Source organism: Bombyx mandarina, chromosome 24 (assembly GCF_030267445.1).
Source record: "Bombyx mandarina strain Sakado chromosome 24, ASM3026744v2".
NCBI lineage: Eukaryota > Metazoa > Arthropoda > Insecta > Lepidoptera > Bombycidae > Bombyx > Bombyx mandarina.
The window spans coordinates 917,196-2,070,628 of NC_143230.1; the positions used below are offsets into that span (position 1 = coordinate 917,196).

At 39.2% G+C, this 1,153,433-nt stretch overlaps 29 protein-coding genes, 3 long non-coding RNA genes and 2 other non-coding genes across 54 annotated transcripts; 18 read left to right on the top strand and 16 right to left on the bottom strand.

The window, feature by feature from the left end:
- Positions 1-13,123: 13,123 nt before the first annotated feature.
- On the bottom strand, positions 13,124-22,916 carry IBP2 (insulin-related peptide binding protein). 3 transcript variants are annotated; one of them, XM_028182713.2, is made up of 7 exons: positions 22,808-22,916; positions 20,287-20,430; positions 17,128-17,297; positions 16,285-16,447; positions 15,211-15,413; positions 14,070-14,209; positions 13,124-13,426 (listed from the first exon to the last, which is right to left on the bottom strand). In XM_028182713.2, exons 2-6 carry the CDS (start codon positions 20,396-20,398, stop codon positions 14,075-14,077), a joined length of 783 nt encoding a protein of 260 aa, XP_028038514.2. In that variant the 5' UTR covers positions 20,399-20,430; positions 22,808-22,916; the 3' UTR covers positions 13,124-13,426; positions 14,070-14,074. The 3 variants fall into 3 exon arrangements, with proteins under 3 accessions (XP_028038514.2, XP_028038532.2, XP_028038522.2); XM_028182731.2 differs by lacking the exon at positions 22,808-22,916 and adding an exon at positions 20,698-20,853; XM_028182721.2 differs by lacking the exon at positions 22,808-22,916 and adding an exon at positions 20,500-20,587.
- A 27,588-nt stretch (positions 22,917-50,504) lies between these two features.
- On the top strand, positions 50,505-141,133 carry LOC114249647 (neural/ectodermal development factor IMP-L2). Of its 2 annotated transcripts, none has more exons than XM_089737977.1 (7): positions 50,505-50,824; positions 136,632-136,793; positions 137,156-137,319; positions 137,400-137,562; positions 137,669-137,862; positions 138,573-138,695; positions 139,898-141,133. In XM_089737977.1, the coding sequence occupies exons 2-7, from the start codon at positions 136,679-136,681 to the stop codon at positions 139,904-139,906; spliced, it is 768 nt and encodes a 255-aa protein (XP_089594103.1). In that variant the 5' UTR covers positions 50,505-50,824; positions 136,632-136,678; the 3' UTR covers positions 139,907-141,133. The 2 variants fall into 2 exon arrangements, with proteins under 2 accessions (XP_089594103.1, XP_089594102.1); XM_089737976.1 differs by lacking the exon at positions 50,505-50,824 and adding an exon at positions 133,287-133,434.
- Positions 141,134-146,499: 5,366 nt separating this feature from the next.
- On the top strand, positions 146,500-150,232 carry LOC149499921 (uncharacterized). The gene has a single exon (XM_089738082.1). It carries the CDS (start codon positions 146,793-146,795, stop codon positions 149,937-149,939), a length of 3,147 nt encoding a protein of 1,048 aa, XP_089594208.1. The 5' UTR covers positions 146,500-146,792; the 3' UTR covers positions 149,940-150,232.
- Positions 150,233-162,504: 12,272 nt separating this feature from the next.
- LOC114248271 (uncharacterized) lies at positions 162,505-170,498 on the top strand. The gene is made up of 8 exons (XM_028181464.2): positions 162,505-162,542; positions 163,234-163,268; positions 164,376-164,437; positions 165,714-165,788; positions 166,544-166,809; positions 168,886-168,953; positions 169,240-169,374; positions 169,895-170,498. The coding sequence occupies exons 2-8, from the start codon at positions 163,263-163,265 to the stop codon at positions 170,021-170,023; spliced, it is 741 nt and encodes a 246-aa protein (XP_028037265.2). The 5' UTR covers positions 162,505-162,542; positions 163,234-163,262; the 3' UTR covers positions 170,024-170,498.
- Positions 170,499-195,255: 24,757 nt separating this feature from the next.
- On the bottom strand, positions 195,256-221,951 carry LOC114249245 (uncharacterized). 5 transcript variants are annotated; one of them, XM_028182749.2, is made up of 16 exons: positions 221,803-221,951; positions 220,058-220,166; positions 218,393-218,532; positions 216,098-216,160; positions 213,371-213,385; positions 212,544-212,697; positions 211,497-211,690; positions 210,368-210,562; positions 209,384-209,536; positions 208,040-208,250; positions 205,869-206,044; positions 203,506-203,758; positions 201,382-201,533; positions 200,699-200,858; positions 199,698-199,801; positions 195,256-199,311 (listed from the first exon to the last, which is right to left on the bottom strand). In XM_028182749.2, the coding sequence occupies exons 3-16, from the start codon at positions 218,530-218,532 to the stop codon at positions 199,239-199,241; spliced, it is 2,043 nt and encodes a 680-aa protein (XP_028038550.2). In that variant the 5' UTR covers positions 220,058-220,166; positions 221,803-221,951; the 3' UTR covers positions 195,256-199,238. The 5 variants fall into 5 exon arrangements, with proteins under 5 accessions (XP_028038550.2, XP_089594100.1, XP_028038562.2 ...); XM_089737974.1 differs by lacking the exon at positions 220,058-220,166 and having other exon boundaries at positions 221,803-221,877; positions 221,911-221,926; XM_028182761.2 differs by lacking the exon at positions 216,098-216,160.
- A 3,324-nt stretch (positions 221,952-225,275) lies between these two features.
- LOC114248624 (ommochrome-binding protein) lies at positions 225,276-228,302 on the top strand. The gene is made up of 2 exons (XM_028181917.2): positions 225,276-225,428; positions 227,402-228,302. The coding sequence occupies exon 2, from the start codon at positions 227,417-227,419 to the stop codon at positions 228,230-228,232; it is 816 nt and encodes a 271-aa protein (XP_028037718.2). The 5' UTR covers positions 225,276-225,428; positions 227,402-227,416; the 3' UTR covers positions 228,233-228,302.
- Positions 228,303-229,063: 761 nt separating this feature from the next.
- Positions 229,064-258,462, top strand: LOC114248614 (uncharacterized). The gene is made up of 12 exons (XM_089737978.1): positions 229,064-229,132; positions 230,461-230,603; positions 231,586-231,739; positions 232,978-233,171; positions 234,095-234,301; positions 235,055-235,195; positions 235,953-236,163; positions 237,000-237,175; positions 237,991-238,243; positions 238,748-238,899; positions 241,373-241,514; positions 257,611-258,462. Exons 1-12 carry the CDS (start codon positions 229,082-229,084, stop codon positions 258,439-258,441), a joined length of 2,655 nt encoding a protein of 884 aa, XP_089594104.1. The 5' UTR covers positions 229,064-229,081; the 3' UTR covers positions 258,442-258,462.
- Positions 258,463-263,709: 5,247 nt separating this feature from the next.
- LOC114249163 (uncharacterized) lies at positions 263,710-265,010 on the top strand. The gene has a single exon (XM_028182639.2). The coding sequence runs from the start codon at positions 264,050-264,052 to the stop codon at positions 264,899-264,901; it is 852 nt and encodes a 283-aa protein (XP_028038440.2). The 5' UTR covers positions 263,710-264,049; the 3' UTR covers positions 264,902-265,010.
- Positions 265,011-289,226: 24,216 nt separating this feature from the next.
- On the top strand, positions 289,227-294,890 carry LOC114249888 (uncharacterized). The gene is made up of 4 exons (XM_028183584.2): positions 289,227-289,382; positions 290,574-290,671; positions 291,661-292,414; positions 293,371-294,890. Exons 2-4 carry the CDS (start codon positions 290,590-290,592, stop codon positions 293,477-293,479), a joined length of 945 nt encoding a protein of 314 aa, XP_028039385.2. The 5' UTR covers positions 289,227-289,382; positions 290,574-290,589; the 3' UTR covers positions 293,480-294,890.
- Positions 294,891-298,833: 3,943 nt separating this feature from the next.
- On the top strand, positions 298,834-323,371 carry LOC114249373 (damage-control phosphatase 1). 3 transcript variants are annotated; one of them, XM_089738170.1, is made up of 15 exons: positions 298,834-298,997; positions 305,473-305,578; positions 306,417-306,634; positions 307,939-308,095; positions 309,098-309,238; positions 310,219-310,296; positions 311,238-311,312; positions 311,991-312,102; positions 312,917-313,002; positions 314,133-314,194; positions 314,899-314,960; positions 317,637-317,758; positions 319,141-319,318; positions 320,511-320,637; positions 322,220-323,371. In XM_089738170.1, the coding sequence occupies exons 1-15, from the start codon at positions 298,903-298,905 to the stop codon at positions 322,329-322,331; spliced, it is 1,731 nt and encodes a 576-aa protein (XP_089594296.1). In that variant the 5' UTR covers positions 298,834-298,902; the 3' UTR covers positions 322,332-323,371. The 3 variants fall into 3 exon arrangements, with proteins under 3 accessions (XP_089594296.1, XP_089594293.1, XP_089594294.1); XM_089738167.1 differs by lacking the exon at positions 298,834-298,997 and adding an exon at positions 299,558-299,859; XM_089738168.1 differs by lacking the exons at positions 298,834-298,997; positions 311,238-311,312 and adding an exon at positions 299,558-299,859.
- Positions 300,692-300,764, top strand: TRNAK-UUU (transfer RNA lysine (anticodon UUU)). Its single transcript has one exon. It is a non-coding gene; the product is annotated as a tRNA-Lys (tRNA).
- ae49 (alpha-esterase 49) lies at positions 301,127-303,960 on the bottom strand. Its single transcript, XM_028182941.2, has 3 exons — positions 303,705-303,960; positions 302,107-303,365; positions 301,127-301,380 (listed from the first exon to the last, which is right to left on the bottom strand). Exons 1-3 carry the CDS (start codon positions 303,900-303,902, stop codon positions 301,182-301,184), a joined length of 1,656 nt encoding a protein of 551 aa, XP_028038742.2. The 5' UTR covers positions 303,903-303,960; the 3' UTR covers positions 301,127-301,181.
- Positions 323,372-325,003: 1,632 nt separating the features above from the next.
- Positions 325,004-346,729, bottom strand: LOC114249199 (uncharacterized). Of its 3 annotated transcripts, none has more exons than XM_089738171.1 (22): positions 346,589-346,729; positions 345,162-345,240; positions 344,320-344,462; positions 341,560-341,788; positions 340,610-340,883; positions 340,038-340,102; positions 339,341-339,488; positions 337,954-338,085; positions 337,311-337,397; positions 336,169-336,309; positions 335,488-335,625; positions 334,966-335,081; positions 333,962-334,079; positions 332,541-332,678; positions 331,862-332,000; positions 331,104-331,245; positions 330,890-331,030; positions 329,812-329,871; positions 328,227-328,283; positions 327,680-327,728; positions 326,653-326,705; positions 325,004-325,683 (listed from the first exon to the last, which is right to left on the bottom strand). In XM_089738171.1, the coding sequence occupies exons 2-22, from the start codon at positions 345,237-345,239 to the stop codon at positions 325,591-325,593; spliced, it is 2,541 nt and encodes an 846-aa protein (XP_089594297.1). In that variant the 5' UTR covers position 345,240; positions 346,589-346,729; the 3' UTR covers positions 325,004-325,590. The 3 variants fall into 3 exon arrangements, with proteins under 3 accessions (XP_089594297.1, XP_028038497.2, XP_089594298.1); XM_028182696.2 differs by lacking the exon at positions 346,589-346,729 and adding an exon at positions 346,275-346,411; XM_089738172.1 differs by lacking the exon at positions 346,589-346,729 and adding an exon at positions 346,375-346,451 and having other exon boundaries at positions 325,016-325,683.
- Positions 346,730-349,706: 2,977 nt separating this feature from the next.
- sm (heterogeneous nuclear ribonucleoprotein L) lies at positions 349,707-755,984 on the bottom strand. 3 transcript variants are annotated; one of them, XM_028183596.2, is made up of 16 exons: positions 755,786-755,984; positions 643,088-643,201; positions 461,781-461,866; positions 450,656-450,752; positions 437,167-437,218; positions 375,126-375,209; positions 364,566-364,661; positions 362,168-362,247; positions 361,153-361,248; positions 359,984-360,094; positions 359,553-359,674; positions 358,714-358,864; positions 358,498-358,616; positions 358,065-358,153; positions 356,694-356,835; positions 349,707-353,072 (listed from the first exon to the last, which is right to left on the bottom strand). In XM_028183596.2, the coding sequence occupies exons 1-16, from the start codon at positions 755,849-755,851 to the stop codon at positions 353,069-353,071; spliced, it is 1,509 nt and encodes a 502-aa protein (XP_028039397.1). In that variant the 5' UTR covers positions 755,852-755,984; the 3' UTR covers positions 349,707-353,068. The 3 variants fall into 3 exon arrangements, with proteins under 3 accessions (XP_028039397.1, XP_089594108.1, XP_028039416.1); XM_089737982.1 differs by having other exon boundaries at positions 356,684-356,835; XM_028183615.2 differs by lacking the exon at positions 364,566-364,661.
- Positions 398,933-401,445, bottom strand: LOC149499922 (uncharacterized). The gene has a single exon (XM_089737981.1). It carries the CDS (start codon positions 401,116-401,118, stop codon positions 399,457-399,459), a length of 1,662 nt encoding a protein of 553 aa, XP_089594107.1. The 5' UTR covers positions 401,119-401,445; the 3' UTR covers positions 398,933-399,456.
- On the top strand, positions 539,375-541,719 carry LOC149499923 (uncharacterized). The gene has a single exon (XM_089737991.1). The coding sequence runs from the start codon at positions 540,047-540,049 to the stop codon at positions 540,881-540,883; it is 837 nt and encodes a 278-aa protein (XP_089594117.1). The 5' UTR covers positions 539,375-540,046; the 3' UTR covers positions 540,884-541,719.
- Positions 560,756-565,846, bottom strand: LOC114249909 (uncharacterized). The gene has a single exon (XM_089737992.1). It carries the CDS (start codon positions 561,875-561,877, stop codon positions 561,125-561,127), a length of 753 nt encoding a protein of 250 aa, XP_089594118.1. The 5' UTR covers positions 561,878-565,846; the 3' UTR covers positions 560,756-561,124.
- Positions 705,599-788,108, top strand: LOC149499924 (uncharacterized). Its single transcript, XR_016325316.1, has 2 exons — positions 705,599-705,804; positions 786,472-788,108. It is a non-coding gene; the product is annotated as an uncharacterized LOC149499924 (long non-coding RNA).
- Fdx1 (Adrenodoxin-like protein 1, mitochondrial Ferredoxin 1) lies at positions 758,093-762,646 on the bottom strand. Its single transcript, XM_028183339.2, has 5 exons — positions 762,365-762,646; positions 762,243-762,294; positions 760,572-760,678; positions 760,162-760,302; positions 758,093-759,450 (listed from the first exon to the last, which is right to left on the bottom strand). Exons 1-5 carry the CDS (start codon positions 762,462-762,464, stop codon positions 759,347-759,349), a joined length of 504 nt encoding a protein of 167 aa, XP_028039140.2. The 5' UTR covers positions 762,465-762,646; the 3' UTR covers positions 758,093-759,346.
- Positions 765,943-770,881, top strand: LOC114249169 (uncharacterized). Of its 2 annotated transcripts, none has more exons than XM_028182650.2 (3): positions 765,943-766,336; positions 767,626-767,872; positions 768,798-770,881. In XM_028182650.2, the coding sequence occupies exons 2-3, from the start codon at positions 767,630-767,632 to the stop codon at positions 770,826-770,828; spliced, it is 2,274 nt and encodes a 757-aa protein (XP_028038451.2). In that variant the 5' UTR covers positions 765,943-766,336; positions 767,626-767,629; the 3' UTR covers positions 770,829-770,881. The 2 variants fall into 2 exon arrangements, with proteins under 2 accessions (XP_028038451.2, XP_089594106.1); XM_089737980.1 differs by having other exon boundaries at positions 766,318-766,452.
- On the top strand, positions 772,872-787,965 carry pall (F-box protein pallbearer). 2 transcript variants are annotated; one of them, XM_028183250.2, is made up of 11 exons: positions 772,872-773,240; positions 774,246-774,373; positions 775,024-775,144; positions 775,970-776,162; positions 777,130-777,239; positions 777,848-777,944; positions 779,191-779,277; positions 781,612-781,731; positions 782,977-783,189; positions 784,296-784,505; positions 785,218-787,965. In XM_028183250.2, exons 1-10 carry the CDS (start codon positions 773,157-773,159, stop codon positions 784,499-784,501), a joined length of 1,359 nt encoding a protein of 452 aa, XP_028039051.2. In that variant the 5' UTR covers positions 772,872-773,156; the 3' UTR covers positions 784,502-784,505; positions 785,218-787,965. The 2 variants fall into 2 exon arrangements, with proteins under 2 accessions (XP_028039051.2, XP_028039058.2); XM_028183257.2 differs by having other exon boundaries at positions 772,873-773,240; positions 777,133-777,239.
- Positions 788,109-789,546: 1,438 nt separating the features above from the next.
- On the bottom strand, positions 789,547-807,778 carry CPR143 (cuticular protein RR-2 motif 143). The gene is made up of 3 exons (XM_089737984.1): positions 807,503-807,778; positions 793,432-794,616; positions 789,547-790,509 (listed from the first exon to the last, which is right to left on the bottom strand). Exons 2-3 carry the CDS (start codon positions 794,608-794,610, stop codon positions 790,297-790,299), a joined length of 1,392 nt encoding a protein of 463 aa, XP_089594110.1. The 5' UTR covers positions 794,611-794,616; positions 807,503-807,778; the 3' UTR covers positions 789,547-790,296.
- Positions 807,779-812,016: 4,238 nt separating this feature from the next.
- TRNAP-AGG (transfer RNA proline (anticodon AGG)) lies at positions 812,017-812,088 on the top strand. Its single transcript has one exon. It is a non-coding gene; the product is annotated as a tRNA-Pro (tRNA).
- An 828-nt stretch (positions 812,089-812,916) lies between these two features.
- LOC114247713 (uncharacterized) lies at positions 812,917-817,269 on the bottom strand. The gene has a single exon (XM_089738085.1). The coding sequence runs from the start codon at positions 814,379-814,381 to the stop codon at positions 813,497-813,499; it is 885 nt and encodes a 294-aa protein (XP_089594211.1). The 5' UTR covers positions 814,382-817,269; the 3' UTR covers positions 812,917-813,496.
- Positions 817,270-817,419: 150 nt separating this feature from the next.
- On the bottom strand, positions 817,420-819,647 carry LOC114247605 (uncharacterized). Its single transcript, XM_028180607.2, has 2 exons — positions 819,395-819,647; positions 817,420-818,319 (listed from the first exon to the last, which is right to left on the bottom strand). Exon 2 carries the CDS (start codon positions 818,309-818,311, stop codon positions 817,472-817,474), a length of 840 nt encoding a protein of 279 aa, XP_028036408.2. The 5' UTR covers positions 818,312-818,319; positions 819,395-819,647; the 3' UTR covers positions 817,420-817,471.
- Positions 819,648-824,282: 4,635 nt separating this feature from the next.
- On the top strand, positions 824,283-825,434 carry LOC114248760 (uncharacterized). The gene has a single exon (XM_028182179.2). It carries the CDS (start codon positions 824,283-824,285, stop codon positions 825,219-825,221), a length of 939 nt encoding a protein of 312 aa, XP_028037980.2. The 3' UTR covers positions 825,222-825,434.
- Positions 825,435-828,309: 2,875 nt separating this feature from the next.
- LOC114248782 (uncharacterized) lies at positions 828,310-830,263 on the top strand. The gene is made up of 2 exons (XM_089738084.1): positions 828,310-828,459; positions 829,328-830,263. Exon 2 carries the CDS (start codon positions 829,337-829,339, stop codon positions 830,195-830,197), a length of 861 nt encoding a protein of 286 aa, XP_089594210.1. The 5' UTR covers positions 828,310-828,459; positions 829,328-829,336; the 3' UTR covers positions 830,198-830,263.
- A 1,753-nt stretch (positions 830,264-832,016) lies between these two features.
- On the bottom strand, positions 832,017-850,788 carry LOC114249768 (uncharacterized). Of its 2 annotated transcripts, none has more exons than XM_089737990.1 (2): positions 850,764-850,788; positions 832,017-833,105 (listed from the first exon to the last, which is right to left on the bottom strand). In XM_089737990.1, exon 2 carries the CDS (start codon positions 833,095-833,097, stop codon positions 832,105-832,107), a length of 993 nt encoding a protein of 330 aa, XP_089594116.1. In that variant the 5' UTR covers positions 833,098-833,105; positions 850,764-850,788; the 3' UTR covers positions 832,017-832,104. The 2 variants fall into 2 exon arrangements, with proteins under 2 accessions (XP_089594116.1, XP_089594115.1); XM_089737989.1 differs by lacking the exon at positions 850,764-850,788 and adding an exon at positions 836,437-836,539.
- A 5,020-nt stretch (positions 850,789-855,808) lies between these two features.
- Positions 855,809-906,625, bottom strand: Pu (GTP cyclohydrolase punch). Of its 5 annotated transcripts, XM_028181495.2 has the most exons (7): positions 882,296-882,469; positions 871,184-871,459; positions 865,835-865,942; positions 863,244-863,345; positions 862,636-862,801; positions 859,095-859,211; positions 855,809-858,042 (listed from the first exon to the last, which is right to left on the bottom strand). In XM_028181495.2, exons 2-7 carry the CDS (start codon positions 871,440-871,442, stop codon positions 857,913-857,915), a joined length of 882 nt encoding a protein of 293 aa, XP_028037296.1. In that variant the 5' UTR covers positions 871,443-871,459; positions 882,296-882,469; the 3' UTR covers positions 855,809-857,912. The 5 variants fall into 5 exon arrangements, with proteins under 5 accessions (XP_028037296.1, XP_028037303.2, XP_089594114.1 ...); XM_028181502.2 differs by lacking the exons at positions 871,184-871,459; positions 882,296-882,469 and adding an exon at positions 906,214-906,625; XM_089737988.1 differs by lacking the exon at positions 871,184-871,459 and having other exon boundaries at positions 882,296-882,536.
- Positions 906,626-927,578: 20,953 nt separating this feature from the next.
- On the top strand, positions 927,579-936,173 carry LOC114249813 (chitooligosaccharidolytic beta-N-acetylglucosaminidase). Its single transcript, XM_028183527.2, has 10 exons — positions 927,579-927,656; positions 928,203-928,378; positions 929,411-929,622; positions 930,295-930,639; positions 931,280-931,397; positions 932,132-932,290; positions 932,797-934,131; positions 934,815-934,915; positions 934,999-935,116; positions 935,738-936,173. Exons 1-10 carry the CDS (start codon positions 927,579-927,581, stop codon positions 935,829-935,831), a joined length of 2,736 nt encoding a protein of 911 aa, XP_028039328.2. The 3' UTR covers positions 935,832-936,173.
- Positions 936,174-936,202: 29 nt separating this feature from the next.
- Positions 936,203-958,825, bottom strand: LOC114248791 (proton-coupled amino acid transporter-like protein pathetic). The gene is made up of 10 exons (XM_089738178.1): positions 958,811-958,825; positions 954,448-954,548; positions 953,452-953,596; positions 950,343-950,473; positions 943,650-943,707; positions 941,523-941,709; positions 939,993-940,193; positions 939,166-939,271; positions 937,407-937,623; positions 936,203-936,453 (listed from the first exon to the last, which is right to left on the bottom strand). The coding sequence occupies exons 1-10, from the start codon at positions 958,823-958,825 to the stop codon at positions 936,253-936,255; spliced, it is 1,362 nt and encodes a 453-aa protein (XP_089594304.1). The 3' UTR covers positions 936,203-936,252.
- A 2,540-nt stretch (positions 958,826-961,365) lies between these two features.
- LOC114247866 (lachesin) lies at positions 961,366-1,145,624 on the bottom strand. Its single transcript, XM_089737983.1, has 14 exons — positions 1,145,487-1,145,624; positions 1,118,998-1,119,181; positions 976,162-976,269; positions 975,569-975,682; positions 974,654-974,738; positions 973,732-973,868; positions 972,620-972,735; positions 970,700-970,847; positions 970,011-970,101; positions 969,270-969,408; positions 967,367-967,522; positions 966,595-966,769; positions 965,630-965,656; positions 961,366-964,740 (listed from the first exon to the last, which is right to left on the bottom strand). Exons 2-14 carry the CDS (start codon positions 1,119,062-1,119,064, stop codon positions 964,646-964,648), a joined length of 1,458 nt encoding a protein of 485 aa, XP_089594109.1. The 5' UTR covers positions 1,119,065-1,119,181; positions 1,145,487-1,145,624; the 3' UTR covers positions 961,366-964,645.
- LOC149499925 (uncharacterized) lies at positions 1,051,432-1,053,035 on the top strand. The gene is made up of 2 exons (XR_016325320.1): positions 1,051,432-1,052,385; positions 1,052,471-1,053,035. It is a non-coding gene; the product is annotated as an uncharacterized LOC149499925 (long non-coding RNA).
- On the bottom strand, positions 1,053,032-1,054,419 carry LOC149499926 (uncharacterized). Its single transcript, XR_016325321.1, has 3 exons — positions 1,053,879-1,054,419; positions 1,053,548-1,053,795; positions 1,053,032-1,053,443 (listed from the first exon to the last, which is right to left on the bottom strand). It is a non-coding gene; the product is annotated as an uncharacterized LOC149499926 (long non-coding RNA).
- Positions 1,145,625-1,153,433: the final 7,809 nt, after the last annotated feature.

Below are 1,153,433 nucleotides of genomic sequence, written 5' to 3' on the forward strand. Positions count from 1 at the left end.
TACTATTAATTGTTATTTTAAATATATAAAAATGAATTGCTGTTCGTTAGTCTCGCTAAAACTCAAGAACCGCTGGACCGATTTGACAAATTTTGGTCTTGAATTATTTATTGTGGAAGTCCCGGGGAGGTTTAAAAGGTATATAAATATGAAAATGCTCGGAATTAAATAAAAATAACAATTTTGTTATTCCTTTGATGTGTCCCCCGTCGGACGGATTCCTTTTGTTTGTTTCAAGTTTATTTTATACACAAATTCAAGTCTTTTATTTATCGACTGAGGCACTACGAACTCTGCCGGGTCAGCTAGTTTTAAATAAATAAAAATGCTATTGTTATTTTCAGCCCAAATCTACTAACATACTAATACAAGTCTTTTCATCAAAATCGATTCTGCGAAGCACTGCTCTTGCTAGGGTTAGTGTTAACAACGTCGTCAGGTTTGAACCCGCGAGCTCACCTACTAGTTCGGTGAATCTAGAATAAGCCCTCGAGGTTACTGGAGTAGATAGGAAAAAATATCAAAATCGCTTCAATTATTTTTACGTAATGCTCGGATAAACATAAAAAGTAAATAAAAATCTGTACAATTTTGGATAAGGCATCTAATAACCAAAATGGATGCCAAATTAATAATTAAAAATACAATAACACTTTTAGAAGAATTCGGATGTTTAAATGCCTGTATATGCTCTGGCTCTGGGTTTCTTGGACCCATTAAGCCGCCCTTTTCTGCTATCGAAAGAATAGAAATAAGAATAGGGAGCTTCAAAGATCAAACATCCGATAAACGTCCCCTTCACACTCATAAGCTAGACCGCACGAGAGAGTACTGGGCAGACTTGTCATGATGCACATCATTGCACATGCAGTGCGACGTCACATCATCATCATCATCATCATCAACAGCCCACAGTCGTCCACTGCTGGACTCTCCCAATCCACACCACTGAGCCCGGTCTGCGGCTCTCCTCATCCACTTCTTGCCGGCCACCGCGCGGAGGTCATCGCACCACCTAGCCAGGGGGCGTCCCACGTTACGACTTCCGCTGCGCGGTCTCGAGATCCCGTCTGCTCCAGCGATCGTCAGTCCTACGGCATATATGGCCAGCCCACTGCCACTTCAGCTTGCTGACTCTTTGAGCTATGTCGATGACTTTCAAACACTACACCAGCGCAACGTGTGAAGTGTTGAACGCGAGATACATGGTAGGCGGAGTGGGGGATGTTGGCTTTATTATCGTTACGGAATTTCTTGATTCGGTCGCCGCGCTCAAAGCCCGCGATAAAAGCTATGCAATAGCTTAAAAGGAATATAGCAATACCATAATTACGAACAAACAGCAGCGATAGTAATTAAAATGTAGCAATTATTCGAATGTAATTCTACAAAACGTCTCCACGAATTTCCGTGTTAATAAAACACGCGAGCTCATACTTCTGACCGAATAACATTTCCAAAGGTTAAGTTTAAACATCGCAACATTACGAATGTTCAGTTATAAACTCATAACGTATTGCTCGATTTTATGACTCTATTAATTTCGGTGTTGAATAACACGGATATTTCCTATGTTTGATTACATTTATTAATGTATTGGCGCCAAAATGAGAAAACTCAATGAGCGATCATATAAAAATGACAGATTCCAAATTCAAATGTAATATTTTGTTTATTTTTAATTGTAACAGTATTTATGGCCAGACTAAGTATATTTATCATCAGTGCATTGAAATAATCTCGCTATTATCAACAAAAATTCTGTATCAATTTTTATTCTTCCCTTGGGATACTAAAACCTATTTGGGGAAGCAATAACATTGATTAATCAAGATACTAGAACTTGAATGTTTTACTTAAATACGTACCTTTTTATTCTTATTTACTATTTGATATCATTTTAATATTATGTTTTTTAAAACGTAATAAATCTTACATTGGCGTCGCAAGTGAATTAGCTACAATAATTTTATTTGCTTTATCATCTCTTAGATAGCTATAAACTTCCTGTGTAGTTATGCGATCCTAGTATTTATCGATGTATTATCGATAGTTTTAATGAGGATACGCATTCGATAGATGATTTAAGAAAAAAAGAAATATAAATAAACATACAACATAATAATAATAAAGTGAGAAAAAATACCTAAATGATCGAATACAATAATCAAGTAGCTAATATTAGAAAAGTTGAATAGGTAGGTACCTCTACAGAAGGTTAAGAAGATTAACAAAATTTTCTAACACAATTCTAACCGTCACTGTAAAAAAATCAATTAATCACCTAGTCCTTTTATCCGCCCCCGTGTAGGCTAGCTCAAACAGCCAGAGACGGCTGGAAACATGAATTACGTCACATTTATACCAGGAATGCATAGCCCAACAGGAGCTACAAATCAAATTTTATCGCCATCTATGAGCATTGAGAACTAAACGCACTGTCAAACGTATACTAAAATTAGGGATAGGTGGCTCTTGTGGTGTGGCGAAAAAATCTTTACTTTTGCATTTGAGTCCTTAATTGTTGCAAGGTTTTTCGATACTGAACCAATGCAAAGAAAAAAATTAAATAAAATTTAATTCCCAATTAACCAAATTGATTTATGTCGAATATATTAAATAAATGTAAACATTTTGAATGTTTTTCCTTTGCTGTCCTGTTGCCGAAGCAGGAAATGATAACGTACATCATTAAAGAGAAACTTCTAAGAGACCATGACTTATAATCATCAGATAGGTAGGTATTGAATATAATTTGAGAAGGTTTTCCTTCTCAAAAGTAACTCGTGGCCTAGCGCTTAATTTGAAATCGCACTGTTTTTGCCGCCAAATTTCGATATGAAGTAAGCATGAAAATTAATTCCGACTTCATTCTTTCTCATGCTTCAATGGCTCTACTGACACTCATGGCAAATTACGTCTGACAACCGCTAACATTTTCAATAATTAGTAATCCTACTGTAAATGTAACTTACAAACTTAAGTAATTGGGCACGAAAAAAAATGTTCCATCTTTATAAAAGTCAAAGACATGTATGTTAGTGTGATTTCATAATTCATTATGTTCAATATAATTAATTATTTACATGCTTTATTATTATTATCAATCAGACACGACCTAAAAAACGAAACATCGCAGAAGTACATGAACATACTAGGGTAACATAAATGCGAAAAGATAAGATTCATTATATATATCTAGACTGCCATCTAGTTAAGACAATTTCATAGTGTTATTACATCAGATAATTTATAAAACGTCTTGGTAATTTCTCTAGGACTTTATTAGATTCGCTTCATTTAGTCTTCACGTAGGTAGCTGTCCTCAATAATCAAGTATTTACTAATTTTTTTAGCTTTTAAACTGATACCTATAGATCATTAATACACTGAATAAGACTACTAAAAATAGCGGATAAATTTATAAGGAAAAAAATTGTTTCAATCAAATATTTCTCGTTAAGCCACACAATAAAATTGAAAGTATTGATTTAATACACAAAATATTTTAAGGGTCATTTTTGTTTAAGTTATCTAAACAACATATGGTAGCCTAGTACTTCTTAGCTGTACTGAACACGATCTCTTTGGTTTTATGTTGTCCTAGTAGATTCATTTACTTGTCGTAGGATATTTTTTGGACTTTCGAAGACGCAGAAATTAAATGTGTTAAAATAAAAATTTATCTTAGAGAAATTTTTCAATTATTATTTTAAAATATATTTTTATTTCGCTACCAAAATGCAGTAAAATAATATTATAGTCTAATTAACAACTTTTAAAAACAAACTTGAACTTTGAAAAACCTCCGTCGTCGCCCTTGGGGGCTTGTCGCGTCTCGAAAGAGAAACATCGAAACAGTGAAATCACATACCAGGCGAACATAGCTCTAGAGGAGCTCCATAAACTTATCACACTAGGACGCCACCTATCTTCGTCACACATTGTAGTAGATTGATAATAAGGCGCTCATAAACTGCAAGATGCAATTTTAAAATGTGTACGATGCTTATATGCCTGTTTCAAGAAAACTTTCAACCAGCTATGGTCGCCTGGTAGAAATGTGACGTATTCCATATTATTTTCCAAGCATAATTTTTCCAAAAGCCTCTCTGTCTTTCCGTCTCTTCTTAGGTCCTCATTTCTTATTTTATTCCTCCACTTCGCTATGTCTTCGACATCATTGTCATTAACATTGTTAAATTTTTCCAAAAACCTAAATTCTAAATATCAAAAAAGAATTGATATGTCTTGTATGGTATTATGATATGGTAATAAAGATGGGTTATCTAAACATAAGTGAGTATAGAAGAGCATACACTAGCGATATTAAATTTTTTATCTATCGGTGCTATTTTAAAAATAAAAAAATTTAATTTCCAAATAACATTATTAATACAAAAGTAACCCTGTCATTATGTTTATTTTTGCCCAAACCAGTGATCCGATTTAGAAGAATTTCCATGTTCCAAGAAAGAATGTACCTAAGTAATTAGACTTTCATCCCACTGCTGAGGTTTCCACCCGTGCTTTATGATATGTAGGCCGCTCATGAAAAGCTGGGGTGGAAAGTTAGTTTTCAAATACGCTCAAAATATTTCAATTTCTTCTTATTTTCGCATTCCCTAAAAATCCTTTGGAACGTGTCCGACACGAGACGTCAAACAAGGGAAACAGTCTACCAGGATCGCATAAGTGGTAATGACGAACCCGTGCAGATTCTATTAGGCCGCCATCTAGTTTTGAGTAATAGTTTAAAAAATACAAATTACATTTGATACTTCCATAGCACCACATAGCCTAGCACGTAACAATGATGAACATCGACTTTATAAAAATATTCATTAAGCTAAATATTCATTCATTTGTTTTAATTATTCCCTTTATAAATAATAACAGAGAGACCGCACGCTCGCTGTGAGCGGACGCCATATCTATCAACCAGATGGCAGTTTGACGTTTCACAGTTCCCAGTGACTTCCTTAAATTCATAAACTCCTGGTATGATATTTTTCAGTTTACATGTTGATGTTTAAGACGCAAGAGACACGGACGGACAGACGCGCTATTTCTTCTAATTTTATTTTCCACGTGCATTGCAATTATTGTAAAAATAGCGTAACCGGACAAAATTTTAATTGATAATCATATTATCTACCCCGTATGGGGCGACTGGCAGCAGTGGCAGCTACTAATATTTCACCATAATAAAACAAATAAGCTCTTTTGTTTTTTTCTTGCTTCTTCTAATATTCTACGTCTAAAATCAGTGAATTCTAAAAATGATTCATTTATAATTTTTAGAATTAGATTTGTTACGGTAGAAGTAGATAATGCGGTAAATGTAACACATTTTCCGGTAAATGTGCACATTTGCCTCCTCGTTTGGGTAATGTGAATTCAACTAACATTTGAGTCGACTATGTAGTATCAAAGCCGGCAATGTGACTTTTGGACAATTAATGGTAAATCAGAAAAACGAATTATTGACTTTGTATTCCATTGGCAGTCACAAAACTCTTCTGAAAGACATCTTAGATAAATAACAGGTTAAGTATTAACCTTTATTTAATGCAGGTTTTGAACCGTATTCTTTGAAGGAGACGATTATATTCAAATCAATCTGTATTGACATATCAATAAATTTTTTTTGTCCAAATGCACAGATTGCCACCTTTGATAATAGACGACTCATTTACAGTTTCAAAGAAGGGAAATAAATGTACATTGAATTCACAATGACCATGTCGTTTTGGTAAATGTGAGCATACAAAATACGAAATCGTCACGCCGATGTATAGTGCGCATGCGCGGTATGCGAACCACTGTTTTGGCTAGTTCAGTGGGCGCTGCTATTTCACGTTACACATTTCGTGGAAGTGCTCTATCTATAATGTTAATATTATGTTTATGTACCGTATAGTAACTACATTACAAATCAATGCCATAGTACTGAAGATTACTGGATATAATTTAAGATATTTAGAGAAATAAGACTCAGGTAAGTTGAAATTATCATACTTATAGATTTAAAATTATAATTTTTCTACAAAAAATATATATGTTTTTAGTTGGAACTTTTCGAAAAACAATGGAACAAAAAGGAATATTTAAAAATCAACTAGAACAGATTGTATCACAAAAAAACAAAAATAATACTTATTTAAACCAACATCAGTATGAAAAAATATTATTGGAGGTAAAGGCAGCAAAATTAAAAGAAAAGAATAAAAGTGATGTAGATTACCGCCGGCTGAAAAGATACGATATAATAGTGGTAGGAAAGGAAGAAAAATTAATAAGTCCATTAAAAGAAGGGGATAGCATAAAATATTTTGCAACAATTGAAGAAACTTATGAAATTATACACGACGCTCATTTGGCAACTGGCCATGGTGGCCGAAACAGATTAGTGAAAGAAATTAATAACAAATACAAAAACATTACTACTGAAGCAGTTATGTTGTATTTATCTTTATGTGAAGCATGTCAAAAAAAGGGCAAGAAAAAAGGAATTGTGATAAAACCAACGACGGCGTGAAATTTTAATGAATTCTAGGTGTCAAGTGGATCTTATAGATTTACAGACACCACCAGATAATGAATTTAAATTTATTTCAAATTATCAAGATCATTTAACCAAATTTGTTGTACTGCGCTCACTAAAAACAAAAACTGCGTCAGAAGTAGTAAAACAACTTATGGACATTTTCACCCTTTTGGGAGCCCCATCCTCCAATGTGATAAATGGTAGGGAGTTTGCAAATAAAATTATCCAAGAATTAGCAAATATGTGGGATGGTGTGAAAATAATACACGGGAAGCCTCGCCATTCCCAAAGTCAGGGCTCGATAGAGCGAGCGAATCAAGATGTTCAAAATACGCTTACAACCTGGCTTATCACTAACCAAACAACCAAGTGGTTTTATGGCTTAAAATATATTCAACTGATGAAAAATAAGATATAATAAATAGAGCTTTTCATAAGGGTATAAAGCAAACTCCCTATGAAGCTTTATTCGGAACAAGAATGAAATTGGGTTTGAAAACATCAAATTTACGGAATTTGTTGAACAGCTGGAAACAGAAGAAGAGTTAAAACAATTACTAGAAGGAGTACACACAGCCAATTCACCACATAGCAAAGTCGCAGAAAACGATGAATTTTCCATTGAAACGTCAGTCATAATTTTGGATTATGGTTTATTATGTAACCAAATTGAAGATAAAGATGGAGGTTTTGAGTTAAATTCTGTTTTAAACGAGAAGAAAGAAGAAAGAAGAAAATTTTAATTGTTAATGCTCGAAAGAGAGCAAGGGAAAATTTAGAAAATCAAGCTATCAAAATGTGTAATCTTTCGAAAGAAAAATTTCCTGCTGCTGTGATTGGTTACAATGTTAGAGTTTTCATTCCAGACGTTGATCGTGGTAAAACGGATCGTTTTTTCCAAAGATGACGATAAAAATTTATATAAATTAAGAACTAAACAGTTTTACAACAATCTTATTCTAGGCATGAATTCGCCATTTGCGAAAAGAAGTTTATATCATACGAAGATCTTCCTCAAGATGTTGAGAAATCGGTCAGAGAAATTATAGGAATGCAGTCCTTTAATGGTGGATAAGGTTTTAAAAGATGCATCTGTAAAGGAACATGCTCCTCAAAAAAATGCAGTTGTATTAATGCTGGAATATTACGTAATTCCAAGTGCCACAATAGCAATTCTTGCACAAATAAATAAAACTTTTTTCATTATGACATTTCTTACGTTCCTTTATAGTTTTATAAAATTTAACTGTTATAATAAAGAAAAAAACAAGGACGAAAAAAAGTATATTCTGTTTGTCATTGCAAAAACATTTTGAATTTATTTGTATTCCAACTTTTCTTAAAATATGAAGATTACATGAGTGTACATTTACCAAAACGTGAAGGCGAGAGTACATACACATTTGCCGGGAAATGTACATATACATTACACTCAGTTCGCATATACCTAACTTTTTGGCAAATGTCTACATTTACCGGTAAAAGTATACATTTCCCAAGAGTGTACATTTACCGTAACAGATTAGTTAATGGATCGATCCCATTGCTGCCTTTGTAAATCCTGTTATGTACCTGTGGAAGGAAGCGCATTCTTCGTATGCATGACAAAATGGTTCGTCTGAAGGCGAGAAATTAAGGTGGCGCCACCGTAACAACTGTTGTAATTTAAAATGATAAAGAGCTAAATAAGACTAAATTGATTTAATAGACACTGTAATTATTGGGCATGAAATAAGATAAAATAAAGGCTTATTTAATCTTATTTAAATAATATTTAAATAATTAAAATAAATCAACGCCATATTCATTTAATAAGGGTGGGTTTGGCGTTTGCATCATTATCAATTTAAACTTGAACGAAATACGCTTCGGAGCGGATAGGTTATCAGGCGCACATAAGAACGCAAGAGATTATTTGATTCCATAGAAAACTTTTACTCGTTTACTTATATATTTTGTGAAAGATTAAGTACCTATTGTTTAAATCCACTTAGAAATACTAAATTATGCAACCTTCGTAAGTTTCATCCATATTGTTTAAATTATATCTTTTGTCTAATTGACAACAGCTGAGTAGGAATAACCAGTCACCGAGGAATTATAAAGGCTTGATATTAGCGCGATCTATAGCGCTATTGCTGAAACAGCCTCTATTGTAGTTTGGCTATTCACAGATAGATGCCGTTAGTGACTCGAAATATTAACAAACATGTTCTCTTCACCCGCTTTCTTTTAAACATTTTGATTGTCAAAGAATAATAAAATTTGCTCATAAATGTGACCAAAAGTATTGGTTTCTCTATATTAAGCACGCAGTTACTTTAGGTAGGTTGTATCTTAATATTCCTAACATTATATGTGTATGCGAGGGTGAGTTTGTTTGTTACGCTTTCACACACGTAGCAAGCAACTAACTACCCAAACAGATCATGGAAATTCTGCATAAATTTTAGGGACAGAAAAAGGTTTTTTTATCTACAAAAAAGTACTATTATTGCTATTGTACATTAAGCGAGCGAGCAAAGCCGCCTGTAAAAACTACATAATATTTAATAGCTTTAATTTAGATAATGAAGCAGTACACATAACACCAATGAAGAAAAATAAATATCAATCTATGTTCATTACGTTTTTTTATTACGTCAAGGAAAAGACGTCATGTTTGGAATCAAATGTACCAGGATAGCATAAGCCCTAAGAGGAGCACAACAATTTACAAAATGACAGCAACGCATTCCTTACAAAATAATACGCCATCTATAGGCCAGAGTCGTGACAACTGAAGCGGGAAACAATAAAATTCTGCTAGTTTAGCATTTTATTATTTATTTTATATTGCCATTACGGCAGCATTAATTAAATTACTATAATTAAACAAAAATGATTGTGTTCATTTTAAAATGCGTTTCATTACTTTTGGACCACGTTTTAGGCCAAATGACGTATTTCGTTGAGATCTTTGTGCGTACCTACGTGACTTGAGGCAGCGATGCGAAAGTTCAATAATCCCGCGCTGGGACCTACTAAATGGGTTCTTTGCTAACAAGCAAATTTTATAGAAAACAAATCTTATGTAAATTTTTACTCGTGTTATGTTTTTTTTATTGCTTAGATGGGTGGACGTGCTCACAGCCCACCTGGTGTTAAGTGGTTACTGGCCCATAGATCTATAACGTAAATGCGCCACTCACCTTGAGATATAAGTTTTAAGGTGTCAGTATGTATACAACGGCTGCCCCACCCTTCAAACCGAAACGCATTACTACTTCACGGCAGAAATAGGCAGGGTGGTAGTACCTACCCGTGCGGACTCACAAGAGGTCCTACCACCAGTTCTAATTGTTCATAATTGTCTGCGTAACAGGAATTTTACCAATTTTAATAATTAATATCCACCTGTATTTCGGGGGCGATTCTAACATTTCCTTTGGCATTAGTGCTGGGTGTTGGCGAAGCCCCACCCATTAATATTATTATGAATTTTTACTGATGGTAGGACGTCTTGTGAGTCCGCACGGGTAGGTACTACCGCCCTGCCCATTTCTGCCGTGAAACAGTAGTGCGTTTAGTGCGTTTCGGTTTGAAGGGGGGGGCGGCTGTACTACTGTAAAAACTGAGTCCTTAGAACTTATGTCTCAAAGCTTACGTTGTAGATGTCTATGGGCTCCGGTAACCACTTAGCATCAGATGAGCCGTAAGGTCATCCACCCACCGAAGCAATAAAAAAATCAAGTGGAGCGCGTAGAAACTATTGAAGAGAAAAAATTGACGCGAAACCTTCTAGATTATTTTATATTAGTTTTTTTTATAGATTCTGATGATAGTTTTATTGTAAAATCAGAATTTTTTTTAGTGTAGTTTTTTCGATTCATCAAGTTGAACAAATAAATCAAATTCACACACACAGGCTTATAAATATAATAAAAGTTTTCTTCGAACTTCAAAAACAACAAGCAACGTAGGCACGACATCGATTTTGTTTAAAAATTACCAGGATCGCATAACTAGACAGTGGTGTACTTTATTAAGTACATGTTCGACCAATGCCATCTAGGGATGGGCATTTCACTTGCCCTACCATTCGCTTGTTGTGTAACTAGCAGATAGAGGTCGCTAGACGCACAGTCGAATTAAAAGGATACGCTTATAATTTACGAGTCGTGCAGTGAAGTTTTAAACATTATAAAAAATATGTTTTTTGATTGATAAATGCGTGGCTGTCAATTATGTTAACAATGAGTTGACAATACCGGAGACCGTGTTGTGGCCTATAATATTATTATCATCAACCTGTCTGTCTTAAAGGTATCGTTAAAGGCGATTATGGAATTATTCGGAGAAACCATTGTAGCTTTCTCTGGGTTCACTATGTTCGCCAACCAGCGTTTACTTGTGGTTTTTAAGGCCACATTAATATCTTATTAATTTTGGCGCGAAGACATAGTTTTTTTCAATGTGAAGTCGAGTGGAGCAGTTTTTATACAATGGATGCTTCAAGTTTTGTCAAGGTTGACGACATTGTGATATCTGTTAGTTCCTATCATAGACCTTTCCTATACCTTTTTTACTGGTGGTATGACCTCTTGTGAGTCCGCGCGGGTGGGTACCATCACCCTGCCTATTTCTGTCGTGAAACAGTAATGCGTTTCGGTTTAAAGGGTGGGGCAGCCGTTGTAACTATACTTGAGACCTTAGAACTTATATCTCAAGGTGGGTGGCACATATACGTTGTGGATGTCTATGGGCTCCAGTAACCAATTAACACCAGGTGGGCCGTGAGCTCGTCCACCCATCTTATCAATAAAAAAAAACCCCTTATGGTGCCAGTCCAGATACGTCGAGATTCGAGATTCTTATGAAAGATAGAAAACTACGGTTCATATACTAAAAAGAAAGAAAATGACATGTGATGAACTCTTCAGAAGAAAATAAAACTACTCAGACTTTTCGAAGTCATGTCCAATCCTTATACAAACTTCTGCCCTTTCATTGATGATAGACGACTAATTGTGTTTTTTTTTACACAATCAAGTCTCAATAACCGTACAGTTGCAATTTGAGTAATGTACGGCTAGCGGTCATTAATAAAACTCTAGTCAAAATACTGTACTTGTACTGATAGAGTATTTCTCATCTACGAGTAAATCCGATCATACAAAAATCAACAAATTTTTACATCAGATAAGATCTTACATATCAGATAATCACTTAGATCTGTAAGAATAAGAGGTAATGGATAGTAATAACAATGTCAGAAGCTAAAAATTACAATTGTTATTGCTACATTCAAATAATAATTACATCAACAAATATAATGTTAATGTGTAATATAATTTTTCGTTATTTATGTCGTACACAAAACGATTTCATTGCAACTGTGTTTGTTAATGCCTTATCGTTTTGTTAGCCGATAGACAAACGGTCAACTAGATGACCATGGACACCAAAAAGAAAGTGTCGCTGTAACCAAGCCGAGGCTCTAGTAATATAATAACTTCTGGGTTGCCGATTAGTTAAGTGTAAATGCCTTATCTAAAGGGCGATACAACTATGCAAGCAATCTATTCACAATCCATTTTGAATTTTATCGATTAAAACGTGTCTGACGCGAAATAAGTAATGAAGTTCATTGAGCTAGTGACGACGCACGAGCTATCTGGTTTAATATTTTATAAGGTCACTCAAAACAATCTGTGGATAGGTCTTCAACCGCGGATAGGGAACCATTTGTACTAGGCGCCCAGAATTACGAAGAGTTCTCAGCGAATAGTTAGCAGCCCCATCTGTTTTTATAATGTGGAATTAAACAGCAGAAAGTTTTCTGGAATCTCTGGATGGAGTTATAAGATTAGGTCGGGATTAACTGGGAACAGCCAGATCTCGGTTTTTCCCTACTAGGATCACATAAGCTTGATATGTAATTTTCAGAATTTAAAGCACCGTATGTTTGAAGACGAAGGATACAGTAAAACAAACTACTTTTTAAAATGAATTTCTGTTTTCAAAACCTTGTTCAATAATAGTATTTGAGAAGTATGTGTGTACTTGATTTTAATTAATAATAAATCAATTTGATCAATCACAAATTTAGGTAAATAAAAAGGAAGAAAAATGACTTATAAAAAAGGAAAAAAAAAAACCAATATAATCCAACAAACGTTCTAGAAAGATTCGGAACTGACAATACTAGGACCACATGGCTTAAGAAGAGTATTATTAAATCCAATTTATTACTTCGCCAAACCAGTCTACGTTTTACCCATTCATTCGCTATCTTGTATTCTGCTTCCTCACTTTTAACTTTAATTGTATAAGGTTCAGTCTGCATTGATTTCGGAAGACATTTTACCAGGACTTCATATATTCGTAAGAGGTTAGTACAGAATTAATACATCTATGGTGCCTGGATTTTCATCAGCAGATGGCGCTACATGCTGCTTATTATTTTGTTGTATTTTTAAATATTTCCGATGAAACCAATAAATAAAAAATTCACATTGTCTTAAATTATCACTATATCAAATTAAAAGATAAGTTCTGTTACTGCTCAGAGGAAAATAAAAAAGGAATGTATTCGCGTTATAAAACATTTATTTTAATCACAGAAGATCATTATAATCAACATTCGTCTAAATTTTATGTACGTAATTAATTATTTAACAATAAGTTTAAATAAAAACAACGTATAAACTAAAAATTAATTTCGTCTAATCTCGGACATAAGTACAAATGTATTTTCAAACTAATAAATTAAAATAAACTTAGTGACTCACAATAATTTAACAGTAATTAATAATATTTTACTTAAAAAGTAGGAACATCGATTTCTTTTGAAACTTTCGGCGGGCATTGGCGTGGTCGTACATATTTATTTTCCTGAAAAGAGAGAATAAATTTGTTCGAAAATTAAACAAAAACGGTTGACTAGTACTTGCTAATAGATGGCGTTGTATATAAATTAGGTATTTGTTTGTAACATTTTGAAAGTCAAACGAAGTACCTAATATCATTGAAGAATCATTATCAAAGATAGATAGTGCTAATCAAAAAAAATGAAACTTTCAAGAATATTTTGTCAAATTATCTCGTTGGCTAAATATATCGAGAGTTAAAAGGCTAAAATTTGGTTTAATACGCGACATTTAGGTATCTGTGTAATTAAAGGGCCTTTTTATTTTTTGATTAAGATCAACAATTGAATGTTTTTTATTGAATTACAATTAAGTTGACTCCGTACAATTTCTTTCAAATAGCTGAAGAAGTTTTTTTGTTATGTTATTTTTTCCAAACTCCGTACAGCACTCCAGTGAAGTTGTAAAAATGTCGCTTAAACCAAATACCCTTTCACGGTTGGATATTTTAATTTGCCTTTTTTTAGTCGCTCTTTCGTTTCAATGAGTTTCAAATTAAAATGGCGTTAAAGAGTTTTTTATAAGAATATTTTAAGTAAAGTTTTTACTTAAAATAGCTAGGCTGTATATTTTACGGATAGATGGCGCTATCATCAAATTAAAAGTACCTTTTCTACTTGCTTGGCTTGACCGGGTAAATGAATGTGGAACCGGTGTCCTTGCCGTAAATGTTTTTAGCCACGCACGTGTAGTTGCCCATGTCGGACCACTTGAGGCCGCTGATGTACAGGTCCCCGGACGGCAGCACCTGATTGAGAAGAAAATACAGTCCCATCAATTTTCGCGTAAATAGAAAGCAAATCACCTCAATATTAAACAGAAACCTCCAGAAATGTTTAAATGATGGTAATTATCGGGAATCGAGCCAGTATTCAACTCAAAGTCTTGGTTAAAATCCACTAAGTCAACAATTCGATCAAAAGCAACATAAGCTATTCAACAAAATGCGCGGGAAGCACTAAAAAAACATGGCGTCTCACATTGCTTTACGTAAATGAATTTCCGCGAATCTAATTACACTTTATCGGATGAATCCGAAACTTTAATGTGAACCACAATACAATTACACTGATAATTCACTCCAGGTAATTAATCAACAAGAAATTTTCACGGAAGCGTTAATAAGCTTTTTTTTCCTACGTAAGTTGATAGCCCTGAGAGGCTATTTCAGCGTAACCTTAACTAGAAGGTGAGCTCACGGGGCTCAAACCTGACGACGTTGCTAACACGAACCCTAGCAAGAGCCGTGCCTCGCAGAATCTACCACCGGATCAGAAACGCGAACCAATGAGAAGATCCGGCGAGAAACTCAGTGGGCTGTGTCTGGGGGTTAATTTACTCATCGAGTCCTTCGTCGCAAGCGACGGGTTCGACGAGAACGATGACCGGTGCTTGAGGTACCTAAAAGCACCGTTAGGGGATCGGGAGAATCCGAAATGACGTGTTTGGGGCGATGTTGACTGCTTTCCATTCTGTCCGCAGGATCGGGAATGTAGTTACCGGCGAAGTGGCGGCACGTTAATAAGCAATTAATACAAGCTGCATCTAGAACAATTTACTCATTCGCGAAGCAGCTACTTTTGAGTTGTTAGGTCTCCCTTGGAGGCGCTCGGGCAGCTGTTAGCAAATCCCACCCCTCCTGGCTGAGCCCTTGCTCGCCCACCTGTCCTTGTGAAACTGGAAAGGCCTCAGGGCCACCATTACACTCAATCAAAAAAAGTACAATTTATGTCGTCATTCAACGCTTACTCTTATCCTGCCAAAGGTCTCGTAGACCAGGTTGTTGTCGCCATATTGCCAGTACACCTGGGTCTTGGCGTAGCTGAACACCCTGCAGGGAAGCAGCAGGTCGGTCCCGATGTTCTGGAAGACCGCGCTGTAGTGCAGAGTGATTGTGGGCTTGATGGGCTTGAAGAGAAGCTTCTCCAAGCTTAATAAGTCCTCCTCGTCACCTGGAGAGGCCAAGACTCGTTAGGCAAGTAACGTCGAAGGATCTAGAAACTCAACCGCATAATATTACGATACATTATACGATATACGATACATTATAATGTATTAACATTAGTTTTGATTTTAAATTGAATATGATATTTTAATACAACGATTCATTTTGTTATGTTTTATTGCAAACCTACGTACTAAAAAAATGCTAGGTATATGTTGTCTTATCGTCAAGGCAACCACTAATCCATACTAATATATAAATCTACAGTGGTTTTTACGGATGTTCCGTTATAACTACTGAACCGTGCATCCGATTGACTTGAAACTTGGTATCCATGTAGAAAATACATGTACTTAATGGATAGGCTAATATTTATATGAGTGTTGGACTCCCTACACCAGTTGCGGGGGCGTTAATTATGAGAATCATTGTGGGGGTTGAGAAATAATAATGTTAATTTGAAATGCCCAGCGAAGCGGACGGGTATAGCTAGTTATACAATAATAATGTAAGGAAATACATTGAATTGCGTTCTAGTAAAATCGACCGGCAAATCAAAAAAATTCCAAAAAAACCTCGTATTTATATTATAACAAATGGTGGTAAGACATCTTGTGAGTCCTCACGGGTAGGTACCACCACCCTGCCTATTTCTGCCCTGAAGTAGTAATGGGTTTCGGCTTGAAAGGCGGAGCAGCCATAGTTAAAAGTGAGACCTTGGCACTCATGCCTCAAGGTGGGTGATGCATTTACGTAGTAGATGTCTATGGGCTCCGTTAACCACGATGACATCAGGTGGGCTGTGAGCTCGTCCACCCATCTCAGCAATAAAAAAAAATAAAAAAATTCCCTCGTGTGCTCCCGTGAGCTCTACTCACCGTCAGTGTACACAGTGGTGGTGGCGCTGTCTCGCTTGAGCCCCGCGCTGGCCGCGCAGGTATACCGGTCGCCATCAGTGGGAGCGACCACGACCAGCTTGCTGACGATCTTGGCGAAGCTCTCCGGGTCGGTCAGGATGACTTCGTTAGTTGCCTCTTCGTACTAAACAAAAAATGAATCGATCAGTACCTTCACGCTGTATTTTTTCCTGAACGCCACGATGCAATCCTGAAGAAGGATCTAGAAAATTATTTACCAAATATCAAACGGGAATGTTCTTTTTTAATATCTACGCTTTTATTAGCCTAGACGTATGTATGGAAATTTGTTGTAATAGAATCTTTGAACACCATCACCACCACTCACCATCAGGTGGGCCGTATGCCCGTCTGCCTACAAAGGCAAGAAAAAAAAAAAAAAAAAAAAAACATGATTTTGACCCCCTTCAAAACGTTGGATTAACTCGCAATTTGGCGTACTTATTAAGGACCGATGACAATTCAGTAGCATTGAATTCAAAGCACCCCCACGCTTTTTTTACCATTATATTATTATTATTATTATTGAGATTATACATTACCTTGAGATGCCACCACCAGCCAAATTTTTTTTTTATTGCTTGGGTGGATAGACGAGCTCACAGCCCACCTGGTGTTAAGTGGTTACTGGAGCCCATAGACATCTACAACGTAAATGCGTCACCTACCTTGAGATATAAGTTCTAGGGTCTCAAGTTTGGTTACAACGGCCAAATGGTGCCACACTGCTCTATAGTTATTAGGATCACATAAGTTTACAGAGTTCCAAATCTTATGAAAATATGGGCTTAGCCAATAACTTACTTCCTCTATCGGTTCCCCGTTCTTCAGCCATTCGACGATCGGCGCTGGTTTCCCTATGATCAGACATTCCAGCTCTAATTGCGAGCCAGTGGTATGATGCACGGTGTCGGGAGGCGCCTGCGATATATGCGCGAAGTTCTTCAGAACCCTACGCTTGGGAACGGAAGGCGCTGTGGAAAACATTATTATTACTGGTCACATTATTACTAGTAGTAGGACCTCTTGTTAGTCCGCGCGGGTGGGTACCACTACCCTGCCTATTTCTGCCGTGAAGCAGTAATGCGTTTTGGTTTGAAGGGTGGGGCAGCCGTTGTAACTATACTTGAGACCTTAGAACTTATATCTCAAGGTGGGTGGCGCATTTACGTTGTAAATGTCTATGGGCTCCAGTAATCACTTAACACCAGGTGGGCTGTGAGCTCGTTCACACATCTAAGCAATAAAAAATATAAATAAAATATGGTGAAACAGCAAACTTCGCCTAATATTATAGCTGCTTGCTTATATACAACTTGCTGATGTCTCCACTTTCAATTAGTCACGTAACAACGGCACTAAAATAACTTTGACAAATACTTTCGCAGTAATCTTTAAACATATTAAAACAGTTTCCTCATTTATATCAGATACTAGCTGACCCGGCAGACTTCGTAGTGCCTCAAACGATAAATAAAATACCTAAACTTTTGTATAAAATAAACTTAAAACAAACAAAAGGAATCCCTCCGACACATCAAAGGAAAAACAAAATTGTCATTTTTATTTAATTCCCAGCATTTTCATATTTATCTACCTTTTAAACCTTCTCTGGACTCCCACAAATAATTCAAGACCAAAATTAGCCAAATCGGTCCAGCCGTTCTCGAGTTTTAGCGAGACTAACGAACAGCAATCCATTTTTATATTTATAGATAGATTAATTAATGGACGATTAATATCGAATTACTGAAGGCGGAATGACAAAGTTTCGTGTTCCTAACTGATGCTAACTAACCGTTAATAACTGGGTCAGTCGGGGGTAAGCCGAGAAGAATGTTGTCATTTTTACTACACTACAACTAAAGAGGTATTGTTAATTAGATGAGGGGTTACGCTCAAAGCTTGCGCGTGCTTATCACTATCTTTAAAGAATGCCTCTGTACGCTGTGACCCGCTTTGAGGTCTCCATAATTGATTCTTATTACTTCACTGCAATGATGTTCGAGTCGGTACTTAAATAACTAGTCTGGTCAACTTTTAACCGACTTCAAAAAAGAAGGAGGTTCTCAATTCGACTGTATGTTTTTTCTTTTTATGTTTGTTACCTCATAACTTTTGATTGGGTGAATCGATTTTGATGATTCTTTTTTTATTAGAAAGCTGACTCTTCCCGTGTGGTCCCATTTCAATTTAGTGCAGTTTTAATAATGATATGCATGAGAAAACCATATGTCTTAAATTTGCATTAAGTACGTGCGCGACAAATAGATGAATAAGGTAACTCAATAACTCAATATCACGCCAACCGATTTCAATGATTATTGTTTTTAGTGTATGTTAATTTGTTTTTGGAATATCTTTTTTTTCTATTTGAAGTCGGTTTTTGTTAAAGCATGTCTATTTACAATTATTTCAACTTTTTTAATTTGGAACACGTAGGTATATTATTTTTAAAAGTTCTTTCGTTTTTGCGCCATTTCACATATTTTTTCGTGTTCATTATTAAAATTACAATATGGAATGGGTTGTTAGAGAAAATAGGATTGCAGTAATCGCCTTGTACGAAGTGGGTATGGAGCCGTGGGTCATATTAAGACACTTCAAAAGCTTGGTATCAGCCGTATGCTCATATAGGTATATTAATAATATTACATTACTTTACTACTTATAACTTTTTGAGTCCGCACAGGTAGGTACCACCACCCCGCCTATTTCTGCCGTGAAGCAGTAATGCGTTTCGGTTTGAAGGGTGGGGCAGCCGTTCTAACTATACTGAGACCTTAGAACTGATATCTCAAATTGGGTGGCGCATTACGTTTAGATGTCTATGGGCTTCAGTACCCATTTAACACCAGGTGGGCTGTGAGCTCGTCCATCCATCTAAAAATAAAAATAAATAAAAAATACTAGCTTTTGCCCGCGACTCCGTCCGCGTGGAATAGTTACTTTGGCATAACGCTTAATTTTACCCCCTCCCCACATCATTTACGTAGAAAGTGAAGATATTTTTGAATTATAGAATGTTAAGGAGCTATTTAAAACCATATTTTGAAACATTCTTTATTGGTGCTCCACTTGTATTGGTCTTAATGTTATATAGCCTATAGCCTTCCTCAATAAATGGGCTATCTAATACTGAAAGATTTTTTCAAATCGGACCAGTAGTTCCTGAGATTAACGCGTTCAAACAAACAAACTCTTCAGCTTTATAACATTAGTATAGATTGAATATTTGGGGCATGAAAAAAATGCTATTCTGTTAGTTAAATACACACAATATATAAAATTACCTATAGCTGAAATGTATTTCCGTCTATGGTTAAGAATTTAGTAGAACAATATTAACAAAAAAAAAAAACTTTTGAAAGTCAAAGCAGAAAAAAGTTAATTTTAAAGTATGATAACACTGAATATTGGTGACAAGATCAAATGGAACACAGTTTTTTTTTAAAATGTTAAATCTAAATCCGTTTTAAATTTATAATGTAATGTGACCGGCCGGGCTATTTGCAAGTCGATTCGGAGAAATTATCAGCTACATACATAAAATATAGACATATTAAATTGTATGGAATAAAATTTTATAGAAATTCACCGATACTTTTAGATTTATCTTTTTGAAAACAGAACATTTTCAACATTTTGACGTTTGGATATAAAGGCATTTTTTACATAGAAATGTAATGAAAAAACAATTTGTTTCATTCAAGAGATATTTTGATCTACTTAAGTGATGATGTCATTGTTTCATTATTTTAAATAGAATTTTTATAATTTAAAGAAACTAAATTGTGCCATTTCAATAATTGCATTTAAATAGGGTATTTCGTATTTCCATTAACAGATGGCGCTAGAATAACGTTTTTACAAAAACATTTTGTTCTAACTTTTTAAAAACACTAATAAACAGTACTGAATTACTTTCTCACTGTACGCATACATTATACAAAAAACACTTACCACTGGATAGGCTGTTGTCCAATTTCGTGCTATCAATCGCACTCGCATTGAGGCCGCACTGCAGCGAAACTAGAGCCACCAACACCAATTGGGCCGACATTATGCTGATCATTTTTCTGCTCGACGCTAGATGACACTAGTAACCTGGAACAAATTGCTTGTTAAGGTTTTTGTTGTAAAAAGGACATTGAAATTCATAGCTAAATAGACAACCTTGCCGGTCTGAAGCCGTTACTGTTGTAATACTATGTTTGATATCAAACCGCTTTATATAGGATAGATTGTGTGAGTGATATTAAACACGTAATGTTACATTATTTTTTCATCAGACAATTTCCATGAGTCGAACGTATAAATAAAGCAGAAAATAATTCTGTTAAGGACAATAAATAAAATATCGCTTTTACCTACCTGATCACGATTGAAAAAAAATGCTTATTTATAGTAGAGTTTTACAATTACAATATACAGTTACAATTACAAAGTAACGAAATAACAATCACAAGCACTAGGGCATCAGGTTATGCAAGATGTCGTCTGAGTCACAGCACTGAGCACTGAGATTGTGCACTTGTGCAGTATTGAGTGCGCTTCCGCGACCTTGTGGGTGCATTTCGTCCCCACTCATGGGCCCTTAAGCCCCAACAAGTGACATTTCTGACCCCGCCCATTGCCACAAGTTTATTAACGGATTTCCTCATTTCTAAATTCCAAATGTATATAACTCAAATCGCTTCGTACTTATTATAGGTAACACCAGCGTATATTAATACGCTTTTATTAGCTTCAGACGTAGGTATGTATGTTAGTATGTAACGGAATCTTTGAATATGCTTTTGACCCCCTTCAAAATGTCGGATTAACTCTAAATTTGGTATACTTATTAAGGACCGATGACAATACAATATTAGAAAAAAAAAATGAAAAATAATAATTGAAAAGATTGAAATTCAACTAAAAAATGAAAAATAAATAATAGTTTAAAAAAACTAACAAATACGCTTTTATAGAAAATCCAACTAAAAAATAGAAAATAAATTTTAATAAATTTGAATTAAAAATAGTGTAAGAAAAAATGATTTTATTGTAAAAAAAGCGTGGTGTATATTAATACTGGCGTATATTATAAAATATTATATTATGATAAGATCGTGGAGTACTGGAAAATAGCATTTGGCGAACTCAAGTGCTTATTTTCATTCAGTAGTATTGGAATTTTTCAATCTTTGATATTTTAAGTTAAATCTCATTTTATAAATGCGTCTTGGATTGTGTGATTCGCTGTGCCCATTTATTATAGTAACTGAGTAAGGTTCGTACGAAATTTTCTAGAACGAATGTGATATTATATTTTATATCGAATTACATTTTATTGTTGGGTTGTGTCCGAAAAACGTAATCAGAAAATAGTGATTATAGGATTTTCCAACCAATTCTAGTGACGGACACGAGATGTATGCGAATTATGAAATACTTGGAATAATAGGATGACGTCATCAACGTTTCACGTCACATAAACGCATAAAACACGATTAGATAAGAAAAAATATCGAATACAATAATTTGAAGATGAATCACGATTTGTAAGTTTTACTGGGAATTTTTTTATAGCATACACTTTTATTTGAAATTCACGGGAATGAAGTACAAAAATCGATTTGTTCTAACGCAGCGAACTATTTAGACAATAAAAATAATTCCGGCACATCTACCCTAGAAGCCACTTCGATCTAGACGAAATATTTTACCATAATTAATTTAGTGACATAGGAAACAAATATTAATATATTCAAAATGGCTACCGCGAAAAAAAAGGCGGGACGTTAAATAAGTGACAGCTAATGAAGGCTCCTTAAAAAACAAACATGTTGCCTAAATTTTGTCGTCGCCATTTTGGCGTAAATTCCAGTGGTTTTTTGTCATGATTGTTTAGATTTTTTTGTGACGATATGACGTATTGTGAGTCCGCATGGGAACAGCACGAGAAGCTGATATTTGTCAATTTTATATTAACGTAAGCGGTTACCGCTGTCCACGGGCATCAGCAGAGCCGCAGGGACAAACGCAAGCTATGCACACGAAGACAAATGAAAAAAAAAAACTTATTATCTTCGCACCTTTAGAATTAAAGTGGCCTAATCCAAAATTATTATTTTTCAGTAAACTCCAAATAATCTAATTGAAGAATTGTTTTTTTTTTTAGTTTTTCGATTTTACTACTTTAAGGTATGCGCTTTATTTGAAGGAGACGGAAAGGGTTATTTGTCCTTTTCTAGACTAAAAGAGACTTTAATTTTATAAGCTGATAGAATACATACAAGACGTTTGAAGTATAAAACTAATTCTCTTAAAAAAATTTAGTTAACCCACTTCAATTCTCTAGATGCTTTAAGTTTAATAGTGAACATTAAAATACGAAAACTATTGTTAGGATACATTTATATTAACAAAACACAAAAAAAAGAAACAATCTTACGGAATTTATAGATGATAAAACAATTACAATGAACAAATCACTTACGTTAACAGATGATGTTGTATTGTCTATTTGCTGTGGTGTTTCCTTGATGCTGTCCCGATACGGAATGAGTTTGCTTAGATCAGGCTACTCTTATATAGTTAACAAGGAGCGGGAGGGTCCACGGGTGGCGGACGAACCCACCCCATTCTATTAACACCACAGGAATAGAATCAACAATTAATTTATGATCATTCTGTTTTTATTGTAAATTAAGCTTTAAGTGTACCAACCTAAGGTTTTAGGAGTTTTTTTTTTATTGCTTAGATGAGTAGACGAGCTCACAGCCCACTTGGTGTTAAGTGGTTACTGGAGCCCATAGACATCTACGACGTAAATGCGCCACCCACCTTGAGATATAAGTTCTAAGATCTCAGTATAGTTACAACGGCTGCTCGACCCTTCAAACCGAAAACGCATTACTGCTTCACGGCAGAAATAGGCGGGGTGCAAACTTAAGCAAACTCCAATTCATAAAACCGTCTCGTGAAATGTGATCAATTAAAAAATTAGCTTTGTTCATAAGTGCATTTGTATTTAAGAAAAAAAAAACAAATGTTTAAAAATGTTTCTAAATAAGGTTGTTTGTCGCCATAATATTCTAATGTAACTATACTTGAGACCTTAGAACAGTGATTCTCAACCTTTTTTTTTGTTGCGGCACATATTTAACGATTTCAATATTTGGCGGCACACAAAAAGATAAAAATTATTTACTTACTACAACACACTGCATAAATAGTTTATCAAAAAATTTTAATATACGAAATAAACTAAAATATACTATACATTTTTTTTGTGGATTTAAATATACATATATTCATGTTTAAAATATTTTTCTTTTAAAATGATATAATTTAATAATATTAACATTATTATATACTCGCAAAATTTGGCGGCACACTTATGAAATTTGGCGGCACACAAAAGTGCCGCGGAACAGTGGTTGAGAATCACTGCCTTAGAACTTGTATCTCAAGGTGGGTGGCGCATTTACGTTGTGGATGTCTATGGGCTCCAGTTACCACTTAACGCCAGGTGGGCTGTGAGCTCGTCCACCCACCTAAGCAATAAAAAAAAAAAATCTTCACGAGTCGCAAATATAATTAGAAATAATTTTACGATTTAATATCGTGTTTGTTAATTTCATTATAATATTATTACCCGCGACTTAGTCCGTCTACCGTGAAGCTGTTAATTATTCTAAAACTCCAAAAACCATACAAAGTAAATTAAAAAAAAAAAGGCCTTTTAAACCATAAAAGTTACTTTAATTATACATATTACTGTATTTAATTGTTCGGTGTGTTCTAAGGCCATTTCCCTTGTTGTACTTATAGAAATAAATGCTTCAATAAAAAGTATAGATGGGTCAATTGTTTTTTGTTGTTGTTTGCATTCGCGATATAAATTATAATGTCTACTGGATGCATTTACTTTTTATTGTTCCTACCTATGCTGATAGCCTTGAGAGGCTATATCAGCGTTGTCCTAGCGTGTAGGTGAGATCACGGGGCTCAAACCGGAAGTGTTGCTAACACTGGCCCTAGCAAGAGAAGAGACCGGATCGGAAACGCGACCCACTGAGAAGATCCGGCGAGAAACTCAGTGGGCTGTGGGTTAAATCATAGTATCATCACTCGATATTGAAACTACAATGTCGGAAATAGTCTGATGTGGAATTTCGTTTTTTTTCTTGCCCTAATCCTATTCTTGGGTCGACGCAACATTTCCAGTATCTCCATTCAGATTTATCATACGCCATAATAATATCTCACACCCTTCTTTCGCATATCCTCTTTCACGCAGTCCAACCAAGTCTATTACGACTCCTCCTCATAACATTAACAACGCCGAGTCTACCAAATAAGGGAATCTTTATTAGTCATTTTGTTAACGAACTTTGAAAAGATAGTTGTTTTTTTTTTATTTATTGCTTAGATGGGTGGACGAGCTCACAGCCAACCTAGTTTTAAATGGTTACTGGATCCCATAGACATCTACAACGTAAATGCCGCCACCCACCTTGAGATATGAGTTTTAAGGTCTCAGTATAGTTACAACGGCTGCCCTACCCTTCAAATCGAAACGCATTACTGCTTCACGGCAGAAATAGGCGGGGTGGTGGTACCTACCCGTGCGGACTCACAAGGCGTCCTACCACCAGTAAAAAATGGTTCGTCTTGCTAGGGTTCATGTTAGCAACATCGTCAGGTTTGAGCCCCGTAAGCTCACCTACTAGTTAAGGCTACGCTGTAATGGTCTCTCAAGACCATCAGCTGCTTTGGTATTAAAACTTTTTTTACTACGATTACGAGCCTTCATTGATTTCAAATGAAATAAATAAATGTAATTAAAGAAGCTGGCTTAAATAACAAGGCGAATCAAATATTGATGCATTTTTGTTTGTTCTATTTACCCTTGTCACAATGCTAGAGCGAAATTATTTGTATTGTATCCTCTTATTGTATCCTCATCGATCCTTGATGCGTGTCAAAAATTTCAAGTTAATCTTTCTTCTTGTAGTGTCTAAAAATCACGGTCCGATTCTTTTATAGATTTTTTTTAATGCCCCTGTGGGCAGATTAGCATGCGGCCCATCTGATGGTGAGTTGTTACCATCGCCCATGGACTTCAGCAATGCCAGGGCCAGAGCCAAGCCGCTGCCTACGGAAAGCCTAGCCGCTACTTACCCGATATAGGATCATATAATAAAAACTCATTAAAAACCCCTTTTTTGTTTTAAAGCGTGCTTTTTTGGTAACTCGTTTATTTTTTATTTATTTTTATGACGCAACGAATGCACTTTAGACGTCATCGGTCCACGGTCTATCGGACCTCCATGTTTTGTGCGCGTCTATTGTGGGTTCGTAAAAAATTCAAATTATTTTTGCGACTAGCAGATTAGATTACTCTGCATTTATTTATCTAGATGTATATAAACGTGTGTGTATGCGCATTGATTCCTAGTTCTTTTTTTATTAATTTTATTACTTCAGTCCATAGACATCTACAACGTAGACACGCCACCCACCTTGAGATATAAGTTCTAAGGTCTCAGTATAGCTACAACGGGTACCCCACCCTTCAAACCGAAACGCATTACTGCTTCACGGTAGAAATAGGCGGGGTGGTGGTACCTACCCTTGCGGACTCACAAGAGGTCCTACCACCAGTAATTACGCAAATTATAATTTTGCGGGTTTGATTTTTATTACACGGTGTTATTTCTTCACCGTGGAAGTCAATCGTGAACATTTGTTAAGTACGTATTTCATTAGAAAAATTGGTACCCGCCTGCGGGATTCGAACACCGGAGCATCGCTAGATACGAATGCACTGGACGTCTTATCCTTTAGGCCACGTCGACTTCAAAATATAGTGTCAGGTGTCCGCTTGTAACTTATTCTAGATTTTTTATACAGCCAGTTACTATTTAATTATCTATGTTCTATTTGACATTGACATTCGACATCTCAAGATGGCGGACGCTTGGAAATTGTCAGTATAGGTATAGGAAGTGATTTATTTTCGTAGACAGGACATCATTAACGATGGGTTTTCACTAAAAATACCATATCCATTGTCTATCCCACGTAAATGAGGAAGGAAGTCGGGTGAGCTCACAATCGTAACTATTACGTCATATGCGTGTGATCGAACGCACGTGTGCTTATGTGCTTTCGACTTTTTCCTTATTGCTCAACTGCGACAGAAACATGATGTTTAAGCCCGCGTGGCCTCAGCAACTACACACATTGAAGAAGAGAAGTCGTCGTTAAAAAAAAAGACACCTGGCTGTATAGCCTACGTTTCTTTTAACTAATTTAACGTCAAAAAAAAAGCGTATTCAGTGCGTAATTTTTTTTTATTAATGGGCATTCATTTTTTTTTTTTTTAGTATGATACAATATCTTTAGGTACATTTAAATAAAATTGGAGTGTCTGTTTGTAATATTGAAATAACCGCTTTTTACCAAATGCTTAATATGAATTTAAATACGGTACGTACACCAAAATATCATTTCTTACAATTTTTGTCTGTCTGTCTGTCTGTTTATTCCGGCTGATCTCTGGAACGGCTGAACCGATTTTGAGGAGACTTTCACTAATAGGTAGCTGATGATATAAGAAGTAACTTAGGCTACTTTTTTAGACTAGCTTCGCCCCGCGGCGTCACCCGCGTTACGACAATAAACGCGGGTAACATCGCGGGACTCGGTTATCAACAACAAAATTGATAACAAAAAAAGCGTAGCGAGGGCGAGTCGCTCGTAGATTAATAATTTAAGAAACTAATTTTAAATATTTCTTAAAAGAGGTGTTGATGTCATCAGTAGTATGAGGATAGCGGAGTGGTAGCCTCAAAAAAATTAACACTTGACACGCCTTTAATCAAATTCGCCTTAACAAAATCATTAGTAACATTAATTATGGGTAGTTTATTATGTAATTATAATTAATTAAAACGTAATTTTCAACCGACTTCAAAGATCATTCGACTATGTATTTATTGAATGTGTGCTACTTTAGAAATTTTTTGTAGGTACAGAGATTTTAAATGATTTTTTTTTATTTGATAGCCGATGCTTTTAATGTGGACCCATAAAAGTTTTGTCGCGATCCGACCGGTAGAGCTTCGGAGTTAGATTTAATAATGCACAGCTAATTGACTTCGCTGCATTGATGCTATTCTTGTTTTATTTTTTTCAAGTAGGCTTATTTATATTTTTTTGTTAATTTTTGTATAATATTTTTGTTTAAGTCACTAAGTTTCTCGTCGGATCTTCTCGGTGGATCGCGATTCCGATCTGGTGGTAGATTCTGCGAAGCACTGCTCTTGCTGAGGCCAGTGTTAGTAATTCTTTCAGGTTGAGCCCCGTGAGCTTAGAATTTTGAAGTTGACCGGTTGATGTGTGTGCCGAGATAGGTAACCATTAAGAAAGCCATGCCGCGACCCAACAAGATCAAATATTTCCCGACGAAGCCGTAATGCAACCAGGATTCGAAACATTGCGAGTGAAAGGATTGAAGAAGAAAATTCACTGGTGGTACGACCTCTTGTGAGTCCGCACAGGTAGGTACCACCGCCCCGCCTATTTCTGTCGTGAAGCAGTAATGCGTTTCAGTTCGAAGGGAGGGGCAGCCGTTGTAACTGTACTTGAGACCTTAGAGCTTATATTTCAAGGTGGGTGTTGCATTTACGTTGCAGATGTCTATGGGCTCCGGTAACAACTTAACACCAGGTGGGCTGTGAGCTCGTCCACCCATTAAAGCGATAAATAAAAAAAGAGCTCACCTACCAGACAGCACAGTTGGAATAGTCCCCTAAGCTACCCACGGATTGGAACGGAAAAAAAGTCTTACTGTATATTGCAAGAACGACCGGTAAGTATATCTTTTTCTCACGCAATCTGCAGCGCAAGCAAAGCCGTCGAATTCCATTTAAACAAAGTTACAAGGAAATTGCGTCATCATTAGTTCGTAAGGGACTGTGATGGCGCTTGAATTATTAACGATGGCAGTTAATGGCGCCAAAATAGCCTTTGTAGCTCATCCAATTCAATGTATTCTTAAAACATCTTCGTGTTCATTCGTCATTTCGGAAGTGAAGCAAAAAGGCGTCGAATTTTTAGAAATAAAAAAAAAGACCATAAACCACTGCCACAAATCACACCATCGGTTAAAGCGTTTGAATGTGTTCCTTAACTAGAACAACATTAAGTTTATTTTAGCTTAAATAATATTTCGAAACGGTCTCGAGTTTACAACAAATATTTTAATTTTACCACTCATTTTAAATCTGTAGCTCGTATTGGAATGTTTTAAGATTCAAATTTGGTTGATTTAAATGTATGGTATATGAAACGATGTTGGTTTTGTTGCCACGTGTATTTTATCACGTATCGATTTGAGTGAATGAATTGTGAATTACCTACTACAAAAAAAAAACGCAGGCAAACGTAATACTGCGTGTTTTGTAGTTATTCTAGAAAATATACTTCTAGATCGTAATTTTACGATCACCGAATACATGTCATTTAGATCTTTTTACAAAACTTTTTTACGTTGTATGCAAATAAAAACACGCCGCCTTTAACATAGGGAAGTCGGACGTGCCGAATAGTATCGATATTTTTGGTAAATATCGATAACGATATCTGCATTAAGCATTGTGAAATATTGGCGCATTTTCGAAAATGCTTTTGGCGTACTCTAGAACATTTAGCCTAATTTAGCGCATTCACGTTAATCAACCAATAACTTTTTTTAATTTATTTATTTATTCATTTTATTTCTAATTTATCTAAAAATCTATTTAAAATCAAGAAACAATAAATTAATATCCGTAGGGATGTGAAGACTTCCACTGATAGAGCACATACACGAAAATCTGCCCAATATTTTGTCCAAATTACATGTTCCAAAAAAAATTTATTACTATTTGTTAAATTTATTAGTAATGTATCATTTAGGACCGTTTATTTTGTAAGTGGTGTAAGTCAAATTTTTTTTGTTTCGAGAAAATTAAAGGTTTACTATATTTGTTGATTTAAAAATACAGGCAAATCATATGAGGTCTGGCTATGCCGCCTACCTCTGTCAATTGGACTTACACCACTTTCTTAATCGATGATTATGCAATTTCATTTACCGACCGATTTTAAGTTGTACAAAACATGGGATTTTTTTGAGAAATTAAACACGGACTAGTTATATATACAAAAATTACATTAAATTAAGCATGAATTACGTGATAGCTCATTTTTCTCAAAAATGGACTTACACCACTTTCAAAATAAACGGTCTTTGATTAATTTCTTTAAATTTTTTTTTTTTTAATAGTGAAGTCCTTGTGGCCTAAACAATAAGACGTCACGGTAATTTTACGCGAATAAATTACTAGGAAAGGTATGTTACTTTCTTTACCTAGTTTATACGGGTAAATGATCTCAAGGTCCGTGCTTTCCGGGTTTCCGGACCTCAATTTGAGACACGAGGTCGAAGCACCAACTGCATTGTAAAACCCGATCCAAACTGCTTCTTCTTAGTCGCATACTTCATTGCTGAAGGTCGTGTCCCTGAAAGCCCTTCGTGGCTCTTTGTACCATCAGCTTCCATCTTCGGTTTTCGGCTTCTCTCAGGACTAGACTAGACTCTCCACCATTTGCCCGCGAAGGATTCTTGAATACTTTGGCCACATTGCAAAGAAAGACAGTGACAACGCAGAGAAATTGGTGGTCACTGGAAAGGTCGAGGGTAAGCGACCAAGAGGCAGGAACCCGACCTGTTGAACGGACCAGATTCGTGCAGCCCTTGATACCACATTGCACGATGCTCTGCACTCAGCTGCAGATAGGAACAGATGGCGGTGCATTATAAAAAACAAACTGTTTCATGGCCATGACCACGACCCTCAGTAATGAGGAAACCGACGCAAGGAGGAGCAGGGCGGTCGTAACAAAGAGTCCAGTGAGCGCAGTTACCTGATCTGACCAACGGTTTGGCGGCCGGCCGGCGGGAATAAGCAAGAATCAGAACCTACCCGCGCGGGTCATTACTGGACTCATGACCCAGTAATGCAGTTTCATATTTAAACGCGAACCAGTTGGAACTGCGCTCAATTCCCAATACGAGATCCATAGAGCCGTGAAAACCAATTACCACAACACTGGGATCTATATCTTTTTTAATATCCTTCCACAATCGATTTCGTATCGAATCATTCGACGTTTTCGAAAAAAGGTCAGACATTTAAAAAAAAAATCGCTTCATATTTATTCGAATACATTAATTCTGATGGAACATCTGCCTTATATGATAGTGGGCCGATGATTTTATTATTAATAACGCGCGTGGGTTCTGTACGTTGAGCTTTTTTTGTGGCTCGCCCGAGATGTAGCAGACGCGTGTGCATCACAGTGCATCTTATATTCACGAACTAACGCATCGTTCTTAAGCCTTGTTCGGACTAGGCGAGTATTTTAGTCGAGTACCGAATAATTTAGTGGCTAAATGTGTCTGAACACCAAAAATTTAGTCGAGTAGGTTAGTAAATAATTTAATCAAGTCAATCCATTTTGTTCTATTTTTTCTGGCTCACTGACTAAACAAGTACGAACCTGTTGATTAGTCGAGTTCATTAGTGGCACTTCTCAAAGATACCCATCTTTGCGCTGAATTTGAGAGTGTATTTTCGTTAACATAAAATTCACACAACTTTTGGACATTCTCAAACTATCGAAGTATTCTTTGGGATCTCTTCCAATGCTAATTCCTTCAGAAGACATTTAGTAGCTCCTAGCTTATCTCTTCTATCGATCCATTCTCGTACCCATAACTTATTTTTCTTAATCACAGAAATTTCCTCATCCACCTCTTCTAAAATAGCCATTACGATTAGCTTAATCAGTTTATTTACTCTATTGCGTTGCAGCCTGTTATCTTGAAAAACACCACTTACTTGTGTACTCTACTGGACCGTAATGCGAACGATTTCTTCGATTAAAATACTCGTCTAGTCCGAACTAGGCTTAAAGCCTTGTTCAGTATTTTAGTCGAGTAACTAATGGAATAAAGACCGAGGGGGCATAATCTCATGCGCTGGTCCGGTCTAATTAAGATTACATTGGACTCCAACATCAGTATCGCTAACCACTGCATGGAGGACAGAAAATAACGGAGGGACAAAAAAATGACCCGTAAAATTCACGACCTTCAGCACTGAGGAACATGATGCTCGGTACAAGAATAACCCATAAAGCTGCTGTATCTGTTTACGGATATCCGGTCGAGGGGGGTAACAGACCGGATTATGTCAAACTCCGGCGCTTCCAGAGAAGAAGAGGGAGAATAATAGCCCTGATACGATACAGCTAAAATCAGAAGAGCTCGTATACTTATGTAGAACAAAAAAAAAACGCAGCATCACACCTGGTCCTAAAACCGGTCCTCTGAACACATCTCTAAGACCATTAACATATATTCAAAAAAATATATATTATGTTAAATTATTCTTTGAGTTGCGACGAATAAAATGTTCAACATTTGTAATTCAACTACCAAGTGTTTCCTTTCAGGCCGCTCTGAAATATTATCTGATTTTTATTCGTTTAGAATCCATGGGCGATAGTCTTTCTGGCGACTTATAGTAAAGCTACGTCATCATCATTTGTAGGCAGCGGCTTGGCTCTGCCCCTGGCATTGCTGAAGTCCATGGGCAACGGTAACCACTCACCATCAGGTGGGCCGTATGCTCGTCTGCCTACAAGGGCAATAAAAAAAAAAAAATCATCAAGCTACTCTGGTCGTCTGGACATAGGCGGCTCCTATTTGGCACTGATAGATAAAGCCTTTTGATCAGTAGAAGACTCCTGGCTGATGGTGCGTGGGAGAAATAGAAACCATACATTAAGATGGATGCGACGGCCCATTAAGAGCCAGTGTGGACATCTTGGGAGGCTGTCAGCCGGACTAGAGACTCTACAGGACCTTATCCAAAAGTGCTACAGCAAATTGCATGCGAGTGTTGTTTGGGGTAGTGGAATAAAGATGTCCCTTGCTTAGCACAGAAGAGTGCTAAGGATGGAAGTGTAAGGTGGTTCGTTTGCTCAGTTACATATTCGCAAAGGACTCGTCCAGACTCGTCTCTCTTTTATATTCTCAACCCTTTTTTCTTCTTCTTTTTTTTATTACTTAGGTAGGTAGATGATCTCACAGCCCCCCCGGTGTTCAGTGGTGACTGGAGCCATATACATCTACAACGTAAATGCGCCACCCACCTTGAGATATAAGTTCTAAGGTCTCAGTATAGTTACAACGGCTGCCCCACCTTTCAAACTGACACGCATTACTGCTCACAATACGGTCTGTTTTAATTAAATACCAATGATAAATTTAGTATTAAATGTAGGTATTATTGTGTTAGAGGGTAGGTCTACAAATGAGCTAGTGATGTCTATGGACTCTTATCAACGCTTAACGCCAGGTAACTGGTTACAGGTAGGATGTCTTGTGAGTCCGCACGGGTAGGTACCGCTGCCCTGCCTATTTCTGCCGTGAAGCAGTAATGCGTTCCGGTTCGAAGGGCGGGGCAGCCGTTGTAACTATACTTGAGACTTTAGAATGTTGTAGATGTCTATGGGCTCCAGTAACCACTTAACACTAGGTGTGCTGTGAGCTCGTCCACCCATCTAAGCAATAAAAAAAATCAATAGTAACATCCAAACCAGTTCCATTCAGTTGCGCTGCCGTGTTGTTTCCACATGATCTCGTCAATTTCCAATAATTCCTCCCCATGTGATCGATTGAGACAATGAACATTTAATTAAATTGCCTAATAGCTTGTCGAGTGTTGATGGAACCATGTCGCGCTGTTTATTATTGTTAATATCACAAATGAGAATTAAGATTCATAGACCGCCTGGTGTCAAGCGGCTACCAGAGGTGACGGACTTAGCTGAGTGCAACGGTAACTGTGGCAAAAGATGCTCCATGATGACCTGGAGCTTGACTCAGTCAGTAAGTATCTACAGTCGGCATCATTGCGCCACCTTGAGAAGGCGGCACGACATGAGAACCCTCTTGTCGTGGCCGCTGGAAACTACATACCCGATCCTGTAGACCGAATTGTAAATAGTCGACGTCGCCCAAAACACGTCGTTACGGATCCTCCCGATCCATTAACGGTGCTTTTAGGTACCACAAGCACCGGTCACCGTCCTCGTCGAACCCGTCGCTTGCGACGAAGGGCTCGACGAGGACGGTGACCGGTTTGAGCCCTGTGAGCTCACCTACACGTTAGGGAGAAACTGAAATAGCCTCTTAAGGCTACCAGCATAGGTAGGAAAACCACCCGAATATGCTTAAAACATGAAGCGCACTTTTCGTGTGTGTCAACGAAATTAGGAGTAACCGGTAAGACGTGTAGGTGGTAATGCATCGCAAAAATACATTTTAGAACTCACGGCCCGCCTGGTGTTAAATAGTTAGTGGAGCCCATAGACATGTACAACGCAAATGCCGCCACCCACCTTGGGACACGAGTCCCATTGAAATATCTGCCCTACCTGCCGTAAGTTGATGGTACTATTACAAACACCCCCAGACTGCCAACAACAAAATATACATGCTTTTATTATTGTTTATACGGATGATCGAGTCACGGCACATTCGGTGCTAGATGGCAGCCGGAGTCCATGGACATCAGCAAGATAAATGCCGCCTTGAGACACGATCTCGAAGCTCACAGTTTTACAGCACAAGGCTGCCCCACCCTTCAAACCGAAACGCAATACTGCTTCACAACACCCGTGCGGACTCACAAGACATCCTCCAGTCTATACTGTCTGTCTACCGAACAATATTATTCTTTCTGTAGTTACTCACGTAACTGTCCCAAAATGCGCTAAGACGTGTCCTTCTTCAAACGAGGCTTGTGGAGAGTATTAAGCGGCAGACAGCGGCTTGGCTTTGACTCTGGCATTGCTGAAGTCCATGGGCGACGGTAACCACTTACCATCAGGTGGCCCGTCTGCTTGTCTGCCTAAAGGACTATAAAAAAAATAGAAGCAGGCGATACATGATCTTACAGAAAAGCGTTTTATACGACTCAGTGGAGCGCCTTGTGGTACAAAGCATGATTGAGGGTACAAGACGACGCGGCAGATCACCGATACGATGGACCGACCAGATTAAGGCAGTTCTAAGCGCTCCCGTCAACGAGAGCTCAAGAAGGGCCGCGATGCGCAAAGAATGGCGACGTCTTGCAAAGCGCACCATCACCCGAACTAATGACCACTCAGCCAAGAGTGGTACTGGTGATAGGACTTCTTCTGAGTCCGCACGGCTAGGTACCACCAACCCGTCTATTTCTGCCGTGAAGCAGTAATGCGTTTCGGTTTGAAGGGCAGCCGTTGTAACTATACTGAGATTTTAGAACTCACATTTCAAGGTGGATGGCGGCATTTACGTTGTAGATAACTGTTCCACCACCCATCTAAGCAATAAAAAAAAAACAAGAGTGCAAACGACTAAGCAGAAGAAAGTTCCTACCGGATTTTCCGCATTAAAAGGTAGTATAGCTGTTATGCCATTGAGGTCTCACGGTCGAAGCCAGGTTTTATGTTATCATGACTACGCCTTCTGCTAATTACGAACAGTTCGTTTAATATATTGCCGACAATTACATGGAATTTGTTGGAATCGTGTATATTCGATCTCTCGTCTCCGGTGTCAAGTATTATACCGATTAAAATACAATAAAGCCGATTTTCCTTAGTTTCAAAACTGTAATGTTAATGTGAATAAGAAACGTGCGTCATTAGAAACCTTGGTTTGCTTTCTACAAATTCATTTTACATAAATCATAATTTTAAAACGGTAGGTAATTGTTCTTTACATGTTTTATTCAGGAATATCTAAAGCGGACCGTTACATATGTAGGTACATAACGTTTTTACATTACTTTAAAATATGACCTACTTACGTTGTCGTAGCGCATAGCTATTTTCTATGAACCAAAGGGAAGTTTTAGATAAAATAAAACAAAACATCTCGGAAATTAAAAAGAGTGTTTAACTAGAAAACGGAACCAAAAAATTTCCTCCAAATAATACAATTATTTTATCGTCAATGGTGTTTGATTTGAGAGAACATTTCCGTAAACTTGTCTGGTCACCGTCCTCGACGAACCCGTCGCTTGTAACGCTCGACGAGTGAATTAACCCACAGACACAGGCCACTCGCCCAGAGTTTCTCGCCGGATCTTCTCAGATCTTCTCAGTCGCGTTTCCGATTCGGTTTTAGATTCTGCGAAGCATTGCTCTTGCTAAGGCCAGTATTAGCAACAGTCCATGAGCCCCGTGAGCTCACCTCAGTTTGGGTGTCTCGAAGTAGTTCAAAGTTGCGATTAAAGATTCCGTATACAAAAATACATGGGTCATGTTAACGCAAGGGCATTGGCTACCCACCTTTTATATTATCTGGAACCGCTGCGTTCATTGACAGCGCGTTTCCAAAGATCTTTTCTGCCACGTACCATCCGGAATGAGCTCCCATCCACGGTGTTTCCCGAGCGCTATGACATGTCCTTCTTCAAACGAGGCTTGCGGAGAGTATCCAATGCTAGGCAGCGACTTGGCTCTGCCCCTGGCGTTGCTACGTCCATGAGCGACCGCAACCACTTACCATCAGGTGGGCCGTATGCTCGTCTGCCTACAAAGGCAATAAAATAAACCTGACGGGGACTGAACCTCGTTTGTATTTGTTTTAGAGTTCAATTAAAGAGGTAGCCGCGTAGCCAATGCGGATGGGTAAGCTCAAAGACTCAATCGTGGAAGAAGCTTTATTATTTTTATTATATTGCTTAGATGGGTGGACGAGCTCACATCCCACCTGTTGTTAAATGGTTACTGGAGCCCATAGACATATACGACGTAAATGCGCCACCTATCTTGAGATATAAGTTTTAAGGTCTCAAGTATAGTTACAACGGCTGCTCCACCCTTCAAACCGAAGCGCATTACTGCTTCACGGCAGAAATAGGCAGGGTGGTGGTACCTACCCGTGCGAACACACAAAAGGTCCTACCATCGGTTTTGCTAAAAACTGCCTTTGTGTTCACAGAGTAAGCCTAGTTACACCCTATATTGATATTATGGATTAAAGACCAGTTGGTACTCTTTGGCGAAAACGGTAACTTGTACTTTGGTTGCTGCTACCAGTACCATTGAGAGTGGATCAGAACAATCACACCGGGCCTTTACCTATTAAGCCTTAATTACGTTGTATATTTATAGAATAATCGCTAAATTCGGTATACTCAATTAGACTTGGATTACTCAGTGTTAACGTGTAATGCTAGTATTCAATTAAACGGACAGAAATAACGAGAATATCTTCTTCGCTGTAGATTAGTTGAATACAATGATGTACGTGAACTAGATGTGACATTAAAAATTATCTCCGTGGTGACCTGGAGCTTGACCATGTCAGAAAGTATCTACAGTCGACTTCATTGCGCCACTTCGAGTGGGCGGCACGACATGAAGCTGCCGGTAATTACATACCCGATCCTGTAGACCGAATGGTAAACAGTCGACGTCGCCCAAAGCACGTCATTACGGATCCTCCCGATTCATTAACAGTGCTACAAGCACCGGTCACCGTCTTCGTTGAACCCGTCGCTTGGAACGAAGGGATCGACGAGTGGATTAACCCATAGTCACAGCCCAGTGAGTTTCTCGCCGGATCTTCTCAGTGGGTCACGTTTCCGATCTGGGGGTAGATTCTGCGAAGCACTGCTTTTGCTAGGACCGGTGTTTGCCACACTCCCGGCTTAGGTCGGACACAGCCCACTGAGTTTCAGGCCGGATGTTCTCCGGTGGTAGTTCCTGCGAAGCACGGCTTTTGCTGGGGTTCGTGTTAGCAACACTCCGGTTTGAACCTCGTGAGCTCACCTACTAGTTAAGGTTACGCTGATATGGTCTCTCTAGAGTCTAGACCATCAGCTTAGGTAGGAAAAAAAACCGGACTATCAACAGAGTCGTGGATAATATAAGCGCGACATTAGATTCTGCATAAAGCTTGTCCAACCTTCAAGCAGAGTCTGTGATGGGCAGGGCTAGCATGCAGGATCTACCCGTGGGGGTGTACAATAGGCCTTAGCATCAGCTAAAGGATGTGACGGTATTTACGTTTGAGACGTCTTCGGTCTCTAACATCCTCTCCAACCAAGCGGAACGGGAGCTCAGTTACCTGTAAATAATAATGAAATAATAGTGTAGAACTGACTGTGATTGATTCGGTGTAATACTCGTAGTTAGCAGTCATGACTATTGCGTCGAGGGTCGTGGGTTCGATTCCCATATCGGGCAAATATTCTTGTGATGAACAGATTTGTTTGCTCTTTGTCTGGGTATTTACTATCTATATATGTACATATTTAAACGGTATATCTTAGTATCTGGTATCCATGGTATCCAAGGTATCCATGGTCCATTTGGTATCTACAGCGAATTCTAAACGAGGGTCGGACGACCACGCGTGAATTGTTAAAAACGACGCCTTAGACACGCCTACAGCTCTAACGCTGGGAGCAGGCTTACGGACGCCGGCAACCGTGCTCGTCGAGCTCGGCAAAGAGTTCGACATGCAGCCTAACCCATGCATCAGCCCGCTGAGTTTCTCGCCGGATCTTCTCAGCGGTTCGCGATTCCGATCCGGCAGTAGATTCATTCGCGAAGCAGTTGCTATTGAGTTGTTAGGTCTCCTTTGGAGGCGCTCGGGCAGCTATTAGCAAATTCTGGCTGAGCCATTGATCGAAAAAAAAAACAAATATTAGAGTGGTGCGTTCTAGAAAAAATATATCAGTGTAGCGTGATTATTTTGTACCACGAAACAGTGTCTCAATTATTGTGATCTATTTCGGTTAATACTTGATCTGTGCTAGTTCAAATAACTGGCAGTCTGTTCACACCGAATAATTTTGATAGTTTTAATCTGCGATTTAATTAGGAGTGTGTTTTTGCTTATCACAGAGTGCAATACGTTGGAAGATCAGCTGAAATTAACGGATTGTCACTTGTCAACTGTCATTTAGCTGAAGACTCACAAAATTAGGAGTAAAACGATGGAGTAGTTAGTTTTCCAAAATAACACCAGGTGGCGTTACGGTACCATTTGATTGACGTTTTGATACCACGATCACTATCTTTTTAAAGTGAAAACTTCTTTAGCATCGTTGTGATTTCAAAGTTGATGAAACAAGAAAGCGTCAGTAAAAAGAGACAGAGACATAAATTCACAAGATTTAACGTGGGAGAAAATGAGATAGGAAGAATAATGCAGTGTTTCTTCAATTTGTGGTTCTCTTTGTGCTTTGCTTCGTACGTAATATTCGTACTTAATACATTCTGAATAAATCTATGTAATATATACGAATAAAATGTAAAATAATTTTCTAAATTTTGTATCGCTATGATCATTAGTAAAACCTACAGTTATCCTCTTCCCGAAATTTTACGTTCATCTCATTATCTTGAAGCCAAAATTTTTGAAGGTTTCACTTGTACCACGTGTAAATTGCACACATGTTTTTTTTATCCTACCTATTCAATGATGCACACAGCCGAGGGTAGGCAGGAATGGCGCAGGATAATGCAGGAGAAAGTTATTAGAGGAGGCCACGACCCTCAACATTGAGGATTATCGACGCAAGGAGGAGGATTTGCTGATAATCTAAAGGGCTATTCCACCTACTCGCGGACGGGTAGGTGAGCTCACGGGCTCAACCTGAGGAAATTTGCTAACACTAGCCTAGGGCTTTGGAGAATCTACCACCGGATCGGAATCGCGACCTACTGTGAAGATCCGGCGAGAAACTGGTCAGAAACTCATTGGGCATTATCGGTTTCGCTTTGTAACTACTGGTCTCCATTTCAACTGTGGCTACATCGATGAGTTAGTTACAGGGCAAATCATTTTCCTTTATACATAACGAGATTAATAAACAGGCTCCTATCAATCCCTTTGATTATTTGAGATAAGACGCGGCTTCCAATAGTTTAGCGTGTTCATATTTCCACGATCTCCTCCTGCATGTGATAATAAGTTGTTACCGCACGCTTCTGTAGTATTTACAGGCGGCATCAGTGCGCCATTTCGAGAAAGCGGCACGACACGAAAACCCGCTCATCGTGGTCGCCGGTAACTACATACCCGATCCTGTGGACCGATTGGTAAACAGTCGACGTCGCCCTAAGCACGTCATTACGGATCCTCCCGATCCACTAACGGTGCTTTTAGGTACCTCAAGCACCGGTCATCGTTCTCATCGAACCCGTCGCTTGCGACGAAGGGCTCGGCGAGCATATTAACCCTCAGACACAGCCCACTGAGTTTCTCGCCGGATCTTCTCAGTGGGTCGCGTTTCCGATCTGGTGGTAGATTTTGCGAAGTACTGCTCTTGATAGGATTAGTGTTGGCATTGTCGTCAGGTTTGAGCCCCGCGAGCTCCTAGTTAAGGTTACGCTGATATAGCTTAGGTAGAAAAAAAATAATCTTAAAATTCTATGTAAGGTTTTTCAATTTCACGATTTGAAAATGTATGTTATCGTAGATGTTATCTAATTGTCATGATTTGTTTTAAGCTATTGCGTCTAATTACGCGCAAGAATAATTATTTAACGCGTTCTTAACATTGCTTGGACACATTTCATGGGTTCAGTCAATCAGTCGCGTTTCTGATTTGGCGATAGCTTCTGCGAAGCACTGCTCTTGCTAGGATTAGTGTTAACATCAGGTTAGAGCCCCGTGAGCTCACCTACTCACCCGGAGAATCTAGTTTAACCCCTCAAGGCTACAAGAATAGGTAGGAAAAAAAAACTTCCGATCAGAATACTTGACCGTTACGCAGTGGTTAAGTTGATTTGTAATTTTTGCAGATTTGTGTTTTATTATCACGATGTGTGTTCTCATCGTAGTCATTGGTCAACAGGTCAAGTACGTATTTACTGACAAACATTCGTAAGTGAACGCGGGATTTGGTCACCGGTACAGTCCTATCGCTTGAGACGAGTAGGTACACCGGGCGTATTACTCCACGACCCGGACAATATTCTTTAGGCTATTTCTACGATTGTTATAAAGGCCGTCTTTATATACTATATATACTTTTGGAAGATAGAGACAGCCGCTTAGCCGTGTTGATCTGTAAGGGCGTTATCGTCACTATTGTGTTAACAGAATAATAAAAACTGAAAGCTTTAGTGTTTAAATTGCGAATTAAACATTCCCGATCCTGCGGAAAGAATGGAAAGCAGTCGACGTCGCCCCAAACACGTCATCTCGGATCCTCCCGATCCACTAACGGTGCTTTTAGATACTTCAAGCACCGGTCACCGTTCTCGTCGAACCCGTCGCTTGCGACGAAGGGCTCGACGAGTAAATTAACCCTCAGACACAGCACACTGAGTTTCTCGCCGGATCTTCTCAGTAGGTCGCGTTTCCGATCCGGTGGTAGATTTTGCGAAGCACGGCTCTTGCTAGGTTTCGTGTTAGCAACGTCGTCAAGTTTGAGCCCCGTGAGCTCACCTACTAGTTAAGGTTCCGCTGATATAGCCTCTCAAGGCTATCAACTTACGTAGGAAAAAAAAAGCTTATTAACGCTTCCGTGAAAATTCTTGTTGATTAACTACCTGGAGTGAATTATCGGTGTAATTATATTGTGGTGTGGTAAGGTCGAAAAAAAAAAAAAAAACAATTAAATTTTCCACTTCAATTCCGGCGAAGAAATGGTTCATTCTTGTTTCGATTTTTCGAAACTAAGCCCTGCGTTTCATGTATTGCTGGTTTTAAATTAACAAAGAAAAATGTTAATAAATTTAATGAAACTCTAAAAAAAATTCAACGTAATTTAACAACGCAATTTTATTATTGTTACGTGATCAAAAATTCTCGGAAACCCACTTATTACGATCGACTCATCAAAAGCATTCGTTATGTATGTATACATATACACATACAAACGACGTCAGATTCCTCATTATCTAAGCGAAATTATTGCAGTTGATCGACGCAATTTATTGAGCAATCCGAGATCGCATTAGTGACGTTAAAAGCTTTATTATCGATAGCGCTTTGTTGTTACTAGGAGCTTTATGTGAATTTGATATGATACAAAAATAATTGTGAATGCTTTAACAAAAACCGACTTCAAATGGAAAAAAATATATATTCCAAAACAACTATATATAACTATATGTAACTATACTTGAGACCTTAGAACTTGTATCTCAAGGTAGGTGGCGCAATTTACGTTGTAGATGTCTATGGGCTCCAGTAACCACTTAACACCAGGTAGGCTGTGAGCTCGTCCACCCACCTAAGCAATAAAAAATACAACAATAAACGCAATAATGAACGCGATTTTAAGCCGAAAAAATAGTTTTAGATTATAGATTATTCCGGTGCTCGGTGAAATGATATACCAATACTAATTTCGTATTAATTTTATTGTAATTGTAATACCTGAACGGAGCGCGAGCTATGGCTGATCTACTTATACTAGAGGTCCCGCAGTAGTCGAAATTCGACTATAATTAATTGGAATTGTAAGTTTGTACACTATTATGATTGTATTATAAACTTCTATAATCACAAATTTCGCCAAGGCTACACTATAAAAAATATTAATAAAGACAAACAATATTTAATCTATTCCCAATTTGACAACAGACGTCAAGAACAAAAGTTTGACAATAAATAGTATGCATGCGTGTGTGCGTCAAATACACGGTATGTAGTGTGTGTAATGTTTTCTTTATTGATTTAATGTATATTTTATGCATTCTTTTAAAACAATATTAGCATTGTGCACTTCTTCTCTATATTCTCTATAAGTGTGTAAAATTTCATACTCCTCCGTCCGCGCAATTTACGTAAAAAGGGATACAAAGTTTTTGCTTCACGTATTAATATATGTTATAGATAATTTGCCTGGTAACACTAATTAAGACGTTTCACTATAGAGGTCTCGAAATGATAGCATAAGTTCAGCCCCTAAACAGACATCTCGATGCTATACACAATGAACGAATTAAAACTAATTTAAAACGTAGTAAGTAGGACATCTTGTGAGTCCGCGCGGGTAGGTACCACCGCCCTGCCTATTTCTACCGTGAAGCAGTAATGCGTTTCGGTTTGAAGGGTTGGGCAGCCGTTGTACTGTTAAAACTGAGACCTTACAACTCACGTCCCAAGGTGGGTGGCTTCTTTTACGTTGTAAATGTCTATGGGCTCCAGTAACCACTTAGGTGGGCCGTGAGCTCGTCCACCCATCTAAGCAATAAATAAATAAAAAGGTATAATAATATAATAGGTATAGTTTGAATTACAATGTCGAAGAATTTGACTTCTTGATATAGAGAGACTTTGGTGTTCTCTTTCGTTCATGGTGGTAGGACCTCTTGTGAATCCGCGCGGATAGGTGCCACCACCCCGCCTATTTCTGCCGCGAAGCAGTAATGCGTTTCGGTCTGAAGGGTAGGGCAGCCGTTGTAACTATACTGAGATCTTAGAATCAGGGTGGATGGCGGCATTTACGTTGTGGATGTCTATGGAATCCAGTAACCACTTAACACCAGGTGGGCTGTAAAAAAATTTGTCTTACATAGGAAGCGACCTAAGAAACTGTTCCTATATCAGCATCTCCTAATCGAAGCAGAATTCATCGCTAATACTCGGAGCCAATGCTTTCATAGGGCCGGCCATTAGGCGTTTTATCACCTACCGTCTGCGTACCGTCTGGGCAGTCGTTGTGGAATTTAAGCTTCGTTTGTCTGAAGGTCAGTCGACGCATTACCTTATTGCACTATGGTCTTAAATAACCATGTCATGTCCGCAGTAAGATTACCTACCAAACCAAGGTGATAAAAACCTAACAACAAAAACAAATGTTTACAACTTAATTATAATACAAATCAAATTCGATGCTGTATGTAGTGAATTTATCCAATACTATCTGAATATTTGCGACACACCCGCGCAGTCGTAGAGATGGGGGCTTACTTCGATGTCGATATCGACTTAATTTTCTCGATTATTTCAGTTCGTGATCGATGTTTTCGTAATATCGCATTCGGTTCGAGGGATTTGTGGCAATACTTAATTAAAACTATTATAACGCCCAAATCTCGCATAATGTTTTCGTTCTTTCCGATGCTCCTAATTTCGTACAGTTTTTTTTTTTTTGTTGCATGCATACTGAAAAGCGCTGGGTCTCGTTGGATGCAGGTGGCAATGCACCGGTCGCACTGGAAATCTATTGGAGAGGCCTATGTTCAGCAGTGGACAGCGATAGGCTGAAATGATGATGATGATGATGATGATGATGGGTTGACGAGCTCACAAACCACCTGGTGTTAAGTGGTTACCGGAGCCCATAGACATCTACAACGTAAATGCCGCCACCCATCTTGAGATATGACTTCTAAGGTCTCAGTATTGTTACAACGGCTGCCCCACCCTTCAAACCGAAACGCATTACTGCTTCACGGCAGAAAGAGGCAGGGTGGTGGTACCTATTCGTGCGGACTCACAGTAGGTCCTACCACCAGTTAATCCGTAATTCGAATTGGTTAGCTTCTAAGCCGTATTATTAATGAACTAGACATAACACGCGGTTTCTTTCACGAATAATGAAATACGTTGCATTTTATATTGCAATATTTGCTTGTGTCACTCTCTGATTCATAGCATACTAGCCAATTTGCGTACCAGGGAACATTTGGTCGTGTTTATAATACTGCGATAGATGTACCTGGTTTTGACCGGGTCATGTCGTTTACCATGTCATTTTTGGACAAAATGTCACCCCAATACGTACAGCCATTTTTCCATAAATAAGCAACAAACATACAACCTATCACATGCTGTATATAACATTAAATGTGGATTTAGCGAATCTTCGCAATATTATTATATGTTAAAGTCAGGCTTACGGTGAAAAGAGCCGAGAGCCGTGAATGAGATGTGGATAAGAGCGATAAAGAGGTGAACTTTAAGATTACTCAAAATCGATTTTTATCAATAAAAAATATTGCTTAGATGGTTGGACGAGCTCCCGACCCATCTGGTTTTAAGTGGTCACTGAAGCTCATAGACATCTACAACGTAAATGCCGCCACCCACCTCGAGACATGATTTCTAAGGTCTCAGTTTTTACTGTACAACGGTTGCCCCACCCTTAAAACTGAAACGCATTACTGCTTCACGGCAGAAATATGGAGGGCGGTGGTTTTTTTTTTGTTTTTTTTTTTATTGCCCTTATAGGCAGACGAGCATACGGCCCACCTGATGGTGAGTGGTTACCGTCGCCCATGGACTTCAGCAATGCCAGGGGCAGAGCCAAGCCGCTGCCTATCGCTTAATACCCTCCACAAGCCTCTTTTAAAGAAGGACATGTCACCTAGGTACCTACCGTGTGTACCAGTTAATTAGATTCGTTCTATCAGGGATCGCGTTTCACGATAACTCCTAACTTAGCTTTGAATCACTCTACTAAACGTTTTCAATGCGCAATAATACTTCATTTCAGAGTAATCTTAACGACAAACGCCACTTGTTCGATTCTTGACGAGCGTCTTAATACTGTCACGCGTCAAACGTATCGGTTATCAAAATGCCGAATGTCCGGTCGCATCGTCAGAGCTAAGCGCGTGTAAGCAGATGACTCAATACGACACTCGATTGACCTAGCGACCGTTAGTGCGATCCACAGGAATGCAAACGACCGGATCGGAGAACGCAGGAACTGGTAAGGAGCGGATCACAGGCCGTCTGTAACCGGCAACTATTTAAATCAATCGTCCATAGTCACGGAAACTCACAGCCGTAATGACGGCGAAGTAGTTTTTGATTAAATAATCATCGCTTCAGGTCTTATGTGTGTGTTGATTTAATCACCAGATCAAAACCGGCGGTTTCGCGTGATTCTCGGTGTGCAGATTTGAGACCTGGCGGCAGTTATGAACAAGGTCTTTCAAAGATTTTTTTTGTCGTACCTAATTACCAATTGCCAGTCCTTACCAGCTATTTTGACCAGGTCGTCATTCCCCTTATAGGTTGTCTGCCCGCCTTATAACATCAGTACAGCGTTTCCGCTTCAGGTAGTTTTGTGTCCCACCGATTCTCAGTGCGACGGTTGCGAAAGGCAAGAGGATGAAGGAATGGAGTGCATGTGAAGAGACCTGCGGTCAGTATTGTGTAGACACGGGTTGAAGAAGATAGAGTACTAGTTGCCTTGAGGGGCTTTTAACCCCGAAGGGTTCTTAGGGAGCTCAGTTTGAGCGACTTTTCTGACATCTGCCCTGCTAAAACCATCGGATCGAAATTGCGACCCAATGCGAAGATCTACCCAGATCGATGTTTTTATTCCAAGCACCGGTCAATGTCTTCTTTGAACTCGTCAAATGCGATGAAGGATCCTAAGTGCAATCTTAACCCATAGACTCAACCGGCTGAGTTTCTCGACGGGTCATCTGGATCAACGAGGAGGCAAAAGGATGTACGAACGTTGAGCTCACAACTCGGTGTCTATGGATTCCGATGGTTAACGAATTAGGTTACTTCGTTTACCCGCCTCAAAGAAATCAAAACTACCCACGCAATCCGAAGCACACGGAGGGACTTTTAACTTTATAAATACACATCATGACATATATTTTTGGTCTAAAACGGGTAGAAACCTTAATGCCTTAATACAATTATAATGAAATCCTAATGGGACGTTCGATTTTCGTATGCAACTTTATTGTAATTAAGTTTATTTTCGTAAGCTCATTAAATTGAAATTGAAGTTCAACAACCTTTATATGAAGTCACATTGAAGTTACGATTTTTGCGTTGGCTGCATTTAAACAGTAATTGAGGCGATCTTTATCCGAAATAAATAATTTTAAATGTGGCTTTGTGTGTTATTTTGGGGCTATTTTTTTCTTTTCTTGCATCAATTAAGCCTTTATTTATATCTGTAATAAAGGTTTATATTGTTCGGATGATGTCAAATTCATTGCCCTACTACTAACCGAGTAAGTAATTACGTATTTGTTGATGGGCCCCGTTTCGGGTATTACAGGATCGCCAGATAAAAAAAAGGATTTTAAGATATATCTCCTTTTTGTATTGACTGACTGACTCGGAATAATACGGAATAGATTTTCTTTCTATAAACTGTCTGAAGATAGATTAAGCCTGTAATTCCTTGGTGGATTTAAACAAAAAGAAGAAAAAAACATTTTTTAAGATAACCTAAAAAAGCTCAGAATAACGCTGCTCTATCTTCACATTGAGTGGAGCACAGGTTTTTTTTTTTGCTTAGATGAGGGGACGAACTCACAGCCCACCTGGTGTTAAAAGTGGTTACTGGAGCCGGTAGACATCTACAACGTAAATGCACTACCCACCATGACATATAAGTTCTAAGGTCCCAGTATTGTTACAGCGGCTACCCCACCCTTCGAACCGAAACGCATTAATGCTTCACGGCAGAAATAGGCATGGTGGTGGTACCTACCACCTACCACCAGTAGCACCTGGTGTTACACCAGTTTATTGCGGTCACCCGCATGTCTTGGTGGGGGTATCTTTAACCCCAAGTCGCGAGGATTATGAGCGGAACAGCCATGTTTTAATACAGCACAGATTGTGACCGCAGGTCCGGTAGACACTCAGAACCAGGGTTGTGACTGGTTCACTCATTTTACCAATGAAATTTTTTCGATACATTTATCTCGATCATACGATTAATTCATACCCGATCCTGTAGACCCAATGGTAAACAGTCGACGTCGCCATAAACACGTCATTACGGATCCTCCCGAACCATTAACGGTGCTTTTAGGTACCACAAGCACCGGTCACCGTCCTCGTCGAACCCGTCGCTTGCGACGAAGGGCTCGACGAGCGAATTAATCCATAGACACAGCCCACTGAGTTTCTCGCCGAATCTTCTCAGTGGGTCGCGTTTCCGATCCGGTGGTAGATTCTTTGAAGCACTGCTCTTGTTAGGGTCAGTGTTAGTATCACTCCGGCTTGAGCCCCGTGAGCTCACCTACTAGCTAAGGTTACGCTGAAATAGCCTCTCAAGGCTCTCAGTTTAGGTAGGTAACAAAAAAACGATTAATTCTTGCACCAACCGAATCACAGTTAATTTCAAACAGATAGATAGTCAAATAGATAGTTTAAACGACAGCGGATTTCCGTAATTAAAAATACTAAATTAACGTTATAAATAAACAGTTTGATTAGCATCAAAAAGCTTTTTCCGTTGCTCTCTTTTAATTATGGGAGCGATTCGAGAAATTGTTGACGGTTTTATTTATTTATTATTGATTAAATTAGCGTATTAATTTGTCGATGGGAAAACTGTACGAGACGTGAGCGGAAGCGTTGAAGGTTCGATACTGGACCTATGCTGCCAAATAGTTGTCGGTTTGTTCTAATCTCACTGCTTCATAACAAAGATTTAGTCTATATGTGGTCGCACGTCTCATGTGAAATACGTATGCTATTTTTTTTCCTACCGATTTGCTGGTAGCCTAAGAGACTATTCCAACTACGCCCGGACGGGTATGTGAGCTCACGGGCTCAACCTGAGAGAATTTGCTAACACTAATTAAGCATATCAAAGAGTAGCTGTACACCTTCACTGCGATTCGCACGGATCTATTAGGATTACCCTAAAGTATTGAATATTATTAGTAGTATATCTATAATCCATGCCTAATCCAGAATATTTTATATTGTCCTACCTAAGCTGGTAGGCTTGAGAGGCTATGCCAGCGTAACCAAGCGAGTAGGTTAGCTTACAGGACTCAAACCTGACGACGTTGCTAACACGAACCCTAGCAAGAGCAGTGCTTCGCAGAATCTACCACCGGATCGGAAACGCGACCCACTGAGAAGATCCGGCGAGAAACTCAGTGGGCTGTGTCTGTGGGGAGGTATATTTTACTTATTTGGGAAACCGACAGTAGAAAACGAGCATATAATATAAAAATGTTAAACAAAAACCCAAACATGTTTGCGACATCAACATCACATATGAGTAAAAATCGAACAAAGAAATTAATAAATTTAATCTTACAAAACAAAGCAACACAATACGCACATATCATATACATCAACCTTTATTTTATGTGTCTACATGTGTATATTTTAAAACTTAACAATACACATCAGAGCTAGCTATTCCAAATCTATGTAAGGTTTTTGCAATTTCACGATTTGAAAATGTTTTTTTTTTTCCTTGTAGGCAGACAAGCATACGGCCCACCTGATGGTGAGTGGTTACCGTCGCCCATGGAGTTTAGCAATGCCAAGGGCAGAGCCAAGCCGCTGCCTACCGCTTAATACTCTCCACAAGCCTCGTTTGAAGAAGGACATGTCATAGCGCTCGGGAAACACCGTGGAGGGGAGCTCATTCCATAGCCGGATGGTACGTGGTATCTTACCTAATTGTCATAATTTGTTTTAAGCTCAATAGCTTACGCAAGAACAATTATTAAACGCGTTCGTAACATTGCTTGGATACATTTCATGGGTTCTCTATTACTTTTTATTCGTCCAATATATCTTTAGTGTATATTATCTGATGAGACATCCAGGTTCGACGTTAACGCCAATAACGAACCACAGTACTTAGTGCGAGCTTTTTAACGTTCTCGATAGCGTAAAAGTTAACTCTAATTTGTATGCAGTTGGAACAGCGCCCCTAGCGGCAAATGTAGGCAAACGTTCGAACTGCATACAAATCTGAGTTAACTTTTACGCTATCGAGAACGTTAAAAAACTCGCACTAAGCAAACTGATAGACAGATTGTCTGCTCCTAACTCCTCCTCCCACCCACAGGCTTCAGTCCCCCGGTGACCGCCGCGCTTGCGACGGCGAAGTAACAATCTGAAAATGGTGATAAATAATAATAGACCAATTCCGTACCACTCTGGATACCCACAGTCTACGATGCCATAAACAGCGCCGAGAACAGAGGAAGATGGCGAAATATCATCCAGAGAAGGATAATGGGAGGCAGACATGAGGAATGCGACTCAGGAAGAAGGAATGATAGACTGCTCGCGAATTATATAAAGATGCCTAATCACTCACGGTAAGGTTTTTTAGGTTGCCCCCTACCCACACGGGTACCACGGCCGATCTGACCTTTACTGCCGGGATGCAGTAATGTGACCTAATACCAGAAGGTCAGTGAGCTCATTCTTTTTTTATTTTTTATTGCTTAGATGGATTGTTAAGTGGTTACCGGAGCCCATAGACATCTAGAACGTAAATGCCGTCACCCACCTTGAGATATGGGTTCTAAGGTCTCAGTATAGTTACAACGGCTGCCCCACCCTTCAGACCGAAACGCATTACTGCTTCACGGCAGAAATAGGCGGAGCGGTGGTACCTACCCGTGCGGACATACAAGACGTCCTACCACCAGTATATAATTCGTCCATGTATGCAAGAAACAGTCATATGTGTATACCAATTACGTAAGAAATAATTTTGTTTTACCAAAATTGCCTTCATGCATGCCTTCGCGGCTTGATATAGACACAGGCTAAACTTCGTATGTACTACTTTTTATTATTTATCATAAATATGTCGGCTTCCACATATTGTGTGTTTAAAGAAATGCTTTAATTTTCATGAATCTTCAACAAAATACGGCTTTAACTTAGATTTCTCGCGGCGTCCGGTGTGCGCCCAGTATCCTTATCAATTCGCCTGTACCTATTGCTTTGGCGTAAGTCCACAATTTTCAATCACTAAGATGACTAAAGACCTAACTGTCGAAAGCGAATTGTATTAGATCAGAGAAAATTACTTAAAAAAAACTCATTACTAAACGTTAATTGTATAAACTATAACGCAATCCGATCACGCGTTTTTCTTACGAAATCACTAGCGGGTCAACGACCTCGGAATTCATAAAATACAATTACAAATAAATAAATTATTAAATTAATTTCTTTAGAGTCAGCGTCCTAATTCGAATAATGCTAAATCAATGAAAAATTTTTCAATCGATAAATACGCAATTACTTTAATATTTAGTATCGTCAATATTTTAAAATATAAGTGTTCGCTACCACTATTCTTACTGATAAAGTACGTGACAGTCCGAGTTCTTCGCATTCGTGAGTAAGCAGGCGCGAATATTACACGTCTTTTTTAAACTATTCCTTACATCGATAACTTTCGGTCGTGGTGACGCGCAACCCTATCGAACGATCCGGATCGCACACGTGCATTCGAATTTCAAATTTGTGTTCTAATTTTTGGAAAGCGTGTAGCTGTCCGCCATTTAAATTCGTAACAAAAATATTATGAACAGTATTTCATTAATGCTAAATTCGTCTCGTTGTTCGGTAAAGTAATTTTTTTTACATACCTACGTAAAATCTTTACGGTAAATATCGTAGCCGGCGAGATTTCGTCACCGGAAGGCGCTTTAGGTGAGTTGCATTTTGTTTTATTTTAAATGTGTACTTTACGTTTTAAATTTTTAATTATTATGTAAATTTTATAGGGAAGGCTATCTCGGCGTTTTGCCACTAAAATCTTTTGCAGGTTCTATCTTTTAGAACTATGGTTGAGAATTTTATGCGTTGCAAGACAACAATACGTGAAGTTTTGGACGTGCGCATTCTGCTCCAAATTATTAATCTCATACGACCAACAATAAATCAGCATGACAATTAAATGTTCCGTCCGTTCGTATTGCGAATAGTAAAATACTTTAGAACACGCTTTGCTGTTCAATGATAATTTTTTAACGAAATCGGGCTAACGTTTTCATCTTTGAACGCAATGTACTTTAAAATAACTTTAGGTGACGCGGGAGTTTTAGACAGAAACATCCGCTTTTCATTATAAGAAATAAAACAATTTTCTTTTACGATAAATAGTGCTGGAAATTCGATCATAATCATTGACACTTCAAGACAAGGCAATGCCTTTTGGGCATTTTCTCTTTTAACTTAGTTCCCTGACATGACAGCTTACTAGGGTTGACAAAATTTTTGGCTTCGATAATTAATTATATATTTTTTACGGGGTAGGTATTTTGCAACACGTTGTATGTAGGTATTAGGATAACCTAATCGATATACAGTCAAACCTGGATAAGCGAGAACTGGATAAGTGAGAAAACTCTATAAGTGAGAGTAATAGCCAGGACCCGTCATTTTAAGCTCCCAAAATCTCTATTAGCGAGAAACAGAAACCTGTGTAAGAGAGAGTCGTTTTTCTCTCATGGACCTCCGTAAGTGAGAGTGCTACTTATCTATACCTCTATAAGCGACAGTCGAGCTTTATTTATTTATATTATTTAGGAGGAACAAATGACAAAACAAATCACAAATTTAACATCTGCTATTTTATGACTCATTCTTAACTTTCGTGGAACTTCCTACCATTGTTTTTGTATTTTTTTCTCGTCAATATTGAACCTATTCGATTTCGTGGAACTAAATAAAATTGTTATTTTATCGCATTCTTTTCGACTGGACACGTGTGCCTGTGTACCTTCGTCCTGTTTGTCGGCCTTACTCAGTTTATCGTTAATCAATTGCGAAGGAAAGTTCTGTTCTGCATCATGTCAAAACGGAAAATTAAAGTACTGTCATTAAGTGATAAACTTAAAATAGTGAATGCGTTTGAATCCGGAAAATCGCGAAATGAAATTCAGAGGGAGCATTAGCGAGAAACTCGGGTTAGTGAGAAACCTCTATAAGCGAGAATGAGATTTTGCTCCCTTGAACTCTCGCTTATCCAGGTTTGACTGTATTTAAAAATGAATTGCTGTTCGTTAGTCTCGCTAAAACTCGAGAACGGCTGGACCGATTTGACTAATTTTGGTCTTGAATTATTTGTGGAAGTCGAGGGTAGGTTTAAAAGGTAGATAAATATGAGAATTCTCGGAATTAAATAAAGTTTAGGTCTTTTATCTATCGATTGAGGCACTACGAAGTCTGCCGGGTCAGCTAGTACCTAATAAATAACTAAAATAATAATAAAATACCTAAACCTTCATAAGAAGATTGTTTCTCGTTTACGGTAGGGTAGTTTGTTCTTTTCGTGTGTTTAATGACTGGCCCCCAGAATACCATCGTAGTTAAAAAGCGGTTAAGCATTTAAAATAACCGCGGCAGTTTGCGGCAGTTCGTCGACAGGTCATAGGTGATATCGGCCGTGGGTTGTAAGGTCTGACTCAATGACGTCACTCGAAACATCGTCTCGTCCAATATAATTAAGGATATCAAAGGGCCACTGTACAAGACACCTTCCCTGTGATTCGCATGGGTCTATTAGGATTAACCAAAGTATTGTATATTATTACTCGAATATCTATAATCCAGGCCTACCTAAAGTGGTAGGCTTGAGAGTCTATTCCAGCGTAACCAAGTGAGTAGGTGAGCTCACGGGACTAAAAAACCTGACGACGCTGCTAGCACGAACCCTAGCAAGACCAGTGCTTCGCAGAATCTACCACCGGATCGGAAACGCTACCCACTGAGAAGAGCCGGCGAGAAGCTCAGTGGGCTGTGTCTGTGTGACTTCCATTTCCTGATTTCTTCCACAATCCACTATCCACGCCACCTATTGATGATCCACATAAAACTACATGTGCGTCAATAATAAAAAAAAATAATGATAATTAAAACTAAAAATGGCGATAAAAAACCCCCGATTCCGCTGTAAAAACAACAATTTTGTGTATAGTATTTAGCAAGCCATGTAGAAAAATCTCGAGAGTGTAAACACACAATAATGTTATCCTTTTCTCTGTCCCAATAGCTTTTTTTTCCTACCTATGCTGATAGCCTTGAGAGGCTATTTCAGCTTCACCCTAACGTGTGTAGATGAGCTCACGGGGCTAAGGGATTTTATGACCTGGTAACTGAGACCTTTAAGTCATGTCTTATTTTAATTTATATTCATATTTTTATAAAAAATGATATTAAGGAGTGAAATGAAATGAAGATGATTAATCTACTGGGATGAAATTAAATGAAATGAAATGGGATGAAATATAATCTCAGTAAAATGGTGGTCATTGAGCCAAACCCGAGTGTTGCTACCACTAGCCCTAGCAAGAGCAGTGCTTCGCAGAATCTACCACCGGATCGAAAACGCGACTCACTGAGAAGATCCGGCGAGAAACTCAGTGCGCTGTCCCAATAGCATTAAAACAAATAACAAATAGTTTCCTTCGGCAGTCGGAGTAGACATGACATCTACGAACCTTCAAATCAGTCTCAACTTCATTTTATTAGATTAAGCGCCGCGGCTATTGAATTAGTCGCCCACTAAGCGCCATTTCGGTTACAGGAGCGCACTGGCCGCAGTCCGCTTCGGACCGGTCGCTTTGGTCATGACTATTGCAATGCAATTAACACCAACATTTTTACTGGTGGTAAGACCTCTTGTGAGTCCGCGCGGATAGGTACCACCACCCTGCCTATTTCTGCCGTGAAGCAGTAATGCGTTTCGGTTTGAAGGGTGGGACAGTCGTTGTAACTATACTTGAGACCTTAGAAGTAATTAATATCTCAAGGTGGGTGGCGCATTTACGTTGTAGATATCTATGGGCTCCATGGTAACCATTTAACACCAGGTGGGCTGTGAGCTCGTCCACCCATCTAAGCAATAAAAAAAAAAGTGTGCTTAGTGCGAGTTATTTAACGTTCTCGATAGCGTAAAAGTTAACTGAAAATTGTTAGGTCTTCTTCGGAGGTGTTCGGGCAGCTTTTACCAAATCCCAACCCTCCTGGCTGAGCTTTTGCTCGCCGACCTGTCCTGATGAAACTGGAAAGGCCTCCGGGCCACCAGTAATCATTCCTTCATAAAAAAAACCTACGGACTCACAGCAAAGCACTTCTTAGTAACGCGGCTTGCATAGAAAGCCTCCTTGATAATTGCGTTAAGGTTTTCAAAATAAATCGACATTGCTCTTCATATTCGTAGAACCGGGTGGGGTCCGCCAACGTCACGAGTCCTTCTTAATAACAAACCGAAGTAATAACACGTTATTGTTTCAAGAATTTCAGTTTTAGCGAGAGCGCAACGAATGCTGAAGGTAGTTTACGGGTGACCCGCATTAGCGGAGCTTTAATTGTGCGTTCATTGCGTGCCGAGCCAAAGCATTTTTTTTTATTCGGAGCTTAGTAAACTTGTATTATTATCGCTTCTAAATGCATCTTTGTGCTCGAAAAGGTTCTAATGCGTGTACTAAATGTATTTATTAACAACTAATTGTACTTGTCCGCTTCGCTGGGCATTTAAAATTAACATCATTATTTCTCACCCCCACTAAGATTCTCATCACTAACGCCCCCGCAACTGGTGTAGGGACTCCAACATTCATATAAATATTAGCCTATCCATTAAGTACATGTATTTTCTACATCGATACCAAGTTTCAAGTCAATCGGATGCATGGTTCAGTAGTTATAACGGAACATCCGTAAAAACCACTGTAGATTTATATATTAGTATAGATTAAAAACCAATTCCACCGGTTCGGCACAAAATGGAAACTCTAGTAAGGACTTCCTGTTTAGATTAAAAAAAAATATTATGCAATTTTTAATTCAATTATCTTATCTGTATTAATCGATGAGCTGATAACTCTGTGTAATCTATATATGTATAAAAGTCGATGTGTGTATGTACACATAATCCCTATCTACTATATACGCCGGAAAGGTCGGACCGATTTCTATGAAATTTTTAGAATGTCTTCAAAGCTGCGTAGCAAGTGAAATCGATGTTGTTAAAGTCAAATGGAAGATCGGCAGCAAAGCTGACTGCGTCTGCTATTTAATTTAAATAATAAATGTAAGGTTTTAACACGCTTTTATTGGATTGATATGTATGTGTGTTTGTTTGTAGGCAACGAAATCTTTCAATATACCTACTTAATCTTCAGCAAACTCACGACGATAATTAAAAAAGAATTGAATAAATAATTACAGAAACAATGGATTACTATGGACAAAAAAATCATTTTTTCTTATCTATACTGTTAGCTTTGAGAGGCTATATCAGCGCTATCCTAGCGTGTAGGTGAGGTCACGGGGCTCAAACCTGACGACGTTGCTCACACTAACCCTAGCAAGAGCAGTGCTTCGCAGAATCTATCACCGGATCGGAAATGTGACTCACTAACAAGATCCGACGAGAAATAAAAAAGATAAAAAACACACCCTATATTTATACAATTTCCGAATAATAAATAACATTAGGAGCTTCGATGAGTTTCTCGCCTCTGATCTTCTCAGCGGGTCGCGATTCCGATCAAGTAGTAGATGCATTCACTAAGCAGCTACTCTTGAGCTAATAGGTCTCTTTCGGAGGCGCTCGGGCGGCTATTAGCATATCCCACCCCTCGTAGCTGATCTCGTAGCTGCTTACTTGCAAACTCCAAAGACCTCCGAGCCACCAGTATCCTTCCTTGCTAAAAAACACACATTAGGACCGTCGGTCTACCGAGAAATTCCACCCGCTCTCTGAGAAACTCAGCGGACTGATGCATGGGTTAGGATGAAATGATCTCTGGAAACGATAGTTAACCGCAGAGACTAGTAGGAAGCTAGAAGCTAGTAGAGGCTAGCAGGAATGTCTCAAAAGATTCCCTTGAAACGTACCTTACTCTTGAGAGTGCGGACGAGCAAAATGAATACAGATTTGTTTCTACTACACACTCAATTTACCCTATAAAAAATTAGCTTTCACATTCAACGCTCCAAGCTAAGATGTCCTGCAGTGTAAGTGACATATGACAGTAAAAAGTACATTAACGCTTCGAATGACAGCATTTTTGGATAGATGTTATCAGCCCAGCGGTTTGGTCAATCTCCGTTGTCGTATCACTCTTGTCGGAGCGTTGGTGGTCGTCATTCTGTATCATTGCTGTGGGCAGATGTTATACGCCACGAGCCATCGCCACTTCTCCCGGTTTCTGGTGAGTCTGGTACACTCATGCAAACAACCGCCCACTGCCGACTTGACCTGGTCGATCCTTCGCATGGGCAACCTTCCACGCGGTCTGGCGCCTTCTACTTTGCCCTGAACGTCAAGGCGCTTTATGGAGTCATTTCTGGTCTGGTCAATAGCCACTCTAAAATTGGGCTTAGAACTACTTTAGAATTGTGAACATTTGGCATCTCCATGCATGTAGATTTATAAACATATTTCGACGATAACAAACTAGGACCCGTCGTATCCAATTCAGAATCACTATACAATCAATCGGCGATACGATTAATTGTTTTCAGTAGATACTAGCTGTACCCGTCCGCTTCGCTGGGCATTTAAAATTCACATTATTATTTCTCACCCCCACAAAAATTCTCATCATTAACGCCCCCGCAACTGGTGTAGGGAGTCCAACACTCATATAAATATTAGCCTATCCATTAAGTACATGTATTTTCTACATGGATACCAAGTTTCAAATCAATCGGATGCATTATTCATTTTTTTAATTTTTTATTTTTTATCCCTTTAATATGGTCATGATATTAGATCTATAAAACAAAAAAATCATTAAATTCCACTGAGCTTCTGGCCGGATCGTCTCAGTGGGTCGCGTTTCCGATCCGGTGGTAGATTCTGCGAATTTACAGCTCTTGCTAGGGTTCATGTTAGCAACGTCATCAGGTTTGAGCTCGTGAGCTCGCCTACTAATTCGGCGAATCTAGAATAACCCCTCGAAGTTACTAGAATAGGTAAGAAAAAAAAATGCGTGTACAAATTTTCAAGTTAATCAGAGTCTTCGAAGTCGGTGAAATATACGCTGAAATATTCCGTCACTCAGAGATACAGGTCAAGATATTCGATGCGTATTAAAAAAACGTTTTAACAAATTACAAGGCATCGTGTGTCATATTAACGTGGTTGGTTTGATTAAACATTTTGATGTCACCCTATCTAATCGGGGGCCTACGGATTTTTCATTCTGCCTTGCCTTTATTTTAATTGGGCTTCTTATCGGAAGGTCAGAGTTCAAATATTTTATCACACACACACACACATACACACAGGCCATCGCTAATCCTGTATTGTGTGATTAATGATTAAATTATGATCGCGGGTGACCTCATTTTTTTTTTTTATTGTTCCCTCTGACGTCACGGATTTCGATAAAGTTTTATGTACGAAATTCAAATTATTTTCGATCGAAATATTATTTCAGTCATCTTCTTGCCACGTATAGTTTTTGGTTAAATTGAGAATAGATTAAATGAAGACAAAATAATAAAGTCGTCATGGCCTAAAGGATAAGACGTTCGTGTTGAAGCGATGACCGGTGTTCGAATCCCGCAGGCGGGTACCAATTTTTCTAATGAGATACGCACTCAACAAAATTAAATGTTCACAATTGAGTTCCACGGTGCAGGATTAACATCGTGTAATAAAAATCAAACCCGCAAAATTATAATTTGCGTAATTATTGGTGGTAGGACGTCTTGTGAGTCCGCGCGGATAGGTACCACCACTCAGTCTATTTCTGCCGTGAAGCAGTAATGCGTTTCGGTTCGAAGGGTGGGGCAGCCGTTGTAACTATACTGAGACCTTAGAAGGTGGGTGGCGCATTTACGTCGCAGATGTCTATGGGCTCCAGTAACCAGTTCACACCAGGTGGGCTGTGAGCTCGTCCACTCATCTATGCAATAAAATAAAAAAATCCGACTTTTCGTGAACATTAATGTGACGCAGCTCAAAATTGTCGCAACTTCGTCATTGAATGGTAAGTAGCCGGTAACCCCGCCAGTACAATTACGCGTTGCGTCTCAAATTTTTTTTGTGCTTTTATTGATGTGAGAAAAATACGTTCTTCACAATTCGATATGCGCAGTTGGACGCGTGTTGTAAGTGGACTGCGAAGCTGGGCCACGAAATCTATACTAATATATAAATCTACAGTGTTTTTTTACGTATGTTCCGTTATAACTACTGAACCGTGCATCAGATTGACTTGAAACTTGGTATCCATTTAGAAAATACATGTACTTAATGGATAGGCCAGTGATTCTGAACCTTTTTTTTGTTGCGGCACATATTTAACGATTTCAAAATTTGGCGGCACACAAAGAAAAAGATAAAAATTATTAACTTACTACCGAATCACATACATTTGCCAATTTTAGCGAATGAAAAGGTGCAGTAACTACTATGCAACACCTTGTGAATCCCAACTATCACTAAAACAACACGTTTTGTACGCAGAAGTAGCAAGTGTGCGTCGACTTGAGACATATTCCTATTGCTATGCACGCCGCTTCATCATAATTTGGCACTAAGAAAAACCGCGTTGCAAAGCAAATAATAAAATATTTTTTTTTTTGTGGTTTTAAATATATATTTATGTTAAAAATATTTTTCTTTTTAAATGATATAATTTAATAATATTAACATTATTATATATTTGCAAAATTTGGCGGCACAGTTTTCAAAATTTGGCGGCACACAAAAGTGCCGCGGCACAGTGGTTGAGAATCACTGGGATAGGCTAATATTTATATGAGTGTTGGACTCCCTAATAATAATGACAATAAATAATAATGTTAATTTTAAATGCGGAGCGAAGCGGGCGAATACGGCTAGTTTTTTTATAATTAAAGTTTATTTAATTTGAAGAAAACACGGAGAACGGACGATAATGCGCAGTTTAGTGTAGTCAAACGTATCACGGCCTGTCTATATCTGGATCCGTATCTATTTATGTACAGAGACTGTTGACTGGTTGTAGGACATTTTGTGAATCCGCGCGGGTAGGTACCACCGCCCTGCGTATTTCTGCCGTAAAGCAATAATGCGTTTCGGTTTGAATGATGGGGCAGCCGTTGTAACTATACTGAGACCTTTGAACTTATATCTCAAGACGGGTGGCGCATTTACGTTATAGATGTTTATGGGCTCCAGTAACCACTTAACACCAGATGACTTGTGAGCTTGTCGTTTGAAGATTGTACGAAGCTAGATAAATCACGCAAGAAAAATACTATGTAAGCTTTGATTTATGAGGTCGCGTTCGAAGACGGACTGTTTGAGTATCCGCTCGTTTTCCGCCCGCTCGGTTAGTGGCCACACCAGCCAACCGCGTACGCCATACGCGGTCAGTACCGGAAGGTTTTATGTCACGCATTATGGGACGTGAGAAGCGACTGTTGATAAGATTTGATTAATCAATGTATTCGTTGGCTAGCAGGTGAGACGCCCGGCGTAATCGTATCGAGTGATAAGCCAATATCGGTTTGTATCTATCTACCAAAATTATTTATTTGTCGTGGATAACGACTTAAGTAATATTAATACATTGTTTTGATTATTACTCTTATTTTAAATGATAAAACGTTTTTGGTAAATATCACAAAAATGTAGGGTAGACGCCGTAACGCCAGTGTATAAAATGGCGGTATGTCAACAGTCAGTCAGTCAGTCCGTCCGTCAGTCCGTAAGTCTCAGTCAGTCAGTCAGTCTCAGTCAGTCTGTCAGTCAGAACGAAACTGTCGGTTTTCAATAATTATTGTTCAAAAGGCTTTATTGACTTTTATTGCAATAAACCACCGATTGCGAATGATGACGGAACTGCCGCTTAGCCATCCCCGGCGCCGCCATATTTATTATGAACTAGCTGACTCGGCAGACTTCGTAGTACCTCGATCAGTAAATTAAAGACCTAAATTAACAAAAGGAATCGGTCCGACGGGGGACACATCAAAGGAGAAACAAAATTGTTATTTTCATTTAATTCCGGGCATTTTCATATTTATCTACCTTTTAAACCTTCTCTGGACTAACACAAATAATTCAAGGCCAAAATTTGCCAAATCGGTCCAGCCGTTCTCGAGTTTTAGCGAGACTAACGAACAGCAATTCATCTATATCTATACTAATATTATAAAGAGGAAAGATTTGTTTGTTTGTTTGTTTCGAATAGGCTCCGAAACTACTGGACCGATTTGAAAAATTCTTTTTCCATTAGAAGCCGTCATTGTCCCTGATGAACATAGGCTACTTTTTTTTAATTTTTTTTTATTTTATTTTTTTGGTTTCATGTGTGTTTTAATGTTTCCGAAGCGAAGCGAGGGCGGGTCGCTAGTTTTTATATATATAGATTGATAGATTATGTTTTGCGTGTGAAATAGGCAGGGTGGTGGTATTTACCCTTGCGGACTCACAAGACGTCCTACTACCAGTAAAAACATGCGCGCGGAAATAAAAAACCTAATTTAAACAATAAAATTGACCGTAATAAATCATGTGCCTTCCCGTGATTGGCTAAATACGCGCATTTCACTGATTTTGTACACGTCCTAACAAACTAAATGCGGTCGCAACGCAATCCATAGCTATCTACCAAACTCTAGAAAGATTCTTAACAAGCTCGGTAAGCCTAATATTCTGAAGAAAAATCTTCATGTTCTCATCAAATTGCCAAACGTTCAAAACTCAAAATACGTCATTCCGATTGTATAATAAGAAGCCTGAGCTGACTTAGCGAGACGATTCCGGAAAACAGTGGCGCGACATCAATTTCTGTATAAATGTAATTGAATATTCATTACAGCTAACTTCTGTTGCGAAATGTTAATGTCAGCGAAATATATAAATCGGCGTAAATACTCAAGGTACAGGTCGTGTTTCCGAACCGGTGGTAGATTCTGCGAAGCACTCCTCTTGCTAGGGTTAGCAACGTCACCATGTTAAAGCCCCGTGAGCTACCCTACTCGGCATAGCTCTCTAGGTTACCAGTTTAGGCAGGGGAAAAAAACAGGATGCGCCCTGTATCGTTAGCCACTAAAATAACAACCATCCTGATAAATTCTGCCGGTTTTTTTGGAGTTTTGCACAGAGGCTCTTTTGCTTTTGGGAGGGCGTGCTTGGACTAAGTGAGCAGGGATTTGGTCTGAAAACTCAAAGGCAGCCGTTTCGGAAATGCTCTCACCACGCGTTCCCCCCTTCTGACTGACCACTTGTTCGCCGACATGACCTTGTGAAACTGGAAAGGCCTCCGGGCCATCAGTAAGCCCTCAATCATAAAAAAGAACCACGCGTTCCAGTAGGGGGCGGGAAAGATGGTATAAATGTCGCAATAAGACCGATATCTTCATTCTCTGCATAGCTACAACGGCTGCCCTACCCTTCAAACCGAAACGCATTACTGCTTCACGGCAGAAATGGTTGAAGTCGTCGTGGCCTAACGGATAAGACGTCCGGTGCATTCGTGTTGAGCGATGCACCGGTGTTCGAATCTCAGGCGGGTACCAATTTTTCTAATGAAATATGTACTCAACAAATGTTCACGATTTACTTCCACGATGAAGGAATAACATCGTGTAATAAAAATGAAACCCGCAAAATTATAATTTGCGTAATTACTGGTGGTAGGACCTCTTGTGAGTCCGCGCGGGTAGGTACCACCCGCGCGGTTCAATTGAACTTCAATTAAGTTTAACGCATTCAAATGGCTGAAGTTTTTATTTATTTATTACCATACTTTTTTCCAAATTTTAAGCTTTCAATGGTTCACCTGTAAATTTGCAAAAGTGTCACTTAAACCAAATAGTCTTTCACCCCTCAATATAGGTACATATTTTAGAATCATTATTGGTATATTAACAACTGACATTGACATGCCTGTTGTTTACAACCTTCGAATTCTGATTTCGTGATGTTTACTGTTCGATATTATGTTTTCAAAATAATATCTACGTATATAAATACAATTAAACAATGTTGCGTACTCACGTCATGATGACGTACATAATGACCTTAGAATATATTTAACAATAGGGATGCATCCATATTTGTAGAAGCAATTGTTTAGTATTTTATTTAATTTTAATTTCTAAAATGATAGCACAGCTAAAAACATATGCCCGTTCAGTGTCTTACGCTCACTTACACTCACTGATGCTCACACTCATTATACACAGAGGGTTTTTATTTATTTATTGCTTAGATGTTTGGACGAGTCCACAGCTCACCTGGTATTAAGTGGCTACTGGAGCCTATAGATATCTATGACTTTTTTTTTTTTTATCCCTACCTATGCTGATAGCCTTGAGAGGCTATTTCAGCTTCACCCTAACGTTTGTAGGTGAGCTCGCGGGGCTCAACCGGAGAGTTGCTAACACTGACCCTAGCAAGAGCAGTGCTTCGCAGAATCTACCACCGGATCGGAAACGCGACCCACTGAGAAGATCCGGCGAGAAACTCAGTGGGCTGTGTCTATGGGTTAGTTCGCTCGTCGAGCCCTTCGTCGCAAGCGACGGGTTCGACAAGGACGGTGACCGGTGCTTGTGGTGCCTAAGAGCACCGTTAATGGATCAGGAGGATCCGTAATGACGTGCTTTGGGCGACGTCGACGGTTTACCATTCGGTCTACTGGGTCGGGTATGTAATTTCCAGCGGCTACGATGAGAGGGTTCTCATGTCGTGCCGCCTTCTCAAAATGGCGCAGCGATGCCGACTGTAGATACTTACTGACAGAGTCAAGCTCCAGGTCATCGTGGAGATCCACGTTCCTCAGGAACCATGGTGCTCCGACGGCTATCCTGCAGAATCGGGATTGAATAACCTGAAGGGGCTTCAAGTTGGTGCGGGCTGCGTGAGCGAACACTACGCTTGCATACGTCATAACGGGGCGTATGCAAGTTTTGTAGAGAGTTACCTTATTACGGAGGGACAGTTTGCTTCGCTTGCAAAGCATAGGGTAGAGACGTCCTAATATGAAGGCGGCACGGTCGCGTACCGTTTTAATATGGGGACGGAATGTCATCCCTCTGTCGAGGGTGACGCCTAGGTATTTGACCTGCGAGGCCCACGGTATGGGCTGGCCAAAGAGAGTGACGGGGCTAACGGCGGAGGTGTTTGCGAGCCTATTAGGGAGTGGGATGCTCGAAGTGGTATTCGGAGGGCGACCCCTTTTGAAGAGCACCGCTGTGCTTTTCGTGGGGTTGATGTCGATGCGCCACTTCCGGAACCACTGTCCCATGGTGGCTACTGCGATCTGGAGTCGCCGATGAAGCAGCGACATCTTCCTACACGAGTAGTAGATAGCCGTGTCATCGGCGAAGAGCGCTAGATGGGTCTCCGGAGACCGGGGTATATCATTGATATACAAACTAAATAATAACGGGGAGAGCGCGGAGCCTTGCGGGACTCCGGCAGTCAGTTGACGGGGACGAGAACGAGTTCCCTCCACTCGATATCGAAACGAACGGTTCGACAAGAAGTCTCGTATGATGAGCACGAGTCTGTCTGGCACTCCCATGTTGTACAGTTTGTAAATTAAACCGTTGTGCCAGACTTTGTCGAACGCCTTCGCGATGTCGAAGAAGAGGGCGCCGGTCGGGATTTGTTTACGCCTATTTAGTCCTATCAGGATGTGCTCCGTGAGGCGGTGCACTTGTTGTACGCACGAGTGTTTAGAGCGGAATCCGAACTGTTCGTCTATGAGAATTTTGTTCGCGGTAACAAAATCCCAGAGGCGTTTCCTAAGGAGCCGTTCGTAAATTTTTCCTATCGTCGGGAGGAGACTAATCGGACGGTAACTAGAAGTTTCGTTTGTCGGTTTGCCCGGCTTATGTATACCGATAACGTCCGCTTCTTTCCACACCGCGGGAAAGATGCAGTGCGTCATAGCGGCATTTAAAATTGTAGCCAACATTGCTATCAGTTGGACTGGCAAGAGTTTTAGCGCGCGGTTGCGGATGCCGTCGGAGCCGGGTGCCTTCCTAGGTTGGAGGTTGTGGATCGCGTCTCTAACTTCGTCAGTGGTAATGGGGGGTAACGCGTCCGAGGGCGGCAGGGAAGCTCTGCGCTCGACCTCCCTGTCGACTAACTCGGTGTGTTCGGGGTCCGCGTGTTGAGTGCTGGTGGTGCACTGCTCTTGCAGTGCATCGGCCAGCAGCTCAGCCTTGTCATCGTCATCGAATGCCGGTGGTTGGCCTGAAGGGCGTACGAGGGGAGGCATAGTAGCGGTAGTTTCGGATTTGAGAGTCCTAGCTAGTCGCCAGTATGCTTGGTGGGAGGGCGCGAGTTGTTCTAAATAACTATGCCAATTATCGTTACGCGCGTCACTTAGGCGGGAGTGGACTTCGCGTTGTAGACGACGCATCCGAATCCGATTTGAATGCGTGGGAAGACGATCGTAGGCCCGGATTGCCGCGTTCCTAACTCTTAAGAGATTCCTAAGTTCGGAGGACAGTCTGATGCGGTGGAAGCTGTCCTCCACATCGACTTCTTTTGAAGATCTAATGATCGCGGAAGAGATGTGATCGGTAATGATGTTTATGGATTCGACGGTGTCCTCGGGGGATAGATTCGAATCCGGGCCGTAAGGGAGGATTGGCGGAGCGGCTTCGGCTAGGCACGTGCCCAGCTTATTCCAATCCACCATGGTCCTCGTAACAGTGGCTGGGTTGTGAGGGCGACCGAGCTGCATAAGGACAGGTCGGTGGTCTGAGTCGAGCTCTGACAGTGCTTCGATGGAACGTAAGCGCAGAGTTACGTTCCTAAGCAATGCCAGGTCTATAGTGCTCGGACGGAGCGCGATGTTATACGGATAACATGTTGGAGTTGGGGGACCGACTACTTCAAAAGTGAGGTCGTCTATAAACGCGTCGAGACGCCTACCGTTAACGTTCGTACGATGGCAGTTCCACCTAGTGTGGTGGCAATTTAAATCGCCTGCCAGGATGACGGAGTCTCCCATGCCAAACAGTGACTCGATGTCACTGCTCAGGAGGGGCTTGTCCGGGGGGAGATAAACGGATGCGATGACGATCGGCTGGTGTCCCGTCAGCGAGATACGGCACACTGACGCCTCGATATGTAAGAGCGAGGGAGTATCGAGAGGAACAACGTGCAGAGCCCGCCTATAGTAAATGGCAGTCCCGCCTTTGGAGGCGGTGAGTCTGTCATTCCTAACCATGACGTAATTCGCGACTTTCGGGTCACGACGCGAGGGCTTCAGACAGGTCTCCTGCACTAACAAAATATCTACAAGATTATCGCGGAGGAATTCGAAAATTTGATCGCGTTGCCGCGCGAGTCCGTTAGCATTGTAGAATGCTAACGTAAGGGAATACGGTTTTTCTCTACCTTTTTGCGCCATTGATTACCGGTAAAGAATTTTTATAACGTGCGAGACACGGACTCGTAGACGTCCATGTGATCGAAAGCGGCCGCGAGCCGCTGTTCGGGGGTTACCGACCTACGGATAGCATCTGCGAACGATCGCAGACGGTCAAAGTTTACCGCGGTGACGAAGTCGCGCACGAGCGCGAAGTCGTTGACGACTGAGGGTTGCGGGGGCGGTACGCGGGCGCGGGGCGAGGTGCGAGCAGGGGCTGAGGCGCGTGACGTGTCGCAGGCGGGAGCTGGGGTACGTTTTGTGTTCCCTCCTTCGTATACGGCAGCGGTTTTTTCCACGCCGAGACGGTGGGAACCGCAGCCGGTACGAAGGCTGGTTTCGGCACTGAAGGCGCCGAAGTCTTTGGGTCGACGGTTCGGGGGGCTGGGTGGTTCAGGCGTTTACGCGGAGCCCTAGGACATCCGCGGTAGTTTGCCGGGTGCCCTTGCTTAAGGCATAGGACACAGCTTGGGGGTTCCGTCGCGGTTTCCCTAACACGCGAACATTCTGTGGTTGCGTGATCGCCGAGGCATTTCACGCAGCGGGGGCGCGCGTGGCAATTACGCGCTGAGTGGCCATAGAGCTGGCACCTGTGGCACTGCCCGGGAGTACCACGTTTATGGGGGGCTTCGATGGTGACCCCGGAGAGGCCGCATATCGTTTTGAGACATGAGATTCTTTTCTTTGCCTCCGGGGTTGATTCTAGCGCGACGAGAATCATATTGTACGGCTGTCTGCCGCGTCCGCTGTGCATCCGGTGCACACTAATTATTGGGAGGGACTGACCGATCAGATCCTCCTTTACGTAGTCTATGTCGAGTTCCTTGGGGACTCCACGTATCACTACGCGGAGTTCGCGGTCCTCCTGAAGAGCATAGGTGTGATAACCTATGTTCTCCTTTCGGAGGTAAGCAGAGAGGGCCCTATGGTCGCCCGGCGTTGCGACCTTAATCTGAATCCCATGCGCGACGTTACGCGCATGGGTATAATTAATTTTGTTGGCCTGAAGGGCCTGGGATACGCGATTCCACGCTGACTTCTCCTGGAGTATCAGCGGGGGCGGGACAACTGTTTTAGGCGCGGGCGCGGTTTTTGGGCGCGGCGGTGGGATTACGCGGCGGGCGGAGTCCGACTCTGGCGTTACGACTACCTGCGGTCGGGAGGCGGTCGCGGACTTGGTTTGCTTCGTCATGGAGCTCCGGGACTCCACGACGCGAGTACGCTTTTTACCGCGCGTTACAGTTTGGAACCCATCCGAGGTTCCGGGTTGAGGGCTAGTCGCGGACTCGAAGTCCATCTCCGATTCGGTATCGGAGCCTGAACTAGACGCTATTGAGGTCGCGACGGACGAAACTGACGTGATTGACGCGGGCGCGGGGGTAGCGGGGGCGGGGGCGTTAGACGCTACGGCGGCGGCGTGCGTACGTGCGCTTGAACACGGACCGGCGGCGGGGCACGCGAGGCATGCCTGCGAGGCATGTTTGGCGACGGCGGCAAGAGATGCGGGGGGAGAATAATTACCAAATGAGGCCCTATAGGCTTCGAATTCGGGCGCGATTGACGGATATTTTTCCCGAATGAAGTCGATGAAAAGTTTTTCCTCCATCTTTACGTGATTTTCGCCCGGGGGGGGCGGCCCCGGGACTTAAACACGCGCTCGCCTTGCGGCGAGGCCCCTGCGTCGGTAACACTAAATTGGCCGAAGCGATTCTAGGAATTTTAGAAATTTTAGTGAATAGAACAAGTAGAATAGAATTAGAGTGAATAGAACTACTGCACAGTTCCCGGGCGGCAATGCCTTGCAATTAGGCGCAGGTACAAATTCCGAGAAACACTTGGGCCACAGATGTGCCACGAACAATGATCTATTATCACCGGTAGTCACTTCCGACAAAACAATGAGCACGTCCACGCGCGTCGGTTGCTCAAATCGGAATGTATCTATGACGTAAATGCGGTCTCAGTATAGTTACAACGGCTGCCCCACTCTTCAAACCGAAACGCATTACTGCTTCACTGCAGAAATAGGCAGGACGATGGTACGTACCCATGCGGACTCACAAGAGGTCCTACCACCAGTAATTACGCAAATTATAATTTTGCGGGTTTCATTTTTATTACACGATGCTATTCCTTCACCGTGGAAGTCAATCGTGAACATTTGTTGAGTACGTATTTCTTTACAAAAATTTGTACCCGCCTGGGATTCGAACACCGGTGCATCGCTCAACACGAATGCACCGGACGTCTTATCCGTTAGGCCACGACGACTTCAAACTGGCTGGCCCTTGCTCGCCCATCTGTCCTGGTGAAACTGGAAAGGGCTCCGGGCCACCAGTAATCTTTCAATCATAAAAAAACAATATTAAAAACATGAAAACACAGAGAACTTAAACAATGAAGCATAACTATCAAACATAGTTACGGTTTGGGAATGCTAATGAATTGGTTTTATGTAGTGCTTCGCTGGTGACGTTACGGACTCGTGCTAAGAATCACGTTCGCCAGCTAACCTATGAGTCAGAAACTCTCGAATATAATCTAAGTTTTGTCAAAAATAATTGTTGCCTTTTTTAATTGCTTAGATGAGTGGACAAGCTCACAGGCCACCTTTTGTTAATTGGTTACTTGAGATAATACACTTTGAGATATGAGTTCGAAAGTCTCAGTATAGTTACTACCCCACCCTTCAAGCCGAAACGCGTTACTGCTTCACGGCAGAAATAGGCGGTGTGGTGGTACCTACCCGTGCGGACTCACAAGAAGTCCTACCACCAGTAAAAGAGCCTAGAGAGAGGGTATGATGAAATCAAATGCAAAACCTCAAATGCAATAATACAATGCCATACACATATATCAATAATAGGATAATTAACCAAAAAAATAAAAACGATTTGAACAAAATAAAACAAGATATAAATGCAGTCAACCTCAATAAAATATGCATTATTAGAATCAACCCGAAATCTAAAAAGTCAGGTCTCGATAAAAATTAAATGGGAATCATAAAAATTGCTTTATCTAAAAAAAAACATGCACAATAAATTCGAATTGAGAACTTTCTCCTTTTTTTATTTTCAAGTCTGTTAAAATACTTTATATGGTAGGTAGTGAATATAATTCTCGTTCTCTTTAAGCCGTGTCATTGAAATAAGTCACTGTCATATTAATTAGGTCTTTAGTTTTCCCGTAGTCATAAGACTACCTATAAATTAATTAAACAATTTGCTTAGCAAGTATTCTCTGGACGTTTTTGCTGGCACAGTTGACAGTTTTAGACGATAAGTTTACAACCTTGCTCAATGAGCTTTTTCAATTAAGCAATAGCGTATTTGGTAGTAAATGTGTAATAGTGTAAGGTCTTCATGTAATGTTATATATAGTATTTTTTTGTTTTTTTATATAACGAACCGTTTTTTTTTTCAATGCATGCAGTCGGTACCTGTAATTGTGTCAGCATTTTGTGTGAAATCAATGTATATGATACCTGTAATGTTCGGTGCTGGTGTATAACATGTTGGCACCCAATAAATAAATAAAAATGACATAATATAAGGACATACAAATGTCCTTAAGCGAATGCAACTCAGTTGATCTTAACTTGACATTCACAATAATAAAAACATTTGTCAGCCGTTGTCAATTTAAAAGCGTAAGCGTAATGTTGTTGCGTCTGCCCTAAATAAGGCCCTCTGTAGACGTGAGTCCGACTGGTTTGTGATTTTTGGAAAGTTCCTAATGGGACGACGCGGAGGGTTACCCTAACCGGAAAAAAACATCCGTAACGTAAGATTTTTATTAGTAACGCACACAGTGTACGACTTAACTTTGTAATAACGTACAAAAAATAACATATTTTTTTATCATTCATTGACCACGATCTCAGAGCGTTCGTTTGCGCAATACATCAACTCTTATGCAAACAACCGTGAATAAAGTGTACCACAATAAGTTCGCACGTTACTGAATGACCGTGGGTTGTTGCGAAACCTCCAGTTTTATATTCTTTATACCTCGAATAGAACTTAAAATTAATATTTTTATAATAAGGAACCTCGTTCCTACCCGGTGTCCCGCGACACCACACATCTTTTATTCACTTACCAGTCGCTAATAAGTTTAGATGATGCTAGGTGCACTCGAAGTGCACATGAAACTCGGCCTGGTAGACTTTGCCAAGATCTGCCCTCGCAGGAGCAGTGCTTGGTTGAGTCTATAGCCGAATCGGAATCGCGACCCACTGAGAAGATCCCGCGAGAAACTCAGTGGGCTCTTACGAACAAAATTACATTGACAGCATACTATTACTGGTGGTAGGACCTCTTGTGAGTCCGCACCGGTAGGTACCACCATCCTGCCTATTTCTGTCGTAAAGCAGTAATGCGTTTCGGTTTGAAGGGTGGGGTAGTAACTACGAGTATACTGAGACCTTAGAACTTATATCTCAAGGTGGGTGGCGTTGTAGATGTCCATGGGCTCTAGTAACCACTTGACACCAGGTGGGATGTGAGCTCGTCCACCCATCTAAGCAATAAAAAAAAACAACGAAATTAATTTCACTTGTTGCTACGAAGCTATTTCCTTACTGGCCCATTATGTGGCTATAGGGACATCTTTACATGATTGAACTATTAAAACTAATTTTAAGTTATGAACGGCTGACCGCTTGAATCCGTGACCACGTAAATTGTAAAGTACTGAAAACATTTGGAAGTTATATAACGTTAATTAAAAAACTGACTATCCCACTACACAGGGGCATACATATGGACAATGTTCAGTAGACGATAGTGTGGATGCTACGTAGAGTCGCACAAAGAGGAGACCGAGAACGTCTAATGTGTTCTATCTCGTTCTCTCGCCGGCTGAATCCTATACATTTACGTGTTTGTGTCTCTATGGACTTATTGTTTCGTTTCATCAAGTTTGAAATCACAACTATTCTAAAGAAGTTTCACTTCAAAAACTTGATATCGTACCGTATAAGTGATTTTAATTATATCTGTTATTCACGAGAATCGACGGAAAAAAAAAAACTAAATTAAGTAACACTTTTGGCCGTTCGGAGGTATATAGTTAAGGGCAAAACACGAAACCTAAATGAAGCCCTTAAAATGTAATTAGAAACGAGCGTGACAGAGGTAAAGACCGACTTGGTAGTGTAATTGAATACTGGTCGATCCGGGGAGAAGATACCGATTATTCTAGACCTTTATGAATGAGTTTTTAGCGTTCTATTGTCAATATAAAATTAATAGTTTAGAAATCTGTGATTATAGAAGTATTTGACAATAGAACCATAATGCTGCTCAAACTTATAGTCTCAATTAATTATAGTCTGGTGGTAGGACCTCTTGTGATAGGTACCACCACCCTGCCTCTTTCTGCCGTGAAGCACTAATGCGTTTCGGTTTGAAGGGTGGGGCAGCCGTTGTAACTATACTGAGACCCTTAGAACTTATATCTCAAGGTGGGTGGCGCATTTACGTTGTAGATGTCTATTCGCTCCAGTAACCACTTAACTCCAGGTGGGCTGTGAGCTCGTCCACCCATCTAAGAAATAATAAAAAAAAAATAAAAAAAAAAATTTGTCGAATTTCGACCACCGGGGGACCGCTAGTAATAATTAGTTGAATTACATACCCGATCCTGTAGACAGAGTGGTAAATAGTCGACGTCGCCCAAGAAACGCCATTGCGGATCCTTCCGATCCATTAACGGTGCTTTTAGGTACCACAAACATCGGTCACCGTCCTCGTCGAACCCGTCTCTTGCGACGAAGGGCTCGACGAGCGAATTAACCCTCAGATACAGCCCACTGAGTTTCTCGCCGGATCTTCTCAGTGGATCGCGTTTCCGATCCGGTGGTAGATTCTGCGAAGCACTGCTCTTGCTAGGGCCAGTGTTAGCAATATTCCGGTTTGAGCCCCGTGAGCTCACCTACATGTTAGGGTGAAGCTGAAATAGCCTCTCAAGGCTATCAGCAAAGGTAGGAAAAAAATTAAAATTAAATCGTTGCCGTCGCAAGCGTGAAGCAAGCTTAAAGCGTTCAAAGTCCGTGCATGATTGCATCGGCCGCTGTCGCCACGCAGTCTCAACTGACAATTGACTTCTGACCTTCATGATTGGTAGCAACTGCAATATATGCACGTGGGCATTTTTATTGCTCAGATGAGCGAACGTACTCACGTCTCTCCTGATGATTTTTTTACTGGTGGTAGGACCTGTTGTGAGTTCGCACGGGTAGGCACCACCACCCTTCCTATTTCTGTCGTGAAGCAGTAATGCGTTTCGGTTTGAAGAGGGGGGCAGCCGTTGTACTGTAAAAACTGAGACTTTAAAACTTATATCTCAAGGTGGGTGGCGGAATTTACGTCGTAGGTGTCTATAACCACTTAACGTAGGGCTCCGATAACCACTTAACGCCAGATGGGCCGTGAGCGCGTCCTTCAAACTAAGCAATAAAAAAATTAACATTATTTTCGGAATTAAAATCATAAGTAACGCAGATAATAAATCGTTCGTGGCAACCCTGTCTGACGTGAGTCGGCTAAGAACTTAGTCCTTTAGTACATTCTCGAAAATTCTAGCAAATAATTCGTAGAAAATACCAGTTGGAATCGGAATGTAAATAATAATATAATATCTTTCTAACAAACTTATTGGGTTCGCTCGTGTGCAAAATATCTTTTGTGCGAAGAAAAATCTATATCTATACTAATATTATAAAGCTGAAGAGTTTGTTTATTTGAGCGCGCTAATCTCAGGAACTACTGGTCCGATTTGAAAAATTATTTCAGTATCAGATAGCCCATTTATTGAGGAAGGCTATAGGTTATATAACATCACGCTAAGACCAATAGGACCAAGCGGAGTACCATAAAGTATGTTTCAAAATCGGGGTATTTTTCCCTTTTGAGATTTTTTTTTTTTTTTTTTTTTTTTTCTTTTTTCCTACCTATGCTGATAGCCTTGAGAGGCTATTTCAGCTTCACCCTAACGTTTGTAGGTGAGCTCGCGGGGCTCAACCGGAGAGTTGCTAACACTGACCCTAGCAAGAGCAGTGCTTCGCAGAATCTACCACCGGATCGGAAACGCGACCCACTGAGAAGATCCGGCGAGAAACTCAGTGGGCTGTGTCTATGGGTTAGTTCGCTCGTCGAGCCCTTCGTCGCAAGCGACGGGTTCGACGAGGACGGTGACCGGTGCTTGTGGTGCCTAAGAGCACCGTTAATGGATCAGGAGGATCCGTAATGACGTGCTTTGGGCGACGTCGACGGTTTACCATTCGGTCTACTGGGTCGGGTATGTAATTTCCAGCGGCTACGATGAGAGGGTTCTCATGTCGTGCCGCCTTCTCAAAATGGCGCAGCGATGCCGACTGTAGATACTTACTAAATGAGTCGAGCTCCAGGTCATCGTGGAGATCCACATTCCTAAGGAACCATGGCGCTCCGACGGCTATCCTGCAGAATTTTGATTGAATAACCTGAAGGGATTTCAAGTGGGTGTGGGCTGCGTGAGCGAACACTACGCTTGCATACGTCATGACGGGGCGTATACAAGTTTTGTAGAGAGTTACCTTATTGCGGAGGGACAGTTTGCTTCGACTACAAAGCATTGGATAGAGTCGTCCTAGAATAAACGCGGCGCGGTCGCGTACCGTTTTTATATGGGGACGGAATGTCATCCCTCTGTCGAGGGTGACGCCTAGATATTTGACCTTCGAGACCCACGGTATGGGCTGGCCAAAGAGAGTGATGGGACTAACGGCGGATGTGTTTGCGCGCCTACTACGGAGTGGGATGCTCGAAGTGATGTTCGGAGGGCGACCCCTTTTGAAGAGCACCGCTGCGCTTTTCGTGGGGTTGATGTCAATTCGCCACTTCCGGAACCACTGTCCCATGGTGGCTACTGCGATCTGGAGTCGCCGATGAAGCAGCGACATCTTCCTACACGAGTAGTAGATAGCCGTGTCATCGGCGAAGAGCGCTAGATGGGTCTCCGGAGACCGGGGTATATCATTGATATACAAACTAAATAATAACGGGGAGAGCGCGGAGCCTTGCGGGACTCCGGCAGTCAGTTGACGGGGACGAGAACGAGTTCCCTCTACTCGATATCGAAACGAACGGTTCGACAAGAAGTCTCGTATGATGAGCACGAGTCTGTCTGGCACTCCGATGTTGTACAGTTTGTAAATTAAACCGTTGTGCCAGACTTTATCGAACGCCTTCGCGATGTCGAAGAAGAGGGCGCCGGTCGGGATTTGTTTACGCCTATTTAGTCCTATCAGGATGTGCTCCGTGAGGCGGTGCACTTGTTGTACGCACGAGTGTTTAGAGCGGAATCCGAACTGTTCGTCTATGAGAATTTTGTTCGCGGTAACAAAATCCCAGAGGCGTTTCCTAAGGAGCCGTTCGTAAATTTTTCCTATCGTCGGGAGGAGACTAATCGGACGGTTCCCTTTTGAGAGCTTACGTTTTAGGTAGATATGTCGGCGTGCGCCTTAGATCACAGAGCACACCCTTTGTCAGCAAGGGCCGCCGACACACTTGCAACGGTCGGTGGCGGGCGGCTTCGATCACACAGCGCAGCAGCACCCTTTTACGGTGCGGGTTGCCGCCACACTTACAACGTTCGCGGCCGGCGGCTTGAATCACAGAGCGCAGCGGCACCCTTTGAAGGCGCGGGTCACCGGCACATTTGCAACGATCAACGGCAGGCGGCTTAGATCACAGAGCGCACCGGCACCCTTTGACGGCTCCGGTCACCGGTACACTTGCAACGTTCGTAGCGGTCGGCTTGGATCACACACTGCAGCGGCACCCTTTGATGGTGCGGGTCGCCGGCACACTTCAACGTTCGCGGCAGGCGGCTTGGATGACACACCGCAGCGGCACCCTTTGATGGCGCGAGTTGCCGGCACACTTCAACGTTCGTGGCAGGCGGCTTGGATGACACACCGCAGCGGCACCCTTTGATGGCGCGAGTTGCCGGCACACTTTCTGACTATAAAAAGAGCTGATGTACAATCCTTAGCTCTCACCGCGGTAAACTTTGACCGTCTGCGATCGTTCGCAGATGCTATCCGTAGGTCGGTAACCCCCGAACAGCGGCTCGCGGCCGCTTTCGATCACATGGACGTCTACGAGTCCGTGTCTCGCACGTTATAAAGATTCTTTACCGGTATTCAATGGCGCAAAAAGGTAGAGAAAAACCGTATTCCCTTACGTTAGCATTCTACAATGCTAACGGACTCGCGCGGCAACGCGATCAAATTTTCGAATTCCTCCGCGACAATCTTGTAGATATTTTGTTAGTGCAGGAGACCTGTCTGAAGCCCTCGCGTCGTGACCCGAAAGTCGCGAATTACGTCATGGTTAGGAATGACAGACTCACCGCCTCCAAAGGCGGGACTGCCATTTACTATAGGCGGGCCCTGCACGTTGTCCCTCTCGATACTCCCTCGCTCTTACATATCGAGGCGTCAGTGTGCCGTATCTCGCTGACGGGACACCAGCCGATCGTCATCGCATCCGTTTATCTCCCCCCGGACAAGCCCCTCCTGAGCAGTGACATCGAGTCACTGTTCGGCATGGGAGACTCCGTCATCCTGGCAGGCGATTTAAATTGCCACCACACTAGGTGGAACTGCCATCGTACGAACGTTAACGGTAGGCGTCTCGACGCGTTTATAGACGACCTCACTTTTGAAGTAGTCGGTCCCCCAACTCCAACATGTTATCCGTATAACATCGCGCTCCGTCCGAGCACTATAGACCTGGCATTGCTTAGGAACGTAACTCTGCGCTTACGTTCCATCGAAGCACTGTCAGAGCTCGACTCAGACCACCGACCTGTTCTTATGCAGCTCGGTCGCCCTCACAACCCAGTCACTGTTACGAGGACCATGGTGGATTGGAATAAGCTGGGCACGTGCCTAGCCGAAGCCGCTCCGCCAATCCTCCCTTACGGCCCGGATTCGAATCTATCCCCCGAGGACACCGTCGAATCCATAAACATCATTACCGATCACATCTCTTCCGCGATCATTAGATCTTCAAAAGAAGTCGATGTGGAGGACAGCTTCCACCGCATCAGACTATCCTCCGAACTTAGGAATCTCTTAAGAGTTAGGAACGCGGCAATCCGGGCCTACGATCGGCTTCCCACGCATTCAAACCGGATTCGGATGCGTCGTCTACAACGCGAAGTCCACTCCCGCCTAAGCGACGCGCGTAACGATAATTGGCATAGTTATTTAGAACAACTCGCGCCCTCCCACCAAGCATACTGGCGACTAGCTAGGACTCTCAAATCCGAAACTACCGCTACTATGCCTCCCCTCGTACGCCCTTCAGGCCAACCACCGGCATTCGATGACGATGACAAGGCTGAGCTGCTGGCCGATGCACTGCAAGAGCAGTGCACCACCAGCATTCAACACGCGGACCCCGAACACACCGAGTTAGTCGACAGGGAGGTCGAGCGCAGAGCTTCCCTGCCGCCCTCTGACGCGTTACCCCCCATTACCACTGACGAAGTTAGAGACGCGATCCACAATCTCCAACCTAGGAAGGCATCCGGCTCCGACGGCATCCGCAACCGCGCGCTAAAACTCTTGCCAGTCCAACTGATAGCAATGTTGGTTACAATTTTAAATGCCGCTATGACGCACTGCATCTTTCCCGCGGTGTGGAAAGAAGCGGACGTTATCGGTATACATAAGCCGGGCAAACCGACAAACGAAACATCTAGTTACCGTCCGATTAGTCTCCTCTCGACGATAGGAAAAATTTACGAACGGCTCCTTAGGAAACGCCTCTGGGATTTTGTTACCGCGAACAAAATTCTCATAGACGAACAGTTCGGATTCCGCTCTAAACACTCGTGCGTACAACAAGTGCACCGCCTCACGGAGCACATCCTGATAGGACTAAATAGGCGTAAACAAATCCCGACCGGCGCCCTCTTCTTCGACATCGCGAAGGCGTTCGACAAAGTCTGGCACAACGGTTTAATTTACAAACTGTACAACATGGGAGTGCCAGACAGACTCGTGCTCATCATACGAGACTTCTTGTCGAACCGTTCGTTTCGATATCGAGTAGAGGGAACTCGTTCTCGTCCCCGTCAACTGACTGCCGGAGTCCCGCAAGGCTCCGCGCTCTCCCCGTTATTATTTAGTTTGTATATCAATGATATACCCCGGTCTCCGGAGACCCATCTAGCGCTCTTCGCCGATGACACGGCTATCTACTACTCGTGTAGGAAGATGTCGCTGCTTCATCGGCGACTCCAGATCGCAGTAGCCACCATGGGACAGTGGTTCCGGAAGTGGCGAATTGACATCAACCCCACGAAAAGCGCAGCGGTGCTCTTCAAAAGGGGTCGCCCTCCGAACATCACTTCGAGCATCCCACTCCGTAGTAGGCGCGCAAACACCTCCGCCGTTAGTCCCATCACTCTCTTTGGCCAGCCCATACCGTGGGTCTCGAAGGTCAAATATCTAGGCGTCACCCTCGACAGAGGGATGACATTCCGTCCCCATATAAAAACGGTACGCGACCGCGCCGCGTTTATTCTAGGACGACTCTATCCAATGCTTTGTAGTCGAAGCAAACTGTCCCTCCGCAATAAAGTAACTCTCTACAAAACTTGTATACGCCCCGTCATGACGTATGCAAGCGTAGTGTTCGCTCACGCAGCCCGCACCCACTTGAAATCCCTTCAGGTTATTCAATCAAAATTCTGCAGGATAGCCGTCGGAGCGCCATGGTTCCTTAGGAATGTGGATCTCCACGATGACCTGGAGCTCGACTCATTTAGTAAGTATCTACAGTCGGCATCGCTGCGCCATTTTGAGAAGGCGGCACGACATGAGAACCCTCTCATCGTAGCCGCTGGAAATTACATACCCGACCCAGTAGACCGAATGGTAAACCGTCGACGTCGCCCAAAGCACGTCATTACGGATCCTCCTGATCCATTAACGGTGCTCTTAGGCACCACAAGCACCGGTCACCGTCCTCGTCGAACCCGTCGCTTGCGACGAAGGGCTCGACGAGCGAACTAACCCATAGACACAGCCCACTGAGTTTCTCGCCGGATCTTCTCAGTGGGTCGCGTTTCCGATCCGGTGGTAGATTCTGCGAAGCACTACTCTTGCTAGGGTCAGTGTTAGCAACTCTCCGGTTGAGCCCCGCGAGCTCACCTACAAACGTTAGGGTGAAGCTGAAATAGCCTCTCAAGGCTATCAGCATAGGTAGGAAAAAAAAAAAAAAAAAAAAAAAAAAAAAATCCTTAGCTCTCATTCCGATTTGAGCAACCGACGCGCGTGGACGTGCTCATTGTTTTGTCGGAAGTGACTACCGGTGATAATAGATCATTGTTCGTGGCACATCTGTGGCCCAAGTGTTTCTCGGAATTTGTACCTGCGCCTAATTGCAAGGCATTGCCGCCCGGGAACTGTGCAGTGGTTCTATTCACTCTAATTCTATTCTATTTATTCTATTCACTAAAATTTCTAAAACTCCTAGAATCGCTTCGGCCAATTTAGTGTTACCGACGCAGGGGCCTCGCCGCAAGGCGAGCGCGTGTTTAAGTCCCGGGGCCGCCCCCCCCAGGCGAAAATCACGTAAAGATGGAGGAAAAACTTTTCATCGACTTCATTCGGGAAAAATACCCGTCAATCGCGCCCGAATTCGAAGCCTATAGGGCCTCATTTGGTAACTATTCTCCCCCCGCATCTCTCGCCGCCGTCGCCAAACATGCCTCGCAGGCATGCCTCGCGTGCCCCGCCGCCGGTCCGTGTTCAAGCGCACGTACGCACGCCGCCGCCGTAGCGTCTAACGCCCCCGCCCCCGCTACCCCCGCGCCCGCGTCAATCACGTCAGTTTCGTCCGTCGCGACCTCAATAGCGTCTAGTTCAGGCTCCGATACCGAATCGGAGATGGACTTCGAGTCCGCGACTAGCCCTCAACCCGGAACCTCGGATGGGTTCCAAACTGTAACGCGCGGTAAAAAGCGTACTCGCGTCGTGGAGTCCCGGAGCTCCATGACGAAGCAAACCAAGTCCGCGACCGCCTCCCGACCGCAGGTAGTCGTGACGCCGGAGTCGGACTCCGCCCGCCGCGTAACCCCACCGCCGCGCCCAAAAACCGCGCCCGCGCCTAAAACAGTTGTCCCGCCCCCGCTGATACTCCAGGAGAAGTCAGCGTGGAATCGCGTATCCCAGGCCCTTCAGGCCAACAAAATTAATTATACCCATGCGCGTAACGTCGCGCATGGGATTCAGATTAAGGTCGCAACGCCGGGCGACCATAGGGCCCTCTCTGCTTACCTCCGAAAGGAGAACATAGGTTATCACACCTATGCTCTTCAGGAGGACCGCGAACTCCGCGTAGTGATACGCGGAGTCCCCAAGGAACTCGACATAGACTACGTAAAGGAGGATCTGATCGGTCAGTCCCTCCCAATAATTAGTGTGCACCGGATGCACAGCGGACGCGGCAGACAGCCGTACAATATGATTCTCGTCGCGCTAGAATCAACCCCGGAGGCAAAGAAAAGAATCTCATGTCTCAAAACGATATGCGGCCTCTCCGGGGTCACCATCGAAGCCCCCCATAAACGTGGTACTCCCGGGCAGTGCCACAGGTGCCAGCTCTATGGCCACTCAGCGCGTAATTGCCACGCGCGCCCCCGCTGCGTGAAATGCCTCGGCGATCACGCAACCACAGAATGTTCGCGTGTTAGGGAAACCGCGACGGAACCCCCAAGCTGTGTCCTATGCCTTAAGCAAGGGCACCCGGCAAACTACCGCGGATGTCCTAGGGCTCCGCGTAAACGCCCGAACCACCCAGCCCCCCGAACCGTCGACCCAAAGACTTCGGCGCCTTCAGTGCCGAAACCAGCCTTCGTACCGGCTGCGGTTCCCACCGTCTCGGCGTGGAAAAAACCGCTGCCGTATACGAAGGAGGGAACACAAAACGTACCCCAGCTCCCGCCTGCGACACGTCACGCGCCTCAGCCCCTGCTCGCACCTCGCCCCGCGCCCGCGTACCGCCCCCCGCAACCCTCAGTCGTCAACGACTTCGCGCTCGTGCGCGACTTCGTCACCGCGGTAAACTTTGACCGTCTGCGATCGTTCGCAGATGCTATCCGTAGGTCGGTAACCCCCGAACAGCGGCTCGCGGCCGCTTTCGATCACATGGACGTCTACGAGTCCGTGTCTCGCACGTTATAAAAATTCTTTACCGGTATTCAATGGCGCAAAAAGGTAGAGAAAAACCGTATTCCCTTACGTTAGCATTCTACAATGCTAACGGACTCGCGCGGCAACGCGATCAAATTTTCGAATTCCTCCGCGACAATCTTGTAGATATTTTGTTAGTGCAGGAGACCTGTCTGAAGCCCTCGCGTCGTGACCCGAAAGTCGCGAATTACGTCATGGTTAGGAATGACAGACTCACCGCCTCCAAAGGCGGGACTGCCATTTACTATAGGCGGGCCCTGCACGTTGTCCCTCTCGATACTCCCTCGCTCTTACATATCGAGGCGTCAGTGTGCCGTATCTCGCTGACGGGACACCAGCCGATCGTCATCGCATCCGTTTATCTCCCCCCGGACAAGCCCCTCCTGAGCAGTGACATCGAGTCACTGTTCGGCATGGGAGACTCCGTCATCCTGGCAGGCGATTTAAATTGCCACCACACTAGGTGGAACTGCCATCGTACGAACGTTAACGGTAGGCGTCTCGACGCGTTTATAGACGACCTCACTTTTGAAGTAGTCGGTCCCCCAACTCCAACATGTTATCCGTATAACATCGCGCTCCGTCCGAGCACTATAGACCTGGCATTGCTTAGGAACGTAACTCTGCGCTTACGTTCCATCGAAGCACTGTCAGAGCTCGACTCAGACCACCGACCTGTTCTTATGCAGCTCGGTCGCCCTCACAACCCAGTCACTGTTACGAGGACCATGGTGGATTGGAATAAGCTGGGCACGTGCCTAGCCGAAGCCGCTCCGCCAATCCTCCCTTACGGCCCGGATTCGAATCTATCCCCGAGGACACCGTCGAATCCATAAACATCATTACCGATCACATCTCTTCCGCGATCATTAGATCTTCAAAAGAAGTCGATGTGGAGGACAGCTTCCACCGCATCAGACTATCCTCCGAACTTAGGAATCTCTTAAGAGTTAGGAATGCGGCAATCCGGGCCTACGATCGGCTTCCCACGCATTCAAACCGGATTCGGATGCGTCGTCTACAACGCGAAGTCCACTCCCGCCTAAGCGACGCGCGTAACGATAATTGGCATAGTTATTTAGAACAACTCGCGCCCTCCCACCAAGCATACTGGCGACTAGCTAGGACTCTCAAATCCGAAACTACCGCTACTATGCCTCCCCTCGTACGCCCTTCAGGCCAACCACCGGCATTCGATGACGATGACAAGGCTGAGCTGCTGGCCGATGCACTGCAAGAGCAGTGCACCACCAGCACTCAACACGCGGACCCCGAACACACCGAGTTAGTCGACAGGGAGGTCGAGCGCAGAGCTTCCCTGCCGCCCTCTGACGCGTTACCCCCCATTACCACTGACGAAGTTAGAGACGCGATCCACAATCTCCAACCTAGGAAGGCATCCGGCTCCGACGGCATCCGCAACCGCGCGCTAAAACTCTTGCCAGTCCAACTGATAGCAATGTTGGTTACAATTTTAAATGCCGCTATGACGCACTGCATCTTTCCCGCGGTGTGGAAAGAAGCGGACGTTATCGGTATACATAAGCCGGGCAAACCGACAAACGAAACATCTAGTTACCGTCCGATTAGTCTCCTCCCGACGATAGGAAAAATTTACGAACGGCTCCTTAGGAAACGCCTCTGGGATTTTGTTACCGCGAACAAAATTCTCATAGACGAACAGTTCGGATTCCGCTCTAAACACTCGTGCGTACAACAAGTGCACCGCCTCACGGAGCACATCCTGATAGGACTAAATAGGCGTAAACAAATCCCGACCGGCGCCCTCTTCTTCGACATCGCGAAGGCGTTCGACAAAGTCTGGCACAACGGTTTAATTTACAAACTGTACAACATGGGAGTGCCAGACAGACTCGTGCTCATCATACGAGACTTCTTGTCGAACCGTTCGTTTCGATATCGAGTAGAGGGAACTCGTTCTCGTCCCCGTCAACTGACTGCCGGAGTCCCGCAAGGCTCCGCGCTCTCCCCGTTATTATTTAGTTTGTATATCAATGATATACCCCGGTCTCCGGAGACCCATCTAGCGCTCTTCGCCGATGACACGGCTATCTACTACTCGTGTAGGAAGATGTCGCTGCTTCATCGGCGACTCCAGATCGCAGTAGCCACCATGGGACAGTGGTTCCGGAAGTGGCGAATTGACATCAACCCCACGAAAAGCGCAGCGGTGCTCTTCAAAAGGGGTCGCCCTCCGAACATCACTTCGAGCATCCCACTCCGTAGTAGGCGCGCAAACACCTCCGCCGTTAGTCCCATCACTCTCTTTGGCCAGCCCATACCGTGGGTCTCGAAGGTCAAATATCTAGGCGTCACCCTCGACAGAGGGATGACATTCCGTCCCCATATAAAAACGGTACGCGACCGCGCCGCGTTTATTCTAGGACGACTCTATCCAATGCTTTGTAGTCGAAGCAAACTGTCCCTCCGCAATAAGGTAACTCTCTACAAAACTTGTATACGCCCCGTCATGACGTATGCAAGCGTAGTGTTCGCTCACGCAGCCCGCACCCACTTGAAATCCCTTCAGGTTATTCAATCAAAATTCTGCAGGATAGCCGTCGGAGCGCCATGGTTCCTTAGGAATGTGGATCTCCACGATGACCTGGAGCTCGACTCATTTAGTAAGTATCTACAGTCGGCATCGCTGCGCCATTTTGAGAAGGCGGCACGACATGAGAACCCTCTCATCGTAGCCGCTGGAAATTACATACCCGACCCAGTAGACCGAATGGTAAACCGTCGACGTCGCCCAAAGCACGTCATTACGGATCCTCCTGATCCATTAACGGTGCTCTTAGGCACCACAAGCACCGGTCACCGTCCTCGTCGAACCCGTCGCTTGCGACGAAGGGCTCGACGAGCGAACTAACCCATAGACACAGCCCACTGAGTTTCTCGCCGGATCTTCTCAGTGGGTCGCGTTTCCGATCCGGTGGTAGATTCTGCGAAGCACTGCTCTTGCTAGGGTCAGTGTTAGCAACTCTCCGGTTGAGCCCCGCGAGCTCACCTACAAACGTTAGGGTGAAGCTGAAATAGCCTCTCAAGGCTATCAGCATAGGTAGGAAAAAAAAAAAAAAAAAAAAAAAATCCTTAGCTCAGAAGCGAGCGAGTCGCCTTATTAGATAGAACGCTCCTGCGTAATATACGCTCTGAGTTAATATTACTAGTTTCATTTACATACGAAGACCACCCGTTTATCATGTCGCTACCCGAAAATAGAAATACTCCAACATCAGAAGAGGGAACACCACGTGACGAACAACGGCCTAATGACGTAATCCAGGCTATGGCAAACGCATTCAAAACCACGATGAACGATATGATGGCTCAACTGTCCTACGATCATCGCATAACCTTGACTGAAATGATCGGCACCATGAAGTCAGAAGAAAATCCGCGAGTGCGCATTTCCGACGTTTATTTTCCTACATATGACCCCGATTCAAATACCGATGTACATGATTGGGTAGACCTTATTACACGTACTCAAGAAGAATATGGACTTCGAGATCATGAGGTACGATTAAAAGCAGCAAGTGTATTAAAAGGTCGTGCAAAAACATGGGCAGATAGTAGCCTCCTAAGGACAACAACATGGACGGAAATGCGGGACGACATGTTGCAAACTTTCGAACCCGAATCCAGGTACTTCGCAGATATTCTGAGTTATAGAAATTACACCATTGACGATGCAGAAAACATTCAAGATTTTATTTCAAACGTGTGGCGTATGTTCAAAAGGATAGTAAAACCGAATCCAACGGAACAGGATGCAGTAGAATTTGTCATTGGGAGCATTGGAGATGAACGGATTCGGACAGAATTACTCAATAGCAAGTCAAATACTGTTCCGGAGTTAATTGCTATAGCCAAAACGTTTCGAAAACGAAAGAATATACCAACTAAACCGACCGAGTTCAGTAAACGACCTCGTTTGAACATCAATCGTGATAGATCCAACTTGACTTGTTATGTTTGTGGAAAAACAGGTCACTTTGCTCGATATTGCTCGGAAAATACAACTAGACGTGGAGCGTCTTCAGCACCAGAATCAGGATCAAGAGCTTCTTCCTCATCAAAAGATTCATCTGCACCACCCATTAAGGAGTGTTCCTACTGTAAAGGGACTCGACACACTACAGAAAGTTGTTTTAAAAGAATCGCTGACGAGCAACACACTAAAAGAGTGAATCTATGCCAGAATAATGAGGCTAAATCACATAACACAATAATAATACAGGTTGGACAAAATACTTTGGAATGCATATTCGACAGCGGATCTGATTGTTCTTTAATACAAGAGTCTGTAGCATTGCGTATTCCAGGTCAAAGAAAGAATATATCAAAATGTTTGAAAGGAATTGGTCCAGTTCCAGTTTACTCACACACACAAGTAATAGCAGAATGCAACATAAATGGTATTTTAATTGAACTTGATTTTTGTGTTGTGCTGGATCACCAATTACCTGCAAAAGTTCTGATTGGTAACGACCTTTTGAAGATTCCGGGGATAAAAGTGGAGCTATCAATGACAAAAACAGTTGTCAGCCGTAACGAAGAACAGTCCTTCTGTTTTCAGCTTAACGAAGTATTAGAAGTTCATATTGACACTGATTTAATGAAAGAAGAGCACAGTGCCTTGATGCGAATATTGGAAAAATACCAGCATGCTTTTGTAGAAGGGTTTTCTACAAACAGAGTGACCACTGGGGAACTGAAAATCAGACTAAAAAACCCAAACAAAGTGGTGGAACGACGACCATACAGAATGGCATTGATAGAAAGAGAAAAAGTCAAAGGAATTATAAAAGATCTGTTGGATAACGGAATTGTTCGAGAGAGTAACTCCCCGTTTGCAAGCCCTATTATTCTTGTAAAAAAGAAGAACGGGGAAGACCGTTTGTGCGTTGATTACCGAGAATTGAATGCAAATACTATTCGAGACCATTATCCGTTACCCCTTATTTCCGACCAGCTGGATCAGCTTGGAGATGCAAAATATTTCTGTTGTCTTGATATGGCGGCTGGTTTCCATCAGATCCCTGTAGCTGAAGACTCAATTGAGAAGACTGCCTTCATAACCCCTGACGGGCAGTATGAATACTTGACAATGCCATTTGGTCTAACTAATGCGCCGTCCATATACCAGAGATGTATTAATAAAGCACTAGGACCACTAATAGGAGAGGCAGCTCTGGTTTACATGGATGACGTGCTTATCCCTGGAAGATCAGTAGAGGAGACTTTACAAAGATTGGACTCAGTACTTCGGGCCCTTAGTAATTCAGGATTTGCAATTAACTTAAAGAAATGCTCGTTTATGAAAAGATCTATACAATATTTGGGATACGTCATAGCCAGCGGACAAGTAAGACCCGATCCCGCAAAGGTAGAAGCCCTAGCAAGATCTCCTGTTCCCAAAAATATTAAGCAACTTAGACAGTTTAATGGGCTTGCAGGCTATTTTCGGAGGTTTGTACCAAATTTCTCTTCCGAAATGGCCCCACTGTACGAATTAACAAAAACAGGTGCGAAATGGATATGGACTGATCGTCATGAAGCTGCAAGAATGAAAATAATTAATTATCTTACCTGTGCGCCGCTCCTCACAATTTTCAAAGAAGACGTACCAATCGAACTCCATACAGACGCAAGTGCATTAGGATTTGGAGCAGTCCTTATCCAAATTTTAGGAGGACGACAACATGTGGTCGGATACTTTAGCCAAAGAACAACTAAAGCAGAATCTAACTATCACTCATATGAATTGGAAACCTTGGCTGTCGTAAGATCGATAAAACATTTTCGTCACTTTTTATACGGCAGAAAGTTCACTGTTGTCACAGACTGCAACGCTTTGAAAGCCTCTCGATATAAACAAGAACTACTGCCGCGTGTGCATCGCTGGTGGTCTTTTCTGCAAAATTTTGACTTTGATGTCGAGTATCGTAAAGGAGAAAGACTAAAACACGCTGATTTTTTTAGTAGAAACCATGTTACACAAAAAATCCTTAACTTGACTTCAAATAAAGACTGGTTATTAATGGAGCAGTACAGAGATCCTTTTTTAAGTAGTCTAATCAGTGATATCAAGAAAAATAGCAATAAAAATACGGACTACTTAATTAAAGACGAAGTTTTGTGCCAAAAAGTTAAACTGGAGAACGGAAGAACCAAGACTCTAAAAGTAGTACCACAATCTTACCAATGGAGTATTATAAACCATTACCACGAAGCTTTACAACACTTTGGTTGGGAGAAAACACTCGAAAAACTCAAAGAACACTTTTGGTTTGACAAAATGAGCTCAAAAGTTCGCAGCTTTATAGACAATTGCGTGGTCTGTAAAACTATGAAAGGTACTTCAGGCGCGGTGCAGGTGGAATTGCATCCAATAGAAAAAATAGCGGAACCGTTTCATACAGTTCACATAGATATCTCTGGAAAATTGAGTGGACCTTCATTTGAAAAAGAATACGTCTTTGTAGCGGTTGATGCCTTTTCCAAATTTGTTCTATTGAAGTATGCTACTAAGAAAAATCAAGAATCGGCCCTGCAACATCTAAAAGAAATCGTATTTCTTTTTGGAGCTCCCAAAAGGATAATCGTTGATGGCGATGGTGCATTTGTGTCTCAATATGAACAATACTGTAAGCAGTACGGCATTGAACTACACCACACCGCAGCATATACGAGCAGAGCAAACGGCCAGGCCGAAAGAATTATGCGTGTCATCAAGGATGGACTCACTGTCATTAGTAATATTCAAAAGGATCACTGGGAACATGCCTTAGGAGCCCTACAACTTGCTATTAACTGCACAATATCCAAAGCAACGGGGAAAACACCTATTGAATTACTAACAGGAAAACGCGGAAGCGTGCCACCCGAGCTAATTTCAATTATCGATGAAGAAAATGAGAGAGTCGATCCAGAATCTTTCCGTAAAGTAGTTTCTGAAAGGATGACCGAACGGGCAGAGAAATCTAAAGCTAAATTTGATAAGACTAAAGCAAAGGTGAAAAGATTTGAAAAGGGTCAATACGTCTTGGTAAAAGAACCCTTGCGGCTAGGAACTAAACTAAGTCAAAAGTTCGGGGGCCCTTACGAGATAAAGAAAGTCCTTCCTAATGACCGTTATGAGGTCAAGAAAATTACAGGATGTGGGCGCCCAAGAAAAGTAGCCCATGAGAATCTACGAGCAGCTCCAGACTTTGGAAAACAAAATGAAATTGCCGTGTCGGCGTATGAGTTTCCATTAGATGAGACTAATGAGGCACAATCTTTGGAATGAGGCTACTATTTGTGTGCCTAACTTTGAATACCAGCGCAGAGGCTTGGGTTTTTCAATATTATTGATGAACTGTAGACCAGACTTTGAACACCAGCGTGTAGGCCTGGTTGTTGCAATATGAGTAATGGCGTGTAGGCCTAACTTTGAACACCAGCGTGGAGGCTTGGTTGTTGCAATATGAGTAATGGCGTGTAGGCCTAACTTTGAACACCAGCGTGGAGGCTTGGTTGTTTTAATATTGTTGATGGCGTGTAGGCCAGACTGAACACCAGCGTGTAGGCTTGGTTGTTGCAATATGAGTGGTGGCGTGTGGGCCTGACTTTGAACACCAGCGTGGAGGCTTGGTTGTTGCAGAGTTATCAATGGCGTTGAGGCCACACTTTGAACACCAGCGTGCAGGCTTGGTTGTTACAATGTATGGTGTCGATATCTAACTTAAGTACCACTACCGAGACTCAAGTAACTTATCATTTCAGGACTAATGACGCAGAGACGCGTCAATTGCAGAATGGCCGTGTCGGCGTGCGCCTTAGATCACAGAGCACACCCTTTGTCAGCAAGGGCCGCCGACACACTTGCAACGGTCGGTGGCGGGCGGCTTCGATCACACAGCGCAGCAGCACCCTTTTACGGTGCGGGTTGCCGCCACACTTACAACGTTCGCGGCCGGCGGCTTGAATCACAGAGCGCAGCGGCACCCTTTGAAGGCGCGGGTCACCGGCACATTTGCAACGATCAACGGCAGGCGGCTTAGATCACAGAGCGCACCGGCACCCTTTGACGGCTCCGGTCACCGGTACACTTGCAACGTTCGTAGCGGTCGGCTTGGATCACACACTGCAGCGGCACCCTTTGATGGTGCGGGTCGCCGGCACACTTCAACGTTCGCGGCAGGCGGCTTGGATGACACACCGCAGCGGCACCCTTTGATGGCGCGAGTTGCCGGCACACTTCAACGTTCGTGGCAGGCGGCTTGGATGACACACCGCAGCGGCACCCTTTGATGGCGCGAGTTGCCGGCACACTTTCTGACTATAAAAAGAGCTGATGTACAATCCTTAGCTCAAGCGACGCGCGTAACGATAATTGGCATAGTTATTTAGAACAACTCGCGCCCTCCCACCAAGCATACTGGCGACTAGCTAGGACTCTCAAATCCGAAACTACCGCTACTATGCCTCCCTCGTACGCCCTTCAGGCCAACCACCGGCATTCGATGACGATGACAAGGCTGAGCTGCTGGCCGATGCACTGCAAGAGCAGTGCACCACCAGCACTCAACACGCGGACCCCGAACACACCGAGTTAGTCGACAGGGAGGTCGAGCGCAGAGCTTCCCTGCCGCCCTCTGACGCGTTACCCCCCATTACCACTGACGAAGTTAGAGACGCGATCCACAATCTCCAACCTAGGAAGGCATCCGGCTCCGACGGCATCCGCAACCGCGCGCTAAAACTCTTGCCAGTCCAACTGATAGCAATGTTGGTTACAATTTTAAATGCCGCTATGACGCACTGCATCTTTCCCGCGGTGTGGAAAGAAGCGGACGTTATCGGTATACATAAGCCGGGCAAACCGACAAACGAAACATCTAGTTACCGTCCGATTAGTCTCCTCTCGACGATAGGAAAAATTTACGAACGGCTCCTTAGGAAACGCCTCTGGGATTTTGTTACCGCGAACAAAATTCTCATAGACGAACAGTTCGGATTCCGCTCTAAACACTCGTGCGTACAACAAGTGCACCGCCTCACGGAGCACATCCTGATAGGACTAAATAGGCGTAAACAAATCCCGACCGGCGCCCTCTTCTTCGACATCGCGAAGGCGTTCGACAAAGTCTGGCACAACGGTTTAATTTACAAACTGTACAACATGGGAGTGCCAGACAGACTCGTGCTCATCATACGAGACTTCTTGTCGAACCGTTCGTTTCGATATCGAGTAGAGGGAACTCGTTCTCGTCCCCGTCAACTGACTGCCGGAGTCCCGCAAGGCTCCGCGCTCTCCCCGTTATTATTTAGTTTGTATATCAATGATATACCCCGGTCTCCGGAGACCCATCTAGCGCTCTTCGCCGATGACACGGCTATCTACTACTCGTGTAGGAAGATGTCGCTGCTTCATCGGCGACTCCAGATCGCAGTAGCCACCATGGGACAGTGGTTCCGGAAGTGGCGAATTGACATCAACCCCACGAAAAGCGCAGCGGTGCTCTTCAAAAGGGGTCGCCCTCCGAACATCACTTCGAGCATCCCACTCCGTAGTAGGCGCGCAAACACCTCCGCCGTTAGTCCCATCACTCTCTTTGGCCAGCCCATACCGTGGGTCTCGAAGGTCAAATATCTAGGCGTCACCCTCGACAGAGGGATGACATTCCGTCCCCATATAAAAACGGTACGCGACCGCGCCGCGTTTATTCTAGGACGACTCTATCCAATGCTTTGTAGTCGAAGCAAACTGTCCTCCGCAATAAGGTAACTCTCTACAAAACTTGTATACGCCCCGTCATGACGTATGCAAGCGTAGTGTTCGCTCACGCAGCCCGCACCCACTTGAAATCCCTTCAGGTTATTCAATCAAAATTCTGCAGGATAGCCGTCGGAGCGCCATGGTTCCTTAGGAATGTGGATCTCCACGATGACCTGGAGCTCGACTCATTTAGTAAGTATCTACAGTCGGCATCGCTGCGCCATTTTGAGAAGGCGGCACGACATGAGAACCCTCTCATCGTAGCCGCTGGAAATTACATACCCGACCCAGTAGACCGAATGGTAAACCGTCGACGTCGCCCAAAGCACGTCATTACGGATCCTCCTGATCCATTAACGGTGCTCTTAGGCACCACAAGCACCGGTCACCGTCCTCGTCGAACCCGTCGCTTGCGACGAAGGGCTCGACGAGCGAACTAACCCATAGACACAGCCCACTGAGTTTCTCGCCGGATCTTCTCAGTGGGTCGCGTTTCCGATCCGGTGGTAGATTCTGCGAAGCACTGCTCTTGCTAGGGTCAGTGTTAGCAACTCTCCGGTTGAGCCCCGCGAGCTCACCTACAAACGTTAGGGTGAAGCTGAAATAGCCTCTCAAGGCTATCAGCATAGGTAGGAAAAAAAAAAAAAAAAAAAAAAAAAAATCCTTAGCTCAGAAGCGAGCGAGTCGCCTTATTAGATAGAACGCTCCTGCGTAATATACGCTCTGAGTTAATATTACTAGTTTCATTTACATACGAAGACCACCCGTTTATCATGTCGCTACCCGAAAATAGAAATACTCCAACAGATATACGCCAAAGTAACTATTCCGCCCCCGAATCCTGATCACACAGGAGCAAGTCACCGTCGTCGCCCTAGACACGTCCTTACGGATCTATCAGATCCAATAACTCTTGCATTAGATACCTTCAGCTCTAACACTAGGAGCAGGCTGAGGAGCCCCGGTAACCGTACTCGTCGAACTCGACAAAGAGGTCGACGTGCAACCTCCCATACATCAGCCCGCTGAGTTTCTCGCCGGATCTTCTCAGTGGGTCGCGATTCCGATCCGGTAGTAGATTCATTCGCGAAGCAATTGCTCTTGAGTTGTTAGGTCTCCTTCGGAGGCGCTCGGGTAGCTGTTAGCAAATCCCACCCCTCCTGGCTGAGCCTTTGCTCGCCCACCTGTCCTGGTGAAGCTGGAAAGGCCTCCGGGCCACCAGTAATCTTTCAATCATAAAAATAAATAAATAAATATTCCGCGCCTACGAAGTCGCGGGCAAAAACTAGTATCTTAATAATTTTTCTGTCCGTGTGTATTTTAGTGAGCTCTTCGTGAGTGTTATCTCAAAAAGACGTTTGGTAATATTAGACACTTGATTGAAGAACCTTTTTGGAGCGTACCAAGATATTTCTATTGACATTTGTTCATTCAATGATGTACTGTTACGTATTGAGTATGAGAATATTATGTGTAAACTTTGTTACTATAAATATAAATATAAATATTACTAACAATCACGCCACGTTATCTGGTCCCGTGATAAGTTCGTAAAGAACTTGTGTTACAGGTACCAGATAACGGAAATAAATGTAAGATTTTTATTATACACATACATATATTTAATATACATCCATAACCCTGGAAAAGACATTTATATTTATCATACAAATATCTTTCCTTGGCGGGATTCGAACCCGCGACCCCCTTGTGTAGTGACCATGTCACTTACCACTACACCAGACGGCCGTTACTATGTAATAAAGTTGGACTAATATGTTCTATCTTTACTGGTGGTAGGACGTCTTGTGAGTCCGCGCGGGTAGGTACCACCGCCCTGCCTATTTCTGCCGTGAAGCAGTAATGCGTTTCGGTTTGAAGGGTGGGGCAGCCGTTGTAACTATACTGAGACCTTAGTACTCATATTTCAAGGTGGGTGGCGGCATTTATGTTGTAGATATCTATGGGCTCCAGTAACCGCTTAACAGTAGTTGGGCTGTGAGCTCGTCGACCCATCTAAGCAATTAAAAAAATACTTCATACCATTTCCATACATCTTCTAGTTATGTACATGCGTTTAATTAAAATTTTAATTTGATTTATACATATAAAAATAAAATTGGAGTGTCTGTTTGTAATATTGAAATAACCGCTTTTTTCTAGATGCCTATGAATATATATACGGTATATACACCAAAATCACATTTTTTACAATTTTTGTCTGTCTGTTTGTTCCGACTAATCTCTGGGACGGCTGGACCGACTTTGACGGGACTTTCACTGATAGGTAGCTGATGATATAAGGAATAACTTAGGCTTTTTTTAGATTAGTTTCGCCCCGGCGGCGTCACCCGCGGTTATTATCGTATCACGGACTCATCTAGTCTATACTAAAATATAAATCTACAGTGGTTTTTACAGATGTTCCGTTATAACTACTGAACCGTGCATCCGATTGACTTGAAACTTGGTATCCATGTAGAAAATACACGTATTTAATGGATAGACCAATATTTATATGAGTGTTGGACTCCCTACACCAGTTGCGGGGGCGTAAATGATGGGAATCTTTGTGGGGGTCAGAAATAATAATGTTAATTTTAAATGCCCAGCGAAGCGGACGGGTACAGCTAATCATTTATAAAAAAACACATATGTACTTAAGGACTTCCTATTAGGTCCTTTAGTATCGGCTGATATTAAAATTCATAAGTTTACCCTAACGATTACCCTAACTGAATCGTAAATTTTGATACTTGAATCACAAATGTACACGACGTACCATTGAGGCAAATAGGAACGCGTGGAAATGTTTAGTAATGAATAATGTGTTGTTTAATATTAATTTATAGGGCATCAATGGTTGTGCTACCACCAAACCGTGAACTTAAGCACTTTTAAAGAGAACATTTATTCCTTTACTAGCTGACCCAGCAAAATTCGTAGTGCCTCAATTGATAAACTTAAAACAAACAAAAGGAATCCGTCCGACGGGGGCCACATCAAAGGAAAAACAAAATTGTTATTTTTATTTAATTCCGAGCATTTTCATATTTATCTACCTTTTAAACCTCTTTGGACTTGCATAAATAATTCAAGACCAAAATTAGCCAAATCAGTTCAGCCGTTCTCGAGTTCTAGCGAGACTAACAAACAGCAATTCATTTTTATATATACATATAGATAGATTAAATTAAATTTTAATTAAATGCACTGGTAAGAAGTACTTTTTAATTGCTTAGAAGGGTGGGTGGACGAGCCTACAGCCCACTTGGTGTTAAGTGGGTAACGGAGCTCATAGACATCTACAACGTAAATGCGCCACTCACCTTGAGATACAAGTTCTAAGATCTCAAGTATAGTTACAACGGCCACCCCACCCTTCAAACCGAAACGCATTACTGCTTCACGGTAAAAATAAACAGGGTGGTGGTACCTACCCGTGTGAACTCACAAGAGGTCCTACCACCATGGTCTATGAGGCTTCCTCTCATGTATATCGAATTATGGGCAAAATTTAAAATTATTCACTTCATCAGAAATCAACGTATCATCTCTGATCTCATGACGTAAACGTTCAACAAACCCTTTGATGCATTCGACCTAGATACGCTATTGACGTCACGGCATTTATAATAAAATTGAAACCTTATAAATAATTCACATTTGTAATATACATACATACACTAGCCGTACTCGCCCGCTTCGCTGCGCATTTAAAATTAACATTATTATTTATTGTCATTATTATTAGGGAGTCCAACACTCATATAAATATTAGACTATCCATTAAGTACATGTATTTTCTACATGGATACCAAGTTTCAAGTCAATCGTATGCATAGTGCAGTAGTTATAACGGAACATCCGAAAAAACCACTGTAGATTTATATATTAGTATAGATTACGTCAAAAGGTCTACATTGGATATCATTCGGACATGTAATAACAAAAAACTTTACAGCATATTCTATAGAATTATATAAACATTATTTAATTATACCTCTGCATGTAACGGTATATTAAAACTTAATCGTTTTGTCTTCACCTGTTTATAAATAGATAACTAAAATGTATATAATCTATATATTAATACATGAAGGAAAAACTTTGTACCCATTTTTACGAAACTTGCGCGGACGGAGCAGTATGAAATTTCCCAAAAAAAATATTAAACACACTCTGCCATGTACTTAGCACACACACGCATATTATTATGTACTTTTTGTTTATTGTTAGTCTGTGGTCAAATTGAGAATAGATTAATATTATTTGTTATAGTGTAGCCTTGGCGAAATCTGTGATTATAGAACCATAGTTTTTGACAATAGAATCATAATAAGGTTCAAACTTATAGGTTAATAATATGGTCGAATTTCGACTACTGGGCGACCACTAGTTAATATAAATACTCTGCGATCAATCTATATATTAATACGTGAAGCAAAAACTTTGTATCCTTTTTTACGAAAATTGCGCGGACGGAGGAGTATGAAATTTTCCACACTTATAGAGAATATAGAGAAGAAGTACACAAAGATAATATTTTTTTTAAATAATGCATAAAAGATAAATTAAATCAATAAAGAAAACATTACACACACTACATACCACGTATTTAACGCACACACGCATGCATACTATTCATAGTCAAACTTTTGTTCTTGACGTCTGTGGTCAAATTGAGAATAGATTAAATATTGTATGTCTTTGTTAATATTTTTTTATAGTGTAGCCTTGGCGAAATTTGTGATTATAGAAGTATAAAATACAATCATAATAGTGTACAAACTTACAATTCCAATTAATTATAGTACTACTGCGGGACCTCTAGTATTTTAAAAAGGCTACAAATATTTCGAAATCACAATGCTGTAATAATAAACAATTTATGTATCATAAACGTCTCTGACATGAACAAGTGCAAATTCCGATGACATAATCATTTGCGAAACTTAATAAAAGCACGTAACACTTGCCTGACCGCACAGCTTTTTGTGTGGTGAGCTCCCGAGCAAAAGCTCTTTCTTTAGCTTTGTTTTTTGTTAGCGAGCGTTAAATTACCGACAAAAAGCGAAACGGGTCAAAACCAAGGTAATGCCACTAAGTTTAGCTTCCCAGATACGCTTGCAATTTTAAATTTTTTAATTTTATACAGGCTTTCCTTTTTTTCCTACCTATGCTGACAGCCTTGAGAGGCTATTTCAGCTTCACCCTAACGTGTAGGTGAGCTCACGGTGCTCAAACCGTGTTGCTAACACTGGCCCTGGCAAGAGCAGTGCTTCGCAGAATCTACCACCGGATATTACTGAGGCTTTGTCTGCATGAGAAGGCTGCTATTTTTTGAAGGTGTAGTTATGCCCATAACAGCTCAAGCCAACAGCTGGCCTACTGAACAAGCAACTCCTGAATTGCGTATACGTCGAAGCGTTGATTGTATTCTAATAATCATTAACTAGCTATCAGAATGAGTGCGAGAAATAGGCAGGTTAGCGAAGCCTAATGCGAACTCCTAATGCTAGATTTCAATGAAGAATTGTTAAGTAAGAGTGAAATAACCGAGCATCGTTCTCGTCGGCCCTAGCAAGAGCAGTGCTTAGCAGAATCTACCACCGGATCGGAAGCGCGACCCTCTGAGAAGATCCGGCGAGAAACTCAGTGGGCTGTGTCTGAGGTTTAATTTATTCGCCGAGCCCTTCGTCGCAAGTGTCGTCGCAGCGTCGATTAAAATGAAAAAATATATATACCAACAACTCCTTTCAATTCTCGCCATGTAATATACAGGAGAGAATCGAAGTAACTAGGGTTACTATGCGATAGGTTCTTTAGACTGTTCATAATATGACGGCTTTGTATAATCGGCCAGAAAAGTGAAATAAGGATCCAATTTAAAATTAGGTATCATCGCGATTAAAAAACAAACGGTTTTATCATTTTAGAATATCCGTAGTCTCGGTGATTTTGAAAACGGCACGTTATGGATAAACAGATGAACGATACATAATATATTTTTTCGTTATAATAACCAAACCGGTCCTCGGGGAGCTTACGTCATATCTCTCTAAAACTTTTCCTTTACTTTTTTATTTATTTCGCATATAGTGTTTCCATGTCACAGTGAAAATGTAACAGTAGGTTTGGTCATTTTCAATACTCTATTCTATTTCTAGATTTTTAGATGAAACGAAATATAAATAAGGACAACATTAGGAAATTAGGAATTTTGAAGTCGTCGTGGCCTAAAGGATAAGACGTCCGGTGCATTCGTGTGTAGCGATGCAACGGTGTTCGAATCCCGCAGGCGGGCACCAATTTTTCTAATGAAATACGTACTTAACAATTGTTCACGATTGACTTCCACGGTGAAGGAATAACATCGTGTTATAAAAATTAAACCCGCAAAATTATAATTTGCGTAATTACTGGTGGTAGGACCTCTTGTGAGTCCGCACGGGTAGGTACCACCGCCCCGGCTATTTCTGCCGTGAAGCAGTAATGCGTTTCGGTTTGAAGGATGGGGAAGCCGTTGTAACTATACTGAGATCTTAGAACTTATATCTCAAGGTGGGTGGCGCGTTTAAACACGTTTTAGATGTCTTTGGGCTCTAGTAACCACTTAACACCAAGTGGGCTGTGAGTTCGTCTATTCATCTAAGCAATAAATAAAAAAAACCAAATTGTAAGTCAACACAACACGTTTTGCACGTTTTTTTGTTTGTTTAATTAGATGAACTGAACTAGTATCTGGTGTAACGTAACGAAATAATTTTTCATTGGTATACGTTCTAGATAAGAAATGTATGTATTGTATATCAGAGGAAGTGTGAAGGTAGCCCCGGTAAATAACAAATTAAAGAGCGGACGGTTAGCGTGGTATGGACATGTGATGCGCAGAGAGAAGATGCATGTGATTAGGAAATGTATGTAAATGGTAGTGCAAGATAGAGGGGGAAGAGGTCGACCGAAGAAGACATGGATGAAGTGTGTGAATGACGATATGAGAGAGAGAGAAGAGTTAGTGTTGAGATGACGGCTGATAGAAGAGAATGGAATAGAAAATTTCGCTGTGCCGACCCCACCTAGTGGGATAAGGTGGAGAAAAAGAAGATTGGTATGCGTTCTTAGCCTCAACGCAGAAGACAATCTGAATGTTTGATATAGACGTTTATTTTTCATTGGTACCTCATTGTAGCTATAGATTCAATGGTCACGTAAGATGTGGTGTGAGCCCCTTATGATCATGTACACTCGGCCTTCCAATCATAGCGTTTCATACACAGATACTGACGACCCCATTGATGTTGAGTGAAACGTGGAATTTGGACTATATGTTCGAATTGATAATTTCACTCTTAGATCTTACAATCCAAATCTTATTCTTCAACCCGTGTCCACCCAATGCTGACGACGACACAAGTTTTTATTTATTTATTGCGTAGATGTGTGCACGAGCTCACAGCCCACCTGGCGTTAAGTGGTTACTGGAAACCATAGACATCTACAACGTAAATGCGCCACACACCCTGTCCCGTAGAGAAATGCCTAAAATAGGTCGTTTCATGGCTCTTTGCGTGACTTGCATTTTGATCATAGTTTGCTGTGTGAGCATCCATGTCCCGGTCCCACACATCATCAAATGGTTTGCTCATTGCAAATGGCAGGGGGCATTTTGCGTCCGCAGGGCCATGAGACACAAGCCTGCACATTTCGGCCGCAAGGAAGGCGTGCGTGTCAGTCTGATCGGTCAGAAGTTCAGATTTCTAGTCTCAAGATGAGATCCTGATGGTGAGTGGTTACCGTCGTCCATGGACTTCAGCAATGCCAGGGGCAGAGTCAAGCCGCTGCCTACCGCTTAATACTCTCCACAAGCCTCGTTTGAAGAAGGACATGTCATAGCGCTCGGGAAACACCGTGGAGGGGAGCTCATTCCAAAGCCGGATGGTACGTAGCAAAAAAGACCTCTGAAATCGCAATGTGGATGACCGCAGTGGCTCCAGGTAGTATGGATGAACTCTACTCCGGTGGCGGGCGGTGCGATGGTAAAAACGAGATGACGGCATTCTTGTGACGTCTAAAGGACATAATATAACATTAACGTGGCCTTGAGATCGTTGAATAAAAACAAAATTGATTTACTCCACGTATTTTGTACTGGACGATAAAAATATATCTAATTTTAATAAGAAGCACTTTCGTTTGAGCGTCCTTCAACGGGCCCACGTGCTCAGGTGCGATTCCACTCGCCTTTTTTTTGTCTCGCTGCAATTTTTTTCGCCAACTTTTTTACCAGATCGACTTATGAATCATTTTAAGTTGACGTTTTTTTAAGTTATCTACTACGTAACTTATCTATCAGCCTGCCGCTTCCGAGACGCGTGACCCTAAGGACAAGACCTGGTTGCTCGAATTGAACGAAGGACTGCTTGATGAGCAAACAGGTTATTTAAGTAGTGCGATATTTCCTCCACCTTTCCACCACCAAAAAAGCGACTTCAACAATAAATCCGATAAAACTAGGTGGTAGGTAGGTGAGCTCTCGGAGTCAATCTGAGGGAATTACTAACACTGGCCCTAGCAAGAGTCGTGCTTCGCAGAATCTACCGCCGGATCGGAAACGCGACCCACTGAGAAGATCCGGTGAGAAACTCAATGGACTACATCTGTGGGTTAGAAAACTGAAAAGAAATTAAAATATGTATTGATGATTGCTCGCTACACACTTTTTTCTGGGTATTTCAATTTAAAAACCCTTTTTTTATTGCTTAGATGAGTAAATAGCTCACGGCTTAATGTTCACCGGAATAAAGCAGTAATGCGTTTCGGTTTGAAGGGTGGAGCAGCCGTTGTAACTATACTGAGACCTTAGAACTTATATCTCAAGGTGGGTGGCGTTGTAGATATCTATGGGCTCCAGTAACCACTTAACACCAGGTGGGCTGTGAGCTCTTCCAACCAACTAAGCAATAAAAAAAAAGTAGAGTTTCAATGTAAAAAATACCAACATACAACATAAATAGGTAATAATATCGATCGCGCAGTACTAATATCTCCTAGGCAGTATTACACAAACTTCTTTAGCTGTTGCTAAGGCTCACAACCCCACGGACACAGCCCACTGAGTTTCTCGCCGGATCTTTTCAGTGGGTCGCAATTCCGATCCGGTGGTAGATTTTGCGAAGCACTGCTCTTGCTAGGGGCTAGTGTTATTTTCTCAGGTTGAGCCGGCGAGCTCACCTACCCAATCGGGCGTAACTGAAATAGCCTCTTGCCAGCGAATAGGTAGGAAAAAAAACGCTCAAAGTATATTATTTTTTATACCAATTGACTTAACTATCTCCTAAGCCTATAAAAAATCAATTTTGTATACAGAATGAGGTTCACTTAATAACATAGTAAGCATTATTAAGATATAAATCATTATTCGGAACACGCTAAAATGATGTTTAATGGTATAATGATAAAGACGGATTTCCCGATTCAGCGAAAAGCCCGTAAATTTATAACTAATTGTAAAAATGAGTTTTATATTTCGTAGACGGGTCCAGTACCAATTTAGAGACGATTTAAAAATTGAAAAAAAAAAAGGTTTAGCTGTAGTTACGTCAATTAAGTACACCTGTGCTTTGTACAAGCAATACGGTGCTTCTCAAAGTTTCTTTCAAATATTATTTAAATAAAAAAATCAACTATCAAATTATGGTATTATCATTAACACACGTCAGGGTTTTGGATAAGCACAGACTTATGGGTCATCACAAGGCCTAGGGGTCATCACATGATCGTAAAGTTAGGACAGGAACACTTTACAAAACACAAGCATTACGGATCATCATCAGCCCAAGATGTTCACTGGTGGACCTAAATTGCCCTCTAGGCTCGCCACAAATTTATTATTTCGATATTTGCATTGTCGATGAGATTCTTACCACACCTACATCTGGAATCTCTTGATTGGGTTACGTAAGCGCCCGTGTACGCTGATTGGCGATTTCCTGCCAGTCACGGCATGACATAAAGGGAAGAATCGGTCACAATGACGCTGTTATGCTCATATACAGGGCGTTTCATTCGCTTAAAACAAAGACACTGTCAGTTCCGATATCAAAACCCAATCAGTGATTCGAATACTATTTGTGTTGGACGAACGCGATCTACGGAAATACAAACGAAAAATTAACTTTCTTTTTTTCAGTTTTTCTTTCAAGCTATTGCATAACTTTTATCGCGGGCGTTGAGCGCGGCGACCGAATCAAGAAATTCCGTAACGAAAATAAAACCTAACACCCCCATTCCGCCTACCATGTAGCTCGTACCATGTACTAGTACATTCACACATTGCACTTATGTAGTGTTTGTGAATAAGCGCGCGCCGTGACGTCGCACTGCATGCGCATCATGAAAAGTCTGCCCATCTCTCTCTCGCGCGGTCTAGCTTATGAGTGTGAAGGGGACAGTTAATGTTTTGCTTTTGTTAATGTTATAAATATAGCGTGGTCTTATTTTATTATTTTTGAATAATAAATTATTATTGTCTAATTATAATTGCATAAGTTGATAATAAATGCTATGCTTTAACTTTAGCTTTAACGCGGCAGTCCCCGAGTGCTACACGTGTTTTTTTTCTTACCTAAGCTGATGGTCTAGAGAGACCACATCACGTCTCGTCACGTTTGAGCCCCGTGAGCTCACCTACTCGCCCGGTGTGCTCACGGGGCTCAAACGTGACATTGTTAAAATTAACAAGGTTACACTCCAGTATTCTTAGTATTTACGATTACGGAAACGACCTTAATCTCTGCATGTCTAAGATTTATTTTCGCCTTTGACGATAGATTTTGTATTTTGCACCTTCATGAATGGGAGATAATCATTTTCTAATAAACTCCGGTCACTAATACATAGGTACACCTACATTATAATTATAATTATAATAATATTATAAAGAGGAAAGATTTGTTTGTTTGTTTGTATATTGAATAGGCTCCAAAACTACTAAACCGATTTGAAAAATTCTTTCACTGTTTCTAAACTACACTATCCCCAAGTGACATAGGCTATATTTTTTTATAAAAATAATAAAAAAAGAGATTAAAACAAATATTATTTAAATGAAAATAAAAGTTCATTAAAATAATAATATTCAAACTATCTTTAGAAATTTTCTATTTTTAGTAACCTGACGCCAATGTAAGGGTTAATGTGCGTGTATTATAACTTTTTATTTTGAAATTTTAATGACCCGAGCGAAGCCGGAGCGTGCTGCTAGTGATAAATAAATTAATATTTTGTTAAATTACTATCATTTTGTGGATTCAATTATAGGTCCCACCCTATTTCTTGCCCCTTTATAGTACTTGACCATGAACTTGAAAGGTTCAACCTTAACTGGGTAAATTGGTAATAGCTCATCGGCATGCTTTGTGTACTTAGCTCATTAAGGGCCATTAAACCACTACAGTTTTATTCGTTCGTTCGACAAACGTCTAAAAGTGTTATGTAAGCCGGTGATAGGACGTCTTGTGAGTCCACACGGGTAGGTACCGCCGCACCGCCTATTTCTGCCGTGAAGCAGTCATTCGTTTCGGTTTGGGTGACGGCATTTACGTTGTAGATGTCTATCGGCTCCAGTCACCACTTAACACCAGGTGGGCCTTGAGCTCATCCACCCACCTAAGCGATAAAAAAAAAGATGCTCATCTACCTATCTACAGTACCAACTTGCTGCAGAGTAGCGCCTTGACGACTTTACCGCCCCACGCCCACTGAGTTTCTTGCCAGGTCTTCTCAGTGGGTCGCGTTTCCGATCCGGTGGTAGATTCTGCGAAGCACTCTACCTATGCTGGTAGCCTCCAGGGGCTATGCTAGCTTCGCTGGACGAGAAAGTTAGCTCACGAGACCCTAACCTGGAGACGTTGCTAACGCTTCAGGAGTGCTTCGCTGAATCTACCACCGGATCGGAAACGCGGCCCGCTGAGAAGATCTGGCGAAAAACTTGGGTTGTGTCTGAGGGTGTGATTTACCGCCGACTGATTGTGGCCTTAAATAGCAACACAGCATCTCTTCCTTCCAACTATGATACTTACTTAACACGATTGCTTCGCGGCCGAAATGACCAGGATAGTCGTACCTGATCGAGCCAGCTCCAAGCACGCCCTAACCACCAGCAATTACGCAATTTATTCCCGCCTTTCCCTTATCGAACACAAACCTATTTTATTTGCTTAAAATTTTAATCTAAAGTTTGAGAATCGCTGTTCCTCTTAGTGACTCACAATTCATCTCGTATAAAAGTAATGTTAATCCCTGAGCAGTACAGTCCCATCATAAAACTCTTTACTGTGACTTTGGAAGTAAGCGGGTAAGCAAATTTCACTAGTATCTTCTAATATTTCTCATCAAATTCAAACACAAAAAAAAAAAATTGTCAATGATAAAAACATCATATTTACAGTGAGCATTCTGCTATTTTAACGATAATTGTGTTTTGTTAAAGCAATTAGTACTTTATGCGTTTTCTTTTTAAATTTAAATTCCAATTGTTACCTGTTTTACTACGGATGAGTTTTCAGCCTTTTTGTTGTTAAGCGGTTCTCTCACTTGGAATAGTCTACACACAGCCTTTACGTATTGAACAGACCGAACGCGGTAGAATCAGACAGCATAAACAAAAAAAATATGTTTATACATATCAAATAAACTAAATGAAATTGTATTAAATTAACATTGTCAAAGTTATCTATACGATAAACAAATTGTTCATTTTAATAAAATTATTGGATTGAATCTATCTAACGATTTTTTTTAAAACGAATTCAGAAATAATGATTTCATTTTACGTTTTAATGTGTCGGGTTTTATAATTCACATAATAATTAACAGAGTTAATCAACAGAGGCAGTTAGCGTTGCCGAAATTGGCATAAAGCGCTAAGTTGCTATACTTTTAGGTAGGTACCTCAAGCACCTGTCACTGTCCTTGCCGAAGCCGTCGCTTGCGACAAAGGGCTCGGCGAGTAAATTAGCCCACAGACATAACCCACTGAGTTTCTCGTCGGATCTTCTCAGTGGGTCGCGATTCCGATCCGGTGGTAGATTCTGCGAAGCACCGCTTTTTCTAGGGCTAGTGTTAACGAATTCACTCAAGTTGAGCCCGTGAGCTCATCTACCATACGACAATCAAACACAGCGACGGGTGTAAGGCTATTTGGTTTGACCGACATTTTGGCAACTTGATAGGAGAGACATGTGAAGCTTAAAATTCTGAAAAAAATATCATTACAAAAAAAAAATCTTCTTCAGCAAATTCGAACGTGGTAAACATAAATAATGAAGTTCAATTAAAAACGGCGAATTGCTGGTATCAGTATTGATACCAAACAAAACGGACCTTTCATTACAAAGATAAATGACGCTTATTAACCGAAATGTCGCTTGAACTAATAACCGATCGATAGGTTTGAAATAATCCAACTTTTTTCTTCCTACCTATTCTGGTAACCTCGAGGGGTTATTCTAGATTCACCGAACTAGTAGGTGAGCTCACGGGGTTCACACCTGACGACCTTACTAACACGAACCCTAGCAAGAGCTCCCTCCGTGCGTCGTGTTCCTCAGTGCTGCAGATCGTGACCTTTACGGAATACACACGCAAAGATTTTCTTGGGAAAATTGCTAGTGGTGGGTTCCCGCGGTCTTCCACAAAGCAAGAGCAGCGCTTCGTAGAATCTACCACCGGATCGGAAACGCGACCCACTGAGAAGATCCGGCGAGAAACTGAGTGGGCTGTATCTGTGGGTTAGTTTACTCTCCGAGCCCTTCGTCGCAAGTGACAGGTTCGACGAGAACGATGACCGGTCTAGTCCAACAGTATGACTCGCTCACCGCTCACGTGTTGTGTCCCTGATATATACTTTTCTATGTTTATTAATAAGATTAGTTTAGAATTAGAACCGCCATGGCGTTACTTTTATTTTTATGAATACACAAGCCAACGACACCTTTAAGATTAAACGTAATTAACATTTAGAAATGATTCAAATGAAACAACCTCGCCCCAGATAGCCCGCCGAAACCTCATGACTGCATCCCAATAAAAATTACATCAGATTTTTACTCTATGTCAAAGAGTAGTTATATTGTAGACAGGCAGTGCTTAGATCAACACGTGGAGCGGAACTCGCTCTGTGACGAACCGGTTTGCACTGGTATTCCCAATCTGTCAGAAAAGAGTCCTCAACGTTGCACCCCTGGCACTGTTGATGACCTTAGGCGACGGTGAGGACTCGCCATTAGGTGGCTCATCTGATTTGGAAAATTTACCAATTTAAAACACAAATAGAGAGAGAGAGATAGAGAGAGAAAGAGAGCATGCTCTATTGTAATATAATAAATTGCAATTTAACATGAACACAAATGCAAAACATTAAATACAATGGGTGGTATTATTGGTAACAGCGATCACGTCCAGACAATCAATCATCAAATAACTGTACACATTATGTTTATTTCGTTTTAGTCATAAATTCGTTTGCTGTCTTAACAGATGAAATTCTACTCGAAAAAAGTTTTGAGAGTTTAAAGTCCTTGCTAGTAATAAACTAATTTAAGTTTTTACAATTAGTAAAATTGTGTATTGTTTTATATTCGTTTACTTCATGCTCTCGCCGCTTGTATACGCACTTTATTTTTTTAATCAACATTATTTTAACAATATTTATTAATTATACAATCAATTTCGGTGATTGACATCTTTAAATTGATCCATTGAGCGCACTAAGAACGAACCTTAAAGAAATTGTATTTTCCTACTGAATTTGAAGGAAATTCAGTAGCAACATTCTGACATTGCCTTCATCGTGTCTACAAGCACTATTTTTACTGGTGGTAGGACCTCATGTGAGTCCGCACGGGTAGGTACCACCACCCCGCCTATTTCTGCCGTGAAGCAGTAATGCGTTTCGGCTTGAAGAGTGGGGCAGCCGTTGTAACTATACTGAGACCTTAGAACTTATATCTCAAGGTGGGTGGCGCATTTACGTTGTAAATATCTATGGGCTCCAGTAACCACTTAGCACCAGGTGTGCTGTGAGCTCGTAACCCATCTACGCAATAAAAAAAGAATAAAAAAAGCAGTATTAATTTTTTCTTCATAATACACAATCTAAAAGAAATCTCTTCTACACGAAATACTCTATGCGACCTAAAGTGCAGTAAAACGAGACAGATACATTTATTACCGTGCAACAGAGCAGGACAGACTCTAGCCTCACATATTCCTTCTATTGGTCGAAAATGTGGTGTGGTCTCACATTACCCTCAATCAGCATTTTATAACTTTGACACACTATGCTCTCACGCTTGTAAACCAATTAGGTATATGGTAAACAGACATTTTCTTTTGTGTCAGTAAGTATAAGCAATAAACTGTCAAAACGCTAATTGTTTTTATAATGCACATTACTTCTTTTAGATAAGCAAGTCCATCGGATATAAAGTGGTTATCAAAACCTATAGATATAATAACATGAATTCAAATTTAGCTATGTTGTGGAATATCGATTCCGTCGTATAAAAGCTGTTTTATCCTTCAGACTAAAACGCAGGATATCTTCGCGCAGTACAATATGCCTAATCCCTTAGTAGCGTGCCAATAGTTTGAGAAACATTGTAGTTTTTTGTTTATCTATTCGCTGATAGCCTAATTGCCACTGAGAAGATCCGGCGAGAAACTCAGTAGGCAACCTTGTAGCCAAACATTATTCCGCCACTAAAACAATTCAAGCGTTTAATCATTCAATAAAACCCGACACGTAAACAAATAAAAGCCAAACGTGAGCGTCAGTAAGTACGTGACGCGACGCGCGCGAGCGTGTTCCGTGACGTCATCCGTAACTCGGCCCGCGATTGGCCAATAAAGGTGGTGTGGTCGCCATTTAAGTGCACGTGTCACACGGATAAAGGTCAATTCGATTGACCTTTAACAGCGTGGTGTAGGTCAAAAGTTTCAATTCTAACCCACGTTCTTTATAGTAGATACGTATTTTGATCTAAAAAATCCCTAAATATATAAAAAATGTATTTGCTGAATAATCGAAATTCGATAATAAATACTAAAAATTTAAAATCTCACTTTTGGTTTATTAATGAAATAAAAATAAAAACGAAGTTCCTTATTAAAAAAATATTAATTTTAAGTTCGATTCAAGGTATAAAGAAAATAAAAGTGGAGGTTTCGCAACAACCCACGGTCATTCAGTAACGTGCGAACTTATTGTGGTACCTACCTACACTTCATTCACGGTTGTTTGCATAAGAGTTAGTGTATTGTGCAAACGAACGCTCTGAGATCGTGGTCAATGAATGATAAAAAATATGTTATTTTTTGTACTTTATTACAAACTTAAGTCGTACACTGTGTGCATTACTAATAAAAATCTTACGTTACGGACGTTTTTTCCCGGTTAGGGTACCCCTCCGCGTAGTACCATAAGGAACTTCGTTCTAAAAAACAATTTCTAAACAAGTATTAATAACACTTAAACTCGTCGATAGATACATGCAGACGAGAAAACTGTTTTTTTTTTTTTTTTTTTTTCCTACCTAAGCTGAGAGCCTTGAGTGGCTATGTCAGCGTAACCCTAACTTTTGTAGGTGAGCTCACGGGGCTCAAACCTGATGACGTTGCTAACACGAACCCTAGCAAGAGTCGTGCTTCGCAGAATCTACCACCGGATCGGAAACGCGACCCACTGAGAAGATCCGGCGAGAAACTCAGTGGGCTGTGTCTGAGAGTTAATTTACTCGTCGAGCCCTTCGTCGCAAGCGACGGGTTCGACGAGAACGGTGACCGGTGCTTGAATTACCTAAAAGCACCGTTAGTGGATCGGGCGGATCCGAGATGACGTGTTTTGGGCGACGTCGACCGCTTTCCATTCTGTCCGCAGGATCGGGAATGTAGTTACCGGCGGCCACGATGAGAGGGTTCTCGTGTCGTGCCGCTTTATCGAAGTGGCGAGAAAACTGTACTTAGCTGTTTCATATTTACCATAAATCAGGGGTCGCCAAATGGCGGACCCTGTGCCATTTTGTGTGGACCGCGAGAACACAGCAACTTGCACTATAGATTACGGAAATTTCCAGTGAAGAGTTCTGGATAAAATTTGTCTGCGCCAGTCTGTGGTAATTAATATCAAGAACTACAAAAATTAGCTTTGAAACTACTTATGTTGTTTCGGTCAATGTGTGTATTTGTAAAGCAAGATTTTCGAAGATGAACTTTATCTATAGGCACATATAAATAAAATTGGAGTGTCTGTTTGTAATATTGAAATAACCGCTTTTTATTACGTGCATGTGAATACGGCACATACAACAAAATAGCTCGCATACACCAGTTTCTCGCCGGATCTTCTCAGTGGGTCGCGTTTCCAATCCGGTGGTAGATTCTTTTTTTTTTATTGCTTAGATGGGTGGACGAGCTCACAGCCCACTTGGTGTTAAGTGGTTACTGGAGCCCATAGACATCTACAATATGCGTGGGGTGCATGGTATCAGTAGTTATAAATATTTTATGAACAGATATGAGTAGAAGGGTTATTTTGATAATATCCTGAAAAGCACCCCACGCTTTTTTTACAATAATATCATTTTTTCTTACACTATTTTTAATTCAAATTTATTAAAATTTATTTTCTATTTTTTAGTTGGATTTTCTGAAAGCGTATTTCGTTAGTTTTTTTTAAACTATTATTTATTTGTTTCTTTCTCGAAAGTTCCACAGAATGTCACGGCTTAGAAAAAATTAACTGAATTCTTATTAATTTCGGAGCAGGAAGAGTAACCTAATATGTACAATGTTATCGTTACATTGCGATTCTCTGTTCCGGGAAGGTCGCCACGGCTAGAACTTGGAATGCGATGCGGCGTCTTAATTCTTATACATTTTAATGCTACGTAAAATCAAAATTAACGAACACGCTGATTTGTTATTTATACTCATAATAAACACGCAATTTCCAAAAACAGCGATTAGTTATACAGTTGGTTAACTCGTCGAACTCGGCAAAGAGTCCGACGTGCAACCGCATCAACCCGCTGAGTTTCTCGCCGGATCTTCAGTAGAAGATTCATTCGCGAAGCAGCTACTCTTGAGCTGTTAGGTATCTTAGGCGCTCGGGTAGCTGTTAGCAAATCCCACCCCTAAATTAATACGTGAAGCAAAAACTTTGTACCCCTTTTTACGAAAATTGCGCGGACGGAGGAGTATGAAATTTTTCACACTTATAGAGTATATAGATAAGGAGTGCAGAATACCAAAATTTTTTAAATTTTGCATAACAAAATAAATTAAATCAATAAAAAATACATCAGGGTGGTGGTGCCTACCCGTGCGGACTCACAAGAGGTCCTACAACCAGTAAGCTTATAATTTCAATTAACTATAGTCGAATTTCCACTGCTGGGAAACCACTACACAACTCCTTAACCTTTTTTTTCCTACCCATGCTGATAGCCTTGAGAGACTATTTCAGCTTCTCCTTGACGTGTAGGTGAGCTCGCGGGGCTCAAAGTGGAGTGTTGCTAACACTGGCCATAGCAAGAGCAGTGCTTCGCAAAATCTTTTTCCCGATCCTGCGGACAGAATGAAAAGCAGTCGACGTCACCCAAAGCACGTCATTTCGGATCTTCCCGATCCACTAAAGGTGGTTTTAGGTACCTCAAGCACCGGTCACCGGCAAGGGCTCGATGAGTAAATTAACCCACAGACACAGCCCACAGAGTTTCTCGCCGTATCTTCTCAGTGGGTCGCGTTTCCGTTCCTGTAGTAGATTCTGCGAGGCACTGCTCTTGCTAGGGTTCGTATTAACAACGTCGTCAGGTTTGAGCCCCGTGAGCTCACCTACTAGTTAAGGTTACGCTGAAATAGCCTCTCAAGGCTATCAGCATAGGTAGGAAACAAAAGCAGAATCTACCACCGGATCGGAAACACGACCCACTGAGAAGATCCGGCGAGACACTCTAATATACTAATTTATGGGCAGTACTTTCAGCTTTATCTAGCATATATACTATCGTACTAACACCAGACGATTCAGTACAAGGAAAAATAAGTGTCTAGCCGTAATTTCAATTTTTCTTATCATTCGAGTTTGTTGTAAATGTCCATAAAATATTCCTTGACTTTTATCGTATATGCTATGGTTATCTATCACGCGTGATACGTGGATACGTGATAATCATCAGGAAATTTCACGTGACCAACCGTGATTCGATCCCTGAATTATGTTCTTTATAACCGCTAAGTAATTTGGCGAACTGTTAAAATTGTTTACGTTGCTATTGGATTTACAGCGATTTTTTTTCAATGCGACTGGATTAAATCTGATATAACATATTTAGTTTAAAAATAAATAAAAACAAAGCTTCAATAGTAAACCGAACTAACTAAATCATTTCATTTTTTTTTTGTCCTGTCACTGGTCACGATATTAACACTAATCATACCAACACTTACGTACGTATTTCTACCATATCGGGTAGATAACGGTATACGAAAAGTACATATTACTCAAAACTAGAGTTGGCGAGCGATTGAAGAGCTATCCCTCCGGGAGCCGTGCTTTTTGGTCGCTCGCCAAAGCTGCAGAAGGAAACTTTTGCAGGTCAAGTCTCCCACCACTGCGCAAGTCCGATGACAGTCTGGCCCACAGCGCGAAAGAGAAGGCTGACCTTCTGGTCAAACTCTTCGCCTCGAATTCGACTGTGGACGACGGGGGTGCCACACCACCGAACATCCCCTGGTGTGATAGCTCCCTGCCGGATATCTGCTTCACACAGTGTGCAGTCAGGCGGGAGCTCCGACTCCTGGACGTCCATAAGTCGAGTGGGCCAGACGGCATCCCCGCAGTGGTTTTGAAAACGTGCGCCCCTGAGCTGACACCTGCGCTAACGCGTTTGTATCGCCTCTCTTATTGCACTAACAGGGTTCCGTCTTCATGGAAGACCGCCCACGTCCACCCTATCCCCAAGAAGGGTGACCGGTCGGACCCATCGAGCTACAGGCCTATCGCGATAACTTCCTTGCTTTCCAAGGTGATGGAGCGAATAATAAATACACAACTCCTGAAGTATCTTGAGGATCGCCAGCTGATCAGTGACCGACAGTACGGTTTCCGTCACGGTCGCTCAGCTGGTGATCTTCTTGTATACCTTACTCACAGGTGGGCTGAAGCCTTGGAGAGCAAGGGCGAGGCTCTTGCTGTGAGCCTTGATATCGCGAGGGCCTTCGACAGGGTCTGGCATAGGGCACTTCTATCGAAGCTACCATCTTACGGAATCCCAGAGGGTCTCTGCAAGTGGATCGCTAGCTTTTTGGATGGGCGGAGCATCACGGTCGTTGTAGACGGTGACTGTTCTGATACCATGACCATTAACGCTGGCGTTCCACAAGGGTCGGTGCTCTCCCCCACGCTTTTCATCCTGTATATCAATGACATGCTGTCTATTGATGGCATCCATTGCTATGCGGATGACGGCACGGGGGATGCGCGATATATCGGCCATCAGAGTCTTTCTCGGAGCGCGGTGCAAGAGAGACGATCAAAACTTGTGTCTGAAGTGGAGAACTCTCTGGGGCGAGTCTCCGAATGGGGTGAATTGAACTTGGTTCAATTCAACCCGATAAAGACACAAGTTTGCGCGTTCACTGCGAAGAAGGACCCCTTTGTCATGGCGCCGCAATTCCAAGGAGTATCCCTGCAACCTTCCGAGAGTATCGGGATACTTGGGGTCGACATTTCGAGCGATGTCCAGTTTCGGAGTCATTTGGAAGGCAAAGCCAAGTTGGCGTCCAAAATGCTGGGAGTCCTCAACAGAGCGAAGCGGTACTTCACGCCTGGACAAAGACTTTTGCTTTATAAAGCACAAGTCCGGCCTCGCATGGAGTACTGCTCCCATCTCTGGGCCGGGGCTCCCAAATACCAGCTTCTTCCATTTGACTCCATACAGAGGAGGGCCGTTCGGATTGTCGATAATCCCATTCTCTCGGATCGTTTGGAGCCTCTGGGTCTGCGGAGGGACTTCGGTTCCCTCTGTATTTTATACCGTATGTTCCATGGGGAGTGCTCTGAGGAATTGTTTGAGATGATACCAGCATCTCGTTTTTACCACCGCACCGCCCGCCACCGGAGTAGAGTTCATCCATACTACCTGGAGCCGCTGCGGTCATCCACAGTGCGTTTCCAGAGATCTTTTTTGCCACGTACCATCCGGCTATGGAATGAGCTCCCCTCCACGGTGTTTCCCGAGCGCTATGACATGTCCTTCTTCAAACGAGGCTTGTGGAGAGTATTAAGCGGTAGGCAGCGACTTGGCTCTGCCCCTTGCATTGCTGAAGTCCATGGGCGACGGTAACCACTCACCATCAGGTGGGCCGTATGCCCGTCTGCCTACAAAGGCAATAAAAAAAAAATAAAAAAAAAACAAAACAAAACAAAAAAGTATAATAGCTGTAGATTAATTGGTAAGAAAAATTCGTGAAGTCAAATGTGCAAAAGCAATAAGATGATACGTGCATTTTCAATGCTACTACACTAGCCCTGGCAACAGCAGTGCTTCGCTGAATCAATACCGGATCGGAATCGCGACCCACTGAGTAAATCCGGCGAGAAACTCAATGGGTTAATGCCACTTTTTTTTTTTTTTATTGCTTAGATGTGTGGACGAGCTCACAGCCCACCTGGTGTTAAGTGGTTACTGGAGCCCATAGACATCTACAACGTAAATGCGCCACACACCTTGAGATATAGTTCTAAGGTCTCAGTGTAGTCACAGTGCAGTGCCTTCCTCAAATCGGTACAAACCAAAAGATTAAATGTATTTCTCAGTGTGAAACACGGACTTTGCTCCTCGCACGTTTTTGTTTGGCTTACGATAAGATCCACGCGCCGGGGTGTGCCTTCGTATCAGCCGTCACGCCCACGATGTTTGCACGGGGCCTTATCACAGCTAAGGTTGTACGTGTATTGAAATAGGACTTATGTATTTAAATAAGGCCAGATGTGAGACCAGTCCTTCGCTTAATCTGTTTATGTACATAGATACGAAATTTCGTGTTAGGTAAATGCGTTACGGCCGACGCTATGTGTATCGCGGTTTGCTATTTAGAAATGCTGCGTGTGTGAAATTTTCGTCTGAATAAAATAATAAATATAATAATGACTATATTGATTGAACAACAACAAACAACTCATGCTAGGGCTAGTTGTAGCCATTGATTTAAATATTCAACTCTCTGGTTGTAGCGATTTCTCTCAGGTCCCTCTCAAGAGCCGCGAGGTCGCCTACCAAGCCGTGCATAGCTTTGACGCTACCAGCGTGTAGATAAGGTAGAAAAACAACGGGTACCAGCGAAGGCGGATTTTCGGCGCACTCTATGCATACCGTAGGTATCGTCTAGCCGGTGTGGTGGAGCTCAATGGGATTTAGTCAGTAGTCAATTCTGTGGGGTTGGTGCCTCACGCGTTTTTTCCAAGGCGTAGTCTCCTGGGAAGAATTAGAGGAAGAGGACCGCGGTTTTAATCTTCCCCCTCTTCTTCTCTGGAAGCGCCAGAGTCCGACATAACCCGGTTTATTACCCCCCTCAACCGGGTATCAGTAAAGGGATTCCCTAGCGTTAAAAAAATTGTCAAAAAACTTGATCAAATAGGGTTTTATTGGCATGGTGGGTTAGACTTTGAACTGACTCCACGGTAATGTTTAAATTATAACACGTCATTTCGGATCCTCCCGATCCACTAACGGTGCTTTTAGGTACCTCAAGCACCGGTCATCGTTTTCGTCGAACCCGTCGCTTGCCACGAAGGACTCGGCGAGTAAATTAACCCACAGACACAGCCCACTGAGTTTCTCGCCGGATCTTCTCAGTGGGTCGCGTTTCCGATCCGGTAGTAGATTCAACGAATCGCTGCTCCTGCCAGGGCTAATGTTAGCAAACTCTCAGGTTGAGCCCGTGAGCTCACCTATCCGTCCGAGCGTAGCTGAAATAACCTCTCAGGCTCCCAGCGATTAAGTAGGAAAAAATAAAACGTCGAAAACTAAATCGAAAACACATGGTAACCGCTGTAAGTTTTATCTGTTAGTGATAATTAATATTTTCGGATTAATCCGTTTTAAAATGAAAATGATATTCACTGGACTGACACGTGCTTGATTTAACGAACACGATGACGCAACAAGAAGCAATACCGAGGAATGCGTGCTCCGAGAAATTCACAATCTAATTTATGTTTTAAGAATAAAAAGATAAGATTCAAATTAATACTAATTACAAGCATCTCGAATATGACTCATTGATTTCGTGCTTTATTCAAATTAACTTTATCAACTGGGCGATATAATTTATTTGGAATTTTAGTCCATTGTAATATAAATTAAATATCTTTCGACTATATGAAATGGTAATAAGCATTGTTACGCCTAAACTGAGGTTTGGTTACTTTAAGTTGAAGACACATTTGACCTGATCTGGTGAAAATGTGTACTGTTACAGTGTTGAATGTTCTAAGCACGATGCCAATATATCTCACAATAAAAAATGCATTTTAATATTTGCACCCAATGGAACGTAATGAGTTTTTTTAATGATTGAGGGTTACTGGTGACCCGGCGGCCTTTTCAGTTCCATCAGGACACGTGGGCGAGCAAGGGATCGGCCAGGAGTGGTGGGATTTGCTAACAGCTACCCGAGCGCCTCCAAAGGAGACCTAACAACTCAAGAGTATTTTTTTTTTATTCCTACCTATGCTGATAGCCTTGAGAGGCTACTTCAGCTTAACCCTAACGTGTAGGTGAGCTCACGGGGCTCAAACCGGAAGTGTTGCTAACACTGGCCCTAACAAGAGCAGTGCTTGGCAGAATCTACTACCGGATCGGAAACGCGACCCACTGAGAAGATCCGGCGAGAAACTCAGCGGGCTGATGTTTAGGTTAGGTAGCACGAGTCCGGTTACTCGAGTCGCTAAGCCTACTCTTAGTGTTAGAGTCAAGGCGTCTAATGTAAGGGTTATTAGATCTGATGGATCCGTAAGGACGTGTCCAATAACATTCGGGTTGAACGATCACTACTGACTGACGAAACAGTATTATGCTTTTGTAACCTATTCATGGCTGCAGTTAAAAGTTTAAACAGTAATAATTTAATTGGTACTAGTAGGAGTCAGCCTATAATCAGCCTATTAACACCAAACCGTCTTCTTTCGTGGGCATCGTTATAGGAGATTAAGGGGTTCCATGGAAAACAGGCAGCAGAGGAATAGGAATTAGGCATTTAGTGAAGGTAGGGCATGTTGCAAGCCCACACAGTTCGGTACTACCATCCTGCCTATTTCCAATTACTTATTTCCAGCCAGTTTGAAAGATGGAAGAGCTTTTATCCAATTTAATTGAGACATTCGTCTCATGTCTCCAATTGGGTGGCGGCATACGTGGTTGTGATACTGTGATACTAGTTAGGCTATGAGCCAATGAAACTAATAATAATGATACGGCATTTTTTTTCTGTCTGCTCCAGAATTGTTTATTTGACATATTTTACTGTTTAAACAACAAATATGTCGCAAAATGGGCCGATATCTCCATCATTTCTTGACAGTGAGCGTATGGTGGGTAGTCGTGTAAAGAGATTGCGCATCACGAAACGGGTGACAGTTCCGAGAAGTCTTCACTCTTCTTAAGTCAGGCAACGAATGTGTACAATTCCACTCGAGCGATGACACTTGCACCCTGCCGAAGCACGCCACCCGAAGGGAGCCGATGTTTGACGGGTAGTTGCCGCTCGCATCCACTAGGTGGCGGGCTTTCGCTTTGTTTCTCGCGTCCGAATGCGACGTAATATATCAAAATTCTGCTGTCAGCGCAAAATTGGCCTAAGCTTACCGTAGCTAGCATGGAGATAATGAGGTTTGAAAAGGCAAAAAAACACTAAAAAATGTTTACAATGCCATCTGTTTTCTATATATGAAACTAGGGATAGCCCGGTTTTGCATAAAAAATTATTATGTTCTTAAATACGTTGCAATATATGTACGCATTAATATGAAACATTGTGGGTTAGGCCACTTTTGCGCTGACAGCCTCATATGATATACATAGTATGATCCAAAAAAGGAAGCACTCAGTACATTCGGTTTCCGGAGTCCACAGAGACTGCAAAGTAAATAGCACCGGCCATTTTTTTATCGTTTCATTACGGGAATCCCCTTACCCTGTTTTTTTAATGACAATAATTTGCGAGTAATATTTTTGTGAGTGCGCATTGTTGGCTATTCCTAACAAAGACACCTGTTTCTCTGAGAATAATCAGCGTATGCCAACTCGAGATAATATGTTGCTCTGCTCCACCCAACTCTTCACATTTTTGCTCTACAGTTGAAGACATAACTATTTCTTCTGGTGGTAGGGCGTCTTTTGAATCCGCACCGCCCTGCCTATTTCTGCCGTGAAGCAGCAATTGGTTCGGGTTGAAGGGTGGGGCAGCCGTGGTACTGTAAAAAACTGAGTCCTTAAGCTCATGTGTCAAGGTCGGTGGCGGCATTAACGTTTGTTGTTAATTAAAGACTCCTGTAGACACCTAACCAAAAAAGGCTGGTCCATACCATAAGCTGGAACATATCATACCTAAAAATATTTCGCATTTTTTACTGTCCATATTTTTTTTTCTTTCTATTGCTTAAGTGGGTGGACGAGTTCACGGCCCACGTGGTGTTAAGCGGTTATCGGAGCCGATAGACATATATAACGTAAATGCCGCCACCTATCTTGAAATAAAAGTTCTAAGGTCTCAGTATAGTTACAACGGCTGCCCTTCAAACCGAAACGCATTACTGCTTTATGACAGAAATAGGCAGGGTGGTGGTACTTACCCGTGAGGACTCACAAGAGGTCCTACCACCAGTATTTCCAACGATTCAAATACTATACAGTTTTAGTGGTCACGGACGACCAAAGTGCTAAAAGAATAATAATTATGTCTGTGGCCTGCTCTGTCTACAGCGGTTGAAAAATTTAACATTAGACAGACATATTCAACAGTATAAAAACTTCAAACGCCAGAAATCTTCGGCGTTCTCATGGTTTATATTTAAAGTGGTCTCCATGCCCGAATCTTCTTCAAGAACAGGCGTAGCAACGACTTTCGCTTATGACGGGTCCGGCTTCTAAGCTAATTCTGCTCGGGACGTTGATATTACGACCTGGTTTATTTTTCAATGTTCTCACAGTCGCGTAGCTTAAGGGATTGATGAATATTTTAGACAACGGTCATCTAATGCTTGCAGTCTCGTGTTCTAAGCAGAATTCTGGTCGGTGTGCTAGGAGTTTCTGACGGGTCGAAGTGCCAAATGATTTGCCCAACCCTTCAAACTGTAATGTCCAAAACCGCGTCCCCCTCAGATATACTTTCACGGGCACTTGGTGTCCGGTATCTTTTTTTTTCCTACCTATGCTGATAGCCTTTAGAAGCTATTTCAGCTTCACCCTAACGTGTGTAGGTGAGCTCACGTGGCTCAAACCAGAATGTTGCTAACACTGACCCTAGCAAAAGCAATGCTTCGCAGAATCTACCACCGGATCGGAGATGTGATCCACACCTGCATTAAAATCACTTGTTTTTCTGACATCGCATCTCTAGCCAACACGTTTCGACACGGAACGGTCTCCAAATACCTTGAGATCATTAGATTGAGATATTCATAAAATATTCATGGGAAGTTCATAAATCTTAATACTGTCACGTTTGCAGGAAAATACTTTATATGGAAATCAAACAAAGATTACATATTTTGTGAGGGTGTATCGCTTTTTTTTTTGGATTGGGAGTTTTTTTGTGGTAGTGAGCACGAGCGTGACGAAGACAGATATTTCCAAGAAACCGCTTTTTTATGTTATAAACACGATCTTATGTAACGTGAAACGAATTCCTCAATACGTGAAATTGAAGGCTTGTTGCTCGAAATTGTAACACACACCGTGATTCGTCCCATGCCTATACGGTACCTACCTAATATACGACTAGTACCTATTATAATATTCAACTACTATCTATTATTTATTCTAAGATTCGGATAGTGCTTATTATCTATATCTATACTTATATATAATATTATAAAGAGGAAAGATTTGTTTGTTTGTTTGTTTCGAATAGGCTCCGAAACTACTGGACCGATTTGAAAAATTCTTTTTCCATTAGAAGCCGACATTGTCCCTGATGAACATAGGCTACTTTTTTTATTTTTTTTTTATTTTATTTTTTTGGTTTCATGTGTGTTTTAATGTTTCCGAAGCGAAGCGAGGGCGGGTCGCTAGTAATACATATTAGGCTGGGGATTCCCAAAGTGGTCGAAATTATTTTTCCAGGGGTTGACATAAACAAATACTGATGATTTAGGGGATTGACAAAGTCTACAAAATACCCCTATTAATAATAATTAACACATGTTCTTATTTGAAACTTTTAAGATAGTGTAAGCTGTGTTACGTGTATTTACCTATTACTATACCTATTATAAGAATGACTATTAAAGTAGGAAGTATTATTGTTGTAATAAATTGTAACAACTAACGTTACTTAGCTAAATTACGATGAGAAAATGTTGCCATTCTTACTCACTTAGCTTGCCGCAGTTTTTAAATTGCTAAGTATTTTGTATCACTAGGGAAAAATAAGAGATAGGCAATATACTTAGAATAGGAGATATATGTAGGAGAGGGGGGATTTTTAGTAGGGAGTAGTAGGTATTTGGCTATAAAGATCTGAGGTAACAGTTCATTTTATCCCATAAAGGGGTCCTTGGCCTAAAATAGTTTGGGAATCCCCGATTTAGACGGATTGCGTTCATCAAGTTAATAAAACGTAAAAAGCAAAACAGACCAAAGCTTTAATGCAATTTATATCCCAAATATTTACGGAGCTAGCGAGAAAATTTGCACGTGGCGATGATAGGTTCAGAGCGCTCGTTAATACGATGCTTCACCTAAAATAAGATGAAATTTACGTTCTGAATGTCGAAAAGTATTCCAGAGAGGAAACGAGCTGTGTTTTATTTGTATTTGCAAAGTGCATTCGCTGTTGAGAGATTTAGCTTAGCACAGATATTAATAACGCTTCGAATAGTGAGCATTCGTGAATTAATTTAATATCACGGGTGTCTTTTGAGCCCGTACGTGTGAATACCAACACATGTCACCGTCCTCGTCGACAATTTCGAACATTTGGACCAGAAAACTAGCCCATAGACACAGCCCACTGAGTTTCTCGCCGGATCTTCTCAGTGGGTCGCGTTTCCGATCCGGTGGTAGATTCTGCGAAGCATGGCTCTCGCTAGGGTTCGTGTTGGCAACATCGTCAGGTTTGAGCCCCATGAGCTCACCTACTAGTTAAGGTTACGCTGACATGGTCTCTCTAGACCACCAGCTCAGGTTGAAAAAACAAAATTTGAGATTCCGACCTGACTATCTGACTGACCACGTTCCACATCAGCAGCTTTTGCTGATATAACGGATTGACTCGGTGGTGCGTTAATTAGCGGACCTGACTGTTGAGCCGAGGGTCGTGGGTTCACATCGAACAAACATTAGTGTGATGAACAGTTTCGTTTGCTCTTTGTCTGGGTTTTTATTATCTATGTATATATTACATAATATATAAGTATGTTTGTCAGTCTCTGGTACCCTTAATGGGGCTGGATGTCCATGCGTGATTTGTTCCCAATTTTTAATATTATTATTTAAGCCCGCTGAGTTTCTCGCCGGATCTTCTCAGCTGCTCTTGAGTTATTAGGTCTCCTTCGGAGGCGCTCGGGCAGTTGTTAGCAAATCCCTCCTCTCCTGGCTGAGCCTTTGCTCGCCCACCTGTCCTGGCGAAACTGGAAAGGCCTCCGGGCCAAAAATAATACTTCTATCATATTTTTTTTTTTATTAAAACTTTTAAATCTATTACACGAATTATTAAGAAGTGTCCCTTCTCAAATAATACGAGCGGACCTTAATACCAGCAGAGCGCCCTTAGCAACAAGTCCTTTGACAAAAACCCGGCGGGAAGGCCCGTTAGCAGTAAATATTAAATACGGTTTACGAGAGATAGAGAAAAAAAGGCGACTAGATACGAGAAATGAGCGTTTCCATTGCACTCTAATTATTATTATTTTATCGTACGATATTTTTTTTAAATTTCTCATCGGGTAAAATATCCTGGTCATTTACAAGTTCAGTTATTATTTTATTCACCTTAGACAATGCTGACAGAGCACCGTCGGTAAGGTATGTGCTTCTTCTGTCTGTACTCAAACGAGGTTTGCGGCAAAAGGCGGCAGTTTGCCCCTGGCTGCTGACGCCCGTGGGCGACGATGACTACTTACCATCGGTTGGGACTTATGGTCATCCGCCTAAAAGGACAATAAAAAACCCATTAATTATATATGTATACTGTTTGAATATTACCATCTTAACACCAAAACGTTGTAAATTGCATTAAATACTACATTGTGAATATTATCACCTATACCAGCTATAGCAGCCAAGATGTAATTTTAATAGATACTGCGCTGTGAATTTTTATACTTATTATTGCATAAATAAGGTTGTAAATGCAACAAATCAAAGCCAACTTGACTTAACCCTTCAGAAACAATCGGAACAGGAATCAACCCTAGCAGCTTCACAATACGGTCCACAATATACTCAAATTAGTTTATGTTTATGTATTCTTTCTAGCAGAGGCAAATCGACTGCCAAAATGCTCATTAAAAACGTATTTTTGATACCTGACCCTTTCCATTGAGTTCACAGTGGACCTTTCGCTAAGTGCCTACCGCCATAAGGTGACGATCAAACTTGAAAAAGCCGTCGAATATATGAGTCGACTATTATCAAAGCCGGCAATCTGACTTTTGGACAATGATTCGTAAATCAGAAAAACGAATTATTGACTTTGTATTCAATTGGCAGTCACAAAACTCTTCGGAACGACATCTTAGATAAATAACAGGTTAACTATTAACCTTTATTTAATACAGGTTTTGAACCGTATTCTTTGAAGGAGACGATTATATTCATATCAATCTGTATTGACATATCAATAATTTTTTTTTGTCCAAATGCACAGATTGCCACCTTTGATAATAGACGACTCATATACTCCCTACAAACCTTTTTGCGGTAAAAACATGCAGACAGCACTGTATTTAAATCGTTTTTATTATCTAGTAAATAGAATATACATTTTCTAAACAAAGTAAATTACTAAATAGGAAACCGAAGAACAAAATTGCAGATAATTTCGTTGTTTCTTGTTCTTATTACTAGCAAATATATTTTGGTTTATGATAGATCAGGTTATCGCAACTTAGTTGAGTTTGAGTTAATAACAACTGCTTCGCTACCCCCGGGCACTCGTTACTTAGGGGTGGAAATTTTCCCCAACCCGCCACAAAAACTAGCGACTAGAACTTTTGTATATGATTGAGTTACAAAATTTTGCGTATAATAAATAATAGTTTAAAAAAAAACTAACAAAATACGCTTTTATAGAAAATCCAACTAAAAAATAGAAAATAAATTTTAATAAATTTGATTTAAAAATAGTGTAAGAAAAAATGATTTTATTGTAAAAAAATCATATTTTTTCACTTTCGAATTACTAATTTCAATTGTTTATATCACGAATATTATAAACTACGCTTTCTCTGTACAATAAAATCGATTAGAAAAACAAATGTCAAAGTAATATTTTGTTCTTTCGTTCGCATCGGATTATGTGTCGTAAATGGTGAGCCTTTATTCAAATCAAATCAAACCAAATCAAAAAAAAATTATTCAACATAAATGAAAGTACATACTTGTTGAACGTCAAACGAACTACCGCCAATTCACAAGAACTAGCCTCCGTCCTGAGAAGAATTGGCAAGAAACTCAGCGGGCATGTCTTTTTTTTTTTAAATATGAAATTATTATTTATTTATTTTTTAATATTAGATTTTTCTTTTAAATATGATTTTTTTACAATGAGTATTATAACGTAACAATTACTACAATATTGAAATGCCCGGAGCGAGCAACTCATTCCCACTTTGTGCAATCTTCAATTAATATCCTTTACTGGCGTGGTTTCTATTACCGCCTTGCCGTGAAGACCGATTGACTTATAAGCCACAATGAACGCAATTTAGCATTTAAAAAACCCACCCTGAATACATTACTGGTGGTAGGACCTCTTGTGAGTCCGCACGGGTAGGTACCACCGCCCTGCCTATTTCTGCCGTGAAGCAGTAATGCGTTTCGGTGTCACGGATGGGGCAGCCGTTGTAACTATACTTGAGACCTTAGAACTTATATCTCAAGGTGGGTGGCGCATTTAAGTTGTCTATGGGCTCCAGTAACCACTTAACACCTGGTGGGCTGTGAGCTCGTCCACCCATCAAAGCAATAAAAAAAATACCAATTCTAACTTGCACTATCAATAAAATAAATAAAAATAGGCTACGTCATTAAAGTCGTGTCGTCCCTGATAAGGGAACCGCCCCCTCCTCTCAGGATACGTGACAAAGCTCACGAATCTCTTAGAAACGTCATATAGGGAAGATTGCAGTAATTTTTACTCGACTTTGAAATAAAACAGTACCTATATCATCACGTTGTATCATCATGACGTGCGATACTAATACGATATGACCATCTTATTTATTTCGAATACGGCTTTATTCGTTAGATATGTTTGGACTGAATGAATGAATGAATGATTTATTTTATTTCAGACAACAACAACAAGTCCACATGTTTTTTTATTGCTTAAATGGGTGGACGAGCTCACAGCTCACCTGGTGTTAAGTGGTTACTGGAGCCCATAGACATCTACAACATAAATGCGCCACTCACCTTGAGATATAACTTCTAAGATCTCGGTATAATTACAGTCTATAGTGTGTATATAGGGTATTATAGTTACTCTCTGTTATCTATGGGTGAAACTATGGATATGGCCGGTCTTGCATCAAAATTTATTATATTTCAAATAAATACCAATATACATTATATAAGCTTGAAAATAAAAAATGTGGGTTAGGCCACTTTTGCACTGATGGCCTCATATGAGAATTGACGGTCTGCAATGTTAAAACGATTTTACCTTCATCTGAGTTTCAAAATTTTAACACGGCCACCCTAATCTATCCACTCTTCCTTTATCTTTAAAATGGTTTTTTTTTTCAGAGGAACATTCTATACAAAAAAAAAATTTTGTTACTTAAAAAAAAAAGATATCTATCTTTTTGTTAAAAATTAAGATTACTTTTACGATTTAAGCTCGTCTTTTTTTATTGTCATCACATTATTTCGCCCGCTTCTTCGAATACATTACCGTTTCCGCGGTCATTCTCGGACGACAAAGGTGTTGTATTATAACATCGACATTTGAAACTAATGTCTACAAAAAATATTTCTAGACTAATAAGTTTCATTACACACAAAACCTACGTTTTTTTATTGCTTAGATGGGCGGACGAGCTCACAGCCAACCTGGTGTTAAGTGGTTACTGAAGCCTATAGACATGTACAACGTAAATGCCGCCACCCACCTTGAGATATGAGTTCTAAGGTCTCAATAAAGTTACAACAACTGCCCTGCCCTTCAAACCGAAACGCACTACTGCTTCACGGCAGAAACAGGCGGGGTGGTGGTACCTACCCGTGCGGACTCACATGAGGTCCTACCAACCAGTGCTGGATTAAGCAAGCGCGGAGCCCGTAGCAAATTATTTCAAAGAGCCCTTGATCTACTATAGGTTCTTAAGTATAAAGTGGTAACAAAACACTGTGTCGGGTAAGAGCGCTTGCATACGTCAGACTTTTTGTAGAGCTGATTATCAGGCTGATTGAAATTCTACACGTTTATACAAACAACTTTTTCTTAATAAGTCAATCAAAAAATTAAGCTTGGGCAGAGATGAGTGGGTTTAAATATGCGGGGCCCCTTTCGCGCGGGGCCCGTAGCAATTGTTACTCTTGCTATATCCGGCACTGCTACCAACAGTAAAAAGTAGGAAAATTTGGCAGTTTATGTACCAAGCACGTTGTTGCCGCAAATATTCTGCAAACTTCAGAAATAATTTGTATAATTACAATAATAAAAGGAAAGATTAAAACGTAAAAATAGTTTTGTGTCTACGATTCGCGAAGACTTTGTTATTAAAGACTATCATTATCTTTATCTTGCACAATTCGAAAACGCAGAAAGCAAACTGCATCCACATAGTTGTCGTTAATGACGCCATTGAAATATTAATTGTCACTACGAGTACAATTGATTTCGAAGCTCCCAAATAACTTAAATAAAAAAAAATAAAAACAAAACAATATGAAAATATTATTAATGTAGCAGAAATCTTTATTATTTATGAGTCTTTTATTTATATAATTAAGATGAATTTTTTAAAGATATTATTGAAATAATAATTCTTCTACTCATATCTGTAAGAAAAATATTTATAACTATATATAATAACACCATGCACACCACGCTTTTTTTACAATAAAATATATTTTACACATTGTCAATTAAAATTTATTAAAATTTATATTCTATTTTTAGTTGAATTTTATATAAAGCGTGTTTTTTAACTTTTTTAAACTATTATTTATTTGTAATTTTTTAGTTAAATTTTCTATAAAAGCGTATTTTTAAAACTATTAAGTACTTTAACAACAATTCCTGCTTTATCGACTATAGATAAAAATTATATAAATTGGCAAAAGTCTTATTTTGCAAATTGAATAATGGAATAATCTTATCAAATTAGTGTATTGTCATCGGTCCTCGATGAATCTACAAAGTTTGAATGAAATCTGGCCGTTTAAAGCAGGTCAAAATCGCGTCTAAAGGAGTCAGTTACGAACATACAACATACATACAAATGAAGCTAATATAAAGCGTGTAAAAATACACCCATTAGGATCATAAAGCTACCGGTCAGTTTTTGATAAAATTTAATTGGGACCACATGAGAAGAGCGAGCTTTGAAATAACAATAAAAAAAAAACTGTATAAAAGAGTTCTTAGAAAACACACACAAAAAAAACAATCGAATTAAAAACTACCTTCTTTTTTATAAGTCGGTTAAATAGCGGATATCAACGCGTAACAAAGTATCAAGCACAAACATCCCTGTTATTATTATTCGTCTAAATATAAAGCTCTGAGCCGAACATTACTAATTGCTCAAACACTTATATTATTGCTGTTACACTGTAATGAAACTCATTTAGGAATGTTATTTTGAAAACATAATTCTAACGGAGCTTTTCAATTGAATTATTGTTGCCCTTACTCTATTCCTGAACTGGAAATATCATTGTTACAAATCTATATTAGTTGATTACTAAGAGCTTGAATATTCATACGTAATTAGTGATTGCGTGCGATGAAGTTTTTTTTAAATATTTTTTACTGCTTAGGTTCGTGGACGAACCACCTGGCCTTAAGTGGTTACCTATCAGACATCTACAACGTAAATGACGCCACACACCTTGAGATACTGATTCTGAGGACTCCGTTTTTACAGTACAAAAGCTGCCCCGCCTTTCAAACCAAAACGCATTACTGCTTCACGGCAGAAACAGGCAGGGTGGTGGTACCTTGAAGCCAAGCTACTGCCTTCCTCTGAAGACTCTCAACTTCTCGAAGAAGGACCTGATGCATTCAAGAAAGGATTATCCTTATAAACCAATTCGGTATGTGGGTACAATGATCTCTGATGGTACAGAGTCAACTGGTCCACCACCACAACAAACTTCAAGCCTATTTCTGCCACGAAACAGTTTGATGGAAGGAGGGGTCATAACAATACGCGCTATGACATGTCCTTCTTCAAACGAGGCTTGCGGAGTGTACTTAATGGTAGGCAGCGGCTTGGATCTGCCCTTGACAATGCTGACGTCCATGAGTGACGATAACCACTTACCATCAAGTGGGCCGTATACTAGACTGCCTAAATAAATAAAAAACTCAGATATCTTGAATCAGTATCTCACTCGCATTAATTTCTATTTCGGAATGAATGGAATACTTTGAATTTTCCCGCGATCAAGATTGGTGTCACAGTCTGTAGTCCATGAACCACAAGTCGATTTTTAGATCCGTTGTTACGTCAAATCACGTAGCAGTGGACGCGGTATCGTATCGACAAATATACCCGGCGTTATCCGGGTCACACCATTTACTCAGATTTTTTCCTTCCAACTTTTTTTTTTCCTAAAATTGGTGGACGATCTCACAGCCCACCTGGTGTTAAGTGGTTACTGGTGCCCATAGACATCTGCAACGTAAATGCGCCACCCACCTTGAGATACAAGTTCTAAGGTCTCAGTATAGTTACAACGGCTGCCCCACCCTTCAAACCAAAACGCATTACTGCTTCACGACAGAAATAGGCGGGGTGGTGGTACCTACCCACACACACACAGTGGTAGGACTCACAAGAGGTCCTACCACTACACCTACACTCCCGGTTTGAGCCCCGTGAGCTCACCTACACGTCAAGGAGAAGCTGAAAAAATTGCCTCTCAAGGCTATCAGTATAAGTAGGAAAAACAAGAAAAAAAATGTAAATTGTCTTTTTACGGAATCCAAATCCATACAATTCTTTACATGTTTTTATTCTTAGTATTCATGGAATAGATTAAATTGTTTTATCTAGTTTTGATACCTCGTTTCTAGCTGACCCGGCAGACTTCGTAGTGCCTCAATCGATTTTTTTTATTTTTTTTTATTGCTTAGATGTGTGGACGAGCTCACAGCCCACCTGGTGTTAAGTGGTTACTGGAGCCCATAGACATCTACAACGTAAATGCGCCACACACCTTGAGATATAGTTCTAAGGTCTCAGTATAGTCACAACGGCTGCCCCACCCTTCAAACCGAAACGCATTACTGCTTCACGGCAGAAATAGGCGGGGCGGTGGTACCTACCCGTACGGACTCACAAGAGGTCCTACCACCAGTAATTACGCAAATTATAATTTTGCGGGTTTGATTTTTACTGCACGATGTTATTCCTTCACCGTGGAAGTCAATCGTGAACATTTGTTGAGTACGTATTTCATTAGAAAAATTGGTACCCGCCAGCGAGATTCGAATGCACCGGACGTCTTATCCTTTAGGCCACGACGACTTCAAAAACGACGACTTCGATAAATAAAAGACCTAAACTTTTGTATAAAATAAACTTAATACAAACAAAAGGAATCCGTCCGACGGGGGACACATCAAAGGGAAAACAAAATTGTTATTTTTATTTAATTCCGAACATTTTCATATTTATCTACCTTTTAAACCTTCTTTGGACTTCCACAAATAATTCAAGACTATATAAAATTAGCCAAATCGGTCCAGCCCTTCTCGAGTTTTAGCGAGACTAACGAACAGCAATTCATTTTTATATATATATAGATTGTATGTGTCTAAGTTTTAGATCACTTTTTCACAGTTTAATTCATAGTGTAGCAAGTATGACAAAAATTTATAGTCTGCATTTTTATTTATTTTCGAATTCTAAATGTCTGTGGCTTTAATCCCGAATACCGAATAATATAGATATTTTATTAAAAAACCGTTTTATCATATTCAACTTATTCCTTGTCGAAAAAACTAGGCCTCAAAAATATTAAAAATAGTTACATTATTATTAATGTATGAAGCCTCGGATTTTGGCGCAGACGAGAATACATTTACAGAGACCGCGTTTCTATTCTGATCCATTATTGCGTATCCTCCTTCGTTTTGAATTCGAATATTGAACAGATTACCGTTCAGGCTATCCTCCATGCCATCGCGACTATGATCTCATACCAGACTTTTTGACGGGAGCACGAGGAGTGAAGTTGTGTGATTTGTTTTATTTGGTCTATTTAGTATTCCTTCAGGTTTAAATATGTAATAACGGCGGTTTATTAACTGTTTAATATCTGCGAAAGTGCACAAATGTGGGAAAATGAAACAAAGCTGCTGGACGTAACTTCTCGGGATCCTCCAAAAAGTCCAGTGAAAAAATCCCAGTAAACATTTTTACTGAGATTATATTTCATCCCATATCATCTTATTTTATTTCATCCCAGTTGATTAATGTCTCAAATTAATCATCTTCATTTCATTTCACTCCATAATATAATTTTTCATCAAAATAAGAATATAAATTACAATAAGGCATGACTTAAAGGTCTTAGTTACCAGGTCATAAAATCCCTTTAAAAAATAGCTCATGTCAAGTTAAAAGCGGTATTTAGATTAAGCTAACAACGGACTCTCTTAAGGAAGGTGAGGTTGCACGTCCATCTAAAGTAATAAAAAATAATAGTTTGAAAACCTAACACAATACGCTTTTATAGAAAATCCAACTAAAAAATAGAAAATAAATTTTAATAAATTTGAATTAAAAATTGTGTTGATTTTATTCGTACTTTATTAGTTTTTTTAAACTATTATTTATTTTAAATTTTTTAGTTGAATTTCAATTTTTTCATATTTTTTTTAATATTGAATTGTCATCGGTCTTTAATAAGCATACCAAATTTCGAGTCAATCCGACGTTTTGAAGGCGGTCAAAATTATGTCCAAAGATTCCGTTACAAACATACATACGTCTGAAGCTAATAAAAGCGTAATAAAAACGTATATTGTAATGTTAGTACGTACATATGTATAAGCTTCCACGAATTTCTATCACAATGTCGTCTATTAATGCCACAAAGTACTGAATGACGCAATGTATGAGGTTCAGTGTTAGCCACGGGTGGATCGTGAGCTCGACGACACAATCGTCTTCTCGCATTAAAACTGTATAATCTCAAAACTTACTAATTTTACAGGAGAGTGTTTTAAAGGTTTAACATGTGATGTTTTTAATATTAATCATCTTTGCAACATTTTTTTTTTATTTTTTACCAGTTACATTATCTTTCTTTTAAAGTAAGATAAAATTATGTATTAATTTTGTTAATAGAAGTCAAAACATAGGTAAACTAAAAAAAAAAACTAAAACTAAACTACGCTCTTTTGACAGTATTTATGAGAAAAATACTGGTGATACCAAATAATTCCGCATATTAACTCAATTTCGAATATTTTTGGAAATTGTACACTTTTAATGCGATAAGACGACATGACTACAAAAATGTTGTTGCTCTGTTAGGATAATCGTTCACTGTTACAACGAATACATCGTGAAACTTCTGTCGTTTTCCAGAAATAAACATAATAATAAGTTGTGAGAAATCGGGTTCAGGAAAATCTAAGTTTCAATATTATGTGCCGTTGAGTTTCTCATCTAAGCCACTGATCATGTCGGGACTCCAGTTAAGTGTTAGATACATTCGTAACAGGCAAGGAATATTTTTTTCGTACCTAAGCTGAGAACCTTGAGAGGCTATTTCAGCGTAACCTTAACTAGTAGGTGAGCTCACGGGGCTCAAACCGGAGTGATGCTAACACTGACCCTAGCAAGAGCAGTGCTTCGCAGAATCTACCACCGGATCGGAAACGCGACCCACTCAGAAGATACGGCGAGAAACTCAGTGGGCTGTGTCTGTGGATTAATTCGCTCGTCGAGCCCTTGTAGGCAGACGAGCATACGGTCCACCTGATGGTGAGTGGTCACCGTCGCCCATGGACTTCAGCAATGCCAGGGGCAGAGCCAATCCGCTACCTACCGCTTAATACTCTCCACAAGCCTCGTTTGAAGAAGGACATGTCATAGCGCTCGGGAAACAGCGTGGAGGGGAGCTCATTCCATAGCCGGATGGTACGTGGCAAAAAAGATCTCTGGAAACGCACTGTGGATGACCGCAGTGGCTCCAGGTAGTATGGATGAACTCTACTCCGGCGGCATTTACGTTGTAGATGTCTATGGGCTCCGGTAACCACTTAACACCAGGTGGGCTGTGAGGTCGTCCACCCGTCTAAGCAATAAAAAATAAATCGCGACTGGAGCACATGCGGGTCCATTTTAAAGTTGAACGAACCGTGCTGGCGTCGTTTTCCTCTCGCCAAACGCTATTCGCGGTACCGTAGTCGTATTCCGCACGATGCGATTAATGAAACTAAAGTGACGCTCAATCAGAGCTGTCACGTCAGATACAATGTTGCAGATCGCGTAATACGGCTCTTTCGCGCAATTGGTTAATGGAAACAATTTGTGTCATTGTTTCCCGAAGAGAACTTTGACCTGACGTAACTATACGAGAGGGTTTCGTTCGTATCTCAGTGACTGTTTTGTCTAGAAAATTCTATATTTTAACTAGCTGACCCGACAGACTTCGTATTGCCTCAGTCGATAAATAAAAGACCTAAACTTTTGTATAAAATAAACTTAAAACAAACAAAAGGAATACGTCCGACGGGGGGCACATCAAAGGAAAAACAAAATTGTTATTTTTATTTAACTCCGAGCATTTTTACCTTTATCTACCTTTTAAACCTTCTCAGGACTTCCGCAAATAATTCAATACTAAAATTAGCCAAATCGGTCCAGCCGCTCTCGAGTTTTAGCGAGACAAACGAACAGCAATTCATTTTTATATACAGTCAAACCTGGGTAAGTGAGAACTGGATAAGTAAGAAAACTCTATAAGTGAGAGTAATAGCAAGGACCCGTCATTTTAAGCTCCCAAAACCTCAATTAGCGAGAAACAGAAACCTCTGTAAGAGAGAGTCGTTTTTTCCTCATGGACCTCCGTGAGTGAGACTGCTACTTATCTATACCTCTATAAGCGACAGCCGAGCTTCATTTATTTATTTATATTATTTAGGAGGAACAAATGACAAAACAAATTACAAATTTAACATCTGCTATTTTATGACTCATTTTTAACTTTCGTGGAACTTCCTATCATTGTTTTTGAATTGTTTTCTCGTCAATATTGAACCTATCCTATTTCGTGGAACTAAATAACGATGTTATTTTATCGTATTCTTTTATCGCATTCTTTTCGAATGGACACGTGTGCCTGTGTACCGTCCTGTTTGTCGGACTTACTCAGTTTATCGTTAATCAATTGCGAAGGAAAGTTCTGTTCTGCATCATGTTAAAACGGAAAATTAAAGTACTGTCATTAAAGTCATAAACTTAAAGTAGTGAATGCATTTGAATGCGGAAAATCGCGAATCGAAATTTAGAGGGAGCATTAGCGAGAAACTCGGGTTAGTGAGAAACCTCTATAAGCGAGAATGAGATTGTGCTCCCTTGAACTCTCGCTTATCCAGGTTTGACTGTATATAGATTGAAAGGCTAGTAACCGTCATTAATCCTAGCCCAGTCTGCTCAAGGGTATTCCGTAGGATAATCCATTGTAACCGGCATCATCTAGGCGGGCTCCGGATAGCCTGCCGACCGAAAGGGCTGGTGGTCGTGCCGCCGACGACCACCAGTCCGGCGTCCCGAGGGGGAGGGTGACGGAAGAGATGTGCTCCGCACTAAACGCTTCAATCTCCCCCCTTTGCCTTTTCATGAGTTCTGTCTCATGCAAGGTTTGGACGTTGGTTGTTGAGCGACAGGAGGTTTTAGTCGGTTCAACTCCGACATGCTCCGCCCGCCAACCCCAGAGGAGGGCGATTTCCTCCTGACCAAAAAAAAAGCCCAGTCTGCTGAGTTTTTCGCTCGCTTCATCCATTTACATGTACAAAGAAATTCAAGGTACCTCAAAAGTGACTAATTGCGACCTGTCTTTCGTTTTTAACGTAATTTTACAAATTTTATCGCACGTTAAGCTCCACAATGAGATTAGTTTTAGATGTTAGATTTTGATGAGACTTTCACTAATAGGTAGCTGATGATATAAAGAGTAACTTAGGCTACTTTTTTAGACTAGCTTCGCCCCGCGGCGTCACCTGCAATTATTGTCGTACCGCGCGCAACATGGCGGGCTTCGCCTATCAATAGTAACATTTAATGTTTCCGGGTCGCTAGTATAATATATAATATAAGATGTTTAGTTATATTTATATTTATTAGAGGAACAAATTTGCTTTAATATAGATTACATCGTTCGAGTTCGGCGGAAAACGGGACAATATTGCGTTCCAGAGTTCATTTTGGGGACACCGGGACTCGTAATTATAAAAAGGGACAGTCCCGATCAAAACGGGACTTCTGGTCACGTCAGACATGACGCGTCACGTCCTTATGCATCCATCAGATCCAATAATAACCTTTGCATTAGACGCCTTCAGCTCTAACACTAGGAGCAGGCTTAGGGACCTCGGTAACCGTACTCGTCGAACTCGACAAAGAGGTCGACGTGCAACCTAACCCATGCATAAGCCCGCTGAGTTTCTCGCCGGATCTTCTCAGCGGGTTGCGATTCCGATCCGATAGATTATTCATCCGCGAAGCAGCTGCTCTTGAGTTGTTAGGTCTCCTTCGGAGGCGCTCGGGCAGCTGTTAGCAAATCCTATCCCTCCTGACTGACCCTTTCCTCGCCTACATGTCCTGGTGTAAATGGAAAGGCCTCTGGGCCACCAGTAATCTTTTAATAAGAAATAAAAAACACGACGCCTATATCCATATCTATATACCCATACTATATTGGTATAGTATAGGATATATATAGGTATGGACCAATATCCTAAGTACACATTGTAATAAGAATATATTTAACGAACGCGCCACCGAGTGAAAATGCAATGCATACAATAACAGACTAAAATAACCCTGCAAGGGCGTATCGGCGTGCACACAACGGGTTCCGTCGAAATTAATATTCACGTTTGAATTACAAAGAAATAATTACGCTAAAACCTCTAACCTAAAAGATGCCTTATGCCAAGAACTGACAATAACTAATCGTGTGTCATTATCAAAATATCGAAATTTCTTTCCATCGCCGTCCTGTTGTTCCTTTAGTCTCACATCTCAGTCGGTTGCGGCGTTGTCCGTGGACCTACAAACAGTGAGCTTAGTGCGAGATTTTTAACGTTCTCGATAGCGTAAAAGTTAACTCAAATTTTGTATGCAGTTGGAACAGCGCCCCTAGCGGCAAACGTAGGCAAACTTCTAACTCCATACAAATCTGAGTTAACTTTTACGCTATCGAGAACGTTAAAAAACTCGCACTAAAAGCACACTGCTCTCAATACCGGCTATCCGGCAGTTAATAATTAAATTTGACAATAAACTCAGGCGGGTACTAAAATTAATTAATTTAAATCAATTATTTAAATATCGATAACATATTTATTATTCGCTTATCGACTTCCAGACTATTGGATATCTAACGTCCTGTATATTAAAATTAAGTTCAACAATTAGTGATGTTCCATGTTAACAAAAGTTTTTTATCGATAACAAAAATAATACTTTTATTTTTTTATTACAGTAAATGGTTATACGAAGTTGCAGTCACAAATTTATTGGAATGAAAGCTATCCAGTAATGTTGTATTAGTACTTACTAACCCGTACGTACTTACTAGCGGTAGGTACGCTTCATAAGCCGCCCTGACAAAACTATTAGAGAAATATCCATAGCTCTGTAGACTGATGTTAATTAGTGACCAAAGCAGCTCATATAAGTCACAACATCTTCAAATTTGAGGATTGAATTAACTCCCAATCAAATCGAAGTTTTGCTTTACCGTAGGAATATAAAGGATTGTGCATACTTCACAATACTATTTACCACCAGTTAGGTATTACGAAAACTAATTTAATTAGAAACAATATTACTATAATCAATTTTTCATATATGTACATATTAAATAGATTATAAATTTTAATTGCATATTGTTTCTAACATCATGGTAATGCAAGGTAAAGAAGGAAGAGGTCGACCGAAGAAGACATGGATGGAGTGTGTGAATGACGATATGAGAGAGAGAGAGGAGTGAGTGTTGAAATTTGAAATGACGGCTGATAGAAGAGAATGGAAGAGAAAAATTAGCTGTGCCGACCCCACCTAGTGGGCTAAGGTGGAGAAAAAGAAGGAGATTGTTTCTAACATCGGAATTTAGCTCACGACCGAATCGAATCGTCGAATCTTTAATAGCAATTATTAGTAGGAGAGTGTAATGTTTGCCCGTCCGGGTCGGGACCAATACAAATTTAAAATACAATATTTAAAGACGGGAACAATATTTAATCTATTCTCAATTTGACCACAGTCGTCAAGAACAAAAGTTTGACAATAAATAAATAGTATGCATGCGTGTGTGCGTCAAATACATGGCATGTAGTGTGTGTAATGTTTTCTTTATTGATTTAATGTATCTTTTATGCAATATTTAAAAAAAAATATTAGCATTATGCACTTCTTCTCTATATTCTCTATAAGTGTGGAAAATTCCATACTCCTCCGTGCGCGCAATTTTCGTAAAAAGGGATACAAAGTTTTTGCTTCACGTATTAATATATAGATTTTTCTATAGGAAGTGTAGTCTTGGCGAAATTTGTGATTATAAAAGTACTAATAATGGTCTTTGAAAATAGAATCATAATAGTGTAAAAAACTTACAATTTCAATTAATTATAGTCGAATTTCGACTACTGCGCGACCACTATAGTGTAAAATAATATCGAGCGCGGCTGAACCCTAGCTCCAATTCGCGGCGTCCCGGCACACGGAGTTGCGTGCGTTTTTCAATTTTAAATTTCATGAAATCGCTAATCTACCGCGGTCCCCTTATATAAAGGCGATACAGAACGCACCCGGTCATTGCGTTCCCGCCACCGTTCCGGGCAACATCCGGCTAACTAGAGTCGATACACGTAATTGAAGATTTAATTCTGTTCTCCGAGAACTGTAGCGAGTTGGGAATCGATTTTACGAAAAAAGGTATTTATTATTTTCTTTTAATTCTCCCATTTCGCTTTCTATGTCCAGCCAAGAGATTTCTAGTCAATACCGAATTAGGAAATATTGTGTGAATTCTCAAGTTGTCCAGTTCAATAAGAGAATAAATTTAGCGCTTCTCAAACATCATTATTTAATTTAAAATCTATTTTTTACTGACCATTTTTCTCGTTATCTATGTCCAGCCAAGAGATTTCTACTCAATACCGAATTAGGAAATATAGTGTGAATTCTCAAGTTGTCCAGTTCAATACGAGAATTAATTTAGCGCTTCTCAAACATTATTATTTAATTTAAAATTTTTTTATTATTGATCGTTTATCGTGTGTATTAATTATTTGTACTTCAAATATCTTAGTTATTTGGAGATACTTTTTTTTTTAAATAATAAAACTTTTATTAGAAATCAAACGCGGAATTAAGACGAAAGCTCGCAAGTATCGCGCGCACATTATCTTCATAAATAAATAAAAAGAGAAATATAAACCTAATTATCTTTGAGTAATACTGGTATTTAATTGACGTATCAAAATTCAGGTTCATTTTCCATATTGAATTTTCTCTATTATCATATTAGTGAGATTACGAAAAAGAAAGTAGGTCCGTAATTTCATTTGTCAGTAAACGAATAAATAATAGTTTAAAAAAACTAACAAAAAATACGCTTTTATAGAAAATAGAACTAAAACATAGAAAATAAATTCTAATAAATTTGAATTAAAAGTAGTGTAAGAAAAAATTATTTTATTGTAAAAGAAGCACATTTTTTTATTTTTTTTAAACTATTATTTATTTTTCATTTTTTAGTTGAATTTCATCTTTTTCAATTTTTTATTTTTTTTCAATATTGAATTGTCATCGGTCCTTAATAGGTATGCCAAATTTTGAGTTAATGAAGCGACGTTTTGAAGGGGGTCAAAATCATGTTCAAAGATTCCGTTACATACATAGGTTTTTTTTTTATTGCTTAGATGGGTGGACGAGCTCACAGCCCACCTGGTGTTAAGCGGTTACTGGAGCCCATAGACATCTACAACGTAAATGCGCCGCCCACCATATAAATTCTAAGATCTCAGTATAGTTACAACGACTGCCCTACCCTTCAGACCGAAACGCATTACTGCTTCACGGCAGAAATGGGCAGGGTGGTGGTACCTGCCCGTGCGGACTCACAAGACGTCCTACCACCAGTAAACTGTATTGAATCTTTTAGAACAATTAAACCCTTTTGCAGCTGGTGATGTCTTTGGTTCCTTACCAGACGTCCCGCCTGGCACGGAATCAGAATGTCCTGCTGAAAATTGTTATAAGGATATATAAGAATTAGTTAATTTCCTTCCTTCAAAAGTTTTTATATAACTGTCAACCCTAATTCACTTAAAAGGGTGTTTCTCTTTGAAAAAAAAAACTCGAATACACGTTTGCATTACTAATCGGAAGCATACATAATACCTATGTAGTATTGGGCTTCATTTTTTAGAAATACCCTTCATCGCTTACTTTTATACTTTTGGGGGCGAAATTACCAGCAATCTTTTCGCACGACTTAAAAGACAGCGAATGCCAATATCTCAGGGTTGTTTCATTCGGGGCGAGTAATAATTATATATACTAAAATTCCATCTACCCAAAGATCGCGTATTTTTCAAATAGGGTCGAAGCTTTGTAAAGCTGCGTGTGCTTCAAAAATTCCCGACACGGTTTTCTCCTTCGTCTTATCTTGTAGTAATGAATAACCAAGTTCTTGATGTCTTCTTCTTTCTTCTTTTTCTTCACCTTATCCCACTAGGTGGGGTTGGCACAGCTATTTTTTCTCTTCCATTCTCTTCTATCAGCCATCGTCTCAACACTCACTACTCTCTCTCTCATATCGTCATTCATACACTCCATCCATGTCTTCTTCGGTCGACCTCTCCCCTACGAACAAAACCAAGTTCTTGGCGTGAGATTATTTATTTAATTAGGAATTATGTTTTTATAAGATCTACTTGAAATTATTGTTAACTCTTAGTTGTTACTCGATATAGCGACGATGCGTATGACCTTTTAAAATATTAAAAAATAAAAATCGTTTTCTAAGATTTCAAATTCAAATACGGATTATGTAAATTAAATTTCCGAACTATTAACTCAGCCGATGGGATAGTAGATTATTTAGAATACGCAAATCAGAACATGATAAATTGACGTTTGCAATAACCGAAGTCAGTCATAATCAAACTTTCTTAGGTAGGACCTCATGTGCGTCCGCACGGGTAGGTGCCACCAACCCGCTTATTTCTGCCGTGAAGCAGTAATCCGTTTCGGTTTGAAGGGTGGGGCTGTAACTATACTGAGACCTTAGAACTTATATCTCAAGGTGGGTGGCGCATTTACGTTGTAAATGTCTATGGGTTCCAGTGACCACTTAACACCAGGTGAGCCGTGAGCTCGTCCACCCATCTAAGCAATAAACAAAAAAAAAACAAAAAAAAATGTTCTCGACAAGAAACAAACAAACATACTCCCGTCGCAGCTTTGAAACGACCCACGTGCTTAGTAACAGCGCCGTGAATCATTACGGAAAAATGCGATGGAGGACACAAACAAAAAAAAAAACTTTTGTTATTTTTGTTATTTAAATAACAAATAACTTTTTTTTAAATCAACATCACAGTGCCCTCCTGCTAGTCATTCGTAAGAGACACCGATGTAGTACCGCCCTAAACAGGACTAAACAACTCAACTATATAAAAACTTCTTCGATTTATGTTCAACTTGCGAAACTAATTAACCTTTTGACTGCCATGTACTGGTGGTAGGACGTCTTGTGAGTCCGCACGTGTAGGTACCACCACCCCGCCTATTTCATGCGTTTCGGTTTGAAGGGTGGGGCAGCCGTTGTAACTATACTGAGATCTTAGAATTTATATGGTGGGCGGCGCATTTACGTTGTAGATGTTTGTGGGCTCCGGTAACCACTTAACAACGGGTGGGGTTGTGAGCTCGTCCACACATCTAAGCAATAAAAAACTACATCTGATCCCATGTTTTTTTCTAATATAATAATATATTTCATTAATGTCCTTAAGAGCACGAGTAGTTGGGCCGAAAATGGCCCATGTCCTTTGTGATTACACTCACGTTCCGACCAGATGTGAAAAAATAATAATTTTCTCTCTCTCTCTCGATTGTTCCAGAATTCTTTCTTCGAGAATCTCATCAGTATTATAGAGCAGTAGTCAGAATGCATTTAGTTCTGCTATTCACCGTCGCGGCGCTGCTGGGCTCGTGCCAGTCCGCCCATTTGAATAAACACATTAAGCTGCTTTCGGACATCGATAACAGTATTGAGAATGGTGGTGAGTTTCATTGGAAGGGTTTTTTTAAATATTTGAACTAATTTTAAGTAACTGTAAACTTTGCAAAACCTTTGCAGTTTCATTTATTTGCTCACTGTTATATTGAGATTATTTATTTACTTACTACAACTCTTTCAAGGTTTGCTTGCATTTTCATTTTTATTTTAGTATTCTATTATATCTTTTAGTATTTTTATTTTTAAAATAAAAGCTAACTATACATTTTAATTTTTCACAATAAACATAGTCTGTGTCAAGATATTATATCGTAATTTTTTTTTTGTGGCATCTAAAAATTGTCAATGTTATAAATTTGCCGTTTGTCTGCAAATTGTATTAATTGGATTTTCGTTATTTTTCAGTGCAAACAAAATCTGATGGATCTCATAAATATTTATCGATCACGCAAGGCCCCCTACCGTCGTACGCACATATTCCCGGAACCACTATTGAGTTGACATGCGAAGCTGCCGGATCTCCAGCACCATCAGTGCACTGGTTCAAGAACGACTCTCCAGTCTACGAGGTGACCAATCATATTGAAATATTTAATACAACGCCACCTGTCGCTGCAAAGCGGAACTAAAACAATAATTTCGTTCACAGTACGACGTCGAGTCCAACGAATTAATCGACTCAAGCCCAACATCTATTGCGAGAATTTCCTCAACTCTCATAGTGTCGCGTACGACCTCTCAAGATGTGTACACCTGCCTCGCCACCACGAGCTCCAAGACTGCGCGAGCCAGCACTGTGGTCTACAATACAGGTAATAAATCGTCATTCTCAAAAAGAAATTATCTTATAAACATACCTAATTACGTGCAAATATTTTAATCAAATGTCATTATCAGTTACATTCTACTCGCGAACAGATAGCGCTACTGAGCTCTCGGAACGCGCTAAGCTGTTCCCGCTGAAGCCTCGCATCCTGGTCTCCTACAGCACCTACGTGGACAACATCGGCAACAGGGTGGTGCTCCCGTGCCGCGTCAAGGGACACCCCAAGCCCAAGATCACCTGGTTCAATGGACAGAATGTGCCCATTGAAAAGAACCCGCGCATGAAGGTAAAATTGCTTCTATTCTAATTACGAAGTCCCATTTAACAGATGTTATTACTATGTTATTTTGTGTGTGAATTAATTGTATAATGATTTAGAGTGATTGTGTATTTCTTAAATGATGCTTACGACCGTGAACAAAAAATGATTATTATTTCGAATTATGCGATACGTTAAGAGTTACATTCTAAGAACAACGGCGGATCCAGAGGGGGGGGGTCATGGGGGTCATGACCCCCCCCGAGCTAGTTCCAGGACTTGAACTAACTTGGACTAATTGAGGAACATCATGATTTATTTATTATCTATTGTTATCAAAATTAAATTATAAGTTCTTAACTTGCCCACGACTATGTGACCCCCTCCTGGCGCCAAAGCTGGATCCGCCCTTGTCTAAGAAGTGTCAAAAGAGACTTCGTAATTGGAATAGAGTATAAATCCTAAATTAATTGACGAAAATGCACTTTTACAAATGTCGATAAACGTTCAAAATTTAATTAAACTACACATATTTAGTTACGAAGGCAAAACGTAGGATATTTTTAAAATATTTTATTGCCTCTATCTGGTTCTGTTGATACAGCGCGAGCTGACGGCCGAGAATTACACTATTTCGATTTCAAAACGGTGTCTTCTAAAACACAGATGGCGCTGTTTTCAAAGTTTACGTTTTAAGTAGTTTTTTTTTTGTCTCTAACATCAGATTCTGTTGGCAGGTGCTTCGCTCGGGCGAGTTGGTCATATCCTCCCTCCTCTGGAGCGACATGGACGAGTACACTTGCCAAGCCGAAAACGCTTTCGGCTCGGAGAAGGCTAAAACATTTGTCTACCCCGCTAAAGTAAGTTTCTCAACACTATTCTTTCTAATAAAGTTGAATAATTAAAACAATTAAAATGACAATTGGTCCCTCCGGAATCCGGTTACTGCACTGTTGAAGGTTTAAATTAAGATTATTGCCACAGTGTGCTTAGTGCGAGTATTTTAACGTTCTCGATAGCATATAAGCTATATATGTATATAATATATACTTTTTTGTGTAAGTATTTGTAACTTAATGTGAGTTTCATTGCACCTACCACTATTTACACTACCTTTGGTTGGTTGGGAATGCTTTAGGCATTAAGTCCGCCAATGTAAAATTTGCGTGAAGTGTAATAAATAAAATAAAATAAAGCTAACTCATATTTAATTTTGTATGGAGTTGGAACGTTTGCTTGCTTTTGCCGCTAGGGGCGCTGTTATAACTCCATACAAATTTAAGATAACTTTTCGCACTAAGCACACAGCCTTCAAATTTTAAATAACCCTTCGATTATCCTGTAGGTCACCGGTGCCCTACGCGGCGCACCGAAGTAATTATGTCGATTTTTCATCGATGTTCTTACTAGGGCGTCGGAATATCTAGCAGACTCTGGGAAAGACGAATCCGAAGATACTGAGAATGAATTGTATTTCTAAGAGAACTAAAACACTAAAACATACATTAACAAACAAAAGAAGGCAAAGTTAGTCAATCCAGGCACCTTAGTAACAGAAATAAATTCTTTAATTAATGTACTAAAATCGGAATTATATTAGATGCAATTATTTTAGTTTTCATTATGTCTTCTAACTATCGGGGAAATAGCCCTGACTAATGTTAGTCAATAGAAGCGATAGCTCTACCGCCATTTCTACGTAGAAGAATTGCTTACAATATATCTAGTGGGATGAGCTCACACGTGGAAATCCCACAATTTTACTTCTTTCAGCTTCGAAGCTACCATTTGTAATCTTTGAAGGGCCAGCTAGTGCTGAATTCTTGGTGTGGTCCATGGCCATCATCAATAAAAAAGTTAATGCAGTCGCCCGTCTTGACACTTGAGGTCGAAAACTCTGCATTACATCATCGGCCTTCAAACTAGAACTGAACTGGACCAAAGTCTGATATTGAAGCCACACTTAACATCGGCCGTAGTGTAAGCTCAGCGCGACACTTCCGCGTGATGAGTTTGTCAGTAACATTGCCATTGAATCTAAACATGAACTCCTTGTCCACAGCCCGAGTAGAAGAAAGAAAAAAAGAAGAAGAACCAAACGCGTCATGTATACTTAATATGGATGTTCCTGTTAGATAAGTTCGTATTCGATAAGGCCCAGTGCACACGGCGTATGAGAAACGCTGCGTTCTCTTAAAAAAAAAAAACGCTTCTATAAACAGTATTATTTGTTTAACACGTTTTGAGTTTAAAATTATTTGATTGTTAGCCGGTTCTCCGAGCGTTGAATTTTTTTTGAAGGATATAAACACGCTAATTACTTGTTGATAGCATCTTGTTGCAATGAAGCAGTAGATTCGAGAGAAAGAAATAGATAAATCCATTACTTTTTATCATTTTCTGTCATTAAAATGCTTTAGTAATTCAGCTGTCAGCCAAGCAATGCGTTTTCCTTCTACCAAACTATTACGTAGAAGCACTTACTGGAGGAGACAGATCGCTGATGATGCGTTACTATATTAAAAAAAAGATTGCCCAATAATAAGTTTTTTTTTTTTTTTTTTCAGTTAAAAAAAAACATTTGTTAGTAATTATCACTTATAATCTATGTTAGTGACTTAAAAACCTAACACATTACTATCAGACTATCCATTACGATTTCTTTCTTTCAAATGCCTGCTGCAAAGGCTATTAATTAGTAGTCCCTCGATCTTGCTCGGATGCTCAGAAGACTATTGCCATGGCAATGACATGGCGTGACATGTCACGCACACGATGAAGTAATTATTCACTATAAGCACAATAAGTCGTTATTCCAGTGAACAATTCAATAATGATATCATCTTATAATTATTTTAGTTGTATTTTTTTTAATTGTCTGCTCATTTAAGAATCTATTGGGAACCTCCTTATATTTCGGAGTAGATCAAAAATGCTTAAAAGATTTTTTGTTTTTGTTTAATTTTTTTTTTTTGTATCTTATAAAATGGAAGCGTTATTTGTCAGCTGGCCGTCGCGGCTGGCCCGCGCGTCCGTAGACACAGCGTCTCCGCGCGTCAGTGTGCACACAGCTTAACGATACGGAATCTGCCTATTTTTATATTATATTATAAAAAGTATAACTATTTTTATATCGTTATCTTAATTTCATAATGATTTTATATTTTTCTTCGAATAATAAACAATCAAGTAAATAAAAAAAAAATAAAAAACAATATTTCTTGTTATAATCAACGAAACATGTTTATGACTGTTATTATATTGCATTAAATACAAGAAATATTACAAAAAAAGAAAATGTTTGTTTTATTTGAGTTAATTAAGTTAACTTTTACGCTATGGAGAACGTTAAAAAATTCGTATTAAGCATACAGATTGATAGCGGTCAAATCAGTGCTCAATCAAAGATTGACCAGCAAGGTGGGGCTTGATTAGTATTTCATTCAATTTTACAAAGCATACTTACTAATAACCACTACACCATAATAAATAAAACATAAACATATAATCATTTTGAAACTGTATCCAATTCGTGAAAGAGATCCATACATGATACATTTTTCATGTTACAAGTTACGGGAGTTTAGCGATTTTCTTTTTTAAGTGCCACTGAATAATAATTGTATCCGTAGTTCGAAGGACTAATATCAAACGAATCTAATATTCCAGTGGTCAATACCGAAGTATACTATACAACTTGAAACATGAACATAATTACTTAAGGTAACTATACTGAGACCTTAGAACTCATATCTCAAGGTGGGTGGCGGCATTTACGTTGTAGATGCCTATTGGCTCCAGTAACCACTTAACACCAGGTGGGCTGTGAGCGCATCCACCCATCTAAGCAATAAATAAAAAGTTAGGAGACGACATTTAAGTCGTACCGTTAATAGACTCCGGTAACCACTTAACAACATATAAGTTGCGGGCTAGTTGACAAAGAAATAACATCATGTAACATAACCCATAGTGTTGTCATAAATGACTTACCACCTATTCGCTGGTTTACAATAATTCGTAGGCAAAAAAATACGCGCTAAAATGATGTTTACAAAGGCATCTGTTATCTATGGATTGAAATTAGAGATAGGCGGATTTTGCATAAAAATTTATTAAGTTTTAAATACATATGTTCGGTGATATATTACCGAACACCTTTGTCAGCATAATTCGCGTGACGCGTTAACTTCATTTCCACAAATCGTCAGTGCACGATCAACAACCGCGTCACCCGGGTGCATTCATAACATTAACATTTAATTTAATTTATCTATATTTTAACAATAAACATTTTTAAGTAACATTATCTTTAACTAACAAACTCACATCGCACCCTACATTTTGGTCCTTCGAGCGACCCTTGCGCGTCGGTGAATTCCGTGAAAAAGTGTTCCCGTCGAATGAGGTTTTGAACTAGCGTAACATTTATTGTGAGCGTGTGTGGTGTGAGAACTATAACATAACAAGAACTTTGGTGTCGAAGAACAAGAGGCTGAGTTTCGTAAGGTGACAACAGGATTATCAAGTAATAAAATTCCTTATTATTCTTCAATAATACATAACAAACATACAACATGGCAGAACTCATTGAAATTCAATCCATGATTTATGACAACATTGTCAAACTTAGCATCAACATAAAAAAGGATAGTGCGGATAGAAAGACGGCTGATTATTTTAAGAGAAGGTTGAGTACTTTAGAGAGCTACTGGCAAGAATGCCAATTTAACCATGACCGTATACAAACCGAAATAAGTAAGACTCATCCTTACTTCATCGAACAACAGTATGAAAAAATATTCCAAACGTATGAGGCAACCAAGAATATGATTAACGAGCAGTATCAGCGACTAGTAGAACAAGTAGGCATTCTTCAAGAAGGGGAGGAAGCTGGTGCCCGTTCCCGGACGCCAGCAGGAGTGAAGTCAAAACAAATAAATGAAGAAACAAGAACCAGTGGGCAAAGCCAACAGGTTGAACAAATGAAAAGAAGCCAAGGCACAAACAGTAAATTGGATGATTTCTTAAAAAGACAATATGCTAATTTTAAAGCCTTTATACGAACAACATCAAACATAGACGTAGATTTGATTGCTGATAAATGGGAATTTGAAGACTCTTTAAAAACACTACACGAACGATGGGCTGCTATCGATAGCCTTCACTGGGAAATCGAATCCGAGATGGACGGAGAAAATGAAACATACGCCGCTATGTACGATAGATATGAGAAGAAATTTAATACTCTCAAGAAAACATTGAACACAAAGATGTGGTCGGTAGCTCATAGATCGAATGCTACTCCACAATTGGAAATACCTGTCTTCAGCGGAAATTATAATCAGTGGGTTTCTTTCAAAGATTTATTCACGGAAGCTGTTCACAACAATCCATCTCTATCTAAGAGCCAAAAAATGCAACACCTGAAAAGTAAATTAAGAGGAGATGCTGAAAAGCTCATACAACACCTTCAAATAAGTAGCGATAATTATTTGGTATGTTGGGATATTTTAAATCATCGATACGACAACAAAAAGTTAATCTTCTCATCTCACATAAACATTTTGTTGGGACTCCCAAGTATGCAACAACAATCCTTACAACAAATTAAACGAATGCATGATACCACTCAGGAATGCCTTAATGCCATAAAAAACTTAGGGGTTAATATAACATCATGGGACCCTATAATCGTTCATATACTAGGTCAAAAGTTAGACTCCGAGACCTACACGGATTATATACAATCGTTGAAGAACTCCAGAGAACTACCAATTTTGAAAGAATTTCTGGAATTTTTGGAAACAAAATTTTTTAGTCTTGAAGCATCGCGTCGAAAACAAGAAATAGTACCTCAGAGGCCTCTAAATCAAACAAATTATCCTCAGGCATTTTCTAACATTCGAAAAAATAATTACAATCCATTCAACAAATCAAACAATTTTATTAAACAAAGTGATGGAAATAGACCGATTGCGAAATCAATGCATGTGTCGTATTTCAAATGTCCACTGTGCAATAAACAACATGGACTTTATAATTGCAAGAATTACTTATTGATGAATGACGAACAGAAACTCAAAACTGCAAACAAATTGAAACTTTGTATCAATTGTCTTTTTAGTCATAATGGAAATCCATGCACTTCAACATTAACTTGTCGGAAATGCTTAGCTCCGCATAACACTACATTACACGAAGCATTTACGAAATACATGAACTTGTCAGCTCCGGTGTCAACTGAACAAAACATTGCGAAACAACGCATAACACGAAATGAGAATGTTTCAAAAACCTCTAATGCTTCGCTAAATGAGAGTTCAGAAGTTTTATTAGCTACTGCTTTGGTGAAGGTGAAAGCGGCTGATGGAACCTATTACAACATGCGAGCTTTGTTAGATCAAGGCTCGCAAATATCTTTGATAACTGAAGCAGCAGCCCAAACATTAGGATTAAAGCGTCAAAGATGCAAAGGGGTGATATTTGGTGTAGGCCAAAACGAAAACAGCTGCAAAGGAAAAGTAATCATAGAATGCTCCTCAATTAACAATGACTTCAATTTCAAACTAGAGGCACTCATTATGAACAATTTAATAAAAAGTTTACCAAACAAAACATTTTATAAGCCAGCGTGGTCATATTTGAATAATATTAATTTAGCTGATCCCGAGTTTTACAAGAGTCGGTCAGTCGATCTACTGTTCGGTGCGGATATCTACGCTAACATTATTCTGGGAGGAGTGATTAAAGGAGAAACCTTACAACAACCCATGGCTCAACAATCACAGTTAGGATGGTTTTTATGCGGAAGTATTAAAACTTATCATTGTAATGTGGCTCTCAATAACGTGCAAGATATACATAAATTTTGGGAGGTGGAAGAAATCAACGAATCGACGAATATTTCCGTAGAAGATCAGGAATGTATCGACTTTTACTGCTCAACAACAAAACGCATGGAAAATGGTCGATATGAAGTGAGATTGCCTCTAAAGCAAGATTTAAAACATAATTTAGGTAAATCGAAATCAATGGCGATTGCTCAACTCAAAAATTTAGAACATAAGTTTAATAAACAGAAGGATTTGGCACTAAAATACAAAACATTTATGTACGAATATGCTAAATTAGGACATATGATCCCAGAAAACAACAAAAACATAAAACAAGAATGCTATATGCCTCATCACGGTATTTTACGTGAAGAATCCTCATCATCAAGCTTAAGAGTCGTGTTCAATGGGTCAGCTTCAACATCTTCTAAATGGAGTTTAAATGACATTATGCATAAAGGACCTAATCTACAAAAGAATTTACAGGTTCTCTTATTACAATGGAGACAGTTTCCGTATGCATTTACCGCTGACATTGAGAAAATGTATCGACAAATTTTAATAAATAGCGATGATCAACAACTTCAGAAAATCGTATGGAGACAGTCACCAAAACAACCGATACAGTCATTCCAACTAACAACAGTCACTTACGGAACAAAAGCAGCACCCTTTCTAGCAATGATGACGTTAAAGCAACTGGCATTAGATGAACGAGACAAATATCCGGAAGCAGCAACAGTTTTAGAAGGATCCTTTTACATGGACGACCTTCTCCACGGGTGCTATTCTATAGAGAAAGGTAAAAAATTGATATCAGATTTAAAGGAGCTCTTGAAGTCGGGCGGATTTAATCTCAGAAAATGGTCATCAAACAAACATCAACTTCTCGAACAAACACAAGAATGTAACGATAAAACAATTTTTTACTTTAAGGCGGACGACACTTCGAAAACCTTAGGCTTACGTTGGAATCCGAAAGAAGATCACTTTACCTTTAAATGCAACTTCTTGAAGTCTACAACAAAACTTACCAAACGGAATTTACTATCAGAAATATCTAAATTGTTTGATCCACTCGGCTGGTTAACACCGCTTTCAACAAAACTAAAATTACTATTCCAAAGACTATGGAAGAAAGAGCTGATGTGGGACGATTTAGTGCCTGAAGATGTTCATATTGAGTGGTCAAGATTGACGACAGACATCGAAAACATCAACAATTGTACCATACCCAGGTGGATCTCATCAGAAAAGAATAATATTATTGAATTACATGGATTCTGTGATGCGTCCACTGCTGCCTACGCTTGTGTGGTGTACGCTCGGTCTAAAAATCTACAGAACATAACGCTTCTAGCAGCCAAGTCGAAGCTCGTACCCCATAAGAAAGCCTTAACATTACCACGGATTGAACTTTGTGGGGCTCATTTACTTTCTAAGCTCATTAAACTCATCAAAGCAAGTTTAAATTGTCGATTGGAGCTCTACTGCTGGTGTGATTCGATGGTCGTTTTAGGTTGGCTGAATGGAGAGCCAAACCGTTGGAAATCGTTCGTTGCTAATAGAGTTACTGCTATAACATCAATAATTCCAGCTGAAGCCTGGAGATACGTAAAATCAAGCGAGAACCCCGCTGACGCGGCAAGCCGAGGACTTACTGGCGATCAGTTGGTAAACCATGATTTATGGTGGAACGGACCGTTATGGCTAAAAACATTTAAAAGAGAACAGGAACAATTAATATATAAAACAGAAGAAGAAACAAAAAACAAGAAGTTAGTTCACGCTTTACAACATGAAAACAAACAATATGTTATTGATTATTTATTACAACAATTCAGCACATTTCAAAAAATTGTTCGCGTATTAGCATGGATACGAAGAGCATTGACACCTATTGTGCAGCGTAAACAATTACCGTCGTACCTAACTTTACAAGAACTGCGCAATGCCAAATCAGCTATTATAAAACATATTCAAAGAACGGAATTTAGGTCCGATATAGAAAAACTAAGCAAGAATGAACAAGTTGCGTCGAACAGTAAATTATTAAATTTAAAACCGTTCATCGATCAAGACGGTGTCCTACGTGTTGGAGGTCGACTAAAGAACGCGAACATGAGTGCTGAAATGAAACATCCCAAAATAATTCCTAACAAAGGCCGTTTAGCCGAATTATTGATAAACGAAGCACATGAGTTAACATTTCACGGAGGGCCTCGACTTACCTTAACAACACTCAGACAACAATACTGGATAACTAGTGGATACAATACAACCAAAAAACAGTTAAGGAATTGTGTAACATGTCGTAGATATGATACAAAGAAGTTGTACCAGCTAATGGGTGATCTTCCTGCGGCTAGAGTCAATCAGGCTGCGCCATTCTACCATACTGGGGTAGATTATACTGGTTTTGTCGATGTCAAGATCAACAAAGGAAGAGGTGTGAAAACAACCAAAGGATACATCGTCGTATACGTTTGCTTGGTTACGAAGGCGGTATACTTGGACTTGGTCTCTGACTTAACGAGCTCAGCATTCTTGGCTTCACTCAGAAGGATGGCGGCCCGAAGGGGAGCACCGCGCCACTTATACAGCGATCAAGGCACGAACTTCGTTGGAGCCAACCGAATGCTACAGGAAGAATATGATACTTTATGCCAAGTCCTTAGTGACAGTGTTTTGGCTGAAGTTGCAGAAATGAACATTGAATGGCATTTCAACGCACCCTCTTGGCCGAGTGCAGGAGGCCTGTGGGAACGAGCCGTGCAGAGCTTGAAGTGGCATTTAAAAAGAGTCGTAGGAGAACAAAAGTTAACGTTTGAAGAGTATTGCACTATCTTAGCACAACTGGAGGCCTGTCTTAACTCTAGGCCATTGTGTTCTTTAACAGAAAACATAGAAGACCTGGATTACCTGTCACCAGCACATTTCTTAAATGGAAGGGTGGGGGTAACCGTTATAGAAACAAAAGAGGACGCTAGAACTAGATGGCATTTGACCAACAGCATATTCAAACAGATTTGGCATAATTGGAAGACAAACTACTTAACACAATTAACAACGCGGCAGAAGTGGGTGAAGCCACAAACAAACATGAAGACTGGAGATATGGTGGTTATTCATGAAGACAATCTTCCGGCTGGAAAATGGCTCATGGGTAGAGTCATAGAAGTGTTTCCCGGCAACGACGGCTATGTCAGGGTGGTATCACTCAAAACAAAAAATGGCATTATACAACGACCTGTCGTCAAACTGTCTAAATTGCCCATTGAATCAGCTGAGCAAGTGGACAATTCTGACTATAAGAAAAAACAAAATGATTGTTCGTCTCAACCTACAAAACACAAGCAAAAACAATCAAGACGTGGAAGACTATCGTGTATGGTGATGGCATTAATATTTTTCATGTCATTATGCACCAGCGATGCCTGTAACATAACCGAGTTGAAAGGGGATCGATCATTATATTTTGATCCTGTAACAAAATTAAATTTAATAAAGAACACTTGGAACTTGGTTGTATATTATAACATGTCTCCATATCGAGAAGGAATGAAGGCATTCGAAAAAGCTACAACACATTTAGATAAATCATGCAAAGTCCTGGAAGATGGTCAGTGTAGCATAATAGTCGATCAATTGATCCACGAATACAAAGAATTAACTTACTATAATGAGCTACTTATGAATCAACATTTGAATGAGCACTACAGACAGCGTCGTGGTTTTATCAACGGTGTCGGATATCTTGCTAACTCTCTGTTCGGAGTATTAGATGAACATTTCGCAGAAAAATACTCGCAAGACATAGAGCTAGTAAAACATAATGAACAGCACTTAGTGAGTTTATGGAAAAACCAAACTTCGATCGTCGAATCTGAATACAACTTACTAAAAAGAACAGAAGAAGTCATGTCTAAGCAACATAAGACTATTAATAAACACATAACTAACCTAGAAAACATGTCAAATCGACTTCAACAGCAAGTAAACAACATATCGATTCTACAAGAATTTACCTTAATGTCCATTATTACAACTAATTTATTGCACAATTTGAAAGGGTCGCAAAATATATTGTTAGACATTTTAACTAACATACATCATGGTCAATTCAACATTCATTTACTTACTCCAGAACAACTTCAAAAGGAACTAAACATTATCACCGGATATTTACCTGAAGACACAATTCTTCCCGTAGAACCGCAGAATATTAAGAATTTGTATCCTCTGTTAAACATAAAGGCTCGTATTACTTTACAATATTTCTTATTCGAGATAACATTTCCACTCATTTATCAAGATCGATTCAAACTTTATAAAGTACATTCTATTCCTCATCAAAGCGGAAATATGACTATTGAAGTAGTTCCGGCAAACGAATACATTGCTACCGACTTGAAAAGAGATTCCTTTCTTGAACTCACCACCGAAGAAGTCTTATCCTGTAATCAACAAGAAGAAGCTTACTATTGCAAGCTTAGAACGCCGATTCTTCATTTACGACCAGAGACTAAGTTTTGTAAGATTAAACTTAATAGCAACGTATGCAAATTAAAGTATTCTAATTGTGAAACCAAAATAATAGCACTAACTCATCCCTCTTTATATTTATATCACTGCTGTGGCACCTGCGAAGTAAAGGTCATGTGCGGAGAACATATTGCCTTGAAACAGTTGAATAACACTGGTCGTCTGTATCTAGAGCCAGGTTGCCTCATAAAGGGATCAGATTATACACTTCATATCCCTAAAACAATCAACAATAAGCTGGAGATTCAGTCTAACATTTACGTTCCAATAATAGATCCCATAAATAATATCATAAACAGCTCTCTTCTCAACACTGAGAACCTGAATGTCAGCGAGTCTAAAGATTTGCAGAACGCTCTCCAGAAACTACACGTGCGTATTGAAGATCTAGAAAACTCCCCGCCAGTATTGGAGACTTCATTAACATCTCACGATATTCATCAGTATGTGATAACATACATCATTGTCATCGTAGGAGTGCTGGCTACCGGCGTGCTACTCTGGCGACGACGACGGTTGAGTGCGAACCGGGCGATCATCTCTGACGGCATCGAGCTTCAACAGTATAGTGAATGTGAAAATGTAAATAGTGCTAAGGCAGGGTTTAGTGCGCGACCTTCTGTGGTGGACCCTTCGCCTGGTGATGTGAACATTTATGCCAAAGTGTCAAACAAAGCGTGCTCTCCAATACCAAGAAAACCTATATGGACCCTAAGTTCTTAAATTTTATTATACTAACATTTTAATTTAATTTTTGTTTGTCTTTCATCCTCTTGTAAGCCGTAATCATCTATTTACTAACAATTATTTCATTAAAGTATACTCTATTTTGTTGCCCCGGAATATGTTCGGTGATATATTACCGAACACCTTTGTCAGCATAATTCGCGTGACGCGTTAACTTCATTTCCACAAATCGTCAGTGCACGATCAACAACCGCGTCACCCGGGTGCATTCATAACATTAACATTTAATTTAATTTATCTATATTTTAACAATAAACATTTTTAAGTAACATTATCTTTAACTAACAAACTCACATCGCACCCTACAACATATATAAGCACCTATATGAATTGTGGGTTATTGTGGGCCCATTTTTGCGCTGACGGCCTCAATTATCATGTCCATTCTCAATATAAAGTGTTCAACAAGTCAGCCTGTAACTCTTTGGACTAGGAAAAAATATGGGTGTAGCACTGAATGATCTGTGTTTGGGACAATCTGTCATAAATTATTGTATGCCTGGGGCTTCATGTACCCACATACTTAATAAAATTTTAAATGTGACTCATTGCCCTAACACAACAATAATTATAATGATTGGGAGAAGGGGAAATGCAGATATAAGAGATATAAAATATCAAATAAATCAATTATTAACACTACAGGTGAAAAAGATCATCATGTTTGCATTTCCATTTATTCAGAGTATGCCAGCAGAAAATAAAATAAGACATAGCATTAATGATTTCATGCAAACAGTTTCTAATGTAAATAATTATTATGTCATGACACCATGCAAATCAGAAAATACATTCTATACTATTGACATTAATTGCATGATAAAAAATAAATGTATTATTATGACAAAACCTAACAAATACTATTTAGGTAGCTACAATTTTAGACAAGTAGCAAACTCGCTACATTATTTTTTACATATTTATCTAGCCATGAATTTGGCTAATCAACCTACTGCTTCTTTTGAGCAGGAAAAAAATATGACATTTATTAATTTGGAATCCGTTCCAAGTAATTTAAATTAAATCCTAAGACAACAGAGTTTACCTCTTACAGTAAACATGATTTATTTGGACACAACCCATCAACAAATAATGTTTCTTTGAAAACAACTGTGATCAACCTGGTGCATCAGAACTTACAAGGTTTGATGGGTAAAGAACTTGAAATTGATTTGTTCCTAGATTTTAATAAAGTCAATGTTCTATGTGTAACTGAACATTGGCTTAAAAAATATGAATTAAATTGTAATTTTAAAAATCACCAGGTTGTGAGTTCCTTCTGCAGAGAGAATGCTATACGAGGTGGCTCACTGATCATTGTTAATAAAGATTATAAATGTAAGGAACGTAGAGACATTGTGAGCCTCTCTGTGGAACGGATTATTGAAATGGCCTGTGTAGAGCTTGAGCGATTCATTGTTGTAAGTGTGTACAGACCTCCTGATGCGTTATATGATTCTTTTGAAAATATTTTGGAAAATGTATTGCTAAAGCTTTCTGTCTCTAATAAACAAATTTTTGTATGTGGTGATTATAATATCAATCTTTTAGAAAACACAAATACCACTATTAGATTCAGAACATTGTTAAAGTCATATAACCTCCCAAACTTATTTCTAGGACAACGACCACATCGGCAACATGTTTAGATAACATATTTACAAATGTAACACCGATTAACAAAAAAATTATTAATCAATTAACATCAGACCATAGTGGACAATTTGTGTCTTTTGAATCTATTATGAATTCTAAAGATAAAAATACTCTTGTGATTGTTCCTATTAATAAAAAACGAATTGAGAAGTTTAGAAATAATATTAAGCAAGAACATTCAGAAATTATTTATAACAAAAACCCAAATTTATCATACCAGAATATGTTTGAGAGAATTAATATGGTCTTTACTGATGTATTTATTCCTAAAACTGTAACATTAAAAAACAAAACGGTGTTCAGCGAGTGGGCCACCACCGGAGTGTACAAAAGTAGAAAAAAATTGTATGATCTTTACTCTGAAAAAGCTTATAATAATGATGAAACATTTCATCAATATGTCAGGAACTATTCCAAACTATTTAGAAAAGTTTGTTTAGCGGCAAAATCTTTACATTTAAGTGATTTAATCAAAAATGCCCCTGACAAGATAAAGATGACTTGGAACATCATTGGTAGAGAAAGTGGAAAAGTCAGAAATAGCCATCAAGAATTCTCGTTAAAAATAGACGATAAATTGGTAACTAGTCATGAAGATGTGGCTAATGCTTTTGAAAAGTTTTTCTCTGACATTCCAGTTTCAACTACCACATCTCTAAATTCATCCCCCACAGCAGCTGAAATATTATTGCATAACCATGTCAAGAAATGCAATGAAATTTTTAAATTTAAGAAAATTAATTCAAACAATATAATAAAAAGTTTTAATAGCCTTAATGTAAAAAATACAGCTGACTTGTGGGGAATATCAGTAAAGGTTTTGAAGTCTGTAATAGACATTATTGCTTCTCATCTTGTTAGTATTTTTAATGATTGTATTAAGTGTGGTGTATTTCCTGACTTAATGAAACATAGTAAAGTGATTCCTCTTTTTAAATCTGGTAGTACTGATGACCCCTCTAACTATAGACCTATTTCAGTACTCCCTACGTTGAGTAAAATCTTTGAAAAAATTATTTTGACACAACTTTTAGAACATTTTAATTCAAATAACCTGCTTCATAATAAACAATTCGGGTTTACAAGGGGTCGCTCTACAACTGATGCAGGTGCTTATCTAATCAAAAATATATTTCAATCTTGGGAGGAATCGCATGATTGTCTTGGAATTTTCTGTGACTTATCCAAAGCATTTGACTGTGTTGAACATGAAACATTGGTGAGGAAACTACATCACTATGGTATTAGGGATGGTGCATTGGAACTTATTACTTCCTATTTATCAGGAAGGATACAAACAGTAGATGTGAAAGGAAATAGATCTTCAGGCACCACGTTGAAAATGGGTGTACCTCAGGGTTCCATTTTGGGTCCTTTTTTATTTCTAATATATATAAACGATTTGCCTAGTTTTATTGAGTCCCGACATGAGGTCGTATTATTCGCAGATGATACATCTTTATTATTTAAAATTAAACGACAATTACAAGTCTATGACGAAGTGAATGATGCGATTTCGTGTGTGGTTCATTGGTTCCGTATCAATAACCTATTATTGAATAGTAAGAAAACGAAATGTATTAAATTTACTTTAAAATGTATTAAATCATCTTTAAATGTGAGACAAGTAGATAGTAATGTAATTGTTTCTGAGGAATCATTGGAGCTTGTTGAGTCAACCGTATTTCTTGGTATAACAGTGGACTCCAAACTGCAGTGGGGACCTCATATTCATAAATTGGCGAGTAAGCTTAGCTCTGCAGCATACGCAGTAAAAAAAATTAGAATGTTAACAAATGCGGACACGGCTCGTTTAGTTTACTTTAGTTACTTCCACAGTGTCATGTCCTATGGCATTTTGCTATGGGGCAATGCGGCCGATGTAGAAATGATATTTATTCTGCAGAAAAGAGCTATACGTGCTATTTATAACATGCACTCAAGGGAATCCCTGAGGGAAAAATTTAAAGAAATTAAAGTTCTCACTATGCCATCCCAGTACATCTTTGAAAATTTGATGTATGTTCGTAAACATATTGAGGAGTTTCCTAAGATGTCGGACATACATAATAGAAATACTAGGAACAAACACAAGCTTGTTGTGCCGATGAGTAGGTTACATAAGATACGAAATTCTTTCGGGTGTTTGTCTGTGCGCCTGTACAACAAAATCCCACAAGATGTTCAGAACCTACATATACATAGATTTAAGAAAACTGTTAAAGAACATCTGTGCAATAAAGCTTACTATAAAGTCAATGATTATCTAGAAGATTGCACAAAGTGGGAATGAGTTGCTCGCTCCGGGAATTTCAATATTGTAAAATTGTTATGTTATAATTACTTATTGTAATATGAATATTTAAAAAAAAAAAATTTAAAATAAAAATAAAAATCTAATATTTAAAAAAAAAAAAAAACATGCCCGCTGAGTTTCTTGCCAATTCTTCTCAGGACGGAGGCTAATTCTTGTGAATTGGCGGTAATTCTTTTGACGTTCAACAAGTATGTACTTTCATTTATGTTGAATAAAACTTTTTTGATTTGATTTGATTTGATTTGATGGATGGCAATTTAGTATTCGGCCTCATTTGTTGTAATTAGCTTAAAACCATTGGTCCCTTATGTTACTTAGGAAATCAGTTTATATAATGTAATCGAAACAAAAACGCTCCCTCTTTATACTTACGCCACAGCGCGTGTAATTGATCGCCGCCGCCCGTGCAGTTGTATCACGATCTGGTTGAGTAACTACAGCACTTGTCATCTGCATAATGCATGCGTTACTCAACATTTAATTAGTATGTACGTAATATAAGGGTAGGACCAGTGCTTTTCAAATTTTTGGGTGTACCTACCGCCTGCCGCCGATTTGAAGCGTGGCGCAGCCATTATCTATACTAATATATAAATCTACAGTGGTTTTTACGGATGTTCCGTTATAACTACTGAACCATGCATTCGATTGACTTGAAACTTGTTATCCATGTAGAAAATACATGTACTTAATGGATAGGCTCATATTTATATAGGTGTTGGACTCCCTATACCAGTTGCGGGGGCGTTAATAATGAGAATCTTTGTGGGGGTGAGAAATAACAATGTTAAATTTAAATGCCCAACGAAGCGGACGGGTACAGCTAGTACTGTATAAATTGAGACCTAACAACTTATATCTCAAGGTCTGTGGCGGCATTTACGTCGTAGATATCTACGGGGTCCGTCATCCGGTAACCACTTAACACCAGGTGGGCCGTCAGACCATCCTAATATCTAAGTAATAAAAAAAGCTTGCAACAATATAGTTTCATTGAAATTTTTCTCTTACCATCGAAAACTAAAAGTATGTTGCAATAACATTCAGGGTTATATTAATGTGGAGTTAATAGGGAGATAGTTAAGAAGCTACTTATTAAATAATAGTTCATTAATCATTAATTATAACTACACAGAATGCACAGCAATACGCTATAGAGCTGTACTTGAAGAGGTTTCATCTTGATTCTGTATCCCGTCACTAGGGAAAATCACTATCGATATAAATTTAATGTGATTTTTTATATTCTTATGGTTTTCTTTATTTTTTTGCACAGATGGCTGGACGAGCTTACAGCCCACCTGGTGTTAAGTGGTTACTGGAGCCTATAGACATCTACAACGTAAATGCCGCCACCCGCCTTGAGATATGAGTTCTAAAGTCCCAGTATAGTTACAACGGCTGCCCCACCCTTCAAACCGAAACGCATTACTGCTTCACGGCAGAAATAGGCAGGGTGGCGGTACCTACCCGTGCGGACTCACAAGAGGTCCTACCACCAGTAATTACGCAAATTACGCAATTCATATGTCATCAGTCCTGAATAAAGATAAGATAAATACTTGGATATGAAGATACCATAGACGTATGGTGATGAAACCACATCCAAACCTAATCTGATCTGTAAATCTGAGGAAAACAACGTATGGATGTATGTTTGTTACTCTTTCACGCAAAAACTATTAGTTGGATTTCGATGAAACTTTACAATAATATAGCTTACACATCAGAATACCACAAAGGCTATAATTTATGAGGATATCGTGAGAATTAGCCAAAATATAACGATAAGTGTCCAATAAGTAAGAAAAAATCTCCCATTTACGAGCTATTTTCATTATTTAGACAAATATTTGAATACTTACGACTTTAAATAACTCAGCGCGCGATACTATGAAAGATGTAGATAGAAAATTCAGTAAAATCAATAATAAATTACAGTTTCCGCAGCCCAGCGAGGGTGGGTTGCTAGTACTTTTATACAGCCTTACACATCTTCAGGCTCAGAAGACATGTTTCAAGGTGAGTGGCGACATTTACGCTGTTGATGTCCACGGGCCCTGGTAACCATTGGACACCAGGTGGGTCATGAACTCGTCCATCCACTAAAGCAATAACAAAAATAATAAAAAAACATTAATGAACCATCAGTACTTGCCGTTTTAATAATTACGTCCTCAATGTTACTAGAATATAAGTACATAGTTGGCGGTTTTTCAAAGCTATATTCCGTGCGTTAATGATTTTTAGTTAAATAAATAAAAAAAACTTATCGACAACATCCCAACACTAGCAAAGCATTCGTTTTACGCAACGGACGCACATCACGATGCGCCATTACGTTAAATCGAGAGCATTCACTGAGTTTAATTGATATATCTCGAATCTCATCACTAAATATGGAGCAAGGTCGACCGGTGACTGTACCTCACATACACTTTAGTGCAGCGGTAGGAAACTTAAGGAGGGGGCGTCGGAAAAAGACTTGGATGAATTGTGTGAAAGAGAGGAAGGTATTTGTAAAGAGAGAAAGGTATTAGTGCATAGCTGACGTATGATAGGTTTGAGGGTAAAAAGTAGAGATGTAGCGCCGGCCATAGGTGAGGAAAAGAAGAAGATAAGAGTAGAAAGCTTAGAAATTCCTTGTTTGTGACCATCGCCAGAGCAGAGTTTATGCATCCAATGTCCGTTTTCAGAGGAACTTCGTTTAGAGGCATTAGGGTTTTCTACCGTATCTTCCGTGGAGAAAGCTCTGAATAGTTCGCGATGACACCTTTTTTTTTATTGCTTAGATGGGTGGACAAGCTCACAGCCCACTTGGTGTTAAGTGGCTACTGGAGCCCATAGACATCTACAACGTCAATGCGCCACCCACCTTGAGATATAAGTTCTAAGGTCTCAAGTTTAGTTACAACGGCTGGCCCACCCTTCAAACCGAAACGCATTACTGCTTCACGGCAGAAGTAGGCAGGGTGGCGGTACCTATCCGTGCGGACTCACAAGAGGTCCTACCACCAGTAGAATCCATGCTCTGAGCAATAGTTTGCTCTTTCATCTTCAGTATACTATCGCCCCGCTTGCCAAGCGCCGGCCATGCATGGCGAGGAAAAGAGTAAAAAGCTTATAAATTCCTTGTTTGTGACTTTGCATCTTCGCACCTTCTATCGCCAGAGCAGAGTTTATGCATCTAATGTCCGTTTTCAGAGGGACTTCGTTTAGAGGTATTAGGGTTTTCTACCGTATCTTCCGTGGAGAATGCTCTGAATAGTTCGCAATGACACCTTCATCTTTAGTTTACTACCCGCCTGCTATTAGAGCATAATCCATGCTACCTGAAGCCGCTGCGTTCATCCACAGTGCGTTTCCAGAGACCTTTTCCGCTACGTACCACCCACCACAATTCACCGTAAGATCAATTTTACTGGTGGTAGGACCTCTTGTGAGTACGCACGGGTACCACCACTCAAGGTGGGTGGCGCATTTACGTCGTAGATGTCTATGGGCTCCAGTAACCACTTAACACCAGGTGGGCTGTGAGCTCGTACACCCATCAAAGCATAAAAATATATATTGGCCTGTATTCGCTGCAAAACAATCTTACTTTAACGGTTTTATCCCGCGTTTTTTGCTGTCATTACATTATTTCATCGCAAGTCCTTCTTTAAGGCTCGCGAAGAGTATTCAGCGCCTTGAAATCGTCGTGCCCTGCGAGATAAGACGGCCGGTGCGTTCGTATTGTGCGATGCTACTAAGCCTGAGTTCGAATCCCGCGGGCGGGTAACAATTTTTCTAATAAAACACATACTCAACACACGTTCACGAGTGACTCCCATAATGAAGGAATAACATTGTACAATAAAAACCAAACCGGCAAATTCAGACGTAGACCTGAAGTTTCAAGTTGGGTGGAGGAATCCACGTTGTGATATCTATGGACTCCAGCTATGGTTGGATTATCAAGTGGGCCCAAACAACCGTGTCAGCAATAAAATAAATGTATACCATAACTTAGGCCATTATGTCATTTCGGATCCTCCCGATTCACTAACGGTGCTTTTAGGTACCTCAAGCACCGGTCATCGTTCTCACCGAACCCGTCGCTTGCATGAAGGGCTCGGCGAGCAAATTAACTACCACTAGGGCTATTGTTAGCTACATCGTCAGGTTAGAGCCCCGTGAGCTCACCTATTCTTTCTGCGAACCTAGCATAACCTCTCGAAGTTACAGGAATAGGTCGAAAAAAAAAGCCATTGTGAATGTAATTTTACAATTTTTTCGACCAGTTTTCCCATCCCACATCCCGCATCTCGCATCTCATTACAGCACTACCCAAACTAATTGCGATATACATACATTTTAAATTTCGTTTATCGTGACTCGACGTCGTGACGCTACGTGAATTTTATTATCTCGTTTCGATTTTCAATTATATTGAGCTACTTAAATTATTGATCCGTTTTGATCTGAACGATTTGCAAATTGCGAAACCGCTTTATACCGCCGAGTTCTTGATAGCTCGCTGCCTATTGCATGCCTGGATAAACAACGTGAAAGCACTTTGACGTAACAGAAGTCCCCTGCTTTTTTATGATTACTGGTGGCCCTGAGGCCTTTCCAGTTTCACAAGGACAGGTGGGTGAGCAAGGGCTCAGCCAGAAGGGGCGGGCATTTGCTAACACCTACCCGAGCGCCTCCAAGGGAGACCTAACAACTCAAGAGTAGCTGCTTCGCGAATGAATCTACTACCGGATCGGAATCGCGAGCCGCTGAGAAGATCCGGCGAGAAACTCAACGGGATGATGCTTAGGTTAGGTTGCACGTCGAACTCTTTGCCGAGTTCGACGAGTACGGTTACCGGGGTCCCTACTCCTAGTGTTAGAGCGGAAGGCGTCTAATGCAAGAGTTATTGGATCTGACGGATCCGTAAGGACGTGTCTAGGGCGACTACGGTGACTGGCTCCTGCGTGATCAGGATTCGGGGACTAGTCAGCGGCGGCAACGATAAGGCGATTACCATGACGAAGTCCCCTATTATATCGCACTGTTGTTGTTCAGGGTAGGGTCCATACGAAACCCCATGCGCGGGACTGATCAAATGAAAGACCTTACCAAAACCTCACTTAACGAGTGCATGCGCCAAGCCTCAATTCGCGAACTATGGAGATCAGCTGTCAAGGCTTTAATAAACAAGGATTCTACATGACCACGACTGCTCTGCCAGGACTAACTGATTATGATGATTATATCGCACTAGTGGTTCACTCCTAGCTCTGACTCTCGCGAATTGGATAAAGATATAGATTTATTTCGCATGGATTTTCATTTGCACCAACCTTGTTCGGACAATTGCAAACACGAACTATTGCGTAATTGCTACCAAAATCTCAGTATGATGTTCTCGCGAGGACATCCTTCAAGTCGGAAGGTATTATGGATTCGTGGTAGAAATAAGCAGACTTTAATCACGTCCTACAACCAATAAAAGCCGGTAGTTGATCGCAAATAAACATGGCTTACATTCACATAAGGCAAAAACAAAACCATTATCTATATCTATACTAATATTATAAAGAGGAAAGATTTGTTTGTTTGTTTGTTTCGAATAGGCTCCGAAACTACTGCACCGATTTGAAAAATTCTTTTTCCATTAGAAGCCGACATTGTCCCTGATGAACATAGGCTACTTTTTTGAATTTTTTTTTTATTTATTTTTTTGGTTTCATGTGTGTTTTAATGTTTCCGAAGCGAAGCGAGGGCGGGTCGCTAGTCTCTATATATAAAAATGAATTGCTGTTCGTTAATCTCGCTAAAACTCCAGAACGGCTGAACCGATTTGGCTAATTTTGGTCTTGAATTATTCGTGGAAGTTCAGAGAAGGCTTAATAGGTAGATAAATATGAAAATGCTCGGAATTAAATAAAAATAACAATTTTGTTTCCCTTTGATGTGTCCCCCGTCGGACGGATTCCTTTTGTTTGTTTTAAATTTATTTTATACAAAATTTTAGGTATTTTATTTATCGATTGAGTCACTACGAAGTCTGCCGGGTCAGCTAGTGATATATAAAAAAGATATCGAGTAACCACTGGTCGTCTTGAGAGCCCGCACGAGTATGTAGCATCACCCTGCCTATTTCTGCCGTGAAGCAGTAATGCATTTCGGTTTGAAGGGTGGAGAAGCTGTTGTACTATATCACTGAGACTTAGGTCTCGTCTCTCAAGGTGAGTGGCGGCATTTAAGTCCTAGACGTCTATGTGCACTTAAAAATTAGATCGACCGTGAGCTGATTCATCCATCTAATAAATAAAAATAGGTTCACTTTACGTTTTATGAACTTGAGCTTTCAGATTAACTACAAGCTAACAAATGGAATACTAACACAACAGTTACAGAAAACTGGATAGTAGCTATTTTGGATTTTACAAGACGTTATTCGTTCATCGTGGATGCTGTCCGTGGACATGTGCCGGCTGCTGGAATGTCACGAATGATGACCGATAACACCAGTAAATCGTTTTTATTTATTTATTGTTTAAATGGTTGAACGAGCTCACAGCCCAACTGGTGTTAAGTGGTTGCTGGAGACCATAGACATTTACAACGTAAATGCGCCACACACCTTGAAATATAAGTTCTAAGGTCTCAGGCATAGTTACAACGGCTGCCCCACTCTTCAAACCGAAACGCATTACTGCTTCACGGCAGAAATAGGCGGGGCGGTGGTATCTACCCGTGCGGACTCACAAGAGGTCCTACCACCAGTAAAAGTATACCAGACAACCTGCCTGAACAGGCTGTCTTCTTCTTTCATGTGTCTCTGATCACACAGTGACCGCGTCGTGCGTTAGTCGCGATGAAAGGTCTTCATCAGAGGGTCGCGGAAACAAGATCAAAGCATTCAACTCTACAGATCCTCCGTGATCGTATATTATAATGCAACCGTTAGATTGTATGCTCTACTTTAACCGACACTTTTTATGACGAAGATGGATTGACGAGCTCACAGCCAATCTGGTCTTAAGTGGTCACAAGAGAACATAGATGTCAATAGCGTAAATGCCATCTAACTTTTTATGAGTTCTTATTTTTTCTCCTACCTAAGCTGATAGCCTTGACAGGCTATTTCAGCGTAACCTTAACTAGTAGGTGAGCTCACGGGGCTCAAACCGGAGTGATGCTAACACTGACCCTAGCAAGAGCAGTGTTTCGCAGAATCTACCACCGTATCGGAAACGCGACCCACTGAGAAGATCCGGCGAGAAACTCAGTGGGCTGTGTCTATGAGTAAATTCGCTCGTCGAGCAATTCGTTGCAAGCGACGGGTTCGACGAGGAATGATGTGTTTTGGGCGACGTCGACTGTTTATTGAATTCGGTTCTACAGGATCGGGTATGTAGTTTTCAGCGGCCACGACCAGAGGGTTCTCAGGTCATGCCGCCTTTTCAAAGTGGCGCAATAATGCCGACTGTAGATACTTACTGACTGAGTCAAGCTCCAAGTCGTCATGGAGATCCACGTTCCTGAGGAACCATGGTGCTCCGACGGCTATCCTGCAAAATCGAGATTTAATAACCTGAAGGGGTTTCCAGTTAGTGCGGGTCGCGTGAGCAAACACTACGCCATGATATGAGTTCGAAGTCTCCGTTTTTACATTACAACGGCTGCCGCACCATTCAAACCGAAACGCATTAGCGTTTCAAGGCAGATGTAGACCTGGTGGTGGTACCTACCTGTGCGGGCCGCTTTATGTATATACACCATCGATATATTACCACCACCAATGGCGTGAGTAAAATGCTATGCGTGTAAATTTTTGCTTTATTTTTAAGAAGATAAAGTTAAATTTGGAACAAAAGTTATTGTAAAAAACTATCTCTTTCTGTCATTCATGGCGCAAAGTCGTAATTGAATGTTAAAACAATCTAAACTGCACTTTATTACTACGGGAAAAGGCATAGTTTAGGTTACAATTATTATACCTTTACATCGTTTCTCTCCACTTGATCGTATAGTCAGATTAGTTAGTCGATGCCATATTTGTGTTTGTTTTTGTTTGTGAGGCGTTATCTAGTGGTAATATATCGATGATATACACACTTAATTGAGACCTTAGAACTCATTTCTCAAGGTAGGTGGCGGCATTCACTTTGTAGATATCTATGGGCTCCGGTAACCACTTAACACCAGGTGGGAGCTTGTCCACCCAATCCAAGCAATAGACAAAAATATATTCTCTTTTTTTATATATAAATTTACTTACTTTAATTTCAAACAAACACGAAACTCTAATTAAATATATTTACAAATAAAAAATTCCGAATACATTTTTCCGCGAGTGACGACGATACGGGCGCACGCTTGTATATTATAATCAAAAAAAGTAGAGTATCATTCATTCCGTTTCATAGAAGCAAATGCGAAAATTATTCTCACACAAATCCAAACGTTTATACACATGCAAACACACAATTATTTGCAAATACATACACACACACACACACACACATACAGTATATGTTTCGGTTTTGGCGTATAAAAGAGATGAGTTTCAGATACAAGATCACACAGCATCCGTACATCAACGAGTGATAAAACTTACATTGTTGGTTAGTTATTTTTGTTAATTAGCGTAATATAAGATCTATGTTCATTAGTAATTAGCTTTGATTTCGTGCGCTACCCCTCAAGGTGATCTCAAAATGTTTATTAATTGAATTTTGTTTAAGTTGCAAACGATCGCCTGAATTAAATAGTCAAAAGGCTTGGGATTATGAAGGGTTCGAGTTAGGCAGAGGCTTCAATTATTACGGTTTTAAACGGTTGCCTGGAAGAGATCGCTTTTAGCGATAAGACCGCCTTTTGTACAAATTGTTGACTGTTTTTAATGTTAATTGTGTTTTCGTGTGTAATAAAGTGTGTTCTCTCTCTTTCTCTATCTATTATAGACTTAGAAACTATTACTATCGACCATGGTCGGAGAAGAGATAGCATTGTTGATAAATAACCAAAAAATTCAAACGAATATAATATCATCTAAATTTCGGTTGAACTTTAAAGAATCGAGTTTTGTTTGAGGTTATCCTTAGTAAAATACACATATTACGGACTGTGGACAGTCGCTAATGCACCTCAAAGATAGTGTTCAAAGACTCCAAGGCAAGTCTGCGTAATTTTACGAGCCCGCCTCAATCCACCGTAATAAACAACTTGTCATTATAACATCTCTTTGAAACAAAAAGTTCTAACCGTTTCAACAGAGGAAGCCATTTAAACTGAAATATTTTGTTTCCTTTTCAGAATATTCCGGATTAAAATACTCTATTAAAATGAAGGTGAGTTGTTTTTTAAAATACTTAATAAGCAATTAAATATCGATTTTGTCTTCTTTTTTTATTGCTTAGATGGGTGGACGAGCTCACAGCCCACCTGGTGTTAAGTGGTTATTGGGGCCAATAGACATCTATAACGTAAATTCCGCCACCCACCTTGAGATATGAGTTCTAAGGTCTTAGTATAGTTACAACGGCTGCCCCGCCCTTCAAACTGAAATGCACTACTGCTTTAGGGCAGAAAAAGGTTGGGTACCTATCCGTGCGGACTCACAAGAGGTCCTACCACCAGTATTTTTTTTAATAAGAAGTGAAATTGTAAATCAAGATTATTGATAAACGAAAGTCCCTTTTAGAAATGGTTGACTTAAATATTAGATGTAATTTTGCGTGTAAAAATTTCAATAAGCGCACTATTTATTTGGAATTTACTATTTTCTATTAATAACACTTCCTAAGTACATCTCATGAACAATATGGCCGTCCAAACACTAAAAATCTCTTTATTGCCTTAAGTAATGATTATATTCCTTGACACGTTAATTATCGAAGCAAAATTAAAGTGTAAGATGGTTATTTGTTTAATGAAAAAACTACCTAATTCGCCAATCGCGTTTCTCTGCTCTCAAACATTAGAAACATTAATTGATATATTATAACTTCCTAATTTTTTATATTAATTAGTATTATGTTTAAGAAAACTTAATTCTATTTACATTTTTATACTGCACTTATTGATTTATGAATAAATATAATCACATAAAATATTCTTAACGGTTCGTTTTTTCCAGATTTAGTGACGCGTATAAATATCTCCCAAATAAATTTCTGGTGGTAGGACCTGTTGTGAGTCCGCACGGGTAGATACCACCAGCCCGCCTATTTCTGTCGTGAAGCAGTAATGCGTTTCGGTTTGAAGGGCGGGGCAGCCGTTGTAACTATACTGAGACCTTAGAACTTATATCTCAAGGTTGGTGGCGCATTTACGTTGTAGATGTCTATGGGCTCCAGTAACCACTTAACAACCAGCTCGTTCACCCATCTAAGGAAAAAACAAATAAAACATAGACAAGAAATACAATATGTCAAGGTTTTTGTATGTCCTTCCAGTTGGTGACGGCTTGCGCACTCCTCATAGCTTCAGCATTGGCGGAGCCTCCTGTAGACAACAGGTAAGAGCTTGATTGGATTGCGACAATGCTTTTTATGTCACATAATTCCCGATACAAGGAACAGGCTGGATTAGATTCGAACTCCTCAAATTGTACTTCTGATTACACGTTGGGGTAGATAGGTGAGGCTTAGATTCGGACCCAAGTGGCGACAAAGGAAATCCTTTCATTGCATGAGATGAAACTCAACCGAAGTTAGGGGGCAAGGCAAGTTGAAGCATTGTTTTTAATATGCTTTTATTAGCTTCAGACGTATGTGTTAGTATGTAACGGATTCTTTGAACATGATTTTGACCCCCTTCAAAACGTCGGATTAACTCGAAATTTGGTATACTTATTAAGGACCGATGACAATACAATATTAAAAATAAAAATGAAGAAAAAAAATAAAAAAATTGAAATTAAACTTAAACAAATGAAAAATAAATAATAGTTAAAATAAAAACAAAAAAAATACGCTTTTATAGAAAATCCAACTAAAAATAGAAAATAAATTTTAATAAATTTGAATCAAAAATAGTGTAAGAAAAAATGATTTTATTGTAAAAAAAAGCGTGGGATGCATGGTATCAGTAGTTATAAATATTTTATGAACAGATATGAGTAGAAGGGTTATTTTGATAATATCCTGAAAAGCACTATTATTATTATTTTAGATGGACGAACTCACAGCCAACCTGGTGTTTTTTTATTTTTTATATTGCCCTTGTAGGCAGACGAGCATACGGCCCACCTGATGGTGAGTGGTTACCGTCGCCCATGGACTTCAGCAATGCCAGGGGCAGAGCCAAGCCGCTGCCTACCGCAAAACCCCACCCTTCAAACCGAAACGCATTACTGCTTCACGGCAGAAATAGGCAGGGTGGTGGTACCTATCCGTGCGGACTCACGAGAGGTCCTACCACCAAAAATAGAGGTACCACCGCCCTGCCTATTTCTGCCGTGAAGCAGTAATGCGTTTCGGTTTGAAGGGTGGGGCAGCCGTTGTGACTATACTGAGAACACAGAACTTATATCTCAAGGTGGGTGGCGGCATTTGCTTTGTAGATGTCTATGGGTTCCGTAACCATTTAAAACAAGGTGGACCACACATCTGCGTAATTAAAAAATCATATATTTTTATTATTGCCCATAAAGGCAGACGAGCATACGGCCCAGCTGATGGTGAGTGGGTAACTTTGCCCATGGACGTCAGCAATGCTAGGGACAGAACCAAGCCGCTGCCTACCGTACCAAAAAGCGATTAACGTACTAATTTGCCTCTATTAAATCACAGGTACCTCCCTCCCTCGCAAAACTATGGACCTCCAGATTCGGGAGTGTTCGGTGCTCGAGGACCTAATGGATTCCGGTTAGTCAAGACTTAATTTTTTTCCTTTTATTGATGCACAAAACAAATTACAACCATAGAAATTATAGGTTTAAATATTTAACATAACAATCTGGATTGCAATCCGAAACAGGTGCATACAGAAAAATCTGAACAGTGTTTCTTTTTAACCTGTTCTGATAGCCTTCAGAGGCTATTTCAGCTTCACCCTAACGTGTAGGTGAGCTCACGGGGCTCAAACCGGAGTGTTGCTAACACGAACCCTAGCAAGAGCCGTGCTTCGCAGAATCTACCACCGGATCGGAAACGCGATCCACTGAGAAGATCCGGCGAGAAACCCAGTGGGCTGAGCCCGTGCGAGTAGGTACTACCGCAATGCTTATTTCTGCCGCGAAGTAGTTATGTTTCAGTTTTAAGGGTAGGCAGCGGTTGAGAACTAAGATTTGGACGTCATTTTTCAAGATAGGTGACGATATGAGCGTTTTGGAGGCTTAAGTTTTTATTTTTATTACATAGATGGGTGGACGAGCTCACAGTCCACCTGGTGTTAAGTAGTTACTGGAGCCCATAGACATCTACAACGTAAATGCGCCACCCACCTTGAGTAATAAGTTCTAAAGGTCTCAGGTATAGTTACAGGTATAGTTATTATCTATACTTAGATTAGATACTAGAAGTCGTCGTAGCCTACAGGATAAGACGTCCAGTGCATTTGTATCTAGCGATCTAATAATAATAAGGTAGTGGAGTCAAACATGGATTTTAAATTATTTCAGAAGTTCCTCCCGTTTCCCATCTACCCGCGTTGGGTCAAGCTTCGGAGCTCCCCACGGGGCCCTCTCTGCTCAGTATGGGGCACCCCAAGTGACGTTGAACAGTCAATTTGGCAATGCCCCATCTACCCAATACGGCGCGCCCCAAGCCCCAGCAGCAAAGTACGGGCCGCCTCAGAGTAGCCCAGCGATTTTGTACGGCGCTCCTCGCGATGGCTTCGGACCTCAACTGAGTGGTCAACGTGTGAACGGGGCCGACTTTAGCGATTGTGAGTTTTGGAACTACTAATTTGTAACGAGGCATTTTTGAAGTGCGAATCTTCTTTAGCCGCTTGAGCGCTTTTTGCTAGGAGGAAATCTTATGGGTTCGCTTCACCGACATGCTTATACATATATACTACAGTATATATTACGTTAACACATAGTATATACCTAGTCAGGTCATAAATTCTGTCACATGTTTAATGTAAAATAATTGAAACAAGTTTATTCATTATGTAACCATTCATATACCAAAATGAACTTAACAAAACATAGATTCTTATGACACTAAAGTTTATTCAAAATGACCTCCGTGATTTTGAATACAGGCCTTCAATCTGCGCGGCCAGTCGTCTATCGCAGCACGAACGAGGTCTATGTCAATATCGACGGCTGCCTTAATCAAGGATGTCTTGAGTGACTCCAAATTGGGATGAGGCTTTGAGCACGCCTTTTCCTCCAAGTGTTGCCATATCTTGTAATCTAACGGATTCAAATCTGGACTGGAGGAGGGCCAGTCTTCGTGCTGGATGAAGTCGATTTCACGCGCCGCCATCCAGTCTTGTGTGTTCGTCGCTCTATGAGCTGGCGCCGAATCTTGTTCGAATACCCAGTGCCTGTTATTGAACATGGTATGAGAAACAGGTTCCACAAGGTTCGTCAGGACTGTATTTTGATACACAACTGCATTCGTTTTTACACCTTTCTCACAAAAATGTACCTCTGTTAAGCCCCAATAAGAAACTCCCAACCATACCATGAGCGAGGATGGAAAATGACCTGGTTGGACACGCGGAATACGGTTGCTCGCTTCTTCACTACTGTGTGCGTACACCTTATCATTTTGTTTGTTGTAGCTCTCTTCTACGGTAAAAATTTTTTCATCCGAAAAAAGAATTTCCCGATATTTTTTTCCCGCGTACCGCTTCAACAAAGCGCGGCATCTCTTCAGTCTCAGGTCCATTAGACGAGCATTCAAACGATGTCCTGTTTTTCTTCGATATGCCCGAAGCCCTAAGTCTTCATTTAACACCCTTTTCACCGTGGTTCTGCTTAACCCCATCTGAAGGGCCAACAGTTTCTGCTTACGTTTGGGATTTCTTTGAATTCGCGCCTTCACAGCTTTTATCACTGCTGGAGTCCTAACAGACCGAGGGCGACCACTTCTTGACCGGTCATCTACACTAGAGTCTTCATTGTATCGTTTGATGGTACGATAAACGAATCTTTTGGTTATATTCAAAATTTTCAGTATGTTAAAAATTTGAATTGGCGCGTAACCGCAACGATGCAACGCAATAACTGCAACACGGTCTTCTTTAAGCGTCCACTCCATATTTAAAAATGAGTAAAATTCTAAAAGTATACATTTTTATTTTCATGAACAATTCGAAATTCGAATTCAATAAACTTTTTTTTTTTTGTTGCCAGCATTCTAAAAGAAAAATTTTTACTGTGTGACAATACTTATGACCTGACTAGTTATATGTATAGTATGTGTTACCGTAAATGTGCACATTTGCCAAAAAGTTAGGTATATGTGAACTGAATATAATGTATATGTACATTTCCCGGCAAATGTGTACTCTTGCCTTCACGTTTTAAGAAAAGTTGGAATACAAATAAATTAAAAATGTTGTTGCAGTAAAAAAATATTTATTTAAATAAACATAATACAAAAGGCTTTAATAACGAAAATGATTTTAATTATAAAATGTAAATGACTAACAAAACATACTTTTCTTTGCATATTATACATATCGTAGGTTAGGTTAGGTTTAGCTAGGTATTACTAGCACTTGCGATTTCGTATGCTCACATTTACCAAAACGACATGGTCACTGTGAATTCAATGTACCTATATTTCCCTTCTTAGAAATTTTAAATGTTAGTTGAATTCACATTACCCAAACGAAGAGGCAAATGTGCACATTTATCGGGAAATGTGTATATTTGCCGCAATATCTACTTTTACCGTAACAAATATATGTCTCCGACATATATACTCCTGCATGTACTATAAATACGATAGACTCCCATGGGTCCGTGTGTTTAAAACTGTCAAATATGGCTCTAAATTTCAGTACAAAGCAGACATTACCTGCCCCCCGGAACTGGTAGAGATGGGTACGACGCTGATGAAGCTAACCGCGTAAGTTCATTTGCTTTACTTTTGAAATTGAAAGGTTGTTATTGCTGATGTATGCTGTTTGGCATTAATGAGGGCCCGTCTCTATGTCTAGTGCTAAGATATCATGTGTTTCGGTTTTAGAGGTAAACTCGACATGTGTCAAAGTGGATTTAATTTCCCAGGAATTCGTGTCCACTCAACACTGAAAGAGATTACCATGAGCTAATTAACGTTTATAAAAAAATACGATTTTTAAATAACCCCTAATAAACAACAGATGGCGCTATTATACGAAAATTTGTTTCAGGAGCCTGCGAAGTATAGCTTCGAATATATGGTGAAGGACGAGTATTCCGGAAATGATTTCGGTCACCACGAAGCCCGGCTCGGTGATAGAGCAGAAGGAATTTATTACGTAGTTCTACCCGACGGCAGGAAACAGGTAACTCTTTGAAAAAAAAAAAAATTTGAGTACACTAGCGACCCGCCCTCGCTTCGCTTTGGAAACTGTAATTTATTATTGATTTCTCCACTATTTAATGGATGTTATTATACACATAAACATTCCTCTTCAATCACTCTATCTATTAAAAAAACCGCATCAAAATCCGTTGCGTAGTTTTAATGATTTAAGCATAAATAGGGATATAGGGACAGAGAAAGCGACTTTGTTTTATAGTATGTAGTGATGCCCAGTAGATTTTTAAAATGTATAGTCTACATATAAAGCCCGTTGTTTTTTTTTAACAGTAACTAACTACTCAAAGCACAAGTAGAGAATTACGGATGCATATTGAATGATCATTTAATTGCATTTTTAATGCTACCATCTATTGTTGAATAGAATTTTCTACTGAAAATTGACTTCTTAATCTATTGCTCAATAGATGCCGTTACTAAATTGTTTCTATGTAATTTTACTATTCAACCATAGATGTCACTATTAACAATTAATATTTTAGACTGTTGAATATGAAGCCGATCAAGAGGGATACAAACCAAGAATTTCCTACGAAGACACCGGTCTTGGAGCCATCAGAGCAGGCCAGGGACATGTCAATGGAGGCTACAGCCAGGACGGGCCCTACTAGTCGATAACAAAGGCTACCAACCCATCATTTGTATAAACATTTTTATAACCCACTAAATATCAAAAGAATTTCAGATTTCTTGATGTTAGAGATCCACTTAAAACTCTAAATTCTCGGTAATATAATGACAGGCAAAACTTCTAAAAGTACGCTAAGTATCATGTACGCTAACTTTCCTTTATTACTCTTCAAAACATTTTTATTTATATTTTTTTCAATGTACCTTTTGTTAATTTTAAAACCACCGGTATTAGTAATAATTAACATTCGCTTTTGTGAAACATAAAATCACTGAGATTTACTTCCTAATCGTTTTCCAAATACCTAAACGCTGTATTTTCTTGTTATTTGGTAATTTATAACGAATTCATGTAAAAACTTGCGCTTTTAATACTGATTAACGTGAAATATTGTAAATAAACAACGCAACGCTTATTTAGTCTTTAAGCTTTTCATAAAAATATAAATTGACCAAGATGTATTGTATTTTTTATTCAATATTCTATAAACTATTTTCATTTTTGGGAATTTTGCCAGTATAAAAAAAATACGATTTCAAATAATAATAATTAAAAAATTGAGCTCGTTTTGAATGTTTTTGTAGTGAAACTTCTTTAGAATCGTTGTGATTTCAAACTCAATGAAACGAAAAAATAAGTCCATAGAGACACGAACACATAAACGATAGGATTCGGCCGGCGACAGAATGAGATAGAAGACATTAGATGTTCTCAGTGTAGTGTTTTTTTAATACAGCGCCATCTATAAGATTTTTTAATACTAACGTGTGTATGAAAACTCTTGTAGTGAATTTTAATTTAGGATTATACGTGAAGTTAAAATTACAATTTACAGAGTGCGCTACCTCATAATTTACTCATGACTGATGACAAAATTTTACATATACTTAGATATTTAGGATAATTGTATTTTAATTTTTTAAGGTTTCACTTCTACCACGTGTGAATTGCATACATGTTTTATTATTATTTTCATAATAAGTTATTTCGGATCCTGCCAATCCACTTTCACTGCTTTAGGTTCTTCGAGCACCTGTCACCGTCATTGTCAAACTCGTCGAAAACGATAGAGTTTGACGTGCAACCTACTCCATAGACACAGCCCAATTAGTCGCGACTTCGATCCGGTACTAGATTCTGCGAAGCCTGCTCTTGCTAGGGCCAATGTTAGCAAATTCTCTCAAGTTGAGCCCGTGAGCGCACCTACACATTGGTGAAGCTAGCATAACCTATCGAGGTTACTAGCAGTAGGTAAACAAAACAAAATGTATTTCATACTAGCGACCCGCCCTCACTTCGCTTCGGAAACATTAAATATTATTATTGATAGCTGAGTCCCGCGATTTCACCTGCGGTTATTGTCGTACCGCGGGTGACGCCGCGGGGCGAAGCTAGTCTAAAAAAAGTAGCTTAAGTTACTCCTTATATCATCAGCTTTCTATCAGTGAAAGTCTCTTCAAAATCGGTGGAGATTAGCGGAACAAACAGACAGACAGACAAAAATTGTAAAAAATGTTAGTTTGGTGTATGTATGTATGGTTGAATAGGTATATTATATTCATATGCATGTAGTAAAAAGTGGTTATTTCAATATTACAAACAGACACTCCAATTTTATTTATTTATTTAGATTATAGAATCTCTAATCTTTTTAAATACCAAACTTGAAACAAACGTTCGTAAGTAAATAAATTTTGAGCGAGATAATTTATTAGAATTTAGCAAAAAAATTACTTAAATCTGCATCATTTAAGATAATATTCAAACTAATAAAAAATAGAAATTTATTTATAAATAAAAACACAAAATAATTCACTGACAAATTTATTTATGTATAGGCAAGTCTACCGATTAATGTTACTAAAAATACATTGTTTGTTAATAAAACTATGTCTTACCTAATATTTTGTGGTCAAGAATGAAAAGTATCACAAGAATATAATAACTAAATGAAAAGAGTGAATTAAATTAATGTGAGAATCAAAATATCTATATATTCTATATTATTATATATCTATCTAATCGTATCTATATAATCTAGCGGTAGGCAGCGGCTTGGCTCTGCCCCTGACATTGCTGAAGTCCATGGGCAACGGTAACCACTCACTATAAGGTGGGCCGTGCACTCGTCTGCCTACAATGGCACTAAAAAAAATTAAAAAAAAATTTTACATTAGTTTTTAATTAAGTCACAAAATGTGTTGTTATTACAAATTGAGGTTTTCAAAAAGTCCTGCACAAAATCATGGATACTGCACTCAAATGAAATACTTAAATAAAACATAATATAAATCGCTTAACAACAAAAAAAATTAGGAAATCAGATTGTAACCTGAAATTGTTTATTTCTAATTAATATAATATTAATGTAGTTATAACTAATATAAAACACAATTTAGCTCAGGACTAAAACATCAACTCGAGATCTTGAAAGTCGTTATGGTAATAAGAAGCCGAAACGCATTACTGCTCACGGCTGAAATAGGTAGGTAGGGTGGTAGTACCTACCCGTGCGGACTCACAAGAGGTCCTACCACCAGTCAACCTGTTGCTTGGCGTTAGATATTAATAAGAGTCCATAGACATCACTAGCTCATTCAGTAGACCTTGCCCTCTAACAAAATAGTACCTACATTTAATGCTATATATTAATCATTGGTATTTAATTAAAACAGACCGTATTGTGAGAGTTCTTAAGACTAAATTGACTCGAATAAGTAATGCAGACAATGAAATCGTGGTTCTGTGGGAACACGCGGACTCGCCCAGCGACGCACCTCGAGACAAACACCATAGATCAGCCAGCGGTCGGGGAACTTTTTTAATTATTACCCCAAAATATTTTTGTGTGTGAGTTGATATAATTACGCCATGGCGAAGAACAAAAAAAAAACGAAATCGCTTCTTTTTAGCATCTTTCATATTATAGGCCCCATGATAATTTGAAATCACAACGATTCTAAAGAAGTTTCACTTCAATATATACTTTTTACTGACAAAAGTTTCATTTTCACCCCCAAAATTTCATTTTACCCCATTTGGGATAATTTACCCCCGGTTCCCTGACCGCTGCCATAGATAATACACATAAATTAGTTACAGATAAGCAACTCGAGCACCCAACAAAAAATGTTTACGGGCGTCGGCCACTAGATGGCTTCGCTTCGATTAGTTTCTCATTGCTCCTGTAGATGGCAGTAACATATTACCTAACCTATATTTTATTTTTAATAAAGGATTTTGTAAATTTTTAATAACCACAATTTGATAAAATTTAATCAATTTATCTATAACAAATAAAGACTTGTATGGTTTTTTATTTATTTTCTGTGTAAACAGTAATTAAATGCCTTAACTTTAACAACATATAAGTTTAGGGGCATCCGCTACAAGATGTCGCTAGTTTCCATGCAAACACAATATTTGTCTTAAAGAGCCCTGAAAAACACAGCACCACTGTGCCGCGAGCGCATAGTTATAACAAGATAAACTATAGACAAACATTACTATACTAAAATTTAGAATATGTATAATATATACATGTCGAGGGGTGAAATGATAATCGGTTTGAGCGACATTTTACTTTTGTAATTAAAGGTGCATTTTATTTGGTATCAGCATCAAAAATTCAATGTTTTTAATTGAACTTATATTAAATTGACTACATTCAAATAGCTGAAGATTTTTTTATTGTGACATTTTTTTCCAAATTAAAATTGCAAAAATGTCGTTTAAGCCATATAACCGTTCCACCCTCAATATATATTAATTATAAATGTTTTTTTTTTCTCTTAAAAATTTAAATATTATTAATTAGCGTCATAAATGTTTTTAATATAGGAGTATTTCGTAATGAGAATGTTACAGAAATTTAAACTTATTGAGAAGTTCCGCCCAAAATCGTTAATGATTTTAAGATTTCTAAATAATTTATTGAAAACTGAATAAATTTTGATGCAACATCAGCCAATCCCTAGTTTCACCCACGTAGATAACAGATGGCTTTGTTAAACATTATTTTTGCGCGTATTGTTTTTGCCTACGAAGCAGTGTAAAAGTAAATTGAAATCATTATCATTCATTATCTGACTATGATAAGCTTAGGCCACATTTGCGCTGACGGCGTCAATTGTAATTTCATCTAGGATGACTCTTAGACACCGTTTTACTGGTGGTAGGACCTCTTGTGAGTCCGCACGGGTAGGTACCACCACCCTGCCTATTTCTGCCTCACTGCCGTGAAGCAGTAATGCGTTTCGGTTTGAAGGGTGGGGCACCCGTTGTAACTATACTGAGACCTTACAATTAATATCTCAAGGTTTACGTTGTATATGTCTATGGGCTCCTCTAATCACTTAATACCAGGTGGGCCGCCTTCACATATCTAAGCAATAAGTAATAAATAAAAAGTTGTGAACTTAATATTTTTAAAATTAATTAATGACACTGAACCTCCACAAGAACTAAAATCGTTTGAGAGAAATAAACGAGGAAGGTAGCAAGCACATAAACGGCAGAAACGGGCAGGGTGGTGGTACCTACCCGTGCGGACTCACAAGAGGCTCTCTACCACCAGTTATGGTGAAATGTAAAAAAAATATTCAATTTTGAGGTGTTAATTAATTATGGCCGAATTTCGATAGATGGCAACACTAATCGGATAGAAAAAAAAAAGACCAATCTCCCACATTCCAAGCCGTACTTGTGAGAACTGTGTAAAGGTCAGACACGTCAGACAAGGCCTGACGACGGAAAACCGGTATTCTTCTTCGTCATCATTCCCTCACTGCTGAGGATCGCGACCACGTGGTCCCTCCACAGTGCTCATGGGTGGCATGGGCTGCGTGGTATGGGTTAACACCAACCGTTTCCTTAACCAGATCTGACAGTTTGACTGGTATTCTTCCGCCCACGACGTGCCTTCTACGCGATCCAAAATTATAAATTTGCCTAACTTTTTTATTTATTGCCTTTGTAGGCAGACGAGCATACGGCCCACCCGATGGTAAGTGGTCACCGTCGCTCATGGACGTCAGCAATGCCAGGGGCAGAGCCAAGCCGCTGCCACCAACCATTAACTCATGTCCGGGAGGTCGCATGAGATCAAGACCAATGAATACCATGTCCCAATGTTGTCCTTAAGCATGGATATGCTGACGGTGCGGATGAGGTCTTTTCGAGAGACAAGATTAGACTTGTTTACAGTGCGCATGAGCACTGATGAGCCTCACAAAGGACCAACCCTAAACCCCCAAAGGACAGTCGCGCAAGGAGCTTTTTAAAGCTCACGACGCAATCAACGACTTATCAAATTTCAAGCTTTGGTAACATTAAACACTAATTCTAATTTAAGTACAGTCGCTATATAAAAAATAAATAAATTTTTTTGCGACAAAATGAGATTCCACCACGAGATTATAACACGTTTTTAACATAAACAATATGACCAGAATATTTGCTTTTAGTTGATGGATCTCTATTTAGTTTATCGAATATCCACATTCCTATGGTGCTCTGTGTTCCTTGACCACATCACTAGTATAGTGGAATATATAGTCACTATTAACAATTAATATTTTAGACTGTTGAATATGAAGCCGATCAAGAGGGATACAAACCAAGAATTTCCTACGAAGACACCGGTCTTGGAGCCATCAGAGCAGGCCAGGGACATGTCAATGGAGGCTACAGCCAGGACGGGCCCTACTAGTCGATAACAAAGGCTACCAACCCATCATTTGTATAAACATTTTTATAACCCACTAAATATCAAAAGAATTTCAGATTTCTTGATGTTAGAGATCCACTTAAAACTCTAAATTCTCGGTAATATAATGACAGGCAAAACTTCTAAAAGTACGCTAAGTATCATGTACGCTAACTTTCCTTTATTACTCTTCAAAACATTTTTATTTATATTTTTTTCAATGTACCTTTTGTTAATTTTAAAACCACCGGTATTAGTAATAATTAACATTCGCTTTTGTGAAACATAAAATCACTGAGATTTACTTCCTAATCGTTTTCCAAATACCTAAACGCTGTATTTTCTTGTTATTTGGTAATTTATAACGAATTCATGTAAAAACTTGCGCTTTTAATACTGATTAACGTGAAATATTGTAAATAAACAACGCAACGCTTATTTAGTCTTTAAGCTTTTCATAAAAATATAAATTGACCAAGATGTATTGTATTTTTTATTCAATATTCTATAAACTATTTTCATTTTTGGGAATTTTGCCAGTATAAAAAAAATACGATTTCAAATAATAATAATTAAAAAATTGAGCTCGTTTTGAATGTTTTTGTAGTGAAACTTCTTTAGAATCGTTGTGATTTCAAACTCAATGAAACGAAAAAATAAGTCCATAGAGACACGAACACATAAACGATAGGATTCGGCCGGCGACAGAATGAGATAGAAGACATTAGATGTTCTCAGTGTAGTGTTTTTTTAATACAGCGCCATCTATAAGATTTTTTAATACTAACGTGTGTATGAAAACTCTTGTAGTGAATTTTAATTTAGGATTATACGTGAAGTTAAAATTACAATTTACAGAGTGCGCTACCTCATAATTTACTCATGACTGATGACAAAATTTTACATATACTTAGATATTTAGGATAATTGTATTTTAATTTTTTAAGGTTTCACTTCTACCACGTGTGAATTGCATACATGTTTTATTATTATTTTCATAATAAGTTATTTCGGATCCTGCCAATCCACTTTCACTGCTTTAGGTTCTTCGAGCACCTGTCACCGTCATTGTCAAACTCGTCGAAAACGATAGAGTTTGACGTGCAACCTACTCCATAGACACAGCCCAATTAGTCGCGACTTCGATCCGGTACTAGATTCTGCGAAGCCTGCTCTTGCTAGGGCCAATGTTAGCAAATTCTCTCAAGTTGAGCCCGTGAGCGCACCTACACATTGGTGAAGCTAGCATAACCTATCGAGGTTACTAGCAGTAGGTAAACAAAACAAAATGTATTTCATACTAGCGACCCGCCCTCACTTCGCTTCGGAAACATTAAATATTATTATTGATAGCTGAGTCCCGCGATTTCACCTGCGGTTATTGTCGTACCGCGGGTGACGCCGCGGGGCGAAGCTAGTCTAAAAAAAGTAGCTTAAGTTACTCCTTATATCATCAGCTTTCTATCAGTGAAAGTCTCTTCAAAATCGGTGGAGATTAGCGGAACAAACAGACAGACAGACAAAAATTGTAAAAAATGTTAGTTTGGTGTATGTATGTATGGTTGAATAGGTATATTATATTCATATGCATGTAGTAAAAAGTGGTTATTTCAATATTACAAACAGACACTCCAATTTTATTTATTTATTTAGATTATAGAATCTCTAATCTTTTTAAATACCAAACTTGAAACAAACGTTCGTAAGTAAATAAATTTTGAGCGAGATAATTTATTAGAATTTAGCAAAAAAATTACTTAAATCTGCATCATTTAAGATAATATTCAAACTAATAAAAAATAGAAATTTATTTATAAATAAAAACACAAAATAATTCACTGACAAATTTATTTATGTATAGGCAAGTCTACCGATTAATGTTACTAAAAATACATTGTTTGTTAATAAAACTATGTCTTACCTAATATTTTGTGGTCAAGAATGAAAAGTATCACAAGAATATAATAACTAAATGAAAAGAGTGAATTAAATTAATGTGAGAATCAAAATATCTATATATTCTATATTATTATATATCTATCTAATCGTATCTATATAATCTAGCGGTAGGCAGCGGCTTGGCTCTGCCCCTGACATTGCTGAAGTCCATGGGCAACGGTAACCACTCACTATAAGGTGGGCCGTGCACTCGTCTGCCTACAATGGCACTAAAAAAAATTAAAAAAAAAATTTTACATTAGTTTTTAATTAAGTCACAAAATGTGTTGTTATTACAAATTGAGGTTTTCAAAAAGTCCTGCACAAAATCATGGATACTGCACTCAAATGAAATACTTAAATAAAACATAATATAAATCGCTTAACAACAAAAAAAATTAGGAAATCAGATTGTAACCTGAAATTGTTTATTTCTAATTAATATAATATTAATGTAGTTATAACTAATATAAAACACAATTTAGCTCAGGACTAAAACATCAACTCGAGATCTTGAAAGTCGTTATGGTAATAAGAAGCCGAAACGCATTACTGCTCACGGCTGAAATAGGTAGGTAGGGTGGTAGTACCTACCCGTGCGGACTCACAAGAGGTCCTACCACCAGTCAACCTGTTGCTTGGCGTTAGATATTAATAAGAGTCCATAGACATCACTAGCTCATTCAGTAGACCTTGCCCTCTAACAAAATAGTACCTACATTTAATGCTATATATTAATCATTGGTATTTAATTAAAACAGACCGTATTGTGAGAGTTCTTAAGACTAAATTGACTCGAATAAGTAATGCAGACAATGAAATCGTGGTTCTGTGGGAACACGCGGACTCGCCCAGCGACGCACCTCGAGACAAACACCATAGATCAGCCAGCGGTCGGGGAACTTTTTTAATTATTACCCCAAAATATTTTTGTGTGTGAGTTGATATAATTACGCCATGGCGAAGAACAAAAAAAAAACGAAATCGCTTCTTTTTAGCATCTTTCATATTATAGGCCCCATGATAATTTGAAATCACAACGATTCTAAAGAAGTTTCACTTCAATATATACTTTTTACTGACAAAAGTTTCATTTTCACCCCCCAAAATTTCATTTTACCCCATTTGGGATAATTTACCCCCGGTTCCCTGACCGCTGCCATAGATAATACACATAAATTAGTTACAGATAAGCAACTCGAGCACCCAACAAAAAATGTTTACGGGCGTCGGCCACTAGATGGCTTCGCTTCGATTAGTTTCTCATTGCTCCTGTAGATGGCAGTAACATATTACCTAACCTATATTTTATTTTTAATAAAGGATTTTGTAAATTTTTAATAACCACAATTTGATAAAATTTAATCAATTTATCTATAACAAATAAAGACTTGTATGGTTTTTTATTTATTTTCTGTGTAAACAGTAATTAAATGCCTTAACTTTAACAACATATAAGTTTAGGGGCATCCGCTACAAGATGTCGCTAGTTTCCATGCAAACACAATATTTGTCTTAAAGAGCCCTGAAAAACACAGCACCACTGTGCCGCGAGCGCATAGTTATAACAAGATAAACTATAGACAAACATTACTATACTAAAATTTAGAATATGTATAATATATACATGTCGAGGGGTGAAATGATAATCGGTTTGAGCGACATTTTACTTTTGTAATTAAAGGTGCATTTTATTTGGTATCAGCATCAAAAATTCAATGTTTTTAATTGAACTTATATTAAATTGACTACATTCAAATAGCTGAAGATTTTTTTATTGTGACATTTTTTTCCAAATTAAAATTGCAAAAATGTCGTTTAAGCCATATAACCGTTCCACCCTCAATATATATTAATTATAAATGTTTTTTTTTTCTCTTAAAAATTTAAATATTATTAATTAGCGTCATAAATGTTTTTAATATAGGAGTATTTCGTAATGAGAATGTTACAGAAATTTAAACTTATTGAGAAGTTCCGCCCAAAATCGTTAATGATTTTAAGATTTCTAAATAATTTATTGAAAACTGAATAAATTTTGATGCAACATCAGCCAATCCCTAGTTTCACCCACGTAGATAACAGATGGCTTTGTTAAACATTATTTTTGCGCGTATTGTTTTTGCCTACGAAGCAGTGTAAAAGTAAATTGAAATCATTATCATTCATTATCTGACTATGATAAGCTTAGGCCACATTTGCGCTGACGGCGTCAATTGTAATTTCATCTAGGATGACTCTTAGACACCGTTTTACTGGTGGTAGGACCTCTTGTGAGTCCGCACGGGTAGGTACCACCACCCTGCCTATTTCTGCCTCACTGCCGTGAAGCAGTAATGCGTTTCGGTTTGAAGGGTGGGGCACCCGTTGTAACTATACTGAGACCTTACAATTAATATCTCAAGGTTTACGTTGTATATGTCTATGGGCTCCTCTAATCACTTAATACCAGGTGGGCCGCCTTCACATATCTAAGCAATAAGTAATAAATAAAAAGTTGTGAACTTAATATTTTTAAAATTAATTAATGACACTGAACCTCCACAAGAACTAAAATCGTTTGAGAGAAATAAACGAGGAAGGTAGCAAGCACATAAACGGCAGAAACGGGCAGGGTGGTGGTACCTACCCGTGCGGACTCACAAGAGGCTCTCTACCACCAGTTATGGTGAAATGTAAAAAAAATATTCAATTTTGAGGTGTTAATTAATTATGGCCGAATTTCGATAGATGGCAACACTAATCGGATAGAAAAAAAAAAGACCAATCTCCCACATTCCAAGCCGTACTTGTGAGAACTGTGTAAAGGTCAGACACGTCAGACAAGGCCTGACGACGGAAAACCGGTATTCTTCTTCGTCATCATTCCCTCACTGCTGAGGATCGCGACCACGTGGTCCCTCCACAGTGCTCATGGGTGGCATGGGCTGCGTGGTATGGGTTAACACCAACCGTTTCCTTAACCAGATCTGACAGTTTGACTGGTATTCTTCCGCCCACGACGTGCCTTCTACGCGATCCAAAATTATAAATTTGCCTAACTTTTTTATTTATTGCCTTTGTAGGCAGACGAGCATACGGCCCACCCGATGGTAAGTGGTCACCGTCGCTCATGGACGTCAGCAATGCCAGGGGCAGAGCCAAGCCGCTGCCACCAACCATTAACTCATGTCCGGGAGGTCGCATGAGATCAAGACCAATGAATACCATGTCCCAATGTTGTCCTTAAGCATGGATATGCTGACGGTGCGGATGAGGTCTTTTCGAGAGACAAGATTAGACTTGTTTACAGTGCGCATGAGCACTGATGAGCCTCACAAAGGACCAACCCTAAACCCCCAAAGGACAGTCGCGCAAGGAGCTTTTTAAAGCTCACGACGCAATCAACGACTTATCAAATTTCAAGCTTTGGTAACATTAAACACTAATTCTAATTTAAGTACAGTCGCTATATAAAAAATAAATAAATTTTTTTGCGACAAAATGAGATTCCACCACGAGATTATAACACGTTTTTAACATAAACAATATGACCAGAATATTTGCTTTTAGTTGATGGATCTCTATTTAGTTTATCGAATATCCACATTCCTATGGTGCTCTGTGTTCCTTGACCACATCACTAGTATAGTGGAATATATAGTCACTATTAACAATTAATATTTTAGACTGTTGAATATGAAGCCGATCAAGAGGGATACAAACCAAGAATTTCCTACGAAGACACCGGTCTTGGAGCCATCAGAGCAGGCCAGGGACATGTCAATGGAGGCTACAGCCAGGACGGGCCCTACTAGTCGATAACAAAGGCTACCAACCCATCATTTGTATAAACATTTGTTTACGCCATCTATTGGTCAACTGGAACAGACTGCTTAATTCCATCATTTTAAATTTATCGAATGCGCCATCTACCGACGTAACTTTTTTTTGTTTGATTCATTCCGATTCCATTTTAAGTATGTTCAATTCAAGAAAACTTTTCAACGACACAATACGATTAATTTAAAAAATTATATGTAATGTATCAAAGGAAGATTAAAGGTGGATTACTATTATAAAAACGGCCTATTTTCATTTTAAAATCGCTAATACGACGAGGAACGAACCTGCTCCTGCACATTTTGGACCTTCGATCACGGATTACCTAGCTGACGAAATCGGAAAGCAACCAGGACCAGCTAAGACGAAGATATTTCTACAATAAACGAAGAAGACGAAAAGAAAAAGCAACGGTCAGGTCTTTGTTCCCGGCTACTCCGTTCCTAAAACGATTTGTGCTAAAACCGTGTGTTTTTTTTAGTTACAGTGCTACACTACCTACATACCATTTTGTTTGTTTCGTGCTGCGCCGTGGATGCTTTCACGTAAGTACCTACCGCTCATCACACGTAGACCATCAAAATGCCTGGCGATAAGGTTAGCAAATTGGAGGATCTTAAACGGCAAAGGGGAAACTTTAAAGGTCGACTAACTCAATTTAAAAAATTTATTGATACGTTTACTGGTGCAGTTTTAACACAAATACAAGTGGCTGAAATACAATTAAGAATACAGGCAGCTTGCGATATTTATAAAAGATATAATGATGTGGAGATGGATATAGAATTGCTATTAACCGAGGCCGATATGTCTTCTAACGCGGATTATGTCGAATCATTTGAAACATTGTATTTCACCACAATGGCTGTCGCCAACTGTTTGGTGAACAGTGCAGACAATTTTAACAGTTCTATAATGCTTAATCAGGAAAATTCATGTTCACAAAAACCGGTTAGTGTTAAATTACCTTACATAAAACTACCTTCCTTTGATGGATCATACGACCACTGGCTTGAATTCAAAAATTCGTATATTACTATGATTCATAAACGTACAGACTTAGACGAAATACAAAAGTTTCATTATTTACGGTCTGCGCTCGACGGAACTGCCCTGCAAGTGATCAGTGCCTTAGAGTTTACTCCTTCCAACTATCTTCACGCATGGGAGCTTCTAGAAAATCGTTTCCATAACACTAGGCTCTTAGTTAATAATCATGTAAGGTCGCTATTTAATATCCCTTGTTTAAAACAGGAATCATCTTCGTTAATTCGTAAGTTAATGGATACAGTGTTACGTAATTTACGCGCTCTTAACACTTTGGAGGAACCCACCGACGCTTGGGATACTTTAATTATCTATCTAATGGTATCGAAGCTTGACTCATCAACAGAACGCGAATGGGAGAACCATAAGGGTACGATATCGTTGAATAATTCTAATCAAAAATATACCTTAGACGACTTGCTATCGTTTCTTAGAAACCGAGCCGACATGTTGGATATGATTAGTGCCAACCATAGTAGACCTAAAGATAAGCCGTTAATTTATGGTAGTAAAGTTAATAGTGAAATTAGTAAGCGTTCTTCTAGTTCAAATAATTTTCATAGTTACGTTACATCAAAAAACGAGAAATCCTTTTCAAACAATAAATTATATACGTCAAAGGGGGCTTCTTATAAAAAATGTGTATTGTGTGAGCAAAACCATGCACTTTATACTTGTATCGCCTTTCTTAACATGTCCGTTAAGGATAGGTTGAAATATGTTGATGATAAAAAACTGTGTCGTAATTGCTTAAGAGCAGGTCATATGATAAGTGAATGCGTGTTTGGTCCGTGCAAACAGTGTCAGCGGAAACACAATAGTTTACTGCATATAGGTTCGAGTAGCTCTCAAAACGAATTAAATGTGTGTGTGCGCGAAGACTCGGGTTCAGTGCCGAACCGGGTACATGCGTCTACGTCTAATGCGTTGCATTGTCTGCCCGATAATACGAGTGGCAGTTACGAGTGCAATAATAATAGCGAATTTAAGGTATTACAGACGGTCTTACTCTCTACAGCGTTGGTGGAGGTAGCCGATAATAATAACGTTTTTCATACAGCTCGTGCGCTTCTGGATAGTGGGAGTCAGAACTGTTTTATTACGGAAAGAATGTCAAATCGATTAAACGTGTCAAACATACAGTCCACGGTTCGAATAACGGGTGTAGGACAAACAATCACACAGTCTAGTCACTTGTGCGATATTAATATACGATCAAAACTAAACGATTATCATGCTAAGATTCGATGTATTGTCTTGCCGAGCATAACATCCAGTTTGCCCACGATAAACATAGATTCTAGCCTTATACGAATACCTAAAAACATAAAACTAGCAGACCCTAACTTTGACGTCCCCGCAGATATTGATTTACTGATAGGTGCCGATAAGTTTTGGGATCTTTTAGATGCGGATAAAATACGTCTTCCGAGTGGACCATACTTACAGAATTCGAAGTTAGGATGGTTAATAACCGGCCCTGTCTTTAATAATACGTACTCGCATACTACTAATAATGTTCAGTGTAATTTTACACAGGACATTGGTAGGCAGCTAAGGTTATTTTGGGAGCTCGAGGAGGTAGCCCTATCGCCTCGTGCAATGCTTTCGGAAGATGAACAAAAATGCGAAAAGTTATTTATCAACACGAATAAACGTGATCGAGAAGGTAGATTTTCGGTACGGATACCGCTAAGGGAATCAGCTGATGTGTTAGGTGATTCATATACGTTAGCGAAAAAACGATTTTTATCACTAGAACGTAAACTTGAACGTTTACCGGAATTTAAACGTATGTACACAAATTTTATGCGAGAGTACCATGACTTAGGTCACATGTCTAAGGTAACTACGTGTAGTCAACCTAATTATTATTTGCCACATCACGGTGTTATTAAAGAAAGTAGTTCAACTACTAAGCTGCGTGTTGTATTCGACGCTAGTGCGGTAACTAGTTCGAATAAGTCCTTAAATGATATACAATTTCCGGGACCTGCGTTACAAAACGATATTTTCTCTATATTGTTGCGGTTTCGACAATATAAATTCGTAGCTTGTGCTGATGTAGAAAAGATGTTCAGACAAGTTCTCATTCAATCTGACCAACGGTCACTTCAACTAATATTATGGCGCGAAAATCCTACGGATCCATTAGAGACGTATCAGCTCAATACGGTGACGTACGGAACCGCTTCAGCGCCGTACTTGAGTATGAGATGCATCAGACAACTTGCGCTTGAGTGTGATGATGACGTCATCGCGCGCGTCATCACGCAGGACATTTTTGTCGACGATCTTATAAGCGGCGACGACGATTATCATAATTTGTTACGTATTTGTGAGAAAACTTCTCAAATATTACATTCCGGGTGTTTTCCTTTACGAAAATGGAAATTTAATTTAGACATTTCGCAGAATAAATCAGCAGAGCATTTTATAGGCGAACATGCACAAACTAAAACACTAGGGTTGGGCTGGCATAACACTAGTGATGAATTATATTTTGTAACGAATATTAATAGCGATCATTGCGAATTAAATTTAACTAAGCGTATAATGCTATCTATCATATCTCAAATATATGATCCCTTAGGACTTTTGTCACCAGCAGTCATAATATCAAAAATATTATTACAAAATTTGTGGCTAAGCAGAATTGATTGGGATACTCCTGTTTCTGCAGACATAACTAAAGCTTGGAAACAATTTATTTATTCATTAAGATTTTTAAAGGAAATACGTATCCCTCGTCACGTAAGTAGTGAACATACTCAGTATACGGAACTTCATATATTTACCGACGCATCCCAGAGCGCGTACGGTGCTTGCGCCTATATTCGCACATACAGTGATGATTCGAAAATAACAGTTCGTTTGTTATGTGCCAAAAGTAAGGTGGCTCCCTTAAAATCGATTAGTATTCCTCGTTTGGAACTTTGTGGTGCGTTGGTAGGAGCCAAGTTATATAAAAGAGTTAGTGAGTCGCTTAGATTAAAATATAACAAAGTTTACTTCTGGACAGACTCGACGATAGTCATGGGTTGGATTAAGACATCACCACATTTGCTTAAAACATTTATACAGAACCGAGTAACCGAAATAAATGAACTCACAGGCGAGTTGGTGTGGTCACACGTAAATGGCAAGGATAATCCCGCAGACTTGTTATCGAGAGGTTGTAGTTTAGATTTATTAAGAGATAGTGATTTATGGTGGTATGGCCCGTCGTTTTTACGCGAGTCATATTCAATAAACATAAAAAATTCCGATATACCGAACTGTCAAACTTTACCAGAACTAAAATCTAAGCAAGTGAGTTTAATTTCTACAGAATACGATGATTTAATTGACTTTAAGCGATTCGAATCATTTACGAAATTAAAAAGAATAGGTGCTTATGTACTTCGGTTCATAAATAATACACGCGCGAAGGATAGCCGTCAAACCGGTTCCTTAACTCTTAGTGAATTGAACGCGTCACAGCGAATGCTCATTAGATTAGTGCAAATAAGGTCGTTTCCGGACATTTATAATAATTTAATCAACAAGATTCCAATTCGAACAAATTGTAAACAATACAACCGTATTTCTAGTTTGAATGTTTTTTTGGACGATTATGAAATAATACGAGTCGGTGGTAGACTAAGTAACGCGTCGTGTTTCAACTTCGATAAAAAACATCCTGTTTTATTATGTAGTAGACATCCTTTCACGGTTAGCTTATTTAGATACGAGCATAAGCGATTGTTACATGGCGGTCCTCAGCTAATGTTGGCTACTATGCGTGAATATTGGTGGCCGCTAAATGCTAAAAATTTAGCAAAGAGGATAATACGAGAATGTGTGATGTGTACACGTATTAAGGGTAAGACACTGACACCTATCATGGGTAACTTACCTTCTGAGCGCCTGGAACCTAGTTTTCCATTCATGAAATCAGGTGTAGACTACGCGGGGCCAGTATTCGTATTGAACCGTAAAGGGAGAGGAGCTCGTCTTTTTAAGGCTTATATTTGCTTGTTTATTTGTTTTACGACACGAGCTATACATTTGGAACTCGTTACAAGTCTTTCCACTAATGATTATATTTTGGCTTTAAAACGATTTATTAGTAGGCGAGGTAAACCCAATATCATATTTTCAGATAATGGGAAAAATTTTATTGGTGCCGAAAAGGAATTCCCTTTGTTTTTAGAAAACCATTCCAAAGTAATTACAGATTATGCAGCCGATAACGGCATTGCATTTAGATTTATTCCGCCGTATTCCCCACATTTTGGTGGTCTATGGGAGAGTGGGGTGCGATCGTGTAAGTATCACCTAAGACGCATAGTGGGTAATGCGAGATTAACTTATGAGGAGTTCACCACGGTTTTGACGCAAATCGAAGCCGTATTAAATTCTCGCCCTTTGTCACCGCTATCCACAGATCCTAGTGACTTTACTCCACTTACTCCTGCCCACTTCCTACTAGGCCGACCGTTGACAGCGCCTGCATCTGAGGATCTGACAGATAAGCCAACATTTCGGCTAGCGCGCTATGATCGCATCGAACAATTACGTCAACATTTCTGGCGACGCTGGTCTACGGAATACATCTCGGAGCTACAGTTACGAACCAAGTGGAAGATCAGGAAGGATGACATCGCCTTGGATAGCCTAGTTCTCATAAAGGACGACAATTTACCACCCTTGAATTGGAGGCTGGGTCGCATAGTACGTTTGTATCCTGGAAGTGACGGTGTGTCTCGAGTCGCCGATATTCGTACTGGTACAGGGACCATTCGACGTTCATTTTCCAAGATATGCCCTCTGCCACTCCAATCAGCGGAAGAAAATGAAGATGAAGCGTAATTTTATTTAGAAACCAGAGATTTCAAGGCCCGGGGGATGTTTACGCCATCTATTGGTCAACTGGAACAGACTGCTTAATTCCATCATTTTAAATTTATCGAATGCGCCATCTACCGACGTAACTTTTTTTTGTTTGATTCATTCCGATTCCATTTTAAGTATGTTCAATTCAAGAAAACTTTTCAACGACACAATACGATTAATTTAAAAAATTATATGTAATGTATCAAAGGAAGATTAAAGGTGGATTACTATTATAAAAACGGCCTATTTTCATTTTAAAATCGCTAATACGACGAGGAACGAACCTGCTCCTGCACACATTTTTATAACCCACTAAATATCAAAAGAATTTCAGATTTCTTGATGTTAGAGATCCACTTAAAACTCTAAATTCTCGGTAATATAATGACAGGCAAAACTTCTAAAAGTACGCTAAGTATCATGTACGCTAACTTTCCTTTATTACTCTTCAAAACATTTTTATTTATATTTTTTTCAATGTACCTTTTGTTAATTTTAAAACCACCGGTATTAGTAATAATTAACATTCGCTTTTGTGAAACATAAAATCACTGAGATTTACTTCCTAATCGTTTTCCAAATACCTAAACGCTGTATTTTCTTGTTATTTGGTAATTTATAACGAATTCATGTAAAAACTTGCGCTTTTAATACTGATTAACGTGAAATATTGTAAATAAACAACGCAACGCTTATTTAGTCTTTAAGCTTTTCATAAAAATATAAATTGACCAAGATGTATTGTATTTTTTATTCAATATTCTATAAACTATTTTCATTTTTGGGAATTTTGCCAGTATAAAAAAAATACGATTTCAAATAATAATAATTAAAAAATTGAGCTCGTTTTGAATGTTTTTGTAGTGAAACTTCTTTAGAATCGTTGTGATTTCAAACTCAATGAAACGAAAAAATAAGTCCATAGAGACACGAACACATAAACGATAGGATTCGGCCGGCGACAGAATGAGATAGAAGACATTAGATGTTCTCAGTGTAGTGTTTTTTTAATACAGCGCCATCTATAAGATTTTTTAATACTAACGTGTGTATGAAAACTCTTGTAGTGAATTTTAATTTAGGATTATACGTGAAGTTAAAATTACAATTTACAGAGTGCGCTACCTCATAATTTACTCATGACTGATGACAAAATTTTACATATACTTAGATATTTAGGATAATTGTATTTTAATTTTTTAAGGTTTCACTTCTACCACGTGTGAATTGCATACATGTTTTATTATTATTTTCATAATAAGTTATTTCGGATCCTGCCAATCCACTTTCACTGCTTTAGGTTCTTCGAGCACCTGTCACCGTCATTGTCAAACTCGTCGAAAACGATAGAGTTTGACGTGCAACCTACTCCATAGACACAGCCCAATTAGTCGCGACTTCGATCCGGTACTAGATTCTGCGAAGCCTGCTCTTGCTAGGGCCAATGTTAGCAAATTCTCTCAAGTTGAGCCCGTGAGCGCACCTACACATTGGTGAAGCTAGCATAACCTATCGAGGTTACTAGCAGTAGGTAAACAAAACAAAATGTATTTCATACTAGCGACCCGCCCTCACTTCGCTTCGGAAACATTAAATATTATTATTGATAGCTGAGTCCCGCGATTTCACCTGCGGTTATTGTCGTACCGCGGGTGACGCCGCGGGGCGAAGCTAGTCTAAAAAAAGTAGCTTAAGTTACTCCTTATATCATCAGCTTTCTATCAGTGAAAGTCTCTTCAAAATCGGTGGAGATTAGCGGAACAAACAGACAGACAGACAAAAATTGTAAAAAATGTTAGTTTGGTGTATGTATGTATGGTTGAATAGGTATATTATATTCATATGCATGTAGTAAAAAGTGGTTATTTCAATATTACAAACAGACACTCCAATTTTATTTATTTATTTAGATTATAGAATCTCTAATCTTTTTAAATACCAAACTTGAAACAAACGTTCGTAAGTAAATAAATTTTGAGCGAGATAATTTATTAGAATTTAGCAAAAAAATTACTTAAATCTGCATCATTTAAGATAATATTCAAACTAATAAAAAATAGAAATTTATTTATAAATAAAAACACAAAATAATTCACTGACAAATTTATTTATGTATAGGCAAGTCTACCGATTAATGTTACTAAAAATACATTGTTTGTTAATAAAACTATGTCTTACCTAATATTTTGTGGTCAAGAATGAAAAGTATCACAAGAATATAATAACTAAATGAAAAGAGTGAATTAAATTAATGTGAGAATCAAAATATCTATATATTCTATATTATTATATATCTATCTAATCGTATCTATATAATCTAGCGGTAGGCAGCGGCTTGGCTCTGCCCCTGACATTGCTGAAGTCCATGGGCAACGGTAACCACTCACTATAAGGTGGGCCGTGCACTCGTCTGCCTACAATGGCACTAAAAAAAATTAAAAAAAAAATTTTACATTAGTTTTTAATTAAGTCACAAAATGTGTTGTTATTACAAATTGAGGTTTTCAAAAAGTCCTGCACAAAATCATGGATACTGCACTCAAATGAAATACTTAAATAAAACATAATATAAATCGCTTAACAACAAAAAAAATTAGGAAATCAGATTGTAACCTGAAATTGTTTATTTCTAATTAATATAATATTAATGTAGTTATAACTAATATAAAACACAATTTAGCTCAGGACTAAAACATCAACTCGAGATCTTGAAAGTCGTTATGGTAATAAGAAGCCGAAACGCATTACTGCTCACGGCTGAAATAGGTAGGTAGGGTGGTAGTACCTACCCGTGCGGACTCACAAGAGGTCCTACCACCAGTCAACCTGTTGCTTGGCGTTAGATATTAATAAGAGTCCATAGACATCACTAGCTCATTCAGTAGACCTTGCCCTCTAACAAAATAGTACCTACATTTAATGCTATATATTAATCATTGGTATTTAATTAAAACAGACCGTATTGTGAGAGTTCTTAAGACTAAATTGACTCGAATAAGTAATGCAGACAATGAAATCGTGGTTCTGTGGGAACACGCGGACTCGCCCAGCGACGCACCTCGAGACAAACACCATAGATCAGCCAGCGGTCGGGGAACTTTTTTAATTATTACCCCAAAATATTTTTGTGTGTGAGTTGATATAATTACGCCATGGCGAAGAACAAAAAAAAAACGAAATCGCTTCTTTTTAGCATCTTTCATATTATAGGCCCCATGATAATTTGAAATCACAACGATTCTAAAGAAGTTTCACTTCAATATATACTTTTTACTGACAAAAGTTTCATTTTCACCCCCCAAAATTTCATTTTACCCCATTTGGGATAATTTACCCCCGGTTCCCTGACCGCTGCCATAGATAATACACATAAATTAGTTACAGATAAGCAACTCGAGCACCCAACAAAAAATGTTTACGGGCGTCGGCCACTAGATGGCTTCGCTTCGATTAGTTTCTCATTGCTCCTGTAGATGGCAGTAACATATTACCTAACCTATATTTTATTTTTAATAAAGGATTTTGTAAATTTTTAATAACCACAATTTGATAAAATTTAATCAATTTATCTATAACAAATAAAGACTTGTATGGTTTTTTATTTATTTTCTGTGTAAACAGTAATTAAATGCCTTAACTTTAACAACATATAAGTTTAGGGGCATCCGCTACAAGATGTCGCTAGTTTCCATGCAAACACAATATTTGTCTTAAAGAGCCCTGAAAAACACAGCACCACTGTGCCGCGAGCGCATAGTTATAACAAGATAAACTATAGACAAACATTACTATACTAAAATTTAGAATATGTATAATATATACATGTCGAGGGGTGAAATGATAATCGGTTTGAGCGACATTTTACTTTTGTAATTAAAGGTGCATTTTATTTGGTATCAGCATCAAAAATTCAATGTTTTTAATTGAACTTATATTAAATTGACTACATTCAAATAGCTGAAGATTTTTTTATTGTGACATTTTTTTCCAAATTAAAATTGCAAAAATGTCGTTTAAGCCATATAACCGTTCCACCCTCAATATATATTAATTATAAATGTTTTTTTTTTCTCTTAAAAATTTAAATATTATTAATTAGCGTCATAAATGTTTTTAATATAGGAGTATTTCGTAATGAGAATGTTACAGAAATTTAAACTTATTGAGAAGTTCCGCCCAAAATCGTTAATGATTTTAAGATTTCTAAATAATTTATTGAAAACTGAATAAATTTTGATGCAACATCAGCCAATCCCTAGTTTCACCCACGTAGATAACAGATGGCTTTGTTAAACATTATTTTTGCGCGTATTGTTTTTGCCTACGAAGCAGTGTAAAAGTAAATTGAAATCATTATCATTCATTATCTGACTATGATAAGCTTAGGCCACATTTGCGCTGACGGCGTCAATTGTAATTTCATCTAGGATGACTCTTAGACACCGTTTTACTGGTGGTAGGACCTCTTGTGAGTCCGCACGGGTAGGTACCACCACCCTGCCTATTTCTGCCTCACTGCCGTGAAGCAGTAATGCGTTTCGGTTTGAAGGGTGGGGCACCCGTTGTAACTATACTGAGACCTTACAATTAATATCTCAAGGTTTACGTTGTATATGTCTATGGGCTCCTCTAATCACTTAATACCAGGTGGGCCGCCTTCACATATCTAAGCAATAAGTAATAAATAAAAAGTTGTGAACTTAATATTTTTAAAATTAATTAATGACACTGAACCTCCACAAGAACTAAAATCGTTTGAGAGAAATAAACGAGGAAGGTAGCAAGCACATAAACGGCAGAAACGGGCAGGGTGGTGGTACCTACCCGTGCGGACTCACAAGAGGCTCTCTACCACCAGTTATGGTGAAATGTAAAAAAAATATTCAATTTTGAGGTGTTAATTAATTATGGCCGAATTTCGATAGATGGCAACACTAATCGGATAGAAAAAAAAAAGACCAATCTCCCACATTCCAAGCCGTACTTGTGAGAACTGTGTAAAGGTCAGACACGTCAGACAAGGCCTGACGACGGAAAACCGGTATTCTTCTTCGTCATCATTCCCTCACTGCTGAGGATCGCGACCACGTGGTCCCTCCACAGTGCTCATGGGTGGCATGGGCTGCGTGGTATGGGTTAACACCAACCGTTTCCTTAACCAGATCTGACAGTTTGACTGGTATTCTTCCGCCCACGACGTGCCTTCTACGCGATCCAAAATTATAAATTTGCCTAACTTTTTTATTTATTGCCTTTGTAGGCAGACGAGCATACGGCCCACCCGATGGTAAGTGGTCACCGTCGCTCATGGACGTCAGCAATGCCAGGGGCAGAGCCAAGCCGCTGCCACCAACCATTAACTCATGTCCGGGAGGTCGCATGAGATCAAGACCAATGAATACCATGTCCCAATGTTGTCCTTAAGCATGGATATGCTGACGGTGCGGATGAGGTCTTTTCGAGAGACAAGATTAGACTTGTTTACAGTGCGCATGAGCACTGATGAGCCTCACAAAGGACCAACCCTAAACCCCCAAAGGACAGTCGCGCAAGGAGCTTTTTAAAGCTCACGACGCAATCAACGACTTATCAAATTTCAAGCTTTGGTAACATTAAACACTAATTCTAATTTAAGTACAGTCGCTATATAAAAAATAAATAAATTTTTTTGCGACAAAATGAGATTCCACCACGAGATTATAACACGTTTTTAACATAAACAATATGACCAGAATATTTGCTTTTAGTTGATGGATCTCTATTTAGTTTATCGAATATCCACATTCCTATGGTGCTCTGTGTTCCTTGACCACATCACTAGTATAGTGGAATATATAGTCACTATTAACAATTAATATTTTAGACTGTTGAATATGAAGCCGATCAAGAGGGATACAAACCAAGAATTTCCTACGAAGACACCGGTCTTGGAGCCATCAGAGCAGGCCAGGGACATGTCAATGGAGGCTACAGCCAGGACGGGCCCTACTAGTCGATAACAAAGGCTACCAACCCATCATTTGTATAAACATTTTTATAACCCACTAAATATCAAAAGAATTTCAGATTTCTTGATGTTAGAGATCCACTTAAAACTCTAAATTCTCGGTAATATAATGACAGGCAAAACTTCTAAAAGTACGCTAAGTATCATGTACGCTAACTTTCCTTTATTACTCTTCAAAACATTTTTATTTATATTTTTTTCAATGTACCTTTTGTTAATTTTAAAACCACCGGTATTAGTAATAATTAACATTCGCTTTTGTGAAACATAAAATCACTGAGATTTACTTCCTAATCGTTTTCCAAATACCTAAACGCTGTATTTTCTTGTTATTTGGTAATTTATAACGAATTCATGTAAAAACTTGCGCTTTTAATACTGATTAACGTGAAATATTGTAAATAAACAACGCAACGCTTATTTAGTCTTTAAGCTTTTCATAAAAATATAAATTGACCAAGATGTATTGTATTTTTTATTCAATATTCTATAAACTATTTTCATTTTTGGGAATTTTGCCAGTATAAAAAAAATACGATTTCAAATAATAATAATTAAAAAATTGAGCTCGTTTTGAATGTTTTTGTAGTGAAACTTCTTTAGAATCGTTGTGATTTCAAACTCAATGAAACGAAAAAATAAGTCCATAGAGACACGAACACATAAACGATAGGATTCGGCCGGCGACAGAATGAGATAGAAGACATTAGATGTTCTCAGTGTAGTGTTTTTTTAATACAGCGCCATCTATAAGATTTTTTAATACTAACGTGTGTATGAAAACTCTTGTAGTGAATTTTAATTTAGGATTATACGTGAAGTTAAAATTACAATTTACAGAGTGCGCTACCTCATAATTTACTCATGACTGATGACAAAATTTTACATATACTTAGATATTTAGGATAATTGTATTTTAATTTTTTAAGGTTTCACTTCTACCACGTGTGAATTGCATACATGTTTTATTATTATTTTCATAATAAGTTATTTCGGATCCTGCCAATCCACTTTCACTGCTTTAGGTTCTTCGAGCACCTGTCACCGTCATTGTCAAACTCGTCGAAAACGATAGAGTTTGACGTGCAACCTACTCCATAGACACAGCCCAATTAGTCGCGACTTCGATCCGGTACTAGATTCTGCGAAGCCTGCTCTTGCTAGGGCCAATGTTAGCAAATTCTCTCAAGTTGAGCCCGTGAGCGCACCTACACATTGGTGAAGCTAGCATAACCTATCGAGGTTACTAGCAGTAGGTAAACAAAACAAAATGTATTTCATACTAGCGACCCGCCCTCACTTCGCTTCGGAAACATTAAATATTATTATTGATAGCTGAGTCCCGCGATTTCACCTGCGGTTATTGTCGTACCGCGGGTGACGCCGCGGGGCGAAGCTAGTCTAAAAAAAGTAGCTTAAGTTACTCCTTATATCATCAGCTTTCTATCAGTGAAAGTCTCTTCAAAATCGGTGGAGATTAGCGGAACAAACAGACAGACAGACAAAAATTGTAAAAAATGTTAGTTTGGTGTATGTATGTATGGTTGAATAGGTATATTATATTCATATGCATGTAGTAAAAAGTGGTTATTTCAATATTACAAACAGACACTCCAATTTTATTTATTTATTTAGATTATAGAATCTCTAATCTTTTTAAATACCAAACTTGAAACAAACGTTCGTAAGTAAATAAATTTTGAGCGAGATAATTTATTAGAATTTAGCAAAAAAATTACTTAAATCTGCATCATTTAAGATAATATTCAAACTAATAAAAAATAGAAATTTATTTATAAATAAAAACACAAAATAATTCACTGACAAATTTATTTATGTATAGGCAAGTCTACCGATTAATGTTACTAAAAATACATTGTTTGTTAATAAAACTATGTCTTACCTAATATTTTGTGGTCAAGAATGAAAAGTATCACAAGAATATAATAACTAAATGAAAAGAGTGAATTAAATTAATGTGAGAATCAAAATATCTATATATTCTATATTATTATATATCTATCTAATCGTATCTATATAATCTAGCGGTAGGCAGCGGCTTGGCTCTGCCCCTGACATTGCTGAAGTCCATGGGCAACGGTAACCACTCACTATAAGGTGGGCCGTGCACTCGTCTGCCTACAATGGCACTAAAAAAAATTAAAAAAAAAATTTTACATTAGTTTTTAATTAAGTCACAAAATGTGTTGTTATTACAAATTGAGGTTTTCAAAAAGTCCTGCACAAAATCATGGATACTGCACTCAAATGAAATACTTAAATAAAACATAATATAAATCGCTTAACAACAAAAAAAATTAGGAAATCAGATTGTAACCTGAAATTGTTTATTTCTAATTAATATAATATTAATGTAGTTATAACTAATATAAAACACAATTTAGCTCAGGACTAAAACATCAACTCGAGATCTTGAAAGTCGTTATGGTAATAAGAAGCCGAAACGCATTACTGCTCACGGCTGAAATAGGTAGGTAGGGTGGTAGTACCTACCCGTGCGGACTCACAAGAGGTCCTACCACCAGTCAACCTGTTGCTTGGCGTTAGATATTAATAAGAGTCCATAGACATCACTAGCTCATTCAGTAGACCTTGCCCTCTAACAAAATAGTACCTACATTTAATGCTATATATTAATCATTGGTATTTAATTAAAACAGACCGTATTGTGAGAGTTCTTAAGACTAAATTGACTCGAATAAGTAATGCAGACAATGAAATCGTGGTTCTGTGGGAACACGCGGACTCGCCCAGCGACGCACCTCGAGACAAACACCATAGATCAGCCAGCGGTCGGGGAACTTTTTTAATTATTACCCCAAAATATTTTTGTGTGTGAGTTGATATAATTACGCCATGGCGAAGAACAAAAAAAAAACGAAATCGCTTCTTTTTAGCATCTTTCATATTATAGGCCCCATGATAATTTGAAATCACAACGATTCTAAAGAAGTTTCACTTCAATATATACTTTTTACTGACAAAAGTTTCATTTTCACCCCCCAAAATTTCATTTTACCCCATTTGGGATAATTTACCCCCGGTTCCCTGACCGCTGCCATAGATAATACACATAAATTAGTTACAGATAAGCAACTCGAGCACCCAACAAAAAATGTTTACGGGCGTCGGCCACTAGATGGCTTCGCTTCGATTAGTTTCTCATTGCTCCTGTAGATGGCAGTAACATATTACCTAACCTATATTTTATTTTTAATAAAGGATTTTGTAAATTTTTAATAACCACAATTTGATAAAATTTAATCAATTTATCTATAACAAATAAAGACTTGTATGGTTTTTTATTTATTTTCTGTGTAAACAGTAATTAAATGCCTTAACTTTAACAACATATAAGTTTAGGGGCATCCGCTACAAGATGTCGCTAGTTTCCATGCAAACACAATATTTGTCTTAAAGAGCCCTGAAAAACACAGCACCACTGTGCCGCGAGCGCATAGTTATAACAAGATAAACTATAGACAAACATTACTATACTAAAATTTAGAATATGTATAATATATACATGTCGAGGGGTGAAATGATAATCGGTTTGAGCGACATTTTACTTTTGTAATTAAAGGTGCATTTTATTTGGTATCAGCATCAAAAATTCAATGTTTTTAATTGAACTTATATTAAATTGACTACATTCAAATAGCTGAAGATTTTTTTATTGTGACATTTTTTTCCAAATTAAAATTGCAAAAATGTCGTTTAAGCCATATAACCGTTCCACCCTCAATATATATTAATTATAAATGTTTTTTTTTCTCTTAAAAATTTAAATATTATTAATTAGCGTCATAAATGTTTTTAATATAGGAGTATTTCGTAATGAGAATGTTACAGAAATTTAAACTTATTGAGAAGTTCCGCCCAAAATCGTTAATGATTTTAAGATTTCTAAATAATTTATTGAAAACTGAATAAATTTTGATGCAACATCAGCCAATCCCTAGTTTCACCCACGTAGATAACAGATGGCTTTGTTAAACATTATTTTTGCGCGTATTGTTTTTGCCTACGAAGCAGTGTAAAAGTAAATTGAAATCATTATCATTCATTATCTGACTATGATAAGCTTAGGCCACATTTGCGCTGACGGCGTCAATTGTAATTTCATCTAGGATGACTCTTAGACACCGTTTTACTGGTGGTAGGACCTCTTGTGAGTCCGCACGGGTAGGTACCACCACCCTGCCTATTTCTGCCTCACTGCCGTGAAGCAGTAATGCGTTTCGGTTTGAAGGGTGGGGCACCCGTTGTAACTATACTGAGACCTTACAATTAATATCTCAAGGTTTACGTTGTATATGTCTATGGGCTCCTCTAATCACTTAATACCAGGTGGGCCGCCTTCACATATCTAAGCAATAAGTAATAAATAAAAAGTTGTGAACTTAATATTTTTAAAATTAATTAATGACACTGAACCTCCACAAGAACTAAAATCGTTTGAGAGAAATAAACGAGGAAGGTAGCAAGCACATAAACGGCAGAAACGGGCAGGGTGGTGGTACCTACCCGTGCGGACTCACAAGAGGCTCTCTACCACCAGTTATGGTGAAATGTAAAAAAAATATTCAATTTTGAGGTGTTAATTAATTATGGCCGAATTTCGATAGATGGCAACACTAATCGGATAGAAAAAAAAAAGACCAATCTCCCACATTCCAAGCCGTACTTGTGAGAACTGTGTAAAGGTCAGACACGTCAGACAAGGCCTGACGACGGAAAACCGGTATTCTTCTTCGTCATCATTCCCTCACTGCTGAGGATCGCGACCACGTGGTCCCTCCACAGTGCTCATGGGTGGCATGGGCTGCGTGGTATGGGTTAACACCAACCGTTTCCTTAACCAGATCTGACAGTTTGACTGGTATTCTTCCGCCCACGACGTGCCTTCTACGCGATCCAAAATTATAAATTTGCCTAACTTTTTTATTTATTGCCTTTGTAGGCAGACGAGCATACGGCCCACCCGATGGTAAGTGGTCACCGTCGCTCATGGACGTCAGCAATGCCAGGGGCAGAGCCAAGCCGCTGCCACCAACCATTAACTCATGTCCGGGAGGTCGCATGAGATCAAGACCAATGAATACCATGTCCCAATGTTGTCCTTAAGCATGGATATGCTGACGGTGCGGATGAGGTCTTTTCGAGAGACAAGATTAGACTTGTTTACAGTGCGCATGAGCACTGATGAGCCTCACAAAGGACCAACCCTAAACCCCCAAAGGACAGTCGCGCAAGGAGCTTTTTAAAGCTCACGACGCAATCAACGACTTATCAAATTTCAAGCTTTGGTAACATTAAACACTAATTCTAATTTAAGTACAGTCGCTATATAAAAAATAAATAAATTTTTTTGCGACAAAATGAGATTCCACCACGAGATTATAACACGTTTTTAACATAAACAATATGACCAGAATATTTGCTTTTAGTTGATGGATCTCTATTTAGTTTATCGAATATCCACATTCCTATGGTGCTCTGTGTTCCTTGACCACATCACTAGTATAGTGGAATACTGTGTGCACGTCATTGAGGCGTGAGACGCGACCGGGTCAAGCGATTTCTTATATATACATGTAGATTTAACTGCGAGCACAATCTAGTAAGTCTAGTGAGTAATATTTGAGTATGTACTGGCGACACTCCGCGCGGTCCCGCTGAGCCGTGCCAGCACTGTTACTGTTGATTAGTATTATGATGAATAGAAAATCTCATCTTTCAATTTATATTTGAGATTCGTTACTAGTGAGTGTACTATATTTTGCAGTAACAGTACTTGTTGAGGTGGGGGTGCGTGGCGCTGATGCAGCTGGGCTCGTCGTTGTACCTGAAATCACCAATAATATATCTCGGAAATCACCAATAATATATCTAGGAAATCACCAATAATATATCTCGGAAATCACCAATAATATATCTAGGAAATCACCAATAATATATCTCGGAAATCACCAATAATATATCTAGGAAATCACCAATAATATATCTCGGAAATCACCAATAATATATCTCGGAAATCACCAATAATATATCTAGGAAATCACCAATAATATATCTAGGAAATCACCAATAATATATCTCGGAAATTACCAATATTATTGAGTATACCAATATTATATACCCCGACAAAAAGCAGTGCCCATCGACTGTACGGAGACGACTTCGGCGGGGACTGTACCGACCGGTTCAATTAAATCAATGTAGTGTACGTACGCGTTCGTCCTGGATATGTCTCTGGACTCGATGAGGAACTTGTCCTCTTTTCTCAGGTACGCGAGCGAGGCCTCGTATATCCCCTCGCCGGGTCCGACGGAGATCTGAAAGGTGAGGAACTTCAGCAATGGTACGGTCGGGAGCCCAGGAGCTCAGCTCAACAGAATTTGCTACCACCAGCCCTAGCAAGAGCAGTGCTTCGCTGAATCTACTACCGGATCGGAATCGCGAAATATTTCGATAATATCCTGCAAAGTACCCCACGCTTTTTTACAATAAAATCATTTTTTCTTACACTATTTTTAATTCAAATTAATTAAAATTTAGTTTCTATTTTTACACGCTTCAATTGTATGTATGTTTGTAACTGACTCCTTTAGACGCGATTTTGACCCACTTTAAACGGCCAGATTTCATTCAAATTTTGTAGATTCATCGAGGACCGATGTAAATACACTAATTTGATAAGATTATTCCATTATTCAATTTGCAAAATAAGATTTTTGCTAATTTATGTAATTTTTATCTTTAGTCGATAAAGCAGGAATTGATGTTAAAGTACTTAATAGTTTTAAAAATACGCTTTTATAGAAAATTTAACTAAAAAATGAAAAATAAATAATAGTTTACAAAAACAAAAAGACACGCTTTATAACAAATTCAACTAAAAAATGGAAAATATATTTTAATAAATTTAAATTGAAAATGGTGTAAAAAATATATATTTTATTTTAAAAAAAGCGTGGTGTGCTTTTTAAGATATTATTGAAATAATAATTCTTCTACTCATATCTGTCAGAAAAATATTTATAACTATATACTAATAACACCATGCAGTTTAGTTTTTTTAAACTATTATTTATTTGTTTTAGTTGGATTTTCTATAAAGCGCATTTTTTTTAAAGTTCTTTTAAACTATTATTTATTTATTTTCAATAAAGTCAAATCAAACAATAATGTCAATTCGAAATAGTAATGTCACAGTCGCAGCTAGTACATACCTTGACCTGCAAGTTTTCCCTGTTGACCTTGAGCTTGGCTCCGAACTTCCCCACGTAGCCGTCCGCGTCCTTGGCCTCGATGAAGGAGAGCACCCTACTGTTGGCGTGGGCCCTCAGCACCCAGTGCACCGCGAGCAGCGTGCGGGGGACGCACGACGCTCTGGGGAGACGAAGGGGGTTTATTGGGGGACCACACTGGCATCGGGTGGATGGGTGGCCACCTGGCGCTAAGTGGTTACTGAACCATAGACATCTACCACGTAAATGCGCCACCCACCTTGAGATACTCTAAAATCTCAGTATAGTTACAACAGCTGCCCTACCCTTCAGACCGAAACGCATTACTGCTTCATGGCAGAAATAGCCGGGGCGGTGGTACCTACCCGCGCGGACTCACAAGAGTTCCTACCACCAGTAATTAGGCAAATTAGAATTTTGCGGATTTGATTTTTTATTACACGATATTATTCCTTCACCGTGGAAGTCAATCGTGAACATTTGTTAAGTACATATTTCATTACAAAACTCGGTACCCGCCTGCGGGATTCGAACACCGGTGCATCGCTACACACGAATGTACCGGACGTCTTATCCTTTAGGCCACGACGACTTAAAACAAGCAAAGGTTTAGGGGTCTAAGCCTGCCACTAGAGAGAGTGCGGTCCGGGGGGTGGTGTCCTGACCTGTTGGGCTCGGTGAGCGCGTTGATGTAGCGCAGCAGCGCGCGGGGGGCGGCGGCGCGCAGCGGGTCGGCGGGGGGCACGGGGCTCCAGCGCACGCACGCGCACCAGTGCGGCTCGATGCCCGCCTCGCTGCACGACCGGTTCCGCGGGATCTGGACATAGCACTTCATCTAACGCCGCCACGTATCTACTTGAGCTGGTACTGTACTGAGGCGTCTCATGTCTCAAGGTGGGTCGTGGAAGGGGTTCCTTGTCTCGAGCTGGGCTCGTGGAAGGGATCTCATGCTTTAAGCTGGGCCGTGGACTTTATGTATTTATTGGCCCCGTTAAGTATCTCTGCCAGGTGACCTGCAACTCTACCCCCGTACAGTGCCAACTGAAGATAAAAATCTCAATCCTGCTCCAATTGTAAATTTATATTAAAATATTTAGTTTTGTAACAGTTGATAGTTCTGAGTATGAGACCGAGTTCAAAGAGAGCTCCTTACATTTATGTCAACCTGGTACTTTCGAGAGATATTTAGACGCGTAACTTCACTCTGCTTAGACGAGCAGACAGCTCACTTGAGCATAAGCACGCGAACTTAGGGTCAGAGACGTCTGCGCATGTAATGGTAAGTGGTACTCGGACCTCAAACAAATACCACCTTGAGACATGAGGTCGAAGTTTCTAAGACGACTTACGAGAGGATCAGAATCGTAATATTTTTAGTTTCGTCATTGTTCGAGTATTGACACTATCAGTGTGTTGTCGATACGCGAATTCTCACAAACATATCGATGTTTTACTGAAGATTTTTCAAGATTTGCATCGTTATCATCACGTTGTTCCACTTTCACGACGTTGGAAGCTGTATCCCTCTCTCTCTGCTATTTATAATATGCACCCGAGGGAATCCTTGAGGGACAAGTTTAAGGAAATCAAAATTCTAACTTTAACGTCCCAATACATTTTTGAAAATATTTTATTGTACGTGCGTAAAAACATTGTAGAATTCCCCAGAGTCTGCGATTTGCATAATGTGAACACTAGGAACAAACATAGGCTTGCGTTGCCGGCGGCTCGAATTAAGAAAATAAGCAACTCTTTCAGGGGGCTGGGTGTACAGCTTTTCAACAAGATCCCACAAAACGTTCAACTACTACCTGTTCATAGATTTAAGAAAACTGTTAAGGAACGTTTGTGCAACAAGGCATATTATAAAGTTAAGGATTTTTTACTAGATGGCACTACGTGGGAATGAGGCGTTCGCTCTTGGCCTTTTCATTTTTCATTATTATTATTATTTATGTGAATTGTATTTTTTTGACTTGTTTTTTTTGTATACTGTAAATATGTTTTCTTGTTTAAAAAAAAAAAGAAAATAGTTGAGAAAATACAAAAAAGTGTGTGTGTCCGCTCCGACGCACGACTGGAGTTTACTGGATATAAAAAATTAAACGAAACAATACGAGAAATAGTTCTATATTACGACAACACGATACACTACAGATTATTAACAAATTAACGAGACACAAAACAAACGACTAACAAATATATGAAAATACAATAATGAGAGAAACGCGCGATCAGTACGAGGCTTTGTGGCGGACTGCCGGCGCAGCAGCCCGGCGCGCATTTCGTGTGACATGCGCATAACGCATTTCGTGTGACATGCTAGTACGATTTTGGTCCCCATAATTTTCATACCCCGGGCCTATATATGTAAATCGATTCTAAAGGAGTAAACTCCAAAAAAAAAAAAAAAGCCCGATGAGTTTGTTTCGCCGGTTCTTCTCAGGACTGTGGCTTTTTTTGGAACCGGTGGTAGAGTTAACATTTTCTTTTACATTTTGACATTCAACAAGTGTGTTTTTGATGACATCCAAGTTGAAATAAATGATTTTGAATTTGAATTTGAATTTGAATCTCTCTCTCTCTCTCTACCCCTCTCTATCTCCCTCACTCTCCCCCTCTCCCTCCCCTCCTTATCTCCCTCTCTCTCCCTCTGTATCTTTCTCTCCCTCTCTCTTAGTCACTTTCATTCTCTCTCCCTCTCTCTTTCCTCTCGTCCCTTAATCAAATCGAATTTCCCCTGGTAAAGCATAGCCAGGCGGGTTCACCGCTCCGCGGCAGCTACTGACCGGCTGCAGCAGGGAGAGCGCGCGCGGCAGGTCGGCGCCGGGCACGGTGTAGGCGGGGGGCGGGGCGGGGCGGCGCAGCGCGTCGAGCAGCGTGGCGTGCACGTCGTGCGGCGTGGTGAGCGCGGCGCGGTTGTGTCGCAGCGCCTCGAGCACGTCGGGCCGCGCGCGCACCAGCCGCGCCGCCGGGACCACCACCATCAGCGGCAGACGCTCCTCCAGCTTGCCCTGCAGCGTGTTGCGGACCTTCGAGTACCTGGAAATATCTATATATTAATACGGTAGACAGCGGCTTGGCTCTGCCCCTGGCATTACTGAAGTCCATGGGCGACGGTAACCACTCACCATCAGGTGGGCCCTATCCTCGTATGCCTACAAGGGCAACAAACAAAAAAAATGTACTCTTCTCAAGCCTCATATGACGTAGGACATGTTCATAAAGGTCGGGACACACCCAAAGTGCTTGCAGCCCTAAATCCCGAACTACCACAAACTGAAATACTCCAACCGAGATGCTGTGTGAATATTTGTTCAGCAAATCATGACTCCTTCACTAACAGAAATAGCACCAGAGTATTTGACCAATGCCGTTAACGAACCTCTTCACGAGATAAAACATAGGATTAGGTGGAGGGAAGTCGTCGTGGGCTAAAGGATAAGACGTCCGGTACATTCGTGTGTAGCGATGCACCGGTGTTCGAATCCCGCAGGCGGGTACCGAGTTATCTAATGAAATACGTACTTAACTAATGTTCGCGATTGACTTCCCCGGTGAAGGAATAATATCGTGTAATAAAAAATCAAACCCGCAAAATTATAATTTGCGTAATTACTGGTGGTAGGACCTCTTGTGAGTCCGCGCGGGTAGGTACTACCGCCCTGCCTATTTCTGCCATGAAGCAGTAATGCGTTTCGGTCTGAAGGGTAGGGCAGCTGTTGTAACTATACTGAGGTCTTAGAATATCTTAAGGTGGGTGGTGCATTTACGTTGTAGATGTCTATAGGCTCCAGTAAACACTTAAGACCAGGTGGTCTATGAGCTCGTCCACCCATATAAACAATAAAAAAAGGGGAAACAATGAGGTGACTACAAGAGTCACGCTCCTCAACAGTGGAAGCACGCAAGGCGGCTCTATCTATGGTCCAGGGTGTAGACGCGGCGGCCTTGGCACTTTCAATGAGCCTATTACATTTGGACCAAATGGACCAGATATAAGGTAGACAGATTGTCTGCTCCTAACCCGCAGTCCTAAGTCTACCTGTGGTCACGGCGCTTGCGACGGCGAAAAAATTATCAAAATCGGGGGGAATAGGGACTAGGGGTAGAATAGGGACAAATCTGGGTTGTCACAATGCTTTCGTGAGATTTAAATGTGTTGAATTGAAAAGGACTTTTATTTAGTGTTTATGAATATTAAATAGTTTAATTTAGTCATCAGAGTTTTGTAACTGATTAAAGATATTGAAAAGCTAATTGCCTAAAGCTAAGTACCTATCTAACAACTAAACAGTGCCAGCCCTATCGAAAAACTCTATTAACCCCGTACGTGACCCGATTCACCCCAAAAGCCAAGGTGAATCGGGTCAGGCTATTTTTTTAAGTTTTTGTGTATATTTTTCAATGAACTATGTATAATAATGCATCGTATATGAAAATTTAAGCCTCCGGAACCGTTTTAATCTCAATTTTATTACCCTAAGAAAAATCGCTAAAAATTTGTGTTGGAATGGGAAAGCGTCCCTACTCCCCCCAATCTACTGTAATTTATTTAAATTTAATACTATGATGTCAAAAGTTATGAGTACGTAAACATTGTAATTTTGTAGCCACTTCGTTCCCTTTATCCATGAAGAGCTAATTAATAACAATTATAATAATATGTAATAAATTATCTGGTGTTTATTATTATTTTTTTGTAAATGAATGATATCTCAGAATATTATTTCCAAGAATACAAGTGTTGATTTTACTAATTAAATCATAACAAAAAAATATGTCTTAAAATAATAAAAAATCTTGGTGATAAGCTAACTTTGCCCGTTGGACCGATGACTTACGGCGATATGCTGGGAGAGAGTGGATGCGGAAGGCGGAGGATCGTTCATTGTGGCGGACTATGATAGAGGCCGACATCCAGCAGTGGATAGATACAGGCTGATGATGAAGATAACTTTTGCACTAACGCTACGTTGTCCATAATTTTGGGTGGGATTTCTCATCGTTTTTTTTTTTAATAACTTTGTAATTGTGAAGTAGTTTTTAATTCGGATTACACATTTCCCCTCCGCTGCCCGTCCTATGTCACGAATCAAATTATTAACTGCAATTAAAAAATATTTTAGGTCGGGTATAGTTGTAATAATACCTGGGTCCGTGGTCACCCATCACGAATAGCATGGTGTTCTCAAGCCTTCCTTGTTTCTTGAACAGCTTCAAGAAGTCGACAGTGTCATCGTCAGCTGTCGATATCATGTTGATGTCGTCATGAGTTATGTCCGCTATGAAGGTGAAGCAAAACTTCTTGCCGTCCAAACGAAAGAACTGGAAACATTTGTGTGAGGAGGTTAGGGAACATCAGTCCGGCTTATAGGACTTTTTGGTGGAAACGCAAGGAGTGAAGTTTTATTTTTTTCGAGATCATATATACCTAGTCAGGTCATAAATTCTGTCACATGTTTAATGTAAAATAATTGAAACAAGTTTATTTATTATGTAACCATTCATATACCAAAATGAACTTAACAAAACATAGATTCTTATGACTCTAAAGTTTGTTCAAAATGACCTCCGTGATTTTGAATACAGGCCTTCAATCTACGCGGCCAGTCGTCTATCGCAGCACGAACAAGGTCCATGTCAATATCGGCGGCTGCCTTAATCAAGGATGTCTTGAGTGACTCCAAATTGGGATGAGGCTTTGAGCACGCCTTTTCCTCCAAGTGTTGCCATATCTTGTAATCGAACGGATTCAAATCTGGACTGGAGGAGGGCCAGTCTTCGTGCCGGATGAAGTCGATTTCACGCGCCGCCAGCCAGTCTGTGTGCTCTTCGCTCTATGAGCTGGCGCCGAATCTTGTTGGAATACCCAGTGCCTGTTATTGAACATGGTATGAGAAACAGGTTCCACAAGGTTCATCAGGACTGTATTTTGATACACAACTGCATTCGTTTTTACACCTTTCTCACAAAAATGTACCTCTGTTAAGCCCCAATAAGAAACTCCCAACCATACCATGAGCGAGGATGGAAAATGACCTCGTTGGACACGCGGAATACGGTTGCTCGCTTCTTCACTACTGTGTGCGTACACCTTATCATTTTGCTTGTTGTAGCTCTCTTCTACGGTAAAAATTTTTTCATCCGAAAAAAGAATTTCCCGATATTTTTTTTCCCGCGTACCGCTTCAACAAAGCGCGGCATCTCTTCAGTCTCAGGTCCATTAGACGAGCATTCAAACGATGTCCTGTTTTTCTTCGATATGCCCGAAGCCCTAAGTCTTCATTTAACACCCTTTTCACCGTGGTTCTGCTTAACCCCATCTGAAGGGCCAACAGTTTCTGCTTACGTTTGGGATTTCTTTGAATTCGCGCCTTCACAGCTTTTATCACTGCTGGAGTCCTAACAGACCGAGGGCGACCACTTCTTGACCTGTCATCTACACTAGAGTCTTCATTGTATCGTTTGATGGTACAATAAACGAATCTTTTGGTTATATTCAAAATTTTCAGTATGTTAAAAATTTGAATTGGCGCGTAACCGCAACGATGCAACGCAATAACTGCAACACGGTCTTCTTTAAGCGTCCACTCCATATTTAAAAATGAGTAAAATTCTAAAAGTATACATTTTTATTTTCATGAACGATTCGAAATTCGAATTCAATAAACTTTTTTTTTTTTGTGGCCAGCATTCTAAAAGAAAAGTTTTTACTGTGTGACAATACTTATGACCTGACTAGGTATTTTACTGGTGGTACCAGGACCTCTTGTGAGTCCACACGGGTAGCTACCACCGCCCCGCCTATTTCTGCCGTGAAGCAGTAATGCGTTTCGGTTTGAAGGGTGGGGCAGCCGTTGTGACTATACTGAGACCTTAGAACTTATATCTCAAGGTGTGTGGCGCATTTACGTTGTAGATGTCTATGGGTTCCAGTAACCACTTAACACCAGGTGGGCTGTGAGCTCGTCCACACATCCAGGCAATAAAAAAAAAAAGTCCGATTACCACTTACTATTAAATGCGCACACGTCTCCGACCCTAAGTTCGCGTGCTTATGCTCAAGTGAGCGTCTGCTCGTCTAAGCAGAGTGAAGTTACACGTCTAAATATCCCTCGAAAGTACCAGGTTGACATAAATGTAAGGAACTCTCTTTGAATTCGTGCTCATGCTCAGAACTACCAACTGTTACAAAACTAAATATTCCAACATAAATTCAAAATCGGAACAGAGGGACGAGCACGAATGACTATCGAAAGTACCAGGTTGACATAAACCTAAGGAGCTAAGTAATAAAAAAAAATGTCCTCGTCTCCTTACCTGATCGGTAATGTTCATCATTAACTTGTACTGAGGAGTGTCTCCTATGCAGTACTTGCTGTTGCTGCCCCTCCACCACTTCTTGCCTCTGTTGGACTCCTCGAGGTAGAATGCCCTCAAGTAATGATCGGCCGGCTGATGGAGGAAACCATTAAACCGGTACTGAAACGTTCCTATCCAGGGCATGTCCTCGAAGTATGCCGTGCGGTAACTAGAATACACGGAGAGGTTAGTACAGGGGGCGCCCGCGCGTTGCTCAAAAACAGAACGACGAATATACCACTTCATTGAGACTCCGACCTCAAGCCCTGAGGTGGGGGGACCGTGTTCTTTTTTTTATTGCTTAGATTGGGCTCCACCTGGTGTTAAGTGGTTACTGGAGCCAATAGACATCTACAACGTAAATGTGCCGCCCACCTTGAGATATAAGTTCTACGACTCTGTATCGTTACAACGGCTGCCCTACCCTTCAGACCGAAACGCATTACTGCTTCACGGCAGAAATAGGCAGGGTGGTAGTACCTACCCGTGCGGACTCATAAGAGGTCCTACCACGGCACGGGCAGCCGTTGTACTTGCTGTAAAAATTGAGACCTTAGAACTCATGTCTCAAAGCTTACGTTGTAGATGTCTATGGGCTCCGGTAACCACTTAGCATCAGATGGGGCGTAAGGTCGTCCACCCACCGAAGCAACAAAAACAATCCTTCCTTGATATTATTACAAATATCCAAACAAATAAGCGATTTTTTTACGTAATGGTACGCATCGGCTTGGCTCTGCCCCTGGCATTGCTGACGTCCATGAGCGACGGTAACAACGTACCATCAGGTGAGCCGTATGCTCGTCTGCCTACAAGGGCAATTAAATCTATACTAATATTATAAAGCTGAAGAGTTTGTTTGTTTGAACGCGCTAATCTTAGGAACTACTAGTCCGATTTGAAAAATTTTTTCAGTGTTAGATAGCCCATTTATTGAGGAAGGCTATAGGCTATGTAACATAACGATAAGACTAATACAAACTAAGCACCAATAAAGGATGTTTCAAAATCAGGGTTATTTTTCTTTCTACGTAAATGAAGTCGCAGGTAAAATTTAGCGTTATGTCAAAGTAACTATTCCACGCGGACGAAGTCGCGGGCAAAAGCTAGTAAAAAATAAAAAAATTCAATATCTAATTTTTTTTGTAAATATTTAAAAGCAATGCAAAAGCAGGGACATAAAAATCATTCCGTGTGGCACGACGCGATCGATACAACACGGCGGCACCGGCCCCCCTCATGGGGGACAAGGGGAGGGGAGTGCCGCGTGAGGACGCTCCTACAGTAAGCAGCATGTATTACCCGTCCCCCTTGAGTTGATTGAATATGAACGGCATACAGTCTAAGGTGTTGCCGTTCTTCGTCTTCTTCCTGACGTCTGGTAGCTCCAACTCGTTCTTGCCCGTGAGTATCGGGAATAAGGCGGCAGGCGTGCCGTCACCGAGTATGCCGTACCTGCCAACAATTACCATTGAGCGGTCAATAGAGGTGCCAACACTGCCAACCCACCACGGATTACTGCCGGCTGGAGCTTTGGAGTTCGCCACTTGACCCCCCCGTTCGATTCTGGGCCCCCCAATCCACAGTGTATATTGGGCGCTATAGCATATCCTGGATTTTAGTTTAAGGTATTCCCTGCAAACAGCGACTTGGTCTTGGAGGTGTTTATCGAATTGACGTTCTCGATCGCGTAAAAGTTAACTCAAATTTGTATGGAATTGGAACAGCGCCCCTAGCGGCCACTAAGGACACTGAGGGTTTCACTTGTACCGCGTGGGAATTTTATGGTTTAAATTGTTCGACACTGCAATTAAAAATTCAACCTCATATCGCAATGTATATGATGTCTATGTACTCACGAACTGAGTATCTGGTTAGCGTAGTAAATAAACTTTATTCATTCGAGGGCACAATACAGACAACGATTTCTCACCACCCTGTATATCAATTTAAAGTTCGTCATTTAAACAAAATATTTACATACTAACTTATACGATTTTCAACTTTAACACTAATCATGCCAACACTTACTGGTACCTATTTCTACCATAGCTGGTAGATAACAGAAATAAATAAAACAAAACAAAAACAAAAAAGTATAATTACTGTAGATTAATTGGTAAGAAACTGTCATGAAGTCAAATGTGCAAAAGCAATAAGTGATAAGATACGTGCATTTTCAATGCAAAAGTTCAAAATGGGTCATTTGACCAGTTATGGTACGCTTAGTGTTAAGTTATTGGCGATTGGTTGCGAAACTGTTTGAAAACGGGAGAGCGTTCTTACCCGTCTAGAACGTAGCCATTCAGCTCCTCGGTCAGGTATTTGTAGCTCTTCGGCATACTCCTTATGAAGCCGTTCTTCGACGTGGAATCGAACCCGAATATGAGCACGTCGAGAGCGTCATCGCGGTCGGGGGGCGGCGCCGCCACCGTCGACCGGAATCCCAGCGAATGGCCTGACCATCTCGACGGCAGGATGCTGTCCGCGAGACGGTAACGGCATCTTTATTGTGGGCTGCACCGCTTATTAGTCTCTTAATCACTCATGCCGGCTATTCCACCCTTAAATGGGTGGACGAGCTCACAGTCCACCTGGTGGTAAGTGGTCACTGGAGCCCATAGACATCTACAACGTAAATGCGCCACCCACCTTGAGATATGAGTTCTAAGGTCTCAGTATAGTTACAACGGCTGCCCCACCCTTCGAACCGAAACGGATTACTGCTTCACGGCAGAAATAGGCGGGGTGGTGGTACCTACCCGTGCGGACTCACAAGAGGTCTTACCACCAGTAGACCGACGGTCCGGCAGCTTATTTCTCTCTTAATCAGTCATGCCGCTTACCCCACCCTCTAAACTAGGAGTTCAAAGGTGGAATAACCGTAATGCAATTACAACAAAGATATACCATTTTCACCATACTTATTCGCTGGCAGCCTAAGGGGCTATTTCAACTACGACCGGACGGGTAGGTGAGTTCACGGGCTCAACCTGAGAGAACTTGCTAACACTAACCCTAGCAAAAGTCATGTTTCGCAGAATCTACCACCGGATCAGAAACGGGACTTACTGAGAAGATCCGACGAGAAACTCAGTGAGCTGTGTCTGTGGGTTAATTTACTCGACGAGCCCTTCGTCGCAAACGACGGGTTCGACGAGGACGATGACCGGTGCTTGGAGTACCTAAAGGCACCGTTAGTGGATCGGGAGGATCCGAGATGACGTGTTTGGGGCGACGTCGATTACTTTCCATTTGGTTCGCAGGATCGGCTAGGTAGTTACCGGCGTCCACGATGAGAGGGTTCTCGTATCGTGCCGCTTTATTGAAAAGGTTCACTGAATGAGCTGGCAACAAAATTATAGCCGCTTAACACCAAGTGGGCAGTCAGTAGCAGCACACAACACTAACGCACCTATGCAGATGCGTGCCTACGCATTTGATCTTGACGTGGTCGCTTCTCGTCAGGTAGTACACGCCGCCGTCCCGGACGTCAGTCGGCGGTCCCAATACGTACTCGTTGTCACTGTGGTATATGATGTCTCTGTACGTACAGGTTATGTCCTTGGTAGTCGACAATATGTCCGGAACCACTTTGCACTCTGAAAGCTGAATGTAATCTGTGTAAACGTCTCCTTGACCGAACCTTTTGAAAGTCGTCGTGGCCTAAAGGATAAGACGTCCGGTGCATTCGTGTTGGATTAATGCACCGGTGTTCGAATCTCAGGCGGGTACCAATTTTTCTAATGCAATAAATACTCGACAAATGTTCACGATTGACTTCCACGGTGAAGGAATAATATCGTGTAATATAAATCAAACCCGCAAAATTATAATTTAAGTAATTACTGGTGGTAGGACCTCTTGTGAATCCGCGCGGGTAGGTAACACCACCCTGCCTATTTCTGCCGTGAAGCAGTAATGCGTTTCGGTTTGAAGGGTGGGGCAGCCGTTGTAACTGTACTTGAGATCTTGGAACTTATATCTCAAGGTGGGTGACGCACTTACGTAGATGTCTATGGGCTCCGGTAACCACTTAACACCAGGTGGGCTGTGAGCTCGTCCAACCATCTAAGCAATAAAAAAAAAACCTTTGGCGGGACGTGAGAAATGACACCATACCCACATTTTTTTCCTACCTTCTTGCTGGACCTGAGGAAAACCTGAAGGAGTTTGGTAGTAGGTACTAGCCTTAGCAAGAGCAGTGCTTCGCTGAATCTACCACCGGATCGGATTCGCGAGCCACTGAGAAGATCCGGCGAGAAACTCAATGGGCTGTGTCTATGGGTTAGTTCGCTCGTTGATCTCTTGTCGAACCTCGACAAACATTTGCGGGTTCGATTTTTTTAGTACACGATGTTATTTTCCTTCACCGTGTAAGTCATTCGTGAGCATTCGTTAAGTACGTATTTCATTAGAAAAATTATACAAAAATTAGATTATTAGTAAAAAAAAAACTTACAAAACATTTGACCCAATCTCTGCCCTTGCATACGACCTTGGGCAGGTCCTTGTCGAATTGGGTCACCTCCGCCGCAAATGGATCCAGTTTGGGTATTTCGCATCCAGTACCTTTGTCCTCTTTGAGTGCTTCTTGCAACTTATTTTCTATATATCTGTGGATATTTTACGACTATCGCAAAAACAATGTCCGTATATATCTAGATTTTTAACTTGAAATTCAATATTGTCAATAAAATCCATATTAAACCTCCAATTTAATTTCTATTGCAAAGGTTAAAAACAATTGTTATTATTCTTTTAAAATTAAAAAGAAGAAGAATTTTAAAAGGATAATAATAAAAATTCTAAATTTGAAATAAAAAAAATTTAATTTAATATTATTTACAGGATAGATTTTGATTAAAATTTAATTTGATGCTTATATAATTGAATTTAATGTTCATAAAATTTTATTTCATGTTTTTATCATTCAATTTAATATTTATAAAATTGAATTTCAAGTTAAAAACCAATAACTAGGTTACGGAACAAGGACCAGTCGGCAAAAAGTAATGCGAACTGTGTCTCAGAGTTCAAGCACAGTATTGCCATTGTCAACTATTGCACTATAAGGCTGAGACCTAGAACTCAGGTTTCGAGGTGGGCACCGACATTTACGACGCTGATGTCTATGGGCTACAGTGAAAATGCACCACCTAATCAAATAGACATACCAACAGCGACGCATAAAATTCGATATCATCGGTCATCTGTTCTAATTACTAGTAAATTTTTGTTTATAAAAAAAAATAACTGCAAAATAAATAAATAAATAAAGCCACTTACTGTCTCACAGAGTCTCTGAAAGTATTGAAAGAAAAGAAAATATATAAAAACAGCTACATACAATCGGTACGTGCTCTATTCGATCCAAGCATGCATAAGCTATTATTAAACTATTTATAATATGTGACTACAATTGACATGACTTTTTTAATGTAATATTAACGATATCAATCCATAGTCTATACTAATATATAAATCTACAGTGGTTTTTACGGATGTTCCGTTGTAACTACTGAACCATGCATCCAATTGACTTGAAACTTGGTATCCATGTAGAAAATACATGTACTTAATGGATAGCCTAATATTTATATGAGTGTTGGACTCCCTACACCGGTTGCGGGGGCGTTAATGATAGAATCGTTGTTGGGGTGAGAAATAATAATGTTAATTTTAAATGCCCAGCGTAGCGGACGGGTACAGCTAGTACCGTATAAGTTTGAATCGCATAGGACTCGTAAGAACTGAAGTTAATACCGTCGCCGTAGGCATTTCGATTTAATATTTTCATACAAAATTTTACACTCCCATATAGATTCCATGGAACTTCTGTCAAATATTTCTATCAACACCCACTTCAGAGCCCGAAATTCGCATTTGGTTAACCTCTTTGCGTTACGGATATGTAAAAATAATATATCTTACTATAACCCTATGGTCAGAATGGTCAGGCAGTATCTTATACCTTTAAACGAGCAATTCTTGTGTGTATATATATAATCTAAATCTTGGAAACGACTCCAACGATTTTTATAAAATTTAGTATACAGGGGATTTCGGGGGCGATAAATGTTGTTTTATTCGTGTTTTCAATAATCAACTTTATCGATAATCAACTTTATGACTATTCCCGACATCTATTGGCGAATAATAATACTATTTTTCATAATTGAGATGAACTAACCGCTTTAAAGACACAATAACACTAAAGCTATTTCAGCAGATGGCGTTGTTAAGCCACCCTTAGCCAATGAGTGTTTGGTTTAAGGTCAGACCAAGGAAATGAATTATTTATTTATATTATTTATGTCTTTTTAACTCACGTGTTCACTTAAAAATGCCTATACGATCCATTTTATCAATATGTAATTCGAATTTAAATATTATAATTTTTCAAAAACACAATTTAAAAAAAAAAAAAAAACATCGGTCATCGTCTAGTGATTTGGTTAAATGTCACGGTGACCTTGATATCTTTGAAGTGGTAGGGCCTCTTGAGAGTCCGCACGAGTAGGTACCACCACCCTGCCTATTTCTGCCGTGAAGCAGTAATGCGTTTCGGTTTGAAGGGTGGGGCAGCCGTTGTAACTATACTGAGAACTTAGAACTTATATCTCAAGGTGGGTGACGCGTGTATGTTGTAAATGTCTATGGGCTCCAGTAACCACTTAACATCAGGTGGGCTGTAAGCTCGTTCACCCATCTAAGCAATAAAAAAAACCTCTACGCTGCGATACAGCGAAGGATACAGGTAAGCACTTTACAATAGTCTCACACAATATACCATTAGTAATTACATACTTTTTAAGGTTATACCTTGTTAATTTTTTAAATTTCGATTTTTAAACTTATGTCTACATCCGCAGCTTTAGAATTATAGACCCATTTTGAAATATTTGGATTTGAACTTTAATTCAAAAACTGATCAAGAACAACCCTTTTCAGTGACCGTTAATAATTAAATGACCAAAACTTGCTTATAAAGGGACAAAATTATCCATCGATCTCTTTCACTCCGTCCCTTTCCTCTACGTATTTTCAGTTTGAAAACTGTATTCGATGTTTTAAAAAAAAACACATTTTTTGGGTTGGGTCTCAATAATTCTAAAGGTGCGAATTATATCGTATATCGAGGGATGAAAGACTATTTCGTTAATGCTATTTTTCTATTAATACGCAACATTTATTTTTGTAATTAAATGTGCTTTTTATTTGGTATTGGCATCAACAGTTCGATGGTTTTAATTGAACTTCAATTAAGTTTACTCCATTCAAATAGCTAAAGAAGCTTTTCTGCTAGGATCATTTTTCCAAATTTTAAGCTTTAAATAGCTCTTCTGTAAAAAAAAATGGTGCGCGTGCACTTCATGCAAGTGTAAGAAGTGAAACTTCTTTTGGAGTGTGTGTAGTGGTATTGTGGTTTTCTTCATTTGTCATTCTTAAATCAAATTTATCTTGTAATAAGGAATGCTGTGTATGACAGAAACGACCTAGCTCGCTTTATCCTCTCCTCCTCTCCCCCTCTCCGCGGTCGAGTGGTTCGCGAGACGCTCAGTCTATTTTCTCACTCTGGCTCTTCTTAAATTTAATACATTTTGTTGTAATTGATACGGATATAATTTTTTAAAGTTAATAAGATCTGGGAGATTGATTGTTATAATTACTTCAAAGGATTCCGTGTTACTAAATAGAGTGGAGAGAATAATAATAACTAGGAACAAATCACACACGATCATCCGGTCCTAGTTTAAGATTCCATCTGTTATTGGGTACCAGCGGCTAACAAACAAAATCTTATCTTCTTAAATCTTCTTAAATTGTATCGAATCTGTTGCGAGTTAAAATTTACTCTCAACGGGCCTAAAGAAGTTTCACTTCAAAAACTTCGCTTAAACCAAATAGCCTTGCACCGCTCCATATATATTATTGGTGTGTTAGTTTAGTGATGGGAAAAATATCGTCCATTAAAATCAATGTTATTTAAGCATTATAAAAAGCGCTACCAACCTTTTGTCAGGGTTATCAGGCCCCACAACCGAATTACAGACAGCACTACGATCTGGCATAGGTCTACGCAGAAAAAAAGCGGTAAGCGTTAAATTACGAAGAAAAAAGCGGATACGTGTGTGACGTGATTAGGAACAGCTTTAAAGTTTAATCCCGACTTGACGTGGTAAATACTGATGTATTTATCATGTACTAGTGACCCGCCCTCGCTTCGCTTCGGAAACATTAATTAAATTTTACTATTGATAGGCGAAGCCCGCCATGTTGCGCGCGGTACGACAATAACTGCGGGTGACGCCGCGGGGCGAAGCTGGTCTAAAAAAAGTAGCCTAAGTTACTCCTTATATCATCAGCTACCTATTAGTGAAAGTCTCGTCAAAATCAGTCCAGCCGTTCCAGAGATTAGCCGGAACAAACAAACAGCGAAACAGACCGTACAGACAGACAACATTTAAAAAAATATATTTTTTGGTATATATACTGTGGTATACATACTTACGCATTTATTAAAAACTGGTTATTTTATTATTACAAACAGACTCTCCAACTTCATTTATTTGTATAAACGTAATAAACGAGATTAAACCTTAAAACTGTTAGTCGAAAGGACAGAGTTGCGAAAACAACAGAAACTAAGCAAAACTAACGCAACTGAAATTAAGCAATTGGTTCATTCAAACGTCTATTACGCGCGAACAATACCTACAAACATGAGCTTTGGTTATGCACGAGCCATGTCTGTCCTGTAACTAAAGGCTTCGTCAAACAGAACGCGTACTTAGCGCCCGTCAGAACGCTAAACCGACGGCGCGCTATGACGAATTCAAATTCAAATTCAAAATCATTTATTTCAACTTAGATGTCAGTATAACACACTTGTTGAATGTCAAAATATAAATAACAATGTTAACTCTACCACCGGTTCCAAAAAAAAAGCCACAGTCCTGAGAAGAACCGGCGAAACAAACTCAGCGGGCTTTTTTGTTTTGTTTTTTCTCAAATATTTACTTTTTTTAAAATAAGTAAAAATATTTACAATAAACGAAAAAACAAGTCAAAACATACAATTAAAAAAAAAATTAAAAATGAAAAGGCCAGGAGCGAACGCCTCATTTCTGACGCCGAGATGTGTTGTACTACTATGGTAACATACCGTCAGAGTCCTAGCGCTATATGTACGCAACGCTCTGTCGCGACGTTAGGAAGCTTTGACGTCAGGCGTTGTAATTTTTTACAAATTTCATTTTAGCGTCCGAATGTGTATTAAAATACTGTATAATGCCCGAATTTTTTATAGAAATCGTTAGAAAATACCCATGCTTATACAATGCCACATCTGAATCACTCGACATCTTAATACTTTTAAATTATCACACTGCTATCGGCACTATGATTTGGCGAATGCGTTGCGTCAAGTAGCGTTGGACTCATCTAGTCAATTTGTGTGACATGAAAAGAGCGCGACGTTAAAACGCAGCGTTAAGAACGCGTTCTGTTTGTCGAAGCCTTTATACATTCGTTACAAGCTGTCAGAATTCATAATTCTTTTAGTCTTTCTTAGTCCAAGGCTAGTGTGATCTTTAGAAGTCGATTGTCGCGTCTCATAAAAGCTCTCAGACACCACGTCGTACATTTTCGCACAGTTTAAACAGTTCGGTTAGTGCGAGTTTTTTAACTTCGGGATCGCGTAAAAGTTAACTCAAATTCGTATGGAGTTTGAACAGCGCCCCTAGCGGGAAACGAAGGGAAGCTAAAAACGAAAGTTAAAAAATAATAATTAAAAAAAAACGATTTTATAGAAAATCCAACTAAAAAATGGAAAATAAATCTTATAAATTTGAATTAAAAATAGTATAACAAAAAATTATTTTATTGTAAAAAAAAAGCGTGAGTTGCATGGTATAAGTAGTTATAAATATTTTATGAACAGATATCAGTATAACGGTTATTTTGATAATATCCTGAAAAGCACCCCACGGTTTTTTACAATAAAATTATTTTTTCTTACACTATTTTTAATACAACTATTATTTATTTTTCATTTTTTAGTTGAATTTCAATTTTTTGAATATTTTCTTTAATATTGAATTGTAATCGTTCCTTAATAAGTATACCAAATTTCGAGTTAATCCGACGTTTTGAAGGGAGTCAAAATCATGTTCAAATATTCCGTTACAAACATACATACGTCTGAAGCTAATAAAAGCGTATTAAAAACTCGCACTAACCACACTGTAACCAAACCAACCCCAAAAAACAAGATTTATCTTGTCTCAAACCAATAACGGAACTTACTGCCTTGTAATATCCAAGTCTGGCTCGCGGGGTATATTCTCGCCCAAGCTTGTGTAATAAAGAAGGCAAAAAACTATTACAATTATCATGATAACTATGTATTTCTTTGAACGATACCATTTCTTCAACATTACGGTCATCTGAAAAAAAAAAGCATACGGTTCTGGAGTGGTGATATTTTTTTCTATCACGATGCATCTGTTTAGTTATTCAGTGAGCCCATGGACTACACAACGCGAACGTTCCACACGAAGTCATCATGATGTCATCATGATATTAATTATGAAAGCGACTCGTGAAGACTTATTCCCCACATATTTACTCAGAATAGTAATCTAAATACATATATAAATAGTTAACAACATTTGAATACACGATCGTTTAATTCCTGGTGGTAGGACCTCTTGTGAGTCCGCACGGGTAGGTACCACCGCCCCGCCTATTTCTGCCGTGAAGCAGTAATGCGTTTCGGTTTGAAGGGTGAGGCAGCCGTTGTGGCTATACTGAGACCTTAGAACTATATCTCAAGGTGTGTGGCGCATCTACGTTGTAGATGTCTGTGGGCTCCAGTAACTACTTAACACCAGGTGGGCTGTGAGCTCGTCCACACATCTAAGCAATAAAAATAAAATAAAATCCATGAGCGACGGTAACCGCTTACCATCAGGTGGGTCGTATGCTCGTCTGCCTACATGGGCAATAAAAATAAAAATACACGCAAACCACATCTTTGTTTTTTAGTCTCATTCATTGTTTTTTTTCTTCTTTCTTCTCCCTACCTATGTATGCTGATAGCCTTGAGAGGGTATTTCATCTTCTCCTTGACGTGTAGGTGAGCTCACGAGACTCACCGGGAGCATTGCTAACACTGTCCCTAGCAAGAGCAGTGCTTCGCAGAATCTACCACCGGATCGGAAACGCGACCCACTGAGAAGATCCGGCGAGAAACTCAGTGGGCTGTGTCTGTGGGTTAATTTACTCGTCGAGCCCTTCGTCGCAAGCGACGGGTTCGGCGAGAACGGTGACCGGGTCTCATTCATACTGGTCGGAAGTTAAAACAAAGCTAAACACTTTGTTTGTTATACTCCTAATATTAGTGTATTGTAAATCTTGAAGAAGAAGAACACCCAATAGACTCAAGCAACAGAATTTCTTACTGGACTCTCTCAGGGCAGGTGTTAGCACTCTCTCTCAGGTTAAGCCCTGTGAGCTCAACCACCAGACATAGACTATATCCTGACATAGCTGGAATAGACCCTTAGGCCACCATCAAAACGGCAGGAAAAAAATATACAAACAAAGCATACCAAGCTAAATAAAGTGTGTTAATTATTAGTACTCGCCAGAGGGTATGAGTCCTAGCACAGTCGTGTCACTAGTATGAGTATACAGAACGCCTAACCATTTCATGACCAAATTGTAATAATCAATCCACTGAGTAAAGCAATCATGCCCTGCAGTTTGGAGGGTCAGGCAAATGTTAGTAACCTCATATCATGGTCCTAAATCTTAATATGTACAAAGTATACAGTGGTTTTCACACTGGAAAGTCTATGAGCTACAGTCACCCCTTAAGAACAAGTCGACAATAGGCCCATTTATCTAACTTAGTTGTAAAGTAAAGAAAAAACAAAAAAATTAAATTGAAAAAAAAACAAAAATTACCTTTTTTAAACTACAATTTCAATTTAACTGCTGGCATCAAATCGAAAATAAGTTATGCAGCCATTTACATGAAGCATCAATTATTGGGAAAGAGACCCTTCACAGTGTCCTACAACCAAAAGAATTCAATAAACCGACTGCTATTATAAAAGTTGTGTAAAATAACAAAACAGACAATAAAAAAACAAGAAACATTACATACGAATTTAACTACTTTGATGGGTATTTATAAGTGGTGGGGACATCTTGTAAGCCCGCACTGTTAGATATACCTATTTCTGTCACGAAGCAGTGATACCTTCAAGTTTGGCAGGGTGGGGTGTCATTTTACTGTAAAACTAAGACTTAGAACCTCAAGATGGGTTGCAACATCTACGTTCTTAGTGTCTAGGGGTCAGGTAACCATGACCACCCCAAAAACGGCATCCATGGTAAAAAAGTTATAAAACTAGTGAATAAGGCATGGGTCATCTCAAAGTATTTAAGCTCTTGATGTCAATTAGCTCCAGTAAACTTTAATACCAGGTGGGTGGTGAGGTTATTAATTTATCTGAGTCAGTTTCGACAACCGCAATAACAATAAAAATTATATTTGATTAAAAGATATATTACACCATTCATTTAATTTTTTTTAATATTAAAACTAAAGTGTTGTGTAAGGTTTTAAGTTGGCCCAATTATATTATACATCTATGACACGAATTTATCAAGACTACATTGAGATAACCAAATATAATTGTCATTTAATTTACTATATAATGATACAAAGTCTGGTTTCCTGGAAGTAAATATGATGATAATAAGAATGATGATGATAAGATAATACGATGTCATCCCAGGCCCAGTGCACAAAACATTTGAGACACAAAGATATTTGAAGAATTCATGCCGTTGTGCAAGCATTCCTGAGAATACCCTATTAAGTCCTTATTAAATTCGAACAACACTAGAAGTCACCTGACCAGTTGATCGGAAAATATAGACACGTTTGAGCAAAAAAGGGATTTTTCTTGCAGGACTTTAAAATGCTTTGAAAATCAACCAGCTCACAATTTCAATCTTCTCCTATTTTATAAGTTTCAGGAAGACGCATGAAGAGAGATTTTTAAATTTTCATCTGATATTATTAAACACCAGTACTCTTACAAATTTTATTGAATAGATCAAGAATTTCATATAGTTTATTAATAAATATGGAAAAAAATACCTAGACAACTACTACAGAACAACTTTTATTTTTAAAAACTTACTATTTTAAGCTGACAGCCAAACCAACAGAGAACACAACAATACACGAAAAAGAATGCCACAGCCAAAATGCTAAATATTAGATCGAAGTCTTTAGTATATTTTAATACAGATTGACACTAGCATCGGCAGGTGGCAATTTTAGTATATTATTTTACGTAATAGCTGCTTTCCTATTCTTTTTGGTAGCTTTGTGTTAAGAAAAAGTGAATAAATGCAACTTAAGCCGTGAAGGTGCTCTTAATTAGATCCGCCGATGTATTTAACGTTTTATCTTTTAATGTTATGATGCTAATTTTCAATAGGTTTGTTGTTTCGCATGTTTAAGCCGAACTGGGTCAAGATCAGCCTTGGATTTGAATGTCAACATCTAAATTGTGTTTTTTTATCACTTAAACCAGGTAAATTACGGGTAAATACAATATAAGTTTAATAATAATGTAACAGTGCTCCTATCTGATTGTTATTAAGACTTTGGAATAGTTATGCGCACTCACCAATTCTTTCCTGTAATTCTGATTGCTATTTATTTATTTTGAGTACCTTTATCTTAATGTGTGTATATTTATTTGTTGTCGTATTTATTAATTTTCCGCTTGTCGTATTTATTAATTTTCCGCTTGTCGTCTACGACGTCTACCCACTTTTACTTTTTGTTTTTTAGGGCTTTTATGACCTGGTAACTAAGACCTTTAGGTCAAGTTTTATTTTAATTTTAATGTAAACTTTTTTTAAATAAAAATGATATTAAGAAATGAAATGAAGTTGATTAATATGAAAAGTGGCATGAAATGAAATAAGTGAAATAAAATCAGATGGTATAGGATGAAATAATATATAATCTCAGTAAAACGGTGGTCATTTACTGAGACTTTTTGGAGGATCCCGAGAAGTTACGTCCAGCGGCTTTGTTTCATTTTCCCACATTTGTGCACTTTCAAAGATATTAAATAGTTAATAAACCACTGTTATTACACATTAAAACCTGAAAAAACACTATAAAGACAAAATAAAACAAATCACAAAACTTCACTCCTCGCGTTCCCGCTAAAAGGTCCATATACTTTTTGTCTCTGTAGGTACCACAGATTAGTATAATAGTTACTACTCTGTACCATAGACTTTTAAATGAACCATCCTCTGAATAATCAAAGAAAATGTGGCGCATACGGTCGAATATTTTGTAACAAAAGACAAATGAAATATGTAATGGAACGGAACGAAATAACATTTCATTTTGCTTAACTTATAATTAAATTAAAAATAAGACAAAGCCGTGGGTATATTCGATGAGATGATGATTGATACGGTCAGCTGACTTTTTTTTTCTTTCCAAATACTAGATTAACTATAATCTGAAAAAATTTCAAGTGGGAGAAAATAACTGAAAAAAATATTTTGTTCTCCATGCGTGGGAGGCTGCCACTGCCCACCCCACCCACGGACCGCAGCTGACGGTCGCGAGTATTCATAGCATAGGTCCCTAATGCATTTTACGAAGTTTCGCTCGAGAAGAAATAATTGACCGAAATTATACCTGGCTCCTGGACCACTTGAACTTATGCACTTTCACGGATATTTAACGGTTAATGAGCTATTATTAATTACACATAAATAGCAATCATTAAATTCACATAGATACACATTTAACTAAAAATCACTTTATAACTGTTAGCGCCAAAAAGCTAAATACAAATCAAATTGCATTGGAATTATAATTACAGCTAAATATAACAGTAAATGATTTCTTTATTTATTTTTAACCTTGTACAGCTTGAAATTCTCTTCTTACACAAATAAAACCTTTACCACCCAGTAAACAAAGTTTATATAGGATACATTTGAAAAAAGTTAAATTAGGAAAAAAGAAATTAAGTCTGTTTTTCTAATAAGATACGTAGGTACATAACAAATGTTCAGGTTGACTTCCACGGTGAAAGAATAAGATCGTGTCATAAAAAATCAAACCCGCAAAATTATAATTTTCGTGATTACTGGTGGTAGGACGTCTTGTGAGTCCGCACGGGTAGATACCACCACCCTGCCTTTTTTTGCCGTGAAGTAGTAATGTATTTCGGTTTAAAGGGTGAGGCAGTCGTTGTACTGTTGAAACTGAGACCTTAGAACACGTATGCTCGTCTGCCTACAACAGCAATAAAAAAAAAAAAAAAAACGTATCTCAAGGTAGATGGCGACATTTACGTTGTAGATATCTATGGGCTCCGGTAACCACTTAACATCAGGTAGGCCGTAAAATCATCCAGCCACCTAAACAATAAAAGATTTAAAAATTCATAGATGAGTGAGCCCACAGCCTACCTTTTTTTTTGCTTTGATGGAAGGAAGAGTTCACGGCATACTTGGTGTCACGTGGCTACTGGAGCCCATAGACGTGAACAATGTAAATGACGCCACCCAAATTGAGATTTGACGCTCTAAGCCTCAATTTTTTTCTTTTTTTTTTTCCCTACCTAAGCTGATAGCTTTGAGAGGCTATTTCAGCGTAACCTAACAAGTAGGTATGAGCTGCTCTGATATGGTATCTCTAGACCATCAGCTTAGGTAGGAAAAAAAGGTGCAACTGTGACACCCTAACCATCAACTAATTTTGGCTATTTTCTTGTAGCCTCGAGCAGCTGTTTTAGCTTAACCTTGAATGGTGGACTACCTCAAACGGCTCAGGTTTGCTCAGGTTTGGTCAGGTAGGTGAGCTCACGGGGCTTAAACCCGAGTGTTGCTAACACTGGTCCCAGCAAGAGCAGTGCTCCGCTAAATCTACCACCAAATCGATATCGCGACGCACTGAGAAAATGCGGCGAAAAACTCAGTGGTCAAATCAACTAAATATATTATTCTGCTTTACATCTTATTGTGGTGCTTCGTAACTGTAATCTTACGTAAGCAAAATTTTCATATATATATAGAGCCAAAAAAAAGATCTATGGGTCTAACCGTATTCTTCCTGACATAACAGGACTATCAATTTAATTATTGCCATAAATTTAGCTTAATTTTACAAATCGTCCCAATACCTAAACCTATGCCACTCACAAAGCTTAAACTAAAACTTGATAAAAATTCACCTATGACATTAAAATTGTAAATACAAGTACATCATTGATCGTACTATAAAAATATAGCCCCACTGCCCTACAAGATCTGTTATAGGGTGAGTTCACATTGAAACATATTTATGTTTATTGATAAATTTATGTTGTGGGACATTCATATATGTATATACATGTGTAAGTATATAAATTTCTTGATTACTTAGGTGTGTGGACAATGAGCTCACGTCCCACCTGGTGTTAAATGATTACCGGAGCCCGTAGACATTAACAACGTAAATCCCGGCACCCACCTTAGGACATGAGTTCCAAGGTCTCCGTTTTTACAGTACAATGGCTGTAGCAGCCTTCAACTCGAAATGCATTACTGCTTCACGGCAGATATAGGCAGGCTGGTGGTACCTACCCGTGCGGACTCACAAGACTTCCTACTACCAGTAAGATGTGGGAAGCTTCATTCAATAATTGTTTGAAGTATCTCCATACATCCTTTTAATCACAACAAAACAATCAAACTTTATTTGTCAATGTTTCGGCATACGCTTACTTGGAGAATCTCTTTAAGGATGTCGGTTTTGACTCTGAAAGATCTGCTCGGTAAGAGAGGAATACTCGTGAATGATGACTGTATGTCATCGTTCTCATCGAAACCCATAGACACAGCCCGCTGATTTTCTCGCCGGATCTTCTTAGTGGTTCGCGTTTCCGACCCGGTGGTAGATTGTGCGAAGCACTGCTCTTGCTGGGACCAGTGTTAGCAACACTCGGGTTTAAGCCCCGTGAGCTCACCTACACGTCACGGAGAAGCTACAATAGCCTCTCAAGCCTATCAGCATAGGTAGGAAGAAAAAACATTAGACGGAACATTAGTATCTGTTTATAAAATTATACGTGTTAGTTTTCGTGTATTGAAATTTTGTGCGGCAAGTCGGTCAGTGGGAACCGGCCTTATATTTGATTTTACTATTGACGAACTAGTCATCGGCCAGTGCGATACAAATTTTCATTGTAGTCGCTTGTGTTGCGTAATCGAGAACAAATCGATTTCTATTCTGGTAAGTAAGGTTTGTTTTGTATTAAGCAATCGATATTTTAAAAGAGGACATCGCTATAGCCATATTTATGTCTATAGGAAACGTGCGTGATGGAATACTATCGAGAAAGTTCTTCGTAGAGACAATTTTTTTGTTTTTATTTTTTTGAGAACGACTTTTTCTATGTTTTCTTGAACAAAGAATGTCTTGATAATTAATATTAGCGCACGATAATACAAAAATGTATTTAATGTTGATAATGTTAAAAATATATTGTGTTTTTTTTTTCTTTTCTTCTGACGCGTTGTGAACGCGCGTAATTACGATCCCATATTTGCGCGTATTTTTCATCGGTACCACCCTCTTTTATTGTGCCTACTATGGAACAACTAAGCATTTCGTTCTATACGATCGGGTAACGATTCACGGGAGTAAATTTTTAACGAGCTACGCCGGCTCTATACGTTGGCCCTAACATAGGCCCCAACGCCACTCGCCCAACGTGTGGATCTAGAAAATGCATTGGCCCCAACGTTGGAGCGATTGTTGGTAGTTGGCCGTCGAGTATCGGTTTTACTAAAGGAATATGTGCCACCGTTCGCGATCCGTGCACATGTGAGCGCTTTGCTCAGTCCTTTTCAATAATAATAATAATAAGCCCTTTTATTTCTTGCTTTACAAAGTTTAAAGAAAATATATATATATAATAAATATAAATGTATGTATAAGTATTTAGAATGTAAAAGAGTTTTGTAATAAATCAGTAAAATTTAGTTAGCAAGAACCCCGGATCGGGTAAAGGCCTCCTCCAAAGATGCCCAAGCGTCTCTATCCTGTGCTACGTCTATCCAGTTTGGGCCAGCTGTTCGTCTAAGATCGTCTTCCCATCTGGTTAGTGGTCTCCCTCGACTTCTCTTGCCCGTTGGGCCGCTCCAAGATGTAACTTTCGCAGTCCATCTCTGGTCTGTATATCTCGCGACATGGCCAGCCCATTTCCATTTTAGTTTTAGTGCATAAGTCAGGGCGTCGGTCGCGTTAGTGGTTCTTCTTATCTTAGTATGCCTTACCTTATCCATCTTCCTTATTTTGAGCATGCTCCTCTCCATCCCCCTTTGACAGGTCCTGATTTTTTTTGTGGCTTTAGAGGAGAACTTCCACGTCTGGCACCCATACGTCAGGCATGGTAAGAGACTTGAGTTCATAACTTTTGTTTTGATGTCTGTGGGCATATTACTTTTGAAAATTTCCTTTAGGTTCCAAAATTTATTCCATGTCGATTGAACCCTTCTTTCCATTTCTAGTATGTCGCTGTTTTTGGCAAAACTTAGCAGTTTTCCCAAGTATATGTATTTCTCTACATATTCTAGTGGCTCTCCATTGATTTTTATAGGATTTTTCCATCTGTTGTTGGTCATTATCTTGGTTTTAGTAAGGTTCATCTCGAGCCCCACCTTGATACTGGCTTGGTGTATAGTCTCTATCATGTATTGCATCTGGCCGGCCGTCTCTGACAGAAGTGCTAGGTCGTCTGCGAACCTAAGATGACTTAAATATTCTCCTTTTATACAAAGTCCTATTTTGTGAAAGTCCAGCTTGCCAATGATGTTTTCCAGGATTGATATAAATAGTATATCCTTTTCAATAACAATTATAAATTATACGCACTCGGTACTGAAAAAACGCTTAGAGCAATTTCAATTTCGGTATCGTACATCTTCACGTTGGCTCTGACGGAAAAGAACTAGTTTATCAGTCAACGTGTGGACACTTCACCAATTTAACCGCTCAACGTTGGGGCCAACGTGTGGAGCCGATGCTAAAGTATAGAGTTGAACGTAAGCTCTATAGCTACAAAGTTATTATAATCTAATTAAGGATATATGTTTCAATTTATTTCTTTAAGCTATGATTCCCAGTTAGACCATTTATTTTTTATGCTTCCACTAACAGACATCATCACAATTTTCAAAACACAACTTTTTTACAAATTGCAGGTACCCAATGCAAAAATGAAGTTATTAATATTATTATTGATTGCAACATTGACGACAGCTGACGAGTACTGCAAAGGGATATACATCGATCAAAATTATTACAACGTCGAAATAATCAAAGAAGGACTTACCAGAATATATCAGATAGTATTTAACGATAACGAAAACACGTTATACTTCACATTCGATCAATTAGCATATGTCCCGACGAGGCAGTTAGGTTATATTAACATAGCAACAAAAAAAACTGGCATTATCGATAGTATCCGAAACGCTACGGGTTTGGCATATGACAGATCGAAAAATCGCATTTACGTCGGCGGCTCTGACGGTTTGTTTTTCATTAGTGACGCGAACAAAGTACCAGAAAGATTACCTGTTGTTGAAAATATTAGGTATCTGTTCTTTAAAGATGTTTTGTATATGATTAACAATAACAGGAAGGCGCTTAAGTTTGATAATGGCGTGACTGTTCCGGTTATGGAGTTACAAAATGTACAAGTTGACGCTCTGATGCTCGACGATGGTAATAATATACTGTTTTTGGATAAGGAAACGCTATTTCGCGTTCAATTGGGCACTACAGTTATTAATATACACGAAGGTTATTCCGTTACTAGCATAGCCACAGATATATATTATAAACCTTACGTTTGCACGAAAAATGGTCTGTACGCCTATAACAAATACAAGTTTGCTTTGGATAAAAAATCTGATAAACTAGCCAATTTAAGAGCTTTGACTTTTAATAATAGAAATGAACCTATTTATATCGCTGTTGGTCATATTGTGAAGTTGATTTACAATCCAGTACCCTGTTTTGGTGATTAAGGTTTAGTTTTTGTAGATTTGTTTTTGTTAAAAACAGAAAACTGTTTTTTAAATAAATAACTCAAAATGACGTCGTTTTTAGTATTGTTTTATTCTTTCCATCCATTCATTTCGTCTATGGTTTTTAAATGAAAGCATAACCATTATCTACCTATTATTGTTATTGCATTACATTCTGTCTATTTTACCTTAATATGGGTTTATAAATGATGGTCTTATTAACTTTACGTTCAATACTTGAGCAGAGTAGTTTCCTATATTTTTAAATTATGTATTATTAGGTTGAGAACAGCATTGGCCTCCGGAAAAATAAATTAGGTCTCTCATAATCCACGTCTATCGACAATGACATTAAAACTGTTACATAAAGGTGCATAGCTAAAACTATGGAGGGTAGAGGTAAGAAGAGTTTCTGTGTGTGAAAAAGTGTCCATTAAAATCTACTAAATAAGGGTGGCGCTGCAGTAACAAACGGGTAAATTTAAAAAAAATAAAGAAGTAAAAAAGGACGAAAGAACTTCCGTCTGGCGAGCCATAAAAAAAGAAAAGAAAAAAACTTTAGTCTCGTTATGGCGCCCTTTTCAAAATAAGAATAAAATGAAAACTGAAGTTTTATAAATATAAGTGTGTGCTTATCATTTCTTAACGATTGATCAAACATTTAGGAAGTAATACATAAAAAAATATAGAATTTTCTCGTTTTTTTCCCTAGTAGGTCTGCAGTAAGTGTTTAAACAAAGAAAAAATCAAAAATCTCTGTTTTGTCAAATGAAATATCGCCGCCATTAAATTAAATGTCATTTTAATTTCATTTGGTTTGAACCAAATGTCCGAAGTTCTTATTTATATATGGTTACTAAAATGTTTGCAAAATGGCGTGCAGCTTCATTGGGGCGGAAAGTAAGTACTTATCACAATAAAAAATATTATCATATCCCATCGACGATGTTATGATATTAAAAGTTATAATTAAAACAATTGTATAAAAACGAATTAAAACATGTAAGTTCGTCAAAAAATTTTCAGCTTGCTATGTCCAAAATTATGAAATTTTTAACGCATCGGAATTCATTAAAATTAATTAACAAATCACTGTTAATTAATGTATGTAAAATGTTAACTATTAGTTACAGAACACTTACTTCTGCTATTAGTGGATAAAGGTTGCCATTTTGAATTTCGTGTTAGCGTTTAACAGTGGCTTGGCTTATGGGCCTGGCGGTCCATTTTGTATTGTTGATGCCCATGAGTGACTACACTACGATCACAGAACAAAGGCTCATTCGTCTGCAAATGCAACCAAAAACGGACAAATTCTATTTCACAATACCTAATAAATTTGAAAATTTTTGGCGATGTTCTGACCAACGAAACGCGATATCTTGATGAAATCGATTTTCTAGTTTAAAGTTACTAAACATTTTCATATCCATATCCAAAACATTTTCAAGGTGATCATTAAATAATAATTAAAAAAAGCTACATATAATTTCAAAGATCAATCTAGAACACGTAATCTACATACAACAGAAACCGTAATCCATGTAGCGTCATAAATTCTTCTGCCTCTATTTTTTCTAATGTTTTTATTTAAACGCATCATCGTGTAAGTACCTATGTACTACGTATAAACTTTGTGCTGAGTGATTCATCAAAACACGCCTAGGTACCTTAAATATTTACAATCTTACAATGAAATATCTTTGAAATACGATATCATTACTACATTATTACGTAACAGGCAACCGAAACGCCACGAAAAGATAGCGTATAATTTTTGTTTTAATACCAGGGAAATAATAATGCGTTTTGGTTTGAAGGTGTCTAAAGCTGTTGTACTAAAGAACTCAGATCTCAAGGTGGGTGGCGCTGTTTACATAGCCGATTTCTATGGGCACTTTCAACAAAGTAAGCACTAAAAGATAAAACATTTGAAGTCTTTATTTATTTATTGCTTAGATGGGTGGACGAGCTCACAGCCCATCTGGTGTTAAGTGGTTACTGGAGCTCATAGACATTTACAAAGTAAATGCGCTACCCACCTTGAGATAAAAACTCTTAAGGTTTCAGTGTACTTACAACGGCTACCCCACCATTCAGACCGAAACGCATTACTGCTTCACGGCAAAAATAGACGGGATGTTGGTGCATACCCGTGAGGACTCACAAGACGTCCTACCAGAATCCGCATCGACGGGACTCTTCATTAATAAAATTAATTATTTCAGACTTCAGTGTTCTGGAAACGTTTATTAAGGAGCCAAAAACATTGTTTTTTTGCACTCCTGGCCATGTTTACGGTCACCAGCGTCGTTTATTTGTTCACCGGTTACAGGGAGCCTCTGAAACCTTTTCCTTTCAACGAGAAAACGTAAGTTGTGTCAGTAGAAACTATTAGCTTGATGAAATTGTCGCGGCCTAAAGGGTAATACGTCCGGTGTTTTCTTGTTGAATGACCAGCGTTCAAATCCTGCGAGAACGTTTTTTTTTTCAAAGTTTTTTTTGACGCTCGTTTTTTGAGCGACTTCCTTAATTTAATGTATCTAATTCCATATCTGACCCAGACTACCAGGCAACACTCGCCCGTCACCCTAAACACGTCATTTCGGATCCTCCCGATATACTTTTGGTCCTTTTAGGGATATCAAGCATCGGTTACCGCTCTCGTCGAACTCTTGGAGTGCGACGGAAGGGTTTGACGTGCAACATAACCCACAGACACAGTCCACTGAGTTTCTCGCCGGATCTTCTCGGTAGATCTTGATTCCGATTCGGTGGTAGATTCAGCGAAGCACTGCTCTTGTTAGGGCCAGTGTTGGCTAAGTCTCTCAAGTTGAGCTCCGTTACCTTCTCCTACCCTAAATACTAGAAACGTTTTTTTACTGTCACTATATTATTTCCAACGGTCTTTTGCCGCGAAAAACTAAAGCTTTATTCGTCGACATTTAAATACCGTGCTAACTATAGTTTATTTTTCTATAAAAAATATATATCTTGTCTTTTACGTTTCATCTCACACAGAACGAACTAACAGTATCTTGAGGTTCTGGTAATAACCTGCGTCTGCCTACTAGGGCAATAAAAAATAAAAAAAAGATCCTGATTTTTTTATAGAAATATAGACTGTAGTTAGGACAACATTTAGATGTCGACGAATAAAGACGAGCATAAAATATAATGACGAGCATACGGCCCACCTGATGGTGATTGGTTACCGTCGCCCATGGACTTCAGCAATGCCAGGGGCGGAGCCAAGCCGCTGCCTTCTTAATCTTGATGTTCTTGAAATAAATTATATATCGACTCGAACACGATGCTTCTAAAGACTTGTTAAATTACTGGAAAATCTATAGGAATCAAATACGTATGAATGAAGAGTTTTTGCAACGGGATAAAGGCACGGGTTGCGATATGCCCCAATTGGATCCCTTCTCCGATGTGACCATGAGATATGTTAAGGAGACACCGAAGATTGTCTGCGAAGGATTAGATTGGGTCGATTGTTATGTTAGTAAAATAAATATGTGTACACTTTTACGGGATTACGGACGCCTTGGCCTTACGGGAGTTTATAGATATCACATGCCCTGAACGCCGCCTCCAACCTTGACGCATGAGGTCTGAGGCCTAATTATATGACGGCTATGCTATTCCTCAAAAGGGATCGCAGTGTAGTTAGTATACATGGAGGTCAACCAATACCATCATTAAATATGAAGTGTGTTATTATGGTATAACATAACAGGAATTATATAAGACACAAAAAGTCCAAATGTTGCGACTAGAAATTATATAGGACACAAAAAGTCCAAATGTTGCGACTAGAAATTATATAGGACACAAAAAGTCCAAATGTTGCGACTAGAAATTATTTAGGACACAAAAAATCCAAATGTTGCGGCTTGTTATAAGTCCTGCGTGTTTTAATTTACTCGTAAGTTAGGTACTTTAAGAAAATGTAAGGTTTTGTTATTCAAGCCAATCCTAATCACTCACAACAACAGATGTCATACATGAGTAATCTATTGTTAATAAATTAACTCTACGTTGGACTTGACGGCTTTGCGTTTATTAGATTTCCCTCGGCTAATATTCACAAAGCATGCGTCTTTTCATCAGCTCACAGAGAAATTACCGTTTTTTAAATTAATGGGAATTCAAGTGGACGTCGAGCTTGTAGTCTAAGCGGCTACCAGAGCTTATAGACATGGCGTAAATGCCGCCACAGACTTTAAGACCTGAATAGGTACGTGAGTCCGCGCGGATAGGTACCACCACCCTGCCTATTTCTGCCGTGAAGCAGTAATGCGTTTCGGTTTGAAGGGTGGGGCAGCCGTTGTAACTATACTTGAGACCTTAAAACTTATATCTCAAGGTGGGTGGCGCATTTACGTTGTAGATGTCTATGTGCTCCGGTAACCACTTAAGATCAGGTAGGCTGTGAGCTCGTCCACCCATCTAAGTTTTATAATTTTTTATTATTATTAATAGTATTGTTAAATCTCTATTAATATATTAATGTAATGCATGCTGTGATTGCCTATAATTAGAGTTGCAGTTATCAATTGCTCTATACATGTCAATGTTATTTTATGTCTTACTGTAAACCCTGTCGGTAATCCTTAAATAAATAAATAAATAAATAAATAAATAACTGCCCCACCCTTCAAAGTTGGAACGCGTGACAGTCTCGCGACAAACAATGAAAAGAACATGAGTTGCAAAAACCCAATATCGTTTTTCAGCATTCAAAATGCTACGTCATCAAGGAGATTTTGAGCAGAATGAAGGATGTGGTGTGCAATTACAAGGACATCGTCCATGTGAACGATCAGCATTATTATATCGGCGATCCGGTTAAGGTTTACGGCAATGGATCGTATCGTTTGAATATCAGCGACCATGTGAAGGTTTCGTGTAAGGGCGTCGATAAGAATGGGTAATCAAGTTTGTCTCGGCTTTAAATGTCAACAACGTTCAGGTCAAGTGGTGGCTTTGAAACGATAAGAGTGCTCATCTCAAGGTTTGGTGTGAGGACGATTGATAATTGTGAGAAAACGCGTTTCATTTCTGTCTCGGCTTACTCAAACAGTTTCTGGTAAGAGCAAGTTGAAGACTGCAGCAGGGTTTTGATTTGTAGCTATTTTTGTTTTGATTTTGGTTTGGCAAATTGTTCATTGAACACGGTGTCTTGGTTTTTATTGCACTGGTTCGGCGGACCGGCTTTCGATTCACTGGGTGTTGAACAGTTTTTGGGGCTGGAGCTATGGTTTTTTTATTGTAGGCAGATGAGCATACGACCGATCTGATGGTGAGTGGTTACTGTCGCCCATGGATGTCAGCAATGCCGTGGGCATAGGTGAGTCGCTGCCTACCGTATAATAACCGTACTGATATCACGAATGTGATTTTATTGCGTAACAACTGTCAATTCAACCCGGTTGCTTCCGGCAAAAATGTATATTATTATGATGAAGGTACCACAACCATGCGATCTTACAATGCCACAAGTGATTACATAATCCTTCATTGTGGATCGCAATGGGCCTTTGGATGGATTTAATTGGTGGTAGGACCTCTTGTGAGTCTGCACGGGTAGGTACCACCGCCCTGCCTATTTCTGCCGTGAAACAGTAATGCGTTTCGGTTTGAAGGGTGGGGCAGCCGTTGTAACTATTCTTGAGACCTTAGAACTTATATCTCAAGGCGGGTGGCGCATTAACGTTGTAGATGACTACGGGCTCTAGTAACCACTTAACACCAAGTGGACTATGAGATCGTCCACCCACCTTAAGCAATAAAAAAAAATCGTTCTATCCTTGCTCTCAAAAATATTTTATGTTGATACTTCATTCGTACCAGATTAGGTATAATATCGCAGAGATGGTTCGGCTATAAGTCCGGTCTGCGTCCAGTACCTAAGCCCCTCGTGAGTCGAGCCGGTCGCGAAAACACCTCCGATATACTAATACTGGGCTTCGATTCGACATCTCGCAACGGTTTCATCAGAAAGATGCCCAAATCATACAAATTCCTTAAGGACGTACTTAATGCTACTATTATGAAAAGGTGAGCTTTTGTTTTACTCGATTTTACTAGCTTCGCCTATAGAACGTAATATTTGATACGTGATATTCACCTACTACAAAATTGGTATATGGCACATTTATCAAAGACCTATGACAGGGCAATAATTTAATAAGTCTGTCCCCATTATGTTGCTGGGTATCTTGAATATAGGGATTTTTGTAACCAGTTGTTGACCAAATCAGAACAATGGGAATGTTACCTGCATTTATGTGATTATATGAGAAGAAAAACAGAAGACAAATGGTTCACATTAAAGGGCGCAAGCTAGGATTACCTTCTTTTGGGTGCCGAAGACATGTGGTCAAATAGTCAGGATTCTAATAGTTTCAAGGTATGAGGAAGAGTGGACGTGTAGTGGGAATATGTCGGTAACTCTCAAGGTGATGCTTCACAGTGATATCATGAAAATATTGTATTTTTTTGTTTCTAATTTGGCACTAACCGGTTACATCCGCAGCTTTTGAAGGTTTTGCCATTTGATTTTCATGACTTAGATTTTAAATAGCAGTAAAGTTTGCCGTTTGGTAATAAATACAATAAAAACGTGCAGCGAATCATCTGTACCGAATCTACTTCCGAGGGATATAAAAATTATTTATTATATTCAAATTATTAATAAAATAATTAAAATCTCAGTATATCAAAAGGCTCAAAATCAACCGCACCGGTATTAAGCGATTATAATAAAATTAGCTTTAATTATACTTAGCGCTTCGGTCATTGGCATTTCAGTTATAACATAGTGGGCGAAGGAACTTCGAACGCTCTGTATCCGATACTAACCGGCCTAGAGCTACCAGACTGGGAGAGTTTTCCCAAAGACAAAACCATGGACCATACGACGTTCTTGTTCCACCACTTGAAGAACGACGGGTGAGGATGAAGTGATGATGATTTGGTGTCATTTAGCTTGTTTTGGGTCGCAGAGTGTGATCTTCAAGTTGTTGGCTTTTTTGGTAAATTCAATAAGGGCCCTTCTTCAACATTACTCTCTTCATTAAGGCTCTGCTAAGGAACGTTTGTAGTGTAACGCGGGTAACCATCATAAAACACAAGATATTTGAGAGATGCCTGAATCTCGTTAATGACCGTTTTAAGATAAGCTTACATACGGTTGCTCAATAATATCGCCCGTCCAGTGGAAGATCTTTCCTTTGTCGTTCGTACCTCCCAAAGTATGGTAAAAATTATTATTAAAAAGATGACGTTACGTTACAATAACAAAACCAAGAATCACAAAAATATTCTGAGATTTTTTATTTATTTATTGCTTAGATGGGTGGACGAGCTCACAGCCCACCTGGTGTTAAGTGGTTACTGGAGCCCATAGACATCTACAACGTAAATGCGCCACCCACCTTAAGATTTAAGTTCTAAGGTCTCAAGTATAGTTACATTAGATTGATGGTCAGCTTGTAGTCACGTCAGATTTCGCACAGCATCGTTCAACGTTAGGTACGCCTTAGGCGGGGGTTTGGCTGTACACACCCGATACTGTTGATGTCCATAAGCGACAATAAACACTATCCGTCAGGAAAAACGTATGCTCGTCAACCTTCAACCTTAATTCAATAGTAAAACACGTCTTGCGGCGACAGATATATTGATGACTTTATTGTATCGCCCACAGCTATAGAACAGCATACTTCGAAGACATGCCCTGGATAGGTACCTTCCAGAGGTTTTATCACGGCTTCGACTACTGCCCCGCGGATCACTACCTCAGGTCGTTCCTGATGGAAGAGAGCTCTAAGGGCAGGAAGTGGTGGCACGGCGTCAAGGGCCGATATTGCATAGGCAACGTGCCCCAATACGGACTCTTGATGAACCTGACCAAACAGGTCTTTTGGATAAATTTTTCACTTGTATCACCGATAATGGTTACTGGCGTCATTTGACTGAAACATTGCAACGATCAAATTTTGGTTTTGGAAGACATTTTCTCTCTCTCTCTCTCTCTCTCTGATTTACTTTTCTATGTTCTATCAAGTTCTAAGCTTACATTAAACTTATTAGTACCGGTTAGATTGAGCATTTTCAAACTTTTGCTCATAATTGAGAGGTTTAATCGTTGTAACATCGCGTCATCAAACTCTTTAATTTGATGATTTTGCTTTTTTCATTAAAAAGCAAATTGCACTGAATAATGGATAAAGTTTATCACCGGCCGATTTGTTGGAGTGTGATAGGAATAGCTAATGTACACCTATCGGTCGTTAGGTATAATTTTAATGTACTTACGTTATATATATCGAGGGTTGGAAGGCTTATTTGGTTTTAGCGACATTAAAGGTGCATTTTATTTGGTTTAAGCATCAACAGTTCAATATTTTTAATTGAACTTCAATTAAGTTTACTCCATTCATATAGCTGAAGAAGTTATTTTGTTATGATACTTTTTTCCAAATTCTCAAATTCAAAAGCTCTCCTGTAAAGTTGCAAAACTATCGCTTTACCAAATAGACTTTCACGTTTAGATATTTTACTGAATAATTTGTGAAGCCTCCCATAAAGAATAGACACTTAATAATTTTGCAGCTTTTTTTAAATTCACTTACTCAAGTTACATTTGTTTTATTGATCAGCATTTGAAAAATAAAGGTTTAGGATTTTGTTGGAGTTATTTCGGTAAATTGGACTAGAATTAATTGAAATTGATATAATTGTTGTATTCCAGTTTCTAGATTTAGACGGAAAACATTTCTGCCTTACCTTCATAGCTGATATAAGCCATGATGATTTCAATATAATATCGACGTCCGATGATGATGTGGTGGCATTCCTCCAGGACTTTTTGGATAAAGGGAGACAGAAGAATACCCTGTTGATACTCATGGGGGACCACGGTGCCAAGTTTGTAGCATATACATTAATAGTTTTGTCTTATTCAGACGAAGGTTGATAGGCTCCATTTTGAAGTCTAAAGGTCATATTTTCTGTGCCATCTAAGAGTTAAAGTTACGACCCAGTAGTCTGTAGATAAGTTGACTCTCCGTTTGGCCATGGTCTGTCTTTAATGTTTTCGATGAGATAACATTTTTTTTACCTATCTACCATCGGATGCAATAAAACGAATTGTTGTAGGTAATAGTCTGTCTTATTGCTTGTTAAGTCCTGGGGTGGGTGTTCTTAACTCTCCCACGAGCTTGCTCGGTATAAAAAAAAAGACGTAAAATCATCAGGTTGGTATCAATTGTGGTAAATCTGTAAAATACCCAAAAGTCCTGCCCAATTGCTTTCAAGCCTCATTAGAAGCACGTAGCATCGCTAAAGTAAAGCAATTAGGGCATGACCGAAATCGCGGACTATACGTTTTTGAAGTGCCACAACACGTCATTTCGGATCCTCCCGATTCACTAGCTCAAGCACCGATCATCGTTCTCGTCGAACCCGTCGCTTGCGACGAAGGGCTCGGCGAGTAAATTAACCCTCAGACACAGCCCACTGAGTTTCTCGCCGGATCTTCTCAGTGGGTCGCGCTTCCGATCCGGTGGTAGATTCTGCGAAGCACGACTCTTGCTAGAGTTCGTGTTAGCAACGTCGTCAGGTTTGAGCCCCGTGAGCTAACCTACTAGTTAAGGTTACGTTGAAATAGCCTCTCAAGGCTATCAGCTTAGGTAGGACAAAAAAAAAAGAAGAAGAGCCAAATCCTTGAACCACCCTTTCAGATACGAATCGATACGTAGGACCTATCAAGGCAGACTAGAAGAACGCCTGCCCTTGATGACGATAAAACTGCCAGAGACCTTAATTAAATCCAGGCCAAATGTACAACGTGTTCTGGAAGCTAACGCGGAAGTGCTCACGACGCCCTATGACTTGCACACGACGCTACTAGATGTGGTCGGTCTGAGGGAACTGGCCAACTCCTATAAAGTTGAAGGATCGAAATTAGAGAGAGGACTCAGCATGCTGGAGCCTGTAAGTGGTTCTGAATAGACCTCAAAGGACGATCAAGTGTCTTTGTGAAGACAATGTTGCGAATGAACCAATGTCCCAGTGTCAAGTTTTAAATACTTTGCAGCACCTCAAATGTATTTTATGTGATTAACCTTAAACTTACTTTTTTTTTTATTGTTTAGATGGGTGGACGAGCTCACAGCCTCCCTGGTGTTAAGTGGTTACTAGATCCTATAGACATCTACAACCTTGAGATATAAGTTCTAAGATTTCAGTATAGTTACAACGGCTGCCCCTCAAACCGAAACGCATTACTGCTCCACGGCAGAAATAGGCAGGGTGGTGGTACCTACCCGTGCGGACTCACAGTAGATCCTGCCACCGGTTACTTTCTGCTGTTGTAATGTTAAGAGATCTGAGAACTCTGGTCTCAAGGCAGATGGCGTAATTTACGCTGTAAGTGTCTATGGACCAAGGTCATAACACCAGTTAGGTCCGGCCATAAAGAGTCCTTCCGCAACGCAGATACCCAAGTCTCGTTCTTGCGGAGACGCCGGCATCCTGCCGCACTGGTGCGCGTGTACCAAGTGGAAGAACGTGTCCCGAAGCGACCCGGTCCATCAGCAAGCAGCCACAGTACTGGCCGAGTATATAGATAACATCACCAACGGACGAAGGTAACGAAGGTTCTAGTTTAGATTCGACTACTATGTCTTACACTATCGACACTCTTAACCCTCAGACACAGCCCACTGCGTTTCTCGCCGGATCTGCTCAGTGGGTCGCGTTTCCGATCCGGTGGTAGATTCTGCGAAGCACTGCTCTTGCTAGGGACAGTGTTAGCATCACTCCGGTTTGAGCCCCGAAACTTCATGGGTGGTTAAACGTCAAAACGGCTATCGTAGCATGCCGGTTTTGTAGTTAATGAAGCCTTATTTTAATAGGGACGTAAGGTTGAAATTCCTTTGTTTTTGTTGTAATTATATGTATTACTACCGAAATATTTGTAGGAGTAGTAGGTATAATAGAAGAGTTGGTTATTTAGTGGTTTAGAATAGCAGCACTTTTCGTAAGGGTTGTCATATGACGAGTGAGGGATTCACCGGAGAACGGGCAGCAGTGTTCTCTGAGTATTAAGCTATTGCATAGCTTTTATAGCGGGCTTTGAGCGTGGCGACCGAATCAAGAAATTCCGTAACGAAAATAAAACCTAACATCCCGTCCACTCCGCCTACCATGTAGCTCGCGTTCGACACATTCACACATTGCGCTTGTGTAGTGTTTGTGAATAAGCGCGCGGGTGACGTCGCACTGCATGAAATCACAGAAATAAATCAATTGATATTATTTCTGTGATGCACACATCATGAAAAGTCTGCCCATCTCTCTCTCGCGCGGTCTAGCTTATGAGTGTGAAGGGGACAGTTAATGTTTTGCTTTTGTTAATGTTTATAAATGTAGCGTGATCTTATTTTATTATTGTTTTAATATTAAATTATTATTGTCTAATTATAATTGCATAAGTTGATAAAAATGCTATGCAATAGATTTACCGCGGCAGTTCCCGATTGCCATACGTGTTTTTTTTATGTTTACTGCGATCGCCGACTAGCATTATTAAAATTTACTGGAGCTTTTTTTTGTTATGATATTTTTTCTAAATTTTAAACTTTAAATGACTCTTCTGTAAAATTCAGAAATGTCGCTTAAACAAATAGCCTTTTTACATATTATGCATTTTAATTTATAATTTGTAATAACGAATAAGTTATTTAGACAATAAACTTGAAGAGCGTTATAATAATATAGATGATGTTAACATTATTTTTTGCGTCGCAAATGCCATCAATGTTATGTGTTTGGTTTTTATAACTTTATTTTTCTGCTAGAGGCCGTCGTCTCTTTTTTGATATAACATAATTGGACTCGATGAAGGATTCATTGGGAAAAAACGATTATAAAAAGCAGGCGGACTTTTTTAAAGCTTTTATGACGTTATCTTGAATTGTAGTTAAATGTATATAAGTGAGCATGTTGTAGTTTTTCTTACCGCGTCGCTAATACGCTGCATTGTTTTTTCTATCTAAGCTGGTGGCCTTGAGAAGCTATGCCATCGTAATCGAGCGAATAGGTGAACTCAGGGCTCTAACCTGTTGTTGCTAACACTGAATCTTACTGGTGGTAGGACCCCTTGTGAGTACGCGCGGGTGGGTGCCACCACTCCGCCTATTTCTGCCGTGAAGCAGTAAGTAATGCGTTTCGGTTTGAAGGGCGGGGCAGCCGTTGTAACTATACCACTCGACACCAGGTGGGCTGTGAGCTCGTCCACCCATCTAAGCAATAAAAAAATAAAATAAAATCCCTGTCTCGCCGTCTCAATGGCCCCGACTGGGCTCCGGCCCGGTCCGGGGTAGGGCGCCGGCTGTGAGCGGCAGGAGTTTTAGTGAGTTTCAGCTCCCACATACACCCCACCCGCGCGGATGGGGACCTAGCGATTTTCTCCTGTGGAAAAAAAAAGCCCTAGCATGAGCAGTGAGACCTAACGGCACACTGAGATCATACGGCGAGTACCCGGTCATCTTTCTGTCGAACCCTTCGCTTGCGACGAAAGGCTCGATGAGTAAATTAACCCATAGTCACAGCCCACTGAGTTACGATCGCGTTTCCGATCGTAACTTCGCCAGGTTTGAGGCCCCGTGAGCTCACCTACTCGTCCGGTAACGCTGATAAAGCCTCTCAAGGCTATCAGATTATAACGTTTTTAATAAATTAATAAAATTTATATATAACCACTAGCTGGCCCGGCAAACGTTGTTTTGCCCTATAAATTATTTTTTATATTAGGGGGACCACCCTTAACATTTAGGGGGATGAAAAATAGATGTTGTTCGATTCTCAACCCTGACCGATATGCACGCTAAGATTCACGAAAATCGGTCGAGCCGTTTCGGAGGAGTTCAATCACGCACACCGTGACACGAGAATTTTATATATTAGATTTAAAATTAGTTTTGCTGTGAATTTAGCATTTAGTTTTGAATATTTTTCAAAGTTATATTTTTATAAGGTTAAGGCTATATTTTTCAAAAATCCTTTAGCAATTTACGAAAATTATGTGATGAAAGTAAAAGCCTTAAAAAACATCCATAGATCGTTGTGTGCGAAGCGAACGTTAACTTCTATCGATTGGGTAATGAAGCTTATCCCGAGCAGTGAGATGAGTTTGAGAGACGGAAACAATCGTAAGAGAGATAACGTATTAAGAGGAGATCAAGAAGAGTATCAAGTTAAGGTGGGTCTCTATTGATTATTTACACTAGATTTATTGCCTAGTAATTTTCAATTATTACCGTTAAAGGAAGTTGTAAAATAAGCGCTGTTAAATAGCGCGCTATTTATTCACAACGACGCGCTTCGCTTATTACTGTAGTGTATTCCATTAAAAAATCACTGGTGATTCGTGTAAATGATAATTATGAAGATTACTTATAAAGCAGTCATCGTGGTCTAAATGATAAGACTTCCGATGCATTCGTGTTGAACGATGCACCGGTGTTCGAATCTCAGGCGGGTACCAATTTTTCTAATGAAATACGTACTCAACAAATGTTCACGATTGACTTCCACGGTGAAGGAATAACATCGTGTAATAAAAATGAAACCCGCAAAATTATAATTTGCGTAATTACTGGTGGTAGGACCTCTTGTGAGTCCGCGCGGATAGGTACCATCGCCCTGCCTATTTCTGCTGTGAAGCAGTAATGTGTTTCGGCTTGAAGGGTGGAGCAGCCGTTGTAACTATACTGAGACCTTAGAACTCATCATCATCTCAAGGTGGGTGGCGCATTTACGTTGTAAATGTCTATGGGCTCAGGTAAGACTTTACACCAGGTGGGCTGTGAGTTCGTCTCGTCGATTACATAACTATTAATCACGTTTGATGGCAAATAAAAATGTTGTTGTAGCTGACTATGAGCCCGGGTGCCGCTGTTTTCGAAGCGACATTGACTTATTACGTAAAAGAGGATTACTTTTTGATCAACGAACGCGATATATCGAGAATAAGCTCGTAAGTTCAACTTTATCGCCGTTTTAACGGAGTTTTAACAATATTTTTTTGTTAATTAATTTTATAAGTATGTTTATTCTTATATTTTTATAATGTAACTAGCGACCTGCCACCTCTTAGCGTCGTAAACTGTAATATATTATTGATTATGAAAATGAGAAGTAGATTTTTTCATTCTCACTTGACACATATCGTTATATTGTGGGTAATTCACACTATTTCTTTAAAAATATGTTTTTCTGATTTGTAAGCTATAATATTGTAGATTTTCATCAAAATCCATTGAGTAGCTTTTCCGTTATGGAATATCATGCTATAGCTATGTAGTAGTCGTGGAGGATAGTACTAAGGAGTACTATCTCTGTGTATTAAAGTGTCCGCTGAAAAGGAGCCAATTAAGGTGGCGCCACAGTAGCAAATGGAAAGATTTAAAAAATAGCGCCATAAAGTAGCTAGCTAACTTGACTTTGTTTAAAACAGCTATGTTCATATCATTTTCACTTCCTACACTAGCGCTATTTCGGTGAGTCTTCCAACAATGGACTTTTTGGCGGGAACGCGAGGAGTGAAGTTGTGTGATTTGTTTTATTTTGTCTATTTAGTGTTTCTTCAGGTTTAAATGTGTAATCACGGTGGTTTATTAACTGTTTAATATCTGTGAAAATGCACAAATGTGGGAAAATGAAACAAAGCCACGTCCACTGAAAAAATCTCAGTGAATGACCACCATTTTACTGAGATTATAATATTTCATCCTATATTGTCTCATCTCATTTCATTTAATTCCATCCCAGTTGATTAATGTCCCAAATTAATCATCTTCATTGCATTCACTCCATCTTATCATTTTTCATAAAAATAAGAATATAAATTAAAATAAGACATGACTTAAAGGTCTCAGTTACCAGGTCATAAAATCCCTTAAAACAAAAATCTTCCAACAATAACTTGCTGTTTACAGATGGATACTTTTTCAATTTGTCCCTACTACAAGATGCTCCTTACTTCTACTCTCCATCGTAGTAGAGTAGACTACTCATTGCGACATATTTAAAGTCGTAGAATTCTACGTCCCCAAATGAATTAGTATTTTCGTAACTTTCAGATACGGCGATGAATCTATATGTATAAGAGATTCGTATCCACAACTAAACAAATACTGCTACTGTAAGGATAAAATGAATGCGGCTAACTATGCCTTTGGATACAGTTTTAGTCTCATCTAGTTTAATTTAAAAAAAAAATGCAAGCAAATAAAGAATTGTTGTTTGTAAAGTGTTTTTTTCTCTCCTACCTATGCCGATAGCCTTCAGAGTATATTTCACCTTCGCCCAAATGTGTAGGTGAGCTCACGGGGCTCAATCCGGGGTGTTGCTAACACTGGCCTAGCAAGAGCAGTGCTTTACAAAATCTACCACCAGATCGGAAACGCGACCCACTGAGAAGATCCGGCGAGAAACTCAGTGGGCTTTCTGAGGGTTAATTTACTCGTCGAGCCCTTCGTCGCAAGCAACGGGTTCGGCGAGGACGGTGAGCGGTGCTTGTGGTACTTAGAGCATTGTTAATGGACCGGGAGGAACCGTAATGACGTGCTTAGGGCGACGTCGACTGTTTTCCATTCGGTCTACAGGATCGGGTATGTAATTACCGGCGGCCACGACAAAAGGGTTTTCGTGTCGTGCCGCCTTCTCAAAATGGCGCAATGATGCCGACTCATGGAGATCCACATTCCTTAGGAACCATAAAAGGCTTGTCTTTAATGTACTGAATTAAGATGAGAGATTTTTCTAGGACGGGCTCAGGCTTCGATTGATATTTGATTGCTTGGGCGGACGACCTATTTGATGTTAAGTGGTTACTGGAGCAAATTAGTTTTTTTTTTTTTTTTTCGGGCCGGGGGCCGAACCTCCTACGAGGTCCCCGCGCCTAGGGGGCGCGCGGGGTATGTGAGACTCAACGATCTGCAGGTGTTGAAAGCAGATCGCGGGCCCAAGGATTTTAGGGCCCACCCACTAAACGACTCCCCTGCACTCTTACACCCGACGTCCGATCTCCGTCCGGGGTCAGAACCCGTTCAGAGTAGGGGGGTTCCCGCGGTCAACACTACAACCAGACACGCGGCGCCACCCCGAGGACGCCCGACCGACGGGTCGTCGAGGCGATAGTCGACGACCAACGACGTCAGTCTCCGCGGTACGACGGCCCTACCAGGCCGCCCGGGCGGTGCCGCTGGTGTTCCGGGATACCCCGCTGGGCCAGAACCAGCCTGCCGGGTCGGAACGCGATACACCGCCGACCGGGTTGCTCTTCAACAGTATGTTCGGCGACGACAGCGACGACGAAAATGCGGACCGCATCGCAGTCCGCAGCCGCCGACGCGTCGTCCTGGTGCCAGCGCGCTAGAGTGACGGTAGCGTGCGGCGCAGTCTCAACCCCCTTAGGTCGCCCCGTGACCATCACCGGGAGGAGACTGCCTCCTCATAGGGGCTGGAGCTGGACAAACGCCCTCCTCCGGCCCCCGGCCCGACGGCGGCGGCACGGCGCCGAGAGGGAAGAAGAGCTCTCCCTCTCCCGTTCCGCCGCCTCCTTCTGCGAGATGGTGGACTCGCAGAAGTCGAGCATCGCCTGCCAGGACTCGTCGCTGCCGAGCATCGTAGCCACGACGGTCGGAAGCGACAAGTCCGGTCCTATTTTTGCAACGAGGACGCGGCGCTGCTCCGCGAAAGCGGGGCAGTACGCGAGCGTGTGCTCCGCCGTGTCCTCGTTGCAGCCACTGCAGTGGTGGCACTTCGGCGTCGGCTCCCTCCGGGCGACGAGGTGCAGGTAGCGACCGAAACAGCCGTGTCCCGTGAGCACCTGCGTCGCTCGGAAGGTGAGACGTCCTCGGTCGCGATTCACCCAGTCCGAGAGGACCGGGCGGATCGCCTCGACGGTCCGTCGCCCGTAGGCGGGGTCCGCCAGGCGGCGAGACCACGCCTCAAGCACGGAACGCCGAGATTGAAGCTTCCGCGCTCGAACTTCCGCCGCGCCAGGACGCGGCTCCCCCCTGGAGCGGAGATCGCATCGCCACGCGTAATCCGCAGCGAGCGCCTCCGCTTCCAGGTCCCAGGGAGGCGTCCCAGCTAGCACGCACGCCGCCTCGAACGAGACGGTGCGGTATCCACGAACCGCCCTGACCGCAATCGCGCGCTGCGGACGTCGCAACGCCGCAACGTTGTCGCGGGTCAGGGCGTGGCACCACACGGCAGCCCCGTACAGTGCCATCGACCGCACCACCCCCGTGTAGAGGCGGCGCACCACCACGTCAGGCCCCCCGACGTTCGGCAACAGCCGACTCAGCGAGCCGGCAGCCGCCAGAAAAAAAAAAAAAAACGAAAACAAACATTTTAGTATAAAAACATTTATTTCTAATAAAAACAATTTGTGTTCAAATAATACTTATCGATATCAGGTACCTAAACAAACATAATTCAATTCGTACTACGAACAATAATGTTAAAAGTGAACATAGATGAATTATTACATTGAAACACCGCCGGCGCACCCCCGAGTCCCTGGTGCCGTCCTGGAGGCATGACGATGACGCGCAGTACGCGCTCGACACGTGCCCGCGTTGGGAGCACTCGCGGCGAGATCTCGTCGCGGTGGTGGGGAAAGGATCAGAGCTTGTGGGAGGCCATGGCCAGGTTTTGTGACCTGGTAAGGGTGTCCCGTGAGGCTGAGGAGCGTGAAAGGGAGTGGGGTGCTTCTTCAGAACCTCAGTGCAGAAGGCGGGGTGGGTGGCGCGGGCGTGAAGCTCCCGCTCAGCCCCCGTAGGGACTGTCAGGTGGCGGGTGCGGGGGCGTCCGGAACTCGACTGTCGGTCCGGTGGTGGGGCGGTGCATGGTGGCTCCTGTGCGCCGCCCACGGTGTATCTCCCGATGAATCCCATCTTATAATCAGGACGGGTACCGTCGAAGGCGGACTTTCGGCGCGCACTGCGGTATCTTAGGTCTGGTGTAGCCGGTGTGGTCGAGCTCGATGGGGCTTAGTCGGTAGTTGGTTTTCCGGGACGAGCGCACCTTTTTCAAGGCGTAGTCTCCTGCGAGGAATTTTGGAGGACCTTGGCCCTCCTCGTCCCCCTCTCCCTCTCGGGAGGCGCCGGAGTCCGACATAACCCGGTTCGTTACCCCCCACACCGGGTATCCGTAAATGGATTCCCCAACGTTAAAATAAAAAGGCTGTCCTTTGTGTGTCGTGGGCGCAATTCAATCGTTTCATTATTCATAGTACGCTACTGGATATTGTGCTTTCTATTTGGTTTCAATGGAAACCGTAGACTGGGGAGGGAGCTCGACCAGTTCCGTGGAAGCCGGTCAAAGATCCGGTGAAGTCTGTGGGGGCTTCGTAATTGTAACCTGTCGGAGATGAAAGGATTTATTTTATTTTATTTATTGGGTACCAATAAGTTATAAATCAGCACAGAACATTACAGCTAACATAATAATATATACATTGATTTCACACTAAATGCTAACGCAATTATAGGTACCGACTGCATGCATTGGTAAAAAAGTGGTTCATTATATACCTATTATAGTAGTAGAGAAAAAAAACTATAATATTGCATGAAAATTTACCATTATTACACATTTAGCCGACTTAACTAAAATAACCTAACCTATATGGCTAATAAAGGCTGTAATATGGCTCTAAGATGGCACTAATACAGAATAATAAAAAAATACACATTTATTACCAAATACGCTATTACATAACTGAAAAAGCTCATTGAGAGAAATCGTAGACGTCTCGTCTAAAACTGTCAACAGTGCCAGCAAAAACGTCCAGAGAATACTAATTGCTATGCATTTTTTTTTATTTAATTTCACTTTTTTTATGGCCCTTGTAGGCAGACGAGCATACGGCCCACCTGAGGGTGAGTGGTTACCATCGCCCATGGACTTCAGCAATGCCAGGAGCAGAGCCAAGCCGCTGGTGTTGTGCCGCGCTGTGACTCCAAACGCAATAAATAGCTTTTGTTTTTGTATAGTCAGCTGTACAATCTTTCCTGCCACTTGGTTTTAAGTGGTAACCCGTCGACATCACTGAACGTCGCCATCCACAGACTTAAGGTCTAACTCTTGAGTATATAGTACAACAGCCGTATCATCAAGCTGGAACGCATTGCTGGTCATTGACAGGAATATAAATATCGGTAAAAACCTCTACATGGACTCACAAGACGTTCCATCCAGCAAACCAGCGTTCTCTGAATATTGTAACAGCATACTGTAGCCCCCAGCGGCTAGAGGTGGTGAGGTTTAATATGGGCAGGTGGGTTCCGACAATTAGCTAAAGTAGGTTCCAGTTTGAGTGATGAAGTCGTCTTGACTTCGCCCCAAGCAGCAAACTATCTCGTTTATTGACTGAAGTAAGCACTTGGCCTTGTTTACTGAATAAGCCTGAATCGCACTGTCAATATTCACAAGACAACCTTGCACCTTGTAATATATCGAGCTATGCCACGTCCTTAATGGAAGATCTTTGTAATGTGGCGGGTAGCCATCATACAACGCAAGATATTTGACAGATGCTTGAATCTCGCTTACGACATTTTCAATATGAGCTTGGATATCTATACTAATATATAGTTCTATACTAATATTATAAAGAGGAAAGATTTGTTTGTTTGTATTAAACAGGCTCCGAAACTACTGAACCGATTTAAAAAATTCTTTCACTGTTGGAAAGCTACGCTATCCCCGGGTGACATAGGCCAAATTTATTATATTTTTAGAAAAAAATAGGGATCCTTACTGAAACTCCAATAATGTAACCCAATGTGAAAAAAAAAATACCTAAAATTCTTTACATCGCGTGCGCTACTTGCCAAGCGAAGCCGGGGCGGGCCGCTAGTATATTAATATACAAGTTCCGAACAACATCGTTAAATATAACATATAGGTATCTCGTGTCGTACTATACTGATGTCGGGTCATTAGTACTTCGTACAAAACCTACGTCACACACTTAGCGACGCTAGATGCATTTTTTAGGATTTAATATAACTAAAGGTAAACTTTAATTAACCTACTAAATTACCCTAATTATATTAGTTTTTTATTGAATTTAACGAACTATTAGCAAACTATTGAATTTGCAACTGGATTTACTGTAAAGTTAAATTCGAGCGACGGAATGAATTCGTGAGTAACGTTTGGATATTCGGTACTGGACGGTGGAACAATTACTCAATACCGATTAGTAGTAGTATTACACTACTACAGCTCTAGTAGCTACTAATATACCACAAAAATAGCACGAAGGTCGGTAAATTCACGCAGTAACTGCTTCACGTATAATAATATGTATAAATACAGTCAAACCTGGATAAGCGAGAGTTCAAGGGAGCACAATCTCATTCTCGCTTATAGAGGTTTCTCACTAACCCGAGTTTCTCGCTAATGCTCCCTCTGAATTTCATTTCGCGATTTTCCGGATTCAAACGCATTCACTATTTTAAGTTTATCACTTAATGACAGTACTTTAATTTTCCGTTTTGACATGATGCAGAACAGAACTTTCCTTCGCAATTGATTAACGATAAACTGAGTAAGTCCGACAAACAGGACGATACACAGGCACACGTGTCCATTCGAAAATAATGCGATAAAAGAATACGATAAAATAACAACGTTATTTAGTTCCACGAAATAGAATAGGTTCAATATTGACGAGAAAACAATACAAAAACAATGATAGAAAGTTCCACGAAAGTTAAAAATGAGTCATAAAATAGCAGATGTTAAATTTGTAATTTGTTTTGTCATTTGTTCCTCCTAAATAATATAAATAAATAAATGAAGCTCGGCTGTCGCTTATAGAGGTATAGATAAGTAGCAGTCTCACTTACGGAGGTCCATGAGGAAAAAACGACTCTCTCTTACAGAGGTTTCTGTTTCTCGCTAATAGAGGTTTTGGGAGCTTAAAATGACGGGTCCTTGCTATTACTCTCACTTATAGAGTTTTCTTACTTATCCAGTTCTCACTTACCCAGGTTTGACTGTATATAAATAACTAGCTGACCCGGCAGACTTCGTAGTGCTTCAATCGATAAATAAAAGACCTAAAGTTTTGTATAAAATAAACTTAAAACAAACAAAAGGAATTGTTATTTTTATTTAATTCTGAGTATGTTCAAATTTATCTACCTTTTAAACCTTCTCTGGACTTCCACAAATAATTCAAGACCAAAATTAGCCAAATCCGTCTAGCCGTTCTCGAGTTTTAGCGAGACTAACGAACATCAATTCATTTTTATATATATAGATAATAAATAAACAAACTAATCTTTACCTGTATTCCCTCCTCGGTTGTAATTAGGGAGGATCTCCGGGTACCTTGCTTCTCCTACATACCGAACGTCAGCGTGGAAGCCGGTCTGCCAATCAGCATGGTATGTTACTGACAAACAAACAAAATAAGTCATCAGATATAATTTAAATATCTTACCAGAGTCCTATCTTTAAATGGCAGAGCACAGGCAGTTACGACATAATATACTAAGACACTTTTATAAATTAGAATTAATTACGCGGATGTTTTAGTATTGGTTTTATCGAAATCACAATTTTGTTATTTGTTTTAACACTTCACGGACAAACAGATAGTTTTTTTCACTTTGTCAAGACACCAATTGCAACTGCTGTCTATGTATAAGTTTTCTTCTTTTTTTGATAAAGAGTTTCTATATCTATCAACTCCAACAGCATCTTATAAATATCGAACAGTGAAAAATTATAGGGACAGACAATTGGAAGTGTGTTTCCTTGCATTAGAGGTCTAAGGTTGAGAACTCCAAAACGCATTACTGCTTCACGGCAGAAAATAGGCGGGGCAGTGGTTTCTATTCGTGCGGGCTCACGTTCCACCACCACAATTATAATACGTTAGCTTACTGTACGGTAGGAAACTAATATCTAAAGACAACACGATGAAAATAAACAAAACCATAATCTTAAGAACTATTAAATGAAAAATGGCTCCGTGGCTATTTAGCATTTCTCTCTATAACCTACTCAAGAACCTTGTCAAGAGCTTCAGTAAATTCTATAGTTGAGCATTCACAGTCTCGTAGGTTTTGTAAAGTCGTCGTGGCTTAAAGGATAAGACGTCCAGTGCAATTGTATCTAGCGATGTTCGGCTCCCGCAGGCGGGTACCAATTTTTCCAATTAAATACGTACTTAACAAATGTTCACGATTGACTTCCACGGTGAAGGAATAACATCGTGTAAAAAAAATCGAACCCGCAAAATTATAATTTGTGTAATCACTGGTGGTAGGACCTCTTGTGAGTCCGCACGGGTAGGTACCACCACCTCGCCTATTTCTCCCGTGAAGCAGTATGGCGTGAAGCGTAATTCCGAGACCTGTGAACTAAATCTCAAGGTGGGTGGTGGCATTTACATTGCCTAGTAGTAGTAGAGGTCTATGGGCTCCGGTAACCTCTTAAGTGGGGCTAAGAGTAAGGTGGGCTGTAAGATGGTCCACCAATCTGAGCAATAAAAAAAATTTGGCAAAGCAGGTGGAAAAAAGAGGAGACTAGAGGTAAGCATAGTGCGCATTGATAGGGTCTCCTTAAACCTATACCAGAGTCGTGAGTTTATTGGCGTTCTTCATATAAATCCCTCTCTCAGCAACACGACGGAGACGGCAACCGCAAAGTGGATTGCTAAATTAGGTTCTTCACTTTATACGACTGTCCATTGATGCTGATGCAAACGAGCTATCAATTGAAGGTATCTGAATTGGACAACTGTATGTGTGCCCAATTGTTATCTACTTACCGATCTGCGTTCTTCCATCAGGCAGCTGGACTCTGTACTCCCCTCTGACCACGTTTCCGTCCGAACTTTCTCGTCTGCCGTAATCGTTTCCACTCAGAGCGTCTTTCACTGAATAACCGAACTCATAAGACTTGGGCTGAAAAGAAAAACTCAATATACCATAAATCGGGGGGAATCGGGACCCTTACCAAATCCAACACAAATTATCAATGTTTTTTTAAGAAATACCAATAAAATTGAAATTTAAAATGGTTCCATGGGCTTAAATTTTTATATACGATGCGTTATTATACATAAGTTCATTACGAAAAATACATAAAAACTAAAAAAAAATAGCTTGACGCGATTCATCTTGCCTTTGGGGTGAATCAGGTTACGTATGGGGACAATAGAGTTTTTCGATATGGCTGGCACTATTTAGTTGTAGACCTGTCTTAGGTAATTAACTTTTTAATATCTTTAATGAGTTACCAAACTTTGATGACTAAGTTAAACTATTTAAAATTCTTTAAAAGTTATTATCAGTTCAACAAAGTTAAATCTAACAACTCAACAAAAGTATTATGACATTTTTTTTTATTGCCCTTGTAGGCAGACGAGCATACGGCCCACCTGATGGTGAGTGGTTACCGTCGCCCATGGACTTCAGCAATGCCAGGGGCAGAGCCAAGCCGCTGCCTACCAAGACATCCCAGATTTGTCCATAATCTAACTCTAGTCTCTATTGCCTCCAATAAACTATACCTATTGCATCAGATATATCCACAGTACGTTCCTTGATTTTAGTTTAGGGAGGAGGAGAAGGAACAGCCGTACTGTAAAACTGAGATTTGGAACTCACGTCTTCAAGTTAGTGGCGGCATTTAGTTTGTTTGTCTCTATGGGTATCTAATATCCACTCATAACAGGCGGATCGGGAGCTCGTCTAAGCATCTAAGAATTAAAATAATTTATAACGGGAAAATACATAAAGATAGCGATTATTCGTATTTTATTTGAATTTGATTACATGTAGTTTACATTAAACAATCATGCAAGACAATCAGTCATATAATACAAGGAATTAACGCTATAATGTCACTTATTACGGAGCGCGCGATGAGCTCATCTGCCCATATAAATCGATAAAAATAATTCTATCATGACTACGCATATGATCCAAAAACATTTTGACACAATATTCAGTTAGCAACGAAAATTAACCAACTATTCTGAGCATCGGAAATATTGAAATGAAGATAAAAGTGGTAGAAGTAGTTATGTACATATTCAGGCTTCGTATTTTATATTATTCTCTGTCTAATCGCTAGCAGTCTTGAGGGGCAATCTTAGCTAAGCACGGCCTGATAGGTGAGCTCATGGGCACAACCTGAGAAAATTTGATAATACCAACCCCAACAAGAGCAGTGCTTCGCATAATCTACCACCGGATCGGAATCGCGAGGAATCCTGAGGAAATCCGGCGAGAAACTCAGTAGGCTGTGTCTATGGGCTAGTTTGCACTTCGAACACTTCGGTGGCGGTACTTGGAGTGCCTAAAAGCACTGAGATTGGAGGAGGGAGGATCCGATAGGTCGTATTTAGGCTACGATTCGCGAAAATCGGAGTAAAAACAAAACCATTTGGTTCCTAAAACTTCGTCACATGACACGGTCGTGTGTTTTTTGTGATTAAGAACAAAATATAGCTTGTTAATAAATAGTATAGATCGGTACTTATAATGAATTTTAATACATAATTCGTTGATAACCTTTTCAACTTTTAGCGTCGAGAATTACAAAACAGGGGACTGAGTAGAGATGATTTATACATTGACAAATATTATGACGATAATTATTCTTAACTAGCTGACCCGGCAGAATTCGTAGTGCCTAAATTAATAAATATAAGACCTAAACTTTTGTATAAAATAAACATAAAACAAACAAAAGGAATCACATCAAAGGAACACATGAAAGGAAAAACAAAATTGCTATTGTTATTTAATTCCGAGCATTCTCATATTTGTCTACCTTTTAAACCTTCTCTGGACTTCCACAAATAATTCAAGACCAAAATTAGCCAAATCGGTCCAGCCGTTCTCGAGCTTTAGCGAGACTAACGAACAGCAATTCATTTTTATATATATAGATATCGAAAGATTAGTAACGGTGTCTTGACTAAGTTTGAAATTCATTCTAATTATTATTATTTATACCTAGTCAGGTCATAAATTCTGTCACACGTTTAATGTAAAATAATTGAAACAAGTTTATTCATTATGTAACCATTCATATACCAAAATGTACTTAACAAAACATAGATTCTTATGACACTAAAGTTTATTCAAAATGACCTCCGTGATTTTGAATACAGGCCTTCAATCTGCGCGGCCAGTCGTCTATCGCAGCACGAACGAGGTCCATGTCAATATCGGCGGCTGCCTTAATCAAGGATGTCTTGAGTGACTCCAAATTAGGATGAGGCTTTGAGCACGCCTTTTCCTCCAAGTGTTGCCATATCTTGTAATCTAACGGATTCAAATCTGGACTGGAGGAGGGCCAGTCTTCGTGCCGGATGAAGTCGATTTCACGCGCCGCCAGCCAGTCTTGTGTGCTCTTCGCTCTATGAGCTGGCGCCGAATCTTGTTCGAATACCCAGTGCCTGTTATTGAACATGGTATGAGAAACAGGTTCCACAAGGTTCGTCAGGACTGTATTTTGATACACAACTGCATTCGTTTTTACACCTTTCTCACAAAAATGTACCTCTGTTAAGCCCCAATAAGAAACTCCCAACCATACCATGAGCGAGGATGGAAAATGACCTCGTTGGACACGCGGAATACGGTTGCTCGCTTCTCCACTACTGTGTGCGTACACCTTATCATTTTGTTTGTTGTAGCTCTCTTCTACGGTAAAAATTTTTTCATCCGAAAAAAGAATTTCCCGATATTTTTTTCCCGCGTACCGCTTCAAAAAAGCGCGGCAACTCTTCAGTCTCAGGTCCATTAGACGAGCATTCAAACGATGTCCTGTTTTTCTTCGATATACCCGAAGCCCTAAGTCTTCATTTAACATCCTTTTCACCGTGGTTCTGCTTAACCCCATCTGAAGGGCCAACAGTTTCTGCTTACGTTTGGGATTTCTTTGAATTCGCGCCTTCACAGCTTTTATCACTGCTGGAGTCCTAACAGACCGAGGGCGACCACTTCTTTACCTGTCATCTACACTAGAGTCTTCATTGTATCGTTTGATGGTACGATAAACGAATCTTTTGGTTATATTCAAATTTTTCAGTATGTTAAAAATTTGAATTGGCGCGTAACCGCAACGATGCAACGCAATAACTGCAACACGGCCTTCTTTAAGCGTCCACTCCATATTTAAAAATGAGTAAAATTCTAAAAGTATACATTTTTATTTTCATGAGCAATTCGAAATTCGAATTCAATAAACTTTTTTGTGGCCAGCATTCTAAAAGAAAAGTTTTTACTGTGTGACAATACTTATGACCTGACTAGTTATATTAATACATGAAGCAAAAACTTTGTACCCCTTTTTACGAAAATTGCGCGGACGGAGGAGTGTGAAATTTCTCACTCACACTTATAGAAAATTTGGGAATATATATACGACAAAGGGAAGATCTTCCACCGAGCGGATGATATTGCTCGGTAGGCCGACGGTCCAAGTGTTGTTATTCGGAACTTGTATATATGCGCTTTATCTTGAAAATGTCGTAAGCGAGATTCAGGCATCTGTCAATTATCTTGCGTTGTATGATGGCTACCCGCCACAGAAAATATAGAGAAGGAGTGCACAATGCTAATATTTTTTTTAAATAATGCTTAAAAGATACTTTAAATCAATAAAGAAAACATTACACATACTACCATGTATTTGACATAACACATACATAAAAATATACTCTTTGTTTACTGTCAATTGGGAAACTTTTGTTATTGTTTAAAGTCTGTGGTCGAATTGAAAATAGATTAATATTGTTTGTCTATACTAATATTATAAAGAGGAAAGATTTGTTTGTTTGTTTGTTTCGAATAGGCTCCGAAACTACTGGACCGATTTGAAAAATTCTTTTTCCATTAGAAGCCGACATTGTCCATGATGAACATAGGCTACTTTTTTTAAAAAAAATATTATTTTATTTTTTTGCTTTCATGTGTGTTTTAATGTTTCCGAAGCGAAGCGAGGGCGGGTCGCTAGTCTTTAATATTATTGATCTATAGTGCAGTTTTGGCCAATACTGTGGTTATATTATCGAAATATAATAGTGTTTGACAATAGAACCATAATAATGTTTAAACTTATAATTTCAATTAATTATAGTCGAATCTTGACTACTGCGGGGCCACTAGTTTTTAGAAAAAGATAGTTTTGATTGTTTTACTGATGACAATTCTTTTATTTCGTGAACAAGTCACGTTCTACATCAAAACGTGCCCCACGTGAGACATTAAAATCCATTAAAAACGAAATCCAAAAAAAATAATTATATCCTAATACAGCTCCACACCTTCCTTTGTGCTTCCATCCACAAACACCATTTAACGTGACCAAGCTAACAGTTACTGTTATCAGGAGAACGCAGAAACACATGGTAAGCGAAACTGTTAATTTGTTATATTAATATCTATATTAATACGTGAAGCAAAAACTTTGTACCCCTTTTTAAGTCCCGAGGGGGAGGGTGATGGGAGAGATGTGCTCCGCACTAAACGCTTCACTTTCCCCCCTTTGCCTCTTCATGAGTTCTGTCTCATGCGAGGTTTGGACGTTGGTTGTTGAGCGACAGGAGGTTTTAGTCAGTTCGACTCTGTCATACCCCACCCTCCATCCTGTAGGGCGGTAGTCCGGCGATTTCCTCCTGACCAAAAAAAAAAACCCCTTTTTAAGAAAATTGCGCGGACGCAGGAGTATGAATTTTCCCACACTTACCTATAGAGAATACAGAGAAGGAGTGCACGATGCTAATATTTTTATTTAAATTTATGCATAAACCATACATTAAATCAATAAAAAACCTTACACACAGTAAGTACCATGTATTTGACGCAAACACGCATGTATTGTCAAACTTTTGTTCTTGACGTCTGTGGTCAAATTGAGAATAGATTAAATATTGTTTGTCTTTATTAATATTTTTCTATATAGTCTTGGCGAAATTTGTGATTATCGAAGTATAAAAGTCTAACAATAGAATCATAATGGTGTGTACAAATTTATATTTCAATTAATTATAGTCGAATTTCGACTACCAGGGCATCACTAGTATTAATAAATATTCACGTCATTTCATTAAGTCGGAAGCAACTTCCCAACAGGGGATACAAGTCGCGCTTTCCTTGGAGGCTTAGAACGAGCTGTTTGTCTTTTTTTTTGGTCAGGAGGAAATTGCCGGGCTCCCAGCCTCCAATGGGAATGGTGGGTGTGGCATGCCGTAGTCGAACCGACTAAAACCTCCTGTGCCTCAATAACCCACGTCCGAGCCTCGCATGATACAGAACTCATGAAAAGGCAAAGGGGGGTGAGAAGCGTTTAGTGCGGAGCACATCTTTCCCATCACCCTCCCCCTAGCTGTTTGTTATAATACTATCTTAACTTCAATTCGGTCACGAATGGCGTTAAGTCAAAGTTCAGCTGTATTTGGTAAAGCTTTGGCGGAAAATTTGAATAAATATGAACTATCTGATTCTCTATTAATCTCTATGTACTCTAAGCCCCTTGTGGTTCTAGTCCAAAACAAACAAAGTGGTCGTTACCGTATTTAAAATTCGAAACAAAATTTTGATTGTTCCACATTTAAATTTAAACACGAAACATATTAACGGTTGCGCTTGGGGGCTTTCTGTTTGTTGTACTTAGATCGTCATGTATCCTTCACCGAATCTCAACTAAAACGGTTTTAACTCAAGGCCAGATACGACAGCTTTTCTTTTATTGCTTAGATGGGTGAACGAGCTCACAGTCTACCTGGGGTTAAGTGGTTACTGGATCCCATAGACATCTATAACGTAAAAGCGCTATCTACCTTGAGATATAAGTTCTAAGGTCTCAAGTATAGTTACAACGGCTGCCCCATCCTTCAAACCGAAACGCATTATCTCTTCACTGCAGAAATAGACAGGGTGTTGGTACCTACCCATGTGGACTCACAAGAGGTCCTACCACCAGTAAAAAACAGGTACGAGAAAAATACGGCGCCCTAATTAAAAATAAAGCTATACAAGCCGCAACAAAACAGAATGGTTCACGAGTATTCAAGGATTATAGCCAATTGACAATAATTTTCATTGTTAATCACACGGATAAGGATTGTTTTAATGTGCCTTAAGCCTAATCGTCTATAAACGCCCTAGAAAGAACAGCCTGAAAAACAATCACAAAGATTCCTAGTGATTGCAAGAAGACTCCTAGATTTTCAGTACCTTAAATCACAAGATTCAGGATTGTTTGGTATAATTTAATTATTAATTCGAAAAATCTTTCAGATCGAAATGAAGTTGTTCTTGTTAATGACAAGCGTAATCGTGACTCAAGCGGGAACCCTCAGAGGGGAGTGCAAAGGCGTCGAAATCAACGGGGTGACGTACGAAGAGGAGATGCTCTACGAAAATCTGGACCGCCCTTACCTTCTGACCGTGGATTACAGCACCAACGACCTGTACTTCAGCTATACCATAGACAACGACGAGGACAGCTCCGCCACGGCAAGATATAATTTGGACACGAAGAAGTTTACCAACATCGAGGGCTTGAATAATGGCTTCGCGCAGACTGTGGACCAAACCACGCAGACCGTGTACATAGGCGGAAGCGACGGTCTATATCGATACGACAAGGATACCAAAAGAGCGGTATTAATAGGAGAATCTAGTATTAACATATGGACCATATTCTACAAAGACGTGTTGTATTTCTCAACGTACCCCTCACACATTCTCTACACGTTTTCAAACGGTCAGATCACCAGGTTCCCAGATCTAGAAGACACTAGAGTCGACAACTTTATCATAGACAATGATGATTATATTTTCTTCACGAATACCTCTGGTCTTTACAGACAGAAAAAGGGTACTAAAGACGCGGTTTTGTACGAGGTGTTTGAAGATTTCGGTGTGAGAGGATTTGCCTTAGATGCACAGGGCGTGGTGCACGCTTGCTTCCAAAATGGCATATACTCTCTGAATAACACCGAGGTTGGCCTAAAGAAGATTGTAAGCGTGGATGATGCGTTCGGCGTCGCTTTTGATAAAGACAATAATCTTATTTATTCTGATGCTAGAAGAGTCATTCGACTGAAACCTACAAAGGATTGTTAATTAAAACTCGTCATTTACTAATTATTTTGTTTCCTTTTAAGTTTTAGTCAACAATTAAAGTATTCACTGGTGGTAGGACCTCTTGGGAGTTCACTGGTGGTAGGACCTCTTGGGAGTCCGCACGGGTAGGTACCACCACCCCGCCTATTTCCGCCGTGAAGCAGTAATGCGTTTCGGTTCGAGGGGGGGGGGGAGTAGCCGTTGTAACTATACTGAGACCTTGGAACTTGTATCTCGAGGTGGGTGGCGCGTTTACGTTGTAGATGTCTATGGGCTCCAGTAACCACTTAACACCAGGTGGGCTGTGAGCTCGTCCACCCATCTAAGCAATAAAAAAAAAAACCTACGTTAGCGCACAACATCGACGGGTGCTTACCGCGAATTTCACATAACTATCATGAGTTCCCGATATTTAAGTTTGAATCAATTCGTAAGTAAGATTATGCAGCCATCAGCAACCATACAAATATATTTTTTATACTTACTAGCAGACCCGGCTACACGTTGCTGTGGCTAAGGTTTTTGTTTCTAAATAACACGTGGCCGGCTATGCTAATACCAAAAAATTAACAAAGTAAGAACAATTGGATTTCACTGTATTGCGTTTACTACGAAATAAAATTCACTTATACTTTAGCCTCAGCAACACGTGGTGTTTATGCCATTAAATTGTAGCTTATGTGAAACGTTGGTAATTTTAACACAGCGCCATCTATGAGATTTCAATGTCAGACAGTATTACAATTGTCTGTAAAAACTGATTTAAGGCGCCATCTGTTTTAGACTTATGAATCTTACAATTAATAACAATAATCAACATAATAAGAAATCATTTTATTGTTAATTCATAAATATTGCGACCATTAATCGAAATAAAAACCATCCTATGGCCTAAGTTGGAACAAAACACATATTTAATATAAAAAAGTTAAAATCGGTTCAGTAGTTTAAGTGTCCATCGCGGACAAACAGCGTGACACGTAATTTATATATATTAAGTAAGACTAGACGAATTCGTTATATTAGATACATTTCAATTTTTCAGTATAAAAAGTAGCTTGTTTTGATTTAAAAAATTTTAACTACGAATTCGCGGATAGCCTAATGGATCATTCCAGCGTTGCGCGGACGGGTAATGAGAGCGAATTTGCTATCACCAGCCCTAGCAAAAGCAGTGCTTTGTTGAATCTAAGAAACGCGACCCACTGAGAAGATCCAGCGAGAAATTTAGTGGGTGGTGTGTATAGGTTAAGTTTAACAATTTTTTTTATTGCCCTTGTAGGCAGACGAGCTACGGCCCACCTGATGGTGAGTGGTTACCGTCGCCCAAGGCCTTCAGCAATGCCAGGGGCAGAGCCAAGCCGCTGCCTACCGCAAAATCCCATTTATTCCATTTATTGATGAAGTTCAGAATTCTTATTTTTTTAAAGTAATATTCCAACGGAAGACATTACCAAAATAAAAAGTATCGCACGTGTTCATTCAGGAAGCGGTCTATCTAAATATGCAAATTTTCATCCAAACCTGTTCTAGCGCTTAAGCGTCAATCAAGAAAAAAACATGCAAACAACTTCACAAACTTTCACGCTTTGTAGGTAACTTTTTATTGCCTTTATAGACAGACGTGCTTACGGCCCACCCGATGGTGAGTGGTTACCGTCGCTCATGGATGATAGTAATTCTAGAGTCAAGTCACTGTCTTTCATTGAATATATTAGAAATTGGGGATATTGAAAAAAACAGATGAGTTAATAACAAACACAGCTGGACCCCTAAAACTGAATGTCCATCCCAAAGTTAGAGAGAGATAGAGAAAAGATAAAGCTCCCCCATTCGTATATGCAATAAATAAAATAAATCAAAGAATACAACCGCCCCTTTTGAGACAATATATTTTTCTTAAACATGGATTTATCACGAATTCCTCCTTAGCGGGTTGATCGATTTTAATGAAACTTTGTGTGTGTTTGGACGGGTCCCTGGGCAATTCGGATTTATATTCGGAATCGATATGATCGGAAGGTAACGCCATAATGAGGGTAGGACAGCGTTTCATGTCATCATGATTAAATGGACTTTTTGGCGGGAACGCGAGGAGCGAAGTTGTGCGATTTGTTTTATTTTGTCTATTTAGTGTTTCTTCAGGTTTAAATGTGTAATAACAGTGGCTTATTAACTGTTTAGTATCGGTGAAAGTGTACAAATGTGGGAAAATGAAACAAAGCTGCTGGACGTAACTTCTCGGGATCCTCCAAAAATTCCACTGAAAAAATCTCAGTAAATGACTACCATTTTACTGAGATTATATTTCATCCCATATCATTTCATTTAATTTGATCCCAATTAATTAATGTCTCAAATTAATCATCTTCATTTCATTTCACTCCATATCATCATAAAAATAAGAATATAAATTAAAATAAGATATGACCTAAAGGTCTTAGTTACCAGGTCATAAAATCCCTTAAAAAAAATTCATGATTAAATTTATAAGGAAAATGCCAAATAAACTCGGCTCACACATTTCACAGTACTTAGGAATTACGATGATGAATCGTTCAGGATATTCTTATTAACACCTATTAAGGATATTAAAGGACTTTAGCTACACACCGGTAAATTTAATGAAACAAGACGACAAATAAAAAATTAAATAAATGATTGAATCAATTTTCTAGAATTAAAACCGGAAACCTTAATTGTCTTATTCTGACTTTAGCTCACATTTCGAATAATTATGCTTCTGTTTAAATGGAATACTGTGCGAATCGTCAATATATCGACTATCTGTTAATTCGTATAAAGTGCGGAGCGGCGGAATACCGACTTTTTTATTTATTGCATAGATGGTTGGACGAGCTCACAGCCCACCTGTTGTTAAGTGGTTACCGGAGCCCATAGACATCTACAACGTATATACCGCCACCCACCTTGAGATATAAGGTCTTAAGGATTCTAAGGTCTCAGCAACGGCCTTCAAACCGAAACGCATTACTGCTTCACGGCAGAAATAGACAGGATGGTGGTGTCTACCCGTGCGGACTCACCACCAGTTACTGGTGGTAGAACGATTTGAGGGGTAGGGCTGCCGTAGTAATGCTAAGAGATCTGAGAACACTTGCGGATTAACAAGACGTCCTACCACCAGTACTCGCCTGCCTGTCCTGGTGAAATTGGAAAGGCTTCCGATCCAACCAGTATCTAAATCCTTCAATCATAAAAAAAACGGACAAATCTTAGCGCGCGCATAGCCAATTTTTTTTCCTACCTAAGCTGAGAGCCTTGAGAGGCTATCTCAGCGTTGCCTTAACTAGTAGGTGAGCTCACGGGGCTCAAACCTGATGACGTTGCTAACACGAACCCTAGCAAGAGCCGTGCTTCGCAGAATCTACCGCCGGATCGGAAACGCGACCCACTGATAAGATCCAGCGAGGAACTCAGTGGGCTGTGTCTGAGGGTTAATTTACTCGTTGAGCCCTTCGTCGCAAGCGACGGGTTCGGCGAGGACGATGACCGGTGCTTGAGGTACCTAGATGCACCGTTAGTGGGTCGGGAGGGTCCGAAATGACGTGTTTGGGTCGACGTCGACTGCTTTCCATTCTGTCCGCAGGATCGGGAATGATGGCCATTTAAAATTATTTTCCTGTGTATTTAGCATTAATTTTCATATTTTTTAAGTTAAAATTAAAGGTCTATGGTACTTCTTTTCAAAAATCCTTTAATGATTTTCCAGCAAAATATGTGATAATAAGGGTCAGCAATAAACAAGGCTAACAAGGGCCGTCTGGTTGCAGACTAACAAAATTAATTCGTCTTCAACCTTTGCCTTGAATTCCCAGACGCTCCATTTACGTAATTGGTAAGTAGGATAGGTCAAATTATAAATACTAGAGGTCCCGCAGTAGTCGAAATTCGACTATAATTAATTGGAATTGTAAGTTTGTACACTATTATGATTGTATTTTATACTTCTATAATCACAAATTTACCTAAGGCTACACTATAAAAAAATATTAATAAAGACAAACAATATTTAATCTATTCTCAATTTGACAACAGACGTCAAGAACAAAATTTTGACAATAAATAGTATGCATGCGTGTGTGCGTCAAATACATGGTATGTAGTGTGTGTAATGTTTTCTTTATTGATTTAATGTATCTTTTATGCATTATTTAAAAAAAAATATTAGCATTGTGCACTTCTTCTATAGAGATTCTATAGAGAAGAAGTGCACAATGCTAATATTTTTTTGGAGGAGTATGAAATTTTCCACACTTATAGAGAATCTATATTCTCTATAAGTGTGGAAAATTTCATACTCCTCCGTCCGTGCAATTTTCGTGAAAAGGGATACAAAGTTTTTGCTTCACGTATTAATATATAGATAGTTAGAATGCTTTACGATTATATTTTTTACTAAAAACGAAAAGAGTATACTTACGTAATCGGGACCGGGTCACTATGACGTTTACGCTGTCTCCGTACTCCAACGACGAAATAGCCAATTATTCTTTAATTTATTGGTTTAGGCACACAAGAAAGTGATGTGCATTTGCAATATAAATCACTCACGGATCGTTTGGAGCCTCTGGGTCTGCGGAGGGACTTCGGTTCCCTCTGTATTTTGTACCGTATGTTCCATGGGGAGTGCTCTGAGGAATTGTTCGAGATGATACCGGCATCTCGTTTTTACCATCGCACCGCCCGCCACCGGAGTAGAGTTCATCCATACTACCTGGAGCCACTGCGGTCATCCACAGTGCGTTTCCAGAGGTCTTTTTTGCCACGTACCATCCGGCTATGGAATGAGCTCCCCTCCACGGTGTTTCCCGAGCGCTATGACATGTCCTTCTTCAAACGAGGCTTGTGGAGAGTATTAAACGGTAGGCAGCGGCTTGGCTCTGCCCCTGGCATTGCTGAAGTCCATGGGCGACGGTAACCACTCACCATCAGGTGGGCCGTATGCTCGTCTGCCTACAAGGGCAATAAAAAAAAAAAAAAAAGTATTAATATATCTAAATATTTTTTAAATCAATCACTGCTCTAAGTTTAATACAAAAGCTTAAAATTATAATTTTATGAAACGGGTGGTAATGGGTGCCAAATTTCAGGGGTCGTTATTATTAGGTGCGTTTACGTTATTTTAGTACAGATCTATCGAAAATCTTCGGTTGGATCAGAGGGTATTTCTTCAATATCCTCATTCTGTTTTGCTTTTTAGTTTATAGGAATTCCGACGGTTGATCTCAAGGTAAATTGGTGCCTGCTATCCGTTAATAAACGCCAACAAAATTTATGCTTAGATTTGTAACCCTGAAATCTAATTCAAATCTCAGACCAAACTCCAGCAATGACCTGTTCAGTTGTTTGTACCAATTTGCTTATTTACCCCGGCTGACCATTTTATATGACGCGACCATTCTCATATCGTCAACTGGAATCAACAACGACCTTATTCCAAGTGATTAAGACGCCAAATCGTTTATAAAAAGCGTGAAATGACAGCAAAACGCAATTTGTAATACGGCATAAGTAGATAACGGATCAAAACATAACAATGATGTGGCAGTATTAAACACGAAACGTAGTACGGCAAACGTACAAAATGCTCATGAAATATTTAGTAATGTTAATTGTCGCGAGTGCAGAAGCGAAAATACGAATCTATCTGACTGATACACCGCTACAGATAATAGGGACGAGATTGTACAAGAAAGAACTATTAACAGACCTATACCAGGCGCCAAAAGAATTGACATATGACTCGTCGAGCAGAAACCTTTATTTCATGTACATGGATGATGCTCTACAGAATTCGGGCAGGGCCTACATCAATATCATAACGAAACGAGCAATGAAGATCGATGGTATTGAAAAGAACAAAGCCATAGCTGTTGATTCTGAAACCGGCGAGGTGTATTTCGGTACAACCGACGGACTATACAAATACGATCCAATAACCAACGAAGCTACAAATATCGGACTGTACAATGTGAATATCATGAAACTAGTCGTGAGGAACAACCAAATGTATTTGCTTGATGCCAACAATCATATGATTTACAAAGTCTACGACCACGGAAAGGCTACAATCAGAATGAGAAACGGGAAAACTGTGGTTGAATTTGACGTAGACGAGCGAGGCAATGTCCATTATGTCACGTTGTGCGGCTTATACTGCGCCATTGAGAACGGCGAAGTTATCAAGAACAAAGATTTGGATATCGTTAACAATTTGATTGTACACGAGGAGAAGACGTTTGCCGTCACCGAAGAAGGCTTGTATGATATCGATTGCGAGAATGGAACAGCAACAAGAGTTGCCCGTCTCGATTTCGCCCCTAGAAGTATGACTTTTGGTGATTACGGCGATATCTTCTATTCGTTCGACGACGATATATACAGGTTAAGGCCAATAGTGTCTTATCAAGTTTACAATTTGTACGGGAGAAGTTGATCGGACGTTATCGGTTTTTGTTTTCAATCAGAGTTTGTTATATGAACTATAAAATATTCGTGTACACAGGGATGTTTTTATGTGATGATAAATTGTCTGTTTTATTGGATATTGATGGCACTTTAATTGGTGGTAGTATTGTTGTGAGCAACTGACCTGAACTTAAGGCCGTAAGGTGGGTAACACCGTAGAAGTTGTGGTCTATGGACCATTGTTATATGATATTGGTTAATATCAAATGAAACGCGAACTTGTCGAGTAGAGTATACAGTAATCTGAAGAACAAACCTTAGAGAATTTCCCGTGGGATGTACAGTACAAAAGTATTTCCGAAGATACTTATAAATATGTTTAGTACTTTTTTTCTACTATTATCTAGTAGCATACGGAAATATTCCAGCTACGCCCTAACGGGTAACTTGAGAGAGTTTGCTAACACTAACAGTAGCAAGAGCAGTGCTTCTCAGAATCTAACACCGGATCGGAATCGCGACCCACTGAGAAGATCCGGCGATACGTTTAGTACGCATTTCAATATTCGCAATACGTGAACACAATTAACACTACATTTCTTTTATTAATGACTAGCGGCCCGCTCCGGTTCCGCTCGGGTCTTTAACAAAAATTTCAACGATGTTCGACGTTGTTTTATTTGTTTAAATAAAAGAATACTTACTGCGACATAACTTATGCTGTCGTAACATTTTTTGTAAATAATAATGTGTTCTACAAAGTCGTAGTACATTATTTTATTTTATCATGAATAGTTTTTGCAGGGCATACGACGTAAAGAATATTTTAAGTAATTTTTTTACACTTTGGGTTACATTATGGTAGTTTTAGTAAGGAACTCTAATTTTTTTCAAAAAATATCATAGCCTATATCACTCGGAAATAGTGTATCTTTCAAACAGTGAAAGAGTTTTTCAAATCGGTCCAGTAGTTTCGGAGCCTATTCAATACAAACAAACAAACGAATCTTTCCTCTTTATAATATTACTAGCTGACCCGGCAGACTTCGTAGTGCCTCAATCGATAAATAAAAGACCTAAACTTTTATATAGAATAAACTTAAAACAAACAAAAGGAATCCGTCCGACGGGGGACACGTCAAAGGGAAAACAAAATTGTTATTTTTATTTAATTCCGAGAATTTTCATATTTTTATACCTTTTAAACCTTCTCTGGACTTCCACAAATAATTCAAGACCAAAATTAGCCAAATCGGTCAAGCCGTTTTCATGTTATGTCGTGACAACGGAAAACGGGTTTCATTTTTATATATATAGATAAGAAGAATAGATTTCCGATGTTTCCGTTAATCAATAGTTTTATGTCGTCACACCAGAGTTAAATTAGTTTCGACTATCGATATAACATCGAGGTCGAAAGGCTATTTGTTTTAAGCGACATTTTTGGAACTTTACAAGAGAGCCATTTAAAGATTATAAGTTGAAAAAGATATCACAACAAAAAAAAAATCGGCTATTGGAATAGGGTAAACTTAATTGAAGTTCAATTAAAAACATCGAACCGTTCATGCTGATATCAAATAAAACGGACCTTTAATTACAATGATAAATGTCGCGTATTAAGCAAACTGTCACTTAAACCAAATAGCTTTTTCGATATGGACTTAAAGCCGCCCTGTTAGAGTTCAAATTCCAATCATATCGGTAGGCAGCGGCTCGGCTATGCTAGCATTGCTGAAGTCCATGGGCGACGATAACCACTCTCTATCAGGTGGGCCGTATGCTCGTCTGCCAATAAGGGCAAGAAAAAAAATCATATGTATACACCTTAATAGGCGATATTTATCTTTAAGTAACTTTGTGAAACCCTAGTACTAATCTCATGATGAAACAAAAGAATTATATAAATAAATAATAGTTTAAAAAAATACGCTTTTATAGAAAATCCAACGAAAAAATAGTAGTAAGAAAAAATGATTTTATTGTAAAAAAAGCGTGGGGTACTTTTCAGGATATTACCAAAATTGATTGATACCGGATGGATTTTCTATAAAAACGTATTTTTTTAACTTTTCGAAACTATTATTTATTTTTCATTTTTTAGTTGAATTTCCATTTTTTCAATTAGTTTTTTTTTTTTATTGCTTAGATGGGTGGACGAGCTCACAGCCCACCTGGTGTTAAGTGGTTACTGGAGCCCATAGACATCCACAACGTAAATGCGCCACCCACCTTGAGATACAAGTTCTAAGGTCTCAAGTATAGTTACAACGGCTGCCCCACCCTTCAAACCGAAACGCATTACTGCTTCACGGCAGAAATAGGCAGGGTGGTGGTACCCACCCGCGCGGACTCACAAGAGGTCCTACCACCAGTAATTACGCAAATTATAATTTTGCGAGTTTCATTTTTATTACACGATGTTATTCCTTCACCGTGGAAGTCAATCGTGAACATTTGTTGAGTACGTATTTCATTATAAAAATTGGTACCCGCCTGCGGGATTCGAACACCGGTGCATTGCTTCAACACGAATGCACCGGATGTCTTTTCCGTTAGGCCACGACGACTACAAAGTATTTTTCGATTTTTCAAAAATTTCATCTGAATCAATCGATATCTTATCCGAGAAATAAGTGATCGGCGCGCCCGGTAGTTTCCCTTTCTTGGTCATGACGCAGACACTTCGGGTCTCAGGAAATAAAAAATCCTGCCTGAATATTCTAGTAATGATAACGTATCAAACTGCTTAAAATATTGAATCGTCATCAGTCCTTAATAAGTATGCCAAATTTTTAGTTAATCCGACGTTTTGAAGGGGCTCAAAATCATGTTCAAAGATTCCGTTACATACTAACATACGTATGAAGCTAATAAAGCCGTTCAACAAACAATTTTGTCAAATCTATATATTAATACGTGAAGGAAAAACTTTGTATCGCTTTTTTCGAAAATTGCGCGGACCGAGGACTATGAAATTTCCCACACTTATAGAGAATATAGAGGAGTGCACGATGCTATTTTTTTTTAAATTATGCATAAAACATACGTTAAATCAATAAAAAAACATTACACACACTACATACCATGTATATGACGCACACACGCATGCATACTATTTATTTATTGTCAAACTTTAGTTCTTGACGTCTGTGGTCAAATTGAGAATAGATTAAATATTGTTTGTCTTTATTAATATTTACCTAAAGTGTAGTCTTGGTGAAATCTGTGATTATAGAAATATAATAATTGTTTGACAATAGAATCATAATAGTAAGTGTATAATCTATGTTAATAGTGTACAAACTTATAATTTTAATTAATTACAGTCGAATTTCGACTACCGTGGGACCACTAGTATCTATAAAACTTACCACTTGATTCTCATCGTGTCCGTGGCTGTGATGATGTCCAGGTCCCGAAGAGAAAGACGGAGGATTATAATCAGTTGGGGTGCCGTAACCTAAAACAAAGGGTGTGTTTCTTAAATCGCTCCAATATGTTCTCAAACGAAATGCCATTGGCAATACATGACTGAGAATTAGAACACTTTTTTTTTTATTGCCCTTGTAGGCAGACGAGCATACGTCCCACCTGATGGTGAGTGGTTACCGTCGCCAATAGACTTCAGCAATGCCAGGGGCAGAGCCAAGCCGCTGCCTACCGCTTAATACTCTCCACAAGCCTCTTTTAAAGAAGGACATGTCATAGCGCTCGGGAAACACCGTGGAGGGGAAGCTCATTCCATAGCCGGATGGTACGTGGCATAAAAGACCTCTGGACACGCACTGTCGATGAACGCAGCGGTTCCAGATGATATGGATGAACTCTGCTCCGATGGCGGGAGGTGCGATTGGCACGAGATCGGCGGTGACATTAAACCTGGCGGTACATACGCTCCGGCGACTTATAACTAGGTGAGCTGTGGGCTGAAAAAATACTTTTATGGAGTCTAGGGCACAGTCGAGACTGTGATATCACAAGCGAAAACGAAATGCCAGCTGGCGAGGTCTTGTGGTGCTCTTGACTTTTAAGGCAATCTTATTTTATTTATTTCTTAGATGGGTGGACGAGCTCACAGCCCACCTGGTGTTAAGTGGTTACTGGAGCCCATAGACATCCACAACGTAAATGCGCCACACACCTTGAGATATAAGTTCTAAGGTCTCAGTATACTTACAACGGCTGCCCCACCCTTCGAACCGAAACGCATTACTGCTTCACGGCGGAAATAGGCGGGGCGGTGGTGCCAACCGGCGCGGACTACCAGAGTGATATTAGCAATGATAATTGATAATATTTGCAATGTAGATGGCCGTCAAAGTTTATAGAAATTTGTAATAAATAATGTAAAATAAAAAAAATTGCTTTATTTATCAATAGATTAAATATTGTTTGTCTTTATTAATATTTGTCTAAAGTGTATTTTTGGCGAAGTCTATGATTATAGAGGTATAAAAAGTATTTGAAAATAAAATCATAATAATGTACAAACTTATAATTTCAATTAACTATAGTCGAATTTCGACTACTGCGGGGACCACTAGTATAGAGATTAAATTTTTAATCCACGCGGCGGTGCGCGATTGTTGTCGACTGACATTTAGGGAAACCTGCGTATTCGGGAATTCCGATTGTGCCCGAACACGCCCGAATGCGATTTCATGTGCCAGTTCAATGTGCTTAATGCGACTTTTTTAACTTCGCGTTCGTGTAAAATTAGCTCAAATTTGTATGGAGTTGCAACAGCGCTCCTAGCGGCAAACGAAGGGAAGCTGTTCAACTCCATACAAATTTGATTTCTTTTTCCCTACCTATGCTGATAGCCTTGAGAGGCTATTTCAGCTTCGCCCTAACGTTTGTAGGTGAGCTCACGGGGCTCAAACCTGACTACGATGCTAACACGAACCGTAGCAAGAGCCGTGCTTCGCAGAATCTACCACCGGATCGGAAACGCGACCCACTGAGAAAATCCGGCGAGAAACTCAGTGGGCTGTGTCTGAGAGTTAATTTACTCGTCGAGCCCTTCGTCGCAAGCGACGGGTTCGACGAGAACGGTGACCGGTGCTTGAAGTACCTAAAAGCACCGTTAGTGGATCGGGAGGATCCGAGATGACGTGTTTTGGGCGACGTCGACTGCTTTCCATTCTGTTCGCAGGATCGGGAATGACAAATTTGAGTTAACTTTTACGCGAACGAGAAGTTAAAAAAAACGCACTAAGTACACTGCACGCTTTAAGCTTAATACGAACTTAAGCCTTTAACTCACCAGTATTAGGGGGTAGGTAACCATTGTTGAGAGCGTTGGTGTTCCGAGACGGTTGGTAATTATAGGAGGCCGGCGGTTCGCATGTTACAACCGTTAGGATTGCTGCAATGATTATCTGTAACGAAAAATGTTTCACGGGTATAGTGATTAAGCGGTGCGCATATTTATGGACTATGCCAGCATCGAACCCTACAGGCGGACGCCAAATAAACCTATCAGCACTTATCCCTACCGCGTAGTACTAAAAAGTTCCTATTCTGAAACTGTAATGGCATTGAGATAAGAATAATTAAGTTATTACTATCTTACTGGTGGTAGTACCTCTTGAGAGTCCGCGCGGGTAGGTACCACCACCCTGCCTATTTCCGCCGTGAAGCAATAATGCGCTTCGGTTTGAAGGGTGGGGTAGCCGTTGTAACTATAGTGAGACTTTAGAACTTATAACTCAAGGTGGGTAGCGCATTTACGTTGTAAATGTCTATGGGCTCCAGTAACCACTTATCACTAGGTGGGCTGTGAACTCGTCCACCCATCTAAGCATTAAAAAAAAAGGTGAGTTGCGGCGGTCCCAAGGGTCAGCTAATTTTATTTTGGCAAAGTAATAGTATCCACCCACAGGGACCGCTCCGGTCCTTAACCTGTTAAGTGATTCTAAAGCAAAATAACACGGCTTACAAAAGCAGTTATCGTTTATTCTAAGTTCCCTTATTGATAAACTCTTAAAAGACTAGATTATGATAGATTCCACTCTCAAATTATAGTCTTGGTCAACGGTATGGGAGCGAACTGTGAGAAATAACACGTGATTACATATTGCGATGCGGAACCCAAGTGAAAGGCTTAGTACTTTGGGTGTACAGTTTAATATATAACATAACGTAAATAATTATTGTAAATAGACATGCTTTAACAAAAACTGACTTCCAATAGAAAAAAAAAAGATATTCCAAAACCAATTAATATACACTAAAAACAATAATCATCAAAATCGGTTGGCGTGATATTGAGTTATTGATTTATTCATCTATTTGTCGCGCACGTACTTAATGCAAATTTAAGACTTATATTGTTTTCTCATGTATACCATTATCAGAACTGGACTGAATTGAAATGGGACTACACGGGAAGCCTCAGCTGTCTAATAAAAAAAGAATCATAAAAACCGATTCACGCAGTCAAAAGTTATGAGGTAACAAACGTAAAAAAATAAAAAATAAACATATAGTCGAATTGAGAACCTCGTCCTCCTTTTTTGAAGTCGGTTAAAAAGAATACCAATAACAAAATAGTATATATAAATAATAAAACGCGTTCAACGTAGCACAAATCAGCTAAACTGAAACACTCTCGCTGACGATTCCTGACACACGGAAGGGTGGGGCAGCCGTTGTAACTATATACTAGAGACCTTAGAACTATATCTCAAGGTGGGTGGCGCATTTACGTCGTAGATATCTATGGGCTCCAGTAACCACTTAACACCAGGTGGGCTGTGAGCTCGTCCACCAACCTAAGCAATAAAAAAAAACTAAAATTTTTTAGTAGGTAACCGATAAAACACGAAAACACTCACTGCCTCTTTTTTTTAATTATAAATCGCTTCATTGTTGAACCAGGCTCGATTTAATTCGTAATGCAACAAAGAGATGTTAACGAATCATTGTTTGAGAATGAGCATCGGAACGGAAATGGGGTAACCTTTACTAAAGTTTATGGATAATAATTTTTTTTCCTACCTATGCTGATAGCCTTAAGAGGCTATTTCGGCTTCACCCTAACGTGTGTAGGTGAGCTCACGGGGCTCAATCCGGAGTGTTGCTAACACTGGCCCTAGCGAGGGCTGTGTTTCGCAGAATCTACCACCGGATCGGAAACGCGACCCAATGAGAAAATCCGGCGAGAAACTCACTGGGCTGAGCCTACGGGTTAATTCGCTCGTCGAGCCCTTCGTCGCAAGCGACGGGTTCAACGAGGACGATGACCGGTACTTGTGGTGCCTAAAAGGACCGTTACTGGATCGGGCAACGCCTGCATAGTCTCATCAGGCTTATATAGTAAACCACGACGAACAAATCTTGAGATATAACGAATGATGAGAATAACAGAGTTATTGCTACCGTACAAACGTGACGTCACAGGCCATAGATTACCCACATTAGTTCCATCACAGATTAATGACCGTCGTGAAAATGTAATTTACTTTGCGAATCGTCTTTGTATTTGGACCGTGACTTCTAGTTCAATCGTTACTGAGTAATAAGGCTGTTTTTGGGTAAGCGAAGCAATATTTAAGAATGGCAGCTTGCGTTTTGTCCAGTGAAACGTATTTATCTATTTTCCATTCACTTTATTGCATAGATCTCACGACGATCTCAGAACGCACCTGTGGCTAAGTGGTTACCGGAGCCCATATACATCTACAATGATTGTGATTTGAGTTCTAAGGTCTCAGTAGAGTTACATCGGCTGCCCCGCCCTTCAACGGCGCAAATGGCAGGATGATGGTACCTACCCGTGCGGACTCACAAGAGGTCCTACCACCAGTAAAACTTAGACCACTTTATTTATGAAGCCGATCGCAATATTTTGGTTTCACTCCCAACTTAAAACGCAGAGGCACTTGTCCGGTTAAATGTATAAAAATCAATAATAAATTAGAGGACTTGCTTTAGTTTAGTTTAGTTTAGTTTAGCGCATATCTTTGTCTTTTTGAACACGTCAATCAACCAATAAGTCGTAGACCTGCAATCGGGACCGTCCGACGGCAAAACGAGGTTCCATTTTTTCTCTTCCTATCTATTCTAGTAACGTCGAGGGGTTATACTAGATTCTCCGGGCGAATAGGTGAGCTCACGAGAGCTCTAGCCTGACGACGTTGCTAACACTAACCCTAGCAAGAGCAGCGCTTCGCAGAATCTACCACCGATCGGAAACGCGACCACTGATAAGATCCGGCGAGAAAATCAGTGGGCTGTGTCTGTGAGCGAGGTTCCAGATGCCTGACTGACTCCGGAGGCCGCGGCATCTCTGATTGTCAGCGGTGAGCGTCTCCGCCTTTACATTCCAAAGTATTGGATTGGAACAGCACGACAACATTGTCGCCTTCATATGAGGAAGCCTTATACAATGTCATAGTCAGCACCGGCCACGCATCGAATCCAGATCGAGATCACGCAGAAGCCAGTAATCGTCGACGCCCTAGACACGTCCTTACGGATCCATCAGATCCAATAACCCTTGCATTAGACACCTTAAGCTCTAACACTAGGAGTAGGGACCCCGGTAACCGTACTCGTCGAACTCAGCAAAGAGTTCGACCTGCAACCTAACTTAAACATCAGCCCGCTAAGTCGCGCGATTCCGATCCGGTAGTAGATTCATTCGCGAAGCAGCTACTCTTGAGTTGTTAGGTCTCCTTTGGAGGTGCTTGGGTAGCTATTAGCAAATCCCACCCCTCCTGGCTGAGCCCTTGCTCGCCCAGCTGCCCAGGTAAAACTGAAAAGGCCTCCGGGCCACCAGTAATCTTTTAAACATAAACAAAACCGGCCACACGTAGGTAGATGAGAAGTACAACTGCTTGGAAGTCAGTTCGGAAGAAGCTGACTTAAAAAGCTAGACCTCCCCATTAGCCTCTCCTCTGTACCCTACTTTGGGTCTCCTCAATCTCGTGCTTCAACCCTCTACAGTTTCCACTACCACTAGACAATACCGATCTTACTAAGCTTTACAATTAGCTAACAGCGAACATTTGCAAGTTTCAAGAAACTTATTTTGGATTTCGGAATCTCTTGTGTATTGTGTTAAGATTCTAAAATTAATGATCCGCAAACAAATAAGATGGCGTTACTTTTTGCTGCGTTTCCCATTTTGTATATTTCACTATGTGTTTTTATTTGTACTGTGTTAATCAGAGAATCGTTTTGTCCGTCAATCATTGGAAGCTTTTTGACTAATTTATTCTTTTTAATGTTAATTATTGTAAATGAAATCACGAACATTCAACTACATAACATATTTTTCCTTTTTCAAACGAAGCTTGTGGACAATACTTAACAGTAGGCAGAAGCTTGGCTCTGCTTCTTTTAAATATTCCAATAGAAATTATTGGAGATATAGATGATTAGAAAGCATAGTTTTGTCTTAGCGAACAGATCTCTTAGACCGAGACAAAACTACCCAGACGCGCCATAAATAAATGACAAATAGATAAATGACTTGTCCGGGAAAAAATTGGAGACAGAAACAAAAGTGAGAAAATAAATTTTGACAACGAATTTTGACGACCGCCATTTGTCTTTGGAGATTCGTCTACAATTACACATACCTAGCTAAAGATCTGTTTTACGGTTCTATTGGTGAAATTGAGATCTAGACTAATAAAATTAACTTTTCAAAACCGACTACGGAGGATGTGACGCTAAAATCTGAGAAATCCTAGAGTTAAATTGTGTTTTAATAATTAAAAAAACTTACCTTCGCAGCGGCCATTTTATTTTTGTGGCTTTCCCGTAATTTTCAAATCCTGTAATAAAATAATTAATTATCAATATCCAAGTTAAAATATACAAGATAAACAATTTTCTTGAGAATAAATTGTTTTTATTTTTTTCGAGTTCGTTTAAATGACCTACTCTGTAATACAAATGTTCTAAGTATGTGTATGTATCCTACCTGGTGTTAAATGGTTACTGGAGCCCATAGACATCTACAACGTAAATGCGCCACCCAACTTGAGATATAAGTTCTAAGGTCTCAGTATAGTTACAACGACTGCCCCACCCTTCAAACCGAAACGCATTACTGCTTCACGGCGGAAATAGGCGGGGTGGTGGTACCTACCCGTGCGGACTCCCAAGAGGTTCTACCACCAGTGATTACGCAAATTATAATTTTGCGGGTTTGATTTTTATTATACGATGTTATTCCTTCGCCGTGGAAGTCAATCATGAACATTTGTTAAGTACGTATTTCATTACAAAAATTGGTACCCCCCTGAGATTCGAACACCGGTGCATCGCTCAACACGAATTTACCGGACGTCTTATCCACCACGACGACAAATTACATTTATGCAACCGGGCTTAAGCTACGAATACTATATTTTTACGAGATATTTCTTCTAAAAAATGCCAGATTAGCTCCCACTTGATGAAGACTCGGTTCTATATCAGATATTATATAGTGTCAGTAAGCTGGTATATGCACGTTTTTTTTATTACCCTTGTATGCAGACGAGTACACAACTCACCTGATGGTGAGTGGTTACCGTCGCCCATGGACGTCAGCAATTATAGGGGCAGGATCAAGCCACTGTCTACCGTTAAGAAGTCTCCACAAGAATTTATGTACCCTTGTTCGCCTACGTGGAGTCTGGGCAGAATGTCCTTTTCCCATTCAAATCTATCACGCGTCAACTGTACAATCACACTCTTCTCACGCATATCCTCCTTCACACAATCCATCCAAGTCTTTTTAGGATGTGCCGCTAAAATCTAATAGCAAACGTTGTCTCGTGTGAACACGATTTAAATCTAAATGGTGATTTAAATCTAAATGGCTCTTAAGCTCGAGATGAATACGAGATAAAACTTCAGATAATTACGTAAATAAACGTTTGGATGGGACTGTTAGTTCCTGAACGTTAAATTGTTACTGTGGTCCATGGGCATTACTGGATGAGACATAATGCCAGCTTCGATCGTATAAAGATTGTGGTTAGCTTCGGCACTGTATCCACGGTGGGAATCAGGAATTATTTACAGTCTTTACAAAGTTTTTTTTATGGCTTAGATGGGTGGACGAGCTCACAGCCCACCTGATGCTAAGTGGTTACTGGAGCCCATAGACATCTACAACGTAAATGCGCCACCCACCTTGAGATATAAGTTCTAAGGTCTCAAGTATAGTTACAACGGCTGCCCCACCCTTCAAACCGAAACGCATTACTACTTCACGGTAGAAATAGGCAGTATATTGTTAACTTTTAATTAACAATTTAACGCGAATAGTTTAGTCTTTTCATTGCCGTGAAGGTAGGTCACCGATGCCCTACGCGGCGTACTAAAGTAAATTATCGATTTCTGTTACAAAGGTGGATTGCCTAACTTTGCTTGATTTTGTTTGTTAATGTATTTTTTTTGTCTTTTAAGTCTCTGAACGGTCGTTTAGTTCTTTTGTCGTCTATTTTATGCACATACTAGCCGTACTCGCCCGCTTCGCTAAGCATTATTATTTATTGTCATTATTATTAGGGAGTCCAACACTCATATAAATATTAGCCTATCCACTAAGTACATGTATATTCTACATGGATACCAAGTTTCAAGTCAATCGGATGCATGGTTCAGTAGTTATAACGGAACATCCGTAAAAACCACTGTAGATTTATAATATATTAGTCTAAATGAGAACGGTCAATTCGTTCCTTGTCGTCTGGTTCGTGTCCGTCAAAAAAAGTACTGCCTGCCGCTACTCACGTCTCCATTGCATTTCTCTCTTTGTTTCTTTTCAAATTCTTGTCAATTCTCTGTCTTAATCTATGTCTAGTCGTTGTGGTTACTGGAGCCTATAGACATCCACAACGTAAATGCGCCACCCACCTTGAGATATAAGTTCTAAGGTCTCAGTATAGTTACAACGGCTGTCCCACCATTCAGACCGAAACGCATTACAGCTTCACGGCAGAAATAGGCGGGGCGGTGGTACCTACCCGTGTGGACTCACAAGAGGTCCTACCACCAGTAAATATGTATAAATATGTCTTATGTCCTGTCAAAGAGGTTGCACGCCCGCACAGTCTCTTAGAAATCTCAGTATCTTCGGATTCGTCTTTCCCAGAGTCTACTGGATATTCCGGCGCCTTAGTAATAGAAATCGACATTATTACCTCAAAATGCCGCGTAGGACATCGGTGACCTACATGGGAGTCAAAGGCTTAACTAGATGTAGCCAAAAGCCTTTTTTTATTTATTGCCCTTGTAAGCAGACGAGCATACCACCTGATGGTGAGTGGTTACCGTCGCCCATGGACTTCAGCAATGCCAGGGACAGAGCCAAGCCGCTGCCTACCGCAGCTTTGATCAGATTTACGACTCGCGAAGAACAACGACTATAATGCTTCATTAATAAGATTTGATGTGTGTGAAACTTGCTTCTCGTAATACCCGATTTCGTTGAAATTTTCGGGAAATCTTCAAAGTGGCCTAGCGTTTTCTCCGATTCTGTAACGATTGGATCGAAATCAAAGCAAAGATCCGCCAGCAAGGCGAGCCGGCTTTGACCAAGACAAAACCCAAACGATATTAAGTTACAACAATGATGTTAAAAGTGCTCTAAAATTCCTTACCACATGTATCAATAACGCACCACTTTAAAAAAAAAAATTGCACTGATTTATTTAACTAATTCTTTCGCAAACAATTCGCGTACTGGCCAATCTTTACGTGCACGTTGTGTTATGTTCGATATCGCATTCTAACTGTAACAAATAGTTCAAGTTTTATTTATATATACAACGCTGCCCGTATGAGCTGGTAGGGCTGTCGCTTACGAATAACGAAAATAAAAATAAGCCTTTTAAAGTATCTGCTTAAACGTAATCGGTAAGAGAAATCTCCTCCCTCTCCTCCTTGACTAGCATTCCTCTTTTTTTTTATTGCTTAGATGGGTGGACGAGCTCACAGCCCACCTGGTGTTAAGTGGTTACTGGAGCACATAGACATCTACAACGTAAATGCGCCACCCACCTTGAGATATAAGTTCTAAGACCTCAGTATAGTATCGGAGGGTCGTGACCATCTCCTCCCATTATTGTGGATTGTGGATGATAACGCTACGCCAAGTATAATAATTAATAGCTTCATGCAGTGTTGTTAAAAAAGCCATGGTCCGTCCAATCTTGTGGGATTTATAGCCGTCACGGTAAAATAAAGTGTTTTTTAAAAAGAAACACTTTATTTTAATTGCTTATATTGGTGGGCGAGTTCACCCACTTAGTGTTAAGTGGTTACCGGAACCAATAGATATTATAATGTTAATGCCGCCACCCACCTTAAGACATAAGTCGTAAGGTCTCAGGTTTTTACAGTACAACGACTGCCCCACCCTTCAAAGCGTTACTGCTTCACGGCAGAAATAGGGACGGTGGTGGTACCTACCTGTGCGGACTCACAAGACTTACCGATAAAGAGTTGTAAAGACTTGCTTGTCAACCCTAGCGCATGCATTGTGATGTCCGCAACGGTTTTGCAATCGATTCGGATCTCATAGTACGCTGATAGCAGATAGCGGCAGGTTGCGTAGTCCCCTCACCTTACCGGACAGTTTCTCTTGGATTTCCTAGAGTCTCTCGCTTGAACCTGATTTAAGAAGCGTCCATATATTTGTTATTGGAACATAACATGTCAGTTCGGATCTTTCCGATCCATTAATAAAATCAGTGCAGCACTGCCCTTGCTAAGGTAGATGTTAGCACAGGTCCCGAAGGCTGAGCCCCCGTAAGTCCTACACGTACGGTTTATCTAGCATAACCTTTCAAGATTATTGTTTGAAGGAATTGTAAGAGAAATTGTTTGAGATGACACAATCATCTCGTTTTTACCATCGCACCGCCTGCCACCGGAGTAGAGTTCATCCATACTACGTGGAGCCACTGCGTTCATCCACAGTGCGTTTCCAGATATCATTTTTGCCACGTACCATCCGGCTTTGGAATGAGCTCCCCTCCACGGTGTTTCCCGAGCGCTATGACATGTCCTTCTTCAAACGAGGCTTGTGGAGAGTATTAAACGGTAGGCAGTGGCTTGGCTTTGCCCCTGGCATTGCTGACGTCCATAAGCGACAGTAACAACTTACCATCAGGTGGGCCGTATGCTCGTCTACCTACAAGGGGAATAAAAAAATAAAATAAAAGAGAGATAAGGACCCTGGCCTCAATATTGTATGACGACTATCGTACTCTTCAAATCGGAACGCTTGACTGATTCTCGGTTGCAACGCGCACGACTTGGTACCCGTGTGCGTTACCAGTAGGAATAATTTTGTAGTCCTAGCGTACCCCGCTGGTACATAGCACCCTCACAAGCTGTGTCCATCAGGTCTTGGGGTTGCTCCTGAACTCCAGGTCAGGCCGGCAATCCTCATCTCACTTTCCACGGTGTGTCGCCAATTGTGTACAGGGCGACCAGGTCTCCTGCTGCCAGGAATAATGCAATTGATAAATTCTGCGGGTTCAATTTTTATTGCATACTAGCTGAGCCGGCAGACTTTGTAGTGCCTTAATCGAGTAATAAAAGGAATCCGTCCTACGGAGACACATCAAAGGAAAAACAAAATTGTTATTTTTATTGTATTTCGAGCATTTTCATATTTTTATACCTTTTAAACCTTCTCTGGACTTCCATAAATAATTATTCAAGACCAAATCGATCCAGCCGTTCTCGAGTTTTAGACAAATAATTCAAGACCAGCCGTTCTCGAGTTTTAGCGAGACTAACGAACAGCAATTCATTTTTATATATTATTATATAGATAGATAGATTGATATTCCTTTGTTATGTTATGATAGTTGCATATTTTAAAAAAAATAGTGCTGCTCGCGGGATTTGTACGCTGGCACAATGGTGCGTCGCTCGATAAGAGTGCATCGGACGTCTTATGTTTTAGGGCAATACGACTTCAAATTCGCATCGACTGTTATAAATACGACGCGGTTGGAAGCTAGTTACCGATCGCAGTAATTATGCACACAAGTGAGTCGACTATTATCAAAGCCGGCAATCTGACTTTTGGACAATGATTGGTAAATCAGAAAAACGAATTATTGACTTTGTATTCCATTGGCAGTCACAAAACTCTTCGGAACGACATCTTAGATAAATAACAGGTTAACTAATTAACCTTTATTTAATGCAGGTTTTGAACCGTATTCTTTGAAGGAGACGATTATATTCAAATCAATCTGTATTGACATATCAATAAATTTTTTTTGTCCAAATGCACAGATTGCCACCTTTGATAATAGACGACTCAAGTGTAATAGACAATCAGGAAAATGAAAAAAGAATTCATAGGTAAGTAATCTGTACAGTTTTCGAAACATGGACAATTGTCGTCATCGTGTGGGGCGTTAGAACCGCGGGTGAGCCTTAGTCTGGTCCAGTAACTGTATCCAGGTCGTCGTTCCTGACTTTCCTCCTATTAAACAATATAACGACAATAATGAAAGTGACACTAAATCGTAAAAAAGTAATTTTGATTAAAAAACTTTGTGTACACATAATCAACATCAAAGTAGCAAATCTTGATTTGATTTCGCCAAAAAGACCGCCACCTTCTCGGCCCATCTGAAACATTACTAGTTTATTACAGGTAGGACCTCTTGTGAGTCCGCGCGGGTAGGTACCACCGCCCTGCCTATTTCTGCCGTGATGCAGGAATGCGTTTAGGGTTGAAGGGTGGGGCAGTCGATGTACTGTAAAACTGAGATTCAGAACTCATTCCCTAATGTTGGTCGTGACGCATCAGGGTATCGGAATCAAGCGGTTTGCGGAAACACGTACTAACTTATAGTTAACCGACCACAAAAACATAAAGTTCCTTAATTTGAGGAATCTGTTCATTTAAATTTTACCGAAATATATAAAATAAGAAATTTGGTTTATATTTTTTTGTGAATTAACATTTCGTCAAACAGCTTTCACAAGAACATTTCGTACGTTACAAAAGCTCTAATAAGCTCGGTTATAATTAGGGAGCTTCGAGTAATGCTCGATTGTGAAATTGAGTGGCCGACCGCTATAAAAGTTTGATTTATTGTGGGAACCTATCAGGAGCTGGCAACATTTTATATATTGTACGAGTATACTTGAGACTTTAGAACTCATATCTCAAGGCGGCTGTCGATTTACGTTGTAGATGTGTATGGGCTCCAGTAACCACTTAACACCAGGTGGGCTGTGAGCTCGTCCACCCACCTAAGCAATAAAAAAAGAGTAATTAAATTGTTCGAAGCAGAGCCTATCCGCAATACCTGGTACTGCTGCATTTACCCGCAATTAGTTTCCGAATATCACTTTTACCACCTACCATTTAGCTTCGGAGTCTTTATGAAACAAATTGTGGAAGGGTCTTTCTCGATAGATATCAGTTTCTATGCCAAATGAGCTCAGATCAGACAATCATTCTTAATGATATCCAAAATCGTTATCTATATATTAATACGTGAAGCAAAAACTTTGTATCCCTTTTTACGAAAATTGCGCCGACGCGACGGAGGAGTATGAAATTTTCCACACTTATAGAGAATATAGAGAAGAAGTGCACAATGCTAATTTTTATTAAATTAAGCATAAAACATACATTAAATCAATAAAGAAAACATTACACACACATACATACATACATACAATGTATTTGATGCACACACGCATGCATACTATTTATTGTCAAACTTTTGTTCTTGACGTCTGTGGTAAAATTGAGAATAGATTAAATATTGTTTGTCTTTGTTAATATTTTTTTCGCCTTGGCGAAATTTATGATTATAAAAGTATAAAATACAATCATAATAGTGTACAAACTTACAATTCCAATTAATTATAGTCGAATTTCGACTACTGCGGGACCTCTAGTTACATTTAATCCGCATTAAATTAAAATACAAATTACTCTCTAAAATAATGTTTTTACAAAAAAGTTGAGCACCACTGGAATCGTGACCTCCCATCTCACCGTCCCAAGGCTACCGATACATAATTACACCGTTAATGTACAATACTTTCTGCTAGAATTAGTGCGATAAAAACACTGTTATTATTACTGACAAAAGATTTATTTAATTGCATTCATCTAATGAACAGCGTCGGTCGTAAATAAATATTGGCAGCGGTGCCTAATTTGCCGATGGTGGGGCGTTTTTTTTGAGGGAAGGATTACTGGTAGTACGAAGCCTTTCCAGTTTCACCAGGACAGGTGAGCTAGCAAATGCTCAGCCAGGAGGGGTGGGATTGGCTAACAGCTGCCCGAGCGCCTCTAAAGGAGACCTAACAACTCAAGCCGACCGCACTTCTCAAAGCTTTTTAGAGGATGGAGACGCTAAACCTTTTTTTTTTCAACACAACCCAAACATTGGCGCCAATCGTAATTCCGCCGCCCTGGGCATTTGTCTTTTATGCACCTTGTGTAAATCTAACACGGCACTATTAAAGATCAATTAATCTATACTAAGATTATAAAGAGGAAAGATTTGTTTGTTTGTTTGTTTGTTTCGAATAGGCTCCGAAACTACTGGACCGATTTGAAAAATTCTTTTTCCATTAGAAGCCGACATTGTCCCTGATGAACATAGGCTACTTTTTTTTATTTTTTTTTATTTATTTTTTTTGGTTTCATGTGTGTTTTAATGTTTCCGAAGCGAAGCGAGGGCGGGTCGCTAGTATAATGATAAAAATATCAATATATCAGAAATTGAAAATTATTTACCCAAAAAATATAATATTCATTGTTCCTATTTGGTATTATCGGCATTTTAAAGTAAACTTTTGTAAAAACATATTTTTTTACATTTTTTTAAAAGATTTATTGCTTACACTGGTCATAGTACTCACAACAGATATAGGCGGGATCTTAGACCGTTACGCTCTGTTTAGAGAGGTCGTTATTTTCTTCTATTTTGTACACCGTCTTCCTCATCGCAACTCACCGTATATTTCTATTTTCCTACCATACACTCACAAATTGGACCTTCAAAAGTAGTAGAAGACTTGAACTAGTTTACTTTACCCGATACAATTCTAATTCTTATGAACTCTATGTCTGCGATCTAACCTCTCAAAAGACATGTACTTGTGCATTTTCTTTGCCTAGGTTGTTCGACAAACTCACCCACATCTATAAAGTCTTTTTTTAGTGGTCCACCTGATATTAAGTGGAATACCGGAACCCATAGACGTCTACAACTTAAATTTCGCCACCTACCTTGATATATGAGTTCTAAGGTCTCAGTATAGTTACAACGGCTGCCCCGTCCTTCAAACCGAAACGCATTACTGCTTCACGGCAGAAATAGGCGGGGTGGTGATACCTACCCGCGCGAACTCACAAGACGTCCTACCACCAGTGTTAAGTGGTTACCGAAAACCATAGACATTGACAACGCAAATGAAGCCGTTAGCCTTCATCAATTCTAAGTCTTAATTGTATAGTACTTTTCCTTATAAGTATGTTCACACTATGTATAGGCGTTTTCTTTATGTGCGAACAGCCTTCGTGAACTTTCAATTACAAAAAAACAAAAAACAATAAGAATTTGCATAAACTCCATTTTGTTTCGTAATTCGTGTGGGAGTAGAAAATGACCTTAGTTGCTTGTTGAAGGGATGTTACGTCACCCATGACGTCAAATAAATACGGAAATCCAATATGGCAGCTAATGATCATTGATTTTTAAATGGCGAAAAATTATAAAGACATTTACAAATGAAATTTCGTAGAGAAATGTCCATATGTCACAGCCGTTTTGCTGTAGGATTATCGGCACTATGCTGTAGAACATAGAATAAATTTAAAAGTTACATGTATGTATATGTATAATTCAAATCTTATTCGACTGTTTTATCAAAATTACGAGAAACTACGGAGTTGAAGCTTAGTTCAGATACTAAAGGAAATAAAATTCTATAGAGTCGGTCGATTTATCTACATTGCATTTCATTCTATGATTTAGCTGGTTTTTTTCCTACCTTTCCTTATAGGCTTGAGAGGCTATATCAGCTTCACCCTAACATGTAAGTGAGCTCACGGGGCTCAAACCGGAAGTGTTGCTAACACTGGCCCTATCAAGAGCAGTGCTTCGCAGAATCTAGTGGATTGGAAACACGACCTACTCCTCTCGACCGCGACTCACTCAGAAGATCCGGCGTGAAACTCAGTGGGCGCTTTAGCTAAAGTTTCTCGGCGTCTATAAAAACTCCTTGTTCGAAAGAGATTTGAAAAGAGACCTAAGGCTTCGGCGTGGCCGGATCCTTTTGCCATTTAATCTTTAGTGGCAATAACTAAATGCTCAAATAACGTCACCGTTAAAAGCCACCTACGTGCCTGATGTAAAATACTGTTAAACCTTTTTAGTGATTTTATGAGCGTCTTCCAAATTCAAATATGGTGATTGGGAGCAGCCTCGTATATGTCGGCTGTCAGTTACCATCTCGAAGGCATAGATAATATACTCTATATTGAAGACTCGAAGGGAAGGACGAATAAGCCACGACCGTACAAATTTCGAACAATGAAATGTAAGTGAAATTACGAAATTCGAATAATGTTCAAATGTCTAATGATTTAGAATGATCTATGGTTTTGACAGATGCGTGTTCCGTGATAATGGTTTTTTATTGTAACATTTTTTTTGTTTCGCATTATGAAACTAAATATTTAGCATCATCGAAAAATCGCCGTTTGACTTTTCATTTTAATTTTGTTACTCAAATCGAGAACAACACCACATGAGGGTGAATTTTTAGTTGTTATTGTTCAAAAGGCAAAGAAATTTTCTTTAAGCCTCGTTTTGAAGGACACTAAAAAAACGGAGAAATGGAGTCGATTCCAGAGCCGGATGGTGCGTGACAGAAACGATCTCTGTAAAATATGCTTGATCACCTGATCACCTGATGTTTTTTTGGTCTGAGAGTTCTAGTGACCGCTCACGTTATGTCGGTGAAACCCAAAAAAAAAGCAACGAGGTACTGATTATTCTTACATTAAGTAACACAGAGCGTGCCTTGCTGATTTGATGGACTTCATAACAATAATGCATGTTTTTTTTATTACAAATTTGTTAATACATCTTACGTCTCATTAACTCTATTAATATATACTAATTTTTGTTTTATTACACGATTTTCGCAAGCTATGTTTAATTCTGATTACGTAGTATCTCGTACATTGTGTAAAATGCAATGAAAATGAAATAACACACTGATATTTATCTCCCGGTCATCGCTGTAGCAAATTCGCGACGAGAATAAATTACGGGAGTGTCATTTGAGTTCCTTTTTTTTTTATGGCGCCAATTTCTCCGTGCTAACATAAATAAATAAAAAAATATATGTGGTGCCGTGGGACACCAGGTAGGAATGAAGTTCCTTCGGCTAATGTAGAATCGACACAAATTGCAAAAAAAATCGTGCTCAATTTTATGTAGGTTTTCTTGATTTTTCTCTTAAATTTTGCTGATTACTTTTTATTTAAGTACAAGAAAGTGTTTAGGAAATTCAGTATTTTAGGAAATAATAAATTACTTAAAATAAAAAAACATCGTAATTCAAATTATCAACTAAAATAACAAAATATGTCTCTTTATTTTTGTTTGACAACATAAAATTACATAGAAATAGAAAAATAGAAATAATTATAGAAAGAGAATGGATGAGAGAACGAAAAGAAAGAGGTAGAAAGAGAAAGGTATTATACACTACTCGCTTGTGTATGCGACTGTCGCGCCTGCGCACGTCTCATTTAACGGTTTTATTCCAAAAACTTTTTTCCACGGATTTTTTCTTACAGTTTTACGATCACATTTTTTTCAGTTCGGTCGCGCAGCAAAATCCCTATCCCCTCCAAGCCTGCCGTAAGGAACTTCGTTCCAATAAAAAAGTAAAAAAACCACTAATCGCAAATCGAATTTTAAATTTAAATAACCATTATTCAGTAATGTAATAGTTGTGCCGTCATCGATTCTCGATGCGCGTACAAATTTTCAAGTACAATCTGACACCATGAAGTCGGCGAATATTACCTTGAAACGTTCCGGAACGTACACAAACACGCGTGAAGCTAACAAAAGCGTTTGTATTTAACAGAGCTTATTACGGGTCCTGGTGCTTCTTGATGGAACAGAAGATAATACTATTGAGGCTTCGAAATTACCTACGTCTTGCTATGGACAATACGATTTTTCTATGCACTTCTAGATAAACAGACGAGCTGCTAACAACCTCGGGAATGGAGACTTCTTTTAATTAATGTCCAGGGTGTTTTTTTTTATTTTTCATCACCAGTTATCAGCTTCTTCAAAAATGGTTCGGTTTCATTACGTCGTAATAAAGAATCACAAATGAGTACACGGTTCATTAGGTTTCTTTCAGTGAGCTCGTGAGGTACCCAAATATAGAGCTTTTTTGTGTACCCAGTTCTTTCAAATGCGCCAAAACTGTTTTGTGGTCAATTCCCAGTTCTTCAGCTACGTCGTAACTACCGATATGCCGATCTTGCTCCACTTTTTCTAAAGGGTACTTTTTCAAAAGGGCCAGAAGGGTACGACGACTGAGGAGGTCTTAACGTACCTATTGCAAGTGAACAATGATAAAAAATCTGTCGAACTGATAAAATAATAAAAACGAATTGCATTAAATTACCGCTATCAGATACGTCTGTCATATTAGAAAGAAAATAAAACAATAGACGAAACGCATTATTGTCTCGGCAGTGTGGTACAAGTGAGAATGAAATTCGCATCGCCACGGACCCGTTTTGATCAGTACTGATAATATTTTCTTCGGTTTTAGTTAGGTAGCACCACCCTGCCTATTTCTCCCGTGAAGCAGTAATGCGTTTCGGTTCGAAGGATGGAGCAACCGTTGTAATTATACTGAGACCTTACAACTCATCTCTCAAGGTGGGTGGTGCATTTAAGTTGTAGATGTCTATGGGCTCCAGTAGCCACTTAACACCAGGTGGGCTGTGAGCTCGTCCACCCATCTAAGCAATAAATAAATAAAAGATTTCAAGGGGTCATACTAGATTCGGCGAACGAGTAGGTGAGCTGATGGGGCACTAAACAAATGAATTGCTAACACTAGCCCTAGCAAAAGCAGACGATAGAATTTATGATTAATGAAAACTATTAACACTGTAAAACAATTTAAAATACAAAATAAAAACGAGCAAAAAAATCGAAAAACTTATTTTACCAAATGAAACACAAACTCACAGAGAAGTAATAGTGGCATAAAGTATATAACAAGGCGTTCCCGATCCACTAACAGATGGACAGATGGAAAGCAGTCGACGTCGCCTCAAACACGTCACTTCGGATTCTCCCGATCCACTAACGGTGCTTTTGGTGCTTTTAGGTACCTCAAGCACCGGTCATCGTTCTCGTCGAACCCGTCGCTTGCGACGAAGGGCTCGACGAGTAAATTAACCCACAAACACAGCTCACTGAGTTTCTCGCCTGATCTTCTCAGTGGGTCGCGATTTAGGTGGGCTATGAGCTCGTCCACCCAATTAAGCATTAAAAAAAAGTGTTCCCAATCAAAAAACCGCGAAATAGTCAAAGGCTAACCGCTTATTTCTTGTAACTCGCACCAAGCGTTACCTTGGTCTACATTCTGCTAATCATGTACGTCATTGTGCCTATTATACAATCAAACAATAACAAACAGATGCAAATTTGTATTATGATTGCTGTCAGGGAGATTGAAATAAGTTTCGCACCTATTTTTTTTTTCTTCAATGGATGGACGAGCTCACAGCCCGTTTGATATTAAGTGGTCACTGGAGCCCATAGACATCTACAACGTAAACGCCGCCACCCACCTTGAGATATGAGTTCTAAGGTCACAGTATAGTTACAACGGCTGCGCCACCCTTCAAACCGAAACGCATCACTGCTTCACGGCAGAAATAGGCAGGGTGGTGGTACCTACTCGCGCGGACTCACAAGACGTCCTACCACCAGTAAAAGGTGGGCGAGTTGATAAACTATAAATATAGACGATGCGCAATTAGTTTTAATAAATTGACTTTTTATGTGTATAAATTTACATGTGCGTACCTACATGTGGCGTGGATTGGGAGAGGGCTATGTCCAGCAGTGGATGAATGTGGACTGATAATGATGATGTACATACATACGATTGTTGTTACGTAATATTTAGATGTCGATTTAGCGACAGAAACAGTGGAACGTGATGTCTAGTAAGTTTGTAAATTGCAACAGCGCGTTTGTAATTAAGAACCATTTATTATAAAACTAGCAACCCGCCCTCGCTTCGCTTCGGTAACTGTAATTTATTATTGATTTCTCCACTATTTAATGGATGTTATTATACATATAAACCTTCCTCTTCAATCACTCTATCTATTAAAAAAAACCGCATCAAAATCCGTTGCGTAGTTTTAAAGATTTAAGCATACATAAGGACAGACAGATATAGGGACAGAGAAAGCGACTTTGTTTTATACTATGTAGTGATTACGAAAACTGTCTTTATACAGTAATCATTCCCCCTTATAATACGGTACTCTAATAACGCATTCTCATATTACGCGATTTCATTCGCTCGTTTAAAAATTAAAAACACGGGTATTCCCCCATATAACGTGGGGATTTCACACGTTATGTACTTCTATACTGTGAAAATAATAAAAAAAAAATTCATAATTATTAAAAAATTTGTAAAATTCGATTAAATTAATTTATTAAATTTGTGTTCCTAGTTTTTGAATTGTAAAAACATTGGTTATAATGTATTAATTGTACAAATATTATATTTGTACAAATATTATACTTGTACAATTGTTTAAATATTATATTACTTAACGCGTTATATTGATTGGGTCAAGCGCGATATGCGAGATTTCTTTTTTATTTTTTTTATTTAGATGGGTGGACGAGCTCACAGCCCACCTGGTGTTAAGTAGCTACCGGAGCCCATAGACATCTACAACGTAAATGAGCCAGCCACCTTGACATATTCGTTCTAAGGTCTCAAGTATAGTTACAACGGCTGTCCCACCCTTCAACCGAACCACAACTGCTTCACGGCAGAAATAGGCAGGGTGGCGGTACCTACCCGTGCAGACTCACAAGAGGTGAACAAAATAAAAGACAAATATATAGCAAATACATAAATAGTTTTTTTCGATATTTTAGGGTTATTATATTAATTTCTGGCGTTTCAAATACTTTCGTTTTCGTGGTCTATTGTTTACTAAAGCACGTGTAGCGTCATCTAGCGTTGAGTAGTACAAATAGGATTACACGTGCCAAAATTGTCGGTAGGTACCTTTGAAGCTGAAGCCGAAAAGTCGGCGCCTTTTTAAGTTACAAAGACAAAAAGGAACCGCCCTTTGAATGCGTTTGCCGAAAGTTTGTATATTTTTAATGAACTCAAAACACAAGCATTCAATCCATCGTGGTGTGCTGACGTGCAAACCAAATCGTGATTACATTTAATAAAAGGTAAGAAACAAATTAAATAAGCACACCTACTTAATGAGGAATTTCGCTAATTTTATAATTATGAAATAAATTAATAGTTTTTATAATAATTAGCTTCAAATTTAAAAGTAAATACCTTCTTTATGTGAATGCAGTGGGAAGGCGTTCCAAGGCGAAGCTAACTATAATATATATTATAGCTGCTATTATGTGTTATGTGCTATATATTGATAGATCATTATCGCGGGATGCTTACAATTGCTACTAAGTTAATGACAGTGATTTCTATTTTATCAAATCGTAAAGAATATACTTCCAGTTTCCTATACTATGGCTTAATGAAGCTTATACAATCATAGTCTTATTTCAACCTTTTTAAATTACGCCTTACCATCCAGTAGTCTAATGCCGGACTTAGCTCATTCCCATAAATCCTATAAAAATCTATATTTAGTTGTTATTAAATTTAATAATACTATTTAATAAAATCGTTTCCATGTGAGATTAGTCCCTCATTTCTAAATTGCGTTTCAGGATTTTTTAACAATCTTAAGTTAAACTGCTAGCCACCACGTATTTATTAACCATATAAATAATGCAAAAAAGTAGCACCGGCTAGTCAGATAATAGCATGAATATGTTAGGTATTTTCTAGATTTGTAAAATTCCACTGAATAAAATTGTTTCAATTATTGTGTTAATAAAAAGTCTGTTCAACCAATAGTTTTAACACCACTCCTTAATTTTGATTAAATTTTGTCATGAACGCGTAAATGTTCAAGACATAATATTTATTTATGGTATTAGATAACTACCTATATACCTATCGTTAATGGCGTCCATAAAATTAATATTGAGCTATATTTTAATGATGGTATATATCAGTATAATGATTATTTAAATCAGAACTGAATTTTTTTAGTATTTTTTTGGTATATAGTAAGTACTTTTCTTGCACATAAATTGTTGATTTTTTTGAGTCTATCGTCTCATATGTATAAATATAATATATATAAAAAGTTGATTCAAAATAAGAATGCTTCCGGGTGCTATCGGATGTTCGGTCATTAGAATGTAATTCCTAATAATATTCTATTCTTCATTAAAGTCATTAAAAGTTAAAGTGTCTAAATTTTTGTTTAAAGTACATACGTAGTAAAAACGTAAATGAATGTGTCATGTTTTTATTATGTACATTACTTATCTTTTCAGATAAAATAATAAAACAATGTATCCGCGAAAAAGCTTATTGGATCTAAATAATAATATGTTGGACGTGAATAATTTGTTTCCAACGCCCATGGAAAGTGGTAAGTCAAAGATTGAATATAGTAAATTATATATAAAAGTTTTACAATTTAACATTGTGGTTACACAATTTAAAATTATAAAGGAAATACATAACATTTCAAAAACAGCCTGATTAAAAAATGTTGTCATAAAATTATGTTAAGTGAATAATGTCGTATCTCTTGATAGCTCCTTTAAAAAAATTATACACTATGTATTTCTTTTTCGTATTTTCTTCTACAATTTTCTAATAAAACTTTAATATATTTTTATTGATCTGGTTTAGTAATTGAACTTGGTCATTGATCACCTAATGCTAAGCAATTACTAGAGCTTGTAGGTATCACAACTTGATGCTAGGTATCTATCATGTGATATTAGCTTGAAATAAACTTTAATAAAGTTAGTTGTTTCATCACCTCTGAATGAGACAAGAGTATGGTCATTCTGGTCTGTAGAGTGAGCTATGACAATGAAACTATCCTCAAGCTTTTTCTGTATTTCATCTTCTTACTAATACAATGGAATATCTAGTAGACTCTAGGAAGGACGAATCCTAAGATACTGAGAATGAATCTATTTTTAAGAGATCTAAAAGTCTAAAAATACATTAAAAACAAAAGAAATCAAAGTTAGGCAATCCAGGTGCTCAGTAACAGAAATCGACATAATTACTTTAGTGAGTCATGTAGGTCACCAATGACCTAAACATGGCAAGTGCTAACTCTTCCTGACATTTTCCAACAATTTTGCCAGAAATATTAATTGTCATGTAGCGGGCTTAGCTTAGACAGTCTGTGTTGAGTCTTCACACAATAAACAGGTTGCAAACTGTCATGTCTTATTAATAATTATGACCCTACGTAATATACACACACTCTCTAGAGGCACAGACTCAACAATTGTAATTCATATTTATCATGATATAGTATGAAACATGTCAAATTTCTACATTGCCAGACCGAGAAATTCCCGTGATTAATTCATAATCTGATTTTCCTGATTTCAGATTTATTACAGACATTATTAAATCCAGGCCGATCACCATATAACCAATCAACGCCAATAAATTCAAGCTCAAATGATTCAACAACCCCTGAGTCCCTCATAGATGTATCTATGAAATCTTTTATGAAAACTGATAATGAAACTCCTAGTGCAGTACGACGCCATCGTCCAATATTTGGTCGAAGAATTATGATTGGGGATGCACAGCCAACATTTGAACCAACTCACACACCAACCTTTGAAACAACATTGGATAAAAGTCTTTCAAATATTTGGAAAGAGGACAATGACTCTGTATTCTCACAAACACCCCCAAAGTATTATAATAATGAATACAATTACAATAATAGTGAATTCTATGAACTATTTCCGAAAGAGAGCAGATCAGCAATTGGAAACAATTTGATGAACAATAGAAACTTTTCTATGACATCTTCGGATTTGTCATTAAATATGAACACATATCAATCACAGTTCACATCAGCAAACTGTTCAAATATGAGAGCTTCAAAACCTTTTGGGCCAACACAATTCGGACCATTGACCACACCACAAGTAACATTTGAGAGTAGCTCAAGATTTCCGTTCAATACGAAGATATGTTCATTTTGCCGGAAAAATGGCGAAGCTCCCAACGTGTACGGGACACATACTGTGAGGCAGAAAATAGGAAACAGAAGCGTAGTTATGTGCCCCATATTGAGACGTCACGTGTGTAACACATGCGGAGAGACCGGAGACAACGCACATACCATGTGGGTTTTTATTTTATTTCATATATCAGTAATCAAACTCGCAACACACCAGGTCTTAAATGGTTTATTGGAGCCCATAGACATCAAAATTTGTATGCCACCATAATAGATGAGACTCGATTCTCAATTTTATTGTAAAAGGCTAACCCTGAAACTGAAGTGCATCAATGCACCCACTTCCATAAAGCGGCACGACACGAGAACCCTCTCATCGTGGCCACCGGTAACTACATAGCCGATCCTACGGAACGAATGGTAAACAGTCGACGTCGCCCCAAACACGTCATCTCGGACCTTCCCGATCCACTAACGGTGCTTTTAGGTACCTCAAGCACCGGTCATCGTCCTCGTGGAACCGCTTGCGTCGCTTGCGATGAAGGGCTCGAAGAGTAAATTAACCCACAGACACAGCTCACTGAGTTTCACATCAGATCTTCTCAGTAGTCACGTTTCCGATGCGGTGGTAGATTCTGCGGAGCACTGCTCTTGCTAGGGTTCGTGTTAGCATCATCGTCAAGTTTGAGCCCCGTGAGTTCACCTACTAGCCCGGTGAAGGACATGGTCTCTCTAGACCATCAGCTTAGGTAGGAAAAAAAAACCATCAATGCATCATAGAAGTAGACAAGATAGTCGTACCTATATGAGCTCACGAATTCATCACTCATTAATATTACACAAATTCATTCAACAAGTATCACTACCTTTCACATGCAAGATTATTTCAGGTTGATCAAATAGGCTAGGTCATAAATACAAGTCCATTTACACCCACCCCCCATTATTGTTCACATCACACGCACTCTGTGATTAAAACACTAATGTTAATTGTGTATAATTAGGGAATGATAAATAACCACAAAATGATCTATAAAGCCTCCTTTTACCAAAAAACTAAGTTACAATGGACATACTAAGAAAATTATGCAGGTATTGAAATGTATTGTTTTTAATTGCAGAACATACTGCCCCATTTTGAGAAGAACAAACAATGGTGCACCGCTTCAGTCTACCACAATTACTCTGAAGAATACTCGTGTTAAGAGCAATGGTAGGAGACGATTTTGAATTTTATCGGTTTATGTAAAAAGTAATTTATTTTCCGCAAAGAAAGCCAACGAAATTAATTAGCTATTTTAGATTAACGCAGCCAATTCTGAATGTATTTCAAATGATTTGCTTGTTCTAAAGTCTGAACATGTATTTTCAGTTTTCTGGTGGTCTTATATATTTGTGTTCACATATGCTCAAAGCTACTAGCATAATGGGTATTATTAGGAAAAAAATTAAGGTTCTTATATTAGGTCTTATAATGTGCCTATTGAGGTTTGACAAACTATTTTATATTAAAAAAATCTTTATGCTTAAACATTGCCAATATAAGCTGTCACCATGAACATTTTCATGATAATAACTTGTTTTTATGAATGTTCATGTTTTATTAAATAGTAAAATAGCACAAAATTATATTTTAATAAATGCTATGACGGCAACGTAAATGAGTTCATCAGTTTTAATATCAAGTGCGCGATTACAATTTATAGTACAGAACTGGACATTACTTTTTTATTACGCTCACTAAAATCCTTTCCAATGGACTATTTTTGCCGCACGTCATTCCAGTGCTGAATAAGCTAGCTAAATGTGTTAATTGGCAGAATTGTCATTATATAAAATTAAAGTATAAGTCATAATTGTTTCACAAAAAATAGTCTTTATTTTCATCTAATTATCATGTCTCATATTAAAAACTTCAAATCATTTTATTTGTCCGGTAGCATATTATTACTTCTACATATTATTATGTTTATTATAAGAAAAAATATACGGAAATCTTATTATAAATTATGGATACCCGAGTGCACGTAAGTCATAAAGCTCTCTGGTAAAATATTGCCACAGTGTTCCAATACAAGAGTGACCAGGCTTTTGCCATGAAAAAAGAAAATCTTAATTATTTGCTAATTAAAAGATAGTTTAAGTGCTGGTAACACTAAACACTATTTTTAAGCATGCAACATTTATATGTACAAATTCACTACAATATGAGCATTTTCGTTGCATTCATGACAAGGCGATAAAAAAAATTAAAATACAAAGATACATTATTCGTATTTAGACATAGGACATTGACAATCTTTCATATTTTCCAATAATTGTGCTTTTAGTATTTTTAAACTTTTACTGCTTTTTTTATTTTAAATATTTTTGACATTTGTCGTTCTTTGACAAGGTTTTACCTTATACAATCTTAATTTTGACGAAAAAAGTTTTTTTATAATAAAAAAACATTGACAAATTTTATGAACAATCATAAATAATCATGAGCATTATAACATATTTTATAATTTGACTAATACATTCGAATATAAGACAACCTTTTTGAAATTTTGCAACTATAATAAACCAATAAAGATCTCTCTATTAGTCACACTTCTAACATTTTTACAATGTTGTTAATAAATAATCGTTTTTCAAATAATGGCACAGAAAGCCATTGTTCTTTTTTTTTAAATATGGTATATAAGTTGACAATATATATAATTATGTTATAGTATGTTGAAAGATGTATAGTTTTAAAGTTAATATTATGGGATTTGACTAATAAAAAGAACACTTAATTAACATTGCCATGTCACATCACAATAATTGTTCTAAAGTTTTGCAATTACATATCTACATTATAATCACTTTACTTCAATGGGTTTTTACCACAATTTCTACTTCTATTATGCTCTTGATAGGCCTAGCCCTATAAATAACCTTTAAATACATAAGTAATTATAATCAGAATTTGTTTTCCAATTTTTAAAAATTAATTCATTTGTGTCAAACACACAAACTAATATTATTAATTAATTAATAATATGACTTGTTTTTGGATCTCAATTTTATTATGTTGATTATAAGACTTGAATTTAAGATAATTTTTTTATTTAAACTTTCGATATGTAGTTTTTGTGTTAATAGGCATAAGCGCCATTTTCTGTTGTATGCTTAGTTCGGTATTTTTATGTGATATTATTGATATTGATGCGATAATATTGCAGGGGGCGATGTTGAGTATGATATTGTTTAAATATATTTTTTTATGCTTTCAGCAGTTTTAAAGTAGTTTTTAAGAAAAAACTATAAAGTGCCCAAATTATATTGGATTTCTCTTTCTCACTCTCTTGGCGTTAATTTCAAACATTGAGTTTGAATATATATTATCAGCTATTTTAACCAACTATTAAATATTCATAGTGATATTGTCACAAAAATGAAATTATTACTAAAATGTCTTAAACTAATTATGGACATTGTCGACCTCACCGTGAGTACGGTGTGCAAAAAAATAATATTTTTTATTGGGGAAAAAACGTCGACTTATGAACAGAAAGGATGGAATTAGATCTGATTCCAAAATATGATTAATTACGACAATTATAAAAAACATTGCATTCAAACACATATATATCTGTCACACCCATAAAATAGTTTTTAATGAATATGAACTAATATATTTTTGTATCGTACTTTGATAGTGTACAAATTCCATTTTATGAATAATAAGTAAAGAACATTTTCCGACGGCGTGTGTAAAAAAAACTACAATTTTCTACTTTGACAGTATAGGTGATTGGTTATTTTCTTGTTTCCTCGATTATAACTCAATTTTAAATTTTATTTCAAACACTTAAAATCGATAATAGTCTGAAGCATAATACAAACGCAAATGATAATTTAGCTGACCTATACTAGACTCGACAAAATAAATTTAAAAGTAAAATTAGTAATAAGAACACTGAATGAGTAGTAATGAGTCAGCAAGAGTTGTGTTTTAATTTTTTGAATACATAATTTCAACTCTATTATACATATGCAGTTAATTTAAATTTTAATAAATAATTGTAAACATTGTGCGTGCCTTACATTACTAAATAGTTATCAATGATACTGAAGACAATTGAAATTAAAAGAGAAACTTGAAAACACTTTGTATTGTTGAATTTTATGTCAAAATGAACAAAATCCTTAGTATATCTTAGACACGTTCGCGTGAGCAACTTCTTATAATGTCGTGTTTTTTAAATTATGAAATGGCGCAACGTCATATGACGGCCTCTAGATTATCATATTTATTTTGTCGGAACTTCTTTGGACGTCTATTTTATGGGCAAATTCTTATGGCGCATCTACTTAGCGCCGCAACTCATTCGATTTTCATAGCCCACACCGCCGCGTTCCCTAGAAAAAAAATCATCAAAAGATGTACGTATTACTGTTATTACGGCGGGACGTTTTTAGACGTTGCTAAACTTTGTATGGGAAAAAGGTGCGCCACAGTAGCAATATTCAGAAATGATGTTGCTCACGCGAACGTGTTAAATGTAAATAGGGAAAAATATAGGCACTTTTTGTATTAATCACTGAACTGTGTCGTCGGTGATCGAATTAAAACACGTGTTTATTTCACAAAAAAAAAAAAATGTTCATAAGACTTGATTTAATTTTTATAGCTATTCCCAAGACGAGTTCGAAAATGACATGTAAAACATATCTAACTATTGTTTTCAATTTGTGTAAAATGTACATTGAGTACTGATTATTCTTAAGATATTTTTTTGTAATTTTATTAAATATATTTAAAAAAAACGGTGTTGTTTTTTTGTTGCCACTACTATTTACTGCCTCTTGTCCCTGTAACCCACACAGTCGTCGTCGTTTATCGAGTGATGTGATTGTGTCGTGTTCAAATCTCGCGAAAATTTACCATTTTTGAAGTGAAAACTTCTTTAGAATCGTGATTTCAAACCGGATGCAACGGAAAAAACGACAGGTAAGAGACACAAATACAAAAATGTGTAGGATGAATGAGACAGAAATATACATACTATTTAATACAGCGCCATCTGTGAGATTTTTTAATACTAACGTGTGTATGAAAGCTCTTGTAGTGAATTTTAATTTAGGATTATACGTGAAATTAAAATATCAATTCACAGGGAGCGCTACCTTACAATTATTTACTAATGACAAAATTTTACATACACTTAAGACTTTTAGGATAATTGTATTTTAATTTTGGAAGGTTTCACTTCTACCACGTGTGAATTGCACACATGTAATTTTTTTCTAATGAAAAACTTCACTCACGATTGACTTCCACGATAAATTTTCAATATGAGGAATTACTAAGCCATCGAGACGTAAAACTCAGGTGAGTGACGTGATGCCGATCCGCGGTGGTAGATTCTCCGAAGCACTGCTTTTACTAATATTGCTTAGATGGGTGGACGGGCGAGGAAGCGACGAAGAAGAAGTGGTTACCGGAGCCCATAGACATCTACAAAGTAAATGACGTCACCTACCTTGAGATATAAGTTCTAAGGTCTCAGTATAGTTACAACGGCTGCCCCATCCTTCATACCGAAACGCATTACTGCTTCACAGCAGAAACAGGCAGGGAAGGTGGTACCTACAAGTGCGGACCCGCAAGAGGTCCTACCACCAGTAAAGTAAAGTAGGTACAAAATTTCAAGTGAAGCCTTTTTTCTATCTAATCGCTGGTAGCCTAGGGGGCTATAAGACCTACGTTAGGACGGGTAGGTGAGCTCACGGGCCGGTCACCGTCCACGCCGAACCCGTCGCTTGCGACGAAGGGCACGACGAGTAAATTAACCCATAGACACAACCCACTGAGTTTCTCGCCGGATCTTCTTAGTGGGCCGGGTTTCCGATCCGGTGGCTCTGCGAAGCACTGCTCTTGCTAGGGCCAGTGTGCAACACTCTCGGTTTGAGCCCCGAGAGCTCACCTATACGTCAAGGAGAAGCTGAAATAGCCTCTCAAGAGTCTCAAAGCTATCATAATAGGTAGGAAAAAAAGAATGACCGGTGCTTGGAGCTAGGAGGATCTAAAAGCACCGAAATTGGATCAGGAGGATCCGAAAAGACATATCGGATGATGGCGGCATTTCGCTGCCCCGTCGCGGCGTCGCTTAGAAATAAGCCTGAAGATTCCATGTGAGACTTCTGTGACACTAACACCTAATAATTCAAAATAAACAGTGAAATCTAAGTTGTCAGTCTGTGCCACTAAGCGTCTGGTGAATATTTAACGTCTTGTTTGCAATAAGTTAGTTAGCCCAAAAGAGTGATTTAAGTGATTAGTCTTAATTTTCCAAATTAACATTCTACAGTACCGCCATCTCTTGACAGAACTGGTTACAGCTCCTACGTTATTCCCAAATCTAAAGTTTTATGAATGAAATATTTTATATTTGAACAATAAATGAACTATTGCATTGCCAGAGCAATTTGAGACAGAACGATTCTTGCCATAGGAGTCATATTTAAACAAATCGATCTTTAAATTGAGCATTCCCTGTGTAACATGCCAGAAATTTTATTTTTAGTTTCTAATCCACGGTCACTCAGTTAATACATGAGTACTGCGTTTGCGAACACAATCTCACAATAATATCAAAAATAAACACAAAAAGCCAACCATGGCACCTTACGATTGGCCCATAGATACAGTGAATTTGCCGGTGATGCGCATCGTAACACCAAAAAATGAATTTATGTGTGGAATCTACGGAATGTGAGTACATAATTATCAAATTGGCTGTACATGTGCTACAGTTTACACATACGTTTACATTATTGTTCAATTTCAATTGGTGATGAACGATTATTATTAACGTATTTATTAAAATATTATTCAAATCTAAATATATATTATATTGAATTCAAATATTTCAAAATAAATCCTTTTGTTTTAAAAAATTACTTGTGTCTTAATTTTATTACAATGTTTCTAAGGACTATTGCTGCCAGACAACTATGCTGGTACTAAATCAATCAAGGCAAGAGTATGAGAAACACCTAATCTAAGAAAATTATCTAAAACACTCTTTAAGAACATTAAATGCAGAAATTAGAAACTATATATTCATGATTACTCAATCTTTGCTAATCTTAATCTGTATTCAGAACATTTTGGTTGATGAAAAAAATAAGTTTCAAATTCTCCATAAAAGTCCCTACCTCCCAACTCAGAAACCAGCCATTACGCATTCAAATATCCAAAACGTCAATGTTAACTCAATGTCACTACTGACTACTGTCAAAAAATTTGTGAAGGAAAACCATAGATTATACACTTAATATATTTGAGAGGAAAACAGTCGGTGCTGTGTCAAACATCTATTAGCTTAAATAAAAAAACAAAAAAAAAAAACAGTAAAATTATTAGTACCTAATTTAAACAAAATGAGTGCTTCAAAAACCGTGTCTAAAGGGTCTGTGAACAGTACAACGATCGTGACGGACGTAACGGACGTAGACGAAAGCTCAAAGCCGGAATTTATTTATGGTGGTCCTTTCATTAAAGTAGAAAAACCATCGCCGATAATAGACACAGCCACTCCGTTCAATTTGGAACTACAGGGAACATTTAAAAAGTACGTTTAAAATTATCAATAAACAATTAGTATGTTATAAAAGTAAATGTATGTCTGTTATTAGACAGAACAGAAAAAAAATTCTGCACAGGTACACCGCTCATCTGGTGTTAAGTGGGTACTGGAAGACATAGAAACCGCAACGTGAATGTCACCATCCATCCTGAGATATGAGTTTTTCATCTCAATTGTCTCAATATAGCCAGTCTGACTATCTTTATAATCATAAAAATAATGATCAGATAAATTTAAGCTTACCGATTGCTCATACAATCTATTTATTACTTCCATTCTGTTCATTTTTGCATCAGAGCAATTAGACAATTGGCTATTCTAATAAAATTGAGACAAGGATTTATAATGAACATTCACATTAATTCTGTCACTATCATTCAAAACCAAGTGGGCTGTTAGCTCATATACTCAACGGCTTAAAAAACTGAAAAGCTTACCAACCAAAAAAGTGTGAATAAAACAGTGCCCATGAAAGTTAGAACACTGTGAATAACACATATAGTTAAAAATATGTTTTGAAATCATAAATTAATAAGTTATATCATGCTCATATTAACTGAGAGATAAAACTGTAGTGAAGTCCACCTTTATACTATCTACTATATAAAGTTATAAATAAATAATATGAATGATGTAATAATGAAAAAAAAAGCTGCTTTATGGTTGATCAATATATTGTTCTTGGATATGAGTACATTGGTCTTGTTAGGGGCTTGTCTTCAATTTGTAAAATATAATGAACTTCTAAAAATAGCTAAGATTTGTAAAAGCTACGCTATTGTTGAATATCCTATTTAATTTCATACTGCCTTCCAGAGCCCGGATAGCTCAGTCGGTAGAGCATTGGACTTTTAATCCAAGGGTCCAGGGTTCAAGTCCCTGTTCGGGCGGCATTTGTTTTTTTGCTTTTTTCTTTTAATAAATAATCTTTGTACCACTCAAACATATTTTTTATTATTACATTAAAAATGGAATACTAAATTATTATATGTATTTGATAGTGTTGTGTGTTTGATTAGTAAACTCCGCCTAGTTCATTACTAAAGATATTTAAGAAACTATGAGTCATAATAGTTACTAAACAAACCGCAAGATGGCACTTTTATCAACAAACAAATGCTAATAAAGATTTTATTTTGATGAACTTATTAGCAAATAACCTGGTACAATTACATGAACGAATACTAACATTAAATAAAAGTGTTCATGGAAATCATCTACAATTTTGGATGGAAAAAAAAAATACATAAAATATTATTCTATCATTTATTTCAATGCGTAAATCGTATTTCGTATTGTCTCGATCCTCAGATGTTTTCCCCGGGATACGCCCTTTGCAGCTCCTTGTTGGCCTTGTAGAATAAATCCCAGAAGGCCATTCTCTCACTAAAAGGTCTGGAGCCCACCGTGAGCTCCTTGCCCAAGTTTAGGAAAGGTTTCGTTTTAGTGTCAACAATCGGAGTCCATTTTACCGGTATTAATTCTGTAACTTCCGGCGTAGGGTTTCTGAAAAGAGAACAGATCTGTTTTAGAAGGAATGTTCGGATAAGGCAGTGACGGTAATTTATTATTGATTTCTCCACTATTTAATGGATGTTATTATCTATATATTAATACGTGAAGCAAAAACTTTGTATCCCTCTTTACGAAAATTGCGCGGACGGAGGAGTATGAAATTTTCCACACTTATAGAGAATATAGAAAAGAAGTGCACAATGCTAATATTTTTTTAAAATAATGCATAAAAGATACATTAAATCAATAAAGAAAACATTACACACACTACATACCATGCATTTGACGCACACACGCATGCATACTATTTATTGTCAAACTTTTGTTCTTGACGTCTGTGATCAAATTGAGAATAGATTAAATATTGTTTGTCTTTATTAATATTTTTTATAGTGTAGCTTTGGCGAAATTTGTGATTATAGAAGTATAAAATACAATCATAATAGTGTACAAACTTAGAATTCCAATTAATTATAGTCGAATTTCGACTACTGCGGGACCTCTAGTACATATAAACCTTCCTCTTCAATCACTCTATCTATTAAAAAAAACCGCTTTAAAAACCGCAGCAAAATATTAAAGATTTAAGCATACATAGGAATATAGGAACAGAGAAAGCGACTTTGTTTTATACTATGTAGTGATACGCGATAATGGAAAGGAGAAGAATAGTTTTGTATGTGTCCACGGCTCGCGAAAACTGATAAAAACACTCACCCGTATTTAACGAAATTAGTCCACAAGGTCGTCATCACATCGACCATTCTGACGTCGTCAGCATCGTCAGTTTCGATGTTCATATACGATATATCGAACAGGTAACCCAACTCGTCAGCGTGCACGGCCCCTCCCACGGTAATGTTATCTCTGACCCTGACGTAATTCCTCCCTCCGACATAAGAAAACAGATAAAGGAAGATATCGCCCGAATTGTGTTCTATGAATCTATCGATGCTTCGGTACGAAGGATGGTTGTACATAATGTCGGAATCGAAATTGACCACGTCCAGTTTTGATTCGATGGTCACCTCGTCGTCTCCGAAGTAAAAGTGCTGTACAATGTCTTTCATTCCGTTGAACTTGTCATTGTCAACGTCGAACGCGTCGAATAGCTTGGTCTCGACAACGTTGAGATTTTTGAAGTAATCGTTATCGCCGCTCGCGTGTATAATGAGTCTTTCGTGCTCATTGAAACCTATCAATACTTGTACGTCCCTAGCGTTACGTACGTCCGCCGTGATCCAGTTCTTGTCAATGAAACTCTCGACGCCTTCGAAGCTTTTTTCGACGCAGGGCCTTACGTTCGATTGGATGCCCAAATCAAAAACGGCAGCTATGACCAAACCGGGGTCGATTTGGGCTAAGAAAGCAATGGCAGCGTTTAAATCATCGGTGATGTAACCCAGTTTTTCGGCTATCAAAATTGGTGCGTTTCTCGAAGGCTCGTAAAAGACTGGCGACAGCGTTGTCCCGCTCTGTATGATGGCCTTATGGAAAAGCTTCTCTTTATTATACATTAGGTGGAAGTCCACAGCGATAGCACCAGCGCTTTCGCCAGAAACCGTGATCTTGTTGCTGTCGCCCCCGAAATTATGGATGTGCTCCTTGACCCATTTCAAAGCTAGGAGCTGATCTTTGAAGCCCTGATTGCCCGGCACCTCAGGGATGTCCAGACACATGAAACCGTACGGGCCAAGCCTGTAATTCAACGTGACCAAAATAACATCGTGCTTTACCAAGAATTTGGGACCATAGACGTGTCTTCCGAAATCGCCATGTCTGAAACTGCCCCCGTAGATGTAAACCATGACCGGGACAGGGTTCTTTGATGTCGCTGAAGGGGGAACGTATACGTTGAGATGTAGACAATCTATGGTGCCAATGTAGACGCCAGTGGCTTCGTCAATTTGAGGGCATATCGCCGAATCATCGTAAGCTTCTAATACCCCATCAAATTTACCATATGCCGTTGCGTCCTAAAACAAAAAACATCTTGGTTTGAATTGAGTATAATATGATAGAGGATCTTGCATTATAATGGTACAACGTTGGCCATATCAGATTATATTTGCTAGAAACTTTATGGCCTACCTCATGGAATGTACTAGTGTTATTCAAATTATTGTCCTGTCCAATTTTTTAAATATTCCTTTTTTAATTTTTTTTTTAAATATTGAATTGTCATCGGTCCTTTATAAGTATACTAAATTTCGAGTTAATCCAACGTTTTGAAGGGGGTCAAAATCATGTTCAAAGATTCCGTTACATACTAACATACGTCTGAAGCTAATAAAAGCGTATTAAAAACCACTTACCCCAAAAGGATTGCTAGCGTTGACTTTTCCAAAGGGTATACCCAAGAACATGGCGTAGTCCCCATCGTTCGCCCTCAGACCCTTGATCAGGCCCAGCTCGGTCTCAACCAGAGGGTCAATTCTGGCCAAACCTTGGCTTTCGTTGACCAAATATAAAAGAATTTGGACAGCAACAAGAACACGTCTTCGAGCCGACATGTTGAAGTGTATCTGATAAATGTCTGAGAACCGCTAGTGATGCGATATTTTTTATTATCATGTGATAATAAATCTTATGACGGTTTTTCTGTCGGCAAACCTCCTTTACTGATAACGGATTGTAAGTCTTTCCCAATCACCGGACCCTCGATGTAGTAGATGAGAAATAAAATTTACGTTTCGCAATACTACTTTATATATCTTCGTCGCGCCGATGACTCCGTAAAATAATACACAATCTAATAGATGTGATCGAAATCTTGATAAAAACGATTAATTAAAAAAGATGATTCGCCTGTTTATTTAATTGGTTACTGTTAGACAACGAAATCTTTTCAATTGCAATCATGACAATAATAATGCGAGTAATATACACAGATAATAGATAAATTTGATAAAATTTCAACGACGATTGTTACATTCAAGAAGGCCTTTTAATTCCCCCGATTTTAGCATGATTTCGGAATCTTTATTCCGAAGTTATATTCTTTTTAACAAATAAAACTAATTTTAAAGCCTTTTAGAACCCGTCGCTTGCGACGAAGGGCTCGACGAGTAAATTAAACCATAGACACAGCCCACTGAGTTTCTCGCCGGATCTTCTCAGTGGCTCGCGTTTCCGATCCGGTGATAGATTCTGCGAAGCACTGCTCTTGCTAAGGTTAGTGTTAGCAACGTCGTCAGGTTTGAGCCCCGCGAGCTCACCTACTCGCCTGCTGAATCTACTATGACTAACGTGACCATTTATATTTTTACTCAAAACGGGACGTTAGTTTACTTGGGACTATTGACAGGTGCATAATTAAAAACTACTTTTATAAAGTTATTATTCGGAAAAGTTTGCTTGAAAATTACGAATTATAGAACATATATTATTATACTCAAGATGTTTAGTTATATTTATATTTATTAGAGGAACAAATTTGCTTTAATATAGCTTACATCGCTCGAGTTCGGCGGAAAACGGGACAATTTTGTGTTCCAGGGTTCATTTCGGGGACACCGGGACTCGTAATTATAAAAAGGCACAGTCCCGATCAAGACGGGTCGTATGGACACTGACCTCACTATGAGCTCACTAGAATAGGTAGGAAGAAAAAAATATTTTCTAGTGAACATTCTTTTTTTTTTAGGTTTGAATGATTACTGGTGGCCCGGAGGCCTTTCCAGTTTCACCAGGACAGATGGGCAAGCAAAGGCTCAGCCAGGAGTGGTGGGGTTTGCTAACAGCTACCCGAGCGCCTCCGAAGGAGACCTAACAACTCAAGAGCAGCTGCTTCGCGAATGAATCTACTACCGGATCGGAATCGCGACCCGCTGAGAAGATCCGGCGAGAAACTCAGCGGGCTGATGCATGGGTTAGGTTGCACGGCGAACTCCTTGTCGAGTTCGACGAGTACGGTTACCGGGATCCCTAAGCCTGCTCCTAGTGTTAGAGCTGAAGACGTCTAATGCAAAAGTTATTGGATCTGATGGATCCGTAAGAACGTGGTCATCATTCTAAGACCCTAAGGTTATAAGACACTAATATACCCTGCCTCGATAACCAATTTGAAACATATTTTTCCAGGAGTTTCGCATATTATTCACTGAAAGAGAGACTGCCAGTGATCTTAACGAAAATCATCGATTATTTATCCAGAGAGGGAGCTAAAATTAAATCCACGCACGGCGCGGTGAGTGTAAACTTTGTTAGCTTCTGGGATTAAAGTCATTTTTTTTTTCTCCGGTGGTAGGATCTCTTAAGAGTCCGCACGGGTAGGTACCACCACCCTGCCTATTTCTGCCGTGATGATATGTATGTATGATGCAGTAATGCGTTTCGGTTTGAAGGGTGGGGTAGCCGTTGTAACTACTTATATACTGAGACCCTAGAACTTATATCTCAAGGTGGGTGGCGCATTTACGTTGTAGATGTCTATGGGCTTCAGTAATCACTTAACACCAGGTGGGTTGTGAGCTCGTCCACGCATTTAAGCAATAAAAATAAAATAAAAATCTAGCTTATTTTACTGATATTATAACGGACGACTGACTCGGTGATGCAGTAATTAGCGCTCCTGACTCTTGTGCCGAGGGTCGCGGGTTCGATTCTCGCATCGGGCAAACATTTGCGTGACGAATAGGTTGCTTGCTCTCTGGCTGGGTGTTTATTATATATGAAGTCGTCGTGGCCTAAAGGATAAGACGTTCAGTGCATACGTATCTCGCGATGCATCGGTGTTCGAATCCAGCAGGCGGGTACCAATTTTTCTAATGAAATACGTACTCAACAAATGCTCACGATTGACTTCCACGGTGAAGGAATAACATCGTGTAATAAAAATCAAACCCGCAAAATTATAATTTGCGTAATTACTGGTGATAGGACCTCTTGTGAGTCCGCGCGGGTAGGTACCACCACCCCCCGCCTGTTTCTGCCGTGAAGCAGTAATATCAGTAAATCTCCATCAACCTTCAAAGAAGATGAACAGCAATACAAGGGTTCGCTGAAGCTTTTCGTTTTGCCAACAGAGCGACGAAGACATACGTTCGTATATACAATACGTGACCAAGTTAAAAAACGATTTGGTCACCAACAAGCAGTACGATCTGCTGACGGTCGACACGCCCGAGGCGAGGAGATGGAACCAGTGGATCGAGGCATTGGACATCAAACACTACTTCACCAATGTGTGGGTGTTCACGGAGTGCTACGTTTACCGGAGGCTCAGGGAGGGCTGTGAGCTAAGGTGAGTGTCTTCAAGATAGAGTGGTAGGACCTCTTGTGAGTCCGCACGGGTAAGTACCACCGCCCTGCCTAATTCTGCCGTGAAGCAGTAATGCGTTCCGGTTTGAAGAGCGGGGTAGCCGTTGTACTATAAACAACTGAGACGTTAGAACTCATATCTCAATGAAGGTGGCGGCATTTACATTGTAGATGTCTATGGGCCCCGGTAAACACTTAACACCATATGTGCCGCGAGCTCGTCCACCCACCTAAGCAATAAAAAAAAGATAATTTAAAAACCAACAGAGAGAAACCAACAAGAGATTCATTTTTCTTGACTTACGAAGGTAATTTGAACTAAACAGAATGCACATTGTCCAAATGTGGATAACCGTTTTTTATAATTATGGTTAGCCGGGCGTTGGATTTGACCCTAAATGAAGTCGATCGGAGTGAAATTTTGTTTGGGTTATCTAAACTGTGCCATGTTACTAAGGATAACGGGAATGGTATGGTGCTATGGCGTATTGTGAGTCTAAAGGCGTAGAGAGCACCGTCTTGCGCGTAAGCTTATAAGCTGTTTGGAGATGTCAAATATTGTGACCCCGTAATGTATTATGAACGTAGCTGGCGGACGACTAAGCTTTTTTTCAAGATGGTCCAACCCTTTGTATTAAATTGCGTGCTATCCAACATCATAGACGGTCTCCAAATTTTATTGCTACCAAACAGTTGGACTGTTTTCTTAATATGATTTTTTCCCTACCTATGCTGATAGCCTTGAGAGGCTATTTCAGTTTCACCCTAACGTCTAGGTAAGCTCACGCGACTCAAACCGGAAGCGTTGCTAACACTGGCCCTAGCAAGAGCAGTGCTTCGCAGAATCTACTACCGGATCGGAAACGCGACCCACTGAGCAGATCCGGCGAGGAACTCAGTGGGCTGTGTCTATGGGTTCATTTCAAACCGAAACGCATTACTGCTTCACGGTAGAAATAGGCGGGGTGGTAGTACCTACCCGTGCGCACTCACAAGAGGTCCTACCAGCAGTAAGTATGTTCCGTGCAAATTATCGTATTTTATAAATTTTGGAATGTAAATCTCAAGTTGATAAAAATTACTGATTCCCTGATTTTGGCTTGGCCCGAATGGTAGGTACAGAAAACTAACTAAATAATATTTTTCATATCAAGCTTGGATTGACTAATGAGGGAAACGCTTGACATGAAAAAATTGAGAATAACTCGAGCAGCATCGTATTTCTAACGATAAACAAGTAAATACCAAACGCAGAATTTTCTAGAAGGCTCCCATGTTAATTTTCAGCAAAACTCTCAAGAATTTCGATCCATTCGCTGACCAAAAGCAGAAATCGTTCGAAGGAAGCTTGGAGCTGATGTGTATTGTGGCCGATAAACTAGTTAATATGTTATCTAAGAGCGATAAAGATAAATGTAAAAGTGATTTTGTTACTTTGCTGAAGGTGAGAAAAAAATTATAGCCCCGTCATAATTTGATGTTGGATCTGATCGCTTAATCATTTCGGGCACAACTATAAGGCGATGGATTCACTCGATCGAAAAGCCTAATGCAATCCATAGACACTATAAAGATGCCACCAGTGACTTAAGTTTCTAAAGCACTGGTGCAATGGTGGTATACGCTGTGGTGGTCACTGGTGGTAAGACGACTTGTGATGTCATAATGGTATACGCTGTGGTGGTACGTCACTGGTAGGTGCTAAGATTTCTTGTGAGCTCACACAGATAAGTTCCAGAAACATGCCTATTTCTGCCATTTTGAACGATGCGACCTTACAGATTAATAAATAATAATTTCTTATTAAAAAAAAAAAAGACATGCCCGCTGAGTTTCTTGCCAATTCTTCTCAGGACGGAGGCTAGTTCTTGTGAATTGGCGGTAATTCTTTTGACGTTCAACAAGTATGTACTTTCATTTATGTTGAATAATTTTTTTTTGATTTGATTTGATTTGATTTGAGATGTTCAAATATTACTGCTAGTACCGGATTTTCTATCTTAACACAACTTTTTTATTTATTGCACAGATGGTTGGACGAGCTCATAGCCCACCTTGTGTTGAGTAGTTACCGGAGCCCATTTTCTCCATATTCCACAAAATAATTATTGGAGATCATTGTTTTAGTAACTATACTGAGACTAGAACTCATATCTCAAGGTGGGTGGCGGCATTTACGCTGTAGATGTCTTTGGGCTCCAGTAACCACTTAACACCGGCTGTGACCTCGTCCATCCATCTACCCCATAAAAAAAAAATTTAAGTGGGTCGCGTTTCCGATCCGGTGGTAGATTCTGCGAAGCACGGCTCTTGCTGGAGCCAGTGTTAGCAACACTCCCGGTTTGAGCCCCGTGAGCTCACCTACTACCCCGGTGAATCTAGAAGAACCCCTCAAGGTTACTAGAAGAGGTAGGAAAAAAAGTGATTGACTCGAAACATATTCCAGCTCTGTCTGTGGGCCAACAAATGCGATTTGTCGTTGTCCAGTGGCGAGCAAGTGTTTTTGAACGGGAATAATGCTGACGGAAAAGCTACGACATCAAACATCATAGATCCATTCCAAATGATTCTCGATTTTAAGGATAAGGTTCGTGAGCTTTGTTTTGTAGCTTTTAAATGTATACGTCGGCTGTAAGCGAACTTTTTCCATAGACAAGAACTTGTGACATCTTACGCCAGAAAGAACCCAGAGGTTAATAATGCCAAATTTTTGCCAAACTTTTATCGTTTAATTCTTTGCATATAACTAATATGTTTTTCAACCGACTTCAAAAAAGGAGGAGGTTCTCAATTCGACTGTATATTTTAATATTTTTAATGTGTATTACCTCATAACTTTTGACTGGGTGAATCGATTTTGATTAGATTGTTTTTTATTAGAAATCTGACGCTTCCCGTGGGGCCCCATGTCAATTTAGTTCAGTTTTGATGATGGTATACACGAGAAAACCATATAAGTCTTAAATTTACATTACGTACTTACGCTCGACAAATAGATGAATAACTCAATATCACACCAACCGATTTCGATGGTTATTGTTTTTGTGTATATTAATTTGTTTTGGAATATCTTTTTTTTAGTCTATTTGAAGTCGGTTTTTGTTAAAGCCTGTCCGTTTACAATTATTGTTAACTAGCGACTCGCCCTCGCTTCGCTTCGGAAACATTAAATTTTATTATTGATAGCTGAGTCCCGCGACGTTACCCGCGGTTATTGTCGTACCGCGGGTGATGTCGCGGGGTCAAGCTAGTTTAAAAAAAAGTAGCCAAAGTTACTCCTTATATCATCAGCTACCTATCAGTGAAAGACCCGTCAAAATCGGTTCAGCGGTTCCAGAGATTAGCCGGAACAAACAGACAGACAGACAAAAATTGTAAAAATGTTATTTTGGTGTATGTACCGTATATATATTATATTCATATGCATGTAGTAAAAAGCGGTTATTTCAACATTACAAACAGACACTCTAATTTTATTTATATGTATAGATAATGTTTGAAATACACATTCACTCTGGAATAGCTTGGTTGAGAGACGGCCTGTAGAATTTCTCCATTTTCTTTCAGTTACTAGTTGATGATACGTCAAAAATAGTCGATCAGGTGACGAGCAAAGCTGAAGCCATGATGAAGAACTTAGAGGCGGTAAGTTTGTAAAGCTTTACACGGGGTATACCTTATCGAAGGGCGAATGGGAATTTGGTATGAGTCGCGCCAATAAAGAAACGAATCGAAAATGGCGTCTATGTACCTGCACTGACAGATGGTAGGGTCAGCAAATAAAAAGAAAAAAAGAAAAAGTTTTTTATTGTAAAAAAATATAAAAAAAAATTAATGAGAATGTACTTTATTTTACTTTGGTGCCCTAATAACAATAATAACAAATAATAATAACTGTTTACGCTATCTGCAATGGATACATCGCATTAATATTTTTGAACGTAATTGTGAGCGCATGGGGGGTTGGGGGGATGCTATCTTCACCAGGGCTCTGAAACTGCGATACTTTAAGACAAATATTTTTTTCTGTATGGAAACTAGCGACATCTTGTAGTGGATGCCCCTAAACTTATATGTTGTTAAAATTAAGGCATTTAATTTAGATATAATTAAATACAAGTCTTTATTTGTTATAGACAAATCGATTAAATTTTATCAATTTGTGGTTTCTGAAAATTTACAAAATCCTTCATAAAAGATTAAATATAGAACGACAGGTAATATGCTACTGCCATCTACAGGAGCAATGAGAAACTAATCGAAGCGAAGCCATCTAGTGGCCGACGCCCGTAAACAGTTTTGTTGATAGCTTTTTTTTCCTACCTAAGCTGATAGCCTTGAGAGGCTATTTCAGCGTAACCTTAACTAGTAGGTGAGCTCACGGGGCTCAAACCAGAGTGATGCTAACACTGACCCTAGTAAGAGCATTCGCAGACCCATTGAGAAGGTCCGGCGAGAAACTCAGTGGGCTGTGTCTATGGGTTAAAGAGTGCTCGGGTTGCTTACCTATAACTAATTTTAAGCGTATTATCTATGATTTTTACGTTTTCGTCTACAAGTTAACACAGAGAGGTGTCCATTTTCAGAACGCAACCGTAAAATATCAGTGCAGTTGTAACAGACTGGCGACACTCGCCGGGATGACAGTTTGTAAAGACGAGGTTATTATATGGAATATAATATGTATATATTTTTTTTTAGTGCTGAGATGTGTGGACGAGCTCACAGCCAACCTGGTGTTAAGTGGTTCCCGGAGCACATAGACATCTACAACGTAAATACGCCACCCATCTTCTGAAATGAGTTCTAAGGTCTCAGTATAGTTACAACGGTAGTCGTTGTACTGTTAAAAGTGGCGACTAGCTACATCAGTTTTGCATTGTCTTCTTGTTTCATTTGTGGTCTAAGCCAATAGTGTCGATCGAGCACAATAATAGTAATAATAATAATAGTAGATTAATTAGTGTAACTGTTTAATGTGAGTTAAATTACTTCCTTACATTATAAGTTAGATTACTTCCTTACATTATAAGTTAGATTAGTTATCGTTATCGTGTTGTTTTGTCGTATAGTTGTAAGGAACGTTGTGTAAAAACTCAGCACCTTTGTCTTGTTTAGTCGAGGGCACATTGGCTTATATGTTGTAAGCCAGTTTTTTTGTGTGTATCTTTTTAGCTTGTAATGTGTATTGTGTGCCTAATAAATAAATAAATAAGTAAAGAAAGAAAGAAAGAAATGAATGAATGAATAAATGAATGAATTGATGCATGAATGAATGAATGAATGAATGAATGAGTAAATAAATAAATAAATATATGGTACTTGGTGAATGTTCCCAGCCGGCTTCGGCTGTGGATGGCGCCAAAGGCTCTCCGCCTGAGACGCCCGCTGCTGAAGCCGCTGATGTCCCTTGTCCGACAAAGATGACATCACCACAGCACGTCATGTTCGGTGAGTACGTGGCTTGAATCACGGAATGACTCGACAGGTTTCTCTTTCACGTGTCCCTCTCTTATTAAGTTTAGGGTTGCCTTCGTTCTTCGGACTTGTTTCGCGGCGGGATGACGAATCAGTGAAGCCGCTTGCCCAAAACGCGTCATTTCGGATCCTCCCGATCCACTAGCGGTGCTTTTAGGTACCACAAGCACCGATCATCGTTCTCGTCGAACCCGTCGCTTGCGACGAAGGGTTCGGCGAGTAAATTAACCCACAGACATAGCCCACTGAGTTTCTCGCCGGATCTTCTCAGTAGTTCGCGTTTCCGATCCGGTGGTAGATTCTGCGAAGCACGGGTCTTGCTAGGGCCGGTGCTAGCAACACTCCCAGTTTGAACCCCATAAGCTCACCTACACGTCAAAGAGAAGCTGAAATAGCATCTCAAGGCTATCAGCTTAGGTAGGGAAAACAAAAAGGAGCCGCTTGTGGTGCAGGACATGATTGAGGGTACAGGTTGTTAGCAAATCCCACCTTTCCTGGTTGAGCCTTTGCTCGCCCACCTGTCCTGGTGAAACTGGAAAGGCCTCCGGGCCACCAGTAATCTTGCGAGGAATGGCGACGTCTGGTGACCACCAACAGAGCTGATGAGCACGACCACTCAGCCAAGAGTGCAAACGACTAAAAATAACTCGTATTATTAAGTGGCTTGTAGAGGAGCCAGTTGCACCAACAAAGTAATCATCAGTACAAAACATTGACAAAGTTTTTGCTTCACGTATTAATGTATAGATGTATCTATACTAATAATATCTGTACTATAATGTTACAGATATAGTATGCGATAATGCTGGGTACGAGTTATTCGCAGATTTGTGCTTAGCGCATTTTCTGATATCGCAGGGGATCGTGCAAAAGGTAAAATAGTATATCAGGGGTGAAAGGCGATTTGGTTTAGGGTCTGTTCACACAGACCGGCTCGGAGAGCATCGGTCCGCTTTTATTTTTTCACATAGACCGGGTCGTATACATTTGGAATTAGCCGGAGCGGAGCCGCCAACTATTTCACATAGACCGACTGGATGAGACCTGAAAGCGGATGCGCACGCAATTGGATCCGATCGACTACGCGAGCGAGAAAGAACGCGCAATCGGAGCTGATCGGCCACGCGAGCGAGAAAGAACGCGCAATCCCAATGCCGAATTAACCATGTAGCAAGAGTAGCAATTGCTACGGGCCCTGCGCGAACGGGGGCCCCGCATATTTAAGCCCACTCATCTCTGCCCGAGCTTAATTTTTTGAGTGACTCTTAATTAAGAAAAAGATGTTTGTATAAACTTGTAGAATTTCAATCAGCCTGATAATCAGCTCTACAAAAAGTCTGACGTATGCAAGCACTCTTACCCGACACAGTGTGGATGTGTAGCAGAATTGAGATGACTCGATTTAAGTTTTTTCACGGTTCATACCACTTTATACTTAAGAACGCATAGTAGATCAAGGGCTCTTTGAAATAATTTGCTACGGGCCCCGCGCTTGCTTAATCCGGCACTGCGCAATCGGATCCGATCGACTACGCGAGCGAGAAAGAGCGCGCAATCGGAGCCGTTCGTTCCTCTTATAATTTCACACGCATCGGGTTCAAGAATTCTTAATGACAAAAAAAGTGCACATGCAAAAATAAACTTTACTAGAATTACTCAAAACTCTGTTTCGATCGTGATAAAAGTCTGCTCTCCTCTCCGAGCCGGTCTGTGTCAACGGGCCCTAATACACGATATTTATCGACATCAGCAGTTCGATGTTTCTAATTGAACTACAATTAAGTTTACTCCATTCAAATAGCTGAAGAAGTTTTTTTTTGTGATGATCATTTTTCTAAATTTTAATCTTTAAATGGCTCTGATGTAAAGTTGCAAAAACGTCGCTTAAACCAAATACCCTTTCACCTCTCGATATGTATTAATTAATTTAATTAATTTTGTAGTCAAAAATTCAATTCAATTATTCAAACATTCAATTATTTATAGAAAATACTCGTTTTTAGATTCGGTTCCACGTGAAGAACATACCTTGGTTTGTGTCTGACGTCACGCCCGTAGATTTTAAGTGAGTAGATATTTTATTTTACTAGTACATTAAGAGGCACGGTATGAAATTTTTTTTTGAGGTAAGTGCAAATGGGGTCTCTTAAAATTTGATTTAAAAATTCATATACAATAATACCACGGTAGATCGGTTCCGCGTTATAGGAAACGCGTTCTAGAGGTATTCTCGCATAACGCGCTTGTATGAACCCATATAACGCGTTACGTTCAAATATAACCAATGTTTTTAAAACTCAAAAACTAAGAAGATAATTGTAATAGATTAATTTTATTTCATTGTATAACAACACAATTGACACGATGTGCAAAGGTATGCGAAATTAATTGTGAATTGAAGAAATTATAAATTTCACAGTACAGAAATATAACGTGTGAATTCCCCGCGTTATAACGGGGGAATACCCGTGCTATGTATAATACGAGGGACTGAAAATCGCGTTATATGAACATGCGTTATAAGAGTACCGTGTTATAGGCGGATTACTTGTGGCCTTGTGTTAAATGGTTACCGGAACCCATAGACATCTACAACGTTTGCATTTGGGTCTAGAGTTTGCATTTTCATTAACATTTAAATTTAAATAAAAAAAAAACCTATGAGACTATTTGATGATACCAAAGAAGGTTTATAGTCATGTCCCCACCCTGACCCCCCTACCAGCGGCTTCTCCCCTGCTTAAGTGATCCCGGAAATAACGTTCCCAGGTGGGTGATCGACTCATGCTTCAAAGCCAGCTACAGGAGAGAAGTCCCACAGCAGCCGACAGGTTTGAGACACATTCGTTAATTTGCTAAATGCTTAATGTGTGATTTCTTAACCGGATAAACTTTGTTGATACGCTATTATTAGCTTCAGACGTATGTACCTAGTCAGGTCATAAATTCTGTCACATGTTTAATGTAAAATAATTGAAACAAGTTTATTCATTATGTAACCATTCATATACCAAAATGAACTTAACAAAACATAGATTCTTATGACACTAAAGTTTATTCAAAATGACCTCCGTGATTTTGAATACAGGCCTTCAATCTGCGCGGCCAGTCGTCTATCGAAGCACGAACGAGGTCCATGTCAATATCGGCGGCTGCCTTAATCAAGGATGTCTTGAGTGACTCCAAATTGGGATGAGGCTTTGAGCACGCCTTTTCCTCCAAGTGTTGCCATATCTTGTAATCTAACAGATTCAAATCTGGACTGGAGGAGGGCCAGTCTTCGTGCCGGATGAAGTCGATTTCACGCGCCGCCAGCCAGTCTTGTGTGCTCTTCGCTCTATGAGCTGGCGCCGAATCTTGTTGGAATACCCAGTGCCTGTTATTGAACATGGTATGAGAAACAGGTTCCACAAGGTTCGTCAGGACTGTATTTTGATACACAACTGCATTCGTTTTTACACCTTTTTCAAAAAAATGTACCTCTGTTAAGCCCCAATAAGAAACTCCCAACCATACCATGAGCGAGGATGGAAAATGACCTGGTTGGACACGCGGAATAAGGTTGCTCGCTTCTTCACTACTGTGTGCATACACCTTATCATTTTGCTTGTAGCTCTCTTCTACGGTAAAAATTTTTTCATCCGAAAAAAGAATTTCCCGATATTTTTTTCCCGCGTACCGCTTCAACAAAGCGCGGCATCTCTTCAGTCTCAGGTCCATTAGACGAGCATTCAAACGATGTCCTGTTTTTCTTCGATATGCCCGAAGCCCTAAGTCTTCATTTAACACCCTTTTCACCGTGGTTCTACTTAGCCCCATCTGAAGGGCCAACAGTTTCTGCTTACGTTTGGGATTTCTTTGAATTCGCGCCTTCACAGCTTTTATCACTGCTGGAGTCCTAACAGACCGAGGGCGACCACTTCTTGACCTGTCATCTACACTAGAGTCTTCATTGTATCGTTTGATGGTACGATAAACGGATCTTTTGGTTATATTCAAATTTTTCAGTATGTTAAAAATTTGAATTGGCGCGTAATCGCAACGATGCAACGCAATAACTGCAACACGGTCTTCTTTAAGCGTCCACTCCATATTTAAAAATGAGTAAAATTCTAAAAGTATACATTTTTATTTTCATGAACAATTCGAAATTCGAATTCAATAAACTTTTTTGTGGCCAGCATTCTAAAAGAAAAGTTTTTACTGTGTGACAATACTTATGACCTGACTAGGTATGTTAGTATGTAACGGAATCTTTGAACATGATTTTGACCCCCTTCAAAACGTCGAATTAACTCGAAATTTGGTATACTTATTAAGGACCGACGACAATTCATTATTTAAAAAAAAAATTAAATATTTTTTTTAAATTCAACTTAAAAATGAAAAATTAATAATATTTTAAACAAAATACGCTTTAATAGTAAATCCACTAAAAAAATTGAAAATAAATTTTAATAAATTTTAATTAAAACAGTGAAAGAAAAAGTGATTTTATTGTAAAAAAGCGTGAGGTAAAAAACACGACATTTCAGATCCTCCTGATCCACTAACGGTGCTTTTAGGTACCTCAAGCACCGGTCATCGTAAATTCGGTAAATTAACCCACAGACACAACCCACTGAGTTTCTCGCCAGATCTTCTCAGTGGGTCGCGTTTCCGATCCGGTGGTAGATTCTGCGAAGCACGGGTCTTGCTAGAGCCAGTGTTGGCAACGACGTCAGGTTTGAGCGCCGTGAGCTCACCTACTCTCCCGGAGAATCAAGCATAACCCCTCGCGGTTACCAGAAAAGGAAGGAAAAAAACCACTTAAATGGTGCTCCTTACTTCTACCATTTATGAATGGTAGAATAAGACATGCTGCGCTGGTGGGGTTAGGACAATAACATTATTATAATTATAATTACATATTATAAATAAATAAATAATAAACATTTATTAACAGTCACGCCACGTTAACTGGTCCCGTGATAAGTTCCTAAAGAGCTTGTGTTACAGGTACCAGATAACGGATATAAATGTAAGATTTATAATATACACATACATATTATATTTAATATACATCCATAACCCTTGAAAAGACATTTTATATCTTATATACCTATAAAAATGAATTGCTGTTCGTTAGTCTCGCTAAAACTCGAGAACGGCTGGACCGATTTAGCTAATTTTGGTCTTGAATTATTTGTGGAAGTCCAGAGAAGGTTTAAAAGGTAGATAAATATGAAAATGCTCGGAATTAAATAAAAATAACAATTTTGTTTTTCCTTTGGTGTCCCCTCCCGTCGGACGGATTCCTTTTGTTTGTTTTAAGTCTATTTTATACACAAGCTTAGGTTTTTATTTATCGATTGAGGCACTACGAAGTCTGCCGGGTCAGCTAGTTTATCATACAAATATCTTCTTCGGCGGGATTCGAACTCGCGACCCCCTTGTGTAGTGACCATGTCACTTACCATGACACCAGACGGCCCTTAAGATCGATGATTCGTGTATGTTGTCGACAGAAGCGGCCGAGGGCGAGGTCCCCTCCGAGCCGGAGCCCCCCCAGGTGATAAGCGCGGACAATCTGCGCGCCCTGGCGGAGCAGTGGACTAAATACGTAGATGACGGCACATTTGTAGTATTGGTAATAGTTATTTATTTTTTGCCATTAATACTGTTACGCGCTGAGGTTCGGGATAAATAAAAACCGTATTCAACACTTAAAACACTTCACTAACACTTTAAAATTCATAATTGACTTCTTCCGCTTTGCTTCAAGTGATCTGTTCGCTGTTTCGCTTCGAGTAGTTCTGATTACTAACTGACTGCGGGCCATCTCTGCAATGCTTTTATAACCGATACCACATCCCTAGAATAATTGAGAATTTTCCACACATTTCTAGTATTGTGTTTCCGCTATCTGACAATAGATGGCGTTGTACTTCTCGAGCGTTCTAGGTGCTACTAGATCCTTCGATATTCGTTCGACTATCCGAACGATAGATGGCGTTATTCTTACCGGCGTAACAATACTTTAATGATATACCTACACAGGGTGTGTTGTTTTAATATTACAATTGTATTACATACAATTTTCCATTTGAATATTTTCAGCGCGGTAAAATGAAAAAAAGACGATGTAAATTTATAATGCAACGAATTGACGGTCACCTTTTTTTAAAGTCAGTTAACTTTGTGATACCTTAGAACTCATATCTCAAGGTGGGTGGCTGCATTTACGTTTCAGATGTCTGTGGGCTCCACCCATCTAAGAAAAGATTTCTTGAAGTGAAACTTCTTTAGAATCGTTGTGATTTCAAACTCGACGCAACGAAAAAATAAGTCCATAGAGACACAAACCCAAAAATGTATAGGATTCAGCCGGCGAGAGAATGAGATAGAACACATTAGACGTTCTCGGTCTCCTCTTTGTGCGACTCTACGTAGCATCCACACTATCGTCTACTAAACATTGTCCATATGTATGCTCCTATGTAGTGGGATAGTCAGTATATCTATATCTTATTTATAAGTTTCACTTCTACCGTATGTGACTTGCACACAGAAAGAAGAAGAAAGAAGAAAGAAATCATTTATTCGCCAAGCATAGTGAAATTGAGTTATTACATAAGCTAAAAGCAGCGTGTTTGCCTTGTCATTATTTGACATGCGAATTTTAGTGCAGTGCATTCATCCATAATGCAACTAATAATAAAAAATTCAATTTATTTTCAATGTCCTCTCTAAGAAAATCATTTATGGTGATAATAATTTTCACTAAATGTTCAAGGGCATCCTCCACGTTATTAATAGGTAGGTTAATGTAATTGTTTAATGTATTATATTGTGTTTTTTATGTATATTTTTAGCTTGGGATTGTGTATTGTGAGCCTAATAAAATAAATAAATAAATAAATTTCTTTGGTAGTTTATTAAATATCCTAACGCTCATACCCAGTATACTATTATTAATTAATTACGCTTTTTTTATCCTTATTCTATTACATTCGTATATTTTGGTTTCAGCACGACGACTTCTGGACCTCCCCTCACGTGTATAGGGACATGAAGAGGCACGCGCCCTCTCTGTACCGCCAGCTGCAGTACGCGGTCGCGCTGCTGTTCAAGGGCGACCTCAACTATAGGAAGCTGCTCTGCGAGAAGAACGTGCCACCCACCAGTGGGCTCGAGGCCGCCCTGCAGGGTGGGACACCGTTGCTCTCTTCTTGCTGTTTCCGAAGTGAAACTTCTTTGGGCGCGTTGAGAGTTAAATTTAATTCGCGACAGATTTGATACAGTTTAGGAAGAGATAGAGTGAGAAAATAGATAGAGCGCCTCGCGAACCACTCGACCGCGGAGAGGGGGAGAGGGGGAGAGGATAAAGCGAGCTAGGTCGTTTCTGTTATACACAGCACTCTCTATTACAAGATAAATTTGATTTAAGGATAAAAAAAGCAAGGATGCAAAAGAAGTTTCACTTCTTTCACGTGCACCAAGTTGTACGCGCACTATTCTTTAAATGAAGTATGGCACTAACCACCGTGCAATACCAGTGTTGCCAGAATCGAGTTTGCAATATTTATATATTTATTACTTACTGACTTATTATTAACTACTGAGAATTTTTCTGTAGTCCTTTCTGTTAGAACCCGATAGCCCACGTCTGGTGACTCACAGATGATAAACAGCTCACGGATCTCATAAACAAGTTTAACCTTTTGACTGCCGCGTAGGTCACCGGCGTCCTGCGCGGGGCACTGAAGTAATTATGTCGATTTGTGTTACAAAGGCGCCGGAATATCTAGTATTTGAAAAAGACTTTGAAAAAGAAGAAAATGTGTGGTGTCGTGGGACACTGGATAGGAACGAAGTTCCTTATTATAAAAATATTAATTTTAAGTTCTATTCGAGGTATAAAGAAAATAAAACTGGAGGTTTCGCAACAACCCACAGTCATTCGGTAACGTGCGAACTTATTGTGGTACACTTCATTCACGGTTGTCTGCATAAGAGTTAGTGTATTGCGCAAACGAAGGCTCTGAGATCGTGGTCAATGAATGATAAAAAAATGTTATTTTTTGGACGTTATTACAAAGTTAAGTCGTACACTGTGTATATTACTAATAAAAATCTTACGTTACGGACGTTTTTTCCCGGTTAGGGTACCCCTCCGCATCGTCCCATAAGGAACTTCGTTCCAATATACATTAACAAACAAAAGAAGGCAAAGTTCGACAATCGAGACGCCTTAGTAACAGAAATCGACATAATAACTTTAGTGCCCCGCTTAGGGCATCATTGACCCACATAGTAGTCAATGGGTCGACCCTAGTCCATTCCTGGGTCGGCCGGTGTGGTCGCGGGGCGACCGTGTGCATCCCTCGCATGTCCCGCAGGCTTCCTCCCGGCTCCCGTGATCGCGGTGCGCACGGTGAAGGCCGACCTGATATGCGGCCTGCCGAAGGGTAAGTGGGACCAGCTGAACGCGCTCGACGACAAGTGGATGCAGAAGGGCGACTTCGGGTGAGTTTTACATCAATTCTACTGTCGTGTTAACCGTATTAACCGTGATATCATCACTTAAATTATCATCACCTAAATTATCATATCCTGATTTCATCACCTAAATTATCATCATCTGAATTATCATCATCTGAATTAATATCACCTGATATCATCACCTAAATTAACCTAAATTCGTGCTCCTTCAAATTATGTAATTACTATTATTACGAAACTTCATAAGTGGACAAACGTCAAAACAACCATCATAGCGCGCCGGTAGTGTAGTAACAGTTTTTTATTGCTTAGATGGGTGGACGAGCTCACAGCCCGCCTGGCGTTAAAGGGTTACTGGAGCCCATAGACATCTACAACGTAAATGCGCCACCCACCTCGAGATATAAGTTCTAAGGTCTCAGTAGGTATAGTTACAACGGCTGCCCCACCCTTCAAATCGAAACGCTTCACGGCATAAATAGGCAGGGTGGTGGTACCCTTTTTTTTTTTTTTTTTTTTTTTTTTTTTTTTTTTTTTTTTTTTTTTTTTTTTTTTTTTTTTTTTTTTTTTTTTTTTTTTTTTTTTTTTAGCTTCACCCTAACGTGTGTAGGTGAGCTCACGGGGCTCAAACCGGAGAGTTGCTAACACTGACCCTAGCAAGAGCAGTGCTTCGCAGAATCTACCACCGGATCGGAAACGCGACCCACTGAGAAGATCCGGCGAGAAACTCAGTGGGCTGTGTCTAGGGGTTAATTCGCTCGTCGAGCCCTTCGTCGCAAGCGACGGGTTCGACGAGGACGGTGACCGGTGCTTGTGGTGCCTAAAAGCACCGTTAATGGATCGGGAGGATCCGTAATGACGTGCTTTGGGCGACGTCGACTGTTTACCATTCGATCTACAGGATCGGGTATGTAGTTTCCAGCGGCCACGACAAGAGGGTTCTCATGTCGTGCCGCCTTCTCGAAATGGCGCAATGATGCCGACTGTAGATACTTACTGACAGAGTCGAGCTCCAGGTCATCGTGGAGATCCACGTTCCTCAGGAACCATGGTGCTCCGACGGCTATCCTGCAGAATCGGGATTGGGGTGGTACCCACCCGCGCGGATTCACAAGAGGTTCTACCACCAGTAATAGACAAGGGTCGGAGGGTTAATTAATGCAGCTGAGTTGTAAGAACACGACTTGTAACGTCTCAATCAGTGGCAGATTAAAGGTCCAGAGCGTCCTAGGCGATCACTTTATCGGCGCCCCTGTACCGGCCATCATAATACTATAAATTTTAACTAGTTATTTTTGCAATTACGTTGACGTTGTATCATCAAACCCTAGACTTTAGTAGACCAGCACCCTTGTACTTACGCTGATGCGCGAATGAAATATGACGTTATAACTGTGAAGGAATCAAGAGGGACGACAGAAGATTTAGATTATAGATCAGCATTTAGTTCTTAATCGTCGATATGTTATTTTGTTTAGTTATTCAAAAATTCTGAGCTCGCGCGCCCCTTGTAACTACACGCCCCTAGGCACGTGCCTAGTTTGCCTTACTTGCCGCATCTGGTCTCAATGAACGGGCCATGAATCTATATTGTATTATTTTCCAGCGTGATTCAGTATTGTGGTAAAGTGGAACCACTAAAGGTAGCTGACCGGCCATGCGATCAGTACGGAGACGTCTGCAGGGGAGCCGGCTGTGGCCCACGGACCGATATGTGATCATAAATAATCACAAAACATACATCGGACACGAAGACAAACAATACAGACTTAAATAACACAGAACGGTTCAGTACGCATTGTAACACGCGAGGTCAATGACCGCGCGATGTTCTTTGTTGGCAACCGCGCAATGTATGAAGTTATTTATAACTTACATTAACGTTTTAGATTTCGTCAACAAATTACTATCTGTATAAACTTTACATTTGTTGTAGATAGAAATAAATTTGTTTTTTTTTAAATAAATTAAATTTTATTGTAAAGGATTTGTGATACAAAGTTTATGAAACTATGTATTTCTTTATTTAATTTTATTTTAAGACGTTTTGGACTGGGACGAACTTTGTCCAAGCTCTAAGATTTATATGCTTTTCCTAATTCTTCCCAATTTGATGTATTTCTTTACAACTGAGTTAAAAAAAACTAACAAAAAAAGGATAGCCGGTTTCAACGAAATAAAACTAGTAAATAATTAATGTAGTCGAAAACCATCGGAATTATCAATTTAGATTCACATAGAAAAACGTTCTGAAATAACACATAAAGATGCGGCCGAATCGAGAACCTGCCTTTTTTTGAAGTGGGATAACGACATCAGTTTTCAAGATTCTGACGTTAATGTTCCAAAGCATATTTTATTAATAAATACACGAATACATAAAGCTTTAGGTTTATTGTGTGTATATAAAAATTAATTTGAATCATAACATATCATTACTTTTGTGAAAAAAAAAAAAAATTCGACGTTGATTTTATGAAACATTTTTTTATTTTAATGATCGACTTTGAATCAATAGATTGGCTGTTTTAAAAGAAAAAAAAACTTTGGTTTTTCGACATTTGTTGTTTTCGCATTTGTGGAAATTGGGTGTATTTAAGTATATTAAATAAATTACCTAAATAAGAAATTTATATCCTTCAAATATATTAATAATTCCTTCAATAAATACATTTGATAGTAATTAAAACTAATTAAATAGTGGACGCGGTTTTTTTTTTTTTTATTACTTTTGTTAATAAACTGTTTTTGTTACGCATTATTGGTTTTTGTTTTCTCTATCACTACCCTTGGATAAGTCGTGACGATCTAAAAGTTCTAGTGAAATCTTTTCGAAAATTTGTGATTTACTTATTTTGTTTTTAATTATTCTACTGGAGACTCGTGTCGTGAAGTGTTCGCTGTTAATTTTAAAACATTGTTTTTTTTTTGTTTATCCTACCTATCCTAGTAACCTTTAGATTCGCCGAGCTAGTAGGTGAGCTCACGGGGCTCAAGCCTGACGACGTCGCTAACACGAACCCTAGCAAGAGCCGTGCTTTGCAGAATCTACCACTGGATCGGAAACGCGACCCACTGAGAAGATCCGGCGAGAAACTCTGTCTCTGTCTCTGTCGCTGTCTCTGAGGGTTAATTTACTCGTCGAGCCCTTCGTCGCAAGTCGACGGGTTCGACGAGAACGATGACCGGTGCTTGAGGTACCTAAAAGCACCGTTAGTGGATCGGGAGGATCCGTAATGACGAGTTTTGGGCGACATCGACTGTTTACCTTTCGGTCCGTAGGATCGGGAATGTTTTTAATATTGGTACTTAAGTCATGCTTATATACGTTGTGCTGGACAAGCGCGCAACGTCCATTGTGAAATGTTACGACTAAAGTCGTTGTGGTCTAAAGGAAGGTCGGGTCCATTCGTATCTAGCGATGCAACGGTGTTCGAATTCCGCAGGCGGGTACCGATTTTTCCAATTGTTCACGATTTACTTCCACGGTGAAGGAATAACATCGTGTAATAAAAATCAAAACAAATCATACTTTGCGTAATTACTGGTGGTAGGACCTCTTGTGAGTCCGCACGGGTAGGTACCACCACCCCGCCTATTTCTGCCCTGAAGTAGTAATGCGTTTCGGTTTGAAGGGTGGGGCAGTCATTGTAGCTATACTGAGGCCTTAGAGCTCATCTCAGTGAGTGGCGCATTTACGTTGTAGATATCTATGGGCTCCAGTAACACCAGTTACGGGAACCATCGATGTTCACTTTGTCCGTCACCCCGGCCTCCGAAGATCCCCGGGGTACCGTCGCCCTAATGATGTGCGACTCCCGATCTTTGATTGTCCGTCTCTCCAAGGACCACAACGGCACAACACTCATTGCGTTGGCTCTACGTCAGGACTATTGGGATTTATGTCTTCAAATTCCTTTTCATGCACGTTTTTTTGAACGATATTCACATCCTTACTATTGGTAACACTTGCGATTGCATGCAGCAGAGATGCGAATGTTGCGATGGATGTGTGGAGTAACGAGAATGGATGGAATACGGAATGAATATGTTAGAGGAAGTCTGAAAGTGGCGCCTGTGACAGAGAAGCTGAGAATTGCGCGTTTGGGATGCTATGGACATGTGATGAGACAAAATGACAATGAGGTTGGTAAGAGAGTGTTAACTATGAATGTGGAAGGATATAGAGGAAGAGGTAGATCTAAGAAGAAATCGATGGATGGAAAGACGATATGTGTAAGAGGGGAGTGAGCGAAGAAATTGTACATGAAGAGGAGTATGGAAGGAGAAAACATGTTGCGCCGACCCCAGGTGACTGGGAGAAGGGCAGGATAATGATGATGATGACTATTAGTAACACTTAAGGGTTTTTAGGACCGAATAAAAGTCGTTACATTTTAAATTTGATTTATTTACAGTTACAATTACTCAATATCACTAATATGTCTGACGATTAACTCGCGGCTTACCCGACCTATAGTGACCTCTACATTTGTATTAATTACACAGCAGTTGGTATTTTAAGTAAAAACTCAAAGTTTTAAAAGGTAAAATTATTACAGTTCAATACGGGGTTCCTTATCTCCAGTGTGTTCTACTGTAGCTACACAGGTTTGCAGAGCAAACTGGGACGTATTTGTATACGCTTTAAGGTTCAATCTCAAATGTCCTTAATCAACGACAAAAAGTCTATACTTGTGCGGACACAGACATTAAAATGATCTAAGCTGCTAATTAAAACGTCCGTTCGCGACGTACATTTTACGACGAGTAAATAAAGTAAGTTCAGTTTTTTTTATTTTAATATTTAATCGATTCGCGTTTTAGCTGGTTTTTGGCCACAAATGACGTCACACGTAGTTTAAGTTTAGTGGTCGACAAATGCAGGTTTAAGCCAATCTATCTTCAATCACAATAGAATTGTTCATGATTCAATTTGACAAATATTCCCCTCCCCACTGCCCCTGTGAGCCCCCGCTAGTCATTGACGGCCACCCAGCCACCGGCGCCCCCGGGCAGTTGCACTTGGATGAGCCGCACCACGTCACCGTTCTCATCGTTGGCCACGATCTGTGAGCACTCGGACTTTTTAATACGCTTTTATTAGCTTCAGACGTATGTATGTTTGTATGTAACGGAATCTTTGAACATGATTTTGATCCCCTTCAAAATCGTCGGATTAACTCGAAATTAGGTATACTTATTAAGGACCGATGACAATGCAATATTTAAAAAAAATTATAAAAAATTGAAATTCAACTAAAAATATGAAAAGTAAATAATAGTTTAAAGAAACGAACAAAATACGCTTTTATAGAAAATCCAACTATAAAATAGTAAATTAATTTTAATAAATTAATAAAACTGTTAGAGAATGCCTATGGCATTAAGTTCGCCTTTATACTGTCTGGTATATAAAGTTACAAATAAATATTTAAATTTGAATTAAAAATAGTGTAAGAAAAAATTATGTTATTGTAAAATAAGGGCAGAGTGCACTTTATCAGTTGTTATAAATATTTTATGAACAGATGAGAAGAAGGGTTATTTTTATAATAACCTGAAAAGCCCAACTCCACTATTTTTAATTCAAATTTAACAAAATTTATTTTCTATTTTTTAGTTGGATTTTTTATAAAAGCGTATTTTATTAGTTTTTTAAACTATTTTTTTTCATTGCCCTAGGCAGACGAGCATACGGCCCATCTGAAGGTTAGTGGTTACCGTCGCCCATGGACTTCAGCAATGCCAGGGGCAGAGCCAAGCCGCAGCCCAGGGCTATTCCGACCACCAACCACTGCACCACTGAGTGTTTGTTTGTAAAACGCAACTTTCGTTATGAGCTTAACAGGAGTCTATGGACATCAGAGAACTAGTACCACCAGTCACTTTGAGACAAGGGACCGAAGCCCTGATGTACACGGTCTATCATGACCCCGGGCGTTGCACAGTTTCCTGGACAGCCTGTTTGAGACTGCGACCTCATGTCTCAAGGCGACTTCACTCGTGAGTCCTTAATAAACAAACTCCGGTGGTTACCTGCGTCTGCTGCATATCCTGCGCGTCCAGCAGCTCGGCGGCCGGCGCCGTCTCTGCGGACGGACAGTTCTTACAATGTGCGTCCGAGCCGGACATGATCAAATTTAAATCGAAGCAAGCGTAATAATTCTATGCAATTATATCGAGAGGGCGAAAAGACTATTTGGTTTAAGAAAAAACTAATCTTCGTAATTCGATGTTTTTAATTAGGTTTGAAAAAAAAAGAGTAAGGAGCTGAATTTCTTTTTGTTATGATATTTTTTCCAAAGTTTCAAACATTAAATACCTCTGCTGTAAGCTTGCAAAAATGTCGTTTACTGGCGGTAGGAGGTCTGGTGTGTAATAAATCATTTGCATCGCTACTTGATGTGATTTAATAAAAAACAGTTTTTATTTATCGAGGGGTGGAAAGATATTTGGTTTAATTTTTTTTATTGCTTAGATAGATGGACGAGCTCACAGCCCATCTGGTGTTAAGTTGTTACTGGAGCCCATAGACATCCACAACGTAAATGCGCCACCCACCTTGAGATAGAAGTTCTAGGGTCTCAAGTATAGTTACGACGGCTGCCCCACCATTCTAACCGAAACGCATTACTGCTTCACAGCAGAAATAGGCAGGGCGGTGGTACCTACCCGTGCGGACTCACAAGAGGTCCTACCAACAGTAGATTTTGCTATGATATTTTATCCATATTTTTGAACTTTAAATAGCTCTGCTGCTAAACTTGCAAATATCTTATCACCCCTCGATATATAAAAACTGTTTTTTTATTAAATCATAATTATCTAGTGGCGATGCAAATGTTTATTACTATAACAGAGAATGTTTCAACCGTCAAATGAACTGCCCACCTGATGGTGAGTGTTCGTCACCCTTGGACGTCAGCAATGTTAGGGATAGAGCCAAGCCGCTGCCTAATGTAGGTGCCAGTGCGATAGCCTCAAATGACGTCACGCGTATTGAAATCCTACCCACAAAGTTCTCTGTTCTCGTTTTAATAATATGCACAGTGAGGAATCCTACCTGGCTGCTTCCCGCTCGCGTCCAGACTCAGCTCCTCGCTCTCGAAAAGCTGAAAAGAAATTCGAAACAGAAAGTAAGTTTCACACCGGACGCACACATGTTTGTATATATTACTGTGTGTACAACACCGTGTTGCATAGATTTACATTTGCAACATGTTGTTGTACATACAGGCATAGATTTGCAACAGGAGGCATAGATTTGCAGCACGAGGCATAGATTTGTAACACTTGGCTTAGATTTGCAACACGTGGCATTGCATTTCTACATGTGGCGTACATATATCGGTTCCAACGATGCGGATGTCGAAGCCACAGTCCTGTGAGCTGACTGCTGCGCCACAAGCTTTTTAAGCTGTTTCCTTTTACACGGGTGCAAGCGACTGCCGGCGCCAAAACGTGAGGTCGACGACTCAAAGCTACCAATCAACAATGCGTAATCCTATTTACTCTATATTACAATATTCAATCTCATTCCAATTCCATTCATTTCATTATTTTTTCCATTCATTCGGAGCGACGCATTAACGAAACATGTATTTACTTACAGTTTCATACTTTTTAGTTTCGAATGTCTGTACGTCGAGTATCTGCGTCGCCACGTTCTGTAAGCAAACAACACAGTGATGACCGCGGGCTCGGCGGGCCCGGGATACTCTCTGAGTTAAGAGTATTGCTAGATGCACGTTGCCATTTATGACGTCGCTCCTATTTTATTACATCTTTAAAGGATTAATAAGATACCTATTTAAAGGTACCAACTAGTCCTAGTTTGTTAAGACAAAATTATTTAAAGGTACCAACAAGTCTTAGTTTGTAAAGACAACACTATTTAAAGGTACCAATAAGCCCTGGTTTGTAAAGACAACACTATTTAAGGTTACCAATAAGTCCTAGTTTGCAAAGACAAAATGATTTAATGGTACCAACAAGTCTTAGTTTATAAAGACAACACTATTTAATGGTATCAACAAGTCCTAGTTAGTAAAGACAAAACTAGTTAATGGTACCAATAGGTCCTAGTTTGTAAAGACAAAATTATTTAATGATACCAACAAGTCCTAGTTTGTAAAGACAACACTATTTAATGGTACTAACAAGTCCTAGTTTGTAAAAACAACACTATTTAATGGTACCAACAAGTCCTAGTTTGTAAAGACAACACTATTTAATGGTACCAACAAGTCCTAGTTTGTAAAGACAACACTATTTAATGGTACCAACAAGTCCTAGTTTGTAAAGACAACACTATTTAAAGGTACTAACAAGTCCTAGTTTGTAAAGACAACACTATTTAATGGTACCAACAAGTCCTAGTTTGTAAAGACAACACTATTTAAAGGTACCAATAAGTCCTAGTCTGTAAACAGAAAAAAGTTCTAAGTTTGTTACTTGTTTGTCAAACGATTTTCTATTTGTTTTCTTTAGTAATATCTGGACTTAGGGTCGAATTTCAATCTCTAGTGCCATCTTTACAATAATGACGTCATATACTAGCTAGCGGCTACATTGTCTACAGATTAGCTCCAAATGACGTCACACACTCTAAAATTTCACGTGTAAATAAGAAAAATTAAAAACTACCCGCTTTATTAATGACTCAATTATAATAAATTCCAACGGTGTTTTTAGCAACATCTACATATAAAAACATATATAAATGTTTGTACGTTTTCTATTTGTTTCTAAGCCATATATCCGGTTGTCAGGAACCTTGGTGCACATATCGACTTGTGACTTACCATTACCAGTGTCAATGTAGGATATTTATAGTTTAATCTTCTATAATACAAGAAATCTTATCACCAGTAATTATAATTTGCGGGTTTTATTTTTATCACACGACTAGCTGTACCCGTCCGCTTCGTTGAGCATTTAAAATTAACATTATTATTTCTCAACCCCCACAAAGATTCTCATCATTAACGCCCCCGCAACTGGTGTAGGGAGTCCAACACTCATATAAATATGAGCCTATCCATTAAGTACATGTATTTTCTACATGGATACCAAGTTTCAAGTCAATCGGATGCATGGTTCAGTAGTTATAACGGAACATCCGGAAAAACCACTGTAGATTTATATATTAGTATAGATAGAATGTAATGTTCTATGATACGCATGTTTACTCACGCTAGTGTGCACCTTCGTGACCCTCGGCTGGTTCACAACTATGGACTCGGCCAGGTGACCCTAGAACAGAAGTCCGAGTACCCTTAGATTGAGGTCTTGAGCCGATATTAGGAAAAAAAATCGTATGTATAATTGGTAGGTACCACCACCCTGCCTATTTCTGCCGTGAAACAATAATGCGTTTCGGTTTGAAGCGTGGGGCAGCCGTTGTAGTTATACTGAGACCTTAGAACTCGTATCTCAAGGTCGGTGGCGGCATTTACTTTGTAGATGTCTATGGACTCCGGTAACAACTTAACATGAGTAAATATTTGAGACTTAGAATTCGTATCTTATAATGACTGGCAATAACAGCTATTATATGTATGTATGTATATCTATAAGTATATGTATATGTGATTGTGTATAGACAACATATACATATTATTATACTTATAGACTTACACATATACATATACCTTTTTTGTGTATGTATTCGTAACTTAATATAAATTTCATTGCACCTACCAGTATTTACTTGCACTACCTTTGGTTGACTGGTAGAGAATGCCTTAGGCATTAAGTCCGCCAAAGTAAATTTTACATGAAGTTCATGAAGTGTTATAAAAAAAAATAAAAAAAAGGTGTGTGTGTGTGTGCAAGTCACACACGGTAGAAGTGAAACTTCTAAAAAAATATAAATAATCGCATTGGTCAACCACTCCGCAGTGCAATGGAGCAGCCTCACCCTGGAGAAACCGCCTGCATGATCACGGTAACCCTACGCCAGGTAACTATGTAACTGTGTAACATCTCGTCACCGCGATTCAGAAATTGTTGAATTTACGTGCAGCGACATCTGTCGATAACAAACTAAATAGAAATAATTGTAAATCGTCTTTTATAGTATGAGGTAGCGCCCTCTGTGAATTGATATTTTAACTTCACGTTTCATTTTTTCGTTTCATCAAGTTTGAAATCGCAACGATTCTAAAGAAGTTTCACTTCGATAATATGGTTGATGTCTATGGGCTCCACGTCGGTTGGTACTGATCTCTGGTGGGATATAAGCGTGAGGAGGTATCTGATGCTGACTCACACTGGCGCTCATGTGCGCGTACAGCAGCTGCTTCCTCATGAAGCCGGCGCCGCAGGACAGGCACTCGTAGGGCTTCTTGTCGCTGTGCGTGAAGCGGTGCGTGTTGCGGTTGTCGCGCGTCGTGAACGTCTTGCCGCAGATCTGCAAGCGGACGCGGCCGTTAGCGTGGCGTGGCGTGGCGGGGCGGGGCGGGGCGGGGCGGGGCGTGACGTACCTCACACACGTAGGGCCGCTCGCCGGTGTGGATGCGCACGTGCTTTTTATAATGCTCGGGGTACACGAAGGAAGCGCCGCACGTGTCGCACTTCAGCGGGCGCTCGCCGGTGTGGGAAGCCTTGATGTGGTATTCCAGCAACCTGGCGCAACCGAGCAATGGGATGATATATATTTTTCATTGCCTTTTTAGGCAGACGAGCATACGGCCCACCTGATGGTGAGAGGTTACCGTCGCCCGTGGACTTCAGCAATGCCAGGGGCAGAGCCAAGCCGCTGCCTACCGCTTAATAGTCTCCGGACGTTACAACGAGTGAGCATGTCTCGCTGTTTGTCCGCGATGAACTACACAACTAATGTAGCGATTGGAGTAAAACTTCGCGCATTGTGTGCACGTATGTTCAATTTGAGTAATAGGACAGTATTTATCTCAATTTAAAATCATTGATTGAAAATTGTTTGTATATATTGTAAAGGTTTTAATTGACTAAAATTCACGGGTATACTAGCATACCTATAGGCGTGATCCTCAATAATGAGGGAACAACAATGAATGAAATAATATCTACTAGTGGTAGGACATCAGGTGAGTCCACACGGGTAGATACCACCCTGCCTATTTCTGCCGTGAAGTCGTTGTAACTACACTGAGACTTTAGAACTCATATCTCAAGGTAAGTGGCAGTATTTACAATGTCTATGGGCTCCAGTAAACTGCGGGCTGTGAACTTTAAGCTTGCATTACTGAAGTAGTAGTACCTCCTCCGCTTGAACCGCTTGGGGCAGTGCGCGCAGTGGTGGCGGCGCTCGTTGAGGTGCGTGGCGCGGCGGTGCGAGTCCAGGTTGGAGCGCTGCGAGAACGCCGCGCCGCACGTGTCGCACGAGAACGGACGCTCGCCTGCAGCGGTCCACGGGCACTCCGTCAGCGAGCGCAACTCAATATACACACTCGTTTAACGACAAAGTTTGTCACACAATGTGACTTGCGACGAGTCGTCCTGAGCCCCGGTGAGGATGGTTTGTGGACAGCTCTCAGAGCAGCAAAAAATTAATAACAGGTATCGTTCCGTATTCGTCAGTATCTAGTACGCATTAGTATACGTCAGTACCTAGTATACATACCCGTCGGTGCCTAGTCCTCACTAGCACACGTACTCCTCAGTACCTACTACGCGTACTCGCCAGTGCCTAGTCCGCAATAGTACGCGTACTCGTTCGTACCTAGAATACGTACTCGACAGTGCCTAGTCCGCACTAATACGCGTACTCATCAATACCTAGTACGCGTACTCGTCGGTACCTCGTCCGCACTAGTACGCGTACTCATCAGTACCTAATACACGTAATCATCAGTACCTAGTATGCGTACTCGTCAGTACCAAGTCCGCACTAGTACACGTTCGTGCTACAGTAACAGTATCACCGGGTAGTAGCGGACCTGTGTGCGTCCTCATGTGGTCCCTCACTTCGGCCCTCCTCGCGAACGCCTTCTCGCACACGCCGCACACGTACGGCTTCTCGCGGGAGTGGACGATGCCGTGCACCTCCAGGTTGTGCTGCGTGCCGAACGACTTGTCTGGAACGCGGACCGGGTGACGTCATTTGAGGCCAACTACCACTGGTTACTATGACTGGCCACATATGACGTCACGTTAATGAATTTTAATATTATCACAATTTACATATTTAACTAGCGACCCGCCCTCGCTTCGCTTCGGAACATTAAATGTTATTATTGATAGCTGAGTCCCGCGATGTTATGTCCCGTCGTACCGCGGGTGACGCCGCGGGGCGAAGCTAGTCTAAAAAAAGTAAAGCCTAAGTTACTCCTTATATCATCGGCTACCTATCAGTGAAAGTCCCGTCAAAATCGGTCCAGCCGTTCCAGACATTAGCCGGAACAAACAGACAGACAGACAAAAATTGTAAAAAATGCTATTTTGGTGTATGTACCGTATATATATATATATATTCATATGCATGTAGTACAGACGCTCCAATTTTATTTATATGTATAGATAATTTATAACGTAAATTACGAAAATCAAACTTGAGTTAAGATTGAGTTTCGATTTCATTTTCACCGGTTCAATTACAATTCATCATTATCATTCTCCTGCCCTTCTCCCAGTCACCTAGGGTCTCTGCAACATGTTTTCTCCTTCCATACTCTTGTATCATATACAATTTCTTCGCTCACTCCCCTCTTACTCATATCGCCTTTCACGCAATCCATCCATTTTTTCTTAGGTTTACCTCTTCCTCTATATCCTTCCACATTCATAGTTAACACTCTCTTACCGACCTCATTTTCATTTCGTCTCATCACATGTCTATACCATCTCAAACGCGCACTCCTCAGCTTCTCTGTCACAGGTGCCACTTTCAGACTTCCTCTAACACATTGATAAATTGAATAAATGTTTAAATTAAATTTTTAGTTATTGTTTTCTTTTCAAAATTATCATTTGGGCTATAATATGAAAGATGCTAAAAAAACCGATTTCGTTTTTTTCTTTCTTTTATTCTTCGCCATGGGGTAATATCAACTTACACAAAAATATTTTGGGGTAATAATTAAAAAAAGTTCCCCGACTGCTGCTCTAACAATATTCATTGCGTATTCTATCCATTGTCGTCACTCTACACATCCATCGCAACATTCGTATCTCTGCTGCATGCAATCGCCTTTCATCCGCAATTGTGGTCTTAAAAAAGGGTCTTTTTAGCCCATCCTTGATATCAAAAGGCACTATAGTTTCGTGGCAGTAACGAGCAGACTGTCGTTACGGACCGGGTCGACCATTAAGCAGACAACACTAGCCCACACTAGAACCCTCGACTTTGGAGTACACTCACTGCAGACTCCGCACACGAAGTCCTTGACGCTAGAGTGGGTCTTCTCGTGTTGGTTGAGGTTCTGCTGCGTGAAGAAGGACTTCTCGCACTGGCTGCAGCTGAAGGGGCGGGGGCGGTCCTGCGGGGGAGGGGGGCTTATAGGGACCAGTGTGACGTCATTTGTGATAACGCTACACTGACGCACGATTTTTTTTGTTATTGCTTAGATGAGTGGACGAGCTCACAGCCCACCTGGTGTTAAGTGGTTACAGGAGCCCATAGAATGCGCCACCGACCTTGAAATATAATTTCTAAGGTCTCAAGAATAGTTACAACGGCTGTCCCACCCTTGGATGGTGGTACCTATCTGTGCGGACTCACAAGAGGTCCTACCACCAGTAAATATTAGGCACATATGACGTCATACATTGCGATAGGCACTTGGCTTAGGATGAAGAATGTTAGATTACACATAACCTACTCTAATTATATATACATTATTACCCGTGTTAGCTGTTGATTGATTAATTCAACTATTAGCATTCAAAGTTATTATCGCATTCGATAAGAAATAAATGGATTTGCTGTTAAGTGATGAACACTCGAGTACAATAAACATTCTAGAAGATAACGCGACTGAATGCATTCCCAGCCGGGGGGACCGACAACGATTCGGTCCCCCCGCATAGCAGAACTCTGTTCACGAGTGCTCAAAGTGTGTTGATCGTAACTTTTTACTGGTGGTAGGGCCTCTTGTGAGCCCGCACGGGTAGGTCCCATCACGCTGCCTATTTCTGCCGTGAAGCAGTAATGCGTTTTGGTTTGAAGGGTGGGCAGCCGTTGTAACTGTACTTGAGACCTTAGAACTTATATCTCAAGGTGGGTGGCGCATTAACGTAGTAGATGTCTATGGGCTCCAGTAACCACTTACCACCAGGTGGGCTGTGAGCTCGTCCACCCATCTAAGCAATAAAAAAAAAGTAGCTGTATAGTGATCTGGCGCCGCTGTCCAGGGACACACTCACGGAGTGGATCTTGAGGTGCGCCTGCAGCGTGTACTTGGAGGCGAAGGTCTTCCCGCAGCGCGCGCAGCGGTGCGACCCGCCCGCCGCACGCGCCCGCGGCTTCAGGGAGTGCTCGGCTGGAAGGACACGCGGACTTAGTTAATCAACGGGGGGGCCTTAGGGAGGGGGGTTGGGGGGTCAACTTTCGACCTCGAATCCAGTGGGTCGTGAGTTCATTCTTTTTGAGATTTATAGAGCAATTTGACGTTCAGGACCGACAGTATCCAATTATCATCAAGTTTAATAATAATAAACACAATAGTGTGAGGGTGTCGTATGAGTCCCCACGGGTAGGTACCGCCACCCTTTCTATATCTCCCGCGCAGCAACGTCTTTCGGTTTGAAGGGTGCAACTAGTACTCGTGGAGTAAGTCTTGGAGGGGGGCGGCCCCCACCCGCCTGTTTCGGAGGGGGCGGCCCCCACCCGCCTGTTTCTGAAGAGGGGCGGCCCCCCGCCTATCTCGGAGGGGCGTGGACAGTCACCGAAGTGCGTGGTGTAGTCGGTCCTCCTGCGGAACATGGCGGCGCAGAGGCTGCAGATGTAGACGCGGGCGTCGTGCGCGCGCCGCATGTGGCTCATGGCCGCGTTGGGGTCGCTCGTGCTCTCCATTTTTTCATTTTCTAAAATATAACAAAAAGACATGGGTAATTGGAAAAAATTTTACATGCAACTACATTCCACTTTTTGGCGGGAACGCGAGGAGTGAAGTTGTGTGATTTGTTTTATTTTGTCTATTTAGTGTTTCTTCAGGATTAAATGTGTAATATCGGTGACTTATTAACTGTTTAGTATCTGTGAAAGTGCACAAATGTGGGGAAAATGAAACAAAGCCGCTGGACGTGACTTCTCGGTATCCTCAAGAAAGTCCACTGAAAAAGTCTCATTAAATGACCAGCATTTTACTAAGACTATATTTCATCTCATTTCATTTAATTTCACTCTATGTTATTATTTTTCATAAAAATAAGAATATAAATTAAAATAGGACTTGACCTAAAAGTCTTAGTTACCAGGTCATAAAATGCCTAAAAAAAAACAACTGCATCCAAACAGCTCTAAAGGCATAAATGTAACGCATTTATTTGATAAACAAAAAACCAGTTTAGTTGAAAACATTTGTAGGGGTCATCGGTCCGGGGTCGTGTCCGGGGGGAGTGCGGTACCTGGCTTGTCGCTGTTCCGGCACAGCAGACAGACGAAGAGCCCGTCCCGGTGCGCGATGGTGTCGGCGAGCCCGTCGGCGGCGCCGCGCACCGACTGCACGCGGTACATCTCCCCGCTCTCCACCTTGATGAACGCGCCGCCTGCATCCCAACGACAATCCATACATACCGTTGCATTAGCTACGAGTCCATAGACATCACCGCGTGAATGCCACCAGCCGTCTTGGAAACGTAATAAGGTGAAAGTAATAATTATGCTATATAGGGGAAGATCACTTAGCAGCTTACTTATAAACTAAATCTTTCACTCATTCGGTCACTCACTCTAAAACTATACTGTTCACTCATTCATTCGCTTACATACCAACTCATTCATTCTTTTACTCAATAACTAGGAGTACCATTAAGTCATTCACTCACTCACGGAACCACTCAGACATTCATTCGCTCACTCACACTGAATCTTTTCGGTAGGCAGCGGCTTGGCTCTGCCCCTGGCATTGCTGCAGTCCATGGGCGACGGTAACCACTCATCATCAGGTGGGCCGTATGCTCGTCGCCTACAAGGGCAACAAAAAAAATAGTTAAAAAAACTAAAAAAATACGATTTTATAGAAATCCAACTAAAAAATAGAAAATAAATTTTAATAAATTTGAATTAATAATAGTGTAAGAAAAAATGATTATATTGTAAAAAAGCGTGGGGTGCTTTTCAGGATATTATCAAAATAACCCTTCTACTCATATCTGTTCATAAAATGTTTATAACTACGGGTACCATGCACACCACGCATTTTTTACAATAAAATATTTTTTCTTGCACTACATTAAATTCAAATTTATTAATTTTTTTTTTCTATTTTTTAGTTGGATTTCAATTTTTTTTTAATGTTGAATTGTCATCGGTCCTTCTAAAGTAGAACAAATTTCGAGTTAATCCAACGTTTTGAAGGGGGTCAAAATCATGTTCAAAGATTCCGTTACAAGCTACGTCTGAAGCTAATAAAAGTGTATTAATAAAAACCTTTCACTCATTCATTCACCTACACACACACAAAACCATTCACTCAGTCATTCACTCCCTCACCGAACCACTCAGTCATTCACTCAGTTACTGGCTTGCCCGAAGGCGGACGACTTACCTTGCTCCCTCGCGGCCGCTATGATGGCGTTGGCGGTCTCCTCGTCCCCGGAGACCTGCAGCTCTATCTGCGACTCCTCGTTGGAATCTGTCGACGATACAACTGGACACTACACAACCAGGTCACACATACAGTGCATGATGTCCACGGACCTCGACAGCCACTTAGCAATTAGAAAAGTCACGGAATCGTCCACCTATATACGCCACGTATACTGGTGGTAGGAACTCTTGTGAGTCCGCACGGGTAGGTACCACCGCCCTGCCTATTAGTAATGTGTTTCGGTTTGAAGGGTGGGGCAGCCGTTGTACTGTAAAAACTGATATGAGACCTTAGAACTCATATCTCGAGATGGGTGGCGGCATTTACGTTGTAGATGTCTATGGGCTCCGGTAAAACCATTTAACACCAGGTGGGCTGTGAGCTCGTCCACCCATCTATGCAATAAATAAAAAATTCTATAAGATATGATTATGTTTGTGTGGAAAGGTCAAACGAAGAGTCCTCTGCGGTAGACGTCTCTGTCATTGCTGATGTCCATGGGCGACGCTGTTCAATCGTCTTCGGATGGACTACACACTAAGCTCTACAAAGGCAACAAGCCAGGGATGCATATATATAGTGATCTGTGACGTCACGGCACCTTGCCCATCGCGTTCGTCGCGGGCGTCGCCCTCGGGCAGCATCAGGGATATCTCGTTGCCATCGTACATGAACTTCTGGCCGCTCATCATCCTCAGTATGGATGAGTTGTCTCCGTTCAGTACGATTGTTTCTGCGGGGACAAATTTTTGTTGTATCAATATATCTATTAAGCTGAATTAACTTAATAGGTGTATGGCTCTAATAAAGAATAAAAAAAAATGTCTATTACAGTATATTGGAGGGAATAGAAACTAGAGTTAGAATAGGGACAAATCTGGGATGTCACGATACTTTTGTTGAGTTGTTAGAGATTTAACTTTGCTGAACTAAAAATTACTTTAATTTAGTGTTTAAGAATATTAAATAGTTTAATTAGTCAACAAAGTAGTTAACAGTCAACAAAGTTTTGTAACTCATTAAATATATTAAAAAGTTAATTACCTAAAGTTAGGTACTTCTCTACCTAACAACTAAATAGTGCCAGCCCTATCGAAAAACTCTTTTTTTCCCCATACGTAGCCTGATTCACTCCATAGCCAAGATGAATAGGGTCAAGCCGGTATTTTTCAGTTTTTGTGTATGCATGCATTTGTAAATACGATGCATTTGTAATGAGCAATGCATCGTATTTAAAAATTTAAGCCTCTGGGACCATTTTAATTTCAATTTTATTATTACCCTAAGAAAAACCATTGAAGATTTGTGTTGGATTTGGAAAGGGTCCCGATTCCCCCCATCTACGGTATCATAATATCATAAATATACCATATCATAAATATATTTTAATAATCATTTTGATTTCAATGTTACTTCTATTCATTGCACGTAAAAGAAAGTAAGGCTTATAATTTTTTATGGTAACAATACACATTGTTCAAATAAATATATCTGTTGCTTCATCATTGATAAATCCAATACCAGTATTATTGTAGTCATTATTAACACTTGACAAATACCATCATGCCGGGTTCAGTGGGAAATGTGAACAGCCTAGTTAACTTAACATCCGGTAAACTTCTATTCTGTGTTTAATCCTAGATGCTCTCAGAAGATCCAGTCTGCTAGTACTGTGAGGAGGGGAAGGATTCCCTCTTCACAGACCCTGTAGTTCCTTAGGCAGAAAAATATATTTATTGCTCGGTGAACACATTTTCTGCTCTGACAGTCCAAAAGATAGGGAAAGTAGTCAAATTCATACTAACATTGTGTGGACAAATACATTTAAAAGTATCGGACAAGTACAGCAGATGTGAATCGCAGTGACAGGTAGGTTCAATATCCCACCACCTTATGGTATTAAAATAATAACATATTTTAACACATTCAACTGCATCAAGAGACAAGCAAGACAAAGACACTTGGGCCCCGGGACAGCAACAACTCACGAGCTTCCTCCTCTTCGTTCCCACTGTCCAGTATCTCGACCTTCCCCACGATGATGTTGTTCCTGTCGCACTCCTCATTGCTCGGGTCTAGAGATTGCAGTATGTCCACGTTCAAGTATTCCTGCTCCGCTGGCTGGCTCGGTATGTTCTGTAAACAAAGCTCTCCTTTCAGTTTCTACACAATAATTGTTTGACAATGTTAATATCGACAACACATTATTGGCTAGAATTGTTTTTGTATGTGTACCGGGAAATACAGATAGAAAAATGCAATGAGTTTTTGGAACGAAGTTCCTTATGGGACGATGCGGAGGGGTACCTTAACCGGGAAAAAACGTCCGTAACGTAAGATTTTTATTAGCAATGCACACAGTGTACGACTTAACTTTGTAATAACGTACAAAAAATAACATATTTTTATTAAATTAAAGTACTTTTTTTATAATTTTTTTTATCAATAAAAAAATAATAATAATAAATGTATCCCTGAATAATTATTTTCTTTATAACTCGAATAGAACTTAAAATTAATATTTTTATAATAGAGAACTTCGTTCCTATCCGGTGATCCGGTTTTTTTTTGTGATGATTACATGGCACATCGGGTAATCAAATAAAAATGTTTACACTGACCAGGACTACAACCCAGACACTGTGAGTTCAGTGCTCAGAAATCACTAGAATTCTATTACAATACCTTGAATCCTTGCACTTCAAACACTAGTTTTCCATTAGACGATGGTACCACGGACACAGCAAAATCTGAGGAAGCAATTTACATTTATGTGTTAACATATCGTCTTCTCGCATTAAAACTGTATAATCTCAAAACTTACTAATGTTACACGAGAATGTTTTAAAGGTTGAACATGTGATATTTTTAATATTAATCGTCTTTGCAACATTTTTATTTTTTATTTTTTACCAGTTTTACAAGAGAATGTTTTAAAGGTTTAGCATGTGATATTTTTAATATTAATCATCTTTGCAACATTTATTTTTTATCATTAACATTATCTGTCTTTTAAAGTAAGATAAAATTATGTATTAATTTTGTTAATAGTAGTCAAAATATAGGTAAACTAAAAAAAAAAACTAAAACTAAACTACGCTCTTTTGACAGTATTCATGAGTAAAATACTGGTGATACCAAATGATTTTCCACATATTAACTCAATTTCGAATATTTTTAGAAATTGTACACTTCTAATGCGATAAGACGAATTATAAGTTTCTTCGGTGAACAGTGGTTATTGACTGTGACATTACCCTCGTCGATCTCCATGGCGTCCTCGTCAGCGTCATTGGTCTCATCGACATGGGCATCAGCAAGTTCAGCGCTTGTCTCACTCTTGCTGAATATCTCTTTGGTGCCGTCTTTAGTGATCAAATATTTTTTTAGATCGTCTTCGTCTGTCGTTTCCGGTTTCTGGAGGAACTTCGTGAGTGTTGCCAGCACGTCGGGCTTTTCTGGAGCTTCCGGCTGCCTGACTGCCGGTGATGGTAGTGAATTGATCGTTACTTTCGGTAAGCCTGCTTTAAACTGTAACACAAGAACATAAAATACATTAGGACGTCGGATATGATCAAAGATATTAATTACAGGGTGCAAAGATGATTTAAAGTAAAAAAAATTTTTTTTATGCGTATTGAATAATACTGGAACGTGATATTTTTAATACGCTTTTATTAGCTTCAGACGTATGTATGTTTGTAACGGAATCTTTGAACATGATTTTGACCCCCTTCAAAACGCCGGATCAACTCGAAATTTGGTATACTTATTAGGGACCGATGACAATTCAATACCAAAAAACAATTGAAAAAGCTGAAATTCAACTAAAAAATTGAAAATAAATTGTAATAAATTTGAATTCAAAATAGTGTAAGAAAAAGCACTCCACGCTTTTTTTTACAATAAAATCATTTTTTCTAACAAATTTTTAAAATTAATTTTTTATTTTCTAGTTGGATTTTCTATAAAAGCGTATTTTGTTAGTTTTTTTAATCTATTATTTATTTAATTAAGTTCTTAAGATAAGTACACAAGCTCACAGCTCACCCGGTGCTTAATGAAGCTTGCTAGTGTGACGGCTATACTAGGTACATATAATGTGAATGTACCATCAATGATGACTTTATTATCAAATTCGTTAAGAATAAATCCGGGTCGCTTAGCGTTAAATGGGTTGTAAGTTGATCTCTCTCATAAAACTCACCTTATCAGTCAATAAATGTGATCTATTCCCAACTTTTAATAGCTCAACCGATGTTAACGGTCTTAATTTTGATGCTGGCAACACTATCCTTCCGATCTTCGGTGTTGCCGCAATTGGCGTATTACTTTTAGTTTTACTGACATCTGTTTCGTACGTAGCATAGTTAATGTTGTGACTTTGAATCGAGGTTTTGAATTGATTTATTAAATCTGCTTTCATTGACTGTAAGCTGTAATGAAAACACATATTTAGATATAAAAAAGTCCCTCTGAAATCTGTTAAAAAGATAACTACATATTATCTATATATATATAAATGAATTGCTGTTCGTTAGTCTCGCTAAAAGTCGAGAACGGCTGGACCGATTTGGCTAATTTTGGTCTTGAATTATTTATGGAAGTCCAGAGAAGGTTTAAAAGGTAGATAAATATGAAAATGATCAGAATTAAATAAAAATAACAATTTTGTATTTCCTTTGATCTGTCTCCCGTTGGACGGATTCCTTTTGTTTCTTTTAAGTTTATTTTATACAAAAGTTTAGGTCTTTTATTTATCGATTGAGGCACAACGAAGTCTGCCGGGTCAGCTAGTCTTATTTAAAGATGTTTGATTGGACCGAATATATGTAATCTTATTCTTATAAATACACTTGCAGTTTACTGTCAATGCAAAAATCTCATAATCCCAAGCCGGCAACTGGGTGAAATAGCTTTCCTTCTATTTGCATTAGATGTGCGAATCAAGTGATGGCAAGTTAAGACCAGTGCAAGCCCATTTTATATTCAAATAATATTAATGCCAATCGTGTATTTATTTGCGTTGTTACTGGTGGTAGGACCTCTTGTGAGTCCGCGCGGGTGGGTACCACCACCCTGCCTATTTCTGCCGTGAAGCAGTAATGCGTTTCGGTTTGAAGGGTGGAGCAGCCGTTGTAACTATACTTGAGATCTTAGAACTTGTATCTCAAGGTGGGTGGCGCATTTACGTTGTGGATGGGCTCCAGTAACCACTTAACACCAGGTGGGCTGTGAGCTCGTCCACCCATCTAAGCAATAAAAAAAAATAAAAAAAAATAAGGAATCATTGTACTCAGAGATTTATTTATTAATACCACTATTTTAAAATAGATAGACTATATTTGAAAATGGTTGTACTAATTCAGCAGAATGTCTAACACCCGTATCTTTAGTCGTTTACACGAGCTTAACTCGACTCGACTCAACCTCCAACGCGCGTTTTGGTATGATTAGTCGTAAAAATAAACTCCACTCAAACGTCCTTGGAAAAATTTCCTAACCGGAGTGAAGTAAGCGAACTGTCAAGTTAAGGTACGTCGCGACGTACCTTGAACGTTCCTCAAGGCTGGTTTTCTATCAATGTCCAAATAGTATATGGACCGCAAATGGAAATATATGATATTGTTGTGCAATAGCCTGGATCTGTGCATGATTCCCGCATATTTTGATAATTTAAGTTTGATAATATTTATTAATAAAGTAAATAGTTCGAGGTTAGACATTTGAAACTCTTTATTTTATTTACCTACATAAGAGACATATTTTGCTTACTACCTGATAAATAAAGTCAATGCGATTATAAGTTTTATTTATATAATAATAAACTGGTGGTTGTGGAAAAGCACTTCAACAACACGATGCAATCAAAATCACACAAAAGCGGCGAATAAAAATACAAAGCGGGATAGGAAATCTAAAATAATAATAGGTTAGAAAATAAATAATACACTTTCAGATTTAGCGCACGCACACATATTGACGAATAACTCAGCAACCAAAACATTAAACAAGTTCATCTAGTGTCAAACAGACAGCGGCAGCTTGACTTTGACATTAAACAATGACCATAGACTACAGAACTCTATTGGTTTGATGCTAGCTTGATCAAATTTTCATCATTATTACCTCACTCGAGGACAGTTGAGGAATATTGTAATGGTCGACTAAAAATACCAAACTCGAGTAAGTTTCGAGGGAATGCTCGAGCATCATCGGATGAGTTAAGAGTGGAGGACTATTTTACGAAACGTCTAAAGATACGGGCATAAGTCTATTTAGTGAATATGGCATTAACTGAATCCATCTTACTTAAGAAAGCACAACAAACATTTCAACATGAAGCAAGAATTATGTGTAAGAAATAAGTAAATACAGTAAATATGTAAAATATGTTAAAAAAACTCCTTTTTTTTCCTACCTATGCTGATAGCCTTAGGGGCTATCAGCCTTATTTCAGCGTAACCCTAATGTTTGTAGGTGAGCTCACGGGGCTCAAACCTGATGACGTTGCTAACACGAACCCTAGCAAGAGCCGTGCTTCGCAGAATCTGCCACCGGATCGGAAACGCGACCCACTGAGAAGATCCGGCGAGAAACTCAGTGGGCTGTGTCTGAGAGTTAATTTACTCGTCGAGCCCTTCGTCGCAAGCGACGGGTTGGACGAGAACGGTGACCGGTGCTTGAAGTACCTAGAAGCACCGTTAGTGGATCGGGAGGATCCGAGATGACGTGTTTTGGGCGACGTCGACTGCTTTCCATTCTGTCCGCAGGATCGGGAATGTAGTTACCGGCGGCCACGATGAGAGGGTTCTCGTGTCGTGCCGCTTTATCGAAGTGGGCAAAACTCTCCACGAGACAGGCAGTGCCTAGTGTGGAGAGTTTTTAGGAAACTGTTATGTGTAAATGTTTTCAAGGTTTTCCTTTTCAATTATTATTATTTATTATAGAAATTTCAATATTTTACCTGACTTGAGTGAAATCATACTCCGAGCAACTTTTGTAGCACTTCTTGCAAACGATTTGTGAGTGCACAGCATTTTCTTTTAGATCTTTCTCTAAGATTTCACTGACTACTTCGTGTAATTTCTTTCCTGATTTCAATGTGTTCTGTAATTAATTAATTGATTCACTTCTATATTTCCATAATGGTTATGTATTTCTGAATGGATATCAGTCGATACCAGGTATCCTATGCTTTAGTCAATATCAATGACCATGAAACTGACATGAGCTTATTGATACTGTACTCTGGAATATATTGGAACAAAGGTAATTTTTTAAGGGAATTGAAAAAGTCTTAAATAAACATGTAGGCTGAAATCTAGTTGTTTCAATTTTCACACCAACAAAATTGATAATGATACTGAAATATAATACACTTTAGCCACATGTTGAATGCTGCTTCAATTATACATATATAGTATTTGCTAAAAACGAAAAGCTAGAAAACTATTAAATTAGGTACGAACTGGTGAATTATAATGGATATATTGATATTATGAAATGAAATGTTACTTTGATTTAATATTTGACGCAGTCTAACCGTAACGTAAAAAAACCCCTTGGTGCACTCGTGCAACGGTATAGTCCTAGTATTATAATATAATAAATAAATGTAAAAGATGATGTTTGTATTGATGTTCCCTCTGAAAAGGCTGGACTGATTTTGATGAAATTTTCAGGAAAACAGTAGATTAGCCTAACAGGTGTTTCTGTAAAGTTTGCCAGCACTAAGACCAAGTTCAAGCAAAGATCGGCCAGCAAAGCACGACAGGTTTAACTAGTTATAAATATATATTTACTTACATGTTCCCCAAACAGATTGGTAGCATTCCGTAAAGATATACTGCTTTGACTGTTGCATAAAAAACAACAGCTGCTCATTCTGAAATACAATATGTATGATTGTTTTTTTTTTATTGCTTAGATGGGTGGACGAGCTCACAGCCCACCTGGTGTTAAGTGGTTACTGGAGCCCATAGACATCTACAACGTAAATGCGCCACCCACCTTGAGATATAAGTTCTAAGATCTCAGTATAGTTACAACGGCTGCCCTACCCTTCAAACTGAAACGCATTACTGCTTCACGGCAGAAATAGGCAGGGCGGTGGTACCTACCGGCACCGACTCAAGAGGTCCTACCACCAGTAAAAATACAGATTGCGAAAGCACTTTGTAACACAGAAAGTATTTGGTAACACTGGCTGGTAGCTGGTAACAATAGCTAACAGTTTAAATGCAAGCATTGTTGATGACAGTCACAAAGTTAGTACATTAATTTTGTTGATGAATCAATTATTTTGTTTGATAATGTTTAATTCAGTTATTTATTTGTTAAATATTGCAAACTAGACAATGTTAATTTGCAGTAACCCGTGTACCAAAATACTAAATAGGGATTTATTTTAAAATGACTTTGTTTTTTTTAAATACTGCATATAGCATACATACTTTTTAGTTTCGATGTATTTTACAAATTGAAAGAAAAAACGTACGTAAGGTAAATATCGGACGCCTGTAGATTAGAATCAGTTTGACGGCGTTTCATAGTTTAAACATTATTGATAAATTTTATAAACAAATTATGAACAAATAGGTTTGTGTTCCTGATTCTTCTTTTCTTTTGCGGGCCTACTGGAAGAGATTTCAACATGAAATAAGTAGTGCCCTTTTACTCTGTATCCTTATTGTCGTGTTTTTTCTAACAGCTGTGTGTACCAAGTATATTAAATAAATAAATAAATAAATATGCGATTTTATGACGTGAAGTTTGTTTGGGTTTTGATTTCTTCCAGAAATAGCCTAGTATTTGAAGTAGCATTATCTAGTGAAAGTGTTCGTGTTATATTATGTTATTAATATTAATGTGAGTATTAAGTCGCGTTAGTTAGATGAATGTTGCCGAAGAACAACTTACACAATCATAACATAGGAAAGATATTAATTCATCCATTTTTGGATATGTTTTAAATTATATAATGGCTTTAATTATTACAATAGTTCATAATAATTCAGACCTTATAACACTTTTGTTTACAATGTTATCAATTTGACACTTTTCGAAACTGTGTACCACCATACGCAAAATAAAAATCACTTTTCAACAACGAATTGTTTATCAGTTTTATCAATGAAAAATATAATTATGGCGGTGAATATTCACATATACACAGTAATAAATAAGCATTATTTTATAATATTAATGTATTGAAGAACTGAGATCAGGTTTACCTTAATTATTTTTTATGCTTCATAAATTTAGATAAGTTTTTTAACAAATTTTGAAGGTTTTCGGCTGATTTTCACAAAATATGTTGTCAGCAATGGGTACGACAAGCAGCCACCATTACGTGTTTGATGATTACAAATCTTCCCGTATGTGGCGCTAGGTGCACGACGATTTTCCGTCTTTTACTTTTCTTTTATTGAAGAAATAAGACTGTACATGTAGGAATTTTGAACGAACTATTAACTAAAATCAATGTTAAAAGATGGATTGTTAGTTTAATACACCGAAAGTAGTACAAATTTGATTTCATATATACTAAAGTGTACTGGCTGTACAATTTCACTACCTTTTGCCTAACATAATCAAAATCGATTTGATAGAAATGGCGGGAAATATGTACGATTTAACATTTAGTAAAAAGACAGTTTTTAAATTATTTGAGTGTACAGAAAGCGCATTTCAATCCTTAAACACTAAATAAATTGAAAAGGTATGTATATTTTTTTAAATTTAGGTTTTCGTTGAGGTTCTTATTTTTTTGTGCGTGTTTATGTAGGATTTTACAGATTTATTAATTTATCGTTGGTTGGCAATAGCCTTTGTAGCGCGTAAATAATGCAATACACCGGCGCAGTATCAGAACGATTTAGATAGTATTCTTTTAATTTACCTACATATTTCATTACGGAAATTATACAACGTTGAAAGATTTGGCAGATTTCGGATCATTTGCGTTGTATATATAGTACAAAACGTCTATGGGGAGAACCTTCTGGAGCGTGTCAGTTAATTAAGGAGTGGGTACGGATGTCTAACTAATAAGCGCCCGAGATTAAATCTTATGGGACGTTTGCTAATGTTTGCCGCTAGAGGCGCTGTTCCAACTGCATATTTTGAGTTAAGTGGGTGGACGAGCTCCCGGTCATCGTTCTCGTTGAACCCGTCGCTTGCAACGAAAGTCTTGACGAGTAAATTAAACCGCAGACACAGCCCACTGAGCTTCTCACCGGATCTTCTCAGTGGGTCGCTTTTCCAATCCGGTGCTAGATTCTGCGAAGCACGGCTCTTGCTAGGGTTCGTGTTAGCAACGTCGTCAGGTTTGAGCCCCGTGAGCTCACCTACTATTTAAGGTTACGCTGAAATAACCTCTCAAGGTTATCAGGTTAGGTAGGATAAAAAAGGTAGGACGAGCTCACGGCCCACCCAATGTAAATGCCGCCACTTACGTACTTATACGTACTTACGTTGAGATATGAGTTCTATGGTCTCAGTTTTTACAATACAACGGCCACATCACCCTTCAAACCGAAACGCAATACTGCTTCACGGCAAAAATAGGTAGGGCGGTAGTACCTACCCATGCGGGCTCACAAGACGTCCTACCACCAGTAATTACGCAAATAAAAAAATGTCGCGTTTGATTTTTATTACACCATGTTATTCCTTAACCGTATAAGCCACTCGTGAACATTTGTTTAGTAAGTATTTCATTAGAATATTAAACTCGTGCGTTCAGCTGGCGAGTATTAACTATCCAAAAAAGTTTGTATTATTAACCCTTTGACAGCCGACTTAACCTAATAGGTATGGCTCTAATAAAGAATATAAAAAAAATACCCTTTGACTTTTTTTTTTTTTTCTTAGATGGATGGACAAGCTCACAGCCCATCTGGTGTTAACTGGTTACTAGAGCCCATAGACATCTACAACGTAAATGCGCCACCCACCTCGAGATATAAGTTCTAAGATCTTAGTATAGTTACAACGGCTACCCCACCCTTTGAACCGAAACGCATTACTGCTTTACGGCGGAAATAGGCGGGGTGGTGGTACCTACCCGTGCGGACTGTCGTGTAGGTTACTGGTGCTCAACGCGGCGTACTGAAGTAATTATGTCGATATCGGTTACTAAGCGTCTGGATTGCTCAGCTTTGCCTTCTTTTGTTAACCGACTTCAAAAAAGGAGGACGTTCTCAACTCGACTCTTTTTTTTATGTTTGTTACTTCATAACTTTTGACTGGGTTATCGATTGTATCGGTGGTATCGATTTTGATGATTCTTTTTTATTAGAAAGCTGATCTGAAAGCTTCCCGTGTCCCATTTCAATTTAGTCCAATTCTGATAAAGGTATCCATGAGAAAACTATATAATTCTTAAATTTGCATTAAGTACGTGCGCGACAAATAGATGAATATCTCAATAACTCACTATCACGCCAACCGATTTCTATGATTATTGCTTTTAGTGTATTGTATTTGTTTTTGGAATATCTTTTTTTTTCTATTGGACTCGTTTTTTGTTAAAGCATGTCTATTTACAATTATTTTTAATGTATGTTTTAGTCTTTTAGGCCTCTTAGAAATAAATCCATACTCGGTATCTTTAGATTCGTCTTTCCCAGAGTCTACTAGATATTCCAGCGCCTTAGAAGATCGTTGAGAGAAATCGAAATAATTACTTCAGTGCGCCGCGTAGGTCACCGGTGACCTACAGTAGGCGCGCGAGTTCACGTCCATCCTGAGGAATGCGGTAGTGCTGTGACCTAGTTAATTATGGCACTTTTTTTTATTGCCCTTGTAGGCAGACGAGCATACGGCCCACCTGATGGTGAGTGGTTACCGTCGCCCATGGACTTCAGCAATGCCAGGGGCAGAGCCAAGCCGCTGCCTACCGCTTAATACTCTCCACAAGCCTCGTTTGAAGAAGGACATGTCATAGCGCTCGGGAAACACCGTGGAGGGGAGCTCATTCCATAGCCGGATGGTACGTGGCAAAAAACATCTCTGGAAACGCACTGTGGATGACCGCAATGGCTCCAGGTAGTATGGATGAACTCTACTCCGGTGGCGGGCGGTGCGATGGTAAAAACGAGATGCCGGTATCATCTCGAACAATTCCTCAGAGCACTCCCCAAGGAACATACGGTACAAAATACAGAGGGAACCGAAGTCCCTCCGCAGACCCAGAGGTTCCAAACGATCGATGTGTCGATCTTAATGTCGATAATAAGTTAATTAGTACCGGTTTAGTCAACAGCTTTCAATTTGCAAATTCGCCCATACAGTACACGGCAGTTAACGTGTTTAATAAACCCAAGGGACGAAATAAAACCATACAAACCGACAGTCGAAAACATTGTTTATTTCTATACAATTTACATTCTTTTTGCGTTTCAAGTGCAGCTTCCTAGTACATAATTTACAATTAAAATTAATAAAAACATAATGGAGATTAAACTATTTACAACCTCCCTTAATCTTTACAATTATATTAATAATTAATTTGTGTTTTTTTTTTTTTTAATAATTCGTGCATATTATCTGTGCCTTAGTCGTGAAAAAAAGTATTGAGCAAGTTTCTTTAATGGCACTTAGTAATTACTTTGCTTGCGTTTAATTAAAATGTTTACTTTCATTAAATTTGTATTCTGAAGCCTTTTAATTGCAGTTATTGTGAACATGAGTAGATCTGTTTCTTTTAAACAAACCAAAAATGTGTATAGTGCGAAAGAGACAACAAATCGGTTAGCTTTTTTAATGCATGATAAATGCTCCATTCATTGTAAATGTCGATTGTGATATTAAAAAAAAAAGTAGAAATGCTCCTTTCACGTGTAAAGTATAATCGTGAACGTTTGCTATAAAAAAGGTCGTGTGTGGGATAGTTGTGTACAGTCGACGACAAAAGTGTTACAAATTTTAATATAAATCTCTTTAGTTTTTAATATTCTCTTTACATTAAGTAACACGTTTACCGTCATGTGTTTTGAAATGAAAGAATATTTGTTGTGTTGACACGTATTTAATGTTTACAATGTAACTACAACTAGTTACTCGTGTCTAATTAAGAGAAAAAAAAAATTACATTATCTTATTATGAAATACGCGAGAGTGCCATTTCTTGTGTTATTCTTGTGAAGCGTCGTCATTTTTGTTTGATGTATGTGACGACACATCGAATAAAAAAAGTGACCTCAAATTAATTCGAAACTTTCTCATTCATTCCAAAACGGCAATTGTTTTGAAATGTTGCCAGTTCTTGGACAATTTCTTCACACAAATATGTCACTTTCCTTCCCGATGTGCGATACATAAAAAAAAACCAATACAATCAAAGGGTTCTGTGTCAGATTGTCACGTCATCACAACTGGATACTAGATTCTCGTTTAAAATCATTTTAATACTTTCTCATATACATTCGACCCGCCATTTTCACTTTTAACAAGAAAAACGATAACGCTAACACGACATCAAATCCTAACGCCTAAAAAGTTTATGATACATTAAAGTGTTTTTTTTTTCTCAATCCAAAATATCTCTAGACAAAAAGATATGCATCTAGTTTTTTTTTTTTTAAAGATTTACTTTAATGACAACACCAATTTAATTCAGCTATTTAGAGATCTATGTTTGTTTGTTTATTTATTTTTTGTCTGTAATACTGTTTATATAGATTTGACACGCGATTTGTCGTCAAGGCCGCGACGAAAACATCAGTTTCCTGTATACTGAATGTAATTTGAAATCTTTTTATTTGTATTTAGATCCGATTTCCCAACCATATATTATAATAGGATTATCAAACATTTACTGATATAATTAGTGATTTTGAAACTGAATGAGAAATCAGAAGGCAATTATTACGGCCCACCGCAAGGTGTGTGCTGGTCGAGTGAAACATCGGGCAATGCCAAAATTGGCGATCTGGAATTCTTTACGTAAAATTGATAATTTACCAAATGAACCAAGTCAAAAGTTATTTACGATTGATGTAATCACATAAACAGCACCACAGACGAGAACACGACACACAGCACAAAAGTCTAATCTAAAAATAGAACGAAAAAAAAATAAAAATTCAAGATAGCACATCCCTGGTGTTTCGTTACTCAGCCGGGAATCCTTAGTCTAATCTTTTAAGAAGATAAAAACAGAAGACAAAAGAAAAAACATTTACGAGGCTACCAGTTTTTTTCTTTTTTTTTTAGAAAATCCGTTTTACCGCGCTCCTCTCAATACTAATCAAATATAATTGACATTCCAACGACACTTACTATTTATACTAATACAGTGCTAAACTATTCGCTTACAGATAGTTCTCGTATGGTACGGCGGGGCGATACGAAATAAGACAAAATCGACGATTGGTTTAAAAAAAAAAAACAAAATACACGAGACTTATGCAAAAATAAATAAAGAAACGTACACAAACCGAAACGCATTCCGCATTAAAAATAAAAAAGGGTGCGTGTACTTATGTACGCGCGTAAGAAGTTATACTTTGTTTTTATTAAAAAAAATATTTAAATGTTAAATAATTAATAATAAATATTTAACGTTAAAAAATGAATGCTAATAACACTTTTTTTACTAGTGTACATGCGCGAAAGTTCACCTGCGGCTATATTCAGACTCGCCAAGTTACGTCGGTCGTATTGTAATGAGCGATTTAGTGGGCAACTTCATTTCTGATAATTTTGTGTTACGGTGCACGCGCATCGTAAAATTTCACTCTCATCAAATTTTCATAACGCGCCTAAAGAAGTATAACTTCAAAAATCATAAATAAAGATACAACATTTTTTTTACTTTATTAATTCTGTAAATTTTATACTCTGTATGTATCGCTGAATAGAGCAAAATCACCCTCTTGTATAGTCTTATAAGTTTAAAGCGACAGGCAAACGATTTGAAAGCAATCGTCCTGCAACAACGCGAGGGTTGCCAGTCGCGAGAAAGCGTCAACACGCGACATTTTTTTCTTCGTATGTCGTGTCGGATTGCGAAGTGTTACCAGAAACTGAATCACCAAGGCAATGCTCAAAGAAACTATCGTGTGCTCGACAGGCCGATTACCGATAAATCAATAAAAAATAAAAAAACATTTGTATTTTGCTCCCACCCTCCTACGAATACAAAAACAACTGAACTTTGAAAATGGTTTTCGTACTAATTATTTTAAAAAGAAAAGCTTTAAACTAAATCTAATAAATTACACAAATTAAATTGGGAATAACTTCTTATCCAATAAAGCTAAGTCATAAAACAAAATGCTCAATGCACTCAACGGAGCGATGCTCCCAAAAAAAAAGTTTATAGATATATAAATGAAAAAAAACACAAAAGAAAAAAATATGAAAATAAAATAAATGGAAATGTAATATGTGTAATTAAGAAATATAATATGATAACATGTTATTTTGTGTCTAAATAATTACAACATAGACAAAAGAAACTAACTGTTAATGTCTTTATAAGAGTGATCTAGATCACAAAATTCTAAAAATAAGGAATTATTATAGATTTTGCCTTTGCGGTTTTTTTTTAAAACACTTTTTTCTGCTGGAAAGTTTTGAATCTGTAATTCTATGCACAGGCAAATCTCCCCTCCCCCCTCCCCCTGAAACTCGTAGTGGTCAGTGTGTGTGTGTTGCCTTCCGTCTTGATATGTGTGAGTTTGTGTTCTGCGCCGCTTCTCCGTTTAACTAAAAGCAAATAGTACTATGTGAGTTCTCATGTATATCAAAATGTTCAATTTTGACTTTAATGTTCGTAAATTACGTGAACCTAAATTGGTTGTTACGTCGTTTTGAAATTTTTTACGATAAATTAGTACCGGCATGAAGTCGACAATTAGTTGGTAGAATGAAACGATTAGTTATAAAGTTACAAAAGAATCGATGATCGACTTAAAAGACCAATGTCGCAATAGTTGGATTCTTATTACAACCAAAGGCTACTCAATTAGTGAAAACATTCACATGAACTTTAAAATAATTCTTTAGATTTATTTTAGAGTCAAAATTGAACCATTTTAGTTAAGTAACGGGTGTTTTGGGCGAATGAAAAATTAAAATGAAACAAAAACTAATAGAAAATAGTATTAAATACAAGAACGCTACGTAAAACTGTGTCTCAGGCGAATTTTATAAATTTGTATAATATTTATTTTATGTCGGTCATATATAATATTATTTTTAAAACATTACATTATTAACAAACATATCTTTAGCCTAAAATTAATTATTTGTCATTCTGATATGTAAATTACAAGCATTTATAATTGATTTTATATTACATTGATTTTATATTCATGAATCTTCTCCATGAAAGATAAAAAAAGGGTGCTTTGGATAAAACCCCACTGAACACTATTTCTACCAAAGACGTCAAAAAACATCTTTAATAATTTTCTCGATTCAAGTTCTGACTTCTCGTCTCTTAATGAATTGTTAAATTGATTTAGTGATATCCTTTTCCATTAGGTCTTCCTAGATCTAAAATGTAAGTACTTTATTTGCAGTCAACTGTAGATGTATTAAACAAAGTCCTTTGGTCGAAATGGTAGACACGAAATTATGGTAGAAATAGTGTTGATATAACATATTTCAAGGAAGTTTGTTTATATTTAAAAAAAAAACCTTTAATTTGACATTTTATGAAAAACACAACATTCACCCTTTGTCTAACATTATTGACATATTACCCCAAATATTTTAAACTGACAACACCAAAAGACAATAACTCCAAGTACAACAACCCCTAAACGATGATCAGACACAACTCCTTCGACTATATTACAATTAATCCTAAGCCTATTTAAAGTACAAATCTATTATTCTTTATAAATATAAAGCTTAAAAAGCATATTTCGATTACTGTACAACACACACCACAAATATATTGGGGAGTTGTGTCTGAATTTCATACATAGAGGGATTGTTGAGATAAACAAGTTTGTAGATGCAACCAGAGAAAACAAAAATAATTTATGACCTAAAAACACATTGAATTTCTCAAAGCAAAATGCTAGTCGTTTTTTTTTTTATATTGTATTTGAAATAATTGGACATGGTAAGGTTAATTTGTAGCAAGGAAGGCCTTTAATGTATGAACAAATATGAGATTTAAAAGATGGGACATCAGTTGTTATTGACCTGTGATTGGAATATCGAAAGAACTCTATTTCATCTCCAAAAAAAATATAAAAAGTTATAAAAAATTATACCTGAAGGTAGATTTTAAAACTACATTGTTATAAAGTTAGGCGCCTCTCAGTCTGTTGAATTATCTGTTAACTGTTTTGCAACGTTGCATCTACAAAAACTGCTTGTTTGGTAAACTGTAGCTTCTGTAGTATTTTTATGTAAATTTTTTAATTGTCTCTCCCATCATAAAGATATGTCAATTCTCATCTACGATTCACATCACACAACTGTTTTGGGCGATTTAAAATAAAAATGTATTTCACATTTTATATACAATACATATTATATACTTCTTATTACATTCATAAATATTTATAAAAATTTAAACTTTGGCTAGTGTTCTTGGCGAAAATTTTGAATTGGTGAAGGAACGAAATAATCTTCTTTAAAATCTAAGAGTTTTCGACTTTAAAACTTTCCTAAATATATTAGTAAAAATAAAATAATACAATGTATGAATATTTTTTCACAATTTTCTAAAATCTTTAATTTAAAATGTTTTTTTATACATACATATAAAAAAAATCTTTCCTCTCTATTAAATATTTTTCTCTTAAAAAGCGCTTTACTCAAAGACTAGAAAACTTTATTACTTCAAAATATCGTATCTAAAATCTACCATAATGCAACATCCTATTTTTCTTTTTCTATAAACATAGAGCTTTCCGTTGCTGTAGATTTAAATGTAAAGATTGTCTATGGTCCCGGAAAAAAATGATTCTCTAAACGTCAAACTAATGAAGGGGTGGTCAACGGAAAAACAATAACAAATTTAAAATTAGAACGATTCAAATGATGAATTTTAAAACTTGTGCTCCTTCTAAAAGCACGACATTAAAGTTTTAGGCCGTTACTAGTTACGGATCAGAACAGATAACAAGGCTATTTTTGTGTATGTATTCCAAACTATTTAAATGTATTTACAAAATCTTTCACAACAGTTTAGTGCAATTACGATTTAACTAGGACATACATAATAATAATATTAATTCATTTATCGATCGATACAAGAAAAACAAACCTACTTAGCAAAATTTACAATACCTAATTACAATGTGTAAATAAAATAAACAAATGTATCAACGGACAACTATATTCATATCTACAAATATATATTATTATGTATATATATTTTATTCCATATAATGATAACACTCATTAAGCAGGTAACATTACATCTTTGGCTTAACTATATAAAATAAACAGCACTGCGTTTTTTTACTAGCAACACTGCCAATATGTCGACCGTGGACGTTATTCTCCTAACAGACTGCGCGTTTGGTGTGACCAATAAACCATTTACAATAATATGTCGTGTCATTACAATATTATAGAACACGTCATGAAACAAATCCCTTGAACAATATTAAAAAAAAAATACACACTGTTTTATGTTCAAGCGAAATTGTACTTTTGACCTTTGAGATTAAGACGCTTTTTGGGATACGCGCAGTTCTGTTTCGAAAAACACACTCCGTCGACTCGATATAAAACTTGTCAATACCGACATTGGTCCGACATCCCATACGAGTTTAATATACATGTCTTTTATTTATAAACCACATCGAGATCAGACAGAACGGTGCAGAAGGAATTTGCAAACGGAATGGATACTTCATCAATCACAGAGTCTTACGGTGAAGCAATGTGATGCGTTAATTCTCACAGCTGCAAAATAATTCCTTACACAAATCTCTCTGGTAGCGGAAAGTTTAGACTACCCTACTACTAGCAACAGCAGCCGTTATAGAGTTGATCATTTTGTAAGTGCACCTGAGAAATTTCATAAATATTTCGTGATTCACCCTATATATAGCGTGTTGGTCGTATTATTAATTTATATAAATTCAAACACAAGCTACTTGTGAGTATTTAAGGAATACCACTTTTTTTAACCGCCACACGCTACACTTCACTTGGTTACGTATCTCTCTCTCTCTCTCTCTTTCTTTCTCCCTTTGACCTCTTATTTTACTATCAACGAGGCATTCTCTTTTACATTCAACCAAACATTAATCTCCTTCTCTACCGTTCTGTCAGTTTACTTCATTACATTTTACTTTACAGAAGAAAAAAACAAAAAAAAAACATCTAAAAATAAAACGAACGTTCTCTTACTAGTATTCGTGCTCGACCATTCCATTGTTCTGGGCTTGCCGCTGGTTCTGGTTCTGATTCTGATCAGGCTTCAGACCCTTGCCTTGTCCGATTTGTCGGGACGAGGAGAAACACAGTTTCATGACGAACGGGAATTTCGCACCTGAAATTACGTTCGTAAGATTATTATTCAATTATAGCAGCGGTCGGGGAACCGGGGTAAATTACCCCAAATGGGGTAAAATAAAATTTGGGGGGGGGGGGTAAAAATGAAACTTCAGCGGTCGGGGAACCGGGGTAAATTACCCCAAATGGGGTAAAATGAAATTTTTGGGGATAAAAATGATTTTTTTGTGAGTAAAAAGTATATATTGAAGTGAAACTTCTCTAAAGAAAATTCTAAAATAGTAAAATTTTTACTTATTGTTTTCTTTTCAAAATTATCATGAGGGCTATAATATGAAAGATGCTAAAAAGAAACGATTGCGTTTTTTTTTTCGCCATGGGGTAATATCAACTTGCACAAAACTATTTTGGGGTAATAATTAAAAAAAGTTCCCCGACCGCTGAATTATAGCATAAGTCACGACCGCCACTACACACAGGTCACACCTGCCAGTCGCGACCGCTCTACGAGAAGCTGAGGACCGGACCAGGAGGAAACAGCTCACGAGACAGGCCACGGACAAATTTCAAGGATACAACCTTCAGTAATGAAGAAAGCGACGAAGAAGAAGATGGGGATTTTCATATTGCAAATTCACATCTAAATCATGTATCCATTCACAGAACATCACGACACGGTTAGTAAAGCATCTTCCCACACGGGTACGCACTACTATTCCGCATCTTTCTGCGTAATGTAATTGAAAATGGAAAAATAGCAATGCTGTAGGCAGCTGTAGGCTGCAATCTTGTAGGCAGACGATCATACGGCCCACCTAATGGTGAGTGGTTACCGTCACCCATGGACTTCAGCAATGCCGCAAGCAGAGCCAAGCTGCTGCATATTGTTAAGTACTCTCCACAAGCCCAGTTTGAAGAAGGACAAGTCATAGTGCTCGGAAAACAACGTGGAAGGCAGCTTATTCCAAAGCCGGATAGTACGTGAGGCCTATGCTTAGAATCCAGGCTTAGACACCATATCTTAAGCGATCATGGATTATTGGATCGTAATTTTAATATTAATTTAATTCATCTTGATTTCACATCAATATTCTCGTACACATAAAAATATTAGCCATTAATATTATTGATGATCACTTTGTTGGTGCAACTTAATCAATAAATAAAAATAAAAATAAATAAAATAAATAGGAAGTACGTTGTGTACATTTTATTACCGGATCCTGAGAATGAAATAAAGAGTTAAATAATAAGAAGCAATCGTACCAGGATGCTGTATGGTCGCATGATTACACGCCATGATCGCCATGACAGACTGCGAAATGTTCTGAAACTCCATCAGTCCTGATGATGATCTGGATAAATAAATTTAATAAAATATTATTAGTGTCGTCAATGTAAAATATAAATCATTTAACACGATTGTGGAAGATTTTTTTCTTCACATTTTTTATATTTACAAAGTCAACACCGGTAACAATGAAATCGAGTAAACAATCTGACCATTATTTATCCTTAAGCATGAATAATTGGAAAGAAAGCCGGTTCCATTAGGATTTGATAAAACGCATACGCCACATCTTCAAGACCAAGTCCAACCCAGACCACCAATCAGTAGATATTTGAAAGTATTTTTTTCATAAGTAATTAATTATGTCATTAGATAGCTTTGATATCGAAGAATTAGCATTACACCCACCTCTCACTTTTGAGCGGAAATTTGGAGATAGTATGGGGCGGCGTCACTCCGTAGTCCTTGAACACTTGCAGCAGCTGTTCATCAGACACGTCTGGGGGCGTGTTGAAGAAATGCAACACCTGGAAAACAAACACACACACACAATTATTAAAGATTCTAAACAAATTTCGGCTTTCCTAAATACACTTTTCTTACTTTTAATAATGTGCTTCTTACCTTAGAGGGTGGTTGTATTCTGTTCTTGTGTATAGAGGCCGGCGTTAAGAAGCGATTGTTCTTGTTACCCACGTAATCTTTGAACGAAGGACTCTTGTCGGGAAGCGGATACGGGTTCATCACTTCTGACAGGTACGCTTGTTTTGAGAAACTGACAATTGTAACAGTTAGTTAAAAATGCATTATCATTTTACGGATTTCATTACTATGGTATCATCTCGATATAATAATATAATATATTCAAATATCACATGAGAGATTAAATTTAATATTAGAATTGAAGAGCCCTAGATCTTTTAATTTATTCTGACAGCTGACGGCTCCATTCTGAATGTTGAATAATTTAAGATCTTTTTTATTCTTGACTTAAAAGCCCATTTAACATCAAGTGAAAAAATACCATAAAGTGAAAGTCACCCCTTGAGACAAGAGATTCAAGTATCACTTGCATTATACAAAAACTGTTCCACCTTCCAAATGGGTTGGCAAGGTTGGTTTGCAATACTAATAGGCAAGTTGTTAGATAAGAGCGAATAAAATCCTCCACTACCATCATTTTCGCAAATGTAAACTATGGTTCGTTATGAACTCTATTTCTATGTTCTCATGAAATATATTTTTCATGTTTCATGATTTTGATAGAAAACCAAAGCATGAGAGAAAGCAAATAAAAATATCCACCCTAGGCTTGATTTTAATGTTTCATTAAATAATTATAATTATAATTTAAAATTTTTTATTACCGATATATTTCTTTAGAAACGAAAAATCGTAGTGGCCTTCGTAAATCAAAACTATATTTTGACCTAGTAAATGAGTAGTAAATATTCGATACTCACGCCAAAGTCAAAGTGTAATCTCCGACGGTGACATTGTTCAGATTCTGGACACAACGTTCGACCGAAACACCATCGCCCATTTGAACCATGGCTGTACCTTCCTTTGTTTTCAAGAATTTTATCTGAAAACAAATTTTTATTAGGCTTTATCAGCAACCCTCACTTAGAGCAGTTTGCACACAAAGCCATAGAGTTAAAATCACATTAACCATTGTCATATTCTTCAAGACGCAAAGCCATTATGGCTTCGTGGCAAACGCAACAAGACTGTAACAACCCATGCGTGCTTAAAAATCAACATTTTAGTGAGAATCGTAGTTAATGAAACATTATTTTTAAATGATGATGATAAAATAATATTTCTGAAAAATCCGTCAAATTTCAAATTCACTCTAAATCAAGATGATTTCTTAAGGCTTTCGTAAACTTACCCGCACAACATTACCATACAGGCAGCACAGATTGAAAAGTCTATCCGAGTTCGCAGTCTGAGGATCAAGTCCGTACACCATCATGACCGCTCCCTGCTGTGGTGGTCCGCCCTGTGGACAATAAATTACATTTGTGAACATTTACCAGCCGAATCTAGGAATCTCATATGTATTCCGGGAGCAAAAGTGAAGGAAACATCCAGGTTTGAATACCAAACGTCTTAAAAAAGATATAGAAACGTTAAGAAAACTTCCTTTCTTCAGAAGGTTAGTGCAGTAAAACACATTATAAAGCTACTGAAGACACAGCAGGATATGGGAATGAGGTGCTCGCTACAAATCGTTTCATTCCATTTTTAATTCGATTTTTTAATTTAAATTTGTTAAATAGTTTTAAAAGGAAAAGAAAACGAAATGAGTAATAGTCATAATTAAAAAAGTTAAGTTGGCTCAGTTTGTCTCGACAGTTCTCAGGACTAGCTTTTTTATTCGCTTTTTAGAACACGTTGATGAGTTAAGTTGAAAAAAAACATTGAATTTGAATTAGAAGTCGGTTCCGAATCACATAAACCAAATAAAACGAGTGCGAAATAAGTCAATAAACCACAATAGCAAGAAGGCAACATTAGCCGTTCTCATTTGTTTGAACAATTTTAGTTCTAATCCTTATATCGCAGTATATTTACAAACCCGATCCTGTAGACTGAATGGTAAACAGTCGACGTCGCCTTAACACGTCATTACGGATCCTCCTGATCCAGCACCGGTCACCGGTCACCGTCCTCGTCGAACCCGTCGCTTGCGATGAAGGGCTCGACGAGCAAATTAACTCTCAGACACAGCCCACTGAGTTTCTCGCCGGATATTCTCAGTGGGTCGCGTTTCCGATCCGGTGGTAGATTTTACGAAGCACTGCTCTTGCTAGAGCCAGTTAACGTTAGCAACAATTCAGGTTTGAGCCCCGCGAGCTCACCTACACGTTAAGGTGAAGCTGAAATAGCCTCTGAAGGCTATCAGCATAGGTAAAAGTACATATATTTAAGATATAATGTACCAATTTCTAATTCTAATTTTAAAATAAACGAACGTCTTTAAGAAGAAATAAAGAGAACGTCAGAAAATTCCGTCAGGTCGGGTAATTTGAATTAAATTTATTGTAATATCTTTACCTGGTTTTGTGGTGCCATCGACGGGTGATGCATCGGGGGTGGCGGAACGAAACCCTCACCGCCGTAGCCTTCGGGCCCGTAACCGCGACCGTCACGCTGGAAATTCGTAATAAATTTTACTTAAAATAAATCGGAATAAAGCCCTACCGTACATAACAATCCGCAAAATTATTAAAATCGAAAATTATTATTATTTATTTTTTGGGTTCACTCAACTGGATAAAATCGACATACATTAAATTTTAACTTAAATAGAAAAAAAACCGAGTACACTTTTGAATTCACCGTTTCGGGGTTGTTCTCATTTAGCGTTACTTTCTAAAAAAGTTTCAAACGAGATGAATTAATCTGTATAAATATTCACACGTAAAGGTTAATAAGTAAGCCATGGGAAGTCCCACAGGAGTACCAGCTCCCACCCGCTCGATGGGACGATATTCCCTGATATGAAATTAACAGGCCACTTTTTAACGCTTATCACCTCGTAATGTATGATGAAAAAAAAAAGATATTAAATATAATTTAGTAAATGATTTAATAACGTTAATGACGTTGATGACATTAGCTAAAATATGCCGCTAGTTCAAATCAACATTGGGCCTTTGACGGGTAGTGTAATAAGAAGGAGACAAACAAGATCATCATCATCATTCTCCTGTCCTTCTCCCAGTCACCTGGGGTCGGCGCAACATGTTTTCTCCTTCCATACTCCTCTATCATATACAATTTCTTCGCTCACTCCCCTCTTACACATATCGGCTTTCACACAATTCATCCATTTTTTCTTAGGTCTACCTCTTCGTCTAAAGCCTTCCACATTCATAGTTAAAACTCTCTCACCAACCTCATTATCATTTCGTCTCATCACATGTCCATACCATCCCAGAAGGAGACAAGATCATCATCTAAAAAAAATCCTTAGATTCCTGCAGTAACAGCTCAACATGCAGTATTGCAGATTATGGATGAGCTTGTATCGCTGCCATTTACGTTAACAACGATAATGATTACTCACAGGGTGATGTGGCGGCGGCGGCCCATGTCGTTCCTTCATCATCCCCGGAGGTGGAGGCCCACCGCTTCCATAGTCCATATCTATAATAAAAGTAAAACACTTTGAAAACTAAGTGACTTCACTAGCGTTACAAACGAATTAATGTGTGGCACATGTAAAATAAACTGGCAAATTAAACTATCAGACTGTAGGTATCATGGGTACAAGAGATCCAATCCTCAATTGCGTTCCTTAATGAGATTAATCTAAAGATAGTAACGTGATACTAGCAATATTTTTTAACTTGACAAAAGCTTCGGTGATCTTTCCTGAAGTCTTGTGTTATGCCAGGGAACTGTTTTAGCTTTAAATTAAGGTTTAGTGCTTCAATATTGTGTTTGGTTTTCATTTAAGTACAGTGCTGTATTTATTGTTATTTTTAATTAGGTTCCTAATTATAGTCCGTATAAAAAGTAAACATTATGTATCAGACAAATGAAACGAATAGGAGTCACAAATAAAAAGCGTCAAAAAACTTTATCAAACTGTCTTGATGTTATTTTTTGTTTTTTGAGGGACTGACTCTTGGTGTAGCTGAAATATAAAATTTTTGTGTGAACATGTATTCAAATTGAAGAGTAACTGCACAAGAAAAAGGTTTCAGTATCCAGACGAAAATGCTAATTATCAAATAATGATTCGTCTATAAACTAATCAAGTAGTGTATCTAATTTGCTGTGATTAAGAAAAAACTTGTCAACGATTGTTTAAATACCATTCAAATCATCCTATAAATTAATTTTAGATTATCTCTTATATTTTACATCAAACTACACCGCTGGTTTCTGTAAAAAAATCTGCATTCTTATTTTGGGTTGGCTAACGTCCTATAGCTTGGGACATCTGGCATGTGTCTTAGCTGGTAGATTACTTCATCGCAATAGTGTTTATCAACTTCGATTACTAATTAACATAAAAATTGCAGTACTAGACAAATTATTCATGATTAAATAACTTCAAGTTGTTTTGAAAGCAGTAATCCGAAAGAAAAATCCGAGTTATGATTTTATTTATTATAAACAGGTCTGCGATAAATGTGTCGGTGTTACAAATTACACAGGAAAAATCTTCCCTCGTGCAAGTTTTATTCCCAGAGTCATGATCTGCAACTTTTCGTGTTAAAAATATGTACGTAGCCTACTACTACTGTATTCAAATATTCATTTTATGGCGTTGAAATGTCACTACAAATCATAATGTATACTATATCTATATGAGAACTAAACTTACATTAACAAATAAATAATATTCATTCAATGTTCAAGATCTAAACACAGAAAGTTCTGCATGCATACACAGAGGAAGTTACGAATAGGTCACACTCAAATGAAAGGCCCAGGTTCGTGTCAATTGATTTTATTGTGTCAATGACTTAACATACTAATGTGAAAGCTAAACTTATACAAATATATTATACTTAAATAAGAGAGTGTAAATAAAAATAGTTCATGAAATATGGAGTGTCGTGATGCTTAAGATATTTAGGGGAAAAATTAAGTGTAGTGAATAAATGTATTCTATTTGTCATTAATATCTAATATTAAGGTAAACAATTTTAAATGTATTAGATTAGAGACGGTTATTGTATTTACATATGAATCAACGAATTTATATTCTTTGAACGCACTTAATAAATTACTAGCGACCCGCCCTCGCTTCGCTTCGGAAACATTAAAACACATATAAAAGCAAAAAAAAATAATTAAAAAATAAATAAAAAAAGTAGCCTATGTTCATCAGGGACAATGTCGGCTTCTAATGGTAAAAGAATTTTTCAAATCGGTCCAGTAGTTTCGGAGCCTATTCGAAACAAACAAACAAACAAACAAATCTTTCCTCTTTATAATATTAGTATAGATTATTTAATGATGTAATAAAAGTGGCACTAAAAATAAGGAAACATTGATTGGGGTATTTTTTATTAGATTCCTTTGCATTTGAACACACTATATTTAAAATGAATTGTAGTAACTGGAAGAAAAATTAAAGAACATCTAAATAAATTTATAGAATTATCGTATGAAATAATTAGATGAAAATAAATATCATTGCTTCGCTATCCTTGAACTTTTTAACTTAAACTAAATTTGAAACATAACAAATAGGTATCGTGTTATAACTATTGTGGTAAAATATTGTTCTAATATTTCTTCATTCTGCTGTTGTTCTTTATCTCTGTTCTATGTTAACAATGATCGTGTGTGAAAGTAGATATTTTATTTTATGGGGTTAAGTCATCTGCTAATATCATGCTGTCGTCTATGTAAGCAAAACACACACATTATCTCACCATGGGCATTCTCAAGGGTCAAAGGATATTAAAACACACGTTCCAATATTCATCGAATACAATACACACCATTGTGGGTTTGTTCGCACGAGTGCTGGCTGTGTTGACTGCACGAATCTTCACTGCAGCATCTGGTGGTAGCCTGGGATGGTGTCGAGTTTGGATCTGTCGATTTTGCAACATTCCTTTCAATTATTCTCGTGTTCTCTGCCTTTCCCTTGTGTTTTGTTTGTAGTCAAAGAAGTATGTGATATGTATTATGTTCATAGTTATGTATCATGTTTCGATGAAAAACTGACATTTGTTTTCCTTAATATTCAAATCCGAATACTATGGAATTTGCATCACTGTTTCCTTGTGTGTGAATTTTCTTCTACTACAAATGGTTTTATTCAATATTTTTCAACATCTGTCCAAATTTCCTAAATCTCAATCAGGTCCTCACAAGCCCCTTCAAAAATTTTTTAAAACCACTCCCAAAAATATCTTTAATATTCAAGTTTCCATGCTCCAATTTAATGATATATACATTCATATTTACATCATCGATATGCACTTTAGTCGAAAACACATAGCAGAAATCCATTATAGCAATCTATAAAGATTACACAGAAGGGGATACACGGTTAATTGTTTAAAAGCATACCTTCCGGTGCGTAATGAACGTTAAAAATAAACAGACGCGCCCGTGTATTGATGACCTAGATGATCAAATGAAATATGGCTGATTGGTTTCGTAAATGACATAAGTCAAAGTAGCTTTTTGCCTATCTATTTACCAGTAGCAACGGAGGGCTGTCCTGGCTTAGCTTAATATGGCGGGAGGGATTAACTGAGTGAATTTTGCTAACATCTGCCCTAGCAAATACAGTGTTTCACTAAATCTACCACCGGTTCGATCCACTGAGAAGATCCTGCGAGAAACTCAGTGGTTTGCGGCCGTGGATTAGTTAAGTTGCTTGTCGAACTTATGCATGAAAACGATGTCCGGTGCTTGGAATGCTTTAATACACCGAGAGTGGATCGTGAAGATTCGAAATGACATGTCTAGTGAAACGACGGTTGTTTGTTGTCCTCCTGTCTCGGTCGAGTGTGTAGCTTGTAAAATAGAACACTTCATTGCATTTGGCTATCAAATTACGCCAAACGAAAAGTGCACATAAAACATATTCAAATTTCCGTACTTTATTTTTATAACCTTGATTAAAGCATTTTGAAAAATTTACTTATGTATTTCAGGCATTCCTCACTTTCCTCCCTTCCCTTTTCCCTCGTCATAAATACCGAACACATATACGAATCGAGTTTCAGATGACTACTTCTCGCACCTCTCAAATGGCACTCCAATTTGATGGACGTTAAAAAAAAAATGAAAACCTAAAGCTCAGTTTTTATCCCGCACCTGCTTGTGTAACAATTTAAAATGCATGAAGCGCTTCCGCGTTGGCCTTTTTTCAAAAGCTCCCCCAGCAAACACTCTACTGTTATGGGAGTAGCGATGCGAGCGAAAAATATTCACGTTTATTATCATTTTTGATTCACTGGCTACGCTGCTTTTAAATAGTACTAAATGATGATAATTTTTTTATAACGCCATCTTGTTGTGTCTTTAAAGCAGTAAAAATAGTATTATTATTCGCCAATAGATGTCGGGAAGATTCATAAAGTTGATTATCGATAAAGTTGATTATTGAAAACACGAATAAAACAACATTTTCTGAAAATAAATCGTAGCTAGATCGATTTATCGCCCCCGTAATCCCCTGTATACTAAATATTATGAAAATCGTTGGAGCCGTTTCCGAGATTCAGATTATGTATATATATATATATATATATATATATATATATATATATATATATACAAGAATTGCTCGTTTAAAGGTATAAGATACGTATTCGTAGCTACTAGTCATTTCAAAGTGGAATTAAATATTTTATTTATCATAGTATATTATTGTATTTAAAATTTATGATAGCGTGTGGCTAGTATGAATAGTTTTTGAATACAACAGCGCACAGTATAATATATAATATGTGACATCTCTTCTACATTACATAAAGCCTTAACCAGAGTACCTAAGGTCGCTAATTTTTGGGGAAATCTTTCTAGAGTATCCCAGAAGTGGATTTAGGGGCGGATCATGTTCGATTTATTACATAATTTATTCATTTTATTCGACTTCTGGACATTTTAAAGGTTTGTTTGTATATTAGATTAATGCCAAAGGAGTTAACAGCAAGCTTTTAGTTAATAAAATAGAGGTGGAAATTGTATTTAATTTTTTTAGTTCCGTAAATAACTTACATAATTACATTAAAAACAGATTAATTATATATAAATGCAATTAAATCGATGATATAATAAATCCAACGTACAATTCTCTGTTCTTTTTTTTTCAAAATAGCCACAATCAAAATGGCGGAAGCACCTGAATATTTCATTGTCCAATAGTGATTGTCGACGGACAACTTAATTTACACCGGCCGATACAACCCAAGGACGTCGATAAAAAGACAAGAAACCTACCCTGAAAATTTTATTAATACCTAATGCTCTGTCTCTTTTCTTCGGAAGGCGAAAAATATAGTTCCGTCTCATCATTACACGTGCCACATTCGTTCTAGTCAACGAACTTATGAATTATTTAAAATGCCAACTTGATACTCCTAGTAGTTACAGTGTACTGTAGTTTTATACAGGGCTGCCAATCCTTACATGTAATTACTTTTATACTAGAGGTCCCGCAGTAGTCGAAATTCGACTATTATAATTAATTGGAATTGTAAGTTTGTACACTATTATGATTGTATTTTATACTTCTATAATCACAAATTTCGCCAAGACTAAAATATAAAAAATATTGACAAAGACAAACAATATTTAATCTATTCTCAATTTGACCACAGACATCAAGAACAAAAGTTTGACAATAAATAGTATGTATGCGTGTGTGCGTCAAATACATGGTATGTAGTGTGTGTAATGTTTTCTTTATTGATTCAATGTATCTTTATTCATTATTTAAAAAAAAAATTGCATTGTGCACTTCTTTTCTATATTCTCTATAAGTGTGGAAAATTTCATACTCCTCCGTCCGCGCAATTTTCGTAAAGAGGGATACAAAATTTTTGCTTCACGTATTAATTACTTTTATATGGTTTTTTATAATAAAAACTTATTTTAACAAATAATTATTAGCTTATACGCACGTTTATAAGGAGTACTCGCCAGATGTCGTTATTAGTGTTCAGAATCGCGCTATGCCTAATTTCTAGCGTTGAATCCCTATTAATATATAAATGTGAATGTAAGTTTGTTTGTTACGCTTTCACGCGAAAACTACTCGACCGATCATCATGAAACTTTGTACACATATTCTTGGAGGTATTAGAAGTAACATAGGATACTTTTTATTAAGAAAAAATAATTTTTTTACGAAAAATTAAAAAATTGTTTGTCAAAAAATCTCAAAATCTAGCTTCTTCAACGCCACCTACCGGTTCAGTAATGAAGTTCCAATCCTGAGTACTGTAAATGAAGTCGCGGGTAAAATTTAGCGTTATGCCAAAGTAACTATTCGGACGAAGTCGTGGGCAAAAACTAGTTTAAAAATACAGTTCTAATCGACCGACTTCGGCCGAGATCGCGGACACATAATATAATATATAATATATACATAATATTTAAATACTTCAGGAACGACATAACCATAGAACATATTTTATGACCGACTATTGAATTATTACCGATGGTAGGACCTCTTGTGAGTCCGAGCGGGTAGTACCACCACCCTGCCTATTTCTGCCGTGAAGCAGTAATGCGTTTTGGGTTTGAAGGGTGGGGCAGCCGTTGTAACTATACTTGAAACCTTAGAACTTATATCTCAAGGTGGGTGACGTATTTGCGTCGTAGATGTCTATGGGCTCCAGTAACCAGTAAACACCAAGTGGGCCACCCATCTCGTCACACCCCACTCTGTTTTTATTTATTATTATTATTAAAAAAAAAGCATACTACAACAAAAAATACTACTGTGAATGAGCAGCCCTAAATAAAAGCAACTATGTATTAAAATGATCTACATATTATTATACTGTACTGTAGCAACCCTAGGTGGCTTGTCATTCAGACTTGAGTTACAATATACTCGGTTCATTCCGCGATGGGATTTCATCGCGTGCACACATATTCAACGCGACCCACTTTCTTATTCAACGCTCTGCGCATTCAACGCAGCCCTTCTTTTTAAACGCCCGTTTATTATTTTCGAATGACATTTCTTAAAAGGATTCTTTTTCTATTAACGCATCAACTATCGTCCGAAGTTCATGAAACTATTTCAATGAAAATTGCTTAGTAACATTTTTATTAAAGCAAAAGAAACTTTTGAAATTTATGAATTCCATGTATGTATTATCAATTAACATAAGTTTTTTTTTTTCATTGCTCTGCATTGTTTCTTGTAATGATACAAAAATAATTGTAAAGTAAAAATAAAATACGTATAAAGAAAATACGGACATGTTTAATAAATTTTTCGGTTTTTGGATAGACCTAATTATGACTATATAGTTGTAAATGCAGTTCTATTAGTTCTGCTTCTAACTGTATTAGGTAGGCGCTGACACGAAGGATGTTTTACACAGTGAGTATAAATATATACTGCTTTGAATGGTTTATTGAAGATAAGTATGTACACAAACTATAACAAGAGTGGTACGGTAAAGAACTAACGTAATGTAAAGCACTGACACGAACGATAGGTAGCACAGCGAATATCGATATATACTGCCCGCAGTTTTTTAAGATTCCGAAGTGTGGAACAACAATAACAGATGATTACCTGAATTCATAAGCGACAGCGATTTTGTCGAATTGTAAGGCGGTTGCCCAAGTAGTGGCGGGTAAGTGAGTCGCCACATAGTTTTATTGCCAGATCTCAAGATTCAATGAATTGCTGCTGATTGAAATGAAACATACCAATCGAAAGAAATAAAAACGGTAGGTAGTTACAACATAATTTAAATGGCAACGAATAATAATAGCCACTAATCCTTCGATCACATAAACTGTCAATTCTTCTAAACGTCCGAAACATTGTAATGAAAATTAAAAAAAACGAGATTGAACTATAAAATTAGTTTTAATCAGCCGTACTCGCCCGTTTCGCTGGGCATTTAAAATTACAATTATTATTTATTGTCATTATTATTAGGAAGTCCAACACTCATATAAACATTAACCTGTCCATTAAGTACATGTATTTTCTACATCAGCGGTCGGGGAACCGGGGTAAATTACCCCAAATGTAAAATGATGGTGGTAAAATGAAATTTTGGGGGGTAAAAATGAAACTTTTGTGATTAAAAAGTATATATTGAAGTGAAACTTCTTTAGAATCGTTAAATTTTTAGTTATCGTTGTCTTTTCAAAATTATCATGGGGCTATAATAATATGAAAGATACTAAAAAGAAGCGATTTCGTTTTTTTGTTCTTCGCCATGGAGTAATATCAACTTACACAAAAATATTTTGGGGTAATAATTCAAAATGTTCTCCGACCGCTGTTCTACATGGATACCAAGTTTCAAGTCAATCGGATGCATGGTTCAGTAGTTATAACGGAACGCCCGTAAAAACCATTGTAGATTTATATATTAGTATAGATTTTATAGAAACGTAAGCAATTTAACACGTAATAAAAATACACACACGTCATTTTATGGTACGTACAGTAAGACTAATTCCCGCATCCATACATCCTACACTAACTGAAGCCACTGAATATAATAATATTTTATGCATTAAATTTCACACGCTCGAACTGAGTTTTTACGCGTTTCTCGTGTTTGCAATTTTACAGTCGCCGTAAAATAAAAATTGCTTTGAACAAAACGAAATGAATATTTTTCGTCTTTGTTGCGATCGAAGAATGGAGCTTTTAAAACCTCAAGCACCGGTCACTGTCCTCGTCGAAACTCGTCAATTACGACGAAGAGTTCGACGAACTAACCCATAGATAGACACACAGCCCACTAAGTTTCTCGCCGTGAGTTTCTGATCTACTCAGTGGGTCGCGATTCCGATCCGGTGGTAGATTCTGCTCTTGCTAGGGCTAGTGTTAGCAAATTCTATCGGCTCGTGAGCTCACCTAACCCGTTCGGGCGTATCTGGAACAGCCTCTTAGGCTACTGAATAGATAAGGGAAAAAATCGACAACATCTGGTGTTAAGTGGTTACGGGAGCCCATATACATCTACAACGTAAATGCGCCACCCACCTTGAGATATCCGTTTTAAGGTCTCAATACAATGAGCTGCTCCACCTTTCAAACCGAAACGCATTACTGCTTCATCACGGCAGAAATAGTCAGGGTGGTGTTAACTACCCGTACGGACTCACAATTACCATACCACCATTAATTACGCAAATTATAATTTTGCGGGTTTGATTTTTATTACACGATGTTATTCCTTCACCGTGATAGTCAATCGTGAACATTTGTTGAGTACGTATTTCATTAGAAAAATTGGTACCCGCCTGCGGGATTCGAACACCGGTGCATCGCTCAACACGAATGCACCGGACGTCTTATCCTTTAGGCCACGACGACTTCACTACATGTAAAATTTACATTGGCGGAATTAATACCTAAGTCATTATCTACCCGTCAACCGATGGCAGTGCAGGTTAAATAATGGTAGGTATATAGAAAAAACTTAAACTTCACTTAGTTAAAACGTGTTCATTAAACAGCCAATAAATAATAAAGCCCTCTATCTCAATGATGTAACTTTAAAAGCTTTCAACAGTATCTGCTCTAGAATATAAGAACGATTCTGCAGGAAACTTTCGAACGATCAGTCCCGTTCAGAGAAACGATCTATTAGGAGCTTCCAAAGTTCGGTTTTAAACGATAATGCGCTGTCATACATCTGGCGAAGTGCGAGAACTATGTCTCGGTTAAAAAAATTGTTGCCTTTAGACATGTTTATGATTTGAACAGTAACAGGCAAGGCATTCGGAAGAAGGCCTAGAGGCCTGGACCTCTTGTGAGTCCGCGCGGGTCGGTACCACCACCCCGCCTATTTCTGCCGTGAAGTAGTAATGCGTTTCGATTTGAAGGGTGGGGCAGCCGTTGTACTGTAAAACCGAGACCTTAGAACTCATATCTCAAGGTAAGTGATGGCATTTACGTTGGAGATGTCTATGGGCTCCGTTAATCAGTTTACACCAGGTGGGCCGTGAGCTAATCCACACCCCCCCAAGCAATAAATAAATCTATATATCGACGCTTGAAAGGCAAACGTGACTAAGCAACAATAACTGCTTTGTACATAAATGATAGGCAATAACCATATTCAATGCGCAAAAAATATATATTTCTAGGTTTATTAAAATCATTTCAATCCTACAGCTACTAGCTAGATTCTACTACAACTAGATTCGTTAAAATAAATTTTGTTTTCAGGTATTTCAACTTTAAATTAGTCTACTGTAAAGTTCACGCATTGTCGCTTAGTCACGTTTGCCTTTCAAGCGTCGATATATAACTAGTCAGGTCATAAGTATTGTCACACAGTAAAAACTTTTCTTTTAGAATGCTGGCCACAAAAAAGTTTATTGAATTCGAATGTCGAATTGTTCATGAAAATAAAAATGTATACTTTTAGAATTTTACTCATTTTTAAATATGGAGTGGACGCTTAAAGAAGACCGTGTTGCAGTTATTGCGTTGCATCGTTGCGGTTACGCGCCAATTCAAATTTTTAACATACTGATAAATTTGAATATAACCAAAAGGTTCGTTTATCGTACCACCAAACGATACAATGAAGACTCTAGTGTAGATGACAGGTCAAGAAGTGGTCGCCCTCGGTCTGTTAGGACTCCAGCAGTGATAAAAGCTGTGAAGGCGCGAATTCAAAAAAATCCCAAACGTAAGCAGAAACTGTTGGCCCTTCAGATGGGGTTAAGCAGAACCACGGTGAAAAGGGTGTTAAATGAAGACTTAGGGCTTCGGGCATATCGAAGAAAAACAGGACATCGTTTGAATGCTCGTGTAATGGACCTGAGACTGAAGAGATGCCGCACTTTGTTGAAGCGGTACGCGGGAAAAAAATATCGGGAAATTCTTTTTTCGGATGAAAAAAAATTTACCGTAGAAGAGAGCTACAACAAACAAAATGATAAGGTGTATGCACACAGTAGTGAAGAAGCGAGCAACCGTATTCCGCGTGTCCAACGAGGTCATTTTCCATCCTCGCTCATGGTATGGTTGGGAGTTTCTTATTGGGGCTTAACAGAGGTACATTTTTGTGAGAAAGGTGTAAAAACGAATGCAGTTGTGTATCAAAATACAGTCCTGACGAACCTTGTGGAACCTGTGTCTCATACCATGTTCAATAACAGGCACTGGGTATTCCAAAAAGATTCGGCGCCAGCTCATAGAGCGAAGAGCACACAAGACTGGCTGGCGGCGCGTGAAATCGACTTCATCCGGCACGAAGACTGGCCCTCCTCCAGTCCAGATTTGAATCCGTTAGATTACAAGATATGGCAACACGGAGGAAAAGGCGTGCTCAAAGCCTCATCCCAATTTGGAGTCACTCAAGACATCCTTGATTAAGGCAGCCGCCGATATTGACATGGACCTCGTTCGTGCTGCGATAGACGACTGGCCGCGCAGATTGAAGGCCTGTATTCAAAATCACGGAGGTCATTTTGAATAAATTGAGTGTCATAAGAATCTATGTTTTGTTAAGTTCATTTTGGTATATGATGGTTACATAATGAATAAACTTGTTTCAATTATTTTACATTAAACATGTGACAGAATTTATGACCTGACTAGGTATATATAAAAATGAATTGCTGCGTTAGTCTCGCTAAAACTCTAGAACGGCTGGACCAATTTGGCTAATTTTGGTCTAGAACTATTCGTGGAAGTCCAGAGAAGGTTTAAAAGGTAGATAAATATGAAAATCCTCGGAATTAAATAAAAATAACAATTTTGTTATCCCTTTGATGTGTCGCCCGTCGGACGGATTCTTTTTGTTTTTTTTTTACATACAAAATTTTAGGTCTTTTATTTATCGATTGAGGCACTAAGATGTCTGCAGGGTCAGCTAGTAACAAATATAAAGCAATAGTTTCTCAAGTAAAACGTTATACCATTATTGTACACACCTACACAAAAATATAATCGCTTTGTTAGCGTTAGCTAGTCGTTTTTAGAACAACAGTACCCTGTCAAACTTCAACATAATGTCGACAGTTCAGAAACACAGGGGATTTGATTGTTCCCGATTCAACATTCGAGAGTTTTCCACACACGACAGCCGAACTTTGATTTTCGTAAGTTTATTACGATGACATCAATAAAAATCGAACCATCTATTTTTTTAAATCATCACGCCATGTATAAAAGGTATAGGTACGATTAGGATTTCTTCTCGCTTTTATTATTATCACTACATTAATTCAGAGTAAATGTGACCCAAAACCCTATCGCGCAATATATTTCCCATCGGAAATGGCGTTGGATAGGACACAGCGCAGCGGAGTCAACGACGCATCAATCGCGCTTGAGTGGCAACCGTTTGGCAGGAGAAGACCTGTGCGCTTAGTGCGAGTTTTTTAACGTTCTCGATAGCGTAAAAGTTAACTCATATTTGTATGGAATTAGAACAGTTTCACTACGTTTGCCGCTAAGGGCGCTGTTCCAACTGCATAAAAAATACAGGTAACTTTTACGCTATCGATAACGTTAAAAAACTCGCACTAATCACACAGATCAGTAAACACCGTCACTTTCGCTCTAGTTTCGAACATTAAACGTAAAAGTTCCAAAACACGATCGAAAGTTACGAGAAAACGATGTAAGCTCGCAGAGGCACTTTTGACATTCGTAACAAGCAGATTCTTACTAACTTAGTCGCCATCAAATATTAATGACTTAAATAATGGCATCGAAGGCGTTATAACATTACTAGCGCGGGCTGTTATCTTCACTCATTAAGTTTGATACGTTTTAAAACACTCAAGTGTGCTTAGTGGGAGTTTTTTAACGTTCTCGATAGCGTAAAAGTTAACTCATATTTGTATAGAGTTGGAACAGTTTCCCATCGTTTGCCGCTAGGGGCGCTGTTCCAACTCCATACAAATTTGAGTTTTTTTTTTTTTCAAATTTTTACGCGATCGAGAAGTTAACATGGTGACATTTAGGTGCAGAGTATAAAGACCATACGCGGTAAGGGTTGTTACTCTTGGACATTAATGCTGCCTCTCCTTCATAGCTGATGAGGAATTTCATAAATAACTCGCCCCTTGAAGCGTATTCAAAATGACATAGAAATTTTTGTTTGAGCGAGTTAAGTTAGCGATGTTTTTTTATAGCTTAGATGGGTGAACGAGCTCACAGCCCACCTGGTGTTAAGTGGTTACTGGAGCCCATAGACATCTACAACGTAAATGCGCCACCTACCTTGAGATAAAGTTCTAAGGTCTCAGTATAGTTACAACGGCTGCCCCACCCTTCAAGCCGAGACGCATTACAGCTTCACGGCAGAACTAGAAATAGTTAGCGAATTAGTAATTGCGATTTTCAATTTCCCCCCACTTACTGTAAGGCTGGGGTCGTCCACCTGTGTACTGCGGTGACTGCAGAAGCGGGGCGCTCCTCTGTACAGGCTGCAAGTCCTCGGATACTGTTGACAATTTAAAAAAAAAACATTATTTCCTCTCAATGACATTGCTGTGCTTCCTAAATGCCTTATTATATATTTTTTTCCTACTTAAACTGATAGCCTTGAGATTCTATTTCAGCGTAACCTTAACTAGTAGGTGAGCTCACGGGGCTCATGCCGGAGTGATGCTCAGTGTTAGCATCAGCCCTAGCAAGAGCAGTGCTTCGCAGAATCCACCACCGGATCGGAAACGCGACCCATTGTGAAAATTCGGCGAGATACTCGGTGGGCGCCTTATCATCGTACTTTAGTTATCGACACAATAATCTGCCAACATTTCACTTATTTAGTAACGCAAAACGAATGTGCATCGCAATTATGATCATTGTCGAAATCTCATGGTTGATACAAATCACCCAAATTTAATACCGTAAAATTATTTGTCCCTCTACTGATACGCAGTTTAACGACACGGATGCGTCTTATTTTAAAAGGTTTTATTTCATTCAATAGTAAATAATTGATGATATTTATTTATGTATATTTTATATGTATAATATATTTATGTATATCGACACTTGAAAAGCAAACGTGACTAAGCGACAATAACTGTTTTGTACATAACCATATTCGATGCGCAAAAAAAATGTATTTCTAGGTCTATTAAAATCATTTCAATCCTACAGCTAGATTCGTTAAAATATTGCTAGATTCGTTAAAATATTGTTGTTTTCAGGTATTTCAACTTTAAATTAGTCTACTGTAAAGTTCACGCATTGTCGCTTAGTCACGTTTGCTTTTCAAGCGTCGATATGTATTTATTTAAAGACGAGTATTTGTATCTATATATATTATTTATGTTATATATATATATATATATATATATATATATATATATATATATATATATATATATATATGTTTAAGTGCCTAATATCACTATAACACTACAGCTACCAAGGTTCATCTCTGCACTCCCCTAAGGTAGACTGTCAGAGATTGCCTACAGCATTAAGTCCGCCTTTATACTGTCAAGTATATAAAGTTATAAATAAATAAATAAATAAATAGCAGGGAGTGATGCCACTGTGTCGTGATTTGAATTTCCTAATGGGATCGAAATGCAAATACCAAATGCTTGTCCGCGTACGACTTAAAAAATGAAAGAATAACATTATTTTATGAACATAACTAACTATAAGAGGGGAGTTCTTATAATTCCAGCAGTTCCCGGAACCCATTATAACACTGGACCAGGGGCGTTGTCACCTTTTGAATATATGTTATATATATTAAACGTGTTTTAGTATGTAATGTATGTAATTAATATGTACTAGTTGTACCCGTCCGCTTCGCTGGGCATTTAAAATTACCATTATTATTTCTCACCCCCACAAAGATTCTCATCATTAACGCCCCCGCAACTGGTATAGGGAGTCCAACACTCATATAAATATTAGCCTATCCATTAGGTACATGTATTTTCTACATGGATACCAAGTTTCAAGTTAATCGGATGCAATGTTCAGTAGTTATAAAGGAACATCCGTAAAGACCACTGTAAATTTATATATTAACTTATTTTCAAGAAGTTTAGCTTATTTTCAATGTTAAATGTATGTGATGTGGCAGTACTTTTTTAAATAAATAAATAAATATTAGTATAGATATATCTCTGGTTCCCATGAGAATACGAATTTAGCGCCAGATGACCATGATACATACCGAAATTTGTATTTATTTAATTACAAATTATTATTTATGATTAATTACTGCCTTAATTTGGATGTTTTTTTTTTCATCTGAATTTGAGACTAAAATTATTCACGTCCCGACATAGCGTAAGGGTATTTATTATTTTACACCCTGTAACGGACATAATTATTACATGCGCAATTAATTAATTTTATTTTTATTTTTTATATATTGCTTAGATGGGTGGACGAGCTCACACCCCACCTGGTGTTAAATGGTTACTGGAGCCCGTAGAAATCGATAACGTAGTTACAACGGCTGCCCCACCCTTCAAACCGAAACGCGTTACTGCTTCACGGCAGAAATAGGCAGGGTGGTGGTACCGTGTGGACTCAAAAATAATCAAAATTCATCATAATCGACTTACAGATGAGATATATTAGTTGCGTTCAGACCAATTAAAGAACATCAGGCGCTGTTCTATTTCTTCTTCCTAGATTAATAATTGTAACTTAATAATTAAGATATTCATGTTCCATTTTTCCATCGTTTCTAAACTACCAGCACGCATCTATTGAATTTAACTATTATCGAAACGTATAAGCGCGGTCAGTGTTTCTCAAACTTTTTTTAATTCATTAATTTGTCGGAGCAAATGTAGGGAATAATATGAACATCAATTTTAACTATTCACTTAAGAATAGCGGCGTAATTTATTAATACGCTTTTATTAGCTTCAGACGTATGTATGTTAGTATGTAACGGAACCTATGAACATGATTTTGATCTCCTTCAAAACGTCGGATTAATTCAAAATTTGGTATACTTATGAAGGACCGATGACAATTCAACATTAAAAAAAATATTTAAAAAATTGAAATTCAATTTTCCAAAAAAAAGCGTGGAGTGTTTTTTAGGATATTATCAAAATAACCCTTCTACTCATATCGGTTTTTTTTTACAATAAAATCATTTTTTCTTACACTATTTTTAATTCAAATTTATTAAAACTTGGTTTCGATTTTTTTAGTTGGATTTTTTATAAAAGCGTATTTTGTAATTTTTTTAAAAAATATCATTCATTTTTCAAGTCGAGCTGTATTTGTCCGAATCCTGGTTTATTCGGTACATTTTATAGGTGGCAACATCAGTATCGAAATAATCTCGAAATTCTTAGCATCGCGTTGCCACTTTAGGCGAAGTCATTACGAGACAATAATATTCGCTTACCCACGAATTTTGAAGTTATACTTCTCTAGGCGCGTTATGAAAAATTGTTGAGAGTGAAATTTTACGATGCGCGCGCACCGTGACACAAAATTAACAGAAATGAAGTTGCCCACTAAATCGCTCATTACAATACGACCGACATAACTTGGCGAGTCTGAATATAGTCGCATGTGAACTTTCCGAACCGTACCGAGAATTACCGAATTTATACGATGTCAAGAAAAGGGATGTCCAATATGCGTGTTTGAGGATGTTGTTTAATTTTTTTTTTCAAATTGATTAAAATTTAAATAACAAAAAAAAAGAAATAAATTTAATAAAAATAAAGTATAACTTCTTACGCGCGTACATAAGTACACGCACCTTTTTTTTTTAAATTCAAAACCTTCCCATCTATATTTCGTATTCACCAATAAATCTACTTCGACAATATTTCGTGTACATAATTGGTACATCGATACCAATCGTGTAAGTCCTGAATTAATTACGAGCCAATTAGTATGACACGGGCAATCTGATCGATCCATCATGTAACATACAGGGTGGTGTTTTCATTTTTTTTTAAACAAATATTTATCGAAACAATATTGCAATTCGACTTTGTTTTGTTAAGCCTGCACTGCATAAAGAACTGCTCTAGCGGTCTTGTTCCTAGTCGGATACTCTTGGCAAAGATAATATATAGATACTAATGGTAGACAGCGGCTAGGTTCTGCTGGCATTGCTGACGTCCACGAGCGACGGTGACCACTTACCATAAGGTGGGCCGTATGCTCGTATGCCTACAAAGGCAACAAAAATAATACTATATACAAAGAAAGTCTCGGTCTAGATTTCTTTTTATCTTTCTTCTCTATGCTCATAAAACCACGTTTAACCATAAATGATTCAGTGGTCACGTATTACGTTTTTCTTTTTACAATAACAATCCAACGCGTTTACGTAAGAAACTCACATTTTGAAAAATCTCACGTGAGATTGGGAGATGGGGGAGGGGGTTGAATAAAATCTCACGACATCTCACCTTCAGAAAATAAAAAAAAACACCTCACGTAATTTATGGACGCCCCCTAATGGACAGCTTCCATGATGTCAGATATAAATGTAGTTACCACAATTTAAATACTTATATATTGTATTAGCAACATTCCTCATTGAATTAAATAATATAAATAAACAAATGTTGGCAGATTTCGTATTCACAGTGTAAACGGATTAATTCACAGAAGTCATCGTCTTAATTCGTCCTAATAGTAAAATAATCTGGTTTGGAGGTAAGGCTAATCTCCAAGGCATCTCCATGTCCATGGGTATATCTAGGTATATACCAATTTCCGATTCCCAGCTTATATCTTTACGTTTTTTTTTGCTTACATTTTTTGATAACTTTGAGAGGCTATTTCAGCTTCGCCTTGACGTGTAGGTGATCTCACGGGGCTCAAACCGAGAGTGTTGCTAACACTTGCCCTAGCAAGAGCAGTGTTTCGCAGATTCTACTACCGGATCGGAAACGCGAGAGAAGATCCGGCGAGAAACTCAGTAGGCTGTTTCTGTAGGTTAATTCGCCCGTCGAGCCCTTCGTCGCAAGCGACGGGTTCGACGAGGACGGTGACCGGTGTTTGAGGTACCTAAAAGCACCGTTAATGGATCGGGAGGATCCGTAATGACGTGTTTAGGAGTCTTTACATTTCGGTTGGGAACTTCGCAGGATCACCTGCATGAATAATCACGATGCTGTTTATTTGGAACGCGAAGCAATCGTGATATATTAATTTCACGAAACATTTTTCGCGAACTTACACTTTTAATCAAAACAATTCAGCTCACTTCTTACTTACCCGCGTAAAACTCGCCTTATCCACATCTTCCATCTCGCTCTCCCCAATTCCCTGCACATATAAAGACGAACACACTCTTTATCACCATCCCTTTCCAACTCGTTATTTATAATTCTCAATAACTCTATCTATCTCTGTCACCACGCATAGCGTTAATGGTGCATGCCAATTTCGTAAGCTACAAAACAAAATAAAAAATTATAAACAAAAAATTAAAAAAAAAGTACAAATCTTCGTACACAAATTGTAAGATGTTGTTAATTATCATTTTTTTTAATTAATATTATTATTATTTCTGTGTTTTGTGTCGCTGTTTCTCATAATCATTTTCATGTCTTCGAATACCATTATAAAGAGTGTGTCAAGTTTTATATGTGCATGGAAAGGTAAGAATAACATCATTAATAACATAATATGAATAATGTACAGTCAATAGAAACATTGGTTAACCACTAAATATTACTGAAGTATATAGTTCAAATAGAATAATTAGAGCTATTATTATTACAGTACATCAAGCTAGGGATGAGCTTTAAGTTAGTGTGCGTTCATATCAGTTTTCATATATCATTGCCGGATTCGGATCTCAAATGCCCACCGAAGAAATAATTTTTCGAGATATCTTTAAATAAAAATTATTATCGTATTCTTTATTTTTTGGTCTGAAGAGTAATGGGTAATATTGAACATTTTTTTGTTTTTCTTTTTCAAATGTACTTAATATACTTTAAAAAAAATGTATTATTCTGGTTTTTACAACTCGATTGAGTTGCACAAAGCATACACCCACAAAGACCACGTTCACACCGCGAATAACCAAGTTTGGTAATCCAGTGACTATATGGCTACACAGATGCTAGAATTAATATTACTAGAAAGCATCCTCGCCACGTACCTACACCACACGCGTCGTATAAAATAGCACACATTCTAATTTTCAGAATAGGGACATTCCTTGATTATTTTTTTTAATCCATTTCAAAAGTAAAGTCCGATGTTCACAGCACACAATCCTGTCCCGTCTCTGTTACGAAGCCACATGTTTTTATTTTTATTTTTATTTTATTGCCCTTGTAGGCAGACGAGCATACGGCCCACCTGTTGGTGAGTGGTTACCGTCGCCCATGGACTTCAGCAATGCCAGGGGCAGAGCCAAGCCGCTGCCTACCGAGCCAAGCTGCTGCGTACATGTCCTGGCCAACAATCATTGTGAACATAGCCTTACGCGCTCATCCCTCGCTTTGATTACGTAATCGACCGGCGTCCTCTCCAGTTGCCTGTCAAACAAAGAATATACACAAAAAGAAGAAGAAAAAAAACTCGTATTTCTGTTCGTAAATTTGCAACACTAGTGGCCAACCGCTGATTCGGTACGGTGTACATCTGAAGTGTTTATTTGTAATATAAAATAATAAATCTGTTGTTAGTTGAACGCTACGATGGTTAATAATATAGCCAATAATATATATGTTAAATCTAAGCAATAGATAGCTACTCGTACAGTGCGTTAAATATTCAAGCGCAATCCATGACTAAGTGGTTAAAAAGTCGATTAGTTAAAAAACGGACGAAGGTTAAATTTCGGACTGTTTCTAAAATTGAAAAGCCATTTCGTCGCCATCTTTATCTATTTTTATCATATTTATATATTAAAATTGTTTTACCAAACGACTAGGTCACAAATGTCTGTTATAATTGTTTTAACCTTCCGCTTAGATCCGATCGACGTTAATCTGTGGTTAACTTAATCGTTCCTAAACTTCGAACGAAACTGACATTTAACTCTGACAACCGATTTGACAAATAGCGCGGCCCTGGCTTCGGTCTGACTGTTCAATTTTATGAAAAAAAAAACCTTTCATGTCAATACAAAAGCGCAAATTACCGTTTGAAAAATTACTTCGGCACCTTACCGAAGTCAAACGCAAACAAATACTTATCAGGTACTACTTACTCATGGATTTGCATTTACTATTTACTACTTAAAAACGAAATCAAAACATAGCATCTAAAATATGTGGATATTTAAAATAAAAACAAAAATTACAATTGAAAACTTATTATACCTAAAGATCCATAACAGATATCAATATTTTCTCTACAGCTGTAAAGAATAGTTTGGAAAAAATTATGGTTTTTATCACAACAAATTCTAAATCAGAATTTCCAGCGTGGAAACAACTCCTTAAAACAATGAAACCCCTTAATAATATAATGTACATACATAATTATGTGAAATCTTTCCATTGAACATTTTATTGTTTTGTATTATAACAACATTTTTTTTTTTTTTTTTTCCTCCTACCTATGCTGATAGCCTTGAGAGGCTATTTCAGCTTCACCCTAACGTGTGTAGGTGAGCTCACGGGGCTCAAACCGGAAAGTTGCTAACACTGACCCTAGCAAGAGCAGTGCTTCGCAGAATCTACCACCGGATCGGAAACGCGACCCACTGAGAAGATCCGGCGAGAAACTCAGTGGGCTGTGTCTAGGGGTTAATTCGCTCGTCGAGCCCTTCGTCGCAAGCGACGGGTTCGACGAGGACGGTGACCGGTGCTTGTGGTGCCTAAAAGCACCGTTAATGGATCGGGAGGATCCGTAATGACGTGCTTTGGGCGACGTCGACTGTTTACCATTCGGTCTACAGGATCGGGTATGTAGTTTCCAGCGGCCACGACAAGAGGGTTCTCATGTCGTGCCGCCTTCTCGAAATGGCGCAATGATGCCGACTGTAGATACTTACTGACAGAGTCGAGCTCCAGGTCATCGTGGAGATCCACGTTCCTCAGGAACCATGGTGCTCCGACGGCTATCCTGCAGAATCGGGATTGAATAACCTGAAGGGGCTTCAAGTTGGTGCGGGCTGCGTGAGCGAACACTACGCTTGCATACGTCATAACGGGGCGTATGCAAGTTTTGTAGAGAGTTACCTTATTACGGAGGGACAGTTTGCTTCGCTTGCAAAGCATAGGGTAGAGACGTCCTAATATGAAGGCGGCACGGTCGCGTACCGTTTTAATATGGGGACGGAATGTCATCCCTCTGTCGAGGGTGACGCCTAGGTATTTGACCTGCGAGGCCCACGGTATGGGCTGGCCAAAGAGAGTGACGGGGCTAACGGCGGAGGTGTTTGCGCGCCTATTAGGGAGTGGGATGCTCGAAGTGGTATTCGGAGGGCGACCCCTTTTGAAGAGCACCGCTGTGCTTTTCGTGGGGTTGATGTCGATGCGCCACTTCCGGAACCACTGTCCCATGGTGGCTACTGCGATCTGGAGTCGCCGATGAAGCAGCGACATCTTCCTACACGAGTAGTAGATAGCCGTGTCATCGGCGAAGAGCGCTAGATGGGTCTCCGGAGACCGGGGTATATCATTGATATACAAACTAAATAATAACGGGGAGAGCGCGGAGCCTTGCGGGACTCCGGCAGTCAGTTGACGGGGACGAGAACGAGTTCCCTCTACTCGATATCGAAACGAACGGTTCGACAAGAAGTCTCGTATGATGAGCACAAGTCTGTCTGGCACTCCCATGTTGTACAGTTTGTAAATTAAACCGTTGTGCCAGACTTTGTCGAACGCCTTCGCGATGTCGAAGAAGAGGGCGCCGGTCGGGATTTGTTTACGCCTATTTAGTCCTATCAGGATGTGCTCCGTGAGGCGATGCACTTGTTGTACGCACGAGTGTTTAGAGCGGAATCCGAACTGTTCGTCTATGAAAATTTTGTTCGCGGTAACAAAATCCCAGAGGCGTTTCCTAAGGAGCCGTTCGTAAATTTTTCCTATCGTCGGGAGGAGACTAATCGGACGGTAACTAGATGTTTCGTTTGTCGGTTTGCCCGGCTTATGTATACCGATAACGTCCGCTTCTTTCCACACCGCGGGAAAGATGCAGTGCGTCATAGCGGCATTTAAAATTGTAGCCAACATTGCTATCAGTTGGACTGGCAAGAGTTTTAGCGCGCGGTTGCGAATGCCGTCGGAGCCAGATGCCTTCCTAGGTTGGAGATTGTGGATCGCGTCTCTAACTTCGTCAGTGGTAATGGGGGGTAACGCGTCCGAGGGTGGCAGGGAAGCTCTGCGCTCGACCTCCCTGTCGACTAACTCGGTGTGTTCGGGGTCCGCGTGTTGAGTGCTGGTGGTGCACTGCTCTTGCAGTGCATCGGCCAGCAGCTCAGCCTTGTCATCGTCATCGAATGCCGGTGGTTGGCCTGAAGGGCGTACGAGGGGAGGCATAGTAGCGGTAGATTCGGATTTGAGAGTCCTAGCTAGTCGCCAGTATGCTTGGTGGGAGGGCGCGAGTTGTTCTAAATAACTATGCCAATTATCGTTACGCGCGTCGCTTAGGCGGGAGTGGACTTCGCGTTGTAGACGACGCATCCGAATCCGGTTTGAATGCGTGGGAAGCCGATCGTAGGCCCGGATTGCCGCGTTCCTAACTCTTAAGAGATCCCTAAGTTCGGAGGATAGTCTGATGCGGTGGAAGCTGTCCTCCACATCGACTTCTTTTGAAGATCTAATGATCGCGGAAGAGATGTGATCGGTAATGATGTTTATGGATTCGACGGTGTCCTCGGGGGATAGATTCGAATCCAGGCCGTAAGGGAGGATTGGCGGAGCGGCTTCGGCTAGGCACGTGCCCAGCTTATTCCAATCCACCATGGTCCTCGTAACAGTGACTGGGTTGTGAGGGCGACCGAGCTGCATAAGGACAGGTCGGTGGTCTGAGTCGAGCTCTGACAGTGCTTCGATGGAACGTAAGCGCAGAGTTACGTTCCTAAGCAATGCCAGGTCTATAGTGCTCGGACGGAGCGCGATGTTATACGGATAACATGTTGGAGTTGGGGGACCGACTACTTCAAAAGTGAGGTCGTCTATAAACGCGTCGAGACGCCTACCGTTAACGTTCGTACGATGGCAGTTCCACCTAGTGTGGTGGCAATTTAAATCGCCTGCCAGGATGACGGAGTCTCCCATGCCGAACAGTGACTCGATGTCACTGCTCAGGAGGGGCTTGTCCGGGGGGAGATAAACGGATGCGATGACGATCGGCTGGTGTCCCGTCAGCGAGATACGGCACACTGACGCCTCGATATGTAAGAGCGAGGGAGTATCGAGAGGGACAACGTGCAGGGCCCGCCTATAGTAAATGGCTGTCCCGCCTTTGGAGGCGGTGAGTCTGTCATTCCTAACCATGACGTAATTCGCGACTTTCGGGTCACGACGCGAGGGCTTCAGACAGGTCTCCTGCACTAACAAAATATCTACAAGATTGTCGCGGAGGAATTCGAAAATTTGATCGCGTTGCCGCGCGAGTCCGTTAGCATTGTAGAATGCTAACGTAAGGGAATACGGTTTTTCTCTACCTTTTTGCGCCATTGATTACCGGTAAAGAATTTTTATAACGTGCGAGACACGGACTCGTAGACGTCCATGTGATCGAAAGCGGCCGCGAGCCGCTGTTCGGGGGTTACCGACCTACGGATAGCATCTGCGAACGATCGCAGACGGTCAAAGTTTACCGCGGTGACGAAGTCGCGCACGAGCGCGAAGTCGTTGACGACTGAGGGTTGCGGGGGGCGGTACGCGGGCGCGGGGCGAGGTGCGAGCAGGGGCTGAGGCGCGTGACGTGTCGCAGGCGGGAGCTGGGGTACGTTTTGTGTTCCCTCCTTCGTATACGGCAGCGGTTTTTTCCACGCCGAGACGGTGGGAACCGCAGCCGGTACGAAGGCTGGTTTCGGCACTGAAGGCGCCGAAGTCTTTGGGTCGACGGTTCGGGGGGCTGGGTGGTTCGGGCGTTTACGCGGAGCCCTAGGACATCCGCGGTAGTTTGCCGGGTGCCCTTGCTTAAGGCATAGGACACAGCTTGGGGGTTCCGTCGCGGTTTCCCTAACACGCGAACATTCTGTGGTTGCGTGATCGTCGAGGCATTTCACGCAGCGGGGGCGCGCGTGGCAATTACGCGCTGAGTGGCCATAGAGCTGACACCTGTGGCACTGCCCGGGAGTACCACGTTTATGGGGGGCTTCGATGGTGACCCCGGAGAGGCCGCATATCGTTTTGAGACATGAGATTCTTTTCTTTGCCTCCGGGGTTGATTCTAGCGCGACGAGAATCATATTGTACGGCTGTCTGCCGCGTCCGCTGTGCATCCGGTGCACACTAATTATTGGGAGGGACTGACCGATCAGATCCTCCTTTACGTAGTCTATGTCGAGTTCCTTGGGGACTCCACGTATCACTACGCGGAGTTCGCGGTCCTCCTGAAGAGCATAGGTGTGATAACCTATGTTCTCCTTTCGGAGGTAAGCAGAGAGGGCCCTATGGTCGCCCGGCGTTGCGACCTTAAGCTGAATCCCATGCGCGACGTTACGCGCATGGGTATAATTAATTTTGTTGGCCTGAAGGGCCTGGGATACGCGATTCCACGCTGACTTCTCCTGGAGTATCAGCGGGGGCGGGACAACTGTTTTAGGCGCGGGCGCGGTTTTTGGGCGCGGCGGTGGGATTACGCGGCGGGCGGAGTCCGACTCCGGCGTTACGACTACCTGCGGTCGGGAGGCGGTCGCGGACTTGGTTTGCTTCGTCATGGAGCTCCGGGACTCCACGACGCGAGTACGCTTTTTACCGCGCGTTACAGTTTGGAACCCATCCGAGGTTCCGGGTTGAGGGCTAGTCGCGGACTCGAAGTCCATCTCCGATTCGGTATCGGAGCCTGAACTAGACGCTATTGAGGTCGCGACGGACGAAACTGACGTGATTGACGCGGGCGCGGGGGTAGCGGGGGCGGGGGCGTTAGACGCTACGGCGGCGGCGTGCGTACGTGCGCTTGAACACGGACCGGCGGCGGGGCACGCGAGGCATGCCTGCGAGGCATGTTTGGCGACGGCGGCGAGAGATGCGGGGGGAGAATATTTACCAAATGAGGCCCTATAGGCTTCGAATTCGGGCGCGATTGACGGATATTTTTCCCGAATGAAGTCGATGAAAAGTTTTTCCTCCATCTTCACGTGATTTTCGCCCGGGGGGGGCGGCCCCGGGACTTAAACACGCGCTCGCCTTGCGGCGAGGCCCCTGCGTCGGTAACACTAAATTGGCCGAAGCGATTCTAGGAATTTTAGAAATTTTTTAGTGAATAGAATAAATAGAATAGAATTAAAGTGAATAGAACCACTGCACAGTTCCCGGGCGGCAATGCCTTGCAATTAGGCGCAGGTACAAATTCCGAGAAACACTTGGGCCACAGATGTGCCACGAACAATGATCTATTATCACCGGTAGTCACTTCCGACAAAACAATGAGCACGTCCACGCGCGTCGGTTGCTCAAATCGGAATGAATAACAACAAAGGAACAACATTAACATGTTGTTTTTTCGTGTTACATGTAATTTTTGAGCGGAGTCTATCTTATTAATTAGGGTCGTAGGGACAAAGGTCAGAAGCCCGCCTATAAACCAGGCGTCACTCAGAAAGCAGCTAGACGTGAAATCTCTATTGTATTAAAATTGGAACGTTTGACAGCTTCGCGGCAGAATTAGGCGGGTTGGTGATGGGTTTTTTTTTTTTTTTTTTGCATGAAGGATTACTGGTGTCCCGGAGGCTTCTCCAGTTTCACCCGGACAGGTGGGCGAGCAAAGGCTTAGCCTGGAGGGGTGGGATTTGCTAACAGCTGCCCGAGCGCCTCCAAAGGAGTCCTAACAACTCAAGAGTAGTTGCTTCGCGAATGAATCCACTATCGGATCGAAATCGCGACCCGCTGAGAAGATCCGGCGAGAAACTCAGCGAGCTGATGTTTAGGTTAGGTTGCACGTCGAACTCTTTGCCGAGTTCGACGAGTACGGTTACCGGGGTCCCTAAGCCTGCTCCTAGTATTAGAGCTAAAGGCATCTAATGCAAGGGTCAGCTTAATTTTTTTATTGCCCTTGTAGGCAGACGAGCATACGGCCCACCTAATAGTGAGTGGTTACCGTCGCCCATGGACTTCAGCAATACCAGAGGCAGAGCCAAGCCGCTGCCTACCGCTTAATACTCTCCACAAGCCTCTTTTAAAGAAGGACATGTCATAGCGCTCGGGAAACACCGTGGAGGAGAGCTCATTCCATAGTCGGATGGTACGTGGCAAAAAAGACCTCTGGAAACGCACTGCCGATGAACGCAGCGGTTCCAGATGATATGGATGAACTCTGCTCTGATGGCGGGAGGTGCGATGATAAAAACGAGATGAGGGGATCATCTCAAGCAATTCCTCAGAGCACTCCAGCACTAGCTTAAAAACTCTACAGGGTACTTAATCACCACTAACCAGAATTACTAAGAACCATTATATTCATGGCTCACTAACCTGCAGCTAGGCCGTATGCTCGTATAAACCGCCCTACGAGGGCCATGTTTATTTTACCGAAACTATAAAAGAATGTTCGTAGTCGTCGTGGCCTAACGGATAAGACGTCCGGCGCATTCGTGTTGAAGCGATGCACCGGTGTTCGAATCCCGCAGGCGGGTACCAATTTTTCTAGTGAAATACATACTGAACAAATGTTCACGATTGACTTCCACGGTGAAGGAATAACATCGTGTAATAAAAATCAAAAACCCGCAAAATTATAATTTGCGTAATTACTGGTGGTAGGACCTCTTGTGAGTCCGTGCGGGTGGGTACCACCACCCTGCCTATTTCTGCCGTGAAGCAGTAATGCGTTTCGGTTTGAAGGGTGGGGCAGCCGTTGTAACTATTGTAGTGTGCAGCTCACCTAACCTTATATTTGTAACTGCACACACTAAATTATAACATTATTGCATGAATTGTCGACTTGAACAGTTCTCTTTTATTTCGCCTACAACACTCCAATACACTATACTTGAGACCTTAGAACTTGTATCTCAAGGTGGGTGGCGCATTTACGTTGTGGATGTCTATGGGCTCCAGTAACCACTTAACACCAGGTGGGGTGTGAGCTCGTCCACCCATCTAAGCAATAAAAAAAAAAAAAATGTTCCTATTTTTTCCAACAACACACCCCATCCCTACACTCAAACGGTTCGCAAGCAAAGCACAATAAAATCTCACGATTACTGTATTAGCCCGTCCACTGTTGTAAATTGTATACAATATTGGTAGTTGTAACTCACATATGTTATGTATGCGAAAGAATAAAAAATATGTATTACTCGTCAGAATTTTTGGTTATTTTTGTTTATTAAGTCTTAGAATAATACAAACTTTTTCGGTTATATCTTTTTTTTTGTCGTCTGTAGCGTTGCAAATTCATGTGATGTTCTTTATAACGTCAATTAGAATACGAATGAATCGGTAGCAAGCCAAATTGTCTTGGCTTCGTCTTAAATGCATGTTGTTTTTAAGCTATTGCATAGCTTTTATCGCGGGCCTTGAGCGCGGCTTACTGTAATCGTGAAATTCCGTAACGAAAAAAACCATACACCCCTCACTCCGCCTACCATGTAGGCTCGCGTTCAACACATTCACACGTTGCGCTTGTGTAGTGTTTGTGAATAAGCGCATGGCGTGACGTCACACTGCATGCGCATCATGAAAAGTCTGCCCATCTCTCTCTCGCGCGGTCTAGCTTATGAGTGTGAAGGGGACAGTTAAGGTTTTGCTTTTATTAATGTTTAATATAGCGTGGTCTTGTTTTATTATTGTTTTAGTATTAAATTATCATTGTCTAATTATAATTGCATAAGTTGATAAAAAATGCTATGCAATAGCTTTACCGCGGCAGTTCCCGAGTGCCACACGTTTTTTTTCCCCTCTAGTAGTATTATTTAATAATTTCCAAATTAAATTGAATATTCAACAAGATTATCAAAAAAAATGGAAATTATAATAACGGTCTATACATCTATACATCTGGTCCTGTCTTAATTTTACTTAATACCTATTCAAATTACAGTATTATTAAAAATATTGGTAATAAAATTTTCATTTAACCTCGTTGTTTGTGAACTGACTAGCTATCAGCCTGCAGATTTGCTCGCTTAGACTACACTTTATTTTGCATAGGCGCAGACCAATGCTGATTAGAGTAAGATCTCTTTTTTTTATTGCTTAGATGTGTGGACGAGCTCACAGCCCACCTGGTGTTATGTGGTTACTGGAGCCCATAGGCATCTACAACGTAAATTCGCCATCCACCTTGAAATATAAGTTCTAAGGTCTCAGTATAGTTACAACGGCTGCCCCACCCTTCAAACCGAAACGCATTATTGTTTCATGACAGAAAATAGGTAGGGTGGTTACCTATGCGACCTGAGGGGGTGAGGCCGCGCGGCGCGCTACCAGCACTCTAGCGCGCTGCCGTGGAGTAAATAGAGCGACCGGTCGACGGTGTATCGCGTCCCGACCCGGCAGGCTGGTTCTGGTCCAGCGGGGTATTCCGGGACACCAGCGGCACCGTCCGGGCGGCCTGACGGGCTGCCATACCGAGACGGCCGACGTTTCAGAGCCTTCGATTCGCCTCGAAGGCTCAGTCGGCTGGGCGTCCTTGGGGTGAGCCGCGCCGTCTGGTTGTAGTGTTGACCGCGGTAGCCCCCCTACCTCATCCGGGTTCTGACCTCGGAGGGGATCGGACGTCGGGTGTAAGAGTGCAGGGGAGTCGTTTAGTGGGTGGGCCCTAAAATCCTTGGGCCCGCGGTCTGCTCACAACACCATGCAGATCGTAGAGTCTCACATACCCCGCGCGTCCCTTTTGCGCGGGGACCTCGTAGGAGGTTCGGCCCTCTACCCGAAAAAAAAAAAAAAAAAAAAAAAAAAAAAAGGGTGGTTACCTATCCGTGGGACTCACAAGAGGTCCTACCACCAGAAATTACGCAAATTATAATTTTGCGGGTTTGATTTTTCTTACACGACGTTATTCCTTCACCGTGGAAGTAAATCGTGAACATTTGTTAAGTACGTATTTCATTGGAAAAATTGGTACCCGCCTGCGGGAAAGCCTAGCCTTTCCAGAGCTAAACTATTTCCACAATCCGAATTTTCTCGAAATACGTCAAAATATTTGTTTGGGCGTGGTGAGTACGTAACAGACAGAGTTGCTTACGTATTTATTTTACAACGAATATTAGTGTGGATTTTGAATTTTTTATTAACGGTTTTTATTAAGCTTACAAATTAACAGAACTGACGCGGTTGATCGCGTCGCCAGCCCTGGGTTCAAGTCCGCAATATAACACAATTGAGTTTTATCTGTGTCTCGCAACTGTCGGCGTGAATAAATTCATCCACATCATTACGCTGCTACATACATCGTCATCTCGCATTAAAACTGTATAATCTCAAAACTTACTAATTTTACAGGAGAGTGTTTTAACATGTGATAATAATTTTAATATTAATCATCTTTGCAACATTAATTTTTTATTTTTTACCAGTTACATTATCTGTCTTTTTAAGTAAGATAAAATTATGTATTAATTTTGTTAATAGTAGTCAAAACATAAGTAAACTAAAAAATAAAATAAAACTAAACTACGCTCTTTTGACATTATTTATTAAAAAAATACTGGTGATACCAAATAAGTATTTGACACACACGCATATACATACATAGGTTTTTTTTTTGTTTATTGTTAAATTCCGTGGGCAAATTAAGAATAGATTAATATTGTTTGACTTTAATATTATTTGTCTATAGTGTAACCTTGGTGAAACCTGTGATTATAGAAGAACATGTCTTTGACAATAGAACCTTAATAATGTTCAAGCTTATACTTTAAGGTTTGAAGGGGCTGCCGTTGCAACTATACTAAGACCTTAGAACTTATATCTCAAGGTGAGTGGCGGCATTTACGTTGTAGATGTCTATGCGCTCCAATAACCACTTAACACCAGTTGGGCTTTGAGCTCATCCTCCCGTCTAAGCAATAAAAAAAAAAAGAACGAAGGACTGAAAATCGCGTAATATGAAAATGCGTTATAAGAGTACCGTGTTATAAGCGGGATTCCCATCCCTACTAGAAGAAACCCGAGATCCTCGTTACGACAGATTACAGATATATGCGATATCTCGGATATATTCGACTTTTTATCTGCATGATGTAACTTGACATACGAAGATGAGATCGAGCCGATTTTGGGTACGCGCCGTGAGGGTCTTTCTATTTCAGTCGAGTGATAAGACATTTACTATCTTGAATCTGTCGGCTGCGATCTATTTTCACTACTTGGGATTATGGTTCATGGCGGTACTTTCTTTTAGTTTCAAAAAATTGTGTACTTCGAAGGAAAAATATTTTTAAATACTATATATAGTATACTTCTAGAGAAGAGTTTATCGAAATTCCATTGCCGAAAGTTTAAAGTACAATTTTGAAATTTGTTTTAACTATGATGATGCCTAATTTCAATTACAAATATATTTTTTCCAGATAATGTAACGTAATCATTTTAAAACTTGTACGTGGCAAAAAAGATCTCTGGAAACGCACTGTGGATGAACGCTGTGGCTCCAGGTAGTATGGGTGAACTCTACTCCGGTAGCGGGCGGTGCGATGGTAAAAACGAGATGATGGTATTGTGGTGTTAGCTCAAACAATTCCCAAAAATCCGAAGCGATGTGGTGGCGTTCACGTTTCTACGTAATGGGTGGTGCTTAGGCGAAAGTTTTTGTTGCAGCGTGCGATAGGTGGAGCCCAAGTGATTTCATTAGCCCACTGAGTTTCTCGCCGGATCTTCTCAGCGGGTCGCAATTTCGAGCCGGTGGTAGATTCAGCGAAGCACTGCTCACACGATTCGGGGCTAGTGTTAGCAAATTCTCTCAGGTTGAGCCCGTGAGCTCACCTACCCATCCGGGCGTAGCTGAAATAGCCCTTAGTAGAAATAGTGTGTTTACTGGTACGATTGACTTCCACGGTGAAGGAATAACATCGTGTAATGAAAGTGAAACCCGCAAAATTATAATTGGCGTAATTACTGGTGGTAGGACCCCTTGTGAGTCCGCGCAGTTAGGTACCACCACCGTGCCTGTTTCTGCCGTGAAGCAGTAACGCGTTTCGATTTGAAGGGTGGGGCAGCCGTTGTAACTATACTGAGACCTTAGAACTTATATCTCAAGGTGGGTGGCGCATTTACGTTGTAGATGTCTATGGGCTCCAGTAAAAACTGAATGGATTCAGCGAAACAGCCGCCGTGATCATACCGAAAGTACAATCTATCCATAATTCAAAATTCGAATCTACGAAATAAAATAGCATTTTTGTTAGCTGCCGCGCGGAGGAAAAACTAAAAGATTTAATACCTTTTTTTTTCTTTCTAAATACGAAAATTCTTTGAGCATAGGACACAGACATTGAAACCACTTACGTACGCACGCAAAGAAATTCTCGTTTAACTGTTAACATCTCGAGGAGGTTTCCGCGTGCCTCTTTTACTGTGACATACGTATTGGAGGAAAGAAAAAACGAAAAAAAAAAAAATGTCATACACGCCACGCTTGTAATTGTTACACGGTTATGCGCTCAGCCGAATCCTTCTTTCCTTTGGCACTTTGGTATATTTCCTTGTGCCCTAAATTTATTTCTTTATTTATAACTTTATATACTAAACAGTATAAAGGCGGACTTAATGCCATGGAATTCTCTAACTAGGGAGGTGCAGAGATGAACCTTGGTAGCTGTAGTGTGATAGTGATATTATTTAAACATATGTGTATATGTGACATACATAATATTTATAGATACAAATACTGGTACTTAAATAAATACATATCGACGCTTGAAAAGCAAACGTGACTAAGCTACAATAACTGCTTTGTAAATAAATGATAGGCAATAACCGTATTCGATGCGCAAAAAATATATATTTCTAGGTCTATTAAAATCATTTCAATCCTACAGCTAGATTCGTTAAAATAGATTTTGTTTTCAGGCATTTCAACTTTAAATTAGTCTACTGTAAAGTTCACGCATTGTCGCTTAGTCACGTTTACCTTTCAAGCGTCGATATACATAAATATATACATATAAAAATATATATAAATATTATATTATCAATTAGATGACTCTGCCAACTCTCTGAGAAACAGTTCTCGAACCCTCATCTAAATCTGACAATGAAAAAATATACATTTTTGTACCTTATTCGAATCTAAATTGATAATTTCCCTCATCAAGTCACGACGGACTCGCACAATGCGCTGATTGAATTCATAAAGCAAGTCAGAGCCTTCCTTCATAGGCAGCTCATTTATAAAAATCAAAAAGCTTTTATTTAAGTAGCAGGCCTACACAGGCGCGCTTTCAATGATGGCTCCCCGTTGTTTCGGAATGCGGGTTTTCAATATAACTATACTACACTGTAACATCCACGAGAAGTCGTCGTGGCCTAAAAGATAAGACGTCCGGTGCATTCGTGTTGAGCGATGGACCCGTGTTCGAATCCCAGGCGGGTACCAATTTTTTTAATGAAATACTTACTCAGCAAATGTTCACGATTGACTTCCACGGTGAAGGAATAACATCGTGTAATAAAAATCAAACCCGCAAAATTATAATTTGAAGGGTGGGGCAGCCGTTGTAACTAAACTTGAGACCTTAGAACTTATATCTCAAGGTGGGTGGCGCAATTACGTCATAGATGTCTATGGGCTCCAGTAACCACTTAACACCAGGTGGGCCGTGATCCATCTATGCAATAAAAAATAAATTGAACGTTAGAACGAAATTCACTTCGATTTCATAAATTTCGACTGAACAACGTACAGACATAAGAATGCATCCGGTTTGTAACGAAACATTCCCCTCGTGTTTTTTATCCTACCTTGTCTGATAGCCTTGAGAGGCTATTTCAGCTTCACCCTAACATGTAGGTGAGCTCACGGGGCTCAAACCGGAAGTGTTAATAACACTGGTCCAAAAGCAAGAGCAGTGCTTCGCAGAATCTACCAACGGATCGGAAACGCGACCCACTGAGAAGATCCGGCGAGAAACTCAGTGGGCTGTGTCTGTGAGTTAATTCGCTCGTCGAGCCCTTCGTCGCAAGCGACGTGTTCGACGAGGACGAGGACGAGGACGGTGACCGGTGCTTGTGGTACCTAAAAGCACCGTCAATGCATCGGGAGGATCCGTAATGACGTGTTTTGGGCGACGTCGACTATTTACCATTCGGTAGTTATAAATATTAACTATGTATATAAGTGACTTTTTCATCGTAATCTTCTACACTTCAAAATTGGAAAACTCGAAATCGATTATCTCGATAATTTGCACACGAATCACAGGCCGATCAACACAATTTTTTTCTATGATGAAACTGATTTTGGGGATTTAAAACGGAGGGAAGATCTTCTACCGAGCGGTTTTAATTGCTCGGTAGATCGACGGTCCGAATGTTGTTTTATTTTTTTTATTTTTTTTTCTTACCTAAGCTGAGAGCCTCGAGAGGCTATTTCAGCGTAACCCTAACGTTTGTAGGTGAGCTCACGGGGCTCAAACTTGATGACGTTGCTAACACGAACCCTAGCAAGAGCCGTGCTTCACAGAATCTACCACCGGATCGGAAACGCGACCCACTGAGAAGATCCGGCGAGAAACTTAGTGGGCTGTGTCTGAGAGTTAATTTACTCGTCGAGCCCTTCGTCGCAAGCGACGGGTTCGACGAGAAGACCCGAATGTTGTTATTCAGAGCTTGTATATATGCAAGCTTATCTTGAAAATGTCGTAAGCGAGATTTAGGCATCTGTCAAATACCTTGTGTTGTATGATAGAGATATCAACCGCCACAAATTAATAAAAAGACTTTTTTTCTGTTAGCATTTAAACCGTAGCGTCATTGAATTTTTAAGCTAAACGAACATCTGTTTTAATCTTATTTACAACAACAATAAACAAGATAACTAAAATCGGATGCTCCTTGAAGTGGCACAGACAAAACAGAGTAACATTAAATGACCCTTTACAAATATATCTTGATCAAAGTCAGACGTTTGGGGGTCACCGCGTCCCCGAGGGGGAGTTACACGACCCCCGCAGGGCTTATTTAACCCCTAAATAAACAGTGGCTCCACAGAATTGATAAAAAAAGACAGTACACATCTTTCAAGTAATGTTTCTGTCTAGAAAGATAGATTTACTAAATACTTTTTGAAGTTATACTTCTTTAGGCGCGTTATGAAAAATTGATGAGAGTGAAATTTTACGATGCGCGCGCACCGTGACACAAAATTAACAGAAATGAAGTTGCCCACTAAATCGCTCATTACAATACGATCGACGTAGCTTGGCGAGTCTGAATATAGCCGCATGTGAACTTTCCGAACCGTTTTTTTTTTTTTTTTTTTTTCCTACCTATGCTGATAGCCTTGAGAGGCTATTTCAGCTTCGCCCTAACGTTTGTAGGTGAGCTCGCGGGGCTCAACCGGAGAGTTGCTAACACTGGCCCTAGCAAGAGCAGTGCTTCGCAGAATCTACCACCGGATCGGAAACGCGACCCACTGAGAAGATCCGGCGAGAAACTTAGTGGGCTGTGTCTGAGAGTTAATTTACTCGTCGAGCCCTTCGTCGCAAGCGACGGGTTCGACGAGAAGACCCGAATGTTGTTATTCAGAGCTTGTATATATGCAAGCTTATCTTGAAAATGTCGTAAGCGAGATTTAGGCATCTGTCAAATACCTTGTGTTGTATGATAGAGATATCAACCGCCACAAATTAATAAAAAGACTTTTTTTCTGTTAGCATTTAAACCGTAGCGTCATTGAATTTTTAAGCTAAACGAACATCTGTTTTAATCTTATTTATAACAACAATAAACAAGATAACTAAAATCGGATGCTCCTTGAAGTGGCACAGACAAAACAGAGTAACATTAAATAACCCTTTACAAATATATCTTGATCAAAGTCAGACGTTTGGGGGTCACCGCGTCCCCGAGGGGGAGTTACACGACCCCCGCAGGGCTTATTTAACCCCTAAATAAACAGTGGCTCCACAGAATTGATAAAAAAAGACAGTACACATCTTTCAAGTAATGTTTCTGTCTAGAAAGATAGATTTACTAAATACTTTTTGAAGTTATACTTCTTTAGGCGCGTTATGAAAAATTGATGAGAGTGAAATTTTACGATGCGCGCGCACCGTGACACAAAGTTAACAGAAATGAAGTTGCCCACTAAATCGCTCATTACAATACGATCGACGTAGCTTGGCGAGTCTGAATATAGCCGCATGTGAACTTTCCGAACCGTTTTTTTTTTTTTTTTTTTTTTTTCCCTACCTATGCTGATAGCCTTGAGAGGCTATTTCAGCTTCGCCCTAACGTTTGTAGGTGAGCTCGCGGGGCTCAACCGGAGAGTTGCTAACACTGGCCCTAGCAAGAGCAGTGCTTCGCAGAATCTACCACCGGATCGGAAACGCGACCCACTGAGAAGATCCGGCGAGAAACTCAGTGGGCTGTGTCTATGGGTTAGTTCGCTCGTCGAGCCCTTCGTCGCAAGCGACGGGTTCGACGAGGACGGTGACCGGTGCTTGTGGTGCCTAAAAGCACCGTTAATGGATCGGGAGGATCCGTAATGACGTGCTTTGGGCGACGTCGACGGTTTACCATTCGGTCTACTGCGTCGGGTATGTAATTTCCAGCGGCTACGATGAGAGGGTTCTCATGTCGTGCCGCCTTCTCAAAATGGCGCAGCGATGCCGACTGTAGATACTTACTAAAAGAGTCGAGCTCCAGGTCGTCGTGGAGATCCACATTCCTAAGGAACCAAGGCGCTCCGACGGCTATCCTGCAGAATCGTGATTGAATAACCTGAAGGGATTTCAAGTGGGAGCGGGCTGCGTGAGCGAACACTACGCTTGCATACGTCATGACGGGGCGTATACAAGTTTTGTAGAGAGTTACCTTATTACGGAGGGACAGTTTGCTTCGACTACAAAGCATTGGATAGAGTCGTCCTAGTATAAACGCGGCGCGGTCGCGTACCGTTTTTATATGGGGACGGAATGTCATCCCTCTGTCGAGGGTGACGCCTAGATATTTGACCTTCGAGACCCACGGTATGGGCTGGCCAAAGAGAGTGATGGGACTAACGGCGGAGGTGTTTGCGCGCCTACTACGGAGTGGGATGCTCGAAGTGATGTTCGGAGGGCGACCCCTTTTGAAGAGCACCGCTGCGCTTTTCGTGGGGTTGATGTCAATTCGCCACTTCCGGAACCACTGTCCCATGGTGGCTACTGCGATCTGGAGTCGCCGATGAAGCAGCGACATCTTCCTACACGAGTAGTAGATAGCCGTGTCATCGGCGAAGAGCGCTAGATGGGTCTCCGGAGACCGGGGTATATCATTGATATACAAACTAAATAATAACGGGGAGAGCGCGGAGCCTTGCGGGACTCCGGCGGTCAGTTGACGGGGACGAGAACGAGTTCCCTCTACTCGATATCGAAACGAACGGTTCGACAAGAAGTCTCGTATGATGAGCACGAGTCTGTCTGGCACTCCCATGTTGTACAGTTTATAAATTAAACCGTTGTGCCAGACTTTGTCGAACGCCTTCGCGATGTCGAAGAAGAGGGCGCCGGTCGGGATTTGTTTACGCCTATTTAGTCCTATCAGGATGTGCTCCGTGAGGCGGTGCACTTGTTGTACGCACGAGTGTTTTGAGCGGAATCCGAACTGTTCGTCTATGAGAATTTTGTTCGCGGTAACAAAATCCCAGAGGCGTTTCCTAAGGAGACGTTCGTAAATTTTTCCTATCGTCGGGAGGAGACTAATCGGACGGTAACTAGAAGTTTCGTTTCTCGGTTTGCCCGGCTTATGTATACCGATAACGTCCGCTTCTTTCCACACCACGGGAAAGATGCAGTGCGTCATAGCGGCATTTAAAATTGTAGCCAACATTGCTATCAGTTGGACTGGCAAAAGTTTTAGCGCGCGGTTGCGGATGCCGTCGGAGCCGGGTGCCTTCCTAGGTTGTAGGTTGTGGATCTGTTACGGGGTGGGTCCAGGAGCTCTTTTTAAAAAAGGACACGGCGACTGGCACGGAGTTTATTTTATTAAAGAAGTAGTACAAATGATGTGTGTTTCCGCTACTCAAGCCAAATCTGTTCTACCGCGCTTTAGCAATATATCGTCTTTATATAGAGACAATGCATTCAAGAATGCCTTAGTCGGCATTATTATTTATATTACGTTATTATTGAGGGGCATATGTAACATCCCCCTCCTTAAGATTCATCGTCACCGATGAATGGTCACGGACGTTGACGTTGAGATAAACTAGAGCGGTAAGTATAGAATTTGGCTTTTGTTTTGGATAACAAAATAGGAAAACTAAAACATACGATACAGGATAAAACAAGTAAGTACTTAAAATAAAATAGTAACTATATCTTAAAGAAATAAACGTTAAGTACAATATCAAAAACACTTAAGTAATTATTAAGTAAAATACGAAAACAGGATATAGTAAGTAAATCTATAATTATTAAAGGTCTTAATTATAATTATTAATTAAACTTATACAATTTATTTAAAAGAATATAATGTATTATAACGTTACTCGACGACGACATTATTAGACGAATTTGACAACATAAGATTTCTCCTAAAAGGCCTAGGATATGAATAGTCTTTTTCACTATTTATTTGCACAGTTTGTGTAACATTATTATGATCGTTTTTACGATCTTTGTTGCATTGATTAAAGATTTGTATACAACAATGAGAATTATGTTTACTTGAACAAAACCATCTACGAAATCTAAATATAAGGTACAAGAAAAACAGAACAGTAAGAGAATAACTTATAGACATATAATGAACAGCATATTTTTGAAAGTGCGAAGGACTTTCCAAATGATTTAATTCTTTTTCTAGAGTATCTAGATGAATACTAGCGTGTAACAATGAGTCTAAATTATTAAGGTTATTTAATTTTAACAAGGGAAGTCTAGCTAAAGTTTTATTTAGTTTTGTACGTTCGCAACAATCATCTTCCAAAATGTTGAAGTTAGCTACTTGAGTTGTTACATTAGAAATAAATGTTTCACTAGACGAAAATTGTAAAGTTTTGAAGAAAGCTTTACAGTCTTTAAACAGGGACATTATTCCTGTTCCTAACAAAACATAATCATAGTTGAGACTATTACTAGAACAAGTTACATGTAATTTTCCAGGCTCAGATTGAACAAATATCCACCTATTTTTATTAAGTTTAAAGAAGGAATCTACGTGCCCCCTTAAGAGTTTTACCGAACATGAACTTGGAACCTTATTGACAACTTCGGTTAAGATAACTGTCTCACACGTTGGGTTCGCAAGCGTCGAATACACATTACCTAATTCACAAATATAACACTTTTCACTCACGAATTTGCACTTGTCTAAGTCTTCTAACAGTGAGTAAAGCATACGATCTGTTGTTAATGCCATGTATGGCTTGTTTGGTGCTATAAGTGCATAAGTGTCTGGTTTTGTTAAGTCATAAGGAACTGGCATAGGAACAATATGGTAAAGATTATAGACTTGAGGTAACACGAGGGGTATCTTGATTATAGTGATAATACGATTATTATGATAGTAGCATACTAGTTTAGAAATATCGATAACTTCGTGAATGTTCTGTAAAGATATTGATATAGGAAGTTCGCAATGCTTAGGTAGGTCATTTATATGTTTCTCCAACTCGACATATAATTGATATGGGCTGAGTACAGTCGGGTGCAAAATATTCATTTTACTAAATAAAATAGCGTTGTTTATGTCTTCGATATCGAAAGACAATGCAATGATTATACTTTCTAAGGACTGGAATAAAGAATTAAATTTTGTTTTTATTTGTAATTTATCGTTAGAATTTATAATATATTCGAATGCCGAATTTATGATTTCTAGATTTTTATTTAGACGTTTCTCGTTTTCACTGAATTTTAACATTGAATTATTAAATGTGGAAATTGTAGATTTTATCACATGTATATTATCACGCATAAGATGCGCTAAAGCTTTTTCGTCTGACTGTACTTGGTCGATAGCATCAGAGAACTTGACACCGTCGTTGGAATCTAGAGTGCCAAAGAATGTTTTAAGAACAGAGCCACCAAAGTCGAGTAGCCCACGTTTTGATCTACTTTGTCGACTACTAGTAAGATAGGATACAGATGCAAACTTTTTGATGTTATTATCGTGTTGACTTTGTAATGACGAAATGGCGTTCATGCAATCGAACTGTATTTTGGAGGACTCGAAGTCCTTACAGAAAGAGTTTACTTTTTCAAATAACTGATCTACTTTATCAAGATGAGACTGTATGTTATTAGTATTTAAATAAGTTACAACATTCCAGTTATCATTAGTAAATTTGACGTCAGATAGTCTATCGTAGTATAGACCGGGACTATCTGTTATCTGGGTTATGATTTGATGACTTGTACATAGCACTAAGATGGGCCTGAAAGGGAACAGAAATAGTAATAAGTAAGCATTCGTTTATTATCACCAATAAATCAAATATTGTAAAATAGTAAACATATAAAATAGTAAAAGTTTCAAATAGTTATTCAGTGTAAGATTATTATTATAATTATAATATAATTTTTTTTCTTTTTGAGTAAAAGAATTAAGTATGTTCGAAAATAAAGGGATTATTTAAACGAGTTAGCTTTAATAAGACTATAGTGCGTCGTCATTTGCTAATTTTATTTCATCATAATGGTGACGCACGTGTTTACGGTTCATTAATAAGGTGACCGTGTGGTTGCCGTTTAATTTTATGATTTTGTATGGACCCTTCCATACAGGAGATAAGGCTTTGTTTTGCTTATGATGGCAACGGACGTAGACCATGTCACCAATATTATAGGTAATCGGTTTCGAGTGAGAGTCGTAGTATTTTTTTGATCTTTCTTTTGACGACTCTATATTTTGTAAAGCTTTTTGACGGCTGTAATATAACCGGTGATTAAGTGCTCTTATATAATCGCTGTATGTATTAAGGTCGAGAGAGTCTATACTTTTAGGGATGTAGGGTTTAAACCCGAATAACAGTTCTAATGGTGAAAAGCCTGTGGTAGAGTGGATATTGGAATTGTACGCTAGCATTGCTGTTCTAAGATATAAGTCCCATGTATGTTGGTTTTCAACTATATACGACCTAAGATATTCTTTCAGAGTCGAATGACTTCTTTCTAGGGCGCCACAAGTCTGCGGGTGATATGGAGAAGCAAAAATGTGTTTTATTCCGAATAAACGCTCTAACTGCTTCATTACTTCGGAAGAGAAGTTAGCACCTTGATCTGTAATAATGATCTTAGGGATACCGATATGGGAGATATACTTTACTAATGAACGAGCTGTTTCTTCGGCGGAGCATGTGACCATGGGATATGCTTGAGAATATTTAGTGAGATCGTCTTGTAACGTAAGAATGAATTTGAATTTGTTATGGTGTGTTTCGGGTAATGGCCCCACTAAATCTAGGAATAACTTTTCATTAGCTCTAGTGGCGGTAGACGTGATTATCATTGGGGAGCGATTAACTTGGCGCAGCGGTTTGTTTATTTGGCACGATTTGCAATTTTTGACATAGTTTTCTATGTCTTGTCGCATATTTTTCCACCAATATAGTTCTTTTATTCGTCCTAACATACGAGCGACTCCGGGGTGACCTGCAGTCGTGGAATCATGGTGATCTCTTAATATTTTTTTGATTTCGGAAGGCGTAGGATATTGGATATTGTTATGGTAAATATTTACTTTGATTTGAGTGTCATGAAATAGAAACGCAACGATATTGTAAATTTTTGTAAATGACAATTTCGTGTAAGGGTCTGAGAAATCTGATATAGCACATTCTTTTTCCTCGCTATACCATGTAGTTATCATGTCACGGTAACAACGTAAAACATTAAAAATATCTTTATACGTAAACTCATCGTAAAAATGAACACGGACAAACAAATGTGTAAATAAATGACTGGCGTTACCGGTAGAATAAAATGAGTACAGTTCTCTCTCCACTTCACGTATGTCAGGCATAGTTGTGGACATTTCTATGATTTCTGAACAATATGGTACAGACTCATCAAGGTCAATTGAGGTAGGGTAGGCTATCAGCTTACATTTAGCTTTAAGTAGAGAGTCGTTAAATTCCTGAATATTTGTGTTAAACGGATCTTTCGATTGTCGGGACACTTTTAGATATTGTTCACAGGTTTCAGGAGTTGACGGTGACGGTTGCGAGGGCAGTGATGGAGAAGGGACTTTTGTAGGAGGTTGAGTAGGGTGGCTAGGCATTTCTTGTCCAAGAGGGGTTTCTGAAGGGACGGAACCTGGGGCGTTGAAGTCTATGGGGGGTGGTAACGGAGACAAGTCATCGAACGTAAGGGGCTCATCTACTCGAGACTGTTCATCAAGGTATGGGGGTGGTTGTAAAACGGTTGGTTCATCGAGAGTATGAACGAGGTTGCGAGATAAGGAATCTGCGTTACAATTTAACTTCCCCTTTTTGTATTCAATCTCGTAGTCGAATTCTTCTAATTTTAACCTCCACCTAACTAACTTAGAACCGGGGTCTTTGCAGTTAAATAGCCACTGCAAAGGTTTATGATCGGTCACGATTTTAAACTTGTGTCCATACAGATAAGGTCTGAAAACTTTTGTGCCGAAAATGATAGCTAAACATTCTTTTTCGGTTGTAGAATAGTTTCCTTCTGATTTGTTCAGGGTTCGAGATGCGAAGGCTATTGGGAGATCCTGACCTACTTCGCCTTGAGAAAGAATAGCAGAAACAGCGTAATTGGATGCGTCTGTTGTTAGTACGAAGGGTTTAGTAAAATCAGGGTACTGAAGGATAGGAGCCGAGGTTATTTTGTTTTTCAGTTCGTCGAAGGCTTTTTGTTGTTCACAACCCCATTGAAACGTAGCGTCCTTTTTTAGAAGGCTAGTTAAAGCTTTAGTAATATGGGAGAAATTTTCAATGAAGCGACGATAATAACCAACTAAACCTAGAAATGATTTTATATCACGTGGAGACTTCGGAACTGGGAAGTTAGTAACACAGAGAACCTTCTTGGGGTCAGGCATTACTCCTTTATCTGAAATAATATGTCCAAGATACTGTGCTTCTCGACGAAAGAACTCACATTTGTCCGGTTGTAATTTTAGGTTGTGTTCACGGAGCTTATGAAATATGTTTCTGAGGTTTTGACAATGAGACAAGAGATCGTGGTTGAAAGCGACTATATCATCTAAATATGTATAGCAATGAGTGCCTTGAAGGCCGCTTAGTACTATATTCATGAGTCTTTGAAATGTGGAAGGAGCATTTCGAAGACCAAAAGGCATACGCGTGAACTCGTAATGGCCCGAGGGCACACTAAATGCTGTTTTTTCGGTATCTTTCACCTTGACTTGATGAAACGAAGACGCGAGGTCAAGAGTGGTAAAGTATTTACTGTGGCCTAGCTGGTCCAGGATATCCGTGATGTTCGGAATAGGATAGGCATCACCAATTGTTACTTGATTTAACTTCCTATAGTCGATAACAATACGCCACTTAGGTTTACCGGAGGAGTCTTGTTTTTTTGGTACTACCCATATAGGTGCTGACCATGGTGAGATAGAGGGTTGAATGATTTTTTGACGTAGCATATCATTTATTTGTCTATGTACTTCCTCTTTATGACACTCAGGGAAACGGTAACTTTTAACAGCGATCGGTGTGTCAGATGTAGTGCGTATTTCGTGTTCAAGAGTTTTTGTACACGTGAGGCTGTCGCCTTCAAGAAAAAACACGTCTGAGAATTCGGAACAGATACTGCGTAAACATGTTTCTTCCTCCTTATTTAAGTGTTCGCAACGAATGGCATCTTGAACTCGTTTTTCCCGGACTGAGTTAAAACTAATTTGGTAACAGCATGACTCGTGAGTACTGTCGGAAGTATTAGACGGAGGGTCATTTTCTAGAATCAGAGACACGGGTTCGAGGGTGAAAGATAGGTCATGTAACCTTACTTCCGACTCAGAGGTATTCAGGACAGACAGATTAATTTTGTTATTTGGTTTAACACTAACTAGACATTTAGAAAAATACACACTAGGATAGTCTACATGCGTGTTTTTTAAAATTAAACCTTCCTTTAACTCCGGGTTAGTAACAGCGCATTCAATAAACATTTCGCTTCTTGGCGGAACGATATAGTAGGGTTGTGACATATGTAACTTGAAACGCTGCGTAGAGGGGCTAAGTATGCCCAGGTATTTCTCTGAATAATTAATAAATGCACTATTTTTGTCTAAAAAATCTGATCCTATAATACCATCGTAATCCAGGTTAACATCTTTAACTACGTGAAAATAAAAAGGTGATAGATTCGATTGGTTAGTTTTTATTGACAAAAGGAATTTGCCCAGTGATTCACAGTGTGAATTTACGTCATTGATGCCTTTGAATTTTATTTTGTGATTTTCAAGAACTGGTAAACAAGGAATACTGGTACTTTTTATAAGAGATATTGAACTTCCCGTATCAACTAATAACGAAATAGGATTCGTGGTATGGGATGTATGAACAAGTATGTAAGGTAACGGTGTGTTTTTATGCTGAGAAATATCGTACACTGTCGGCAAATATTCTTGAGATATCGCCGATGGCATCGTTTGAGGGGTAAGTTGACTGATTGATTTACGAGTAGTATCCGGCTTAGCGGATACCGGGGTTGACTTATCATGTGACTTTGTAAGCGATTTAGTAGAAGGCTTGGTAACCGGATTAGTAGACGAATTAGGAGACGAATTAGTAGACGAATTAGTAGACGAATTAGTAAACGAATTAGAAGACGAATTAATTGGCGAATTAGTGAACGAACTAGAAGTAGTTTTGCACGCTTGTGCATACGACCTAATAATTTCTTTGCATTGTTGCGATTTAGTAGAGTTACGTAATTTTGTGCCTGTTTGGTTTGCAGGCAATCGCCGGCACATTTGCGATACCTGACACGTTAGTTTAAATTACTGTCGGTTTTCTCGATTTCGCAACATTTAAAAGGCGAAGATTCCGAGTCAGGTGGAATATGATTAAGCGGGCGATATTTATTATACGAATTATTACGTAAGTTGTTATTGTATTCGCGTTTCTTACATTTCGCAATGTGATGACCTGGGTTTTTACAGTAACTGCAAACGATTTGGGGTGGAATTTTTTGTTTTGTGTCTATTTTTGTTGAATTAAATGAACTAGCTTGTGATGATAATTTTGGCTGTTGGTGATGAGTTGAATGAGACTTAGCAACGAAGTTCTGGATTTTTTCCTCTTCAATGGCGATATTAATTGCTTCGTTAAGATTTTTGGGGTTACGACATCGCACCATGTTACCAATACGAGGAGTCAGTCCGAACATAAAAGAGTGTATCGCCAGGTCCTCTGTCATGGCAATACGACCTGATAGGTCTTTTTTTGATGTATTAGAATTATGGATTTCGGTCTGCATCTCGGTTAGGCACGTATCGATTCGTAATGAAAATTCAGACACAGATTCGCCAGCACGTTGTTTACATGATTGCAAATCGAAAAATAGATGACTGTAGTGTTTAGTTTCTCCAAAATTTTGACGAAGAAATTCTCTCAACGATTCGAAGTTATCGAATATTTTATTTGAGCATGCTATTCTGGCTTTTCCTTCTAGCTTTGAAATTATAAATTTCAGTAATAGTCTTTTTTGACTGTCTGATGCAAGATCTAACGCATCCTGGCAGTTAGTCAAGAAGGCCGTAAGGGTCTCCCGACTTCCATTATATGGGTTGATAAAATTACATAGTACTTGAATAGGATATTGTTCGCTCAAGACTATTTCACTTTTAGTAGACATTATTACGAGTATTCGCTTTTGACAGTAACAAAACAGACACTAGCAGAAAGAAGGTCAACTAAAAAAATGTAGTAGTTATACGAGACGAATGATTCACTCACCGCAAGAATATCAGAGCTGTTAACTTCATCGGAGAACGCACGGATGATGGGATGGCAGCAAGGCGTTTGGCAGGCTTATACTGGAAGTCTTAATGTCGCAAACGGCAGGAACCGGCTTAGCAGGAACGAGTCAGCAGGAACGTTGCAAACGGCTTAGCAGGAACGAGTCAGCAGGAACGTTGCAAACGGCTTAGTAGGAACGAGTCAGCAGGAACTGGTGCAGTAGGGACGAATCAGCGGCTTGAATTTTCACGGGTACTGGAGCTTCGGGCGAATCTTCGGGCTTGTTTCACAGGAACCAGCAGGACGTCGATATCAGGCTTATTGGTTTTTGCGTGTTTTTGTCAGGTTGACACCAGCCGATCAATACTGACCGGCACGAGCGGGTATGATGTGGCAGATTTTTGTAAGTTTTTCTTTCTCACGATGTTGAAGATGGCGTTGAAGATATTTTGCAGGTTTTCTTCCTTTACGATATTGATGATGAGAGCAGCGGCAATGAGCGCAACGTAAAATCAAGAGCTCAAGACAATCCGGATAGCCAGTGTAACGTACTGACTATCCCACTTCTGACACCACTGTTACGGGGTGGGTCCAGGAGCTCTTTTTAAAAAAGGACACGGCGACTGGCACGGAGTTTATTTTATTAAAGAAGTAGTACAAATGATGTGTGTTTCCGCTACTCAAGCCAAATCTGTTCTACCGCGCTTTAGCAATATATCGTCTTTATATAGAGACAATGCATTCAAGAATGCCTTAGTCGGCATTATTATTTATATTACGTTATTATTGAGGGGCATATGTAACAGATCGCGTCTCTAACTTCGTCAGTGGTAATGGGGGGTAACGCGTCCGAGGGCGGCAGGGAAGCTCTGCGCTCGACCTCCCCGTCGACTAACTCGGAGTGTTCGGGGTCCGCGTGTTGAGTGCTGGTGGTGCACTGCTCTTGCAGTGCATCGGCCAGCAGCTCAGCCTTGTCATCGTCATCGAATGCCGGTGGTTGGCCTGAAGGGCGTACGAGGGGAGGCATAGTAGCGGTAGTTTCGGATTTGAGAGTCCTAGCTAGTCGCCAGTATGCTTGGTGGGAGGGCGCGAGTTGTTCTAAATAACTATGCCAATTATCGTTACGCGCGTCGCTTAAGCGGGAGTGGACTTCCCGTTGTAGACGACGCATCCGAATCCGGTTTGAATGCGTGGGTTCCGAACCGTACCGAGAATTACCGAATTTATACGATGTCAAGAAAAGGGATGTCCAATATGTGTGTTTGAGGATGTTGTTTAATCGTTTTTTTTTTCAAATTGATTAAAATTTAAATTAAAAAAAAATAAAAATTAAATAAATTTAATAAAAATAAGGTATAACTTCTTACGCGCGTACATAAGTACACGCACCCTTTTTTTTAATTTGCGACGGTAATCCTCTATATCAGAGCCATTTAAGGTTTTTTTTTTTATTGCTTAGATGAGTGGACGAGCTCACAGCCCACCTGGTGTTAAGTGGTTACTGGAGCCCCTAGACATCTACAACGTAAATGCGCCACCCACCTTGAGATATAAGTTCTAAAGTCTCAATTATAGTTACAACGGCTGCCCCACCCTTCAAGCCGAAACGCTTACTGCTTCACGGCAGAAATAGGCAGGGCGGTGGTACCTACCCGTGCGGACTCACAAGAGGTCCTACCACCAGTAATTACGCAAATTATAATTTTGCGGGTTTCATTTTTATTACACGAGAGGTCTACAGAGCGGGACGATAAGAAGCATAATTCTAAGATATATTTTGAAGCGAAAATCATTTTGAAACAAATTCGTATGCAGTTTTGTTTTTCTTGGTCTGGATTATATGTAATAATCACTATTGAAGTGCGACCTATACCTAAACCGTACTAAATTTCAAATCAGTCCAAGACCACACGCGAACGCGTCATAAACAATCAAAGAAACGCTACATTCATCTAGATAAAACCACTAACAATACGAAATATTCTATATGAAAATGTTGAAGCACATATGAATAAACTGCGCCCTGCTAATTATTTTCCAAACAAACTGTTCTATATCTTCTTTCTATCTTTGATGACCCAGAAACAAAAAGGAAAAAAGAAATGGTCCGATAATGAATACAAATCGAGATAAACATTGAATCGGATTGATATATAGGTATATCTTCATGGGCATATTAGAACATATGCACAGATTTTTTTCACTGAAGCAAACATTTACCTGACATTACAGCATTTGCCACTTGAGATATATATAAATATGAATCGCTGTGTTAGTCTCGCTAAAACTCGAGAACGGCTGGACCGATTTGTCCAATTTTGGTCTTGAATTATTTGTGAAAGTCCAGAGAAGGTTTAAGAGGTAGATAAATATGAAAATGCCCGGAATTAAACAAAAATAACAATTTTGTGTTCCCTTTGACGTGTCCCCCCGTCGGACGAATTTCTTTTGTTTGTTTTAAGTTTATTTTATCCAAAACTTTAGGTCTTTTGTTTCTCGATTGAGGCACTACGAAGTTTACCTTTATCTTCTTATTTTGCTTTATGTTCTCCAGAATTTCTGTTAATTAAATGGTTTTCTGGAAGAAATCGCTTTTAATGCGTAATTATAAATAAATAGTAAAAAAGGTATTTGGTATGTAATAAATGTTGATTGTTTTCTAATGTTAATTGTGTTTTGGTGTGCAATAATGTTCTCTCTCTCTCTCTCTCATCTACAGGTAGCCCTCCTACAACACGGTAGATACTTTCCTACAAAGACCCGTGTTGTGCGAAAACGCGTTATATGAGACTAGAAGCCGGTACAATTTTTTTCTGAATGAAGCATCTCAACTATGCCTGTATGTATTTTTTTACCTATTATACATAGAAGATAAGCAATAGAATGTCGGTTATTCCCATATATTGTGTGTTCATAGTGCATAATGTAATTTTTTTAATCATATATAACCAAAATCTCGGTATCGTGTTGTAGAAGTACTGCGTTATAAGAGGGTTTTGGGGAATTTTTATTTTCGCGTTAGAACGAAACTGCGTTATAAAATACCGCGTTATAGGAGGGTTACCTGCATGTCAAATACTCGACACTAGTTGGGTTGAAGTTAGGAGATGCGGGGATGATATGCGGAGATATGGGGTGCACGATGTCAGTAGTTATAAATATTTTATGAACAGATATGAGGAGAAGGATTATTTTGATAATATCCTGAAAAGCACCGCACGCTTTTTTTACAACTAAATCATTTTTTCTTACACTATTTTTATTCATTATTTTTAAGATTTATTATAAAGTTTTTTTTTTCTATTTTTTAGTGGGATTTTCTATAAAAGCTTATTTTGTTAGTTTTTTATACTATTATTTATTTCTTCCCAGAGTTTGAAGTCGTTCAATATGCATTTATTTTGTTTTCAACCTATTTCATAATTTTCTAACGGCATATGCTTATTTATGTCATAAATTTACTAAACTCAGTAGCATCCCTTAAACAGGTTTGCCGGGTAATAGTAAAAAAAAATCACGATGGTTTTTTCCGTTTATCAATGGAACCCCAAAAACCGTCTCGTTCATTACTTCATTAACCTTTCACCCAATTCTTTTGTTTCTTTTTCACCTGATGACGGAATTATCTAAGCAAAATCACGAATCTTTTAACCTCACAAACAAGTTAAAACTTGGGAGAGATTCAACTTTTTTTTTTGTACTAAATCTCATCTCGCAGGATTTTCTTCTTTAAAAGTTTTAATGAGGACAACCCTGTTCATAAAACGACGAAGGTATTTATTATCAACTTTCGAATTAGAGAGCTATTTTTGTACACCTACTCAACATTATTGTTGCTACTGCTTTACGGCCAAAAACAGGCAGAGTGGTGGTACCTACCCGCGCGGACTCACAAGAGGTCCTACCACCAGTATAGTGGTGGAAAAATAGAAGTGGAAAGAAAGAGGTCAAGAGTGGCATAGCCACATGGGATCTCTTCTTCATCGTTCCCTCATTGCTGAGGATCGCGATCACGTGTGACTTTCCTCCATAGTTTTCGGTCAAGAGTGGCATAGCCACATGGGCTCTCTTCTTCATCGTTCCCACATTGCTGAGGATCACGATCACGTGTAACTTTCCTCCATAGTTTTTAGTCAAGAGTGGCATAGCCACATGGGCTCTCTTCTTCATCGTTCCCTCATTGCTGAGGATCACGATCACGTGTGACTTTCCTCCATAGTTTTTAGTCAAGAGTGGCATAGCCACATGGGCTCTCTTCTTCATCGTTCCCTCATTGCTGAGGATCACAATCACGTGTGACTTTCCTCCATAGTTTTTAGTCAAGAGTGGCATAGCCACATGGGCTCTCTTCTTCATCGTTCCCTCATTGCTGAGGATCACGATCACGTGTGACTTTCCTCCATAGATTTCGGTCAAGAGTGGCATGGACCGCATGGCATAGAATAATACCATCAATCGCTTTCTTTACTAGATCTGACCTGGCTGGTATTCTGTCCACGTCGCGCTTGCCTTCTACGCGACCCAAAATAATTAGCTTCTCTAATTCACGTCTGGTCCCATCCAATTACGATGAAATTGGACTCCAGCATCAACGTCGCCATCCACTGCGCAGAGGTTAGGAAAGAATGGTGTAACATAGTCCCAACAAAAATGCTCCATTAACGTGACGACCTTTAGCACTGCGGAACACGATGCAAGAAGAAGAAGGATCTTGAGGAGGTGACGTCATACATTAGGATAGTGACTAGCATCTAGCATCAAAAAAGCATTACAGATCCTCCCGATCCATTAACGGTGCTTTTAGGTGCCTCAAGCGCCGGCCACCGTCCTCGTTGAACCCGTCGCTAGAAGGGCTCGACGAGCGAATTAACCCAAAGACACAGCCCACCCACTGAGTTTCTCGCCGGATCTTCTCAGTGGGTCGCGTTTCCGATGCGGTGGTAGATTCTGCGAAGCACTGCTCTTGCTAGGGCTAGTGTTAGCAACACTTCCGATTTGAGCCCCGTGAGCTCGCCTACATGTTAGGGTGAAGCTGAAATAGCCTCTCAAGGCTATAGGTAGGAAAAAAGAAAAAGAAAAAAAAACAACAATTTGCTGGCTAATAAAAGGTTCCCGCAGTCACGATCATCAATTCAGGATTCCTCTATTAAAAATGTCAAGTATTCTTCTTCCGAAACAAATGAGAACGCAAACAGGATATATTATATCCGCTTTTTGTATATACATATCCGACGGCCTGGGATAATTATTATGCGGATATTCAGCGCGATACGTGAACGTGTCTGTGACATGTTTTTAATGAGATCATGTAGCCGTTTCAAGGGTCTTGTTTTTTTGAAAACGAAAATGAAAGAACTTTTTTAAACAGGTATTCATATTTAAAAAGGCAAAAATATAACAGTTAAGTTCCATTTCGTCGTCTGTCTGTCGATTTTCATTATCCTTTTATTGACTTATTTGACGAAACAAGTTTGTCTTTCTTTTCATACGTCGTTAACAATAATGACCAGTTAGCAAACCTCAGACACAGCCCACTGAGTTTCTCGCCGGATCTTCTCAGTGGGTCGCGTTCTCGATCCGGTGGTAGATTCTGCGAAGCACGGCTCTTGCTAGGGTTCGTGTTAGCAACGTCATCAGGTTTGAGCACCGTGAGCTCACCTACTAGTTAAAGCGACGCTGATATAGCCTCTCAAGGCTATCAGCTAAGGTAGGAAAAAAAAAGAGAGACAAGTTAATACACAAAACGAATTTAAATCTTCAAATATCAATGAACACGGTCGTGTTGCTGTCATAATGCGAAAACAATTACCGATACAAGGTAATGTAAGAAGAAATATCAAGAAATATTTTTTATAGAAATATTGACGGTAGTTCAACATAAGAATTTTTTTTTATTGCCTTTGTAGGCAGACGGGCATACGGCCCACCTGATGGTGAGTGGTTCCCGTCGCCCATGGACTTCAGCAATGCCAGGGGCATAGCCAAGCCGCTGCCTACCGCTTAATACTCTCCACAAGCCTCGTTTGAAGAAGGACATGTCATAGCGCTCGGGAAACACCGTGGAGGGGAGCTCATTCCATAGCCGGATGGTACGTGGTAAAAAAGATCTCTGGAAACGCACTGTGGATGACCGCAGTGGCTCCAGGTAGTATGGATGAACTCTACTCCGGTGGCGGGCGGTGCGATGGTAAAAACGAGATGCCGGTATCATCTCGAACAATTCCTCAGAGCACTCCCCATGGAACATACGGTATAAAATACAGAGGGAACCGAAGTCCCTCCGCAGACCCAGAGGCTTCCAATGTCGACGAAAAACGCCTTAGACGCGTCCGTGTAGTGTGACCACGAAAACATTGACGTATACGATATGTCTGTAATAAGGTTGTCTGTAGTAAGGCTGTTTCAAGAGTCGTCGTGGCCTAAAAGATAAGACGTCCGGTGCATTCGCGTTGAAGCGATGCACCCGTATTCGAATCCCGCAGGCGGGTACCAATTTTTCTAATGAAATACGTATTCAACTAATGTTCACGATTGACTTCCATGGTGAAGGAATAACATCGTGTAATAAAAATCAAACCCGTAAATTTATAATTTGCGTAATTACTGGTGATAGGACCTCTTGTGACTCCGCACGGGTAGGTACCACCACCCTGCCTATTCCTGCCGTGAAGCAGTAATGCGTTTCGGTTTGGGGTGGGGCAGCCGTTGTAACTATACTTGAGACCTTAGAACTTACATCTCAAGGTGGGTGGCGCATTTACGTTGTAGATGTCTATGGGCTCCAGTAACCACTTAACACCAGGTGGGCTGTCTGCTCGTCCACCCACCTAAGCAATAAAAAAAAAAGAAGGTGATGAAGATAACAAAACCGAAATGAAGACATACAAGTCGTTTTAATCGTGTTTCCGACTCGCAAATTATCTATAAAAATATTGTATGTAGGGTGGCGATATCCATTCACAGGTGCGGAGGCTTACGATTCGGCCTACCACCAACCGGCAATTTTTTTTTTTTATTGCTAGATGAGTGGACGATCTCACAGCCCACCTGATGTTAAGTGGTTACTGGAGCCCATAGACATTCACGACGTAAATGCGCCACCCACCTTGAGATATAAGTTCTAAGGTCTCAAGTATGGTTACAACGGCTGCCCCACCCTTCAAACCGAAACGCATTACTGCTTCACGGCAGAAATAGGCAGGGTGGTGGTACCCACCCGCGCGGACTCACAAGAGGTTCTACCACCAGTAATTACGCAAATTATAATTTTGCGGGTTTCCTTTTTATTACACGATGTTATTCCTTCGCCGTGGAAGTCAATCGTGAACATTGATTGAGTACGTATTTCATTAGGAAATTTGGTACCCGCCTGAGATTCGAACACCGGTGCACCGCTCAACACGAATGCATCGGACGTCTTATCCGTTAGGCCACGACGACTTCAAATGATGGTTTATGTTTAAACTATAATAGCTAAGACTGTCTTACGTCTGACTTAGTTCACAAGATAATAGCTATTAAACTGATTCGTGTTTAAATAATTATTTTTTTGATCGCGTGTCGGAAGAATGGACAGTTTGGAAAGTCGAAATCGTGGACATGTGACTTATACCTCCGTTGCGTCTAGTTTTATTGCTATTGTTTCGTGCTCTGAGAGGTCCTCTTCAAAACCCTCCTCGTGCATACAGCAACCTTGAATAAGTTTTGTTTTTTGTTTAGATCGGTGGACGAGGCCTAATTTATGTTAAGTGGTTACCGGAGCCCATAGACATCTACAACGTGAATGCTCACCCACCTTGAGACATGATTAAGTCTCAGTTTAACAGTAAAACGGCTGCCTTACCCTTCAAACCGAAACGCATTACTGCTTCACGGTAGAAATAGGTAAGGCGGTGCTACCTACCCGTGCGGTTTTCCTACCAAAGCTGATAGCCTTGAGAGGCTATATCAGCATCGCCTTAACTAGTAGGTGAGCTTACGGGGCTCTAACCTGATGACGTTGCTAACACGAACCCTAGCAATGGCCGTGCTTCGCAGAATCTACCACCGGATCGGAAACGCGACCCACTGAGAAGATCTGGCGAGAAACTCAGTGGGCTGTGTCTGTGGGTTAATTTACTCGTGGAGCCCTTCGTCGCAAGCGACGGGTTCGACGAGAACGATGACCGGTGCTTGAGGTACCTAGAAGCACCGTTAGTGGATCGGGAGGATCCGAAATGACGTGTTTGGGGCGATGTCGACTGATTTCCATTCTGTCCGCAGGATCGGGAATGCGTGCGGACTAACAATACGTCCTACAACCAGTAATTACGCAAATTATATTTAGTACGCAAGTTATATAACTACAAACGATAACGCTACTAGCATCATACGAAAAACTCTTCTCGAGTAAGAAGCCTCAAGGAAACACATGGAAGGCGAATCATTTGCATTCGACGTGTTGCCCCCGAACAAAATATTCGCAATAAGCCCGGGAGAAACTGACAGCCCGGAGCCAATACCGAAACGGAGAGCATTCCTAGTGACTGTCGCAATTGAAACACGGAGGGAGGGAGGGAGAAACGTCACACTCAACTGAAAATATTTTAAATAGGTCCGTATTGTGAAGAAATTCAATTGTGTCTTGGTGTTTCAAAGGAATACTGGAAAACTTAAAGTTTTACGGTGAGCGGTTAACGGAATACCGTCCTTAAGCTCGATACGCGAGAGCCTAAATTGTGTTATCATAACAATTGCCTACCCATCTAATTAGAGAGCATGGCAGCTTCGCGGCAGGAACGAGCATGACAGTGGTGTCGAACTGTGGGTGCTAACAATAAACTCTACCTACCATATTATTATTTTTTTATTGCTTAGATGGGTGGACGAACTCACAGCCCACCTGGAGTTTTTTTTTTTTTTTTTTTTTTTTTTTTTTTTTTTTTTTTTTTTTTTTTATTGCCTTTGTAAGCAGACGGTCATACGGCCCACCTGATGGTGAGTGGTTACCGTCGCCCATGGACTTAGGCAATGCCAGGGGCAGAGCCAAGCCGCTGCCTACCGCTTAATACTCTCCACAAGCCTCGTTTGAAGAAGGACATGTCATAGCGCTCGGGAAACACCGTGGAGGGGAGCTCATTCCATAGCCGGATGGTAAGTGGCAAAAAAGATCTCTGGAAACGCACTGTGGATGATCGCAGTGGCTCCAGGTAGTATGGATGAACTCTACTCCGGTGGCGGGCGGTGCGATGGTAAAAACGAGATGCTGGTATCATCTCGAACAATTCCTCAGAGCACTCCCCATGGAACATACGGTACAAAATACAGAGGGAACCGAAGTCCCTCCGCAGACCCAGAGGCTCCAAACGATCCGAGAGAATGGGATTATCGACAATCCGAGCGGCCCTCCTCTGTATGGAGTCAAATGGAAGAAGCTGGTATTTGGGAGCCCCAGCCCAGAGATGGGAGCAGTACTCCATGCGAGGCCGGACTTGTGCTTTATAAAGCAAAAGTCTTTGTCCAGGCGTGAAGTACCGCTTCGCTCTGTTGAGGACTCCCAGCATTTTGGACGCCAACTTGGCTTTGCCTTCCAAATGACTCCGAAACTGGACATCGCTCGAAATGTCGACCCCAAGTATCCCGATACTCTCGTAAGGTTGCAGGGATACTCCTTGGAATTGCGGCGCCATGACAAAGGGGTCCTTCTTCGCAGTGAACGCGCAAACTTGTGTCTTTATCGGGTTGAATTGAACCAAGTTCAATTCACCCCATTCGGAGACTCGCCCCAGAGAGTTCTCCACTTCAGACACAAGTTTTGATCGTCTCTCTTGCACCACGCTCCGAGAGAGACTCTGATGGCCGATATATCGCGCATCCCCCGTGCTGTCATCCGCATAGCAATGCATGCCATCAATAGACAGCATGTCATTGATATACAGGATGAAAAGCGTGGGGGAGAGCACCGAGCCTTGTGAAACGCCAGCGTTAATGGTCATGGTATCAGAACAGTCACCGTCTACAACGACCGTGATGCTCCGCCCATCCAAAAAGCTAGCGATCCACTTGCAGAGACCCTCGGGGATTCCGTAAGATGGTAACTTCGATAGAAGTGCCCTATGCCAGACCCTGTCGAAGGCCTTCGCGATATCAAGGCTTACAGCAAGAGCCTCGCCCTTGCTCTCCAAGGCTTCAGCCCACCTGTGAGTAAGGTATACAAGAAGATCGCCAGCTGAGCGACCGTGACGGAAACCGTACTGTCGGTCACTGATCAGCTGGCGATCCTCCAGATACTTCAGGAGTTGTATATTAATTATTCGCTCCATCACCTTGGAAAGCAAGGAAGTTATCGCGATAGGCCTATAGCTCGATGGGTCCGACCGGTCACCCTTCTTGGGGATAGGGTGGACGTGGGCAGTCTTCCATGAAGACGGAACCCTGTTAGTGCAATAAGAGAGGCGATACAAACGCGTTAGCGCAGGCGTCAGCTCAGGGGCGCACGTTTTCAGAACCACTGCAGGGATGCAGTCTGGCCCGCTCGACTTATGGACGTCCAGGAGTCGGAGTTCCCGCCTGACTGCACACTGTGTAAAGCAGATCTCCGGCAGGGAACTATCACACCGGAGGATGTTCGGTGGTGTGGCACCCCCGTCGTCCACAGTCGAGTTCGAGGCGAAGAGTTTGACCAGAAGGTCAGCCTTCTCTTTCGCACTATGGGCCAGACTGTCATCGGACTTGCGTAGTGGTGGGAGACTAGACCTGCAAAAGTTACCTTCTGCAGCTTTGGCGAGCGACCAAAAAGCACGGCTCCCAGAGGGATAGCTCTTCAGTCGCTCGCCAATTCTAGCAACGTGCTCCGATTTCGCCCTGGCAATAACCTTCTTGTAGGACCTGGAAGCGGCGTTATATTTCCGCCTTTCCCCTGAGATGTTAGGATCCCGACGTCTCCTGGCATTATCCCATGCCACGTATGCGGACCGCTTGAGGTGTGCAGCATCCCTGCTGGCATTATTATACCAGGGTCTGCTGCGACCCCCAACGGGCACTTCAGAGGAGGGAATAAACAATTCCATCCCCTGGAGCACCACGTCTTTAAGACGGTCCGCACAGACGTCAGGATCAGCAGAGGAAAAGCAGAACCGCCCCCATGGGTAGGATGCGTAAAATTCACGCAATCCATCCCAATCTGCTGACATATACCGCCAAACTCTTCGATACCCGGTCGTCGTTCGACGATCAGGACGAGAGAGTGGTACGGCAGCACGAATAAGGCAGTGATCAGACGATCCAAGCGGAGCGTCGACCACCACACTGTATCCGTGGCACGGCGTTAAGTGGTTACTGGAGCCCATAGACATCTACAACGTAAATGCGCCACCCACCTTGAGATATGAGTTCTAAAGTCTCAGTTTTAACAGTACAACGGCTGCCCCGTCCTCCAAGTCCCGTTCACGCTTTTTTTACAGTAAAATCATTTTTTTCTTACACTATTTTTAATTCAAATTTTATTAAGATTTACTTTTTGTTAATCATAAAATAAAATAAAAAACACGGACAACATCATACAAAATGCCAACATCGCTCGCTACAAGACGAGATGATGTTGTTAATCTTTAAATCGAAACTACCCGCATATTCTGTTCTTTGATATGTTAATTTTAAGACACTTTCAAAACAATCCCGTATCGCTTGCACGCGGCTCAAGACACCGGCATCAGTTTGCGGTTTCCGTCTAACACAAAAGACGCGTCTCTAGGTGTCATTATTGTATTCCGAAAATGTAAACGAAAATAGAACTTAACTAATAAATAATAACAAGCATATTAACACGTTGGTATACTGGCAGTAGGGCGTCTTGTGAGTCAGTACGGGTAGGTACAACCGCCCCGCCTATTTCTGCCGTGAAGCAGTAATGCGTTTCGGTTTGAAGGGTGGGGCAGCCGTTGTAACTGTACTGATACCTTAGAACTTATATCTCTAGGTGGGTGGCGCATTTACGTTATAGATGTCTATGTGCTCCAGTAACTACTTAACATCAGCTGGGCTGTGAGCTCGTCCACCTGTTTAGATAGCTGGACGAGCTCACAGCTGCACAGCGCATCAACCTTGTTGGAAGTCGCATTAGAAGTTTCACTTCAAAAAAAACCTCAGTTAATGCCATAAAAAATACGTTTAAGAGAGAGAGAGAGAGAGAGAGAGAGAGAGAGAGAGAGAGAGAGAGAGAGAGAGAGAGAATACACTTTATTGCACACCAACACAATTTACATTCAAAAAAAAAAACAGTCAAAAAGCACGTATGTACAATAGGCGGTATTATCGCTAAAAGCGATCTCTTCCAGATAACCGTTTAATTTACAGAAATTCTGTAAAATATAAAAATATAGCAGGTATGTTGCGGTGTACCATAGACAATACATTATTATAGAAAATATATACATATAATAAACAGATATATATTATACCGTTTACATATAATATATACCAATATACATACTTACATATTACAATATATATTAATATACTTACACACACATAATAAATCAACAGTATGGAAATGATAAATCATAATGAAGCAACAAACAGCACTAAACAGATAAGTAGTGTTTTAATTTAATAAAAATAAACCGTTTCATTCGTAGCTACATTGAAAAACAAAGAGAAGGCGACCGATAAAGTTGCTATCGAGTGTAAAGCAAATATTATGACTGAGCTGGTCGCATACAGAGAAGCACTGGTCTGACTTGTGGGCGATCGATTCGAACACAGAGAGAGAGCTTCAAGAATAACAAAACTATAACTACTAGTGGTCCCGCAGTAGCCGAAATTCAACTATAATTAATTGCTTTGCAACTATAATTATGCTTCTATTGTCAAAGAGTATTATTATACTTCTATAATCACAGATTTCGCCAAGACTACACTACAGACAAATAATAGTAAAGAAAAAAAAAAAAACCTATTCTCAATTTGACCACAGACTACTTTAAGCAATAATAAAAGTTTGACAATAAACAAAGAGTATATGTGTGTGTGTGTGTGTTAAATACATGGTAGTGTGTGTAATATTTTTTTATAGATTGAATGTGTTATTAATGCATAATTTAAAAAATGTATTAACATCCTGCACTTCCTTCTCTATATTCTCTATATGTGTAGAAAATTTTATACTCCTCTGTCCGCGCAATTTTCATAAAAAGGGATACAAAGTTTGTGCTTCACGTATTAATTTAAAGTATTTTAAAGATATTGAGGGGTTAAAAGACTATTTTGAAGATTGAAGCAATATTTTTGCAACCACCCACCCAATAGGAAATTACCAAACCCTTTTTTATCTGTATACTAAAACCGTGTCACCACGCAGATTCCAATTCGTTATGACCAAGAGATTCCTTGAATACGTCGGACTTAAAATGAGAATTTTTGAGAGGATTTTACTTTTACTGCGAAACGGGCCGACCCATTTCAAAAACCAACCATTTAAACACTACGTGGCGAAAGCAAATGCAGCGGTGGCGATCATAGAAAAGAATAAGCTCGGCATAACCCACTGGGTTTCTCGCCGGATCTCCTCAGTCGTTTGCGATTCCGATCCAGCGGCAGATTCTGTGCAGCACGGCTCTTGCTAGGGTTCGTGTTAGCAACATCATCAGGTTTGAGCCCCGTGAGCTCACCTACTAGCCCGGTCACGCTGACATGGTCTCTCTACACTAGGAAAAAAAAAAGTGGTGTTCCATAACCACTTCACAGCAGATGGGCCGTGATTTGTTAATCTAGGTCTAAGGCACATATAATCATAGGCCATAGTAAAACGCTACTCTCGCTAGAGCCAAGGTTAGCACATTCTCTCAATTTAAGCCCCGTGAGCTCAATCTACTAGTCACCGCGTATCTGGAATATCCCCGTACACTACCAACGTTTAAAAAAGACGAAGAAATGACCAAAAACCTGAGTCACGCTAACGACATTTACAATTTAAGTTTAAATAACAAGTTCCCAGCTCTTTTATGTCGGTCGACTCCAATAGTTCGAGTCTCGACAACGTATCTCTATAGAAACACATTTCCGAAACATGAGGAGGTAATTCTCTCCTTTGATGAAAATTCATCTCGAATCTCGCTTGCAATGCAAATGCTTGAAATGCACCTTCCATGTACAGAGTCCATTTATGTCAGTGACGTGAAATCCTTCGCTACTTCTCCAATACTAAGTGCGTCGGATGCAATGAATGTTTATAAATGTTTTCCATTCAGAACTGCTATTTATATGGATGTTTTTTTTTTAACGACAGACGAACAGTGATTATTGTGAAATTTAAATTATAATTTGCGTAATTACTGGTCGTAGGACCTCTTGTGAGTCCGCGCGGGTAGGTACCACCGCCCTGCCTATTTCTGCCGTGAAGTAGTAATGCGTTTCGGTTTGAGAGGTGGGGCAGCCGTTGTAACTAATACTGAGACCTTAGAACTTATATCTCAAGGTGGGTGGCGCATTTACGTTGTAGATGTCTATCGATTCCAGTATCCACTTAACACCAGGTGGACTGTGAGCTCCACTGTGAGTGATGAAATCATCATCAAGTATTTTACCGATTCAACCGATTCGTGCCCAACACTTCGCAGCATCACAACGATTCATTTCGTTCCGCGTAATAAATCAAATTTAAAATAAAAAAATATACAGAAACGGGTCAAACCGTCGAAAAAAAAAAAAAAGAACCATAATTAAAAACCGTGTAGGCATTTCAATCATAACCCTTTTGCGGATGACAACGTGAAGTTGACGTACCGTGAAAATAAAAGGGCTGTAAATAAACCGCTGGTCACCTGAAAAGGGTTCATTTCGGATATTTAAAAAAAAAGAAAAAAAAAAACAAACAAACTTTTTTTGTAACGTAAATAAAGTCACGTTGAAATGAGAGAAACGGAAACAAAAAATATACAGGTAATTATAAAGTAGATGCATGATTAAACACTTAAAGTGAGTGTGTTATTAAGCATCTCTACGACTAGGGATGATGAGCCTAGAAGATTGAAAACCTGGAATATTAAATCGATCAAAATCTTTACGATAGTACTTTTGTAAAGTATATCGAGGGGGAAAAGTTATTTGGTTGAAGCGACATTTTTGCAACCTTTAAAAATTTTTATAAGTGCTTTAATGAATTTGTAATAAATTTTTAATAAGTTAATTTAAAAAAAATCAAAAACCTTCAACTATTTGAATGAGATAAACTTAATTGGGGTTCAATTAAAAAAAACATCGAATTGTTGATACTGATACAAAGAAAATTGTACCTTTAATTACAAAGATAAACTAAAACTAAAAAAGATATTAAGCGAAGTGTCTCTTAAAGCAAATGACCTTTCACTCCTCGATATTTATATTTTATAATACATATATTGGAACTTGGCCGCGGTTGCGTCAATAAACACCAGCGGCTTAAACGATAGGGCCACATAAGTTTACTAATCTATATATATATAAATGAATTGCTGTTCGTTAGTCTCGCTAAAACTCGAGAACGGCTGGACCGATTTGGCTAATTTTAGTCTTGAATTATTGGTAAAAGTCCAGAGAAGGTTTAAAAGGTAGATAAATATGAAAATGCTCGGAATAAAATAAAAATAACAATTTTGTTTTCCCTTTGAAGTGTCCCCCGTCGGACGGATTCCTTTTGTTTGTTTCAAGTTTATTTTATACAAAAGTTTAGGTATTTTATTTATCGATTGAGGCACTACGAAGTCTGCCGGGTCAGCTAGTCTATATTTCTTCTGTGCGTGTGTTTGTCACTGAACTCCTCCTAAACGGCTGGACCGGTTTTAATCAAATTTTCTGTGTTGTTGTTCAGGTGGATTCGAGAATGGTTTAGATTTACAAATCAGCCCGACATCTAGGTTTTTTATCTTTCCTAGAAATAATCTATATGGCAAAACAACGTTTGCTGGGCCAGCTAGTCTATACATATAAATAAAATTAGAGTGTCTGTTTGTAGTATTGCAATAACTGCTTTTTACTACATGCATATGAATATATATACGGTACATACACCAAAATAACATTTTTTACAATTTTTATCTGTCTGTCTGTTTGTTCCGGCTAATCTCTGGAATGGCTGGACCGATTTTGATGAGACTTTCACTAATAGGTAGCTGATGATATAAGAAGTAACTTAGGCTACTTTTTTTAGACTAGCTTCACCCCGCGGCCTCACCCGCGGTTATTGTCGTACCGCGCGCAACATGACGGGCTTCGCCTATCAATAATAAAATTTATTGTTTCCGAAGCGAACCGAGGGCGGGTCGCTAGTATTAAATAAAAAAGCAATCAACCAAATCAAATTAGCCCATCACGTAAAATACCTCAAAGCGTTTCGCAATAAGCGAACATTTGGCACGGGCACCAAACGAAGCGTAATCTATGGTTATACCGACGTAACGATAAACAACATATATAATGTAACTAGCGGCCCGCCCCGGCTTCGCTTGGGAAGTAGCGTACGCGATGTAAAGAATTTTAGGTAATTTTTTTACACATTGAATTACATGATTGGAGTTTCAGTAGGGATCCCTAATTTTTTGAAAATATAAATATAGCCTATGTCATCCGGGGATAGCGTAGCTTTCCAACAGTGAAGGAATTTTTTAAATCGGTTCAGTAATTTCGGAGCCTATTCAATACAAACAAACAAATCTTTCCTCTTTATAATATTAGTATAGATAATAACTATCTGTACAGTGCGCGTAAAGCGTTACCGCACACGCAAGCATTAACCTAATACCGTCCAAATATTGAATTCAAATCCGATCCATTTGATTTATAAACAATCTGTAATGCCGTATAATGCTCTATCTCACTCCCTCCTGAGATGCATATGTATGCACCTATTTTATTTAGGCCGTGACGTATTGTGACGATGTGTACAATCAGGTCTATGATTTCGGCACACGTCGTTTGAAGAACGGTGTGCTTAGTGAGAGTTTTTTAACGTTCTCGATAGCGTAAAAGTTAGCTCAAATTTATTCGTCCTCTTGTGAGTCCGCGCGGGTAGGTACAACCGTCTTGCCTATTTCTGCCGTGAGGCAGTAATGAGTTTCGGTTTGAAGGGTGGGGCAGCCGTTGAAACTATACTTGAGACCTTAGAACTTATATCTCAAGGTGGGTGGCGCATTTACGTTGTAGATGTCTATGGGCTCCAGTAACCACTTAACATCAGGTGGGCTGTGAGCTCGTCCACTCATCTAAGCAATAAAAAAAATTAGAACGTTTGCCGCTAGGGGCGCTGTCCCAACAGCATAAAAATTATAGTTAACTTTTACGCTATCGAGAACGTTAAAAAAACTCGCACTAAGCACACTGGACGCTCGTCAAATTCATTTCAACTTTAATAACAGCCCTTATTATTTCTAAGAACGAATAAAAAAAAGCACAAGTTTCCGTAATCAATGTAACAATAAAGAGACCCTATCTGCTAAATATCCGAATTTAAACATTCCTAACCCAGAACCGGCAAAGAGACTGATTGATAAACAATTTAAAAATGTCCAACAAAAACTCAATTTTTTGTAAAACTTTATTATTGATTTAAAATGACAACAGGAACACGTCGACTCACAAGCGAGGCCTATAAAATCAAAGGCAGCTAAGTCCAAGTCTGTCAAATATTCAGGTAAACTACCAAAATCGGTCCTAAACACGTCATTACGGATCCTCCCGATCCATCGAAGTACTGCTCTTGCTAGGGCCAGTGTTAGCAACACGCTGAAATAACTGTTCGGATAGCTACGATTTCTTTATTTTAAAGCAGATTTATAAAGAATGAGAATATTACTAATAATCTGAATTTTAAATGATAAAACTTTGTTTATTAGTACTTAGTACAGAGTAAAAATAAATTTTTTGAACTGAATTTGTTAGAGATTTAGCTGCATTTAATATAACATGAAAACACTAAAGCGTGTCCAACTAACTAAACAAGATAGCGCCATTGTTAATCAATTTTACGACATTAAGGCGTTTAGCTAGTTGCCTTTGATTTTATAGGCCTCAAGTATACTCGTACAAACGTCGCTTCATTCCTAAATCGTACGATAAACTCGAGTTTCCATAATCCACCTTTTTTTTTAGGTGGCCGTAAAATATCCTTTTGAGAACTATTTAAAACTTATAGCTGTTGTAATCTTTTTTTTTTATTGCTTAGATAAGTGGACATCTATAACGTAAATGCGGGCGCGTAAATCTTGAGATATAAGTTCTGAGGTCTCAGCATAGTTACAACGGCTGCCCCGCCCTTCAAACCGAAAGCATTACTGCTTCACGGCATAAATAGGCGGGGCGGTGGTACCTACCCGTGCGGACTCACAACAATAATGTTAATCTATATCTAAATCTATTTCGACAAATCAATAAAAACATCCTATAGTTGTACTAAAAATGTGTGAAATAGTTAAAAGTATTATCGGATCATCCGGCACTCCGCTCTCAAAGGCAAGACCTATAACCGATTTATATTCGACTCCACTGAAAAATTGCAAATTCATGCAAAGTGCATCAATATCGCGATTTATCGCATTTCATTTTCGCTTGGTATGTTCAATTGCTTCACAAAAATTCCTATTTCAAGTAGACTACGCATTTTTCAAAGCATAAAGCGACAAATATTCGTTTTTCGAAGACCGAAATGATACATTGGGTAAGGTATTTGTAAGGCTTGTGCGAGCCCTTATGTTGATTTTAGTATGCTAGAAACCGTCTCTTATCCCATTAGAATTCTACCAAATCAGAAGCTAACTGATAAACGATCTCATGGAAGAAATAAATAATAGTTTAAAAAAACTAACAAAATATGCTTTTATAGAAAATCCAACTAAAAAATAGAAAATAAATTTGAATTAAAAATAGTGTAAGAAAAAATGATTTTATTGTAAAAGCACTCCTCGTTCATTAAGAACTTGACATAGCTTAACTTACAGTTTCCTTAGCCTCTTAAAGATCATTAAGATCCTCAAACTTACGATCTAAGGGAACCGCAAAAGTAAATAACTACTGATAAGCTTACTTCGGTAATCTCTTCAAAGCCTTGTAAAGTGAGTTTCCATCGCGACCATAACCATTTTAAGTAGATTAACCTTTTTCAAAATCCTAAAGACTCTTTCACACAAAAATGATGTCTCAAACGAGGCCGTCAGAGTAAAAGTGGCCTAACCCACGATTTTTCATATTTGTGCTTATATATTGCAAATTATTTAAAACATAATAAATTTTGATGCAAAAACGGATTATGCCCAGTTTCACGCGTAGATAACAGATGGTTTTGTAAACATTATTTTTGCGCTTATAATTTTTGGCTACGAAGTATGTGTACACGACCCGGTCTGTATGGCTGTTTCCGAGTCGTGTAATAATGTTTTCTGCTGTCTGTTTGTGCGCTGGTAGAAGACGGCTGTTTCTTTCGATGGGTTTCGGCTTCTGTAGCGAGGTTTCACAGGTAACTGTCTGGTTCACTGGTAGCTGATTCACTGGTGGTTTTCTGATAACTGTACTATTGGAGAACTGCTGGTAACTGTTTCTGTCTTGCTGATGTTTCTTTGTCGGAGAGCTTCTGAGAACTGTTTCTGTCTTGATTATCTGCTGAGAACTGTTTCTATCTTGCTGATGGTTCTTTGTCGAAGATTCACTGGGAACTGTTTCTCTCGAAGATCCACTGAGAACTGTTTTTGCCTATAAATGGCCATCCTTTTATATTTATTTCAGTACCCCATCTCGCGACGCGCTATCGACGCGCCACTTTCGGGGGTCCCTTGATCTGTATGTTACCGTGGTGAAAGCGCTCCACAAATCGTTCCTATTGGTCTATTTACATTCTCTGATCTGATACACTAACATATTGCATATTAAATAATTTAAGATTATACATTTTTGTTACATAATTACTTATTAACTATATTATTTCTATTTGTTTGATAAAATCCTATTTCGTCCTGCACATTACTCCCGCCGTGCGAGTCCGTCGCATTATTCTCGGTGCAGGATGGTCTTCTTCGATGGGCAGGCAGGATCAGTAGTTTTTTTACTGGTCTCCGTAGAACTTGGTTTTGATGTCTACGGTGCGCCCCTCGTTGTCGGGACCTGGATATGTTGCTATCACTTCTCCCTCGCATGCCTGTGTTTCGTGGCAGGCATTTCCACTTTTCATGGCGACGCCTCGGCCATGAAGCTCCCGCCGGTGCTGCAGCTGCTATATTTACTTCACCCGTCGGTTCTGTAGTTTCTGACGCCGATTCCGTCGGCCAGGAGTCCTCTCGTTGGCGTAGGAATTCTGTCCCTCTGAACCATCTATGTTCATTTTGGTATGGCATTGGGACGTTTCGGGTCACGTCGTCGGCTAAGTTGTGCTTCGTGGGAAACCATCGCCTCCCGTTTATTGTTGAACTGTCCTCTATAGCTGTCAGGCGTTGGGTAACGTACGGTTTGTACGAGCGTGATCCCGTTCTTGTCCATCTCAACACTATCTTACTGTCGGTCCAGAAGGTCTTCGAGGTCGGCTTTCTTTCGTGTTTTCGACGAAAGTCTGTAGTTATGTGCACTGCAACTTTTAAACCTTTAAAACTGTCTAAGAAGTCGTCTTCGTAGTGTCTGTTCTGTACTGCGACTGCCGCCTCCGGGTGCGTGGCTTCTTGTTTCTGGGCGGTCAAGTTCTTTACATATATTGCTGTGGAAGGAGAACTTGACGCCCCGAAGATCAACGAGGTCATTCTGTTTTCTTCTGGGGGCTTGTCATCTCGCTGATCTTTGCGCCAGAGATAACGGAGCGCGTCTCTGTCTTCAGGTCTCAATTTTACTTGTATGAACATCTCTTTGATGTCTGCTATTACTGTTATATTATGCTGTCTGAATCGCATTATCACTCCTGGTAGTGATTGGAGTAGGTCCGGTGCCTTAAGCAGCATATCATTTAAAGCTACCCTTCTTGTTCTGGCGGCGGCGTCGTGGACAACTCGGAGTTTTTCCGGCTTCAGAGGGTTCACGACGGCGAAGTGAGGTAGATACCACGTTCTGTTCTCTGTTTTTGTTTTCGGAGCGAGCTCGGCGTAGCGTTTCGCGACGAGTGCTTCCATCTGTTCTGTGTATTTCTGTTTCAGTTCCGGATTACGATCGAGTTTGTTTTCTATATTTATCAGTCGCTTTAACGAGTTATTGTAGTTGTCTGGTAGACTGACATTATCTGTTTTCCAGAGCAGAGCAGTTTCGTATCTTCCATCTGTTGTGTGGACTGTATTGCTGTTGAGGATGCGAAGCGCCTGTTCCTCTGGGTCTGTTTTTGGTTTTCTTGGTGTGATGCATAGCGCATCCATAGCGAAATACTGTTTTACCAGATTTTCTATTTTATCATCTTCCTGGGTTTCGCTAGCATGATTTATGTAGTTTATGTGGTGGCCTAGGGTACGAGTGCGACCTCCATGCAGTACCCAGCCTAGAGGTGTCAGTGACGCTATTGGCTGATTCCTGTTGCCTCGTCTAACTTTTGAAGTTAGTAACATGTGCCAGTTGTCTTGGCCAATCAGGATTCCAGGTTTCGCGTTCTCGTACGTGATGATGTCACTGATGTCTCGTAGGTGCGAATACTCATCTATCTGTTCCTTTGGTATTTTTTGTGCTGTTACTTGTAGGTCGTTAACTGTTCTCGCTTGTATTATTTCTTTTCGACTGTTGAGGCCTCTGAGCGTGAGGTTGACTCTTCTTGACCTTGTTTCCGTTGATTTTATGTTGTTAATCGCCTGTATGTGTAACGGATCGATTGGTCCTGTTATTCCAGTCTTCTTGCAAATGATTTCGTCTATGAGTGTCACCGTTGATCCATCGTCAAGCAGCGCGTATGTATCAACCGTGCCTATCGGTCCTTGTACTTGGACTGGGATTATTTTCAAATAGGACTGTTTCTGTTTTCCGGTCCAAGCGGAATTAATGTTCTCTGTTGTTTCGTTGTCACTGTTGTCTGTTTTTTCAATTTTTCTGTCGAAGTGTAGCATCTTGTTGTGAGTATATTTGCAATTATTGATGCCACACGTCTTCGGTTTACAGTTGTGGGTTTTATTCTTATACTGTAGACATCGGAAACACAGGTGTTTATTCTTAGCGATGTCCCATCTTGTGTTTGAGTCTGCCTTCTTGAATATGTAGCAGTCTGTTGTGGTGTGTTCAGTGTTGCTACATACCGGACATTTAGCTCGTGATGGCTTCTCACTGACTAATTGAACGCTCTGTGCGCGTCTGTTATGTTGTGCGGGCTGCGAGTAGTGCCCCGCCTGTTCAGGCTGTGCATAAGGGCTGCACAGTTCGGCTTCTCTTTTCATGAATTTTTCAAATTTAATTAGATCCGGATCCTCCTTCGGTTGTACCGCGGTGAAGTCGTAGTATCGGTAACGTAGTGTTGGTGTGAGTTTTTCTAACATTGTTTTGGTAGTTTCCGGATTATATAAGTAATGTGTGCAATTTAATGCACGAAGCGTAGCTACGGCGTTGGTCACCTTACTGGAGAATATACAAATGTCTCTTGGTGTTTCTGTTAGTCTTGGCAGAGCTCGTAGCGTGTCTAACTCCGTTATGGCTATCGTTTCCGGTCTTCCGAATCGCGCTTCTAGACTTCTTATGACGTCGGACGGATCAGCGTTTGTTATAAGTAATCCGTCAACGGCTTCCTTTGCCCTTCCTTTCAGGTTCCTTCTGAGTCTGTTTATATTTTCTGTTTTTGTAAAGGAGTTCATTGTTTCGTGATAGGCTGCGCGAAAGGATAGCCAGTCTTGGTGATTGCCGTTGAAGAATGGCAACTCTGTGTATCTTGGTTCGCGGGCGGCTTTGACGGCGAGTGTTATTGCTGCGGTTAGATCTGAGAAGTCTTGTTTGTCGCAGGTTCCCGCCGGTTTTTCATTATGCTGGTCGTCATTTTCTGTTTTTGTGGGTTGGGTTTCCAGGCACGTGCCCACTCTTTCATCGAGTTCTGACTTACTGTATTCTGATTCGCTGTTTTCGTCATCAGATCCAGCTTCGAGCGTGGCCAGTCGGGCGGCTGCCAATTCCACTTGTAGGCGGGCGAGCTCTTCTCTAGCTTTGGCTATCTTCTGTTCTTTTCTGTTTCGCGACCGGTCAGTTTTGACTGTACCGGCGCGCTGTTTTGTTGGCACGTCATTCTGTTTGACTATATACTGTTTGACGGCCTCTGTTTTTGAGTTCCCAGGTTTCTCTGCGAGTTTCGTCGTGGCTTCCGTGTTGGCTGTTGCGCACGATGATTCTGTTGTGGGGGCTATCAGACTCATGACGGTATTCGCGGTTGTTTCTGTCCACATGCTCTGTGCTGTAGCTGTGGTTTCTGAGGGCGGCGACTGTTTTGTTTCGATCCGTCCTCTTCCTGTTGACCGCGTTATCGGCATTGTTCCAGTTTCCTTTTCAAAACGTATCCTCTACCCGGCTCGAGAGAATAATGAAATGTGTCCTCTATCCGGCTCGAATGGACCATGAAATGTACACGACCCGGTCTGTATGGCTGTTTCCGAGTCGTGTAATAATGTTTTCTGCTGTCTGTTTGTGCGCTGGTAGAAGACGGCTGTTTCTTTCGATGGGTTTCGGCTTCTGTAGCGAGGTTTCACAGGTAACTGTCTGGTTCACTGGTAGCTGATTCACTGGTGGTTTTCTGATAACTGTACTATTGGAGAACTGCTGGTAACTGTTTCTGTCTTGCTGATGTTTCTTTGTCGGAGAGCTTCTGAGAACTGTTTCTGTCTTGATTATCTGCTGAGAACTGTTTCTATCTTGCTGATGGTTCTTTGTCGAAGATTCACTGGGAACTGTTTCTCTCGAAGATCCACTGAGAACTGTTTTTGCCTATAAATGGCCATCCTTTTATATTTATTTCAGTACCCCATCTCGCGACGCGCTATCGACGCGCCACTTTCGGGGGTCCCTTGATCTGTATGTTACCGTGGTGAAAGCGCTCCACAAATCGTTCCTATTGGTCTATTTACATTCTCTGATCTGATACACTAACATATTGCATATTAAATAATTTAAGATTATACATTTTTGTTACATAATTACTTATTAACTATATTATTTCTATTTGTTTGATAAAATCCTATTTCGTCCTGCACAGTATGTAAATGTAAATTTTCCTCATTATGGAATGTACCTCATTATCTGCATACTAACTAACTATGGTAAGCTTAGGTCACTTTTTTTTTATTGCTTAGATGTGTTGACGAGCTCACAGCCCACCTGGTGTTAAGTGGTTACTGGAGCCCATTGACATCTACAACGTAAATGCGCCACACACCTTGAGATATAGTTCTAAGGTCTCAGTATTGTCACAACGGCTGCCCCACCCTTCAAACCGAAACGCATTACTGCTTCACGGCAGAAATAGGCGGGGCGGTGGTACCTACCCGTGCGGACTCACAAGAGGTCCTACCACCAGTAATTACGCAAATTATAATTTTGCGGGTTTGATTTTTATTACACGATGTTATTCCTTCACCGTGGAAGTCAATCGTGAACAATTGTTAAGTACGTATTTCATTAGAAAAATCGGTACCCGCCTGCGGGATTCGGACACCGGTGCATCGCTCGATACGAATGCACCGGACGTCTTATCATTTAGGCCACGACGACTATATAAAACTGACTTTTACGCTGACGGCCTCAAATAGTAGATCAGGCTAGATCATCGAACGCGGTTCATTCGTGCGAGACTGCTTCACATGGGAACAGGAATTTCGCTTCATTGCGACGATAATCAGAGGTCATCTGGTATAATTAGTTCATAGCAGTATAGTAGCATAGCATAGTAGGCAGCGGCTTGGCTCTGCCCCTGGCATTGCTGAAGTCCATGGGCGACGTTAACCACTCACCATCAGGTGGCCGTATGCTCGTCTGCCTACAAGGGCAATAAAAAAAATAATAGCAGGGAAATTCTTAAATCAGCAAACACTAACTTATGTACATACATATTGTATGGTATCGTTACAATCCACGGTGGATAATTAATTACCATGCATATTTATCTGAAGGAAATATGTTTTTTTTATTTTTTTATTGCTTAGACATGTGGACGAGCTCACAGCCCACCTGGTGTTAAGTAGTAACTGGAGCCCATTGACATCTACAATGTAAATGCGCCATCCACCTTGCGATATAACTTCTTAGCTCTCAGTATAGTTACAACGGCTACCCCATCCTTCAAACCGAAACGCATTACTGCTTCACGGCAGAAATAGGCGGGGTGGTGGTACCTGCCCGTGCGGGCTCACAATAGGTCCTACCACCAGTAATTACGCAAATTATAATTTTGCGGGTTTGATTTTTATTACATGATGTTATTCCTTCACCGTGGAAGTCAATCATGAACATTTGTTAAGTACGTATTTCATTAGAAAAATTGGTACCCACCTGCGGGATTCGAACATCGGTGCATCGCTAGATACCTACAAATGCACAGGACGTTTTATCCTTTAAGCCACGACGACTTCGAATATATTTTATATTCTTCTGTTATATATTCTTAATGTCCCTAAAAATCCAACGTAAGGTGCATAACGTTCTGCGAGAGCACCATCTCGCAGAAGGAGGCGGCAGGGCGAGTGAGGCAAAGCTCTCCTCGCTACGCAGTAATCCGCCGCCGCCGAGCAGGGGGTCCGGACCGGGGTCCCGTCCGTAACCCGGCCCCCTAAGAGCTTCGGGCTCCACCCGCTTTGTGCGGGGAGGAACCTAGGCGTGGGGCGGCGTGGTAGGCCGCGTTCCCCCGACCGCTCTATGGGATGGTGTAGCGCGGCGCCATCAATGCGGGCTCTTGGCTTTGTCGACTGAGGGAACCGGCGGTCGTGTCGATGGGGGCCGCCGGTCCGGCGTCCGGGGGACGGCGGGTAGGATGTAACATGCTCTGCGTAAACCCTGTCCCGCCGTCTCAATAGCTCCGACTGGATTCTCGCCGGGTCCGGGGTAGGACGCCGGCTGTGAGCGGCAGGAGTTTTTAGTGAGGTTCAACTACCACATACCACATACCTACATAATTTATTTTAATAATATAATCTGAATCTCGGCAATATAATATATATATATATATATATATATATATAATCTGAATCTCGGAAACGGCTCCAACGATTTGTATAAAATTTAGTATACAGGGGATTTCGGGGGCGATAAATCGATCTAGCTACGATTTATTTTCAGAAAATGTTGTTTCGTTCGTGTTTTCAATTCTCAACTTTATCGATAATCAACTTTATGACTCTTCCCGACATCTATTGGCGAATAATAATACTATTTTTCTAATTGAGGGCAACTAACCGCTTTAAAGACACAACAAGATGGCGTTATAAAAAAAAACCGGTCATCATCTAGTTTTACTTACACTGGGCCAATAATACTTTGTCTGCTATCCAAGAAGCTGTCTTTGGACAAATCATTATCGTTCCCTTATTATTATTCATTTACCCATTTTATAAACCTCCATTAAATTCGGACAGCGTTCCCAGCTGCGACTACAATGAGTGTTTAACGACAGAAACATTTCACCTCGCCGAGCGGAAATTGCAAATCTCTCTGGCGCTTTGTTGGAAGTAAAACCTTCTCAGGACTCTAAGTCGTCGTTTGGCGTTTTCTCTCATTTTAAATATTAAAGTTTAATTTGTTAGGTTTTTTTGTTTCAGGTCAAACCTTTATTAAATGTTAATTTTCTATTTTCGGTCGTAGGAGAATTGTGATTATAGGACGAACGATGTTACAAGTTCAAATTCGTAATTATTTATTTCAAAATTGAATGTATTGAAATAAATTAATAGGCAAATTAATTAATAGGGTAGGTACCACCACCCCGTCTATTTCTGCCGCGAAGCAGTAATACGCTTCGGTTTGAAAGGTATAGTAGCCGTTGTGATTATACTGAGACCTTAGAACTTATATCTCAAGGTGGTTGGCGCATTTACGTTGTAGCTGTCTATGGGCTCCAGCAATCACTTAACGCCAGGTGGGCTGTGAGCTCGTCCACCCATCTATGTTCATTGCTGAGCATCGTAATGAGCCCACCTGTGACTTGTAGCCCACTCATGTCGGTCAGTGGCACAGTGAAGTGCCTAGCTCAGTTTCGTGTCCAGATACCCGGACAGCCAGATGGTAGACCAGATGGTAGGCAGCGGCTTGGCTCTGTCCCTGGCATTGCTGAAGTCCATGGGCGACGGTAACCACTCATCATCAGGTGGGCTGTGTGCTCGTCTATCTGCAAGGGCAATAAAAAAAAAAAGCAACACTGTTGGTGGGAGTAATGGCAGTAGTGGGGACGTAACATAATAAAAAAGGCGGTGGTCTGAAAAAACGGCAGAAAAAGCTCGCTACACTAGCACATATCTAAAGATTGTACAAGTGTTACAAATAAAGCAATACAGAATTAAGTGAACTATTGCAATCTGTGTATTTATTTCCTGGCTTTCGAAACTGAAATAAACGCACTGTTATACGGGATACTATGAACTTCTTTTTAAAAAAAACTAAATTATAATTCACACTGGATTTAATAAAAAGTGATAGGCGCGAGCGCGGCGAAGGATGGAGACGAACTGATTGAGTGAGTGGGGCTTGTAATGAGGTATGGTGTGGATAAGGTTACGGGAGAGCTGATGCAGCAGGAATACGGTAGGGTCTGCATATCTACGGTACCGAAGTCCGGATATAACAGCACGAAAATATATAATATAATATAATATATAATATATCCATATTTTAATAGAGTGGGTAGTTGGCATTTATCAAACACCTGAGATCCGTTGTACTGACCGTTGTACTGAGACCTTAGAACTCATATCTCAAGAGGGGTGGCGGCATTTAGGTTGTAGATGTCTATGGGCTTCTGTACTTAACACCTTCATTACTTAACACCAGGTGGGCTGTGAGCTCGTCCACCCGCCTACGCAATAAATGTATAAAAACCATACGTACACATACATATTATATGTATTAATGCCCCTGAAGAGGTTAACCAGGATAAGAAAAGCTCCAATTGTACTCATTTGAAATGAAAAGAAAGATATTTCAGTCATGAATAACAATTGCTAATAACAAATAATATCATAAAACTTAATAATTCCGAAAGACAATTCCAGTGGTTTCAGAAACCGTTCCAACACTCGCCCGCTCTAGGTGAATTACTCTTTGTACAGTCGCAGGGAAATTCTTAAACTTATATTTACTTATCTATACATATAAATAAAATTGGAGTGTCTGTTTGTAATATTGAAATAACCGCTTTTTACTTAATGCATATATGAATTATTCAATTAATTAATGCATTTCGGTTTGAAGGGTGGGGCAGTCGTTGTAACTATACTGAGACCTTTGAACTTATATCTCAAGGTGGGTGGCGCATTTACGTTGTACATGTCTATGGGCTCCAGTAACCACTTAACACCAGGTGGGCTGTGAGCTCGTCCACCCATGTAAGAAAGAAAAAAAAAAGAATATATATACGGTACATACCTACACCAAAATAATTTTTTTTACGATTTTTGTCTGTTTGTCTGTCTGTCTGTCTGTCTGTTTGTTCCGGCTAATCTCTGGAACGGCTAGACCGATTTTGACGAGATTTCACTAATAGGTAGCTAATGATATAAGGAGTAACTTAGACAACTTTTTTAAGGCTAGCTTCGCTCCGCGGTATCACCCGCTCTACGAAAATAATCGCGGGTAACATCGCGTGACTCAGCTATTAATAATAAAATTTAATGTTTCCGAAGCGAAGCGAGGGCGGGTCGCTAGTTTATAAATATATATATATTTTATAAAACAAAGCGAGTTCTTCTGTCAACTTTTAAAAGACTTTCTGTATTGCCGTCCTAGGGTTGTCAACATTGAATACTTAATATGAATATATCTGATATTAAAATAGTATTTGTTAATGTTATTTGATTGTCTCTGTCAGCACAGCAGTTAGCGCCCCTGACTGCTGCTTACCACATCGGGCTATTGTTTGTACGAACAACGAGGTTTATTTATTCTGCGTCTGGTATTAAATATCTATATACATTTAAAAAATATTTAAGCTAATAGAATACATAGGACCCTAGTTTGTGGCGAAGTTGAAAGAGACATCATTTTAAATAATGAGTAGAAGCTCACAGCTCATATATTTTTGATACAAAAAAAATATTATCTACTTTATTTTCGCAAAACTTTTTTCTGTATAATAGGAGCTCATTATAAAATAGCTTAAATTAAAGATCCTATAAAAAAAATAATCAGAGCAACGTCGAATCGACTTTACGTAAAACATATAAAGGATTTCTAATACGTTCATTTGAAAGTGATAGATTAGTAAAATCAAAAGTTAGTTTGCAGATTAAAATCAAGCTTAATTTATAAATTTACCGAAAATCGCCAACCATACGGATGTCTTTCAAGTCGAGACGGCGTCGCGCGCGTCGTGACCGGCGGTAACCGGTTTAATCCGGTTTTGAATGTGAAAAGAGACTCTCGGAAGAGCCGTCTTTTGTTGTAAAAAAACTTGAAACTTTCACAAAAACTAGATATTTCGTCATCTTTGATCAATTTAATTCGTTTTAACTCGCGTCAAATGATTCATAGGTGTGATTATTTTACATCTAACAGCAACCAGGATAAACAATTATGTTACATCAAGAAAGATTTCACAACGCATATGTATGTTTAAATTTCGAAAAATGTAAGCTAGAGTCGCAAAAAAAAATGTTGAGAGTAAAATTTATATTTCTTCTATTAGCAACAGACGGAAAGAAAAAAATCTATTAAATAAAATGGTTAGTTATAATATTTTCCTATTAAAAAAAACTAGAAGTGAAACACCTTATTATAATGGAAGAAGCCGAGAGCTCAATGTGAGTTCAAAAATATTATCATCGATCATGACCAATTTGTTTCTGACGGTACGTAAATTCATAGAATTTACAGATCTATAAAAAAATAGACAAGACTTTTTTATTAAATAATTTTATTAAACCAACTTACATAATTGTAAATGGAGGTGTTATATTAGCAGTTCATATGGTCTATATATTGTTTACCCGGTATACCCTTCTATCGATTTCGAGACAGGGGTAAATAATACCCAATTATTTTGGCGTGACGAATGTTATAAATACCCTTCAAACGGGAGCACATGATTGCTTCGCGGCATCAATACGCAGGCTGGGCATTATAGAGTCGATGATGATTATTTTTGAAACTATACATAGAGCTCTCGCATCAAACATTGTAAGCAAATATACAACGAAAAATATTTCTGATGCATTCATTATATAAAAACTTACATGTGTAGTCCCAGCTCTCCTGGTCGTTTTTGAAGACATTCAATTTTTCGGGCTGTAAAAAGTAAATGTACAATCGTTAATTCGCATTATATTTTCAGTAAAAATACAGTCTAGTTTTTGGTCTATAATAAATTCATAATTCGTTAAGCCTTGGGTCAGACAGGGGGACGAATGCGGAGACTGGGGGTGAACGTATAGTACGCACTGATAGGGGGTCCCTTAAACCTAGGGTAGGGAGCGGCTTGGCTCTGCCCCTGGCATTGCTGACGTCCATGGACGACGATAACCACTCACCATCAAATGGGCCGTATGCTCATCTGCCAACAAAACCTATACCAAGGGTCGTAAGTCCACTGGCAATCTTACGATACTGATACCCGTGTGACGGATCTTGAGGGAAAATACTTTGCTATCGATTAATACGACATTTTCTTCCGTATGACCGTGTATTTAGCACATTTACAATATTAACTTACGAAAAACTAAAAACTACAACCGGTTCGCTTCACATATTATTTGACAAGTGTTTTTTCTTAAGACCGTGTTGCCAGACTCATTGCACAAAAGTTACGTTCCGTGACAGCCCGTACGGTGAATCCAAGGATTGCTTGGTGGGACACAGCGAGCCACCACAAATAGGATTGCTTCAACCTTAAACGCATAATATTTTCGCGGTAGAAATTTTCGTATAGTACAGATCGTGGTACGTGCTCACAGAAGTTGCCTTTCAAAAGCGCAAAATTTACATAAACTGCGAATTTGATTTAAAGACCGAATCTTAGTTCCAAAAGTTTTAGTTTAGTACTTATAGGGCAGGGCTTCTCAAACTTATTTTGTCTACTGCCAAGTTTGAGAATATTTTTTTTAGCGCCCCCATTTTTTCACCTAATTAAAAATCACTATAGCGAGAGCTCAGTCGGTGTCTAAGTGTCATATCCTAAATTAAATTACAAATCGCCTCCCAAGCCTCTACACAACGCCTCCATTTTTTTCTGGGTCTCTTAACGCCCCCCTTTAAGCCTGCAGTGCCCACCAGGGGGGCGTTATCGCCCACTTTGGGAAAGGCTGTTATAGGGCATCACGCGAGTCCACGCGGGTGGGTACCAACTAAAATACCGCAAGCTCGTCCACTCATCAAAGCATTAAAAAAAGAAAGATTTTATTTAAAAAAAAAAAAGGAACAATCTAGAACAAAAGTTTCAGTACGCGCTCGTTCTAATATATCGCTTACGGTTGTCTGAGCGCTGGCCGTTACAGCGGCCACAGTCTCCGGTACACCAGTAGCTCAATTTTACATTACTTTTTTTTGAAAATAAATTTAGTGGAAATTTTAAATCACTTTTAGCTTTCTCTGTTACATTACTGTACTGTATAATATTATTATTGACTATGTTACCGCAGTTTCGTGGTTGGTTGAAATGAACGTGAAACCAAAATACATATTAACAGGTATCCATGTTTTGGAGCATGGAAGATCATCAATCATAGTGCTATTGGAGTACAAAGTCGACACCAAAGTCCTTTCCAATAAAAGATGTATTTATAATATATTCAAAACCTTTTACATGTTGCAAAATAAACGAATTAAAAAAAAACATTTTCAATATGGCTTCCTACGAATGAAACAACTGAATTGGCTCAACTGTGTAGACAGTTGGCAGGGGAACACGCGCGTATGCCCATATACTTACTTACGCATGCGAAATATTTTTATGATCTTATCTATTTTATTTAACGTTACGATTTACGATCACTGAGCGCAGTGGCAGTCTAGAGAATTGAATGGAGATTGGCTTATTCCGGGGGCAAGATTCGTTCCGGTTCGCTGAAGAACATTGAATGCAATACAGTGTTTAAATTGTAAAATTTGTATGGTACTTAATCATCTATTTGTTTCTAACGATAATGGGTAATCGAGATGACAGCATATCTAGTTACAGGAAAACCAGAGACTTCAAACCGGGGATGTCGCCAACGATCTTGCATCGTGAGATCCAAGTCTTCATGAAATTCCGAGACACTCATAAAATTACGAACATATAAGTTAACTATTCATAAACTAATGAAAGTATATAAAGAGAGTGAAGTGAGACTTCACGCGAGGTCATTGACCGCACACGACACGTGATTATGCATTGTAACCTTGTAGGTTAGTTTTGCCAGGGCTGACGCGTCCTTGAAACCGGAATAAATTACTGGTTCGCGACAAAAATATGCAGGACGATTATATAACTTATATAACACGGACCTACAATAGTCAGCTGATGGGATGTAAACGAGTATCGCGTTATATTTCATTAAAATTACACTTCCTAGTCTTCTTAATCGAATGCTATTGGCAGAGAAGCAGTCGTGGCTGTCCATGGACAGAGACGCATCTCGTCGCTTACAAGGAAATCGCACGTAGGGCGACACGGTGCTTTTCAATCAATGTTTAATTAACACCACAATCGAAGCAATAGGAGATTTATTGAAGTGAAACTTCTAATGCGACTTCCAACAAGGTTGCGTTAAACGTTTAACGCTCCTAGGGAGGGGGAATAGAAAGAGACAGAGCGAGAGTGAATGCGTGGCACTTGAACGCATGCGAGTAGTATACCTGTTACAGGCCAGCGCGAGCGTTAGCAACGAGTAGCGTCCAATATTTTAATGAAGTACTTAAAAATAAATATAATAAAAATGTTGAAGCTGTCGCATCTCTTATATACAGCATTCCCTATTACCAGAGCAATCTGATTTAAGGATGAAAAATGAAGAAAACCACAACACTACACATCGAAACAGAAGTTTCACATCATTCACGTGCACTAAGTCTTTTTTTTATTTTTTATTGCCTAGATGTGTGGACGAGCTCACAGCCCACCTGGTGTTAAGTGGTTACTGGAGCCCATAGACATCTACAATGTAAATGCGCCACACACCTTGAGATATAGTTCTAAGGTCTCAGTATAGTCACAACGGCTACCCCGTCCTTCAAACCGAAACGCATTACTGCTTCACGGCAGAAATAGGCGGGGCGGTGGTACCTACCCGTGCGGACTCACAAGAGGTCCTACCACCAGTAATTACGCAAATTATAATTTTGCGGGTTTGATTTTTATTGCACGATGTTATTCCTTCACTGTGGAAGTCAGTCGTGAACATTTGCTGAGTACGTATTTCATTAGAAAAATTGGTACCCGCCTGCGGGATTCGAACACCGGTGCATCGCTCAACACGAATGCACCGGACGTCTTATCCTTTAGGCCACGACGACTTCAAGTTACACGCGCACAGTTTGTTTTTTGCACGGTTATAACTCTTTTTATTTCTTCGCCTTTTTTGGAGGTAACATTAATTATAACGTCACAGACTATCCCCCTCTCAACATGTCCTGCGTTCCGGATCACGCATCATAAAAAGCTGCGTTCTTTATACGCCACAATGACTCTTACGTATAATCATTTAAGGTGCATATTCCCTTTCCGAGTACTTCGGTAACAGCTACCTTACATACACCCGTTGTATGTATATACATCTTTCTATATCGCCACCCTTAATGTATAATGAACACGAAAACCGATTACCCAATGCCAATCACAGCATCATCTTCAATGATCCCCCCGATCGACGTTTCATCTCGAAACGTTTACAAACATTTACATTTGATCCACGTACATATATCTCTCTGAATGTAAACAAATCGATTATGTATCTCATTACAAATTATTGTTTACGTAAGCATCGCATAGATTTTATTTTTTATTTTTATTGAACCAATATTACTTTAGACGTGAATTTGTTTGGTTTTTTTAAACGTTCGAATATTTAATGTTTCCGAGTTCATTGCGGGTTTAATTTACATTACTAATTGACTTTTTGGCGGGAACGCGAGGAGTGAAGTTGTGTGATTTGTTTTATTTTGTCTATTTAGTGTTTCTTCAGGTTTAAATATGTAATAATAACGGTGGTTTATTAACTGTTTAATATCTGAGAAAGTGCACAAATCTGGGAAAAATAAACAAAGCCGTTGGACGTAACTTCTCGAGATCCTCCAAAAAGTCCGCTATAAAAATCTCAGTAAACGACCACCGTTTTACTGAGATTATATTTCATCTCATATCATTTCATTTAATTTCACCCCAGTTGATTAATGTCTCATTTAATCATCTTCACTTCATTTCATTTCACTCCATATTATCATTTTTCATACCTAAAAATAAGAATATAAAAATGAAAATAAGACATGACTTAAAGGTCTTAGTTACCAGGTCATAAAATCCCACAGAACATTACTAATTCTGTGGATATATATATATATATAGGTATAAGTGACGTGTCAAATATGGTAGTGTGTGTAATGTTTTTTTTATTTTTATTGAATGTACTTTTACGCATAATTAAAAAAATATGAACATACAACTGCACTCCTGTATATTCTTATTAAGTGAGAGAAATTTCATACTCCTCCGTCCGCGCAATTTTCATAAAAAGGGGTACAATGTTTTTGCTTCACATATTAATATTAAATAGTATATAAAACTACATACTTATTTGCAACCTATTTGTGTGTGCCTGGCATTTATGTTTTCCAACAAAGCTTATAGGTACATTACGCTCGTCTGTCGACAATTTGGATTTACCATTTACTTGATTATTTCCCAATTACCTATTTAGATTAACAGCACAAGTAATCACTTGTCCGTTTTGGAATCATAAATTTAAGCTACGATGCATACATCGTAGAGGACCCGCTACGCTACGTAGACATTACTACGAGCGCTACGCAGATTTATCGTAGCCTAGGTACGCCGTAGACAAATAAATGCTACTGAGGTTGTAATGGTAAGACTGAGGGTCTCCGAATAAGTCTTTGATATGAGATTTACGGTTTTAATATAATTACAGCTTTATCGTTTTTAAATGAATGACCATTGGGAGCATGTAAACAGCAGAGGGAGAACGTATTGAGTGGCAACTTTTTAAATTAATAGAAAATGAAAACGTGACGATCAAGGACAATAAAAATCAAAATCAAAAATAAAATAAAAATCGAACCTGCTATTGCGTTCTAACTTGTGGTGGGGCTTATTGTGAGCACATGCACTGTAAGGTTTGTTGTAAAATAATAAAATTTGTTAATGTAAAGGTAATTTTCGGATTGCCTAATAGCAACACTGTTGGTGGGAGCAATTACAGTAGTGGGGATGTGACATAATAAAAAAGGCGGTAGTCTGAAAAAACGAGACAGAAATCAGTGTATTCGGTAGTGAACAGATGTCTAAAGATTGTAAAAGTGGAGTTACCAATTAAGCAATACAGAATTGAGTAGTCTACTGCAGTCTGTGTATTATTTCCTGACTGTTTGAAGTGGAGTTCTACAGTAATTTCATCCTCTTATGCTTGAAATACTGGCTCAATCACTATTGCGATAGCGATAAGACTTAGCCTAGGACGGGCAGTTCGTCTTATGAAAGCAGGAAAAATAAATTAACTACATTAATCAATCCCATGTCAGAGCGTCAAACGTAAATCAATGTAATAATTTTGTGTGGGTATTTTTCTGTGTAAATGTATTTTCTTCGATTTTCAAGAGTCGTACTTATCTGAGACTTTCGCATCGTGAAGGTTTTACTTTTTTTTTTTTTTTTTAAATAAATAAAGATTTACTAACAATCACGCCACGTTAACTGGTCCCGTGATAAGTTCGTAAAGAACTTGTGTTACAGGTACCAGATAACGGAAATAAATGTAAGATTTTTATTATACACATACATATATTTAATATACATCCATAACCCTGGAAAAGACATTTATATTTATCATACAAATATCTTCCCTTGGCGGGACTCGAACCCGCGACCCCCTTGTGTAGTGACCATGTCACTTACCACTACACCAGACGGCCGTTGAAAAAACAACGTGAAGGTGAAAACCATTCAAGCAAACTGCTAGTCCTCGAGATACTATTATTAGTTTGCTCAGTTCGAGATGAAACGTAAAAGGTCTTAAAACAATATTTTTGAGAGAAAAATAGACGGTAGTTAGGAGAATATTCAAGTGTGGACATAACAACACCTTGAGCCATCCGCGATCACGAAAATTGTATAGTACTCGAAGCATTGGAAATATTAGAGAATAACAGTGAACAAGTGGAAGATTCAAAACCTTACAAATAGTTTGAATTTTTTATTTATTGCTTAGATGGGTGGACGAGCTCACAGCCCACCTGGTGTTAAGTGGTTACCGGAGCCGATAGACATCCACAACGTAAATGCGCCACCCACCTTGAGAATAAGGTTTCAAGTATAGTTACAACGGCTGCCCCACCCTTCAAACCGAAACGCATTACTGCTTCACGGCAGGAATAGGCAGAGTGGTGGTACCCACCCGCTCCACCAGTAATTACGCAAATTATAATTTTGCGGGTTTCATTTTTATTACACGATGTTATTCCTTCACCGTGGAAGTCAATCGTGAACATTTGTTGAGTACGTATTTTATTAGAAAAATTGGTACCCGCCTGAGATTCAAACACCGGTGCATCGCTCAACACAAATGCATCGGACGTCTTATCCGTTAGGCCACGACGACTTTAAAATAATTAATTCGATAGAGTAAGTTAATAGAGTAGGTAGAGTATATAAAAGAAGTCCACTGGTTTCGTAATATTTATTTATAATACGTGAAGCAAAAACTTTGTATCCCTTTTTACGAAAATTGCGCGGACGGAGGAGTATGAAATTTTCCACACTTATAGAGAATATAGAGAAGAAGTGCACAATGCTAATTTTTTTTTTAAATAATGCATAAAAGATACATTAAATCAATAAAGAAAACATTACACATACTACATATCATGTATTTGACGCACACACGCATGCATACTATTTATTGTCAAACTTTTGTTCTTGACGTCTATTTTTTTAAGTGATTTTATGACCTGGTAACTAGGACCTTTAAGTCATGTCTTATTTTAGTTTATATTCTTATTTTTATGAAAAATGATAATATGGAGTGAAATGAAATGAAAATGATTAATTTGAGACGTTAATCAACTGGGATGAAATTAAATGAAATGAGATGATATGGAATGAAATATAATCTTAGTAAAATGGTGGTCATTTACTAAGATTTTTCAGTGGACTTTTTGGAGGATCCCGAGAAGTTGCGTCCAGCGGCTTTGTTTCATTTTCCCACATTTGTGCACTTTCACAGATATTAAACAGTTAATAAACCACCGTTATTACACATTTAAACCTGAAGAAACACTAAATAGACAAAATAAAACAAATCACACAACTTCACTCCTCGCGTTCCCGCCAAAAAGTCCTCTCTTGACGTCTATTGTCAAATTGAGAATAGATTAAATATTGTTTGTCTTTATTAATATTTTTTATAGAGTAGCCTTGGCGAAATTTGTAATTATAGAAGTATAAAATACAATCATAATAGTGTACAAACTTACAATTCCAATTAATTATAGTCGAATTTCGATTACTGCGGGATCTCTAGTATTTATTTAAAGTTCGTACACATACAGGAACTTTTTACATTTAGTAGACATCAACAGTTCGAGAAATACCGATTTAATTCTTTAACGGGTAATGTATTACACAAAATTCCCGAGCAATGTAATGCGAACTCCATGTTAAAGAGGTCGTGTTTACTTGACGGACTTTTTGGCGGGTACGCGAGGAGTGAAGTTGTGTGATTTGTTTTATTTTGTCTGTTTACTGTTTCTTTAGGTTTAAATGTGTAATAACGGTGGTTTATTAACTGTTTAGTATTTGTGAAAGTGCACAAATGTGGGAAAATGAAACAAAGCCGCTGAACCTAACTTATCGGCATCCTCCAAATCGTCCACTGAAAAAGTCTCAGTAAATGACCACCATTTAACTAAAATTATACTTCATCCCATATCATATCATCTCATTTCATTTCATTTCGTTTTCATTTCATTTCATGCCGTGTTTCATATTAATCAATATAATTTCATTACATAATATAATTTTTTATATAAAAGTTATCATTAAAATTAAAATAAGACTTGACCTAAAAGGTCTTAGTTACCAGGTCATAAAATCCCTTAAAAAAAAGTTTACTTGACGGATTGGCATGCTTTGGCGTATGTCGAAAACCACCACAGTAATTCCGATTACCGCCCCTTATATCAAGTTATAAATCATATACGTGTCGTGAGTAGGTATTTTTTGAAAAAGCGACTTGAAGTACCTAGTGCGATTCCCCTTAAATTCTCACGATCATCGATAGGTACGCTCAACTAATAATTAATTCAAACAAACGCGCATTGTATGATGAGCGGCGCTGAGCACAATCCAGTGTACGAGGCTCACGGTTCACAGCGATTCATTTTGCTAGCGAATGATTTTGCATCACTGCAAAACAGAATTCATTCTTCAGAACCTTTGTCTGGTTCATTACGGAACGTCGCGCGTTCGTTTCTCTCACGTGAGCTTTTTAAGCGGACAATTACAAAAGCTCTCACAATGGAATCGTTAGCAGACCATTGTGCTGATTGAATACTTGTTTTAAACGCGTTCAATCATCGCTTGGACATTACTAGTACAATTAAAATTATATAGGGTGGTCTATTATCTATTTTTACTTTTCTTTACATTGCTCGCTTGAACATTACTAATGTACAGGGGGATGATTATTATTTTTTTCCTACTTAAGCTGACAGCCTCGAGAGGCTATTTCAGCGTAACCTTAACTAGGAGGTGAGCTCACGGGGCTCAAACCGGAGTGATGCTAACACTGGCTCTAGCAAGATGGGTGCTTCGCAGAATCAAGTCGTCGTGGCCTAAAGGATAAGACGTCCGGTGCATTCGTATCGAGCGATGCACCGGTGTTCGAATCTCGCTGGCGGGTACCAATTTTTCTAATGAAATACGTACTCAACAAATGTTCACGATTGACTTCCACGGTGAAGGAATAACATCGTGCAGTAAAAATCAAACCCGCAAAATTATAATTTGCGTAATTACTGGTGGTAGGACCTGTTGTGAGTCCGCACGGGTAGGTACCACCGCCCCGCCTATTTCTGCCGTGAAGCAGTAATGCGTTTCGGTTTGAAGTGTGGGGCAGCCGTTGTGACTATACTGAGACCTTAGAACTATATCTCAAGGTGTGTGGCGCATTTACGTTGTAGATGTATATGGGCTCCAGTAACCACTTAACACCAGGTGGGCTGTGAGCTCGTCCACACATCTAAGCAATAAAAAAAAAAAAAAAAAAAAAAAAAAAAAAAAAAAAAAAAAAAAAAGAAAAAAAAAAAAAAAATCTACCACCGGATCGGAAACGCGACCCACTGAGAAGATCCGGCGAGAAACTCAGTGGGCTGTGTCTATGGGTTACTTCGCTCGTCGAGCCCTTCGTTGCAAGCGACGGGTTCGACGAGGACGGTGACCGGTGCTTGAGGTACCTAAAAGCACCGTTAGTGGATCGGGAGGATACGAAATGACGTGTATTGGACGACGTCGACTGCTTTCCATTCTGTCCGCAGGATCGGGAATGTTCAATCATCGCTTGGACATTACTAGTACAATTAAAAATATATAGGGTGGTCTATTATCTATTTTTACTTTTCTTTACATTGCTCGCTTGAACATTACAAATGTACAGGGTGATGATCTATTATTTAAAATTTTATATTGCTTAGACGTGTGAACGAGCACATGGTCCGCCTCCTGTCAAGTGGTTACTGGAGCCCATAGACATCTACAACGTAAATGCGCCACCCACCTTGAGATATAAGTTCCAAGGTCTCAGTATAGTTACAACGGCTACCCCACCCTTCAAACCGAAACGCATTACTGCTTCACGGCAGAAATGGGCAGGGTGGTGGTACCTACCCGTGCGTTCCGGTGGCATCTTGATATCTTTAAAGATAATTGCATTACCGGTATAAAACATAGTCTGCCCATCTGGTGCAATAATAGAACTTGAATGCAACTGTTTCAATCTATCCTCGTTATTGAAAACTGTCCCCTCTCGTTCAGACAATATGAGCGTAATACAATAACCGTTTTTATTTATTTAAAAGACCAGCTAGCTATTCGCAATTATACTAAAAACGCTTTTGTCGCGAATACAAAGAGATTTATTTCATGAACCCGTCGGATGTATTTTCGTAACATTAATCATAACGGTTTTAAATTGTTACACGTTCGCTCGCGCTGACACGACACTCCGAGTTACATTGGTCTTGACGAGATAACAGAAAAACGGTTTCAGCTTTTATGCAAATTAGACTATATTTACAGTATGTGTAAATTATAGTAAACTATCGACTCGCTCTCTATTTTAGCGCTATTTTGGCGATAATAGCTTAGAAATACTGGTGGTAGGACCTCTTGTGAGTACGCGCGGGTGGGTACCACCACTCTACCTATTTCTGCCGTGAAGCAGTAATGCGTTACGGTTCGAAGGGTGGGGCAGCCGTTGTAACTATACTAGAGACGAGAGACCTTAGAATTTATATCTCAAGGTGGGTGGTGCATTTACGTTGTAGATGTCTAAGGGCTCCAGTAACCCTTAACACCAGGTAGGCTGTGAGCTCGTTCAACCATCTAAGCAATAAATAAATAAAAACACGTACTACTACTACTAAAAATGACCTAAAAATCATTAAATGCACTTGAATAGCGAAACTCCGTTAGATATTGTATTATAAAAAGAACGATCCGTCTTTCTGTAACACGATACCGTTGCCAACGGACGTTAAGTGCCATTCTTGGTATGATTTGTTTGTTCGCGCGTCGAGTTACTTACTAAAACCATAAGATTATCTGTAAATTAACTCTGCGCGATCGATCTTTTCATGTTCAAAATTCGATAAGATGACAATGATATCCGAGCAAGATTTTTACGCTGCCAATTTTAAGCCATATCTTTCATTTTATGTTATTTGTGGAAATGCTTCGAACGCTACGTTATGTAACATGATAGTAGGCATTGTATTGTTACGCCGGTAAGAGTAACGCCATCTATCGCCGAATAGTCGAACGAATATCGAAGGACCAAGTAGCACCTAGAACGCTCGAGAAGTACAACGCCATCTATTGGCAGATAACGGAAACTACTACTAGAGATGTGTGGAATATTCTCAATAATTCTAGGGATGAGGTATGAACTATACAAGCGTTTTAAAGATGGCACGCAGTCAGTCAGTAATCGGAACTAATCGAAGCGAAACGGCGAACGGGTCACCTGAAGCGAAGCGGAACAAGCGAATTGAGAGTTTTAAACTGTTTGTTGAGTGTTTTAAGTGTTGAATACAGTTTTTAAGTTGTACTTTGGTGAATTTTTTATTTATCCCGAACCCCAGCGCGTAACAATATCATTAAAATTTACTCATCTATAATGACAGCTACCCCGCCACATTAAATTTTTAGGCTCGATCGGATAAAGGTCATGCAAACGAACCCACGCTCTGGTATAAGTCGGTACAATTCGGTCGGTATAATTCGTCACGAATAAAAGTTATTATTATTTACGAATCAAACAGAGGGCCTTGCTTGTCTTCCATTATCATCGCTGGAAGACTGGTGGTAGGACCTCTTGTAAGTCCGCGCGGGTAGGTACTGTTACATATGCCCCTCAACAATAACGTAATATAAATAATAATGCCGACTAAGGCATTCTTGAATGCATTGTCTCTATATAAAGACGATATATTGCAAAAGCGCGGCAGAACAGATTTGGCTTGAGTAGCGGAAACACACATCATTTGTACTACTTCTTTAATAAAATAAACTCCGTGCCAGTCACCGTGTCCTTTTTTAAAAAGAGCTCCTGGACCCACCCCGTAACAGTACCACCACGCTGCCTATTTCAGGCGTGAAGCTGTAATGCGTTTCGATTTGAAGGGTGGGGCAGCCGTTGTAACTATACTTGAGACCTTAGAACTTATATCTCAAGGTGGGTGGCGCATTTACGTTGTGGATGTCTATGGGCTCCAGTAACCACTTAGCCACAGGTGGGCTGTGAGCTCGTCCACCCATCTAAGCAATAAAAAAAAGACTAGCTTGCATCTGATCAGAAATACCTATAGTCAACACATCCGCGTAGCAATTACGTAAAATGTTGAAGATACCAAAGCGAAACTATTGATTCGGAAATAGAACATTCCCGTAGGATTGCAAATTAATAGTTTTTGCTACTGGTATGATACTAATCATAGTTTGAAGAAAGTTTTTGTCCATCCACTGGGTGGCATCGCTCATAGATAAAAAATTTACTGGTGGTAGGACGTCTTGTGCGTCCACACTGGTAGGTACCACCCACCTGCCTATCTCTACCGCGAAGCAATAATGCATTTCGATTTGGAACCAGGGAATGCGGCATTGACGTGATTGACATCTATTGTCTCGGGTGACCACTTAACACCAAGCGGGCCGTGAACTCGTTCACCCGTCTTTACAATAAATAAATAAAAAATATTTTCCGACATTTCCGACCGATTCAATAATAGCTAATCTTACAGAACGGCATTCAATAAAACATGGCGCTATCTTCAAAGCACAGAATAGGACATGAGTTACTACTTCTCACTCCGAGCGAATCCCGCGGGGAGCACGCCGGCGCCGCGGGAAATATCTGTTATTTATATTCATACTGTATTTGTAAGTTACATGTTGCTCGTTCCATATTCACGTATGTGAAACTGGTGAACCTAATTTAAACCTTATTTTACTGGTGGTAGAACGTCTTGTGAGTCCGCGCGGGTAGGTACCACCACCACCCCGCCTATTTCTGCGGCCTATTTTAAGTCGTCGTAGCCTAAAGGATAAGACGTCCGGTGCATTCGTATCGAGCGATGCACCAGTGTTCGAATCCCGCAGGCGGGTACCAATTTTTCTAACGAACTACGTACTTCACAAATGTTCACGATTGACTTCCACGGTGAAGGAATAACATCATGTAATAAAAATCAAAACCCGCAAAATTATAATTTGCGTAATTACTGGTGGTAGGACTTCTTGTGAGTCCGCACGGGTAGGTACCACCGCCCCGCCTATTTCTGCCGTGAAGCAGTAATGCGTTTCGATTTGTAGGGTGGTAACTATACTGAGACCATAGACCTTAAATCTCAAGGTGGGTGGCGGATTTACGTTGTAGATATCTGTTCGATTTTGGGGTTCACATTTTGAAATCTCCCGCCAACTTGCCCGGTACCCGCGCAATCTACTGAGCGCGACACTAGTGCTACGTGTTGCCGCAGCTTGTGCAACATTTAAAAAACGAGTCGTGAAATCTTTGAGCAGTTGGCGGTAAGTCCGTAATTCTTTAAATCTTTAAAATATCATAAAACTGAGCTATCGTACAATATATATGGGCTCCAGTAACCACTTAACACCAGGTGGGCTGTGAGCTCGTCCACCCATCTAAGCAATAAAAAAAACACATAAAAGGGGGGGGGGGCAATCGCAGGCAAAAGCTATAATAGTTCAATATAATATAATAAATATTTTTTGGGACTCACCTTTGCGAATTCAATTTTGAGCGTGCAGCATCCCGAGTATATGTCGCAGCCGTGTAGTGCTTCCTTTGCTCTCGTCGCTGATTCCACGCTTTCAAACTTGTGACCACGAGTTAAGGAATTCATTTCATCGTCAACGTACACACACAAACACACACACATTCTTTTTTTTATCTCCCTACCTATTCACTGGTAGTCAACGGGGCTATTCCAGATACCTGCTCTGAGGAATTGTTCAAGATGATACCGACATCTCGTTTTTAACATCGCATCGTCCGCCACTGGAGTAGAGTTCATCCATACTACCTGGAGCTACTGCGGTCATCCACAGTGCATTTCCAGAGGTCTTTTTTGCCACGTACCATCCGGCTATAGAATGAGCTCCCCTCCACGGTGTTTCCCGAGCGCTATGACACGTCCTTCTTCAAACGAGGCTTGTGGAGAGTACTTAACGGTAAGCAGCGGCTTGGCTCTGCCCCTGGCATTGCTAAAGTCCATGGGCGACGGTAACCACTCACCATCAGGCCCACCCTATGCTCGTCTGCCTATAAAGGCAATAAAAAAAAGATACGCTGTGACTAGTAGGTGAACTCACGGACTCAGCTTGAAAGAGTGTGTTTATATCCTACTTCAATGCGTCGGATTAGATTGTAATTTTGCTTGCTTCTTAAGGACCGATGATAACACTACTTTTTTTCTACCCAAGCTGGCCATAGCCTTAACCCTTTAGATGACAACTTATATTTTATATAAGTCTATATACCACAAGTACCTACACAAAAAGCTCGTCCATCCATACGCATCAACAGGTGAAAGCTTCGCATAACGTACTCCCACTCTCCCTAAAGATAAGCGTCCTGACTTTAAAAAAAAACACACACACACGTAATTAATTGAAATCAATGGAATCCTGAAACTTTTTCAATTTTACCAAAAAAAAAACAATTCTATATTTAAATCATTGAAAATCAAGTTAAAAATGATTGAATCTATCTCAAAAGATACACAAAGAAGGAAGAGAAAAGTTTATAATACCCTAATTAAATATCGCCTATACATTTTCTTTTGCAAAAAGGGATTTTTATTCAAATTAGTTCCGAGTTTTTCGGATCGAGATATCCAGTGGCGTTTGCGTTTTAAGGTAGTTGCGCGTCATGTACGGAGCGGGTAGCGGATGTGTATAATTCTTTAGATGAGCCTTATTAATTGTTTTAATTGATCTTATATCCATTTATACGGCACTTACAATTAATGTAAATAATTCACTATTCTAGACGTAAGCGGAGCAATTAGCGTTTTCAACAACAAATACGTTATATTAAATTAGTATTTTATAGAAAACTCAACTCAGATAAAGATCACGACTTTGAGTTTATTATATCTGGCGTTATAAGTACTAAGAAGAACACAATAAAAAAAAAACTTTATAATGAATTAAATAAATCCAAAAAACGCTCTGTTCGTCATCGCGTCGTAACCCGAAATCGTTAAGGCGCACAAGGAAGTAGCATTTCAACAGTGAGGGGTGACTGAATAATCTTGATGACACTCAAACTTAGTCGCGTAAAAACATTTTCATATTCCGATATCCAACTCAAAAACTGGTGTAACACATTAACGAGCGGACAACGTTAATCTAACGTATATTTAACACGATTTTTGTTAGTTTCGCTTGCATGTAGGGCACCGGGAATCTGATAACGTGTTTATATCCCACTTCAATGCGTCGGATTAGATTGTAATTTTGCTTGCTTCTTAAGGACCGATGATATAACACTGCTTTTTGTTTCTATCCAAGCTGATATGGCTGATATAGGCTATGTCAGCATAACCTAACAAGTAGGTGAGCTCAAGTCTAACGACTATGCTAACATTAACCCTAGCAGGAGCAGTGCTTTGCAGAAACTGGGCTGTGTCTGAGGGTTAATTTACTCGTCGAGCCCTTCGTCGCAAGCGACGGGTTCGACGCGAAGATAACACTGTACGATATAGCTCAATTTTATTTGATTTTAAAGTTTTTAAGCGAATACTGATTTAGAGCCAACTCCGCTATTGATTCACGACTGACTTTTTTCAAAAGTTGCACACACTGCAGTAACGCGCGGCGCTAGTGTCGCGCTTACTTGATCGCACGAATAGCGGGCAAGTTGGCGGTAGATATGAAAATTTAAACCCGAAAATCGAACAAACACAATAATCTATTAGGTAAGATCTTCTTTAGTTGTTTTGTACTATAAATTTTAATATAATAATAATTAGTGATCATGTTCATAGCTATTATTAAAAACGAGAGCAATGAAATATTTTTATTTTGTATATTCAGCATCTGAATAGTTTTATTTACAATGAAATTAAATATTTTGTTGATATATTATTTCTTGCTTTAAAATTATTAGATTTTTCTCAAATTCCAATGAACAAACTTACCTCGACTCAATTTTAATAAATTTTGCATATTTACGAAAGTGTTTTTAGTTTTTTTTTTTTTAAACTGCCATAACATCTAATGTTCCATAGATTAGCTTTTAGAAATCTATTCATAGATACCGAATTCGATTATAATCTACATTCGTTTAGATTTTTGCGAAGTGAGGAAATGCTCTCCATCGAAATTGATTTGATTTTCAAAAGCTTCCTTGAAGGTTGAAGTAGTCACAAGAGTAACAGCCCTTGACGGATCATCTAATTGACAAAGATGTTATGTTCTGTGTTCAAAATATAGAAATCTATATATATAAAAATGAATTGCTGTTCGTTAGTCTCCCTAAAACTCGAGAACGGCTGAACCGATTCGGCTCATTTTGGTCTTGAATTATTTGTGGTAGTCCAGGGAAGGTGTAAAAGGTAGATAAATATGAAAATGCTCGGAATTAAATAAAGTTTAGGTCTTTTATTTATCGATTGAGGCACTACGAAGTCTGCCGGGTCAGCTAGTCAACAATAAAACTTAACATATTCGTTCGTTCTTTGTACAGGGTGGCCCATAAGTCCTTTGAAAAGTAAAATTTGAATAAAACGAACAGGGCGCGCGTGAGCGGTGCAGGGGAAGCGGGGGGAGTAACTTCGGTTTCTGGGAATTTAGTCGCGATGGAGCGTTTTACCGGAGCGGACCGTGCGTTTTGTGTGCGCGAGTTTTATAAAAACGACAATTCGGCAACCGTTGCGCGGCGCAAATTTCGAGAACACAAAGGTTTACACAACTTTGACGACACTCCAACTCTTCAAACGATTAAGAACTGGGTTGCTAAGTTCGAGGAGACCGGTTCGACGTTAGATAAACCGCGGTTGGGTCGCCCAAGGACGTCACGTACGGAACAAAACATAGACACAGTGACACAGTCTATTCGCGAAAATCCCGACACAGTCAACTCGTAAGCGCGCCAGAGCATTAAACGTATCCAGGACATCATTACAACGGATTTTGAAGAAAGATTTACATATGCACCCTTACAAAATTCAGTTGGTTCAAGAATTAAAGGAAACTGACGGTATTCAAAGACAAAATTATGCGAATGAAATGTTGAATCGGTTTACTTCCTTCAATAACATAATGTTCTCTGACGAGGCTCATTTCCGTCTTAACGGGCATGTTAGTAAACAAAATTGCCGCTATTGGAGCCCCATCAATCCAAAACTTAAGCATCAGAAGCCCTTACATAGTCCGAAAGTGACTGTTTGGGCCGCTATGTCAGCCCATGGTATCCTAGGGCCTTACTTCTTTGAGGATGGCAGAGGGCGCGCAGTTACTGTTACGTCGGAGCGATATGTGGCTATGATCGAAGAGTTTTTCATACCAGAATTGCAAAACTTTTCAGGCTTTAATGCCAGGACGTGGTTTCAACAGGATGGGGCCACTTCTCACACCTCTAACACTGCTATGCCCGTTATCCGTCAACTTTTTCCTGGCAAAGTTATCTCTAAGAGAGGAGACATTTCCTGGCCTCCACGTAGTCCAGATCTGACCCCGATGGATTTTTTTTTGTGGGGCTACCTTAAGGCTAAAGTATACGACACAAACCCGCGGTCAATTGAGGCCCTAAAAGAAAACATCCGCAGAGAAATGACAAGCATTTCAGCAGTGACGTGCCGCGCAGTCATCGACAATTTTAGACGTCGTTTGCAAGAGTGCCGTGATCGCAACGGATTACATTTAGGAGATGTTATTTTCAAAAAATAATTCCCGTTTTTTAAGCTTTTTATGTAAATAAAAATTTAATTCATAATGTAATTAGTTTTATTTTAATACTTTTTTTTTCATATCAAAGGACTTATGGGCCACCCTGTACAATATCGAATGAACGCAGATATGTAGGAGCTCCACGATCCACGACAGACTGACTGCGTTATCTCTTCACTTTTGTTCGTAACGATCTCGTTTTTACAGGACTTACCGTGATTCGTTTAAGAGTTTCATTTTCTTTTGATAAAATTTCTTACTCGCTTCAAGAGTGGCTTTGAAAATTTCATTTTGCTATTTTCACTTCAAAGTTTCTCTGGATTTCTTTTTACACGTTTTTATTATATAAGTAATGTGTCGAATATGGCTTTGAATTCTTTAATTTAAAAATGTTTTGAATTTATTAACTTCAAAGATGTTTCTCAATTTAAATTCCGTCCACTCCCTATTATATTAAGCTGTATTTATTTATTTTGATTTTCGAACCACAGTTATATAGAAATATTATGTTAAAATGTGTAATTAAGTGCTCTCTGCGGAGCGCTTCTCACAGTTACAAGAAACCACTAAATACTAATACTAATTCAATCAAAAACAAAATGTATCTCAACGACCTATCTATACATATAAATAAAATTAGAGTCTGTTTGTAATATTGGAATAGCCTCTTTTCACTACATGCATATTAATATATATACGGTACATACACCAAAATATATTTTTTTACAATTTTTGTCTGTCTGTCTGTCTGTCTGTTTGTTCCGGCTAATCTCTGGAACGGCCGGACCGATTTTGACGGGACTTTCACTGATAGGTAGCTGATGATATAAGGAGTAACTTGGGCTTTTTTTAGACTAGCTTTGCCTCGCGGCTTCACCCGCCGTACGACAATAACCACGGGCAACATCGCGGAACTCAGCTATCAATAATAAAATTTAATGTTTCCGAAGCGAAGCAAAGGCGGGTCGCTAGTCGTAAATAAATTACTAGAAAAGAATTTCGAGTATATCTGTCTCTATTTTGTTATCTTCGTATATATGTGAGGTCTAGACAGACGACCAACAGAAGTGCACGTGTGAACGGGCCTCCTCAATATCGAAAACGGGAGGAATTCCTTTAGGGGATTTTTTTTATAACCTGCCTTATCGTGGGTATCAATGGCACAGCTAAGGTGCTATTCCTACCTCGCGCGGACGCGTAGTGAGCTTAAACCGGCTTAATCTGAGAGAATTGCCAACACTAGCCCTAACAAGACCAGCGCTTTGCTGAATCCACTACCGGATCGGAATCGCGACCCACTGAGAAGATCCGGCGAGAAACTCAGTGGGCTGTGTCTATGGGCTAGTTTGCGTGTCGAACGTTATCTTCGTTGGAGGATATTTCATTGCAGGGGACCTCGAAGGATTGCTAATCCATTTATATCTTCATTTCGGTGCCATAATGAGACGTCAGCTGCTCCCTTGGCTTAGAGGTATCAATTTTTTCCCTACTAATAAGTTCGAATCTCCTTTTTCCCACCTGATGGTGAGTGGTTACCGTCGCCCATGGACTTCAGCAATGCCAGGGGCAGAGCCAAGCCGCTGCCTACCGCTACTGCCTGCTTCCTATATAACCCCCAACTCTTACTTACCACACGCTCATTTCGATCTGTATTACGCACGCACGCAGTCAGCCACGTGCCTCTTATAACTCAACCAAACGATTATTCACCGACAAAACTATTTTAATCGTAAATCAACGAGATTTTAATATCGGTACCGTATTTATTTGTACTACTATTATTAATAGTTCGTACGATTTAGAACGAGGTTAGAATGCGTTATGCGTTTGGGATACGATATATCGTGCCACGTGTTAATGATTACTAAAAATGAATATATTCTGCTTTTTTTATTGCTCGAGTAGGCAGACGAGCATACAGCCCAGCTGATGGTAAGTGGTTAATGTCGCTCATGGACGTCAGCAATGTCAGCGGCAGAGCCAAGCCGCTGCCTACCGCTTAATACTCTCTACTAGCCTCGTTTGAAGAAGGACATGTCATAGCGCTCAGAAAACACCGTTCATTCCAAAGCAAAGCACTGTGGATGAACACAGCGGCTCCAGGTAATATGGATGAACTCTACTCCGGTGGCGGGCGTTGCGATGTCAAAAACGAGATGATGGTATCATCCTAGACAATTCCTCAGAGCACTCCCCATGGAACATACGGTACGAAATACAGAGGGAACCGAAGTCCCTCCGAAGACCCAGAGGTTCCAAACGATCCGTGAGAATGGTACTATCGACAATCCGAACGGCCCTCTTCTGTATGGAATCAAATGAAAGTAGCTGGTATTTGGGAGCCCTGTTCTGATAATTCTGCATATATTTCAAAGAAAATCATCGACAGAATAGAAATTATTAATTACATATGTGTATTATTTCTTAAGTTCAAATTTTTCCTTTAGAATATTCTGATTTATTTCACCTTGCTTATTCTGTAACACAAAGTCTTTATTGATACAGTTTCGCAGGTCCAAAAGACATATTTGTTCAGTTGCTCAAACACGATGGTAAAACGTACGTCACGGATATATTGTCCATTGTCCATTGTTTCTCAAAATCAAATTCAATTATTCAGAATCCATATTCTTAAATTTCGATTACCTCATTTTATCAAATAAAAATTTATTTTCAAAAAATAATTTAACGACACGACAAATCGTAATTCGAATGGATCAATCAATCCTTGTCTTGCTCCCCGCACGCGCGCATCGAAATAGCTCAACCTATTCCGCTGTGATTCATAAAGAAATCTAAATATTTTAATGTTGAAAAATCACAAGACGTCCCCGCTAGTAACGTATTTATCATCGATAGTAAATTTATAAAAAAAACCCCATCTCAATTGAAATATCACAATTTCAACGTCCACTGTAAAATTTGGGAGGAAAATGAAAAATGAAAATGAAAAAGTATTTATTGCTTCAACTTATAAATTAAACATACAGGGTTTGGAATCTCCTTTTAAGCAAAATACTTGCTTGTTTAAGGAGAAGGAGTTGAGGAAAACTTAAATGCAATCTACACAAAGTAAACTTTCAAGATTGATAATGTTTTAACGGATTCAGTTTTAAAAACGCTATAAATTACAAAACTTTATTTGATGAAATCTTTAAGTTTCTTTTTAGTGTCCGATATGATTACGATACCTATCCGATATGCTGATATCGTCACACTTCTACATTTTTATGGCCGTATATAACTAATCGAGTGTATGGCCTAACTGATAGTTAGTGAAATTCTTTAGACTTGATACACTATTTTAGTATTTGACTACGTGACATAAGTTATGCCATTTAATCATTAACACTAAACATGTCGAAACCCAGGATTTTTCATTAGTCAGGATTTATTATTATTTATTGCTTAGATGGATGGACGAGCCCATCCCACTTGGTGTTAAGTGGTTACTGGAGCCCTACAGACATCTACAACGTAAATGCGCCTCCCATCTTGAAACATAAGTTCTAAGGTCTCAAGTATAGTTACAACGGCTGCCCCACCCTTCAAACCGAAACGCATTACTGCTTCACGGCAGAAATAGGCAGGATGGTGGTACCTACCCGCGCGGACTCACAAGAGGTCCGAAAACTATGGACTTTTTTAAGCACTTAACTCCATGCGGGCTTTAAGCTTAATCACCAATGCTAGCAATGAAAAATAAAAATAAAACATTCCACGTTAATAGCAGTAACAAGTGTCTGTTTATTTTTATTTATTTTTACGTCTCGCGAAATCAGGTCGGATTTAAGATAGGGTAAAGGCGGAGTCTTCAAAACAAACCGAAGTGAATGTTTTTTATTCTTTTATTTATATTTCAGATTTTTTTCGTTGATGTTAAATAAAGTGGTAAATGGTTACCAATATCGGTTATAGACACCGGAAATAATAATTAACAATACATAAAAACAATTTACAGTTTTCTTGGGCACGGAAATGTAACGAAAAAAATTTTAAAGTTATCAAAACATCAGAAATAATAAATGCTAAACAATAAGAAATCCGATATTGTATTAACCAGATTAATTGCGTAGAAAATAAGTTTTTAATTAAACACATCAATTAAACCGTTTCCCTATTTAGGTTTAGATCAATATTTTTTGACGATTCCCAAACTCGGTTGACAAGCAATGATCGATTTTCATCAACATTATTTTTTTATATTTAAATGCAAACGCACAATATTTCGTCACAGATAAAAACATTAAATAAGTAATTATATATAGTTAACTGTTTTTTATGGGAAAACAATCTGCTCTCTGTATCGATTAGAATTACATTTCTACGGTATTCGTTGATTTCTTCCTGCCTAAAAATCGCTCCGCTTAACTCCACGCTCACAGTACGACTTCGTCTTTAAAAAGTTAGAAAAATATACAATCTAATTTTATAGCCCGTTCCAATTCCCTACGAGAGGGCCAATCTATGTGTCGATTGAATAAATAATAAATATAACTTATTGAAATGTGTGTGTTTATAACGTCCATATTGTGTAAACTGAAATAAAGCGTCAGAAACATTTTCATCACGGATGTTCATCTACATACAAATCGTAAGCAAACAAAATTAATAAATGCAATTTTCTCGCCTGCTTGTCAACCGATTTACTTTTTTTTACTCGTAGTTTTTTTTTTATTGCTTAGATGTGTGGACGAGCTCACAGCCCACCTGGTGTTAAGTGGTTACTGGAGCCCATGGACATCTACAACGTAAATGCGCCACCCACCTTGAGATATAAGTTCTAAGATATATATAGTTACAACGGCTGCCCCACCCTTCAAACCGAAACGCATTACTGCTTCACGGCAGAAACAAGCAGGGCGGTGGTACCCACCCGCGCGGACTCACAAGAGATCCTACCACCAGTTAAAAACTATTGACTATTGTTTGCGAAGCATTTGATTTAAAAGTGACATAAAATTAATTTCAGACTTGACTTTCGTTTTTTTGGTTTAAGATTGAGTCATTACTGGTGGCCCGGTGGCCTTTCCAATTTCACCCCTCCAGGAGCAAGGGCTCAGCCAGGAGGGGTGGGACTTGAGAACAGCCGCCTGAGCGCCTCCGAAGGAGACCTAAAAACTTTCGTCTGCGACTGCAGTTGAATTTCAAATACCAAAATAAATATCGAGGGGTGAAAAGCCATTTGGTTTAAGAGACATTTCATTTAATGCGCGACATTTATCTTTGTAATTAAAGGTCCGTTTTATTTGATATCAGCATGAACGGTTCGATGTTTTTAATTGAACTTCAATTGAGTTTACTTCATTCAAATGGCTGCAGAAGTTTTTCTCTTATGATATTTTTTCTAAATGTCAAACATGAAATGGCTCTGCTATAAAGTTGCAAAAATGCCGCTTAACCCAAAAAGCCATTCACTCCTCGATATGTGAAAAAAAAACACCAGTCGTTTAAGTTTAAAACTAACTAAGGCTTCAAGTGGTTACATATAAGTGTATTGCGATATCTATCTATATATATAAAAATGAATTGCTGTTCGTTAGTCTCGCTAAAACTCGAGAAAGGCTGGACCGATTTGGCTAATTTTGGTCTTGAATTATTGGTGGAAGTCCAGAGAAGGTTTAAAAGGTTTAGATAAATATAAAAATGCTCGGAATTAAATAACAATAAACAATTTTGTTTTTCCTTTGATATGTCCCCCGTCGGACGGATTCCTTTTGTTTGTTTTAAGTTTATTTTGTACAAAAGCTTAGGTATTTTTTTTATCGATTGAGGCACTACGAAGTCTGCCGGGTCAGCTAGTATTATATAAAGCTATACGCCATATATGCTGGATCGATCGACAGTAAAGATTATATTGAAAATTTCTACAACCCCTAATCGCGCAAAAATGTATATTAATCCATTCTACAGTGTACGAAACATTCATCATTATTCCTCTATTATGTTTATTAAGCATTTGGATAAACGCCAGGAATGTTTTAACTCAGTTCTTGTAAAAATTGAAAAGAAAATATACATCCATCACTGATTTCGACTACTTTATAATAAGATGAATGTGAATCAGATTAGAGGCACGATTAATTTTTATGTCCACGATTGATTTATGAATATGAAGCAAACTTCCTATGTTTATAATAAAATAATTAATGTGTAATAAATTGCGATCATCTAAAGATTTCGATGAAGGCAATAACTTTTTGAACAGTTTTGAATGTAGAGATACGGTTCGTTCGTGAGGAGGCTAGCGTTTGGATGTGTCCAAAAATATCTTCTCTGTTTACCCTGTGTGATAGAATTACATACGTGTGTTTCTTTTTATTAAAATCACGGTCAATCTGTACTTAAGCCTTCGTCAAACAGAACGCGTACTTGGCGCTGCGTTTTAGCGTCGCGCTCTTTTCTTACTTATAGCGCTGGGGCTCTGTTTGACGGTATATTACCACAGTAGTACAACACATCTCGGTGTCATAGCGCGGCGTCAGTTTGGCGTTCTGACGCGCGCTAATTACGCGTTCTGTTTGACGAAGCCTTTAATTTTAAGTACATATCGCCTTGTCAAATGATTAGCTACAATTATGAATTTGTACATAAATAACGCGCCTATATTTACTCGACATGACGTATTCTTCAAAAAACGCTTTGCAATGCGTTGTTATTCAGAATGAAATTTAGATTTCGATTTTTTGTTTAATGCGATATATTAAGAAAAACGTTTATCGAAACGGGAGCCCTTCATTTGAATGCAATGAAACTAAAATCTGGAAGCCCAAATCAAGAAAAACAGCCACAACTTTCTCTCAGGCAACCATCAAAAACTTTCATTACCATTACGTGCTCATTCAATTTATCACTACGTTTTTTATTTTACAACATTATACCCTCATCTCTCGTTGCTTGCACGCGTTCATTAGTTTTTATACACAATTAGCATTATATTGAAAAGGATATTCAACCATCGCCTGCACGCCATTCTTCTTGAAGACGACGATCCTTTGCACTTGTCCGTGCGGGGTGCTTATTGTGTGTATTACGTCCTGAAACAAATAAAAATAACACAATTAGAATAATGTTAGACTTCGCTCACACAGAAACAAAGCGGAAAGTTCCTATATAAGAAAGTCTTTATAAGAACATTCTTACTGGTGGTAGGACCTCTTGGAATCCGCGCGGGTGGGTACCACCATCTTGCCTATTTCTCTAAAGCGTTTCGGTTTGAAGGGTGGGGCAGCCGCTGTAATTATACTTAAGACATTAGAACTTATATCTCAAGGTGGGTGGCGCATTTACGTTGTGGATGTCTATGGGCTCCAGTAACAACTTAACACCAGGTCGGCTGTGAGCTCGTCCACCCATCTAAGCAATAAAAAAAAAACCTCATCGTCATCAGCTTCGCCAATACAACGACGGCTTCTAAGAGGCGGCAGGCAACAATATTTTAAGAACAAAAATTAATAAGAGACTAGCCGTACTCGCCCGCTTCGCTGGGCATTTAGTATTAACCTTATTAATTATTGTCATTATTATTAGGGAGTCCAACGCTCATATAAATATTAGCCTATCCATTAAGTAGGTGTATTTTCTACATGGATACCAAGTTTCAAGTCAATCGGATGCATGGTTCAGTAGTTATAACGGAACATCCGTAAAAACCACTGTAGATTTATATATTAGCACATTAGCATGTGTGTGTATCGCGAAATCACAGGTGGGTAGTGGGCAGAGGCTGTTCCAGTCCCCTTGTTTCTGCCGCAAGGTAATCAATCATGCCGATTTGAAGGGAGACTGCATCAGTCATCTTTGTTTCAAGAACGGAGGAGACATTTGGGGGGGGGGGTGCTTTAGTAAAGTATCAGAACTCCATTGATCAGTGACTCAATAATAGACTGTCCTAAGTTACCACAAAGTACCAAAATAGTATTATTTTTTTTGAGGTCAGCGTCAATTGTTTTATTTTTATTGCCCTTGTAGGCAGACGAATATACGGCATATTTAAAGTACCTAATTACGTATATCACTTTCTAGTTTCCATAGTACAGGGAATTCGATTTCGCGGCTGGATAACAAACAGAGTCCAATTTGTCCTCGATCATATATTTACTTCGAAAAAAAAATCGGTACACACACACACACACACACACACGTGTATACACATAAACCTAGTACCCACAAACAGCTCGGATAATTTCATGTAAATTTATTTATACGCGTCTCACACGAGGGGACCGAACTGAAATTCAAATGACTTGCATTTAGTCTTGAGCTCTCGAGACGAACGACAATAAAGTGGAGAACACGAAAACTGGATGTTTCGACTTTAGACGCAAAAACACCGTACGAGAATATATCTTTTGTAAATCTTGTAGACAGAGCAGAGCTTACGGTAGGCGGCAGGTTGGGTGTGCTAACCACTCACCATCAGGTGGGCCGTATACCCGTCTGCCAACAAGGGCAATAAAAAAAAATTAGCGTCAATTTATACAAAGCGATTCTTTACGTATTCCCGACGATGAAGGCATATGACATCACGTAATAACAATCCAATCGGCACAATTTATAAATTAACGTGATTAGCGGTGGTGAGGCCGCGTCGTGCCTATTCCTGCTGTTAATCAATCAAATACGTACTACTGTTGCCCTGAACTAATTAGCCGAAGCCACTGCTGAAACATTAACTTCATATCCCGTCACACATCACAACCATAGAAATGTGTTAAAACTTCGATATCGTACCTGGCTCATAGACACACAAGCTCCACCATATAATAGGATACAATTGTCTGTGGTTAAAATTTAACACGACAACGTTACAATTACGTGAATCCATTAGACCAAGACGTGAGTGTAACACACGTTCGATTCCCGATACGTATCTTTATTGATACGCTCAAATCTCAACGCTTCAGTCCACGTTGTTATCAACATAACAGGATAGGCAGGAGTGACGCAGTAGAATCTAGAAGAAAGTTATTAGAGGAGGCTACGACCCTAAGTATTGAGGATTATCGACGCAAGGAGGAGGAGGATCTTTATTGAAGAGGCTTCAGGCTTAGCCCTGTGAGTTCGTCCGCCACCCACGTCCGTCAGGATAGCTCTTCAGGGCTCAAAGGAATAATTAAGGGGCTTTGTTTTTTGTGTCTAGGGTATATACACCCAGACTCCCACGTCTCGTAAATAAATGTTTCCGTGAGCTATGAAACAAAAGAGAATCCTAACTTAATATCGTTGAATCAAGGTCAATTTAATACAAAACACATAATAACGTACACAATCTAATCGTTCACGGTTATAATCGATTTAAAGATAATTGAAAAACATTTTTTTTTTTGTTTTGTTCACTTCACATTGATCGCCACTGTACGGGCTGGGCCACGTGCGCGTCGGTATCGCAACGACCACTTGTTGGAATTATATACCCGCCTCTACGTGCCGCTCTGATAACATTTGCATTCGACCTCCTCAATAAGTTTTAATATAAAAAGGTTTAATATAAAGGTTAAATACAATATAAAGGTTTAAATATAAATTTAAGTCGGGTGGCGCATTTACGTTGTAGATGTCTATGGAGTCCAGTAACCACTTAACACCAGGTGGGCTGTGAGCTCGTACACCCATCTAAGCAATAAAAAAAAATACCATCCCGTCTATAAAGATAAATATAATGATGTCTGCATGTACAAATATGGGTACAGAATGAAAACGGATTTTAAGTTAATTCGTCACGTTGATTTAGCCAGTCTGATATGATTTCTTTTGTTCGCTTTTTGATTAGGGGCACGAGTAGGTACCACCACCCTGCCCATTTCTGCCGTGAAGCAGTAATGCGTTTCGCTTTAAAGGGCAGGGCAGCTGTTGTTACTGTCCTGAGAGCTTAGAACTCATATCTCTAGGTGGGTGGCGGCATTTACGTGCTCCAGTAACCGCTTAACACCAGGTGGGCCATGAACTCGTCCATCCATCTTCGCAAAAAAAAAGTCTGGTAGGAAGTAATCAAAAAGGCGCATGCTGCATGCTTGGAAGAATGCATTCCATCGTCGCTATTATGTATATCTCAAGGTGGATGGCACATTTACGTTGTAGATGTCCATGGGCTCCAGTAACCACTTAACACCAGGTGGGCTGTGAGCTCGTCCACCCATCTAAGTAATAAATAAAAAAAACTGACAGCAAAAATACGTCATCGCGTACACCCCTCGCCCTCCGAAGAGTTTATAATCGACTTCTATCAATATATTCGTTAAAATAATCTGTCTGCAAGTTAAGAGACGTCAAATCTCAAAATAACAGTGGACTTGCACATGCTTCACTCGTTACCCGAAAGCGCGACAAGGTGAGGTTTGAAAGCTCACTACAAGTTTAAGTTGTTCGAATCTCGAAGGGGGAGCCGTCTGTCTCACGATTGATTCTTACAGCACTTTCAAATTTGTGTTGTTCACTTTGACAGACATGTTTGCATTAAATAGAAAATATTACAGAAATAATCTTTTAATTGTCCTACAGAGTTAGGGATTCACACTATCCACCTGGAGTTAACGGGATACAAGGTCCATCACAACGTGTAGCCAGATCGAGATCCTCAGAAATTCGAATATCACTAGCATCGCTCATTTACCCGGGACGGATCCGGACAAATCCGGATTATCCCGAAGCGAGTGGATAAAGATGGTAAGTATTGACTGGTCGCAGAAACTAAAATTTACCTAATATGCTTTGTACGTAATACGGTTTACAAGTTGGTCTATACTTCGACAGAAAAATTTAAATAATCGACTTCACGTCATTTCGGATCCTCCCGATCCACTAACGGTGCTTTTAAGCACCGGTCATCGTTCTCGTCGAACCCGTCGCTTGCGACGAAGGGCTCGGCGAGTAAATTAACCCACAGACACAGCGGATCTTCTCACCGGATCTTCTCAGTGGGTCGCGTTTCCGATCCGGTGGTAGATTCTTCGAAGCACTGCTTTTGCTAGGGCTAGTGTTAGTTAGTTAACGTGTAGCTCACCTACTTGTTAGGTTAAGCTAGTATAACCTCTCTAGGCTATCAGCTTTGGTAGCAAAAAATAAACGACTTATTGAATTAAAGTCACGAACTCAAAGTCGGCGTAACCTTGAAATCAGGACACAAATACCAAACCCCGCGCCAATTTGAGATATTATTATTAGGTAAATTAAACCGAGTAAATTAATTAATAAAAAAAAAGTGCGTGCGTACAAAGTACACACGTCAGAAGTGAAACTTTTTTGGCGAACTAATTTATAAGTCTTGCTTATATTTATACAAATCTAAAACTTTACATTTCCGAGACTTAGAGGAAGGGAGAAAGGAAGATATGTTCCCGTCAAAAGTCTGTCAAATGTCAATCTGAAACCTCAGTGTTGACAGTCACATTATGTTTAGATTTCTAAATTGTAAATGACTAATATTTGTCCAATCGAATTGACTAATTTAATTTCATGCTATTTGATTAATGTTCCAAATTCATTTCATTTCATTTCAATTCCTATTAACATTTTGCACAAAAAAAATATAAAATATTAATTAGGCTGTATGGTATGATACATTTGCCTTTCCAGTTGCTAAAATACAACAACAACTACTACTGACATTTGTTTGACAAGTACTTAATTTCAATAGTAGTTTGATGTCACTTCCGTTGCATACCTGCGTGACGTTCTGTAAAAATTTAACTCTCATGCGCCTAAAGAAGTTTCACTTCAAAAACATCGTTACATTCAGACGACAAACAGAAATACGTTTTACATAATTTTAAATGAATTCAAAGCGACCTAATAACGCACGTTGTTTATTTGAATCCGACAGTAGAGAACGACACGTGTACAGATTCATGTTCCAATATGTCAGTGTACAGTTCGTAAAATGAACTTTGTAAACGCGCTTGTTAGCTGTTACCCAGAAACGCGCAGTGCCGGATTGAGATTGTAAACGCTATTGGCATTATAGGATTGAGATTGTAAGCGCTATTGGCATTATAGGATTGAGATTGTAAACGCTATTGGCATTATAGGATTGAATTTGTAAATGCTATTGGCATTATAGGATTGAGATTGAAAACGTATTGAAATTTTAAGTTCGACTTTTTCTAAGAAGCTTTCTAGCACCGTTGCGATTTGAACACTATGAAATGTCCTTATTCAAACGAGGCTTGTGGAGAGAGAGAATTAGGCGGTTTGGCTCTGCCCCTGGCACTGCTGAAGTCCATGGGCGACGGTAACCACTCACCATCAGGTGGGCCGTATGCTCGTCTGCCTACAAGGGCAATAGAAAAAAAAAACACGACGAAATGACATCCAAAAAGCGACAAAGCTATGCATCTGTAGGACTTATTATTATCATACGAAGAAATGAGATAGATTTAATCCGAAAGTATCACTAAAATTACCAGGTGGGCTGTGAGCTCGTCCCCCATCTAAGCAATAAAAAAAAATTAAAAAAATTACGTGTGAAATTATCAACTATGTTTTTTTGTAGTTGCAAGTCAAAAATAAACATAAGTAAGATATCATGTGTAAGATATGTTATAAATGCCGGAAACAAAGGTAAGCGAATAATTTCCCTACCAATTCGCCAATGGTTGTCTAAAGAGCTATTCCAGCTACTCGAGGACGGGTAGATGAACCGGGTTCAACCTGAGAGAATTTACTAACCCTAGCAAGGACAGTGCTTCGCCGATTCTACCACTGGATGAGTGTCATTCACTCTAATTATCTATATATTAATACGTGAAGCAAAAACTTTGTAGCCCTTTTTACGAAAATTGCGCGGTCGGATAAATATGAAATCTCCCACACTTATAGACGATATAGAGAAGGAGTGCAGAATGTAAATATTTTTTTAAATTATGCATAAAAAATACATTAAATCAATAAAAAAAACATTACACACACTACAAAGTATTTGACACAACACGCGTGCATACTATTTGTTTATTGTCAAACATTTCTTATTGCTTTTAGTCTGTGGTCAAATTGAGAATAGATTCAACATTGTTTGTCTTTATTAATATTTGTCTAAAGCGTAGTCTTGGCGAAATCTGTAAATAAATATTAGTCTTTGACAATAGAATCATAATAGTGTACAAACTTATAATTTCAATTAATTATTGTTGAATTCCGACTACCAGGGGACCAGTAGTTGTTATAAATAGACGATCCTATCGCTAACAACTAGAGTCTAGTTCTATTGTTGCAACTGTCCAATTACAGGTGGTGCTATGATAAATGATACAATCATTACCGCGTTATACCTACCACTGTACGTACATAATAATATGTCAAAATGTTAAGGATCTAATAGGAACAACACTACTTGATCCGGCACTGGTAAAGTATGTCCGAAATATCAAACTGCGAAAAACGAACTAAGACCATCATTTTGGACAAACGAATTTGTAATCTATACACTAGTCAATAACGTCTCCCATTTAAAAATAACGAATGCAATCCAAACATTTACGTGAAACGCTACTGATTTATTTCGGAGTGACTTATGTTTTGACGTTTGCAAAGCTGGCTAATATGTCGCGTGATCGTGATTTATTCGTCAAGCTAACACAATAATTTTTTAATTTATTCTAAACCTTATCTTCATTGTAATAACGCTGAATAACAACAGTCTAAGTGTATTGTGTATATTTTTTTGCGGTTTTCTAATGGATTATTAAGACAAATAGATCGAGAGAGGGTAGAAACTAATCCGCGGAAAAACTCATAAATCGTAATTGCGGGTGTATATCTATATATTAATACGTGAAGCAAAAACTTTGTATCCATTTTTACGAAAATTGCGCGGACGGAGGAGTATGACATTTTCCACACTTATAGAGAATATAGAGATGAAGTGCACAATAATGCTAATATTATTTTAAAATAATGCATAAAAGATACATTAAACCAATAAAGAAAACATTACACACACTACATACCGTGTATTTGACACACACACGCATGCATACTATTTATTGTCAAACTTTTGTTCTTGACGTCTGTTGTCAAATTGAGAATAGATTAAATATTTTTTCTCTTTGTTAATATTTTTTATAGTGTAGTTTTGGCGAAATTTGTGATTATAGAAGTATAAAATACAATCATAATAGTGTACAAACTGAAAATTCCTATTAGTTATAGTCGAATTTCGACTACTGCGGGCCCTCTAGTTTATTCAAAATATGTTCCAGCCGTTAGTATTATTTCTAATATCTTTTAAATCCTATCTGGACAGGCTAACTGATTACTATTTGTTGGGCGTATCGTAAATTAAGTACACTCAAGCGAGACTCATGTGTCAAGTTGACCCGCGACATTTACATTGTGACCTCTGCTGGTCATTTAACGCTGCATACATTGCGAGTTTCGTCTCTTTCGGGGCAAAAATAGACAAGACGATAAGTACCTAGTCCGACAGCCATGCTATACTTCCCACAAGCGTAAAGTAAGTGTGCAAATTACGGTGTTCCAACTCACTACAAATCATCAACTCACGTACTCATTTTGATTCTCACCCCTAGCCGGACGTCCTGGACATTGGATCGGTTTTGCTACTATATTCATCTGCACGAATGTAGATCAGTGTGCTTAGTGCGAGTTATTGAACGCTCTCGATAGCGTAAACGTTAGCTTATATTCAAGTATGGAATGGGATCGTTTTCCTACGTTTTGCGCTAGGGGCGCTGTTCCAACTGCATACAAAATATGAGTTAACTTTTACGCTATCGATAACGTTAAAAAACTCGCACTAAGTACACCGTTCTTCGTAATGACCCAGAAAACAATTCAGAGCAGCTAGCTATAAAAAAGCCGACAAAAATAACATGAAAGATCCGCGCTTTTCACGCTACCGTCCAGACGAGAGTCTGAATGCGCTAATATTACAATCGAATTTCACCCTCGTCTTCACTAAAGCACAAAGCCCTAAATCATCAATCATTAAAACGAAATCAGAGACGACAGCATTATAACGTTACTAAGGCAATAAATCTTTGCTAAACTTTTGAACGACCATCGAGTGCGCGACGCGCTGACAACTACCCACAAACGGTTCGAATCTTTGAATACGCTTTTGAACAAGTTATAATATTCTTTATCCATTAGATAACTTATTGGTCGTCTCAGATCTTTTTTCCTTATTCCGTACGCACCGTAAGACATTTTTTCCAACTCCCCGCAATGTAAGACAATTAAATCAAGCATTCGCTTTAGATTACCGGTTCAAGAAATATTAATTTCGCGTTACGTTCATTTTTATTTTTGCTTTATTCATAAAAAACGAATATCGAACGATAATATCTCAGTTTACGGTTTCTGTATACGGTTTACGAACTGCATAATTCGTCGATGTCAAACCAAAATCTTGCTATGTGCAAAAACACTTTTTTTAATTAACGAGTAAAAACATTTTCGTATAAAATTTTGTATGAAGGTGAATTAATTTTTAAGAACTATATGAAATGAAAGCTATAGATACATATTAAAGCTATAGACACATAACAGTTTTTTTTATACGGTAGATGGGGCTGTGAACTATACGAAAAGGTCAAAAAGTAAAAATCTCAAAAAGTGCACATAGCAAATTTTGGTTTGACAACAACGATATACAGTTTCGAGAAAACAAAACGATATAAATCCAATGCCTGAATATTTCCAAAATTTAAACCGCAAACCCATCGAACAATTTAGTAGCAATCCACTAAACCATAACGCAGGTCCCGTCACTAACCGACTGACTATACCCGCACTTGCCTGTCCGCGTAATTTCCGGTTCGTAAGCGTGCTATTCGAAATGCGGTACAAATGATAAACGCAAAACCGAGTAACCCCACGAATGCGAGGGGGGTTGGGGAGGGATGTTCGTTCGCTCGACCGCAAAAGAATTGTTTCAGGAGCACGCCGGATGCAAGACGGACCGATGCGCGTCCGGCGATCTTGTACTTACAACCAATATTGTAGATTATCTCTGTACTTGTTTGATTTGATTCATACGAGAATTGCAGATAGAATAGCAGCGTTCAAGAGGTCTGTTAAAGAACACTATTTATCCTTACCATATTAAATAAAGTATATAAATTTGTATAATGTATTATAATATAAAATAAGTATATGGTGTCTTTTACTGGTGGTAGGACCTTTTGTGAGTCCGCACAGGTAGACACCACCACCCTGCCTATTTCTACCGTGAAGCAGTAGCGTTTCGGTTTGAAGGGTGGAGCAGCCGTTGTAACTACACTTGAGACCTTAGAACTTATAACTCAAGGTTCACGTTATAGATGTCTATGGGCTCCAGTAACCACTTAACACCAGGTGGGCTGTGAGCTGGTCTACCCATCTGAGCAATAAAAATAAAAAACTGGCCAGTATTACCACTTTCCCACTGAACGTGCTTATTCCACTACAGTTCAACTGTAGAGATTCGTGTAAAAACGAAATACTACACATTTTAAACCCCTCCCCCCTGAAGAGCCTTTAAAACATTAATCCTAACACGACCGTCGAGTGGATTGTTTCAGAGGCCCCGGAAGCGAGCCGGGACGGGAAGTGACCGGCAGACATCCGGGCATGTTTCCCGCGCAATCTACTCTCAGCTCGGTTATACGGTTTTGCAAGTTGAAGGGGTCACGAGGAAAATACTGTGAATGATACATAATATATATTTAGTTAATTTTCTGTGTTACGTGTATTTATGTAATATTTAAATTTGCGTCAATTTCTGAAAACTGATTAAGACCGCGAACCCGATCGACATGCCTGTAATTTCTTGCGAATAAGCAAGGAGTTGGTATTTTTTTTATTTACGTCACGAACTTGTGCTTTAAAGCGAACGATGTCAAAGTTTGTGGGTGGAAACGTGGTGCATTCGGAAACCGAACAAGAAAAGCTTGACAGGTGCTCTCCAATTCAATTCAAATCTATATTTCGTTGTAGATGACGGTACCATACCAGAAATAGGAAGCCACGTATGTATAATTCTAACACTAAATTAAATTTATGAAGAATTAAAGGCGTAAAAACGACAATTTGACGTGAAACAGACTTTTATTTGAGCTTATTTTGGCCACAACTTTTGTGTGCCAAACGAACAGGCTGCAAAAAATACTCAACAAACAACACGAGAGCTTTCACGTACCACCTGAAAGCTCATTTAAACTGAAACTAAGAGCATTTTTCAATAAACGTCACGATAACGACAGTATTGTCACAAATATACCTTTTTACAAAATGCGCGGTATCCAAATGTTTTTTAGGAAAGAAGGACTATTGGTGTCCCCGTCGCATTTCCAGATTAACCAGGACAGGCGGGCGAGCACGGACTCAGCCACGACCCCGGTGGTCTCTAATGTTAGTGTTCAGATTTTGCATATATGCAAATTTTCATGAAAATGTCGTTAGCGAGATTCAGGCATCTGTCAGATATCTCGTGTTCTAGGTTAGCAATCTTCTCAACTCTTGTGCAGATTGCGTTTTTTTTTTTAATTGCTTAGACGGGTAAATGAGCACACGACCTACCTGGTATTAAGTGGTTACTAGAGCCCATAGACATCTACAACGTAAATGCCGCTACCCACCTCGAGACATGCATTCTAAAGGTCTTAATTTTAACAGTACAACGGCTGACCCGCCCTTCAAACCGAAACGCATTACTACTTCCCGGCAGAAATAGGCAGGGCGGTGTTACCTACCAGTGCGGACTCACAAGACGAGCATTAAAAAAACAAGAACTGTTAACCAAGCGGCATTGTGTCACTCATATGAAGCATATCGTGTTTGGGTAATTTACACTTTACATTTCAGTATTAATAACTATTAAAGATGAAACCAACAAATGTTCCCGAATCTTCACAGTTTAAAATTAAATAGCAAGAAAAAAAAAACAGGTTCCGTAGCATCCAGGGAGGTTTAGTGAAATCTCAGCAATATAGGACAAGCTTCGAGTGAAAATATCATCATCATCACCATCAGCCTTTATCTAACCACTACTGGACATAGGCCTTGCCCAATGCCTCCCCCAAAATACGGTCCTCCGCGTCCCGGATCCGACGACTTCCCGGCGTGCGCACTAAGTCGTCGGTCCGCCTGGTTGGAGGACGCCCCACGCTCCTGGTACCCATCCGTGGCCTCCATTCGAGGATTAAAAATATGACGGTTGAAAAACAGAATGCAATATTTCGTTTCGGCAAGACTTCGCATGCGGTGCAGGAAAATGCAGACCAAAAACGTTTACAATTTGTTTTTTTTTTTTAAAAAGGCCGTGTTAGTCTGTGGAACGTTGCATATAAAAGCTGCGATAACGATTTAAATTACGTACGCGTATGTAAATGAACTTCGGTCGTCACATTGTCGTCAGCACAGCCGAGAGATTCTTACAATCACAGTTCTAGAGTCACAATTTGGAGAGGCTTAAACGACAAAGGGAAGATCTTGCACCGAGCGGGTGATATTTGCTCGGTAGACCGACGGTCCGAATGTTGTTGTTCGGAACTTGTATATTTGCGCTTATCTTGAAAATGTCGTAAGCGAGATTCAGGCATCTGTCAAATATCTTGAGTTGTATGATAGCTACCCGCCACACAGTACCAACAAAAGGCTACATAGATGATACTTATAGCTGAACAAACAAAATTAAAGCAGTCATAGATATTTTAACTCTTGTGGTGTTGAGTTTATTTTCACATATTTTTTACAGAAATTGCTAAAAAAGTCTGTAACTTATAATAAAAATTAAATAAAAAAAATGCACAGCAAAATAATTTTAAATATTTTTTTTATTGCTTACATGGGTGGACGACGCTCACAGCCCACCTAGTGTTAAGTGGTTACTGGAGCCCATAGACATCTACGACGTAAATGCGCCACCCACCTTGAGAGATAAGTTCTAAGGTCTCAGTGTAATTACAACGGCTGCCCCACCCTTCAAACCGAAACGCATTACTGCTTCACGGCAGAAATAGGCGGGGTTGTGGTACCTACCCGCGCGGACTCACGAGAGGTCCTACCACCAGTAATATGGTTATTTATGTATGTACAAATTTTATTAATTTTTTAAAATCATTAAATGGGTGCGTTAAGGACATATCCGTACAGGTCAATATCTAACTATAATCAAACTACGCATTAGTCGGTATTCCGACACTCCGCACTTTATACGCCTTAATTGAGGGTCGATTTATTGACGGTTCGCGCTCTAAGGGCTCTAAGCATCCCTACTCTAAGGAAAGACAGAATTGACGAACACTTGACGAATTGAGAATTGGCATTACCGACAGATCAACACCTGAATGACTCTTGAGCTCAATTTGTTTTAGAAGTGTTGTTTATTGATATTCAAGGGCTATATTGAACTGAATTTGTTTTAGAAGTCTTGTTTTTTTTATTTTAAAATCACTTTTCTATTTTACTGGTCGATTACGTTTACAACCGTCCTGTCCATTCCTGCCATGGGACAAACACGCGTCCCAGTTCAAGAAGAAAGATACCACTAATACTATTACGCCGGTAAGAGTAACGCCATCTATGGCCGAATAGTCGAACGAATATCGAAAGACCTAAGACACTCGAGAAGTACAACGCCATCTATTGACAGATAGCGGAAACTACTACTAGAGATGTGTGGAATATTCTCGATAATTCTAGGGATGAGGTATCGGCTATAAAAGCGTTGTAGAGATGGCACACAGTCAGTCAGTAATCGGAACTACTCGAAGCGAAACAGCGAAAGGATCACCTGAAGCGAATTGAGAGTTTTAAAGTGTTTGTTGAGTGTTTTAAAGTGTTTATGAAGTGTTTAAGTGTTCTAATTGTTGAATACAGTTTTAAGTTGTACCTACTTTGGTGAAATTATATTTATATCCCGAACCCCAGCGCGTAACAATACTAATGCTGTTTCAGTTGTGTGTAAATAACTAAAGCACAATACCGCTCATATTATTTCACTACAAGAAACGACCGACCATTCAAATAGAGCGGACGCGTTTAAAACGTTATTAAACTCGATATAAAAGCGATATAAATTAGCGATACGTATCGTAATGTCGCGTTTGTCAACGAGATATTCGCCAGTCCCTTTTAGATATATATATATATATATATATATACCACAGATGACGTGACAGAAATAACATTTCCATAGATTCAACAAGGATCAGATAGGCTATAAATTTTTAGTAAATCGATATATAATAATTTATTTATTGCAATGAACTGATACTCTGTCTAATACATAAATTAATAAAGATCCGAAATTACTAAAGATATTAATGTTGTGGATTTTATAGGCTCTAGTAGTTACATCACCAGCTATCGATAGATAACTCATCAAAGTTCAAAGTACAAGAACAAGATTTTACTGGTGGCACGACCTCATGTGAGTCCGCACGGGTGGGTACCACCACCCCGCCTATTTCTGCCGTGAAGCAGTAATGCGTTTCGGTTTGAAGGGTGGGGCAGCCGTTGTAACTATACTGAGACCTTAGAACTTATATCTCAAGGTGGGTGGCGCATTTACATTGTAGATGTCTATGGGCTCCAGTAACCATTTACAAGGTAAGCTGTGAGCTCGTCCACCCATCTAAGCAATAAATAAAAAAATGTTAGCCAGAACGTAACTAAAGTAAGGTTATGTTTTTGTTACACGCGGTTTGGTCTCACAATCCTCTAATTAATTTATTCTATGCCAATCTGGGACGAAAATAGCGCAGGACCACGCGACAGCAACGCTCGTGACGTTACGCTAGACGCTTTTCTTTTTGTTTTGTTTCAAATTCTTTTGATTAGTCATCATTCAAATGAGAGACATACTAAAGGACGACTTCTGTTTTTATATCCAAAGGTGAAATATTTTTTGTGCCATGCGAAATTTTTGCAATTCTACAGGAGAGCCATTTAAAGTTTAAAATTTGAATAAAATGTTATGACAAAAAAACTTCTTCAGCTAATTGAATGTGGTAAACATAATTAAAGTTCATTTAAACATATCGAGCTGTTAATGCTAATACCAAAAAAAGGGACATGTAATTAAAAAGATAAATGTCGCCGCGTATTAACTAAAATGTCGCTTCACCCCTAGATATGACTAAACGTTTTAGCTTTAATGGTTCCACTTAATATGGCCATATAGGCGAGAAAATACGGTGGTAGGAACTCTTGTAAGTACGCACGGGTAGGTACCACCACCCTACCACGACCCACCGAGAAGATCCGGCAAGAAACTCAATGGGCTGTGTCTGTGGGTTAATTTACTCGCCGAGCCCTTCGTCGCAAGCAAATGAATCGACGAGAAAATTTTCAGCAGATAATGTCCCTCTGTATTCACTTTTTCAAACTTATTCGAAAGGTTGGAGATTCGATATCGTCTCGGCATTTTGAACTGCGTATCTCGAAAGCCGTTGAGAGTAGAATTTTTCGAGTTAAATGTTTATTTATTTATTATACTGGTGGTAGGACCTCTTGTGAGTCTGCACGGGTAGGTACCACCACCCCGCCTATTTCTACCGTGAAGCAGTAATGCCTTTCGGTTTGAAGGGCAGCCGTTGTAACTATACTGACACCTTAGAACTTATATCTCGAGTTGGGTGGCGCATTAACGTTGTAGATGTCTATGGGTTCCAGTTACCACTTAACACCAGGTGGGCTTGGAGCTCGTCCACCTATCTCGGCAATAAAAAAAAGCTGTAATAGTTCGAAAGCATTGTATTAAGACTGTTGTCAAACCCAAATCCACGATCTCACTTCGGTGATACAAAAATCGAGTTACTAATTTACTAGCTTTATCTTCAAAATAAATGTTGTTTTCATTTAACGACGATTCGGACGTTCGGTCTAGACGAGCTCTATTTATAGTATTGATCAATCGATAGAGAAGACGTTTAGGTTCCCTCGGTCCTAATATACAACAGTCTTCGTGCCGATTCTAATGCTTTATATTAAAGCTTTAACTATAAATGAGAAGGGACATTGTGTGCTTGATAATAAAAATAAAAATTGAATTATTTGCTTCAGAGGTAGTGCATCACTCTCCTCCCCTTGCCTTTTCATGAGTTCTGTCTCATGCGAGGGTTGGACGTTGGTTGTTGAGCGACAGGAGGTTTTAGTCGGTTCGACTCCGACATGCCCCACCCTCCATCCCCAGTGGAGGGTGGGAGTCCGGCGATTTCCTCCTGACAAAAAAAAAAAAAAAAGAGGTAGTGCATAGCATATTTGAATTCGTCGTGACCTAAACGATAAGACGCCCGGTGCATTCGTATCTAGCGACGCAACGGTGTTTGAATCTCGCAGGCAGGTACCAATTTTTCTAATGAAATACGTGCTCAACAATTGTTCACGATTGACTTCCACGGTGAAGGAATAACATCGTGTAATAAAAATCAAACCCGAAAAATTATTATTTGTGTAATTACTGGTGGTAGGACCAAAGTCAGTCTGCACGGGTAGGTACCACCACCCTGTCTATTTCTGTCGTGAAGCAGTAACGCGTTTCGATTTGAAGGGTGGGGCAGTCGTTGTAACTATACTGAGACCTCAGAACTTATATCTCAAGGTGGGTGGCGCATAATGTTGTATAAGTCTATGGGCTCCCGTAACCACTTAACACCAGGTGGGCTGTTAGTTCGTCCACCTATCCTAGCAATAAAAAAAAAAAATACTAGTTCTATCGGAAACGTTTTTGTTAAATAATAAGATATTGAAGATGGGTCGTAAAGAGAAATCTAGTATTTAAATGGACACATACATATATATAGAAGAATACGCGAGTTTCATAGTGCGAAAAGCTGCAAGTGCTCGATAAGACACATCAGGGTTTTGAATAAATGTTGCTAGTATTTCGCCACAAAAATACAGCGCAGCACATTTTACTTGATTCCCCACAAATTAACTTAAATAGAGCATAGCTTCAACTTCATATTGATTATAATTCACCGTTCCAAGTGACAATGTGTAATACATCCTATTCAGCAGCAAATTGAAATTAAACTAAGTATATCTTCCGAAGCTAAACGAATAGACATCCAAAAAAATTTCAAAAACTAAACTCAAACAGCTCTTTTACGAAAAAAATAAATGATGCACTAATTTATTGCTTTCAACGGTTTATATATCAAGTCTCCACGAAAACGGTCAGTTTTAAATAGGATTTATGTTGGAGATTTGTAATGTCGATACTGCCATTAGCTTACTAACGATGCCGGCGCAGAGAGGATTCCCAAAAAAAGGACTTCGAAATTTATAGAGTAACGGAAATCTAGTTAATACATTTTTTAAATATGTTTTTTTAAATATGTAATACATTTTTTAAATATGTTATTTATATGTTAAATCTTGTATCGCATGTTTTTGAGCGTAATAATTATTAAAAATAGTGATGTCGTTTTGAGGTCAATTATATATATAGTAAATCGCATTTTGGTCCTCACGATACAGGCTATGCCTAGTGTGAGGATCATTGGTTAATTTTATATTGTTAATGCCATCTGCGTAATCTCTCAGTTTGTTAAATATGTAAATAGTATTCTAGGTCATGATTTAAGAGTTTATGTAGTAAATAAAGAAATTATTATTATTATTATTACATTTTTTTAAATGGTATCAGTATGTTAGGAGTCCAATAAAAGTAAATTGTTTTCCGTTTTTAAACATGCTTCTTATAGAAACTTTTGTAGTAAGTATATTTCAGGTAGTTTCAAGACTTGGATGCTATGAAATTTAGCACTTCAATAAATACGGTTAACTCAAAATAGATTAGCGTTGCCCAAATCCAATCTATAGGACTCACTTTGTAGATGAAACTTCGAACTTACCCTTAAGTTTTCTCTTATACCGCTGTGTACACGATAACAGTGATGCGACTACTCATTATTATACTCCAAAAAATGAGACAACAGACCTGATTTTTTTTAAATCATATTTCCTACCCAACTTCTGATACTAGATACTAATGGATGCGGCACCTACAAGGCCTCACGTCCATTTCTCAATATCAATTGTTTTTTGTAAATTGATACCTATCAATATATCAAAACATCACCATCATCATCTTAGACCTTATAGCCCAGGGTGAGCATTAGCCTGATCCAGTATGTATCTCCAGACTGCTCTGTTCAGGGTTTTCTCTTTCCAGTTCCTGACGCCGATAACTTTGAGGTCGTGCTCTACGCCAACAAACCATCGGAGTTTGGGTCTGCCACGACTTTTGCGGTCCTCTGGTTTGCCATATAATAGTTGTCTTGGCATTCTGGTCTCCTCAATTCGAAATACATGCCCATCATTGGCGTCAAATTTTTGTAGTTTTTTATGATATTAGGATCCTTGTAAATATCATATAACTCTTTTTTTTTATTGCCTAGATATGTGGACGAGCTCACAGTCCAGCTGGTGTTAAGTGGTTACTGGAACCCATAGACATCTACAACGTAAACGCGTCACCCACCTTGAGATATAAGCTGTAAGGTCTCAGTATAGTTACAACGGCTGCCCCACCCTTCAAACCGAAACGCATTACTGCTTCACGGCAGAAATAGGCGGGGCGGTGGTACCTACTCGCGCGGACTCACAAGAGGTCCTACCACCAGTACAAATGATGGTTATAGCGCGCCATCCATATATCTGCATCAAAATCCCTACATGTTATTTTTTATTTTTAATTAACCAAATCTTCCTTACTAGTATAAACAGCATCTGCGGGACCGTCAGCCCGAACTCTCGCAAAGGTACATTGTATATTTATTCGTGTCTAAAGTAAGTAATGAATTTACAAAGACATTAACTTGAGAGAGACCGCATCGTAAACTTGATTAGTACCGACGTTAAGTAATTTCACTAGACCGCACGTCCGTTTTCGTCGAAACAACTTTCCTTTTATGAAGCTCTCGTTAAAATTTAACTTTAAAGTCGCAGGGAATTAATTATAAAACAGCATTTTTACTAAACAGAGAGCACAGTGCGTGGCTAATTACTGGTTGAATTACCGCAGTTTCCTCGTCCACTCCAATCATCAGACCTTTTTTTTACTAACTACTCGAGGATGTATACGACAAAGGGAAGATCTTCCACCGAGCGGGTGATATTCGAGACCGAATGTTGTTGTTCGGAACTTCTATATGTGCAAGTTTATCTTGATAATATCGTAAGTGAGATTCAGACCACTGTCAAATATCTTGCGTTGTATGATGGCTGACCGCCACATATTTTTTATTCTTATTTGATAAAATATTCATAGGTCTTCCTAGATTCAGACAGGTCTTCATAGATTTACGTAGCAGCTGCACCTTTTAATGAAAGATTAAAAAAAAAAGACATTTACACTCTACGACAGTGTGGGATATAGACCATTTTTATTTGAGTAGTGTTCACTTGCAATTTTTTTGTTTCTACTGTTAGAATTCTAGCTTTCAAGATATCGAGATTTGACACTTTAATTATAAGTTTTATTTTTTATTGCTTAGATGTGTGGACGAGCTCACAGCCCATCTGGTGTTAAGTGGTTACTGGAGCCCATAGACATCTACAACGTAAATGCGCCACCCACCTTGAGACATAAGTTCTAAGGTCTCAGGTATAGTTACAAGTCTAATATGTATGCGTATGTAATATATGAATATTACACAAACAATATACACTCTAGACTTAATGAAAGGTCCGAATCTAATACATAATTTATTAAGCAATGCAATCAACGAGGGGCGCCGCCCGGCTTCGCACGGAAAGAAGCATGCATTATTACTAAACAATCTCGTCGGGCGCGAACAAAACCGAATAAAGCATAGCACTGTATTATTCAATACCTGATTCGCGGGAATTTCTCGTCTTACATTTAGACATTACGATACGATTTTTTTTTCGTTAAAAAAAATTTCGTTTGTCGCAATTTAATTGAGCAATTAGCATCCTTCTGCTGTAATACGATGGTGTTAGATTCCTGACAATCTCAAAAAACTTCTCATCACCGGCAAAGTGGAAGGAAAGAGGTCCTGGGGGGCATAGTCCCATGCGCTGGTCCGATCAGATTAAGACTATTTGGAATCCAGCATCAATGTCGCTATCCACTGCGCGGAGGACAGGAGTGAATGGAGGAACATAGTCCTAACAAAAGTGCTCAGTAAAGGTCACGACCCTCAGAACTGAGGAATACGACGCACGGAGGAGGTGTTAGACGTTTGTCGCTAACGTTAATGTCGTCACGTCGGCCTTATGGCGTGCGATCTACAATACCACCGTCGAATACAAGCTCACATTACGCGCTTCTACTGATACATAATTTTCATACAAGACGATACTATACTATTATATAATACCACATTCGATGACAAGTTAGACAGTGGCGTGGGGCTTTTCGCCCAGTGATAACTTTCAGTCACCTGTGTCGTTTTTTTCCCCTATTTAAGCTGATAGCCTTGAGAGGCTATGCCAACGTAACCGAGCGCGTAGGTGATTTCACGGGGCTCAAACCAGAGGACGTAACACTAGTAGCAGTAGTAATACTAGCCCTAGCAAGAACAGTGCTTCGCAGAATCTACCACCAGATCGGAAACGCGGCCCACTGATAAGATCCGCCGAGAAACTCAATGGGCTGTGTCTATGGGCTAGGTGACCGGTGCTTGAGGTACCTAAAAGCACCGTTAGTGGATATTCCGCGCCATTACGCCTCGACATCCGACAAAATAATCGTATCGTATAAATATCGCGACCCCCAAACGTTCCTATTCAACAATGTATAACAAATTGCTTCTAAATACACAATACACGTTGTTTTCCCCCGACGTTGTGTAACGTAAATAAATTAACAAAGCTCCGTTCAAAACGCAAACCGCACGACGGGAGCCCTAACGTTATTAGGGTTCCCGATGAATACTTTAAGGCCTGGGCCCCCGATTACAGGCAAGCGAAGGGTACAAAGGCAGGTGTTGAATTTTTTAATAAACAGAACCCTTTACTCTAGAATACGGTCAGAGACTGCAAGAAGTATAATTGTCGAGAATCGAGCGCGATGCGACACGATCTAACAAAAATTTAATAACTAACTGTAATTGTACACCTCAAATGACTATCAAGACGTCACAACTGACGGCTTTGTCGCTTAGGGCACTCCCTACCAGGAAAGCTGGTTCGGAGAGGACCCATCAAACACACAAAAGAGCCGATAGCTTAATACAAAAAAAAATACATATAAGTAAATAATATAAAATAAATAAGCCTGCTCTTTAATATATACTCTACCGTCATAAAAATAATTCTCCAAAAAATGTTTAATGTAAACTCGATAAAAGTTAAATTCAATAAAATAAAAATAAAAAACTCTTAAAACAAATACATAAACACACCACAATTTATTGCACATTCAATTAAACGTTACGAATGTAGATATTTACAACGATATATTACAACAGAAGATTCACACGTGCTATTCACGACATATTTTTATTGCTCCGATGACATAATAATCGACTGACTCGCTCGCTTGTAACGCATAACCATTTAGCATTTTCTTCTTGGATCTTCAAGAGTATGAATAGATAATACGAAAAGCTTTTATTTTTAACTAGCTGACCCGGCAGACTTTGTAGTGCCTCAATCGATAAATAAAATACCTAAACTTTTGTATAAAACTTAAGACAAACAAAAGCAATCCGTCCGACGGGGGACACGTCAAAGGGAAAACAAAATTGTTATTTTTATTCATATTCCGAGCATTTTTATATTTATCTACCTTTTAAACCTTCTCTGGACTTCCACAAATAATTCAAGACCAAAATTAGCCAAATCGGTCCAGCCGTTCTCGAGTTTTAGCGAGACTAATGAAGAGCAATAAATTTTTATATATATAGATTGATAGATACGATATATTATGCGTATTAGAAAACGAGAGACTGGAAAGAGTGGACTGGAGCTCCATACACTCTATCAGATACCTACCGCCCCCCACAATGATACATGGGTTTGAAGTCATAGTTGCATTATAACGCATCATCCTATTTCACAACAGGACGCGTGATTGCTTTGTAGAATATTACAAACGGACAGCATCTTCAATTTGCGCGTACTGCTTCAGCATCGTCATCATCAGCAGCCCACTGTTGTCCACTGAAAGATACATATGTTCAGCTTGTTACTTAGTCATTGAAACAAAGAAACAAGGCTAAGCCGCATAAACGATTTTAGATGTTCCATTGAGTCTAGAGCATTGGCGTAGACATACTTCTTGAGGGCCGCTTTGAACACAGAATTTGAATTATATACATGATCCGTATGATAGACAAACGAAAGCAATCCAATCCTGCAGCCCAACTATCGTGATTATCATTACTCATGAGCACAACCAAGATGCCGCGGGCAGCTGAGGATTTAATCAATCCAAAATAAACAACATTCCGGAAATCGATTCCTTTCAACCAACTTCAGGACTGGATAACGAATACAATTGTAGCAGACCGAAAAAAAATATCCATTAATCGAGCATTTTCCTTTCACGCAACTAGCAATAAATCAATCCGAAACGTTAATTAAACGTTTGATTTATCGACGTCCCGAGATCAGAAAGACGCGAGGGAGAGACGAAAGACTACCCGATTCTTATTGTCTATGAGGAATAATCGATTACCGGATGAGCGAAGCGATATGTGGTTCGTCGGTTTTCGATTTTCCCCACCCCTCCCCCAAAAAAACGGAGCTAACATATGCACTTGTTCTTAATTCACCTCGCATCTGGACTCACCCTTTCTAACGAGAACTAAGCTCTGGGATTGTGAGCTACAAGCCTGAACTAATCGGAGCGCCGACCACTTCGTTTATCAAGAGACCTCCGCCGCAGTCATGTGACCCGCAATCAGCATCTTTGTTTGGTATTTGGAGAATGAGTCTGATATTAATGACTTGTCTCGTGTGTAATGCCGAATTTCAGAGCCCTAGTTTAGGATTATCGAATTTGTAACATAATTTCTTTGATCGACCAAACAGTTCCATTGTACACTCGTATATTCCAAACTATGCTTTCGATTCAATGATATCACCTAGGTGTACTACAGAATGAATCAAAACGAGGATTCGAGCAATTTACCAAATCCGGTACGCAATCAAGTTGCTCAGGTGTTTCACGGAAAAGAGATTCACTGAATAATGTATTGCGAATTGTGTTTTCATGTACTTCTCTTCTTGGGACGAAGTAATATGTTCTGGTTTGAAGCGTGTTGGATAGACGTTGCACTATACAATTGAGACTTAGAATCATTGTCATCATCATCATCAAAGAGGTAGGCGATATTCGCATTTTTTATTTTTTTTATTCCTTAGATGGGTGGACGAGCTCACAGCCCACCTGGTGTTAATTGGTTACCGGAGCACATAGACATCTACAATGTAAATGCGCCACCCACCTTGAGATATAAGTTCTAAGGTCTCAGTATAGTTACAACGACTGACCCACCCTTCAAACCGAAACGTATTACTGCTTCACGGCCGAAATAGGCGGGGTGCGGACCCGTGCGGACTCTCAAGAGATCCTACCACCAGTAATTACGCAAAATATAATTTTGCGGGTTTCATTTTTATTACACGATGTTATTCCTTCACCGTGGAAGTAAGTCGTGAACATTTGTTAAGTACATATTTCAATAGAAAAATTGGTACCCGCCTGCGTGATTGGAACACCAGTGTATCGCTAGATACGAATGCACCGGACGTCCTATCCTTTGAGCCACGATGACTTCCAGATTTAGTTTATTTACCGGGTACATTTTGCGATCTGAACTAGATCGTTTGGAGACCCCCAGGACTGCCAATGTAGCTTAGACAGTAAGTATCGCAGTGCCGGGTTCGTCTACAACGTTTGGCATAAAACAATAAGAGAAAAGAATACCGTAACTAGGTCAGAAATCAAACAACGCCAGCCGGACAGCTCACAAATAGTGTGCACCATAGATCAATCGGCGTAACAATAAACCGCCGGCCGCTATATGCTCGGCAGGCGGAAGCGCTCGCATTACTCGGACCGGCGGTTGGCATCGTGCGTACGGACGGAACGTCGTGTCAAGAATCTCGTTACATAGTTCATGGTGTAGTACAAACCATAGATTGAAGCGAGCTTTCGAAAAGTATTTACGAGCGTCCATCGACATTAAAAAGCCAGAAGAACCAGTTGTATGTTATATTTTGAAATGAAGGAACGATTGTGAATTTTACCATAAATATTTGGTATCAGTCAGGAGGTCACCGCCGAGGAGAAATCGCAGAATTTCTGCCAACATCAACTACGATAGTTGAACCGTTTGTAACCTTCGTTTATTACTTAAAAGTCGCGTTCTAACCTCGGATTAGACAAAGACCACACCTCGGAAGACAAAATGATGTACTTAGCGGGAAAAGGATGAAAATTTTCATAAAATTTACCAACAAGTACTCTTAAAACCATAACCGAACCAACTGATGTACCTCATCGATCTTATACCTTGGACACGCTTAAAGCATCGCCTCTGGTTTGTGTCGCCGCAAAAATAGCCCGCGCATTTAGTTCTGATTCGTTTCGGTACTCAGATGCGTCCACGTCGGTTACGTCGTAATTAAAATATGGCGCACATCATACAATATATTTATAGCAGACTGGCCGATCTAAATCATAACGCAAGCATTGCTGAAAATCCATGCCACCGAATTCTGATCCATCCATTTTGAAATTCCTATAATTGTAAAATTTTAATTAAAAACAAAACCACGTTCGAATTACAAATAGGTACTCCCCAAACCATAGTTTGAAATTCGTCTTCCCTAACCCAGTTCCCTAACCCAGTTGACTTGATGTGGCAACAACAAGACATTTCAATTCCCAACGTAAATCCCGAGACGGAAGATGTTCTATGTCTGGTAAAGGAACCGCGGTCCGCCCCTATTCGAGTCTCCTGTGTATCGCGTCACCGCATAGCGTTGCAGTTTAAATAGTTTGCGCCGTGCAAAGTCTACGGTGCAAATCAAGGAATGTCGCGATTTGAATATATTTCCAGTTTTTAAATTTCCAGCGTTTTTTCCCCCCCGAAAAATGCTACCTTCCCATACTAGAAAGCGTTACCATTATAATTTGTTGAAATATATATACGTGAAGTAAAAACTTTGTACCCCTTTTTACGAAAAAAGCGCGGACGGAGGAGTATGAAATTTACCACACTTATAGAGAATATAGAGAAGAAGTGCACAATACTAATATTTTTTAAAATAATGCATAAAAGATACATTAAATCAATAAAGAAAACATTACAACCACTGCCATGTCTCTGACACACACACATATGTACATATATACTCTTTGTTTATTGTCAAACTTTAGTTAATGCTTAAAGGCTGTGCTCAAATTTAAAATAGGTTAATATTGTTTATCTTTGATATTATTTGTCTATAGTGTAGGGTTAGCGAAATTTGTGATTATAGAAGTATAATAAATAGTCTTTGATAATATAACCATAATAATATTCAAACTTATAATTTCAATTAATTATAGTCGAATTTCGACTACTGCGGGACCACTAGTAAACAATAAAACAACTAAAAGGCTTAAAATTATAACGGATGACCAATGTCACTATCAATACCAAGTGCACAGCCGAGTAGGTAGGTATTCCTCGTGAAGTTAACAAGAAAATCATATGCTTCAAAAGTTCTAACTTGTACCACAATTCTTAGAAAAATCCACATTATCGCGCTTCAAGAAACAAAACGAATGAGAATTCAGACCGTTTCTGAGAATAGACTCTCTCCTTTCACCTTTCAAGTTTACACAAGGACAAAGTTCAAAGAATAGAAATGGTATCGAATAGAATAATTTTTAAAAGTAAGCAAATTGAAATAAGATTCTATTTTTTTTTTGAGCTTGAGGCTGCACTGTTTTTATTTCTTACTATCCAGCTACACCAAGATGAGAAGGTGAGCTCACAGGTTCAACCTGAAAGAATTTGCTAACAATAGCCTTCGCAAGGGCAGTGCTTCACAGAATCTACAATCGGATTGGAGTCGCGACCCACTGAAAAGATCCGGCGAGAAACACAGTGGGCGCCCGCAGTGGTATTATGTGTGGCTAAGCTGGAATCACTTTTTTATTTGCTTAAAACACTTCATCATCCATTCTCCCTTACCACGAAGGATATCGAATGACCAATATCAGACCTGGCAGAATGTGCCTCTACCAATTACACCGGTGCTTTCTATCAGTTATCAATTAAGGTACATAGACAATGTTATAATCTACAAATATACATAGACGATGTTATGATCTACAAATAAGCCTTGCTAATAACTTCTCGGTGATTCGAAATAAGTCATCTAAAATGAACATCGCAAAACAAAATACACGAACAAACTAACGGTCTGTTATTGGCGGAGACAAAAAGACTATGTCGGCTTCTAAGGATCCCGTTCCGATGAAGTCATCAATCATGTTTCAGCAGATCAGGATATTATAACGCTTGAAGGCAGAACTAATGCTTTAGTTCTAGTATTTTCTACGGTTAAAGCGATTTGTGGGCGTGATTTTAAGTACTGCAGCTAAATGGTGTTCGTAAAATTTACAGATATGATTGGTTGTTGGTGGGTTCATGGAAAACTTCGCGATATAAATTGCTTTCGTTAATATTAATTTATATCGAAATAAAAAAATTCAGGTCGAAATTGTGAGTAAGCCCTTACTTACTTTATAAGAGTTCAACAGGTTATAGATTTTTTAATTGGTTTTCTAGTAAGCATTACTTCGTCGAAATACAGATATAGTTAAATATCAACAAAATATTTAAGCAATATTCACACAAATTCACGCAGTGTATAAGATACGAACCGTATCTATGGGTAAGTTTCATTTATAATCAGAGGTAAGTAAATCAGTAAAAAATACACGACCTCAATACCAAACAATCCTCAATGAGTGTAATCCTCTTTCGGATCTCGATCAACAATTTCCATCTGAAAATCCCATTATAATCTCTAGACAGGCTTAATTCGTTCAGAATAATAAAAAGGTATTTCATCGAACGAATTGGCGAGTCACAATTTTGCGCTTCCAAGGAATTCGATTACACCGTAATATCTATTTTAAATAACTTCATTATAACGAGACGTTGCGGAATCATTATTGAGATATCTCTCATTCAAATTTATTTAAATTAGATCCGACTACCAAAACACCGAGCCCGATTGGATAGGTGACATTATTCTGCAGATTAATTCCACGAATCAGACACGTGGTCCAATAAGAAATATAATATAATATAATCCTTTGGGACTACAATAATGTCCACGGCAGCGCGGTCTCCGTCAATGTTCCTTCGGAGTTGTCCGATTGCGCTGAACTTATTGTAAGTGAAATAGATGTTTTTTCTGATTGTCTCACTACTTACAGGAAAAATCTGTCGCGGATCATCTCCCAATTAAATTAATCTTAAGCAATGAATGAAATGTATTCAAATCTTAGCTGTATATTTTTTTTATTTTTGATGTTAATGCACTGTCGATTGCACCTATAATTGAGGTGACATCTGCCATGAACTTTTGTCAATTTGTCAATGTTTTGTATTGATGATCACTTTGTTGGTGCGACTTAATAAATAAATAAATAAATAAATAAATAAATAATGGAACAAGTGTTCATTAATGACGAACAGCTTTTGTTGCAAAATTTTTGTTACACCGGTAAGAGTAACAACGCCATCTATTGCCGAATAGCCGAACGAATATCGAAGGATCTAGTAGCACCTAGAACGCTCGAGAAGTACAACGCCATCTATTGTCGGATAGCGGAAACACACAATACTCGACTTTTGTGGAATATTCTCGATAATTCCAGGGATGTGGTATCGGCTATAAAAGCGTTGCAAATATGGCACGCAGTCAGTCAGTAATCGGAACTACTCGAAGCGAAACAGCGAACGGATCACCTGAAGCGAAGCGGAAAAAGAGAATTGAGAATTTTAAAGTGTTAGTGAAGTGTTTTAAGTGCTAATACAGTGTTAACTTGTACTTCGGTAGATTTTTCTTATTTATCCCGAACCCCAGCGCGCGTAACAATATAGACAACTTCTAAACTGATAAAAAAACCATTCTAAATAAACACCCGGCATGAATTTGAGCTTTAATCAGCCGAGTTCGTTGACGTTCAAAGTTTCTATCCAATTAAAAGGACAACGGAAGACTAATCCCCATCAGCTCATAAATCATTCAGGAGTCAAAAAAACATTTTTCATTTGACGGACTTTTTTTAATCAAGGCTTCTACGATGTAACCTGCTGTTGGAACAAGTTGAGAGTGAAACATAAATGACTAAAGGTCGTATTTATTCATGAATCTGGTCAAAATTGGATTCAAAAGACACGTTTTACGACACTTACCACGTAAATGCCGCCACCTACCTTGAGATAATGAGTTCTAAGGTCTCAGTTGTTACAGTACAACGGCTGCCCCACCCTTCAAACCGAAACGCATTACTGCTTCACGGCAGAAATAGGCAGGGTGGTGGTACCTACCCGTGCGGACCCACAAGACGTCCTACCACCAGTAAATGGTTTATCTATGAGCGATGACACCCAGTGGATGGGCGCAAACTTTCTTCAAACTATGATTAGTATCATATTAGTAGCAATAACTATTAATTTGCAATCCTACGGGAATGTTCTATTCGCAAATCAACAGTTTCACTTTGGTATCTTCAACATTTTACGTAATTGCGACGCGGATGTGTCGAATATAGGTATTTCTGCATCAAATGTAAGCTAGTCTTCCAGCGATGACAATGGAAGACAAGCAAAATTAGATTCGTAAATAATGACTTTTACACATAGATTTCGCTAACCCAGCGATCGGGGAACCGGGGTAAATTACCCCAAATGGGGTAAAATAAAATTTTGGAGGGTAAAAATGAAACTTTTGTGAGTAAAAAGAATATATCGAAGTGAATCTTCTTTAGAATCGTTGCGATTTCAAACTCGATGAAACGAAATGAAATGAAACGAAAAAGTAATAATTTTTTTTCAAAATTATCTTGGGGTCTATAATTATGAAAGATGCTGAAAAGAAGCGTTTTTGTTCTTCGCCATGGGGTAATATCAACTTACACAAAAATATTTTGGGGTAATAATTAAAAAAGTTTTCCGACCGCTGCGCTAACCACTGCACTACGGAGTCAGTCAAACATTAAAAAATATTCTCAATAATGTTTTTTTGGTTTCAAAATTCGATCAACAGGAAGGATACTGCATTCAACAATCCGTTTCGTGTTATTATATCGTGGACTAATGTTACAGAAGGGGTCGAGACGATATGTTTTCCGGGTGACTTGCGATCCGTCATGAACGATGAAAAGCCTATTCTTAACGTGACTACGCAGTTCGATACATACGAACGTTTAGCGATTTTTTAATATTATTTTCGCTGCTAATCTTTTTCCTATTTTTTTTATTGCCTTTGTAGGCAAACGAGCATACGACCCACTTGATGGTAAGTGGTCACCGTCACTCATGGACGTCAGCAATGCCAGGGGCAGAGCCAAGCCGCTGCCTACCATTAAAACCTACCTACCTATGCTGATAGCCTTGAGAGGCTATACCAGCGTTACCCTAGCGTGTAGGTGAGCTCTCGGGGCTCAAACCGGAGGTATTGCTAATACTAGCAAGTATACTATAATGTTAGCAAGAGCAGTGCTTCGCAGCATCTACCACCGGATCGGAAACGCGACCCACTGAGAAGATCCTGCGAGAAACTCAGTGGGTTAATTTACTCGCCGAGACCTTCGTCGCAAGCGACGGATTTTAAGTAGATAATGTCCTTCTGTATAGACTTTTTAAAATTTTGTAAATTCGATATCGTCTCGGCATTTTGAATTGCGTATCTCGAAAACCGTTGAAAGTATAATTTTTCGAGTTCAATGTTTATTTATATATTATACAAGCGGCCCGCTCCGGCTCCGCTCGGGTCTTTAACAAAAATTTCAACGATATTTGACGTTGTTTTATTTTTTAAAATAAAAGAACACTTATTGCGGCATAAATATAATAGTTAGAAATATGCTGTCGCGACACTTTACGTAAACAATAATGTGTTCTACAAAGTCGTAGTACATTGTTTTATTCTCTCATCAATAGTTTTCGTAGGGCACGCGATGTAAAGAATATTTTAGGTACTTTTTTTACACCTGGGGTTACATTATTGGAGTTTTAGTAAGGATCCCTAATTTTTTTCAAAAAAGATTATAAGCCTATGTCACTCAGGAGTAGTGTAGCTTTCAAACAGTGAAAGAATTTTTCAAATCGGTTCAGTAGTTTCGGACCCTATTCAATACAAACAAACAAACAAAGCTTTCCTCTTTATAATATTAGTATAGAATACCACCAGTAAAAGAAATATTAATGTGATTATGAGAAAGATTACTTTTTAGTTGTTGTTTATTCTACGAATTTTCGTAAGTATTAGAATTCTCAATAATATAATCCGTTTGTAAAAATAAAATCTAACAAGAACAAGCGTACAGTATCAAAACATATGAAACTTACAATTTCGTTATTTTGCAAGTCGCTTGGAAATTTCACCAGAGCTATATTCCTGAGGGAAGAAATCCAACAAACTGCGTAATATTGAGTGCAACAACGATGCTATTGTTTGCTATTTTTTCTCCTATCTTCAATATCAAGCTAATAGAGCATAATATACTTTTTTGCGCACTACAAGTAGTAAATTGTAAACCTAATAATAATATATATGGGCTGTGTTAACCACTTAACGTCATGTGCGCCGTGACACTTTCCTGGCAAATTCCGTGCTCGTCCACATGTTCTTTTGAAACTGGGCATCCCCCTTAGACCACCAGTAGTAGTAACCCTTCCTTAAGTAGTAAAAAAAATAAAAATGCGCAAGTGACTTCATATTCCCATCTTTGCAATAAATATACGCGTCAATGTCAGGAACTCAGTTGAGGTAAGAGTACGCGTACTCTCTTGCTTTGTTGCGATCTATTGCTTGTGCTTATTTTTAATATTGTACTTCGACTTCCTACCGATTTATCTGTACCTTCTGTTCTCCGTACTTTCTCCTTCTGCTAATTACTGTGTAAATAGGGAATATGATGCCTATCCTATTACGGACTCTTAATTGTGCCGCCCGACACTGGTGACCCTACAGTGGCAGCCTCCTGTAAGCTCTTACCGAAGAACATGCCGAAATATCATCACACTATATGATAATTTCTAAGGATAACTCCATCTTTCGGTCTCCAAACTTGATATATTCCATGTAGCGTGAGTGCATTAAGATGTAATCAATCTTCATGTATTGTAGTTGAGCGCCGTCGCATAGTGTATACCATATTACGTGCCTAATGCTCTGCACATCAGGCATCAAATCGATTGGTTGCCATGCATAATTCAGTATCCCAACATCGCTGTGAAACTTAGGGCATAATTAGGTAAAAAAAATATCTAAGTCATACGAAGAAACTGCCTATAATAATAATTGTATTATATCGTATGGGCGGGTCCAGTAGACATTATACTATGAATATCGCCAATACCTGTGACCTCGGCTGCCCAAACCTACAAGTCAGGACGCGAAATTTAAGCCCAGTAGAAGGTACAAAGGTGGTATCTGCCCATGTCGGCATACATTTCGCCCAATCAGTTAAAACCTCCAATTTTTTTTTTGTTGCTTAATTGTTTGGACGAGCTCACAGCCCACCTGGTGTTAGGTGGTCACTGGAATCCATAGACATCTACAACGTAAATGCGCCGCCCACCTTGAGATATAAGTTCTAAGATCTCAAGTATAGTTACAACGGCTGCCCCACCCTTCAAACCGAAACGCATTACTGCTCACGGCAGAAATAGGCAGGTCGGTGGTACCTACCCGTGCGGACTGACAAGAGGTCCTACCACCAGTAATTGCTTTCGCCAAGGCTGACAATAACGGCTCCAAACTTGAGACCCAATTGCAATTTGAACGATTCAAGTCGACAATATCTAAGTCTCTAATGGCAGGATCAGTGCTTCAGGTTAGCCCTCCTATAACACGGTCGATACGTTCCTACAAAGACCCGTGTTATGCGAAACCGCGTTATATGAGACTAGAAGCCGGTACAAAAATGGCATATATTATTTTTTTCTGAATGAAACATCTCAATTATGCCTGCATATATTTTTTAGCTATTAAATATAAAAAATAAGCAGTAAAATTTCGGTCATTTATATTGTGTGTTCATAATGCATAATGTACTTTTCTAAATAATCTATACTAATATATAAATCTACAGTGGTTTTTATGGATGTTCCGTTATAACTACTGAACCGTGCATCCGATTGACTTGAAACTTGGTATCCGTGTAGAAAATACATGTACTTAATGGACAGGCTAATATTTATATGAGTGTTGGACTTCCTACACCAGTTGTGGGGGCGTTCATGATGAGAATCTTTGTGGGGGTGAGAAATAATAATGTTAATTTTGAATGCCCAGCGAAGCGGACGGGTAAAGCTATTTTAAATAAAAATCTCATTATCGTATTGTAGAAATACCGTGTTGTAATAGGAAGGTTTTGGGAATTTTTTCTTTTCGTGTCAAAGTGGAACTGTATTGTAAAATACCGTGTTATAGGATTACATGTACTATGTACCATTAATTACGTTGACCGCTACAGATAGATTAAGTGTTTATTTCTATCGATCATCCTATTTTTCTACAACGCCACACTCGCACCTTCCACGACACATCAACTTAACAAGATAAGCATTTTACGTCATAAAAAAAAAGAATCATAAAATACCGACGTGCTTTTCGTTTATCGTAAACGTTTTAATGTCCCAAACGATAAAGATCAAAATGCCTTGAGATTTGATCTCTATATTTTTACAAGATAGTGTCATATTTTTCATTGGCCTTCTCATTTTAACGACGTTCGTATCTCGTTAGCGAAACTAAGATTGGTTTTTGAAGTGAAAACTTCTTTAGAATCGTTGTGATTTCAAACCGGATGCAACGGAAAAAACGACAGGTAAGAGACACAAATACAAAAATGTGTAGGATGAAGTCAGCAAAGAATGAGACAGAAATATACATACTATTTAATACAGCGCCATCTGTGAGATTTCTTAATACTAACGTGTGTATGAAAGCTCTTGTAGTGAATTTTAATTTACGATTATACGTGAAATTAAAATATCAATTCACAGAGGGCGCTACCCTACAATTATTTACTAATGACAAAATTTTACATATACTTAAGACGTTTAGGATAATTGTATTTTAATTTTGGAAGGTTTCACTTCTACCACGTGTGATTGCACACATTTTGTTTTTTTGTTTAAAATAAATCTAGATATTGTTCGTGTTACCGATACGTGTACACGTGGCTTTAGTAGTGCTGGTAATGATGGTGATTTCATTTGTAACTAGCGGCCCGCCCTGGCTTCGCTTGGGAAGTAGCGCACGCGATGTAAAGAATTTTAGGTAATTTTTTATACATTGGGTTACATTATTGGAGTTTCAGTAAGGATTCTTAATTTTTTTGAAAATATAATAAATATAGCCTATGTCACCCGGGGATAGCGTAGCTTTCCAACAGTGAAGGATTTTTTTAAATCGGTTCAGTAGTTTCGGAGACCATTCAATACAAACAAAAAAACAAATCTTTCCTCTTTATAATATTATAAGTATAAGTATAGATATGTAATAATTTGTACCGTTGTGTGTTAAAGCAATGGACCTCTGTTGCTTGAAAGATAGATACATAGATGAATGATTTAAAAAAGTTGAACGCACATACTAATGGAACGTACGAATGTAATTTTTCTTTTTTATTGCTTAGATGGGTGGATGAGCTCACAGCCCACCTGGTGCTAAGTAGTTACTGGAGCCCATAGACATCTACAACGTAAATGCGCCACCCACATTGCGATATAAGTTCTAAGATCTCAAGTATAGTTACAACGGCTGCCCCACCCTTCAAACCGAAACGCATTACTGCTTCACGGCAGACATAGGCGGGGTGGTGGTACTTTCCCGCGCGGACTCACAAGAGGTCCTACTACCAGTAAGACTGAAAATAGAAATGAACATAACCAACCCACAGTTGGACTCATGATAATTATCAATCAAAATCCAAAAGCCGCTAACTTAACAACTGTAGAACCATATTAAAAGCTTTTGAACGGCCAACGGCTACGTAACTGAGCCAAAGCAAAAAAGCGGACATGTAAAATAAAAGGGACAGCCATATCCGAAGTCAATCGTGAACTGCGACCGCGACCACAGAAAACAAACTACAGAACGTTCAACAAAAATAATTAAATTGTTATTGTGCTTCAAAACATCCCCTCAAGGATAAACTAATTAATTGGGCGACTTATTATGTCGATCGATTAATGAATTTAAAATTACTTTTCATTTATTTTATCGTGTTTCCAACGTATTCTCAAGTATTTCGGTCGCAACGCTCGTAAATACCCTGATAACCTAGAGAAGCTGATGGTAATTGGCCAGGTTAACAGGAGAAGATCACGCGGATGCTCACCTACCCGCTGGTCAGATCTGGTAAAGACACTCACCGCCTGTCAATAACCGAAGCTATAAATACTGCCGAGGATAGGAATACCTGGAGAAGCATAGTGCATCGCACGATCAACACTTCAAGCTGGACACGACCTTCAGCAATGAAAAGTCCGAGTAAGGAGTAGGATTTTATCGTGAACGTCAATTCTGCCACCTACCTTCAGGCTTGAGATCTACATCTCAATTGTATAGTAATTGTTATTCCTTCATCGTCGAAGTTATTTACCAACATACAATAATATGTTAAGTACGCATTTCATTAGAAAAATTGGTACCTGACTGAGGTATACTTCTATGAAGACGGATATTGAGTGGATCATTTTTAATATTTGTTCTAACTGAATATCACTAGTAAAAAAAAGTGTTATTAGCATTCATTTTTTAGTAATATAAGTAAATGACAAAATTATTATTTAATATGATTCATACTAAATATTATTAAATTACTAACGTTAAATATTTATTATTAATTATTTAATATTAAAAAAAAAGAAATAAATTTAATAAGAATAAAGTATAACTTTTTACGCGCGTACATAAGTACACGCACCCTTTTTTTTCTCCTACCTATGCCTACCTATAGCCTTGAGAGGCTATTTCAGCTTCTCCTTGACGTATAGGTGAGCTCACGGGGCTCAAACCGAGAGTGTTGCTAACACTGGCCCTAGCAAGAGCAGTGCTTCACAGAATCTACCACCGGATAGGAAACGCGATCCACGGAGAAGATCCGGCGAGAAACTCAGTGGACTGTGTCTGTGGGTTAACTCACTCGTCGAGCCCTTCGTCGCAAGCGACGGGTTCGACGAGGACGGTGACCAGTGCTTGTCGTACCTAAAAGCACCGTTAACCGATCGGGAGGATCCGTAATGACGTGCTTAGGGCAAACATCCTATCACCGGTCCAAGTACCTACTAGAAAAACAAAAAAATACCGCCGCCGCTTTGAAATTTTATTTAAACTTACTTACCAAAGCTTACCTTCTCTAATACAAATATATCGGCCGCTGTCCTGGCTAGTATCGGAGTCCGACCGCAAAATAAACTTTCTAAACACTATACGATCCGTTTTAATTCGGCCGGGTCGTTCGTGACACTAATGGACACACAAGTCCGCATTAACTAGTTCCTCGACTGGATTGGACACTTCGGATATATCGAAAAGTTTCATTCGTATTTCAATTTGTTTCAGCAAAGCGACAAAAATCGGCTTATCGTTCACTATCAAGTGAGTTTTTTGACGTTTTCGATAGTGTCAAAGTTAACTCAAATTTGTATCGAGTTGGAACGTTTGCCTACGGTTGCCGCTAGTTCCAACTGCCTGAATTTAATTTGAGAACGTTAAAAAACTCGCACTAAGCACACAGGAGAGTCGTAAATTACATTTAAACGACTGGTACCCCCGGTACTAATAAATCAAATCAAATCAAATACAAAAAAAATTTTCAACATGAATGAAAGTACATACTTGTTGAACGTCAAAAGAACTACCGCCAATTCACAAGAACTAGCCTCCGTCCTGAGAAGAATTGGCAAGAAACTCAGCGGGCATGTCTTTTTTTTTAAATATGAAATACATATTTTTTTTTTTAATATTAGATTTTTTTTTTAATATGAATTTTTACAATGGGTATTTTAACGTAACAATTACTACAATATTGAAATGCCCGGAGCGAGGCAGAGGGTAAGAGGGTTAACCCTGAAAATATGGTGAATTCCAGTGATGAAGAATCACTATGATAGCAATATGTATTTACGAAGAGTACAAAACGGTACTCTGGACACAAAGCACCAAATTTCGGTGATTTTTATTTTTATTTTTTTTTTTTGGTCAGGAGGAAATCGCCGGGCTTCCGCCAGAACCAGCGTGGGTCGAGGATAGCCGGCCTTCCATAACCCGGATGCTCTTGCGTAAAACGCGTGCAGAGCAGCTTGCACGTCGTCTTCTTAGGCCCCCCTCGCCGGTCCCCAGACCGACATGTGAGGGGGGACCCGAAACACTTAGAGGGCCAGGGCTTGGGCGACATTCGCCTCCCTGGCCCCCGCTCGACGGCGGCGGGATTGTGCGTCTCTCACGCGCCCCGCCGCCTCCTTCTGCGAGATGGTGCACTCGCAGAAGTCGAGCATCGCCTTCCACGACTCGTCGTCGCCGAGCATCGATGCCACAACACTCGGCAACAACAAGTCGTTTCCTACTTTTGCGACGAGGACACGGCGCCACCCATCCCATGCGGGGCAGGCGACGAGCGTATGCTCTGCCGTGTCCAAGTCGCAATCACAATGGTGGCACTCTGCCGTCGGCTCGGCTCTGATCCGGTGCAGGAACTCACCGAAGCAACCATGCCCAGTGAGCACCTGCGTGAGCCGGAAAGTGAGGCGTCCTCTGTCACGATTCACCCAATCCACAAGGACCGGGCGAATCGCCTCGACGGTCCTACGACCAGCCGAAGGATCAGCCAGCCGTCTGGACCATGACTCCAGCATATATCGGTGATAACGATGAAATACACGATCGTATAAAAAAATTAAGTGTAAAGATAGCTTTTCCTGGGCCATTTAGTGTTCATTGGCTATAGGATATCGTAGATCTCGGATTTTAATGGTGGTAGGACGTCTTTTGAGTCCGCACGTGTAGGTACCACCGCCCTGCCTATTTCTGCCGTGAAGCAGTAATGCGTTTTGGCTTGAAGGGTGGAGCAGCCGTTGTAACTATACTTGAGAGTGGGAGGCGTATTTACGTTGTAGATGTCTATGGGTGTGGCGGTAGCCATCATACAACGCAAGATAATTGACAGAATTATGGGAAATATAAAAAATCTATGGACTCCAGTAACCACTTAACACCAGGTGGGCTGTGAGCTCGTCCACCCATCTAAGCAATAAAAAAAAAAGATGTTCATTCAAATCAAAAGGCATGAGACTATTTCGCGGCAAGAATAGGCAGAATGGTGGTACCTGCCGATGCGGGTTCACAAGATGCCCTATAAACACTGTCAGCGCAAATCCTATATTCCCGGCGCATATCTGAATGGCTTCCCCGAGAATTAATAAGCAAACAAGTACTAAATTCATACCTAGTGGTGCTTAGTCTGATGACTTTATCACTTCCTTCACACTCGCTTCTTAACACTGTACAAATTGTTAAAGGTAAGTATTCTCCAAGCACAGAAATGTATAGAAATTCTATTCAAATTAAAGGGCTGCAGCATATCTATATATATATATAAAAATGAATTGCTGTTCGTTAGTCTCGCTAAAACTCGAGAACGGCTGGACCGATTTGGCTAATTTTAGTCTTGAATTATTTGTGGGAGTCCAGAGAAGGTTTAAAAGGTAGATAAATAGGACGGATTCCTATTGTTTGTTTTAAGTTTATTTTATACAAAAGTTGAGGTCTTTTATTTATCGATTGGAGGCACTACGAAGTCTGCCGGGTCAGCTAGTCATCAAATAAGAACATAAAAATTATTGCATTACCTAAAATTACCTGTGGTTTTACGCCCTACCACCGGTAAGATATACAAGACGTTATCTTGAAGGTTTAGTATGCGACAGAAATGTACGTAGTTTTACTTTTTATTGGCCTTCTAGTGTTTAATTCAGACCATAGCCTCGAAAAAGGCGAATTTTTTTAATACTGCAGTTTAACTGCTCGGATGCAATGGTAATTGTGACATAATGAAAGAAGATTTATAGCTTTTTTTCTCTACCTATGCTGATAGCCTTGAGAGGCTATTTCAGCTTCGCCCTAACATGTAGGTGAGTTCACGGGGCTCAAACCGGAGTGTTGCTAACACTGGCCCTAGCAAGAGCAGTGCTTCGCAGAATCTACCACCGGATCGGAAACGCGACCCACTGAGAAGATCCGGCGAGAAACTCAGTGAGGTAGATATAGTAAAGATTCTGTTTAGTATCAGTAGCTTATAGCTACTTACATTCTATTCTATGGTAAATCTATGTGCACGTTGTCAATATCCTTATCTATCTATATGTCCATGCACTCTATTTATTTATCTATTTGTTATAACTCTATGTCTATGTCTATATATGTATCTATATTAATCTATTACAAATTCTATTGAGATAATTCTATTTTTATAAGGCGACGCCGCTGTCGCCAACAATCGCCATCACCATAAAACCTTTTAAAAGATAATTAATCACTCAAAACAGCTCCAAAAGTCGTTCTTCTGGTGAATGCATTTAACAAACAAAAAAAAACCATTTTACATTCTGAATCGATTTTCATTCTCACTAGATAGCGCGCCGCGAGCGGAGGTAGCTAGGCTATCTGAGCCAATTTAAATTTTCAAATAGGTATCTTATGAAGCGAAGTGTTATGAAAATTCAATGAAACCAATTTCCTCGGAGCGTATTGCTTCCGTCGGGAGACGTGCGCCTTCGCCTTAGTATTTTCTAGTACGGAAAGATTCTTTGCCAAAAAATTGTTTTTTTTACCTAATCTGATCGTTGAGAGACTATGTCAGCGTAACCTACCAAGTAGGTGAGCTCACGGGACTCAAACCTGACGACATTGCAAACACGAACTCTAGCAAGAGCAGTGCTTCGTAGAATCTAACACCGGATCGGAAAGGCGACCCACTGAGAAGATCCAGCGAGAAAGTCAGTAGGCTGCGTCTGTGGGTTAATTTACTCGCCGAGCCCTTCGTCGCAGGCGACGGGTTCGACGAGAACGATGACCGGTGCTTGAGGTACCTAAAAGCACCGTTAGTGGATCGTCAGGAGGATCCGAAATGACGTAAATCTTTCTTAAGCTTGGATCGGTGAACGAACTCACGATCAACCTGATATTAAGTGGTTACCGAAGCCAACTCTATATGTTTCGGTACCAATGCAATTGCCACCACCCACCTTGAAACATAAGATCGAAATCTCAGTTTGGACAACTGCTGCCTAATCCTCCTAGCCAGAACACATGAGATGACGCTTGGTGGCAGAAATAGCCAGAATGACGATACCCACCCGTGCGGACTATACTATATTCAATGCTGAACATTATTTCTTGATTTTCAGTAGGTATAATAAAGAATTTGTTTTAATCTATACTAATATATAAATCTACAGTGGTTTTTACGGATGTTCCGTTATAACTACTGAACCATGCATTCGATTGACTTGAAACTTGGTATCCATATAGAAAATACATGTACTTAATGGATAGGCTAATATTTATATGAGTGTTGGACTCCCTAATAATAATGACAATAAATAGTAATGTTAATTTTAAAGGCCCAGCGAAGCGGGCGAGTACGGCTACTGATTTATAAAACTAGAATTTACATAAAGTTTAGTTTCACGATACTCACGGACAACACGATTTATCTATACTCAAAATTTTGCAGAGATTCGAAACTTACCTGAAAACAAAAGAAAGCGAATATTAAAAAAATTATAACACAAACCAAATATATTTTATGTATACATACTATTAACGTGACTATATCGCATATACGATGCTAGAAAGTCACTTATACAATTTTTGTTGACACTGAATTGAGTATGAGAAAATACATTTTTTATAGTTATTAGTGAGACGAGTGAAATGTTTTGCTTTTACTTGACGAAGTTTAAAGTTATAGTTTAAATATTATCATTTTATTTCTATAGCCGCGCAGAACTGTATAAGAATTATATAATATATAAGATGATCAAAAAGGTGTTCAGTGACGATAAAATTAAATTTGATTTTTTAACTATGATTTTTTTCTTTTTTAGCTTTGTAGGCAGACGAACATGCGGCTCAACTGATGGTAAGTGGCTCTTCATTCAAATTTATCTTGATAGGGGCACAGCCGTACCGATGCTTCCCTGTGATATAGTGATGTGATATGTATTTTAGCACCATTTTTTAACACTCGAACAAAACTCGAACGGAATCAATAAAGTATAAAATCCACAACCCTCTTCTTAAATAGTTAGGCATTCACACCTCATGGAATGCACACGCCGTAGAGTAGGTAATGCACATTTGCACTAATCGGCTTACCCGGCAGAGGGTGAGACACTGCGAAACAAACTTGAGATCCACTAGTAGATTCACTTTTAATTCGATACGACGTAATGACGTAGTAAGTAGTACGGATTGTTAGGGGTAATGGTCAGTGCCCTGCCTCTTCCTCTCTACGTACAGGGGGACAGTCTTACGCCACGAAGCCGTCAGAGGATCTTAATAAAACTCCTATTAGTCAGAAAATATGCGATCACAAGCTCAATCTACAGGTGTCACTGTCATCCATTAAGTACGTACGTCTTCTTACTTCCTGGATCACTAATCACTCACCCCCTCATCTTAAGTTTGGGGTAAAGGGAGGAAGAACTTAGATCTTTGAAGATAGGACCCTATAGATTCTGTAAACGTCTTAATATCAATTACCCGAGTGTTGTTCTGTCTGAAGGTGGACAACCGCAATCACGTGGTCGCGTCTATTGATCGGTCATCATCAGCCCACACTCGTCCACTGCTGGACATTGGCCTCTCGAATTCCACACCACTGAGCCGGTCTATGGGTCGGTGATCCACAATAATATTGCCAACAGATTGGCAGCTCGTGTTAGATAAATAACTGAAATATAGTGAAAATAAAACCAAAAATTGCGAAAATAGAATCGCAAAGCTTAGCAGGAATTGGATTGACAACTCAACGTACGTAGGTGCCACAACTAGGTAAGCTCGCTACTATTCAGTTCAGGCTATTCATGTTCTTTGCATCGTTATATTACTGAAGCTTTAGTGTCATGAAGCTTGAATGTATATACGGTGAATATTAATCTTTTTATTTTGAAAAAGTGTCTGAGAATGTTCTTAGAAAAATGTAGAAATGCCGTGTTTTTAACGAACAGAGGCTAATACTTCTTTGTTAAAAGCCTTTCTGAAAATACTTTTTTTTTTTTATTGCTTAGATGAGTGGACGAGCTTACAGCCCACCTGGTGTTAAGCGGTTACTGGAGCCCATAGACATTTACAACGTAAATGCGCCACGCACCTTGAGATACAAGTTCTAAGGTCTCAGTACAGTTAGAACGGCTGCCCCACCCTTCAAACCGAAACGCATTACTGCTTCACGGCAGAAATAGGCAGGGAGGTGGTACCTACCCGTGCGGACCCACAAGAGGTCCTACCACCAGTAAAAATGAATATATAGTTATTTATTTTTGATAAAAATGAGGTACATTTCCGACAAAATTGTAAGGGGAAATGTTGCGGAAATCGAAAACCTAAATCGGTTATGACACTCACGTAAATGAAAAACGTGATTCATTTATTATTGGGCTTAGCATAAATATCAGCTATTTAAATTTCGAACCCTTAAGGCGGACTGCGAAAACGTTTTCGTATTCATCTTGTATAACAGCTGTAATTCTGCATGATTATTCAATGAACTCGAAGCTAGTTTTCTGGCTGGGACGCGTATTTCAATAACCGAAGGGGGTAGTAAGAAAAAAGTGTTCGCATTTTTCCTTATTATTTTTTTATTGCCCATGTAGGCAGACGGGCATGCGGCCCATCTTTTTATTTATTTATTGCTTAGATGTATGGACGAGCTCACAGCCCATCTGATGTTAAGTGGTTACTGGAGCCCATAGACATCTACAATGTAAATACGCCAACCACCTTGAGATATAAACTCTAAGGTCTCCGTATAGTTACAACGGCTGCCCCACCCTTCAAACTGAAACGCATTACTGCTTCACGGCAGAAATAGGCGGGGTGGTGGTACCTACCCGCGCGGACTCACAAGAGGTTCTACCACCAGTAGGATCTGATGGCGAATGGTTACCGTCGCTCATGGACGTCAGCAATACCAGGGGCAGGACCAAGCCACTGCCTACCGTAAGCCGCTGCCTTATTCCCCAACCCACTCGTCTATGCTGCTGAGTACAACAAAAATAATATTGCACTCGTGTGATTGAAAATTTCATAATGAACGTGAAAACTGCTTCATTTTCAGTTGCACCACGTTGGGCGCCAATACATCATACTGAGAGATAATTAAATTTCCAACCGACACGCATCGATGGGTTGGTTACGCTACGGCTATCAGACGACCTAGGCTACGCACAGGTATGCCTATACCTTATTAATTACTAGCCGCTTGTTAATTAACCTACCGGAATTTTTTGTGAGTGCCATCATTGTTTTCGAATTAAATTTTCATTACATAAAAGGTGTTACATATTAATTAGTCATTTAAAATACGAAGTTGTATTTTTAAAATATATTTTCATTTCGTGGACCGCAACAATGACATTAAATAGTTACTGAAGCTGATAAATACGACGACATTGCCAGCTTTTTTATTACTATCTATCTTTATCTATATATATAAAAATGAATTGCTGTTTGTTAGTCTCGCTAAAACTCGAAAACGGCTGGACCGATTTGGCTAATTTTGATCTTGAATTATTTGTGGAAGTCCAGAGAAGGTTTACAAGGTAGATAAATATGAAAATACTCGGAATTAAATAAAAATAACCATTTTATGTGTCCCCCGTCGGAGGGAGTCCTTTTGTTTGTTTTAAGTTTATTTTATACAAAAGCTTAGGTCTTTTATTTATCAATTGAGGCACTACGAAGTTTGCCGGGTCAGCTAGTTTTTAATATATTTAATCGTCTACATTCAAAGTCTGCAATTTTTTGTTTAAGACTGTTGTTCCACATATCAAACCAAAATGCATTACTGCTTCGTCTATAGACAGAATCGCGGTGGTACCTGCCTGTGTGGTTTCCCAAGGCTCGTGATCCGTAAATTATTAGAAACGTGCTGAGGTTTTGTTCGTAATTACGGTTGCACTACACTTCCTTATTGGACAGAGCGATCATCACTCTCGAAATAGAAGAAAAAAAATGACATTTATTTCCAAACTAATTTATACAGACGATTTGATTCTCTTGATGATTTGATGTCTTCTCAGTAGGTAATATTAAAGATACTTGTGGTGGGAATGACTCGGTCCTTCCTTTAACTACAATTTACGATTTAGAAATAGAAAATAACTAATTAATATTATATTTATGATTAAAATTAGTCCACTCGAGATGCGTTGTACGTATGTGTGCGCGTAATTAACATTGAAATGAAACCAGGGGCTAGTGTTAGCAAATTCTCTAAGGTTGAGCCCGTGAGCTCACCTACCCGTCCGGGCATAGCTAGAATAGACACTAAGGCTACCAGCGAATAGATGGAAATAAAAACGAAAATTAGATGAAATTTTGATAATGTGTTTCCCATTCGCCAATACAATTTTACGGCATGTCTGAAACTAACAATGCTTCTTATGTGAGTGAGCCATAAAATAATACCATTAGAACGAATACCATTTACAGGCACCGAGCCCTCGACCGGAGCTAATAAAACAACCTCATACCAATAAAACGGATCCATTGTATATTCGTATGAAGACGTGATAAATTAATGTCATAAACAATTTATATTACTTACTGTTTTCATTTTTTTAATTAAAGAAATAAAGAGCATTCTCACAGTCCACTACAATTTTTAGTACTTTTAAAGCGGTTTCTAAATAAAAGTTTTGTTTGATTAAGTTTCTTAAGAGATGCGAAGGTCAGGTTTATTCGTATTTGTAGCACAATAGGTTTTCAGTGGGTCGCATTATTGACCAATTGCTTGTCCAGACCTCATGACAATAAAACTCCCATCCAAACGATGACACTGCGCTGATTCGAATGCTGGGCAGACAATACTTTCTTAAAATCAATACGAGCCCAATACCTTGAACGATTTTTGACAATGAAGTACTAGCATAATTTATTAAAAGTAAACCCAAACTTTATGAATTTTCGTATAAAATGGCGGAAAGTAAAACTAGGCCACAGTAGTCACAACTTTGAAAAGGTACTTAGATTGTCAATAAAACATTACTTAACTTCACCAGAGAAGAGTTTTTTTTAAAGTATAAAAAACATGAATTTAATTTATCCTTCATTGCGATTTGTTCGTTTTATGTTGAAAATTATTCAATAAGTTAAAAAAAAAACAAAAATAATGACTATTGAAAAAAGTTCACATACATATTATTATGCGGCCATATACCAAAGAATTAAACATCAAAAAAAAAAAGTACAGGTATATGCCTATGTGCCTGAAGAGATTTAAACAGTCTTGACATGAATCCACACGGGATGGTACTGGGGTTATGCTACTTACTTGCGCAAAAACGATCACACGTAACCTTCAGTAGGATTAGGGTTCTAATTTTAATCGATCTTAAGATTCCGAATATAACTCATCAATGGACGGTGATGCCAAAATTTATATAAATTTAATCTGTGCCCGCACTCAAATAAGATGAGCCGTCAGTTTGACGCTCGTAAAAATAAATTGTTGTAAAGCTGATACGGACTGGCAATCTAAAGATAGCGCCATTTCTGAAAGACATAATCAGGCAGGCCAATCGATTTGCTGTCAAATTTATAACGCATTGGATCGTTTGATACTGGACTGGGACGATGATTTGACCTAAATTAATAAAAAAGAGAACAAGTTTTTTTTAATCAGAAATTTCAATATCCTGTTACGATCAAATTTTTATTTGGTAAGCAGACGAGAACGATAATTTCATAATATAACCGAAGTGAAGGCGATGATGTAGGTCCTTGTGATCGGAGTTTAAATTCGAAGTTCCATCATGCACTTAACATGTTTCCTTGAATGCAAGCTGAAATATTATTATTGTCAACTAGCGACCCGCCCTCGCTTCGCTTCGGAAACATTAAAACACACATGAAACCAAAAAAATAAAATAAAAAAAATTTAAAAAAAGTAGCCTATGTTCATCAGGGACAATGTCGGCTTCTAATGGAAAAAGAATTTTTCAAATCGGTCCAGTAGTTTCGGAGCCTATTCGAAACAAACAAACAAACAAATCTTTCCTCTTTATAATATTAGTATAGAAAAATTTAAGTATAAAAAATTTTTAATTTTTGTAATTACTGATACTAGAGCATTTTGTTCTCGTAGGGGTAGGTACCACCCTCCTGTCCTGCTGCTGATTAATGGGTGGGATAGTCGATATAATTCAGACTTTAACCTTATAGGCTCCGCTAAGCACACCGGGCGTATGAATTCGTCGTGGCCTAAAGGATAAGACGTCTGGTGCATTCGTGTTGAGCGATGCACCGGTGTTGGAATCCTACAGACGGGGGGTACCAATTTTTCTAATGAAATACGTACTCAACAAATGTTCACGATTGACTTCCACGGTGAAGGAATAACATCGTGTAATAAAAATCAAACCCGCAAAATTATAATTTGCGTAATTACTGGTGGTAGGACCTTTTGTGAATCCGCACGGGTAGGTGCCACCACCCTGCCTATTTCTGCCGTGAAGCAGTAATGCGTTTCGGTTTGAAGGGTGGGGCAGCCGTTGTAACTATACTGAGAACTTAGAACTTATATCTCAAGGTGGGTGGCGCATTTACGTTGTAGATGTCTATGGGCTCCAGTAACCACTTAACACCAGGTGAGCTGTGAGCTCGTCCACCCATAAAAGAAATTAAAAAAAAAGTGAATTCATCTGCCTATCAACAAAAATTCAAAAAAGAAAGACTGAATTTTCTGGCCACAAATGAAAGTATTACAAGAACACTAAATATATTTCACGTACATTTAGAGTGAAATATAAATTCACACTGGAAATTTACGTAATAAATTAGACGGTTTATTGGAAACGAACAAAATGAAAATTAGTAGGGACACATCGAATGTAGCCGCGAAACTAATTGAGCAGGCGACCGACTTGCCTTTATTGGCGCCCAACGCGGTGCCGCTCTCATAACTGATATTGCTTTAGTGTCTGAAAATAAATACTCCATACGGGTTTTATCATATCAACAACAAAATCTCTTTCCAAAAACGATTTTAGTCATTAAACTTAACTTCAATATATTATTTTGACTCTAGGTCTGCTTTTCCAGAAAATGTACCAGTAAAAGTTTCATAATGCACTGAAATACAAATAATGTCGTGAAACATCGTTAAAAAACTGTAACGTTGTTTCAAGACAGAAATGAGTATATTAATGGACTATACACCGGCTCTATACACATAGAGTCAGCAAGCTGAAGTGGCAGTGGGGTGTTCATACAGATATGCCGTACAATTGACAATCGCTGGAGCAGCTGGGTTCTCGAGTGGAAATTGCGCAGCGGAAAACGTAACGTGAGACGCCTGGCTAAGTGGTGCGATGACCTCCGAACGGTGGCCGGTAAGAAGTGGATGAGGGGAGCCGAAGACCGAGCTCAGCCCGAGATTGGGAGAGGGCTATGTTCAGCAGTGGACGACTGAGGGTTGATGATGATGATGATCAAGCAGTACCACCACTCAAACATTAGATGCCATAAAATGGGGAGTAACTAACTTTAAGTAATTAAACTTTAAAATGTCTTTAATGAGTTACAAAACTTTGATGACTAAATAAAACTATTTAATATTCTTAAACACTAAATAAAAGTCATTTTTAGTTCAACAAAGTTAAATCTAACAACTCAACAAATGTATTGCGACATTCCAGATTTGTGCCTATTCTACCTCTAGTCCCTATTGCCCCCCCTTTACTATACTTATCGTTTAACTGTGCCAACTAATTAAAACTCAATAAAAATATAAGACCATACAACAACATCAGAATTGATTGAAAGTCAATAATGGACCCATCTGTTGCCGATACGGTTATAAATCGAGTGCAATCCGCCATACGTGTGTCCGCCGTTTAATAACACGCACTCGCAACACAATGCGACGCAAACTGTAAAATACAATTGAAAATAAACAGGAGCGGTTTTATTGGATTCGTTGGCGCCCAACGTGGTGCTATTGGTGTTATGTGTTTTTGGTAACATAAGTACAGCTTTTTTTCCAACCTATGCTGAGAGCCTTGAGGGGCTATTTGCAGCGTAACCCTAACTAGTAGGTGAGCTCACGGGGCTCAAACCTGACGACGTTGCTAACACGAACCCTAGCAAGAGTCGTGCTTCGCAGAATCAACCACCGGATCGAAAACGCGACCCACTGAGAAGATCCGGCGAGAAACTCGATGGCCTGTGTCTGAGGGTTAATTTACTCGTCAAGCCCTTCGTCGCAAGCGACAGATTCGACGAGAACGATGACCGGTTAAGTATAGCAATGCAATTCGACGTTGTGTGTGATTTTCAAACGTTACTTTAAAATTAATAAAGCGTCATTCAAATACGGTAAGTATTTTGTTAATAATTTGCTTTTAATCTAAGTTCACTTGCGTTAGGTTTGCTGTTTTCGCCTCGACGACCCGTCGGTCGGGCGTCCTCGGGGTGGCGCCGCGTGTCTGGTTGTAGTGTTGACCGCGGGAACCCCCCTACTCTGTCCAGGTTCTGACCCCGGACGGAGATCGGACGTCGGGTGTAAGAGTGCAGGGGAGTCGTTTAGTGGGTGGGCCCTAAAATCCTTGGGCCCGCGATCTGCTCTCAACACCTGCAGATAGTTAAGTCTCACATACCCCGCGCGCCCCCTAGGCGCGGGGCTCTCATAGGAGGTTCGGCCCTCTACCCGAAAAAAAAAAAAAAAAAGGTTTGCTGTTTTACTTTATTCTTATGAAGTGAGAGACAAACGCACGATTCACCTTTTTTTTTCAGACAGGGACCCGATTCTCATACATGAGGTTTCGAGCTTGGTTGGCACACTGTTATGGCGTTTTTAACAGTCCGCAGATGTTAGGAGCGGACCGCCACCCTAAAGATGTTTTAGGACCCTTTAGGCAGGATAATCACCCATTAATTTTTTACCATTGCATAGACGGATAAATAAGGTCAGTGTTATTTGATTCCTGACCTTCTTGATAACCAAGCTTACAGCATATGGTGTTGACACCGACAACGATTTTTAATTCACTTTTAATCCCAACAAAAAATCGCAAACTCAGAAAGGAATATCCAACACATATGCCTTACAAATAAACCAGCTACTTTTTAAGATTCAGCGCCAACTCTCGTACGTTTTAGCGTCAACAGAGAGCAGGATACAATTCGTTTATGTACACACAGCGCACACATCCCCTCCCGATATATTCATACACGTTCGACGAATACATTTTCGAATGAAAATATCGCCGGCGACGCCATACGTTTAGCGCTTGGCTCACGTGACATGACACGGACGTGTTGCTTCGGACCTACGTGACCCATTCGTGAAACAGCTGCTCTTGAGTTGTTAGGTCTTCTTCGGAGGCGGTCGGGCAGCTGTTAGCAAATCCTAACCCTCCTGGCTGAGCTTTTGCTCGCCCACCTGTCCTGATGAAGCTGGAAAGGCTTCCGGGCCACCAGTAATCCTTCAATCACAAAAAAAAACCTACGTGACGTTACCTAAAACGCCGTTTTCTTCTATCAGTTCATCTCCGTCATTGAAGGTTTTTTTTAACGCAGGATACTCTGGATATTTTATTTTACCGGACCTTACCTAAAACGCCTTCTTCTCGGCTTTTTCTTCTATCAGATCATCTCCGTCATTGGCGGTTGTCTTTTAACGCTGGATACTCAAGATACGAAGTAACAGATAGGGCAAAGTTTACTGCGGCGTTCGAACGGAAATGGACAGAGTGGACTGACGTTAATCACAATGAGGCTACACCGGAAATGTTATGGAGCAAGGCTAAACACCTCATTCAAAATGCAGTAATAGAGTCCAAACCAATATCGGAAATGCGCAAACGCCAACACTGGATGACCGATGGTACGCTCGCCCTAATTGAAGAGAGACGTCGAAAGAAAGCTCAAGGCATAGACACGAACAAACTGAATGTATTGTCTGCTAATATTCAGGCCAGCTGCAGACGAGATCATAACTCTCATCTTCGTAACATTTGTGAAGAGGTCGAAAAACATGCTATGAAGCATGAATCTAGAGATCTCTACCACAAAATACGGTTCATTACCAAATCACTGACATCTAAGACCTGGGCTATTGTAAATGATAAAAACGAACTGATAACAGAGTTGGATCAAATCTCTGAAACATGGAAGAGTTACTGTCAATCGTTATTCCAGGATCCACAGTCACGGCAATTTACAAGTACAGTCCCAAACGATGAGGACTTGGAGCCAATTCTCCTGTCTGAGGTTAGGGCTGCTATAAAACACCTCAAAAACAGGAAAGCGACTGGTAGAGATGCAATTCCTATTGAAACAATAAAAGCCTTAGGAGAACGCGGTGACCACATATTTCATAAGATATGCAACAGGGTATGGCAGACGGGAGTTTGGCCGTCGGAATGGACACATACCGTGTTTACTCCCCTGCATAAAAAGGGCTCTACGAAGAAATGTAACAACTATCGTCTAATTGCTCTTACATCACATTCTAGCAAAATTATGTTACATATTCTGAATGAGCGATTAAAAACCTATCTGTCCAAAGAGATTGCTCCGGAACAGACCGGTTTAGTGAGGGGGAGAGGCACTCGGGAACAAATTTTCATCGTACGTCAGATAATTGAGAAAGCAAGAGAATTCAACAGGCCGACATACATTTGTTTTGTTGACTTCTCCAAAGCGTTTGACTCGGTGAAATGGCCTGTTTTGTGGAAGACCTTACTGGATCTGGGGACACCGAAACATCTTGTGCACCTACTGAGACGCTTATATGAGAATGGTACGGCCTCGGTGCGCGCGGATGACGTTCTCTCTGATAACTTCCATCCAAGTGCTGGGGTTCGCCAAGGTTGCATTGTATCGCCGCTCTTATTCAATGCGTACACAGAAATCATAATGCGCATCACTTTGGAGAACTGGACAGATGGTGTAGCAATTGGGGGGTATAGGATTGCAAACTTGCGATACGCGGATGATACCACTTTGTTTGCAACTGATGCGCAATGCTTGGGGGAGTTACTGTCGAGGATGGAACGTGTGAGCCTTGAGTTTGGATTAAAGATTAACCGCAGTAAGACTAAGGTGATGATTGTCGATCGCGCTATGAATAACTCGCCGGACGTGACTCAAATAGCGGGTTGCGACGTGGTCCAGTCCTACATATACCTTGGGGCGTTAATCTCAAATAATGGCGGATGCATGGACGAAATCAGAAGGCGCATGGCTGTCACGAGGTCGGCGATGGACGGGCTGAGGAAAGTATGGAGAAACAGAAACATAACCAAAACCACAAAGATCAGGCTCGTTAGAACACTAATATTCTCTATATTTCTATACGCTGCTGAGACGTGGACCGTGCGAGACGTGGAAAGGAAGAAAATAGACGCTCTGGAAATGTGGTGCTGGAGAAGAATGCTTGGAGTTTCATGGACCGACTTTCGTACAAATGTCTCGATACTTCAGGAACTCGGCATCAAGCAGCGTCTATTTGGTATAGTACAGTCTCGAATGGTGAATTTCTTCGGACACGTTTCGCGACGAGATGGCCGGTCCATAGAACGCCTCGTTGTACAGGGAAGCGTTGATGGTACAAGACCGCGCGGGAGGCCACCAATGCGGTGGACCGACCAAATTAAAACTGCAGTGGGAGGTCCCCTAAATGAGTGCAGTAGAATGGCCTCGAGCAGAGAGAGATGGCGCGACATCGTGAGACGCATCAAGTCTGCCCCTTCCAACACTACATGACGATCACGACCACTCTGTCAAGAGTGACACGACTGAGAAGAAGACTCAAGATATGTCTGTTTACAGTTTTCGAAGCGATTATTATTATTATTATTATTTTTTCATTGCATACGGCCCACCTGATGGTGAGTGGTTACCGTTGCCCATGGACTTCAGCAATGCCAAGGGCAGAGCCAAGCCGCTGCCTACCGCAACCGGTTTGCGCCGGTAGCTTCAATGCACTTTTTGAATATGATAAGTTCTCATGTTCTCATGTTAAGCTAACTCATATGGCAAGTTAGTCTGATTAGGTCAGGTATAAATGTCTGAATATTGTGCAGTCTCAAATTGAATATGTTTAAAGAAATAATAAGCCAGGGAAAGTAAATTATTTTACAGAGCCAGTTTTGCTGGAACTTAACAAATTACGCTATAGTATAGTTGTAATTCACGTCATTTTGGAATCGGACCCAAAAAAGTAAGGAATTAGTAGGGGTGATGATTCCACGATGGTAAACAAAATGATGTGCTCGAATTTTTTCCTTCACTAGTGAATGTTTTTATGTAAAATTATAAAGACGCGCGGGATCAATGACCTCTAGAGAACGCGTGGTGCTACTTCTAATTGTAAACTCGATACATTGCGCGTCCGCAATGAAACCGTAAAATAGTTTCATTATAAGTAAAAAAAAAAACGTATTTCCTGTTTCTATACCGAGAATGGCACAACACTTGCACTACTTTCTACTCAAGACTAATCAAGTTTGAGGCGTTTCATGTATGTGATGAATAAGAGAAAAGTGGTTCTTTGGCATTTTTTATTTGTTATTTTTTCGCAATAAAAAATAGAAACAAAAATTGTTTTTGGCAACCGTACCCCGTAACCGGATTGCTTTGGACAAGCGTTCGAACGTATCAACATGGTACGCGCGACCGCCGGTTCATATTTGTGTAATACGAGACTAATGTATTTTTTTGGCGAGATTCGAACAAAATGGAGGTCGCGCTTCGTATTGAATCACGAATGACGGCTGTTTATCTATGAGTCCACAATATTAGTATATCGTATAATACATATTTCCTCGAATTTCAAACACATTCAATTTGTAATTCTAAAGAAACTTGTGCTATAAACATTAGTCAATTTAATTCAGAGACCAGCGGTTCTCAACCGCCGTGTCGCAACACATCGAGAGCCGCTGCTCTAGACTTTTCTTAATATTCCCTCGACCTAATATCCTTCACAACGCAGTGCACCCTCGAATCTATATCACTATTATTTTTTTATATCACTATTATTACAACTTCCAACTGTAAGATCTTAAATTGTTCACGTAGACGAGGAAGGTCGAAAGACTGATTTGTAAAATACTTAGTTGCAATAAATCCGATCACTGACTACACGAAGGGCTGGACTAATAGGAGCCGAAACACCAAGAGCCAGTTATATTTCAACCAGTTCAATTTACCGCGCTCATCGAAAACATAACGGACTATCCATGAAATACCTGGGAGATTACTCAAAATTTAAATTAAAAAAAAAAACGAATAATTCTAAATTTAAAATTGTAAAAAATTCGAAACCTTCATCCGATAGATACACACACACACACACACAAAGACTGAAGCGATCCGATTGGCAGACGTAATCCAATGGCTTGTCCCGGATCCGAATTTCGAACGTATTCTCCAACTAAATTTAAATCTTGTTCGTTGGGAGCGATCACGTGCGCGGCAAAAGCTTCGGTTCGAAAAGGCTTAGTAGTACTTTTCAGTGCCTAGTGTTTTAAGATCAACAGATAATGGATGTACGTATCTTCTATCTAATGCGAGTCTGTATTTTAGTTAAAATTTTGTGTAAGTAGCTTTTATTTTTTAATTTTTCGCAAGCGTAGATGACGAGGATCCCAACCGGCTTAATATTAAAGCCGGAACCGGAGAGCCCATAGAAGCCACACTGGATTACGTTCGACTTTGAGAGATCAGGAACATGTCTTTGTTTGAATAACTGCCAGACTACTAATCCGAATGCGTCGTTTCTTCAAGACGACAGTCGGGATCAGCACTGGTACTCAAGCTTTGACCCTCGTGTCTACTGGTAGTATACCTTGTTGTGAGTCCGCACGGGTAGCTACCACCACCCTGCCTATTTCTGCCGTGAAGCAGTGATGCGTTTCGTTTTGAAGAGTGGGGCAGCCGTTGTAACTATACTGAGAGATATCTCAAGGTGGGTGGCGCATTTACCTTGAAAATGTCTATGGGCTCCAGTAACCACTTAACACCAGGTGGGCAGTGAGCTCGTCCACCCATTTAAGCAATAAAAAGATGTGTGGTGTCGTGGGACACCGGATAGGAACGAAGTTCCTTATTATAAAAATATTAATTTTAAGTTCTATTCGAGGTATAAAGACAATAAAACTGGAGGTTTCGCAACAACCCACGGTCATTCGGTAACTTACGTTACGGGCGTTTTTCCCGATTAGGGTACCCCTCCGCACGGTCCCATAAGGAAATTCATTCCAAAAAAAAAAAAACAATCGTGTATAGCGATGTCAGATAGTCGAGACACGTATACAAAACGGACACGAACAAATTACGTACAGGACGCAGCTAAAATGGACATAATGCATAGTGCATAAACTAGGGGGCATATCCACGTTTTGGCACGCCCAAAATGGACAGACAATGGACAGTATTCCAGGACATGCTCAACGTGGAATGAGATTTGGAAACGTGCTAAAATCGAACTTCTTTTATTGGTAACTAGCGAACCGCCCTCGCTTCGCTTAGGGAACTGTAATTTATTATTGACTAGCTGAGCCGGCAGACTTCGTAGTGCCTCAATCGATAAATAAAATATCTAAACTTTTGTATAAAATAAACTTAAAACAAACAAAAGGAATCCGTCCGACGGGGGACACATCAAAGGGTAAACAAAATTGTCATTTTTATTCAATTCCGAGCATTTTCATATTTGTCAAACCTTTTAAACCTTCTATGGACTTCCACAAATAATTCAAGACCAAAATTAGCCAAATCGGTCCAGTCGCTCTCGAGTTTTAGCGAGACTAACGAACAGCAATTCATTTTTTTATATATAGATAGATAACAGTATTTCTCCACTATTTAATGGATGTTATTATACATATAAACCTTCCTCGTCAATCACTCTATCTATTTAAAAAAACCGTATCAAAATCCGTTGCGTAGTTTTAAAGATTTAAAGCATACATAGGGATATAGGGACAGAGAAAGCAACTTTGTTTTATACTATGTAGTGATAACTCTTTGAAGACCTCTCGCAGACCTAAAGTCACAATAACGTGCCCAAAGTAACAAAGCCATATTTTCTATCGTTTTTTCTTTTCAGTATTTAAAATATTTGAATTTTGGACAGCCTCCTAAAGTTTCATACGGTCATTCAACTTGTAAATTTCGACGATACAACTCAACAGGCCCGAGGGCTCTGCCAAGATAATTGTAAACAATGAACCCAACCCTGTTTATGTTCGTTGCCAACTCGCTTCTTCAGCTCGGTGAATTGTCACTCTATTTGGCACTCGGCTGCAAGCTTAATAATGTATGTAGGTTCCGGAAATTAAGACGCTGGTCGAATTGAGATACAGATTGTCTTTTTTTGGATTCTTCATGAATGTATATATTATATAAGATAAATTTATTTTGGCTGCACCGTGATACGTGAGGAATTTATATATTCACGACGGTTTTAAATTATAGCCGATAATTGAGTATAAAAAGACAGCGTCGGAACGCTATTCCGAAAAAGCGGCGTGACAAGATAAGTCTCTCATTATGGCCGCCGGTAACTACATACCCGATCCAAACGACCAAACGCTAAATAGTCGCCGTCGCTTCATGCCAGTTCGGATTCTCCCGATACAGTATCGGTGCTTTTAGGCATTCCAAGCACCAGTCACCGTTCTCGTCGAATGCAACGAAGGGTTCGTCTTGCAGCTTAGCCCGCTGAGTTTCTCGCCGGATTTTCTCAGTGGATTGCGATTCCGATCCAGTAGTAGATTCAGCGAAGCACTGCTCTTGCTAATAAAGATATCAGCAAAGTCTCCCAGACTAAGTCCCACTTCATGGGCTTACAGGTTCCGTAAAACTAGTATAAACCCCAGACTTTCCCAACGATAGTTATCGATTTTGATCAAGGTAGATGACGGCATTTTGGCGGCCTATGGGCTTCGGTGACTACTTAACAACAAGTAGGTCGTAAGCTCCTCCACCCATTTAAGAAAAAAAAAAGAAAACACCGCTTTTATAATGAAACTAATAACAAACAATTTTATTATATAATTTTTTCCCTATATGCTACCTACTGAATAGAAGTTGGATAATTTAAAAACTTGAACTAATGATGTTGCAAGATTTACAACTTGGTAACTAAACTAATTTGTACTAAGGTTTAAATGCAAAAACATGGAACAGTTCCGCTCCGGATTGTCATCACTAATGGTCAACTAAATTTAATTATTTCTCCGCCCCTTTGTACTGTGACCATATTATTTTAGGAGAGTGCACATTTGTCTTTCAAAGATATTCAACGTAATGTAGACGTGAATAATTTGCCAAGTAGACGTTAAAAACCTGGACACTTTGTAAAATCGTAAAACATCCAATTCTTACTGGTGGTAGGACCGCTTTATGAGTCCGCACGGGTAGGTACCACCACCCTGCCTATTTCTGCCGTGAAGCAGTAAAAAAAAACTCAAGAGCAATTGTTTCGCGAATGAATCTACTACCGGATCGGAATCGCGACCCGCTGAGAAGATCCGGCGAGAAACTCAGCGGGCTGATGCATGGGTTAGGTTGCACGTCGACCTCTTTGTCGAGTTCGACGAGTACGGTTACCGGGGTCCCTAAGCCTGCCCCTTATTAGAGCTGAAGGCATCTAATGCAAAGGTTATTGGATCTGATGGATCCGTAAGGACGTGTCTAGGGCGTCGACGGTGACTGGCTCCTGCATGATCAGGATTCGGGGAGTAGTCAGCGGCGGCAACGATAAGGCGATTATCATGACGCATAGCCTTATCGAAGTATCGTTCCGACGCTGACTTCATGTATTTCCGAATTGATTCGAGGCCCAGGTCGTCGTGTAGGTCAACGTTCCTCACGAACCACGGAGCCCCGACAGCTAACCTGCAAAAGCGGGATTGTAGGGATTGGAGGGTGTCTATGTGTGTGCGGGCCGCGTGAGCGAACACCACACTCGCGTAAGTCATGACGGACCTTATGCAAGTTTTGTAAAGTGTCACCTTGTTCCGAAGGGACATTTTACTCCGCTTACAGATCATGGGGTAGAGTCTACCGAGAATAAACGGGGCACGGTCACGGACTGATTTTATATGCGGGTGGAATGTCATCGATGCATCCAGGGTAACGCCCAGGTACTTGACCTTCCTGGCCCAGGGTATGGGTTGTCTAAAGAGAGTAATCGGGGGTGTGAGATTCCTCCTCCTAATCCGGGAGGAAATCCGTGTGGAGCTTCCCCTCTGAAATAGCACCGCAGTACTTTTCGCTGGGTTGATGTCTATGCGCCATTTTCGGAACCACTGTCCTAGGGCTAGGGCTGCGCTCTGAAGCTTCTTCGCGATTAGGGACTTATTTCTACTAGAATAGTAAACAGTCGTGTCGTCGGCGAATAAAGCTAAATGGGTCGGCGGTGACCGGGGAATATCGTTGACGAATAAGCTAAATAGGAGGGGTGAGAGGACAGAGCCTTGCGGGACTCCAGCTGTGAGAGGTCGTGGGGAGGAGCGGGTTCCCTCGACTCGATATCGAAAAGAGCGGTTCGACAAGAAGTCCCGTATGATGAGCACGAGACTATCCGGCACGCCCATGTTGAAAAGTTTGAAAATCAAACCATTGTGCCAGACTTTGTCGAACGCTTTTGCGACGTCGAAGAAGAGAGATCCCGTGTATAACGGTTTTGGTCGATTAAGCCCCACAAGAATGTGCTCCGTGAGGCGGTGCACCTGTTGAACGCATGAGTGATTTGTACGGAATCCGAATTGTTCATCGATGAGAATGCCCTTGGATGAGACGAAATCTCTGAGGCGCTTGTAGAGCAGACGCTCATACAGCTTGCCTAGAGACATGAGGAGGCTAATCGGGCGGTAGCTCGTCGGATGATTTTTTGGTTTACCGGGTTTATGTATGCCGATAACGTCCGCTTCTTTCCACACCGCGGGAAAGATACAGTTCGCCATAGCGGCATTGAAAATAGATGCCAACATCACGATGAGTTGGACGGGTAGAAGTTTAATAACGCGGTTAGATATACCGTCGGAACCGGGAGCCTTGCGAGGACGTAGGTCTTTGATCAAGTCTTTAACTTCCATCGGGGTGACGGGTGGTAACGCATCCGAGGGTGGCAAGGAGGCTCTGCGTTCTACCTCACTGTCTACTAATTCTACATGAACAGGGTCCACGGATTGAGTGCTGGGCGTGCACTGGGTTTGCAATGTATCGGCCAGCAGCTCTGCTTTTTCGTCATCATCAAAGGCCGCGAGTCAGCCTGAGGGGCCTACGAGGGGGGGGCATAGTTACTACCGTATCCGATTTGAGAGTACGAGCTAAGCGGTAGTAAGACCTTTGGGAGGGCGCGAGTCCTTCTAAGAAATCAGACCATCTGGCATCTCGGACTTCGGCGATGCGAGACTTTACGTCGCGTTGTAGGGCACGCATTCGAATACGATTTTCCGCGGTAGGATACCTGTCGTAGGCGCGTATCGAGGCGTTCTTAGCTCTAAGGAGTTCCCTAATATCGTCGGACAATTTGAAGCGGTGAAGGAAGTCCTCCGCTACAACTTGTTTCGATGACCTATCTAATGTCGAGGTGATGTGTGATGTTAAGATGTCTATGGCTTCAGCGGTATCCTGAGGAGACGGGGTAGAGTCCGGGTTAAACGGGAGAGATGGTGGATCAGATTCAGCCAGGCTGATGCCCAGCGTGTGCCAATCCACCACAGTCCTCGTGACGGGACCGGAATCGGGAGCGCGACCGAGCTTCATAACGACGGGACGGTGGTCTGAATCTAACTCTGAAACTACTTCGATCGAGTGTAAGCGCAGAGTTACGTTTTTTAATAACGCTATGTCGAGTATATCCGGGCGATGCGCGATATTTAGCGGGTAGTGAGTCGGGGTTAACGGAGCGACGATATCGAAGGCGAGATCATCGACTAACGCGTCAAGCCGCCTGCCATTCGGGGTTGTGGTGTGTGAGTTTCACCTGATGTGTTTACAATTTAGGTCGCCCGCCAGAATGACAGAGCTCCCCATACCGAGCAGCGCCTCGATATCACTGCTTAGAACGATCTTATCCGGTGGAAGATAAACGGACGCGATAACGATCGGCGCGTGTCCCGTCAGTGAGATTCGGCACACTGATGCTTCGATATTAGCGAGCGCGGGAGGATCGAGCGGGACGCAATGCAGGGCTCTTCTATAGTAAATGACGGTACCACCACCACGGGCAGAGAGCCTGTCGTTCCTGACCATGTTATAGTTCGCGATTTTAGGGTCACGGCGCGCGGGCTTAAGTAGGGTCTCCTGCACTAAAAAGATATCAATTTGATGGTCACGCAAAAAGTCAGAAACCTGATCACGTTGATTTGCGAGACCGTAAGCGTTAAAAAATCCTATCGTCACGGATAGGGGCTTTATTCTACTTATATACGCCATTGATTACCGGCGGAGTAAGGGGAGGACGTACGTATTTAATGACGCGTATACGTCGGCGTATTCCTGCACAACGGCGCTAAAGTGTTGTGCAGTGGAGGCAGCGCGAATGGCGTCGCCCAAAGCGTTAACGCGCTCAAAGTTGATCGACTGAAAGAAGTCGATCGCTAAAGCGAGATTTTCGGACGCGGTCGGAGGGCAAGTCGCGGGAGAGGGACGAGTCGCGGGGGCGGGACGAATCGCGGAGGAGGGAGTTGTAGCCGTGTTCGTGTACGGCAGCGGTTTCGCCCAGGCCGAGACACTGGGCACCGCCGCCGGAACGAACGCTGGCTTAGCCTGCGACGCAGAGGGTGCCGAGGCTTTGATGTCTGGGCCGGAAGCTCGGAGGCGGTTTTGGCGGGCGACGCGGCGATTTATTTTCGGGGCTCGGGGGCATCCGCGGTAATTTGCGGGGTGACCCTGTGTTCGACACAGGACGCAGCTAGGCGGTTCCGTCGTGGTTTTTTGATCGCGAGTGCATAGGGCCGTGGCGTGATCGCCTAAACATTTGACGCATCGGGGGGAAGTAGTCGTGAACATTTGTTAAGTACGTATTTCATTAGAAAAATTGGTACCCGCCTGCGGGATTCGAACACCGGTGCATCACTCAACCCGAATCCACCGGACGTCTTATCCTTTAGGCCACGACGACTTAAGCCACCAGTAATTACGCAGTAATTCTATTGCAATAAGCAATGAAAAACCATCCATCAAGCGTTGTAAAACAATATGGTGCTTCCAAATTAAAAGTCATACCTTAATCTCGTGAGATTTTCACGTAAATCCATCCACACGCTTTCTTTGAGAAAATGATCAGTGTGTTATGAGTAAATTTTATCGTGCGTTAGAAACGCCAACGAACCGAATCAGTTCTTATTCATATTTGAACGACTTGAGTTATAGATATTACGTTTTAACCTAAACTATATCGGTAGGCAGCGGCTTGGCTGGGCTGTCCCTGACATTGCTGAAGTCCATGGGCGACGGTAACCACTCACCATCAGGTGGGCCGTATGCTCGTCTGCCTACAAGGGGAATAAAAAAACATTTTAAGAGATATTTTCGCATATTTACACGTCGTTCTTTAAGCACGTTCACTAAATATTTCTGGCAAAGAAGAGCCTGGATTATTTTCGGAAAACAATCCAAGCACTAATTAAATATTCTTCAATGTCGATAAACCCGTTGCGTAGATAATGCAGTATAAACAAAAACAGTAAGAAAAATATTTCGTAGGCCATTGTAATGATATTATTATCTAATTTGCCTTCAGTGTGCTTAGTGCGAGTTTTTTAACGTTCTCGATAGCATAAAAGTTAGCTCATATTTGTATGGAATGGAATCGTTTGCCTACGTTTGCCGTTATGGGCACTGTTCCAACTGCATACAAAATTGGGTTCACTTTAACGCTATCGAGAACGTTAAAAAACTTGCACTAAGCACACAGAATCCGAGATATTTCAATAATCGAACTTGCGTCACACGCAAGAGCCATCACACTGAATCGAAAAATATCTCGATGTTTTAAATCGATTTTAATTTTGCAATTATATGATTTTTTTTTCTATCATCTCACTCGTCTGTCCGGTCCAGTACAAATCCCGACATTCGTTCTAAACAATATGGTCACAACAACGCTATAAAAGCTAAAACGGCGGTCACATCACGGCGGAGCGTTTCCCCAAAGTTTCGACTAGTTCCCTTCCCGAATTAATACCGTAAACTTAACTTGGTAGTTAGTTGCTTTAGATGCGCACTTTTCGACTAAGTTAGGATTTCACTTTATTCAATGACTGCAGCCAACCTTTTCAGAGCTATAACGAAGATGCACTCATTAGGAAAGTTTATTTATTTGTATTTCTTTATTTATTATTTATTATTACTTTCTTCTGGTAACCGCTGTATTATTAGCGTACTCATCATTCATCATTATCCTGCCCTTCTCCCGTCACCTGGGGTCGGCGAAACATGTTTTCTCCTTCCTTACTCTTCTATCATATACCATTTCTTCGCTCACTCCCCTCCTACCCATATCGTCTTTCACACAATCCATCCATTTCTTCTTAGGTCTACCTCTTCCTCTAAATTATTATTAAAGTATTATTAGCGTACTATTAGCGGAATTGTGAAGTTGTTTGTTTGTCACACTTATAATTTGGGGATTTATAATTTAGGATTTTTTTACGAAACATGTTGCTGATAACTCTGTTTCTATAATCTGACGAAGCGTGTTGCGGATAATAATAATATGTACTTTTAGGTTATTAAACTACCTTGCATTATGATTTATATAAATAAAATAAATAAATTTGGGAATCAATCAACACAACCGAAGATAAATAATATCAGATTTGGGGACTGCAGTTAAAAGCAACGAGCCACTAAATTAACATATCATTTACCAGTAAAAGCTGACTAGGACATTGTAATACCGAATCTAGAAATTTCCTCAAGTTCCGTCTGGGGGCGGCCGCTGGGAGTTGATGTCCCCAAGCCAAAGTTTGTTGGTAGCAAGTTCTGATGTTCACTCGTCAGCTATATTCGCTCGACGGCCGGTAATTGTTTCCGTTTCAAACTCCATTTAGAGGAAAATTTCGCATTACCACAAATAAAATTTAAAACCGCTTCCATTCTTTTGTAGAAAAATATGAATTACAAATTAAATTAGCTTTTGCCCGCGAGTTTGTCCGCGTGGAATAGTTACTTTGACATAACGTTAAATTTTACCCCCCACATCATTTACGTAGAAAGTGAAAATATTTTTAAATTACTTATAGAATGTTAAGGAGCTATTTTAACCCGTATTTTGAAACATTCTTTATTGGTGCTCCACTTGTATTGGTCTTACCGTGATGTTATATAGCCTATAAGCCTAAGCATATATAGCCTATAAGCCAATAAATGGGCTATCTAACACTGAAAGAATTTTTCAAAACGGATCAGTAGTTCCTGAGATTAGCGCGTTCAAACAAACAAACTCTTCAGCTTTATAATATTAAATAAAAAAATAAATAACAATATAGTGTCGATTATACTTAAGATAAAAAGTTAGAAATCATCACCTCCTCATTACGTTGAAATGGACCTAATTACAGTGGATTTGAGTTTAACTTAACAAATTCAATATCAGTTACTTAATAGAACGTGGCCCGAAAAGACAGCCTTAAACCTTGAGCGGCTGATGGTTACTAGGAAGATCCATTTAGGTCGCAGCGCAATCTTATGGTCCTCGCAAATTCGCTTAATTCCCAACACCACGATGCATGATGTCCTACATGACGCCAAGGACACAGACAAGACAGATATGAAGGGGCATCATCAAAGAGAAATTAATCTCTCGTTGGGGGAACCACGATCCTCAATTAAAATTTTTTCCTACCTATGCTGATAGCCTTGAGAGGCTATTTCAGCTTCACCCTAACATGTAGGTGAGCTCACGGGGCTCAAACCGAAAGTGTTGCTAACACTAGCCATAGCAAGAGCAGTGCTACGCAGAATCTACCACCGGTTCGGAAGCGCGATCCATTGAGAAGATCCGGCGAGAAACTCAGTGGACTGTGTCTCTTTGTTAATTCGCTCGTTGAGCCCTTCGTCGCAAGCGACGGGTTCGACGAGGACGGTGACCGGGGCTTGAAGTACCTAAAAGCACCGTTAATGGATCGGGAGGATCCGACATGTTTTGGGCCGTGCAGAGCACCCCGCGCAACGGCTTATAAAGAACTAATTCTCCACCCGGCGATACCGCAATCGTGCTGCCATCTCCCGGGAATCATACTGCGTTTAGCTACCAAACTAATGACCGTCTCCGACAGATAAATGTCGCGTATTAAGCGACACCAGAGGTCCCGCAGTAGTCGAAATTCGACTATAATTAATTGGAATTGTAAGTTTGTACACTATTATGATTGTATTTTATACTTCTATAATCACAAATTTACCCAAGGCTACACTATAAAAAATATTAACAAAGACAAACAATATTTAATCTATTCTCAATTTGACCACAGACGTCAAGAACAAAAGTTTGACTATAAATAGTATGCATGCGTGTGTGCGTCAAATACATGGTATGTAGTGTGTGTAATGTTTTCTTTATTGATTTAATGTATCTTTTATGCATTATCTTTAAAAAATATTAGCATTGTGCACTTCTTCTCTGTATTCTCTATTAGTGTGGAAAATGTCATACTCCTCCGTCCGCGCAATTTTCGTAAAAAGGGATACAAAGTTTTTGCTTCACGTATTAATATATAGATGATGCTTAAACCCAATACTCTTTCACTCCTCGAATTATAAACTATACAAACACATTTAATACGAAAAACTGTAACACAAATATTCTAAACAGGCACGTAACGCGTCGTCATACATCCTGTATTACGTCATGACAAATAAGCATAAAACAGCGTAATATTACTTATTCGCCTCTCCTCTCAGCGGTAAATGGGAATTTATATGGCGTAAACCATATTGCTAAAATGGAAAAAAGCTCTTTATTCTAACAGTAGATAAAGACGATTTTCATGTATGAGCTAACATTAAACAAAAATAGGTCAAGAATCCTCTCATGTTGGAAGCTAGATGGTTTAGGTGTGAATTAAATTGCTTAGAATGGATTCTAAGTAATTAATCATTTCACTTACGTAATCATTCATTCGGATATCAATTTCAAATTTATTATTCACTAGCTGACCCGGCAGACATCGTAGTGCCTCAATCGAGAAATAAAAGACCTAAACTTTTATATAAAATAAACTTAAAACAAACAAAAGAAATCCGTCCGACGAGAGAGACACATCAAAGAAAAAATAATTAGATGATTGATGATGATAGATTAGATGCCTAAGAGCGACGGCAACCACTTACCATCAGGTGGGCCGTATGCTCTGCCTACATAATCATCATTCTCCTGCCCTTCTTCCAGTCACCTGGGGTCGGCGCAACATGTTTTCTCCATTCATACCCCTCTATCATATACAATTTCTTCGCTCACTCCCTTCTTATACATATCGTCTTTCACCTACCTGTTCCTCTAAAGCTTTCCACATTCATAGTTAAACATATGCTCATCTGCTAGAGATGCCACTGAGTTTCTCGCCGGATCTCAGTGGGTCGCGTTTCCGATCCGATGGTACTATAGATTCTGCGAAGCACGGCTCTTGCTTGGGTTCGTGTTGGCAACGTCGCCAGGTTTGAGCCCCGTGAGCTCACCTACTAGTTAAGGTTTCGCTGATATGGTCTCTCTAGACCACCAGCTTAGGCAAGAAAAAAAAAGCTCGTCTGCCTACAAGGGCAATAAAATAAAAATAAAAAAAAAAGTTCCCGAAACGATGAGAACAAACCCGTGCAGCCAGTGAGGAATTGAGGATCGATAAAAAATGCCTCTCTCTCAACCTTGATGTCTGATGATCGAAGTTCCTCATTTCCTTCTAGCGATCCATCGCTCAAATAACCGAACGAAATAATACGAGAGGACTCATTCATCATACTGGCGGATATGAGAAAAAAAAACAATAATGTACAAGAAAAATATATTTCTGTTGTTGTTACGTTAAATCTTATATATAAAATTCTCGGGTCACAATGTTAGTTACCATACTCCTCTGAAACGGTTTGACCGATTTTTATGAAATTTTATATCCATGTTCAGTAGGTCCGAGAATCGGCTACTATCTATTTTTCACACCCCTAAGTGATAAGGGTTGTCCACCTCTAACATTTATTTTTTATTTTTTGGACAATTTTTTTTGGAATAATGAGGCATTATGTGGTTGATTGAGGTTTTGTTATTTTTATATTCCCTTATAGTTTCACAGCGCTATATGCCTCTTTTACTCATTTATCACATTCTTAGACACTTACAATAAGTTAGTGGTTTTTTTTTTTCTATACTAGGAATTCCCTAGAAATCTTATATATGACAAAACAACGTTTGCCGGGTCAGCTAGTAATAATATACATAATATATGAACCATATGCCTCGCCTTTAAATCGGGCAAGCCTTAGATCACACAGTAGATGGGTGGATGTGCTCACGGCTCATCTGGTGTTAAGCGGTTACCGGAGCCCAACGTGAGTTATGTCAGTCACTTTGAAATACGAGAGCCAAGTAGAAAATAAAAGGTCTACCATTATTCCTGAATTACAATTTTGAAGCTTGCGAAAGCGCAGCGTCTCAATATCAATTCTATAGAGAATATAGAGAAGGAGTGCAGAACGGTCAATTAAAAAAAAAAAAAGCCTCATTAATTTAATAAAAAAACATTACACACACTACCATGTATTTGACACACAAAAATATATATACTCTTTGTTTATTCTCAAACTTTTGTTATTATTGCTTGGTCTGTGGTCAAATCGAGAATAGATTAATATTGTTTATCTTTAATATTATTTGTCTATAGTGTAGTCTTGGCGAAATCTGTGATTATAGAAGTATAATAATAGTCTTTGACAATAGAACCGTAATAATGTTCAAACTTATAATTTCAATTAATTATAGTCGATTTCAGACTACAGGAGCACCGCTAGTATTAATAAAACATTAAAAATACACAAGGAAAGACAAATAACATTTAGTAATATAATATGATTAAAAAGAAAACGTACAAAAAACAACATTTCGAAAAGTTTAAGATATAAAATATACACAGCTATTAAATATACACAAAGAAGACAAATAACATTTAGTAATATTAAATATTATTAAAAACGAAACGTACAAAAACAAACAACTCGAAAAGTTTTAAGCTTACTTAAAAGCTCAAAGTAAAGTTTCAACAGTTTCCCGTTCTCTGCCGGAACTAAAACGAGCTTGGCGTACTTTTTCTAAACTAGTCTTAATTTCTTTTACGTTTCACACGTTAACTTCTCTTTAATGCTTAAAAGCCTCGCCACGAGTGAGTTCATTTAAAAAATGTGTCCTTTTAAAAAGGTACTTTAGAATTTTCTAAATTTTTTAACACGTTTTCATGGTTTGTCCTGTATTTCTATATATACATAAATTACATGTTTATTACAATTTGTCATCTTAAGTTAACGGTATACTAATAAAACGGATATTTCTTTTTAAAGTATTTATTGAATAAAACTGAATTTTAATAAATTTATAGTTGGTTACTTTAAAACGAATCTATAATACAGGCAGGCACGCTTGTATTTACATATATGTATCTATTAACTTTACTCAACTAAAACTAGTAAAGTTCAATTTACGAACCATCATAATTGTGTGACAATTATAGGATAAATAAATAAATCAAACCCTCAAAATTATAATTTGCGTAATTACTTGTGGTAGGACGTCTTGTGTAGGCGGACTCCGCCTGCAGGCGACGGACCGTCGAAGCAATCCGCCCGGTCCTCTGGGACTGGGTGAATCGCGACCGAGGACGTCTCACCTTCCGAGCGACGCAGGTGCTCACGGGACACGGCTGTTTCGGTCGCTACCTGCACCTCGTCGCCCGGAGGGAGCCGACGCCGAAGTGCCACCACTGCAGTGGCTGCAACGAGGACGCGGCGCTGCTCCGCGAAAGCGGGGCAGTACGCGAGCGTGTGCTCTGCCGTGTCCTCGTTGCAAAAATAGGACCGGACTTGTCGCTTCCGACCGTCGTGGCTACGATGCTCGGCAGCGACAAGTCCTGCCAGGCGATGCTCGACTTTTGCGAGTCCACCATCTCGCAGAAGGAGGCGGCGGAACGGGAGAGGGAGAGCTCTTCTTCCCTCTCGGCGCCGTGCCGCCGCCGTCGAGCCGGGGGTCGGAGGAGGGCGTTTGTCCAGCTCCGGCCCCTATGAGGAGGCAGTCTCCTCCCAGTGATGGTCACGGGGCGACCTAAGGGGGTTGAGGCTGCGCCACACGCTACCGTCACTCTAGCGCGCTGGCACCAGGAGGACGGGACGGCGCGTCGGCGGCTACGGACTGCGATGCGGTCCGCATTTTCGTCGTCGCTGTCGTCACCGAACATACTGTGGAAGCGCAACCCGGTCGGCGGTGGCGCCGCGTGTCTGGTTGTAGTGTTGACCGCGGGAACCCCCCTACTCTGACCGGGTTCTGACCGGGTTCTGACCCCGGACGGAGATCGGACGTCGGGTGTAAGAGTGCAGGGGAGTCGTTTAGTGGGTGGGCCCTAAAATCCTTGGGCCCGCGATCTGCTCTCAACACCTGGAGATCGTTGAGTCTCACATACCCCGCGCGCCCCCTAGGCGCGGGGACCTCGTACGAGGATCGGCCCCGGCACGAAAAAAAAAAAAAAGTACGTCTTGTGATTACACACGGATAGGTACCACCACCCTGCCTATTTCTGCCGTGAAGCAGTAATGCCTTTCAGTTTGAAGAGTGGGGCAGCCGTTGTACTGTAAAAAAAAACTGAGACCTTAGAACTATAATCTCAAGGTGGATGGCGGTATTTACGTTGTAGATGTCTATAGAATCTGGTAACCACTTAACATCAGGTGGGCCACGAGCTCGTCCACCTAAGCAATCAAAAAGTTGTGTGGTATCGTGAGACACCGAATAGGAGCGAAGTTCCTTATTATAAAAATATTAGTTTTAAGTTCTATTCGAGGTACAAAGAAAATAATTAATCGGGTATACATTTTTTATTATGATTTTTTTATTGGTAAAAATTAAAAAAAAACTACTTTACAAAGTTATCAACTTTATTTTATTCACAATGATTTATAAAAAAAATATAATAAAAAAAAGTTATTTTTTGTACGTTTTTACAAAGTTAGGTCGTACTGTGTGTGCATTACTAGTAAAAATCTTACGTTACGGACGTTTTTTCCCGGTTAGGGTACCCCTCCGCATCGTCCCATAAGGAACATCGTTCCAAAAAAAACAAAATAATGATACTATTATATAATAATATATTACAGAACTCTATACGAGCTTACGGGTTTTTAGCCCAACAGGTTTTTAATTATTACCAGATACTAACGTATTGTAACCACGGTTGTTCCGCAGGCCAATGTCATCTGAATACCCGAAAATGTTTCGATGCGTAATCCAATTAATTGTCTGGCCTCAACACAAACCTCAAACAATAAGTCACGCGGCAGTATGGTCTAGGACTCACATAGCCGCGCATCACATTCTACGCATATAGCACATTGAAGCGACAGACCTAAACGAATCAAGGCGACATAGATACAACTCATACAGTATCGTGCGAGCTGATAAAGTTACACCGTGCAAAATTATTATTAGTTTTAATGCTTTTGCAGGATGACGTGTGTACGGTCCGCTTGACGGTTAACGATGACCATCCACACCCGATCCTGTAGACCGAATGGTAAACAGTCGACGTCGCCCAAAACACGTCGCTCCCGATCCATTAACGGTGCTTTTAGGTACCTCAAGCACCGGTCACCGTCCTCGCCGAACCCGTCGCTTGCGACGAAGGGCTCGACGAGCGAATGAACCCACAGACACAGCCCACTGAGTTTCTCGCCGGATCTTCTCAGTGGGTCGCGTTTCCGATCTGGTGGTAGATTCTGCGAAGCACGGCTCTTGCTAGCGTTCGTGTTAGCAACGTCATCAGGTTTAAGCCCCGTGAGCTCACCTACTAGTTAAGGCGACCCTGATATAGCCTCTCAAGGCTATCTATCAGCTTAGGTAGGAAAAAAAAACAATAACCGTGCCATGTGTACATATTGTGAAGTCATACAAAAAAAAGCTTCAAGTAAAAACCAATGAGGGAAAACCGCGAGTGTGTAAATACACGTCTCGAAAACAAAGGCGGTGAGATCAAAGGGACGTGTGCTACAGTCGCGAGACGCCAGCCCTGTGACGGAAAACCTCTCTGCATTTTTTTCTGAAAGATTATATATATTTTTTTCTAAGCCGGTGGCTTAAATTCAGTACGTAATTACACGTCTCTAGTCACTTATTAGGTCGTTTTTCCTCAACTTTTGTACGAGCAATAAAAAAAAAATATCCATTTGATACTAATAATTTTCCTGTGTGGACTTTTGGATCTATTGTGGCGATTGAAATTTAAATATAGCACGTAAATGGCTTACGAATGTTTTGTAATCAAACCCTGTAGTTTTTTACTGGTAGAACCTCTTGTGAATCCGCACGGGTAGGTACCACCACCAATCTGCCTATTTCTGCCGTGTGGCAGTAATGCGTTTCGGTTTGAAGGGTGGGGCAGCCGTTGTAACTATACTGAGAACTTAGAACTTATATCTCAAGGTAGGTGGCGGTATTTACGTTTGAAACGTCTATGGGCTCCGGGAATAGGCTGTTGGCAAAAATATCGCAATAAACTATTCAGTCTTAATGAAACTCAACTCCGCAAACAAAACTGTTCATCACGCGAATGTTTACCCGATGTGGGAACCGATTCCACGACCTTTGGCCCAGCAGTCGGGGTGTCATCAATTACTGCCCCACTGAGTCAGTCAGTGCTGCATTGGAATCGTCCTACAGAAAGGATGCCGAAGACAGCCAGCACTTCGAGACACGTATATTTCTCCCATCGACCTAACCGTTACTTATCTAGTCAGCCTCGTCACACACCTAGTCACTGTAGTCCGGTCAACCCATTAAAACAAACAAACACAATAGTGCCCTACAAATTTCCGTCTCGCAGTTAACACGTTAAAACGTTTCCGCCTGCTTCCGGTCATTTAACGGTCCGCCCTCTTATAACAAAAGCGGTAGACGAATAGGGCTTACAGTCAATACGAAATTTGTAACTAACTACAATGATCGTTAGTTATCCCATAGACACAGCCCACTGAGTTTCTCGCCGGATCTTCACAGTGGGTCGCGTTTCCGATCCGGTGGTAGATTCTGCGAGGCACTGCTCTTGCTAGGGCCAGTGTTAGCAATACTCCCGGTTTGAGCCCCGTGAGCTCACCTACATGTTAGGGCGAAGCTGAAGTAGCCTTTCAAGGCTATCAGCATAGGTAGGAAAAAAAGTTAGTTTTGGTCACAATTGTATTGATCGGCCAATAAGACAAGAACTAACTTTTTTTCTTCGAGCCGGGGGCTGAACCTCCTACGAGGTCCCCGCGCCTGGGAGCGCTCGGGGTATGTGGGACTTGACGATCTGCAAGGAGTAGGGAGCAAACCGCGGACCCAAGGAGTTTTAGGGCCCTACCGCACTAATCTACTCCCCTGAAGTGGTAACACAACTTTGAAAACACGACTTGAGTGACAACCCTGAGACGTAAGTTTAAAGTGCATGGCTACAGCTGTTGTTGCAGCCTCTAAAGCGTCTAACGACACGACAAAAACACCATAAAAATTACATTTAAATATACAACCAATCGGTTTAGTTTTTCTTAAAATACAACAACTGTAGGCCGATCATGATTGCGCGCACTTAATTCTGATTTTCTTATTAGCGATTATTCAACTTTAATTAAACTGTTTAAGAGTCAACCCTAAAAGACAAACGTTAAACCGTACAGATCCATTATGATAAAGTCCATTAAATATTTCAAGAACATAAATCAACGGTACAAAATTCAATTAGTTTTAATTAGGGCTGCCTATATTGTAATATTTATTTTTTGAAAAGTTTTTTTTTTATTATAATCTAAAAGAACAGCAATAAGACTATTATTACTACTATTACGAGTACCATGATTGACTCGGTAGTGCAGCAGTTAACACCACACAACACAACAGTAGTTACTGGAGTCCATAGACATCTACAACGTAAATGCGCCACCCACCTTCTGATATGAGTTCTAAGGTCTCAGTATCACAAGTATACTGGTGGTAGGACCTCTTGTGAGTCCGCGGGGGTGAGTACCACCGCCCTGCCTATTTCTGCCGCGATGCAGTAATGCGTTTCGGTTTGAAGAGCGGGGCAGCCGTTGTAAGTATACTGAGACCTTAGAACTTATCTCAAGGTGAAAAAATAAAACGGTCTTGTGTATCCATTTACAGGATAAGAGCTTACAGCCCGTCTGACGCTATCTCGGATGAGCTGTCACAGGTTTCGATAAACTCCGTAAACGCAGCTAGTACGATATACATATTATAAACAAAGAAACAAAATTAATTACGTAAAATTTCTAAACAAAGCACAAAATTCCAACATTAGCGCCATTGTTAAACGCTTCCGTTAATAACACGAGCATGTGAAACTTTGATTACAAGCCGAATAAGTTTTAATTACGTTTTGATTACAGATCGAGTTACTTAGCGAGTTCCACGAAGTTAACTTCCAAGTTAACTAATCTCGATACGTTAAATAAATAACGATAGTGCTGAAGATAACCGATTACCGTGCAAAGTTATTAGCATTAATAATATTTGATAACAAATTATCAAACTGGTTATTAGAGAGTATTGTTACGCGCTGGGGTTCGGGGATAAATAAATGTTCCATCAAAGTACAATTTAAAACTCTATTTATCACAAACACTCTAAAATTCTCAATTCGCTTCTTCGGCTTCGTTTCGGGTAGTTCCGATTACTGAATGATTGCGTGCCATCGCTTTTATAGCCGATACTTCATCCCTAGAATTATCGAGAATATTCCACACATCTCTAGTAAACGTTTCCGTTATTTGTCAAAAGATGGCGTTGTAATTCCCGAGCATTCTGGGTGCTACAAGATCCTTTTATATTCGTTCGACAATTCAGCGATAGATGGCGTTACTATTTACCGGCGTAACATTAGGTGTTCGAACTTTTTGGGGCCTCAAAATACTTTTCAAAGTGAACAAGCTGCTTAAATTCGCTCAACTAGTCGTCAAGTGTACACTGACTGCAGTTGGGAACATACTTCGTGTTACGTGCCATCGTAATTTAGCAAGTATTTTGCCGAATTTAGATCTCCAAGGAATAGCTCAAAAGACCTCTCCGTCTTTTACATTTTTTACTAAACCGCCTCTCGCCACCGCGGAGCAATGTTTGTTCGTGCTACCTGATACTCGTTATAAACAATGCGGTTGCAGAGACATTTTTTGCCAAGTACCCTCTCGTCTGGAATGAACGTCCCTCCACGGTGTCTCCCGAGCGTTATGACATATCCTGCCTCAAATGAGCTTTGCAGAGAGTGCTGAGCTATAGACAGCGACTTACTGTGCCCCTCACATTGCGGAGGTCCATGAGTGACAGTAAGCAAAAGTAAATTCAGTAAACAGTAACAGGCGCGCCGTATGTTCGAATGCTTACAAAGGTTCTATATTATAGGTTATAGAAGTCATCATGGCCCATAGGATTGATAACACGTCCGGTGCATTCGTGTTGAGCGATGCACCGGTGTTCGAATCCCAGGCGGGAACCAATTTTTCTAATGAAATACGTACTCGAGGAGGACGAGGAGGTTCTCAATTCGACTGTATGCTTTTTTTACGTTTGTTACCTCATAACTTTTGACTGGGTGAATCGATTTTGATGATTCTTTTTTTATTAGAAAGCAAACGCTTCCCGTGTCCCAATTCAATTTTATCCAGTCAGTTCAATTTTATCCATTAGTCCAGTTCTGATAATGGTATCCATAAAAAAACCATATAAGTCTTAAATTTGCATTAAGTACGTGCGACAAATAGATGAATAACTCAATAACGCAATATCACGGCAACCGATTTCGATGATTATTGTTTTTAGTGTATATATATTTGTTTTGGAATATCATTTTTTTTCTATTTGAAGTCGTTTTTTGTTAAAGCATATCTATTTATTTACAATTATATGAAACAAGTTAATTAGCTTCGACGCAAAACATCCAATCCCAATGGCCACAAAAACCACAATTTACAGCAGTTCAAGTTCCTGTAATGAAAAACCACATTATACGATGTTCGTTAAGCTGAATACTAATTAATTTAATTAAGTAAGTATTGAATAGCTTGAGAACGATCAATTAATTAATGTTTTTTTTTTTGTTATGCGATAAAAGTATGCGCATTAATAGGCTCACGTCGGGCGTAAGAAAACTAACTTTATTAAAACAAAAAAAACATATGAGAGAGCATACTTTAAAATTGTTCACTTTTATCGCGTTTCAACGACACACATATTTACACACACATTTTTTTATTGTTCAGAATGAATTTCGTCAGATTAAAATTAATTTTCCGACTGATTTGAAAATTCCCAAGTTCCAGACCCTCCGTCATACAAGGGAAAATCAAGTAATGACATGTGTCAAAACAACGCTACCCGCCACAATGTCGAGGCCTCAACAGCTTTGGTCCTGCTCTATAAATAGTAAGCAGCAGAACAGAATGTCTCATACCAAATGAAGATATTAACTTCTTTTTTTTCCTACCTACGCTGATAGCCTTGAGAGGCTATATTAGCTTCTCCTTGACGTGTAGGTGAGCTCACTCAATCCGGGTGTGTTGCTAATACTAGCCCTAGCAAGAGCAGTGCTTCGCAGAGTCTACCACCGGATCAGAAACGCGACCCACTGACAAGATCCGGCGAGAAACTCAGTGGGCTGTGTCTATGGGTTAGTTCACTTGTCGAGCCCTTCGTCGCAAGCGATAGGTTCGACGAGGACGGTGACCGGTGCTTGTGGTACCTAAAAGACCGTTAATGGATCGAGAGGATCCGCAATGACGTGTTAAGGGCGACGTCGACTGTTTACCATTCGGCCCACTGAGAAGATCCGGCGAGAAGCTCAGTGGGCAATGATTTGTTTCGATATAAATTTACTTATTGTTATTTCTTAAGCGTCATTGTTGCTCACCGTATCGCGGCTTTTCGACCGGAACAACGCTAAAAGCCGAATTTTAGTCCGTGACGAGAGGCAAGGAGGCTAGAGAATTTAAAAAGCTTCCACTTTCCCGTTAGCATATGGACGTTATATAAAAACAAATATATTTACTTTAAAAATATTCAAATGTAATATATTATTAGCAGTGGTAGGATGTCTTGTGAGTCCGCACGGTTAGGAACTACCACCCTGCCTATTTTAGCCGTGAAGCAGTAATGGGCTGTGAAGGAGGGGCAGTTGTTGTATGTACTGAGACCTTAAAACTTATATCTCAAGGTGGGTGGGGCATTTACGTTGTAGATGTCTATGGGCTCCAGTAACCACTTAACACCAAGTGGGCTGTGAGCTCGTCCACCGCAATAAAAAAATATCCGAGTGTCAATTATATTTATTTAATCCTGTTCTTATCCGTGCGAAAACGAATTGATAAAGCAACCCACGACACAGAAACATTACGTATTCGTCCACAAGAGATCGGATTTGTGATCCGAAATCCATACATCAGTCCGGCATAGGCAAAGCTCACGTTAGCCCAAAGGCTAGCCGCCGGTGTGGTTTCCGCTTTGTGGCAACAGTAATAAAAAATATAACGTCCATGGCACACAAAGAGAATTTAAACGTCGCTATTAGTAGCTTCCGTGTTGCTCTCGACTGAGGAGCCAATTTAACATTGCAAACACGTAAGGCAGCTTTTAAGCTTACTTCTGTTAGAATACCGTGGGCTGAAGACGCAAGACGCGTCTGATAATTGGTCGTTTGGTAGATACTAGGTTCTATGATAAAATTATTAACAGATGGGTCGTCCGCTTGACAAAAGTAATTTAAATACAAAAAGATTTTAATTCGGACTCTTTATTCTGAGGACGTCGAAGCCGTCGTGGCCTAAAGGATAAGACGTCCGTCCGGTGCATTCGTATCTAGCGATGCACCGGTGTTCGAATCCCGCAGGCGGGTACCAATTTTTCTAATGAAATACGTACTTGACAAATGTTCACGATTGACTTCCACGGTGAAGGAATAACATCGTGTAATAAAAATCGAACCCACAAAAATTATAATTTGCGTAATTACTGCTTGTAGGACCTCTTGTGAGTCCGCACCACCATCCCGCCTATTTCTGCCGTGAAGCAGTAATGCGTTTCGGCTTGAAGGGTGGGGCAGCCGTTATAACTTGAGACCTTAGAACTTATATCTCAACGTGGGTGGCGCATTTACGTTGTAGATGTCTATGGGCTCCAGTAGCCTGTAAGCTCATCCACCCATCTAAGCAATAATAAATGTAAATTGAGACTTCGGTCGATGAGCAGTAAGTAGAATTCGCGGTGTGATATCTATCTATGGACTCCATTGACCGCTTCACACCACATGGTCGTGAGCTCGATTCTCAATAAGCAATCGTAACTGAAATACGAGTTATAAACGTAAACACGCTGAACAAAGCTGAGGTCTCGGACGATGCGGTTCGGAACCGGCCCGGCCCGGCCCGATCGCCGGAGCTAAACCGAAACTCGGCCGACCTTATTTATGGAGTTTGCGGTTCTTAACTAACGAAACCGGGTTTTACCCGGTTAAAATTATTTTCACAGTCATTAAGTTTTTAATGAATTTAGTCTTAAGAGCTTTCGCGCGAGGTAAAGATGCAATAAATAAATGTACATAATATGTCGGCCGTTGTATTGAATTATATTTGTGTACAAATTGAATGTCTGTTTTTTTCCTACCTATTCTAGGGGTAACCTCGAGGGGTTACTCTAGATTCGCCGAACTAGTAGGTGAGCTCACGGGGCTTAAACCTGACGACGTTGCTAACACGAACCCTAGCAAGAGCAGTGCTTCGCAGAATCTACCACCGGATCGGAACGCGTCCCACTAAGATCCGGCGAGAAACTCAGTCGGCTGTGTCTGTGGGTTAATCTAGTCGCCGAGCCCTTCGTCGCAAGCGACGAGTTCGACGAGAACGATGATCGGGAGGATCCGAAATGACGTGTCTTGGGCGACGTCGACTGTTTACCATTTGGTCCACGGGATCGGCTATGTAGTACCCGGCGACCACAATGAGAGGATTCTCGTGTCGTGCCGCTTTATGGAATTGAATGAGTCAAACTTGATTAGTTGACTGGCTATTCCGAGATATGATAAAGATACTGACGGTCCCTTTCCGGGATCTCTATCACACCAGCTCGATAATACCAAGGACGAAGACAGAGCCGTTCTTCGTCTGAGTCAGCTTTTCTCAAAGTGGGCGATAACGCCCCCTTGTGGGCGCTGCAGGCCTAAAGGCGGGGCGGTAAGAGACCCAGAAAAAAAATTGGGGCGTTGTGTAGAGGCTTGGGAGGCGAGTTTGTAATTTCATCTAGGACTCTTAGGACACCGACTGAGTTCTCGCTATAATGGTTGTAAGTAGGTGAAAAAATGGGAGCGCTAAAGAGTAGTTTATTCTCAAAGTGGGCAGTAGACAAAATAAGTTTGGGTACCCCTGGTCTAAGTGATAAAACCTCAAATATAATCGTATATTATTTATTAACGCCATTGAAGATTTTGTCCGCTCGCTAAGCTAGAAGTCGCTACACAACCTTTTGCCTTTTCCAATTTTACGTACGTGTGTGTATTCGATGCTAAACAATAACGACCAAACGAAAACACTTCCAAGAAGAATAACGCAACATCTGCAATATACACGAGGGAGGGGCCGAAATTTTTAATTTTCCGAATCACACGTCTCGGCTCACAAGCGTTACGTACAGAGCGCTGGGGTGTTCTGGGATTTTTTTAATGAAAAATGCACACGTCTAACTCTTTGTTTTCGAATCGGTCACACGTACAACGGGGTGTGTTTTGAATTTTAAAATGCATTTCTTGAAATGCATCTCTAGAACAGAATCATTGTTTTTCTATTTTTGTTCTTGACTTTTATTACTAGTGGTAGGACTAGTAGTAGGTGGGGTAGCCGGTTTTTTTTATTGCTTAGTTGGGTGGAAGAGCTCCAGCCCACCTGGTGTCAAGTGGTTACTAGAGCCCATAGACATTTACAACGTAAATACCACCACCTACCTTGAGATATAAGTTCTAAGGTCTCAGTATAATTACAACGGCTGCGCCACCCTTCAAACCGAAACGCATAACTGCTTCGCGGCAGAAATAGGCAGGGTGGTGGTACATAGCTGTGCGGGCTCACAAGAGGTCCTACCATTAACTATAACCTACCACTAACAATAACTATACTGCGACCTTAGAACTCACATCTCAACGTGGATGGCGGTATTTACGTTGTAGATATCTAAGGGCTCCAGTAACCATTTAACACCAGGTGGGCTGTGAGCTCGTCCACCCATTAAAGCAATAAAAAAAAAAACAATGTTATTTGTAAAAATCAAATGTTGTTATAACACTGATTCACCAATCTATTGATAGACAAAAATCCTTAGGTTACAAACTAAAGATACAATAAATTTCATAAAAACAAAATATCGTTATCACCACGATTGCGATTAAACGTTGCTATCTGTATCGAGCCGCCTTCATACAAACAATGACAATAGACTAGCATCGCATCGCGTATTTGCTTATAACAAAAAAAGTATTACTTGAAACATTAGTTTATCATTATATTAAACCCAAAATCATCATTACTTTTGTATGATTCCTTAATGTACCTCAGAAGACAGTTTAAAAGCAAAAATAACGCGCGTCGAACAAAACCGTTAAGAATGTTAACTATTCAATAGTTGATGATAGAGATATTCAATAGTCAATTAGTGATCGCGAAATTGACAAGACATGTAGAAAATTGAACAATTGACACATACACTTTAGGGTCCTAAGGGATTACTTTTTAGGATTTCGCTGTGGGAAGCGGCCACAAAACAATTAACATAGGTACGTACATACGTGCCTTTGACTGAAATTAATATGGCACTAATCAAATTTAATAACACTTTTTTTTCTACCTATGCTTTGTGTGATAGCTTTGAGAGGTTATTTATTATTATAACATGAGCTCACGGGGCTCAAACCGAAAGTGTTGCTGACACTGACCCTAGCAAGAGCAGTGCTTCGCAGAATCTACCACCGGATCGGAAACGCGACCCACTGAGAAGATCCGGCGAGAAACTCATTGGGCTGTGTCTATCTGTGGGTTAATTCGCTCGCCGAGCCCTTCGTCGCAAGTGACGGGTTCGACGAGGACGGTGACCGGTGCTTGAGGTACCTAAAAGCACCGTTAATAGATCGGAAGGATCCGTAATGACGCGCAATAACTACGATTGTAGCTCAAACTGAGCTGTAGTCTCACATTTCAGTACTTTTATAGCAAGCTTCATTGTGACCATTGTAACGCCAATACTGAACATAAATTTTCAACTACTATTTAAAAGTATCGTATCGTTTTGAAACGTAAAATGGAAAGGGAATAATTAATACTTAAATTGGCCACTAGTGAACCCATCGTTAAATCGTGCTAAAAAAAAATCCCTACCTATACTCTGGTAGCCTAAGAGGCTATTCCAGTTAACCGAGCTAATTATATTTGTCCTATCGAATACAATCCATTGTTAATATTCTAAACTGCAATTGGTAATTTATTCGACACATATGTACATACGGTTAAACCGTGGCATATTTATGTTTCAAAGGCAAATCAAAAGACACTTCTAATCTGAAATACGTACTTAACAAATGTTCACGATTGACTTCCACGGTGAAGAAATAGCATCGTGTATAAAAAATCAAACCCGCAAAATTATAAGTCCGCACGGGTAGGTACCACCGCCCTGCTTATTTCTGCCGTGAAGCAGCATTAATGCGTTTCGGTTTGAAGGGTGAGGCAGCCGTTGTAACCACTGAGATCTTAGAACTTATATCTCCAGGTGGGTGGCGCATTTACGTTGTAGATGTCTATGGGCCCCAGTAACCACTTAACACCAGGTCGACTGTGAGCTCGTTCACCCATCAAAGCAATACAAAAAAAAAACACTTAGTGATACAGACAAACAAATGGCACAACTAAACCGTGACATATTTACGTTTCAAAGGCAAATCAAAGACACTTTCTAATCACTTACTTGTACAGACAAACACTAGGAACGATTATGGATCGTAATAAACTAAAACATTACGTAGAACCGTACACGATTTTGTTTAAATAAATGATAAGTGAATATCAGTGCGATACGGACAGCCGACGACATCGATCGCGTAAATCAAAAGTGAACTGATTGAAGTAGCTCAGAAGAAAAACGACAGTTTTTTTGTGTGAAATGAAACGTGTTATGAAAAGTGAAAACAAACACAAAACTTAAAAAACACATATGTAAGCTTCGATGAAATATAAGAAAGAATCTAAGTTAAATAGTGGCAACAAAGTGAAGTGATTTTTGTGCTTGGATTTAGATATTGTTATCATTGGACCACTATAAGTCACTATTGGACATAAATGCAGATACATAAACTTCTTGCCATATTTTGCAAGTCGTCACCGCATTTGGATTCCCGGACAACGATTTTCCCTTGGATGATAATATATTTATTACTTCGAAACTCATTAGCGAGCTACGGAGTTGGGCTCCGCGGTTTATACCGTGTTGAATTAGGGCGTTTAAACAATCAAACTCTCCAGGCGTGTAATGTTTTATGCATTATATAGTACAAATACAGTTGTTTCATAACAATTGGACAGTAAAGAGAATTATTAAAATGTTAGATAAAGTAGACTTCACAGATAAAGTGGCCATCATAACAGGCGCTAGCTCTGGTATAGGAGCCGAAACCGCAGTAGCATTTGCGACATATGGGGCTAAGCTAACATTAGTCGGAAGGAACGAAACAAGACTCTTACAAACAGCACAAATGTGCGTTGCAAGAAACCGTTTAGTCCCTCTATGGCTATCTCTAGACTTAACTGAAAATGGAAACTGCGAAAGAGTTATCGATAAAACTATCGAAATGTATGGTAAAATCGATATACTGGTCAACGGTGCCGGAAAAATTATACTATCCTCGCTCCACGACAGTTCAATGAACGCGTTCGACGAAATCATGAACATAAATTTTCGAGTACCCTACCATCTGTCATTGTTGGCTTTACCGCACCTGATCCAAACAAAAGGGAACATAGTGAACATAGGTTCGTCAATGTGCAAAAGATTCAAGCCTGGATTAGTACCGTACATCATATCGAAATCAGCATTGGAAACGTTGACCAAACACGCTGCACCGGAACTCGTGCCCGATGGAGTGAGAATCAACACGATCAGTCCAGGGTCAACAAGGACGAATAAACTGGCCAATTCCAATTCGGAGAACAAATTGAGGCAGAAGATTAACGAAGTTTGGGGACAAGAGATGCCAAATGGTCAAATATTGGAGCCAAACGAGGTTGCCAAATTGATTTGTTTGGCTGCTAGCGATGTTTTTCCTAATTTAAACGGTTCTGATTTAATGTTGGACGGTGGGGCATGCAATTCTTAATTTTTCCTCAAATAATATCTTCTGCAACATCGTTGACTACTGTGCAAGTTACGAAGCAATTTCATGGCTATAACCACAATTTTCATTCTAGATTTTGAAAGAAAGAAAGAAAGAAAGAAAGAAATCATTTATTCGCCAAGCATAGTGAAAATGAGTTATTACATAAATTAAAAGCAGCGTGTATGCTTTGTCATTATTTGACATGCGAATTTTAGTGCAGTGCATAGTTATAATATTTTTTTTTTTTTTTTTTTTTATTGCTTAGCTGTGTGGACGAGCTCACAGCCCACCTGATGTTAAGTGGTTACTGGAGCCCATAGACATCTACAACGTAAATGCGCCACACACCTTGAGATATAGTTCTAAGGTCTCAGTATAGTCACAACGGCTGCCCCACCCTTCAAACCGAAACGCATTACTGCTTCACGGCAGAAATAGGCGGGGCGGTGGTACCTACCCGTGCGGACTCACAAGAGGCCCTACCACCAGTAATTACGCAAATTATAATTTTGCGGGTTTCATTTTTATTACACGATGTTATTCCTTCACCGTGGAAGTCAATCGTGAACATTTGTGGAGTACGTATTTCATTAGAAAAATTGGTACCCGCCTGCGGGATTCGAACACCGGTGCATCGCTTCAACACGAATGCACCGGACGTCTTATCCGTTAGGCCACGACGACTTCATATTATATAATTTACCATTCATTCATCCATAATTCAACTAATAATTAAAAATCCATTTATTTTCAATGTCATCCCCAAGAAAATCATTCACGTGATAATAATTTTCACTAATAAGATTACCTTTTAGGTTTTATAATATTTATATTAAAAAGACATTTAAAAACAATTTCTGGATTTTTTTTTCGTACAACTATGTGTTATTTGATACAGTACTAAGCTAATTTATGAGTTAATAATACGAACAATGTTTGAAAAGTTGATAGATTAAATAAAAGTACCAAAACTATTTTTAAATTACGTCTAGTTTTCATTATCCGATTAAAGTTAAATGAACTCTAAGTGCATGATATGTATTCATATGGAGTTCTGAGACTATACAGATTCCATTCAAGTGCTCTGCCACTTTAAATCGATTGTTCTCGAACAACTTCAACGATTAAGGTAATAAAATCGGACTCACAAAATTGAATAGCCTTACAGGCCTGTTGTTATGGCGGAGGTGTATGGAGACAGACTCGAAAATCAGACCTCGACCTCGTGTTTAGAGGTGAGCAGTATAAATATAGCTACTTCACATTACTTACCCGTCACTAAACCTAACCACCCAATAAAACAATCCCTCCGATCCAACTCAATGGCGTAAGTCGCTCACGGATTTTGTTTAATATCTTCTTTTCTACCTACGGAGTAATGACTTGTAGGTTTCGACTGACAATTAGTAGGTACTCACCTGAAACAAAGAGATAAGAATATTAGCGGAAAGTCAAAGATCTGCATTAATTTAGTTAAAGCGCATAAAGGCTCGTAACCTTCTTCGTAAGAAAGTAAAATATTGGTTTAACTTTGAAAAAGTTTTCATTTAAAAAATAAAGTGTTTGTGTGATCAAGTCACACACGGTGGAAGTGAAACTTATAAATAATATATATATATACTGACTATCCCACTACACAGGAGCATACATATGGACAATGTTTAGTAGACGATAGTGGGGATGCTACGAAGAGTCGCACAAAGAGGAGACCGAGAACGTCTAATGTGTTCTATCTCATTCTCTCGCCGGCTGAATCCTATACATTTATGTGTTTGTGTCTCTATGGACTTATTTTTTCGTTTCATCGAGTTTGAAATCACAATGTTTCTAAAGAAGTTTTACTTAAAAAAATCGCCAAATCTTTACAGAGAATAAGGTAAAATATATTTCTCAATATGAGGGTAGCGTTTGTACTTAAGCGGGAATGATCACAAAATTAACACCTTTGAATTTCTGAGCAAAAACGTATTAATCAAAACGTGAATAGCAACAAAAAGGCCGCGTAAAAAACAACAACAACATACTTGGCAACCATACATACACACACAGTCCACACTGAACTCGGAGCATGGTGACAAAACTATGTACAACGCATTAGTTCGAATGAGAACAATAAGAGACCGCTACGGTGACCAAGCTTGTCACGGGTGACGGGACTGTTTCGTTGAATAATTCGAATGCTTTCGGTAGCTGTGGTGTTAGCATAAAACGTAGCGATGGCGATTTTATACTTAGCCTAAGCGAGTTTTAGGAATTAATCAAGCGAATGCTAATGACCATTATCACAATTCAACACAGCGAAAAATGCCAAAAAAATTTTTGTCTGTAAAGTTACTTTACGGTCGGATAGTTTTGAATTCTATCGAGAAACTTGTTGTTCAGGGTAGGGTCAATGGTAAGAGATCTCGTGGACGAATCCCCATGCGCTGGACTGATCAGGTGAAAGACCTTACTCAAACCCTACTTAACGAGTGTGTGCGCCGGGCCTCGGTTCGCAAACCATGGAAAACATCTGTCAAGGCTTTAGTAAGCAAGAATTCCGCATGACCACGACTGCTCTGCCAAGAGCAACCGATTATGATGAGTTTTGATAACGTCAGTAGCAGAACTATTCGAACTGCTAGTTCTGACATCACGCGAGAAGAGAGATAAATGTGTCACAAGCCAACGCTTAGATCCATCGTGCCTCTCTATCGCTTGTTCCGCGCTCTCGTTAGCACGCTCAGAGTCAGGCGGAACGTGACACTTTTTCGTGCGTGCAGTCGGTGTTCATCGATCGATCAAAATAGCCCGACCCCGACAAATGAAAGTCAAACCAGATAACCGCTCAAAAAACGCGATCGAAACCGCTACAATCTACCAACTTGGAATGCACCCCGATCAAAAGACGAAGCATTCCGGTCCAGTTAGTTTGGCAGAGTTAAAATATCGCCCGTAAATAACAACGAATCGTATTGACTGAACACAAAACGGAAGGGCTCTTATTGTGTGAGGCGGAAAGATTCATTTTCACGCGTCAACTTATTTTAGGCTATCTCCCACTCCCATTGTCCCCGGCTGAATGTAGTTTTTGCACGACTAATTGTTTCGAGCGTTAATAGAACGTGTAACCAACAAATGAAGCGACAGGATGCAGAACGAATCGATTTAGTGTTGAAGTAATTGATAGTTTTAAGTAACGAGAGTTTAAATTTATGTTACGACATTTAAACGGACGCGTATTAAGAGTCGGTCGCTAAATACACACGACTAGATATAAATTGTTTTGTTTTAAGTTGTACTGTAAAATTAAAAGTATTTAGGTTTGTGCCATTGTTGTGAAGAACAAACAAACATATCGTAAGATCGCTTCGTTTTTTTTCCTATTGTATTAGACAGACATAGAGGAAGAACACAGCTTTATTTATTTTTCTACATATTGTTACGCCGGTAAGAGTATCTATCGCCGAATAGTCGAACGAATATCGAAAGATCTAGTAGCATCTAGAACGCTCGAGAAGTACAACGCCATCTATTGTCAGATAGCGGAAACACACTACCGGAAATGTGTGGATTATTCTTGATAATTCTAGGGATGTGCTATCGGCTATAAAAACGTTGCAGGGATGGCTCGCAGTCAGTTAGTAATCGGAACTACTGGAAGCGAAACAGCGAACGGATCACCTTAAGCGAAGCGGAAGAAGTGAATTGAGAATTTTAAAGTGTTTGTGAAATGTTCTATGTGATAAATACAGTTTTAAGTTGTACTTTGTTGGAGCATTTATGTATCCCGAACCCCAGCGCGTAACGATATTTCCGCTGGTGGCCTAGGAGGCTATTCCAGCTATGTCAGGACTCACAACTCAACATCACAATGTTAATACAGAAAGCCAATCTTAAGACGTGCGATATGGTTTATAATGTTAGTAAAATTTTGCGGTAAAAATGGTGTTACGCGTTTTAAATTCGAACACAAAACTGTTTCGCGTTATCTATACTAATAAATAAATCTACAGTGGTTTTTACGGATGTTCCGTTATAACTACTGAGCCGTGCAACCGATTGACTTGAAACTTGGTATTCATGTAGAAAATACATGTACTTAATAGATAGGCTAATATTTATATGAGTGTTGGACTCCCTACACCAGTTGCGGGGGCGTTAATGATGAGAATCTTTGTGGGGGTGAGGAATAATAATGCTATTTTTAAATCCCAACGAAGCGGACGGATACAGCTAGCTAATCGTGTAATAAAAATCAGACTCGCAAATTATAATTACTGGTGGTAAGACCTCTTGTAATACATAAGCGTCACGGCAAAATCTACCACTAGATTCAAACAAGGGAACAGATAAACAAAACAAAATAAGGCATGTCCGCTTGTAAAATACAACAACAACAACAAAACAAAAAACCGTAATTATTTATTTATCTACAACGGCGAAGGCTATGTTACAACATCATTTGTCTCTTTCTTTCAACATAATGCCGTGTGAAACTTCCTATGTTACACAACATTTAATCAGGCCATATGAATGCTCATTACACCGATATTACCCACGCAAAATCGTAATCAGCTTCCGTCGCGACATCAAAGAAGGTTCTAGAAACAATGCAATGTTGCAACGTTTATGAAATTTATACTAAATGTCCGTCACAAATCACATGCACTCGACGAGTTCGCGCCGTTAAATTAATTAAACAAAATGGCCGACGGATAATTTATCGTGACGTTTGCGACTATAAAGTTGGGAGTGAGTTGTGACGTGTACATATACAGGATGTTCGAAAATCTAGATTCGTCTTAGTCTAGAAATATCCACACCGGTATTATTTATGCCGCTTACAACATAACAAGAGCACTAAATCTCACCGGATAATTTTCTCTTAACTTTAAATCCTGCTCGTAACGTAAGGTATTCATAAAACAAAGTTATTAGTCTTGACTCGTACTGCCACTCTGTATGAATGCCCTTATTTCCATAAAACTAATAAATAGGAACTCAGATTTGAAGATACCATCGCAGAGTCCGTTTCTTGCTAGGGCCAGTGTTAGCAACACTCCCGGTTTGTGCCCCGTTAGCTCACTTACACGTCAAGGAGAAGCTGAAATAGCCGCTCAAGCCTATCACCATAATTAGGAAAAGAAAAAAAAAAATACTATTATTAATACCATAACCACACGAAAACCATCCTTCGCGAACACTCCACAAGGCACAATACACTTATATGTACTAAGAAAAGAAAACGGAAAAATAGTGCGAATAATTATAGATCTGAACGCCTGTCCAACAATAGTTTGCCAAGCCAAAATATCAATTCGCACATAGTAAAATGAACGATGAAAGGTTATTATCTTCTAGCGCACACTGTACTTAAATAATTTTATTGACTGTTTTTATCGAGATGACGACATTAATAGTCGAAAGTGACATTTAGCTTTTCTATAGCTCAGCTCAATTCATTTAGCTGTTGTCATCAACATACATTCAGAGTAATACACACACAAAATGTAAGTAGGATATGCGAGGTCCAAAAATTGAGTACCACTGTCCTGTCCATTTCTTCCACTAAGCAATAATTCTTTTCGGTTGGAAGTAGAGCACAGCCGTTATATTCGACCTCATGACTCACATAAACGGCTTGCGTTGTGAGTCCCATGTCCAGCGAATTTTTGTTACAACCTCATATGTCGAGGAGGGTTCCGGTAATGGATTCAATTTAGGTTATTGTTAAGTTGGCGAACTGAATCGTAAAATTTCACATATCGTGAAAAAACATATTTTTCTGCGTCGAAACATTTTATATTCAATAATATCGGTAGGCAGCGGCTTGGCTCTCCCCTGGCATTGCTGAAGTCCATGGGTAACGGTAACCACTCACCATCAGGTAGGCCGTGTGCTCGTCTGGCTGGCTTGGCTCTCCCCTGGCATTGCTGAAGTCCATGGGTGACGGTAACCACTCACCATCAGGTAGGCCGTGTGCTTGTCTGTCTACAAGGGCGACAAAAATAAAAAAATATTCCTATCCAAAATTGTTCGTGAAACCAACTTTTCTTGGAAGAGATGTATTTTTAAAACTGTAAAGATCAACTTAATACAATTCTGTTTCATGTTGTATAACAAAAACAAATATTGAGAAATCTAAAATTATGCCTACCGTACCGTAAGTTGAAAATGCGCGGGTAGAGACAGAAAATTTCCGGCCCACAAACGTTACTCTCGTGTCGGCGTTCGAACCGATCGAACGTGTTACAGGAAATTAAATTTATTTCGAAACGACGATAATAGATCGCTCCGATAAGGTCTTTTAATGTGTTCGATTTTAAATCGTAAGGTTGTAGGTTAATTTTTCTTTTATGGCCGCATAATGAGATCACGGTGTGAAAATTTAGGGCGATTTACACCATCTATATATTAATACGTGAAGCAAAAACTTTATATTCCTCTTTACAAAAATTGCGCGGACGGAGGTCTATGCAATTTTCCACACTTATAGAGAATATATAGAAGAAATGCGCAATACTAATATTTTTTTAAAATAATGCATAAAGGATACATTAAATCAATAAAGAAAACATTATACACAGTATCATGTATTTGACACACACACATATACTCTTTGTTTATTGTAAAAATTTTGTTATTGCGTAAAGTCCGTAGTCAAATTGAGAATAGGTTAGTATTATTTATCTTTAATATTACGAGTATTTATCTATAGTATGGTCTTGGCGAAATCTGTAACAATAGGACCATAATAATGTTGAAACTTATAATTTCAATTTTTTATAGTCTGATTTCGACTACTGCGGGACCACTAGTTATTTAAATACGAAAATAGCTGTCTGTTTGTAATGTGTATTAACGAGACCCGTGAATCGATTTTAAAGAAATTCGCTATGGAAATGGTTTGCAGCCTGCAAAAGAATTTAAGTTAATTATCATTACGCTACTCAGCACGAGACTTCAGCCCCGCTAGCATTATATTTTATAGTAAAATTAATTCAGGCTAAGGTGTGTATAGGAAGGAAGGTACGTACGGACAGTTTTTACCTTTATATTTTTTTTTTGTGGAAAGTCTAACAAATCTTTCGACCCGCCTCGCGTTAAATAGTTATCGAAGCCTATTTCATAGTAAATGGATTAAATGTGACCAAAACCCCATCGCGCAAGACATCAATGGCGTTGGATAGGACACGCTCTACGGCGCAGCGGAGTCAACGCAGCATCAATCGCGTTTGAGTGGCAACCGCTTGGCAGGAGTAGACCTGGTCGCCATATACATACTTGCCAACGTGACCTGGAGTGATGTCAAGGAGCAAACGCAAGGACAGGGTCAAGTGGAGACAACTTGTAAGGGCCCTATGTACCAGCGGGGTACCTTAGGACTACAACAACAACATTCACAGTAAAAGGTTATCATCAGAGCCTATAGACATTCCACAGGAATTCCGTCGGCCATCTTGAGCGATTAATCTCCGATGGAATGAGAAAATTTCGTGGCAGAAACAGAATCCGGCGGAACTATACGTATTCTTAGGCATATATTTGAAATTATATTTTTTTTTATCACTATTACCGAATCCAGGCAACCCCCGACCAAGAGGCAGCGTTAAACTATAAAAACGATCCCTCGCTGCGCTTTGGCCTTTTTTGTTTGTGCGTGGCGTTCGTGCGTGCGGTTCTTGTTGAAACTGAAACATTTGAGACTTGTTGTGTAATTTTAAAAGTTTTCGATAGTAGTATTTCGGATTCGCAGCGCGTTGAGAGCATTCAAAGAGAGCGTTCACTAGGCATTTAGCTTATAATTCTAGCGGTTTTTCGCACAGAAATCCTTACAAAGAGCGCCTAATTAGGTTTCGAATGTGTTCTCTTCGTGAACGGGTACTTTTATTGGACATGTCCTTCTTCCACAAAGTCATGAGCGGTCAATATCAGTGTAGCTACTTTCTAGAGAACATGCCTTTAAAGGTTCCCCGTACCTATCATCGCAAATATATCTTCTACACCCCACCTGTAAAATCTAATTTGGGACGGCAGACACCTCTCCGTAGAATAATTGATAAGTATCATTCCCTTATCACAGTAATGCCTGATCTTGATGTGTTCCACGACAAGTTGCGTGTATTTAAGGACAAAATAGGAAAAGAAAGAAAAAACGCACCTTAACTTTAATCGTTAATCATTTGTTGTTCTATAACTGATTTGCTGTTGCTTGACATTGTATTAACATTTCTTCTTTTCTTCTTTTTGATATGACATGAAATTTTTAGACATTTTTATTAATATTTCAACAAATAGTACTGTTTTTTTTATTATTATTATTGTATTCCATTTTCCAGCCGATGAATTGCCAATGCTATGTACGTCATTGTTGTCACATGCATCAGGCCATAAATTAAATAGTTTAAATTTATTTTCAATGTTAGATGTTTGTGATGTGGCAGTACTTATTTAAATAAATAAATAAATAGTAGACTGAAATCATTTCGTTAGAAGTTGTGATTAATTTAGTGAAATATAATTGAATATGCAATTTCGAAAAGGGCACATGTCGCATATTTTGTCAAATACGTTTTTTCATATACATGTAGTTTTGAGGCTCACCTACACCCATTTTATAATAATTCCAGTAATTTTCAATTGCCAATTAACACTAAAATATATCACAACTGTTAATATTTTAGATTTTACACTGCTTTAGAAAATAATCAGTTTGTTTCATTTCCTGAACATTTTACATTTTCAGAGATGTGCCCCTTTTCGAAATTGCATATTCAATTATTAGGCCAGTTCAGTGTAATTTCTTTCCTTTTTATTTTTTTACTACCCACCTCACTTCTGGTCGATAATATCACATTATTAACAATCCAAACTTTATATATAAAAAAAACAAATAATCATTTAAAACAATCCCCCCTATCAGATAGCGCTTACGTTAAAACAAAATCGTAAATCGTCTCTCACCTACTCGTTTGAAATATCCTTTCATATCCTTAATCCAGTTTTAATTACCCTAACATTTGTACTCCGTACCTAAACTCGGCTGTCTGCCATGATTTGCGACTGTCATTTACGTTGCCCTAATACATTTTTAATTTGTAGGGTAGTTAGAGTTCATATAATTTTTTTTTGGGTGGGTAGTTATAGATAATTAATTTGTTAAGTGAGTTTATTAATTAACTAGCGACCCGCCCTCGCTTCGCTTCGGAAACATTAAAACACACATGAAACAAAAAAAAAATAAAAAAAAGTAAAAAAAAGTAGCCTATGTTCATCAGGGACAATGTCGGCTTCTAATGGAAAAAGAATTTTTCAAATCGGTCCAGTAGATTCGGAGCCTATTCGAAACAAACAAACAAACAAATCTTTCCTCTTTATAATATTAGTATAGATATATTCCTTTGAATACTGTTTAAACTATTATTATATATGTATGTATATGTATTTTTGTGTATGTATCCGTAATTAAATATAATTTTTATTGCACCTACCATTATTTAGTCTGCACTACCTTTGGTTGACTGGTAAGTCCTTGAAAGGTAATAAATAAATAAATAAATAAATAATTCCGTTTGTTACCAGTGCGGTAATATTTATACTGAGTTATTTTACATACGTGAGCAAGTATGAATTTTCGAACATAAACATTACATGCAGATGAGTTTAGTTTCCGACAATTTCAGATCAGAGCAGCTGAATTTGAAAGTTCCGCTAGAAACGCTCGAAAAGACCGACAATAGTATTTCACATGTCAGTAAGACGATAGGGTGTTCGGAGTATTTCGCGACATTATTATGAAAATACAAGACCAAAAATGTTATTATTTCTTTCCTTATTTGAAAATCAAAATTATAGTGTAAATGTTTACCTATATATAAAATGAATTGCTGTTCGTTAGTCTCGCTAAAACTCGAGAACGGCTGGACCGATTTGGCTAATTTTGGTCTTGAATTATTTGTGGAAGTGTTTAAAAAGGTAGATAAATATGAATATGCTCGGAATTAAATAAAAATAACAATTTTGTTTTTCCTTTGATGTGTCCACCGTAGGACGGATTCCTTTCGTTTGTTTTAAGTTTAAATAAAGTTTAGGTCTTTTATTTATCGATTGAGGCACTACGAAGTCTGCCGGGTCAGCTAGTTTTCAATAAAATTCAAATCGTAGAACGAAAAACGGATGAAGTAAAAGGAGAACGCTAAAAGAGGAAGGGTGACGTCACAGGGGCGGGCGGTCGTAAAACTCATTGCAAATCTCTATGCAGCACGATAAGATGATATGCTGCGCTGATCTCACATTATGTGGGATGAGGGCAAGAAAACAAAAACAAAAATATTCTGTGGCATTTATTTTGTAGTATAAAGTTGGCGCATTCATCATTTTAAAAACATCATAGAACCGACTTGCTCCAACATATACTATCCAATTTCATGACACTTATTTTCCAAAGGACTTAAAACATCAATATCTTTAACTACTTTTATGACTTTATGTCGCGTTTGATTTAGTATTATTTTCAAATATTTTACAGATCACGGACAAGAGTCATGACAGGACCACATTAAAAAGCGCGAAATTAAATTGTAAATCTACTTTTAATTATATCTACGACTTGTGACAGTCTACATAAACACTAAATAGCAATAAACTAATTAATACCTTAAATTTTTCTTTGCATCAACCGAACAGATTAATCTTGGTACAAAACTAAGGTTTGAATAACAAAAAAAACTTTTTAACAAATAATCACAACGTGTACCTCATTAATGGCTACATTTTTTGTTTTAATCCAAAGACAAATTGCTTACACAAAAATCCGTGACAAAACTGTGTATAATCGCGACTCTGAAAAGAAAAAAATCTAACATCTTTTTTTTTAACATTCTAAACAAACCATAATTCCTGGTTTGTGTAATATTTAATTTTTTTACTAGTGTGAGTACCTCGGACCAACAAACTATTATACAATCTGATTCTCGTACAAAAGACCGAATATTTATAGTTTTCTTTAACACTTTCACTAGCTATTCATACATATTACACGGCTTTGATTTTACTATATCATGTCGCTTTCTCATAGTGGAAGTCGATGTTTTTGGAACGAATAACCTTATGGGACGATGCGGAGGGCTACCCTAACCGGAAAAAACGTCCGTAACGTAAGATTTTTATTAGTAAAGCACACAGTGTACGACTTAACTTTGTAATAACGTACAAAAAATAACATTTTTTTTATCATTCATTGACCACGATTTCAGAGCGTTCGTTTGCGCAATACACCAACTCTTATGCAAACAACCGTGAATGAAGTGTACCACAATAAGTTCGCACGTTACCGAATGACCGTGGGTTGTTGCGAAACATCCAGTGTTATTTTCTTTATACCTCGAATAGAACTTAAAATTCATATTTTTATAATAAGGAACTTCGTTCCTATCCGGTGTCCCACGACACCACACATCCGAATATTTATAGTTTTCTTTAACACATTCACTAGCTATTCAAACATATTACACAGCTTCTATTTTACTATATCATGTTGCTTTCTCATAGTGGAAGTCATTCGTGAAAACATGGTAGATCAGTTTGGTGCTTAAATGTATTTAGGAATGACTAGTTGTATCACTCCGCTTCGCTGGGCATTTAAAATTAACATTATTATTTCTCACCCCCACAAAGATTCTCATCATTAACGCCCCCGCAACTGGTGTAGGGAGTCCATGTATTTTCTACATGGATACCAAGTTTCAAGTCAATCGGATGCACGGTTCAGTAGTTATAACGGAACATCCGTAAAAACTATTGTAGATTTATTATATGTCGCATCCGGGTCAATAGTTCGGAATATCAACGATACACAAACGTCAAAGTGACAGAATGGCCGTGTCGTGGTTGACGACTTTTAGTAATATTAAGACGGTGGTTTTGATTATTATTTTAAATGATGAAATGTTGTTTTGATAAATATCACAAAATGAAGGGTAGACTCCGTAACGCCAGTTATAAAATGGCGGTACGTGGACAGAGTCGTAGCATTCGTGTCAGACAGTGATTCCGTCCGTTTCAGTCAGTCAGTCAGTCAGTCGGTCTGTCGGTATGTGCAACGAAACTGTCGGTTTATCCTGTCATTGTGAAAGTTGTGTGTGTTGAGTTTCAATAATTATTATTCAAAAGGTTTTATTGACTTTTTATAAACTGAGTTCAATCAAATACGAGTGATGACGGAAGCTACCGCTCAGCCATCCCTGGTGCCGCCGACGACATATATATTAGTATAGATAGATATGGAGCATGACTGAGTGAGAGTGATAGGAGATGTTGGGTTAGAAGGTAACAGAGACGACAAATGAATGTTTGACAGATAGTTTTCTTTTGAGCGAGAGGAGGACTCAGGGTAGTTAACTACCCGACGCAATGGCAAACAGATTTATTGTAACTAGGAAGACGGAGCACGTATAAAATTTCTTTACTTTTCTATAAGACCAAGAAGACCAGAAGATGGAATAAAAATTATGTTTTTGTGAAGCAATCGTCCTCTTTACTGGCCCAAATCGAATAGAAGATCCCACATTTATATAACATAAAGTACTATCATTAGTATAGAGTCTGGTAATTCTGCCAATACCGGTACCAAAACCAGATGAGAAAGGGAAGGGTTGAGTTGGAGTTTGATCTTTCCACCAAAAAAACAGTTAACGCCGAATGTCAGGCAGCGCTTAATTAGCAGGACCCAAAATAAGGCTTCAGCGGACTCGAAAAACTAAATCCCTTCTAAAGGGACTACCGTGGAAGGATGCGGGACCCCACCATGTGTATTTTCCCAAGAAAGCCTCATGTGGCCACGACCCTCAGCATTGAGGTTTATTGACGCAAGGAGGATCCAAGAACACAGCTTTGCAAATTGTAAAATTGGTTGTAATGTATTTTGAATATACATATTACCTTTAGCTTGGCTACCTTTAGTTTGGTGTTTCTTTATGTATACTCCTCTACTTTCGTAGGCAAAAAACTACTCAAAACATCGAGTCAATCAACAATTTTAAAAACATAATAACATACCGCACGCACACTAACGCAAAAATCATCTCTTCTCTTCTTCACTATTACACTAATTCTAAGTAATAAATTACACAGGCTATTAGCAGACTTGCGTATGTAAATATTCTTAAAAGTTTACTCATTCGAAGCTCCTGACAATCCAAACTAGAACCTTCATTGCTAACATTAAAGTACTAATAGAGAGACCAACTGTAACTAGCTCTAGCTTATGGCCACGTGCCAAAACAGCTGACGGGTCCGTCGATTGTGGCGTGTATTCATTAAAAAAGATACCTTATTACTTATCCGATAAAGCCGTATATCGTTCGATGTTCGCACCTCCAGTGGATATATTTGATTTTAATAGACCGCCATACTATTGAAGCGATTTTTGAAATTCTAAATTACAAAGATATTAATTTATGTCGTGAACTTATAATAGGCAATGTTTTTCGTTCGAGTGTGAATGATGTATTTGTATGTAATATATTAAATGGACATGATTAATTAACATTAATCGGGGTTCGTGAGTTGGAACAATGATAGGGAATTAGGGTTAGTGTGCGTGCGTGTATGCGTGTGCGTGTTTTTTCTTCGTCGGCTCGTTGTAGTTAATCCGATCGACTGACGGTTAGGTATTCCAGCCGACCGAGAGGGCTGCTGGTCGTGGCGCCGACGACCGCCGTTCCGGCGTCCCGAGGGGGACAGTGACGGGAGAGATGTGCTCCGCACTAAACGCTTCACTTTCCCCCCTTTGACTTTTCAAGAGTTCTGTCTCATGCGAGGTTTGGACGTTGGTTGTAGAGCGACAGGAGGTTTTAGTTAGTCCGACTCCGACATGCCCCGCCCTCCATCCCCACCCAGTGGAGGGCGGAAGTTCGGGGATTTCCTCCTGACCAAAAAAAAAGGTATTCCAACCCCATTTTTTCCTACTTAATAGCTGGTAGCCTAGGGGCTATTTCAGCTTTTTTATTACTTAAGTGGGTGGACGAGCTCACGTCCCACCTGGTGTTAAGCGGTTACCGGAGCCCATACACATTTTACTGGTGGTAGGACGTGTTTTGAGTCCACATGGGTAGGTACTAGGTGAAGCAGTAATGCGTTTCTGTTTGAAAGGTGGGGCAGCCGCTGTAACTATACTGAGACCTTACAACCATATCGCGAGGTGGGTGGCGGCATTTACATCGTAGATGTCTATAAGCTCCAGTAACCACTTAACACCAGGTGGACTGTGGGCTCGTCCCCCTATCTAAGTTTTTTTTTTAAATCTACAACGTAAATGCGAAACCTGTCTTGAGATATGAGTTGTATGGTCTTAGTAAATGATTCCAGCCCCCAAACTCGACACATAACAACTATGCGTCACTATCGTACGAAGCTATTTAGAATGTACTGAAAAATCTCACTCACAGCAGAACGGGCAGCAGATTTCTATGAGTGTCAATAACGTACATTGATTTCATTCATATTCATTGCTTATAAAGACGAGGACCCGTCCGGGAGTAGCTAGAATAGCCCCCTAGGCTACCAGCGAATAGGTAGGGGGGAAAAACCGGGGAACAAGTCAACCTAGCTATCAGAAACATCACACGGTTTAAATAAGAACAGAAACTATCTATATATATAAAAATGAATTCCTGTTCGTTAGTCCCGCTGAAACTCGAGAACGGCTGGACCGATTCGGCTAATTTTGGTCTTGAATTATTTGTAAAAGTCCAGAGAAGGTTTAAAAGGTAGATAATTATGAAAATGCTCGGAATTAAATCAAATTAAAACAATTTTGTTTTCCCTTTGATGTGTCTCCCGCCGGACGGATTATTTTTGTTTGTTTTATGTTGATTTTATACAAAAGTTTAGGTCTTTTGTTTATCGATTGAGGCACTACGAAGTCTGCCGGGTCAGCTAGTCTATATATATTTAATAAAAAACTATTTTATTAACAACAAAAATTCAAACATTTTTCTGTCTTTCAAACATCTCTGTACTCACGATAATAATGTGTACAGTTAAAACCATCTGATTGTGTACATAAATAAATGTCGAAACGTCAATCGCGGCTGTCTGTCTGTGCGTCGCCGATCGAACATAACCGGAAGTCGAAAATACAAAAGGTTGAATGAACTCTACTGTGTATTTGTTATACAGGATGTTCAATTTTCAAACGAAAATGTTTTTTTTTTAGTTATAACATTTATTTATATTTCGAAGGCAAACGAAGATCAGTCCACAGTGGATAGTCGCAGTAGCTTATGATAATCAGTAACACAAGTACTACCAGTGAAGACATTCTTCAAAGCCCACGGATGGGGGGGTGATACCATACAAACGCAAGGTAAGAAGCTTATTAAAGCACTGTATGTTAGTCGCCATTCCCTACCGGTCATCGTCCTTGTTGAACCCGTCGCTTGCGACGAAGGGCTCGGCGAGTAAAGTAACCCACAGACACAGCCCACTGAGTTTCTCGCCGGATCTTCTCAGTAGGTCGTGTTTCCGATCCGGTGGTAGATTCTGCTAAGCACGGCTCTTGCTAGGGTTCGTATTAGCAACAACGTCAGGTTTGAGCGCCGTGAGCACACCTACTAGCCCGGTGACGCTGATATGGTCTCTCTAGACCATCAGCTTAGGTAGAAAAAAAAAACATTCTTTTCGAACAGGTCACATGCGACGAAGAGTTCGACGTGCAACTTAACCCACAGATCCAAGCCATTGAGTTTCTCGCCGGGTTTTCGCAGTGGGTCGCGTTTCCGATCCAGTGGTAAATCCACACAAGCACTAACCCTTGTTAGGGCACCTCCACTCAAGCTGAGCTACGTAAGCTCGCCCGTCGAGTGAAACCAGAATGGCCCCTCAAGGTTACCTGTAATTAGGTAGGGAAAATAAAAATAAAAGGTTACTGGTTCTAATATGTGGATAAACGACAATATTTAATTAGACAAAGCTAAAACAGTTAACTACATTTTTTGCACTATATTTGTCGACTGATTTTCGTTAAACTTAACTTTAGTGTAGCTATGTAATTAGCTTTTATGAGTAAGTTATTTTATGGTTATCAACCAAATCAAATCGAAAATTGATTTTTCTTTTACGGAAAAAATGTACAAAAAAAACAAAAAAAATATAAAGAAAGTGCATCTCAATCTTGAGGTGTTGGTGATTATTGAATTGGTTAATATTTCAACCTAATATATCCTAGTATACTATATAAACTAAATCGCAATTGTGTAGACAGTCTCGTGTAATAGTAATAAATAATAATAATAATACTTATTTAAGCCTCTTAAAATACAAACACGTACAATAATTTAAAACAATAGTTCAATAGTATACCTACATGGCTTTTTAATAAGGTACATAATAACAATATTCCCTGACTATGTGACGTCACTTCAACTAATTACCTTGTATTGAAAGCTCATGAAATTTAAAATAAAGCTGAGCCAAGAAGTCGCTTCCTTGAAGATGTTATAAATAAATAAATAAAAATATTGCATTAGGCTTGTAGTGGTGGTATTTATAGCCGTTTGAGAGCAGAGTGCTTACGTAGAGGAAGGAAGATCGAAGGAACGCATTTGATGTGCGCAACCACAAATATGTTTTTCGTTTTGAAATGTGTTTATTATTATTTTATTTTTGCTTAGATGCAGCCCACCTGGTGTTAAGTGGTTACTGGAGCCCATAGACATCTACAACGTAAATGCGCCACCGACAGATGACAGATTGAATTGGTAACGCCGGTTTTAATTCATTTTACAGTCTTAAAGTACTTTTGTTATTCATACTTATTGTGGGTGGGAGAAGTTGCTTACATCTGCCCTAGCAAGAGCAGTGCTGCGCTGAATCTATTATCGAATCGGAATCGCGACCCACCGAGAAGATCCTTCAAGAAACCCAGTAGATCAATATCTTTAAAATTATTTACGTAGAGTTCGATAAGTTACATCGGAAAGAAGCATATTATCATACGCACGTAAACTTACTCACGAACGACTCAAAAATTAACGTATAGATCATTATAATGAGAATAATTCGCTGGGAAGAAGATGCTGATAAATTCTTCTTCTCAGTCGTACACTCCCGGCGGAGTGGTCGTGGTTACGTATGTCTTAATGCTTGGTTGTGGCTTTTGAGAGACTTCTCCATCTCTCTCTATTTGTGGCGGTACGTATATGCGGGCGCAAACGTCACTATTGGCAATAAATAACATAATAAATATATAGTTTTTGCTATGACATGTCCTTCTTCAAACGAGGCTTGTGGAGAGTATTAAGCGGTAGGCAGCGGCTTGGCTCTGCCCCTGGCATTACTGAAGTCCATGGGCGACGGTAACCACTCACCATCAGGTGGGCCGTATGCTCGTCCGCCTACAAGCGCAATAAAAAAAATAAAAAATAAAGTTTAGTTTATTTACTTTATTGTTAGCAAGATGAAACTGTTATTCTACCATGTTTATATATTTAGCGGACACGGTTTTGATGTGGGAGTGTTCAGAGTGTGTTTAATCTTTATAAACACAAATGACTGGATAAATAAATAAGTATTGGTAAAACATAAATTTTAATAATAATTTATGTATTGGATAACGATTTTAGTAATATTAAGACGTTGTTTTGATTGTTACTTAAATGATAAAATGTTGTTTTGATAAATATCACAAAAGTGTAGGATAGACGCCGTAACGCCAGCCACGCCATATAAAATGGCGGTGCGTGGACAAAGTCATCTCAGTCTTTCTCAAGCAGTCAAGTCGGTCGGTCGGTCTGTCGGTTTGTCGGTTTTATTGAGTTTTATTGCAAGTATTGCAATACACTGGGTTCAACGGAATAAGAATGATGACGGAACTGCCGCTCAGTCATCCCTGGCGCCGTCATGTACATTCAGTAAGGGAACATTTCGTAAATGACTTAAGTCTGTCCACCTTGTGGATGATCGGCCGCGAGAGCATTGACCGTCTACTCTTCCTTGATAATGATAGCACAAACCTGTAATATCAAGTGCAGAATAAAACATACAGCCTAGTATCTTGAAATTGACGGCAGCATGCAAGTTCTGAGCTGCTATTTTGACGCCAATAAACATTAAAAACGATAGTCGATATATTTGACAAACTTCATCCTGCATAGTGCAAGTATACAATTTCGAATCCCCATATTTACAGAGCACTTGAGCAGCTGTGCTGCTACAAGGGCCTACTCACGCAAAACTAAACAAGATTCGTAAATGCACTTACATTCGCCGCTTAAAGCAAAGCAAAAAAGTTATATTAAGATAGACGTGCAGACGAGTGATGAGATTTGGAGGTGTGACACAAGGTATTTGACAGATGGTACAGATTTTACTGGTGGTAGGACCTCTTGTGAGTCCGCACGGGTAGGTACCACCACCCCGCCTATTTCCGCCGTGAAGCAGTAATGCGTTTCGGTTCGAAGGGCGGGGCAGCCTTTGTAACTATACTGAGACCTTAGAACTTATATCTCACGGTGGGTGGCGCATTTACGTCGTAGATGTCTATGGGCTCCAGTAACCACTTAACAGCAGGTGAGCTGTGAGCTCGTCCACCCATCTAAGCAATGAATAAATAAAAAACATATTTCGCGCGCCCACTAGGCGCAGTAATTTCGTAGGAGGATTAGTCCCGGTCTAAAAACAAGGCGTTCCGATCCAAAACTTAGCTCAGCCGTTGAGACAATTGAGGTACAATTGACTTAGACCTCATGTCTAAAGGTGAGGGGCAGCGTCCATGTTGTGATCTCCTTGGATTCCGGTAGCCACTCAACCCCAGTTGGACCTTGAGTGGATTCAGCTATCTAACCAAAAAAAAAAGTTACAACAAATGGTCTCATGAATTCTTATCGACGTGCCAATAGGTAAAATCATATCCTAAAACATAACTGTCTCCACTTGATTTAGGAGCACATTAGAAGTTTCAATTGCCATTCCGCGGAAATGAATCTCGAAAGAGCTTTGTAAATGAGAGTTGTCTCAACTAATTGGTCGCATTATGAACAAGTCACGTGTAAAGCTACGGAAGGAGCGTTTATCAGCGGAACAATTTTCGGGGGCTGCCTTTGTCAAATAACAAACTTTCGTAAACGCGATAGGGGTACAATTTTAAATTAGATTAAATATTTCCTCGTTCATTTGGAAAAGGTATGAAAACGCTCCGGATATGGTTCGCCAGTTTAATTTTTTGTTTAATTTTTCACTTAAACTTATGGTATTTGATTGCGTCTCTTATATTATTACAAATGATACGCTAGCTTTCTTCGCGGCTAAGGTTTTGTTTTTGATGTAAGCTTTTTTATTTTTAATAATTATTATTATATTATAATACTTTGTATTAATTGTATGTATATTTACGGAGATATGTATGTGTATATGTATGTGTACATATATGTATATGTATTTCACTGGAATGGTACACCGCGCGTAGTTCGTTTCCAAATGATTCTTGTCCACCTGATGGTTGTCTGGAAGAGATCGCTCTTAGCGATAAGACCGCCAATTGTACTTTTTTGTATTTAATGTATCGCAGTTTATTTGTTTTTTGGTGTACAATAAAGAATACTCTCTCTCCCTCTCTCTCTTAAATCATTTTAATGACTGTTTTTTTATTGGTCTTGCAGACGCATACGACCTGATGGAGAGTGGTAACTGTTGTCCATGGACCTCAGAAATGCACTGTTGAACAGAAGCAGCTCAAAAAACTAATTAAGAGCTCTGTTCTTACAATTATACATGTGCTTACATTTAAATCCCAAACCTTGACTAACTCCCAACAAAATTATCGATTGATATTTAAAAACTCACAATCATAAGACCGTTTTGATAAGATAAAGAAAAAACAAAAACAAATTCATTTCTAAATGTCATAATATTAGTAATAGCTTGTGTTTATTTTAAAACGCAACAAACCGATAATGACAGGCGCAGAGCATAATTTAAAAAAAAAGATACATCCTGTGACATAGAAACCGTAAGAATTCTAGTGGATCCAATTAACACTAAGTCACATTAACGTGAACACTTTCACTTCCTTAAGACTTAAGAAGACATGTTACAGTAGTATTCAAATAAGGGTTATCCAGAATGAGCTTCTATTCAAACATAGCGCAGAAAATAACGTAAGCCGAAAACTTTCATCTTCCCAATAAACACAATAGCCCAATCTTCTGATACTCCCAAAAGCATCAATTACAACACATTTCAAATGTTTTACAAATATTATCACATAACAGAGGTTGCACCATCTAAATCCAAATCTGCACCATTCAAATTAGGGCATATCCCACTCGCTACGAAGACAACCATCCTAGCAACCTCTTCGGGTTCAATAATTTTCATATCCTGCGAGAGCCTCTCGTAGGCTACCTGTCGGTCTTCCTCAGACATCGCCAGATTTGACAGGATATTAGTTCTGGTCAATCCTGGTTGCACAGAATTTACTCGAACACCTTCCGTGGCCAATTCTATTGCCGCAATCTTGGTGAATTTCTGAAGTCCAGCTTTTGCAACCGAATAACCCATAAACCCATGTCTGACTCTTGCGTACTTAGTGGCTGTGAGGTTGACAATGTTACCTTTAGTCTTCGTCAAGTACGGCAGAGCCTGATGCGAGAGACTGTACGGAACTCGAAGATTAATATTGATCATCTCGTCAAATGCCTCTATATTTTCATCGAAGAGCGAACCTATGAGGACTTTACCGGCACAGTTGACAAGGACATCGATCCTTTTGAACGCGGTCACAGTTTCGGTTACTACCACAGCGCAACTGTCTTTATGGGTAAGGTCTATTCTGACACATAAGGGGCTGATTCCTTTTGCTGCGTGACATTTCTCGGCGACAGCTCGGAGTCTGGCTTCGTTTCTCCCCACGAGAGTCAAAGTCGCACCGTATTCAGCGAACAGTATAGCAGACGCTGCACCTATACCAGAACTGGCCCCAGTCACAATAACAACTTTTCCAGTAAAATCCATTTCAACGTGCGATCGTCTGTATTGATAATTGCCTACTAAAATTTATCATGCTCTTATCATACAAAGCGCGCTGTTGGTTTTTGATAGTATTTTCACCGTTATTTATCGGATAATATGATATAAATATACTGGTGGGTTTTTAGATACATGAGAACCAGATTAATCCGGTTTCATTCCTTCCAATTCAAAGCCCATTTTATTTCAAATCTGGCGTCACGAAAATTAACGTTTATCTGTTATTTCTAGATCACAATATAACTATAGATTTATGGCGGTATCCATAATTAGAACACAAGCCCGATATTAATTAAAAATGTACCGAGAGTCTGTCTTTGTTTTATAAACCAGCTTGCAAACTTATCTTCACAATGTCGTTAATGCGATTCAGATTTTTATCATGTATCTTCTATTCCACGAAGGCTAAAGAGAATTCTGTCCTATTGTCTATTCAGTACAGCATAATCAAGATACGAATACTAATTACTGAATTCCAATCCGACACAAACAGAAACCGTAGATTCGTAACGTCATAAATACACTTGACGCACCACACTTCGAGGCGGCCTCAAGAGTACGCCTCAAACGAGTGCACTAATGGGCTGTGACGTACAACGTCGGGCTTATCTCCTCCTCCATTAGTCGAATTGAACAGGCACTTTTGTTTGCAACGCAGTGTACGATGCGACGAGCGCTTTGTATTGTCGTTTGTGGTGTAAGTGCATGAACGGAAGCGTTTAAAGCACGACAGTCGTCAAGTATGCTTAGTGTGTGTAGAAAAGTGCATTATTGTACGCTACTAAATTGACTGATGTACGCTTTGTGAAACAATCAGATAAATGGTGATAGCCAAAGTGGTCTTTGACTGTTTTTTCGTTGACGTTATTGCGAAAATGTTTACAAATTTGATAGGTTTTATTGATAGGTAAAGCCATTACCATTGAAGAAACTAGCTTTTGCCCGCGACTCCGTCCGCGTGGAATAGTTACTTTAGCATAACGCTAAATTTTACTCCCCCACTTCATTTACGTAGAAAGTGAAAATATCTTGAAACATTCTTTATTGGTGCTCCAATTGTATCGATCTTACCGTGATGTTATATAGCCTAAAGCCTTCCTTAATAAATGGGCTATCACTAAATAACACTAAATTTTTCATTAGTCCTTTAGATGGGCTTTTTAACAGATATTTCGAGTCAGTATGGTCGTCGACGCTGGGTCGCGATCCCGTACACACAGCCGGAACGAAACCCTTCCGTCTATATCCCGAGTTATAGCGGTGAAGCCGCAACAAAATCATTTATATTTAAGACACTTTGTTTACTATAATGCCAAAGAATGTGGCTTACGTGATGGTCTATCGGGCTCTTAAGTAAATACTTACAGGTATTTTACTATTTTTAGGTATGTGGTGGAGGCATTTACTAGTTGTAGATCGTATTGTAAGCCACCACGGGATTTTACCACCACCCTGCCTATTCCCGGTAAGTATACCGGTATAGATAGAATTAAATAGGAAACTTCCACATCACACAGAATGACATCACATTGTAGTGTATATATGGGCCCTGATAACTATTTACCAGCTACCGTGAGTTCGCCTGTCGATCTAAAGCCACAAAAATGAATTATACGTAGCAAAGTTACTCAAATCAAAATCAAAAACCTTTCTTATAAGCCCTCAGAGACGCTTCCAAATCGTCACGACTTTACCACCAATTCGGAATGCATTGAATTCATTCTAGCATTGAAACGGATCGATAAGAAATTCACGACTCCTTCTTTCAGGATCTTCCATCATTAGACGACGGTTTAAACTCGAATCATCATCATCATTATCAGCCTGTATCTCTCCACTGCCGATGTAGGCCTCTCCCGTAGTCCGCCATAATTAGCGGTCCTGGCGTGTAAGGGGCTGTAAGGGGTGGGAATGGAATCACAGCTACTCAATAGCCAACCTCACCCGCCCGTGGTGCACCCGGCTAGCTAACGGACGCGGCCCTTGCGACCGACAAATACCGTATAACAATCCATAATAAGCTATGTCCCTAAATAAAACACACCAGGCCATGGGCAGCATTATATGTCCTTTCAGCAGCTGCTGCAAGAACATAATATAATTGCTGTCATCAACCCGCCTCCCAAGCGTGGTGACTATGGGCATAGCCCTTCCAATGGACATAAACTCGAATAACGCCCACTGGGTTTCTCATCGGATCTTCTCAATGGGTCGCGAATCCGATCCGGTGGTAGATTCTGTGAAGCACTGCTCTTGCTAGGGCTAGTGTTACCGAATTCTCTCAGGTTTAGTACGTGAGCTCGCCTACCCGTCCGGGCGTAACTGGAATAGCCTCTTAGGCCACCAGTAGGGAAAAACATAACTCAAGCACAGAAAAATGCAATTTTAATCCGAATCGCGTTTGCTCAAAACATGGGTCCCATAAAAAGCTGTGGAGACGGGGTATTGTAAACAATGTGATTCGATTAATGACGTTCTCCGAGGCAGTGTGAATGGCGTCGTGTAACGGACTCGACCGTCGGGGATTTGTTCGCAATGCCACACTAGCCGAGAGTCCGAGTCGATATGTCATCCCATCGTTATTAATGACCCATGCACTAGACTATCTGGTGTCAATTTGTAATGAGTTTTGCAAGCTTTCACCACGGATGAGCGTAAACTTGAAAATAACCTACGATGAACTTGAGGTAGAATTAATTTTGAGGTTTTTTTATATTATTTATATACATATACTAGCGACCCGCCCTCGCTTCGCTTCGGAAACATTAAATTTTATTATTAATAGCTGAGTCCCGTGATGTTACCCGCGGTTATTGTCTTATCGCGGGTGACACCGCGGGGTGAAGCACATTAGAAACCACAAAAATAACAGTATTTCTCCATTATTTAATGGATGTTATTAAACATATAAACCTTCCTCTTCAATCACTCTATCTATTAAAAAAATCCGCATCAAAATCCGTTGCGTAGTTTTAAAGATTTAAGCATACATAGGGACAGAGAAAGCGACTTGTGTTTTTTAAACTATGTAGTGATTCATAATGAACTAAACAATTTGAAAAGTAAAGTTGTTTGTGTCTTAGACCATGTTTGTTAAAGTAGTTCTTGAGAATATGTTGATACTGCTGAAGTTTGGTAGAGCTTTGACGTCATAATTTTTATTTATCTTATTATATTATATTGGTATTTGGTTTTTACCTAGTTATGAAATATCATCACAAAATAAGACAACCTACTTAATATCTGAAGTTTTATTAATTTTATGACCTCAAACATTCTTAGCTGATATGCCGCTTTTGAACATTATAATGAAAAGTATATTGAACAACTTTCCAGGAAAATTTGGAGAGGTTTAGGTGTATTGTATACTATAGGCTGTCTGCACGGCTTTAGTGTTGGATGTAGACGTTATATAAATAATATAAAATCATTTAACTCGTCTTTTTTTTATTGCTGAGTATTTTAAGCTATTGCACAGCTTTTATCGCGGGCTTTGAGCGCGGCAACCGAATCAAGAAATTCCGTAACGAAAATAAATCCTAACACCCCCCCACTCCGCCTGCTATGTAGCTCGCGTTCAACACAGTCACACGGTGCGCTTGTAGTGTTTGTGAATAAGCACGCGGCGTGACGTCGCACTGCATGCGCATCATGACAAGTCTGCCCATCTCTCTCTCGCGCGGCCTAGCTTATGAGTGTGAAGGAGACAGTTAATGTTTTGCTTTTCTTAATGTTTATAAATATAGCGTGGTCTTATTTTATTATTGTTTTCATATTAAGTTATTATTGTCTAATTATAATTGCGTAAGTTGATAAAAAATGCTATGCAATAGCTTTACCGCGGTAGTCCTCGAGTGCCATTAGTTTTTTTTTATTGCTTCAATGGGTGGACGAGCTCACAGCCCACCTGGCGCTAAGTGGTTACTGAAGCTCATAGACATCCACAACGCAAATGCGTCACCCACCCTGGGACACAAGTTCGAAGGTCTCAGTATGGTTACAACCGCTGCTCCACCCTTAAACCGAAACGCATTACTGCTCCGGCAGACATAAGTCTAATAGTTTATTTCCGTCTAGACATAAGTAAAGGTTCATAGTACACCCTGTAAACGTTGGAAGAACCAAACAAAACAATTTCAGCTGCACAATTTAGATGCTCCGCGCGTTATTTATACTCCGACTACGGATTCAAATATTATACTGTCGAGTTGAAACGTTCCAAGCCTTTTGCAAAACAATGTGATTCGATAAATAAACTTCCGCGTGGCACAATGGTAGTAGGTACGGCCCCGACTAATTAATGGATATTTCCAATTATTGTTCCCAGTTCAATGAGAGGGCTATTACGTTGTAGAGCGACCCCTTGTAAACCCGAATTGTTTATTATGAAGCAGGTTATTTGAATTGAAATGTTCTAAAAGTTGTGTCAAAATAATTTTTTCAAAGATTTTACTCAACGTAGGGAGTACTGAAATAGGTCTATAGTTAGAGGGGTCATCAGTACTACCAGATTTAAAAAGAGGAATCACTTTACTATGTTTCATTAAGTCAGGAAATACACCACACTTAATACAATCATTAAAAATACTAACAAGATGAGAAGCAATAATGTCTATTACAGACTTCATAACCTATTACGTTTATGAACCATTAATTAATTAGGTAACGGTTTTGGCAGTGCCTCTGGCATTGTTGACGCACACGGCGACCAATCACCATCAGATTATATATGCACGTCTACCTACAAAATCAATTAAAAAAAATACGCTATTTTTGGGATATTTATTTTTGAACTCAAAACTAAAATTGCGTTATTGTCAAACAACAAAAGAAATTAAAATTACATTTACGAACTTTAGTGAATTGAATCACTTAATCATTATTTTTATAAAATACTAATCTCTTTTCTATCTTTAATACATTAGTATGTTTTAGTAAATTAGTACGTATTATTCTTAACACTCATCGCCGCCACCCTTTTTTCTTTAGTAGTATCATGACAGAAACATTCCCTGAAGATTATGTACGTTACTGATATGAAACATACAAAGAAAAATATATAATTAATATGTAAACTTTCAAATAGATGATCTTCTGAATCTAAAGAGAATTGAAAAACCAATCACAAACCGTAGTGACATTAAAATTAAGTTGCTTTTCAGCCGATTTTTTTTTAAGTTTACGCCACAGTTTTATGCATAAATTCCGTCCGGTTTTTGCTTCAAAATACCAAGATTCTGCCTACATCCTAAACAATTTTGTCTTGGGTTTACTTACCTCACTTATATTTATTCACATTGTTCATATCGGGCCGATTAAAGTACTCACCTGAAACAAATAAAAGAACTAGTATTATTAATTTTGTTTTTGTTGCTTTTTACGTCGGTATCTGTAACACAAGAAATCCAACAAAGCCCTGAATAGGGCAATGACACTTACAAAATACTTCCGATCTATAAAAAGTTCTCTCTCTCTCTTTGCATAGAAATGACATCCGCTCTCGGTGGAAGGTCTTCTCTTTGAAGTCGTTTAGCTAAGCTTCCACATAAACAGCTTACCAAAGTGAATTCCAAAGCCCATACATGTGCATCTTTTAACTTAAGATATGTTTTAGAAATTCGAACTCGAATTTTCTTTTTTTTTATTGCTTATATGGGTGGACGAACTCACAGCCCACCTGGTGTTAAGTGGTTACTGGAGCCCATAGACATCTCTGACATAAATGCCGCCACCCACCTTGAGATATAAGTTCTAAAGTCTCATTATAGTTACAACGGCTGCCCCACCCTTCAAGCCGAAACGCATTACTGCTGCACGGCGGAAATAGGCTACCTACCTGTGCGGACTCACAATAGGGTCCTACCACCAGTAAATTTGTCCAAAGTACAGTATAATTACTCGCAATCGTGATGACAAGCGACGAGAACGACAAAGCGACGTGTCACTAATCAGGTAGTCTCTAGCAACGTAGAACGAGAATGGCACATTAAGCTGTAGGGGAGCATCGCCAATCGACCGCGGCCGGATCGAACCGGACGTAGCCGGTTTAAATAGGTTTGTAGTGTACAGGGTGCAACAAATTTAGAACTGGTGGTAGGACGTCTTGTGAGTACGCACGGTAGGTACCACCACCCTGCCTATTTTTGCCGTGGAGCAGTAATGCGTTTCGGTTTGAAGTGCGGGGCAGCCGCTGTAACTATACTTGAGACCTTAGAACTTATATCTCAAGGTGGGTGGCGCATTTACGTTGTAGATGTCTATGGGCTCCAGTAACCGTTACAACTACTGAACCATGCATCCGATTGACTTGAAACTTGGTATCCATGTAGAAAATACATGTACTTAATGGATAGGCTAATATTCATATGAGTGTTGGAGTCTCTAATAATGATGACAAAAAATAATAATAAAGCTAATTGTAAATGCCCAGCGAAGCGGACGAGTACGGCTAATATCATTATATATCTATGCATACAAATTAGAAGACCAATATCGTTATTTGATTTATTTAATTTGTCTCATTACACCCGCAACCTTAACGATTCCCATTCGGATCGTATAGGGCAACCCTTTCCGTGCAACGGGCGTTACGTACCGAACCAATCTGTGCGAAATGCTTCCTCGTCCAATTGAGAATGTACCAGACCTTTGTTTTTCAAGTAAAATCTTCCAAACGAAATTAATTGTGAGTATTTATTTATTTTCCTCTGTGTTATACAAATTATATCGTGGGGAGTGAAAGGTTTTTTGGTTTGAGCGACATTTTTGCAAGTTTACAGGAGAGCCATTCAAAGTTTAAAATTTTGGGAAAAATATTGTTACACGCTCGGGTTCGGGATAAATGAAATTCCACCAAAGTACAACTAAAAACTGTATTCAACGCTTAGAACATTTAAAACACTTCACAAACTCTTTAAAATTCTCAATTCGCTTCTTCCGCTTCGCTTCCGTTCGCTGTTTCGCTTCGAGTAGTTCCGATTACTAACTGACTGCGTGCCATTTCTGCAACGCTTTTATAGCCGATACCACAGCCCTAGAATTATCAAGAATATTCCACACATCTCTAGTATTGTGTTTCCGCGATCTCACAATAGATGGCGTTGTACTTCTCGAGCGATCTAGATGCTACTAGATCCTTCGATGTTCGTTCGACTATTCGGCGATAGATGGCGTTACTCCTACCGGCGTAGCAATATCATAACAAAAAAAACTTCTTCAACTATTTAAATGGAGTCAACTTAATTGAGTTCAATTAAAAACATCGAGCTGTGTGTGATACTAATACCAAATTAAATAAATATTTAATTACAAAGATAAACATCGCGTATTAAACGAAATGTCGCTTAAACAAAATAACCTTTCATCCATCGATGTATACTTAGCGAATCCAAAAAATGACATGTCCACAATCCGAACGCTTTGACATGTCCTTCTTCAAACGAGGCTAGTAGAGAGTATTAAGCGGTAGGCAGCGGCTTGGCTCTGCCCCTGGCATTGCTGAAGTCCATGGGCGACGGTAACCACTCACCATCAGGTCGGCCGTATGCTCGTCTGCCTACAAGGGGGCAATAAAAAAAAATTCAACGAAGGATGCTCTACCGCATTACAAGTGATCGACAGACCACGTAACGATTAAATTCAGCTACGAACACTTCCTTAATACTTAGCATTTTACTGCCAATAAAAAATCTAGAGGTGGCTTTATTGCTTAGATGTGTGTACGAGGTCACAGCCCACCTGGTGTTAAGTGGTAACTGGAGCCCATAGACATCTACAACGTAAATGCGCCACCCACCTTGAGATATAAGTGCTAATAACTTTCCATAATTTTGATTAAGTTGAAACTCTTATATAGTGCTTCTAACGTGTTAAGGGATAATCTACTTAATCTCAGTTGAATAACAATAGCGTCTAAGCCTCTGATGATTATCATGTTAATTATCGTCTAAAGGATTTATCGTGTTCAAAAGAGTATTAACGTTGAATGTAATAGGAATAACTTATGTTTTACTATCCGTATTTTAACGTATAGTTTAGGGGTATACGACAAAAGCAGGATTTACCACTGAGCGGACGAAATTGCTCGATAAACCGACGGTCCGAATGTTATTGTTTGCAACTTGTATTTTATACAAGCTTATCATGAAAATATATTATAGTTACCGAGATTCAGACGAATCTGTCAAATATCTTGTTTTCAATGATATTGCTACGCGCTGAGGTTCGGGATAAATAAAAAATTGTACCGAAGTGTAAATTAAAACCGTATTTATCACTTAGAACACAAATTGAACACTTTGAAAATTCTCAATTCGCTTCTTCCGCTTCGCTTCAGGTGATCCGTTCGCTGTTTCGCTTCGAGTAGTTCCTATTACCGACTGACTGCGTGCCATCTCTGCAACGCTAGTCGAGATGAAATCCCTAGGATCGTCGAGAATGTTCCACACAAGCCGAGTATTATGCGTTTCCGCTATCTGACAACAGATGGCGTTGTACTCCTCGAGCGTCTTAGATATTACTAGATCCTTCGATATTCGTTCCGGCTATTCGGCGATAGATGGCGTTACCCTTGCCGGCGTAACAATATTTACCCCTGCCAGAATGCGAATAAAGTTAGTCTGTTTAATTTATACATGTGACACCCAAAAATAGCGTTCACATCGCAGACGGCGTTAGATTAAAAGTCCTTAAAGCGGCCTTCAAAATACTTACGGTTAATAAAAAATCGGTTGTCTGTAAAGTCGGTTTACTGACGATAGTTAAACGTGACAACGTCATAAAAAATACTGATGGAATGGTTTCATTTTTCAAAAGAAAATTTTAATTTTATTTGTTTGATAGATAATTTGTATGGACAATTGACACCACATTCACTTTTCACTGAATATCATACTTGGCGAAAAATGTATAATTGTATAGCAGCTGTCTACGCGGATGCATCGCTCACTCAAGTAGGAGAGAGACAGATGTCGAACGCTGTCGAGCGCGGAGGCCGATTGTGCCTCTTTGTCGCTCGTTGCGCGCTCTCGCTTGCACTTCAAGCCTTAAATGGAACGCCTCAATGAGTCATGTTTTTTCGTGCGTGCAGCCGGCTCCATCGAATTATAAGATGTTGTCACGTCAAAAAAAAAACATTTTACATTATGACGACAAACCCACCAAACACTCCGAGTACAAAAGTCCTTCGTCACAACTTTATGTTAATTATAATCTGTAGGCTTTAATTATATCGGTGTCTTAGCTTTTCGTGTCCGGAATTAATTACCGTTCGCTTGTTTTATTAATGTTACGGATGACACAGTGATTTTGTGAAATCTATGACGGTTGATATGGCACCGCTTTGGTTCATTAATTCCTCTTAAAGTCAAGAGTTTAGTTCTGAGATACGTGTCGATGTTATTCAAACGTGGTTTGATTAGTTTTGAGATTTTCGAGGGTTGTCGGAAATTAACTTAGCTTTTAATTGAATATTTAAATTTCGATTCAGTTACGAGGACAATGGCACTTTTATCCTGAATCTAGGATCAGCTACAGTTAACTCTTCAGCGGTCAATGGAATAAACATGGAATCTAGTATAGGCATATTATTAACGTGGCTCTTTTTAGGGTTTTTTTTAAATAATTTTTATTGCAATTTTATAGTGTCAAGGTCATCAAACCCTTCAAAGCGAAAAGTATTACTGCTCCGCCATTAAAAAAAGACAGCGTGGCAGAATCTTACCGTGCAGACTCACAAGACGTCCTACCGCCAATAAAACGTATATGTTAACCATATGATTTCTGCACTCAGGGTTAAATCCGCGATCCTCGTTAGCAGAACACACATGACATTAAGTTAATGTTTTTATTTATTACCATATATTTTACGTTTATCATTACCTTTCCTAGCACTTTTAAACTCTTTTAAGCTCTTAAAACAGTTTAAAAATAAAGATTTTTTTAGTTCATTATTTTAATTTGCTGAATTGCCCTATCTATAACCTTATTTTCTGTAGACTATAATTAACTACAATTTCTTGAAAATGTTTAAGCGAGGACTTTCAAATTACATTACGAGATCTGGTTTATCTCTCATAATTAATTTAAGAGGGTAGATAGATACGCGGCGCCGTATTCATCTTCAATTCGGTTTTATTTAAAAGCGTCATGAATATCGTCTGCTCTGCTACGTTCAGAAGATATATTCGAGACAGGACTACCTCGGGCTACTCCTAGCATAGCAATTATTCCTAGCATGATTAAATGAATATTATGGAAATATATATATTTTTATTGCTTAGATGGGTGGACAAGCTCACAGCTCACCTGGTGTTAAGTGAGTCCTGGTGATAACTGTAAGTGAGTCCGCGCGGGTAGGTACCACCATCCTGCCTATTTCTGCCGTGAAGCAGTGCGTTTCGGTTTTAAGGGTGGGGCAGCCATTGTAACTATACTTGAGACCTTAGAACTTACATCTCAAGGTGGGTGGCGCATTTACGTTGTGGATGTCTATGGGCTCCAGTAACCACTTAACACCAGGTGGGCTGTGAGTTCGCCCACCCATCTAATCAAAAAAAAAAAAATTGCCCGATGAATCATCATCTCCTTTTTTTCTAAGCCTGAATGTCTGTTAACATGCCCTACAAATTTATTAAGAATCCTATTGTATAATGCGACAATCAATGAAGTACGATAAATCAATTATGAAAACAACGAACGCAACGAACTAGCACGCATCAACAATTTCCTTGAAAGCGGATTCACGATTTTAACCTTTACCACACAGAGAATTAAGTTTTCGTCTAATTCCTTAAGTTACTATAGTGCCTTATCACAATGGAGTAAAGTGGATATTCGTTTGTCGTAATTATCGTTTGCACGTTAAGGGAAAGTTTATTGAGCTGTATGTAGGAAAAGACGCACCAAAAAAATAATCTAGGATTGGTTGAAGCCATACGCTCAAAGCTATTATATAATAAGCGGTTTACACATAACATATACTTGTGTTTCTGAAAACGAGTTTCACTGGTGGTAGGACCTCTTGTGAGTCCGCGCGGGTAGGTACCACCGCCCTGCCTGTTTCTGCCGTGAAGCAGTAATGCGTTTCGGTTTGAAGGGCGGGGCAGCCGTTGTAACTATACTGAGATCTTAGAACTTATATCTCAAGGTGGGTGGCGCATTTACGTTATAGATGTCTATGGGCTCCAGTAGCCACTTAACATCAAGTGGGCTGTTAGCTCGCCCACAAATCTAAGCAATAAAAAATAAAAAAAATCAATTGTACCTACTGCTGTATAACGGCACAGCAGCACAGCCGTGCGAGTTGACAACACACATGTCCCCTACTGCCGTAAAGAAACGAGCCAATATATAAATAAATATTTGCACGCTCTGATTTCACGCGGATAAAACCGCGCGTATATCTAGTACATAAGCAAAAAAAAGTTATATATACTGTAAATACAGCATAACATCTAGCTAAACATTAAATCTACATTACATCTAGCTAAACCTAGTGGGAACGGTGATAAGTATATATGCGGATGTATGTTCTGGAATTTTTTCCCTACCTATTCGCTGATAGTGTAGGTCCTAGGAGGCTGTTTCAGCTAGCCGGAACGGATAGGTAAGCTCACGGGCTCAACCTGAGAGAGTTTCCTAACACTAGCCCTAATAGTGCTTCGCAGAATCTACTACCGAATCAGAAACGCGATCCACTGAGAAGATCCGTCGAGAAACTCAGTGTGCAGTGTCTATGGGTTGGCTTGTCGAATTCTTCGCAGAAATCGACAAGTTCTATGAGGGCGATGACCGGTGTTTGAGGAGCTTAAAAGCATCGTTCCCGAAAGATTTAATCACTCACACAAAGTTTCGAAATTCAAAAATTCCGTGATTTTATCTTTAATCGCTTCCGCTCATGATATGCTCCCCTATCCCAAAGTTAATGATATCGAACGGCGTGTGAACAGTTTTTACAAATGTCTTTATTACGTACTAGCCGAGGAAGAAATGTGAAAAATAAGATTACACCATACCACTTAGATTCTTCCCTATAGTCAAATTGGATCTGGTTTCAAACAATTTAACACCAATTGTGAATTCGAAATCTACAAGTTAATCAAATTATTATTGAAAGCATGTTTTGCAAGGTAGAGGGGGAAGAGGTCGACCAAAGAAGACATGGATGGAGTGTGCGAATGACGATATGGGAGAGAGAGGAGTCAGTGTTGAGATGACGGCTAATAGAAGAGAAGGGACAAGGTGGAGAAAAAGAAGATGTTTTTCATCACATCCCGCTAAGCAGCTCATCAAACGACTCCATATTATGCTTAATTCATATAACAATTTTACAACCTATCACTTGAAAATATGTTATATCCACATTATTATCTCTATGGACTTCAGAGACAAAATGCGCCGCGTGTTGGTCATTAACTGTAAAAATATACCACTTGTTTTAATGTCGACGCAAATTAAGAAACTGTACTTTAAGTAAGTTACGATTCACCTTATTTTATCTTCGTTACAACATAGCTCTAGCTTTCAGAAGAACAAACGGAGTTAATTACGTGCGACCCGGAATAAATACACGATAATATATCATAATTATAATTCGAAGTAGGTTTTGTTTTGTTTGTTTGTTTGATTAAAGAAATAACACTTTTAAATCATCGTCAATAGAATAGACTGCCTATCGTACAGGTTAATTTCCGATCCTGCGGATAGAATGGAAACCAGACGACGTCGCCCAAAACACGTCATTTCGGATCCTCTCGATCCACTAAAGGTGCTTTTAGGTACCCCAGGCACCGGTCATCGTTCTCGTCGAACCCGTCGCTTACGACGAAGAGTCCTTCCGACGAGTGAATTAACCTACGGACATACCCCACTGAGTTTCTCGCCGGATCTTTTCAGTGGGTCGCGTTTCCGATCCGGTGGTAGATTCTGCGAAGCACGGCTCTTGCTAGGGGTTAGCAACGTCGTCAAGTTTGAGCCCCGTGAGCTCACCTACTAAATAAGGTTACGCTGATATGGTCTCTCTATACCATCAGCTTAGGTAGGAAAAAAAAGTACAGTTTAATTTTTATACAATTGTCGTTAATGCGAACTACCATCGTCATTTTTCTTAACATAGAGAAATATATATTATTATATTACATAATATTTTTGGCTGAATTATATTCAATTATATGTATTTGGAATAACCAATTATGAAGTGCTTATGTGTTTCATGTAAACCTGCTCCTGTAATAAGTGAGTGGCGGCATTTATTTTGTTGATGTCTATGTACTCCGGCAACCCCTTAACACTAGGTAGGCCCTGATTTCGTCCACTCATCTGAGTTATAAAAAAAATATGTAAGTAAAAACAAAAGTGAAACATCTTAAAAATACCTAACTACTTAAACCTAACGAGAAAATTGTGCCTTCATTCGTGGAAAAAATTTAGCAACATCCATTTTTCATTATTACGTAAAGTAAATAAACGAACCAATATTTGGATTTTTGTTTCCGAAGTCATGGCTTCTTTTCTTTTCATTTTTTTGCTGAAGTTTTTTAACAAAATGTACACGATATAACTATTACATACATTATTACACGTAAAACAAGGTACATTATTGATAACTTATTAAATCTAATACATAACTCGCACGCATAGTTAATTATATAACATTATTTTCGCTTGCTTTTTATTTATTTATTGCTTAGATGGGTGGACGAGCTCACAGCCCACCTGGTGTTAAGTGGTTACTGGAGCCCATAGACATCTACAACGTAAATGCGCCACCCACCTTGAGATAAGTTCTAAGGTCTCAGTATAGTTACAACGGCTGCCCCACCCTTCAAACCGAAACGCATTACTGCTTCACGGCAGAAATAGGCAGGGCGGTGGTACCTACCCGCGCGGACTCACAAGAGGTCCTACCACCTAGTTGCTTTCACATGAACTACTTGTTTAGTAACTTGTATACATATTTAGGCTACATATTTTCATAACTGTAGGTTTTAATTCACAATACGGGGGTCCTACGTTAGTCATCATCGTTGCCAAACGATACCTAAAAATATTTTTAACAACAAATACATATGTATATTCTAATAAGCAAGCATTTATTTTACATTATCTGGTGGTAGGACCTCTTGTGAGTCCGCGCGGGTAGGTACCACCGCCCTGCCTATTTCTACCGTGAAGCAGTAATGCGTTTCGGTTTGAAGAGTGGGACAGCCGTTGTAACTATACTGAGACCTTAGAACTTTATCTCAAGGTGGGTGGCGCATTTACGTTGTAGATGTCTATGGGCTCCAGTAACCACCTAATATCAGGTGGGCTGTGAGCCCGCTCACCCATATAAGAAATAAATTTTTTTTTATCATAAATTAAAAAAATTCGTACATTTATAAACCGTATAAAATTTAAATCATATAAAAACAGGTACCATATTAATTAGGAAATGAGCGAATTCCGGATTGTATGTTAAAGATTATTACTGTAATATCACACAATAAAAATGCTATTAACTTTTTTGCGGACACAAACGACTCACTCAAAGGCGTAAAATGTTTCCATTACACAAATACTTTCTTGGAATTTTCTTTTTTAAATTCAATAGTGTTCTTTATAAATGGATACTGAAAAGAAATTATTATTCAATGTCGAACCCGCTAAATTGCATTTACACAATGATGGCTTCTGTCTACGACTGATATGATAACGTCGTCTAGACAAGACTTTAAAATGTAGATTAAGCTAACTACGTACTTAAGAGTACTGAATATTTAGTATTAAAACATTTATTTTATTTTTTGTATGTAGCTAGAAAACGAGCTTTACATGTCTTATTTAATTCAACACAATCATTTCCTGCGCATTCGTCACTAAACAGCATTTGGTGAAAAGCATCTCCTGAGCTTACGCGGACAGCGACTTGAGCGAAAGCATTAATATGACATACATTTTTCCAATTTAAATTAACGTACATATTTCTAATTAATTTCTATATCAATAGAGACATGCAGTTTCAGGTAGATAACAGGTAGGACATTAATAGGAGCTTAAAGAAAAAAACATTTTTTGTCCATTAAAAGAAATTGTTATTAATATACCGTCGAAAAGTACAGAGGAAAGAAAAATCTATTATCTTTCACGAGGCCGCGCTCCCTCGGTCGTTATCATGAAGGGTCGAAACGTGAGTGTATAGCCGAGCAGAATAACAACGTCAATGTATTTGCTCCTCTGTTTGAAATTATTTCAAAGTTAAACGCAGTTTTAACTAAAAATCTGCAATTTTGGCTGTCAAGACAGACGAACGTACTGTCCCACTAACGTTACTGTCTATCATGGATATCAGCAGCCAAGCCACAGTTTACCTCTCTGTATCTACTTTATTTGAATGTTTCATTTAAATACAGACATCATAGCACTCAAGAAACCACCATAAAGTGCAGTTCATTTCAAAATCGGATGGTACGTGACCAAATTGATCTCTAGTAACGCTGCAATTCCAGGTTGTGGGGATGAACTTCTATTAGTAAAAGAATAAAAGAGATGACGGTATCATTTAAAATAATTCCTCAAAATGCTTTACACTAAATATACCAGATATTTGTTGGTCTCTATTGAAAATAAAGTCTGTCGAACGAGCCCGGGGTAATTCAGCATTTGGCGGGAGAGAAAAACCGGATATTATAGGTTTTAAGAACACCTGAGTACCGGCCGGGTGAGTGCCGGACCTTTCTTTAAGCTTGATGTAAACAAATCAAATGTAGCAGAATTTTTGATGAAAACAATGCTTTTCACTGGTTTTTTCTGAAGTATCAATTTGTTTTGAAGTACGAACTCGTAGCGAAGAGGCTTTGGAGGTCAATTTTGTATTGTTTCCTTATGAAAGTTTATAAACGTATTTCTAAATTGATGGGGAATGCTACCTTCCTTCTGAATGTTATAATGCACCACTTTTAAAGGCCTAAAAAGGGGCGCAAACAAATTGATAGACTTAACCATTTCCTAAGACAGCATTTGATATAAACGATTGCTTTTTCTCAATAAGAGACACTTAATCTTAAAACCTTTTAATTATCGACTCCTCGTTTTTCCACATACTGTATCCATTATCTTCCATTGGTTATGATTATTATTCAATTATTTCCAAATCCCACCAAAAGCGAAAAGACAAACTAAAAACCGAGAATGAACCGAACTAAAAAAAATCAGGAGCATCGCATCGGAAAATGTAGCGGGTCATAAATCAATATCGGACATTTCGTTTAACGTCTACTTCGCTTATCGGGGACGGCCCCGGGGGACCGAACTGGACTGTTACATGGAAAACTGAAAGTACAGATATCGAATATCGAGTAAAAATGTTAACTCTGTCAAAAACGATTCACGAACAAGAAAATCCGTCTATTTATAATTTTATATATTGTTAATTACGGGTGTATATGAAAATTTGCTTATTCTTAGGACACCATAAAGAATATTAGGGTTTTATTTCCTTCGAATTTGGACAAGCGTACGGCTCATTTTAACCATTAATATTAGCAATGTCAAAGAACCAATCGTTGCCTATAGCCAAAGACAATTTTCAAGCCTCGATTGAATAATTGAATCGTTGTGGGATTGGGATCTTGGGAATACAGGGGATGGAAGTTCATACCGTGTCTGAGTGCAGTGGTTTCAGATAGCAGACAAAAACTTTATTCCTGGTGTGTTGACGAATCTCATAGATTTGGGAATAGTAAAATGGAACAAATAAATTCTTTATGACAGAACCGACAGACTTATTGCAACACGAGTACACTAAATCTCGCAATCACGGCGATTATTTTTCGATTTATAAACAGGTCTATTGCCAAACAAGAGATCTAATGGGTGAGTAGAGAAAAATATTTCCTAATAAAGAGAACATAACAGAATATCGAAAAGGACTCCGCTCCAGAATAATAAAGAATATTGGACATTTCAATAACTGTTGTCTTTATTTACTGCAAATATTCATTTTTAACTTGTCCATCGGCACGCACATTACATTATTTACATATTGTATGCGAATGAAGGCTGCGATGGCGTAAAATTTTACAAGCAACAAAACCTAACGCAATAACGTTAGAAGCAGATGTGTCTTTGTACGCGGAATATACCTTATGCACACAAAACGGCGGGTTAGGTACCAATTTACTCGGCCGGTGCACATAACACTTTCCACGTCACTAAAATTCAAATTGATGTCTTATTACTTCTTCTAACTGTTAACACCCCGGTGTTTATGTTTATGTTACATTTAAACAACAGTGTAGCCGGTTACTGATGGTGGGGCATCTTGTGTCCGCAGGGGAGGTTCCAACCACCACCCTGCCTATTTCTGCCGGGAAGCCATAATGCGTTTCGGTTTGAAGGGCGGGTCACCCGTTGAACTATACTGAGACCTTGGAACTCATATCTCAAGGTGGGTTGCTGCATTTACTTTGTTGACGTCTATGGGTTCCGATAACCACTTAACACCGAATATGCTCGACACCCATTTATGCAATAAATTAATAAAAAGCCAAAGTACGTCACATCCCACCTAATCGCCGGTCGACCGGTCAAATTAAGGTAATATATTATGTCCTGGTATTACAACTAAAACTGAAAACGTTAATTGCCCAGCGGGATTGCCCCGTAATAAGGTGGACAATTACATCCGTGAGTCCGCTCCAACCCTGCACGCGGTTCACGGTTAATTAAACTTTAATTTCAGTGGACTAGTTCATATGCTGGAATATAAACGTACATTACACACATTAACGTACAATGTTAAGAGCTCGTGCTAAGTTGTCAAATCTATATATTAATACGTGAAGCAAAAACTTTGTATCCCTTTTTACGAAAATTGCGCGGACGGAGGAGTATGAAATTTTCCACACTTATAGAGAATATAGAGAAGAAGTGCACAATGCTAATATTTTTTTTAAATAATGCATAAAAGATACATTTAATCAATAAAGAAAACATTACACACACTACATTACCTTGTATTTGACGCACACACGTATGCATACTACTTATTTATTGTCAAACTTTTGTTCTTGACATCTGTTGTCAAATTGAGAATAGATTAAATATTGTTTGTCTTTATTAATATTTTTTATAGTGTAGTCTTGGCGAAATTTGTGATTATAGAAGTATAAAATACAACCATAATAGTGTACAAACTTACAATTCCAATTAATTATAGTCGAATTTCGACTACTGCGGGACCTCTAGTAAGTTCTATTCGATGTACGTATTTAATTGTGATTCCAATCGTCAGAAAGCATTAATGGGACTTTTAGCGAGTCGTAGAGATTATAATAAATGCTAAAATTAAAATTACTTTTACAGTTAAATTTCTTCTTTATTATGTTCATTTTATTATTCTCAAAGTTTTCATTCTATGACCATGAATACTTTATGGTTTTCTTAATATTGTATGCCATGCACCCCACGCTTTTATACAATAAAATCATTTTTTCTTACACTATTTTTAATTCAAATTTATGAAAATTCATTTTATATTTTTTAGTTGGATTTTCTATAAAAGCGTATTTTCTTAATTTTATTAAACTATTATTTATTTTTCATTTTTTAGTTGAATATCAATTTTATCAATTTTTTATTTTTTCAATTATTTTTTTAAATATTGAATTGTCATCTGTCATTAATAAGTATATACCAAATTTCGAGTTAATCCAACGTTTTGAAGGGGATCAAAATCATGTTCGAAGATTCCGTTACATACATACGTCTGAAGCTAATAAAAGCGTATTAAAAAACCTTCCAGCGCCCCCTTCAGAGCGGCTCACCCGACACCGCAATTAAAGTTTCTTAAATTACTCATTATGTAATAACGAAACGAGACGAGTGTGTGAATCTTGTGTAGTTCAGGGCAACATACGTTCTGTCCCTGTACACTCGACGGTTCAATTAATTAGGCCGGGGCCCGTTAATTTTCATATAAATTAAGGTGTGCCGCATCAAGATTTGATCTAGTTACGGTTTGAGTGCGTATCACGCGGCTTGGCGCGCGAAATTCGCTTCGCTATAACGCCGTTAGCCGTTTTGCTATTATCAGGTATACCTAAGTATAGAACATAAACTCGTAACTTTAAAATGAATAATTGGTTACCTTGGACAATAGTTTGAGAAGCACTTATTTCACTAATTATAATACTGTTACGCCGGTAAGTAACGCCATTTATCGCCGAATAGCAGAACGAATATCAAAGGATCTAGTAACATCCAGAACGCTCGAGAAGTACAACGCCATCTATTGTCAGATATCGGAAACACACATCGAAGGTACTCGACTTGTGAGGAATGTTCTCGACGATTGTAGAGGTGTTGTATCGATTATAAAAGCGTTGCAGCGACGGCACGCAGTTAGTCAGTAATCAGAACTACTCGAAGCGAAACAGCGAACGGATCACCTGAAGAGAATTAAGAATTTTAAAGTGTTTGTGAAGTGTTTTATGTGTTCTAAGAGATAAATACAGTGTTAACTTGTACTTTGGTGGAAATTTTATTTATCCCGAACCTCCAGCGTGTAACAATACCTCTTTAAGAGTCGGTGAAAGTTCGGAGAGAGCATTTCTTCGACTAAGCCACCTTATTTTAGACTAAGAAACGCCAATTGACTGTCGATGAAGTTTCTGTTATATCCCTCCATAGCTTGGGAATAGAATGGGGCAATCAATTTCTAAATATATTTAACAACTCGCTCCCTAAGGCTGGGTTGGTCAGTCAGTATCAATACACAAGTTCAATCAAATTCGATTTACTGGATCGTTTTTTGTTAAGACTTTGTTTTTAATTCAATTTAACATACTATATTCTTTTTGAATAAGCTCCTTAGCTCTTCACTCTTGACAGAGTGGTCGTGGTTGATGATGCTGAATTCTCATTGGTCATAAAACATCCTTTGAGATGCACCTCCGATTGTTGCGGTCTTTAGCGTCTCAGGAACCCTTCCAATGAAACAGGAAGCTTTCAGAAACTCTGTCCAACGCGTAGATGATCGATCGCGGGACCGTCCACTTATCTTTGGACAACGTGTCGTTCCGTGGGGGGTTCATTTCGTACGTGTCCGAAATATTTCGAGGGTTTGCATTTGGTGATAATTACTGACTTATATTTAGTTTCGACAGAATTGAGACGTCGTTCCTAAACGATGGCCAAAGGATACTCGGCAATCGTCATCAGCACATTCTCCAGTGCATCGATTTTGATCCCTGCATCCCAAAATAACTACACCTGAGAAGCCGATATTGCAAAAGAAATCGATCGCCTTATTGTTTTTCGTAATTATTAAAACTAGTTTATCCTTTATCTCACCCGTAGAACATCTTATAAACCGTAGAACACACTCAATACTAAATTTCTAGTTAGTATACGCGTGATCGAATCTCTCATTATAAACGATTAATCGATTCAATAATGATCACATCAAGTGCCCTATTCGATACACCCTAAGACAGTCCAACGGCCGTCTGATTCCGAACGATTAACATAATCGAAATATCGGGACCGTTGTCGTATCGATTACATTAGCATTCATAATCGATTACGGCCGAACGTGGCTCGTTGAGTGTTACTGTTGTATATTATAGTAGTGAATACATACGTATTGTTCAAGCATGATTATAGGCAATGAAGGCGAAGGATCTTAGGTGTTTGAAATACATTATATTCTTCTCATTCTGTGAGACTTTGATCTTATTAAAACGACTATTGTCTTTTAATTTCGCATTTATTAGTTTCAATTTATTATTTGCGATAAAAATAAAAAATCTTCAGATTTATTTAAAAAGTTTTACTGGTGGTCCTTCTCTTGTGAGTCCGCACGGGTAGGTACCACCACCGCGCCTATTTCTGCTGTGAAGCAGTAATGCGTTTCGGTTTGAAGGGTGGGGCAGCCGTTGTAACTATACTGAGACCTTGGAACTCATATATCAAGGTGGGTGGGGGAATTTACGTTGTAGATGTCTATGGGCTCCGGTAACCACTTAAAATCAGGTGGGCCGTGAGCTCGTCCATCCATCTAAGCAATAAAATAAAAAAGTCCGACATGTTTATTGTTGGGCTCATAGTTGTTAACTATGAATGTGGAAGCTGAGTAAGTATAGAGGAAGAGGTAGACCTAAGAAGAAATGGATGGATTGCGTGAAAGACGATATCGTCTTTTCGCATTAGAAGTGTACAATTTCCAAAAATATTCGAAATTGAGTTAATATGCGGAATCATTTGGTATCACCAGTATTTTTCTAATAAATACTGTCAAAAGAGCGTAGTTTAGTTTTAGTTTTAGTTTTTTTTTTAGTTTATCTATATTTTGACTACTAATAACAAAATTAATACATAATTTTATCTTACTTTAAAAGACAGATAATGTAACTGGTACAAAATAAAAAAATAATGTTGCAAAGATGATTAATATTAAAAATATCACATGCTAAACCTTTAAAACACTCTCCTGTAAAATTAGTAAGTTTTGAGATTATACAGTTTTAATGCGAGAAGACGATATGTGTAAGAGGGGAGTGAACGAAGAAATTGTATACGATAGAGGAGTATGAAAGGAGAAAACATGTTGCGCCGACCCCAGGTGACTGGGAGAAGGGCAGGAGAATGATGATGATGTTTGTTGTTAGGCGAAATCGGATTAAATTATATATAAAAACAGTAACAATACATTTTGAAGCCCAAATTAGAATTACGTAAGCGATCATAATATTAAAAAAGAGGAACATTGTACTAATTTCGAAATTCTTACAAAAAAGAAGAAACATCAAAAAAAAAAAAACAAAAACCGCGTCTACTAAAAACGGTACTAATAGCATTTTTAATGTTTTCCCCGTCCGCGGCCAACGTTTCAGCCAACATCAAAACTTGGTCCAACACTCGTTTGCGTTAATCGCTTGCGGCTATGTTTTCGTTACACAAAACGTGGTTTACGTTAACGCAATGAATAACTTAAAATAAATTTTGTTTCAGCTATTTTGTAATGAGCTATTATCGAATGTGTTACTATTGGAGAGTATTAAGCGGTAGGCAGCGGCTTGGCTCTGCCCCTGGCATTGCTAAAGTCCATGGGCGACGGTAACCACTCAACATCAGGTGGGCCGTGGACTCGTCTGCCTACGAGGGCAATAAAAAAAAAAAAATTGCTGCATCGCAGGACTTGTGATTAAAAAAATATATTAATGTGGTTCATTGGCATCGACTAGACTAAAGGCTAAAGGCTAAAGAAAGAGATAAAGAGAGAGAGAGAGTACATACTTTATTGCACACCAAAACACAATTAACTTTAGAAAACAGTCAACAAGCAGATACATTTTTTTTTCTTAGATGGGTGGACGAGCTCAAAGCCCACCTGGTGTTAAGTGGTTACTGGAACCCATAGACACCTATAACGTAAATGCGCTACCCACCTTGAGATAAGTTCTAAGGTCTCAGTATAGTTACAACGGCTGTCCCACCCTTCAAACCGAAACGCATTACTGCTTCACCGCAGAAATAGGCGGGGCGGTGGTACCTACCCGCGCGGACTCACAAGAGGTCCTACCACCAGTAAATTTCGTGATTATATTGTAAGAACATCAGTGTTGTCGTCAAACTTGTTAAATCAATCGAAAATGATTAGTGACACATTCAAATATAGAACGATGATCTAACGACGATGTTCTAGAGCCGTAGTATATACAGGATTGAATTAAAATTCAAATTTAAAAAAAGAAAACTATTAACAAAAGCATCTCGCAGAGAGGAAGATAGAAAGTGATCATCCGATGCATCACACGATAGTATGAGTCAATTTAAAATTTCAGTAAAATCTTTGAAAGCACATAAAACATTGGCCCGTTTATCACCAGCGCTGGAGCAAACATTCATTTGCATTCATGCCTGGAGGCTACGCTTTCTTGAAGCCAGCCTTAACACTGGCGTGGCCTTCTTTTGACTCCGCGGTAAACGGGAAAAATGTGCCCTCACTGTACGCGTTTAGCGGGAAAGATTTTCATTTCTAATTAATTATCTTATAATAGAAAATTGACTAATTACGGAATGAATATGTTAGAAGAAGTCTGAAAGTGGCACCTGTGACAGAGAAGCTGAGAAGTGCGCGTTTGGGATGGTATGGACATGTGATGAGACAAAATGAAAATGAGGTTGATAAGAGAATGTTAACTATGAATGTGGAAGGATTTAGAGGAAGAAGTAGACCTAAGAAGAAATTGATGGATTGCGTGAAAGACGGTATGTGTAAGAGGGGAGTGAGCGAAGAAATGGGATATGATAGAGGAGTATGGAAGGAGAAAACATGTTGCGTCGACCCCAGGTGACTGGGAGAAGGGCAGGATAATGATGAAATGAGGAAATTGACTAATTACAAATTCAGCAATACATAACAAAATGAAAGATCTTTACCATTTACTTTAGAAGGTTGCCCATGCAATGGACCAACCAAGTCAAGTCGGCAGTAGGCGGCTGTTTGCATGAGTATACCAGACTCACCACAAACCGGGAGAAGTGGCGATTGCTCGTGAGGCAGATAATATCTGCTCACAGCAAGGATACTGAATGACGACCACGACCGCTCCGACAAGAGTGATACGACAAAGGAAAAACTAATAACTTATTGTTTTTGGTGTATCTTTTTTAGCTAGTAATTTGAATGTGTGGCTTATAAATGATAATAAAAAAATAAAAAATAAACTGAAATAAAAACGACCATTACACATTATCTGTATTAATTTCATCATTGACTTGTATCTGTTATGACAGTTAACTCGAACCGGCTTTTGATAATTAAAATGTAATATTAAAATTTATTGCATTCAAATTGACTTCTGTGTATCGTATAAACGATAGACACATTAAAACAATACCAATTAGGTGAGTGACTACGCCAATTCTGACAATCATCACGACTACATCACTAGAATTAATAAATTCATAGAAGCATTCGAAAAGCAACTACCCTTGAGCTGTTAGGCTGGTAGCTGTTAGCAGATCCAACCCCTCCTGGCAGAGCCCGTACTCACCTGTTCTGGTGAAACTGAAGAGGCCTCAGACCCACCAGTAATACTTCCTTTATTAAAAAAGCGATAAGGGTGGGGCAGCCGTTGTAACTATACTTGAGACCTTAGAACTTATATCTCAAGGTGGGCGGTGCATTTACGTTGTAGATGTCGATGGGCTCCAGTAACCATTTAACACCAGGTGGGCTGTGAGCTCGTCCACCCATCTAAGCAATAGAAAAAAAAAGCCACCAGTAAAACTTCCTTCATTAAAATAGCATTCAACACCGCTAGCTAGTTACCCGCTAACGCTTACGCAACCCGCCCGCGGTACAACCAAGCCTCCGTCGTGAAATACAAACAGTGGCGGTCATGTGTTCCGACTTTAAGCTCAGCTTTTGATATTTTCTTTGTATTTTCCAAACGCTTAACGTACTTTTATGGACGTTCAGAAGCTCCGAGTTAAGTCCCTCTAAGAGCTTTTGTATTCGTTTGTCGCTTCCAAAGATAAAGTTTTATCATCGTACTATCAAGCGTGAAGAGCTTTCATTTTTAATTTGACATTTAATATTTACGAAACATTTTCTTGCATACTAGTTTCGATAAGACTAAACATAACGAAATAATGTAGATTGGAACAATGATTTTTTCTAATACCAAAATATGCATACGAGCAAAATATGTATTATGTATTTTTTTTATTGGCCTTGTAGGCAAACGAGCAGCATACGGCCCACCTGATGGTGAGTGGTTACCGTCGCCCATGGACTTCAGCAGTGCCAGGGGCAGAGTCAAGCCGCTGCCTACCGTATGTCATTAAACAAACAATAAATAGTATGTACCCTCTCTATTTAAGCACACATCTACTTAATCGGTTCTTACAACAGATTTTGCATTATAAAAGTTCCCGTTATTTTTGCGATCACGGGTAGACTGAGAAATGCGGGTAGGATGTTAAGAGCTGCAAGAGCTCATGAACTGACGGATTAACTCACGAAGGTACTCATAAAATGTCGGAATCGTGGTGAAAGCTCATAAAATGTGCATAATGTACATACGACATAGCTGCGAAAAGTTTAAAACAGTCCGGTCTACAAGCAGTGTTGGTACTGGCTGGTACCATAATGAGGTCTCCAACGTATGTCATTTTGACATTTCGCGTACTGAATGACAACAACACGTTTAAAGAAAAACAAATACTAATCAAAAACTATGAATCTGGTTATGTTATTGAATCTTCTTTTTAATTTTCTGAGAAAAAGCAGTCTTATTGATAAGTTATGAGGCTTTTATATGTGTATTTTATCTGGCTTATTCGTTAAGGAAACAAACAAGAAACAATAAAGCAATTCACTTGAAAAGACATAGAGCGTGTGAAAACTCCACGAAAACCTTATTTAAAGATTACGATCGCGAAAGGAAAGCCATTAATCTCTTGGCACGCACTGATTCAACAGGTTCGGTAAATTCTTTGGACTTCCTTAAATGGCATCGAGTTTAATTCAAAACAAAAAAAGTAAGTTTCGATGAAAAATTACATTGAGCCATCTAATACCGCTCAATCATTCATTAAAAACATAACCTATTGCTCTTCTCAGTGGGTTGCGATTTCGATCCGGTAGTAGTTTCTTTTTTTTATATTATCCATGCAGGCAGACGAGCATACGGTCCTCCTGATGGTGAGTGGTTACCGTTGCCCATGGATTTCAGCAATATCAAGGGCAGAGCTAAGCCGCTGCCTACCGCTAAGTACTGAAGATTCCGTAAAGTACTGCTTTTGCTAGGGCTAGTGTTAGCAAGTCCTCCCAGGTTGAGCCCGTGAGCTCACCTACTCGACCGTGCATAATTGGAATAGCCGGTTAGGCTACTGATAATTAAATAGAAAAATGACAAAAAAAAATTGTTGCGGCTCTGGTTATGTTCTTTTGCGAGACAAGATATCTTTTGCTGTAGTTGGACAAGGGACCTTACGGCCCTAGTATTAAGAACCCGGGTTATATAAATCACGAAAACTGAGAATCCTTCTTCCGTCTAGAATCAAAGATCGAAATCCCAACTACAACATGATTCATGAGCTGTTTACTTTGCCAACCAAAGTGGTAAATAATAGACAGCACGACGCGGGAATGAAGCCCGACCATTTCTTTTTATTATTTCTACTCCAAATTTTATGATGAAAAAATGAAACAGCAGAATCATGCGCAATGATTCGGGACTGTGCTCTGTTTGGAAGTGGTTGACATTCAACACATACATACATAAATGCAGACAGTGGAACCTGGGATCCACAGGATGGTCAACTTCGCTCAGCCAATCAAGCCAACCACTGGCCCCTCATTTCGACGCCGCCAATCATATCGAAGCTAAAATAAGCTCAGTTTCGTTTGAGTTTGAATATGAAGAACTAGCGACACGCTCCGGCTCCGCTCGGGTCTTTACCAAAAATTTCAACGATATTTGACGTTGCTTAATTTTTTTAGAATTTTTAAAGAACACTTATTGCGGCTTAACTATAATAGTTAGACATATGCTGTCGCGACACTTTTTGTAAATAATAATGTGATCTACAAAGTCGTAGTACATTATTTTATTCTATCATCAATAGTTTTCGCAGGGCACGCTATGTAAAGAATATTTTAGGTAATTTTTTTACACCTTGGGTTACATTATTGGAGTTTTAGTAAGGATCCCTAATTAAATCAAAAAAGATTATAGCCTATGTCACTAGGCAATAGTGTAGCTTCCAAGCAGTGAAAGAACTTTTCGAATCGGTTCAGCAGTTTCGGAGCCTATTCAATACAAACAAACAAACAAATCTTTCCTCTTTATAACATTAGTATTAGTATAGATAACACTATGTATAAATCGCATATCTACCGTCGGGAAACGTATATTGCAAAACCAAATAAAGACTACCGTTGGAATATCCAATTTCGCACGTGTGACGTTCACGACGCGTGTCCAAACTATTATTTCTAACCGGGACCGCGCGGGTAAGCGTATCGATGGGAATACGTATTCCCGTGATGGTCGTTAACGTTTCGAACCGTTTAAGACTGCTGTCTGGTGGATATAAATAAAATCGAATCACGCTTACGCAGCGTCTTATGGCGGTATTTTTTCCCTAACCTTAATCGTTTTTTTTTTCTATTGCTTAGATGGATGGACGAGCTCACAGCCCACTCGGTGTTAAGTGGTTACTGGAGCCCATAGACATCTACAACGTAAATGCGCCACCCACCTTGAGATATAAGCTCTAAGGTCTCAAGTATAGTTACAACGGCTGCTCTACCCTTCAAATCGAAACGCATTACTGCTTCACGGCAGAAATAGGCAGGGTGGTGGTACCTACCCGCGCGGACTCACAAGAGGTCCTACCACCAGTAAAATATATGCATTCGTATAAAACATTTGTGTGCCAATAACAGAGGTTTTAAATACCGCCGAAGACTTAGCTAGACACGACCTGTAGCAATGAAGAGACATATAGATCATCAGACCATCAAAATATTGTGTTCATAAATTTACACACGTCATTTCGGATCCTCCCGATCCACTAACGGAGCTTTTAGGTACCTCAAGATCCGGTCATGATTCTAGTCGAACCCTTCGCTTGCGACGAAGGGCTCTGCGAGTAAATTAACCCACAGACACAGCCCACAGATTTTTTCGCCAAATCTTCTCCGTCACTTCACGAATTATCACTTCAAAAACGTCTCCACAATTAAACAAACTTTAATTACAGTTAATTCCTAAACATTTATTTAGTTTCACAACCATATTTAACCATATATTTTCCGTCTACTTTCCACTAAATTAAACGTTAAACTCCCAAAGGACTCCAGCACACTCAAAGACCTAAAACTGCACCAAAGGGCGTCACGTAACACACCCCTTTTCCAGTCAAAGGTCAAACAATGTCATCCTTTGGATCGTACACGTCGGCGAAGCGTTTAGTTACCCAGCGCGACCTCCGAGGTCGCACGCTTGAATAATTCACAACGTGAACAGAATACAATGGTATTTGTAGCCGTACACACACTTTGATATAGACATGTCGTACGTCTTCGGTGCTTACACATTTCAAATGAATCAATTATTGTTGTGCTTTTATTGCTCCTAATGCGAAGGCGGCTTCCTTGAATTAAGTGATAACAGAGACCATCGAAATGACAATATGAATGACGCCGAACACCATCCCAACGGTAATACCGGACAGACAAGATCATACCAATCCGCGCAGAAGGTGGGTGGCGCATTTACGTTGTAGATGTCTATGGGCTCCACTAACCACTTAATACCAGGTGGGCTGTGAGCTCGTCCATCCACCTAAGCAATAAAAAAAAACACAATACGAACGACCCACGGGCAAATGCTGATTGTAAATACCGGTATACCGATATGATACCCACCCTCCTACTTTTTCACCTACTGGGATAGACGGTGTAGTACTATTCTCGGCCACACCGCATAGCCAGTATTATCTTCAGTAATGTTTTATAAAAGACGTTAGAAAAGATCAATTACTACCATAATTCAAATCGCAAAAAACAATTATCGAATAGGTAGCGTCATCGCAACTAAATCTGCCGCCAAGCAGTCATCTGTTTCAGTTTCGGGGATAGTTAGAGCCGTTATTACAATTCAATTGGATTATCGGCTTCACGTCTCAAGGTAACTAGTTGCTTTCGCATTCTACGAAGCAAGCTATTGCCACTGAATTTGTCGCAGGATCTTCTCAGTAGGTCACGATTCCGATTCGGTGGTAGATTCCGTGCAGCACTGCTCTTGCTAGGGCTAGTGTTAGCAAATTCTCCCAGGTGGAACCTGTGAGCTCACTACCCGTCCAGGCTAGCTGGAATAGCCCCTATACATCATTATATTTCAACTCATATTAATGACAAATCTGTACACACACATGAACATTTGAGCAAAGATTATTAACACATTCAGTACTCGTTTGTCTCTCCCCCCCCCCCCGCCATATCTTGCGGCTTAATTATCTATCGAGAACTTGGAGCATGCGGTTTTAGATTTTCTAACTTGAATCCGGGGGAGGTATGTAATCAACTAACTTGCCAACTTTGTACTTCAGACTTAATTTACATCAGCTGTTTATTGTACATTGTTAACACCGATCGGAGGATTTCCATAGGGATCGGTAGCGCTTCAGACATTCTCTATGCCCACGAAGAACGTACTCAGTTCAATCAGAGTTGGCATCAGTCTCGAAAGTGGTTCTTTTTTTTTTAAACCAATAACAGAAGCGCTCCGAATGCAGATTGTTTTGTCTGAACTCTATAAAAGCCTACGAGAAACAGCTAATTTTTCTGGCGAGTGGGTAGTGAGATCATGTGAGATGACTGCATTCATGCTGCATGTTTATGGGCTTGGATAACCACTTAACACTGTATAGGGGATTAACGACAAAGGGAATGTCTTATTTATCGGGTGATATTGCTCGGTGGACCGACGGTCCTAATGTGGTTATTCGGAACTTGTATATATGCAAGCTAATCTTGAAAATGTCGTAAGCGAGATTCAGGCAACTGTCAAATATCTTGTGTCGTACGATAGCTACAGACACAACTTGATGGATTGTGAGCTCGTTTGGCCAATTATAATCCAATCCAATCATTTTAACGTTCATTATAGTAAAGTTAGTGACGAAAAGAAACAAAACAAATTAATGAATAAAGTTTCACGAAACTTTTGTTTGTACCGTTAAGAGACCGACCCTGTTTGTCTATTTTAAAAAACATCCACAAACCACCACAAACCACATTTCAATACTTTTGTTTAAAAGAATAAAATTTACATTAAATTTCTGGACTGACCGACGACACCCGAATCCCCTATTGGAGAACTGTGGTGCGCGCGGTCTGAATATTGACAGACTTTTCAACTTGGAAAACACAATGAACTAATTAAAAATGCTGAAACTGTAAGATAACCAATAAGGAGAACGTAATTACGATCGCGAATAAGACAAAGCATCTTTTTGCTGAACGCAGCATTAGCACATATAAATAAGGGTCATAACCGTGCGTTTTGATTTACCCATAAAACCCGTAAGATGATCTGTTGTTGACTTATCTGACTCGACTAATGAGAGTCCCGGTTCGCACGACACTCCTTATAATATGTTAATGGTAAACACGATACTTGCTGGAATGTTCCATTTAGAACCGAGTCATTTGGACCTTTTGACAAACGGCAAGTTTAATTTAAAAAAAGATTAACTTTAAACCCTTCAACGATTAATTTCTTAAAAAAAAACCTAAATTCAGTTTATTTTCTATTGGGATTTGTTCATTTTACATTCAAAACAAAGTAACAAAAAATAACAAACATAGTGAATATTCATTTAAAAGTAAAATGTGACTATTTAGCATTTAGTATTAGGTATATAAATAATTAACAAAAAATAAAAACCAAATGTACACTTTTTTTTTTTTTATAACAACGAGAGGCAAACGAGCAAGACGGGTCACCTGATGGTAAGTGATTCACCGCCGCCCACGGTCACCAGCGTTTACGCCAGTGCGTTGCCTACCCTTCAGGTGAGAATATGCTCTTTTCTTGAATAACCCAATGTCGCAGTTGTTGGGGAAGACCGCTGATGGCAACGAATTCCCGAGATTTACTGTGCGTGGCAGAAAACTGTTTTTAAAACGCATTGTAGTGGAATGCCAACCATCCAGATGGTGCGGATGATAGTTCCGTCGAGACGATCGGTTGCGAAAATCAGCGGCTTCTATTAAATTGAACAACTCCTCGGAACACTCCCCATTGTAAATTCTGTAAAGTATGCATAGGGAAGATAGATCCCTACGCAGTGCCATACGCAGTGCCTACATACATACATACATACTATGCGCCAAAGTCCCTGAAGCGGATAAACATTTTTTTTAATTGGACCAAAGGGGTGAGCCTAATTGCTGATCGTCGGGGGTTCGCGGACACGAAAACGCGAATGGCGACGCTCAGAATTTAACCAAACTAACAAGAATGTTACAAACGTTACTAATTAAGTCGGGTTCCAATCTGAAAGAGAGCTCTTATTGACTGACTGTCCAGTTTTGAGAATAATTTCGAAATTATTGTTACGCCGGTAAGAGTAACGCAATCTATCGCCGAATAGTCGAACGAATATCAAAGGATCTAGTAGCACCTAGAACTATCGGGAAGTACAACGCCATCTATTGTCAGATAGCGGAACACAAAATACTAAAAATGTGTAGAATATTCTCGATAATTCTAGGGATGTGGCATCGGTTAGAAAAGCATTGCAGAGATGGCACGCAGTTAGTCAGTAATCGATACTACTCGAAGCGAAACAGCTAACGGATCACCTGAAGCGAAGCGGAAGAAGCGAATTGAGAATTTTAAAGTGTTTGTGAAGTGTTCTAAGTGTTCAATACAGTTTTTAGTTGGACTTTGATGAAATTTTATTTATCCCGAACCCCAGCGCGTAACATTTTTAACATTATTGCCCACTTATGACATCATTCTTTCGTTTGACGTGATGAAGGGATATAAAAATTGTTTTTACATTTAGTGTTTGAAGAATGGCCGGTAAGTTAAAGGATAGGGCGAAGCGAAAACTGAACTCAGTCGTGTAAATTGAGAGAGGCCTATGTCCATCAGTGGACAACTGTGGGCTAAACATGATGATCATGATGATGATAGTATTTGAAAGCATAAATCGTTTAAATATATTTTCAATTGAAGTCAGGTCGTTTATAACTAATTACCTTTATAATGTTTTATCGTGGTTCTAGTAGCCTATTGCGAGGAATTGCCAAATATCAATTTATTACTAAAATGGCGCATTATAAGGACCACAATATTAAAATATCGACGAATAATAGCTTAGTTGTTTGCGATCACAAAATATATAGGGCGGTTTTTCCTTACCTAATCGCTGGTAGCTTAAGGCTATCCAAATTACACGCTGATAAGAAGGGCATTAAAACATCGCAAATTTAATTAAAATAAAACGCGAGCTTTAATGATAAAAGTAGTCAAAATTACTATAGTCAAAGGTACCCCGCCTGTTAGATATCACCACCCCGCCTATTTTACTGGTGGTCGGACCTCTTGTGAGTCCGCACGGGTAGGTACCACCACCCCGCCTATTTCTGCCGGGAAGCAGTAATTCGTTTCGGTTTGAAGGGTGGGGTAGCCGTTGTAACTATACTGAGACCTTAGAACTTATATCTCAAGGTGGGTGGCGCATTTGCGTTGTATATGTCTATGGACTCCAGTAACCACTTAACGCCAGGTGGGCTGTGAGGTCGTCCACCCATACAAGTAAAAAAAATTGTCTAAGACGAGCGGAAACCACAGGAAATGGTAAATAAACGTAGTAGTAGCTTCTTCAAATTTAAATTCAATTCCTATCCAATGGAGTTGACAAACTATCGTTTCAAATTGATGGCTTTTGACATTCCGATGTGTAGCAAAACGCTTCAAACACTCAAAGGGTCCAATGGGAGCTTCGCTCAAAACTTACAAGACCAACTAACTTAATATTCGTGAATTAATTCAACTTGGCAATACGTCGTTATAAACTTACCCAGGTTATAGATTAACAACTGAAACAAGTTATTTCTCAAAGAACAGTCGTTAATATTAACCCAGATGAGCCAAAATATGTTTTCTTTAATGTCATTTGTTTACACTTCCTGTTAAATCTTTTGATTTTTTCTTTTTCGATCTATATATAAAGCCGTCAGCGCAAAAGTGGCCTTACCGACAATCTATACTAATATTATAAAGAGGAAAGATTTGTTTGTTTGTTTGTTTCGAATAGGCTCCGAAACTACTGGACCGATTTGAAAAATTCTTTTTCCATTAGAAGCCGACATTGTCCCTGATGAACATAGGCTACTTTTTTTAATTTTTCTTTTTTTTTTTCTTTCATGTGTGTTTTAATGTTTCCGAAGCGAAGCGAGGGCGGGTCGCTAGTTTTTCATAATCATGTTTATAATTATGTATATTGCAATTTATTTCAAATATAATAAATTCTGATGCAAAACCGGCTTATCCATAGTTTCACCCATAAATAACAGATGGCTTTGTAAGCATTATTTTTGCGCATATTGTTTTTTTGCCTAGTCAAATTCAAATTCATGAAAACTTAGACCTCATTGCTCTATAATAACTATGGTGAGCTTAGGTCACTTTTGCGCTGACGCTCTCATATCGTCTTTTCGCATTAAAAGTGTACAATTTCCAAAAATATTCGAAATTGAGTTAATATGCGGAATCATTTGGTATCACCAGTATTTTTCTCATAAATACTGTCAAAAGAGTTTAGTTTAGTTTTAGTTTTTTTTTTTTTTTTACTTTACCTATGTTTTGACTACTATTAACAAAATTAATACATAATTTTATGTTGCTTTAAAAGACAGATAGTGTAACTGGTAAAAAAAAAAAAATGTTGCAAAGATGATTAATATAAAAAATATCACATGTTAAACCTTTAAACAACTCTCCTGTAAAATTAGTAAGTTTTGAGATTATACAGTTTTAATGCGAGAAGACGATATTGTCCCTCTATGGCACGTTTACCTAACTCTTCTCTCGGTCCAAAGATATCTTCACTACGATATGAAGTTCATGCTAACCCATAATGAAACCCAATTTCAAGCAGCGCGTTGAGAAAAGTATTATTGTTGTCAGCATATAAACTTGGTAACGTGACCTCATTGTTTACGGTACAAATGCAAACAAAATATAAGGAAACATACGGTCGATACCTTAATCTGGTCATGACGAAGGTCCAGACACGGATTCGACGCGACGACGACAGGTGAAAGAAACATTTAAGAATATCGTTGCGAAGAAAAACATTTTTTTATTTTTTATTTCTCAGATGGGCGGACGAGCTGACAGCCCACCTGGTGTTAAGTGGTTACTGGCGTTCATAGACATCTGCAATGTAACTACCGCCACACAGCTTGAGATATGAGTTCTAATATCACAAGGTACATAAAATGTTTAAAGGATAAAGGATTTTTACTGGTGGTAGGACCTCTTGTGAGTCCGCGCGGGTAGGTACCACCAGCCTGCCTATTTCTGCCGTGAAGCAGTAATGCGTTTCGGTTTGAAGGATGGCGCAGCCGTTGTAACTATACTTGAGACCTTGGAACTTATATCTCAAGGTGGGTGGCGCATTTACGTTGTAGATGTCTATGGGCTCCAGTAACCACTTAACACCAGGTGGGCTGTGAGCTCGTCCACCCATCTAAGCAATAAAAAAAACACAAAATTTAAAGAAATGAGGTTGAAATCTTAATTGTATTATATGACCGTTGTCCTAACATACAAACTGGAACGCATAAGTACTTCGCAGCAGGAATAGGCACATGGTGGTGGTACCTATCCTTGCGGGCTTACAGTACGCTAATGTTTCTGCTATGAAGCCTACGTTATAGTTTCATACGTAAGCGTGAGCTCGTCCACCCATCTAAGTAATAAAAAATAAATAAATAAATCTCGTCTCAGGGTGTAGAACGATATTCGCGTTTTCATGTCTACGTGCTTCGATAATCATCTTACACCAAGCGGACCGTGAACTCGATCCCTCCCCACCGTTACACAATAAAAGAAATATGGACAACGGTACCAATCAAAACAAATCCACTACACGCCCGATATCACTAATTCCTGACAGACGGGAAAGATAGTTACTTCTACATCAGTACTCCCACATCAGTAAATTGGTTACGAATGAAAACCTCCCAAACAAAAACCATTAATATATTTGAACATAAAACAAGCGAACTTGGAAAAACTTGATACTTTGAACATGACGAAGGTCCCTCGACACGTCGACGACATGTTAACGAAATTCCAACGATATAGTTACCGTGTTATTTCATTGTTACGAAATTAAAAGTGTTTTTTCTGTGTTTTTCTTCTTGTTTTTTTTTGGAACGAAGTTCCTCATGGGACGATGCGTACCGTGGGAGCGGTACCCTAACCGGGAAAAAGCGTCCGTAACGTAAGATTTTTATTAGTACTGCACACAGTGTACGACTTAACTTTGTAATAACGTACAAAAAATAACATTTTTATTATATATTTTTTATAAATCATTGTGAATAAAATAAAGTTGATAACTTTGTAAAGTAGTTTTTTTTATCAATAAAAAAATCATAATAAAAAATGTATACCCGAATAGTAATTTTTTTTATACCTTGAATAGAACTTAATATTGATGTTTTTATAATAAAGAACTTCGTTCCTATCCGGTGTCCCACATCACCACACATCTTTTTTATTGTTTATTTATGTAAGTGGACGAGCTCACGGCCCACCTGGAGTTATGTGGCTACCGGAGCCCATAGAAATCAACAGCGTAAATTCCGTCACCCACCTTGAGTTCTCAGGTCTCACTATAGTTACAACGGCTGCCCCAGCCTTCAAACCGAAACGCATTACTGCTTCACGGCAGAAATAGGCAGGGTTGCGGTACCTACCCGTGCGGACTCACAAGAGGTCCTACCACCAGTAACCATTAATTGTTCGAATAACACCTATTTCTTTGATATCGTGTACACGGAACGCAAGACTTCTCGCGACAGAAATATACAGGATGATGGTGCCTACCTGTGGGGTCTCACAACACCACCGCTAAAATAAATATAATGCTTATCGTAATGTTAATAAATAACAACAATGACTACCTCCCACGAAAAGTTTTATACAGAATCATTCTTTTCCACTCTGGTTATCTGAAAGCGTTCGATTTATTTATGGTACATTTTTATTGCTTCATATTTTAATTTGGTATACGCTAATTACATTACTCCGAGAATACGTATTGAGAAGTGAAATGTTATTTGGTTTAAGAGACATTTTTGTACCTTTATAGAAGAGCCATTTAAAGTTGTTTTTCTTTTTCTTAGAAAAGTGAACGAGCTCGCAGCCCACCTGGTTTTAAGAGATTACTGGAGCCCATAGACATCAACAGCGTAAATGCCGCCACCCACCTTGAGATATAAGTTCGAAGGTCTCAGTATAGTTACAATGGCTGCTCCATCCTTCAAACCAAAACGCATTACTGCTTCACGGCAGAAATAGGCGGTGTGGTGATGACAAATACACGTGCGGACTCACTCACAAGAGGTCCTACCTAAATTGAAAATTTAAAAAAATAATCATTACAAAAAAAAACTTATTCAGCTATTTGAATGGAGTAAACTTAATTGAAGTTCAATTAAAAAAATCGAACTGTTGATGCCGATACCAAATAGACGCACCTTTAATTACAAAGACTAGAGGTCCCGCAGTAGTCGAAATTCGACTATAATTAATTGGAATTGTAAGTTTGTACAATATTATGATTGTATTTTATACTTCTATAATCAAAAATTTCGCCAAGACTACACTATAAAAATATTAATAATGACAAACAATATTTAATCTATTTTCAATTTGACCACAGATGTCAAGACAAAAGTTTGACAATAAATAGTATGCATGCGTGTGTGCGTCAAATACATGGTATATAGTGTGCGTAATGTTTTCTTTATTGATTTAATGAATCTTTTATGCATTATTAAAAAAAAAAATTAGCATTGTGCACTTCTTTATAAGTGTGGAAAATTTCATACTCCTCCGTCTGCGCAATTTTCGTAAAAAGGGATACAAAGTTTTTGCTTCACGTATTAATATATAGATAAATGTAGCTTAAACCAAACAACGTTCCACCGCTCGATATGAGAAATAAGAAACGTAACGATAGAATGAATATGCATAAAGGAAAAAAAAAGTAGAAGAAGAAAAGATCCATTCTCGTGCGCGTCATATGAGATGCTTACGTAAGTCCCAATAAAGGTTCGGGGGCGGCTAGGTCCTTTCGAGTCACGTGCGAGTGTTTGTTCGGAGCCGTGATTGAAATCTGCCTTTAATAATGTCGGTTAAGTACAAGAGACGAGTTTAACCATAACGCTTGGTACACAATGTCGGTTATGAATGACGGATTTCGTAGTTGGGATTCCGAAATCATACTGTAAATTAAAGATTAAAAAAAAAACGAGTGTGCAACCTTTTGGATGAGCGTTAGGTTTACTGGTGGTAGGACCTCTTGTGAGTCCGCGCGGGTAGGTACCACCGCCCTGCCTATTTCTGCCGTGAAGCAGTAATGCGTTTCGGTTTGAAGGGTGGGGCAGCCGTTGTAACTATACTTGAGACCTTAGAACTTATATCACAAGGTGGGTGGCGCATTTACGTTAAAGATGTCTTTGGGCCCCAGTAACCACTTAACACCAGGTGGTCTATGAGCTCGTCCACCCACCCATCTAAGCAAAAAAAAAGGTGGACTTTCTCCACATTGGGATTGGATAATAAAAAGAAGACTTACAATATTGAGGGTGAGTTTAAAACGTTTAAGTGATTGAAGACACCTTTGATAGAGAAAACGAGTTAAGGGGTTGGAATATTTGTTTAATTAAGATCTAGCATTATCAACTTGACTACATATTATTAATTAACGTATATGCACGAACAGATAATGATTATAATAATAAAACACAAATAATAGACACGAATAATGAGAAACGAAAAGAAACACCAAAAGAAGAAACAGAAAAAGTGACTACTAATAAGTACGTATGGGCATTTAAGCCAAGGAGGATTGACGTCAGCTAGGCGGGTACTCGTAAAGTTCACCCTAAATCTCTATGCAGCAAAATACAGCAGTTACAGCACCGACTTACTGTAGAATAGAGAGAAGGAATAAAAAGTCCAGACAGATGAGCATATCGAATCTCTCTCAAAATCACTTTAAATTTTGTCGCAATATCGCTCGATTAGCAATCTCTTAGCAACGGATTAACATCCTTAATGGCTGTTTATTGTTTAAGTCGCATACTCTTCTCATAGCGTAAACATTAAAAATCTCTAAATACATACTATATCTTCGTAGTTAATTCAAAAACAATGTAAACCAATCTTTAGAATGATTGTTTGCTTATTCTTGATACCGAGCTTTCGCGTTCAATCTATCGGTAAACATCCAGTGTTTTGTAAACTTATTAACTTAAAGCTTTTTATCCCGTATTGTGTTTTCTGTTCAGCTTTGACCCTTGTTGACCTTTGCCATATCACTTTTTTCGTGGAACATTTTATTTAGAACAAATTTCAAGAAAACACACTAAATATGTAATCTTTATATATATTTTCTTCTGTGCATGTGTTTGTCACTGAACTCCTCCTAAGCGGCTGGGCCGATTTGAATGATTTTTTCGTATACGTTTGGGTGGCGCCCTGGATTGTTTAGATTCACAAATCAGCTCGGCAAATGGCCCTGCAGTCGGTATCTAGGTTATTTATCTATACTACAACTAAACGGCTGGATCGACTTGAATGAATTTTTGCAGGACAACGTCTGTCGGGTCCGCTAGTACGTACCTATATTTAATTTTGCTTTTTCCAATGAACTATATTCAAATTTCCTATTTCCAATAACCTGATATAATCTATCTTAAGAAGGAGGGAGCCTGGAGATCAGTAATACAGATCTTTGAACCTAGTACAGACTTCAGCTCTTTCAAAGGTTTACAAAATAAATTATAAGGTTAATTTCTATTTGTATTTGCACTATACCTTTAATAGAGAAATAAATAAATTATTATTATCATTATTATTATTAATTTCCTTAACATTTACCAGATATTCTACCTAAATACGTCTTCCAATTAAAGATTTGTTTTCAAGTAAACGGATCACGACTTAATAATAAAACTATCTTGAAATATTCGCCGTCGAATGTATCTACTACAGACTCAGTTTGACGCCAGATAATTAATTGCAGAATAAATACGTCCACCCGTTTAAGACAAGAAAAATCGTTCCTACTTATTCATTTTGAATTTCGAACACTTTAAAATAACAATTACCTCCGGTTGTATAAAACTTTATTGATGTGGAGTTTATAAACAAGTTTTTTTTAAGGCCAATTCAATCAATACAAATCAGTTAACGTTTATGTTTTGTTTTATTGGACTATATCCGTCAAGGAACTCTCGACCCACGTGAAGTTCAGTGGGTGTCGGAGCCAATAGACTATATCAACGCTACTCTTTATTTATTTATTTATTTTTTATTGCATGGGTGGACGAGCTCACGACCCACCTGGTGGTAAATGGTTACCGAAGCCCACCTTGAGACACGAGTTCTAAGGTCTGCCTCAGTTCGGTACAACGGCTGCCCCACCCTTCAAACCGAAACGCATTACTGCTTCACTGCAGAAATAGGCCGAGTGGTGGTACCTACCCGTGCGGACTCACATGACGTCCTAACACCAGTAATTACACAGATTATAATTTTGCTGGTTTGATTGTTATTACACGATGCTATTTCTTCACCGTGAAAGTCAATCGTGAACATTTGTTAAGTACGTCATTAGAAAAATTAGTACCCGCCTGCGGGATTCGAACACTGGTGCATCGCTCGATGCGAATGCACCGGACGTCTTATCCTTTAGGCCACAACGACTTCAAACTGCTACTTCGACTTTCATAAAATACCGGTCATCATCCTCGTCGAACCCGTCGCTTGCGACAAAGGGCTCGACGAGTAAATTAACCCACAGACACAGCCCACTGAGTTTCTCGCCAGATCTTCTCAGTGGGTCGCGTTTCCAATCCGGTGGTAGATTCTGCGAAGCACGGCTCTTGCTAGGGTTCGTGTTAGCAACGTCGTCAGGTTTAGGCCACGTGAGCTCACCTACTAGTTAAGGTTACGCTGAAATAGCCTCTCAAGGCTATCAGATTAGGTAGGAAAAAAATAATAATCATAAAACAATGTTATTCGTTCGTCGTGTATGTGGTACGCTATTCAAAGAACTCACATTATTAAAATTGGCTTCAAAAAAAAACACCCCATCTGGTGCATGCATAACCACCTGAGAACGGGAGTTGGTCACTGTAACCAGCTGCGGAAAAGATGGGGCTGGACGGAAAACGAAAGCTGTGAATGCGGATGCCCAGAGCAAACTGTACGCCACATTGTCATGGAATGCCCACTAACGAGATTCGCAGGCCAAGTGGAAGATCTCAAAAATGTAACAGAAGAAGCTATCGATTATTTCACAAACTGTAAATTTAAATTATAACCACGCAGTGTAAACGAATGCCATACGATAAATAAATAAAACTAGTGGTCCCGCAGTAGTTGAAATTCGACTATAATTAATTGGAATTGTAAGTTTGTACACTATTATGATTGTATTTTATACTTCTATAATCACAAATTTCGCCAAGGCTACTACTCTATGAAAAAAATATTAATAAAGACAAACAATATTTAATCTATTCTCAATTTGACAACAGACTTCAAGAACAAAAGTTTGACAATAAATAGTATGCATGCGTGTGTGCGTCAAATACATGGTATGTAGATGTGTAATGTTTTCTTTATTGATTTAATGTATCTTTTATGCATTATTTTAAAAAAATATTAGCATTGTGCACTTCTTCTCTGTATTCTCTATAAGTGTGGAAAATTTCATACTCCTCCGTCCGCGCAATTTTCGTGAAAAGGGATACAAAGTTTTTGCTTCACGTAATAATATATAGATAATTAGTACGTCCAAAATACAAAACGAACATGGAGGGTAGAAACGTAAAATTTAAACGAACAAAATCATCACGTGGCGTCCTGGCGGTGCGCTATTATCCGTATCTCGCCCTCGTTAATACAGATTACGACAAATTAATACGCCGGTACGATTAATTCGGTAATGGCTCCGCGATACGCGCAACCATATAGCGATCTAGGAACGTGTGTGTATTTTGTATGGGACGTGTTTTACTATAAACATTAGACTAGATGATGACCGGTTTTTTTTTTTTTTGATAACGCCATCTTGTTGTGTCAGTAAAGCGGTTAGTTGCCCTCAATTAAGAGAAATAGTATTATTATTCGCCAATAGATGTCGGGAAGAGTTGATTATTGAAAACACGAATAAAACAACATTTTCTGAAAATAAATCGTAGCTAGATCGATTAAACGCCCCCGAAATCCCCTGTATACTAAATTTTATGATAATCGTTGCAGCCGTTTCCGAGGTTCAGATTATATATATACAAGAATTGCTCGTTTAAAGGTATAAGATAAGATAAGATATGGCATATTTTTAATCATTAAGGTGGGTGGCGGAATTAGGATGGTGATGTTTTTGGGCAACTATCACCAGATGGGCCGCTAGTCTGTCTTATCATTTACCAACCCCTCCCCCTCCCCCTAAACACCCAAATTATGTATTATTTTTTGACCTAACAAACAACAAGGTATCTTATCATCATCACAACAGCCCACAGTCGTCCACTGCTGGACATAAGCCTCTCCCGATCCACACCACTGAGCCCGGTCTACGGCTCTCCTAGGTAGGTATCTGTTACACCTGAAATCAGTTTAGAGATTCCCGTTAAACTTTAAAACGATGATAATGGTTTCCTTGAACATTTCTATTCAATGCGCAGGGGAATATCGAAAAAAAACTGGGCTCTTTCACTTAATTACTATGATTTCTTATAGGATGATTCTGACAGAACAATTTCATTGCCGGATGTCATGCACATCAATGTTTAGCCACCTTGAGACAAGAGTTCAAAGCCTCAATCGACTTTACAGCGACTCTATCGCCTTTCAAACCGAAGCGCGTGACTGCTTGGCTGCACCTACGAGAAGAGATTCCCTATCTAGTCGTTGATAGCATAAGGGGCTATTGCAACATCAGGCGGACCGGTGGGTGAGCTCACGGGCTCAACCTGAGAGAATTTGCTAGCACTACCTACAACCGGATCGGAATCGCCACCCACTGAGGAGATCCGGTGAGAAACTCAGTGGTTTGTGTCTATGGGCTAGTTCGCATGTCGATCTCTTCGTCGGAGTCGACGAGTTTGACGAGGACCGTGACCGGGATTCCATACCACAACACCAAAAAAACAGGATTATGAGAAACAGTTTCAGCAACTTGTTGAATATTTAAATTGAGATAATTTCGCTAGAATGTTACCACCCAAACTTTCACTATTTAAAACAACAACAACAAAAAAATTATCGTATTAAATTACTATATCCGTTCCATGTTATGATATTACATCAATGTTACTTTCAAAATGCGACCAACCGTGGACATTGGTAGTCACGCGATTTCCTCTTATATCCTACATAATACAATAGCCGATTTTATATTTAATATCGCGTATTTCAGAGATACAATTTTATTTATTTACTAGCGACCAGCGCCTCGCTTCGCTTCGGAAACATTAAAACACTCTATTTATGAATTCATATTTATGAAACCAAAAAAATAAAATAAAAAAAAAATTAAAAAAAGTAGCCAATGTTCATCAGGGACAATGTCGGCTTCTAATGGAAAAAGAATTTTTCAAATCGGTCCAGTAGTTTCGGAGCCTATTCGAAACAAACAAACAAACAAATCTTTCCTCTATATTAGTATAGATTCTGAAGGTGCGAGCTTGGATATTCTCCACTGCTATGGGTGCCTGTAACAAATACGTGATAAAAATTACTGGTGGTAGGACGTCTTATGAGTCCGCACGGGTAAGTACCACAACTCTATCTATTTCTGCCGTGAAGCAGTAATGCGTTTCGGTTTGAAGGGTGGGGCGGCCGTTGTAACTGAGACTGACACCCGTATCTTTAGACGTTTCGTAAAATAGTCCTCCACTCTTAACTCATCCGATGATGCTCGAGAATTCCCTCCAAACTTACTCGAATTTGGTATTTTTAGTCGACCATTACAATATTCCTCAACTGTCCTCGAGTGAGGTAATAATGATGAAAATTTGATCAAGCTAGCATCAAACCCATAGAGTTCTGTAGTCTATGGTCATTGTTTAATGTCAAAGTCAAGCTGCCGCTGTCTGTTTGACACTAGATGAACTTGTTTGATGTTTTGGTTGCTGAGTTATTCGTAAATATGTGTGCGTGCGGTAAATCTGAAAGTGTATTATTTATTTTCTAACCTATCATTATTTTAGATTTCGGATCCGGCTTTGTATTTTTATTCGCCGCTTTTATGTGATTTTGGTTGCATCCTGTTGTTGAAGTGCTTTTCCACAACCACCAGTTTATTATTATATAAATAAAACTTATAATCGCATTGACTTTATTTATCAGGTAGTAAGCAAAATATGACTCTTATGTAGGTAAATAAAATAAAGAGTTTCAAATGTCTAACCTCGAACTATTTACTTTATTAATAAATATTATCAAACTTAAATTATCAAAAATGCGCGAATCATGCACAGATCCAGGCCATTGCACAACAATATCATATATTTCCATTTGCGGTCCACATACTATTTGGACATTGATAGAAAACCAGCCTTGAGGAACGTTCAAGGTACGTCGCGACGTACCTTAACTTGACAGTTCGGTCACTTCACTCCGGTTAGGAAATTTTTCCAAGGACGTTTGAGTGGAGTTTATTTTTACGACTAATCATACCAAAACGCGCGTTGGAGGTTGAGTCGAGTCGAGTTACGCTCGTGTGAACGACTAAAGATACGGGTGTGAGACCTCAGATCTCCTTAGAACAGAAAATGATTATTAATTCAAATTATGTGAAACGTGAATAGTTACGTTCTAAGAAGTGTCAAATGGGACTTCGTAATTGGAATTGGGAATTCGTAAATAGAGTATAAGTAACTAAAAGAGATGAGGTAAAAAAAAATTTTTTTATTAAATTGCGATTATTCCACTTTTCAAGTCCGAATTAATGACTCCTTAAAAATTTTTAATCATTCAAATTGATTTTCAACTCATAGCAATTCGTCTTACAGTACTGTACAAGCCATACATACATCTCTTCCAAGATGTATGGTATTTCGCTCCCGATGTGTCAACGTTAAATTTCACTCTGCGGGGTGCTTAAGGGAGATTTAAAGGGTCCCGTGAGGGTCACAACCTAAAACGATGCATATTTTTCTGCCTCTTCGTTTAAATAAGGTACAATCTTGCTTGGCAGAATTGAATTCGGTTATAAAATTAATACCTTTTTTGCTCGTTCCATATTTGTGAAGTTCAGAGGCGGCTATGGAAACGATACCATTATCTCCGTTTTATCACCACACAACCGGAGCAAAGTTATTACGCACTCTTATTAAGCGGAAGCATTTGCTTCGAGTGCTCTTTTTTTCATTTGGTAAAATGGACGCACAGGCATTTTTCCGCCCCGGAACGTATGACAGCTTTATTGTAATTTCACTTCGAAACGCATATATTTTTTATTGCCCTTGAGGGCAGAAGACAGTCCGTCTGATGATGAATAGTAAACATCGCTCATTGACATCATTAATGCCAGGGACACAACCAAGCCGTTGCTTACCGCTGTGTGGTAACACAGCAACCTGTTCAAACCGCCTTGAAGAAGCACACTATAGCGCTCGGGAGGGTAGTTGATAATATAACTATGAACAGAACGCACTGAGTAGTGATATCTCGAATTGCGTATTATCAATAACTAGCCGTACTCGCCTGCTACGCTGGGCATTTAAAATTAACATTATTATTTATTGTCATTATTATTATTAGGGTGTGCAACACTCATATAAATATTAGTCTATCAGCCTATCCATTAAGTACATGTATTTTCTACATGGATACCAAGTTTCAAGTCAATCGGATGCATGGTTCAGTAGTTTGAAGTCGTCGTGGCCTAAGACGTCCGGTGCATTCGTGTGTAGCGATGCACCGGTGTTCGAATCCCGCAGGCGGGTACCAACTTTTCTAATGAAATACGTACTTAACAATTGTTCACGATTGACTTCCACGGTGAAGGAATAACATCTATACTAATCTATACTAATATTATAAAGAGGAAAGATTTGTTTGTTTGTTTGTTTCGAATAGGCTCCGAAACTACTGCACCGATTTGAAAAATTCTTTTTCCATTAGAAGCCGACATTGTCCCTGATGAACATAGGCTAATTTTTTTTATTTTTTTTTTTATTTTTTTTTTTGGTTTCATGTGTGTTTTAATGTTTCCGAAGCGAAGCGAGGGCGGGTCGCTAGTCGTGTAATAAAAATGAAACCCGCAAAATTATAATTTGCGTAATCACTGGTGGTAGGACCTCTTGGGAGTCCACACGGGTAGGTACCACCACCCCGCCTGTTTCTGCCGTGAAGCAGTAATGCGTTTCTAACTATACTGAGACCTTAGAACTTATATCTCAAGGTGGGTGGCGCATTTACGTTGTAGATGTCTATGGGCTCCAGTAACCACTTAACACCAGGTGGGCTGTGAGCTCGTCCACCCATCTAAGCAATAAAAAAAAAAAAAGTTATAACGGAACATCCGTAAAAACCACTGTAGATTTATATGTCAGTATAGAAGTACAGATATGTGTACACGTGTCACTTTATTTTACGATCTGGACGATTTATTCGTCACGTCAGTCGTAGTAAGCACACAGCATGACCCGAATGCTTGGTCGATGAAACGTTCAGACATATAGGTATACTAGCGACCCGCCCTCGCTTCGCTTCGGAAACATTAAAACACACATGAAACCAAAAAAAAAAATTATTTTTGGAGTTTACTCCTTTAGAATCGATTTACATATATAGGCCCGGGGTATGAAAATTATGGGGACCAAAATCGTACTAGCATGTCACACGAAATGCGTTATGCGCATTTCGTGTGACATGCTAGTACATGCGCCGGCAGTCCGCCACAAAGCCTCGTACTGATCGCGCGTTTCTCTCATTATTGTATTTTCATATATTTGTTAGTCGTTTGTTTTGTGTCTCGTTAATTTGTTAATAATCTGTAGTGTATCGTGTTGTCGTAATATAGAACTATTTCTCGTATTGTTTCGTTTAATTTTTTATATCCAGTAAACTCCAGTCGTGCGTCGGAGCGGACACACACACTTTTTTTTTTTAAAAAAAGTAGCCTATGTTCATCAGGGACAATGTCGGCTTCTAATGGAAAAAGAATTTTTCAAATCGGTCCAGTAGTTTCGGAGCCTATTCGAAACAAACAAACAAACAAATCTTTCCTCTTTATAATATTAGTATAGATATGCCCACCTAAGGTTTTAAATTTTAACTCAATGCAGGTGGTTCAAAATTCGTTGCAAAAGCGTTTAGGTGCAGGCACCGGTGAGCGAATCTCCGTAATTAGCCGGTCGGCCTCATCACGCGAGACGCCTGACACACGTCAAACGGACAGTGACAGTTCGGTGTCAAATTCGAAACGTTACGAGCTTTTGTTTCGCGTTTGTTGTGACTTAAATGACATTTCCGGTACGGTTTCATTATTATTTTTTTTAGATTATTCTTAAGAGAACATATACTGTTACCATGAGATCATTTTATTGCTTGTACCACAAAAATATTATAGCCGACTTTTTTTCCGGTTTGAAGGGTGGGGCAGTCGTTGTTCTGTTTAAAAGAAAACTTACAGCTCATGTCTCAAGGTGGGTGGCGGCATTTACACAGTAGATATCTATGGGCTCCGGTAACCACTTAACATCCAAAAAGTCCGAACCAAACTTTAGGGCTTAGTTTCGTCCACCCACCCTGGTGAAGCTGGAAAGAATTCTCCATCCCAAAAAATAATAATCATCAAGTTCCCTGCCCAAGTTCTCGGCAACCCATCGTTGTTTCGCATTAGAAATAGAGAGACACTGCTCATACAGTTTAATAATGCAATTACACCAAACAATTCTCATAAACTTTAAAACAAAACAATGCTAATACCATAAACACAATGTTGCCACCACAGTTGCCAACATTGAAAACTAACCAAAATAGATATTGTACGAATCCGAGAATAAAACGGAATTCCGCTAACTAATATTATTTCGTCTGGTCTTCATAATACCGTTTTGTATTGAGGACCTGTTTCAGACAACTTCAATGGACTTAAAAAGCTATCTATAGTCGAAGATTATATTATTTTCAGTTGTATTGTACCTATATATTTCAGTTGTATTAGACAGTGTTGTAAATCATTTGCCATCACAGTACATCTTTGAAAATTTGTTGTATGTTCGTAAACATATTGAGGAGTTTCCTAAAATGTCGGACATACATAATAGAAATACTAGGAACAAACACAAGCTTGTTGTGCCGAGGAGTAGGTTACATAAGATACGAAATTCATTCTGGTCTTTGTCTGTGCGTCTGTACAACAAAATCCCACAAGATGTTCAGAACCTACCTATACATAGGTTTAAGAAAACTATTAAAGAACATCTGTGCAATAAAGCTTACTATTAAGTCAATGATTATCTAGAAGATTGCACAAAGTGGGAATGAGTTGCTCGCTCTGGGCAGTTCAATATTATAATAATTGTTATGTTATTATACTCAGGTAAAAAAAAATATAAAAAAAAAAATCTAATATTAAAAAAAAACTAACATTTAAAAAAAAAAAAAAATGCCCGCTGAGTTTCTTGCCAATTCTTCTCAGGACGGAGGCTAGTTCTTGTGAATTGGCGGTAGTTCTTTTGACGTTCAACAAGTATGTACTTTCATTTATGTTGAATAAAAAATTTTTGATTTGAAGATGATCTAATACATTATTTTATATGTAATTAAATGTAATACAACATTATCGTATAACAATTAGCGTATCATAAAAAATATAATAAAATTTCGTATAACAAAAAGCGACCTTGTTCTCACTGATCTAACAATTTCTGAGCGAATGTGTAACTTGATACCACAGATTTTGGGTTCAAACTTGAAAGCTTTCTAAAGTTTTTGTTCTATATTCATGTTTTGAATTTACGTCTAATTATTGTCAAATTTGGTTTCGCGGTCGTATCTTACTTCGGATCATCCTAGATCTAAATCTTCGTTTTTTTTGTTGTTTTTATTGCCTTTGTAGGCAGACGAGCATACGGCCCACCTGATGGTGAGTGGTTACTGTCGCCCATGGACTTCAGCAATGCCAGGGGTCGAGCCAAGCCGCTGCCTTTGTAACTTAGTTGTATTCAATTGCAAAGCTATCAGTACTCACCTCACCTTAGGCTACCAGCGATAAGGTACAGGAAAAAGGCTCTACCGTTAGACATTACTGTCCTAGTAACCTTTTCCAAGCCTCGATATTTTATATTCCTGTTTTGTTAATTAAACTTTTAGTAATTAATTTTGGCACCTTTTGTAATTTAAAGGATAATAAATAAAATTTGTTTATTTTTGAAGTCCAGAGAAGGTTTAAAAGGTAAATAAATATGAAAATGCTTGGAATTAAATAAAAATAACAATTTCGTTTTTCCTTTGATGTGTCCCCCGTCGGACGGATTCCTTTTGTTTGTTTTAAGTTTATTTTATACAAAATTTTAGGTTTTTTATTTATCGATTGAGGCACTAAAAAGTCTGCCGGATCAGCTAGTTTAAAGAAAAAAACCAGTAAATGAAAAAATGAAATGTGTTAAAAAAAAACAACAACCTAACCCTTGATTACCTTTTATAATTACATTGATCTATTACACCGGCCCGCGAGAGAGCAGTGTTCGTGCCTATTTGCACAGCAATTAAAACAATATAAGGTATAATTTGTTCTGCCCGTATTTAACGTAATTAAGGTGAATAGCGACAACGAAGACATCTAAGTGATTTACGTTCGTCGAGCACAATTGAGTATGCAATTACGAAAAGGGCACATGTCGCATATTTTGTCAAATACGTTTTTTCATAACATGTGTCGACTATTATCAAAGCCGGCAATGTGACTTTTGGACAATTATTGGTAAATCATTGGCAGTCACAAAACTCTTCGGAACGACATCTTAGATAAATAACAGGTTAAGTATTAACCTTTATTTAATGCAGGTTTTGAGCCGTATTCTTTGAAGGAGACGATTATATTCAAATAAATCTGAATTGACATATCAATAACATTTTTTGGTCCAAATGCACAGATTGCCACCTTTGATAATAGACTACTCACATGTAGTTTTGAGGCTTCCTCCTCCTTGCGTCGTATTCCTCATTGCTGAGGATCGTGACCACCCTTTTGTATCACCTTCGCACGCACGATCTTTCTCCATTTATTCTTGTCTCTGTCGGTGTGGAGGGCGTTGTGAAACGTGGAATCAGGAGCGGTGCGGATCTGGTCGGACCAACGTATTGGGCTGCGCCCCCGAGGTCTTTTCCCATCTACCTCACCAATCACGATGAGCCTCTCCCATTTTATAATAATTCCAGTAATTTTCAATTATTGCTCAAATTTATCTCAAAAGTTAATATTTTAAATTTAACACTGCTTTAGAAAATAATCAGTTTTTTTTTTCATTTCCTGAACATTTTACATTTTCAGAGATGTGCCCTTTTCGAAATTGCATGTTCAATTAAAATTATCTCAACGCTCACAGCATGTTGGCAGCACCGGAGCTATAACCGTACTTGTACCTTAACTATAACTATACTGTAACTATACTTGAGACCTTAGAACTTATATCTCAAGGTGGGTGGCGCATTTACGTCGTAGATGTCTATGGGCTCCAGTAACCACTTAACAATAGCTGGACTGTGAGCTCGTCCACCCATCTAAGCAATAAAAAAAAGCTACTCAACGAATTTATTATTAACTAGTGGTCCTCCTGTAGTCTGAATTCGACTATAATTAATTGAAATTATAAGTTTGAACATTATTACGGTTCTATTGTCAAAGACTTGTTATATTTTTATAATCACAGATTCACAGATAGACAAATAATATTAAAGACAAACAATCTTTTCTCAATTTGACCACAGACTTTAAGCAATAACAAAATTTTGACAATAAACACAGAGTGTAAAATATATAAATATGTGTTGTGTTAAATACATGGTAATGTGTGTGTGTGTGTGTTTTTTTTAATTGATTTAATGTACATTTTATGCATAAAAAAATTAACGTTCTGCACTCCTTTATATTCTACAATTATCGTAAAAAGGGATACAAAGTTTTTGTTTCACGTATAAATATATAGATACCATGCTTTTAAAAAGTTGGTTAAAACGGTGTTCTACCTATGTCCAGACCCACATATATGTCCTTGGACCGGCGGAACAAAGTGATCTTGAGTAGCCCACTGATTTTCTCGCCGAATCTTCTCAGTGGGTCGCGTTTCCGATCCGATGGTAGATTCTGCGGGGGACTGCTCTCGCTAGGGTCAGTTACTACACTTGAGACCTTAGAACTTATATCTCAATGTGGGTGGCGCATTTACGTTGTACATGTCTATAGGCTCCAGTAACCATTTAACACCAGGTGGGCTGTGAGCTCGTCCACCCATCTAAGCAAAAAAAAAACTTTGATCTGACAATGAAGGTCCAATGCGTACAATATCGCATATCATATTCGCACTTCGCATATTCCACACCTTGACATTATACATAGACATAGGTTTGATGACTTCGAGAGACGTTAATCCAATGCTCCAGTAAACTCTTAACATGAAATACTCTCAAAGGTTCCAACGAGCCAGGAGCACAACGAAACATTCCCGAGCATAGAACGTGAGATTTACGTTCGCGAAGCGTAATTAAAATAATCGCTCAACGTAGGTACGTGGCGAGGGTGCGCGCGGAATTCAAAATTAAAACACCCCTTTTACCGAGTGGCTACTTAGCACGTGCTCTTCGGACACACGGCTGACTAGTTAAGCGAACTAAATATAACGAGGCTTGTAGAGAGTATTAAATGGTAGGCGGCGGTTTGGGTGGCTTGGCTGTCCCTGGGATTGCTGACGTTTTTTTTATTGCTTAGATGGGTGGACGAGCTCACAGTCCACCTGGTGCTAAGTAGTTAATGAAGCCCATAGACATCTACAACGTAAATACGCCAACCACCTTGAGATATAAGTTTTAAGGTCTCTGTATAGTTACAACGTCTGCCCTACCCTTCAAACCGAAACGCATTACTGCTTCACGGCAGAAATAGGCGGGGTGGTGGTACCTACCCGTGCGGACTCACAAGAGCTTCTACCACCAGTTTGGAAAAGCCGAACATATTACAGTTCCCTTTAGAAGTCTACAAGACTATTGAGCAGTCGTGTGATTGGCTTTTAATAGTAACATATAAATAGGAGTACTGTAACATTAGCTACCTATACCTACTGATTTAACATTCCTTTAATACGTCTGTCGTAGTACTTCTCTCAATATCCTGCCTAACTTCCCAAGTTCCTATCGTAAATTAACCGACCCAAAGCCTACACATACTTGGTCAAAATCCACGCTAGGTAGGCAGCTGACCAAGTTAAAATATTAATCGTTCATCTATAACTATTTGAAAATTAATTTTTTTGTTACCTATGCTGATAGCCTTGAGAAGCTATATCAGCTTCGCCCTAACGTGTAGGTGAGCTCGCGGGGCTCAAACCGGAATTGTGCCAACACTGGCCCTAGCAAAAGCAGTGCTTCGCAGAATCTACCACCGAATCGGAAACGCGACCCTCTGAGAAGATCCGGCGAGAAACTCAGTGGGCTGTGTCTGTGGGATTTAAAATATCAGTTTAACAACATGCACGCTAATCTCCGAGCCCGTGTGTCTCGACCGAGTGGCCGCCCCGACTTCGGAACCACGTATAAATAACGAACTCTTCAGTTCTTATTAGTTTATCCACTAACCGTGTTTTCCTCTTATATTCAAAATCTAGTTACAGTTAGGTATGTATAAATTCGACTTCAGTGAATTTTACCACGTTTTTCTATGGAAGACGAAGTAGTGGTATTAAACACATGTAGCAGTACTTAGAGTTTTTTTATTGCCCTTGTAGGCAGCCAAGCATACGGCCCACCTGATGGTGAGTGGTTACCGTCGCCCATGGACTCCAGCAATGCTAGGGGCAGAGCCAAGCCGCTGCCTACCGTTTAATAATGTTAATACTTACCTACGTTTAACACTTTTTGATGATAATCATGATGCATTTTTAATACACTTACCTGAAAAAAGAAAAAAGAAAAATAATTACTTCAATATTTTAGAATCTGTATTAGTTAATTCTTAGCGTATTAGTAACCTGCTTATAAATGTATTTACATAATAGAAAACATATTTCACGAAGCCCATGTACCTACTAAAAGTCAATAGTACGGTCGCCATAACTCAAACAAAACCCAAGTACGAAGTAATAAAACGGTCATTTCGATTTTAGAACTCCCACGGAACGAACGGTCTTGTACGAAAATTAATTTTATTCAAAAACGGATTACACAAAGCTGTGAAACGCTTAAATTATTTGTTCGAAAATTCTCAATTCAAAATTAATAGTTCAAAATGAAGGTAAACAGAACAATTGAATAGACACCAGGTGAGAGATATAACGGTGTAATTCTCGTAACTTTGGCGGTTATTTGTCGAGGTGGGGGGACGGGGGAGGGGGACGGTTCGGTAACTAATTGCTTTCTCACAATTCTGGTTCGAAATACCTCGGTCAGGTTGTTGGCGGGAAGACTCACAAAACGCTGCTATTCATTAAGAAATAAGCTTTTGGCCTTAGCAACACAAAGTTCCTTTGGAATAGTTTCTAATTTTGTCAAGTGATTTGTAGATACATCACGGATATGATTACTATTGGAAGGGAAATAACCACCTTACTACCATCCCTCAAGCGTAATTAATATCAGTACTTTCAAGCATATAATTTTGTTGAAATAACCACCATTGCCATCCGTATCTAACAGCCTATTCTATTCTTCGCCGCTTTCTACATTACTGAAGGTCGTGTCCCTGAAACTTGACCGTAACCTGCTCCGTAAGCTGGTCCAGTCCTCAGCTTCTCGTAGGGCGATTGCGACTTAGCAGCCCAGTTAGGGTGGTTATTTGGCCACACCAGCGGCTAGGTGATCGGCGACGGGGTCTCTTTGATCGGCCACGGGGTCTCTTTTCTTCCACCTTCCTGTCACAATTACTTTGTCCAAGTTATCCGGCTGTCGGCGGGCCTTGTGACCGAAGTAACCGAAGGTCTTCTGGTAGAAGATTGTTGAGAGCCTGACTCGGATGCGAAGCTTTATACGTCACTTGTGGATTCAATGCCCTTTTTTTTTAAATGCGCAATTTTGTTCGAGACCATTTTCGCATATTAGTGGAGGGGCTTTAATGCGACTGTGGTACAAGCCGTTGTCCAAACTGGCCATTATTACTAAGATAATGTATACTAATATATAAATCTACAGTCGTTTTTTACGGATGTTCCGTTATAACTACTAAACCATGCATCCGATTGACTTGAAACCTGGTATCCATGTCGAAAATGCATGTACTTATGCACTAGGCCAATATTTATATGAGTGTTGGACTTCCTAGTAATAATGACAATAAATAATAATGATAATATTAAATGCCCAGCGAAGCGGACGAGTACGGCTAGTAAAATCTAAATTTAACTTAAACTTTTCTAGGTCAAATCAAAACGCTCCCACGACCTCTCGCAACACGTAATGCTGTCATCAATTTCGCGATGTTCTCAGTAAAGAAAGCGGTTTTCTCTCGTCTCCTAGATTCCATTTCATTCGACCCCTTTAATTAAACACATTTTCGACAGAGTTCTCGCCTGTATTTTTATTTAAAACACAATTAACGATGTTGCTTAATTAAAAAAGTAACTGAGCCGTGTTCAGATTCGTCCTGAAAACAGGAAACGCAGATTTGCCAGTCAGTGCAGCAGTGGTAATACTAGCTAAAAACTTTCCTAATGAAATAGGTACGTACTCAACAAATGTTAACACGATTGACTTCCACGGTGAAGGAATAACATCGTGTAATAAAAATCAAACCCGCAAAATTATAATTTGCGTAATTACTGGTAGCTACCACCACCCTGCCTATTTCTGCCGTGAAGCAGTAATGCGTTTCGGTTTGAAGGGCGGGGCAGCCGTTGTGTTGTCAAAAGTGAGACATTAGAACTCATGTCTCAAGGTAGAAGGCGGCATTTACGTTGTAGATGCCTATTGGCTTCAGTAACCACTTAACACCAGGTGGATTGTGAATACTCGTCCACCGACTTAAGAAAGAAAAAAAAGAAAAAAGAAAAATTCTGCTCTACGCAAGCTCGTAAGATTTAATAAAAATTAGCAAAGTTTCGACTTTTGGTAAGGATTTTCACTTGATCAGTCCAATTTTTACTTGTGCTGAAAATCAGTTAGCAGAGAATTTTGAAGACAAATCATATTATTAATTGCATTGTAATAACATAACAACACACATGAGATTTAAATTACGTGCACACACCTATGACGTTAGTTTGGATGACACAATTTCAGTAACTTTCTTCATGAATTAATGACACAAATTAAATATATAATTACATTTTAGATAACATTAGGCAGTCAAAAAAATGTAATCAGCAATTACAATGTGTATTTATGATCAAGAGTATTTAGGAGCTCAGTAAGCTCTTAATCTATATACTTTCTTCTCAATCGTGTCACTCTTGACAGAGTGGTCGTGATCGTCATGTAGTGTTGCAAGGGGCAGACTTGATGCGTCTCACGATGTCGCGCCATCTCTCCCTGCTCGAGGCCATTCTACTGCACTCATTTAGGGGACCTCCCACTGCAGTTTTAATTTGGTCGGTCCACCGCATTGGTGGCCTCCCGCGCGGTCTTGTACCATCAACGCTTCCCTGTACAACGAGGCGTTCCATGGACCGGCCATCTCGTCGCGAAACGTGTCCGAAGAAATCCACCATTCGAGACTGTACTATACCAAATAGACGCTGCTTGATGCCGAGTTCATGAGGTATCGAGACATTTGTACGAAAGTCGGTCCACGAAACTCCAAGCATTCTTCAATCTATATACTAATAGAGTACATTCACTGGACAAGCGATGTTGTACAATAACCATTAAATTAACAAAAGCACAACATATGACAAGGGACTTATAAGAAAACTCTCCCAAAAAACAACAGTAAATCACTCTTAGGAAACACTTTAAGAAGCTTTCAAAACGTCTCATCATCTCTTTTAATCCCAACATAATCATGACATCGTTGGCTCCATTTTTACAGCCGCACGTAAAAAAAATGAGCGGACGTTGTAAAATATCGGACAAATTAAATGTCGTATTTTACTTATCATTAACATTCGTTCAATTAGTTTAACGATCTATTAATGTTATTTTTTCACGGGAGCACACTTCACAGTCAACCAAATTACAGCCGACCGGACACTCGATCGACTGTATCAAAATAATGCGATCGACTATCAGAAAACAATTCAATAGAAGGAATTTTCTTTTTTTTTTTAAACAGTATGACAGTTCCGAGACTTTATCACTCTTCCGAAGTCAGGCAACGAATGCGCTTCGATCATAGACCTATATAGTAGGGACACGACATATTGTTCTATACGTACAATTGCTTATATAAATAGCACCCATTTTGAAGGCACACACATAAACATATATTTATCTCGTTCTTACTCAGCACTTTAACTCGCAGGAAAACAATATAACAGTATTTCAGTGCGTACATAAAATGAAACATGAATATACGTAAATGTCTCCGTCTCCGTCTAATGAGGCCGAAAATCCGCCATGTTTAGCGCGCCAAATGTCATTATCACGTCAGTTCGGCCGTCTGTTTTGGGTTGTACATTATTTATTGACTTTGATATCGATTTAATATGATTGCTTATATAAAATTTCTAATTTTATCATGCTTAAAACATACAAAAATAATAATTAAAACGTATTTTATAGGATCTCAAGAAAGTCGATGCCCCCAAAACTATTATCTATATATATTTAAATTCATTATGGAGCCTTCATCCAAAACATAGATTATACACTTAATAATATATTTGAATCCGAAATATCGGACACCATTTTTCGATCGGAGTCTATTCATCATGACACTAATCATATTACCTCTTTAAAATATGTCATCAAAACATATTTAGACATTCTGTTTAGATATTTCGGGAAAAAGGCTACCGACAAAATCTCTTCGGAACTATTTAAATAAAATAGTTTTATTCCGCAGTGAGTAAAACACTATTGTAAATTCGTTAAATATTTATTAATTAAGTGATTTTAGAGAAGAAGTCACAAGGAACGACGTTTGTAATTTCATTAACGAATAAATGTTCTGTAGGTGTTTTTTTTTATCAGGCGGTCCCTTGATAAGTTTAAAATTTGAATCACTCTCAAGTGAGAGTGATTCAAATGGTGCGGTGCACCTTCCTTGAGGTGCACTGCGGTAGTCTGTTACGGACTTTAGAGTCAGCAAAACAATTAAAATAGATTGTAATAATCTAAGAAAAACACGTACTCAAAATACGATAACATTCAGCATGCTAGAAATGGGCTGATGGCACTGTACTATGCCATATCTTTATGTTTTGCGGCAAACGTCAACTTTATAAAATCAGTGTAGCAAATTTTAAAAATCGTCATATCGTTTACTTAGAAAATTTGAAGCACGAACTCGTCTTAGATTTCACATAATATCTAAATCACATCATCTTTGCACATAACAATATACTTAATTCCTATTAAAGTATAAATTCTACAAATACATTCATACTCAACAATATTTAAAATAAAATAAGCCAAGAACGTTTATCAATAAAACCTACTAACATTAAAATCTTCTGGGCAGCGCTAAAACCGCCATGTTTTGTGGCCAGATGACGTCACAGTGGCACGAATTTTTTGTTGACGTTTCATTTCCATAGGTTTCCTACTTCAGTGGCTTCGATTCAACTCGAGCGATGACACCTCGTCTCTGCCGAAGCACACCACCCGAAGAGAGCCGATGTTTGACGATTAGTTTCGTCTCACATCCACTAGTTGGCGCGCTTTCGCGATGCGACATATGTGATAGTCTATTTTTAGTCTCGTTTTTTTCTTCTTGTTGGGTTTCTAATCACAAAGAAGGTTTTCACTCAGGTTTCGACTTAGCAGAGGCTCCCGCTGTAGTATCTTGATTAGTTCACTGATGAGAAAGACCGGTCACCGTCCTCACCGAGCCCGTCGCTTGGGACGAAGGGCTCGGCGAGTAAATTAACCCATAGACACAGCCCACTGAGTTTCTCGCCGGATCTTCGCAGTATGTCGCGTTTCGGACCCGGTGGTAGATTCTGCGAAGCACTTCTTTTGCTAGGGCCAGTCTTAACAACACCTCCGGTTTGAGCCCCGAAAGCTCACCTATAAGCTAGGGTAACGCTGAAATAGCCTCTCAACGCTATCAGCATAGATAGAGAAAAAAAAGCTGCCAAAGTGTTACTAGCGCCCATAAACGCTAGTCCAATACATTAGTATACCCATTTTAAGTATCTTAAGCTCATAAAATATTTGTTAAATATACGCTGTTGATATACTTTTAATTAAGATACAAAGTTTTAGCTGAGAAGCAAGGCACCGAGATTACTGCATAAATTCCTGTACTGGTGGAAGGACCTCTTGTCTGTACGGGTAGATACCACCGCCCTGCCTATTTCTGAGACCTTAGAACTTATATCTCAAGGTGGGTTGTAGATGTAGATGTAGGTGAACTATGAGCTCGTCCACCCATCTAAGCACTAAGTCATAAAAAAAATTACAATACTATTCGAACCTATTGAATCAAACCTAACAGGATCCTCCTACATCAATAAGCACCTTTCCAATACAAGAAACACATCACATATCGATTCGTCCAACAGCCCAGAGACACTGTGTAGGCCTCGATACAAAATTCATAGTTTACGTACAAAACGAGGGTAGTTCGAAATAGGTAAGTAATTTACTTCGACATGAATACTAAATTTTTCATCGAGCGTTGTACTCGTTCGCGGTTCGCGTGTGGCTGGTTCTCTTTAACGAAAACCTAACCACGACAATATTGAGGATGAATATTTGAATCGGCTATTTGAGTGTTCGTAGTCAATGAAGGCAGACGAACCTTTGTGGTGAATGATTTTTACACACACAGCACTAGCAACGGGAGACATCCCTAAGAAAAAAAGACAGGCCGTCAGATTGAGAGATAAATGTCATGATAAAAAAATTGTATTCTAGATTTTTAAAAGGTTCAGAGATAAAAAATCCAGTTGATTATTAATGTATACGATTTTAAGGTGCGTGTGGAATAAATAAGTGCTTCCTATACTGTAGTTTGAGTTCAATCTGACTGAGACTGCCTGCATTCACTTTTAAAAATGTCTCAGTCGGCTATCCCCCCCTTGAGTGGTCACGTGGCTTAGTCACGTAACTGTAAAAGCAGTCAATTGAGCAACTAATCAACAGTAATATTTTAAATGTTTTGAAATATAAACTTTATTAATAATCCTTAATATCTACTATTTTTACTAATTTAACGGCTGTCTAGTGTAGTGGTAAGTGACATGGTCACTACACAAGGGGGTCGCGGGTTCGAACCCCGCCAAGGGAAGATATTTGTATGATAAATATAAATGTCTATTCCAGGGTTATGGATGTATATTAAATATATGTATGTGTATAATAAAAATCTTACATTTATTTCCGTTATCTGGTACCTGTAACACAAGTTCTTTACGAACTTATCACGGGACCAGTTACCGTGGCGTGATTGTTAGTAAATATTGTTAGTAAAAAATACTAGGATTCTATATAATCATAAACCTTACACTATACTCCAAACAAGAATGTAACAAAATCATTTGTGGCTCGAAAGACGAACAGAACAACAGAACAACAGTACTTACAGGTAAGATCATTACAACAAAATCTACCCTCAATATTTAAGATTAAAATTACACAGATAAAGTGGGTAACAAATTGCTATGAACAAGACACAAAAGGTCCTGAGAGCCAGAGTAGCGGGAAATTATTTGTCTAGACCAGTGATTCTCAACCACTGTGCCGCCAAATTTCAAAAGTGTGCCGCCAAATTTTGCGAATATTTAATAATGTTAATATTATTAAATTAGGTATATCATTTGAAAAGACAAAAAAATTTTAAACATGAATATATATTTAAATCCACAAAAAAAAAACTATATTTTAGTTTATTTCGTATATTAAAATTTTTTGATAAACTATTTATGCAGTGTGTTGTAGTAAGTAAATAATTTTTCTTTTTTTTTTTTGTGTGCCGCCAAATTTTGAAATCGTTAAATATGTGCCGCAACAAAAAAAGGTTGAGAATCACTGGTCTAGACCCTAAAATCCAAGACTTACTAAACAAAAGATGACAATCCAGCAATAACTCTGCGTTAGAATTGTTGTCGTACGAAATACGACCCTATAATTTGCGGTTGAGATAATAACGTTGCATCCAACTAATTAAAAACATGAAGATCTAATTTAAACACACTTAAGTCCTTTAGTGCAGAGCAGCATAAAATTACAGCAAACTTCAAGTTAATATTCTAAACAGTGAGGCGTATTAAGGCCTTATTCTAGATAATAATAACTCGGTCATCTAGCACGAGCTATGAGTACACACAATAACGGATAATCCGGACTCGATGCGGAACGCTTATCCGGTACACGGATATGGTGGAGAAATTGCGAGAAATATCTATAGTCGTTTACCGAGAAGTGTATTGATAGATTCTTTTTAAAGTCAGTGTTTGTCCATATTTATCTATTGATATAACTTTTTGTACAAGATTAGTGGCAGACTTAGTGCCTAAGGCATACGCAATTTTTCTAATGAAATACGTACTTAACAAATGTTCACGATTGACTTCCACGGTGAAGGTATAAACATCGTGTATAAAAATCAAACCCGCAAAATTATAATTTGCGTAATTACTGGTGGTAGGATCTCTTGTGAGTCTGCACGATTAGGTACCACCGCCCTGCCTATTTCTGCCGTTAAGCAGTAATGCGTTTCGGTTTGAAGGGTGGGACAGCCGTTGTAACTATACTGAGACCTTAGAACTTATATCTCAAGGTGGCTAGAGCATTGGCGTTGTAGATGTATATGGGCTCCAGTAACCACTTAACACCAGGTGGGCTGTGAGCTCGTCCACCCATCTAAGCAATAAATAAAAAAAAAACGCTACTGGTCAACCAAATTTAGTTTTTTGGCTTCACTTCTGTGGGTGCGGTTATTAGGATATGCCGCATTGCAAAAAGCTAATTACAATGTAACTAAGCTACCGGTGTTCTAAACATTTAAAAAAATCAACACAAATCAACTTCGTAAAATCATCTTCAAAACTTCGTCAAACCCCTTCTTCACCTATACGACAAGCCGTCGTCATAGCAACGGCGGATAACAATACCAACACACCCTCCGCATGCGTGACTCCAGTTTTATTGGATCTTCCAGATCAATGTTACATGTGGGTAGAGGTATCTAAGTAGAGTGAAATGAAGAGATTGTGTGTCGTGTTAATCTTTATTCAGAGAATTTTTATGAAATGTCTGACAGAAACAGATTTTTCCACAAGTCGATGCGACAATATTTATCGCCAATGTGCTAAGTGCGAGTTTTTTAACGTTCTCGATAGCGTAAAAGTTAACTCAAATTTGTATGGAGTTGGAACAGCGCCTCTAGCGTCAAACGTAGGGGATTAAAAAACTCGCACCAAGCACAGTGGTATCTACTGCATCTTTCCGTTTACAACTACAGTTTGTCTCGATAGCTCTCTGCCCTGTAACTTCCAAACTAAACGTTAACATTAACAAACACTATTACAGAAGTTATGCAACACTTCTGAATAATTCATCTATTTAGAGAGCATTGCTCATTGCGAATTCCAATATAGCATTTCATTAACGTAGAAGAGATTTGAGATTGTTTGAATAACGAAAACAAAAAACCTGATTTCGTCACGTCAAAATTATTCTTACATCGATCGATGGATTTAAGCACTCACTTAAAGTATACTCAAATGTCACCTGTCATAGTATGATAGTGAAAAAACATCTCTGAAGCTTCAAGAACGCAAGAAACAGCTATCAAAACATTAATATTTTATTAATAATACTTTACTGGCGATAGGACGTCATGTGAGTCCGCACGGGTAGGTACCACCACTCTGCCTATATCTGCCGTGAAGCGGTAATGCGTTTCGGTTTGAAGGGTGGAGCAGCCGTTGTAACTGAGACCTTAAAACTTAAATCGCATTTAGGTTGTAGATGTCTATGGGCTCCAGTAACCACTTAACACTAGGTGGGCCATGTGAAAAACCTTTTACAAATGCATCCAATTACAAGTAAACAAACAGACAAAGATTGTTTTATATATATATGTTTGCTTATCAATAAGTATTGAAATTATTAGGGCGGATTAGAAGGGTGTAAACATTATTCTTGTAAGTAGAACCGAATTCGATCCCGGCGGCGTCTATTGCGACGTCATTTTTCTCGGTCACCATGGCAACGGCGGATAACAAGCCCTTTCGAGCAAATGCGTCATGGGATACGCGATCCGTAAAGAAGGTACGGGGCTATTATTCCCATTGTTTTCATAGTTGTTAGCATGTAATAGGTAAAAATGATACATTTGAGATTGACAGTAAAGATGTCACATAAACAGATGTAGAGTACCGTAAAATGGAGGGAATCGGGACAGTTTTTAAGTTCAAAATTGATATTTATCGTTTTTTTTTGTAGTAATAGTAATAAAACGGAGATCGTGATAGTTCCGGTAGTTTAAATTTTCATTTATAATGCATTAAGATATAGTTTATTAAAGAATAATCATAAAAAGTTACCAAAACTAACTTGTCCCTATTCACCCAGACGTTGGTGGATCAGGTGACTTAAGGGGACAATAGAGTTTTTCGATAGGGCTGGCACTATTTAGATGTTAGGTAGGTACCTAACTTTAAGTAATTAAACTTTATAATGTCTTTAATGAGTTCAAAACTTTAATGACTAAATTAAACTATTTGATATTCTTAAACACTAAATAAAAGTCATTTTCAGATCAACAAAGTTAAATCTATCAACTCAAAAAAAGTATTCTAACTTCCCAGATTTGTCCCTATTCTACCTCTAGTCCCTATTCCCCCAATCTACTGTATTCAAAGTCTTCATCTCCACGACTAATGATAAGTGCATTAGTTGTTAACTTTATAAACACTAATTTATTTACGTAGATAAAAAAGATAAATCGAAAAGTACTGTGAACGAATCGTCCTATAGTGTTATCAGAGCCAAATCCACTTAATTACAATTGGGCCGTGATTTCGTCAGTCCTTAGAGAATTTACTCGTGTTTTATTTTTCGGTTACAGCCAACGACTTGCTAACTTGCGTATCGTACGTGATCTCAAGCGACGTTTTCGTGCGTGTCAACGCAAAATAAAAAACTACACATAAAAGAGCAGATAAAGCGCCACAGTACTTTTGAAGACTACACTAACTCCCCTCCACATTAACCCGCGAACAAACATTCCTTCCAACTAACATCCAACCATCAAACAGTTTTCTTTAACAACAACCTATTCAACAATTTATTAAGGCGGTAGGACCTTTTGTGAGTCTGCACGGGTAGATACCACCACCCTGCTTATTTCTGCCGTGAAGCAGTAATGCGTTCCGGTTTGAAGGGCGGGGCAGCCTTTGTAACTATACTGAGACCTTAGAACTTACATCTCAAGGTGGGTGGCGCATTTACGTTCTAGATGTTTATGGGCTCCAGTAACCACTTAACACCAGGTGGGCTGTGAGCTCGTTCACCCATATAAGCAATAAAAAAATTAAAATAAAACGTTCCATCCAACCAACATCACCCATCAAACAGTTTTCTCTAACACCAACCTATTCAACAGAAAACAATCTTATCAAGCGACCGCTAATTCGAGAAACAAACCGGAAAAAGCCAAAACGGAAATACCTTCATTCAACACTGCAAATCACAATGAAAGTTATTCGACCAAAAAAAAAAAGAAACTTTTTTTTCACCCTACCCTCCCTTTCCTTTTTTACGCGTAATAGATTTTAACGAGCAGCCGAGTTGACGCCACTGGCGCTGGAATACTTAATTCCTGAAAGTTGCGTTTGTTTAACAAAAGAACTGCTTAATTGGTCCTACTCTTTTTCGGAGGACTTTCTGAAACGCATTAAGTAACTCTAAGCATGCATAGTAAAAATTATTACACCTGTTTCTTTTTTATATAATATATATGTCGTGGTTAACGACTTTTAGTAATATTAAGTCGTTGTTTTGACTATTATTTTAAATGATGAAATGTTGTTTTAATATCTAATATCTATATATAATTTAATAAATATCACAAAATGTAGGGTAGACTCCGTAATGCCACAGTATAAAATGGCGGTACGTGGACAGAGTCGGGGCATTCCGTGTCAGACAGTCATTCAGTCCGTATCGGACGGTCCGTCTCAGTCAGTGAGTCTCTGGCAGTCAGTCAGTCAGTCGGTCTGTCGGTATGTGAAACGAAACTGTCGGTTCATCCTGTCATTGTGAAAGTTGTGTGTGTTGAGTTTCAATAATTATTATTCAAAAGATTTTATTGACTTTTTATAAACTGAGTTCAACCAAATACGAGTGATGACGGAAACTACCGCTCAGCCATTCCTGGCGCTGCCGCCGACATATACTTAAATTATATTCACTTAACCATTTTGTTTTACTCTTCATCACCGTTATCACTAGTTTTAAGATACTCCTGTAAAAAACTCTCCACGAGACAGGCAGTGCCTAATGTGGAGAGTTTTTAGCAAGCTGTAATGTGTATAAATGTTTTCAAGGTTAATAAATAAATTATTATTATATTATTTAATTTTAATTCAAACGTTAACGAGACCTAATGGGCAGATCCTGCAATTTTTTACGTAACTTTCTTTTTGATTGTATCATTTTTGAACGTAAAGTCCACTGCACTAGTTTTAAAGTCGAAACTTGAGGCGTCGCGTTGCTTGATCCAAACAAGGCAGGGTCGCCACGAAGTGAGTTTCTAGTTCGAATGAAAACAACTGTCTTGTCCAGGTGTTGGTTTCTTCTTATCAGCCCATAGACGTCCACTATTGGACATAGGCCTCCTCCAAGCCTCGCCACAAAGACCGGTCCTGCGCTGCCTGAATTCAGCGGATCCCCGCGAACCTCAATAGATCGTCGGCCCATCTTATGGGAGGCCTACCCACGCTACGTCTTCCAGTACGCGGTCACCACTCAAGAACTTACTGGCCCCAACGGCCATCCGATCTACGAGCAATGTGTCCTACCCACTGCCACTTCAATGTCACAATTCAGTGTTGGTTTAATCTATACTAATATATAAATCTACAGTGGTTTTTACGGATGTTCCGTTATAGCTACTGAGCCGTGCATCCGATCGACTTGAAACTTGGTATCCACGTAGAAGATACATGTACTTAATGGATAGGCTAATATTTATATGAGTGTTGGACTCCCTACATCAGTTGCGGGGGCGTTAATGATGAGAATCTTTGTGGGGTGAGAAATATTAATGCTAAATTTAAATGCCCAGCGAAGCGGACGGGTACAGCTAGTACTCCTATATTATTACAAATTACATGACACCACAATACAGTTTTCATTACGTGTTGAGATCATTTGAAAAAACCCGTAGAAGACTGTCTTTGATCGACAACACCCTCTGGACACTAGTGCCAAATACTCGATAAGGAAAACAAATTAATTCCACCTTTGCTGTGCGGAGCCATTGAAATAACAAAAAAAAACACCTAACTTTTACCTAGAAATCCTCTTATCGTGAAAATGAAAAGCCAATTCAAACAAACTGCCGAACCTCAGGGTACTGTTAGTTCGTTCTCTGTTCATAGTTCTGTTAGTTCATTTATTGAAAAGCTATTGGCTAGCCTTCACTCTATTAACAAAAATAACTTTGGAAATATCAAAATGTCAATAAGCAACGCAAAAGAGAAAATGTGATACACAAAATGAATTCACATCGTAAGATGTCATTGATTAGACACAAGAACACTAGTCTAACCAAACAGTCGCAGACTATAATAAGTATAACTAAGAAAATCGATAAGAAGTCAGGCAATGCGATTAGCATTGTGGTACCCATAGGCTCCAGTAACCCCTTGACAATAGATGAGCCATCATAACTAAAAAACGAACAAGAGAATCCGTTTGACCGACCAGACCAAATACTGCTAAACTTTCTTAGTGCACCATATAAATTGACGTTCTTTAAATGACCAAATAACCATCCTTACTGGGATTCCAGACGCGACCGCCCTGCGACAAGCTAAGGACCTGACGAGAAGGAAACAGCTCGAAACGAGACAGACCACGGTCAAGTTTCAAGGACACGACCTTCATTAATATAGAAAGCGATGAAGAAGAAGATGAACCGACTCATTCTCCATTTCAAATGCACGCAATTACCATACCAAATCCGTGCCAAATTGATGATACAAACTATATAAACGTTTCCAAGTAAGTCGGTACTACAACTACCGACGATCGTACGGATTCTCTTATGAAGTTAATTTAACAGACTTCACAACGTGCGCAACAATAGTTTTATTACTCTGAATACCGTGTTTGAGTTGAACGGCTCAAAGACTTAGTTAACTAAGCAACCTTATTGGAGTTCAACAACATCCGTTTACTATCGACAATGTGTTTAGCTAAGATATCAAAACAATAGTTATTTATTTTGTTTGTAAAAGCTTATAATTAATTGGTCAACGCAGTTTTTTTTTTGACTTAGATTGGAAAACGATTCTACCTGGTGTTAAATAATTACCTGAGCCCCAGGTAAACAACATAAATTCTAACATCCATGCTTTGAAACACAAGTTCAGCCCAAACATTACTCCATTTTGTTCATGGTATGTGCGTGATGATCCTACGGGCAGTTATCATTCAAAATAATATCACTACGTATGTTGTTTCGCTTAAAAGTACGGAGATAGCGATTTCACCTACATACATACATCCTATATACATAATATACTATATTTAATTACGTGTCTAGGTGAAGTTGGAGCTCGTTTGCGAGGTTCGCCAGAGAGCGACTAGATCGTCGCCCAGGAACCGGACGTCCGTCGTCGAGGATAAGCCACCATCTTAACATACCGTAGTGAAGCGACACGCTTTCAGAGCGTTTATCGATAACAAAAAAAAAGTATTGCATCTGTAAACTATTGAATGACTTTATGATGATATCAGAAATTTAATGAATTACGGGTGGTAGGACCTCTTGTGAGTACTGGTGGTAGGACTTCTTGTGAATCCGCGCGGGTAGGTACCACTGCCCTGCCTATTTCTGCCGTGAAGCAGTAATGCGTTTCGGTCTGAAGGATAGGGCAGCCGTTGTAACTATACTGAGATCTTCGTATATCTCAAGGTGGGTGGCGAATTTACGTTGTAGATGTCTATGGGCTCCAGTAACCACTTAACACCAGGTGGGCTGTGAGCTCGTCCATCCATCTAAGCAATAAATAAAAAAAACAATATATCACCGAATAGGAATCGCAACCCACTAAGGAGATCCTGCGAAAAACTCAGTGGATTAGTATGCTACTAAATACGAAACCGTCAAGTCGCCAAACCGATAAACTCGAAGCCTAAACTGTCTCAGAACGACTATTCTAAAGATCACGTCACTTAAAATCGGATTAAAATCATCGATATATTCAGAGAGCATCCCTAATACATTACGATATCGATGTAAACATTAAGGGCTGCGTTTAGAACATCTTCGGAGTTCACTAGTGCGTGTTCTAGGAGCGTATACCATCTTATCTTAATATGGCAGTTATCCCTTCAAACGTCTTTAGGTCGGCGTAATGTTTACCCGAATTATCGATATAAGGGGACACCGCGATCGTTTTAAACAGTTAATGTGCAGTTACGGCGAGTGTGCGGGATCTTATACGTGCATACATTGAATTTATTGGCTTTCTAAGAGATTTTTTGGGCGTTCGAAAACCCATTTTTATTAATCAAGTTAGGTAACGTTTTGTGCTTAGCTAAAAAATAATAATATTGATGGCTTACATCAATTAATCATCGTTGTGGCTTGGGGCCTTGGTTCAGTAGTAAACATCTGTAGGCTGAAAGATAGATTGCTTGCCAACGTAAATCATCATCATCTTAGTCCTTACAGCCCAGGGTGGGCTTTTAGTCTGGGCTTTAGTCTGGTCCAGTATTTAGTCTGCTCTATTCAGGGCTTTCTCGTTCCAGTTCCTGACACCGATAACTTTGAGGTCGTGCTCTACGCCATCTAACCATCGGAGTTTGGGCCTGCCACGACTTCTGCGGCCGGTAAATGTAAACGTATATCAATCAAAAAGCGGTAAAGTTTTTTTTTATATTGCTTAGCTGGGTGGACGAGCTCACAGCCCACTTAGCCTTCAGTGGTTACTGGAGCCCATAGACATCCACAACGTAAATGCGCCACCCACCCTGAGATATAAGTTCTAAGTTCTCAAGTATAGTTAAAACGGCTGCCCCACCCTTCAAACCGAAACGCATTACTGCTTCACGGCAGAAATAGGCAGGGTAGTGGTACCCACCCGCGCGGACTCACAAGAGGTCCTACCACCAGTAATTACGCAATTTATAATTTTGCGGGTTTCATTTTTATTACACGATGTTATTCCTTCACCGTGGAAATCAATCGTGAACATTTGTTGAGTACGTATTTCATTAGAAAAATTGGTACTCGCCTGAGATTCGAATACCGGTGCATCGCTTCAACACGAATGCACCGGACGTCTTATCCGTTAGGCCACGACGATTTCAAAACTTACTATATTCAGTTATTCTTTTTAGCAAGAGTCTAACTGAAGCATCAAAAAGTTGCCATCTTAAATTGCAGCCAAAAATTAAAACCATTTAATACATAATAATAATGATTCTTTTATTACGAGTATAATCCAGTAACTTTTGTATAATTTACGAAATAATACAGAACTGTAAAAAAATTATAATCGAAAAGAATTAAATCGAGTTAGCGTGGTGATTTTGAAAAACAACAAAAATAAACATCCACAAAATAAGATTTCTCAGGTCGCGTTAATAAATTTTCCGCGAGAAACGAGACGACGAGATGAGGGAGAAACTGAAAAAAAAAACCACGGTAAATACCAACAACCAATAACTCGGAAAGGAGAGTTTGTTTACAAGATAAACGAGTATTCGTAAGGATAAAAATATATCACTTGAATCGCGTTTATGAAGGGCAAAGGTATTTATTTATTTATCGATTTAGATTGTAAAAGCAAAATTTTCCTACTTTCATTTCATTGTTTGTATTTCGAATCACTGATACATTACATCTTCTTCTTCTCATTAGCCCACAGACGTCCACTGCTGGACATCCGGTCATCGTTCTCGTCGAACCCGTCGCTTGCGACGAAGGGCTCGACGAGTAAATTAACCCTCAGACACAGCCCACTGTGTTTCTCGCAGGATCTTCTCAGTGGGTCGCTTTCCCGATCCAGAGGTAGATTTTGCGAAGCACGGCTCTTGCTAGGGTTCGTGTTAGCAGCGTCGTCAGGTTTGAGCCCCGCGAGCTCACCTACTAGTTAAGGTTACGCTGAAATAGCCTCTCAAGGCTCTCAGCTTAGGTAGGAAAAGAAAAAAAAGCTGGACATAGGTCTCCACCAAGCCTCGCCACAACGATCTTCCTCTTGATAGTCCTGCGCTGTCTGCATCCAGCGGATCCCCGCGAACCTCAACAGATCGTCGGTGCATCTTGTGCGAGGCCTACCCACGCCACGTCTTCCGGTAGACGGTGGCCTTCAAGAACTTTCTGGCCCCAACGGCCATCCGTTCTTATAGCTAATGTATTATTAGCTTTTTTTTGTTGCCCTTGTAGACAGACAGCTCACTTTATGGTGAGTTGATCGGCGTCGGTCATTGACGTTAGCAATACAAGGGGCACAGTCGAGTGACTGCTCACTGCTATTATTAAACATCGTTAAGCAAAAGTTCAATGTTTCATCTTCAACACACAAGGGATTCAATGGCAATGGAATGAGTATATCAGAGGAAGTGTGAAAGTAGCCCCGATAATTAACAAATTAAAGACCGGACGTTTAGCGTAGTATGGACATGTGATGCGTAGAAAGAAGATGCATGTGACTAGGAGATGTATGGAAATGGTAGTGCAAGGTAGAGGGGGAAGAGGTCGAGGGGTCAAAATACCATCCTTGGGCCCGCGGTCCGCTGCCAACATCTTACAGACTGTTCAGTTCCATATACCCAACGCCGACCCGAAAAAAACGGGTCTTTTTCTTTCGCATTTGTAAACAAAAATTTCATAGGCATAAAATTTTCAGTTACTTAGAGCCTCGTTCATAAGGAGCCGATGAAATAGTTAATGGAAATCTTATTGAAACTAATTCTCACTGAAAATATAGCCTTTATTCTTATGACCATAAGATATAACACGCAAAACCGAACAAAACGCATCGCAACCGGTCACAACAGGTCTCATCTGTATATGCGACCGCGCTACATTCGCAAACAATGCACGACAACCACTCAAACCGCTCATTCAAACAAATCGTTTGTTCATTAATTCATTAACTCATTCATATTGTGCGAGCATTACAACACTATATTGTTGAAATGAATTGATTTAATACAAATTCAATGCTGTTTGTTTTGAGTTTAGAGCAATTTACTGGTTAATCTAAGTGTCTAGTATTCAAACCACGTGGCCAATTTCAACCAACAATTTAGTTAGAAAATTTAACGCTGTAGTTGAGACAACTTGCTAGACAAGGAACAGGAATGCATATCATAAAACCTAATCGTTTATATATCGTCTTCTCGCATTAAAACTGTATAATCTCAAAACTTACTAATTTTACAGGAGAGTTTTTTAAAGGTTTAACATGTGATATTTTTAAAATTAATCATCTTTACAACTTTAATTTTTTAATTTTTACCGGTTACATATCTGTCTTTTAAATTAAGATAAAATTGTGTTATTATTATTAATTTTGTTAATAGTAGTCAAATAGTAGTAAACTAAAAGAAAACTAAAACTAAACTACGCTCTTTTGACAGTATTTATGAGAAAAATACTGGCGATACCAAATGTTTACGCATATTCACTCAATTTGGAATATTTTTGGAAATTTTACAATTTTAATGCTAAAAGACGATGTGTTTAGTTTTGCCTTCATTTCCACCAGACCGAGTAAAAATCTTTCAAATGTTTGGCTAATTTAGAATGCGTTTTGTTGAAACGATGTTAGCCAGGTGGACTGAGAATGTCCAATTAGTTCTTAACCTACGATGATTGATGATTGGCCGAAAGGTGTAGTTTCATAATTAGAAGTAATAAATAGCCCACTGAGTTTCACGCCGGATCTTCTCAGTGGGTCGCGATTACGAGCCGGCGTTAGGTTCTGCAAAGCACTGCTCTTGCTAGGGCTAGTGTTAGCAAATTCTCTCAGGCTAAGCCCGTGAGCTCATCCACCGGTCCGGGCGTAGCTGCAATAGCCCCACAGGCTACCAGCGAATAGGTAGGCAGAAAAAATTAATTACTGTATCGGCATTCTGCCTAATTCTGCCATCAAGCCTCCTGTTATTAAAGGAGCAACAGAGTCATGTGGGTACGACTAAATTAACCCTCAGGCACAGCCCACTGAGTTTCTCGCCGGATCTTCTCAGTGGGTCGCGTTTCCGATCCGGTGGTAGATTCTGCGAAGCACGACTCTTGCTAGGGTTCGTGTTAGCACCGTCGTCAGGTTTGAGCCCCGTGAGCTACTAGTTAGCTCACGGGGCTCAAATAATAATTAATAGCCCCTCAAGGTTCTCAGCTAGGTAGGAAAAAAATAAAAAAGTCATGTGGGCTTGTAGCGTTAATTATTAGCAGGCATTGAGAGACCTAACTAAAAACAGGCAAACCCTTGTTCAGCATTATCTGATACGCCATTTAACACCAAGCATTCATCTGAATTCCAATTCCAATAGAAATCCACCCATCAAGTTGAAGTATGAAATAGTTCTTGTAAATCTCGGAATCTGTACCAGTCTGCTGTGAGAAAAGTCTCGCCAGTGGAACTCGCTGGTCGAACTTTTATTGTGTGCCGGGAAACTTGCGAGCTTTCATTTGATTTGTTATACAGCTAGCTTCGTTCAAAATGCCTTTTGTTCATGATTTGTAAAGTTTTAATGTGTTTCATAACTTTAGTTGTTGTTTTAGAAAACGAAGTGACCGACTTGTAAGAAATTATTGGAAATATATAGTACCTTCTTCTATATTCAGCATTTATAGATATAATCAAAACTAAGTAACTTGAAGTCGTCGTGGCCCAAAGGTTAAATACGTCCGGTGCATTCGTGTTGAGCGATGCACCGGGGTTGGAATCTCGCAGGCGGGTACCAATTTTACTAATGAAATACGTACTGAACAAATGTTCACGATTGACTTCCACGGTGAAGAAATAACATCGTGTAATAAAAATCGAACTCGCAAAATTATAATTGGCGTAATTACTGGTGATAGGACCTCTTGTGAGTCCGCGCGGGTAGGTACCACCACCCTGCCTATTTCTGCCATGAAGCAGTAATGCGTTTCGGTTAGAAGGGCGGGGCAGCCGTTGTAACTATACTGAGACCTTAGAACTTATATCTCAAGGTGGGTGGCGCATTTATGGGCTCCAGTAACTACTTAACAACAGGTGGGCTGTAAGCTCGTCAACACATCTAAGCAATAAAAAATTTCAAAAATCATCAACGCAGAGCCGAGGCCTCTTCAAACTTCAGCCAATGACTTTAATGTTATAAACTAATAAACGATGGTTGAAAATATCATACTAAAAGTAGTTAAAAATAAGGAAAGATTCTTCAATGAATACTTGGATCAAAGATTATTCATTGGAACTCCGAAATTTTCATGGAAATACGAAATTTCATACGCCCGATTTTTGTTAGAATAGTAAAATGTATGTATATTGGTTTTTGTTTTCGAAATTTTTACCAGTAAAAGGTAAAAATACACGAATACACGGTGGAAAGTTTATATGGAAATTATATTGTTTTGTACGTTTGTCCTTTATACAAAAAAAAAAAACAATTGTATTGAAACTTCATACAGTTTTTGTGGTACTGTAGGTGTCTTAGCGTTCTGTCATAGCAACATCAAAGTAAGCTTATGCAACATGAGGACATAGATAATGACAAGCACAAGAAGATACATAGGGCGAAGGCTGTAATCCCACACGAATCGACACCACCATTCTAGTTATTTCTGTCGCGAAACATTCACTGACTGCATAATTATTTGAAGGGTCCTTTAAGATACTTTCATTTCCGATTGTGGATCGCGGCTCTGGTAAACATAAGGCGAGAAGAAATGGGTTCACTTCACATTTCCATCGACTACAAGATATTATAAAACTTTAATTATTAAAAACCTCAAATGTTATTTTACGATTTGCACACTTTTCATTTATCACTCTTTACTGCGGTCACATCGACAGCTTTGACGAGTAGGATAGCCGTGATACCAATCGGGATCTTGAGTAATGTCTCAAAGCAGACAACTATTTGACATCACACGAACGATGAAACAAAAACAAACTACCGTACTTTTGAAAGAAAAAAAAATACAGCGAAGGAACCGCATTGATTCACATCCTCGCGAAGCAACAATGAGTTCGCACAAAACACCTGTACTCGAACTGTTTTCCGGACGAGGAAACCGAACGCCAAGTGGGACCGCCCTCCCTCCCGACCCCCTCCTCAATCTCATATCATATTCATAACAAAAACGTTCTCTGTAACGTTCCGGAAATGAAATATCAGAAACGAAGCAAAGTTGCCTCTTGTTAGATGCGAATTTACTTTGCGTCTTACAGAGAACAAGCGTGGGACCTTGACCGAATCCGAAACTAAAGTATACGGTGCATCCAAAAGAGACTAATCATCATCATCATCATCCGAGCAATCTTTTTACTGGTGGTAGAACATTTTGTGAGTCCGCGCGGGTAGGTACCACCGCCCTACCTATTTCTGCCGTGAAGCAGTAATGCATTTCGGTTTGAAGGGTAGGGCAGCCGTTGTAACTATACTGAGACCTTAGAACTTATATCTCAAGGTGCGTGGCGCATTTACGTTGTAGATGTCTATGGGCTCCAGTAACCACTTAACACTAGGTGGGCTGTGAGCTCGTCCACACATCTAAGCAATAAAAATAAAGCCTATCTACTGTCCACTGCTGAAGATAGGCTTCTCCAACAGATGTCCAGTATGGCCGATTCGTTGCTGCAACCAACGTATGGGAATATGCACAAGACGTGAATGCAAGAGAAGGAAAACCCGAAATTAAGCCCTGTACCAACCTGTCTAGCCAATGTGATACAGTAGGCTAAAATACCTCCATACATAGTAACCCGGTCATCGTTCTCGTCGAACCCAGACGAACAGTCCACTGAGTTTCTTGCCGGATCTTCTCAGTGGGTCGCGTTTCCGATCCGGTGGTAGATTCTGCGAAGCACGGCTCTTGCTAGGGTCAGTGTTAGCAACAACGTCAGGTTTCAGCCCCGCGAGCTCACCTACTAGTTAGGTGAACCTAGAATAACTCCTCGAGGTCACTAGAATAGGTAGGAAAAAAATAAACATGTGTGCAATTCACACGTGGTAGAAGTGAACCTTCCAAAATTAAAATACAATTATCCTAAACGTCTTAAAATTTTGTCATTAGTAAATAATTGTAAGGTAGCGCTTTCTGTGAATTGATATTTTAATTTCACCTATAATCCTAAATTAAAATTCACTACAAGAGCTTTCATACACACGTTAGTATTAAAAAAATCTCACAGATGGCGCTGTAAATAGTATGTATATTTCTGTCTCATTCTTTTGTATTTGTGTCTCTTACCTGTCGTTTTTTCCGTTGCATCCGGTTTGAAATCACAGCGATTCTAAAGAAGTTTTCACTTCAAAAAAATACGACACGCAATGTAACAGAAAGAGACTGTAGTGTAGATAGTATGCAATGTTGCATATTGCAATATGACGTGTATGTATATGCGATGTCGGGCGACGCTCCTGCGAGGGCAGTCGTTCGCCTACCGCCAGCTAAGCAAGGTGTGCAATAAATGCCTAATATATCATCAGTATTTTATTGAAGAACCCAACCATAAATTAACAGTTGTAGGTCACGTGGAAGGAAAGAGAGGTCGAGGAAGATTGCCAACCAGGTGGACGGACATTATCGAGGAGGCCACAAACACCAGCGTCCCGGGCGCCATTAAGCAGGCCGAATGCAAGCAGCATTGGAGGAAGCTGGTGCAAAAACTGGACCAAGGTGGTCACGACCCTCAGTAATGAGGAAACGACAGAGAAGAAACCAAATGTTACTAAAAGACTAATAACCGTTAATAATTACAAATCGGTATTAACATTAGAATTGTTCAATTCGAATACCCTGCCCATTGTGTACGGTTTTAGCGATAGGTAATTTGTCACGAGCGAACTTTCCGGATAAAGTTTGCAAGCTGAAGCGTCATGTATCATAACGATGGACTAATCGATCATAACTTTACTCCGTATTTGTTGGGATTATCCGGGCTGAGCGTGCTTGAAGTTTTTTTTCTTTTGGAATGTTTAACGTGTGATTACGTAAGTAGACAAGCAGTACTCAACGCTTTGCTGCGCATTTAAAATTAACATTATTATTTATTGTCATTATTATTTAGGAGTCCAACACTCATATAAATATTACTAAGACTGCAGTAGCTTACTTAATTCTGTATTGTTTTTTTTTTATTGCTTAGATGGGTGGACGAGCTCACGGCCCACCTGATGTTAAGTGGTTACCGGAACTCATAGACATCTACAACGTAAATGCTCCCTCCTACCTTGAGACATGAGGTCTAATGTCTCACTTTTGACAGCACAACGGCTGCTCACAAGACGTCCTAGCACCACTAATTACGCAAATTATAACTCTGCGGGTTTTATTTTTATTACACGATGTTATTCCTTCACCGTGGAAGTCAATCGTGAACATTTGTTAAGTACGTATTTAATTGAGAAAATTGGCACCTGCCGGCGGGATTCGAACATCGACACATACGTATGCACCGGACGTCTTATCCTTTAGGCCACGACGACTTTACCACGAGTAAACGATTAGCCTATGAACAACAAAATAAAAATCTCTTATCGCCATCGAGCGAATGAAAGATAGCGCACTGCATAATAAAACGTGTCGTTCTTTGCTATTTGAGTATCTACCCTCAATTTCTAAGAGGAACGGGGACACTCCGAAGCCAATATATATATATATATATCCACACCGTGTGTGACTATTTACCGACGCCTGGAAAATAAATCATACTTAACAAGTCAGGTAAGCCGTAGCAGTAGACACGTGATAAATTCAGAAACGATAAATGGGTATTTTTTTAATGCTTTTTTTGTAATTGGATTGGAAGGGTGCAGATTTTTAGATAGCTGCTATTGTGATATACATAGTATGTGTAAGGCCTATTGTAAAACCTGTACCTTTATATTACCTGTACTGTAATATAAAGTTTTCCATCTTAAAATTAAGAGAATTTTCGAATTTTCGTGTGGCAACACTCTGCGAGAGCAGTGGCAGTAGTGGAGTCGAGGCATATTAAAAACGGCAGTGAACGAAGTAAAACGAGGGAAGTCGAGCAAACAAAAATCGTGGAAGGCTGGGTACTTTGTAGTGAGCACGCATCTAAATATTTGTAAAATTGGAATTGCAAATAAATCAATACAGAATTAAGTAAACTACTGCAGTCTTAGTATTATTTCCTGTTTGGTGGAAGCGTATATTACATATGTGTATGGTATAACGTATAGTGGGCTCAGACAGGCAGACTATGAATATTGTTCTAGTTTCAAGGATGCGACAGCCGCTGAGAGCTCAAACCATATGTATAACCATATTATGTGTAAGGTGGGTGACGAAATTTATGTTTTGATGTCCCCGGGCTGCAGCGACCATGGTAATACAAAGATCGGTCATGAAGCTCTAGTGTACGTCTACTGCAATAAGAACCATCTATTTCTCATATCGCCACTTTGTATTACCCAAATCTTTTAATTTCTTGTTCGTTGGAAACCGATTGCTAAAGAATCAATACATTATTTAGAAAAGTTCGTAACTAACCTCTGAATTTAAACACTGTCCACTATAAACTCGTTATTCTACCTAACTATACCAGCTGGCCAACATCTTCAATTCACTCTGCGACATCAGCAGACCAGCTGCTAAGCCACCTAGACTACAGTGTGGTAACATTATCCCTGGTGGAAGAGCGCCTTGTGATCCTCGCGGGTAGACACGACCACCCTTTGCCTATTTTTGTGATGAAGCAGTAATGCGTTTGGGTTTGAAGGATGGTACAACCATTATACAATTGAGATTCAGACCTCAGGTCTGTCAGTGAGCTCGTTTAGCTTAAATAATAAAAAACATTACCAACTATCGTCCTTCACAGTGCAGATGGGTCCAATTTGGCCGGAATTTTTTGGTGAGTTTCTTAATCTATGTGCGTAGGTTTAAGATACGAATACAACTTTTCTTGTTAACGTAGACAGGCTAACTAGTTCACTGCCATCCGGCCTAATGAAACTCTATCAACACCAGAAATTGAATATGAAATGAATCTATAGTAATATATAAATCTACAGTGTTTTTACGGATGTTCCGTTATAACTACTGAACCATGCATCCGGTTGACTTGAAACTTGGTATCCATGTAGAAAATACATGTACTTAATGGATAGGCTAATATTTATATGAGTGTTGGACTCCGTAATAATAATGACATTAAATAATAATGTTAATTTAAATGCCCAGCGAAGCGGACGAGTACGGCTAGTATGACATAAAGCGAAAGTCACACTTATAACATAACGAAGGCTGACCACGACAACGAGAACACTACTCTGTCCATTATCATCATCTAAAATGGGCCCGAAATTAACAAGCGCATATATTAAACATTAAATTAGACGTAGCACTTGTGGTAATGGAGTTCGATTGGCGTAATGAATTCAGTGGTGCCTCTATCAAACACGAAGTCTAGCCGCAAATTTGATAAGCGATAATATATATTGCAAAGCTCCCTGTCATTTAGATGGTACTTCGTCCCGCCCCGGTTCAGCTGCAGCTTCAGCAGAAATTACAAAAAAGCGGAAGTATTCGGGTTTGGGGTCTTCTTATTCTTTTTTGCCTTTCGCGGTTGAGACGATGGGCCCTTGGGGCCCTGAAGCAAAGAAATTTTTAACAGAAATCTCCAAACGCTTGAAGGAGGTTACACATGATGCTAAGGTTGGCTGGTACTTTGCACAGAGAGTGAGTCTGGCTGTCCAACGAGGCAACGTAGCCAGTATCTTGGGGACTGTGCCTCCTTCAAGCGCGTTGGAAGATCTGTTCTACTGTGTGGGTTGAGTTATGTTAAATTATTTTGATTTGACTTTTTGTTATTTTGAATATTAATAAATTTTATATTGCAAAGTGAGAAAAGTTAAGGGTAAAACTGTGGCCTAGTATCTCACTGGGAGAGGCAGAAATATATTGCAAACTAGCTGACCCGGGAGACTTCGTAGTGCCTCAATCGATAAATAAAAGACACATCAAGGGGACACATCAAAGGAAAAACAAAATTGTTTTAATTTTATTTAATTCCGAGCATTTTCATATTTATCTACCTTTTAAACCTTCCCTGGACTACCACAAATAATTCAAGACCAAAATTAGTCAAATCGGTCCAGCCGTTCTCGAGTTTTAGCGAGGCTAACGAACAGCAATTCATTTTTGTATATAGAGATAGCATAGACAAGTTCAATCAAAGAACTTCAAAAGACCGCACCTTCCAGATGCAACCGTCTTCGAACAAAATTCCACGTGTGCACAAATGCAACGTACAAGACGACGGCAAATACAATTTTCAAGTTGGCATTGGCAAAGTTTAACGTATTTCGGTAAATTTGACGCCACGTAAGTTCGGTGAGCACGATAAAAGTTTCAACATTTATAAGGTACGTCTGGTAGAACGCCTCGCACATTTGCGGTAGGTTGAAAAGAGTTTGTTACGAACGCAGTTTATCGTCGGACTTTTGGACCTTTTTGACTTATTAAGCCTACTTGCTGTCATAGTTAGGTCCATGAATATTATATGTATAATAATTGATTGTTGTAACAGCAAAATTAAATTCATAGATACCTCGAATACCAGCGGCACATGAACAGTATTAAAACCTTTACAAAAAAAATTACTAGATTTGGTCTTTCCAAATTATACGTAATAAAAAAAGAAGCATCTAACACCTAAAATAACATTATATTAAATTCGTTATCAAATGAGTTACAAAAACCAATTAACGCATATTATTTTTTCACAATTAAATTTCTCAAAACCGACATCGTTCAAGGTAAACAAACAGCAAGGCATGGGTCAGAAGAACATACAAACCGAATCCAACACGAGCTCCCGAACTATAGGACTTCAGACATCCGATGACTTTTAATAGAAACTCCGTAGGGTACTTGCGACTTTTATAAGCCTATTTCGTAAAGTTTCTGGGATCGTACAGTTGTTCTTCGACGTTCCGAGGCACTGTGGGGTATCGGAACTTAGACGAGACCCTTCAAGAATTCCGATAGCATTTGTAATCGCAGTTTTTATCGTTGTCTGCGAAATCGGTCGAGATTTCCGCCCTTAAGGTTTACGATTGATCTTTTCGACTTTAGCTTCTGTTTGATTTTCAATGAGAGTTCGAAGTGTTTAGGGTGTGGTAAGTCAATCTTATCTAAAAATAGCGACAAATTGTTATGAATGTGTATCTGTTTTTATTGCGAGCAATTGTGTGGTCCAGTTTCAAAGGCAGGATAACTGTTGTCCCACCGTACCACCGATTTCAACTAAATATCTGAAGATAAGTGATGAATTACTTTATAGAAGAGTAAATGAGTTCTACTATGTGTAAAATGGGTACCAAAGCACATATGTCTTCATATGTCTATGTATGTATTGGACTTCGGTTCCCTCTGTATTTTATACCGTATGTTCCATGGGGAGTGCTCTGAGGAATTGTTCGAGATGATACCAGCATCTCGTTTTTACCATCGCACCGCCCGCCACCGGAGTAGAGTTCATCCATACTACCTGGAGCCACTGCGGTCATCCACAGTGCGTTTCCAGAGATCTTTTTTGCCACGTACCATCCGGCTATGGAATGAGCTCCCCTCCACGGTGTTTCCCGAGCGCTATGACATGTCCTTCTTCAAACGAGGCTTGTGGAGAGTTAAGCGGTAGGCAGCGGCTTGGCTCTGCCCCTGGCATTGCTGAAGTCCATGGGCGACGGTAACCACTCACCATCAGGTGGGCCGTATGCCAGTCTGCCTACAAAGGCAATAAAAAAATAAAAATCGCTCATAATAACGTGAATATCACCACCCATCTCGAGACTTGGGATCAAAGTCTTCATTGTATTGAATAACGGCTGCTTCAACAATACAAACCGGAATGCATGAGTGCTTCACAGCAGAGATAAGCAGTAGACTAGCACCTATCCGAACTGGCTTATAATATGCCCTACTAAAAATAATTGCTAGAAATCTCACGCTTTTTCATTGAAATATGTGTATCCGACCATGGCATTTGAAAAGCGCCTTAATCGCATCACTTGACACCAGTACACCGGGCATCTTTTCCGGCGACTCCAAAGTGATAGAAGTATTTACGGTGTTTTTACTGGTAGTAAGACCGCGCGTGTGGGTCCGCGCGGGTAGGTACCACTACCCTGCCTATTTCTGCCGCAATGCACTAATGCGTCTCGGTTTGATGAGACCTTAGAACTTATATCTCAAGATGGGTCGCGCATTTACGTTGTAGATGTCTATGGGCTCCAGTAACCCTTAACATCAGGTGGGCTGTGAGCTCGTCCACGCATCTAAGCAATAAAAAAAAAAGTTCTACACCATAACACCGAATTGAGGGTAGATTATATTTATCGCTACCGTCAAAAGATATCCGCCTGCTACCTTATTCACAAGCCTTTCCTCCCTCTGCACATTAAACTTAACAACAATTTATCAGTAAAGTTAGTATGGATAAAGTCAAGTCTCGACTGTGGATACTCGAAACCTGTTGCCTGAACACGTAAGCCGAGAGGCAATCGCCACACGCGTCATTGCACGAGCGAATCGCTTTCTGATTGTTGAGTCGATACCGGGAAAGACTTTAAGCTCTGTTTGACGAACGGACGAGTTTCGATGTTGTGACAGTTAAAAGTTTTCTTTTTTTAATACGCTTTTATTAGCTTCAGACGTATGTATGTATGTTAGTATGTAACGGAATCTTTGAACATGATTTTGACCCCCTTCAAAACGTCGGATTAACTCGAAATTTGGTATACTTATTAAGGACCGATGACAATTCAATAAAAATTATTTAATTTCAATATATAAAATTATTAAAGCACCCCACGCTTTTTTACAATAAAATCAATTTTTCTTACACTATTTTTAATTCAAATTTATTAAGATTTATTTTCTATTTGTGGAATCTATTAGTTGAATTTTCTATAAAAGCGTATTTTTTTGTTTTTTTAAGCTATTAATAATTTTCATTCCGCTTCGTATTCAAATTTAGCATTCACAAACGCCTTCCTTTTGGACATACAAAGCTTTCCACGTTCACAGAAACACAAACAAGAGATTAACGATAATCTGTATCCTGACCATGAAATATCTTTAAGAGAATTCAAAGAGGTTGAATTAATCCCGTTAAGCGCGTTTGGCAAATCATGAAGTCTGTGTTTGTCTATCTGTTTGACGCAAGAGAAATAGTCCAATCGTGACACAGCTTTACGAGCTTTTTTTTTAAATTGCTTAAGTGGGTGGACGAGCTCACAGCCCACCTGGTGTTACGTGGTTACTGGAGCTCATAGATACAACATACAACGTAAATGCCGCCGCCCACCTTGAATAAGTTCTAAGTTCTCAAGTATAGTTACAACGCCTGCCCCACCCTTCAAACCGAAACTCATTACTGCTTCACGGCAGAAATAGGCAGGGTGGTGATACCTACCCGTGCGGTCTTACCACCAGTAATTACGCAAATTACAATTTTTGCGGGTTTGATTTTTATTACACGATGTTATTCCTTAAAATTGATCCATCAAAATTGGTACCCGCCTGCGGGATTCGATCACCGGTGCATCGCTAGATACGAATGCACCGGACCGGTCTTATCCTTTAGGCCACGACGATTTAAAATCGAGTATAATCAGGACGTGCACAACACAATATTAGGACTCGTATTATTTAAATTCAACTCACCACAGTGATGGGATATGCTGGATTGATGATGGTGTAGAGCAGTATGTGGTTCGGCCGCGCCGGTAGCTTTCGTTTGCGGCATGGCTCGCCGGCCATGTAATTATTGCCGTTGCTCTGTAACAAAAACAAACAAAAAAAATCAATATCAAGACTAATGTTGTTCTAAAGGGAGAGAAGAAGCACTGGTGAATCATCGCCATCGTCACTCAATCACGCCTTTATTCATTTCATTATATAGGGGTTCGGGATAAATAAAATTCCACCAAAGTACAACCAAAAACCGTATTCGACACTTAGAACACTTAAGACACTTCACTGCACTTTAAAATTCTCAATTCGCTTCTTTCGCTTCGCTTCAGGTGATCCGTTCGCTGTTTCGCTTCGAGTAGTTTCGATTACTAGCTGACTGCGTGCCGTCCCTGCAACGCTTTTATAGTCGATACCACATCTCTAGAGATATCGAGAATATTCCACACATCTCTAGTATTATGTTTTCGCTATCTGACAATAGATGGCGTTGTACTTTTCGAGCGTTCTAGGTGCTACTAGATCTTCGACACTCGTTCGACTATTCGGCGATAGATGGCGTTACTCTTACCGGCGTAACAGTATTATTTACGACGTTATTTTTATATTTTTCACAGTCACGAATGGTCAATCGTTAGTATGTAATATAATATTATAATAAACGCAAAAATACCAAATACTTTATTATTGTACACTAATAATATGCATTTTTTTTTTTTTAAACGAAGAGAAAACGTAGCCTCTGAATTGTGTGAAATGTAATAATAATTTTTTGATGCATTTTCCATCAAATTTATGTATTTCTTCGTCCAATGGTGACAGCAAAATTTCGACATCCATCTTTATACTTTCGAAATCTCAATGCAATCAACTTGCGTCTTTAAATACGAAGCCAAAATATTCCACACTAAATTATATTAACGTGAAAATCTCCTTCATTCAATCACAAACCGAATATCGTAATACACGCAGAGCTCATACCAATCAAAAGCTCGTAGAAAATTTTATGTGCGCTTATTCAAAGTGTTTATTCAGAGACATAAATCTAATTTACGGAAGACGTCTGTTTGACAGTAGTAAAAGTCATTTCTGTTCGTTATATGACAACATCAAATGGCTGTAGCTACTGATAAACATTTTAAACACTTAGCGGTATTTTGTTTGTTGAAAGATTTAACTATAGATTCTGCTGGCCGTACTCGCCCGCTTCTCTGGACATTTAAAATTAACATTATTATTTATTTGTTATTATCATTAGGGAGTGCAACACTCATATAAATATTAGACTATCCATTAAGTACATGTATTTTCTATATGGATACCAAGTTTCAAATCAATTCAAAATTTTAAATTTAAAATCATTTATTTCAAGTTAGATGTCAGTATAACACACTTGTTGAATGTCAAAATATAAATAACAATGTTAACTCTACCACCGGTTCCAAAAAAAGCCACAGTCCTGAGAAGAACCGGCGAAACAAACTCAGTGGGCTTTTTTTTTGTTTTTTCTCAAATATATATTCTTTTTTAAATAAGTAAAAATATTTACAATAAACGAAAAAACAAGTCAAAAAATACAATAAAAAATATATTATAATAATGAAAAATAAAAAGGCCAGGAACGCACGCCTCATTCCCACGTAGTGCCATCTAGTAAATAATCCTTATCTTTATATTATGCCTTGTTGCACAAACGTTCCTTGACAGTTTTCTTAAACCTATGAACAGGTAGTAATTGAACGTTTTGAATCGGATGCATGGTTATGTAGTAACATCCGTAAAAACCACTGTAGATTTATACATTAGTATAGATTGGTGGTATTCTACAGCATGTTCGTAAGCGCCACCACCTGGATTGTCATAAAGATTGTTAAAGGACGAGACATTCTTTATACAATTCCATTGAGACTTCGATCATATCGACAGGCCAAGGGATTTAGGTTTAAGCGTCATTTTTGCTGCTTTACAGGAGAGCCATTTAAAGTTTAAAATTTAGAGCAAGCTTAATTGAGATTCAATTAAAGCTGTTGATGCTAATTTATACATATAAATAGAATTAGAGTGTCGTTTGTAATAATAACCGCTTTTTACTACATGCATATGAATATATATATACGGTACATACACCAAATTTTGTCTGTCTGTTTGTTCCGGCTAATCTCCTAATCTATTTTTTTAGACTACCTTCGCCCCGCGGCGTCACCCGCAGTTATTGTCGTACCGCGCGCAACATGGCGGGACTCGCCTATCAATAATAAAATTTAATGTTTCCGAAGCGAAGCGAGGGCGGGTCGCTAGTATTAAATAAAATGCACCTTAAATTACAAAAATAAATGTCGCGTGTTAAGGCGGAATGTCGCTGACAACCAAACAGCCTTGCATCCCTCGATATCTATTCTACAGTTTTACAAGAACTGCCAACGAATACGCTAAGCACGTGCTCCGTGTGGTCGCGACGTGTGCGCTCCAGTTGAAAGCTGCAAACGTCATTGTACACACACGTTACAAGTCAAGACGTCAACCGAAGTCCCAACTCTCGTATCTTCAGGGCTGGCGCGTTTAAAATGTACTTTTAATTCTACTAGTACAATTCCATGATAATTAATTGAAATTATAAAGTTGAACATCACTATTATAGACTTCTATAATCAAAGATTTCGCCAAGGCTACGCTATAGATAACTAATATTAAAGACAAACAATATTAACCTATTCTCAATTTGACCACAGACTTTATGCAATAAGAAAAGTTTCACATTAAACAAATAGTATGCATGCGTGTGTGTGTCAAATACACGGTAGTGTGTGTAATGTTTTTTTTTTATTGATTAAATGTATTTTTTATGCATAATTTAAAAAGATATTAACTTCTGCACTCCTTCTCTATATTCTCTATAAGTGTGAGAAATTTCGTACTCCTCCGTCCGCGCAATTTTCGTAAAAAGGGGTACAAAGTTTTTGCTTCACGTATTAATATATTGATGATATATTATATTCCTAGAAACATTCTAACTGACGACATGTAACTAGGAGATGTATGGAAATGGTAGTGCAAGGTAGAGGGGAAAGAGAGCGTGTGAATGACGATATGAGGAGTGAGTGTTGAGATGGCGGCTGATATAGAATAGAATGGAAGAGAAAATTTTGCTATGCCGACCCCACCTAGTGGGATAAGGTGAAGAAAAAGAAGAAGATTCTTAACTGACGATGAATTTGAAAATTTAAAATCCTAAGATTGTTGTTAAATTCTTGAATTGTTCTGAAGTTATGATGAAATTGGTAGATGTAAAATTAGTCTTTTGTAAATTGGTCAGATTTATTAATCTAATTGCCTATTGTACAAAGAGTTTGTTTTAGTTTCATTTTCAAAGAGAAGTTAAGATTGACCGATGATGGCATGTTAGTGACAGAACCAATATAACCATTTAAGAATTTTGGTCGCAAAGTTTCTTACTAAAAACGTCTTGCCCCGTTTTTTGTTCCTTTCAACTGTCAACGCAACTATTCAAATCTTGCTTCATGTTTAATAATAAGGAAACTTTAAGGGACAACTAATTTAAATTATAAATGGAACGATGTATTTTAAGTGAGACTCGTTTCAGTCAACGAAATCGCAGCACACGACATGAAAACCTTCTTGTCGTTGCCGCCGGTAATTAAATACCCGATCCTGCGGACCGAATGGTAAACAGTCGACGTCGCCCTAAACACGTCATTACGGATCCTCCCGATCCATTAACGGTGCTTTTAGGTACTTCAAGCACCGGTCACCGTCGAACCCATCGCTTGCGACGAAGAGCTCGACGAGTAAATTAACCCATAGACACAGCGCACTGAGTTTCTCGCCGGATCTTCTCAGTGGGTCGCGTTTCCGATCCGGTGGAATTTGCGAAGCACTGCTCTTGCTAGGACCAGTGTTAGTAACACTCCCGGTTTGAGCTCTGGAGCTTAGGTAGGAAAAAAAAAGCAGCACAAAATCTACTTCGGCCTTAATTCTCAGAGTATTTCAGTTCGAAAAGACACCATTATTAACAGCAATGCATTGGCTGAATATTTATATATTGAATTATATATTGACATGTACTTAATGCGGCGAATATTAAGTTCTCATTAGCCAGAGTCATAACCCTGGCGGAAACGGCTAATGATTTATCGACGTCGCTAGGACGACGTTTAATTGCCGTCAACGTCACGTTTTGATGTATCGCGCGAGTCGAGGAGCTCAGTAGTCCAGTCTCGGACGCATCCACGCGACTTTGGATTTATAATTAGATGATGAGGCACGACCAATGAAACGCATCTATACCGTGTGCAACTGAAACATTCCTGACGGACAATGAGTGCGGTTTGCCACGAATGTATGACGTAACATCATCTGATTTGTTTCCCCTTACCTATTAGCTGGTAGCATATGAGGCTATTCCGGTTACGCCCTGACGGGTAGGTGATCTCATAAGGTCAATCTGAGAGAATTTGCTATCACTGGCCCTAGCAAGAGCAGTGCTTCGCAGAATCTACCACTGGATCGAAATCGCGAGTCACTGAGAAGATCCGACGAGAAACTCAGTGGATTCACGACATTCGAACGCCCTAAAACGATATGTATCAGCGTTCCACACACCGCACTGCACTCTTCTAATCTCTCTCTCTATCGGAGCATACGCTTTTCAATTATATGCAGCTGGATAAAATTACGGTCATGACTTGTTTATTTTTCCCTTGTTTTATTTTTTATTGCTTTGACGGGTGGCCCACCTGATCTTAAATGGTTAACGGAGCCCATAGACATCTACAACGCAAATGCCGCTATCCACCTTGAGATATGAGTTCTAAGGTCTCAGTTATTACAGTGCAACGATTGCCCCAACCTTCAAACCGAAACGCATTACTGCTTCACGGCAAAAATAGGCAGGGTGGTTGGTGGTGACTATCCGTGCAGACTCACAAGAGGTCCTCCTACCAACAGTAATTACGCAAATTAAATTGATTGAAAATTGAAATTGATTTTCATGAAATCACATGTTACCTTCCAACATACGATAAACAGTTTAGATCATTTTATTTTAACATTACTTACACCAACAAAAGGGCCCAATTCGCACTAACGACACGGGAAAGCCACCGGTATTCAAACTTATTCTCATAAAAAAAAAAACTAGCAACTATCTTAAATCAAAGTTGAAAGTGATGCACTGCGTCGAAGTGGGACGGGGGACATCTACAAACGTAATTAATTGGCACAAACAAGCGAGTGTAACGCTAAACAAATGTAATAAGACGGCGCGGTATGAATATTCAACGAGGCGACTCCTGGAATATTGCGTGTGGTGCATGCGAGAAAAGAAGAGCGCAGCGTGTGAAAAATAAAATATTTGTTACCCACGAAACTTCACACTTTATCCTATTATAACAACTCATGACAATAGAAATTTGTTCGATAACTGTACCAACTGTTTTACTGGTGGTAGGACTTCTTGTGAGTCCGCACGGGTAGGTACCACCACCCTGCCTAGTTCTGCCGCGAAATAGTAATGCGTTCCAGTTTGAAGGGTGGGGCAGACGTGGCCCTGTAATAACTGAGACCTTAGAACTCATGTCTCAAGGTGGATGACGGCATTTACGTTGTAGATGTCTATGGGCTCCGTTAACCATTTAACATCAGGTGGGCCGCGAGCTCCACCCATCTAAGCAATAAAAAAAAATGCTTTTAGACAACGAAATTGATATGGATAAGGATACATGTATACGATTTATAAATATTTCACTCATGTCAATTTCATACCCGTAATGTTTGTGGATGACTGCTAGCGTAACAAAGAACAAAATTATATGGAGTGATTATTTTGACGATATGAATGAATGGATCACTCAACGGTAATAGACAATAAATAGCCTATGTAATATCTCGAGTTTTATTAAATTCTGACAAATAATAAATCAATTATCGTTATTGAATATCACGATATTGAAAGAAATCTCTTATATAAGAATTTTCCCGGGTTTTCACGAATCTTAGACAACATCAAAACTTCTTTTTTCGCAATATTTATTATTTTCCGTCTGTGACTATGAAAATAACGAAATAAGTTATAATTAATTTTATTTTATCTAAAACCTAGCTGACCCGGCAGACTTCGTAGTGCCTCAATCAATAAATAAAAGACCTAAACTTTTGTATAAAATAAACTTAAAACAAACAAAAGGAATCCATCCGACGGGAGACACATCAAAGGAAAAACAAAATTGTTATTTTTATTTAATTTCGAGCATTTTCATATTTAGCTACCTTTTAAACCTTCTCTGGACTTCCACAAATAATTCAAGACCAAAATTAGCCAAATCGGTCCAGCCATTCTCGAGTTTTAGGGAGACTAACGAACAGCAATTCATTTTTATATATAAAGAAGAAAGATTCTGAATACGACTGCTGAATAAACAGCATACAGAAAAGAAAAAAACGTAATGAGAAGGCGTATTATAAATATTCATCGACGAGCTAACTTGACTGGGTAAGCTTTGGGCCCGAGCGATAAGAAACGACGTTTCAATTTTCAAATAAAAATAATGTTCAGTTTCTTTACTTTATCCCATTATTACAACTTTTTTTTTCACGAAAAATCGCCGCCGCTCGTCACAAAGAGCTGCTTTTAGGCGAAGTGAGACCTATATAATCGGTAAGTAAACTAGGTATTACTTTCTATCTCATGATCTGATTTAGTTACAACCCTAATAAAATTAGGGTGAAGTCCTGAATTTGAATTTCTTTAAGCTTTAGAATTATATTTATTATTTCGTATATAGTCGCAAAACACCCTAAGGGGTTAGCATACTCTTCTTAAAACACCAATTAAATACTTTTAAGAAAAAAGAAAAAATAACCTTTTTTCTAACAATCTGTCAAAACGATTGATTCCATTAAAATAAAACAAAAGTATCGATTCCAAATTTAAATTCAAATAGTTAAACGTAAAACATAATAATTGGCTGTCGAACTATCCAATAGAAGTTTCCAGAAACTTCGCTTTAAGTTAACAAGGCTTCTTTAAACGGGTTCCTTATTTGAATTTCGCGCCCGACTGGCTGGCTGTATGAAACGATCGGATGACGCCATTTGAAATCCGACTTTATGCGATGCTACAATAGATTCAATTTCGTATGAATTTAAATTTAATGAAGCATCGGTGTTGAGTGAATCTACAGAACAATTTTATCTTTATAGCAATACAGTACAGCACAATCTGGATTGCGATTAAGTTATGAATCAAAGTATAATCCACACTTTAATTTACTCACGTAAATAATGATGGTATTTCATGAGTATATTTTTCTCATTTGTCTTTTTTAATTAATTGGAGATTCGCTGAGCCGTAACACCTGAGTTGTTTAAATAACGACCTAAAGCTTATTACAGTTAGGATCAAAACCGAATCTACGGAAAACGGTCTTGACAATGTCTGTAGCGACCATCAACTGTGAAACATCATTTAGTTGCGAGAATGGAAGTATGAAGCATTTCCTTTGAATGCGGAGTAGATAGTGCGGAACATATAACTTCTTCAGGCCAAACAGAAGCTAGTTGGTGATACCAGCTGGTAAATATACCAGTGTAGGCGCACAATACGCTCTACCCCTCTCTATTTAACGCGATTGGAGTACACTTAAAGTACCTTACTGATCAATCTCCGGTGAATCTCTGTTGCCTTTTACGACACCCACAATAAGCTATGGACTGGCATTAATTAATACAGAATATTGAAACAGAAAATTTGTAACGAGATGAATCGCGATATTAAACTAATTCTAGTGTTTTTTAAGCCATAGCCTTTATTCCAGACTTTGAGCGCGGCGATCGAATCAAGAAATTCCGTAACGAAAATAAAACCTAACACCCCCACTCCGCTTACCATGTAGCTCGCGTTCAACACATTCACACGTTGCGCTTGTATAGTTTTTGCGAATAAGCGCGCGGCGTGACGTCGCACTGCATGCGCATCATGAAAAGTCTGCCCATCTTTCTCTCGCGCGGTCTAGCTTACGAGTGTGAAGGGGACAGTTAATGTTTCGCTTTTGTTAATGTTTATAAATATAGCGTGGTCTTATTTTATTATTGTTTTAATATTAAATTATTATTGTCTAATTATAATTGCACAAGTTGATAAAAAATGCTATGCAATAGCTTCACCGCGGCAGTCTCCGAGAGCCACACGTGTTTTTTAATTTTATTGTCTTACTAGATAGACGCTCGCACACGACCCGCATGATGGTGAGTGATTACCGTCGCCTACCCTTAAGTACTCTCTACAAGCCTCTCCACATATAAATGTATATATATACCAAATGCAATTAGAATAATCGGTAATGTTACAATGCCCTTAATGTAATTCCCGCTGACGTCATCTTCCCGTAACGCGGATGTGACGTAACGCCTCGACGAATACGTGACAAATTAGCCGACGAATTAATCTGACGTCCGCATAATTTGACAACTGAATGTGTGCCGCGTCTGAAAACCCCCTAAGGGATGTATTCCATACCTGAACTATGATTAAATGGAATAATTGTGAGACCTAAACTAATTAAAAACAATATTGTTTAAAGAACTTGTAACGCGTGTATATTGCGCACGTGCTTTTATTCAGTTAAGAATTTTTAACCAAAAAATTTACCAACACACACAAACACAGTTGCGATATCAAGATTCGTTCAAAGTTTCAATTGAACTTTAACATACACAATATTGATTGTCGAACTAAAGCAAGAATATTCCATAAAAGCACTAATACCAAAACTGTGTTTTGATGTTTGAGAAGTTACTGGTGGCCCGGAGGCCTTTCCAGTTTTACCAGGGCAGGTGGGCGGGAATACGAAAGTTATTACGATACATAACACATGTTAGATCACAATTATGTATGTATAGGTAAAATGCATTCGGCAGAGTTTAAAATTTTCAGTTAGCCCCACGAAATTTGCGGTAGGCAGCGGCTTGGCTCTGCCCCTGGCATTGCTGAAGTCCATGGGCGATGGTAAACACTCACCATCAGGTGGGCCGTATGCTTGTCTGCCTACAAGAGCAATAAAAAAAAAGAAATTTAAATCATATGATCATGAAATAAGAAAGTAGCCAGATTTAGCACGGTAAGTATTGTAATAATAATTCTTCAAAGCTTTGAACGTGAAGCCACGTGAGCGTCGAAGCCGTTGACTCTGGAAGTCATATTTAGAATTATATTATTTTGAGAAAAAACAATTACACTGCACATTCAATTCTCTATCGAATAACACCCAAGTCTTCATTGATCCTGAATACAGTATTCGAAAAGTCAGAAAAAACAAAACAAAAGCACTAACTAAATAAGCTTTAAATCGTATCTACAGATCGCGAAAACTGAAGTAAACATTATAGAGATAATATTGTTTGTGATCAAACACAATATGCGCTCTTCTCGACTGGACATTCAAAGGCTGATCTTACGCAATGACATAAAATTATTTCGTTCGTTCAAAAAGAGCTAGCATTATTTATTTATATTTCGAATGAACTGAATGGGAGCTGAAAAAATTCATACGAAAACCTAATTTAAAAGCAATGCTATCCTAATTTTTCATCAATTGCATTCGGTCCCCTAAATCACACCGTGAATGTTGAGACATGAGACCGAAGCCTCAACTGTCATATAAAGGCCCTCTCACCATTCAAACAGCCCTAGCGCCACGACAGAGCGTTGCGTACTTATAGCGCTGGGGCTCTGTCTGACAGTATGTTACCATAGTAGTACAACACATCTCTGCGTCATAGCGCGGCGTCAGTTTAGCGCTCTGACGCGCGCTAATTACGCGTTCTGTTTGACGAAGCCTTTAGTGCGAGTTTTTTAACGTTCTCGATAGCGTAAAAGTTAACTCAAATTTGTTGGCACGTTCGCCTACGTTTGCCGCTAAGGGCGCTGTTCAGATTCCTAGCAAACAAGGACCCATATATCCACAGAAATACTACGTTCAAATTGCCCCCACTCTCTTCAACTAAGAGGATTACAACAAACCGTAACCATAAAAACGGTCCTATATTTCCTATATGTATGGCATAAAATGTTTTAAGATATATAATCGCATCAAAACGACGGAGCACCAGGCGACCAATCTCGGGAGCTTCGAAGACACGTGAAACATTGGATGAGCCGTCTTAGCAGGGTTGTCACAAGACGAAAATAATTTTAAATTAAACTCGTAACCTAAAGGAATGATCTAATATATCTCGAGCGTAAGGTATACTCAAGAGTTTTTTATTGCTTAGATGGGTGGACGAGCTTACAGCCCGCCTGGTGTTAAGTGGTTACTGGAGCCCATAGACATCTACAAAGTAAATGCGCCACCCACCTTGAGATGAAAGTTCTAAGGTCTCAGTATAGCTACAACGGCTGCCCCACCCTTCAAACCGAAACGCATTACTGCTTCACGGCAGAAATAGGCAGGGTGTTGGTACCTACCCGTGCGGACTCACAAGATGTCCTACCACCAGTAAAAAGAGTGCTGTAGGGAGTGAGTAGTGTTCGCCTTCAAACTCGAGAACATTTAGCCCAATTTATATGAAACTTTACGCACATATAAAGAGTGACATTACCACTCCGACGAACATAGTTAAGTTACTGCCGGATAGGTTGAGTTCGTGGCGGTGATTTTTATCTTTTGAATCAGATCGAATTGAATATCAAATCTTCTCTGTTCTTCACCTTACCCCACTAGGTGGGGTCGGCATAGGTAATTTTTCTCTTCCATTGTCTTCTATTAGCCGTCATCTCAACACTCACTCCTTTCATATCGTCATTCACACACTCCATCCATGACTCCTTCGGTCGACCTGTTCCCCCTCTACGTTGCATTGCCATTTCAATATCAAATATTGTGTTTATTTTTCGAACTCTTGAGCATTGACCTTGACTAGTTTATAGAAAACGTTAACAAATATTACCTCTCGTTTAAAATCCATCGCTACGTCATTTTACAATTAATTAATATCTCATCTGATCATCACAAGAATGTTTCTTTAATTTTTTTTTGAAAATAATATAACAAATAATTCATTGGCAGCATCCCTATTCAATAGTGAATCAAACACACAGATCCTTTTAAAAATCGAGTTACAACGTCCGTGATCACGACCAGAATAAAGGACGAGGAAAGTCGCGAACCGGACCGGGGACAGCCGGAGTTATCCGGATTCTAGTGGAATTATCCGGTTATTGTAAGGATGCTAGAGTCCATTATGAAAATGATTATTATTTCGGTCACGTGACGGGGAGGCTGATATATACTGGTTCCCATTTTCCCATTTTAAAGGCCACCACTATTCGAATGCAAAGAGGTTTGAAGAAATATGTAAAGAGCGGCGACCCGCTGCTACCAAATACCAGTGTGCTTAGTGCGAGCTTTTTAACGTTCTCGATAGCGTAAAAGTTAGCTCATATTTGTATGGAATGGAATCGTTTAACTACAGAAAACATGTTGCGCCGACCCCAGGTGACTGGGAGAAGGGCAGGATAATGATAATGATGATGATGGAATCATTTAACTACGTTTGCCGCTAGGGGCGCTGTTCCAACTGCATACAAAATTGGGTTCACTTTTACGCTATCGAGAACGTTAAAAAACTCGCACTAAGCACACAGCGGTAGGTCATCAGGTCGGTTGCCGATCTTAATTGATAAAATGCGCCTTGTACTTGTAAAGCCGTGACACCCCTACAGGTTGACTTCATTTAGTATTTTGTTTGAGCCCCGCCGGGATCGGATCGCAGACGTACGGCACCGATGGAACCTTTTTATTGCATTTTCGGGACGAATTACTGATACCTTGTGTTGATATTTCGCCACTGTGCGAGTATTTTACTTTTTATTGCTTAGGTGGGTGGACGAGCTCACAGCCCACCTGGTGTTAAGTGGTTACTGGAGCCCATAGACATCTACAACGTAAATGCGGCACACACCTTGAGATATAAGTTCTAATGTCTCAGTATAGTTACAACGGCTGCCCCACTCTGCAAACCGAAACGCATTACTACTTCAATTCAGAAATAGGCAGGGCGGTGGTAACTACCGGCGCGGACTCACAAGAGGTCCTACCACACATCCATTCTCACATTAATGTACTAAAAATCCATCATAACTTTTTATATTCTCTACATATTATATAGTCCGCGTACCAAACATATTAGTTCCACTTTGGAACAAAAGACAATCCCGTATTTACATGCCCCAGCATTTCTTACCTTCTCCGATTTATTTATGAACACGAAACATAATAAGACTTTCGGCTAACGACACGACCGCTCGTCTCCCTTCGCTTGTGGAAGGAGCTCCTTTAAGGCTTATAAGGCTTACTCTTGTTTTGTGTAACGAGAAAAAACGTGAATTGAGTTACGTTGCGTTTTGTAAAGTTGACGACTCGGGGAGGCGGGAGGGAATGGGAATGGCGGTGGTGGACAAAAAACAAACTTTTTATTTTGTCAAAACAGAATTACTATTTAAACAGGCCGTGAATGGAAAAAGGCGGTGCTCTGTAAATATAATTACCTTTTTTTCATCATAAAAGCAAACCAAATTAAACGGACAAAAAATTAAAATCTAAATAACATCATTGAAGTCTATGGTCTCCGGCAACCACTTCACACCAGGTTGACCGTGAGTTCGTCCATCCATCACAATCCCAAGCACTAAATACCCAAATACCGGTCAACGGTTTTAATCTAACTTCGACTTTGACCTCCTTCGAAACAAAAATAAAAACACTCCCTCCAAAAAAAGAAAATTGCACATTATAATAAAAGTCAACGATATGATTCGGCCCCGTTCGGGATAAACGGTTAAAACACCGGAAAAATATGGTAACAAGACGCCATCTCCACTTCACGAGCGCGAAACGAGTCGGCCATCTTTCTTTCTTTCCTTAACATTTACTCCGGCATTGTTTCAACGCAATATTTCTAACGTTATTCAGCTATTTGTCTTAAATGCTGATTGCGAGCGTGAATTACTTGAAATATGAGAGCTTTTTTCTTAAGCCAGGGAGGAGTATTAAGAAACAGCGAAAGGCACCCTCTTTTAGGAAAAGTCAAATGATAATCAATCTTCCTTCTGCCTGTTGAGCGATACCTGCGACGGTTTTTACGCAGATGTTTTGAGGCGAGGATCGTTGAACGCGGATCGTTTAACCTTGAGATTCCTTGTAAAGTCATACAACTCTCGTATAACAGCACCTTATTTGCCAAAATACGATGCCTAATCTAAAAGCTTTTGCGTGGACGAATGAACGTGCCCACGATTCGTCTGGTGCTAAATGGTTCCTGGAATCCATAGACGCGTATGCCACCACCCACATCGAAACAGGAGGTCTAAGTCCCAATTGTGTTACATAGTTTCTGCCGCAATGCTTTTTTTTATTGCCCTTGAAGGCAGACGAGCACACGGCCCACCTGATGGTGAGTGGTTACCGTCGCCCATGAACTTCAGCAATGCCAGGGACAGAGCCAAGCCGCTTAATACTCTCCACAAGCCCCGTTTGAAGAAGGACATGTCATAGCGCTCGGGAAACACCGTGGAGGGGAGCTCATTCCATATCCGGATGGTACGTGGCAAAAAAGACCCCTGGAAACGCACTGTGGATGACCGCAGTGGCTCCAGGTAGTATGGATGAACTCTACTCCGGTGGCGGGAGGTGCGATGGTAAAAACAAGATGACGATATCATCTCAAAAATTCCTTAGAGCTCTCCCCATGGAACATACGGTACAAAATGCAGAAAGAAGCGAAGTCCTTCTGCAGACTCAGAGGCTCCAAACGATCCACGAGAATGGGATTATCGATAATCCGAACGGCCCTCCTCTGTATGGAGTGAAATGAAAGAAGCTGGTATTTGGGAGTCCCGGCCCAGAGATGGGAGCAATACTCCACGCGAGGCCGGACTTGTGCTTTATAAAGCAAAAGTCTTTGTCCAGGCGTAACCGAGATACCGGACAACTTCACAGTAAAAATCTGGTAACTCTTCAACGGTAGGTAGGTGCTTAAGACGCCCTACATGTAAGATGAATTGCTTAACCAAGAATAAAAATAATCACATATATTTATTCTCCATCGTGTTCCTCAGTGCTGAGGGTCGTTACCTTTACGGAGAACTATTGTTCGGACTATGTTCCTCCATTCTTTCCTGTCCTCAACTCAGTGAAAAGCGACATTGATGCTGAAGTCCAATGTCGTCTTAATTTGATAGGACCATCACATGGGACTACGCCGCCTTAACTTCTGTTCTTCTAGTTTACCGGTGATGAGTAGTTTTTCGAGAACTTCACCCTTGCCTTGCAACGAGACCGAAAAACTCGAAAATCTTACGTAGGCAGGTGGTGGAAAGTCTTCTGGAGACGCCTAGTTCTTTTATACTTATTCAACAGTCCATATAAAATACAGAATCGAAAACAAAAAACGGTCTGATTTAAAACAAACAGAAACTCGAGTTGCATCGCTTGCTATTAGACAGGAAATTAGCTTTAGGCCTCACGCATTAAACAACGCAATTAGGATGAGGCCGGCGCTGCGGCTGCAAATTCGTTGTATTACTAGGTAATTGCGGCCTGGGACCTGTCATTTAACGTGCGGTTTGCGTTTCTGCATTCAGTAGTTAAACGTAAGCTAGAAACGAAATTATTTTTAGGACATTTTTCTGTGTCGCAGTATTGTGAATACTTTAAGACTTTTAAATCGAAGGACATGTTGCAAGCAGGGATCCCAGCAATTTGGAACGCCTTGTGGTGACCGGTAAAATAGAGGGGAAAAAGGCCTAGGGGTAGAGGTCCCAAACGATGGTCGGACCAAATTTTGGAGGAACTGAGGATACCTATCCTAAAACCGAATCCAAAAACACACGAAGGTGGGTCTCCGTCATGTTATTTCATGGACACCTGTGGCGACAAACGTTCAACTTAGATACTCTGTCTCCTCTTCTAACACTACGACATCCATTAACCCGTCAGACATAACCAATTTCGTTAATACATTGCGTCATGCATAAAAGGTTAACAGAAAAAAACCAGCTTGATTTTTTTCCTACCTAAACTGATTACCTTGAGAGGCCATTTCAGCCTTATCCTAACCAGTAGATGAGCTCATGAGGCACAAACCTGACGACGTTGCTAACATTAACCTTAGCAAGAGCAGGGCTTCGCAGAATCTACCACTGGATCGGAAACGCGGCCCACCGAAAAGATCCGGCAAGAAAGTTAGTGGGCTGTATCTGTGGGTTAATTTACTCGCCGAGCCCTTCGTCGCAAGCGACGGATTTGACGAGATCGATATCAGGTGCTTGGAGTACCTAAAATCACCGTTATTGGATCGGGCGGATCCGAAATTACGTGAACAGCTTGTACGAAATGCATATCGCCAAGTTTGTAAGCAAAATTTAATGAATGACATCCCCTGCGCTTCGGGTAGAATTGGATTAATTGAAAAGCGGTAATAAAATGCATCGGTCACACATAAAAGCTTTAACCGAAGTATGAACGAATTCAATAGTTCATTGTTCGAATGAATGTTCTTATATGAGCGCGAGCGTATGTAAATTAAAACTATTAGATCATTAACGAGTCGGTATTTCGGTTTGGTATGGGTTTTGTATTTAAATTATGTGTAATTTCCCATCCGTCGCACTAACAATCGGCGGGGCACAAAAATACTGAAGTGGAGACCTCGTACTGAACGTCGTGAGACGGCAGACAACCAGTGAGGTTGAGCGACGACCTGGTCAAAATAAAGCCGGTGCGGACAAGATGCGAAAGGCAGGAGACCGAAAAGTGTGGAGTGCATTTTAAGAGATCTACATTCAGCATTGGGTGGACACGGGTTGCAAAAGAAGAACGGCAGTCGCATTTAAAATTTAGCATCAATCCTAAAAAGCACACCCTGCTTATTGTCGTAGCGGAGATTTAAGCTAAAGGCCCACCTTGACTTGGTGTTAAGTGGTTACTGGAGCCCATATACATCTATAACGTAAATGCGCCACCCACCTTGAGATATAAGTTCTAAGGTCTCAACTATAGATACAACGGCCGCCCCACCCTTCAAACCGAAACGCATTACTGCTTCACAACAGAAATAAGCAGGATGGTGGTACCTACCCGCGCGGACTCACAAGAGGTCCTACCACCAGTAATTATGCAAATTATAATTTTGCGGGTTTGATTTTTATTACACGATGTTATTCCTTCACCGTGGAAGTGAATCGTGAACATTTATTGAGTACGCATTTCATTAGAAAAATTAGTACCCGCCTGCGGGATTCGAACACCGGTGCACGGCTCAACACGAATGCACCGGACGTCGTATCCCTTAGGCCACGACGACTTTAAAATATACGGTAATCGTCGCTCATATGAGCAAAGCGTCCCCCATATACCCTGTATGCCTAATTTAGCAGCAAATCATGCATTAACAACAATTTGCACAAAACCACGATTTTAAAAATTATCTACAAGACCTTTACGGACGGGTTCCAACTCGCGGTAGCAGCATAAACGGTAAAGTAACGTAAAGCGTTACATAAATAAACGAAAGTTCAAAGCTCCACCGATGTAAAACTTGTAAGTGCGCGTATACACGTTTTTGAACCCTTTCCCGTCCAATTTATCTGATCGAGGTCATCTTAGAAACGATAAATATTCCCAAAAGATATCAACCCTTCAACCGCATCGGTAAAGGAAACTTAGGTACACACACGTTTGTGCAAAACACTTCAAGAGAAAATATGTAAAAGAACCTTTATAGTAGACGATAAATCGGAATCGATTTTTTGGCATGGCAGTGTGTAATGTTTTCTTTATTGATTTAATATATCTTTTATGCATTATTTTTTAAAAATATTAGCATTGTGCACTCCTTCTCTATATTCTCTATAAGTGTGGGAAATTTCATACTCCTCTGTCCCCGCATTTTTCGTAAAAAGGGATACAAAGTTTTTGCTTCACGTATTAATATAAAGATCACATTTTATATGTCATTGAATTTTAATAATGATGCAATATAATCACCGATAATCAAGAAACTTAAGTAATTCATTAGATTTGATAAAAACAGATACATGGAATAACGCATTAGTTTTATTTTCACCAAAAAAAAATCGTATCAAAATCGTATCGTGCTGCGTAAACGCGACCGAGCTATCTCAGTTTACTTACTCGAGAGGACGCCCGCAGCTTCTAATAAAACGTTTTACTTGAGATTTCATCTTGATCGTTATTGTAGGATTTTATGGAAAAGGAATTCGAAATCACGAGGGCTATCCCGAACAAGAAGATTATGAAGAAAATCTGAATCTACAGAGAACAAATTGTACATAATATGAGAAACTTAGTTATGCCAGTGAGATTTAGCTATCGGTTAGAGGAGAATAAAACACAAAGCAAAATTATTACATAGTGGTGAATTATTACATACATTGATGCATGACGTGCTGCTGAATTAGGTATACAGGGTATATGGGGGACGGTTTAGAAAGAGATTACTAAAAATGAGTTGACTTTGCTCATACGAACGACGATTACCACACATTGTGAAGTCGTCGTGGCCTAAGGGATAAGACGTCCGGTGCATTCGTATCTAGCGACGCACCGGTGTTTGATTCCCGCAGGCGGGTACCAATTTTTGTAATGAAATACGTACTTAACAAATGTTCACGATTGACTTCCACGGTGAAGGAATAACACCGTGTAATAAATATCAAACCCGCAAAATTATAATTTGCGTAATTACTGGTGGTAAGAACTTTTGTGAGTCCGCACGGGTAGGTACCACCGCCCTGCCGTGAAGCAGTTGAAGGGCGGGGCAGCTGTTGTAACTATACTAAGACCTTAGAATTTATATCTCGAGGTGGGCGGTGCATTTACGTTGTAGATGTCTATGGGCTCCAGGAACCACTTAACACCAGATGGGCCGTGAGCTCGTCCACCCATTTAAGCAATAATAAATAAATAAAACAATATATCATTTATTGTGCACAAACTATTCCTACTAACAAAAATTTATCAAGATCATTTTGTAAGGACGATTTGATTTTCTCGTTCTATTCGAAGGCCATTTAACGTCCGCGGACAAGACGCCGTGTGACGCCCAACGTGTCTCTAAACTACCGTTATCCCGTTTAATAGGCTTCAGCCGGGGGAGCGTCAGCAAAAAAATAATGGAAAACGATTCAGGGACTAGTGTAACAAGCTTTCGGGGAAATCATGTGAGTTCTCATACAACGTGCCCGATAGCTTTGTACATACCGAAGATTTGTTATTGTAATAAATAATAGTTTAAAAAAACTAACAAAATACGCTTTTATAGAAAATCCAACTAAAAGATAGAAAATAAATTTGAATTAAAAGTAGTGTAAGAAAAAATGATTTTATTGTAAAAAAAAGCGTGGGGTGCGTATTAGTAGTTATAAATATTTTATGAATAGATATGAGTAGAAGGGTTACTTTGATAATATCCTGAAAAGCTTTTTTACAATAAAATATTTTTTTCTTACACTATTTTTAATTTAAATTTATTAAAATTTATTTTCTATTTTTTAGTTGGATTTTCTACAAAAGCGTATTTTGTTAGTTTTTTTAAACTATTATTTATTTTAAATTTTTTTAATTGAATTTCAAGTTTTTCATATTTTTTTTAAATATTGAATTGTCATCAATCCTTAATAATCATCATCATCATTTCAGCCTATCGCCGTCCACTGCTGAACATAGGCCTCTCCAATAGATTTCCAGTGCGACCGGTCCATTGCCACCTGCATCCAACGAGACCCAGCGCTTTTTACTAGGTCGTCGGTCCATCTAGTAGGTGGCCGTCCCACACTGCGCTTGCCATCCTTAATAATAAGTATACCAAATTTCGAGTTAACCCGACGCTTTGAAGGTCACAATCATGTTCAAAGATTCCGTTACAAACATACATACATACGTCTGAAGCTAATAAAAGCGTATTAAAAATAGAAACTGACAGGCATGTTATTGGATTGTAACGATATCGAGGCGTGAAATGCTATTTGGTTCAAGCGACATGTGTGCCACATTCCATGAGAGCCATTTAAGTTTAAAATTTAGAAAAAGTAATCTTAACTAAAGAACTTCTTCAGTTACTATTTTTGAATGGAGTCAACTTAATTGAAGTTTAATTACAAAACATCGAACTGTTGATTGCTGATACCAAATAAAACGTACCTTTAATTACAAAGATAAATGTCGCGTATTGTTTGATTTCAGAACGTCAAAAGTGTCAACGTCCACTATGACACTTTTCTCCCTTTTAATTCCAGCCGCCAAGGGCGACGCAATGATTTCATATATTCAATCTTTAATTTGTCACAGAAGGCCTAATAAATATCTCAAAAGCAATAAATACAGTCCCTCTCATTTAAGCCTTCGCCAGCGCGCGTCAGAGCGCGGCGTTAGTTTAGCGCTCTGACGCGCGCTAAGTACGCGTTCTGTTTGACGAGGCCTTTACAACAACGCAACACGTATTAAACGAAATGTCGCTTAGGCCTTTCACAACTCGACATGAAATTGTAATGATTCATATCACACTAACAAAAAAAATATATTAAATCTGTTTTATTATATTACACTACGTTATTTCTTGATAGGTGCGTAACGTGACGACATGGCAGACTTTTATTTCCCGGAAACATTGGAAATGGTCCCGAGATTGGAATCACGATAAACTCTTACACGATCGCTACGAACACACAGAGGCTTCTTATCAACTATAGCACCTTATTATTTGAATAAGGACTATTCGCAATACCTATTCACAAGAGAAAAATGTTTACTATTTCACTAACTTGTTTTTTTTTTGGTTGTTGTGACGGACAAGCTCAAAACCCATACTGGTGTTCAGTGGTCACTCCTCAGTGGACCTCTTGTGAGTCCGCACGGGTAGGTACCACCACCCGCCTATTTCTGCCGTGAAGCAGTAATGCGTTTCGGTCTGAGTCTGAAGGGTAGGGCAGCCGTTGTAACTATACTGAGATCTTAGAACTTATATGTCAAGGTGGGTGGCGCATTTACGTTGTAAATGTCTATGGGCTCTAGTAACCACTTAACACCAGGTGGTCTGTAAGCTCGTCCACCGATCTAAGTAATAAAAAAAAAAAAACACATTGTCATCTTGGCTCGGCATATGTTCTCCTTTGCCCATTTACGTAATAAATAAATAAAAAAACTTGTGATATAATTTAGTAAAAGGTTATCCTCATTATGTCCCTTCAAGGACAATACATCCACATTTTTGTGGATTACACTAAATAATCTGATTCTAACAAAAAGTAATAATACATTATTCACTAAAGGAACATATAGCATAGGGTTGACAAACAGTGATTTGCGATGTATTTTATTTAATAGCAAACGTAGCTTATTACGTAACAGGCTCTTCTTACGTGTTCAATTTCATTTTCAATTTTAATAAGTCCCCGATATTGCAACACGCCGAAATATCGCGAATCAAATATCAAAATCGTGGTAAGAGAACCCGTTAAATAATAGTCATGTTTATATATTATATTACGAAAGCTGTGAAAGTTTGAAGTCGTCGTGGCCTAAAGGATAAGACGTCCGGTGCATTCGTGTTGAAGCGATGCAACGGTGTTCGAATCCCGCAGGCGGGTACCAATTTTTCTAATGAAATATGTACTCAACAAATGTTCACGATTGACTTCCACGGTGAAGGAATAACATCGTGTAATAAAAATCAAACCCGCAAAATTATAATTTGCGTAATTACTGGTGGTAGGACCTCTTGTGAGTCCGCGCGGATAGGTACCACCGCCCTGCTTATTTCTGCCGTGAAGCAGTAATGCGTTTCGGTTTGAAGGGTGGGGTAGCCGTTGTAACTATACTGAGACTTTAGAACTTGTATCTCAAGGTGGGTGGCGCGTCTACGTTGTAGATGTCTATGGGCTCCAGTAACCACTTAACATCAGGTGGGCTGTGAGCTCGTCCACCCATCTAAGCAATAAAAAAAAAAAAAAAAAAAAAAGTTTATAAGAATCCGTAAATGTAACAGGGTCGTCAAATAAAAGAAAATTTACCATAATATAATTAGCAAAAACAATACTTCGACCAAAAGCAATTTTATTCAGAGTAAGATGAAAAACGTTGAGAAATAGTTATTACAATGATGGCAGTAAGTTCAATAACAATCAAGCAAATATAGGTAGGTTTCCATTGCGGTTCAGTTGTCAGATATTCTAACGCAATGTGCAAGTTTTTACTATTGTATAGAAAAATACAACTTTCCGTGCATAATATCTGTTAGCTTATCATGAAGCTAATTTAAAATCAATTAAAAAATCCCTATTGACCACACAACTAGATAGTGCGAGATAGTGAAAATGTCATAAAATCTATTATAGTGTTAAATCATTTATTTTCGTACTGTGCCGATAATGCGCCATCCTTGATACAAACCTATACGATATAATAATACAAATTTAATATACCCGAGTATGATACCCGCTACATACAATATCCATTTGCCATTTTTTTTATTATTAGATAACCCTGAAAGGGTTTCGTCGGAACCTTTAAGAGCGAAAAGAAGTTAAGTAGAGGCATCGCTCGCTTTTTTTTTGCAGTAGGACTCGTTTGGTTGATATATTTACTGGTGGTATTGGCAGTATCGTGAGCTCGCACGGGTACCTACCTTCTACCGATCTGACTATGTCATGGTTCACCATAAGTTCCAAGTCGAAGGGTGGAACATAACACAATTGAGACTTCGGCCTTTTAAATAACAATACAGCCGCGCAAACCTTCCTAGTTTTTAGCCGAGGCAAAAAAAACACCAAAAATTTTCATCAAAATTTATTTTATTTTAGTCGTCGTGGCCTAAAGGATAAGACGTCCGGTGCATTCGTATCGAGCGATGCACCGGTGTTCGAATCTCGCTGGCGGGTACCAATTTTTCTAATGAAATACGTACTCAACAAATGTTCACGATTGACTTCCACGGTGAAGGAATAACATCGTGCAGTAAAAATCAAACTTGCAAAATTATAATTTGCGTAATTTGGGTAGGTACCACCGCCCTGCCTATTTCTGCCGTGAAGCAGTAATGCGTTTCGGTTTGAAGGGTGGGGCAGCCGTTGTGACTATACTGAGACCTTAGAACTATATCTCAAGGTGTGTGGCGCATTTACGTTGTAGATGTCTATGGGCTCCAGTAACCACTTAACACCAGGTGGGCTGTGAGCTCGTCCACACATCTAAGCAATAAAAAAAAAAATCCTTGGTAAATGATACGCTGTCTCGTCGCTTGTGACGAAGGGTTCGACGAGCGAATTAACCCACAGACAAAGCCCACTGAGTTTTTCGCTGGATCTTCTCAGTGGGTCGCGTTTCCGATCCGGTGGTATATTCTGCGAAGCACTGCTCTTGCTAGGGCCAGTGTAAGCAACACTCCGGTTTGAGCCCCGTGAGCTCACGTACATTTTAGGGCGAAGCTGATATAGCCTCTCAAGGCTATCAGCATAGGTAGCGAAAAAAGATACGCTATATTAGTCACTGGTTAAAAATAAAAATGTGGATAAAAAATAAATATTGCAATTAAGATTAATATTAAAAATATTACATATAAAGCCTAATTTAGAACACTCTCCTGTAAAATTAGTAAGTTTTTGAGTTTATACAGTTTTATTGCGAGAAGACGAATACATATTATTATATTCATGTGGAAAGTCTTATACAAGGCTCGATATCGTACAGCTGTCTTAAAAATCTCCAAATTTCACAGTAAAGTCGACCTTCACAGCCTGAGCTGAAGGTCTCTAATAAATCAATCGACTGAAGACAATGAATAAGACACAGCGTAAATAATTTATACGAATGCGGTCAGATTGTTTTCAAACTATAAGGGTTATTCGGGTTTGCGTTAATTAAAACCTCCCACAATGTGGATTCAGAGATTCGTTGACTGTTTGCTGAAAGACAACCAAGTCTTGCGATGAATTAATTAATTAAAAGACATATAGTTGGCTGTTCTCTGAGGGATTGTTTGATCATTTTCAACATCGTCGAACCATTCATCGTTTTACTGGTGGTAGGAGGACCTCTTGTGTGTCTGCACGGGTAGGTACCACCGCCCTGCCTATTTCTGCCGTGAAGCAGTAGTGCGTTTCGATTTGAAGGGTGGGGTAGCCGTTGTAACTATACTTGAGACCTTAGAGCTTATATCTCAAGGTGGGTGGCGCATTTACGTCGTAGATGTCTATGGGCTTCAGTGACAACTTAACACCAGGTGGGCTGAAAGCTCGTCCACCCATCCAGCAATAAAAAAAAATTGTTGGCTGTTTTCTGAGGGATTGTTTGATTTGATCATCTTCAACATCGCCGCAACATCGCCGCACCTATTTGTTACCGGAGCATAGATCATTCCTACTGGCCACGTTAGTTCACAGCACGTTTCAAGAGATCACTTTTGCTATGCACCTTCGCGCTCTGGATTTGAGTCTCCTCGTGTTTCCAATACTTGCCCTTCGACAACAGTAACAAACCCGATCTACTAACGGTGCTATTTTTTTTGAAAGATAATAATTTAAAGATAATTTTATACTCTCAGTTTTAACTAAGTATCAAATCTATTATTAACTACATTAAGTCTTTGCCACTCTGTATGTAGTAAGGAATATAATACTTCAAAACGATGCTTGGTATAACGCAAAGCGAAATAATTTCTGATCCAATAAAGGAAAATTAATTATATTGGCAAAAAGATAATAATGATTACTTTTTGGTCTAGTGTTTGGTTACCCTGACTATTGCCACGTCATTTCGGATCCTCCCGATCCACTAACGGTGCTTTTAGGTACCTCAAGCACCGGTCACCGTTCTCGTCGAACCCGTCGCTTGCGACGAAGGGTGCGGCGAGTAAATTAACCCACAGACACAGCCCACTGAGTTTCTCCCCGGATCTTCTCAATGGGTCGCGTTTTCGATCCGATGGTAGATTCTGCGAAGCGCTGCTCTTGCTAGGATTATTCTTAGAGCCCCGTGAGATCACCTACTAATTCTGTGAATTTAGTATAGCCCCTTGGGGCACAGGCATAATGGCGACGCAAACCCGTGCGAACTCCCGACTCGTCCTGACGCCAATAATTACGGGAAATTCATAAAATTTTCGTTGGTTTCTTTTTTTGCACGATCTTATCGAGAAAGTCACTCATGCGTATGTATTTTCGTAGCTAAAATATCAAACCGCATTCGATATGAATGCACAAACTTTATGGGCATGCGAATCAAGACAACTGTGGTCGCTGTCTACATGGTTCGTAACACGTATTCACCGCATCGCCATGGTTTCTCAAAACCATGAGAGCTTAGAAAGATGAACCATTACGAATATAACAATTTAATTACTATAAAACCTTTAGACGTTACGTTCGTCAGTAATCGATACGAAGGCCCTTAGTCCTAATAAACCAAATCCATCCAATAAAGGGTTCACTAATTAAGAGCGTGCTCGACCACACCCTAGCATCGATACGTCGGAGCACCCCTCAGGAGCTCCATAGTTCGTTGGTACATGCGTATACATAAATGGGCATAGACAAAGCATTTACGTACCCTTTTCTTCTGTGATTGTCAACCGATTTTCATTTATTTAATAAGACTACAAAGAGACTATCAATTCGATTTTGTTTTTTTTTGTGTGTCACCTCAAAACATTTGAGGCCATCAGCGCAAAAGTGACCTAACCCACAATTTTTTATATTGAAGCTTATATGATGTATATTGGTATTTATCTAAAATATAATAAATTTGGATGCAAAACCGGCCTGCCTGTCCATAGTTTCACCCAGCTTTGTAAACATTATATTTGCGCGTTTTGTTTTTTTACTTACTCAAATTCAAATTCATGAAAATTCAAACCTAATTGCCTCCATACTAACTATGGTAAGCATAGGCCACTTTTGCGCTGACGGCCTCATTTTTCATAATCCTTTTTTTTATTTGAAAGCTAATGCTTCTCCCATGATGATGTAGTCCCATTTATATTTTATCAAGATTTCACCAGTAGTGTTATCCTCAATAATTATAATCCACATTTGATTGACTTCGACTAGATTGGTGTTGTTTTCATTTAATTTTGTTAAGATCGTTTTTTTTTGGAAATAATTCGTAGGAGTGGAAGTTTTTTGGTATTTATTTCCAGTCTATAATGATACATTCCTTAACATTTTACTCTAAGCATTTGACCATTCTTTTTGGAGAAGTTGAAGCGACTGTGCGTGAGTCTAATAAGTTTATTTTTGTTTTAAAATGTTATTGAGCTCAGTTTTAGCAATAATTGAAAGTTAAGCGACGGTCCTATATAAAATCGAGATGGCTTCGCATCTTATTACCTTATGTATCATCCTTCCCATAAATATAACAGACAGATATGATTACGGCATCATGATCAGCAAATTTGTACAACATTTTGCCTCAATTAAACTAACAATTCAACCTGTATTGCACGCTACAAGGGACGTAACAAACATTTTGCACGTTATGTTAGCAATTCGCACGGGTGCAGGCGAAATTGGACGCGCTACGTCACAACTGTGACGTCCCAACATGGCGTCCGCAATTAGGCGAACCGTTTACTGAGCATGTAAAGTTAAAATGTTTGTTTGATATCTTCTATACGTAAATAAGCAAATCCAAAGTAGGGTGAACAGAGAGTACCATTTTCTCGCATGTTTTTCAAGGGAATTAAATTTTATGCTTGCACGTAATAAATCCTCTGACATACATATATCTATAATTAATACGTGAAACAAACACTTTGTACCTACCCTTTTTTACAAATATTGAGGTCGGCGGACGCAGGAGTATGAAATTTCCCACACTTATAGAGAATATAAAGAAGGAGTGCAGAATGTTAATTTTCTTTTTAATTATCCATTAGAACTACATTAAATCAAGAAAAAAAAAACATTACACACACTACCGTGTATTTCACAGACACACGCATATATACTCTTTTATTTATTGTCAAACTTTTGTTATTGTTTATAGTCTGTGGTCAAATTGAGAATAGATTAATATTGTTTGTCTTTAATATTATTTGTCTATAGTGTAGTCTTGGTGAAATCCGTGATTATAGAAGTATAATAGTCTTTGACAATAGCACCTTAATAATGTTCAAACTTATAATTTGAATGAATTATAGTCGAATTTCGATTACGGGGGGACCACTAGTTTATATAGTTTTGCAGATTGACTTTAAGCTTGGTACAATTCAAATTCAAATTCAAATTCAAATTCAAAATCATTTATTTCAACTTAGATGTCAGTATGACACACTTGTTGAATGTCAAAATACAAATAACAATGTTAACTCTACCATCGGTTCCAAAAAAAGCCACAGTCCTGAGAAGAACCGGCGAAACAAACTCAGCGGGCTTTTTTTTCTTTTTGTTTTTTCTCAAATATATTCTTTTTTTTAAATAAATAGAAATATTCACAATAAAAGAAAAAACAAGTCTAAAAAAATAATAATAATAATGAAAAATGAAAAGGCCAGGAGCGAGCGCCTCATTCCCACGTAGTGCCATCTAGTAAGTAATCCTTAACTTTATAATATGCCTTGTTGCACAAACGTTCCTTAACAGTTTTCTTAAATCTATCGCAAAAGTGGCCTAACCCACAATTTTTTATATTCAAGCTTATATGATGTATTTATTTAAAATATATTTAATTCAAGATATATTTTATTGAACCCACAGTATTTACGTTGTAGATGTCTATGGGCTCCAGTAACCACTTAAAACCAAGTGGGCTGTGAGCTCGTCCACCCATCTAAGCACCATAATAATAGCACCTTAATAATGTTCAAACTTATAATTTGAATGAATTATAGTCGAATTTCGATTACGGGGGGACCACTAGTTTATATAGTTTTGCAGATTGACTTTAAGCTTGGTACAATTCAAATTCAAATTCAAAATCATTTATTTCAACTTAGATGTCAGTATGACACACTTGTTGAATGTCAAAATACAAATAACAATGTTAACTCTACCATCGGTTCCAAAAAAAGCCACAGTCCTGAGAAGAACCGGCGAAACAAACTCAGCGGGCTTTTTTTTCTTTTTGTTTTTTCTCAAATATATTCTTTTTTTTAAATAAATAGAAATATTCACAATAAAAGAAAAAACAAGTCTAAAAAAATAATAATAATAATGAAAAATGAAAAGGCCAGGAGCGAGCGCCTCATTCCCACGTAGTGCCATCTAGTAAGTAATCCTTAACTTTATAATATGCCTTGTTGCACAAACGTTCCTTAACAGTTTTCTTAAATCTATGAACAGGTAGTAGTTGAACGTTTAGTGGGATCTTGTTGAAAAGCTGTACACGCAGCCCCCTAAAAGAGTTGCTTATTTTCTTAATTCGAGCCGCCGGCAACGCAAGCCTATGTTTGTTCCTAGTGTTCACATTGTGCAAATCGCAGACTCTGGGGAATTCTTCAATGTTTTTACGCACGTACAATAAATTTTCAAAAATGTATTGGGACGCTAAAGTTAGAATTTTGATTTCCTTAAACTTGTCCCTCAAGGATTCCTCGGGTGCATATTATAAATAGCACGAATAGCCCTCTTCTGCAGGATGAAAATCGTTTCGACATCGGCAGCATTGCCCCATAGCAAAATGCCATAGGACATAACACTATGAAAATAACTAAAATAAACCAAGCGTGCCGTATCTTCATTAATATACATTCGTATTTTTTTTACCGCAAACGCTGCAGAACTAAGCAAATGTCGTTCTTATTTCGAAGATCGGTTTCCCATGAGAACAACGGCATATACGATAGACGGGGTGCGCTATAGTATCATCAAATAGTAGCTATAGGCTATAGCTACTATTTGATAGATATTATATAATTACAATGTAATTGAATACTATATAATCAGATTACATTGTAATTAAATTATTTTGTAGTTTAATTACTAATTTGATTACAAATGTAACTAGTTACGTCCATCACTGGCTATAGCCATAGTGAATCGCCGCAATCTCAGTTTTTATTATCAAGAGTTTAAAGATCGAGCAAAACAGAAAATAGCCCTTACTGCTATCGTTATAAAGTGTGTTTCGGTTTGTTTCAACTGTCGCGACCGTCGTACAGTTACGGAATGCTAAACTGCTAATACACGTGACTCAGAACACAACACTAAAACCGAAGTCGGAAGGTTAATAATTATGTAAATATATGTTCAATGTTGAGAATACATTTGCTGGAGATATGAAGCTTTCGTAGCGCTTTTGGTTCACGAAAGCAAACAATTTTAGCGGAATATTGAGGTCGTTTAATATTCTTTCCGATATTTTGGACACGTATCGCGACGACCAGAAGAGTCTATCGATAAACTTGTTGTTCAGGGTAGGGTCAATGATAAAAGGTCTCGTGGACGAAGCCTCATGCGCTGGACTGATCAGATGGAAGACCTTACTAAAACCCCACTTAACGAGTGCGTGCACCAAGCCTTAGTTCGCGATCTATAGAGAACAGCTGTCAAGGCTTTAATAAACAATGATTCCACATGACCACAACTGCTCTGCCAAGAGTAACCGACTATGATGAATAGCCTTTTTGCCGTGGAAGCTATGACGAGCAAGACACTACCAATTTGTGACCATTTTATTTTATCATGATAAAATTTAATTGTCTACTCGTATAACAAATAAAGACGTATGATTTATGATTTTTTTTTTGGTTCTGTGTTAACCCAAGTTATAGACATAGCACAGCGAATTAGTAAGCTGAAGTGGCAATGGGCTGGCCATATTAGCCGGACAACCGATAACCGTTGGGGGTAAACGCGTTCTTGAGTGGAGACCGCGAACTGGAAAACGCAGTGCAGGACGCCGTCAGGCTGGGTGGAGTGATGATCTGTGTCCAGCAGTGGATTGCTTTAGGCTGATGATGATGATGATGATGTGTTTAGTTATAACCATAATTAAATGCCTTAACTTTAACGACATCTAAGTGTAGCGGCGGCGTTGTAGCTTGTGTAGTCTTAAAGTATCGCAGTTTCAGGGCCCCGAACACACATACAAGGCTCGATCGCATATGAACATGCCGTAACACGGTGTTGCGTTCTGTTATATTAAATTCTGCGCGGTCACAACGCACGCTCGGTTGGACCGAAACGGGCGGGCTGGCCGTATCATCAGACACGTAATAGTTTTCGTACGTATCAAGTATTTGGCAAATTCTCGAATGTTCTCTATTATAACTACCCACTCAAAATAAGGTCGGCCACTACACGTGAAGCGTTTAAGCTGTTAATACTGTTTTAAAATTATTATCATCTATCCTCGATGCGCGTGCAAATTTTCAAATTAATCAGACGTCTTGGAGTTGTTGAGAGTGTCGTTCAAAGATTCTGTTACACACAAACAAACATACGTTAATACCAAGCTAAAAAAACATATGTCCAATTCACACGTGGTAGAAGTGAAACCTTCAAAAATTTTGGCTTCAACACAATGAGACGAATGTAAAATTTCGGGAAGAGGACAATTGTAGATTTCACTAATGACCTTAGTGATACTTATTTTACATTTTGAGTTTGATAATTATTTTACATTTTATTCGTATATATTACATAGATTGATTCAGAATGTACTAAGTACGAATATTAGGTACGAAGCAGAGCACAAAGTGAACCACGAATATAAGAAACACTGTATAATGCTTCCTATCTCATTTTCTCCCACGTTAAATCTTATGAATTTATATGTCTGTCCCTTTTTACTGTCGCTTTTTCGTTGCATCCACTTTCGAATCACAACGATGCTAAAAAAATTAACTCCAAAAAGCTTATTATAAACAAAACACTTTCGGTTCGTTTAAAAATCTGCTCCTAATACGCCCACAGGACTAGTGTCACTTCGAAACCTTCAATCACAACGAGACAGTAATAAGAGAATTCCCATCGGCTACGACCCCGAACTAGGGATGTACGATATTCATCGATCTTGAATAAACATCGATGTTTTGGTTTCGATATCATCGACACATCGAGTGTAAAATATCGAATTATCGAAACGTCGATATATCTTTTAGGGTCATCTAACGGTGGATGTATTTTCTAGCTAGTGACTCCCTAGGTAGTATAACTATTTTAAACTAAATGACACTGATTAACGTAATCGAAGTAAGCTGTACTACATAAATGTGTGCGAAATTAAGAAAATGTAAATTGTAAAGTGCAATGTCGGAGTCAAGTCCCAATAATTAAACGCCCGCTTATAATCCGTAAAATTATTATTTAATTAATAAGCACACATAATAAATAAAATAGACAGTTATTGTTCCTATCAAAGACATCGATATTTTGCTATCGATCTTTATCGTATATCGATACTTTTAAATCGATTTTAACATCGATGTTCTTCTAATATCGAACATCCCTACCCCAAACGTTCATTGGATGATCATTAATTTGCACAACGAGCACTCGACCGTGCGCTATAAACTAATTCAGCGAGGTTTTATTGAATCAACTCGAATGTCTTTCGAGAGCACGAGAGACAGAAGCTCGACGGATAATGACGTTTACAAAAGAAAACGAACCGCCTTCCTTGTGGAGCATAATTCGTAAATGATTGATTCGAGTTATTCTTATATTTATTCGTATTTGAGTGGCTCGTGGCGATGGCGGCCGTTGCGGCGGCGGTCGAGGATATGATTTTTTTTTTATTGCTTAGATGGGTGGACGAGCTCACAGCCCCCCTGGTGTTAAGTGGTTACTGGAGCCCATAGACATTTACAACGTAAATGCGCCACCCACCTTGAGGTATAAGTTCTAAGGTCTCAGTATAGTTACAACGGATGCCCCACCCTTCAAACCGAAACGCATGACTGCTTCACGGCAAAAACAGACGGGGTGGTGGTACCCACCCGCGCGGATCCACATATGGTCCTACCACTAATAATTACGCAATTTATAATTTTGCGGGTTTGATTTTTATTACACGATGTTATTCCTTCACTGTGGAAGTCAATCGTGAACATCCATTCATCCATCCATTGATCTATCGACATCGGGCAATGTGATGAAAAAACGAAACACAGCACGATTCAGGATAGATGGCAGTACGATCGCGGTATCGTCGGAACACTGCTAACTTCGTGCTACGGCAGAGCCTAGCCGACGGAGGCGCGTAGGCGCCATCACACTTACCAACCAGCCTTCTTAAAGAGCGGCGCCTCCGTCCTAAGAACTGTCATTCATTTTCGTTTGCTAACGTCAAGAGAAGTTTTCTAAATTGTTCTAAGGCAACAAACGTGTTTGGTGTACTCAATATTTCTCTAAGCTCGATCACCCTATTCGCCCCTATGATGTCCGATGATGGTGTTAATAATTGTAGCTTCTCCGATATATATGCATATATTTAAACGTTTATAAGTATGTTTATCAATCTTTGGTACTCATAACACAGGGAATCCTAAATTTGGGCCGGATGACCGTGCGTGATTTGTTCCCGGTTATTATTATGGGTCCCTAATTATTGTTGTTTATTACTGAAAGCAATAAATAAAAGACAATAGACAAGATGTGTCGTCTCATTTAAGATGATGCATTTCAATCCTTCCATAGAGTTAAAGCAGAACCCTTTGTAAAACAGATACTTATAGCACAAAACTTTTTAACGAAAGACATATTATTATAAACTCACTTGCATTTAGAAGAAAAACATTTGGATTTTCAACACGAGCCCCCCCGGCGTAGAGTGATCGGATCACGTCTCATAACAACGATTACAGTGAAATCGTTCGATATAACAATCGGGAAAATAAACATAAATAATGGAATAAAAACAGTGGGCGTGAAGACAGATCGTTTAAGCGAAATAAAAAAATCGACGCTTCGACCTCTGAAACTTACTCAAAATGGTCGCTTATCTATATCTATACTATCTATACTAATATTATAAAGAGGAAAGATTTGTTTGTTTGTTTGTTTCGAATAGGCTCCGAAACTACTGGACCGATTTGAAAAATTCTTTTTCCATTAGAAGCCGACATTGTCCCTGATGAACATAGGCTACTTTTTTTTTTTTTTTTTTGTTTCATGTGTGTTTTAATGTTTCCGAAGCGAAGCGAGGGCGGGTCGCTAGTACATCTAATAATATACTTTTTCTTGGTCGCGTCCGACATAAATTATTATCTTATTGTGAATGAAGCGTCTCCAGTTATTTTAAATTTCGGCAATTCTAAGAGTTGAGCTCATAATATTGTTAGGCCGGTAAGAGTAACGCCATCTATCGCCGAATAGTCGAACGAATATAGAAGGATCTAGCAGCGCCTAGAACGCTCGAGAAGTACATCGCCATCTATTATCAGATAGCGGAAACACAATACTCGAAATGTGTGGAATATACTCGATAATTCTAGGGATGTGGCTATATCGGCTATAAAAGCGTTGCAGGGAGGGCACGCAGTCAGTTAGTAGTCGGAACTACTCGAAGCGAAACAGCTAACGGATCACCCGAAGCGAAGCGGAAGAAGCGAATTGAGAGTTGTAAAGTGTTTGTTGAGTATTTTAAGCGTTCTAAGTGTTGAATACAGTTTTTAGTTGTACTTTGGTGGAATTTTATTTATCCCGAACCCCAGCGCGTAATAATATGTACAGTGTACTACAAAAGTGCTTGGATAGTACAATAAATAACAAAAACGTTTAAAACAATATTGATCGTAATATTGATCGATCTAGGAAATTATTATTTCGTCTTTAGTCTTATCAAAACTATTATTGAGCGAGTTCTTAGCTTCATTTAGTGAGTTTCCGATATTTCGGTGCTGTTGGAAGCGGGTCATCATCACGGGTAGACTTGATTGCAATTAAATGTAAAAATCTTGGTAAAAACGTGTAAATAATAAATAAATAAAAATCGTGGTATTAGCATTAGCAGATCGATGTTTTTCATTGAACTTCAATTAAGTTTACTCCATTTAAATATCTGAATATTTTTTTTTTGTTTTGATTTTTTTTTTCCAAATTTTAAAATGTCGCTTAAATCAAATAGCCTTTCTCACCTCAGTATATTATTATTATATATTACTATGCACAAGTACATAATAGCATAAATTACGAAATAAAATTTTGAAATTTTTAATTTTATCGTTTCTATTTCAAATACTTAATTACGTATAAACAAAAACCCACTAAAGACACGTTTTGTGAAATATAGCGATATTAATAGTCATAAGCTTTACACATACACACACATCATAAACGTAAAATTGTTTTTAATGTATGTAGGTACTTTCTATCTAATCTATCGAAAAACTTATTGTTCAGGGTAGGGTCAATGGTAAGAGATCTCGTGGACGAATCCCCATGCGCTGTACTGATCACGTGAAAGACCTTACTGAAACCCCCCTTAACGAGTGTGTGCGCCGGGACTCGGTTCGCAAACTATGGAAAACATCTGTCAAGGCTTTATTTAATAAGCAAGAATTCCACATGACCACGACTGCTCTGCCAAGAGCAACCGATTATGATGAAGGTACTTTCTAATATTTACGCGACCAATTTTGGCTTAACCCTGAGAACGTATATGACAAAAGGAAGATCTTCCACCGAGCGGGCGTTACTGCTCGGTAGACCGACGCGACGGCCCGGATGTTTTTATTTTTATTTTTAATCCTACCTATGCTGATATCCTTGGGAAGCTATATCAGCGTTACCGAACGCGAAGGTGAGCTCACGGGGCTCAAACCTGGCCAAGATGTCTAACACTGACCCTAGCAAGAGCAGTCCTTCGCAGAATCTACCACCGCATCGGAAACGCGTCCCCCTGAGAAGATCAGGCGAGAAACTCAGCGGGTTGACCCCTAATGTTGTTGTTCGGAACTTGTATATATGTAAGCTTATCATGAAAATGTCGTAAGCGAGATTCAGGTATCTGTCAAATGCATCACGACATGAATACTTCCCACCCTGAGAAATCAAGACGAAGAACCGTATGTATTGACCGACGGTTCTCCGACATTATCACATTCTATTTGACATATAAACATATATTTTTTTAATGAACTGGATCTTCGGAATACATATAATATGTCGACCACGTCTCGAACGGCAATAAAAAAAACACGTTAATGGAAAGAAAATACTACAAAGAGAACTGCTTGTTCCAGGTTATCATAACAAGACGACATTACAAAAAATTGAGACATTCTCTTCAATGAAAATACGACGCTATAACGATCACATAAAGTCAAAAATGAAATGAAGAAGAACCGCTGATTTTTAACTAAAACAATGTTCATTTGAAAGGTAAAACATTTTACAAAATTTAGAATGAAATATTATATTCAAATCAGTCTCTTAATATAAACAGTTACTGTCTGTCTATATTGTTCTCTTCACAAGCGAAACTCGTGGTTAAAATACATATAATTTAGTAGAGTAGTTACATATAGTAGTATACTCAATGGAGTGTTTCGTATTTATGAACAACATCTACACATTGAAGGAACAAAATCAATAGAATCGGTAAAAAAAACGATTAAAGATTGCCAAGTCGAGCAAACTGCCAGACTTCAAGATACTGATAGTTCGTTCTGTGTGAAATGAAATGTGATGTCCAGTTTTTTTTTATTATCGAAATATAGAAGGTAGTTAGCAGAAGATTAACATTTTAGTCGTCCGTGAACAAAATAACTTTAACGTATTTGAAACGTCAGAACTAAGAAAATACTGATCGCGTCCACTTTACGAAACTGAGTTTTTTACTGGTGGTAGGACCTCTTGTGAGTCCGCACGGGTAGGTACAACCGCCCCGCAGTAATGCGTTTCGGTTTGAAGGGTGGGACAGCCGTTGTGACTATACTGAGACCTTAGAGCTATATCTCAAGGTGCGTGGCGCATTTACGTTGTAGATGTCTATGGGCTCCAGTAACCATTTAACACCAGGTGGGCTGTGAGCTCGTCCACACATCTAAGCAATAAAAAAAAAACTTGTTCATGGATTAACATGTTTCGTAATGAGGGACATTACAAGTAAAATCCTCTCGAAAAATTATGGTCATGACCCTCAGCAGTGAGGAAACGACGCGAAAAGTTCCGAAGGGTGACTGGAATTCTGGCCCGTATTACAATACCATTAAAGCACCTCGGGTTTAAAAGTAGGCAGAGACAGAGATTTTCGTTTATTATTTTGATTTTCATGTCAAGTGTGGTTTTTGTTCTGTTTAGGACGATCTGATTGGTCGTGAAACTGTCCATTAAGCCAACCAAAAAAAAAAACCAGAGATCTATTTTCAAAGTTGACGTCACTATTTTTACATAATTTCATTAGTAGTGACCATACATCTAAATATGGTAATCCGGCCACATGCTATGGAACTAATAAAAATCCTTGAACAAAAACGCCAAACGGAAAAGTTTCAGGGGCACGTGCGAAAATTCTTAACCCTCGTATAGGAGCTTAGTCCTGAATAAACTTTGCACGAAAAAGCTTCGAGACTCAAGTCCGAGAACTACCGATATTTGCTTTTCGATCTAGCGGTATGTAATCCATTTCACTTATGGACTCAGAATACGTCACTGGAATAGTGTAAGAAATACGAGAAAAAAAACGTTGAACTATTCAAAAATCTGTTCAAATTCCTTTGCCTAAACGTAGCATTCCTTGCAAATTTATGAGTATCTGAACATATCAACACAGATTTCGAATATCAAATATTTTAACTAAAAGAATTTCGGAAAACTGAAATATCAACTCTAACCCATGATTGTACCTTAGGTGCAGTTGACGAAAGAAGCGATCAAGGACTTTCCTGACTAAGAGATGGGAAGACGAACGCACCGACCGTTCAATCTTTGGTTGAACTTCACGATTGGTCTTGAGGGTGGGAACATGCTTACACAATACAAGTGAGAAAGCTAAAGGGGGAAGAGGTCGACCGTCTTAAGAAGACAAGGATGGAGTGTGTGAATGACGATATGAGAGAGAGAGGAGTGAGTGTTGAGAAGACGGCTGATAGAAGAGATTGTAATGGAAAAATTCGCTGTGCCGACCCCACCTAGTGGGATAAAGTGGAGACAGAGAAGAATAAGTGAGAATTCAACCTCATGTTTCAAGGTAGATGGCGACATTCACGTTGCGTTGCCTATGAATTCAAATAAGAGTTTATTACCTATTGAACAAATTAATAGGGGCAGCGGTAAAGTCGTCTGACAAACTTCAACTGACAAACTTCACTAACCTATAGACACAGCCCTCTGAGATTCTCGCCGAAACTTCTCAGTGAGTCACGATTCTGATCCTGTAGTAGATTCTGCGAAGAACTGCTTTGGCTCTTAGGTTATCAGGGAATAGGTGGGAAAAAAAACAGCAACGGACAGCATTATTAGCTGCTTTCGTTGGCGACAGACAAAATGACCAGTGCCCCAAATTGTCAAATCCAATAAGCGAATCTTCACAATGATTAGTTTGTTCGTCTGGCCTCGATAAAACTGGATTGATCCATATGTAGATTACAAAATTATATGAAAAGCCTTGTTGTCGACATGCGTCAATAAAAATGTTTAACCTTCTTTGAGAATATAAAACAGTTCGTCATCCTCTTATTTCGGAAATATTTAAATAACGAAAACCGTCTTTATTCATAAATTTGCAGCTATAAAATGAGACTCGCTTTCGTAAGCATAGAGCCGTAATGTATAAGGCCCGCAACTGACGTACTACTTGTAAGGTTTGTTTGTAAAATAACTATGGTATAAATTTATCATGTTAAAATTTGAAACTTTCTCAATGCCATGTGGCAACACTGTTGGTGTCCCCACTGGGGCAGCAGTGGGGACGAGACATAATAAAAAAGGCGGTGGTCGGAAAAAAGCGGGCGAATGGCGGTGTTGTAAAGTGGATTTAAAAAAATAAACGAGGACAGACTGAGGAGAACTACTGCAATCTATGCGTTATTTCCTGACTGCTGGAAGTGGATTTTAACATACTTAAAAACGTTAGTTACTGATCAACGTGCGAAAGAAATGTCGACAAGAAGGGGCTGATAGAGACGGTGATCGAATTCTGTGGGGCGCCATCGAAAGGGTCCTCGACGTTAATGCGGTCAAACATCTTGATACGTGAGATCCTTGTCGCAATTTGTAAAACAGACGCCACACTGTTGAAATTGGAACGCATGGTCGTATCGCTGCACAAACAGACACTTTTTTCCCTACCTAAGCTGAGAGCCTTGAGAGGCTATTTCAGCGTAACCTTAACTAGTTAACTCTTAATGCCATATGAACTGTGAACCAAAACAAACTTCAAACGGAATCGCTCTAAGCCGCATATCAATAAATGCACAGCTAGTGAATCCTCATGATTTTTTTGCCTTTGTCTATTCTCAGACTCGAGATTTCGGCGACCTTCAATAAACAAGTAAGTGTCTTGACTTGGGTTCATCATTTTACGATTTCTCAGAGCCCTGTCTATGTGTGGTCAATAGTTGAAGCGTTCCGATATTTTTTTTCCTACCTAAGCTAGCCTTGAGAGGCTATTTCAGCGTAACCTTAACTAGTAGGTGAGCTCACGGGGCTCAAACCTGACGACGTCGCTAATACGAACCCACCCTAGCAAGAGCCGTGCTTCGCAGAATCTACCACCGGATCGGAAACGCGACCCACTGAGAAGATCCGGCGAGAAACTCAGTGGGCTGTGTTTGAGGGTAAACAGACACGATGTTGGTAGCTACCATATTGGCTTACTAAACGCAAATACCAGCCTAAATATCGGTAAACGAACACAATGCCTTGGTGTAATATTTAGATAACGATGCCACCTGCATTCGGTTTTTTTTTTGCTTAGATGGTTGGACGAGCTCACAGCCCACCTGGTGTTAAGTGGTCACTAGAGCCCATAGACATCTACAACGTAAGTGCGCCACCCACCTTGAGATATAAGTTCTAAGGTCTCAGTATAGTCACAGCGGTTACCCCACCCTTCAAGCCGAAACGCATTATTGCTTCACGGCAGAAATACAAAGGATGGTGGTACCTACCCGTGCGGACTCACATGAGGTCCTACCATCAGTAATAAAATTCCTACATTCCCCTGTGAATCGCTTACACGTGCAATAGTGCAATTCTTAGGCCACACACTTAAAGACTCTAAAATGGTTCATCCTCCATCTTAGTAATAGTAAGCGCCCTTGATTTTTTGGCGTATCAAAAAGTATTAAGTCTGATGTTGGCCTTAACGAAATAATTTCGACGGAAACCAACGTTGGACGAACGAACATCTGCGACGCGCAAATTAAAATAGGAACCGGGATAATAATTATACTTATAACAGCACAACTCGAAATTTGAAAGACAAATTAAATAATGTTCCCTTAATTTGCTGAATTAATTCCGAGAGCAGTTTCGTAGCTTTTTTTATTTTATTAAATGCAACCTTGTAGTCTACATTACTTTATTTAACGTGCGGTACCGTAATTAAAAGTTCGATGTCACAAATTGTAAAGTTTTCAAAGCGTTGGTAATTATATAGAGATTGTAAAAACGCAGGCAGTTTTAATTATGTCTACAACTCTCTTTGTCTTTTTATTATGTCTATGTCTAATGTGGTACTCAATGTGGTACGCAATGAGGTATTAAATGATGTGTATTCTGGTACTTTCTAATTAATATGTTAGGATAACATTTTTGTAAGGCTTTTCCTTAAATTTCCTCCCAGTGATATGAATCGAGAAATCTATAGGAGAAGATAAAGTTTAGACTAGTGTACTTGATAATATGATTGTTATATTGATAAGTCTGAATGTTGTTTTACTGGTGGTAGGACCTCTTCTGAGTCCGCACGGGTAGGTACCACCGCCCCGCCTATTTCTGCCGTGAAGCAGTAATGCGTTTCGGTTTGAAGGGTGGGGCAGCCGTTGTGACTATACTGAGACCTTAGAACTATATCTCAAGGTGTGTGGCGCATTTACGTTGTAGATGTCTATGGGCTCCAGTAACCACTTAACACCAGGTGGGCTGTGAGCTCGTCCACACACCTAAGCAATAAAAAAAAAAAAAAAAAAGAAAAAAAAAGACGATTACCCGTAATGCTACTGCAGTTGCAAAACCACCTTATTATTTACCACCATTTTCCATTTGTATTTGTACTATACCTTTAAGAGAGAAATAAAATATATTACTATTATTATTATCACCACCAAATTATTATTATTTTAATTAGAATTGCAATTAAAATGACAATCATCGCTGTCATCAGCACCAGATGGTACAAGGATTTAAAAAAAGGCGTCATTTTGATTCCTTCGTACGAGCGTTTTTACGGCCGATGAGGTGCGACGTTAGATCGAGTGAGAGTGTAATGGAAATAGTTTAATGAATTTTAGACTAATAAAACATACACACACGCACACACACACACACAAACGAAGAGGCCTAAAGGATACAGGTAAGATGCTCGGTGCATTCGTGTCAAAAGATGCAACGATGTTCGAATCCATACACATGTAAGAATAAAATACTTACTTAACGTACCATGACCTTCCACGGTAAAGGACGAATAACCATCATGTAATAAAAATCAAACCCGCAAAATTGTAATTTGTAGTAATGCGTTATGATTTCAAGGCTGAGTTTTTGGGAGGCAGTTTTTGTACTGTAAAAATGGAGACCTTAGAACTCACGTCTAGTCTCATAACTAAGCAATAAAAAAAAGACAGTGTGGCGGTTCCAAGTATTGTCAGGTTTGACAAACTGCAGTTCAAGTAAGTAGATATTCCGCAGTACACACTACACTTAAAGAGGTCTTTAGTTAAAGCACTTTTGAAACAAATACAAAGAAAAGGATAATTCCTGTGGTAAACCATATCAAATATGAAGAGAAACAGATGGATTGTATTTAAAGCTATCTAAAGACTAAGCTATCATTAAGACACGCGAGCCCACTGAGTTTCTCGTCGGATCTTCTCAGTGGGTCGCGTCTCCGATCCGGTGGTAGATTCTGCGAAGCACTGCTCTTGCTAGGGCCAGTGTTAGCAACACGGTTAGAACGCCGAGAGCTCACCTACGCGTCAAGGAGAAGCTGAAATAGCCTCTCAAGGCTATCAGCATAGGTAGGATAAAAAAAAAGACGCGTAAAAAAATCCAAAGCACGTTTTTCTATAAGTACATGTAATTTAAACATTCACCGAGAAATTCTGCACGTTGCAAACAGTTACCAACCAAAACAAACGGGCAAATTACGAAGTCTAGTCACGACTGAAGACCGACAGGAAATAATTACGGAATATTTGAATATTATTATTATCTTGTAGCGAAACACCGTTGCCAACCACGAGCGCCTTACAATACATTTATCACTCTGCAAATATTGTGTTAACGCTACGATAAATATGAGTTAAAATGTGTACTGAAGTCTTAATGTGAAGTATATAAACGATGGTGGAAAACTACAATCAAAGTATTAATAAATAATAATTTAAGCATTTATTATAATCACTACATAGTATAAAACAAAGTCGCTTTCTCTGTCCCTATATCTGCTTGTCCCTATGTATGCTTAAATCTTTAAAACTACGCAAAGGATTTTGATGCGGTTTTTTTTAATAGATAGAGTGATTGAAGAGGAAGGTTTATATGTATAATAACATCCCTTAAATAGTGGAGAAATCAATAAATTACAGTTTCCGAAGCGAAGCGAGGGCGGATCGCTAGTAATATTATTAAAACACTTACTGGTGGTAGGACCTCTTGTGAGTCCGCGCGGGTAGGTACCACCGCCCTGTCTATTTCTGCCGTGAAGCAGTAATGCGTTTCGGTTTGAAGGGTGGGGCAGCCGTTGTAAATATACTGAGACCTTAGAACTCACATCTCAAGGTAACGGCATTTACGTTGTAGATGTCTATGGGCTCCAGTAACCACTAACACCAGGTGGGCTGTGAGCTCGTCCACCCATCTAAGCTATAAAAAAATTTTTTTTGAGGCGTATTACTACGATATTATTATTTTTTCTCATGGCATTTTTATCATTTCTCAGCATCATACTAAAGTCGATATCGAGCATTGATTTTGTGCGAGTCACATCTTAAAGCAATATTCAATCTCTGCACGTACCAGCAAGGTTTAATTGTAACAATTATGTAGTGTGACCGGAATTTTAAACATCGACACTTTTTATGGATGTCGATAAACAAAAATACGACCACACCCACAATAATTGTTTTTATTTTCTTCTAAATAACACATTAAACATAAAAATCGATTTAGTTGATCTTGATTATATAAAGAATCGAAAATCCCCAACTAATTAAATGGCTAAGTTATCCAAATATGTACAAACAAATTTTTTATCAGTGTTTCATAGCGCTGTAGTCTGATTAAAATATAACGATGGTCCTGGCTGAGCCTTTGCTCGCCCACCTGTCCTGGTGAAAATGGAAAGGCCTCCGGGTCACCAATAATCCTCCAATCATAAATAAATAAAAAAACATTACTATGGTCGTCATTGTCTTAAAAAACCCATAACAAAATATAAAACCATTCTATTGAACGTGTATAAAGTCCCTGAATAATGGAAACGATTTTTCGGCGCGGCAACACCATCGACACCGGAAAATAGACATTACGGCTCACGAACACGTACCCCCCAGACTTATTTACGGTTATATTGAAAATTTGTGACCTGAATCTGCTTAAGTTACGACAATATGTTTTCATATGTTCCACTCCAGATACAATGGGTTATGTAGGTGAACAGTGTGCTTAGTGCGAGTTTTTTAACGTTCTCGACCGCGTTAAAGTTAACTCAAATTTGTATGCAGTTGGAACAGCGCCCCTAGCGGCAAACGAAGGCAAACGCGCACAGAACGCCCAACAGTTTGGGTTTGAGGGTGTCAATTGTTTTTTATTTATTTATTTATACTTTATGCACAAAACAAAACTTTTACACAAGCGGACTTATGTAGTTTTCGTAATTTTTTGACGAATTAAAACATTAAAACTATGTTAACGGTTCAATTTCGCGTTTATCTATCTTTTCATTGCACTGCTGACCACCGTTCTCATCGCTTCTCATATATTATTTTTTTGAGATTGTTCCGGCCCCGGATGCGAGTCCTTATGCGTCGCTTCTCATAAGTACACGAACGTTACAAGCTCTCTCCGCTCCTAACGCAAAAACTTTGCCTACCTTCCAAGCCTGACATAGAGTAATATATTTATAATCGGAACGCTCCAACTATTGACCATAGTTAGGACTCCGAGAGCTCGTAAAATGAACCCAAGTCAAGAGACTTTTACTTGTTTATTGACGGTCGCTAGTATCTCGAGCATGAGAATAAACAAAGGCAAAAAAATCACGAGGATTCACTAGCTGTTCATTTATTGATATGCGGCTCAGAGCGAATCCGTTTGAAGTTTGTTTTGGTTCACAGTTCATATGGCATTAAGAGATACGGAGAACGTTAGTCAATTCCGGTCTATTGAACTGCTATTAATCAATGCCTGATGAAAGACGGTGCTACCTGGATCTAAATGCCACGTACCATCCGGCTTTGGAATGAACTCCCCTCCACGGTGTTTTCCGAGCGCTATGACATGTCCTTCTTCAAACGAGGCTTGCGGAAGAGTACTTAATAGTAGGCAGCGGCTTGGCTCTGCCCCTGGCATTGCTAACGTCCATGAGCGACGGTGACCACTTACTATCAGGTGGGCCGTATGCTCGTCTGCCTACAAAGGCCATAAAAAAAATTTCAATCAATCAATCCACGAGCCCCTTATTTGATGAGCCCCCGACTTTTAGGAATCTATAGCACCTGAATCTTTAGCAAATCTCTTCCGGATCGGCTGTCAACTTTATCTCATCCTTTACCCACCTTTTACCATCTGTAAGGTGGTATTCGGATACCATACCATAAGGATCTTGCTCCACTTTTCTTGAGTACTTCGCTGATCTAAATTAGTAGAGTTCTATGATCTCGCCAAAACTCGACGTATATTACAACAGAACCAACAGCTCGTTGAGTATATTTTAGGATCTGTGCACTACTCTGTGGTTATATATGTTAGTCTATAATGTGTTATTACTAATGTATCTATGACAAGTAACTTCACTTCCGTTCAGCTAATAAAATGGTGCCCGTACTTTTGTGTATTAATTTGCCAAAAGAAATCCAATACAGCTCGAATTCAAAACACGAACTATACCTCAACTGATTACGTTTCATCGCACGCGTAAATCTCGTTTCCTTTAGGTACGATATTTTATACCCCGACCCCGCGTATCCGATAGTGTAATACTGTATTCGAGTGTTAATAAACCGTAGTAACGAATATTTACCTCGGCGATACGTAGGGCCGTAAACAAACGTACGTAAATCAAGTTACCCTTCGCATGTTCCGATTTTTTTTTTTTTATGATTGAAGGATTACTGGTGGCCCGTAGGCCTTTCCAGTTTCACCAGGACAGGTGGGCGAGCAAAGGCTCAGCCAGGAGGGGTTTCCGATATCTAGAAGCCTGCTGTACTGAACCTGATTAATACGTACACGTATTATCGGGACTGTTTCATCATGAAACAAACATTTATCATCGAGCCGCAGTTTCAAATCTCGTTTTTTTTTTCTCCTACCTTTGTTGATAGACTATTTCAGCTTCGCCCTAACGTGTAGGTGAGCTCACGGGGTTCAAACTGGAGTGAGGCTAACACTGGCCCTAGCAAGGGCCGTGCTTCGCAGAATCTACTACCGGATCGGAAACGCGACCCACTAAGAAGATCCGGCGAGAAACTCAGTGGGCTGACAAATCTCGTTGCAGATTTTACTGTCTTTTTGAGAATTGTTCAAATAGGTAACTTCTTAAACGAAGGTAGTACAGGCCTTTTTGAAATATAAAGTCTTTAGTCTCATATCTCGAGATGTTATGTTCACTTTTTTTTTTTTTATTGGTTAAATGGGTGGACGAGCTCACAGCCCACCTGGTGTTAAGTGGTCACTGGAGCCCATAGACATCTATAACGTAAATGCCGCGCATGCCACCACCCACGTCGAGACGCGGGTTCTAAAGACTGACTTTTAACAGTACAACGGTTGCTCCACCCTTCAAACCGAATCGCATTATTGCTTCACGGCAGAAATAGGCAGGGCGCTGCGGACTCACAAGACATCCTACCACCAGTAAGGTTTTGGTGTTGTCCGTGGTCTCTGCGCGAATCCATCTATAAATACAGTAAAACGATTCTAACAACACATGCAGTGTTTAATATCTCTAACAACAGCATCACAGATTAACACTCGTCACAAGACTGTGACCGTATCTTTCAGTTCTTAATATAGGCTACTTAACAATACACTTAAGTACTTGGCAATAAAACTTAAACTGCAATTTCATTACGTGAAATGCGAGTTAATTAACTTTTCTTCTAGCACGTTGTTTAGCGTGACTCTTTTTAATTTTTTTATTTATTGCACTTTGAGTTGAGGTTCTACGAGAGGCAATAGACATCAGTGATGTCGTGAATGACATCAGCTACTTTAGGACACTGTGTTTATATCTCGATTTACTCAATGCATTGCTGATTCTCGGCAGCTATAAGAAGGGTTAACCGTGTGGGGTTATACGACACCCTGACTCTAATAAACAACTATGCAACAAGGACGCGTCAAATATAGCAGCAACTTATAAAAACAATCAATTTTATTATTTGTTACATTTGCTTTTTTTTTATTGCCGTTGCAGGCAGACGAGCGTACGGCCCACCTGATGGTGAGTGGTTACCGTCGCCCATGGACTTCAGCAATGCCAGGGGCAGAGCCAAGCCGCTGCCTACCGCTTAATACTCTCCACAAGCCTCTTTTAAAGAAGGACATGTCATAGCGCTCAGGAAACACCATGGAGGGGAGCTCATTCCATAGCCGGATGGTACGTGGCAAAAAAGACCTCTGGAAACGCACTGTGGATAAACGCAGCGGTTTATAGTAGTATAGTTATAATATAGGTTATAATAGTACATATTTAATATAATATATATTTATAGTTTATATAGTAGCTTTGCGAAAGCTTTCATACATTAAAAGAAAACCATTCCAAAAATAATCATACATATATATTTTCACAAGTTCCGTACAACATTCGAACCTATTAATTATCCGCCTATCTAGTCTATCTTGACTCGAAGGAAACGGATCCCTTTATCTTTCCCCGCAAGTCAAGGATAATGAATTGTGATTGAATATACCCGTAAGTGTGGGAGCAGTGTTGTTTTAAAATTGATTTACTGGTGGTAGGACCTCTCTGTGAGTCCGCACGGGTAGATACCACCACCCTGCCTATTTCTGCCGTGAAGCAGTAATGCGTTTCGGTTTGAATGGTGGGGCAGCCGTTGTAACTATACTGAGATCCTAGAACTCGTATCTCAAGGTTGGTGGCGGCATTTACGTTGTAGATGTCTATGGGCTCCGGTAACCACTTAACATCAGGTGGGTCGTGTGCTCGTCCACCCATCTAATCAATAAAAAAAATAAGACCACCAAAGAACTAGAAGACTACTAAAGAAAACACAAGAAATAGATTACTCGCAAATATATAAATCTGAGAGCAACGACGAAAAAAACCCACAAGTTCATTGAACTAAAGTCAAATAAACAAACATATTTATCAAGCGCACAAAACGAAACAAATAAAGTGCATTTTACTAAACCGCATACGAATCAATGCAAAAAAAGAAAAGATAACATGGCGACGGATTAGCGTTGTCGACCATCGGGCGATGTCGATCGACTTCAGTAACATATGACTGTAGAGTGTATTTTCCTATACTTTTGTTGCGAATTTTTGGACGCTGTAAATTTTTTATACCTGTTTCTTTTTATTGCCACTGTAAGCGGACCGAGCATACGGTACCACCTGATGGTAAGCAGTCACCATCGCTCATGGACGTTAGGAATGCCAGGGGTATAGCCAAGCCGCTACCTACTATTTTTTCTTTATTCTACGACGGATTGCTCGATTTACATTAATAGGACAGATTAGGATTTCTTCTAATTATTGAACAGCACGAAAAGAAGAATTGTTCACTAATTTTCGCTTTTAAAATAAACAACATTTTTGCTATTTATCAGAGCTTACACTAATCGTTGGTGCTTCATGCAAGGCCTCCAAGGATGCTGACGACACTAATTTTTATGAGAACTATGTTATGTTATCAGTTGATTACTTTTGATTGTAAGTTATTTATTCCATTGTGTTCATTAATAAATTAAGGAATAGTATTAAAGAAACTTGTACAGGGAAACGCGATAATTATATTGCATATGGATACATTTTACATCGAAATCAGCAAGGCATCGCGTACTCGCACAATATCATTTGTATTATATAAACATCAAACAATTACTATAAGCTTATCATAGCTTATATAAACAATTAATCAAACATTGGAGTTGTCATCATTAATCCACAACAGATCGGTTGGTCAAACCGTACAAAATCAATTTTGAATAAACCTTTTTTTTTTTCAGTGCGCTCAAGAGAACTCGTTAAGTGGGGTTTTGGTGTATGTGATGATAGGAAAAGGGACTATAGTCACCTTTTTTTCCTAACTAGCTGAGAGCCTTGAGAGGCTATTTCAGCGTAATCTTAACTAGTGGGTGAGCTCACGGGGCTCAAGCCTGACGACGTTGCGAACACGAACCCTAGCAAGAGCCGTGCTTCGCAGAATCTAACACCGGATCGGAAACGCGACCCACTGAGAAGATCCGGCGAGAAACTCAGTGGGCTGTGTTTGAGGGTTAATTTACTCGTCGAGCCCTTAGTCGCAAGCAACGGCTTCGGCGAGAACGATGACCGGTGCTTGAGGTACCCAAAAGCACCGTTAGTGGATCGGGATGATGAATAAACCACAGCACAATATCAGAACCGTATCGACCAAGTGAACGATACACATAACCTCGTTCATTAACATTACGTTTGTATTTACGACAACGCGATCCTCCACAATAAAAACACGTGAACAAATAAAGCTTTCGACAGAAAACCATGTTATAAGTTCGACAGTCATTTATTAGATTTAGATGATCATCAACACGCGTACGACTTCATCGATTCGATCGTGTAAGATTTAGTCGAATTATTATTGTTCCTAATGAATAAGCTATAGATTTGAACCGGTGTTCTTCTCACCACATTTTAAAAGGTAAAAGTCACACAAAGTCGACGTGATCTAAAGAATAAGACGTCCGATGTACACGTATCCTCATATCTCAAGGCACCTGTAACCATCATCATCATCTTAGTCCCTACAACCCAGGGTGGGCTTTAGTCTGGTCCAGTATATATCTCCAGACTGCTCTGTTCAGGGCTTTCTCCTTCCAGTTCCTGACACCGATAACTTTGAGGTCGTGCTCTACACCATCTAACCATCGGAGTTTGGCGTCTGTCACGATTTCTGCGGCCCCCTGATTTGCCATAGAGCAGTTGTCTTGGCATTCTGGTATTCTCCATTCGAACCACATATCCTGACCATTGTAGGCGTCCAATTTTTATAGTTGTTATGATATTACCTGTACCCACCTAGTCGGAAATTAAGTATTGATGCAATCATATGCAGCAATTGAAACAGTAATAAACAATCATATCGAAAAATGTTCTATTTTAAATTCAGAGATGCGACAAGGTTGTCGGGACATTTTAAGAGGTCAAGAGATCGGAGAGAGTGCAGAGATAAGATATAGTTTATTTACAAACTCAATAAAATATTTATTTATTTAGAAAATACTAGCTGTACCCGTCCGCTTCGCTGGGCATTTAAAATTAACATTATTATTTCTCACCCCCACAAAGATTCTCATCATTAACGCCCCCGCAACTGGTGTAGGGAGTCCAACACTCATATAAATATGAGCCTATCCATTAAGTACATGTATTTTCTACATGGATGCCAAGTTTCAGGTCAATCGGATGCATGGTTCAGTAGTTATAACGGAACATCCGTAAAAACCACACCAACAATTGTATAGAAGTATAGACTAGAAGCGACAGGCTACATAACAAGTATACATAACACCAAACTCACACGACCGAGGTACTCGTTATTATGAATGTAAACTAGGTTTGCCTTCAATGAAGCTTTATAAATAACGTGTAATTTGAATGCTAATGGTGAATAAAAACGAATAAGTTTATTTCTTTCTTTTTCAAAATGAAAACGATCGAGTTGTCCCAATGAATCACTCGATGTCCGCGGACACTCAGCTCTATTGCTAATAAATGCAGTCTGGCTGTGGTCCAATTTATTTTGTCCATTGATGTGACACATAAAAATGCAATCTAGACGAACGAACCAAATAGATACATACATCCCTAACATTATTGTTTTTGGCGTATTTGAGTAAGGGACTTTTTGGCGGGAACGCGAGGAGTGAAGTTGTGTGATTTGTTTTATTTCGTCTATTTAGTGTTTCTTCTTAAATTGCCAACCAGGTGGACGGACATTATCAAGGAGGCCACAAACACCAGCGTCCCGAGCGCCATTAAGCAGGCCGAATGCAGGCAACATTGGAGGAAGCTGGTGCAGAAACTGGACCAAGGTGGTCACGACCCTCAGTAATGAGGAAACGACAAAGAAGAAGAAGTGTTTCTTCAGGTTTAAATGTGTAATAACGGTGATTTATGAACTGTTTGATATCTGTGAAGTGCACAAATGTGGGAAAATGAAACAAAGCCGCTGGACGTAACTTCTCGGGATCCTCTAAAAAGGCCACTCAAAAAAATTTCAGTAAATTACCACCATTTTACTGATCATGATCATCAGGCCTTGAGATGATTTACCCATAAACGCAATTAAAAAAAACATTGACCCAGTCTTCGAAAAGTACTATTTCTCAGAAGCGTGTTTAATTAGAACCGACTCCAATTTACCCAGTTCATTGAGTAGGAAAACCCTCAAGGGATACACGGTCGTATAAACTAGATCTAAGATTGTTTAATCTTTGGATTCGAGAAAAACAAAAAACTAAGATCAAAAGAAGAGAATATTGCACTAGAGAAACTGCTTTCTTGTTCGACGTCTAATTATTTCTTTGTTTTTCTTTTTCAGGGGGAGGGAAAAACCAATTTTGACATATTTATTTTAGATTACAAAAAGTCACAAAACATTATTTAGTATGTGTTATAGTATTGATATATAAAAATACACACTTAAAGAAGATTAAAAAATAGGTAAGTTGTAAAAATATTATGATGATTAGAAGTTTATTTTACTTGGCTTAAGATTAATCATAAATCTTGTTCAAGTATATTTTCGTTAAAATGTTTACTGTTAACACACAGTAAGTACAGTTGGAACTTCATTGTCGTGTCTCAAAAGAGAGACGGCATATATTATTGTCTATCTATCTAATATATAAATCTACAGTGGTTTTTACGGATGTTCCGTTATAACTACTGAACCGTGCATCCGATTGACTTGAAACTTGTTATCCATGTAGAAAATACATGTACTTAATGGATAGGCTCATATTTATATGAGTGTTGGACTCCCTAATAATAATGACAATAAATAATAATGTTAATTTTAAATGCGCAGCGAAGCGGCCAGTACAGCTAGTAATCTATATGTCTATAGACCTCGATAACCGCTGAACAACAGGAGGTATTAAAAAAATATTATTATCGACTAGCTGACCTAGCAGACTTCGTAGTGCCCCAATCGATAAATAAAAGACCTAAACTTTTGTAAAAAATGAACTTAAAACAAACAAAAGGGAATGCGTCCGACGGAGGACACATCAAAGCAAAAACAAAATTATTATTTTTATATAATTCTGAGCATTTTCATATTTATCTACATTTTAAACCTTTTCTGGACTTTAATAAATAATTCGAGACCAAAATTAGCCAAATCGGTCCAGCCGTTCTCGAGTTTTAGCGAGACTAACGAACAGCAATTCATTATCGATATGTCCCTCATAATTTAATATAACTTTTTTAATCTGAAAAGTATGTCCACTAATTACTATTTTCTCGTAAGAAAACGGTAACAATAACTCACAAGAAACAAATAACAAACAAAATCGCTTCGTTAAAATTCACTCACTACAATTGCTACAATGCCCAAGTCATACGCGCAAACAAAGACGTGAATCATTTGACGTGCATCCCTTTAAATCACTTTTTATTTCGATACATAAATTCTACGAGTGAAACGGCGTTATATAAATAGTCAAGTTCAACAGGACGCGTTCGCATCAAACGCAAAACTATCATTTATTTGCAGAACGAATTAAATGAGTCACTGTATTTTAGATCACTCTTTTTGTTTTTAAAACGAGAACCAAGCCGTGACCAATAAACGGTATCGATGATGATTGCATTTTTATTAACAAAGGCAGATGAGTTTTTGGTGTCATCATCATAATCGGTTGCTCTTGGCAGAGCAGTCGTGGTCATGCGGAATTCTTGCTTATTAAAGCCTTGACAGATGTTTTCCATAGTTTGCGAAGTGAGGCCCGGCGCACACACTCGTTAAGTGGGGTTTTGGTGTATGTGATGGGAAAAGGGACTATAGTCACCTTTTTTTTCCTACCTAGCTGAGAGCCTTGAGAGGCTATTTCAGTGTAACCTTAACTAGTAGGTGAGCTCACGGGGCTCAAACCTGACGACGTTGCTAACACGAACCCTAGCAAGAGCCATGCTTCGCAGAATCTACCACCGGATCGGAAACGCGACCCACTGAGAAGATACAGCGAGAAACTCAGTGTGCTATAGTCACACATGAAGAGCGTTAACGCTTAAAATACAGCCAACTCCAAAGAGCGAATTCAAAGTATTGTGTTTGTAGGACTTACCATATACTGTCCCCATACGGGTAGATTTGTAATGTTGGACAGCCATCATACGATAGTACTGAAACAACTTCAGTCAGAGTCAATTTAGTCAGAAATTATACCTTCTAAAATCGCTACGGTATTGACTAGACTGAATGCACACAAAAACCCATACATACTAAAGAGGGTGTGGCGATTTTAACAACTAGAAAATTAGTCGAAAATGAATATAAACACAATATTAATTTAATAAATTAAGTAAAAGTACTTCTTTTGTTTAACTTTATGTATGTCGTATCGGGAATAGTCATCGTTCTTGTCGAACCCGTCGCTTGCGACAAAGGGCTCGGCGAGTAAATTAACCCACAGACACAGCCCACTTAGTTTCTGGTCGGATCTTCGCAGAGGATCGCATTTCCCATCTGGTGGTAGATTCTGCGAAGCACGACTCTTGCAAGGGCATCAGGTTTGAGCGCCGTGAGCTCACTTACTTGTTAGGGTTACGCTGAAATGGTCTCTCAAGACCATCAGAATCGGTAGGGAAGAAAAAGAAAACAAAAAGCTGCAGTCCCCAAAGACAGTAGATTCCAAGCATCAGTCGATATTGAACTGTGTTACATGGTGAAAAAGCGTCAAATTTGAATATGCGACTTGTGAGGGTTGCCGAGTAAGTTAAAGGAGTAATCTCCGACTCGGCTTGGCTTTCGAAACTGTTCGAACACCATCACGTATAGCGTTGCAACCCTAAACGATATTTCGAGTCGCGTGGAATTTAATAACACGAGATTTTCCGCTTAGATGAAAATATATGAAAAGACTGAACGTGTTGCTGTTGTCGAGTATTCTCATTTTGAGGTCGAATGGACATTTTTGAAGGTCGTAGCATTTTGTCTGTCAGGCAATCACAGTTTGCTTCTGAGAGCACGATGTTTTTGTAAATATGAATATCAGTCGATTAAAATGTCCCATTCATTTCTTGCTCTGCTGACCGATTTTTTATAAGATAACAAACTTCGCTACCAAACATCATAGATTCACCCAATGGGCCATTCTCAGAATTTCCCGAGAATTTCATCGAAATCGCTCCAGACGTTCCGAAGACTATATAGGGAGCGTACCTACACATCAATCATATGGATCACTAAATGAAGACTTTTTTTAATTAGGTTCCTATAGGCGTAGAGATTTACTACTCAATTTATATGGAAAAGAAGACGATCTAGTTTGGCCAGACGACCAGCCATTTCGTAGTCTATAGGGAACAGATACCAATCGATTTAATGACATACTCATCGTAATTTCAATCATTCAAAGGATTGCAACGAGTATGTAGAGTCAGTTTAGCATAAATATTTTATTCCTTTCGACGTCAAACAACCGACAAATGTCGGCACGTGGCGTTTCGGTCAATTACCGCGGATTTTTATTATAGTTAGATATCCATATTTAATTTCTCCTTTTTTTTCTACTTATGCTGATAGCCTTGAGAGGCTATTTCAACTTCGCCTTGACGTGTAGGTGAGCTCACGGGGCTTAAACCGGAAGTGTTACTAAACACTGGCCCTAGCAAGAGCAGAGCTTCGCAGAATCTACCACTGGGTCGGACACGCGACCCACTGAGAAGATCTGGCGAGAAACTCAGTGGGCTGTGTCTATGGGTAATTTTTCTTACAAACCAAACATCACAAGAGTAACGAAACTAAAGGCACCTTTTAAAGCGTCATGATTTTGATCTCATAATTCATTACGATAGGCAATAATGTACCAACCCAACATTCAAAATAAAAATAAAGGTTAATTGATATCTCGTTTTACGACTACCGCGCTCAAAATCTGGACGAAGTAAGAAAACAATAAACGCCGCCTTTTAAAGTTATAACGTAAGGCGGAATTTTGACGATCGACAAAAACGCCGTTAACGACCTGACCGCACTAAAAACGCTTGAATAAACCAAAATCGTAAACACTACGAGCAGACGCGCGTTTTAGTGGCTCTTGTTAAACGACACTGATTTGATGACACTAAAGATTTCAATATCAAAATCATCTCCATCTATACTATCTATACTAATATTATAAAGAGGAAAGATTTGTTTGTTTGTTTGTTTCGAATAGGCTCCGAAACTACTGGACCGATTTGAAAAATTCTTTTTCCATTAGAAGCCGACATTGTCCCTGATGAACATAGGCTACTTTTTTTATTATTTTTTTTATTTTATTTTTTTGGTTTCATGTGTGTTTTAATGTTTCCGAAGCGAAGCGAGGGCGGGTCGCTAGTTCATAATAAGTTTGTTGGGCGATGAACGTTGGAAATGACAGTGACAACAATAGCTGAAGCAAATAGTTGCCGCCATAGCGTCGCTAGTATTTGTTACATAGGCTTTCATTTCTATTAACACTATCCATACAATGCAGTCACGTAAAGTTTGCTAAAACTATTTCATGAAATTCAAGAGAAGATAACAAAAAAAATTCAATGGCAATATTACACAGTACATTATCCAAATAAAATCTTTAATTTTCTAATCACTGAAGCTAGGACATATTGTAAGCCCGTATGGATAAGTAGGTACACACCACCATAATGCCCGCATCTTTCCACGAAGCCTTTATATTATAGTCCGTGTATGTCCGTATGGACAGAAATTATCAAATACAATAGAGACGACCTTATGTCCTAAAATGAGTAACGGTCTTCAGCTGGCCTCCAGAAACCATTAAACACCAAGCAGAGCATTACCAGCTCCATCACCCATCTATGGAATAAATAAAAAATAAACTACACTCATACATTCGCGCAACAAACTAACGCAGAAAAGTAAAGTTCGTTTAAGGAACAAATTAAATTTTTAATTCTGCGCAATTCCTAAAACATCCCACCAATATAAAGACTCGTAACTTTTTTAAAACCCCATAAATAAGACCGCGCTGTGAACGTTTACGTAACGAGCGTTTTAACGTCGCGTTTATGAAGCTCGTTTGGGGCGTCATTGCGCTGATCGTACTACCTATACCGCTTTAAGTATAACAATATTTTTAAAACTATGATTGAATCAGTTAAACGTCACTTGGAAATATAAAAAATGTGGATGTATGATTTCATTGTACCTACTATTTTTCTGCTTTAAATTTATTGATACTTGAGTCATCACAATTTTTTATACTGTGAGATTCTATTGATTACTGTTCAGTTATGGATGTATATCCTGCTCTTGGAAAAGGACTGCACGACTTCCTCGCAGCAGAAGTACACTAGGGGCAGGAAGCGGCTTGACTGTGTCCCTGGCTTTGCTGATGTCCATGAGCGACGGCAACCACTCATAATCAGGTAAGCCATACGCTCATAAGGGCAATTAAAGATTATGACATACACCCGTGTGGACTTATACTGAGCGCGCGTTGCGAAAATATAAACATTTATGTAATAAATTTTCATTACACGATATTACTGCTACTTTTACTGATGGTAGGACGTCTTGTGAGTCCGCACGGATAGGTACCGCCACCCTGCCTATTTGTGCCGTGAAGCAGTAATGCGTTTCGATTTGAAGGGTGGGGTCAGCCGTTGAACTGTAAAAACGGAGACCTAAGAACGTATGTCTCGAGGTGGGTGGCGGCATTTACGTTGTAAATGTAGATGTCTATAGGCTCCAGTAACCACTTAACACCAGGTGGATCGTGAGCTCGTCCACCTATCTAAGCAATAAATTTCTTTTTATTATCCTCGTCGAATATGGTGTTAGTTTATTCAGTACTTACTGTTGTTACTACCTATCTAATCCCGGAATTGAAGTCTAGCACACAAACCTTGCAAACATTGAAAAGTCTAGCGTGCAACCCGTGTGTCTCATTCATTAGAGAAAGGATGTCTAAAACTACATAATTTTCTTTTTAAAAAACAGAGTAGTCTGAAGTACAGCAAGCAATATTGATATAATAGACTAGCTAGACACAAACCGTTCACTGCAACAAAATTTCGTACCAAAATAGAATCGTTTCATAACAAATTCAAAGTTGCTTCAATTGTTCAACAAATTGAATGTTATACAATTTGAATAATCTCAATTTTCAAGGGACTCCTTTTCTCTGGAACGTAATCAAATTTTATTTAACTCGCACGAAAATAATTAAAGGTAGGTAGGTTCGGACCGATTCGGGTTCCCTTTGAAGATGGAATCCAGAAATGGACTCGCCCCAGTTTCAAGGTTCGCAAAATTTTTCGCTTATTGAATAACACGAATAACAAAATAGAACGTGCATTGTAACGGTCAATGTTTTGATAATACCGTTTCTGACTACATATTAACTTTACACCACTAACAATTATTGTGATATTTCTCTGGGGTTCTTTAGTCATTTTGGATTCACATGTACCTGTGTAGCTATTTAAAAAAATACATATAGTATACAAATACGTATGTATATACAAAATTTTAATATCTCAGAGATACTCAATTCACGCGGATATGCAACGTCACTTATTTTATTAGAACGGCAACACCGCACAATGTGACTGACGTCTTATAGGTTGTCAGTTGTCAACGTCAAGGTATCTATCTGTCAGTAGTGCGTGTGAGCGTTTGCCGAAGCTCTCTTGCTTGGGGGACACCGCTAGCGTCCGACGTGCGCACTTACTTAAAATAAAACATGTCGAGCGACGATGGCGGTCATTCAGATGACAATGCATTGGAATCTGTGACACTTCTCCTAGACACACGTTTATGTGAATGCTTTGAAAATTCTTGATAATTTTTCAACGGCCTGTAATGGTCGGATCATGACTAAGCTTGATCACAACCGTCTAATCAATTCATTAGCCTCTCAGTACTGTATCCTAACCTTACTTGTGTACCTAAAACTGTTTTACCGCGTTCGTTCCGAAAATGGTTGTTCAATTGTTGTTCATCATATTAACAGTTGACATTAACAAAATTCCAGTCATCTTCTCGTCGAACCCGTCCCATGCGATGAAGGCCTCGACGAGTAAATTAACCCACAGACACAGCCCACTAAGTTTCTCACCGGAACTTCTCAGTGGGTTACGTTTCCCTTCCGGTGTTAGATTCTGCGAAGCACGACTCTTGCTAAGATTCGTGTTAGCAACGTCGTCAGGTTTGAGCCCCGTGAGCTCACCTACTAGTTAAGGTTACGCTGAGATTGCCAATCAAATTATTTAAGACATTACAACTCACTTCCCTTGCGTTTGCTACGCGCCGGCTGGTACATTCCAGTTGCGTCGAATCAAAAATCATTAAAGCACGAAATACGTACCTGTAACAAAGAAGAGAGAGATTTAAATATTAAACAGCTTCATTTACACAGAACGTGGAGCTGAACAAAGGAGCCAAAACGTTAATCCTACGAAACTAAAATCGATGTAGGAACAATGAAAATTCCAATCTTGCGTATGAATTCAAGAAATCCAACATTTTGATGAGATAGATAGATATACAGTAGATTGTCCTAATTATATCATCGTTTGGTGTGGACCAATCTGATAAACGGGATAATCGTTCAAAGGCATAAATCTTCCAGCTCACCTTATAGTGAGGAGCGTATTATAAAGTCAGTTTCCTCTGCCTATGCTTGCCACAAAATAACCAATATTTTTATTTCTTAGGTGGGTGGACGAGCTCACAGCCCACCTGGTGTTAAGTGGTTACTGGAGCCCATAGACATCTACGACGTAAATGCGCCGCCTACCTTGAGATATAAGTTGTAAGGTCTCAAGTATAGTTACAGCGGCTGCCCACCCTTCAAACCGAAACGCATTACTGCTTCAGACCACATTTGAAGATTAGAGAGCCATTATACAATACACTTGAAATTCAGGTGTCTGTTGTGATGTTTATTTGCTTCAGTAACCACTTCACAGGGAGACAGTGAGCTCATTGGCAGTCTTCTTATACTTCTTCTTTCTCTTATTCCACATTACGTGGACTCTGCACAGTATGTCCTCTTATTACGGTAAGGGTTTTGCATTATTTCTATGACCAAATATACAATAGCAAATGTTTGCAATACAAAACGGTCGTTAGATATTAATGCCGGGGCAGGACCAAACTACTGCTTATCGCTGAGGTCTATTCTCAAATCTTCTATCAAGCATTATATTTATTAACGCATCGGAAGCAAATGTATTTCAATTCCACGTAAAAACTCTTACTGAGTTAAGATAACGTTTATAAGCGCTCCAGTAACCACTTAAAGTCAGATGGACATAGAGGATCAGTCTGTCTATTAAAAATTTACATTTTTATTATCATTTTATTGCGACTTCACATCCAATAATGGCAAGCCATTCCAATTGCTCACCAAAAATAAATATCTATTATCAGCTACCCCAATCGAGAAACTGAAACACCTCCAAATGGCGTTCACAATTTCAACTCTAACTTCCAAACAACAGAGTATATAATACAAAAATATAAACTAATAACATACAACACACCAGCTCCATAAAGGTACTTACCTTAGACCATAAATAAGGTTTAAAACAACATTCCATGGCCCGTGCACGGTCGCAAGAGGAATCGATGCAAAAATTTACTGGCCCGCAACCATTTTTATGATGTAATAAAAATAACGCTTGGACTTTAAAAATGGACATTTCAAAAATCTAACTGGTTTATTTTATTTTATTGCATAACGTCTAAGGAGCTCGTTCTCTGTCCAGAAATATGGGTATATCCTACTCCCTGATTCGCATTCCTCATGTCTGAGGGTCGTGACCATCTCCTCCCATTATCCTTCTCTGGATGATGTTTCGCCGGTGTGTATGGCATCGTAGACTGTGGTATTCAGAGTGGTGCGGATTTGGTCGGAACAGCGCATTGGGTATATATATGGGTAATATAATAAGTATAAACGGAAAACAATATTAATTTACTGAACAAAGCATGGAGTGGCAGTGGAGAGGGCGGGGCACATTGAACGCAAAACAGCCGCGCTGGAACCAAGACGACATCGAGTGCCAGCCACACAATAGTGAAGCAAAAATCTGATGAAAGTCGCGATAGGCCGTTGGATGAGAGCAGTATCGCTCATTCTGGCAGAAATCGGGGATGCCTGTTCGAAGTAGACTCAAATTTTATGAAACCTGCGACGTATCGCGAAAACAGTGGACATTCTCGAAATAGATACCGCACGTCAACAAAATCATTAAATAAAATAAAACAAAAGGTTCCAAGTACCGATTTCAAGGCATTTGGATGCCAAAATTATAAATAAGATTAAGATAGTATACAATAGTAAGGTAGATGAGATGAGAAAAGTCAAAGACCAGTAATAGACGTGGGCTTGTTGATAATGATCCTTATAGTAGAATATACAACCTCCTTATAATTAGTACAGAGCCTACTTTGAAAACTTATCAAGGATCTGCTGAAAGAATCCGAGAGAAATAACGATACGAAAACGTGTAAAGTCAATTTAAGTTTGTCGAGAGTCCTTAATTAGATATAATATAAATATCAAGATTGCGAAACCTCAAGAAGTACCAATAAGGCACGCCTCTGAAGAACAACGCCGTTCGGAAAGTTTTCATCTTTGAGAACATAGGGGTCTGGTGCAAAACATAAGGGGCAGCACTGAGAAAAATCGCAGGTACATTTCAACTTTAGAAGTAAAATATAGTGTAAAACCATTTGAATATAGATTCCGATATAGGCATTCGTTTTAAATGTACCGTTTTAAAAAAAAACAACATATTATATTCTCTACATACTGTTGTGAAACAGGTAATTTTTAAAATATGTTTTGTTTTGTTTTGTTTACATGGTTCCAAGTGTTTTTATTAATAGTCTGTTTGTGGTAGCAAAACTAACACATTTTTATTGCGTAGACAGGTGAAGGACTTTACGGCCCATTTACCGATAAGTGATTACTGGACCTCATTAATATCACAACGTAAATGCTGCCACACACCTTGAGACTTCAGGTCTATGCCTCAGTTGTTTAGAAAATTATGCATATCTCATTAACTGCTAACGAAGTTCCTCAAATCACCTGTTATCTCGGCAAAGCTTAAATATTGAAATATTTGAATACTTTTTTTTTATTTATTTTTTATTGCTTAGATGGGTGGACGAGCTCACAGCCCACCTGGTGTTAAATGGTTACTGGAGCCCATAGACATCCACAACGTAAATGCGCCACCCACCTTGAGATATAAGTTCTAAGGTCTCAAGTATACGCTTGCTCTTGTCACTCGCACCAGCAAATAACGCAGAAAACCTAGCAAATGCACAAGTTTTAACGAAACAAAGCGCAAGTACGATTCACGACGCTATGAAACTAACTACGTTTAATTAATTTCTTTATTCAATACGGTCCGTTTACGTAATAAGCGAGGGTGCTTTGCTTAAGACAAGAAATAAGTACGATTTATATGAACGTTATAAATAATTTTTTTTTTATTGCCATCAAAAGCACAATAAAATCAATATATGAAACGCTACTACCCACCAAAACTAAAAAAAAAACAATACAAATTTCAACGATATACTGTGGACAGTCAATTGGACTATCCATGCGAAGAGTGAGAATATGGAAAACGAGAAAAATCTGCGAGTAGAAAATTCTCAAGTAAGATTAATTTCCAGGTCACGTAATTTTGAGCCTCTAAAACCTCTGTGAGTGAGTAATAGAAACCTCTGTGACAGACTCATCTTTCCCTCATGTAATAGTAGATACCTCTGAAACTAACTCGTCAATAGTTTTCTTCATGACTTCTTAAATAACAGCTGTTTTTGTTACACGTTTACAAGATATTGGAACTTGTGATGGCCAAAAGTATTAAAGAGCGTAGGTTTTCTGAATTCCCAAAGTTCGAAAACGAAATACAATTCCCATTATTACAAGTTACTGTTAGTAGATACCAGATGTTTGTCTTCTTTTTGAAAGTATTTACATCAACGGCGAAAAGGTCAAATGAATTATTAGTGAATACATACATGCAAATTAATTGAGTGTAAGCATATTGAATACGATAATAATATGGCCTATGTCCAGCAGTGGGCAGATAAAGGCTGATGATGATGATGGTGATGATATTGAATACCGATGATTCTGCTGTTTCTTTCAAAATCTGTATGAAGGAAAGTCAGCTCTGTACAAGTGAAAAAGTTTCATCGACCAAAAATATATTACAATTCCTAGAATTCTCACTTATTTTATACGATTATATACAATATTATCTACGATTGTTTTCCATTTAACAAACTTTTAAGAGATCCTCTTGTATTACATGTAAATTGAATAATAAATCTCCAAGTCTCTGCCAAGTTGAACCTAATTTTTGCAAAAACCTTTTCTTCATTTAGGGATTAGTTATTTCTAGTGATCAAAATCCATCGAGTCTCCGAAATGGCTGGACCAATTTTCATAAAATATTCAGAAAATCTTGAAATTGGCCAGGCATGACATTCTGAGAATTTTGTTAGCAATCGGATCAAAGTCAAATCGAAGATCGATCAGTAAACTACGTAGGATTCGACTAGCTATTTAATAAAATACCCTTTTTAAAATGGTCGCGTAGATATGGTTTGTAGTCGTCGTGGCCTAACGGATAAGACGTCTGGTGCATTCGTGTTGAGCGATCGATGCACCGGTGTACGAATCTCAGGCGGGTACCAATTTTTGTAATGAAATACGTACTCAACAAATGTTCACGATCTTGTAATAAAAATTAAACCCGCAAAATTATAATTTGCGTAATTACTGGTGGCAGGACCTCTTGTGAGTCCGCGCGGGTGGGTACCATTATACTTGAGACCTTAGAACTTATATCTCAAGGTGGGTGGCGCATTTACGTTTTGGATGATTATGGGCTCTAGTAACCACTTATCACCATATAAGCAATAAAAGAAAAGAAAATTAAAAAAAAAACGTGGCAAGAGATGCATTCCATTTAGCGGGTGACAAAACCTCGAAATAAATCCTCGGAACATTTCAAACTGGACAAACGAGACACGACATCGCGGTCGCGGCTAATGAAGTCATCGGTCTTCGGCGTGGGAGGGATTCGAAACGACTCACCTGGTTTATTAAACGCTAGGAATGTTTGGGTGCACGCAAAATGCACGCATGTGAGAGTGAGAAAATTAACGTGCCATGGTTTCCTTTTGAACTAAGACTGTCTAATGTTTTATAACTTGGTTTAACAACAGAAACGCATTTTGCTTATGTCCATTAGAATAATCCAAAAGTTATGTACTCAAGTGTAATGTTTGTTAAATACCAATAAATGGCTATAGTAGTTTTTGTATACGTGATACCATTATTATTATTTTTTTATTGCTTAAATTGGTGGACGAACTCACAGTCCACCTGGTGTTAAGTGGTTACCAGAGCCCATGGACATCTACAACGTAAATGCGCCACCCACCTTGAGATATAAGTTCTAAGATCTCAGTATAGTTACAACGGCTGCTCCACCCTTCAAACCGAAACGCATTACTGCTTCACGGCAGAAATAGGCAGAGCGGTGGTACCTACCCGCGCGGACTCACAAGAGGTCCTACCACCAGTTTACCACCATTTACTGTTAAAAGATTACGTCACACTACGACCAATGCTGAACTTTTAATTAATTTCAACCACTCGGAAATTTAGCATTCAGTACAAATCTAATATTAAGAATTTTCATGCGATTTGGTATGAGTATGTTTTTAGTCTTGCCCCAAGAGTTGTTTGTTCCTCATAGGAAATGAGTAACAAAAAAAATTAAAATAAAAAAACCAGTACTTGGCAAACGTTCAAGACAAATTGCGGTGAAAATATTAATTATAACATTTCAACGTTCCGTTATCGCTAATTTATAAGATTGTCAATTACGGACCGGGTTACAGGCATATTTTAAATGCCTGTAACCCGGTCCGTAATTGACACACATTTTAAACCAATGCACATATCATCGAGCAGTAAAATAAATTACACATATTGCAAATGAAAAACGAGTGAACATGTGAAAAAAAAAACATACTTTCATTAAGAATTATTTGCTGAAGGTGACAGTGTGGTCTGTTTTCGATGTTATAAATCAAGTAAATTAACTTATTATTCATTTAGATTGAGAAAAATATTTATATTTTCATCGATATGAATAATTAAACTAAAACGTTGGGAAATTATAAATACTTATTATACAATACAAATATATGTGAATTCGCATTTTTTTACTACGAAGTAAAATAATAACAATAAAAGCAGTATTTTATATCTTATTCTGGTTTTTAAAACTATTTCGCAAACATTTGTACAGCTTCAGGTATAATGTGTGTCCAATGGATCAAAGCGTAAACTTTAGATTTCTTTCTTGGAACGCTTTAACGTTTTGTTGGTGATAGTTCAAACAGATTAAAAATTAACTCATATAAGTTTTATTTATTATGTATTATTGTTTGAAGATCAAATGTGTGCAATCTCATTCTTTTTTTTCAACACCTGATGTTAAGTGGTTACTGGAGCCCATAGACATCTACAACGTAAATGCGCCACCCACCTTGAGATATAAGTTCTAAGGTCTCAAGTATAGTTACAACGGCTGCCCCACCCTTCAAACCGAAACGCATTACTGCTTCACGGCAGAAATAGCCAGAGTGGTGGTACCTGCCCGTGCGGACGCACGGGTTACTGGTGGTAGGCCACCAGTCATTACGCAAATTATAATTTTGCGGGTTTGATTTTTATTACACGATGTTATTCCTTCACCGTGGAAGCCAATCATGAACATGCGTTGAGTACGTATTTCATTAGAAAAATTGGCACCCGCTTGAGATTCGAACACCGGTGCATCGCTCAACACGAATGCACCAGACGTCTTATCCGTTAGGCCACGACGACTACAAACCATATCTACGCGACCATTTTAAAAAGGGTATTTTATTAAATAGCTAGTCGAATCCTACGTAGTTTACTGATCGATCTTCGATTTGACTTTGATCCGATTGCTAACAAAATTCTCAGAATGTCATGCCTGGCCAATTTCAAGATTTTCCGAATATTTTATGAAAATTGGTCCAGCCATTTCGGAGACTCGATGGATTTTGATCACTAGAAATAACTAATCCCTAAATGAAGAAAAGATTTTTGCAAAAATTAGGTTCAACTTATTTCATTAGAAAAATTGGTACCCGCCTGGGATTCGAACAACGGTGCATCGCTCAACGCGAATGTACTGGACGTCTTATGGCCACGACGACTTCAAATAGATGATTTAATGAGTATTTTGGCCAATTATCTGACGGCCTACCTGTTTTGTTACATGATTACCGAGCCCATAGACATCAGAACATGAATGCCCCCATCCACCTTGAGACGCAAAGGCTGAGTCAAAATTGTATAATATAACTGCTGTCGCGATCCGTACCATGAATGTCGTCGGAATTAGATAGGATGATGTTACCTACCCGTGCAGGTACACAACAAGCCCTATCACCCGTAAATGCCGATGAGATCTCAGAGATCGATGCTACGCATTCTTTTAATTGATGCTATTGTAGATCCTACCACACAGCCATACACTTTCAAAAATCATATGACACTCAATTTTCCGCATAAAAGTCAACAGGGACGACCACTATTCAAAGAAACCATCCACAATGAGTCAACCGAAAACATCCGTTGATTTAAATTCGTCATGAAACATCAAAGTGGATCAACGCCTAAATACATAGTAACAGAAACAATGTGGATATTTTAAAAGACGTTCCTAAAATAATTCCTAGACAAGACATGTCAAACGAGCGTCAATCATGCAGCCCAGGAGTGGCTGTGTCAGTATCCTAACTGAATATGTATTGGCGTAAAGCCAGATTCATCAAACTTGTATGCAAAAGCACTTCGCACTTTGTGATATGGAAAAAGAAACTTTCCAGTAAGGGCATGATTCATTTTTATAACACAAGCAGTGTTTTAAAACTAGTGTTGAAATAGTTCAAACTGATCTCAGCTTGGCGTGTGGCCAGAGAAGCACGATAGTATGCGTATTTCGTTCATGAAAACGTTTACTTGCATATGAAATGTGCAGTGAGGAAGGTCACGTGATTCAATTAATAAAATAAAAATAAGTTGTAAAATTTGTAAATATTTCATTATTTAGGCCGGGATGCTGGCTTGACGCCAGAACCGTAAATCGTCATCTTTTTTTCATGCGTGAACTCTCCTAGTTATTTAATATGCAATGTTTGCGGAAGGCGGAGGATCATTCAATGTGGCGGACTATCGGAGAGGCCTACATCCAGCAGTGGAGAAACAGGCTAATGATGATGATGATGAAGAAAATTATGTAGCCGAATTTTTGAAGTCTAATTCACCTGAATGATTTTTGGTATTTACGAGAGGTAGGAGTCTTAATTGTATAGGAATAAAGACAAAACAAAATGCACTCCGCCAAGACTCAACTTAGCTCCAAGACCTTGAAGCTGCTTTGTTGATACGGAAAAATGTTTGTTTTATTTATTAATAATATCCATTAATACACCAACTCTTCTATACAAAACTTTTTATCAAACTCACCTTACTGTACTGTTATGATGTTGTAACCATTTTTCAACTCCTGTTGATTCACGAGGTGGATTATACCTAGTCCGTTTCGCACTCGACTTCCATCACGTGAGTGAATACTTCGCAAACTACTTACGGTAAATTTCACAGGATGATAAAGTTAAATGGGGCTCTATTACTTTCCAGTTTGGATAATGAATACATAAAAGTTTAAAGTTTAATTATAAGCTTGTAACAATGTAGTTTGCTAAGAAAATAGCTATCCCGTTGAACTTTTATCGGGGAGATCTTCGCTTATCCGTTATTCTCAAAAGTATTCCATTTTTCCAAACAACTCCTCTTTTAAAACGTTTACACTAAGAAATGAGTACTATCACATCCTAATGTAAGAACCCATTTACAAACTATTACAGAGCGAAATATCCATTTAGTTTAAATCGAGTATACCAGAACACGCATTAATATCAATATGATAATAAAGTATTAATTTAGATACGTATAAACAGTTTAGAGCGTAGGCGTTACACACAACAGACATATCTACATAGACGATTCACTTCTCTCCTAAAATCCTTTGTTCACTGGACTTTGTGTTTATTTCTGTTTGGTGATTTAACGAATGATGGTACGTGGGTTTCGAATTGAGAATAAATCGTTTATAATATGTAGTCAACCCACACAGGTGATATTATTGAGTTTTTTCCACAAAAGGCACGGATCTTTTTTCATTAATTGAATATCAATCGGCAATTTTGCATTTACTCCTCTCTTATTTTCTATACATGTATTTTTGTTATTAACAGTAATAGTAATAATAATATGTAATTCAATTGGGAAATGAATACAAAAAATTAAAAAGCCGTAATAACAATCAAATCTAAGACCACACGTAAATTTTCCTTTCCCGGCTATTGCAATAATATGATTTAATGTAGTTCCATTATGAAAATTAGTTCCCTTTTATAATTATTGGCAAGTCTGCATTTTTTCATTTAAATATGTCTAAAAATTGTGCATTAATAAATATGTTCATTTGATAGTAATAATGAACTTTAATGTAGATTATGCGTCCGTTAGTATATTTTCAAATATATTACGTATGCTTTATAGAAATCGAGTTTCATAGAAACTATATATTTTGGGCGGCTAAACTTATTCTTACCTCAAAAGTTTGATGTTTTATTAGATTCAGCGGCCCAGAAACTAATTTTAAACAAGTTAGGGATGAAACGCGAGACGTGAAATGGGACAAGGACGCGAATAGAATTTTCTATTTGATAATAAAATGTATGTATGTATGCAATAACGGATGGATATAACAATAACTATAAAAATAAAATACATTTATTAAACCGTGAGAATAATAATAAAGAAAAATAAATTATTATAGATTATCTTACAGCATCAAAACTAATAAATAATCTACCTAATAACTAATCAATCATAATAATGAAAATTATTCGTTCCTAACAAACTTTGTTTATGATCGAAGGATTAGTAGAGGTCTAGAGGGTTTTCCAGTTCCACCAGGACAGGTAGCTAATAAAGTATTTGAATGAACTTCACGATGAAAGAACAAGATATCATTACAGTTAAAAACAATTACACAATATATGTCAATTTTAACGGAATTACTAGGAGCCTCTCGTGTCTTTTTCTCTTCTTTTTTCGTGTTGCTTTGAACTTTTTTATCTAAAAAGTTTACTTAAGTAAAGAATTACAATATGAATTAAGACTCCAATCTCATCTCAATATCGGCAGAGGCACTGAGGTTACTCCAAAGAAAGAGACTGAGACCTCAAGATTACCCCATCATAGGAATCACACTTAATAAAAATGTTGTATTGATGGAAGACGAATTCCCTGTTATTTTTAATTTCTAAATTGTAAATTAATCGCTCTAATTACTGGTTCGAATTCCATTAATCAAATTATTTACTTACATCAATATGAATTGAGTGTCCAATACACTACTATTCCCAATCGTAGCACCCAAAAATGGAAATAAAATATCTAAAAATACCATCGGGCAATTTTGCTGAACTGCAACAGCTCGTGTGAAGCTTTGCAAGTTCAACCTGTCAGAGTCAGTCAGACAGGTAGATCTGGTTCCAGACCTAAACTAGAATAGACCAGGTTTTATATACGATTGAGGTCGCGATATATATTTAGATTTGAACATTTCGAAGATTAATGAGCATTTCCACAAGACGAACACACCTAATTTTTTTTTAATATTTACTTACAATCACGCCACGTTAACTGGTCCCGTGGTAAGTTCGTAAAGAACTTGTGTTACAGATACCAGATAACGGAAATAAATGTAAGATTTTTATTATACACATACACATATTTAATATACATCCATAACCCTGGAAAAGACATTTTATATTTATCATACAAGTATCTTCCCTTGGCGGGATTCGAGCGCGCGACCCCTTGTGTAGTGACCATGTCACTTACCACTACACCAGACGGCCGTTTCAAAACGAATTCGCCTATATTTCAGTCAATGCAATGGAAACGTTTGATAACGTAGAAGGTATTTAATTCTACGTGAGTGGAGCGATCAAATCCATCGTAATTTATCGATTTTGTTTGAGGCTATTTCTCTTAGCAATTCGAATTTTTCATATCGTTAATCTAAAATATCTAATTTTATTTACAGGTATGATGCTATTGTTGGAGAGCTACCTACGTATTTCAATTTTAAACAGATGTTTGGTAACCTGTTCGGTATATTGAAGATTAATGATGATCCAATTACCGAATGTCCTAATGTCTCTATAAACAATATTTTTGGTAACGACGTGCTCTAGACTAAAAGTTTGTGTCATAAATAAGATTTTGTTTTCATGAGACATAGTTTAGAACCTTGGAATCTTTTTATTTATTGTTTGGGGCCTTCGAGTCAGCAGATCAATATCGATTTGTTCTAACTTTTAAGAAATTACCTACTGGATTACGATCCTCTCAGAAGGTCTAGCCATTCTGCCTATTTCTACTGTGAAGCAATTTTGTACTTATACAATATACACGTCGGAGACGGTCATTAGTTTGGTAGCTAAACGAAACGCAGCACGAATCCCGAGAGATGGCAGCACGATTGCGATATCGTCAGAACTCTGCTAATTTCGTGCTATGACAGAGCTTAGTCGATGGAGGCGCGTAGACGCCATCACACTTACCAATCAGCCTTCTTGAAGAGCGGTGCCTCCGTCCTAAGATCTGTCATTCGTTTTCGTTTGCTAACGTCAAGAGAAGATTTCTAAATTGTTCTTAAACAGCAAACGCGATTGGTGTACTCAATATTTTTGTTAGCTCGATCACTCTATTCGCCCCTATGATGTCTGACGATGGTGATAATAATTGCGGTCTTCTCCGACATACTATATACTACTTGTGAAAATCGGGTTGTTTGAACTAAGCTGTTTAATATACACAAATTCCTATGCCTTGATTTACGTTCTCCATAAAAGTTTTGTTGTTCCATTTATAATGTAAATTCGGCTATGTTTGTATGGACTGACTCCGAGAAGTTCTTTAAAGCGTTCTATATTTTTATTCGTGTATGCTTTTACACATAAATCTACTGCAATTACGAAAACAAACTAATCTTCATTAATACCAAATTCATTATCATATTTTTAAGTATTTATTTTCAATGATAAGCACACACGAGTGTATTGACCGATTGGTATTTTAGTGATCACAAAACGTCATCAATAAATAATAAATAAATATTTACTAACAATCACGCCACGTTAACTGGTCCCATGATAAGTTCGTAAAGAACTTGTGTTACAGGTACCAGACAACGGAAATAAATGCAAGATTTTTATTATACACATACATAAATTTAATATACATCCATAACCCTGGAAAAGACATTTATATTTATCATACAAATATCTTCCCTTGGCGGGATTCGAACCCGCGACCCCCTTGTGTAGTGAACATGTCACTTACCACTACAACAGACGGTCGTCAAACCAATAAACAAATTACAAGTTTCACTTAAAGCTATATTGGTTTATTTCACTGCAATCGAAGAAAACTAGGGTATATACATAAATGAGGATCGATGGAGATGTATCCTATGTTTACGCAAAACAATTTCAATGACAATAAAATTGAATAATTTTAAAATAATGTCGTACTTAATACATGTAATTTAATTAAAATAAAAAATAATAATTTAATTCAGACCCTCTTAAGTCCATATGTTGTAAGTAGAATTATACTTAGAACTATGTTAGTAAATTATAATTAAAATTAAAATTGGCAATTAAAACATCTAAACATTTAATTCATAAATCTAAGATATAGTGCACACGTGCATCGTTTTTTTGTTAACTAATACCACAGCACAAGGTTTAAGAGGTTTTGACGCATTTCTTTATTAATTTCAGTAATTAATTTATACAGCTACTGGTACATAAGAGCTGTGGAGGATCACCAAGCAGACACCAATGGAGAAGGAGATCCTTACGCGGAAGTGGCATTGGATTGGTCACATACATATTAAGAAATTTATTTTATCATTATTACTGGTGGTAGGACCTCTTGTGAGTCCGCACGGGTAGGTACCACCGCCCCGCCTATTTCTGCCGTGAAGCAGTAATGCGTTTCGGTTTGAAGGGTGGGGCAGCCGTTGTGACTATACTGAGACCTTAGAACTATATCTCAAGGTGTGTGGCGCATTTACGTTGTAGATGTCTATGGGCTCCAGTAACCACTTAACATCAGGTGGGCTGTGAGCTCGTCCACACATCTAAGCAATAAAAAAAAATAAAAAAGCCCGATATTCACTTATCCAAGAGAGCAGTGACCTGGAAAGTGACTGGCAAAAGAAAAAGAGGCCGTCCTAGAACAACTTGGCGTCGCTCGGTGGAGAAGGAGCTGGGGTTCTTGGGTATGACGTGGGAGGAGGAGACTGCCCAAGACCGATGTAAATGGAAGGATTTGATTCGAGTCCTACACCCCAGCAGAGGGTAACAGGAAAGAAAGAAGAAGAAGAAGAAGAAGACTGGTATTATAGATATCGTCATTTTTACATACAATTTGATTTAAGTTTTACGTTCACTTGTACATTATACCCATAAACGTACAGAAACCTGTACATATGTTTAACTTGCCAAGTGAATATCAATTTCCATTTACGTTAGTTAACCAGATAATCATCGATTCTGGGTTGGTTGAATGAATCTTAAGTTACGCCAAAGTATCTATCATCTATTGAAAAAAGTGCTTTTGTTATCGGCGATAATACGGCTTCGTTATCGTGTACGTTAATCGAAATGTCATATTCTTATGTACAATAATAGCTTTTTAATGACCAGTGCCTCGATATTGTTTGATCTAGTTCGGGGACGATTTATTGTTGTATTATAGTTGTTGAAAAGTACGAGCGCCCGTGGCCTTTATTTGTAGTTGTAATCGTAAATACACATTTTAGTTAGTGTGTGTACCCGACGGAGCGAACAGTACCTACACGCCTACATTGACGCGTATACAGATTGGTCACTCACACAAGTAAGGGCGTCGCGCAGTCGTACTTTGCAACAACTATAATGGAAATCAAAATATCTATTTATCTATAAATAGACAAAGACTAAACAGTTAAGTATAATTGTTCTCGTCTGATTAACTTTTTTTTTTTTACCGAAATTTTAGTAGCCTACAGGGCTAATTACAGTACAAGCGGTCAGGTACGTGAGCTCACGGGCTCAAGATGAGAGAATTTGCTAATACTAGCCCTAACAAGAGTAGTGCTTAGTCGAATGTACCTTCGCATCGGAATCGCGACCCACTGAGAAGGTTCGGCGAGAAGCTGGGTTGTGTCTATGGGGGTGTTTGATTAATTGAGGTGCTTTAATGCTATCAATGATATTCAGTTATATTTATTTAAAAGGTTAATAACGAAACAAATGTAACAAGACACAATTTTAATCTTGAGGTATCTATCATTGATTATGGTAAAACTTTGACCATTAGACGAGCACTGATTAACACAAAAAGAAAACACCTAGTCCATACAAATTAGAAAATATTTTTATTTATTTATTGCTTAGATGGTTGGACGAGCTCACAGCCCACCTGGTGTCAAGGATTACTGGAGCCCATAGACATCCACAACGTAAATGCGCCACCCACCTTGAGATATAAGTTCTAAGGTCTCAGTATAGTTACAATGGCTACCCCACCCTTCGAACCGAAACGCATTACTGCTTACACAGTCTTAAGTCAAACAAACACAATTATTATAGTCATACTAGATTATACGATAGGTTCGATTATCAAATAAGATTATATTGAACACGCACCCGATAAGAAAATAAACGAAAGCAATCATTCTAATGTATTTTAATATGAAAGTTACATTTACAAGATCTGATAATTTCCTTCTTTAGGAAGTGGAATGTAGCGGAAGAGGTCCACCGAAGAAGACAATGGATGGAGTGTGTGAATGACGATATAAGAGAGAGAGAGGAGTGAGGGTTGAGATGACGGCTGTAGAAGAGAATGGAAGAGAAAAATTAGCTGTGCCGACTCCACCTAGTGGGATAAGGTAGGCAGCAGCTTGGCTCTGCCCCTGGCATTGCTGAAGTCCATGGGCGACGGTAACCACTCACCATCATGTGGGCCGAATGCTCGTCTGTCTACAAGGGCAATAAAAAAATAAGAGAAAAAGAAAAAGATAATTTCCTTCTTTATTTAATATCATTACTGTTTATCCACAGTTGTAGGCAGAGACTAGTTTATGTGACTGACTGTTGTCCATTGGCGACAGTAACCACTTACCACCAGGCCGTAAAATCGTTTGTTTTCGATGTTGATAAACAGGTCACCGCGCCCTTTTCGGAGACCATCGTCATCAAATCATAATGTGAAGGCCATTACTATTTTTGAGGGTACCGTGAAATAAGATCAAAGTCTTTTATTGTATCGTTGTAACGGTAAATTAGAACACAATATATTTCTGGCATCGACCCGTGTGAGTACTTTATTTATTTATTGATTTATTTATAACTTTATTTATTTATACTAAACAGTATAAAGCCGGACTTAATGCCATAGGCATTCTCTAACAGTCTACCTTAGCGGGGTGCAGAGATGAACCTTGGTAGGTGTAGTGTGATAGTGATATTACTTAAATATATGTATATGTTGGCACACGTCAGGGATGGCTGAGCGGTAGTTTCGTCATCACTCGTATTCGATTGAACTCAGTTTAGTCAATAAAACTTTTCAATAATAATTATTGAAACTCAACACACACAACTTTCACAATGACAGGATAAACCGACAGTTTCGTTGCACATACCGACAGACCGACTGACTGACTGACTGACTGAGACTCACTGCTGAGACGGACGGAATCACTGTCTGACACGAATGCCACGACTCTGTCCACGTACCGCCATTTTATACTGTGGCGTTACGGAGTCTACCCTTCATTTTGTGATATTTATCTAAACAACATTTCATCATTTAAAATAATAATCAAAACCACCGTCTTAATATTACTAAAAGTCGTTATCCACGACATATATATAACATACATAATATTTATAGACCCAAATACTCGTACTTAAATAAATACATATACATAAATATTTTTTATTTTTTTATTTACCATGAGTACTTAGTCTATTAATCTAGTGTTGAATCAAAATAAAGAAAAAGGCATCAATTATAATCTGACCTATCTCTACAATTGTTTGGACAATTAAAAACATAATCCCACATTAAAAAACATAATCCGACGATATTTAATTCGATCCAGAAACCGAGATTTCGAAGCACGCAAAATTTCTAATTCACAATTATTTACTTCGATTCCGGTCGAGTCTGCAATACGTGATATTCGGTTGCTAAATATTCGCACATAAGCAAAAACCGTGACCTCAAACATTGTATTTGCTAATCCACCTCTAAAAGGCATGAGCAAGTTTACTTGCATACTATTCGCTTTTATAGAACAATTATACGGCACGTTTTATCTATATATTAATACGTGAAGCAAAAACTTTGTATCCCTTTTTACGAAAATTGCGCGGACGGAGGAGTATGAAATTTTCCACACTTACAGAGAATACAGAGAAGAAGTGCACAATGCTAATATTTTTTTTTAAATAATGCATAAAAGATACATTAAATCAATAAAGAAAACATTACACACACACTACATACCACGTATCTGACGCACACACGCATGCATACTATTTATTGTCAAACTTTAGTTATTGACGTCTGTGGTCGAACTGAGAATATATTAAATATTGTTTGTCTTTATTAATGTTTTTTAATATTTTTTTTTAATTTGGCGAAATTTGTGATTATAGAAGTATAAAATACAACCAAAATAGTGTACCAACTTACAATTCCAATTAATTATAGTCGAATCTCGACTACTGCGGGACTTCTAGTTATTATAAAACGTCTAATAAACCCGAGGAATGAACTATTCGAGATAATTCATGTTTTTTTTCTATATATTGTGAATTTGAACACAATTCCAAATTAGATAGATTTCAACAAACACGACTGATTGGAGATTACCTTCATCTCAAACATAACTATTATACGTCTTTATTCGTTCACTAGCTATCCACGTCGGTTTCGCAGGAGTGAATCCTGATTTTATGCCGAAAGTACATTACATTATTTATCTATTATATTTATAATGATATGGAATACTCCAGAATCATTGAATAAACAATAAAAAATTTAATTGCGTTTACTGTGTATAATAAGAAAACAACATCAATGAATCACTTACCATCAGGTGACCCGTCTTGCTAGTTTGACTCTCGTTGTTATAAAAAAAAAAAAACATTTAAATCCCTTAATCTCTTTTAAAATTAATATTTTTAAGAATATAAATAAACTTTACAAAACTGAACTCTCTTTTCACTCAATGACAGACAGGTGATTGATACCGTGTAAGAAAAATCTTTTTTTAAAACTAAAAAGTGTGAAAGGTATTAAATGATAAAGTTTTTTCTTTACATATTTATAATGAACTTGTATAGGAAGCTTTAATATTGATGTTCAGGGTTTCCTCAAAAGTGACGAAATTCCCGTATTAAAATGTCAGCCTCTAAATCACCCACTTAGGCGTAAATTTTTTTAAATCAATTTACGTATCCAATTATTCCTGAGCAGAAGCTCTTACATTAAATTCCGTGTTTCTTACTGTCATAGTGAGCATTTTCCATACCATCGTTTATCCCTTATTTAACCTCGATAAGGATTAAATTAATGTGGAGGCATAAGTCCAGCAGTGGACATCCGTGGGCTGAATAAAAAAGGATGAAATTTATAAAAATCTTAAAATAACAAACTTGGTGTACAACGGTAGCGGTCTAAGCAATTTATTAAGGGTCCGTTTTTTAAGTCTCACTCTTAGAGACCAAAATCAACAATTTATGTAAGGTGTTATAGTCTTCTAACGCTGAGATTTATTATAGATAACACAATAATATGATCTAGGACCGTATAGTTCTATGATTTGTCTGTGTAACACTAAGCCTCTAAGTTCAACTCGAATCTGAAGCTTACTAACCTTTGGCCTATGATCGACCCTAATCCAAAATCTTACCTAATAATACGTTTCTCCGCCCCTAAAAATCAGCGAAATTAAACAGCTTCTGTCGAACTGACTCGAACAAAAACTCGACTAAAACTATTCTAATAGATTCAACACACTTCATCATACGTGCCAATGAAATTGAAGGCCCACGTTTTAAACATAAACCAGACATTACAATAACATCCTTAAAATCGTTTATTGATACAGCCCGGAATAACGATGGTTACCAATAAATATTAACCTGAGCGTCTACTGCGAGATGCGAAACTGTAGCTATACATAATAACTCAGCTTAGAGCAGTCATTCGACACAATTATTGTCATTTTGAAATGTAATCCAATTAGGTAGATCATCTCTTAGCTAACAGTACCGGGCAAGCTAAATTTGCTCAATTTTTATAACAGGAAAAAAAATTAACATCTACTAAGGATTTTGTTAGATTTATGTGGATATTCCTTAAAATTTGTGACCGAGAAAATCCTAAAAAGTTCTTCGGTATTTTATCTGTGCTATTAAAAAAATATGATATTTAACTTGCGCGGTATTGTTAGTTCAACGAAGATACGAAAATGGATTAGCTCTATACAGGGTCTCACGGTACTCACATTACGCACGATCCTGCATAATTTTGTCATCTTGTGTTAGTACATTACAAGCCAGACTTTAAATTTATATCTCGAATCTCACGATGGATTTTAGTGGACATCATGGCTCAAGGACATCAACAACTGTACTCGTCGAGTTCGCCAAAGAGTTCGACATGCAACATAACCCATGCGTCAGCCCGCTGTGTATCTCGCCGGATCTTCTCAGCGGGTCGCGATTCCGATCCGGTAGTAGATTCATTCGCGAAGCAGCTGCTCTTGAGTGTTAGGTCTCTTTTGTATTAGCTCGGGTAGCTGTAATAAATCCCACCCCTCCTCAATGAGCCCGTGCTCGCCCACCTGTCATGGTAAAACTGGAAAGGACTCCGGGCCAACAGTAATCCTTCAATCATTAAAAAAAAAGGTTTAACAGCATCCAGAATTCAATTACAAACAAACTCATTTCTTTTTATAACCTTCATAACACATCTACTTCTCAAACGCTGTAGTGTACAACTTACATTATTCTCAGTTTAGTCTACAAGATAATTTTAATCCTAACATGCGTAAGAAATTTACGCTTTTTTAGGTAGGTATCCTACATACTTTTCAGGTCGACGAACACCGGGTAAGGTCGCTCGGGATGGTATTTGTAGCGATTGTTAATATCGATTTATTTAATCTTAACCCATCTCTTTCTTGTGGAGGTAGTTTAACGATACTAATAATATGTTAATATTGTGATGTTAAAATACTGCAAATAAACTTAGGCGGATAGCGAAGGCCAAATAACACATGATATTTGATACCAAAGTCGAAACTATTACCACACAGCTTTCTGCGGTTTCAGATTTTTATTAAACCAAAAACTAGCACTATCCACTTTTTATTTGTCAAATCAAAACGCTATATATTTAAAAATGACAAAACGTTGTCGATACACAACATTGATAATACACATATACACACTACAGACGAAAAACATATTATACAGACAAATATAGAAGGTAGGTAGCGGCACATTGGTCTCCACTTATTTTATTAATCCTCGCATGTGGGTGGTGCGTGGAAGATTCTCAATGAATGACGTCAATTTGCTATCGATGCCCCGATGATCGATTTATCGAATGAATCTCGATTTTTTGAGGAATGATATTTTCATTTGGCGCGTTGACGATTGATGCGAGTATTGAACAAAAGAAATTTATACGATAATGTAATGTGCAGTGTTGAGAGCATTATCGGTAAATAAATGTTAGTATTGAAATAAATTGAGGTGTTTATTTAATGCAATTATGTTTTAAATGATAGCAATATCCGTTCACCGTCCTCGTCGAACCCGTCGCTTGCGACGAAGGGCTCGACGAGCGAATTAACCCCCACCGGAGTGATGCTAACACTGACCCTAGCAAGAGCAGTGCTTCGCAGAATCTACCACCGGATCTGAAACGCGACCCACTGAGAAGATCCGGCGAGGAACTCAGTGGGCTGTGTCTGTGGGTTAATGCGCTCGTCGAAACCTTCGTCGCAGACGACGGGTTCGATGAGGACGGTGACCGGTTCTTGTGGTACCTAAAAGCACCCAACCTTTATATTAACAAGTGAAACCTATGCCAAACGTTCGACAAAGCAAAACTACCGTTCGAATTAATGAACTAACATTAATAACAGTAAAATAATTCCAAAAATTAATAAGAGATGGCATTTCTTTTAAAAAAAACAATTTGTGGGACACCGGATAGCAACGAAGTTCCTTATTATCAAAATATTAATTTTAAGTTCTATTCGAGGTATATATTTCTATACAATTTTTACTTAATATGATTTTTTTATTGACAAAAAAATGTTATTTTTTGTACGTTATTACAAAGTTAAGTCGTACACTGTGTGCGTTACTAATAAAAATCTTACGTTACGGACGTTTTTTCCCGGTTAGGGTACCTCTCCGCATCGTCCCATAAGAAACTTCATTCCAATTACGTTACGTTAATTAGCACGAGCAGCACAGTTTAAAGAAATCATCGTCGAACGTCAACATATTTCCCGCGCCCGCCCAAATATTTAGATCGCAAACGATCCGAAAAAAATTATGTCTTACTCAACTGAAAGACCAAACTGCGCGCGATTTATCGTTCGTCATTCACACATTCCGAACACAAATACACTGAAACTTCAATTAACGCCATCAGGCAAAATAAAAATAAAAATAAAAAAAAAACCCCGAGAAACGAAAAGCGAACACTCGGCCGTCGTCCACTCATAATTCTGTACTGAAAAAGACATTTTCCGTATAATAAATATTAAAGTGCTAATTAAAAACGGCCCGATCTCGGGTACATCATAACAGGTCGAGATACGGCCCGGGGCGTAATGTACACAGGCACAGCTGAACTCACTCGTGTTGCCCATGGAGTAAGCGTGTTTGATGATTTTATTTCATAATAATCTATATATATAAAAATGAATTGCTGTTCGTTAGTCTCGCTAAAACTCGAGAACGGCTGGACCGATTTGGCTAATTTTGGTCTTGAATTATTTGTAAGAGAAGGTTTAAAAGGTCTGGTACTTAAAGAACCACTGAAGCATTAATTTAGATTGAGTAGGTCAAGACTCCGCCACAAGCACACTGCTCTGCTGCCGTTGTTATACGTGTATTTATTCCTCTGTTGTATTTCACAATTTTCAAACGCAGTTTTAGTGGCTTCAAAACATCACACACTCGAATATCCAGCTAGTGGACATTACGGAGACAAACGAGCGCAAATGTTTCGACGGAATCGTCCGGGTACTTACGAAATGAGATCGTAAACATTAATCGATTACTATATTTTTCAACGGGCCACGCATAAAAACCCTTCATCGTGCGCGGCTGTGATGTGTCCGTCACCGGTTTGACTACGCCACCGATATATAAATTTAAAAAGCATTTAAAATATCGGATACCACGTATTAAACAAATCTTCGTTGTCTTGGCTCTATCTCGAATAGGATCATTCACGATGCATGCATGCAACCTAAATGCGTCTGCCATGGATACAGCTGATTTCACGTGAATGATTATGTATTGATGAGTTTAGAGAGTGACCTATCTTTCAAACTGGAACGCGTGAAATCGTCGTGGAAATAGGCAGGATGTTGGTTCCCAAAAATGCGGCTTAGAATGTCCCATTATAATCCTTTTAATCAGCAATTAAGCAAGCATGTTTTTTTTTTCAGGACGTATTTCAATTCCTTCCACTGTACACCAGACGTCAGATAGATTCGCGCACAGTGACAAATTACAACAATAAGACAATATAGGTGAATAATAGTCTGTGGACTGAGTACACTCAAAAGGCGTTTGGAGCCCTGCGCGTCCAATACAACAACGGCTTCAAGGCACTGATGGGGCTGTCTCGGTAATGTAGCGCGTCGACGATGTTCACGGAGGCTCACATGGATGGCTTTTACGCGATCATTCGTAAGCGCGTGGCCTCCGCGTGGTGCCGGCTCCGGGACAGCCCGAACAGCCTCCTGGCCGCGATAGGGAGTCGCTATTGCTGCCCTATACTGAGGCACTCGAATGAAGTCCATGTTGGCTCAAGACCAGCCATGGTCAATGTAAAATAAATAAAATGACCTGCTTTTTTTAAGAAAGATTTTGTATTACTAACACTTCAAGATTTTGTATTACTAACACTTCATATGGAATTTAATTCTGAAATAAAAATTTGTAATATTATTATTATTTTTGCGCTCATTTCGTTATACCAAAACGAGAAATTAACAAGTTTTCGGAAACTTCCATCCTAACAGCCGAACGAATCTAGAAACTCGCGTACATTTGTAATCATCAATCAAAATAACCAGTTACCAGACTATGACTATACGCAATGTAAATGAAACCTGTTAAATCGACTCGCAAATTCACACGTACAACAAAATATTCCTGTTTCGCCCGGCGAATGTTCATCACTCAACTCCTCCGTACGTTACATGTGCTTAATCCTTAGGAAACTTGTTATCGCATCCGTGCACTCATCTCTTAGTTATTTTTACTGCCACTTTCTTCTGATAGTGGTAATGAGGGTGCGCCGTGAATGATTGCCTCCACAAGAAAGGTCTGACTTTGATCAACTAAGAGGATAGGAGTTGTGAATTTTTAGTGTGTGATTTTTCTAAAGATTATTTTGTAGGGTTCCAAATGACAACCCGCCAGTGAATAACTCGAGGTATGATTATCCGTAACACAGTTTCCTTCCGGGAATACTTGATAGACGCTACGCATCCGACATTGCCAATAAAAAAAATACAATAAAATTATACTCAACGCATGAATACTACTACTACACGTTCTAAAATTGAGCACATCTATACATATAAATAAAATTTAAGTATCTGTTTGTAATATTGAAATAACCGCTACTAGATGCATACGGTACATACAAATAACATTTTTTTTAAATTTTGTCTCTCTGTCTGTTTGTTTGTTCCGGCTAATCTCTGGAACGGCTGCACCGATTTTGACGAGACTCACTTTTTTTAGACTAGCTTCACCCCGTGGCGTCAATAGCGGTACGACAATAACCGCGGTTAACATCGCGGGACTCAGCTAGTCAATAATAAAATTTAATGTTTCCGAAGCGAAGCGAGGGCGGGTCGCTAGTCTTGCTTAAACGTCTACTAATAGGCCTGTGTCACAAAGCATCTGAGTTTCAAACAAATCGTATGGGCGTATTATTTCTTTACAAAACTCAACAAACAGGCCTTTTGTACTTGAACGGTTTGATCCGGCCTCACGTAGCCGGGTCAGGCCACGTTAATTCTCCTCTTACGAGCGGACCAGAATCCTTGTAATCCTCCCTTGATGCGGAGATTTCGCTACTGAACCGTGGGTCCCTGGCTTTGAATGACTCGTACCCTTCTTGGAGGTGCGATTAAGTTATGTACAAGGAACTCTTTTGTTTTGAATTTTACGCAAATTCGGGCATCTTCTTTACCTATACATATAATCTATATTATTTAAATATTGATGTAGGATGGATTTTTCTAAGCACACGAGTACTTTCTAATCATATTATGTATATATAATTCGTCTGTTTTTTTCTTTTCTAGCTATTCAAAGTTATTATTATTTAATATTATTAATATTAATTTAGTATACCTAATTAATTTATTCGTCGTCCATGTGTAAGTTCGTATAAATTTGAGAATGCTTTAGATTTACAATTCGCTCACCTACAAAAAATCATAATTAATTAATATTAGTATTTTTTATAATAAACATTTAAAATGTTTGCAATTAAAAAGTGTGCACAGGACGTCTGTGCGTATCAACACTTCATCACAAAACTCAAAATTGTACTTCTTAACAGGGCGTTCAGAATTACTTCTAATTAAACTTGTGGCACTAATCAATATTAATTAGACTTATAAATAAACCTTTCATATTCAACGCTCCAAGCTAAGAATTCCTATAATAAGGATGCAGGAAACAAGCAGGGTGTGGCGGTAGCCATCACAGAACACAAGATATTTGACAGATGCCTGAATCTCGCTTACGACATTTTCAAGATAAAGCGCATATATACAAGTTCTGAACAACAACATCTGGACCGTCGGTCTACCGAGCAATATCACCCATTCGGTGGAAGATCTTCCCTTTGTCGTATATTCCTACACAGGGTAATAACACTCACCTACGAACCGTATACCAGGAATATTTAACAAAGGCACGTGATTTCAATCGAGAAGCTAATCCGAACTGATTGATGCAATAGTCGGTTCTTTTTTGGCTATCTATTCTAGTAACCTCGATGGGTTACACTAGATTTACTGAGCTAGTAGGTGAGCTCACGGAACTCATACGTGACGACGTTGCTAACACTAACCCTAGCAAGAGCAGTACTTCGCAGAATCTACCACCGGATCGGAAACGCGACCCAACTGAGAAGATCCGGCGAGAGACTCAGTGGGCTGTGTGTATGGGTTAATTTACTCGCCGAACCCTTCGTCGCAAGTGACGGGTTCGACGAGAACGGTGACCGGTGCTTGAGGTACCTAAAAGCGCCGTTAGAGGATCGGGAGGACCCGAAATGACGTGGCAATAGTCAGGGTAACCAAACACTAGACCAAAAAAGTAATCGTTATTATCTTTTTGCCAATATAATTAATTTTCCTTTATTGGATCAGAAATTATTTCGCTTTGCGTTATACCAAGCATAGTTTTGAAGTATTATATTCCTTACTACATACAGAGTGGCAAACGACATAATATAGTTAATAATAGATTTGATACTTAGTTTAAACTGAGAGTATAAAATTAAAAATACATAGTTTAAATTATCATCTTTCTTTAATAAATGTGCAATAAAAACATGAAATCTTTTTTGTGTTAAAGTGACGTCTTGTGATTGGTGTAAATGACATTTTTTATTACCGTCTTATTCATAGTCACTCATGGTTATGGCACAGAGAGGTCGGGTCCTACATTGAAATATTATTTTGCATAGGTAAATGGATGCGGGTCAAACAAATAAATGCGTGTGAAAAAGCGCCTTTAAAAACTCCGTAACCTAATCAAAATATCTGCAAATAGAATCAAGTAACTGAAGACTTTAGTAACTGAAAACTCTAATTGATGAGTTATCAACGTTATTTAAGCTGTTTAAACAAGTGGACAAAATGCCTATCTCGATGACGTACTAGTGACATCATGTGACGAAAAGAAACCAAAAAAATTCGATTGGTCTTTTCGACCGTTTGATTCGTTTTGGGCAGAAGAACATGTCTGTCACGGCCGTAGTACCAAATGGCTATCGGATTTAACACCATCCATTCAAAAATTCCTGATGTTTTTTTATCATTAATTAACTACAGTGGCAAAGCGAAATAATTAGGTAATTCCTTGCGTAAACTAACCCATTTCTAAACTGTAGACGCAGACATGGAATCTTTAAGAAAATCAATTCGTAGAATGCGTAAAGTTTGAAACGTTAACATTTCTAAGTTTAAAAGCTTTCGCAATTAAAACTAAGCACACCAAAGTAATTATAAAGTTTAATTGAAATGAAATTTACCGGTTCTCGTCTTGTGCTTAGGTGACGTTACTAAATATTAGGAAAATCCTATTTAATAACTGATACCACAGCTCTGACTATTTGAACTGCAAAGTAATTATTCGTCCCATTTTCCCAGCGTTCCGGTTTTAACAATACGTTAGTCGTTACTCCACGGCAATAAAAGCCACCTTTCAAAATACGATGACGTTAATATTATTTTCAACTTTGTATAACTATCCAAGTGATGCAGCGGAATTAGATTACTCAGCGGTAGATAGGGGCTTGGCTCTGCCCCTGGCATTACTGAAGTCCATGGGCGACGGTAAACACTCACCATCGGGTGGGCCGTATGCTCGTCTGTCTACAAGGGCAATAAAAAAAATTAGAAAAAACTTGACACCACGTGCAATGTTGGTCATTAAATTTATAGCAAAATAATAATACAGTCGATTCACTGCGCCCTAGGTGTTGCGATGCTCTGTTCGAAAATTTTACTAGCTTCGATGATAACAACCAAGTTCTCGAGCGAATCAACAATGAAAGATCTCGGGTATATTTGTCATAAAATCCGACACCGATTCACTGCTGCGTCACTAATTATGAGAGCCGTCTCGTTGGGTGTCTGCCCCTGTGATTAATTACAGTCCATGGCGGGACACAGTTGCGTTCACGGCAGTTGGTGAGGTACGAATCGACTATGAAACAACAACGATGATTAGTTGTTCCATTGATTTAATTTATTGGTATACCTTCCTTGGTATTAACCGCGTCAACCACAAAAGTTTTAATCCAACGGCTGATAACATACTGAGCTACTACTTCATGAACGAGGAAAGCGTATTTATGTAGATTTGTTCTCCACATGGTGGAAGGAAAGAGACCCCGCGGCCGATCACCGATCACCTAGCCACTGGTGTGATCAAATAACCACCCTAAGCCTAGTCGCAACCGCTGAGGTCCTGATGAGGTGAAAACAGCTTACGAGACAAGCCACGTTCAAGTTTCAAGGATACGACCTTCAGTAATGAAGTAAGCGACGAAGAAGAAGATCTCCAAAAAGACACATGTACAGATCTTTGAATGCTGCACGGTAACGCGGACATAATTCTTCTAGTCATCCTATTTTAAAATAAGAAAAAGATGTGTTACAGAGTTAAAGTGTAAGTTATTACTGGACCCATTGATGTCACAACGTGAATGTCACTAGTACTACCCACCTATGTAATATGTTTTAATATAATAATATTTAGTAATTTTTCCATGTGATGTACATTTATATCGGGAAAAGAACGAGCATAGAGTTTTATGCCATTTTTATTTTCAGTGATGAAACTGCATTCCGTATCTTCGTGGTATGGTCACGACGATTTAAAAGTGCAAAAACTTAAGTAAACTAAAAAAAAATAACCAACTTCTTCATCAACTACCCACATCGTCACGTCGTTTCCGGCAGAAGTAGAATGTGATGCTTATCCGTGTCATAACTATGTTATTAGTAAAAATGTTCTAAATCCTCGCTTATAGTATATTACATTTACAAACTAGTTCATTACATGTTTTAATCTCTCTATCATTTTTAATCTTTAATCCACTCTATTTGTTGTTAACGTCAAAATCATTATACATTTCATAGTTTAATGCACTGTTATTAAAAAAAACAAACAACAACAAACACAAAATTAAATATTCATTCGCAATTTCCTTTTTGACATTTACGTGAAATAAGTCAAAGGTCAACTATTAATAACGGAGTCGGCGCGTTTTTCAAACAGATCAAAGAGAAAACGTATTTTCCCTTAAGTAACGCCTAATTGGTTGGGTGCTTATTCTTTAAAAATGTTTTTTGATTGACGCATTTTTTAATGCGAAATTCAAATTCTAAGAGATACATCAGCTGTTTTTATCCAGTTAACCTCACAGCTCATCTGTATTAGTGCAGCTAGCGAATCTCAGGAACACAATCAAAACAACAATACAATTGAAATAACAGTTACTATATAATCCTGTCCTACTATTACAAGAACTTTTCAATATGATCCTAAAAACTTTTTAGCGAAGTACTGAGAAAATTTACAGTATTGGATAGCACAACATTGTAACGAGGTGTCCGCTACAGATATTTTCATATCGTAATTGAAAAATTAAGCAACTGCTTTTTTAATTAATTTGGGTTAGATCAACTTTCTTTTTCCTACCTAAGCTGATAGCCTTGACAGACTATTTCAGCGTAACCTTAACTAGTAGGTGAGCTCACGGGGCTCAAACCTGACGACGTTGCTAACACGAACCCTAGCAAGAGCCGTGCTTCGCAGAATCTACCACCGGATCGGAAACGCGACCCGCTGAGAAGATCCGGCGAGAAACTCAGTGGGCTGTGTTAATTTACACGTCGAGCCTTTCGTCGCAAGCGACGGGTTCGACGAGAACGATGACTGGTGCTTGAGGTACCTAAAAGCATCGTTAGTGGATCGGGAAGATCCGAAATGACGTGTTTTGGGCTGAACTTGCGACACGTTCGACTAGTAAGCGTTCCCAGTAATAACTATGACAACAAGCGTCGTGGGGTCTTCGTGTACCCTTACCGAGGTACGGGTCGGACTTCGAGGCAATCCCCTCTGCCTAGGCTTGGACCCCCAGCCTAACGAGACAGGGATGATGTTCCTGCTGGAAGGCGATGATGTTGTGATCTGATGATGATGGATGGTAAGATGATAGATAGATGATATAATGGTGGTGGCTTGATGGTTTTAACAACAATAGATGAAACGGTATCTTTTGATCGTCTGTCTAAGGCTGAACTGTGTCACGGGAGCGGCCCAGCTATTCGGCCAGCGTGTTTTGATGACCCAGATGTCGAATGATCTGATCACGATCTAATTAACCAAAGTGGGTATAATGACCAAATAAGGGAAGATAAAAAACTAATGAAAATGGAAAACGTTAATTAAAAAATATAAAAAACACATTTGGTCGTGTTAAATTTGTCCAATATTTGAACTTGTATGAGTGAATCCAAATGGAATTAGACGCTCTACTAAAAAGAAATATACTGATAAATAATCTAGCGTAATGAACGAGAATTAACATTAGGTGTGGGGTGAGATGGGTGGACGACAGCATTCGCTTTGTTTACACGCTGTTGTTCCATCAAAGGCTAACCACCCGATGAGCTGCCCATGTTGGCCCGTAAACAAACTGAAGCGTCACGAAACAGCTACATACGAGATTTACTGTACTCAAAATTTGAGACGCGGCGGCCGAGCCGAGAAATGTGCCCCTGCTTGCTGAACTTCGCCTCTTGTCTCAACGCTTCCATCTAAACCAGCGGTCGGGGAGCCGGGGTAAATTACCCCAAATGGGGTAAAATGAAACTTTTGTGAGTAAAAAGTATATATTGAAGTGAAACTTCTTTATAATCGTTGTGATTTCAAACTCGATGAAACGAAATGAAATGAAATGAAAAAATAATATTTTATTATCAAAATTATCATGGGAGCTATAATATGAAAGATGCTAAAAAGAAGCGATTTCGTTTTTTTTTGTTCTTCGCCATGGGGTAATATCAAGTTACACAATAATATTTTGGGGTAAATAATAAATAATTTAAAAAGTTCCCTGACCGCTGATCTAAACAATGTTTCGTTTCATCTTTGGCCAGGCCAAAGCAGACTATACATCAAAATTTTCTATTTCGAAATACATAAAAAAAGCCGTCATTACATTTCACAATCGAAGATCGAAGCCTTTGAAGTAAAGCAAACGATATTGCTAATACGAAACGTGGCATCGGAACAGTCCATCCGAAACGCAATAAATCAGTCCAGGGGGACGCACAGTGACAGAATGACAGTCATTTGACTGATGACTGACTGTCCGATTTAAGCCGGTCCGTAATACCCAGTCTACGTCATTCTGAAATTCTCTACGATCGTGTTTCTTCGAAAGCATTATTACACGTTTCATCAAAACATGTTTTTTTTTTTCAAGCTCCCGAAACGTATTATTGAAGGAACTTCAAATTTCTATCGCATTGTATTTCTTAGAGAAACAGGCTATAATACTATATTCAATGCTAAACATTATTTCTTGGTTTGATTTATAAAACTAGAATTTACATAAAGTTTAGTTTCACCATACTCACGGACAGCAGGATTTATCCATACTCAAAATTTTGCAGAAATTCGAAACTTACCTGAAAACAATAGAAAGCGAATATTAAAAAAAGAAAACACAAACCAAACATATTTTATGTATACATACTATTTAACATGACTATATAATTTTTATATGTATTTGCCGAAAGACGAATTCCTTCGTGAATTAAAATTAAAAACCGGCATATTAGCAAGCAGACATCACAAAACATTAAACTTGATAATTTTAATGGAACAGCGGCTGCCATACTCTTCAAACCGGAACAAACAATAGCTTCACGCTATATAGATGCACGAAAGGTTTTTTTATGATTGAAAGATCACTGGTGGCCCGGAGGCTTTTCCAGTTTCACCAGGACAGGTGGGCGAGCAAAGGCTCAGCCAGGAGGGGTGGGATTTGCTAACAGCTGCCCGAGTGCCTCCGAAGGAGACCTAACAACTCAAGAGCACCTGCTTCACGAATAATACTACTACCGGATCGGAATCGCGACCCGCTGAGAAGATCCGGCGGGAAACTCAGCGAGCTGATTCTTGGGTTAGTTTGCATGTCGACTTCTTGTAGAGTTCGACGAGTACGGTTACCAGAGTTCCTAAGCCTGCTAGGAGCAGAAGATGTCTAATGCAAAGGTTATTCTGATGGATCCGTAAGAACGTGTCTAGGGCGTCGACGGTGATAGGCTGCTGCGTGATCAGGATTCGGGGAGTAGTCAGCGGCGGCAACAATAAAGCGATTATGATGAAGCATAGCCTTATCGAAGTACCGTTCCGACGCTGACTTCATGTATTTCTGGATTGATTCGAGGCCCAGGTCATCGTGTAGGTCAACGTTCCTCGCGAACCACGGAGCCCCGATGGCCAACCTGCAAAAGCGGGATTGTAGGGCGACTATGTGTGTGCGGGCCGCGAACACCACACTCGCGTAAGTCATGACGGGCCTTATGCATGTTTTGTAAAGTGTCACCTTGTTCCGAAAGGACATTTTACTCCGCTTACAGATCATGGGATAGAGTCTGCCGAGAATAAATGCGGCACAGCCGTGGCCTGTTTTTATTTGCGGGCGGAATGTCATGGATGCATCCAGGGTGACTCCCAGGTATTTGACCTTCTTGGTCCAGGGTATAGGTTGGCCGAAGAGGGTGATCGGGAAAGTGATATTTCTCCTCCTAATGCGGGAGGAAATAAGTGGTGAGTTTCCCCTTTGAAATAACACTACTGTGCTTTTCGCTGGGTTGATGTCTATGCGCCATTTCCTGAACCACTGTAACCACATTAATGCTACGAGCTTATGGAATAGACCGAAATATAATAATTGTTGAATATATTTGACATTTAAAAAAAAACAAAGATGTTCTGTTTCAACCTTTGAATTATATAATTATGTTATTGAGTCAGCCCGTGTCATTATCAGATGTGAAGCAGTTTGGCTCGCTCACACATTAGAAAAGCTTCCATCATGATTTCAGGCAGACAAAGTGTCTTTTCCAAACGGACATTATACGCTCGGACTACTCGTGTATGTGGTTATTATAAGTTTTGAATTATAATATTTTTTTCCGACTATAATACAAACATCACGCACGCATCCTTCGTAACGAAGGACATAAAACAGGCGCAATAAAAACATCATCGCTTGTGTGCAGTCCAAAACGAATAAATTATGTGACCGAGTGGACATTAGTCTGTGTCCTTATGTGTTAATTAGGCACGCACACGAAAGGCGGTAGTAGTACATTTTTTAAAGATACGTAAAGTGCGTATGGTTCAAATATAAAAATGTTCCCCAAATGTGAGCGTTGACAAAAAAAGAAAAAAAATATTAGCTTATGCAATTATAATAAGACAATAATAATTTAATATTAAAACAATAAAATAAGATCACGCTATATTTATAAACATTAACAAAAGCAAAACATTAACTGTCCCCTTCACACTCATAAGCTAGACCGCGCGAGAGAGATGGGCAGATGTTTCATGATGCGCATGCAGTGCGACGTCACGCCGCGCGCTTATTCACGAACACTACACAAGCGCAACGTGTAAATGAGTCGTCTATTATCAAAGGTTAAACATTAATTTAATTAAACATTAAAAATGTTATTGATATGTCAATACAGATTGATTTCAATATAATCGTCTTCTTCAAAGAATACGGTTCAAAACCTGCATTAAATAAAGGTTAATACTTAACCTGTTATTTATCTAAGATGTCGTTCAGAAGAGTTTCGTGACTGCCAATGGAATACAAAGTCAATAATTCGTTTTTCTGATTTACCAATAATTGTCCAAAAGTCACATTGCCGGCTTTGATAACAGTCGACTCAAATGCAGTGAACGCGAGCCACATGTTAGGCGAGGTAGGGGATGTTAGGTTTTATTTTCGTTACGGAATTTCTTGATTCGGTCGCCGCGCTCAAAGCTCGCGATAAAAGCTATGCAATAGCTTAAAAATATCAGTGCCCGTTTTCGTTTCCTACAAAACGGATGAGAGAAATTTTAATTATGACTACTCCCTTAAACGAGTCTCGGGCGCGCATTGTTTTAAATGAATTAGGTACACAAAGTTTTTGTCTCCGTCGTACGACATAAATCAACGGGCCTTACAAAACGTTATTAACCAATCAATCAAACGAAACCATCCGGAAAACGAAAACGTTACGTTGACTTAATTGTTTAATCGATATCGCTAGGCTACCGGTAGGTCACGTCGATGACAATACGAGGAATACCGTTTTGTAAAACGTCAAATTCTTGAACTGGAAATAATCACATCACACAAAGACAACACGAATTTACTGCTCGTCACATGACTTCGACATGTTTTTTTTTTGTCATTCCTGTACATAGACAAATCAGCTCACGGAATGGAAAATAGAGGTCACCGAAAATCATCGTCATGAGAATGCCACTAAATTACCAAACTTGGTACACGAAACTCAAGTCAAAACAGAATCGCCTATGTTTTCGACTAGCATTTGATAGTCGATGATATATACCTATATATTCAGTTTATTAACGGACTACGAATGGTCTCTGGGATCCAAGATCCACAACATATATTTAAAGGCGGGGGAGGGGTAGCGGACAAAACACAATGGAAGCCATGGTAACGACAATTTTTATTTCGCGAAAGCCTTTATATTAGCATCTATATGAAAACACCAGATGTGCCCCGAAGGTTTCGGCCGCGATAAATTTATATTTTAGAATTAATTAAACACGCATTTTGTTGGGATAAAGAGTTCATTCTCGGAGTGTGAAATTATCGCCTACGCTTTGGAGGCGGTAGGCGGGGCTTCTCAGATTTGAATCAAATATAACTCTTCGCCTAACTACCCGCATTCAAGCTTGGGGTGGGCAGAAGTTTAACAAAAACAACTTGACGCGTTTCGCACGAACACTTCTCGCAAAGCTTCTCTCGCGAGACGCCGAACTGTCGTTTGGTTGGGTCAGAACCAGTGTGGATCAGGTAGTGCTGTTATCTGAAACACAGTTGCGCTTTAAAGACGAATCCTGCAGAGCAGCTTACTATTCGTCGTATTGAATCTTCCTAGACATCCCACAAGCGATTGCTACCACTCGCCACCAAGACGGAAGCGTGCTCGGCAGCATACTAAGCCAATAAAATTAAAATACGAAGAGAACCCCTTATTCGCAGGATTCGAGCGAGAAACCTATCCTTTCCCCAGTTCGACGATGGCCGGTTTTCGTGGACGCCTGCTTTTGCAAAACGGTGCACTCGTAGGACTCGAACATCGCCTGCCTTTGTGTGATGAAGATGCAGCGTCGAAACCAATAATGGATTACGAAACGGAAAGTGTATAACTATTTTATAATATTTTACTACAAACGCGCTTTAAATCTAAATGAGATCTGAATAAGATGATCTGACTAAAAAGAAAATATTTTAAATTTATGCAAAACACTGAGCTTACGGCAGTGGCACTGGGCTTTCGGAGACAACCCTAATTGCTTAGGGTTGTCGCCGAAAGTGAGCTCGTTTCTGCTACCAAGAATGATTGAGGCCGGTTATTCTTTAGCTGTACAATTATGTCTCTTATTAGCATGGTGCCACCACACGAACACTGCTAGGGCAAAGCAATCATGCGTTACGCCCACACCATTTTACCTTTCAAACAGATTCTCTGGGTCACTGCAATCTGAACGTGAAACGTCAACTCAGTCCACTAACGCACCCTTAAAATGACAATAAATAAAAATTATTTCGACAGAACCCTTTAAACCTTATTTCCTGTTGGCGTGACGTCGTAGCGTGCTCAAAGATTGTAAAGTAATGTTCCAACTTCCCGTGACAAAAGCCAGCCTTTATTTACAATACGACATTCTGTTTCGTCCTATATATATCATATAATTCACTTCGTTAGTCGGACGAAGCACGCGATCGTTTTATAATAATAAAATCATTTAAGATCATTTCTGGTTACTGTTTAAGATGTAATGAAACATGAATCGGGCGCCAGCTAGATACTTAAATGAAGTTACAATGTGTATTTGTGACCGAGAGCCAAGATCGTTTCTGTTTCGCACGATTTCTTGAGGAAATAGAAGATAAAATTTAAATGCAGAAAATTTTGGTGGGCCGCCATATCGCCATCTCAATGGCCCAATAAAAATCAACGGTTACGTCATTTTCTAATAGCGTTTTAAGATTCACTACTTCATATTTGTACAGAGACAGATAAAAATTAAACCAATATCTTGGGGACTTGGGGACCCGTCGAGCTTATGCAGGTTAATTAATATGTAGAATATTCACAACTTTTTTTTTATTTTTATTGCCCTTTTAGGCCGACGAGCATACGGCCCACCTGATTGTGAGTGGTTACCGTCGCCAATGGACTTCAGCTACGCCAGGGGCAGAGCCAATCCGCTGCCTACCGTTAAGTACTCTCCTACAAACCTCGTTTGAAGAAGGACAAGTCATAGCGCTCGAGAAACACAGTGGAGAAGCTCATTCCAAAGCCGGATTGTACGTGGCGAAAAAGATCTCTGGAAACGCAATATAGATGAACGCAGTGGCTCCAGGATGAACTCTATGGATGGATCTCTATCCATAGATGAATTCTACTCCGGTGGAGGGCGGTGCGATGGTTTTGGTTGATAGGTTAGATGGGTGGACGAGCTCACGGCCCACCTGGTGTTAAGTGGTAACCGGAGCCCATAGACATCTACAACGTTAATGCCACCCACCTCGAGATATGAGTTGTAACGTCTCAGTTTTAACAGTTGCGCCGCCTCGCCACGGGACCGGGCACCGGGCACCGGGCGCCCGGTACTCAACAGCCCCTACGGGAGATTAACCGGAGCATCGTGTCCGCGTCGCCCACCCCGCCTTCTTCGCTGAGGAGCCGAAGATTAGTAATTCATCACGAAATATGAATATATTATTATCACAAAATAATAGAAATTTCCATTTTTTGCAGATTCCATTTTGGTATTTCGAATATTCATACACCCCGCGACTGTTTTTATTAACGAAAGCTTGTCAAAAATGTTACTCCTCTTTGGCTACAAACCGCAGGAACTTTTTCCAGCTATAGGATTACAGCGGAATAAGTTCATAAAATTCGGAATTTTAGTATTTTGTGTGAGACTTGGCATACATTAGTAGTATATATCATGAGGTCTGGCAGTTTGTTCGTCCATAATGTTTCACTCATGTTTACGACTCGCAGAAACCGAAAACAAATTAGGCAAGCAGCAGTCGAAGCCTTTTGATCTCTGATTGATTACTGCTACTTCAGCCACCATTTCGTGAATATTTAAAAAGCTCGGCTAAATAATTCAGTGCGAAATCATTGCGAATGCAAACGTTTATTGCTCAGTCGACGACGATTTTTACTGAATAAGACAGTGAAGCACGTGCAGCCATAAAAGGAACCAAAACAAGCGTTCGACATAGTTTTATTGACCGTGCAGATGATTCACCGAGAGTATTTCAGTGGGACGTTTCAATAAAGAGGTCAATGTCTTCAGGATAACCGAGCGATGGTTGCGGAAAAATATTCCAGTCTTTTCTTATCATCTAGTTTTTTTTTATGATTGAAAGATTACTGGTGGCCCGGAGGCCTTTCCAGTTTCACCAGGACAGGTGGGCGAGCAAAGGCTCAGCCAGGAGGGGTGGGATTTGCTAACAACTGCCCGAGCGCCTCCGAAGGAGACCTAACAACTCAAGAGCAATTTCTTCGCGAAAGAATCTACTACCGGATCGGAATCGTGACCCACTGAGAAGATCCGGCGAGAAACTCAGCGGGCTGATGCATGGGTTAGGTTGTACGTCGACCTCTTGGTCGAGTTCGACGAGTACGGTTACCGGGGTTCCTCAGCCTGCTCCTAGTGATAGAGCTAAAGGTATCTAATGCAAGAGTTATTGGATCTGATGGATCCGTAAGAACGTGTCTAGGGCGACGACGGTGTACAGTTTGGTGTAGACTGTAGAGGTCCAGCGGCAACATGACAACGCTATATGGTTTGATTGATGATGATATTTTTTCCGTTGCAATTTCGCGCGTTTTTTCTTTTTTAAGAAAAGTTGCCATGGTTCCTTGATGATGATTCCCACGCTTTAAAGTCTCCCAATGAATCAAACGTTCTGCTATTTTCGGTACAAACTTGGAAATTTTGAATAATCCTTCCTGTTTTTTTGAAGTCTCTTAAAATACCGGTCACATAACTTGTGCGCGTTACGAAAAAGAAATTCCACAAAAGGCAGATAAAAATATCACTGATTTATAATCTATACAAACACAAAAGGACCGAAATTTTAATTAGAAAAGACATCAAAAGCATCAAAGATCGCAAACGATCAAAGTGTTCCTTTGAGATATTTCTAAAATTACTTAACAATAAAAATTCAGAGCAGTTTCAAAAAAAAAAAAAACCGAACCAAAAACATATGGTATTCATCATCTCTAATCAAAATTTATGATTTACTGCTTATTTTTATCTCATTCATAAAAGTCTTAGTACCAAAATTATCAATCATAGGAACATAGCTTTTAGGTACACGATTATAAAGTTATTTTTTTAATTTACGTTAAGATAAAACATTCGACCTTTTAATCCTAATGACATTTTATATGACGGTCGTTTAACAAGAAACACTCCGTCTAAATGGAGTGAGTTATTTACATATTTTTAATAAATTCGGGTCAAACGCTTGTTCCCATTCATTAACCGTTCCATTGTAATATTTGATTGATGCATAATCTATAAAACTTTTATTTATAACAGATATCTTACAATTCGTAAGTAAGAATCTATATCTATACTAATATTTATATATTATATAATATTTATATACATCTACAGTGGTTTTTACGGATGTTCCGTTACAACTACTGAACCATGCGTCCGATTGACTTGTAACTTGGTATCCTTGTAGAAAATACATGTACTTAATGGATAGGCTAATATATATGAGTGTTGGACTTCTTACACCAGTTGCGGGGACGTTAATGATGAGAAACTTTGTGAGGGTGAGAATTAATAATGTTAATTTTAAATGCCCAGCGAAGCGGACGGGTACAGCTAGTATTATATATAGCATGGTGTGATAAGGTGCTACTATATTTTAGGTGCTAAGGGTGACAGATTTGAAAGAAACACATTTTTTTTCTTTCTTGTTGTTATTTTTAGATGGGCAGTCTCAACACAACGAACGCAACAGGTCAAGTGAAACCATATCGATATATTAATACGTAAAGCAAAAACTTTGTACTCCTTTTTACGAAAATTGCGCGGACGGAGCAAGATGAAATTTCCCACACTTATAGAGAATATAGAGGAGTGCAGAATGCTAATATTTCAATTTTATTATGCATAAAAAATACATTAAATCAATAAAAAACATTACACACACTACCATGTATTTGACACACACATATACTCTTTGTTTATTGTCAAACTTTTATTATTAGTTAAAAATCTGTGTTCAAATTGAAAATAGGTTAAATATTGTTTATCTTTAATATTATTTGTCTATAGTGTAGTCTTGGCGAAATCTGTGACTATAGAAGTATAATAATCTTTGACAATAGAACCATAATCATGGTCAAACTTATAATTTCAATTAATTATAGTTGAATTTCGACTACTGCGGGACCACTACTTACTATACACATGTTCATATACAGCATGTTTTAAGCCCCATATGTCAGCTTTATTAATGGTAGGGCATATTTTTAGTTCGCACGAACAGATACGTCCTGTCTGACACATCTCTACTGCGAAGCAGTAATGCACTGCATGAAGGATTATTAATAATAATAAGACACAGTAAAGACTTTGGCCTCATTTCGCGAGTTACGGGGCATACACGTCGTGATTCTTACGGGCTCTGGCCAAAAAGTACAAACACCTGCTCGTGTGACTAAAAAAAGATGTGTGGTGTCGTGGGACACCGGATAGGAACGAAGTTTCTTATTATAAAAATATTAATTTTAAGTTCTATTCGAGTTATAAAGAAAACAATTATTCGGATATACATTTTTTATTATGATTTTTTTATTGATAAAATAAAACTACTTTACAAAGTTATCAACTTTATTTTATTCACAATGATTTATAAAAAATATATAATAATAATATCCAATGAAACAGCTACATATTTATATGAATAATAATAATAACCGTCATCACGTACACTATACATTAGACACTGTATAGCCATCATACTAAGACTATACATAAATAATAAAAATCTTACGTTACGGACGTTTTTTCCCGGTTAGGGTACCCCTCCGCATCGTCCCATAAGGAAGTTCGTTCCAAAAAAATTAAAATCCAAACATCCAAAAGCCGCTTCCTTTATTTATAGACACGCATACTTCAAAACATAACACCTACGCGAGCAATTAAAGATTATAATACCGCAAATTAAAATTGTACAGTTAGCAGTTAGTACCCATGACTTGATGAGATATAAATAGCATGACCACGTGCGACTGGGTAGATCTGGCACACTTCAAGATTGCCAGAATAAGAAAGAGGTGGGTCGATATTCACGACTGTCTCGCGGCATTCGAGGTTACAGAAACGTTGTACGGTGGTACCGATGCATTCGAAGCTTTTTTTTTGCCCTACCTAAGCCGATAGCCTTGAGAGGCTATTTCAGCGTAACCTTAGCTAGTAGGTGAGCCCACGGGGCCTAAACCGGGGTGATGCTAACACTGACCCTAGCAAGAGCAGTGCTCGCAGAATCTATCACCGGATCGGAAACGCGATCCACTGAGAAGATCCGGCGAAACTCAGTGGGCTGTGTCTATCGGTTAATTCACTCGTCGAGGGCTATGCTGCTACGAACACACAGTCTTTCCCATTTCTGCCACGAATCATTCGACATATTCCAGTTTGAAGGAAATTTTCATTTAAAACACAACATTTATAAATAAATAAAAACAACCATATCCTCATCAACACAGGCCAAGCCAGTCTTGAACCAGTCAATATTTCGAACTCATCAGTCGCTAATAATACCCATCAATACGGAGCGCTCGATTAATTTGTGAAAGTAATATAAAACAAAACGGGCCTTGATAACAGAATATCACACAAGAAACAAATCCGAGAAATTATTTCGCTTTGCCTTCTGTCCTAACAGCGTGAGCATCCAAAGCTCAGAAAACAAAAAAACCAAAGAAATCTTTTACCAATTTTTTTTATGTCGGAAGGCGCCCGATCCCCACCTATTTCAGTACCAAGCCCACGTGAAAACCATTCCAGCTAAAATCTAGACATCGAAACCAGACTTCACTGCATCACTTAACAACACATCCCGTAGGTGTGAAACTATCGATGAGTTAAACAATTAAATTCAAGTGAAAACAATCGTTATTCTAAATAGTAATAGAGACGAAATCCCTTTAAAAAAAAAACGCACATTTCCAAACCAATCGTAAATCTTTAAAGACATCTTGCTCTTATTCTATTTTCCAAGGAAACGGCTTAATATCGACCAGGTGTCTGTTATTGGGTCGTTCACCTTTCATTTGCATGTTAATTAAAATCTATGAACACGAGATTATGGACGATGGAACGTTAAGAGAAAAAAATGTGTTAATTTTTTTTAATCTAATCTGGGCACATTTTGTCAGACTAGCACTTATAAATTAGAGTATTTTTAGCACACAGCCGCCATGTTTATTATATGATTTCTCATTGGTTGATTACTATATATTCATATGGATGTGTTCGGTCTTAAGAACGGCTGAATTAAATTATCCGCCTGAATACATAACCACCCAGCTGCTAATATATAAACGAAAAGTGGAAGTGATGATGTCACTTTCAGAAAAAGTGCTTAGAACCGATTTCTGTTAGTGGCTTTTTCTAGCGAGAGCTAGTAATCTATACTTCATATAATATAAATCTACAGTGATTTTTACGGATGTTCCGTTATAACTACTGAACCGTGCATCCGATTGACTTCTTGGTATCCATATAGAAAGTACATGTACTTAGGATTATTATTTATGATAGGCTAATATTTATATGAGTGTTGGACTCCCTAATAATAATAAAAATAAATAATAATGTTAATTTTAAATGCCCAGCAAAGCGGGCGAGTACGGCTAGTATCCTATAAACATAAACTCAAACTTTGTCTGGTATAATAAATACAACTAGAGGTCCCGCAGTAGTCGAAATTCGACTATAATTAATTGGAATTGCAAGTTTGTACACTATTATGATTGTATTTTATACTTCTATAATCTCAAATTTCACCAAGACTACACTATAAAAAATATATACAAAGGCAAACAATATTTAATCTATTCTCAATTTGACAACAGACGCCAAGAACAAAAGTTTGACAATAAATAGTATGCATGCGTGTGTGCGTCAAATACATGGTACGTAGTGTTTGTAAAGTTTTCTTTATTGATTTAATGTATCTTTTATGCATTATTTTAAAAAAATATTAGCTTTGTGCACTTCTTCTCTGTATTCTCTATAAGTGTGGAAAATTTCATACTCCTCCGTCCGTGCAATTTTCGTAAAAAGGGATACAAAGTTTTTGCTTCACGTATTAATATATAGATTACAAAAGCGGTCCTTCGTTTTCACTAGGCCGCAATAGGGACAAAACGTTTAAGTAATCTCTAATTATGTAACAAATTTATAATGTTTTACTCGAAATTTGCTTCACTTCCATTGATGAAAATGATACGACAGACACATGGCGTAATCGAAATAATAATGATAGACATTAAATCTAATAGTTTATGTCAAACGGATATTACAAAACAAGTTTCATTCTGAATCGCTTCTATGCGAAAAGTCTGTCGAATTTTAAATATGTATCTGTAAAGTTTCGACTTAGTATTTCGTTTTTATGATTATTAAAATATTCTATTAATATAGCAAAAATGTTAAATTTGAATTTAAGAATTTATAAGGAAAATTGACATAATATAAAATTGTGGTTGGAACCAAAGTGATAACCATGCCACGTTTTTGAGCAAAGTATACATTAGCAAATATCACTTTCAATTCAATCTGGCCTTTATTATTTTGACCTTCCCAACATGGCGGATCATCATAGTTGGTTAATTTTGGCAGAGCAGTCGTGGTCATGTGGAATCATTGTTTATTAAAGCCTTGACAGCTGTTCTCTATAGATCGCGAAGTAAGACTTGGTGCACGCATTCGTTAATTGGGGTTTTAGTAAGGATTTTCACTTCATCCGTGTAGCGCATGTGGCTTCGTCCGCGAGGTCTTTCACCATTGACCCTACCCTGAACAACAAGTTTCTCGATAGACTTTAGACATGGCGGATACTTTATCGTATTGACGGCCAGGATACGACAGAGGACTTTCCAAAAATTGACCATCGGAACGATTAAATACAGTAAAAATCACACATGGGCCTTAATGTTTTGCACATAGCACTACCGGTATCTGGACGCGTGGTAGAATTTGACTCTTGTTTTTATATTCAGAGTTACATGTCCTCAAATTCTCACACGGAAAGAGTATGGATAAATTCTGCTAATGAATAGGGAATGTATTGATAAAATACCGGTTGACTAAACAAACCGTTTAAATGGGAAATCAATTTATCGAAATAACGGATAAGAGAGTTTTGTGAATATGTAAGGAATCTCAATATGAGTAATGTTGTAAATATGTAAATAGTATACATAGATACTGTATTGTAGAACTCCACTTCCAACAGTCAGGAAATAATACACAGATTGCAGTAGTTTACTCAATTCTGTATTGCTTTATTTGTAACTCCACTTTTACAATCTTTAGACAGCTGCTCACTACCCAATACACTGGTTTCTGTCCCGTTTTTCAGACTACCGCCTTTTTTATTATGTCACGTCCCCACTACTGCCATTGCTCCCACTAACAGTGTTGCTATTTGACAATCCGATAATTGCCTTAAGTTTAACATGATACATTTTAATAATTTTGTTTTAATTATTTTACAATAAACCTTACAGTATTAAAACGTAAATCAAACTTTAATAAAACAAAGTAACGTTAAAGACAGATGAACGTCGAATCTGATAGCATTCAACATTAGACGTAGGATGCACGTTTTACTTTATATAGGTTTTTAACTTCAAATTAAATTTTAAAAACATAAAATACAATTTTGTAAATATTAAATTCAATTTTGTATACATCAAATTCAATTTCTATACCAAGGTTAGATTTTTTTTTATTATTATTTTAAAATTGACAAAACTTTAATAAAATCCAAAAAGAAGAAAACGCAAAAAATATTAGTCAATTACTTAAACGTCTTCAAGTAACGTATTTTTTACGTTTTCTTCTTTTCGAAGTTCATTAAATTGAATTTGAAGTTAAAAGCTTATATACCTACTTTTTACCACTTTCACATTTACCACAAAAAAAGTCTATATTTTTGCACAATAAAATACGTAAATACGCTGTACTGCCGCCGCGTATGACAACGCGAAATTAACAAAACTTAACAATTGAAAGATCAATAATTTTTTTTAATACGCAAAATGTTTCATTTTGTTCATCTCGTGAACAAGCAACATTTTAATTTGCATAAATTAAATACCTAATGTTTACTCAATTGTATTGTGTTAAAATAACAAGGAGAATTCGTATTATTACAATTCGTAAACAGAACGGTCGATTAATTCTCCTTTTATTGCTAATTGATCAAATTGTTATCGAGAAGCCATTGATCATGTTCAGTCAGTCAGCTCCACGCGATTCCACGCGTCTTCATTTCAAAATGAATTTATACATGAAATGGAAACTCGAATCGATACAATCGTATCCTACGACAGTACGACAGACGTGTCCATGGACTACGACAGCCGCTTAGCTACTCTTTTTATTTATTGCTTAGATATATGGACGAACTCACAGCCCACCTTGTGTTAAGTAGTTACTGGAGCCCATAGATATCTACAACGTAAATGCGCCACCCACCTTGAGATATAAGTTCTAAGGTCTCAAGTCTAGTTACAACGGCTGCCCCAACCTCCAAACCAAAACGCATTACTGCTTCACGGCAGAAATATGCAGGGTGGCGGTACTTACCCGTGTGCACTCACAAGAGGTCCTACCACCAGTAAAATCTAGAGTCTCGGATGAGTCAATGGTAGTACCAATGATGTTAGAGTCGTCATATTGTTGTAAGACAAGAAAAGCGTATGCTTTATGGTTTAATAATGTCAAAAGACAACCACCGCCCTTGTTGTTACCTGTGTGTGTGCCCTGTAATTACGCAGATTATAATTTTGCGAGTTGAATTTTTATTACACGCTGTTATTCCTTCACAGTGGAAGTCAACAGTGAACATTTGTTAAGTACGTATTTCATTGGAAAAATTGTTACCCGCCTGCGGGATTCGAACACCGGTGCATCGCTAGATACGAATGCACCGGACGTCTTATACCTTAGACCACGAGGACTTCTGTTTTAGAAGTAAGTTATTGTGCAAAACGATTTGAATGTAGATTCCCATATAGGCATTCGTTTTAAATGTACCATTTAAAAAGAAAACATATTATTTATATATTCTCAGAATTTTGTTGTTAAATTGGTAATTTTTAATGTGTTCTTTTTGTTTACATGGTTGCAAGTGTTTGTATTATTGGTCATTTGGCGGTGGTACTTTTTTATTTAATTTTTGTATTTATTGCTTAGATAGTTGAACGAGCTCCAGCCCACCCGGTGTTAAGTGGTTACTGGAGCCGATAGACATCTACAACGTAAATGCGCCACCCACCTTGAGATAAGTTCTAAGGTCTCAGTATAGTTACAACGGCTGCCCCACCCTTCAGACCGAAACGCAATACTGCTTCACGGCAGAAATAGGCGGGGTGGTGGTACCTACCCGCGCGGACTCACTAGAGGTCCTACCACCAATAAATTATTAGTAAACGGCTGCATACACGTTGCATATATACACCGAATATACATACACAAATAAAGAAATATAACTTCCAATAAAAATTCCAAATAAAATAAAACAATTTATTTCGTGACTCCGCCATCCATTTATATATCATTATTATGTCTTCAATTACAATAGGAAGACGCAATTTTCCTTTTTTAAAACAACTAATAATTGTTTACTCATTAATATTTACGATATTGAAACAGGTTTCACTCGTTAAACATAACGAGACGTTTCGAACCAACTCTATAAACATGCTTTAATGTGTTTATTTTTAAATTTAACTAAAATGTTAATATCCTTTCTTACAACTCACTGCTACTTAATGTACATTTGAACTAATGGCGGTGCTTTCCCATATTCCCGTATATATATATTTTTTATTTTTATTGCTTAGATGTGTGGACGAGCTCACAGCCCACCTGGTGTTAAGTGGTTACTGGAGCCCATAGACATCTACAACGTAAATGCGCCACACACCTTGAGATATAGTTCTAAGGTCTCAGTATAGTCACAACGGCTGCCCCACCCTTCAAACCGAAACGCATTACTGCTTCACGGCAGAAATAAGCAGGGTGGTGGTACCTACCCGCGCGGACTCACAAGAGGTTCTACCACCAGTAATTACGCAAATTATAATTTTGCGGGTTTGATTTTTATTGCACGATGTTATTCCTTCACCGTGAAAGTCAATCGTGAACATTTGTTGAGTACGTATTTCATTAGAAAAATTGGTACCCGCCAGCGAGATTCGAACACCAGTGCATCGCTCGATACGAATGCACCGGACGTCTTATCCTTTAGGCCACGACGACTTCAAAAATATGGATTATATATCAGTGTCTGGTTCTGACCAGGTTAGAGCCTCGTGAGCTCATCTGCTCGTTCGGTAACGCTAGCATAGCCCTCTAAGGCTACCAGCATAGTCAGAAAAAAAGTCTGGTTCTAATCGTACATGGCATATTAGTTTGGGGCCAGATGACAATTTGTTCCGTGATTATAATTTCTATACGAAACTTTTCATGTTTACAACGCGTACAGAACATCGGGGCTCTGCTCGATAATAGTTACATGGGACAGGAATAACTAGTGGAGACAGTTGAAGGAGGAACAGCAAATTGAGATTTTTTATGCTTGTCACGCCATAGTTGAAAAGTTGTTATGTTGTCATCGGTACTTGGATACGTGTGGGATTTTCATTTTAATTTTATTTTATTGCTTAGATGTTTGGACGAGCTCACAGCCCACCTGGTGTTGAGTGGTAACTGGAGCCCATAGACATCAACAGCGTAAATGCGCCACACACCTTGAGATATGAGTTCTAAGGTCTCAGTATAGTTACAACGGCTGTCCCACCCTTCAAACCGAAACGCATTACTGTTTCACGTCAGAAATAGGCGCGGCGGTGGTACTTACCCGTGCGGACTCACAAGAGGTCCTACCACCAGTAGTAAATAGGCTTGAATGGAAAGTGAAATAAGGACAAGAGAAGAATGGGTCGCAATTAACGTGTAATACAGGACACAAGCTCCGTCTGTCGGCGTTCGTTGGAATCAGCTATTCACCGGTCGCGCGACCGACACTCGTCATGTGACACTCGGCGGGAGCGGTTGAATGTTGAACCATCGCACCATAAGGTGTTGCGTCGGAGATATATAGTTGAAATGAAACCAACGAGAGTCCACCCACAGACACAGCCCACTGAGTTTCTCGCCGGATCTTCTCAGTGGGTCGCGTTTCCGATCCGGTGGTAGATCCTGCGAAGCACGACTCTTGCTAGGGTTCGTGTTAGCAACGTCGTCAGGTTTGAGCCCCGTGAGCTCACCTTCTAGTTAAGGTTACGCTGATATAGCCTCTCAAGGCTATCAGCTTAGGTAGGGAAAAAAAAGAGAGTCCGAATAATACTCCCCTTTATTTGATATATTTGATAGACACTTAGTTTATATAGGTTTACATAAGTAGGTTAACATAGAATATAAGGAATGTTTCATACAACACATCACCGTACCTAAAGAAAAAAAAAATACAGATATAAATATTATTTTTTTTAGTATAGAACTTAAAATTAGCATAGTAATTACATGTCTGATTAATTAAAAAAAAAAACAAATTAAGTGCATTTTTATTATAATAAGGCTTTGTGCGATTCTTATGAATTATGTCTTTTTTCCATATTTGTTTATAATTTCTACGTTTGGTGGTATATCTTTTACTACTATATATGGACCAGTATACATGTTATCTAATTTGTTGCTAGCTGTTTCATTTTTAACAAGTATTAAATCATTTTCCTTATAACTTATTGGATTAATATTTTGATCGTATCTAATTTTTCCACTAACTTAACTATTTAATAAATTATTTCTTGCCTATTTTTGAGAAAGTTGCATCAGAGCACGTTCCTATATACGAACCTACCTATTTTTTTGTTTTTTCCTACCTAAGCTGATAGCCTTAAGAGCGTCGCCTTAACTAGTAGGTGAGCTCACGGGGCTCAAACCTGATGACGTTGCTAACACGAACCCTAGGAAGAGCCGTGCTTCGCAGAATCTACCACCGGATCGGAAACGCGACCCACTGAGAAGATCGGGTGAGAAACTCAGTGGGCTGTATCTAAGGGTTAATTTACTCGTCGAGCCCTTTCGCCGAGGACGGTGACCGGTGCTTGAGGTACCTAAAAGCACCGTTAGTGGATCGGGAGGATCCGAAATGACGTGTTTGGGGCGACGTCGACTGCTTTCCATTCTTTCTGCAGGATCGGGAATGTAGTTACCGGCGGCCACGATGAGAGGGTTTTCGTGTCGTGCCGCTTTATCGAAGTGGAACCTACCTAAAGTTGTGTCACTGCTTATAGCGTATCTTAAGGATTCATTAGACATTATAATTTGATTGAGTAAACTACTTTGTTTCGTTTCTCCGATATTACCCACTGTTAGAATATTAGACATTAAGGACCCTATTCTGCCGCCGTTAAATAAATGCATAAAAAAACTCGCCACTCCGTTATTTTTTTTTATTGCCCTTGTAGGCAGACGAGCATACAGCCCACCTGATGGTGAGTGGTTACCGTCGCCCATGGACTTCAGCAATGCCAGGGGCAGAGCCAAGCCGCTGCCTACCGCTTAATACTCTCCACATGCCTCGTTTGAAGAAGGACATATCATAGCGCTCGGGAAACACCGTGGAGGGGAGCTCATTCCATAGCCGGATGGTACGTGGCAAATTTCCGTGGCCGGATGGTACGTAATTTCAAATCGAACCAAAATACGAGTATTATCGCAGCGAGAACAATAATAATCGATAATCGAAAAACCTTGAAACATCGAAGAGAACAGTTACAATTGTTCGAATGGAAAAAACGCGATTTACGATTCCAATATCCGAAATTCCGATTGTAACGAATCTATTACAATTAGACATGAACGCTTATAACACACGTATCTGCCATTTACTTCTTAACGTACATTTATAATCATACCAAGGCTTGAAAAGTCTGATAAGCAGTAATGCGTTTCGGTTTGACGGGGCGGACGTTGTAGCTATACTGAGACCTTAGAACTTATCTATGGGTGGCGCATTTACGTTGTAGATGTCTATGGGCTCCAGTAACCACTTAACACCAGGTGGGCTGTGAGCTCGTCAACCCATCTAAGCAATAAATAAAATAAATAAATAATGATAAGTTGGAATTCGCGAACCAATACAGGCTTTTATTCTGTTCCCGCCAAGTTCTTTAGTCGTGGCGATCTGGCTATGTAACACGGGCAAACTAAATGATTATTGAATAGCCGTGGGTGGGCATGATGATGCTTTCTTTTGCCAATATTATCATTTGGGTTTTAGTTTCGAATTATACATTACTCATTACCCTTTTTTCGGTTGTCGTTACTAATCCTTACACAGGATTTCAATCGTAATATTACATTGAAAACAGCGCGGCCCGTGTGGTCAAGCTACAGATTGCGAACACAATGAGTTTGAGATAGATTACTTGGGGTGTATATTTTCGGGCCATACTGACAACCCTATTGACGGAGATTGAGCGATTGAACTTTCTCACCTCCACAGACTGCACAGACATCATTGCAAGCACCGTTTACGGTAGACAAACTTGTCGGATCCAACTCGCATATATTGAATTCCGTGCACTGGACAATAAAAATTATAATGTACACAAAAAGAAATAAAATATTTTAACAATGTTCATAAACGAAGGCAATCTCTCACAAGCCGGCTGAAAGACGTCATATAGCATCAATTCGTATCTAAAACAAAATCGTCACCAGATTTACAAAATCCAAAGAAATATCACTGATTTTAAAAGTTAATGTAATCTTTAATTTATGTTTAAAATCTCAACGATTTCATTTCAGAACGCCACAAATCTTTTCGTAATTAGGAAACATTCCCAACCAATGATTCAAAATTTATTGGCAGAACACAACGAGCGTTCATTGGAAGCGTTTGCCCGCGCTAACGCAGAAAAAGTTCACTTGTCAATTATTTTTGGCGCGAACTCGTTCTAGATGCAATTATTTTTTCTCAACGTGACTAATTGCTCCGCGTATATTATTATGATCATTGTTTTTATATTGCGATTTACGAAACTAAAAGTAATATAACTTTTTTTTGTTTTTTATCTACACAACGAACTGGCTTTTGTTTTGACAGTTACGTACGCAACACAAAAAATATTGGTCTCTGTAAAAATATGTATAGAAACAAAAGCGAAATTGTACTTATGAATTAGAAGTTTAGCGAAATTATATTTATCATATTTAAAAAAAAAAGTACTTTAACACAATATACTAGGCTGCACTAAAAGTATCGGGAATGTAATATTTCCACTGTTCCTATCATATTAAAATCTTTTTAATTGAAATTGCGTAGACAGAGATTTTCATCACCTGAAGAAGCTGTGGACGCCTACAAAACGGCCATTTTGGAGACCCCAACTTCAGAATGGAATGGTTGCTTCAATGATTGGTTCCATCGTATGGAAAAATGTGTCAAATTTCGCGGAGAATACTTCGAAAAGCAATGAATACATTTTTAAATAGTAATGTTGTGTCACTTCGTTATTTCGTCGTCCCGAAATTTTCAGTGCCGCCCTCGTAGTTCGCAATTCGGCTCGCAATTTCATTACAATTTAAGTAAATTAATTCAAGACACGATTGTAACAATTAAATATTATTTACTCTCACGTTATTCAAAAATCTTATTACGTAGCACTTAGTAGTGATCCACGTAGATATTTCGATGAAATCTAATAAATAAATAAAAATAAAATAAAAATCTTTTATTTCCAGACATCATGGTCTAATAGTGTACAAATAACCTAAAAAATATGTCAGCATTTAAGTTAATCTATCAACTCTAATGTTAATTAAAAAAAAGCACAAAAGCGTCAAAATGTGTATGATCGATGTCGTAGTTTAAATACGGAGAGCAAACAGCGTTACTCTCATCGCTACCCATCACATGACACGTTTGACATTTCGGGAATGAATCATGCGTCACTATGCCAAGGGGCGTGCCCTGTCTAGCGGCAAGCACTTCGTGACGCCATTGGCCGATGAGAAATTTTAAGGCGTTTAAGACATTTCAAACTTTAAAGAACAGTCCACGTGGAATAAAGAGAGCGATTATTTCTGTTTTGCTTCTATATCCTTTTTTTTTTAATGCTAGATGGGTTGACGAGCCCACAGCCACCTGGTGTTAAGTGGTTACTGGAGTCCATAGATATTTTACGACGTAAATGCGCCACCCACCTTGAGATATAAGTTCTAAGGTCTCAAGTATAGTTACAACGGCTGCCCCACCCTTCAAACCGAAACGTATTACTGCTTCACGGCAGAAATAGGCAGGGTGGTGGTACCCACCCGCGCGGACTCACAAGACGTCCTACCACCAGTAATTACGCAAATTACGCATTATACTTGCCAGTGCTTCGAAGAGATACATTTAACGCAGTTCAAGACTTTATTATTTGCAAAATACACACGGCGACTATCATGCTTCATAACAAAGTAATTATCTTCAACTATACAATTTACGAGGTCATCGGACAATGCGTGCTCAGTGCAAAAGCTGGTCTTAAAAAATGTAGCACATGCGGAGAAATTGCCTTCGTTTTAAACGTAAAATACACGCAATGTGTGCGTTTTTATTTTACAGTTTTCAATTAAACCAAACGAAAGCGTTACGAGACACGGACGGAACAATAGAGGAACTTTAATTCAAGCTGTCTTAAAATTCACACATTTCCCACAAACTTAATTTTGCGTAATTACTTACACACGGGTGATAAGTTCTAAGGTCTCAGTATAGTTACAACGGCTGCCCCACCCTTCAAACCGAAACGCATTACTGCTTCACGGCAGAAATAGGCAAGGTAGTGGTATTTACCCGTGCTTACTCACAGAGGTCCTACCACCACCTCCACTCGGCTCGCACCTGTTTCTGCGGTGAAGTAGTCTGGATTCCGATTTAAAGGGTCTAATTATATACTATAATAATGCTACCAGGTTTGACAAGCCTCACGGTATTGACGACGTGATTTTATCTTCTCCAGTAACTTGTTCAACAAAAAACACATATTTGGATATAGTGACATAATATACTATTCTATCTTATTATCAGCGCATAATAGAGGGCACAAGGCCGTGCGATTGATCACCGTTACGATGGACCGACCAAATAAAGGCAGCTCTAAGGGGGTCCCGTCTACGAGAGCTCAAGAAGGGCCGCGGTGCGCGAGAAATGGTGACGTCTGGTGAAACGGACTGTGGCGGTAGCCATCACAGAACACATGATATTTGACAGATGCCTGAATCTCACTTACGACATTTTCAAGATAAGTTCGCGTATATACAAGTTCCGAATAACAACATTCGGACCGTCGGTATACCGAGCAAATATCACCCGCTCGGAGGAAAACTTCCTTTCGTGGTTTAAGCCTCCCAAACGCACCACCACCCGCAATGATGACCACGACCACTCTGCCAAGAGTGCAACCGACTTAACAGAAGAAAATCTTAGTACTCTTGTAATATCTATATTTTTAATGTATAGATAGATATCTGTATATTAATACGTGAAACAGAAATTTTGTACCCCTTTTAACGAAAATTGCGTCGACGGAGGGCTATGAAATTTCCCACACTTATAGACAATATAGGGAAGGAGTGCACAATGATAATATTTTTTGAAAATAATGCTTAAAACATACATTAAATAAAATAAAAAAACATTACACACACATGTATTTGACACACACGCATATAATCTTATACTCTTCGTTTATCGTCAAACTTTTTTTATTGCTTGAATTCTGTGGTCAAATTGAGAATAGGTTAATATTGTTTATCTTTAATATTATTTGTCTATGGTGTGGTTTTAGCGAAATCTGTAACTAAAACCATAATGTTGTTCAAACTTATAATTTCAGTCAATTATAGTCGAATTTAGACTACTACGGGACCACTAGTTTAAACAAAACGACAACTATATAGGCAATGATTCATCGGTAAGTATGAAATGTTTCTGAGCGCGATTTTCGGATGCAAAAAGTCACGCTGATGTTTTGAGTGGCGTTTCCCGCTGCGTTTTCCGCGCGTACATTCCTGGTCGAAAATAAAACACGAGGTTGAACAGCTCTAAATAATTAAGTGTAAGATTTACGTTGACTTATCCTGTAACTGATTGACGGCGAGTTTGGGTGGTAATTTTTAATTTCAACTCACAGATTGACAATAGGTGGCCATTCTAATACTGCACTTCCTTGGAACTAACAAGGGTTTTGCTTGGAAATACAGTAAGAGATTACTGGTGGTAGGACCTCTTGTGAGTCCGCACGTGTACGTACCACCACCCTGCCTATTTTTGCCGTGAAGCAGTAATGCGTTTCGATTTGAAGGGTGGGGCAGCCTTTGTAACTATACTGAGACCTTAGAACTTACATCTCAAGGTGGGTGGCGCATTTACGTTGTAGATGTCTATGGGCTCCAGTAACCACTTAACACCAGGTGGGCTGTGAGCTCGCCCCCCTTCTAAGCAATAAAAATAAACTGAAATGTTTAATAAAACATTTGAAAGTTTTTTTTGTGTAATGATACATGAAAGTGTAATGACACAAGATATACGGTACACCAGGTATTGAAGGATTATCGGAACCCAGTCATATCATAACGTGATAGCCGCACTTTGAGGCATGTGTTGAAATATCGACCATGTATCACACTATTATAATCTGAACTGATGACCATTTCGGGTTAGGAATAGACAGGATTTTTATAATACGGCCCACTATTAGCCCGATACGATTATCTAACTATAAGAAAAAACACTCCATTACACTTGGGAAGATCTTACAGCGAGCGGGTGTTATTTCTCCGTGGATTGAGGACAATCCGAGAATGTAGTTAGTTTTTTTTAACCTGCATTATCGTTGGTAGCCTATGGGAGTTATTCCTACAACCACGCGCGGGTGGAGGTTTTGTTCAAAATCGGTACATCAACTTTTCTGATCACAATGGCCGAACATATTCCCCACAAGCACCGGTCACTGTCCACTTTGACGAGTTCGCCGAGCGAAATAGCGCATAGACACAGCCCACTGAGTTTCTCGTCGACATTTCTCAGTTTGTCGAGATTCCTATCCGGTGATGATTCTGTGAAGCACAGTTCTTGTTAAGGCTAGTGTTAGCAAATTCTCTCAGGTTGAGCCCGTAGCTCACCTACCTACCAGAACGTAGCTGGAATAACCTCTTAAGCTCCCAGCGAATGAGTAGGGAGAAAACGTGTAAAAACTAAAAAAAAAGCTTGTTTTAATCTGACGTTGATCAGGTCAAAATAATAGAATTCGTGTATGCAGCAATGGTTCTTGATGTTTGTGCAAAGTATAAAATTTATCAGATTATTTGTTGGTGAAAATTTTGAAGCTTTTCAAACTAATGAAATCGTGTTATAACACAAAGTCAAAATTACACTAAATGCTCAACAATGCCACTTCCGCGCTATACAAACTTTAGGCGTTCGTGTAAAGACAAAAAGAAATACAGCGGTCTAATTAATTAATTGATTAATTAATCAAAGTCAGATGTAACCAATGTATTGGCTCCGACGCATTTGTACCAGTCCGGCAAGTTTATCTCTATCTCGAGGGTTTGGACAGGATGGACGATCTGTCGAGATTCCCGCAATTTGCGGAGTCTAGGACATAATGTCAGAGTACAGTCTTTAAAAACCACATCGAAACCGAAAAATGTACCCAAATCTTAAAGTCAAACGTAATAGTTTAGAGTTACTTAAAGCATTCGTGCAAATAGACTAATTTCGTTTAATCAACACGGCTGGGTATATGAGCTAACGTTGTACATCTAAGGCAGCGGTCGGGGAACTTTTTCAAATTATTACCTCAAAATATTTTTGTGTAAGTTGATATTAACTAATGGCGAAGAACAAAAAAAAACCAAAATCGCTTCTTTTTAGCATCTTTCATATTAAAGCCCCCATGATAATTTTGAAAAGAAAACAGTAACTAAAAAAAATATTTAAACATCATTTATTCAATAATTAATTAATGTGTTCTATCTCATTCTCTCGCCGGCTGAATCCCATACATTTATGTGTTTGTGTCTCTATGGACTTATTTTTTCATTAGGTTTCATCGAGTTTGAAATCACAACGATTCTAAAGAAGTTTCACTTCAATATATACTTTTTATTCACAAAAGTTTCATTTTTACCCCCCAAAATTCATTTTATCCCATTTGGGGTAATTTACCCCGGTTCCCCGACCGCTAATCTAAGGAAACTATTTGATGCCAAGTGACTCTGTGCATCTTAAGTCTCAAAGTCGAAGTTTCGAGAACATTTAATTAATGGCTTCTCTGCCGTTTAAACAGCGCTTTGGGGCAGAAGAACGAATGTGAACAGACAATACGCTTTCGACAATGATTACCTAACAAAATACATATAGCTATTCGGTATCTTTAACACCAAAGGCCTCCTCCAAAGGCTTATACCTCACCAGTCGCTCATTGAAATACTATAGTGATTGAGAGGCGTACTGTGAGCCCGCAGGTGTATGTTCCACAATCGTGCCTATTTCTGTGTGACGAGTGCGAGTTTTTTATCGTTCTCGATAGCGTAAAAGTTAACTTAAATTTGTATGGAATGTTTGTCGTTAAGACCGCTGTTCCAACTGCATACAAATTTGAGTTCGCCGAGTGGTCGTAATTCGACTTAAAACTCTCGACTGCTCAAAATTTAGATTCAGTTTAGGTTTAATTTTTTTTTTTCTTGAACAGAAGGTGAAAAATATTGTTTAACTTTTTTTTTACCTAGACAATAAAGACAGATCTATTGATAAACAGACAAGCAAAACTTTCCGAACTGTTCTGTCTTTGCCTATTTAAATAGACACTTTTAATCTACAACCATCACATCTTTGCTTATTCAGAATTTTGTACTTGTCATCGGATTATTCAATGTGCCAAAAATACATTAAATTCTTTATTAAATTTATTAACATACAAAATCACGCTAAATGGATTTACTGTTCAAAGCAAGCAAACAAAACACACTGTAACACATATTAAATCGTAAATTTCAATTGAAACTGCATACTATGAAATATGAATGTATTTTGGCAACATTTTACTGATATAGTAAATCATTATTATTACTTAGTATTTGTAGACTGCATATTTAGAAGAGTTTGCAGTCTTTATTATTTAGATAATTAGCTCACCATAATTGAGCTGACTGCATATTATTGTATCTTTTCAAGTAATGAAGAACAATAACTGTTGTATATTATATGTTTTTTTTTTTTTATATTAAATTATTTTTGGAACAATTTAGTTTTATTATATACTAAAGATAGTTATTATAATTGCTCTAAAATAGATTTTACTTTTACCTTTACTGTTGCTTAAATTTTCAAGTTTTTATTTGCTCAGTATTTGAGACAATTTCACAATGCTGATGTGTCGGTGGTTTCTGTATAGCTCATAGTTATGGGACCAGGAGATAACCTAGAGAAAAACCAACTGGTATGTCTATGGAGTTGATAGAAAAAAGGTATGATACATTTTTTAATAATGCTAAGTTTCCTTGATAGGCATTTGAATGGTGTAGAATTGTGATAAAATATATTGTTGACAGCAATCTAATTAATATACTATTAAGTAAACATAATTTTACAAGCACTTAGGTTACCTCGACAAAGCTATATTTAAAAACCTCAACTTTCAATTCTTTTATACATTAGCAATTTGATTTCATTCTTGCTATTATTATTAATAATTATTTTTGATATAATAAATTGCCATTTCTTAATTAATATTAGCAGCTGGAATATAATTTTTTTTTAAATTATTTTTTAATACCATTTGTGCCTACTTTAAAAGATAGATTCCGATAAACACAATACTGTTCAGTATTATTTTTAAAATAGGTACTTATAGCTTTTTAGAACAGGATTGCAGAAAAACAAATGGCATTGCCAATTATAATCAGCTCTAATAATACACAATGCCGTAAGGTTTTTTTTTCTTCTGAGATAAAACCTCCATTAAGTTCCCTAGTAATTATTAAGATTGTGTATTATTATGTAAATGCATAATATTAATAATTGCTAAGTTCTAACAGTTGTTTCCTTGCTTGAAGAAACAAATTTTGTTCAAATTGCCTCTTTGATACAGTTATTTTAAAATGATACAATTTGAAAACTTAAAAATGAACATTATTGTAATAAAACAATATTTGTTGATACAAAAAAGTTTTTCTTGGTAACTTTTTTGCCTTACACTATTATGAAAAGCAATTACATTTCAGTTATGCACAAGGAAAGTCAATGTGAATCAGCGATTTTTTAAACAATGTTCCAAAAGTATTGCTTTACTAAGTTAGGACAAAAATTTGCGGAATACTACATTATATTTTTTACTTTTTCGATCTTGAGCCACGCCACCAAGAATAACAAAAATTCTAGGCGCGTTTAAATTTTAAATTTAGAACCGCTTTTTAATTTTCCCCTCGACTTGACAACGGGTATTGTTACCGGCCTCGGCACGTAATGCCTACATACAAATTTCACGCGTTGAACTAAACATAATGACCGAACGATGTCAATCACATTAATTGACAGCGTCTGGTCTCTGTGGCTATTTCAGAATTCTCTAGATGTCGTAATGTTAAAATATTTACGAAGGAGTCCAATGTTAAAAATAAAAATAAAACATTAAAAATTTCATGTGTCAACAAAACGTAACCTCAAAATCGGGATCAACAACTGAACGTGAATGTGACAAGAGGATAAACTTAACGCAAATAATAACAACAAATTTTTTTTAGCGTACGGGAACCGATAGCGGGAACAGATACAACGTCGCATAAGGACAGTAGCACGTACAAAGTACAGGAAATGTCTAAAACACGGCCATTTTCGTCAAGACTACGTAGATGTGATCTTCGACAATATAATTATGTTGGAAATTATTAACTTACCCTTTCAACATCCAGGTCGCTACCTGCACGTAGTCTTTTTTCACCACTACCGTTGTAAGCCATCATGCACAACAAAACAAAACACTAATCACACCGAAACCCGTTTTGGTAGAATTATAAACGACAAACCCTCCTCCTTGGGTGGCCGCGTCCAGACTGATTGAATGAATGGAAATTAAATCGCTCGGGAAGTCGGGAACGAACAAGCGAGTAAGATGCTCAGCATATTCTTGCCAACTACAAAATCACTTATTCCGAATTCACATTCACTGAATGAAAAAACCAGTGAGTTTCATTGATTAACTAAATTATAAATTAGATTGCTTTAGATGCTAAAATAGATAGAGAAAAAGTGAAGAGAAAAAATAAAAATAAAGAAAAAATGTTCGCTATCACACGATTATATAAAATTACTTACCATGTAACAAATCATAATATATAACGTGTATATATTATATCGTAGCTTATCCCAAATGCTCACGGCATTTAAGGTGTGACGTAAACTCCCTTGATATTAATTTTTTAATTTAGCAACTAAGAACAACCCACCTTTTAATAATTAGCAAAATAAAAACTGAAAATATGTTTATGTCTGGTCTGGGGAACGTCTCAGATATTCATTTAGTTTTGTCCATGGGCATCGTGTTTTGAGGCGGGAACATGATCATCAGTCAAGCTATATCAATTATTTTAAATTCTCCATTTGGTGTTTCTTTTGGTTTGAATGTGTAATAAAGATGACTTATTAACCATTTAATGAATTGATATTGCTGATGTCTATGAGTAACGATGGTTTGGCGGACCGTTTGCTTATCTATCTACAATGACAAAGAAAGATCATGTAAAAGTGTGAAAAAAAAAAATCACAGGACGTGGCTTCTCCAGATTTCTCAAAAAGTCCATTGAACTCTCAGTAATTTCCTATCTTTTTACTGTTTGATTATTTCATTTTATCACATCCAATACCTTCTTATCTAAACTCATTTAACTAAAATAAATTTGTTTATTTTTGTTCATTTTACTTGTCACACAACACACATGGTTTTGAACGTTGTTACAGAAAACTATGAGCTACAATCCCTTTGCCAATTTACTGGACGAATTAAATAAAAATAGGACAATGAATCAATGAACATTAAACTTCTAAAGATTAAAAAAGACTAAAAGACAATGAAATGAAACCTATCAACTCAAGAGATCTAAGTGCTACCGTACCTAGCTTTGAATATTTATTATTATCTCGTTTTGATTTTACTCTTTATATTATTATTATTAGTTTAAAAAATAGATTGCTGTCAACTAAAATTTCTTGTCTAGAGTCCTAAAAGCTCCGTGAGTGAATACAGGGGATCCGAGGATATGTCACGGGCGACATCGGCTTTGCGTTGCCCCGTCGCGGTCGGATAAGATCGGTCATTTGGTGACTTGCAAGTTATAGGTTTCTAACTCCAGGACTATAGTCGGATTTTTAATTAGACGAAGCCAGCTGACAGTAGCTAATGTCACTTTGTGAAATAATGTTGCTATATTTAAAGTAATAGTGATGCGTTCAGTTCTCGTTCAATCACATGAATGAACAATGAGTGTGAAGAGTTAATCATTAATTTCAAACTATAAAAGAATATTATTTATATTTTACAATAAAATTGTATTAAAGTGCTCCAATATATGTTACTAGTAGTATGTAACTACAATCAGTTTTTTTTATTTTCATTACCTACCCATAATTGTTATATTTTATACGTCTATAATCTATAATTTCAACTATTGTGTTATTTTTGTATAATTTCAACTGTATTGCAAATAGGACAGTCTTACAAGCTTCCTCGCAATGTTTTTCTTAATGTTTAAAACACTCGGTATTCAGTACAGGTAGATACTATAGGAACATAATATTTCATCGAAAACTCGTTGGTATGTACAAAGCACGCCTAAAATTCGAACCCCGTACCCGATATCGGCAATTCGGCACACCAACTATTCACTAGACAATCGAGGCAATTTCATTAATTCAGGAGTTTTTTCAATCGTTCACTTTGTCACAACACTATTTTTATTTCATCAAAAACTGACAACACAGTAAACGTCAGTTAACTTCGTCTAATAAAAAATCCGACTATAGAACTTGGTTTATGTGATTGTTTATCTTCGTGGCGTTTGGCTGGCTGCAGGTTCTGCGCTTAGTAATAGTTTGACAGTTTAAATCTCAAATCTAAATTTTAATGGTACCTACCTACTAAGAATAAAAGTACTACTTATATGAGATTTTAACAGTGGATGCACACATAGCTAATAAAAAGTCATTCATTACAAATACACTGCATAACCATTTATTTAAAATAACAAAATATATACATTTATTTACATTAAAACTTATTTTTATTAACAAAACATGTTTATCACATATATTCCCAGAGCAAATGTACTGAAATATGTTCCTTAAAATTTTGCTAAAAAGTTCAAAACTTTTCAATCTTGATTACAATGTCAACACTTTTACTGGTGGTAGGACCTCTTGTGAACCTGTATGAGTAGGTACCACTACCCCGCCTATTTCTGCAGTGAACACTGATTGGTAATCTATTTTAAATTAGTCTAATTTAGATTGATGCCTTTCTGTTTAAGATTTAAAAACAAAAAAAGCTACTACTGTTTGTTATTTGAGTTTTGTAAAGGGTACTGGCTATACATATATCAATGCAAATCTCAAAGATTTTGACTTTGTCCAGAAACGTAACCCCAACCCTGGTGTACAGAAGTCAGAGTTGATAATCACTAAATCAAACGCCATCCAATTCATAATTAATTAGGAGCAAAACTAAAAAACTCCTTTGAGAAATACCCGCAAACATTGATTGAGACTAGGTAGTCTGCATATTGACAGATGAAAATATAATGTAGAGGAACTGGTTGCGTGTTGTGGTGTAGAATAACACTACTACATCTCTTCCCGCGAGTGTCTCACTCATGGGATCGCCAATTATTATTGGTATTTAGTAATGACAGTATTTTTGAAGCACGGATCCGAATTAGAGTAATTAGACTGGTGGGCGAGTGCATTCTCTGGGTCAATTTAGAAGTGTTAACCCCAGCTAAAATTAACATTGTCTAAAGGGAAATGGCAATCATCAATGTCACTCTCCACTGCACAGAGGACAGAAAGGAATGAAGGAACATGTTCCAAACAAAAATGCTCTGTAAAGGTCACTACCCTCAGCATTGAGGAGCACGACCACAATGAGGATGAGGAAGGGCAATGATAAGATGACACTTAAAAAACCCCAACTGTTTTTTGTTACTAATTATCTACGCATTATTAGAAAGAGCTGAGCTATCTTGTGTAATATACATTACGGATTCATAAAAAACTGGACATATCATTCATTTAATGTTAGCAAAAGTATATTGATTTTAACTTTAAATACATCATTCACTTTTCAGCCTCTCGGAACGGTAACTGGACTGTATTCACTGTACTTCGTTTTGCTCACACGTTTCTTTATCAGTAACTTCATAAATAAATTATGCTTTCTTTATTTCGAATACCACCAGTATTTAAAATTAATGTGGCTTAGGTTTATGTCCATCCACGTAAAAGTTCCTAGTTGCTTTCGGTAATTGTATTACCATACCTTCCAATTCTTTTGTTAAGACAATTTGACAACCTGCAAATAAAATAAAAAAATTACTTGGATTGGCAGCCTCAGATTTGGGCCCAGTATCTGAATAATACTAGAAAAAAAATGGGAAAAAAGGAGGCAAATGCAAACTTTACAACTGTTTTTTTTAAATTGCACTCATTGTAATGAAATTAAAAGCTGTGTTGTCTCACTATCTTGAGGGAGTGCGGAGGGTCATCCTTATCCTTATCCTTCAAAATGACGAGTTGGTATTTGAAGCAGTAATGCGTTTCGGTTTGAAGGGTGGGGTAGCCGTTGTAACTATACTGAGACCTTAGAACTTATATCTCAAGGTGAGTGGCGCATTTACATTGTAGATGTCTATGGGCTCCAGTAACCACTTAACACCAGGTGGGCTGTGAGCTCGTCCAACAAATTCAAATTCAAATTCAAATTACACTAAACGCTGAAAAGGGTCAGAATTAACATGCTATCACTCTCTATTGCATAGACAGGTGAACGAATTACGGCCCACTTAGTGTTAAGTGGTTACCAGAACCGGAACATTACAATGCGAATACTTCCACCATCACACCCTTTATTAGGGCCATTCTGTATTTTAAGTCCACATGAGTAGGTACTATCATCTTGGCTTTTCTGCCGCGAAGTAATCATACATTCTCATCAGAAAAGCTAGACTATAATTCCTGTACACGGCGCGCTCTTTTTGCTTACTTATGCTATTAGAATGTGTACCTAATCTAGAATTTTCTTTGAGAAACGGAGCCATATCTAACAGGTCATCTTCTTTCTCTTCCGATGGCGGGAGCTTATCTAAGTAATCGTGAGGAATGTATACGTGGCAAGTTGTGCACGCCAATGAAGCTTCACATGCACCTGTAATTAATAAGTATGGTTAACTTATGGATACATACTTAGTGTTTGACTTTTGTGAGTAATTATCTCAAAGCCAACATGCATACCTAATGTTGTGTTAAGAGATTACTGGACTGGACAAAACAATTAACATGTGAGGTACAAAGTAATATATTTCTTAAACTTTAATTTCAATTATTGTAACTTGACTGGCTGGATTCAGATTATGGTGTTGAATGATACCGCGTCATAGAAAGAACAATAATAAATTTAAGCAAAACACTACAAACCTTCCATAGGAATCTCATATCTATGTGCTAAATATAAAATGTTATCACCAACTTTCCCTTTAACATTTATTTTAACTCCATCTTTATCAACATATACGACGTTCACACTGAAATATAAATTATTAATAATAATAACTGGGAACAAATGAAGCATGGTCCTTCTTGTTTTTTTCTTATTAGCTTATATGTGTGGGCGAGCTCACAGCCCACCTGGTGTTAAGTGGTCACTGGAGCCCATGGACATCTACAACGTAAATGCGCCACACACCTTGAGATATAGTTCCAAGGTCTCAGTATAGTCACAACGGCTGCCCCACCCTTAAAACCGAAACGCATTACTGCTTCACGGCAGAAATAGGCGGGGCGGTGGTACTTGCCCATGCGGACTCACAAGAGGTCCTACCACCAGTAATTTAGGAGCCCGTGTTAAGAGCACCAGACTGTAAAACATACTTATATATATATATATATATAAAGGTAATAAACACGCAGACAAAAAGCAAATAAACCATGAAACAACGTTTGCACAATGTGAGAATCTAACCCACAACTCTCGGAGTAGCAGTCAGGGTCACTAGCTACTACACCAATGAGTCATCCAAACACTATTTGATTATTTATGTAAATTGATATTAATAATAAGCTAACAAACTTTCATCTATTATTTTAGTAGGACTGTGCTGTGGTAGAACCTCTTGTGAGTCCGCGCGAGTAGGTACCACCACCCTGCCTATTTCTGCCATTAAGCAGTAATGCGTTTCGGTCTGAAGGGTGGGGCAGCCGTTGTAACTATACTTGAGACCTTAGAACTTATATCTCAAGGTGGGTGGCGCATTTACGTTGTAGATGTCTATGGGCTCCAGTAACCACTTAACACCAGGTGAGCTCGTCCTCCCATTTAAGCAACAAAAAAAAAAGAAACTTAGATTTACTATGTGATTTACACAGTCTTTAGTGATGTTTAGCACCACTGTATTTCCAATTTCTCTAAGTACTTGTATCAATTTGAAAATTAACATAGCCATGCAATCTACACCATTGTTCATTAAACAAAGAAAATCTTTTTCTTAACTAACAGAAGAGAAAAAGGGTACTTCTTTTTTTGCCTATTTACACATATATTATACAAGAGATAACCTTTATTATCTGTGCTTTAATTAGTAGCTTGATTAATAAACTTATTATGGCTACATTTATAAAAACAAGTTTTAATCTCATCTCATGCATAAATAAAATATGTTTCCTTTTAAATCATATTAAAATGTATGGACTTTAGTATAATAATAATGTAATATAATAATATGTACTACATATAAACATTTTTTAAATTTATATCTATGAATACTGAAAACATAACAAAAATTATATCATATTCTATTAGCTTGTTTATTTTTTTGTGTTTAGTATATAAAGTACATAATTTTTTAATTTACTGAAGATAGTAAATATAATCATAACCTGTTGAAGAAACTGAAATTTCAAAAAAACTAATATAAAAAATATGAAAAATAAGAATGGTATTGTTTTGTTTTGATTCGATCAAGGCCCCGTTTAAGGTTTTCAATTTTAACTTCTCTTTAGATTTTCTAGATAATTTAAGTAACGAAATTCCTTTCAGATTTCGCTTGTGGCTGGCTCTCTGTTAGTTACGATATGAAGTATGATACTCACACTTCATCTTCAGACTTCGGATCTTGCCATTCGTATTCTCCGTGTTTTAAATCTGCCGATAACATTTTAATTAATATTTCTTGTTGTCAGTACTAAACAAATAACGCTATGTAAATACTCACGATTCGTAGTGTGAATTCTCTTGTTTTGTACAATAAACGATCGTCGCAAATTACTCAGTCTATTACACGAGATAAGTCGTTTAATTGATAATTGGAGCATGATATACACCGTGCCTTTGTTAATAAAACTTCGAATCAAAATAAAATAGTTCGGTTTTTGGTTATGTTGTACATTGAATATTTTTCAGTCAGTAGGTAGCACTGGTACCTATGAAGTTGACATATGTGGACAATAGAGACTTTTATTGACTGTCGTCAGCTGATATTATTTTATCAGTCTGTGGCTGATTGTAGTTTAGGTCATAGAGTTACTATCAATCATGGAGTTAATATTAGAATAGTAACTCTATGCTATCAATATATTAAGTGTATAATCTATGGTTACTATTGGCCGTCTTCCAATTACAGCACAAGAGCGCATTATGCGGCATAATGCTCAACATTGCATTGCAATAATGCAATGCATAATTGGAAAACTACCATTAAGTAATGGTTAATTACAGAGCATAATGCGACTCAGTGACGCACAATGCCGAATTATGCTGAAGCTTAGTTGAGCATTATGCCGCATAATGCGCTCTTGTGCTGTAATTGGAAAACGGCCATTTTAACTAACTCCATGGTGTAGGTATACTTAGCCTTTGGCAGCTCTCTACTACCATTGATATATAGGTATAGTTTGTAATGAAACAAAGCCCGCAAAAACTAAAACGTAAAATTACAATCCAAATTTTTTTAATTGAAAATAATATAGGTACATATTATGATATATTGTCACTTCATGTGTTAAATACAACATGTATATTCATTGTGTTGTTTGACTTTTTTTTTTTTTTTTTGTCAGGAGGAAATCGCCGGACTTCCGCCCTCCACTGGGGACGGCGGGCGGAGCATGTCGGAGTCGAACCGACTAAAACCTCCTGTCGCTCAACAACCAACGTCCAAACCTCACATGAGACAGACTCATGAAAAGGCAAAGGGGGGAAAGTGAAGTGTTTAGTGCGGAGCACATCTCTCCCATCGACCTCCCCCTCGGGACGCCGGACTGGCGGTCGTCGGCGCCACGACCACCAGCCCTCTCGGTCGGCAGGCTATCCGGAGCCCGCCTAGATGGCGCCGGTTAGAGTGAGCTATCCTACGGAATACCCCGCTGGGTCAGAACCAGCGTGGGTCGAGGATAGCCGGCCTTCCATCACCCGGATGCTCTTGCGTAAAACGCGTGCAGAGCAGCTTGCACGACGTCTTCTTAGGTCCCCCTCGCCGGTCCCCAGACCGACATATGAGGGGGACCCGAAACACTTAGAGGGCCAGGGCTTGGGCGATATCCGCCTCCCTGGCCCCCGCTCGACGGCGGCGGGCTTGCGCGTCTCTAACGCGCCCCGCCGCCTCCTTCCGCGAGATGGTGCGCAGAAGTCGAGCATGGCCTTCCACGACTCGTCGTCGCCGAGCATCGATGCCACAACACTCGGCAACGACAAGTCGTTTCCTATTTTTGCGACGAGGACACGGCGCCACCCCTTCCATGCGGGGCAGGCGACGAGCGTATGCTCTGCCGTGTCCAAGTCGCAATCACAATGGTGGCACTCTGCCGTCGGCTCGGCTCTGATCCGGTGCAGGAACTCACCGAAGCAACCATGCCCAGTGAGAATCTGCGTGAGCCGGAAAGTGAGGCGTCCTCTGTCACGATTCACCCAATCCACAAGGACTGGGCGAATCGCCTCGACGGTCCTACGACCAGCCGAAGGATCGGGCAGCCGCCTGGACCATGATTCCAGCACGGACCGCCGAGATTGGGCCCTCCGCGCTCTGACCACACTGGGGCTGGGACGCGCCACGCCCCGGGCACGAAGGTCAGCCCGCCACTGATAGTCAGCGGCGAGCGCCTCCGCTTCCAGAACCCAAGGCGGCGTCCCAGCCAGTACACACGCCGCCTCGAAGGAGATGGTGCGATAACCACGAATGACCCTGACCGCGATGGTGCGTTGCGGTTTTTGCAGCAGCCTCGCCACCCCCACGGCCAGGGACTGGCCCCACACGGGCACCCCGTATAGGGCCATTGATCGCACCACTCCTGTATAGAGACGGCGCGTCACCTGGTCAGGCCCCCCGATGTTGGGCAGAAGCCGGCTTAACGCGCCGGCCACCCCCAACAAACGAGGGACCAGGTTCTGAAAGTGAGCACGGAAGGTCCAACGACTGTCCAGAATGAGGCCGAGATACTTCAGCTGCACCCCGACCCCGATACGGACGCCTCCAACCACGATATGGGCATCGACAGGTGGCACTCTCCGGGGCCTGTGAAACCACATGGCCTCGGATTTACTGAGCGCCACGTCGAGGCCCAATCTCCTGATTTTGCCGACGACATGCGCCACCCCAGCGGTGGCAAGACGGGCAGACTCAGCAAAACTCCCTCCCCGGGCCACGACCAACGTGTCGTCTGCGTAACAGATTACGCTCAGGCCCGGGAGGAGGGCACCCCTCAGCACCCAGTCATACCCGATATTCCACAAAAGAGGGCCGAGCACCGACCCCTGTGGAACACCGCGCACGACCGGGAACCGGTGCACGATCCCACCGTGTCCGGTACATGTGACCGATCTGTCTTCCAAGTAGGAACCCACCAGCCGGCGAAGGTAGGGGGGCACTCCGTGTCTTTCTAGCGCCGCCCCTATCACGGACCAGGGCAGGGTGTTAAATGCATTGGCGATATCGAGTGACACCGCCAAAGCCACCCCGCCCCTGGAGATGGCCTCCTCCGAGAGGGCCCGCACGCGAAGGATCGCGTCCACCGTTGAGCGGCCCTCTCGGAAGCCATACTGTTCCGCCGACAGATCGGGTCCCACCCCGACCAGATGCTGGATGATGCGGGCCGCCAGAATACGTTCCAGCAGCTTGCCCACCTCATCCAGCAACACGATGGGACGGTACCCGGCGGCAGTATCCGCCGGGCGCCCCTCCTTTCTCAACAGCACGAGTCTGCCCGTCCTCCACGATGAAGGAAACCGTCCCGACTCGAGGCAAGAGTTGTAAAGCCTCAAGAGTCGGTCCCCTAGGGCACCAAGAGCCAAGGCCCAAACCCGGCCATGGACGCCATCCGGGCCGGGTGCAGTGTCCTTCGCGCACATTTTGCGCACGGCCACACGGAGCTCCACCCCCGTTATATGGGGCACCTCAGCAGGGACTTCACCGTCGTATTCCGGCGGCGCGTCCATAGAGGGAGCGACAAATCCCTCCCGCTCCTGCGGGAACAGCGCCGAGACGATGTCCCGCAGCTGCTGAGGCTGGAGACGCTCCGTGATCGGGGGGCCCATGGGCGCATTTTATTGCGCACCATATGATAGGGCCGCCCCCAGTGTTGTTTGACTTAACATCGGCTGGTACGCGGTACGTCAACAAACCCGCAAAAGTCAAAACGTGGTTGAATAAAAACTTCACTGTCCAAAATATTTTAAGACGATAAGCTTCGTTCCTCTCAATAATAATAAAATTGATTTCTTAGTTTAGTCTAAGATTGAGATTTCAGTGTGATAGATAAAACAACACAAGCTCACTCTCTCTGCCCAAAATGCTAGAGTGACGTTTTAATTTTAAACATATAATTTCTATGTGAATTAATCATAGAATTAATAGTTTAAACTGTAACATTTGAGCAGTCGCCTCTATACAAAACCATTTGGTTTAATTAGCAAATTTTTGTAAAGCTTGCAATAATAAAAATTAAATGTCATAATTGTCATATTATTCAAGCGTCAATCATATGATGACTTCTATACTATAAGGCCATTTTGTATTAAAATATTAATGAATTGATAATAAAATATTGATTTTTATGATAAAGGCTTAGGTAGTTTAATTAAAAAATGTTAAATATGATCATTTTACGCAAACATGCGTGATTATTACTGATAGGATCTTACAACAACACGTGATTTTTAATGAAAAACATTGCTGATATATTCTAATTTTTTGGTGAGTGACGTGTTTAATGCATTCGGCATTCGCGCCTTTAAATTTGAGCAATAGGTTCTACATTCTTAGACTTACGTTGTTTTAACCCTGAAATCAATATTTATAAATTGAGGATAGTATGTTTTTTTATTATTTACTTACTGGTCAGTTATTTTATGTCATAAAAAAATGTTAACTAAAATCGTCAATATATTTGAGTGTGTACTTTAAATAGTAATAGGAAATTGATTGTTTTGGATAATATAGTAATGTTATTCATAAATCTCTTGTGGAAAATCACAAAGTGCTCGATTTGCATTTCTTCCCACAATAGTTCAGATTTCAAGTTTTTATTGTGTTCGTAAATGAAACTGGATGTTGTGTAACTTATACTACTTAGTCCTAGGACTAAATGTGTTTTAAAGTCAAAATACAATGATGGATGAGACGCTTTCAAGTATTTAACCTATTTATGTTGCTTTCCCTTAGTTCTGGGGCGGTCTTCTGAAACATTAATTCACATTTAATTCTGTGGGGAGCTGTCACTGTTGCTCATGAATTGTCCATTAAAAACGTCAAGGGCCTAGCCAAGCTACAATGGATACTCAATTTTATTGTTCTTACAATATATTAAATACTGGCACAGATAGCATATTATAATCCTTAGTTTATAACATTCCCTTTACACTGCAACACTTTTTTATATTTCTTAGATCAATGTAACGAAAGAAATCAACAAACTCACGCCCCACCCAGTGTTAAGTGGTTACCAGAGCACTTAGACATTAACCACCTTAATACTGCCTCTCACCTTGGAACATGAGTTCTAAGTCTTAGTATTTATACTAAAATGGCTGCCCCACCCTTGGAACCGTAAAGCATTACTGCTCTACTGCAGTGATAGGTAGTATGGTAGGGTACCACCTCAGGTACCTACTCGTGAGCCCTATGGCCGTATGTAGCCCGTGAGGGTATACATGTCCGTGTGGGCTCACATGATTCCCCACCATAAGTAATTTTGCAAATGAAAATTTTGAGCATTTTTTTTTTATTATACTATGTTATTCCTTCATCTTGGAAGTCAACTATGAACAATTATCAATTATTTCATTAGAAAAACTGGTATCTGCCAGTGTGATTTGAACACTGACACATTTGCTATGCTCAATATGAATGCACTTGGCTGCCTTAAGCCGCAATGACTTCTATATTACTTTAAACATCTACATTACTACTATATGGCAGAATTAAGCTACTAACTACTCATGTGGACATAAAAACTTAAGAGTATGTTTTCTTTCATCTTCCAGAATAATGTCTCTAAAACTGCACAGTGAAAACAAGCCATTGCGAAGGGATCCAACATCATTCCTACCTGAGGAGGAGATGTCATATGAATTCAAAAAGAAGAAAAAGAAGAAAAAAAAGATCCAGGAAGATCCATTCAAAGATTTGGAAATAGAACGCAAACATTTTCCAGAGGTGCCAACATTCGCTTTAGACCCAGAAGTAAATATTAAAGTAGAGAATATTGAGGTGGAATTGAACTTCGATGAGGTAAGACATAAAAGTATGTTTGCTAAATCTAAAAGCACATTGCAAATTCAGTCCACTAAATAAAAAATACTTATAGTCATATTTATAAATCTGATCCAGTTTTTACTCTTACTTGGCTCAATGAACATTTTAATTACCATATTATATTGATTAGAATATGCCAATAATTATATAGATATTTCAAGCTAAAAATTGTAAAAATACCTAAATTCAATATTTTTATTATAAACAGTAGAATAAATAGAAAAATGTAAATACTTAGAGATCTGAAAATATATCTAAGTAGTTATTCAAGGACTTTCTTGCTATTTCCTAATTTCATCAATTTACTTTTATTATAAGAAGAACCATTGTAATTTACATCTAGCACTTGTCAACACCCTCTATCAAAATTAAATATATATTATTTAGATGTATCACAAATACATGTGCATAAAAACACACAAATGTGCATCTTATATCATGTAATACAGTACTTGCTAAGCTGATGGTATGCATTGTAAAATTTTAAAATTATTATTTAAAAGAGAGAAGGTGGCGACATTCTTATTTAAGATACTTCTAGGAAAAAAAAAACGTCTTAAGAACTTCTGGGCTTGGGTCCTAAAATATATTATTTGTGGTCCTGAACAATTCCATATTTGCCGTTTTAGCTGTGCCCCTGAGATGTCACATATAATGAATGTTTGCTTTCAGTTGAATTTTCTGAAAGTGACACGGAAAAATAAAAATATGTAATCTAGTTTTCTATTGATGATTACACCACCATAGTGGTGAAGGAACCCAATGTGATAATTTTCTAGCTTAATACTTTGTAAATGTATTTATGAGTTAAATTTTATATCTGAATTAAATATTTTGTACAGCCCAAAATGAAGTAGTAGCTATTTAAATACTTTTAAATATATTGTTTGCTATATTGCAGTATGCCGATGATGCTGGTAACACTGAGCCGTTACAAAACGATATCATGGACATGGAACCAATTGTTAAACTCGAAGAACAAAGTCATGAAGGTGCCATATTAACATTTGAAAGTGTTGTCAATGAAAAAAATGTTGTAAAATGCAGTCCGAAAATCAAGGTAGAAGCGGAAACTGTAACTAATGACAACATAATATGCCAAGTTTGCCATCTAGTCTTTAAGTCTGAGAAAACTCTTTTCATGCATCAGAAAAGGAAGCACAAAGTATTTCGGAGGTTCTGCAAACATGTATGTGACTACTGCAGTATGTCTTATGATTCAAAGAATAGTTTAGTTGCACATATTAAAAGAAAACACGGACCTGAGTCTGTGGAAGAAGACAATGAGGACCACACTTGTGAGGTATGCTCGTTGGTTTTCAAAGGAAAGTCAAGGTTGCGGATGCATATGACAAGAAAACATGGAAAATATGAGGATTCATTTAAACATGTTTGCTCAGAATGCGGTCTGGCTTATGAGAAACACAGAAGCTTAATGGTGCATATACAAAGAAAACATTCTGGGGTACAACCAACCTCAAATCAATGGTTCAACTGCCCGTTTTGCACGAAAATATTTAGCAAACGGGAAACCTATGCCCGTCATATACAAAGGAAGCACAAAGTCAGTGATGAGCCGAATGTGAAATCTGAGAATGCTGATGACGAAAATTTAGCAAGTTTCCGAAATGAGGTGACCGGTGAGATTACATGTAAAGAGTGTCCATTGATGTTCACATCCATTAATTATTTAAAGCTACATATGAGGAGGAAACACAATGCCTTGCAGGAGTCATTCCAATTGAAATGCCGGATATGTAACTTGTCCTATGACAAATTAGAGAGTTTAAAACGTCATGTCAGAAGAAAACATGACATAAGAACATATTGTAGGATATGCAAGAAAAAATTCAATAGTAAAGAAGCATACCTGAATCATTCACACGTGAAATTCATAAAGGAATGTTCGATATGTGGACTTATATTTGCCACAGAAGTTGGCCTCGCGAAACATCTGAGGCGTTTACACAAAATTGACACCCCAAAAACTGTCTTTTGTAATATATGCAATCAAGGATTCCACGAGAAGAGGCAGCTAAAGCCTCATTTGATGAAAGTTCATATGAACATAAGGTACACTTGTAAATATTGTAATAAAACTTTGAAGACTAAAGAGAGTTATAGACGTCATTTAATTTTAAAACATCCAACGCAAAAGCTTGTGAATGTTAACCTGCAAAATTGTAGTCAATGTTCAGAATCCTTCAAAGATGAGTTTGAATTATGCAAACACATAAACACAGTGCATTTATCTAATTATAAAAACATTGAGAATTTTATAGAAATAAAATGTGAAGATATAAAAGAGGAAATCAAAGATCCCTATCAGTGTACGAAATGTTCAGAAACATATGTAACTTGGAATCAATTGAAATTGCATTTCGAACAAAACCATCATATAGCTGAAGAGACACAGTGTCAAGTGTGCGGAGAAATTGTGTCAACTAAGGAATTGAACAAGCACATGAAAGCCAAACACACTGAATTAACAGAAATGAAATGTAATTATTGCGAATACCGGACCACTTCCAAAGTGAGTTTAACTCAGCACACTCTAAGACACAAAAATGCTACAACAATACATTGCGAATTTAACGGCTGTAGATATAAAACGTATTACCCGGGCGCTATGGAGAAGCATAAAAGGAAACATGCAGATTTGGGAGTCAAATTTCAATGCAGTCAATGCCCATTTCAGAGCATGAATAAGTATATTCTGAAATATCACGAAGAGGCACATGCAACTGGCAAAAAACGCTACATGTGTGACCAGTGCGACTACGCCACGATCTTACCGGCTAACTTAGTCCAACATAAATACAAGCATTCGACCGAAAAACGTTTTAAATGTGAAGTTTGTTCATTTGCAACGAAGTATAATACTTCGTTGCGGTTTCATGTTAGGAAAAAGCACTGTGATCTACCACTTTAAGTTACGACTTTCTTTTTTAAAAGGTTTAATAAAGGAATTTGGTGTTATGGTTATTTATTTAGTTTTATGTACACAGCAGCATATGGGTCTGCTTCATACATCTTGTCTATATAGCGTGGTAGTGTTAAAAATCGCAGACAACAACTATAATATAATAACTATACTGAGACCTTAGAACTCATCAAGGTGACTGGCGGCATTTACGTTGTAGATGTCTACGGGCTCCGGTAACCACTTTACACCAGGTGGGCTGTGAGCACTTCCACGCAACTACGCAATAAATAAATAAAAGACGACCGGCTATTTTCATTCTCTAGATTTTAAAAAGATTTCACATCAGCTTGTCATAAATTGTCATTTACATAAACTAAGGTAAATTAATTTACCACCACTTTCTAATGTGGAGGTAATAAAAAAAAACTGGCAAATCCGTCTGCCAGCTAAAAAATAGGATGGCGCCATTATAGAGATAATATGAATTCTAAAGTAATACGTAAGGATGCTTCTAGTTGTAATTTTATCATTAAACTAGTTTTTGCCCGCGACTCCGTTCGCGTAGAATAGTTACTTTGGCATAACGCTAAATTTTACCACCCACTTCATTTACGTAGAAAGTGAAAATAATTTTGATTTATAGAATGTTAAGGAGCTATTTAACCCCTATCTTGAAACATTCTTTATGAGTGCTCCACTTGTATTGGTCTTAGCGTGATGTTATATAACCTATAGCCTTCCTCGATAAATGGGCTAACTAACACTAAAAGAATTTTCAAATTGGATAAGTAGTTCCTGAGATTAGCTCGTTCAAACAAACAAACTCTTCAGCTTTATAATATTACTATAGATTTATAAACATTGTCGATTTTTTTGTTAGAATGCATCTGTAATTGTGCTTTGTATGTGTAGGTTTACATCTACGAACACTGTCTACTGTTGCAATAAATTAAGTATATATCATCTATGGTCGATTGAGGTTCGCGGGTATCCGTTTGATGCAGGCAGCTGAGGCAGCGCAAGACCTATCTACGTGGCGAGGCTTGGGGTACCTACACGTAAACGTAGTGTTACATACCTACATGCTCTTTTAGGGGGAGACCTACCTATGTCCAGCAATGGACGTCTGTGGCTTGATAGAATAAAAAAAAAATGGTCTGCAGTCTGCACTGCACGCTTTGCAGCCATAGATTACCCATACAAATAACCGACCGAATGTATGCCGAATACTAGAGCCGCTGTCAATCTTAAAGATGGATTATTCTATCATAGTATATTAATAAAATTCGTTGCTGTTCATCGTTAATAGAGATATTACGTTTGTGCACATATATATATACGGACAGGTAACTGACTACCGCGGCTACAGCACCTTTAGCGTTTATTCGTTCGCGGAATTTCCACAAAGCTTTTACAAAACAAAGAAATATTGGTAGTGTTATTTTACTGTTTTTGTTTTAATTTTACAGAGCAGTAATTTATTAAAATTATGCTAGTGACAGCTACGGTTTGCAATGAGCGTTAAGCCAATATAATTATAGCTCTGTAATTACAGTGAATCTGTTCATTAAACCTTTTTCCGTAAAATGAACTTGTTACCCAGCTCTTTTCGTTCCCTATATTCGATACTTTTTTTTTATTGAGCGCAAAGGTCTAATTGTTTTTATCGAATTGAGTTATGTATATACCAAAGGCGTATTTAAATTCAAATTTATATACATTTAATTTCTACTACTTTTATACATATTTACGTTTCTCTTCACATTGTACGTAATTCTTATCAAGAGTTAGTTCATTTTTTAACAGACTTTGTTAACCCGTCACACATTTTCATCCAAAATATTTTCACGATAAGATTTGTCGGGATAAGTGTGTGTGAATATGATCTGATGTTGAACGTCGATATATGATTGATACTAGGAATAAAATTTCACTAAGGATTAATCCGTAGTTAACTCGAACTCGTTCACTTCCACGCAGTCATAGATTACCCACTTAATATTTGAGAAGTGTTCTCAAAAATACTGCGTGGGAGTGAACGAGTTCATTTTACACAGTAGAAGGAAGCAGTTCATCGGAACGAATCACTTTTGAGTTACACAAATTTATACCTATTGATAAGGGTGGTACAGACGTATTCTAAATATCCATCGTGTTTGTGAGTGGTACCTACATACTGTGTGTATACACTATTATTTTTATTACAAAGAAACATCGGGAAACCTAACCACTGTTAAACTGCAAGTGTAAATATTAATTAAGATTTATGAATATACATTAATTCTCGTGCATGGCTTAGTAGTTACCGAGTTATTATTTTTGTATCGTGACAAGATGGAGTTTCTAGATCTTCCTTTAGTTATGATAGAAAATATATTTTCATATTTTTCACACGATGAAATCGCGAAGAATCGATTGGTAAGTTTTGTTAATTTAATAAAGATTTGGTTGTTATATGTTAAATCACTTAATAAGTATGACGTTATTATTGTGCAGTGAATCATATAAAACATTTGTATGTATTGCAAAGGCTATAACTTCGTAAGTTCCTAACATACTATTACATAGTATGTCATGTAGGTACTATTTTCTATTTATAACTGCAGATTCGATTCATTAGTCTCATTACGCATTAGTTTCGTGCGATGTTCTAATTAACACGACAGGATTATGTTTTGAATATGTATATTGTCTAATTAATTTTACTAAAGATTAATACTTAAATGATATTGACATTCATATTTTTACATAATTCGATTTTCAATAGCTTTGATATAAAAAAAATAGATTATAAGCAGCAATAAATAAATGTAAACACAGTAAACTGCAGTAACTAGCACATCAAGTAATGATAAAAATTAAATTCTGTTGTTTGTAAACCAAAATGTATTTCAGCCCAGTTGATGTGATGGACACAACCCTAAATCGTTTAAAATAGTTACAAAATAAGTTTTAATCAGTCAGTCTTAAGAAGACATGAACACTTTGTTACCTTAATTTAATTATGCTAATTAGGCCTAATAGTACTGTCTAAATAAATAAATAAAAATTCTGTTCCCTCCTGGTCATCTTTTTCGTCGAACCTGTTGATTGCGACTGCACTGCTCTTGCTAGGGTTAGTGTTAGCGATGTTGTCAAGCTTGAGCCCTGTGAGCTCACCTACATTTTATGGTGAAGCTGAAATAGCTTCTTAAGGCTATCAGCAAAAAAAATTCTGTTCCCCGAGTTATGAAATTCAGTTTTTGTTGTAGTATCAAAATGCAGTTTAGTTTGTGCACTGAATGAAGCATTCTTGGGTTTCTTGTTTTTTTTCTCAATGTTATCAAAAATATTGCAATTGATAAACAGGAATGTGGAATTTTACAAAATAAGTTGACAGGCTAGTACTTTAAAAGTTTTAATTGAAAATGGTTTTCCTATCAGGTGTGTAGAACATTTAACGAAATATGCTCCCGAATGCTGAACCGCGGTTTCCTGATGATAGAGCGTCGACATGCAATGGCCTTGAAAACAGTCAAAGCTCAGTTGCCCAGGCGCGAGTCAGAACGCAGGTTTGTAATTACCAAATAGTGATAAATAATGATCCTGACAACTAGTCACCGTAGTACCGTATCAGGTAGTATGACCAATTAGTTAATATTTTATTTTTTATTGCTTAGGAGGGTGGACGAGCTCACAGCCCATCTGGTGTTAAGTGGAAACTGGAGCCCATAGATATCTACAATGTAAATGCACCACCCACCTTGAGGTATAAGTTCTAAGGTCTCAGCATAGTTACAATGGCTGCCCCACCCTTCAAACCGAAACGCGTTACTGCTTCACCGCACGGTCAAGAGGTCCTACCACTAGTAAATAACACACATAGCCTCATTTTTATGGTAATTTCTACTATGCGTAGTTTTTTAAAACAACATTTGACTAACTGCCTTGGATACAATTTGACTAGTATACTAACTGAAATTAATGATAAGAATACTGCTACTTAAAACATTTTCATGTGAATGTATTTACTCAATATCTCAAAATTATACTTTTGCACAATATTCAAATTCTGAATAACATCTTAGTTGTTCATGACCCAGAAAACTGTTGAGTATCGAAGAAATGTCATGAATGTGAGACTAAATCATAAAAGCAGTTTTAATCATAGCAGCCTATAATTTTTCAAAACCGAACATAATATATTAATTTTGAATTTCAGACATCATCCTTTGTCTCGTCACTGCGATATCTTGACTTCGATAGAGACACGGATATCAATGCTCAGCATGACATACTCAAAGTACATTGACACAGGAATGTGCTGTTTTATACCTGGGAAGGTTAGTCTTTAGATTCAAAATGAGTTTGTAGTCACAATCGGTACAGGTAGAGTCCACAGTACAACAAAATGGAACAGAAGAGAACTATTGTACAGGGTGTGCTTTTTTTAGATAGTGATTTCTGGGCCAGTTTTTTCCAGCAAACACGTTTTAAAAAACGAAGACAGTTTGTATCACTAATGGTTATTAGCACAACAGAGCTGCGAAATCACTTTTGAATCAAATTAAAGGCCTCGAGTGAAAGCGGGTGCTGGCTTCCACCCGCATCAATCTTATATTGTAGATTCATTCGATATGAACTTGGTAAAATGATAAGCATTCATAATGATCATCGTAATGATAACTAATAATGATAGTGTACATTTTGGTAAACGTTCAGCTGTAGTTTATACTCATTTTCAGCTGTAGGAGCAATCTGTACACCCTGTATGTAACACATATTGTTTTTCTTTCTGTTCCGCAGCATTTTAATAACGGAATTTTCCACGCATACTAAACTAGTTTTTGTAAGAAGGTGTGTTATACTGACTACATCTGTTCAAGGACCTTTTATTACCTGTGTTTGCTTTAGTTTTTACTAGCGACCCGCCCTCGCTTCGCTTCGGAAACTGTAACTTATTATTGATTTCTCCACTATTTAATGGATGTTATTATACAAATAAACCTTCCTCTTCAATCACTCTATCTATTAAAAAAAACCGCATCAAAATCCGTTGCGTAGTTTTAAAGATTTAAGCTTACATAGGGATATAGGGACAGAGAAAGCGACTTTGTTTTATACTATACTATCTTCAGAACAGTGTATATTAATTATAATTATTCCAGGTTATAGACGAAATAAAACGCGTTTTGACCATACTGGACACGTCCGCGACGCCTCCTCGTGCTCACGAAGTGTTACAGGAGCTCAGGGATATATCGAGCATGGCTATCGAGCACTTCGACGATAAGATATCGCCCGCATTCAGGAAGAACCTTCAGGAGGGTATGGCGCAGGTGGCTCCCAAACCGGGAAACGGTACGTACCAGACATTAAATAAATTTATTACTAACTACTTATTAATCTAATAAGTATATCGACCGATGAAAGGTTAAGCTACATTTCTGCAACTTTACAGGAGAGCCATTTACAGTTAAAATTTTGAAAAAAATATGACAAAAAAAAAAAGACACGTGTGGCACTCGAGGACTGCCGCGGTAAAGCTATTGCATAGCATTTTTTATCAACTTAAGCAATTGTAATTAGACAATAATAATTTATTATTAAAACAATAATAAAATGAGATCACGCTATATTTATAAACATTAACAAAAGCACAAAACATTAACTGTCCCCTTCACACTCATAAGCTAGACCGCGCGAGAGAGAGATGGGCAGACTTTTCATGATGCGCATGCAGTGTGACGTCACGCCGCGCGCTTATTCACAAACACTACACAAGCGCAACGTGTGAATGTGTTGAACGCGAGCTACATTAGGCGTAGTGGGGGTGTTAGGTTTTATTTTCGTTACGGAATTTCTTGGTTCGGACGCCGCGCTCAACGCCCGCGATTAAAGCTATGCAATAGCTTAAAAACTTCTTTAGCTATTTGAATGGAGTAAACTTAGTTGAAGTTCAATTAAAAACATAGAACTGTTGATGCTAATCACTACATATTTAGTATAAAACAAAGTCGCTTTCTCTGTCCCTATATTCCTATGTATGCTTAAATCTTTAAAACTACGTAACGGATATTGATGCGGGTTTTTTAATAAATAGAGTGATTGAAGAGGAAGGTTTATATGTATAATAACATTCATTAAATAGTGGAGAAATCAATAATAAATTACAGTTTCCGAAGCGAAGCGAGGGGGGTCGCTAATACAAAAAAAAAACAGACCTTTAATTACAATGGTAAATGTCGTGTATTAAGCGAAATGTCGTTTAAGCCAAATAGCCGGTCACCCGTCGATATAGACATGGATATGTTACTTTTTGTTCTAGCAGGATTGATTGCCATGCGTCAGGAGATCTTGACCCTACAACGTCGCTCAACGTTGAACTCCAATCTATCATTGTGTCTCGGTTTGCAGTACAAGAAGTTTCAGAATCGAGTGAGTAGGTCCTTTTTATAGGTACCCTTCAAAAGAGTTTTGCTATGGAATTTTCTAGAGTCTACTGCTGGTAGGACTTCTTGTAAGTCCGCACGGGTAGGTACCACCGCCCTGCCTATTTCTGCCGTGAAGCAGTAATGCGTTTCGGTTTGAAGGGTGGGGCAGCCGTAGTGACTATACTGAGACCTTAGAACTTATATCTCAAGGTGGGTGGCGCATTTACGTTGTAGATATCCATGGGCTCCAGTATTCACTTAACACCAGGTGGGCTGTTAGCTCGTCCACCCACCTATGCAATTAAAAAAAAATTCAAGAGTCAAAGGCTAAATATAATTTTAAATGTATTGTATGAAACAGTAATGAACGCACCCGAACATTTGGGTTCAATAACCTCAGGCGGTAATGGAATGTCAGGTGTATTTAAAAAAAAGTGTATTTTAAATAACCTTTCGATCATTAATAAAAGAAAAGCAGAACTGAATCATGGTTTTTCGATCGATTTTATTGTCTCAAAGAACCAATAGCTTATGATTCCAAACTATTGAGTAACCAGTATATTTATATTTTATAAAACTGAACAAACTATTTAGTTAATATGTTCTCAACAGCTCGATCGCTTGGCGCGGTACCGGAAGCTGGCCATGAAGCAAGTCGTCATCATCAGGCAGCTGACCAAGAAACAAAGGGAACAGGATTTGGCCATCGGTGAGCCTCAATAAACATATCAACCGAGTAATGACGCCACTAGACGTATAAGACTCTCAGTTTCCATGTTTCTATGGGTATAACAGTCTAGACTGTAATAAATAGAAATTAGGTTTTCAGAAATTTCCCCATTATTATAATTATTTTTTACTGGTGGTAGGACCTCTTGTGAGTCCGCACGGGTAGGTACCACCGCCCTGCCTATTTCTGCCGTGAAGCAGTAATGCGTTTCGGTTTGAAGGGTGGGGCAGCCGTTGTGACTATATGAGACCTTAGAACTATATCTCAAGGTGTGTGGCGCATTTACGTTGTAGATGTCTATGGGCTCCAGTAACCACTTAACATCAGGTGGGCTGTGAGCTCGTCCACACAGCAAAGCAATAAAAAAAAAAAAAAAAAAAAAGGGCGGGGCAGCCGTTGTAACTATACTGAGACCTTAGAACTTATATCTCAAGGTGGGTCGCGCATTTACGTTGTAGATGTCTATGGGCTCCAGTGATCACTTAACACCAGGTGGGCTGTGTGGTTGTCCACCTATCTAGGCAATACAAAAAAAAGTAAAATAATAAGTAATAAGAAATTTAAGTATAATTTTTGTCCGTCTCATGTTTCTTGAAGGTAACAAAGGAGCTTAGCCAGTTGACAGCTGCCCCTACGTATTACTGACGTACGCTTGTCTATGTTGATCTATATCTATGCTAATATATAAATCTACAGTGGTTTTTACGGATGTTCCGTTATAACTACTGAACCGTGCATGCGATTGACTTGAAACTTGGTATGCATGTAGAAAAGTGGTCGGGGAACTTTTTTAATTATTACTCCAAAATATTTTTGTGTAAGTTGATACTAACTACCCCATGGCGAAGAACAAAAAAAAAACGAAATCACTTCTTTTTAGCATTTTTCATATTATAGCCCCATGATAATTTTGAAAAGAAAACAATAACAAAAAAATTAACGATTGTAAAGAAGTTTCACTTCGATATATATTTTTTATTCACAAAAGTTTCATTTTTACCCCCCGAAATTTCATTTTACCCCATTGCGGTAATTTACCGCGGTTCCCCGACTGCTGATGTAGAAAGTACATGTAATTAATGGATAGGCTAATATTTATATGAGTGTTGGATTCCCCAATAATAATAATGTCAATAAATATTAATGTTATTCTAAATGCCCAACGAAGCGGGCGAGTACGGCTAGTAATTAATATAATTTATTAATTAGTTCTGTTTGTTCTCAGCCGAGCTGAAGAAGCGTATTGAAGAATGCGACATCAAATACCGTGAATTGACACACACCAATCAAGCCGGTGGAAAGGCTATTGCCGGTAAAAATCTATATACATATTATTAATACGTGAAGCAAAAATTTTGTAAATCTTTTTACGAAAAATTCCGCGGACGGGGGAGTATGAAAGGGGATGGCCCATTTTAGGCCCAAAGCGGACAATAGATTATAGAAAAAATACTTATTGCATTAATTTTGTCATAAATAAATATGCATTTACTTTCTTGCAAATAAGCGCCACTATAGTTTACAATAAGTAGTTTAAAAAAAGTAACTCTATTGAAAAAACAAGGATTTTTATTTTTGCGGGAAAAATATTGCCAGCTTCAAATCCTTTTACGTATAAAGTAAATATTTTGAGTATATAAATAAAACATATAAATAAATCATTTTAAGTATTATCATTAATCAAACGATTTTAATGAATTTTATGCACATAAAATAACATCGAAGACATACCCATTGGACTTTAACTTGTAACTATACTTGAGACCTTAGAACTTATATCTCAAGGTGGGTGGCGCATTTACGTTGTAGATGTCTGTGGGCTCGAGTAACCACTTAGCAACACCAGGGTGGCTGTGAGCTCGCCCACCCATCTAAGCAATAAAAAAAACTTTACTAGTATTGTTATTTAAATATGTACAACTAAAACAAAAACATAAAAAATAATGTGTACTCGTAAAAAAAAGATTAAGATATAAATCAATCGATTAAGATATAAAAAAAATTAAGATATAAATAAAATCGGTTATTTAAAAAAATAATCGATATATGAATTTCATGTAATTATTTTTCTTTATACTGACAACACTGAATTTAATCTGACTGACTGATACTTCGCTTGCTGCTTGTGGTGTTGTGCTTGCGTACAAAATGGATGTGTTTTGATTTTTCTTCGATTTATTTTACTTTTATCAATAACGTTTCATACTACGACTAAAAAACATTGTGTGAATTGTGGTTTTACCCTGACCGAGATTTAAAACCGTGTATATGCTCTCCTTTGCTATTTTTAGATGATACTAATTGTGTATGAAGATGAAGAAAATATAGATATTTAAAGAATTAAGTGTGTTTTTATACCCTATTGGATAAAAATACATTAGGAACATCTTAAACATTAAGAAAAGAAAAGTTCTTGAAGTATCTCACAATCCGACACTTATTTATATAGAAAATTAACCTCAAAACGAGTTTTTATTTTTATTACATTTTTTATAATAGTGGCGTCAATTTCAATATATTTTTTAGATATCCAATACATTTAAGAATTTGAATCAGTACATTTTTATAGTAATATTTGATGTCCATCTTGGGCCTAGCACACTATGGAGAGTGGGCAATCCCCTTTCCCACACTTATAGAGAATGTAGAGAAGGAGTGCAGAATGTTAATATTTTTGTATAATTATCCATACAAACTACATTAAATCAATAAAAAAAACATTACACACACTACCATGTATTTGACGTACACACGCATGCATACTATTTGCTTAATGTCAAACTTATTGTTTATACGAGTACTCCATTGTCAAAATGAGAAAATATTAAATGTTGTTTGTCTTTATTAATATTTGTCTATAGTGTAGTTTTGGCGAAATCTGTGATTATAGAAGTATAATAGTCTTTGAAAATAGAAGCATAATAGTGTACAAACTTATAATTTCAATTAATCATAGTCGAATAAAAGAATCGATGTTTTTGATAGGAATTATAATTGTCTATTTTATTCGTAGTGCCTCAATTCGATAAACAAAAGACCTAAACTTTTGTATAAAATAAACTTAAAACAAACAAAAGGAATCCGTCCGACGGGGGACACATCAAAGGAAAAACAAAATTGTTATTTTTATTTATTTTCAAGCATTTTCCTATTTATCTACCTTTTAAATCTTCTCTGGACTTCTACAAGCAATTCTAGACCAAAGTTAGCCAAATCGGTCCAGCCGTTCTCGAGTTTTAGCGAGACTAACGAACAACAATTCATTTTATACATATAGATATTATTATGTGCTTATTAATTAAAACTACGTTTTATTAATGGACTTGACTCCGACATGGCACTTCACAATTTACATTTTCTTAATTTCACACACATTTATGTAGTACGGCTTACTTCGATTATGTTAATCAGTGTCATCTAGTTTAAAATAGTTGTACTACTTAAGGACTCATTAGCTAGAAACTTTCAAGATCGTATCTTTTATCGTATACGATATCGTATCCGATATCCGATCGTATACGATAAAAGATACGATACGTTTCGATAATTCGATATTTTATTCTCATAACATCGATGTGTCAATTTTATCGAAACAAAAAAATCGATGTTAAAACATCGATAAATATCGATTATCCTTACTTCACAGCCGCGGCGTCAGTGGGAGTCGTCGAGGCGAGTCCTTCGCAGGAGCTACGTCACTTCTCGAGCCAAATCAAACTGGACCTATCCGTGCTGCCCATTGGCACGTCCAAACTCAACAATAAACGTAAGCACGATTTGGAATGATTATGAATAATACAAGAGTGATACAGTATCTTTTAATTTAATTTTATGTATTTTTATTGCTTAGGTGTGTGGACGAGCTCACGGACCACCTGGTGTTAAGCGGTTACCGGAGCCCATAGACATCTACAAAGTATTTTTTTTTATTGCCTTTGTAGGCAGATGAGCATACGGCCCACCTGACGGTAAGTAGTCACCGTCGCTCATGGACGTCAGCAATGCCGGAGGCAGAGCCAAGCCGCTGCCTAAAAATTGCGCCATCCACCTTGAGATATAAGTTCTAAGGTCTCAGTATAGTTACAACGGCTGCCACACGCTTCAAACCGAAACGCATTGTTGCTTCACGGCAGATATAGGCAGGACGGCGGTACCTGCCCGTGTGGACTCACAAGAGGACGTACCACCAGTAATTACGCATAATTTTGCAGATTTATTTTTGGTTGATCTGAAAAGTGATATTGGTTGTCTCCGTACGGTGTAGCGGATGGTGAGTGTTCACCGATACTTATGGACATCAACGCCAAGGGCGTAATTTGAAGAATGTCATAGCGCTCACATTATAGAAAATGTTAGCGGCAAGTTGAGTTAACTTGGACTGAGAATGTTTTGAATGAGCCCCAGTTATTGCTTAATATTAAATATGAAATTTTGACCTGATGTCTCAAGGGTGCAAGTAATTTTGCACCTAGTGTACAGTGAGTCCGTTTCGGCACATAATTTTAAAAATATTGTTTTTTTTATGCTGATGAGGGATTACTGGTGGTTCGGATGCTTTCCCAGTTTCTGCATGACAGGTGAAAACGAATAGGATTTTCTAACAGAAAAAGCTTGTCAAGAAGCTTTACACATAGGATTGCCACTCGCCCGCCTAATTTATTCAGAAGTTTTTCAATTGCGAGACATCTATATATACAAAAATTAATTGTTGTTCGTTAGTCTCGCTAAAACTCGAGAACGGCTGGACCAATTTGGCTAATATTGGTCTTGAATTATTTGTGTGGAAGTCCAGAGAAGGTTTAAAAGGTAGATAAATATGAAAATGCTCGGAATTAAATAAAAATAACCATTTTGTTTTCCCTTCGATGTGTCCCCCGTCGGACGGATTCTTTTTGTTTGTTTTAAGTTTATTTTATACAAAAGTTAAGGTATTTTATTTATCGATTGAGGCACTACGAAGTCTGTCGGGTCAGCTAGTATTAATTAAAAAATCTTTGGGGACTTTTTTCAGTCACCACAAACATAAAGCCAAGGAATCCAATGATCAAACTGCCAAGTCTACTGAACGACGACGACGCAAGTAAGGCCCGCGACGCGCCGACCGCGCACGAGGCTCGCCCCGGGACCGCGGCCAAGCGCACTGCCAGGAAGAGGAAAACCAGCACCGCCACCAACAGCGGCCTCGCGCACAAGATGAGGCACTTGGCGAACATGTCGGATGGAGGTGAGAGTCATTTTATTTTTATTTTTTACACGCTTTATATTAGCTTCACTTGTATGTATGTTTGTAACTGACTCCCTTAGACGCGATTTTGACGGCCACTTTAAACGGCCAGATTTCATTCAAATGTTATAGATTTATCGAGGACCGATGACAATACACTAATTTGATAAGATTATTCCATTATTCAATTTGCAAAATAAGATTTTTGCCAATTTATATAATTTTTATATATAGCTTTTTTTACAATAAAATATATTTTACACTATTTTCAATTTAAATTTATTAAAATTTGTTTACTATTTTTTAGATGAATTTTATATAAAGCGTGTTTTTTAGTTTTTTTAAACAATTTTTTTTATTGCGTACGTGTGTGGACGAGCTCACGGACCACCTGGTGTTAAGTACTATCGGAGCCCATAGACATCTACAACGTAAATGCCGCGACGGATCTTGAGATATGAGTTCTAAGGTCTCCGTATAGTTACAATGTATGTAGTATGTATGAGAAGTAAGTATTGAGATGACGGTTGATAGAAGAGAATGGAATAGAAAAATCCGCTGTGCCGACCTCACCTAGTGGAATGAGGTGGAGACAAAGAAGAAGAAAAGATTTTAAAGTGAAACTTTTATTACATCGTCTCAAAAAAAATCGTTTGTGTGTTGCATGTCGCGTGACGGTCGGCCGCGGAGTAGGGATAAAGTGAAATGCGCTCGTCAGAGCAGCCAAGGCCAACATGGCGGCGCCTGTACCTCGCAGCAGCTGAGCGTGTAGTGTATAGACTATTACTCATTTGTGCCAGTGCTCCACGCTATTTTGTTTGTTTTTTTAATATGTGTATATAATCTAAATAATTGTGAAGTATTATGTATTTCGTACTATAAACTATCGTACACAGAGTTCAATAAAAATATTAGTTGGAGACTTAGTCTACTTTTATCATTCCAATTTTCCAAGTATAAAATTAAGACTGATAAAGCGATTTTTATACCCTTAATGGAATTGAATGCACCCTGTATATATATATAGGCAGATAGTACCGACCTGTCTACTTGAAGTCTTTGTGTGTTGCCTCAAATTCAAACGTTACATTTTAATATCATTTTAGATTTAAATGACCAGGCATCCCTACGAAACATCTCTTCTTATTTCACCGACGACGACATCAAACGTTTTCTGGAAATTCACGAGACGGACCGGCGCCGGAAGCGGCCGCCGCCCTGCGAGACCGGCCTCAGCAACGAGGGCAAGCGTCTCGCCGGCCCGGCCGAGGCCGCCGCCCAGCGCGCCGGCAAGCGACAGCGCCTGGACTGAACCGGTTAGCTGGTACCCACTGTCCACACACTGCATACATTCTATACCAGTAACCTCAAGGGGCTATTTTAGATTCACCGAACCGAGGTCTAAAGAAAAAAAGGTTTTTTTTATTGCTTAGATGGGTGGACGAGCTCACAGCCCACCTGGTGTTAAGTGGTTACTGGAGCCCATAGACATCTACAACGTAAATGCGCCTCCTACCTTGAGATATGAGTTCTAAGATCTCAGAATAGTGTGAATAGTGTATTATCGTAGAATACCAGATAGGAACGAAGTTCCTTATTATAAAAAATGTTAATTTTAAGTTCTATTCGAGGTATAAAGAAAACCCACGGTCATTCGGTAACGTGCGAACTTATTGTGGTACACTTCATTCACGGTTATTTGCATAAGGGTTAGTATATTGCGCAAACGAACGCTCTGAGATCGTGGTCAATGAATGATAAAAAAATATGTTATTTTTTGTACGTTATTACAAAGTTAAGTCGTACAGTGTATGCATTACTAATAAAAATCTTACGTTACGGACGTTTTTTCCCGGTTCGGGTACCCCTCGGCATCGTTCCATAAGAGACTTCGTTCCAAAAAATAAATGTTTGATTTGATTAGCTCTAGCTCGTAATGTATTGTATCAGATTTATTTGTATTTAATTTAAATATTATTTAATTTAAAGTGTTTATATTGTAAATGTTTTTATTTTACTATTCATCAGAAATCTTCTTGGCCCTTCTGTATATTGGAATACAGATACCTCAGAGTCCCCGGCAACGAAGCAATGGACAATGTCTTGGGAGACCTGAAGTTGGAACTGGTTACTGAGATTAATCATGAAAGGCAGATGATACAAATGATTTACTTTTGTTTCTTGAGTCATTTTAACAAAAACTCACCAATTATTGCATTGAAGTTAATTAATGTTTTATTTCGTGCAATTTAATATTATAGATTTTTATTGTATGTCCTGTATTAAGTACATAGTTTGGTTCCAGGTATTTGAAAAAAATATTTGAGAATATGCATATATGCGTGACACCATCTGATTATCATACGTATATTTTTATTTATTTTTAAAACTAATTTCTATAACTTTATATGGGGGAATTCTGTGATAAGTATAAATTATGGGTGTTTTAAACAAAATTGTTGCAATAAATAATACAAAACCCATACATGAGCATTAAAATTATTTGCTAGCGAATCCGTTGAGGTGTATCATAGATGATTTTAGCTAATTACTTCATAAGATTTGTGAAAAATTTGTAACATGTTGGTGCGAAAATGGGTCTTGGAGAAAAATGGCTGGTTTTTTTTCGTAAATTTTATACAATGAATATAATGAAATAGGAATGTTATCATGTATTAAACACATCTGGAACCAATATTGTAGGTAGGTTAGTTCCACAATACACCGGCCGAACGTAAGCACTATGCTATATATATATATATATGTCGGAAAAACCTCATTATTAACGCCATCGTCAGATATCATAGCAGCGAATAGGGTGATTGAGCTAAGAGAAATATTGAGTACAACAATCATGTTTGTAGAACAATTTAGAAAACTTCTCTTGACGCTATTTTTTATTTATTGCTTAGGTGGGTGGACGAGCTCACAGCCCGCCTGGTGTTAAATGGTTACTGGAGCCCATAGACATCCACAACGTAAATGCGCCACCCACCTTGAGATATAAGTTTCAAGGTCTCAAGTACAGTTACAACGGCTGCCCCGCCCTTCAAACCGAATCGCATTACTGCTTTACGGCAGAAATAGGCAGGATGGTGGTACCTACCCGCGCGGACTCGCAAGAGGTCAAACCACCAGTAATTACGCAAATTCCTTCACCGTGGAAGTCAATAGTGAACATTTGTTGAGTACGTATTTCATTACAAAAATTGGTACCCGCCTGCGGGACTCGAACACCGGTGCATCGCTCAACACGAATGCACCGGACGTCTTATCCGTTAGGCCACGACGACTTCAAAACAAACGAAAACGAATGACAGTTCTTAGGACGGAGGCACCGCTCTTCAAGAAGGCTGGTTGGTAAGTGTGACGGCGTCTACGCGCCTCCATCGACTAGGCTCTGTCGTAGCACGAAATTAGCCGAGTTCCGACGATATCGCAACCGTGCTGCCATCTATCCTGAATCGTGCTGCGTTTCGTTTAGCTACCAAACTAATAACCGTCTCCGACATATCGTCTTCTCGCATTAAAACTGTACTAGAGCTCCCGCAGTAGTCGAAATTCGACTATAATTAATTGGAATTGTAAGTTAGTACACTATTTATGATTGTATTTTCTTTCTTAAGTAAACTTCTTCTTTAAGTAAACTAAAAAAACTAAAACTAAACTACGCTCTTTTGGACAGTATTTATGAGAAAAATACTGGTGATATGTACCAAATGTTATACTAACTTAATTTTCGGATATTTTTGGAAATTGTACACTTTTAATGCGAAAAGGCGATATATATACCTATAGCATAGTGCTTTAGTAAAGCGTTTTAGCGAATTTATATATGTTTTATCTCTGTCACTCTTATTCTATAAACGCGTTAACTGTGCGAGGGAGAGCGTTGTGAATGCATTGAATTTAGATTATTTTCGGGCGCGTGTAATGGAATAGCATTGAAAAATGGATCCGTGTATAAAACTGCGATTGATTTCAGACGAGTTCACGGCTTAACCTAGCTTAGAGTAATGCGGTCCATGGACAACAACATTGATGCCGTCGCTTATCTTGAAGCACGAGATGAAAGCATTTATGGCTTTTGAACCGAAGCAGTGTGCCTCGTGACAATACATCTTACATTTCTACTGAAATGTTATTATATGGTCACACTAAACGCTGTGGTAGTAGGAGCAATAATAAAAAAAAAATCAAAATAAAATAACAACATCATTAATGTATTCGAAGTCAATTAAACATGAATTATTAAGACTAACCCATAAAATTACTGGTGAGATCCTGACAAAACTTGAATGGGACCACACAAGAGCGTGACAAGAGAGTTTTGAAAAAAAATTATTGAAAGTTTAATCTTTTTTTTTTAAGTCGGTATGGCATTAGGCAATGTTGTGCTGTCCATTAGCACTACCAGTGGTTGGCAATCGCTAAGCCAATCGCCGGAGCCGGATTGATTCCGTGACGTGCACAGGTACAAAGCTCGTAAGCTCTCATAACACAAAGCACAAATCCTTTGGTCTGAATGAGGCAATATTCTAAATTTATTAAATCGTTTATATAAGAATATTAGAATTAAGTTATGATATGAAAAGCCCCAATTCGAAGCAATATGAAGTGTTGTGCGTTAAAACAAAACAATTGTGATTTCTAAAGTTTGTTCTATTTAGGGTGACATTGTGTTAATGTTGCCAGTTATTCGTATTATAATATTTACCATATTGTATAATGGTAGCTCGCAGTGCTTTAAAAATAAACGTATTAATGAAATATGAATACTTGTATCATTATTAAGAAAAGTTATATTTTTAATTAAGATTAAATTTTATTTAGTGTACCCAATACATTATTAATTTTTTTCAAGTTTTAATGTAATTTTCTGAGAATTTGTATTAATCATAATTAAAATACCATATGAAGATGACATCTAATTGAATTTACGACTGTTTCACCCTCTTCAAAGCGGAACGCAATACTGCTTCACGGCAGAAATAGGCGGGGTGGTGGTACCCACGCGAACTCACCACAGGTCCTACCACCAGTACTGCGATTAGTATGTGCCCCTGAATTGCTGATGTCCATTAGCGACGCTAACCCCACACGATTGTGTGGGCTATATGATCAGGCAGACAAAGGCAATAAAAATCCTAATTCGGCCACAAGCCATACCGATTTCACGTGTGAAACATGTCGAAATAAAAACGTGAACGTGCCTACTGATGATGACTTTTGTGCAATATTAATAAAACTCAATGTCATAGGGGTCAGATTTATTCTGGGGTCAGTTCGTCTGTGGAATATCTAATTTTATTAGCGCATTTTTATACAAAGCCTTTACCAAGAATCTTTTACATCTATCAACTGGTGAAAGACTATTTGTTTTAAGCGACAGTTATGCAATAAGTAATAAATAAATAAATAAAACTACAGCAGAACCATTTGTAGTTTAAATTTGAAAAAAAATATAAAAAAAAAATTCAGCTATTTCAATGGAGTAAACTTAATTGAAGTTCAATTAAAAACATCGAACTGTTGATGCCGATACCAAATAAAACGCACCTTTAATTACAAATATATATGTCACTTAGACCAAGTAACCTTTCACCCTTTAATATATATGATATTTAGCAAGAAAAAATAACTGCAACGGGTAATTTATTAAACAAGAAAGAGTAAGTACTGTATGTACTACTAAGTACTAAGAGGAAGTAATGAGTAAGACACCATAAAAATCGTAACCACATTTGTGCCGATTCATTAGATCTGCAAGATAACATGTAAGGAAAATGACGTTAAAGTGTGTGTAATTACGGCCATAATATCAAAATAATTACATACTTACATAATGCACGGGAAGCAAAAATTTCGCCTTTCAAACGAAATGACAAGTCTTCGTTTGAATAACGGCTTTCCATTTTCTCTTTTAATATCCAAATTGTGTGCCATGATCGGTCATAATGTATAAATTCAGCTGACAGTAGATTTCGCGCCATTACAAACCTAACCACAGATAAGCGTGTGTTCGTGTAGAACACAAAATGACTCAAGTTTTATTTTTTCTGAATAAATAAACGTTGTTAACTTATAAATCGTTGTTAGGTTTTATTAGAAAACGTAATAAAATTTGATTATGGTTTGTGAAAGAAAAGTTTTCAATATGAACGAGTGAAGTTAGAAGTGAGAATTCTGAGAAACGATTATAAAATTAATCGGTTCTTTTTACAGCAGATTTCAAAAAATAATATCACCATTACATTAAAAGTTTGGCGTCATTCGCTAAACCCCTTTCGGTCTGTCGGTGGTTCGACGGAAACGATCTCCTCACTCGTAAATTATGTGTGAGTAAATAAAATCAAATCAAGGGCAAGAAATGTATTTGTTTTTAAATAAATAATTGATGTTTTTTTTGTTTCATTTTACAACCTTAAAACTAACTTAACAATTTATCTACATAAATTCTTACATAAAATCGGAAATAAATTAGGTATTGACATAAATAAACAATAACACTTTGCTAAAACTGGTTTTTGCTAAATTATAATGAATGTACATTTTGAAATTGTACAATTAAAGTGATTTCACAGCAACAGGATCTTCCGAATTACATTGTATTGTTCTAAAGGATTCAATTAGAATTAAAATTAAATGTCAATATGACATTTATTTTGTTCTTATATTTCAGTTTAGGTATTTTCGTTTAATAATAATTATACATTCTAAAATAATAATAAGTTGGATATTTTTAAATGTTGTCAATTTTATGTATAAAATTCGTGTCTTTTAGACATTTTTGAACTACGACCATTTATCATCGTATTATCATAGTTATTTTAAACGAATTAGGCTGAATTAAGTAATTCTTTATTCAAAAATCCCTGCGCTTACAAATCTTAATTTCTGACATTAAGGTTTTATTTTTAATTAAATTAGTGGCTGTGTGATTAATCACTCTTTTGGGACTAAAATAGCTAATATTTAAGATAGCTTCCTGACCGAAATTATACATACATACTGAGGATTAAAACAAAGTTCCTGATCTATAAAGGACATATATCTTTGTCTTTGGAATACAATTAATGTAGGTATTCTAACTGTAAACTATTTTAATTAATGTTCCGTCATATTGTCATAGCTAATGTCAGCGTGGAACCCGTCAGGGCCTGCGGTGTACTTAACCTTCTGCATCCTGCCGTCGGGCAGCAAAACGTGGTAATGCCCGTTCGTCTTACCATCCTTCTTCGCCTCGTGGTGACCGTAATAATTGCCTGTGTGGTGATCTCTAACTCTGTAGCCGAATTCATAGTTCGCGGCGTACTGGAGCTGGAATTATGAAAAAAACTGTGCTGTGAAACACGGCCATGTTGTTTTTGACGTTTGTAGGTAAATCGCTAAGTTCAAGTCACGTGTTGTGGTTGCTTGGCGTGTGACGGAATGATTTAACGACATTTTGACAGGTTTAAGAGGTCTGAATAAGTTGAAAATTTGCATATGTATCAAGGACCGATGACAATACAATAATTTTATGATTTCATTCTAATATCCTGATCAGTATCAACGGCATAAAAAAGAAATATGAAATTGATTTCATTCTACTTCGGTTAACGACTGTATAAGCATGTTTTTTAGTTTTCGACGATATCTATATAAAATAGTATATAATAATGCAGAAAATAAACGAATAGTGATTAACGATGATATAATAGTTTTATGTTTCGTGGATATGGTTTCAATATTCGGGAGTCAATGACGACAGACTTTGAAACGGCTGAACTGGGTTTGGCGGGACTTTATTTTGAGAATTTTTCAGGATGGTAATATCGGATATTTTTTCTTCAAAAATATAGGGTACCTGTATGAAATTAATAACCTTCAGAAAGGGTTGATGTTTTAACATATTATAGAACTCAAGAAATAATCGGGGATCCGCAATCGCGCGATCACACGTGTTTTTGAAACAGTCAAACTTCAATTACAAATGGTAACAAATCATTCGAAAGTCAGTAAAATTTAAGATTTCTGTATACCTATGAAAAATTGGTGCATTTTCCATTACGCATAACTCTCAAAACTGTTCACACAGAACAGGATTTTTACGATTGGCCTCGTTCGGTGGGTACTTGTTATTTTTATTACTGATATTATAAAATTAAATGTGAAAGTGAGTTTGTATACTCGTATAATCAACCAGGAATATAGAGTAATTGTTCTATATCGACGCCCGAAAGTCACGTTAGAAATTTTTAAGATAATAATTTAGAAAATTTGATAAAATGATAACTTTTTAATATCATAGATCTCTGGTTGGCCAGTCGTGCTTCGGAACTGCGATACCGATGTGGAGGGGTGAAGAACAGCAGATTATTTGGTTGAGACCACGCAATGGACGGATTTAAATTTTGAAACCACTTACTGATTCACATTAAAACAGTTTTAATAACTTTTTACTGGTGGTAGAACCTCTTGTGAGTCCGCACGGGTAGGTACCACCACCCCGCCTATTTCTGTCGTGAAGCAGTAATGCGTTTCGGTTTGAAGGTTGGGGCAGCCGTTGTAACTATATTGAGACCTTAGAACTTATATCTCAAGATGGGTGGCGCATTTACGTTGTAGATTTATATGGGCTCCAGTAACCACTTAACAACCAGGTGGGCTGTGAGCTCGTTCGCCTATCTAAGCAATAAAAATAATAATAAAAAAAACATCTATAACCGCGTCTCTGGTATTTTTAACCGATTTTTTTTAGAAGTCGATATTCTTTTTTTTAAATTGTGATTGTGCTATAAACAAATTAATTAAGGAATTCTGATACGTCTTTTATTTTACAAACAAATTACAAGCTAATCGTAAGTTCTATTACAGAAAATCACTAAGGTATATTTTTAATAAAAAGGAATTTTGTAGGACTTATCAGTTAAGATAATAAATACGTTGATTAAACTAATAAGTCGTTATTCGTTTCCGCCAAGACTCTTCTGTACCGTTAGATCAAGATCGATCATTATAATACAGCAGATATAGCGGTTCTTAACACGATCTTGGAGAAAGCCGTGGTTGAAATCTATTAGCTATTAGCAGCATGGGGTCTTTAGTTCTAGAATAATCTTTGCAATGTAAGGCACATTGAATAGTATATATTATAACAACGCTTGAAAGGCAAACGTGACTAAGCGACAATAACTGCTTTGTACATAAATGATAGGCAATAACCATATTCGATGCACAAAAAAAATATCATTCATTCATCATCATTATCCTGCCCTTCTCCCAGTCACCTGGGGTCGGCGCAACATGTTTTCTCCTTCCATACTCTTCTATCATATACCATTTCTTCGCTCACTTAGAGCAACATGCACAAAAAAAATATATTTCTATTAAAATCATTTCAATCCTACAGCTAGATTCGTTAAAATAGAATTTTTTTTCAGGCATTTCAACTTTAAATTAGTCTACTGTAAAGTTCACGCATTGTCGTTTAGTCACGTTTGCCTTTCAAGCGTCGATTCAATCGAGAACTTATCAAACTGCCGCTATTTTGTGTAGCTTATAAAGATTTTTCTTGATTCTCTTCGGGACATGGCTATAGGGTCGCCTCCTGTATTTCCTAGGTCGATGTTTCCTCTTTTCTTTACCCCACTGGTAAAAATCGAAATGCTGTACATTCAAATTATGATGTCCTATAAGGCTCTTCAGTTGTGTTTCAGTTAAAACGTAAACAGGTTCCTTTAATTCTGAAGGGAACTCATAAGAATGAGAATGGAATTTTGAGGGGTCAAAGCTCGGAACACCGTACTCTGGGTCGTAAATTTGATACGGTACACCGTAAGAAGTTGAGAAATCCTTTAAATTGGGACCGTATGAAGGGGGTGACTTCCACGAACTGTGTCGTTTATTGGAGAAACTAGCTGTAAGATCCGAACTTGGGTTCTTATTGGGCAATACGAAAATCGGGGATCGATTGTCATTCGTATAGTCGAATTCCGGTTCATAATCGTAATCGTCTTCGCCGTCATCATAATAATCAGTATCAGTCGGCGTTTCTAATTCAGAAACAAAATCATACGGAACCCGTTTAAAATGCTTTAAGCTTATTGGCTGTTTCAGTTCTTCCGCTACAGGCAAAAGTTCCTCAATGTCTATAGTCTTATTTGTTGCAGTTTTATTCGATTCAAATCGATTAACTGTATCGTTTAGAATAAACGGTTCAGTATCTAAAATGGATCTACGATTTCTGATTATACTTACTTCGGCATCGTCATACGCGGAAACCTCGACTCCATCTTGATTCAAACGATGAACTCCCTGGTTCTCGGTGTTGTGGTGCATGTAAATCCCTGATTCGCTATCTTTTGAGTCTTGAAACGGATATAGTTTTTCGTATTTCACGGCTTGATATTTAGGTTTCTCTTCCACTACTCTCTGTGTAGTCGGTCCTGCGTTATTGTAATAAGGTATAGTACTGTCTTCGTCTGGGAGATTTGTTGTCGGTTGGACCCCGTAGTTTTTAACTGTGGTGTGTTTATTGGGGTCCTCAATGTCTTCTACGTCTTCTTTGATGGGCGTGTGGTCTTTGTAACGAGTCTCTTGTGTATACGCGTTGGGCGCGTAGCTTGCATAACCACCGTTAGTTGGGTGATAAACATTATTCGCGTTATTATAGAAAAACAATTCCACAGGCGTTTGTAAATGTTCTTTGTCCTCGTTAGCGTGTAACATGGCATTGAAATTTGTTAGTTGATCTTGTGGATTCTGTTCCAATAATGCGTTTAATGTTGCTATATCAGATGTTTCGTAATTTTGTGCGTGACTATAGTCTTTGGGGTGGACATATTGAGTTTTGCTCGGCACAGCTTCTGTATAAAGTTTGTTTTCATCTGTCTCAACGTACGCAATCCCGTTTGGTTTGATCGTAACGCCTTGATCGTAAGTAGCGCCTGGAGAGACGTAAACAGTCTTATACCTTGGCACATATTGATAATCTAGTGAGCCATGGGAACGATGGCTTCTTGTTTTTTCAGTTGGACTGTTTTCTTTGCCGCGTTTGCGGTCCTGTCTTTTAGTTGGAGTTTTTAAGTCGGATTGCTCTTTTTCGACAGCTAACTGATGGCTTTCTTGTGACTCGTGATAAGCTTTCATGTAGCTATCTTGTTGTGGCGACTTCGTCCATCGCTGTAGCTGAGCTTTGTGCTGCCTGACCCGTTCGGCGTTGAACATAGCCTGCTGGTTTTGAGCGTAGAGCTTAGCGTTCTGGATCGAGTGGCCGGCTAGAGGGTTTCCGAAGGTGACCGGACCAGGGTTGACCTTTTTCTCCTCTCGCTGTTCGTTAATTACTTCATAGACTGGTCTGGCGTTGTTCTTGGCTGGGTTACTACTAGTCAGCTGTAGGACTACGAACACAATTGTGGCTGTTGTTTTGACGTTCATTTTTATCTGTAACAAAATTGTAAAACATGAGAATTTCGTGTATCACTACACAGTATAAAACAAAGTCACTTTCTCTGTCCCTATATCCCTATGTATGTTTAAATCTTTAAAACTACGCAACCGATTTTGATGCGGTGTTTTTTAATAGATAGAGTGATTGAAGAGGAAGGTTTATATGTATAATAACATCCGTTAAACAGTGGAGAAATCAATAATAAATTACAGTTTCCGAAGCGAAGCGAGGGCGGGTCGCTTACTAAAGCAACCATAATTCTAGTGAAACTGAAAAAACTAGCGGCTTCTCAGCAATCTCTTCAAAATCAAACAATCTGCCAATATACTGCTTTTTTTTTTTTTTTTTTTTTTTTTTTTTTTTTTTTTTTTTTTTTTTTTTTTTTTTTTTTTTTTTTTTTTTTTTTTTTATTTCTTAGCTGTGTGGACGAGCTCACAGCCCACCTGATGTGAAGTGGTTACTGGAGCCCATAGACATCTACAACGTAAATGCGCCACACACCTTGAAATATAGTTCTAAGGTCTCAGTATAGTCACAACGGCTGCCCCACCCTTCAAACCGAAACGCATTACTGCTTCACGGCAGAAATAGGCGGGGCGGTGGTACCTATCCGTGCGGACTCACAAGAGGTCCTACCACCAGTAATTAATTTATCAACGCGAATTCACGTGTTACAGTTTTAAGGCAGGGGCAAGCAGTGCCACTGTTAAATTCAATTATCCTAATTAAAGAAAGCTCGTTGACATTTCGTACAAGATTATTTACTAAACGTCTTTTCGCTGATGTAATTGTTGTATAACAAACGATTACCATGCGAAAAAGATTCAACGGCAATTTCGTAACTTCGCATAACTTTCACTCGCTTTTATGAAAGTAAGTGTATGTGACGCAGGATTTGTAGTGTTTCAATTAAAATTTATACATTAACGTCCTTCGTGTTCATTGCTGCAATATTTTTGGAGTATTATTGTGACTAGAGGTCCCGCAGTAGTCGAAATTCGACTATAATTAATTGGAATTATAGGTTTGTACACTATTATGATTGTATTTTAAACTTCTATAATCACAAATTTCGCCAAGACTACACTATAAAAAATATTAACGACGACAAACAATATTTAATCTGTTCTCAATTTGACAACAGACGTCAAGAATAAAAGTTTGACAATAAATAGTATGCATGCGTGTGTGCGTCAAATATATGGTATGTAGTGTGTGTAATGTTTTCTTTATTGATTAAATGTATCTTTTAAGCATTATTTAAAAAAAATATTAGCATTGTGCACTTCTTCTCTATATTCTCTATAAGTGTGGAAAATTTCATACTCCTCCGTCCGCGCAATTTTCGTAAAAAGGGATACAAAGTTTTTGCTTCACGTATTAATATATAGATAAGGGTGATCGATTTGTGTCGATTGTAATTCACTCGGCGGCTATTTACAGAACTATCTAGATTCTAAAGGTATTTTTTACGGTTTAATCTCACGTTCTTTATTATTATTATTCAATTTTTTTTATTGCTTAGATGGGTGGACGAGCTCACAGCACACCTGGTGTTAAGTGGTTACTGGAGCCCATAGACATCCACAACGTAAATGCGACACCCACCTTGAACACCACGCGCCATTATTTCTGACGTTTTCGAATACTACCTATAGTGATTTCGTATTCACGGTTCTAGAGCCCAATCAGCAATCAGCAGGAGCAATCAGCCCACAAAGACTCAACGAAGATAAAGTTTAGTTTATTATTCAGGCCTATCGTAAATCGTGTTTTTTCTGATTGAAAGATTACTGGTGGCACTGAGGCTTCACTATGATAGAAGGAGGACTCCGAAGGAGACCTAACAATACGAGAACAGCTGCTTCGCGAATGAATCTACCACCGGATCGGAATCGCGACCCGTTGAGAAGATCCGGCGAGAAACTCAGCGGGCTGATGCATGGGTTAGGTTGCATGGCTAACTCTTTGTCGAGTTCCACGAGTACGGTACGATCCCTAAGCCTGCTCCTAGCGTTAGAGTTGAAGGCGTCTAATGCAAGGGTTGGTGAATCTGATGGATCCGTAAGGATGTGCCTAGACATGCATCTCTTGCATACCCTCTTTCACACATACCTCTACGTATTTTTAGAGCATTCCTTTACCACATTCCTATATTGATCGGAACTGATAGTAAATTTATTTCAACATGCATGAACATATTTTTCGATAGACCTCGCATTTTTTGTACTATAGTAAATTTATTAAATTTAATTTTTGTTTTTTTTTTCTTCAAAAATCAATCTTCCGAGATTTAATTAAATATTTTTCCTATTACTTAAAAATGTATAGTTACACGAAATCGGCTCACGATATCATGACGTAATCAATTATGTATCAGGCGCTAGCTAATATAAAATAATACAATGAACAAATCATAAAACTAATTTACATACACAATGTACAATGCATTCATTATTTCATTCAGTGACTGGAATTAGAGTTAACGCGGTACGCTCGACAACAAAATTCAAATACTCGTAATTATATTAATTTGTGACACGATAAAAAGGCTATATAGGAAGTATATAAGTAGTAGTAGTATGAGCATATAGTAGTATAAGTAGTAGTTTTATACGGGTAGTAGGACCTCTTGAGAGTCCGCGCGGGTAGGTACCACCACCCTGCCTATTTCTGCCGTGAAGCAGTAATGCGTTTCGGTTTGAAGGGTGGGGTAGCCGTTGTAACTATACTTGAGACCTTAGAACTTATATCTCAAGGTGGGTGGCGCATTTACGTTATAGATGTCTATGGGCTCCAGTAACCACTTAACACCAGGTGAGCTGTGAGCTCGTCCATCCACCTAAGCAAAAAAAAAACGGACGCTCATCCAGTCCCAAATATTATTCCCTGTGTTATGGGTACCTGCGGAAACTGCCATAGATATACATATTTATTATAAATATATACATACATAGATAATAAACACCCAGACAAAGAGCAAATCTGTTGGTCATACGAATGTTTGCCCGATCTGGGAATCGAACCCACGATCCACGGTGCAACAGTCAGAGACTAACTACTCTATCACCGAGTCAGTCAAACTTAACTTGTAGTAAATTTCTTTTATTTTAATAAACTGACAAAAGAACGTTACACTAAAATAAACCTTTTTTATTTTTATTGCATAGTTGAGTGGACGAGCTCAACCCCACCTGATGTTAAGTGGTTACCGGAGCCCATAGACATCTACAACCCACCTTGAGATAAGAGTTGTAAGGTCTCAAGTATAGTTTCAAACCGAAACGTATTACTGCTTCGCGTGCGGACTCACAAGAGGTGCTACCACAGTGGCGGATTAAAGGTCCAGAGCGCCCTAGGCAATCACTTTATCGGCGCCCCTGTACCGGCCATCATAATACTATAAATTTTAACTAGTTGTATTTGCAGTTACGGTGACGTTGTATCATCAAACCCTAGACTTTAGTAGACCAAGACCCTTGTACTTACGCTAATGCGCGAATGAAATATGACGCTATAACTGTGAAGAAATCAAGAGGGACGACAGAATCAGCATTTAGTTCTTAATCGTCGATATGTTATTTTGTTTAGTTATTCAAAAATTCTGAGCTCGCGCGCCCCTTGTAACTACACGCCCCTAGGCACGTGCCTAGTTTGCCTTACGAATAATCCGCCTCTGGGCTACCACCAGTAAAATATTAAATATTAACTATAAATATTATGCTATTTATCTACAATATTAAGATTAGAACTATACTAATAATCGTAAATTGGCTAGACGCATCATGCATTTCGTATTTCTAGTATGTATTCAAACTGCGACTCTTGTTCTCAAGTCGGGTCAACTGAACGACCGTGCGACCATGAGTTCTCACTTTCACTAGCAAATATCAAATGTACCTGCATACAGCTCACGGCAACACCGATCGAGTATTAAAAAGAGATAATTAACAAAAATCATATAACTACATAGCTATTTTGCAAAATTACTGTTACTAGTGGTACCCCAGTAGTCGAAATTCGACTTTATATGATTGAAATTAAAAGTTCGAACATTATTAGGGCTCTATTGTCAAAGATAATTAATTATACTTCTATAATCACAGATTTCGCCAAGATTACACTATAGACAAATATTAATAAAGACTAACAATATTACATAATCTATTCTCAATTCGACCACAGACTAAACAATAACAAAAGTTTGAGAATAAACAAAGAGTGTGTGTGTGGTGTCAAATATATAGTAGTGTGCGTAATGTTTTTTTTATTGATTTAATGTATTTTTTAGTAATGTAGGTGTGGGAATTTTCATACTCCTCCGTCCGGGCAATTTTCGTAAAAAGGGGTACAAAGTTTTTGCTTCATGTATTAACATATAGTTGAATACTGTGGACCATGGCCAAGGTGTTCTTTTTGCTTATCTTTGGCGAACGCAATCGCATCGACCTTTCGTTTCAAGGCGAAGAATAATCGTCATGGTGTGCCCATCTGTGCCAAAACCAAATGTAGTATTCTATTATATATTAACACGCTCTTATTAGCTCGTTATTTACGTATGTAATGGAATCTTTAAACGTCATTTACACTTTTATAAAGTGCTGTTCGTTAGTCTCGCTAAAACTCGAGAGCGGCTGGACCGATTTGGCTAATTTTGGTTCTGAATCATTTGTGGAAGCCCAGAAAAGGTCTAAAAGGTAGATAAATATGAAAATGCTCTTAATTAAATGAAAATAACAATTTTGTTTTTCATCTGATGTATCCCCCGTCGGACGGATTACTTTTGTTTGTTTTAAGTTTATTTTACACAAAAGTTTAGGTCTTTTATTTATCGATTGAGGCACTACGAAGTCTGTCGGGTCAGCTAGTTAAGCATAAAACATTTAAATTATACCGGTTTTCTCGTAATTAGTTTAATGTTTTTTTTACGTTAATTTTGAACACAATGCACACACAAGTTACAGCTGTTCACACGAAGATAATTATATGTTTTCTCACGATAATATAATATCTCGGGTAGCACTTTTGTGCGTGCGTATTTTCAATTAATATCTTACTTAGTAACCAAGGTTAAGTAAGAAGTTTGATTTAAATTAATAGAATCAAAGTTTTTTTTTTACGTTTTGGGATAAAGGAAATCACGTGAGCGAGCTAAGAATTTATTGTGGAATGATTTAAAAAAAAATTAAACTACTAAGCTAATTGTCAGCAATTATATTAGTGACTAACGACCCGCCCTCGCTTAGCTTCGGAAACATTAAATTTTATAATTGATAGTTAAGTCCCGTTATGTTACCCGCGGTTATTGTCGTATCGCGGGTGACGCCGCGGGGCGAAGCTAGTCTAAAAAAAGTAACCTAAGCTACTCCTTATATCATTAGCTACCTGTCAGTGAAAGTCCCGTCAAAATAGGTCCAGCCGTTCCAGAGCTTAGCCGGAACAAACAGACAGACAGACAGACTAAAATTGTAAAAAATGTTATTTTGGTGTATGTACCGTATATATATTCATATGTATGTAGTAAAAAGAGGCAATTTCAATATTACAAACAGACACTCCAATTTTATTTATTTATATTTATTTTATTTATATGTATAAATTGTATATGTCTATTTATTGTATATATGTATTTTCTTTAATAATGTATTGTTAATAGTACACCGCGACATAACTGCTTTATCTTTATCTTTTTCAGAATTTCTGTAATTAAAACAGTTGTCTACAAGAGATCGCTTTTAGCGATAAGACTAATTTACAACTATAACTGCCTGTTGACTGTTTTTTTTATAATATTAATTATTATGTTTTGGTTTGCGATAATGTATATTCTCTCTCTCTTTCTTTTCTTCAACGCTTAGTTCTTTAATTAAACGATGTTATTCTTAACATTGTTTAATTAAAAAACAAACCCATAAAAATTATAATCTGTATATTAATACGTGAAGCAAAAACTTTGTATCCCTTTTTACGAAAATTGCGCGGACGGAGGAGTATGAAATTTTCCACACTTATAGAGAATATAGAGAAGAAGTGCACAATGCTAATATTTTTTTTAAATAATGCATAAAAGATACATTTAATCAATAAAGAAAACATTACACACACTACATACCATGTATTTGACGCACACACGCATGCATACTATTTATTTTCAAACTTTTATTCTTGACGTCTGTGGTCAAATTGAGAATAGATTAAATATTGTTTGTCTTTATTAATATTTTTTTATAGAGTAGCCTTGGCGAAATTTGTTATTATAGAAGTATAAAATACAATCATAATAGTGTACAAACTTACAATCCCAGTTAATTATAGTCGAATTTCAACTACTGCGGGACCTTTAGTACTCTTAATAACTGTGACCAGACCAAGTGGGCCGTGCACTCGGTCACAAGGTAATATAAATAAAATAATAAAAAGGAAACAGCGAAATAAATCCACTGTTCTTCATCTCGATAAGCAGAATTCATTTTTTGGCTAACTAAAAATAAGATGACTTCTTATTGCTGTCTTAATTCGTTTATAAATGTTCAGTCCTATTCGCTACGCAGTTAAAATATGTGATTCAACTTAAGCTTTAAGTTATGTAGAAACTAAGTTATTTCGTCCTTTGAAAGTGAACGTAAACTGGGTTTGCGGCTCGAGATTTGTGACCTTTTGCGTTTTGCTCGTTGAGAATCTTCATGTTCAAAAAGCGTTTTTCGCGTTTTTTCGCTCGATGCAGGAGGAGTCTACATCCACATTTCTATGGGCACGTTAATAACGGTCTTTTGTGAGGCCTATCCGGTCTCATACGCACTGTAAAGAAGAGCAATCTTGCTTCGAAAAGACATAATACGAACCGGCTGAAGGAGCCTTTTTTTTATTTTTTTATTTATTTATTTATTGCCTCTGTAGGCAGATGAGCATACGGCCCACCTGATGGTGAGTGGTTACCGTCGCCCATGGACTTCAGCAATGCCAGGGGCAGAGCCAAGCTGCTGCCTAAAAATCAACCCTTAAAAGTCAACATGTTAATAAAAGAGCATGCGTTTAGTTCATTTGAAGAATTCAGACTTTAACAAGAGAACAATGGTATATCGGATTAGTGTAACGTCAAAACTCCAATACATTGACTGAATTTATGAGATCATAAAGTGTGACAGAGAACCTGTCGCTGCGTGTGACGTCATAAATTCGAGCCGATCAAAGGGGTGACTGTAATCAGATAGCGATGTTTATATGTGTGGAAGTAGTTGCTACTATTTTGTTTTATTGCTTAGATGGGTGGACGAACTAAGGGCACATCTGGTGTTAAATGATGATTGGAGCCCATAGACATCTAGAATATTAATGTTACGTAAATATAAACGAGACAAGAGTTATAAGGTCTCAGTTTTAACAATGCAACGGCTGCCCCGCTCTTCAAATCGAAACGCATTACTGCTTCACGGCAGATATAGACAGGGTGGTGGTATCTACCCGTGCAGACTCACAAGACGTCCTACCACCAGTAAGATAATGGCATTAACATTGCATTGCAAGAAATTGGTTTTGCATTGGAGAACACACGTGACGACGGTTCATTACTTTTCCCTGCCTATTCATTGGTAGCCTAAGGGGCTATTCCAGCTTCATGCTAATGTGTAGACGAGCTCTCGGACTAATCCTGAGCGAATTTGCTAACTCCAGCCCTAGCAAGAGCAGTGGTTCGCATAATCTATCACAGGCCGTTCCATAAGCATTTATGTACATGACCGATTTACCTCTTCATTTCTCGAAGACTTATCGCTAAGCTACATACTTTAGACGTAAATCGGTTAAGGTACCCATAGACAATCGCAGGAGGTTCGGCCCCGGCCCGGAAAAAAAAACCATAGACACAGCCCACTGAGTTTCTAGCTGGATCTTCTCAGTGGGTCGCGTTTCCGATCCGGTGGTAGATTCTGCGAAGCACTGCTCTTGCTAGGGCCAGTGTTAGCAACGCTCCCGGCTTGAGACCCGTAAGCTTACCTACACGTCAAGGTGAAGCTGATATGGCCTTTCAAGGCTATCAGCATAGGTAGGAAAAAAAAGGTTAAGGTTTATCTATTATTAGGTACCTAATGTAATGAACATCCACATTTCAACAATAACAAATATCTAAGTGAAACCAAAACGGCCGTATTCAGATCATACAAGTTACGTAAATGATTACGCGTCATTTTTTTTATTACCATTACGTGCACGCGAAAAATATATTTATCAAAAACTTTATTGCGATGATACAGTTTTTAATTGCACATACATATAGATCGAAAGCAATTTATTTCTGATTTGCTGGAAACGGATGTAAGCGGCTCGTGTTCCGATATTACGATTACGCAATCGTGCCGTGTACCTACTAGCAAATGGGATATTTAAATTTTTGTATCTATATCTTTATAGCTCTTGTAGGTAGATGCATAGGTATATAATATACACTCTGGATACCACAGTCTACGATGCCATACATACCACCGAGAACCGAGGAAGATGGCGAAACATCATCCAGAGAAGGATGATGGGAGGGGATTGGTCATGAGCGTCTGACACGAGGAATGCGACTCAGGGAGGAAGAGGAGGCAGATGTGGATACGGCTCAACTGATGGTCAGTGGCTAGAGTTGGTCATGGACGTCACCAATGACATTAATAGATAGGGTTGCCAGACGTCCCGTATTTTATACTTAGTTTAAAATGTCCCGGCGGCATAATTGTATTGATTTTAATAAATATGTTAAAAAGACTTGCTCCTCGGAGAAATATCAAAAAACATATAAAGAATGTCACTATATAATTTTGTTTTTTAATGTCCCAGGTAAAACTCCCGTATTTTTTCCCCTATTTAAGCATTTGCCCATTATAGGCTGAAAAAATCTGGCAACCCTAGTAATAGAGCTTCTGTCTATTATTGAGTACTATTCACAAACCCTTTTTGAAGAAACAGATGTAATAGCGCTCATGAAGACCCGTGGAATAAGTTCATTCCAATGTTTCATAGTAGGTACATTGCAGAAGAGATTTCTGTAAGCGCACTGTAGATGAACGCAATGGTTCTAGGTATATTTTTCGTTTATAGTTTCATCTAGTGCAAACTAAAAATTAATTTCATCTCTTTTTTTAAATCCTATTTATATCAATCAAGATATTAGAAGGAATTATTATACTGACATCGGACCGATGTGTGTGCAAATTTTCAAGTTAATCATACGTCTTGAAATCGATGATAATGACGTTCAAAGATTATGTTACACACAAACTAAACTTATATGCTTACATAGCTTTTAAAAGCATGTCAATTAAACTATGTAACGTTCATATCATCCTTGGAATTACGTTAACAACCTCAGAGATTCTTAATTACGTTGCAATTGGTTAAACGCGTAAAAAAAATATCCCAAATTAACGTATTATTGGAAACAAAAGGTCACGAACGAAGTGTTTATAATGTTTTGCAATAATCAGAACGAGTATTGTGCAGGGCTGAGAGAAACGGTTGTAGTCTCTACCATAAGGCAGAATTGAATATCAGTCTGATACTACAATTAAAATCAAGGCGATTGCATGCAGCAGAGATGCGAATGTTGCGATGGATGTGTGGAGTAACGAGAATAGATAGAATACGGAATCAAAATTTTAGAGGAAGTCTGAAAGTGGCGCCTGTGACAGAGAAGCTGAGAAGTGCGCGTTTGGGATGGTATGGACATGTGATGAGACGAAATGAAAATGAGGTTGGTAAGAGAATGCTAACTATGAATGTGGAAGGATATAGAGGTAGACCTAAGAAGAAATGGATGGATTGCGTGAAATATTATAAAGGGTAAAGGGGTAAAAAGGGAGTGAACGAAGAAATTGTATATGATAGAGGAGTATGGAAGGAGAAAACATGTTGCGCCGACCCCAGGTGACAGGGAGAAGGGCAGGATAATGATGACTACAATTAAGATCAAATTTATGGGTTAATCTTGTATTTTTTTACTGTCATTATACTATTTACAATACTTCGAACACTCTGGAACACTTTTGAATTTTGTTCAAACTACCGTCTTTTTTTCTATAAAAAATATTTTCGGACTTTGCGTTTTATTTAACAGAGATCGAAATACTCGAAGTCCTCGTGTTCTGAGGGATGAGAGATCCCATTAATTCGTATCGAGCGATGCATCTGTTCAAATTCCGCAGGCAGGTACCAATTTTTCTAATGAAATACGATGTTCAATCAATAAAAGGTTAACCAATTCATTCCCCCCTTTCAATTAAGGTTAACTTATAGCTTCCTAATTGCTTGATAATACTGAATGAGGACCACGACCGCTCTGACAAGAGTGACACGACAAAGAATATATAATTGCTTAAGATTATAATATGGATTTTTAAAGTTGCCTTTTAAATACTTTTGTCACTTAGACACTTTTGACGAGTCTAGCGGTTCCGAAGTTAGCTGCGGAGACCACTTACGCTATATCAAAATCTACAATTCAAATTCTTTTAGGCTTAATTGAAAGTAGAAATCCTTGTAGTTATCTTAAGTTATTCAATTGTATTCATATTACAATATGTTTGGTGCGGCTTTAATGGATTTAATTATGATTCAGGTAAATGAGTAAACAGTAGTGTAGGTAGGAAGGTATAGTGTTTTTGAAGTCGACGTGGCGTCAACTTTATTCCTAACTAGCTGACCCGGCATACTTCGTAGTGCCTCAATCGATAGTTAAAAGGCCTAAGCTTTTGTATAAAATAAACTTAAAACAAACAAAAGGAATCCGTCGGACGGGGGACACTTCAAAGGGAAAACAAAATTGTTATTTTAATTTCATTCCGAGTATTTTCATATTTATTTACCTTTTAAACCTTCTCTGGACTTCACACACAAATAATTCAAGACCAAAATTAGGCAAATTTGGCAGCAAGGAAGGTCATAGCAACTATCACGGTCTTAGTTTATTCATAAGAATAATGAAACTGCACACCGAATAATTGAAACTGAACCATAATCATTAATATCTGAAGATGCAGATTAGTTTAACGTGAATAAATTTTATGTTTTCTGTGGACGTTTTGATATTGACGCGTTCTAATTAGAATTGATTGTTCGAAGGAAATAATACTTTGATAGTACTAACTGGCACACTATTTACTAAGCAAAATAAAACAAGTTAATATATATTTTAATTGCGTTACATTGCGCGCTCCAAAAATATAACACGGCGATTGGGTTTTATTTGTCATCTTCACAAGAATCACCCAATCAAGAATCCAAATGATTCTTGTTCACCTTATGGTTGTCTGGAAAAGATCGCTCTTAGCGATAAGACCGCCAATTGTAGGTACTTTTTTTGTAATTAATGTATCGCATTGTTTGTTCATTTTTTTGGTGTACAATAAAGACTCTCTGTCTCTCTCTTTCTCTCTCTAATATTAGCTTTCCCGAAGAATGCGTTTAACTCTGCTTCGTTCAAGAATCCTAAACACCAGTACTATATCCTTAGAGACAGATCATATTCTGAATACATTCCCATCAATGTATGAAAAACGCCGGTAAGACAGAAACAGGTCTTAAGTTAATGTCTTATTTGGTCAAGTTTTCCACTTTTCCTGTGTAATTCTCAATCATTAAGCGCGCGTACCTGCTTAGGGGCAATGACTTATGCCTTAAATAGGATTCGAAATAATTTTCTTTTACTTCATATATGTTTCTTGAGTTGAAACCCTTATTACTTGTCTCTAAGGCTGTGTAATCTAAGGCCTTCAATAAACATTTAACATCGGATGAGGTCCAAACTAATTTCTCAGTTAAGGCAAAATAAATAATAATTATATATCGCGTAGATAAAATTCTTATATTGGAGAACTATTTTCATATTAATAAATATAAGCGTCCGTGTTACAAGCGGATTTTCCGTCCGCACGAGTATCTATCGTTATCCTTCTTTGATTGAAGGATTACTGGTGGCCCGGAGGCCTTTTCAGTTTCACCAGGACAGGTGGGCGAGCAAAGGCTCAGCTAGGAGGGGTGGGATTTGCTAACAGCTACCCGAGCGCCTCCAAAGGAGACCTAACAACTCAAGAGCTTCGCGAATGAATCTACTGCTGGATCGGAATCGGTGAGAAACTCAACGGGCTAACGTTATCCTGTAGATTTTTGCCGCGAAACATTAATACGAGGATTTAGTAAAATATAATTTGGATATTAAACTCCTGTCTTGGGTTGGGCGATGACATTGCTTTTGTGTGGGAGCCATTTAACATTCAACGAATCATGAGCTTGTTTATGTAGACAATATGCAAGTGTTTATGTACTGCAACGTGTCATACGTTGGCGCAGTAGTTAGTGGCTCTGCCTGGTGCGCCAAGGGTCGCGGGTTTGATTCCTGCATTGGGTCAACATTTGAGCGATGAACAGGTTTATTTGTTTTTTGTCTGGGTGTTTATTATCTAGATATGGATATGTTGGACGGTTAAATTTGAGGGGACTGGGTTCTGTAGACGAGAAGTCCTAGTCATGACTGAAGAGAAGACAATCATCTGTTTTAAACATTTAAATAAGCATTTCAATATTCGAAAACTGTTACTTCACACGTGGCAAGTGTTGCCTACCATTATTTCCATATTCCGACTCTAACAGTATATATTTAAAAGTATATAAGTATGTATGCCAGTCTCTGGTACCTATAACATTGGGAATCTTAATTTGGGACCGGATGACTATGCGTAATTTGCTCTCAGTAAATACCAAATGAATATAATAATATTCATAATGAAAAAAATCAAATGCGAATTAAAAAAATTATTTACGCATACATATTCTAAGATAAGTTACGTAATTACACACAAATCATTTTTAAATTAATGCAAATATAATCCGAGAATCAAAACTCACCTATATATTACAAAACGCACTCGCACAAAAATATTACGTAAATATTTGAAAAGAAACAAAAAAAAAATATTATACACTCAAAAACACAACTTGTAAATTCATATTATAAAATACATATTTGCTTGTTTTTTTTTTTGTTTTTAATTTATTTTTACTGCACAAGTATCTAGCGTTTATTAAGACTGGCCGGTTGCACGACTGTGTTATTCAATATAAAGTGTTAAGAGTTCACCATAGCGGGCGGTGGTGGGCGCGAGTGACATTCTAAATACGAATTTCCCGCCAAAACGAAGCGTCCGCGACCTTTTTTTTTACCCTACCTATGCTGATAGCTTTGAGAGCTAGCTTCTCCTTGACGTGTAGGTTAGTTCACGGGGCTTAAACCGGGAGTGTTGCTAACACTGGCCCTAGCAAGGCTGCTTCGCAGAATCTACCACCGGATCGGAAACGCGACCCACTGAGAAGATCCGGCGAGAACTCAGTGGGCTGTATCTATGGATTAATTTACTCGTCAGGCTCTTCGTCGCAAGCGACGGGTTTGGCGAAGACGGTGACGGGTGCTTGAGGTAATTAAAGGCACGGTTAATGGATCGGGAGGATCCGTAATGACGTGGCGGCCTCTAGCGATAAGAATATTATAGGTCCGCTGGGATAGTTTTTTTTTCTCTTAATTATAATACATATCACTGTGAACATTTCCAATCCTGCGGACAGAATGGAAAGCAGTCGACGTCGCCTAAAACACGTCATTTCGGATCCTCCCGATCCACTAACGGTGCTTTTAGGCACCACAAGCACCGGTCATCGTTTTCGCCGAACCCGTCGCTTGCGACGAAGGGCTCGACGAGTGTATTAACCCATAGACACACCCACTGAGTTTCTCGCCGGGTTTCAGTGGGTCGCGCTTCCGATCCGGTGGTAGATTCTGCGAAGCACTGCTCTTGCTAGGGTTCGTGTTAGCAACGTCGTCAGGTTTGAGCCCCGTGAGCTCACCTACATGTTAAGTTTACGCTGAAATAGTCTCTCAAGGCTATCATCAACTTAGGTAGGAAAAAAAAAACTGGGAATACATCACGTACGCTCATGCGACTTCAATTTAGGATTTCCTGTGTTATGAGTACCATATACTGATAAACATACTTATTTAAGTTTTTAATATATAGTTATCGAGGGGTGAACAATTCAAAGAAACATAATATCCTTTTTATTTATGTATACAATTAAAAATGTCTCTTTGATTCGACTTCAGGTTGTCTTTCACGTTGGTCGTCGAGACAATAGCGACGTTGGAGGTTGCTCGATCGTTATCTTCAACGAGAGTTTAATTTCACTTCTAGGGAAACAATAGTTCATTACCCCTACTATTGTAACGGGAAAAGATTTTTTTAAATACAAAAATTTATATTGTAAATTTTTTACGTATTTTGTTTTATTTATTATACACGTTATTTATTGCTCTTTTAGGCTGACGAGCACGCGGCCCACCTGAGTGAGTGGTTGCCGTCGCCCATGGACTTCAGCAATGCCAGGGGCAGAGCCAAGCTGCTGCCCACAAATTTGTAAGAGTGTAAAAAAATATATATCATTAACAAGTAAAATACTATGCAACATGGGGCAACGCAAATGCGTCGTCCCCCTAAGCATGGCGAGAAACTCAATGGGCTGTGTCTATGTGTTAGGTACTCTCTCTCTCTTTCTTTCTCTTTCTCTTTATCTCTTTCTATTTATACGCCGATCCAACTTTGTTTGTTTACCAGCGAATTTCTCTTCTACTATGAGTATTAAACTAAGAGTCGTAAACCGATACAATGGTAGCGGTAAATGTTTATCGTTTCAAACAATGTGAACTAACATTAATAGTTTTAACGAGGCATTATGCAATTAGTTATTTAACATTTTATCCATTGTTATTTTGGAAGCTTACATAGACGTATAATGATCGTTGTGGCAAAAGAACGTTTGATCATAAATTATAATATGTTTAAAAACGGGTTTATTGAATACAAGAATTTCAACGATATTTGACGTTGTTTTATTTTTTTAAATAAAAGAACACTTATTGCGGCATAACTATAATAGTTAAACATATGCTGTCTCGACACTTTTTGTAAATAATAATGTGTTCTACAAAGTCGTAGTACATTATTTTATTCTATCCTCAATAGTTTTTGCAGGGCACGCGATGTAAATAATATTTCAGGTAATTTTTTTACATCTTGGGTTATATTATTGGAGTTTTAGTAAGAAGCCCTATTTTTTTTTCAAAAAAGATTATATATAGCCTATGTCACTCGGGAATAGTGTAGCTTCAAAACAGTGAAAGAATTTTTCAAATCGGTTCAGTAGTTTCGGAGCCTATTCTTTTTATTTTTATTTTTTATTGCTTAGATGGGTGGACGAGCTCACAGCCCACCTGGTGTTAAGTGGTTACTGGAGCCCATAGACATCTACAACGTAAATGCGCCACCCACCTTGAGATATAAGTTGTAAGGTCTCAGTATAGTTACAACGGCTGCCCCACCCTTCAAACCGGAACGCATTACTGCTTCTATTCAGTACAAACAAACAAACAAATCTTTCCTCTTTATAATATTATTATAGTATAGATCAACCACTGATAAAATCACTAATTGAGTCGACTATTATCAAAGCCGGCAATGTGACTTTTGGACAATTATTGGTAAATCAGAAAAACGAATTATCGACTTTGTATTCCATTGGCAGTCACAAAACTCTTCTGAACGACATCTTAGATAAATAACAGGTTAAGTATTAACCTTTATTTAATGCAGGTTTTGAACCGTATTATTTGAAGGAGACGATTATATTCAAATCAATCTGTATTGACATATCAATAATTTTTTTTGGTCTAAATGCACAGATTGCCACCTTTGATAATAGACGACTCAATTATTAATTTGTTCTGTAACTTAAGCTGGTCTAATAGAATTTTATGTATTGAAATTCTAAATTTTTTCTGTGAGTGATAACATAATTTTCTTTGAACCATCGTGAATTTATATATTAATACGTGAAGCAAAAACTTTGTACCCCTTTTTACGAAAATTGCGGCGACGGAGGAGTATGAAATTTCCCACACTTATAGAGAACATAGAGAAGGAATGCAGAATGCTAATTTTTTTTTTAAATTATGCATTGAAAATACATTAAATCAATAAAAAAAACATTACACACACACTACTATGTATTTGACACATACACGCATGCATACTGTTTTTTTTTATTGTCAAACTTTTCTTATTGCTTATATATTTCATAGTCTGTGGTCAAATTGAGAATAGATTAAATATTGTTTGTCTTTATTAATATTTATCGAAAGTGGAGTCTTGGCGATATATGTGATTGAGTATAATAGTTTCAATTAATTATAGTCCAATTTAGACTACCGGGGGACCACTAGTTAAAATAATTATCGTAATTACATTTGTTGGTGGAGCCAATAATAGCGTCCTGACTGTTTTATTAGAATGAAACTCTGCCAATACCGGTCCAAAGCCCGGATGAGAACAAGGGTTGTGTTGGAGTTCGACCTTTCCACCGTAAAACAGTCAATGCTGAATGTCGGGCGGCGGTTAATTAGCCGGGCCCAAATAAGGCTTCGACGTCCTAGAAGGACTAAATCTCTTACAAAAGCACTGCCGTGGAAGGACGCGGAACCCCACCGTGTGTATTAACCCAGGAAAGTCATATGAGGCCACGAGCCTCAACAATGAGGATTATCGATCAAGGAGGAGGGCGTCAACGTCGCCTTAAACACGTCATTACGGATCCTCCCGATCCATTAAAGGTGCTTTTAGATGCCACAAGTACTGGTCACCGTTCTCGCCGAACCCGTCGCTTGCGACGAAGGGCTCGACGAGTGAATTAACCCATAGACACAGCCCACTGAGTTTCTCGCCGGGTTTCAGTGGGTCGCGTTTCCGATCCGGTGGTAGATTCTGTGAAGCACTGCTCTTGCTAGGGCCAGTGTTAGCAACGCTCCCGGTTTGAGCATACCGGTTAGCTCACCTATACGTCAAGGAGAAGCTGAAATAGCCTCTCAAGGCTATCAGTAAAGGTAGGGAAAAAAAAGCGGAGGAATTTCATACAAATGGTACAAAAAGGTACAAAAATTGGTAACTGCCTACGTGATTTGAACACGGGCATAGTGGAAACGTTCGATTCGGGTAAATCGGGTGTCTTATCTTACAGGCTACGAAGACTGTAAACTTTTAAAACATCAGCAGATAAATGTGTTAAAACATCATCTATCTTGGGAATGAATAAATAGCCTATTCTCTTTCAAACAAGTTATTGTATTGATTGTATCTATTATCTATCTATATCTATATTTGTGTCTATTGTATTGATGTATCTATGCAGGTAGACTAGCCTTATGACATGAGAAGTGTCCGAGGACATTTTTTAAGGATAGGGGCAAAGTCAATTTTGTTTTGTCAAAATAAACTGAAGAAAAAAGTATTAGATATTTAATTTGTACCTTACTAACATCTGGCTCGTTGGTCTAGGGGTATGATTTTCGCTTAGGGTGCGAGAGGTCCCGGGTTCAAATCCCGGACGAGCCCAATTTTTTGACCGGGTTGACAATGCCAGCGTTGTTTTTTGAGATTTTACTAAATAATTCATTACATACGTTGCTCAGACAGTTTTCTTTCTAAAATTATTAATATTCTTGTCTGTAATATTTTTACTTTTAATAATGGAATAATTTTACAAAACAAGTATAAGTATATATAACAATAAGCAAAAAATTTAAAATATTATATAAAAAAATACGTACCTATGTACATAGACATGTTACATTTTAAAACAGATTTTTGTTAAGTTTAGTAGAATTTTGATTAGAGGAGAAGATTAGAAGTTTTGTACGTATAGGTTATTTGCGACATCTGTTGGCAAGTTGAAACTTCTCGAGAACGTTAATCGATCGTTCAAACTGTCACGGATAGATGGCGCTTTGATAAATTATTAGCTTGAATTTTTTGCTACTTGAATTATTGTTACAAATTAAAGTTTAAAATATCTTTAAATCATTCACAGTATTTAAAGTAAATTATAAAGTAAAGTAAGTAAGTAAAACGTAGATCTACAACACTCCTTAGCTTTTGACATAGCAATGTACTGACATTAATAATATGATTAAGGTGAATTCAATGTTTTCATTCCACATTGTTCATAGTAGAAACTGAATCATTAAAGAATTTGTATTGAAGATCTTTTTTTATCTAATTTCCTTCCACGTTTTTATCTAGAAACGAAATAATAAATTTAAAAAAAATTGAAATTAATAATGAATCCTTAAAAAGTTTTTAATAAAATTTATTATTGTTTCATATATAACAATACTTGTACAGCGTTATTTTAAACTATTAATAATTATAAATACAGCGATAATATATGATATATGGTATGAGATAATATATAATATGAGCTTAATGATTGCTAGGCGATGATATATTTATATGAGAGAGAGAGGAGTGAGTGTTGAGATGACGGCTGATAGAAGAGAATGGAAGAGAAAAATTAGCTGTGCCGACCCCACATAGTGGGATAAGCTGGAGAAAAAGAAGAAGAAGAAAGAAGAAGATATATTTATGTGTTTTCTTGATAAATCCTGCTAATAATTAGGAACAGCGCTTTGTGCTTCTTGGTTTGTGCGTTGAGTAAAATATTTTAATTTAGTTTAGTAATAGTGATGAAGCTAAGGTCAATCTACTGAATGTAAACTATAAATATTGCACTAGCATATTAAATTAATAAATATTGACGCTAGATAAATTACTGGTAGTTACTGGTAGAGGCTAGTGCTCCAAAATGTGTGTCGCCAAAGAGACTTGTCATGTTATTCTAAATACGGTGTTCAAATCTAAATAGGTAGATAGGCTAATTCGAATAAATCCTATTTAATAATATAATCATGCAAAGTTAAAGATTATATGGTCAATAGCTTGATGTTTTACATTACCTACATCTTCAAATAGTGGCCATAAAATAGTCTTCCGACGGACATGGATCGTTTCTATCGACCGGTTTGTATCTGTATATTTTACCTTTAGTTCCTATTATCATATTGTTTTTATTATCGAATACCATTCCCGTAATTTTGAAGCCCAGCTGACCTAATTTCTCAGGCAATATACTTTTCGTTGTCAATTTAAACAACGATCCTTTGACGGCTAGAATTATTTCATCGTTATTGTTCATTTGTAATATATATTTCAGTTCTCTGGTAAGTCCTTTATATTGGATCGGCTCGTAATAGTCTATTGATAGGAAATACAGTCTTCCGTCGACAAATTCGTAGAATATGTTGCCGTTGCTGTCTAAAACAAAGCTGTATGCTTTAGGTACTTTGTCGTACCTCTTCACGGCGGCTGTGTTATTCATGAACCTGAATATTTCGTGATTCGTTCCCGTTGTTATATACATTTGATTGTCGTTGTTGTCTATAAATATGTTCCTCACGTCGTCATCGCCTATGGGCCTCTCTGAGTTGATTTCCGAATGGGCATCGTCGTAGCTAAGTATACCTTGATTTGTGCCTATATAAATGATGTTGTTTACCGTGTCTATGGCCACGCATTGGCCTATCACGTCGTCTGAGATCGGTAGTAATTTAACTCCTAGAGATCCGCGTTTTAGTATGTGTATGCCCTTGGTATAATTACGTTTGTGGAGCAGGAAGAATAAGTTGTCGGTTTTAGGGTCAACAGCCATTCCGGTCGGGTATCCGTCGATCGTCGCGATTAACTGCCGCTTGTAGAATTCATTGCCTATTTTGATTGTCTCGCATTTGTCCGCGAGGGTATTCGTGGCGATGGACGATGATAGAAGTGTTACGATTATGATTCCAATCATTATGTTCTCATTATAGACAGGCTGCTTCGCGAATAGTTGACCTGAAATATTGATTACGTTATTACGAATTATAATTTTGTAGATGGTGGTGTCAATTAGCGAAGGTACCACCACCCTCGCTATTTGTGCCGTGAAGCAGTAATGCGTTGCGGTTTGAATAGTGGAACAGCCCTTGTACTGTAAAACTTAGACTTAGAACGTGTCTCAAGGTGGGTGGCGGCATTTGACCCCTTTAGACACATGCTTGTGGATCTAGTCGATCCACTTACATTGTAATTAGAGGTCTGCAGCTCTAGCATCAAGAGCAGGCATAAGGACACTGATAGCCTCGTCGAACTCGTCAAAGAGTTGGATGTAAAACCGAAGGCTTCAGCCCGCTGAATTTCTCGCCGGATTTTCTCAGCAGGTTGCGATTCCGATAAGGTGTTCTCGAACTGTTAGGACTCTTTTGGAGCCCCTTGAGCGCCAGTTGGCAAATCCCACCTCTCCTGGCTGAGCCTGTGCTCGCCCACCTGTCCTGGTGAAACTTGAAAAGCCTCCGGGTCACCAGTAATACCTCTTTTAAAAAAAACGCTTTCTGTTCCGCTAGATTTTCATTGTTTTCTTCATTTTGTGTCAATAAAACGTAAAACTGCCTCTTAATTTATTTCGTAAATTAATCAAACCATACCTTTAACTTCCAACTGCAGTTCTAGATAGCTTCAACGCGAATGATTCACGTATTATAAAACCTAGCGATCCATTGTAGCTAAGAGATAATGTTTGTAAACACACGAAGTAACTTGATGATAATATTAAAAAGGCCAGTTAAATACAGGATGTTGTCGAATTTTTTGAATGTCTCGTCTTATGTGGGCTGGTTGACCGACGCGTTGGTGGAGTCGGGACACATCACTGACATGAAAGCCGCTCCCACCGTGCGATATGCTGTTTTAGTGGTAGGCCTTTGGCGTTACATGTGCTTGTTTATGCCGCGACGCAATATCTGTTTCTGTTTTAGGAATGGGCTAATGTAGGCAGCGGTTTGACTGTGCCTCTTGCATTGCTGAAGTCCACTCGGTGACCAGTCAACACCAAGAGGGCCGTGTAATCATCTGCTTGAAAAGGAAATGAAAAAAATGCGATAGCTGCATTTACGTACTAATGATGCATAACGGTGTTTTTAGGTGCCTAAAGCACTGGTCACCGTCCGAGTAAATTGACCCATAGACACAGCCCACTAAGTTTTTCGCCGGATCTTCTCAGTGGGTCGCGTTTCCGATCCGACGGTAGATTCTGCGAAACACTGCTCTTGCTAGGGCCAGAATTAGCAACACTCCCGGTTTGAGTCCCGTGAGCTCACCGTCAGAGACTATCAGCATAGGTAGGAAAAACAATGATGGATGTCATGGTATTTGTTTTGTGATGTCTATGAGCTGCCGTTTAGCAATACGGCACTGTCGCATATTTATTTGGGGCGATAATAGAAAAGCAAAGTAGCTAAAGATGACCAAGGTGGTGTCGTGTCATAAATAGAGACCGAAAAGTAAATTTGCGTAATCACAGATATTGTAAGTCCGTACCGGCTACCAATGTCTTACCTATTACTACCGCAATGCAGTTGTAGATTCCAGTCTGAAAAGTGTGACACCCTGAATGCAATTAATAATTCTACTGTTTCATGGTGAGTGAGGGCTTTCACGATATAATGTCCAAGCTCATCTACAACAAAACTTTGGTATCGTCTTAAGAGAGGAACGCATATTTTTCAAACAAACCGTATCTAGATTAGATTCGATGATCTAATCTATTGAATCAATCGTTGATTGTATAATAAATCTATCCAATTATTCTTTTGCAATTAAGTCTTTTCAACTTACAGTTTGGCGTTCGAGTTTTTAATCATAATAAACTTATATCGAATCGGCCGGCTTAGGTATATCCCGAAGATTTTCGCTCCGGCAATAAAGCTATTTATCTTTATGAACGAGTTTATGAAGATCGAGACAGAGGATCGCAAAGACGTGAGCATTTCGTATTGAGCAAACATAAAACCCAATCTTAAATAAGACAAAAGACACAATTTTGGATCACGTATTGCCGTCTAAGGACCACATTAGCGATGATTTGGTCTTTAAAGTAATTACCTTTGGTACCAAATTGCTACAATTAAAAATCGGGTTAAAGTTGTTTTAGTTGGTAAATGTCATGGAAGTTAATTATAAAGAAATATGTTTTTTTTAACGTAATTGCCATTATTTTTATGTGATTGTTTAAATTAAATTAATATTTTGAAATCAGAGAATTAACGGCCAATTAAGTGTAGTATTTTTGACTTATTTTTGTCTGACTGATTTTTAGTCTATTTGGCATTAATCATTTGATCAGTTATCTATATATTAATACGTGAAGCAAAATCTTTGTATCCCTTTTTACGAAAATTGCGCGGACGGAGGAGTATGAAAATTTCCACACTTATAGAGAATATAGAGAAGAAGTGCACAATGCTAATATTTTTTTTAAATAATACATAAAAGATACATTAAATCAATAAAGAAAACATTACACACACTACATACCATGTATTTGACGCACACACGCATGCATACTATTTATTGTCAAACTTTTGTTGTTGACGTCTGTGGTCAATTTGAGAATAGATTAAATATTGTTTTTCTTTATTAATATTTTTTTATAGAGTAGCCTTAGCGAAATTTGAGATTATAGAAGTATAAAATACAATCATAATAGTGTACAAACTTACAATTCCAATTAATTAGTGTCGACTTTCGACTACTGCGGGACCTCTAGTTGTGCATTAAAACAATATAAAATTTGAAAATTTTATATATAAATTCGTCTTGCTAACGCATAGAACGCCTTTAAATCATAAGAAATAATTCATTATCCTGGGCTTTTAAATATTTTTTTACGCCATGTGTACTTTATAGGCCTAAATAACGTACATACAACCAAATAACGCCCGAAATACGTATAATGTAGATTTATTATTGTGGACATTATTAACACAGCAAATTGTATAGAGAAAAAAACGGATCGAGCCAGTATCGATAGTAATATTATTAAAACACCATCAGAATACATTAACAATCACAAAATAAAAGGAAAACATGGATTATATCTATAAATTACATCATTCGTCGATAAATAAATTCTATTGTCTACCTCATTAAACGCTATACCAGATGGATAGAAGTCCAATTCCATCAGTTTGTTCGGGATCACGTTGTCTGGTCGCAGATGGTACAAACCGTCGGTCGCAGCCAATATCACTCTCCCAATTCCATCTACAGCTATAGCTTTTCCGGAATTCTTAGCGATACCAACAAATTCAATAGGCTCTTGAAAGCCTTTGAGCAAAACTTTAACATATTTGGAATCACATTCGTAAAATATATTATCTTTGTCATCTACGCCCAAATAGAAAGCGCAGGGAATGTATTCGACTTTCCTCTTTTCGTTTTTTTCTATGTCGATTATGTAAACAGCGTTTTCTGGAAACAAAACAGCGTACAATTCATCTCCGTGTCGCGGCTTGTATAGCTGGACGATATCGTCATCTTTAAGACCAACGAAATTAGCTTTGTCGGTACTATTTAGTTCGTTTAGTCCGTCATCGCTGGCTATGTACACTTTGTTTCGTTTCATATCCACCGCTGAAGCTTGACCTCTAACGTTATCGATTTTGATCGTATTCCCCTCTCGAAGTATATACTGGTCCATTTTTGTCTGGATGTTGTCGTCTTGAAGTGTTTCCAGGTCTATTAGAGTGAATAGCAGATCTTGATTGGCAGGGTTGTAGACCAAATTTGTTGGTAGGCCTTTAATGGATAATATGGCTGTTCTTGAGTAAGGTTGACCATCGAAATAGAAGGAGCAGTTCTTGGATGCCGCAGCCGCGACCACAAGTAGGAGGACGAATTGAAGCATTTTAATATCTGAAATAGTGAATGCAATTTTAGTTGTGGTCCAAAAAGCTATTTTTTATTTATTGCTTACATCGGTGGACGAGCTCACAGCCCACCTGGTGGTAAGTGGTTACTGTGGCCCATAGACATCCACAGCGTAAATGCGCCACCCATCTTGAGATACAAGTTCTAAGGTCTCAAGTATAGTTACAACGGCTGCCCCACCTTTCAAACCGAAACGCATTACTGCTTCACGGCAGAAATAGGCAGGGCGGTGGTACCCATCCGCGCGGACTCACTCTTGTGTCTCTCTCTAGTGGTGGTAGGACCTCTTGGTCCTACCACCAGTAATTACGCAAATTATAATTTTGCGGGTTTCATTTTTATTACACGATGTTATTCCTTCGCCGTGGAAGTCAATCGTGAACATTTGTTGAGTACGTATTTCATTAGAAAAATTGGTACCCGCCTGCGGGATTCGAACACCGGTGCATCGCTTCAACACGAATGCACCGGACGTCTTATCCGTTAGGCCACGACGACTTCAAAGCTTTCTTATTTGTTACACTTCTTTTAAATTATCTTTACAAAACAGCTGAAACTTCTCATATTAGTGTATCAGTTGTATTGAGAACCGAAATTTCGAGAAACTATTTTAATTAATATTCTTTATCTGTTACTTAACAATTTATTCATTGAATTATTCAATTTCGTTTAAAAAAAATTTTAATATCAAGCTAAGTTTTTTTTATTACTTCAATGGGTGAACGAGCTCACAACCCACCTGGTGTTAAGTGGTTACCTGGTGTGAAGTGGCAGCCCATAGACATCTACAACGTAAATGCGCCACCCACCTTGAGATATAAGTTCTAAGGTCTCAGTATGGTTACAACGGCTGCCCCACTCTTCAAGCCGAAACGCATTACTGCTTCACGGCAGAAATAGGCAGGATGGTGGTGGTACTTACGCGTGCGAACTCACAAGAGGTCCTACCACCAGTAACAGGGAACCCTAAATTATTGCCGGATGACCGTGCGTAATCTATTTCCAGTTTTAAAAAAAAATAATGATTTTAAATTAATTAAATTGTTTTTAAGTTACTCACGTGATCGCGTTCTTGAGGCGGGACACTTCGCGTCTATCCGTGTGACAACTAATTATAATATTTTGTTTCAACGTTCACAACATTAACTTCGGGTCAAAATCCTATTATCAATTCGGCTCAAGCACACAAGACACGATAAATGAAAAAACAATATTTTATATACATATTATATTAATATTATTATTTATTATTCTTCGAAACTAATCGAAATGTTTTTGGTTATATTTGTTTTTGTATACTGTATCGTGTGTACCAACTATTGACTTTCTTTTGTCTACATATAACGCTAATGCTGAAAAGTAAGTATTTATTTGAAATAGGAAGAAGTTATTGTGGTAGTTTTCATTGTCATACGATTTTGGATGAACGTAACACGAATTTTTTTTAATACGCTTTTGTTAGCTTCATACGTATGTTACTATGTATGTTAGTACTAGGTGACCCGGCAGACTTCGTAGTGCCTCAACCGATAAATAAAAGACCTAAACTTCTGTATAAAAAAAAAACATAAAACAAACCAAAGGAATCCGTCCGACGGAGGACACATCAAAGGAAAAACAAAAATGTTATTTTTATTTAATTCGGAGCATTTTCATATTTATTTACCTTTTAAACCCTCTCTCTTCGATCAACAATAGTGTTGTTGTTGTTGATCGAAGCCCTCTCTGGACTTCCACAAATAATTCAAGATCAAACTTAGCCAAATCGGTCTAGCCGTTCTCGAGTTTTAGCGAGACTAACGAACAGCAATTCATTTTTATATACTTATATATGGATGTAACGAAATCTTTGAACATGATTTTGACTCTTGCAAAACGTCAGATTAACTCGAAATGTGGCAACTTATCAAGTACCGATAACAATTCAATATTTTAAACAGTTAGGCCCGTTATTTACTTTCGGCAGTCAAAACAAAACAACAAATTTGTTTGAGGGCCTTATTTTTTTCACTTAGCAAATTGGAAACTGTTGTATTTTCCTGAGAGTACATTATTGAATAATTTATGATAAATACCTATTTAAATTAAAAAGTGAAATATGAATAATAGTTTTAAAAAAAAACGCTTTTTTACAAAAAAAATCATTTTTTCTTACACTATTTTTAATTCAAATTTATTAAGATTTATTTTCTATTTTTTAGTTGGATTTTCTATAAAAGCGTATTTTGTTACTTTTTTAAACTATTATTGATTTTTAATTTTTTAGTTGAATTTCAATTTTCTCATATTTTTTTTCAAAATTTTTCTTCTAATATTGAATTGTCATAGGTCCTTAATAATTATAATGAGTTAATTCGACGTTTTGAAGGGGGTCAAAATCATGTTCAAAGATTCCGTTACAAACATACATACGTCTGATGCTAATAAAAGCGTATTAAAAAAGTATTGGCTGATATGTTCCTCCTAAAATTGGCTTTCAAATTAATGAGGACATGATCAAGAATCTTCTACATTTGTTATCTGAATAAGCAAATGCTAAGTTCAAAAAGGAACATGCGGGAGAGTCTGTTTGTTCTGTAGTTACCTTTATTGCATTCGTTGATTCATCATCATTCATTATCCTGCCTTTCTCCCAGTTACCTGGGGTCGGCACAACATGTTTTCTCCTTCCATACTCTTCTATCATATATAATTTCTTCGCTCACTTCCCTCTTACCCATATCGTATATCACGCAATCCATCCATTTCTACTTAGGTCTACCCCTTCCTCTATATCCTTCCACATTCATAGTTAACATTTTCTTACTAACCTCATTTTCATTTCGTCTCATCACATGTCCATACCATCCCAAATGCGCACTACTCAGCTTCTCTGTCACAGGTGCCATTTTCAGACTTCCTCTAACGTATTCATTCCGTATTCTATTCATTCTCGTTACTCCACACATCCATCGCAACATTCGCATCTCTGCTGCATGCAATCGCCTTTCATCCGCCACTTTAGTGGTCCAACAAGCTGATCCATACAAGACGGCAGGTCTTATTAATGTCTTATATATCTTCCATTTTAGGGGAAGCGGAATGTGTAAGTCACATATAGTGCCCGTGGCCTGCCGCCATTTCATCCATCCTGCGTCAATTCTGTACCTTACAGTACGAGCCAGTTCACCGTCGCTTTGGATTACTTTGCCAGTATATCAAGACTTCCGATACCTAGGTGCTCCGTCGAGAGCAATGGATGTAAAATTGGAGAGACCGCCAAAATAACAGAACAGTTGTTCGGTTTTCGATCTGCTGATTTTTAGGCCAACACTCTCCAACTTGCATCGCCATTTCTCCAGTATGTTTTGGACCTCGAGCCCGTTTTCTCCGACGAGCACTATGTCATCGGCAAACAGCATACACCAAGGGGGCTCTTCCTGGATCTCCGATGTCAAGGCACCCATCACCAGCAGGAAGAGATAGGGACTTAGAGCAGACCCTTGGTGTAAGCCCACTGCCACATTGAACTCGTCGGAATTCCCTGCGACGGTTCGTACGTACTTCCTGGCTCGACTGTACATGGCACAGATTAACCTCACATACTTACCAGGTATACCTTTCTCATTCAATGCCCACCACAAAACTGCTCTAGGTACTCGGTCGTACGCTTTTTCCAGATCAACGAACACCATATTATTATGCAGATTCCTGTGCACGTCGCGATATTTTTCGCACACTTGGCGGAGTGCAAATATGGCGTCCGTTGTCCCGCGACCAGGCATGAACCCGAACTGGTTTTGGGTGATCTCACTTTCATTTCGCAAACGCTTTTCTATCACTTTCTCCCAAACTTTCATACTATGCGAGATAAGCTTTATTCCCCGATAGCTGCCACAGTCTTGCACATCCCCTTTATTTTTGTAAATGGGCACCAGTGTACTGGTGCACCATTCCGTAGGGATCACTTCTTCTTGCAGCAGCTTATTGAAGAATAAAGTCAGCCACTTATATCCGTCTTCTCCCAATATCTTCGATAATTCCACTGGTATACTGTCTGGTCCTTCCGATTTTCCGCTTTTCATACTTTTCACTGCTTCTCTAACTTCATACATACTTATCTCATTCACAAGTCCGACGTTCTCTGGCTTCCTATTAATCACCCTATTCCAGTCGTTCTCCTCATTCATAAATTTTTCAAAATATATCTTTTAGCGCTCTTTTATTTCGTCATCTTTCATTAGAACTTTACCTGTCTCATTTTTACATCTGACATGCTTAATATCTTTCGCTCTCTCTTCTCTAATTCTCGTGATACGGTAAAGTTCCTTTTGTCCACGAGGTCCATCTAAAGCGGCATACAACCGTTTCTGAGCATCAGACCTGGCTATAGCAACCGCTTTAGTGGTCTTTTTCTTACATTCTCTATACTCATTCTTCCTAGCTTGCCTCTCACTTTCATTTCCTCTTTCTAGTTGCCACTTTTTGAATGCATTCTTCTTTTCTTTCAATTCCCTCTGTACATACTCATTCCACCACCATGTATCCTTGTCAATCCTTTCCCTTTTGATGCGCCGAGCACAGCCTTAGCCGTCTTCCTGACATTATTTGCCATTTCATCCCAACGTTATTGCATTCGTTGATTGCGCTTCAATTATTTGATTGGAGTGAACTGAATTGAAGTTTTATTAAACGAATCGAACTTTATATGCTAATACCAAATAAAACGCACCCTTAATTACAAAGAGAAATGTCGCGTATTAAGCGCGAAATGTCGCTTAACCCATCCTTCATCATCATTATCATCATCATGGTGACGCCATTCGTTGCCACGCCAGCAATCGGTTTTACGCACGTTTATAAATGTTTAACATCAAAAACAACACTTAAACAAATTTCATGGAATTCTCGTTGTCGGTCTGTAAATGGAAACGAAAATCTTCATGCGTCACCGACTTGGAATTGCGTGATGAATAATATAATCCATACACGTATTTTAATATTGCACCTTATGTCTTAAGCAATACTGCCGAAAACTTTTTCGCTACACAATCAATCATTGGGATATTTCCTTCTTTTTTTCTTATATTCATTAAACGAAACAGAAAGTGAACGAATAAAATAGTATTGGAAATCTATCGCCTTCTCTCTCGTACGCCATATATCTAACCCTTAGCTTTTGACAAACATAATTTATAAATAGGAACTTAAAATGAATGCGTTCCTTAGGAATGTTCTCCATTGGTAACGTAAATATTTTTTATCTTTTTGATTTCGTACAAGAATTTGTACTTTGGAATGATTACTAATATTACCACTGTAATATTATTTTTCACAGAAATGTTCTAAATACATTGCTTTTTTTAGGCCTACACACAAATATTCCAAGTACATTTCCTAAACAATAAAATATAAATGTCTCGTGAAACTTTTTGTTGAATATTGGGAAGTTGATAGAATCCGAAATCAGACTGGGAGCCCGTTTCTAGTAGCAACGCGACGTTCTAGCCCACTGAGTTTCTCGCCGTATTTTCTCAGTGGGTCGCGTTTCCGATCCGGTGGTAGATTCGGCGAAGCACTGCTCTTGTTAGGGCTAGTGTCAGCAACGTCGTCAGGCTAGAGCGCCGTGGGGTCACTTATTCACCCGGTCACGCGGGGTTCGAGTAGATATAATAAATAATAGTACGGGTGAATATGTTGGCTCGCAGGTTTGCGCGGAGTTTAAATGGGGTGAAGATAACTCTCTCTTTCGAGCGTACTGCACCTCTCTGTACACCTGTGCTCTGTGGGCTGACTATACGTAATGTAATTTTAATTATTAATAATAAATTATAATTTTTATTTTATTGTATTTTGATTTAAATATTATGTAATTGTATGTGAAATTTTATGGGCTTAAGTTACCTGAAATAAACGCATTTCATTTCAATTGATTTCAATAACGAATGGTTTTTTTATTTACAGATATCATGTGGCTGTATCTGGTGATATCCTTACTCGCGTTCACCGCATCCACCAGCTTACTTTTGGCCAAAAACAATACGCTGTTCACTGACGAACGTATTATATTTTCTTCTGGTCTGAACATAACCAGGATCCTGGTGCCTTCGGACCGCAACAGGCTACAGGTCAGCGAGACCAACATGCCCTCTATATTCTTCACGTTATCCGATCCGGCTTCGGAAGGTGGGACCTGCCTTTACATTCTGGAAGGTCTGGCCGCTTACGAGATCCTGGAAGGCGGTACGGACGCCACGTCCGCATATGACGACCAAACGATTTACTTCGCTTCGACGAATGGCCTCTACAGATTTGAGCCGTCAACTATGTCGGCGAAGAAATTCGGACCCTTTCGCGACCACATCGTGCAATTGCAGAAAGCAAGTGGAAGCGACGAGATATTTACTCTCAACGACAAGAACGAGGTGTATAGGATGGAGAAAAATGGAACCGTGAAAACAAAGATGTCCGATATATGCGCTGAGCAATTCGTTTTGGACACGTCGAATAATTTGTATTACGTTTCTTGCGGCGATAATGTCTTGAGAGCGCTGATGTACGGTAGTCCGATAACGGTAGCCATGGTCGAAGAATTCAGTGAGATTAAGCTCTTAAGACCGCCATTCATTCTAGAATTTTCGATTCCTCTGTTCGGCGATAGAGTTTTGTATTTGTTCTATTCAAACGGTACCAGTGAGAGGAAGGATTTAGAGCTCAGCGTAATGCCGACGGCGTTTAGTGTTGACGCCGCATTGTATGTAGTTGCGGCTTTGAACGGGAAATTGTACGAATTTAACGTTTTCGAGGTTATGTCCCGCTCGATGTTTCGTAGTTCCACAATTTCACCGACAGATGTCTCTGAAATCATAATGGCGGTCTTGCAAAATGGCGACGATGGTTCTTTTTAAATTATCGACCACTTTCCGGGAACTTGATTTGTCTTTTTTTGTTTTCTTAAACTTTTTTAAGCACTAACTCAATCCCAACTTGAATCCATGGTTTGTGTTTAATGAAATGAATAAGATAATTACAGTTAGAAATGCCCCCGAAATGTGATATCGGCGATCCTAACGGGGCTATATAGATGTTCTGTATACACACGCGGAATAGCCTCTGCTTTAAATCGTATAATACTCTGCTTTCTATAGCGGGCTTCGTGAACGAGCAAGGTCACAGATATTCACTAAGAATTAAGTGAGTAGCTAAGAATGTTTGATGACAGGATCTCTGTTGATTTACCTAAAACAAATAAGACGCACACAATATATATACAGGGGTTAGTTCGATAAATGACAGTCAAACTACAGCTTAATGTTATTTTGGTTAATGAATGAACTAAGAATATAAACGAAAGGGGAGTTGACAAGGGAAAGAAGAGATTTGAGATCAATGGGGCGAGGAATATCAGGAGGAAGGAGTTAAAAATAGAGGATGTTTTAATATGACGTTTCATTTTGAATAGCCCGCCATTTTAACAGTTGTCATATGTCAGACTGTCACCATTTGACAGAATATGATTAGTAAAAACTCACTCTATGTAAAAACTACAATATTAATTAAAAAGACACGATTTACAAATGAGTCGATGTGAAACTTAACCCACAGACGCAATCTATTGATTTTTTCGCAGAAAATCTCGCATTTCGCAGCTCGGCTCCCAATTACAATCTGGTAGTAGATTCAGCGAAGTCCTGCTAGTGTTAGAATATTCTGTTAGTAAGGCTAGTGTTAGAATATCCCGTAGGGCTGAGCCCCGTGAGGTTGTCTACTAGTCAAGGTGAAGCCAGAATAGCTCTTCGAGGCTATTGGCACTTAGCAGCCAAAACGAATGCAACAATTAAATAACGCACTGAAATTCTTTTTAAAATTCAGTTCCGTAACAAAAAATTGTAATCTTCGTATCAAAGGAGAAACCCCATTTTGGGCCTAAGCATTACACGAATGGGATATGTACCAAAAAATTCGTCTATTTAGCTTGATTAACCTATTAAAATCTTAGCTTCATTGACAATGGCCAAGTGTAGAAAATAAGTTGAATTCAATTTTTTGTTTTAAACAATCTTTGTAAACATCTGCAACACTTATTTCAATATACGTAACTAGCTCCACAAACGTGCGGATTAGAATTATCCATAAAATAGGATCGATTTAGTGGAAATCAAGTGTAAAAAATAATTAATACTCTTTTGCTTTAGGATAAATGACTGTTTTTATAGGTATTTTAATCAATGTAAATAGAGTATGGCCATCGAATCGTGACACAACTACTTACAATGGCGGCAATTCAAAATATCTACAACTGACAACATTAAATATAGCATGAAAGGGTAGTTTTGCATTTTTATATTAATGTGACTATGCCATAGAAAAACACAAATGTATCAAATCGTGTTATGTTATCTTTAATGTTGCCAACTGAAGATATTTTGGATTTTGCCGTAAAGAGTAATGCGTTTCAGTTTGAAGGGCGGGGCAGCCGTTGTAACTATACTGAGACCTTAGAACTTATATCTCAAGGTGGGTGGCGCATTTACGTCGTAGATGTCTATGAGCTCCAGTAACCACTTAACACCAGATAGGTTGTGAGCTCGTCGATGGGTATCTAAGCAATAAAAAATAAAAATAAAAAAGGCATGAACTAAAATGAAATGAAATGTGATGAGATAATATGGGAGCACGTAATGATTTATATTTTATATAAAAAAGTTATCATATAAATATAGTTTTTCATATAAAAAAGTTTTCATTAAAATTAAAATAAGACTGACCTAAAGGTCTTAGTTACCAGGTCATAAAATCCCTTTAAAAAATCATTTCGTGCGCAGCGCGTTTCGCATTACGTTGTTTTTAATTTTTGGCTTTCGTTCGTTTTCGTAAACAACATAACGCGCGATTTCTCGTAACAGGTTCCATTTTTATTTTAAAGCAACCTGTTGCTGCAACAGGTTTCGTAAAAAATTACCCATCTTTAGTAGGAAATAGCCTCAAAAATATCGTTTTTATTAAAATATCTCGAACAATAAACATAACCTAAAATGTAAACATTGTCTGATTTTACCAATTTGGCCATTGCTGGGAGACCTGAAAATTGGGCTCATGAAACCTTCTTAGGTATTGTAACTTATGCCCAAATTCTAGCACTGTAACGCCAGGCCCAAGTTTGTATGGATTTCGGGTTTGTCCTTTGCCATCGGTGTTTTGTCAACGAGATTTTGAATTTAAAAATATCTTTTTTTTAAAACAGTTTTAACTAGTCGAGATGTATTTACCTAAGTACATAGTTCCTTTTGCGGTTATGGTGTAGAAAAAAAACTGAGGAAAAGTAGCACGCAGTCTAAGCTAGGGTACTATGGGAACCAGAGACTTAAATACGTTTAAATATACACACTTAAATATATTAAACATCAGACAAATAGCAAACAAATCTGTTCATCACATGAAATATTTGGTAGGGGCACGATCCACGACCCTGAGCTCAACAGTCAGGGCTACTACCTACTACACCACCGAGTCAGTCAAAATAGTGTTTTATATGTCTCAAGTCTTAATTAGTACAATCCTTACGACCTTACATAAACACACTCATTCGCGAAGCAGCTGCTCTTGAGTTGTTAGGTCTCCTTTGGAGGCGCTCGGGTACCTGTTAGCAAATCCCACCACTCCTGGTTGAGTCCTTGCTCGCCCACCTGTCCTGGTGAAACTGGAAAGACCTCTGGAGCACACCAGTAGTGTATTTTGTCTAAAAGATATCTAATTTAACCCTTTTATTCACTCTAATTACTTTTTGTTCCTATTTCATTACAAAATAGTTATAAGGAACATTGTGTACAAATTCAGCACATTTGTCTCGTGCGAACATGGCTTATGTTTCAATCCAGATTTTGTTTCTTTTAACTTGTGTTTTTAGCTTTTTAGCTTTGCTTTTTAGCTTTTGATGTGTATTGCGTGCCTAATAAATAAAAAATAACAAAATAAATGGTTTCATGGAAAAAAAGTATTATTTTTAAATCATTACGACTGCGTATATCAGAAAAAGATACTAATATTCAGTGTACCCGCGGCTTTAGTGCGAAAATAGAGTCAAAGTTCATTATAAACATTGAATTTATCATTTAGTTTGTGCACGTTCTCGCTAAAGGAAACTGGGTAAGCATTAACAATTATGTTGCTTAATTATTTCAATTTTGTAATTCGGATTGGTTTTGTGTCGTCCTATCCCGCAAGCAGGTTGCTTAGATGGGTGGACGAGCTCACAGTTTGCCCACTGGAGCCTATAGACATCTACAGCGTAAATGCGCCACCCACCTTGAGATGTAAGTTCTAAGATCTCAGTATAGTTACAACGGCTGCCCCACCCTTCAAACCGAAACGCATTACTGCTTCACGGCAGAAATAGGCAGGGCGGTGGTACCTACCCGCGCAGACTCACAAGAGGTTCTATCACCAGTAAAAAATTAGATAGTATTGGAATGAACTCCCCTTCACGGTGTTTCCCGAGCGCTATGACATGACCTTGATCGAACAAGGTTTGAGGACAGAGAACCCTCGGCGGCGGGCAGCAGTTTACCTATTATTGATGTCCATGAACGGCGGTGTTTATTATGAGATGAGCCGTATGTTCATCTGCCAATAAAGTCATTAAATAAATCCATAGTATCTCTAGGGGTTTCTTAACATCAGATGAAACTATAGTTAATAATGCTGAACTTAAACAAAAAAATATATTAATCATTTTGGTATTATCCAAGCTGTTTTTTTATTATGACCCCATTCCAACGGTTTCACTTAGGTTTTTTGATTTTACAATTGAATATGTTGAGTGGAGGTTAGGAAAAGAAAGCACTGCTACAAGGGAAGCTTGTTTGATGATAGAAGATTTAGATTACTAGCATTAACTCGTGCTTGTCTCCCGATCAAGAGCCGGAAAACCTATTGCCATTAAAAATTCCCTAGTCAACGGTAGATAATTAATATGAACATTATTATTATATAATATATTATTATTATTTCTTAGGTGTCCAAGATGAACGCAGCAACCCTTTTCATCTTTGTGGTGGGACTAAGCGTCGCAGCTTCCAAAGTGCTCAACGGCTCAGTTTTTAGACAGCGCAGCGTGGAGCTGTATTCGACTGAGGATCAAGTCGTGGGCGCTTTTGTTATATCCAACGCAGAGAAAAGCGACGGCAAGATATACACAATACACGCTGATGTTAACGATAATCGAATAGAAAAAGGCGTATACGAAGTAGATTTAAATCTAAACACCACAGTCAAAATATTGGACAAAGGAAGGGATTTATGTTATGATGATGACAGCACGATATACGTAGCTAGCAACGACGGGATATATGTATATAAAACCGGAGATAAAAGCTTTAAAAAATATGGTACTTTCAAAGCTGACGTTATAAGCCTAACAAAAATGAACGGAAGCGATTTGTTTTACGCCGTAACAAACGACAATAAAGCTTACAAAGTCACTGAAAATGGTAACAAATACGTTTTGGATGATAAATTGAAAGCCGTCAAACAGGTTATGTTTGATAACTTCAATGTATTGCACTATGTCACTTTGGATAATGAAGTATTTAAAGTGAAAGAGACTATGGAAAAAATCGATTTTAATGTTAAAATCGATTACGTTAGGCTCTTGAAGTCGAGCGCAACTGAAGATGACGCCCTTTTTCTTTTAGTCAACAACGACCTGGTGGTTATTAAATCGACAGGAATATTGAAAGTTGTCGAGAACTTGGGGAAAGTGTCAGCATTTTCTAAGGAAACCGATTCATTGCTTATATACGCGGTGGATAAAAAAGTTTACGGATTTATACCGCTTTTGTATGTAATCGGTTCTTTTGCTGATGTTTTGTCTTTAAAATATTAATTGATGTTCATTGGGGTAAAATCTAAAAGCGTTAAGTGATTGATAATAAAAGCAATTTGAATAAACGATGATAGTTTTTCTATGTATTAAATTTTGTGCATATTTTTTTATCCCTACCTATGCTGATAGCCTTGAGAGGCTATTTCAGCTTCGCCCTAACATGTAAGTGAGCTCATGGGGCTCAAACCGGACTGTTGCTAACATTGGCCCTAGCAAGAGTAGTGCTTCGCAGAATCTACCACCAGATCGGAAACGCGACCCACTGAGAATATCCGGCGAGAAACTCAGTGGGCTGTGTTTGTGGGCTAATTCGCTCGTCGAGCTCTTCTTCGCTAGCGACGGGTTCGACGAGGACGGTGACCGTTGCTTGTGGTACCCAAGAGCACCATTAATGGGTCGGGAGGTTCCGCAATGACGTGTTTTTTAAAAAAAAAAATTTATTGCTTATATGGGTGGCCGAGCTCACAGCCCACCTGGTATTAAGTGATTACTGGAGCCCATAGACATCTACGACGTAAATGCGCCACCCACCTTGAGATATAAGTTCTAAGGTCTCAGTATGGCTGCCCCTTCAAACCGAATAGCATTACTGCTTCACGGCAGAAATAGGCAGTGTGGTGGTACCCACCCGCGCGGACTCACAAGAGGTCCTACCACCAATAAAGCGTTTTGGGCGATGTCGACTATTTACTATTCGGTCTACAGGTATGTAATTTCCAGCAGCCACGACAAGAGTGTTCTCATGTCGTGCCGCCTTCTCAATGTTTTTTACACTTGTATATATTATTATAGTACCGCAACCAAGTAATAAATACAATATAACAACGACAACTCCGCCAGTAGTGTACGACTGCGAAGAAGAATACATGGTATAGCAGATAATAATATTATATACATGATAAGCCAACACCGAAAAATCTTGTTTGAAAATTATGGTGCGTAAATAATGTTTAATTCTGGCTCGCTGATTCAGTTAAAAGCGTGTGCCCACATTTTTTGTATCTTACTAATTTAATTCATAGATATATACTTAGTGTTACAATCGAAAACTAATGATTCCCGTTTTGCTTTCCGCTCTTTTTGTATGTATGTTTAGGACTATTTGATAATACTCGGGAAAGCAAATAAAAATAGCGTTTGCTTGGGATGTTTCTTTGTTTTATTTTGCCGTGTTAATCAGTTAAGGCGGATGTGGTCCACTTGATACAAAAAGTTGCTGTCATTAGTGAAATGATATTATTCTCGGAGCGCGGATCTTCGATATTGCTCCGATAATGCTACAGGGAGATTTAACCTCAGTGTTTTACTAATTAGGATCTTTTTCAGTCTGGTCTTATTAGGCTGTTAGGTCTATTAGGTTGTGATGACGGGTCAGATAAACGATAAAGTCAAAGGTTGTGTCTAAATAGAGACAGATGATGAAATCATTTTTCTCGTACATAATTAATTTTTTTAATTTCGTAGTGCGATAACTTAGAAATATAACTGTGTCTTCAACTTTCATTTAATACCCGAATTGGTGCGAGAGTCCCGTCATAAGATTGGTGATCGGGGATAAATAAAGGTATAGAGGACCTAAGTTTTTAGATCCCAATTTTATTGGGTGTTACTTCTCGATTCTGCTGCTGGCTCGGCAACCCAGAATGGATGGAGGTTGACGGTGCTGTGACGAGGATATATCTCATTTCGTGTCTGGATGTCGAAATAGATCTATCAGCCATCCAAGTTCAAGAGTGGCAAGCACTTGTCATGAAATTTAAATAAGTTCAAAGTTAAACCTATTAGAATGTGAACATGATTGTATAAATAAAAAATTAAGGCGATATATTTCATTTTATTCCATTACTAATTAGGATAGTTAATTTACACATTTTGTACTCAATTTGTGGAATAGCGCCATGAGGTGTTCAGGCTCTGAATCCGCTGCGTGATCTGGTCGCGATCGACTGTATATCTTCAGCCTTCTCTTCCAAAAATGTTTTCAGTTCATCAAATAGCTCTCCCAGTATAATAGTCAGAATGTTGTATTCGTAAATCTTTTTATTGTAAGCGTAATATTGGATTAGAGTGGCTTCGACGGCCGAGGCTGTTGGTTTTGCGTCCAGTTTGAAATCAGTTTTCTCACTTGTACCGTTCGCAAATATAGTATAAATGTCGTTATCTACAATAAAAACAACACCGTTTTCTATGATAAACGGTGGTTTGATTAGCCTCACCTGAGCTGGGTTTTCAGGAAGGCCAACGATTTCCTGCACCCCATTTTCGGTCACAACTTTCGGCTTTTTGTCGGGACCGTAAAAGTAAACGTTGTCGGAGTAATCAAGCATAATCTGTTGGGCATCTTTAGCGCCGTCAACAGCGACTTTCTTATTGCCTTCTTCGGTGACTTTGTAAACGGTGTGGTCTTCAGTCAAAACGTATAAAGGACCAGTTCCGTTTACTTTAACAATGTCAATGACACTGTCGTCGACCGTTCCGTATTTCTTAACGCTGCCGTCTTCGTTGTCGTAAACGTAAATACCAGATTTGGCGCCGAAGAACGCCAATTTAGAGTCGTCGATTGATGCGGTCGAGCTTGTACCGTCATCAAGCATTTTCGTGGCCGTACCGTTTTTGTATCGATAAAGGCCCTTGTATTCCTTAACCTCGCCATTATCGAGGTCGGCCTCAACGAAGAACAGTATGATGTCCGAATCGGAATCGTCGTCGTCGTCCTCGAAGTTGATTGAGTTCAATGGTACTGTTATACTGATTATGTCGTTTTGGCTGCTGTAGACCGACAATTCGTCGGGAAAGAAATCTGTTGTTATGATGATCTGGTCCTCATCGTTAGTGGTCGGAGCGCCGCTCACGAAACTGGCCGCCAGGAAAGCGACGACGAGTAATAGCGTATATTTCATCTTTGTATCTGGAAATCGAGAAATTGTCGAACAGATTAGATTTTTTTTATCGCTTAGATGGGTGGACGAGCTCACAGTCCACCTGGTGTTAATTGGTTACCGGAGCCCATAGTCATCTACGACGTAAATGCGCCACCCACCTTGAGATATAAGTTCTAAGGTCTCAGTATAGTTACAACGGCTGCCCCACCCTTCAAAATTCTCATTACCTTCATGTTACCGTATTTATAAGTACAGTAAAGGACAATGCCCATTTTCTTAGGGCGTTTGGGCCCCTAAAAAAGTTGTCGGGTCATGATGGTTTTAACTTAATTTAATAGACAAAGAAATATCGTTTCATATTCAGAAAACGATTTTTATATTCTAACCCAGGTTTAAGAGAAATCTGTTTTTTTCTGCAGTTAAAATTAAGTTGTTAATTGTTTTCTTCGAAATCAATAATAGCTCTCATCATTATTTACAGTATTAAATAAGTTAATTGAGTCGACTATTATCAAAGAAGTAGGTATCAGTGGAATGGAATATTTGAAAGGTATTCCACTGATAACTACTTTTAATAAACGTATATTTTTTATTTGATTGGCTTTGTTAATTTTAAGTATGTTTCAATGATACTATGTACACATATGGACTTATTGTTGTCTGAAATAAAATAAATCATTCATCATTCATCATTCATCATTCAAAGCCGGCAATGTGACTTTTGGACAATTATTGGTAAATCAGAAAAACGAATTATTGACTTTGTATTCCATTGGCAGCCACAAAACTCTTCTGAACGACATCTTAGATAAATAACAGGTTAAGTATTAACCTTCATTTAATGCAGGTTTTGAACGTATTCTTTGAAGGAGACGATTATATTCAAATCAATCTGTATTGACATATCAATAACATATTTTTGTTCAAATGCACAGATTGCCACCTTTGATAATAGACGACTCAATTGTGGTTAATGTTGCTAGAAATTACCCCTTACGTACATTTTATTATTATTATATCCTCATAATAATAATAAAATGAAATGAAAATCCGGAAGCCGGCAACGATGTTGGTGTTGTTGTTTTTAAATTCGCCAACAAGCAGGCAAAGAGCGTATTCTATACAGCCTAGTCTGTCGTAGTTATATTTTTTTTCAATAAAAAGCGTATCTCTTTTTATTGCTTTTTGGGAGTTTTGACGTTAACTCGATGAATAGCACATTGAGTGAGCGTAAATTTCCGCAGACCTTTTATCTTGAAAAAAAAAACAGTCACTGCTATGTTAGCCACAGTTTTATTCCAATGCCTCAATAATCGTGAACAACGGTTATTGACGTTTAATACACAAACCAACACCCAATTTATATATTAAACATCACAATAAACTATTAAAAAAACATTAAAATAAAACTTCAAGTGACGCTTCACTCGGGTTGCTGCCAAAACTCTCTGATCATATATAATAAGAATAGAGTAATGGTAGGCCATTGAGATTTTTACTAATGGAATCAATAATATCTAAAAATATTAAATAATTCATGGTTTTAAGTAATAATTATTATTACAATATATAAATATTGAATTGAACAAAAATAAACTAAAAAGTCTGTGAATTATATACATATATATTTAACCATTAGCTATTTTTTTTTTCTCACAGACAACTCTTTCGTTTGGCAGCTTAAAGGTTTACTATAAGGTTTTATGGGCTTAAGCCCTTTGCCTATTGGCGAATTTAAAAACTATGGCACTCAGTTTTGGGATGTTATCAAATAAGTAATTTACTTATTTTGTAAAACAATGCCAGGAAAGAAATGTTGATACATAAACTAAACAACGTGAAAAAATAAAGCATAGTTTTTCAAGTAAAAATAGTTTTGACATAAAGTTGGCCCACTTTTGGGCATTGTCCTTTGTTGTCATGACAACAGGCACGTGGTCCTATAATTATATATTCGTAAACACGGTTCAATTAGGAGTTGTACATTAAAAACTACCCCAAATCTCATTCGTATCACTGGTCCGAAATTCTAATTCTAACTTGTTTGCTATTTTTCCAGTAATGCGTGTTGAAATTCGGCAATTTCATTTAATCAGTATACAATATAATAATAATAATAAAGGAAAACTAACTGGATAATAGAACATCATTAAAAACAAAAGAAGGACGATTTCTAAGCTTTTAACAAAAGTTCCTATTTAAATTGTCATCAGTGTCGGCGTTATCAAATGCGTAAAATGAAAAATATAAATGAATATTATATAAAATAGCTGTACCCGTCCGCTTCGCTGGGCATTTAAAATTAACATTATTATTTCTCACCCCAACAAAGATTCTAATCATTAACGCCCCCGCAACTGATGTAGGGAGTCCAACACTCATAAATGAGTCGACTATTATCAAAGCCGGCAATCTGACTTTTGGACAATGATTGGTAAATCAGAAAAACGAATTTTTGACTTTGTATTCTATTGGCAGTCACAAAACTCTTCGGAACGACATCTTAGATAAATAACAGGTTAACTATTAACCTTTATTTAGTGCAGGTTTTGAACCGTATTCTTTGAAGGAGACGTTTATATTCAAATCAATCTGTATTGTCATATCAATAATTTTTTTTTGTCCAAATGCACAGATTGCCACCTTTGATAATAGACGACTCAAATATTAGCTTATCCATTAAGTACATCTATTTTCTACATGGATACCAGGTTTCAAGTCAATCGGATGCACGGTTCAGTAGTTATAACGGAACATCCTTAAAAACCATTATAGATTGATATATTAGTATAGATTATTAATAAAATATGAGTGATTGACGTGATTGTGATGAAGCATTTTTTATCTGAACATGCCTAAATACAAAAAAAATATATGGAAAATTAGAGAAAGCTTAAATACATGAAATCGTTACTTTTTTGGCCGCAAAATTGAAAATGACCCAGATGTCCTTTCTAATACGCTTTTATTAGCTTCAGACATGTATGTTAGTATGTAACGGAATCTTTGAACATGATTTTGACCCCCTTCAAAACGTCGGATTAACTCAAACTCAACTTTGGTATACTTAATAAGGACCGATGACAATTCAATAATAATAAAAAATGAAAATTTTAAATTCAACTAAAAAAAAAAAAGTTAAAAAAAAGGTAAAAAAATACGCTTTTATAGAAAACCACGCTTTTTTTTACAATAAAATATTTTTTTCTTACACTATTTATAATTCAAATTTATTAAGATTTATTTTCTATTTTTTAATTGGATTTTCTATAAAGGCGTATTTTGTTAGTTTTTTTAAACTATTTTTTATTTTTTTACAAAAAAATTAAAAAAATTATTTACAAACGGAATGCTTACTGTATACGTGTCAACAGCCGTTTTAAACAAACAAGCAATGACGCTGTCAAAAACAAACTCAATTATAATAGGTATAATTAAGAGAATATTGATGATAATATAATCTATTCGTGTTTCTGTAAACTTCCACTGATCTTCGGCGAATGTCGGGTTATCTTCTTATTGACCCCCTTCAGAATGATGTGAAATCATGAGAGACAAGTATCGCATTGTATATATAAAATAACAGAAACATGTTTCGTCTTATCGCATTAAAACTGTATAATCTCAAAACTTATAAATTTTACAGGAGAGTGTCTTAAAGGTTTAACATGTGATATCTCTACAAATAAATAAAATTGGAGTGTCTGTTTGTAATATTGAAATAACCGTTTTTTACTACATACATATGAATGTATATACGGTACATACACCAAAATAAATTTTTTTACAATTTTTGTCTGTCTCTCTGTCTGTCTGTTTGTTCCGGCTAATCTCTGGAACGGCTGGACCGATTTTGACGGGACTTTCACTGACAGGTAGCTGATGATATAAGGAGTAACTTAGGCTACTTTTTTAGACTAGCTTCGCCCCGCGATAACCGCGGATAACATCGAGGGACACAGCTAGTTTTTAATAGTAATCGTCTTTGCAACGTTTTTTTTTACCAGTTACATTATCTGTCTTTTAAAGTAAGGTAAAATTATGTATCAATTTTGTTAATAGTAGTCAAAACAGGTAAACTAAAAAAAAAAAAATTAAAACTAAACTACATATGTTCTTTTGACAGTATTTATTAGAAAAATACTGGTGATACCAAATCATTCCGCATATTAACAAAATTTCGAATACTTTTGGAAATTGTACACTTTTAATGCGATAAGTTCGGTAGGCAGCGGCTTGGCTCTGCCCCTGGCATTGCTGAAGTCCATGGGCGACGGTAACCACTCACCATCAGGTGGGCCGTATGCTCGTCTGCCTACAAGGGCAATAAAAAAAAAAAAGACGATTTGAGAAATCTTTATTATATTTGTAAATTTTAATGTTGATTATTGAAAATTTTGACTGACTCGGTGGTGTAGTTGATATCCGCTTTGATTGTCGCCCCAAGGGTCGTAGGTTCGATTCCCACAACGGGTCAACATTGTGTGACGAACAGTTTTTTTAATTTTTTATTGCATAGATGGGTAGATGAGCTCACAGCCCACCTGGTGTTAAGTGGTTACTGGAGCCCTTAGATATCTATAACGTAAATTCGCCACCCACCTTGAGATATAAGTTTTAAGGTCTCAAGTATAGTTACAACGGTTACCCTACCCTTCAAACCGAAACACATTACTGCTTCACGGCAGGAATAGACAGGGTGGTGGTACCTATCCGTGCAGACTCACAGGAGGTCCTACCACCAGTAATTACGCAAATTATAATTTTGCGGGTTTGATTTTCATTTCACGACTAGCTGACCCGGCAGACTTCGTAGTGCCTCAATCGATAAATAAAAGACTAAGCTTTTGTATAAAATAAATCAAAACAAACAAAAGGAATCGGTCCGACGAGGGACACACCAAAGGAAAAACAAAATTGTTATTTTTATTTAATTCCGAGCATTTTCATATTTATTCACCTTTTAAACCTTCGCTGGACTTCCACAAATAATTCAAGACCAAAATTAACCAAATCGGTTCAGCCGTTCTCGAGTTTTAGCGAGAATAACGAACAGCAATTCATTTTTATATATATATAGATAGATAGATACATATTACTCCTTCACAGTGGAAGTCAATTGTGGACATTTGTTAAGTACGTAATACCTTTGAAAAATCGGTACCCGCCTGCGGGATTCTAACCCCTGTGCATCGCTAGATACGAATATACCGGGCGTCTTATCCTTTAAGGCCAGGACGACTTCAACGATTCCACATACATCGTGCGTACAATTCAGTAGTGCGGACGTGCCGATCCGTTGGTCGCTTGCGATCTGCGTATCGAGGTCCATTTTTGTGCGCTAAAGTTTTGTAACCGCGAACCCACCCTTACCAACTGCCTTTTTCAAGGCAAAACCAATCGCTACGTTCAGCTTCCTGTGGCACTCACAGGCTAGCGATTTCCTAACCCTTCCCAAAAACAACAGTCTTTTTCAAGACTAGACCCCCGCTCGCGATTCTGCCTGCTGTAGCACTATACAGCCCGAGCGGGTTCCTTTCCTTTTCCCCGCCGATTGCCGTTTTCACGGCATAGGCATTCCCCCCCCCTGCTCCTTGCTGTCCTGCAGCACAGGGGGGTTACAAATCCTATCCGGGGCCTCGCCTTTCGGCGAGTTCAACAAAAGTCCCGGGGCCGCCCCCCCCGGGCAAGAAGACCGAAGCAAGCATGGAAGACAATAGTGAAAGTGTTAGTGTCAGTGACAGTGATTTTGTCGGGTTCCTCCGGGAAAGGTACCCGACAATTAGGGCCGAGTATCTTAGGTATAGGGCCTCTCGTGGCAATCCCTCCCCCCCGCGTCCGTCGCCGCGTTTCTCAACCGTGCCTCGGAGGCACGCCGCGCGCCCCCCGCCGCCGCATTAAGTTCGAGCGCACGTTCCGACGATGCGGCTCACATAGCGCCTAACGCTACCCCCACCCCCGCGCCCGCGTCGTTTACGTCATCGCGCGCTTCGTCCGTCGCGACCTCGATCGTTTCGAGTTCAGGCTCCGATACCGAATCGGAGATGGATTTCGAATCCGCGTCAAGCCCTCAGCCTGGAACCTCGGATGGGTTCCAAACCGTAACGCGCGGTAAAAAGCGTTCTCGCGCCGTGGAGTCCCGGAGCTCCACGACAAAGCAAACTAAATCCGCGACCGCCTCCCGTCCGCAGGTAGTCGTGACACCGGAGTCGGACTCCGCTCGCCGCGTAACCCCGCCGCCGCGTCCCAAGCCCGCGCCCGCTCCTAAAGTAGCTGCCCCGCCCCCGCTGATACTTCAAGAGAAGACAGCGTGGAACCGCGTGTCTCAGGCCCTTCAGGCCAACAAAATTAATTACACCCATGCGCGTAACGTCGCGCATGGGATTCAGATAAAGGTCGCAACGCCGGGCGACCATAGGGCCCTCTCTTCATACCTCCGAAAGGAGAACATAGGTTTCCACACCTATGCTCTTCAGGAGGACCGCGAGCTCCGCGTAGTGATACGCGGAGTCCCTAAGGAGTTAGACATCGATTACATAAAGGAGGATCTGACCGCTCAGTCCCTCCCGTTAGTTAGCGTGCACCGGATGCACAGTGGGCGGGGCAAGCAGCCCTACAACATGATCCTGGTAGCTCTAGAACCCACCCCGGAGGCCAAAAAGAAGATCGCATGTCTCACGACAATTTGCGGCCTATCCGGGATCTCGATCGAAGCCCCCCATAAGCGTGGCACTCCCGGGCAGTGCTACCGATGTCAGCTTTACGGCCACTCGGCTCGTAATTGCCACGCGCGCCCCCGCTGCGTAAAGTGCCTCGGCGACCACGCCACACTAGATTGCTCGCGTGTTAGGGAAACCGCGACCGAACCTCCAAGCTGTGTCCTATGCCTTAAGCAAGGGCACCCCGCGAACTACCGTGGATGTCCTAGGGCTCCGCGAAAACGTCCGACCCACCCAGCCCCCCGAACCGTCGGCCCAAAGACTTCGGCGCCTTCAGTGCCGAAACCCGCCTTCGTGCCGGCTGCAGTTCCCACGGTGTCGGCGTGGAAAAAACCGCTGCCGTATACGAAGGCGGGAACGGAAACCGCACCCCCGCCCCCGCTCGTGACACGCCCCGCGCCCCAGCCCCTGCTCGCACCTCGCCCCGCGCCCGCGTTCCGTCCCCCGCAACCCTCTGCCGTCAACGACTTCGCGCTCGTGCGCGACTTCGTCACCGCGGTCAACTTCGGCCGTCTGCGATCGTTCGCAGACGCGATACGTAGGTCGGTAACCCCCGAACAGCGGCTCGCGGCCGCTTTCGATCACATGGACGTTTACGAGTCCGTGTCGCGTACGTTATAAAATCTTTACCGGTAACCAATGGCGCAAAAAGGTAGAGAAAAACCGTATTCCCTTACGTTAGCATTCTACAATGCTAACGGACTCGCGCGGCAACGCGATCAAATTTTCGAATTCCTCCGCGATAATCTTGTAGATATTCTATTAGTGCAGGAAACCTGTCTGAAGCCCTCGCGTCGCGACCCGAAAGTCGCGAATTACGTCATGGTTAGGAATGACAGACTCACCGCCTCCAAAGGCGGGACTGCCATTTACTATAGGCGGGCCCTGCACGTTGTCCCTCTCGATACTCCCTCGCTCTCACATATCGAGGCGTCAGTGTGCCGTATCTCGCTGACGGGACACCAGCCGATCGTCATCGCATCCGTTTATCTCCCCCCGGACAAGCCCCTTCTGAGCAGTGACATCGAGTCACTGTTCGGCATGGGAGACTCCGTCATCCTGGCAGGCGATTTAAATTGCCACCACACTAGGTGGAACTGCCATCGTACTAACGTTAACGGTAGGCGTCTCGACGCGTTTATAGACGACCTCACCTTTGAAATAGTCGGTCCCCCAACTCCAACATGTTATCCGTATAACATCGCGCTCCGTCCGAGCACTATAGACCTGGCATTGCTTAGGAACGTAACTCTGCGCTTGCGTTCCATCGAAGCAATGTCAGAGCTCGACTCAGACCACCGACCTGTCGTTATGCAGCTCGGTCGTCCCCACAACCCAGTCACTGTTACGAGGACCATGGTGGATTGGAATAAGCTGGGCACGTGCCTAGCCGACACCGCTCCGCCAATCCTCCCTTACGGCCCGGATTCGAATCTATCCCCCGAGAACACCGTCGAATCCATAAACATCATTACCGATCACTTATCTTCCGCGATCATTAGATCTTCTAAAGAAGTCGATGTGGAGGACAGCTTCCACCGCATCAGACTGTCCCCCGATCTTAGGAATCTCTTAAGAGTTAGGAACGCGGCAATCCGGGCCTACGATCGTCTTCCCACGCATTCAAACCGGATTCGGATGCGTCGTCTACAACGCGAAGTCCACTCCCGCTTAAGCGACGCGCGTAACGATAATTGGCATAGTTATTTAGAACAACTCGCGCCCTCCCACCAAGCATACTGGCGACTAGCTAGGACTCTCAAATCCGAAACTACCGCTACTATGCCTCCCCTCGTACGCCCTTCAGGCCAACCACCGGCATTCGATGACGATGACAAGGCTGAGCTGCTGGCCGATGCACTGCAAGAGCAGTGCACCACCAGCACTCAACACGCGGACCCCGAACACACCGAGTTAGTCGACAGGGAGGTCGAGCGCAGAGCTTCCCTGCCGCCCTCGGACGCGTTACCCCCCATTACCACTGACGAAGTTAGAGACGCGATCCACAACCTCCAACCTAGGAAGGCACCCGGCTCCGACGGCATCCACAACCGCGCGCTAAAATTTTTGCCAGTCCAACTGATAGCAATGTTGGCTACAATTTTAAATGCCGCTATGACGCACTGCATCTTTCCCGCGGTGTGGAAAGAAGCGGACGTTATCGGTATACATAAGCCGGGCAAACCGACAAACGAAACTTCTAGTTACCGTCCGATTAGTCTCCTCTCGACGATAGGAAAAATTTACGAACGGCTCCTTAGGAAACGCCTCTGGGATTTTGTTACCGCGAACAAAATTCTCATTGACGAACAGTTCGGATTCCGCTCTAAACACTCGTGCGTACAACAAGTGCACCGCCTCACGGAGCACATTCTGATAGGACTAAATAGGCGTAAACAAATCCCGACCGGCGCCCTCTTCTTCGACATCGCGAAGGCGTTCGACAAAGTCTGGCACAACGGTTTAATTTATAAACTGTACAACATGGGAGTGCCAGACAGACTCGTGCTCATCATACGAGACTTCTTGTCGAACCGTTCGTTTCGATATCGAGTAGAGGGAACTCGTTCTCGTCCCCGTCAACTGACCGCCGGAGTCCCGCAAGGCTCCGCGCTCTCCCCGTTATTATTTAGTTTGTATATCAATGATATACCCCGGTCTCCGGAGACCCATCTAGCGCTCTTCGCCGACGACACGGCTATCTACTACTCGTGTAGGAAGATGTCGCTGCTTCATCGGCGACTCCAGATCGCAGTAGCCACCCTGGGACAGTGGTTCCGGAAGTGGCGAATAGACATCAACCCCACGAAAAGCGCAGCGGTGCTCTTCAAAAGGGGTCGCCCTCCGAACATCACTTCGAGCATCCCACTCCGTAGTAGGCGCGCAAACACCTCCGCCGTTAGTCCCATCACTCTCTTTGGCCAGCCCATTCCGTGGGTCTCGAAGGTCAAATATCTAGGCGTCACCCTCGACAGAGGGATGACATTCCGTCCCCATATAAAAACGGTACGCGACCGCGCCGCGTTTATTCTAGGACGACTCTATCCAATGCTTTGTAGTCGAAGCAAACTGTCCCTCCGAAATAAGGTAACTCTCTACAAAACTTGTATACGCCCCGTCATGACGTATGCAAGCGTAGTGTTCGCTCACGCAGCCCGCACCAACTTGAAATCCCTTCAGGTTATTCAATCACGATTCTGCAGGATAGCCGTCGGAGCGCCTTGGTTCCTTAGGAATGTGGATCTCCACGACGACCTGGAGCTCGACTCCCTTAGTAAGTATCTACAGTCGGCATCGCTGCGCCATTTTGAGAAGGCGGCACGACATGAGAACCCTCTCATCGTAGCCGCTGGAAATTACATACCCGACCCAGTAGACCGAATGGTAAACCGTCGACGTCGCCCAAAGCACGTCATTACGGATCCTCCTGATCCATTAACGGTGCTTTTAGGCACCACAAGCACCGGTCACCGTCCTCGTCGAACCCGTCGCTTGCGACGAAGGGTTCGACGAGCGAACTAACCCATAGACACAGCCCACTGAGTTTCTCGCCGGATCTTCTCAGTGGGTCGCGTTTCCGATCCGGTGGTAGATTCTGCGAAGCACTGCTCTTGCTAGGGTCAGTGTTAGCAACTCTCCGGTTGAGCCCCGCGAGCTCACCTACTAACGTTAGGGCGAAGCTGAAATAGCCTCTCAAGGCTATCAGCATAGGTAGGAAGAAAAAAAAAAAAAAAACGATTCCACACGAGTAAATATATAAATTAAATTAATAATCTCAGTTAACCTGAATGAACTCAGATAACATGTGTAATGTTTGATACAGCAAAAGATGATACGTATGAACTTGGACGATATTAGTTCTAGTTGTTATTACTGAAAAGATAACATGAGAATACAATCTTGAGTTCTATTTTTCAATTCTACAGTCTTTAAGTACTAATTACTAGCTTATATTGTTTTTTGTGTGCATTCAAATTCTGCCTAATGATTCTTTATTCCACTCTAGACTTGGGGACCAATGCATCTGGTGTTTGGTTTCCGTCAGTTGAGCCAACACGGGAAGGTACCACAGCCCTGCCTATTCCCGCCGTGAAGCAGTAATGTGTTTCGGTTTGAAAGGTGCGGCAATTGTTGTACTGTAAAACTGAGACCTAGAACTGGTATTTGAAAGTGAACAGCCGCGTTTAGTTGTTGATGTCAATGGACTCCGGTGACCACTTAACACCAGGTGGTCCGTGAGCTCGTTCTAAAATAAAACGAAGACAAAATTTCCGCGTATATAATAATAGTAATGATAATTGTTAATTTCATTCAAAGATAAATTAAATACTTCATACAATAGTATACTAGATCCGGCCATTAGGCGTAAAGATTGTTTGTGTCAGGAAAACTTGCCCTTCCTGAGTTGCTCTTATAAGTTTCTTTTAAATATAAACCAAATATCCAACTAAAAAAAGCAGAATTAACAATCCACCGAAAAAAAAAGAAGTTAATATTATGTGAAATTAAATTAAGAATTATAGAAAAATGAAATAATCACGAATATATTCACTAAGAAGTCACTGATGTATGTTAATTTTTGTGTTTTTTTTCCCTCTGCCCATTCGCTGGTAACCTTAGGGGCTATTCCAACTGCGCTATGGCTGGTGGTCCACGGACCAAACCTGAGAGACTTTGCTAACACAGACCCTAGCAAGAGCACTACCTCGGAGTATATACCACCGGATTGGAATCGCGACACACTATTCTCGCTCACGACTCGGTCGTGCGCGGACGTGCTTTCCGATCCGTGGCCCGCTTGCGAGCTGCGTCTCTGAACTCACAGTTGTGCTCGACAGTGTAGTGACCGTGAATACATCGTGCGTACAATTCAGTAGTGCGGACGTGCCGATCCGTTGGTCGCTTGCGATCTGCGTATCGAGGTCCATTTTTGTGCGCTAAAGTTTTGTAACCGCGAGCCCACCCTTACCAACTGCCTTTTTCAAGGCAAAACCAATCGCTACGTTCAGCTTCCTGTGGCACTCACAGGCTAGCGATTTCCTAACCCTTCCCAAAAACAACAGTCTTTTTCAAGACTAGACCCCCGCTCGCGATTCTGCCTGCTGTAGCACTATACAGCCCGAGCGGGTTCCTTTCCTTTTCCCCGCCGATTGCCGTTTTCACGGCATAGGCATTCCCCCCCCTGCTCCTTGCTGTCCTGCAGCACAGGGGGGTTACAAATCCTATCCGGGGCCTCGCCTTTCGGCGAGTTCAACAAAAGTCCCGGGGCCGCCCCCCCCGGGCAAGAAGACCGAAGATGAGCGAAGATTTTGTGTGCGACAGTGATAGTGCTAGGGACATTGTCGGGTTCCTCCGGGATAGGTACCCGTCAATTAGGGCCGAGTATCTCAGCTATAGGGCCTCTCGTGGCAATCCCTCCCCCCCCGCGTCCGTCGCCGCGTATTTCAACCGTGCCTCGGAGGCACGCCGCGCGCCCCCCGCTGCCGCGTTAAGTTCGAGCGCACATTCCGACGATGCGGCTCACATAGCGCCTAGCGCTACCCCCACCCCCGCGCCCGCGTCTATTGCGTCAGCCTCACTGACTTCGTCCGTCGCGACCTCGATCGTCTCTAATAGCTCTGTCTCTAATAGTTCAGGCTCCGATACCGAATCGGAGATGGACTTTGAATCCGCGCCCAGCCCTCAGCCCGGAACCTCGGATGGGTTCCAAACGGTTACCCGCGGTAAAAAACGTACTCGCGTCGTGGAGTCCCGGAGCTCCACAACAAAACAAACGAAATCCGCGCCCGCCTCTCGACCGAAGGTAGTAGTTACACCGGAGTCGGACTCCGCGCGCCGCGTAACCCCACCGCCGCGTCCCAAGCCCGCGCCCGCTCCTAAAGTAGCTGCCCCGCCCCCGCTGATACTTCAAGAGAAGACAGCGTGGAATCGAGTATCCCAGGCCCTTCAGGCAAACAAAATTAATTACACCCATGCGCGTAACGTCGCGCATGGGATTCAGATAAAGGTCGCAACGCCGGGCGACCATAGGGCCCTCTCTTCATACCTCCGAAAGGAGAACATAGGTTTTCACACCTATGCTCTTCAGGAGGACCGCGAGCTCCGCGTAGTAATACGCGGAGTCCCCAAGGAGTTAGACATCGACTACGTTAAGGAGGATCTGATCGCTCAGTCACTCCCTATAGTTAGTGTGCATCGGATGCACAGTGGGCGGGGCAAGCAGCCCTATAATATGATTCTTGTCGCGTTGGAGCCAACCCCGGAGGCCAAAAAGAAAATTTCATGCCTCTCGAAAGTTTGCGGCTTATCCGGGGTCTCCATCGAAGCCCCCCATAAACGTGGCACTCCCGGGCAGTGCTACAGATGCCAGCTATATGGCCACTCGGCGCGTAATTGCCACGCGCGTCCCCGTTGCTTGAAGTGCCTCGGCGATCACGCTACGTTAGATTGCGTTAGAGATAGGGAAACCGCGACCGAACCCCCAAGCTGTGTCCTATGCCTTAAGCAAGGGCACCCCGCGAACTACCGTGGATGTCCTAGGGCTCCGCGCAAGCGTTCAACCCTCCCAGCTCCGCGAACCGTCGGCCCAAAGACTTCGGCACCCTCAGTGCCGAAACCTGCCTTCGTGCCGGCTGCAGTTCCCACGGTTTCAGCGTGGAAAAAGCCGCTGCCGTATACGAAGGCGGGAACGCAAACCGCACCCCCGCCCCCGCTCGCGACACGCCCCGCGCCCCAGCCCCTGCTCGCACCTCGCCCCGCGCCCGCGTTCCGCCCCCCGCAACCCTCTGCCGTCAACGACTTCGCGCTCGTGCGCGACTTCGTCACCGCTGTTAACTTCGACCGTCTGCGATCGTTCGCAGACGCGATACGTAGGTCGGTAACCCCCGAACAGAGACTCGCGGCCGCGTTCGATCACATGGACGTATACGAGTCCGTGTCCCGCACTTTATAAAAATCTTTACCGGTAATCAATGGCGCAAAAAGGTAGAGAAAAACCGTATTCCCTTACGTTAGCATTCTACAATGCTAACGGACTCGCGCGGCAACGCGATCAAATTTTCGAATTCCTCCGCGATAATCTTGTAGATATTCTATTAGTGCAGGAAACCTGTCTGAAGCCCTCGCGTCGCGACCCGAAAGTCGCGAATTACGTCATGGTTAGGAATGACAGACTCACCGCCTCCAAAGGCGGGACTGCCATTTACTATAGGCGGGCCCTGCACGTTGTCCCTCTCGATACTCCCTCGCTCTCACATATCGAGGCGTCAGTGTGCCGTATCTCGCTGACGGGACACCAGCCGATCGTCATCGCATCCGTTTATCTCCCCCCGGACAAGCCCCTTCTGAGCAGTGACATCGAGTCACTGTTCGGCATGGGAGACTCCGTCATCCTGGCAGGCGATTTAAATTGCCACCACACTAGGTGGAACTGCCATCGTACTAACGTTAACGGTAGGCGTCTCGACGCGTTTATAGACGACCTCACCTTTGAAATAGTCGGTCCCCCAACTCCAACATGTTATCCGTATAACATCGCGCTCCGTCCGAGCACTATAGACCTGGCATTGCTTAGGAACGTAACTCTGCGCTTGCGTTCCATCGAAGCAATGTCAGAGCTCGACTCAGACCACCGACCTGTCGTTATGCAGCTCGGTCGCCCCCACAACCCAGTCACTGTTACGAGGACCATGGTGGATTGGAATAAGCTGGGCACGTGCCTAGCCGACACCGCTCCGCCAATCCTCCCTTACGGCCCGGATTCGAATCTATCCCCCGAGGACACCGTCGAATCCATAAACATCATTACCGATCACATATCTTCCGCGATTATTAGATCTTCTAAAGAAGTCGATGTGGAGGACAGCTTCCACCGCATCAGACTGTCCCCCGATCTTAGGAATCTCTTAAGAGTTAGGAACGCGGCAATCCGGGCCTACGATCGTCTTCCCACGCATTCAAACCGGATTCGGATGCGTCGTCTACAACGCGAAGTCCACTCCCGCTTAAGCGACGCGCGTAACGATAATTGGCATAGTTATTTAGAACAACTCGCGCCCTCCCACCAAGCATACTGGCGACTAGCTAGGACTCTCAAATCCGAAACTACCGCTACTATGCCTCCCCTCGTACGCCCTTCAGGCCAACCACCGGCATTCGATGACGATGACAAGGCTGAGCTGCTGGCCGATGCACTGCAAGAGCAGTGCACCACCAGCACTCAACACGCGGACCCCGAACACACCGAGTTAGTCGACAGGGAGGTCGAGCGCAGAGCTTCCCTGCCGCCCTCGGACGCGTTACCCCCCATTACCACTGACGAAGTTAGAGACGCGATCCACAACCTACAACCTAGGAAGGCACCCGGCTCCGACGGCATCCACAACCGCGCGCTAAAATTTTTGCCAGTCCAACTGATAGCAATGTTGGCTACAATTTTAAATGCCGCTATGACGCACTGCATCTTTCCCGCGGTGTGGAAAGAAGCGGACGTTATCGGTATACATAAGCCGGGCAAACCGATAAACGAAACTTCTAGTTACCGTCCGATTAGTCTCCTCTCGACGATAGGAAAAATTTACGAACGGCTCCTTAGGAAACGCCTCTGGGATTTTGTTACCGCGAACAAAATTCTCATTGACGAACAGTTCGGATTCCGCTCAAAACACTCGTGCGTACAACAAGTGCACCGCCTCACGGAGCACATTCTGATAGGACTAAATAGGCGTAAACAAATCCCGACCGGCGCCCTCTTCTTCGACATCGCGAAGGCGTTCGACAAAGTCTGGCACAACGGTTTAATTTATAAACTGTACAACATGGGAGTGCCAGACAGACTCGTGCTCATCATACGAGACTTCTTGTCGAACCGTTCGTTTCGATATCGAGTAGAGGGAACTCGTTCTCGTCCCCGTCAACTGACCGCCGGAGTCCCGCAAGGCTCCGCGCTCTCCCCGTTATTATTTAGTTTGTATATCAATGATATACCCCGGTCTCCGGAGACCCATCTAGCGCTCTTCGCCGATGACACGGCTATCTACTACTCGTGTAGGAAGATGTCGCTGCTTCATCGGCGACTCCAGATCGCAGTAGCCACCCTGGGACAGTGGTTCCGGAAGTGGCGAATAGACATCAACCCCACGAAAAGCGCAGCGGTGCTCTTCAAAAGGGGTCGCCCTCCGAACATCACTTCGAGCATCCCACTCCGTAGTAGGCGCGCAAACACCTCCGCCGTTAGTCCCATCACTCTCTTTGGCCAGCCCATTCCGTGGGTCTCGAAGGTCAAATATCTAGGCGTCACCCTCGACAGAGGGATGACATTCCGTCCCCATATAAAAACGGTACGCGACCGCGCCGCGTTTATTCTAGGACGACTCTATCCAATGCTTTGTAGTCGAAGCAAACTGTCCCTCCGTAATAAGGTAACTCTCTACAAAACTTGTATACGCCCCGTCATGACGTATGCAAGCGTAGTGTTCGCTCACGCAGCCCGCACCAACTTGAAATCCCTTCAGGTTATTCAATCACGATTCTGCAGGATAGCCGTCGGAGCGCCTTGGTTCCTTAGGAATGTGGATCTCCACGACGACCTGGAGCTCGACTCCCTTAGTAAGTATCTACAGTCGGCATCGCTGCGCCATTTTGAGAAGGCGGCACGACATGAGAACCCTCTCATCGTAGCCGCTGGAAATTACATACCCGACCCAGTAGACCGAATGGTAAACCGTCGACGTCGCCCAAAGCACGTCATTACGGATCCTCCTGATCCATTAACGGTGCTTTTAGGCACCACAAGCACCGGTCACCGTCCTCGTCGAACCCGTCGCTTGCGACGAAGGGTTCGACGAGTGAACTAACCCATAGACACAGCCCACTGAGTTTCTCGCCGGATCTTCTCAGTGGGTCGCGTTTCCGATCCGGTGGTAGATTCTGCGAAGCACTGCTCTTGCTAGGGTCAGTGTTAGCAACTCTCCGGTTGAGCCCCGCGAGCTCACCTACTAACGTTAGGGCGAAGCTGAAATAGCCTCTCAAGGCTATCAGCATAGGTAGGAAAAAAAAAAAAAAAAAAAAAGCGACACACTGAGAAGATCCTTCCAGAAACTCGAGGGGATGTGTCTATGGGAGTTTGTGTTTACTATTAGGACGTGCATAATTAGAAACAGTTTAGCGTATATCTATACTAATATATAAATATACAGTGGTTTTTACGGATGTTCCGTTATAACTACTGGACCATGCATCCGATTGACTTGAAACTTGGTATCCGTGTAGAAAATACATGTACTTAATGGATATGAGTGTTGGACTCCATACACCAGTTGCGGGGGCGTTAAAGATGAGAATCTTTGGGTGATCTCTCGGATGAAATATAATAATGTTAATTTCAAATGCCCAGCGAAGCGGACGGGTACAGCTAGTATTTTATAATTTTAAATTAATATTATAATACGGTAATGTTATGTGACCAACTTCTCTATGATTGTCTGTGAGAACTAATATGTCGCGAGTCCTTAGTATAATGTATAGGTAGGTATAATGTTAATTTAAGATTATAAAATATATAGGCTAAGCTGTTTTTAATTATGGACGTCCTAACATTTACCGTGAATGTGAACAAAGTAAACCTATATCGTGGCAACGGACGCGTTCGAAAAAACGCTAAAAACGTTACTGGTGGTAGGACCTTTTGTGAGTCCGCACAGGTAGGTACCACCGCCCTGCCTATTTCTGCCGTGAAGCAGTAATGCGTTTCGGTTTGAAGGGCGGGGCAGCCGTTGTAACTATACTGAGACCTTAGAACTTATGTCTCGAGGTAGGTGGCGGCATTTGTGACTCCAGTAACCACTTAACACCAGGTGGGCTGTGAGCTCCTCCACCCATCTAAGCAATAAAAAAAAAGACGCGAAATTCAATTTTTAAATTGCTTTTAAATCTATTTTTAAGAAATAAATAGAATGAATCGCTCACCTTCGAGTCTTGGATACGATATGATAAGCTTCAATCGTCAGTCGGTTTAAATATAGTAAACATTACGTCACTGCTTCACTGTAAGCTAAAAGCTATACTATCTGTTAAACTAGTTTCAGTGAAAATATAGAATAATGTTTTTATTGCGTAGACAGGACAACAATCACACGGCTAACCTGATGGTATGTGGTTACAGGAGCCCATAGACATCTGTAACTTCAAAATCGCGAAATAACTTGAGATATGAGTCCGAAGGTCTCAGTTTATACAGTACGACAGCTGCAAACCGAAACACACACAAGACAGCTTATAATCAGTAATTACGCCAATTAATTTTTTTTGCTGATTGGTTTTTATTAGACGGTGCTATACCTTCATCATTGAGAGAACTTTAGTCTCTATACTCGACAGTAGTACACCGGGTGTGACTTAGGCCACTACCACTTCGCAATGGTACCAGACAGTACCAGATAATGGCGATACGTCCCTTTGGTTAGGTTAAAACCTATCAGATTATACCAGATTATATCAGATTATATGTCGGAGACGATCATTAATTTGGTAGCTAAACGAAACGCAGCACTATTCCCGAGAGATAGCAGCACGATTGCGGTATCGTCGGAACTCTGCTAACTTCGTGCTACGACAGAGCCTAGCCGATGGAGGCGCGTAGACGTCATCACACTTACCAACCAGCCTTCTTGAAGAGCGGTGCCTCCGTCCTAAGAACTGTCATTCGTTTTCGTTCGCTAACGTCAAGAGGAGATTTCTAAATTGTTCTAAGACAACAAACGTGATTGGTGTACTCAATGTTTCTCTTAGCTCGATCACCCTATTCGCCCTTACGATGTCTGACGATGGTGATAATAATTATGGCTTCTCCGACATATATACGAAGATTGGCACTGGTGCGTGCAGTGAATTAGCACCTTCAAGTTGTCAACTGTTGCTGCGAAATGGTAAATCTATGCAATTTGGATCCGCATTTATAATAAAATCACGAATCGAAATCATTCTGGGTCAGATGGGTATTAGAGAATCATCCATCAGTCATTTCTTTTGGACTATGGTAGCTACCGCTATAGACGCGAGGACTTTATGGTCGGTATTGAGTTTTGCTTAATTTTCGATTTTAGTTTTATCCTATGATTTCAGAGTTCTCTTTGCGAGTGCTATTAATCGAATAGGTTGACAGAATTTTCGTACAACATACTACATAGTATTATTATAATATTTTAGTTCCTCGATTTTGGTTTTGTTTGTCTCATTGTTATTACGAGTTTGTCTTGTTTTTTGCGTAGTATAGTAGAATACGGTTTAGATAACGATTGAGATATCAATTTGTTTATGTAAATCTTTGTATATTATATGTCTGTAACTCCCTGTGAGTATTATATGAGACGCTCCCTGGCTAGGTGATGCGATGACCTCCGAACGGTGGCCGGTAAGAGTTGGATGACGAGGGTCTAAGACCGGGCTCAGTGGTGTGCATTGGGAGAGGTTTATGTCCAGCAGTGGACGACTGTGGACTGATGATGGTGATGTTTGTAGCTATATACTAGCTGGTTATCGCGGCTTCGTCCACGTGTTCAAGCGTGAACGTTAGCTCTAGCACTAGGAGCAAGTTCAGGGACCCCGGTAATCGTACTCGCCGAACTCGGCAGAGTTCGACGTGCAACCTAACCCATGCATCAGCCCGCTGAGTTTCTCATCGGATCATCTCAGCGGGTCGCGATTTCGATCCGGTAGTAGATTCATTCGCAAAGCAGCTGCTCTCGAGTTGGTAGGTCTCTTTTGGAGGCGCTCATGCAGCCCTTAGCTAATCCCACCCCTCCTGGCTGAGCCTTTGCTCGCCCACCTGTCCTGGTGAAATTGGAAAGGCCTCAGGGCCACGAGTGATTCTTCAATCATAAAAAGTACAGACTTCAGCTCTTTCGAGTGCTAACAAAATAAATTATAAGGTTAATCTCTATTTGTATTTGTACTAGACCTTCAAGAGGGAAATAAATGAATTATTATTATATTATTATTATTATATTTATTGAAATTAATTTATACCTCAAGACTGCCCGTCTGTGACTTACGTTTATATAGATGAACATTTTTGGTTTGCGTGAAATATCAAAGCTATTTATATCTTTGACTGCGACATTCTCTTAATAGTGAGATAATTTATGAAGGCTCTAGATGAACTCCGGACATAATATCGTTGATGTTTTTGTTTAAACTAAATTTAAACTAATTTTAAACTAAATATGTTTTGTGAGTTTTTTCTTTAGAAACGATAAAGTCCTTTATCGTTTTTTTTCCTACCTAAACTGATGGGCTAGAGAGACCATGTCAGCGTAACCTTAACTAGTAGGTGAGCTCACGGGGCTCAAGCCTGACGATATTGCTAACAGGAACCCTAGCAAGAGTCGTGTTTCGCGGAATCTACCACCGGATCGGAAACGCGACCCACTGAGAAGATCCGACGAGAAACTCAGTGTCTGTAAGTTAATTTACTCGCCGAGCCCTTCATCGCAAGCGACGGGTTCGACGAGAACGATGACCGGTGCTTGGGGTACCTTAAAGCACAGTTAGTGGATCGGGAGGATCCGAAATAACATGACTTTATCGTAATACTATGAGTCCTCTATGGATTTTTTCAAAATAGTCCCTTATCTAGGACGGTTTTCTGACATCAATGGGTCAAGAGACCTTAGCACGAAGACTGCTGGACCATTGTTGAGGGACTTTCAGCTAAGCGTATAAGAGTTTTTTCGAGGCAAGAATTCTTTACAGTTACAGATCTGATATTTTTTTATTTATTGCTTAGGTTGGTGGACGAGCTCACAGCCCATCTGGTGTTAAGTGGTTACTGGAGCCGATAAACGTCTACAACGTATATGCCGCCGTCCACCTTGAGATATAATTTCTAAGGTCTATAGTATAGTTACAACGGTTGCCCCGTCCTTCAAACGGAAACGCATTACTGCTTCACGGCAGATATAGGCAGGGCGGTGGTACCTACCCGTGCGGACTCACAAGAGGTTCTACCACCAGTAGTAGGCCTCAGAAAGAACCATTATTGAATAACCATAATTAAACAGTCGCGTATGAGGGGCTTCCTAAACAACATAACGCATTCAATGTGTTAAAAGATTGTTTCATTTTCTAAATACGCTCGCATTCCTCCTTCTCGCGTCAGTAATCCTCAATGTTGAGGGTCGTGGCCTCATGAGGCTTTCTTGGGAAAATACACATGATGGGGTCCCGCGTGCTTCCACGGCAGTCCTTTTGGAACAGAGTTTTAGTTCTTCGAGGCCGCTGAAGCCTTATTTGGGTCCGACTAATTAACCGCCGCCTGACATTCGGCGTTGACTGTTTTACGGTGGAAAGTTTGAAATACAACACAACACTATTCTTTTCTCTTAGGGGCTTGAGACCGGTATTGCGAGAGTCAAAGCGATAGATGAATTAACACAAGTTTTGAGACTTCAGTCGGTGAGGTGACGGGCGATGCTCTTCCGCCGTGCGCGCTTCATAGATAGGTACATGTGAGACGTAGGCAGTGGCTCGACTGTGCTCGATCCACTGAGTTTCTCGCCGTATCTTCTCAGTGGGCCGCGATTCCAATACGGCTCGTGGACGTGAAAAATAACCATTTGTTTTAATATTAACAAAATTGCTATTTGTTTTGATAAGGCGTCCATTGTAATTGTCTATCTACTATTAGATTAGATATTAGTCGTCGTGGCTTCAAGAAGTCGTCGTGGCCCAAAGGATAAAACGTCCGGTGCATTCGTATGTAGCGATGCATCGGTGTTCCAATTTTTCCAATGAAATACGTACTTAACAAATGTTCACGATTGACTTCCACGGTTAAGGAATAACATCTATCTATATATATATATAAAAATGAAACCCGTTTTCCGTTGTCACGACATAACAAGAAAACGGCTTGACCGATTTGGCTAATTTTGGTCTTGAATTATTTGTGGAAGTCCAGAGAAGGTTTAAAAGGTATAAAAATATGAATATTCTCGGAATTAAAAAAATATAACAATTTTGTTTTCCCTTTGACGTGTCCCCCGTCGGACGGATTCCTTTTGTTTGTTTTAAGTTTATTCTATATAAAAGTTTAGGTCTTTTATTTATCGATTGAGGCACTACGAAGTCTGCCGGGTCAGCTAGTCGTGTAATAAAAATCAAACCCGCAAAATTATAAATTGCGTAATTATTGGTGGTAGGACCGCTTGTGAGTCCGCCCGGGTAGGTACCACCACCCCGCCTATTTTTGCCGTGAAGCAGTAATGCGTTTCGTTTTGAAGGGCGGGGCAGCCGTTGTAACTATACTTGAGACCTTAGAACTGATATCTTTCGGTAGGCAGCGGCTTGGCTCTGCCCGTGGCATTGCTGAAGTCCATGGGCGACGGTAACCGTGTCTAATTGTTAGTTAGACAATCAAAAAGTAAACATTGTTTAATAGTACAGGATTTAGGTAATGGGATCATCTCAATAAGATTAATAAGTATTCCGTTTTTTTTTTCTATCTAAGCTGATAGCTTTGAGAGTAGTTGACAGGCTATGTCAGCGTAATCCTAACGTGTAAGTCAGCTAGGGGCTCAAACCAGGAGGCGTTGCTAGAACTGGCCCCAGTAAGAGCCGTGCTTCGCAGAATCTACCACAGGATTGAGAACGCGACCCACTGAAAAGATTCGGTGAGAAACTCAGTGGGCTATATGCCGTAATAAAAAAATCCGTGATTTTATTTTCCGGGAGCACGAATAAATATTTAAATATGTGCATCCTTGAAGAAATCGGAAACGGAAGAAAGAGATAGGCGATAAGTCCGGTAGAGATGGGAACACAGTTTTGTTTATAATACCGGTAGACTTTGCATACGATAATGTAAATCGCTTTTATGTTCCATGGTTTTGGATTATGCAAATAAGTCTGTGACGTCACACGTCTGAAGGTCGATACCGACCAGCCACCTAAAAAAAATATTTATTCGACTAAATCAATACGCGGTCAGTGGTGTAGAAAACGAAAACTCAATGTTCAACTTAAAATAATAAACTTTATTTACGTATCAAAAAATATTTTTTTTTGTTTCAAAACATATCAAAAAATCGATAAAAAACATTACATTATACAATTAAGGCAACGTATGTTTTATTAAACGTGTATATATATAAATTTTTTATTTGAAACATTTATTTTATTAAAATATTTTTAAAAATTTTCGTTATAAAAATAATAATAATAATAATAATAATGATGATAATAAAAAAATGTCAAACATCAGCCATTGAATGCTTGAGATTTTTTTTTTAAAAGAATGTAGAATTCAAATCAAAATATCTCGATTTGCTTCTGAATTACGTAGGTGACAGTTTAAAAAAATATAAGAAGATGAAAAATAAAGTGATTTTGGGCAATTGGAAACCACCTTAATTTCCATGTAAATGGAATGTTGTAAATAAACAAACATTATGACATTTCATTTTGATAAACAATAAGAAGATCGCTACTACTAAATAAAATTAATTGGAAATTGAACAACATTAAGTGATAACGTAAAATAATTAACTAAAATTCAATAAAAATTATTATTGTCACATAAAGAACTGTACACACAACAATAAAAGTTACGATAACAGAAAGCTTAATGAAGTAAACGAACGGCGAGCTTAGAAATGAGACGCTAGAGCTTTTAAGACAGCGCTAAATTAACACGAACAACAACTTTAAAATGGAATATAACGAAAATATTCTTAACGGTTGACGTGTCACGGCTAAGTGGAGTAAAACATTTTTTTAATTTTTTTAAAGTTTTCATTTTTTTTTAAATCAACTGTTTTCTTTTGTTTTTTTTTGAACTGATGTTAAGGGGCAATAATGCAAAACATCAGTTCACTTTAAGGCATGAGTCAGTTACAGTATATTTTAAATCCGAACACAGAATAGCCTTAGGTTTCAATCTAAGCTGTGGATATATTTCATTGATTCTACAATACTGTATTTAGGCGAACAAGTTGTCTGTGTATTGACGTGACGCACGTGACGTCATAACTCGCCGAGCAATATCAACGGATCTTACTGTGTTTTTAATCTTTGCTCATTTTTGTCCACCGTCTTCCCATTTAGCCGTGTGACGTCATTACAGAGGAGACCTCGAACATAGTGCAGCCTTTTCCAAAGTATGCGATAATGCCCCTTTGTGGGTGCTGCAGGGCTAAAGAGGGCGGTAAGAGACCCAGAAAACAAATGGGGGCGTTGTGTAGAGACTTGGGAGGTGATTTGTAATTTCATCTAAGAGGAATCCTAGACACCGAATGAGCTTTCGCTGTAGTGATTTTTAAGTAAGTGAAAAAATGGGGGCGCTAAAAAAGAATTTATTCTCAAAGTGCGTAGTAAGCAAAATAAGTTTGGCAGCCCCTGACATAGTGTATTGACCGTCGGGGATAACGAAAAGAGAATACATCGACCTAAACGATTGCGAAAGACTGTTTAAATATACGATAATCGCGTTCATGAAATCGATGGGACGCCGGGAATGTTAACGAAATCTCCGGGATCTTCGCAACACTAAACTCTGGTTATACGAGAAACAAAATAACAAATATTACAGTAGATAGGATTGTCCTTTGTGAGCTTAATAAATCTAGTTATCAACTCACGAGTAATACTTTTTTAGTTCGAAGCCGCCTTAACATTTTATGTAGGTGATAGGATTGTGAATGAAATTTCTTGTCGATGAACGGAAGACAAAATTAAAATTAAAACAATCGAAAATTACATTAAAAGCTATCTTAGCATAAATAATAACACATTCCGCTTAATGACTGACGCTCGTAACGAATTAATTCTCGTGTCTGTTTGATTTAAATTAATATTAGAGAGAGATGCACTGCTAAAATAAGAAAGAGAGGGTTAAATGGAAAAAGAAAGAAACAAATATACAAAAAAGGGTTAATGCCGATGTGTTATACTTGTTTCTAATAGAACGCAATATCAGGATATCTTAGTTCTGAAGCAACCCGAAAAATGTATCGGGCACTTTTCAATTCGCGGCAATTAACCTCTTTGAAAATCTAATCAAATAGGACTAAAATCATGGGAATAACGTTACGAGCGCCCGTCCAACGTCAAAAGCTGTCCTCACTTAGAGTGGACGAGGTTGAGGAACTCCTCCCGGGTCTTCGGGTCGTCGCGGAAGACGCCCAGCATCGTCGACGTTACCGTCTTACTGTTGATCTTCTGGACTCCTCGCATCACCATGCACATGTGACTGGAATGTAGACGTGAATCGGTTAATACAGTCTCAAGAGCATTGTCACTCTTAAGACTGGAGTCAGGTGGGATGGCGGTACTGATCCGCGCAGGCTAATCATTTTTTTATTGCCTTTTGTGGGTAGTCGTGAATACGGCCATTTGGTGAGTGGTTAACGTCGACAATGGACGTCATAAATGCCAGAGGTAGAGCTAAGCCGCTACCTACCATTGAGTACTCTCCACAAGCCTTGTTTGAGGGAACGCTGTGGAGGGGAGTTCATTTCAAAGCCGGATGGTACGTGGCTGAATCTTGAAATAGGAGATGTTACACTTTCCTACTCTTTCTCTCTTATAGCAAATATGTTCGGCGTAAGACACAGGAAATACGGTAGAGCATAATATACATCATATTGTCAAATGCCTACTTTTCTTTCGCCGCGTTGAAAAAACTTAACTCGCAACAGATTCGTTACGGCTAAAGAGAAAAGATATAATTTAGGAAAAGCGAGAGTGAGAAAATAGACAGAGCGTCTCGCGAACCACTCGACCGCGCGGAGAGAGGGAAAGGACAAAACGAGCTAGTTTTTTTTCTTCCCTGATCTGGTAGCCTTGAGAGGCTATGGCAGCGTAACCGAGCGAGTAGATGAGCTCTCGGGACTCTAACCTGAGGGCGTTGCTAACACTAGCCCTAGCAAGAGCAGTGCTTCGCTGAATCTGCCACCGGATTGGAAACGCGACCCACTGAGAAGATCCGATGAGAAACTCAGTGGACTGTGTCTTTGGGCTAGTTTACTCGCCGATATCTTCGACGCAAGCGACGGCTTCGACGAGAACCGTGACTGGTGATTGAGGTAAATCTAAAAGCACCGTTAATGGGTCGGGAGGATCCGTAATGACGTGTTTTGGGCGACGTAGACTATTTACCATTCGGCCTATAGGATTGGGTATGTAATTTCCAGCGGCCACGACAAAAGGGCTCTCATGCCGTGCCGCCTTCTCAATGTTTTTTACACTTGTGTAGCGAGCTAGATCGATAAGAATTCAGAAAATCCGATTTAAAATACTTACACTCCTTCAATGACAACTGCCACGCCGGCCGGGCGTACTGCCTGTGTTACCGCGATGGCTATCTGCTTCGTCAGACGTTCTTGTACTTGGAGACGGCGGGAAAATATCTCCACGATCCTGTAAATAAGTTAAAAGGCGATATAGCGAATAGCCGAAACAGCAAATAAGCGTAAATCTATACTAATATATAAATCTACAGTGTTTTTACGGATGTTCCGTTATAACTACTGAACCGTGCATCCGATTGACTTGAAACTTGGTATCCATGTAGAAAATACATGTACTTAATGGATAGGCTAATATTTATTGAGTGTTGGGACTCCCTACACCAGTTGCGGGGGCGTTAATGATGAGAATCTTTGTGTGGGTGAGAAATAAAATGTTAATTTTAAATGCCCAGCGAAGCGGACGGGTACAGCTAGTAAGTAAATAATTCTGTAACCATGTTCAATTCAAATTTATCATTAACTAGCGGCCCGCTCCGGCTCCGCTCGGGTCTTTAACAAAATTTTCAACGATATTTGACGTTGTTTTATTTTTTTAAATAAAAGAACACTTATTGCGCCGTAACTATAATAGTTAGACATATGCTGTCGTGACACTGTTTGTAAATAATAATGTGTTCTACAAAATCGTATTACATTATTTTATTCTATCGTCTATAGTTTTCGGGGGGCACGCGGCGTAAAGAATATTTTTGGTTTTTTTTCACACCTTGGGTTACATTATTGGAGTTTTGATAAGAATCCCTAATATTTTTTCAAAAAACATTATAGCCTATGTCACTCGGCAATAGTGTAGCTTCCAAACAGTGAAAGAATCGAAGAGATCTTCAAGCATCAATTCAATCATCAATCATCTTAAGCAATAAAAAAAAAAAAGATGAAAACTGTTGCATGAAAGAGATCACTTTTAGCGATAACATAGCCATTACAAATTACATCCGCGTGTAGACTTTTGTTTCAATTTTTTTTTGGTAGTCAAGGGGCTCTTCCAACTTCACGCGGTATGTGAGCTCACGGGCTCAACCTGACAGAATTGCTAACACTAGCCCTAGCAAGGGCAGAGCTTTGCTGAGTCTACTACCGGCTTGGAATCGCGACCCACTGAGAAGATCCGGTGAGAAGCTCAGTGGATTGTGTATATGGGCTATTTCTCACGTCGAACCCTTCGTCGGAGTCAACTAGAGACCGTTTTAATGTTAATTATGTTTTGGTCTGTAATAAACTGTACCTTCTCTCTCTCTCTCTCTCTACTACAAAGAATGTGTAATAAAGAGTGTATAATTATATATGGTATATTTGCACAAGTTTCCCGTTCTTTCACGTGCTAATATTATTTCAGTTGTGTTTATTTTTATGAAAAATTACGACGTTAAAAATAACATAAAAAAAAACGTGACCGTGAAATTTCGTTAATTTAAATAATTTTGCCAGAATTCGAATATAAATGGTTTTGTATGTAGAATTATCGATTTCAACAATATCTTGTTTGATAGAGTTGAAGTTGTAAAACAATTTTGATTTCTTTTTTTTTTTTGATAGATTGGTTTGATGTTTTCTTAGCTCACGGCCCACCTGGTGTTAAATTATGACGAGCGATTATTATTATTAAATTATTAAGGGCTCGACGAGCGAATTAACCCATAGACAGTCTACTGAGTTTCTCGCCGGATCTTCTCTGTGGGTCGCGTTTCCGATCCGGTGGTACATTCTGCGAAGCACTGCTCTTGCTAGAGCCAGTGTTAGCAACACTCCGGTTTGAGCCCCGTGAGCTCACCTACACGTTAGGGTGAAGCTGAAATAGCCTCTTAAGGCTATCAGCATAGGTGGGGAAAAAAAGATTACCCAATTAATTCATACAGATTCGTCGTTCGATTATAATAAATATCATGAATTCAAACAAACGAATGAATAAAGAGATCCGTGTCTGTTTTGCACAAGTGTTTTCGATGCGAATTCAATGTTTATACACTTCAATACGATTGGGTTTATTACGATATTATAAATGTAAACCTACTCAACACGTTTGCACGCGTTGTGTTTGCACATGTTGAGTTCGTACGCGTTGTGTTTGCACGTGTTGTTTTAGAACGCGTTGTGCCGGTCATCGTTCTCGAGGGCTCGGCGAGTAAATTAACCCACAGCCCACTGAGTTTCTCACCGGATCTTCTCAGTGGGTCGCGTTTCCGATCCGACTCTTGCTAGGGTTCGTGTTAGCAGCGTCGTCAGGTTTGAGCCCCGTGAGCTCAACTACTAGTTAAGGTTACGCTGAAATAGCCTCTCAATGCTATCAGCTTATGGTAGGGAAAAAAACACGTTGTGTTTTCACGCATTGCGTGTATCGCGTCTTGGTCAGAGATCCAGCCGCTTGACTAAGATGGCTTGACTGGGACGGACGTATAAAGATTTCCAAATGCTCAACACGCTTTTATTAGCTTGATATGTATGTTTGTTTGTGTGTAACATAATCTTTGAATGTCATTAACACCGATTTAAAGACGTCCGATCCACTTGAAGATTTCCACACGCATCAAGGACCGATGATGATACAATAATTTTGTGACTTCGTTCTAACGTACCGATAAGTATTTATATCATTATATGATTATTATTAACTTAATATTGATCGTCTAAGGCCGTGGATACTATTCATTTAGTGATTCTAGTTTGCATAGTAATGCATTGTTTTGAGTGCGCATTCGTTATGTAACGAGCGTACGGCTCATCCGATGAGAAATCGTCGCCTCTGACCTTAGCATTAGTAATGGCAGCCGCTATTTTTTACATTAAGGTTTCGTCTTAAGCACAGATAAATCTGTGGTCTTAAGATGAGTGTGGTCCCGTGATGTCTACGGGTTCTCCTTCCATTTAATATCGGAGTAACCATGAGTTTGTTGACCCGGCTGTTACAATGTTTTATATTGACTGCCGTGTAGGTCATTGATGCCCTACGCGGCGCACTGAAGTAATTATGTGGATTTCTGTTACTAACGCGCCTGTATTGCCTATCTTTGCCTTTTTTTTGTTTGTTAATGTATGTTTTACTTTTTTAGGTATCTTAGAAACATATTCCTTTTCCAGTATCTTCGGATTCGTCTTTCCCGGAGTCTACTAGATATTCCATATTTTGAAGTCGTAGTGGCCTAAAGGATAAGACTTCCGGTGCATTCGTGTGTAGCGATGCAACGGTGTTCGAATCCCGCAGGCGGCTACCAATTTTTCTAATGAAATACGTACTTAACAAATGCTCACGATTGACTTCCATGGTGAAGGAAGAAACATCGTGTAATAAAAATCAAACTCGCAAAAATATAATTTGCGTAATCACTGGTGGTAGGAACCTCTTGTGAGTCCGCACGGGTAGGTACCACCTGCTTGTTTCTGCCGTGAAGCAGTAATGCGTTTCGATTTGAAGGGCGGGGCAGCCGTTGTAACTATACTTGAGACCTCAGACCACTTAACACCAGTTGGGCTGTGAGCTCGTCCACCCATCTAAGCAATAAAAAAAAAACAGCGGTTACATATAAAGCAGTTCTCACCTGGCCAGTTTGCTGAGACCCAAAATTTTTCCTTGTGGCAGGTACCCAATGGAGACCTTTCCGTAAAATGGCACCAGATGATGCTCGCACATTGAAAACATCTCGATATCCTTAACGACCACCATCTCGTCCGTGTCTTCATCGAAGATGGCGTTGTTCAGAACCTCTGCAATACGAGCACTAGTATCAGAACTTTAATCCAAATAAAAAAACTCCTGCAAAACAGTTCTAAGCCAGAGATTGTTAATTATTGCAGGTGATTTTGGACTCATCAAGCTCCGGATACCGGGACGTCGATTATGACGAAGAGTTCAACGAGCGAACCAGCCCATAGACATAACCCACTGAGTTACTCGCCGAATCTTCGCAGTGGGTCGCAATTCCGATCCGGTGGTAGATTCAGCCAAGCACTGCTCTTGTTAGGGCTAGTGTTAGCAATTCTCTGGAATGAGCCCGTGAGCTCACCTATTAGTCCGTGAGTAGCTGGAATAGCCCCTAATGCTAAAAGCGATGAGTTAGGAAAAAGCAAAAATGATTATAGTTTTTTAGGGTTAACGACAGAATGGTCGTATTCACCACAAGTTAAATACTGCACAGTTTCCACGTACCTTCCAAGCTTTGGTCGTATCCTTTCGTGAAGAAGAGCATAGCTTTGGCGGCACGTTCGGGCGTCTTCAAGAGCCCTGCCCTTTCAGGGTCCTCCCCCAGGCCTGCAGGTTAAATAAATTGTTACTGTTATTACCAGAAGTTGAACTTTACTAACGTGTAATAATGTTTTTCGGCCTCGGCAATTCGTAGACACAAAAGTCCTTGCAGGGTTTAATCTTGCGTTTTTTATTGTCATTATAAAATATTCCTCATTTGGAACACAGTTTACGTGGTCACGGATACCATACTGGTAGACAGAGAGGGCTTTACCTATGGTGCAGGGTGGGGACGAAGCAGTATTGGGGGACTCTGACCTTGGTACTTTCCATTAACCCCCTAAATTTGTATCTATTACATTTTGACAGTGCCCTTGCTGGTGGAAACTAGGGTAATGATTGTATATGGGTGCCACATGGATTAGAGAAGCCTTTGCAGATATAAGTGACGGTACATAAGTGCTAAGTTAAGAGAGTGTCCTTTTTTTTGTGTCAGTTATATTAGAATGGTAATAGGGTACATATCTCCGATGCGTTGGACTGTACGTTTTGTTGCCAATGTGTTATAGGTAGGCAGTATTCGTATTATTTATCATAGAGGTCGTGACCAATCATGCTACAAAGTTTCGAAATTACAACACTGATTTCCTTGACGGAGGCAATTCTAGCAAAAATTATAGTTCATTTGTAAGTTACAATGAATATCCGCTGTCTATGCTGTTCTAAATTAAGCTTTAACGGCTTTGAGTTTACGGGTCACTATACAAAAACGTATGAGTTGGTACTAGGCTAACCATATCGATATATCGATGGAAGAAAGCGGAATTGTCGTAACTTGAAAAACCCAATTTCACACTAGATTCATTTAACTAGCATAACAAAAATTCAAAACTAATTTTATATATAGAGATAGAAAGTTGAGAATTGGTATGTATTTATAATAATGTAAATAGATAGACTGTAGATTACATATTATACAAATATGAGTTTTGAATTTTTGAAATGAGGATAATATGAGGTTTGTGGCTCTGGTGTAAAGTTGGATTTTTCAAGTTAAGAACATTTCGATTTCTACTGCGATTCTAATCGGCCTATTCTGACTAAATTTATTGTTGGTTATGCCTTGCAGTTAGGGCACACAATCCTATACGATCAAAATAAGTAAATTTTGTCCATCATTCTGCTAAAACAATTTTGTTCGTCTTAAAGTCATCAAGCCTGACCTAAAGTTGTCAGTGCAGACAAATGACCTCTAGGTCACGAATGCTAATATAAATCATTATCGACTAATACTTGGAGCAAGGCTAACGGGTGCTCAATGTAATGTCGCAAGCGACTTTCATATCGGCTTTCAAGAGCAACTGGTAATTCTAGTGAACCAGCTAACAAAATAACATGAATTGTCGTATCGACACGCACGATTTTTTACAAGCTTTTATCAGCTTGGTATGTTTGTTTGTTCGTATGTAACGTAATATATTTGATTGTAATTTTGATCGACTTCAAGAAGTCTGATTGATTTGGAAATTTGGCACACCGATAATGTCAATATCCCGACCAGTAATACCAGGATGACTAAGAAAGATGAGGTTAATTGTTGGCTTGGTTTGCTATGCTTTGTAGCGGTAGCTATTATACAAAAACATTTTGATAGATGCCTGAAGATGGATTTACAAATCCATCTTGAAAATATCGCTAGTAAGATTAGCAAGAAGCTGTGAATAATAACATTAGAAACGTCATTCAACTGAACAATGTCACCCGCACGGTGGAAGATCTTCCCTTGTCGTCTCACCCAAACTGGTGACTCCGATATGAACAAGCCTTGAATGGAAGCGGCCATAGCACAGGATCATACGACGCAATCACAATCCGGCTTTAGAATGAGCTCTCCTCCACGGTGTTTCCCAAGCGCTATGACATGTCCTTCTTCAAACGAGGCTTGTGGAGAGTACTTAACGATAGGCAGCGAATTAGCTCTAGCCCTGGCATTGTTGAAGTCCATGGACGACGGTAACCACTCACCATTACAAGGGCAATAAAAAAAGGAGCAGCTGTGTATGTAAGTGAGCTAATTATTCTTGAATTTGGTAGACCTTCTAGCGACCGGGTCATAGTTTGGGCACTTGCGAACTTTAATTACGTTTTCATTGATTCTTTCTGTGTGTTCAGGTGGAGGTTTAGGCGGCATCTGTGACATGATATATTGCGTACAGTTCTGAATCAGACGGAATATCCACATTATTTAAAATTTTATATCTATTTAATATCCATCCAATATTTTACCGGTGGTAGGACCTCTTTGAGTCCGCGCGGGTAGGTACCACCGCCCTGCCTATTTCTGCCGTGAAGCAGTAATGCGTTTCGGTCTAAAGGTTAGGGCAGCCGTTGTAACTATACTGAGATCTTAGAACTTATATCTCAAGGTGGGTGGCGCATTTACGTTGTAGATGTCTATGGGCTCCAGTAACCACTTAACACCAGGTGGGCTGTGAGCTCGTCCACCCATCTAAACAATAAAAAAAAATTCGTTATAATTAAAATGTAAAACATACCGGTGAGTAGAAGCCTGTATGAGTTAGCCATGTCCGGTAACAACGCCTCCCTGGTGGGCGGTCTGTGGTCCAATTCCAGGTCATGGTGGAAGGTGCAGTTCTCGTGACCTGCGGACAAAATGAACCAATTCCTTAATTATATTTTATTTAATTATATTTATTAATTATATTTTTATATAATTATTTAAGGAGATATCCTATATAGTGAATATGTCACTCCGTTGTGCAACAAAAGATAGTAACAAAAGATTATATAAAAAAATAAATGAAACTGTTATCGTCTCTGAAGGCCCACCAACACTATTTTATAAAGTGACTTAGCCATTTCGGATTCCGAAAAGGCTAATCCGCAATTTACACCTCCAACTTGTCGAAAATCTGTATATTTTGCAAAGAATTGTTGTCTCAAATCATCATTCCGCGCACAATCCATCATAATGTGAAAAGCGTCTTCCACTACATCACAAACTGAACACTTGGGATCAGGAGTCTCCCTCATTAAATGAGTAAATTTATTGAGTGGGATGTGCCTGGAACGACGATGGCGACAGGTCTCTGCAACAGCATGCGATCGTAGAATGCCCCTTCAGCTCAAGGGTAAAATTTACAAAACGATCATTAGACCTGTCGTGCTGTATGGATCTGAGTGTTGGGCGACGAAAGTTAAGCATGAAAGAGGAGTGCATGCAGCAGAGATGCGAATGTTGAGATGGATGTGTGGAGTGACAAGAATGGATAAGATAAAGAATGAGTATATCAGAGGAAGTTTGAAAGTGGCCCCGGTAAACAACAAATTAAGGAGCAGACGGTTAGCGTGGTATGGACATGTGATGCGTAGAGAGAAGATGCATGTGACTAGGAGATGTATGGAAATGGTAGTGCAAGGTAGAGGGGGAAGAGGTCGACCGAAGAAGACATGGATGGAGTGTGTGAATGACGATATGAGAGAGAGAGGAGTGAGTGTTGAGATGACGGCTGATAGAAGAGAATGGAAGAGAAAAATTTGCTGTGCCGACCCCACATAGTGGGATAAGGTGGAGAAAAAGAGTGCCTGGAACGAAGTCTGAAAGCAGTCATTAATTCAATAATAGAACTACCCTAGTTCTATTATTCCTTAATTATAGTTCTGGAGGTTGATTGAGATCTGGAAGACGAAGAAGTATTTGTCATATTGATACAGTAAAGACTAATTAACAGGGTTGTTGGTCGGCAGTGTTATTAACAACGTCGATGTAATAGTATGATGATAATAGACTGCTATGGACCGTGAACACACTTTATTAGGCCATTAAGTTTCTCGCCGGATCTTCTCAGTGGGTCGCGATTCTAATCCGGCGGTAGATTCTGCGAAGCACTGCTCTTGTTAGGGCTAGTGTTAGCAAATTCTCTCAGATTGAGTCCGTGAACTTATCAACCCGTCCGCGTGTAGCTAGAATAACCCCTTAAGCTACCATTGAATAGGTTTACTGGTAGTAGGACCTCTTGTAAGTCCGCGCGGGTAGGTACCACCACCCTGCCTATTTCTGCCGTGAAGCAGTAATGCGTTTCGGTTTGAAGGGTGGGGCAGCCGTTGCAACTACACTGAGACCTTAGATCTCAACATGGGTGGCGCATTTACGTTGTAGATGTCTATGGGCTCCAGTAACCACTTAACACCAGGAAAGCTGTGAGCTCGTCCAGCCATCTAAGCAATACAAAAAAAGGTAGAAAAAAACACATCACGACGTATGAATTTAAAAAAAACTTGAAATTGTACTACGGTCCGTCTTGAATCTCCAAGCTCCGATTCATAATGAATACGTCCATTATGTGTTAATGACTGCTTTATCGACTAAGTAATTATCGTAATTCATTTTCAAGTTATACGATTTAATGTAATAGGTTTCGTAGCCGCAAAACTCGACCTATTTGGAGTCGTGATATGACGTCACGATTGAACAATTCATCAGAACAGCAGAATCATACTGTCTTGATAGATATTGGGAGAGATAATAAAAATTTTTAAATATTAATACTTGAAACAAAACTTTGTACCCCTTTTTAGGAAAATTGCGCGGATGGAGGAGTATGAACGTTTCGACTTTTCTAGTTTATTTGGAGAAGAAATGCAGAAAGATATATTTTATTCTTTAATTCTTTTAAATACATTAAATATTTGTAATATAGTATTTGATACACACACGAATATATATTCTTTTGTTTATTGTTAAAGTCTGTGGTCAAATTCAGTATTGTTTGTCTTCAATATTCTTTGTCTACAGTGTAGTCTTGGCGAAATCTGTTACTTTAAAGGTCTATGATAGTCATTCACAATAGACCCTTAATATTGTTCAAACTAATAAGATTAATTATAGTCGAATTTCGACTACCACTAGTTGTAATAACGTCGATATGATGTCATTAGAGATTATTTCTACACGTCATGATAAGTATTATAAAATGATGATTTATAATTATTTGCGCAATAGCAGGCCCTAAGTGGGTAATAGCTGTATTGTTTAGTAACCGGTTATCTCAGTTGTAAATCGCAATATGAACACTCAAAGTTTTCTTGATGTAAGAGCAAATGGGCTGATCGCAAAATTCTTATTGTTTAATCTAGAAGGATTCTTCCGTTGTGATTATTGATAACGTCTTCATGATTTTAAGCTGTCTCATCCCGTTTAAGGCCACTAAAAGACAAGACACGAATAAAACCAAATACGACAGCTATAAGACATTTGTCATGATGAATAGGATATTTTGTTCTGTGGTAAATTTAAGTACCAATGGCTCTGCAAATCGCCCGGTAGTTTAATGAGATAGTGATACTAGCAACTCTTTATCCTATTTAATCTTTATCTACTCTACTCCATCGGGGGAAAACAAGGCTATTTCTGAATTACAAATACCAATGCGGGCGAAACCGCGAGACGCGACCAGTTTAGTATGCTCAAACGAAACACGAATTACATATTGACAATGAACTTGAGGCGTTAATACGACGCAATTAGAACCTTGCTCCAGTTTTAAAGTTTCTGTGGCCTGTGAGCATGTTCACAGCCGCACGCGAACATCTGTGAATGACGCAATGTCCTTGTGAGATTGCGATTTACAATGTTTTGTTTTGGCTATTAAAGTCTGTCTGTGTACATATTATTTAAGAACATATCCGTTTTATTGGAATATCTTTGGTGTCATTCAAGGTAGGTTTTGAGAAATTATTTTTTTAAGCGCCTCAAACGTGCGCGGTTAGTTGATACTATATTGATACTATAGGAATAGCTACAGTCTATGGTTTTTTTTTTATTGCTTGGTTGGGTGGACGATCTCACAGCCCACATGGTGTTAAGTGGTTACTGGAGCCCATAGACATCTACAACGTAAATGCCGTCACACACCTTGAGATATAAGTTCTAAGGTCTCAGTATAGTTACAACGGCCTTATTGCCTGTTTATACCAGTTGAAAAGGTAAATCCATACGTAAAACCATTCTCGGCATGTAGATGATTTTGAAGTCCATAAAGATTGACTTTAAATTGCTGGATGATATTCCACTTATCCAATCCTACGATTTTCCTTATCCAATTTTCCTTCTTCTAACGAGGCTTATGGAGACCAGTCAAAGGTATGAAGCAACTTCGCTGTGCCCTTGGCCCTGTGCCCATTGTCTATGACTATGATAAACAGTAACCATTCTCGATCAGATGAGGCGTAGCGCGTCTGCTTATAAGGGCAATAAAAAAAAAATCTAATTTGTATCCTGCATAGATGTGTAAAAAAATACTGTTTGTGAAGATTTGAACACCGGCATAGACGCATCGGAGTACACCGGGCGTCTTATCTTATAGGCCACGACGACTTCAAACTAGTATTGAATTTTATTATAATTTCAGTACGAAAACTATTTTATCAGCTCACAAAGCCGTGCTTTGTCAGGCTAAGTTGACATCAAAGGACCCGGCTGAGCTTTGCGAGAGGCAATTTGTACCCCCTCCCCCTGAAAACCTACCCTTATCTCGGTGGGTGAGTGCAGGCTTAATTTATTTAAGTTATAAGATACAGTTTAAAAATGGATTACTTCTTAGCGACTCATGTTACTATATCATGGGTTCCGTGAGGGATCTTTACTTTGTCAAATGTAACACAGGTGAAAATTATTGTTTCGAGTCACGGAGTGAGGACGTTTTGGTATGCCCTTGCTGATGTCCATGAACCAGTCACTAATTTTTTTTATTTTTTTTATTGCATAGATGGGCGGACGAGGTCACAGCACACCTGGTGTTAAGTGGTTACTGGAGCCCATAGACATCTACAAAGTTAATGCATTATATGCAATAAAATATAAAAAAATATGAGGTCAGCTGTAAGGTCCAATAAAAACGAAATCAAAGTATCTGATTGATAAAAAAACATTCGATGCTTGTTTTAAAATAAAATTAACAATCACTCGTTAATGTGGGAGAATACTTTCTGTTTTTTTTTTTGTTTTCTTTTTCGTGTTAAGAACAGTTTGAAAACTTTTATAAGTTGTTTTAATGTCTGGTTAAAGTCTAGCGGGTGTTTAGAGGACAATGCGGACCGTTAACACCATAATGTAGTTGCGTTCATCTTAATACATGTCTAATTCTAATGACCATTGTCGTAGCGTGTAAGCAACAGTGTGCTTAGTGCGAGTTACTTAACGGTCTCGATAACGTAAAAGTTAACTCTATTTTGTATGCAGTTGGAACAGCGCTCCTAGCGGCAAACGTAGGCAATCGATCCCATTCCATACAAATATCAGTTAACTTTTACGCTATCGAGAATGTCAAAAAACTCGCACAAAGCGCACACAGGACCGCGTTACCGATATCAGAGGTTTGATTCTTGGTTATGCTCGAAATAGAAAGATCGAATCGGTAAAAGAGATTTTACAACAATTTTTTTTCGTAGGACGTGATCTTCTGAGGGTCCTTCGTAATGGCTGTTTCGTTAAGATTTTAGGCCAGCTCGTCGTCTTGTTCAGACGGATTAGCAAGTAGGAGTAAAATAGGTTTTATAAGTTTTGTTATTATGTCTAGGGCACACGTTAAGCTGTAGATAAAACTAGAAGATTCATTGAGGCCGTCCGCGCAAAAGTGGTCTAAGCTTATCATAGTTAGTATGGAGATAATGAGGTTTGAATTTACCTTCACAAAACATCCTAGGCAAAAAAATACGCACTAAAATTATGTTTATAAAGGCATCTATTATCTATGGATGAAACTAGGGATAGCATTGCATCAAAATGTATTATGTTTTAAATAGATTGCAATACATAAGCACGAATATGAATTGTGGGTTAGGTCACTTTTGCGCTGACTGCCTCAATTCTTTTGAATACAAACCAGGCGTGGTCGAAGTCCTCGGCGTCATTGGCGTTCCGGGCACTTCAAGTTCACTTTCCGCATCGGCCAAATTAAAGCTCTTCAGGGCTTCTGGAGCTTTTTTGTATTTACCAACGAACGAGCCCTTCTGAGGAGCGTCACCGTTCTCTTTCTCCTCGGATATCGAATTACGTATGGATCGCGAACTGACGCGACGTATCAGCGAAGATGGCGGCACTGCCGCTTCCGAGTTCAAATCTTTTCCGTTAACGGCGGCCATGTTTATATCATTCAAATCTGGAATTAATTTTTTTTGGAATTTTGTTTTTTTTTTTTTTTGTAATATTTTATTTTTAAGATTTACAAAGACGTATTGCTTGTACGAAGTGTGAATGCGGACTGATCGTTCGGACGGACAATTTTTAGTGTTAATTGACCTATTGATGAGGTTATCAAGCGCACAAAGTAGCTTATAGTTTTATGTAACGTTATATATTTCAAGAATCGATAACCTATCGAGATAATTTTTTAATTAAACCGCTCGACGTGTTGTCACTCGCAATTTTTATTGCTGAATTGATATAAACGAATTAATTGTTTAATAATTTAATTTAAATGCATTTTTTTATATATATATCACATATATATGAGTCGACTATTATCAAAGGCGGCAATCTGACTTTTGGACAATGATTGGTAAATCAGAAAAACGAATTATTGACTTTGTATTCCATTGGCAGTCACAAAACTCTTCGGAACGACATCTTAGATAAATAAGAGGTTAACTATTAACCTTTATTTAATGCAGGTTTTGAACCGTATTCTTTGAAGGAGACGATTATATTCAAATAAATCTGTATTGACATATCAATAAAAATTTTTCGTCCAAATGCACAGATTGCCACCTCTGATAATAGACGACTCATATGCATCTCAAGCTTCTTGGAATAGAAAGACATACCAGTTGTCTGTAAGTTGAAGTATTTAGAATTTAAATCTTTATTATGTTCGGTTTTTTCCTCAAATCATTATGTAAATTGTTGATAAGTGGTACCTCAGTGACAGTGCTTATAGTAGAATTTATTAATCGATTCTCTATTAATAAACTCGACACGTGTCCGACGTCTTTAAATCTAGAACGATCTAGAATTAGACATTAGCTCTCTAAAAATTCCGCTAAAGCTTTATAGTTTTATAGGATGGATTTTCGTTTGAAATTGAACCAATGCTAGCTGGTGGTGGTAAGTGATGAGCGTGAGCGTTCTCGTTTGAAGGATGGGACGGTGAGGCTTCGAGCTTATGAGTCCAAACCCTCTAGGAGCTCTGAGCTAATCGATATACAGTAGTAAGAAAGGCGTGATTAATGGTGGTAGGACCTCTGAGTCCGCACGGGTAGGTACCACCGTCCCGCCTATTTCTGCCGTGAAGCAGTAATGCGTTTCGGTTTAAAGGGTGGGGCAGCCGTTGTGACTATACTGAGACCTTAGAACTATATATATCAAGGTGTGAGGCGCATTTACGTTGTAGATGTCTATGGGCTCCAGTAACCACTTAACACCAGGTGGGCTGTGAGCTCGTCCACACATCTAAGGAATAATAAAAAAAAAGATGTCTATGGGCTCCAGTAATTACTTAACACAAGGTGGGCTATGAGCTCTTCCATCTATCGAAGCAATAAATAAAAAGAGTAGCTAAGCGGCTGTCGTAGTCCATGGACATCATAACATGAATGAATATGGCCAGGAATAGGTTGGTTGGTGCTGCCTTCTCTGAACCAGCGACTCACAAAAAGCGCAAAGCTTACAAGGAGCTTATTAAATTTTGCGAAAGTCAATATTGAACTTGCACAAACTGCTTTAAGTAAACGTGTTGTTGTAATGCAAGATATATGCTATCTGATAATATGTTAACTAGCTTAGCTATGTGTCAGCTATAACGATAATATATAACGCTATTGTGCTTAAGATATAAATTATATTAAACTAATTTTGTTTTTATATTTCTGGAAAGGGATTTTTATTTATTTTTCAAGTCTTTTTACGGACTTTTTCCTTAGCTAAGATTTTCTTATAAATGTTTTGAATGCTTAGAAACGCTTACGAGATGAGATCAAACAGACCGAAACTCCCGAAAGCTAAATAAATATCTTACTAAGTTCTTGATTACGACTGGGAATCGATATTTTATTATCTATAAAAAAAATCTCTCAAAATTTTTTTTCCTATCTCTTTTAGTAACCTCGAGGGGTTACTCTGGATTCGTCAAGCTTGTAGGTGTGCTCACGGGGTTCAAACCTGATGACGTTGCTAACATGAACCCTAGCAAGAGCTGTGCTTCGCAGAATTTACCACCGGATCGGAAACGCGACCCACTGAGTAGATCCGGCGAGAAACTCAGTGGGCTGTTGTCTGTGTGTGTCAATTAAATCATAGACTGCGACAACACCCTAATATTGAATTTTTTTTGTTTGTTATATTTCGGAAATACGGTCAAACACCAAACCGGTTACACTGACGACAGTACTAATGGCATTCCGTGAATATGCGGTTTACATTTCACTCCGGTACTTCAGTTGTGCCTGACAATGACGATGTCAATAACCGAGGGCTCATCACGTCCGTATCTCTGCAGCGCTTGTGCATCCATCAAAGCAAACGAGGAGGCCTAAGCGAAATTAGTGTGGAATGAGGGTATGTGGTATGTTGTTTGAGAGAAAATTTTTTTTTTGCTTAGATAGGTGGACGAGCTCACAGCCCACCTGGTGTTAAGTGGTTACCGGAGCCCATAGACATCTACAACGTAAATGAGCCACCCACCTTGAGATATAAGTTCTAAGGTCTCAGTATAATTACAACGGCTGCTTCAAACCAAAATGCATTTTACAGCTTCACGGCGGAAATAGGCAAGGTGGTGGTGCCTACCCGTGCGGAATCACAAGAGGTCCTACCAGTAATTATGAAAATTATAATTTTGCGAGTTTGATTAGGAATGAAATTCGTAGATAAACTATACGAAATATACTAAAATACTAACGAAATATAACGCCGTGGTTCTAAATGAAATGACTGTAATTTATTTATTTAATTTCTTGAATACGTTACAAATAATTATCATTTGCGTTTTCGATGTTAAACATCTATAGCCGCACGTAAAACCGATTTCTGGCGTGGCGACGCATGCCGTGGCAACGCGTCGCCACGCTGTATGATGGTATGGTATATCTATATGCAGTAATGTGTAAGGTGTGGCGACGCGTCGCCATGCGCAATCGACTGTGCGATTCTCTCCCACTCGATCCGGCGTTAAGCCATCTCTCTCGCTACACTGAGCTCGGATACCTATAGTGTATACTCCGTAGTGTATACAGTGTTGTTTACTACAGTACACATAACCTGTGTTTTACTTGAAAACAAATTATTTTTTCGTAACATTTTATTTTATCATTATGACATATTTAGTTCCTATCACAATCTGTTCTTTTCTGCATATTACTTTTACAAAATAATGTCGATGTTTCACATCTGCCAGGCGTCCCGTGACGGTTCACATTTTTTTTATATTAATAATCAAAGCGCCGATATGCATTACAGTTACAAGCGGACACATTAATTGCAATGTTAATTTATTTTAAGTTAATTAATAAATTTCATTCCGAAATTAAGTAATACAGGTAATACTTGACCCAACTTCCAAACGGAAAGCTCGAATAGAAAGGACTTCGATGCAGAACTCAGTCAAAGCTCGAGCTAATAAATTCAGTTATTTCATTGGCGGAGTTTCGCTTTTGACGTCAAAGCTTAAATTTAAGCATTCGGGACCTAAAAAGCTTAATTTTGAACTGCATCGTACGCCCTGGTCTAATTATAACTGTATCAAAGACAATGGATACTATATTTATGATGCCAGGGTTACAGCCAAGTTGCTGCCTAGTGAATAGTAAAGATGGCTAATACTAAGAATTTATCGCCGGCTCTTCTCAGTAGGTCACAATTTCGATCTGATGGCGGTTCAGTGAAGCACTGCCCTTGCTAGGGTTGCATTAGCATCCAGTGAAGCTAGCATAGCCCCTAGAGGTTATTAGGAGCAGGTAGGTAAAAAACACCACGTGTAGCACTCGGGGACTGCCGCGGTGAAGCTATTGCATAGCATTTTTTATCAACTTATGCAATTATAATTAGACAATAATAATTTAATATTAAAACAATAATAAAATAAGACCACGCTATATTTATAAACATTAATAAAAGCAGAACATTAATTGTCCCCTTCACACTCATAAGCTAGACCGCGCGAGAGAGAGATGGGCATACTTTTCATGATGCGCATGCAGTGCAATATCACACCGCGCGCTTATTCACAAACACTACACAAGCGCAACGCGTGAATGTGTTGAACGTGAGCTACATGGTAGGCGGAATGGGAGTGTTAGGTTTTATTTTCGTTACGGAATTTCTTGATTCGGTCGCCGCGCTCAAAGTCCGCGACAAAAGCTATGCAATAGCTTAAAAAAAACTAGGAACCTAATGAATTTTAAATTTTCATTCCAAACATTCCACGATGCGATCGTGTATTTTATCGAATTACGCAAACCGAACTAAATCACGTTTACTTAGGAACGTGTACTGATTGTAAATAATAACGATTATAGTACATTCGTCCTATAAATAAATACAATAGTGATATTACGCAATATTCCGGTTACGTTTTTAAGAATAATTAAAACTTTCGCCCGTTGTTGTACTGAAAGCGAAGTGGTTTGTGTTGTAGGCATGTTTGAGTTTTTTTTATTGCCCTTTTAGTTACCGTCGCCCATGGACTTCAGCAATGCCAGAAGCAGAGCCAAGCCGCTGCCCACTGGTATAGTAATATTAAGTAATAGAAGTAATTTATTGAGCCATCGTTCGCAGATGAAACAACTAAGAGAACTGTTTATGCTTCCTCGCGATGCGGCGTTATTAGATCCCTTATTTGTCTACACATCGGTGCCTACTGTCCACACATTACCAGAATGTGGTTGGACATATTGACATTTGAAGCCGAAATGTAATTTTTTTTATAGAACGATTTACTCCTGTTAATTACTCTAAATTATAAAATTTGTGGATATTATTTTCATCACACAATGTTATTATTACTTAATGTCGGATCTTGGATGCACTTTATGACTACAACCAGGGTCTTATGTTTTAGGCCACGGAATCACTAAGATCGGTATGGCACCAGTCAGTTTGATGGACGATACGACTACAGCAAGATAAAAAAGAAACTGCTTCAAGTCAAAATTCTTTTAAAACATTTTTAGGATTTTACAAAAATGTCACTTTCTTCAACATTTCCGTAACCAGTTTCCGTGTCTAAATATTCGGAACGATCTGCTTTCGTTAATTTAAGACACATACAGAATATAGTATGTGTGTCGTAATGACGAAACTTTTTGAATGTCTTCAATACCCGAACAAGCTAGTGGAAACTTGGATACCCGAGATCATAGCAACAAAAAAAATCGATTTTTTTTATTCGATTTTTTTTTACCCCTATTTATGCTGATACCCTTGAGAGGCTATATCAGCTTCGCCCTAACATGTAGGTGAGCTCACGGGGCTCAAACCGGAGTGTTGCTAACACTGGCCCTAGCAAGAGCAGTGCTTCGCAGAATCTACCAGCGGATCGGAAACACGACTCACTGAGAAGATCCGGCGAAGAACTTAGTGGGCTGTGTCTATGGGTTAATTCGCTCGTAGGGCCCTTCGTCGCAAGCGACGGGTTCGACCGCCGGTCCCCAGACCGACATGTGAGGGGGACCCGAAACACTTAGAGGGCCAGGGTTTGGGCGAGATCCGTCTCCCTGGCCCCCGCTAGACGGCGGCGGGATTGTGCGTCTTTCACGCGCCCTGCCGCCTTCTTCTGCGAGATGGTGCACTCGGAGAAGTCGAGCATGGCCTTCCGCGACTCGTCGTCACCGAGCATCGATGCTAGAACACTCGGCAACGACAAGCAGTTTCCTATTTTTGCGACGAGGACACGGCGCCACCCCTGCCATGCGGGGCAGGCAACGAGCGTATGCTCTGCCGTGTCCAAGTCGCAACCACAATGGTGGCACTCTGCCGTCGGCTCGGCTGTGATCCGGTGCAGGAACTCACCGAAACAACCATGCCCAGTGACCAGTGCCAACCTGCGTGAGCCGGAAAGTGAGGGGTCCTCTGTCACGATTCACCCAATCCACAAGGACCGGGCGAATCGCCTCGACAGTCTTACTACCAGCCGAAGGATCAGCCAGTCGTCTGGACCATGATTCCAGCACGGACCGCCGAGATTGGGTCCTCCGCGCTCTGACCACACTGGGGCTGGGACGCGCCACGCCCCGGGCACGAAGGTCAGCCCGTCACTGATAGTCAGCGGCGAGCGCCTCCGCTTCCAGAACCCAAGGCAGCGTCCTCTAGTGTGTACTAGAATACACACGCCGCCTCAAAGGAGATGGTGCGATAACCACGGAGCCTTTTGTAGGTACCAACTTTAATTGTATTAAACGAATTGTGAGACTCAATAATAAAAAGATTAATCAAACAAAACACCAATTAGGTTAGTTTCATTAAATAAAAATTATACTAAATATGTGGCCGTCATTAGAAGTAACTCATAAGTTATATGTTGGTGTCATTAAAATAACTAATAAATTTGTTGGTGTCATTAAAAATCTCGATAAATGTTTTTATGATTTTTTTTCTACAAAAAAATACATATTCCAACTACTGACAGTAATTATTTTATTGTTGAATATGGACCGTGATACTCATGACCTATGATAAATCTTTACTCGAACCCATTCACATCCCAGGGCTAGATACCCTAGATATACTAGATACAGGTAGACAGGTGGCGGCATTTACATTGTAGATGTCTATGGGCTCCGGTAACCACTTAGCATCACGAGGTGAAGGTGAAGGTGGTCAGGTGGTGGTTTGAAGTCGTCGTGGCTTAACGGATAGGGCGTCCGGTGCATTCGTCTTGAGCGATGCACCGGTGTTCGAATCTCAGGCGGGTACCAATTTTTCTAATGAAATACGTACTCAACAATTGTTCACGATTGATTTCCACGGTGAAGGAATAACATCGTGTAATAAAAATCAAACCCGCAAAATTATAATTTGCGTAATTACTGGTGGTAGGACCTCTTGTGAGTCCGCGCGGATGGGTACCACCACCCCGCCTATTTTTGCCGTGAAGCAGTAATGCGTTTCGGTTTGAAGGGTGGGGCAGCCGTTGTAACTATACGTGAGACCTTAGAACTGATACCTTTCGGTAGGCAGTGGCTTGGCTCTGCCTCTGGCATTGCTGAAGTCCATGGGCGACGGTAACCACTCACCATCACATGGGCCGTGATGGTGAGTGGTTGCCTACAAGGGTAATAAAATAAAAAAAAATCTATGGGCTTCAGTAACCACTTAACACCAGGTGGGCTGTGAGCGCGTCCACCAAGCTAAGCAAAAAAAGGGTGCGTGTACTTATGTACGCGCGTAAGAAGTTATACTTTATTTTTATTAAATTTATTTGTTTTTTTTTTATTTAAATTTTAGTCAATTTGAAAAAAAACGATTAAACAACATCCTCAAACACGCATATTGGACACCCTTTTTCTTGACATCGTATAAATTCGGTAATTCTCGGTACGGTTCGGAAAGTTCACCTGCGGCTATATTCAGACTCGCCAAGTTACGTCGGTCGTATTGTAATGAGCGATTTAGTGGGCAACTTCATTCTGTTAATTTTGTGTCGCGGTGCGCGCGCATCGTAAAATTTCACTCTCATCAATCTTTCATAACGCGCCTAGAGAAGTATAACTTCAAAAAAAGGTAGGTTATTTAATTTCCATCTTTTTCGTTTTATGATTAAGCTGTGAAATAACGATAACGGAATAGCGTGATAAAACACAGAAATTTTACTATTTAACTACTATCATTAAAATATTATCGCACGCGGTCTGTAAGTACTGATTGTCCTTGCCCGAAGCAAAAGTGAACGCCTGTCCTTAGACGAAGTACAGTCGAAAGCAGAAGTGATTTGAATTTTATCCTAATATATAATATGTATATCTATACTTCTATGCTAATATTATAAGGAGGATAGATTTGTTTGTTTCTTTGTGTTGAATAGGCTCCGAAACTACTGAACCGATTTGACAAAATTCTTTCACTGTTTGGCAGCTACACTATTCCCGAGTGACAGAGGCTATAATCTTTTTTGAAAATAATTAGGGATCCTTACTAAAACTCCAATAATGTAACACAAGGTGTAAAAAAATTACCTAAAATATTTTTTACTCGGCGGCCGGATCACGGCGTTCGGAAGGGTAGGAAATATTTAGTTTCTTTCATTTCAGTTATTAACTTCAGATAGCTTCAACGAAGGATTTTTCGGAGCTTTTCTCGGAAACCAAAAGCTGGAGATCATCATGAGATGATGTTTGCATTAAAAAATTGATCGAAAGCTCTAAACGCTAATACGCTTTTAAAACTATATTCATTATTAGGTGTTATATAATAAACTAGCCGTACTCGCATTTAAAATTAACATTATTATTTATTGTCATTATTATTAGAGAGTCCAACACTCATATAAATAGCCTATCCATTAGGTACATGTATTCTTTACATGTATACCAAATTTCAAGTCAATGGGATGCACGGTTCAGTAGTTATAAAGGAACATCCGTAAAAACCACTGTAGATTTATATATTAGTACAGAAGTATAGATATATATCTGCACCATCTCGCAGTATAACCCCATTGAGCTTAGTTGGTAGCTTCAGGCTTAAGAGCGGCAAGCTTATTAATTAAACTTATTAATTATTATAGCATTGATCTCGTCCACCCATCTAAGCTCGAATAAAAAAGAAGCTATGCTCCTAGCGTCGCTGATGCGTTGACTTATCGATGATCATTCACCATGATCTTATGCTGATAGCCTTGAGAGGCTATATCAGCTTCTCCTTGACGTGTAGGTGAGCTCACGGGGCTCAAAAACCGGGTGTGTTGCTAACGCTGGCCCTAGCAAGAGCAGTGCTTCGCAGAATCTACCACTGGATCGGAAACGCGACCCACTGAGAAGAACCGGCGAGAAACTCAGTGGACTGTGTCTATTGGTTAATTCGCTCGTCTAGCCCTTCGTCGCAAGCGACGGGTTCGACGAGGACGGTGACCGGTGCTCGTGGTAACTAAAAGCAACGTTAATGGATCGGGAGGATCCGTAATGACGTGTAGCCACCATGATCATGACTAAACGTATTTGCTTTGGTCTCGATCTCAACAAAAAAAGCTCTTAGCTTAGCTTAAGAAAGGATTCTTAAGATAAGCTAAGAGCTTTTTCTCCCTCCCTTCTCGAATTCCACGAAGAATGAGCTTCTTATGTACTTATTTGTACATTGTTTTACGATAATTTACAAATAGCGCACCAATTATCCTTCATAAACGACAAAGCCTTTTACAAAACCTTGTTTGAACGTTCTACTAAAAACATTTCGATTGAAGAGATACGGTTCGCACGTTTTGATCACAAACACATTTTCCTTGTATAAAATGGAAACTTTTTGTTGCCGTTTTTCTACTCTCGTCCCTTCTCACGCGTGCTGAACGTATTCTGAGTCCGCACGACTTTGTAAATCGAGATTGGAGGCTTAGACCATACACGATCGGAGTTAATGTCGAAATTCAGGATTTTGATTATGAGCGTCTGGACGTACTTGTCTTGACAGGGAGAGGAATTAAAAAAAATTGCCATAGTCAGTTTAATGATGCGATGGCAATATTGGATCTGTGGTGGCATAGAATAGCACAACTCTTCCCGTGAGTGTATTTGGGAGAGGCGACTAAGAGATTTATCAGAGAATATGCAGTGTACAAGCCCGCACGGGTAGGTAACGCTATCCGCTTTATCTATACCACAGAGCCTTGTAAGCTGTGATACATAGCTTTGGGCTCCAGCGTCGACATTGAGATCTCTCTCATGCATACAAGTAAAAACATAAAAGATTATTTATGGTATATATTCGTATAAATAAATGCCTCGAATTTTTTACATCAATTTTTTTTACATTAATCACGTTTTTATAATTTACAACCAAGGAACGAATAGTTGTTTTTTTTTTGTGGGTTAAGTTGCCATTTATCTAAGTTTTTTTTTGGTTTGTCACATTTATCACATTTGTTGTTTTGCGGAAAACCCGAGAATGATTGAATTTTTTTTGGTGGATTAATATTTTGTCAGTCCGATTATTAGTTTTTGTCTTTTTAATACTTTAGGAGGACGAGGTCACGGCCTAAAGCCTCAATGCGAATGGCAACGTGAGTTAACAGATTCAAATGCCAGTTATTGAAAGCTATTTCACGGTAGAATTGGGTAGGAAGATAGGGTAACTGTGAGAGACAAAATATGCCTATCATTTTGAATAGTAGTTAAATTTCGAATTTACTACCTCAAGTGATAAAGTAGCAGACAGTGCTGATTTATGTAGGTTTCTCAAACCACCTCCGCCATAATTCCGTTTTCATTACATTGAGTGCTAAACCCCGCAATGAAATTCAATTTATCGATCAACATTAAAAAAATTCAAGAATTACTTAATTAATCATTGCTTTTAATTATTTATACAATAAGTTTCTACACAGATAAAAAGCTTCACAACTAATTATCAATTAGTACTGGTTGAAGCTTAAATTGTTTAAAATTATTTGAAAACCAACGCGGCTTGGATATTACTTTAGGTTTGGGCATTTAAAGTTCAAGGAATTCAAAATAGTATTTAAAAAAAAAACATTTTAACATTACGAAATGCGTGGCGGAGTCGATTTTTAAAATCAAGTTTGTTATTGTAGGTCAGTGCGTGACATATATCCGGTAGGAAATAGGAAGCGGACCGAACAGAAATCAAGTTTTCCACCTTCTGTCAAGGTTACGTCGGCTTGTCAAAGAAATTGTACTCACAGAACTCAAATTCACACTCACAATTCGTACACAAATCTCGATTGAAACATAAAAAAAATATTTTAAATTTCGCGCCAATTTTACGAAAACATGACAGACAGAAAAAAAAACAAAAAACAAAAATTGACGTTCGTTCGATTTTCAAAAACACTTACTAGGCGCGAAGTTTGACGTTAGACGTGTCTGATGTTGTAGCGCGAAACGAAAAAAATAAATATTTGTTACGAATAAAACGGAATGGCCGTTGACTCTATGGCCTGTCTTATGGCTGACTGAGTGTTGTGTCGAGCAACAGATGATATTTGTATGGTTGAAAGGTGGGCTCGCACTGCGCTTGTGTGAAAACCGGGAAATCGATACTACGTCATGCTTTGTCGTCATGGCTGTGATTATAAAGAAAGATATTCACGGACGAACTCGTTGGCGTTTTGTTATACGCTATAACGATAACACGTAAACAATGTTTTGTCTTATTTTTACTAAGATATCGCTATTTCATCTATACAAATAAATAAAACTGAAGTGTCTGTTTGTAATATTAAAATAGCCGCTCTTTACTACATGCGTATAAATGTATATACTGTACATATACCAAAATAATGTTTTTTAAAACTTTTGTGTGTCTGTCTGTTTGTTTCCACTAATCTTTGGAATGGCTGGAACGATTATGACGGAACTTTCACTGGCAGACAGCTGATGTAATAAAGAGGTAGGCTACTTCTATGTTAGAAAAATTCTAAAATTATTATAAAATACAGATATGTTTTGTTAAATACCACGTGGACGACGTCGCGGGCACAGCCAGTCTAGAATAAAAATTAAACATGAAAAGGAGACATCAAGTATTTCTTCGCAATAACCATGTATGCTATGAGTTTTAAATCTGTTTTTATGTAAAACCCAATTTAAACGAAGTTCACAAGTGGAAAGGTAAATTGTTTCTTAATTACTTCCTGACAAGGGCGAGGTTTGCTAAGCTGCAGCAAAGGTTCAGGCAAATCGCAACCATCACTCGCCATGCAAAGAGCTAGCTGCCTATAGACACTCATTTTCGGATTTCAGAAAGAAAAATGATTAGGTACCCACTCTTGCTTGCGTCCGTCGCAATTGCCTGGACTAAGCTTCCGAAAACGGCTGGTATTGCGGTAAGGTTAAGCTCAAGAATGGACTTTAGGAACTAGAAATCGTTTAACTTTGAATCATGCGTATAAGCGAAAGCTAGTGTTTTTTAGATTCCGTAACACAATACGCATTTAATGAGTATTTAAAAAAAAAAGAATCAATTTTCTCCCAACATCAGACTCGGAGCATATCTTCATACAAATCGGGATATGAATGCTCGGTTTTATAATCTGATCATAAGGCTCTTAAGCGTATCTTGGTTCAAGCTAATTTCGATCTTACGCTGTTGTCATATGATTCGCTATTTTAAGAAAACAATTTAGATTTATTTTTAAACTTTATCATTCATTTCCGAGTCCTGTTATTCAAATTGACGCCGATTTTTGTTGAATTTTTAGAAATATTTACAATTAAGATTTAACAGAAAGAAAAGGTTTTTTTTAGGGGTTTTTCTGTACTCTGACGTTGTTAGATGTATTTTTAATATAGAAAAAAGAAACCAGATTAAATTAATAATCAGAAATGTTTTTATACGATTGTTACTTACTGTATTTACATAATTATTGATTATATTATTATTATATTAATACACACAATACATAATAAACACAATAAATCTTGCCTTCAGTAGTTTCAGTATAATAGTCAGAGGCCAATGTCGTACCACACATTTTAAAAAAGGAATACAAAAAAACCTTATTAGACTTAGAACTCATGTCTCAAGGTGGATGGCGGCATTTACCTTGCTGATGTCCATGGGCTACGGCAAGCGTTTAACACGGAATGCGACATTAACTCGCTCACTTATCTATCTAAGCAAAAAAATTCCACGATCAGCGCTTGACATAGTTATTGCCATGACAATGGTGTTCGCTAAAACACATCACAGTGGTCACAAAGCTGTCAGCAAAACGGGAATAAGCCCGGATGACGTGCAACAAACAAACAATTGTAACAGGTAAATTTGTTTGTAATGTTGACACAAAATGTTAATTATAAAAACATTTTTAAGTCGCCGTAACGAGTAATGCGACTGCAATATTCTTTTGTTAATAGCTAAAACGGTTGTTGAGTTAATTTAAAGTGTTTTTTATGACTTAAACATTATAAATATCTTGACTGGAGGAGGGTTGTTAAGGATACACAACAATGGAAGATGTCACAGGAGGCTTATGCCAATAGGCTTATGCCACACTGAACTCATATATTGTGTAATATACAAAAAAAAAAACAAGTCAACTGTCTTAAAACAGTTCAAGACAAAGGGCTGGTTGATTGATTAAATGAATATAAATATATCTTTACGTACAATGAATATCTGGTAGAATTTATCAAATGGCGTAAACGCCAAGTAAGTCCGCACATGTGTATTATAATATTATAGTGCGTATTTTTTTTCATGCTTAGATGTATGGACGAGCTCACAGCGCACCTGGTTAAGTAGTTACTGGAGCTCATAGGCATCTACAACGTAAATGCGCCATCCACCTTGAGATATCAGTTCTAAAGTATCAGTTTAGCTACAAGGGCTGCCCCACCCTTCAAATCGAAACGTATTACTGTTTCACGGCGGAAATAGGCAGGGCGGTGGTACCTACCCGTGCGGACTCACAAGAGGTCCTGCCACCAGTAGAGGTTTATTAATTAATTTAAGTCATCTATCCAAGCTCAATAAAAATAAATGTGGTTTGTTTTTGTCTAATGTATGTATGTAATGTAATGTTTTTAGCAATTTTTTACCAAATTCTGTCAGATTGAGTCCCGTGAGCTCACCTACCCGTCCGGACGTAGCTGGAATGGCCTCTTAAGCTACCAAAAAAACAAAGTAACAAAGTAATGTAGATAAAAAAAACACGAGTGCCACTCGGGGACTGCTGCGGTAAAATTATTGCATAGCCTTTTTTATCAACTTATCCAATTATAATTAGATAATAATAATTTAATATTAAAAAATAATAAAATAAGACCACGCTATATTTATAAACATTAACAAAAGTTAAACATTAACTGTCCCCTTCACACTCATAAGCTAGACCGCGCGAGAGAGAGACGGGCAGACTTTTCATGATGCGCATGCAGTACGACGTCACGCCGCGCGCTTATTCACAAACACTACACAAGCGCTACGTGTGAATGTGTTGAACGCGAGCTACATGGTAGGCAGAGTGAGTTGTGTTAGGTTTTATTTTCGTTACGGAATTTCTCGATTCGGTCGTCGCTCAAAGCCCGCGATAACAAATATATTAAAAAAAAAGAACTGTGACTCGTACATTTACGTTGTTGAGGTCTATGGGCTCCGGTAACTATTTAATACAAGGTGGCGGAGAGATCTAGCGGCTAAGCAAAAAAAATTAGACGATTTTTTTTATAACGTTGCCTTTTTGTTCGGAATTCTCATTTAAGCTACGGGTTTTTAGTTTGCAGTTGTACTTAGCAAACGGCGCGGGGGATTTTCACAATCATATTCAAGAATGTTTCCTTACCTTAAGTGAGGAATTAAGCCGCGTGACTAATAAACGCTCAAAGATTGCTATCACCCATGAGCTACGGTGATCACTTACCGTCAGGTGGTCCAATCATTTACCGACAAAGGAACAAGAAGTTCCAGGATGAGTGGGCGTGTTCATTGATACTTACAGTGCTCAAAATAAAGCGCATTTTGTAATTTTATTGAATTAAAATGTGGTTGTTAGCATTTAAATAGAATTAAAGGGATAAAAAAAATACGCGTTATAATTGTATCGCAATTAACATATTATTATAGTATATACGAGTATATCAATAATTTAAATGCAAAAAAGTCCCTTAAATAACTAAGATGCTACTGTAATGTTGGAGGATATTCTCTATAAATAAATAATAGTTTAAAAAAACTAACAAAATACACTTTTATAGAGAATCCAACTATAAAATAGAAAATAAATTTATTGTTTTTTTTTTTAATTATTATTTATTTTTCATTTTTTAGTTGAATTAACAATATTTAATTTTTATTTTCAATTTTTTTAAAATATTGAATTGTCATCGGTCCTTAATAAGTATACCAAATTTCGAGTTAATCCGACGTTTTGAAGGGGATCAAAATCATGTTCAAAGATTTCGTTACATACATACGTCTGAAGCTAATAAAAGCGTATTAAAAATGGAGCATTTTAATATCTTTTTTAAGAGAAATCTCACTTAGAGTTAGAAGAAGGGATTGGAAGATTTATAGCAGACGTTTAGCAGGGTAGTTTGTTCATTATTTTTTCTGAATACCTTAAACAATGGTTTAAATGCGTTGGACTCTTAACAGCTAACAAACAATTTTAACATTGAGGAAGCAGTTAAATATAACCAATCTTATCTATATATTAATACGTGAAGCAAAAACTTTGTATCTCTTTTTACGAAAATTGCGCGGACGGAGGAGTATGAAATTTCCTACACTTATAGAGAATATAGAGTAGGAGTGCAGAATGCTAATATTTTTTAAAACAATGCATAAAAGATACATTAAATCAATAAAGAAAACATTACAAACACTATGATATATATGTGAAACACAATTGACACAACAAATTGACATTCGTCAAACTTTTCTTATTGCATAAAGTTTATAGTCAAATTGAGAATAGATTAAATATTGTTTGTCTTTGTTAATATTGTTCTAAAGTGTAGTCTTGGCGAAATCTGTGATTATAGAAGTACAATAAATAGTCTTTGACAATAGAACCATAATAATGTTCAAACTTATAATTTCAATTAATTATAGTCGAATTTCGACTACTGCGGGACCACTAGTTTAACTAAATAGCTAATATTAAACATGTTTATTGCGTAAGATATTATTAGGTTTACTGCCGTTCAAGTATCCAATCTCAATAAGCCGCGGCGAGGAAAATCTACAAGATCGCCTTACGAACATGTAATATTATACGTTGTGAATGGAAATCGTATGTAATATCCGAGCTACATATGTATTATTTTGATCGAATTTTACCACGTGTTTGTTGTGTGACCACATTATCTGAGGCAATTACGTTTCGCTTTGCTGTGAATACATAAATATAATTATAATTATTATATTATTACATCTATATATTAATACGTGAAGCAAAGACTTTGTACCCCTTTTTACGAAAATTGCGCGGACGGAGGAGTATGAAATTTTCCACACTTATAGAGAATATAGAGAAGGAGTGCACAATGCTAATATTTTTTTAAAATAATGCATAAAAGATACATTAAATCAATAAAGAAAACATTACACACACTACCATGTATTTGACACACACACGCATGCGTAGGTACTATTTGTTTATTGTCAAACTTTTCTTATTGCTTATAGTCTGTGGTCAAATTGAGAATAGATTAAATATTGTTTGGCTTTATTAATATTTGTCTAATGTGTAGTCTTTGCGAAATCTGTGATAATAGAAGTATAAATAAGTCTTTGACGATAGAATCATAATAGTGTACAAACTTATAATTTCAATTAATTATAGTCGAATTTCGACTTGGACCACTAGTTCAAAGTAAACCGTGTTAAAATTGTATGATTTTAATTTGAAGTCGTCGTTGCCTAAAGGATAAGACGTCCGGTGTAATTTTATCTAGCGGTGCAACGGTGTTCGAATCTCGCAGACGGGTACCAATTTTTCTAATGAAAAAAGTACTTAACAAATGTTCACGATTGACTTCTACGGTGAAGGAATAACATCGTGTAATAAAAATTAAACCCGTAAAATTATTATATGCCGTATTACTGGTGGTAGGACGTCTTGTGAGTCCGCGCGGGTAGGTACCACCACCCTGCCTATTTCTGCCGTGAAGCAGTAATGCGTTTCTCTTGTCCACCCATCTAAGAAATAATTTTAAAAGGGACTAAAGGCTTTAAATGTTGTTTTCTTGTTATATCACAGAAAGCGCAATTATGTCTTTTATTGTTTATTCATTCTGAAGTAGGTATTGTAAATCATTATAAAATAACATTTAAAGCCTTTAATCTCTTTTAAAATTAATATTTTAAACAATATTAATAAATTATACAAAAGTTAACTCTCTTTTCACTCAATGACAGACAGGTGAGTGATTCCGTCCGTCAAAATCTTTCTTTAAAACTAAATACCTGGTTTTTAAAGGTTTTAAATGATAAAGGTTTTTCTTCACGCATATAAAACTATTCTCGACTTAATCCGGTATAGAATTCCCGATCTTTTAAAGAGCTCTCCAAACACTTGTATTATTTGTTGAGCCGTTTTCTGCTTTTGATTACACAGTATCGGAATTGGAATGACGTTTATGTATGGTTTGATATTGACCCTGGTGTTGATGTCTTAAATACACATTGACAGATTAGAGGTCGCGGTGAATAAATCAGTGGACCGAACACACACATCTGGTATCTTAATCAGAATAAAATGTAATTAACATAGTAGTGATCTTTTTTTTATTGCTTTGATAGGTGGACGAGCTTACAGCCCGCCTGGTGTTAAATGGTGACTGGTTACCACCCACTTTGAGATATAAGTTCCAAGGTCTCAAGTATAGTTACAACGGCTGCCGCACCCGTCAAACCGAAACGCATTACTGCTTCGCGGCAGAAAGAGGCAGGGTGGTGGTACCTACCCGCGCGGACTCACAAGAGGTCCTACCACCAGTAAAATAATTTGTAGTGGCTATCATATCCTTCAAACTGGAAACACTGATGGCTTCTCAGTACACCGAAAATTAGTGGCAACCCTAGTGCAGGCTTAGGCAACGAAAAACGCATTATTTTATTATACCATTCGACCGACGAAAAACCAAAAAAATACGCTTTTATAGAAAATAGAACTAAAATATAGAAAATGAATATTAATAAATTAGAATTAAAAATGGTGTAAGAAAAAATGATTTTATTGTAAAAAAAAGCGTGGGGTGGGGTTAAATATTGAATTGTCATCGGTCCTTAATAAGTATACCAAATTTCGAGTTAATCCGACGTTTTGAAGGGGGTTAAAATCATGTTCAAAGATTCCGTTACATACTAACATACATACGTCTGAAGCTAATAAAAGCGTATTAAAATGATGCAAAACTTTGATCTCTTCGAACCCTTACTACGATTCTGTTTAAATGCGAGTAAGATTCTCAACAAACATTCTATTTGAGAGAGCTGTCGACTCATTGGCGACGCACGGTCCCAGCATCATCACGACCCAAACTCGAAAAGAGTGGAATAGAGAATACGTATATTTCAGCATATTTCTTGATTAAGAATTATTTTGAATTAATTATCTTGGTATTTATATACGTAATAATTGATTTACGTATAATTTATATTACTGGTGGTAGGACCACTTGTTAGTCCGCACGGGTAGGTACCACCGCCCTGCCTATTTCTGCAGTGAAGCAGTAATGCGTTTCGGTTTGAAGGGTGGGGCAGCCGTTGTAACTATACTGAGACTTTAGAACTTGTATCTCAAGGTCTCAAGGAGCGTCTACGTTGTAGATGTCTATAGGGCTCCATTAACCATTTAACACCAGGTGGGCTATGAGCTCGTCCACCCATCTAAGCAATAAAAAAAAAACGTAATTACACTGATTAGATTTGTTTGTATATTGTGTTACATTTATATAAATAGGTTGTGGAAAAGTCTTTTCGCATTATAGTATGTATGAACTTGTAATAAAATCTCTTTGGTTAAAATATATGTATCTGGCTGGTTTTGATATCATTAAAAGTTTAAATTTTAAAGAAGATAATTCCAAATTCAAATTAGAAAAATGTGTGATTTTTATTTATTTTTCGTACTGTCAAGATGAGTGAATCTAATGAAGAAATTCTATACATTTTAAAATTTTACTACAAAAAAGGTAAAAATGCAACGCTAGCCGCGATAAAAAATTGCGATGTATGGACCTAGTGCAGTGTCTGTGAGAGTAGCACAAATTTGGTTTAAGCATTTTCAACCCGGAAATTTTGATGTCAAAAATGCACGTCGCTCTGGTCGCCCTATTACGGATAAAATTAATACCATTTTTGTAAATGTGATCATGTCCTACCTACCTACAAGATGACAAAAAGTTATCGAACAAAATTGTACCTACATACTTTAGTTAAATGTAAATATATATTTTTATTATGTGCTTAGATTACGCTAACCCCTCAAAGACATACGTCCAATTAATTTTGTTTTCCTTTAGGTGATCAATCATTTAAAATAACTAGAGGTCCCGCAGTAGTGGAAATTCGACTATAATTCATTAGAATTGTAAGTTTGTACACTATTGTGATTGTATTTTATACTTCTATAATCACAAATTTCGCCAAGACTACACTATAAAATTTTTTAACAAAGACAAACAATATTTAATCTATTCTCAATTTGACAACAAACGCCAAGAAGAAAAGTTTGACAATAAATAGTATGCATGCGTGTGTGCGTCAAATACATGGTATGTAGTGTGTGTAATGTTTTCTTTATTGATTTAAAGTATCTTTTATGCATTATTTTCAAAAAATATTAGCATTGTGCACTTCTTCTCTATATTCTTCATAAGTGTGGTAAAGGAGAAACCCTATTTTGGGCCTAAGCGTTACACGAATGGGATATGTACCAAAAAATTCGTCTATTTTGCTTGATTAACCTATTGAAATCTTAGCTTCATTGACAATGGCCAAGTGTACAAAATAAGTTGAATTCAATTTTTTGTTTTAAACAATCTCTGTAAACATCTGCAACACTTATTTCAATATACATAACTAGCTCCACAAACGTGCGGATTAGAATTAGAGCATCCATAAAATAGGATCGATTTAGTGGAAATCGAGTGTAAAAAATAATTAATACTCTTTTGCTTGAGGATAAATGACTGTTTTTATAGGTATTTTTCGATGGCTATTTTAATCAATGTAAATAGAGTATGGCCATCGAATCGTGACACAACTACTTACAATGGCGGCAATTCAAAATATCTACAACTGACAACATTAAATATAGCATGAAAGGGTAGTTTTGCATTTTTATATTAATGTGACTATGCCATAGAAAAATACAAATTTATCAAATCGTGTTATGTTATCTTTAATGTTGCAAACTGAAGATATTTTGGATTGCCGCTATTTAGTTGTGCCATGATTCGCTGGCCAGACTGTAAACTTAATTTCAGTGAATAACGTAACGTAAAGCACCAAAATCTACTAACAAAAATCATTAAAAGAAATGAATAACTGTGCCATTTAGTTATGACACGAAATCATGTGAGTAACTGCGGCAATTCAAAATATTTTCAACTGGCAATATTAAATATAACATGAAAAATTCGATTTGGTACTTTGAGTTTTTCTATGGTGTAGTTACATTAATAATTTTACTGGTGGTGGGATCTCTTGTGAGTCCGCGCCTCCCGCCCGCCTATTTTTGCCGTAAGCAGTAATACGTTTCGGTTTGAAGGGCGGGGCAGCCGTTGTAACTATACTGAGACCTTAGAACTTATATCTCAAGGTGGGTGGCGCATTTACGTCGTAGATGTCTATGGGCTCCATTAACCACTTAACATCAGGTGGGCTGTGAGCTCGTCGATGGATATCTAAGCAATAAAAAAAAAAAAAAAGGCATAAAATAAAATGAAATGAAATATGATGAGATAATATGGGAGCACGTAATGATGTATATATGTCATATAAAAAATTTATCATATAAATATAGTTTTTCATATAAAAAAGTTTTCATTAAAATTAAAATAAGACTGACCTAAAGGTCTTAGTTACCAGGTCATAAAATCCCTTAAAAAAATCATTTCGTGCGCAGCGCGTTTCGCGTTATAGTTGTTTTTAATTTTTGGCTTTCGTTCGTTTTCGTAAACAACCTAACGCGCGATTTCTCGTAACAGGTTCCATTTTTATTTTAAAGCAACCTGTTGCTGCAACAAGTTTCGTAAAAAATTACTCATCTTTAGTAAGAAACAGCCTCAAAAATATCGTTTTTATTAAAATATCTCGAACAATAAACATAACGTATAATGTAAACATTGTCTGATTTTACCAATTTGGCCATTGCTGGGAGACCTGAAAATTGGGCTCATGAAACCTTCTTAGGTATTGTAACTTATGCCCAAATTCTAGCACTGTAACGCCAGGCCCAAGTTTGTATGGATTTCGGGTTTGTCCTTTCATACTCCTCCGTCAGCGCAATTTTCGTAAAAAGGGATACAAAGTTTTTGCTTCACGTATTAATATATAGATTATTACGGTATTTGCGAGATTTGTAAGTAAACAAAGAGAACAATTATTGTCAATTATTGTAAGATTTATTTTTAAAAAGGTCGCTGGTCACGGAACCTCTGCTATTTATAAATTTGTCTACAACGAAATAATTAGTTAAGGCGCCGTCAGTAAAATATTATGTATTTTAATTGCAATGAAGAAAAAGTGTCGGTACAAATCATAAAAATAAATACAGTAAAATTTCATTATCCATTGGTCTTATTAAAAAAAAAAACGACAACATACATTTTTTTAAATTGCGGCCCAATGCGACGTCCTTTTGATCCACAGACACAGCCCACTGAGTTTCTCGCGCGAACCTTCTCAGTGGGTCGCGATTCCGATCCGGTGGTAGATTCAGCGAAGCACTGCTCTTGCTAGAGCGGATGTTGACAGACAAACTCTTTTAGGCTGAGCCCGTGAGCTCACCTACCAGTCCCACGAAACCAGAATACTCCTTCGATGATATCGGCGCTTAGGTAAGAAAAAAAAAAGCTACTCTGAATCTATACTTAATATTATAAACCTGAAGAGTTTGTTTGTTTGAACGCGCTAATCTCAGGAACTGCTGGTCCGATTTGAAAAATTATTTCAGTGTTAGATAGCCTATTTATCGACGAAGGCCATAGGCTATATAACATCACGCTAAGACGAATACAAACGGAGCACCAATAAATAATATTTCAAAATCGAGTTTTTTTCCCTTTTGAGAGCTTCAGCTGCGTGCGCTGCAGAAACATTTAAGGTTTCGCTAAAATAATGTATGACAGAATTGTTCTCCTTTATAAAATAAAAAAAAAGTCCGCGACAGCATACTATGTCTATATGTTAAGGTTGGCTCACTATAACGTTTTTTATGCTAAACAAATTTGTTCTAAAATAAAGCATTATTTGTGAACTATTCCACGCGGACGAAGTCGGGGGCAAAAGACTAGCTTTTATAAACAATCGTTTTTCATTAAGGCAATCAATACTCCGTGGTGGCTTATAGCTGCGATATATAATATAAGATGTTATACAATTGACCACATTTTTCATGGTCACTCATCTATGTACCTACCTACTCAATAATAAAAGAACCACAATTTTAATATCGCCATCATGTGCTTTACATGATCAATACGGATACGGATAACTGCATGCCGAATTCATTTTTTCCCCCTACTTATTCACTGGTAGCCAGCTATTCTAGCTACGCCTGGACGGGTAGGTGAGCTCACGGGCTCAATCGTAGAGAATTTGCTAACACTAGCCCTAGCAAGAGTAGTGCTTCGCTGAATCTACCACCGGATCGGAATCGCGACCTACCGAGAAGATCCGGCGAGAGACTCAGCGGGCTGTAAGGACCACAAATGTCCCCATAGCAACTAATAATTATATGTATGTGTTAGCGGTAATTATATTGCAATGATGCTACGTCAGTCTCGGGATTGTCGGGCTGTCGATAGCACGTTAGGTTGTAATCCCAATATACGTTAGTCATTTTTTTTTCTTTTTTTTCTCCTACCTATGCTGATAGCCTTGAGAGGCTATTTCAGCTTCGCCCTAACGTTTGTAGGTGAGCTCACGGGGCTCAAACCTGACTACGATGCTAACACGAACCCTAGCAAGAGTCGTGCTTCGCAGAATCTACCACCGGATCGGAAACGCGACCCACTGAGAAGATCCGGCGAGAAACTCAGTGGGCTGTGTCTGAGAGTTAATTTACTCGTCGAGCCCTTCGTCGCAAGCGACGGTTTCGACGAGAACGGTGACCGGTGCTTGAAGTACGTTAGTCACTTACTGAACACGTGTCTTATTAATCCTTGCCCGATATAGAGACTCAACAGGGCTAAAACCCATTACAAATCGCTATAAGACCGCGTCTTAAGTTTCTATTCAAAGCCGCGGCTGTCGGGATAATTATCGTAACTTATTATAAGACGCCTTGAAGTTAACTAGAGCGTGTCATGGTTAAGTTTAACTGACCATAAAGTGACTAGTTAAGAATCTTTGTAACGATATTTCAGTGAGATCGAGAGGTTTCGGGGTATGATCGAGTTTAGGATGGCTTGATTTTAAATATTACGGGAGCTCATAGATGAAGGTGAGACTGCTTCGTGAGATAAATAGATGTTGGTGCCTGCCAATCACAGAAAACTTGACTGGCGGTAGGACGTCTTGTGAGTCCGCACGGGTAGGTACCACCACCCTGCCTATTTCTGTCGTGAAGCAGTAATGCGTTTCGGTTTGAAGGGCGGGGTAGCCGTTGTAACTATACTGATACCTTAGAACTTATATCTCAAGGCGGGTGGCGCATTTACGTTGTAGATGTTTATGGGCGCCAGTAACCACTTAACACCAGATGGGCTGTGAGCTCGTCCACCTATCTAAGTAATAAAAAAAAATTGTATAGAAAACACAATTATAGGTTATCCACTTTTAGAACATTTTATATTATTCTCTATATTTAAACTTATCTTGAAAATTTCGTTAGCGCGATTCAGGTGTTTGTCAATAGTACATTGTGTACCAAGGGAGAAATAGAGAAAACACGCTGGAGGAAATGTCCAACTTTTCTCCCTACGTGCACGTACTATTTTTTCTCCTACCAGGCCGAAAGTTCGTGGAGTACCGAGCCAGGATCCAGGGGCGAAGCTTTGGCCAGCGGTAGGGGGGGCTTACTCGTAAAAAAAAACAATTTAACTGTTTTTTTTTTAATTTTTAAATAAACTACTACTAATTGAATAAGAACCGTCTGATGAACTCATCTTTGTTTAATACTATTAAATTTTATTGCCTTTTGTTTATTTCACTTTTACACTAAACACAATATTGCAAATTACCCGAGCACAACAATGGCGGAGAATTTTAGGTGCGTGAGGGCAGACGTAGACACAACGCGCATGCGCACTTGTACCCAGGGAGAAAAGTTACACTTTCTTTCTTCCCTGTACAGCGGGAGGAAAACCGAACTTTCGGCGTAGGTAGGAGAAAAATATCTTTTGTTCCATAATCACCACCGCCACATAATTAAGTTTCATTTTAATCAGCGCTTGCGAACGTCAAATAATCTCTTGCTTGAAAAATGCTTTTCTTAGAATTCACATCATACAAATGACCGATAAGGTTATGTGTATATATACAATAACGTAACGTAATTAACGTAAACAAATCTACAATCCAATTAATATAATTTTGAAACTATCTATACTTGTAGATGCAAATAAAAATAATTTACGTGTCAGATGTCGGTCGTCGAACCCGTAATGCTTGATTGGAGTGATAGTAATTGTTCTTTCCATATTTTCGATGAACCGCATTTTAAATAAACATATACGAAACATTTTATTATGTATGCATGTTTTGGAACGAAGCTCCTTATGGGACGATGCGGAGGGGTACCCTAACCGGGAAAAAACGTCCGTAACGTAAGATTTTTATTATTTACTAGCTGACCCGGCAGACTTAGTAGTGCCTCAATCGATAAATAAAAGACCTAAACTTTTGTATAAAATAAACATAAAACAAACAAAAGGAATCCGTCCGACGGAATTGTTATTTTTATTAAATCCGGGCATTTTCATAAATAAGCCTTCTCTGGACTTCCACAAATGATTCAAGACCAAAATTTGCCAAATCGGTCCAGCCGCTCTCGAGTTTTAGCGTGACTAACCATTACCATATGATGGTATATTGCTTCGTATGGTATGTATATTCTTAGGTGGAGGCTATCCACGTACGTGTTACTTTAGAATTTTTTGTGTATTTTCGTTAGATATTTTTGTTTATGTCTGCGGGATTCGAACTCTAGCACACTCATTTCGCTAGCCGGCCCGTCTTATCTATTAAGCCACGGCAACTCCATTAGCATTAATACGAAAATCATACGACCTTATAGCTCTTAGCGTGGGACGTTCTAAGATATCGATAGGGGCGTCCTCGGAGTGGCGCCGCGTGTCTGGTTGTAGTGTTGACCTCGGGAGCCCCCTTACTCTGACCGGGTTTTGACCCTGGACAGAGATCGGACGTCGGGTGTAAGAGTCCAGGGGAGTCGTTTAGTGGGTTGGGCCCTAAAATTCTCTGGGCCCACGGTCTGCTCCCAACACCTTGGAGGCCGTCAAGTCCCACATACAATAAAATAAGACGTTCTAAGCTGGGTATAACAACGATAATTAAATTAAGTTTTTACTTCGCTCTGTTAAAATTATCATCAATCATTTTGGTTTGTCCAAAGCATAGTGTAACCCGATACGGTCAGCCAGAACATGATACGACATGACATAATATGTTCGATTATAAACGAATGTGTAATATATTGTAACGCGACCCCGGGATCCACTGATCGATAAAAAAAATCTACATAATCTTTATATACATATATATTTCTTCTGTGCGTGTGTTTGTCACTGAACTCCTGCCAAACGGCTGGACCGATTTTAATGAAATTTTCTGTGTACGTTCAGGTGGATTCGAGAATGGTTTAGATTTACAAATCAGCCCGGCAGATGGCGCTACAGTCGGTATATAGGTTATTTATCTTTCCTAGAAATAATGTATATGGCAGAACAACGTTTGCCGGGTCAGCTATATGTATATTATAAATCTGTAAGTTTTTATGTCTCTGACACGCTGGATTTTGAATAATTTTTTCTTCCCACCTAAGCTGATGGTTAAGAGACCATATCAGCGTCATCGGGCGAGTAGGTGAGCTCACAGGGCTCAAACCTGACGTTGTTGCTAACACGAACTTTAGCAAGAGCCGTGCTTCGCAGTATCTACCGCCGGATCGGAAACGCGACCCACTGAGAAGATCCGCCGAGAAATTCAGTGGGCAACGGAATTTGACTAAAAGATAACTTGGATTCAAATTTACGATTTTATTGATATCTTATGACCCGGATAACGTCTAGTATATTTGTTATCTATACTCTATACCGATACATATTATAAAGAGGAAAGATTTGTTTGTTTGCTTGTAATGAATAGGCTCCGAAACTACTGAACCGATTTGAAAAATTCATTCACTGTTTGGAAACTACATTGTTCCCGAGTGACATAGGCTTAAATCTTTTTTGAAAAAATTGGGGATCCTGAGTAAAACTCCAATAATGTAACCCAAGGTGTAAAAAAGTTACATAAAATATTCTTTATATCGCGTGCCCTGCGAAAACTATTGATGATAGAATAAAATAATGTACTACGACTTTGTAGAACACATTAGTATTTACACAAAGTGTCGCGACAGCATATGCCCAACTATTGTAGGTATGCCGAGAGCGATGAAAGCAACTCTTTATCCCGGAAAATGTAATGCGCTTCATTCTTTCTCAATAACAAAGTTAACGCGAGCAAAACCTCGGCTCGCGTATGTATACTAATCAACAAAAATCTTACGTAAGATACTACAATATGACGTGATATTTTGCTTAGGATTTTTTTTTAAAGATATACTTAAACTACAATTCATTAAAATAATTAACAAATTAATGATAACAATGCTTATGCGAATCCAAGACGATTTTTAAAAATAATTTTTATTATAGCTTTTCTGTCAAACTTGACTGATTCACATTTGACCCCTAAAGATATGAAAATATTACAGCCGGTTTTATCGTCCCATCTTTGGGTTTTTTTTTCCTACTTATGCTGATAGCCTTGAGAGGCTATTTCAGCTTCGCCTTGGCGTATAGGTGAGCTCACGGGGCTCAAACTGGGAGTGTTGCTAACACTGGCCCTAGCAAGAACGGTGTTTCGCAGAATCTACCACCGGATCGGAAACGCGACCCGTTGAGTAGATCAGGCGAGAATCTTCGTGGCCTGCGTCTGCGGATTAAGTTGCACGTCGTGGAACGGTATCGGTGGATCTAGTCTTGAAATGTATATCTATATATTAATACGTGCAGCAAAAACTTTGTACCCCTTTTTACGAAAATTGCGCGGACGGAGGAGTATGAAATTTCCCACACTTATAGAGAATATAGAGAAGGAGTGCAGAATGTTAAAATTGTTTTAAATTATTCGTAAGAAAATACAATATAAATCAATAAAAAAAATTACACACACTACCATGTATTTGACACACACACCCATGCCATACTATTTGACTATGTCAAACTTTTCTTATTGCTTATAATCTGTGGTCAAATTGAGAATAGATTAAATAATATTTATCTTTATTAATATTTGTGTAAAGTGTAGTCTTGGCGAAATCTGTGATTATAGAAGTATAATAATAGTCTTTGACAATAGGATCATAATAGTGTATAAACTTATAATTTCAATTAATTAATGTCGAATTTCGACTATTGTGGGACTATATATATATATATAGTATATATATATATATATATCCACGGTGTTTCCCGAGCGCTATGACATGTCCTTCTTCAAACGAGGCTTGTGTAGAGTATTAAGCGGTAGGCAGCGGCTTGGCTCTGCCTCTGGCATTGCTGAAGTCCATGGGCGACGGTAACCACTCACCATCAGGTGGGCCGTATGCCCGTCTGCCTACAAAGGCAATAAAAAAAAAAACTAGTAATTATAAACAGTCTAAAAGTCAAGAATCGTTTCCCTCTATTCGTTAAGTGATTTTTTTTGAAATTTCCTAACACGCTTTTACTGGCTGGGTTGTTTGTTTGTATCTAACGTAATCTTTGAAGGTTTTCTTCTACGATTTCAAGAAGTTAACAAGGTAATTCTCATGCACTTCAAGGACCAATGATGATACAATAATTAATTTAGTTGCTTCGCTCTATAATATCCTGACTAGTATCAGTGGGATAAAACAATAAATTAATTATTCTTTCGGTTCGTTACTTTTTAAACTTTATATATTTTCGACCTTTTTTTTATTGCTTAGATGGGTGGACGACAGCCCACCTGGTGTTAAGTGGTTACTGGAGCCCGTAGACATCTACAACGTAAATGCGCCACCCACCTTAAGATATAAGTTCTAAGGTCTCAGTATAGTCACAGCGGCTGCCTCACCCTTCAAACCGAAACGCATTACTGCTTCACGGCAGAAAAAGGCGGGGTGGTGGTACCTACCCGTGCGGACTCACACGAGGTCCTACCACCAGTAAAAAGATTTTATATAATTATAGCCGGATCAGATTGAGTATTAAGTAAATATAAATTGTAAATGATTCTAAGTCTTTATGTATCAGTGATTATAGTCGAATTTCGATTGTGGGCGAACACTAGTTCATTGGACTCTTCCTTCTCCTTCCGAAATTGTTCCTGCCATAATTACTGGAATTAGGTCGTATTTAAGAGTCTGTGCGAGTATCATCTTACCAGTTTGGACTGCGATTCTTTTAACCTGAAGTGTAGGAATGCAGATCTAGTTATATATATCGGTAGGCAGCGGCTTGGCTCTGCCCTTGGCATTGCTGAAGTCCATGGGCGACGGTAACCATTCACCAACAGGTGGGCCGTATGCTCCTCTGCCTACAAGGGCAATAAAAAAAATCGGTCTTATATAGGGGTGGAAAGTAAGCCTCTAAAATTGAAAATAAATCAAACTATAATTATTATTAATCAAGCCCCTTTATAAAAATATATATATAAGCAATAAAAAAAAAGAATCGAATAAAGTCACAGCCAAGCTTATAGATCTAATCAGTTTTCTTACTGCTTAGACGTGTGAACGAGCTCACGGGCCACCTGGCGTTAAGTGGTTACCCGCAGACATCGGCAACGTAAATCGCGACTTCCATTTTGAAACGAGAGTTCTATGTTCCAGTTCGATGATACACCAGTGTGCTTAGTGCGAGCTTTTTAACGTTCTCGATAGCGTAAAAGTTAACAAAAATTTGTATACAGTTGGAACAGCGCCCCTAGCGGCAAACGTTCCATCTCCATACAAGTTGGGGTTAACTCTTACGCTATCGAAAACGTTAAAAGTTAAAAACTGTGTGTGTGACGTGTGTGCAAGTCACACACGGTAGAAGTGAATTTTATAAAAAATAAAAATAATTGCAAAGGTCAACCACTCCGCAGTGCAATGGAGCAGCCTCACCCTGGAGGAACCGCCTGCATGATCTCGGTAATTTTACGCCAAGTAAGTATGATTTAGCAAGAGAAATAAGAGAATGTCAACAACTGTGTAACATCTAGTCACCGCGATTCAGGAATTGTTGAATTTACGTGCAGCGACATCTGTTGATAACAAACTAAATAGAAATAATTGTAAATCATCTTTTATAGTATGAGGTAGCGCCCTCTGTGAATTGATATTTTAACTTCACGTCTAATGTGTTCTATCTCATTCTCTCGCCGGCTGAATCCTATACATTTATGTGTTTGTGTCTCTATGGACTTATTTTTTCGTTTCATCGCGTTTCAAATCACAACACATTCTAAAGAAGTTTCACTTCAAAAACTCGCACTTAGCACAATGGTACCCCATACAGCGAGCTGGAACGCACATAACTTATTTATTACCGAAGCGAAACTATCGGCTCATAAAAACGAATTTATGATTGATCATATTAAAATCGACCTTCGAATAATCAATTAGCTATCATGTCTCATATATAATATATATACCTGTCGCGATTGATGCGTGTTAATCCTTATTAATATTGTAGTAATATTTGAATGCGTTTTTTATAGTGTTTAAATTTACTGCGATGCTTAGTCTCGTGATCTTGCCAGGCCGTCGTCGTGGCCTAAAGGATAAGACGTCCGGTGCATTCGTATGTAGAGGTGTTCGAATCCCGCAGGCGGGTATCAATTTTTCTAATGAAATACGTACTTAACAAATATTCACGATTGACTTCCACGGTGAAGGAATAACATCTCTATATAAAAAAATAATTGCTGTTCGTTAGTCTCGCTAAAACTCGAGAACGACTGGACCGATTTGACAAATTTTGGTCTTGAATTATTCGTGAAAGTCCAGGGAAGGTTTAAAAGGTGAGAAAATATAAAAAAGCTTGGAATTATATAAAAACAAAGAATTTTGTTTTTCCTTTGATCTGTCCCCTTGATGCGTCTTTTATTTATCGATTGAGGCACTACGAAGTCTGCCGGGTCAGTCGTGTTATAAAAATCAAATCCACAAAATTATAATTTGCGTAATTACTGGTAGTAGGTTGTCTTGTGAGTCCGCACGGGTAAGTACCACTAGCCTACCTATTTCTGCCGTGAAGCAGTAATAGGTTTCGGTTCGAAGGGCGCGGCGGTTATTATCAACAACGTAGACGACTTCATGATCTCTAAGTCCCAGTTCTGTAGTACAATAACCGTAAACGCCTAATTCTTTTTTTGGGAGAGAAGGATAACTGGTGGCCCGAAGACCTTTCCAGTTTCAGTAGGACAGGTGGGCGAGCAAAAGCTCAATCAGGACGCCCAAATATTTACTGGTCTGCGTGTAAACGAATGTATAACATTATTATCCTGGAATTTATAGTTTTTCAGGATGCTTTAATTAGTTTGATTTAATAGATATATAACGTATGTTTGCGTAACAGAATCTGTTAATGTGTAATTTTCACTAGTTAATGACCTTTACCTGAGGTTTTTTATTTTTGATAAATTGTGTTTTTTAGAAATTTTATTTAAATACGAATTACATATTGACAAAATGATGAAATATGAATAATATTTTTCGATCTTACCGACAGAATAATAAAAAAATATGAACTGGTTATTTAAAGAAAAAATCAAAATTAGGTCTTTATAAAGTTGATTATTGAAAACACGAATAAAACAACATTTTCTGAAAATTAATCGTAGCTAGATCGATTTATCGCCCCCCAAATCCCCTGTATACTAAATTTTATGAAAATCGTTGGAGCCGTTTCCGAGATTCAGATTATATACAAGAATTGCTCGTTTAAAGATATAAGATATACCATTCGGTATACTTCAATAGACTTCGGATTAATTTGAAAATTTTAACACGCATCAAAAACCGATGACGGGATAATTGTATTTATTCGACCTAAGATTCTTTCTTCTTAATATACATATATCGATGAGTAAAAAGCTATTTGGTTTAAGCCACATTCTTGCACAATTAAAAATTAAAAAGACAATTAAAAAGATCGAATTGTTGATACTTGATAGCAAATCAAACTAAATGCACAAAACTCCTTTATTGCAAAATTAATTGTGTATACGACAGACGAATGTAGTGACGCCACAGGAAGACAAAAAACGCGGGACTTTTGACAGATGTCAAGTTGACATTTGCAGAATTGTGGTGTTACTAACACAAAGTCCATTTACCAAAGATTGAATAGAATTAAATCTTTCCTAACAATACACAATTAGTACTAAATAAAACGGACCTTTATTTACAAAGATAAATGTCGCTAAGCCCAATAACCTCTCACCCCTCGATATAATTCTTTTGTCGGTGTGTATGTTAGTGATCTTCGGCCGGACCTATTATGATGAAATTTTTTGTGTGTGTTTTCTAGTGGGTTCGAGAATGGTTCAGATTGCTAGAAGATTGCACAAAGTGGGAATGAGTTGCTCGCTCCGGGCATTTCAATATTGTAATAATTGCTATGTTATAATTACTTATTGTAAAAATGAATATTTAAAAAAATCTAATATTAAATTTTTTTATCTAATATTTAAAAAAAAAAAGACATCCCCGCTGAGTTTCTTGCCAATTCTTCTCAGGGCGGAGGCTAATTCTTGTGAATTGGCGGTAGTTCTTTTGACGTTCAACAAGTATGTACTTTCATTTATGTTGAATAAAACTTTTTTAATTTCATTTGATTTGATTCAAAATTGAATATTGTACTAACTTTATTATTTTTTTGAATTCATCAAAACACTCCAGATTATTACAACCCTAAAAAAAGTGGTTAGAAATTTGCGGATTAAAAACGTGTTTTACGAGCAGCGGGTATTGTTTTAAAATTGTTGAAAATGATTTACCTCAAGTCGCTACTAAAAGGTTTTTTTTTTAATTATTATTAAATTAATTTATTAACATACCTACTCAATATCTTTATGTTCCTATTCAAATTAATACAAAAACATGTGACGTTGCGTTTTGATTCTTTCATTACGGATTCGTTTTGGCAGTTAATAATGTTAATGTTTTATATCAGACGCTCGATTTTGAACACTCACATAAAATAGAAAATGGATTTCGTTAAGTTCATCTTAAATAACTATGAGTTTACGACTTAATCGGGTTGCAAGCTTAAAACTAAAATCGACAAGCTTGTCAAATTTAATACATATTTACCAAAAACAATAAATAACCAGAGATTATATCGAGGATAATTTATCTTTGTTACTAAAGGTGAGTTTTACATATTTGGTATCTGCATCAACAGTTCGATGCTTTTAATTGAACATCAATTAAGGTTACTCCATTCAAATAGTTTTTTTGTTATGATATATTTTTCCAAATTTCAAACTTTAAAAAGTGATACTAACACTCTACAAAACTTGCATACGCCTGTCATGACCTATGCAAGCGTAGTGTTCGCTCACACGGCCCGCACTAACCTGAAACCCCGAGATAGCCGTCGGAGCACCATGGTTCCTAAGTAATGTGGATCTCTATGATGACCTGGAGCTTGACTCAGTCAGTAAGTATTAGTAGGTTCTAAGGTCTCAAGTATAGTTACAACGGCTGCCCCACCCTTCAAACCGAAACACATTACTGTTACACGGCAGAAATAGGCAGGGTGGTGGTACCCACCCGCGCGGACTCACAGGAGGTCCTACCATCAGTAATTACGCAAATTATAATTTTGCGGGTTTCATTTTTATTACACGATGTTATTCCTTCACCGTGGAAGTCAATCGTGAACATTTTTTGAGTACGTATTTCATTAGAAAAGTTGATACCCGCCTGGGATTCGAACACCGGTGCATCGCTTCAACACTAATGCACCGGACGTCTTATCCTTTAGGCCACGACGACTTCAAAATTATTAGTATTACGGTATTTTCAGTTCTTCCGCTATTGGATCCGACCATCGTTTGGGACCTCTACCCCTAGGCTTTTTCCCTCGATTTTACCGGTCACCACAAGGCGTTCCAAATTGCTAGTTTCCCTGGGTGTAACATGACCAAAATACCGCAATATTATTTGTAGGCAGGTTGTGAATAGACTTTACCCTACTGCTCAATGTACTGCTAAGCAGCCATGAGATCCGGTTTGGAGGTAGAGACAATTGCTGATAGCATTCACGTTATGATGTCTACGTTCTTCGATAATCGCTTATTACTTAGTGAACCGTGCGCTCGTCCACCGTAAACCGCTATGCCCAAATATGTTTTTATGCTATTTTGATATCTATTCATTTAGGAAATTAAATTTAGACAAAAATCAAAATCATGTCCGTATTCATTGGTCTGATAAATAGACCAATTTGACTAAGAAGCTTACGAAGTTAGAGTCCATGGAACGAGATATGAGACTTGTCGACCTCAAACGGCGAGTACCGTGTTTGATGCACTGATTAATAACGATTGTGTTCAAAATTATCCACTGTTGTTGTTTTCGATAAAAAAATCTAAGTTAAAAAAAGTCATTTTTGCACATTAAAATATATATAACGTATAAGATGAATTAAAAATATAAGTGTATAAAATATTTTCCTTGGTTACGAGTGTCATATTATTAAGTGCTAATTTATAATATTGTCACCGCGTTAATAGAGAAAAAATCTTTGCCTGAAGATCGCTACATCGCTAATTGTATCAAAAGGCTACATCACCACATTCATAGAGGAACAAAACCTTTGCCTGAAGATCGCTACATCGCTAATTGTATCAAAAGGCTACATCACCACATTCATAGAGGAAAAAAACCTTTGCCTGAAGATCGCTACATCGCTAATTGTATCAAAAGGCTACATCACCACATTCATAGAGGAAAAAAACCTTTGCCTGAAGATCGCTACATCGCTAATTGTATCAAAAGGCTACATCACCACATTCATAGAGGAAAAAAACCTTTGTCTGAAGATCGCTACATCGCTAATTGTATCAAAAGGCTACATCACCACAATCATAGAGGAAAAAAACCTTTGCCTGAAGATAGCTACATCGCTAATTGTATCAAAAGGCTACATCACCACATTCATAGAGGAAAAAAACCTTTGCCTGAAGATCGCTACATCGCTAATTGTATCAAAAGGCTACATCACCACATTCATAGAGGAAAAAAACCTTTGCCTGAAGATCGCTACATCGCTAATTGTATCAAAAGGCTACATCACCACATTCATAGAGGAAAAAAACCTTTGCCTGAAGATCGCTACATCGCTAATTCTATCACATGCCTATACCTTCGTCTATAAACTATTTAAAAAAAAAACTTTGATTGCTAAGAGACAGCGAGGTATGTAATACCACGGCCCACAATGTCACGCGATCCAAGACGTAGTTTTTTTTTCGCGGCAAAGTGTGCCTAGGTCTTTGTGGCAGCGGATTCTCGTTCAAGGTCCGCTATGGACCAATTAAAATAACGTTATCGTCGTTTAAGAGACTAAAAAAAAAAAAAAAATTTTTATTTTAATTATTCACGCAACGAATTTCCGGTCAAACGTCCTTCTCTTAAAACTAGGTCGTGTGTGTTCTTTTGAATGTATTAGGCTTAAAAATCAAATCGATGATTAATTAATTTACAAAATTACACATAACAAAAACTTAAAACGTTTCAATGACTTATAAAAAAAACTGTCATTAAATTAGGTTATGTTTCAAATAAATTAAGAATAAAAAACAATTGGAATTATGACTATTAATTACCATTGTCATTCTTCTTCTTGGTAAAAGTGAGAGCTCCGTTATTCTCGACGCACTGGCTGGTTGAAACTCCATTCAGCTCCTTCATTTTGTTTTACGAATTGAAAATTATAATCGCGAACAAATAAATCGACTGCGTTTTGGCGCGCTTTTTAACGTCACCGCGACAGCTACAAAGATCGGCAATGGCTTTTGTTGAAGCCAAGGCGTTCTCGATTGCAATGATAAAAAACCGGACAGGCTAGTGATAAGATTTACGTATATTTTACGACCGAAAGGACTAAGGTTGTCTAAAAGAGCGGTGACCGTTCACGCGGGCGCCTTCAAACAAAATGGTTCATTCTCAATCGATGCTACTTATTTTATACACGAAAATACACTGTTACATATTAATTAATTTAACGCTTTAATACTCAGTATTAATTCAATTAATAAACGATTTATATGATTATAAAACAATGTACAGTGTTACGTAATATTTTTTTTGTTGTGTCATTGCTTTTTTTTTTTTTTTCTTCGTTTTATTGATTTAGGCTGCGGTCTATGGTTTTTTATAATTGAACTCTGCCCTTAATATTTTAGGGAGATAATAGTTTGAAGGGTCACATCCCGTGCCAGTCAACGTGCTTTTGAGATGCTTACTCAATAATTTAATAAACTATTTCATAATTTGTGGTGGAGTTTAGTAATTTTGATTAAAAAATGTAGTAAGCATTTTATTTTTCTTATCAATGTATTCCGAATCACATGGTGGTTAGATGATATAATAAAAAGCTTGGCACGTGAACGTTAGTTAGCCAAGGAACCCGCTCCTTACCGAGAAGGAAATTTTGTTGATCTCATTTGATTAAAGGAGATTTATTTTTTATTTCCTGTCATTCACTGGTAGCCTAAGGGGCTATTCCAGCTTTTCACGGACGGGTATGTGAGCTCACGGGCTCAACCTGAGAGAATTAGCTAACACTAGCCTTAGCAAGAGCAGTGCTTCGGTGAATATACCACAGGATCAAAATCGCGACCCACTGAGAAGATCCGGCGAGAAGCTGAGTGGGACATTCATTGTAATGCCATGCGGTATTTTATTGTAGTCAAAATGCTGTCATCGAAACTTGAAGGGACGCTGGAACCTTTCTTGAAATTTCCTTCCACTTTCCTTCGAAGTCATCGTGGCCTAAAGGACCAGTCGTTCAGTGCATTCGCATCTAGCAATGCACCGGTGTTCGAATCCCGCAGGCGGGTACCCAATTTTTCTAAAGAAATACGTACTTAACAAATGTTCAGATTGACTTCCACGGTGAAGGAGTAACATCGAATAATAAAAGTTAAAACCGCCAAATTATAATGTACATGTTAATTACTGATGGTAAGAAGTATTGTGAGTCCGCGCGGGTAGGTACTTACCGCCCTACCTATTTCTGCCCTGAAGCAGTAATGCGTTTCGGTTTTAAGGGTAGGGAAGCTGTTATACTGTAAAAACTGAGACCCTAGAACTCATGTCTCGAGGTGGGTGTTGGGATTTAGGTTTTAGATGTCTACGTGCTCTGGTAACCACTTAATACCAGATATGCCGTGAGCTCGGCCCCCAATCTAAGTAATATAAAAAACAATTGTGTTTTCTTTTTGCGAGTTGTAAACATAATGAAAAGTATGATTTACGGTTGAGTTTTGCGATTTATTTATTTATTATAGTTTTATTATTCACGACATTAACGTACACGCTTGTTCAATCGTGACCACGAAAACTGTAAGGTTTTCTCGGAACGTCCGATTTGTTATGTATTATGATGACAAAAAAAACAGATTGCATGATTCAAACTTAGCGACAACTGTAACATGTGCTCTGCTTTGAAAGCCTACTAAAATAATAAAAAATGCTTTTTACTACAATTTTAACAGGTTCGTATGTGTATCTGAAGCTAGTGGGGCCAATTCTGAAAATACCTTCCGTTTTTTGGGGTTTTAATATTCGCATCACTTGTTTTTTCTTATTTGGCATGGAAAGATGGCTCATAGACCTTTCCAGCTACGCCAAGACACAGTGGGGCGAGCACGGACTCAGCAAGCAGGGGTGGGATTGGCTGGATAGGAGACCTCCTAACAGCTCAATCGTGTTGCTTGATAAGATACACCGAGCGTCTCACATACACAAGTTATATTAATATATATTCCGAATTAGCTGACCCGGCAGACTTCGTAGTGCCTCAATCGATAAATAAAAGATCTAAACTTTTGTATAAAATAAACTTAACACAAACAAAGGGAATCCGTCCGACGGGGGACACATCAAAGGAAAAACAAAATTGTTAATTATTTTTATTTAATTCCGAGCATTTTCATATTTAATTACCTTTTAAACCTTCTCTGGACTTCCACAAATAATTCAAGACCAAAATGAGCTAAATCGGTCCAACCGTTCTCGAGTTTTAGCGAGACTAACGAACAGCAATTCATTTTTATATATATAGATATTAATACGTGAAGCAAAAACTTTGTATCCCTATTTACGAAAATTGCACGGACGGAGGAGTATGAAATTTTGCATACTTATAGAGAATATAGAGAAGAAGTGCACAATGCTAATATTTTTGTAAAATAATGCATAAAAGATACATTAAAGCAATAAAGAAAACATTACACACACTACATACCATGTATTTGACGCACACACGCATGCATACTATTTATTGTCAAACTTTTGTTCTTGGCGTCTGTTGTCAAATTGAGAATAGAATATGGTTTGTCTTTGTTACTATTTTTTATAGTGTAGTCTTGGCGAAATTTGTGATTATAGAAGTATAAAATACAATCATAATAGTGTACAAACTTACATATCTAATTAAATATAGTCAAATTTCGACTAATGCGGGACCTCTAGTATATATAGATAGATAAATAGATGTTATTCCTTCACCGTGGAAGTCAATCGTGAACATTTGTTAAGTACGTATTTCATTAGAAAAAATAGTACCCGCCTGCGGGATTGGAACACCGTTGCATCGCTAGATACGAATGCACCGGACCATCCTTTAAGTCACGACGACTTCCATGGTATTCATTTCTCCAGCACTACATTTCGAGAGCATATATCCTCTTTTTCTCATTTTCTCTTAATACCCAGGTCTCAGCAGCGTAAAGAAAAATGGGTATTACGAGCACCCTTACAAGTCTAATTTTATTGGCTTTGGTGATATTTAGATGCCGCTATATTTTCTTCAGCCTGTCCATAGCTGACCTTGAATTAGCCATACGCCGTTTGATTGGATCAATGCACCCGTCACTGTTCGAAATTACTGCACCCAAGTAAATATATGAGACGTTACAGTTCGCAATTCTTGTGACCTCTGGCGAGTTATTATTAGCGCGGTCAACAACCATGATCTTTGCTTACTCCGGTTAATTTTAAGTCCGAAATCGAGATAGATGCGTTCTACTTTGTTGAGAGCTCTTCCATATGGCTGACACTTGATTTTTTTTTTATTGCTTATTGCTTGGTGTTATGTGCTTACTGGAGCCTATCGACATTTACAACGTAAATGCGCCACCCACCTTGAGTTATAAGTTAAGTTAAGTTGAACAGGAGCGATGATATGATACCTTGGCGAACTCCTGCGCTAGGGTGAAAATGGTAATATGTCATCAGTTCTAACGGAATCCGTTCCTTTCTCATAGAGTCGTCACAGCAGGTTGACCAAGTAAGTGCCTGGGGTACCAATGCCCAAGAGAGTTTCCGAAACTTTTGGCTATTGAACAGAATCTAAACGTATTAGAGAAATCTACACAGCCTATGTTAGCTTGTTGAATTTTCGGGGTTTTTTGATGACCTGTCGAACGGTTAATGTCTTTTCTGGGGTGTCTTTCACAAAGCCGGCCTGTTTGGATTTCCTTGGAGAGGTACGTTTTAAGCCCTTCGTCCAGGATGTGGAGTAAGATTTTGCTTGCGTGCGAAATTAATGTTATGAGGCGGTAATTACTGCACATTTTTGTCGAGCCTTTTTTATGCAATGGAATGAAAACAGCACTCTTGAGGTCAAGTTCCAGATTGCCATATTTTATTACATAGGGTATATAAATTTTCAACGTCATATTCCGCAGATGCCTTTTTTATTGCTTAGATTGATAAACGAGCTCACAGCCCACCTGGTATTAAGAAGTTACTGGAGCCCATAGACATCTACAACATAAATGCGCCACCCACCTTGAAATATAAGTTCTAAGGTCTCAGTATAGTTACAACGGCTGTCCCAGACGGCAGAAATAGGCAGGAATAGGCAGGTACCTACCCGTGCGGACTCACAAGATGTCCTACCACCAGTAATTACGCTTTTTTTTTTATTGCTTAGATGTGTGGACGAGCTCACAGCCCACCCGGTGTTAAGTGGTTACTGGAGCCCATAGACATCTACAACGTAAATGCGCCACACACCTTGAGATATAGTTCTAAGGTCTCAGTATATTCACAACGGCTGCCCCACCCTTCAAACTGAAACGTATTACTGCTTCACGGCAGAAATAGGCGGGGCGGTGGTACCTACCCGTGCGGACCCACAAGAGGTCCTACCACCAGTAATTACTCAAATTACAATTTTGCGGGTTTGATTTTTATTACCCGATGTTATTCCTTCACCGTGGGAGTCAATTGTGAACGTTTGTTAAGTGCGTATTTCATTAGAAAAATTGGCACCCGCCTGCGTGATTCGAACACCGGTGCATTGCTAGACGCGAATGCACCGGACGTCTTATCCTTTAGGCCACGATGACTTCTAGGCTGCTACTCTAGGCTGACACCATACATCCAAAGACACTTTAACGATGTTACTGTCTATAGTGCGGTTTCTGTCTAGGATGATCGGACGATCACTGCTATGCAACGGTATCGCTAGATACAAATGCACCGGACGTCTTATCCTTTAGGCCACGGTGACTTCAAAATGCCTCAATAGTTTCAATCGGAACGGCGTGCCTTCCTGTGGCTTTGCCTTCGATAAGGTGTTTTATTGCAGCTCGAACCTAATCCCTAAGAATATTCGGCCCTATCTCTTTATCTTGAGGTGCGGTTGGATCGAAACAGTGCGACTTAGGGTTTTCAAACAGAGATTGACAGTAGACTGTTGCCACGTTTCGGAAATAATCATCAAAGTCTGTCACTGTTTCGGCTTGCGAATTCTCAATAGCCCATGTTTTCGGCGATAGAGTTTTAGTTAAGGATTCAATTTTCTGATAAAGTTCTAGTCTAAGTTGTTTATTAGCGTTGAAATTATATTGTCAATCTTGTCTCGCTGGTCTATAGAAAGATATTACTTAAGCAAACGTAAGAGTACTTATTACTAATTATTTGTTTCCTTTTTTTATATAAACGAATTCTTTATACGAATTTGGGGCAGTTAAGGTAAGTTTAAATCTTTTAATAAATATTTTTCATTCCGATAAAAGGCGGGCTGAACAGTGAGGTGTCAATAGTATTTAATTTTCTCGAGGTTTTGGGTTTCAATTGGCAGTATGTAAAAATTCCTTTGTAGCTTAATAAATATTTAGCTTTAGTCAAAAGACGTGTGCCGTTCAAATTATACATGTGGAGTACGGGGTGTATATTATTTATTATATCGAGACGTGAAATACTATAAATGGTTTAAGCTATAAGGTTTAATTTTTGCAACTTTACTGGAGAGCCATTATAAGTTTAAAATTTGATAAAAATAAATCATTACATAAAAATTTCTTTAGCTATTTGAATGGAGTAAGCTTAATTGAAGTTCAATTAAACACATCGACCTATTGATGTTAATCTAGTTATACTAATATATAATAATAAATCTACAGTGGTTTTTACGGATCTTCCGTTATAACTACTGAACCATGCATCCGATTGACTTGAAACTTGGTATCCACGTAGAAGATACATGTACTTAATGGATAGGCTAATATTTATATAAGTGTTTGACTCTAATGATAATGACAATAAATAATAATGTTAATTTTAAATGCCGGCGAGTACGGCTAGTACCAAATAAAACGGATCTTTAATTACAATGATAAATGTCGCGTGTCAAGCGAAATGTCGCTTAAACCAAATAGCCTTTTGCCTCTCGTTAGGCACTGAAAATACCAAAAAACTTAGGATGAAGTGATTTTACAACGCAAAAAAATCTATACATTAATACGTGAAGCAAAAACTTTGTAGCCCCCTTTTTTTTTTTTTTTTTTTTTTTTACGGTCATCCGTGGTTATCGCACCATCTCCTTTGAGGCGGCGTGTGTACTGGCTGGGACGCCGCCTTGGGTTCTGGAAGCGGAGGCGCTCGCCGCTGACTATAGGTGGCGGGCTGAACTTCGTGCCCGGGGCGTGGCGCGTCCCAGCCCCAGTGTGGTCAGAGCACGGAGGGCCCAATCTCGGCGGTCCGTGCTGGAGTCATGGTCCAGACGGCTGGCTGATCCTTCGGCTGGTCGTAGGACCGTCGAGGCGATTCGCCCGGTCCTTGTGGATTGGGTGAATCGTGACAGAGGACGCCTCACTTTCCGGCTCACGCAGGTGCTCACTGGGCATGGTTGTTTCGGTGAGTTCCTGCACCGGATCACAGCCGAGCCGACGGCAGAGTGCCACCATTGTGGTTGCGACTTGGACACGGCAGAGCATACGCTCGTCGCCTGCCCCGCATGGGAGGGGTGGCGCCGTGTCCTCGTCGCAAAAATAGGAACCGACTTGTCGTTGCCGAGTGTTGTGGCATCGATGCTCGGCGACGACGAGTCGTGGAAGGCGATGCTCGACTTCTGCGAGTGCACCATCTCGCAGAAGGAGGCGGCGGGGCGCGTGAGAGACGCACAATCCCGCCGCCGTCGAGCGGGGGCCAGGGAGGCGGATCTCGCCCAAGCCCTGGCCCTCTAAGTGTTTCGGGTCCCCCTCACATGTCGGTCTGGGGACCGGCGAGGGGGGCCTAAGAAGACGACGTGCAAGCTGTTCTGCACGCGTTTTACGCAAGAGCATCCGGGTGATGGAAGGCCGGCTATCCTCGACCCACGCTGGTTCTGGCCCAGCGGGGTATTCCGTAGGGTAACCCACTCTAACCGGCGCCATCTAGGCGGGCTTCGGACAGTCTGCCGACCGAGAGGGCTGGTGGTCGTGGCGCCGACGACCGCCAGTCCGGCGTCCCGAGGGGGAGGGTGATGGGAGAGATGTGCTCTGCACTAAACGCTTCACTTTCCCCCCTTTGCTTTGTCATGAGTTCTGTCTCATGCGAGGTTTGGACGTTGGTTGTTGAGCGACAGGAGGTTTTAGTCAGTTCGACTCTGACATACCCCGCCCAGTATCCCCAGAAAAAGGCGGAAGTCCGGCGATTTCCTCCTGACCAAAAAAAAAAAAAAAAAGCCCTTTTTACGAAAATTGCCCGGACGGAGGAGTATGAAATTTTCCATACTTATAGAGAATATAGAGAAGAAGTGCACAATGCTAATATTTTTTTAAAATAATGCATAAAAGATACATTATGTCAATAAATAAAACATTACACACATTACATACCATGTATTTGACGCACACACGCATGCATACTATTTATTATTCTTAAATTTTTGTTCTTGACGTTTGTTGTCGAATTGAGATTAAATATTGTTTGTCTTTGTTAATATTTTTTATAGTGTAGTCTTGGCGAAATTTGTGATTATAGATGTTTCAAATACAATCATAATAGTGTACAAAATTACAATTCCAATTAATTATAGTCGAATTTCGACAACTGCGGGACCTCTAGTATCTTTAATAATGGAAATATTTTAATTTGTTTGTTTTCAATTTGATTTCGTCACGGAATTGTGTAATTAATTCCTCGGCCGACCTTATCACATAAGAATAATATATTGTATACTCGTATCTATTTTAATGTTACGTAAGAGGTGACGCAACAATTTGTAAAATAGTTCGAACCTATTCCAATAGTGTCTTTGGTTACCCATGTCATGGTCAGAATCATTCTTTTTGGTGTGAATTTTTTAACGCCAGGTAATCCGTTTACGGTGACTCGGTCGAAGGGGAAGCAAACAGGTGTTGCGAGTGCGAGTTAACGTTCTCGATAGCGTAAAAGTTAACTCAAACTTGAATGAAGTTGGAACGTTTGCCGCTAGGGGCGCTGTTCCAACTGCATACAAATTTGAGTTAACTTTTACGCTATCGAGAGTGTTAAAAAACTCGCACTAAGCACACAGGTTATGTGTTTACCCAAATTTCGACTATAATCACCGATAGCTCAAGAATTAAATTCATAGTTCTACATAAAAATAAATTAAAATTATTTATTGGCATTATTTAATAATTTATAGGCGGCAGTATCTCCGTTATTGATGTCTATGGGCTCCGGTGCACATTTATCACAAGATGGGCCAAGCTTTCACCCATTTAGCAATAAAAAATTCGAAGTCAACAGAATTATTACACATTTCTCGGCGGATCTTCTCAGTGGATCGCGATTTCGATCCGGTGGTAGATTCTGCGAAGCGCTGCTCTCGTTGCTAGTGTTAGCAAATTCGCCAGGCTTAAGCTCCGTAAGCTCGTCTACATGTTAGGTGACGCTGGTATAATCCCTAGATGTTACCGGCATAGGTAGGTAAAAAAAACTCCGGACGCCAACCTAGCGATTTGAAGGTCGTGGTGTTTACGACCGCTGGTATGCGCGTTCTGTGAGATGGTACGCCATCTAATCTTTGTCTCGACACTGGAATCTCATAATTGCAAAGCCCTTTGGCAAGCTTCGATTATATATCTTGAACTCAGCATCCCGCAATGCCTAGAAACACAACTTCAGGCTTCAACGCTTGCGTACTGCCGGTCATGACATATGGCACTGTAACGTGGACATTGACCGTAGGTCTGATCCGTAAGTTCAAAGTCGCTCAGTGTGCTATGGAAAGGTGTATGCTCGGGGTTTCTTTGATGGATCGATTCAAAAATGAGGAAATCCGTCAAAGAACCAAAGTAACCGACATAGCCCTAAAGATTAGCAAGCTGAAATAGCAATGGGCCGAACATACTTGTCGCAGAACCGATGGCCGACGGAGCAGACGTGTTCTGGACTGGAGACCGCGTACCGGTAAGCGCAGCGTTGGGCGTCCTCTTGCCCGTTGGACCGATGACTTGCGGCGATATGCTGGGAGAGATTGGATGCGGAAGGCGGAGGATCGTTCGTTGTGGCGGACTATGATTTATTTATGACTATTCGATTTCAGCGTACCATTTGACAGTCTCAACACGCAAGATTCCGGCGTTTATATTTCTCGATCAACAGTTTTTTTTTTATTATCATAAAAATCATTGTGCGTAAATATATATTTTTAAATTGATAAAACGTACGGAATTTTTATAAATTTTTATTTTTTTAATTAGATAACCATAATAAAAATTATCAAAGCGAGTTATATAAAAAAATACATTTAGGTAATCGTAATTTAGGTTAAAGGTTCCTACAACGATCACAGTCTGAGGTCTTTATTATTAGTGGCAGGTTTTGTGTCCATTGTATTATATTATCCTTCTCCATCATCCTTGCTGGTAGCTTAAGAAGCTATTCTAGCATCACCCCGACGGGTAGATGAGCTCACAGACTCAGCCTGAAAGAATTTGCTAAAACTAGCTCTAGCAAGAGCAGTGCTTCGCAGAATTTACCACCGGATCGCGACCCACTGAGAAGATTCGGCGAGAAACTCAGTGGGCTGTGTCTGTAGCTCCTTTCTATCTCTACAGTGTCCTTACGTTTTTTCTACCTGATTTTGCAATATATTTCTTGTTCAGACGGGTGGACGAGCTCACGGCCCACCTGCTGCTAAGTGGTTATCGGAGCTTAAAGACTTCTACAACGTGACCACCCACCATCTTGGTTACGCGACCGTGCCGCCTTTATACTAGGACGACTCTACCCTATGCTTTGTAGTCGAAGCAAACTGTCTCTCCGCAATAAGATAACTCTCTACAAAACTTGCATACGCTCCGTCATGACGTATGCAAGCGTAGTGTTCGCTCACGCGGCCCTCACACCCACTTGAAATCCCTTCAGGTTATTCAATCCCGATTCTGCAGGATAGCCGTCGGAGCACCATGGTTCTTAAGGAATGTGGATCTCCACGATGCCCTAGACCTCGATCCCGTTAGTAAGTATCTACAGTCGGCATCGCTGCGCTACTTTGAGAAGGCGGCGCGACATGAGAACCCTCTTGTCGTGGCCGCTGGAAACTACATACCCGACCCTGTACACCGAATGGTAAACCGTTGACGTCGCCCAAAGCACGTCATTACGGATCCTCCTGATCCATTAACGGTGCTTTGGGCACCACAAGCACCGGTCCTCGTTGAACCCGTCACTTGCGACGAAGCGCTCGACGAGCGAATTAACCTATAGACACAGCCCACTGAGTTTCTCGCCGGATCTTCTCAGTGGGTCGCGTTTCCGATCCGGTGGTAGATTCTGCGAAGGACGGCTCTTGCTAGGGCCAGTGTTAGCAACTCTTCGGTTTGAGCCACGTGAGCTCACCTACAAACGTTAGGGTGAAGCTGAAATAGCCTCTCAAGGCTATCAGCATAGGTAGGAAAAAAAAAACCACCTTGGGACATGAATTCTAAGATCTTTGTTTTCACTGTACAGCGGTTGCGCAACCCTTCAAATTGAAACGCATTACTGCTTCACGGCAGAAATAGGCAGGGCGGTGGTACCTACTCGTGCGGGCCCACAAGACGTCCTACAACCAGTAAAAAAACCCCATCCAAGTTGTTCAGTTATTCACGTTTTAAATGTCTATGGGCTTCAGTAACCACTTAATACCAGGTGGGCTGTAAGCTCGTCCACCCATCTAAGCAATAAAAAAAATCACCGTGTCTGATTAGCAACTTTAAGTGGTTTTCGTTCTACTATCCTGCCTTCTGATACTCTTTGGTCCCAGCGGCAATAATATAATTCACGACTAAATTGCCCTGCTCAGGACCTCGGGACCGACGCTATGCTGAAGGTCACGGGAATAAGTTGGATGTGGGTAACCTGGGGACAGCTCATCATAACGAAACTTGGAAGAAGCTCAAGTCCAGTACTGAACGTATGCTAATGACGATGAATCTCCTCCTTCCACTGCTGCTTCAGTTTAAATATTGAATACCAAAATAGCTGTACAGCCAATTCGATGACCCGATTTAATTAGTACTATAAATAAATACGTGAAAGTACGTCCAAAAATGGTTCGTTAAAATTGAGATTGCGTCCTTATATCTCAAGGTGCGTAACGATGTCATGTCTTTAGGCGTCAGTGGCCAATGAACTCCGCGTGACCTGTGATATTGGTCAGATGACTTCGCAAAAAAATCGCACAGTTGCTAATCACGAACGTCGTCTTAATACCACGGCATGTCCTTCTCCTCCAATCGATCGCTCATGGCTGAGTATCGAGATGCGTCCGCCTAAGACTTGAGCCACTTATGTCTGTCAGTGGCACAGTGAAGTGTGTGGCTCAGTCTCAAGGTCCAAGTGCTCGGACATTTAATCACTCCACTTGGCGACTTCTAGATTGTCTTCCATCCGTTTTACCCGTCACTATGAGTCTCTCCAGGTTGTCAGAGGGTTTTCTTGCTTTATGACCAAATACTAGTGATAGGACCTCTTGTGAGTCCGCACGGGTAGGTAACACCACCTCACCTATTTCTGCCGTGAAGCAGTAATGCCTTTCAGTTTGAAGGGCGAGCCGTTGTAACTATACTGAGACCTTAGAATTTATATCTCAAGGTGCAGTTGTAGATGTCTATGGGCTTCCAGTAACCCCTTAATACCAGGTGGGCTGTGAGCTCGTCCAGCCATCTAAGCAATAACAAAAATACTGGAGCACTAAATACACATGGCATGTCCATAATAACATTTGCTGGATCTCAATTTGTTGATCGAAGCCTTAAGATCTGGCATTTATTATTCGAACGTTTTCGCTTACAAAACACAACGATTTATAAGGACATTTAATACGCACCTAATTATTAGATTAAACTGTTGTAATAACAGATGACGTAACACGTTCAGTCATAATATTCAATTTGGATTTCTAATGCTTGTTATGAATTAAAATCCAAGATAAATTGGTTTCTGAAACAAATGATTCAGAAATCTCGATAAATTGTCTCCGAAACCAGCGTTGCTGAGTCTCTGAGACTAACTTGGTTATTTCCCTTGGCATACCAACGTCACGTTTCCAAGAAACCGCAAACTTCCTTAAAGGCTTTCCAAAAACACTGCCTTATTCCGTTTGTGTTTCAATTAATTAAATCCATAAAATGATGACTTATTTATTTTGTATTCTGGATCGGAATAATAAAATTATATTATAATATGGTTTTATTGTTGATATTTACGTTACGTTATGTTCTTATTTCAATCGATAGATAAGTCTTGTTAGCCTGATGCTGGTCTGGAAGAGACTATTGTACTTTTGTATTTAATATTTTGCATTAAGGTTGCTTTTGTATTGGCGTATAATAAAGCATGCTCTATCCACACTGGTCTATTCTGCTATCGGTAATCGGCAAAAAGAATGTATTTATTAATCAGGGCCCACACTAGACCACAAAACGAGCGAATACGTTACTTTATTTTTAATCAACTTAAAATATTACAATATTGTATAGTCTCAATTTGACCTATTTTACGTGTTACGTGTTACCTCAGAGCGTCATTTTGTTCTGATGTTTCTTTTTATTTTAATTCAAAGCCAGTCCTCTTCATGTGTTTTGATTTTATAAATTTCTGACCACTGGTTTTTGAGTTATCCTTATGCATGCTTGTTTGATTGACTGATTGATGATCACCTTATTTTATCTCGTAAAAGTCTTCTTATTATTTATTAAAATACTTTATTGATATTGGGAGTTTGAGCTACTGTTAGATGCAATAAATAGCTAAATGGCAATACACCTTAATCGTGGAATTCGATCGTTATAAATTTGTTTTATCTATACCTCCTCCTCCTTGCGTCGTATTTCTCATGGCTGAGGGTCGTGACCACCCTTTTGTATCACCTTCGCACGCACGATTTTTCTCCATCCAGTCTTGTTTCTGGCGGTGTGGAGGGCGTTGTGAAACGTGGAATCAAGAGCGGCGCGGATCTGGTCGGACCAACGTATTGGGCTGCGCCCCCGAGGTCTTTTCCCATCTACTTTACCAGTCACGATGAGCCTCTCGAGATTGCTACCATCCTTTCGTGCGATGTGACCAAAGTATTCAACGACTCTGCGAAGACACTCGACTAGACACTTTATCTATACATATAAATAAAATTGGAGTATCTGTTTGTAACATTGAAATAACCGCTTTTTACTACATGCATATGAATATAATATATACGGTGCATACACCAAAATAACATTTTTTTTAATTTTTTGTCTGTCTGTCTGTCTGTTTGTTCCGGCTAATCTCTGGAACGGCTCGACCGATTTTGACGAGACTTTCACTGATAGATAGCTGATGATCTAAAGAGTAACTAAGGCTACTTTTTTTAGACTAGCTTCGCCCCGCGGCGTCGCCCAAGTTACGAAAATAACTGCAGGTAACATCGCAGAACTCTGCTATTAATAATAAAATTTAATGTTTTCGATGCGAAGCGGTGGCGAGTCGCTAGTTTATTGAAAATAAAATTAAAACTGTTTGTACCTATCTGAGTATTTCAATACTGAATTGTCTCAACAGTCGATATTATACCAGTAGTACGAGAAGTCTTATAGGACGATACTTTTAATCTTGTTTGAAAACTATTGTGATAATTCGCAGCGAACCAGTGCGGTGTCCTTTTTGAGCGTATCAAAATCGAGGTATGATTTATTTAAAAACGCTTTTACAGGAACTTTGAGAACGTCATAGCTTTAACATCGATTCGGAATGCAGTTACATCATTTACCAGAATCGGTGAGATACTTCAGGGTTTGTTCTTTTTCAATATGCGTATATAGACTAACTAGCTTCACCCGTCCGCTTTGCTGGGCATTTAAAATTAACATTATTATTTCTCACCCCCACAAAAATTCTCATCATTAACGCCCCCGCAACTGGTGTAGGGAGTCCAACGCTCATATAAATATTAGCCTATCCATTAAGTACATGTATTTTCTACATGAATACCAAGTTTCAAGTCAATCAGATGCATTGTTCAGTAGTTATAACGGAACATCCGTAAAAACCACTGTAGATTTATATATTAGTATAGATATGGGTATATATACAAGAGGACAAAGAAATCTATCCTGGATCAGCTTCGCATCCGAGTCACGCTCTCAACAACCTGTTAACAAAGGATCCTCAGCTACTTCGGTCATATTGCCCACCGACAGTCAGATAACTTGGACAAAGTGATTGTGACGGGCAAAGTAGAAGGAAAGAGACCCCGCGGCCGATTACCTAGCCGTTGGTGTGATCAAATAACCGCCCTAACTGGGCTGCCAGTCGCAACCGCCATTCGAGAAGCCGAGGACCGGACGAGATGGAAACAGCTCACGAGGATGCCACGATCAAGAAGAAGAAGAAAAAATATAGACTATGTAAGGTGTGTAAGCTTAATTGCTGGTGGACGAAATCTTGACCATTCTCATGTTAAGCAGTTACCATAGCCCTTACCAACGTAAATTCTACCACACATCTTAAGAGACGAGTTCTATATATAGTACATACATGAAATTCTACAGATACCCTTCAAATCGGTTCGCTGCTTAATGGCCGAAATATGTATGCGTATCGCTTCGGAACAATTGACAATATTTATATGCATCCAGTGTATTCCAATGGTTAGACCTAACGTTTAAAAGCTACTAAGTATGGTCCTAGTTTCCAGATCCAGTCAAGTATCTCTCGTGCCTTATCAAAATTGGAATAGGCTTGGAACCTCTGGGTCTGCGGAGGGACTTCGGTTCCCTCTGTATTTTGTACCGTATGTTCTATGAGGAGTGCTCTGAGGAATTGTTTGAGATGATACCACCATCTCGTTTTTACCATCGCACCGCCCGCCACCGGAGTAGAGTTCGTCCACACTACCTGGAGCCACTGCGGTCATCCACATTGCGCTTCCAGAGATCTTTTTGGCCACGTACCATCCGGCTATGGAATGAGCTCACCTCCACGGTATTTCCCGAGCGCTATGACATATCCTTCTTCGAACGAGGCTTGTGGACAGTACTTATCGGTAGGCAGCGGCTTGGCTCTGCCCCTTGCATTGCTGAATCAGGTGGGCCGTTTGCTCATCTGCCTACAAGGGCAATAAAAAAAAATTACCGCTACAATCTGTGTTGACCATTACTAAACCGTCAAAGTCGTGCCGTAACAAATCACGCGTCCGCCGACCTTCAGCAGCTGAGCAGTCGAGTAGGTCAACAGACAGACACACAAGTTACATAACGAGTGACCGTGAAAACAGAACAATGTAACAGAAAAAGTGATAGTTTAGAGAAAAAAATATATCGGTCAAGCATCGGGTTTTTATAAGTCGCCATTTGTATTTACAATAGTTTTTTCGTTCTTGAAAAATTTAATGGATGCTGAACCTTTCTGGTCTATTATGAGGGGAGACTTGTCCATTTTCGAAGAGCTTTACTGGTGGTAGGACCTCTTGTGAGTCCGCACGGGTAGGTACCACCACCTTGCCTATTTCTGCCGTGAAACAGTAATGCGTTTCGGTTTGATGGGTGGGGCAGCCGTTGTAACTATACTCGAGACCTTAGAACTTATATCTCATGGTGGGTGGCGCATTTACGTTGTAGATGTCTATGGGCTCCAGTAAACACTTAACACCAGGTGAGCTGTAAACTCGACCACCCATCTAAGTTATAAAAAAAAAAGTTCTATTGTCAAACACTATTATACTTCTATAATAAAATCTAATCTATAACCGATTTCGCCGAAAATACACTATAGATAAATCTATATATTAATACGTGAAGCAAAAACTTTGTATCCCTTTTTACGAAAATTGCGCAGACGGAGGAGTATGAAATTTTCCACACTTATAAAGAAGTGCACAATGCTAATTTTTTTTTTAATAATGCATAAAAGATACATTAAATCAATAAAGAAAACATTACACACACTACATACCATGTATTTGACGAACACACGCATGCATACTATTTATTGTCAAACTTTTGTTCTTGACGTCTGTGGTCAAATTGAGAATAGATTAAATATTGTTTGTTTTTGTTAATATTTTTTATAGCGTAGTCTTGGCGAAATTTGTGATTATAGAAGTATAAAATACAATTATAATAGTGTACAAACTTACAATTTCAATTAATTATAGTCGAATTTCGACTACTGCGGGACCTCTAGTCCTTTTTAACTAATAACTTATTTAATAGAAGCCGATTTTTAGGTATGGCGTCATCAGGGAAGGGAAGGGTGCTAATTAATGAAAAGTTTTATTAAAAGGGGTCCGCAAACGAAAAAGTTTGGGAAGCACTGGCCTGAACCCTTACGAAATAAATTCCCTTACGTAAAGCTTGCAATGGGGAAACCAAGAATAAAACCCAACTTTATAATTGTGCTGGTATAAGAAACAAGCATAGTATATCTATATCTATACTCTATACTAATATTATAAAGAGGAAAGATTTGTTTGTTTGTTTGTTTCGAATAGGCTCCGAAACTACTGGACCGATTTGAAAAATTATTTTTCCATTAGAAGCCGACATTGTCCCTGATGAACATAGGCTACTTTATTTTATTTTATTTTTATTTTATTTTTTTGGTTTCATGTGTGTTTTAATGTTTCCGAAGCGAAGCGAGGGCGGGTCGCTAGTTATTACCATATAATAATTACACTGATAACTGGGTATAGTATATACTTAAATTATTATCCTTTAATATACAGGTTAAATAATATATAAAAAAAAAACGAATAATTGTTAATTTTTTCTTATTGGTATTTGGAAATCTAAAATTTAATGTTTATAATAAACTAGCGGCCCGCTCCGGCTCCGCTCGGGTCTTTAACAAAAATTTCAACGATATTTGGCGTTGTTTTATTTTTTTAAATAAAAGAACACTTATTGCGGCATAACTATAATAGTTAGACATATGCTGTCGTGACACTTTTTGTATGTTTTTTTTATGGCTTAGATGGGTGGACGAACTCACAGCCCACCTGGTGTTAAGTGGTTACTGGAGCTCATAGACATATACAACGTAAATGCGCCACTCACTTTGGGATATAAGTTCTAAGATCTCAGTATAGTTACAAAGGCTGCGCCGCCCTTCAAACCGAAACGCATAACTGCTTCATGGCAGAACTAGGCAGGACGGTGGTACCTACTCGTGCGGACTCACAAAATGTCCTACCACCAGTAAAGGGAGAAGGACAGGAGAATAATGAATACGTCCTACATTTTCCTGTCTATTTCCTTAAGAATATAATACCGAGATGTGGTGGTTTGAACACCAGATGCATCGCTCGATATATGAACACACCGGTGTTATGTTTTAGGATATGGTGACTTCACGGATGATTAAATCAAAGGTAATTTTGTATGCGGCTTCACTAATGACATCATAATTTTTTAATGCCATCGATTGACAAAATTATTAGTGGCCAATTAAGACTAACAATCTAATCACGGGTCGACGGAAATAATGTTGTTAAGACGATATTACATAACTTGGCGCAATCGCACAACCCACGTGTTCCACCTGGCCATTTTTTTTTTAATTCTTATAGATGCTAAGATGGGTGGACGAGCTCACAGCCCACGTGGTGTTAAGTGGTTACTTAAGAGCCCATATACATCTATAACGTAAATGCGCCATCCACCTTGAGATATAGTCTCAAGTATAATTACAATGGCTGCCCCGCCCTTCAAACCGAAATGCATTACTGCTTCACGGCAGAAATAAGCAGGTGGTACCGACCCGTGCGGACTCACAAGAGGTCCTACCACCAGTATCATGCCTTATCAAAATTGGAATAGGCCTCGAACCTCTGGGTCTGCGGAGGGACTTCGGTTCCCTCTGTATTTTGTACCGTATGTTCCATGAGGAGTGCTCTGAGGAATTGTTTGAGATGATACCACAATCTCGTTTTTACGTTTTGTAATTAAAGGTCCGTTTTATTTGACACTAGCGGCCCGCTCCGGCTCCGCTCGTGTCTTCAACAAAAATTTCAACGATATTTGACGTTGTTTTATTTTTTTTAATAAAAGAACGCTTATTGCGGCATAAATATAATAGTTAGACGTATGCTGCCGCGACACTTTTTGTAAATAATAATGTGTTCTACAAAGTCGTAGTCCATTATTTTATTCTATCATCAATAGTTTTCGCAGGGCACGCGATGTAAAGAATATTTTAGGTAATTCTTTTATACCTTGGGTTACATTATTGGAGTTTTAATAAGGTTCCCTAATTTTTTTTTCAAAAAAGATTATATGAGTCGACTATTATCAAAGGCGGCAATGTGACTTTTGGACAATTATTGGTAAATCAGAAAAACGAATTATTGACTTTGTATTCCATTGGCAGTTACAAAACTATTCTGAACGACATCTTAGATAAATAACAGGTTAAGTATTAACCATTATTTAATGCAGGTTTTGAACCGTATTCTTTGAAGGAGACGATTATATTCAAATCAATCTGTATTGACATATCAATAATTTTTTTTTGTCCAAATGCACAGATTGCCACCTTTGATAATAGACGACTCATATAGCCTATGTCACTCGGAAATAGTGTGGCTTCCAAACAGTGAAAGAATTTTTCAAATCGGTTCAGTAGTTTCGGAGCCTATTCAATACAAACAAACAAACAAATCTGTCCTCTTTATAATATTAGTATAGATTACCATCAACAGTTCGATGCTTTTAATCGAACTTCCAATTGTTTTTACATCATTTCATTAACCGAAGAAGTGTTTTTGTTATAATTTTTTTTTCAAATTTTAATCTTTAAATGGCTCTCTTGTAAAGTTGCAAAAATGTCGTATAAACCTAATAGCTTTTCACGCCTTGACATATTATCAGATGGGCCGTGAGCTCGTTCATCCAGCCTGAGTTAAAACATACATTCACGCTTTAGATCTTAAGTATCATAAGTATTGTACAAAAATTTATGATTATTTTTAATTAAATTCGAAGGCATAGCTTAATCTTGTTAGCAGAGGTTGCGAAGTGGCAAGAGATATCCAATTTACAATAATAAAAATATAATATAATCGTACTCAACAGATAAAGTTCACTAGACAAAAAAAAAAAAAACTTTAACTAATCATTATATAAGATTGCGAAAGATTTAAAAACAAAAAAACGTGACGCGTTTTGTGATTATTAAATGGGTTTCTTTTGCAATCATTAAGCTGATTAAAAGACACATTTAGATTTAGTTAGCTGTGAAAACAGAACACCAACCTGTATTCTGTAATTTATACCATAGTAATTGTTTATGTCAACATTGTTTGAATTAGTAAACTTTGTTACAGGTATGTAATTTCTATGCTTTTAGGCATGATCTTCTCAGCGGGTAGCGATTCCGATCCGGTAGTAGACAAATTTTTTTAAAAATTTTGTTTTTTATTTTTTTTTATTGCCCTTTTAGGCAGATGAGCATACGGCCCCCCTGATGGTAAGTGGTTACCGTCCCCGAAGGACTTCACCAATGCTAGGCGCAGAGCCAAGCCGCTGCCTACTTTTGACTTGTTAGGTCTTCTTCGGAGGCGTTCGGGCAGCTGTTAGTTTTTAGGCATACTAGTGCTCGTAGAACGAATGGCTGCTGGAGCCGAGGAGTTCTCGAGTGTCGTCCGCGTACCGGAAGACGTGGCGTGGATAGGCATCTTACAAGCTAGACTGACGACCTATTAAGGTACGCGGGGATCCGGATGCAACCAGCCCAGGACCAATCCTTGTCGCGAGGCTTAGGTGTGGTCTATGTCCAGCCGTGGACATCTGTGAGCTGATAGACAGAAAGGCATAACAAGCACTGGTCACGGCTCGAAGTGCAACTTAATCCACAGGCACAGCCGACTGAGTTTCTCGCCGGATCTTGTTAGGGGGGCGCAATTCCGATCCGGTGGTAGATTTAGCAAAGCGCTGCCCTTGCTAGTTGTTAGTAAAGTCTGTTGAGTCTCTATATCGGGCAAGGATTATAAGACACGTGTTCAGTTAAGTGACTAACGTATATTGGCATTACAACCTAACGTACTATCGACAGCACGACAATCCCGAGACTGGCGTAGCATCATTGCAATATAATTACCGCTAACACATACATATTATAATTATTAGTTGCTATGGGGACATTTGCGGTCCCTGCAAGTCTCCCAGACTGAGCCTCGGGAGCTCGCCTGCCGGTCTACGCGAAGCTGGAATAACCCTTCAGGCTACCAACGACTAGGCAGCGAAAAAAGAGGTGTAGCCAGAATAACCCTTCGAGGTAACTCACTTTTTTTCCCTACCTAAGCTGGTAGTCTTGTGAAGCTATGCCAGCGTAACCTAACGAGTAGGTGAGTTCTCGAGGCTCTATCCTGGGGGCGTTGCTAACATTAGCCCTAGCAAGAGCAGTGCTTCCCGGAATCTAACATCGGATCGGAAACGCGACCCGCTGAGAAGATCTGGCGGGAAACTCAGTGGGCTGTGTCTATGGGTTAGTTTACTCGCTGAACGCTTAAGGTATGCACCTAAAAGCACCAGGTTACTTGCAGTGCTGTAGTATTGGCAAACACGCATTTTCTCCAATGGAAATTACATCACTTGCAAACTTATGGATTGTTATTCAAATAATAGTGGCGTTTCAAGCACACGACACCCCCTAAAATGACCTATAAATAAAATGTGACTAAGGTGTTTTTGTTACCTTACCGATCGATTCGTTTTGAAAATATTGGTCTCGTGATCACCAGTGCGTGACTCTGTGAGATGCAACTGTTAAATTATTTTTGGAAACACGGAACATGATTCTAGGTGCGATATTCATTACTCTAGACAGAATTCTAGGAACGCTTTCTGACTGGATTTCATCTAATTTTATGATAAACCACGTGGACTGTCAGATCTTTTTCTTTCACAAATGTAGGACGTTTTATAGTAAATATTTATTTATAGTGTTAATAATAAGAGACTCAATTGGAGAAATGGAATTGAAAAAAAAACTGCGTTTACCACAACCACTTTGTGTATTGCTATCAAAACGATTCGGTTTTCTCCAGAAAAGGTTTTTGGCCAGATTGTCTTTAACTACAGAGTTGTGAAAGAACAAGAAATTCATAGATGAAAAAGTAATTATAATGACATGACACAATAGATTAATGTACAAAATACGTCTAAATATGTTTTAAATCACGTTCAAATACTCTATGTAATGACAGTTTATTATTTTATTGATAAACACACAACCGATTGTAACAATGGATTCCGATGCATCGTGTTCGGATTGCAAAATAGAATTAATTGAGGGTAAATGGACACAAATACTTTTGAATTGGGTGAGTTTATATTACGTTGTTTTTTGGGTCTACGAAGTGACGTTTTCTCTTGGTCTTTTGTGCCATTTGTTCTGTAAAAATATTGGATGATACAGGCATTTTATCATCCCTGCTAGTTGAGGACACATTGCGTTTTTTTATTGCTTTGATGGGTGGGTTACTGGAGCCCATAGACATCTACGACGTAAATACCGCCACCTACTTTGAGATATGAGTTCTAAGGTCTCAAGTATAGTTACAACGGCTGCCCCACCCTTCAAGCCGAAACGCATTACTGCTTCACGGCCGAAATAGGCAGGGTTGTGGTACCTACCCGCGCGGACTCACGAGAGGTCCTACCACCAGTTTCCAAAGTTTCCAAAGAACATTTTGCCGTGTACGATTTTACTATTGAACGAACTTCCTTTCTAAGTATTTCCTCAATACTACGACACAACCTTTTTGTTTTACGGTCAATTACTAACATATATCGCTTCCTCAGATCGCGAAACGGGGAGACTGCTTGTTGCATAGCCCAAAACTTCAAATTCCCTAATCTGTTCACAGATCAATAAATGCACCGTCCAAGAGCCCAGAGTTGAACAACTAACACCAAAATGTCTGCTAAGTATTATAGATAAATATAAACATGATATTTGCACGAACGATCTCGATAGAGCCATTCTGTGTACAGATGATGTTGAACCTTTCATCAGATATAAATACCCTATACTGAGATTAAGGTGATTTTTTTTAAGTCGTTTGTCATTTTCCTTATCGTTTTCCTCGTCTGTCTTCAAATCGGTATACAGAAAAACCTAAACTGCTAGAGGGGCCATCATTTGAAACCTATCCCTCAACTACTTTTTACTGGTGGTAGGACCTCTTGAGAGTCCGCGCGGGTAGGTACCACTACCCCACCTATTTCTGCCGTGAAGCAGTAATGCGTTTCGGTTTGAAGGGTGGGGCAGCCGTTGTAACTATACTTGAGACCTTAGAACTTATATCTCAAGGTGGGTGGCGCATTTACGTCGTAGATGTCTATGGGCTCCAGCAACCACTTAACACCAGGTGGGCTGTGAGCTCGTCTACCCATCTAAGCAATAAATAAATAAAAACTAACCCTGGTTCGAACACCACTGGGTGGTATGCAAAGAGAATATAGCGTTATCTCTAATGGCACTTTTGCAAAATGATGCACTGGCTATAGCTAAATTTCGATGTCGGTAAGTGGGTTACGACTGGAAGCTGCTCTGGATTTGCATTAATGGCACTTTATCCTTAGTTTAGCTCCAATTCCCTATTTTTATTGCCCGTTGCTAGCATGCTCAGCCAACATCTGTATCAACCGGAAGGAAGGTATTCTTGGTAGACAAGCAGGGTGCCCGTGTCCATAGAACCAACCACATCATAATTTGACAGCCCATCTCGAGATGGAAGCAGCTTATCTGCGAGCTGTTCTATGCTGTAAATTAGAACTCCCTCTAGCTAGATGAATTAGTAGGATTATGATACTATGGGTATATTTTTTGTTTCTTTTGACTTGTTTTTATTGGCGAGTATCTTTAACTGGCTTTATGTTTTCTATTTGTTAGTCTATTATGTTAATTCAATCTGTGTGATTTCCTGAAAATAAATAAATAAAATCCAGTCCACAAATTTTGGGGAAAATCAAGGAAATTCTTAAGGTAGACTTTGCGAGGGATAATTGAGGAGAGGACGCTACTAATCTTGGAAACTCTTCGAGAAGTATACATTGAATTAATCTGAAACAGGTATTTAACCGAAGCCATGAATCTGGAGAAAAAGCTTTACATAATGGCATCGGTCTTACTTTACTACTGCTGCTGCAATTCTAGGAGTGGCGACATAGACAATGACATATGCAAGAACTTAACCATTGACGAGCAGGAGACTATATTGAAGTTCTGCGAGAGACTCAGCGATATGGAAGTCACTATTAATAACGTTGAAACAGCTGTAAATGGTGGAACTATTTTTCTATTGGAATTAATTAGGTTTTAATAAGTAGATATACAAACAAACCTAGGCGAGCGATAACTGAACAAGCGAGAAAAGATCTCGTCATTTAAAGTTTCTTATCAACCGTAAAAGTAGGCATAATATAGTCTATGACTCTCGAAAATCGATGAAAGTATGAGAATAGAAATTGTACATAGTTTTTATAATAATTGCTATTATAGTATTCGCCTAATGACCAAAATACGACCATATTCACTGAGACTATAAGATTTAGATTTATTTTAAGTACAATTTTTTCTTTTTCGTTTTATTATGGAAATATTTATTAAGTAACTGCCTATTTCCGAATTATCTTATTTTTAACCCCAAACCGATCCGAAAATCCCAAAAAATCCAATTGACAAACAATTGAGAAAGTGATACATAATTGTCTTGTGTTTTTATTTTACTAGTCAAACCCGGGCCGATTGCTGGCCGATCTTTCATTAGATTTTGATTCGATAATTACGAAACTTCGTAGACTCCATATCTCAAGGTACATACATGGTGGTATTCACATTTCTAAACCATATAACACCAAACGAACCGCGGGATTTTCCTGAACAGCGCATTTAAATGAAGCATATTAATAAACGAGACGATTAAACCACAATCTATCAATTTATTTGAATTTTAGATGCACTACAAAATTTATCGAAGCAAGAAAAAAACAAACCAATTCAAATTGCTCGTAATCAAATAGAAAAGCCCAATGTCACTTCTCCATCGGCCCAGTACCACCCATTATCCAGCTCTGAAGATAATTCAAATTCTGATGATTCAAAAGACGCTGCTGTTAAATTTATATCTCCACTAACAGTTCTGCCGTCTGCAGTACCAGAAGCTTCAACTTTTTCTAACGTCACAGAATCCGTACTTACTAATGATAGTGCCATTGATAAAGATGCTTCAGAAAAAAAGGATATCAGTGTATTCAGAACTGAGAAATTTGGGAATTCCGACGATGGCTCTTGTGAATCGAGTGAGTTTATTTTGAAAATAGCTACTTAGTTCAGCTTTTGTTCACCAGTTTTTCAAATTCAAATTCAAATTCAAAATCATTTATTTCAACTTAGATGTCAGTATGACACACTTGTGACAAAACAAACTCAGCAGATTTCTTTTTTTTGTTTCTCAAATATTTTCTTTATTTTTAAATAAATAAAAATATTTACAATAAAAGAAAAAACAAGTCAAAAAATACAATTAAAAAAATAAATATTAATAATGAAAAATGAAAAGGCCAGGAGCGAGCGCCTCATTCCGACGTAGTGCCATCTAGTAAATAATCCTTAACTTTATAATATGCCTTGTTGCACAAACGTTCCTTGACAGTTTTCTTAAATCTATGAACAGGTAGTAATTGAACGTTTAGTGGGATCTTGTTGAAAAGTTGTACACCCAGCCCCCTAAAAGAGTTGCTTATTATGTTAATTCGAGCCGCCGGCAACGCAAGCCTATGTTTGTTCCTAGTGTTCACATTGTGCAAATCGCAGACTCTGGGGAATTCTTCAATGTTTTTACGCACGTACAATAAATTTTCAGTCGCATTAGAATGAATTTTAATAGTTCGCAACTCATTGAAGGCGGCTAAGTTAAATGTTTCATAATTCCAATTCCAGACAATCGTTGTAAAACCGAATGTGATTGTGCGAGATGCAGCATCTCCGGCCCGTGCTGCGGTGATCCCCGCCAATCGACGCTGAGCTGTGGCGAGCCTTGTTCGTGGAAATGCCAATTGTAAAAATTCTCAATCGATTTTACGGATTTTATTGTCACATCCAAATTTTGTGGTCCGTTTTTGATCTACGAGATTCATTTTCGTGTACAATTTGCGATCAGAATGTGCAAGTCTGTACAAGTCGCGTGTACAAGTCTTTGTAAGATATTTATTTGGTATTCGAGCATTTGGTGGACTATTTTTCACTTCATATGCTTATTAAAAAATCTAACCTGATAATGTTCAATCTCCAGGTAGTTGCAAAAATTAAAAGTACCTATGAGGATTTCTGTGCTGGTATGAAAATTATCACTTCTACAGTTAGTTCTTGTCTGATCGCAATTAAAATCACAATGAGGAGGTCAGAAGTCCATAAGACTAAAGTACTTAAATGTTATCATATTTTAAATTGTTGTCCACTATGCTCTTGCAGCCAAATCCGACAAGAAGATTTAAGAGAGCCAATGTGCTATCCCACTAACGGGGTCCGAGCATTGGCTCTGCCTCTCCAAGCTCTGACCTCTTGCAATTCACCTGATTACAGCCTTCGCAACTGATGGCATGTTTTAACGGAATTTTTTTTACCAAAAACAATTTTGACACGTTTTGTTTTTCCACCTAGCGACGATTCCCTGGTGATATTCTGCGGGTTGTTTTTTTTTATTGTTTCACAAATATTGAAACAGATGAAATACATAAATTAAAACATTTACCGAGAGATTGCTTTAACAGCTGTACGTTTCATTATTTTCAGTAAGCACCTCAAATTCTCTAGAAAAACATATGTATATGCTTTTGCGGGATGTTTAACATTTGTAATCTTGTTGGCGGCTGTTTTAATAACATTGGCCGTTTTAAAGAAAAAAGAACACAACAAATATGATACAAGAAGGCTCATGGACGATGAAGCAAGGTGGTTTGGTTTTAATACTTTAAATCGATTGATAACGAAGAGACACGTAAAGTAATCTGAATGTCACTTTGCAATCTAGGTACTTAATACCTATTAAATAAAATAAATAAATAAATAATAAATATTTACTAACAATCACTCCACGTTAACTGGTCCCGTGATAAGTTCGTAAACAACTTGTGTTACAGGTACCAGATAACGGATATAAATGTAAGATTTTTATTATATTTAATAGACATCCATAACCCTGGAAAAGACATTTATATTTATCATACAAATATCTTCCCTTGGCGGGATTCGAACCCGCGACCCCCTTGTGTAGTGACCATGTCACTTACCACTACAACAGACGGCCGTTAATTAATTGGTTAATTTATTGGTTAATCGTTGTTTAATCAAGCCTCGGGTAATGTTAGATGAAGTCCTGAATTAGTACTAGCAATCTATAATACAGCGTCGGTAAAAAAAACAAACGCACCTATGGATTCTATATTATGACTTTACAGGATATTCCGACCAAATGCATGGGAATGTGTTGAAAATTTGTGCCAAAAACTAAACCGGCCAACATCAAAACGTATTTATGTTTCGCACAGTAGATGCGTTCTGCAGTGTATGGGACCACAGCTTTGGCCATACCCGATCGGCTATACGTTGTTCAGTAAAAAATTAGTGGCTATGTCGATTCTAAAATTGGAATACAAATTTCAATCGTTACCTTCAGAGAACGTGCATCGGCATTTAGCTGAAGCGTTTAAACTCTTCATTGGAGATTTAGCTCGATTGGAAAAGATAGGCAGAGAAATGAAAAATGGCACCTGTGATTTACCCGTCAAAAAGATGAATATTATTATAGATATCGAAACAGATCCCGATCCAAGACTGAGACTGAATACCGACGAAGCGTACACTATTAGTGTTAATACCAATTTTGATTTTATTACCATACATTTAAGTTCCTCGTCTTTCTGTGGAGTTAGACATGGCTTAGAGACATTGAACCAGATGATTTTACTAGATCAACTGACCGGCTATTTGATAACTTTGTCGCATATTATTGTAAAGGACGCGCCAAGTCATAAATATAGAGGACTCATGATTGACACAGGAAGAAATTATATACCGATGCCAGATTTAATGAAAACTATTGATACAATGGCCGCTTGCAAATTAAATACATTTCACTGGAGGATATCCGATGTAACGAGCTTTCCGTTGCTTTTACCGAAGCTAAAAGAATTATTTGAGTTCGGTGCTTATGATAGAGCTTTGGTTTATACGAGAGCTGATGTGAAAGCTTTAGTGACGAGGGCTAAAGTTAGGGGAATTAGAGTATTAATTGAAGTGGCTGCACCGGGGCCGGTTGGACGACCTTGGTTTTGGCACAACGAAGCGACTTGCCCGGCGAAAAATGCGAATTACACGTGCGATAACTTATTGTGTCTTAGATTGAATATGAGAGAGTCAATTTTTGATGTATTACAATTAATATACGCCGAAATCATTGCACTCACTGAAGTGGACGATATATTCCATTTAAGTGATGGAGTATTCACCATGATGAATTGCTTTTCATTAATTGAGGATAGAGATGGGTTTTTAGATAAAGCGCTGAATAGGCTAAGAATGGCCAATAAAGGCTTCATGCCGAAATTACCCATAGTCTGGTATACGAAACATCTGACCAGGACTCTTGAGGCGAAAACGTGGGAGCATTTGGGAGTGCAGCTTTACCAGTGGAATCCCGATTCTGGAGATTATTTGGGAACGTTTCGCGTGATTCATTCAAACAAATGGGATCTATCGTGCGAAATGCTCAAACAGAGATGTTATAAATACCGGTTCGTATTGATTTATTATTTATTAACTATAACTTAAGATGTTTTGGCGTCTTCGAATAACCCGCAAAATTATAATTTGCGTAATTACTGGTGGTAGGACCTCGTGTGAGTCCGTGCGGGTAGGTACCACCATTTCTGCCCATTTCTACCGTGAAGCAGTAATGCGTTTCGGTTTGAAGGGTGGGGCAGCCGTTGTAACTATACCTGAGACCTTAGAACTTAATCTCAAGGTGGGTGGCGCATTTACTTTGTAGATTTCTATGGGCTCCAGTAACCACTTAACACCAGGTAGGCTGTGAGCTCGTTCACACATCTAAGCAATAAAAATAATTTTTTTAGAGAAAAATAGTTTCTGCAGACAATTTCTAACATGTCGTAGCTTGCAGAATTCACTACTAGATTTCAATCCTATGATCGCAAAAAGTGTTCTCATTGCGATTCGCCGTTAGCGTTTCGTCAGATAAAACTTAATTTCATATTGGTTTTGTACACGTAATAAAAACATACGACTGAGATGGTATATAAAATTTGCTAATATTCTGGACAGTTTACGTTTATTGAAACGTCTCGCACAGCATCGTTCAATTAAAGCCCTTAATTACACTATACCAAAAATCTTTCGTTAGTATTCTTTGGAGAAGAGAAGATACTAGATAAATTTGCTGTTTTTTTTTTAAATTCAGTACTTGGCAAGGAATGTACTCGTGGACATCTTGGCGAAACATCGACGTGTTCACGATAGAAGGTGGAGAGGCAGTTCTTTGGACCGATTTTGTAGATTCAGGCAAGAATTTTGTCGAAAAAGAAGTTTGACCTCATAGTAAAGCAGATTAAAAATAAATTAAAATTACAATTACAATTTTATAGGAAATCTTGATTATCACCTGTGGCCACGTGCTGCCGCAGTAGCCGAGAGACTGTGGTCAGATATTATAGCGAACACTACACCAAATCCTGAAGTCTACGTGAGATTAGATTACCACAGGTAATTGAAATGTATGTTCATATAACATAACTACGCTTTCCCCTAGGTGGACCGATGTCCTTTTGAAAGTCAGGGGGTTCTATTGAATCGGTCGCTATGGTTAACCTGGGGGAGGCTTAAGTTCAACAGTAGACGTCTGGGGTGGTGATGATACTGCATACTTAAAAGTTTTGCAGAAAACGGAAATGCCGCCATCCACCTTATAGCATGAGCTTTAAGTATTCGTTTTCCATTACAACGGCTGATCCACTCTTCAAATCGAAACTCATGATTGCTTTGGCATCGGATTTGCTACAACGGTTCATAAGACGCCCTAGTGCCAGACCACGCAAATTATTGTCTCAATAACTTTTGGATATGATTTTTATTACACGTTGTTATTCCTTCACAGTGGAAGACATTCGTGTTACCTTAAGTACTTTTTTTTATTCCTTAGATGGGTGGATGAGCTCACGGTCCACCTCGTGTTAAGTGGTTATCGGAGCCCAAAGACATCTACAACGGAAATGCCGCCACCAACGTTAAGACATCACCTATATCACTAGACTCCTACCTGCGGGATCGAACATTGGCATAGTCGCATCTAAGAGTTAATCATTTTGATTAAAAATCCTTTAACAGATGGCGTATGCTACTTCGTGGTTTTAAAATGCAGCCAATTTGGCCGGTATGGTGCACTCTGAATCCTGGGACTTGTCTCAAGAAATTACAATAGAATTTGGAGGGAAAGATATAAATTCCAATCGGACAGACCAACATGAAATTTAACTCGGATGCGTTCATCGCATGCATAAAACAAATTGCTTGCTAAATATAAACTAAATCACTACATAGTATAAAACAAAGTCGCTTTCTCTGTCCCTATATCTGTCTGTCCCTATGTATGCTTAAATCTTTAAAACTACGCAACGGATTTTGATGCGGTTTTTTTTTTATAGATAGAGTGATTGAAGAGGAAGGTTTATATGTATAATAACATCCATTAAATAGTGGAGAAATCAATAATAAATTACAGTTTCCGAAGCGAAGCGAGGGCGGGTCGCTAGTATTTAGATAAAATGGAAACAAAAATATACAATTTCGTACATTTAATTTTTAATTTCAACAAAACTCTCAACAACAACAACTAAAAAAATCTATTTAAAAACCTCGTGAACGAGCGCTCTGGCATTGGTATACGTGCCGACAACACAGATTACCGCTCCAAATAATGCAACAATGATGCACTTCCACATCCTCCACATTAAGAACCCCAGGCCTGGGTCGGTCCAGTCCAATGTGAGTTCAATGAAAGCTGGATACATGAAGCCCATGCTGGATAGGCAGAATGAGCCGATCTGGACGAAGGATAATGAAATTCGAGGCCTTAAGGATATAAAGTCTAACGATAGTAACGATTGTGAAGGGTGCTATTTTTTTTGCCTGTTGTTAAGTGGTTACCGGAACCCATAGACATCTACAACGTAAATGCCGCCATCCACCTTGAAATATGATTTCTAAGGTCTCAGTATAGTTACAACGGCTGCCGCGCCCTTCAAACCGAAATACAATACTGCTTCACGGCAGAAATAGGCAGGGTGGTGGTACCAACCCGTGCGGACTGACAAAACGTCCTACCACCAGTAATTACGCAAATTATAATTTTGCGGGTTTGATTTTTATTACAATATTCTTTCACCGTGAAAGTCAATCGTGAATATTTGTTAAGTTCGTATTTCTTTAGAAAAATTGGTACCCTCCTGCGGGATTCGAACACCGGTACATCGCTCGATATGAAAGCACCGGACGTTTTATCCTTTAGACCACAACGACTTCTAGATTGCTATTCTAGGCTGACACCATACATCCAAAGACACTTTAACGTTATTACTGTCTATAGTGCGGTTTCTGTCTAGGATGATCGGATGACCACTGCAGAATAAGGTAGAATTCACACCCAAACGTCATTCCATCGATCCGGTAGTTAATGCTTCGAGTAAATCTTGGTGTTTATTAATTTTCCACTACCCAACATATGATCAGTAATCACCATTGCTTATGGACTTCACCAGTCTTAGGGGACAGCTAAGCTGCCGCCTAAGGACCACTGCATGCCTGATGCTAAGGACCTTTCTCAAGCTTCGCTTGTGTTATAGTGATCAGAAAACTCCTATGGTACACGGTATCTTTTCAAATGTAATCTATTCCCGTCGCGAGTGGTGTGATGGCAAAAAGAAGCCAAATTTTCAGCGTCCATGTCTGGTTAGTAAAAATCATAGTGAAATAACTATAGCCACCGTTTTGAACTTACCAAAGCCGTCAATTTGCTTATATTTGGAAACGTCACAGCTATTAAGGTGATTCCCGTTACGAATATTATTCTGTAGACTCGTTCCCACAGCCAATACTTCTGGGGCTGGTGTCTCTTTTTCAGATAATACCAAACCAGATCGAAGGGAACCCAAAAGTTGAGTGCAAAAGTCACGTATATCATCAACCCCATGAATACTTTCAGTGCTATTGGAAATCTGTGGAAATAAACGCATAATTAATATATTTCCACTCTTGGCAGAGTGGTCGAGGTCATTAGTTCAGGTGGTGGTACGCTTTAGAAGACGTCGTCATTCCTTGCGTACCCCGGTCTTAATTGTGCACTCGTTGACGAGACCATTTAGAGCTAGCTGCTTTTATTTGGTTGATCTAGTATACAGCTGTAGGCCTTTTTTTTTTTTTGGCCGGGGGCCGAACCTCCTACGAGGTCCCCGCGCATAAGGGGCGCGCGGGTTATGTGAGACTCAACGATCTGCAGGTGTTGAGAGCAGATCGCGGGCCCAAGAATTATAGGGCCCACCCACTAAACGACTCCCCTGCACTCTTACACCCGAGGTTCGATCCCCTCCGAGGCCAGAACCCGGATGAGGTAGGGGGGCTACCGCGGTCAACACTACAACCAGACGGCGCGGCTCACCCCAAGGACGCCCAGCCGACGGAGCCTTCGAGGCGAATCGAAGGCTCTGAAACGTCGGCCATCTCGGTACGGCAGCCCGTCAGGCCGACCAGATGGTGCCGCTGGTGTCCCGGAATACCCGGTTGGACCAGAACCAGCCTGTCGGGTCGGGACGCGATACACCGCCAACCGGTAGCAGCAGAGTGCTGGTAGCGCGCCGCGCGGCCTCTACCCCCTCAGGCCCTTCTCCGGCCCCCGGCTCGGCGGCGACGGATAGGTGCGCAGAGGGAGGAGTTATCTCTCTCTCGTTCCGCCGCCTCCTTCTGCGAGATGGTGTTCTCGTAGAAGTCGAGCATCGCCTTCCAGGACTCATCGCTGCCGAGCATCGTAGCCACGACGGTCGGCAGCGACAAGTCCGGTCCTATTTGCGATACAAGGACACGACGTTGCTCCAGCCATGCGGGGCAATGTGCGAGCGTATGCTCGACTGCGGCCTCCTCGCAGTCACAGTGGTGACACTCCATCGTCGGTTCCCTCCGGGCGATGCGATGCAGGTACCGGCCAAAACACCCATGGCCTGTAAGCATTTGCGTCAACCGGAAGGTGAGACGCTCTTGGTCACGGTTCGCCCATTCCGCGAGAACCGGGCGCACCACCTCGACGGTCTGGAGACCGGCCGACCGGTTCGCCAAGAGGCGAGACCATCATTTCGTTTTTGCTATCGCACCGCCCGCCACCGGAGTAGAGTTTATCCATACTACCTGGAGCCAATGCGTTCGTCCACAGTGCATTTCCAGAGATCTTTTTTGTCACATACCATTCGGTTTTGGAATAAGCTATCCTCCACAGTGTTTCTCGAGCGCTATGACATGCCCTTCTTCAAACGAGGCTTGTGGATAGTATTAAATGGGTAGGCAGCGGTTTGGCTGTGCCCTTGGAATTGCTGATATCCATAAGCGACGGTAACCACTCATCATCAGGTGGGCTGTATGCTTGTCTGCCTATAAGGGCAATAAAAAAAACTAATATAAAGTCCAAAATCCAAAAAGTGGCTTCATCATACGTTCATTACGCGTACACGTCTAATGATCAATTTGTGAAACTGAATGTTCATAGTACTAACGGTTCCCAGGGGAAATTCAGCGTCACAGGAGACTTGGACAGCTCACCGTAGCCCCAATAGCCGAAGAACCCCACAGCCATGACCAGGACCATCACGACGGACATCCCTGAAAGAAGAAAAAGTCCACACGCTCGGGGCGATCTTTATATCACTGCTGTATTGCTTTGTCGCTGATTTATTAACCTTAATATTTATAACATTTTGATAGAAATCATCACAGGTAGAAATAAGTGAATTGTTCAGACATACTCCCGTGACAAAACACGTACAAGCACCGGTTTCTCTGAATACTAGAAATCACCTTTATCATCAGCAACCAACCAAGTTATCTGTCGATACTTTGAGGCGGTCAGAATTTTCTTTTTTGTTTAGCTTATATAGGTAGCCGAGCTCACAGCCCACCTGGTGTGAAGTGGTTACTGGAGCCCATAGACATCTACGACGTAAATGCGCCACCAACCTTGAGATATAAGTTCTCTAAGGTCTCAAGTATAGTTACAACGTCTGCCCCACCCTTTAAGCCGAAAGGCATTACTGCTTCACGGCAAAAATAGGCAAGGTGGTGGTAACTACCCGCGCGGACTCACAAGAGGTCCTACCACCAGTAATTACGCAAATTATAATTTTGTGGATTTGATTTTTATTACACGATGTTATTCCTTCACCGTGGAAGGCAATCGTGAACATTTGTTGAGTACGTATCTCATTAGAAAAATTGGTACCCGCCTTAGATTCGAACACCGGTACATCCCTCAACACGAATGCACCGGACGTCTTATTCTTTAAGCCACGACGACTTTAAAATTAATAATTCAATTTAAAAATACCTCCAAGTAATACCGCCGTAACTTTCTTCGGCTCCGTCATTGTGTTTTCAATTGCCATTGTAGCTCCCACCCCTTCCATGCTGAAGACACAGACCCCGATGAACTCGAACAGACCTGGCACCGTCTTGAAGACGGGCATCTCCAACGGACTGACGGTCGCGTGTTTGGTGCCATAGTAGACGGTCGCAACCGTTACTATCACTGATGGATTAAATATAGACTCTCATCATCAAACGAACTACCAAGAACAAATTGATAATGCACATTTATTTATTTTTTATTATTTATTACTTAGATGAGTGGACGAGCTAACAGCCTACCTGGTGTTTAGTGTTTACTGGAGCCCATAGACATCTCCAACGTAAATGCGTCACCCACCTTCAGATATAAGTTCTAAGATCTCAGTATAGTTACAACGGCTGCCCGACCCTTCAGACCGAAACGCATTACTGCTTCACGGCAGAAATAGGCAGGGCGGTGGTACCTACCAGCGCGGACTCACAAGAGGTCCTACCAACACTAATTACGCAAATTATAATTTTTGCGGGTTTGATTTTTATTACACGATGTTATTCCTTCAACGCGGAAGTCAATCGTGAACATTTATCGGTAAATCCCTTATATAATTTAACGTGTAGTATATTAGCTTACAAAAAAAAACACAGCTGTTTAATCACAAGAGGAACTTACAGAAAAACACTACATTGAATTGGCATCACAAAATTATCATAACAACGCACTCAAATAATACAGAATTTTAAAGGCGTTCTTATTGTTCTAAGATCCTCACATAAATGTTAATGATGTTAGTATTAATGAATCCTTGAGATATGAGATATCACCAACCTTGAGATATGAGGCTTAAATCTCAATTGGACAGTCGTTTGACCCAATCAAACTAATATGGATGACTACGGCAGATATACTCCCAATACGGGACTATCAATTCAGATAACACGTACAGGAAACTTAAGAGCTCGATATTTTTTTTGTATAGCTTAGCTGGTTGGACGAGCTCACGGCTCACCTGCTGTTAAGTGGTTAAATGAACCCATAGACATCTACAACGTAAATACCGCCCCTACTTTGAGATATGAGTTCTAAGCTCTCAAGTATAGTTACCACGGCTACCCCACCCTTCAAACCGAAAGGCATTACTGCTTCACGGCAGAAATAGGCAGGGTGGTGGTACCTACCCGCACGGACTCACAAGAGGTCGTACCACCAGTAATTACGCAAATTATAATTTTGCGGGTTTGATTTTTATTACACGATGCTTTATTCCTTCACCGTGGAAGTCGATCGTCAACATTTGTTGAGTACGTATTTCATTAGAAAAATTGGTACCCGCCTGAGATTCGAACACCGGTGCATCGCTCAACAAGAACGCACCGGACGTCTTATCCTTTAGGCCATGAAGACTTCAAAATATTCCGGAAATTCAGTACCCAACCATGTAAGCGATAAAAAAAATAAAAAAAATGTATGTGTATAGTATGTGTAGTATGTCCCAAAAACAATGTAACTCACAAATGAAAAAATCGGCTACAATCGAAAACGGCGCGAGATATTTCAGCGAGGTTATCATGCAGAGCAGAATGCAAGGCAGCAGCAGGGCCACTATGTAGATCCTTATGGCTGGACTGGAACCGACAGCCGAGTCCGTGGTCAGATCTGTACCCTCGACCAGTTGCTTGATCGTGCGAGCTATGACCACCTGTAAACATGAGACCACAGTCACCTGATGTCTTCACAAGTTTCTTCCAATTAAATTTGTTATTTAATTACAGGGTCATAAGTGACAAATCAGATATTTCAAAATATTTGTAAAGGGTAAGGAATTCCACATAGACTAAAGTATTTTTAAATTTGAATCCTTGGAAAATGCCTCAAGATTACAGTGGGCCACGTCGCATATACTGATGTGAGACTTAATTTGATTTTTTATCAGATGTTGTTTAACCCAAATTTGTAAATTTGACCGCGGGCACTTTACTACCGTCAAAAAGTCACAAAGCAACGTGAACTGACAATTAAGCTCTGTTATTTTGAAACAGCGGCACGATAATCTATTTATCGTGATCATTCTCCAACACGTACTGGCAAGCGCAGTGTGGGACGGCCACCTACTAGATGGACCGACGACCTAGTAAAAAGCGCTGGGTCTCGTTGGATGCAGGTGGCAATGGACCGGTCGCGCTGGAAATCTATTGGAGAGGCCTATGTTCAGCAGTGGACGGCGATAGGCTGAAATGATGATGATGATGATGATGATTCTCCAACTATTCTCCAAGTGAGCTCACGCAACAGTTAATCATCATCGATGCCCTGGATACGTCCTCACGGATCCTTCTAATCCAATCATAGTTAAAGGTATACTAATAGCAGCAACCAAAGCACAGGTTACCGTACTCGTCGAATGAGGAGTTCCATGTGAACTCTAAGCCCATATCATTAGTTCGTTCAGTTGTTCGCTTATCTCAGCGGTCGGGGAACCGGGTAAATAATCCCAAATGGGGTAAAATGAAATTTTGGGGGGTAAAAATGAAACTTTTATGAGTAAAAAGTATATGTTGAAGTAAAACTTCTTTAGAATCGTTGTGATTTCAAACTCGGTGGAACGAAATGAAACGAAACGAAAAAATAATATTTTTAAACAAAAAAATTAAGTTGAGTTAAGCTCGCCATTTTTTATATCTTACGCAATTACTGTAATATTAACTGTGTGTACAATAAAGAATAAATAATAAAGAAATTAATAATATTTTTTTACCGAAAAAAAAAAACATTTACTCAAATTAAAACAGCTTTTATATATAAAATTTAAACTAGTTTTTTCGGCTAAAAATACAAGAAAAATATCATATCTATATATATTAAAGAAAGTCGTGTTAGTTACACTATTTATAGCTCAAAAGCGGCTGAACTGATTTGGCTGAAAATTGGTGAGGAGGTAGCTTAGGACCAGGAGAAGGACATAGGATACTTTTTATCACGTTCCCGTGGGACGTGACATTAAACGTGGTATAACAAAACGCAACTGATATGGAATAACAAAACCCAACTGACAGCTAAACGTAATGTCTGTGGTTAACTGAAAGAAAAATTGACCATGATAAAATCTAAAGTTAATTTACCTATTGCCTCTAAGGCGGAACAAAGTTCGCCGGGTCACCTAGTGAATTATAAGATAACAAGAAATTATCATTTACTTATATTTTCTGTGGGGGCGATTTTTTTCCTCAACTGCTTATTACATATATGTATTACTATTATTACCGTTATGTATTACTAGGTATTACATTGATAAATTGAATAAATGATGTTTAAATTTATTTTTTAGTTATCGTTTTCTTTTCAAAATTATCATGGGGGCTATAATATGAAAGATGCTAAAAAGAAGCGATTTCGTTTTTTTGTTCTTCGCCATGGCGTAATATCGTAACTTACACAAAAATATTTTGGGGTAATAATTAAAAAAGTTCCCCGACCGCTCGCTGCTGGCTTATCTCCTTAGCGTGATCTTTTTTTTCCATAAATTAGTTGGTATTGTAATCGAAAAATGAGCGTACATCCCCATTTCAGAATATAATCCCAAAGCTTTTATTATTATTGTCCTACTATGTGTGAAACCTCTAAGGTACAAAAATACCTTACCTGATAAACGCAACAGGCCCCAAACAAATCCATCGTAATAGTTAAATCGACCAAATATCTGAAAAAACGTCTCAGTGTAAAAAAATATTATCTTCCACGAATCGCTTAGAAATATTTCGATCTTGCGATTGCGAATATTTGAATATGCGACCATCTATATTTTACACAGTATTATATAACGGGTTCTTCCATTTTTTTTTTTTTTTTTTTTTTTTTTTTCCTACCTATGCTGATAGCCTTGAGAGGCTATTTCAGCTTCGCCCTAACGTTAGTAGGTGAGCTCGCGGGGCTCAACCGGAGAGTTGCTAACACTGACCCTAGCAAGAGCAGTGCTTCGCAGAATCTACCACCGGATCGGAAACGCGACCCACTGAGAAGATCCGGCGAGAAACTCAGTGGGCTGTGTCTATGGGTTAGTTCGCTCGTCGAACCCTTCGTCGCAAGCGACGGGTTCGACGAGGACGGTGACCGGTGCTTGTGGTGCCTAAAAGCACCGTTAATGGATCAGGAGGATCCGTAATGACGTGCTTTGGGCGACGTCGACGGTTTACCATTCGGTCTACTGGGTCGGGTATGTAATTTCCAGCGGCTACGATGAGAGGGTTCTCATGTCGTGCCGCCTTCTCAAAATGGCGCAGCGATGCCGACTGTAGATACTTACTAAGGGAGTCGAGCTCCAGGTCGTCGTGGAGATCCACATTCCTAAGGAACCAAGGCGCTCCGACGGCTATCCTGCAGAATCGTGATTGAATAACCTGAAGGGATTTCAAGTTGGTGCGGGCTGCGTGAGCGAACACTACGCTTGCATACGTCATGACGGGGCGTATACAAGTTTTGTAGAGAGTTACCTTATTACGGAGGGACAGTTTGCTTCGACTACAAAGCATTGGATAGAGTCGTCCTAGAATAAACGCGGCGCGGTCGCGTACCGTTTTTATATGGGGACGGAATGTCATCCCTCTGTCGAGGGTGACGCCTAGATATTTGACCTTCGAGACCCACGGAATGGGCTGGCCAAAGAGAGTGATGGGACTAACGGCGGAGGTGTTTGCGCGCCTACTACGGAGTGGGATGCTCGAAGTGATGTTCGGAGGGCGACCCCTTTTGAAGAGCACCGCTGCGCTTTTCGTGGGGTTGATGTCTATTCGCCACTTCCGGAACCACTGTCCCAGGGTGGCTACTGCGATCTGGAGTCGCCGATGAAGCAGCGACATCTTCCTACACGAGTAGTAGATAGCCGTGTCATCGGCGAAGAGCGCTAGATGGGTCTCCGGAGACCGGGGTATATCATTGATATACAAACTAAATAATAACGGGGAGAGCGCGGAGCCTTGCGGGACTCCGGCGGTCAGTTGACGGGGACGAGAACGAGTTCCCTCTACTCGATATCGAAACGAACGGCTCGACAAGAAGTCTCGTATGATGAGCACGAGTCTGTCTGGCACTCCCATGTTGTACAGTTTATAAATTAAACCGTTGTGCCAGACTTTGTCGAACGCCTTCGCGATGTCGAAGAAGAGGGCGCCGGTCGGGATTTGTTTACGCCTATTTAGTCCTATCAGAATGTGCTCCGTGAGGCGGTGCACTTGTTGTACGCACGAGTGTTTTGAGCGGAATCCGAACTGTTCGTCAATGAGAATTTTGTTCGCGGTAACAAAATCCCAGAGGCGTTTCCTAAGGAGCCGTTCGTAAATTTTTCCTATCGTCGAGAGGAGACTAATCGGACGGTAACTAGAAGTTTCGTTTGTCGGTTTGCCCGGCTTATGTATACCGATAACGTCCGCTTCTTTCCACACCGCGGGAAAGATGCAGTGCGTCATAGCGGCATTTAAAATTGTAGCCAACATTGCTATCAGTTGGACTGGCAAAAATTTTAGCGCGCGGTTGTGGATGCCGTCGGAGCCGGGTGCCTTCCTAGGTTGTAGGTTGTGGATCGCGTCTCTAACTTCGTCAGTGGTAATGGGGGGTAACGCGTCCGAGGGCGGCAGGGAAGCTCTGCGCTCGACCTCCCTGTCGACTAACTCGGTGTGTTCGGGGTCCGCGTGTTGAGTGCTGGTGGTGCACTGCTCTTGCAGTGCATCGGCCAGCAGCTCAGCCTTGTCATCGTCATCGAATGCCGGTGGTTGGCCTGAAGGGCGTACGAGGGGAGGCATAGTAGCGGTAGTTTCGGATTTGAGAGTCCTAGCTAGTCGCCAGTATGCTTGGTGGGAGGGCGCGAGTTGTTCTAAATAACTATGCCAATTATCGTTACGCGCGTCGCTTAAGCGGGAGTGGACTTCGCGTTGTAGACGACGCATCCGAATCCGGTTTGAATGCGTGGGAAGACGATCGTAGGCCCGGATTGCCGCGTTCCTAACTCTTAAGAGATTCCTAAGATCGGGGGACAGTCTGATGCGGTGGAAGCTGTCCTCCACATCGACTTCTTTAGAAGATCTAATAATCGCGGAAGATATGTGATCGGTAATGATGTTTATGGATTCGACGGTGTCCTCGGGGGATAGATTCGAATCCGGGCCGTAAGGGAGGATTGGCGGAGCGGTGTCGGCTAGGCACTTGCCCAGCTTATTCCAATCCACCATGGTCCTCGTAACAGTGACTGGGTTGTGGGGGCGACCGAGCTGCATAACGACAGGTCGGTGGTCTGAGTCGAGCTCTGACATTGCTTCGATGGAACGCAAGCGCAGAGTTACGTTCCTAAGCAATGCCAGGTCTATAGTGCTCGGACGGAGCGCGATGTTATACGGATAACATGTTGGAGTTGGGGGACCGACTATTTCAAAGGTGAGGTCGTCTATAAACGCGTCGAGACGCCTACCGTTAACGTTAGTACGATGGCAGTTCCACCTAGTGTGGTGGCAATTTAAATCGCCTGCCAGGATGACGGAGTCTCCCATGCCGAACAGTGACTCGATGTCACTGCTCAGAAGGGGCTTGTCCGGGGGGAGATAAACGGATGCGATGACGATCGGCTGGTGTCCCGTCAGCGAGATACGGCACACTGACGCCTCGATATGTGAGAGCGAGGGAGTATCGAGAGGGACAACGTGCAGGGCCCGCCTATAGTAAATGGCAGTCCCGCCTTTGGAGGCGGTGAGTCTGTCATTCCTAACCATGACGTAATTCGCGACTTTCGGGTCGCGACGCGAGGGCTTCAGACAGGTTTCCTGCACTAGTAGAATATCTACAAGATTATCGCGGAGGAATTCGAAAATTTGATCGCGTTGCCGCGCGAGTCCGTTAGCATTGTAGAATGCTAACGTAAGGGAATACGGTTTTTCTCTACCTTTTTGCGCCATTGATTACCGGTAAAGATTTTTATAAAGTGCGGGACACGGACTCGTATACGTCCATGTGATCGAACGCGGCCGCGAGTCTCTGTTCGGGGGTTACCGACCTACGTATCGCGTCTGCGAACGATCGCAGACGGTCGAAGTTAACAGCGGTGACGAAGTCGCGCACGAGCGCGAAGTCGTTGACGGCAGAGGGTTGCGGGGGGCGGAACGCGGGCGCGGGGCGAGGTGCGAGCAGGGGCTGGGGCGCGGGGCGTGTCGCGAGCGGGGGCGGGGGTGCGGTTTGCGTTCCCGCCTTCGTATACGGCAGCGGCTTTTTCCACGCTGAAACCGTGGGAACTGCAGCCGGCACGAAGGCAGGTTTCGGCACTGAGGGTGCCGAAGTCTTTGGGCCGACGGTTCGCGGAGCTGGGAGGGTTGAACGCTTGCGCGGAGCCCTAGGACATCCACGGTAGTTCGCGGGGTGCCCTTGCTTAAGGCATAGGACACAGCTTGGAGGTTCGGTCGCGGTTTCCCTAACACGCGAGCAATCTAGTGTGGCGTGGTCGCCGAGGCACTTTACGCAGCGGGGGCGCGCGTGGCAATTACGAGCCGAGTGGCCGTAAAGCTGACATCGGTAGCACTGCCCGGGAGTGCCACGCTTATGGGGGGCTTCGATCGAGATCCCGGATAGGCCGCAAATTGTCGTGAGACATGCGATCTTCTTTTTGGCCTCCGGGGTGGGTTCTAACGCCACGAGTATCATATTATAGGGCTGTTTGCCCCGCCCGCTGTGCATCCGGTGCACACTAACTATCGGGAGGGCCTGAGCGGTCAGATCCTCCTTAACATAGTTTATGTCCAACTCCTTGGGGACTCCGCGTACTACTACGCGGAGCTCGCGGTCCTCCTGAAGAGCATAGGTGTGGAAACCTATGTTCTCCTTTCGGAGGTATGCTGAGAGGGCCCTATGGTCGCCCGGCGTTGCGACCTTAATCTGAATCCCATGCGCGACGTTACGCGCATGGGTGTAGTTAATTTTATTTGCCTGAAGGGCCTGGGACACGCGATTCCACGCTGTCTTCTCTTGAAGTATCAGCGGGGGCGGGGCAGCTACTTTGGGAGCGGGCGCGGGCTTGGGACGCGGCGGCGGGGTTACGCGGCGAGCGGAGTCCGACTCCGGTGTCACGACTACCTGCGGGCGGGAGGCGGTCGCGGATTTAGTTTGCTTCGTCGTGGAGCTCCGGGACTCCACGGCGCGAGTACGCTTTTTTCCGCGCGTTACGGTTTGGAACCCATCCGAAGTTCCAGGCTGAGGGCTTGACGCGGATTCGAAATCCATCTCCGATTCGGTATCGGAGCCTGAACTCGAAACGATCGAGGTCGCGACGGATGAAGCGCGCGATGACGTAAACGACGCGGGCGCGGGGGTGGGGGTAGCGTTAGGCGCTACGTGAGCCGCATCGTGGGAACGTGCGCTCGAACTTGACGCGGCGGCGGGGGGCGCGCGGCGTGCCTCCGAGGCACGTTTGAGATACGCGGCGACGGACGCGGGGGGGGAGGGATTGCCACGGGCGGCCCTAAACTCTAGGTACTCGGCCCTAATTGACGGGTACCTATCCCGGAGGAACCCGACAATATCACTAGCGTCTTCTTTCTCCATTCTTCGGTCTTCTTGCCCGGGGGGGGCGGCCCCGGGACTTTTGTTGAACTCGCCGAAAGGCGAGGCCCCGGATAGGATTTGTAACCCCCCTGTGCTGCAGGACAGCAAGGAGCAGGGGGGGGGAATGCCTATGCCGTGAAAACGGCAATCGGCGGGGAAAAGGAAAGGAACCCGCTCGGGCTGTATAGTGCTACAGCAGGCAGAATCGCGAGCGGGGGTCTAGTCTTGAAAAAGACTGTTGTTTTTGGGAAGGGTTAGGAAATCGCTAGCCTGTGAGTGCCACAGGAAGCTGAACGTAGCGATTGGTTTTGCCTTGAAAAAGGCAGTTGGTAAGGGTGGGTTCGCGGTTACAAAACTTTAGCGCACAAAAATGGACCTCGATACGCAGATCGCAAGCGACCAACGGATCGGCACGTCCGCACTACTGAATTGTACGCACGATGTATTCACGGTCACTACACTGTCGAGCACAACTGTGAGTTCAGAGACGCAGCTCGCAAGCGGGCCACGGATCGGAAAGCACGTCCGCGCACGACCGAGTCGTGAGCGAGAATGGGTTCTTCCAATTATTTTTTGTGATATATAGCGGAACTATATATGGGTTATATATGGGTCTATAGCTTTTGGCATCTTCTCAATCGTCTCCCTATTGGCAGAGTGGTCGCGATCGTCACGTAGTCTTGAAGGGGGCAAATATGACACGTTTCATTTCAGAGTCACATTTCTCCCTGCTCGAGACCTTTCTATTGCACTAATTTAGGGGATCCCTTAGAATAGGATCCTTAAAAGCCCTCAAATAATGGAGCGTATTTAACACCACTTTGCTTGGACATTCACACACAGTAAAAGGCAATAACAACAGCGTTCTTTTGAAAAGTCTAAGAAATGCAATAATACCGAATTAGGCATACCAACGTAGACATACCAATCAATCTGTTATCGTCTTATTATATTAATTTGAAAGTAATAAAGTGCTAACCCAATAATATAATGAAGTATTCAAGCTAGGTGTGGCAGTCAAATTCGGTTTTAAGCAAAAACTTTATGTCCGCTACGGAAAACAAATAAACACGCAGTCTACCGGCTTGGTGGTCCTTACAGCATCGCTCAATCATCTTGACCACGTTAAAACTATTTATCATGGTAATGGTATTTATCATGGTATGGTATCATCATCATGGTATTTAAGGTAAGAAGCCGTTAGATAATAGTGCAAGTCATAGGACCTTGGTACAGTTGTTGGTCAATGTCAGATTATACGTTTTCCAACAGACACAGCGCACTAAGTTTTTCGCTGGATCGTGATTCCAATCCGGTGGTAGATTCAGTGAAGCTTTGCTCTTGCTAAGGTCACTGTTAGGAGATCTCTCAGGTTGAGCCCCATGAGCTCACCTACCGGTCCGCGAGTAGTTGTAATAGACCCTATGGCTACCAACGATTAGATAGGGAAAATATACTCTTTTTTAATGAATGTAAGGCTCAAGAAGCCAAATATATTTATTTTGATAGTCACGGACACTCGTACATACAGAAGATGGGTTTTACTGGGGAGGGATTTTTAATTTATTGTCATACATTGATTGTTGATAACCACTAAAGACGCGAAGGTTTTTTTACTTTCAGGAACTTTTTTAACATTAAAATTACCATTGAGAATTTCAACAAAAAAAAATTACTAATTTTATCAATATAATGATTATTAATTATTCTAATGTAGCTTATTATAACCTAAATAATGAGTAGCATTTAAAAATGTTTTACCGAAAACACTTGCTGTATTTCCTCATGTTGTCCCAGGGACCAACGGCTAGGGACGCTTCAGCCAGATCAGGATATGACAATGCAGGTACTTGGATTTTGCCATATATCCTCTGAGCAGAGCGTGCCAGCATCTTCAACCATAAATTCATTATTAGTTTTATACTCTTCAAATTTCTTACTGGAATAAAGGAGAAGCTTGGAGCATTCATGATACTGTTACGCGCTGGGGTTCGGAATAAATAAAATTCCACCGAAGTATAAACTAAACAACACTTAGAACACTTAAAACACTTCACAATCACCTTAAATATCTCAATTCGCTTCTTTCGCTTTGCTTCAGGTGATCCGTTCGCTGTTTCGCTTCGAGTAGTTCCTATTACTAACTGACTGCGTGCCATCTTTGCAACGCTTTTATAGTCGAAACGAAATCCCTAGAATTGTCGCGAATATTCCACACAAGTCCAGTATCGTATTTCCGCTATCCGACAATAGATGGCGTTGTACATCTCGAGCGTTCTAGATGCTACTAGATCCTTCGGTATTCGTTCGACGATTCGGCGATAGATGGCGTTACTCTTACCGGCGTAACAATACCATATATACTCATGTCTAGGCCACGTCCAATGAGATTATACGCCAGGGTTTCAATCTGGTTGATATAATATTTCCTAAGTAGCGTATTTTTCAATGACAACTATACTGCCCCACTCTTCAAACCGGAGCATGTTACTGGTTTGCGGCAGAAATACGCAGGATTATGCTACCCACCCCTGCGAGCAAGAAAATCTCCTCCTGGCATCGTGTTCCTCAGTGCTGAGTGTCGTGACCTTTACGGAGCAGTATTGTTCGGACTATGTTCCTCCATCCTTCCTGTCCTCTGCGTAGTGGATAGCGACATTGATGCTGGAGTCCGACGTCATCTTAATTCGATCGATCCAGCGCATAGGACTACGCCCCCTTGGCTTCTTTCCTTCTAATTTGCCGATGATTAGTAGTTTTTCGTGATTGTCGCAACGTGAGCGAAAAAACCTCGAAAACCCTACTTAGGCAAGGATTGATCACCACTGATAATGCAAATTAGATTTGCTTGCTTTGATTTTTATCAAACGGTATTATGACGTTCTTAATTATGTTATTCGGGAACACGTGCTTAAGTACGTGATTCAACAGAAAAAACAGATTTAGGTTCCTTTTCTATGCGATCTTTTGTATCGCTTCACATGAGTACGACAGGTGTTTTATCGTGTAGACAACGAGGTCTTTTCAGTACCTCTTACGAGTTTACACCACGTCTATTCAAAGTTAATGTATTGTGATCCTGTAATACCAGCAGCTTTAAGTATTTTTAGTACGCTTTTATTAATTGTGTGACCGGCAGTGACTGGCAGTACGGTTTCCATCATGGTCGCTCAGCTGGCGATCTTCTTGTATACCTCACACATAAATGGGCTGAAGCCTTGGAAAGTAAGGGCGAGGCTCTCGCTGTGAGCCTTGACATCGCGAAGGCCTTCGACAGGGTCTGGCATGGCGCACTTCTATCGAAGCTTCCAGCATACGGGATCCCTGAGGGACTCTGCAAGGGGATCGCTAGCTTTTTGGATGAACGGAGCATCACAGTTGTCGTCGACGGCTGCTGCTCCGATACCATGACCATCAACGCTGGTATTCCACAAGGTTCGGTGCTCTCCCCCACGCTTTTCATACTGCATATCAATGGCATACTATCTATTGATGGCATGCATTGCTACGCGGATGATACGGGAGATGCGCGATATATCGGCCATCAGAGTCTCTCTCGAAGCGTTGTACACGAGAGGCGATTAAAACTTGTGTCTGAAGTGGTCTCCAAGTGGGGTGAACTGAATTCAGTTCAGTTCAACCCATTGACGATACAGGCTTGCGCGTTCACTGCGAAGGAGGACCCTTTTGTTATGGCGCCGGAATTTCAAGGAGTAACCCTGCAGCTTTCCGCGAGTATCGGGATTCTGGGGGTCGATATTTCGAGCGATGTGCAGTTTCGGAGTCATTTGGAAGGTAAAGCCAAATTAGCCTCTAAAATGTTGGGAGTCCTCAACAGAGCGAAGTGGTATTTCACGCCTGGACAGAGACTTGCGCTTTATAAAGCGCAGGTCCGGCCTCACGTGGAGTACTGCTCTCACCTCTGGGCCGGGGCTCCCAAATACCAGCTACTTCCATTTGACTTCATACAGAAACGGGCTGTTCGCATGGTCGATAGTGCTGCTCTCACGGATCGCTTGGAACCTCTGGGTCTACGGAGGGACTTCGGTTCTCTCTGTGTTTTATACCGTATGGTCCATGGGGAATGCTCTGAGGAATTATTCGAGATGATCCCCTCATCTCTTTTTTATCATCGCACCTCCCGCCATCGGAGCAGAGTTCATCCATATTATCTGGAGACGCTGAGTTCATCGACAGTGCGTTTCCAAAAATCTTTTTTGCCACGTACCATTCGGCTTTGGAATAAACTCCCCTCCACGGTGTTTTCCGAGCGCTATGACATGTCCTTCTTCAAAGAGGCTTGCGGAGAGTACTTTATGGTAGGCAGCAGCTTGGCTCTGCCCCTGGCATTGCTAATGTCCATGAGCGACGGTGACCACTTACCATCAGGTAGGCCGTATGCTCGTATGCCTACAAAGACAATAATTTTTGTTTTTTTCATACGTATGTTAGTTTGTATGTAACCGGAATCTTTGATCGTGATTTTGGCCCTCTTCAAAACGTCAGATTAACTCAAAATTTTCCGTAGTTATCAAGGACCGATGACAATTCACGTTTTTTTACAATAAATTTATTTTCTATTCTTTAATTGAATTTTCTATAAAAGTGTGTTTTTTTAACCTATTATTTAATTGTCAAACGATCGATACTTGAGCCTCGGCGTCACAGCTAATATCTCACACTGCAACTGAATTACCTTTAATAGATCTCATTCTACTCCAGTTGGCGTGACTGACCATCCCAATCTCGTTTTTAAGAGGCCGTCATCTCGAATTGCTCATCTCAAAACGTTTACTCTTCCAACAGACACCACAGGGCACGCTTGAAATATCCGAAGAAGATTCGTAAATTTAAAACCGTTTCTACTTACATACATGCAATAAGCGACACAGAAGCCCAGGAAGAAGTTTAGTACGAAAGCTGTCCATAGACCGCATTGCTTATACGATTCGTGTATGGCCACGATCCCTCCGCCGAGGCAACTTTTGATTAAGTGCCCTATAGATTCTATTACGCTGAAAACAATAATATATACGAGTATATAGGTAACGACAGCATAGTTTATATACCATTAAATACCAGTTTCTAATCTCTCTCTCTCTCTCTCTCTCTCTCTCTCCCTCCCTCCCTCCCTTCCTCTCTCCCTCTGTCCCTCTGTCCCTCTCTCCCTCTCTCCCTCTCGCCCTCTCTCCCTCTCTGCCTCTCTCCCTCTCTCCCTCTATCCCTCTCTCCCTCTCTCTCCCTCTCTTCCCAGCTATTTATCTCACATGGTAGTTGGGTCAGCTTTCCTTACTTTAGTCCTTCACTTCACTCTGTCTCCGACATCCTCGTCAACAACATTGCATTCTCTTTTATCCTTCAGCACTACATCCTTCTCTGTATCTCTACGTCCCTCACTCAAAATAACTCATGTTACTAAATTACCTATTACAGGTAATCCCCCTATAATACGGTAGATACGTTCCTACAATGACCCGTGTTGTTCGAAAACGCGTTATATGAGACGCCACTACAAAATGGAGAATAATTTTTCTGAATGAAACGTCTCAACTAAGCCTGAAAGTATTTCTTACCTATTAAACATAAAAAATAAGCACTAAAATTTCGGTTATTCCCATGCATTGTGTGATAATAGTGAATAATGTAATTACCTAAATAATTTTAAATAAAAATCGAGTAATCTTGTTGTCGATATGTTATAGGAAGGTTACCTGTATCACCTATTATCGTTATTACCTATTACGTATTATTTGCATTGATAAAATGAATTCAGTATTTCAATACGGCCTAATTCGTCTCTAACACACAAGACTGTCATTAAATTTGTTTAAAACAAACAAAAAACATACAAAGTCATAGCACGTACTTGGTAGTCTTGGCTGGCGGTCTTGCTTTGGTAAAATCATAATTCTTAGCGGCTTCCCCGGTGGCTTTTAGTTGATATTTAGAAGTCGAGTCAGATGGAGCCTAGAAGTTTTGAATTTTTTATTTTATTTGTGTACCTTTTTTGTTATTGCTTAGATAGGTGGACGAGCTCGCAGCCCACCTGGTGTTAAGTGGTTACTGGAGCCTATAGACACCTACAACGTAAATGCCGCCATCCACCTTGAGACATGAGTTCTAAGGTCTCACTTTTTACAGTTCTTCTATAGGTTTTAAAGTTTATTTTTTATTTTTTATTCTTGAGACATTATTGATTGCCCGGAGGCCTTTCCAGTTTCACCAGGACAGGTGGGCGTGCAAAGGCTCAGCCAGAAGTGGTGGGATTAGCTAACAACTGCGCGAGAGCCTCCGAAGGAAACCTAACAACTCAAGAGCAATTGCTTCGCGAATGAATCTACTACCGGATCGGAATCGCGATCCGCTGAGAAGATCCGGCGAGAAACTCAGCGGGCTGATGCATGGGTTAGGTTGCACGTGACCTCTTTGTCGAGTTCGACGAGTACGGTTACCGGGGTTCTTCAGCATGCTCCTAGTGTTAGAGCGGGTGGGTACCACCACCCTGCCTATTTCTGCCGTGAAGCAGTAATGCGTTTCGGTTTGAAGGGTGGGGCAGCCGTTGTAACTATATTTGGGCTAAAGTAACCACTTAACACCAGGTGGGCTGTGAGCTCGTCCACCATTACAAGCAATAAAAAAAAAACGAAAGACGTCTAATGCAAAGGTAATTGGACCTGATGGATCCGTAAGGACGTGTCTAGGGCGTCGACGGTGACTGGCTCCTGCGTGATCAGGATTCGGGGAGTAGTCAGCGGCGGCAACGATAAGGCGATTATCATGACGCATAGCCTTATCGAAGTATACTATAAAGTAATTTGGTGCCGTAGTACTAATCTTCTTCTTAGTCGTGTCACTCTTGACAGAGAGGTCGTGATCGTCATGTATTGTTGGGAGGGGCAGACTTGATGCGTCACACGATGTCGCGCCATCTCTCCCTGCTCGAGGCCATTCTACTGCACTCATTTAGGGGACCTCCCACTGCAGTTTTAATTTGGTCGGTCCACCGCATTGGTACTAATACCGATTTCATAATTTCCAACAAGTTTTTATTACACGTCTGCTTAAGTTGAAAATTGGGTAGGGGGGCGGTTACGTCTCCCCTTGGAGTGTTTTTTCGCCACGAATTATACTTAGAAAAAAAAAGGAACAACTATCAAAGCGAAAGGAAAACAAGTATCCGGTTTTTGAAAACTGTGAAAACATATTTTCCGGCTCAATCACGCCACTAATAGTTTATTATTCGAATACCCTGGTGGAAAATCGTTTTTTTCCGAAGCTACATTCCTTTAACGATAATCATTTAATAAATATTATATTAAAGGAACACCTGCACGTGTTTCTAGACATTCACTCTTAACATTCATTCTCATTGAAACACATTTGGATATACATTATATTATTTAAACAACAAGTTTATTAAATGAAAATTACCAACGTTATTGTATTTATTGAATAAACTTATAATAATTTATTTTAATTTTAGGCGAAACGCTTCGGATTACGCGCTTCCCACTTGAAACACAACAAATGTTTATACATCTTTTATTTGTTATTAATAATACGTAATACGAACTGAATCTATATATTGATACGTGAAGCAAAAACTTTGTATCGCTTTTTACGAAAATTGCGCGGACGGAGGAGTATGAAATTTTCCACACTTTTAGAGAATATAGAGAAGAAGTGCATAATATTTTATTAAAATAATGCATAAAAGATACATTATATCAATAAAGAAAACATTACACACACTACATACCATGTATTTGACGCACACACGCATGCCTACTATTTATTGTCAAACTTTTGTTCTTAACGTCTGTCGTCAAATTGAGAATAGATTAAATATTGTTTGTCTTTGTTAATATTTTTTATAATGTAATCTTGGCGAAATTTGTGATTATAGAAGTATAAAATAGAATCATAATAGTGTACAAACTTACAATTCCAATTAATTATAGTCGAATTTCGACTACTGCGGGATCTCGAGTTTGATTAAATTCATGAATAATAATGAATAAATTGCATAAATTCGGTTAATTAAATTCAACATTTTCCTTGATTAAATTCATTGCCTGAATAATTTCCAATTGTTCAGAGTTTCTCGCCGGATCTTCTCAGTGGGTCGCGATTCCGATCCGATAGTAGATTCAGAGAACTACTGCTCTTGTTAGGGCTAATATTATCAAATTCTCTCAGGTTGAGCCCCGTGAGCCAAATAGTGGAGGAACTGGGGATACCTATCAGCGACGCACTCCACCGGGCTGCAGGGCGGGATCAATGGAGACAGTTGGTTGACGAAATCGGACGGAGTCACGATCCTCAGCAGTGAGGAACCGATCGAAGAGAGAGAGAGAGAGCCCCGTGAGCTAATCTACCAAGCTGTGTCGTAGGTAGAATAGCCTCTAAGGCTACAGAGGAATAAGTATATATATTTTTTCTTTTTCACATATTCTCTCTTACCAAGGAATAAGTTGAATTTTTTCTTTTTTTTTCTTTTTCACAGATTCTCTCTCGGCTTTTAAGTTTTGGATCGCTATTCTTTGCTTCTTGGTAGCATGTTTTGTTTTAATTTCTGAGGTAGGTGGATTGACTCAAATCACATGCACAACACGCTTTGAGACATGAGTTCTAAGTTCTCAGTTTTTACAGGACAATGAAAAACTGCACCAACCTTCAAACCGAAACGCGTTACTGCTTCACGGCAGAAATTGACAGGGTGGTGGTACCTATCAGTGTTGGCTCACAAGACACCTTACGACCAGTAAAGATGTTTCGGAGCCATTTTGTTTGGCGATCTCTATGGAACCGTGGGCAGTTCACAGAACTCAATAAATCTATTTCCTTTTTATTTTCTTGAAGTCGTGGTGGCCTAAAAGATAAGACGTCCGGGGCATTCGTGTTTAGCGATGCGTCAGTGTTCGAATCCCGCAGGCGGGTACAAATTTTTCTAATGAAATACGTACTTGACAAATGTTCACGATTGACTTCCACGGTGAAGGAATAACATCGTGTAATAAAAATGAAACCCGCAAAATTATAATTTGCGTAATTACTGATGGTAGGAACTCTTGTGAGTCCGCACGGGCACCACCACCCTTCCTATTTTTGCCGTGAAGCAGTAATGCGTTTCGGTTTGAAGGGTGGGGTAGCCGTTGTAACTATACTGAGACCTTAGAACTTATATCTCAAGGTGGGTGGTGCATTTACATTGTAGATGTCTATGGGCTCCAGTAACCACTTAACACCAGGTGGGCTGTGAGCTCGTCCATCCATCTAAGCAATAAAAAAAATAAAAGTAATAATGCGTTTCGGTTTGAGTGGTGCGGCAGCCGTTGTAACTATACTGAGACCTTAGAACTTATATCTCAAGGTGGGTGGCGCATTTACATTGTAGATGTCTATGGGCTCCAGTAACCACTTAACACCAGGTGGGCTGTGAGCTCGTCCATCCATCTAAGCAATAAAAAAAAAAAAAGTAATCATGCCTTTCGGTTTGAAGGGTGCGGCAGCCGTTGTAACTATACTGAGACCTTAGAACTTTTATCTCAAGGTGGGTGGCGCATTTACATTGTAGATGTCTATGGGCTCCAGTAACCACTTAACACCAGGTGGGCTGTGAGCTCGTCCATCCATCTAAGCAATAAAAAATAAAAAAAGTAATAATGCGTTTCGGTTTCAAGGGTGCGGCAGCCGTTGTAACTATACTGAGACCTTAGAACTTTTATCTCAAGGCGGTTAGGGGTCGCATTTACGTTGATGACGTCTGTGTACTCCGGTAACCAGTTAAAGAAAGGCCATGAATCGGTCTATAAGTAATAAATAAACACCTTCGTTGTTTCCGAGAGTGCGTGTGGATGGACCACAATTACCTTAAAAGATTATCGGGTAAAGAACCCGGACCGCGTTTAGGTACTCATAATTCTCAGGAGCATTCGTCGACTCAATCATCAGACTCCGGACCCCTAATACTAAATAGTACTTTATGATTATGGAAATGGTAGTGCAAGGTAGAAGGAAGACCGAAGAAGACATGGATGGAATGTGCGATTGACGATATGAGAGAGAGAGGAGTGAGTGTTGAGATGACGGCTGATAGAAGAGAATGGAAGAGAAAAATTACGTATGCTGAACCCACCTAGTCACCTAGTGGGATAAGGTGGAGAAAAATAAGAAGAAGATTCTTTTTGATTCTCATCTAGATCTGGATTAAGTGAATTTTAACTTACATTCGTATTAGCCATTGCCTAAGGTATCACGAAACGTTCACTCGTGAGAAAATTTGAGAGATAATTATTTTCGACACCTAAAAGTTAAGTATATCAGATACATAGCAAACAAAAAACATTATTATACGAAAAGAAAAAATGCAGTAATCAGAATTGACGTTTCCAGTCAAAATTATATATTTAAAGAATATCATACAGAAATAAGTATATATAATTTTTTATTATCTCTATGACCGTCCTCCGAAAAGATTTTAAAGGCGCCCATGGACCGCAGTAGAGGAGAAAGTCGTTATGAATAGAAGTAAAATAGCCGTCCTTGAAATCTGAACGGCATGAATTGTAAAAAGTTGAATCAGCTTGAATCAACAGTTTGAGTGTTTCTAAAAGTCGAGTCCACATATGTTGTAATATATATATTTACATATGTATATACCTAGTCAGGTCATAAATTCTGTCACATGTTTAATGTAAAATAATTGAAACAAGTTTATTCATTATGTAACCATTCATATACCTAAATGAACTTAACAAAACATAGATTCTTATGACACTAAAGTTTATTCAAAATGACCTCCGTGATTTTGAATACAGGCCTTCAATCTGCGCGGCCAGTCGTCTATCGCAGCACGAACGAGGTCCATGTCAATATCGGCGGCTGCCTTAATCAAGGATGTCTTGAGTGACTCCAAATTGGGATGAGGCTTTGAGCACGCCTTTTCCTCCAAGTGTTGCCATATCTTGTAATCTAACGGATTCAAATCTGGACTGGAGGAGGGCCAGTCTTCGTGCCGGATGAAGTCGATTTCACGCGCCGCCAGCCAGTCTTGTGTGCTCTTCGCTCTATGAGCTGGCGCCGAATCTTGTTGGAATACCCAGTGCCTGTTATTGAACATGGTATGAGAAACAGGTTCCACAAGGTTCGTCAGGACTGTATTTTGATACACAACTGCATTCGTTTTTACACCTTTCTCACAAAAATGTACCTCTGTTAAGCTTCAATAAGAAACTCCCAACCATACCATGAGCGAGGATGGAAAATGACCTCGTTGGACACGCGGAATACGGTTGCTCGCTTCTTCACTACTGTGTGCGTACACCTTATCATTTTGTTTGTTGTAGCTCTCTTCTACGGTAAAAATTTTTTCATCCGAAAAAAGAATTTCCCGATATTTTTTTCCCGCGTACCGCTTCAACAAAGCGCGGCATCTCTTCAATCTCAGGTCCATTAGCATTCAAACGATGTCCTGTTTTTCTTCGATATGCTCGAAGCCCTAAAACTTCATTTAACACCCTTTTCACCGTGGTTCTGCTTAACCCCATCTGAAGGGCCAACAGTTTCTGCTTACGTTTGGGATTTCTTTGAATTCGCGCCTTCACAGCTTTTATCACTGCTGGAGTCCTAACAGACCGAGGGCGACCACTTCTTGACCTGTCATCTACACTAGAGTCTTCATTGTATCGTTTGATGGTACGATAAACGAATCTTTAGGTTATATTCAAATTTTTCAGTATGTTAAAAATTTGGATTGGCGCGTAACCGCAACGATGCAATCCAATAACTGCAACACGGTCTTCTTTAAGCGTCCACTCCATATTTAAAAATGAGTAAAATTCTAAAAGTATACATTTTTATTTTTATGAACAATTCGAAATTCGAATTCAATAAACTTTTTTGTGGCCAGCATTCTAAAAGAAAAGTTTTTACTGTGTGACAATACTTATGACCTGACTAGGTATATTAGGTGGGTGGCGCATTTACGTCGTATATGTCTATGGGCTCTAATAACCACTTAACACCAGGTGGGCTGTGAGCTCGTCCACCCATCTAAGCAATATAAAAAATGTATATATTCTATATATATATATTGTATATTTTTTTGTTCATAACAAAATAGTTTTCGTACTTCATGAAGTTACCGCTAAAAATACTATTGTGTTGCTTTGTTACGAAAATTATTTTCTTACTACGTCAATAAACATTACGTGAATACAATTCTGGTCACCGTCCTCGCCGAACACGTCGCTTGCGACGAAGGGCTCGGCGAGTAAATTAACCCATAGACACAGTCCACTGAGTTTCTCGCCGGATATTCTCAGTGGGTTGCGTTTCAGATCCGGTGGTAGATTCTGCGAAGCACTGCTCTTGCTAGGGCCAGTGTTAGCAACACTTCCTCTTTGAGCCCCGTGAGCTCACCTACACGCTGTAGCTGAAATAGCCTCTCGAGGCTATCAGCATATTTAGGAAAGAAAAAAAGGAATAGAGCACCCACCGTGATTGGGGATCGAATCGTAATTCATCTAACAACAAAAATCCCAATTTTCAATTTGGAAAACTACTCGACAGAAATAGACTAGTTAAAACTAGTAATTGAGTATCAGAAAATAATTCTGTTTTATCTAAAAAAATGCATATATGTTCTATAGCATTTGAAGCATTATCATTGAAGAAATAAAATATTTTTATTGGCTGAATTCACTAGCCGTTAACCTCGTCTATGTCATTATACCGAATTATAATAATAAATAAATAGTTAAAGCAAAAATAAAACTACCCATTTAATGTATTTACAAACATTAATCATTTATTTAAGACAAAAATATCACCTTCGCATTACATTATGTAGAAGGCACGGAATTTCGTAAAAGCGTTCACAAATTTTGTACAAATATTTGATTCGTTTGTAATTTTATAAATAACACAATTAATTGAAACAGACAGTTGATCCAGATGTCGACTACAAATAGTTTGAATTCAATTACTTCGATTGATTTAATAATAGGTACAAATTTAATTTATAATGAATCAATGTGTTCCGATCACTGTTTCAGCTGATGTATTATTTTTTGTACGATAAAAGTGAGGCCTTGAAAATCAAGGGTACCTACAATAAATTTCTTAATACACAATTACATAATAATCAATTCGAACTACGCATAGTATAGTGGTGCTAATTAAAAAACTATATTGTTTAAGACTAATTCGATTATCACAAATTTAGAACAACAACTGACAGCGTAATGTTTGAGCGGGAATCAATTGACCGTTCAACTTGGGTGCGTTATAGGAAGAGATCGAAAAATATTTCCCTCTCTCTCTCTAACACAAGCGTTACAGTTGAAATTGTATGGATTATTATAATATTAGAAACGAAATTTCCAGAAACAACTTTATCTTATGAAATCTCTTTTAAACATAAACTATTTTTTAAAAACTAATTTTATCACCATTGGCGGATGAAACATTAAATGAAATTAGAAGACAATTGTAATTTAGCCCTTTTAAAAACGTGACAATATTGAAATTTGAATAAAACACGCTAATTCGGTTTTTGTTCTAAAAACGCGATCAATTATTAATACACTGTAAGACTAGTTGATTATATTTCTAAATAAAAAAAAAATCATTCAAATGGAAGATTTTTCCGAAGCACCTCATTGGAACTGGTAGGCACATGTTTATTATAAACTATTACAAAAAAAATATTTTCTTATTTGAGATATTCGGTTGTAAATATGGCAGCTGCGACACTCGTTATTATAGCTACTGTTATTTAGCTAGGTAATTTAAGTGTTATGCTATTTTATATGATATTTTTCAGTTATTATTAAAACGCGTAGAAAAGTAAGATTTGGATTGCCTAGTGTGGTTTTTTAGACTTTTTATGATCTCATTTATTCGGTAAGTCTTTCTGTGGCTCCGTTTAAACTTTAATTACCTCAGTGAATTAGCATTGGAGACCCATATCACCTTCTCAGATATATATATGTGGTTTCAAAACAGTTCAATCTTCAAACGGAGCAATTCATATCGACTAAATAAAAGCTATATGGCTTAAGCGATATTTTTTCAACTTTACAGGAGAGCCATTTATAGTTTAAAATTTGAAAAAAAAAATCATAACAAAAAAACTTCTTTAGCTGTTTAGAGTAAGCTTTAATTGAAGTTCAATTAAAAACATCCAATTTTTTTATGCTGATTCTCTATATATAAAAATGAATTGCTGTTCGTTAGTCTCGCTAAAACTCGAGAACGGCTGGACCGATTTGGCTAATTTTGGTCTTGAATTATTTTTGGAAGTCCAGAGAAGGTTTAGAAGGTAGATAAATATAAAAAATGCTCGGAATTAAATAAAAATAACAATTTTGTTTTTCCTTTGATGTGTCCCCCATCGGGCGGATTCCTTTTGTTTGTTTTAAGTTTATTTTATACAAAAGTTTAGGTCTTTTGTTTATCGATTGAGGCACTACGAAGTCTGCCGGGTCAGCTAGTACTGAATAAAACGTACCTTTATTTACTACAAAGATAGGTAAATGTCGATTAAACCAAATAGCTTTCACCCTTCGATATGGTCTTAAAGGCAGTTAGAGTTAGTTTAAATTGCAATCATGTGTTGTATACAATAAGAGCGTTTCAAGTTTTTTTTCCTTTCGAATAATTTTATAACGGTGTTGCCAATTATTGTTTAAAATTTTGCCGAAAACGATTTCGTGCGACGGAATTATGGTTGACAATTGATTTATATCGAGTCAGTTTTTATATCAGCCTCGTGCAACACCATAGATTTTGATAAGGCACGGCTTGCTTACGAAAACTGAACTAATCAATGTAACACATAGAAATTTTAAATTAATAATCATCCGAACTATTTATCGAAAATTTAAGTACAATTAATTTTGTTAATTCAATTAATTTCATGTAAAATAAAAACTTTACATAGATTTTCTTCAGACACGTCGAGTTCGGCCCGGTCCTCCTTGTTGACATTGTTATTGTTTAAAGACTAAAAATTAATATGTGATTCTTAAATACGCTTTGGTAATAATTACCTTCTATTAAAAACTAAATGAGAAGAACTAATTATATATATTAAAACAATTAAGATATACGTCATTTAAAATGTACTTTATTAATATTTATGATTAATGATCATAACTATTGCTTTGAATGATGATAAAATCGTTTGTTTAGTAAATGCTTAGTATATTAAATGATTTTAGAGATTATCATGAATTTTAACATACTTTAAAAAAAACGTTAGATTTTTTTTTGTCCAGTTTTGTGTGTGTTTAGGTACACGTTGTTTTCGCCTATATAAAAATTAAAACTAACATTCAATAGAACAAGTCAAAGTAATAATAAAATATTTACATAATATATTATGTATAAATAAACATAAAAAATGGTTCGCCTATTAATTTAATTAAATAATTCTAATCAAAATAAAAGCTGTTTCGTGAAAATGCATAGTGTTTTATTTTTTTGTTAACATTATAAATACGGAATTTTTCAGTGGTCATCTTTCCCGATTAAGTAGCATTGCATTCTCATCGTTTCTTAAATTATATCAATTAAAATAAAATATTCCTTATTTACTGTACATTATTAAGATTGTTGAAAATGAAGGGAGCTAGATCCCGAATAAAACCGAAGCGTATTTTTTTTTTTTCGATTAAGAGAAAAAAAATATCGATTATTATTCGTATTTCACGGGCTGAACGTTTTAAATTGGGGAATAGGTATGTATTTATTATGACACGCCAGACTAAAATACATTCTGTCTTGACATCGGTTTGACAGATTTGACATTGACGTACACTGACAGTTCGAATTACACCGAACGTTTAGAAAACCCGAAACGTCAAACCACAAAGTGAGATAGCGTTTTAAAAAAAAGCGATATTCGTAATTTTAACAGCATGCTAGAAACTAGACAAATGACAACAGCACAAGAAGCTACGAAGTGTAAGAAAAAAAAATAAAAACATACCCGATAAACGGGAATATATTTTAATAGTTACTAACAATAAATAAGTTAGGCTAGGGCTGTTGTTAGATTAAAACATCCGGACTAAGAGATACATCACGAATGAAGACAGGATCGAGGAGGTGAAACGATTGGAGTTACCGTTGCTCAAGTTGCCGCCGAAAACTGAAAAAAAAAAACGTCATTAGAATTCAATGTAATTAGCAGTAATGAAATTAATTGATCTCGGGACTTTTCCATAAACCTAAGAGATAGATAGATAGACTTTTTGGCGGGAACGCGAGGAGCCAAGTAGTGTGAATTGCTTTATTTTGTCTATTTAGTGTTTCTTCAGGTTTAAATGTGTAATAACGGTGGTTTATTAACTATTTAGTAGTGCACGAATGTAGGAAAATGAAACAAAGCCGCTGGACGTAGCTTCTGGGGATCCTCCAATAAGTCAAGTGAAAATGTATCAGTACTTAAATAACCACCATTTTACTGAGATTATATTTCATCCCATATCACCTCACTTTTTCATTTAATTTCATACCAATTGATTAATGTTTCAAATTAATCAACTTCATTTTATTTCGCTCCTTAATATTTTTTGTAAAAAAGAATATACCTAAGATTAAGCTGTATGGTTACCTTGCCAGTTAGAAAAATAGAACTACTCACTGTCAAGAACAGTAATTGACAGTAATGTTACAATGTAGTATTCTATCTATATTGAACTCAGAATAGAGATATTAGGTCGAATATTCACGATTTCAACTTTGTAAATTGTAATTATTTATAATAACTAATAATAATAATAATAGCTGGGAACAAATCGCGCACGGTCATACGGCCCCAATTTAGGATTCCTTGTGTTATACGGTATCTATAAACATACATAAATATGTTTAAATACATATTATACCTACACAAGTAAAGAAAAACCTTTATTATCTAAAACTCTTTAGTTTTCTAAAAAGGATTTTTCTCGAATATAATTCAGTGAAGTCTGTTATGCCTTATGTATGTTATATTCAAAAAACAAACACAAAATAATTAAAAATATAATAATTACCTGAAGCAGACCGGATACTGGATTCTTCTGTTGATGAAAAATGAAAGAAAAAAAAGCCAAAATAAAATCATACTTCAAACAATAAAAAAAATTGCGATAGTAAAATTAGTGGTAGGACCTCTTGTGAGTCCGCACGGGTAGGTACCACCTCCCTGCCCATTTCTGCCGTGAAGCAGTAATGCGTTTCGGTTTGAAGGGTATAACAGCCGTTATAACTATACTGAGACCTTAGAACTTAAATCTCAAGATGGGTGGCGCATTTACGTTGTAGATGTCTCTGGGCTTCGGTAACCACTTAACACCAGGTGGGCTGTGAGCTCGTCCACCCATCTAAGCAATAAAAAAAAAGTATTAGCATAAACATTTCGATGTTTTTAATTTAACTTCAATTAAGTTTACTCAATTCAAATAGCAAAAATGATTTTTTTTTCAAATTAACTATATAATAATACGTGAAGCAAAAACTTTGTATCCCTTTTTACAAAAATTGCGCGGACGGAGGAGTATGAAATTTTCCACACTTATAGAGAATACCTACAGTGAAGGAGTGCAGAATGCTAATATTTTTTTTTTAAATTATGCATTACTAATATATTAAATCAATAAAAAAAACATTAGACACACTACCATGCATTTTACACACACACATATTTATTCTCTATGTTTATTGTCAAACTTTTGTTATTGCTTAAAGTCTGTGGTCAAATTGAAAATAGGTTAATATTGTTTATCTTTAATATTATTTGTCTACAGTGTAGTCTTGGCGAGATCTGTGATTATAGAAGTATAATAGTTTTTGACAATTGAACCATAATAATGTTCAAACTTATACTTTCAATTAATTATAGTCGGATTTCGACTACTGCGGGATCACTAGTAAACTATAAATGGCTCTCATGTAAAGTTGCAAAAGCGTCGCTTAAGCCAAATAGCATTATCATCCCTCGACTTGATTTCGCACTCACCGACATCGACGATTACGGGTTCGGGGGCGCTGCCCCAGCTGTGGGTGTTTCTGGCCTTCACCATGACCTCGTATTTCCCGGCCTTGACGTCGTTCTCTATTCTGTGCACGATCTCGTAACGGTGACCATTCGGCTTTGGTAGCGGCACATTGTAGCGTATCCAGCTGGAACCGGCCTGGGGAGGGTTGGTAGTTTGGACTATCAGTAGAATTCTGGTAAGCTGCCTTGGTCTAAAGGACGAGGCGCCAGGGTATACTCAAATCCCACCCACCAAAAGTATGGTCAGCAGAAACTAATGAAATACGTACTTAACAAATCGCCTTTTCGCATTAAATTAATAATGAAGTCGTCGTGGCCTAAAGGATAAGACGTCCGGTGCATTCGTATGAAGCGATGCAATGGTGTTCGAATCCCGCAGGCGGGTACCAATTTTTCTAATGAAATACGTACTCAACAAATGTTAACGATTGACTTCCACGGTGGAGGAATAGCATCGTGTAATAAAAATGAAACACGCAAAATTATAAATTTGCGTAATTATTGAGGGTAGAACCTCTTGTGAGTCTGCACGGATAAGTACCACCGCCCTGCCTATTTCCCTGACCTTAAAACTTTTATCTCAAGGTGGGTGGCAACATTTACGTTGTAGATGTCTGTAGGCTCCAGTAAGCAGTTAACAACAGGTGGGCTGTGAGCTCGTCCACCCAACTAAGCTTTAAAAAAAAAAATCGATTTCATCGTTATGCTAATAGTAGCCATTGTGTAGTCTTACCGCATTGAGAGGCTTAAGTTGAAGCTCCAATTCTTCGAGAGGCTGGTGAGACTGAACAGTCCACGAGACCTTGGGTCCGTCGGCTGAAACGTCTTCAACCACGGGGCTTTGTACAAGCTCAATGGATCTGTTGTGCTTGCCATGAAGATTTTCCGCCTGAAATTTAAAATATGAGTATTATTGGAGAGAAAAGTTAGGTGGTCTTTTGCGAGGTATTTACTGGTGGTAGGATCTCTTGGGAGTCCGCACGGGTAGGTACCACCACCCCGCCTATTTCCGCCGTGAAGCAGTAATGCGTTTCGGTTCGAAGGGTGGGGTAGCCGTTGTAACTATACTGAGATCTTAGCACTTATATCTCGAGGTGGGTGGCGCATTTACGTTGTAGATGTCTATTGGCTCCAGTAACCACTTAACTCCAGGTGGGCTGTGAGCTCGTCCATCCATCTAAGCAATAAAAAAAATAATAATAATAAAATTCATATAACTGTTCTTTGTCTGGATTGTTTTGCAACTTCACAGGACGTCTTCACGGGACATTTTTGCAACTTCACAGGAGAGCTATTTAAAGTTTAAGACTTGGAAAATATATCATAAAAAAAACACTTCTTCAGCTATTTGGATGGTGAACTTAATTTAAACTAAAACAAATTAAAACTATCGAACTGTTGATAATTATACCAATTAAAACGCACCTTAAATGACAAAGATAAATGTAGCGTATCAAGCGAATAGCCGCTTAAGCCAAATACCATTTCACTCGTCGATAAGTATAAATATTTAAACGTTTCTTTCCATAGAACAAGGAATTCTAGTTTGAGGCCAGATGACTGTGTGTGACCTAATTGAGTTTACAACTATGTGGCATACCGGTTCAACTAAACCAGTGGTCGGCAAACTTATTAGCCAAAGAGCCAATTAAGCAAGTTAAAACGACTTAAAATAATTGAGAGCCAAATCTGTTTGTAAATGTATTAAGCACTTATTATTGCAAATCATAAAATAAATGCTATATTGTATACTGCTTCGATTAATATATATATAATAATCGATATCAGTCAGGGGTGCATACTATTAACCGGATTTTTCGTCCACAGCCGGATAATATTAGAGGCTGGGCAAGCCCGTAAGATATTTGTGCCAGAGCCTCACTCAAGGGTTCAAAGAGCCGCCCTTTGCCGACCTCTAAACTAAACCATTAGTTGTGTCTAAGCAAGATTTCATGAGGACTTCAACGGCTTTAGAAGTTTGCGTTATCCAGCTTGTTGTGGCGATTATTTAATATTCATCTTAATGACCTTATGCATGTTCTCTTATCACGCTGTATAGGGATTTGGCGTGAGTTTTACAAATTTGCCGGCCTCATTGGGTTGTATCTCCATATATCTATTGCAACGTGATGTAAGTTAAGTACTTTTTCTGTTCCATCTTTTGATGTTTCTTTTACTCCATCCGTTTTTGGGTTTTTTGATTTGCATTTCATTGTTGTATAGTAGACAAAATGTTAAAAAAAAATTATATTCGTAGTAAAATATATTATTGAAAACTTTTGTTTTAACAAATCACACGCGGTCATCAGCTGACCTCCAATTAATATTCCCTGTATTATGGATACCAGAGATTGACATATATAAACCTTTAAATGTATACCTATATCGATAAGAAACACCCAGACAAAGGGCTAAGAAACGTCTTCATCACACGAATGTTTGTCCAATGCGGAAATCGAACCCATGACCCTCGGCGCAATAGTCAAGGCTGTTAAATACTGCACCACTGAGTCAGTCAACGCATGAGTTCATGAATCAGTTGGATGCTGTTCTCTGGTCATACACGAAGTTGGACCAAATCGTTTAGCGCCCCAAGCTCAACTTAGAAGTATACCGGTAATTTTGTAAAAGCTCACCTCGCAAGTGAAAGTTCCGAAGTCCAGTGACGTTAGCGGAGTGGCAGTCAAATTGGAGTGGTGACCGTTAGTGGAGATGGTGTACTGCGTGGAGATATCTTCAATCAGTTTTCCGTCTTTGTACCACCGCATGTGAAGGCTGGAAGTAAAGTTAAGGGCAATGTAATTAATGTTGCTCCAACTTGGGACATGAGGTCGAAACCTCAATTAAATTGTATAACGACTGTCTCATCCTTCAAACCGGTAAAACTCCTTCGAGCCAGAAAGACCCGGGTATGTGCCGGCCCGTTGTTATAATTATCAGTGATCTCTTCCAGACAACCATCAGGTGGACAAGAATCATTTGAAAACGAACTACTTAGTGGACTTTTACGATACTTGTGGGAAGGAGGAGTGATGACTTTTACCGGCGGCCACTTTATTGGTAAAGTGGTTAATGATTCTCTTACCACGGTATCCGGATACGATTTTAAGAAGAATGAAGAAGCCTTGAATTCTTGACCTTTGTCAAGAACAAGACAAGACAAAGATAAAGGTCTAGTCAAAACTCTAGTTTAGAGGTGAGGTCTAGTCAAAAGGTCAAGAATTCATTCGTGCTTCCACCGTAAATTATTCGGGTTGTTTGATTCTAGATATCGTCGATAGTGACGTCAGCATTCATGACGTCACACTATTTTAAAACAATAATGGGTACCCAGAATTTAGACACACATTTACAACTCGATAATTTGAATGACTTACTCTGGTTCCTCGTGAGCTGTGCACTGCAATACCGCTTCGATGTTGATGGCCGAATTCACTCTGGTCTTGTGAACGTGGACGCGTGGTTTCCCTGAGGAAAAAAAAACATATTTATTATAATTGTGACCAGGGCAAGTTTTCTATCCGTTCTAGCCAAACAAGATTCTATTGTGGACCTTTATATACCCGAAGTATTTGAATCAGACCTCGCATACTCCTGGAAACCTTATGAAAATCCTCTAACTTTTGCAGTATGTTATACAAATAAACTATCTGGACAAACGCTGAGACATTTTATTGCTTCATCACCAATCTGTTTGTTTCTTTTCCAATCCATCCATCCAATCTATCCAATAACATTTAAGTTAACATTAGAAGTAGAAACACAATCACAATTGGCATCTGTGCTTGAACTAGCTGATGAAACCTGTATCTCAAAAATAATATGTAACAACAATAATGTGTAACAGTTTGATTCGTTATTATAAACGACTGAGATTTTCCTCTATTAGCTGCGACAGAAGCCAGAAGAAGATATGGTAAAGGTGGATATAGAGGAGAATAACCCTACCCAGAAGGATGTCGAAAACCGCGCAAAATGGATGACTTTAAGTAGGATAGCAGACCCTGGCATTAGACCGGGAAAATGCTAGCAACAAGAATAAGCTGCGACAGAAGCCAGCGCTTACCAACAACATGGACATCTATTTCGGCCTGCGTATGCCCCAGCGCGTTCAACACGTAGCAGTAATACTTTCCGGATTCCTCTCGTTTCACGTTCTTGATGTAGAGACTGTTCCCGGTGAATTCTCCGTCGTTCTCGCGAAGTCGCTCGTTCTAGTAAAAAAAATCAAGCAAAATTCAATTCAAATTCAAAATCATTTATTTCAACTTAGATGTCAGTATAACACACTTGTTGAATGTCAAAATATAAATAACAATGTAAACTCTACCACCGGTTCCAAAAAAAGCCACAGTCCTGAGAAGAACCGGCGAAACAAACTCAGCGGCCTTATTTTTGTTTTTTCTCAAATATTTTTTTTATTTAAGCAAGTCATTTAATACCATAGTCTGTTCTTAACGGAAGTCACGGATGACATAAAATGAATTGAAATCCATTTGGCTTCCTCAATTATTGACTTTGAACCACTGAGTCTATTCCCGCTCAGAGTATCTTTGTTAAAGATTTTTTGTCTATCAATAAAACAGAACAAAATCTTGTTTGGCGGCGTTTATTATAACCATTGACAGAATTGGGTAAGAAAAAACTTAACAGATCCACTCCTTTAATTAGCTCTTGTTTGGGATTCAAACTTTTTACGGCTTTCTCTTAATCCGTTCGTATTGGTAAACTATCATCACTATTTTACTATCCGACTTCCTCTACTCTTTGGCTTGGATCAATTGAAAAGAATGTGGCAAAGGCTTAAGGCATTTTCGATGAATCTCGCTAAAGATCTTAGATGCCGCTATAAACGTGCACAATTTTTAATTGAAGTCATAAGTGGATGAAAGGGTTAAAGATTTATTAGTTTTTACATGTAAGTGTGTGCCTATATTGGACCTAAAAACTTTGGGTTTAAAGGTTATTTTTGGGATTGCATGTGATGAAGAAGTTATGTACGAAGAAAAAGTACAAATAACAAATTTCGTTGCCCGTTTTCTCATAAGTATCATGTTCCCTTCATCCACTCATTTTTTTCAATTTAGAGTTGAAGAACCTCGATCTAAAAATATACAATGAACATTTAGGGCTCGTATCAATGTCAAGAAATGTTTTCGAGACACCTTATAGACCCTAAAATAGTTTAGGAGGAAAATTTGAAACGTCGAGCACATAACTTCATAGCTATTATAGATTTTAGGCTTAGGTTAAAATATTGTTCCTGTTAATCATCGAGTTAAAGTGGTAAAATTGACTAGAAAGAGACCAGACACATCTGTATCTCCTAACAATCCTACCCGCAGTTTTCAATCTACGTGCGATTGTAGTATAAGCCGCGCCAATAAATATGGTAGGCAGCGGCTTGGCTCTGCCCCTGGCATTGCTGACGTCCATGAGCGACGGTGACCACTTACCATCAGGTGGGCCGTATGCTCGTCTGCCTACAAAGGCAATAAAAAAAAATAAAAAAAAGAAACGAATCTAAAATGGCGGCGGCGATCGTGCGCTCTCACTCTAAACTATTGCTGTCTTTAGTCGCACACAGCGCGTACCGCATGCAAAAAAATTTATCAGTTCTGACTTTGTTGTTGAGTTTGAGTTTTTTCACTTTCGAGTTGTGCGACTTAGATGACTGGCAGCAAAAGTGTGTCTACGCAAGTTGCATCCCAGATGAGAGACCTCTCCCTCTGCCAGGGCATAAAGTAAAGTAAAGTAAAGTACATTCTCATTTTTTTTTATATATCTTTTGCAATAAACAACTTTTTCTTTCTATATTTCTTTTTATTTGTTGACCCTACCATCTGTCAGTGCAGGTACATAGACGCCATTTTCGATTCGTTTCTTTATTGGCGCGGCTTATAGCGCTTGCAACGCGCCAAAATTTCGGAAACTTGTTAAAAGGCATAATCGTTTATATTATGTTCAAATGCTCATCGATACTCACGACATTCGCAACTTCCCTGGACCACATAATCTGAGGTGCCGGAGTAGCGTGGACGTTGCAAGTCAGCAGGAGATTCGATCCTTCCACCACGTACCCACCATTGGTAGCTGTCAAATCTGTAAATATCATTGATTTTACTTATTTATTGGCATTAAAAGGAAGACGTTTGGCGTACTCGTCGAAGAAGCACGTCATTTCGGATCCTCTCGATCCACTAACGGTGCTTTTAGGTACCTCAAGCACCGGTCATCGGTCTCGTCGAACCCGTCGCTTGCGACGAAGGGCTTGACGACTAAATTAACCCTCAGACACAGCCCACTGAGTTTCTCGCCGGATCTTCTCAGTGGGTCGCGTTTCCGATCCGGTGGTAGATTCTGCAAAGCACGGTCCTTGCTAGGGTTCGTATTAGCAACGTCGTCAGGTTTGAGCCCCGTGTGCTCACCTACTAGTTAAGGTTACGCTGAAATAGCGTCTCAAGGCTTAGGTAGGAAAAAAAAGTCGAAGAAGCGACTGTGACAGCGTGAAACAAGTTGCCTTGCTCACCAGCTCACGATCGATCGATCGATCACGGGTCGAGCCATGTCCTAAATTTGTGTAATTGCTCGCTGTTCAGTTTCTGAACGTAAAAACGTCAGTGAGTGACATCTGCCATGACACAGAACCTCTTTCAAATCCAGCCGCAAAGAGCAACGTATCAATTTTATAGTTTTCTTAAATTAAGTCGTTAATTTTTCATCTAAGGATACCATAAATATCTCAAACAATAAATACAGTCCACGCTCAATTACCACAACGCAACACTCGCGGTATTGTAAATCCGCACGATTCGGAACCATCTTTAATCGAGATCATTTTGTACTGGTGGTAGGACCTCTTGTGAATCCGCACGGGTAGATACCACCGGTTTTATGACCAGCCGCCTAATTGACGTCAACTTTCCTTGGGAAATGGTTGGCCTAAGATGGTAGAAAATATGACTCAGTCTAATTCTAAGCCGGAAATCGTGTCTTTCTTTCTTTGTGTCATTTTGTGTGTGCGTGATGGGTCAATTCCATAGTCATTCAGTACATGCAAATCTGAGGGTATAAATAAATTAAAAGAAAAGTACTCACTCTCTATAACCGGAGCCTGTAATACTTCTAGAGTGTGGTTGATGCTAACAGGTGTATCCTGGACAATCTCACATCGGTACACGCCGGCGTCCGTAGCGCTCACGTCCTTGATCAGCAAGTCCTTGGAGTTTGGTACACTAAAATCAAACGGTTCATTGAGATACGAACAATGTAAAATCTACCCATATTCCCATAAATTAAAAATCGTTTTCATTCTGATAGCCCTTTTGACAGGGACTATTGATTCATTATGACTTTAACACCGAATAAATTAAGGTTTTTCTCATTACCAATCTACATACATATCGACTCTTAAAACTCTTAATCGATACTAAGCGACAAAGCGCTGCGTTCATTCACAGTGCGATTCCAGAGATTATCTTTACCACGACTCTAGAACGAACTCCCTTTCCACGGCTTTTCTCAAGTTCTATGACATTTTCTTCTGCAAGCGAGATGTATGGAGTCTTCACTAGTAGGCTATTTCAGCTTCTCCTTGACGTGTAGGTGAGCTCACGGGGCTCAACCGGCAGTGTAGCTAAATGGCCCTAGCAAGAACAGTGCTTCATAGTATCTACCACCAGATCGGAAACACGACCCACTAAGAAGATCCGGCGAGAAACTCAGTGGGCTGTGTCCATGGGTTAATTTACTCGTCAAGCTCTTTGCAAGCGACGGGCTCAGCGAGAACGGTGACCAGTGCTTGAGGTACATAAAAGCACCGTTAATGGATCGGGAGGATCCGTAATGACGTGCTTAGAGCGACGTCGACTCTTTACTATTCAGTCCACAGGATCGGGTATGTAATTCCCAGCGACCACGACAAAAGGGTTATTATATCGTGCCGCCTTCTCAAAGTGGCGCAATTATGCCAACTGTAGGTACTTACTGACTGAGAATGAGCGAGTGCCAGTATACTTACATAGAAATTTTTGTCAGGCCGTATTTGAGTTTTGCATTTCCCATGAAATATAGCTCGTCATTTCTCCACCATTGGACGACAGCAGCTGTGAAGAGAAATAAGTTTTAGTGTTTTCAATAGCGCAGGTAGTCGCTAAAAAGAAGTGGAGAGATCAGAGAGAGATCAAATAGATAGCAGCAGCTGTGAAGATAAATCAGTTTTAGTTTTTTCAATAGTGCAGGCAGCCGCTAATAAGATGTGGAGATATCATATAGATAGAACAACTTGTTTTTGCCGGTTTACAGTAAAAAACAAGCACCAATTATGCAAAAAAATTGCATTGTGTAATTGCATCGGCATTAAAATTAAACTCGATAGGACGAGGTTTGAAATTTGGCTCGTGCCTAAGCCTGCGACCGGTGAATAACCATGCTCACAGATCGTTGAAGGCCAATCTATACTTAATATTATAAAGAGGAAAGATTTGTTTGTTTGTTGCGAATAGGCTCCGAAACTACTGGACCGATTTGAAAAATTCTTTTTCCATTAGAAGCCGACATTGTCCCTGATGAACATAGGCTACTTTTTTTTCATTTTTTTTAATTTTATTTTTTTGGTTTCATGTGTGTTTTAATGTTTCCGAAGCGAAGCGAGGGCGGGTCGCTAGTGTTAAATATTTGGAGAATGTGGCCTAGAAGCAAATGACCGCCTAGAATATTCTTAATTATAAAATCGTGATCATTTATGGAAAGGATTTTTGAATTACATCTCTCTTTAATATTCTTTGGGTATAGAATTTTAAAAAGGCGTACTCAAATAGCCTTAATTATAAAATCGTGATCATTTATGGAAAGGATTTATTAACTCCAATTCTGTTCAACATTGTTTGGGTATGGAATTTTAAAAATGCATACTCAAATGGCTCAGTAGACTTACAATCCGGTTGCACGTTACATTCTAGTCTGGCACTTTTCCCCGCTTCTATTTTGTATGTAGTGGGTAGTGTTGAAATGGAGGCTGGTTCCACACGTTGCGCTGCGGGACTATCACCTGGAATTAACAAATAATAACATCACTAATGATTGAATGGCAGAGAGAGAGAGAGAGAGAGAGAGAGAGAGAGAAAGAGCAGAGAGTGTACACCAAAAAAATAAATAATCAACGCGATATATTAAATACAAAAAAAGTACAATTGTCGGTCTTATCGCTAAGAACGATCTCGTCCAGATATATATATATATATGTACGCGAGGCACTGAGAAGATTCGGCGAGAAACTCAGTGGGCTGTGGGTTAATTTACTCGTCGAGCCCTTCGTCGCCTTCGTCGTCCATGGTGTTGGTGTTTCCCAAGCGCTATGACGTTGTAATTCTTCAAATGAGGCTTGTGGAGAGTATTAAACGGCAGACAGCGGCTTGGCTCTGCCCCTGGCATTGCTGAAGTCCATGGGCGACGGTAGCCACTCACCATCAGGTGGGCCGTATGCTCGTCTGCCTATACGGCGATAAAAAGAAAGTTTATCTTCCTTACCTGTGTCATTTTGGGTTTCTTCACCACCGAACTCGTCAAACCCTTCATCAGCCTGAGGGTCCTCGAAGTTCACTTCATCTTCAGCTTGACGACGATGCATGGCATGTGCTGGAAAAGAGATTACATCGATTAAATTTAATGGATCGTTCGTTTCAGACGCGCTCTAAAACTAACACGTCCTTTTTATATGTATTGTTACGCTGGTAAGAGTAACGCCATCTATCGCCGAATAGCCGAAATGAATATCAAAGGATCTAGTAGCACCTAGAACGCTCGAGTAGTAAAAGTGGACAAACGAGACAAAAAAGTGAGTGGTTAAGCGGTAACCGGAGCCCATAATCGTCTACAACGCAAAAGCCGCCACCCACCTTGAGATAAGAGTTCTAAGTTCTCAGTACAGTACAACGCCTGCCTCACTCTTCAAACCGAAACGCATTACTGGTTCACGGCAGAAACATGCTGGGTGGTAGTACCCACCCGTGCAGACTCATAAGACGTCCGATCAGTAAAAATTGAAAAGTTTTAGCTTGAATGACGCCAATCTTTGTTGGTCCATTTGCATCGACAAATAAAATTCATTTGGAAAATTTTGTGGTGTACATTATTATTGTCACACGACAATTGTGGATATTGGCCTAAACCCTTCTAGCGTTCTCGATATAACAAAGTGGTACGCACTACATTATTTATAGACAATTTTCAAAATTGTTCCGTTACAGAAATATTTCTTTAACAATTATTGTCAACAAAAAAAAAACTTTGCCGGAATTCACAAGAAACAACATTCAAATGTAATTCCTTAAACAAACGTACTTAAATTAATTTGTTTAGTGCTTTTCCGATGCGCAAGTACAAGTCAATCGTCGTCTTAATGGTAGAACAAATATAGTTACAATCTGTTACCAATTTTCGAGCTGTTATAACTTAAATTGATGAGAGGTATGGTTTAATTCATGGAAAAGCAGCGATTAAGGTCGCTTTTTAGTAGAAGTTAGTATTTTATAAGCTACTATCCGTACCCGCCCGCTTCGCTGGGCATTTAGAATTAATATTATTATTTATTGTCATTATTATTAGGGAGCCCAACACTCTTACAAATATTAGCCTATCCACTAAGCACACGTATTTTCTACATAGATACCAAGTTTCAAGTCAATCTGATGCATGGTTCAGTAGTTATAAAGGAACAACCGTAAAATACCAATGTAGATTTATACATATAACCTATTATTATATACATTTGTCATATTATTATATACATATATGACAATTTGGACGATTATATTTTTGAACGATTAGTAAATATAAAATACTAACTCGGCCGGCTTCGAAAAAATTTTTGCTAAGCAATATTTACGGAAAGGAGACGGAAAATCGTGGTCCAAAAATATAATAACTTGGAATGTAGTCTAAAAAATTTGTCATATTTTTTTATATAAGAATATAAAAAATCACCTCAATTCTCTCTCTGGGACCGGAGAAAAATGAGAAAGTTAGTTTTTGTCGGTATAACGGTGTGATCGATTTTTATAATCGATTACAGGATTATAAAAAGAAAAACATTGCACTAGGTAATTAATGCAAAGTAATTAAATGAGCGATTTATACTTGTTGTATACAAGTGCGGTATGCGCCGGATTTAATTGCGATTATATACATAAATGAAGAAAAAGTCTATTATTACTTAGCAAAGTAATATGATTATCGATTTCAAATCGATTAAAATTGATTGTATTTTTGATGACAGCTTTGACAGTTAGCTGACATGACGTTTGTTCATAGATTATACAATTATTTTTTGGCGCTTGTTGGTTTTTTCTGCTCTACTCGTTTTGTATCTTCGACGCATTTTTAGTGTGTATCTATCGGGCTGTTTTTATATTTTCATCGATCACTGCTTTATTATTACGGATTCCAACTCTGCCAGCCTTGTACGACAATTGCTTCTACACTGGACACCGAAGATCGCTCACACGTTTGACTTGAAATTGTTGCATTGGATACTGTTCAAATTATGGATCGCTGTGTGAATTGTGGGATAGCAATTCCATATTCCATACCTGATATATATCATTAATATTCATTCATAATATGGAATTTAAAAGATTATCCAATGGATATAATAAACATTTACTTATGCTTAAATAAGTTATTATTCAGCTCTTTTAAAGAGATTGTAACATTACCTAACTTTTACTAAATCTTTATTAACTCGGCTCTCAGATTGAGAAAACCTTTATAATTTTCAGCAAGATACTGATAAATCTGAGTCTATTAATTCATACTAGTTTCATCACGTTACATTCGGGCTCAAAAATGTATGTAATCGTTTCAGTCTCCTTTATAAATTCTTCGAGTTTTTTTTTTAATACAAGACGTTATTCCTACATTATTTTGTGAGCACATATTACGTATGTATTTAATAAAAGAAAGATCACTAGACCACTGATTTTTAGTATCTATTTACAGACGAATTGCTACATTCCTATTAATATAAGCTGAATTTCATATCGATACAGTGGAGTGCCTTAATATTTGCAACGGAACGCTCCTCTATTTGTTGCTTCTCTTAAATTCCGCACACCGCGTTTATTCAATTATAAAATGGATAAAAGTTTTTTTTTAGCTAATAACTTTTAACTTGTACCAAACACTTAACGTTTATTCTTTTTGGAATCCACCCGCGAGCTGCCCGTGTGTTCCTAACTCAAAAGGGAATAAGTTCACGACTGTACGATAATTGAACCATTGAGTCATCATACGCCTACATAAAAATCTTATATTGTTTAACTTGACCATCGATCACCATTCCCTTTCTTATGTAGAGACTGGGATCTTTTAGAACACATACTAAAGCGGATCCATCAGATCCAATAACCTTTGCATTAGACGCCTTAAGCTCTAAGACTAGGAGCAGGCTTAGGGGGACCCCGGTGACCGTACTCGTCGAACTCGACAAAGAGCTCGACGTGCAACCTAACCCATGCATCAGCTCGCTGAGTTTCATGCTGGATCTTCTCAGCGGGTCGCGATTCCGATCCGGCAGTAGATTCATTCGCGAAGCAACTACTCTCGAGTTGTTAAGTCTCCTTCGGAGATGCTCGGGCAGCTGTTAGCAAATCCCACCCCTCCTGGCTGAGCCTTTGCTCACCCACCTGTCCTGGTGTTACCGGAAAGGCGTCAGGGCCACCAGTAATCCTTCAATCGTAAAAAAATAGGCTGTTCCAGATACGCCCGGATGGGTAGGTAAGCTCACGGGCTCGACCTGAGAGAATTTGCCAACACTAGCCCTAGCAAGAGCAGTGCTACGCAGAATCTAGCACTGGATTGGAATTGCAACCTGCGAGAAGATCCGACGAGAAACTCACTGGTCGAATAGCGTATGATTCTGATAAACATACTCACGCGGCTGCATCCAGAAATTAGCGCTGAAGTGATTGTCAGCCGGAATAGTTTTGCCTGTACTTTTGGCTAAAGAAATACAGTGCACGCGGATCCCTTCCACTTGGATGGAGGGGTGATGTTAGAGGAAAACCACGTTTGTGTCAATAGTCAATAAGGCCGCTTTCTCATTACTACGACACACATTGCTTTTTTAGTGATCGGGCGTATTTAATAGCCCGCATGGTTAGGTACCACAATTCTGCCCGTTTCTTCCACGACCAATACAAATGAGGTTTTGACCTCATATTTCAATATGACACACCTCACATTTATAGTAAAGCTATAGAAAAAACCAATTTACGTGAGTCGTGAGTTCATTGACTGATTTAGTGCAATAAAATCTGTAAGTAGAAGTTTTAAAGTCGTAATTTGCACATCCTTGCGTGATTTGTATAAATGTTAACTATAAATCATAGATCCCTAGCAACCCGGCAACAATTTTCAATATCTATTAGTGTATTTAAGTAATTAAGTATCGAATTTGTTAAGGAAAAAAAATAAGTTTTTTTTGAGCGCATTGAGAAATTAAGTACATAATAATATCTCCAATGCTCCGTGCACACAAAGGCATTGAAAATTAAAATAAACTAGAGGTCCCGCAGTAGTCGAAATTCGACTATAATTAATTGGAATTGTAAGTTTGTACACTGTTATGATTGTATTTTATACTTCTATAATCACAAATTTCGCCAAGACTACACTATACAAAATATTAACAAAGGCAAACAATATTTAGGTAATCTATTCTCAATTTGACAACAGACGTCAAGAACAAAAGTTTGACAATAAATAGTATGCATGCGTGTGTGCGTCAAATACATGGTATGTAGTGTGTGTAATGTTTTCTTTATTGTATCTTATACGCATTATTTAAAAAAAAAAAATATTATGCACTTCTTCTCTATATTCTCTATAAGTGTGGAAAATTTCATAGTCCTCCGTCCGCGCAATTTTCGTAAAAAGGGATACAAAGTTTTTACTTCACGTATTAATTAAAATATAAATACACGAAATTTAACCTTAAAGTCACATCAAAATGCTATGTCTCTACTCGCCCCGAAATACTTCGGCGAAACGAAATTTCTTTAGCAACAGGAAACTAACATTATGACCAATATGACATCATTGTATCCTCAATTATGCAGGCTCATTTACATTCACCGAGCGTTTTACGAGTTCCACTAAAATAATAGGGCTATGGAACGTTACGAGCTTTAAAAGTGAAGCGGCTTATAAATGTATTGGAGGACAATTTCGATGGCTTTGTGATTCCACTTTCTCGTAGGTAGGTACCACCACCCTGCCTATTTCTGCCGTGAAGCAGTAATGCGTTTCGGCTTGAAGGGTGGGCAGCCGTTGTAACTATACTTGAGACCTTAGAACTTATATCTCAAGGTGGGTGGCGCATTTACGTTATAGATGCCTATGGGCTCCAGTAACCACTTAATACCAGGTGGGCTGTGAGCTCGTCCACCCATCAAAGCAATAAAAAAAATCGTGGGCGCTAACGCGTCAAGAACCTAGACCATAGATTAATTTCTTTATGCTGACTCTAGCCAATTTCTTTATGCTGACTCTAGCCATTTCCATCATCAGACACTGTTCAGATTCTGAACGTCAAAATGTTAGCGAGTGACATCCGCCATGACACCAATTCTCTTTCAAATCTAGCCGCCAAGTCTAAGTTATTAATTTAAGTCTTTAATTTGTCATTTAAGGGTTCAATAAATATCATCAAACAATAAATACAGTCCACGCTCCCATCTCCTGTGAAAGAATCGGATCGATGACCTTACAAAAATACAGTTTGACAACCGACACTTAACCGTCATTTTAATTTAAATCTATATATTAATACGTGAAGCAAAAACTTTGTATCCCTTTTTACGAAAATTGCGCGGACGGAGGAGTATGAAATTTTTCACACTTATAGAGAATATAGAGAAGAAGTGCACAATGCTAATATTTTTTTTAAATATTGCATAAAAGATACATTAAATCAATAAAGAAAACATTACACACACTACATTCCATGTATTTGACGCACACACGCATGCATATTGTCAAACTTTTGTTCTTGACGTCTGTTGTCAAATTGAGATTAAATATTGTTTGTCTTTGTTAATATTTTTATAGTGTAGTCTTGGCGAAATTTGTGATTATAGAAGTATAAAATACAATCATAATAGTGTACAAACTTACAATTCCAATTAATTATAGTCGAATTTCGACTACTGCGGGACCTCTAGTTTAATTTAAATTTAGCCTATTTTTCCGCTGTTTGTAAAATTGCTGTAACATGTCATAGTGTGTTATAAAAGATTGCTGTACATGCCTGTAACTGGCTTACATACCAGTACTTAATTTTATACATGCTAATTTTAAGCTTGAATGTTTTGTGTGTAGGTATTACTGTTAGTGTGTCTAAATAGATAAATAAATAAAGTCGTTGGCGCTTCACCGACTGGAAAACGTAACACCGGCTAGAAATCCCAATAGACACACGGTATCTTGTAATACGAAGTCAGCATCTAATCCGTCCAGAAACTGCTTACACGACTCCAGTTTCACAATAATACTAAGCGCGGGACTATTTTGAGGCTTACTGAAAACAACTTTGATAGTCATTCCCAGTTAGTTAAAATGGCGGATGAAAGGCGGATTGCATGCAGCAGAGATGCGAATGTTGCGATGGATGTGTGGAGTACGAGAATGGATAGAATACGGAATGAATATGTTAGAGGAAGTCTGAAAGTGGCACCTGTGACAGAGAAGCTGAGAAGTGCGCGTTGGGATGGTATGGACATGTGATGAGACGAAATGAAAATGAGGTTGGTAAGAGAATGTTAACTATGAATGTGGAAGGATATAGAGGAAGAGGTAGACCTAAGAAGAAATGGATGGATTGCGTGAAAGACGATATGGGTAAGAGGGGAGTGAGCGAAGAAATGGTATGTGATAGAGGAGTATGGAATGAGACAACATGTTGCGCAGTTGTTCAGTAATACGGACACAATCAATCGTTATTATTAGCACGTGCTTTTTGGCTAGATGCAAGGGTAGACGAGCTCCTAATAACCTTGATTTAAACTAAAGTTTGTTTGAGTGACAATATTTCGTTTGAAGCGCTCCCTTTCGTGTTCTCTTTTAAAATTTCACACACCATTAACTTTGATAGCGTTACTAAGAATAATTTTGCGTTTATTTCGGCGTGCGTATTTTTATTGCTGGTTGTGTTACTCGGTATGTTTACAAGACTAATTAAATTACGGTATTGTTCAATAAATCTCTGGGACACGCAAAATCCTAGGCGAGAATTGGTAGAGCATATGGTTTGTTTTTTTTTTTACCACAGGCGATTCATCTTTTACTGGAGTTAATCCCAATGCGAATGAAACCACCCAACTTGAGTTCTGAGGTTTATGTATATTGTGGTTTAGTCTATAACGGCTATCCGGCACTTCGAAGTGATAAGAAATTACTGCTCAGCGGCATAAATACCTTGAGTGAAAATTGAGTCTAGTTTTCACTATACCTCCAAAATTCCCCAATTCCTATCTTGAACATCGCCGCTAACCAATTAAGAGTTCCGAAGAGGATGTCTTCATTATAATAGAATATCTGGTGGTAGGACCTCTTGTGAGTCCGCGTGGGTAGGTACCACCACCCTGCCCTTTTCAGTCGTGAAGCAGTAATGCGTTTCGGTTTGAATGGTGGGGCAGCCATTGCAACTATACTGAGACCTTAAAACTCAAATTTCAAAGGTGGGTGGCGGCATTTACTTTATAGATGTCTATGGGCTCCGGTAATCAATTAACACCAGGTGGGCTGTGAGCTTGACAACCCACCTATACAATAAAAAAAAAATACTTTTGCAAAAAGTGCCTTTGTGTGAATTTTATGAAGTCACATTCTAAAGAATCGATTCTGGATCGGATTGATTTGATAATTTTAATAAGGCGTAGATGTTCTTTGATTCTAAGAACCGCTAAAATATATTTAAAAAGTACGGGTTTTTAAAAAAGCTTTCAACATTCCTACTAAACGATAATAATTGTACGTTTCTCTACCTTCTCCGAGCGTCGTGAATGTTCATTCAGAAATACGCAATGGAGCTGCGAGTATTCACTTCAAATTTTTTAACACTAATTGTGGAGAAATATTATCTAAATTAGTATCTAAGATGAGGTTTTTGAGAATTTATGGAACTTTTCCACGTATATTTCTGTTGATTATTATTGTCACTGTTATTATTAGACTGATTATTATTGTCACTGTTATTATTAGTTATTGTTTATGATTGTTTATAAAGCTTTTGTCTATTTCGATTGTACATATATTATAAGGTTATCATACGAAGCAAAAGACGGAACGTTGTCCAAAATACGTCATTTCCCCTCATTTTTATTAATTATTATTATTATTGTTTTATTGCTTAGATGGGTGGACGAGCTCACAGTTCACCCAGTGTTAAGTGGTTACTGGAGCCCATAGACATCTACAACGTAAATGCGCCAGGTAAATGCGTAACCTTGAGATTTAAGTTCTAAGGTATCAAGTATAGTTACAACGGCTGCTCCACCCTTCAAACCGAAACGCATTACTGCTTCACGGCAGAAATAGGCAGGGTAATGGTGCCTACCCGCGCGGACTCACAAGAGGTCCTACCGCCAGTAAAAATTATAAATTCATTCCCAATTTTGGACAGATATAGTTCTTCATTATTATTTTTGCTTTGCTGGCCGAATGCGTTATCGATCCGCTGTAATCATAGCGTGAGAGTCACTATCACAGAGCTTGTTATTGTCTTGGACTCATAATCTCCAGCTATACCGGTGGTACATCATCAGAACTATTCTAACATAAGTCGATGCTTAATTTAAATACATTTATTTTTCGCGAATCTTCTTTTGCGAGATCAAATGGATAACGCCGCGTTTTTAAAGCGCGTTACAAAGCGCTCGTGCGTGACGACCGATAGCGGCACGAACCCGTCCGTTCCTTTGTACACCACAACATGAATACCAATCCATCAGCTTATGGACATCGGGAAAAGACAGCGTGTCGGTCGATAGTTCGCGGATAGAATACTAAAGAGGGAACTCGACTTCATATTATGTAAATATCGGATACTTTGTACATTGAGGGCTTAGAAATGACTTTTTGCTGTGTCGGGTTTCACGGTCGTTTGATTTTGAAGCTATTTGACACTGTTCTATTGTTGAATTACTGGATGAATGGAAGGATTCTGCTAAATGGGTTTGTAAGACCAGGCTAAATCCAAATTCTGACAATACCGCCGTTTCCAGAGACCACTTTTGTCAAGTGAAGTGAATTTTCTTGCACTTATTGCCAGGGGCAAAACCATCTGGATGTTGTGAAGCCTTCACTTCAAAGCTTTTTTGGAGAAGAATATTTTGGTGAATTAGGTGGAAAGTTAATTTCAGAGCCAAACGGAACTATATTGTCTCTGTACAAGCGTTGATAATCACGATGGTTCTGTTCCAGTGAAATCATCAGTTGGGTTGTACTATTGAAGGATATCGTGAGATCATCTCACGCATCGACTAAGACCACTACCATCGATAGATCAGATTCTCGTAAGCTCTTAATTTACCTTACCCCCCATTCTGTCTCGGTTGATTTCTCTCTCAACCGGGTTGTTGTGACACGGTTTTTAACAGACAGGGGTTTTATACCGTTTTGCTTCTAAAGTGTGGGCTTAAGTTTGACGATGTTCTTCTGTTTCAAATAGATCATCCCGTGGGATAGGCATGACTCAGACGTTAAGCCTGATTACAGCTTTTACTCGTGTTCAAACTTCGAATGCAATCACCCTCTTTAAGACATATGATCGAACGGTTAACTACGAACTTCATGCTATTTTTGTTGGAATCGTACGAAACAAATACAAACACAATCAAATTTTCCAAATATCGTTCACTGACTCCGATGGGCAACGCATTATTAACTACTAAACCAAAGAAAGCGGTACGCAATAGTCTTGCTGCTCTTCAAATTAGAACAGCTACTTCGGATGATGATGATGGTGAACAGACGGTGGTAGTTACAATTTAGGCTGACAAGGCCGTCTTAGCACCAATAAGAATGAGTAAAAAGTGTTAGGTCTCCATTTAGCCAACCATGAACCGGGCACTTTTGATCCTGCTGCATATTGCTCTGACCTATTCTCTAAGTCGACGTGAACCGCGTTGTTCGTAAAGCATTAATTGCAGTTAATTAAAATGGCCCCATTTCGTTTCGATTCATCATGGATGTCACTAAAATACATACCAGACAAAGAATGCTCATTCAAAAAAAAAATGAATCATACATGGCTGGCAATGAAAGCGGTTCTAAAATTAAACAGAAGCAGTAATGCCAATATTCTTTGATACTGTGGTACAAAGAAATTACGTTTAAAATTATGTTTACGTCATAATCATAATAATTTTTGCACCATTGCACGCGATACGCTTAAATAAGTAATAGTTTGCGGGGGTGCTTTTCAGGATATTATCAAAATAACCTTTCTACTCATATCTGTTCATAAAATATTTATAACTACTGATACCATGCACCCCATTACTGGTGGTAGGACCTCTTGTGAGTCCGCACGGGTAGGTACCACCACCTTGCCTATTTCTGCCGTGAAGCAGTAATGCGTTTCGGTTTGAAGGGTGGGGCAGCCGTTGTAACTATAATTGAGACCTTAGAACTTATATCTCAAGGTGGGTGGCGCATTTACGTTGTAGATGTCTATGGGCTCCAGTAATCACTTAACACCAGGTGGGCTGTGAGCTCGTCCACTCATCTAAGCAATAAAAAAAAAAAAAAAAAACCCCACGCTTTTTTTTACAATAAAATAATGTTTACACTACACACTATTTTACACTATTTTGCACTATTTTGCACTATGTTACACTATTTTTAATTTAAATTTATTAAAATTTATTTTCTATTTTTTATTTTCTATAAAAGCGTATTTGTTAGTTTTTATTTATTTTTTAAATATTGAATTGTCATCGATCCTTAATAAGTATACCAAATTTCGAGTTAATCCGACGTTTTGAAGGGGGTCAAAATCATGTTCAAAGATTCCGTTACATCCCAACATGCATACGTCTGAAGCTAATAAAAGCGTATTAAAATGACACGACGCGCGTGGTCTATGCCCCGCGGGAACACGGTCAGCATCTGCATTTGTATTGTATTGCGGGCTAAATATGAAGCTACTAAAACAATAGATATTTAAGAATTTGCGATACACCACATTGTAAGCCCATACGGGTACTTTAATCCTCTGTGGCGTCAAGCGCCCATGGATTTCAATAGACCTGCTCCAGTATCCATTTAAAATCAGATCACAAACACATATTTCGGCCTTGACCGGATAAAGGTTGTCAATTTTCTTTTTCATTCCGTTGGCAGCCCTGGTTAAACTAAAACAGTCGTTCGTTGGCAGTACAGATACAATTTACGGAAGCATTAAGCTTTTACGAGTAACAGGAAAGCGAGCGTCGCTTTTGGATGAAATTTTTGGGCTTAATCATACTGCGACAGTGACAGAGTGAACAGGAATTAAAGCAACAACAAAAAATTGTTTTGCTATTAAAGTAATTGGTACCGCCGCTAATGGACGCTGGAAACGCCGGTGGCATAACCGAGCCGCTGCGTATCAAAAACTCTCCTTAAGCGTAGTTGGAAAAAAGATATTTTATAGTTCTCGGGAAACATCATGGGGGGTTTTGTCTGAAGGATCGCACGTGGCGAAAGTTGTTGAAGAAGTTGCTCCAACGGATATCGTTTTGAATCATTCAATTACTTTTGTCATTCGCTGAGTTTGTGTAGTTGCTAATGCTGTGACGGGTAGCCATTATAATAATATAACTTAAGATATTTGACAGATGCCTGAATCTAATTTAAGACATTTTCAAGATAAGTTTGCATAATATAATAATATACAAATTCCGAACAACAACATTTGGCACCGTCGGTCTACCGAGCAATTTCACCCGCTCGGTGAAAGATCTTCGCTTCGTCGCTACCTCCAAAGTGGTAAGGATGACCGGAGTACCCGGATCGTCAGTGTACCACGGTCGGTACCGCCGTCGGTATACCACCATTCTGCCTAATTTTATCATGAATCAGTGTCGAAAGAATATCGAAGGATCTAGTAGCACCTAGAACGCCCGAGAAGTACAACGCCATCTATTGTCAGATAGCGGAAACACAATACTCGAAATGCGTGGAATATTCTCGATCATTCTAGGGATGTGGTATCGGCTATAAAAGCGTTGCAGAGATGGCACGTAGTCTGTCAGTAATCGGAACTACTCGAAGCGAAACAGCGAACGGATCACCTGAAGCGAAGCGGAAGAAGCGGATTCAGAGTTTTAAAGTGTTTGTAGCTTTTAGTTGTACTTTGTTGGAATTTTATTTATGCCGAACCCCAGCGCGTAACAATATTTTTTACGCAATACTATTGGGATGTCGAACGTTTCTGCCACGCACCGTCCCGCCTTCGAATGAGCTTCCACCACCGTGCTCTTCCACCAGTGCTATCATTTATCTTTAAACCATGTCTATGCTGAGCACTCAGCAATGGGCTGCAACTTATTTATGCTGTTGGCATTGTTGCCAATCAACATCAGAAGTGCTAAAACTCAGCGTACTTTTTTTTATTGCTTTGTTGGGTGGACGAGCTCACAGCCCACCTAGTCGTAAGTGGTTACTGGAGTCCACAGATATCTACAACGTAAATGCGCCACCCACCTTGAGATATAAGTTCTAAGGTCTCAAGTATAGTTACAACGGCTGCCCCACCCTTCAAACCAACACGCATTACTGCTTCACGGCAGAAATAGGCGGGGTGGTGGTACCTAGCCGTGCGGACTCACAAGAGGTCCTACCACCAGTAAAAATCGTTTGAAAACTAACCTTTCTCTTCTCTTTTTCTCCACCTTATCCCACTATGTGGGGTCGGCACAGCTAATTTTTCTCTTCCATTCTCTTCTATCAGCCGTCATCTCAACACTCACTCCTCTCTCTCTCATATCGTCATTCACACACTCCATCCATGTCTTCTTCGGTCGACCTCTTCCCCCTCTACCTTGCACTACCATTTCCATACATCTCCTAGTCACATGCATCTTCTCTCTACGCATCACATGTCCATACCACGCTAACCGTCTGCTCCTTAATTTGTTGTTTACCGGGGCCACTTTCAAACTTCCTCTGATATACTCATTCTTTAACTAACCTTTCTTGGTTATAATTTAATGCGGTCTCGCCACGACTCTACATTAACCATCCAATTAAAATACAAAAGGTTGATAATTCGCAAATAATTAAGGAAGATTAATAAAGCCATGCCCCGAAATAGATCCTCGACCCAAATCGGCTTTGGGAATTAGAGCACCATTTATTATGTTTTATTGGATATAAACAATTCTTGATATTAATGTTGACCCGACACGGAAACGTTTAGTTTAATAGGTTAGATGCGATACTTTTATTTTTTTAATTTTTGATTTTTTATATCCTACCAATTGTAGTGACCTCGAGGGGTCATGCTGATTCACAGAACGGGTAGGTGATCTTAGAGGGCTATAACCTGGTGACGTTGCTAACACTAGCCCTAGTAAGAGCGGTGCTTCTCAGAATCTACTATCGGATCGGAAACGCGACCCACTAAGATGATCCGGCGAGAAACTAAGTGGGCAATTTTTTTTTATTGCTTAGATGGATGGACGAGCTCACAGCCCACCTGATGTTAAGTGGTTACTGGAGCCCATAGACATCTACAACGTAAACGCGCCAATCACCTTGAGATATAAGTTCTGAGGTCTCAGTATAGTTACAACGGCTACCCCACCCTTCGAACCGAAACGCATTACTGCTTCACGGCGGAAATAGGCGGAGTGGTGGTACCTACCCGTGCGGACTCCCAAGAGGTCCTACCACCAGTGGCTATGTCTGTGGGTTAATTTTCTCACCGAACTCTTGCAGATGCGTTGCGATATTTGAGCTATAATCGCATTTTGAAGTCCCCGTGGCCTGAAAAACGCCTGGTGCATTCGTATTGAGCGATGCGACCGTGCCAGTGTTCGAATCCAGCAGGCTAGTAGCATTTTGTCTATTGAAATACGTACTTAACAAATGTTACGACGTCCATAAAATTAGAATTTACGTAATTACCGGTGGTAGGACATCTCGTGACGGGCCTATTTTTGCCGTGAAGCAGTAATACGTTTCGGTTTGAGGGCGGGCCAGCCGTTGTATTGTTAAAATTGAAACTCATGTCTCAAGGTGGTTTTCGGCTCTCATCATCCACCTCCTGCCGGTCACCCTTCGGAGGTCATCGCACCACCTAACCAGGGGGCGTCTCACGTTACGTTGTCCACTTGTACACCTAAATCCTAGTGATTACTATTATAGGCTTACGACGAAAGGAAAGATCTTCCACCGAGCGGGTTATATTTGCTCGGTAGACCGACGATCCGAATGTTGTTGTTCGGAACTTGTATATATGCAACCTTATCTTGAAAATGTCGTAAGCGAGATTCAGGCATCTGTCAAATATCTTGCGTTGTATGATGGCTACCGCCACACTATCTAAAAGCAGTATAATGAGAACAATAAACGCGAAACCGCAAAAGTAATGTAATTAGATCTCCTTAAACTTGTTGTCTTTATTCGGACCGCGGCTTCGGATAGCATTGCTTTGCGGCAGAAATAGGCCTAACATGAAGTATTATAATGCCGCATTGTAATTCAACACACGATACCGACAAGTCTGTGACAGAACGTCAAGTGACCGCCGTACTGATTCAATTTTATTTATAAACCGTGATTCAGCCCCAGCTGCTCAAATAACTTGTGTTTATTATTAGACTGATTCAGTTAATGCTCCTTAAGGGTTGGATTGCGTAAAATACAATACCATACAAAAGTTACAATTCATTATAAAATACATCGCAGTAAAACGTTTAAAATGAGGGTAAGCTTTAAGCTTTTTGATGACGTGTCCTTTTTCATTAGCGGCATTGACCATTCACCGTCGAGTGGGCCAAATACACGTCTGCCTTCAAAGGTAAAAAAAAAACGAATGTTCGTACCAAAATTTTGTCTGCTTTGGTCAAGAAACAGTTATCTATATGAACGCAGAGGGTCTCCATTCGGATCCGGTAGTAGATTCTGCAAAGCACTGTTAGCAACACCTCCTGATTTGAGCCTTGTGAGCTCACCTACCCATCAAGGACAAGCTGAAATAGCCTCTCAAGGCGTAGGAATCGGTTGGATGCAGGCTTGGGAGAGACTTAATTCCATCAGTGGAGGTCTGTGGGCTGGAAGATACAAACCGATAATCTTTTCCAAGCCTCGATATTTCAACTTTTTTTTTTTTGCCTAACTTCTTCATCACATCAGCATCTTATGTAGGATTTAGTCTCCGTTCCTCATTTGAAAATTCTGAGAACATTAACATCACTTTTAACTAATTTAAAGTTACAGGTACATTCACTGCGTGTTCAGTGATTAGTTAATTAACGGGTGGCTACTTAAGCTTAATCATGTGTTAAGTGTGGGAAACATTAGCTGAGCTTTTAAGTACCGTTTTAAAACAAAACGTATTTTAAAAAAATTGAGGTGTAAACCAGATATGTAATTTTATTTAAATCTCATTCGCTTCTAATATGTTATAGATATTTTTATTGGCATAGGCATGTGGGTGTGCTGCTCATCTGATGGAGAGTGGTTAGTGGTTACCGTCAGAAATGCCGGGAGCATAGTCAAATCGCCTACCTACCGTTACCAGGTAATCCTCCCATAACACGGTCGATACGTTCTTACAAAGACCCGTGCTGTGAGAAACCGCGAAGCTTAGATATTTATAGATAAAAAAGAAAAGCAGTAATATTTCGATTATTCCCATTTATTGTGTGTTCATATTGCATAATGCTATTATGAAAATCATCATTTCAGCCTATCGCCGTCCACTGCTGAACATAGGCCTCTCCAATAGATTTCCAGTGCGACCGGTCCATTGCCACCTGCATCCAACGAGACCCAGCGCTTTTTACTAGGTCGTCGGTCCATCTAGTAGGTGGCCGTCCCACACTGCGCTTGCCAGTACGTGGTCGCCACTCCAGGATCTTTCTGCCCCATCGACCGTCCTCTCTTCGTGCTATGTGGCCGGCCCATTGCCACTTCAGTTCACTAATTCTACGGGCTATGTCAGCAACCTTCGTTCTTTTACGGATCTCCTCATTTCGGATTCGATCACGTAGAGAAATGCCGAGCCCTCTCCATAGCTCGCTGCGCGACTTTGAGCCTTCTAAAAAGATCCCTAGTGAAGCACCACGTCTCCGAGCCGTAAGTCCTCAATTATCAAAATAATTTCAAACAAAAATGTTGTTATCGTGTTGTAGAAATACTGTGTAAGAGGGTTTCGGGGAATTTTTCTTTTCGTGCTTGTCGTGGTGTTTATTAACATCAGGTGGACCGTGAAATCGTCCACCCACTTAAGCTATTAAAAATTTTTTTGCGGCAAACGAAAGCTGTTCCAACTCCATACAAATTTGAGTTAACTTTCACGCGATCGAGACGTTAAAAAATTTCTCACTAAGCGCACTGAACAACCCCGTGTCGTCTCCGCTTACACAGCTATACAAAAGTACTAGAATTAATCACAGGAATCGCGTCTAGTTGAAACACTCAGTGTATTACTGGTGTTAGGTATATACTGGTGGTAGGACCTCTTGCGAGTCCGGACGGGTAGGTACCACCGCCTTGCCTATTTCTGCCGTGAAGCAGTAATGCGTTTCGGTTTGAAGGGTGGGCAGCCGTTGTAACTATACTGGAGACCCCTTAGAACTTATATCTCAAGGTGGGTGGCGCATTTACGTTGTGGATGTCTATGGGCTCCAGTAACCACTTAACACCAGGTGGGCTGTGAGCTCGTCCACCCATCTCAGCAATAAAAAAAAGCTTTTACGCGATCGAGAAGTTAAAAAAACTCGCATTAAGCGCACTGAACATCCCCGTGTTGTCTCCGCTTACACAGCTATACAAAAGTACTAGAATGAATCACAGGAATCGCGTTTAGTTGTCAACACTCAGTGTATTTACATTGTCATTGACACGCCAATTTAGATGACGGGACAAATGATATCATCGTAAACGGAAGAGGCATTTGTTCGTGTGCTCTAAAATACTGTGTCCTCCCTAATGCTTACAGAATAATTATATGCGGCACTTCCTGGTCTGATTAATCAAGAGTGCGCGTTTATATTGAACTAATCGAGAGGTGAAATGCTATTCGGCTTAAGAGACACCTTTGCAATTTTACAGGAGAGCCATTTAGAAGTCTTCGAGGCCTAAAGGATAAGACGTCCGGTGCATTCGTGTTGAGCGAATGCATCAGTGTTCGAATCCCAGGTGGGTACCAATTTTTCTGATGAAATACGTACTCAACAAATGTTCACGATTGACTTCCACGGTGAAGGAATAACATCGTGTAATAAAAGTCAAACCCGCACAATTATAATTTGCGTAATTACTGGTGGTAGGACCTCTTGTGAGTCTGTGCGGGTAGATACCACCACCCTGCCAATTTCTGCCGTGGAGCAGTAATGCGTCTCGGTTTGAAGGGTGGGGCATCCGTTGTAACTATACTTGAGACCTTAGAACTTATGTCTCAAGATGGGTGGCGCATTTTCGTTGTAGATGTCTATGGGCTGCAGTAACCACTTAACACCAGGTGGGCTGTGAGGTCGTCCAACAATCTAAGCAATAAAAAAAAAAAACAGGCTGGTTATAAAGGTTCTTTGATGGAATGAAAAGCTCTAGTTTATTGTTTCGTCAAACTGTCCTTCGTCAGACCGGTCTGGTCTGGGCCAAGCTGGTTCTTTGTAAAGTTAATAACAGAACGAAAAGCTCAAGCTTACCGTGCCCTTGGTCATGATGTCTTTTGTGACGGCTTAGCCAACATTCAAATAGGAGCGCAGGACTACTTTGAGGCAGAAATACCGTGATGGAAACTCACGGATTGATCATTGTTTATGGCTACCTGTACACAGGCGTCGGAGATGTCCGCTAGGCGAGCGTTATAGCCAAGTATACTTCCCCCAAATCCGGCACTTTTTTTTCACTGATCATTAAAATTTTAATGCTCTGTTTTTCTAAGTCCCCTCGCTGGCAACGTTCCCGGGCTCTGATATTCGGCCTTGATCATGGGTTTGTGTTTTGAATTGATCATTTTTAATAAAAGATACCGCTATTTTATTTGAGTGACGCAGACGAATTTATTCAGTGCCGGAAGCTATGTTCCGCTGTGAACTATATTGAATTAAGAAAATTTATTGTTTAATTACATATTTTTTCTATGAATCCACACATATATTTAATATTAATTTGATTAATTTATAATTATTAATGTTACTTCTATCTCTTCATTACTTGTATTTCGTATGTGCAGTTCGATGTGTTCTCGGTCTCGTGTGAAGCAGTCTGTAGCGTGCATTGAACACGTGTAAACATATCGCACATACGGTGCTCTATAAAGTCAACGTGCCCTCAATGCGCAAGTTTTGCCGCGAAGATAGGCTATATAAGCCATCTTCGAGCGCACGAGCGACTAGCTCTCAGACACAGCCCACTGAGTTTCTCGCCGGATCTTCTCAGTGGGTCGCGTTTCCGATCCGGTGGTAGATTCTGCGAAGCACGGCTCTTGCTAGGGTTCGTGTTAGCAACGTCATCAGGTTTGAGCCCCGTGAGCTCACCTACAAACGTTAGGGTTACGCTGAAATAGCCTCTCAAGGCTCTCAGCTTTGGTAGGAAAAAAAAAAAAAAAAAAAACGAGCGCCAAATCGACGGACAGGAGTCAAAGTGGTCGCCATGGCCGAAATCGGTCGGATGAATCATCATCACATATATTTTTCTTCTCTTAATTAGTTCTCAATTAGCTAGTCGCACACACAAATCCTTACTTATATGGTTTACATACATACACAGAAATACATGCATGTTTTCTCTTATCCTTTTTAGCAACCTCGAGGGGTATACCAAATTCACCTGCTTTTCAAGATATTATCAAAATAACCCTTCTACTCATATCTGCTCATAAAATATTTATAACTAGCGCTATGACATGTCCTTCTTCAAACGAGGCTTATGGAGAGTATTAAGCGGTAGGCAGCGGCTTGGCTCTGCCCCTGGCGTTGCTGAAGTCCATGGGCGACGGTAACCACTCCCCATCAGGTGGGCCGTATGCTCGTCTGCCTACAAGGGCAATAAAAAAAAAATATATATAACTACTGATACCATCCACCTCAAACTTTTTTTACAATAAAATCATTTTTTCTTAATTCAAATTTATTAAAATTTATTTTCTATTTTTTTTAATTGAATTTTCTATAAAAGCGTATTTTGTTAGTTTTTTTTAAACTATTATTAATTTCTTCTTCCTTCAGTTCTCTCTCCTTTCAGAAAAAAACTATTACAAACAAAACGATTTTTTATAATTACTGTAACAGTAACACAATATTACAGGCCATAGCTGCTAGCCGGTTTGTAATAAAGACTTTAAAACAACATACCTTCGTTGAAATTATAAAAAAATATTTACAAAATCACATCTCTTCAAAACAATGACGTAAAGTTTATGTTTTCATTTAAATGTTCTAGATGCGAAAAATAGACTATCAGAAGACGACCTTGGCCTGATCTAGTTTCTATACAGATGTGATCTAAGACATCTGTAAACATTACCGTGATCAACGGAATTTGTTTTCAAAGTAAATTTATATGAAATCACTGAAAAGTAAAGCTTGTTTTTACGTAAAAATTTTATACGCGTCTACACGACTTATGTTTGGGGCCTCCAAAATCGATTATTTATAGTAAATATCTCTATACAATATTTAGAGTGTATTTTTTTTTTATTGCTTAGATGGATGGACGAGCTCACAGCCCACCTGGTGTTAAGTGGTTACTGGAGCCCATAGACATCCACAACGTAAATGCGCCACCCACCTCGAGATATAAGTTCTAAGGTCTCAGTATAGTTACAACGGCTACCCCCACCCTTCAAACCGAAACGCATTACTGCTTCACGGCGGAAATAGGCGGGGTGGTGGTACCTACCCGTGCGGACTCCCAAAAGGTCCTACCACCACCCACCAGTGATTACGCAAATTAAAATTTTTGCGAGTTTGATTTTTATTACACGATTTTATTCCTTCACCGTGGAAGTCCATCGTGAACATTTGTTCAGTACGTATTTCGTTAGAAAAATTGGTACCCGCCTGCGGGATTCGAACACCGGTGCATCGCTACATACGAATGCACCGGACGTCTTATCTTTTAGGCCACGACGACTTCAAAATATACAAATGTAACAAAGAATCCGAAAACGAAACAGCTTTAATTCTGTAAGTTTATTTAACTGTGAAATTGTTTAGTCAAAATAATGAAATATGATTTGAAATTATTCATTATTATGCATTTATACTTTAAAAAAAAGTAATTTAAATGGTAATCTATTTTCGGAGAATATTTAAAACCTTTTTGCAATTTTACAACACAGCCATTTAAAGTTTACTAGAGGTCCCGCAGTAGTCGAAATTCGACTATAATTGATTGGAATTGTAAGTTTGTACACTATTATGATTGTATTTTTTACTTCTATAATCACAAATTTCGCCAAGGCTACTCTATAAAAAAATATTAATAAAGACAAACAATATTTAATCTATTCTCAATTTTACCACAGACGTCAAGAACAGAAGTTTGACAATAAATATTAAATAGTATGCATGCGTGTGTGCGTCAAATACATGGTATGTAGTGTGTGTAATGTTTTCTTTATTGATTTAATGTATCTTTCACGCATTATTTTTAAAAAAAATATTATCATTGTGTACTTCTTCTCTATATTCTCTATAAGTGTGGAAAATTTCATACTTCTCCGTCCGCGCAATTTTCGTAAAAAGGGATACAAAGTTTTTGCTTCACGTATTAATATATAGATAATTAGAAAAAAATAACATTTCAAATATTTGAATTGAGTAAACTTAATTGAAGTTAAATCCAAAACATCAAAAAAATATAAAATACACGGAGAACCGAATTCCTTCCGTAAGCCCATAGGTTCCAAATGATCCATAAGAATGGGTTTATCGACACTCCGAACGGCTCTCGTCTGTATGGAACCAAATCGAAGTATGTCCCGATATCAGACGGATCGTAGGCTCGTGTAACTAAGCAATAAAAAGGTTCGCTTAATAAAAACGGATACTAAACAAGTTAATATTGTAATCATTGACCTAGTGGTTAGCCTCGCGTCGGCTTAGGTCATCGCGCACACTAGGGACCGATCTAGGTCTCACAGCGTGACATTAGTCGACTATTTTAGCGATAAATAACTGTGTTAACCTTAATATCGGTTAGTTAATAGAGAAAATAAAATTGATATACGTAATAAAACTAATTAATTTATAGTAAAATGCGATCTAATTAAATATATATTATATATGTATTTATATTTACTAACAATCACGCCACGTAACTGGTCCCGTGCTAAGTTCGTAAAGAACTTGTGTTACAGGTACCAGATAACGGAAATAAATGTAAGATTTTTATTATTTATTTATTTATTTATTAAGTTGCACCAACAAAGTGATCATCAATACAAAACATTGAACAATTGACAAAAGTTCATGGCAGATGTCACCTCAATTATAGGTGCAATCGACAGTGCATTAACATCAAAAATAAAATAAAATATACAACTAACATTTGATTACATTTCATTCATTGCTTAAGATTAATTTATATTTAATTGGGAGATGATCCGCGACAGATTTTTCCTGTAAGTTGTGAGACAATTAGAAAAAACATTATACACATACATATATTTAATATACATCCATAACCCTGGAAAAGACATTTTTTCACATTTATCATACAAATATCCTCCCTTGTGTAGTAAGTGACCATGTCACTTACCACTACACCAGACGGCCGTTAACTTAGTCGTGGTAGAGTATCTAGTGAGTTCGTATGGGTAAGTACCACCAACCCGCCTATTTCTGCCGTGAAGCAGTAATGCGTTTCGGTTTGAAGGGTGTGGAAGCAGTTGTGCTACAAAAACTGAGACCTTAGAAGTCATATCTCAAGGTGGGTGGCGGCATTCACGTTGTGGATGTCTATGGGCTCCAGTAACCACTTAACACCAGGTGGGGGCTGTGAGCTCGTCTACCCATTTAAGCAATAACAATAAAAAAAGGAGAAGAAGAATTACAGTAAGCTAGTAGCTAGGTACTGCTCAAGGGGGAAAGGCGTCTGAGTGTGTCTCTAAGAAGTTGTAGGTAGTTAATTTACATCTCTCTCTCTCTCCGATCGGTCCCTCACTGCTGAGGATCGTGATTCCGTTCGATTCCATCAACCAGCTATCTCCATCGATCCCGCCCTGCAGCCCGGTGGAGTGCGTCGCTGACAGGTAACCCCAGTTCCTCCGCTATTTGGTCCGACCATCGTTTGGGGACCTCTACCTCTAGGCCTTTTTCCCTCTATTTTACCGGCCACCATAAGGCGTTCCAAATTGCTGGTGTCCCTGCGTGCAATATGACCAAAATACCGCAATATTCTTTGTAGGCATTTACATCTAGCAGGTTCAAAACGTTCTGTCGATTCATTCCGGGCCCCCTGCCGATCCAGTAATAAGATAAAGAGCTTTTGTTGTTCGGAACGTTATTAATAAGCAAGCGATGAGCCGTGTGATTTCGTTGAGATCAAATGTCAGGAACGATTGTTTGAGTATAGTTTTTTTTTTTTGTTGTTGATGGCAAGTAAAAAATTAATTGATAATGCGCATTTATGTTAAAATTAGTCGTGGCTTAACTCGTTGAAGGCTAGACCAAAAAACTACGCTTAGTCCAGTAGGTCGTGGCGGACGCTCTGTGACCGCCATTTCACACCTATCGGAAAAAAAGATGTGTTGTGTCGTGGGACACCGGATAGGAATGAAGTTCCTTATTATAAAAATATTAATTTTAAGTTCTATTCGAGGTATAAAGAAAATAAAACTGGAGGTTTCACAACAACCCACGGTCACTCGGTAACGTGCGAACTTATTGTGGTACACTTCATTCACGGTTGTTTGCATAAGAGTTAGTGAACGCTCTGAGATCGTGTCAATGAATGATAAAAAAATATGTTATTTTTTGTACATTATTACAAAGTTAAGTGCACTGTGTGCATTAATAATAAAAATCTTACGTTACGGACGTTTTTTTCCCGCTTAGGGTACCCCTCCGCATCGTCCCTTAAGGAACTTCGTTACAATAATGATTAGTCACTGTTTTCGTAAGCCGCCCATTATTTTCGAATTATTTCTTGATAATATGTCCGAAAAAAACACCTCAACGATTTTCGGAGTTATAACAAGGATAGCAATATCCTGAGGTTGAGCCCATGAGCTCGCCTACCAGTTTGAGCGTAGCTGGAATAGACCGGTAAGATAGGCAAAAGAAACTTACTCTATCGGCCCATAGTACACTCAAGAATCTCACCGCACAATAAGACCGTTGGAAACACGATCACTATTTTGTATTACCTGCAACAAATAAATATGAAAAATTATTGACTGAATACAGCTTACAATATTGCATTACTTATTTGATACACGACAGTGAATTGAAAAACAAACACTGTTCAAAAAAGATATTCAGATTATAACCAAAAATACGTATTACTGGTGGTAGGACCTCTTGTGAGTCCGCACGGGTAGGTACCACCGCCCCGCCTATTTCTGCCGTGAAGCAATAATGCGTTTCGGTTTGAAGGGTGGGGCAGCCGTTGTAACTATACTGAGATCTTAGAACTTATATCTCAAGGTGTGTGGCGCATTTACGCTGTAGATGTCTATGGGCTATGTCTAACCACTTAACACCAGGTGGGCTGTGAGCTCGCCCACACATCTAAGTAATAAAAAAATAAAATAAAAAATACTTACAATGCTTTTATCTATTTACATGTAGAATATATTATTTGCTTTACTCGCATTGAATGTCGAAGATTTTAAACAAATTAAAAAAATATATACAACAACTAGTAACTTGCTCTCGCTTTTCTTTGGGAACTGTAATTTATTATTGATCTGAGAATCTGGTTCTATCAGTAACAACACAATAAAACAATAACGTAATAAGCAAAAAATCTAATCTTTCCTCTTCTTTTTTTTTTTTTTTTATTGCCTTTGTAGGCAGACTGGCATACGGCCCACCTGATGGTGAGTGGTTACCGTCGCCCATGGACTTCAGCAATGCCAGGGGCAGAGCCATGCCGCTGCCTACCGCTTACTCTTATATTCATGGTTCACTATTTTGACGATAATGGCTTACAAATAAAAGATACATTTCCATTTCATATTATATACGAGTAACTCCAACGCCTTTTGCATCGCACGCGAAAATACCTCGCATGTGGCATATTTTTTCCTTCTTACTTGACCCTTATCGTTATATTTTGTGTAAATCACTCTATATATTTATAAATTACTAGCGGCCCGCTCGGGTCTTTGACGGATATTTAACGTTGTTTTATTTTTTTTAAATATAAGAACACTTACTGCGGCATAACTACAATAGTTAGACATATGCTGTCGCGACACTTTTTGTAAACAATAAGGTGTTCTACAAAGTCGTAGTACATTATTTTATTCTATCATCAATAGTTTCGCAGGACACGCGATGTAAAGAATATTTTAGGTAATTTTTTTACACCTTGTGTTACATTATTGGAGTTTTAGTAAGGTACTCTAATTTTTTTCAAAAAAATTTATAGCCTATGTAATTCAGGAATAGTGTAGCTTCCAAACAGCGAAAGAATTTTTCAAATCGGTTCGGAGTTTCGGAGCCTAGTGAATACAAACAGTTTCGGAGCCTAGTGAATACAAACAAACAAACAAATCTTTCCTCTTTATAATATTAGTATAGATGAATTGCTGTTCGTTAGTCTCGCTAATACTCAAGAACGGCTGGACCGACTTGTCTAATTTTGATCTTGAATTATTTGTGGAAGTCCAGAGAAGGCTTAAAAGGTTGAAAAAATATGAAAATGCTTGGAATTAAATAAAAATAACAATTTTGTTTTTCCTTTGATTTGTCCCCTGTCGGACGGATTCCTTTTGTTTGTTTTATGTTTATTTTATACAAAAACTTAGTCTTTTATTTATCGATTGAGGCACTACGAAGTCTGCCGGCTCAGCTAGTATCTTTATAAATTATAGCCTATGTGTTATTCTGATGTGTAAGCTATATTATTGTAAAGTTTCATCAAAATCCATCCATTAGTTTTTGCGTGAAAGAGTAACAAATATACACCCATACAAACTTTCACGTTAATAACATTAGTAGGATTTTAAATAGAACATTGACATTAAAAATTGAGTGCAAGCTCTAGAAAAATCTGATGACTTAATAACCAATACGCTAAACCGCAATCACAATGAACAAGTCTTCACTTTGTACTTATATAATAACAAAGATTTATAAGGGTAAAAAGAGTATTTATTTGTGGTTGAGCAACCACATCAATCCATAATTTGCTATCAATTGGCAATTCTATTTTGCTTTGAGCTTACCTCATAGTAAAATCAATAATTCATTAAGTTCTTTGTGTGCGATTATCACTTCATACTGTGTATCCTGGTCGATCGATTTACAATGTATTGCCATGTCCATTGTCAGGACAATTTATGTGTTAAGATAAACAATGGTTTGAACTTCAATGAATTAAGTACCAAGCTTCGAAGACTGATTGAGCACTAAGTATGTTTAACAATTATATGTTTTACGAATTGATACTTTTAGCGATTCGTTTTTTTTATTGCTTAGTTGGGTAGACGAGCTCACAGTCCATCTGCTGTTAAGTGGTTACTGGAGCCCATAGACATTTACAACGTAAATGCGCCACCTTGAGATATAAGTCCTAAGGTCTCAAGTATAGTTACAACGGTTGCCCCACCCTTCAAACCGAAACGCATTACTGCTTCACGGCCAAAATAGACAGGGTGGTGGTACCTACCCGCGCGGACTCACAAGAGGTCCTACCACCAGTAAGAATCATTTCGTAATCATGTTTTTGATTTTCAAAAATTATTCCTCCCTCGTCTGCTGATGTAGGCTTGAAGCATTGCCGCTAAACAACGCCGCCGCGGGCACGTATCCAATGCGATAATAAATAAAAGTATTCAATAAATTATTTATGACATGCAACTTCATGATGATTCAGTGTGGTGTCACAAACGATCCTTAATGCACTTTGATTCGAGCTGTTTAAGATTTTATATGAACGCGTGACTTTCGTTTGGATACGGTGCAAATTATGAGAGATGAGAGAGATCCCGATTGTTGATAATCCCATTCTCACGGATCGTTTGGAACCTCTGGGTCTGCGGAGGGACTTCGGTTCCCTCTGTATTTTGTACCGTACGTTCCATAGGGAGTGCTCTGAGGAATTGTTCGAGATGATACCGGCATCTCGTTTTTACCATCGCACCGCTCGCCACCAGAGTACAGTTCATCCATACTACCTGGAGCCACTGCGGTCATACACAGTGCGTTTCCAGAGGTCTTTTTTGCCATGTACCATCCGCCTATGGAATGAGCTCCCCTCCACGGTGTTTCCCGAGCGCTATGACATGTCCTTCTTCAAACGAGGCTTTTGGAGAGTACTTAACGGCAGGCAGCGGCTTGGCTCTGCTCCTGCCATTGCTGAAGTCCACGGGCGACGATAACCACTCACCATCAGGTGGGCCGTATGCTCGTCTGCCTACAAGGGAAATAAAAAAAATCCGCACTAAGCCCTTCACTTTCCCCCTTTTGCCTTTTCATGAGTTCTGTATCATGCCAGGTTCGGACGTGGGTTTATAAGCGACAGGAGGTTTTAGTCGGTTCGACTCCGACATTCCCCGCCCGCCATCCCCAGTGGAGGGCGTAAGTCCGGCGATATCCTACTGCTGTGAGGCAGAACCACAATCAGACATCTCAAGGTCGACAATGCCAGTCACATTGTGGTATTAACCAAACCAAATCAACAATAGAGGTGGTACCAGTAACGTATTAATAATGAAAAAACGGTGCGCGTGTAACTTGGTGCACGTGAATGAAGTGAAACTTCTTTTTCGATGTGTAGTATTGTGGTTTTCTTCATTTTTCATCCTTAAATCAGATTGCTATTGTAATAGGGAATGCTGTGTATAAGAGATGCGACACCTTCAACATATCTATCATATATATTTTGAATTATAGATTGAAAAAGAAACACATATATTTTTTTAACTACATACTTTATTAAAATATTGGACGCTACTCGTTGCTAACGCTCGCGCTGGCTTGTAACAGGTATACTACGCGCGTTCGACTGTCACGCATTAACTCTCGCTCTGTCTCTTTCTAGTATAGTTAGACGTTTAACGCAACCTTATTGAAAGTCGCATTAGAAGTTTCACTTCAAAAAGAAATCACCTATCCCAAGGACCCCCTAGTTAATTTTCTAAAAAACGCCCTAAGCTTATAAATCGTGCCACAAGCCTTGTCACGGCCGCGTCATGTACGGACTAGCCCAGATCAATTGACTCCCATCATCTCCTCTGAGTCACCGCATTCGTCAGCGAGGTACCTTCCACTACATTCTCGTGTTTACTATACGTTCTTATCAAGTTTAGCCTTGTGTTGAAATTCTATGAATTACCGACTGAATTGTTTCATTGAGATCATATTATGACGCTCCCTGCGACTTCCTTAAATGTAATGGGATAGTATATTTAGATTTTTGTAAGCTCCTTCTTGGAAATCGATACCAATGCCCAGGGCATGTGGAAGTCGCATGAACTTAAGCAAATAGATGTACATTGCAATTTTGTACTTTTTTGGCAATCGTTTTTTTCTGCTTATTTTTGGCGGTTTGGCGGTAATAAATAAAGATGGTTTTTCTATTGCTTAGATGAGTGGACGAGGTCACAGCCCATCTGGTGTCAAGTGGTTACTGGAGCCCATAGACATCTACAACGTAAATGCACCACCCACCTTGAGATATAAGTTCTAAGGTCTCGGTATAGTTACAACGGCTGCTCCACCCTTCAAATCGAAACTCATTACTGCCTCGCGGCAAAAATAGGCAGGGTAGTGGTACCTACCCGTGCGGACTCACAAGAGGTCCTACCACCAGTAATTACGCAAATTATAATTTTGCGGGTTTGGTTTTTATTACACGATGTTATTATTCCTTCACCGTGGAAGTCAATCGTGAACATGTGTTAAGTACGTATTTCATTACAAAAATTCGTACCCGCCTGCGGGATTCGAACACCGGTGCATCGCCACATACGAATGCACCGGACGTCTTATCCTTTAGGCTAAGACGACTTCAAAACTTCTACCTTCTTCTAACTTCTCGATCGCGTAAAAGTTAACTCAAAGTTGTATGGAGTTGGAAAAGTGCTCCTAGCGGCAAACGAAGTAAAGCTTAAAAGCTAAAAACGAAGAACGTAAGAAAACTCGCACCAAGCACCCTTCAATTCACTTTAGGATTCACACAGCCTGTGTCAAAACAATTGAAATAAATTATTTAATTATTATCTTTATACTTTATATTACCTTTATAAATTCGGAATAAAATTGTAATATGATGTTGAAGATAAAGTTAAAAATGTTATTGTGCGTCTCCTAGATGCATAGCGGCCATGTTTGTTGAACATCTAGAATAGTGATGTACATAATGTAGATCGAAGTTTTATATTAAATCGGAGAAATAAAGTTTTTTTTAAAGAATGAATAAATTTACCGGATGCGGGCAGCCTAAGATCGGTCACTGTGGTGAACTTTGGGGGAGGCCTAAATACGCCATGGACGCTATGCACGTTTGTGGGATTATAGATTATAGTAGTATATATACCGTTTTAGTATGGTTTTTCGGTTTTCACGTTTTTTACTGGTGGGAGGACCTCTTGTGAGTGCGCACGGGTAGGTACCACCACCCTGCCTATTTCTGCCGTGAAGCAGTAACGCGTTTCGGTTTGAAGGACGGGGCAGTCGTTGTAACTATATTTAGACCTTAGAACTAATATCTTCAAGGTGGGTGGCGGCATTTATGTTGTAGATTTCTATCGGCTCTTGTAACCACTCAACACCAGGCGGGCTGTGAGCTCGTCCACCAATCTAAGCAATAAAAAAACCCAGAAGGACGCCGAAGTCGTTGCAAAGTGGAGGAATTTAATTAGGAAAGTGGAGTATGGCACTAGACCGGGAAAACGCTAAAAAAAGTTGAAGGTTTTTCGAAGCATTCTATCGAGACTGTTCGCATCCCTGCGCGCACGAACGAAAGCCGAGAGATTTTTATACCGACCTTATCAAGATAACGGTCACATTTCGTGACGAAAATAAACAGCTTCGTGTATGTACAAATTAGAAAATTTTAAACTTTTGATAAAACCTCCTTTTTTGTTTTAACTCTTGTAATCGGAATCGAGAGAACGGCATTAACAAAACTACTGCTAACATTTGTGGATAAGGAATGAATGTGTTAGAGGAAGTCTGAAAGTGGCACCTGTGACAAAGAAGCTGAGACGAAATGAAAATGAGGTTGGTAAGAGAGTGTTAGCTGTGAATGTGGAAGGATATAGAGGAAGAGGTAGAGCTAAGAAGAAATGGATGGATTGCGTGAAAGACGATAAGTGTAAGAGGGGAGTGAGCGAAGAAATGGTATATGATAGAAGAGTATGGAAGGAGAAAACATGATGCGCCGACCCCAGGTGTCTGGGAGAAGGGCAGGAGAATGATGATGATGATTTGTGGACGAGCTCACAGCCCACCTAGTTGTTAAGTGGTTACTCGAGTCCATAGACATTTACAACGTAAATGCGCCACCCACCTTGAGATATAAGTTCTAAGGTCTCAATATTATTACAACGGCTGCCCCACCCTTCAAACCGAAACGCATTACTACTTCACGGCAAAAATAGGCAGGGTGGTTGTATCCGTGCGAACTCACAAGAGGTCCTACCACCAGTAAACGAGTCCTCTTTTTCCATTCAGACCTATCGTACGTTGTCTCTAGATTCGCACCCTTCTCTCGCATATTATTATCCTGTTTCACGCAGTCCATCCAAGTCTTTTGAGGATGCAAAATTACATGTAATAAAATCTAAGTCTTGAGTTGTCGATGTCTAAAGTCCAATTTCGATCGCAGTACGGTAAACTTTTTAGAAACCAAAACCCAATATTATGATTAAAAACATTTTATAGTGAGGGATCGATAGATCTCAGGGGTATTTTTATTCAATAAAACTATGGGTTAGTCACTAGTACCGAATTTCGAATTCTAATCTTTCTTAAACACAAACAATTTTCAATTGGACATCTATATATTTTATTAATACGTGAAGCAAAAACTTTGTATCCCTTTTTACGAAAATTGCGCGGACGGAGGAGTATGAAATTTTCCACACTTATAGAGAATATAGAGAAGAAGTGCACAACGGTAATATTTTTTTAAAACAATGCGTAAAAGATACATTAAATCGATAAAGAAAACATTACATACACTACGTACCATGTATTTGACGCACACACGCATGCATACTATTTATTGTCAAACTTTTGTTCTTGACGTCTGTTGTCAAATTGAGAATAGATTAAAATATATTGTTTGTCTTTATTAATATTTTTTTATAGTGTAGTCTTGACGAAATTTGTGATTATAGAAGTATAAAATACATTCATAATAGTGTACAAACTTGCAATTCCAGTTATAGTCGAATTTCGACTACTGCGGGACCTCTAGTTTGTGATAATTACAACAAGACGCGGGCGCACGTTAATCACACTGAAAACGGAAGCTCCCGGAGCATAGATTATACACTCTGTCAAAAGACGGACATACATACTAAAAATTATGTATAGTGAGTGGGCATACGGCCACGAGAGTGACGTACAGGTCGGTTTGCTATAATTTTGAATTCGCTAATCATAAAGTCGCTAATTGCACCATTAAAATATCCGCGTGCGTTTTCAGCAGAATAATAAACTGCGGCAACGTATAACGTCGGTCTGTACATGTGTGTGGCGTTACGCAACCGACACGTTTGCCTTATATGAATGACAGACAGACAGAAGAACCGGAAAAACGTCACTAGTACAATTTACAGTTGAAATCTATATATTAATACGTGAAGCAAAAATTTTTTACGCCTTTTTACGAAAATTTCGCGGACGGAGGAGTGGAGTATGAATTTTCAGAATACAGAGAAGAAGTGCAGAATGCAATTTTTTTTTAAATTGTGCATAAAAATACATTAAATCAATAAATAAAAAACATTACTCACACTACCATGTATTTGAAACACACGTACGCATTTATACTCTTTTGTTTATTGTTAAAGTCTGTGGTCAAATTGAGAATAGACTAATATTGTTTGCCTAAGGTTTGCCTTTAATAAAATTTCGCGAATGTAGCGGTTCCAGACAGCATGGATGACTTCTGCTCTGGTAGCGAAAGGTGTGATTGTAAAAAGAGATGGAGAAATCATCTCTAACATCTTCTCACAGCACTCTGTAAAAAGATTCCGGAATAAAATTGAGCAAAGTTATTATCTGAATTTGATTGGAAATTAAAATTACACTGGTGCGTTATTCTTTATTATCACCAATGTAATTTAATGACTATAGATCTACATAATCTATATATATATAAAAATGAATTGCTGTTCATTAGTCTCGCTAAAACTCGAGAACGGCTGGAGCGATCTAGCTAATTTTGGTATTGAATTATTTGTGGAAGTCCAGAGAAGGTTTAAAAGGTAGATAAATATGAAAATGCTTGGAATTAAATAAAAATAAAAATTTCGTTTTTGCTTTGATGTGTCCCCCGTCGGACAGATTCCTTTTGTTTGTTTTAAGTTTATTTTATACAAAAGTTTAGGTCTTTTATTTATCGATTGAGGCACTACGAAGTCTGCTGGGTCAGCTAGTCTAAAATGAATGTTTTGGTTTGTTTTTGTGTTTGTTGAGATTGTTTTAATTGCATTAAAGTTGGATCGAGGTGAAACTGGTGAAAATTGGTTCAAGGATCACTAGAGCCGATAGAAAATAATTCAATTATGTCATATTATATAGTATATAGGATGTCTTATATACTCGTACGGGCAAACATAACACAAATATGTTATAGACGCTCAGAGCGAGTTGGTAGTACTTTGAAAACATAGCTAATTCTCTGGTAAATCCTTTGGTTGTCTTACAATTTTAACCAGAAGAAATGTATTGCTGTTCGCGATACAAAAGACTTTATTTTTTTATGTTTGGCGGCCCTGAGGCCTTTTCAGTTATACCAGGACAAATGGGTGAGCAAGGGCTCAGCCAGGATGAGCGGGATTTGCAAAACAGCTACCCGAGCGCCTCCAAAGGAGACCTAACAGCTCAAGAGTAGCTGATTCTCGAATTAATCTACTACCGGATCGGAATCGCGACCCGCTGAGAAGATCCGGCGTGAAACTCAGCGGGCTGATTTTTAGGTTAGGTTACAAAAGACAATTCTATTATCAAGTTGAAAATTTTATTACACCATTTTTTTCCCTACCTATGCTGATAGCCTTGAGAGGCTATTTCAGCTTCACCCTAACGTGTGTAGGTGAGCTCACGGGGCTCAAACCGGAGTGTTGCTAACACTGACTCTAGTTAGAGAAGTGCTTCGCAGAATCTACCACCGGATCGGAAACGCGAGCCACTGAGAAGATCCGGCGAGAAGCTCAGTGGGCTGTGTCTGTGGGTTAATTCGCTCGTCTAGCCCTTCGTTGCAAGCGACGGGTTCGACGAGAAATTTTACACGAAGCAAACAAACAATTAACATTAAATGGCTTCACACATACATCCGCGTATTTATGAATGGAGAGCTATCAACTATGATGCACATTTGCGTTGCATAAGAACGCGTCTGTTCCTCCTTATTCGGGCAGGAACAAAACCATTGCCTGTGCCAATTCGACCGGGTAACCGGTTAGCGTTATCCTGTGCTTTAGGGATGGGACATAGCCGTTAATGTTTCCGACTATCGATATTTTTAGAATGACCTCCTCAAAGTAAATATATAATATTTAATAGTACGAAGAAATAGTACAAATGTTCACGATTGACTTCCACGGTGAAGGAATAACATATAGTGTAATAAAATCAAACCCGCACAATTATAATTTGCGTAATTACTGGTTGTAGGACCACTTGTGATTCCGCGCGGGTAGGTACCACCACCCTAACTATTTCTGCCGTGAAGCAATAATGTGTTTCGATTTGAAGGATGGTGCAGCCGGCTCACGGCCCACCTGATCTTAAGTGGTAACCGGAGCCCATAGACATCTACAACGTAAATGCCGCCACCCACCTCGAGACACGAGTTGTAAGGTCTCAGATTTAACAGTATACAACGGCTGCCCCACCCTTTAAGCCGAAACGTATTACTGCTTTACGGCAAAAATAGGTGGGGTGGTCATACCTACTCATTCGGACTTTTAAGACATCCTACCACCAGTAAACCAGGATCCAGTATCCTTTAACATCAGATGGACCGTAAACTATTTCACCCGTCTAAGCAATTAAAAAATCCAATAAAAAAATTCATCTTATCTTCATATAAATTACGTGGTACATCACTTGAACAGAATGTGGTGCTGTAGCTATCCGAGTGAATGAACACCGCAGACGGATCACCCGTCCCTTTCTAACTTGAACGTTGTTCCATCAGCGAGAGAAAAAGACAAACGGGGTCACATAAGGATTATAAAGCTGTAATGTTGAATTGCGTGCTTAAAGGAATTTAACATCGACGGTTTATTTGTACGAGCTTTTTTCAGAGCTTAAATTGGTGGCCTATTTAACGGAAGCTATGTTTGTAGTTAATGATATGCTGCTGTTTTTGTTTTAAGTAGTTTGGATGAGCACTTTTCATATGTATACATTTATTTAGACTATGTAAAGCCCACACAAGACGATATTACAGGCCATATTTCTGTCACAGAGCACACACTACGGTTTATATTGCAGTATGTTTTTTTTTGTGTCTTAGTCCTATAGAGTATTTGCTGGTGGTAGGACCTCTTGTGAGTTCGCACGGGTAGGTACCACCAACCCGCCTATTTTTGCCGTGAAGCAGTAATGCGTTTCGGCTTGAAGGGTGGGGCAGTCGTTGTAACTATACTGAGACCTTAGAACTCATATCTCAAGGTGGGTGGCGCATTTACGTTGTAGATGTATATGGGCTCCAGTTACCACTTAACACTAGGTGGGCTGTGAGATCGTCAACCCATCTAAGCAATAAAAAAAGAGCATTTTTACTTCATTTTACCGACGCGCCATTTTCCTCCAAATAAATTGTCCTTAATACTTCGAGCTGCTTCATTTATCCACAAGGTATCACTTTTGAGAGGTCCAGATCAAAATTTTCCTATACGAAGTGCCTCCAATACTAAGGGTGGGATTTGATAAAAGGTGTGTTCGGGCGCCTCCGAAGAAAACCCTACAGCTCAAGGGCAGGTGCTTCGCGAGTGCATCTACTACCGGATCGGAATCGCGACCCGCTGAGAAGATCCGGCGAGAAACTCAGCGAGCTGAAGAGTTAGCTTTCACAACGAACTCTTCGATCTGTTCCACGAGTATGGTTACAAGGGTCCCAATGCTTGCTCCTAGAGCTAGATAGTGCTAAAGCTGCAGGTACCTGATGACAATGTTAGTGGATCGGTAAAGACTGCTTACTTAAGATCACTTAAGACTTAAGGAATAATTGTCTTAACAAAATTTCACGTATGATCTTGCATTTTTTTTTTTTTATGCCTTTGTAGGCAGACGGGCATACGGCCCACCTGATGGTGAGTGGTTACCGTCGCCCATAGACTTCAGCAATGCCAGGGGCAGAGCCAAGCCGCTGCCTACCGCTTAATACTCTCCATAAGCCTCGTTTGAAGAAGGACATGTCATAGCGCTCGAGAAACACCGTGGAGGGGAGCTCATTCCATAGCCGGATGGTACGTGGCAAAAAAGATCTCTGGAAACGCACTGTGGATGACCGCAGTGGCTCCAGGTAGTATGGATGAACTCTACTCCGGTGGCGGGCGGTGCGATGGTAAAAACGAGATGCTGGTATCATCTCGAACAATTCCTCAGAGCACTCCCCATGGAACATACGGTACAAAATACAGAGGGAACCGAAGTCCCTCCGCAGACCCAGAGGCTCCAAACGATCCATATTCATTATATTTCATTCCGAACACGACGCCAATCCCAGATTTAGGTTATCTTTGTTCATTATTGTGTGCTCTATTAATACTTATGTTTTGGCTCGAATGATGTCCTATGTAATGTGGTTGTTCACGATCGCGGTTATGCAAAATTGTCTGGACATTTTTTTTTAGAACTCCTTTAAATCTTTGGAGGACATTGACTTGTTGTAGGCTTGTCGTAGTATCTTATGCTTTATATATATGTAACGACTCCCCTGCACTCTCAGACCCGACGTCCGATCTCCGTCCGGGGTCAGAACCCAGGTTCAGAGTAGGGGGGCTCATGCGGTCAACACAACAACCAGACTCCATCCATATAACTAGGGTTAAGTGTTAAAGGCATTGCGTTTTAATAAACGTCCAGATATTATTATGTACGCTAACTCGAACAAAAACACTCCGATTCATTCCATTAAAGGTCTCACAGACTTGTCTAATAATGAAAATCGCTAACATCAGAGCCACCGTAACCTTGACTCGAACAAGCTCTTAAGAGACTCGATATTAAATTGGCCAAGACAAATATGTGTACCATGTGTGGACATATCTGAACACGTGTCGAAATATTTCTAAAGACGTTAACCGTTTATGGTTTCCACAGCTCTTGTGTGAGGATCCATAAGGAGCGGAGATCGATTATGGTGTACTTTTCGGTTAAGAACAGCACCAGACCCGCAGATCAGAGTTAACTGGACTGACGAGAAGGAAACCATACTCTTGGAACGATTATCATGACCTGACTAACTGTAATCACCACTAATGTGGTACGGCGTTGCTGGCAGGGCGTCTTATGAGACCGCATGGGCAATTTTCGTCAGTGGAATTAGTAAGAAAAATGTCAACAGGTTTGTGTTAATTTTTCGATTTTATATACATAGATAAGACATGGCCCAAATGACATGTAATAGTGACGAGAGCGTATGGATATAACAATTTGGTGGGATATCTGATGTATACAAACGCGTTGAGCTTACCAAAAAGTCTAATTTAAAAAAAAAAAATTATTGCTTAGATGGGTGGATGAGCTCACAGCCTACCTGGTGTTAACTGGTTACTGAAGCCCATAGATATTGACGACGTAAATGCGCCACCCACCTTGAGATAAGTTCTAAAGCCTCAGTATAGTTACAACGGCTGCTCCGCCCTTCAAACCGAAACGCATTACTGCTATGCATTATTTCATTAGAAAAATTGGTACTCGCCGGCGGTATTTGAACACCGGTGCATCGTTCAACACAAATGCACCGGACGTCTTATATTTTAGGTCACGACGACTTCAAAATTTTGGGCATTAACTGGAAGATTGAGTTTTCAACGCTCTCTCAATCTGGATTGGGAGTGGATGTCTGGGCATTAATAAAATTTACGTGAATGCAAAAGCATAATACAGGCTCGCATCGGGCACGGGCGAACATCTGAACGCGAGGCGCTAGGTCGTTGGCCCGAATATGGCGCTAAAATAGAACCGAGAATGCCCGCCATTTCGATTTTAACCTCGAAATTATTACAAAACTTTAATGTAAATAGCACGTGTAACATATCGTTTTTTCGCATGAAAAGTGTTTAATACAATTTCCAAATATATTCGAAATTGAGTTAATATGCGGAAACATTTGGTGTCACCAGTATTTGTCTCATAAATACTGCCAAAAGAACGTAGTTTAATTTTAGTTTTTTTTTTTAAGTTTACCTATGTTTTGACTACTATTAACAAAATGAATACATAACTTTATCTTACTTTAAAAGACAGATAGTGTGACTGGCAAAAATAAAAAAATAAAAATGTTGCAAAGATGTTTAATATTAAAACTATCACATGTTAAACCTTTAAGACATTCTCCTGTAAAATTAGTAAGACCACACACACACGCTACATTCGGTTCTAAGTTGTGGCAAAATGAAATTACTGTCTTAAGTTTTTGCCGTCACATCTAATTTGTTTAATAATTTATTGATTATAATATAATAAGCTTAAACAACGTTACAGCGCTTTGAATGAGAGTGATTTCTAAATTAACAAAAACGATTTGTTTCCAAAGACAAACTTTTTTCTTTTAAATCAATCGATAGTGGTGTGATTGAAAGTCAATCGTTTGATTAATCGTCAAATCGATATGTCAACGCCTATTTAGTCGATTGATACGAAATTTCATCCCTTCGATTGCGAGGTCAAGGACCCGACTCAATTGGTGCGAAGGAATTATAACGATGTTTGGATGCGGGTTTTTATTACCGCTCTGGTTCTCGCAGTCAAGGAATTGGATGACCGAAAGTACGCTTCAGCGATTAGCCACTGTGGAGATGGACGTGAGAAAAAAAAACAACTAAACCGTCCTTTGAATTATAATGTACATTGACGGCCTTATTTTTTTTTTGTTGGCGCGAGAGAACTTTAGTTCCTAAATGACGAAATAGGTTAGGAAGTAACATTTTTTCGGTAGTTTTTGTAATAGTAAGTTCATTAATTATGAAGATGATTAATCACGATACGATGCATAGTGGGATCTGTAAAAAACTTAAGCAAGTTTGTATTTTAGAGCCCTGAAGATACCGAAACTGTTTCGCGAAAGATTAGACATGCAGCCCGTCTGAGCGTAGAATACCTCACTTTAAGGTACCAAGTAGTAGTCGTAGTATTAGTAGTAGTATTAGTAGTAGTAGTACTAGATGTAGTAGTGATAGAAGTTGTTGTAGTAGTAGTACTTGATGTAGTAGTAATAGAAGTTGTAGTAATAGTAGTAGTAATGGTAGTAGTAGTAGTACATAGGGCCCTCACAAGTTGTCTCCACTTCACCCTGTCTTGTAGGTAGGGGACCAAAACTAAGCACGCAGTGGACTGCCTACAAAAGTTTTGGAACGCGACCGATCCGTATTTAACACCGAAAATACTGCAAGAATTATTTATAAAATTTCGACTGATTACTAACGAACGCTGAAAACGTAATTGGGCGTGAAAGAACAATACGTTGTTGACCCATTTACAATGTTGGAAACAATAAATTACGGCCGACTTTCCACATTGTTCTCAAGATAAGGTACGAATTACGTAAATTGTAATGCTTCCAGCGTCAAATTAAAGTGGTTGATGATTTCATTAACAACTAGAGGTCCCGCAGTAGTCGAAATTCGACTATAATTAATTGGAATTGTAAGTTTCTACACTATTATGATTGTATTTTATACTTCTATAATGACAAATTTCGCCAAGACTACACTATAAAAAATATTAACAAAGACAAACCATATTCTATTCTCAATTTGACAACAGACGTCAAAAACAAAAGTTTGATAAATATAGTATGCATGCGTGTGTGCGTCAAATACATGGTATGTAGTCTGTGTAAAGTTTTCTTTATTGATTAAATGTATCTTTTATGCATTATTTTAAAAATATATTGGCATTGCACTTCTTCTCTATACTCTCTATAAGTGTGGAAAATTTCATACTCCTCAGTCCCCGCAATTTTCGTGAAAAGCAGTACAAAGTTTTTGCTTCACGTATTAATATTTTAATATATAAATATATAGATAATTAACACCTAGACAAATAGCAAAAGATACTGTTCATCAGATCAATGTGTACCTGATGCGGGAATTGAGCCTTAGACCCTCGGCGTAACAGTCTGGACCGCTAACTATAGTACCACTGAGTCAGTCGGGAAAAATAATTAACATATGAATGTGTGACGTTCGGTTTCATAACTCTTAAGATAAAATAAGTACGCACATTGATTTCGTCCATTTTGTGTTATAGGAATTTTAAGTTCAATTTAATTTTAAGGACTTCAAATCTATTGTCTAAGGTCAACAGCCTCAGGACAGCGACAATATGTAACATATTCGATCCAAAATACATACGTTAACGTAAAAGGAAAAAGTCATTCTATTGAACACCCACGCGTTTAGATTTTAGGAATCGATAACTCGAACTCTAACATGCTTCTGCTTTCTTTGCTATGGGAATTCCTGGCGAGTTAACTTAAATCGATATAATTGAACCAATCATCGACTAATAAAATGAAGGCATTAAATTACCTACAACACTTTATTAGACTGTCGTTAATACTTATTAATTTTTTATTGCAATTCCGGCGAAATTATATCTTGACGCTGAGTACGTATTTCATTAGACAAATTGGTATTAGCCTGCGGGTTTGCAACAACGTTACATCGCAAGATATGAATGCACCCGACGTCTTATCCTTTAGGCCACGACAATAGACGTCAATGTCTCTATTCATCTTGAGACCTAAATTTTTACAGTACAACGGCTGCCCCACCCTACAAACCGAAACGCATTGCTGCTTCACGGCAGAGATAGGCAAGGTGGTGGTACCTAGCCTTTTTTCCTACCTATTCTAGTAAGCTCGAGGGGGGGGCTCAGAGGGCTCAAACCTGACGATGTTGCTAACACTAACCCAAGTAATGGCAGTGCTTCGCAGAATCTACCGCCGGATCGGAAACGTGACCCACTGAGAAAATCGGGCGAGAAACTTTTTTTTTTATAGCTTAGATGGGTGGACGAGCTCATAGCCCACCTGATTTTAAGTGGTTACTGGAGCCCATAGACATCTACAACGTAAATGCGCCACCCACCTTGACGTAAATGCACCACCCACCTTGTCCAAACTCAGTGTCTGTGGGTTAATTTACTCGTCGAGCCCTTCGTCGCGAGGCGACGGGTTCGACGAGAACGATGACCGGTGCTTGAGGTACCTAAAAGCGCCGTTAGTGGATCCGGTGAGAAACTCAGTGGGCTGGTACCTACTTGTGCAGACTCACAAGACGTCCTACCACCAGTCGGCTGTTACGGCGAATAGCTTAATAACAGCGTTCCCGTGTCCTATTTAAGCGCGTATTAGTGGCAAGATCAATAATTTCCGAATAACACTGCACCCATTTTGTTTTATTTACAGGGTCATTAACCTAACGAATAGTGGTGAGTATTTAGTCGATTATCAATTGTTCTTTACGATTTTCACTTTGGTATCGATATTCATTTTTTCTGCTTCTTTTATTTCAATAATATTTTATTCTGTCTTTGTAAATGCGAAGATATTGGGAACGATTCACTTTTATAGCACACAGAAGCAATTAAAATTTCGTTGGGAATTAGTGTTAGTGAAATTTTGTTTCATTTTTAAATTCACGTGTATAAAATGTTGATATACATGTCTAAGTATTAATGCGATAGAAAATTATTGAAATAATATTACGATTGAATGATGAAATTGTTCAAAATTGTTGAAAAACAATTGTTCACGATTGACTTCCACGGTGAAAGAATAACATCGTGTAATAAAAATCAAACCCGCAAAATTATAATTTGCGTAATTACTGGTGGTAGGACATCTTGTCAGTCCGCACGGGTAGGTACCGCCGCCCCGCCTATTTTTGCCGTGTAGCAGTAATGCGTTTCGGTTTGAAGGGTGGGACAGCCGTTGTAACTATACTGAGACCTTAGAACTTATAGCTCAACGTGTGTGGCGCATTTACATTGTAGATGTCTATGGGTTGCAGTAACCACTTAACACCAGGTGGGCTGTGAGCTCGTCTACACATGTAGGCAATAAAAAAAAAACCAAATATAACGTTCTGTTTTAATAGGAAATTTAAGACATATATTTATCTCTTTCTTACACTAAATAAATTGAAGTTCCGACTTCCTTATGACAGAAAGTTCTAGGTCTTTCTTATTCCACCACAGGGTGATACAGGTTATATTTCAACTCTCTGATACAGACACGGCGTTTTAGACCTTGTTCCGTATACACCTACGAATGAAATTCTAATATAATATTATGTGATGAAAGTCAATTATGCGTCATTTAATCTTAAGATCATTGGCACATTAGATTACATTAATCCACTGAGTTTCTCGTCGGATCTTCTCGGTGGGTTACGATTCCTATCCGGTGGTAGATTTTGCGAACTGCTCTTGCTACGACCAGTGTTGGTAAATCAGGTTGAGCTCCGTGAGCTCATCTATCATTCACATAGTAGCTGGAATAGTCCCTTAAATTATCTTAAAGATAAAGTAAGGATAAAATATGTCACAAATTTTCAGTGTCACTACCGTCTAAGACCAAAGTCGTCGTGGCCTCAAGGTTAAGACGTCCGGTGCATTCATATCTAGCGATGCACCGGTGTTCGAATCCCGCAGGCGGGTACCAATTTTTCTAATGAAATACGTACTTAACAAATGTTCACGATTGACTTCCACGGTGAAGGAATAACATCGTGTAATAAAAATCATACCCGCAAAATTATAATTTGCGTAATTACTGGTGGCAGGACCTCTTGTGAGTCCGCACGGGTAGGTACCACAGCCCTGTCTTTTTCTGCCATGAAGCAGTAATGCGTTTCGGTTTGAAAGGTGGGGCAGCCGTTGTAAATATACTTTTTTTCCTACCTATGCTGATAGCCTTGAGAGGCTATTTCAGCTTCACCCTAACGTGTGTAGGTGAGCTCACGGGGCTCAAACCGGAGTGTTGCTAACACTGACCCTAGCAAGAGTAGTGCTTCGCAGAATCTACCACCGGATCGGAAACGCGACCCACTGAGAAGATCCGGCGAGAAACTCAGTGGGCTGTGTCTATGGGTTAATTCGCTCGTCGAGCCCTTCGTCGCAAGCGACGGGTTCGACGAGGACGGTGATCGGGGCTTGACGTGCTTTGGGCGACGTCAACTGTTTACCATTCGGTCTACAGGATCGGGTATGTAGTTTCCAGCGGCCACGACAAGAGGGTTCTCATGTCGTGCCGCCTTCTCGAAATGGCGCAATGACGCCGACTGTAGATACTTACTGACAGAGTTGAGCTCCAGGTCATCGTGGAGATCCACGTTCCTCTGGAACCATGGTGCTCCAACGGCTATCCTGCAGAATCGGGATTGAATAACCTGAAGGGGCTTCAAGTTGGTGCGGGCCGCGTGAGCGAACACTACGCTTGCATACGTCATGACGGGGTAATTTTTTTTTTTTTTTTTTTTTTTTTTCCTACCTATGCTGATAGCCTTGAGAGGCTATTTCAGCTTCGCCCTAACGTTAGTAGGTGAGCTCGCGGGGCTCAACCGGAGAGTTGCTAACACTGACCCTAGCAAGAGCAGTGCTTCGCAGAATCTACCACCGGATCGGAAACGCGACCCACTGAGAAGATCCGGCGAGAAACTCAGTGGGCTGTGTCTATGGGTTAGTTCGCTCGTCGAACCCTTCGTCGCAAGCGACGGGTTCGACGAGGACGGTGACCGGTGCTTGTGGTGCCTAAAAGCACCGTTAATGGATCAGGAGGATCCGTAATGACGTGCTTTGGGCGACGTCGACGGTTTACCATTCGGTCTACTGGGTCGGGTATGTAATTTCCAGCGGCTACGATGAGAGGGTTCTCATGTCGTGCCGCCTTCTCAAAATGGCGCAGCGATGCCGACTGTAGATACTTACTAAGGGAGTCGAGCTCCAGGTCGTCGTGGAGATCCACATTCCTAAGGAACCAAGGCGCTCCGACGGCTATCCTGCAGAATCGTGATTGAATAACCTGAAGGGATTTCAAGTTGGTGCGGGCTGCGTGAGCGAACACTACGCTTGCATACGTCATGACGGGGCGTATACAAGTTTTGTAGAGAGTTACCTTATTACGGAGGGACAGTTTGCTTCGACTACAAAGCATTGGATAGAGTCGTCCTAGAATAAACGCGGCGCGGTCGCGTACCGTTTTTATATGGGGACGGAATGTCATCCCTCTGTCGAGGGTGACGCCTAGATATTTGACCTTCGAGACCCACGGAATGGGCTGGCCAAAGAGAGTGATGGGACTAACGGCGGAGGTGTTTGCGCGCCTACTACGGAGTGGGATGCTCGAAGTGATGTTCGGAGGGCGACCCCTTTTGAAGAGCACCGCTGCGCTTTTCGTGGGGTTGATGTCTATTCGCCACTTCCGGAACCACTGTCCCATGGTGGCTACTGCGATCTGGAGTCGCCGATGAAGCAGCGACATCTTCCTACACGAGTAGTAGATAGCCGTGTCATCGGCGAAGAGCGCTAGATGGGTCTCCGGAGACCGGGGTATATCATTGATATACAAACTAAATAATAACGGGGAGAGCGCGGAGCCTTGCGGGACTCCGGCGGTCAGTTGACGGGAACGAGAACGAGTTCCCTCTACTCGATATCGAAACGAACGGTTCGACAAGAAGTCTCGTATGATGAGCACGAGTCTGTCTGGCACTCCCATGTTGTACAGTTTATAAATTAAACCGTTGTGCCAGACTTTGTCGAACGCCTTCGCGATGTCGAAGAAGAGGGCGCCGGTCGGGATTTGTTTTCGCCTATTTAGTCCTATCAGAATGTGCTCCGTGAGGCGGTGCACTTGTTGTACGCACGAGTGTTTTGAGCGGAATCCGAACTGTTCGTCTATGAGAATTTTGTTCGCGGTAACAAAATCCCAGAGGCGTTTCCTAAGGAGCCGTTCGTAAATTTTTCCTATCGTCGAGAGGAGACTAATCGGACGGTAACTAGAAGTTTCGTTTGTCGGTTTGCCCGGCTTATGTATACCGATAACGTCCGCTTCTTTCCACACCGCGGGAAAGATGCAGTGCGTCATAGCGGCATTTAAAATTGTAGCCAACATTGCTATCAGTTGGACTGGCAAGAGTTTAAGCGCGCGGTTGTGGATGCCGTCGGAGCCGGGTGCCTTCCTAGGTTGTAGGTTGTGGATCGCGTCTCTAACTTCGTCAGTGGTAATGGGGGGTAACGCGTCCGAGGGCGGCAGGGAAGCTCTGCGCTCGACCTCCCTGTCGACTAACTCGGTGTGTTCGGGGTCCGCGTGTTGAGTGCTGGTGGTGCACTGCTCTTGCAGTGCATCGGCCAGCAGCTCAGCCTTGTCATCGTCATCGAATGCCGGTGGTTGGCCTGAAGGGCGTACGAGGGGAGGCATAGTAGCGGTAGTTTCGGATTTGAGAGTCCTAGCTAGTCGCCAGTATGCTTGGTGGGAGGGCGCGAGTTGTTCTAAATAACTATGCCAATTATCGTTACGCGCGTCGCTTAAGCGGGAGTGGACTTCGCGTTGTAGACGACGCATCCGAATCCGGTTTGAATGCGTGGGAAGACGATCGTAGGCCCGGATTGCCGCGTTCCTAACTCTTAAGAGATTCCTAAGATCGGGGGACAGTCTGATGCGGTGGAAGCTGTCCTCCACATCGACTTCTTTAGAAGATCTAATGATCGCGGAAGATATGTGATCGGTAATGATGTTTATGGATTCGACGGTGTCCTCGGGGGATAGATTCGAATCCGGGCCGTAAGGGAGGATTGGCGGAGCGATGTCGGCTAGGCACGTGCCCAGCTTATTCCAATCCACCATGGTCCTCGTAACAGTGACTGGGTTGTGGGGGCGACCGAGCTGCATAACGACAGGTCGGTGGTCTGAGTCGAGCTCTGACATTGCTTCGATGGAACGCAAGCGCAGAGTTACGTTCCTAAGCAATGCCAGGTCTATAGTGCTCGGACGGAGCGCGATGTTATACGGATAACATGTTGGAGTTGGGGGACCGACTATTTCAAAGGTGAGGTCGTCTATAAACGCGTTGAGACGCCTACCGTTAACGTTAGTACGATGGCAGTTCCACCTAGTGTGGTGGCAATTTAAATCGCCTGCCAGGATGACGGAGTCTCCCATGCCGAACAGTGACTCGATGTCACTGCTCAGAAGGGGCTTGTCCGGGGGGAGATAAACGGATGCGATGACGATCGGCTGGTGTCCCGTCAGCGAGATACGGCACACTGACGCCTCGATATGTGAGAGCGAGGGAGTATCGAGAGGGACAACGTGCAGGGCCCGCCTATAGTAAATGGCAGTCCCGCCTTTGGAGGCGGTGAGTCTGTCATTCCTAACCATGACGTAATTCGCGACTTTCGGGTCGCGACGCGAGGGCTTCAGACAGGTTTCCTGCACTAATAGAATATCTACAAGATTATCGCGGAGGAATTCGAAAATTTGATCGCGTTGCCGCGCGAGTCCGTTAGCATTGTAGAATGCTAACGTAAGGGAATACGGTTTTTCTCTACCTTTTTGCGCCATTGGTTACCGGTAAAGATTTTATAACGTACGCGACACGGACTCGTAAACGTCCATGTGATCGAAAGCGGCCGCGAGCCGCTGTTCGGGGGTTACCGACCTACGGATAGCGTCAGCGAACGATCGCAGACGCTCGAAGTTGACCGCGGTGACGAAGTCACGCACGAGCGCGAAGTCGTTGGCGGCAGAGGGTTGCGGGGGACGGAACGCGGGCGCGGGGCGAGGTGCGAGCAGGGGCTGGGGCGCGGGGCGTGTCACGAGCGGGGGCGGGGGTGCGGTTTCCGTTCCCGCCTTCGTATACGGCAGCGGTTTTTTCCACGCCGACACCGTGGGAACTGCAGCCGGCACGAAGGCGGGTTTCGGCACTGAAGGCGCCGAAGTCTTTGGGCCGACGGTTCGGGGGGCTGGGTGGGTCGGACGTTTTCGCGGAGCCCTAGGACATCCACGGTAGTTCGCGGGGTGCCCTTGCTTAAGGCATAGGACACAGCTTGGAGGTTCGGTCGCGGTTTCCCTAACACGCGAGCAATCTAGTGTGGCGTGGTCGCCGAGGCACTTTACGCAGCGGGGGCGCGCGTGGCAATTACGAGCCGAGTGGCCGTAAAGCTGACATCGGTAGCACTGCCCGGGAGTGCCACGCTTATGGGGGGCTTCGATCGAGATCCCGGATAGGCCGCAAATTGTCGTGAGACATGCGATCTTCTTTTTGGCCTCCGGGGTGGGTTCTAACGCCACGAGTATCATATTATAGGGCTGTTTGCCCCGCCCGCTGTGCATCCGGTGCACACTAACTATCGGGAGGGCCTGAGCGGTCAGATCCTCCTTAACATAGTCTATGTCCAACTCCTTGGGGACTCCGCGTACTACTACGCGGAGCTCGCGGTCCTCCTGAAGAGCATAGGTGTGGAAACCTATGTTCTCCTTTCGGAGGTATGCTGAGAGGGCCCTATGGTCGCCCGGCGTTGCGACCTTAATCTGAATCCCATGCGCGACGTTACGCGCATGGGTGTAATTAATTTTATTTGCCTGAAGGGCCTGGGACACGCGATTCCACGCTGTCTTCTCTTGAAGTATCAGCGGGGGCGGGGCAGCTACTTTGGGAGCGGGCGCGGGCTTGGGACGCGGCGGCGGGGTTACGCGGCGAGCGGAGTCCGACTCCGGTGTCACGACTACCTGCGGGCGGGAGGCGGTCGCGGATTTAGTTTGCTTCGTCGTGGAGCTCCGGGACTCCACGGCGCGAGTACGCTTTTTTCCGCGCGTTACGGTTTGGAACCCATCCGAAGTTCCAGGCTGAGGGCTTGACGCGGATTCGAAATCCATCTCCGATTCGGTATCGGAGCCTGAACTCGAAACGATCGAGGTCGCGACGGATGAAGCGCGCGATGACGTAAACGACGCGGGCGCGGGGGTGGGGGTAGCGTTAGGCGCTACGTGAGCCGCATCGTGGGAACGTGCGCTCGAACTTGACGCGGCGGCGGGGGGCGCGCGGCGTGCCTCCGAGGCACGTTTGAGATACGCGGCGACGGACGCGGGGGGGGAGGGATTGCCACGGGCGGCCCTAAACTCTAGGTACTCGGCCCTAATTGACGGGTACCTATCCCGGAGGAACCCGACAATATCACTAACGTCTTCTTTCTCCATTCTTCGGTCTTCTTGCCCGGGGGGGGCGGCCCCGGGACTTTTGTTGAACTCGCCGAAAGGCGAGGCCCCGGATAGGATTTGTAACCCCCCTGTACTGCAGGACAGCAAGGAGCAGGGGGGGAGAATGCCTATGCCGTGAAAACGGCAATCGGCGGGGAAAAGGAAAGGAACCCGCTCGGGCTGTATAGTGCTACAGCAGGCAGAATCGCGAGCGGGGGTCTAGTCTTGAAAAAGACTGTTGTTTTTGGGAAGGGTTAGGAAATCGCTAGCCTGTGAGTGCCACAGGAAGCTGAACGTAGCGATTGGTTTTGCCTTGAAAAAGGCAGTTGGTAAGGGTGGGTTCGTGGTTACAAAACTTTAGCGCACAAAAATGGACCTCGATACGCAGATCGCAAGCGACCAACGGATCGGCACGTCCGCACTACTGAATTGTACGCACGATGTATTCACGGTCACTACACTGTCGAGCACAACTGTGAGTTCAGAGACGCAGCTCGCAAGCGGGCCACGGATCGGAAAGCACGTCCGCGCACGACCGAGTCGTGAGCGAGAATGTTGTGACGGGGTAACTGAGACCTTAGAACTTATATCTCAAGGTGGGTGGCGCATTTACGTTTTAGATGTCTATAGACTGCAGTAACCACTTAACACCAGTTGGGCTGTGAGATCATCCACCCAACTAAGCAATAAAAAAAAAAGTTTAGGTAGTAACAGAATGAGCAATGCGTTAATGAAACATCAATCTCGGTGCGACGGCATTTCGATAATTTCATTCAGTTATATTTTTAGTCACAACACTAAACATACAAAGCCACCAAACCCTTTGTTATGACTAGGAAAGCCTGCTGACTCGAATACCAACGCTATTTAACTGTCTCGAAGACGTAAAATCGTTTGTATAAGGGGGCAAACAAATTAAGTTTGTTTCTATCGAATAAAGGGCGGGAAACACGAAAATCACTCTGTCATTCGACGCGGCGAGGAAGCCCGAGCGAGTATTTTGGTAAGAATCAATTATTTTAATTGATTTCACAGATGCATTTAGTCGATTCTGAGAATTGTTCGGATTTTTTTTTGGTTTTTTTTTTCCTTTCCCGCGTCACGTACGAGAATGACGGATGCTTTTGAATTTAAAAAAAAGGGCATCGAAATTAAAATTTATGTTTTCAATTCGAGAACTATGTGTTATTGCTTGAGAGGCTTGAGAATTCGCAGCTTGAGAATTTTTTTTTTTTTTTAATTCTCCAGTATTGTTCGTTATATAAGTTTTAGCGGAACATGAAATATTATTTATATTTATATATATCACCTATTATAATTATTATTTTATTGCTTAGATGGATGGACAAGCTCACAGCCCACCTGATTAAGTGGTTACTGGAGCCCATAGACATCTACAACGTAAACGCGCCACCCACCTTGAGATATAAGTTCTAAGGTCTCAGTTACACCGGCTGCCCTACCCTTTCAAACCGAAACGCATTACTGCTCCACGGCAGAAATAGGCAGGGCGGTGGTACCTACCCGTGCGGAATCAAAAGGTCGTACCACCAGAAATCAACTATTCTCTTCTCACAACGTACTTGTATTGATCTTTCCAACCAGCAATGTTACTATTCTTACATTCCCGATGTCATTAAGCTTACACGTATTTAATAACAGGATGTTCATTACACCTAATGTCACGACGAATGAATATTAAAACCATTCATTCACGAAGTCTTAGCAAGCCCTTTGTTTGAAGAAGAAACATATATCTAAAAGATCTAAGTCCCCAATGTACTAAGACCTGTTTTCGTTAGCATTCACTTTACAACCGTGTCTCGTTGTATAATGGGAATTGCGGTAACCAATCTATTAAGAACTTACCAATTAATGAAGACCTCTAAATGCGTAACGAAATGAAGATACAGTGGTTTTTCGTTGGTAAGTCTATTTTAATGAAGAAATTCTATAGTGAAGCTATTGATGCGAACGTGTTTTAATCAGTATGCTATAGAAGATTTTTTTTTTATTGCCCTCGTAGCCAGACGGGAATACGGCCCACCTAATGGCGAGTGGTTACCGTCGTCCATGAACTTCAGCAACGCCAGGAGCAAAGCCAAGCTGCTGCCTACCGAAGATTAATCAGATTCAGTGCTGTTTAATTCGCATGGGTAAGTACCACTGCACTGCCTACAATTCCTATAGCTACACAACAAACACAAGCTTGATGTGCCGATGAGTAGGTTACATAAGATACGAAATTCATTCGGGTGTTTGTCTGTGCGCCTGTACAACAAAATGCCACAAGATGTTCAGAACCTACATATACATAAGCTTAAGAAAACTATTAAAGAACATCTGTGCAATAAAGCTTACTATAAAGTCAATGATTATCTAGAAGATTGCTCAAAGTGGGAATGAGTTGCTCGCTCCGGGCATTTCAATATTGCAATAATAATTGTTACGTTATAATACATCTGGTAAAAATGAATATTTAAAATAACCTAATATTTAAAAACAAAAAGACATGCCCGCTGAGTTTCTTGCCAGTTTTTCTCAGGACGGAGGCTAGTTTTTGTGAATTGGCGGTAGTTCTTTTTGACGTTCAACAAGTGTGTACTTTCATTTATGTTGAATAAAAAAAAACAATTTGATTTGATTTGATTACCCGAAAATGCAAAACAAGCTTTTGGGTTGAAAACACAAATCGAAAGTGCAAAGTCGGTTATATAACCTCGCCGAACAAACATTGAGCTTAAAAGCTCGCTGTAAATTCACTAAGCTCATTCACGAAAAAAAACCGTTTTCGGGTCACGTTAACACATTATCCAAACATTTTGAATTGGGCCACGAAACGGGCGAAGTCATATGCGGAAGCGTTTTCATAATCTTCCTTATTACTGTAATTAAATGTTTTTATTTTATAATTAAACTAGCACATGTTCGAGGTAATAATTACAAAGTTATTTTAAAATAAATGTATGTACACTAAACAATATTGCAACATTTCCGTGACGTATTATCTTTAATCAATTTAAAATGGCTATCATCATTTTCTTTTTCTTTTTTTAAATTGGTTTTATTTGCTGACAAGTTCACGGCCAGCCACTTTATAAGTGGTAAATGGAGTCCTTGGGCATCACCGCGTGGAATCTGCCGTCCTTCTTGATCACATTAAAGATCAATTGGTTACCTCATATGGTCTCCTGACTGATTTGCGGCGGGAAAGACGTTCTCTATCCCAGCATACTCCTAGTGCAACCACCAGCTATTAATATCAAACGTATCTCTTATTCACACCTTTAAAATCTAGCAGGACGTATAAATCAGAGTGATTTACAATGTTTACAAAAAAATAAACTTTAACGATTTATTGCCTAATCTCGCTTCTTGTGGCCATACTGTTGAAACTAGCGTTGTTTTAACCTATAAACCTGGATCCGATGCAAAAAACCGAAAGAAATAGGTTAATTCACCATTGATTGGGAGCTGCGGTTACAAGATTCACACCTGCAACCAGAGATCAAGGTATAGTAGGTATAGTTTACCGTTACATATCTTGGGATGTGTTCCAATAAAGTTTTCTGGTGTAATGTCTGGTAATGTTATTCATTTATGTGGTACGTATGGCTGTGTTGTAATTAGAAATTAGGATACTACTGGATTGAAATGTATTAGGGCCAGTAATATGCTCACTGATGGTGGAGAATCTTGGCTGGCTTGGTTGGATTGCACGATGCTTTTTTTTTTAACCTACCTAAGCTGATAGCCTTGAGAGGCAATTTCAGCGTAACCTTAACTAGTAGGTGAGCTCGCGAGGCTCAAACTGGACGACGTTGCTAACACGAACCCTAGCAAGAGCCGTGCTTCGCTGAATCTACCACCGGATCGGAAACGCGACCCACTGAGAAGATCACGATGCTTCCTTAATACCAAGATGCTATGAATCACAATCCCTGACGCATCGTCTCTGTTTTAAGCTAATTATTATTTGAAGCTCGCGTAAAGTGGATTTGGCTTTGGAAGCGAAAATTAACATATAATAATATGTACAAATTCCTTTCATTTAGTTGACGTGACAACGTCTTATAATTCGATGGAGCCGGCCGCGCGCACGAAAAAACATGACTCATGCGGCGTTACCTCGCTCTGAGGCGTTCCATTTAAGGCTTGAAGTGCAAGCAAGAGCGCGCAACGAACGACAAAGAGGCACAATCTCCAAATATCTATCAAACAAATAAAATTAAAATTTTCTTTTGAAAAATGGAACCATTTCATCAGTATTTTCTTATGACGTTGTCACGTTCAACTATCGTCAGTAAACTGACTTTACAGAAAACCGATTTTTTATTTCAATAAAATCAGTTTCGAAAAAGAAAGCTTTTTCTTTTTTTCTTTTCTTCTGAAGCCCCATCGTAACAGTACCACGGCCTTATCTATTTACTGCCACGAAACAGTAATGCGTTTCGATTAGAAGGGCGAGGAAGCCGTTGTAAAACTGAGACCTTAGAACTTGTATCTCAAGGTGGGTGGCGCATTTACGTTGTAGATGTCTACGGGCTCTAGTAACCACTTAACACCAGTTGAGCTGTGAACTCGTCCACACGTCTAAGCAATGAAAAAAACGAAACTTTTCTCAAGGTGGGTGGCGGCTATGCTGTCGATGTCTATGGACTCCATTACGCAAATGGGCAGTGAGATCTTTTAGCGAACTAAGCATTTTAAAATAGTTTTCCCACTCTTTGAGATGGAACGTATATCGCTTCGCTTAGCACAGCATCATATGCCTCAACAACACATCGAACACACATTACGTAGCCTTGTACAAATCGAGTTGCGTTACGTAAAACAAATTGAATTCAAACAAACATACACCCATGTTAATCGGGGCTTTTGTTTGATAACTTGACGTCATTGTTGTTTGACAAACAGTATTTAGGTAATCTTCATTTGCCAACATACGTGGCTATAGAAACAGTCAGAGTGATGGCACCTACCCTATGAATTGATTTGCTATCATTAGTAGGAACAAAAACAGTAAGTGTGATGGCACCTACCCGTGAAATGATTTGCAACATCTAGGAGTTTCGGTAACAAATCTGAATCTAGAGTTCCATCAGCGTAAAGTGTTAAGAAAATTTATTAAGAATTCATTAGACGCCTTCAGCTCTAACACTAGGAGCAGGCTTAGGGACTCTGGTAATTGTACTCATCACGTGTAACCTAATCTGTACATCAGACCGCTGAGTTTCTCGCCGGATCTTTTTTTAATTTATTGCATAGACGGCTGGACGAGCTGGTGTTAAGTGGTTACTACTTTCAAACCGAAGCGAATTACTGCTTCACGGCAGAAATAGGTAGAGCGGTGGTACCGATCCGTGCGTACTCACAAGAGGTCCTACCATCAGTACAGTAACCACCAGTTCAGATAATAGATGCTTTCACGAAGTAGCTGCTCTTGAGCTGCTAGGTCTCCTTCGGAGACGCTCAGGCAGATGTTAGCAATTCCCACCGCTTCTGGCTGAGCCTTTGCTCGCGCACCTGTTCTGGTGAAACTGGAGAGGCCTCCGGGTCACCAATAATCTTTCCTTCATAACAAAAAAAGAATTAATTTCGGAATCTGACCCAAACTAGAATTCTGTCATTTATCATGGGTACAAACAACACGTAAACAAGAATAACCATATATCCTTAAACAAATAATCCCCGCTCGGGAATCGAAGCAGGAGCCGGTGGTACAGTGGTCAAAATCACTCAGCGCTAGGCCATTGAGATCGATTTCGCAATTTAGTTTAAAATTGAAGATAATTTTCGCTTCTCCACAAGGCTTTTAAGGGTCTAATAAATACGTGGAACAAACCTATGAATATTACGTCATCTCATCTCAATGATGCCATTGTGACCAAGATTGTCACATGTTGCGTAAGCCCCATACGTTTTGTGAGAAAACGTGATTCGGTTCATGTCGTCTCGACCTTGTCCTAAAAATTTGTGTTCGTATACGTCAGCATCCAAAAATGAATTAGATTTTCGTGACGATCTAGACAATTCCGGTCATACTCCAATGACCAGCACTAATTGCAAACAATGAAAGTCTAGACCTTGAAAAGAACGTTGATGTCTAGAATTTTTGTTAAGGGATAATAAAGACGGTAGTTACCACAATATTCAAATATCAACAAGTATAACACCCAATTCGTCCATGACCAGAGAAACTGTAAACTATTCGAAGCGTCGGAAATAATAAAAAAACGCCAGGTCAACTGTAAAAGCAGTGTTAATGAAATCTTCTTTTATGAGTGATGGATTACTGGTGGCCAAGAGGCCTTTCTAGTTTCACCAGGACAGGTGGGTGAGCACGTGCTCAGACAGGAGGGGTGGGATTTGCTAACAGCTGCCTGAGCGCCTCCTAAGGAGACCTAACAACGCAAAAGCATGCTTCGCGAATTAATCTACTACCGGATCGGAATCGCGAGCCGCTGAGAAAATCCGGTGAAAAACTCAGCGGGCTGACGCATGGGTTAGGAATTATATCTACGGCTAGCAAAAGCCGCGGAAACAGTATTGAGAAAACAAAAGGATAAAATGAGTTTTGTAGGTTCTTCTCAAGACTATGGTTTATCGTCCACTGAGTTTCTCGCCGGATCTCAGTAGGTCGCCTTCCCGATCCCGTAGTAGATTCAGCGAAGTACTGCTTGATCTATGAATAGGGCCAGGGTTAGCAAATTCTCTCAGTTTGAGCCCGTGAGCTCACCTAACCGCCCCCGAGAAGCTGAAATGGCCCTTTCGGCTACCAGCAAATAGGCAGGGAATAAAAATCAACGTTACTGGTACTGTTAGAAAATTAATCATCAAATAATCTTAGAATACAATGGTGCCAATTAAAAATATTTCGATATCTAAACACAAAACGTTTTCAAAATTTTATTGTTCAACAACCCTGCACGCTTTGAGGGTTTTGGCATCGCACCTGGTTGTTTTTGGTCGCTGGGGTGCGAAATTGCCCGGATCGCGGTCGAGTTAGTTATGGTTTGGTCAGGGGTATTATAAAGATTCGCATTCCCGTTCAAATGGCAATTCCTCTTCCTCCCTGCGTTGTTCTCCTCATTACCTAGGGTCGTGACTCCCATGCTGCATTAATATATCTTATATAATTATTCTCCATCTGCTGCGATCTTTGGCCAGTTTTCAATTGGCAATTTGCGAAATCGTTAACAACTACGATTTTTGGCGACAGAACAAAATGTATCATTTTCTAAGATCTGCAAATGAGTTCGCACTCTTTTCATGTTAAATATCTACTGAGGCCACACAACGACATGAATGTCACTCCCGTTTGACAGATGACATCGGAATCTACTTTCTGTAGCGCTTATCTCTTCAAAATGAATCACTACTGCAAGTGTGAAATATGACACACGATCCTGACAGTCCTCCGTTGTGGAAGTCATCCGTGATAGTCTCATAAAAATGCATAGACCACGTTACATATCCGAAGGTACTAAAGATACGCTATTTAAGCAAAGCAAGAATTACCTCATGCTTGTCTTCCACAGCTAATTTCTTAGATACTATAATGTGAACGTGTAAGTATCAATGCATCAATGTATGTCCGAAATGACACTCAAAAGATACAAATACGAATGCATCTGCCTCGCTCGTGCCTAACATCTGGTACGGCACGTGGCAAGTAACATTACACTTCATAGGAATGGGGCTGTGTCGATAGCGAACATCGATAGAACGAGTTGAAATTTGAACACGTATCGAAGTTTCAAAAATGTAATTTAAACTTGGACCTTCTGTTGTTAGTCTTTTGGGTGAAAACTTTCTTTTGGGTAGTTCAATGAAGTTACCGACACCAGTGTGGTCAGTGCGAGTTTTTTAACGTTATCGATAGCGTAAAAGTTAACTCATATTAGACGAAGACCGGTTTTTTTTTGATAACGCCATCTTGTTGTGTCTTTAAAGCGGTTAGTTGCCCTCAATTAAGAAAAATTGTATTATTATTCGCCAATACATGTCGGGAAGAGTTGATTATTGAAAACACGAATAAAACAACATTTTCTGAAAATAAATCGTAGCTAGATCGATTTATCGCCCCCGAAATCCCCTGTATACTAAATTTTATGAAAATCGTTGGAGCCCTTCCCGAGATTCAGATTATATATATAATATTATACAAGAATTGCTCGTGTAAAGGTATAAGATTTGTTTGAAGTGGAAACGTTTGCTTACGTTTGCCGCTAGGGGCGCTGTTACAACTGCATACAAATTTGAGTTAACTTTTACGCTATCGAGAACGTTAAAAAACTAGAATCAAGTTGACAAAACGGTTCTCGTATGGTTGGGATGTATCCTTAGCTGATGACTCCGATAGTTGGTGTTCTCTTATATCGATAAATTTACTAAATTATCAATGTATACTGAAAATGATTAGTCGTTCAGTGTATTCGTTCTATAATAGTATTTTCTTTAGTTTTCGCGAGAGTAATTTATACGGCTTTTAGGTTTTAATCTCGCGTTTTTTTACTGCCCTTATTATATCCGCCGTTGGTGGTCAATTCCGTAGTATTTTTGTAAATTTTTGAAATAATATGATGACAATCAGAATATGATTAGATTTGATTAAACCGTAAAAGTGATTGTAACTATATCTACGGAACACAAAAAACGAAGAAAATACTATATTTGCGTTACGATTGATACACACTATTTTAATAATTGAAATCTTTGGCCCGTAGTCATAGTAGCAGGCAACTAACACTGGTAAGGCATCTGACTTTTATAAAAAAATAATACCATATCTATTATGGCCCTGTTTACAATCTCACTAAAGCCTTGTTCGGACTAGGCGAGTATTTAAATCGAGTACCGAGTAATTTAGTGGCTAAACTACTCGCTTCTCGCCCGAAAAAATGGAACAAAAAGGATTGACTTGACTAAATTATTTACTAACCTACTCGACAAAATTTTTGGTGCTCAGACACATTTAGCTACTAAATTACTCGGTACTCGACTAAAATACTCGCCTAGTCCGAACAAGGCTTAACTCCCCAAGCGCCAAAATATCAATAAAATATCGATAAAACTTTATTATCGACGCTAACCCAACACTGCGGCATTCAACAAACCCTTTTATAGACGGTTCTCGACTTTCTTGAGAGAGTCATTCATGGCAACTGCCTACCTACACGCAGCTTTGTTCTCATACGAATTCCTTCGTAATGTCACTCTCTATGACTTTATGAACGTTTCTATATTAAGAAGTGACTTACTCTATTCCGGAGAGCTGTGATATTCCCTTTTAAGAGACAATTCTAGAAATCAGATCGATGTGATTGATTGCTAGATGTACGAGAGTCGAGACAAGTGGTAGGACCTCTTGCGAGTCCGCGCGGGTAGGTACCACCGCCTTGCTTATTTCTGCCGTGGAGCAGTAATGCGTTTCGGTTTGAAGGGTGGGGCAGCCGTTTTGTACCTAACTATACTGAGACCTTAGAACTTATATCTCAAGGTGGGTGGCGCATTTACGTTGTAGATGTCCATGGGCTCCAGTAACCACTTAACACCAGGTGGGCTGTGAGCTCGTCCACACATCTAAGCAATAAAAAAAAGTATTACAAATTCAATCTCAAATTCTAGTCGATGACAAACGAATTTTATTTTTTTATTTTTTTTATTTTTTTATTAGGCACACTATACACATCAGAAGCTAAAAAGATACATAAAAACGCAAGTAAAAAGAAACAAAATCTGGCTTGCAACATAAGTCATGTGCGCACGACCAAACAAGACAAAGTGCTGAATTTGTACACAATGTTCCTTACAACTATACGACAAAAGAACCCGATAACAAAAACTAATCTAGCTTATAATGTAAGGAAATTATATTATTCACAATATACAATTAAACAATTACACTACTAACCTATTACTAACGTGAATCGACCGTTTAATATGTTAATAATAACCACGAGATAATACCTTAGAATTAGTTTTAATTATGTCTTTGACTCGTGAGATCCGCAGATAATAAAATATTATTTTACACACGCACTCGTAAATATTTAAGCTTATTTTGAAAATGGCGTTAGCGCGATTCAGGCTTCTGTCAAATATCTTGCGTCCTATGATAGCCGCCGATACCACTTATATATCGTCGCCCACATTGAGCCTTCGAATCTGGGGGTCATTGAACATCGACAATTTATAGAAAGTGCAATACCTAGTTGCGGGCCACACAAAAATGACTTCTTTGCAATAGGTATTACAGATAGGCCTGACAGAGGAGACTGAAAATGCAGCAGTGTTGCCGTGGCGTGTCCTGACCAACCCACTGAAGAAGCTCTTAGCAATCCGAAGCGACTAATTACCTTCATACAAGAGCTTGGTACTGATTAATTCACTCAAATACAAGCGCAATTTATATGATGAAGATGTAACCCATTCATTGCTGTTGTTACAAACCACACCCACGTTTCCGAAATATTCCCCGAAAGCCGTTCCCATATCGAAACCATACACTACAACGCGCCAGGGATCTTTGTATGTGGTCTCATAAACCATATCCGCCCACTGCCACTCAAATATGGGCCCAAATATGGTGCAATTCGGACTTTGTACTAGACTACGGGAAAAAACAGGTTATTAATTATTTTTTTTATTGAAGGTAGACGAACTGTCAGTCTACCTGATGGCTAATTGACATCAAAGTGTCATGCACCAGAAGATCAAAGCTTTAATTGTATTGTAATAACGTCTCTCTTATTCTTCAAATCAGGGCTATACCAAACCACGCCACGCTAAGAACAGCGTGTTAAAATAGGGCCGGTCTCGTAAGCTGAAAAGTTTATAAAGCTTCTAACTGTGAGCCTTTAAGTTTGGGGATATTAGAGAAAAAGCGTCCCAATTTAGAAACTGCGCAGTTTTCATTTTGGTGACACATTGACGTCGTCTAATCATGGGATCATGTTTGCGAAGAGGCTGTGAAAGGGCTAACTGTGTGCCAAAATGGGACACCGGTACATTTAACTTACGGATTACTAACATGATTTTTCCCCCAACTATTTCCGATAAAATGGTACAAACAAATGACCAACAAACGTAAAGCTAAATGCTTCCGCCGATCAAACAAGATTTAGGACCACATTGTTTATTGCGCTTGCCTCTAAGTCCATCCCCTACTACCGAGAATAAAGCTCGAACTTACGGATTACTAACATGATTTTTCCCCCAACTATTTCCGATAAAATGGTACAAACAAATGACCAACAAACGTAAAGCTAAATGCTTCCGCCGATCAAACAAGATTTAGGACCACATTGTTTATTGCGCTTGCCTCTAAGCTCATCCACTACTACCGAGAATAAAGCTCGAATTGCCGCTCTGTACTCGATAAATGGGGCAAAGAGGAAAAAATCGTAAACAAAGGATCATTAAGTTGCACATAGAAACGTTTTAATAGTAAATGCCGCTATAAAAATAATATAAAAAAAAACGTGTTAAGCGCACAGACAGAAGCGCATGCTTTGGATGCGTAATGAGATCGTACAGATTAATGCGGAATAATAGAGGATCTTAACATATATATTATTTGCTGTTACCGAGAGACGAATGATATAATTTAAGATATATATGCACTTAAGGCCAAAATATAAAAGGGATAATTCGAACGAGCAGTCGTGAATGTAAAATATACGTTTAAAATATTGAATTATAATCGCACAACTGTCATTTGCGACTATATATGAGTCGTCTATTATCAAAGGTGGCAATCTGTGCATTTGGATAAAAAAATGTTATTGATATGTCAATACAGATTGATTTGAATATAATCGTCTCCTTCAAAGAATACGGTTCAAAACCTGCATTAAATAAAGGTTAATACTTAACCTGTTATTTATCTAAGATATCGTTCAGAAGAGTTTTGTGACTGCACAATGGAATACAAAGTCAATAATTCGTTTTTCTGATTTACCAATAATTGTCCAAAAGTCACATTGCCGGCTTTGATAATAGTCGACTCATATGAGAAACTGTAAAGTATTCGGAACGGCGGAATTATTGTAAAGATAATTAAAAAAAAAAGGGAATTCAAACCATAAAAATAGTTGTGTCTATGATTGGCGAAAACTGAAGAAAAGATCATTATAATATTTTTTACTGTAGCTTCTCTTATGAATCCAAAGAGATGATTCTTTCTGTTATCTATATGAAGAGTCTGTATGTCCTATTGGTTCTAAAAACTTGACCAATACTTATTTTAGTGAATACAAAGGCACTAACTATGCCGGAAGATGGGAGCATCGTTTTAGTGACCTCTGGATGGTGAAAGTTAGGCATTCAGCTCTTTAAAATCGTGGTCTTTAGAACTGTAAAATTGGGTTCGTGGCGCATAAAATAAAACTAATCCACTGTTGCACTTCTCTTGTTCTCAAATGTTCTCTTTTATTATAATAAAAAAAATACTGACACCTTTTTTATGTCTTGGTCATTCAACCGTCTTCGCCATCTTGCTTTTCTCTGTCATTTTTTCCCTCTCTTACCATTTTCTGTAACTCATATCTTAACGCTCCGTTCCACACTCTTTTCATACGTTCCATTCTTACCAATCCTAGAGTACTCTCCTTCGTTCCAATCACAGATAACAGATCCAATCACAGATGGGGGTTATCTGTGGTTCCAATACACTCGTGTCTTACAGATTCTCCAATTTCGATGTAATCTATGCTCGAACGCGCCCTACAGTCTTACTGCATCTGTGCACGGAGGAATGCATTTTTACACAACACTTGTGTTTACATACGAAGTGTTTTGTTTACACTGAACGAGCCAGTGGACTTCGAGTCAATTGCAAACGAACGCGCATTGTTATGTAACGGTATTATATTAATTTATTCTTGAAAATTTTATTGTTATTGTAAATTTCTATCATTAAAACCTTTCGGTTTAATATCGTGGTTAAATCAAGCGAAAAGTAAATATCGCGGGAAAAAATAACATAGATTCTAAATTAAAATGCACAATGCTAGCAACATAATAAAAAAAATCAACCCAATAAACCATACCATAGATTAACCTAGAAACGTCAATCGCTTACAGGCATAGTCATCCCCTTATACGGTAACATTATTTTCTTACCATCCACGGCAGAGCTGGGACGTGACGGAGATTGATTTATCGATATCGATTTCCTTCACATGAACTCCGCATTAAGCAGTTTATCGATATGAAGCATTCATATGTAAATCGGATACATGAATTCTAAATTGTAATATAATTGTAATTTAAATAGATATTATTTTTTTATTAATTCCTAGATTAAACAGAGTCGTAGAATTGTGAACAAAATAATAGAATCAGATTAGCAGAAATGAATTGCGTGTTTAAGGATCGATGCAATTTATATTGCACTAGCGACCCGCCCTCGATTCGCTTCGGAAACATTAAATTTTATTTTTAGTAGCTGAGTTCCGCGTTGTTACCCGCGGTTATTGTCGTACCGCGAGTGACGCCGCGGGGCGAAGCTAGTCTAAAAAAAGTAGGCTAAGTTGCTCCTTATATCATCAGTTGTCAGAAAGTCTCGCCAAAATCGGTCGAGCCGTTCCAGAGATTAGCCGGAACAAACAGACAGACAAGACAGAGAGACAGACAAAAATTGTAAAAAATGTTATTTTGGTGTATGTACCGTATATATATTCATACGCATGTAGTAAAAAGCGGTTATTTCAATATTACAAACATACACTCCAATTTTATTTATATGTATAGACGTATAGACTAGCGGACCCAGCAGACGTTGTCCCGCAAAAATTCATTCAAGTCGATCCAGTCTTTTAGTTGTAGTACAGATAAATAACCTAGATACCGACTGCAGCGCCTTCTGCCGGGCTGATTTGTGAATCTAAACCATCCAGGGTGCCACCCAAACGCATACAAAAAAAAAACGTTCAAATCGGTCCAGCCGCTTAGGAGGAGTTCAGTGACAAACACACGCACAGAAGAAATCTATACTGATATATAAATCTACAGTGGTTTTTACGGATGTTCCGTTATAACTACTGGACCATGCATCCGATTGACTTGAAACTTAGTATCCATGTACAAAATACATGTACTCAATGGATAGGCTAATATTTTTTATGAGTGTTGGACTCCCTACACCAGTTGCGAGGGTGTTAATAATGAGAATCTTAGTGGGGGTGAGAAATGTTAATTTCAAATGACCAGCGAAGCGGACGGGCACGGCTAGTATAATATAAATAATATATAATATAAATATTGGCTGGTACTCGCAATAACAATTTGTTTGTTACTGTATTGCTAGCCGCAACGAAGAGGTATATGACGTGAATATTGCATTTTATAGATACATGACTTTGAAGAAAAGTCAAAACACTGCCGGTCACGTACTAAGCGCGTGTTCGACACCGCTGCGCCAGGAATGTTTTTAATTAAAACGGTTTATTAAAGAAATATTTCAAAGGAACATCAAACAAAGTCGTTATTTGATAGTTTACTGCTTTCAACTAGTTTTGGGCGACCTCATTAGGATGTGACGTAACAGTGACCGTCGAGCATCTGTATTTCGGAAACGGAAATGCGTTCAAATGCATCATGAACGATTCAGAGCATTTATGACGTAGCATTGGGATTATTTTTAACCGAATAAAAAAATGGAGGAGGTTCTCAATTCGACTGTATGTTTTTTTATGTTTGTTACCTCATAGCTTTTGACTGGGTGAATAGATTTTGATGATTATTTTTTTTAGAAAGCTGACGCTTCCCGTTGGGTCCCCTTTTGTCCAGTTCTGATAATTGTATCCATGAGCAAAGCATATCAAGCAAGTCTTAAATTTGCATTAAGTACGTGCGCGAGAAATAAATGAATAACTCAATAACTCAATATCACGCCAACCGATTTCGATGATTATTGTTTTTAGTGTATATTAATTTGTTTTGGAATATCTTTTTTTTTCTATTTGAAGTCGGCTTTTGTTAAAGCATGTCTATTTACAATTATTAGTATCATTATGCTGTTTAGTACTAAGTTTAGTATTATTAGTGGTGACAGGGCATATCGAGAGCTCGCCCGAGCAGATACCACCATTTTGCCCTATTACTGCTACGAAATAAACGTTTTTTAATTGCTTAGACGGACTTTAGACATCGTTACGAGAACGGCGCCACATACCTTAAGACATGAGCTCTAAGACTCAAATGTATAGCATACTTCAGGGCAGCAATTACGCAGGATTTATGGTACACAAAAATACACAAGGTGGTTTCCAAGAAGCCCCACCGCAGTACAAAATACAGTTTCATTTCCAAAAGTGCTTGTCCAAAAAGAGATTTATCCAAAACATCGATAAAGACCCAACTATCTGTAACCGGTCCCACACTACTTCCCATATAAAGACTAGTGTTCAAGATAAGTATGAATTGTAAAAGTGAGGTATTTTTATTTATTAATTGCCAATGAAAGTTGGCGATGTAGTCTAGCCTTAACCGGCGCGCAGGAGGTTCTTTCCATTTTAATGTTAAACGACTTTTTACTTCAATTAAAATCGCATTACGGATTTATTACAAATCTCTTTCGCTCTCTTCTTCACCCATACCCACTCAATGCCGAGTGTAGGTATTTTCAAATGCATTCTTTTCGGTCTCTTGCCTTTCCTTGCTTCTTGTCCGCACGGGTAGGTACCACCACCCCGCCTATTTCTGCCGTGAAGCAGTAATGCGTTTCGGTTTGAAGGATGGGGCAGCCGTTGTAACTATACTGAGACCTTAGAACTTATATCTCAAGGTGGGTGGCGGCATTTACGTTCTAGATGTCTATGGGCTCCAGTAACCACTTAACACCAGGTGTGCTGTGAGGTCGTCCATCCATCTAAGCTATAAAAAATAATAATTATTATTATTTACCTTAACCGGTTAAGAGTATCGGGCGAAAAAAGTGGCCTGATGGGTCACGACCCCCCAGCAGAGGAGAGTCGATGCAAGCAGGAATAGGAATCAAAATTAATTTCGATGTTATAAATTTTAAATTTGTTTGCTTACTTGCCGGCCTAATAAAAAGTACCTATTCAAGGTCGGGACGTAATGGATGGTATTAGTTGCACTGATGTCGGTTCATAAACATTTACGAGTTTAACGCGTTGACGTAACTAGTATTTTGTTTCTGGCAACATTCCCGGTTCTGTCATCGTTACATTTGCTTGAAGGTTTAGTTTTGTTTGAGACCATGGAGGATAGAACTAAGGAGTACCATCTCAGTTATAATAAAAAGTGTCCGCTGAAAGAGAGTCAAGTATGGTGACGCCTTAGTAGGAAATGGAAGGATTTTAAAAACAGCGTCATAAACTACAACATTTCACTTTAATCCAGTACATACGTCCGGTGCAATCGTGTTGAGCGATGCACCGGTGTTCAAATCGCAGGCGGGTACAAATTTTTCTAATGAAATACGCACTCAACAAATGCTCACGATTGACTTCCACGGTGAAGGAATAACGTCGTGTAATAAAAATCAAACCCGCAAAATTATAATTTGCGTAATTATTGGTGGTAGGACCTCTTGCGAGTCCGCGCGCGTAGGTACCACCACCCTGCCTATTTCTGCCGTGAAGCAGAAATGCGTTTAGGCTTGAAGGGTGGGGCAACCGCTGTAACTATACTTGAGACCTTAGAACTTATATCTCAAGGTGGGTGGCGCATTTACGTTGTAGATCTGATCTGAAACTGATCTTAAATCATATTATTTCCACTTCCTACACTAGCGCTATTTTTGTGTATCTTCACAGACGGACATTTTTTTCAACTTGGCCCCCATACAAGATAGTGCTCTCTACCTCTCACAACCTCAATATATGAGACGTTCATATTAATTTTGTTATAAATGAACCACGAAGTTCGAAATTTGAAAAATTATAATCGTGGATACGGCAATAAGCGCAAAATACATTTTGTTTTAAATGAAAATCAACTTCGATAAAATAAAATATAATCAATGTAGTCGAAGTTAATTGAACATGCATTATTGAGGACAACCCAATGACTATCGGCCAGATGTTGTTTACAAGATAGAAGCAGCTTTTAAATAAATAAATAATAAAAAATTGGTTAACTTAGAAAAAAGTTCTGAGGTAACTAAAGCACGTAAATAATTGCAATCGAAATGAGAAACTTCAGTTTTTTTTTAAATCGGTCAATAAAATATTCGTCGTGCTAACAAGTCAGTTTTGTTTCTGCCTTTGTAGGAAAATGGTATCTTTTTTGAAGGAGTAAATATCATAATGCCAAGACAACTGCTCTATGGTAAACCAGAGGGCCGCAGAAGTCGTGGCAGACCCAAACTCCGATGGTTGGATGGCGTAGAGCCCGACCTCGAAGTTATCGGTGTCAGGAACTGGAAGAAGAAAGCCCTGAATAGAGCAGTCTGGAGAGACATACTGGGCCAGGCTAAGTTACAGCCCCTAAGATGATGATGATGATGAAATATCATAGCACTTAGCAGACATTACGGAGGAAAATTCCTTTCAAAGGTGGATGATGGAAGAAGGCAGTGGTTCCAGACAGCATGGACGGACTCTGCTTCGAAAAGGTGCGATGTTAAAAAGAAAACTGAGAGATCATCTCGAATAATTAATTCTTCAGAGCGCCGTCACGGAACACAGTGTGAAGAATTGTCATAGGGCTTGGAAAACTTTTATTGTAACACATCCATTGAAGTCCAAAACCGATAAAGCAGCTAAAAACAGGATAAAATGAACATCACGGTCCCACATGGCGCAGTAATTTTATATCGGCTTACGCAAGCGCATGTGGCGCGTACTAGTCCAATGTTATCACGATACGATAATAATATTCTAACTGATCGCTTCGAAAAACAACAATAAATTTCGCGAGTAGCATATCATAATTGAAAGTAATTTTACGATTTGACACGTAAAAATCGTAAAAGTCAAGTTTATTTTTTTATAGAAAAATAGACGGTATTTAGTCAAATATTTAAATGTCGATGTGATTAGTCGTCCGCGACCAAGAAAACTGTAAAGTGTTTGTAAGTAATTGTAAATAAAAGCAGTTTTAGTTAAACAATTAATAACTGCCTGGATTTGCCACAATTGGAGTTTACGTGGGCAGACTTTAGAGGTGAAGATGTAGCAACCTACTTATATTTAAAAATGAAGCCTGAGAAATTTAAGCAGTTATGATACTAGGGCGTGCTGTGAGTGTGCGCGATCTATGCTTCTTCATCGTTCCCTCACTGCTGAGGATCGCGACCGCATGTGACTTTACTCCATAGTGTTCCATCATGGGTCGCATGGACCGCATAGTATAGACTACCACCAACCACTTCCTTAACCCAGATCTGACCATCTAGCTGGTATTCTGGCCGCGGATAGATGCCACTATTCTGCCTATGTTACGAACCATTCACGAATTCCGGTTTCAAGGGTTGGGGGCAGTCATTATCGATGACTACCACGGCCAAGCGTCCTTGGAAATAGTGTTATTGTGGTACTGTAGAAACGACCCTAAAATGCCCGGGTTTTGTCTCGAATCTAGCAACAGGCAAACGGCCGATCGTAAAACTCATACCAAATCCGTAGGCACCATGATAAAAGGACATACTGCGCCAACTTTTGGTAATGTTGGTTAAGGGCAAGAATAAGAACTAGTAAAATGCCACAAAAGAACCGTACGATCTCGTTAACTAATGGAAACGTAACTTAGAATATAAACAGTACGCGCAGAAATCGGGTCGACTTTCTGTACACAAATTTCCACGGTCGCACGAGGTCATCTCACCAGATGTATTAATTTAATTGTGAATTGTAATGGCCGATAGAGTTCAAACAGGATTTTTCGCCACGTCTGTTAAAAGACAAAAATTACGTGTCCTTTTATTTCCTGCCTAATAGTTGGTAACCTAAGCAGTTATTCGCACTTTGATAAAGCGGCACGACACGAGAACCCTCTCATCGTGGAGCCGGTAACTACATTCCCGATCCCGCGGACAGAATGGAAAGCAGTCGACGTCGCCCAAAACACGTAATTTCGGATCCTCCCGACCCACTAACGGTGCTTTTAGGTACCTGAAGCACCGGTCATCGTTCTCGTCGAACCCGTCGCTTGCGACAAAGGGCTCGAAGAGTAAGTTAACCCACAGACACAGCCCACTGAGTTTCTCGCCGGATCTTCTCAGTGGGTCGTGTTTCCGATCCGGTGGTAGATTCTGCGAAGCACGGCTCTTGCTAGGGTTCGTGTTAGCAACGTCGTCAGGTTTGAGTTCACCTACTAGTTACGGTTACGCTGAAATAGCTTCTCAAGGGTATCTATCAGCTTAGGTAGGATAAAAAAAGGCTATTCCCACTACGCGCAGACCTGTAGGTGAGCTCACGGACTCAACCTGAGAGAATTACTAACACTAGCCCTAGCGTGAGCAGTGCTTCGCTGAATCTGCCATGGGATCACATTGGCGACCCACTGAGAAGACCCGATGAGAAACTCAATGGGTTTATATCTCTGTATTTTCTGTACAGCATGTTCTATATTCCCCTCGTTCTTTTTACGACCGGTCCACTCGCAACCGGAGCATTACCATTTCATAATTTTATAGAGTGCAACATCTGACTTTAGAATGGACTCCCCTCCACCCTGGTTATTGGGAGCTATGACTTTTTAAAACGGAGTTTGAGGAGTTTTTGGTAATAGGCAGTTGCTAAGGTTTCATGTACACCCAGTCTTATCTTTCAAGCCACGACGGCTTCAATTTACGTATGGTGTATATTCATACAATATTCCATCGAGTGAACAACATTTTTGTCCACAAACTTACAAACATAAGTTATTTGATAACACGATCCAGTGTTTTCGATATTATACTTGTAATGATTTATAATGAAACTGGAAATCTAGCTAAACAATACGAACGTGTTTACATAACGTTTGAATAGGAGCAGATAAACATTAATTGCATTCTGATAACCTATGCGCCGAATTACGAAACGGACCCGTCGAGCGATTGTCGAGCAACTGCAGTGCGATCACGACTTTAATATTAATTCGAGATAAATTGACAGGAAGACTTCAAATAGATAGATACAATAGTTTCTTTAGAAGAGAAAAAAAATCACAATGTGATTAATTTACATTGAATGTTCTTTTTTTTTATTGCTTAGATGGGTGGACGAGCTCATAGCCCACCTGGTGCTAAGTGGTTACTGGAGCCCATAGACGTCTACAATGTAAATGCGCCATCCACTTCGAGATATAAGTTCTAAGGTATAGTTACAACGGCTGCTCCACCCTTCAAATCGAAACGCATTACTGCTTTCCTCCTACGAAGCAGTAATGCGTAAGAGGTCCTACCGCCAGTAAAAAGTCTCCAACTTCGATTTTACAGACAAGACCGCTATAAAATAAAAAGGATACATCGTCCTTACGTTTCAAGGTGATATGTCACAAAGGCGATGACCCCCAAACCTAATCCGTAACTTGAGGTTCGGAAAACACAAAAATCTAAATCAATTCCACTCTAGCCTCTATAGTCTGTTATTTATTCGTGAAAGCTCCAATTAAGTTAATTATTCGTTAGTAAGCCCGAAAGCTCGAACGGGCGCGCCTTGAATCGTCAACCGTGACAAATAGTGTTAAATGAGGCCGTAGCTGGGGCGAAAGCATTTCTTTTTGTTATTATTTATGTATATATTTATATATTTACTGGTGGTAAGACTTCTTGTGAGTCCGCGCGTATAGCTACCACCACCCTGCCTATTTCTGCCATGAAGCAGTAATGCGTTTCGGTTTGAAGGGTGGGGCAGCCGTTGTAACTATACTTGAGGCCTTAGAACTTATATCTCAAGGTGGGTGGCGCGCTTACGTTGTAGATGTCTATGGGATCCAGTAACCATTTAACAACAGGTGGGCTTTGAGCTCCTCCACCCATTTCAGCTATAAATAAATAAAATATATATCTGGGTAAGTCATATGGGCTTTTACAATTGTTCTCGTCTACTTGAAACTACGGCTTAAACTCTCAATGGATCCACAGTTACTGGAGCAGTGGGGTTTGGAGGTAGCAGACCATTTGAAGTCGAAGATGGACTGCCCTTGGTGTGGCAGTCACCATGTTTAATAAGGAGGAATACAGGCTCGTGTACCTCCCGAGCCAATAAATGTGTATATAAGTAGGCAAGATAAACTCACGAGTGCTCAGAGCTTTTTTTTATTTTTATTTTTTTATTGCTTAGATGGGGGACGAGCTCACAGCCCACCTGGTGTTAAGTGGTTATTGGAGCCCATAGACATATATAGCGTAAATGCGCCACCCACCTTGAGATATAAGTTCTAAGGGTCTCAGTATATTTACAACGGCTGCCTCACTCTTCAAACCGAAACGCATTACTGCAGAAATAGGCAGGGTGGTGGTGCCTATCCGCGCGGACTCACAAGAGGTCCTACCACCAGTAATTACTACTAACTAAAACTTTCATTAAGTTATGCTATAAGCTACTAAGATTTCTATCACAATTACACAGATGTTAATTCCAATAATACGTACTGTTATCGATAAAAGAACATCATATTTATTAGTTCATTATGTGATTTTCGATGAGGTAATTTCATTTTTAGTAATCAAGATTAAGCCATTTCAAATTTTCATTCTAATTTCTAATGTTTCGGCGTTTGATCTGTGCCGAAACATCGGTCGTAAATAATCGTTAAAAAATCGTAAAATATCGATAATTATAATCGCGTTTCATCACTAGTTTTCATTTTAATGCAAACCAAAATAATCGATTTAACAATAATTGTCTCATAGATAAATTTTTTTATTGCTTCACGACAGAAATAGGCGGGATGGTGGTACCTACCCGCGCGGACTCACAGGAGGTCCTACCACCAGGAATTACGCAAATTATAATTTTGCGGGTTTGCTTTTTTTACACGATGTTATTCCTTCACCGTGGAAGTCAATCGTGAACATTTGTTGAGTACGTATTTCATTAGAAAAATTGGTACCCGCCTGCGGGATTCGAACACCGGGCATCGCTCAACACGAATGCACCGGACGTCTTATCCTTTAGGCCACGACGACTTCAAAATTCCAAATGAAATTGTTTACTTTCTTTTCATTGTGCGTTGTGCTTTGCTTTCCAATTTTCATTTACTTACGCTATATATAAAGTTTGTACGTACCATTTAAATGCTGCCTAGTATCTTTAGGCACACACGTCTGTGCACATTTGAGAAAAAAAAAGTATAGCCGCTTGGCGTCTTTACGTCAGTTGTGGCGCAAAACACGAACGCTTATTACCTGAAAAGAATAAAAAACAAATATTAATCTCGTGCGACAAACATTTTATATCTTAAAACCAAAGATAATAGGGTTTTTTTTTATTGCTAAAATGGGTGGACGAGCTCACAGCCCACCTGGTGTTAAGTGATTACTGGTGCCCATTGAGATCTACAACGTAAATGCGGCACCCACCTTGAGATATAAGTTCTAAGGTCTCAGTATAGTTACAACGGCTGCCCCACCCTTCAAACCGAAACGCATTACTGCTTCGCGGCAGAAATAGGCAAGGTAGTGGTACCTACCCCCGCGGATTCACAAGAGGTCCTACCACTAACTTCATTATCCGTTTCAATGTCATGCGAATAATAATTTATTTTTCGTCAAAATTTATTTATATTCTACAACTAGCTGACCCGGCAGACTTCATAGTGCCTCAATCGATAAATAAAAGACCTAAACTTTATTTAATTCCGAGAATTTTCATATTTATCTACGTTTTAAACCTTCCCTGGACTTCCACAAATAATTCAAGACCAAAGTTAGCCAAATCACTCCAGCCGTTCTCGAGTTTTAGCGAGACTAACGAACAGCAATTCATTTTTATATATACCTAGTCAGGTCATAAATTCTGTCACATGTTTAATGTAAAATAATTGAAACAAGTTTATTCATTATGTAACCATTCATATACCTAAATGAACTTAACAAAACATAGATTCTTATGACACTAAAGTTTATTCAAAATGACCTCCGTGATTTTGAATACAGGCCTTCAATCTGCGCGGCCAGTCGTCTATCGCAGCACGAACGAGGTCCATGTCAATATCGGCGGCTGCCTTAATCAAGGATGTCTTGAGTGACTCCAAATTGGGATGAGGCTTTGAGCACGCCTTTTCCTCCAAGTGTTGCCATATCTTGTAATCTAACGGATTCAAATCTGGACTGGAGGAGGGCCAGTCTTCGTGCCGGATGAAGTCGATTTCACGCGCCGCTAGCCAGTCTTGTGTGCTCTTCGCTCTATGAGCTGGCGCCGAATCTTGTTGGAATACCCAGTGCCTGTTATTGAACATGGTATGAGAAACAGGTTCCACAAGGTTCGTCAGGACTGTATTTTGATACACAACTGCATTCGTTTTTACACCTTTCTCACAAAAATGTGCCTCTGTTAAGCCCCAATAAGAAACTCCCGACCATACCATGAGCGTGGATGGAAAATGACCTCGTTGGACACGCGGAATACGGTTGCTCGCTTCTTCACTACTGTGTGCGTACACCTTATCATTTTGTTTGTTGTAGCTCTCTTCTACGGTAAAAATTTTTTCATCCGAAAACAGAATTTCCCGATATTTTTTTCCCGCGTACCGCTTCAACAAAGCGCGGCATCTCTTCAGTCTCAGGTCCATTAGACGAGCATTCAAACGATGTCCTGTTTTTCTTCGAAGCCCTAAGTCTTCATTTAACACTCTTTTCACCGTGGTTCTGCTTAACCCCATCTGAAGAGCCAACAGTTTCTGCTTACGTTTGGGATTTCTTTGAATTCGCGCCTTCACAGCTTTTACCACTGCTGGAGTCCTAACAGACCGAGGGCGACCACTTCTTGACCTCTTATCTACACTAGAGTCTTCATTGTATCGTTTGATGGTACGATAACCGAATCTTTTGGTTATATTCAAATTTTTCAGTATCTTAAAAATTTTAATTGGCGCGTAACCGCAACGATGCAACGCAATAACTGCAACACGGTCTTCTTTAAGCGTCCACTCCATATTTAAAAATGAGTAAAATTCTAAAAGTATACATTTTTATTTTCATGAACAATTCGAATTCAATAAACTTTTTTGTGGCCAGCATTCTAAAAGAAAAGTTTTTACTGTGTGACAATACTTATGACCTGACTAGTTATAGATAGATTACTATTCAATTTTGTACCCCTTACAAAGAACATCTATCTCATTTTGTTTAATTCCGGTCACACCTCGAACCCAAAATAACTACATAATAATATGCCTTTTGTCCCCGTTAAATGGTTCCGAGCCATTGCGCTGAGCACGTGACCTCTTGATGGGGGTCAAGTTTGGGCTTTCATTTTATGGTGATTGGCATAAAAATGTTTATAGGTACGGAATGTGGGTAGGTCTGAACTCTGAACTATATCAATCATTCGATTGACATAAAGACCACAGTCTTTGTCAAATGTGCACGCTTTTAGGCTGGTGTCAGTTTAAAAAAAATACACTTTACTACAAAAAAATTGTATCTGCTCCAATCCTTTCTTACACCACGAATGTCTATCTGATTGGCACCCCTCCATTCCTGTTGACTGGTTAAGGCTGACTGCATCGCCATGTGGCCATGTACAGTGTTTAAGTTATGCTCTCCTAAGAATTTTAAGGGGACAAAGTTAGTGATATAGCATTATGCTTAAGCCCACTGAGTTTCCCGCCGGACCTACACAGTGGGACGCGTCAGTCAGTGTTAGCAATTCTCTCGAGTAGCACCTAAGAGTTCGCTTGCCGCGCGTAGTTGGAATATAACCTACCAATGATTAGGTAAGGAAAAAATGCTAAATAGCGACGTAAGTATAAAGCCATAGATTAAATTAAGGGCCGTTTTTATTAATGAACCTTATTCATGCTTTCGTGTCACTTAATGTGCTTGTCGAATTACATCTATTAAGCCGTTAATTGACCGCGGAAGCTTATGTGAATGCCGCCACCCATCTTGACCTAGAAGACTCAGTGTTGTTGTAAATTGTTTCACCCTGCAAACCTTCCAGCGTGGTAGGTATCCGTAGGCCTATATTACACTATATAATACCTCAAGATAGTTCACAGTAATAACTTCGTTAAGGTCTACCAGATCACGCAGCAATTAAAAACTCATCAACTCCGATAGTAAAGAAAAAAATATACATTTCTACTGGTGGTAGGATCTCTTGTGTGTCCGCACGGGTAGGTACCACCGCCCTGTCTATTTCTGTCATGAAGCAGCAATACGTTTCGGTTCGAAAGGTGGGGCAGCCGTTGTAACTATACTGAGAAACCTTAGAACTTATATCTCAAGGTTGGTGGCGGCGTTTACGTTGTAGATGTCTATGGGCTCTAGTAACCGATTAACACCAGGTGGGCCGTGAGTTCGTACATCCAACTAAGTAGCCTTATACCTTTAAACGAGCAATTCTTGTATATATAGGTATATACATACATCTGAATCTCGGAAACGGCTCCAACGATTTTCATAAAATTTAGTATACATGAGATTTCGGGGGCGATAAATCGATCTAGCTACGATTTATTTTCAGAAAATGTTGTTTTAATCGTGTTTTCAATAATCATCTCTTCACGACATCTATTGGCGAATAATAATACTATTTTTCTTAATTGAGAGCAACTAACCGCTTTAAAGACACAACAAGATGGCGTTATTAAAAAAAAAACGAGCAACGCTCATCATCTAGTAAAAATAATAATTCAAATAACCAAAAAAGTTCCTATCCCACAATTGTCTTAAACATATTCACGCGCTATTAACCTATCAACGCAATTTTCCTTAGAGCGGCCCTCATTCGCGTAATAAAAACAAACTCGTAAAATGGGTCAATAGTTCAGTGAACTGTGCGGACGCGCCGAAAAAATTGCAGAAGAAAGTGAGAAAACAGATACGTTGTGATGTTTATTTTCGTAATCGTCTGTTTTGTTGAGTGTCAGAATCGATTTACTATTATATCGATTTTCGTTTGGTACAAGTTACAAGATTTTATGTAAGAAATAAAAAACAAAATATGCTTAAACAAAAAAAGAATGAAAAAACAAAATAGGTTTAAACAAAAAAAAGAATTAAAAAACAAAATAGGTTTATACAAAATAGGTCAAAGCATACATTTTTCAATTTAATTGCAACAAATACTTCAAATGTCGTTTTTTTCGGGCCAAGGGCTTCACCTCCACCGAGGTCCCCGTGCCTAGGGGGCGCGCGAGGTATGTAGCACTTGACGATCTGCAGATCCTGGGAGCAGACCGCGGACTCAAAGATATTTTTGGGTACTCCTATCACACCAAGCAATTCCCGACACGCGACGTCCGATCTCCAGGTCAGAACTTGGTCAGAGTAGGCGAGTTCCGGCAGTTAAGACTACAAACGTCAATTGTCTAACCCAATGGAAGCTTACATTTTGAAATTGCCCTTAGCAATTCAAATTATGTTGCGCATGAATAGAAAATATTTTCTCTGAAACTTGAAATATTTTTTTTTATTGCCCTTGTAGGCAGACGAGCATACGGCCCACCTGATGATGAGTGGTTACCGTCGCCCATGGACTTCAGTAATGCCAGGGGCAGAGCCAAGCCGCTGCCTACCTAAATAGCTTATATTATTAATTTACGGGGCATCCAGAAGTATTTTGCGACAGTCTTTCCCGAACGCTAGAACTTGTCCATTTTAGACGACATTTGCCAAAAGTACTAAGCCTGCCTATTTCTACCATGAAGCAGTAATGCGTTTCGGCTTCAAGGGTGAGGCAGTCGTTGTACTGTTAAAAGTGAGACCTTAGAACTCATTTCTCAAAGTGGGTGGCGGCATTTACGTTGTAGATGTCTATGGGCCCCGGTAACCACTTAACACCAGGTGGGCCGTGAGCTCGTCTACCCACCTAAGTTTTTTTTTTTTAAATATCCAAATTAATTTATATTTAAATTCTACATTAACAAGGTACGCCCGCTACAGCTTATAACTTAGTACAGATTCACATTCCAAACATTTACCTAACAAGTCTAGCCAGGTAAATAGGCTCCGTAAACATTGTTTAGACCTAGAATGAACTAATTCCATTAATGTTATCTAAACCTAATTAAATGATTCCGACTAATTTCATTATGACGTCATGCAAAATAGGGCTTGACAGAACAGTCGCGGAGTATACCTATACAGTGTGCTTGTACTCAAATATGAAAACAAAATGGAAACATTAAACACAAAATACAACGGGTTGCCTTATCGCTAAGAATAGTTCCTTTCAGACAATCATCAGTTTGACAAGAATCATTTATGGAAAGATTAAATCACGATTGAGAAAAAGAAAAAAGAGTATTTAACGATAATATAATGATAATGTTACCATTTTACACGAAACAAATATATTAGTACTCGCGGACTAATTGGCTCACGGAGTTAAGCCTAAGTGACTTTCTGCTTTAACATCTTTTTTTTTTGTTTTTTTTTTCGGGTGGATATCCTCATGGACTACCGGAAAGGCGGAGGGGCGTGCCGGACTCCTACCGGCTAAAACTACCCCGGTGTCTCTCCACACGTGCGCGCGGGGCCGCGGGAATCGAAATTCTTCCGCAGCCCCACACTAGTGCTGGCCCGGTCTGTCCAGGCCTCGTCTCCTGCACGGGGTAGTGAGGCGTTCAGCTACCCCGTGCATCGCCTCAGAGGCACGCGCCGACTGCTTTAACACTGCCCTAGCAAAAGCAGTGAAGATTAGATGAATCTACCACCAGGTCGGAATCCGACTCACTGAGGAAGAAAGAGAATAGAACTTAAATGGTGTTGCGCTCTTGAGACGTGACCTTGTTATTTAACCTCATGTTTAATGGACTAACTGTTATGCCATCTCTTTAGCACAATAGCTTTTCAGCTGGAATGTGGTGACTAAAGAGCTCACAACATAATATCGTATCAACACTACAATCTTAAACCACTAAATGATACAACGAAGGCTTAACTTGGGCATTTTATTGCTTAAATCCAAACAGACACTAAAAACTCATCACCACATTAGGGCCACCAGACAAAATCCCCTAAAGGATCGCAGTGTCGGGCGCTATATCCGTCCATTTCCAAAAATACAAGTCGACGCAAAAAGTTTCAGAAAATACTCATTATTTTTTCAATTAAACTCTATTTTTGACTATCAAAACCAAGCATCCGATATACGGAGCCATTGTATCAATAGAAATACAAATTAGCTCTTCAAACTATATAAGGTCTATTGCCCACGCGACTGTTGTCCGGAGTTAATAGACCAGAAAACTTGGACACATTAAACGCCAGGGTGACCATATGCTGCGTCAATTAACAAACCTTTTGGTTGCGCTGTTAGCTTATTTATTCAACGATTTCAATTGGGATTAGAGCGAGACTAGACCATCGTAAATATTGACCACTAATAACGTCACGTACGAAGTTTATCCGAGTTTTGTATCTAAGGCTCGGTTTGGGAAATTACGACTTATACAGTTCCGTATTTAAGCTATTTTTAACGATGATTCATTGTCGTTAAACACATCCTCTTGCTCGGTGCGTTTAGAAGAATAATTGTCCATAACTAGGTCGGTTACAGAAGCAAGAAAACCTTGGCGCAACGCCATAGACGTTAAAATTGTTAACGTTACGATATTTATATTATATGAGTTACATTCTCATCATGTTTATTTCATAGAACCTGTTCTTAAATTTCGATCTTTGGCTTTAGAATTAACGTGACCCACTAACGGCCGTTTTCAATAACCTATCTATCCCTAGTTTCGGTTACTAAAGATAGACAAATCTATATTTTTGTCCTTACTTACGTTCCAATAACCTATCGACGGGCAGCAGTTCCTATCGGATTTATTTATCCATCGTCGGGAGGACGGATAGCCTGCTAAAGATAGAACGCTCATACAAATCGTGCTTACTTCCGTTTCAATATGAGTTTTAAGTAACTCTCCGGTAGGCGGCGCTATCTCTAGTATGGGCATTCGCTTATCTGTCAAAATCGGCCGGTTACATGTTTATCTTTCGAAAGTAAATCGCTATAATTTAATAATTGTTTCTCTTCATATTGGCATATTGTAGCAGTGATGATAGTGATATGGAATTATTTCAAATGATAATGGATTGTGATGCAGATAGTGATAGTGAGGCCGATATCATATGGTTAGGAAAATAAAGATCGTCTGAATTACATGGCGAAGATCAATAATTACGAATTTGACTATAGATTTCTGAGCAAAGGTGTTGTGAATGAATTGATTAATTTAATGAGACCATATTTGAGTGTAACGTCAAAAAGGTAAGATAAATTTTAACCATAAAAGTACTCGTTATTACAACTTATATTTGTTTATAGCAATAGCAAAATTATACCTAATTTTTGTTGTGTTACAAAATCACACTCAACAGGAATTCTATAATACTGCTGGATTCCCATGGTGCCCTAAATGACATTCATATACTAATACAATAACCTGGTAGGCTATTTACCTTCATTCTTATTACACACTGATACCTCTACATTTTATATTTGTGTTACAGATTCAAATATAGGAGAGGAATTTAGAAATAGAAAAAGAGTATTTTGAATGTGTAATTTGTGTGCAATGCATCATTGATGTTTCAAAATGTTGTTGATTGATGGCCTGGGTCTGCTCATGATACAACTATAATTAACCATTCCGATTGAAAAGGTATTTCTTATTTATATTACCTTATTTATATTATTATTATTATATATTATTATTATACTTTTATTTATTTATATTATATATTTAGGTGTTTATATGAATTTAATATGACACTATTATAATAAATTATCTACATATCAAGAGAACATTGATAACAAGGTGGACTTGGAAATTGCTATTTGCTTGCCGATAGAGGCTATCCCCACAACCCTATCTTTTAACGTGATTAATTAACCCACATACTCAATCGGAACGATTTAAAATGAATCACATATTAAAACAAGAAATACTATAGAGAGGTAATCTTTTTTTTTAGTTAAGAGCTTGTTATACTGTATTGTAAAATAATTTAAGCGAATAATGTATAATTTTCAGATGCATTGGTGTTTGTAAAAGAAGACTCCCTGTATATCATTGAAAAGTAGATTAAAACTAGAAAATATGCAAGCTGTTATTATAGCTGCCATGCTGCATAATATCGTCAGAAGTATGAATTTAGAAGAATTAGAATCAGAAATTTCAGTCGCAGATACATTACAGGAAAATAATATAATTGTTCGTAACAATTTTTCAAAACTTACATCTGAAATACAACTATGTACTTATAAATAATTGCTTCCAAAGATAATTTATAAAATAAACTCCAAAGATAATTTGACTATTTTTTATTTTCCAAAATGATAATTACATGGTAGTTAGTACATGCAAGATATTTAATTTATAATTTGTACATATACTTAAAAAACTATCTAACATAAAATTATTATTGCCTACTTAATTAATGAAATTTAATATTCCTTTTAAGTAATTTTTAATTTTTTAAATTATCTAAATCTAACTTAACTTTTGCTACAACAATCTCCTTTTCTTTATTTTCCAAGTCAAGTCTCTTTTTTGCTATTAGATATTCTGCTAATGCATTGTCCCTATGCTAGCCTTGCATTTCTTTTCTTCCATCTTGTTTCCGCTTGGCTGTAAAAGTGTTAAAAATATTATATGTGACCTACAACAATGTGCATGCTTTATCCAAAATTTCATCTGCAATCCTTACCACCTCCAGCCTGTAACAAAGAGCATAATTATTTCAAATACTACGGCAACCTGAAGAAAAAATCATGTTTATCAATGTGTTATTAGAGACAAACAATCAACTAATTATACTAACCTTACTAAGGTTGTTTCTTATGTTGCCGTAGCGTTCTTTAAGTTTTCCCATTTTAGTCGAAGCTGCGATGGAGTTCGTGGGAAACGACGAATCGACGAATTAAAATCATTTACAAGGGTTCGCCAAGCCTGCTGCTTCAATTTATTGTTTGTGGCATTTGTTGCCTTATTATTGAAATGTTTTTTCGCCGCCACAAGTTCTGCTAGAATCATCGTCTCATCTTTTGTCATGGTTGCTGCGTTTCTTGACTGAAAAAGATATATTTTCTAAACTTGAACTCAAAGTTTTCAAAGTAAAATTATTATTATCAATGTACTTCATAGATACTTACAGAATTCATTTTATTTCACTGTAGCTCTTTAATTATAAACACACTTAGAATTATAAACGAAAGTTTTAAAGCGTTTTGGAGGTAAGTCATCATCTAATATAGTAGGTAAACAATAGAAAAACAAACAAAAGAAACTGATCACTGCATATTGGCAAACGGACTGTCAAAACGTTTCGTTTCATAATTTCGACTAGGATAAAAATAGCAATACGTCCAATTTAAAAAAATCTACATATGTTTTTATTACTTTTTGTTATAAACAAATGTGTTTATGATAGTCTACAATATGCTGGTTAAATTATAGTTATAATTTAGAATAAAATAAAATAAGTCTTGATCCTGATGTTGTTTCGTATTTGTAGTAGAACGAAACGTATCAAGAGGCTCGGATAAATCGGAGGGAAGAAGCTATCTACTGTTGGTTAAAGAGAGATAGCACTTATCCGTGATTGTGAAACGCAAACTAAGGATAGTTACGCTCTTGCTGATATTCGGAGATAGCTATCTATCCGAAAACTCAGATACGTTATTGAAAACGGCCGTAAGTCTCGCAATGGATCTTCTCAGTGGATCGCGATTCTGATTCAATGGTAGATAAAGCGAAGCACTCCTTTTGCTAGGGCAGGAGCTTAGCTTCTTGAGCTTAGATTGCATTGGCTTAACCGGCATAAAAGGCACAATGCATGGTCCTCGTGGTATAAATAGACAGAATACTGGTACATATCCAAGCGACTTGCACATGTCCAGTTCTAAATATATGTGTAAGGGAGTTATGTGTCTAGAACAAAATTTATCTCAGTCTGCTGTACATAGTTGTACTTAGGACTAGAGACATTTAAGGTAAAAGTTTTTATTATTTTTGCATACTGTTAAGTGGTTACCGGAGCCCATAGACATCTACAACGTAAATACCGCCACCCACCTTGAGATATGAGTTCTAAGGTATAGTTACAACGGCTGCCGCGCCCTTCAAGCCGAAACGCATTACTGCTTCACGGCAGAAATAGGCAGGCTGGTGGTACCTACCCGTGCGGACTCACAAGAGTCCACCAGTATAAATAAGTCATGTTGTTCATACTAATATATCAAAATAGCTCGATGTTTTTTTTTATCTGCCTTTGTAGACAGACGAGCATACGGCCCAGCTGATGTTAAGTGGTTAGCGTCGCTCATGGACATCAGCATTGCTAGGGGCACGGAAAAAAGTCGATTATTCGAGAATCATTCGCGTCATTTACAGACTTTGTAATCGGCGATTTTCGTTAACTCGTAGCTCGTAATGTTTATTTTTGCATTAAACACAAAACAATCTGTGTGCATTTTCTTCGTAACGTACCTACCGCACGGAAAGCTCCAAGGACACACAAACTTCGTTCGCAACTTCGTACAAGCTGTTAGCAATTTGGTATGACGTAAGCTTTTAATATTATTTAGGGCACCGGGATGTCGGAGCTTGGTTTAAATTAAGAACTTTTATTCGGGTATTTTTTTTATTAATATCAAATTAACTTCGTGCGTCTAATTTCATCATTTTCTTTTTTAAATCAAACCCTAAAATCTCTGACAGAAATAATAATAAAATCTATAATTGTCAAAACTAAATAAGTTTTTAAATTTATTAATACTTTTTGCTGCGAAGGTATCTGATCAAACAGCCTTGAAATGTTGGAAATTATTAAAATAAGGTTAAGTGAAATCAAAGGAATTTGAATTATAATTACAAATTAATTCTTTAATTATGTAACGCTTGTGAACTTTCATAAATCACATTTAATAATCTAATGTTTACAAATGAAGAAATACTTTTTTTTATTAAGATGCTATTTCAGCGGAACCTTAACTAGTAGGTGAGTTCACGGGGCTCAATCCTGACGACGCTGCTAACACGAACCCTAGCAAGAGCCGTGCTTCGCAGAATCTACCACCGGATCGGAAACGCGACCCACTGAGAAGAACCGGCGAGAAACTCAGTGGGCTGTGTCTATGGGTTAATTCGCTCGTCGAGGTCTTCGTCGCAAGCGACGGGTTCGACGAGGACGGTGACCGGTGCTTGAAGTACCTAAAAGCACCGTTAGTGGACCGGGAGGATCCGAATGACGTGTTTGGGGCGACGTCAACTGCTTTCCATTCTTTCCGCAGGATCGGGAATGAGACATCTACAAAGTAAATGCACCACCCACCTTCAGATATAAGTCCCAAAGTCTCAAGTATAGTTACAACGGCTGCCCCACCCTTCAAACCGAAACGTGTTGCTGCTTCACGGCAGAAATTGTCACGAGTTTGCTGACAAGTTAAAAAAAATTCCTAACCTCACACACTCCGCGTTCGCGCCAAAAAGTCGTTTAGAATAAAACAAACGTCAAAATCGCTGACATATATATGAACAATGTCAAACGCTGGCAACCGGAAACGCTCACCCTTCTTGACCCGACCCTACGCATGCGGCCTAAATAAACGCACTAATTACGTCAATTTACCAACTAATTACAAGAGTACCCACAAAATAATGTATTGTTAGCGCGTGCCGTGGTTTTTAACACCTATGCAATGCGTATTTGCATTCTTGTTTCAATAAAAGAAGATAATGTAATTGTTTTTAGTCATTGAGTGATCGTGCTTACTGAATCAATATTTTTAAAAAGTAGCTTTATGATCTTTTCTGTTTCGTATTTGATTTTAATTTAGTGAGATATTTATGTTAGCTGTCTTATTTTTTGATAGTATTTTGAAAATAATTGTTAACGCTATTGACCGTGTCCGATATGCATTAGGAATGTTGTCGCCAAACGCGCACTACTAAACTTCTCAGTCACAGATGCCACTTTCAAGCTTCCTCTAACATAGGTATAACTTATATACCATTAATAAATATTTTATATTAATTGAAAAACAAAAAAAGTGGCTGTATGTGTCGGAGTTCTTTGCATTCGCATTCCGTTTACTTTATGGAATTGAAACTGTTGTTTCTATTTTAAAAATGGCATTAAAAAAATAATTTAAAAATTAAGAAAAAACAACGCCAAAATATTTCGTCAGGTTACGAGCGGTTCATTGCAATGAAAATTCGAAGCATTTAGCAAGGCGTTGAGAAGAAATGCGTGACTTATGTTGCTAGATTACTTATCAAATGTCACACAAATTATAACTGCTAATCTAATTAGTCGATTCTGAATGCAAAAAAGCACAATAGAATTTTTATTTTAGTTTCTGCACATTATATTTGGCAGAATTCCACGTATTACGTAACACGAATCGGCCGGTTCCGTTTCTATTTACGACAAACGCCCGACCGACATCTTGTATTGGTTATATTAATGGCTGCCGAGATGAATAGCTCGGCTCGGAAGCCGTAACCGGTGGTAACTGGGACGATCGATTTACGAAATATTTTTATTGCACGAAAATACATATATCTAGACATGCTTTTATAAATTCTTTTGGGTTTTGACGTTTATACGGGCGGTTCTTTTATTATCGACTTCAGGGCTGATTGTAGGCGTCCGGTCCGTTTGCGTACTACGGCCTACCCATTTGCGTGGAGCATTCGTTTTTCGTAAAAAGAAAAAAACAATCGACTATGGCGTATGGCATTAATAACTTTAATCGAGTAGTAAATGTACATAGGGAGAGAGATAGAGAGAGAAAGAGAGAGGTAGAGTAGTAAATACAAAAGTGATTTTAACTACATATTCTTTTAGACTCAGTCAGTAAGTATCTACAGTCGGCATCATTGCGCCACTTTGAGAAGGCGGCACGACATGAGAACCCTCTTGTCGTGGCCGCTGGGAATTACATACCCGATCCTGTAGACCGAATAGTAAGTAGTCGACGTCGCCCAAAACACGTCATTACGGATCTTCCCGATCCATTAACGGTGCTTTTAAGTACCACAAGCACCACCCTCGTCGAACCCGTCGCTTGCGACGAAGGGCTCGACGAGCGAATTAACCTATAGACACAGCCCACTGAGTTTCTCGCCGGTTCTTCTCAGTGGGTCGCGTTTCCGATCCGGTGGTAGATTCTGCGAAGTACGGCTCTTGCTAGGGTTCGCTGTTACATGTTAGGGCGAAGCTGAAATAGCCTCTCAAGGCTAACAGCATAGGTAGGGGAAAAAAGTATTCTATAATATTCTATAATATAGTATACGTTCACTGGTCTATGTACGAGATGCATTGCGTAATATTCGTCTAAACAGCTGTGCGAGACCTAAATGACCTTGTCTCTGTTGCGAGAAAATAAATATTTATATTTCCGATGTTTAATTTATTTAAACGCAGCCCAAGAATGTGTTATTCTTTCCTTGTATTCATTAAGGCCAGAAATAAAAAAAATATCAGTACTGATATTCAGTATTGTGATGCAATAATTTTGACTTATAACAGACCATTAGCTCGTTCATAGCACTGTGTATTATTCGACTAATGGGACATCCTTATACGACTATAAGTGACGTCATATAGCAAATGTTTCTATAGCTATAATCTTTTTTGAAAAAAATTAAGGATCCTTACTAGAACTCCAATAATGTAAAACCAAGGTGTAAAAAAATTACCTAAAATATTGTTTACATCGCGTGCGCTGCGAAAACTATTGATGATAGAATAAAATAATGTAATACGACTTTGTAGAACAGATTATTATTTACAAAAAGTGTCGCGACAGCGTAATATTATGTTACTATTATTGTATATGTAACTAGCTATTATAGTTATGCTGCAATAAGTGTTCTTTTATTTAAAAAAATAAAACAACGTCAAATATCGTTGAAATTTTTGTTAAAGACCCGAGCGGTGCCGGAGCGGGCCGCTTGTAGCTTATAAAACTGAGCGACGCGGATCCACGTCAGTCTCATCATACGAGACTACTTGTCGAACCGTTCGTTCCGATATCGAGTCGAGGGAACGCGTTCCCGGCCCCGTCACGTCACAGCCGGAGTCCCGCAAGGCTCCGCCCTCTCCCCGTTACTATTTAGTTTGTATATCAATGATATACCCCGGTCTCCGGAGACCCATCTGGCGCTCTTCGCCGATGACACCGCCATCTACTACTCGTGTAGGAAGAAGGCGTTGCTTCATCGACGACTTCAGACCGCAGCTACCACCATGGGACAGTGGTTCCGGAAGTGGCGCATCGACATCAACCCCACGAAAAGCACAGCGGTGCTCTTCAAAAGGGGTCGCCCTCCGAACACCACGCTGAGCATCCCCCTCCCGACTAGGCGCGTCAACACCTCCGCCCCCGCCGTTCGCCCAATCACGATGTTTGACCAGCCCATACCGTGGGCCCCGAAAGTCAAATATTTAGGCGTCACCCTCGACAGTAGGATGACATTCCGCCCCCACATCAAGACGGTACGCGACCGTGCCGCCTTCATTCTAGGACGCCTCTATCCGATGATATGTAGGCGAAGTAAAATGTCCCTTAGAAATAAGGTGACACTCTACAAAACTTGCATACGCCCCGTCATGACCTATGCAAGTGTAGTGTTCGCTCACGCGGCCCGCATACACTTAAAATCATTTCAAATCATTCAATCCCGTCTTTGCAGGATAGTCGTCGGAGCCCCGTGATTCGTCAGAAACGTCGACCTCTATGACGACCTGGACTTAGAGTCCATCAGTAAGTATCTTCAGTCGGCGTCCATGCGCCACTTCGATAAAGCGGCACGACACGAGAACCCTCTCATCGTGGCCGCCGGTAACTACATTCCCGATCCTGCGGACCGAATGGAAAGCAGTCGACGGCGCCCAAAACACGTCATCTCGGATCCTCCCGATCCACTGACGGTGCTTTTAGGTACTTCAAGCACCGGTCACCGTTCTCGTCGAACCCGTCGCTTACGACGAAGGGCTCGACGAGTAAATTAACTCTCAGGCACAGCCCACTGAGTTTCTCGCCGGATCTTCTCAGTGGGTCGCGTTTCCGATCCGGTGGTAGATTCTGCGAAGCACGGCTCTTGCTAGGGTTCGTGTTAGCAACATCGTCGGGTTTGAGCCCCGTGAGCTCACCTACTAAAGTTAGGGTTACGCTGACATAGCCGCTAGGGCTATCAGCTTAGGTAGGAAAAAAAAAACCACGTCATGCAAACGAAGGGATCATCATCTATACATATAAATAAAATTGGAGTGTGTGTTTGTAAGATTGAAATAAGCGCTTTTTACTACATGCATATATACAACAAAATATATTTTTTTACAATTTTTGTCTGTCTGTTTGTTTGTTCCGGCTAATCTCTGGAACGGCTGGACCGATTTTGACGGGACTTTCACTGATAGGTAGCTGATGATATAAGGAGTAGCTTCGCCCCGCCGCGTCATCCGCGGTACGACAATAACCGCGGCTTACATCGCGGTTACTCAGCTGTCAATAATAAAATTTAATGTTTCCGAAGCGAAGCGAGGGCGGATCGCTAGTACAACATATAAACGAAGCTATCATTCTGGATAATTATTACTCGGACCGGTCGAGAGCGGTCGCGTTGGGGGACGGTAAATTCCCAACGTAAGGGACTTCGGTCTGACTTCAAAGAGCCGCGAACTTCGTTTGATCGTCAATAGAGATACGACCTTTACTCGCGGCGAGATCGGATTTGATGGGACGAGTTTTTCGGCGCTGATCTGATAGATGCCGACGAGTATTGATACCAGAACATTAAATTCCGGTGGCAGGATGAGAGAAAGAGAGAGAGAGTATTCTTTATTGTACACCAAAAAAAACCCAATACAAAAAAAAAAGTTGAATTGGCTTGATATACATGATCAGTTGCTATTCTTTTTCCCAACCTATTTGCTGGTAGCATGAGGGCTATTCCAGTTAGATAGGAAGCCAGGTAGCCGCGGATGGGTAGGTAAAAGCACGGTTACCTATAACCTGAACCCTAGCCCTAACGAGAGTAGGGCGTCGCAAAATGTACCACCGTATCGGAATCTTTATTTTATTTTATTTCTTGTTTAGATGGGTGGACGAGCTCACAGCCCATCTGGTGTTAAGTGGCTACTGGAGCCCATAGACATCTACAACCTCCTACCTACCACCAGTAATTACGCCAATAATTTTGCGGGTTTTGATTTTTATTACACGATGTTATTCCTTCACCGTAGAAGTCAATCGTGAACATTTGTTGAGTACGTATTTCATTAGAAAAATTGGTACCCGCCTGCGGGATTCGAACACCGGTGCATCGCTCAACACGAATGCACCGGACGTCTTATCCTTTAGGCCACGACGACGACAAGAATCTGAGATAATCCGGCGAGAAACTCAGAGGGTCGATGTATAGGACTTTTTGTGCTTTGATTACTTAGTATATTAATACGAGCTTTAGTATAAAAACAATTGGAATTACTAATATTTCAATTATTCTAATTCCTTTTAATAAATTAAACAATAAAGATAATTAATCAAAATTGGATCAAGTTTCAAAATCGAATTGTTAAAACGTCAGCTTCTCATCTACTGACCAGACATTACGACGATGCATTACATTTTACTAACGTAATAAATATAATGACTTTGGATCCCAGACTGAGTGCGACAAGGACAGCCGATCAACGCCTTTCGTTAGAACGAGAAAGAACACTTTGATGGGAAGGCACTATTTTTAATTTGGTTTATCGGGTGACACAGCATCTTTATGGGATTTTAATTTAGAGGTGCAAGGTTTAGTGCCGGGTTAAGTAAATCTATATATAAAATGAAAGGCGGTATTTTGGTATAAAGATAATATTTAAATAATTGTTTTATGCTTTCACTCCTCACGGCTTTTAGTATTTTTATTTATGGACTAGCGACCCGCCTTTGCTTCGCTTCGAAAATATTAAATTTTATTATTGATAGCCGAGTCCCGCGATTGTACCCGAGGTTATTGTCGTATCGCGAGTGACACCGCGAGGCGAAGCTAGTCTAAAAAAGTAGCCTAAGTAACTCCTTATATCGTCAACTACCTATTGCTGATAGTCTCGTCAAAATCGGTCTAGCCGTTCTAGAGATTAGCCGGGACAAACTGACAGACAAAAATTGTAAATAATGTTATTTTGGTGTATGTACCGTATTATTTTCATATGTTTGTAGTAAAAAGCGGTTATTTCACTATTACAAACAGACACTCCAATTTTATTTATATGTATAAATTACAGCGCATCTGTGCTGTTACTGGAGCCGACGATCAATGTAAATGCCACCACCCAGGGTAGGCAGCGGCTTGACACTGCACCTGGCATTGCTGAAGTCCATGGGCGACGGTAACCACCCACCATCAGGCCGTATGCTCGTCTGCCTACATGGGCAACAAAAAAAACCACTTTGAGACAAACGTAAACATCTACAACGTTAATGCGCCACCCACCTTGAGATATAAGTTCTAAGGTTTCAAATATAGTTACAACGGCGACCCCACTCTTCAAACCGCATTACTACTTCACGGCGGAAATAGGCAGAGTGGTGGTACCTAGCCACGCGGATTCACAAAGAGGCCCCACCACCAGTAAAAACTAACCCAGAACAAACAGATCCATCCAGTTTCCGTTCTTCCATCCGATAAACCCGTGGGCTGCTACAGAACCATATTTCTGAATTGATTTAGTGAAGGTATCCCTTCTGAATTGAATCTGGATCGTCCATTCAGAAATCCGTGTCCCCAAATACTTGGATAGTTGCAAGGTCATATCTCTCGTCTCTCACTAGCCCGCCAGATTAAGTGTTACCACGAAAGCGACAAGTAACTGTTGCCTTAAGCCAAACAGTTAATCAACACTTTCGATTTCCATTTGATGTTAGTTTGCTTGAACACTTTCTCTGTCGTAAATTTTCATGCATTATTAAAGGTTTGATTTATGACTTCATTTTCTAATTGTTTATTATTAAATTATCGTCCTAATGAAGATGTTTCTTCCTCCTTGACGTAACGTGGGACGCCCCCTGGCTAGATGGTGCGATGACCTCCGCACGGTGGCCGGCAAGAAGTGGATGAGGAGAGCCGCAGACCGGGCTCAGTGGTGTGGATTGGGAGAGGCCTATGTCCAGCAGTGAACGACTGTGGGCTGTTGATGATGATGATGATGATTCCTCCTTGACTCCTGGCCAAGTAATCTTGTGATTAGTAGTTAGTTTTACCACCCGGCGCTTCTTCTCTTCTGACTACGCATCTCGTGCTTACGTGTAGTGAGTCGTCGTAGCCTAAAGGATAAGACATCCGGTGCATTCGTGTTGAGCGATGCACCGGTCTTCGAATCCCAGGCGGTACCAATTTTTCTAATGAAATACGTACTCAATCAATGTTCACGATTGACTTCCACGGCGAAGGAATAACGTCGTGTAATAAAAATCAAACCCGGAAAATTATAATTTGCATAATTACTGGTGGTAGAACCTCTTGTGAGTCCGCGCGGGTAGGTACCACCACCCTGCCTATTTCTGCCGTGAAGCACTAATGTGTTTTGGCTTGAAGGATGGGGCAGCCACCTTTAAGAAGAAAAATTCTAAAGTCAATTAAACAGTGAATTGTTATTCCACTATATTGCTCATTAAGTACCTACGGAATGAATATTGGCCTCTAGATAATTTTTTACAGAGACGTTCACATTCATTGTTTATTTATCGTGTTTTATCACAAAATAACGGCTGTTCTACACACAATAAAGATCCTTTATCGTCCTTGCATTATCTCACCTTTCTTGGAAACATGACTGGGTGCATCTGTCGTTGTTGTGGTCTAAATTATATGACCACATTGGCATAAGTGCTCACGAACCACTTCTACAATGAAGTAATAACCTTTTTTTAAATTTTCATTTCCTATTCGCGGTAGCCAAGGTAGCCAAGTTTCTCGCACACTGGTAGGTGAGCTCACGGGCTAAGATAATTTACTAACACTAGCCCTAGTAAGAGCTGTGGCAATAAAAGCAGCTCAATTAAGTATTCATCGTTCAGGGATTAAGTTAAGTTGGTCTCATTTTAACACACAAAGTAATAACTTAAGCCTACTTAATGTGTATCCCTATAAAAAAATTTCCCGTTCTTGGTATAACTAATTTCTCTCACGAAATCAAAGAAATGTGTGATCATACGCACTATTTCAGATTTTTTATAGAGCATTCGTCATTAATATATCAAAAAGAACAATATGTGTCGCACATCTCCAGTATATAATTTTAGACTCCGTGAATGTACCATCGAAGACTAAGTGTAAAGAAATTATCGCCTTAAGCTGAATTTCAACGAACAAAATAACGTTCGTATCTTCTTCTTCTTCCAAGCGTTTTCCCGGCTTAGTGCCAAGCTCCACTTTCCTATTTAAATTCCTCCACTTTGCCCGGTCTTCGGCATCCTTTTGGGTGAGGTTATCTTCCACATCGGTCTTCACCACATCCAACTAGAGTTTCTTGGACCTACCGCGGGTTCTTGGGTCTGGTAACATATAACGTCTAATAACTCGATTCGTATAATGAATTTTATTTATGCTTCGAAGATCTTTACTGTTAAGCACTTTTGCATGCAACAGTACTTGATGTAGGTGGTCCCGAAAAGTAGGGCACTTTAATTTGTGGCTTCGAAAACATTATTCAACTTAAATATTCCTTTAATGATACAAATTTTGACTGAGAAACTTTAACCCTTAGGTTACGGAGATTGATAGTAACCAGTTCGATGTGACGTCATTGTACGGGTGGCCCGGTAAATGTAACTAGGATATTACGAGGAGATTATATAGCTATATATAGGATTATATAGTACTTTTACGATCCAATCTTGCATTTTTTACTGTCATGCTTTATAGCAGTATCGTGACGAAATCGAAGCATAATATCGAAGGATAACAATAGCTCTGTCGTCCGAAATAATGTAATGACAATAAAAAAACAAAAAACACTCGATTGAGTCGTGAAAGTATTTATATTTCATTATGTCTACAACTCACTAAAATCCGAAGAAAATATTTTAGGAGAACCATTGGAAACAGTGAGCTTAGAGTTGAAAGAGTTAGAGTAAAATGAGAAAACTAAGCTTTTATTGTATATGGTTCTATCCGGTCACCGTCCCCGTCGAACCCGTCGCTTGCGACGAAGGGCTCGACGAGTGAATTAACCAATAGACACAGCCCATTGAGTTTCACGCCAGATCTTCTCAGTGGGTCGCGTTTCCGATCCGGTGATAGATTCTGCGAAGCACTGCTCTTGCTAGGGCTAGTGTTAGCAACATTCTCGGTTTGAGTCTCGTTAGCTCACCTACACGTCAAGAAGCTGAAATAGCCTCTCAAGGCTATCAGCATAGATAAGGAAAAAAAAACTAAGAACTTTAAACAAAATAGAAACATAAATACGTACAAACAACGAACAGGATACAACCATTTCAATAATTTAAAAGAAATTTCTAGAAACATCCAAAAATTATTCTATGCAATTACTAAGTAAAGTTATACACCCAAAAGCATTGTGCGATGCTCTATGGGTGGGTATCAATTGTGAATATCGAGGTATGCGTATTGATGTCTGCGTAGCTTGACCAAAATTTTAACAATTTTACGGATAATTTTCTGACAAATATTCCATTGCATCGAAACGGGAGTTATAAGCATTTACTAACATGAATGATCAATCAATCAATCAATGATTCCTTTATTAGGGACTTTTAGGACATTTGATTCAATCTTTGTATATTTTACAGAATCTCTCTCAGTTCAGTGTGCCTATTGGCATAAGTCTCTTTTAACATTGTTGTCTATCTTTATTAGCAACCCTCCATCCAAACACGAATGGTAAGGAATACTTTTTTTTTATAGTCACTCTCTTTCTCTCTCTTCGATCGGTCCCACATTGCTGAGGGTCGTGACTCCGTTTGATTCCGTCAACCAGCTGTCACTGTAGCTTGGTGGAGTGCGTCGCTGACAGGTATTTTCAGTTCCTCGGCTATTTGGTCCAACCATCGTTTAGGACGTCCACCCCTAGGCCTTTTCCCCTTTTATTTTATACTCACTCTAATTGGTAATGAAATAATACTAAGTTTAGTAATTTTTAGTTTTACGTCACAAATCTTACAAATCTTAAGTCTTTTTAAACTATTACCATGTCTTGTAAAAACCTCTAGACGCTGTAACACACTATCTATCTATCTATATATTATATAAAAATAAATCGTTGTTCGTTAGTCTCGCTAAAACTCGAGAACAGCTGGACCGATTTGGCTAATTTTGATCTTGAATTATTTGTGGAAGTCCAGAGAAGGTTTAAAAGGTAGATAAATATGAAAATGCTCGGAATGAAATACAAAAATAACAATTTTGTTTTTCCTTTGATGTGTCCCCTTGATGTGTCTTTTATTTATCGATTGAGGCACTACGAAGTCTACTGGGTCAGCTAGTAGTTAATAAATACTTCAATTCCTTCAGTCCGGAATTCGTCCAAAGCATTCCCGAATCATGGTCACCGTCAGGCGGCACGCTTCAGAAATAGATTTACGTCTGTTTTAGGAAGAGCACCGGGCGCAGCTGACGGACGCGCGAGCTTTGTAAAGCTTTATTCCTATGAAATTATATACTCTAGTGTACCATTGCTGCTTCAATAGTTTTGGTATTTTTTTTTATAGCTAACACCACAACAGATTTCGTGTCCACTACCTGAATGGACTCACCCGCAGTGCATTTCCAGAGTTCGTTTTTTGGATCATACCACCTGGTTCTGCAAATTCCAGTGCATATTTTCTGAGCATTATGAAATATTCCTTAAACGAGGCTTGAAAAGCACAGTAAGATGAGCTAAGTAACAGATGCCTTAAATAAGACTGAGGGTCGAGTGAACTAGTAAATTACTTGACAGTCTATTTTTTTCCGAAATATCATTAAATATTAATGATTATGTTATATATTAAATATCATTATATTGTTGCAGTAGAGATCATAGAACACAAGATATTTGACAGACGTCTGAATCTCGCTTACGATATTTTCAATAGAAGCTTGCATATATGCAAGTTCCGAACAACAACCAACCACACGTCATTACCGATCCTCCCGATCCATTAACGATGCCTTTAGGTACTTTTTTTTTTTATTTTTTTTTATTGCCTTTGTAGGCAGACGGGCATACGGCCCACCTGATGGTGAGTGGTTACCGTCGCCCATGGACTTCAGCAATGCCAGGGGCAGAGCCAAGCCGCTGCCTACCGCTTAATACTCTCCACAAGCCTCGTTTGAAGAAGGACATGTCATAGCGCTCGGGAAACACCGTGGAGGGGAGCTCATTCCATAGCCGGATGGTACGTGGCAAAAAAGATCTCTGGAAACGCACTGTGGATGATCGCAGTGGCTCCAGGTAGTATGGATGAACTCTACTCCGGTGGCGGGCGGTGCGATGGTAAAAACGAGATGCTGGTATCATCTCGAACAATTCCTCAGAGCACTCCCCATGGAACATACGGTACAAAATACAGAGGGAACCGAAGTCCCTCCGCAGACCCAGAGGCTCCAAACTTCAAGCACTGATCACCATCCATGCCAAGCCCGTCGCTTGCCACGAATGACTCGACGAGTAAATTAACCCATAGACACTGAGTTTCTTGCCGGATCTTCTCAGTGGGTCGCGTTTCCGATCCGGTAGTAGATTCTGCGAAGCACTGCTCTTGCTAGGGCCAGTATTAGTAACACTCCCGGTTTGAGCCCACCTCACATACCAACTCGCTGAATCTAGAATAACCCCTCGAGGTTACTAGAATAGGTAGGAAAAAGAACAACATTCGGATCGTCGGTCTACCGAGCAATAACACCCGCTTGGCGGAAGATCTTCCCTTTGTTGTATACCCCACCATGTTACAGGTATTCGTATCTAAATCTTTTCTTGTGTTTACAAAATAGTATTTATTGTTCTTTGGTTTTATTTAATTGTAGACATAATTAAAATTACTTTTAAGATTGTATCTTGATTTTTTTTACTGTAATTACATTACATTTCTGACGCTTTCAATACTTTACAGTTTTCGTGGTTCACGGATCAATGCGAGATTAAACTGTAAAAATAGTTTTGAATGAATGATTTATTTTATTTCAGACAACAACAAGTCCATATGTGTACATAGTGTCATTGAAACATACTTAAAATTAACAAAACCAATCAAATAAAAAAGATACATTTATTAAAAGTAGTTATCAGTTGAATACATTTCAAATATTCCATTCCACTGATACTTACTTCGAACCAACTATTATTATTATTATTATTTAGTCCGCAAGTGAACCATGGTACAATGGTTCAAGTACCGACAGTCAGTTTTAACACGAGATATTCTTCGTTAAGGGATGTTTTTTTTTTTTTTTTTTCCTACCTATGCTGATAGCCTTGAGAGGCTATTTCAGCTTCACCCTAACGTTTGTAGGTGAGCTCGCGGGGCTCAACCGGAGAGTTGCTAACACTGACCCTAGCAAGAGCAGTGCTTCGCAGAATCTACCACCGGATCGGAAACGCGACCCACTGAGAAGATCCGGCGAGAAACTCAGTGGGCTGTGTCTGTGGGTTAGTTCGCTCGTCGAGCCCTTCGTCGCAAGCGACGGGTTCGATGAGGACGGTGACCGGTGCTTGTGGTGCCTAAGAGCACCGTTAATGGATCAGGAGGATCCGTAATGACGTGATGGATGTTTATTACGTTTCCTGTATTTATACAACGCGATAAATAAATACTCGAAGACGGTCACAAACGGTGGCCTCGCCCGGCCTGATTAGGATCGCCGGTGCTGTACAAACCAGACAGTGTTTTATACATACTTAAAGATTTGTAGAAAGCGGCACGAAAAAGGGGGAAAATGATAAGTCTAAGTGAAGGCGTGCGGCATTGCTAAAATATCATATCTACCTCTGCCTATCGTGGGATTGCTGGAGACCTGTAGGCTTTTCCAGCTTCACATGACGGGTGGGCAAACACGGAGACTCATTCGGGAGGGGAGCTTTGCTTGGACTGCCGATCTCTGAAAGAGGCCTTACTGCTCAATGGTAGCCTTCACGAAGGCATCTACCGCCGTATCGGAATCGCGACCCGCTGAGAAGATGGCGAGAAATTTGAAAGAGTGAAAGAAATGCTGTGTGCTAGGTTTCATGTCAAACTCTTCAACGAGCTGGACGACTTTTGCTTCCAGTTGGTGCATTGCGATGTGGATTTATTCAGTAAGAGAAGTTCTAAGTTTATTCAACATTAGGTGCAAAACTGCATTAAAAATCGGTAAGATCCATCCATCTGCCGGGAACGTGTTATGAGCTTCTTCGTAAACATCATGAGGTCTCCCAGACATGAATTAGAGAAGCTCATAATTGCGGGTCGAATAGAGGGCAAGCGCGCCGTGGGCTGAAAACCACCCAGATGGTCAGATCTAGCAAGAGAAGCCCTTGGTGGTAGTCTGTAACGTGCTGTCCATGCCACCCATGATCGAGCACATTGGAAGTACGTTACATGTGGTCGCGATGCTCAGTAGTGAGGGAACGATATAAAAGAAGAAGATCATGCTCCTAGAAAGGCCTGTTTGCACGAAAAACATGTCCATTTAATATCCAAAGATGTGATGACTTCTTTATCGTCGGGCCTTCCAAAATATAACAAAAAAGCCCTCGTGCCAATTCATGAGCAGGACATAACGTAACGCTAAACGATCCGTCACGTTCATGATTCGTAGTTGATGCTAAATACGAAAGTAGATATTTTTCAAGATACGCTAATCAATGGGTAGGCTGTTTGTGAAATCGATCGAATGCTGCATTTGCGTTTGGGAGCGATGTGTATGCAGGATTTGACATGGCAAACATCATCGTCCTTAATTTGATCTTCTAGTGACTGATTATGGAATTAATCTACGGAACCACGGGAGCTGGGTTGAGTTCATCGTGTGACCTAGTTTCTTTGAAGTTTTCTAGCTGTCTTTTTTTTTTATTGCTTAGATGGGTGGACGAGCTCACAGCCCACCTGGTGTTAAGTGGTTACTGGAGCCCATAGACATCTACGACGTAAATGCACCACCTATCTTGAGATAAGTTCTAAGGTCTCAAGTATAGTTACAACGCCTGCACCCTTCAAACTGAAACGCATTACTGCTTCACGGCAGAAATAGGTGGGGTGGTGGTACCTAGACACGCGGACTCACAAGAGGTTCTACCACCAGTAAAAGAGTCTTCAAATGCAGTCCAGTAAATGTTTACCTAAAGGAGTCGCAAAGTTAAGCCGCTGCTAAGCCTTATTTGAAGTGGCATGTGTCTTACTGCTTGGGTAAGGGCATGGAGGGAATTCCGAGCCGAATATTAGATTAGATAATTCAATATTCTAGTCCCATATTAGTATGTGTTCAACGTTTATAACAAAGGAGAAAAGTACTGCCAGCCCTTTCTTTGGGCCCTAAGTCGAAGTTGTTGTTGAATTTTTTTTAAATGTGAAGAAAGTATTAAATTTTCATAAATTCTATTACGCCGTCTTAAGAATTTCTAACCCAGTGCCTTAATTTTTGCGACAAGGTATTTTATCTCCCACCCTTTTATCTGTGCAATAAAAACTAAACGTATTTATTCGGCGCCAAAGTCAATTTGAATTGCCAGGAAACGCTGCGGTAACTTTAGTGAATCAGACAATATTCAACTCTACCGGCTTAGTTTCAAGAGCATTTTTTTTATAATGGAAGCCACACAAAGTTTACCTTAGCAGGTAACACGACTTAGAAATTCGGACAAAAAAACGCGAGAAAAAAGAAATAAATGCCGACTTTGTGTTCACAAATTTAAAGATTACACGAAATGAGCACTCGCAGTACCGATTTTATCGTTTTTTGACATTCAACAATACAGCTACCACTCACAAAATACTTGCCAAGCGAAAACGAACCTTAAATTCATTAACGCGAAAATAGAAAATTCAATTTGATCACTTCCTTTTGTCTTTTTGCAGAGTCGTGAATTGCTTTCGTTAAGCACTAATAAAGGTTTGATGGCTTTCTCGTGTACATTTCCACTTAAATGACAGCTGTAAATCTGTCAGATGGAGTGACAAGTGACGTTTATAGATGTCTCCATCCGATAATTAGGACTAATTGCGTTCCAATATCAACGTACCGTTTTTAATGACCGTAAAATTGGGCTGAGACAGAGAAAGAAAGAGAGAAAAAGATGTCCAAGATTTTTTGGAACGAAGTTCCCTAAGGGACGATGCGGAGGGGTACCCTGACCGGGAAAAATCATCCGTAACGTAAGATTTATATTAGTAATGCACATAGTGTACGACTTAACTTTGTAATAACGTAAAAAAATGACATATTTTTATTATATATTTTTTATAAATCATTGTGAATAAAATAAAGTTTCTATCTTTGTAAAGTAGTTTTTTTTTATCAATAAAAAATCGTAATAAAAAATGTATACCCGAATAATTATTTTCTTTATACCTCGAATAGAACTTAAAATTAATATTTTTATAATAAGCCACACACCTTTACCCCACACATCTTTTTTTATTATCGAAAGATTACTAGTGGCCCGGAGGTCTTTCCAGCTTTACCAGGACAGGTAGAAGTTAAAGTATTGCGGGCTTAACAGCAAAAATAGGTGGGATGGAGTTACCCGTGTCCCAGCAGAGAATGTCGGTTGGCGAACGCTGATTCAGTACTGGGAGAATGCTGATACCTAATTTACAGTAAATCTCTTGGTCGCCTTTACGACACCTATGGTAAATAATGGGAAGTACTTTTGGCAGTCGGTACTGTATATGTATGTACTGTTATGGTACTGTATTTGGAAATCAAATCTTACAAATGGCTTCCCCAACCTTCAAACCGAAACGCGTCACGGCAGAAATAGGCAGGGTGTTGGTACCTACCATTGCGGGCTCACAAGATGCCCTACTACAAGTAACTTGTAGACATAATAATAAAATGTTCAATCGCGTAGTTCAATTGGGCCTACCGCCACTAGAGCATCCATACTATCACAGGTCACGGTCCTCGTCGAACCCTTCGCTTGCGACGAAGGGCTCGACGAGCGAATTAACCCGGATCTACTCAGTCAATAATCACCGCTTCGCTCAATCTGCCACCGGATCGGAAATGCGACCCGCATTTCCGATCCGGTGGTAGATTCAGCGAAGCACTCGTCTTGCTAGGGCTAGTGTTAGCAACACTCCGGTTTGAGCCCCGTGAGCTCTTCTCTATTTTAGGGCGAAACTGAAACATCCTCTCAAGGCCATCAGCATAGGTAGGAGAGAAAAAAAACATACTATCTTCCGTACTATTTAGAATGACTGCATTCTTCAACAGTGCGTTTCCAAAGACCTGTTTTGGCACGTACCAACCGGCTTTGGCATGAGCTCCCCTATACGGTGTTTCCCGAGCGCTATGACATGTCCTTCTTCAAACGAGGCTTGTGGAGAGTACTCGGCAATAGGCAGCGACTTGGCTGTACCTCTAACATAGCTGACATCCATAAACGTAACAGATCATCATCAGAATATGCTCATGTGTCTACAAAGCCCATAAAAGGGGTTTCGGTTTGAAGGGTGAAGCAGCTGTTGTACTATTGAAACTGAGACCTTACAACTCGTGTCTTGAGATGGGTGGTGGTAAATTGTAGATGTCTGAGGGCTCCGGTAGCCACTTAAAACCAGGTGGGCCGGGAGCTCGTCCATCCATCTAAGCTATAAAAAAAGACGAGTAAGTCCCAAAAAATTTGTCAAAAAATATGCCTTATAAGAACCACGCGTTATCATGTGAAAGAATTTAAGCGTCCCACTTTACAATTCATCTAAAGGCGAACCCAGCAGGCGTCTGTTCATAAAAACAGCATCCCTGTGTTTTTATCAAAGAACAATAACTTTTATGACACGAATTCTTTTGGCCGTTTTTCTGTCTTTTTTTTAAATTTTATTTTTGATATAGGTACCTTGAACGGGCGGCGAATGATTTGGTTTTTGTTTATTAAGTATGAATTTATGAGTGAGTCCCGGAGGCCGGCTTAGTGAGGCTGTAATAGAAGTCCTCTGAGTTGAAGTAACACATTTAAAATTAGGCATTTTTTCCTAACTAATCGTTGGTAGCCTAAGGGGCTTTTTCTATTGCTTAGATACTTGGACGAGCTCACAGCCCACCTGGTGTTAAGTGGTTACTGGAGCCCATAGACATCTACGATGTAAATGCGCCACCCACCTTGAGATATAGGTTCTAAGGTCTCAGTATAGTCACAAATGCTGCCCCAATCTTCAAACCGAAAAGCATTCAGGCAGGTCCGACCACCAGTAATTAGGCAAATAAGTTTTTTTGCGGGTTCGATTTTTATTACACGATGTTATTTCTTCACCGTCGAAGTCACATTTGTTAGTTAACACCGTTCCATCGCTAGATACGAATGCACCGGACGTCTTATCCTTTAGGCCACAACGAAATATTCCAATTTCGCGCCGGCCGGTAGGTGAGCTCTCGGGCCTCTCAACTTCAAAGAATTGCTAACACTGGCCCTAGCTAGAGCTATCGGATCAGAATCGCGACCCACTGAGAAGATCTGTACTCTTCAAATATGTGTCACTAAAAGTCCCGTTCTTTGATATCTCTGTAAAGTTCCACCATTTTTCAGGGACGATATTTCACCTCATCTCCTTTCGTTCAACTTCATCCCAATCGATTACTGATTAATCGACTTCATTTCATTCTGCACGTATGTTATTATAATTTTTATTTTCCTACTTAAACCGATAGCCTTGAGAGGCTATTTCAGCGTAACCTTAACTAGTTGGTGAGCTCACGGGGCTCAAACCTGACGACGTTGCTAACACAAACCCTAGCAAGAGCAGTGCTTCACAGACTCTACCACCGGATCGGAAACGCGACCCACTGTGAAGATCCGGCGAAAAACTCAGTGGGCTGTTTTTATATGTTTCAATGAATAAATGAGAAATGATTTTGCTCTACGGAAAAAAGTGCCACGTCTTCTGAACATCATATCAAGCAAGATTAGGATAGCAAGAAGGGACTGCCATTTAATAGCCTTTACAGCAGATGGACGGAAGAAGACCACAAGGTAGGGGCCCGACACGTTGGATTGACCAGATCCGCACTACCCTCGACACCACAGTTCACGATGCTCTACACTCGATGGCAGATAGAGGCAAATGGCGTGGAATGATCCGGAATAAACTCTTGTTGCGAGGAGATGGTCACGACCCTCAGTATTGAGGAAATCGAAGCAATAAGAAGAAGAAGCAGCAGGCACTTAGAAAAGACTGAAAAAAATAGCAATAAATAGAGTCAGATATGAACGTGTTATGTTTTAAAATTACTAACATAGATTATAAGTGATGCTAACATGATGTGTAATTTTTACTGATTTGAAGACAATTTAAAGAAAAACTCTTCCCGAAATCTACAAGACGTATGCGACGAACACGTAGTACATCCAAATTTAGCCTTTTATCTGTCATTAATAAAGCCCTTTTATGAATTGTTTGCGTTACTTAAATTTTACGATCCAATTTAATACCTTCAGTAAACACAAAACTGGACTAAGATTGTTTGTATGAGTTATAAAAGGCATTAAATTTGAAGGCACTTTGTTTGTTGCAAGATAACAGAGTTTGATTCGGTCAATTGTTTTGTTGTATTCTGTTTACGATCGGCTAATACGTCATTACGGATCCTCCCGATCCATTAACGGTGCTTTTAGGTACTTCAAGCACCGGTCACCGTCCTCGTCGAACCCGTCGCTTGTGACGAAGGGCTCGACGCGTGAATTAACCCACAGACACAGCCCACTGAGTTTTTCGCCGGATCTTCTCAGTGGGTCGCGTTTCCTATCCGGTAATAGATTCTGCGAAGCACTGCTCTTGCTAGGGCCAGTATTAGCAACACACCCGGTTTGAGCCCCGTCACCTACACGTCAAGGAGAATCTGATATAGCCTATCAAGGCTATCATTTTTTGGAAACATAATGTGTTTCTTTAATTGGCTCATGTTTGGGAAAACATCCTCTGTACCCTGTGTCTAGTTAAATGCTGTTGAAACATTGTTGATTAAATAAATAAATAAATAAATAAATCAGCATAGGTAGGATGAAAAAAATACCGAGTAGCAGCTTTCGGGCAGCTTAAATATTTATTTTTTTTACACGCCACGTTAACTGGTCCCGTGATAAGTTCGTAAAGAACTTGTGTTACAGGTACCAGATAACGGATATAAATGTAAGATTTTTATTATACACATACATATATTTAATATACATCCATAACCCTGGAAAATACATTTATATTTATCATACAAATATCTTCCCTTGGCGGGATTCGAACCCGCGACCATGTCACTAACCACTACACCAGACGGCCGTTGCTGCCGTGCTCTGTCTCTGTCATTAACATGGCCATTTCGAGAGCAATCGCGAGCACTCTTGAACAGGACTCATAGTTTGGACGTTATGGTTGAATTGCGAAGGTTGCATGAACTGTATAAGGAGAGTCGAATACCGGATTCAGTGATGGTAATATTTTTTTTGCTTAGATGTGTGGACGAGCTCACAGCCCACCTGGTGTGAAGTGGTTACTGAAGCCCATAGACATCTACGACGTAAATGCGCCACCTACCTTGAGATATAAGTTCTAAGGTCTCAGTATAGTTACAACGGCTACCCCACCCTTCGAACCGAAACGCATTACTGCTTCACGGCGGAAATAGGCGGGATGGTGATACCTACCCGCGCGGGCTCATAAGACCACCAGTAATTCTCTAAAAATGTTTCCCCTGTTCCATATAGGCCACAGAACCATTGAAACACAACAAATTATGAAAACAAATGTTTAATTTAGTAAATTCACGCCACAGGCGTCCCCCTAATTGTAAATGAAGATATTGAACGATATAACCACGCGATTCAAACGCAACAGATGTAGACCGCCATGTTGTATGACGTCATTTAGTTGTGTTTTTTTTTAAATCGACATAGCAACGATTCTGGGAAATATACTATGACGGTTTTAGCATATTTTTAAGAAGGAAAAAACGGATATTTTTTATAGATTTCATTGAGAGCTAATCTGGTCACCAGCATTTGGGGATTTCTAGGAGATGAATCATACGAAGTGGTTGTGTTTTATCTAAATGTTTAATCTTAATGCCGAGATAATGTCTAGAAAGGGCAGTTGTTAGCATTGTCACCGCAGTGTTATAATTGATAGCCTGCTTAAAAAACAGAATTGTTACGCTTTAGGGGAGTATTTTAGGGTTGCTTGCGACGCGGCGGCGCCCATGGTATTGCCAGTGTCAATCAGCGGCGGTTACATATTGCTACTGCTTCCTTGTTGAAGAACTAAAAAAAAGATAATCGTAATTCCAATGTTTTAAGCTTTGAACTATTGCAGTTAAACCGATAGTATAGTTTAGAACCTTAAAAAAACACGCTAAAATTTCTTATCCTTCGGCCCGGTCTTTGTTACATGTGCGATTATTTAATATTAATCCGACATCTTGAAGTCGATGAAATCAACAACCAATAAAAGCTCACTGTAAATAATAAAATTGAAATTTCCACATTGATCATCAACGTACAGCTCACCTTAGGTAAGGCACATTTTTTCTTCATAACAATAGATGCATCCGCACTCCTCATTCCGCAGTAATACATCCTTTTTTTTATTGCCCGTGTTGGCAGACGAGCATACGACTCACCTGATGGTGAGTGGTTACCGTCACTCGTGGACTTCAGCAATGCCAGGGGCAGAGTCAAGTCGCTGCCAAAATTCATCCCAAGGAACTCGGTATCAAAGACCGATTTTCGTTAACTGTACCACTAAGGGTTGTAAAGTTCTTTGGTCACATGCCCAGAAAAAAGAAATCGATGGAGAGACTGGTAGTCCAAGGTCTAAAAGGCAGAAGATCACGCGGCCGATCAACAACTCGCTTGACTGACCTACTAAAGTAATAAAGAAGGCAACTGAGTCCACTATGGTCGAACGTATGCGAAAGGTTTCGAACCGACATACCTGGAAGCGCATTGCCTGGAGGGTGGTCCTCGGATAGCGACCTAACGAGTGCTTCTGCATATACGTCATCACAAGCACTCTGACAAGAGTATCCGAGTGAGAAGAAAAATAATAAATGAGTAGACTCCGCGGCGTAACTAGCGTAAAACGTCACATTCACTGACCGACGTTTTGGTGCTGTAGTTAGCGCCTCAGACTGTTACGCCTAGGGTCGCGGGTTCTACTCCCACATCAACAAACATTGCATGAGGAACAGGCTAAGACAGGTTTGTTTGATCTTTATATCTATATATGGATATATTTAAACGTTTATAAGTATGTTTATCAGTCTCTCCTACCCATAACACAGGGATATTGGGGCGGATGACCATGCGTGATTTGTTCGCAGTTATATTTTATATTCGCAAGATATTAGGTCGAACTTTCAATCATATTACAAAGCGGCTGTCAGACCATCCATAATAGAACAGCGTTCCTCTTTCGCGACAGGACGCCACCCCTAGCAACTGCCTAAGCTTCGCAACCCTGCGTCTTCTTGCTTCAACAAACATTAATCAACAGAAGCCGTCAACAAGCACATCGCTCCTTTACCTGCAGTTGAACAAACCCATAACCCACCAACGCTCCTCCGAAATGCTTCAGCAATAAATCTAATTTGTCAACACCGAATCGACAATTCGATCTTTATCTTCACGCCGGTGGGTGTACGGTATACAAAAAGGCAACGTCCCACACTGAACTTTCAATTTTAATTCTCGACACAATGCTGACGTGTTCATCCTACCGAAATAACATAATTTGGTTCGTTCCACTTTCGAATTTGTAATTAACTAAACTGCAACATGTATTGTGTCTCTAATCCCGATTATCAGATCTTAACCAAGATCTGTTTAGCAACAAGAATTAAGTTAAATTCAAATTTAAAGGCTTTATATTATCAACTACTCCGGTCACGAAGGGCTCGACAAGTGAATTAACCAGTAGACACAGCCCACTGAGTTTCTGGCCGGATCTTCTCAGTGGGTCGCGTTTCCGATCCGGTGGTAGATTCTGCGAAGCAATGCTCTTGCTAGGGCCAGTGTTAGCTACACTCCCGGTTTGAGCACCGTGAGCTCATCTACACGTCAAGGAGAAACTGAAATAGCCTCTCAAGCCTATCAGCATAGGTAGAAATTCAACTACTACGGTATATCGAAAAGCAAATCAAGTTGATTTGCGGAATGGCCTTTTCATTGCCAGCGTCGAGAGCATAAAAGCGAGAATGACTTGTGAAGTTGATGCCTAATTCGTTCTATGACAGAACATTTTCCCTGTTCCAGCCGTTGCCATGACGACCGGCGTCACGGCGCCAATGTGGGTGGAGCCTCCGAAGCTCGACTGTGTAATGTACTCGATTCATATATCGTAATAATTCTTGTATTTTTATTGGTATTTTAGTTCAGAAGCAAAAAAGCTTGTGCATCACAAGTTTTGCAGTTTCTTATTTTCTTAACTCGGAATACCTTTGTAATTAACTTGGTATAGATGAGCCGAAAGCTTACTTAGGTATTAAGTGATTGTATTTGGATTATCTCAACCTTGGAAAACGGAACGTATCACTACACCGTGGTCTAAGCAGAAAGGATGGTGGTAAATATCCTTACAGACTCACAACACAACGATGAATATGTTTCCATTACGGCTTCACATATGATAACTCACGTGAATCCAAGATGAGGGGGCTCTAACTGATTGCACGCGATTGTAGCCAAACCCCACAAACCAACCCCACAAAGCAACCCCACTAACCCCACATAATGGACTAGCGTCCGCACCGGTCGTCTCTTGTGAAACAACATTCCTTCAATAATAACATAGAATCTATTATCTAATATCTATGGAAGCAAAAAGAGCTGTAACAATAGAAAATGCTGGTGTCTATTTGGATTTCCACAACCATGACAAGTGACGGTGTAGTGGTAATCCAGGGCGATTAATGTACTTCCGCCTCAGTGTGGATGGTTGTTGGACTTTTCATGCTGCGTTTTGTGGACAAATTGGACTGTCCGCAACCTGGGGACCGTGCCAATAAGGTATCGTTGGCATGGTGCCCCGGTTATTGGGGGCAGTCGGACCATTAGGCCGGCATCTTCCCGACACCGGGGGTGTGAAGTGACTATGTGAGCACATAGACATTACAACGCCATACCATCACTTGACACATGGATTTAAAAAAAAAAATTTACAACCAATTAAGAATACTACGTAAACTTATTTAGTCTTATTTAAAGCTACATTTAAATAACTAAACTATAGTTAGTTATATATGTAATTTTAATTGTGTCTACGACTCGCGGAATCCCACAAAATACTTTCTTTACTCTTCTTAATCTCTGTTCAGTCTTGTCTTAATCTGAAGCAAAAAATATCGTTTATCTTTTGTCGAACAACTCCCACACAAAGTCTATTGAACCACGTGAAATCTCCGTTAATCCTTCGACAAAAGGAGCTACGTCTCTGTAGTCTACCGGAATGACCTCGTCTACTAAGCTTTTGGACGGGTTTAATCCACAACGCACAATGCGCTCACTGTTACACACGGAACTATTACGTAATAATATACTTAAAACCCGAACGTTATACGACCGTCTCGTTTGTCTCTCTCTAACGCGAGCTTTAGAAAGGGACGAAGGACGAAGCTTTCGGTAATTTACCTAATATAGTTGAAAATGTATGTATGTATTCAGGTGTGGTGGATGCGTAAAATTCTTCGTGGCTTCCCTTACTTTTTTTCTGTTTTGTTTCGTTGATATAATATGTATTAGTTTTTCTATTAGTAGATTAATAAAAACGGTTGCCTAGTAGAGGTCGCTTTTAGCGATAAAACCACCCATTGCGGAAAATTTTCAATGCTAAATATTTTTTGATGAGCAATAATGTATTATCTTGCTCTGTTACAACCAAATTACTCTGAGATATTTAATTTTTCATGGAAATTGAATTAAGGGTAATAAAAATAAAGTTAGAACAATAGTCAAAGGATAATTAGAATTTTTTTATTGCTTAGGTGGGTGGACGGACTCACGGTCCAACTGGTGTTAAGTGGTTTCCAGAGCCCATAGACATCAACAATATAAACGCCACCACCCACCTTGAGAGACTTTTTTCCTACCTATTCTAGTGACCTCGAGGGTCATAGTAGATTCTCCGGACGAGTAAGTAAGCTCACGGGGCTCTAACCTGAGGACGTTGCTAACACTAACCCTGCTTCGCAGAATCTACCACCGCATCGGAAACGCGACCCACTGAGAAGATCGGGCGAGAAATTCAGTGGGCTGCGTCTGTGGGTTAATTCGCTCGTCGAGCACTCCTCGTCACCGGACGATGACCGGTGCTTGTGGTACCTAAAAGCACCGTTAATGGATCGGGAGGATCCGTAATGACGTGTACTGGGCTACACTACACTACACTAATAATTAAGCTATTTATAATTTTTTCGGGCTTGATTTATATTACACGATATTATTCCTTAGTTATCAGTGACAGACCGTTCGACATAGAATCGCGAATTAGGCCGTAAAAATAATTTTGATTAAGCATTGACTTAAAAACGAACTTCATCATCATCATCATCATCTCAGCCTGTCCATTGTCCACTGCTGAACATAGGCCTCTCCAAGTGATCTCCAGTGCGGCCGGTCCGTTGCCACCTGCATCCAACGTGACCCAGCGGTTCTTACCAGGTCATCGGTCCATCTCGTAGGTGGCCGTCCCACACTGCGCTTGCCAGTACGTGGTCTCCACTCGAGGATCTTTCCGCCCCATCGGCCGTCCGATCTTCGCGTTATGTGTCCTGCGCACTGCCACTTCAGCGTGCTAATCCTACGGGCTATGTCAGTAACTTTGGTTCTTCTACGGATCTCTTCATTTCATTTCAACGAACTTGCGGACAAACAAACACGCAAACCTTACTATACGTTACAATGCGTTACGTAAAATTCCATAATACCCACACATTTATAGTTTTGTATAATTTTATCGTAACCCTATCAATATTATGTGGTGGTTCCGTGGTGTATCATATACTCAATGAGTTAGAACAACCTAGTGATTTCCTTGTGGTCATTAAGAGGAAAAATGAGAGATTCGAAAATAAGTTTTAATAAGATTTTTCATAAACAAGTTCACTCACCTAACATTCAATAACGAGAACTAATTCAATATTAAATCAAATAAAAATTTTACGTGACAACGTCTTATAATTCGATGGATCCAGCTACACACGCGAAAAAACATGACTCATGCGGCGTTACCTCGCTCTGAGGCGTATTTTCTTGAGCTTGGGAAAAGAGACGGCAATAATATTTTGAAAACTTATTATTGCCGTCTCTTTTCCCAAGCTCCTTGGAAATAAGCACGAAAGAGATAACTGCATCTTGGGACATATAATTCGACAGAAGTGATGATAATTCTAATGATGTTTTCTATTAAAAAAAACCAAATACATACATTATAATAATATTGATTTAAATACAGATTTGACTGGCGTAATTTTATCATTTCGCTTGTTTGATACAAATGTCGCGGAAATTGTATATTTATTTATTTATTTTTGTTACCCGTGTAGGCAAACGAGCATACGGCCCACCTGATGGTGCGTGGTTACCGTCGCCCATGGACTTCAACAATGCCAGGGGCATAGCCAAGCCGCTACCTACCGTTAAGTACTCTCCACAAGCCTCGTTTGAAGAAGGACATGTCATAGCGCTCGGGAAACCCCGTGGAGGGGAGCTCATTCCAAAGCCGGATGGTAAGTGGAAAATAAATCTCTGGAAGCGCGTTGTGGATGAGCACAGTGGCTCCAGGTAGTATGGATGAACTCTACTCCGGTAGCGGGCGGTGCGATGGTAAAAACGAGATGATGGTATCATCTCAAACAATTCTAACATTTTTTACAGTTTTTGTCTGTCTGTCTGTTTGTTCTCATTAATCTCTGGAACGGTTTCACCGATTTTGACAGGACTTTCACTGGCAGATAGTTGATATATTAAGGAGTAAGATAAGCTTTTTTTTTAAATGTTCCACAATGCGACGAAGTGACAAGCAAAGCTAGTGTGTATTACAAATAAGCACATTGTAATGTTTTATTATGATTTTCCTACATTCCGGATAACCTCACGTTGTCTACACATTGTTCATTCAAACGGCGAGCTTAGTATCGTTTTAAGTTTAATTCCAGTCCAAAGCTACGTCTACAGAGATAGCAATGATCTAATATTTATTAAAACGAGCACTGATAGATTTCTTTAATGAACCATATTGGTGGATTTGTTGTGGCCGCTGTGATGATAAATAATAAATAAATAACTGGGAACAAATGACGGATGATCATCCAAATTAAGATTCCCTGTGTTATGGATACAAGAGACTGATATACAAACGTTTAGATACATATATAGATAAAACCACCCAGAGTTCATCCATATTATCTGGAACCGCTGCGTTCATCGTTTGCGCATGGCTTTGCCACCATTCAAACTGCAAACCGCCCCATCCATACTACCCGGAGCCACTGCTTTCATCCACAGTGCGTTTCCAGAGATCTTTTTTGCCACGTACCATCCCGCTTTGGAATGAGCTCCCCTCCACGGTGTTTTCCGAGCGCTATGACATGTCCTTCTTCCAACAAGGCTTGCGGAGAGTATTTAATGGTAGGCAGTGTCTTGGCTCTGCCCCTTGCATTGCTGAAGTCCATGGGCGACGGTAACCACTCACCATCAGGTGGGCCGTACGCTCGTCTACCTACAAGGGTAATAAAAAAACATCCAATCACTTCTCATAAAATCCTGATCGAAATAAATTTTTTTTTAGTTCGCGTACTTTGAATATCCTGAAGTTCTAAAGTATTTTTGGTTTTTCGCAACAATTTACGAATTGTTTCCTAATGTTTATGAATCAGTTTGTTTTGATGCAACTCGCTGGATTTTTGCAAGAGGCAAATGAACACCCAGAAAATATGGAAATCAACGAAAAAGGCCTAAAGTAGATACAGTCTATATAAGCCCTAATAAATACAGCCAGTATAATGTCATAGTCGTATATCAATTGTTACTTCAATATCAGATTTTAAACAAGCCTTTTTTTTAAATATATTTAGATAGGTGGACGAGCTCACCGCTCACTTGGTGTTAGTAGTCCATAGACATCCACAACGTCAATTTTGCCACCTACCTTGAGATATAAGTTCTAAGGTCTCATTTTTTACAGTACAACTATTATTCCACCCTTCAAACTGAAACGCATTACTGCTTCACGGTAGAAATAGGCAGGGTGGTGGTACCAACCCGTGCAGACTCACAAGACGTCCTACCACCAGTAAAAACTGACAATACTACATATTTATTATACATACACTAGCTGACCCGGCCGACTTCGTAGTACCTCAATTGATTAATAAAAGACCCAAACTTTTGTATAAAATAAACTTAAATCAAACAAAAACACATCAAAGGAAAAACAAAATTGTTATTTTATTTAATTCCGACCATTTTCATATTTATCTATGATACATTTTAAATCTTCTCTGAACTTCCACAAATAATTGAAGACCAAAATTATTCAAATCGGTCCAGCCGTTCTCGAGTTTTAGCGAGACTAACGAACAGCAATTCATTTTTATATATAGGTATATAGGTATATAAATAAATAAATATTTACTAACAATCACGCCACGTTAACTGGTCCCGTGATAAGTTCATAAAGAACTTGTGTTACAGGTACCAGATAACGGAAATAAATGTAAGATTTTTATTATACACATACATATATTTAATATACATCCATAACCCTGGAAAAGACATTTATATTTATCATACAAATATCTTCCCTTGGCGGGATTCGGACCCGCGACCTCCTTGTGTAGTGACCATGTCACTTACCCCTACACCAGACGGCCGTTATAGATTATTTCTATCTTCAGCATCGCTCGGCCATTGGACTACAAGCTTCAATTGTTTTTTTTTAAATAGCAGGCACACATTTAATTCTCGGTAATAGGCACACACAGGTATTTATTTAAACCCTGCGTGATCAGATTTAGCTATAAACGATTAATGTTATTCATAACGTTAACATTAACGTGCTTAGAATTAAAGCCACTTTAGCATATCCTTTTGAAAGGACATTAAATAAAAGTTAGCGGAATCGTCATGAACTTATTTGAAGATGAAGTTATTTGTTAAGGAAATTTATTAATATATTCCTTTTAATACTGTATAAACTATTATATGTGTGTATGTGTGTATATATGTATGTATATGTGATTTTGTATATATGTATGTATATACTTTTTGAAGTGAAAACTTCTTTAGAATCGTTGTGATTTCAAACCGGATGCAACGGAAAAAACGACAGGTAAGAGACACAAATACAAAAGAATGAGACAGAAATATACATACTATTTAATACAGTGCCATCAGTGAAATTTTTTAATACTAACGTGTGTATGAAAGCTCTTGTAGTGAATTTTAATTTAGGATTATACGTGAAATTAAAATATCAATTCACAGAGGGCGCTACCTTACGATTATTTACTAATGACAAAATTTTACATATACTTAAGACGTTTAGGATAATTGTATTTTAATTTTGGAAGGATTCACTTCTACCACGTGTGAATTGCACACATTTTGTTTTTTTTTTTTTTGTATGTATTCGTAACTTAATATAAATTTCATTGCACCTACCACTATTCACTCTGCACTACCTATGGTTGACTGGTAGAGAATGCCTTAGGCATCAAGTCCGCCAGTGTAAATTTTACATGAAGTGTAATAAATAAATAAAAATAAAATAAATATTTTCGGTTAATTTCTCGTTACAAGTTTCGTGAAGTGAAGTGAAAAACTACATACTTATTTGTACTGCACGAAAAAGAAAAACATTTTATGAGTAGACATTATTTAGTAAGATTGTGATTTTTAAAATGATGAAAAGAAAAGCGATACTAATAATCTATATATTAATCCGTGAAGCAAAAACTTTGTATCCCTTTTTACGAAAATTGCGCCGACGGAGGAGTATGAAATTTTCCACACTTATAGAGAATATAGAGAAGAAGTGCACAATGCTAATATTATTTTAAAATAATGCATAAAAGATACATTAAATCGATAAAGAAAACATTACACACACTACATACCATATATTTGACGCACACACGCATGCATACTATTTATTGTCAAACTTTTGTTCTTGACGTCTGTTGTCAAATTGAGAATAAAATATGGTTTGTCTTTGTTAATAATTTTTATAGTGTAGTCTTGGCGAAATTTTTGATTATAAAAGTATAAAACACAATCATAATAGTGTACAAACCTACAATTCCAATTAATTATAGTCGAATTTCGACTACTGCGGGACCTCTAGTTATTGTAAATAGACATGCATTAACTAAAACCGACTTCAAATAGAAAAAAAAGATATTCCAAAACAAATTAATATACACTAAAAACAATAATCATCGAAATCGGTTGGCGTGATATTGAATTATTGAGTTTTTATTCATCTATTCGTCGTGCACGTAGCTAATTCAAGATTTATATGGTTTTCTCATGGATACCATTCTCAAAACTGGACTAAATTGAAATGTCTCCTAAAACTCAGGGCAACTTTATAACGTCACGGTTTTCCAAGCATAAACTCTATCTAATTCCCCCGCTGCGCGAACCACGAAATAATTACATTGGCGGTCATACAAATCGAACACTCTACATAGGTATGAATAGAAGCCACAGTTCAAATTATATTGGCGGTCATACAAATCGAACACTTAACATTTGAATAGAAGCCACAGTTCAATGGAGCGCAGTATATGAGCCCACGTAAAATTATATTGACGCTTTAACAATAGAAGCAGTACTTTGATGTTCACCGAATCACTACAAATAGCCTTAATCAATAGGGGTATTTTAAACTATAACTGTTACAATTTCGGATACATTAAGGTATGCTGTCATTTAAACTACTGGCAGTGTACCTTCGATTCGGCTCGAAGGTCCAAGTCTACTATAAAATTTCGACTTAATGTATCAATATGGGTAGCGTCATTAACGTTGGGTTTCTGGTAAGAGTGGGACTAACTAGCGAGACCAGTGAGTGTGCTTAGTGAGAGTTTTTTAACTTCTCGATCGCCTAAAAGTTAACTGTCAAATTTGTATTGAGTTGGAACAGCGCCCCTAGCGGCAAACGAAGTGAAATTTTTCTAACTCCATACAAATTTGAGTTAACTTTGACGCGAAGAGAAGTTAAAAAACTCGCACTAAGCACAAAGGATCATGAACTCATCGCTCTGGTTACGCCCCATTAAAGCACTAACGCTTAAAATAAATTCATATCACTCCCGTTAGCTTTACAGTTTAACTACAATTTACGAAAAAATAATACAATGCTACGAACAATTGAAATAACTGGACATTACACAAAAAGTCGGAAGTCAACGATAAATCACACTTACGTAGCACCGACGAAATGCATTTGTCACATAATTATAATACGTACGACGTGATTTGAATAGAAAGCGTGAATTCTTGTATTAGCGAGCCATTCACTTGAAAATAATGCATTAAAATCGTTTTATGAACAGTGTGCTTTAGTGCGAGTTTTTTAACGTTCTCGATAGAGTAAAGGTTAGCTCATCACTACATAGTTTAAAACAAAGTCGCTTTCTCTGTCCCTATATCTGTCTGTCCCTATGTATGCTTAAATCTTTAAAACTACGCAACGGATTTTGATGCGGTTTTTTTTAATGGATAGAGTGATTGAAGAGGAAGGTTTATATGTATAACTAGCGACCCGCCCTCGCTTCGCTTCGGAAACATTAAAACACACATGAAACCAAAAAAAATAAATAAAAAATAAATAAAAAAAAGTAGCCTATATTCATCAGGGACAATGTCGGCTTCTAATGGAAAAAGAATTTTTCAAATCGGTCCAGTAGTTTCGGAGCCTATTCGAAACAAACAAATCTTTCCTCTTTATAATATTAAGTATAGATAGTATAGATAATATCCATTAAATAGTGGAGAAATCAATAATAAATTACAGTTTCCGAAGCGAAGCGAGGGCGGGTCGCTAGTATTTATATAGAATGGGATCGTTTGCCTACGTTTGCCGCTAGGGGCGCTGTTCCCACTGCATCAAAATTGGGTTAACTTTTACGCTATCGACAACGTTAAAAAACTCGCACTAAGCACATTGATCCCAGATCTACTCGCGTTTTATTTTACCTTCCGCTTCTGCATTCATAATAAATTTAATGTATAAAATATACATATCGGTTCTTAAGTCTATTGTATTTCACAACACAAGCAGCTGTATCGAGATCACATATCATTTTTTTTTGTACGGTTGAGATACGAGATGTGTATGTATCTATATGTATATGTGATTGTGTATATACATATATATTTTGTGTATGTATTTGTAATTTAATATAAATTTCATTGCACCTACCATTATTTACTGTGCACTATCTTTGGTTGACTGGTAGATAATGCCTTAGGCGTTAAATCCGCCAATGTAAATTTAACATGAAGTATAATAAATAAATATGAAAACGGACACATTTCAGAAAGAAATTTTAATTTCATAAATACTACAATTATCAGAATTATCAATCGGCGATTTGAGATCATAAACAAATGTGATTACTGAGTGTTTTTTTTTTTTCTTTAGTATAAGAAATAATAATTTTATATATTATGCACTATGAATTGTGTAATTGAATTATACATTCCAAAAGTCCTCTGAGAGTGTGTGGATAAGCTGTCAAATAAGTGTAACGTCAGAATTAGTATGAGAATAAAAAACGCACTACTGGTGGTAGGACCTCTTGTGAGTCCGCGCGGGTAGGTACCATCACCCTGCCTATTTCTGATGTGAAGCAGTAATGCGTTTGGGTTTGAAGAGCGGGGCAGCGTTGTAACTATGCTGAGATCTTAGAACTTATATCTCAAGGTGGGTGGCGCATTTACGTTTTAGATGTCTATGGGCTCCAGTAACCACTTAACACCAGGCGGGCTGTGAGCTCGTCCATCCATCTAAGAAAAAGAAAAAAAAAAAAAACAAGATTTAACTGTAAAAGTGATTTAAATGATGTCTGTGATTGTGAAAATCAACAATCACGTAAAATGTAAGGTTGTATTATACCTACTGTAATTTATTTAAACAGCTATATGATAATCTGTCAAAAATAAAATTTAACACAATTCTTTAGTTTACAAAAGCTTGTATGCTCCAGAATCTTTCTACTCAGTTTTGACTTTTACTACACTGAGTTACAATCGATTTTTGTGTATTTACTTCATTAGTACCCACGTTCCGTGAAAAGCCATTGTTACAATATTAAATGTGGACACATTTTGAATTCGATTCAGTGTTATGGGTTGTAGATCTTTTGTGCCATAATAACTTTTATTTTGTGTGTGATAATGTCGCGATTCGTGTGACAGCATTGTTCAGAAACCAAGCGACAGAAGTAAGTGCTTTTGCTTTATTACTTGGTGTGTTTCGAAATGTTATTGCGTTATCTGTTATTACTGCAATACTTCAGAATGCTGGCTTACTGCATCGCAGTATTTTTGTAGGAATCGAAATTAGAACGTCCGAAATAGATCTTAGTTAAATTATCTTCTTTGGGTTACGCGAGTCACAGGCATCATACATAGTATAAAACAAAGTCGCTTTCTCTGTCCCTACACCCCTATGTATGCTTAAATCTTTAAAACTACGCAACGGATTTTGATGCGGTTTTTTTTAATAGATAGAGTGATTGAAGAGGAAGGTTTACATGTATAATAACATCCATTAAATAGTGGAGAAATCAATAATAAATTACAGTTTACGAAGCGAAGCGAGGGCGGGTCGTTAGTATAATATATCACTATTATTACGGCTTAGATTCGCGTTTTTAATCTCATTATATCATAGCCGACATTTCGAATATTTCACAGTTTTCGTGGCCATTAATTAACTAAGGTCTGACTGCGAAAACCGAAGAAAATACTTTATAACTTTGCTCCGATCACAACTAAACTTCACATCATCACCCACTACAACAATATGAAGATTTTCTGAAAATTCCATTGTAATCTGTCCAGCCGTCTCTTAGACTTCGAGAGAACATATACATACATAGATTTTATAACTAGTCAGGTCATAAGTATTGTCACACAGTAAAAACTTTTCTTTTAGAATGCTGGTCACAAAAAAGTTTATTGAATTCGAATTTCGAATTGTTCATGAAAATAAAAATGTATAACTTTTAGAATTTTACTCATTTTTAAATATGGAGTGGACGCTTAAAGAAGACCGTGTTGCAGTTATTGCGTTGCATCGTTGCGGTTACGCGCCAATTCAAATTTTTAACATACTGAAAAATTTGAATATAACCAAAAGATTCGTTTATCGTACCATCAAACGATACAATGAAGACTCTAGTGTAGATGACAGGTCAAGAAGTGGTCGCCCTCGCCCTCGGTCTGTTAGGACTCCAGCAGTGATAAAAGCTGTGAAGGCGCGAATTCAAAGAAATCCCAAACGTAAGCAGAAACTGTTGGCCCTTCAGTTGGGGTTAAGCAGAACCACGGTGAAAAGGGTGTTAAATGAAGACTTAGGGCTTCGGGCATATCGAAGAAAAAAAAGGACATCGTTTGAATGCTCGTCTAATGGACCTGAGACTGAAGAGATGCCGCGCTTTGTTGAAGCTGTACGCGGGAAAAAAATATCGGGAAATTCTTTTTTCGGATGAAAAAATTTTTACCGTAGAAGAGAGCTACAACAAACAAAATGATAAGGTGTACGCACACAGTAGTGAAGAAGCGAGCAACCGTATTCCGCGTGTTCAACGAGATCATTTTCCATCCTCGCTCATGGTATGGTTGGGAGTTTCTTACTGGGGCTTAACAGAGGTACATTTTTGTGAGAAAGGTGTAAAAACGAATGCAGTTGTGTATCAAAATACAGTCCTGACGAACCTTGTGGAACCTGTTTCTCATACTATGTTCAATAACAGGCACTGGGTATTCCAACAAGAATCGGCGCCAGCTCATAGAGCGAAGAGCACGCAAGACTGGCTGGCGGCGCGTGAAATCGACTTCATCCGGCACGAAGACTGCCCCTCCTCCAGTCCAGGTTTGAATCCTTTAGATTACAAGATATGGCAACACTTGAAGGAAAAGGCGTGCTCAAAGCCTCATCCCGATTTGGAGTCACTCAAGACATCCTTGATTAAGGCAGCCGCCGATATTGACATGGGCCTCGTTCGTGCTGCGATAGACGACTGGCCGCGCAGATTGAGGCCTGTATTCAAAATCACGGAGGTCATTTTGAATAAACTTTAGTGTCATAAGAATCTATGTTTTGTTAAGTTCATTTTGGTATATGAATGGTTACATAATGAATAAACTTGTTTCAATTATTTTACATTAAACATGTGACAGAATTTATGACCTGACTAGGTATATTTCTTTTCTATTCTATTCGTGAATTCTATTCTATTTCTGACTGTTCTTTGCCTCGTATCTAGGTATTAATATAATCTATATCTATACTAATATATAAATCTACAGTGGTTTTTACGGATGTTCCTTTATAACTACTGAACCATGCTTCCGATTGACTTTGGGGGTGAGAAATAATAATGTTAATTTTAAATGCCCAGCGAAGCGGACGGGTACAGCTAGTATAGTATATTAATTTAAATTATTTAATTGTTTTAGATTTAACTTAATCTTTAGAGTTAAAATTTAAAATAAACAAAAAAAAAATTAAATTGTCCAAATCATAAACATTTTACTTTCAGTTTAAATTAGAATCAACTTTGCAAAGACGGTTCCGTCTTCACGCGACGGTACCAGCACTCTTGCGTCGCGTCAGCTGTTTTATGACGTCACTCGTGATTCATCGACGCTCATGAAGAAAAAAACACTAATAGGCGAAACGCTACTCGTTAACTGCGCTAATGTAACGCGTTGCGGTAACGATTGATAACAGTGCGTGTTTCGGTAATTAGCGTTAAAATTGATCGTGAAAAAAAAACTTTTTTTTGTTGACCTACACTTTTGTTATTGACTATACTGTATACGTTTTTTTTAGACTGCCACTAGCGTCCACCCTCTAAGCAATAAAAATAATAATTAAAATAAGCGAAGAGATATACAATGTTCGCAAATATAAAAAAAAAACAACCAGTGATAGATCGACCATTTTAATTTAAGATCTCGTAAAAGGACTTTTTAAATTATTGTTATATATAGTCTGTCCGTCTGGCAATAAATTAGGACAGCTTTTTAACCAACTTCAACTTAAAAAAGGACGAGAATTCTTCTATTCGTTTTTTTTTTGGGAAATAGCGCTTAATTATTAAACAGGAATGCTTAATGGAAATAAAATAAATAAGCTGTAAAAACCATTACCCACGAGATTGATCGATTAGTAAGCTGAAATATTAGTTTAAAAAAAAGACATTTTCAAAATTCTCAATTCGCTTAATTAAAACTCTCGGCATTTCCAGACGTTACGACAAGAGTCGCATTTACGAAGCGACCTCGCTACACGCATTACAATCAACGTATCGGGACCGAGCAGGACTATTGATCATTTCCGCGTTCCGACACAAACAGACATGTCATTATTCTACTTGCTTGTTATAAATAGTGGTTTTTTTTTTCAAGGGATTTTATGACCTGGTAACTAAGACTTTTCGGTCAAGTCCTATTTTAATTTTTATTCTTATTTTTATGAAAAACGATAATATGGAGTGAAATGAAATGTAGATGATTAATTTGAGACATTAATCAACTGAGATAAAATTAAATGAAATGGGATGAGATGATACGGGAAGAAATGTAATCTCAGTAAAATGGTGGTCATTCACTGAGATTTTTTTAGGTGGACTTTTTTGAGGATCCCGAGAAGCTACGTCCAGCGGCTTTGTTCCATTTTCCCACATTTGTGCACTTTCACAGATATAAAACAGTTAGTAAGCCACCGTTATTACACATTTAATACTGAAGAGACACTAAATAGAACAAAAAAAAGAAAAAAACAACTTCACACCTCGCGTTCCCGCCAAAAAGTCATTTTAAATAATGATAGTTTATTAGGTACATAGTATCCGCGCGCACATTGTAAGCAAGTTTCGATCCGGTGGTAGATTCTGCGACAACATTCAGAACGTCGGTCTACCGAGCAATTTCGCTCGGTGAAAGACCTTACCTTTGTCGTTAAATTTCCAAAACCACACACAAACAGTACTAAGTACCTTCAGATCTGTCTGACCAGATAAATGTTTGCATCGTATGTTTTAATTTACAGCTACAACCTTCCGGACTGATTCGAGAGATTCTATTAGATTCGCACGCAGACCGGAACGCGCGTGTTGACCTTGATAAATAAGTCTGTTGCTATTCACTTCGAACGTTTTGTTGAAATTTCAGGTAGCTTTCGTTGATACTTGGCGGAAGATTTTTATCGTACTATTTACTGGTGGTAGATTTTTTTGCTGGTGGTAGGACCTCTTCTGAGTCCGCACGGGTAGGTACCACCGCCCTGCCTATTTCTGCCGTGAAGCAGCTAATGCGTTTCGGTTTGAAGGGTGGGGCAGCCGTTGTAACTATACTGAGACCTTAGAACTTATATCTCAAGGTGGGTGGCGCATTTACGTTGTAGATGTCCATGGGCTCCAGTAACCACTTAATACCAGGTGGGCTGTGAGCTCGTCCCAGAAAAAGAAAAAAAGAAAAGATGTGTGGTGTCGTGGGACACCGGATAGGAACGAAGTTCCATATATAAAAATAAAAAAAAGAATTACGAGAAAAAATCGCGCGGTGAAATATCGCTGTGCACAAAACAAGGCCTTATTCCACGGACTTTTTCTTACGGTTTTTACTATCACATTTTTTTCAGTTCGGTCGCGCAGCAAAATCCCTATCTCCTCCAAGCCTGCCGTAAGGAACTTCGTTCCAAAAAAATGAAAAAGAAAGAAAAAACACACGTGCGTTTAAAGCCCACTGAGTTTCTCATCGGATCTTCTCAGTGGGTCGCGTTTCCGATCCGGTAGCAGATTCTGCGAAGCACTGCTCTTGCTAGGGCTAGTGTTAGCAACTTCCTCAGGTTGGAGCCTCCTAAGCTCACCTCATTCAATCACGCTGGCATAACCTCCTAGGTCACCAGCTTAGGTAGGAAAAAAGTGCATTTACTTCAATAAAAAGCCTGTAGTGTACATTTGTCGATAATTCCAACCAACAGTAATACACATTTACGAGTATTTTAATGGGATTCTGTTCCCAGATAACTCGTCGTGTGCATCTACACACCAATAACCGAAAGCCCCTATATTCCACCCCTAATAAACAAAGCCACGTGCCTTACATTACTAATAACCAGATAAATAAATATAAATAGCAATATCTTACGAACGATTTAAATCTTTATTCGTTGAGGCATAGAACTGCAAATCTCGTATTTCCAAATTTATTAGCGGACAAAATAATTTCGTTTGACACAAATTTATTTGGTCTATTGAAATTAAAGATGGCGACCAGAAAGTTCGGATAATATGTAGTGGATAACCGGCCTGTGTACGCCAAATACACGATCGGCTGTCCATGGACTACAGTGGTGATTGCAGGCTCGTTCGCAGTAGCGCGTCCTCAACGCGATTGATGCGTGAAGTAATGAAGCTACCACTTACTAACTTCATAGATGTTCGGCAATTTACCTGCAATAGAAATTTATTATCATTAATAAACTGGAATAACAGCAACGACGCAACAATAAGGGCCATTAACTATTGGACAACCGAGTAAAATGTAAAAATATATTAGTTTTATTTATATCATATTTATTATGTTACGCAGAGGTTATGAGGTTTTGTTAATAGTTTTGCAGAGGATATCGGTTTTATAATTGTTTTTTTTTTATTACTTAAATAGCTGAACGAGCTCACGGCCCACCTGGTGTTAAGCGGTTAACGGAGCCCATAGACATCTACAACGTAAATATCGCCACCCACTGTGAGACATGACTTCTAAAATCTCACTTTTAGCAGTACAACGGCTGCCGCACCCTTCAAAACGAAACGCATTACTGCTTCACGGCAGAAATAGGCGGAGTGGTGGTACCTACCTGTGCGGACTCACAAGACGTCGTCCTTCCACCTTTTTTTCCTACCTTAGCTGATAGCCTTGAGAGGCTATTTCAGCGTTACCTTAACTAGTAGGTGAGCTCACGGGTGTCAAACCGGAGTGATGCGAACACTCACCCTAGCAAGAGCAATGCTTCGCAGAATCTACCACCGGATCGGAAACGCGACCCACTGAAAAGATCCGGCGAGAAAATCAGTGGGCTGTGTCTATGGGTTAATTCGCTCGTCGAGCCCTTCGTCGCAAGCGACGGGTTCGACGAGGACGGTGACCGGTGCTTGTGGTCCCTAAAAGCACCGTTAACGGATCGGGAGGATCCGTAATGAAATCCAGTAAAATGAGTATGAGTATGTATAAATACGTAATAAAGCTTTTTTGTGACGTTTCTCAACCGGGCGGGCTTTTCGAAATGCAAGCTTCGCCCGTAATTCAAGCGGAATTCATTATAATGCACAATCTCGTTGACTCATTGCAAATGAGGCAGCCCGAGCGCCGTTACTTGGTTACACAGTACAGAATACTTGCAGTAAACGCAATTGGATTTACGAAATTTAGTTCACGGATAAGTGCTTCCTGACGCAGACCTGTCTCTATTTTTAATACGCTTTTATTAGCTTCAGACGTATGTATGTTAGTATGTACATTTGGAACGGAATCTTTGATCATGATTTTAACCCCCTTCAAAACATCGGATTGACTCGAAATTTGGTATACTTATTAAGGACCGATGACAATCCAATATTAAAAAAAATTGAAAAAAAATATATTAAAAAAATTGAAATTCAACTAAAAAATGAAAAATAAAAAATATTAAAAAAAACTAACAAAATACGCTTTTATAGAAAATCGAACAAAAAATAGAAAATAAATTTTAATAAATTAGAATTAAAAATAGTGCAAGAAAAAATTGTAAGAAGAAATGATTGATTCTATAAAAGCGTATTTTGTTAGTTTTTTTAAACTATTATTTCTTATTACTCTAGTTGAGAAGACATGACCACATGACTCATTGCTAAAATGTATTTGGACCATATATACGAGTAAAGTGCTCACTGAAGCTCATAGACATAACCGCGCGAATACCACCTCGAGCTTGATAAAAGATTGAGGATAATAAATTTTATTTATTTTCCTTAATGTTTGCTCCGTACTGCTCTGTTTTATCATAGTGACAAATCCACTTGAAACCACGGAATCTTAGACTAGGAGTCCAGTACTAGTACCAATATAAAGTACATTATAAGCATTACAGCACTTAATGTTAGATAAGATTTTAAAATGATAATTAAAAAAAGACGTGTGGCACTCGGAGACTGCCGCGGTAAAGCTATTGCATAGCATTTTTCCTCAACTTATGAAATTATAAATCGACAATAATAATTTAATATTAAAAAAACAATAAAATAAGATCCGGCGAGAAACTCAGTGGGCCAACTTTCAATGAATCTGCTACATTGTAAGTATTCCATTTTGACCGCGTAGTCACTAGAGGGCGCAACATGGGATAGAGACACGCCTTTGGATGCTAGTTCTAACTGTCATTCGCCCAGAATCAACGGCTTAGCTAGTTTATTTTTAATGCCACTCCAATCACTGAATGAGTAGTAGGAGTAGTAATAAAATTCTTCGACTAAGCGATGGAAAATGGCACGCCCAACGCATTGTAATGTGATATAATTTTCTATTTTTCAATTCCGTTTGTCGCCGATAGATGGCGCTTGATGCAAAAGCTGAATCGCGCTATCGTTGTGGTAATCAGCAAATTATATCACATATTTTGATAGTACATAAATCGGTGTTTAGACTTCTTACTTTAAACACTACACAAGCGCAACGTGTGAAATAGTGTGAATGTGTTGAAAGCGAGCTACATCTACATAGGGCGTAGTGAGGGGTGGAAGGTTTTTTTCGTTACGGAATTTCACGATTCCGCTCTCAAGCCGCGCCCAAGGCCTGCGATAAAATCTATGCAATAGCTTAAAGATCACAATACTCTCTTAAGGTATTGAATGACTGAAGCTTACGTATACTGCAGTAGCGGTTCAAGTCAGAGGTCGCTCGTCACGAATTCTCGCTGTATCGCTTCGAGTTATTTGTACTGTGAGAAATTTATAATTGAAATTTAAAGCTGCTTTCAGACTACGCTATACTATAGTGTTATATAGTATAGCAGCCTATACTTAGCTAATTATCTGCTAAGTATAGGCATTTTTTTTTTTTGGTCAGGAGGAAATCGCCGGACTTCCGCCCTCCACTGGGGACGGCGGGCGGAGCATGTCGGAGTCGAACCGACTAAAACCTCCTGTCGCTCAACAACCAACGTCCAAACCTCACATGAGACAGAACTCATGAAAAGGCAAAGGGGGGAAAGTGAAGTGTTTAGTGCGGAGCACATCTCTCCCTTCACCCTCCCCCTCGGGACGCCGGACTGGCGGTCGTCGGCGCCACGACCACCAGCCCTCTCGGTCGGCAGGCTATCCGGAGCCCGCCTAGATGGCGCCGGTTAGAGTGAGCTATCCTTCGGAATACCCCGCTGGGTCAGAACCAGCGTGGGTCGAGGATAGCCGGCCTTCCATCACCCGGATGCTCTTGCGTAAAGTATCGGCATAGGTATACAAATAAGATACATTTTATTCTAAGCAGATACACGTATTCATGTATCGCATAATAAAAGCTAATTTAACGTTTGATAAAAATTAAGCCCTCAATGTATACGATGGAAGAGCGTATTCTGAGGGGATGGGACAGCCGTTATCCTGTCCCAATATCTGCAGATCGTCAAGTCCAAATACCCCGCGTGCCACCTAGGCGCGGATACTTATACTGTACCATTGAGAAATCGACCTCATGTCTCAAGATGGACGACGGTTAACGTTGTGACCTCTACAAGCTCAGGTACATTATATCATATGACACTTTACTTTTTCTCTATACTAGTGGTCCCGCAGTAGTCGAAATTCGACTATAATTAATTGAAATTGTAAGTTTGTACACTATTATGATTCTAATAATTACAAATTTCGCCAAGACTAGGTACAATATAGAAAAATATTAATAAAGACAAACAATATTAATTTGATCTATTCTCAATTTGACCACAGACGTCAAGAACAAAAGTTTGACAATAAATAAATAGTGTGCATGCGTGTGTGCATCAAATACATGGTAGTGTGCGTAATGTTTTTTTTTTATTGATTTAATGTATTTTTAGGCATAATTTAGAAATATATTAACATTCTGCACTCCTTCTCTATATTCTCTATAAGTGTGGGAAATTTCATATTCCTCCGTCCGCGCAATTTTCGTAAAAAAGGACACAAAGTTTTTCCTTCACGTATTAATATATGAGTCGTCTATTATCAAAGGTGGCAATCTGTGCATTTGGACAAAAAAATGTTATTGATATGTCAATACAGATTGATTTGAATATAATCGTCTCTTTCAAAGAATACGGTTCAAAACCTGCATTAAATAAAGGTTAATAGTTAACCTGTTATTTATCTAAGATGTCGTTCCGAAGAGTTTTGTGACTGCCAATGGAAAACAAAGTCAATAATTCGTTTTTCTGATTTACCAATAATTATCCAAAAGTCAGATTGCCGGCTTTGATAATAGTCGACTCATATATAGACTTTCTCTATATTACGCAACAATCCCCTCCATCGATCAATTAAAGTTCACAAGACAAACCGTACAAAAATATATGGGTATTAACAATTAACCCTTGTACCGAAAAACCCGCATGATTCTAAGATAAACGCATTTTATATTAGTACAAATGTTATTTAGCTGATTAGCATTCCGAGTGGCTTTCGTTAGCTTAAACGTTCACTTAACAGTTCGGGGTATAGACGGAATCGAATAGTTCAATCAAGTTTGACGTAATCGAAAAATGCATCATCGCATTTTGAAGTTATACTTCTTTAGGCGCGTTATGAAAAATTGATGAGAGTGAAATTTTACGATGCGCGCGCACCGTGACACAAAATTAACAGAAATGAAGTTGTCCACTAAATCGCTCATTACAATACGACCGACGTAACTTGGCGAGTCTGAATATAGCCGCAGGTGAACTTTCGCGCATGTACACTCGTAAAAAAAGTGTTATTAGCATTCATTTTTTAACGTTAAATATTTATTATTAATTATTTAATATTTAAAAAAAATTAAGAAATAAATTTAATAAAAATAAAGTATAACTGCTTACGCGCGTACATAAGTACACGCACCCTTTTTTTTTAAATAAACCTACCTAAAATGGTTACCGGAGCCCATAGACATCTACAAAGTAAACACCGCCGGTCAACTCGAGACATGAGTTCTAAGGTCTCAGTTTTAACAGTACAACGGCTGACCCGCCCTTCGAACCGACAGCATTACTGCTTAACGGCAGAAATAGGCAGGGCGGTGGTACCTACTCGTGCGGACTCACAACACGTCCTGCCATCAGTAAATAATCAATCACTAATGAGAAACCGTTCATTTTTATTTACAGATTGTCCCGTACAACTTTAGTGGCATTCAAACAAGCGCGATAAGTTGCAACACCCGTGGGAACGCTTCATAAGCGTTTCGGCTTTGTTTATATTATTAGAGCTTTTATGAAATGACGTCACGCGGAATGCAAGCTTTAATGTGCCTGATCGGAGCTTTTTATGAGCTTCGTTTAATGAACGACAGGGCCTGAAGTCGTCAAACGAGAAGGGTTTTTTTGTTGCAAAATAGCCATGTGTTTTCGTGTTATCTATACCAATATATAAATCTACAGTTGTTTTTACGGAAGTTCCGTTATAACTACTGAACCATAAATCCGATTGACTTGAAACTTGGTATCCATGTAGAAAATACATGTATTTAATGGATAGGCTAATATTTAGATGAGTGTTGGAATCCCTACACCAGTTTCGGGGGTGTTAAAGATGAGAATCTTTGTGGGGGTGAGAAATAATAATGTTAATTTTAAATGCTCAGCGAAGCGGACGGGTACAGCTAGTAATATTATATAAATGTTCTAGGGTCAACACCGTTAAGTTGATGGTCAACTAGCTTAAAGCTTACTTCAACATACAAAAGCTCGCTGAGTCCAGCATCGAATCCGAGCTTTATTTTTCCTCTACCTAAGCCTAAAAGGCTATTCCAACCACCGGTGGGTGAGCTCACTAGCTCAACCCGAAAGAATTGCCAATACTGGCCCTAGTAAGAGCAGTGCTTCTCTGAATCTACCACCGGATCGGAATCGCGACCCACTGGGAAGATCCGGCGAGAAAATCGACAGTGTTGAACTTTTTGAGGGTACCTTCCGCATTACATTGGCGGGTTAACAAGCTTTTAACCCAGCGGTGTTAAATGATTGCGGAAAGGACTTCAAAATGTCATCAGTCTTCAGACATGAATTTGAAGTTTCAATCGTGTAGTAGATATTATAACAACTGGCACATCCTTCGAATCGGACCAGTTAAATGCTTCGCAGCAGATATAGGAAAGACAGTGGTAGCAATTAGCCCCTATGTACAATACGTCCTAACACCACCATCAGAAACTTAGCGGGCTCGATTTGGATTACGCGATATTATTCCTTGATTACAAAAAAGAAAATCTACCCCTAATCCAGGATTTGAACGCAGGCAAATTCGCATCGCTCGATATGAGTGCACCGGGCGTCTTATCTTTTAAGCCAAGACGAGATCAAATTATTTGGAAAAGTTGGAGACGCGTTTTCGAATGTACTTCAAAATCGATATTACCTGTCGCGACCCCTCACAGAATCCGACTGACAATTCAAAGAAAATCTTCATAATCTATATAATGTTAAATTTATAATCGTAATAGTCTTCTTATAGTACGGGTTTTTGGTTTCCATGTGTTAATTAGTGGTAGGAAGGACGCTTTGTGAGTCCGCGCGAGTAGGTACCACCACCCCGCCTATTTCTGCCGTTAAGCAGTAATGCATTTCGGTTTGAAAGATGGGGCAGCTGTTGTACCGTAAAGACTGAGACCTTAGAACTCGTATATGGAGGTGGTTGGCGGCATTTACATTTTAGATAACTATGGGCTTCGGTAATCACTTAACAACAAGTAGGCCGTGAGCTCATCCGCCCATGTAAGCAATAAAAAAAAATCTCTAGAATTGGAACACCGCGACTTTTTCAAATATTTTCGTGATATTTTTAAACTTTTAGTACCTATATCTAATTCTCAATGTCAGATCTAAGAATTGGACTGAATTGAGTGACTAAGCGGCGATTAGAGCCTCGGACTCTTGGGCCGAGTTTGAACTTTGATTCTCGCAACGTTTAAAATATCATGTCTTTTGAAACATGTCTTTTTGATTCAGCATTTTCTAATTCTCACTGTACGGATATCCTGCTAAACACACAGCGTGAGACTTTTTAAGTTGTTAAAAAAGAACAATAACGACAGTATTCACCTATTAGGTGACGGTCTGAAGGGTGGGGCAGTCGTTGTAACTATACTGAGATCTTAGAACTTATATCTCAAGGTGGGTGGCGCATTTACGTTGTAGATGTCTATGGGCTCCAGTAACTACTTAACACCAGGTGGACTGTGAGCTCGTCTAAGCAATAAAAATAAAATAAAAAATAAATTACAGCTATAGCGGTCTTAAAAGGAATCATGTGTTTGTTACTTTGCCAAAAATGTACAATATATATGTACCTACAGCAACGCATACTACAACCATTCACGGTCCTAAACAAATTAAAATTGGCTTCCTTGACACTCAGAGATCTCAATCTATCATTGTTCTCCCCAAACCGTTAACAATTAGACAATCTAATCAATACTTGCTCGATTGAACGCTACATAGAGATATCTTTGAGGGTTGAGCCCCTCTGATATATGCGAGGGTGGTGGATAGAGGCTAAACTAGTGAAATCCGGCCACGCTTCAGTGGGTATATAGTCGAATGAATGAAAAATACATTTGCTTGAGTTACTTGCGTCTCGTCTACAGTGCGGTGCAATGATGAAAATATCGTATTAGATTTACGAATTTTGGCTTCAATCAGGTAAGCAAGAATACGTCAAATATTAACACGCTTTTATTGGCACTAGAGGTCCCGCAGTAGTCGAAATTCGACTATAATTAATTGGAATTGTATGTTTGTACATTATTATGATTGTATTTTATACTTCTATAATCACAAATTTCGCCAAGACTACACTATAAAAAATATTAACAAAGGCAAACAATATTTAATCTATTCTCAATTTGACAACAGACGTCAAGAACAAAAGTTTGACAATAAATAGTATGCATGCGTGTGTGCGTCAAATACATGGTATGTAGTGTGTGTAATGTTTTCTTTATTGATATAATGTATCTTTTATGCATTATTTTAAAAAAATATTGTAATATTGTATAAGCATTGTGCACTTCTTCTCTATATTCTCTATAAGTGTGGAAAATTTCATACTCCTCCGTCCGCGCAATTTTCGTAAAAAGGGATACAAAGTTTTTGCTTCACGTATTAATATTAGCATGTAATGTTTGTTTGCTTGTTGTGTGTAACGGAATCTGTGAGTGTCAGTTTCGCCGACACGTAGACGTCTAATTAACTCGAATCACCCATCAATAACCTATATCTATACTAATATATAAATCTACAGTGTTTTTTACGGATGTTCCGTTATAACTACTGAACCGTGCATCCGATTGACTTGAAACTTGGTATCCATGTAAAAAATACATGAACGTAATGCATAGGCTAATATTTATATGAGTGTTGGACTCTCTACACCAGTTGCGGGGGCGTTAATGATGAGAATTTTTGTGGGGGTGAGAACTAATAATGTTAATTTTAAATGCCCAGAGAGGCGGATGGGTACAGCTGGTCATTTTATAACTTCTGTCTAATATAATAAATTAATAGTGTAAATAACCGCGCGGACCGGTAGGTGAGCTCACGGGCTCAACCTGAGAGAATTTGCTAACACTAGCCTTATCAAAAACAGTGCTTCGCAGAATTTACTACCGGATCGGAATCGGGACCCACTGAGAAGATCCAGCGAGAAACTTAGAAGGCTACCAGCGAATAGGAAAAAAACCCTAGCCTACTCAGTAGAATAATAACAGTAAAATACCCAAAAAAAGCATTTAATAAATCAATCGGTAATGACGCTCTTAAAATTTAAGTAAGGTAAACAAACCATAAAACATCATTTGTCGTTCGTCAACTCGAAGAGGGCGTGATGCGATGAAGCGTCAACTGTAGGGTTAAATTGTAACTCAAAGATTCAGTCGCGGCTTAGAATACAAGAGTTAGCGTTTTAAGAGGGACCCACGGCAAATTATGCCTAGAATGGAATATAATATAACGGTAGGCAGCGGCTTGGCTCTGCACCTGGCATTGCTGACGTTCATGAGCGACGATAACAACTTACCATCAAGTGGGCCGTATGCTCGTCTGCCTGCTCGGGCAATAAAAAAAAAAAGATAAGAAATTCGCAACTAATCAAGGCTTTATCTTTGATTTATATTTAAGGCATTTTAATTGTATCACAGGAATCAATAGTGGCTTTTTTATCTACCTTTTTTTATTGCTTAGGTTGGCGGATGAGCTCACGGCCTATCTGGTGTTAAGTGGTTGCCGGAGCCCATAGACATCTACATCGTAAATGCCGCCACCTACCTTGATATATGAGTTCTCAGGTCTCAGTTTTTACAGTATCTAATACCTATCTAGCAGCTAAGCAGCGACTATCCTTCATCGTTCAGGGTCGCATTCTCACTTTCTTCGGACATGTGTCGCGGCGGGTTGACGACTCAGTTGAGCGCCTTGTGGTGCAGGGCATGATAGAGGGTACAAGACCGCGCGGCAAATCACCGTTACGATGGATCGACCAAATAAAGGCAGCTCTAAACGGTCTCGTTAACGAGTGCAGAAGAAGGGCCGCGGTACGCGAGGTATGGCGACGTCTGGTGAAGCGTACCACCACCCGAAGTGACACGACTACTCTGCCACGAGTGCATGTGACTGAGAAGTACCTATCTGCCAGTAGCTTCGAGGAGCTATTCTGGCTTCACATTGACTGATGGGCGAGTTCATGAAGCTCAGCCTGAAAGAGTTATGAGTAATCCATCATACTTCTGCCACGAATTTTCGAGTTTCGGTCTGAAGGCGAGAGGGTGTTTGTATAAATAAATAAATTAAATAATACTAAACAATACTATTTGGGTAAGACGGCCATTTTTGACAACCATAGAAAGTAATATCTTGTGGTGAGTACTATTTGCGTAATATCTTTAAGCTCTCGTGAGCAATTAATACTAAGCGTTCTGTGAACTCATCTCGTCGATTAATACAATAAAAAGAAAATGTCGAAACAGCAAAATCGCTTACGTCTACTACAAACTGCAAATTTCAAACATTAAAACGCTTTAGCTCGCGAACATGGACCACACCGAAACTATTTGACGGTTATTAGACTTTGTTAATAAAGCTACGTTCAAAAACTTTCGATTACTATTTTACTTAAGATATTTTTTACAGTGTAAATTAACAGCTGAAGGGCTGTGCATGCTTAATATTGATTAGTAGCCAAACAATGGTAATATGGAGATAAGATGTTACTTTTAAGAAAAAACATTAGATTCTATAACACGATGCTTTTCTCTAACGTATATTTGTTTATAACGATTTATTTATTTATTTATTGCTTAGATGGGTGGACGAGCTCGCAGCCCACCTGGTGTTAAGTGGTTACTGGAGCCCATAGACATCTATAACGTAAATGCGCCACCCACCTCGAGATATAAGTTCTAAGGTCTCAGTATAGTTACAACGGCTGGCCCACCCTTCAAACCGAAACGCATTACTGCTTCACGGCAGAAATAGGCAGGGCGGTGGTACCTACCCGTGCGGGCTCACAAGAGGTCCTACCACCAGTAATTTCGCAAATTATAATTTTTGCGGGTTTGATTTTTATTACACGATGTTATTCCTTCACCGTGGAAGTCAATCGTGAACATTTATTAAGTACGTATTTCATTAGAAAAATTGGTACCCGCCTGCGGGATTCGAACACCGGTGAATCGCTACATACGAATGCACCGGACGTCTTGTCCTTTAGGCCACGACGACTTCCGAAATCAATCGATTAGGCACGCATTTTGCTGAGATCTCAAATCTAAATCATTTTTTTTCCTACCAATTCGCTGGTAGCCTATTTCAGTTACGCCCAGACGGGTAGATGAGCTCACGGGCTCAGCCTGAGAGAGCTTACTAACACCAGCCCTAGCAAGAGCAGTTCTTCGCTGAATCTACCACCGGATCGGAATCGCGATCCACCGAGAAGATCGCGCGAGAAACTCAATGAGCAACTAAGTATTTTGGCGTCTACGACAGAACCCTCCACTACCAACCCTCTGATACGTTAATACATTCATTGTGTTTCTAAGGGGCATAAATCATACGGCATAAATCGATTCGTCAAGGCTCGGTACGCTTTGCCACCCCCGCGACGACGCACGTGTTATGGAGAACCAGTGTATAATGATACCGCTGTATAGTTAGCTGATCCGGCTTTTGTATAACAAACATTATTGGGAATTCGTTAACTTTGAAGTTAATGCCGAATTTCCTTATCTGTTTTAAGTAGATACGAGTGTGCTTAGTGCGAGTTTTTTAACTTTACGTTTCCCTTCGTTTGCCGATAGGGGCGCTGTTGTAACTCCATACAAATTTGAGTTAACTCTTACGCGATCGAGGACGTTAAAAAACTCGCACTGAGCACACAGAACCAATTGACATAAAAGAAAATACTGGAATCCACTTCGAGACTTTAGGTTGAAAACTTAATTGTTTTCATTGGTGAGATAAAAAAAAAAAAAAAAAAAAAAATTTCAATAGCGATGCTATCAGCCGATGAAATGGCTCCCAATGTACCAGGAATAAATTGTTTGCAATTACTTAATTATTGTTGAACGCAATGTTCTGATTTTGAACATGAAATCGATTTATTATAAAGATATAATGTGGTATTTTACGGTTCGGACGTCTAAAGCAGATAATATTTTAACAAATTAACTAATAATAATGTTGCATAATATGTAATTTTTCATTTTAGAAATGCACAATTTTTGTGACTTCCTATTAAGATCTCAAAATGAACTTATAGCAAAATAACTCATTCAAAATCGCTCACCGCATTACACGTCAACGTATGAAGTATACAGAATCGTTCTTCGGTTTTCACGAATTGTAGACATATTTACAACAAAAAAACAGTTTCACCTTGCGTTTTCTCGCTTATTAATTTCGATAAATTCATGAAATATAAAATGTAAAAGATATTTTTTTTTTGTAGGAAAATTGAGAGTAATTAAACACAACATTAAAATGTTCATGAAAGCTACCACAGTCATCTGTGAATACGAAAACTGTATTCGATAAACGAAACGAATACAGTAACAATGACGCGAAACAAAACCGTAAAAGTAATTTTAATTATAAAAAGAAAATTTTATAAAAAAAAACCTTTAACCGCCATATTGTTTTTTTTTTCTTCAGTTAGTAGTTCAACACAAACTGGTCCTTCAAATCGAATGTTTACATAATAAAGCTTAATTTATTCCTTAACCGGTCGTCTCTCGTTATGTCGGGAAGATTGTTTAGTCTGCAACACGCAGCTGGTGTGGTTTGAACGTTTTTTTTCCCGTCAAGGTGTGATTACGTAAATAACCTTCCTCTCTATAATTAATCATTGGATGTTTCATTCTTCAAATTAAATTATACAGAAAACGAAGGGCCTAAAGTACGACACAACACAATAGAATACGGACTTTGACCTCAAGATATTGTAACGCCGGTAAGAGTAACGTCATATATCGCCGAATAGTCGAACGAATATCGAAGGATCTAGTAGCATCTAGAACGCTCGAGAAGTACAACGCCATCTGTTGTCAGATATCGGAAATCCGAACAAAAACAGTTTCACTGTAAAAAATTGCGCCAAGTCCACGTTTATAAAACTCATCTCAATAACATTTGCACTTTACAAAAAAAAGAAGACTTCAATAGCTTTCATTCTCTACAAAAATATGTGAAATACAAAAAAATACCAAGAAATCATAAAGTTGAAAGAATTAAAAAAAAAAATTGTTGAAAATTTAAAAATAAAAAAATAAAAATTTTATCGTACAAATTATTTTTTTGTACGATAACCAATTATTTTTGGACAAAACTGAGTTCATCTCTTACCCGATTTAAGTTTATAGCTTAATTTAGTGTACCACAGACAGGACCAACTAAGCTTCTCGTCGGGTCTTCTCAGCGTATCGCGTTTCCGATCCTATGGTAGATTCAGTGAAGCATTGCTCTAGCTAGGGTTAGCAAATTCTTTCAGGTATAAAGCCGCAAGCTCGTCTAACAAACCAAGATATCGCCTCATCCTCACCTTATCGCCTCTCGGTCCTACCGGCGATAAGATGAGGAAAAAAAAAGCTGAAGTCCATACCTAGTCCTGCCATAAGTTCTGTCACAAAAATAAAACGGGGTGTTCGAATCCCAGGCGGGTACCAATTTTTCTAATGAAATACGTACTCAACAAATGTTCACGGTTGACTTCCACGGTGAAGGAGTAACATCGTTTAATAAAAATCAAACCCGTAAATTTTAATTTGCGTAATTACTGGTGGTAGGACTCTAGTGAGTCCGCGCGGGTAGGTACCACCCTGCCTATTTCTGCCGTGAAGCAGAAATGCGCTTCGGTTTGAAGGGTGGGGCAGCCGTTGTAACTATACTTTGAGACCTTAGAACTTATATCTCAAGGTGGGTGGCGCATTTACGTCGTAGATGTCTATGGGCTCCAGTAACACCGAGTGGGCTGTGAGCTCGTCCACCCATCTAAGCAATAAAAAAGAAAGAAGTTAAACATTTTAAAACATCTTCCAAACCACGAATTTTTATTAACGTTGAGATGAAAATTACACCTTATTAGCCAAAGGGTTGTATTAAATCGCATGTTTAAATGTTGCAGTCCAGTAAAAAAATGTACAAATCAATCATACCCCATACTCCGAAGAGCGCGAAGGGGGAAATATATTTAGATTTGCGTCAATTCAAGTTGAGGGGATGTCGAATATTTCTTATGTTAGTGGCAGCACCGATTTAGATATATCTGTCGACAGCGGTCCGTGGGCCAGTGTGTTAAATGCCTAGAGAACTAACGTTTGTTTGTTTATTAAATTATAGAATAATATAGAGAAATAAAAATCTTAATCGCCAAAACGGCGCTCACATAAGCAAGCTACACTAATTTGATATATCATTATTTGTTAGATTTCGTAGTATCAAAAAAACCACACCAGTAAAGGGTGGATAAAAGATAAGGATAACATCAAGGAGATAAAAGAAGATGCAATTAATAATTCTCTTTTCTTTATGTTTTTATAACGACCTGCAATATATTTAAAAGTAGCTGACCCAGCAGACTTCGTAGTGCCTCAATCGATAAATAAAAGACCTAAGCTTTTGTATAAAAAAAAACATCAAGGGAAAAACAAAAGTTATTATTTTTATTTAATTCCGAGCATTTTCATATTTTTCACCTTTTAAACCTTCTCTGGACTTCCACGAATAATTCAAGACCAAAATTAGCCAAATCGGTCCAGCCGTTCTCGAGTTTTAGCGAGACTAACGAACAACAATTAATTTTTATATATATAGATAATAAAAATCGTTGAGTAATTGATCGAATTTCTAGATTAAAATGCCTTGAAATATAAAAATCCAGAGCCGTTTACGAAAAACTAGATGTGGCATTCGGGTTCCAATAGCATAATTATGTTACTTTAATTAAAAAAAATACATTGCGTATGTATGACTCACAGAAACAAATCAACCAGCAAAACTAACGCAGTGATCGTCTCAACACGAATTAAGCTCGGAATTTGCAAAACAAGACCACTGTGAGAGCAGCTTCAGCAAATCACTTGAGCTTTAAACGTTTTTGACACCTACGACTTGAGCAATAAAGATTTATTTCCTTCGAGCCGATTCTTTTTGAACTTATTTTGCATATTACTCTCATTTCTGATTTCATTTTTGTTTTTCAATTTGTTTCTCTGAAGTGATTTATGTTTTCGGCAGCGGTTTCATTATGCGAATTGATCTGAACGTGTTACGCTGGTAGATAAGTGTGTGATTTTTTTTTTATTCGACCTCACATTGTAGATTTTTCGTTTATTTATCAATATTAATTAATTATTTACTGGGGGTGGTGTAGGACCACTTGTGAATCCGCGCGGATAGGTACAATCACCCCGCCTCTTTCTGCCGTGAAGCAGTAATGAGTTTCGTTATGAAGGGTGGGGCAGCCGTTGTAACTATAAAAAAAAAATATATATCAGATAATTTTTTTGCCTACCTAGCATAGGTAGCCTCTAGGGGTCATAATAGTTTCACTGAGCAAGTAGCCGAGCTCACGGGGCTTAGCCTGGCAAATTTGCTAACACTAGCCCTAGCAAGAGCAATGCTTCACTAAATCGTGACCCACTGAGAAGAATTTTTTTTATTGCCCTTGTAGGCAGACGAGCATACGGCCCACCTGATGGTGAGTGGTTACCGTCGCCCATGGACTTCAGCAATGCCAGGGGCAGAGCCAAGCCGCTGTCTAGCGCTTAATACTCTCCACAAGCCTCGTTTGAAGAAGGACATGTCATAGCGCTCGGGAAACACCGTGGAGCGGAGCTCATTCCAAAGCCGGATGGTACGTGGCAAAAAAGATCCGGCGAGAAACTCAGTGTGCTGTGTCTGTGGGTTGATATACTCATGTGAGCTCATTGAGAGATCCAGAACAATCGGTTTTTCGAAGATTTTCCAGGAATTTCCGATATTTTGGACACGTATCGCGACGGCCAGCAGAGTCTATCGAGAAACTTTTTGTTCACGGTAGACGCTAAAAGACCTCGTGGACGAAGCCCCATGCGCTGGATTGATCAAGTGAAAATCCTTACCAAAACCCCACTTAACCAGTGCGTGCGCCAAGCCTCAGTTCGCGAACTATAGAGAACAGCTGTCAAGGCTTTAATAAACAATGATTCCACATGACCACAACTGCTCTGCCAAAAGTAACCGACTTTTTTTATTGCTTAGATGGGTAGACGAGCTCACAGCCCACCTAGTGTTCAGTGGTTGCTGGAGCCCATAGACATCTACAACGTAAATGCGCCACCCACCTTGAGATATAAGTTCTTAGGTCTCAAGTATAGTTACAACGGCTGCCCCACCCTTCAAACCGAAACGCATTATTGCTTCACGGCAGAAATAGGCAGGGCGGTGGTACCTACCCATGCGGGCTACAAGACGTCCTACCACCAGTCGTCTATGATGATGACGATGATACCTTAATACTGAGGCGCTCTTAACGTCGGTTTTGCGAAAACAGTGATCCACTAATGATTCCTGTCAAGCGCCAATTAATAACGCCAAGACAGCGAACGCGGCGTCCGCCACTGCCGCTCCCAGAAGATTAATAGCGTTTTATTAATGCGATAAATCTTTTATTTTCAATTCAATTACGATGGCGTATACTTGGAGAGATGTTGTTATGTTGTACAGGGATTTTTCTTTTTCATTTTTGTTTAATTATGATTGCATAAAACTGTCCGAATCGCGAATTGACGCGGGACACTTTCGATGGTGTTTTGTGTAGAGCTTACTGCTCTGTGAGTCGAAAGCTGTTTTTTAGTTTTAGGGTGGTGGTAGGTTATACTGAGATGGTACCAATTTTTGTAATGGAATACGTTCTTAATAAATGTCCACGATTGAATCCACTGGGGATGGAGGGCGGGGCATGTCGGATTCGAACCGACTAAAAACCTCCTGTCGCTCAACAACCCACGTTCGAACCTCGCATGAGACAGAACTCATGAAAAGGCAAAAGGGGGGAAAGGGAAGCGTTTAGTGCGGAGCACATCTCTCCCATCACCCTCCCCCTCGGGACGCCGGACCGGCGGTCGTCGACCACCAGCCCTCTCGGTCGGCAGGCTATCCGAAGCCCGCCTGGACAAATGAGGCTTAGAACCGAATTCTTGAGATGGATATCAGCATCTACGTTATTGATGTCTATATGTCTAGCAGCTGCTTGATACCGGGTGCGCGGTAAGCTTGTTTAAGCAATAAATGTCATTTAAAGTGATCGCGATTTCTAGTCATACAATATATGTCCTGATTCTTAAGATCTCCAATAACCGCTTAATATCAAGTGAGCCGTGAGCGCTGTGTACCTACGTCAAACGATTCGGAAATTTAAATACTCTCTTAAATAAAACAACTCTTTTCCCGAGTCGTTCTTAAAAGCGCAAATTTAATGAGGAAACTTTAACTAACGAAAAGTCAAACAAAGGCTTTCTTTTCGGAAGCTCATTAAAAAGTCAGCGGGCTTGTTGCAATGTTTACGCTTTCTTGTGTGTTCAAACGTGACCTACTAGCGGTTTTGAAACTTTTCATCCGTACTATATTTACTATCGGTTTACGATTTGCACACGCTACATCATTATTGGTTTCGTGAGAAATTCGTGAGTTTCTCTTGCTTCGTAATCGCTTTCAGATTCTTTTTTTTAGATGATCAAATAATTTTCCTCCTTACCACCTTACTTATTAAGACTTGTGGAAAAGAAAAGAATTAAATATTCATTACTAGCGACCCGCCCTTGCTTCGCTTCGGAAACTGTAATTTATTATTGATTTCTCCACTATTTAATGGATATTATTATACATGTAAACCTTCCTCTTCAATCACTCTATCTATTAAAAAAAATCGCATCAAAATCCGTTAAGTACTTTTAAAGATATAAGCATACATAGGGACAGACAGATATAGGGACAGAGAAAACGACTTTGTTTTATACTATGTAGTGATACAGCTATTCCTTGTCACCGTTCTCGTCGTAACTTGTCGCGTGTCGCAAGATATTCGACGTGCAACCTAACCCACAGATCCAAACCAACGGAGCTTCTCCAATGAGATCCAGTGGTAGATTCAGCATGGCACTGCTCTTGTTGGACTAGTCTGAAAATTCTCTCAGGTGAGCTGACCTAGCTGTTTGAACGTAGTTGGAATGGCCCTTTAGGCTTTTTTTTTAATCAGGAGGAAATCGCCGGTCTCCTACCTTCCACTGGGAATGGTGGGGGAGGTATGTTGGAGTGGAACCGACTAAAATCTCCTGTCGCTTAACTACCCACGGCCGAGCCTCGCATGAGACAAAACTCATGAAAACGCAAAGGGGGGAGAGTGAAGCGTTTAGTGCGGAGCACATCTCTCCCATCACCCTCCCCCTCGGGACGCCGGACCGGCGGTCGTCAGCACCACGACCACCATCCCTCACGGTCGGCAGGCCCTTTAGGCTACCAAATATTGCGTAGGGATAAAAAAAAAACGCTGCTTTTAAAACGAGTCAATATTTGAAGAAAATTACAAAATAAACCTATGGCTGTTGTCTTAAAGTTGTCAAATCCTCAATAATCATTTTTCGTCATAAACAGTAATAAAACGAAACAATCTGATCCTATTACCTTATTCTCAGTATTTAAATAAGCTTATTCGGTACAAATTGTCTTTATCGATTTTCATAAGCACTCCTCCTCCTCCTCGAATCGTGTTCCTCATGTCTGAGGGTCGTGACCACCATCACCCATGAGCTTCAGTCTTAAGATGTTTTTCCATACATTTTTCATAAGCACACATGCATCTTATTAGTAATGAAATGTTTTATATATATTTAGTAATAATCAACTAAGCTAAGTTGAGTACCTATATAAAAAAAATTAAAACCACCCGCGCTTCCATCGAGTTTAATTCGATCGTAACTCGAACTAAACGATTTCAATTCTAAAACCAATGGTAATACTGTATAGTGTTATCGTGCATTACAAAATTGGTGATAACATTTTAATCTTCCATCTTCCGCGTTCAGGCACGTACACATCTTCATAACATACTTAATAATAATGTATACAAGTATGTACGTAACATTATTTACTATTTTTAAGGCAAAAAAAAAAGCAATTCTCACTTCAATGGTAATAAATTGTAGTACTATTTTAGACTGACTAATTTAGTTTAGTTACTTTTTCATTATTTGACACAACACTATTCGCTAGAGCGGAAAGAAATAGAAGAGGCCTTTGCCAAAGTAAGGCAAACAAACCAAGTTGTCGATGCCATCATCGACTCGGCAGAGTCGTTAATTTAAGTTTATTATTTGTAAATATCCTTTTTGCGTCTGAATAAAGGCTTTTATTATTACTAGAGGTCCCGCAGTTGTCGAAATTCGACTATAATTAATTGGAATTGTAAGTTTGTACACTATTATGATTGTATTTTATACTTCTATAATCACAAATTTCGACAAGACTACACTAAAAAATATTAACAAAGACAAACAGTATTTAATCTATTCTCTATTTGACAACAGACGTTTGTTGACAAAAGTTTGACAGTAAATAGTATGCATGCGTGTGTGCGTCAAATACATGGTATGTAGTGTGTGTAATGTTTTCTTTATTGATTTAATGTATCTTTTATGCATTATTTAGAAAAAAGATTAGCATTGTGCACTTCTTCTCTATATTCTCTATAAGTGTGGAAAATTTCATACTCCTCCGTCCGCGCAATTTTCGTAAAAAGGGATACAAAGTTTTTGCTTCACGTATTAATATATAGATTATTATTATTCGCTAGAGTCTTGAAGGGCAGACAATGTCATACCACGTAAAAATGACAAAGCGCTTACTTTCCGGGGTTCCGATGACAGCTTCGCCATAGACTGACAAACTTCTTTATCGGTATCAGGATTCGGCTATGGTAGAAAAAGAACGGGTTGCGTTTAGCTAGCCGCGGACACTTCTTAGGAGGCTCGACCCCCTGACTGAAAAAAGGGTGGAGGCATTTATCTGAAGGCTCGAGTTACCACTTAACATCAGGTTGGTCATGACCTCGCGCGATCCGTATATGCAATTCAGTCAGAAACTCGAATTCAGTGAAGTCGCATGTAAATGTATTGGAAGTAAATTAATAATATGCATTTTTAGAGATAATGACGCCACTACAGGTCTGATTTTGATAAAGCCATCAAGAATCATCAAAATCGGTTCACCTAGAAAAATATATTTGAGTTGTTAACACACAAATAAAGATACAGTTGAATTGAGAGCTTCCTAGTTTTTTTACGAAGTCATTTAAAAAACATCATCAATAAAATTAAGACGACGCGCATCTTGGAAAATGCATTCCTCAAACCGAAGAATCTTGTGAAACACGTTGTACGAGTAATTACTGAACAACACTTTAATGTCAGAAAACTTGTTTACATTGCGAAATAGTATTTATTGCTGATTACGATTTGAAAACTCCGACAGAGGAGGCTGCCTTAGTAGATACGTAAGAAGTCTAGGCTATTCTCTGTGAAGATGTAGAATAATGTGAAATGATCTTAAATTAATCAAAAAACAATAAAAGCTAAAGGTTCAATGACCCGTTGTCCAAAGAAACGAATATAGCATTCGAAATCAAACTTCATGTTGAAGCACAGATAGTCAGTAATTGCAAGATTTTAACCGGCGGCTATTGCAAATTGACAAGCAGCAGTAGGCTATTTGGTAAGTCCATTATATCTTGATGGTATAGTATCAAAAAAAAATCCAATAATTCGAGGAGAAGCCTAATACAATAAGGCCAACCTAGGCTCAGTGTTTGGTTTTAAAAACCCGATTAACAGATAAGCAATTGGCCAAATCTTGAGTCCTTTGGCGCTTAATTCCAATATTCAGAACGAAGCAACTATTAAGACTTCGCGTATCCACTTCATGCTGTGCCGTTTTTAAGTAAAAGTGATTTTTCGCTCCCAGATTTTGATAAAGAGGGGCACTCGTCGTATCTTACGCAATGTCCGAGATAAGGCGTGACTGATAAAACATTGTAATACCTCGTTACGCATACTCGAGAGGAAACGTAATAAGTGTCAGTAATGGTACACTCGTCAAAACAACTATCCATAATATTAAAAATCTTGCCAGCTTAATATTTACAATTCCATTACAGATTCTTTTGCTTCCTCTTCTCAATCGTGTCACTCTTGACATAGTGGTCGTGATCGTCATGTAATGTTGGAGGAGGCAGACTTGATGTGTCTCACGATGTCCCGCCATCTCTCCCTACTCGAGGCCTTTCTACTGCACTCATTTAAGGGACCTCCCACTGCTGTTTTAATTTGATCAGTCCACCGTATTTGACCGCATTAATTGATACTTTTTTTCCTACCAATTCTGATAGCCTTGAGAAGCTATTTCAGCTTCGCCCTTACATGTAGGTGAGCTCACGGGGCTCAAATCGGAGTGTTGCTAACACTGACCCTAGCAAGAGCAGTGCTTCGCAGAATCTACCACCGGATCGAAAACGCGACCCGCTGAGAAGATCCAGCGAGAAACTCAATGGGCTGTGTCTTTGGGTTAGTTCGCTCGTCGAGCCCTTCGTCGCAAGTGACGGGCTTGACGAGGACGGTGACCGGTGCTTGTGGTACCTAAAAGCACCGTTAATAGATCGGGAGGATCCGTAATGACGTGTTTTGGTCGATGTCGACTATTTACCATTCGGTCTACAGGATCGGGTTTGTAATTTCCAGCGACCACGACAAGAGGGTTCTCATGTCGTGCCGTCTTCTCAAAGTGGCGCAAGTTGATACTAACTAACTCTTCATCTATGTGTTTATTGAAACATGTTTTTCTATGGCCTTTGTGACCAGACGGTGAGTGGTTATCGTCGCCAGTAGACGCCAGCACTGCCCTCGCATTGATCCAATTGATTTTAAAACTCTGCAATTTAGGTGTTTTCGCATTGGAATTTTTAAGGAAGGATTTTGACACGAATTTTAGTTCACAACGGTGTATTATCTGATACAATATCATGAATCCTATATAGATAGCGTTTTGTGGTAATTTCTCACACAGCCCATTAGCATTTTTCTCTTTGATTTTTTGTCTCAACTAAAAATAGGTTACTGGTACATTTACCGGTGGTAGGACCTCTTGTGAGTCAACGCGGGTAGGTACCACCATCCTGCCTATTTCTGCAGTGAAGCAGTAATGCGTTTCGGTTTGAAGGGTGGGGCAGCCGTTTAACTATACTTGAGACCTTAGAACTTATATCTCAAGGTGGTTGGCGCATTTACGTCGTAGATGTCTATGCGCTCCAACCATCTAAGCAAAAAAAAAATTGGTCATATATTTTACGAACCTATAACGCCGCACAAAACTGAAATGAATACCTATCGAATTAATTCAACAAACGATTTAACTGTAAAATACCACATCTAAAAATCTCATTTTATTATGTAATCCAAGGTAAACAGCAGACGCTAATCTACTTAAACAATGTACTAACGAATTGGACGAGTTCTGCGAATTGAGCTTGAAGAGGGGAGAGCCGCCAAATTTCTCCGAATAGAACATTAACGAGCCAAATAGCCTTTTCATTTTGACTCACTATGAATTTTACTTATATTTTGACAGCTATCATATCGCACCTTTACAATTTAAGTCACTTTACTAAAAAATTTGAGACAATATTAATATATTACGATTTTTTTTAAATTAAAATTGAAACTTACATTTTAGTTAAAAGAGAATAAAGTAGATACACTTTTCGTCTCTTTTAAATCGCTTTAAGGCTAAAAGTATTAAAATCAAAACTGAAAAATTACAATTGTTCAATTACATTTTTGGCGTTTACCAAAAAAAACAAGAATTTTGGATTAAGCCACATCAATTCTAAAACTGCAATATGAAGCACTCAGATGAACCTTATATTTATATTTATTATATTACCAATCATTGATAGTCATTCACTTAGTTATATCTCCGAGACCCGGTAACCAGGTAAACTTATAATCAGGTGGGCCGTGAGCTTATTGACCAATCCAAGCAACGCTAAAGACTGATCTGACGAAACTTGTTTATACCTTAAAACGAAGTTCACGGACTGCGATTCCAATTATACAAAAATGGACCGTTGCCGACTAGTTTAAATAAACTATAATAAACATACCTCGAGATAATTGTGGATATAAAACCACAAAGTTAGAATGTGTTGAATACACAACCAAAAATATAACGGAACGTTTAAGTCGAATTTCAACTTCCTAACCGCAACGTGACAGGTGTCAAACTGACAGCCCGTCAAGCGAAGTTTGACAAGCTATGACGGCCATTGTTAGAGGGCATTGCCATTGCACACCCGTTGCATCAGAATCAGATGTATAGATTACGTAATTAGAGCCATAAAGTCGGATATCGAATTAAGCGATTTCTTTAAATGATTGATCTAAAACGACGAAAATATAATTGTTTTATGTCGCATTTCCAGAAATGAATGGAAATATTGTTACTAACTTGATAATCTTTAAGTTTTCTTCGTCAGTTTATTTCTAGTTTAAAGTATCACCGTTTCTTTTTTTTCCTTGCCATAAATGATCACAATGACACTATGCTGGTCTCGAACCACAGAGATTAAAATAGAAGAAATTTCGACCCAATTTGCTATACACATTTCTCGTTTAAAAACATTCGATAAGATATCGTTTCTAGGTTCACCGATCGATCATTTCACTGCCTACGTGGGAAAAATATCTAGATTTTATCGTCACGAGAATCTAGATCCCTTTTATAATCTGACCGGCTAAAAGTGTTATGCACCCTAGGCAGCGAACGTGATTAGAAAAAATTATTAATAACAAAGGCTTAATAACAACCTCTAAATTTACAGAATATCTTATTTATTGTTATGTTGACTCAAAACAGATTATGCGTTACATGCATTTAAAAGTAATGAAATAAAAATCTCTGAAGTATAAAGTAAAAAAATTAACTTTAAAAAAATCAATTATTCCTATTTTGTTAAAAATAGTTGAATACTTAATTAAATTATTTAAGGTTTTAAAATAACTAGAAATGACAATTATTCTGTTTGGACTCGAATTCTCAAGGTCAGATCCAGTCAATATTGTCAAGAAAAAAACAGGTTACTGATCTCAATGCGTCACACAAGGTTTGTTCTCTCTGTTTACTTATTAATCTACACCTCTAGTGTACAGTATACACAGTGATTATCTGTAGGTAGAACTTTTTGGCGGGAATGCGAACTGTCAAGATATGTCAATTGTTGTATTTTATTATTTTAGTGTCTCTTAAGTTGAAATGTGTAATAATGTACATAGATTATACACTTAATATATTTGAGATAATGTATCCAAATCAAGGCTCAAACACCCGACGACAATGCAAAAAGCAGTGGCAGGCGGCTAGTTTTAAAATTAATATCTGTATTTTGATACCTTATTGCACTGATTGTATTACTTCAAATTAAACTATGAAAAACAATATTGTAATCCACACCCATCACAATAACCTACAATTTTTCAATCTCGTTTTTGGTTTCATAATAAGATCAATTGCAATATTCAAAGTGTTAGTGCGTTTCAAATATAAGCCAAAATAGCTCTTGTGAGTCCGCACGGGTAGGTACCACCACACCGCCTATTTCTGCCGTGAAGCAGCAATGCGTTTCGGTTTGAAGGGTGGGGCAGCCGTTGTAACTATACTGAGACCTTAGAACTTATATCGCAAGATGGGTGGCGCATTTACGTTGTAGATGTCTATGGGCTCCAGTAGCCACTTGAACCAGGTGGGATGTGAGCGCGTCCACCCATCTAAGTAATAAAAAAAAGCAAGAAGACTGTTTTTCTGCAGAAATTGCTTCCGGGATATGCAATTTTCTCTTTTAGCAAATGACTCACGAACTTTCCAGATATTTTAATGTAAACAGTACGAAATTAATCTATCTAAACAGTGTCTGGAAGTCTAGAAAATAAGCTGTGAATAATAAACTCTGGGTGGCTAATTTAAGAATCTAGACGGTACGGCCGTAGTCTGGACGTGGAAGATTCGTAGGTGTTTTTTTTGAAGGTTATTTGAGCACTGGCAACCGTTAAATAATAAATATTCTAAGAACGTCTCAAAATTGGAACAGAAAGGCTTTTTTTTAGTAACTGTTATAGGTGCTTTTAATAGAGCCAAACATCCAAAAAAAGGTCTCGGCCATATGCCAAGGACGTGTTACAAACTTCTTTGGACACATCATGCGGTCTCCCAGACATTAATTAGAGAAGCTCATAATTTTGGGTCGCATAGAGGGCAAGCGCGCCCTGGGCAGAACACCAGCCAGATTTGGTGGTAGGACCTCTTGTGAGTCCGCGCGGGTAGATACCACCTCCCTGCCTATTTCTGCCATGAAGCAGCAATGCTTTTCGGTTTGAAGGGTGGGGCAGCCGTTGTAACTATACTGAGACCTTAGAACTTATATCTCAAGGTGGGTGGCGCTTTTACGATGTAGATGTCTATGGGCTCCAGTAACCACTTAACATCAGGTGGGCTGTGAGTTCTTCCACCCATCTAAGCATTAAAAAAAAAAGATGGTCAGATCTGGATAAGAAAGCGGTTGAATGTAATTTGTATCGTGTGGTCCATGCCACCCATGATGGCACACTATGGAGGAAAGTCAGATGTGGTCACGATCCTCAGCAGTGAGGGAACGATGAAGAAAGTAGGTGACCAGACACTATAGTTCACCTAGTAGTAAGTTTTTACCGGAGCTTATAAACATTAATAGGCGATTATCTCCACCTATATTTGAGACCAGCCGTACTCGCCCGCTTCGCTGGGCATTTAAAATTAACATTATTATTTATTGTCATTATTATTAAGGAGTCCAAGACTCATACATAAATATTAGGCTATCCATTAAGTACATGAATTTTCTACATGGATATCAAGTTTCAAGTCAATCGGATGCATGGTTCAGTAGTTATAACAGAACATCCGTAAACACCACTGTAGATTTATATATTAGTATAGATATGAGACGGCCTTAATATTATTGTATGATATAACCAAAACTTACCTGAACATTGTGACATCGCCGCTAGCTCCAAAAACATTATGAACATCGCCAATCTCCTTACTTCCATCTTGATATTTCACAGAATAAGCACTCGAAAAATTTTATTATAAAATACACTGATTCTACACTTTCACACAAGGCACTTTTAATCTTCGTTGGTTAGTTTAGGCACTTCTCGATAGATCTGTGAATAAAAATAGATAAATTAATAACTGACAGGTGACGAATGCGCATGAGACTGTGTCTGACCAATTTGAAAAGTGCTTAAATCGGCACTTGGTTTTATACTATTAAGAATTGAAGTGAACAGCGTGAATAATTTATTTTAAACATCAGCACTTTGTAAGTATTGTAAAGTTGAATTGTCGAATTCTTACACAGATCTGATTCTTATACAGAAAAGCACAATTAAAATGCATAATGCTTATTATGTAAGAGAAGACCTTCATACGATCGCAACAAAAAAAAATAACAAATTTAAATCACAATAAAAAAAAAAAATCTGTGATCCAAAGACGCAAAGAAATTTGTACATTAAAAAGTTAACTATTAAATTGGGAAAGACACATTTTTAATTCTCTTAACACCATAAATACATTTTTAATTTATTTGGCATTTAAAAATAATTATTACGTAAACTTTTTAATGTAGATTAGACACGTTCAGTTTCACACAAAAATATATATATAATATTAAAATTAAATCGTACGTTTTTTCATCTTCGGAGCGGTTCATAGTACTTTAATGGTCATAAAGAATTGATTAAGAAATACTGGTAATTACGCAAATTAAAATTTTTCGGGTTTGGTTTTTATTACACGATGTTATTCTTTCACCGTGGAAGTCAATCGTGAACTTAAGCACTTTATCATTAGAAAAATTGGTACCCGCCTGCGGGATTCGAACATGGGTGCATCGCTAGACACGAATGCACCGGACGTCTTATCCTTTAGGCCACGACGTACTGAGATGGTACGGATATTTAACATAGTTTTGTCTATTTCTTTCGAGAAGCAATCAAATGTTTGAAGTCATCGTACGACAGCCTGGTGTTAAGTAGACACCGGAGCTCATAGGCATCAACAACGTAAACCTTGTAATATGAGTTCTAAATTATTAGTTTTTACAGCACAAATACACTTACAATTGAAACGTGTCTAAAACATAAAAGAACGCTACTTTCTTAGATAATATTATCTTGCAATAAGGGTCAGTTCACCCGTGCTCTATCGGCTCTACGTGGCTTTCTGTCACGCCCCTAATAGGGCTGTCACGTGCCGTATAGAAGGATATTAGTTTTTTTTTCCGCAATATTTGTTTTAATTTTCGAGTCCATTCTAAGGGAGTTAAACATTCGAAAAAGGCTCTCTTCCATTTGTCGGGAACGTGTTACGAGCTTCTTCGGACACTTCATGCGGTCTCCCAGACATGAATTAAAGAAGCTCGTAATTGCGGGTCGCATAGAGGGCAAGCATGCTGTGGTCAGAACATCAGCCAGATGGTCAAATCTAGTAAGAGAAGCACTTGGTGGTGGTCTGTACCATGCTGTCCATGACACTCGTGATCGAACACAGTGGAAGAACGTCACATGTTGTCGCGATCCTCAGTAGTGAGGGAACGATATAGATGAAGATTACAATAAATACAGATTATAAATTATAAATACTCTGTGTGTTAATCTAAACTTTTGCATGCCAATCGATAAATCTCGTGAATTATATTTTATTGAAACTTTTTAAACTTTCGTTGACATTCGCGAGAGGTAGACGCAATTAAAACTAATTTTACGATTCGTTATCATCACTATATTGTTTCTGTCGTCCGTGACCACGAAAACTGTAAAGTTTACGGAACGTGGGTAGCTTAAATTGTGAATACTGTTCGCGAAAACCGAAGCCGAAAACCGAAAGCCGAAAATACTGTAATTTTATAACCCAATAAAGGCGGTGGTTGTCTTTTGACATTATTAAACCTTTAATTATACGCTTTGCTTGTTTAACAACAATATGACGTCACAAGCATCATTGGTACCACCATTGACGTATCAAAAACTCATGACGTCATAGCTTGACCTGTGAGCACTTAGATCAGCATCATCCATTGCGCCCCGACAATTGAGCCGTACTGAAGATAAACTTGAAACAACAGAACAACAACCAAGAATCCGTTCACGGCTTAAATCTTACACGTAGATCGGTTTCAACTCATCAATCTCAATAAGGTTTCTATAATTAAACAGATTAAGCGGGTAGGTTACACAGGAAGCGCGTACTTACACGAACGTAAGAGTAAAAATAGATTATTAAAAATTTATTGATACGCGCCCGGTTCGGCTTCCTGTTCCTTTGAAGTTTGCCTTATTAAATATATCGTTTCTCGATCGCTCATTATTGTCGAGCGTACGGGAATTCGGATTTGATAGTGAAATATATATTTTTTAGCATGCTTTTGTACGGGGTTTATTATTCACTAGTAACAGTTATCGACGTCACCCTAAGCACGTAATTACGGATCCTCCCGAACCATTAACGGTGCTTTTAGGTACCTCAACCACCGGTCACCGTCCTCGTCGAACCCGTTGCTTGCGACGAAGGGCTCGACGAGTAAATTAACCCACAGACACAGCCCACTGAGTTTCTCGCTGGATCTTCTCAGTGGGTCATGTTCCTATCCGGTGGTAGATTCTGCGAAGCACTGCTCTTGTTAAGGCTAGTGTTAGCAACACTCCTAGTTTGAGCGCCGTGAGCTCACCTACACGCTAAGGTGAAATAGCCTCTCAAGGCTATCAGCATAGGTAGGAGAGAAAAAAAACGAGTGGAATCCGCTGGATGTAGACCACGACTGGCCATTATGGTGAAGCTTAGACGAGGCTTTAGTCCCGCATTGCACGTTCCAGAGCTGATGATGATGTAGTGCATTAACAGATTTGAAATCCAACCAAGTCGTCGTGGCCTACTGGATAAGACGCCCGGTACCTTCATATCGAGTGATACGACTGTTCTAGTGTTTGAACCATGCACGCAGGCATCGATTTTCCATTGAAACATCACCACCCTGCCTATTTTTGCGGAGAGGCATCAATGCGTTTCGGTAAAACTGAGATTTAGAACTCACGTCTCGAGGTTTTATGTTGTGGATGTCTATAGGCTCGAATAACCACTTAACATCAGGTGGGCTATGACCTCGTCCACCGATCTAAGCAATAAAAGATCATTTTCACCAACGACTAAAGTTATTAGTCGACGTTACAATATTTTGTTGGCTACCGTCTAATAAGTACAATATAAACTTATCTCTTAACAAAGACCACATTAACTGTAACTTCGGAAAGAGTAAAATCGAATTAAACAAACAATAGATTGAGATCGCAACAAAACTAAGGTTTTCTCCTGCTATTTTCATTTACGGAGGCAAATCTCAAATAATCTAATAAACAATAGGAATAGGAATATAATCTAATTAAAACAATTTAACAATAAAATAGTGATGTTTTTTCTAAGCCTTATAACCCGTAAAAGTTTAGCGGTAGGCAGCGGCTTGGCTCTGCCCCTGGCATTGCTGAAGTCCATGGACGACGATAATCACCCACCATCAGGTGGGCCGTATGCTCGTCTGCCTACAGAGGCAATAAAAAAAATAAAAAATAAAAACATAGAAACAAACAGAAAACGCAACACTATTTCACCGTAAAATAGATCGGTTCTTGCAAATAATAGAAACGCGTCCTTCTATGATCGATTCAATGATTCACATCACTGATCTATTCACTGATCCGGATAATGTTATCGACCTTGCTATTGTCGGAGCTCATTATGTATATTGATTATGTCATTATCTATTTGAATCTAATCCCGTTGTGTGCACAGAGTTTTAATGCAAAAAAAAAAAAAAAAACCGACTTAAAAAAAAACGAGTGTGCTTTAAACAACACGACTGAAGCACAACTTCTTAGCTCCATACACTATATACATATATGAGTATGTGCGATACAGACTTGCACTGTGTCTTAGATATACGAAATGTAACTGACTTTGAGAGAAAGAAAGAAAATGTGCGATCGCACCTCTCTCTCTTTCTATCTACTAACTTATATCTCCCTCTCAACTTCCCTACGCCTCGCCCGATCACATTTTTCGTAACGCTTTCGTCACGCATTCACCAGCTTACTCCCCAAGTCAAGCGTACGTACAGAAGTTTTGCTTCCAAACGAGCACTTGCTTTGAAAAAAAAAGTATCATTAAAATTTCTTTTTGGCTCAAACAAAAGTTTTGAGGTTTGACACACACATACATAAAAAATACAGTCGAATTGAAATTATTTTTTGAAGTCGGCTAAAAAAATAGAATAGATAAACAATTTAACAATAGGATAGTGATGTCTTTCTCAAAGCCTTAAAAATTTTGCAAGTACATACTACGATTATGTAAATCATGACGCCAAGGAACCTCATTCTCCTCCAATTGGTTAGATTTCTTAGAAAATACGTGACTTTTCATGAACTAGCTAGTAGCGTTTTGTATAATTGAAACATTACACACCGTATATAGTGAGTGACTTTGTCACGAAATCACGAACGCGTCACGTATTTTGGTCACGTTTCGTTGTAAGAATTTCATTGGAGTCCGACTGATTTTGTATCAGATTTAATAGATCTAAAGGGTTTTACTGAGTCTTAAAATGTCAATGTAAAATAAAATATCAAAATATGTCAAATGGCGTATGTTTTCTTCTTCCATACTATTCTATCATATACCATTTCTTCGCTCACTCCCCTCTTACCCATATCGTTTATCACGCAATCCATCCATTTCTTCTTAGGTCTACCTCCTCCTCTATATCCTTCCACATTCATAGTTAACATTCTCTTACCAACCTCATTTTCATTTCGTCTCATCACACGTCCATACCATCCCAAACGCGCACTTCTCAGCTACTCTGTGACAGGTGCCACTTTCAGACTTCCTCTAACATATTCATTCCGTATTCTATCCGTTCTCGTTACTCCACACATCCATCGCAACATTCGCATCTCTGCTGCGTGCAATCGCCTTTCATCCTGTCAACATTTGGAAAAAAAATGCTTCTGTTTTATCGTTTTTCCCTCTATCTATTCGCTGATAGCGTAATAAATAGGTGAGCTCACGGGATTAACTTGGGAGTTTCTAAAACTGGCCCTAGCAAGAGCAGTGCTTTGCTGTATTTACAACGAATCTTCTTTTTTTTATGGCCCTTGTAGGCAGACGAGCATACGGCCCACCTGATGGTGAGTGGTTACCGTCGCCCATGGACTTCAGCAATGCCAGGGGCAGAGCCATGCCGCTGCCTACCGCATCTTTTACGAACGATTTTCTCATTCACGATTATTATTTCGCGATTATTTATTATAAGACGACTAAAAGTTTTATTGTTTCCAACATTACAAATTATACAAGTGTTTCGGAAGCTCGCTAAAAACTGAGAAAATACCCGTGACATACACAAAATTAGCGTGAGCGGCCTAATCAGTAAGAAACAGTAACTGGTGGCATGTTTTCTGTTAAAACTATCCATACAATCACTCGAGGAAACATCGTGTGTGAAATTTTAAAGATTCATAATTTAAAGCATTTTTGCAAGGTCGAGTAAGTAACACATTCTATTTTTTTTTGGCTACAAAGCAGTCATGCGTTTCTCTTTGTAAAATAATATATTAAGAGGTGAAAGGTTATTTATTTTTAGCGACATTTCGCCAAATACGCGACAATTATCTTTGTAATTTAAGGTCCGTTTTATTCGATATTAGCACCAACAACTCGATATTTTTGATTGAACTTCAATTAAGTTTACTCCATTGAAATAGCCGAATTAGTTTTTATTTTTTTATTTTTTTATTGCTTAGATGGGTGGACGAGCTCACAGCCCACCTGGTGTTAAGTGGTTATTGGAGCCCATAGACATCTACAACGTAAATGCTGCCACCCACCTTGAGATATAAGTTCTAAGGTCTCAGTATAGTTACAACGGCTGCCGCACCCTTCAAACCGAAACGCATTACTGCTTCACGGCAGAAATAGGCAGGGCGGTGGTACCCACCCGCGGGGACTCACAAGAGGTCCAACCACCAGTAAATAATAATAAGTAGCATATTCTATTTTGTTTTTTGGCTACAAAGCAGTCGTGCGTTTCTCTTTGTAAAATAATGTATTAAGGAGGTGAAAGGTTATTTTGTTTTTAGCGACATTTCGCTTAACACGCGACATTTATGTTTGCCGTTTTATTTAATACTAGCGACCCTCCCTCGCTTCGCTTCGGAAACATTAAAACACACATGAAAACAAAAAAATAAAATATTTTTTTTTTTAAAAAGTAGCCTATGTTCATCTGGGACAATGTCGGCTTCTAATGGAAAAAGAATTTTTCAAATCGGTCCAGTAGTTTCGGAGCCTATTCGAAACAAACAAACAAACAAATATTTCCTCTTTATAATATTAGTATAGATATAGACTAGCGACCCGCCCTCGCTTTGCTTCGGAAACTGTAACTTATTATTGATTTCTTCACTATTTAATGGATGTTATTATACATGTAAACCTTCCTCTTCAATCACTATCTATTAAAAAAAACCGCATCAAAATCCGTTGCGTAGTTTTAAAGATTTAAGCATACATAGGGACAGACAGATATAGGGACAGAGAAAGCGACTTTGTTTTATCCTCTATGTAGTGATTAGCACCAACAGCTCGATATTTTTAATGGAACTCCAATTAAGTTTACTCCATTGAAATAGCCGAATTAGGTTTTTTTTTGGTTATGATATTTTTGCCAAATTTTACATTTTAAATAGCTCTTCTGTAAAGTTCCGAAAATGTCGCTTAAACCAAATTACCTTTTAATCCTCGATATAGGCATTTGTGCTCCACAATATTTACCCAACTCACTAAGTAAATGACAAACGGACAATCTCCGCGCCAGTCGCCAGTTGAAAACGAACGTGACATTGCCACTATTTGTCTGTTTGTTCGTTTGCTTTGCGTGTTTACTGACGGACGCGTCGAAATTATACTAACCTATTTACATGGGCAATCGAAGGTTTTTGACGGGTTTCTGGGTCGCTCTGACGTCAGTCACACTTGACATTTGCTTTCAAGAGACTTATTTTTTTCCTACCCAAGCTGATGGTCTAGAGAGACCGTATCAGAGTTACCGTAACTAGTAGGTGAGCTCACGGGGCTGAAACCTGGCGATGTTGCTAACACGAACCCTGCAAGAGCAGTGCTCCGCAGAGTCTACCACCGGATCGGAAACGCGACCCACTGAGAAGATCCGGCGAGAAACTCAGTGGGTTGTGTCTGTGGGTCAATTTACTCGTCGAGCCCTTCGTCGTAAGAGACATCGAGCGGTTCGCGTACCGTATTTGATTTTGTTTATTTTGTTAATTGTAGATTATTTTATTATAAATAATAATCGTAATAATAAAATGACGCCAGCAATCATAGATCACCGCCTGAATCTTGCTAACGACATTTTCAAGATAAGTTTTATTAACTGTACTGTTAAAACTAATACCACGGTGATTTTCACGGTGAAGGAATAACATCGTGTAATAAAAATGAAACCCGCAAAATTATAATTTGCGTAAATACTGGTGGTAGGACCTCTTGTGAGTCCGCGCGGGTGGGTACCACCACCCTGCCTATTTCTACCGTGAAGCAGTAATGCGTTTCGGTTTGAAGGGTGGGGCAGCCGTTGTAACTATACTTGAGACCTTAGAACTTATATCTCAAAGGTGGGTGGCGCATTTACGTTGGAGATGTCTATGGGCTCCGGTGACCACTTAACGCCAGGTGGGCCGTGAGATCGTCAACACATCTAAGCAATTAAAAAAAATATATATATACAAATTCCAAACAACAACATTCAGACCGGTGTCATCTTATTCAAGACTAGCGACCCGCCCTCGCTTCGCTTCGGAAACATTAAAACCCACTTGAAATCAAAAAAAAAAATTAAAAAAAATAAAAAAAAGTAGCCTATGTTCATCAAGGACAATGTCGGCTTCTAATGGAAAAAGAATTTTTCAAATCGGTCCAGTAGTTTCGGAGCCTATTCGAAACAAACAAACAAACAAATCTTTCCTCTTTATAATATTAGTATAGATATAGATTGTTTTAATAATAATAAATAATAAATTATTACAGTTATACAGTTACGTATGTTGCAATTTTACAAAACATCAGCAATGACGCGTAACAAACAAACTGCCTAACAAACAAAATTTATCCGTTTAATTAATTGAATCACACGCAATACGATACGACCCAATTCGATTGTTAATGATTTGCGTTCATTCATCATGATAATTGAATGAATAATTCAGTTCATTGTTGTAATAAGTACATACATATGATCGATGGAAATCACCGGATAATTTGCATTTCAAATTCGGACGATATAAATGAAATTACCAAAGAATACCATGGACTGTCACGAGAACTTACAAGTACATTTTTTTTTAATTGCCTTTGTAGGCAGACGGGCATACGGCCCTCCTGATGGTGAGTGATTACCGTCGCCCGTGGACTTCAGCATGCGGTAGGCAGCGGCTTGGCTCTGCCCCTGGCATTAGAGTTAAACATCCAAGAAGAGGTATCTTTTATCTGTCAAGAATGTGTTAAGAGCTTCTTTGGATTCATCACGCGGTCTCTCTGACATGAATTAGACATCCTCACAATTCCGGATCGCGTAGAAGGCAAGCGCATCCTGAGCCAAAACGTTAGATCTAATAAGGAAATCTATTGGTGGCAACTAATTAATAATAATATTAGATCGAACTTATTAAATGATTGTATCGTCATCGGCTCTTGATGCGTGTGCTGCTTAAATGAGTGGACGAGCTCACCGCCCACCTGGTGTTAAGTGGTTACTGAAACCCATAGACTTATACAACGTAAATGCGCCACCCACCTTGAGATATAAGTTCTAAGATCTTAGTATAGCTACAACGGTTGCCCCACCTTTCAAACCGAAACGCATGACTGCTTCACGGCAGAAATAGGCGAGTTGGTGGTACCTACTCGTGGGGACTCACAAGAAGTCCTACCACCAGTAAATATATTATGTATGTGTATAAATTTAAAATGTGGTGTCGTGGGACACCAGGTAGGAACGAAGTTCCTTCGGCTAATGTAGAATCGACACAATTTGCAAAAAAAACAGCAAGAAAGACAATCTAGAAAACCTTACAAAGATTTTAGTATGTACACACAATATTAACCAATGTAAAATATTTTATATTTATAAAAGAAAGAGAATGGATGAGAGAACGAAAAGAAAGAGGGAGAAAGAGAAAGGTATTATACACTACTCGCTTGTGTATGCGACTGTCGCGCCTGCGCACGTCTCATTTAACGGTTTTATTCCACGCACTTTTTTCCACTGATTTTTTCTTACGGTTTTACTATCACATTTTTTTCAGTTCGGTCGCGCAGCAAAATCCCTATCCCCTCCAAGCCTGCCGTAAGGAACTTCGTTCCAAAAAGTTAATCGAAATTCTATGAAATTAACATTCAAAGATTTCGTTACACACAAACATACATAAATGCATAAAACTGTATCGTACTTTGACTTGTAAAACTATTCAAGTATTTGGACAAGAGTAAACGCAGCTCCCCAGCGTATGATGCCTACGTCATACCACCTGAAGTTTTATTAACAGCTAATATTATTGTCAATTCGTTATGAATGCGCATTGTGATTTTATTCATTCACGCGTCATTTCGGATTCCCCCGATCCACTAACGGTGCTTTTAGGTACCTCAAGCACCGGTCATCGTTCTCGTCGAACCCGTCGCTTGCGACGAAGGGCTCAACGAGTAAATTAACCTACATACACAGCCCACTGATTTTCTCGCCGGTCTTTATCAGTGGGTCGCGTTTCCGATCCGGTGGTAGATTCTGCGAAGCACTGCTCTTGCTAGGGTTCGTGTTAGCAACGTCATCAGATTTGAGCCCCGTGACGTCACCTACTAATTCGGAGAATCTAGAATAGCCCCTCGAGGTTACTAAAATAGGTAGCAATTTTTTTTTTATTTTTTTTATTGCTCAGATGTGTGGACGAGCTCACGGCTCACCTGGTGTTAAGTGGTTACTGGAGCCCACAGACATCCACAACGTAAATGCGCCACCCACCTTGAGATATAAGTTCTAAGGTCTCAAGTATAGTTACAACGGCTGCCCCACCCTTCAAACCGAAACGCATTACTGCTTCACGGCAGAAATAGGCAGGGTGGTGGTACCTACTGAAAAAAATCATTCAATGCTTCGATCAATAATAGTTCAATGTGATACGTGAAATTGACCGGACAAATACAAAAAATAAAACCTTCGCCATTTTTCTTCCTTAAGGCTGAAGTCTAGTACATCCAGTCACGTCAATACCAAACCCAATTTCATAACAATTTTACGAATGAAACAATCAATGTCCGATTTGCCTTACCACTTTCGTTCAGTTCGAATAGTTCAAGCGATAACCCCGTTGTTAACAAATACAATAGCAACCTACAAATAGTACGCTGTGTTTTGGTCTTACATATTTCCAGCTTGATCAAAATGCCCAGATCACTCTGTAACTATAAATAATAAAGCCCCTAGCTTTGATTAAGTAGTTTTTTATTATTGCATAGGTTGGTGTTATGTGGCTACCGGAGCAAATAGACATCTACAAAGTAAATTCCGCCACCCAAATTGAGATATGAGTTCTAAGGTCTCAGTATAGTTACAACGGCTGCCCCGCCCTTCAAACCGAAACGTATTACTGCTTCACGACCGAAATAGACAGGGTAGTGGTACTTACCGAGCGGACTCACTACCCACCACTAGTAAAAATAGCTCTATGCATAATAGAGCCCCCGTTTAAACCGTTTATTTCTTTGCGGTCCTCACTAAAACTTCTAGTGATTACTGCAATTATCCCTATTCAAAACACGCATACGTATAGGTGAATCGTAAGTACAGTCTTCTTCACAATCGATAACTCTAAACATTAATATAAATACCGATAAATCTTAAGTTTATTGACTTTATCATATACTAGCGGGCCGTTCTGGCTCCGCTCGGGTCTTTAACAAAAATTTCAACGATATTTGACGTTGTTTTGTTTTTTAAAATAAAAGAACACTTATTGATTAGTTCGACGTTTAGGTAATTTTTTTACACCTTGGCTTACATTATTGGAGTTTTAGTAACGATCCCTAATTTTATTCAAAGAAGATTATATATAGCCTATGTCACTCGGGAATAGTGTAGCTTCCAAACAGTGAAATAATTTTTAAAATCGGTTCAGTAGTTTCGGAGCCTATTCAATACAAACAAACAAACAAATCTTTCCTCTTTATAATATAAAATAATTGACTTTATCATATATGAGTTGTTCTATTAACCTCCGGGAGCTCGTGATATTTCACAATATATAAATAAGGTCGTTGTGTGTATTGATCGAAAGAGAGCGGTTTTGTGCGCTGAGTCATATTTAAAGGCAAGAAAAACGAGGAAGTACGAATTAAATGACTGATTCGGTGGCGCATTGGACAGCGCTCTTGACTGCGGCGCTGAGGGTCGTGGGTTCGATTCTCACATCGGGCAAACATTCGTGTGAAGTTTTGTTTACTCTCCGCCTCTGGAACCCGTAACACAGGGAAACTTAATTTGGGACTAGATAGATGGCCGTAGGTAATTTGTTCGCAGTTATTTATTATTACTTATAATCTTTAGATGAATGAAGTTTTGGCCAGCACGAGATTGTAATGGACTTATTGAATTTAATTTCTAGACAAATAATTGTTTTATTTTTTCAAGGCATTGGTACCAACGGTTTCATAAGATTTGAGATAATCCAAATGTTCGCTAAGTATTCTGCGCGATGTGATAAAAATAAATAAAAACTTCCTAACTTTAATAGAGAATCTAGAGTCTTCTTAACATTGAAGATGAGAACCGGAATCAAATAAACTGCCCGGCCTCAACACCGTATTCATTTATTCTTTGCAAAATAAAATTTAAAAGTCTAGAATATTTTTGAAGTGTAACTTCTTTAGGCGCATGAGGGTAAAATTTTTACAGAACGTCACGCAGGTATGCGACGGAAGTGACATCAAACTACTATTGAAATTAAGTACTTGTCAAATGTCAGTAGTTGTTGTATTTTTCCAACTGGAAAGGCAAATGTATCATACCATACAGCCTAATATTTTATAATTTTTTTGTGAAAAATGTTAATAGGAACTGAAATGAAATGAAAAGAATTTGGAACATTAATCAAATAGCATGAAATTAAATTAGTCAATTCAATTGGCAAAATATTAGTCATTTACAATTTAGAAATCTAAACATAATGTGACTGTCAACACTGAGGTTTGAGATTGACATTTGACAGACTTTTGGCGGGAACATATCTTCCTTTTTCCCTTCCTCTAAGTCTCGGAAATCTAAAGTTTTAGATTTGTATAAATATAAGCAAGACTTGTAAATTAGTTCGCCAAAAAAGTTTCACTTCTGACATGTGTACTTTGTACGCACGCACGTTTTTTTTCAAAAATGGACGGTAGTAACAAGATTATTCAAATATACGACGCATAACATTTGATTCGTCCGCTACTACGAAAACTGTAAAATACTCGCAGCTTTGGAAATATCGTGTAAAAAGTGCAGTTAAAGACAAGTCGAATTCCAGAAAATCTCCCAGTGAATCTCGAATACTCGTCACATTTCGGTATGAAATACAAACACAATAATTCCACGAAATCGTTTTGCGAATAGCGAAATACTAAGTATATTAAATTAACATAATCATAGTCACATAGTAGTCCGATAGTTTTCCACGGAACTTATTATTCGGTGAGGTCAAGGTTTATCACTATAAGACGATAAAACAACAATTTTATTTCCTTAAAAAAAAAATTATTAATCGAACCGATAGAGGAAACATATTTGATTGCAATAGGGAGCTGTATTCTCTGTGGTTTCGACAGTTTTTTTTTAGCGACTTCCCATTCTGTCCTGGAATGGTAACCCTTCTTCAAAGTAAAAAAAAGTACCCCTTGTTTTTCTAGGCTGGGGCTGAACCCCGGCGAGGTCCCCGCATCTAGGGGGTGAAAATTTTACTCTAAGCGATAGGCAATGACTCAGTTAATACCCTGGCATTGCTTGAGTGGTGGCTAAATGGTAAGAAGTTCATGTTGTTTCAATGGTAGTAAAAAAGTTAGCGCATCTGGCCAACAACCCAAAAACAGTAGGGCGCCCTAATCTAGACGATTCCTGGTCTCTTAAGAAATAGTGGTAGGACGTCTTGTGAGTCCGCACGGGTAGATACCACCACTATTTCTGCCGTGAAGCAGTAATGCGTTTCGGTTTGGAGGGGCAGCCGTTGTAACTATACTGAGACATTAGAACTCTTATCTCAAGTTGGGTGGCGGAATTTACGTTGTAGATGTCTATGAGCCGCCAATTAACACCAAATGGGCCGTGAGCTCTTTCACCCATGTATCCAATAAAAAAACAGTAGCGAACTAAAGTGATGTATGTACGCTTTACAGATTTACGGCTACGACCGGTGTGCTTAGTGAGAGTTTTTTAACGTTCTCGATATCGTAAGAGTTAACTCCGATTGGTATGGAGTTGGAGCGTTCGCCTAAGTTTGCCGCTAGGGGCCCTGTTCCAACTGCATACAAATTTGAATTAACTTTTACGCTATCGAGAATGTTAAATAAATAATAGTTTAGAAAAAACTAACAAAATACGCTTTTATAGAAAATCCAACTAAAAAATAGAAAATAAATTTTAGTAAATTTGAATTAAAAACACGCTTTTTTTTACATTAAAATCATTTTTTCTTACACTATTTTTAATAATTAATTTAAACTATAATTTTTTTTTTCTTTTTAAATATTGATTTTTCATCTATCCTTTAATAAGTATACCAAATTTCGAGTTAATCCGACGTTTTAAAGGGGGTCAAAATCATGTTCAAAGATTCCGTTACAAACTCTGAAGCTAATAAAAGATTATTAAAAACTCGCAATATACGAACTGATCTCGGCCGGTTGTCACGCTGTCTGACGGGCAGTTGACGTAATGCAAGATAAGTTATCGATTAGAGTTGACTTTGAGCGGGAACGCTATCGATTTTTACTATAAATACACAATATTATCGATATTACGCGTAAATAAATCGCCATGCGTGATCACGAATGTAAGATTGCGGTTATGTGTGTAAACGCTTACGAGTGTTTGGTCAATGACATTAATGATGTTTGTTCTAATGACAGACATGAGGTCGAAATGTCAATTGTATTTAGCTTCCCGCCCCCCTACAAATTGGAACGCAGAAGAAAAAGAACGCTTGCTGGAATGCCCACTAGTGCGTACTATGGTACTTGAGACCCACGCGCACTATGCGTACTATGGTACTTTAAAGTTTCATCCAACGAAGTTTCAACAAAGTCCACAGTCCAAGCGAAAGCCAAACCGATTAGTAATTGATTTATAAATAGTGGAAAGATCAAATGCATATTCCCTTGAGAGTAATAATTGAATTTTATGTCCGAAGATGCCGACCTTTGTTAGAGAGACTCTTAAAGATTCACAGGTGGTAGGACCTCTTGTGAGTCCGCACGGATAGGTACCACCGCCCTGCCTATTTCTGCCGTGAAGCAGTAATGCGTTTCGGTCTGAAGGTTGGCAGTGATGCGCTTCGGTTTGAAGGGTGGAGCAGCCGTTGTAACTATACTGAGACCTTAGAACTTATCTCAAGGTGGGTGGCACATTTACGTCGTACATGTATATGGGCTCCAGTAACCACTTAACACCAGGTAGGCTGTGAGCTCGTCTACTCATCTAAGCAATAAAAAAAACACGGTACCTTACTCGCAGCGTATAGGATTGATAATGGTACTGACCCGTCACAGCCCATCACTAGTACAGCTTGTCTACAGCAATACAGACAGAGCAAAGAAAATTACTGTCGCGCATTCGTTTCAATGACTACGCTCCAATCTCTATATATAAAAATGAATTGCTGTTCGTTAGTCTCGCTAAAACTCGAGAACGGCTGAACCGATTTGGCTAATTTTGGTCTTGAATTATTTGTGAAAGTCCAGAGAAAGTATAAAAGGTAGAAAAATATGAAAATGTTCCAAATTAAATAAAAATAACAAATTTGTTTTTCCTTTGATGTGTCCCCCGTCGGTCTTTTATTTATCGATTGAGGCACTACGAAGTCTGTCGGGTCAGCTAGTAAAAAATAAATAATCTCGCAAAACCAAACGCGGTTAAACAAAAACGAGTATCTCTTGGATATTCCATTGATTACGAGCACGGGTGGCGGTGAATCAACAACTCGGATCGATCTACATAACCGGTTTTATGTCCCAGCACTAGCGGCCGACGAGACCTGTCAATTGAACATGTCATTGATCTTATACTTTTGAACGGTTTTAGGGTGTACCGAGAAAGTACATTACTGTTTTATTTATTTATTTTTGATTGCCCTTGTAGGCAGACGAGCGTACGGCCCACCTGATGATGAGTGGTTACCGTCGCCCATGGACTTCAGCAATGTTAGGGCAGAGCCAAGCCGCTGCCTACCGCTTAATGCTCTCCACAAGCCTCGTTTGAAGAAGGACATGTCATAGCGCTCGGGAAACACCGTGGAGGGGAGCTCATTCCATAGCCGGATGGTGCGTGGCAAAAAAGACCTCTGGAAACGCACTGTCGATGGACACAGTGGCTTCAGATAATATGGATGAATTCTGCTCCGATGGCGGGAGGTGCGAGAAAAAGGAGATGAGATGATCAATTAAAATTACTTAATTAATTAAAATTATTTTACGATTCAATCGTAATGTTTTCATCGGGTTTCGTACGCAAACACGTCAGTCACCACGAAAATCGTAATTTCGTAACGACTAAAATATTATATTGAAAACAGCAACAAAAATTCATTATAATAAATTCGCGCGTGTTCCTTTATTAATGTAAAATCCTTCTAAGCGACGCGTGATAAGTCAGAATACTCGTAGTAAGATATTGTAACTAAAGAAAGAAATTACATATTGAAAGGTGGTTTTCTATGATGAACCTTTTTAAGTTTTGGAACGAATTTCCTTATGGGACGATGCGCAGGGGTACCCTAACCGGGAAAAACGTCCGTAACGTGAGATTATTATTAGTAATGCACACAGTGTACGACTTAACTTTGTAATAACGTACAAATTAGTAATGCACACAGTATACGACTCAACTTTATAATAACGTACAAAAAATAACATGGAGGTTTTTTTGTCATTCATTAACCACGATCCCAGAGCGTTCGTTTGCGCAATACACTAACTTTTATGCAAGCAACCGTGAATGAAGTGTACCACAATAAGTTCGCACATTACCGAATGACCTTGGGTTGTTGCGAAACCTCCAGTTTTATTTTCTTTATACCTCGAATAGAACTTAAAATTAATATTTTTATAATAAGGAACTTCGTTCCTATCCGGTGTCCCACGATACCACACATCTTTTTATTTGAACTTCAATAGAGTTTACCTTCAATTGAGTCAAATAGTTGAAGAAGTTTTTTTTGTTATGGTATTTTTTCCAAATTTTACACTTTAAATTGCTCTCCTGTATAGTTTCAAAAAAGTCCCTTAAAAATATATAGATAGCCCTTCAGCCCTATTACACAACCTTCAATCAAGCACTTTCGCGTCATGCGCCAAAATGCGCGAAATAAAAACAATTAACCGATTCCTTTTTTGAATCACGAAATGCGAAAGCAATACCGTAAATATTCATTAATTATTTGCATAATCAAGGTCGGTGAACCTTATAAAGAGAAATTACACCACAACAAAAACCACAAGAAACTTTAAGGATTTTCCGTGTACGAATTTGGCGAATGTCGGTTTTTGTTTGTCCCGTACCAGCGGTTACCTCGATACCTTAACCGATTCAAGTACCGGTTTTGTATCGATCGATTAAAACGTTTTCGCGGCAACGTGATATTTAGGTCGAAAATTACATGACGTTTTTCAGAATTGGCAACGTATTTTTTTGATACATCTGACGTTTTTTTAGTGATTTTATGAACTGGTAACGTCGGATCTGGAGGATTTTTGAACTGTTATTTAGTGCTGAAAGTGGGACACTTTTTCAAGCATCTCCCACATGAGACGGTTCGCCCTACCTCTACCCTCCATAATTTCTAAGAAACATTAATGACACTTATCAATGTTGCCAATGTTCAAATAACGAAATTCTTATTTTTGTTTACACGTGACACTGACTTACGCTTTCATACTGCCAATTCTATTGTGATTTGATTTTTCAATAAACAAAATTTCAAGTATAGATAGTATTCCGAGTAATTCACGTATCGCAAATAATCTTGAATATTCGGATTCATACGTGTGCTATAAATTAAATAATGAAATTCAATACTTGCGCACATGGCATTTTTGATTTATTGATCATCATCCGAATGGAATTAATAACAAAACAGTTCCACAGGATTTTTTAAGGAGCTCATGAGTGATAATTTCGAAAATAGTGACGGTACATTACAATAAAACTAACGGACCCGACAGACGTTGTCCTGCAAAAATTCATTCTAGTCGATCCAGCCGTTTAGTTGCAGTATAGATAAATAGCCTATACACCGACTGCAGCGCCATCTGCCGGGCTGATTTGTGAATCTAAACCATCCAGGGCGCGTTTTAATTAACTTACACGTTTAATCTTAGTGCTTGTATTCAAACATGGAGATCATCGAATACTGAATTACCTAAACAACATCTCGAACTCGATTTGTCGAACAAAAACGTACCTTACGCTTTTGACTTAAGTATTTCTCAATTTTGTATATGGTTTTGGACTTTGGTTATTTCGTATTTTACCAAACCGATTTTATCAATTGATAACATTGTGATAAGAAGACAAAAATCGATACGCGTAGTGCATTGTTCTTCACGATAATTTAATAATCGTTTTGCTCACACACGATATACCTATATCTATATAAATTACGTGTCACGTTGTTTGTCCGCGATGGACACCTAAACTACTGAACCGATTTTAACTTCTCTTTTTTTAAATATGTCTTTTGTTCCAACTTAGGCCATAGGATGGTTTTTATTTCGATTAATGGTCCCAATATTCATTAATTAACAATAAAATGATTTCTTATGTTGATTATTGTTATTCATTGTAAGTAATTCATAAATCTAAAAATCAGCACTTTATTTACTCTACACTGCTTTTGGTTGACTGGTAGAGAATGCCTTAGGCATTAAGTCCGCCAATGTAAACTTTGTATGAAGTGTAAATCAGTTTTTACAGACAATTGTAATACTGTCTGACATTAATATCTCATAGATGGCGCTGTGTTAAAAATACCAACGTTTAACAGAAGCCACAATTTAATGGCATAGACATCACGTGTTGTTGAGGCTAAAGTATAAGTGAAATTTATCTCATAGTAAACGCAATACAGTGAAATCCAATTGTTTTTACTTTGTTAATTTTTGGTATTAGCATAGCCGGCCACGTGTTATTTAGATACAAAAACCTTAGCCACAGCAACGTGTGGCCGGGTCTGCTAGTACCTCTTTTTTTGTTAAAATAAAATTTTGTGTTAGTTTGTAAATCTTCAGCGATGCTGACTTGTTTTATTTGGAATCTTAATGTGTACTTAAATGTGCTTTAAACATAAACCCACTGAGTTTGTCGCCGGATCTTCTCAGTGGGTCGCGATTCCGATCCGGTAGTAGATTCTGCGAAGCACGGCTCTTGCTAGGGTTCCTGTTAGCAACGTCGTCAGGTATGAGCCCCGCGAGCTCACCTACTAGTTAAGGTTACGCTGGCTCAAGGCTATCAGCTTAGGCAGGAAAAAAAAACAGATTGACTTGGTACAGTCAGCTTCGAACCGCTGGTATGTCAACGGAGGTTCCCGTCTTAACAACAACAGATGGCGTGCGAGTGTTTTTATCAATACGTGTTTCGGTAGTCACTGTGCAACATAGTCAGTATTCATGAGCTATTTAAATATTTCTGTTTCAATGAATTGCCAATCTATTATATCGCCACCCCTATATTATATCCAATTACGCTAAATGTTATTAAAATTATCTGTGAAATTTCATTTATGCTCATCCTGTTAATTTTTTGTCGGTGCATTTTTTTGGCGAGACCTTAGGGTCGTCTCTTGTATTAGTTTCATTTCGTAAACGCACGTCTGCAATTTCTTACGCGCAAATGAGGACATAACTTGCGTATTGTTCGTTTGGCTGTGAAATAATTGAGTAACTAATTCAATAAATAATTTAATACAGTTTTAAAGTTCATCACCCATATACTTTTTGGGGCAACATAGCTAATAAAAATTTATCCTAAAGTTAATATTATGTCAATTAATTATTTTTTTTAAATAATGTTTTTTTACTACAATTTTTTTATTTTTTTAAAACACAGAATCAAAATGCAAACGTAAACAATTACATGTTAAGTCAGCCAGTTAGTGACAGCCCTACACAACCCTTCACACCTTGGCTATTAAGAACGTTGTTGATATGCCGAGTTCTCAGGTGACACAACCCTTTGTCTGATCCCTAATGTTTGCTGATTTTCAAGGTTAGATTATCCCACGAGGCTCAGCTGTCTATTACAACAAGGGTTAAATAGAGGTGCTTATAGCTCAGTGGTTGTAAAATCGCTCGATTTCAACATCCACGACTAGTAGTTGAATGGTCTCAAAAAGTGCACAGATAGTACAGAAAAAGTTCAAAAAGAAACTATAATCAACGCCATCTAGAACAGCTATTAAAATATTCAAAATTGCTGATAGCCTTGAGAGGCTATTTCAGCTTCACCTTAATGCGTTGGTGAGCTCACGGGGCTCAAGCCGGAGGTGTTGCTAACACTGGCCCTAGCAAGAGCAGTGCTTCGCAGAATCTAGCACCGGATCGGAATCGCGACCCACTGAGAAGATCCACTGAAACTCAGTGGGCTGTGTCTATGGGTTAGTTCCCTCGTCCAACTCTGGCGACAACGACGGTGACCGATGCTTGTAGAGCCATAAACCACCGAGAAAATCTGAATACATAATATTTGCGTTCACAACCGCAGATATGTTCTAAGGAATTGTTCGAGGTGATCTAATCATCTCAAATTCACCATAAACTAACTGCATTCAACGCATTTCCTTCCATGGTTAATTCTGAGCGATATACCTCGACTACATTAAGCACAAAATTTAGACAGGTTGCGTTCTTAGGCAAATACGACTGGTCAAACTTCGAACCGAAACGCGTTACTACTTCTTAGCACTCTAAAAGTGTCTCCTCATATCAAAGTATCTCTGTCTCAATCGCAGTCAGTATAGGTACGAACTATGTTGTCGCTAAATACATATTGTTAAAATAAATAACATTAAAAAAAAAAAAAATTGTAATACTAAGATCGAAGGCCGAAAAACGTAAGTTAATGACCGAGAAAATATATTCCAATGACTCACAGACGGAAACACACTCTTTGCCTATCACAATTTAATCATTACGGTACTTCAAATCGAAGAAAATTCAATAAAATAATTGAACAAATTATTTTGACATCTCGCCTTTTTTGAACAGAGATCTGAGAGACAATATCATCATAAAATAACATTACGTCATTGGCAAAAAGTAAACGCTATTTTCAAAAGAAGAAAAAAAAACATCTTCGTTCGAAATTGAAAAATTCTCAAACGTTAAATGTGTGACTCGCATAACAGTCATGACAATAGAATAAAATCGATATAATAAATAGATATGTATTTATATATTTATTCACAGCACAGCGATGTTTGTTACGCATGTTTACAAGAACGCCAAGGTCGAGGATACATTAACGCATCCATTATAATCGTTGCGATAACGCAATTTATGAGTTTTATACAATTGCATTGATAACTCGCTCTAGTTTCGAAGTAAAAGTTCTTTACGCTTGGGGGGCTAAGCTGGTGAATGCGTGACGAGAGCGTTACGAAAAGTGTGATCGGGCGAGGCGAACGAAAGTTGAAAGGGATATATACTAGTTAGTAAAGGTATAAAGAGAGACAGATAGTTACGTTTAAAGAGAGGTGCGCGCGCACATTTTCTTTCTCTCTTCCTCTGAAAATTAATCAAATTCATTTCGCATTAAAAAAAACCATAATAAATTTAAAGTTTTGTAAAAAAATAATATATGTAAATTTATATACATACATATACATACAGCTGAAGAAGTTTTACTACAATTTAAAAAAAAAAACTTAACAATGCTATTATACCTAAACCAGAAAAAGTATTAACATAATATTCATAGCTAACACATCCCGCATTCAAGGTTTCGTTGTGTTATTCGTTAAACAAGATATTTGCTTTGGAATTAATTATTTGTTAATTTTATTTATTGATAACGTGTTGTCGCGAATATATATTTGTTCTAGTCTAGATCAACTGTAAAACACTATTTTATCGGCTTCGAAAAATATAGTCATGTTATTGTTGTTGGAATTTTCATTAAGGCCCATTCTCTAAGCTCTTAGACTCTTCAAGCAGCGGTCACCGTTCTTTGTGTTCCGAGTTTATTTCTATTTTTTATTGCTTAGATGGGTGGACGAGCTCACAGCCCACCTAGTGTTAAGTGGTTACTGGAGCCCATAGATATCTGCAACATAAATGCGCCACCCACCTTGAGATATAAGTTATAAGGTCTCAGTATAGTTACAACGGCTGCCCCACCCTTCAGACCGAAACGCATTACTGCTTCACGGCAGAAATAGGTAGGGTGGTGGTACCCGCCCGCGCGGACTCACAAGAGGTCCTACTACCAGTAAAAAAAAAACAAAAAAAAACGTTTTTGCGTTCCCGCCAATAAGTCAAGAACACTCATAATTACAAAATATCATCGCAAAACTGATTAGAATAAAAGGGGGGCTAGTTCAAATTAAGAAATTAGTTTCCTACGTAAAATCAACAGCGCTTAACAAAATATTAAAAAACAACAACCCAATAAAAAAAACTGTTTTGTTTCGCTTCAATACATTTTCTAGTTCAAGAAACTGTCAGCCATCTTAAAGTTCAGTAGCACTGTTTTATTTTCGTAACGAGACTATTCTAAATTAGAAACACGTGGTATGTATACCGTTGCCAAAAAAGAAAGAAGAAATATAAAAATAAAAATAATAACCCATTGATTTTTACTTCGAGACTTGAAGACGGAGAAATGTGTTTATCTTACCGGAAACGAAAGATTTTTGGTGAATGCTTCTTAAGTGGCATACATACTGTGGTAATTATTAGATATCGCATTGTATCGCTACGTTGCATGAAGTAATTCAAATTTCGTATGATGACAATATAATAGAAAAGCTTAGCAAAAAAAACCGACTTTAACAAAATAAAAAGATGTGTGGGGTCGTGGGACACCGGATAGGAACGGAGTTCCATATAAAAAAAAAAAATCAGAGAAAAAAATCGCGCGGTGAAATATCGCTGTGCGGAAAACAAGGCCTTATTCCACGGACTTTTTCTTACGGTTTATACTATCACATTTTTTTCAGTTCGGTCGCGCAGCAAAAATGGCGCGGTGAAATATCGCTGTGCGGAAAACAAGGCCTTATTCCACCGACTTTTTCTTACGGTTTTTACTATCACATTTTTCTCAGTTCGGTCGCGCAGCAAAATCCCTATCTCCTCCAAGCCTGCCGTAAGGAACTTCGTTCCAAAAAGAGTATCAATCATCATGGAAAACTATTGAATATGCGTCATTAAGGTCGGATATTAATAAAATGGCACTAAATAAGAAACACTAGTTATATATACAAACAAAAAAATCGATATAGCCCACCGAGAAAAAAGTTCTGAGATGACACCCAAAAAAAAAACAGCAAATTGATTACCTCCGTCTTTTTTTATTTCGGTTAAAAACTAAGCATGCGTCCATCATACATTGAGCTACGTTCTGCGTAACAGATATTTGTAATTATACATAGATACATAGGCTGCGTGAAAGACGATATATTATGTAGGAAAGATAGAGAAGTATGGAAGGAGAAAACATGTAGCGCCCACCCCAGGTGACTGGGAGAAGAAGGACAGGAGAATTATGATAATGTTGATACACAGACTGATAGTTTCAACTGTATAATTAATTTCTAGTATCAAATGTATGTACGTTACGAACATGGATATAATATAGTTAGAGCGGCTATTGGAAATTAAGCAGAATATTAAAAACAAAATCGATAAACATGTCACATCTCTATTTATAAAATTTATGTTTCCCGGTAATATTACGTATGTAATTTCTATACTAATTAAATGACACTCCGTTAAGTTTAGTTGTGTTTAAATTACGAAAAAATAATTTAAATTTGGAAACGAGTGTAAATTAAACCCGTTTTGCTATAAATATAAAACTGAGCACTCGTGAGTTCACGTGATCATTCGTGAGTCCTCATGAGTATTCATGAACCTACTTTTTTTTATTATATTTATAAACTCACGAATTATTTTGCGTTCATTTGTAAATTTAAAACTTTAATATATTCATTCAAATCAAATGCTCACAAACACGGTCATGAAATATGACTAACCCGGTAGTAGCCCTGTATTCAACGCCCTCACTGCTGAGCTTAAGGTTAGAAGCAAACATTCGTTTGACGTGTTTAACAAAACTATTTAACATTATAATTGTGAGAGTGTGTATGTTTGTGTGTGAAGTTTGACCTTCTTTCACGTCGAAAAGAAGCAACAGATTGACATGTTTTTTTTTAAAGTCGGTCAAGTGACATATATTACCGTTTATCCCGAAAAAGCATCTCTTTCTCCCGAGAAACTACACTGGCACTATCTCATCGGCAAAGCCGCTGCTAATAGCTGGTATCTATATATTTAAACCCTTATAAGTAGGTATATAAGTCTCCTATTGCCATAAGACAGGAAACACCAGAATACAGGAAACACTATAGATACCAACTACATAAGTTCTGCCTCTGATGATGAGATAGTTCTAAGTCTGAGTTACAACGTCTGCCCTTCAATCCGAAACGCATTGCTGCTTCACTGAAATAGCCTGGGTGGTAATACCTACCCGTGTGGATTCACGAGACGCTATACCACCTGATGATATATAATACTTATGACGTCATTATAATGACGCGCGTTTAGTTTTCAAGAGATTGGCGTATTTCATTATCATACAGTAATAGTCGCTACAACGTCAAAAAACTTCGGAAATAATGTAATGTAAAAAAACACCAACTATACCAATAAAATAGTTTTAATTACATATGTCTATTAATCTTTTTTGGCCACGTACCATCCGGCTATGGAATGAGCTCCCCTCCACGGTGTTTCCCGAGCGCTATGACATGCCCTTCTTCAAACGAGGCCTGTGGAGAGTATTAAGCGGTAAGCAGCGGCTTGGCTCTGCCCCTGGCATTGCTGAAGTCCATGGGCGACGGTAACCACTCACCATCAGGTGGGCCGTATGCTCGTCTGCCTACAAGGGCAATAAAAAAAAATGGAAGTGACATACGTAAATATAGTTATTTTTTCCCTACCTATGCTGATAGCCTTGAGAGGCTATTTCAGCTTCGCCCTAACGTGTGTAGGTGAGCTCGCGGGTCTCAAAACGGAGGTGTTGCTAGCACTGGCCCTAGCAAGAGCAGTGCTTCGCTGAAACTACCATCGAATCGGAATGGCGACCCACTGAGAAGATCCGGCGAGAAACTCAGTGGGCTGTGTCTATGAGTTAATTTACTCGCAGAGACCTTCGTCGCAAGGGACGGGTTCGGCAAAGACGGTGACCGGAAATCGTTATAACAACTCTTCAAATAATATAACATATTATAAAGAAGCTAAATACAGAAAAACGCTATAACGCACAAGAACAAACAAGTACAGCTCCGAATGCCAAACATTGGTGGCCAACGAATGAGGATCCAATGGTCTAGTTATCAACCACTTAGCCAACAGGCCAACAATTGCTGCCAACATACCGTCTACCACGACGAAGCCATCTAAAGCAATTATTTTAGAACTCCTTCTCGGGACCCAAGATGGCATTGACCTCGTGTGGTCTATGGGCCGCACAAAACTTTGCCTTCTCAAAGCCAGCTACCGCATTGAAGACGCACAAATACGCAAAGAGCAACAGTTATTTTTAAGGAATCTTAAAAGCGTGATTCACAAGAGTACTGCGTATAATTTAATTCTTTTTTTTTATGACCTTATCCGACCAAACAATACGATCGATCCGTGGTCAATGGAATCGGAATTTTTCATTCATAATACGCGGGAAGCTGTAGGAAGAATAAAATATGTAGACTTCCACGTTAAGACTTGTGCGATTCTGAAGTTATATATTATTTGGATTTAATCTAATACGCTTGAAAATTGTAAGAAATAGTCTAAGTTTGATATTCAGAATACTACATTTTTATCAAATCTTTTTATTTTTATTACGCTCTATAGATTCGGAGAATTCAGTCTAACTAGTAAGTGACTCACATCTTTGAATTTATAATTTGGGGCAGGTCAAAACGTAAAAATAAATTTGGCTAGATTACAGAAATAACAATGTCATAAACTGGAATTTGAAATGAACTAGTGGTCCCGCAGTAGTCGAAATTCGACTATAATTAATTGGAATTGTAAGTTTGTACACTATTATGATGGCATTTTATACTTCTATAATCACAAATTTCGCCAAGACTACACTATAAAAAATATTAACAATGACAAACCATATTCTATTCTCAATTTGACAAGAGACGTCAAGAACAAAAGTTTGACAATAAATAGTATACATGCGTGTGTGCGTCAAATACATGGTATGTAGTGTGTGTAATGTTTTCTTTATTGATTTAATGTATCTTTTATCCATTATTCAAAAAAAAAATTAGCATTGTGCACTTCTTCTCTATATTCTCTATAAGTGGGAAAAATTTCATACTCCTCCGTCCGCGCAATTTTCGTAAAAAGGGATACAAAGTTTTTGCTTCACGTATTAATATATAGATTAGTAAGCCTTAAAGCCGGCGTCATGGTAAAAAGTAGGTACCTAACGTCTTAAGTTAAAAGTAACCTGTGTTTCAGAAGTGAAAAGGTTATTCACATTTCGAAATTGTTGTCGAACAGCAAGGCGCGAGTTTTGTTCAATACAAAACTTAATCCATACGCGACCGACATAGACTAACAGTCTACAGTATTCCTAAAATAAACAGCTTACCGCTCCTCAGATAAATAAGACAAAAAGTACTATTATAACATAAATAATAAAATAATATGCCACTAATGCAATGAACGCACGATTCAATTTCACTTTTTAACATAGGATGTATTCACAGCACGCCACTGACACTTTTTTTTCGTGTGAAACGGAACGTGGTACCTAGTTTTTCTTTTAATTTTATTTATAGGTGAAACGTTTTTTTTTTAACGTACCGGCTTGTCGTTTGACGCGACCGTTGCGTCGCGCTCGAAGTTACAACTGAACTGGAGGCGACTTTCAACTTTTATTTTTCCACGGCGCTCGCTTCCCGACAGCCGCGGCTCTTGTCTGTGTGAGTGCTAGTGACGCGTTGTTGTCGATAACGAGATAAGATATCGATATGTAAATCGATGAGAAATGCCACAGATTATCGATATTACAATAAAACAGAAAATTATATTTAGACTAGCGGCCCGCTCCGGCTCCGCTCGGGTCTTTAACAAAAATTTCAACGATATTTGACGTTGTTTTATTTTTTTATATAAAAGAACACTTATTGCGTCATAACTATAACAGTTAGACATAAGCTGTCCCGACACTTTTTATAAATAATAATGTGTTCTACAAAGTCGTAGTACATTATTTTATTCTATCATCAATAGTTTTCGCAGGGCACCCGATGTAAAGAATATTTTAGGTAATTTGTTTTCACCTTGAGTTACATTATTGGAATTTTAGTAGGGATCCCTAATTTAAAAAAAAAAAGATTATAGTCTATGTCACTCGGGAATAGTGTAGCTTCCAAACAGTGAAATAATTTTTCAAATTGGTTCAGTAGTTTCGGAGCCTATTCAATACAAACAAACAAACAAATCTTTCCTCTTTATAATATTAGTATAGATTTGTAAGTATAAGATTCACTTTTATTTCTCGGGTTAAGTTATATAGTTAAAATTAATATCACATAGGTATCAAATATTTACACCTTGGCTTGAAGGCTCTCGAGTGAAAAATATTAAAAAACATAAGTACAATTATCCTCTATTGAAAACGAAAATCACCTTATAATACAATTAACGAAAACATCTATGACGTAAACATTCTTTTGAAGTCATTACAATTGTATTACCCAACATGGTAATCCTTATCATCAAGATTGTAATAATACAATGGTAATAATACAAATGACCTTTTTTTTTTATTGCTTAGATGGGTGGACGAGCTCACAGCCCACCTGGTGTTAAGTGGTTACTGGAGCCCATAGACATCCACAATGTAAATGCGCCACCCACCTTGAGAAAGTTCTAAGGTCTCAAGTAAGTTACAACGGCTGCCCCACCCTTCAAACCGAAACGCATTACTGCTTCACGGCAGAAAGAGGCAGGGCGGTGGTACCCACCCGCGCGGACTCACAAGAGGTCCTACCACCAGTAATTACGCAAATTATAATTTTGCGGGTTTCATTTTTATTACACGATGTTATTCCTTCACCGTGGAAATCAATCGTGAACATTTGTTGAGTACCTACGTATTTCATTAGAAAAATTGGTACCCGCCTGAGATTCGAACACCGGTGCATCGCTCAACACGAATGCACCGGACGTCTTATCTGTTAGGCCACGACGACTTCAAGCTTTTATGTTTCTGTATTGAAAATGTCTAGTACGCGAAAAATCAATAAATAAAATGTATAAAACTTAATTATACAATACAATTTGAGACTATACACAATTGACAATGATGATCGATAAAGTATAGAAGTAAATACGAATATGCCAGTTAAAAAGGATGACAATTCTAATTTAGCATAGAACGCAAACATTAAAACAAATTTAATTTCCCAATATCGAATATACGACCAGAATCGATTATCGAACTCTGTGTTTCCATCACTATCACTCAGTTACACACACGCATACAAAAACGGAGCTTTGAGCTTTCCACCTGTACCTATAAAGCACCTTAAGTTGATAATGTTAAGAGCTATATTCTCTTAAATCGAAACTAGAACACATCCGACTCCTCTATAGTATTAAGATCTTGTAAGCACAGAGATAAGTGTAGTCGAGAAATATGACACGGAAAGTAATTAATTGTTGACTGAAGATAAAATTACATGACAGAATCTTAGAATCAAAGGGTTAAAAGGAGATTCTTACCTACAGTTTTTACATAATTAAATTGGTTAAAAATCTACAGAAAATCGGTGTATCACAAAAGTACTTTTTTTTATTGCTTAGATGGGTGGACGAGCTCACAGCCTACCTGGTGTTAGGTGGTTACTGAACCCCATAAATATCTCTAATGTAAATGCGCCACCCACCATGAGATGTGAATTCTAAGGTATTCTAGTAATCAGGTTCTGAGTATAGTTACTGGAGTGAAGACCTTGTACTGGACGTCGTAACGCCGACAGACAACCAATGAGATAGACCAACCACCTGGTCAAAATATCTGACAGGGACTTGATGGGAAAGGCAATAGACCAAAAAGAATGGAGTGCATGTATATTGACCTACACTCAGCATTGGGTGGACAGGTGTTTAAGAAGAGAGTACAGACGTGCTTCCCGATCCATTAACGGTGCTTTAAGGTAACTCAAGAATCGGTCACCGTCCTCGCCAAACCCGTCGCTTCCGACGAAGGGCTCGACGAGTAAATTAACCCATAGACACAGCTCACTGAGTTTCTTGCCGGATCTTCTCTGTGGGTCGCGTTTCCGGTCCGCTAGTAGATTCTGCGAAGTACTGCTCTTGCTAGGGCCAGTGTTAGCAACACCTCCGGTTTGCGCCCCGCGAGCTCACCTCAGCAGGCAGGAAAAAAAAAAAAGTGTGTGTGTCCGCTCCGACGCACGACTGGAGTTTACTGGATATAAAAAATTAAACGAAACAATACGAGAAATAGTTCTATATTACGACAACACGATACACTACAGATTATTAACAAATTAACGAGACACAAAACAAACGACTAACAAATATATGAAAATACAATAATGAGAGAAACGCGCGATCAGTACGAGGCTTTGTGGCGGACTGCCGGCGCAGCAGCCCGGCGTCACCTGCGATAACGCGGCCGCGCGTTGGCTCCTGATTGGCGCGCGCACGCATCACGCAATCAGGAGCCAATCAGGCGCATAACGCATTTCGTGTGACATGCTAGTACGATTTTGATTGGCGCGCGCACGCATCACGCAATCAGGAGCCAATCAGGCGCATAACGCATTTCGTGTGACATGCTAGTACGATTTTGGTCCCCATAATTTTCATACCCCGGGCCTATATATGTAAATCGATTCTAAAGGAGTAAACTCCAAAAAGTGCTATCTTTTAATATTTTTTATAAGGCAGACGGGACAAGGACCCCCAGATTTTGCGTCATGGATGGTAAGGCGCTTTGGAGGTTGTCGGCAAAGGAAATATCTTCCACAGAGATGAGCGCTGATGGTTTTCAAGTGGCACGGATAAATTATGCTTCAGAAAAGGATGATGCTGATGGTAGAGTCTCATCGGGTTACGCTGGCATAGCTCTCTAAGGTTACCAGCTTAGGTAGGGGAAAAAATTGGTAGGGAGTACTATTTACGAGCGCGAATGTGACCACTATGCTAATTACACCTGCAGGAGATCAATCACAAGCTCCAGTTTGAATAGTGGAAAAGCGGTTAGACAGCACAAATGAGACTTCGGTTTCAGCGTGGGTGACGCCTTCACGCTGGGATATCCAACCTATCTCAGAGCATCTGGATCGCATTACTGATATAGCAATAAACTAAAGGTATTACTAAATTCGTCGCAGCCTGAAGGATAATACGACAATAGGTAACGTAGTAGGACCTCTTGTGAGTCCGCACGGGTAGGTGCCAACGCCCTGCTTATTTCTGCCGTGAAGCAGTAATGCGTTTCGGTTTGAAGGGTGGGGCAGCCGTTGTAACTATATTGAGACCTTAGAACTCAAACCTCAAGGTGGGCGGCGCATTTACGTTGTAGATGTCTATGGGCTCTAGTAACCACTTAACACCAGGTGGGTTGTGAGCTCGTTCACCCATCTAAGCAATAAAAAAATGCACCTATTTTATTATATACCACACAACCGGTCACTCCTATCTACACCGTAGAACTGACCTTATGGAGCGCGCTAGAGTTCTGGTAGCGCGCCGCACGGACTCGCTCTATCAGGTCACCAAATAACCTTCACCTGGGGCAACAGCTAGCCCGCCCTTCAAACCGATACTGCTTCACGGCGAAAAGAAGCCGGGCGGTCACATAAGACCTACCACCACTAAAGTTCACGACACGTCGCGTCATAAGTGTTTTTCGTAGCTTAAAGATACACCCTACAAACCGTCACCATTGATGTCTGCTGGAAAAGCGTTCAACACAGCTAAGAGCTTAAAGTTATCCGTAAATATGTATTAAAAAAAAAAGTGTGTGTGTCCGCTCCGACGCACGACTGGAGTTTACTGGATATAAAAAATTAAACGAAACAATACGAGAAATAGTTCTATATTACGACAACACGATACACTACAGATTATTAACAAATTAACGAGACACAAAACAAACGACTAACAAATATATGAAAATACAATAATGAGAGAAACGCGCGATCAGTACGAGGCTTTGTGGCGGACTGCCGGCGCAGCAGCCCGGCGTCACCTGCGATAACGCGGCCGCGCGTTGGCTCCTGATTGGCGCGCGCACGCATCACGCAATCAGGAGCCAATCAGGCGCATAACGCATTTCGTGTGACATGCTAGTACGATTTTGATTGGCGCGCGCACGCATCACGCAATCAGGAGCCAATCAGGCGCATAACGCATTTCGTGTGACATGCTAGTACGATTTTGATTGGCGCGCGCACGCATCACGCAATCAGGAGCCAATCAGGCGCATAACGCATTTCGTGTGACATGCTAGTACGATTTTGATTGGCGCGCGCACGCATCACGCAATCAGGAGCCAATCAGGCGCATAACGCATTTCGTGTGACATGCTAGTACGATTTTGGTCCCCATAATTTTCATACCCCGGGCCTATATATGTAAATCGATTCTAAAGGAGTAAACTCCAATAAACTCCAACAATTGCATGAAAAATAATTGCTTTATTAATATATTAAGAAATCGCGTCACGTCGAAAACAAAGAAAACCACAAAACCGAGTCTCGGGTTGTTTTATACAAGAAAATGAAGCAAGACTGCATTTATATGCACCACGAGTCATTGAAAATTCTCGTAAATAAACATTTATAACCTGTTACACTATAACATACCTAATAGTCTGTGTCATCGATGAGCTACGTTATTTAATTCGGTACAAATATTAATTTATGTAGTTAACAAAAAAAGCACGCTTAAATAGCATAGCGAACTCACAATTTCTTTTTTTACCCTATCGATACTAGTTAGGATGTTAGAATGAAGTTATTATGGTTATTGTATCGTCATTAGATTATTTTCTTGTTTTTTATTGCTTAGGTGGGTGGACAAGCTCACGGCCCGCCTTGTGTTACGTGGTTACCGGAGCCCATAGACATCTACAACGAAAATGCTGCTACCCACATCGAGACATGAGTTGTAAGGGTCTCACTTCTAACAGTACAACGGTTGCGCCACCTTTCAAACCCAAACGCATTATTGATTCACGGCTGAAATAGGCAGTGTGGTGGTACCTACCAGTGCGGACTCAGAAGACATCCTACCACCAGTAACGGGGCGTCTTGGAGCTGGTGAAAATGACGTTCAAAGATTCCACTACATACAAAAATACCGAACTAATAAAAGCGTGTTAAAAATGCTTTTTTGTTTGTTTTGTTGTTGTCTAGGCTGCTGGGAAGATTAACATCAGACTATCAACGATATACTACAGGTGGCGCACAAGTACTTCCAAATCTATATGCCTTATAATTGGTCGTAGTCAAAATCGAAGGCTATTTCTGCTGCCAAGCCCTCGTACCTTCTGATTTGAAGAGTGGGGGCAGTTGTTAGGCAATTATTTTCCCTACCTAATCGTTGGTAGCCTTAGGGTCTGTTCTAACTACACGCGGCTTGGTAGGAGCTCACGGGGCTCAGCCTAAGATACTACTAACGGATCGGAATCGCTACCCACTGAGAAGATCCGGTAAGAACCTCAGTGGGTTGTGTTTATAAATGGGTAAATAGAAAGCCTACCAATAGCGTGTTATCAGCTTCTTCGGACACGTCATGTGTCGCAGACATGAATTAGGGAAGCTCGTAATTTTGGGTCGCATAGAAGGCAAGGGCGCCGTAGGCAGAACACCAGTCAGATGGTCAGATCTGGTTAAGGAAGCGGTTGGTGGTAGTCTCTACCATGCGGTCCATGCCACCCATGACCGAGGAGAGTCACATGTGGTTGCGATCCTCAACAGAGAGGGAACGATGGAGAAGAGAAAAGCAGATGTGTATGTTCCGTATGTCCGAAATCGCCAGACCGATTTGGATGAAACTTTCAGGAAATCTTTAGTTAGACTTATCGGATTATCCTGTGTAGCTTAATGGCAGTTGGATCAAAGTCGAATCCAAGATCGGCCAGCAAACCGAAGAGGGTTTGACTTTATAAGAAACTAGCTTTTGCCCGCGACTTCGTCCGCGTGGAATAGTTAGTTTGTCATAACGCTAAATTTTACCCGCCGCTTCATTTATGTAGAATGTCATCTTTATAAAAACACCTTCACAAATAATGCTTTATTTTAGAAATTTGGTTAGCATAAAAAACGTTACAGAGAGCCAACCTTAACATATAGACAAATGCTGTCGCGAACTTTTTTTAGATCTTTTAAAGGGGAACAATTCTCTCGTACATTATTTTAGCGAAACTTTAACCGTTCCCGCAGCGCACATAGTGGAAGCTCTCAAAAGGGAAAAACTCTCCGATTTTGAAACATTCTTTATTGGTGCTCCGCTTGTATTAGTCTTAACGTGATGTTCTATAGCCTATAGCCTTCCTCAATAAATGGGCTATCTAACACTGAAAGAATTCTTCAAATCGAACCAGTAGGTCCTGAGATTATCGCGTTCAAACAAACAAACTCTTCAGCTTTATAATATTAGTAGGTATAGATACAAACAAAAAGTGTCAAAAACATAATATTCTACTCAATTCGCGCGCTTAATGTCGCTCAACCACGAGGTCCGACAATTAGCAATTGCATAAAGTACACGTAATAATAACGTCCACAACGATCATATAATTAACATTGACACGTTGTTTTGTTCCCGAGGACTCGTTCAATTAGCGCAATAGATATGTTGACTCCACTTTTATTATTAGGTGCTTACGTATTAACTTATCGAGTCTCGAGTGGCGGCAACTTTGAAGTCAAATGTCAGTTTTTTTTTTTAATTAAAAATTAATTCGCGCTTACGGAACTATGACTAAAGAAATTGATAAAAGATTAGGATGTACATTGTGAAACCTCTTCGTCACGTCTCCTGTTCGAAAAATGAAACTATTATTATTAAGATTTTGTGACTTTTTGACGGGAACACGAGGAGCGAAGTTGTGTGAAATAACTGTTTAGTATCTGTAAAAGAGCTTCTCGGGATCCTCCAAAAAGTCCAGTGAAAAAGTATCAGTAAATAATCGCCATGATACTAAGATTATATTTCATCCCATATCATCTCATTTCATGCCAGTTGATTAATGTTCCTCACTAATCAACTTCACTCCATATTATAATTTTTCATAAAAATATATATATATATATATTATTAGGCTGTATGGTATGATAACTTTGTCTTTCCAGTTGGAAAAACAGAACTACTAGTTATAATTTAGTTCAACTCAACAAGTCATGTCAGATCTTAATGTTAGTTATTGTAGATCGTGCATATTTTATAACGAGTGTCCCGCTCTCCATTTCACACATTTCACTTGGAACTATGATACTTTCTATCGCGGCCTCACAATACTTCCTAAAATTAGTAAACGCCAGCTGACTCTGTGCTTAGTGCGAGTTTTTTAACGTTCTCGATAGCGTAAAAGTTAACTCAAGTCTGTATGGAGTTAGAACAGCGCCCCTAGCGGTAAACGTAGGCAAATGATTTTGATATGAAAAAGTGGTTAACGAAATGTAATTGACGAAACTTTGTTGGCGTCGCAGCAATAACACGTAGCTAAGCTGCCATTTTGAAGATTGATAATTTGAAAATGGCTTTACG

What these genes read in the sequence shown, in the direction of transcription:
- IBP2 (XM_028182713.2), bottom strand. Translation starts at nt 20,398, where the DNA reads ATGATCAGCATAATGTCGGCCCAATTGGTGTTGGTGGCTCTAGTTTCG. An exon ending in GGACAACAGCCTATCCAGTG is followed by an intron (nt 17,298 to 20,286) that starts GTAAGTGTTTTT and finishes TGTTTTCCACAG; the next exon opens with CGCCTTCCGTTCCCAAGCGT. An exon ending in AGACCTTTGGCAGGATAAGA is followed by an intron (nt 14,210 to 15,210) that starts GTAAGCGTTGAA and finishes CTTCTCAATCAG; the next exon opens with GTGCTGCCGTCCGGGGACCT.
- LOC114249647 (XM_089737977.1), top strand. Translation starts at nt 136,679, where the DNA reads ATGCATTTAGTTCTGCTATTCACCGTCGCGGCGCTGCTGGGCTCGTGC. An exon ending in CACTGTGGTCTACAATACAG is followed by an intron (nt 137,563 to 137,668) that starts GTAATAAATCGT and finishes ACTCGCGAACAG; the next exon opens with ATAGCGCTACTGAGCTCTCG. An exon ending in AAAAGAACCCGCGCATGAAG is followed by an intron (nt 137,863 to 138,572) that starts GTAAAATTGCTT and finishes TTCTGTTGGCAG; the next exon opens with GTGCTTCGCTCGGGCGAGTT.
- LOC149499921 (XM_089738082.1), top strand. Translation starts at nt 146,793, where the DNA reads ATGAGTGCTGAAATGAAACATCCCAAAATAATTCCTAACAAAGGCCGT.
- LOC114248271 (XM_028181464.2), top strand. An exon ending in CGGGGCCGACTTTAGCGATT is followed by an intron (nt 166,810 to 168,885) that starts GTGAGTTTTGGA and finishes TCTAAATTTCAG; the next exon opens with TACAAAGCAGACATTACCTG. An exon ending in ACGCTGATGAAGCTAACCGC is followed by an intron (nt 168,954 to 169,239) that starts GTAAGTTCATTT and finishes AATTTGTTTCAG; the next exon opens with GAGCCTGCGAAGTATAGCTT.
- LOC114249245 (XM_028182749.2), bottom strand. Translation starts at nt 218,532, where the DNA reads ATGACCGTAATGTTGAAGAAATGGTATCGTTCAAAGAAATACATAGTT. An exon ending in TGATGAACATTACCGATCAG is followed by an intron (nt 206,045 to 208,039) that starts GTAAGGAGACGA and finishes AAATGTTTCCAG; the next exon opens with TTCTTTCGTTTGGACGGCAA. An exon ending in GCGCTCACCGAGCCCAACAG is followed by an intron (nt 200,859 to 201,381) that starts GTCAGGACACCA and finishes TCGTCTCCCCAG; the next exon opens with AGCGTCGTGCGTCCCCCGCA.
- LOC114248624 (XM_028181917.2), top strand. Translation starts at nt 227,417, where the DNA reads ATGAAGTTATTAATATTATTATTGATTGCAACATTGACGACAGCTGAC.
- LOC114248614 (XM_089737978.1), top strand. Translation starts at nt 229,082, where the DNA reads ATGGTTACTAAAATGTTTGCAAAATGGCGTGCAGCTTCATTGGGGCGG. An exon ending in TGATGAACCTGACCAAACAG is followed by an intron (nt 236,164 to 236,999) that starts GTCTTTTGGATA and finishes GTTGTATTCCAG; the next exon opens with TTTCTAGATTTAGACGGAAA. An exon ending in AAGAAGAGTATCAAGTTAAG is followed by an intron (nt 241,515 to 257,610) that starts GTGGGTCTCTAT and finishes AAAATCTTTCAG; the next exon opens with ATCGAAATGAAGTTGTTCTT.
- LOC114249163 (XM_028182639.2), top strand. Translation starts at nt 264,050, where the DNA reads ATGCTCATGAAATATTTAGTAATGTTAATTGTCGCGAGTGCAGAAGCG.
- LOC114249888 (XM_028183584.2), top strand. Translation starts at nt 290,590, where the DNA reads ATGTATCCGCGAAAAAGCTTATTGGATCTAAATAATAATATGTTGGAC. An exon ending in TCCAACGCCCATGGAAAGTG is followed by an intron (nt 290,672 to 291,660) that starts GTAAGTCAAAGA and finishes TCCTGATTTCAG; the next exon opens with ATTTATTACAGACATTATTA. An exon ending in GGAGACAACGCACATACCAT is followed by an intron (nt 292,415 to 293,370) that starts GTGGGTTTTTAT and finishes TTTTAATTGCAG; the next exon opens with AACATACTGCCCCATTTTGA.
- LOC114249373 (XM_089738167.1), top strand. Translation starts at nt 299,669, where the DNA reads ATGAGTGCTTCAAAAACCGTGTCTAAAGGGTCTGTGAACAGTACAACG. An exon ending in CTACAGGGAACATTTAAAAA is followed by an intron (nt 299,860 to 305,472) that starts GTACGTTTAAAA and finishes ATATTTTTCCAG; the next exon opens with GAGTTTCGCATATTATTCAC. An exon ending in TGACAGTTTGTAAAGACGAG is followed by an intron (nt 311,313 to 311,990) that starts GTTATTATATGG and finishes GAATGTTCCCAG; the next exon opens with CCGGCTTCGGCTGTGGATGG.
- ae49 (XM_028182941.2), bottom strand. Translation starts at nt 303,902, where the DNA reads ATGTCGGCTCGAAGACGTGTTCTTGTTGCTGTCCAAATTCTTTTATAT. An exon ending in ACGCTAGCAATCCTTTTGGG is followed by an intron (nt 303,366 to 303,704) that starts GTAAGTGGTTTT and finishes TTTTTGTTTTAG; the next exon opens with GACGCAACGGCATATGGTAA. An exon ending in ACTAATTTCGTTAAATACGG is followed by an intron (nt 301,381 to 302,106) that starts GTGAGTGTTTTT and finishes TTCTCTTTTCAG; the next exon opens with AAACCCTACGCCGGAAGTTA.
- LOC114249199 (XM_089738172.1), bottom strand. Translation starts at nt 346,436, where the DNA reads ATGGTGGTACACAGTTTCGAAAAGTGTCAAATTGATAACATTGTAAAC. An exon ending in CCAATCTGTTTGGGGAACAT is followed by an intron (nt 344,463 to 345,161) that starts GTAAGTAAATAT and finishes AATTAATTACAG; the next exon opens with AACACATTGAAATCAGGAAA. An exon ending in CGACGAACGCGATGGGCAAG is followed by an intron (nt 337,398 to 337,953) that starts GTGCCGTGACGT and finishes TATCGTCGACAG; the next exon opens with ATTCCAACGAGGAGTCGCAG.
- LOC149499922 (XM_089737981.1), bottom strand. Translation starts at nt 401,118, where the DNA reads ATGAACGCCATTTCGTCATTACAAAGTCAACACGATAATAACATCAAA.
- LOC149499923 (XM_089737991.1), top strand. Translation starts at nt 540,047, where the DNA reads ATGCATTATATAGTACAAATACAGTTGTTTCATAACAATTGGACAGTA.
- LOC114249909 (XM_089737992.1), bottom strand. Translation starts at nt 561,877, where the DNA reads ATGGATTTTACTGGAAAAGTTGTTATTGTGACTGGGGCCAGTTCTGGT.
- sm (XM_028183596.2), bottom strand. Translation starts at nt 755,851, where the DNA reads ATGATGGCTTACAACGGTAGTGGTGAAAAAAGACTACGTGCAGGTAGC. An exon ending in CAGCATATCCCATCACTGTG is followed by an intron (nt 461,867 to 643,087) that starts GTGAGTTGAATT and finishes TATTTGTTTCAG; the next exon opens with GACGTAATACACACAATAAG. An exon ending in GGCGTGCAGGCGATGGTTGA is followed by an intron (nt 450,753 to 461,780) that starts ATATCCTTTTCA and finishes TCGTGGTCACAA; the next exon opens with GTTTGAAAGCGTGGAATCAG.
- Fdx1 (XM_028183339.2), bottom strand. Translation starts at nt 762,464, where the DNA reads ATGCTCCAATTATCAATTAAACGACTTATCTCGTGTAATAGACTGAGT. An exon ending in GAGAATTCACACTACGAATC is followed by an intron (nt 762,295 to 762,364) that starts GTGAGTATTTAC and finishes TGTTATCGGCAG; the next exon opens with ATTTAAAACACGGAGAATAC. An exon ending in CCGAAGTCTGAAGATGAAGT is followed by an intron (nt 760,679 to 762,242) that starts GTGAGTATCATA and finishes TTTATATTTCAG; the next exon opens with TGTGAACGTCGTATATGTTG.
- LOC114249169 (XM_028182650.2), top strand. Translation starts at nt 767,630, where the DNA reads ATGTCTCTAAAACTGCACAGTGAAAACAAGCCATTGCGAAGGGATCCA. An exon ending in TGGAATTGAACTTCGATGAG is followed by an intron (nt 767,873 to 768,797) that starts GTAAGACATAAA and finishes GCTATATTGCAG; the next exon opens with TATGCCGATGATGCTGGTAA.
- pall (XM_028183250.2), top strand. Translation starts at nt 773,157, where the DNA reads ATGGAGTTTCTAGATCTTCCTTTAGTTATGATAGAAAATATATTTTCA. An exon ending in GCTGTTTTATACCTGGGAAG is followed by an intron (nt 775,145 to 775,969) that starts GTTAGTCTTTAG and finishes TAATTATTCCAG; the next exon opens with GTTATAGACGAAATAAAACG. An exon ending in GGCGAACATGTCGGATGGAG is followed by an intron (nt 783,190 to 784,295) that starts GTGAGAGTCATT and finishes ATATCATTTTAG; the next exon opens with ATTTAAATGACCAGGCATCC.
- CPR143 (XM_089737984.1), bottom strand. Translation starts at nt 794,610, where the DNA reads ATGAACGTCAAAACAACAGCCACAATTGTGTTCGTAGTCCTACAGCTG. An exon ending in CCGCGTATGACGATGCCGAA is followed by an intron (nt 790,510 to 793,431) that starts GTAAGTATAATC and finishes TCATAATTCCAG; the next exon opens with CTCCAGTACGCCGCGAACTA.
- LOC114247713 (XM_089738085.1), bottom strand. Translation starts at nt 814,381, where the DNA reads ATGATTGGAATCATAATCGTAACACTTCTATCATCGTCCATCGCCACG.
- LOC114247605 (XM_028180607.2), bottom strand. Translation starts at nt 818,311, where the DNA reads ATGCTTCAATTCGTCCTCCTACTTGTGGTCGCGGCTGCGGCATCCAAG.
- LOC114248760 (XM_028182179.2), top strand. Translation starts at nt 824,283, where the DNA reads ATGTGGCTGTATCTGGTGATATCCTTACTCGCGTTCACCGCATCCACC.
- LOC114248782 (XM_089738084.1), top strand. Translation starts at nt 829,337, where the DNA reads ATGAACGCAGCAACCCTTTTCATCTTTGTGGTGGGACTAAGCGTCGCA.
- LOC114249768 (XM_089737990.1), bottom strand. Translation starts at nt 833,097, where the DNA reads ATGAAATATACGCTATTACTCGTCGTCGCTTTCCTGGCGGCCAGTTTC.
- Pu (XM_028181495.2), bottom strand. Translation starts at nt 871,442, where the DNA reads ATGGCCGCCGTTAACGGAAAAGATTTGAACTCGGAAGCGGCAGTGCCG. An exon ending in GAGGACTTCGACCACGCCTG is followed by an intron (nt 865,943 to 871,183) that starts GTTTGTATTCAA and finishes TTTTGTCCGCAG; the next exon opens with GTCACGAGAACTGCACCTTC. An exon ending in ATACAGGCTTCTACTCACCG is followed by an intron (nt 863,346 to 865,834) that starts GTATGTTTTACA and finishes TTTAACCTGCAG; the next exon opens with GCCTGGGGGAGGACCCTGAA.
- LOC114249813 (XM_028183527.2), top strand. Translation starts at nt 927,579, where the DNA reads ATGGATTCCGATGCATCGTGTTCGGATTGCAAAATAGAATTAATTGAG. An exon ending in CGATGGCTCTTGTGAATCGA is followed by an intron (nt 930,640 to 931,279) that starts GTGAGTTTATTT and finishes TTCCAATTCCAG; the next exon opens with ACAATCGTTGTAAAACCGAA. An exon ending in CAGAGATGTTATAAATACCG is followed by an intron (nt 934,132 to 934,814) that starts GTTCGTATTGAT and finishes TTTTAAATTCAG; the next exon opens with TACTTGGCAAGGAATGTACT.
- LOC114248791 (XM_089738178.1), bottom strand. An exon ending in AAATACAGCAAGTGTTTTCG is followed by an intron (nt 943,708 to 950,342) that starts GTAAAACATTTT and finishes ACGTTTTTTCAG; the next exon opens with ATATTTGGTCGATTTAACTA. An exon ending in TAAGCAAATTGACGGCTTTG is followed by an intron (nt 936,454 to 937,406) that starts GTAAGTTCAAAA and finishes TCCTTCGTCCAG; the next exon opens with ATCGGCTCATTCTGCCTATC.
- LOC114247866 (XM_089737983.1), bottom strand. Translation starts at nt 1,119,064, where the DNA reads ATGGAAGTAAGGAGATTGGCGATGTTCATAATGTTTTTGGAGCTAGCG. An exon ending in GGCGATGTCACAATGTTCAG is followed by an intron (nt 976,270 to 1,118,997) that starts GTAAGTTTTGGT and finishes TCTCTTTTCCAG; the next exon opens with CACATGCCATGCATCGTCGT. An exon ending in ATGTAACGTGCAACCGGATT is followed by an intron (nt 974,739 to 975,568) that starts GTAAGTCTACTG and finishes TTCTCTTCACAG; the next exon opens with CTGCTGTCGTCCAATGGTGG.